The sequence below is a fragment of the Sus scrofa genome, chromosome 6 (assembly GCF_054392235.1).
Source record: "Sus scrofa isolate SSC_HxYL_T2T_F1_AM1 chromosome 6, Sscrofa_HxYL_maternal_Yorkshire_Landrace_v2.0, whole genome shotgun sequence".
In the NCBI taxonomy this organism is placed as follows: Eukaryota; Metazoa; Chordata; class Mammalia; order Artiodactyla; family Suidae; genus Sus; species Sus scrofa.
The window spans coordinates 72121875-73264618 of NC_139388.1; the positions used below are offsets into that span (position 1 = coordinate 72121875).

The 1142744-nt window shown below is 50.5% G+C and overlaps 8 protein-coding genes, 3 long non-coding RNA genes and 1 pseudogene across 50 annotated transcripts; 6 read left to right on the forward strand and 6 right to left on the reverse strand.

The window, feature by feature from the left end:
• The first annotated feature begins 8510 nt into the window (after nucleotides 1-8510).
• Nucleotides 8511-869604, forward strand: CAMTA1 (calmodulin binding transcription activator 1). Of its 31 annotated transcripts, none has more exons than XM_084962655.1 (25): nucleotides 11646-11853; nucleotides 35149-35218; nucleotides 40383-40501; nucleotides 287935-288002; nucleotides 427753-427888; nucleotides 607157-607228; nucleotides 754506-754659; nucleotides 771478-771618; nucleotides 773102-774966; nucleotides 780720-780846; nucleotides 786945-787079; nucleotides 835431-835591; nucleotides 839394-839590; nucleotides 839948-840026; nucleotides 840262-840577; nucleotides 841042-841565; nucleotides 846148-846335; nucleotides 846926-847172; nucleotides 848642-848713; nucleotides 850782-850802; nucleotides 852249-852442; nucleotides 853343-853417; nucleotides 856062-856092; nucleotides 860951-861130; nucleotides 866251-867582. In XM_084962655.1, exons 5-25 carry the CDS (start codon nucleotides 427769-427771, stop codon nucleotides 866281-866283), a joined length of 4932 nt encoding a protein of 1643 aa, XP_084818781.1. In that variant the 5' UTR covers nucleotides 11646-11853; nucleotides 35149-35218; nucleotides 40383-40501; nucleotides 287935-288002; nucleotides 427753-427768; the 3' UTR covers nucleotides 866284-867582. The 31 variants fall into 31 exon arrangements, 30 of the variants coding, with proteins under 30 accessions (XP_084818787.1, XP_084818786.1, XP_084818775.1 ...); XM_021097500.2 differs by lacking the exon at nucleotides 11646-11853 and adding an exon at nucleotides 29673-29993 and having other exon boundaries at nucleotides 846968-847172; XM_021097498.2 differs by lacking the exon at nucleotides 11646-11853 and adding an exon at nucleotides 29675-29993.
• LOC146402538 (uncharacterized) lies at nucleotides 340210-341816 on the reverse strand. Its single transcript, XR_014807042.1, has 2 exons — nucleotides 341558-341816; nucleotides 340210-341149 (listed from the first exon to the last, which is right to left on the reverse strand). It is a non-coding gene; the product is annotated as an uncharacterized LOC146402538 (long non-coding RNA).
• Nucleotides 694357-700133, reverse strand: LOC146402539 (uncharacterized). Its single transcript, XM_084962738.1, has 2 exons — nucleotides 698639-700133; nucleotides 694357-696850 (listed from the first exon to the last, which is right to left on the reverse strand). The coding sequence occupies exons 1-2, from the start codon at nucleotides 698640-698642 to the stop codon at nucleotides 696534-696536; spliced, it is 321 nt and encodes a 106-aa protein (XP_084818864.1). The 5' UTR covers nucleotides 698643-700133; the 3' UTR covers nucleotides 694357-696533.
• VAMP3 (vesicle associated membrane protein 3) lies at nucleotides 866745-880107 on the forward strand. The gene is made up of 6 exons (XM_021095270.2): nucleotides 866745-866802; nucleotides 871505-871754; nucleotides 874100-874181; nucleotides 876329-876487; nucleotides 877223-877274; nucleotides 878326-880107. The coding sequence occupies exons 1-6, from the start codon at nucleotides 866745-866747 to the stop codon at nucleotides 878343-878345; spliced, it is 621 nt and encodes a 206-aa protein (XP_020950929.2). The 3' UTR covers nucleotides 878346-880107.
• A 5191-nt stretch (nucleotides 880108-885298) lies between these two features.
• On the forward strand, nucleotides 885299-945782 carry PER3 (period circadian regulator 3). Of its 6 annotated transcripts, none has more exons than XR_014806987.1 (22): nucleotides 885299-886078; nucleotides 886778-886923; nucleotides 888639-888757; nucleotides 890278-890479; nucleotides 894304-894352; nucleotides 898176-898318; nucleotides 900196-900274; nucleotides 902324-902430; nucleotides 903464-903620; nucleotides 907781-907886; nucleotides 908944-909075; nucleotides 909495-909621; nucleotides 916047-916179; nucleotides 916629-916753; nucleotides 916985-917155; nucleotides 923551-923793; nucleotides 924210-924907; nucleotides 926978-927086; nucleotides 928176-930719; nucleotides 939770-939893; nucleotides 941465-941615; nucleotides 942831-943305. XR_014806987.1 is itself a non-coding variant. In XM_084962684.1 (21 exons), the coding sequence occupies exons 3-21, from the start codon at nucleotides 888593-888595 to the stop codon at nucleotides 942834-942836; spliced, it is 3027 nt and encodes a 1008-aa protein (XP_084818810.1). In that variant the 5' UTR covers nucleotides 885299-886078; nucleotides 886778-886923; nucleotides 888483-888592; the 3' UTR covers nucleotides 942837-945782. The 6 variants fall into 6 exon arrangements, 4 of the variants coding, with proteins under 4 accessions (XP_084818810.1, XP_020950930.2, XP_020950931.2 ...); XR_014806988.1 differs by having other exon boundaries at nucleotides 916988-917155; XM_084962684.1 differs by lacking the exon at nucleotides 928176-930719 and having other exon boundaries at nucleotides 888483-888757; nucleotides 942831-945782.
• A 4182-nt stretch (nucleotides 945783-949964) lies between these two features.
• UTS2 (urotensin 2) lies at nucleotides 949965-954684 on the reverse strand (the record flags this gene model as incomplete). Its single annotated transcript, NM_214143.1, is given in 3 exon segments — nucleotides 949965-950207; nucleotides 951910-951954; nucleotides 954540-954684. Coding segments are annotated over 3 exon segments (258 nt in total), but the record flags the coding sequence as incomplete, so codon positions are not given.
• Nucleotides 954685-985327: 30643 nt separating this feature from the next.
• Nucleotides 985328-1004697, reverse strand: TNFRSF9 (TNF receptor superfamily member 9). 4 transcript variants are annotated; one of them, XM_084958297.1, is made up of 9 exons: nucleotides 1004574-1004697; nucleotides 1003581-1003761; nucleotides 1002227-1002334; nucleotides 1001002-1001139; nucleotides 1000376-1000442; nucleotides 998733-998821; nucleotides 998032-998166; nucleotides 987200-987271; nucleotides 985328-986837 (listed from the first exon to the last, which is right to left on the reverse strand). In XM_084958297.1, the coding sequence occupies exons 2-9, from the start codon at nucleotides 1003693-1003695 to the stop codon at nucleotides 986821-986823; spliced, it is 741 nt and encodes a 246-aa protein (XP_084814423.1). In that variant the 5' UTR covers nucleotides 1003696-1003761; nucleotides 1004574-1004697; the 3' UTR covers nucleotides 985328-986820.
• A 19813-nt stretch (nucleotides 1004698-1024510) lies between these two features.
• Nucleotides 1024511-1040348, forward strand: PARK7 (Parkinsonism associated deglycase). The gene is given in 7 exon segments (NM_001078663.1): nucleotides 1024511-1024520; nucleotides 1025528-1025645; nucleotides 1027686-1027787; nucleotides 1029536-1029595; nucleotides 1030711-1030780; nucleotides 1034499-1034585; nucleotides 1040158-1040348. Coding segments are annotated over 6 exon segments (570 nt in total). The 5' UTR covers nucleotides 1024511-1024520; nucleotides 1025528-1025555; the 3' UTR covers nucleotides 1040319-1040348.
• A 22132-nt stretch (nucleotides 1040349-1062480) lies between these two features.
• ERRFI1 (ERBB receptor feedback inhibitor 1) lies at nucleotides 1062481-1077454 on the reverse strand. The gene is made up of 4 exons (XM_021095275.2): nucleotides 1077299-1077454; nucleotides 1066950-1067143; nucleotides 1066633-1066709; nucleotides 1062481-1065173 (listed from the first exon to the last, which is right to left on the reverse strand). Exons 2-4 carry the CDS (start codon nucleotides 1067069-1067071, stop codon nucleotides 1063984-1063986), a joined length of 1389 nt encoding a protein of 462 aa, XP_020950934.2. The 5' UTR covers nucleotides 1067072-1067143; nucleotides 1077299-1077454; the 3' UTR covers nucleotides 1062481-1063983.
• Nucleotides 1077455-1077602: 148 nt separating this feature from the next.
• Nucleotides 1077603-1115011, forward strand: LOC110261087 (uncharacterized). 2 transcript variants are annotated; one of them, XR_014807025.1, is made up of 3 exons: nucleotides 1077603-1077799; nucleotides 1102247-1102354; nucleotides 1110812-1110949. It is a non-coding gene; the product is annotated as an uncharacterized LOC110261087 (long non-coding RNA). The 2 variants fall into 2 exon arrangements; XR_014807024.1 differs by lacking the exon at nucleotides 1077603-1077799 and adding an exon at nucleotides 1111724-1115011 and having other exon boundaries at nucleotides 1102217-1102354; nucleotides 1110812-1111237.
• LOC100627818 (serine/arginine-rich splicing factor 3-like) lies at nucleotides 1102140-1102887 on the reverse strand (annotated as a pseudogene).
• A 13787-nt stretch (nucleotides 1115012-1128798) lies between the features above and the next one.
• On the forward strand, nucleotides 1128799-1139111 carry LOC146402540 (uncharacterized). Its single transcript, XR_014807030.1, has 3 exons — nucleotides 1128799-1129848; nucleotides 1130929-1131041; nucleotides 1137342-1139111. It is a non-coding gene; the product is annotated as an uncharacterized LOC146402540 (long non-coding RNA).
• The last annotated feature ends 3633 nt before the right edge of the window (nucleotides 1139112-1142744 follow it).

Consider the following 1142744-nt stretch of genomic DNA (forward strand, 5'->3'; position numbering starts at 1 on the left):
TACGCCAGAGCCACAGCAACTCGGGATCCAAGCCGCATCTGCGACCTACACCACAGCTCACAGCAACGCCGGATCCTTAACCCACTGAGCAAGGCCAGGGATCAAACCCGAAACCTCATGGTTCCTAGTCAGATTCGGTAACCACTGTGCCACTACAGGAACTCTCCTGTTTTATTTTCTTAATGACTTCACTTGAGGCATATGAAATTCCCCAGCCAGGGATTGAATCTGAGCGGCATCTGAGACCTACCCCAAGGCTATGGCAATGTCAGATCCTTTAACCTACTACGCTGGGACTGGGGATCCAACCCACACCTTGCACTGATCCAAGCCATTGCAATAGAATTCTTACCCCCTGTGTCATATTGGGAACTCCCCCCTCCCCTTTTTTTCTTTCTAGGGCTGTACCTGCAGCATATGGCAGTTCCCAGGCTAGGGGTAGAATTGGAGCTGCAGCTGCCGGCCTATGCCATGGCCATGCAACACCAGATCTGAGCCGAGCCTGAGACCTACACCTCAGCTTGCGGCAACACTAGATCCTTAACTCACCGAGCAAGGTCAGGGATTGAACCCGAATCCTCGTGGATACTAGTCATGTTCTTAACCTGCTGAGCCACAATGGGCACTCCCCCTTACTCTTATTTTACCTTGGAATATAGTAGATTTACAATGTTGTGTTAACTGCAGGTGTCAGCAAAGTGGGTCGGTTATACATACATCCATTTTTTTCAGATTGTTTTTCCCATATAGGTTATTACAAAATATTGAGTAGAATTCCTTGTGCTATGTAGTAGGTCACTGTTGATTATTTTCTATATAGTAGTGTATGTAAGTTAATCCCAAACTCTTAATTTATTCTTTCCCCCCTTTCCCCTTTGGTAACCATAAATTTGTTTTTGAAGTCTGTGAGTCTGTTTCTATTTTGTAAATAAGTTCATCTGCATCATTAAAAAAAAGATCAGTCTTCTTTCTTTTTTTTTTTTTTTTCGGTTGCACCTGAAGCATGTGAAAGTTCCGGGGCAAGGCAGTAACCTGAGACATAGTGGTGACAATGCCAGATCCTTAACCCACTGAACCACCAGGGAACTCCTGTATCTTTTCTTTTTTTTTTAGATTCCACATATAAGTGATATCTATGATATTTGTCTTTCTCTGTCTGACTTCCTTTAGTTAGTATGGTAATCTCTAGGTCCATTCCTGTTGCTACAAATGGCATTATTTCATTCTTTTGATGCCTGAGTGTATTCCGTTGTATATATGTACCACGTCTTTATCCATTCCTCTGTCGATAGACATTGAGGTGGCTTCCATGTCTTGGCTATTGTGATGAGGGCTGCTATGAACGTTGGGGTACAGGTATCTTTCAATGATAGTTTTCTCCAGGTATATGCCCAGGAGGAGTGGGATTGCGGGATCACATGGTATGATGGCTCTGTTTAGAACACACCACTGAGATAATCCTCTCGGCTCAACCCGTCCATCCATGTTCGAGGACCCTCAGAACAAAATCCAAAGAATTCACCATAGACTTCCAAGTCCTGTGTGATCAGGCTTCAGATTCCAATTTTGATTCATGTCCTGGAGCTCTTTCCAGCTGGTTCCATGGCAGTTCCTTCAACACACCGAGTGTGTATCTGCCTAGGGGTCATGGCCCTCGTTCTGCCCAGAATGTTCTTCTCGTCCCTATAACTGCATGGCTCCCGCCCCCTTCCTTCAGGTCTGGGGCCTCACCCCGTCTAAAGAGGCACCTCCTCCCTCCACTCTCTCCTTCATTGTCCTTCCAGCCTTCATCCTTCTCTTTATCTGCTTGTTTACCATCTGTCTCTCCCAGTTCCATGTCATCTCCTTGAGGGCAGGGTTTTTGTCTCTTTGCTCACTGTGGTCTTCCTAGCCCCTAGAATGAGTCTCTAGCACATCAGAGGCAGCCAGTACATATTTGTTGGAAGAATGCACGTGGCAAAATATATATATATATATAAACCATATCAGATGAAGAATAAGCTATATTCCTTTCCTGCTCCACCCTCAAAGGTAACTACTGGTAAGAAATAGGTTGTTATTTGCCCAGAAGCTTTTGCTGTATGTGCAAGAATATCTTGGCGCTCCCATTGTGGCTCAGTGGGTTACAAACCTGCCTGGTATCCACGAGGATATAGGTTTGATCCCTGGCCTTGCTCATTGGGTTGAGGATCCGGCGTTGCCATGAGCTGTGGGGGAGGTCGAAGATTTGGCTGGAATCCTGAGTTGCTGTGGCTGTGACATAGGTCGGCAGCTGCAGCTCCGATCTGACCCCTAGCCTGGGAACTTCCATATGCCGCAAGAGTGGACCTAAAAATCAAAAAAAAAAAAAAAAATCTATTTATCTATCTATATCTATATGTGCAATGATTATTATATCTTTATACACACAGGAGTATCCGTTATGCTCTATGCCTCGCTTTTTTTTTTCCAGTTAAATATTTAAGCTGAAGAATCTTCTATAGCAGCACATGGATCAACCCCCACCTTTTTTGTGGCTGTGTAATATGCAGAGAACAGTAAGTTGTTTACTTCAGTTGAAAAATGGAAAAGCTAATGACAGCGAGAGGCCTCTTTGTATTTTCTCTCGTGGATGGTTTGGTCTGCTTCTTTTCGGGGGCTGGCTCTGCAGGGACCAAGAAAGACGCTGGTGCTCATAGATCAGCAGCTTCTTCCTTCAGGTGTTTTGACAGGTCATTTCACTTTCAACAACTAAACAAAGTTTCCCTGGAAGACTGGGAATCGACATAAATAAATAAAGAAATAAATAAAGAAATAAAGAAAGAAAGAAATAAATAAATAAATAAAGAAAGTGTTGAGGCAAATAAATAAGAAAACAGACAAAACAACCCTATGAGCCCTCCCTATGAGCTCATCAGGCTTCGATGGTGGCTGGGGGAGGGGGGTCACGAGGGACACAATTACCCGCGTGCGAGCCTTCTGGAAACACCCCAAAAAGACAATCAACATGCCATCGGGGCCTTGCAGTGCAAATGCTAAAGTCCCTTGGCCCCCTCCCTCCAGTCACACTGCTGCCCCCCAAGTCCTTGTTCTAAAGAGATTTGGGGGACACCACTCACATCTCTCTGGGTTCCAGGAAGCAGAGGTGGTCCCCTGGTCTCTAAAGTCTGTTAACTTCAGAAGTCACCAAATGCCCACCCCAAGCAGCAAAGCCTCATCTCTTTAACCCTTTCCCTCTTCAGAAGGAAAAAAAAAAAGCCATTTCTTTGGGCCTGAATTCCGAGTGAATAAAAGAAACAGGCTGACATACCAGAGGGCTCAAGAGGGAGAGGGAAAGACTCTAGCTTTAAAGGGAAAGTCTAGAAAAAAACAGGGTTGACTCTTTAAGTAAGGTAGGTAGGTGAGACCCAGTCAGTCGACAGCGTTTAGCCATGACTCCCAGAAGAGTCCCTGGAGAACAGGTGCACTCAGGTATGGTTGATGCCATAGCTGGGCCACATGGAAAGATTTTATGATTATAGCTATTGTTTAAACATCATCTCTTGGAACCCCTGTTGGGAAGGGTAATGCTCTGTTCTGGGTTTTAATATTAAAAGAAAACAAACTTGCCAGAAGTGCTGTGGTTGGTCCTTGGGTCTGCTGCCCATTCTGCCTTGGCCATGCTTCAGTAAACTCTGAACGAGTGAAACCACTTATTCATTTCAAAATTTCAACAGATTCCGGGTCCACAAATCAGGGCTTTTATGTTCAAATTATATTTCTTTAAAAGATTTTTTAATGATTTTTATTTTTTCCATTATAGTTTGTTTATAGTGTTCTGTCAATTTCTATGGTACAGCATGGTGACCCAGTCACCCATACATGCATTCTTTTTCTCACATTATCCTCTATCATGTTCCATCATAAGTGACTAGATACAGTTCCCTGTCCTATATAGCAAGATCTCATTGCTTATCCACTCAAAATGCAATAGTTTGCATCTATTAACCCCTAACTCCCACTCCACTCCACTCCCTCCCCCTCCCCCTCGGCAACAAGTCTGTTATCCAAGTCCATGAGTTTCTTTTCTGTGGAAAGCTTCATTTGTGCTGTATATTAGATTCCATTTATAAGTGATAACTTATGGTATTTCCTTGACTTAGTAGGAGAGTCTCTAGTTCCATCCATGTTGCTGCAAATGGCATTATTTTGTTCTTTTTGACGGCTGAATAGTATTCCACTGTGTTTATATACCACATTTTCTGTCGATGGAGATTTAGGTTGTTTCCATGTCTTGGCTATTGTGAATAGTGCTGCAATGAACATATGGGTGCATGTGTCTTTTTCAAGGAAAGTTTCGTCCGGATAGATGCTCAAGAGTGGGATTGCCGGGTCATATGGTCGTTCTATATTTACTCTTCTGAGGTACCTCCATACTGTTTTCCACAGTGGTTGTACCAGTTTACATTCCCACCAACAGCGTAGGAGGGTTCCCTTTTCTCCACACCCTCTCCAGCATTAAATTATATTTCAAATGAGCTGAAATTCAGGGTTATAAGGTCCAGATATCTCCTTATACATGGGGTATCTGGCAAGGCTTCACTCTTGCATACAAACGGGAGACATTCCAAATGGCAATTGCCGGACAGGGAGGAAAGAGGAGGGTTTGCAGGATGGGGAAAATAAGGCATCAAAGCAACAGGTTTGTTTTAAGAAGCTCACACATTTTCGTTATGTTTTATCTTGAAAAGTCAAGGGGACAGGGGATCACTCTGTATTACTTCCTACAACTGCATGTTACTCTACAGTTATCTCAACATTTTAAGAAATTACTTAAAAGGGAAGACAAGCAGTGAGACTTTTTGGAAGTAGGAGTGTTGGATAGCATTGCTTTTTAAAAAATTTATTTTATTGAAGTATAGTTGATTTGGAGTGTTGCATTAGTTTCTGGTGTACAGCAAAGTAATTCAGTTATACACATATGTATGTACTGTTTCATATTCTATTCCATTATGGTTCATCACAGGACATTGAAGATCCTGTGCTATACAGGAGAACCTTGTTATTTATCCATATTCTATATATAATAGTTTTAATCTGCTAATCCCAAACTCTCAATATACCCCTCCCCCACAGCAACCACAATGCTCTTCTCTATGTCTGTGAGTCTGTTCCTGTTTGGTTGTTCATGTATTTGGCTGAGCCCATGCCATGCAGAGGTTTCCAGGCTAGGGACTGAACCAACACCACAGCTGAGGCCTGAGCTACTGCAGTGACAGTGTGGGATCCTTAACCCACTGCGCCACAAGGGAACTCTTGTTTTTGTTTTGTAGCTAAGTTCATTTGTATCGTATTTTAGATTCCATATATGAATGATTGGGTATCATTACTTTTTTTTTTTAATGGCCACACCTACGGCATATGGAAGTTCCCGGGCTAGGGGGTGAATTGGAGCTGCAGCTACAGTCTGCACCACAACTACAGCAATGCCAGATCCAAGCTGCATCTTTGAATTACGCTGCAGCTTGTGGCAATGCTGGATCCTTAACGCACTGAGCGAGGCCAGAGATGGAGCCCGCAACCTTATGGTTCCTAGTGGGATTCGTTAACCACTGAGCCACAATGGAAATTCCCGGATAAAATTATTTTAAAATACATATTTTTAATTATAAAAATGGCAGAGCTATATCATAGAGAATAGAGACAATAAGAAAAACCCCTCACGATCCCCCAAATGTCATTTCTTGGGAGTATTTTACATACATACATATATATATATATATATATATTTTTTTTTTTTTTTTTTGTCTTTTTAGGGCCACACCTGCTGCTCATGGAGGTTCCCAGGCTAGGGGGTGAATTGGAGCTGTAGCTGCCTGCCTACTCCACAGCCACAGAAACACCAGATCCAAGCTGCGTCTGCGACCTACACCATAGCTCATGGCAACGCTGGATGCTTAACCCACTGAGCAAGGCCTGGGGTCAAACCTACATCCTCATGGATGTCAGTCAGATTCGTTTTTGTTGAGCCACGACAGGAACTCCTACATGTATTTCTTCAAAACGCAGGTTTTTATACTTAGATTTTTATACATCATGTATGAGAAGTGAACACTGTAATTTGGAACCATCCCCCACCCCAAAGTGACAAAGAAAAAAACTTTTCTTTTTGTTTCTAATGTCTGTGACTACCATAACATTCCACTGTGCAGACACAAAACAATTATTAAATATCCAACATTAGCGCATTTAGGATGCTTCCACTTTTGTCGATAATAAATACGTTGATCCAGTGAAGAATACCTTCACACATACAGCCTTTTTGGCATTTAGTGTTATTTCCTTAGAACAGGTTCCCAGAAGTAAGATTACTGGGTCAAAAGATGCAGACGTTTTTTATGACTTTTAATATATATTGTAAAATTGCTTTTCAAAAGGATTACATTGATTTTCAATGTCACCAGCACTTGTAAGAATGTTTCACCACACAAGTCGTCAACATAGGGGCTATTGCTAATCGATAAAATATTGTCTTCTAGTTACTAAAATTTTGCATTTTTTGACCATCATCAAATTAAAGTGTGTTGAAGAATAAGTGCATAATACAAAACATTCTTTTGGGACATCTTTATTTCCGGAAAACTTAAGACATTTTCACTTGCAAAGATGAGAAAAGGGACATAGGTTGTTAGGATCGGCACAAAATTCATTTTGACGATCAATCTTTTTTTTTTTTTTTTGTCTTTTTGCTATTTCTTGGGCCGCTCCCATGGCATATGGAGGTTCCCAGGCTAGGGGTCGAATCAGAGCTGTAGCCACCGGCCTACGCCAGAGCCACAGCAACGCGGGATCCGAGCTGCGTCTGCAACCTACACCACAGCTCACCACGGCAACGCCGGATCATTAACCCACTGAGCAAGGGCAGGGACAGAACCCTCAACCTCATGGTTCCTAGTTGGATTCGTTAACCACTGCGCCACGACGGGAACTCCGTGACGATCAATCTTGATGCCAAACTACTCAAACGAGGACCCTTCGCGGATGCTGCTAGTTGTCATCACTGGCAGCAAAGTACAAAATAAAATGTAGAGGAATGAAAGGGTCTCCCTGCAAATGGTACAAGACCCACACAGAGGGGTTGGAGCTCGGCTTCTCATTCAACTTTTCTTCCTTTTTTTTTAAACTTTGAGGTTTCAGCCCTCTCCTTTGTTTCCGATATTACCTGCCCACGTGCACAAGCCCTGAATTTTTCTGGGAGGGGGCATTTCATCTTTGCCATCTCATCTGGCTTTAGGCTTCTCTGTACAGTGTGTATCAGTCCACTAGGTGTGGACGGAATTTCAGAAAAGCTGCAGCGGTGTGTCTGTCTCCCCCGCACCTCCACCCCCCCGGGACGGATCCTAACCCGCTTCTGGGATCTCTCTCCTGGAATAAAACCTAGCTGGTCTCCCCACCTCGCACGTGGCGTGAGTGCAGCGGACGCTGGAATTTTTCTTTGGAAGAGCCACGAATGTAAGCCTAGGACCGAAGCAAACTTGGCTCGCCTCGCTCTCTGAGCAGGCTCACCGAGGCTTAACATTTCTCTAAGATTTCGTTCAGCGGCCTTATCCTGGGACAGCCATTTATGAGTCATCGGCTCTGCGGGTCACATGGCCAACGTGACCAAAATAAAGTTTCAGTATTTTAAGCCGCTAGAAAAGGGGACAACGGAGCACACCGGGGGCGGGCCTCGGCGGACACCGGCGGCCCCGGCACCCGCGCTGGGGGACGCGGCGGCGCGGCCCGGGGGGGGCGGGGCGCCGGTGACCGGGGTGGGGGGAGGGGAAGGGGCGGGGCCAGGCGGGAGGCGCGCCCCTCCCCCACGGCCCGCAGCGACGCCCGGACTCCTGAGCCGACCGGCTCCTGAGCGCAGCGCCCGGCCGACACCAGCCGCGAGGACCCCCGGCCCCCGCTGCCCCCCGGAAGCGGCAGGCTGCGGGATCCCGGAGATCCCGCCGCCTCTTCTCGGCCACCGGGACCCCACGCGCCGGCAGCGGCTTCCCCGGGAACGTCCTTCAGCCCCGGGAGCACGCGGGAAAAGCCCCAGCGCGCCAATGAGCGAGCGCCTTCCTCATGACGGTCACGCTCGGGGGCGGGGCTTCCCTTCGCCGCTCCCGAGTTCCGGGAACCCCCTTTGATTGGTCTGGACGGCCTGGGAAACACTGTAGTAAAGCCCAATCAAAACGCCACGTCTCGGCCTCGAGGAAATATCCCGTGTCGGCCCCTTCCTGATTGGGCAGTTCTTTCGGGCTCTGGCCACTGGAAGGCTTTGTTTAGGTCTGGAAGGCGGGCTTTCCTGGGAGTGGGTGGGGAGGGGGCGTTGATTCCTGACCAATCCTTTCATTCCGTTGGGTGGTGACCAGCCAATGGGCCGGATGGATAGGACGCTCCTCCCGGAGAGTAGTGAGACCCTTGGTGCGGGGCGATTGGTGGCGGGACCGATGAGTGGCAGCCGCACGGCCCAACGGGCGCAGTGCGTGGGCCGCGGGGCGGGGCCAGGGCGGGTGCGCGGCGGCGGCGGGGTGGCTGGGCCGGCGGCGGCGGCGGTACGAGGCGCGCGCTCGGGGTCCCGGTCGCGAGGAGGAGGAGGATGTGGCGCGCGGAGGGGAAATGGCTGCCGAAAACAAGCCGGAAGGTAAGAGCCGGAGCGTGAGGGGCTGGGGGCGGCGCGGCGGGCGGCGGGACCCGGCCCCGCCGGACATCCCGGGCATCGGCGGCGCCGGGCGGGAGCGCGGGGGCGCGGCGGCGGCGGCGGCGGGCGGGAGCCCCGGGCCGGGGAGGGGGCGGCGGGGGGGGCGGAGCGCGGCCGGGTCCTGAGGTGACTCGCGGGGCGGCGGAGCGCGGCGCCGCACACCCCCACCCGGGGGCGGGCTGGGGCCGGAGGGGCGGGGGGCCGGCGGGCGGGGGCCGGGCCCAGCGAGGAGGAGGAGCCGTGGAGGGAGGGCCGGCGCCTCCCCCACCCGGACCCGGCATCCCCGCCGCTCCCGGGCCCGGCGCGGCCCCCGCCCCCCGGCCCCCGACCCCCGCGCCGGGCCCGGTGGGGGCCGCGGGGCGGAAAGTTTATCCGCCTCGGGCCCCCTCCGGCCCCGCGCCCCGCTGCCCCGGGCCGGTCCCCGTTGGGGCACAGCCGGCGCTCAGCCTCGCCGCCCCTGGCTCTCGGCGGCGGGGCCAGGCGGACTCTGTCCAGCCTCACCCTCGAGCCCCGTGGTTGCCTCCCAGGGCCGGCGGGGGTCCCCGCGCTTCTCCCCACCAGGGGGACCCCCTCCTGCTGAGCGTCCCTGGGCAGTAGGGCCTCGTGTGACCCCTCCCCCTTCCCTTCCTGGGAGGGGGCCTGCGCAGCATCCCCGCCCCTAGCAGTCGCTCCCATCCTACTCTTGCCCTTGCACCCCTCGCAGCCAGGAGGGTGGGGTCTCCGTTTCCATGGCAAAGGGAGGATTTCCATCCTCCCTTGCCCTTTACCTTCCGTGACCCTGATCCTCCTTTGGCAGAGGGGTCCGTCCCATCCTCTCATCTTCGGTGGCATCTGTTGGGGCCTCTGCACAACATCTATTGACCCTTTTGCCAGGACAAGGGGACGCGGGCTACCCCACGTTCTTCTTCCCTCACCCAGTGGAGAGTGGGGGCCTGTGCAGCTCTGAAGTCATCTCTAAATAGGAAAGCTGATACTTCTTCCAGATTATGCATACTCTCCGCACACTTTCCTGGGTTAGGCTGAGCTCATTTCCTGAATACCCTTTGAGGTGCCCTCTCCTTCTTGGGGAGAAACCGGACCTTCCAGTGCTTTTTACCCCATTCGTGTAGTTCCCCTAACACGTCTCTCTCCTGGGGGTTTCTTGCCTGGGTGAGGGAGGTTGCCCATGAGATGTAGGGCAGGGCTCCCATTGTGCCTAGCACTTGAGTACGCCGAGGTCGCGGTAACTACTCCTATGTAGAGGGGGACCCGGGTCTCTCTTGCTTCCGGTTTACTCTTGCCCCTGGGAGGGGGCAGCACTCAGGAGTGGACACTCCCCGCCCCCCCCAGAAAGAGGTTCATGTGCCCTTGGTTTTCTGGTGTTCGGATTACTGTCTTCTGTGCAGTGAGAACCAGACTTCGTACATCCTACATTCAAGAGTCTTTGAACCTTCCCTGGAAATAAACTTCCCATTTCTTTTTTAAGAGAACTCATATCCTCCTTATGGCTTCTGTTTCCCAGTCAGCCATATTTAGTGAGCCTGTTACCTTGGCTTTTTCTAATTTTCTTAAACTGTATTCATGTTGGCTGGGTAAGAAGAAGCCATATGCCTTTCCATCCAGAAAAGGGAGTGTAGACACCCATGTCGCCCACGTGCCCTTCGAGAAGAGGTTGCTAGTGTGCTCCTTGTTGTACTAGAACCTTCTTTGGCCCCGGTGTTGTCTCTCCTGGGATCCAGACATTTCTTGCCATCTTGTAGGATTCAGGTGAAGGGGAAATTTAGATGCTTTTTATTTTTTTCTTTTAATTTTTTTTGCTGCTCTGGTTCTCTCTTGGCAAAAAATGGTGCTGTGCATTTGTTTATATATACACACACACAGGCACGTATTTATAGATGAAATCACATCCTTGACGTATGTCCAGGGAGTTGGAGGGGGTTAGAGGACTAGAGGTTTTGGGTGCATGTGGGGACCTCGATGTCTAAGGACATAGATGTGTGTCAGTGCCGTTGGTAACTCTCCCGGCTGGGAAGAGTCAGGAGGCTCGTTGATAAATGGCCAATCCTCAGTGCTCTTTCCTGTGCCATTTGTACCGTCCCGACTAAGCAGAAGGCCTTCCCGACTTCACCAAGTCCCCGAATGCGCAAGTGTAGGGCCCATGTGCCCTTGGGCATTCTGAATTTAGGGGTGCCGTGTTCTGCTTGATCTTCCTGGGGTGAAAAGTTCTCATCTTGACTTCTTTACTGCCGTGTAGGAGAGAGAGATTGCCTGTATTTTGGGCAAAGGATAGGAGCAGGTGAGAAGAATATGTGTCTCTGTGACAGAACTAGGAAGGAGTGGCCATAAATATGTCACTGTTTATTTCGGTCATTTAAATACTTGAGAGGTTGTGCACATTCGGAGCAGGTCCCGCAGGGCAAGAGGGTGGGAGGGAGGTGTCTCCAGGTGTTCTCCCAGTGTCACCCTTGGGGTGTTTGGCCACCGTTTCCCCTTGGCTCTGGGGTGGGGGACGGTTTGAGCCTCTTGGGGGGCAGGGCGGGGGCCCTAGGAGGGGCCTCCCTTCCCCTCCCCTCCCCTCCCCTCCCCTCCTCTCCCCTCCCCTCCGGCAGCTCGGGATGGTGCTGCTGCCACTCAGCAGCGGAGTCTCACTTGAGAGACTTGGGACGGGAGGGGAGTGGGGCCTCCTCCTCCCCCATGGGCTCCATCCAGACGCTGGGCTTTTGGACGCTGACGTGCTTTTCCAGTCAGGAGACTCTCCCCCTGGATCCCTGCGTCCGGAGACGGGGTCATCCGGAGGCTTCTGCTTCGTTTCAGCCGTTGATGGCTCAGTCAATATTGAGTTACCCAGTGGCCAGATACCCGTTGTCAGAAAGTTGTGCTTTTGACCTCAATTTCCTTTTTTTTTTTTTTTTAAAGTTTTTATGCTATTTCTATTCTGTCTGTGTCTATATTCAGTTGATGGATTGTGTATTTTTAGGATGTAGTATTAGTGACCCTGGGAAAACAAGCGTTGACTACGGGCTGTACGCGTTGGAGTGTCCCCAGCAGAGTCGTCTCCTTCCGGGCAGTGGGTCCTCTCCTGCCCTGGCCGTGCCACCAGCTGCCTTTGGGAGTTCTCCCTGCCCACTGGGAGCTCCGTTCTGTGGGCAGTAGGAGAATGGGGAAGGTTAAGGAACACGCCCGAGGTGAGTGTGCAAAGTTAGGTTCCTTGTTTTGCGTTGATACGGTTGTGCTTTCTGTGTCACCTGTCCCCATAGAGTATCGGAGATCAGCTTTTTCCTCTTGCTCTTCCTGTGCGTGGTCAGCCTGGATGGCCTCTGTTCTCTTCATGACTTTTCTTTTTTGTGTCTTTCTGTTAGAACATCACACTCCCCTCCCCCCAGCTTTTGGGACAAGGTTGGGTGACCCATGGGACATCTCCTCTCTTGCCTGTGGGAAAACCTGACTTATCCTGTGTCTGTGAAATGTTGGGTTTCTCCATCTCATTGGTCCGTGGACTCAGAGTGTTGACAGGTACACAGCAACCTCTACTCAAGGTCAGATTGGGTCGGATTTTCTTTTTCAAAGAGGAGCCCTGCCCTTTCCTGCACCTTGGGATGTGTTTCTATACCCTGCTTCTCCACATTTCCCTTCTCTTTAGTTTTGAGGCCCCCCCCGCCAGTAACCCTCAGAGTCAGGGGGCCTTATTTTAGTTTTCTGTTCGTGCTGGATGTGGCCCCTGTGCCTGGTGGGATTCTTCTTTCTGGCTGCTTCTCAGGACCCCCTTTCGTGGCTCAGTGTTCCTTCCCTTCTTCATTCCTCCGGGCCGTTTTTTGTCTTCCATTTCCTGAGCTTCCGGGAAAGTCCTCTCTGTGTGCAGTTGTACTTCCTTCTGCTGTCCTTGTGGGAGAAGCAGCAGACGGGGATTCTCGGGTTCTCTTCCTCTCCCCTCCTGCTTGTGCCTGTTGCCTCCTTGGTGGGACCTTTGAATCTGGTGTTTTGGAGAGAAGTTGTTGGGACATCCGCATTCCCATCCCTGAGCACATTCGTTCTGAGACCTTCCCTGAGCCTGGGCAGGGGATCGGGGTCGGGGTCGGGGTCGGGGTCGGGGTCGGGGTGGGGTGGGGAGGGGTTGTGAATTTGCTTGGACACTGTGGGGGTCTTGTTAGCCTTTGAGTGTGAGCGACATTCCCGTGCATCTTGGGCCTGTCTTTTTATACGTTCCTGTGCGGAATTCTTTTCTGAACTCGAGCTGTTTGGCTTGCAGTCTTGGAGAAAGACTCTCTAATAGTGCACCATCCCATTGAGCTTTTCCCCAGCCCTGCAGGAGTGGGGGCGTGGGAGAGGGTGGAGGGCGGACTGGGAGAGGCATTTAACAGCTTTCCTCCTGACGGGGTGTGTGGGTGTGTGTGTGTGTGTGTGTGTGTGTGTGTAGAAGAAAGTAGTCAACCTTCTTTCTACATGTCTAGGTAGAACTTTTAGGGCGTTTAGATGTGTGGTTGGTTGATCCCTTGTGTAATGTTCGGACAGCAGCGTGCGAGGTGTTGTATAGACACGAAATCAAATAAATATGAAGGAAGTGGTAGAAAAATAATGTTCTCTTGTGATTAACGGGTATATCTCATATTATGAGATAGTAAGGACTAGATGAGCTGCCATTATGTGTTCGCTGCCCTGAAGGGTTATGTTTAAGTTTCCTGCCTAATTGCGTGGCCCATTCTTAGGCTAGGTACAGTATAACGATCACAGCTTTTGTTTATTCTGTGACTTTTCATTTTCACACTTTTAATGGTACCGTTATTTGTGTCTTTCTTTCTTTTTTGGGGGGGTAAATAACCTCAGGTGAATTTGGGGTGTAGGTTTGACTTAGGTGATGGCGACGGTAATGATAAAGAACCACCCTGAAAGAAAGAACCCGAGATGCACTTTTTCTTTTTCTCCTGTGTTAGGTCGGATTTCCCCTCTACCATGTCTGTAGAAACCAATTCTGAGAAGTGTAGAAACCAGCTCCTGTTTAGGGTTGTTGTGATAATGGAGTTTGGGATTGTCCCTTCATGTGAATACGTGGCTGCGTATTTTTTGTGGTGGCAGGTGTTGCGTGTTTCTTGCATATTTCCAGTACAACAGACCATTTTCTAAAATGCTCTGTATCTTCTAGGATCACTTACCGTGACACCATGACCTTTTTTTTGTTTCTTTGGGGTGTTCTGGATGACTGACATCCTACCTACTTCTTTTCCCGTATAAAGAGATTTCTCTATTGCCCTTGTCATTATTATTATGAGAGATATTTGTAGATTTTATCATGGGGCCTTTTGTCATTCAGTAAACACCATGCTTTGTGTCCTGTAGTTAGAGGCAGGGGTACTTCTCGTTTCCCTAAGGATGGGGAGGTAGAATGGGATTTAAGCCACAAGCAAGGGGTGCTGGTAGTATTTCTAGCTGGATAGCATCCTGGGTCAAACACTGTCTGGGGCTTCACCAGGATTTGAGAATTTTATTTTGGGGGGGTGCGTTTAGCCAGCTTTCATTTAGCCAGTTGTTTTGGCTTGATAACGACGCATTTCTTTGGGCAGAGCCAGCAAGTCTACTGCTTCATTTGGGGCCCTTATTCACAAGGTCGTGTGGGGTCTTCTAACGTTGCTTGGCCTCTTGTGGTTCTGTGTCTCGTCTTGGGTGTGTTTGCGGGTGACGGAAAGGAGTGTTCTGGCCCCGCTTCTCTGTCTGAGCGCGTGGTCGTTCACCCCTGGTGTTCCGGGTTATGGGGTGTCATCAGTGTGTTCTTTTTATTTGTTTTCTGACTCCCTAGTCAGGTTCAGGGTACAGCTTGATCAGACACTCTCAGATCCTTGTGCCCATCCTTGTGTCCTGTGATTAAGATGTGGTACCATTCTGTCATTCGAAAGAAGGACCTGTCAGCATAGCGCTGGCCTGTGTATTTGCCATGGATTTGTAAGGAAAGTGTTTCTCTGTGGACATGGACAGTGGGCAGCAGTCCTTGATATTTTTATCACGTGGGGACGGAGTAATGGGTGGTTTTTCCCTCCCCCCATCAGTATGCTGGCTGTGTATTTCTAAGGTTCTGTTGCATCTTTCTGCTTTGAATGCCTCTGCTTGTAGAAGGTCATGGGCCTCCTTGTGTAAGGCTTGGTGACACTTCCTGAGCATCCTTTAGTTCATCACCCTGGACCCCACTGCAGAGAGAGGCCAAGTGTCAGCCCCATTACTCCCCTTTGCACTTTTTTTGGAGAGGGTTGTTCATTTCCTTGCAGCCGATTGACGTATCCTGAGACGGACGACTGGAGGTAGTTTGGATGGGTCCTTCTCCGTTCACCCCGTGTTTTGCTCGTTCTGGATGGAGTTGTATGTTCTCTTACACACCGTCCCTTGCTTATCTGGAAAGGGCAGTCACATTTTATTTACTTTTGTCACATTTAGCGAGGCCTTCAAAATCTGCCACATGTCCCTCTCTGAGACTGTCGGCAGAGGGTGACTGCGAGGGCGATGGGCTGGTTTGGGGCTCTGCTCCTCGCTGGTGCCCTGATTTTGAACCTACACGTATACAGAGTGACCTGCTTTGCAGCAGTTACTTGGGACTGAGTTCTTAACAGTTTTAGACATGTTACTACCTGGACACCGATTAAGTGGCATTACTCTCACCAGTAATCTCACTTCCTCTTGTCATCCAGAATATTCCCCCCCCACCCACTGCCCCCCAACTAAAAAACAGCAGTCATAGCAGAATCCCAAAAAGCAGACCGTGAAGGCCAGCTCTGACTCCTCCTCCTCCGGGGTTCCGCTGCGGGCTTTGGCCTTGTTAATCGCTCCTTTTTGTGTCTTCTGCGGGGCTGGCAGGCAACAGAGAGCATTGGGTCGTTTCACAGGCTGGCCCTGGTCTCCTCCGTCTTTCCTGTCACTTACCACAAGGTAAGAGTGTGTATTCAGGCGCTTAAACACGCTTGCAGAGTGCATTATTTTTCCTCCTTCGTTTCTGCCTAACCGTTAGAATGAATACTGGAAGTGGCCTTTTCACGATGATAGTAAATTGCTCTGTCCCTACTTTTGTGTCTGACATCCGAGAAAACAGGGAGCCAGCTCCCCAACCCAGCAGAGCAACGGGTCAGGCCTGGCCTTCCTCTCTGTAGCCTTTCCGTCATTGCCCAGGTGATTTGTTCTTTCTAGCATCTGTAACAACGATGAGCCAGAGAGTTAGCTGATCTAATCTTCTTCCCAGCATACATCTCACAAGATGTATCTAAGTTACATTAGAACCACATGCAGATACAAGCAGAGGTACTCCTGCAACTAAGAAGAAAGAACACAAAGCTTTTTTTTCTCGTTTGGATAAACAGGTATTATGTCTTCTTCCTTCGTCAATGCCAGAAAGCATTTCTGAAGGTATAGCAGTACAGTCAAGGATTAGTCGTTTTAAAACTTAGATTTGGCTTTTAATTCTTATCTGCTGAAAAGTTCTTCTTGAGAAGGTTTGGGCCCCACGGGTTTCCTGGGGCACATGGATCTCAAACCATTCGGAAGCAGTAAGATGAAATGGGTACAAAGTGTGAAATGATCAAATAGAAAGAAAACAGATGCCATAGTGAAGGGCAGACCTGTTTATTGTTAAAAATCATCCCCGCAAGAGGGTTGCCGGCTTGAGGTCAGACATGCTAAGGAAACACGGAGTGTTGGTATGGTCACCGCGTGGGCATCAGCGCAGGCGCTTGGAGCATGCGGACCACGCCCCCGAGGGGGGTGCTCAGCCTACCATGTGGGGCCGATGGGATATTTCAAAACAGCAAGTGGTTCTTCTCTTTTAAAAAGTAATCGAAAGAAAATACGCCTTAGCGAAGAAACGGTGAACGCTCATGGAAGTTCGGCAGAGTGAAACATGTAAAAAGTGAGGATTGAAGATGAGGATTTTATTTGAATCCACCAGAGGGTAGTGATGCTCTGTCAGAGATCCTCGTGGCGGAAACGCGAGAGGATCTCTTCTCACGTTTCTTCCAGGGGCAGATGGAACCGGTACGTTTGCATTTTCACTTAATCAGATCTTCTTGGTAAAATGTTTCTTGGCAAAATTGTTTACTGCTTAAATGAAAACAAAAATCCATTTGGGGCGAATGGCTATTTTTAAGCCACAGGAATGGTGAAGAGAGGCTGTCCTTGGAGTTTTGGAGAGGCCGCCGAGGATCTGAGGGTCACTCATTTTCTAAGAACGGAGTAACCGTAGATTTCCTGGGAAACGTTAGGCATCTAGGAATCAGTTCCTTTGAGCGTTCTGAAGAAGAGGATTTTAGTCAGTTGTGTCTCAACTTTACAAAAGTTTGCATTACTGGTTGTATTTTCAGTTCTGTCAAGAGATGAAAAATGTGAGCTGTCGACACGCTAGCTGTTCTTAATAGTTCTAAGTAAATCAAATTTTTGTAATTTTTATTAGTTTATATGACATCATTAGATAGAAGGCATTTCCCCCCTCACGTGAAAAATTCCAGTAGCTTGCCTGACGTCACTGAGTTCCACCCCGTTATATTCAGAATTGCTTAAAAATTAGGCACGGTTTGGCAAGGCCAGGTAGTTTTTTAGGGAAAAACTAAAACTATATTATGTGCTCTTTTTTGAATGTGATGGCACGTGGTGGGAAAAAGATTAAGATGGGGCTGGAACAATGTTCTGCTTGTTTAGAGGCACAGTTAACTGTACCTTTTAAAAATAGTGCTTTTAACAGTGATATGAAACAGTTGCATTGTTTGGAAATTAGGATTGTTCCTGGCATATATATTGTGTATTTTTGATGTTTGGTTTAGGGAAACGCTTGTTTTTATTTATTTATTTAAATGATTTTTATTTTTTTCCACTCTAGCTGGTTTCCAGTGTTCTGTCAATTTTCTACCGTACAGCAAGGTGACCCCGTCACACGTGCATATATACGTTCTTTGGGAAAAGCTTGTTAATGTAGCTCCTTCCTTTTCTTTCTCCCCCTCCCCGCCTTTTCCCCCTTTCCATGTTTTGAGCAAGGGCTTTTTCTCTCTTGCATCCTTCATTGAATGACTCGTGACCTCACACCCCAAAGATGCACCATTGCTCACAGGCCACCCGAAGCTCTGCTGGGGCTGCACTATGACGTCAGCATTTTCATTCATGGATTTGATTCTTCTGCATCTCTTTTCTTGTTCTGTGTTCCTGAGCGGACTCCTGGCAGGTGCACAGATCACTTTACCATCAGTCAGCCCATAAATCAGCAATAAAAGGTAAAACAAAAGATAAGACGCTGGAGTTGTTCTGAAAGAGCCGTGGTTGCTCACGCTGATTTGCATCAGTGTAGTTTGGACAAGGTTTCTGGCGAAACAGATTGAAACCTAAAAACAGTCAGTTTAATTATCTCATGATTTTGTGGATTGAGCTGTGTTGTGAACATATTGACACTACATTTTTGTTCTCCCATGAAGTTCAGAGTGTTGTGCTGTAGCTCCTTTGTTAGAAAGTAGCGTTTCTGTTGTAATTGGACCGAATCGGAGGATTCTGCTTTATTTCAGAGACATTAGGCCTGTGGATTAAGTTATATTCTACTCAGATTACCTTGGGAATGCCCTTGGATATTTTGGAGGGGGAGGGCATTCTCTTGCTCTCGAAATATCTTAAATAGCTGTTGCTCAATGCTTAGACCTGCAGGATGTTGTGATGGTTGTAGCACATGCCGTGCGCGTGGCAGCCTTTGTGCCGAGTGAGGGTTCATCCTCCTGGTCTCACATGCCTGTAACTGTGGACTCCGGCGTCTCCTCTGGGGAGGTCACTGCTTGTAATTGAGCCCCACGTGCGTGGAAGCAGTTCTGGAAGGCGCCTTGTTGGGAGTTTGCCTCTGCAGGGCCGCCTTTGAGGCTGGGCCTCCGGCGTATGGCACCTTTCAGGCCTCCTGGAGTTGATGAATGGTGAGCTTTAAAAAAGTTCATTTTCTCTGGTTTCTTGGGGGTTTGTTGACTTCCCAGTTATTTAATTGCCAAGAAACATCTAGAAGTAAAATGTGTTATATTTAGAAGTCATTTCAGCTCAGTTACAGTTTATGGTTAGAGATGATTCAGGCGGCAGCCGTTTTGATTGATACCTGGTGATACTCCTGAGATGACTTTTTAAACCTCGTGACAGCTCCGAGATACCGTCTCTTCCTGGCCTTAATGAAACGAGAGCTTTGCGTTCCTTTAGGTTGAACCGAGTTCTCTGATGGGGAACAGAGACTTGTGGTCTGTTATTTTGCTTTCTCCTTTAAGTAGATGCTCTAGGAAAAAAACATAGGCACGTAGACATGAATAAGCATTTGAAGATGACTTAAAGGACGTTTATTATTTTCTCTAAGATCTAAATCACTTTTAAATTATTTAAATATAACTTCCAGGAAGGAATCTCGTTGTGAATACTGCCGAAGAAAGGAATATTTAATGGGAGAGGGTTTCTGTAAACATTCCCTAATTTTTAAAACCGTGTGCTACTAGGTAGCGCTGTAGGATTTATGAAAAGTTATATATGGTTTTGATATCAAATTTCAAAATGTTGGGAAGTCTAGCTGAAGTGTCAGCATTGTCATTTCTGTCTTGGCCTGAACCAAGCAGTGCCAGGGCTTGCCGAGTCCTCGGGCCACGAAGGCTTAGGTTTCCTGTAGGGCTTTGAGAAGAAGCCCACTGTGATTCCCAGCCGGTCCTCTCTGAGTAGCCAAGAACGCTGGCAGATGGGATCCAAGACCCCAGTTAGAGGTGTGTTTTCTGCTGTCCTTGCTGTCACTCCTTTAGGCCAGGTGCTAGAAGCTTCTTTCGCTGGCTGGCCTCGGCGGGCCTCTCTTCCTTCCCAGATGCTCCTCCATCACTCTGCCTCTCACCTCGCTTTTCCTAGACTTGCGCTCTCGTGCAGTTAGTCGGGAGTAGTTTTGCGGGGGTTCACGTGTTGGGTAAAGGGTAGTCCTGGTGAGCCCTCTAACGTCCCTCCCCTTCCTCCTGAAGACGGTGGGGCAGGGGTGGGTATGTGGGGTTTCATCGTGGGGCTGGCTTGGCTGGCGGGCAACTGGCCCGGTCCATACAGCTCTGCCTTTCCCTTTCCGCGTACCTGCTCCAGGTCGAGAGGTGACAGGCGGGCTGAAGCCACCCTGTGGGAGGAGTTGGAACCCCAGTCACTGAGCGGCCTCCTTTCTGGCAAATGGAGAGGGTTTGATTTTTCACATCTGACGTGCTGCGAGGAGAAATTGTTAGAAGAAGGTTGTTGGTGTCGTTCGAGATGCGCAGGACCTGAGTGTTCGTCCCGCTCGGCTCTTCCCGGTGACGCGTTTCAGGTCTTTACTCTGACGTGAGTGAGAGCTCAGAGTTTCGGAGAATCAGACTGAGATAGTACATGAGTACCGGTGCAAAAGGGTGTGCTAAGACCAGGCTTTGAAAGTGTAAGGTAGTGCTATTTAGAGTCCTGTGGCTTTTGTGTCCCGACTCCGAAGTCTAGAGCGTGGTGATTGCCAGGCGGCTCCTCTGAGAAGCCCGGGGCGACTGGGGCCTTGGCCGTGTACCCCCTGGGCTGGGCAGGCCTGGCCTTCGCAACGTTTGAGGGCCAGTTAAACTTCCGGCGTCTCCTCCACAGTCCGCCTCCTCCTTCCTGCCACCACCGCCCGCCGCCGGGAGGGGTGCCGGCTGAGTCGGTGGGGGTGGCTCCGGCAGAGCTTCGCCTGGGGGTCTCCTCCTCCTTGACGTCGTTAGCGCCGCAGGCCGTGGTGCTGAAAGAGGAGCCGGAACCCGCCGAAGCTGCTGAGTGGTACTCAGCGTGGTTGAAGTACTTGTTTTTCTTCCTCGGGGTCCTCCAGAGATTGATCCGGGATTACTCGACCAAATTCAAGGCCCGGAGAGTCGCTCCAGGCCTTCGGGGAGGCGAGAGCCAGCCGCCCCTCTCCACGAACCTGATTATTCCTCCGACGACCTGCCGCTGCTGCCCGCACGGGTGTCTTCTGATGCAAATCTGGTGATAGTGGCAACCTTTCCGACTGGGTTGAACATCCTTGACAGCTGCTATCTGTCCTTTCCAGGTATTTTTAGCCTCCAGCCTCTGTGGCCACGTCGAGAGGAACGGAGGTGGATCTGGCGGCTCTGGTGCTGCTCCGAGTCCTCTGCTCCCCCGTTCCAGCCTCCACAGCACCGCTCTCAGGGGGGCTTTGCCTTGCCATTTGATGGGGGAGCACGGACCGACCTCATTTGTTTAGGAAGAATGCAAAAGTCATGATTTTCCAAAGGCTTTTAAAAGTCAGCAGTGGCGAGAGGCGACAGTGCGCAACAGCGAGGACGTACTTGATGCCCCTGGATCTTACGCTCAGGGAGGGCTTCGATGGCCAAGAAATTTTCAATTCAAAAACCCTCTCAAAATATGTATATGGCAATATTGTCATTACCCCGGGTTGGCAGGTTGTGCCTTAAGTAAAGCTCCCGTCCCCTGCCCGGCACACACACGTGCAAGGAGTGCAAATGAAGGATAGTCATCAGCCTCTGAGGTTCATTTATCCAGAAGGTGGACACTGGGACACTCAGGCAGGGGTTGTGGGCCCTGCTGGAGCTGGAGCAGGTTTTTTTTTTTTTTTTTTGTCTTTTGTCTTTTTAGGGCTGCACCCACGGCATATGGAGGTTCCCAGGGTAGGGGTCGAATCAGAGCTGTAGCCCCAGCCTACACCACAGCCACAGTAACGCCAGATCTGAGCTGCGTCTGACCTACACTACAGCTTACAGCAATGCCGGATCCTTAACTCCCTGAGCGAGGCCAGGGCTTGAACCCGCAACCTCATGGTTCCTAGTTGGATTCATTTCCGCTGCCCCACGACGGGAACTCCAGGAGCAGTTTTTATTGCAGGAAACACAAGCTACCCAAGTTGGGTTAAGCGAAGGTGGTTTTTGTGTAAGAAGAGCAGAGGCAGTCCCAGCCAACCAGAATGGAAGCAGAAGTGAGCCAGGCGGTCTGGGGTCTGGACCTGGCGCATCTGGAGTAGACCTTTCCTCTGGATCGCTCTGACAGCTCCCATCTGTGCTGTTCCCTCCATTTCTCCTTGCAGACGAGGCTTCCTCTTAGGGTGGCTTCCTTGCTGCACCGTAATTTGCCCGTAGCTGTGCCCTGCTGGGGCCCCAGGCATGCTCCTGCCCGGCCTGATTCCAGTTCCTGGGCTCGAGGTCGTCTGACTCCAGCGCTGTGGTTTGTATTGCAGACGCTCAAGGTGAAGCGTTGAGCTGACCCCTCTCAGCCAGTTGCTTTGTTCCCATAGGCCCGTGTTCACCCTGGTCTGGTCGATGCCAGAGGGATCCGCCAACCTGCTGATCACTTTAAGGGGCCTCCAGAGAAAGGAGATGGTGGCAGAAGGGAGCAGGGGGCCTGATGCTCAGACTCTTGTCTCCATCAAACAGCGTCAAAGAGTGTTGACTTCAAAATGGGTTTCTTGTGTTCACCCGCAATAGCACATGTTCACTGTAGCTGCAGACAGGAGGCCCGCATCCTCAGCCCGCTGCCTGGTGTGGCGGTACCTCAGCAGGGGGTGGAGGGCCTGTCCCAGGCTTGAGCCCGGAGTGGTGGGGAAGCAGGCCTGACGCGCTGCAGCCTGATGGTCTGCCCAGTCTTCGCCCCCGTGGCTGGAAGGGGCACCAGGCAGTTGGGGAGCCGCCGGTGTCTTCCGAGGTTTCCCCTGTTCGGATACTTGGGGGCGGGGACTTCCTTGCCTTTCCCCTTGTGGGGGACCACGAAACTGAAGGGTCCGGTCGCCTCTGAAGATGGAGTCTGGGGAGGAAACGGGAGCGGCCTCTGAGCACGTGTGGCTTCCTGTATCACAGCCGTTTGTCTTTCCCTCTGTATCCTGCCTGCATTGCATCTCAGGTGTCTCTCGATTTCTCATCATAGAAAGAGGAAACAAAATTAGCAAACAGCTGGAAGGCTGGACGAGCACTAGCTTGGAGGTCTGTGTGGAGGGCCGGTTGCCAACACACCTTTGACGTGTGACTAAACAGCTGCTTGGCGACCATTGTTTCCTAGTGATGACCTTGAGTCTATTCACAGAGCAGTCCTTCCGTGCTCTGCTTAACACAAAGGAGAAGTGTAACATGCTTTAAAGAAACATAGGCATCAGAGCGGTTTTAGTAGTTAAAGGGATTCAATTCCTTTTTTAATAACAGCTATATGAAGTATAATTCATACACCATACAATTCACCCTTGTGAAATACACAAATAAGTGGTGTTTGGCATAGTTAGAGTAGTATAACTCGCAGCACCGTCTAATTCTGTAGCATCTTCATCACTCCAAAAGCAACCCCTGTGCCTGCTAGTAGCCACTCCTCCCTCCCCTCTGCTCCAGTCAGTCCACTGATCTGCTCTGTCTTTCTGGTTGTGCTTATTCATGGACTCCTGCAACATGTGGCCTTTTGTGACTGGCTTCTTTGCCTTAGCAAGATGTTTTCATGCACCTTATAGCATGTATCAGAACTTCATGCCTGTTGTGGTGGAATAATACTGTTTTCTAGAGAGATCACATTTCTTTATCTCTACACCAGTTGATGGACATTCGAGTTCTTTTCATGTTTGGCTACTGTAATCCGTGCTGCTGTGAACACTTGTGGACGTGTTTTTGCTGGACATACGTTTTCAGTTCTCTTGGGTGGACACCTGGGGGTAGAATTGCTGGGCCACGTGGTCACTCTGTGTTTAGCTTTTGAGGAACCGCCAGACTGTTTTCCAGAGTGCCTGCATCATGTTACATTCCCGCCAGCAGTGTTGGAAGGTTCCAGTTTCTCCACGCCCTTGCCAGCACTGGCTATTACCGGACTGTGATTATAGCCATTCTTGTGGACGTCAAGTGGTACCTTACTGTGGTTTTGATGTACGTTTCCTAAAGGCTCATGACACTGAGCATCTTTTCTTGTGCTTATTGGCCATTCGTGTGTCCACTTTGAAGAGACGTCTAAGGCCCTTTCTGCCCATTTTTGAATGGAATTGTTTGGTGTTGCCTTTTGAGTCCTAGGCCATCATCAGTTTCTTGTCAGATGCATGATTTGCAGACATTTTTCTCCCATTCTGTGGATTGTCTTTTCACTTTCTCATTGGTGTCCTTTGAGACGCAAAAGATTTAAATTTTGGCTGAGTTCACTTTATCTGTTTTTTCTTTTGTCGCTCCTAGATCAACATAGTGAAGAAACCACTGTCACAGTTAAGAAACCATTGCTTAATCCAGAGTCACGCAGATTCATACCTACGTTTTGCGGTCAGAATTTTATAGTTCTGATTCATTTCGGGTGGATTTTGGTACGTTGGGAGGTCGGTAGGCTTCTAACCGCCTCCTTTCGGTGGCACATCCAGCTGTCCCCGTGCCGTGTGTGGAAAGGACCTTTTTCCACCTGTCGCAGTGTCTTGTCACCCTTGTCAAAAGTCACCTGACCAGAAACGTGTGGGCTGACTTCGGACTCTCGGTTCTAATCCACTCATCTGAACATCTTTCCTTGAGCCAGTACCACAGGGTCTCAATTACTGTAGTTTTGAAATCAGGAAGTGTCTGTCCCCAACTGTTCTTCTTTTTCAAGATTGTTCTGGCTATTCTGGGTTCCTTGGCTTGCCACATGAATATTAGGATCAGCCTGTCAGTTTCTACAAAAAAAGGCAGTTTTGGTGTTGATTGGGACTATACGAAATCTGTGGATCAATTTGGGGGGTTTAAATCCTTTTTATGGATCTGCTATTTGAGAACTAGTACTGGCTAACCCAAGCACCCAAGCATCTTGCCTTAAAAAAAAAAATTGTTGTTTTAATTTATGAGTGCAGTAGGCTGCCTTGTTGAAAAACTGTAATTCACTCTTAGCCTGGAATTGGACTTTTCTCTTTCCAAGAGAGCAAAAATTTTCTCACAGAGCCTGCATCGGTTGTCTTCCTGGAGTGTGTGTTCTTTGGATGTGAGAATTTGCTGGTGCCTTGAATGTTTAGGAAAAATGTGGTATTCAGTTAACATTCATTTTGATTAATAGAGAATTAACAGATTCCAGATATAAATATTTAATTATCAAAGAGTTAAGAGTATGTTACAATAGTATTGTGACATTAAATCTTATGTAACTATTATTATTGGAGGAAAATACTTTAGGGTCTTGTAGTCCTGTGGCCATGGGACTCTTGCTTATTGTTATACTCTAAGGCCGTTCATTTATTCAACAAATAATAAAGTACCAGGCCCAGAGAAGCACAGGCATAGTCTCCGTCTTCAGAAAGCTAACGGGGACACCAGCATTTGTCAAGGTGCCATGTGTGATTACAGCCTGTCCCCAGTACTCACCTTCGTGCACCATCTCAGGCACGTGCTGTGCCTGTGCCGGCCACCGTAGTGCATCGTAAAGAGGCGTGGCTAGGAGTTCCCGTTGTGGCCCAGCGGTTAATGAACCCGAATAGCATCCATGAGGACGCAGGATCGATACCTGGCCTCGCTCAGTGGGTTAAAGATCCATTGTTGCTGTGAGCTGTGGTGTAGGTCTCAGGTATTGCTCGGATCCTGAGTTGCTGTGGCTACAGTGCAGGCTGGGGGCTACAACTGTAATTCGACTCCTAGCCTGGGAACCTCCATATGCTGTGGACAGATGCGGCCCTAAAAAGACAAAAAAAAAAAAAAAGAAAAGAAAAAGAGCTGTGGCTAATCTGAAAGATTGGAGGAGGCTTCTTGAGCAGACTCTGGAGGGAAATGGGAATTCGTTGAGGGACGAGTGCAGGGAGGAAGTTTTAGGCACTTGGGTGGCTGGTCGGTGAGATACGTGGGATCACTCTGGTTCTGTAGCTTTGGGACAAACCGGACATCTAGACTCTGGTCTTTACCCCTTCTGGGCCTCGTGACCTTGAGCAAGTGCCTTAACCTTTCTGAGCTTAGTTACTTGCTGTGTTTAGTCTTACGAGGGAGGCCGTGTGTAGCCATTTGTAATTTAGAGATACTGGAGACATACAGAAATCCAGGCTTTTGATGGATGGTATTTATAGAATTCAAAAATAATTATTTGTTCATGACCTTCTCTGGTTGTTTTCTTAGGAGTGCAATGCTGCTGAATTGAATATTTTCTTGAGCATTTTTCCTAGTCTTTGAAATTAGGATTCACTTTCGTTCAGAACACTCCAGAAGCTTGCAGCCTGCAGGGGAGCAGCTGTGGATGTAACTGCGTCCAGGCAGGTCCTGTTGAATGCTGGAGTCAGGCACTAGGAGGAGCTGGGAGGACTTCTGGAAAGAGCTAGAACTTGCCCTGGCACACGTGGTGTGTGGTGGAGACATTCCGAGCAGAGAAGATGGAGCCCAGGCAGAGCCAGGTGCTGGGAGGAGGCTGGGGTTCCTGGTGCAGGTGGGCAATGAGCCTGGAAAGGTGGGCAGGGTCAGGATGTAGGTGCTTGGACAGTCAGAGGCGCCTGCCTTTTATTCTCGCTGTTCCAGAGAGGCTTTTAGTTTGTTCTTTCTGTTTTATTGTTTTTTATTGCCGTGAGCTGTGGCGTAGGCCAGTGGCAACAGCTCCGATTCGACCCCTAGTGTTGGAACCTCCATATGCTGCAGGTGCAGCCCTAAAAAGACAAAAAACCGAAAAAAAAAAGGCGGAGGAATGGGATGATTGGGTAGAGCCAGTTCTCTGTGAATGTCACCCAGGAGGTGATGTGCGCTGTACACGAGGGGCCTTGACGTGGCCCCCTTAACATAGGTCCCTCTTGAGATGTTCTCTCCTATTCGATGCTAAAGACTGTGTTGTAATTGCCATTGATCAACCCTTCCGCCTTTTGCTAAAACTGAGCTCTGTGTCGGCAGATTCTTGGCCAGGGGAGCTGTCTGCCCTGCCTGCCTTAGGATGTTGCTGAGGATCAGATGAGGCAATTCCTGTGGAAATATTTTGTGGACTGCAAAGTGACTTGCAAACCAAAGGCATTAACTGTGCTGCTTTCCGCCCTGGTCGGTGGAACACACGGACCGACACGTACATTTGCGTCATAACCTGGGTTCATTATGTTGCACCTGAGTTCCTGAGCTGGGCTTTATTTAATACTGTGATATTTGTAGGACCTTTGGAGTAGACTCTTTGCTTTTGTGATACGTGACCCCAAATGCGACACCTTTCAAGTCCTCGTATCCAGTTTTTATTGTTTCCTAAAAATCTGTCCTTGCTGTCCCTCGTCACTCTTGCTTTTCCTTATCTGTCCATCTCTAGCTGTCCTTTTCCCGTCTGATCTGTTGCTTCTGATCTTTTCTGAGCTTGGCAACCTGATAATTAAGCCTATTAGAACTGTGAGCCTTAAACAGCAATCAAGCCAGGAGTGCGGCTGGGAGAGCCCTCCACAGTGACGGACGTGAGCCTTTGTGCGGGGACAGATCGCTCTTGGCCCCAGCGTGTGGCTCGGCTTCCTTCCCGGCTGTGGCTGGACCGGGCTTGGGTGAGGCCCACAGCCCAGTTCCATTCGGGGGAGCCTGGCTGCCATTTCTTGGCTGATGCCTCATTGCTTGGCTCGGAGGAACAGTGATGTTGTGGTGAGCTTTTAGTTTGGGGGGCAGTAGCATGTAATGGTGGGTGATGGGTGGCCTGTGGTTCGTGGACCAAGAAAGGTTTAGGAGCAGGAAAATCCTCCCACCAGATCAACATCCAGGCCTGTGCCTGTGCGGTGGTCGGGCTCTTGCCCTTCCCTTAGGCTGTGAGCGCCCAGCGTGGCCGGGCAGGTGTTCCGGCCTGGTCCTCAGGGCCTCCCTGTGCTTTAGCTTTCCTGTCAGAGCAGCTGGTGAACTTCTTCTGCCCAGACGTTTGCCGTGGTTCCTTGTGGGGGAGCGTGGCTGCGGTCATAGGGAGGGAGCCTGTGTTCTGTGGAAGGCAGGAACTCCTGGGGTCAGGTAGGGCGACCCGCCTCGCTTCCCCCTCTGCTCACTCCTGGCCGGTGGCCCCGGGCAAGAGTCTAGGCCCTGCCGTGGGCTCTCCTTTTCCGGAACGGACATGATGGGTCGGCTCTGCTGCCGATTTCACATATGAAAATGCCTGTTACATGCACGTAACATCAACTAGAATGCCTAACTTATTGGGCTGAAGTTTTACAGCCATTTTTGAGGAGTTAAAAAAGTTATCCTTAGTACTAGTGATGATAAGTGCTACTAAAACAGTGTAATATTAAATTTCCTAGTTTTTTCCTGCATATGTCCTACTAGAATCTATTTATACAAATGACATTTAATAAGTGCTCCTTGATTATTTCAGAATACCAAGTATACTGACGTCCTAGCTAAATTAAATTTATGAAAATTCTAATGACACTGTGATTCCTATCTAGAGAGAAGTTTTTTTTTTTTTTTTTTTTATTCTGAAATCACTTTACGCTTTACATGAATCCCTGATAGTAACGAATCAATTAATGTGATTTCTCAGGTTATCAGTCAGGCTTGATATATTGTAGTATTAGTTCCGGGGTGAGCTCCTTAGACCTGCAGCAGTTCTGTGGTCTGTCTTAGCAGCTTGTTTGCTTTTGAACCCGATTCTTGGTATCGAACTCCATTTGAGAGCCTAGAGTGGTCCGGGCCCCCATTCCCTTCAAGGTTAGCCTTCCGCCTCCGGTTGTGTGGCCCTACTAGGAGGAAGTCGGCTCACGCAGTCGTTTGTCCTTTTTTTTTTTTTTTTTTTTTTTTTTTTTTGGTCTAGGGGTCGAATCGGAGCTGTAGCCACTGGCCTACACCATAGCCACAGCAACGCCAGATCCGAGCCCTGTCTGAGACCTACACCACAGCTCACGGCAGCGCCGGATCCTTAACCCACTGAGCAAAGCCAGGGGATCAAACCCGCAACCTCATGGTTCCTTGTCGGATTCGTTAACCACTGCGCCATGACGGGAACTCCAGTCGTTTGTCCTTTTAACCTGAGTTCATGCTTTAAGTTTGTCTCTTTCCCATGGGAGAGTTGTGAGGGTTCTTAGAGTGGCACTTGTAGTATATTTCATTTATGTGTGTATGTGTGTATGTATGTATGTATTTATTTTTTGTGTTTTTGTCATTTCTTGGGCCGTTCCCGCGGCATATGGAGGTTCCCAGGCTAGGGGTCGAATCGGAGCTGTAACTGCCAGCCTACGCCAGAGCCACAGCAATGTGGGATCCGAGCCGCGTCTGTGACCTACACCACAGCTCATGGCGATGCCGGATCCATAACCCACTGAGCAAGGGCAGGGATCGAACCCGCAACCTCATGGTTCCTAGTCGGATTCATTAACCACTGCGCCACGACGGGAACTCCTCTTGTATATTTTAAACTGCTCCAAAAGAGATAATACGTGAGCACAAATACCTTCCTACTCCTCCGTGTAAGTCCCCCCACTAACCGTTTGTGGCTTGTGTTTAGGGTGCGAGCTGGCCTTCCAGCCTCGGGGGGTCAGAAGCCCGGTTTCACGAGGCCTCCAGAGCCTGGTCCCTGCTGGATCCTGTGGTCTTTTTTTGCTGAGTGGGCCTGTCCTCTCACCACGCAGGGTGGCCCTGGCTCTGTGGTGCCGGAGATCCTGCAGAGTATTTTCACGCCCGTAGTTCTCCTCCCTGGTTGAAAGTGGTTATTGTCTCCTTGCCGGGTGGTTCAGGGACTAGGGGATGGGTAGCAACTCGGGGTGGCCTCAGGAGAGGGGGAGGGAGTCCTTCAAAAAACCGCTGCTCTTTAGTAGACACACCCTCAACAGGGCAAGAGCTGGGACCACTGCTTTTCCTTTCCATGGACTTGGGGGAATGTCATTCGTCCATGAATTCAACAAATATTTGAACTTGTGTTATGTGCCAGGCATTAAGGATCAAGCACCGACAAAGTCAGACATCCCTTCAAGGATGCCCTTGATAGAGTCTTATTCTGAGATGTTAGAAAAATAGTTATCAGAGAAGAAGAACTGCTGGGTCGGGTTTAGATGTTAAACAGCCTTCGGGATTAAAGGTGGAGGTTGCAGGTTAACAGAAGACATTTCTGAAAGGAATGACTCTTCTGTAATTAAAACAAAAGCAAAACACCAGTTACAAATGGCGTTGTGGCTGAGACTGCTAGCTGGTCACGAAACCTGTCTCCTCCTCTTGGGCAGGTAGCCAGACTGCATTTCCCAACCTCCCTTGCAATTAGGGGTGGCTTCGTGGCCGTATTCTAGCCAATGGAGGGAGAGCAGAGAAATGTGCCACTTCCAGGCCTGGCTGGTAGAGCCCTCCAGGCACGGCATCCGTGCCCTTTCCCTCTGCTGGCTGGTGCAGGAGAGCCCAGTGACCTGGGGCGGCTCCTCCCTAGGATGGAAGGAGATCTGGGGCCAGAGCCGCTGCTCGGAGGAGAGCTGCCTACTGATCTACTGTTTTGGACTTTACACGAGCAAGAAGTAAATATTTATGGTATTTGAGCCATGATACAGTTTGTTCTAAGAGTTAGCCTCCCTAACTAGGCACGATGCCTAGAAGGCTAGGCAAAACTGGTGAGTTAGTGAAGGTGCCGAGAATGTCGGCCTCTGCCGTTATGTTGATTATTTATAAGTCGTGTTATGTGTAATGATCAGCGAATTATAATCATCAGTTTAAAACTCTTTCACAATCTTTTAAATGTATCACTTCTAATTGATGTAACTGGTTTATGGCATTCGATGTGGCCTCTCTCCGTCTGTGTTTTAATAAGCTGTGTGGGTCCTCACTTCGCTTTAAGGGGACTCTGTGGAGACTTAAACATTGTCGGTCCTTATTTCAAAGAACTGTAAATACAGTTTTCATCCTGCAGCTTCTCTACGCAAAAGCCTGTAATCACTTCTCATTATATAGCGTTTGGTTTCATTTATTCCATCACCCAAAACTATATATATTTTTTAGACAGGTAAAGCAGTTGTGGCTGTGTGTAGCACCCTGACCTCGGTTCTCTGAAGGGAGACAGAATGAGTAAAACATTTTCTGTGCCACCAAAGAGTTCGGCCTCGGTACAGATAGTTAACAGATAGTTACTGAGTTACTGGACTGCTGTCACCTTGCTTCAGCCTTTAGTAAATCGTGTATTATTTCTTCATTATTATTATTATTTTTTTTTAGTGTTGTCTCCAATTAAATGTGCTTTTTGAAGGCAGGGAATGTCTTTTGAAGAGCTTCTGTGGCCTCTCTTGGGCACTGCCAGCAGACACTGAACACTCAATTGAGTAACCATCCCAGTAGCTTCTTTAACTTTGTTTGCCTGTGCGTCCTGGTGGAGCCCTGTCTCCTAGCTTGTGGTAACAGACAGAGGGACGTTCTCAGTCTCTTAGGAGTTTGTGGAGTTGTGCAATCAGGAATGCTGGGACCAGGGGGATCTTTTTAAGACACTAATTCCTGGAGTTCCCGTTGTGGCTCAGCAGAAACAAATCTGCCTAGTATCCAGGAGGACATAGGTTCGATCCCTGGCCTCACTCAGTGGGTTAAGGGTCTGGCGTTGCCATGAGCTGCGGTGTAGGTCTCAGATGACGCTCGGATCTGGAGTGGCTGTGGCTGTGGGGTAGGCTGGCAGCTCCAGCTTTGATTCTAACTCCTAGCCTGGGAACCTCCATATGCTGCGGGTGTGGCCCTAAAAAGATAAAAAAAAAAAAAAAAGAAAAAAAGAAAAGAAAAAAGAAAGATCTAATCCCCAATCTTCTAGATCGTCTAGTTCCTGATCCTCCAGGTGTGACCATGGTACCGCTCATGTCTGTGTGTCGGAGCCTGAACGACCCTCCAGTGAGCCACCTGCACCCTCTGGTCGGAGGTGCGATGCTTCGGTCAGCCTCCTGTTTCACTCGTGAGAGAAGAGAGTCGGAGAGTTGCCAGAGTCACACAGCTGTGTATTGTGGTGGATCCCATCCATGGGTGCATTTGGGGTCACCTGGGGGCCTTTAGAAGATACTGATGGCTGGGTTCCAGCCCTGTATATTCTGGCCTAAATGGTCAGGATTGCAGCCTGGGCGTCAGAACCTTACAGATCTCCCTGGATGATGAAGCAGCCAAGCCCAGAGACCCTCAGCCTCGGTGCTGAGAATCCTGGTCCCTTCCCTCTCGAATCAAGTCGTCCCTGTGCTCCCTGCATGGGCGACCTCCAGAAACAGCTTCCCCTCCCTGATTTTTCACACGGGGCGCCTTCTGCGTGTTCCCCTCGCAGCATTCATCCCACCCAGCACCCACCTTCCCGCTGGCACGTGCCCCTGAGCATGGGCCCTTTGTCTGTCTTGTTCATGGTGTCTGGCATGGGTGAGGTGCTCCTGGAATATTGTAAAAGGCCCTCATGGAAGGCATTGCAAGGAGCAGGGACGTGCCCTGGGGGAGGGAGGCACGGGCTCTTCAGATGCACCAGGAGGGCCGCCCACCCCGGTTGGTGGAGGCTCCCGAGGGGTGAGAGGTCTGAGTCAGACCTAGGAGTCAGCAGGGAGGCCAGCAGGAAGGCTTGAACCCAGATCTGATGTGAGAGCTGTGCTTTTTGCCCACTGTGGGGCTTGTCCCGTGGACAGGTCAGCCGAGCGCCCCAGGCCTGTCTGCAGGGAGTGGAGCACCGGGCCCAGCTCTCCAGACTCGCGCCTGTCCCTCCACCCCACAGCCAGTCTGGCTTTTAGACATGGTCTCAGGGGACCCAAGCTCAGTCTGGCCCCTGGGGGTTGATACCAGGCAGCTGTTGCCCATGTGCTTTTGCTGGTGTTGCTCTGAGAACCTGGTGCTTTTGAGGATAGGATGAGAATTTGATTTCACTCTCAACTTCTGTGAGTGAGTTTCTTTCTTGGTTAAATGAACTATTTAGACTTCATTTGTGATGCTAGTGCTATTGAGAAATCATGGTTGGTTCATGGTATTTCTGTAACTTTAATTGTTTTCAACATTTAATTTTTTCACTTATTGTTATTTAGTATATTTTATCATCGAGCTTTTTCCCCCTTTTTTAAGGTTTTATTGTGAAATATAGTTGACTTACAGGGTTGTGATAATCTCTGCTGTACAACTATCCTCAAACTTCGAAGGACTTAAAAGACCTTTTTTGTGAAGCCGTTTGTGAGTGTGTCTCTCTGTGCATTACTGGTTGTTGAAACTTTTGATAAGACCATTGTTCAGATGTCTGGCTCAGAGGTAAAGCTAAGCTATCTCGTTTTGGTAATTGGAAGCCAGAAAATGTTAAGACTTGAACGTAACACCTTCTTTTTAACATCGTAGAATTTCAAGTTTCAGTTTGAAACCACATTAAGATGAGATGTTGCATGGCTGTGGTGAGAAGGCTGTTGCCGGTGACTCTGGCAGATGTTACCCCAAATCTAGAATTCCACACTTGTAGTCAGGCCAAGAAACGAATTTTCCAAAGGAGCGGGAATTCTGAGGATGGTCCAGAGTTCCTGGGGAGGATGCTCAGGCCCAGGTTGCTGAGTTAGTAATTAGCGCTACCCATTCGGCCAAGTGGGAGGAGGACTATAAACGTCCCGGGACCAAAAGTTTCCAGAAACAAGAAGGAAATATATATACGTAGGAGCAGATGGTTGACCTGGTAGCTCGGAGTCTACCTGCGGGAAAGATACAGTCTCTGGGGAAACCCTGATCATGGATTTAGATCCATGAGAGGAGAGGAAAATTAAAAATTCATGGAAGCAAGTTGAGTGGCACAAAGAAAATCCAGGCCGTCATCAGTTTATTCTCAGAAATGTCGCCATTGTTAAAGGTTGTCCTTATTAACATGGCGACAGCAGCGATTTCTGTTTGACTGGTACTTTGGAGACGAAAGCAGTATTTTGGGCATTACTCCATCCAGTTCTCCCAGCAGCCCAGCACAGAGAGAGGGGTAGCGTCTGTCCTTTGTTGGCTGAGCTGAGAGAGGGGTTAAATTACTTTCCCGAGGATAGTTACTACGCGAGCATACTGCGCTCTCTATATTTTCAGTATAAAATATTGAGGGTGATGGTTGAACTTGGGAGTTACCTTCAGTTTTCTAAGTGTGTGAATATCGTGCTGGAGGAGTAATGTAAAAATTCATTTAATACTGTAACTGAACAAAAAAGAACCGAAAGTAATGGGCTGTCGAGACTCAAGGAAATTTTTTCTCTTTTTTTAAAGTTACCATTGTGGGAGTTCCTTGGCGGCCTAATGGTTAAAGATGTGGCATTGTCACTGCTGTGGCTTGGGTCACTGTTGTGGCACGGGTTCGATCCCTGGCCCGGGAACTTCTGCATTGCCCCCCCCCCCAATAAAGTTACCATTGTATACACAGGTTTTTATTTTTATTGTTATTTTTTGTCCATACCTGAGGCATCTGGAAGTTCCTGGGCCAGCAATCAACTCCAAACTGCAGCTGCGACCTTCACCACAGCTGTAGGAACTCCAGATCCTTAACCCACTGCACTGGACTGGGGATCAAATCGGCACCCCTGCAGAGACAGTGGAGGATCCTTAACCGCTGTGCCACAGCGGAAACTTCCTGCACACGGTTTTTTTTTTGTCTTTTTGGGGCCATACCTGCGGCATATGGGGGTTCCCAGGCTGGGGGTCTAATCAGAGCTGTAGCCACCGGCCTACGCCACAGCCATGCCAGATCCAAGCCCCGTCTCCATCTATGCTGTATCCTTAACCCACTGAGCAAGGCCAGGGATCGAACCTCATGGTTCCTAGTTGGATTTGTTTGTTTCCGCTGCACCATGACGGGAACTCCTGTACACAGGTTCTTATTTGAAACCTTTGATTTGATCTCCGTGAAGCAGCCTGAGAGCAGAGACCTGGTCTTCCACCTTCTTCCTGGCTTCCTCCCCCACCATGCTGCTAGTTGGCTCTCTGTAGAGTCTTTCGAAAGAGTTGGGTATGAGGCTTAACTGTTGGGAAGTGGTTAATAATGTCATTGAGTATTGATGGCGCTGCTGAATGAAATGGCTCTGGTTCTTCCTAGTAACACATGTATGTACAGCACATATGCTCCTTGTTAAAAAAAACAACAGCTCCCCGGTAATACAGGTTCACCAGCATATATCTTTCTTCACACATGGGTATTTTAAGTTTTGAAGCACTCTTAAACCTGCAGGAAAATTGCAAGTGTAGCACAAAGGACTTTTTTTCCCCTTGAACTTCGTAAGAGTAAGTTGCCAGCAGTTTCACCATCCTCAAATACCTTATTATGTGTTTCTTATAAACCAGAATGTTCTCCTCCATCACCACGATACAGAATGAAAATCAGGAAATGAGCACCCGGACCTTTCTGCCGTGGAATCCTCAGAGCTCTTCCCGTTGTGCCAGTTTCCCCAGTGGTGACCTTGTATCAGGGAGCCCGGCGGGGGCCCTGGGTCCCCCTGGGTGGTCTCCCCGACCTCCGTTCACCCAGAACCGTTCTCCATGGAATCCTTTCTGGCTTCCATGACCTTGACGCTCTCCAAGATGACAGGCCAGTCATTTTGTGGAATGTCCCTCAATTTGGATTTGTTTCATGTTTTCTCATGATTAGATTTAGGTTTTGCATCTTTGGCAGGAATATCACAGAAGAGCCAGTGTTTATCTTTTTCAAAGATTAGTTTTACATTTTATTTTCTGTTTCCTTAGAGCGTTTCCCAAAGTGTATTCTGCGGAGCTAGCACCTACTGTGTTCTCAACACCGTGCCGCCTCTAGAAGGTAGGATCCGAAGCTTCTGACTTACAGAAGGGGCGGGCGTGGCTCTGAGAGTAACTCCAGCCATCACGGCAGTGCAGGAGATAGCCTGCGCCAGCACTTGGAAGGCCTGGGTTCTGCCTCTGACTTGCTGTGTGATCTTAGATGAGTTACTTAATCCTTCTGGGGGTCGCAAAAAACTACTCCCCTCGTGAAGTTTCTGTGAGGATTAAAGAGGCCAAGGGTTTAATCCCATGGAAAAGTCAAAGCACTGTGCAGATGTTAGATATGCTAATAGGACAGTTCTGTAATTCTAGTGTCAGATTCCAGGTGGCTTAGGCTAGGAGGCCCGTGGGAAAAGCCAGAAGTCATGTCTCAGCCCCCTTTGAACCACTGGCTGGCTGTCGATCTTGGGCAAATTAATCGGAACCTCGGGTTTTTCGTCTGGAAAGTGGGGGTGAGGATTAAATGAGAGAACACAATGTAAAATCCTTTCTGGATGCCTGATATGGAGCCTCGGCAGTGTCTGCTCCCTCATAAATAGCACGAAATAAATACACTCGATCACATGTAGCTCAAATTGACCTTGAATGGAGTGAAGCCGGAGAGGTGCCCCAACACCCACACTGAAGCTGTTGATGGCAAGGCTTCTGGGCCTCCCCACTTTATCTAGCCCTGCCTCCATGTTTTTCAATTAAAAATGGAAATGCAGATAAATAGGGAGAAGTTTAGGAACCTGAGCCTGAGTTGACCTAAACCTGGGTCAGAGTTTTGGTAACATGATTGACAGGGAAAGGGTAAATTGGGGTCAGTAGGGGGGCACCTAAAAATAGAAAGGGGTAAGATTTGATGATCACACACACTCTAAGAAGAGGGAAGGGGGTTGTGAAATAGCAAAATTATATTTTTCTATTTAAAAAAACCTTAAAAAAATTTTTTTTATGGCTACGCCAATGGCATATGGAAGTTCCTGGGCCAGGGATCAAATCCGAGGCGCCCCCCACTCCCCCGTGGCAACGCCGGACCCTTTAGTGCACTGCACCTGGCTGGGAATCAAACCTGCGCCTCCTCAGCCACCCGAGCTGCTGCAGTTGGACTCTTAACCCACTGTGCCACAGCGGGAACTCCAAAAAACCTTAATTTTTGTAACCTTGAAAAAATCTTTTGGACAATTACAACTGAGTTTAATTCATTTCGGAGATTTCCTTTGGAAAAGAATAAGAGATCATACCAGTGCTTGGCACATGGTTGGTGCTTAATGAATATTTATTTTGGATGAAGAATGATTTGAGGATCCGAGGTTAGTAATGGCAGTATTTGCTGCTGTGAGCACTGCACTGACTCGAATGTAACAATATGCGCCTATGTTTTCCTGAATCAGTTCCTAGCCTACTAATTAAATCTAAGCACATAATAATTAGAGCTAAACAGAAAATTGTAGAGCTTCCTTTTAATTTTACTACTCCACGTTGTTGATCAAATATATTCCCAGTAAGAGTTAGCAGTTTGATACACTGTTAGACCAACCGATTTTTTGAATAGTTTGTTCTGGAGGTTGAGAGATTAGTCGTAATCAACTTGATTGAATAACAGGGTTTGTAATTAGTCACAAACCCCAAATTATTTAATTTTTATTAATTATGAGTCAAACTAAAACAGATGCCTCCTTTCCAGGTTAGCGTTAGCCCAGTCGTGATTTACAAACTTCCAGACGTCAGCAGGGAGCCCAAGGAAGAGGTCAGAGACCACTCTTTGGATTTAAATGAAGGACTCGAAAGGCGACATCTCACATTTAGAAATGAAACACGAAAATGAGGATTCTGCTCTTTGCCTCATTAAGTGAATGGGCATTTTTGTACATTTTGGAAAGTTTTCATTGAGTTATGCTACGGCTCTAAAATTATTATTTGGAAAATATCTGAAGTTTGACCGGCAAGGGCGGTTCGGTCTCTAGAATTATAGCTGTCAGCCAATCAAATCATGTGTCAATTTCAAGAGCTTCACGAGTTATTTTTGTTGTGAAGTGGGTTAGAAAATTGTTTTGTGAAGTCATCGATCATACATGCGTATTTTGCTAGCTAATGATAATGAAACGTTTTACTGGGTTTGGTTGACACTCCATTTTGCAGTGTCAGAGTTTAACTGTTGGGACTAAATGCTGAGCTGCAGTTGAAACCATTCTGTCCCTTTTAATGTTAACTCAAGATCCTGTTAGGATCCTTGTACCGAGACAAGGATTTAAAAACCACTGCATGTTTTATCTAATTATTATATCATTTATAGTCATTCCAAAAACAGTCCAAAGCAGTGTGTAATTGAAAACACAGTTTTGCACAGCATAGCTGTGTGAACAGCTCTTTTCTGGTGTGAAAGCAGAGTTAACTCTTTTTCACACTTTAACTAGAAAAACCGAAATTTGAAAATGTGGGCTTTAACATGTTGGCTATTTGAGTTCCTGATATTCTTTCCCCAGTATTAAAATTGCCATCTTCATAATGCACAGTGGGAAAATTTACCCAACGTGAAGTTTCTTAAAAACATCCAATTTATATTCAGCATGAACCTAAAATTCTGGAAATAGCACAGTTTAAAAACTGATTACAGGGAACCCATTGGCCTGTCATACTTCTGTTCCTTTTGAACCCATGGCTGCACATCCCCATAAAGTGCTAAATTTAGAAACTTGATTGAGACGCTGCTTACATAGCCATTCTCCTTTTCCTCTTTAAAAGCCTTTGGGCCGATTCACCGCTGCCTGACTTGATATCAGAGAGGGAGACAGAAGCCTATGCTAGAGCAGTTAGTGTGCTGTTGAGAAGAGGACGCAGTCTCTCCGTCTCGCTCCCTTTCTCTCCCCCTCTACCCACACAGACACACACACAGACACACACACACAGACACACACACACACAGACACACACACACACACACACACACACACACACACACACACGTGCGCGCGCGCGTTTTATGCCCCAGGATAGCCGGCTTCTTCAAGGAGGTTGAAAGGACAGGTAATTAAATACATCAAGTTGAGACCACAGATGTAGAAGCTGGGGTTTGATATTATCTTCATGGTCAAAATTATACGGAAGTCCTTTTCTCCGAGATAGGACGCGCGTCATATACAATGCAGGGTGGTGAGCCGGTTCACTGAGCCCCAGTGTGGTGCTGTTTTCCCAAAAGGTACCCTGTAAAATTGGTCAATAGCAGAATGGAGTATTGATTTAGAATTTCACCTCTACTTTAAGAATCACACACACAGACCATGGGAGATTTTTAAAAAGCAGAGGAAAACCACTGTAGGGGAAGCGAGGGGGAGGGAGCACTCCTGGGACCCGCCCTGGTGTGCTGCACTTTCAAGTTTTATGGCCTGGTGCCTCCCTCCCTCGGGCCCGCAGTGCAGGGAGCCAGCATAAGCACATGAAATCACCGAGGTTTTATGGTGGGTCATTAACACAGAACTTTCAATGAACTTTCTTTAACGCACTTTCTTTTTTGGTTTCATAGTAGGATTTTTGAAAAAGTTTATTTTGCTATCAAACAAATTTTGGATTCTTGAAAGCAGTCACTTTTTAAATTTTTCAAGTTTTTATACTGCTTATTGAAATAGAGGATAGGCATTATAATTCAATTGGTTGTGTAGTTCATGGACCAAAAAAGATTTAGTACGCTAAAACTCTCTTAAGTTCCTCCCTATAAAATAGTTCCATATGATGTAGTAAATTTTTCTAGACTTTATTTCATGCCCAATATTTTCCTGTTAAGATCTTTTCCTTGAGAAATGTTTTAATCAGATGAGAAATGTTTGGAGAAAATTTTCTTAGGACTATAGAAAAGATTTTTTATTCTTTTATGTTTTTCACATGTTCAAAAAATGGACCGTGCTAAACAAAATTGTAGTAAATGATTGGAAAAGTGTATTATTGTATTTCACTTTGAACATTCTTAGCTGATACCTCTCTGCCTATATAAGGTTGTTTAATTGCAGGGCATTTAAAAATCACTGAGTGTGACAGTCAGTTCTGTGGGGACCTAGGCCTGGAGGAGAATTCGAGATTACCTAGTTCTCCTTGATTTGGGAAAACCGAACATATTAAGTAACTTACCCAAGGTCACACAATGAGAAAGTAGCAGAACTGGGCCAGAATCCTGGACTCTGGACTTGGAGTCCCTTTCTTCCTCACTGATATGAGAATGAATTATTTCGATTCAGTCCTCAGGATTTTAATGGGTTGCTCCTTGGTACCCAGTTATGCGTTGCACCCTTTGGCTGCTGGGGCTTCCATGGGGCATCACGCATAACTGGAATGGGCAGTTGGAAACCTTGGCCTCCCTGTGTCACACCTGGCAAGAAAACTTGCGCCAGGCCAAGGGACTCGGTTACAGGAGTGAGACAAGGTATTATGTGTAAATAAATGAATGAACTAATACATAAAGGAAATGATCTCTTTTAGAACGTGTTGGGAAGACTGGTTATCAGGTAGTCGGAGGAACCATCCAGGCTGAAAGGAAATGAATGTTTCTCTCACTGACTTAGAAGAGTTACATTTGGATGAAAGACGTTACAATTGTGTAGATATATGTATGTAAATCAAGTTAATTAAAATGACAGGCTTTTAGATTTAGGCTAGAAAGGCCAGCCTCTGTATTACCTAGACAGCTAACTGCACGTTTAAATTCCTTGTATTTCTAAGATTTGTGATTTTTGTTTTGAAAGGATAAGTCTCATTTGTATTCTAGGGGGTGAAGTCATATTAGTTTATTAATAAAGCAAGTAGTTGTATTTTATTATAATCGTTCCTGAAACACTTCAACCCTTTTGAGCTGGTCAAGAGCAGTTTTCTGGGTTTTGTGAGGTTAAATCATTTTGTCCTTTTGACGCACTACATGGAAGCCCAGGGAAAGAGCCTTTAAGAGCAGAGTTCTGGTTGCTGGCAGCTGCTGGGACGTTCCCCATTCACTGACCTGCCACGGAGCGAAACGCTCAGCCTTAGTTTCGAGGCTCTGCACGAGCTTCCTGCTGCCCTCTGTCTGCTGAGAGCGGGACTGAGGCTGTTGCCGAAGCGCAGCGATGCTCCTGGTCTGCTGGGGACCAAGCTGAGCTGTCGCCTCGGACCTTCGCCAGTGTGCTTAAAAGGAGATCTTCTCTACGATTTTCTCTGAATTTGTTGTTTTCTCTTTATAGATGATCATGGGAACAGCAATAGTAGTCATGTAAAAATCTTTTTACCGAAAAAGCTGCTTGAATGTCTGCCGAAATGTTCAAGTTTACCCAAAGAGAGGCACCGCTGGAACACTAATGAGGTAGATAATTTCTATTTTTAGGGGTATCTTTTTTTTAAGGGCACACTCGTTAGGTCATTTTGCCTAGTGCTACTTGATGTTAGTTTAAAATTCAAAATATTGAACTAGGAAATTGTAAACGAGAAGATACTTAATCTGGATTTGACAGAAATGAACATGCTTCGTGAACTGTCTCTGACTGGCTTGGCTTGAGTTGAAAAATATAAACTGTGCACGCTGACTTACTAAGGTAGCATGAGTTTCTCTCTCTTTGTGTGTTCTTGCATTTTGGTGTCTTGGGTTTGACGGTTGACTCTGTCTGCATCTCAGTTAAACCTTAGTTCTTTTTGTTGTCCTGCATTACTGAAGATCCAGCCCCAGTGTTCCCCAGAACACGCAGCGTCTTGACAGGGTGAGGTTTCTGTAGGACTGGAACCGGGAAGGGCAGGCTTCTTTATTCGCAAAATAGCTCTTGTCTTCTCGGATGGGGAAGGTTTGCACGGAGAATCATGTGGTTTACCGTAACGGCAGGAATTCGTACTACGAATGAAGGCTGCGTCGGGGTCGTCGGCTGTTCCTGTGACATGCGGGTCAGGAGGAAGATGGGTGAGGCAGAGCGAATCAGAGCTGACCTTCTTGGAGGATGTTTCTTGTTCTGGTACATCTTAATCCGGGCTGGGGTGGATTGCTTTGTCATCTTTTTTATCTTGAAATCTGAATATTTTTGTTTAGAATAACACCTGTTTGGTGTGGTGATGAGAATCGGGCCTGTGTCTATCAAGCTGGGCATTCTCTTCCTTTAGTTCAAGTGGCTGGGGTTATTGGTTTTGTGAAGCTGGTCTAAATCCATTCATGTTGCTGGTTCAACACTCATTTCCAAGTTAAGTATAACACCCTACCCTGTGTTGAGCGCCTAGTTTTGTTAAGACTCAAGAAGAAAAGAGTGCTGCCTATTTCCCGTTATTTTTAAAAAATTGTTTTGCTCGGATTCTTGACTGAGAATGCTTTTGAGTTACAAGAGGTATATATGGATGAAAGTCTCTTTACTTACCCTAGTTTACAGATTGAAATACTCACTAGAGCCTCCTAGTTTTATTACCTCGTCTCAGCTGATTTTAAATGTAAGGTATGTATATTTGATTATTTGCATATATTATATTCCCCCTCAGACAGTACTTTTGCTTTGCCAAACATTAGCTAGAGGCCTGTTTTTAATCAGTCATCTATTAGCTGTTTCAAACATTTTAGACATGAAAACAAAGTAAATGTGCTGAAAATCAGTCTTAATCATAGATTGTTCCTCTGCCAGCAAAATAGTACAATTTGGGAGCCATTCATCAGGTCAAAACTAGGTTGTGAAATATTTTAAAAAGTCAGTATGTTTCTTAGTATTCCCTGAAACATGGATTTCATGCCGTGTTATTATTATATGTGAGTTCTAGTTTACTTATAAATCTAACAAAATGTATATTTTTATATGAAATTGGGAATTTAATTATGACTTGAGATTATATTTGAAACCAGCAATTGCTTAGTGAATTAAAATTGGTGGACCTAAGAGTCTTGTCAAGCTGGAGTGCCAGAAATTTCGTTGGTGGATTATTTGGATCGGTGGTTTCAAAACTTTTTTGGAGCTTTGGAGCACAGTCCTTCGGCTTTCACATACTTACTTACCTCTAATTTATTTACATGTTCCGCTTGACTAATGATCTGGATAAATGGTGAAGCACCCAGTGAGGAAGTTCTGTAGAGGACAAGATTAAAAGGAAGACAGGGGTTGTTCTGCCTTTTCTTCGAGGCCCCCAGTTCACAGAGCCCCCTGGGGGCCCATTGATTGGGTCCCCGTGTGCCTGATGGCCACGTCCCTGGGGGGGAGAGCGCATCCCTCTCTGAGCCCTGCCGTGTGAGATGGGGTCAGGGGACCGTGCGTCATTTGCACAAGCCACCGCTCCTGCTGGAGACGTGGGTGCTCCTGCAGGGGGATGGGGGCCCGGCTGCCCAGGGGCAGGGGCCCACGCCCTCTTCTCTTGCCGTCAGTTGTTCCAGTTGTTCCAGTGACTCATCAGCTCAACACCGACAGGAGCTTTTACGACAGAGCTGAACGTTGGCCCATGTTTCTGTGTGGAGGACTTGGGTCTTTTTCTCGTTTCTTTTTGGCTTTAGGGAAGAGAGCGGGATCCTGGAGTGACAGACAGCAGGGTTGTTAATTCTGTAGGTGTCACGTGGTCATGGTTACCTGTCTTGGTTTTTTGTTGTTTTGTGCACCGGCTTGGACAGTGGGAAGAAAACGGTCGGTGCTTGCGTGGAAGCGCTTACTCCCTCCGTCTCGCTGGGTGCTGGCATCTCCCGGGCCCTGCAGCCCGCCGTCCTCAGCGTTGCCACTGAGGCCCGGAGCAGACGCGCCTCCGCAGGCTCGTCCCTCGCAGGGGCTTTGTGACACTTCCCGCGTGGCTCACAGGGTAGAGTGTGGTCCCAGCGCTTTACGAAGGGCCCGTCTTCCCACCGGCGTTGGGACGGGTTTTGCCGTGTTGGGTGGGGGTCTACCCGGCGGCGGCAGCCTGCAGTTGGGGCACAGCGCAGAGCCCAGCAGATGCGTGTTTTCCATCTCACTCTCTGCACCGCTTTTGTTCGCGAACCAGGCTGGCGGCCGGGTTGCCTGTCTGAGATGTCAGCTGTTGGCGTTCTCTGTCGCCTGTGCCCTCTCTGCTCTGCTGGCCGTGTACAGTGGCGCTCCTGGCTATGATCTGATGCCTCTGTATGTTCGAGCCATTCTCTCGCTCAGACCTGGGTGTAGTATCTGTGATTGCCTGGGAGAAGCCGGCTTTATGCTGGGCGAGGGCCTCTGTGGCGAGAGGGGCAGTGAGACTGTGCCCGTTCAAGGACTGCCAGTTCTTGGGCACGGTGCTGGTGCCAGGATACTCTCCACAGCTGTTTCTGAGCCTTGCGAGGGTGTGGCAAGGTGTGTAATGTGCTGTTTCTGAGCCTCGCAAGGGTGTGGCAAGGCGTGTAATGTTTCCTTTTCCAGATGAGGGAGTGTTGGTAAAAAGAGGTGACATAATTGGGTCAAGCTGGCACATCTGATAGGGCCTGTCTCTGTCCTAGCTTAATTTCTTCCACGCGGCTTTTTACTTTCTTAGGGACATTAATTCTGTTGTGTGTTGTCTAGACTTTTAGTCAAAGACCCATAACCCTTAACCATTAAGGCACATGGTTAGTGTACCAGGCAAATCCATTCTGTACTTTAGTTTTGGATTAAAAAGAGTTAATGTAGGGAGTTCCCTGGTGGCCTACTAGTTAAGGACCTGGCATTGTCACTGTGGCTCGGGTCGTTGCTCTGGTGCTGGCTTGATCCCTTTTGTATGCTGCGGGTGCAGCCAAAAAAAAGAGTTAATATAGGACTGGTATTGTGGTAAAGGGGAAAGCCACTAAGAAGGAAGACTCTCAGAAGAAGATGAGAGAGATCTTAGCCACTTAAGCTACTTTTCACCTTTTCTGACTCCTCGGAATAGATGAACTCTCCTGCCCTTCTCGAATGCTCTTTGCAGGTGCAAAATAAATGTTGTCTCTAAAAACAAATCGGTTTTAGGTTATGCTTTCTCAACCAGGAACACTCTTCCCAGGTTCTGAAAACTGTCAGGAAATGATGATGATACTGGCAGTCATGGCGGCTGACTTCCGGTGGGCATCTGTCCATCTGTCGTCTGCTAGTAATCACATTTACTCCGTGAATTAATCCTAGGAGGTAGGTTGTGTGAAGATTCTCATGTTGTAGATGAGGAACCTTGAGCCCTAGAGACATCACTGTGTGGAGCCTCTGTTCTCGACACCTCTGTCCCAGAGAACAGCGCCCAGTAGATCGCCCCAGAGTTTTGCACCAGTCGGGGACTCCTCATCCTTTCATTGGCTTCTTTTTTCATTTCAGCTATTGTACATAAACTTAATGTGTTTTTAAAGGTTTTTTTTTTTTTTTTTTAAGTAGCATTCATTTCGTAGGGAAGGCGTTCTCATTCTTAATTATGAATATCGATACGTGGGCTCTGGATAGGAAAGAAAATATGTTACAAGTAGAAATTCGGTACCGATGCAGGACGCAAGGGTTAGGCTTGATTTTTCCATCCTGGGCAGGAGGGCAAGAGGGTGCTAAACACAAGGCACATTTGTGAAAGAGCTAACCCTTGTTTCATAATCCGTTTGGTGTTCACATCTTCATGAGGTGAACTGTTCGGAGAGTTCTGCATTTTAAGTTAATATTTGTAAGGCCCAGAGCCAGACATCATTATGCTAATGCAGCTTTCTGATTGCACAAATGACTCCTTCATAATTACACATATTAGTACTCCATATATGTTGTCCAGACTGAAATTTCTTTTGTTTAGTCATTCATTAGCTGTTTGACTTAAAATATAACTCCTGCATTCCCCACTTGCTAGGTCTAGATTTCAAATGGCGTTCTTCCAAAGCCAGGCTAATGCAGCACCAGGAACCTTTTACAAGGAAAACGTCTCCTTAAGTATGTTCGCATCATTTTTGTGTGCTGCTAGCTTTGAGCTAGTTATGCTCTCTTTTGTTTGTTTTTCCTCTAATGCAAAATTTCTCAAGAGTAAACCAGAAAGAATTCTAATTTGAATTGATCTTAAGAAAGTTGCATCAGAGGTTTGTAGTTGGTGGTAGTTTCAGAGATTCTCATATTAAATGCATTTTTTTTTTTTTTTAAATGGTAAACGTTTCTTTGTTGGGAGCAGTTCACATGTAGACTCCTAGGTGCTCGGCTGCACCAGACTCTGAGGAAGAAAAGCCCCTTGATTGTGATGCTTTTTAAAGGGAGAGAGTTACCCTTTTAAATCCTGACTATGTGTTTTTCCCCAACTTTTTATATTCAAGTAATAAAAATGGACTTTAAGACTGGAAATTATTAAATGATGTTTTATTTCAGTTATTTTGTTTTAACAAGAAGCCACTTTACTTTAAAAAAAGTTTTAAAATCATTTGTTGTATGGGCACGTATACTTGAGTACTTTTGTGTTTTTAATTTTCCTCTAACTTAAAAAGTCATAGATTTAGGGCTGTAATTTTTTCAGTGATTGGTTTTGCTAGTGTATTTCTGTGTCATCTTTTCGAAACATCGACCCACATTTTGGGGGCATCATTTAAGATTCTTCAAATTTTCAAGATGTAAGCCAAACTGAAAAGTATTTTTATACTCTGATTATGAAGGTGAGTGAGATATTTTGGCAGTGTTAAGGGTTTGACCGGTCCCAGATCATTCTCTGAGGCTAGGCAGGGGGCTTTTCTGGTTAAATCACAGATAGGAAAATGCACACACGCCCAGCAGCAGAGATAGCCAGGCTTTCAGTGTGACACCGTTGGCCTTCTGAATAGAGTCTCTGGTAGCAGATTTGAAAGTAAAAGTGGTAGTTTTGTAGCAGTTGGATTAGCTGTAATCCCTGTGTTTAATTTAGCAGTTAGTGTGAAGGAGGTGAATGCAGATGAACACAGGCCTGTTTGTCAGCCAGCCTGAATCCCTGTAGCTCGGGTGGATTGCAGGGCTGGGCCCAGAGCGCCCTACATACCACCAAGAGCCATGGGTACAGATGGGTTGGCTCCAGGGAGAGGTAAAAGAAGCCAGTCTTACCTGCACAGCAGGGGGCTGCCTAGAAAATTGGAATAGGATGGTAAAGGAATTTTTCTTTAAAGGAAAGAAATTTCTGTAGATCCAGCCTGGTTTGACCTAAACTATTTTTGTTAAATTACTTCAAAATGTAGCACTTAAAAGTCTCTTTGGCCCATACTCAGTGTTGAATGAATGAAATATGTAAAAACATGCAAAAAAGCACAAATTTCTTCGTTCTTAGAGGAGTTCTGTGAATATAAAACTCAAATAGGTATATACATTACATAAAAAGAAACCACAAAACTAGTAAAAATTGGAGTTCCCGTCGTGGCTCAGTGGTTAACGAATCCGACTAGGAACCATGAGGTTGTGGGTTCGATCCCTGGCCTTGCTCATTGGGTTAAGGATCCGGCGTTGCCGTGAGCTGTGGTGTAGTGTAGGTCACCGACTCTGCTCGGATCCCACGTTTCTATGGCTGGCAAGGCAGGTGGCAAAGGCCGGTGGCTACGGCTCCGATTAGACCCCTAGCCTGGGAACCTCCATACGCTGTGGGTGCGTTCCTAGAAAAGACAAAACAAAACAAAAAACCACAAAAAAACCTAGTAAAAATTTATAGTAATAGTATTAGTTAAGTGCAGTGGATGGTGTTGTGCCCAAACTAAATTGTCTCTTGCAAGATGAATATAATACTGACTGTTCTCAGGCAGGTTCTGTTTTTTTCTTTTGTCTTTTTTAGGGCGGCACCCGTGGCATATAGAGGTTCTCAGGCTAGGGGTCGGATTGGAGCTGTGGCGGCCGGCCTGTGCCAGAGCCAGGCAGGTTCTTTAGAAGTTGGCCTGTGCCCTGCAGTTTTCCACCCCTCTCTCTGTTGAACTATTCCGAAACTGCTTTTCGCCCAGCAAGCATTTCTCTAAGTCTCTTTTTAGGCCTTGGCACATATATATCATCGAGTCTTAGGTTCACTTCTGGCTTTTCTCATTAGTCCAAGAACAACTTAAATGACACTACTGGGCACAGGTGCAATTGTAGTCACAAATCACTACCTTGCGCAATGAGTTTGTGTGTTAGGAGATATTTGTTACTGGTTTTTCTTTCTCAGGTTATAAATTTAAGATGTGAGATTAGAACTTTCTTAGTGAACCCAGGGATCTCTGATGTCTTGGGAAGGATACGGAACTAGCAGTCAGAAAGAGGTGTGTGGCTGAGGGTTGGCTAAGACACCTGCCCTGCCTCTTCTGTGTCTTCGGTGGTTACACCAGGTTGCCCTTGAAGACCTAAAGATTGGTCTTAGACCACTGCTCCGGATTCAGAGGCTGGATCACTGCTTCCAGAGTTGTCTGGGCGTGCCAGCTGGGGAGGTTTTTTGGTTTTGTTTTGTTTTGTTTAAAACTCTCTTAATCATCTTTTCATTTATTTCTATTTTTTTTTTTTTTTTTTTTTTTTTTTTTTTTTTATGGCCGTAACCACAGCATATGGAAGTTCCTGGGCCAGGGCTTGAATCCCAGCCATAGCTGCAGCAGTGCTGGATCCTTTAACCCACCGTGTTGGGCTGGGGATGAGACTTGCCCCTCCACAGCGACCCAAGCCGCAGTCGGATTCTTAACCCACTTTGCTACAGTGGAACTCCGATTTTTATTTTCAAGTGTACGATTCAGTGGTCTTCAGTATGGACACAGTTGTGCACCCAGCACCACGATCTAATTCCACGACATTTTCGTCACCCAGCAGCTTGACAGTTTTCTGTCCCTTTGGCATTGGTGGGTGGGCACCCTCAGGGGCAGGCAGCCTTTCTTCTGGGGGCTGCATGTTCTTCTCTGATGTCCTCTCCAAGTTTTATACCTGTCTGGCACTAGAGATGAAAATTTAAACAGAGGGTGCTTTTGCCCATGTCTTAATATATAGTGTTGTCCCTGAGATTGGCTTTTTAAAAATGTTAAAGCACAGGAATTCCCTGGTGGCTCAGTGGGTTAAGGACCCAGCATTGTCACTGCTGTGGCTCTGGTTCGACCCCTGATCCCAGAACTTCCACATGCCAGGCGCATCGTGATAAAAGGGTTAAAGTACAGGTGAGGGTGCATTTCCGACCCACATTTTTTAAGTTCCATGGAGAGGGCTCGAGTAGAGTTTTCAGTTTGCATTAAAGGTCTGTGTACTCTGCAGACTCTTTATCTTTGAGTTGTGAGGGGATAAAATGGTCCACTCTTTTCAGTGATGGCAGGAGGCTGGTGGTGATGGCTCCCAGAAGAAGCCGAGCCCCGCTGAAAGGCCAGTGGGGACGGAGAAGGAACAGTACTTGAAAAGGTTGGCGTTCTTTACTTTAGTGATTTTTCAGGCCAAGCTGGCATCACAATCACCTGGAGCGCTTGTCAAAACCCAGCTCGCTGGGCTCCACCCGCGGCGTTTCTGGCCAGTAGATCTGGGGTGGGGCCTGGGAGTGGGCGTGTCTAACAGGGTCCAGGTGGGACCCACCAGGTGAGGCGGCGCAGCCGCCTGGAGTGGTCTTCTGATCAGCTTCACTTGGCTTTCGGCTCGCCTCTGCTGCCCGCATCACGCAGGTATATTTTGCTGGGCTTTGGCTACAGGGGATGGGTTTGTACCTTTTTTTTGTACTCTTTTTCTTGTGTCTCATGTGCCTAGAAGTCAGGGAATGCAGAATTTTTTTTTTTTTTTTTTTTTTTTTTTTTTTTTGCTATTTATCTAAAGTAATTTAGGAAGCCCTTTTTAAATATGGGTGGCAGTGGTAGGGGCATGTGGAGGCGTATTTTAGTGTTTGTTGTTTATTGGGGCTTTTTTTTTGGCCGCGCCCGTGGCATGCGGAGGTTCTGGGGCCAGGGATCGAACCTGAGGCACAGCAGTGGCAATGCTAGGCCACTAGGGAACTCTGCATGTTCTGATTTTTGTGACTTTTTTTGGAAGAGGTAGCATGAAGGAGCATCTCTACCCCACGCTCCCCAGAGCCGACGGCCAGCGTCGACCTGCTCTCCCACCTGCCTGACTGCCCTCCTTCCAGCTTCTTGCCTACGCCCGACCACATGGTTCTAGTGATGGACTCTGTTATTTTGGGGATTTGTGAAGTTCTGTTGGGAAGTTTGGAAGAAGTTCCTAAAAAATAGCCTGTTTTCTAGTCTTAAGGCTTTTAGAAAGCCGGGGAAAGAAAACCCAAAGCCCTCCTTTCTAGATGGGAGAGGAACCCTGGACGGGCTGGGGTTAGTGCGAGGAAAGATAGACACGTGTCGGGAGAGTGTTTTGTTCCGGGCAGGATGTGAGTTTCAGGAAGCTTCTCACACGCTGCGGTGTCTGTGTCGTCTCTGGCCTGCTGAAGGCGGAGGTGGTTCCCTCGTGGTGTTGCACATTCTGTGGGTTTGGACAAACGTGTAGTGACATGCATCCATCACTGCAGTGTCACACAGATTAGTTTCACGCCCTAACAACCCTCCATGCTCTGCCTGTGTAGCCCCCTGGCAACTGCTGATCTTTTCATCGTCTCCATACTTTGGCCTTTTCCAGGAGGTCCTATAGTTGGAATCCTACAGCGTGCAGCCTTTTCAGACGGCCTCTTTCAGTAGTCCTGTGCACTTAAAGTCTCCTCCCTGTCTTTTTACGGCTTGGTGGCTCCTTTCTGTTGAGCCTTCAGTAATTCTGCATTGTCCGGATGCGCTGTGGGGTATTTATCCATCCACCTGCTGAAGGCCATGTTGTCGGCTTCCAGGTTTTGGCGTTAGGAACACAGCTGACGTGAACATTCCCGTGCAGGGCTCCGTTAGCTCTGTCCGGGACTGTGCTTTAGCCTGTCTTGCTGTCCTCAGGGTCTTCTAGTTTTTCTCCTGTGTTACCTAGTAGGAGTTCTGTGGGTTTGCATTTTACACTGTGATTGGCTTAGAGCTGACTTTTGTGAAGGCGGTAAGGCCTGTATCCAGGTTCCTTTTGGTTTTGGCAGGTGGACGTCCAGTCGCTCCCGCACCCTCTGGAAGTGTTGGAAAGGCCGTCTGACTCCACCGTATTGCCTTTGCTCCTTTGTCAAAGGTCTGTTGGTTAAGTTTCTGTGGGTCCGAATCTGGGCTTTCTCGTCTGTCTCACTGGCCTGTCTGTCTGTCTTGACAGTGCCTCACTGTCTTGATTGCCCGCGCTTTGTAGGAAGTTTGAAGACGGGCAGGGTCAGTCCTCTGAGTTTGTTCTTCTCGTTCAGCATGGAGTCGCTTCTTCTGGGTCTTTGCCTCTCCTTGTAAATTCTGGAATTCGTTTGTTCCCGAGATTTTGGTTACGACTGTGTTGAACCTGTAGGTTAAGTTAGAAGACCTGACATCTTGCCAGTGTTGTCTTCCTCTCCGTGAACATGGACTCTCTCTCCATTTATTTAGTTCTTTGATTTAACTCAGCAAAGTTTTGGAGTTTCCCTCCTATAGATCTTGTACTACTTTGATTGATTCCTGATTCCTTCTGGGGGAAGGGTGCTCATGTACATAGTATTGTGTTTGAAATTTCAAATTTCCCTCATTTCTTACTGATGTATAGGAAAGTGATAGATGTTGTATGTTCATCTTGGGTAATTACTTATTCGTTCCACAAGTTTTGCAAAAACCCAGGCCCCCAAAAGAGAGACCATCATTCCGTGTGTAGCTCATGACTGAATAGTTCTCTTAAAAGAAAGCGGTCAGGAGTTCCCTTCATGGCTCAGCGGTAACGAATCCGACTAGTATCCATGAAGACGCAGGTTCGATCCCTGGTCTTGCTCAGTGGGTTAAGGATCCAGCGTTGCTGTGAACTGTGGTGTAGGTTAAAGACGAGGCTGGGATCTGGCATTGCTGTGGCTGTGGCGTAGGCCTCTGGCTACAGCTCTGATTCAACCCCTAGCCTGGGAACCTCCCTATGCTGTGGATGCGGCCTAAAAAAAAAAAAAAACAAAAAAACAAAAAAAAACAAACAAGAGGGCACGTCACAACACAGAGGGTCAAGGACAAAGTGCTGGGAGGTCACACCCTCAGAGAAGCTGGCCAAGAAGGAGGCTTTCCCATTGGATCTGGGGTTCTTATTTAGAAAAGGCTGCAGAGGCTGCTTTTTCAGAAAGAGAGGGGGGAAGAGACACTTAAATATATTTACCTTTTTAAAAAGTTTAGAAAGAATTGAAAGAAACGGAAAATGCTGTCTGCTTCCCATTTCTGAGAAAGAATACATTGAAATAGCTTAAAATAAGCACGGTCTGTAAAATTGAGGCCAGAGTATAGTCATTTCCCATTTTTTCCTGACATGTTTTTAAAACTGTGCAGTCACAGGCTCCCTCTCCCGGTATCAGAAGACACTTGTTAATGTGTGTGTTAAAATTTTATTTTTGTACTGTTGAACGAAATTTAGACTTTCTAACTCTAATCGTTTTATTTAAGAATCATATTTGTTAAATGCTTTAATTATTATCAATCATCGTTTTATATTTGAACATCTTCTAGTAATTTTTAACAATCCATTCCTCAAGCAGTTCAGAGAACCTGCTGTGTGGTGATTATGTATTTTTTATTTCATAAATGAGGATGGTGAGGCTTAAGTGTTTTGGAATTAGCATTTATCATCATCTAGGAAAGTGTGTCATGCCTTCTTTTTGTGGGGTGCTGCCTGGTTGCCCCTGCTGGGCTCTGAGGGCCAGGTGGGCAGGAATCTTCATCTGCTCCGTTCACCCATGGACGCCAGGCACTTCGAGTTAACGTGTGGCCTGTGGTGGGTGGTGGGTGGTGGGTGACTGTTCCTTGAACGAATGAATGTGTGACATTGTTTAGGTCCCGCGGCTTGTGGCAGTGCAGGATCCTTAACCCACTGAGTGAGGCCAGGGGTTGAACCCGCATCCTCATGGATACTAGTCAGGTTCTTAACCCACTGAGCCATGGTGGGAACGCCTGACTTTCTGATACATATCTCTTCAGACATTGTCCTGTGCCTATGTGGGCATATATTTTATTTGTTAACTCAGAACGGGTTAACTGTCCATGAAGTATTATGACCTGGCTTTTCTCCTAATCTGTGTATCTTAGGCCTTTTTTGACAGTGATCCACTGTGTCCTGTTTATTGACTGCTTCTTAGTGGGCCGTTGTGTCCTGCCTTCATTTACGCACTCAGCAGTGTCGGAGGGCTGGTACGCCCCAGGCAATGGTCGAGGATGCTCAGGATACCAGACAGACAAGGTTCCTGTTGTTATGGAGCTTATAGTTTAGAAGGAAGGACAATATGTAAATAAGTAGATAAGAACTTCAGAAGCGCTAAGAAGAAAACAGAATAGGGTACTGAAGTGTTCTTAACCCACTGAGTACGTTGGTTGGTTATGGAAGGCCTTAGTTAGAGGCATTTGAGTTGAGTTCCGAATGAGGGAAGGGGGCTAGCTGCTTGAGGATCTAGGATCTCGGGGAAGAACATTTTAGGCAGAGGGAATAGCAGATGCAAATGTCCTGAGGCAGGAGTGCATTTGGTTTGAGGAGCAGCATATAGCACGGTGTAGCTGCAGCAGAGTGAACATCTGGAAGCGGAAATGGGCAGGGTTGGTAGGGGCTGGGTCTTGAGGTGCCTGGTGGGAAATTTACCAGTAACAGGGAGTCATTGGAAGATGAACCATCAGAAGGTGAGTGGCACAATATGGATTTGTTACTTTCAAAGCTGTTCTCTGGCCGCTCTGTGACTGACGGGGAAGCAGAGAGACCAATTAGAGGCTGTTGCAGTAATTGGTGATCTTGGTAAGAGGTGGAAGCAGTGGAGAGGGTGAAAAGTGGGATGTATTTGGGCGGCAGAGGTGTCAGACTCGTGGGAGTGGACACGTGGGGCTCTGGGAGAGGAGACATGACGCCCCGCACTGGTGCTGGTGCTCCTAACCCAGACAGAGCCTGGAGGACGAGGAGAGGGGAGGGGAGGGGAGGGGAGGGGAGGGCCGGGAGTGTTCTTGGGGCCGTATTGATTTTGAGATGTCTCTTAGACACGGAAGTGGCCGTGTCGAGTAGGCAGCTGTCTAGGAGTCTGGGAGAGGTCCTGTCTGAGACATCAGTTGGAGAGCTCTGAGACTGGATGAGATCACTCTGGGGCCAGAGATGGATGGGGAGGGATGAGATAAGCCCCACGTGGAGAGGAGGAGCCAGCTCGGAAGGCTGCGGAGAACCAGGGAGTATGGGGAACCAGACGGCCGTGAGCTGGAAGCCGAGAGGAGGATGAGCTTCAAGGAGGCGGTATCAGTTTTCTGTTCGCTGCTGTGACAAATCACTGCAAACTGAGCGGCTTAGACAATGCGGATTTATTGCTGTCTTAGAGTTCTGTAGGTCAGACATCTGACTCGGGGCTCCCTGGGCTAAAGTCAGGGTGTCAGCAGGGCTGCACTCATGTGGAGGCTCCTGGGAGACCGTTTGCTGGCCCGGGCCTTGTCCGGAGGCTGCACACGCTCCTTGGCTTGTGGCCCCTTCTCCCCGACCCCTGACCCTCCTTCTGTCATCTCGCCTTTTTCTCCACCACCACCACTCCGGCCTCCCTCTTCCAGTTTCAAGGATCTTGCTGCACTGGGTCTGGCCGGATGGCCTGTGACCCTCTCTCCCTGCGTTAAGGTCAGCTGGCTGCCGACCTTCATTCTGTGTTTGCAGGTTCTGGTGCGTGGAACGGGGCTGTCTTGTTCTTTCTGCCGCAGAGGCTGTAGTAGCCAGTGGGGGAGCTGCCACCACTGGGTTTGGGCCCCGGGAGGCTCTGAGTCACCCTGACCAGTGGTTTCCGCAGAAAGTGGGTTGAAGAGCAAATGAGGCAAACATCGTGCCACGGGTTCCAGGGGGCAGGTGTGGAGTGGGGAATGTGGGCACGGGCGTGGCCTCTGCTGGCCTGGGCTCCCTGAGTGAAGAGCCTGGAGGCGGGCCAGCAACTGGGCTGGGGACATGGAGGTGTCTGCCGACAGGGGAATCCGATTTTTCTGAAACAAGAAGCAGGACGTCCTGGTCGGCAGGCTGACCCAGTGGGACGCGCTCAGCACCCTGGGGTCGGCTGGGTTCCTGGGTCAGCAGGGAGCCTCTGCCCTTCGTTCCCGGGGCCCGCTGGAGAGCGTGTCCCACTGGAGAGCGTGTCCCACGTGCACGCAGAGTGACCATCCTTCCCCGTCCTTCCCTTACTTCCTGGCGTTTTCACCACATTCACACTCGGCAGTGAGTGTCAGACAGCAGGTGCCCCGGAAAACACAGGTGAACCCTTGAGATGCTGCCAGAGCTGCCGCCTCCCAGGAGGCAGGCCCTTGAATTCACGCGGTCCATTGTCCCCGGGGGTCCCGGTGCCCTGACCAGCCCGTGATGTGTGGCCACCAGCTGTGGCTGAGCCCCGGGGCTGGGTGTGTTTCCGGCGGGGGCGCCGCTGCCCCTCGGCCACGGCCACCCACCGAGCCAGCTCCGGGACTCCCTGTTCCCTTCTGCGGGGAGGTCGCCTTTGCCGGCCTTTCTCCCTTCCCAGCCGAATTCCAGCTCACTCCCAGCCTCTTGCACGCGGCTCGGCTTTCCCGACCCTTCACTCCTCCTGCCCTCACCGGATCCTGGACGGCCCCGGCTCTGACCTCTGCCTCCGCCCAGGCAGCTCAACGCTGCTGGAGGGAAACAAGAGAAGACCCAGCCCGCAATCTCGCTGTAAACTCCTGATGACCGGCCTCCGGCAGCAGCGCCCACTCCCCAGCTTTCCAGGGTTCTCCCCGCACCCGCGTGTTCTCACCCTGCGTGACCGAGACACACGCTCTGCGTTTTTTGCACCAGCCCAGCCCCTTGGCCGTCACCAGTGCTCCTGCCTGGCCGCTGCCGACCCCACTCGGTTTAGAAGGTGCAGGGCAGCGGCGGGTGCTCCGGAGCTGCCCCCACCTCTCCATGGCTGTGTCTCCCTCCTCCTGTCCAAGGCTTGTCCGTTCCCTTGGGCTCTGGGACCCCACCCCACCCCTCTTCCCAGGGACTTCAGTCTGGTGGTTGTTTTGCAACCTCCTGCATCACCAGCATCTCCGCTGAGGTTGTGTGTGTGCCCACCTTGCAGTGGAAACGGACCTCCCTCTCCATCAATAGAAGATTTACAAAGTCCTGGGCATTAACTCTCCTCAGGAAAGTCATCCACGCACTTCCTCCGCTCTCTCCGGTTCCACTCGCTCTTCATCTATCCCTGTCCACCCCCCTGCCCTCGAAAAACTGCCTGCCTTTTCCAGCATCATACAAATTGCCAAACCTGGAGTTCCTGTTGTGGCGCAGTGGAAATGAATCCGACTAGCGTCCATGAGGTTGCGGGTTTGGTCCCTGGCCTTGCTCAGTGAGTTGCTGTGAGCTGAGGTGTAGGTCACAGATGCGGTTCAGATCCGGCGTCGCTGTGGCTGCGGTGTAGGTCAGTGACTGTAGCTCCGATTTGACCCCTAGCCTGGGTCAAATTGTTTTTTAGGGTGTGGCTCGAAGTGCTGTCTGTGCGTTTCAAGTTAGGGCCTGGCTTTGCTCTGGCGTTTACTCAGGTGCCTGCCGTGCGCCGCAGACTCAGCCGCCCGGAGCTGACTCTGGGTCTCCCCCCAGACCTGCTGCCCCTCCAGGGGTCCGTATTTTTTCTTTTTCTCTCACCTCCAAGAGCAGGTGCAGCCCCGAACCTTATCCTGTCTCCCTCCTCCTCCTCCTGCCCCAGGGTCTCTCCCCTTTTTGCATTTGAGCAAAGAAGCTTGTGGCTCCCTTTTCAGAATCAGTCCTAAAGCAGACCAGCAGTTTTGAAATAGTTAGAAAAATCTTAATGAAACAGATTTGTCCCGTGATGCTATATGTACTTGTTAAACATTCTTTTTTTTTTTGCTTTTTAGGACCACATCCGTGGCACATAGAGGTTCCCAGGCTAGGGATCTAATCAGAGCTGTAGCCGCCAGCCTACACCCCAGCCACAGCAATGCGGGATCTGAGCCACATCTGCAACCTACACCACAACTCCTGGCAACGCTGGATCCTCAACCCATTGAGCAAGGCCAGGGATCGAACCCTCAACCTCATGGTTCCTAGTCGGGTTCGTTTCCGTTGCACCACGATGGGAACTCCACTGTTAAACATTCTGAAGTCACAGATCTCTTGGCAGGTCTGCATTTGAATTTGAGGGAATGATAAATACAGATAACTCTCCCTGGTCATGACGTCAGTCGTGGGATTTTAAAAAAGCCTGAGATTCAGACGCCACAGGAACTGCCCATACTGCTGCGGTGTGGCCTGTATTCACCATTAAACAAAAATACTGAAAGAGGGATGTAGCTCTTTTCTCCTCCAAGTTCGTGGACCCCCCCCCATTCTGTCTTCACAATTTAACCCTTCCACGTCCCGCTGTCATTGTCACCACTGCTCACCTGGGCATCCTCGGGGGCCTCCTGTGTGCCTTCCTTGCCTCTACTCTGGACCCCTGGCTCTTTCTCCTCATAGCAGCCCGAGCCATCTCTATACAGAAGTGAAATGCCAGTCGAGTCAGGTTTTTCCCAGCTTTGCGTTCCTCAGTTGCTTTCACAGTCTCTAGGTATGAATTCAAGCGTGTTAAGGTGGCATTGGGGTGTCGGGAGGAGGCTGCCCCTCTCTAGCTTCCCCCCAGGCCCTCAGGCCACCCCATTTCTGTACCGGCCCCCAGCTGTGCTCTTCCCCACCTCAGGGCCCAGAACCTGCTGTTTCAATCCTTTATTCCGCACGGTAACCCATCGCTGCATGACCGTGTTACCACAAACTTAGCAGCCTTAAACACCATACGTGTGTTATGCTCATTTTGGTGGGCCTGCAGTCCGGCACGGGTTAGCTGAGCCCTCTGCCCTAGGGTCTTCCAGGGCTGCGGGCTGGCTGTTGGCCAGGGCTGGACTCTTACCCGAAGGCTTGGTTGGGGAAGGGCCCTCTTTGTACCGGGGGTTGTTGGCAGCATTTATTTGCAGGCGAGCTGCTGGACCCTGGTTTTCCGCTTCTCGCAGGTTGTCGGGCTCCTCCTTCCTTGCCCCCTCTTCCCAACGCCAGCCCAGAACAGCATTCTGGCAGGAAGGACACTGGTCTCGTGTGATGCAGTCACACTCGTAATCACTTCTGTGCTCCCACTGGCCTGTGTTCTGCTTAGACCTGGTTCACAGGTCCTGCCCACATTCAGGGGGTGGGGGTGACACAGGGGCCAGGGGCAGGGAGCCATGTAGCTGTACTTGTGCGTGTCATGAAAAGGAGAAATGCGTCTCCACGTTCCTCCAGGGACATGCCTCACAGACGGAGTGCCCTTGGTCAGGCCACGACGTGCCAAAGCGTCCACGACACCGTCTGCCTCCGAATGAGGGGCAGGTGCGAAGACGCAGAAGAGGAGTTTCCAGGCAGCGCAGTGAGGACGCCTCTCGAGGTCCCCCTCCTGTCATTTGCTGTCATTACGCGGTCCCTGCCGTGCGCTGAGTGGGCTTGGGGACAGATGGACATGCCAGGAGCTTGCACGTCCGACTCCATGCTCCTCAGTTGAACCCTTGTACTTTTGAACTAGAAGGCCTGTCAGTTTTTGAAATTAAAAAAATTTTTTTTGGTGCTTGGAATTTTCGAAACATTTTTATTCAAACCTAAACGTACGGGTCCCCTGAAGCTATAAAACGGACGCAAGCGGAGATGCTCGTCGAAGCTGGGCCGTGGGGTCACCGCTGCCCACCTGGGCCTCTGGCCTCCTCCAGAGGCAGCCGCCACCGCCAGCCCTTGACCCTGGGTGTTGGGACGCGAGGGCAGAGCAGGAGGGCCGAGGCCTCCGCCGGGCCGGCGCTCCCGAAGCGCGTGCCGCCGCTCCCGAAGCGCGTGCCGCCCAGGTCCACCAGCGGCTCTCAAAGGGAGTGGAAACAAGGGGGAGCACCGTGGGGTGTTGGAGTGAGTGTGCGGGGTACTGGGCGATTCTCCACAAAGTGGCGAAACCCCCCGCCCGGCCCCGGAGCTCTTCCTCCAGGTCAGCGGGTCTCGCCCCGGCCGCATGTTAAAACCACCGGGACAGCCTCCAAAACCTGCCGGGGCCTCGGCTCCAACCCTGAGCATTGAAACAGTGGTCTCGGGGTGAGGCCCACGCAGGCTCGGGGCTTTACAGACCCCCGGGGGTTCTCACGTGTGCAGGTTGAGAATCACGCCCTTCCGTCTTCTTGCTGTGGTGAAACACACCGTGGTTAAAAGCGAGCCGAAGGAAATCGGGAGGGAGGCAAGTGGGCTTTATTAAGAGCACAGTCCGTTTTTAGAGCCCAGGTCAGTGGAACAAACCGACGCTCTGGAAGCCGTGGGGAGCTTCCGGAGCCGGGTGTCTGCGAGGGCAGAGGCTGTTTCTGTTTTTCTGTGCTGCCTTTGTCTCTTTTTCCCTCGGCACATTTGATCCTGATACGATGAAGCATGTGTTTGTCGTTTTTTCTTTCCTTCCCACGGCCCATTTCCTGCGGGTGGGTGCTCGTCTCTGCCCACACCTCAAGGTTCTTTTGTGTCCTCCCTTTCCCTCCCGCTCCGCAGACCCTGGGGCTGTGAGCGTTGCTGAGAAGCGCTCCTCCAGCTTGGAAAGACCGGACCTGACGAGATGATGAGTTTCTGAGAAACTTCAGTTGTTAGAAAACTTGATATGGTTGATTTAGGGAATGATCTGGAAAAATGGTCTCGGGTTTAGCCCAGACCTGACGTAGGGACTTGTCTACTAATGGGCTTCTGGCTTTTCATGGAGTATGGTTTTCTAGTCTGAGAGTAGCTGGGAGCGTCCTCATGGTGCGTGTCCAGTTTTTTCACTGGGCTGTTCCTGTCTGACCCTGACATTGTCTCACTGTGACAGCAGGTGTAGTATGGTTTTTAAAATATTTCACAAGTAGGTAGGTTAATCTCACCTTGCTTTCCTTTTTTTTTCCTCTTTTACCAAAATAGTTGTTTTTCTGGAGTTCCTGTCGTGGCTCAGTGGTTAGCGAATCCGACTAGGAACCATGAGGTTGTGGGTTTGATCCCTGGCCTCGCTCAGTGGGTTAAGGAACCAGTGTTGGGGAGTTCCCGTCTTGGCGCAGTGGTTAACGAATCCGACTAGGAACCATGAGGTTGCGGGTTCGGTCCCTGCCCTTGCTTAGTGGGTTAACAAGCCGGCGTTGCTGTGAGCTGTGGTGTAGGTTGCAGACACGGCTCAGATCCCGAGTTGCTGTGGCTCTGGCGTAGGCTGGCAGCTACAGCTCCGATTAGACCCCTAGCCTGGGAACCTCCATATGCCGCGGGAGTGGCCCAAAAAATGGCAAAAGACAAAAAAAAAAAAGGAACCAGTGTTGCCGCGAGCTGTAGTGTAGGTTGCAGATGTGGCTTGGACCTTTCGTTGCTGTGGCTGTGGTGTAGGCCAGCAGCTACAGCTTTGATTAGACCCCTAGCCTGGCAACCTCCATGTGCCGTGGGTGCAGCCCTAGAAAAGACCAAAAAAAAAAAAAAAAGGTTGTTTTTCTCTATGCCCACTCATTACTTTCTGATCCTCTGTTTCATCTTTTTTGCATTATTCATCTGTACCATTGAATTATCTGCTTGTGATTTTCTCTTAAGTTGATGCCAGTCTTAATGGTTTAGCTCTGTATCTTTTCACCCTTTTATGAGATTGCATTGGGAATACAGTTTATTTATTTATTGTCTTCCTTGCGGCATATGGAGTTCCCAGGCCAGGGGTCACATCCAAGCCGCAGTTGCCACCTAGGCTGCGGCTGCTGCAACGCCGGGTCCTTAATCCACTATTTCAGGCTGGGGATTGAACCTGTGTCCCAGTGCTCCTAAGATGCCACCGATCCCATTGCACCACAGCAGGAGCTCTGGGAATACAGTTTAATCTTAGGTTGATTTCTGTGATTGTTGATACGTGACTGGAAATGTTCAGTGTATGTGAGCAAATGTTATATGCGTGTTATGTGTGTGCGTGCGTGTGTATGTTCTGTGTGCGTGGCTGAGGATGAGATGCAGTTATGAGGAGCACTCTTGGGAGCAGTCGTACTCCGCTAACGTGCACAGCATAGTGGGGAGCGCTACAATGGCGAGAGTAAGTACATAAGACACCCGAAGCACTGCCTTTGTGTGGGAGTTCCCGCCATGGTGCAGTGGGTTAAGGATCCAGCCTTGCTACCCCTGTGGTATGGGTTACAGCTCTGACTTGGATTCGATCCCTGGCCCGGGCACTTCCATGTGCTGAGGGGGCGGCCAAAAAAGGAAAAAAGTAAAATGTTGATATGTGGTCTACATTTAAAATAACGTCTGTTATCAAAAGACACCACTAAGTGAACAAAAAGTCAGGTCATTGAGTGGGATTGGCCAAGAGAATGTAGTATAATCAGGATGTTTTGAGAAGTCCTGCAGGTTAGTAAGAAAAAGACAGGCCCGATGGAAAGATGGGCAAGAAACTTGAACAGACACCTGGCAGATGGGCCATAAACACAGGAAAAGGCGCTCAGCCCCATCAGCATCAGGGAATGGATAATAAGCCACAGCAGGCTGCCTTCACACACCCGCATGACTACACTCAAAAAGGGCAGTGTCGGGAGTGGCAAGCGCCTGGGCCCTGGAGGCTGTCACGCACCATGGAGGGTCATCTACCATCAGTGTCGGGATCTGGAATTATCTGGAACTGTCTGCACTGTGTCTCAGCAGCTCCCCTCTTAATGTGTGTTCCCTGCAGAAGCGCGTGCATATGCGAACCAGAGATGTTCAGGAATGTTCCCAGGGGTGTGAGTCCAAAGTCCTCAGGGCTGGAGACAGCCCAGGTGCTCCCCCGTGGCAGGAGGGAAGCTCATTGTGATCCCTGACTTCCTGTAGACTGAACAGCCGTGAAACTGAACTGACCAGGCAGTGGAGAGGTGCACAACCCTCACAGACAGCGTGGTGGGAAAGACCCCAGACTCGCAAATTCCTGTAGTCCAAGCTTCTGTAGACAAGTTCGAACTGCTCAGAAGCAGGACAGACAGCTTAGGAGTGAAGTCAGGAGTAGCCACCTGCGGGGAGGAGGGAGGGCGAGTCTGCGGAGCTGCTGGGGTGCTGCTCGTGTTCTCTTTCTTGGCTGTGGGTGTGACACGTGGACGGACGCACAGATAGACTTGTGTGCTCTTTCCATGTATTCCATTTTAGTAAAAGTTCATGGAAATGATACGTAAGTATAAAATAGATCAAGTGCACCGAGAAGTGAGCAGCATACACCTCTGTGCAGCAGCCTGGAGGACCCTCCCTGATACCGTGTTGGCTTCTGTTGTTACAGAGTTTGAAAAGAGTCCCTGCTGAGCTCTTGTTTAGGGGAACAGAAGGAGCTGGTATAGATCAGTGAGGGTTTAGTCAGGAAAGCAGAGCTGCGAGGGTGGTTACAGAGGAAAGGATTTACTTATTCCAGGAGTAAGTCCTTCTACAATCATGGGAGAAATGGGAACATTAGAGCTCAGGGGAGGAATTAGAAGGTCAGAGAAGGTTTTTGTTTGTTTGTCTTTTTAGGGCTGCACCCAGGTTCCCAGGGCAGGGGTCTAGTCGGAGCTGCAGCTACCGGTCTATACCACAGCCACAGCAACTTGGGATCCAAGCCACATCTGTGACCTACACCATAGCTCATGGCAACGCCAGATCCTTAACCCACTGAGCAAGGCCAAGGATTGAACCCACAACCTCATGGTGCCTAGTCGGGTTTGTTAACCACTGTGCCACGACGGGAACTCCTATTTGTTTATTTATTTTGACTGTGCCTGCAGCATTCGAAAGTTCGGGGCCAGGGATCAAACCTGCACCATGGCAGTCACCCGAGGCGCAGCAGTAACGACACCAGATCCTTAACCCGCTGAGCCACCAGGCAACTCCTATTCCACCTTTTAAATGTTAGGCAGACTCGGGGAAGGGGATCCTGGGAAATTTCCAACTTAACCACATCCATAGAGATAAAAACTGCCCCACTGATGGGTCCCACAACCCCGGGTATCCTAAAGGTCCTCTGTGTGGTATGTGAATTCTGTCTCCATAAAGCTGTTACTTGAGTAAAACTGCCATAGATTGAAAACTAAAGGAAAGCAAGTCAGGAATTGGTACCTAGGTCGGCAGAGTGGTTACCTTTGGGGGAGAAGAGGGCTGTGGAAAGGAGTTGTGGGTGTTAAAAACCTTTCCCCCCTTGTTAAGGGCAGGGAGAGGGGTTCCTCAAGCGTTTGCTTGATTATCTTGCAGTCTTCTGTAAATACATACTGCAAGACACACAGAAGACATGAATTCACAGTCCTTTGTGGTAGGCAGTGAAATCCATGCGGTTTATAAGGTCATAGTATGCTATAGTCTTCATTTTCTAGCTCTTTAGTGATTGGAAGATGTTAGTGTGGCTGATTTAAATACCCCTCTTGAGATCTGGCAGTGCCAGTGGTCACTGCTTCCTCTTGGTTTGTATCCATGCCAGTGTGGGCTGAGGGTGGTACCTGGGGTCTGTTTTTTAACAAGATTTCCAGGTCACAGACAGGTCTGTGAGGGAGGCTTGAAAATGGTTTCATGGGCTATTTCTATCACTTCCACTGTATATATTTGATTTTAAAATTCGAACTAAGATTTCTTTATGTTTAAAAGTGGATTTTAAGATTTATTAAAACTTTCATATCAAATCCTTTTTGATAATCTGAGAAATCAAAACGTTCTCGTCATCTAAAACTTACTGGACAATGTCCTTATCTACTCTCTCCATTTACAGGGAGCTCCTCTTCATTTGAATGTTTGCTATGGCTCTTTTATTCTCTTTGTAATGAGGAACCAATTGCCCAAATAAAGAAAGATATGCAGCTTTCCTGCCTGGGGCTGTAGTTGTACCATGGTTAGGAAACTGATGTGAAGGTTTTTACAAAAGTTCAAAAAACAAAATATCTTGTATCATTTGTATGCAAAGACTAGAAGCATTTTTGCTATAGTTAGCTGTAGGTCTGTATCTCTCTCTCTCATCTACGAATCATGTTTTTTCAGTGAGATGCTTTAGCTCCTTAACTAACAAGAGCCCTTGAACAAGTGATTTCTGCATGGGTTAAATTTATAATACAAAGCCTCATTATTGGTACTTAGAATGCTTTTAAGCGATTTGTAAAACTTTAGAGATAGATTACAATTTGAGTCAAATATCACTCTTTACAGTTTTCCATTAAGAAATACATATTTGATAATTTTTATTAACCTGTTTGTCAGTTAAGTACCATGTGTGTTAATCTTTTAGTTCAGTAACCGTTTTGTGTGCCTGCTGTGTGCCCAAGCTCTGTGTGTGTGTCCTTCCTTGTGTCCAAAAATAATTGGAATAAGGTACGATAAGGAATACAGTGGACTTGTGGAGTATGGGTGTCCAAGATAAATTCGAGACATTTAAGCGGTGGGTGTTTTATAAAAAAAAGAAGACACTGAGGCTTATTTTGAAGACGATTATGAATTTGCTGGGTGAAGAGAATCAGCAGGAGAGCTTTCCAGGCTGAAGGAACCGTATGTGCCAAGGACTAGAAGATGGCAGTGGTTTGACTGGCCTGAGTAGTTAGGTGGGGCTGGGGTAGGGTTTAAGGAGAGAATGAGATGAGGTGAGGTGAGCGAGGTCCCCAGCAGCCAGCAGCCAGCTCACGGAAAGCCCGTGTGTCTTGCTGGCTTTACATTTTGACCTCGTAAGTAACGGGGACCAGTTCCAAGCTTTTAATCAGATAAGTAGAATGACCGGATTTTCACTTCACGCAGTCGCTCTGTGGACAGTTTAGAGAATGGTTTCGAGGGAAGCTGGGAACTGGGGAGGAATCCCAACCAGACCTCATTAAGGCCCGTTTTTATGCATTGGCGGTAGAGAAGGATCTGGCCAGAGAGCTAGAATCGGTAGGATTTCTCATGACGTCTCAGATGCGGTGGTGAAGAAGGGAAATTACGGGCATTCTGGCTTGAGTGAGAGTGGTGTGTAGACAGGGAAATACGTGTGAGGAGACACCGAGGGCATGTTGGTGTCCTTGAGCTTAGAGAGTACCTTCGGAAGAGCTCCATAGAGATCTTGAGGGCGATTGCATGTACATCTGGGAACTTCAGAAGATGCTGGAAGACCCTGGCAGCACAGGTGAAATCGCCCAAAGAGAATTGGGAGGATGAGCAAGCAGAGAGGTTCCAGAAATGAACTGCTTCCCTCCTGCTCTGTGGAGAAGGAGAGCAGGCAAGGGAGACGGGAAGAAAATGGAGCTTGTAAAGGAGACTCAGAGGGACTAGTTGAAGAGAAATAGAAATTGGGAGGGGAGTTCCCGTCGTGGCGCAGTGGTTAACGAATCCGACTAGGAACCATGAGGTTGCGGGTTCAGTCCCTGCCCTTGCTCAGTGGGTTAACAATCCGGCGTTGCTGTGAGCTGTGGTGTAGGTCGCAGACGCGGCTCGGATCCCGTGTTGCTGTGGCTCTGGCATAGGCTGGCAGCTACAGCTCCGATTAGACCCCTAGCCTGGGAAACCCCATATGCCGTGGGAGTGGCCCAAGAAATGGCAAAAAGACAAAAAAAAAAAAGAAATTGGGAGGGGGGTTGGTTACAAAAACCAAGGGAGCTCAGAGTAGCAAGGGGGGTGAACCAAAGCGATCGGCAGTGCCAGATTGCAGAGTAAGGTTGTGTAGCTATCAGGACTATAGTTTGATTTATAAGTGATTAAGACACTATTTAGAGGAGGAAATAGAGGGTTATGTATTTAAATGGGTTTGGGACAGTCGGCCTACCAGTTAAAAAAAAACGAAGTCTATCTCGTACCTTCTATCAGAATAAGCCTAAAAAGTAAATGTAAGAACTGGAAATGCATACTAGAAGAAAATAGGACCTGAATTTACGTGATATTCAGTGTTCTTATCAGGACATCAAGATTAGAACGGAAAAGGCTGATAAATTGGACTATATATAAATTTACCATTTCTATATGCTAAACATACAGAACATTTTATTTATTTATTTATTTATTTATTGTCTTTTTGCTATTTCTTTGGGCCGCTCCCGCGGCATATGGAGGTTCCCAGGCTAGGGGTCGAATCAGAGCTGTAGCCACCGGCCTACGCCAGAGCCACAGCAACGCGGGATCCGAGCCGCATCTGCAACCTACACCACAGCTCACGGCAACGCTGGATCCTTAACCCACTGGACAAGGGCAGGGACTGAACCCGCAACCTCATGGTTCCTAGTCGGATTCGTTAACTACTGCGCCACGACGGGAACTCCAACATACAGAAAATTTAAATGGGAAACTAGGAGAAGTATTTGCCACATATCTGACAAGTTTATTATCTTTAATGTATAAAAGATCTATCAATTAAATGAGTAACTGGAGATTTCTGGTTAAGCTATGATGAGTAACTGGTTAGGTAGGTACTCCCTGAAGTTGTATTTATCGTCTCTCCAGAATTATGGTAGAATGACAGAAAGGAATCGCAAAATATAAATCCACCAAGGTAGAAAATAAGAGAGTGTTCGTTAATGGCGGACTAAGTGGTGGGTCCTTCTTTCCTATAATTGGAAAAGCTGGGTAAAATTGAATACAGAATTTGTGTGAAGGTCACGGAGGGGTAACAGAACAGTGAGGGTTTGTGGGCCTGAGATCTGGGGAGGCAGGATTTAAGCTCATAGACTCGAGACTGGATTTCTCTCCACTTCCGCCCTAGAGGCACCTGCCCATTCAAGAAGAGGCACCTGCCCATTCAAGAAGAGGCAAGCGGAAATGTCGATGGACTCGAGGAACTGGGGGCAGGGGGGCAAAAATTGGAGTTTAATATAAGTCAGGGAGGAAGGGGCCCTGGAAAACTTCTTAGAAGTTGAGTCCCAAAGGCCAGTCTCTCTCTCTCTCTCTCTCTTTTTTTTTTTTTGGTCTTTTTAGGGCCACACCCGCGGCATATGGAGGTTCCCAGGCTGGGGGTCCAATTGCAGCTGTAGCTACCAGTCTACACCACAGCCACAGCCTTGCCAGATCCGAGTTGCGTCTGCAACCTACACCACAGCTCATGGCAACGCCAGATCCTTAACCCACTGAGTGAGGCCAGGGATCAAACCTCCTACCTCATGTTTCCTAGTCGGATTTGTTAACCACTGAGCCACAACGGGAACTCCTAAAGGCCTCTCTCTTGGGAACAGCCAACTTTCAGAAGTCCTGACGTTCAACTTCAGATCCTCTCAGTCCGGAGTTCCCGTCGTGGCGCAGTGGTTAACGAATCCGACTAGGAACCATGAGGTTGCGGGTTCGGTCCCTGCCCTTGCTTGGTGGGTTAACGATCCGGCGTTGCCGTGAGCTGTGGTGTAGGTTGCAGACGCGGCTCGGATCCCGCGTTGCTGTGGCTCTGGTGTAGGCCGGTGGCTACAGCTCCGATTAGACCCCTAGCCTGGGAACCTCCATATGCCACGGGAGCGGCCCAAGAAATAGCAACAACAACAACAACAAAAAAAAGACAAAAAAAAAAAAAAAGACAAAAAAAGACAGATCCTCTCAGTCCTTGACTGGATCAAAGTGGTTTTTTAATGTTTTTTTTTTTTTAAATTAAAATGTAGCTGATTTACAATGCTGTGCCAATTTTTGCTATACAGCAAAGTGACCCAATCATATATATACACACATTCCTTTTCTTATGTTATCAAGGTAATCTTGGCAGAAGCAAATGTGAATCCTTTCTGGAAGGAGATAATATCACCCAGAACCTCAAAAGATCTCTATATTTAGTTACAATGTCTGGTACTTACCACAAGATGAGAATCTAGGACATTTTGACTGAAAAATTAAGAGAAACAACAGGCTGTGCAAGGGGGTTCACAGGGATCCAGATGATGGAGTAATTATATACATCCCATAGTATATAATATGTTTAAAGAAATAAAAGACAAGAATCAGAAACCAGAACTTAAAAAAAAAAGGACCAGATGTAAATTCTAGAATTGAAGGACTATAACTGAATTAATTGAGATTAAGATCTCAATAGATTTTTTTTTTTTTTAAATGGCCACACCTGTGGCATTTGGACAGTCCTGGGACAGGGAGTGGATCTGAGCCACAGCTGTGACCTGTGCCACAGGTTGTGGTGATGCCAGATCCTTTAACCCACTGAGCTGGGCTGAGGATTGAACCCGTGCCTCCACAGCAACCTCAGTCTCTGTGGTCAGGTTCTTAAGCCACCATGTCATAGTGGGAACTCCAATACATGGGTTTAACAATAGATTATTAGTAGTAATTGAACATAAATACTCAGGATGATAACATATGGAGGGGAAAAAAGCCAAATATATAAAAGATTTTAACATATATGGGATAGAGCGAAAATGTTTAACAAATGTGTCGTAGAAATCTCAGTAGGAAAGGGAGAAAGAATAGTGCAGAAGCAGTATTTGGAGAAGTAATGACTGAGAATTGTCTATAACAGATAAACCTCAAATCACAGATTTAAGAAATACTGTAGACCCCACATGAGGTAAAATCAAATAAAATCTCACTGAAATATAAGATTGCTGAATACCAAAGATAACGAGAAAATCCTAAATACCCAGAGGAAAATTACGTCCTACATTCAAAAGAGCAATAAGGGTGACAGCTGATTTCTTAAGCAAAGCAATGGAAGTCAAAAGCCAATAGAACAGTATTTTTAAAATGTATACAAGAAGGTAACCTGCCAGACTGGAATTCTATACCCAGCAAAACATCCTTCAAAGTGGAGGCAAAGTATCTTCTTCTTAGATCACCAGCATGGGAAGCATCACACCAGACCTGCACTAAATAGGAGTGACAAAAAAGATTCTCCTGCGGGCAGAAGGGAAAATGATCCAGGATGGCATTTTCAAGACATAGGAGAAAGTGAAGGCCAGAGAGAGGGCGGGTAAATGCAAATGGATATTGATGTGTACAGCAGCCGTAATGATGTCTTGTGTGGTTTAAAATATATGTGGAATTTAAAAATATAATAATAGCATGTAAGGTGTAGGGATGGAAATAGGGCCGGAATCCTTTGGTCTTTGCATTGTCTGGGAAGTAGTAAAATTATTAATTTATTTGAGACTTTGATGAGTCAGGGATAGATGTTGTAATCTCCAGAATATTCATTAAGGGAGCAGTGAAAGAAGATGTGTCTGCTAAGCCCCTGGAGAGGAAAGACAGAGGGAGGGGAGGGGGAGGAGGGGGAGGACGAGTGGAGCAGTGGTGGGAGTTAGCGGTGCTGGTAAACCGGGAACATCTGAGTAGGCCAAAAGAAGGCGGGAGACAGGAAGAGGAACAGAGAGCAGGAGAGGAGAAAGGAAGTGAGTGGTCAGATGACAGAGTTACACCTGGGAGGTCACAGTTCCATTAAATACAGGCGAACTGAAGATGTCAACTAAAAGACAAAGGTGGAGAGGTTACGTTTTTAAAAAGGTGAATCACAGCCCTTTACTGCCTACGAAGACGCATGGAGTAGAAATAGAACGGTGGAAAACACTAATCAGAAGAAAACTGGTGTGCCTCTGTTAGTAAAGTAAAATTTAGGGCACAAAGGCGTTATTAGAAAGAAAGAGAGACTTTTCCTAGTGGTAAGACACTCGGTTCAGTTGTTCTACATGTGTATGGACCTCAAAACATGGCCTCAACATGCACAGAGGAAGCATTGGCAAAACTGACAAGGAATAGAAAAATCCACAGTCACAGCGGGAGGTTTTAATGCACTTTATTAACTGATTAGCAATAAAAAATCACTAATGATATAGAAGATCTGAATAGCACACCTAACAGAGTTGACCTAATTGAGACCACAGTGGCTTACAGCCGATTAGACACGATAGGAGAGAGACCTAGGAGACTGAAAATAATAAATATTGAAAATGAAATGTAGACTAAAAGGCAGTATGAAATAAACAGGGCTCTTACCCAATAACTATAGATTATGTGTGCTTTTTATATGCACATAGAACATTTATCAAAATTGCCGATCTATAAAGCAAGTGTGGCCAAATTTCAAAAGATGTCAGAGTATCAGGCGCGTTACTGAGATAGGTTTATGATTGGAAAAGTCTGTCAGTAGAAATCACTGAGTTTAACAGGGTGACTCAGAAAAATAATACGATAATGTCAGTGCAGAAATTGCCTTTGGTAAAAGTGAAAATCCATTCAAAATGAAATCCCTTAACATGAATAAAAAGTAACTTCCTTAGTTAGATCGGGTTACTTAGAAAAATCCCGTAGCAAACATCATGTTAATGGTGAGGTGTTGAAAGTTTTCTTCCTAAGACTGGGAATAGAAATATGTTATTTTTACCGTTATCATTTCTGTTCATTATTTTACTGGAGGCCCTACCTGATTCAGTAAGACAGGAGAAATGTACAAGGATCAGAAAGGAAAGAATAAAACTGTGACTTACAGGTGAAGTGATTGTGTATGTAGAAAATTAAAATAATCTTTTTCTAACTTGTAATTAGTAAATAAGGCTGTGAGATTCATAGTAACTCTGAATACAGTTGCAATTTTGTTTATCAACAGCAAATAGAAAATGAAGTAAAAATATCATTTGCAATAACAAATGTTGAGATATTTCAGACTAAGTCTAAATAAATGTAAAATATCTATACAGGAAAAAAATAAACATTCAGAGAGATTAGAGATTTAAATAGGAGTTCCTGTCATGGCACAGTGGATACGAATCTGACTAGGAACTGTGAGGTTGTAGGTTCGATCCCTGACCTTGCTTAGTGGGTTAAGGATCTGGCATTGCCATGAGCTGTGGTGTAGGTGGCAGATGTGGCTTGGATCTGATGTTGCTGTGGCTGCGGTGTAGGCCGGCCGCTGTAGCTCCTATTCGACCTCTAATCTAGCCTGGGAACCTCCATATGCTGCAGGTGGAGCCCTAAAAAGCAAAAACAAACAGCAAAAAACAACGGAGACTTCACTTTAAAAAAAAAAAAAAAAGATGTAAATAATGGATGGATATAGCACGTTAATGGATTAGAAGACTCGGTGTCATAAGATGTTGACTCCTCCCCGATTCATCTGTGCCTGCAATATAGTCTCATTCAAAATGCCAGCAGATTTTTTCGATGGAACTTGCCAAACTGCTGTTAACATGTACTTGGAGATGTAAACAGCAAGGGATAGCTGGAACAACTTTGAAGAACAACAAACTGAGCAGACTTACTCACTGGATAGCAAGACTTATTTTAATTCTATGATTTCAGTAAAAGACTACCCAAGTAGGCCAGTCAGCAAAAGAGTCCAGACACAGATCCACTCTCACCTGTCTCGCAGGAGGCTCTGCAGAATAGCAGAGCAACAACAGTCTTCTCAATACCTATGTTTAGTTAATTAGATCTTCATGGAGGGGTGTGACCCATTTCACCACACATGCAAACGAATCCAATCAGGAAAGTAAAACCAAATAGTTGAATTGAAAGAAGAAGAAATTCTTTCGGCTGTACCCACAGCATACAGAATTTCCTGGGCCAGGGATTGAACCTGTGCTGTAGCAGTGACCTGAGCTGGGTCCTTAGCCCGCTGTGCCACCACAGAACTCCAAAAGAAAACATGTAATATGAACATTTTAACTGTAACAGGGAATTGAAGTAATGAGAGATTGGCTCGTCAAAAAGTGAAGAGAACTCTAAAGATATAAGAATGGCAGGTGTACAGGGCGGCTGTGGCCTCTAGGCCTGAGGTGGAGCCCCAAGGAGTCCCCACTGCACCCAGGACTAAGTCCCAGGCCTCGTCCAAGGTGTGCTGTGGCTGGCTGCATGGCAGAATCGTCGCGTGGTGTCACTCTGGGGAACCTCTTGGAGAGCTGCCCTCTGGAATGTGCCGTGAGCCACCCTCAGGGGAGGGGTCTCTCTGGAGGCACCCTGCTTCAGAACCACCCGAGGTGGAGTTGGCTGGGGGGACCTTCTGGGTGCTGCTGGGCCCTGTGAGCTGCAGCCTCAGAGGCCTGGGAAGCTGCATGCCCTGCAGGAGCTGGGCAGTGGGGAAGCCGCCGGGCGGCGGGTGGTGGCCGCTGTGGAATAACACGCCTAAGCAAGACGATCTGGGGGGCTCTCTGCACCGAGATGCCAAGGTGGGAGCAGTGTTTCTCCTCCCCAGGAAGAGGGTTATGGCGTACCTCCCTCTTCCTTCAGCACTTAATAAATGTTGCCAAGCATTCTCTCTCATCCAGACAGCGTATTTGTCACCACATACCTAAGAGTCAGAATCGACACTGAACTTGCCTTGGCAGAGTGTAGTCTCGGACAGCCAGCCATTCAGCGGGTCAGCTGAGCTCCTTTCTTGGGGCACTGTTCCAGTCCCCAGGGACGGGGACCTTTAGAGTGGTGATCAGGACACACTTTGCCTTTAAAGGGAAACAGCCATTAAGCAGATAACTGTAAGAATAGGCCTGTGTTTACAAAATGAAGGTTCGAAAGGAAAAAATACAGTCTTCTGCAAGAGAAGAGACTAATATAGATCCGAAAGCGGGGAGGGACGCTCTTAGGAAGTGGTATTTTTATGACCCGAGGGCCCAGGAGTAGTGGAGAGATCAGTGGTCCTAGAGGAGTCTTGTAAGCAGAGGGGGGCTCGTGGGAAGGCGTTCAAGCTGCGAGGAGCTTAGCACCTCTCCACTGGGAGGAGCAGGGGTGGCTGGAGGGCAGGTGGACTGCAGCTGGTCTGCACCTTCTCGAAAGGGGCCGGGCTGGAAAGTGCAAGGCTGGGGCCAGGTGTGGAGCAGGGCATTGCGGTTTGTGTCACGGGTGGGGCAGCCCGTGAGAGATCTCTCTTAGGAGGGAGGGACCGCCGAGAGACGAGCATTAACTCAACAGATACTCGAGTGTCTGTGCTGGGCAGTTTTCTAAACTCTTGAAATACATAAAACGTTAAAAAAAAAAAAAATCCCTGTCTTTAGGAAGCTTACCTTCTAAAGGGGAAACTGCAAATAAAGTGCCAAGTGCATTGTTAAAAAAAGAAAAGTCTATTTATGGGGAATTACATAGGCGCTAAGGTGGGGTGGGCAGTGGGTATGATTTTCAGTAGAGGGTGGCAGTGGGGGGTTGACGCCGCTAGAATTCAGGATACACCAGTGCAGAGATTCTGTGTTATCTGCTGCTGTGTCCCCAGACTTTGGAACGGGGTCTGGCGGTAGCAGGTCCTTGGGAAACACTTGCTGTGTGAACTTGCACTTTCCCGAGTCCCCGAGATGGGAAGGAGTGTGTCGTGGATAACCCGGGTGTTGGAAAAACTGTGTGTCTCCTTTATTCTCACACCTCTGCTGCGCTCACAGCACTGTGGACACCAGGACACCTTGTGGGGGGCGGGGAGTCCTGCAGCTCAGCCCCACACTGTCTACCTGGCCAAAGGGTCAGAAGCCAGAGGTTAAGGGCTCAGTCCTGCCCCACTTCGGATGCCAGTCCCAAGTCCGGGTTGTCCCCTGTGCTGCTGACCGATTGGCTGGCTGTAGGTTGACGGTTCCATGACCTCTTCCCTCAGGTTCGATTAATTTGCTGGAGCCACTCACAGAACTCAAGGAAAGATGTAACATTTACCACTTTATGCGAGGATATGATAAAGGGTTCAGGTGAACACCCAGGGTCCTGTGGCGTTGCGGGCATCACGCTCACTGTGGGGAGGTGTGCAAATCCCGTGCTTCCTTGCGACCAGTCATTAATTCCATTGCTGCTTCTCTCTCTCCCTGGGGAGTGGGAGCAGGGCTGCAAATGGCAGGCTTCCATTCATTCGAGGCTTGCTCTTCCTGGTGACCAGCCCCTTCTGGACAGCGCCCACCCCGAGTTGCCTCACTAGAACAAAAGATGCTCTTAGTGCTTTTATCACTTAGAACTTACAAGGAGCCCTGCGTCAGGGACAAGGTCAAAGACCGAATATTGGAACCAGAGATGTTCTGATCACTGAGGAAATGGCAAGGGTTTTAGGAGTCCTCTGCCAGGAACTGGGGCCAGAGGCCAGGATGTATTTTCTGTTATCTCACACGGAGGGACCCAAATGAGATTAGTTTGGATGAAGACTTACTGCTGGGAGGGTCTGCGCATCGCAGGCACATTAGTACTGATGTCCTCAATTCAGATTACAATTCCACTTGCTTCTAAAGATTTAATTATTCAATTAGATTTTGAATTCTTTGAGTTAGCTTTGTTTCATGGTATTAATTTTGCCCACTGTATGTTTCTCGGTTGTATTAATATACTTTACAGATCTCCTTATCCTTCCAGGCATTACCCAATTGAGAGGTGACAGTTTTTAGTAATTTAAAATTCAAATTGGAATTATATATTGATTTCTATATTGCAGTTCTTTTTCGGCCTGTCTTGCTTTAAGCATTATACTGCCTTAAAGTGGTGTGTGCATGTGTGTGTGAGTGTGTGTGTGTGTGTGTGTGTGTGAGAGAGAGAGAGAGGGGTGGCGGTTTTATGCCAATTAGACCAGTTTAGTTGGAGTTCAGCTGCAGTGTTTATGTATAAGTTTCAAGTTATATACCCTGTGCAACAAAAGCTGTATTTTATGGCAAGACAAGAAAAACGTCAACATGGCTGTGTCTGCCCTCTGCCCTCCTTTCCCCACTGTGACTCAGTGTTGGCGATGGGCATCGGCCAGACCCCCACCATCGCCAGGACCACCTGCTCACCCATGGAGAGCAGCCTTCTCCCAGCACCAGCAAGGCCATCCTTACAGATAACACTCCTTCTTCATCTTGTAACGGGTCACATGATCCGCCAGGATGATACTTAGATCTGGATTGTGTAAATTTGAATTATAACAAATATATGTCATTGGATGCACAGCACTCTGTCTCAAAAAACTACACAATTGTGCCTTGATTTCTAACAGGCAGAACAGTTGTCAGAGCTTTCCGAGATACTCTTATAATCCTCCAGTTTGGCTCCAATAAGATTTTGAAATTCTTTCTTGGATTGACTGATTATTTTGATACAGGTGTTTCAGGGCCATTCAGTCATAACTGGAATTTGGCTGGAAGAAGGACTTGACCCATTAATGAGGAAAGGGGACACAGAGTCACCTATATCTTTTTTTGCCACAGGTAGTCTACTCCCTCCCATAGAAGTTTTTTATTATACAAGTATGTAAACATAGATATTTAGTTATAAAAGTAATAAATGGTCATTGGAATAAAGCTATTAATGTAGGACTGTAGAGATTAAAATGGAAACCTTTCTTAAAAACGGTATACCTAGGAGACACCTGTTGTCCACAATTTGATTTACATCCTCTGGACTTGAAAAATGCATAGAGGGGGAGTTCCCGTCGTGACGCAGTGGAAACGAATCCGACTAGGAACGGTGAGGTTGTGGGTTTGATCCCTGGCCTCGCTCAGTGGGTTAAGGATCCGGCGTTGCCATGAGCTGTGGTGTAGGTCTCAGACTCAGCCTGGATCCCGCATTGCTGTGGCTGTGGCATAGGCCGGCGGCTACAGCTCCGATTCGACCCCTAGCCTGGGAACCTCCATATGCCGCAGGTGCGGCCCTAGAAAGACAAAAGACAACAACAAAAAAATGCATAGAGGGAGTTCCTGTCATGGCTCAGTGGGTTACGGACCCAACTATTATCCATGAAGATGTGGGTTAGATCTCTGGCCTTGCCTAATTGGTTAGGATCTGGCATTGCCGTGAGCTGTGGTGTAGGTTGACAGCTGTGGCTGCAATTCAGCCCCTAACCTGGGAACTTCTGTATATTGCACATGTGGCCCTAAAAAAGCAAAAAATTAAAAATGAACAAATAAATAAAAATGCATGGAGGAGTTCCCTGGTGGCTCATCAGGTTAAGGATCCAGTGGCCTAGGTCACTGCTGTGGTGCAAACCTGATCTGGGCACTTCCACATGTCACAAGTGCAGCCGAAAATACAATAAATAAAAATGCACAGGTAAATCTGTGTGTGTGTGTGTGTGTGTGTGTGGGTAGTGTATGTATATGTGTGAGTGGTACTCCCCCCCACCGGACACACGAGGAACCCTGGATACCTCTTCCCTGTTTTTCTCCTCACGCCGCCATCTGCTGTGTCACTCACAGTGCGTGTGCGTGTGCGTGTGTGTGTGTGTGGATGTGGATGTCCATAGCTGCAGGGCATAGATTTTTCTATAAAAATTTTAAACCAGTCCTTTGTTGATTATCTCAGGATTGTGCGCATTTCTCCAGTTATTTTCTTAGGAGAAAGGCCTGCCAGCACAGTTGCTCACCAAAGAGTGTAAACACTTGCCATGTGCCCTCTAGAAGGACACCCCTCTCTGCTTACAGCAGCCGAGTGTGAGGGTGTTCAATTTCCTGACCTCGAACCAACACCAGCTTCGATCAGTTTCTTAAATCTTAGTCCAATAGGTGAAAAAATTATGTCTCCTTTTAACTTGCCTTTCTTTGTATGTTCCTGAGATTAAGCAGGAACTTAATTTTTGGAACTGTCCATTCTTTTGTTCTTTTTTCCAGTAAGTTCGTCATCCTTTTTCTTTTTAATTTCTATGTATTTTTCTTTAAGAAAAAAAAAAGTGTAATTTCTTCCTGGCTAGAAACTTGTGTCTCAGTCTTCGTTTTCTTCATGACCTCCTGATGGCTGTCCTTTGAGCCGCGTGCTCAAGCTTGGAATCTTTCTGGCCTTGACGGCATACCCAGGGAAGGCTTCCTTCCCCCAGTTAGGACGTGTTCTCTCCCTGGGTTTTCTTCTTCGTTTTGAATTTTATCCCTAGATGTTTAACATACAGGCACATTTTGTATATGTGGGCAGAGTGAGCTGCAGCCTCGTGTTTCTTTTTTCTGCTCTAAATAGATGCTTATTATCGAATCATTGATCCTTTCCTCCTGGTTTGAGATGCCGCCTTCACCTTGTGGCGAGTCTCGGCAAACGTGTGGTCTGTAGCTGAACGCTCCGGCTCATCGATCTGTTTATCCCAAGCCCGTGTCCGTTCCCCGTTGTTCTTTCTTTCTTTTCTTTCCTGCACACGGATTTAGGTTGTGAAGAGACAAGTGTCGTTCCTGCTCCATCCTGAAATGAGATGACTGTGACTTTATAGTTGGGACTCCTTTGTTTCTCTAAAGCATCTGTTACTGGTTTCTTCAAGTTGAGGTCACAATCTTTTTTTTTTTTTTTTCTGGCAGCAAAAGTTGGAGAAAACTAATTCAGAGCAACTTTTTTTCTGCCACTGAAAATAGATAGAATTGAAATCATCTCAGCATTTCTCTAGCAGCTGCTTCCTGGCTTTCCCCACATCTTAGAGCACATTAAAAATGATAGTATTTATAAGGCCTGTGGGGTAGTGATGGGGACGCTTGAGGTCAGAGATCACTGGTCTGGGGTCTGGGTGCCCCCCCACCCCCCCGCAGAGCACGAGGGGGTCGACATTTGGGACATGTGTCGTGTGTAGGGGAGTGTTTGGAAAGTGTTGATCTGGGTTAAAGAATCCAGCTTTCAGTGTCTCACTGTAAATCATTGAAGCTTGATAAGGGTTTGACTTTTTTTTTTTTTTTTTTTTTCTTTTTTTGTCTTTTTGCCACTTCTAGGGCCGCTCCCTTGGCACATGGAGGTTCCCAGGCTAGGGGTCTAATCGGAGCCGGCCTACACCACAGCCACAGCAGCACAGGATCTGAGCCGCGTCTGCGACCTACACCACAGCTCACGGCAACGCCGGATCCTTAACCCACTGAGCAAGGGCAGGGACCGAACCCACAACCTCATGGTTCCTAGTCAGATTCGTTAACCACTGTGCCACAATAGGAACTCCGGGTTTAGCATTCTGAGAGCCAGACTTATTTGGAAAAATTTTGGATTGTGGTAAAATGAAAGTACAGAATTGACCATCTTAACAATTTTTAGCCGTACAGTTCCTTGGCGTTCAGTAAATTCACCTTATTGTGCAACTAGCTCCCTGTTCCCTTCACCCTCCGGCCCCTGGTGGCCACCATTCTACGTGCTGTCTCTGAATCTGCCAGATACGTGGACTCATACAGCGTTTGTCTTTTGTGGCCGGCTGGCTGCTTTCTCTTAGCATAACGTCTTCAGAGCCCATCCTCATGTCCTTTCCCCCTTAAAAGGCTGTGTGGTATTTCAGGATGACCACACCACGCTTTGTGTCCATTCATCCAATGCGTTCAAGTCAGTGGACCATGCCTTTTCCTTGGGCCTTGGGGATGGTGTTCGCCCCTGGTTTCTCTGTTGGATGTTCTCTCTTTTTCATTTGTAACAGCTGCACCTGCACCATGTGGACGTTCCTGGGCTGGGGGATGTAATTGGAGCTGCAGCTGAGGCCTACACCACAGCCACAGCCACGCCAGATCCGAGCCTCATCTGCAACTTACGTCACAGCTTGTGGCAATGCCAGATCCTTAACCCACTGGCCGGGGTCACAGAGACCACATAGGGTTCTTAACCTGCTGAGCCACAGCAGGGACTCTGGATGTTCTGTCCTGATCCCTTCTCCTCAGCATCTAAAGGAGGGGTTCCCTCAGAGCCTTAGACTGGACCTTCTGCTCTGTGTGGCTCCCTGTTTTTCTCAGGGCCAGACCAAGGCCCTTGACCTCTTGAGGACTGTTCCTACTCTCAGTGACTCTGCATACATCCGCAGTTTCAGCCGAGGGCTTCTGAATTTGGGTTTTGGGCTCAGCTCTCCCTGCCCGGGGCCACCTGAGCTGCCCACCTGAGACCACTGGAGGACGGGCAGGCGGGTGCCGTGCGTGGGTCGGAAATAGGCGCAGGGTCCCCCTGCCTCCCCTGTCTCACTGAGGGGCCCCTCCCAGTGCTCGGCTCAGACCCGGGGGCCCGTTTTAAGATGAATGTGTACATTTAGAACAGCTTTGGGTTGCAGAGGCGTTGCAGGAGCGGAACCGAGAGTGCCGCGCAACGCTCGTCTCGCCTTCGTTTTTCTTGATGCCCTTTTCTGTGCCAGGACCCCATCCAGGAGGCCACTGGCTGTTTAGTTGTCAGGTCTCCTTAGGCTCCTCTGGCCTGTGACAGCTTCTCAGGCCTTCCTTGTTTGCGATGACCTTGAGCGAGCCGGTATTTGGATGGCATCCGTCACTTGGGTTTGTCAGCTGTTGTTTGGCTCGGGATCAGGCTGGGTTACGATTTGGGGAGGACGACGGACCGCAGAGGTCCAGGGCCACCCTCATCACCATTACCGTGACTTCCGCCGAGGACACTCACCCCGGGCAACTGGCTGAGGCAGTGTTTATCGGGCCTGTCCGCTCCGAAGTTACTAGTTTCTTCCCCTTAGAGGTCCCTTTTGGTACCTCCTTCATCTTGGATGTCCTGAATCCAGGCCTGCCCATTCTGTTTCCAACTACATTTCCATTCCGAGTCTCTCTTCACAGTGGCCTCTGCCCAGACGGCTTCCAGGGCCCTCCTGCGCCCTGTCCTTCTCGCCCCCTTGCCCCCTCCCCACCAGGCTCTGCCCAGATGCCAGAGTGGGTTTTAAACACTGCCTGTTAGATTATGGCACCTGCTTCTTCAGTCCTTCCAACGCCTTTCCGTCGTGCCTGAGACGCCATTCAGCTTCCTAGCAGCTGCCAGGCCTGTGTCGTCTCGTCTGTCAGCCCTCGGGCTCCTGCCTGGCTCCCCTCCCCTTGTTCTCGGCTCCAGCCGTGGGTTTCTCCCTCCTGCTCTCTCAGGGTCCCCTCCCACGGTGCCTTTTCCATGATGTGTCGTCTGCCTGGGAGACGGGCCCGCTCCACCTCGCTGTCCGTCAGCTCTCAGCGAAAGGCCGCCTCCCCTCGGGAGAAGGGCCTGGCCGCCGGGTGGGGTTGCCATGTGTGTTCACAGCCTCTGGCGCTTCTCTCAGCTCGTGGTGCTGGCAGCGACTGGATCCTCGCCTCGGGGGCTGGTTAGATGAGGCCGAGACCCTTGGCCTACCCCACACGTCCCGGGCACCCAGTAACCAGGCCTGCCCACGAGTTAGGCGCTCCGTAAATATTTGTTGAACTAATGAATTTGTCTTTGAATTAAGTGAGTAGAACTACAGAATGGAGAATAATTGCTCTTCCTTTTTTGCATGCAAGCAAGTCTTGAATTTGTTCCTTCCATTGTCCTGATGGAGGCGGCATAGGTCACCTTTAAGTGCCTCGTGTGGGGTGCTGTGACGGGCACAGAGTGGACATGCACCTCCGCCTCCCCTGAGGCGTTGCCTTAGCCTCTGCACCTCCGTGTGCAGAGGGCCGCGGGCGCCCCTCGGGGCCCGAGGGACAGCTCCTGTTCCTGTCAGGGCCAGAGCCTTGGAGAAGGATAGATCCAGACAGCTGTCCTTTGAATTCCTGCCACCTTTAAGATTTTGCGTCTTGAACTTTAACCTTTGCTCATCTGAAAGCAAGGGGGCAGCCTCGGGGAGCATCCGCTGAGACTGGGAGGTGGCCGGCGCGGAGTCATCGCCTTTTAGGTCCTGAGCACCAGGCAGCTTGCTTTATGTCGCTCGTTTTCATGACTATTCCCAGCAGCCCTCTGAGGTCGGGTATCGTCGTCTTGGTGTTAGAAGTGAGGAGGGTGTGATGCAGTTGAAGACTCTTAAGTACCGCGTCCAGACTGGTCGAGGGCGTGAGCGGCGGCGCTGTCGCTGGAGCCCAGACTTGGTTCTGAGGAGGGGGCTCTCTGCATCCCGCTCGGCCGCCCCCTCCTTCGGTGTAGCTTTACTCTTGGGGATTTTAGAGACTCTTCAGGCACCTATTGGCATTTAAAAACTGGAGCTGCTGGCAGCTGGGGTTTGTCTCTGCTTTCCTCTTTGGCAGCTCTGATGTCTGCCCTCTGCGTGGAGACCGGAGGCGGGGGTGGGACCCCGGCCCCGGGCAGTTTCCCTTCAGGTGGGGCTGGTGGACGCTTCTCTGCAGACTCTTCTGGGGGGGGTTACTAAAACTGCAGCGTGTTTAGCTCCTCTTTTGATGTACTGAGCTGGAATCTCTCAGGGGAAGGGCTGGGGAACTATTTTTACCAGTGACTTGGCTTAAATAGGGGATTCTGATAAGGTCTGAAGTTCGAGAATCGGTGACTAGAGGAAATGGGGAAAGCGGGCGGCCTACTGCTCCGACTGTCACGTGGGAAGCCAGGCGCGCAATTAAAATCAGCGCTGGCGAGCAGCTTAGGAAGCTTTGAGATGGGTCCTACAGAAATCAAGTAGGCAGTGGGTGAATCTGTTTCCCTTTTGTTTTATTTCTTAAAATTTTGTATCTGGGGAATTTGGCATTTATTATATTATTCTTTTTCCCTAGTAAGGATAGTACCTGAAAGGAATGGGGCTTGGCTGTGATAGAGTTGACATAATATAAACGCTAAATCTGAGGAAGAAATTTGAGAATATTTGGTAAATTTACATATCATTTGCAAAACTAGGAGTGTGTCTACAGCTGATTGTTGATTTAGAAACTGTGGTAACTTCAGGTTTGTGGCTAAGATGAAAGCTAGTCATCAGTATCAAATGTTTTCCATCTTATTATTTATGTATTTATGTATCCATTTATTTTAAACAACAAAGGTACTTTCATTATTTCACCCACGAAGACCAGCAGCCAGTGGTGGGTCTAGAGTTGGTGGTGGTTCTAGGGTTAGCTTTCTTGGTGTGATGGCTATGCCTGGCCGTGTGGTTTAACGTGTGCAGGGAGAGGGCAGAGCCCCTGCCTCGTGCCCACCCCCCATTTGAAGTAGCAGTTTTGAGGGGTAATTGGCATGTGATAAACTGCCTGGACCTTCCCCAGGTGTCACTGCTCCAGCAGGATGGGCATGCCCCTCGCTCAGAAGTCCCCACGCGCACGGGGCCCCCTCCTCCCACTATCTTCCTCCTTTTGAAGATCTTTGTGCTACTGGGGAAGACACTGAATTGTTGAGGATAAAGTCCTGGGTAGGAAGGTATTTAACGTGGAGTTTGAGCATTTGTTTTCTTTTTGAGGATTGTAGCAGAAATAATATGATGACTGTAGGTGTAGGTTGCTGTATCACTTATGAAAAGTTTTGAGAAACAGGCACATATTTTAGAACAGACTCTCTTTGAGAAGCTTGACAGAGGAAATCTATTTTCAGAAAGGTGGAGAAAAATGGTAGAGGAGGTGGCTTGTCAGAAGCGGGTGAGGGAGGGGGCGCCCCCTGCTGGCTGTGTTGCCCTGGGCCGCACTTGGCGCCCCACAGATGTGGAGACCAAAAGCTTTTATTTTCTTGGTTTTTCAAACAGGCAGTCTTTCTACCATGCCAAAAAAACTAACAAATTCTAACATGAAAGGGTAATAGAAACATAATCCCCACTTAACTGAAGGATATACTTAGCTCAAGTGCATTTTTTTCTGGTGAATTGTCTGTTTTATTGAGTGACATTTCAGTGATTTATTTATTTATATTTATAGATTAAAGATTTTTTATGCCCCATCACTGTAATAAACTTTTGGCTGGACATTTCTCCTTTAAATCTCTGGATACACTTGCTGAGATTGGCTTCTGTTGCAGAAAGCATTATATTGTTGAGTTAATAGCCTTTTTGTGAAGAATTAGTAAAATATATAGTGTTCTGTTTTAATGGGTTTTTTTCAACTGCCTCCTAGCTTCTCTGACTCCAGATTTTCTTGGCTATTTTCTGTCTTTGTTTATTTTTGTTTCTTCCCTGTGTTTTTTTTTTAAAGTAATGTGCTTGGGGTAAAAATGGCAGCATTTCTGTCATGATTTAACTTTATTAGAAATGACAGGAGTTCCTATTGTGGCACAGTGGAAACAAATCTGACTAGTATCCATGAGGACGCAGGTTCGATCCCTGGCCTCGCTCAGTGGGTTAAGGATCTGGCATTGCTGTGAGCTGTGGTGTAGGTCGCAGATGCAGCTCAGATCTCAAGTTGCTGTGGCTGTGGACTAGGCCGGCATCTGAAGCTCCCATTCAGCCCCTAGCCTGGGAACCTCCATATACCACGTGTGTGGCCCTAAAAAGAAAAGAAAAAAAAAGGGAAAGAAATGACATTCGTCTATGTCTGTTTATTGGTTGAGAAATGAAGCCGTTTTCTTTGTATGCATGTACATACTGACTCAGCCTCGGGAACCCCCTACTCCCCCACCGAGTACAGAGGAGCGTGTTGGAAAACCATGTCCTGACAAAAAGTTGTACAGGCAGTGAGAGTAAACATGGCTGAGGATTTCCCTGGAAGAGTCCTCTTTGCCAGAACTCTGTTGACTGGACGGTCTTGTGAAAGTGAACTTGGTGTGTCTCTTATTTGGGGAGCTTAGCTTACCAGTGTGGCAGTAGAGCTCCAGTTTTAGATGGAGGATAGCATGTATGCTAGTTACGCCGCTAAAGTTTTAAGAGTTAGTAATGTTGACAAAAGATTAATCAGCCGATCTAAGAAAGTATTGGAAGATTTTATTTGAACCAAATTTGAGGATCGTAAACTGGGAAGAGCATCTCAGAAAACTCTGAGACCTGTTCTGCCTGTTAGAAATCAAGGCACAGTTATCTCAGTTTTTCGAGACACAGGGCTGTGCATCAAATGACAGTTTGCATAGTCCAGATCCTGTGGGTCATGAGCCCTCTTAAAGATCCAGAGGGAATGTTACTTTAAGGATTGTCTCGTTGATGCCCGGAGAATGTTTCTCTTTGTGGTCAAGCAGGTGTTCCTGCCAGCGGGGGAGCTTTTGAAACCACCCAACTCAGAAGGAACTTGAAGCCAGCCAAGACTCAGGTTGGGACTCGAACCCACTGTGTTTTAATTAAGATCACTTACCTGGTAACAGAACTTCACTGAAGCTCACGTTCTTTATGTCTCAGCACAGAAGGAATTCAGTGAGGGGCAAAGTCGTAGGCAAGACGTGGGTTTATTAATATAGGGCACTCGTGGGGTTTATTTAGGGAGATACACACTGCATGGACAGAGTGGGCCACCTCATAAAGTGAGGGGCCCTGGGAGATACGCATTCCCTGGGCAGAATGTGGGTCCTCTCAAAAGATGAGTGGGCCCTGCAGGATGCGGAGGTTAGTGTTTATGGGCTTGGGTCATTACATAGGCAACAAGTGGAAGGGTTATTCCCCCACCTGGGGTGGGGGCGGATTTCCGGGAGTTGGGCTGGCCCTTTATGGTCAGCCTCGGAACTGTCATGCTGGCTGTGGCCGTGTCATCTCGCTGCTGAAGGTTCACAGCGAGCGGGCGAGGAAGCTGAGGGTCCTCTGGACGTCGAATCGTCCGCCGTCTTGGGCCTCAGCAGCTCTGACCAGTCAACGTCCTGTCCGCGAGTCGCTGTCGTTTTCTCAGAGGCTGTGCCCTGCGGCCCCACGCCCCGCTCTGTCTCGGATTGGGCGTGCATCACGCAGATACACAAAGCAGTGGAGGGAGAGAGGAGGCCAGAGAGCCGGGAAGAGTCTGTGTTTAAATTGTTCGTGTCTCACCACAAAATGTGAATTTAAATTTCACGTAGGATTTTGAGCACCTTCTGTTTGGTTCAGTTACCGCGTGTCGTTTGGAAGAGGACCCTTCTTCTTTACTCTTTGGTGTAAAACGCTAATTCCACCACCTAGGGATGGGTTTTGGGTCAAAGAAACCCCTGAGTCTTTGCATGCACTGGTATGTATTATCTCAGTTCATTCCAGTCAGAGAGTCTGCTAATGCCTGGGCCTTGCTGAAGAAAAGGGAGGCTTCTGGAGGAAAAAGGAAGTGGATGATTTTGGTCCTTGAGGCACTCTGCCTGGGGCCCAGGAATGGGCTAGGAGAGTATTTTGTTTCCCAGATTTTGGCTTGGACCAGTCCTTTGGACAAAAATAAAAAGTTACTCAGGCCCTGTAGCTTCTTCTTTTTTGGCCATGCCTCTGGCATGTAGAAGTTCCTGGGCCAGCCATCGAACCCACACCTCTCAGTGACCAGAGATGCTGCAGTGACAACACCAGCTCCTTAACCCACTGTGCCACAAGGGAATTCCTGCTGTAGCTTCTAGAATTGAGAGCAGAATGCAAGTTTGTGAGGCCAAACCCAGACATCGGAGTTTGGAGCAGAGGTAGTTTTATCACCAGAGCAAGCAAGGAAAAAGGGTGGCTCGCGCTCACACCACCCTACCCCCCAACTCACTGTTGGTTTGGGGAGAGTTTTTAATCCGCAAAATTTGGGGTGAGGGCTGCTGGGTGTGTGGTTTTCCTCTGATTGGCTGGTGACGAGGTGACTGGGCGGGGCCCCAGGAATCCTGTGCTCATCCTCCCGCTGGGTGGGGGCCTCAGGTCCTGCAGAAGAACAGGGAGAGGGGGTCCTGCTCTGTGCCTGCACTTAGTTCTGGATTATTCCTCCTTTTTTCTGCCTTCCTTCACTTTCCTGAGTAGCAGCGTTTTGAATCTGCTCTTTGGAATGCTGCGAGGTCTAGGGGGCGAAGCCTTTTTCCTGCGAATAAGAAAGGGGGGACGGGGAAAGGCTTTCGTACCCAGGAGGGTCCACAGGGTCCTGCTCGGTTTCCGCAGATTGCCTCCAGTCACCTAAAATGGTAGCGTTAACTGCAGACGTGTATTCAGAGCCACTCGTTTGTCGGAAGTTCCAAGTGTTCAGTGGGGAGGGTCGTTTGTTGGTGTTTATTACTCAGATTGCGTCCATTTCCGTGCGGCTGTGGGAGTTTGGTTGGTTGTGGTGCTTTCAGGTCCTCTTTAGGGCTGTGGGAGTAGGCTGGCGTGTGCCACTTTGGGCAGGGGTTAAGCTGGTAGAAAATTTGGGCTAACACAAAGAATTTAAGACTTTTAAAACCTCTGTAAGTACTTTAGCCTCTTGTCAAGAAGAAATGAACAAGTACGCGTGTTTGGGTAATGAAGGAACCATACAGATGTTTGATCTGAATGTACTTTTTCTCATTTTTAATAGGCAGTATTTAAATAAAATAAAACTTGGTCAAGGGTATACTGCTGTCTTCTCGCCTTTTCTTACAAATGTGCTGAAGTGGTTTGAATAACAATGCTACAAAAACAACACATGCATTGTTTTGATGGGGTATTGATTCTTTCTGTAGTGTTCAAAATTGCTTGCATGCCTCCCAGCTACAAATACGCATGTGACAGACTACGTGAGATGAGCATCCCAGATAAATGAAATGCTAGTTTACTTTTCAGTAGCTATGAAACTTAAAAAAAAAAAAAAGAATTGTGTTTTTAGAAGTGTGGCCTTGAGGCATTAACACACTTGTATCTAGTGCATGAAGCTCTGCACGTTATTTTTAATAAAAGCTAATCAGGGGAAGAAAATCTTTATAGAGTTTACTTATTGATTGCTCTGAGCTAGCAGAAAGAATATCTTGTCCCTTTTACTAAAATACTTTCGAGCAGTTGTCTGTATTTTAATATGTGGGTAGTTGCGCAATTTGTTTTTAACAAGGTAAACTCAACTATTAGCTATTGTAAGATTGAAACTAAACCAGGAGCCTGGAAGAAGAAATGGTGCTTAAAGTTATTCTTTGCTAGTTAGGCTCCCAGTACCCTTTTAGACAGAGAGGTGTCATATTCATGTTGTGTTGTATTTTATTTTATTTTATTTATTTATTTTGCTTTTTAGGGCCACACCTGTGGCATATGGAGGTTCCCAGGCCAGGAGTCTAATTGAAGCTACAGCTGCCAGCCTACCCCACAGCCACGGCAACGCCAGATCTTTAACCCACTGAGGGAGGCCAGGGAGCAAACCTGCAACCTCATGGTTCCGAGTCGGATTCGTTTCTGCTACGCCGCAGTGGGAACTCCCATGTTGTCTTTCAGAACTTGCTGTCCAGCAGAATTATGGAATTTGAATCTTGAAATCAGGGCATGTGGCCTGCTCAGTTTAGCTTTAGAGAGGAGACTGAAGATCACTAGTAAATAAAATGAGTGCTGTTTATTTACTAGTGCAATGAATATGGAACTACTTACTACTAGTTTTTATGCTTGCTGTTGCCGAAAAGTTCAGTATCTTTGTCATGATTTGCCTGGTGGCTTTATGATGCAAAACAAAACCTAAGCTCTTTCTGTCCTTTCTAAGGTTTATGAATATCCATTTTAGTTTGCTAATGAGGAAGATGAGTACATAATAACAAGAAGTTGAGGCCTAACCTGTCATACTTCTTCCCGTTAAGATAGTCCTTGTGTCAAGCTTCTATTAATTCTGTGTAATTCCAGTAGAGATAGCAGGTTATTTTGCTTAAAATGTCCCCCCACCACCACCCCGTGCAGTGAGAGTTGAATGTGAGAACAGGTCCTAATAGATAGAGTTACACAGTTTATTTTATCATGTATCACTTTATTGCTGTCTTCTAGAACATTGTTATACTAAATGTTCCAATAATGGAAATTTTATGCAGCTACTTCAAATGAAACAAATTTGCAAAAACTCAATTTTGGAACTCATTCCTGGAGGAGAGGAAAAAAAAAAAAAAAAAACTCACCCTGCTGCGACCAAATTAGATTTTCTGATACGTTGGCAACTTATAAGCACTGTCATTTCCAGAAAACAGGGTGTGGGGTCCAGTGGAAATGTCAGTACTTCCCAGTCACTTTTAATTGGAGATATTCGGGGTTTTAATATGATGGAATGGTTAAAATTTGACAAAAATTTTGGTTTCGTACATCAGTAAGAATGGCTCTGCATGGAATCAGGAATGACTGTGTTCAATTACAGGAGAGTCTTCTTTTCAAGAACTTGACTTGAAACTCCCGGAGATGCTAGTGTTACTTACTGGAGCTCCTTTGTTTTGCAGAGATCATGATGCGGCCGCCCTTTGGGATTTCTTTTTAATAATGTGTGACCCTTCACCTTTGATCCCCTGACCTGCATTACCTTGGTAACCATTTCATTTTTTAATTTCATTTCATTTTTTGATTTTGGTGTACAAGCTGTAACATTTCATCTCTCAAAGTGTAACACGCTGATTTCCTCAAATAGAGATACCCCTTTGAGCGATAAATTTGCAAAATGCTGTCTTCATTTTCTGTATTAAAATTCATTTCAGTTTTAAAAATGAAGTGTAATCTGTGTTTTCATCCTTTTAAAATTTAAGTTTAATGAGTGCATTTCCCCGTACAGCATATCTCCTTTTCTATTCATGTTTCGCTGCCGCTCAACGAGCTTGGCGTTCACACACAACTGTCACACACCAGCACCCCCGGCCCTCCCCTGCCCCACGCCACTGCCCTCCCCTTCGCTCACTCACCCCCATGCCATCACCACACACCCCTGCCTCTGCAGGCCACCCTCATCCTTCTTGGAGAGACAGTGGCCACTGAGGTGACTTGTCTAAGCTGCCACCTTCTATACCCTCACATTACATTTTATATTCTCAAGTATTGAAAGGAGAAAAAGGTTAGCCCTTTCATGCCCTGGATGGGCTGCAAGATAAGAAAGTTGCCATTTCCACACTTCACCTTTCCCCCTCCTTCAGTATTTTATTCATTATTCGAGGTAAAAGTTAAGAACAAGCAACATTTTCAGCCTGGTCAAAAGTGTCCTCTCGTCTCTGCTGAAACCTGGTCGGTCAGCTGTGGTGGTCCAGATTCCAGATTGCTTTATTATGCCATATGCTGTTGTTTCATGATTGTGTCTCAGACAATGCATTTTTAAAATTGTATTCCATTTTTCAGAAAGTTCTTGTGCAGAAGCAGAAAAACTGAAACTGAAAACGAAAATCAAACTTGAGTTCACTCTTTGAAGTGGCAAAATATTCCTGAGAAATCATGTTCTTAAAGAAAAAAAATCGTGTGAAATCTCCTAGCATGGCCTGCTGAAGCACAGATTATTTTTTAAGTGTCTCATTATTTTATTCTCCAGCATTTAATGCCGAGGCTTTAATTGCACACAGCTGAAGCTGCTAAATGAGCACTGAAATGGATTTAAGTCCTCTCTGAGCTTTGTTGATATACCTATAAAAGTTTATGTCATTCATTAGAACCACAAGTTAAAGTTAGTTGTAGGGGGCTGTTCACTGGAGACCAGGACATTTGTGAACACTTCCCCAGGCTGACCAGCTCGTGGCCGTCTGCTCGGTGTACATACCTGGGAACCTGCCTTAGCCTGTTGGGTATCTTTTCACAGAATCGCAAAATAGCAGAGCCGAGAAGTGCAAGTAGGTAAGATATCCCATGATCACAAAGCCAGAAAGCACCTGGGATGAATGTTCTAGTAGTCGGCAGCAACTTGTTTATCTAACCTTGCATTTTAAGGTGTTTTTTTTTTTGTTTTTTTTTTTTTTAATTTTTAATTTTTAATGAGAGTGCTTTGAGAGTTGGGTAGGAATGTTTTCCAGATTCCATCCTTTTTTTGTTCCCCTGCTGCCATATCCTTCTAGCACCAAGAGAGTAAGGTGTAGCTCGGAGTTGGCAGTTGGTATCACAGGGCAGGAGGGGGCTGTGAATGGAAGTCTTGCGACTGCTCTTGCTTAAGCAGCCCTGTACCTGCTTGACACCTGAGGGTGAGCTGGCTGCTGATCCCCAGAGAGTCACAGGCTCCCTGTTGACAGAATCAGGGCCTCTTGACATCTCCCCGTAGGCTCCCATGTCCTCCAGGGAGAGTCAAATACTTTCTTCATAAGGCGCTAAAGAGACATTAATAGGCACCCAAGAGAAATGTTTGTATCATGATAATTTTATTTTGCAATTAGGTTGAAGAGAGCTGGTCTGTGGACACATTTACTGCCTGTTTTCAATGAGCATCGCCTATTTGGTTAGTATTTAGGAATTCTAGAGAGTTCTAAGCCACACGGATGTAGTTTTGGTAAGCATGATTCAGTGAGAAAACCCTAGGCCGAGGTCACAAAACCTGCTTTTGACCAGCAGGGTCTCTGGTTGGGCCAGGGCTGCCTTGCGAGGAGGGAGTGACACACAAAACTCGAAAACTCATATAGACTAACTTCCAAAGACCTTCATGCAGGAGTTGAAGCGGTGAAATCAGTTGTTCGGCTATCGTATAGGCATTTGTAAAGCAGGCATTGATTGGACTTCCCTTTTATCCTGTGTGAAATGCAGAGATTGTATGTCTCCTCCTTGCTTTTTAGGGTTGTTGGCAGGATAAATGAAAATGCATGGCGGACCCCCTGGGAACCCGGAAGAAAGGTGCTTGCCAAGGTCAGCCTCGTGCCGTGGCTGTGCAGTCCTCCTTGTGGCTGGTCCTGGGGGAACAGCCAGGAGCACCAGCCCGGGCCAGGCTGCCTGGCTTCCATCCCACCTCCCACCCTGGGTCCTGGCCCTTTGCAGGATCTGACAGAGACAGTTACGTCACCTCTCCGTGCCTCAGTTTCCGCCTCTTTAAAATGGGCACATAACCCTGGTGCCTATGCAGAGGGTCCTGGAGAGCCTGGGCTGAGTTGCTGCAGGGGAGGCGTGTGCTTCTGCAGCGTGGCCGTGGCCGTGGCATCCAGGCCAGATCCTGCACACTGGGAGAAGCCCAGGCAGAGTGGGGGTTTCCATGAAGTGGGAAACCGGGGCGGGGGCGGGGAGCATACACCTTCCAGGGGTTGATTAAACGTCGAAGAGTTACCCTCTTGGTCCTGTACCGTTGTCCGGGGCGCCCGGGCGCACTCACAGAGGGAGGAGCTGGATGGAATGTGAGTCACGGCGCTTCATGTTCAATCTGGTTCCTGACTTTTCAGGAAGAACAGTTGAGATAATTAAGAGCTGCTTGACCTTTTGTTGGTAGGTGGGTTTTTTTGAAGCTGTTATTGGCCGAGGAGACACGAGAAATACCCTGGGGGAGAGACTCCACTTTTACTTAGTCAGCACTGCCTCGTTCTCTTCGAGCGTCAGTAAGCTGTTCAGCAAGCTCTTGAGGAGCCACAGCGCGTTTAGCTGGGAGGGATCTCTACCTGGCTGTGCGCGGCTTAGGCACTTGGCCCCCAGGGGGAAGGAGAGCACTGCTGGGTGCCATGTTCTCCCGTGTGTTTCTGTGTAATTGTCCGCATCGACCTATGAGGTTGGCAGTCTTCGCTAATGCCCTTCTGCACCTGCGAACACGGATGCTCAGGTAGACTGGAGAAACTCCCTGTAAGGTCACAGCCCTGGTGGTTGCAGAGCTGGGACTCTGCCCTACAGTTGCCGGCAAACCTGGCTGCGCCCCAGACAAGAAATTTGGCCAGCTGGTCCCTCAGCCGCCAGACCCCTGACTCACCTAGTAAGGCCTCCAGCTCCCCGCCACCACTGTCGCCAGGAAGGCTGGGGGCTCTGTAGCAGTGGCGTCCTGGCCCTGGCCCTTGGCCCATCCAGGATCATTTGTACAGCCTTCACACGAGGGGCCTGCCCTCATCCCAGACTCTGAGCTGGCTGTTCCAGGAGAGGACCGTTGATCAGGAGTGCAGAACTAGAGGATGTTGATGTAATTTCTAAGCAAGAACAAACTGTACCTACCACGTGCTTCCAGAACATGGGCCAGGGCGTAGATCCTGTAGTTGGCTACATTGTAAGCTGCAGTGTGCCGTTGTGGGCCAGTTTGGTGGTTCACCCACCAGCAGCCAGCACCCCTTCTGTGAGAAGAGTCCCAGAACCAGAGGCTTTAGACCACAGGGGTCTCTGGTGGGGTCAGAAATGATAGACCCACCCTGCGTGTGCCTGCCCAGAGCTGGGATCAGTCACCCTGGGAAGCCCAGGCCTCTGTCTCCTTCCTGGGCCCTTGGAGGCTCTTATCCCACCCAGCCCTGCCTTTTCCCAGGGGAGCAGCCCAAGGGACTTGCCTGCTTCTGCAGTGGTGAGAAGAGGGCTGGCAGGGCGGGTTGCAGCTTGGCTGCGGAGGCCCCTTGACCCCTGGGTTCTCCCAACCTGCTCTGGTCCGTGTGAAGGCTTCTGGCACAAGGGCTGGCACGTCGGAGACATGCAGCCAGCGCTCCCTCTCCTTTAGTTCTCATTAGCGCAGGTAATTAAGAGCAGGAGCTGATAGACTGCACGTATCTGTGCAGAGATATATCTGTAATTAAAGTTTTAATTAAAGAAACACCAGACCAGGCAGATGGTTCTTATCCTGGCATCCTGTAAACCAAACAGCCGTGGCTTTCTGATCTTGCAAACAAGCGAAGCCGAGAGCACAGCACTCCTCGAAGTGCCCTGGAGGGCGAGGTAGTCTTACTCTCTAAGCAGACTCTGATTTGGGTAGCGCTCTCGGCGATGCCCAGTCCAGGGGTAACCCTCACAGTTCAGGATGGAAATTCACTACGTCGGAGTTACGTCCCAGCCAAAGCTGTCAAGCCTCAAGTCAAGGGCGTTACCACTGCCCAGCTGGTGGATCACCAGGCATGTGGTTTTGTGCGGGATCACAAGAGCTTCCAAAGTGCTCTTTAGGATCCTCCGCTCAATACAGCGCGGGGTCATCCCGACTCTCCAGGTCTTGCCCCCGTGCGGCCGTGCAGGCCTGAGACGGGACGGGCGCCGCCTGGTCTGCGTATGTCCTCAGTGCGGTGTCACGGCACCCTTAGTGACCAGCTCGCTGCAGAATGAAAAAACAAAGCCAACGCCGGGATGATAGCAAACGACGGCTCTCAGGTCTCATCACTTCTGAGAAAAACCTCCCCCCAGTGGGCCCCAGGCTCAGTTCACTTTGACCTCTTGGGGTTCATCCCCTCCTTCACCCCCAGTTTCTTACCCTTCCTCGTGAGGCTTTGCTTATCCAGGCACACGATGTTCTGGCATTCGGTGCATGTAGGCCCCTGCACACCTGAAAGCGCTGTTTATGTATCTAGGGGTGCTTCTCCCGCCTCCACCTCACGCGTCTGTTTCCTGTTGGGCAGAGCTGGCCCTGAGGATATTCATTTCGTGTTTCGCAGGGAAACCTCGCAGAGCTCAGAAGACCGGGTGGCTGCTCTTCTTGGTGATGGGTGGCCTTCCTGTCCTTGTGTCTTGTAAAGGAAGGAGGGGCTTCTCACTGGAAGAAGAGCCCCTGTTAGACCAGGATGTGTGTCCGTATCTTTAGGTTGAAGGCCAGTTCCCAGAGTGGTGGAACGCGAAGGTGCTTTCACTCATCGTTGTACCATTTCCCAGTAAAACTTAGGAGAGCTGCCAGACCCACGATGCCGGGGCTGGTTGTCAGTGATGAGTCCATATGTCAGGTGGATGGAAGTGTTTTTACCACCTTTTTGCTCAGGGAAGACTTCTCTTTGATGAGATGCTGTTTGTCTGCAGAAGTCAATTAAATGTGAGCTACTTGGAGCAAACAGTCTTTGGTGCTTGTGTCTGGGAAATAGTGTCAGACCTTGGCAGAGCTGTGTTCCTGGGTGCGAAGTGGGCATTTGAACCTGACCGTGGCGTCTGTTTCTTCGCTCATTTGGTCAGAGACCTGCACGAGTAACCTCTGAGAGTCCCGCGCAGCTTCAGCTTGTTTCTCATGCCCTGACACGGTGGCTGCTTGGAGGACGGCAGTTGTGGTCAGCTCAGGGTTTTTCCACAGAGAGAGATGTCAGCAGGCCTGCCTGGGGTAGCAGGGTTCGGAGAAGGTCTTTGCCCTCCCTGATATCTGTGTGTTGGGATCAAAATCAGACGTTTACTCGTTTGGTCAGTGAATGTGTCTGGAATGCCCAGTGCCAGGCACTGTCCCTGGTACCAGGACTGAAGCAGTCAACACACCAAAGCTGCTTCCCTGGAAGAGCCTGTCTTCTTGTTGGCACAAAGGGCAGGACGCAGTGACCAAAACGCAGGTAGCAGTCACTGGTGACTGTGTGCCCCGGTTGCTTTTATGCATTCAGTCGGCAGAACACTGAGGGTGCAGGGGGCCACTGTCCTCCTCTCATAGATGAGAGACTGAGGCACAGAGAGGCTCACGCGTGGGGCTGCTGGCGCTCCAACCCAGGCAGCCTACCGCCAGATCTGCTCCTGAACGCCCTGCTCTTTGTGCTCCCTGGTTGAAAAACTGCCTAATCTGTTTATTTCTAAGAAAGAACTATCCCAGGACTGTAAGTGTGATGAGGAAACAGTGAAGCAAGGTAAACCCTCCCAGGGGCCCCTGGATGTCTGTGTGTGTGTATGTGTGCGCGTGTGCAGGCGTGGGCGCACTGTTTTGGCAGCGTGGCGGGAGCAGCTGTCTCTCCTAAGGTGCTTTGAAGCAGTGACACAGTGAGTCGTGTCCACATCTGGGGTAGGAGTTTTCCAGGCAGAGGGAGCAGCGCAGGCAAAGATCCTGGGTGGATGTGGGTGTGGCAATAGCCGGAGAGAGGCAAGGAGGCCACGGTGGTTGTGTTGAGTGAGGGCGGCAGAGAGGAGCAGAAGGCTAGGCGGTCAGGCATGAGATGCTCTAGGGCCTTAGAGGCCGCGGGAGGTCTTTGCTTCTACTGAATGAGGAGGGAACTGAGCCCTTCAGTGCAGGTAGGCCCTTACACACCTGAAAGCGCTATTTATGGATCTAGGTGTGTCTCTCCTGCCTCCGTCCATCAGTTTTTGAGCAGGAAAGCAAGATCACAAGGATGTCTTTGAATGCGCAGTAGACACCAGGCCAGGGGCTGGCACACCTGCGGCCTGGGGCCACATCTGGCCTGCTTGCTGCCTGTTTCAGTGCAGCCAGCAACGCAAGAATGCTTTTTCCATTTTTAAATGGTTGGGGAAAAGTAAGATGAATACTTATATTTTGTGGCACATGAAACTTTCGTGAGATTCAGATGGCAGTGTCCGTTTAAGTTCCACTTTGACTGGCGCAGAGCCCTGCCCTTCATCTGCCCATCGTGTGAGGCTGCTTTCAGGCAGCCACGGCCAAGTGCGTAGTTGCCACAGAGACCATCTGGCCCGCGGAGCCTAAAATATTTACTCTCTGGCTCTTTTAAGAAAATGTTTGTGGATCCCTGGTTCGGGGGCTAGGGAAGGAGGCCGAGGGGGCCAGAGAGGAGATAGTTGCACCAGCCGGAGGTGGCTCGGCCCCGGGCAGTCAGAAGGGATCAGTGCTGGGCGTGTTCCGGGGGAGGAGCTGGTTGGCGGTCTGGAAATAGGGCTTGGGGCTGATGCTGGTGTTTGGGCCTGAGTGCTGGGAAGGATGCAGCTCCGTCCACGGAAATGGGGAAGCCTGGGGGAGCAGCAGCTTGCGGAGATGGCTGAGGAGGAAGCTCTTGGATGTGCTGACTTCAAGAAGCCACATGAAGCATCCAGAGGCGGCCACAGCTTAGAGGAGAGGCCCAGCCTTGAGCCAGAGTCTTTGGTGTTGTGAGCATGTGGAAGGTTCTTAGAGCTGTAGGTAGAGGAGATCCTGCAGGGACTGTGGATAGAGAGGTTCCTGCACGGAGCGCGGAGGGTCCCGGGTTGTAAGAGGGAGCAGGAGAAGGAAGCGAAGCCGAGGAGGGGAACTGAGCAGCGACCTCGAGAGCCGTGGCCAGAGGGAGGCGTTCAGGGCACAGCGTGATCTTCTGTGTCACGTGCTGCTGAAGGGCGAGCAAGAGACAAGCTGAGGCGTGACCCTGGCTCTGGCCACACAGAGGTCATTGGCAACTCGGACAAAAGCTGGACGAGTGGGTGGGGAGGACGGCACTGGTTCCAGCCGGTTCAAGCAAAAATGGGGGCGGGGAGCAGGTGCTTTCAAGGAGTTGTGTTTTCTGCTGCCCAGGTGCAGGCCAGGAGAGGGCAGAGAGTTGGATTTAACTTGCGATTAGGATTCTGCCAGGGGAGTTGAATGCTGATGTGATGTCTGGCGGGGAGCAGAAGTGAAGCATGAGGGAGAGGAGCGGTGGCCAGAGGCCCTGGGGGGTCGATGGAGTAAGGGGTAGGGCCGTCAGGGTGCGATGCTTGAACTTGGTGCCATGAGGGGTGCGATTCTGGCAGCCTCGCAGTCTAGGGCGGTGCTGTCCAGGAGAAGTCCATTGGGACCGCCATGTCTCATGTACATGTTCCAGTGGCCGTGTTTTTAAAGAGTGTAAACAAGTAAGGTTGACTTTAGGGATCGATTTTATTTATTAGCCCCCGTATCTAAAGTATTCTGTGAACATGTAACCACTATAAATTGAATTACTGAGATATTGTACCTGTATTTTGTACTGTACCTTTGAAATGTAGAGCAAACAATCTGGATATTACTACTTGCAGCACAAGTTAGTTCAGCCCAGGCATGTTTCAGTAGCCCCGTGTGGCTACTGTACTGAACAGCAGAGGTCTTGGGAATGACTGATTCTCAGAGGGGAATGGGTCCAGGAACAGAGAGGCCGAGGTTTGTGGCGGGTTGTCCGTTTGGATCTGAAACCTCCCAATGAGACGAGCAGGGTTGGAGAGGAAGGACAGGGCAGCCGGGCCCTTGGCGCGCTGCGGCTCAGCGGCTCTGCCCTAACCCTCTGCCCCCCAGGGAGGGCGTCCTGGCCCTCACCCATCTCATTCCCAGAGCATCGGGGAGGTGCCAGGGGATTGCTCTTGCCTCAAATTGGATCCAAGCGGTGAGTCCTTGGAATTTAAGGCAAGATTTCTGAGTCACAGTAAAACATCAGAGCATGAGGCCGCAATTTTGACAGGAGCTTCCAAAAATAGCAGCTTTTCACTTGGGTTTTTACTTTTATCCTTTAGAGGCTTTATTTTGTCATATCTTTAGATTCTTATCTTTATTTTGGCACAATCCTCAAATTCCTCAAATTATATTAGTTGCACACAGAACCTGCCTGTCCTCTGAGGCTTTGAAAAGGCAGGTGTGGGGAGTCTCTTACTATGCAAAGAATTTGTATTTATACACATATATACACACAGGCACACACACAGGTGCACACACACACACGCACATATACACACACAGGCATACCCCAGAGTGGTTGGTTCCAGACCACTGTGCCAAATTAAATAATGCAATAAAGTGAGTCGCATGATTTTTTTTTTTTTTTGGTTTCCCAGTGCATTTAAAAGTTATGTTTGCATTATACTGTAGTCTGTTAAGTGTGCCATGTACATGCTTGAATTAAAAACGTGCTTTGGAGTTCCCGTCATGGCGCAGTGATTAACAAATCCGACTAGGAACCATGAGGTTGCGGGTTCGATCCCTGCCCTTGCTCAGTGGGTTAAGCGTTGCCATGAGCTGTGGTGTAGGTCGCGGATGCGGCTCGGATCCCACGTTGCTGTGGCTCTGGCGTAGGCTGGCAGCTACAGCTCCGATTCGACCCCTAGCCTGGGAACCTCCACATGCCCTGGGAGCGGCCCAAGAAATAGCAAAAAGACAAAAAACAAAACAAAACAAAACAAAAACATACTTTATTGCGAAAACCTGTTACCTGGTCATAGACTCTGCAGCGAGTTGCAGCCTTTGCAGTAGTGACGTCAGAGATCACTGGTTGCAGATCGTTGTGACAGAGAGAATACGATGAAAAAGCTTGACATGTTGCAAAGAGTTACCAAGATGGGACACAGAGACATGCAGGAAGCAAATGCTGTTGGAGAAGTGGCACCGGTGGACTTGCTCGATAGAGGGTTTACACCAGCCTTCAGTGCGTAAGAAACGCACTGTCTGTGAGGCGCAGAAAGTGAGGTATGCCTGTGTGTGTGTGCATGCGTGTGTGCACGCGTGTGCGCGTGTGCGTTTGTATTGGCTGTGAGCCACACCGTGTCTTTGACAAACACGGATGCTGAGGTCAGAAAGCTCTGTTGTGGCCTCGGAGGCCAGGGATGGTGAACCCTTTGAAAGGGTAACCCGTCCGCACACACACTCTGACTACACTGATGATGAGCCCGGGGCAAAGGCGGACGGATACCCGGATTCCTACCTTCATCGAGTGTAAATTACCTCACATTCCCCTGAGTCCATTAACCCTCAACCCCATAAAAGTCCTCCCAGCCCCCCGTTAGGCAGAGCCGACTTTAAGCCTTGCGTCTGTGACCCTCACGTCCGTGAATGCCCTCGGGTAGGAGGCGTCGTCGCGTGTTGATTCGGGTGAGCCAGTGTCACCAGGATGCGGGGTCTCCTAGAGGCGGCCTGTGCTTTCAGTGCCCCTGAGTATCAGGGAGAGGCCGCTTGGTCCCTAAGTGTGCACTTCTACATTTTATGCTTTTCTTCTACAAAGGATGAACTTGTGACCTTGTTTTCACTCGAAAGAAACACCTCAGTAAACACAATTTAGTAATAATGAAAGCTTACTCATCACACACATTTTCTTCAGCTCTCTTTATTCTAATTAAAATGTTCCCATCCGATGGGGAATACCAAGACGTGGAAACTAAGCAAGAGATGAAAAGAACATCAGTGGCTTTATTGCAATTTGTTTTGAGGTTTTTCTCCCCAATAAATGATGTTTTGCTTATAAAGTCACTCCTTTACACATAAATCTTTATGACGAATGGACTGGAATGTATCCCAACAAAAGAAGAGCTGTTTTATGACGCTCCTTGTAAATTATAACCCGTGTTGTGTAAGAGAACCAAAGGAATAGCTTTTTAGAGACACTGTTGGCATGATTGCTTAATTTGGTACCACACGCAGTTCTGGTTTCTTCGACAGTAAAGGCAGGTGTCTAGGAGACCAGGGAAGTGAGCATTTGGACATGGGTTCATTTTTAAAAATTTCGACTTGGGTCGCCAGCAGGCTCTTGTTAAAATTCTTGCCTCAAAAAATCCAAAGTGTGACATTTCAGTTTGTGATGTGTTCCTTCAGAAATTTACTCCGAAGTGTAAGCTTTAACCAGCACAGCCAGTGTGACCTCAACCAAGGCAGATGTTGGGCTTGCAGTAGGCAAGCCCTCAGGGTACACAGAACCCCCAGGCACTCTGGCTCTCTGGATTTGCTTGGCTAATAAAGATTTCATTAACCCAGTACTGCAGTCCCGGATGTAGACGCAGGTGCCGGTGGAGAAATACCGGACCCCACTGGCCCTCAGGATCAAGTACAACACGCCTCCACCAGCCACCCGCCCACCCCCCACCCTGTCCTTTCACCCGTGCTGTTCTCTCCCTCCCCAGGGCCTTGCAAGGCCAGCCTGGCTGTCCCTTCTCCACGCCTGTGGTTCCCCGTCAAACACGTTGCTCTGAGGGCCTTTGCCGCATCAGAATGTCTCTCTCTCTCTCTGTTGGGGTCTTTAATTCACTAAACGGGGGGCTTCCTGGAGCAGGTTCTGGGCCTCAGCTGTGTCTGTTTCTTTTGCACCCAGCCCAGCATCTGCTCATGGGTGTGAGTGAACAAAGGTGGGGAGAAGCCGGGGCAGTGACGATGGGGTCCCACTTTCAAGTCAAAGAGGTAAATTCAGTGACTCTTTTGAGGGGAGAGAATGAACACCGTTTTTGTTCATACAGGTCTGAAGGTGTTGGTAGCAGAAAGCAAATGCGCAAAGAGCAGCAGAAAGCGAGTCGGAAGCTGCCGATGCCACAGAGAACATCACATTTTTTGTTTAAAAAATATGTATATACATAGAATTCACATCTGACTGCCCTGAAATCTTGCATTTGCTGTTCTGGTGTCTCAGTAACTAGTCATTTAATTGGCTCGCACCCGGGGACACATTTCCTGACAGGCACGAGCACGTCCCTTGCGGGAGGCCCACAGCTCTTTCCTCTTTGTGATGTGTCCTTTTTAGTCACATCCTCAAGGCTGACGAGACCGACTGGCCTCTGAGCCCGGCACACGTGCCTGACTGTGATGGTTCTTGTTCACTCACCTCGATTCCCTGGAGGTCAACAGTCATGCTTATATTCAGTCTGAGCTTTGATGAGAAATCAGCCCCAAATTGGAAAAACGAATTAGCATCACCCCTGCACTGTGATGTGTCCCCAGCGTGTCCTGTAAGACTCATTAGCACCAGGCGGTACCCCTGATCCCTCTCCCTGTGGCTCTTCCGCACAGAGGTCCCAGGCGCAGGGAGGTCGGTGAGAGACAGGCCTTCCTTTGGCACCGCTGTGCCTTTTGGCAGTTTGAAGGGCACAGTGGAAGTCACCTGTAGCTTACTGTTAGGACCTTATGTAATTAGGAACTGTGTGTCCTTTTTCTTATTCAGTGTCCCTTTGAAATACAGTGTTGTTTAACGTGTGAAACTGGCCTAGGCAGTAACGACTGGAAGTGCTGGGAATTAAATGTGAGACGTTCACCTTTTTAGTCCTGTGCTTCAGCTAATAGTCTCCAGCAGGGGAGCCTCTCGGAGGCTTGTGTTCTGTTACATCTATGTGTACTTAGCCCCGTTAATCTGAACGAAAGGGCTGATTGTACATAACGACCCCCCCCCCAGGATGCTGCGTTGGAAAAAACAAAACAAAACAAAACAAAACTTAAGTAGTTTACGGAATATGCAGAGTCAGTAAAAAATTCTAAAAGGAGTGTTAATTGAATCTGAACCTTTAAATTTTAATTTGATCTCTTAAAAAAAGTTTTGTGGCCTTTTAAAGATACAGCCTACAACCTGATAAAAGTTACACTGTGAATGATTGGAAAAAAAAAAAAAAAAACGCTTGTGAAAGGACCCATCTTGAGTGACCGTTGGGAAGCAAGTCAGATGTGTGGGAATATTTGTGCATGTATATAGTGGCGCACGTGTGCGTGTGTGGGGGGGTACACATATGCCCGTACATATACACGCATATATATGGGTTCAGTATATATTTTAGTTTGCCTTTATCCCGAGGTCTCCTTTCTCTGCCTCTGGAAATGGGGCACATTTTCTTCAGTTAAAAACAGAAATAGAAGCGATGGTCTTGACCCATTTTACACTTATTTATTTCAGGCTCTCTCCACACACTTGCTCATGGGCGCAGCACGAAGAGGGTCCGCCGAGCTGGAGCCGTGCGGGCTGACACGTTGGAGTGGAAGCTGGCAGAATTCGTAGGGAGAGCGTTGCCATCCTGCCAGCTCCCTATCTGGCTTCAAGACAGTTCTATTAGTGAATTAATTGTACTCAAATCCCGAAATTAATTTAAGCTGAACATTGCTAAAAATGAACTAGATTAAAGTGACCCCGTCCTGCTTCATTCAGAGTCACTAGGAAGGCGATCTCCAGCCTGACCCAGCTCGGGGAGCGTGGGTCTCTGTCCACCTGCCACCAGGTCCCAGTGGCCAGCCTGACCAGCCACACGCCCAGATGCCACTCTCAGTCCCCTTAGCAAGCTGCTCTTTTCATCGGAGTGATGATCCGTGTGTTGGTTCCTGTCTGAATCCTTGAGAATGGACGCTCCAGGGGAGCGGGGCCTCCATCGAGGCCACCCTGTGTCTCCGGCTCGTTGGGTGGTCCCTGGTACCATGTGGCATCTAAATAAATGCTGTCTAAGGAACGAATGAATGCGTGGGTTGACGCCATCACATCCTTCCTGAGTGTTTTCATTTGCCTTTTATACGTGATTTTTTAAAATGATGAAGTGGTGAAATTGTGGGATAAATGTAAAAATGTTGCGATCAAAATGACCGGCAGACCAGTAGAGGGTGTTTCTAAGATGCCAGAGCACATCAGGACTCAGGATTCCGCATCATGAAACTGGTGTGTGTGACAGTACCCGAGCCTCCTGCGCAAGACGACGCCCCGTCGACGAAGCAAAAGCATGAGTCACGGGGAGTTCCCGTCGTGGCTCAGTGATGAACGAATCCGACTAGGAACCATGAGGTTGCGGATTCGATCCCTGGCCTTGGTCAGTGGGTGAAGGATCTGGCATTGCTGTGGCTGTGGTGTAGGCCGGCAGCTACAGCTCCAATTCGACCCCTAGCCTGGGAACGTCCATATGCCCCGGCAGCAGCCCAAGAAATGGCGAAAAGACAAAAAAAAAAAAACAGGCATGCATCACGGCTCTGGACTCTTATTGAGACATCTGGTGAGAGTCTAGAAAGATACGTCGAAAAGCACATGGAGGTAGAAATAGGAAGCCATGAAATATTTTTCTTAATAATTTAAAATAATAAAATTTGGCATCAAGTAAGCAAGATAAACCAAAATACTTCCTTGATCAAATAGGCATTGCCAAAGACCTAGAGGGAACTTGGAGGCAGTTCTGTTGAAGTGTGGTCAGTTTCCAGGCTGTGGCAGTTGCTGCTCTACAACCAAGTGACCCAGTCCTACATCCACGCACATCCATTCTCTCTCAGATTCTCTTCCCACATGGATGATGGAACACTGGGTAGACCTCGCCGTGCTCTGCAGTACAGTGGGTCCCCGTTGGCCGGGTGTTCATACACCACCGTGTGATGGGCGCATCCCAAAGCCCCAGTCCATCCCCCCTCCAGCCCACCTGTGCCCTGGAGGCAGGTGTTTAGCCGATGGGAACAAAGTATTTGGTTCCAGATCACCTTTGTGATTGTGACAGTCCCCCATCTGTAGTCTGTGGGGGGGGGGGGAGGGGATAATGTTCCTGAAGACCCCGTTCTTTGAGGAGGGTGTGTGTGTGTGTGTGTGTGTGTGTGTGTGTGTATTTTTTGAAATACAAAAAGCACAGACAAAACCAAGGAGACTGACGGTATCCTGTGATGTAAGCTGTTATCTCAAGGTGAGCGTATTTGGGGCACTAACTTGTGACAAATTGTTTAAAGAACCTGAAATTCCTGCTCAGGTGTAGCGTATTTTCTTTGTCAGCTTTCGTTCCCTTTGGTGTAAACTTCAGTTAATTTATTGCACACCAAATGGAATCAACTAAAACCAGGAGAAGCAGGCCCTGTTGAACTTGAACTTGACTTCACATGGCGAAGGAAGCAGTCTTTCTGACCAGTGACTGTGTTTCAGTTCCTTTTAAATTAAGTGTGAAAAGCCAAGACCGGAAGATTTTGATGTAGCACCAAGCAAAACAACAACCCTTTCAGGGGATGATGCATTTTTCATTAAACTGCTCGTAGAGCTGTTTTGATTATGTAATCCTACCCTCCCCTGGAAGAATAAGAAGTGTGAATTCTGGGGGGAGGAAATAATTGCAGAAGGTAGTTAATGAGGCAGAACTCACAAATCTGCATTTAGAGTCTCGCGGACGAATAAATCATCAGTGGGAGAAACAAATGTAAAGAAAAATTCCTGATTGCCTTCCAGAAATGCAAGGTTGAACTTCTGACTAAAATAGAATTTTACAGCCTCTCAGAGGGCTGTCGTGAGTATTAAGTAAGTGTAATTGTGCTCCACAGAACAGCCTGGGGCATAAAGAGCACTAGTAAATGTTCATGCTTTATTCTTACAGGGGTTTCCGCACAAAAGATTAAGTCATGTTTTAATCATGCATAATAAACCATGTTATAATTTTACTGTAAATGGCCACTTGTAATCCAGTGAAGAGTGGCCTTTGAAAGCAGAGACGACACAGGTGTGTTTCTCTGTGTGCTCTCTTGTGTGTCCAGGTCAGAGATGATGGGGCAGGTTATCCAGGTGACAGCCCTGGTGACAAAAGATGCAGGAGCAAGTGTGTCACCCTCAGCTTTACTTCGAAACGCATTATTTTCATAAACCTGCCGACGTGGATTGACGTGCCGTTTTTAGCATGTGCCCTGCTGCTTCATGTGTAGACGTACACATTTTATGGGATTAAATTGAAATGTGTGACTACCAAGCGCTTAAAGCCCCTGTCAGATTTATCATTTCATTGATCTGCAGTCTAGTTTTCATTCAACATCCCTGCAGTTCCAAACGTGTGACATCCGCGTTTCAGGAGCGGTTACATGAGTGAGTGCCCTCTGGTGGCACACAGGACGTCAGGCAGAGGGGGCTGCCCGGGAGCCTTCAGAGAGCTCTTTGGAAGAGAAGAGACCTTATCGTTGGTTCTTCTGAGCTTCTCTGTTTGGGGGGGGGGGGGCGGTGTTTTGGAAAAGCCACATGGTGCTTGGTTTCTGCCCACCCGTGATTTTGTATTTTTCACATGTGTGATGCTTGTCCATTTCCTACCCCCACCCCCCGGAGCGATGGCCCCGAGTTTCCTGGTCACAGCCTCATAGGAAGCCTTCTTCAGAAGCTTGGCTTGGGTGGGTTTCGGGGTGAACACATTTTCTCAGGTGCTGTCGCTGTAAGAAGGTATACCAATGTTAAGATTTTCTGTGGGGCACCAGGACACCCTTGCATGTCTTAACTTGCCTTTTTAGGCGGCGGAGGGGGTGGGACCATGTCCTTTCCTGGAGCGATGGCCTTTGGGTGACTCACTGGTCCAGCTGAGATGCGCCGGCCCAGTGGATTAGTATTCTGGGGACGTTCCTGTCCCCATTTCCATCTTCCCTGAGGGCGGCCCTGCCTTTCCCACTTAGGGCCCTGGCCTGACCTCCTTAGGCCTGGGGCTTTAGGTCAGGCAGACCAGGAACCATCCCGCTCGTAAAGGCTGGGAGACCCCTGGGAAGTTGTTCCCTCGTGACTTTCTTAGCCGTGAGGTAGGGCTGCTGGTGCTGAGTGGAACCTGGTCAGGGGATGGGTGACAGGGCGAAATGAGTTGATCCTATGAAAAGGTCTGAATTCAAACTGCCCAGCATGCTATTAAATACATCATGGTTCACTTCCTCAAAAGCAAGCCCCCTTTTAAAATTAAAATGTCGTTAATTGACAGTGTTGAGCCGACTCCGGATGTACAGCGGGGTCACCCAGTCCCACATACACACACGTTCTTAGGTCCTCCTCCGTCGTCTCCCCCATCTTTTCAATTTAAAAAGACTTGGGCCAATGCTATAGGATCGAGACAGCACACGTCCCGCTTATCAGAGATGAGTGTGGCTGCAGTCTGACCTGTGGGTCTCTGAATAGGGGGAAAAATTCCATTTAAATGACCTTTCAATTTAACAGGTCATTGTAAAAAATGAACCAATGATTGTGGAATGATTTCACATTGGCAGCAAAGTTGCAAAACATGGCAGAGTTGCCCATGTGCCTCACCCAGTTTCTCTGGGCAAGCCTCACTTTTTTGGAGACGTTTTAAGTTAAAATTTGATTTTTTTAGAAAGTAGTTTTAAGTTCACAGGAAAATTTAGGGAAGGCTCAAAGAGATTACCACTCCCCCCGCCCCCCGCCCCCCGAACCAGGCACCGCCGCCCCGCATTCACATCGCACAGCTCGGCGGGTCGTTTGTTATACACGGGTCGTTTGTTATACACGATGAGCTGCGCTGACGCGTCCTGCTCAGTCCGAGTCCGCAGGTTTCCTTAGGGTCCACTTTGGGAACTGTGCCCTCTATGGGTTTCGACAAATGCGTAGTGACGTGTATCCATCTTTGTAATATCGTACAAAATATTTTCACTGCCTCACCCCCCCCCCCAGCTTCCCTTGGATACTGTTGAGTTTTTCTGGTAACTTTTCCTGTGGTCAGATTTGGCTGTCAGCGCCCGTTTCGTGCTTTGCCCGGGCTGAGATGATCTCAGACGCCTGAATTTTGCTCAGATGCAGCATCGACGTCCAGACCATCCTTTCGTTCTTACCTTGGTCTGTGTCTGTGACCATCTGTTTTGAAAATAACCTTTAATTTCCCAGGATCTGAACACCCAGACAGTTTCCCTGTTGATGCAATTAATGAGCTGTGCAACCAAAGGAGAAACTGAATAGGCAGCGAATGGCATTATCTCAGCCACGCCTTTCCGCAGTCTCCTGGCTGCTCCTTGTGGCACACAGTTCCAGTCAAAGTAGAAGCACATGTATTTTCAATACCCCCTCCCCCTAAAAATCCCCAGATGTTCCTATTATTCAGAAATACAGATAGACACTTACTGGGTTTCCCAATTAAAAGTCCATTGGCTAGTTTTATTTATTTACTGTTTATTTATGCCATAATATAATTCACTTAGTTGTCAAGTGGCCTGATAAAATGGATTGAAGAGAGCAGGGGCTTGGCAAACTACAGTTAATCGAAGACACGCACTGGCTGGTTTTACTGCGTCAGTGATCTATAATTAGCGTTATTATATAAACCCCGAGTAGCAGCAACTCACATTTTATGTGCCTTTACAGTTAAAGAAAGTGATTTCACAGACACATTGTTTGGTTTCTTAACAGCCCTGAGAGAGTGGGGCGGGGAGCCCTGTCACCCCCTCTTCGTGTACCTCCACGAAGAGGCCACCCTGGTGAGGCCACGTAGCGAGAGCTGGAGCCCAAGTTCGTTGGAGACTCCGCCCGGCCCTCCTGCAGGGTCGTGGCTGTGAAGATGCTCCCCTCCCCCCTTTTCCATCTGCTGGCTTCTCCCCCAGTGATCACACTCATACTTTGTTACCACGCCTAACAGGTCTTCAGTACTTCGAGTTCTGCAGCTTGTTTCAGCCCAGGCCCTTAGTGAATATAGTGGAATCAGCCTATTGGCTTGACTTAACAGAATCCCACCAAGCTGTGCCTGCAGGGGAGTTCGTGGACTCTGCTGGGCCCCGGCGTCACTGCAGCCTCTTTTGCAGCAGCACCTGGTTTGTGATCTTTGGGGACGTACTGTGCTGGGGAGACACCCTGACGTTGGGGACACAAGTGGCATCTTTTCCACAAGAGCCGCTGAGATGTTTGAATGAGACGATGTCTTGAGATGGGCCAGGTTGTTGAAAAGCTAGCTAGCAGAACGTCCTGTTGAAACATTTAGATCTGAAAAAAACAAAAATGAGTCTCAGAAAATTTTTGTTTTTGCAGATATGGTGGGGTAGATGCTTTAAATTCTTTTGCCTTTTTCTACGGCATAAAAGTTTGATTTTATTGTCGTGTTTGGTTTTTGGTGTTGGTTGGGTCTTCATTTTTAACATCAGCTCACTGAACCCTTCTGGAGCCCTGCATGCAGAGGAACCCAGGTGCTGGTGGCTGTCGTGGCAGCTTTTCCCACTTCAGCCGTTAAGTTCTCACCACTTTGCTGAGCTTGGTGGGTAGCTTTCTCTAGTCAATAACATAGCTGAATCTACAAAGGCAAAGTCCAGTGTGAGAATTAAGATACACTTTAATCTTTTGAAGTCCTAACAGTCTCATTTACGAACCATCTTTTTTTTTTTTTGAAGGCTGACAAGGCATCTGAGTATTTTGCCAGGTTCTAGCCTCGGGGCTCCAGATCCTGGAGCCGCATGCAGGCTAAATCCCTGCTGGCTGTCCTAATGGCCTTTGGCTTGGGTGTTCAGGCTGCTGCTCCCTTGCAGCAGTTTCGGCTGTGCTCTCATAGAAAGTCTTTGTTGTTGTTTTCATCACCCCTTTCGGTTTGGTGCCTTTGAGGAAGTTATAAAACAAATGGCTAGACAGCGAGGCTGGATCACCATTGATCTGAGATTTTCCCTCTTGATATGTTTGCGGAACTGGAAAGGGAGATTTTAGCTCCCACGCACGTTGTGGGGAGAGGTAGGTTATAATAGGATCATGGCAGGGGGACTCCCATGGGGCCGATCCTGGAAGTCAGACTGGACGGAGTCCTTGGCTTCCTGCGGCCTGTAGACCTGGCCTGGGATCACTTCCTCTGAGTCCTGGAGTCTGGTAACCTGGGTCTCCGGCCTGAGAGGGAGGGAGTTGGTGTTCATATGCAGCGTGCTGATTACGGCTGGGACCAGAGATTAAGATTTGGGTTGTGTAGTTGACAGTAATGACCCCAAACATGCAGCCCACTCCCTGCAAAGATCCAGTTACCAAAATATTTATTCAAATGACATGTCTTTCCGCCATGGATGGGCACCTTCCCTCATTCCTTTCTACTTTCTTTGCTCACCAGATAGACTCACCTTAAAAACTAAACCAGGCCCCGGGATTTACACGCTGAAAAACAAGCTCCATGTTCAGGGGTACCTGGTGGCCAGCGCTGTTAAGTGAGGGGAGGACGGGGACAGTGGCTACTTCACCGATTGGGTGAGACATGTGACTCCACACCCATCTGTCTTGGACCAAAATAGGCACATGGAGTGGGTTTTGCATTTTGAGTTCAGTTTGGAGAACCAGCCATTCACTGTGAAAGTGCAGTTGCCGGGAAGTTTGTTTTAAAGATGCTACCACCCTCTGTTTCTGTGAATCCAACAAAAATCACGTGGAATAAGATTTAATTACGGTTTACTGAATATTTCATGTGGAATTAAGGGACACGAGTTGCCTTTAAAAATCATTAGGTTTGGAAAGAATAAAAGGCTTTGTAGGTTCTTTGGAAGATACTATAATTAAAGCTTTGCTCAAATGTATTTTTCCTCTTTTTTTGAAGCGTTTAAAGAAACCCATCCCTCCCTTTCTAAATTGATTACCTCTCAAACCTGAGCCTTGCTTGGCAGTAAACTCCTGAAGGCTGTTGCTGTGTTCTTTTGACGGCTTCTTTCGGTTAAATGTAAAATAGGTTTTTAATCTTCTGATTTAGATGCTTAATAGGAAGTCAACGTGACTTGCTTTGGTTTCTGCTGAACCTGTATTTAAAGCCACACAAACAGTTCTAATAAAGCGAAAACATCACTGGACTAGCTATTTTAAGCATTTCAGGATGTAAGAATGCAAATCGGGGTTCCCGGTTAAAAATAGACATGGCTGCTCGCATTTCCATAATCACTGCTCACCAGCACAGCGTTTTAAACGGTGACAAACTTAGGGGAGAAGAGGTTCCTGTTTTAAAAAGCCTGGTTGAAGGACGCCAAGCGTGCTCTGTGCGCAGCTCCGGAGCCAGGAGGCTGAGTCTTCGGTGGGGAGGGGGCCGTGGGACGAGGGCGGTGGGTGGCTCAGGTGGCTCTTGGGGTCTCTTGTCACCTCCTCCCCACCTCGCATTGCAAAGCACAATTGTAAGGATTGGTCTCCCGATCTACCGTTCGGTTTTGGTGAGGCCACCACGCTGTCCCCCTAGGGGTCTGGTGAAGGTGGAGGTTCACGGGAAGGAGCGGGGTTGCTCGTGGGAGGGAGGACTGGGGCTGGCGTCGGGCCGGAAGCCTGGGGTGGCCGTGCTTCTGCCCTTCCCTTCCCAACCTGCAGGTGGAGGCCCCTGTTCCTTATTCTCTTTCTGGGCCCTGTACCACTTCGCCCGTCTCCACGGTCCCCTCGTTTCCTTTGCCTGGTCATCCGTCGCCTTTTCCCCGGTGGACCCCTGGTCTCCATTCTGGCTCCCAGTGAGGGGCTGGGGCGAGCTATTCAGATCATACCTGGGATGTGGTCACCAGCTTGCTGGAACCCCCAGTGAGCTGGCACCCGTCTGCTTGCCGGCCGCCTGCACGGTCCCGTCCCTTCTTCCTCCCGGGCACCCTGACGCTCTCGGCCCCGCGCACACCACGCATGTTCCCCTCGCACTGGCTGTTTCCTCTACACGGATGAGCTCCCCTCACCCCCAGTGCCACTCACATGTCACTGCTCCCAAGAGGCCCTCCCCGGATACCCCAACCCAGCAGAGCCCCCCATTGCTTGATCCTGTGGCAGCCTCTGTGGGTTAGGAGAGCACTTATCACCGTCTGCAGTGTTTGCTTCTTCTCCTCGCCGCCCCCCCCCCACTGGAGTGCAAGCTCTTTTAGGGCAGTGACCCTGTCTCCTCCGCTGTGTCCAAGTGCACAGAGCGTCACTGATAACCATGGTTACAGGAGAGGAAGCTCACTGGTACCCAAGGGGAGTGCTGACCTGGTTTCACTGGGCATCTGGAAGGGCCGTCCCGAAGCCCTCGTCCCCCGGTGGCCTGGAGAAGCTGCTCCAAACCTTGCCCTTAGGCCTCAAAAGTGCACGATGGGGAGTCACAGAACGGCAGCACTTCCGCAGAGTCCGCCTGTGTCCCCGGACGGATGTGACTGTGGTTCTCCACCTGCCCGACGCCCCAGGGCCCAGGTGAAGAGTCAGCGTTGCCAGTGCCCTTGGCTCTCAGCAGGAGCCCACCAGTGCGGTTTGCCTCTCTGCCGGGGCAGCGGGACAGGACAGCTCTGCTGCCCTTGCCAGAGACTGCACTTGAACTCCCTTGGTCCAGCTGCGAGCCAGGCCTCCCTTCCTCTGATTTCTCCTGGGGCATCTTCCTCTTGAGCAGGACGGGGGCATGTTCTATCTTTACCGTCATCCGGGGGAGGGGGCAAGTCTACCGAGAGACCCGTATTTGCAGAAATCCGAACCTTGGTGGGTAGCTTTTAGCTTTCTTGGTTTTTCTCCCAGTGACAGCTCAGATTTTTAGGAGGAAAATGCTGTTAAGTCTCTTGATACCTAGAAAGTTGGTGACGATGCGTGAGTCGTTAATTAAGCCCTTGATGTTCAACTTCTTAGGGAGAAGAGAATCCTGTTTCCAATTCACTGAATCTCAAACACATCCCCCCCCCCAACCCCGCTGCCTGTCGAAGCGCTGACTTTGGTCTCAAGTGTGCTGGCCGGGGACTGGGGGTAGAACTCCGGAGAGCTGTCTGCTGAGCAGAAGCGCCCCGTGCAGCTTTCCACTCTTGTTGCTGCCTTTATCGGCATGTGGTTGCGGTGGTTGCGTTGCTTGAGTAAAAACAGCGACTTCGCAGTTAATTTATAGTGAAACGGGCCTTTTAGAACTGAGACTACGACTGAAGCCCTTGAGCAGAGGAGTTGCTTTTGGCATCCGCCCATCAGGCGCCGTTCAAGACAGTCTCTCCTTTACGTCACCCAAGTCAGGGCGCTCCACTCCCCACGCCCCCCTTGCCCGACGGGGCAGCAGGGTCAGGCTGGAGAAGACAGGCAGAGGAGCACAGGCAGAATGGAGGAAGGGCCTGGCCTGTGCAGGATGTGAGCTGGACATAGGCGGATAGGGCTGGAAATCGGATTTTGGCCAGTTTCTGAAGGGTGGGCAACCGGGCGGGTGGAGCTCCCAGGATGAGCTGGCGAGCGGGTGAGCAGGTGCGTGTTCAGGGTCAGCCGGCAGCATGGAGGCCTTGGGAGGGCCTGTCTGTCCTTGGCTTCCCAGTTTCTGAAAACTCTGTCCGCCTGTCTTTCCTGGAAGCCAGTTTTGTTTCGTAACAAACGTCGGGGAGTCGTCCGCTGCATATCCCTAGATTCTCTTTCCTGGCTCGACCCTTCAGTTGATGCTTCTGACAGTAACGTGTTGGCCGAGTCAACCGATGTTCTAATCGTATTCCAGACACACTTGGCTGCTGGGATCCACATTAAGTATTTGAAGGCCAGTGACTTGCCCATGTGGGTTATTAGAAATTAGTGTGTGCATACACTTGACACTGTGCTGGACACAGAAGCCGTGTATACGGTCCCTGTTATTGTTTGTGTTTTTTTAGGCCTGCATCTGCCACATAGGGGACTTCCCAGGCTAGGGGTCGAATCGGAGCTACAGCCACCGGCCCACACCGCAGCCACGGCAACTCGGGATTTGAGGTGCGTCTGTGACCTACTCTGCAGCTCACGGCAACGCCAGATCCTTAACCCACTGAGCGAGGCCAGGGATCGAACCCGTGTCCTCGTGGATGGTAGTTGGGTTCATTACTGCTGACCCACAAGGGGAACTCCAAGTTCCTGTTATTATTTGAAAATGACACAGACCAGGCCCTCAGATCCAGCTTGAAGAAGTAAGGTCGGCCCTCTGGATGGACACACCTGTTGTGTCACTGGCTTGGATGCCAGCTAGGGAAAAGCACCGTTTCTCCTCCCTCATCGCTCAGCCTTTAAAGAACCCAAATGATCTCCTGCTCACAAGCTGCTTGTTTGTTTTTTTTTCCTGTATGTCCTCTCTTGGCTGTTTGCAGAAATTTCTGGTTAACCACTAGTCCATACCTTTCCTCTTCACTGCAGATGCTGTGCTTAGTGGTATGTGAAAAAACAAACAAACAAAAAACCCACCAATTCAAAGTTGTTGCCTTTGGGAAGGTTGAGACTCCAGTGGTTCAGTTAATAAAATGCAGTTTTCTATTGCTGGTCTTAGTACTGTGGCTGGCTCATTAGACATTTCTTAAAGTTGGTTGAGAAATGAAATATTTGTTAAATTTGAGTGTGTTCTGGCTTCGATGAGGCTACTTATGATGGATACTTTCACTGGGTTCATCTGTTGCCTATTCCTCAGGTTGTGGTGATGGACGGAGGCCATGTAAACTCTACCTTCCGGGCAGATACGTTAAGGCTTAGAGACAGTGGGGAATGAGCAGCCACCGGGAATAGTTCTTCTGGCGGAAATGGCTTGGGACTTGGCCCCTCAGGGTGGTTCAGCAGGTGTCAAGGGTTCAAGAGAGATACCAGGAAGAGATTTTCCAGCATCTCATCTCCAGTGGGAATTTCCTTTGCTTCAATTGGCCATGCTTGACTGGCCCTGCCAGCCTGACCCTCCCGAGGGATCACTGGCCTCTGGGCACAGAGCAGGCCTCCTGGTTGACAACAGCTGCCTGGTTGACACAGAGACCCTGGTTGGTTCTGTTTGAGCTGCTGACTTTCCACGGAGCGAGAGTTGGTCCAGGCCCAGCCCAGGACGCTCCGGCTTTCTGTTCCTTTCCTCTGCATGTGTGCCACCACGCACCCTCCTGGGCATCCGTAGGGGAAACCAGTAGGCCTCTAGGGCCCAGCACCTCATCTGTGCCTGGGGTGCTTCTTCAGGGTTGGGGAGGGCTTGCCCAGCTACCACCGTGCCAGGGTGCCCGGCCCCTTGTCCATCGTAGATGGACCCTGGGTAATAAATAGGAAGTGCTGCAGAATGGCAGCTGAGAGGCAAGCTCCAGCCAGTGCATTTTCCTGATGGATGGAACCTATTCTGGGAAGCAGCTTATTGTCTCACGTGAACAGGCTTTCTAAAATAAACGACTGCTTTCTTAATATTTTGAATCATTTTCTTCAGCACATGTTTTGTAGCCGTGGTTTGAAAGCTTGCCAAATCTATGCCTTTGCACAAATCCCTGAAGGGCTGGATATACAACCAGACCAAACAGCGTGATTTAAGGTTGAACATAATTGGGAACTCAGCAATCACTTGCCTTGCGTTTGATAGAACGGCAGCGGAGGGCTCGAGAGTTATTTCTCCGTTAAAAAATTATATATATACATATAACACACCCATATCGAGTCTCCCTGCCTCCTAGTAAAGAAATCACGTCTGAAACGATTGGGCAGGAACCCTAGCGTGATAAATAATGACTTGACTCCTATGATGGAGGCACTAATTAACTTTGGACAGATCCTAGCCGTTGACACCACAGACGCAGCCCAGCACTTCAGTCAAATTATATAAGGTTGCAGGAGGGGAAAAAGGTCAGACGGTGGCAGAAATACATTGAAAACCCAATCCCTTGTCAAGTCTTTGGTCAGCCGATCTGTTTCCTCATTTCCGTGAACTTCAGGCATCGAGGCGTAAACGTGGTGAACTTGGGGCTGCCTCCGTGTTCAAGCAGGGCCCTTAGTTTCACCTCGTGAACACTGCTGTGTGTTTGTTATCGCTGGGTTGTCGGTTACGTGTGCTTGAGACCGTGTCACGTGGCTCTTGGGCTGGTGGAAGAGATGCTATTCACAGGCCCGCTCCTTGGAGCTCTTTGAAAAATCACATGTGAACAGTCAGAGTGTGGCCACCAGGCCCAGAGACGTCCAGTGCCCAGAAGCTTATGGGAAGTATCTGGGTAATAGAGGGTGGAGGTGCTGTGAGCTTCACTCCCGGGAGGCCGGCCTCGTCCAGGCTTGTTGCCAGCACGGCCAACACAGGAGGAGGGTGGTGTGTGGAGGGGATGGCTTTGAAGCTGTGTCAGTTATCACTGCCGCCCAGATTCCCCGATGGCGTCTGACGGCCACCCAGCGAGCCAGCCTCCCGTCCTCCTGGGCGCGGGAGCGTCGCTCTAACAGGGAAGGCAGGAGAACGGAGTTATCCTTGTGCCAGCTCAGCTTGTGCAGTTAACATGAATTTTCTCCAAGGTGTGTGTTTTTTTCCACCCTGAAATTTGGAAAACTTTGTAATCATTGTGAAGCACCTCTCCTTGGCAGTTTCAGACAAGGTAATCAAACTCCAGAATTTAACCTGTATTTGCAAACAACTTGATTATGACAAATCCTGTGGATTTGCATATATATATATATACACACACACACATATATATGCACATGAAAGAATGAGAGAATTCAGCAGGGCTATAGGATACAAGGTCAGTTGTATTTCTAACTATTAAGAAAAAAAGGACATTTAAAAATCAGTACCATTTACCATAGCTTCGGAGACATCAGATACCTTAGAATGAAGCTAGATAAGTGTGTGTAAAGCTTCTGCCGTGAGAGCTGCTAAACACTGCTGAGAGAAGCGAGAGGCAACCTGCAGAAATGACAGGCTGTACTGCGCATCCGGAGACTTAATGTTGTTACGATGCGCCTCCTTTCCCCAAATTGATTTATGAATTTCGCGCCATCCTAGTCAAAATACAGTCAAGCTGATTGTAAGGTTCCATGGAAATGCAAAGGACCTGGAAAAACCCACTCAGTTCTGAAAAAGAACAAAGCTAGAAGGTCGCATTGCCTGATTTTCAAGGCTTCCTATGAAGCTGCAATAATCAAGACAGTGTGGTATTGCAAGAGGATAGATGCGTCGATCAATAGGACAGGGTGGACCCCATACACGTGGTCAGTTGATTTCTGACTAAGCCGCAAAGGCAGTTCAGTGGAGAAAGGACAGTCTTTTCAGCGATCGTAATGGAACAATTAACCATGAGAAAAACACGAGCTTCGACCCATACCTTGGACCAAATACAAAAATTAACTCAAAGTGGATTACAGGCCTAAGTTTAGATTCTAAAACTAGAGCACTTCCCGAAGAAAAAAGAAAGTTTCCGTGACTTTGGAACAAGCAAAGATTTCTTAGATACCAAAAGCACAGTCCCCAAGGGAGAGAAATGGATTTCAGACTTCATCAAAATTTAAAAATTCTGTTCTTCCAAAGATACTGTTAAGACAATGAGAAGACAAGCCACAGTCTGGGAGGAAACTTGGCATATAGCAAAGCCTGTGACTAATAAAGGACTTACATCGAGGGTATATGAAGAATTCTTAACTCAAGAATATGAAAACAACCCAGTTTAAAAATGGGCAAGAGATGTGAATAGACACTTTAAGATATACAGATGGCAGCGGAGCACAGGATAGATGTTCATTATCAGGGAGATGAAACTGAAAACCACAGTGCGCACACACCTTGAAGATGCCTTCAAAACAAACAAAACCCCATGAGACCAACTCTCATACCTGGCTGGCGCGAAGGCAGGATGATAGACACAGCCCTTGGAAAGAAGTTTGACAGTTTCTTAAATCTACACTTAAAAAAAGTCTTGAGCCTGTGCTTCAGTGGGACCCAGCTGTCCCACTTCTAGGTGCTTTCCTAAGAGAACGAGGAATTGCCTTCATCCAGAAGCTTGAGCGTGAGTGTTTACGGTGCTTTCATTCATGATTTCCCAAAGCTGGACACCCAGAAGTCATTCACTGAACTGGTGAGCGAGTCAGTGCCTTCCTCAGAGGGTAAAGGAGGCCAACCAAGGCACCGTGGCCCAATGTCTTGCCTTCTGCGTGGCGAGAAGAAGCCAGCCTCGACAGGCTGCACACGGCCTGACTCCGTCCGCGTGATGATTTGGAAGAGGTAAAACTGTGTGGAAAGAAAACAGATCAGGGAGGGCCGGGGACTGGCGGTGGAGGCACGTTGGCTGAGAAGGGCACACGGGGACTTCGGGGGGTGGGGACCTGCTCTATATGCTGGTGGTTGTGGTTACGCAGCCCTATCAGTGGAGATATATAGACCTGTGTCCTTGGAACAGATACTTGACCGAGAAGATCCCCGAATGGCCAGTGCACACGTGGAACCGTGCTGGGCATGCCACTTATCAAGGACGCAAACTCAAACCACCAGGAGATGCCACCCAGTAGAGTGGCTAAAATCGGAAAGACTGCCAGCATCAAGTGTTGGCAAGATTGGGGGCGGCCAGTAGGTGGATTCCGTGGGACAAGCTCTTGGGACACCTGTTTGGCACTTTTTTTTTTTTTTTTTTTTGTCCCTTTGCCTTTTCTTGAGCGGCTCCCACGGCACATGGAGGTTCCCAGGCTAGGGGTTGAATCAAAGCTGTAGCCACTGGCCTATGCCAGAGCCACAGCAACACGGGATCCAAGCCATGTCTGCAACCCACACCACAGCTCACGGCAACGCCGGATCCTTAACCCACTGAGCAAGGGCAGGGATCGAACCCGCAACCTCATGGTTCCTAGTTGGATTTGTTAACCACTGCGCCACGATGGGAACTCCCTGTTTGGCACTTTTTATGAAATCGAACACCTACACTGAGAGCCAGTTTCTCCACTCCAAGTATCCACCTTGGAGAGAAGGACGCACAGATGCATGAAAGGGCTTGCACAGGCATGTTTCTGTAAGGCCCCAAGCTGGAAACAGCCGAAATCGTTTGAAAAAAATGGGCAAATAAATTGTTATTATCGTGGAATACCACCGAGCAATAAAAGGAATGAACTCCTGATACAACCCTATGGATGGGTCTAGAAAGCAAAAGAAGTGCATCAGGAAGCCGGTCTCTGGTGGTCAAGCGATTTCGTGAGGCCAGCAAGGAGAAGGGACCAGAAAGAGCAGGGAAGTTTCTGGGTGACAGATGTACTGACTCTCTTTGGGGCTGTGATGACATGGGCATAAATAGCTGTTGAGACTCATCCAACAGATTAAGAGCCGAACATTTTATTGTATGTTAATTATACTTTAATGAAAGTATCTTAAAAACTCATTTGTACAGACATTTTGTTGAGTCCTGACTTTTTTTTAGCTGTTTGTTTGGTTATCATTACTTGCATTTTGCATGACCCACATTTCTGTTGGGTACATCTGGTTGATGTTATCCAGTATTCTATTAAGAGAAAAGACTCTGTTTCTGATTGGCTGATTGGACATGGCTCAGAGCTTCAGACTATCAAAGGAACAGGTTAAGGAGCCCATGTTTGTCCCTCTGGGTTCTCAAGGACCTGCCTTTTATTTACTGGTTCACCACTTACAGGACCTCGGTGTTGCAAAGAACTGGAAGACGTTCCATGTGCCTTAATCATAGGGGTGCCCCCCTCTAGAAGCAAATGTGGCTGGATTCCAGCCTTAGGATTGGAGTTAGATGCGGAGGATGGAGACTGGAGAGGAAGCTCTTGCTCCAGTTCCTTTTAAACTCAGGGTCCTGGTCCTCTGTCTTCTCGCTAGTCTCTCCATGGGCCACGTCGCCCGTGGACGGGCTTCAGCCATCACCCATATCGATGATTCTGAATTACTCGCCGTTCTCACTTCTCCAGCTCTGCCATATTGGTCTCTCCCCTCTACTCACATGTGTGCTGTTGGTCTCACTTTAAAGATTCTCTCAAACCTTTCTTGCTCCTGTTTTCTTCTCTCCCCTCCCCTTCCCATCTTTTCCTTGGCCATAGAAGTTGGGCCTCTGCCTCCTCATCCATTCATAGAACCTTCTCATTCTAGGAGTCGCTGAGAACTCATAACCAAATCCCACAGCTGGTTTTCTGCCCTCGGTCGTCCTGGCTTCTCTGCAGCGCTGGTGGATGTCAATTATCCCTTTTTTCCTCTCCTTTGGTCTGGATGCCATTCTCTCTCCTGCTCACAGTACAGACCCCGTGTTCTCCTGACTCCCGCTCCTGCGGCATATGGAGGTGCCCAGGCTATGGGGTCTAATTGGAACTGTAGCTGCTGGCCTACACCACAGCCACAGCAATGCGGGATCCAAGCCACATCTGCGACCTACACCACAGCTCATGGCAATACTGGATCCTTAACCCACTGAGCAAGGCCAGGGGTTGTACCTGCGTCCTCATGGTTCCTAGTCGGATTCGTTAACCACTGAACCACAACGGGAACTCCGATTTTTTTTTTCCCCTTTTTCTTGTAAGAGGACTCGGGCTTAAAAGAAATCTTTTCTTTATGATGGTTTAAATCTCCCTTTGTTCGCGCATGACGCCACATCCATATCTTTAGGCCCTACCTCTCTTCTGCATTTCAGGTCTGTGGACTGAACAGTCCAAACGCGCTGTCAGAACCAAACTCATTACTTCCTCCCAAAGGCTGCTCTCTCTGGTCCAGGGTGTCCTGAGGCAGGGCCCAGGCTCTCCGCTCCTTGGCGTCTTCGCTGCTCTCTGGAGTCAGCGGATGCCCACCTGTAGCTTCTGCCTTCTTTGTGGCCGCCCCCCCACTTCCGTCTTCTCCATCCCTCCCACCACTGCCTCAGAGTGGGTCCCACGGCCCACTGGGCTGTCCCTGGGTCTTCCTGCCTCACTCCCCTTTCTCTACAGCCCATTCTGCCTTTGGTCACCTCTACTCCTTGGAGTGGTAGGGAAGCCCTGGGTCCACACAGCGCCTGCCCCCTTTGCACCTGGGTGATGGGAACTCCTGTAAGTTTTAGTTACGTTTTCCCTCCTGTGTTATCCTTGTCACCTGGCAGAATGAACTGTCCCCTGCTTTGGGTTTGTGTGGCACTTGACATGGTTCTTTAGTAGTAACTTGTGAATGTGTCTGTCTGTGCCCGTTGGGGACAGCGCTGGACTGTCTGTGCTCTGGGTGTCATACACAGAGGCGCTCAATACAGGGTCTCTGAAGTGCGTGGTTGCTGCTGGCAGCTTGATGCAGTGCCTGCCTCACCCTCTGCCAGGCTCCTGGCTCCCACGCTCTCCCTGCTCCTCCAGATGCCCCGGGGATTCGGAGCTGGTGCCGTGCTTTCCCCTTGAGGTGTCTACACCAGCCACAGGAGCCCTCTGCCCTCCGCCCCATCTCTTTGAACCACCAGGAAGGACCCCTCTGTGCTCCAGAAGCTTTCCAGCGCCTCTTTGATGTTGTGTCATAATGGGCCTGGCGACCTGTGTCCTCTGCCTGGGGAGAAGGATGGGGAAAAACCCACTGCCCAGGGTCTTTCCGCCGGAGCTGGAGAGGCTGGTCTCCTAACAGAGGCATTGTCTTCCATGCCAAGCGCAGGTGCTATGTCTGGGTTACGCATGCTGATTAGAGACGGCAGAGCAGGTCCATGCGGCGTCTGCCCCTTCCTCGCTCCTGGCAGGGCTCACATCCGTCCCTCCCTTGACCTTAAATAAAGTGGCACGTGGAGCCAGAGAAGAGGCCCTCTTCTAGATGGTTCTTCCCCACTGACACGGAAATGAGGTTGGTGGCAGGTGCCACAGGCAGGGCGGGCTGGGGACCGCTGCCACAGTGGTGATGGAATGGGCATTTTTCATTGATGCCTTTAATAATTACTGTTTCAGCAACAGAAGGCAGAGTGAGATTGTTTCAAAGGCAAATCAGAGCCGCGTGAGTTTGGAAGTTGGCTCAGAACTCTGTGCCTCCCCTCACTGCTCTGTGGCTGTTATTTCCGCGTATTTTTCATTTAATTGTCCCTCCCCCTCATTTTGGAGTGCCGCAGTCTCTCCCCTGAAGGGAGTGGGGGAGGAAGGTGCTGGGAAATATTCTCACACAGTTATTATCTGCCTGGGGCCAGTGCGAGTCTCTTCAGTAAATCAAAATAAGCATTTTAGCAAAGTTTCCAGCCTTGGCACCTGAGCAGAGTGGGGCTGTGCGGTGACGCGATGCGGCCTTTTGGGGCTCAGCGGGGTCCCCTGGGTTAAAGAGGACGTGGAGACCCGTCTTCAAGATCGGCATCAATTTTTCAGCCTCAGCATTTAAATATTTGTGATTGTGTCTGTTCTAATTGCTTTGCAGCTTGTTTGCTTTTTAAAAATCCCTGCGTGGTTGCCACCATGTCCTTGGGTTGGGCCACAGGCAGAGTTGTGGGATGTCCTGGCCTGGGCAGCAGCTCAGCCTTCTCTGTTTGCTGAGTCGTAGACATCTGGGCTCTGGGATGGCTAAGGGGACACAGTCCCGGACCTCCGGGAGCCATCGCTGAAGGGGACATGACGAACCACCCTGCAGCTTCAGCCGCACCCCCGATCCCCCAGCGGTGGCCGCCTCCCCCAGTTCCCGTATTCCAGCGTTGGGGTGGGGGTGGCACAGAGAGTGTGAAGGGCGAGTGTGCGTTGCTGCAGCTGAACTCAGGAGCTCTTCCTGGCCAAGCCCGCTGCGGGGTGGGCATCGGACGAAAGCCAGTGTCCTGGGCTTTGTCCAAACTGCCACTCTGTGACGTTTATGAGCTGGGGGAACCTCCCGGGGCTCATGTGACTTCTGCCAGGTAGCCACCTCGAAGGGTTCCCTTCCCTGCGAGATACAGAGGGCCCTGGGCGTGGATCCTCGGGTACGGGGCCAGCCAACCCCAGGGGCTAGAGCCACCAGGCCAAAGGTGCTGGCCCTGACTTCTCAGAGCAAAAAGCCATCTGCTCCTGCCCCTGTGGTCCTCTCACAAGCCCGGATCCCATCAGACCCCAGGTGAAACCCAGAAGCCTCCTGTGGCTCCAGGCCATAGGCGGCGGGGCTCCCAGCTCCTGCATTCTTGATCTGCCCAGAACCACAGACAGTTCTCGCCTCTGCTCCTACCCTCCACTCTGCTCAGATGCCCGTTCTTGCGGTCCCCTCACCACCCATCTGAAGAGCATGCCTTGCCCCTGCTGGTTCTCCCCGAGGTGCTGCAGCTCCTGCATATGCACCACCTCCTTGTCTGTGGCTTATTCGCTCCCTGGAGGCCCATGCAGGAAAAAGGGGCCTTTACTCTCCACTGTCACCACGCCCTCTGGCCTTCCAAGCCCTGCCCAGCCAGTGCCCGGTGTCCAGGGAGGACACCCAGCCGCTCTCCGTGCCCAGCAGGTAGATGGCCAGGGCTTCTGTCACGCTCTCCCCATGCAGCCCCTCCACTCACAGCCTCTCTATTTCCTGGCACACAGGACACTGTTCACTGCTCTGCAGATGCTAAGCTCGAATATTCAAGAAGCAGATGTAAAGTTTAGGGTGCTTTTCCCAAGAAAAGCATGTCGGCACCTTGCTCACCTCCTGATTCTCCCCGTAAATTCCAGCCTCTGAGGACAGCGGCCTAGTCAGCCTTCTCCAACTTTCTCCAGGTTTGACAGAGTCCAAGGTCACAGTTGTGAACGGTGGTCTGCCTCTGTTTTGTTTTCTTGGAGTGGAGTTGGGAAGGTGGACCTAAAATTTTGAAAAACACACTTTGATTCAGCCTGGATAAAATACTATTTCTGAGGCGCTGTGTATGGAGCGGTGAGAGCAGGCTTTGCAGGCGGCGGGGTGTCTGCACTCACGTGTCCCTTGCCCCCCACCTCCAGCCCCGCATAGCAGGATTCCCTTTGCCTGGCTCTCCGATGTGCGACTTTTCACCAAGAGTTGTCACTGGCAGGTGAATGTGCAATGAGAATTCCACCAGATTCCAGCATCATCAGAATCACACATGAGTATTGAGAAGTCACTGCTGAAACTATTCGATCAATTTAAATTTAATTAGAAGGTATCGTATCAAAGAACAACACGATGACGTACAATAATAACCACAAGGGTCCTGGTCATCTTATATCCTAATCCTTTTTCTGTTTTTTTCGATGGAGACAGGTAGGATTCAGCAGGCTGACCTGCCACGTTCTCTTCTTCTCTCCAAGAAACGAGGGTTTTCTCGCCTTTAGAGAGAAAACTTATTTGTCTGCTTTGGTCATTGGAAGTGTTATATGTGGACCGGAGAATCCTTGGGATTTTTAATAATTTAGATGAAAGGACCCATGAAGTACAATCACCTGATACTCTTTATTTGGACAGAGTATTTCTGAATTAATCCAAAATACACGTGAAAGGTCAGTTTTGCCTCCCTGTTCCAGCTGCATTTGGAAAAAAACCCAACAAACTGGAGTTCCTGTCGTGGCTTAGTGGTTAACCAATCCGACTAGGAACCAAGAGGTTGCGGGTTCGATCCCTGCCCTTGCTCAGTGGGTTAAGGATCCGGCGTTGCCGTGAGCTGTGGTGTAGGTTGCAGACGCATCACAGATCCTGCGTTGCTGTGGCTCTGGCGTAGGCTGGCGGCTACGGCTCCGATTAGACCCCTAGCCTGGGAACTTCCATATGCCGCTGGAGCGGCCCTAGAAAAGGCAAAAAAGACAATAAATAAATAAATTAAATAAAATAAAACCCCAACAAACTACGAACTGTTCTTCCTAAGCAAAATCATAGAAATGCTGCTGGCCCCTTGGGGCGGGCTGGGAACAGGTGTCATCTGGACATTCACAGCCAGAAAGGACCTATCTGAGGGCTGCTGGGCCTCGGGGCCTCTCCAGCAGGGGGCGTAGTTCCCAGGTGAGTGGGGTCTCTACCCTGAGGTGGGCCCTAGAGCAGACCCTTGGGCCAGTTGACACTGCTAAGGAACGAGGTGCACCTGCAGAGGTGTACTTGTGTGCAGGAGTCGGGGGTGGGGGTGGGGTAGAGAAGGCTCTCGTGGTCCAGGGAGCTGGTGGGGTGCTATTGGTTTGCCACGTGGATCCCAGGGTGGCCGTCGGGGTGGCCCACGGGAGGCACCTCCATGACGGGTGAGGCCTGGGTGCACCCACCTGCCGCCTTGGGCTGGTCTCCATCTCGAACGTGACCCGGGTGAAATGGATGCCTGCGCACCAAAAGACTTGTGAAAACCTCCCCAAAATGAACATTCCGGGTCTCCTCCTTCGGGCTCAGCTCTCGAGAGAGGGTGGTAACTTTTGAATTTCCCCCTTCAGCGGTTACCCTGGCGCTAAGGAAGGTTTCCTGCCTCTGCCTTGGTGGCTCCCTCTGGGGGTGGCCCCACCCCGATCGAGCTCTGAGCAGCCAATCTTGTCCAGCTCACCAACCCCCAGATCCATGGGCCCTTCTCACAACGTGTCGTCCCAGGGCCTGCAGCTGCCCCTTCCAGCTCTCGGCTTTACCTGCCTATTGACCGGCCTTGGGGTCTGGGCACAGCCCCTTAACTTCCCGGTGGAGCAGGTGCGCTGAGGCAGGGCAGCCTCTTTTGGGCCCGGGTGGCTGCTCAGAGCTCGAAGGGGCACGTTGTGTATTCTCCTCCTGCTGGGGCGTAATGAAAGTTCAGCATCCAGGTGATTCCAGAGCCGCCAGGGGCTTCGCCCGGGTGACCTGCAGGGAAAGAGAGAGAAAGAAAGAAAGGTTATAAGCTCAAAACACCCATGTAGCCACTTCTTCTTCTTCTTCTTCTTCCTCGCCAGTTATCTTCCAGCTTCTGCGTCACCTGGGTGGCCCCAAGTCTACGTGTGTCTCTTCCTCGCCAGGCTGGGGTGAAGCTCTGCAGGGTTAGCCCCTCCACAGGAGTGTTTCTGCCCCATTTGAGGCTCACAAGAGGAAGCCAGTGCAGTTTTGGGGGGAGGTTCTCCTGGAAGGGAGAATGTCGGGAATGATTGGATGTGAACTCCAGCTGTTGGGAAGCAGCCCTCTGCTCTCCTTCTGCCCCTCCAGTGGGTCATGATTTGGGAAGGTCACTCCGTCCTCGCCATCCATCTCGTGCCTTCTGTGTTTACTGCGCTTGGCGAACAGGAACCCCCACTGCATCTCTAATCGGGCGGCAGGAGCTGTGCTCTCCTGTCACCTGGCGGGTCTCTGCGTGGGGACCCGTGGCTGCAGAGTCCAGAGTGTGCCAGTCCCTGGGCCGCCAGCCTTTCCAGGCCCTGCGCCCCTCACTGGGCTTCCAGCAGCTTCTGCTGGGAGGGCTTCGTTTGTAACTACTCATCAGTGAAGACACTGAGGTGGCGGGTGTGGCGCGGCCCTAAAAGGGAGCTGCGTGTCGCCATCGCGGTCCTCCAGGATGTCCTCCTAAATTGCCGTGCACCTGCTAAGGAGGAGCCAGGCGTTGCCTTCCGTTTGGAGCAGCTGCAGTAATTACATCCTCCCAGACGTCCCCTGTGCCTCCCGCTCCTGGCCAGCTTCCTCTCTTTAAATTAATCGGCCGAATTAGAGGGAATCTCGGAGGGCGTCCCTGGAGGCCAGTGCCCCCTGCTCTTCCAACGTGGTGATGGCTTTTGCTCGCAGCCAGGAAACGCAGTCTGTAGGGTGGTCCCCAGAGGAGGTTCAGGTCCCAGGGGGCCGCTGTATGAAGGTGGCTCCTTTGAGCTGAGAGGGTGCCGCCTGCTGTCATTTCCTTTGGCTGCATGTGCCCTGGTGGGGATGAGGAGGAGGGGGAGGGGGAGAGCAGTGATCCTCATTTTCTGCCCATCCAGAAAATGAGACGTTTATACCAAGTCTGAGAGCCCGGAAGCAAAGCCCATTTGCAGCATCTTTGCTGCAAAGATGAGTTTTGTCATCTCTAAATACTCTCTAAGGCGCACTTACGGAGGGATACCCCCCGACCCAGGGCAGAGTGAGTCCAGCCTCCAGAGCCCTCCCCTCACCAGCCCTGCCTCCAGCGGTAAGAACAGGCCGTCTGTGCCGCGCTGCTTTCATCACTGAACAGGGGCAGCTCTGAGACTCTAGGGTCTGCGGTGAAACGTAAATCCTTGACTTCATTTCTCTCCGTGAGCGTCCTGCCCTTGCCTGCCTCAAGTTCGTTCCTGGCACACACTAGGTGGCTGGTACAGGTTTGCTGAGCCAAAGAATGTGATGACGAGTTGCCCAGTGGTAGCTTAGGGCGCCCTGCCCCCTGTGTCTCTTTGACCCCCGCCCACCCCCTGCCTGGCCTCCCACTGTAGCTGTAACCGAAGGGCCAGGGGTTCGGCACCCCCTCATTGCTGGGTCATTGCTGGGTGGCTCCACCGCGACAGGCCTGGGGGGTCTGAGCCTGGCTTGAGAAGCATAGGAAAGCCTGGGCCTCCTCGATTTTCTGGCTCAATTACTTGGCAGGTCTTGTAGGGGCCTCTTAGGAGGTCTCACACTCTTGAGTGCATGGGCTTGGGCAGTCGTAACCCTGAAGGTCAAGTCCTTTCCCAACAGGCTGCTCCGAGATGCTTAGCAGGCCAGCGGGGGTAGGCAGCAGCGGAGGCCCCCATTTGTTTTTGAATGAGACGTTCTTCCCAAGGAGTCACCAAGTGTGAAGACGCGTGTTATCTTGCTAATGGGACGCTAATGAAATATTAACGTGCGTCTCTCTTCCTGTCAGTCTCCCGGGGCCACCGGATCCTCTTGTTTCGAGTCTGTCTTTGCATAAAGAGCCCCAGGGAGTTAACATTTCTCAGTGCTTTGCGAAATAACCTTGGTGTTTCTGCTGCCACAGTAGAGGAGTTGGGGATTTACACTTGGAGACTGGCTGGGAGAGGCGCTCTCCCTCAGCGGGGGTAGGGGTGGGGGTGGGGGAGGGGGTGTCGCCCCTGGGAGGGTCACTTAGGTCGCCCTCCTCGGCGACCTGTTTTCCAGGCTGGCGCTTCCTCCCAGCTCCCCTCTGCCCCCCTTTGCCTCCCTCTCAACCGAAGACTTGACCCCAGCTTGCAGCCAGGCCCACTGCCTGTCACCATCTTCTCGACACCCAGTCGGGCAACTGGGGGGCATTTCTCTTCCCAGGTTTTTTTCTTTTTTGTCTTGTTTAGGACCCCACCTGCCCCATATGGAAGTTCCCAGGCTAGGGGTTGAATTGGAGCTACAGCTGCCAGCCTACACCACAGCCATAGCAACGTGGGATCCAAATTACATCTGCGACCTACACCGCAGCTCATGGCAGTGCCAGATCCTTAACCCACTGAGTGAGGCCAGGGATCGATCCTGCGTCCTCATGGATACTAGTTGGGTTCGTTACTGCTGAGCCACAGAGGGAACTCCCTCTTCCCGCTTTGCAGGGAAGGAAGCTTGGGCTTTGCAAGGATAGGTAGCCTGCCCCAAAGCACACTGCTGGAAAGTCCCAGAAACAGGATTTGAACCCAGCCCATTTACTGCAAGACCAGCGCTGGGCTACAGACTTTACCTCCCTAGGGTATGGTCAATGTGCCCTGACCTTGAGTGAGTCACGTTTTTATGTTTCAGGTCCTTTAGGTCTGAAAGGACCCAAGTGCTGTCCTTCCTTCTCTGAGTGAACATTCCCAGAGACAAAGACCACACAGGAGGGCTCGGATTTGGGGGCCACCTTCTTCCACTGGCCTCTAGATCTGTGCCCTCATCTTTGCTCTGGCCACCGCTGCTGGACGCCACATCGCCCTGCATGGAAACTTGCAGAGGTTGAGTTCTCCCTTGCCCGCCCCCCCCAACACCTGTGAGTCCCACACAGCTGCATACTGGCCCCATTAGGTTGCTCAGTGCTCTGCTGGGGAGCCTGCAGAGACCTCCCAGAGCTGCCTGACTTTGGGGCTCCCCATTCCTCCAGCCTTGCTGGGGTCACCCTCCCCAGCGCAGCACCATCCCGACAAGGGAGAAATTCTGCCCCCGGGGGGCCAGCACCCTGCCTGGCCCCTGGGAGTGTTGGGCCAGGCCCAGCCCCTCCCTGGAGTACTTTGCCCTTCCCTTGTCCCACTTAGCTTCTTCCAGCAGAGACGCAGGGCAGCTTCTTCCTGGAAGCTTCCACTAACTATTTCCTGCCCTGAAGATTGTTCTTCATCATCCTGAGTTTTCGAGTTGCATTTCTGTGTGAGCCTCAAACCATGCTGGGCGAGGCTCCACTCTCCATGCTGGAGACTGCGCATGGGTAGGGGGAGAGGACTGGGGAGGCTCACAGAGGAAGTGGCCTGGATTTGGGTTCCGAGGGTAGAGGAGGATGTTTGAGAGGTAAAGAGGGCGCTCTCTCTGGTACAGAGGGAGTGTGAACGTGGGAGCAGGCAAGGATGGAGTTGGAGGCAAATGAATAGTCTACTTTGTCTGGAGCCCAGGCTTTATGTCAGCATCCTGAGACAGGGGCAGAGAGCCTGCCCTAGGGCAAGGGTCTCTGCTCACAGGGTCTCAGATGCCTTTGGGGGAGTTGGGCATAAGCACACTGATTGTTTCTCGGGGTTCTGATTGCTGCTTGCCTCCTCCAGTTGATGTAGGTTTTGCACAAAGGCAGGGCTTTTTCACTCCAACTTTCTCCCTGTTGTACCTCTGGTATTAGGATGGCGCCTGCTATAGTTAACGGTGCTGAATAAGTTTTCAAGGGGATGAATATGCCCTTGAATTAAGGCAAAGCAAGTTCACACACACATGCAGTGTCTAGCTCATGGCCGTCCCTGCCAGTTTATTGTGGCCTCTGGCCAGTGGTACCCGTTTAGGCTACCCAGGGCACTGTCTGCCCCTTCTTGGGTGCTGGTCCCAGGCAGACCCTGGGGAGGGTGGCACACGTGCGTGGTTGGGTCACAGACCTTTCCCTCTCTGAGATCAGCCAGCCTAAGCCTGGCTTGAGAGTGTCCAGGCTTTTAGTTCAGCAGATCCGAGGAGATGGGGTGCCCATGTTAGCCGGGGGTGGGGTGTCAGGAGCCACGAACTCTGGGGCGCTGCTCTACTGCCTGCTCTTCCCTCCCAGGAACAGGTTCTTGTCTCCATCTCACCAGCTTTTTATCTTAATTTACGAGCCTGCTATAGCACCAATGAAGACATACTGTACCGCCTGGAAAACACACAGCAGAATTCTAATTCCGTACGATTCAAAGGCATGTCTTTGATTGGAGCTGCTTCAGAAATAAGAAAAGCAGGAGACACAGCCCTGCTCTGGTTTCTGGACTTGTCAAGGAGCCTCGTCCTGGCTGTCTCCTGTTGGCCTTGGGCTTAATTAAGCCTTCCAATTTATTTTTCAATTCATTATTTTTTTGAAAAAAGAAAAGCTGCTTTAATGGAAGCTTTTAAAATCCAGGAGCTTTAGATTCCTCTACTTTGTCAGGCAAAAGTAGATTCATTTAAGTAGTTTTATAAGAAAAAATATGCATATATTTCCAAAGGTTTCAAAAATTAGATTTTTTATCCCTTTTTGCTCCAGGAACCTAAAAACCAAACTTGGGAAATAATTCCAGTGGTGGGGCATGTGTGTCCACTCGGCCAGGAAATACAGCAGTTTTAGAGGGTCTCTGAATGTCCACCCTTCATCATATTTTGTCCTGTGTCCTGGGAACTGGAGCTGGAATGCTTCTCCTGCCTGGCCTCCTCGCTTGGAGGCTGTGGTTTGAGAGGCTTCACAGGAAGGCCGGGAGCAGTTGGAAAACCCAGGGAGCATTGCTTTGCAGGCTGGGGGAGCCCAGTGCAGCTTGCGGGGGGTGGGGGGGAGGAGGGCTCCAGGAAGTGGTCTACAGGGAGAGGCTTGCAGGAGGAAGGGCCATGGGGCCGGGCGTGAGCCTGGGGGCGGGAGCAAGTGATGGGCTGAGATGGCAGGAGGGCCCACGTGGTGAACGAGAGAGAAGCAGCAGTGGGCCTCTGGCCTCCAGCTCCAGCAGCCACGGCCACTGACATGGTGGAAACGTTGGCTTGGGGACAAGGATGAAGTCAGTGATGTTCATGGTTGCTAAGAAACGGAGAAGGCAACCCTGCTGCTGACCAAGCCTGTCTCATAGTTTGGGGCTTCCCTGCTACAACCAAGGGTGTATGGTCCCACCATCAGGCCACCCCCAGACTCTGGCATGGGACCCATCCCCCGCTCCTCACCCGCCACGGGACCCATCTCCTGTCTGAGCGTTTGGAGGCTGTGGACGTGCCTGCTTGTTCTCTGGTGGGCCCATCACATGGGGTGTGGGCAGTGACGCCCCCGAGACCCCAGGGCACGCCCAGTGGATGCCCTCCCATTCCCAGGCCCAGATGCCTCAGAGGTGACCACGTGCCTGGGGAGGGTGGAGAAGGGAGCTGGGGCCCACGGGGTCTTCCTTCTTCCTCTGTCCTTCCTCCTGCATTCGGGGGTTGGGGGGGGGAATCCCCAGGGCAACGGAGATCTCCAGGGGTCCCCCTGGCTGGGGTGCCCCCACCTGTCATCCCAGAGCCAGGCCTCTCCCAGGCACCACAGGGTAGAAAGCTCATCTGTTTTCCAGGAAAAGGATGCCGAGAGAAATGGCCAGATTGAGTGAGGCGTGCCAGGAATCCAGGTCCCCTAGTTCCTGTAAGCCCGCCCCGCCTCTGAACGACAGTTCCTTTCCGCCTTTCTGCAGGGAGACCCAGCCGCCCCCCACCCCCGTGGCATTTACAACTGCTTGATTTACAGGCCTGCCCGCTTGCTGCACGCCTCACATCCATTCTCCTTCCTCCTTTAAACTTTTAAGCCTTTGCCTCATGACGAGGCCACCGCTTTTCTAGGTTCCCTGTGCTTTTAGAGGAGGCCTTTGTCTTTCCTCCCTCCTGCTTTCTCTGGAAACATGTCCTGAACCCCTGCTCTGTGCGAGACCCGGGACGGGCTCCCCAGGGCCCCAGAGATGAGCTGGGCCCAGCGTTCTGGGCTTCAAGGCGTTTGCCTCCTGGCGGGTGGGGGCAGGTGGGGAGAAACCCCACACACAGCGAAGTTCTCTATTCGGCACATCCACCGAGCAACCCGGTATCGGACACTAATTCTGGGCTGACACGGTGTCAAGTGCTAGGGCCGCCCAATGACCCAGCCTGCCTCGGACGCGTGCTCACCTGTGGCGGGGGCGGGGCACTGTGTCAGGGGGTAGGAGGGCAGCGTCCCTGGCCGCCCCTGGAGCCCCCAGCAGAGCCCCGTGGTCTGGGTGGGTGAATCAGGGGAGACTTCTCGGAGCAGGTGCTCTTTCAGCTGAGACCTGGGGGCCGAGCGGGAGTCAGCTGGGTGAAGAAGACTGGCCAGGGGACATTACTCCAGCAGGGCAGTGGCCTCATGATGATGGGGCCTCTGGAGAGGACCGTGTGTCTAAGAAACTGCCGGAGATGTGGGCGGGGGTTGGGGGGATGCTGGAGCTTTCCCGGACCCGGGTGGAGCAGCGCCTGGACCGCGGTGGTGGTGGGTTTGTGTGATGTGCCGGGGAAGGCGCCAGAGGACCCGGGAGAGAGAAGGCTGGGCTGGCGAGACTGTGTGTGGGGAAAACCGGTAGAGACCATGAACTTGCTGTCAGTCTAGGTGGCAGCTGAACCAGCGCGGGAGAGAAGGGGCGGATGCAAGACATAGTTAAGGAAGGGAACCCGTAGGACTTGGTCATCCGTTGGACGTGGGGGCTGAGCGCCAGAGAGGAGCCAGGACAGCTTCAAGGCTCCGGTCCAGGCCAGCGGGGCTGGGGTAGACGGAGTTCACTGCCGTGCGGGAGCTGGGGGCATAAGAGGCTGCTGTTGGAGGCCCCTAGGAGATACCCACGTGCAGCAGGATCTATGAGTGGAAAGCCCAGCATCGCGGAGGCCCTGGGAGGTACAGGGAGCTGGGAGTCCTCAGCAGCTACAGCTGGGGAGGAGGTAGCGGCCCCCGGGGCAGGGTGGATGGAGAGGGAAAGAGCCTTTGCGAGTCCCCAGGGCACAGTGTTTAAGGGAGGACAGAGGCAGAACGCCAAGCAGCTCTGGTGACTTCTTCTCAATGGGGATGTTTGCACGCCTTCTTTGGTGCAGAGCAGCGGCAGCACCTAAGAGACCCTGGGACCCCTGGAGACAATGCAGGTCGTGGGAGACCCGCATGGAAGCGGGGAGGGACCTGCTCTGCCTGGGACCGAGGCCAGCGGTGGGGCTGTCTCAGACCCCCCCGCCCCGGGGTCTGGGGGCCTCGCACCCCTGTCTCTAACTTTCCTGCTGCGGTGAGGTCTTCCCAGCTCCTGTTTATGAAGAATTATGCAATTATTCTTAAATGGAGCACATGTCAGCAGCCCTGACGCCAGAGAGAGAAGACACGTTGGAGGAGGAGGAGCCTTTTCCCCGGTCCTGAACCAGCTGCTCCTCGAGGAGAGGACGGTTTTTTTAAATCTCAGAGAGTTTTACATTTATGCTCAACTGAAGCACAGACCACGTTTGTCCTGGCAGCCAATGGGGAGCCGGGCTTTGGGTAATCTATGCGAGGCCCCGGAGCTGCCCTGCATCCATCATCCCAAGTGACAGAATTTACATCATTAATCATTGGCGGTAATAGAAAAGTCATTGGAATAGAATGTTGTCACAGGATAAATGGCTCCCAATTGCATATAAATGTCTCAGCTTTACTGTACTGTTTGTGCTCCAGACATACTGTGGTGGCTTCAATGTGGTATTTATATGGCATCAGGAAGCCATCAACGCCGGCCTGTCCTGCTCACAGCCTCTCCTGAGGAAGCCTGGACACCTACCCCCACCCCCAGGGGCCTCTGTCTGAGGCTACTGGGCACCCTGAAGGTGCTGGCCCGTGGGAGCTTTGGGGTGGCCGACGCCCTGAGGGTTGGAAGATGCCCAGGAAGCCGGCCCCAATACCCTGGGTCGTCCTCTGTGGCTGGAGGGCTTCACACCCTTCCTCTCCATGACCTCGGGCCATCAGATGCAGGGAGGTCAGGGATGCGAACTTGGCCGGGCTGCGGGGTACATCCTTTCCGAGGGGACCACAGGCTGTGGGGAAGCCAGTGGAGATGCAGCAGCCAGGCCAGAGAGCCAGACACTTCCAGGCCGCTTCACCGTTTTAGAAATCAAGTCCACAGCGTTTTTTTTGGCTGGCATCTCTCTGTTCCGTGACCTGAAAACACTCTGTTTTTGGAAAGTGCAGATCTGCTGACACCCTTTTCTGGAGGTTTGTGTGTTTCTCTCTGTGGCGAGCTGCCCTGCCTGGGACAGGCCAGATGCTGCTGGCGGAGGCACTGGCCTTAGGAAGCAAGGGGTTTGGTTGGGGTTTGAAGGAATTCTTCCTGCTTGAGCCTTAAGCTCCCCAGCCACTCAGTGTCCCTGGAGGCCTGCAGGAGGAGTGGGCCCTGGACGTAGGGCGGGCCTGCCAGAGGCCTGAGGCAGGAGGCCGCCTCTGGCAGAAGGGCTTGCAGGCCTGTTAAGGACTAACTCCTTGTGACCGGCGAGCTGGATTAAACTGGAGGCAGGTGTCTGGGCTGATAAGCCAGGGCAGGACTTTGTGGGGTATATTTGGCTGGAGAAATTATTTTTTTTTTTGCTGTAGAAATTTTTTTTTGCTGTAGAAATTTCACAAATCGAGGCCTATCAGATGTGGAAGGGGTCCGAGGCCATCTAACCAGGTGGTTCCCCAGACTGGTCCAATTTTAAAAACTTTAATTTGACCAAGTCAAGCCCGTGAAGGCCAGTGGTCAGGCACTGTAGCATCATTTCCTAAATGAAGACTATTCTAACGCCAGCCATGCAAGGAGGGAAGAAGGCGAAGATAAAGAGTATTTCTTCACATGGAATAGATGCAGCTTTATGAAGAATTGGTTCCATCGGACCTGTTTTGGTTTTTTTTTTTTTTTTTTGTCTTTTGTCTTTTTTTTGTCTTTTGTTGTTGTTGTTGTTGCTATTTCTTGGGCCACTCCCACGGCATATGGAAGTTCCCAGGCTAGGGGTTGAATCGGAGCTGTAGGCACCGGCCTACGCCAGAGCCACAGCAACTCGGGATCCGAGCCGCGTCTGCAACCTACACCACAGCTCACGGCAACGCCGGATCGTTAACCCACTGAGCAAGGGCAGGGACCGAACCCGCAACCTCATGGTTCCTAGTCGGATTCGTTAACCACTGCGCCACGACGGGAACTCCTGTTTTTTTTTTTTTCTCTTGTTTTTTAGAAGGGTGTTCCTGGTCCTCAACCCTCTCATTTCAGATGAGCAGAAGGAGGGAAGCCCTCTGCCCGGGGTCCCACAGCCGGGGAGGCTTGGGCATCCTTCCAGCTACTCTGTCTTCACAACGGCGCCCCCCCACACACCACCAGACGTAGTAAAATCATGAGCTATTATCACCTCTCTTGGTCCTGGGGGTGGGTGGGCTGGGCCAGGCCACTCTCACTTGGGGTCCCAGTGCCGTTGACTCAGACGGCGGCTGGGCTGAGTCATCCCTAGAGCCCCTCACTCCACATCGGAAAAGACAAAACCCCTTGATGGCAGAGCCGCGGGGGTTCCCTGGGCCTCCCTCCTTCTTCGGTCTTCAGGACAACTGGACTTGTCACGTGGGCCCTGGAGGTGCTTCATTCAGCATCGCCTCTGTGAGCCCGAATTTGAGGAGGGCAAATTACGCTCTCGTCTTGATGTCAAAAGGTTTGCCTTCAGACCGTCACATGGCTCCCAGGGTCCCTGAGAACCCCGTTGTAATCGGGAGTGCTGGGATCCTGGACTCCACCCCCCGTACCTGTTCCAGGAGCATGTGGGTGGGGAATAAAGCAGGTGGCCCTCCCGTGATGGTGGCAGGTTCTGCCTGCTGGTTGCTGCTTGTACTTATATGAAATAATACATTTCATGGATCAGGTAGATTCCATTAGGTATCAACTGAGCTCTTTTAAGATCATAAGTGAGTTGATGAATAAGTTGGTCATAAGTCAGTCTAAGGAGTTCCCACTGTGGCTCTTCAGGTTAAGAATCCAGGTAGTGAGGATGTGGGTTGGATCCCTGGCCTCACTCAGTGGGTTAAGAATCTGGCATGACTGTGGCTGTGGCATAGGTTGCAGCTGCAGCTCCGATTCCACCCCTATCCCAGGAACTTCCATATGCCGCAGGTACGGCTGTAAAAAGAGAAAGAAAATACAGTCAACTTAGGGAGTTCCGTTGTGGCTCAGTGATAACGAACCCGACTAGTACCCAAGAGGATGTAGGTTCGATCCCTGGCCTCGCTTGGTAGGTGTAGGTTGCAGATGTGGCTTGAATCCTGTGTTGCTGTGGCTGTGACATAGGCCTGAGGCTACAGCTCCGTTTCGACCCCTAGGCTGGGAATTTCATATGCTGTGGGTGCGGCCCTAAAAAGACAGAGGAAGAAAGAAAGAGAGAAAGAGAGAAAGAGAGAAAGAAAGAGAGAAAGAAAGAAAGAAAGAAAGAAAGAAAGAAAGAAAGAAAGAAAGAAAGAAAGAAAGAAAGAAAGAAAGAAACGAGAAAGAAAGAGAGAAAGGAGGAAAGAGAGTCAGTTTAGAGAAATGACTGATAAAGAATAGAGACTTCAGGAAGCAGCAGAAACTCTCAGAAATCCAAGCCCTCACCCTCTGTGATAAAGCAGCCTCCAGCACTGGTTGAGTGCCTGCTGTGTGCAGGGTACTGGGCTGATATTGCGGGGGTCCAGTGGTGTGCAGAGGTGAGGGGGGCCAGGCTGAATATCCATGATCAGATTGGGGGTGTCCCATGTCACCCCATTGGGACCAGAGTGTGGAGGGGCTGCGGCAGACCCCTGTTAAATCCCTCTGCTTGGTGTGGGCTCTTGGGTGCTGGCTCTCAGCTCCTGGGAGCAGAGGGGCCCTGTGGGAGGTTTGTCAGGGTTCTTGGGACGGTGAGGAGGAATGACAGGCCATCCCCACAGCCACATGGCCAGGCCCTGAGGAGCCACCTCTGGTGCAGCCCCAGAGAGGGCTGCCAGCCTGTTCACGCCCCTCGTGTGAAGTGGAGGTGGGTGGGGCAGGGAAGTGGCTTCCACCAGCGGGAAGTGTCCTCTGTTGTTGCTTTCCATGGTGATGAGCTGGCCAGACAGGCTGTGTTTAGGGTCAGCCAGGACTGGAAGTGTATGTCCCCCACTGATTCCTGGTTACCAGAAACCAGTGTCCTCCCCGGGTTGGGCTCTGCGTCCTGCCTCCACAGGGACCTTGGCTCCCGTGAAGCCTCTGTGATGATCCCTGGCCTCCGCCCATGGGCTGTGTCTGCTCATGTGTCTCCCCGCCTGGGTGACAGGCACCCCAGAGGCCTCAGTCCTTTGATACCCCAAGGGAACCTTCCCATTCCCTCTGTGTGACAGGCCCGTCCCTAGGAGGTCCTTCAGAGCTGGCCCCACCAGGTACCCACCCCTCCCCTGTGGCCCTTGTGAATCCCTGGGAAAAGAGTGCGGGGGGCTTTGTGTTTCTGCCCGGCCCGCAGCCCCTTGTGAGCACGCACTCCCCACAGTGCTGGATGAAGCCTGGGGCCTCGATGGCCTGCGAGGGTGCCAGCGCTGGGGACAGAGCAGTGGACCGACAGACAACGCTTACCTCCCCCCTGGCCTGCCCAGAGGTCACGTTCTTTCTGAACTGCACACCTGCTGGGTGGTGGGTGATGGTTTTAGAGCGCGGCTCTTGCCTGAAGGAAGGGGCACACATTCCCAGAGGCTGGAAGTCGTCAGAAACAAAGCCCCCTCCGAGGCCATCGGGCAAGCTGGCCGGCAGCTTCCCAAGGGAAGGGGCGCCCGGGCTTCGTTCCCGCACAGGAAGAAAGAGGACGCTCAGGGAGTCAGACACAGCGCCGTGGGCACCACACGGTCCCCACCCCTCAGTTCACAGCGCTGACCCACCAGGGCCAGGCGCCCTTCCAGGACGGGTGTACACAGGTTCCCTGGGGGCACCCCCCTCCTTCTGGAGCTTTCCTTTTCATGGGGGAGACAGACGGTAGGGACAGAGAAGCTGCAGGACAGGGGACAGGTCAGGGCCATGACCTTGAGCAGGGCGGTGGGAGGCTGGAGTCGGGGCCTGGGACGCCATGGGCTCCCCAGCGCCGGCTGCTCCGCCCAGGCCCTCGGAAGTGTGGGGAGGTGACCGGGGGCCTGGCCGCTCCCTCCTTCACCTCCTGGGTGTCAACGCTGCTGTTCTGATCTGGGGGCCTGCGAGGAGGGAATATATATTTAGACTCTTCTGTACTTCCCGTGGTAACAGTCGCTTTATTCCTGGTGAAGAATGAGGAAAATGGGTCAGCTGTATTTACTAAGAAGCGTGTTCCAGCTCCTTTTCCGAGGCTATTTATAAGCGTTAAAAATGTGAGCTAAGTTTTTACATCTTATTGGAAGCTGGAGTGCCTATGAATATAACCTTTCTATTACTCTACCGGGGAGCTAGTACTTCGGGTTTGAAACATCAAGTAGGGCAGATAGAAGTCTCACAAATAGTGATTTTGATGAACCCTGGCAGCCAGAGTTTGCCTCGTGGTCTGATTTCTCAGGGCGTTTTCTTCATGAGACAGAGTCCAGCTCTCCTGGGTGTGGACAGGGGCCTGTGTGACGGCACCGCACGTCCGGCCCTGGTCCCACTGGGCCCTCTGCAGCTCCAGGTCCCCAGGGAGGTGGCCCCTGGCTGGAGCCCTGGGGACCTGGGGTAGCTATTTCGGAATTGCTCATCCATCCCTCGGTGGAAAGGGGCCACGGGCACTCCACGGCGCGTCGTGCTGTCTCGGCCCACGGCTCACCTTCTCCTGCGTCCTCCGTCTCTGATGCCTCAGCCTGTGTGTCTTGGGGTCAACTGTCTACTCACGCCTCGTGGGCAGAGGAAGTGTGGCTTCTCTCGTTCACTTCTCTTGCTTTCGAGAGGGGAGGGCTGGGCGCCCACAGTTTCAGTCTGTGGAGCAGCCCTGGAGGGGACGTGTCTCTGCCTGGCAGTTTTGGGTCCCTGTTCCGTCTTTCCAAGCACCCCTCCCCCACGGCCCTTGCCTCTTGGGGTTTGGGGAGGGGTGCGTTCTCATGACCTGGTGGTAGCTGAGGGAGGGGTCCAGTGCTGCTTGCAGAAGGGCTGAGCCCCGGGAGCCACTGGCCCACCCAGACTTTGGGAGGCAACCCTGTTGGCAGAGCTGGTCCACTTTTACCTTCTCAGTTCCACGCCCTTAAAGAGGCCGCTCTGTCCTGACCGTCAGCATCCTGACCTTCAGAGGGCTCAGCCTTTCCACCTCCTCTGGCCAAGGCCCAGGGCCCCCAGGTCTCAGGGCGCGCAGATGGCCCTCAGAATCTATCCACCAGTGGGCAGTGTGGGGGTTAAGAGACAGGGGTGGGGGCTCCTCCCCTCACCAGCTGAACAACAGTGGGGGCCTTACTTCTGTGTGCTCTGCCCCCTGTGGGTATCACATGGAACACAAAGACAAAAACAGCAGTGACAGCAGCCAGCACTCACCCGGTCACCTTCTCTGCGCCGAGCAGTGCTCCGCATGCCTCCAGGAGGAGGTGGTTTCATCTTCAAGCAAAGAGGCTTGTCAGTGGATGAAACAGGTTGTTTCAAGCCGTTGCTCAGATGGCACCAGGCAGGGCTGAGTGTGACTTTCAGGCGTGTCCCTTAGCCAGTCCCTCTGGTTATCATCCATCTACCTGCTCCATGCCGGGGGGCCTTGGGCTACCAGACGTCCCCCAGAGCTGAAGTTCCCAAACTTTCTTGGTTCTTGGCACCCCTAGTGCCTGCATGGGTTTTTTTGTTGTCGTTGTTTTGTTTTGTTTTGCTTTTTAGGGCCGCATTCATGGCATATGGAGGTTCCCGGGCTAGGGGTCGAATTGGAGCTATAGCTGCAGGCCTACGCCACAGCCTCAGTAATGCCAGATCTGAGCCACGTCTTTGATCTACACCACAGCTCACGGCAATGCCGGATCGTTAACCCACTGAGCAAGGCAGGGATCGAACCCGCAACCTCACGGATACTAGTTGGATTTGGTTCTGCTGCGCCATGATGGGAATGCCTTTTTTTTTTGGCATTTTTGGCATTTGGTTTTTTAATGGCGTTCTTAGGCATGAAGAATACCTAACAGTTCCATTTATTAAGCAGTTAGATCCAAACGCTTTAATAAATGTTTGTGTCCTAACAACTTAACAGCCACTTGAAAATATCATACTCATAATTTTTTATTTCTTTCTTAAATTGCCAAATTACTTCCTAATGGGATATATGTGCCCACCGGGCACTGGACAGCTTTTCAAATCCAAGAATCAGCTTGGGTGCTGCCACCCCCACTGCCTGTTCCAGACGGATTTTTTCCGGGTACTCGCTTCTTATCTCAGCAGCCACTGAGAAGCCAGCGTCACAGTGATGTGACATCCTCAAGAGAGCGGAGCTCACAGTGAAACTGTCCGCTACCCGAGGCCAGTAGCTCCAACAGTGCCAGATGGGACCCCACGGATACCCAGTATCGCGTGCTTTTATCAGTGACTTAAAATATCCTGCAGTCCCATGAGTTTGCGGAGGCTCTCCGGGGTGCCTGGAAGCACAGTTTGGGAACCGTGTTCCTCAGGCCTTTGGCGTTGCCTCATTATGCAGGAAGCGGGTCCTTGGCCCCGGTTCTCAGCCTCCTGGGACCCCTGGGGAGTGGGGGGTGGCTCAAAGATCTCCTCTCTCACCCTCCTCCTCCCTCTCATCCCCCTCCAGTCTCAGGGCCAGATCTGGATTCACACAACTCTCCCTCTCAACAAAACGCTCTCCATCGTGTGGCCACGCTGCTGACACGAACGAATATCAGGCCTGCCATTCAGAGCCGAGAGGTCCCCTGGTTGTTTCAGTGGGTACCTGCCCACTTCTCTGCCCGAAGTCCTGAAATCCGTGGCTTCAGTAGGCAGAGAACTCCCCAAACCACTCAATTAACAAGACAGGAGTCTGAAAACTTTCTTAAAATGCTGCGCATGATGCAAGCATCAGAGGCAGAAGCAGGTGCCTGTGTCTCAGGAACAGGTGGATGGTGGGCCAGGTGGGCAGGACTGCACTTCTTGAACTGGGGTTTCGCCCCAGGGCCTTTGCTTGTGCTGCTCCTGCTCTCACAAGCCCCTCCTCTCTACCTGTGCTCCCATCTGCCCATCCCCCTGAAACCATCCCCAGGGAAGAGCTGATACTTCCGTCTCCTCTGGGAGGAAGCCCCTGGCGCCTTGTTCCCAGACAGGTCCTAGCTGCGGCCTCGGCCCCTCCCTCCCTCGCCTGGGTCAGAGCCACCATCTCCTGGCTCATTCTCCCTGGGACCTCTGCCTTCAGCCACTCCAGGTGCCCAGCTCCCTATCCTGGTCTCACTTTGAGTGTCGATTCCCAAAGAGGCCATCCAGGAGCCCCGGTCTCCAGGAGCCCCCACCACAGCCTCTGACGACGCCCCACGGCCTGGCCCGAGCAGAGACCACGTCTGCATCCTGCTGTTTTCTGGGTACCAAGCGCCCGGCCTGGCCACCCTGGGCTCAATGAGTGAGCTCTTCCTCAGAGCGGGGGCGTTTTTTAACCGAAGGGACTTTCAGGGTTGTCAACATTGAGCTTTTCCAAGTGAGACTTTGAAAAATCCCAGCAACCATGTATCACCAACATGTCAATGTTTCACGAGAGAAAAGTCAGAAGGACTTGGTCTCAGGATAACGGCTGGCTCTTGGGGAGGAGTGCATTCTTTGTATACAGATCAAGTCCTTTAGCAGATAGAGGCTTTACAAAGGTTTTCTCCCAGTCTCGGACTTCTCTTCATTCTCTTAACAGCATCTTTTGAAGAACAGACATTACTTTTGATGAAGTCCAATTTATTGATCTTTTTGTTTTCACAGCTCATGCTTTGGGCACTGCAGCTAAGCAGTCTTTGCCCATCGAGGGCCACAGATATTTTATCCTGTATTTTCTTCGCAAAGTGTTATGGATTTAAATTTATGTTTATAATCCATTTCCGGTTCCCTTTTGTCTATGGTGTGAGGTTTGGGGGTGAGGTCCATTTTTCCTTTTCATTTTTGGGGCTATTTCCGCAACATACAGACGTTCCCAGGCCAGGGATTGAACCTGAGCCATAGCAGGGACAATGCTGGATCCTTAACCGCTAGGCCACCAGGGACTCCTCCTTTGCATTTTTTTTTTGTGTGGGGAGTCTTCCAGCCCTCTTTGTGGGAAAGCTTTTCCCTTCCTCCGCCCTAGTTGCCTGTTGCTGCTCTGTGGAAAATCACTCGCCCCCACACATGAAGGTTTATTTCTGGACCCGGTTTGGCTTCAGCAATCGGTTGTCTGTCTTTGTGCCCTCTCCATGCTGCCTTCACTACCGTAGCTTTGTGTCAAATCTTGGAATCCTTAGACTTGAAGCCACGTTCTCTTTCCAGCTTCATTCTCCTCCTTCAGATCGCCTTGGCAGCCCTGGGTCCCTTGTGCTTCCATGTGGATTTTAGAATTGGCTGCCGTTTCTCAAACAAAGCCTGCTGAGATTCTGATTGGGATCGAGCCTGGCGCTGCATTCTCTGTGGGTTCCTTCCGCAGCATTGTCACCTGGCGCCCACCCCCCCTACATGGCACAGCTCTGGGCTCAAATGAGTGGCTGGGTGCCTCTTTAAAAGGAGAGGGTGTTGGTATTTATAAAGTGTTTACAGAGACACTGTGCATTGATTGACCTTAGGGTGTCGAGATGTGATTTTTTTTTTTTTTTTTTTTTGGGTGGCTGAGCTGGGGTCCCTGCTGAGAAACGCAGACCTAGCCCATTCCAGGAAGCTCGTGGACGGTTCTGTTGCTCATGGTCCTGGGCTGAGGCTCAGCAAAGAGGCTGCTCTTCCCTCTGCGAGGGTGCGGGGGTCCCTCCTCTTTCAATCTGCCTGGGTTGCCTGCCTGAGGCCTTCGCACGTGAGGTTCCACAGGTGTGAAGACACGGGGACCTGGCAAGTGGGCACCGAGCAGGGATTTCCTTCTAGAACATTCCTTCGAGGAGGAGGGAGAACACTCTAATTGCAGCCGGGCCCGGCTGGCTGTGCGTCTCTGCATGTTCCTGGCCTTGAGGTGTGCGTGGAATCCCTACCTCCGCTCCCCCCCCAGGGGGGGAATGTGTGGCCGGCAGGGACCCCAGGCTGAGGGTCCCCGCAGGCGCCCGTTCCCGCCGCTTTCCCCGACCCCCTTCTCAGGGTAGCCGTTCTGCAGGGGCTGCATTGCTGGCGAGGAAGGAGAGGCCGGAGGGGGCTCGGATGTGCCTTGCAGTGGGCTTCTCCGAGGGCTGCGCACTGGAGGCTGCCCCGGGGAGGAGGAGCTGTTAAACTGTCACAATAAAACGTCAAACAAGCTCCTTAGGCCAATCGAACACACTTCACTCAGACAACAGGCAGCAAAGGCAGATTTCCTTCCAATGTGTTACGGGGGAAAAAGGCTGTTGGGGACTTCAAAGGATGGAGGAAAAGTTTTAAAATATTGGAATCTACCTAGTCAATAATACATTAAATTTGGGATTCATAAAAAGAAACAGTGGTGAAAATCTCCCCAAATAAGTTTTTATTCCAGAACGTGATGACAGCTCTCCCGGAGCACGGGTTATCCCGTAGGTGTGGTATTCTGAAATACAACTCCGGGCATATATATTGTCAAATAATAAAGTATTATGAAACCAGTCAGCTGTGAGCTCCCCACTTGGCAGTTTGGAAGTAAAACCCTTTCTCCTTTACAAGGCCAAGTGACTCTTAATTCCTCCCAGGAGATTTCACGTTAAAGTATGTTCACTGCCAGCTGACAAAAGAGGCGAGTCCAGATTTATTACCCTGGCACCTGCAGCAAAAAAAAAAAAAAAAAAAGGGATGGATGATGAAAATATATTTAATTATCATTCCATGCCACGTCTCTGTCTGCTCCAGTCACAGGGCTGCAGCTGCTGGCACGCACTTTATTTTAAAGTCAATGTGCTTATCTGGAGCGAAGGCTGCTTGCTCTGAGTAAATTGACTTGTGGGAGGAAGGGGTGGTGATCCCCCCTCTGGACTCAGCTGAACAAATGCAGATTTGTATTCGGGGTGCCTGCTTTAATTGTCTAATCCACCCCACATCCTATCAGCTCTGGGATCTGGCTTTTTGTAAAGAAAACCTTTGCAAGAAGTAAACTTCTCCGTGGCCTTTCTCAGCTGAAATGAATGATTTTCCTTCCTGGGCTGTAAAGGGCCAGCTGATGATGGAGGCTTCATGTTTCTGCTGGAAGCAAGCGTGGCATTCACTGCTGGTTGCATCTCAGATGGGAGGAGCCCTGGAGAGGTCCTTGCTGGACCTGCTTCTTCACCAGATGGGGACAGAGTCCAGGGGGCAGGCGCAGGGCCTTGGAGGGTAGGGGGTCTGGGACCAGAGCTCCCAGGTGGCCCCCGTATTCTTTTTGTCTTTTCCTTTTTTTCCTTTTTAGGGCCACACCTGCGGCATATGGAAGTTCCCAGGCTGGGGGGTCGAATCAGAGCTACAGCTGCTGGCCTACACCACAGTCAGAGTAACGTGGGATCCGAGCTGCATCTTTGACCTACACCACAGCTCATGGCAACACAAGATCCTTAACCCACTGATTGAGGCCAGGGATCGAACTTGCATTCTCATGGATATGTCAGGTTCTTAACCCGCTGGGCCACAGTGGGAACTCCCTGGCCCCTGTGCTCTCGTGACTTGTGTCTGTAAGGTCCAGCCTCTCAGAGTGACGAGGCTGGGCCCGGAGGATGAGCCGCAGAACCAGCCTCCTGTTTGTCTCCTGTGCTGACCTTCTGGAGAGGAAGCCCTGAGCAGGGCAGCAGTGTCCCACCTCGGATGGAACGTGACAGATTTCATGCAGTGAAGGCCATGGGGACTTGGGCTTGGCGTTTGGGAGTCTGTGCCATTAGCCTGCACCCACGAGGATACAATTTTCAACAAAAATAGCCCAGATAATAGGCCGTTCATAATGTGGAAATATTCCCGCTCTATCTCTTCTTATCAGGAGAAGCCACTTGGTGTTTTGTATGTGGTGGGATTTAGTACAAAGTGATGGAATTTCCACTCAAAGTAACACACAATAACTGGATTAGCCGTTGGGATTCAGGCTGAGATGAGGCTGAGTGTTTCTGACGGGGCCTGGTGTTGCCGGTGGCCGGAGGCGGAGGCCGGTACTCAGGGCCGGAGGGATGAGGTTTCTGGGAATGTGATCGGCCCTGGGGAGGGGCTCCCTCCCTCTAACCTTCTCTGTGATGAAGACGGATGCAAGATGGCATCTGCTGAGCCTGCAGGACCTGGGCTCGAGGGAGGGAGGAGGAGAGCTCTGGCTTATGGGTTGGGCTGTGAGCCGGGCTCTTAACCACCTAGCTTTCCGTGTATGGGTCGGGTTTTGCCCGAAACCAGAGGGTCCGTCCTTGCCACCATCTTCCTCCTCATCGCATCGCCATGTGCATCAGCATCGCCACTTGAGGTACCAGGCCCTTGGCGAAGTCGCTTAAATTTGCCGTCTCCTTTGATCCCATGAGGCAGATGGTAGTCTGCTTATGTTACAAATGAGAAAACTGCAGTTTGGGTAAGTGACAGAGCTAGGACTTGAAGCCAGGCCCTGGAGTCCCCTCTCAGTTATACGCTTTCATTTAGGAAGTTTAAATACCATCCTCCCCTCCCCCGCCATCCACAAGCCTCTGCCTCTGGCCACGGGCAACGCCAGGTGCCATCGGGAACACTCAGCATCATCTGTGTGTGTGTGTGTGTATATACATATATATGTATATGTATCTATCTATCTATACGTATATATTTGATTTTATAGGTTAAAAGAAGGAAAGAGAAAGCCAACCCTACCCTTCCAAAAAAGTTTGAAAATATCACCAATTTTGAGTTTAAAGATTGGTGGGATGTCTGCCCCCATGTGGCTGACACCCACCAGCTTAGGGGACTAGGACCCCTGAGGGAAGGAGGGTGGGGGCAGAGCTGTGAGGGGACATGGGGAGGTGCTGGGGGGTCCTGGTCCAGGAACTTGGGGGAGCCCCAGCAGAAGCTGCAGCCTCTGCTCCATCCTGGCAGAACTGGGGCCATGGTCCCTGCAGTGGGACAGGGATGGGACCCTTGGTGGGTCACCTGCCGGGCCCTGGGCCCAGACACTCTGCCGTGCCATCCTCCAAGGTCTCCTCAGTGCTCTCTGCCGTCCCTCGCGAGGCTCTGTCCCTGGGGTGCATTTGTCCTGTTGGTGTCATTTGCACGCACGATAAGTTGGAGCAGGTGGGGCCGTGCTGCGTGGCCTGAGCTCTGCTCCCCTCTGCCTTGGCCCCTCAGCCTCCAGAAGGTCTGATCTTTGTATTTCTGGCCCCTCATGCCTCCCCTGGTGCCCCTGGTGGACTACTGTGGCTGAGTGGGTCATGACTCCATCTTCCTGGCTGAGCTGCCTGGACGCATGGCAGGGTGGCAGCCCCCCGGAGCATGGGGACATCCTGCACTCTCTTCCACACTCACAGCAGGGAGTTTACACCAGCTCCCACGACCACAGGGCTGGCTGGTCTCAGTCTCCTCAGAGGACAGCTTTCATCACGTACTGGTTCTGTGTCTGCTGTCGGCCAGGCATCCGGGACCCAAGGCACAGGAAACTCAGGGGGTCGTGATGGCTCACAGGGCTGTCCCCACGTTCATGTTGTCATCAACAGACGCTGGGGCCGTCAGGACTTGAGGTCCTGGCCAGAGGAGAGGGCGGCCTCCACGTGGACCCTATCAAAAGTTGGGGAGACGGGAGTCTCATGGCTATAGCTCGTCGGGGTAACCTCGGACATGAAATTGATACCGATCTTATTTCCAAGTGAGGCTGATGACTCTCCTTTCCGCATTAATTTTTATTAAGGATTTTATGTATTATTCCATAACCACAGAGTATGCAGAGACCGTTTAGAACACATTACGGGTTGTGCGTTCTGTAATTATCATATGGCCTTGGTCCAGAATGTGGAAAAGAAAATAAACACGATTGTTTTCCAATAGAAGGGAATCACCATGGTGATGTGTGGACAGGCCTCGGAGCCACTGGCACCACCCACAGTCTGGGCTCGGGAGTGGGGGTTGCTCGGTGCACAGGACAGCGGTGACTGCCTGGCCCCCTGGGGCAGCCTCCTGGCCGCTGGTCTCCGGCTGTGGGGCCTCTGCTCAGCCCAGTTCCCTCCCCCAGCCCTCTGCTACCAATGCTGTTTTCTCCGGGGCCCATCACACAGGTCCTGCTCGCTGCTCAGGGGTCCCCTCAGGGAAGCCTTCCTTCCTGCCCAAACCAGCTATTTCTGGCCACCCCACCCCCCTTAACAATGCAAGGTCTTGCTGTCATCATGGCACTGATTACTCTCAGAGGGTTTTTGCCTAACGTTTGTCTCCCTGCTGGCTTTGCAGCTCCCCGAGCTCAGGGACCTTATCTGTCCATCCCAGCATCTCTGGCAGCTGGACCGGCACACAGTACCTGGTAGGCATGCAATGAGTATTTATTGAATGGGTGAATGAATGTCTCCTCCCCTGGGCTGTGAGCTCCCCAAGGGCAGTGCCCGGCCTCCCGGTGCCTCCACCTGCATTTCTGGGGAGACTTAAAACAGTCCAACCAGGATGCTGGGATGGAGCCCCTTTGGGGAACAGGGACTGTGAATTCTTCAGTTAGGGATTTCTGAGCGTTCTGGGGAGCCAAGAGCCTGAGGTTAGTAAGAATGCAAGGACTCCAGGGTGCAACGGTATGAGGTGGGTCTTGGTAAGGAGGGCAGGGAAGGCAGTCGCTGCAGGTGCCGGCATTGCCTTTCTCTCCTTGCTGGTCACCATCTTCGCCTGCCTCTCTCGGTGCCAGGGCCAGGCCAGCATGAGCCCCACCTGTTTGCGGCATCTAAAGCGCCTCCTGATAGGTCCGCGCAGCCAATGGCTGCAGGGAAGGGCAGGGCAGGGCTTGGGACCATCTCCTTCCATCTGCCTCCCTGGGCAACACTCCCAGGGTATCTCACAACTGCGTGAGGCTTCCCAGTAGCAGCTCCTAAGTCCGTCTGTCCACGGACGCTGGGTGCCCAGATAAGCTTGACGCTTTGGGACACCTTCAGGAGACCTCAAAGAGAAAGACCAGCCCCCTGCTGTCTTGGACCTTATGGGCTCCCGGCTCTCCAGCAGCTCTTCCCCGCTCCCTGTCCCTCTGGGGTCAGATGCCGGTGTGTCCATTCAACAGTGAGGAAGCCGTGACATGATGAAGGCAGGGCCTTGATGCCATCATGGGTTCCTCCACCCAGAGGCACAGATTTGGGCGCAGGTGCTCCACTTTGGGAGAGACCCCTGAGGAGTTGGTGAGCAGTTAGCCCTGTGGGCTCAGAGGCGGTTGGAGCACCCGGCAAAGTGGCCTCAATGGGGAATGAGGAAGCAGTGCACTGACCCTCACCTCCTGTCCCCACAGGCCAATGGGGCACTCCTAGGACCTGAGTGGCCTACACCTCTGGGCAGCTCTGCAGGCTGACTGAGCCCAGCCTGGGAGCAGAGCTCGGATGCTCAGAATGGTCTATGATGACCTCTGGACAGGTGGAGGCAGGACAGGTGACCTCTGGACAGGTGGAGGCAGGACAGGTGGACTGGACCTTGCAGGGCCTGGGATGGGCCAGGAGCCAGGAGTGGCCACTCCAGGCTCTTTCCCAGGACTTCAGAAGGAGAGGCGGGAGGCTTGTGTCATGATAAATTCAGTCTCCAAAGAGTCCCAAACCAGCGGAGTCAGCTGCCTGGCTAGGGCAGCACAGCCGGAGGGTGTGTGGGTCCTGTTGCGGTGGCAGGAGAGCCTTGTCCACTGGGTTCGGTGTGGGGACCTGTGTTCCTAAGGACTCCGTGGGGTACATGCGAGCCCGCCTCGATGCCCTCATTCTCTTTTCACCTTTTTTTTTTTAAAGAAATCTCATTTTACAAATGGTTTTCTGCCTTACAAGGGCTGTTCACAGCGCTTACACCCTGTTTTGTAATTGGCCCATACAATACACCCTGTTCAGAATTTTTAATCAATGATGGCAAGTTGCCCCAGCAATTTAAATAAAAAGTATATAAATGAATTTAGTATTTTAATATTACAATGACGTTAGCCTTATATATGTACTTAGCAGCATGGTGCAGTATTAGACTTTTATAAAATATTCCTCTTCATTTGGCTGGTGGATCAACCCCGGAGCGAAAACCACAAGCTCTTTGTGCAGCTGGCAGAGAAGGGAGAGGGAGCTCAGAAGGAGGAGGGCACCAGCGGGCCAGGCTGTCCCCAGAGGCACGATGGCCGGGGGCAGGCCCCCCCTCCAGTGATTCCAGGCACTGGGCAGGGCCTGAGTGTGCTGGGAGGTGGCTTTGGGCAACCCTGGCTCAGAGTGGGGCGGCCGCCATGCACACCTGGGCAGACTGCTAGGTGCCTGGGAAGCTCGAGATGGCGCCTTGGAGCGGAATGGGAACCCTAATGCAGGGGGACCCACCCTCCAAGCTTCTGCTAATTTCTGAGGGGCTCCTCAGGTGCCCTGGGCTGCCTCATGCTGACCACTCTGAGGACGGTACCCCTCCTCAAGGTCACAGTGACCTGATGCTGTGGTCAGTCCTCGTATCACCTCATTGCCAGCTGCATCTAACCCTGCTGATCCCTCCTCCTCTCTGGACTTCCAGGTCACCACGACGTCCTGGCTTCTTCCCAGTGGTGGCTGCTTCTCCGTCTCTACTGAGGCCCTTCTCTCCCGCTGACTCCCTCAGGGTCATAGTCTGGACTGTCACTGCTCCTGAGGTGGAGGGAAAAGAGGTTATCGGGGTCACATGCGGGTGACGGAGGGCGGGAAGGGCCAGAAACAGGTGGCGGATGCTACTAGTGACTGCCCATCTGCTAACACCTCCTCCACTGCTGCCCTCGGCTCCCTGCAGTCTCCTCCCATCTTGGCAGCCAAAATGACTCTTTTTCTTCTTTTCAATTATTTATAATTGAGGTAATTATAATACACATACCGTAACACTGGCCATTTTAACCATTTAAGTGTAGAGTTCAGTAGCATGAAGTCCTTTGTTGGGCAACCCTCACCACCGCCCACCTCCGGAACACTTTTCATCTCACAAAACAGAAACTCTGGGCGTTTCCATTGTGGCGCAGTGGAAACGAATCCGACTAGGAACCATGAGGTTGCGGGTTCGATCCCTGGCCTCGCTCAGGGGGTTAAGGGTCCAGCGTTGCCGTGAGCTGTGGTGTAGATCGCAGATGTGGCTCAGATCTGGCGTTGCTGTGGCTCTGGCGTAGGTCTAATGGCTCCGATTCGACCCCTAGCCTGGGAACCTCCATATGCCTCAGGTGCGGCCCTAAAAAGATAAAAGACGAAAAGAACAGAAACTCTGTTCCCGTCCAACACTGACTCTGCGTTTCTCCCTCCCCCAGCTCCTGGCACCCACCTGTCTACTTTCTGTCTCTATGATCTTGACTTCTCCGGGCTCCTCATACGAGTGGAATCATGCACTATTTGTGCTTCCGTGGCTGGCTTATTTCCATGAGCTCGATGTGCTTTCTTGGTTGTAGCCTGTGTCAGAAGGTCTTTCCCTTTAAGGCTGAATAACCTCCCATTCTGTGGATGGACCACATTTCTGCTTCTCCATTCATCTGTCCATGGTCATTTGGGTTGTTTCCACTGTTTGGCTCTTGGGAAGGATGTTCTTTGAACGTGGGTGCATAGGTATAGGGTGATTCCTTAAAACACAGGTCAGACTTGACCATATGACCCAGTAGTTCCACACCTGGGGAAAAAAAAAACACCACTAATTTGACAAGATACATGCACCCCAGTGTTCATAGCAGCATTATTTGTAATACCCAAAATATGGAAGCAACCTAAGTGTCCATCAACAGATGAATGGATAAAGAAGTCGTGGTTCAAATACACAATGGAATACTACTCAGCCATAAAAAAGAATGAAAATTTTCCATTGGCAACAACATGGATGGACCTGGAGGGTTTTATGCTCAATGAAATATGTCAGACAGAGAAAGATAAATATTACATAGTATTACTTGTATATGGAATCTAAATAATACAGCAAATTAGTGAATATAACAGAAAAGAAACAGACTCACAGATGTAAGAGAACAGTGGCATTCCCAGTGGGGAGAGGGAAGAGGGGAGGAACACAGGGGTAGAAGAGGGGGAGGAACAAACTACTGTGTGTCACATTAGCTGCGAGGACACAGTGTACCACATGGGGAATACACCCAACATTTTATAATAACCATAAATGGAACATAACCTTTAAAATTGTGAATCGCCCTACTGTTTACCTATAACGTAGGTAATATTACACACCAACTACACTTAAAAAAAAAAAGATGGGAGTTCCCGTCGTGGCGCAGTGGTTAACGAATCCAACTAGGAACCATGAGGTTGCGGGTTCGGTCCCTGCCCTTGCTCAGTGGGTTAACGATCAGGCGTTGCCGTGAGCTGTGGTGTAGGTTGCAGACGAGGCTCGGATCCCGCGTTGCTGTGGCTCTGGCGTAGGCTGGTGGCTGCAGCTCCGATTCGACCCCTAGCCTGGGAACCTCCATATGCCGCAGGAACGGCCCAAGAAATAGCAAAAAGACCAAAAAAAAAAAAAAAAAAAAAAGATGAAAAAAAAACCCCAGAGGTCAGGCCATGTGGTCTTCCTGTTCTTGGGTGGGGAAGCCCACGCCCACGTGATGTGCCCAGCCTCCTGCACTCCTGTCCTCATCTACTCCCTCCCCCTCGGCCACAAGGAGCTGGGTCACTTCTGGACGCCCTTCCCTGAGGGCCTCTTGGCTTTCTCCTCCCGACCTTCACGTCTTTGTTCTGGTGCCACACCTGCCCCAGTCTCCACAGCTATCGCTGCCATCCCCCCTCCTCTGCACTTGGGCTCCTCCGACCAGGTTCACCTTCTCAAAATAGCACACATCCCTCTCTAGCATGTTGCATAATTGACTTTTGTGTTATGTTGATTACCTGTCTCCTATTCTTAGAGGGCAGAGATCTTTTCTGTTTCATGCACTGATGTTTCCTGAGTCCCTACAAGAGTGCTTGGTAGGTAATAGGTACTCAGTAAATATTTGTTGAAGAACTATGCGATTCTTTTTTGGTAACGGCTTTATTGTGATATAATTCATACAGTGCCTGATCCACCCATGAATGCATCTACTTTGATGGTGGGTTTTGTATATTCACAGCATTGTTCTCCATTAGCACAACCAGTTTTTGGACATTTTTATAACCCTCAAAAGAAACCTGTGACTCCTAGGTCTCTCAAGCCCTGGGCAAACTCTAATCTATTTTCTGTCTCCATAGATTTTTCGGTTCTATACATTTCATGTCAATGGAATCAGGTAATAGGTGGTCTTTTTTAGGGCTGCCCCTGTGGCATATGAGAGTTTCCAGGCTAGGGGTTGAGCTGGAGCTACAGCGGCTTGGCCTATGCCACCACCACGGCAATGCTATATCCGAGCTGTGTCTGCAACCTACACTTCAGCTCATGGCAACACCAGATCCTTAATCCACTGAATGGGACCGGGGATCGAACTGGCCTCTTCATGGATTCTACTCGGGGTCGTTTCTGCTGAGCCACAACTGGAACTCTGTCTCTTCACTTTCTTGATGGCATTCCTTGGAGTATAAAAGTTTTAAATTTTGATGAAGTCCAACTTTCTATTTTTTTCTTTGATTGCTTTTGCTTTTGATGTCATATATAAGAAACCATTAAATTTATCCAAATGTTTTAAGAGTTTTATAATTTTAGCTCTTACATTTAAATCTTTAACCTATTTTGAGTTATTTTTTGTACCTGGTGTGAGGTAGGGGTCCAATTTCATTCTTTTGTGGATCTCTAGTTGTCTTAGCACTGTTTGTTAAAAAAGACGATTCTTTCTCCATTGAATTGTCCTGGCATCCTTGTGGAAAATCAGTTGACCATAAATGTAAGGGTTTATTTCTGAACTTTCTGTTGTATTCCCTTGATCTAAATATCTATCTTTATGTCAGTACCACACTGTCTTGATTATTACAGCTCTGCAGTAAATTTCGAAATTTGAAAGTGTGAGGCCTCTAACTTTGTTCTGATTTTTAAAGATTGTTTGGTTATTCTGGGCCCCTGTATTTTATTCTATTTCCATATAAATTTAAGAATAAGCTTGTTGGAGTTCCCATCATGGCTCAGTGGTTAACGAATCCAACTAGGAACCATGAGGTTGCGGGTTCGATCCCTGGCCTTGCTCAGTTGGTTGAGGATCCGGCATTGCCGTGAGCTGTGGTGTAGGTTGCAGATGTGGCTTGGATCCTGCATTGCTGTGTCTCTGGCGTAGGCCGGCAGCAATAGCTCTGATTGGACCCCTAACCTGGGAATCTCCATATGCCACGGGAGTGGCCTTAGAAAAGACAAAAAAAAAAAAAAAAAAAAGCTTGTTTTCTGCAAAGAAGCCAGCTGGAATTTTGATAGTGATTGTGTTGAATTTGTAGATCCATTTAGGGGAATGTGGTCATCTGAGCACTATGAAGTCCTCTGATCTATCAGCATGGGATGTCTTTCAATTTATTTAGTTCTTTAATTTTCTTCAACAATATTTTATAGTTTTCAGAATAGTAGTTTCGCATGATTTCTGTTAAATTTATTCCTATTACAAATGGGATTGTATTCTTTTTTTTTTTTTTTTTTTGTGTTTTTGCCATTTCTTGGGCCACTCCCGCAGCATATGGAGGTTCCCAGGCTAGGGGTCCAATCAGAGCTGTAGCCACCAGCCTACGCCAGAGCCACAGCAACACAGGATCCGAGCCGCGTCTGCGATCTACACCACAGCTCACGGCAACGCCTGATCGTTAACCCACTGAGCAAGGGCAGGGACCGAACCCGCAACCTCATGGTTCCTAGTTGGATTCGTTAACCACTGCGCCACGACGGGAAATCTGGGATTATATTCTTAATTTTATTTTTGGACTTGTGCATTGCAAGTATACACAAATACAATTGATTTTTGTATTTTGATCTTGTATCTTGCAACCTTGCTAAGTTTGTTTATTAGTTCTAACAAGTTTGGGGGGGGTGTATGTGTGTATTCCTTAGGATTTTCTCTATATGAGATCATCCTGTCTGCAAATGGAGATCGTTTTACTATTCCTTCTCCAATCTGGATACCTTTTGCTTTGTTTTCTTGCCTAATTTCCCTGACTAGACCCTCAAGTACAATGTTAGATGGGAGGAATAAATGAATTATAATTAATCCTCACGTCATCCCAGTAAAGGAATTCTCCTTTTTATTCCCATTTGGCAGATAGCCAGACTGAGGCCCGGGAAGGTTAAGTAAGTTGTTAAGTACCCTGAGGATGCTCGCTGGCAGGTGGAGGCTGGGGGCCAGCCCGGAAGTGCTCCCTATGGTTTCCTGGTGGGAATGCCGCCTCCCGTCGGGCCGTTGCTGTAAACGGTGGGGACTTGGAGAGCGACCACGGTCAACCTGGTTGATGACATGCAGCGGTTTCATGACAAACTTCGGGGGTCTCACTCGCAGCGCTGAGCTCCTCTCTGGGGGGTAGGATGACCCGCATGGGTTCACGGTAGGCGAGATGGCAAGGTGGGGACCGTGGCACTGGGGCGTCCTTCCAAGGGCTTCCTCTTCCGTGTCTCATTTCACCCTCCAGCAACCCTGTCAGATAAGAGGGATGAGTCTCATTGTCCCTGTTTGACGGGTGAGGGACGGTGCTCAGAAAGGCTGAGTGACCGGCCTGGCCTCTGGGAAATGCTGGCGCCGGAGGAAAGGGGTCGGAGGTCAGGTGGATTGAGTATCTTCGCTGTGCCAGACCCTGCATGGGACTCGTTACACGCAGTTTCTCCCTAGTCCCCCTCAGAGCCTCCATCCCCTTGCCGCTGCTCAGAAAATGGATGGGTAGAGGGGCTAAGTGGGCGACTCCACACGCGCCCCCAGGCCTGAGATGATTAAGGAAATTCATTAAAGGGAAACAAACCTGGCAGAGGAACAATCCCCAGAAGGTCAGCCTTGCCAGGTTCGGTCCCTCCTGGAGATGTGTCCCCTCGCTGTGTCCCGTCCATGTCCCCCACCCCCTTGATTTAGCTGCTGTCAAGAGAGGCTAGATAGTCTTTCAGGGAAAAGCAGAGACCTGTTGGCACGAGCCCCTGCCTTTTCCAAGAGAGGTCTGACTAATCCACTCCCTGTGACTGACTAATCCACTGCCCGACTTTATCTTTAGAACCGGTGATTAATTGAAATGGGTTAAGTCAGTCCCCTTTCAGCCCCCACACCTGGCTGTTCCCTGGGGGAAGCGGGGTTAGGAGAGGAGGCACGAGGGGCTTTGAACCGTTGGGATCTCAAGGTTTCCAGCAGACAGGCCTGGGGAGACCCCACGTGCAAAATGCAGCTTCTTCTGCTGCCATCAAGGCGACTCTGTTCAGATGGCAGCACTGGAGGCCGTGGGGACAGACCTATGCAGGGTGGTCCCCTTTTAACAGACCTTAAGGATGATGCTGGGGCTGAGCATTCTGGGAAGACGGTGCTGGCCTCTTGGTGACTATCCCTTCACCTTTTATCTCAAGAGCCAGTGTTCTGCTCCCAGAGTATCAAACTCCCCGAAGGCAGGGACACAGTTGACAAAGCTGTGAAGTCCTGTAGAGAGGGTGCTGGCCAGGAATCCATCCTTCCAGCCTCATCGCCTGGAGACCCGGCGGGAGGAGAACCTGGACAGTGCTGTCAGAGCCCTGGGCAACTCCCTCTCTATGACCTTTAGCACATGATTTAGGTATTTTTTATCAAAAAAAAAAATTTTTTTTCTCATGGCTGAACCTGGGGCATATGGAAATTCCTGGGCCAGGGATTGAATTTGAACCACAGCTGCGACTGACACCACAGCTGTTGAAATGCCAGATCCTTTAACCCACTGCAATCGGCTGGGAATCAAACCCGTGCCTCCACAACCATCCGAGCCACTACAGCTGGCTTCTTAACCCACTGTACCACAGCAGGAACTTCTAATTTAGTGTTTTTTCTTTTTCTTTCTTTTTTCCTTTTTTTTTTTTTGGCTTTTTAGAGTTGCACCTGTGGCATATGGATGTTCTGAGGCTAGGGGTCAAATCAGAGCTACAGCTGCTAGCCTATGACACAGCCACAGCCATGCCAGATCTGAGCCATGTCTGTGACCTGCACCGCAGCTCCCGGCAATGCCAGATCCTTAACCCACTGAGCAGGGCCTGGGATCAAACCTGCATCCTCATGAATACTGGTCAGGTTTGTTTCTGCTGAGCCACAATGGGAACTCCCTGATTTAGTATTTTTGATCTTTAGTTTTCTCGTCTTAGAGCTCACTTTGTCCAAATTCATTTTTTAAAAAGAAGACACTGATTTTGGAATCATCCCCAAAGCCACACAAGTAAGAGACAGGTGGGAAGGGCAGTGACGTGCTTGGCTGGCTCACAGTACGCCAGGCACTTCTGGGTCCCTTGTCTCAACCAGGGATCACAGCCAGCCTCGGAAGTGTGGTGGTACCTGTTTGACAGGGAAGGAGAAAGAGACTCAGGTGGGAGGGTCACTCTGCCGAGGCCACACAGCCAAAGCCGGGCAGAGCCAGGCCCGAATCCAGGCCTGTCCGACGCCAGGCCCCGTGTGGGTCCTGAGAGGCCCGAGGTCCGTGGATGAGTCCTTGGACCTTTCCCTCTGCTGGCTGGCTCTCGGCTCGGCCACCACCACTGCCTCTTGGCTGCTGAGCAGGACCCTCACTGGCCTGGGACAGGGACAGTGTCAGCTGTGTGAGCCCGTGCGCCCCAGGAGGAGGCAGTGAGGCAGGTGCTTCCAGACGTCCCCACGCTCTCCCTTTGTGCACAAGCCTAGTTGCTAAGAGAAGCCGGGGCCGTGGATCCAGCGACTCAGCAGAGCCCCATCTTGATGGGGTGTCATCTGCTACGTGTTTAAGTTAGAGACAGTGAGGTGCTCCCTTGGCATCCAGGCCTGAGAGTCTGGGGCCTTCGCATAGTGAATAAGGAGCCCGCCTGCCTTCTGTGCCAGGTTCCTGCAACCTGCCTGGCAGGAAAGACTGGGAAAGTGGTGCCCAAGCCTCAGCGACTTGCAGCAGCAGCAGGTGAGCTCTGACTCCCGTCTCAGGTCACCGCGGGTGGCAGGGGCCTGGCTGCTGGAGCAGCTCCATTTCAGGCATGCTGGTCCCTGCGCTGGAGGGAAGGCGAGAGCCCTGGGGTCTTGACCAGGTTATGGAATGTTCTGTCCAGAAAGGACTGGTCCCATCCCCTGAGCCAGGGAGGGACAGAGGGGCAGTCCTGCCACTTGCTGCGAGGGGAGAGTGGGGCACAGTGGGGGAGGGGAAGTCGACCACAGCTCTGCAAGTAGGGGGCTCCCTGCCATGGACTGGCCAGCAAGCAGTGTGCCCAGCGTCTGTCCCGGAGGCCTGTGCTAGCCTCCTGGGGGTCTGTGTTGTTTCTGCTCCAGGAGCGACAGCAAACAGGGGCCTGGCCTTTGTCCTGGAACAGGAGGAGGCTACAGAATGAACTCCTTGTTTCTCCATTTTGCTTCTCCTTGTGGTGTTGGGCCAGGGGGTCAGACAATCTTTCTGTGGCTGATGTGGGGTTAGGGATCCTGGTAGGGCCCAAGGACAAGGTCCCAGAAGAGGGAAACATGCCTCTTCTCACTCTGGGTGGGGGGGGAGTCAAGCAGCGGAGGGCCTGCGGAGACAGTGAAGACAGGAGTGTGATGGCTGCCTGCTGGGGGCGCTGCAGGGCTGGGATCTGGGTCACATGGGCTGCATTTACCCCCCCACCTACCCAGCCTTCCACCCATCCATCCACCCACCTATCCACTCACCTCTCCTTCCATCTATCCCGCCATCTGTCCTTCCAGTCGTCCTTCTACTTATCCATCCATCCACCCACGTGTCCCTCCATCCACCCCCCCACCTACCCATGCCTCCCTCCCTCCCGCCATCCCTCCCTCCCTCTAACCATCCATCCATCCATCCACCCACATATCCCTCCATCCACCCACCCACCTACCCATGCCTCCATCCATCCCTCCATCCCTCCATCCCTCCCTCCCTCTATCCATCCATCCATCCATCTGCTCTGCATCCTACTAGCTGTGTGCCTTTAGGTTAGTGATTTATCCTCTCTGAGCCTTAGCTTTCTTGTCTCTAAAACTTAAGAACTCTTCCCTATCTCATAGGGGTGTTGTGAGAACTAAATGGGGTATTATGTATGGAAAGTCCCTGGCATGGCCCTGGCACCTACTGAATGCAGTAGATTCCCTGCTGAGAAACAAATGTCCTAGTGTTCATGTCTGTAAAATGGGTATGATAAGAAGTGCCTTTTCTCACGGGACTATTGGGAAGACCAGAAGTCTCTGTGAAGCAGCTGCCCGGCCGGGGACCTGGGACACCTTAGTCCCCTCCTGGTATCGGAAGGGGTCTGGAGGGGACCATTCTCCCTCCTCCTTTCCAGTCCAGCGGCAGCTCCCTGAGCCTTCCTGGGCCCTGCCCTTTTGTGCCGTGTCTGGAGCAGAGGGAGCCTGGCCCTGTCCTAGGAAGTGTCCCTTCCTCTGCCATCAGCCTAGGCAGGTCTGGGTGAGGGCGCCAGCTTGGGTAAGTGTTGCTTCATGACCGCATCCCCGGCCGCGGTGGCACCCTGCTTCTTCCCTGATCCACAGCCCAGCCCGGCTCGTGCTCATTCAGCCTCTGTCCAGCGGACCCCCCGCCTGTCAGCCCGCCGTCTGTACCCTCTGGTCCCTTCCATCTTCGGTGACAGTTGTATAACATAACACGGCACAGAATTCTTCAGATGTTTCTGGCATCCAACAGGATAAAACGGGGCAGAGTTTTCTCTTGGAAGATATATTGTTTAAATATTAATTTATTTCCCCATAACCAGTCCCCGTTATAGAACAGTTACTCACTGCAGGGAATTTAGAAAACACAGAAGAGCGTCAAGGGGAAAGCGGGGCTCACCCCAGGCCTCACCGCCCAGAGGTCACAACCTGACCTTGTGGTTGATTTCCTTCCAGCCCCTTTCTATTGAGGCGAGCGTCTGCTTTGTTTTGTTTCCTCACATTGGGGCCCTGGCTTTTTCATTTAACAACATATCGTGGGCACTTCCTCTAGTCCCGAAGTAGTCTTTGCAAACACGATTTGAGATCTTTGCCTAATAGCCCATCCCATCCTCTGTCCCATCCTTTTCTCTCTACCCCGCTGTTCCGGCTTCGAGAAATTCACTGTAGATCCCCTTCGTGGAGTCAGAGAGGAAGATTCTAGAAACCGTAGAGACCATGCACGGCCCTGGCTGGTGTGCCCTGTGAGAGATTGGAGGAGCAGTGGGAGGTCCAGGGTCCACCCTTGGGGACTTGGCCGAGACCCGAGCGGTGTGTGTCCTGGGTCCCAACCCTGCAGTTCCTCCCCCAGGCATGCCCCTCTCAGCCCTGGCAGGGCCATTTGGGCCATCACACCACATGCCTGGAGGAGCAGATCGCCCAGCCTCCCTGGCTCAGGGCCCACTTCCTCCCGGAGGCCGGCCTAGTGCCCGCGCCCGCGCCCACGGGGGGCCGGCCTGCTGGGAGCATCCCCTCTCCCTGACCTTGGAATCCACATTCCTCCCTCCCCGCTCCTTCCTTCAGCCCAGAGCCTGCTCTGATTGAGGAACTCTCTCCTACAAGATGGAAAAAACCCAAGGGTATAAAAGTCACTGCACTTTATAGCCTTTTAAGGGCCTTTTAAAAACAATGTTCATTCAATTTTTTTTCTTTTTTTTTTTATGAGCTTTTTGGTACACACAGCACATAATCCCACATAAAACGGCTAGCGTCACACTGGTGGGGAACCGCAGCGCCGATGGGAACATCCGTGAAGTTAAATGTCTGCTTCCGTGGGAGAAGCTGCAGGTCTCCGGTCTGCAGGGGATTCTGGTTCAAGGGCAAGGCTTGCCCTCGCTGACCCTCAGGGCAGCCCTCGGGTGGTCGAGTCTTTGGGGTAGGAGGCTCAGGCCCCCTTCCAGGGGACTGACGCTGATGCGGCTTGAACCCTGGCTTCCAGAGTCAGCTGCACGCGCTCTTTTGTGCTTGTCCGTTTCCTCATCATTCACAAACAGTCGGCCTCGCTTTTGTGAACCAGGCTGGGAAAGCCGGTCTCATGTCGTCCCTGGATGGTGGCTCGATGATGGGCTGGTCCCTGGGCCAGTAAGGGGTGATGACGGTGTGCAGAAGTGGGGAGACTGGACCAGCTTGGCCACAGACCTGTGGGGTTTGGGGGCACTTACCCCTGGGGGGCCCCCAGCTTGGTGGGTGGTGCCCAGGGTGGGTTAGCTCACGCCTAGTCCATGTTGGATGGGGGTGGGGAGCGCGGTTTTATGTATCCTCATAACCACGACTCTTCTGTTTACTCTCATACACCACAGCACCATGCCACTTGTCCTGCAGGTTTCAATACTTCCTCATCCAACGTGGAGCTCCCAGGTCACCTCCCAGAGCCCCAGAGGGCACACGGTTATTTTGTCAGAACTTGAGCTCTGAGTTCTGCTTTGCAGAATAGGAATAAGCGTTCCTGCTTATGGAGTGGTCATTCTGTGCCCAGCTTCTGCCTCATACCTAGCAGCCCAGTGCTGGAGACTCTACCCAGGAGACCATAATTGATTCAGAGAGGTTAAGCCGCTTGCCCAAGACCACACATGAAACAGGCCCTGAGCTGGGAGCAGCCCGGTTCCTAGCCCAAGGATCATGAGCCCCTTTGAAAGCCCAACTGGGGCCCCGGGGCAGCTGGGCATTGGAACAGTGACAGTGAGCGTGTGCGGATGAGCAGATGGGCCTGGCTGCGACTCTGCCATCTCCTGGGATGTCCCCCTCCCTCTTCTCGCCCAGGGCAGGGTGGCTCCTTGGCTAGGGTGGGTGGGGCAGGAAGCAGCGTGGGCTGACCGCCCCCAGCCTCCCGCCTGGGCTCCCCCTGCTCCCTCTCAGGACCAGCCTGACCTTGCTCCGAGTGCACCTGCTTCCAGGTGGCTGTTTTGACTCCTCTTCACGTCTTGGTCTTTATTCTCCGCCATTAGAAGGGCTTCATGTTTATTGATTGTTGTCTCTGGACCTTCAATTTTTCTCTGCAGCTCCTGCAATCTGAAAATGAGTCTTCCAGCCTTGTTAGCCACTGTCGTTTGAAAAGCATCTGACCTTCCCCTCATCAGCTCCAGCTAGTCATGGCCGGTGGCTTCTAGTCAGCTGGGGAGGGAAGCGGGGGCAGCAGTGCCAGGGGCTTCTGGAGGCCACAGCCCAACCCCCGGCATGGATGACACCAGGTGCTGAGTGTCCACTGCTGGCTGTCTCACCACCTCTTCTCACCTCCGTTCTTCCTCTGCCAGGGGCGGGGGTCAAAGACACCTGTCCTGTAACGTATCAGGGGGCTGCCGAGGTTCAGAGTCAGGCTTGGGGGTGGGGAGGGGGCGCTGCTTGTTTGAGCCAAAAGCCAGGTCTGTGGATGGTACAGGCGATGGAGCTGGGGCTCTGGGGTCGTTAGCTCTGGAGGGAGGAGGCCCGGCCTCATCTCTATCCCCGGGGGTGGGTTAGAGCACTGCGTGGTGGCGCTCAGACTGCGTCATTGTCGTGGTGGTGAAGCGGGACCACTTCTGTGCGCCCCCGCCTCTCGCTCTGTGTCTGGTTTGTGGTTCACTGAGCTCAGCTGCACTCTGTCTGGGGCCTGGGGCTCCTGGTTTGCTGCCTGTGGGTTGGAAGTGGTTTGGATCAGAGGTGGGGGAGGTGCTGGGCTGCCGGAACTGTGGGCTCTGACCTCCATCCTGCCCCCGGGGCTGGCGGGAGAGCCATCTTCTCCACTGGGTTTTTCTGTGCAAACAAATAATCCTCCAGGCAGAGCTGGGAGGGAGCCCATGCCTCAGAGGACTCGAAGTTCAGGGCCAGTTCTGAGGTGCCCTCAGCTCTTTGGCAGCAGTATTTTCCAGCATTTTCCGCATGAGAAGGTGCTGCAGCGGGACCTCATTTTGGAGCCACAGCTCATCTTTTTTCCGTGGACGGAGACGTCTTGGGCGTCTACTCTGTTCCACGCGCCCGCCTCAGGGCTCCCCACTCGCCGGGGTCCAGCACCATCCCAGTCCTGCCAGCTTCTGGCCCAGGCGGCCCTCTCAGTGCCCCAGCTCCTCGTAGGCATTTGGGAGGCCGTCCATCCTCCGCCCCTCACCTCGACCCACGTGCTTACCGAGGGGCCCACGTGCTGACTGAAGTTCCTGGCCAACCCGAGGGGCTGCCGGGGCTGCTGGGCTTCCCAAATGGCTCAGTAGGGTCCCAGGTGCCATGCCTCCCTCTGCCCTGCTTGGTCCATGATTTGTGGGCACTCTCGTTGGCTGGTCCGCCTCGCTCTCTTGTTTACCCTTCGCTGTTAACAACAGTAATTACAGTATAGTTGTGAGATGAAAACATGACTAAATTATGACACTGCTTGTGTAACAATCTCTTAAAACTGACTCGGAAGGCAACAGCTGCACAATTAGGCTATAAATTCTCTTAAATGAACTTGTCTGTGGCAACGGTACCTGTGTGGCGGTGGTGTCGTTGGGGAGATAACTAGGCTTAATGGGCTTGGAGAGGGAGCGTCAAGGATGGCGACGCAGGAAACTTTGTTTTTTGCCATAAACCACTTGTTCTCTTAGAAAAACGAAGGGCTCCGTGTTGGCCCATTCACCCCTCTGTCTGTCAGGGACCGAGGTGCACAGACTGGTTTGACGAGCTGACATCAGGGAGCCTCCTCTGCCTTGGGGTGTGGCCTCTGAGCCTCACGCAGAGGCAGAGCCAGCCAGAGACTGGGGGGTGGACACGGAGGGGTGAGTGAGTATCTGGTGGCAAGGATGACCCCCCCTCAGGATGGGCTAGCAAGGCCCGCCGCAACCCCTTCCAGACGAAACCCCCGAGGCAGGGCACGGGGTCCTGGTCTGGGCGCCATAAACGTCGCGGTCCCCTGGGGAATGTAGCCACTCACTCCCAGCGTGTCATGTGGGAGAACTGTTAGGTAGCACAAAGCTAAGGACGGCCGGTGGGCTGTTGAGGACGCTGGCCCCCCCCCGCCCCGACTCCAGGTGAGACGGGATATGGTGACACTCTCCTGGGAGGCCCTGCCATCTGTCTCCACTGAGCTCTCAGAAGTGCGCTCACGTCCTGTTGCTGCTGTAACAAATTACCCTGGGCTTGGTGGCCTAAAACAACGCAAAGGTTTTAATGGCACAGCTCCCCAGTCAGAAGCCTGACATAGGTCTCACAGCGCTAAAGTCAGGGTGCAGGCAGGGCAGCTTCCAGCGGCCACCCGCATCCCTTGGCCCGCGGCCCCTTCCTCCGTCTTCAGGGCCAGCAGCGGTGGGTGGAGCCCTTCCCCGAGGCTCTGTTCTGCCTTCCTCTTCTCTCCGCTCTTTAGGGCTCATGTGGTTACTGGTACGTCGTCTTCCTCTCGGGACCAGTGGATGAGCAGCCTTAGTTGCACCTGAATATTCAGGTCCTTTTGCCCTGTGCCGTGGCATATCCACAGGTTCTGAGGATTATGATGTGGGCATCTTTACCGGGGTGGTGGCGGGTGGAGAGCAGGGTCGTGGGCCACTTTGACCTCTGTGCCCTCTGAACTCAGCATAAGCAGGGCCTGGACTGGAAGGAGGTGGAACTGAGCTGGTCTCGGAAGATCAGAGAGAAGGGAGTGGGGCTGGGTCAACAGCAGGGCCCCGCTGAGCCACAGCTGTGACGTGGGCTTTCAGGAACTCCTGGTCAGAGAGAGTGTGAACTCACGTGAACAAAACCCAGGAACAGAGATGCCCACCCCCACGTCACAGACTGAGCTGGAATCTTCCTGAATGGAAATGCCAAGTGGGGAGGGTCTGTGGCAACCTTTTCCTCCTGGACCACCTCCCTGGAGAAGGTGCCAAGCAGGAAGCTCCGTTAAAAGATTAAGCTCTGTGGTAACAATTTTCAGAATAAATAGGAAGTTCCCACGGTGGTTCTTGTGGTAACAAGCCCGACTAGTATCCATGAGGACGTGGGTTCCATCCTGGCCTCGCTCAGTGGGTTAAGGACCCAGCGTTGCCATGAGCTGTGCTGTAGGTCACAGATGTGGCTCGGATCTGGCGTTGCTGTGGCTGTGCTGTAGGCCGGCAGCTGTAGCTCCAATTTGACCCCTGGCCTGGGAACCTCCATATGCTGGAGGTGCGGCCCTAAAAAGCAAAATAGATAAATAAAATAAATGAACACGCAAGAAACCCTGGATGTGGCAGAGACCCCCCGTGGGAGTCCCAGCTGTGGGCTTGACAGTCGGGATTCTGATTCCGGGACTTACAAAGCTCTTCGCCCACAGCTGTGGGCCAGCAGGTGTCTTCCACTCTCTCCCCACCCAGCCCTGATGCGAGGCTGCTGGACTTTCCTCTCGGACAGCTTTTGTGATGATGCGCAGGCATCTCCCCGGACCGGTCCGCAGCACAGATTTCTGGAGCGTGTCCTTGGGGACCTCCAGATCCAGGCCTATCACTGAAGTCCGTCACCCAGAAAATCTGTTGACGGAACCGTTCTCTCTGAACTGCAAGCAAATTGGGAAATTTGAACGTGATGCCATAAAACAGAACCTCAGACGAGCACAGGAAGCCTCTCTCCTCCCAGCTCCAGTCTCGGCGCTGCTGCAGCTTCCTGCCCTGTCATCTGTGAGGCTGGCCACATACAGTATTTATTTTTTTTAATTAAGCCGCGTTGCTGTGTGGCCCACCCTCCACAGAGGCTTTATAAAGCCCAGCCTTCTAAGTTGCTGGAAGTTTTTATTTTATTTTATTTTTTAAGTGGATAGTAAAATTAAGCGGTTATTAGTATTCACGAAAAATGCTCGTGGCAGGCTTCGCACACGTAATGAGAAGCCACCTGCAGTTCAAAGCAGTCCTTGATAATGCTGTAATTAGATTTGAGATGCAGAAAAGCTCATTAAAATTAAATAACATATTTGTCACTGTTTTAAGAGGTACAGATTGCCCAGAACCATGCTGGCCTCTTGACCTTGAGTGTTTTGGCGGAGTCCTTGCTGCCAACAATTGGAAAATAACATCAGTAATTCTGCAGAGAGTCCTGAAAACATGTTCATCCTCGGCTCAGTTTGTGTTGAGAAAAGGAGAGAGATATCCAGGGGAAATCGTGCCCTTGTACGCCGTGTGTTCCAGGGGAGAAGGGGAAGCAGAATCCTCTCTGAACAGGCGGATGAGTGTGTGTAAGCAGGGAGGTCCCCTCAGGGCGTGGGGACCCTGTGATGGGGTCTGCACGTAGTGGCGATGGTGGCACTGGGGACCGCGGCTCACCCCTCCGGCCCCAGCCCTGATGGAGCTCCTTGTTCAGCAGAGGCCCAGGGCTACTGAGCCTCAGCCACACAAGTACCCATGAGCTGTGTCCCAGGCTTCCGAAAGGTCATGGTCTCGCTGGGGAGACAAGGTTCCAAGAAGTCAGGTGCCAGGAAAGTAGATACTGTTTATAGAAACAGCTGATGTTTCCCCAGTGTGTCGTGCACACCAGGTGTGAAGTGTGGGGTGTGCATCGTCTTAGTCCCTCTCCTGGTCTAGGCGACGGCCCGGCTGTCCCGTCTTCTTTGGGGAGCTCTGGGCACTTGCCTGAAGTCACGTAGTCAGCGTGTGGCTAAGCCAGGATTCAAATCCAGGCCGGCCTTCCTGCAGACCCCTGCACTGGGGGGGATCCAAGGCAGCCCAGGTGCCATGGCCAGAGCAGAGACCTGGGGTGGGAGGCAATGCACGGGGGTCTCTCAGAACTCACTGAGTGCCCACTGTTGGGCCGAAACTCTTCTAGAAACTTCCTGCCTAGGAATCATTTCATTCCCATAGCAGTCCTATTACTCCATTTTACAGATGTGGACAATGAGGCAGGAGGACTCAAATAACCAGCCCAAGGTCACCAGGTGGCTGGCTGCAGAGCTGGAGTGCAGCTTTGCCCTTGATCAATATCCTCTGTTTCTTCTCCCTTAAAACCTGTACACAGTGTTCTACAAAGGAAAGATGTCACTTAGACGAGATCATGATTATTTTTACTCTTGGAGGAAGAAAATGCAATTTGCATTCAAGAGGTAGAGACCAGGGGAGCTTGCCTGGAACAGAGAGCTCTGAGCTGGAGGTGAGTGGCTGGCCCGTGGTTGGAAAAGATGGCAGGTGTCAACAGAGACCTGGCACGGCCTCTAGAGAGAGCCAGGCCTTGGCCATCTTCAGGGCAGCGGGCCCATGGGAAGCCAGGCTGCAGCCGACCGCCCCTCCCCCTGGTGCTGGATTGATTTTCCAGGATGACTCTCTTGGCACTGGGTCCAGATTTAGTTCAGTGGAGAGCTCGTCTTTCAAAGTCCAGCTCAAATGTCACCTCCTCTGCAAAGACTCCCCCTACCCCCGAAGCCAAATTAATCACCCCTCCTCTCTGCTCCCACAGCACTGTTGATACCTCCAGAATAGTCTTATCATATTGGACTCAGATTGATGTGTTTACAAGTCTCTTTCCAGCTCACAGGGGCTTCTTGAGGGCAGGTCCCCGGCCACTCTGCCTTTATGTCCTCGTGCCTGGGGCAGAGCTGTGTATGCAGTGAGTACTAAATAAATGATGAGGCAGGAAATGATGGATGGAGAGGTGGTTGAATTTGATTTAATTCAATGGACATTTACCTGCCGGTCTTGCCCTGAGCCCTTTATGTAGATGGACTTGTATCAGCCTTCGTGACAACCCTATGAGGCCAGTTCTATTAGTATCTCCATTTTACAGGTGGCCCAGAGAGGCCCAGAGAGGTTGTGTAACTTTTCCATATTCTACAGCTAGTAAGTGGTGGTGCTGGGATTAAACCCCATACAGCTCGGGGTGGACCCTTCTGCTTAAAGCATTCTTGCAGGTAACCCCATTCCGTCTGTGAGTAGTGAGTCTTAACTAGCGGAATCTCTGGAATTAACTCTCACTTTTAACAAAATGTCTGAATGGGAGTTTCCTGGTGGCCTAAAGGGTTGAGGATCCAGTGTTGTCACCTCTGTGGCTTGGCTTGTTGCTGTGGTGCAGGTTCGATCCCTGGTCCAGAAACATGCGAAGACCGTGGGCATGGCTGGAAAAAAATGTCTGAATTTATGTTTGGGCTGTGATGCAGTTCAGGTTCCTTTGTCGTATGCCACAGAAACCAACCCTAGCTAAATTAAGTAACAGCGGACTCTATTGTGTTTATAGAGTGGACACACAGGAAGGAAGCGCCTTGGGAAGGCCAGGCGGACCTGCTAGTAGGAGCTGGGGACAGGCTTGCTGGCGCACTCCCCACCTCCCTTCAGATTCTGGGGCCTGGTGGCCCATCGTGGTCCTGCCTGTGCCATGAAGCTGGGAAGACCCAAACTGTTAAGGGTGCTAAAACCATGGCCAGGGCTGGGTGCTTCTCCGTCCTACCCCCTATGTCCCCTTGCTTTGGTCACCCGCTGAGCGGGCCGAGGTCCTGTTTCCTTGAGACCTAGTTCTGGACTTGGGGGTGGGTGGGCTGATTCTTCCTGAAAGGAATCATCATTGGCAGTGACCTTTCTTAGGTTTTTAACATTTTGAGGGGATTGATTGAATTGATCCAAGCCATTCATTCTCAACCTCCAAAGGACAGAATACCATAGGGACAGCCCAGCTGGGAGGCTGGGAAACGGGTGCAGACCCGGGGGAGACAGAGCCTCTCTCCCTGGGAACATGGTGGACAGAGCAGATCTCTCGCACAGGTTGCTGCAGGCTGTTGCCCTGGTCCAGAGCAGGATGCAGAGGCTGGTTTCCAGGGCTGGTGGAGGCCGCCGCTGTGTATCGCTCTCAGCAGCCAGTCCAGGCACTTCTGGGATGGGAGGCATCTTGTCCTGTTTTGTCAAACCCAAGTTCCCGCTTCTGCGGTTCCTCCCCACTGTCCTACTAATGTGGACAACAGTCCGGGGCCCTGCCCTGGGCCCTGGCTCTGTCTCCCAAGTGTCCGCGGAACGGAGCACCAGCACCTGCTGGTCTGACGGCCTGGATGCTCCAAGGCGCCTTTATTTATTCATTACACAAATATGCGTGGAGCGCATCCTCTGTGTCGGGCACGGAGCACAGTGGGACGAGGGCAGACCTGGTCTCTGCTCAGAGACAAGCAGGTAGCCCACTTCCCCATTGTTCTGCTTGGCTGAGATGCCCGCCTCGTGTCTGGTCCCGCCTCCTTTCCCGTCAAGGTCAGCTCGCCCTTGCTGGGAAGTGGGTCTCGGTGTGAGAGGCCTGGGTCCCAGGCCGAGTGGGTGGACAGGGCGTCCTGCCCCTCCCTCCCAGATCACACCCCCTGCCCCGCTACCCACCGCTCACCGCCCCCACCTCCGCGGCCCTCCAGCCCTTCCCTGGCCGTATGGACCCGCCCTTCTCCTCCCCTTTTGCCCTCTCCTGTCAGGCCCCACCCCTTTGGCTGCGTCTTTCCAGCTTTTGGCCCCGCCCCTCCCATTCTAGCTCCTCCTCTCTCTTGCTATATAGTCCTGCCTCTCTGGCCCCGCCCCTCTTGGTCCCACCGCTTCAAAAGTGTCCCCTCCCCTCCCTTCTGGCCCCGCCCCGCCTGGCCCCTCCCACGTGGCCCCGCCTCTCCCGCTCGCCCCGCTCCGCTCTCGGGCCCCGCCCCCTCCTGCCCTGCTCCTCTCTACCTCTCGCAGGAACCCGCGTGATTTATAAGGCCGTCTGGGCCGTGACCTATAAACCCTTTTCTTCAGAGGGTGCCTGCGCTTGGATTAAATGCCTCCGAAAGGAGCCTCTGCCTCAGAAGTGTCATGTAGAATGTTTCCGCTGACGGCGAACCTGACCTTTAAAAGCCCAAGTACAGGAATCAAAGCTGCCTGGAGGAGGAGAATGGGGGCCGCCGGCGCCTGATCTGGGCTTCACCTGCCCGCACGATTTACGACCCCTCCCCGACCCGCTCAGAATTGGGGGCTGCGGTTCCCAGCAGGGTATAGTGGCTGGGGACACTGGGGGCGCCCTTTGGGGATGAGAGGTAGAGACTGGTACCCTGATGCCTGCTCCTGCGAGGGGTCACCAATCCAGGGAGGCAAATCCTTACCACGCTCGTCCAGGCCCCCGATGGGGTTAGTGGGGAAAGAGCCGGTGGGGGCTTCTCGTAAAAGCTGGGGCGTCCTGCCTCATCCTGATGTTATGGGAGCTTAGCCCGAGGCTGCCCCAGCTAGGGTGCAGCGTTTGGGGAGCTCTGGGTGTCCCTGTGCAGGGACCTGGGGACTGACATAGGGCCTGGGAGAATCAGTGAATCTCAGTCCCACCTGTCATCTGGGACAGGGTCCCTTGCTTGGGTAGAAACCATGGTGGTCGTGGGTGCTCCCCTCCCATGTTGGAGGGCCCGAGCTCTGGGCAGTGGCTGCTCTGTGGTCCGCGTGGACCCTTTACACTAAGGGGCTGCATTTTCTCCCTCTCCTGCTCCCATGGGCGGTGGTCCACCATGGAGAGGCGACTGCCTCACTCCTTGCTCCCTTTTTATGAGAGACCTTTGCGGCCATTGCTTTGCTTTGGTCCCCGTGCAGTGCCGAGGGGTTGGCGGGTTCTCTTCTCCTCAGGGCTTCTTGGTGGAAGAAGTTAGTGTGTCTTGCTTACTGGATGCCACCAGGCATTCTCTGGAAGGAGGACCAGGAGGTTTCTCTGCAAGGATGCATTAGTCGCGGGCCTATGGGCCTTTGTGGCTGAGAGCAGGGGACCATCGTCCATCATGTCATTTTCTGCACGGGCTCGGGCACGGGAGGCAGGGTGAGCCGCGGAAAGCAGAGTGTGATATGTGAGTGTGTGTGTGTGTGTGTGCACACGCACATGTTTGCATGTGTGTGTTTTCGTGCCCGTGTGTGCTGGGCACGTGCGGGTGCGCGCGTGCGCGCGCGCATGTGTGTGTATGTGTGTGTGTGCGTGTGGGGCAGGGCCAGGTCTAACTGGGGGAACAGACCATTCTGTTGTTATAAATAAGGCTGATTTTTATATTCCCAGTTGACCAGGGAGTGCAACCAGCAGACCAAAGGTAATGCATTTCAGCCGCCCGTTGGGGAAGGTAAATGTGGTTTATAAGCCCCTCTGGCTCGGAGGGGGCTGGGCAGTGGTGGCAGCTGAAGCGAGGCACACTCCAGATGGAGGGAGGGGACACGTCTGCGGTGGTGAGCCCGGATTCCTCTAAAGGAGAAAAAATGACGCGCCGCCTGTTAGCTAATCAACAGTGAGGAGAAAGTCCTGACAACAAGTAAAGAAAACTTAGCTGGCAATAAAATAAGGGACTTTTTATGGTGGTTTTTATGGGAACATTTTCACTTTGGGAGTTATTAGAGTTAGTGCCGGTTGTGACAAAAGCCGCATTTGCATACCGCCCGTGCTGGAGGCTGGCTGGAGCCTGAACGCAGCATTAACTGCATATCAGAGACCCTTTCAGAAGCCAAACAGGATGACATTTATTGCAAGCTCGATGCCGCGTGTCTGGCATTAGTTACTGCTTGTTGTGTCCTGTGGAATGCAGATTTTCAGTCTTGGGATCTTTCTGGGACTGTCTGCGGCTTCCTGTGTCCAGAGCAAGCTAGAGCTTTGGGAGTGGGGGCAGGGAGCAGGGCACAGCCTAGGGACAGGGGCAGGGACCTTGAGTTTTGTCTAGGCAACTGTCCTGCAGGCTGACCTGGGGGATACTGCCCTTCTAAGAATTATGCCCCATACCAGGAGAAACAGGAATTCTTCCAAATGCTTTTTCTTTTTTTAAAATTGAGATGTCATTTACATACCAGACAATTCACCCACTTAAAGTGTACAATTCAATGACTTTTAGTGTATTCCCAGAATTTTGTGACCATCACCACAGTAAATTGTGAAGATTTTAGTCACCCCTTAAAGAAATCGGAGTTCCCATTGTGGCTCAGTGGTTGATGAACCTGACTAGTATCCGTGAGGACGCAGGTTCAATCCCTGGCCTTGCTCAGTGGGTTAGGGATCCAGTGTTGCCGTGAGCTGTGGTGTAGGCTGGCATCTACAGCTCTGATTTGACACCTAGCCTGGGAACCTCCATATGCCACAGGTGCAGCCCTTAAAAAAAAAAAAAAAAAAGAAACCACTTACCCCTTATATTCACCTCCAGGCCTCTAATCCTTAATGACCACTAACCCACCTTGTGTCTGTATGGGTTTGTTGACTCCAGACATTACATATCCATGGAATCATACGGGATATGACCTTTTGTGTCTGGTCTCTTTCACTGAGCATGATGTTTTCAAGGTGCAACCACGTAATAATAGGTGTCAGCACGTCATTCTTTCTTGTGTCTGAGTAATATCCACTCATTGTGTGTATAGGCCACATTTTATTTGCGTTTTTCTTTGTTTTGGCCAAGCCCATGGCATATGGACATTCCCATGCCAGGGACTGAACCCAAGCCACAGCAGTGACCACATCAGATCCTTAACTGGCTAGGCTGTCAGGGAGTGCCATTTCTTTCTTTTTTTTTTTTTTATTTTAAAAGATTCTCCTGAAAAAACCATGGTTGAACTCCTTGGAAGAAATGTGAGTTTCCCGTTGGAAAGTGGAATTCTGGATGGAGGAAGAGGCAGAGAGTATGGCAGGGGACTGGGTGATTGTGTCCTGGGCTGACACTACATTTTGAAAAGATGGAGCTGATTCTTTGCCTCCTGACCTGGCCAAGGGGCTCACTCAGTGCCAGGTCTAATCTGGTTGATGTTGGGGTCTTGGGGGAGGGCTTTGTTGCTTGTAATTCCTCGATGTTCAAGGGTTCCCTGGGGGATGTCAGGGGGGAGAGGGCTCTGGAAGAGCAGGGGCTCCTGCCTCGGACCCTCTTCCCCTCAAGCTCTAGCCCTGCCACGCTGGTGGGGCGTCCGCCACTTTGAAGGGCTGGGCCGCGTCAGCCGAGGCGGGCAGCAAGGCTGTCTCCTCCGGGGTCTGTCTTCTGCTGATGTCGGAGGGGGTCACAGGGGAGGCACGAGGGGCTTCTGCCTGGCGTGGATTTAGTGGGGGTCTCAGGGCAGCGTGCGAAGTCAGAATGTCCCATTTTTTCCCTCTGCCTGAAAAACCAGTAGGATCCCTGGGTGAGTCAGCTTTTAGTCTTAATTATGCTGCTATGTAAATATTTCTGAGGTCTCTCGGATTTCTCAGTTGGCACTGTATCACCATTAATAACTAGAGGGCACATTATAAATATGCAAGCAGATAACAATGCATTAACTCAAAGAACATCGATAAACGGCCAAACCGAGCCTGAAGCAGTGGGCACCATGCTCCCTCTTGCTGCCAACACCGCCCCCATGCCCCGAACCAGGGAACCCCAGAATTCCCTCGGCTCACCCCACCCCAGGCGGCAGATCCAGGAGCAGCCAGCTGTCCCTTCATGTGCCCTGGGAACTGCTCCTAAGGAGACTCCAGCTGTTTTCTCCAGGCCTCAGGTCTCTCCTGAGAACAGCGGGCTGGGGCCTGGCCTGGCCTGGGCCCTCCTTCTGTCTGTGCTGGCACAGGACCAGAAATCAAGGCCAATACCCTTCTCCTTGTCCTTGGTTAAGTTGGAAAGGTCACAGCTGCCAAGGTAGATACTACCTGAGTTCTTGTTCCAGCTCCCCACCCATGATCATGGCCTTGAGATGTCATGTCAGCTTGTTTGTCTGAAATCTATGAATCTGACAGATATTTACTCCTATCTCCCGTGTGCCAGGCGCTGTGCTGGGCAGTGCATAGGGTCCTCGATATCTTGGGGCCAACAGTCAGCTGACTGGGCAGTGACGGCAGACAACAGGCAGGCAGTGATACGGACTGTGATCAGGAGTTCCTGTTATGGCTCAGTGGGTTAAGAAACAAACAGTCTCCATAAGGATGTGAATTCAATCTCTGGCCTCACTCAGTGGGTTAAGAATCTGGCATTGCCACAAGCTGTGGCTTAGGTTGCAGTTTTGGCTTGGATCTGTCATTGCTGTGGCCGTGGTGTAGACTGGTTGCTGCAGCTCTGATTCGACCCCTAGCCTGGGAATTTCCATATACCTCGGGTGCAGCTGTAAAAAATAGGAAAAAAATGTGATCATTGCGTGTATTGGAAATGTGGGGGTTCAGAGTATGTAATCCAGTCCTGGTGGGTGAGGGAAGGGACCCACAGGAGATGCTGAGGATGAACTGGGGACACCCTGGCAGAAGGAGGTGGCTGGAGAGAGGGTGGAGGTGGTGGTGGGGGTACAGGGAAGAGCATGCAAGTCAGAGGGAACAGAATGTGCATGGCTTGGAGTGGTGAACGCAGGCTGTGTGTGTGGCTGCTATAGGAGTGAGGGCAGGAAGGTGTGAGGAGGTGGGCTGTTGGGGGGTAAATGAGGGTCTGTCTCCAAAGGTTGGGAGACACTGGAAGAGCATGAAGTTTCTCCTACATGATAGCAGGGCCACTGAGCAGGACCACTGAGCAGGACCCTTGTCTTGCCTTAGAAGGCGCCTGGCTGCATCTCGGTGAGTGGATCAGTGGGGCAAAGCTGGCAGCCAAGATACACTGGGGGTGGGGGTGGGGCCTGGGGAGGGTCCTTGCTTGGCTTCCAAGAGCATTTGCAGTGTGAGCTCAATCAGCAGCCTCATCCACTGCCAAGGGCACTGCCCCATCAGCCCTGAGCTGTGCTAAATCAGGCCGCTCAGGAACAGGATACAGCTTACAGGCCTGAACTTGGAGTCTGGGCAGGAAGGAGGTGGCGTTCATGGTCTGTGGAGGCGGCAGCAGCATTCATGTGGCCTGAGTGGTGCTGGGCTGGGGTGGGGGCGCCCCAGAAGTGAGGTGGCAGGTGGCGGAGCATCTGTCCCTGACCTGGTCGCTGCGCTGTTTCCTACCCTGTGACCTGCTTGGGCTCCTAACCCAAAACTCTGCCAGGGCTCAGTGATGTCCTGGATGTAAGTGGTATCCACGGGAGACGAGCTTTTGGATGCAGACTGAGGACAGATGGCTTACTCGAGCTCTGTCCACTTCTCCTGCCTCGATATCCCCCTCCGTCATGAGGGGACCTCCTCTTGGGTTTCTCGGAGGGCCAAGTCCAAGGGTGACGAGTGTGCTCTTGGTCTGTGTTTCCCGGATGCAGTTTGACTACCCATTTATTGGCCTTGAGAGCTGGTGTAGACCTGAGGTTTGGGCTTCATCTGTCTTCCTCTACATTAGATGTGGACCGGTTAGATCAATTTCAAACTTTTTATCTTGAAATCGTTGTACAACTACAGAAAGTTGCCAAGACAGTATGGAGAAACCCATGTACCCTTCACCCAGCCCCACCCTTAACTGTGGTGCCATGTCGCAAGCAGGAACCAGGCATTGACATAGTGTGTGTGTGTGTGTGTGTGTCTGGCCACTTCGTGTCCTGTGTGTCAATTCACGTAAACCTCCCCCACCATCAAGATCCAGAACCGGTCCGTCACCACGCAGCCCTCCTGCTCCCCTTCACAGTCAACCCGCTCTCCCCTCCCGCTGTCTCTAACCTCAGTCAACCACCAGTCTGTTCTCCATCGCTGTAAGATCATCTTAAATTATGCATCCGTTTTTATTGTAGTGATATATAGTAATTATCTTTCAAAATTTAGGAAAATGAAAATATTTCCATTACTTGGCCACATACACAGCTGCCATTGTCATTTTAAAAAAAGTTTATATCATCTATTTTCTCTTTTTTAATTGAAATATGGTTGATTTGTAATGTTGTGTTCATTTCCGGTATACAGCAAAGTGATTCATTTCAGGTATATAGCAAAGTGATTCACACACAAATGAATATATATATATATATGATATTTATTTATATATCTGTGTATATATATAATATATATACATTTTCAGGTTTTTTCCCATTATAGATTATTATAAGATATTGAGTGGAGCTCCCTGTGCTACACAGCAGGAGCTTGTTGTTTTTCTGTGGTATATATAGTCGTGTGTATGTGTTAATCCCACACTCCTTATTTATTCCTCCCCTACCTTTTCCTCTTCGGTAATCATAAACTTGTTTGCTACATCTGTAAGTCTGTTTGTTTTATAAGTTCATTTGTATCTCTGTTTAAGATGCCACATATAAATGAGAGCACATGATATTTGTCTCTGTCTGACTTACTTCTCTTAGTATGATAATCTCTAAGTCCATCCATGTTGCCGCAAATGGCGTCATTTCATTCTTTTTCATGTCCGAGTAATATTCCATTATGTATACGTACCATATCCTCTGTATCCATTCCTCTGGCCGTGGACATTTAGGTTGTTTCCGGATCTTGGCTATTGTAAATAGTGCCACTGTGAGCAGTGGGCTGCATGTGTCTTTTTGACTTAGAGTTTTTGTCTTTTCCAGATATATGCCCAGCCGTGGAATTGCTGGGTCATACGGTAACTCTACTTTTAGTTCTTTAAGGAACCTCCATACTGCTCTCCCCAGTGGCTGCACCAATTTACATTCTTACCGACAGTGGAGGAGGGTGCCCTTTCCTCTGTGACCTCGCCAGCATTTATCATCCGTAGACTTTGATGATGGCCGTTCTGACTGAAGTGAGGTGGTACCTCATTGTGGTTTAGATGTGCATTTCCCTAGTACTTAGCAATGTTGAGCATCTTTTCAGGTGCCTGTTGGTCACCCGTCATTGTCATTTTGATGCCCATCTTCTGCACCTTCTTTTGTACACACGCATGTATTCTACGAATGTGTCATCCCACTGTATGTAGGATTTTATATCCTGCTTCTCCGGCCTGATGTGCCATACTTTATATTCTCCATACATGTTGGGGTGCAGAGCAGTGCAACGCAAATGGCATCCCAGGATGTGGCCCCGGGTGGCAGGGACCTGGATGCTGCAGAGCGCGGGGGCCAGGCTGGAGACCAAGCATGGGGAGGAGGCGGTGGGAGTGGGGAGGGGGGCTCCTTCAGCTGTGCCACTGTCCTCCTGGGCTCTAAAGCCCCTTTGCTTTCCAGAGCGGCCTGACTCTCTGTCACCCAGCTGCTGGTTTGCTGTCATCCTCGGACTGTCAAGGAGCAGAAAGCAGAGATGATGAAAACCCTAAAAGGAATTAGGAGAAGGAGCACAGGAAGCTCCTGACAAACGGGTCCTCGAGCTTCCCTCTTCCTCCTCAGCCTTCCCGAATAATTACACGTGGGTGTCTGGGAGTGGGAGTATTTATAGCAACGCCTCTTTCGCTAGAGTGTCAAAACTTCTTCTTTGTGACACTATGAAAAGGTAATCAAATAGCAGAATGTGCAATTGTGTCATTGTGCCACAGCTTCAATTAGGATTACAAATAAATAGAAGATAGAAAATTTGAAACTGTAACCTCCCAAAGAGTCTGCAAGCACACAGACTGGGGCGGTTCTTTCCCCCTCCACCCTCACTCCGAATTTCACGGCTGCCTTGTAAGCTGCACAGTTGGCAGAAGCACTTTCTGGGTAGACTTCTGACTGAAGAAGAGATCCACAGGCAGGCCTTTTATGAAAAGGCTTTTAATAACTTTTAAGTCTGCATTGCATTAGAGCCGAGCTGGTGCAGGCTAATGGCGTCTGTGGCCAGGATGAAAGCACCCGCGACTGATCTCCGTCATCCTCAGGTGAGCACGCGGATGGAGTCCCTGCCCTCTGAGGGAAGGGAGGAGGGGTGGAGGACGTGGCTGTGTTGGGGAAGGGGCTCGCCTGCGCGGGCTCCCGGGGCCCCTGACGGCACCATCGCCACCACCCAGCTGGGATGTGTCGTGCTCTCTGCCCGTGACCTGGCCTCCGTACCCTGCCCCTCGGCCTCCTGGTGGAGCCCCTGGCAGCTCCTTGGAGGCAAGACCTCGTGTGTCTCCAGCAGGCTGCGAGTGGGGGGTGGCTGGTCTTGGCGCAGAGCCTAAGGGCAGGGACAGCCGAGCTGGCTTTGTACTTGGCATTGTTGGGAAGGAGATGAGCTGGAGGTGCGTGTCGAGGGCTCAGAAGGAGCCCTTGCCACCTCTGTCCCTCCAGACAAGGGGCATCTGTGCAGAGAAGGTTGGACAAGGCAGGTCTCAGCAGAGGAGGGGGCTCCGCCGTGGCTGGGTTGGGGAGGGAACTTGGTTTCTAGAAAGTCGAAGGGATGTACGCTTCTGTAAACTGCAGGCAGAATAGCAAGCCACTTAGAGAAAGTCCTGTGTGTACTCTTGGTGACACACCTGGTCCTTTGTCTTTAATAAAGACAAAAAGCCTTGTTTAAGACTTCACTCATGCCTCTGAGTAAATTAATATTGATTTGACCTGCGACAAGTGTTTGAATTTTTACTTTCTGCGTTTGGAGCGAGGATCGTGTTTCGTAAGCATTTTCTCTTGCCCTTGTCTGCAGTGAGCCTTTATTCATTCTGGCCTCCTCCACTGAGTGCCCGCAGTGTGCCAGGCCACTCTTTCCCAGCACTAGGGTGGCTCGCCAGGCAAGCATGGTCTCTGTCCTCCCTGAGCCAGAATGCTGGCTGGCGATTGGTGGGGAGATCTTGGTTTAAGGATGCTCGGTCCACTCAGGCTGTGACAACAGACTGCCGTAGACGGGGTGTCTCATCAACAACCAACATTTATTTCTCATGATTCTGAAGCCTGGGAAGTCGCTCTGTGGAGTCCCTTTTATAAGGGCACTAAGCGGGCCCCACCCTCATGACCTGATCATCTCCCAAAGGCCCCACCTCCTAGTGCCGTCACGTTAGGGGTTAGAATGTCAACATGTGAGTTTGGGGGGAGATAGACACTCAGTTTACAGCCGCCCAAACGGCTGACCGTGACCACTGCTCATGAGTGTTGGCTGTTCTGTAGCCGTGAGCATGAGTGAAGGATCCCCTGCCTCTTATTTCCACTGTGGCTGGTGCAGGGGGGATGGGGGTTAGGGACTGAGCTGGAGAGGCTGCCTGCCACATCCAAGACGTCTGGCCCAGGGAAGGAACTTTCACACCAAATCTCCGAGCCAAACTGGGCTTCCCCTGTCTGGACCAGCTTACCCGGGAGGCCCAGGATGAAAAGCGGTTTCCAAATCCAGCTTGAAGCCATGGCTGATTTTTTGTGGCGTTGTCCTTATTTAAAATGGGGCCTAGAAGGGCATTCTGGTTTGAAGAAAGACGCACAGTGGAGCTCATGGGCCCTGCACAGCATGCAGGGCGGCTGGGTCCCCTGCAGCTGGGTTTGGGCTGTTCTGCTGGGGAGCTGGTTCGTAATCTATACTGTTCTTGGTGCCAGGCGCTGCAGGCTCAGGTGAGGGACCAGGAGAGGGAGGAGCAGGAGGGGACCAGATGAGCTGAGAATTCAATTTTTCATATCGTAACACGACAGTACCGTTGTGTATTCCCATAATATCCCTTCAGTTTCTTGGGCTCTGGCGTTGCGTCTATTTTTAAAAACACTTGGACCAATAACTCGGCTTTATGCAGACCAACTGGAGGTCTCTGGCTTGAAGATTTACTGTCAAATAGCCTCTAAATGGGGAGGCACACAGCATGGTGGCCTCTGCGATTGTAGGTGAGCCATTTTTCTGGAATGAGCTGGGCTCTGTCCCAGAGCAACGGGCTTTCTGCAGACCAGGGAGCTGGGTGGTGGCTGGGGACATGGAAAGGGAAGCTTGTCACGTCCTTCTGCCAGCTCCAGCCTCTGTGCCGGAAGAGGTCCTTGCACGGCCTTAGAGGGCATGGAGCCTCCCAGGAGGGAGGCTTTGAGGAGGCTGGACGCCTTTCACCTGGATGTCCTGAGAGCTGCCCAGGCAGCCAGCCTGTGCTTTCTTGGGCCTTTGGAACTGCACACGGAAGGCTTGAGTTTGGCCAAGGAGGGCCAAGTTCTGCAGACTGGTTCGAGGCAGAACTGGGGCTGAGGGCTGAGCCACATTGAATTGGGGTATTTGTCTCTGTCCATCTCCGTGGGTTTCGAGCCATCTAGAACAGATGTGTTTTCCGAAAAGGTTCTTCCACTGAGATTCGCAGCCACTTGCCCAAGCCCTGGCAACTGAAATGATGTGTCCCTGGACCCCTGCTGACGGTGGCCCAGCTGTGGGCTGTCCAGGGTTGCCCTGATCGTTCAAGATTTCGGGGTCATTGATCGGTACATCACGACACATCTCTTGTTCCAACAGCACAATAGGAGCTGCAGGGCCCTCTCCTTTCATTTTAACAGGGTACCCACTCTCTTCTCTTCCCAGCCCCCGCCCCCCGCCATCCCCCACCGAACATTCTATTGCCTGTCCTGTGTCTGTCTGTCCCTGGGTTTTGAAGTATATTCTTCATCATCCTTTTACGATTTTTCTTCTTACTCCCTGGGATCCCCCACCAGCGCGACCTTCAAGAGACCACACTTTTCTCTCTGCCCTAGTTCTCGGACAGGTCTTCAGTCATTGTCTCGAAAAGTAAAGCAGCCGTTGTTTCCCAGTCTAGGAACTGGTCTTGGCTGGCGCGTTGGTTATGAATCAATCACCTCTGAGTATCGCCCTCCATGGCAGGTTGGTGCCGTTCCAATGCCAGGAATGCAGGCAGGATTCCATGCCTTTGCTTAAACCCAGTGAAAGCCTCAAGGCCCACCTGCCACGCAGAGAGGTTGGTCCCAAATCCAGAGTTCTCCTCCCTGCCCCCGGGTTGCAGGAGAGTCTGGAAGAGCCCCTCTGTGTGTGGCCTGTCCAGCTCTGCCAAGGCCAGAGGAGAGCAGAGGACATTCGGGGTTGGTGGCCCCACTCCCTGCCCAACAGGGTCACCTCCAGCCTTGCTTAGGTGCCTGGCCCTCACAGCCCTCCCCCCGCCCCACTCCCGAGGTCCTGCTGCCTTAGTGACGCCATGTCTGATGAAGCTCAGGCCCCCACACCCTGATCCCCTGCATCTGCATCCTCTCCAGACCACGGACAAGCCAATGCCCTAGGCCCAGGCCTCTTCTTCATGGACCCGCAGCCTCTCCTGTCTCAGGAGTCAGCCCAGGAATCAGCTCAGAGACCTTGGAAGTACAGAGAACTCTGTCCAGGGATATTCCTTCAGGACAGTCAAATAGCTTCTCCTTCCAGCCCTGAAACCTTCCCCATGGAAGTAAACAATCAGACAAGAAACCATCCATTCAGCCAACAAATGTCAGGTGTTTGTTGGAATGAATGAAGGGCTTGCCATCTTCCCAGGTGGAGGGAGAAGTACCTTTCTTTCATTTCTGATGAGTCTACAAGATACAAGTTAATTTTTCATCAGATTATCTTGCCAAATTAAATTCTCAATAAATCACCCAGCTACACATGGCTTTTCTTGTGAAGGAGGCGCCACGGCAGTTTTCTAGGGGACGACACTGGGCAGAGAGGAAGTGGCTGCCCAGAGTCACCCGGCTGATGGAGTTGGAGGCCAATCTTGGGTCATCTGAAGCCAATTCCAGCACTTTTTCCACCCACCACAAGCATTGCGTGTTTTGAGGGTGGGGAGAGGTACAGAACTTCGCTCTTGTCCTTGAGGGGAAAGGCTCTTTGCCAGGAGAAACCTGGAGAGCTCAGTAAAAATGTTAAGGACCGGAGTTCCCCTGGTGGCTCAGCAGTTAACAAACCCAACTAGCACCCATGAGGACACGGGTTCGATCCCTGGCCTCGCTCAGTGGGTTAAGGATCCAGCGTTGCTGTGAGCAGTGGTGTAGGTGGCAGATGTGGCTCAGATCCCCCGTTTCTATGCCTGTGGTGTGGGCCGGCGGCTACAGCTCTGATTCAACTCCTAGCCTGGGAACCTCCATAGGCTGCGGTGCGACCCTAAAAAGCAAAATAACCAACCAACCCAACAAACAAAAAACCTCAAGGACCAAGGGTATGCTTGTGGTTGTAGCACCACTGCACGGTAACCCTCCTGGGGCTGCTTCTCTGTTGTCTGTCTGTTTTTCATAGGCTGGGGGTGCACTTGAATTCTCTGTGTGTGCACAGTCATCATTTGCCTTGGGACTGAGTGAGTGAGTGAATGAGTTAATGAATGAATGAGTGATTGAATGAATGAATGAGGGAATGAATGAGTGGGTGTGTGGCTGATTGAATGAGCAGGTGAATGAATGAGCGAGTGACCGCTGAAGGAATGAGTGAGTGAGTGAATGAGTGAATGAGGGAGGGAATGAATGGGTGAATGAGGGAGGGAATGAATGGGTGAATGAGGGAGGGAATGAATGAGGGAATGAGGGAGGGAATGAATGAGTGAGTGAGTGACTGAGTGAGTGAGGGCCACAGGAATTTGAGGAGCAGAGCCTTGAGAGATGGGTGTTCTTTGGAGGGAGTGAACGCAATGCCAAATCCCAGATCGGGCTGGTAGGGGAGGGAGTACAGCAGGAGGAGAAGGAGGTAGGGCCAGACCGGAGCATGAAAGCAGCTCCAGGGAGCCGTCATTCCCCCGCTTCAGACGCGCCGTCCGGGGGTTTATTTGCTTATTTGTTCCCAGAGCTGTGCGCCCATCACCACCATCCAGGTCAGAGCATGTCCATCCTCCACGGGGGAAACCCCAGTCTCAGCCCTCAGCCCACAGCCTCTGGCCACCACGCATCTCCTCTCAGTCTCTGGATGTTTCTACCCTGAACATTTCATGTCTGTGGAATCCTCTGCCACGTGACGCTGTGTGTCTGGCCTCTTTCACTTGGTATAATGTTTTCAAGGCTCTCCCATAAAGCTGTGGCCATGCCAAAGCCCCCTTCCTTCTCTCGCTGAGTGACCTTCCACGCCAAGGATGTGGCCTGGGCGTCTGGGAGGGACTTGAGCTAGGCACCAGGACAGACTCCTCAATGGAAGCTCTTGGAGCAGGAGCCTGACCTAGTCCGAGGAGAACTGTGGGAATCTAAGCGAACAGCAGCATCAAGTGGAACAGGGGACAGGGGAGTTCCTGCTATGGCTCTGCAGTAACAAACCCAACTGGTCTCCACAAGGATGTGGGTTCCATCCCCGGCCTCGCTCAGTGGGTTAAGTATCTGGCATTGCCATGAACTGTGGTGTAGGTCGCAGATGTGGCTCGGATCCGGCGTTGCTGTGGCTGTGGTGTAGGCCGGCAGCTGCGGCTCTGATTCGACCTCTAGCCTGGAAACCTTCATGTGCTACGGGTGTGGCCCTAAAAAGGAAAAAAAAAAAAGGAGAAACAGGGACAGAGGCCACCAAAGAGGCGTTCTGGGGTTTCTTGGGAGGGAGGGATGAAAGTCAGAACCAGGGAAAAGGAGCATGACCAGGCAAGATACTGAGAAACACATGTCAGTGGGACCTCCTGTGATGTGTAAAAGGACCTAGGACGGAGAGCTGGCAATTAAACATTTTTTATTGGAGTTCCCGTCATGGCTCAGGGGTTGACAAATCCGACTAGGAACCACGAGGTTGCAGGTTCGATCCCTGGCCTTGCTCAGTGGGTTAAGGATCTGGCGTTGCCGTGAGCTGTGGTGTAAGTCGCAGATGTGGCTTGGATCCCGCGTTGCTGTGGCTCTGGCGTAGGCTGGCAGCTACAGCCCTGATTAGACCCCTAGCCTGGGAACCTCCATATGCTGTGGGAGCGGCCCTGGAAAAGGCAAAAAGACAAAAAAAATTTTTTTTTTAATTGAAGTAGAGTTGGTTTACAGTGCTGGGCTGATTTCTGCTGTACAGCAAAGTGACTGCCTTATAAACGTGTATATTCTTCTCCACATTCCTTTGTCACAGGGCACTGGCACTTTTGACCTGGGATACGGGGCCCGGGGAGGAAGTGAGGGCGACTGGCAGACGGGGGGAGGCAGGTTTCCATTTGCGTCTCACCTTTGGGAGTCGTGGCTGGGGCAGCGTGCAGTCAGTGGAGGGAGTGGGAGGGGGGCTGGGAGACTAGGGCTCCTTGTTTGAGGACACTGCCTTCGACAGCGGGGATAGGGCCCTTGGGACAGCTGGCGCATCTGTGATGGGCGCTGAGTGCATCGGTTGCCCACAAGGAGGTGAGCACAGGCCAGGATGGTCCGGGGCACTTTCTGGGAGGCAGAGGCCGAGCTCTCCCTGCAGGACAGATGAGCCATGAGTAGGCAGAAAGGAGGGGAAAGAAATATTCCAGATCTGAGCCAGGCAAATAGCAGGAGCAGGGGCACTGGGGTGGGAGAGAGAGAACATGGGAGAGAGTTGAACCCTGCAGAGAAGCTCAGAGAACCAGCAGGGCAGGTGCAGTGGCATCAGCACAGCGGTGAAACAGAGCCCACTCGGTGCCCCAAGCACTGGCTTAAGCTATTTATGTGACTCTTGACAGCAGCCTGCAGGGTAGGTTTGTTCCTGCTCTACAGGTGAACAAACTAAGATGTAGAGAATTTAGGGGCTTTACCCCAAGTCATATCTAAAAATTGCTGAACTGGGAGTTCCCGTTGTGGCTCAGGGGGTTAAGAACCCCACGTTTTCTCCCTGAGGATGTGGGTTCAATCCCTGGCCTCACTCTGTGGATTAAAGATCCAGTGTTGCCTCAAGCTGCAGTGTAGGTTGCAGATAAGGCTTGGATCCAGCATTGCTGTAGCTGTGGCGTAGGCCAGCAGCTGCAGCTCCAGTTTGACCTCTAGCCCAGGAACTTCCATATGCTGCAAATGTGGGCCCCCCCACCCAAAAAAAAAAAAAAAACAGGATGGAGTTCCGCTGTGGCACAGTGGGTTAGGATCCGGCCTTGTCATTGCTGTGGCTTGGGTTGTTGCTGTGGCTCAGGTTTGATCCCTGGCCTGGGAACTTCCACATGATGCAGGCACAGCCAAAAAAATAAATAATAAAATAAATAAAGAAAAAAAATTATAAAATAAAAATTCTTGAACTTAGGTTCTTAAAAATCTTTCATTTGGGTATAAACCAAAGACTGTAATAATGACAGCATATTTTAGATTTAGGCTAGGAATCTTCTAGAGTCGAGATTTTAGTTCCAGAGACACTAGCTCCGTGGAGGGGTGGGCATCTGGGGTCAAAGGTGAGCAAGACACTCCTGAGCCTCAGTGTCCTCGACACACAGAGAAAGGACGTGCTCACGAAGCTGCCCCTTTCTCTCCACCTCCACCCAGAGCAGGAAGCGCTTGTTGAGCTGCTGCATAAATTCAGGAACAGGAGTTGACCTGGGGAGCACCTTCCCCTGTGCACCTGGTCTGTGGGCATCTGAGCAGAGACACAGAGCAGAAAGCAGGCTGGGTGAGGGGTTCGGTGCAGCTGAAGGAGGGTGCACAGGAAGGCAGCGTGGGGGGACCAGCAGGGAGCCGAGCTGAGATGCTGCAGAAAAGAAGCAGGTGAGGGATGCGCCCTGTGGACCAGGGATGGCAGTGCAGCATCTGTCTCCTCCAAGGACGTTTCCTGAACCCTCCTTGCCCCTTGCGTGACCAGTCCTGGCACAGCAGGGCTCCCCGCCCCCCAGCCCCACGCTCCGCCACCTCCCCTGTCGGCCTGCCTGCTTTGCTTGGTCAGAGCCCTTCAATTTTGCATGGAGTCAGTAAATGCGTCTCCAGCAGCTCCAGAGAAAAGAGATCCATTTAAGCTGCGGGTCCTGGGGAGGAAGCTTGGGTAGAGGAACCCTCATGGAGCTCCTGCCTTTTGCAGCCTCGTGGAATTTCAAGCCACAATTTGGAACAGAGCAGCTTTTAGAATTTCAAGCCACAATTTGTATTCAAATGAAGGTCATTTGAAAGGTGTAACATAGTAAACAGCCATTATTTCATTTTGATGGTGGCACTAAAATTATAGTGTTGGTTGAATTATTTTAGTGTAGGACCATTACCATCTCCCTAAAACACTTAGAGGGGTTCTTAGAACGCGGCTACAATCCTAAAATTAGAAGAAAATTAAAAATCACAAAGCAGTGGTGGTGGCGGCGGTGTAATTGGGGAGGGGGGAACCCCTGGGCTGTGGGATGTTTTCTCCATCCCATTCATCATGCTTTCTTTGCACACCACAGGCGGGGGCCAGGTCCACCACATGCACGTGGAGAAGGGGGTGTCACAGTGCTTTCACCTGTGGGACATAAAGTAATGCCCCCCCCCCTGTCCTACTGTTCAGGTCCCTAAAAATCCCATGATGGGGAGTTCCCGCTGTAGCGCGGTGGGGTAAGGATCCTGCTTGTCTCTCTGGCTTGCCAGTTTGATCCCCGGCTGTAGCTGTGGCGCAGGTCGCCGATGCGGCTCGGATTTAATTCCAGGCCGGGGAACTTCCACATGCTGTGGGCGCAGCCAAAAAGGAAAAAAAAAATCCCACTCTGGGGACCTGACTCCCTGGAGCTTTCCTTCCAGGGAGGAGCGCCCTTGGGAGGGAGTCCCACGGAGAGGCAGCTGGCTAGCCCCTCCCACTGCCCTTGACCGTGATCTGGCAGGAGCACTTGCCAGGAGTCTTGCAGAGGGCTTGCCCTTAGGGGACTGCAAGTTCAGATTGGGATCAAGGGCAGGTGCTACCTTCCTGGATGGGCCCCACCCATAAGCCTTCCTCTCCCCGCTTAGGCCTGGGGCTCCTCTGTCTTGCCCCTGGGGGTGGAGGCGGCTGAAGGGAGGGGTCCCATTTGGGGACTCTCCCCATTGAGTCTTGTGCCAGGAATCTCATGCATGTGGAAAAACAGACCCAGGAGAGACTTAAGATCGTCCTTCTTCTGGGCACAAATCCAGAAGCGGAGGCTCAGAGGGCACAGCGAGGCAGTTAGATGCGAGACTTGGTCTAAAAGCTGGGGCTGCCTTTCTGTCACCGGGTGCCTGTCTTAAGATTCCCTAACCCCATTGGGAACCCTGGGGCAGTGGTTTGCTGAATTCCAAGTGTTTTGGATTTGGGAAGAGTCCTCGGAGCGTTTGCTGGCACAACCCCAGTGGCTTTTGGAGCGAAGCCCAACGCGCAAACACATTGATATTTGTGCAGCAAAATATATGAATAGTCACACAAACCGGGATAAATAAGGACTCGAACTTGTGTCAGCTCAGATTAAGTCTCGCACCAGATGCTGCCAAACTGAAGAAGAAAACTGGGTTTCCTGAGCTTTTGGACTCGAGAGTTTCCAGTAAACGGTGGGGCCATCGGGGTGAGTAGTGACAGGAGCTCCTTGAGGAAATGAGGCAAGGATTCAAATCGTACCTTTAGGAGTTCCCGTCATGGCGCAGTGGTTAACGAATCCGACTAGGAACCATGAGGTTGCGGGTTCGGTCCCTGCCCTTGCTCGGTGGGTTAACGATCCGGCATTGCCGTGAGCTGTGGTGTAGGTTGCAGACGCGGCTCGGATCCCGCGTTGCTGTGGCTCTGGCGAAGGCCGGTGCCTACAGCTCTGATTCAACCCCTAGCCTGGGAACCTCCATATGCCGCGGGAGCGGCCCAAGAAATAGCAACAATAACAACAACAACAAAAAGACAAAAAAGACAAAAAACAAAAACAAAAACAAAAACAAATCGTACCTTTAGAAGGTGGCAAGGAGTTCCCTGGTGGCTCAGCTGGATAAGGATCTAGTGTGGCTCTGGTTACAGCTGAGGCATGGGTTTGATCCCTGACCCAGGAACTTCTGCATACCTCGGGGGTGGCCAAAAAAGATGTAAAAAAAAGAAAAGAAAAGAAAGAAAGATGGGAATTGCTCCCAGTTTTACCAGTTTCTAGACACTTGCTTCTGTCTTTAGCTGGGTTCTTACTCTGCGATTTCATGCCGGACTCTTTCACTTCACTTGTCTATGCGTCTGAACTCCCACGCCTCTTTGACGTTTATAGCGCTGGGAGCGGCTTTCTGGACTCGGGGCCTGGCGCTCTTCTCCCTACAGCACACACACTGTGTATCCAGGGGTCAGTCTCTTACTCTGCTCCCCACCCCCCACCCAGAGCCTCCTCCCAGCTCCCAGAAGGTTCTTCAGCATCTGAGAGTGCCCCCTGGGCACACCGCTGGCTGTGGCCTCCAGGAGCTGTGTGGGGGGAGCAGGCTTCCAAGGCAGAGCTTAGGGGGCCCTTTCCATGCCGGCCACGGGCAACTGGGGATCCTGTCAGCATGGACAGTGAGGGCAGGTCTGGAGCGGTGGCTCTGTGTTCAGTGTGGAGTGTGGGGGGAGGAGCAAGGGGGGGAGGAGCAGAGTGGGGGGGAGCAGAGTGGGGGTCTTCTTCAGGCTCCTCACATGGGCAGGTGGAGCAGCCTTTGGAGCAAGCGTTCCTGCCTGTGTTTCACACACAAGAACCCCTTATTTGCTCCTGGGATGCCAAGTGCCTCTTCCGTGACCCTGGATCCATCCTCAAAGTTACCCTGGTGCTGGCTCCCTGTCCCTAGGGATGTAGCAGAGAGTGGCTCCAGGACCTTTGTCCTCAAGGGGATCCCCTGGCCACTGCCCCCTTCCCTCCCTTCAGGGGTCCTCCTTCACTCTCTGAAGTGGCCCCTGGTGACAGTGCTGGCCTGGGAGGACCTGAGGTGGGGGGCAGGGGTGGCCCTGCTCCCTGGTTCTGCCTTGAGTCTGAGCTTGCTGGGAAGCAGGCCACTGGGGGCTACCGGCTGGCTTACAGGCTTCCTGGAGGTGGGGGACTTTCAGCTACACAACTTTGAAGTCTGTTTTGGGTGGAGGAGCCTCTGAGCTGCCCTGTTTATACTTTTCCATGAGGTCATCCTCCAAAATGCTGCTTGGGGTTTGGGAAGAGCCGTTAGGGCTTATGGGCTGTGCTGGGTGCCGGGTGCTGGGTCTTATTTGCTGTCTTTATCCTGTGTTACTCTCTCCAGTCATCCAAAGGAGAACATCCGGAAAGAAGCCCAGATTGTATCTTGGGAAACCCTTTCTATCTTGATGTTCTTGGAAGATATATTTGCTTTCAGAAAGAGATAGTTTTTAAGCCCTGTGTAGCCCCCTCGGCCTTGTACCCCCTCCCCCTCCTCCTCCTTCCCCCCCGACCACATTTTAGCTGTACTGGCCAGCTTCCGTTCCAGTTCCCAAGGCACTGATGCTGTCTGGCCTCAGGGGCCTGGGGTACCAGCTCCCCTGCTTCTTCCCCTTCCTCATTTGCTGACTTTCACTAGATCTCAGTTTAAATAATCCCACCCCAAACCTACCACCCCGTCCTAATCTGCCATCACACCATGTATTTCCTTCATAATAGCATCACATCTTATCTTTTTTTTTTTTTTTGGCTGCACCCGTGGCATGTGGAAGTTCCCTGGGCAGGGATCAAATTTGCACCATGGCAGCGAACCAAGGTTCTGCAAAAAGGCCGGATCCTTAAACCTACGTTATATCTTAAGATATTTATCTTAGTGTTTTGTCTTATTTCATAGTTACCTTCTCTACAAAGCTCCATGGAGGCAGGATCCATCAGTAATTTTTGTTTATTGCTCTAGCCCAGTGTTTGACATATAGTAGTCACTCATAAGTAGATCTATTGAATGGCTGTATGGATGCAAAGATAGGGTAGATGTATATATGGATGGGAGGGTGGATAAATGGATGGATGATTGAGTAGATGGAAGGATAATCAATGGATGGATGGGTGGGTGGATGCGTGGATGGATGGGTGGGTGGATGAGTGGATGGGTGGGTGGGTGGATGAGTGGATGGATGGGTGGGTGGATGAGTGGATGGATGGGTGGGTGGATGAGTGGATGGATGGGTGGGTGGATGAGTGGATGGATGGGTGGGTGGATGAGTGGATGGATGGGTGGATGGATGGGTGGATGGATGGGTGGGTGGATGGGTGGGTGGATGAGTGGATGGATGGGTGGGTGGATGAGTGGATGGATGGGTGGGTGTATGAGTGGATGGATGGGTGGGTGGATGAGTGGATGGATGGGTGGGTGTATGAGTGGATGGATGGGTGGGTGGATGAGTGGATGGATGGGTGGGTGGATGAGTGGATGGATGGGTGGGTGGATGAGTGGATGGGTGGGTGGATGAGTGGGTGGATGGATGGGTGGGTGGATGAGTGGATGGATGGGTGGGTGGATGAGTGGATGGATGGGTGGGTGGATGAGTGGATGGATGGGTGGGTGGATGAGTGGATGGATGGGTGGGTGTATGAGTGGATGGATGGGTGGGTGGATGAGTGGGTAGATGGAAGGATGGATGAAGGATGCGGGAGGGATGGATAGATAGATGGCAATATCAGATATTCCTGGGCTATTCCATGAAAATTATGCTAAGCATCTCAAAATGTCTGTAAATCCATCCCACATAAGCCAGCTATATTCTGACTCTTGATCATACATTACAGAAAAAAACTCAAGCCAGCTTGAGAAAGAAGGGAAGCTATTGTGAGGACATAGGCCAATCTCACAGGGGACAGAGGCTTAGGAAGACACTGGAACAGAGAAGTAGGAGGCCATCCAGATTCCCTCTCCATCTCTCGCCCCTCTCTGCACATCTCTCTCGGCAGACGGGCTGGCTCTGTCCTCAGTCCCACATGGACACTGATACCTTCAGTCCTGTGCCCACATGTTGGCAGGTCAGCCACACAAAGAGGCAACTGGCAGGCCCTTGCATCCCACCCCAGATTCCCGGGGAAGAGAGTCTGAGTCACCTGCTGGGGGCAGGGCTGGGGTGCACCTGTGCGCTGCTGGACACACCCCTGTGGTGCACGGCCACTCCCCAGAGAAAGGGACCAGAGGCTGTCCTGAGGGTCTTATTTCCAGTTCCGGCTAAAGTTCCAGGTCCCATGTGATGACTGCCTGGCCGGGTGCCTGTTAGTGCCCAGGCCTGGAAGCCTGCATTCATTGGAAGTCTCCACTTTCTGCTGCATGCCAAGAAAACCTGCCCGTTTGGAGCTGTGAGCACAGGGGAGCAACCTGCAGAGCTGGGAAGACCAGCCCAGCCAGGCCCAGCCTGGATTTGGGAAGAGAACTGCGGCTGCAGCTGCAGTGGTCCCCAGGAGAAACTTCCCGGATTCGCCCCCGGGGTGCGCCAGGCACCCCCAGGAAACAGGATGGGAGTGCCCGGGCTCCTCAGTCAAGCCCTCCTCTTCTCCGCAGTCTGGTTTTGCATCAGGCACTGTGCTGCCTTCTCAGAACAGATTTTCTCCGTGAAAAGAAAGAAATCTCTTTATGCCCTTTTACAAGGCAGAATCTAATTTAGGTTTCAATAAGGGAAGGGACCATTGTATCACCCTCCTTCAGTGCTTCTTGTCATTACGTTGTATTTTTAAAAATACTTTCATCGGGGCCCGATATACACTTACCATCTCTCCACATTTATTTTCTTTTAAGAACACATATAATAAAACTCAAAGTTAATAGCATGAAAATAATTTCTACAATAACAGTTGTAGCAAATCTTCGAATTGCCAGGGTGAAGGTGGCTAGACAGAGCGAGGCAATTACGCTATTATTAGCAGTGCCTGGAAAGGATTGATGTAGAGCTGGCCGCGTGTAAGCAGAAGCCTTCAGACGTGAACTACATTTTAATAGTGAAATTCTCATAGATTATAACTCCCTTCATTAACATTTTCACACATCGCTGGCTAACAAATGAGGAGAGAGGCCTCTGGACTCGCAGATTTATCGTGGGCCGGCGCTCTCTGCACCTCTGGGCAAGAGCTCCAGCTTGGAACCTCTGACTACGGGGGATTAACTCTTCCTGGCGGACCTGTTTCCTGCCGGGAAGGGAAAACATTCTGGAAACACGGGCTTTGCACTTTCAGGCTTGTAAGGGGTCTTGCTTCTGGGTCCGGCCCTCCTGGGACTTTCTCTGCATTTCCCTCTTGGCACCCGTGGGTGGCTCTCAGAGGGTGGAGGGCCTGGGGAGGCAGGTCAGGACTGGCCTGGGCTCTTCTGTCACCACCTGCCCCCACCCCCACCCCCCGCAGGGCGCCTTCCTCTGGAGATGATCCCTGTGCAGGTGCTGGAGTTCCAGGTGGAGTGGAGGTGGGAGTCCTTTCTGCACTGGGGGCTGGTTGCTCCAAGGAAAGTCTAGCTCTCCTTTCAGCAGGAGTCAGGCCGCCTTCTGTCCCCAGCCGAGGCAGGGGACACAGCCCAGATGTGATGGAGGGAGACTGGGGGAGGGCTTTCTGGGCAGGGCAGATCCCAGAGAGAGGGACGTGGACTCTGGGCAGGCTCAGGGTCAAGGTCAGGGTGGACTGCCTGTCATTGTGGACAGTCCTGTCCTGCGAGGGACTCAGAGTTTTACAAAGGACTTAGATGCAGCAGTACCTGCCCCGGACAGAGTTAAAATCTAAGGAGAGAGAACGAGGAGGGACAATGTGCTTGGGTCATTTACTGACATCAGCGGCTGCACACAAATCGCGAGCGTGAGTGCTGGGCCATGTGCCGAAATGCCTCTACCAGTCCCCCCGTCAATCAGGGGAGGCTTCCTGGAAGAGTGTGCAAGTACTGGGTTTCCAGGAAGGTGCTTCCTGGTGTATTGTCTGCACCTGGCACCAAGTGGGTTAGAAGAACACTGAGGATGGGAGTCAGTGCAGGGAGAGCCGCCCTCCCTTTGGAGCAGGGGGCTGAGTTTTCAGCCCAGCTTCCCGTTGCTCTTTGATTCCAGGACACAAACCCTTGAGGACTCGGGGGCCAATATTTTATAACTGGTTCGTGGGCAAATTATGTGATTCGGCTGGGCCTCCAGTGGCATGTGAGACCCCTGGGGTCAGCTCACTCCAAGGAGCTCCTTTGTGGGTCTCTGAGTGAGCATTTCGCAAATTTTTCAAAGAGGATCTGATCCAGACCTTCCGTCTCTGTCTGCCCATTATCATCACTTGGGGGACTCTTTAACAAAACTGGTGCCAGGAAACTTCAGAGAAGTTATTTTAAATGGTCTGAGGTGGCGCTCAGGTGCTATAAAGATTTTAATGTCGAGCCCAGGTGGACCATTCAGGCAGGTGAGCTGGCCTTCGGTGCATTAGCTGGAAGAACAGGTCTGCCCAGAACAGAGTTCAGCTGTGGCCAAGCGGAGGTGTTTTCAGAGTCCCTCGATCTTCCTTCCTCCCCTTGGACAATCTGCAGGATTTCAAGGCTCCCAGATGGGCTGTGGGCTGCACAGGACCAGCCTGCAGGGTCAAGTGCAAAGGGGCCGCCTTGCCCTTGGCCCTAGGCATCCAAGTTCCCCTTCCTCCTGGTCGTTCCTTCCTTCCTCCCTGCATTCCCAGACTGTGCCACGTGGTTCCCACCCCAGCCTCGCAGTCCCTGAGCGAGCATCCTCTGCAGTGAGAGCTGACTTCTGTATTCTTTGATCTCCTCCCGTAACGCTGTGGGGCTCAGCCGGCTCTGTTTGGCTCCGGTGCTGAACCGTCAGCAGGGGCTGCTCTGCTTCCCAACCCTCCTCCCCGGGAACATTATCCCTTAACTGAAATCAATAGCCCCAGGACATGCTTGGAATCTAGAAGCGAATCTTTGACAGGTTCTGTTTTCTTGCCCGAGTTCTCCTAGCGGCCGTCGCTGGGCTGTGCAAGGCCAGGGGAGTGGGAGTGGGGGCACCACGGGCAGGGCCTCTGGGAGGGTCCCTGTGGCATGGAGGGGTGGTGTGGGGGTGCTGGGCTGGGTGGCCCTGCTGGGAAAGGGCCCGGGATGCTCTGGAAGCTGGTGCTGGGCCTCCTTCCCTTCACCAGGCTCCATCCTGCATCCTGGCGCCCCATGAAGTGTTAAGGAGCACAGGAGCCCAACCTAATGAAAACCCAGTCTCATTTTGCATAATCAGGCGCTATTGAAATGATCCTTCCAGTGCTGCTTGCTGCAAATTAACAATCTGACTTATACACAATAAAAACCCGAGTACTGTACCAAGCGATACTTCTTAGGTGGTGGATACACAGATGGAAATTCATTTAATGAACTACAAGTCCCCGAATGGATCCTAAACTTCTTGTAATTACCCTGGAATAAACCCCAGCAGAAACCAAAAAAAGCTTTTTGTGTTCTCCCCACCCTGCCTCTCAGTAGCCAGCTTTCCCCGTCTTTAAGATTGCCTTGTCGGAAATGGGTCTCTTTCCGCGAAGAGGTCTTCGGGGCCTGGCTGGCGGGGAGGGTGGGGCCACATGCAAATTGAGCCGACTCCCCCCTCCCGCCCCAGATTCTGAAAATAGCGTGATTTGCACAGACGGTTTTTGCGGAGCAGAATGCGACTTCAGTGGTATTGGGAAGGGTTTTACCCAGAAGCCCAGTGTCAGCCTGTGGATAATCTGGCTGGCTGCCCTGGGGGTCAGGGAGAGCTGGTCTTTGAAGCGCTGGGCAGACAGAGGCATCCTCTGAGCTCATCCTGGCAGAGGACCCAAGCCTCCTCCTGATAGTTTTCCTTGAAAGATGCTGTTCTGATGTGGGAGCCGTTGCAGCCTTCCCTCCTGATGGGGTGGGAGGGGCAGGGGGTCGGGAAGGAGGGGGGTGCCTTGGGCAGACCAGAGCCAAGGACCACCCTTCGGGTGAGACACCTCCCTCCCGCCTCACACCACTGGGAGTGGGGCCGGGGGGAGGGGGGGGAGCTGACCCACGGCCCCATCCTGGATGGCCTCTTCTCAGGGGACAGCTCCACGGGACGAACGTGGCATCCACTCAGATTGCCACACTCGATAAGCATCACAACCTGTTCCATATTTATTATGGGCAACAATTTGACTAACGGAGAATTTAGATGAATAACATTCAGGCCGGAGAAGTAATTTCCTTTGAGAAAGCGATTTACATGCACTCTGCCAGAAAGAGCCGTCACTGCTCTCTTGTTGTGTCAGCTCAAATAATGAAGTTGAAAATAGCGTGGAAGGTTAATAGGTCTGACTTATCTCCTTAGAACTGAAAAGGAAGATTTACAGTGTGGAGGCTGTTTTGCATATTTCCATTGGGAATTGAAAGATTTTTTTCCCCCCAAACAAGATTTATGAGAACCCGTGCTTCAAGGTATCTGCTCTGCTCTTGCTCCCAAGTGAGGCAGTGGACCTCTTCACGTGGGCGGAGTCCGTGTGCTTTAGGAAGAGCGCTTGCCCTGGCCGGGACCTGGGTCTGGAGGCTGGTGGTGCTGCTGTGGGAAGGGTCCACTTTGAAAAGAGTTTTTTGACTCTGGAAGCTCACATCATTGGTTTGCTAACAACTAAAACAGGTTTATGTGCCCCCCCCATGTATTTTTTTTATTATTTTATTTATTTACTTTTTTTTGTTTCATCACTACCTTTTTTTTTTTTCCCCATGTATTTTTTTAAAAATTTTAATTTGGAGTTCCCATTGTGGCTCAGTGGTAATGAACCTTGCTAGGATCCATGAAGATGCAGGTTCGATCCCTGGCCTCACTCAGTGGCTGAAGGATCCAGCGTTGCTGTGAGCTGTGGTGTAAGTCGAAGACGGGGCTCAGATCTGGTGTTGCTGTGGCTGTGGCTTACGACATTGGCAGAGGCTCTGATTTGACTCCTCATCTGGGAACTTCCATCTGCTGCGGGTGTGGCCCTAAAGAAAAAAAATTTTTTTAATTTATTTTGTCATTGTTCTTGACTCCCTAGAGCTTAGCAGGTGGGCCCTGGGCTTGAGGAATATAGAGAAACAGCTGGATGAGAGCAAAGGAGGGTATGGATTTCTGGATTCCAGATGAGGAGTAAACGAAGGAGGGTCTGACTAGCTCTTTGTGGGCTTCTTTTTCTTTCCTTTTTTTTTTTTTGGCCATGCCCATGGTGTGCAGAAGTTCCTGGGCTAGGGATTGAACCTGTGCCACAGCAGCAATCTGAACCTCTGCAGTGACATACCAGATCCTTAACCCGACGCACCACCAGGGAGCTCCTCTGATGGCCTCTTAAGGAGTTTTTGGGAGCCCCACCCAGCCACTTCTGGGAGCATCTCGTTGCCAACTCCATGTGCAAAGGGGGCTGGGATGGTCGTCTTTCACTCAGTACTTCCCTTCTGGTGATAAAGTCGGGGTGCGTTGTTTGGGAAGAAGGGGAGAATGGATATTGGTGGGCCACCCTCAGTCTTGAGCACAGATGCTTAGTGCATTTGTTTTGAATCTTTCTTGTTTTCCATTAAATGCATTCAAATGATAAAATTCCCCTTCAATACTGCTTAAACTGCCTTCCCCATTAGTTTTGTTTTTCCTCCACATTATTTTCAAACATAAAAAAGTTGAAAGAACTGTCGCTGACATCCTTGTATCCATCACTTTAACATTTTGCTCTATTTGCTTGATCATATATCCAGTCATGTATCTGTTTATCAATCCATCTTAGTTGCGGATGCATTTCATAGTGAATTGCTGATAACATGACATGTCACACCTAAATATTTCTGAATGCATATTATGAACTCCTTAGTTACTTTTTAAGGTGACACTGATGTATAGAGACTGCACAATCTTAAGGGTGTCTTTTGGTGAGCTTTGACAGATGCCTACGTCTACACAGTGTGTCTGTTGAGATGCAAACATTCCTGTTCCTCCAGAGGCTCCCTTTGCCTCTCCCCAGTCAGGACACCCCTCCCACAGCCAACCGTGGCCCTGATTGTTTTTTCACCATAGATTGTTTTTGCCTCTTCTAGAATGTCATATAAAGGAATTCATGCCAGGTATACTTTTTTGCATAAGGCTTCCTTCACTCAGCATGTTTCGGAGAGCCATCTTTGTGTTGCAAGTATCAATAGTTTTCTCCCCTTTTTATTGATGACTAGTAGTCTATTGTATGAATGTACCAGAGTTTGTTTATCCATTTGTTAATGGACATCTGGTGTGTTTCCAGTTTTTGGCTATTATGAATCAAACTGCTGTGAATATTTTTTACAGAATCTTTTTTTGGGATTTGTGTTTTTTTATATTTCTGGAATAACTGCCCAGAAGAGAATTGTTGGGTGCTAGTTTTTCTTTTAAAAGCAACTGGCAGACTTCCCCCCTAAAGTGATTGGACCATTTCACATTTCCACCAACAATATATGACGGTTCCAGTTGCTCCACATGCTTGCCAACATTTAATGTTGTCAGTCTTTTTAATTTTAGCCATTCCGGTGGGTGTACAGTGGATCTCATTACGGTTTCAATTTACATTTCCCTGATGACTAACAATATTTTTGATGTGCTTATTGGCCACTCATATTTCTTCCTTTATGGAGTGTCTGTTCCAATCTTTCACCGGTAAAAATTTCTGGATTTTTTTTTTTTAATTATTGGCTTGTAGAAGTTCTTTATCTAGTCTGGATAACAAGTCTTTAATCAGCTATATGTTTTGCAAACATTTTCCCCGAGGGTGTGGCCTGCTTATTCTTTTTTTTTTTTTTTTTTTTTTTTCCCCACACCCACAGCATGCCAAGTTCCCAGGCCAGGGATTGAAACTAAACCACAGCCGTAACAGTGCCGGATCCTTTTTTTTTTTTTTTTTTTGTCTTTTTGCCATTTTCTTGGGCTGTTCCCACAGCATATGGAGGTTCCCAGGCTAGGGGTTGAATCGGAGCTGAAGCCACTGGCCTTCACCAGAGCCACAGCAATGCGGGATCCGAGCCGCATCTGCAACCTACACCACAGCTCATGGCAATGCCGGATCCTTAACCCACTGAGCAAGGCCAGGGATCGAACCCGCAAGCTCATGGTTCCTAGTCGGATTCGTTAACCACTGAGCCACGACAGGCACTCCACAATGCCGGTTCCTTAACCTGCTGAACCACCATGGAATTTCCTGCTTGTTCATTTTTATAATAATGTCATTTTAGGAGCAGTTTTAAATTTCACTGAAGTTTAATTACCTTTTATTTTTATAATTGTTGCTTTCTCTGTCCTCTCAGAAATCTTTGCCTGCCACCTCCTTGTGAAGGTATTCTTCCATATTTTCTTCTGGAAGCTTTATAGTTTAGCTTTTACATGTAGGTCTGTTTATTGTCCATCTTAAATTAATTTTTGTGTATGGCGTAAGATAGGAGGCATTTGCTCATTTCCACATTGATGTCCAGCTGCATCAGCACCGTTTGTTGAAATGACATTCCTTTCCCCATTGGATGGCTCCAGCACCTAAAATTAATTCACTCTGGAAGAGTAGGTCTGTTCTGGACTTTCTTCTCTTCCACTCTGTTTGTCTCTCCCATGTCAGCACATTGCCATCCTGACTGTCGTAGCTTCATAGGAGGTCTTGAAGGCAGGCCTCTGACTCTGTTCTTTTTAAAAACAGCTTTGGCTATTCTACTTCCTTTTAAATTTTAGAGTCACTTTGTCAATGTACATAAAAAAAAAATCCTGCAGGTAATTTCAATAGGATGGTGTTAAAGAGGTAAATCAATTTGGAAACCATTGTCATCTTTAAAATACTGCGTCTTCCAATCCATAAAGATGGTCTATCTCTCCTTTTACTCGGGTCTGCTTTAATCTTCCTCAGAAATGTTTTGTAGAAGTTTTGCACATCATTTGTTAATTTGTTTCTAGGCATTTTATGTTTTTTAGATGCTATTGTCTCAATTAAGACAATGGATTTATCTCTTTCTTTATATATATCAGTTTTTGCTTCTTGTCTTTTAAGCCTTATGATTGGGCATATTCAAATTTATGATTGAAATGTCTCCTGATTAATTATCCCATTTATCATGACGGAATGCCTCTATTTCTGGTAATGCTCTCATCTTGAAGTTTATGTAGCCGCTCCAGCCTTCTTATGCTTATGATTTGCATGGTTTATCTGTTTTCACATATTATTTTCTTCGTCTTTATATTTAAAGTACTTTTCTTGTAGGCAGCATATGGTTGGCTCTTGTTTTTTCATCCATTCTGACCATCTCTGCTTTTTAATTGGAATGTTTAGTCTATTTCATATAGGGTAATAACTGATATGGTTGGATTAGGTCTGCAGTGTTGATAATTTTTTTCTGTTTGTCTCATCTGTTTTTTATTTCTCTTTGGGTCAACTGAATATTTTAAAAAGAGTTTCAGTTTAAGTTCTTTTTAGCTCTGTTCTTTGTGTGCTTTGCATTTTGGGGGCGGTTGCACTAGGGAGTATAATATATATTCTTAACTTTTCACAGTCTACTTATATTTAGTAGTTATACCACTTCATTGTAAGAATTGTTCATTGTAAGTACATTGCAAAAAATGTAGTTTAATATATCTACTCCTTTAGGCTGTACTTATTATATGTATTACCTCTGCATATTCCGTAAACTTCATAATCAATTTTTCTTTTTTTTTCCTTTTGGCCATTCCGCAGCACATAGAAATCCCTGGTCAGGGATCAGATCCAAGCTGCAGTCTCCATCTTAGCCACAGCTGGGGCAGCGCCGGATCCTGAACTCACTGTGCTGAGCTAGGGTTTGAACCTGCGTCCCAGTGTTCCCAAGAGGCTGTGGATCCCATTGTGCCACAGCAGGAACTCCTTTTTCCTTTTTGCTGTACAAAGTCACCCACATATTGGGTGCCTTCAGGATTTTCTCTTTATTCTTTATGTTATTCATTGTGACCCTGATGTTGTTGAGGTATTTTTGCTTTGTTTTATTTATTTCGTTCAGGGGCCTTCTAAACCTTTTGGATCTGAAAAATCTGTCTTTCCACACATTTGGAAACATTTGGTCCATTATTTCCTCAAATATTTTTTTCTGCCCGATTCTCATCCTCTTCTTCTGGGACTCCAATTATATGTATATTTGACCTTGTATTACTTTTTCACAAATCCTCGGAGCTTGTTCACGTTTTAAAGCATTTTTTGTTTTCCAGATGAATCAGAATTTGTCAACCTCAGCATGATTGACATTTTGGCCAGATCACTAGTTACCATGTGTGGGAAGGTTTTCCTGTGTATTGTCAGATGTTTATCAGCATCCTTGGCTTCTACCATAGATTCCAGCAGCGTAACCACTCAGTTACAACAACTAAAAAAAATGTCTCCAGACATTTCCAAATCACCTCCAGTTGAAAAGCACCGAAGTAAATCAACAGAAATTGTCTAAACTTTAAGTTCACTAACTCTTCCTCTGTTATCTCCAATCCAGTGACTGCATTTCAGGTATTTTATGTTTTAGGGATAGAATTTTCATTTGGTTCTTGTTTGTCATTTCCACTTCTCTAATGAACTGACCTATCTGTACATTCATTACGAACGTATTTTCCTTTACTCACTTGAGCATAGTCCTAATAATTCCTTTAAGATCTTTGTCTTCTAGTTTCAACGTTGTTTTAAAATGTAGATTTTATTATTATTCAGATATGGTGAGGCCAACAGATCAGGAGATGATTGCTATTGAAAATATAATTTGTTATTCAGACCTGCTAAGAGGAAGGGGCTCGTGTCACACTGGGCCACATGAGGAAGCATCAGGCTAGTTTGGAGCAAGGAAAAAATATGGACAAGAGTCTTTATTGTGGTTTTTGAGGGAAAAGCAAATCAAGGCAGGGTAAACGGGGATAGGATTGGCTAGTTGGAGTCATTCCAATGGGCCCTGGCGTGTGGGAGGTTGTCCCTACTTGTCTGATATCAGCCCTGGAGTAATTAGGGCAAGAGAATAGTGGTCTGGATGTCCGAGCCCTGGAAGAGCCTGGTTAAGGAGATGATGGGGTATGGGCTTCAGATTGGTTGGTTTGCATCTGAAAGGTTGTTTGCAATCTCTAGGAATTAGCTGACCCCAGGAGGGACAGACCCTTCCGGTGTCAGTAAGGTTCTAAGATGTCAAAATGTCAGCATAAACAGACTAATACAAACATTGGTGGCATCTCAGAGTCAGTCTTTACTTTTCCTGCTTGTATGTATGCTTTGTAATTTGGGATTGTATCCTCAACCTTGTGTGAGTGATAATTTTGCAAGGACTTGGGACTCTGTTACGTTATTCTGAATGATATTGAGTTGTTCTTTTAGCAGACACTTCACTTTGCCAAGTTCATTTGTTGTTGTTGTTGTTGTTGTTGTTGTTTGCTTGTTTTTCAGGGCCACACCTGAGGCATGTGGAAGTTCCCAGGTTAGGGGTTGAATCAGAACTGCAGCTTCTAGCCTACGCCACAGCCACAGCAATGTGGGACCTGAGCCATGTCTGTGACCTATACCACAGCTCACAGCCACGCTGGATCCTTAACCCACTGGGGGAGGCCAGGGATCAAAGCTTCATCCTCATGGTTTTTAGTTAGATTCATTTCTGCCATGCCACAAGGGGAACTCCCCCTTTGCCAAATTCAGACTCTACACTTTCCATCTTGAGTTAGTCAGCAACAGAAATCTCTGTCCAGGTCTGCAGCCTGAGCTGGGCAGCTTAGAGCCTGATCCACACATCTGTAATTCAGAGATTAGCCAGACATGTGGGCTGAGTTTACTCACAGAATTTGGAATTCTGGCTCTGTGACTCTCTCCTTTTGGTGACTTCCTTTATTTTCTAGCTGCTGTCATCCACACTCCTTCCTCTGATTCATAACCAGTAAACTGCAGGTTTCTATCTGAGTATTAATTGTTCCTTGATACTGACTAGGGTCCACTTCAGGCAAAACAAACAAACAAACAAACAAAACAAAACAAAACAAAATATATATACACACACACACACAGAAACTCACCCTATACCATCACCTTCTAAGTTTCCAATTCTCTCCAGTTTCTGCCTGCTTTTGGCCTCTCACAGATGTCTTCATATTAAAATACATATGTTTTAAATTTGGAGGGCTGATCCAATATTAGCTACTCCTCCATTATTGGAAGAGGAATTTTTTGTGTCCCATAAATTTTGACATATAGTGATTCTACTAGGTATTCTAAACATTGAAAAATTTCCCTTATGATTTTTCCTTTAACAAGGATCAATAGAATGTTTTTTAGTTCCCCAGATATATTGGATTTGCAAGCGATCCTTTTGTTAATATTGAAAAAATTTATTATGTTCTGGTCTCAACCAGATGTATGATGTTGATTCTCTGGCCTTTACTGACTCTTCCTTTACGGCGAAATACATGTCTAATTTTTGTGAATGATCTATGTGCCCTACAAAAGGATGCACATTCTCTGTTGGGTGAATTATCCATATATTTATTAGTTTAATCTTGAGAAATCTATTTTTGCTTTTTCCTTTTTTGTGTGTGTTCAAGCCATCAATTTCCAAGTGGAGTATGTTAAAGACTCCAACTAAATTTCTTGATTTATATATTTCTTTTTGTAGCTCTATCTGTTGTTACTCTGATTTTTTTTTTCTTTCAAGGCCGAATTTGTACGTCTCATATCTTCTCTTGATCATTATATCTTCTTGAGTTATTGGTCCTTTTACAAGCAGCGAATGTCCGCCCATCTCTCTCCTCCATCCTGTGACACTCTGGGCAACCTTTTGCTGTGAGCTTTTGACGTCTCTCTAATTCTGGGACGTTCATGGTTATTAGTTCTTCTTTGGTATCTCCCTCCATGTATGTCTGTCTTTCTTCTTCTTCTTCTTTTTTTTTTTTTTTTTAGGGCCACATGTGAGGCATATGGAAGTTCCCAGGCTAGGGGTTGAATCAGAGCTTCAGCTGCCAGCCTACGCCACAGACACAGCAACTCGGGATCTGAGCTGCATCTGTGACCTACACCACAGCTCACGGCAATGCTGGATCCTTAACCCACTGAGAGAGGCCGGGGATGGAACCCGCTTCCTCATGGATACTAGCCAGGTTCGTTACCACTGAACCACAGTGAGAACTCTATGTCTGTCCTTCTGGGGCTCCCAGAACATGGATGTCGATAGGTCAATTTCTGTTGTCCCAATTTCCTTGTATTTATTTATTTTTAAAATATTTTCCATCTCTTTGTCCTTTCCTGATGCTTCCTGGGAAAATTGCCCAATGCGATATTCCAGCTCGCTGGATTATCCTTTGGTGGTTATGGAGTGCTTTATTTGGGGAATAAAGTGTAAGTCTGCACCCCCTCCTGTGAGTCCAGAGGCATGCCCTGAGTTCTGGGCACCCTTGGCACTGCCCCCACCGCTCCCATGCATCACTGGTCACTGTTCCCTCCCCCTAACTCCCTGCCCCTTGTCACCAGTCACCACAAGGAGCCCGGAGTCCCAGGACCCCTCCCCAGGGAGACCTTTCCTCTCCATTCCATTGAGAATCCACTCCCATCCTGCTTACCTCCTCTGTCGTGCCTACACCGTCTAATATTTGCTGCATTTATTTCTTTGTCTTACCTATTTTCTGTCTCTCCTGCCAGAATGTAGGGGCAAAGAAGACAGCACTTCTTGTCTGTTTTGTTCGCTAATATTTCCCCATCATCTGGCTCCAGGGATGCTCAATAAACATTTGCTGAGTGAATCAATGCTGGCGCTAGCTTCTTCATTTCACCTGTTATTATCATTTCTTTATCTATTTTTAAGAGCCGCCTTTTATCAGAGAGCTTCTTTGTGGCAGAAGCAGTCCTTATAGCCATGGTATTATTTCCATATTAATCAATCAGTTAATTAATTCCTATATGTTCTTATTGCGGAAAAACACACATACTATAAAAGGCGCCACCTTAACCCTCCAGCAGTGCACAGTTTGTTAGCGTTGTGTCCGTTCACCTTCTCCCGCAGTCTGTGCTACCACCCACCCCTGGACCTCTTCCACGGCCCCAGACCGAAACTCTGTCCCCAGGAAGCACAGCTATGTGTGTGTGTGTGTTCCATACCTGGCGTTTTCACCGGCTCTTGTTTACAGTTGCCTCTTCCTACTTTATGTTCCCCAAGCGCCCCTTATCTCTTTGAGGGTGTGTATTGGCTGAGCTTGAACTCCCCTTGTGTTTTGTCTCTTGACCCTGCCTCGTAGACAGATAGCGGCATCTTCCGTCTTCCTCTCCGGGAAGCTGCTCTCCTTAGAGGTCTCGTTAATTTCCCCGGGAGCCCCAGCCACCTTGCGTGGCACAGGGGGCTGGGAAGAGGGAGGACTGGCCCACGCTGGGGCTTTTCCTTGGTGAGTTTTGGAGAATGGGTGGAGGCAGCGGTGCCCCTCAGGATGGAGACCCTGGGTGTTAAAGCTGGGCTCACTCCTTCCCTGACTTCAGGTGTCCCCTGCCTGCACCCCAGCCAACCTGACCCTTTTCTAAGAGCCTCCAGCCTTGTGGCGCCCCCCTCGCCTATAGGGTGCAGGGCTCGGAGGCCACCCCGCCACCTGTTCCATTTGTCACAGGCTCCCTGCCTTCTCTAGGCCCTGCCACCACTACTGGTACTGGGTAAGGGGCTGGGGCTTCTGCCCTTTTGCTGTCCTTGCCTAGTGACAGGTGGTAAATGACTGTCTGGGGAAGGCGGAGTGAGAGGGGTCTCTGGAAAGCTTGCTGGCAGCCCTGCTCAGCCTGGAGCTGGCTCCCCTGCTGGTTCCCAGTCCTGCAAATGCCCCAGTCACCCTTCTTCCCCCAGGAAGCTCTCACGGTGTCTGCCTCTTGTGCACGGCTGTCTCCAGAGCCACCTCTGTCTTTGAAGCTGCTTTGCTGTGAAGGTCATGGGGCAGGGGAGTCGTCCATGCTCGTCCTTGGGGTGGGAGCTGCAGATGGACAGTGAGGGTTTGAGCATGTCTTGTGGGGAGAGGCCCGGAGAGCAGGCCCAGGAACAGTCTGGAAGCCTTCCCACAGCCCAGGGAGTGGGCCAGGCCTGGGGGCCAAGGTTCTGCTAGGGATACAGGGGGTTGGCAGGTACCTGCAGGCCTTTCCTTGGGGCCTGAAGTTCTGGGCTCTGCGGCTTCTCTTGGCTCTGACCGTGGCGTTTCTGACTCAGTTCCTTTCAAACTCTTCCCACCTCACGTGTTAGCCCCTTGAGTCCCACTCATCTTTTGGACTCTCTTAGGCGGCCAGCGAGGCCCGAATCTCAGTTCGGGAATGTAAAGTGATCAGGCTTGTTTCAGAGAGAGACTCTGTGGGAAGCCACAGATGTGTTTTTATAGAATCCCAGTGACTTTGGGCAGGAAGGGACTTTGGAGGTAACGGGTCTGGTTGGTCTCAGATGATCTTGTATTTGACTCACTCATGACTCATATGAGGAACTCAGACCTGATGCTGATGGGCAAACCCTCACACTTTCTTTCAGCTGCACACTTAAGCAGTGACCATTATTTGTTATTAAGTTTCTCATTTCTTCATGTTTTAAGGACCTGAATATTAGAGTAACAGTGTTGGGTGATAATCTGATGCGAAGTTCTTTTTTTTTTTTTAGGGCTGTACTCATAGCACATGGTAGTTCCCAGGTTAGGGGCCGAATCGGAACTACAGCTGCCGGCCTACGCCATAGCCACAGCAGTGTGGGATCCGAGCTGGGTTTGTGACCTGCACCACTGCCAGGGATCGAACCCGCATCCTTATGGATGTTAGTCAGATTCATTTCTGCTGAGCCACAACAGGAACTCCTGATGGGAAATTCTTAATTATCACCAAAGCCTTCATAGCATGTCCCCCACCCCACAATCGCGACCCTGCTAAACTCTGTGAAAAAAGGGGATTTTGTAGCTGTGCACTGTTACCCCCTCCCCTGACCTGCTCCTCCAGCCATGCTTTCTGAGTGAACACGTGATAGAGTTTAGAACCTCATCTCTGCAGCCCTCTCTTGGCTGCCTCCTGAGCTTGAACACTTTCAGGGACGGGGAGCTCACCCCCCAGCACAGGGACCTGCCGCCATTTCTGAGTCGTATAAATGGTCAGAGGATCTTCTGTCTGTTAAGCTGAAATGCTTCCCCTGGTATAGACAGTAGTCCTGGGTCTGTCCTCCAGAACCACAGCAAATACCATGAATCCATCTTATCTGCAGCAGCACCTCTGCCTTTGAAGACCCCATCGGGGGCGCCCTTGGGGGTCTCTGTCGAGCACGTCTCCCACTCTTTCCACCTTCTTCATGGGACCGGCTGTTGAACTTCTCCTCCCTCTTCAGCATCCTCCCGAGCAAACGCTGATATTCAGTTCTGCTTTGAAATGTGGGAGCCAGACCAATACACACCCAGCCATAGACGTCGCTGCTGATCAGAGCAAAGTCACTGTCACCTTCTTTGCCTTGACGTGGTCCATTCACCCAGCCAAGTTCACATCTTTCAAGTCGGTGCTCAACCCAAACCCTTTTATAAAGGATGGTCTCCCCCCGCCCCGGTACTGGCCTCCCACCCCTCAGCAAGAGGGATAGAGAATGGATGCTGGCCGGGGGGTCAGGAGACCCACCCACCTTATGGGCTGGTGATGATGATCAAGTGAGATAGCCAAGTGAGGAAGTGCTTTGGAGGCTGTAAAGGAGTTCCCGTCGTGGCTCAGTGGGTTAAGAACCTGACGAGTATCCATGAGGATGCAGGCCTTGCTCACTGGGTTAAGGATCTGGTCTTTCCATGAGCTGTGGTATAGGTCGCAGACGTGGCTCAGATCCCATGTTGCTGTGGCTGCGGTGCGTAGGGCAGCAGCTGTAGCTCCAATTCCACCCCTAGCCTGGGAACTTCCATATGCCACAGGTGCAGCCCTAAAAAAGCAAAAAAAAAAAAAAAAAAAAAAAGAAAGGCAACCTTAAAGCTGGCCAAGGCTGCCTATTATTGCCGTAGAGCTGGTTTATTCTATCACAGATCCATCGAGGTCTCTTTGAATTGTGTCTCAGCCTATGAGAATATCAGCATCCTTCTCAATATTATTATTCATGGGGTTTCATGAGAATACTTTGTATGACCTAGTCAAGCCATTGATAGAAATGTCCCACATGGGAGTTCCTGTCGTGGCGCAGTGGTTAACAAATCCGACTAGGAACCATGAGGTTGCGGGTTCGGTCCCTGCCCTTGCTCAGTGGGTAGATGATCCGGCGTTGCCATGAGCTGTGGTGTAGGTTGCAGATGCGGCTCGGATCCCGCATTGCTGTGGCTCTGGCATAGGCCGGTGGCTACAGCTCTGATTTGACCCCTAGCCTGGGAATCTCCATATGCCTCGGGAGTGGCCCAAGAAATAGCAAAAAGACAAAAAAAAAAAAAAAAGAAAGAAAGAAATGTCCCACATGATAGGGTGGAGGGAGGGCAACGCCTGTGATCAGCCACTGGAGGCCTTTCTCTGAGAGGACTGGGCTCTATTATTCCCTACGTTGCAATTTGGGTTATTCAACCAAGGGTGACTCTCCCTCCCTGTACCACCATCTGATTTTCAAGGATAACGCTAGGGGCTTTGCTGGCTGCCTTACTGAAATCTAGAGGCATTGAGACATGCAGAACGTGAGTCCTATCAATAAGGGAATGAAATGGCTTGTCATGGCTCACTCAGATGAGGTTGATCAGCTCCTGGTAGTAATGGCTTCTTTCTAAGTGCTCCCAAGCCTGTGATCCCCAGCACTGCATCACAGAGGACAAAACATACACATCTCAGCAACTCCCCGAAGGCACATGGTAAAGACCACGGTAAATTGCTGGAGATCTAGGAGTTACCACTGTGGCTCCGTGGCTTAAGAACCTGACATAGTGTCTGAGGATGTGGGTTCAGTACCCGGCCCCACTCAGTGGGTTAAGGATCCGGCGTTGCCACAACCTGCTGTGTAGGGTTGTGGATGCCGCTTGGATCCGGCCTTGCTGTGGCTATGGTGTAAGCCGGGCAGCTGCAGTTCCAATTTGACCCTTAGCCTGGGACCTTCCGTATATGGCAGGTGTGGCCCTAAAAAGAAAAAAAAGTTGCAAACTATTGCCTTTGGAATGGATAAGCAACGAGATCTTGCTGTATAAACCTGGGAACTATATCTAGTCACTTATGATGGAGCAGGATGGAGGACAATGTGAGAAAAAGAATGTATATATGCGTGTGTGTGTGTGTGACTGGGTGCTGTACTGTAGAAAATGGAAAGAACAGCTATAATGGAAAAAATAAACATCATTAAAAAGAAGAAGAAGAAGAAAAAGAAGAAATTGCTGGTGATCTAACTCAGGCTCTCTCCACCGCAGTGCTATTGGCGTTTTGGGCTGGATGACTCTGCTGGGGTGAGGGGCTGTCCTGTGCATCCCTGGCCTCTACCGACAAGATACCAGTAGTGCTCCCCTCCAGCGGTGACTTCCAGAGTGTCCCCCAACATTTGCCGAAGCTCCCCTGGGTGGGGAGGACTGGCCCCTGTGGAGGACCATGGGACGGACAGAAGGAGGGAGGGCAGGCGTGGTTACAACAGTGCTATCAGCCATCATCTCCTTGTTTCCTGAACTTGGCTTCGGAACCACACAGGTCTGCCGTCCTAATCGTGCGCCAAGGTCAATGTCACAGTGAGTTTGTATGCTTTGATTGTGCGCTGTCAACATTAAGCATTGTGGTCCAGAAGCATGTTTGATGACGGGGGTGGGGCAGGGGATGAGATTGAGATGAATACCCGGGGTCTAGATAACTGGTTAAGTGGATGGTCCACATGAGAACATCTGGAATCAGACCTGACTCTTGGAGATGCTGATGGACTCCCAGCTCTTATCAGTGCATTCCTACAGCCAAGCCGCCCTGGGGCGTTATTACCGTGGTCTGAGGCAGCGAAACCAAATAAAGGGAATCTCTTCAGTTCCTTTGGTTTTAAGTAATCACGCAGGCAGGTAGGTTGGTGGTCAGGAGAGGCCACACAGGTGCTTTGTTCAGAAGTTATTGTTTCCCATTAGGAAGAGTAATGATTTTCATATACCAGCAAGAATAAACCCATGTTATCGCAGGCTGAGGACGAGAATAATGGAAAATCTCCAACTTTACCCAAGTATCTGGTTTATGCCCTGGAAGGTAATAGCAATTGTGCGAGGTGAGTCAACATCTGTCATTGCCTGTCCAGCGAGAGATTATTCATCACTATTAGTTTTGTTTTGAAAATTAACTCCCCAGAGGGGCTGGGCTATGCTATGCTTCTCAAAGGTATACTTCCACTTGAAAACAGAAGCTGTTTTGAGATGATCTGAGCACAGTTCTAGAAAATGATTTCCCTAGCTTTTCTTGAAATAAAAAATAGCCCAACATGCTTAGGAAATGGGAATTATGTTGGGGACACTACATTATTTTCGAGATGGATCACCTTACCAACTAAATTTTCGTCATCCGGTTAATGGTGAAAAATTGTCTATTTGAAGAGAGAATAATTGCCCAGGAGCAGAGAGGCCAAGTCTGTTGGTTTTTCTTTCTTTTCTTTCTTTCTTTTTTTTTTTTTCAGAAATGGGGGTTTGGCATCAATTTCATTTGGACTTTCATATGAGGCAGCTGGGACCTCAGCTGGAGAACTTGGGTGAGAACCCAAAACGGGGTCTGGAAGCTGCCCTGGTCTGGCTTCTGGAAGCTGACCTGGGGCTTGGCCAGTCAGCTGGGCAGAACTCAGACCAGACCCTCCTCCTGCTAGAATGTTCTCCTGATCCCATGGAGCCTTCAGAAATATGTGCATTTTGTTTTTTTTTGTTTTTTTTTTTTAAGAATTGTAAACATATACACAAAAGCATGCCACCCAAAACCAGGCTGTTCAGTGAAGGTGTGAAAAGCATCTATTTCAAGAACATGCCAGCACTTCAGAAGCCCGCTCCCCTAATGCCCCCCTACTTAAAGATAACCGCCACCCTGATTTCTAACACTGTAATTTAGTTTTGTCTGTTTTCTCTCTCTCTTTTTTTTTTTTTTTTGACTTGGAAAAGTTTTAAACCTGCAGAGAATTTGCAAGAGGAATATAATGGGCACCTGTCCGCCCTTCACCCTGATGGACTGTAACCATTTTTGTCACATCTGCTTTTTCTCACCTGAGAAATTCTTAGATGCCAACTTTGGAGTCAGGCTTCTGTGTTATCAGAATACACTCACGCCAAGTTCCCAGAGGGAAGCCTGACCGCCAGTGAGTGCCCAGTTGAGGCGCCTGGTGAAATGAAGAGGGTGGGGCCCCTTTGGCGCCCCCAGGAGTCCAGGATCAGTTATCTAGAAAAAATGACCAGTCAACCATCAATGAATTAATTCATTAAATTCTCCCTCCCTCCCTCCTTCCCCCAACTTCTTCCTTTCAGCAGATACCTTCTGAACACAGTAAGTGTTCAGGGGCTAGGGTGCAATGTAGGCAAGATGGGACTTTATCTACTGGGTGCAAGGGGCAAACCTGGTCGATGTATAGATATGACAAAGTGGTTTGTGGAGAGAACAGGTCGTACAGGAAGGGGACCAACCCAGTGCAGCAGGAACACTGAAACATGAAGGATGAGACTGTGCTTTGAATTGCGTCTCCCCAGATTCATATGTTGAAGCCCTAACTGCCAGTGTATTTAGAGGTGAGGCTTTGGGGGGATCAGTTAGGGTTAGATGAGGTTGTGAGGGTGGGGCCTTCATGACGGGATTAGTGGCTTCATAAGAAGAGCAAAAGACTAGAGTTCGAGCTCTCTCCACCATTTGAGGACACAGGGGGAAGGCAGCTGTCTGCAAGCCTGGAAGGGAGCTTCGCCTGACACTGAACCCTGCCACACCTTGATCTTGAGCTTTCCAGGCGCCAGAACTGTGATACAATTAATTTCTGTTGTTTAAGTCACTCAGCCTATGGTAATTTGTTACAGCAGCTGGAGTGGTCCAGGACAGACAGCATCCTGCAGGAAGGAAGGGAGAGGTGTTTCCAGCCAGAGCTACTGCAAGCCCTGTGTACTCAGAGCACTGTAAGGCATTCCAACAAGTGTGCTGAGCACGCAAATGCACACAGCTATTCGCTGAGTCCGTAAAGCCAGACACAGGGTCTGGAGGGGTATATCCCTGGTGGAGCAGCAGGTGTAAGATCTGGCCGAGTAGGAGATGGTGTGGACCACACCAGGGCAGGGAGTGTGATGGAGGAAGAACAAGGAAAGAACAGTTTCCCCGGAGGACAGAGGAAGAGTGACAGGCTGGCCCGAAGCATTTGGAGGGATGGAGAATAGGGTGTGTGGGGCGGCATTCCCATGTTGTGTTCCGGGCTTAGCTAGACTTGGAGAAAAACTGAGAATTGCTTCTTAGATCTGTCCACAGTATTTGGTTCACAAGCCTTCCAGATTTAAATCTAGTCTTGCCTCGGGCAATAGGATGTCTTCAGTTTCTCCTAATTCTACTCTTAAAACCCTGGATAGTAAGATCTGGTGAGCAAAGAGATTTTTAAGAGCCGAGTTTACTTTTTCCCATCACAGACTGATAATATGCTTATTATAGAAAATTCAGGGGGTTCCCTTGTGGCCCAGCAGTTAATGAACCTGACTAGGATCCATGAAGATGTAAGTTTGATCCCTGACCTTGCTCAGTGGGTTAAGGATCTGGCATTGCTGTGATCTGTGGTGTAGGTCGCAGACATGGCTTGGATCTGGCATTGCTGTGGCTCTGGCATAGGCTGGCAGCTATGGCTCTGATTCGACTCTTAGCCTGGAAACTTCCATACGCCGCAAGTGCAGCCCTAAAAAGAAAAAAATTCAGAAAGTACAGAAAAGGTCTTTTCAGAAAGAAAAAAACCAAATGGCCATGTGGCATTTGTTCTAAAAGTTTTATTAAGTGGAAGATGGTAGGCTTTATTCCTCTTATTGCTTATTTGACGGAAAAACAAAACAAAACAAAACCAAAAACCTAAATTAAACCCTTCACTTCTTTCAGAATTTCCCTGAGGCCCAGGCATAGAAATTAGCTTAGCACTTCTATGGAAAACGATGCAGCCAAGAAGAAACTCACACATCCCTCAGGGAAACTCAGGACCACAGCTGAGGTGGCAGGTGGGGAAGGATAGTGATGACTTTCTATGGGGCGCTGAGCTGGGTGTGGCCCTCACAGCCACCAGGCAGTTGCTGTGACTGAGCTCAGAACACCCATCATGGAGGACGGTCTACACCCCATATATCTGAGCTCACCTCTGGTGTAGAGGGTAGGAGTCCGTCTCCATCTGAGCTGCAAGATTTCTCTTTCCTTCCTCCTCACACTTACATTCTGTGATTTCTCCTTCAACCTCTTTATGAAATTGACCATTAGAAACATTGTATACTTTTTTACCCCCTGGTGGTAGGACACATCTATTTAGGTTTGTTTATGTCTGGTTTGCTTCCAGAAGGATTTGTGAATGGCTTGTAAAAAAGTTCACTTTTCAACAAGGTTGCCAGATAGAAGTAAAAACTAACCCCCCCCCCCCAGTACTCCTAACCATACTCTAATTGGCTTTATGTTTCACTATGAGGGGCCTGGTGGCAGGAGGGAGAGATGACAGGGTGAATGATTATTTGTTTGGAGGAAAGAGACCAACTCTGAGACCACTCTGGCACTAAGTCCTCCAAGGAGCCGATCCCATGGGATCTCATTTGAGGGACGTTAACCAGGAGAAAGGCTCATATGCTGGGCCTTATAGGCCTCAGAGCACATACGTATTTCCTGTAACCATCTCTTAATGAGCTGAAGTCTGACAGAACAGAACTTGGGAAGTGAGGGGTCTGAAAACAGGGACCCCTGCTAGGGACCCATGTGCTGAGTGTCCAGACTGAATAGTCATGTGCTGGCCTTGACGGTGATGATGGACCTTCCAGTCCAGTTGGGGAGATAGGACGTCACTCCTAGGTCTTTCCCTTGTTCAAGACCCCCGAGGGTCTTCCACTTCCCACTAGCGGAACTAGTTCAAACTCCTTAGGACTCCTCTCATGGTCCTGGTGGTTGGGACTCAGTTTACCTTCCTGCCTTTAGCTCTAACCCACCTCCTCCCCACTCCACCCTCCACCCTGGGGCGCAATGGCCTTGGAAACTGCTTGGGATCTTTCTGTAAATCACTGTCCCAGAGATGGCTGGCTAGCTGCTAGCAGCTGACAGCTGCCTTTGGGCCTAGCGATGGTCCTGCTGTGGGGAGCCCTTGGAGGGAGACCAGAGGAGACATTTGGGTGCTAGTCTCCTGGCTGGCACGCCAAAATTTGTTACCAGCCAGAGCCATAACTAATCTCAGGTTTGGCTGCTTGTCTCCCTAAAGTCAATGTCTGAGAGTTGAGGATTGGTGAAACAAGAAGATGCTTTTTTAGGGAGGCAGGCAACCTGGGGAAATGGTTTATAGTATGCTAGTCCCCAGGTTGCCAGCTTCCTGTATAAAGCATCTTTCTTTTTCCACCTACCCTTTCTCTTGGACATTGACTTTCGGATGACAAGCAGCTGAATCTGAGTTTGGTTCCAGCTCCTGCTAGTACACTTCAGACCATCTATCTGCTGCTTCAGGTCTGCTGCCCTGGTATGTCCAGCTCTGCATTTTTCCCCAAGACCTCTTGGTGGGCTCCTGGCACCCTCCTTCTGCCCTTCCAGCAGCAGTGCCTGCAATGCCTCTGCACTTGTCTTCCTGGCCCTCTTTCCAGGTTGTAAACTCCACAGGGAGAGAAGCTGTGGCTTTTTCCACTTGTTTTCCTTCTCCCAGGCCTTGCACTTAATAGGCACTTAATGACTATTAACGTAATTGACCCACAAAGTGCCTAGAGTTTGTAAGACCTGAAAAACAGCATCTGCACAATTAGCACACAAAGTCCTAGGTACAGGTGGACACTCAGAGTGGAGAAGAGGGAGGCCTTGAAGGGAGGCCTCATTCAGGAGGAGGAAAAGAGGGCTTTAAAAGGGGAGATGTGGGGCTCCGCCTCTGCGCATTTCACGGGGATCTGGAAAGCAGGGGGGGATAGAGGGTGCACCTCATGGTCAGTGCTGCCCAGGGCACTCTGGGAGCAGGAGGAGGTGCGAGAGGAGCCAAGCTCTTAAGGAACCTTTAATTCCTATTTGGGGTTTCAGATTTACTCCAACAAGATTCTCCTAGAGCCAGCCACGGGGGGGATAGAAGGTACGTGCTGGGTGAGTCGTGCAGAGAAAGAGTGGGCCCGGAAACGAGAGGAGGCGAGGGGAACTCTGAGCTGGAGCCATCAGCAGAGGTGTGAGGGGGCCCTGATGGTGACAGGAGTGTCGTGGGGACAGGCAGACACAGCCCTCACACAGAGCACGTGCTGAATAAAACCTCAGTGGCTTGTAGGTTTCTTGATTTCATTGACATGAACAGGATGCCAGGTGGGAGGATGTGGACAGGCCAGGGATGAACTTGGCTCTGCGCGGGGCAGGAGACCTGCCCGTCTCAGCCAGAAGGTCCCCAGAGAAGGACCAGGAGGTGGGTCGGAGGGCCACGAGGGCACGTTCTAACCCCACATCTCTACTGAATCCACAGAACTTCTCCAAGTTGACGGCTTTGTCCTGATGTTGTGATTTCCTTGGGCACTGAGACCCCTTACAAGTGGCTCTGAAAGGAGCTGGATTGCTAATAAATGCAAACCGTAAAATATTCATTTGAGATGATTATTTCATATTATTGAGTAAGTGCAGAAAGAATGAACTTTCTTCTCACTTATGGTAGAATCCATAACTATCTGAGCTATTTAGTGAATGAAATATTTAGCCTAATTTATATGTTTTAAGTGACCAAAAGATAAATGTTATGGTTTAGCGCTGGAGATGAGACCAAGGGAAATAAATAGATGCTTTGGGCCTCCTGCTGACTTTCCTGGGTGAGGAGCCCCAGGGAGGCCAGGCACCGCTCTGCCTCTCACTGCAGGTTGGCAGGGGCCGCTCATCCGCTGACCTTGTCCCCTTCACCGGGGTTCTGCCTTTTCTCCAGTCCTGGCCCTTCACGGGTGGGAGGGAGCAAGGAAGCCAGCAGGTCACTTTTGGCTGGGTGACCTTGGTCAAGGTCACGTCCCTCTCTGAGTCTCAGCCTTCCCATCTTCAACCTGGCGTGACCATCCCTACTCCTCAGGGTGGTGCGGAGACTCGACTGCATGAGCTGGATACAGCCCCTGGCGCCAGGCTGCAGTGCAGGGGCAGGAGGCCCTCGGAGCTCTCCGCCTGGGCCCTCTGCTCTCAGGGCAGCGTAGGGACCTGGTGACTCTGGTGGAATTCAGAGTGCGGGGAATGTCTGCAGCGTCTTTCTGGGCTGGCTTTGCCCTTTGCCTCCATCGGCTCCTCTGCCCTAGTTGGTGCTGCTGGTGGTGGGAGGTGGGGCTTGGCCAGGACCTCTTCGCCTTGGAGTCCAGGCAGCCCTGGGGTCAGCCAGGCCTGCTTCCCCAGGGCCCAGGGGGTGGGCGGTGTGGCGGCTGGTGGGGGCTCGGGTGGGAGGGAGCATGGCAACTCTGGTGGCCTCTTTGGGGCAGGCTGGTCTGTCTGCAGGGCCAGGACTGGGTGTGTGTGTGTGTGTGTGTGTGTCAGAGAGACACACACAGAGAGTAAGAGAGACAGAGAGGCGAGCAGGCAGGTGGCAAGGCAGCCCACTGAAGCTGCCCTCCCCTCCCTGGGGCCCATGAGCCCGCCCCTCTCTGGGGTACTGCTGGTGGCAGCACTTCTCTGGGTAGCTGGATAAAGATGCAGGTCAGGATTTCACAGGCCAGGCCCTGCTTTTAGGGCCTGGACTTAGCAGGGACCTCAGCCCTCTGCCTCAGGGGCTCCGGGTTGGGGCTACCTCCCGTCCCTCCCCAGGCCTCCCGTTGCCCCGCAGCACAGCACAGGCTTGTCCCCGGGCTCTGGGGCTCCTTCAGCTGCAGTGAGGGGACCCTGGGGGGGCATCAGTTTGGCTCCGAGGGGCCTGGGTGAGGAGAATGGTTTTGCTCACCCTCCTCTCCACCTAACAGGGCCCTGGAAACAGGGATCCTAGGTTGGGTCTGAGCAGCCCCCAGAGGTGAGGCATCCTGAGGGGTGGGCAGGAAACCAGGGCCCCAGTCCTCTGGGGGCTGTTTCCTTGAAGTGGCCCAAAGGAGAGCCCTGCTGGCCCCCTCTGCCCACAGCCTCCCTGCCCCCCATGCCCACCCCCCCCACCCCCCCGGCCCCGGGCTTCAGCTTCCCTGCATTTTGCTCTGGATGCCCATGCGATGCTGTCTACACCGCCCCTTATCATTGGCTGTTGCCATGTACTTGCCAGCCCACCCCCGCGGGCCTGCCTTCCGGCATTTTTTCTTTTCTTTTCCCTTCCTTCCTTCCTTCCTTCCTTTCTCCCTTTCTTTCCTTCCTTCCTTCCTCCCTTCCTTCCTTCCTTCTCTCTCTCTCTCTCTCTCTCCCAGGATTGAACCTTCACCATAGCAGCTACCAGAGCCGATGCAGTAACAAGGCTGGGTCCTTAACCCATGTCACAGGGGAATTCCATTTCTGCACACTTCTGAGTCATCAGGGTTCTTGCTAATGGCTTCTCATCCTCAGCCTCCCAAAGACCTTCCCTTCCACTTCAGCAGAAACTTCTGTGTGGGACAAGCAGTGGACAAGGTTCCATGTGCCCGCTGTGGCCTGGTCAGAGCTGGGCTTGGTGCCACAGAAGGCCTGGGCGCAGTGGAGGACAGCTTCTGCTGGCCAGTCCTTAAGTCGGGGGCAAATGTGCTAGCCCCAGACATCCCAGCCGCTGTCCACACAGCATCCATACCTGGCTCGGCACCCGCTGTCGTGCCTGGGGGTGCTGCTGACTTCTGTCTTGGCCTTGCCACCTCAGAAAGAGTCGCCGCAGACTCTGTGGCTTCTTGTTAATGTTGGGTTGAGTTGGTGACCAGACGTCCCAGTTTGGGTTGTGTTACTTTGGGATGAAAACTCTTCAGACGCTCCAGCTGCCTGTAGGGTAAGCCTCCGGTCCTCTTTTCCAGCACCGTCTCTGGCCCCTTCCCCCTGTTCTCCATCTGGCAGACACTGGGACCTCCCTCCACGTAGCACAGGCTGGCCCCATCGCCTCATTCTGGTCTCAGCGGAACCTCCTCAAGGAACCCCCCCATCCTTCTGGGTAAATAAGCCCCTCCCCTGTTCTCAGTTTGTAGCTGTTTTATTTTTTTGGTTCCTTTCCTTTTTGGTCCATTCTGCCTCAGAATGAAAGCTCTGCGAGGAGGGGGACGCCTCTGTCCTTTTAATGTGGGTCTGAGCCCTTGTCTTTCCTCGTAGTGACCCCTCCCCCAGTTTCCCAAGGGCCCTGGGCCTGCAAACTCTTGATGCCCAGGACGTCTCCCAGCCTCAGCCCTTGTTTCTCCCCCTGCTTGACTAAATCCGCAATCATCCGCTTTCTGACTCTGCCCTCTGCTCTTGCATCCTTCTCACTTGCTGAAACCACAGCCCTGGTTAAATCAGCTCTTGCCTGCTCCTCGCCCACTCCTCGCCCAGCCAGAGGGGAGCTGCCAGCGGACCAGCCCCAAAGCCCCATGGTGCTGCCCAGAGGTGCCCTTGGTCCCCTGTCCACCCTTCAAGGCGGCTGTCACACACCTGCTCCCTCTCTTCCAGCACCCTCACACTTCTCCTGCCCCCTTGGTTGGCAACCTTGCCAATCAGAGATCATGACATAGAACTTCCTCGGCCTCCTTCCGCCAAGCCTGCCAGCTCCTGCACCTGTGCCCAACGGCCTTCTCCACGGTGGCCGGGGGCCCTGGCTCTGTCCTCCAGCTCTTCTCCATCCTTGCCTCTCGCCCTCCTAAGCATCTAGTTTTCTGTCTTTCCTGGATCTTCCCGTCAGCATACAAACATGCCATGGTTCCTCCCGACTTAAAAATATCCCTCTCGATGTGGAGAAATTGGAACCCTTGTGCACGGCTGGTGGGGATGTAAAATGGTGCAGCTGCTTTGGAAAACAGTACGGCTGTTCCTTGACAACTTAAAAATAGAATTACCATATGATCCTGTACTTCCACTTCTGGGTAGAGACCCAAAAGAACTGAGAGCAGAGATATCTGTGCCCCCAGCAGCATCGTTCACAAGAGCCAGAGGGTAGAAGCAGCACAGAGGTCCATGGAGAGATAAATGAATAAACGAAATGTGGTCCATCCACATGGTGGAATATTATGCAGCCCTAAAAAAGAATGGATTTCTGATCCAGGCTACAACATGAATGAACCTGGAAGATGTTATGCTTGGTGAAATAAACCAGTCCCCAAAAGACAAGGACAGTCTGATTCCTCTGAAGTGAGTCACTTAAAACTGTCAAAATTCATAGAGACTGAAAGTAGAGGGGTGGGCGCAGGGCCTGGGGGAGAAGGGAGAGTGGGGAGTTAGTGTTTCTGGGGACAGAGCTTCAGTTTCATAAGATGAAGAGCTTCGGAGATGGAGGTGGTGAATGTCCTTAATGCAGGAGCTCTAAAGAGCATGTTATGTGTATTTTACCACAATTAACGACTTTAAAAAAACAGGGAACTCTATTCAATATCTTATAATAACCTATAGTGGAAAAGAATCTGAGCAAGGATCTGTGTGTACGTATAACTGAATTGCTTTGCTGTGCCTCTGACACTAACACAACACTGTAAATCAACTCTACTTAAAATAGATAAAAAGCAAGGATTTAAAAAAGGAATATACAGAAACCGGAGTTCTTGTCATGGCTCAGCGGAAACGATTCTGACTGGTATCTGTGAGGACACAGGTTCAATCCCTGGCTTCGCTCAGTGGGTTAAGGATTCAGTGCTGCCATGAGCTGTGGTGTAGGTCACGGACACGGCTTGGATACTGCGTTGCTGTGGCTGTGGTGTAGGCTGGCCTCAGATCGACCCCTAGCCTGGGAACCTCCATACACTGCAGAGACAAAAAAAAAAAAAAAAAAAAAAAAAAAAAGGGAATATAAAAAACCTGGAAAGTTTAGAAAGTTGTAAAGAAGAAAACAAAAATACCCACTCCCTCTCTGTTCCATCTCTCCTTCTCTCTCTCTCTTTTTATTTTTGGCTGTGCCCGCAGCATGTGGAGGTTCCCAGGTCAAGAATCAAACTTGTGTCACAACAGTGACAGTGGTGAGTCCTTAACTGCTAGGCTGCCAGGGAACTCCTCACCTTCCCTTTTAGGGGTGAGGCTCCGGGAGAGAGTATCTGCCCCCACAGGGCCCTCTGATCCCTGAGAGCCCTGTGGGCCCACCTCCTACCCCGACAGGGCACCAGAGCCGAGTTCTCAAGGTCACTGTGACCTCTGGGTTGTGGCCCCGCGCCTGCTGTCTGTCCTTCATCACTGGGGCTCCATCTCCAGCCCCGGTCTCCTCCTCGCTGTGCTCCCTTCTCCTGCCTCCCCAGCTGCCCCCTGGACTTCCCTGCCTTGGCCGCCTCATGGCCTCTGCCTGTGTAAGTTTTGCAGCACCTTGGGCTCTGCTGGGGGAGTCCCTGTGTTTACTTCATGCGCCTGAATATCACCTAGCCTGCATCTGTGGCTGATTCTCCCCTCGACCCCAGACTCACGGGTCCGACCGCTTTTCTGATGCCTCAACAGTCCAGAACCCAGCTCCTGGGGGTTTTCCCGGGACCTGCCCTTCTGACTTTCCCGGCTGGGTTCATGCCAACTTCACCCTTCTGATGTTTCAGGCCCAAAGCCTTGGGGACATCTTTGCATCCTCTCTCTGTCTCTCCATGTCCAGCCCATCGACAAGCCCACTGGCTCTGCCTTCGAAGGCATCTTGCGTCTCCCCACCTTGTGACACAGCCACGTGCCAAGACGAAGGCCGCTCTGTGCTCAGAGCTCCCCCCTTGGCTCCCATCTCACCAGGAGTCAGGAACAAAGTCCTTCCGTGGCCCAGGGCCCTGGGCACCTCGCTCCTCCACCTGCATCTTGTCCCCTGCTGCCTCCTGCTCCTGCCACGCTGCCCCCCAGCCCGTGCTCACGCCCCACCGTGGGCGGGGGTGGGTGTGGGGTGACCCCAGCCTCGGCTCTTTGCATTTGCCCTTTTTTTCTCTTCCTTCTTCTGGGAGGAGGCTGTTGCACTGCCAGCTCCTCCTCTTGCACTGCCAGCTCGAGCTCTGTTTTAGTTGCTTAACACAGACTCTGTTTCATCATCTGCAAAATGGAGAAAACGTGCAGAGGAGCCCTCGTCCTCGCGTGGAAGGCTCACGGGGCGGGCGGACCTGGAGTAGACGCACTTCCCCTGAGCTGATATTTGACATCCCCGGGTGTCACCTCTCCAGTGAGCCCGGTCTGGGCACAGTGACAGGAAGCCCCTCCCCTTAGACTCTTGCCATGCCTCCTCTTTTGCGCTTTTCTGCATCCCAGCATCTCTATCTGATGAGCTGAGGGTGGGGCCCGTTTACTCCCCCGACCCTACCCCCATAGTCTTTCTTTCTTTTCAAATGGTGGGGACTGCCTGAGGGCAGGGACTGTGCCTCTTGTCCCATCATGGGGTCCCAGCACCTCATCATTTCCACATATCAGGAGTTTGACAACTATTTCAGTGACTTTGTTGAACCGATGAGCGGAAGTCCTTCCTCCTGCACCTGGGATAGTGAGCATCAGAGCAAAGGCCTGGGAATAAGCCAAGACCCAGCGTGGTGTCCAGCAGACATTTGGGGGTTCCTGGAGAGCCCTGTTTTGAGGTGAGGCTGGAAATTACAGCCTTAAAAGCAGGCATCATCTTCTCTTTTCTCATTTTACTTTTTAGGGCCACACCCGCGGCACATGGAAGTTACCAGGCTGGGGGTCTAATCCAAGCTGCAGCTGCTGGCCTACACCAGAGCCACAGCAACGTGGGATCCGAGCTGAGTCTGCAACCTACACCACAGCTCACAGCAACGCTAGATCTTTAACCCACTAAGCAAGGCCAGGGATTGATATCGCATCCTCATGGATGCTAGTCAGGTTCGTTTCTGCTGCGCCAGGATGGGAACTCCCAGAAAAAGGGTGTCTTTTTTATAAAATTGTGGTGAAATATCTGTAACATGAAATCTACCATTTTAAACCATTTTCAAGTGTGCTCTTCATTGGTCTTGAGTCCTTTCATATTGTTGTGCAAACATCACCACTACCCACTTCCAGAACGTTCTTATCTTCCCAAACTGAGACTCTACTCCATTAAACACTTGTTGCCCATTCTCCCTCTTCCAGCCCCTGGCACCCACCCTTCTACTTACTGTACCCATGAATTTGTCTATTCTGGGGACCTCATATTAGTGGAATCACACAATATTTGTCCTTTTTGTCTGGCCTGTCTCACTATTGTAATGTCTTCAGGGTATAGCTACATTGTAGCATAAATCACATTTTCAGTCCCTTTTTTTTTCTTTTTAGGGCTGCACCCTCGGCATATGGAAGTTCCCAGGCTAGGGGTCCAGTCGAAGCTACAGCTGCCAGCCTACATCACAGCCATAGCAATGGCCGCTTGAGACCCAAGCTGAGTCTGTGACCTACACCACAGCTCATGGCAACGCCGGATCTTTACCCCACTGAGTGAGGCCAGCGTTCCAACCCCCCTCCTCAAGGATGCTATGTCAGGTTCTTAACCCACTGAGCCACAATGGGAACCCCTTTCATTCCTTTTTGAGGCTGAATGATGTTTTGTTGTGTAGAGACCGTCTTTTGTGTATCTGTTCAGCTGCCAGTGGACAATTTGGGCTTTTTCCACCTGTGGCTATTGGGAATAAGGAGGCTCTGAACATGGTTGTACGTGTATCTGTTGAGCCCCCGCTTTCAGGAGTTTTGTGTATATACCCAGAAGTGGGATTGCTGGGTCAGATGGTAAATTCCATTTAGTTTTTTTAAGGAGAAGCCATGCTGTTTGCCACAGGGGTCATTTCACATTCCCACCAGCAGTGCACAAGTATTCCTACTTCTCCACATCCTCGCCAGCAATTGTTATTATGGTTTTTTTTTTTGTTTGTTTTTTTTTTTTTGTAGTGGTCATCCTGATTTGGTGTGATGTTGTTTCTCATGGGAGTTAGGACTTGCTTTGCCCTAATGGCTGGTGATGCTGGAGCATCTTTTTCAGTGCTTATTGGCCCTTTGGATGTCTGCTTCGGAGAGAAGTCTATTCAAGGCTCCTGCTCATTTTTAAGTTGGGTTATTTGGGTTTTTTGTTGTTGCATCGGGTGATGTTTTGAATGATCCTGGTTTGCTTGTGAGGCCGAAAGAAACTGCCTTTTATCCTGGGGAGCACAGGAGGAATGGACGGCTTCTGAGCGGAGGAGTGACTCATTTGGACCTGGGCTTTGGAATGCTCACCAGGTGGTGGGACAGGCTGGACCAGGCTTGGGGAGATCCAGGCAGGGATGGGTGTCAGGTGATGGAAGGCATGGGGGCGGTGCAGGGAGGACCACAGCTCCGGCCATGTCCCTGAGAGCATCCCCAGGCTGGTGGCATGGAGAAGAAAGCCCAGAGGACATCTCCCTGGAGACACAGTGGTCCTTCCCACAGTGAGGTGGGATGCATCACAGTGATGCTGGCGGAATCCCCCTCCGCCAGGTAAGTCACCAGTCCTTGATCATTTGGATGCTCTATCTCACTCATTCACAATGACCCCACCAGGTAGGCCTGGCTGACCTCACCTCAGCATGCAGGTGCGCAAGTGTGGCTCAGAGGTGTTCCAGTCTTGGCCGCAGTCAGCCTGGAGCCAGGAGTTGGTCTTTGGGATGCCCGGCTCGCTGCAGCCCCCACTCTGCAGGACAGGGCCCTTCACAGTCTGTCAGTTCCTGGTGTGTCCCTGGTGGTGAGGACAAGGAGGCCTTTCCCAGCTTCCAGGAGCAGGTGGAATTTTCCTTCGTGGGCTGCCTCTCCTTTCCCATGCCTGGACCACCCCATAATGCTGGCCTCTTCCTTAAGCCCAGACCACAGATGGCCAGGTGGAAGCAGCCCCCAAAGTCAATGACGAGGAGGCCTGGCATTTCAGCTGTCACCAGAGGCGAGGCTGTGATCTCGGAATATAGAAACCAGTGCATGTGCTTGTCCTAAAAATACAGATCTTAAAATAGACCAGTCATGTGGGAGGGGGGGCACCTGCCCATTGAGCGGGCTCTGTGGGACCGCTCCACAGAGGGGACACGGGGAAGGGACAAGGGGACAGAGCCTGCTGGGGCAGCGTGTAAGCCGGGCAGCTGTGCCCTGGGAAGGCATCTGCCGCCCCATCGTTGTGGGGATGGCGAGGCCCAGGCCCCATTCCAGGGGTTCCTGCTCTGGGGCGGCCCCATCCTTGTTGGAGAAACAAGGCAGTCAGTAGGCAGCCCTGTTACCTGCTAGATGTTTGCACATATGGAAATCGGGATGGAAGCAGAGCCTTAGGCTAGACCTTGGAAAAGCTGCAAACAACAGTTTGTGTTTGGGGTGTGAGGCTATAAATAGCCCAGGAGGCCTGAGGGGGGTTGGAGATGCAGTCAACTGTGAACGAGCTGGAGACAGGCTCCTTTTCCCGGGAATCCCAATGCCTGCTAGAAATGTGAGCTCATCCTTGCTCCCAGCGCCAGCTCGCCCCATTACACGCTGCAGTGACCAAGCTGGTGGCTGCGGGGACCGGCCCTCCGGCAACTAAAGCCCAAACCAACCTCAGGGAGCAATCTCCCAGCTCCCATTTCCATGCAGCAAATCAATCCGTAAACGTGGTCCTTTGCCTCTTGGCCTTGAATTACGTCCAGTATCTTGAGTGTTGACTCAGTTTCCAGTAGGAACCTTCTTCTCTTTGGGGCCATTGCCAGGCTCCTTGTCCATGCTGGACTGGGTGGGGCTGGGTAAGCTGGAGGTTACACCTTCTGTGTGAGATCTGGGACCTGGGGAAGCCTGGCCATTTGGGGTTGTGTCCGGGTATCTTCTTCTGGGACTTGTGGACCGTCTGCCACCCCTGGTGTACCCAGGGGTGAGATGGGGGCGGGGGGCGTTTCCGGAGGGTCTGAAAATCACCTGCATAAGTCCATCTCTAAGCATCTTTTTCTGCAGAAAGAGTATGGAGCTTTCCCCCTGCTTTTGAGCGGCTCCCTGACGCAACAGCCACAAATTAAATGAACCGTAAATTTTCCTCCAGCTCTGATAGTCTCTGGTCCTATTATTCCGAGTCAAGAAATTCTGAACGGTAGAGGAGAATATGTTCTCACTGAGAACAGATGCCTGGCATTTGGAAGTTTCCATTCCTAGGACCGCATCGGCTTTTGCTGGAAGGACCAGCACCTTTGGAATCTTCAAGATTTCCAATCTGCCAAGAGGCTCTCGTCTCCGCTCAGTGAGCTGACCTGTCCTCAAGGCGCAGGAGCTGTCTCCTTCGACACAGTTAAGTGCAGAGTCCCCCGCACCAGTGCCTCTGCCACACGGCGCCACCCAGCGCCCTGCCTGCTACTCCCTGCATCCCAACCCTGCCAAACCCGCAGGGTCTGGGCAGAGCCTTCTGGTCTGGCCTCAGCAAGACCTGGTCTGCCTCTCCTCTGAGTACACACTGTAATTTTTTTTCTTTCATTTTTATTTTTAAGTTATCATCACTTCAAGTTCCTGTTGTGGCTCAGCAGGTTAAAAACCCGACATAGTGTCTGCGAGAATGCAGGTTTGATCCCTGGCCTCACTTAGTGAGTTCAGAATCTGGCATCGCCAAGAGCTGTGGTGTAGGTTACAGATGCATCTCAGATCCTGAGTTGCCATGGATGTGGTGTGGGCCGGCAGCTGAAGCTGCAGCTCTGATTCCACCCTTAGCCTGGGAACTTCCATATGCCAGAGGTTGGGCCATAAAAAGAAAAAAATGTTACCATCACTAAAATTGACCTTTTTTTGGCAGGAGTGGTTCTATGACCTCGAACTCTAGTAACTCCCACAGCAGTCAATGTGCAGAACAGCCCTATCACCCCAACACCCCCACTCCCCCCAGGCGCTGCCTCTTTGGTGGGGTTTCCCCCACCCAACCCTGCCATCGCTGAGCTGCCCCCCATCCGTGACGATGTCTGGTCTTTTCGAGAATGTCAAGAAAGGGCTGCCTTGTTGTCAGCCGAATGGTTCTGACCTTCATCCAAGTTGTGTGTCTCCTTCGGTTGCTGGGGGTGGGAACCCGTTCCCACGGCACCTTTGCACCTTCTCCTGGGGAATTTTTCCCTTGTTTGTGTGCGTCCAGCGTCACTAGAGCAGGGGGTAGGGTCATTGTCGCATTCATTTTTATAACCCGCCAGGTGCTGTGCAAATAGCAGGTACTTCGCTGTCCAATGGATGAATGAATGAACCCCCGCAAGTGGCATGAGAGTGAATCGTTTTCTAGAAAAGGCAGTCTATCACATTTGGTATTTCCTCTGCCTAAAAATTTTCTCACAAACACAACCTTCAATTTGCTGAATTAAACACAATGCAGGAGTTCCTGTTGTGGTTCAGTGGGTTAAGAACCCGACATGGTCTCTGTGAGGATGTGTAGGTTTGATTCCGGGACCCAGAGTGGGTTAAGGATCCAGCGTTGCCACAAGCTGCAGCGTGGGTCACAGATGCACTTTGGATCCGGTATTGCTGTGGATGTGGTGTAGGCCGGAAGCTGCAGCTTCGATGCAACCCCTAGCCTGGGAACGTCCATATGCCACAGGTGCAGCAGTAAAAAGAAAAAGAAGGAAAAACAAAAAAAAACACAATTTCCTCTACATTCCATTAGCAGGAGGGACAGGACAAAAGAAATCAAGGTAGCCTGATGACAGGGCGGTCTTTCTACCTACTTATCCACCTTCTGGTCTCAATCTCTTTTTTGGTTGATGTTGGGGGTGGGGGGAAGCATCTTCCCAGCTGCACCATAGGATCTGTAACCATTCTTTCCATTTCTTTAGGCCTCATTGTCAACAGTCTTTAGCAGCTTGAGTGTAGAAATCCACCGTCCCGAAAGGTCTGAGTTGTCTCATCCATCCTCTGAACTTATTGGGGAGGTAGGCCCAGCAACAGAGTGAGATGGGCTCAGCCTGGAAGTCGAGCCCCCTGGCTGCAGTCTGGCTGTGCTGGTCCTGCTGTGTGACCTGACTTAGGTTGCTTCCCTTCCCTGATCCTTGTTTTCTTCTCCTGTTTTTGCGCAAACCTGCTAAATGGTAAAATGGCGACCGATGTTTTCTGTGGTCTCTTCAAGCTTGGAAACCATGTGGTCTGGGGCCTGGATGACGTCAGGTCACTAGCACAGACACAGCCCAACGCAAACAGCGGCTTCTGTTCCTTGTGAAATGGAAGCCGCCTCCTGTCAGCACATATACTCACTCAGCAAGTGTTTATTAGGTGCCCACTATGTGCCACTGTGAACTTGAGAGTTTGAGTGTTTGTAGGATCTGGAAAAACCATCTGATGTCTTTAGATTTACTCTTTCAATGAAGAGAGGACAGACGAGTAGGTCTGTGCGGTCATGGCCCCACCTACTCTTTAAGGACTGCTCTTTTTCCTCCACCCCCTCCCTCGGATGCCCTGATTCAGGTCGCTGTCCTTCAGATGACCTTCCTGAGGATGAATGTCCAAATGTCCGGAGATGTGGGTCAGCATGGCTGGTGCCTGAGCCCGGCCCCGCTGCTCTCTGAGCATCCATCACGTCCCCCCACAGAAGAGCAGATCAAGGGGCTCCCTGGCAGTTGCTTTTGCTCCTGAAGAGATTTGCTGCAGCGAGGATGCAGCGAGGCCCTTCAAGTGAACATCTGGGCTCGCTCCTCCTGTGTCAAGGAGCCCCACCATGGCGCCCTTCCTCTGCCCTTGGTGGCCTCTGGTGTCTGCACCAAGCCCTCCTGGCCCTCCTGGGCTTGGAGGGGTCAAGGGGCTGGTCCAGGTGATGCAGGCTGTGGGTGGAGCTGGGGTGAGGACCTGTCTCTGGATTCCTACATCAGAAAGTCACTCTAGTAAGCAATTTTTTTTAATGGTCTCGAATGGGTTTAATAGGAAAGAAGTCACAAAGGCAATCAATAAGGCCCTGAAGGCTCAGTGGGTTAAGGATCTGGTGTTCTCACTGCTCTGGCTCTGGTCACTGCTGTGGTGTAGGTTCCATCCCAGAAACTTCTACATGCTGCAGGTGCAGCCAAAAGAAAACAAAATGAGGCCCAGCTGCAGGCTACAGCAGGGCAGGGTTGATTGGCCTGTGTTTAGTTAGCTATGCTTGTGGCGTGGGGAGGGTGGATGTTTTCTGCCCCCCGTGGGCTTGCCGTGGGGGGTGGGAGGAATGACATTTTATTATCATCTTTATCCCAGAAAGAATAGGTGGGGGTGAGATTCAGGTAGGACTCTCCTTTCCGAAGTGGGAGAGCTCACGGTGATTTTACGATTATTCTCTCTCCTTCTGAGCCCCTCCCACCTCCCCACCCAGCCTTACAGCCAATTAGGTTAGACGAGCTCAAGGAAGCGCAGAGAAAAAAAGGATGTTTTTTGTAGCTCACAATACGGTTTCAGTACCATACTAGATTCTGTCCCCTTCCGGCCATGTGGCCGCGGAAGTCACAAGAGCCCGTGTAACTGAGGGACCGTTTCCTATCGTTGGAGTCAGAACCATTTTTGGAGTCATTGCTGGGTTTTCAAGTTCATGCTTTCTGCCTCCCAGCCATGAAAACTTCTAGCCTCTTCTGGCATCATTTTCTCCCGAGAGGAGCAGCTTGACCCTGTGCCCTGGTCCTGCTCTCTCTCCTCAGCATCAGGGAAGCATCTGGGGACCCAGGAGAAAGGGCGCCAGGGACAGAATGAGGTCATAGACACTTCTGGCACCAGGGTGTCTATTCCAGCTAGGGCTCCGTGGGCTGCCACCCTGGCAAGAGGGCTGTGCAAGATGCCTGCACAACTTTGGGGTGGGCGGTGAGGTGGACTGCCTTGGAGCCAGTCCTGAAATTCCTCAGAGCCGCTGACGCCTCTTGGGCTGTGATCCCGTGCTGCCCTGCACCTGCAGTCTTGAGTGGGTTCTCTGGCAGGAGGTCGAGGAGCTGGCCTGGCCCAGGGCCAGGTGGGTTGGGCAACCCCCCAAGAGGCACTTTATGGTCTCGGCCTCTGTGGTCCCCTTGAACCGTTCCTGTGAAGGCAGGTTGGGGGCCTTGGGAAACGGATCCTGCTGAACAACCACTGGCTTGTGGGCTGGAGGGATCATCTAAAGGCGCAAGGCCCGGCTGGGGACGGGATCCTAGGCTGTGCGCGCATTAATTCGCCAGGACCAGCTGAGTGCAGGAGCAGCAAGGGCTGGGGCAGCCCCGGAAAATGTGCGACAGTGGTGACAAAGCCCGAAGTGGGGAGTGACATGGGCGAGGGCTCACACTCTGAGTCCAGCACCGGATGCCCCCCCCGCCCCCGCCCCAGCTTCCCAGAGGGAATGGTTTTAGCACCAGCACTGCTCTCGGACCGTCTGAGAACAAATTAGGTGCCCGAAGGTTGAGACCAGGCCGATCAGACCACAAGTCTGCTGTGCTCCCGTGTCAGCACGGTTCGCGTTTTCATCAAGACGGGAAGCAGGATGCAGGCCCTGAGAGCTCTTTGCATCCACCCTGAAAGCAAACTTTTTCCTAGAGAACCCAGTCCCCGAGTGGGGACTCCACCCTGCTCCACCTGGACCCTCCCCACACCCCACTCCGCTGCAAATGCTGGTCCCACGACTCCAAAGGTCAACTGCTCCCTTTCCTCCTCGTTCCCAGTTATGGGGTTTGTGGTTTCAGGGACGATGGAGGCTCAAGCCCCAGGGTAACAGGCATGGTGGTTCCTCACCCGGGAGACACGCTGGGGGTTGACTGAAGCCGACACAGGCACAGCCAGCTGCCTGTTTTTCCAGAGGCGCCGTGATGGGGTGTTCGTGTCAATATCACCGGCTGAAAGACATCCCGTGTTTTCTAATAGGCGGTTCTGTTCTGAGCTCTGGAGGAGCTCAAGCTGTCATCAGGAGTGTGAGATGGAGTCACTTAGGGCTAAGAGTGTATTCCAACCATGTACAGGGAACAAAGAAATAAGCAGACAGAGAAATAACTTCCTGGTGCACAAGCCTTAGGGGTTAGGACTCCAGTGGGCTGTGCTCCCTGGCTCTTTCCTGGAGGCAGTTGAGAGCTTGGGCTGCATGCAGCGGGCTTGGCCTTGAGCAGCAGGACCATCCGGGCAGACAGAAGGGTGGGGCCAGAGGGGCTGAGCCAAGGCCTCCAGAGGCAGCCTGGAAGTCCTCCTGGGCTGGGATCCAGGGCTCACTCTCACAGACTGTTCCACTGAGCTGGATGGGTCTTCTGCTCTGGCCCCTGGGAGCCCTCACTGGCCCTGGACCAGCCTCTTGGATTCCAGGCCCAGGCATGGTTGTTGCATCCTGCAGAGGCTGGGCCATGGTATCTGCTCACCCCTGCCCTTGTGCTGGGGTTCACGCGTGAGTCCGTGGACCCACCCCAAGGCCCGGGGCGCTCAGGGCGGATGCAGACCAGACAAAGTGTCGGAGTCTCTTTGAGAACCCCCTTCCAGGCAATCAGGCCCTTGCCAGGTGGAATCACTCTGCTTTTACATGGGTAGTTTCCGAATGTGGCCGTGATGAATTGTGCTGTGGCAGGGCCTTGACAGTGAAAAATGGGGCGGTGCGATGGGGCGTGCCAGCATGGGGTCCCTGCTGAGCCGGTGCCTGGAAGCCACCGGAAGCAGTGGGTGTCTCCGCATCCCCAGAGGCAAAGCGGACCGATGTGCCCGCCTGTCCTCAGCTTCTCTGTCCCTCTCTGTCCCTGCACACACATGGCATTTTGGCATCTCCCTCTGCCTCTGCAGACTGCATGGGCCGTCCACCTGCCCGTGTCTCTCTCTCCCTTTCCTCCTTTCTCTTTCCTTCCTTCTTATTAGATGGGTTTGTTAGAATCAAACCCGGTCTGTCGGGCGAGAGGGAGCAGGGGAAGGAGAGAGGAGCACCAAGGGCATGAGGGAAATTTTGGGAAGACGGAGTGTTCACTGTCTTGATCTGGTGATGATTTTATAGGTGCAGACACCTGTCCGTATTTATCCCGGATCCACCCGAAGTGTGTGCAGCTTTTTCTAAGCCCGTTCTACTCCAATTAAGCTGTTTTTTTTTTTTAAAACCTCACCCATTCGGAGGAGCGCAATGAGGAAATGTTTTTGAATATTTAACTTTTAGAAAAACCTGTGTTCTACTCCCCTATAAACCAGAGGAAGGGAGTTCCCATCATGGCTCAGTGCTTAACAAATCTGACTAGGAACCATGAGGTCGAGGATTCGATCCCTGGCCTTGCTCAGTGGGTTAAGGATCTGGCGTTGCCATGAGCTGTGGTGTAGGTCGCAGATGTGGCTCGGATCCTGCATTGTTGTGGCTCTGGCGAAGGCCGGTGGCTGCAGCTCCGATTAGACCTCTAACCTGGGAACCTCCATATGCCGTAGGAGCGGCCCTAGGAAAGGTAAAAAGACAAAAAAAAAAAAAAAAAAAAGAGGAAGGCTGAGACCCAGCATGGGGCCGATTATTTCTGGGGTCTGGGTGCTCTAAGATCATTATTTTTATTTTTATTTTTTATCGAAGTATCATTGCTTTACAATGTCAATTAGTTTCTTGAAGATCTTTTTTGAAGATTCTTTTTTATTCTATTTAGGGCTGCACCTATGGCATATGGATATTCCCAGGCTAGGGGTCGAATTGGAGCTACACCAGCCTACACCCACCACAGCCATAGCCACAGCTACACGGGATCTGAGCCACATCTGCGACCTACACCACAGTTCACAGCAACACCTGATCCTTAACCCACTGAGTGAGGCCAGGGATCGAACCTGCAGCCTCGTGGATACTAGTCAGGCTCATTAGCACTGAGCTGCAATGGGAACTCCTCAAAGATCATTCTGAACAGCATCCACTATGGCTGTTTGGAGAGCAGTTGAGTCTGCATGACAGGTCTGTGAAATAGCTCCCTTTTCTGTCCCCAGAGACTTGGAGAGGAGAAGCACAGTGACCTGCCCAAGGCCACGCAGCATGCATGTCAGTTGCAGATTCTGTGTCATACCTGGGCCTCCGGAGTGTGACCTCCCCTCTACCACCAATCATGGGAGGGGACAAAGATGCCACGCAGAACAATCAGCAGAGTGTTGGAAATTGCCTACTCCTACCCTTAGGCTTACATTTGAGTTTGCAGAGTTGGTTTCTGTGCCTCTTGCTCACAGACACTGCCGCTTTGCCTGTCTCAGGCATGTCCCCATTCCCAGTGTTGCGCCATTGTGCTGGGGAAGGGGCTCCTTAGCATCCCTTTGGCCAGTCGTTGTCTGGCTGGCTGTTGAGAGAAGCTGCCAAAGGGCCCTGGGATGGAGCTGGTATTGTGTGGCTGGCTATGCAGCAAAGGGGACACCAGGAGAGAGATTATGTCTCGGTTTGGCCTCCCCAGTGAGTCTAGGATTTCTCAAAAGAGACTCTCTTTAAAAAAAGTCAAATTCACTCAGATCTTGGCTTCCAAGTTTTTGGAATGTCCAGGTGGAATTTTCGTGGCAATTTCTAAGATCCTAGAGATGTATGTGGGCCAGAAATGCTGGGTTGCATTTTTTTCCCACCACTATCATTTCTCTATCATCCTGGTTGGCATTTATTGGCCTCATGCTGAGGTGTTTGAAGGAGGTCTAGCTGTGTCTATTGTTTAGTGTGTTCTTGTGAATATTAGGCAAAAGTCTAGTTCCCTTGGGATGGAGGGGTTATACGGAAGTTCCAGTCGAGATACAGGCTCTGACACAGGGGAATTTCTCCTCTGACTCTAAACCCATAGAAATGTTGGGTTAGATCTCATAGCCACAAAAATAGAATTGAATTCAAAGGTGAGACTGGGAGGCTTCCAGGTGTCAGACACTGAAGATGAAATTCAGAATGGAGTAGGCCTGCCAGGGTTTTCACAGTAAATCCCTTAAGGGCTGAGTTCTCACAGGTGCCGGGGAGGCAGCACTGGATCCCCTGCGTGAAGCTGGGACTGAGGGGGAGCCATCCTTTCTGTCAATAAAAATTAGACAGTCCTGTCTGTTGGCCCTGGGGCATGGAATGCTCCCACCCCAACCTGTAGCTCTAAAGAGAGTTTCCTACAAGACAGCGGGAAAGCAAACCGACAACGATATGGATATGAGACCAAATCATGCACTTTCTGTGAAAGGCGGAAACCCTGAACTGAAGATTGAACATAAATTTGGTCCGAAACTAGTGGGACCCCCCGTCTTTGTCGAGCATAAGTGTGAAACTGCTGGTGGAGATGCTTCCTCGGATGGGGCACGTGTGGGACTCCCATGGAACAAAAACTGGGAAACTCCCAATGCAGATATGCTCTTAGGCAAAAATTATAAAGCAAACGAGAAAATCCACCACCACAGGAGATGATCAGCAGATACTCTGAAAGGAACTGTAGATAACAGAGCAATCTGGGAAGAAGATTAGACCAAATAGGTTTGCAATGTTTGGAGAGATGAATTAAGAAGTAACATCAGGAGTTCCCGTCGTGGCGCAGTGGTTAACGAATCCGACTAGGAACCATGAGGTTGCAGGTTCGGTCCCTGCCCTTGCTCAGTGGGTTAACGATCCGGCGTTGCCGTGAGCTGTGGTGTAGGTTGCAGATGCGGCTCGGATCCCGCGTTGCTGTGGCTCTGGCATAGGCCGGTGGCTACAGCTTCAATTCAACCCCTAGCCTGGGAATCTCCATATGCCGCGGGAGCAACAACAAGAAATAGCAACAACAACAACAACAAAAGACAAAAGACAAAAAAAAAAAAAAAAAAAAAAAAAGTAACATCAGTAAGAACTAAATAGGAGATAATGGGGCAGTTTTTTTTTTTTTTAAAGAATCAATTTGTTTTTGTAGAAATTAAAAAAAAAAAGGTAATTGAAACAAAACAAAACAAAACAAAACAAAACCACCCCCCAAACCCACTCCTAGTAAATGGGATAAGCAAAAGAAGAGATGCACTTCTCAAGAAAGGGTGGGAAACCATAAGATAAGGCAGAGGAAGGAGCCCACACTGCAGCTCAGGGACGTACAGATGGAAAGCAGAATTCGAAGGTCCAACTTGTATCTAACTGGTGCCTCGGAAGGAGAAGACAGGGTACAGAGGAAGGCGGACTGGGCCTTGAACAGATTTCCAGTTTTTATGGACAGAAAGGTTGGGCCCTTTTTGCTCCCAGTTTCATGCAGGAGATAGAGTTCCCCCTCTTTGAGACCTATAATTTGAAAGAAATATAATGGAAGGAATAAAGAAAGATGCAAGTCCTCCTATTGAAATTTAACATGGGAAGTTCCCGTTGTGGCTCAGTAATAACAAACCTGACGAATATCCACGAGGATGCAGGTTCGATCCCTAGCCTTGCTCGTTTGGTTAAGGATCTGGCTTGGCCGTGAGGTGTGGTGTTGGTTGCAGACCACACATGCAGCCCTAAAAAGCCAAAAAAGAAAGAAAGAAATTGAACGCAGGTCAAATTTTGGGTTTTGAGCCAAAATCCACTTGTGGATACGTCATGGTGGAACCAGTGAACCTCAGAGACCAGGGAGTAGCTTCAAAACCACCAGGGGATGGAGAAGCAATGAGGTCCTACCATGCAGCCCAGGGAACTGTATCCAGTCTCTTGGGATAGAATGTGATGGAAGATAGCATGAGAAAAAGAATGTGTGTGTGTGTGTGTGTGTGTGTGTGTGTGTGTGTATAGCTGGATCACTACACTGTACAGCAGAAACTGGCACAACACTGTCAATCAACTTCAATTAAAAAAAAACTTCAATTAAAAAAAATTTTAAAAAAGGAAACAAACAAACAAACAAACAAAAAACCACCAGGAAAACAACCACAGTAAAACCTCATGAATTTGGGGGATGGGGAACCGCAGCAGAGGGGCTGCTTTCTGTATTTTACTGTGTCTTGCTAGGAAAATGATTGGGGAAATGTGATTGGGGAAATGCTTCTTCTGTCCTTCTGCACTAGCCGTGAACGCCACCCTTTAAAAAACAAAGGCATCTCGGCTGTCTGTTCCTGGTGCTCTGTGAAGCATGGTTCACCCGACGTGTCGCCAGTGCTGTGTCTGCTCCGTGAATTCCTTTCGGGGATAAACTTTCAAATATGGGCTGGGGGCCTGGGATCCCCTTGACAGGTGCTGCCGAGAACGAAAATGTGATCTTTCCAGGGTGCTTACCTCCTATTAATAAAAGAAAAAAGCCAACCAAATTAATCTTGGGAAGTAAAGTGCCATATGAATCAGCCTTCCTCACTCTGCAAATAACTTGCGAAGAATTTATAGATCCCCTAAGTTCCGCCGATTTTTTATATTGTTTACTTTCCTCTCCAAAATATCAAATAATTCACAGGTGGTAGGTAGGGTGGCTCTACGGATAATTTGAAATGAGGAATGGACAGCAAGAGAAATCTCCTTCCGGGGGTCAGTGCTAGGGTGACTCCCTAAGACTAATGTGCCGGATTAATAACCCAGGGCTGCTTCAATATTCATAGCCTGTTCCCTCTGAAGGCTGGGATATTTCCCGCTTTTATGTCCTGCACAAAACTGTAAAGCAAAGATGGTTTCATTGCAGCTCTGCGCGTAATGAGATGCACAGGAGCCGCTCCTGCCCATTAATCAGCGTTTGGGGGAGGCTTCTGGAAGCCTGACCTATTGCCGCGGCAGCTGATCTGAATGCAAAGACTTTCCCTGTGGGAGCAGATGCCTCAGGGCAGGAGGGCTGGCTCTGGAGGCCTGGGGGCCCTGGCCACGCGTGTGCAGTGGCCATAGTGCCAAGGGGCACAGGGGCATAGCTGGAGTCTCTTAAATTGCAGGGCTCCCGGGTGTTGGAGGGAACTGTGGGATGTAGGTGGGATGTGGGGTTTGCCACCTGTTTGAGGGGTCCACGTCATCAGCCCCTCTGACCTCAGCTGGGTAGCGGGGGTGTTAAAGAGGGTGGGTGTGGCTGCGTTTATCAGGAATTCGGGTGCACCTCTGGGCCAGGGTCTGGACTGGGTGCTGGAGAGACACCTGTATAATTAAGACATTGCCTCTACCTCCAAGATGCTCTCAGGGGGGTGGGAAAGGCAGAGACCCCAAAAGATGGCTTCAGTGATCCAGGCTGGGGAAGCGGTAGCGGTGTGACCAATGCACAGGGATGGAAGAGGGGGCTGGGGTCTTCAAAGGCGAGAAGCAGGAGGAGCGGCGTCTGAGTGGAACCTAAGGAGTGACTCCGATTCGACCGAGGGTCAGTGAGGAGGAGACATGTGGGCCGAGGCCAGGAAGAGGGACCTGCTGTTACTGCCAGGGCTGCGAGGAGGTGGTAACGGGGGGCTTAGAGCCTGCTTTGGAAGGAGGCAGGGGCAGCCAAGAGCTGGGTGGTGGATTTCTGCTCAGACTGAGGATTCTTGGGTTTAATCACACTCTCCCTGGGTTTATGTTTAGACAGGTGTGCGTGGCCTGGCAGATGTGTAATTCTGGTGGATAGGTTTCGAGGGGTGGGAGGTGGGAGGAAAAGGGAAGGCACTCAGAGTAGCAGTTTTAGGTTTTCTGTTGTTTTGTGTTCCTCTGGCCAGAATCTGAATATAAGCTAACATCACCTTATTTTCAAAAGGTTTTAGACCCCTTCCTGGGTGGTTTCCAATGACAGGAAAACGGAGGCTCGGGGGGAGGTGTTTCTCTAACCTTGACCTGGAAATTGAAGACTGGGAGGATCCAAGCTGTCCCCCCACTTTTCTGGCATGCTCCTCGCCAGGCCGCTTTGAAGTGGCATCTGCATGCTGGTCGCGTCCCCGGAGAGGTGGCCTGGCCAGGTTTGGGGTGGATCTCTGGTCCTGGAAGTCTTTTGAGCTGTGGTTGGAGTCTGTGCTCTAGGGAGTTCCTTCCTCCAATGGCTGGAGAAGGGAGTGGGAAGGCAACTGAGAGTTGAGGTACAGTGTGCTCTTTCTCGCTTTTGCGGGGCAAAGTTAGAAGCAAACAAGCAAGACCCACTTTTCCTGCATGTTTTTGAATACACACACACACACACACACACACACACACACACACGCGGGCGCGTGCGCACGTGCCCCCCCATCACTCACTTGCTGTTGAGATTCATGATAACATCATGAATATCCACATTAAAAGCTGCTTTGAGGATCAATAGTAATACACGTGCTGCATTTAAATATCAGCAATTAAGGTCAAAGCCTGAAAGCATGACTCCTGGGAGGCTCATTGCACCTAGGGGAAGGGCCGAGTTGAAAGTTAGTTCTTTATTTCAGTGACCTAGGGATCAATATATGCCAGATTACATTTTCTTATCTGTTCCTTAGGTCTTGAACCTCCCTTGGGCCCATATTTTGAGTGTCCTCCGTCAGCTTGGTGTTTCAGGCGGCCAATGGGGTGACTCTGTGACTTTTTACTTGTTCCCTTCGGTAGGAAGGCCTGGGTGTGTATCGACCCTCAACCAGAAACATTCTTCAGCATTTTTCTTCCTGATACTTTTCCGGGTCCACGTTTATGGCAGAAACAAAGCTGAAGAGCCAAAGTGTGCCCCCTAGATGGGTGGGCAGTGAAAGGGCCGTCAGGCATGGCACTGCCTTTTAGAGCACAGGTGTTAGTGCCAGTGAATTTCTGGGTGGTAGAGCTGGTGATCAGAGTGGACCTACAGCCAGAGGTCACAGCAATGGGCCAATCAGAACTGCCAACACACTCAGCCCCCTGTTTCCTCCAACCGAAGAAGCTGTTTTAGGCACAAGTATCCTCTCCAGGCAGGTCCCCAATTGCTCTCTGAAACTGCAATTAGATTTCCTACATCTCCTCCTTCTTGCTCCTGCCCGTGAAGCCAAGTCCGACTCTCAGGTTATCCTTTCTCCGGACATTTCAATGATCCTCCTGACCCTTGGCCACCATGCTTGGCTCTGGACTCCCTGCAGTACTTGTCCATCAGCATCCTACTGAGTGGGGCTTAGGGGGATGCTCTGGATTGTCATTCATCACTGTGTATGTGTGTGTGTGGGGGGGGGCTGCACATACCCACACCCTGCCCCGACCAGCTTTGAGACCCATCTCGCCTCTTTGCCTATCCAGAGCATCATCTGGAACTCTGCACATGCTCAGTCAGTGCTCAGGCTCTTGGAGGTGAATCATGTGCACTCTTGTTCTTTTTGACCTGGCCCTCAAAGTATTCTGAAGTTAGGATTTTTAATAACTTTAAATAACAAAAAAATAGATTTAAGTTTGAATGCCTCACTCCCGTCCTAAAATCTGGGGACTGATCCACTGATCTGAAGCCAGGGAGCTTCTCCTGAAGCCTGTAGGACCTAGAGCAAGCAGCTGTGTAGGGCTCGAGTTCTCCTTCCATAAAGTGTGTGGGGGGGGTTGACCCTGCTTTTGTTCATTGCATGAATATGTGGTCTGCATAAATTAAGCCATACTGAAAAGTTACTGAGCACTAAAACAAATGTCAATGCAATGAGAGCTCCAGGTACCAGAGGTTACAGACCTGTCTGGTACCGTGATGAGCCACCTGTCCATGCATCCAGCAGATACTGACTGCCTGTCTGTTATGAGGGCCCAGATACTGCTGAGGACCTTGGGATGCAGGAGAACAGACAAAAATCTCTGCTGACCTCATGGAGTTTATTCTGACGGGGTAGAGAGAGACAATACCCAAATGCCATGTGACGCGTCAGGCAGGTGCGAAGAAGGAAAACACAGCAGAATAAAAGGATAGGGTGTCCCAGCGCAGTTTCAGAGAAATTTCAAAGTGGGAGGTGTTATTGGTGTGGAATCAGACAGAGGAAGGCTTGGATCCTGACACTGTCATCTTCTAGGACAACTAGTTTAACCTATATGAACCTCAGTTTCTTTGTCATATGTGACTACTACTCATTTTCCAGGGTGGTGGAGGATGACAAGGGTTTCGGTTTGAGTATAATGACTGGTGCACAGTAAGAGTTTAATACATGGGCTCCTCATTATTGTTGTTGCTATAAAATCAAGGGCTCTATTAGTCATCCCATTGAACTGTCTTTTTCTTGGAATCTCCCAGTGACTTTGCAAATATCAAGAAATACCTCCTTTTTTGCAGAGCTTGTGACTGAGGAATCCAGCCTCTCTAGAGCTGCAGCTCCCCAACTGTCTGGCTTCAGGACCTCTCTACAGTCTTAAAACTTATTGAGGGCCCCAAAGATTTTTCATTATGGGAGACAACTATAATATTTATTGCGTTAGGATTAAAACTGAAAAATTATTGGAATCTGTATTCATTCATGAAAACATAAGTGTTTCCTAACTCATGTTCACATTACCAGCATATAATTTAATGAAGAGAAACTGTGTTTTCCAAAACAAAACTAAATTTAATGAAAAAAATTTTTTTTTACATTTTTGCAAATCTCTTTAATGTCTATCTTAATAAAAGTGATTGAATTCTCATATCTGCTCCTGCTGTTAATCTGTTGCAGTATTTGAAATAGATGAAGAAATCTAGCCTTACACAGATGTGTAATTAGAAAAGGAAGAACTGCCTTTTCAGAGAATTATGAATAGTCTTCTTTGATACCATACCAAAACTTGACAAGTGATGCTTTCTTTGACATTAGTTGCATGTGGAATCTGAAATTATATTAATGCATTTTTGTACCTTTTTACATTAAAATCCGTTGAGCTAGCCTTTCTTTTTAATTGGGGGAAATTATCTTTTAATATGAATCTTTGAAACAATCTTCTACCCAGGCATGGTTTTGCAAAATATTGGTCATTTTGAAAATATTGGTCCAGTTATGCAGCTCTTCCAAATGTTGACATATTTCATTATACGATTCCAAAACCCTTGTTACCAATGGATGCTGTCGGAAAAGCTTTCACGTTTTTCAAGCTGCCAGGTTCATGGTAGTGAATACAAGTTTTCCCAAATTCTAATTTTTACTTGAAAACTCAAATCTTGTCTATTGCAGAAAATATGCTTAGCTGAAGTGATAGTCTTACTACATTTATTTTTAAAATGTCTGCCAAGTATCTATCTGTTATTAATTTCTAATTTTATTCCATTGTGGTCAGAGAACATACTTGGTATGACTTGAATTCTTTTAATTCTTTTTGATCTATCAAGACACTTTCTGGCTCGGAAGATGGTCTATCTTGGTAAATGTTGTGGGCACTTGAAAAGAATGTGTATTCTGTTGTTAGTTGGAATGTTCCATAGATAGCAGCTAGGTCAGGTTAGTTGATAGTGTTGTTTAGGTCTTCTATATACTTATTGTTTTTGTGTCTACTTGTTTCATCAGTTATTAAGGGAGGAGTGTGGAAATCTCTGACTACAATTGTGGATTTGTCTATTTCTCCTTGTGTTTTCATCAGTTTTTGTTTCATATATTTTGAAGCAATCTTGTTTTGGTGCCTAGGCATCTATGACTGGTGGGTATTTTTGATTATATGACTCCTTGATCATCATGAAATGATCCTTTTCATCCTTGGGAGTATCTTTTTTTTTTCTGAAAGCTATTTTGTGTTATATTAATAAAGCCACTCCAGATTTCTTTTGATTAGCATTAGCATGGTATAACTCCTTCCATCCCTCTACTTTTGACCTGCTTTTTTGTGTTTATATTTAAAGTGGGCTTATAGACAGTATATGGTTGCATCTTGCCAATTTTATAATCTCTGTCATTTATTTGGAGTATTTAGACCACTTACATTTAATGTGATTATGGTTGGGTTTCCATTTGATTTCTATTTTTCCACCTGTTGTTTTCCCCTCTTTTCCTTTTTCTACCTTCTTTTGGATTAACTGGGAATTCTTATTATTCTATTTTATCCCCTTTGTTGACTTATTGCCTATAACTCTATTATTTTAGTGGTTATTTTAGAGTTTTTAGTGTACATATTTGACTTACCACAGTTTACTTTCAAGTGACATCATATCACTTCATATATGGTGCAAGTAAGAACCTTGCAGTGTTATAGTCCAATTATCCTTTCCATCCTTTTTCTATTCTTATATGTTTTACTTCTAGATACGTTATAAACCCCCCAATTCATTGTTACTATTTTTGCTTTAAATACTTGGTCATCTTTAAAGAGATTTAAATAATGAAAAAGTCTTTATAATTTCCTACATATTTACCATTTTTGGTGTTCCTCATTTCCTTTCATGAATCCAGATTTCCATCTGTATCCTTTTCCTTCTGCCTGGATGACTTCCCTTAGCATTTCATGTACTGCATGTCTGCTGATCATGAATTATTTCAGCTTCTGTATTTCTGAAAAAAAAATCTTTATATCAAAAAGATATTTTCAGTGGGGAAAAAATTCTACATTGGCAGTTCCTTTCAGAATTGTAAAGATGTTGCTTTATGCCTTCTGACTTGCTTACATTGTTTCTGATGAGAAATACGGTTTTCCATATCTTTGTTTCTCTGGACATAATTGGTCCTTTTTCCATGGCTGCTTTGAAGATTTTCTCTTTTTTACTTTTTAAAGTGGAGCCATAGTTGATTTACAATGTTTCAGGTGAACAGAAGATTTTCTCTTTATCATTGGTTGTAAGCAAGTTGAGTATGATGTGCCTTAGTGTAGATTTCCTTCCTTCCTTCTTTCCTTCCTTCCTTCCTTCCTTCCTTCCTTCCTTCCTTCCTTCCTTCCTCCCTCCCTCCCTCCCTCTCTTCCTTGTGCTCGGAGCTCTCTGAACATCTTGGATCTGTGGATTTATAGTTTTTCTTTTAAATCAAAGTTGGCAGGTTTTGGCCATTATTTTTTCAAAACTTTTTGTCTCTTCTTCTCCTCTGGGAAATTTATGTATATATTAGACTGCTTGAACTTGTCACTGATGCTTTGTTCACTTTTTTCTTTTTCCCTCTGTGTTTCATTTTGAATAGTTTCTATGGCTATGTATTTTTTTTTTTTTTTTTTTTTTTGTCTTTTTGCCTTTTCTAGGGCCGCTTCCGCGGCACATGGAGTTTCCCAGGCTAGGGGTTGGATTGGAGCTGTAGCCACTGGCCTATGCCAGGGCCACAGCAATGCAGGATCCGAGCCACGTCTGTGACCTACACCACAGCTCATGGCAACGCCAGATCCTTAACCCACTGAGCAAGGCCGGGGATCGAACCCACAACCTCATGGTTCCTAGTCAGATTCGTTAACCACTGCACCATGACGGGAACTCCTATGGCTGTGTCTTTAAGTCACTAATGTCTAATTTGCAATGTCTAATTTCCTACTAATCCTACCCCATGTATTTTTCATCTCAGATTGCCTCTTAGGTTTCCACTGCAGCTTTCTTCTTTAGAAGTTTTGTTAGTTTAAAACTTCTGTGTCTCCACTTAATATGGTCATTCTTCTTCTCTACTAATATTACTGCTGTATAATTTTTGGTTTGGTTGTGATTGGTTTTTCTTCTCATTGTGATTCATACTTCTATGCATGCCTGGAAAATTTCTGTTTGATCCAAGATATTATGAATTTCACCGTGTTGGGCACTGTGTAAATTGTTTGGTTCTATAAGTATTCTCGAATTTTGTCCTGGAATGTGCTTACATGGATTGGAACCAGTTGGATCTGTTCAGGTCTTGCTTTTACACTTTGTTGGGTGGGTCCACAGCAGCACTGGGTCTGGGGCTAATTTTTCTCCACTTCTGATGTAATGGTCTTCTGAGTACTCTACCCTGAGCCCTATATGTTTTGCCATTTCAGTGGGAACAGACACTTTTCAAGCCCAAGTGTGAATGATGATGATTGTTCTAATTCCTTTGGGTGATTCCTTTCATGGCCCCATTTGTTTCTTCATTGCACACATATACTGCTCCATATTTCTCTGAGTACTTGCATGAGCCCCTCTGTAGAGCTCTGGAGTTCTCTGTGCTACTTCCATGGTACTCTGCCTTGGGACCTCCAGCTGCCTTGACCTTCTTGGACTCCTAGTTCCTTCTCCTCAACCCAGGGAGATTGCTGGGCTTCTTCCTGTGCCACAACCTGGAAACTTTCTCTAGCAAGAAGCTGGGATTGTCATAGTCCTCAGCATGTTTATTTCCCTTTTCTTGGGGATCACTGCCCTTCATGGTCTGATGTCCAATACCTAAAAAACAGATGTTTCCTAAATGTGGTCCAGCTTTCTAGTTGTTCCAAGCAGGAGGCTACATCCAGCCCCTGTTATTAGAGCATCTTGGCCAGAAGAAGAAGTCCTGCCAAACATCCAAGTCTGAACAACCTGTTTGTCAGTCATTCTTTCAAGTAAAGCTTGTGATCCGTGGAAAACTGTGACCGGTGAGCTCACAACTCCAACACCCACACAGGGCTCCTCTTCAGGAGAGCATCGCCCTGTAGTGTGCAGCAGAGGTACTTTATGGGTCTTCCCATTTTTTCGCACAGAATGTGTAAAACACATCTGATCGGAGATTGAGATTTAATAAAATCGACAATTTGTACTTCATTAAGGAATCCTTGAGCAGAACTGTTGTGTGTTTCTGAAGGTGCGTAGTGATGAAGACACGTGATTCCTAGTACAGTTTGTCATGGCCGCCTTTGTTTGTGCTAAGGCCCTTGCAGTTTTACCCATCTTTACTTTTGCTCCAGGAATGCAAATGTCAATGCGGCGGAAAAAGACAAATAACTTCTTAGCTTTTTACAAAAATAGTTTTGACCTCACAGTCCTTTAACAGAGATTGGGGATGAACCAAGGGTCCACAGACCATGCTTGGAGAACTGCTGCCTCGCAGACACTCTTCTAACTGGGCACCGTGATAGAGACAAGATGTTCTTTGCAGCACTGTTTGCGCTAATACAAATTTGGCAATACTTAAATGGTCATCAGTTGTAGAATTGACACATGAATTGTAGTATATTTATACAAAGAACAGCATGTAGCAGTTAAAATGGATAAGTTAAAGTGACATCCATCTATGTGTAAGGAGATCAAAACAGCTGAGTGGAAAAAAAGGCAAATTGCATAAAGATATGTACTGTATGGTACCATTTATAAAAGCTTAAATGTAAAAAATACATGTTGCTTATGGGTACTTGCATATGTAACAAATAAAAACTAAGTGGAAAATATTGGCTTCCTCTTGGAGGAAAGAGAATGAGATGGGATAGGAAAGAAGGGCTGTAGTTGTATCTGTAATTCTTATTTTTTATTTGTAAACAATCAATCTGAGGAGGTCCAACAACATAGTAAGACCTGAAAATATGGTTGGTTGGCAGGTGCGTTTTTATGATATTATTTATCCTCTGTTGTTTCTGAAAAGCTTGAAATCCTTCAGAGCTACCCTCCTCCCCTTCTTCAATTCATACAGAAAAAGGGAAAAGGTGGGAGCACGACAGATTCCCAGCTCTATGTGAAAACTGCTCAATCGGTACCTATTGGTGAGCTTACCATGTGTTATCCTGGTGCCAACACCTGCCACGTACACAGAGACTGTGATTTGCCAGGGATTTCTTCTTGCTTGACACTTAGCTTTACGATCACTTGGGAAGTGGGAACTGTTATCTCAGTTCTGCAGTGGAGACTCCTTGCATTCCAAAGCACAAAGCACATAACTCACCCAAGGTCATGCAGAGAGTCAGTGGTTTAGTCATAACCCAAATCTTTTGGGTTCAAGGTCTGTGCTTTTTGTCTCTCTACTAATGTCTGAGATGACTGGATTTTCCTTTGAAGTCGTTCTATTTCTGTTTCTCCTTTAGCACTTCTTCCAAACTCATTTTTTTTTTTTTTTGGTATATTGTTGTGTTTCTATTAAGTGAGGCCGCTATATCCATTACCTTGTGTTTGTGCCTGTACAATAATGCCACGGTATTTGTAGGTATTATTACTGTTTTGTTGTGTTGTGAGATTCAGTGAGGCTGATGCCCTGCTACCTGCAAAGGGCTCTTTCCAGTGGCTGTAAGTTTTCTCACCTTTGAAACTAATTGCATCCAGGCTGTGTTTCTGTGAGATATGGCAAGTCTGGGGCTGGTGCTAGAGCCTGCCATGGAAAGACTTCATTTTGTAATGAGATCATTTATAATGTTTAAGGCAATAAAACAAAAGAAACTTTTGAGGTTGTTGATAATACTATCCCACTGACACATCAAGCATTGTCTAAAGATTTATTTGAATTAATTGAGTAGATAATGAAAAGAGATGATATACACACTTTTGCAGTCCTTTCTGCTTGCAGCTGTCTGATAAAGAAAAAAACAGAGGCAGGATACTTGAGATTACATTAATGTATCTAGGTAGATGGGTTGGGGATTTATAGAGTTCAAAAATAGAAGTTTGAGAGTTTTGTAGGTATGTTTACCTGCCCGCATTACTGCAGACCTTGGAGAGGCTCCGTACTGCAGAGGGTGGTGAGATTAGCACAGAGAGAATCCCACGGTGAGGTAGAGCATTGCCCGCTCCCCCATGCCCTTGTCCAATTAGCAAATCATTCATTCCCTGCCTCATCCGGTCTGTGCTTTCTCTGTGTGTTGCAGTCTTCACATCCATCTTCACGGTATCGGGAAATATGGACAGTGTTTTCTGTATGTCTTAGATGCATTTGAAAGCAGTGACTCTCAAATACTGTTGATGGGACTATCTATGTGTGTGTGTGTGTGTGTGTGTGTGTATGTATGTATGTATGCATGTGCATACATATATATATACACACACACATCTATCTATCTATCTATCTATCTATCTATCTATCTATCTATCTATCCATCTATCTATCTATCTATCTATCTATCTAGCCAACTATCTATCTATCCATCTATCCAGCTATCCATCCAACTATCTATCTTATCCATCCATCCATCCATCTATCAATCAATCCATCTATCCAGGTATCTATCCAGCTATCTATCTATCTATCTATCTGTCTGTCTGTCTGTCTATCTATCTATCTATCTATCTATCTATCTATCTATCAGCTATCCATCTATCTATATGTATATGGATGTATGGATACAATTGTTTGGATGGTGAAGGTTCCAAGGTCAGACTGCCCCTTTCTGGCTCTCAGACCGAGGACAAGTCACTTAACCTCTTTCTGTCTCAGTTTCCTCCTTTACAAAATGAGGCTACATATACCTACTTGCTTTGGTTGTTTTGAGGAGTATAGGAGATGATACATGAAAAATTCTTACAAAGGTGTCAGCACAGAGTAAACTTGCAGTGGTTGTTAGCTATTATTGTTATGTAGCAAAAGTAAAAAACACTATATTCTCTTTGATATATAATTCCACATTTAGGAGTTAATCCTATGGAAAAGCTACCGTAAGTATTCAGAGATATAATTACATGAATATAATAAGAAATTTGAATATAAGAGATTTGTATGTGTTGACATGGAAAGAGATCAGTGCCATATTATTAAAAAAATAGTTTTTTTGCCATTTCAGTTTGAAAATTTTAAATATATAGTAAGGTTGAAACAATTTTGTGGTGAAACCCATATGCCCACCAGCTAGCTTCCACAATTAACATTTTATTCTATGTGCTTTATCACATACCTGTTGGTCCATCCATCCATCCATCCATCCGTTCATCCATCCATCCTTCCGTCTGTCTTAATATTCTGATTATTTGAGAGAAAGTTACAGACATCAGTACACTACCCCCAAAGGACTTCAGCATCTGTGTATTCATTGGAGTTCATTATTTGTGTATAGTTCTTTTGAAAAATTAGTTTTTATAACAGTACAGTTATTATATGAACCTGCTTACGTGAAAATGGTGTTCCTGTGGGCATGGATCATAGCAAGCCACTCTGGACGGTCCTTGGTTAGGAGCAGGGTTCCCAAGCAACAAGCAGATCAAGTTTGAATTGTGCTGCTTAGTGCAGTCCTGGGCCGTGGCCCTGTGGTTCCTCCTCCTCCTCCTTCCTCTTCTTCCTCCTCTGCCATCACCATCATCATCACTGTCCTCGTCATTACCCGCCAACACAGTTCCAGAAAGCTCCGCTCCTCTCTTAACGATACAAAACACTCAGGCAACCCCTCCAAAAGGGACAAAGACGAGGCGCTCTTCTGACTGGAGACACTTGTTTTGTCCTCAGTTAAGTCTGGGGTCCTTTGTGATATCTTTATATGTGGACTCTTAATGCAAACCAACAGTGAAGTTCCCGTTGCGGCACAGCGGTAAAGAACCTGCCTAGTATCCATGAGGATGTGGGTTTGATCCCTGGTCTTGCTCAGTGGGTTAAAGATCCAGTATTGCCATGAGCTGTGGTGTAGGTCGCAGATGCAGCTCGGATCCCAAAGTCTGTGGCTGTGGTATAGGCAGGTGGCTGCAGCTCCAGTTTGACCCCTAGCCGAAGCATCCATATGCTGCACATGTGGTCCTAAAAAGCACCCCCCCCAAAAAAAAGCAAAACCCAGAAACAAAAGAAAGAAAACCAGTAGCGCTCTGTAAACTTCTGCATCATCATGCAAAAGCCTGATTTTACCAAAATACTGAAAAACCAGTGGGGGATGCAGGAACCGTGCAGGGACGTGGGGTGATTTATCCGAAAGGGCGTTTTATTCTGTGAAACACGTGAAGGTAATTGGCATGTGTCAACTTGGCTAATGGGACTCACTTGAAAGTCTGAAACCAAAGTTCTAAAAGGCGGAAAGATGAGGCTCTTAGATTTGTTGCAATTAGGGATCTGAGTGCTTAAACCCACGTGATAATTTGTTCTCCATTTCTGTGGGCCGTGGAGCGTGGGAAGAAAAATGGGTAACCTATAGGGGAGTGGGGGGTGTGAATACCGACCTATATATAATTTACTTTCCTGGAAAGATGCATAGTCAAGTCATTTCAATTGCTTTCTTTCTGGGGGCGTGTATCCCACAGATCCTGCTTGGAGTTGGGTGGAGTCCATTAGAAGTGGCAAAAATATTTCTTTTTGAAGGAATTTGGGAACTTTTAGAGCTTTGCAGTGCATATTTTTTTAATATGTTAAGAGCTATCAGAGGGCTTGGGTTCCTCCATCTCCCTAAAAATAAATGGATTTTACAGTTGCACACTGGTGGCTTACTCTTTTTTGGGTAGTAACTCACAATAGCTCCACCTTTCAGGCGAAATTTTAGTCACAGTGTGTTCCAAACCACTAACTGGGAATTTTGGGGCTTTTGGCATTTTGGAAGAGAATTTAAAGTTTCAGAAGCCGCCAGCATATTTCAGTTTAATCTACTGCTGCCCTGTTGCCTCTGGTTGATAGCATCATGCCAGGGTCACAGAGATGTTTTCACGATGTAAATAATTTGTGTATTATAAGTTGTCTAAACACGGCGTGCGGGTGATAGGCCGCAATAAAATTGCCTGGATGACAGCCTGAGAGTCATTAGAGCTCAGTATGTAAATAATCTGCATTTTAAAATTGTCCTAAATGTGCTGAGACAATGAATGCAAACGCCTTCCCCAGATTCATTCATTCCATCAAGAAGTCACCGTTCGCAGCTCCTGAAGGCTTGGGCCGGCTTTGGCTTGCGGCTTTGGCTTTCATCGTCAGGACTGTCAGTTGGCCCCTCTCCCAGAGGAATTTGGGAACAGGAACTGGGGTTTATCCTGCAGGGTCGTGAACACAGCTGGTGGAGTGCAGGTGAAAATTGGCTTTGAGGAGTTCCTGTTGTGGCTCCGTGGTAACGAACCTGACTAGCATTCATGAAGACTCGGGTTCGATCCCTGGCCTCGATCCCTGGTTAAGGATCTGGCTGGCATTGTCGTGGGCTGTGGTGTAGCTCGCAGTTGCGGCTTAGATCCCATGTTGCTGAGGCTGTGGTGTAGGCTGGCAGCTGCAGCTCTGATTGGACCCCTAGCCTGGGAACTTCCATATGCTGCAGGTGCAGCCCTAAAAAGCCAAAAAAAAAAAAAAAAAAAAAATTGGCATTGAGATTTTGGCCTCTCCCATCCATCTTTCTCCATGTTTTCTGAAGACGGGCCAGGTGGGAGCAGAGGGTCAGAGGGCCCTTACGTGGTGCCCTGGTGTTTAGAGGAGCAGAGATGAGAGGAAGCTGAGAAACTGCCCCTTCACAGTTGCCCCTGAGCCAGCAGAGTGAAGGTCAGATGCTCCGCCCATTTTATACGTGGCTGGACTGGAAGCTGGCCCTCTGACCACAGCCTGGCCTGTCTGCCCTCTTCCCTGCACGCTGGGTTGGTTAGACCAGTGGAGGCCTGGGCTGGACGATTTCATGGGCATCTATTGTTTAAGAGGGCTTAAAGCTCTCTCTCTGAAACACACGCACACACACGCACACATACAACATAACATAAATCAGAGCCAGAATCTTTTAACATTTACAGTTTTAAATGAAATTCCTGTTGAGAGTCTCTTAAGCTAGATTTATATCTGATTTTGCATTGAACTGTGTCGTTATGTGGGGCTGAGAAACTCTTACGAAATTAAGCGTAATGCGAAAACATGCTGAAAAGACAGTTCTGTAGAAATGTGAAACATTATTATGTTATAGAATATTGGAGTGAAGAAATATGCATAAAGGCACAATTACCATGGACATTTTCCTTTTAATGATCCTTGTACAATCCTTGGCAGAAAGGTTTGCTGACGTCTCTTCACAGATAAAGGAAAATTGAGACAATATTGATATTCTACATCCGTTTTGGGTTTCAGGGAACACCAGGAGAGCAACCCAGCCTGCTTTCACAGTCTAAACCCTGAGGCTTGGCTTGTCCAGACTGATGCTCCCAGGGACCATGGGAGAATCTGTCGTTTGTGTTTAGGGATTTGGCCAAAGCCTGCACGCCATGATGGGTGGCCTAAGAGGTTGAGATAACACATGGAAACGTCACCTTCTGGATGCTCCAAACTGGAAGCTTCTGGAACCTCCTAGGTTTGATGACTCTGAGCAGTTGCTTCCTTTACCCGCAGAATTTTGAAAGCACCTGTTTAGGATGCTTTATGGGCGGGCTTCGAGATAGGATGAACTCTTAGCTTGGATTAAGCTTGATTGCTTTCAGCTGGGGGCAGGGCTGTGTTTTGTAAGCCCACCCCTCTCTACCCTACAGGAGACCCCACTCAGCTTCATTTCCCACGGAAGCCCCCCCAAGCCCCCGCACCCTCAGATGCTGCCTGACCTGGCTTGCTGACCTGGCCGAGGGCTAAAAGGATATTTGCCACACCCTTGGGGTTTCGTCCTTCTTCCTCCCATCTTAAAGCCAGAGACTCCTGTCTCCAAAATGACTCCCAGAGCAAATGCTTCTTTTCTTGCCTCACCTTAACCCTCACCTGGGCTGCCCTGCACCCCTGGCATGGGTGGCATATAGGTGGAAGCCCTGTTCTCTGTCTTGTTCCTGTAGACTTTCTTCTGGCTGGGATTGTGATGCCAGGGGGGAAATGGGGCAAGGCTTCCCCACGTCCCTCTTCCATCCTGGCCACTGCCTGCTGGCAGGAGGTCCAGGGCAGCTGGAGCAGGGCTGGCTCGTGATGCTGAGGTCACAGCCCTTCTAGAAAATCTCCTCCCTTCCCCCCAACCCCCAATCTCCTAGCAGGTTCTCTGGCAGGATTGAAGCTTTTCCAAAATCCTCCTGGAGCCTGTGCCCTCTATGCCTGGCATTGAGATGCCACCAGCTGTGGGGGGAGGGGAACAAAGGCTGACTTCACCCTGGGCTGGAGCCCAAAGGCCTCTGGCAGTCGTGCAGGGGAGCCTCATCTCAGAAGCCCCATACTGGGTTATCCTTGGGGTCAGGCAACAGCCCCCTCCCGTCTTAACCGAGGTGGCTGGTAGCTCCCTTCTCTCATTCCCTTTTCTTCCACCCTTTGTGGAAGCTCCTCAAGGCCCTCAAGGCCTTCGTTACTTAGAGCTGCTTGAAATTAAGCAATTTAGGTAATTCTAACTTGGGCCTGCAATGTCTGGCTCTAGACCACCAGAGGTCACTGTAATAAGGTAGAAAGCAGGTGTTTCAGCAAGTCTTAAGTTGGTAGTTGGCTCAAAAAAAATTAAAATGAAATGAAATAAAATCCCCCTAAATTTTCTAAGCAGCCTGGGTGTGCTGCAGTGTGCCCTGGGGTGGGCGTGGGCCTGCGGCCCCTGCTTTCTTCTCCCTGGTGGAGGGTCTTCCCAGTTGCAAATCCTGGTGGGACCAGAGCAGGTGGCCACTTAGGGAGCATACAAACTCCAGGGAGCATACAAACTCCAAGGCATATGTTCTCATGCAGCCTGGATCTCACGGTACCTGAGGGGCCTGCACTCAGCAGGAGGTGCTCCCCCCGCCCCAAGCACACACCTCAAGCTTCATTCTCACAACCCATTTCCTGCAGCAGTCCTGGGGGTTAGGCTCTCTTGCGAGTGCGTGTGTCAAGCCACTCCCCCTTCTGTAAATTGGGCTTGGTAATAGTACTATCTACCTAGAGCTGTTTGTGGTTAAAAAGAGCTGATGCATGATGGAAGGGCTTCAGAACCCAGTGCTTGGCCCACAGCCAGTGCTTGATAAATGTTAGCCTGGTGATGCTCTCCTTAGGGGAAGGAGCAAAGGAAACTTTCCATCCCCAGTCATGGTCAGACTCCTTCTCAGCCCTCTTTGATCATCTTCCCTAGATGCTGGTGCTGTCAGGGCAAAGTCAGAAATGCCAGCCTTTACTGGCAGCAGTTCCTGGCTGTTTGTTTTGGGGAAGGTGTTCTCATTCTTGGCAGGTGGCTGGTAGGAGAACTTCAGGGTTTGAGGGGGAGGTTGGGGCTGTGCATTCAGCAGACGCTGGGGTTCTCTTGGCTGGAGACTTTGTGAGGCTTCCCATGCACGTGTTTCTCCTCCAGTTCCGAATGCCCAAGTTGCCAGAACGAGATGGAATTAGAGATGCCTGCAGTTCTCTGCGAGGAGCCGGGCGGCGTGGGGAGAGGGCGGTATGGGATGCAGGTGTTCACATTCCTCACTGGGAGCATTTGGAGGATATATGGGTCTTGCAGAAGGTGGATGCATTGCCTGGGTCCTCTGAGGGCCATTTGGGCTGCCAGTGGAGGAGGTCAGGAGTACTGATCTACAAGACATGCTACTGCCATCCGCCTTCAGCGGTAATTTCCCCTGGATGTCTCTGTGGAGATGTCACACGCACACGTGCATGCGTACACACACACACACACACACACACACGGAAAATCACCAGGGCTGCAGAGCAGGTGCTTGGCACCATTGACGGTGGGCTGTAGCTGCTGAGCCTGTGAACTCAAGCCCGCAGACTGGCCACAGGGTCTTACCCTGACTGGCCAGGAAGGCAGGAGGCCAAAGAGACGGAGCAGTGCTTGCAGGGACCCTGGTGTTTGCACTGTGCCTTATTGTGTGATGGGTGGCACTGACTGTGGGGACTTCAGACTTCAGCAGGTTCAAAAAACTCAGGCTGGAAAGGCACAGGCATGATTTGCAAATGATGAGCCTCCAGTGCACAGGTGTAGCAGAGCCGCACGCTCTTCGACCTTGAAGACTCGGTATTTAGAGCCTGAATGAGCCCGAGGCAGGAAGTTCCTGGCCCTCCCTCCCCTCTCTGGGCGACCTTCTGAAGCACCAGATCCTCACTTGCTCTGGAGAGGGCATCTTACCCCTGCATCCTGCATCTTGCATCCTGCCCAGCAGCGTGCCTTTCTTCCAAGCCTCCTCCTTATCTCCTTCTCCCTCTCCCTCCTGCCTTTTTCTTTTCTATTCCTGTCTGCCTGCCTATCTCCTCTCCTCACATCCTGTCATTTTGATTCAAAGCAAAACCCCAAACGCCATAGAGGGGGGTTTCTATACAGATTCTGGAGTTTTGAGGGAACACAGCCCTCTTTGTAAACCCAATGAATCAATCTCTTCAATTGGGGGTAACTTCTGCCCAAAGAGACCTGGGAAATTATAACGTATACTCCCAGACTCTGCACAGATGAATCTATCCTGTTAGATGCTTATCTTTTTAATCCTCCTAAACCCTCAAGAAGCTGGTTGCTAATGCTATCCCCATTTTTTAGACGCAGAACAGAATTTTGGGCATTTAAAAGATAACTTGCCTGAGGTCACCCAGCTGAAAGGTGGAGGAGCCCAAAGCCTGCCCTCCACCTCTGATACGTTGCCTCCGGGGGCGGAAGTCAACCCCTCCTGGGAAGTCCCTGCTGTTACTAGTTTCACCTGCCTGTCTGCCTTCCTTCTGCTGCCGTTGGAAGCATCTTTCCTGCTCATTCTGTCCCCAGCTGAAACAGAAACCAACTGGTCTCCAACCTGCTTGAAATCCCCCTTCCTGTACATCTGACTCATCATTAAGTTGCCCTCAGGCCAACCTCAAACTCTTTAAACTTTTAAGTATGTTTACATTTGAGAGATTATTTTTATTCCATTAGAACCATTACGTGCTTATTGTAAGATGCCCTTGAGGAAGAAGGATTTCTGCAAGGGGGGACCTAGACTGTGACTGACATTACCGAATCCTCATTCTTTCAATTCAAGATATGAAATTGGCTTCTCAAGCACTCTGTGCAGATGGAGCCCGAATAAAGCGGCAGGAGTGGATTTCAAGAGTTTCCTTCTTTGAAGCTGTCCTCCAATGTCTGCTCTTGGATTGTGCAACTGATAAGGGCTTGGGGTGAACACATGCTTCCCCGATACTGCTTCTCCTTTTCCATTAGGAAACGTAAATTCAGAGGCCTGAAATGTACCTGGTGTAGATGTTTCGATACTGAAAGGCAAGGTTAATCAGGGTGTTTGACAGTGATGGGAAATTGAAACCTGAAGAAGATTAAATGAATGGCTTAGGTGCTGCTGTTCCTGCCCAAACTGCTTTTCCAGGTGCCTCTGACAGGGCTTGGGATCTCTCTGACTGGGTGCCTTGAAGGGAAAGAGACCCCTTCATGGAATCTCTTGCTTCTGACCTCTCTTGGCTGAAGTGCAGTAAGAGTCCAATTTTAGAATCTCTTCTGCATGTTAACAGCAATATTACTTTTAAATTGAAAAATTCATTTTTCCTGCCTGGTGTGCAAGCAAATAATTGAGACCTAATTTACTTTATTTAATAAGCTGGCAGCCAACGTGGTTAAGCCCACACTGATAAAAACTTAGAAGGGCACTTGTTTGCAGCCCCCTAGATTTTTCTTGCTGGCTGGTTTGGGTCTGAGCAAGGTTGGGAGCAGCAGGAGGCCAGGACAGCAGAAAACGCAGGGTTTTAGAACTTTTCCACACCATCGCCATTGCCTGAGGCATCAGCTTACAGGGCTGGGGACCGCCGGACCTGTCCATGGTACCTGATGTGGACCTGGCTGCTGTTCGGGAGCTGTCTATGGTTCCTGATGTGGGACCAGGTGGCCACTCGGGAGCTGTCCATGGTACCTGATGTGGACCAGACTGCTGCTTGGGAGCCGTCCATGGTTCCTGATGTGGGACCAAGCGGCTGCTTGGGAGCTGTCCATGGTACCTGACACGGACCATGCTGCTGCTTGGGAGCTGTCTATGATTCCGGATGTGGGACCAGGCGGCCACTTGGGAGCTGTCCATGGTTCCTGACGTGGGACCAGGCTGGGCTCCCAGGGTTGTGGGGCAAGGCTGCTGCATCCCTGCTGCTGCACTTTTCCCACAGTGAGAGAGAGGAAACAGCACTATTCCATTCGGGACGGAGTGTGGGGTGGGCCAGGACTGTACGTGTTGGACTCCTAGGATGGTCTTTGAGTACCACTCTTTTCTGAGACATCTCACCTCAGTGAAGATACTCAACTTCTTGGAGTTTGGTGTCTTCATTTGTAAAAAAAAGGAATATAGGCGTGTCCATTGTGGCTCAATGGAAATGAATCTGACTAGCATCCATGAGGGTGAAGTTTTGATCCCTGGCCTCACTCAGTGGGTTAAGGATCCAGTGTTGTGAGCTGTGGTGTAGGTTGCAGATGTGGCTTGGATCTGGCATTGCTGTGGCTGTGGCTGTGGTGTAGGCTGTAGATGTGGCTCGGATCCTGTGTTGCTGTGGCTGTGGTGTGGCCAGCAGCGACAGCTCCAATTCAGCCCCTAGCCTGGGAACCTCCATATGCTGTGGGTGCGGCCTAAAAAGCAAACAAAACAAAACAAAACAAAAGCAAAAACAAAAAATTGCACATAGGAAATGCTTTTCTTTTAGGCTTATTAAAAGGATGAACTATAAAAACAGATGTTCAGCCGCCATCATGGGGTGGTGCCCATTGCAGCTACTGGCCCAGATGACATGGGAGGTGGCCTTGGTGCTGATCATCATAGGTCTTCTTTTCCTTCTGAGGGTCCACGGAGGGACTGCACTCCCACCTCCTCTGCGAGGTTAAGGGTGGGTGTGTGACCAGCTTTGGCCCATGCAGCATAAGCACAGTGGCAGGAGTCTCTTCTGGGCAGAGGCTCTAAAAGCCAGTATGTGTGCTGAATGCCCTTCCCTGGACTCAGCACCTCCATCAGTCAGCCTGGATCCCGGAGTGACCACAAGTTGCTAGGTCTCCTCCCCCACAATGTGCTTTGGACCTGGGTGTAAGCAGGGAATAAACTTCTTTTGTTTTAAGCCACTGAAATTTTAGGGTTGCTTGTTATTGATCACATGTTTGGGAGGATGCAGTTTTCTCCCTTCTGAGAAGGTGATGCTCCACAGAGAAGGTGAACTTTGGGTATAGTCTGAAATCAGGGTGCAGCCTCCTCTGGGTGCAGAAGGAGCAAAGGGGACTCCAGACAGAGGGTCCAGCATGAAGGCCTGGGGCAGGAGGGTCTCAGCCTCCCTGGGGCAGGTTTCTGTCTCCTCTTTGTCCATATTCTATCCTGTCCTCCATCTGTCTTTCTCCTTCTTTCTTCCCCACTCCCTCTCTCTCTGTGGCAGCCTCCCCTTGCTCTCTTCCCTTGCCAGGTGATCTTGGAAGTTGTCATCTACCTGGCCTGTGTCCCCAGAGAGGTTGTCTCGAAGCTCTTTGCAGCATCATTTTCTCCTGCTTCTTGTTGGTCTTCCCTTTGCTCAGAGGTGATGAGGATTAGATAGTGAAGCTGATCTGTGCAAATTCTCCACTGGCTGAGTGGGGACAGCGGTGAGGGGTCAGCCATTGCAAGAGATGTGTTTGCATGGCGTCTGTCCAAGTTAATGCCTTCCTAGGGACACAGCTTTTGTGTCTACGGCCAGGTGACATGCTTGTTTTTGTGGACAAAGAGGAGACTTTAGGGCTTCATTCACCCTAACCTTCCAGTTAATTCCATTTAGACAATTAGTGGCTCCAAGCTGAGCCCTCCTGAGAGCAGGGAAGGCTACTGGTCATAATTGGACAGCCTACCTGGGGGTCTGGGATGCAGGGGATATTTTTTGGGGGGAAAACTGTGGAGGCTTTCTGGCCTAGTAGGGATAAGACTTTCTCTGGATGGCACTCAGAGCTGTGGTTTATTAAGATAATCTGAATATAATTGCTGTAGGAACAGAACCTATTAATTATCATGACAAGGAGAAATTTTTGAGTGGGGGAAAGAGGAAGAGAGACTCACTCCAAGGTAAAATAAACCACTGCAATTGGAAAGTCCAGGTAATTGCTAGAGCGGGAGAGACACTAGCTGGATAGTCACAGTGGGGGTCATTTTAAAAACAAAATACAATTAAAATGTAATATTTTATGGAATTAGTAAATTAAGAGTTAGAGGAATGCGTCTTCATGAGAGAAGGGAGACTCTGCTGTTTGCTCTGGAATGGCCAGGCGGTGGGGGTGCCAGGGTGGGTGTGGCTCCCAGAAGCCTTTATCTGGAGAGCTTCTTCCCATGTGACCCATGACCTGTCGTCCTGTTGAGCCCTGCAAGAAATCCAGTGTTCCTAGAAGAGTCTTGGGCATTCCCTTTCCAAATCCTTGACTTCATTTCATTCTGGAGTCAGTGGGGGAGGGGTGCATGTTCATTTGCCACTTGGGATAGTGGCTTGTGACTTGTGTCTGTGCAGATGGCTCTGTGCAGACTTGATGCCTGAACGGGCCTCTGTGTTCTAAGGCAGTGACAACCCCTGGAAGCCAAGCTTTGTAACAGGGCCTTCCCCAGATGCACTTGAAACTATTCATAGATTGTTCAAGACATGAGGATGATCCATCAGCCTGTGTTGCAAATCTCCTTCAGCTTTAGGAATTAATTTAAAATTAAAGCTACAGACAGGCCAAATCTTCCTAGTCCCAGGCCAACTCAGGAAAGTATGGCACGTGGCTTCATTTTAACAAGTAGCTCCCCGACTTGATACACAAGTGAAACTGATCGCCAGTTGGATGACTTGACACCAAGTGTTGGCTGTTATCTGGACCGTGAGCTCAGCCCATTCCAGGGTAGGGATCACACACTGGCTGCATGTTAATTCTGGGGTCTTGGCCCAAGTGGGAGCTCAGTGGGGTCAAGATGAACAACATGGAGGAAGACTTTGTGGTCCACCTCTGAAGCTGGAGATATTGGTCAGAAAGACCCAGTGAGGGGTGGCCCGACTCCTCTCCCACCTTCATGTGGAGCCTTGATTCAGGGGAAACGTGATGGATGATGCTACACATTTTGATCCACTCCAGTCTTGCTTGTGCCTCCCATTTTCAAACAAACAACAAATAGATGACAAGAGGAGATGCTTTTCAAAGTGTTTACTTATCCACAGACATTTATTAAACACTTAATGTATGCTAGGAATGCAGCCATTAAAACCGTCAAGGTTTCTGCCTTCATGGAGTTTATAGTCTAGTGGGAGGAGGGTTGGGACAGTCAGCAGGATGAGTAGGTGAATTTCATGTCTCAGAGGGTGACCTGTGCCCTGAGAGAAGGGAAGGGGGGCAGTGGATAGAGAGCAAGGTGGGGGGCTGATGTTAAGTAGGGAAGTTGGGCTGTCAGGAAGGTCACCCCCAACAGTGTTGGGGCAAAGCCTGGGGCAGGAGGGAGTCGCTGCATGCACATCTGGGGAAGGAGGTCCACTACCTGCCAGGGGAAGGGGGCCAGCAAGTACAGCATCCTGGCAGACACTTGTGCCCATTTCAAGGACGGCCAGAAGATTGTGCGTGGAGCAGGGTGAATGGGAGGGGGAACGTGATTGGAAGTGAGAACAGAAGTGATGGAAGATGGGCTGCATGGGACTCAGGCTGCTGTTCTGGACCAGCGCCCTGTCCTCTGCAGTGGAGGGATGCAGGTAGGACCAAAGGCTCCCCCTCACCTCATGGGGAGCTGGGCAGTGAGATGGTCAGGGGAGAAGCTGGAACCTGAGCCCCTGGGTGATAGAGCCTACACTCCCGCTGCTCTTTGCTCCTCTGAATATTGATGGTGTTTAGACCTAGATGCTCACACAGGCCTGGGCTGCACCCAACAGCATCCTGGAGGAGGTGGAGGTGGGGGAGTGGATCTGATGCAGCAGGTGGAGGGTGGGACTTCAGACTGCATTTGCCATGGGAGGGGTCTGCCATAGCAAACACAGGCTATGGAGAAGTGTGGTTGCAGGCGTGTCACCTTGATTCCTTAAACTCAAGTAGACAAGTTCAATGCTTGGCCATATTTCTGTATGTGAGGAACTCTGAAGAGAGAAGTGGATTTTTTTTTTTTTGGTGGGGGGAGTGGTTGGGGTGGGGCAGGTGGAGGAGAGAGTGAGCTGGAGTTTTGGGGAGAGCCCTGGGAAGCCCTTGCCTGTGTGAACCTCTAGTCGGGTGAGACAAGGCAAAGAAGAGGGGCTCCTCTAAGGAGAAAGAGAAACACAAATTGTGGCTTTCTTCTGGGAGCTGGGTGCAAAAGCACCCTGAGAACCAGCTGCCCAGTTTCAGAAGCATGACCTTGGCATAGTTTGTCCCTAACGGGAGGCTATAACGGCTGTGCTGCCCATTTCTGGGGTGATTAGGGTTGCATGTGCCCAGAGCCTCACCTCCAAGTGTGCCCTTTGCCTTTCAGTCTTGGTTGGTGAGGAGCTGGGGGGTGATCCCCAGGGGCACAGGGATATGGTAGCATCAGGTGTGTTTCCAGGAGAGCTTGGCAGGGGATGGACGCTGTACCCCAGGTGGGCAGGCTCACTCTTGTTCACGAGCTGAAAATCTCAGTGTTCCGAGTTCGTTCAGAATCCCTTGGGCTGGTGGTACGGAGATGGCCCACGTGCAGTCAGCAATGGTGGCTGACCCAGGCTTGTTGGAGACCTGGTGACCGTGCAGCCTCTGGTAGAATGGAAATTTCCTGCTGTCAGTGCAGTTCCTGACCCAGTTCACGTGGTTCACCCAGGAGACACTTCTGAACCTGTCCTTCTCTTCGATCTGTGTCTCCATGGGGCAGATGGTGGGGCTGGGGTTTGGTCCTTCCACCTCTGGCCCCTCAAACCTGTGTGTGGGGTCCTCAAGTCTCTTTGTAGACATCCAGTGTTGGGGTTTGAGGTGGTTGGTGATGAGCTCAGTTGCTCTTTGCTCGAATGTCCTTTCCGAGGAGACATTACTGTTTGCTGGCAAAGATGTCACGTCCCTGAAATGGAGCCTACTCCCCTTGGGTCCACATTCATTCTAACGAGTAACCTCTCGGACCTCAGCTGGTCTCCCAGATCATCCCTGTCCCTGGAGTCTTAGGCACACGTGTCTCCGCATGCCCCCTTTCTGACCCCATCTTCCCCTCCCCCAGCTCCTGGAACTGCCTACTGTGCCCTCTGGAACCTGCGGCCACTTAGCAGCGAATTCCATCCATCCACTGCCTCGTCCCCGAGTGTGGCTCCCCCTTCTTCCTCTGAGGGACTCTGGCTCCCCCGACCCAGGACTCTGCTGCCCTGGCTTTCAGCTGGGGCTGCTTCTCCCTCTCGTCCTGCATCTTCCTGGGTCAGAGGAGTGGATGCCTCTTCACTCCCAAATCCTTGTCCTCAGACGACTCCTCTCTCCCCTTCCTTTTTGGGGTCACTTTCCTCCCTTCCCTGGAGGTCCATCCGCCTGGCATGCTGGCTGGCCCTCCAGCCCGAGCCTCTCTGTCTCATGGTGTGGACAACGCCCTTGGACCTGGACTTCTGCCCCTTCCCCAGCCTCCTCCTCCTCGTTCTCACCGACTCAGTCCCGTGGCCGTGGACCTGGTGTCAATAGCTCTACCCCCTTCATGCTCTCAGGTTCCAGAAGCCCCTTTCAGGACCACCCCTGCCTTCTGTGCTCATTCCTCCTGGAGCCCCCAATCCTGCCTTCGGTAACACCAGCAGAATCCACCGGAACCCCGTGATTCCTGTCACACCCCCCCGCCCCTTGTAGTCTCCTGGTCCTTCCACTCAGCTCAGATCCCACCCTCAGTCCTGGCGGTCGCTCCACCGCATCCTCCATCTAGACCCTGCCCTCTTGCACATCGTCCTGAGACCCAGCTCCTTCCTGTGCTGTGCCCGCACCTGCCTCACTGCCCCTGCAGAGCCTCCCTGCCCAGTGGCCCTAAATTCATGATTCCCAACCTCAAGTGCATTCTTTACGTGGCCAGACACCCTCCCATGTTCTCCCAGTCCATTCCCAGCCGTCTCCCCGCACCCCCCCTGCCCCTGCCAGGGGAGGGCACAGAGCCGAACACTGCTGTGCAGGGGGAAGGGACAAGGCTGGGCCATGGGAAGGATGGGCTGTCATGCCCTTTGCCAAGGACAGCTTTCACTAGTGAACTTGACCCTGTACCCTTCGTCTGTTCCAAGCCTTTGCTTCTGCCGCTTTCCTGTCTCTCCCCAGTGCTGGCAGCTTCCTCCTCCTCCACCCTCCTTCCCTTTCCTGCTCTCCTGGCTCTTCCCCAAGCCCATCGGCACAGGCTCCCATCAGAAAGCGCCCCCTTCCCGCTCCGTCCCCCTCCAGCTCTGACTCTGTTTCCATTTTCCCCTCTACAGCCAACCTTGGATGACTTGTGGGCTCGCTCCCCAGTTTCCCCACTGCCCATATTAGTTACGAGAATACACAGCAGCAGGCTCCCATCTGCTTTCACATCGTGCGTCCCCTGCTCACCCCTGCTTTCCAGTGGTACATTCTCAACATGGTTGGGTTGCCCGAGAGGTCACTTCTTTGCTCAAAGCCCTCCCGGGTCCTTTTCTCACTCCGAGTAGAAGCCAGAGTCCCTGGTGTGACCAACAGGCCCTGGTAGGACTGGATCTCTGCATCCCTCTAAGCTCACTCTCAACTCCCCCCTCCCTCACTCTGCTCCAGGGACATGGGCCTCCTCGCCATTCCTCACCCCAGGGCCTTTGCACTGGCTGTTCTTTCCTGGTGTGCTCTTCCCCCACGTACCTGCATTGTCCCTCTCACCCCCGCAGACAGGGATTTCTGTCCCTTTTGCTGTGTCCCCAGCACCTGCAGCAAAGCCTGGTGCTCTGAGCACTCCTGTGGAAGGAAGGAAGGAAGGAAGGTTGCCCCCAGGAACGCCAGTCTTCCCTGATGAGAGGTGGCTCTTGACCAGGCAGCATTCTGGCTGTCCCCTCACTCTGGCCTGGCCTCAGGTTGCCATCTTGCTGCTGTCCCCTGGTCCCTCTGAGCCTCTGTCCCACCCACCTTGGGGACCCCCTCCCTGCTGCCTTTACTGCTGTTGTCACCTGGCGGGAGTGGGGGGGTGATCCCTGGGCTCTCCCCGCTCGTTCGTCACAAACCGTCTGTCACCACCTCCTGGGGGATCACTGCTGGCACCTGGGCTCCACAGGCTGGGGCCTCCTGGGCCGCCCACTTATTTTCCTGCTGCTCTCACCCCCAAATTTAACACCACTGGCTGGGCAGTGGGGACCGGAGGCTTTCTGTTGGCTCCTGACAGCCGCCCACCCTGCCCCGGGGAGAGGTCCTGTCCCCCCCAGCAGGAAGGCTGGGAGGAGAGGCTGCCGAATCTCAGGTCCTCTGACAAAGAGCTCGCCTCCCTGGGGGAGTTCTGAGTTTGAGGCCCTTTGGCAACACTGATGGACGATTTGGGGTCTTAGTCCTGCCAGCGCCCATTATGTACAAATTCATCTTCTAATTCTGTGTCTTCCTTTCGCTTCTGTGTGGCTTGTCAGAAGCAACTGATGAAGCCAAATGGCAACCGCTCTCCTCTTGAGGAGGGGCTGGACCGGGGCTGCCAGAGGCAGGGGGTAGGGTCAGCCCTGTTCCTTCCTGGGGGTGAGATGGGCGCCCCAGGAACTGGCCCTCCCCCCCCGTGCCGACGGGGAGGGAGCTTGCAGGGGGATCCACCCCAACCAAGCGGCCTCCCAGAGCAGCCAGCAGCATGGCCTTCAGGGTGAGGCCGGCCCAGACTTGACTACAGCCCCATCCCTTCCTGCTGTGAGCCGGGGAAAGGCAGCCTCTCTGGTCTGCGTTGTCATCTGTGGGGTGGGATTGTAACTGTACCCAGCTCGTCGCGTGGCTATTAGGCGGTCAAATGGGGACCCGTGACCCGTGCACAGTAAGGATTAATTGGTAGCACGTGTTATTTTTTATTTTTATTTGCTTTCTGAGGGCCACACCCACGGCATATGGAGGTTCCCAAGCTAGGGGTCGAATTGGAGCTGCACTATGGGCCCAGCAATGCCAGATCTGAGCTGCGTCTGTGACCTGCACCACAGCTCACAGCAATGCCAGATCCTTAAACCACTGAGCAAGGCCAGGGACTGAACCTGCATCCTCGCAGATGCTAGCTGGGTGGGTGTTCGTCACCTCTGAGCCACAGTGGGAACCACTCATGTAATTTTGGGCAGAGTCATGCTTTGAGAACCGGGCATGTCCCTTTAGGACAGGGTCAGACAGGTGCCTGTAGCCCCTGGGTGGATTCATCTCTGCCTCTCTGAGGCTCCCGCAGGACTTGGTGTCCCTAAGCCCTGCTTTCTCTCGCATGAAATGGGGCACCCACGAGAGAACACACGAGAAGGGACTCTGACCGCCAAAGCACAGTTCACCTTTTAGGGGCTGTGATCTGCCGATATTTTTTAGGCATGGGGACTCCATCCATGGGGACCTTTCTGTTTTGGATGCTGTGGGAGGCGGCGCCCCCCCACACAGAGAGACCGCACTGCCATGGCTGAGCCCCCCATGGCTTCTTCACTTGGACGGCTCTGTCCTCACCGGGGGCTGCCGCCACTATGTGCAGGAGGCCCCAGGCCATTTGCTCAGCTTCTGCCACGCAGGGCATTCCCTGCCTGGGGTCTCAGGCCCTCAGAGGCTGAGTTTTTCTCTCTCCACCATGAGTCCCCACTGGAAGGATCTGGGGGCTAAGCCTTCCCAGGGGAGAGTGACTTCTGGTCCAAGGTGCCTTTCTGGGGAGTACCCTCCCCCCACCAAACGTGGTCATGGCTGGCTTCTCATGATGAACAGACAGGGCTGTCTGAGTTCTCACCCAAAGCTTCTGGCCCTTCAGCTCCTCTGTGCATGGAACCCCGTGAGTCCCGTGACTCCTGCAATGGTCCTGGGCGGTCAGAAATGAGTATTAACATCTGAGGACGCAGAGCTGCCCCCTGGGGCTCAGAGATCACCTGAGAGTGACAGCTCGGGGGCTTCAAATCACACACCCTTAGGATCCTTCTTCACCTGGAGGCAGCCAGGGAGATGGCACGTCACAGATGCGTGCAGTTTGGTGACCTCTTGATATTACCATGCTGCTTTTAAATATTTAAATTTACGGTTTCAATCATTTATTTTTAACCACTCAAATAGCTGAACGTGCAGTTAAAATTCGCCGCCGCCAGGTGGGAAAGGGGCCTGAGGTCTGACCTATTTGCTCAAGCTGCGTGTGACTATCTAGAAGGCGATTTAGGGGCGCCCCTTTTCCAGCTCTCTTTATTTTAGAAAATAATTTGAAACAGTGTCCTCTGTTAAAACAGAGACATTGAAACAGTGCTCTAGAGAAAACAGCCACAGGCACCCAAGGAAGGGAATTCGGCTGATGTTTACTGAGTGACTTTTAAACCCAGGCCTTGGCCTTTGTGCTGGGGATGCAGAAATGGGGGTGACCTGGTCCCCCCGGGGGAGGAGCTCAGAGCCTGGGGATGGGAAGGTCACCGAGGTACACCTGGCAGGTGCTGAGGAGGAGGTGCAAGCAGGAGGAAGGCTCTGGAGAGAAGCCTGGGGAGGCCCGAGGCTGGGGTGTCTCGGGGAGTGGACACAGCTGGAAGCCTGTCCTTCCTTGGGGACTGGGAGGCTACTCCTTCCCGCTTTTGGACTTGGGGACCAGGATCAGGGGCCCTGGGAAAGGGTGTCCTCAGGTAGGAAAAGCTCTCCTGGCTCTGAGATGTTGCTGGGTCCTTCCTTGGGGACTGGGAGGCTACTCCTTCCTGCTTTTGGAGCTTCCACAGGGAACCTCACCTGAACTGTTCGTTTCAGGCCCCAGAGCCAGCATCCCAGGCTCACGCCTTCTCTTTTGCGTTCTCTTCCTCCCCGGGGCCTCGCTTCCTCCTTCTGAGCATCCCCATGGCTCCGGGCTGCCACCTCCCTGGGAGGCGGAGCGCCCCGTGGCATGAGAGCTGCTGGGCTCTGGGCCAAGGCAGGGGTCGGGGCTCTGGCCCTGGGGCCTCCTTTCGTCTCTTTGCCGGCCGAGGTCCCTCTGGAAGCTCGCCTGTTTGGTAACCGCCTCCCAGACTGGCTGCTGTGGCAGGGGCAGCCCCGGGTATCGATCTTTGTAAGAGCTTGTATCCCTGCCAGAGCAGCGGAGTTAAAAAGGCCAACGTTACAGGTATTTAAACATAGACTTAAAGTGGATTTTACGACACCTGTATGCAGCAGGCTCGGCAGATTCTCAGGTTGGCAGGACGGCTCTTGCCGTATTCAGGTCACACTCCACTCAGGCTGCGTCTCCCTCCCTCCCAGGGAAGGGGCCAAGTTTTCCGGGGCCTCCTTGGGTGCCCGTGTCCGGCTGCCCCTGGTCTAGCTGACTTGTAGGGTCAATGCCATCCAGATCAAGGGAAGGCCTGGGGTTTTGTTTACTCGCATGTGAGGCCTTTCTTGAAACTGGTCTTGGCGCTTGGTCCTGACAATATGTAGCGGGTCCCCTGGCCCAGGGGGCGTCACGGTTTGTTGTGGGTCCTGTGCAGGAGGCCTCTACTCTGACCGTACAGCCTTCGCCTCTGAGCTGGGAGGGACCCCGCGACGTCTCAGAGCCAGGAGAGCTTTTCCTACCTGAGGACACCCTTTCCCAGGGCCCCTGATTCTGGAGGCTGACCCAGGCTGGGCAGTTTGGTCACAGCAGAAGCAGGGGGCTAAGGGTGGCTTTCCACCTAGAGGCAGGGAGGGGATACTTCCAGCAGGGCCAGGCTTTGTCATAGGTAAACCCCCCCTCGCCCCAACATGGCAGAGGTCAGCATTCCATGACCTTGGCTGATGCCCTTCCCTGGGGGCGCTGATCTCCCCATGACTGTGGCTGACGCCCCCTGCCCACCCCCTCACGCCAGATGGACACAGCCTTGCAGACGTCCAGCTGTGCCTGCCTGGGGCTCTTTCACCAGATTCCCCAGTGCGACACCTCGGTCACATCCAGGACTGGGTCCCCTGCCCTGGCGTCTCCACCCTTTTCCCTCTGGGGCTGGAGAAGAGAGTCCCTGGCTTTGCTGGTTTGTTTCAGGCTCCCTTCCTTAACTGGGAGTGGCCTGGGTTTTCTCACTCTGTCCTAGGCCTGATCTCTCTGGGTAAAAAGTGGAGACTTTTCCATGTTCCACTTATCCAGGCACCTGGCTCATGGGCCACTGTCCTCCCCGGGGAACCCTCATCGAGAATCCACATTTCTGTTTGGAAACAACATCAAGCTCTTTGCTGTAGAGATGCTTCTGCCGCTTGCAAGCCTGGGGTGGGCGTTGATACGGCCTCTCCGGGCAACGCGATGCCCGGTAGACGTGTGTGTGGTGAGGGAACAAGTGAAGGATGAGTAGAGGGTGATCGGTCCCTTTGTGGGTCGTTGGAGTGCTGAGAGCGGCAGCGTCCACAAAGCCAGGCTCTTCTTTGCCAGGGGCAGCTTCTGATGGATAGATTCACCCAGGTTCTAGGGTCTGAGCAGAGAAGCCACAGCTTATTAAAATCCCCTCCTCTCCTTAAACTAGCATATTCCGGATGTCATCCTGGCCCATGGAAGGATGAGAAATGTTTCCGATAAATGACACAATCCCAGTGGCTGAGCCTGGGATAGAGAATGGCGTACACACACACACACACACACACACACACACACACACCCCACCGTGTTCGTTCCTGTTGTGGGCTCACACACACACACACACACACACACACACACACACACACCCCCCCCACCGTGTTTGTTCCTGTTGTGGGCTCCACGGCCACTTCTGTAGGCCGAATTCTTCGGGGCTTGGTGGGTTGAGCTCCTGGGCTGGGGAGTTCCACATCCGGGTCTTCCCTGGGCTTGGCGGGCTCTGGGTCCAGCATCACTGTTGGTCACTGACCTGCCCCCTGGGCCTCCCCAGGGGGTCCCTTCCATCTCAGCTCGCCACCCCGTCCCATCCCTAGAGACACTGTCTCTCTAGAGGTTTGGGAGTAGAACCCATGGAGCTCCCTCCTTCTTTGCTCCTCCAGAGACTTAGTCTGGCTCAGTTTGAGAATGTTGTCAAGGAGATGGTGTGGTAGCCGGGTTGGGGAGGTGGTGACGGATCTGGGGAAGTGCGAAGAGTTCAAGAAACCTGACTGATGACTCTCCTGGTCCCCTTGGGTTCCCTCTTGTTCAGACGGACTCTCTTCTCCTCCCTTTTTATTCTCAAAGGAACTCCCCCCGCCCTGCCCAGTCCTTATGCCCAAAGCGATCAGAGTGGCATGGTGTGTGCAGAGGAGGGATTGAAAAGCGAATACAATGAGTGGGATTTCTCCAGCTTTCCACCAAGCTGGGCACTTACGCCTAGTGCTTTAAAGGTGTGAGTGGATCCGCATCTCTCAAAAACCCTAGGAAGCAGATGTGGTTCTTACCCGCATTCTCCTCAACCTGCGTCCAGGGAACACAGCGAGTCTGCCAGGGGGCCAGGACTGGATGCTAAGCCACTAAGCCCCCGAGGGTGCGGAAGCTCGGCCGCCCCCAGACCCGGCTCTGGGCCACCACCAGGATCATTGCTGTGCTTTGTGGGCACGACCTTCCGTGCCTACACGTCTGCAGGGGCCTGCTTGTGAGACAGGGGTGTGGGATCGAGACACACCCCTTCTAAGGGGCTGTCCTCCTCGGCCTGGGCCGCCTTGACAAAATTCCACAGGCTGGGGGCTTAGGCAGTGGAAGCCGAACCCCGCTCTGAGGTCTGGAGTGGCAGCTCAAGGCCAAAGTGCTGCAGGTCTGGTGTCGCCCCAGCCTCCCGTGGCCTGCAGGTGGCCTCCTTCCTGCTGTGTCCTCGATTGGCCACTGCCCGGGCCCTCATCCCCAGGCTCTCTGTGTGTTGAAATCTCCTCACCCCATGAGCACACCCATCACACTGGCTTAGGGCCCGATGGCCTCATTTTGACTCAGTCGCACCTCTCGAGGCCCTCCTCCAAAAACGGTCGCACGCTGGGGTCCTGGGGGTTAGAACTTCAACCTAGGAATTTTGGGGCGGGAGACAATTCAGGCCATGAGAGGGGCCTTCTGCTTTACACTGGAGGGGTCCCCTCCCTACCTGTGCACGGGGGTGGGGGGCGGTGGAGCAAGCCCGCAGGCGAGGGTTGTGAATGCGTTGGAAGCGATTTCGGCGGCCACCCCTCCTCCCCACCCCCCGATTTTATGTTCCACCCAGAACAGCCTGTATTTTCTTCAGACGGTGGAAACTTTTGTGGCCTCTTGTATAACACAAGATAAGCCTTCTGCATTGAAATGGTTCAAGAATCGGGTTCCAATTTCCCAGGAGCACGTAGCGCGTTGCCAGAAAAGCAGAATGGTTGGAGATTTATGTCGGTTTTTCTGACATAACGAAGACTTCCCTTTGTTTCTTGGAACTGACTGGAGGGCGCTTGCCAAAAGCTCGGCCTCGGAAGGAGCAGATCATTTTCTCTTGTTCTTCCTCCTTCTTTTTTTATTCCCTCTCAATTTATTTTCAGGTCAGAGCTTCATGAGGTCGCTGAAGCTGTGAAATCTGACAGACTCACCATCTGAGCAAACAGACTGTCCAAGAACAGGTTTTATTTGGCTCTCGCCGAGTCGATGTGACAGTCTGGGAAAAACCCCCAGTCTTTCCATGTTGTCTTTGCCTGAAAGACTTTGGTTCAGTTCAGCAAATATTAATCGAGCGTCTCCTTGGTGCCAGGAACGACATTGGGTGCCAAGGCTCCGAAGTTGGGGAAAGCCCAGGGCTGTCCTGAGCGGGGCAGCCACGCCAACACGCCCTTATTCTTAGGACGTGTCCCGCATGGCCCTGGGATGTGTATCTGGTGGCGCTGCCAGCCACCTGTGCTCGCGGGCTGTGGACCCGTCGAAACAGCTTCGTAACTGCTGATAAGAAGGTGCCACCCAGAGTCCCCGAGCGCCCCCTGCTGCTCTGCCCCCTCTTCATTCTGAGCGGTGCTGTCTGTGCCTGACCAGCCGTTAAATGTTTTAAATGTTCCTGCTGTGGAGGGCACCTGGGTGGGGTGGGTCCAGTGTTGGGAAGGGGCTTTTCAAGGAGGGGCAGGCCGGGGGGGAGCACAGGGGAGGCTGTCCCAAGGGGAGCATCTGGACCGTGCAAAGTCACTGAGCCAGGAAACAGCATCATGAGCTCAGCAAAGTGGTGACAGAGCAGAGGGGATGAGACAGGAGGAGATGCCAGGCAGGACAGTGGGGATGGAGTGGGGGCAGCGGCTGGGGGCGCAGTGGGAGCTGAGGACTCACACACAGAGAAAGGAGGGAGCAGGGTTCAGAGAACACCGGTCGGCACGCCGCGCCACTGTGCCAAGGGCCCCGCAGAGGAGCAAGCAGAGGGTTTATATTGAGGACTTCTGGTGCTGTTATATACTTAAAGTGTGTATGCATTTATATTCTATCTTGTTCCAGAAAGGACTTAGGTTCCTATCACACAGCTGATGCTCCATAAATAGCTGTGTAATAAATGGTATATTTAAGGTACATTGTAAAAAGACCTATAATACAGTCAGTTAAACATTTCTGGTGCAAAAATGAGAAGATGAGGCAAGAGGAGAATGCAGAGCGTGGGACATGTCTGTCAGATACGGCTGCACTTTGGAGCATCCTGGGCAGAGGAGGAATTGTCCTGAGGCTCAGGCGGGGATGTTGGGAAACGGCTGAGGAGGGTCCTCCGAGGAGAGTCCTCACTGGGAGATGCAGGGCCAGTGGGGCAGGGGGGCTCACACGCAGCCGGGGGCTCGGAGAGGGGACGTGGAGCAGGTTATGGACAACCCAGGCCTGCCTGCTCTGAGGGTTGCAGGCATATTTGTTCCCTGTAGCTGCTGTAACCGAGCACCACAAACTGGGCAGCTGAAACAATGGAGATGTATTCTCTCACAGCGCAGAGGCTGCAAGTCCACCATCAAGGGGCTAGCTGGGCTGGCAGAGACCCTGGACCGTGAAGAGGGCATCCCGGCACTGGGTGGTGGCCATCCATCCCGCAGTCTCTGCTTCCCTGGGCGTCTCCCCGTGCATATCTGTCCTCACCTGCCAGACATACTGGGACCCCCATATGCATATCAGGCCCCACCCACTCCATACCACCCCCTCTTGAGTCGGTTACATCTGCAGAGACCCTATTTCCAAATGAGGTGACATTCACAGAGATAGGGGTTAGGACTTCAGTGTAATCGTTTTGGGGAACGCAGTCAAACCCATAAGAGCAGGTCAGGTCTGGTCTGGAAGTGCCAGCAACGAGAAATTAAGACCGCAGCCCCTCTCAGGCACAAGGCTGCACTGAGACACGGCTTCAGGCGATTCTTTCACTAACTTGTCTGACCATGAGTCCCTTTCTGCTCCTCGACTCCTGCCCCCTCTTTGCAGGCGAGCATCCTCGGAGAGAACGTTCTGGCCCACGCACACTGTAGCAAACGCTCGCCTAGCTGCATTGCAGATCAGAGGCAGGGACAGACAGACCTTCCAACTCTCGAAATGAAAGTTTCCTTCCTAAGAGATACTGCTGCGTGACCACGCGCCCCCTGCCTTCTTCTGTTTGGATCTGAGATATCTTTCCTGGCTCTAATTTGCATTTAGATATAGAGCGTTGGGCGTTTTCTTCTTAAAAAAACGAGTTGTAGATATGAAAGAGGGGCGAGCTCGGGAATCACATTTTGGGGGACACGTGTCTGTGGGCACCGTGCTAGCATGGGGGGCACGTGGTGAACAAGTCCGAGACACTGTCTGCCTCTTGCAGCTTATATTCCGGTGAGAGAGAGAGAAAGAGCTGCCAGGAGAAGGGTGATTGTGACGGGCCTGGGATGGAAAGAGCTCGGTGTGTTCCAGGGCGAAGAGGCAGGCGGGGGTGGGAGTGGGGCTGGGGCTGGAGCCCGGGATCATGGAGATCGCGGACGGAGGGGTGGGTCCCCCCGGGCCTGGCGGGAGCCCCCGGAATGATGCGAGCAGACACTTAGGTCTCTGTCCAGGACAGTGTACTGAATGCGGTCGTGGGGCCGGTTGGGCTGCAGTGGCCGTGGTCCAGGTGAGACAGGATGGAGCCTGGCCGGGGAGGTGGGGAGAAGCAGACAGATTTGAGGTTTCCCTTATGGTTAGAACTAACGTGTTTGTAGGTTTTCAACTCCAGCCGCCAGGGGATCAGCAGTGCAGCACATGGAGAGGGTGAAGCCCGAGGAGAAACAGGTTTATGGAGGCAAAAAAAAAAAAAAAAAAAAAAAAAAAAATCCGGTTTGGACGTGTTTAGTGTGAGCTGTTTATCATTTGTCCCCAAGGAGAGTCCAGGCGGGCAGGTGGATACTGGAACGAGGAGCCCAGAGAAGCGAGTCTGTGTGTCATCAGCCAGAGCTTGGTGGGGGAAGCCAAAAACCTGGAGAGGGACACCCCCCCCAGAGGCCCCGCCCCACAGGAGAAAGTGCAGAGAGAAGAGTGAGGGGCCAGACGAGCTCCTGCAGTGCTCAGAGGCTGGGAGCTCAGGGAGAGCAGAGGAGAGGGTGCTTGGAGGAGGGGGCTGAGTGCTGCCCAGAGAAGCAGATCTGGATGGTGAAACGGAGAGGGAAGGTGGGAGGCGGCTCGCTTTACGGGAGAAACTGTCCCTGGGGAGTTCCCATTGTGGCTCAGCAGTAATGAACCTGACTAGTAACCAGTCCTGGCCTCGCTCAGTGGGTTAAGGATCCAGCGTTGCTGTGAGCTGTAGTATAGGTTGCAGATGCGGCTTGGATCTGGCGTTGCTGTGCCTGTGGTGTAGACTGGCAGCTACAACTCCGATCTGACCGCTAGCCTGGGCACATCCATGTGCCACAGGTGTGGCCCTAAAAAGACAAAAAAAGAAAAGAAAAAGTAAAAGAAAAAAGAAACCATCACTGGATTTGGTGGCTAGAGGTTGAACGTGGCCACAGAGACATTTCGTCGTGAATGTGAGGGAGACGAAGGCTCAGGGATGGAATAACCGACGGAGGGGAGGGCTCATGGGAGGAGAGGAGAGAAATGATTCTGATCGATGGACAATGCAGAGGAAGGAACCCCGGAGGAGGGAGGTCCTGGGGAAAGCGAGAGAAGGGGGCGCGTAGAGCAAAGCTCGAGGGCTTGGACGTGGCTGAGGCAGGGGTGTTGCGGCAGGAGGGGAGGTGGGAGACGGGCCATGGTGCTGCCAGTGGCCTTGCAGCTGACAGTGACTCCAGGAAGGGGAGGTTGGGTTGCTGAGGGCCCTCAGGTGCAACTTCTGCTTGTAGAAAAGAACAACCAGGGAAATAATTTTTCCTCTTCTAACCCGGTGAAGGATTTTCCTCTTTCCAAAGAGCAGGTGGCCTTAGGTGTATTTATCAATGTCCACCCCCTGCCACCTTCGAAAGCGCCGCAGGATTTAAACGGAGGAAGAGGAAGTGGGAAGAACACGGCATTTGTTCACCCCAAGGGGGGCATCTGCTCTCTCTGGGGGCAGCTCCACCTCGCACATTCTGAATGAAGAAAGGCCTGTGCCCTGCTTACCTCCCCCGCCCCCTGCCCAACACCCAGGCCGGGTTGGCTTTTATGGGAGGAATGGAGCTGAGCCAAGGATCTGAGGTTGCCCATCCTTGACGCCGCACTGCTCCGTCCTGACTGCTTGCTTCCTGTCCAGCCCCCCTTCCCCTACCCCACCCAGGGGTTTTCTCTCTCTTGCCTTTTTGCTGCTCTACGATCAGCTCCTTCTTCCCTGGGTCCCCTCTCCTCCCGTGGGCACCAGCCTCACCAGCCACATCCTTAGCTCCTGCAGCTTCAGCTGGTCGTCTTGCAGGATGCTGAGGGCCCTCCTGCCGCCGGAGTTTTGTCCTAGGTGGGCTGTCTGTGAGCTGCCCTGGCACCGTGGAGCATGAAAGGCACATCTGTCTATGTGTGCGATACACAGGGCGTGTCGTCAAAAAAGTCAAGGCCGATCTTTCTGGTCCCTGAACAAAGCTTTGACTTAGTGACCTCTAGATCCGACCTTACCGCGTTCAAGATAAACCTGCTTGCTTTTGGTACACAGCGCCTGTCACCTCTAAAGATGGAATAACTTAGCTGCTTCCCACTGATGGATTCAGTAAAACTTGCATCTGATGGCACGTGTAGGGAGTTGAGGCTGAAGTCTTGGTTAAAGAAAGGGCACAAGGGTTAAAGGCCCATTTGTCTGCTTGAATAAGTGGCTGCCTCCTGTCTTGATGCCAACAACCTCTGTGACACATGACAGTCCTCACTTCCCAAGTGGCTGTATTAGCTCTAGGATGTCTCAGGTAAGCAGCTAGGCTAGAGTGTCCCCAAACGATAGGTGACATAAAGAGAAAGGAAGCTTTGCTTCCTTGCCAGACTAACTTTTCGTCTGGAAATTACCATGGGTCACATCTGAGGGGGCCCATCAGTGTCCTCTCCTTATGTGATCACATTTGCTGTTCCGATTCCCTGGGACCTGACTGGGGGTTGGAATGTTCTCTCCGACTTTCCAGACCATCTCTTGGCTTCGTGCCTCCCTCCCTTCCTCCCTCCCTCCTTCCTCCCAGCACATCTTTGAGTGTCTCCTTTATGTCAAGCACGGTGCTATTTGCAAAGGATACAGCAAAGAACCAGACAGACAAGTCCCCTGCTTTCACTGTGTGTGTATTTTGCTGGTTTAACACAAGACCTCTTCGGAGAGTTTCAGTTTCTCTAGACAGGCCAACTTTTGATTGTTTGTCCAACAGCTGTCCCCTCTTCTCTGCTGCTCACAGTGTCAGAGGCCAGATTCTTCAGGAGGGGCCAGGCTCCTCTCCAGAGCTGCGAGCCCCTCAGGATCCAGCTCAGCCCCTCGGGTCTGTAGTTGGTTTAGGGGCTGCCTGTGACTCAGGTATTGCCCCTGAGATGTGTAGGAGCTCCTGGAGAAAGGTCCTGCCTCTTAAAAGGGGGCGTGAGGGTTGTGTCTTCTTTGGGAAATGTGATGATGGGGAGTGGGATGGGGGGGGCTTCCGTGATTGCCCTGTAGCCGTGTGGGTCCAGCCTGAGGTCAGAGGACGGCCGAACTGAAGAGCCAGGTTCCTGATGATGTTGATGCCAACCGGCTCCAGACCCCCTCAGATGCCTAGGATGTCAGACATGCCTCCTTGATTAAGATTTAGGCTGGATTTCTGTGTTTTTTTTTTTGCCACCGTAAGTACCCACTGTCATCACAGCCCCCGTTTTCATCCTCATCCAGGCTCCTTATGTTGTGCTCAGTTTTGTGCACAAGCAGATTCTTTTCTGACTTGTCAGGAACTTCCACGGTCCCCTCCAGCACAGTGCCTGGCTAGTCTCATGTCTTGATTGCAGTAGGATATCAATAAGTGCTTATTGAGTTGAATTTGAGTTTTTCAGACAGGAGTTTAAATTTAGTGGCTACCCATGGGCTTCTGAGAAATTACTGAAAGCTAATCAGTGGCCCAAAGGGAGGACAGGCTGATGGAAGCCCGCACTGCTGGGCCAGCTGACGGCCGTGGGGAGGCGTGGGCCCCATGTGGGGTGCCAGGGAAAATCCATCATGTGTCCCGAGCTCTGCTTTTTATTGAAAAATCCATTTATAACTAATCTAGACAAATAAAGTAAAAGGCAGTTTATTGGGATTTGGAAAAATTCATGGCTGCAGAACCTCGGCCCAGCCTAGCTCCCCAGCTCCCGATGGCCTGCCAGCCCCTCTCTCCATCATGGGGAACCCTCGTGGCTGCTCCAGGGGCTGCCCTGAGACTAGTCTCCTCCTTGCTTTCTAGCAGGCGGGGCATGGGCATCTTCTTTCTCTTTGTTTTTACATACTGGTCCCCAGGGGGTGTTCTGGCCGGGGGGAGTTCCTGGTGCAATCTTGTGTAGGTAGCTGTCAGAGGTGGAGGAAGAGGACAGCCTCCTGTGTTGATCCCTCTTTAGGTTCCTGCTGAGAACCCATTGGGCAGTGGGAGGAATGGCTGCAGTTGGATGCAGGCCAGGCCCCCGCAGGGCTATAAAGCAGGAAATGCTGATTTTGGACACCCTCCGCCCCCATGGGCCCTCTTGCACCCCCTTGACCCCGCCAGGCCCCTGGGGTCTTAGGGGCATCTTCCCATTTCATGTAATATTTTTATTTTATGGTTGTGCCCTTAACCCAGAGGCTGGGAGATTCAGGTGGCAATTGTCATTTAGTGCCAGGCTCGGCTTTCCCTGCTTCCCCTTCCCAGACCTCACAGAGCCCTCGGAGGACAGAAAGGAGACTGAGCCCTGGAGGGGCTTTTGCTTGGGGTCACACCTCATGGCCCTGGAACTGAGATCGGAATCTGCAGCTCCCTTTTTAGAGCCTCCCCTCCTCCCACTGAGATCCCACAGTGGTCATACTTCTCAAACCAAGAATTGGATGCAAGTCGCCTGGCTCAGAGAGGGGAGACCTGAAATAGTTGTTGAAGGAATAAACGAATGGATCAGAGCATGGGTTAGTCAGCAGGCTAGACCTTGCTCAGCGGATGTGCTTCTGGCCGTCTGGTCTCCAAGGCCTTGGGATCTGACTCTGCTCTTTGGAGGGCGGGCTGGGAGGATCAGCACTGGGGAGCTGGACAGCGGCATTCTCTGTGGCCAGGGCCTCCATCTCTGTTCTGCTTGGGGAGTGGGGTGGCACACAGCCGCCTGACCAGGTGAACTTCCCACGCCAGCCAGGACTGGAGCTGGGACTCAAAACTTACTCTAGGCCCAGCTTGGGAAAGTACTACATAGCACAAAATAAAATTAAATAGTATTAAGCACAGGCCCAAATTGCACCTATATTTTAAAAAGCATTGTGCAGTTGAGACTTATAAAGCCTGGCGCCAGCATGAGGCTGTCTTGGTTAATGAGAACCTCGCCGCTTCCTGCTTGTTTCCGTGGCTTCTTCCCCTGATCTTGCTCTTCCTCTTCTGATGCTTTGGGCCTTCTTAGAAAAATGCAACCTTTGCTTCCTGGAGGAAGGGGGCTCTCCACTGAGAGCCGGAGCCTGGAAGCGCCTGGACTGGCCAGCTGAGGGTGTGGAAGCTCCAGGGGCTGCAGGCACCTCCTCCTCCTTCCGTCAACAAAAAGGAAGACAGCCGAGCCAGGGCAGCTCGCGGGAGAAGGGCTGTCGCAGGAAGGCTCCCAGGCCTCCTGATGTCCCAGCCAGGGCGGGGCCAGAAAGGAGATGAGTGGATTGTGCTGGAATTTCCAGACCTTCCAGAGAGTGCGTGGGTATTAAACAGCCATTCTGGTTTTAGTTCAGCTCCGTCATTAATTCATGTTGCCCCCTGAAGTCAATCATCTTTCGTTCCATAACTTGTGTTTCCTCGCTTGAAAAATGGGCTTGAAACGGTGCCACTGCTGGTCACTGTTGGCCGCCTTGTGGCTGTAGAGGGAGGCTCTGGGGTCATTCATTACTCTTTCCAGATTCTAAAGCTCCCTGTTTTGCAAAACAGATGCCTTTTGAGAACCAGGCTTTATCTCTGATGCTCGGATTACGACTAGTGACCCCTAGTGGTGATAACACAGGGACTGGTCAACTCGGACCCAGACCTGGACCAGGACCAGTCCTCAGGCAGCCCTGATACGCTGGGCAGTGCTGTTCTGTCGGTGCTGGGGTGGGAGAAACGGGGAGGAAAGCCCTCCCCACTTGCCTCCACCATGCATCCCTCCATCTCATCCAGCTGTCAGGAGCAGCCCTTTATTCCCAAGCATAGACATCGTCTGTGTATGCGTGTTCTGATTCTGGAAAATCACTCAGGCAAAGTAAAGTCCTGGGGGGTGACTTGCTCTGCTGCAAGGCCCTGGGACACAGAAGTACCCTTTCTGGCTCGGAGCACCGGACGAGGAACACTTCGGAAGGAAGAACTGATCTTGTGTGTGTTTAAAAGGAAGTTCAAAGCGGGACAGCCTGAGCGCCGGGCTGCAACCTCTGGCAGAAGCGATTAGTTATTGGTGGGGCTCCCTGGGTTCCCGGGGAGGCACGTCAGGGCCTCCAGGCCCACCACTTGCAGCAGAGGGAACGTGGAACAGCACCTCCCCATCCCTTTCCCTCCTCAAACAAGGTCATAAATGACAAATGAACAGGAGGTGGTGAAGGTGGATTGGGTAGGATTTGGACGTGTTTCTCCCGACCTTGATGGGGCCATGTCCCTTCTATTTGTAATCTTGGGTTAGGACAACTGACAAATGGCCTGATAGGAAACAAAAGCAAACAATAGACTCACTTGAAAGATACAGTGAATAGAATTTAATTGAATTTTTTTTTTTGGTGCAGACATTGATTTGACCCTGTAAGACGTATCCAGTAAATCATTAGGAGAATCAGTACACATTAAAATGTAGTTTATTATCCTGAAACTTTTATTGTGCTTGTAGTTGTGTTCTTAATTATTATTTTAATGACTTTCTGTATTTCCAATCCTGATAAGTCTATTTTATTTTTTTTTAAATAAACGGACTATTGTTTTACAAGGTGGCGTATGGTGCAGTGCCGTTGATGGGACTTGCTCCTCCATCAATGGGAACGAACAGATCACAAAGACTGAAAATGGACCAATTTCCACACTTTAAAAAAAGCCAATTAATATCTAACCATTAAACACAAATGGCTATAGACTAGTCTCACTATCTTTTCTATTCTCTGGGCTCCTATTGGATCACACAGAGATTGACTTTTTAAACCAAATAAGTGAAGGACGCTCTAAAACTGGAAAGGCCTGGGACTAATTAAAACAAAGGCTTTGGGCCGTAATGTGGTGAAAATGCACCATGCCACCCTGCCTGGGGGCTCGTCATTGAATTGAGCTGGGAGGATAGAGGTGACGGTCACAGTGCCTGTGAGGGATGAAGTGAGGCTAGTGGCTCTGTTGATGGGATGTGGCGGGGCGGGGCTGGGGGCCCATCCTCCAGTAGTAAGGAGGGGCTCTGCTGGCCTACCTACACGGTGACTTTTGAGCCTTCCTGCGATCAAGGGCAAAGCCTCATGACGTGCTTGTTGGGGCTCTGTGTGCAGCCTGTCTGCATGGAGCTCAGCTCCCTGATTCTGTCAACACGGAGCTCATCTGAGCTACACTACATGGTCTTAGTGTCATGGTCAGATGTCCTAAACCTCCCACTACAAACGTCTTCTTTCAAGTGTTTGGTTCCATTAGCCCCGGGGGCTCACACCAGCTTCCTCCCTGGCTCATGCTGGTTGGATGTTTCTCACTCTGCAGGGTTGTCTGTCTATGTCTTGGCAACCAGAGGCAGGAGAATGTAGACGGGAGGTGTGTGGCTCTGGAGACACAAGGTCAAGGTCTGAATCTGCCACCAGAATTCGTAGCCAGATGGCCTCGAACAGGTGTACTTGTTTGTTTATTCATTCAATAACTATTGAAGCTGGGTCAAGCACTGTTCTGTGAGCAAATGAACAGAATCTCTGCCTTCCAGTGGGGGGTTGGGTGGTACGAAACAGAGAGGGACAAGTAAAAAATAGCATAACAGTAAAGGAGTTCCTGTCATGGCTCAGTAGTTAATGAACCTGACTAGCATCCATGAGGATGTGGGTTTGATCCCTGGCCTCGATAACTGGGTTAAGGATCCCTCCTTGCTGTGGTTGTGGTGTAGGCCAGCAGTTACAGCTCTGATTGGACCCCTAGCCTGGGAACTTCCATGTGCCACGAGTGTGGCCCTAAAAACACACACACACAGGCAAATAGTATAACAGTATGTACAGTACATGGCAGAATGTTAGGTGGGAATATATACTATGGGGAAAAAGTCATGTTGAGTGAGGGGACAGGTGTGTGTAAGGGGATGTTGCTATTTTATACAGTGAACAAGGAAGGCCTTTGAGAAAGGGGATATCTGAGCTAAGACCCAAGGCAAGTGAGGATGTGAGCCTAGTGGGATTCTGAGAAAAGAGGCTCTTGTAGACCCAGGGATATGCAAATGCAAAGGCCCTGGGGCAGGAGCTGATCTGCCAGGGAACTAGCAAGGGCGCCATGCAGCTAGAGCAGAGCAGTAGGGAGCAGATCAGGGATGTGTGGGCCAGGTCACACAGGGCTGGCCGGCTGCTGGGACTTCAGCTTTGACTTTGATTTTGAGCTGGGAGCCATCTCAAGGACACTCTGCTGGTGCATAGGGAGAGAGCGTGTAAGGAGTGAGACCAGATGGGACCATCGCTGTCCTCCAGGGGGGAGGTGCAGGTGGCTTGAACCAAGGGGGCAGCAAAGAACGTGGGAGAAGCATTGGATTTTAGACATATTCTGCAGGTAGAGTGAACAGGATCTGCTCACGAATTTTTTGATAAGTAGAGGAGACAGGGGTAGCTCTCAGATGTCTGGCCTGAGCCACTGGAAGGGGGGAGCCGTCATCTGCTGAGATGGGGGAAGTTAGAGAATGAGGTGTGTGTGTGTGTGTGTGTGTGTGTGTGTGTATGTAAAGTCAAGAGTTCACAGGTGAGGCATGTGAAGTTTAAGAGGCCTAACAGGTATTCAGGTGGAATTATTTAACAGGTAGTTCAGGGTAGAAGTTCAGGATGAAAATGTAAATTTTGATGTAGTCAGTGTAGAGATGATGCTGAGAGCTGTGCATCTCGATGAGATGACAGGGAGTGGGCGGGGATGGAAAAGAGGTTTGGGGACTGAGCTTTGGGGGAAAGGCAACATTCAGAAGGAAGAAAGGAGGATGAGAAGGGACAAGGAAACAGCTGAGAATAACACTCAGGGACCAGAACACCAAGAGAGCATGGGGAGTCTTAGAGGTCAAGGGAAGATGTGGTTTCAGCAAAGGGAAAAGTGCTGTCAGAAGATGCTGATAGAGCAAGCGAAGTGGAGCCTAAGGATCTACTACTGGCTTTGGCAATGTGGGTGCCGTTGGTGACCCTGACAAAAGCTGTCCTAATGGAATGGTGGGCTAAAAATCCAACAAGAATGGGCTTAAGGAAGGATGAGAGGGAGGTGTGGATGCAACCCAAGTGTCCATCAACAGATAAAGAAGATGTGGTCCATACGTACAACAGAATACTACTCAGCCATTAAAAAGAACGGAACTTTGCCATTTGCAGCAACATGGATGGACTTGGAAGGCATTATGCTAAGTGAGATAAGTCAGACAATGACAAATGCTGTGTGGTATCCCTTATATATGGAATCTAAAAAGCACAACAAACTAGTGAGTAAAACCAAAAAAGAAGCAGACTCACAAATGTAGAGAACAAAGTCATGGTCTGAAAAAAGGAAGGATGAGAGGGGAGAATGTGGATGCTCCTTAAAGGAAGTTTGCTCTGAAGGGGCGCATAAGGGTGGGTGATAAAGTTACCTAAGTTTTTAAATTCTCAGTTTCCTCATCTATGAAATGGGCCTGTGACAACCCATGCACCACAGAGTTACTGTCCAGGATTAAATGAGGTGCTGTTGGTACTCAGAGTTTGGCACATAGTAGGGGCTTACAGATGTTTGCCGGCACTCTGGTCCTTTGTGGATCCGGTGTGGACAGAAGGATTTGACCTGGTGTGTCTGGATCCTGGGTTGTTTAAGATGATCTCTGTCATTCTGCCCGCCAGGGATTGGGCGTAAACGCAACGTTCAGGTAAATCCCCCGTTTTCAGCAGTTGTGAAATGTCACGGGAAGATCGGAAAGTCAGAGACGCCGTGTTCCAGCTAAGTGGCTGGTTCATCTGTACGACTGTGCGGATGACACACGTTGCTTCCCTCCTCTGCACATTCGATTTTATTGCCTGCTTTGCAAAATGGCACATTTCAAGATGAAAGCCATTTTGACTTTGAGTTAGCATCTTTGAAGTCTATGTTTTTCTTTTCAGATTATAAAAACACATACTAATTGCAGGGAAAAAAAATTGGGAAGTTGCCGAAAATGTACAAAAGAGAAATTTATCTAGGGTCTCACACTCAAATCCAACTGCTCTGTACGTTTTAGTAAATTTTCTTCCAATTTTTGTTTATGAACTTTTGGAAAACATATTTGAGATTGTTATACTGTTCATATGTTTACAACATATTTGAAATTGTATGCTGTCACACAGTTTTATTTCTTGGTTTTTCTTTTTAACATTGTATTATAAGCATTCAATTCTCAGGAATGTTTTTAATGGCTGTGTGATACGGAATCTGAGTTTGCCACCTAAACTTACAGTGATAATAATGGTTATCCCTTGGAGAGTATTTGTGGAGTTCCAGGCCCTGTTTTAAGTACGTTATGCACATTAAGTCATTTAATCGTCATTCCCACCTTCTGACGCAGGTACACGCATTATTCCCAGGTTACAGAAAAGCCTTTAATGCTGAGGTAAAGCCCTTCTTTGAATGTGAGGACCAAAGGGTGAGGGAACAGATATTCCTTTAACAGCCAGTATTGCCTGGGTCTGCCGTGCAGCCACTTCCTCTTGAGACCCTGCTGTGTTGGGAGCCTAGGTTGGAGATGGGCTTCCTACTTCAGCTTTGCAGGGGAGGCCCCAACAGTTTTGGTAACTGTGATGTAAAAACAACGAAAGTCTCCCCTCATCTCTCCCCTCACAGTGTCTCAGTGGCTGAAGGGTTCTCTTGGTTTCTCTTGAGTTTCATCCTGTGTCTCTCCTGACCTACCGAAGTTGAACCTTGAGTCAGAATTCCCCGGACAGGAGTCTTCAGTATTCAGGAATGGAAAGAAACAGCTATACCCTAGAGCAGTGATTTTCCAACACTTTGCCCTTTGCATCCAGAAATACATTTCATGTCATGACCCAGAACACACGTATGTATATTCCTCGGGGATGAAATATCTGAACAGAAGTTTCAAGAAACAGTACTACCTGTGGTGTATTCTGATAACTTCCACCCCATCCCATAACCCTTCTCTTCCATTGAAAAAATACTGATTTCCACCCTAGATTGTTTTCAGCACTCAGTAATAGGTTAATGAGACACGCAATGAGAAATTGTTCCCCTCAAACACAAAGTTGGCTCAGGACCAAGGACAGCCACCTCTTTCTCCTTCTGAGGTCACAACTTGGTTTCTTATTCTGACTCCTCCAGCCTGTGTCGGTCTCTTCCTGGACTTCCTGTGGCTCCCTTGGCATCTCAGTGTTCTCAGAGTCTCATTTCACTCTCTAATTTAGGTGCCTAGTCTTCCACGATCATAAGCTTTCTGAAGAGAAGGCCAGGCCTCTTCCATGGTTTGTATGCCCCATAATGCTCGGCCTAGATTCTCAAGGAATTAGTGGGGCTTGACCAGTGAGGATAAGAATGTTGCATCTAGGCTGCTCTCCTAGGGTGTGGCTGGCTGCAGATGCACTGGGCTTGACTTCACAGGTGGTCATGACCTTGGAGAGGGAGGGCCTCCTATTATTGCAATCTCTTTCTCTTTACATGACCAGAAGAAAAAGACCAATTTACTCCTCCTGCTATTGATAGTGGCCTATTGTGACCCTTTGCAAATCAAGGTCCCTTTTAATAAAAGGTTTGACACTCTGTGCATTATTATCACATCACAGGCTTCTCAGGAAGATATATTTGATTGACTGTGTTGTATCAAGAAGCAAGAAAAGAGGATTTTTTTCCCTTTTAAAGGAATGGGAAATTCTGAGGGCAGGGCCCACCTGGTCAAAGGAAAGATTGATATAGATTTGTCAGTGGTCAGTTTTTTGATGTATCTACTCTTCATAGTTTATTAATTAAGGCCTCATATGGACCTAGACTCATGTCTTTGGGAATAGGGCAGCTGCTCAATTGATCAATAATATCTGAGGACTGGAGCCTGGTCCTGCTCAGCTTTCTCAATGGGATTCCTGCTGAAGCAGCACAGCAGTGGGCCTTTTGAGTTGTGTGTCAGCTAGAAAGTCTGTGTTCATGCATATGTTAAGGTCTTGTGAGACCAAACTCAACTGCTCTTCAAAGCAGAGTAGAACAATTACCTCCAGAAAATTCATGAATTCTCCTCCTGTTTACTCTTCAATTCTAAAAGCTCAAAGCTGGGGTGCTTGCTTGCCATGTGGGATTCATGATCACAGGTGTTGCAAATGGAGGTGGTGACTAAGCTTAACTTCTCCTGTGAAGGCGGGTTATGAAATCCAAACTATTGGAATCCAAACACCTTTCATCTATTAATGGCCACCAGTGGCTTATAATCGAGTCACACTCTGTTAGCTACACAATTAACTTGTTTGTTTGAAGTGTGAATTAAGGATTTGTGGCATTTGCTAATGAATCTTCCTCCCTACTTCAGCTTGAGTCCCCGTGTTTTCCAAATTCAGGCAGTTCTGGAATTTAGGGAGAGATGTTTGTTGACTGTTTTCTTCCAACATGAAATCAGCCTGTTTTGCTTTTGCACAGATGGGAAGAGGTAGGATCTCCAGCTTTCCTTCCCCACTGGACTCTTCCTTAATTTCATTCTCAGTTTCGTAATGTGTGGGAAGTACCTCCTCCTTGCTGCTGTTCTAATGGCTCTCAGCTTGAGTGTGTCACCCCTTCTGTGGGAGCAGAGGCGAGATCCAGTCTCCCTCTTTGGTAGCTGCCTTTGCGTCTTTCTTTGTTTGTGGCTCTCCTCTGGAACGAGTTTCTTTTGTAGATAATGGGATTCCATTATGGGGTGTTAGGGCTGCTCTGGAACTGTCAGCTGTGAAGGAAGATAGCAGGTTTTGATCAATGGTTTCTACTTGTATCTTGGATGTGTTAATTTTAAGATGGCTTGCTTCTGTTTTTATTAGTTTTATTGGGTTTGGGTGGTAGGATGAGCACTGGTGTTTGTTCGGCAGGGGGATTTAGTTGCTCAGAGTTAGGTGTCTCTGCTTCATTTGGGGGCAGGAAGGGCCTGGAGCAAGACAAGATGCCCACCTTCACTCTGTTCCTGTATCCACCAGAGCCATCATCTGCTACTTTCAAAGCCTTTCCTGACCTCTTGAATGCTCTAAGACCCATTTCCAAAGGGCTTTATTGGTTAAATGTTAGATCAGAGGTGGAGCCTTTGGGCACTGTGGGTGGTAGGAAGAGAACACACATATCCTGATATAAAATCCTGATTTATTTAGCCAGGGATTCATGATTTATCTCAAAGGGTGTATCTATCCAAAGACCAAGTAGATGCAGAATATTTTTACATAGCTTGTCCCTTGTCCCTAGTTCTTAATGGGATTTGGCAGCATGTGGCTGTCAGTGACACTTTCTGTGCAGCTAGAATCCTGCCAAGGTTGAAAAAGAAGCCAAATCCTTGCAACACTACTTCTGTTTTATATTCAAGCTTATATCGCTATTCTGGAAGGACTTATAACAACAGTCTGTGCTCTTTTAGGCTCTTCTGATTCTTGAACTGAATCTGTCAGATCAGCAAGTCTACATCTTCATCCAGGGGTAGAGGTGAAAGGTGGGCGTTGTTAAAGCAGAATCAGTATTCCCTTGTCCCTGGACACTATCTCTCCCTCCCACTTTTTGGTATTTGAGAAAGCCTGAATCTGCATAGGTTTCATGGAAGCCACTCTCTGAGGCAACAATGACACCCCAAATTTTTAATCCTTTTGCCTTAGGCTGACTATGTCTTTTATCCAAAGATTGCTGACTTCTCAAAGAATAAAACAAAAATCTAAAAAATCATGGCAGGGCTTTTAATGCTATTCATGTTGGGGTAAGTGGGACCAGATTTATCCTCTTGTCATCAACAATTATAAAATTGGACAAATATGTGAAATAACCATTTTCAGATGTTATACAATAGTCAGGGTAGGACTGTGGCTCCCAAGAGGAGATCGTGAGTCTGACAGTCACTCTGAATTTCTGCTTGGAGGCATTTCAAGACTGGTTTCAGGGAGGCACCCCATGCAGAATACATTCGTCTTGCTGAGTTGAGGAGACAGATATCAGGGTTTGGGGAGGCTGAGGTAGCCAGAATTCAGAAGGCAGAATATCAGATAGGAGTTGGCTTTGCAGAGAAAGTGTTCCAGAAATCTGCATGGGTCCCTTGTAATGGTCTTCCCATTTCTAAATGTTAAACTATAAGGATAAACTGCAAAGCTGGGCTAAAAGCACCTAGGGGCTGTAAGGTAAAAAATTCCCAGAGCTCGTATAAGACTGGAAGGTATTCAAATTCTGAGCAGCCGTATTGGAGAGTCTCCTTGAATAAATGGGACGTTGAGTACAGAAGGAAAAAAAATAAAAGTAGTGCTAGACCATTTCTAGAGTAAGAGGTACTGGAGACCCACCTTTACAAAGATTAAAAATGAAATCTATAGAGGCTCAGATTGATCCACAGGTAACTCAAATACCTGCCACAACAAAGCCCAATAGTCTTTATTTTAAGATATAATGCCTGACAGCTTTCCAAATTTGATGAAAACTATAAACCCAATGATCTGAGAAGCTCAACACACCCTAAGCAAGATAAACACAAAGAAAACCACAGCAAGAAATACCATAAACAAACAGCTTCAAATCAGTAATGAAGAGAACACCCTAAAGTCAACGGGGTGGGGGAGAGGGGAGGGGCAAAGATTTTCTGCAGATTTCTCATCAGAAACCATTCAAGCCAGAAAACAATGGAATGAAATCTCTTAAGTGCTGAAAGGAAAAAATCCTGTCAGCCTAGAATCCTATGTTCAGTGAAATTATCCTTAAAAAATGAAAGTGAAGTAAAGATGTTTTCCAATAGACAGATACACTTAGACAAACATACAGACACACACAACACATACACACATGCATGCATGTATGCACACACACACACACACTTCAGAGAATTTATTGCTCAGAAACCCATACTATAAGAAATGTTAAAGGAAGAAGAATGACACCAGATGAAAACTTGGAGCTATAAAAAAACAATGAAGAATCAGTGCTAAAAATGGTAAATGTATAGATAAATATTAGCTATTTTTCTCCATTTTTAATTTCTTTAAATATAATGAATTGCTTAAATTACTGCATTGCAGGTCTAGAATAGAGATAGATGTAAAATATATGACAAAAAACAATACCAAGAATGAAAGAAGGGAAAAAATGGAAGCATACGTCTTAAGTACTTAAGATATACATAAGTGGGATGATTATTATTCGAAGGTAGATTCTGTTAAGTTAAAGATACATAGCATAAATCCCCGAGCAGCCACAAATAAAACAGAGGCAAACCTAATAAACCAATAGTGGAGATAAAATGGAAGAGTTTAAAAAAATCTGTCAATCCAATAGACAGCAGGAAAAGGAGGAAAAGGAACAAATAGAAAACAAATAGCCTGCTGGTAAACATAAATTCAGCCATATCAATAATTATACTAAACATAGTCTAAACATTTCAAATTAAAAGCAGAGAACTTGGGGTAGACAAAAATTGGGCAAAAGAAGAAAAAATGATAAGAAAGACTTAACCAAATTTAAAAATTTTGCTCTTTGAAACACACATTTAAGAAAATTAAACAGATAAGCAAGAGACTGGAATAAAATATTTATAATGCATAAAACTGATGGACTCATATCTGACATATGAAAAAACAATTAAAATGCAGCTATAGAAAGACAAACATTAAAACAGACTTTACAAAAGAAGATATATAGTCAATAATCAGATGAATAAATGTTATATATAGTTAGTCATTAGGGAAAAGCAAAGTCAAGCTGCAGTGCCATAACCATATACCCACTATAATGGCTAAGATTGGAAAGAGAGAGCGCCAAGTATTGGCAAAGATGTGGAACAACTTTAATTCTTATAGATTCTCAATGGAAGTATAACATAGTGCAACCTCTCTGGAAAGCCAAGAAGTTAAACTCATATTTACCATATGACTGAGCCATTTCATGCCTAGGTTTTTACCAAAGAGAAATGAAAGCATATGTCCACACAAAGACTTATAAATGAGTTGCAATAGCAGTTTATTCATAACAACCCCAACCTGGAAGCAACACAAATGTTCATCAACATTTGAATGGATAAACAAATTACGACATATACAGACAATGGAATAATACCCTACAATACAAAGGAATTGATTACTACTGAAACACACAACAACATGAATTAATCTCAAAAACATTATCTTGAATGAAAGAAACCAGAAACAAAGAGAGTGCATATTGTATGCTTTCATTTATATAAAATTTGAGAACAGGCAAAGCTAATTCACAATGACAGAAAGCAGATCAATGCTTGCTTGAGGCTGGAGGTAAGAGGGAGATTAATTGAAAGGGGGTATGAAGGAACTTTCCATGGTGCTGAAAATGTTTTATATCTTGAATATTGTGATGCACAATAATATTCGTTGGTTAGCATTCATTCAACTGTACATTTTAAATGAGTTGCATTTTATTGCATGTAAATTATACTTCAATGGAGCTGATTTTTTAAAGTTTTAACCCAGCATGCCAAGAATCTGCATATATTACCTCATGTACTGCAATTGTGTTATCCCACATCTCAGAGGACGAAATGTCAAGTGTCTCACCCCAAATCATGCAGCCAAAGGGAGACAGAGTAGTTTTTTTCTATTCTACAAGAAACGCTTTTTATCTCCCCAAATAGGCAGATTCAATCTTCTTACAGGTTGAAGTGTACGCACATTGTTCTAGTGCCTTTCTAACTACGGTGTGGCTGGCATCTTGGAAACTTGTTTTAGGGTCTTCACTGGGGGTGATTTATATATTTCCCTTGATACGTGCTTCTTTTCCTTCAGATGTCTTTTTATTCCCTCTATATTTTTTAGTGTGCCTTCTAAGAGGGCACAGCAGTGAAGTTTTAAGTATCCTCAGGGCTGTGGATGATTCTTATATATCCGTCAGGATCCAGTCAGGACACAGAAACCGTATGGAACAGAGTTTTCTAATATAAAGAATTGTTAGTTTGTAAAAGGTGATTGACCACTAGGAGGGATAAAAGAGAATTCTGAGGGTTCTAGAAGTATCAGGTACCTGTAGGAGAGCAGCTGCTACCTGTAGGCTGAGGAAGAGGAGATAATAAATAAACAAAGGGGAGTTCCCATCATGGCTTAGCAGTTAGTGAACCCGACTACCATCCATGAGGACGTGGGTTTGATCCCTGGCCTCACTCAGTGGGTTAAGGATCCGGTGTTTCTGTGAGCTGTGGTATAAGTCACAGTTGTGGCTCGGATCCTGCGTTGCTGTGGCTCTGGTGTAGGCTGGTGGCTATAGCTCCGATTGTATCCCTAGCCTGGGAACCTCCATGTGCCGCGGGTGCAGCCCTAAAAAGACCAAAAAAAATATATGTATATATACACAAATATACAGTGATGGTTAAAAAAAAAAAAAACAACAACAACAACTAAGGACTGGAAAAAAAAAAAAAAACCAACTAAGGACTGGAAGAGTCCCCCGACTCCATTGGCTGAAATTTGGACCTCTTCAGAGCACAGAACCACAATAGGAACCTGCTAGCTGCCAAAGGGTGTGGGCTGCAGTTGGTCACAACTGCAAAAGTGTGGCTTATTTTTGGTTAAATGGACCAGAGCTGCAGTCTGCCAGGAGAGAGAGGGTGCCCTGAGGCTGTATCTAGAGCTCCTGGCCACTGGGCTCCCCCTTGGAATAAGAATGATGATAATAATAGCAACAGAGGACAGAAACCAGAAAGAATGTCTTGCCACCATCATCTTGCAGAGTCACTTCATTGCTCTATTGAAGAAGCTTAACACACTGCCAAGCCAGCAAGGGTGAAATGTTTACAGGGCCCATCTTCAGTGTCTCAAAGCAGAACAAAGAAGGGTGACATTGGAGCGAAGAGATAATAAACTGACAACTGGCCCAATACTGCAAGAGACGTTGGAGCAATCTTGGGTCCAGATTAATCAGCATTGTATTAAGAGGCAATGAGTATTCTGATGAACACATTTCTCTTCTAAAATCTATTGCTTTTGGAGTTCCCGCTGTGATACAATGGGATCAGCCATGTCTTTGCAGATTTGATCCCCAACCAGGCACCGTAGGCATTGCCTCAGCTGTGGTGTAGGTTGCGAGTGTGACTCAGATCTGATCCCCGGCCTGGGAACTCTGTCTTCCATGGAGCTGCTAAAAAAAAAAAAAATCTATTGCTCTCAATGTATTTCTTCCTGGACAACCTACATGGTTCATGGTCCTACAAGCCACTGTTTCCAATGCCAGAAACTTCAGTAGAGCCCCAGAGTTGCATGCCTGCTAGGTCCAGACATGTATTGTGAGTGAAGGAAGCTGGCCAGGTGGCCATCTGAGAGCTCCGCCCCATCCAAAGGGCAGCTGCTCTTCAGCTCCAAACAGTGGATGCTCTCCAGGGCAGGGAAGTGGGACCAGCGTGGCCAGACCTCATTTGTCAAGAGACCTGCAAGTCCCCATCTCCCAATCTTTAAATGATGGCAAATAAACCAAACTGAAACAAATACTCTGTTCACCAAGCAAGCTCCATACATGTCTGTTTGGACTCAGCCCCTGGGCTTCCTTTACCTTGGAGTTGCCCTCTTTGCCTTGCTGGCCCTCGTTTTCTCCAGCCGTCTGGCTTTCAAGCCCAACTTAATCACTTAAAAAAAAAATTCAACTTTGTTTTACCTTGAATTCCCACTGTCATGGTTCAGGGTCTCCCCCTCTCCTTGCCGAGCTGTAATCAGTAGCCCCCTCTCTGCCACGGACGGCAACATCAGAGTGATGGCTGTTTGCCTTCACATGCAGACTCCATTATTTCATGTCACTCGAAGTCTCCCAAACTCATTGGCTTTCCCCACTTTTCCGTTTCCACTCATACTGTTTCCCTTTGCTAATGCCTTCTCCATTTGTCAGCCTGGCAACCTCCTACCCATTCTTCAAGACCCAGTTTGAATGTTGGCTCCTTGGCGAAGCCTTCCCTTCTCTCCCCAGCATGCACATGCTATTCGTGCTGCTAACTGAGCACTCGTCATTTGTTTTGCTGTTGACAGTAGCCCTGGATTCTGCCGCTCTGTCTGTCTTCCCAGTTGTATTTCCCAGGACCATAACTCATACGTCTTTGTATCATGAGGGCCTCACGTTGTGCCTGGCATCTAGTAGGTGCTCAATAATTCATCAAATGATTGAACCCATGAGTGGATAATGAAATGAAGGAAAGACCGGAGGAAGTGCCTCTTCATGGACTCTTTCTCGGACTGTTTTTATGATCGCTCATGGTTCCTGCTCTGATTGGCACTTTGATGGTCATGAGAATGCTTTGCCACGTCTAAATAACAGACGGCCACTGAGCCAGGCTTTATTTCATAAGTCGGGGCTGCTAGGGGCTTATCCTGAATTGCTGCTTACCATGTCTGGAAAGTCCTCCAGACACCCTTGGATCCTGGAGATCTTAATCATGGCTACCCACATAAATTGTCAGAGTAGAGCTATGCTGCCTTTTATATAACTAAAAATACAAACCACTTTATTCTATACGCTGTGTAGAATAAGAGCCATTCATTTTGTTCTTTTTTATTTTTTGAAAGTTTTTTTTATTGTCCTAAAATACACACAATAAAATTTAACTCCCTTAATGATTTAAAACTGTGGCGTTCGTGGATAGTGAGTCCCTTCATATTGTTGTGCAGTCACTAACTTTTGTCTTCAGAACTCTTTTCATCTCGCGAATCTGAAACTCTGCACCCACTAAATGTTAACCCCCCCATTGCCTCCTCCCCCCAGTCCCTGGCAACCACCATTCTATTTTCTGTCTCTAAGGACTTGGCTAATCTAGATATCTCACTTAAGTGGAATCACACAGTAGTGTCATTTTGCGACTGGCTTATTTCCCAAGAACTGGCCATTTCAAAAGCATGATTTGGGGTGTGGGTTTTGATCTGTGTGTGTGTGGGGGGACCTGGAGTCCCATGGCGGGTGTTGGCTTGGCCATCTGCGCTCTCAGGAAGTACATTGTTTGGGCAGGCTGTGTGAAGAGGGAGTGTGGCACTCTTGGACCAGGATTGAGGTATTTACCCTGGAGGAGGAGACCCACCAGCTTCATGCATGGGGTGCCCTGGAAAGAGCAGCTTGAGGAATGCCCCTGGGGGCAGGGGATGGAATGGCTATTTATTTAAATTAAGGCCAATTATTTTCTTTTGTAAAGTGCAGCAAGTGGCGGGTTCTGGGAAAATTTGCTTCCACCGTAAACATGTTGGTTAGAAGTCATTAATATGACATTCACACATCCTAATAAAGTACATAACACAGAGATCTGGCACCACAGAAATACCCAGAGGACATTAAGTATGAGTCTTAAAACCAAGAGTGTTGGAAACAAGATATTTTTACTTCTCGTTTGGGAGTAATATAATTGCATTTTGTGGCTCTAGCAGATGCTGGGGCCAGCTGCTAGAAGAGTCCTGCCTTTTTTTTTCTACCCCCCACCTCAGCTTCGGTCCCTTACAGATAAAACCCTTGTGCAGAACTCTCATAAAAAAACAAACTTTAAAAAATTATCCCTTTGTTGAAAGATCTATTTTGTGTGTGTGCACGTGCACAATATCTAAGACTGTGTAGAACACAGATATTTTCATTGCTTGGACTCAGGAGAATAAAAACAAGGTAGACCTTTGTTTAATTTGTCCCAACAAGCACTAGAAACCCCTCAAGACTGACTTTTCTGTCTCACCTGACATTGGACCCTCAGATCCAGAATGGCCTGTACCAGGAAGAATGGATGGAAGTCCTGGGAGGGACCGATCCTTTTTCTGAGAGCTGCTTTAGGGGAAATGGCTGGAGGGGAAGCTGGGTTCTCTGGACTAGATGATTCTGTGGGGTGTCCTCAGTGGATGGCTCCTTCTGGAGAGGGAATGGAAATGAGAGCCAGCTCAGGCTGAGAGGTGGAGATGAATTCAGCTTCTTTGAGATTCCTGCCTGTATTCTCTTCCGAAGAGGCACAGGTGCATCCCACCCCCCTCCCCCCACCAAGGGGCAAGACCTGGCTCCTCGCCTCTCAGGGGGACCAGTGGGGCAATGAGCCTCGTTTCAAAGGAAACCCTTGCTGTGGCTGCGTCTTCACTCACGTCTGGGCTACACCTCAACCCTGTGGATGCAGAGGGCTTGGCTCCAGAAGGCATACTGTGTTCTACAGCCTCCTGTAATTCTCATGTCTGGAGCTGCTCTGTCCAATATGGCAGCTGCAGGTGGCTGTCCAGCAGCTGAAATACGGCTGCTGCAAATTGAATGGCCCAGGAATGGAAAAAAACACCCTGGGGTTTGAAAACTTAGTATGAAAAAAAAGTGAAATAACTCAGGACTGCTTTTTAAAAAAATTGTGACATCATAACATTGTGGACATATCGGGCTAAAATAGAAAATACCATTGGAAAGTATATTATTAAAATTAATTTCTCCTGTTTCTTTTTCCTTTAAAAAATATAGATTCTAGACATTTTAAAATCACACCCATGGCTTGCATTTGTGGCTGGACAGTGCTGCCCTGGTGCGGATGGGCTGGCCAGCTGCCGCCTTTCTGAATGTGGAGTGCTTAGCAGAACAATTCTGTAAAGCTTCGTCATGTTGGGCATTGATCCTTAATGGAAACCACACCTTTTTTTTTTTTTTTTTGCTCACCCCCACAACCCCCCAGCTTGTAGCAAGACATGAGCTCTTTCTGTCCACATCCTTTAGAAGAGAACTTGTCACTCGTTCCTTCACTCAAGCTCTATGTGTCAGCAGTCATCTTCGGATATAGGACCTGCTCAGGGCTCTGCAGTGATTGGGAACTGAGATTCAGACCCTCCCAGGACACCGCAAAACTGGGAAGGGATGACCATCAGGAAAGCATGGTGCACTAGGAGCCCAGGGGTAGGGCAACCACTGCCGAGAAGGCTCCAGAAGCTGTAGTTCCCTGTGGAGTGAGACAGCAGGGAAGACTTCCTGGAGGAGGTGGACTATGAGCAAAGCCGGCAGGTTATGGGGGAAGAATCAGTACATGGAGGCTCAGGTGGGAGTGGGCAAGAAAAGCCAGATTGGCACAATGCATTCCCACCCCGCCCCCAGTCCCGGGAGTTATAGCCTCCAAGGAGGACCCTGAGCCTCAGTGGCCTGAGCTGGCTCACCACCAAGATGGGCTTCACAGTCCTCTGTCAGACCCATCACCTGGGGGCAGACAGGACCAGCCCCACCTGGTAACTGGATGACGAGCAATCAGCATGATTTTGGATGGCAGAGATTCACGGCGACAGAGCAGGTGGCCAGGCAATGATGCCAGCCAGTCCTGCCCATGCTGTCCTTCTGGGTGGAGCTTGGTTAGTGCCTTGGGGAGGGGACCACCCGCCTCCCTGGTCTGCAGGGACTGATCCCGATGCCAAAAAGATACCAGGGCCCTGTGGGATTCTATTACACCCTGTTCCCCGAGCCCTTGCCACACACAGACATCCTACCTTGGCAGCAGTTTTTCTATTTGAACATCCAAAGGGCAAACTACACATTTAAAACCTGCAAGCTGGACAGTCTTTGCTTTGGATCCTGCAGTGAAGTCCTTCATCTTGACAGTGGAGTTGTTCTTCTCAGCATTGATGCAGTGCTCAGGACCCAGGAAGAGAGTAACCAAGGGAGCCAGGGAGCTGAGGGAGGCTTGCAGGCATGTGGGGTGGCCCCGGGGGTTCAGGGTCCAACCTTGCAGGAAGGGAAGCTTGGCATCTTCTTCATCCCGGGGCCACACTCTCTTCTAGTTCCTTTTTATTGTGGTGAAATACACACAGCGTGACGTTTACCATCAATGGTGTTCAGTATATTCTCAATGTTGTATAGCCTTCCCCACTGTCTAATTCCAGACACTTTCATCCCCTCAAAAGGAGCCCCACGCCCATTAGCCGTCATTCCCCACAGCCCTCTTGGTCCAGCCCTTGGCAACCACCAGCCTGTCTTCTGTCTCCATGGATTTGCTTGTTCTGGACATTTCCCATCAATGGGCTCACACAACACGCAGCCTTGCATGACTGGCTTCTTTCATCAGCACATTTTCAGGGTTCATCCTCATCCATGTTGTATCCTGTGCCAGAGCTTCCTTCCTTTTTGTGGCTGGATCACCGACCCCATTCTGTTTATCCATCTTTCTATTGACAGACACCTGGGGTTCTTCCAACTTTTTGGTGATTGTGAACAGTGGCTGCTGTGAACGTTGTGTACATGATTTTGTTTTGAGGCCCAGTTTTTGCTTCTCTGGGACATACTCTCTTTTGGTTTGGGCATTCTATGAATTTCCTGGGACTGGAGTTTGAGAGGCAACAAGCAAGTGGGGAAAATTCATCATGCCTGGGGGCGGGGGGTGTCTCAGGTCTCAGCTTGGCTCAGCCCCAAACACGTGACCTTGGCCAAGTCCCTCCCCTTCTCTGTGCTTCAGTTTCCTGCTCTGTGAAAGAGGCATGGCCCGATCTGTTTCCACTTGCCGTCCTTGGAGCCCTGGCTTGGTGGAGCTTTGGGGAAAGAGAGGGAAGCCAGGCAATTGGGCTGAAGAGGCTTCTCCCCCCAAAGCTCTCTATCTATGGCGAGACCTTAGGGAAAACCTCTTCTAAGGAGAGGAAAGGGAATATGATCTGTCTCAGGGATGAGTGAGAATCATGAGCTGGTTCGTTGCACCCTTAGGTGCAATTAACAGTGGAAATCTGTACAACAAGGCAACGCTATTTTTTGCCATAAGTTTTTACATCCCAGGTTCTCGGCAAAAGGCCCAGGCTTCCGGACTGAGGTGGCTTGGGCTCTGGGTACCAGTTTCTGGCTACTTCGTGGTTATGGATGGTTTCCATGGTTACGTGAGACTTTGTCCCCCACCTTCGCCCTCATACCACGTGGCATGGGTGGTGGTTTCTGCTCAGACCTGCTCCGCTTCCCTATCGTTTTGTTTTTGAAATTATAACAGTATTTTTTATAGTTATATATGGGTATTTTCATTATTTCTTTTTTTAATCATAGATGTAATTATTTCTTTATTTCCCCTCTGGTTTTTGTGACAGTGTCTTCTTTTTCTTCAAGGCCACGTTTAGCATCTATGGTCAAGGTGTCAAATCCATTATGTCCAAGCCCAGAGGAGGCTGACCGCAGAGCTGGGCTGCAGGCCTCCAGGTGGCCGGGCTGCTCCATCACCTAGGAGCCCTCCAGGAACCCCGGTCACCGAGAAAGTTGAGAAGCGAGGCCCCTTCCCTGAGGTTTTGGGGTAGTCGAGGGTGGCAGCCCAGTGCTTCTGATCACCAGGATCAGGGGAACTGTGTCCTAGTCCAGCTTTCATTTAACTTACCGTCCCTGCCAATTTCATGTTAGCAGATCTGTTTGGAGCTGGAAGTGATGGGCCATGTCCTGCCTCAGAGCTGGAGCCATGACGTACGTGGATGTCGCCCACTGGATTTTGATGGAAATTATTAATAAAACAGTAATTCTATCTGCAGTGATGTTGTTGTGTTTATAAATATTTAATCTGCCTTGAGGTGCCCACGTTTCCTCTGTCTTCTCCTTAAACTCTGCTGACGTTGCTCTTCGTTCTGAAGCGCTCCCTCGATTCCGTTATCAGTCTCTGTCATAGGGCATTTTCTTTTCTTCTTGGTAATTTTCATGTGATCTGGCTCAGGGGTTTGGGGCTCAAGCTGAGAGAAGGCAACTTGTCTTGTGACAATGAGGAAAGATTCGTCCAAATTCAGAGGAAGATGGACTAAACTTTCCAGGTGTGACCTCGCCTGAGTGGACACCTGTTGTTGGCATGTGGCTCCCCCTCCTTTGAATTAATGGCATTTAGACGCTGAAGGGCAGTCGGATGTTTTCCTCCCACAGAGAAGTACTTTTCTCCTTGCCACTGACTCATCTTTTGAAACCCACTGCTTTGATTGTGGTTGTGTGGCAGGTTGAATGGAAAGATTTTAACCAAATCAAAACAGAAACACAGTCCAGGTTGAGGGTTTTCCCATCAGAGATGGGGTTGCAGCCTCGCAAAAGAGGACCGCAGCTGGGAAACAGCAAAAACCTTCTTACCTCTCAGGATCCAACATGGGCTAATTGTTACTGTTATCTTTTTATTCTTCTGTTTCAGGAAATCGCAGCTTACTTAATAACATTTGAGAAACACGAAGAATGGCTAACCACCTCCCCTAAGACAAGGTAATGTCCCCGATCTCGCAGTTTTTCAAATACGTACAGTAAATGGATTGATTTTTCATTGATGACCTGGTTGGGCCAGCCTGTTCATGAGCAAGTTCAAGGTGCCCTGTTGTGCCTGAGAGCTTCGGATGCTGAGGTCTCCCTAGTTGGCATAAGTCTGTGGGGGAGGGGGGTGAATGCAACTGGTTACATTAAAAACAGTGCAGCTGCCTTCGAGTTAACCTGTTGGCTTAATACTGGATCCTTCAGCTGGGTGCTTTTGGAAAGGCTTGGCAGGCACGACTGTCAGGGGAAGTTTATTTCGGGAAAGTGCTCACCTGCCACCCGTGTCCCCTAGACACTGACTTTCTAAAACGGAAGCTGCCTTAACTATCCACTTTCATCTCAGCCCGTTTTACACGTCGAAAGTCAAGGTATTCTTGAAGGTGGGAAGAAGGTCTCCCAAATCAGAAGCAATGGCTAAGTTTGCAGTTTATTATCCAGTCAGTATCTGTGAACCTGCCAGCTGCCACGGAGGCAGAACCTCGCTCCCCTCCTGGGAATAGAGATTGTGGGGAAGACGCAGCTGACCGCGTTCTGCCCGTGCAAGTGGTGTTATTCTGTGAAGAATGGGGAAGTTGGGATTTAGGGGTTATTTTAAAGGCAGCGCCTTCTTCCTCCCCAGCTCTCATTTTTCCTCATTTTGGGTGTTATATTCTAGAGCCTTGGAAGTACATGGCCTCTCTCTTCCAATTGCCACAGTTTTTCTATTAGTGGTGATGGGACCTGGTGTTTAAGAGCCTGGGCAATGTTAGCCCGAGTGCAGCTTCCAGGATAAGTGGGCTGTGGGTTCGAACTTGAGAGGCAGAAAGCCCAGTCTGTTTCCCTTTGTCCAGAAGCATCGGATTCTCCAAGTTTGTTAACTGGGACCCGGGAAAGGGGTGGGGGTGTGTCCTCTGCCCTCTTGGCCATCCGTTTGACCTGTTCATCCTTTCTGAGCCATGAAGGAAAGATGTTGACTCAGTCTAGAAGGTTCTTTAAATATTTCTTCATTAGGCTTAGGTTTTTACTTAGGTTTTTACTTAGCATGCACTAGACGAAGACAAAATTTTCCATTTTGATGGACGTCAGAGGATATTAATGAAAGGGAGATTAATTCCCAAGATTTGCATCCCCAGGTGGGGTAGAGATTGACTCTGAGTCTTTTTCCTTGCATGCTGAATGCCTTTAACTCCTCAGCCTTCTGGCACTATGATTTCTCTTGCTAGAAAATCAAATGGTCTGTATCAGTCAGCTTGTGATGTGATAATGCCTTGTAAGAAAGAGTCTCCAAACTAAGTGACTTATAACAATACAGTTTAATTTGCTGTTCATGAGTGTATGAGTTGGCTATGGCTCTGAGTTGGGTTCAGGACCACTCGGTGTGTCTTTTTGTTGTAGGGCCTAGGGTGAGGAAACTGTCCTTCGCCCCCACCCCTTCCCTGTCCGGTTGTCATGCAGATTGGCAGAGGCTTAAAAGCCAGAGGCAATCCATGCAGGCATAATGAAAACCCCTGGATATCACGTGGCATCATATGTCACATCTGCTCACAAATCCAGTAGCCAAAGCAGCTCCCTTGGCCAAGCCCAATAAGAATGAGGCCAGGAAGGCCAGTCTTTGTTAGGGTGGGGGAGGGGGAATGAACGGTGGTACAGTCTACTATTTGGTGAGAGCATAGTGTGTCCCGTACCTTGGAAAGCCTGGCACATACATCTCTCCTTTCTTCTGGGGGCATCCTCTTCCAGGGCAGTGACCCCCAAACTTGAGCAGGCATGGGAATCAGATGGAGGGCTTGTTCAAGGGACGTGCTGAACCACACCCCCAGTTTCTGACCCTGTGTGTCTGGTGTGGGGTGGGGCCTGAGCACCTGTTATTTCTAACAGGTTCCCAGGTATTGGGATGTGGCTGGTCTGAGACCTCATTTTGAGACCTGCTGCTCTAGTGCTTCTGGGTGGAAGGTAGGAGGGAGTCTGATTTCTGCCTCTGCACCATCTCCCGACTCCCCTCAGCAGCTCTCAGCTCAAGCAGCCTCCAGCCTCTCCACACGCCCTTCACTCCTCAGCAAAACACTCCTTGAGTCTAAGTGGAAGGAAAGAGCTTCTCTTTAGCCAGAGAGTGAGGTTCTTTGGACCACGTCCCAGGCCAGGCATCTGATTTCAGCTCTGCAGACCCATGTCCAGCCTCAGCCGCCCTCTGATGGCTCAACAGTAGAGCATCTCGGGGTGGGGATTCTGTCTCGGGTTTCAGTCTGAATTTGGGTTTCTGGTGAGACCTGAGTGTCACTCATGCTCATGCCTGACTCCCTTGACTTCTGGGAGTATAAAGAGAACCACGAAACCCCCTCCCAAGGCACAAGGGGTGCCCCTGGCAGCAGAGGAGGAACATGGGTGAGCCCTGGCCCTGTCACTCAGTCACTTGCTTCGTGACTTTAAGCCTGTCATTTTAGCCCCTTGCAAAGCTCCGCTTTTTCTTTTTCATGCATGAAACAGAGGTCACTGTTGACCCTGTCCTCCCAGGGTCATCATGAGGATTGAGTGAGATGCTCTTTGCCATCTGGCTGTACGTGCTGTGAGGGTCCAGGTCCCCGCACGGGGGCGTCATCGTCCTTCTCGTCCGCCAGGGGCAGCTCCCAGGCCTGCTGGAGGCTTCGACTTCAGGATGCCCCTGCTGCCATTTCTCCAGGCTTTGGAAGGACGAATTTCTTTCTTAAAGACAGAGGGTGAAGACAGTCCTTCCTATTAGTGTTGCAATATCCAAGCCGTGTTCACACTTGAAAGCCTCTTGTCCCAGGAGGAGGAAAAGTTGCTGTGGTTGTTCAAGGACCTTCCTAAATTAGTTGTTGCGTCGAGTTTGGATTCCCCACCCCCACCCCCATCGCTTGTATTGAAATTAATTGGTGCAGTTAACTGCTGAGTTCATACAAACCAGCCTCCTGGTATTAAGGAATTAATGACACCAATACTCGGCTGAACGAGAAGGCAATACAACTTCTGTTTGCCGCCGCCGCCGCCGCCGCTAATTTCATTTTAGAAAATTAATAAAAATGAATTGCACCACTGACATTTATAGAGTTTCCTAATAAAATGATACATTGTTTGTGCGGAGGCATCCCTATTAAATTAATTGTTGGAATCAGCTCACATATAGATGTTGGTATAGGAGCTGCAGAGGGACCGGCTCCTTGTCTCCGTGGCTTGCTGATGGCTGGGGGTTATAAATAGAACCCTGGCTCAGACACTGCCCTAATTACAGAGAAGGTCCCAGGAGCCCCGCTCACCTGTTCCATAATGAGGCGTGCTACAAGGAGGCTCCCAGGGTGGGGGGGAGGGTCCCTGGAGCGCCAAATGCTGAAAGAGCCCTCCCTGTATGATCCGCACCCGGGACCTTCTGGAAGCGGCAGCTGGAAAAATCACCCATCAGGATGTCTTTCTTTGGCACTCGCTGTGTGCTCAGCACTCTAGTCGTACCATGCGGAGACCCCAGGAGATGCCACCCTCCCCACCCCAGCAGGTGATCTTAGAATCTTGGAATGGAGAGCTTCCTCCCTCTGTCTAGAATGTTCTTCCAGCTCCTCCTTTTGGCCTGGATACGGTGTCACTCTCGCCGTGAGGCCTCCCCCTGAACACACGATTTAAAATCGCACCCCGCACATCCAGCCAGAATCCCTTTCCTCCTTTCTTGTTTTCTGTTTCTCTGGGGCGCTTATCACCATCTGACAAATCATGCATTTCTCCTGGGATTTGTTTGATTCACTTATTCATTATCTGACCTCCTCTCCCCCAGAGCGAAAGTACCACGAGGAGAGGGATTTGGGGTCTGGCTGGTTCAAAGGGTCTCCCCAGGGCGGCAGCGCTGCTGGCCACACGGTGGGTACTCCATGAATATTTGTGAAATGAGAGAGAGGCTGAGCGTTGTGAAGGAAGAGACCTGGGTTTATCTATTTTTGTCAGGTACAGATTGTCCTGGTGCTGTGCTCTGGGCCATTTCTATGGGCTTTTGAGTCCATTCAATAGCTCTCCTGGGCAATGAGATGCAGAGAGGTTGTGTTATCTGTCCAAGGCTGCACAGCAAATGTTAGAACTGGAAATTGAGCCCAGGGTCATCTTACTGAAGAGCCCACAACCTTAGCTCTGCTGTAACACCTCTGCTGCACATAGTGGGTGTGGAATTTGAGGGGGGCCCTGGAAATGGTTCCGTTATTCTTTGCCACTGCCTATCTCCATGAGTTCTGAAGCACCGGGAGACCCAGCCTCCCTTTGCCGGCGAGCTTGGCTCAGGGAGGTCAGCCAGGTGGGTCCCTTGCTGGCCTCCGGAGTTGGATTTAACCCCTGAGTCGCAGGCTATGTGGAGAAACATCCTCCCCCCTCCCCGCTGTAGGGCAGAGAGCAGAGCCCAGTGGAGCGCAGGCAGGGGCTGCAAGATTCAGAATTCCAATCATTTCTGGGAGACGTGTAACCTTCTGTGGAAGGCGACACACATAGCTCAACATGGAAGTGAACGCACTTCCTTCGCAGGAATCCCGACTATATCAATTAGAAGGATGGTGGAAAATGCTATTAATTACCTAATTAATTAATTAGATTTATATAGATAGCACCTAAACACTGAAACACTAAAGATCTAGTAATAGAATTTTCTTGTAATGAACACTAAAAGCTTCTTGGTCAATAAACAGTAAAACAGCCAACTAGAGGGAAAGGTCTGGAAAGAAAGGAGTGGAAAAGTGAGTTTCAGGAAGACCAAGGGGCTCTGTGAGAGATCCAGTCTTGCTCTCCCAGCTCTGGGACCCCTCGGGGCCGATTGCTTCTTCTGCCCTGGATCCATCCCACCCTGGTGACAGGATCGAGTCTTAGGTCCTCAGCTCTTTCCTTCAAAGTTCTCTCTCCCAGGACTTCAAGAACTCCAGGAGGTGTTTGTTTGTTTGTTTGTTTTTCGGAGGGTGTCATTTTAGGGCTGCGCTCATAGCATATGGAAGTTCCCAGGCTAGGGGTCAAATTGGAGCTGCAGCTGCCGGTCTGCGCCACAGCCCCAGCAGCACCAGATCTGAGCCGCGTCTGTGACCTGCAGCACAGCTCACGGCAGTGCGGATCCTTAACCCACTGAACAAGGCCACGATCAGGCCCGCATCCTCTTGGATGCTAGTCAGATTCATTAGCGCTGAGCCACCACGGGAACTCCGAACTCCAGGATCTGACTGTGAACTCCCTGTGGGCCTTCCCCAAGTCGGAACCTCTCTCCTGGGCACGTGGATGTCGTACCATCTCAAACCGTCTTTCCTCTTCTCCTGCCCTCACTTCCGTGTTGTTTCCGTTCTCCGAGTTCCCTGATCCTCAGAAGAGCCACCTCCTTGTAAAGGCTCCGTGTCACTCCCCTTGTCCTCCACGGCTCCTCTTTTTCCTTTGTCCGCCGAATGGACTGAGTCAGCAGCTCTCCTGTGTTTCAGGCTGGAATTCACATCCTGACTTTCCCGGCCCCTGGCTTTGGCCCTTGCCACCTGCATCGTGCTTGGGTCATCGACACAGCTCCAGCCCTTCCCTCTCCAGGCTGGACTCCTTTCCTCCTACTGGTTTCCCTCAAACACACCTTCTGTGCGTCACTGTTCTCCTTGAAAACCTTGGCGATTTCCTAGGAGACGACACCCAGTGCTAGGTTCAAGGTCCTTATCCTGCCTCAGCCTCCCTCCGGCCAGCTTTTTCTTTGCCTCCTCACTGCCGAGTACCTGCTACAGCTGGGGGGCTGCTTCCTGCTCTCCCAACACCTCCCTGCCCCCTCCTTTCCTTCCCCCGGCCATCGACCTCACCTCCAGGGCCCCACGTCCAGCCTAGACTGTCTGTCCTCCAGATCCTACCTCTTCCCGGGAGCCTCCCAGACACACAATGCACAGGGAGCCCATAGTCGTCCGCTTCTGCAGCCCACGTTCTTTGTCATCAATCATTTGATGATGTAGTGACCATAGGTATGGAAGTCTCGCCTCCCCATGAGGATGGCGAGCTCCCCGAGGGCAGGGCTGTGCTGTCTCTGTTGTCCCTGCAGGGCTCGGTCACAGGAGAGCAGCAGCTTTGATGGGCTGCACACAGTGGGCGGGCTGGGGCAGAACAGCACATTTGCACCTGCGCAGACCAGCAGAGGGGGCTGGGCGGTGATGCCAGGTGTGGGCAGAGCACTCTGCCCAGAAAGCCGCCCTCCTGAGGCCCCAGGCTGGTCCTGCGCAGGTGGCATGGCTTTGACACTTTTTCTGTAAGTGGCACACGAGAGTGAACTCTTGACCAGCCCCAGGGTGCCTGCTCTTTGGGACAGTCACAGGACTTAAGAGTCTAAGGGCGCCCCTCTTCCTGGGGAGAGACCAGGATAGAATTGCTCCAGTTGTGTCGAGATCTCACATGGATCTCACATCTGGCTTAAAAAGTCCCAGAAGTAAAGGAGGAATGGAGCTCTGACCCACGCAGCCACGCGGGTGAGCTCTGAGAACGTGATGCCAAGTGAAAGGCGAGTCCTGTAGGCGTCTACTTGTACGAGATGCTGAGAGCAGCCAAGGGCATGGAGGCAAGAGCAGAAGGGGGTCCTCAGGGGCTGGGGCAGGGGGTGGGGGGGTCACTGCTTGATGGGACAGAGTTTCAGTTTGGGAAGCTGAAAAAGTTCTGGAGCTGGACGGTGGTGATGGTGGCACAACAGAGTGAGTTACCTAATGCCCGGGAACCGTACACCTGTAAGCGGAAACTGTTGCAGTTCCCCTCGCTGTGATGCAGTGGGTTAAGAATCCAACTGCAGGAGTTCCCGTCGTGGCTCAGTAGTTAATGAACCCCACTAATATCTATGAGGACATGGGTTCGATCCCTGGCCTTGCTCAGTGGGTTAAAGATCTTGCACTGCCATGAGCTGTGGTGTAGGTCACAGACACGGCTCTAATCCCATGTTGCTATGGCTCTGGTGTAGGCCAGTGGCTACAGCTCCTATTGGACCCCTAGCCTGGGAACTTCCATGTGTTGTGGGTGCGGCCCTAAAATGACAAAGACAAAAAAAAAAAAGAAAGAAGAAAGAAAGAAAGAAAGAAAGAAAGAAAGAAAGAAAGAAAGAAAGAAAGAAAGAAAGAAAGAAAGAAAGAACCCAACTGCAGCAGCTGGGGTCGGGGAGGGGAGGTGGAGGTTGGATCCCCAGCCTGGCGCACTGGGTTAGAGGCTCCAGCATTGCCAAAGCTGTGGCATGGGTTGCAGCTGCTGCTCAGATTTCGTCTCTGGCCCAGGAACTTCCATGTGCCATGGGTGTGGCCAAAAAAAAAAAAAAAGCCAGGAAAATTTTATGTTTTATATATATGTATTTTATAGCAATTACAAGAAAAATATTTTCAGAGCTTCCTCTGTAGCTGTATCCAGCCAGGCAGAGCAGGGCAGGGGTAGGGGGAGTTGGGGATCGGTTGTGTGTGTGTGTGTGTGTGTGGTGGGTGCTTTCTGGGGACAGAGTTTGGGAGGCCAGCTTTATACGCGATCATTTCAGGGACTCTGTTCTTCAGAACTGCAACAGAAGGAATAAACCAGGTCAGCAATGATTTCGGTGTGGTGACCTTTGCATTATGCTGAATTGGGGACCTGCTATCAAATTAACATAACGATGTGTCATGTTACATCCATTTCAGCATTTCCTAAAGCATCGAGCAAAGTCTTGAAGAAGTCTGAACTATTATCATTAACCAAAGAGCAGAGGTAGCAGCGAGTGGTGACTGCTGGCTCAGGAGGGGCTCCAGCTGTCTCGGGTCCCCCCCCCCCCACCGCAAAGGCATGTCCCTGGGGGGTCCTGTAGTTGGATGAGGCGGGGAATTAGCCGTGACCTGGATCCTGGTAAAGTGTCTGGTCGTCTTGCCGGGCGAGGAAATCCCCAGCCTCTGTATGGAAGTGGGTCTGTCCCAGATTCCAGGGCATTTTCCAGAATTACAGAATGCAGGATGTCTGAGCAGAAGGAGACGATGGAGGCCCCCTCCCCGGGTCCCCTCTGTGCACACGAAGGCGGCCCAGGAGTGGGCACTGGCTGCCCAGGACCCTGGTCCCTGGAGAGCAGACCTGCACTGTCTTGAGGTTTCCATCTGCACAGCCTGTGAGTGGCTGCCCTTAGGCAGGTGGGCACGGGAGTTCATCACGCTCACGGGCTTTGTGTGTCCTCTGCCGTGCTCAGCTGCTTATAGAAATGGCACTGCCAGCCATGCCAGCTTTCATCCCACCCCTCCTCGCTTCCAGAAGTGCAAGCCTGGGGCCTCCTTCCTGGGGGGAGTCGAGAGAGGGGCATGGACCTTTGTGTCTCACTGCCAGCTTCTGGCTCCCACCTCTTTCTTATTTTTATCAAAAATATGCATGCATGCAGTTTAATCGGGCAAACGGTCCTCCAAGACTTGTAAAGAGAACCCGCAGCCTGCTGCCCTACAGCTCAATCTTCTTTCCCAGGGGCGCCCCAGTCAATTCTTCTAGCTCTGATATTTGCCTTCGGACTTTTCAATGTGTTTGTTCTGCTGTTTCTTAATTTGTCCATCTTAGATGTTATCTTTGGACTCCCCTCCCCGTGACAGGAGGGTGTGTTCTCACTCTGCCATCTCTGCTCCCCTTTTCGGGGAGGAGGTGGGGGGTCGGGGGGCCTCGTCCCTGGGGGTTTCTGCGACTCAGCACTTCCAGAGGCTGCTGGCTGAAGATGGCACCATCCGGATTCTGCAGAGAAGGACCCATCACTGCGCTGACTGGGGCTTTGGGCTTGGCTGCTGGTGGTCTGAGACGCAGGCAGGGAGAGGGCTTGCATTTCCCCATTAATTAGTGAACCCCCCAGGTTCCCATCTAGCTCTTCCACTGTCCCCAAGTTCAGAGTCTTTTGGGGTCCCTTTCTGTGAGAATAAACGTGTCTCCAATGGGGGCAGAGGCCAGGGGTGGGATATGTAGCCCCTGTCTCCCTTCCACCCTTTCCAAGCTTCTGTTTCTCTTGAATGGATGCTTCCAATCCAGGGGTCTTTGAGAGGCTCTGCAGGCAAATTGGCTTGTTTTTCCTGGTGCCCCGTGGAGGGCACATGGCTTTTAGCTGCTTCTGCTGTGTAGGTTACCAGCCCTGCATCTGCCGCCTGTCTCTCTAGATGGCGCTGACATCCCTGACCCGCTCCCGTCTCCCTTCCCCTTTGCTCTGTCCTTGTGGGTGTATATCTGTGGTCATCCCTCTGCTGTCACTGGATCAGAGGCACGATGCTCGGTCTTTCATGTCAAGGGGCCCTGTCTTGCTCGGCGGCCACCGCCCTGGCCCTGCTGACCTGTTCCCTTGTTTTCTCTTCCTCTCTCCTCTTCTTAGGCTCACTCTCCGTCTTACTTGCGGTTTCGTTCTCTCACTTTTCTTACCTCTCCTTTTCAGTCTGCAGAAAGGAGTGCCTCACAATGCAGTTCTGAGGTTTCTAAATGCACAGCCACCCGGGGCCCAGGAACCCCTATGACTGAGACACACACGCTTCTTGGGTGCAGGATGGTGTGACTGCAAAGGCAAGGCCCTGGCCACACCACACCCCCAGCGCTCATCTTTCCCACCCTCTTCAATGCAGCATCCTGGCTCAGAGCCTTTTCTAGTGTTGGCAGAAGGGGTGGGGCCATCCCATATGCCACACGGGTCCCCTGACAAGGGCACCTTGACCTCTTTGTCTCTACCTGGCCATGAAGTTGTCTTCTGTGACTGCCTGAGTCTCCTGGCAGGGCGTTTTCATCCGGGCACCTGCCTGGAGACTGCTTCCCCACCCTACCCCAGCCCCGGGGACGCCTGCTGGCATCTCTAAGCGGGACAAGCTGGCAGTAAAGACAGTTTCTGAGGATGAAATGGCGCTGACACTGTGCTCGCACAAATGGGCAGGCATTTACCTGCCCCATCAGAGTCCACCGGCTCTAATCTCATTTCCTTTCCTCCGCAGACCAGTTTATTCTTAGCATCTTCGTGCTCCTCGCCTGAATCTGGGAAATTAGTGTTGTCGGGTGTTTCTGTCATTGGTCCGGAGTGGTATCTGTGGTATTTCCTCTGGATCGATCTGATCTAATAAGCTGGTGTTCGCTGCAGGGAGAGGGGCTGCCTGCAGGCCTGGCGGCGTCGCAAGGTCGGAAGTCATATTCTCGGAACAGACCATTCTGCAATTCATAATTTTCTGGGTAATGAGTAATTCTCAAATCGGCTGGATAGTCTGAGCTGGAAATTCTCCCACTGTTCTCAGCCTGGCTAGGAGGTAGTACTATCTTTGCTATTTTTAGATTTTCTAGGCTTTTATTATGGGGTTTAAAAAAATTCAAATTAGGGAGTTCCCTTCTTGGCTCAGCAGTTAACGATAACGACTAGGAACCATGAGGTTGTGGGTTCGATCCCTGGCCTTGCTCAGTGGGTTGAGGATCCAGCATTGCTGTGAGCTGTGGTGTAGTTCGCAGATGTGGCTGAGATCTGGCTTGGCTGTGGCTGTGGTGTAGACTGGCAGCTACAGCTCCGATTCACTCCTAGCCTGGGAACCTCCATATGCTGCAGGCTAAAAAGGAAAAAAAAAAAAAAAATTCAAAATAAGTCAAAGCCAAAGGAAGAAAAAGCTTTCCTGTTTCTCCAACTCTACCTCATATCTCACTTTCCACACGAGCGTTGGCTTTGTGTTTCCACATGTACGCACATGTACAAATGCACAACACACACATGTGCACACATGTACAAGAAGTACATGTATACGTATAACATGTGCAGACATGCATGGACACACGTTACACACGTGTGCACTCATGTATGTGTATGTGCACACAATGCTCATTTACACACTCAGAAACACACAGTATACACATGCACGCTTACACAATAGACTTAAGTATGCAACATATACAAATACACAACACCCCCACACACATATACACACATACACACAAGTACACAGAAGTGCATGTGACGCATTCTTGCAACACACAGGCACATGTATAGACACCATGCACAGATAAGCATGGACACACAGAGTATACACACATAACACATCTGTATACAGTTCTGCACACAACAGTCACACACACTCAGAAACACACACCACGCACACACACACCTCTACATCCATAAGTTCACATGTACAAATGCACAACACCCACATACACACATATGTGCATGTACACGGGCACACACACAATACATACTTTGCCATTTCAGTCATTATTTTCTTTCTTTTTTTTTCTGGGGTAATAAAAATGTTCTATATTTTGTTTGAGGTGTATACTACTTGGGTTATACATTTATCGAAACTTACTGAAATAGTCTTGTGACCTCTGCATTTCATTTTTTTATCACTCAATGAATTTATTACATTTATAGTTGAACAATGATCATCACAATCCAGTTTTATAGGATTTCCATCCCACACCCCCGTGCATCCCCCCGCCCCCCCAAACTGTCTCCTTTGCACACCATCAGTCTTCCAAAGTCTGTGAGTCAGCATCTGTTCTGCAAGGAAGTCCATTGTGTCCTTTTTTCAGAGTCCACACGTGAGTGAAAGCATTTGATGTTGGTGTCTCATTGTATGGCTGACTTCACGTAGCGTGATAATTTCTAGGTCCATCCATGTTGCTAAAAATGTTGGTATTTTGTTCCTTTTAATGGCTGAGTAATATTCCTTCGTGTATCTGTACCACATCTTCTTGATCCACTCTTCTGTCAATGGACACTTAGGTTGTTTCCATGTCTTGGCTTTTGCAAAGAGTGCTACATTATTTTCTTGTTTCTTCCAGTTTTACTGAAGTATCAGCACGGTGCAAGTTCAAGGTGTGCAGCCTAATGATTTGATTTACTTACGTCAGGAGGTGATCACCGCAGTGACTTTAGGGAACATCCATCATGTCAAATAGATACAAAGTTAAAGAAATGGAAACAAAGTTTTCTTGTGATGCTAACTCTCAGGATTTATTCTCTTGACCATTTTCATATAAAACATACAGTGATGCTAACTGTATTTATCACCTTGTACATTGCGTCTCTGGAACTTATTGATCTTATGGCTGGACATTTGTACTTTTGATTGCCTTCCTCCAGTCCCTCCTGCAACCTGCACCCCTGCCAATCACAAATCTGATTCATTTTCTACGAGTTGGTTGTATGTTTTTGAAGAGTAACAGACCTAGACTATTATGATAGTTCCTGCTGCCCAACATTCTGATTCAATATTTCTTTTTTTTATTTCATTTTTTTTAAATGATTTTTATTTTTTCCATCAAAGCTGGTTTGCCGTGTTCTGTCCATTTTCTACTGTACAGCGAGGGGACCCCGTCACACACACACGTATACATTCTTTTTCTCACATTCATGATTAGACATTTCTATACATTTCAAACTGATCACCACGATACGTCCAGTTACCATGTGCCACCTACAAAGACAGTAAATAATTATGGACTGTATTCCCCCTCCTGTACATTTCATATATGTTTTGTAAGAAAAAAGTTTCTGGAAAAAATTTCCGTCTTTGAATTCAGTGTTTTCCTAAGCTGGGACGTTGGGGCGTTCCCGCAGTGGCATAGTGGGATCCGAGACGTTGTTGGGAGTGCTGGGATACAGGTTTAGTCCCTGGCCTGGCTTGGTGGCTTGAGGATCTGGCATTGCTGCAGCTGTGGCTTGGGTCTGATCCCTGGCCCAGGAATTCCACATGCTGCGGGGCAGCCAAAAAAAGAGGAGAAAAGAAAAAGATGGAATATTTTGGGTAAAGGAAAACTTTTCCTAGAAGAGGGAAATTCTGAACGGGCAGCCCTGATCTCGCCCAGTGGGGCGCTCACGGTGGATTGAGCTGTTGAGTTTGACGTGACTCTGGGGCGGGGCGGGCGGCAGAGTGGAGCCCGAGTCCTGGGCTGGGCAGCTGCATGCGAGGCGAGCATCCTGACCGTGCCGAGGGCAGGGGTGACCCAGGAGCGGCTGGACTGGCTGCTTTGCGAGCCCGTCACTGCCCTCACGGGGTCTGCAGGCATTTGGGGCCAGATTTTTTTTTTTTTTTTTTTTTTTTTGAGAATTCTTCAGGCGGAGGAACTTTTTGATGGTGGTGGAATTGAATGTGTCGGTAAAGGGGCCGCTGGCGCCCAGGCTGAGGCATCAGGGAGACCAGAGCACCTCCAGGCTTGAGAGGAACATTCTAGAGGAAGGGAAGGCACAAAGCATATGTGACGGTGGGGACGCAAGAGCGGAGGGCAGACGGTCCAGGAGTGCGGCCTGCCCCAGACACCGGGCCACTTCCAGAGTCACACACGCCCACACACACACACCTGTGCCAATCGTGCCTCAGTGTCACAGACTCACAAAAATCACTGGATCCACACTTTGGGACGGGCTGTCCCTGACCTGGGGGCTGGCTGGGCTCTGTGTGCAGAAGGCTTGTCACCGTCCCCTGTGGGGTTACGGGTGACTCCAGAACCAGGTTGTCATCCCTTGTGTGGCTGGTCTGTTCCTGTTCCTCTATTTGTTTGGTGAACATGTAAAATAATTTTTTTTTTTTTTTTTTTTTTTTGGTTAAAGTATAGCAGAGGAGTTCTCGTTGTGACTTAGCGGTTAATGAACCCAACTAGCATGCGGGTGTGATCCTTGGCCTCGCTCAAAGGGTTAAGGATCCCGGATTGCTATGTCTGCGGTGTAGGCCGATGACTACAGCTCCGATTGGACCCCGAGACTGGGAACCTCCATATGCTGTGGGTACGGCCCTAAAAAAATGAAACAACAAAAAATATGGTTGAGGTGTTCCCATGGTGGTGCAGCAGTAATGAACCCAACTAGTATCCATAAGGATTGGGGTTTGATCCCTGGCTTCACTCAGTGGGTCAAGGATCTAGCGTTGTGGTGTAGGTCACAGATGTGGCTCAGATCCTGCATTGCAGTGGCTGCGATGGTGTCGATCCCTAGCCTGGGAGCCTGCATTTGCTGAGGATGCGGCCCTAAAAATAGCAAAAATTTTACACAGTATAGTTGATTTACAATTTTGTGTCAATGTCTTTCCTTCCTTCCTTCCTTCCTTCCTTCCTTCCTTCCTTCCTTCCTTTCTTTCTTTCTTTCTTCTTTCTGCCTTTTAGAGCCTCACCCACGGCATATAGACGTTTCCAGGCTAGGGGTCAAATCTGAACTGTAGCTGCCAGCCTACCCCACAGCCACAGCAACGCCAGATCTGAGTCGCATTTGCGACCTACACCATAGCTCACGGCAACACCGGATCCTTAACCCACTGAGCAAGGCCAGGGATTGAACCTGCAACCTCATGATTCCTAGTCAGATTCATTTCTGCTGCACCACGACGGGAACTTCTGTTGTGTCCATTTCTGCTGTACAGCAAAGTGACCTAGTCATACATATCTACACACACACACACCCTTTTTCTCCTATCGTCTTCAGTGAACACTAGTGAACACTTTTTGACCGCTCACCATGTGCCAGGTGCTGTGCTGGGCTCTGGGGGTGGAACAGTGAACCAGACGGGTATAGACAATGACCGTGATGCTGGCAAGTGCTGCCAGGGTCAAGTGCAAGGAGAGGCTGTCCCTCCAGCAGGCGGGAGCAGCGGTCAGGCTGCCTTCCAGGGCGGCCGAGCCTTGGGCAGAGGCTCTAAGGATGAGCCTGAGGGCGGGTAGGCCTGTACCCTGTGTGCTGGGGAGGGGAGGAGGGGGCGGAAGGAAACATGAGCTTCCTGGCCGTGCTGGAGCTGCCTGTGCAGATCCGAGGCAGGGAGGCGGCAGGGGAGTGTGAGATGGGATGGAAAGTCCTCGAAGGGGGAGGTGGTGACGGTGGGGAGAGCAGCGGGGGTGAGGTTAGGAGGGCTGTGGAGACGGAGCTAAGGATTTGGGGTCATGCTGGACAGCAGGGACTCCCGGGAGGGTTTTGAGCAGAGTTAAATGAGCAGGTGTGATGACAGCCTCGTCCTGCGGGGGCAGGGGAGGGGGTTGGAGGTGGAGCGTGAACTAGCAGGACAGACGTGGAGGACAGAGACACAGCAGGGTGTGCTCACGGACCCCTGCAGATGCCCGTTTTACTGATGGAAAGACGGAGGCTCCATTTGCTGACGTTCTCCCGTCCTGTTACGGTGGGTCTGACCTGCCGAGCCTGGAGTCAGAGGAGCTCTCAGTGAGTCAGGTCCCTGATGACCAGTGTGCTCAGCAGCACAAAGCTTTGCCTCCTTCTGAATGTCAACCGCACATGGTTTGGCTGCTGTCACACCCCACCTGTCCCTTGGTCCCCTGCACTGCTCTTCTCCCCTGTCTGCGTGCTCAAGCCCTCCTCGTCATACCAGGGTCCCGGCGAGGCTTTGGGGAGGAAGGGACGGACCTCCAGGATGAGGGGTTCTGCTGGCCGGGGTGGCATCACATCCTGGCCCATCGGCGTGTGAGAAAAATATCACTGAGGAAGCGGTGATGGTGGATGCCCGGGAGAAAGAGGCTTTTGCAGAAACTGCCAGACTTGGAGATCTTTTTGGCTGTGGTACAAAATTCCAAGGTGAAAAAAAAAAGCTGCTTCTTCATGAGGGAGTAGTTAGGTTCTGCTGCCTGAAGAAAAATTCCACCCTCCACTCCGTATGTCCCATCCGTGTACACGCCTGGAATTGTCCATAGTTAGGCCATTCCTTTCCTTACCCCGTGCCAGAGGGTCTGTGAGGCTATGTCAGAGTTTTGCAGTTTATTAATTTTGCGTTAAATAATTAATAGTAAAGTTAATTGATGAATTATTCAATTTTCAGGTAAAATGGGACGATAAATATTCATAACTTATTTTATTAAGGGAATTTCCATTTCCTGTGTCATTAAATCTAGATTAACGAAGGCTGATTTTAAATGAAGATTGAAAACAATTGTGCTTTGGAATTAATTTACTATGTTAAGGTCATTGCTTTGTGAGCTTCCCCCCCCGCCTAGAAAGTTAGGGCTTCATCATCTGAGTAAGCGTCTGAATTCACAGAAGGAGCAGTGCCATTAGTTTAGGAAAATTCCACGTATCTGCCGGGCCTTCTCCCACAGCATTCCCAGCTCCCGACAGGTGCTGAGATGAACCTGGCGGTGGTGGTGGTTGCGGGGGGAGAGTGAGCTGGGGAGGGGTGGATCTGGGGTCTTTGCCAGGGGGCAGGCGTCTAGCTGTGGCTTGGAGCCGCTTGCTTGGTCAGGAACTACGGCAGGACTTCACATCAGCCCCAAGCCCGTGCAGTGAGGGCGTGTGCATCCTGGCCAAAGAAGGCCCAGGGCTTGTGCTTCAAAGTCGATTACAACCTGTCTTCCGGTTTCCCCTGGAGTGTTAGGATCTCCTATCTAGAAATGCTTCAGCCAAGGACTAACTAGAGCTTCAATTTTTATTTGTGTTTTCTGGGTATCTGATTTCTTTTACGTTATGTTAATTTGTAAAACTGCTTAGAGCACTGACCCACAGACGGGTATTGAGATTTCTGAGTCCCTTGTCGGCCGTCCATCACTTGTGAAACCCCTTCAAATGTGGGATCTTAATCTTTATAACAGCCCTGAAAGGTGAGCAAAGCTCGGCAGGGTACGGGGTGGGGCGAGATGGGGAGAGAGAGAGGGAGAGCTTGTTATTAAATAGAGCCCTTCCTGCTCCTGTCCAGCCATCCAGCCACTTCCTCACCTTAGGTCAAGGAAATGGAGTCTCAGAGACTGTCTTCCCTGCCCAAGGTCACTCAGCTCATTAACCATGGAAGCTGGGAGTAGAGCCCAGGTCTTTCCGAATCACGTTTGTGTGCTTTTTCCCCACTTTGGTATCTTAGTGCTTGAAAATACTTTTTTAACCACCCCGAGTAGTGGGGCACTCGGGAGTATTTATAACCCAGTGGGACAGCTTTCTCTGCACTGCCAAGTATTCATTATAATTTTCCCGTGAAATTTTTGCTCTGAAGAAATTGATCCGATGGTAAGCCTTCATTTCAGAGGAGAGCATCTGATGGTGCGTCTCATGAACCTGCTCTCCTAAAATTTTCCCTAATTGGCTTGGAAAGCGGCTTCCAACAGGCAGCTGGCTTCATATCTCGACTTCCTGGCTGTGACTTGGAGGCACCAGGGTTGGATCTGGTTTGGGGCAGTGCTCTGGCTAACTCAGAGGGTGAGATACTGTCACTAAGGCACAGACTGAAATGTTGCCTCAGGGGAGGTGGTGTGGAAGCCAGCCTGTATCACCATGGATGCTGGTGGGGCCAGGAGAGAGGGCATTGACACGCAATTTCGAGATGTCTAGCCTGTGTCAAAAATGAGCCTCTGCTGAGGGCCTTTTGTGTGCAGGGGTTGTAAGAGGCACCGTGTGGTTTCACAGGAGCTGGAAACATGGCCCCTAATCCAATTGAAGAGACAGGTCATGCATATCTGAGAAAATCAGAGAGTAATTCTCAGACAGCGCACGGGAGAGCCTGGTGTGCCTGTGCGCATGAGTGCGTGTGCGTGTGTGTTTGGGTGTGTGTGTGTACACACATGCGCACATACACAGAGCCGTAGGAAGAATGCAAAACAGGGCCAGGATCAATTAGATTCAGTTGATTTCACTGGGGGAAAAACAGCACAGCAACACTTGTAAGGGGCAGTTTCAACCAGAAAGCTGTGACCTTTGGCGGGGGTGGTGCACCCTGAGCGGGACAGCAGAGCCCACACTTAGACTTGCCCTGAAGTCACAGGGAGGGCAGTGTGTTGGTGGCCTTGGCATCATGATTATAAGGCTCCGGAGGCCACCGGGTGCATGATGACAGAATCACCTAGGGAAGTGGGAAGGCCCCTGGGGCATCCTCATTTGTGCCCGGGGGCGGGGGGGAGGGAGGCTGGCGGAGCCTGGACAAGGAGACAGAGCAGCCTTGAGGGCACCGATGCGTCCCCTTTGATTGCCCATCCAGCTGGGTGCAGGGAGGTGGGAGGACCTTCCCACACAGGGATCCAATCCGCGTCTTTCTGCACGGAAAGCCTCTGTTTGTTCCTCTGACTTCCGCAGCCCCGGGGAACCATTTGTAAGGTCACCTGATGGGTTATGAAATCATGCTGAAATTTTCCCACACTTGAGAGCAGTGGTTCTCAACGGGGGTGATTTGGGCTCACCCGCTCTCCCCTCCACCTGGGGCATGCGACAGGGTCTGGAGACATTTCTGGTGGTCACAGAGGAAGGAGGCTTGCCACTGGCATCTGGTGGGTGAGGCCACGATGCTGGTAAATAACCTACAGTGCACAGAGCAGCCCCTTACAGCAAAGAATCGTCTAGCCCCAAATGTCAGTAGTGCTGAAGTTGAGAAACCTGGGGTCAGCTGAGCGATTCCAGGCTGACACACGTGGTGGTCACCAGCCACACTGGATTCGAAGTTCTGCTGCTTGTTCGTTCTGCTACTTATTATCCGTGCCTCAGTTTCCTCATCTGTATAATGGTAATTATAATAGGAACACTCCTGTGGCTATGAGTAGAAGATGAGTGAGTTGAGTGCTTGTGGCGTGATGTGGCTGGTGTATTCATGATGCTTCTCTCACCAGGAAGGAGCCCACTCGGATGGCCCTGGACTCTGTTCATACAGCTCAGGTGCCCCCCAGTTTTCTTTCTGTGGTTGTGCAGGATGATGGCCTGAAGTCTTACTTCATTCTCAGTTACTAAGAGCAATCCTTGGGGTCAACAAGGTTCAGAGAGGAGAGAGGAGAGAAAACTATGGACATTCAGGTCCACAGTGGACGTTTAGCGGGAGGAGAGCATTTTAAATAGGAGGTGGGGAGTTCCCATCATAGCACTGCTGAAACACATCCGACTAGGAGCCATAAAGTTGTGGGTTCGATCCCTGGCCTGGCTCAGTGGGTTAAGGATCTGGCAGTGCTGTGGCTGTGGTATAGGCCAGCAGCTGTAGCTCCAACTTGACCCCTAGCCTGGGAACTTCCATATGCCATGCGTGTGGCCCCAAAAAGCAAAAATAAGTAATTAATTAGTTCATTAATTCAAAAAATAAATAGGAGGTGGGTGTCAACAAAGTCAAAAGTTGCCCAGGCCAAGTTCAAAGCCCCAAGCTCATTTACATATGCATGCGTCAATAATTTATTGACCCTTATGTTAGTTATTGATTGCTATTTTTTTATAGGTTAAAATATTTACTAAAAAGGAAGTGAGAAACCACACTGAGTATACAGGAAAACCCTTGGAACTGCATTTAACTCTGAGCTTCCTGGTGGCCAAAGCAAAGAGAAACCCCAGTAACTCACAGAGATCTTTTTGGCTGAGAGAAACAGACGGCGTGGAGCACAAATTCCACACCCAAATAAGGGTCATCGCCTAACAAAACAAGAATGTCTGTTGTTGGTTTTTATGCAGGAGGCTGGAATGTTCGTCTGTGGCTTCTCCTCCTAGATTTCCTCCTGTTAGAAACTTAGTGACTTAAAATAGCAATTCTTCATCGCTTCACCAGTACCGAGGGTCAGGAATCCAGAGCAGCTTAACCGGGTGCCTCTGCCTCAGATTTTCTCACGGGGCTGCAGCCCCTGAGACTCGAATGAGACGGAATCTGCTTCCAGGCTCCTGTGTGCGGGTGCTGGAGGGGTCAGTTCCTCCTGGATGTGGGCCAGAGGTCACCCTGAAGCTCGCAGGCCTCTCTAGCAGGCATCTTGCTGCCTCAGAGCAGCGAACGAGAGAGTGTGGGAGTCTCTTTGAAATCTGACCTCACATCCTTTTGCTTTTGCTGGAATCGGCTTCTTAGAAGTGAGCCTCGAGATCCAGCTCACACGGAGCAGCGGGGACCGCAGGAGGGCATGGGTTCCAGGAGGCAAAGAACACTGCCTTAGGTTGCCCATCACAGTCCCGTATGACGTGGTAACGGATGAGAAAGGCCAAGTGTAACTGGGGAGCTAATTGTGGCATTTACCCTCGCTTTCTGTGTGACCTTGACACGGCCAAATGGCTGTTGGAGTTCCCAGGTAGCTCAGTGGGTTAAGGATCCAGCATTGTCACTGCTATGGCTTAGGTTGCTGCTGTGGTGAGGGTTCCATCCCAGGCCTGGGAACTTCTCCATGCCCCTGGGGGTGGCCAAAAAAAAAAAAAAAAAAGGATGGCTGAAATGGATTCCGAGCTGGCAAATGTGGGTGATCCGTCCATGCTCAGGGCCGGGCTCACAAAGCGTCGTGACCCCAGTTTCTGGAGAGCTGTGTTCAGCCTCAGAAGCCCTCCTAACACAGCGCCTATCTCCAGCAGCCACGCCTAGTGCCACGTGGTGTGGACACCCATTCGCCCTCTCTGAGAGATCTTTAAAGGGACAGTCTGTGGTTGTGGCAGCCCAGACCACCAGTCAAGACATTACAGTCAAAATGGGCAGGTGGGCCAAGCTCCCCTTGGCCAGAGTGAGAAAGCTGGCAAGTTAGTGGTTGTGAATCCTGGCTGTGCCCCTGCCCCCTCGCCCACCCCCCCGCAGCCCAGCCCTTCCTTGTCATGCCACACCCAGACTCCAGATGGGGTGGTTCAGAGGGGGGGGACCCCAGCTGGGGAGCTGTGGGGTCTGAAGCCCAGCGTGGGCTGGGCCCGGCAGGGGCTCATCCTTGGTAGGAGGGCTTCTGTCTGGTTTCTCAGGTTTGGGTCCAGTGACTCTCCTGCCTGTAGCGTGCCTGGAAAGGAAGCATAGTTCATTCTGGAAATGAGCTTGAGGCAGCCTGAGATGTTCCTGCGTTCAATTTATGGGACTTTCGAGCGATTCATCCTCTTCCTTTCTGGGTCGTGTTCCTGGGCCCCAGGTGTTGGCGTAAGTTGCTTCTGAGATCCTGATAGCCGCCCCTTCACTGCTTCCAGGAGCCACTGGGGCATTTTGTTAACAAGGAATAGAGTACATTTTCTGGGCCCTGTAACCCTTGATCCCAAACCTATTAGAATTTTCAGCTCCCCCACCCCCACCCCTTTTTTTTAAAGTTAGTTTTCCTGGAGGGCTGGAATATTCAGAGGCAGTTTAATAGACATCGATTTGCAATGATTTTTAGCCACTGTGCTTCAGGAGAGTTGAGAAGCCAATAATTAATCCTTTCAACAGCTCATCCCTTTTGTTTTAAAATGACCTAATAGCTGAATTGCTCAAGCAGGCTGGGCCGCCGTGACCCAGTTCGGTCCTTGCCTTCTGCTGCTTCATTCCAATAAGTCCGCTATGAATTATTCAGCCCTGCTGCAGGGGTGAGTGGGTCCCCTTGAAATATCTAATTAGCAACCTGGGAGCCCAGCGTCATTGTTACACACAGCCGCTGCTCACCTCGGGCAGATGAAGTGCTGTTCTTAGAACGAGGGTCAGATTCTGCCTTTTCACGGAGGTCGGTTTGTCCTCCAATCCCAGAGGGACGGCACTGATGTTTCCACTCGTCCAGGCTTCCTTTGCTGGGTGCTCTTCCCAGGCCAGCAGCAAGGGACCCCTCTAGTCCCTCCCAGCTTCGGGACTCCTGTCCCCATGTGCATGCTGATGGCAGTGGTGTCCGGTTGCCCCGGTAACCAATCGCCACAAACATCGTGGCTTCAACTACACACATCTGCCCTCTTATAGTCTGTAGGCCAGATGGGCAGCATGGGTCCCGCTGGGCTACAGTCGAGGTACAGACAGGGCTGGTTCCTCCTGGAGGCTCTGGGGAGAATCCCCTTCCAGCTGCTGGAGGCGCCACACTCCTTGGCTCCTGGCCCTGGCCTCCGTCTTCAGAGCCAGCAGTCAGCCTCTCTCTGACCTTGGCTCTGTCTCTGCTCTCCTCTCCCCCTCCCTCTTCCACTTTTAAGGATCCTTATAAGGACACTGGCTGCCCAGGTCATCCAGAATACTCTCGTTACATGAAGATCAGCTGAGTAGCAACCTTAACTCCATCCGCCACCTTAATTTCCCTTTACTGTGTCACGAGTTCCAGACATCAGGAACTGGGTATCTTTGGGGGACGTTATTCTGCCTTCCACACCCACTTTTGCCTTGGCCTCCTCATTCCTGGAAGTTTTATGGAAATTTCTCTTGGGAAGAAAACCTCTGAGAGCTTCCCTGAGTAGGCAGCCTCGTGTAATTTTAAGTGTGGGTGTTACGGACAGACAGACAGACCTGGGCCCATCCTCGTTCTGCTACCTGTGAGCTCAGAGGCAGCAGGTGACCAGCAGGCAAGTTGCTTCCTCTCTCCAAGGATCCAGCCTTTTTTTTTTTTTTTTTCTCCTATAATAAGGGTTTTTCCACACCTGTCTCCCAGGACTGTTGCAGAAATTCAATGAGACACCACGTGGCAGAGCTCCCTCCAGAGCTGATGGTACCCATGACCCACGATCGTCTAGTATCTTTGTTCTCTGTCTGAGGATGTGGGCATCTCTCTGCTGGGAGGAGGAGTTTGTGTCTCATTAACTTGTCACCTGAACCCTGCACAGGGGAGGCCATGTGTTGCTGGGGCCGTCTGTCCGAATCCCGCAGGACCACTGGTCCCCCTTACGTCTGGCTCTATTCAAAGCCATATTCTTACTTTTTAAAATTTCCTTTTTAGGGCCACACCTTCGAGACACATAGAAGTTCCCAGCCCAGGCATTGAATCAGAGCTGCAGCTGCTGGCCTACAGCACAGCCACAGCAATGCAGGATCTGAGCTGTGTCTGCACACTGTACCAAAGCTCATGGCAATGCTGGATCCTTAACCCACTGAGTGAGGCCAGGACTGAACCTGCGTCCTCCTGGATGCTAGTCAGGTTCACTACTGCTATGCCACAGTGGGAACTCCCCATCTTCTTACTTTTAGGAGATGGGACTGTGCCCCCCTGAGAGGTGCAGACTGACCTCTCCTCTGTCCCTCTCAAGACACCTGTAGAAAATCTGGCTGACCTCCTCTTCGGATTGTCCTCATCACTTCCTCAGGTGTGGCCACGCCAGCTTGTGTCTCCTCGGGGCAGCTGGCAGAGGCCGAGGTTATCGTCTCCATTTTAGACGGAAGAGGAAGAGGTGACTAACTGCCCAAGTTTGCGCATCTGACAAGGGGCAGAGCCGAACACCAACCCTGGACCTTCCCATCAAGACTGATGCTTCCTTTGGGTTCTAGCTCCTTCTCTCCTCCGACACCCAGCAGGTGTTGGTGCTCTTGATACGCTTAGGGGGGCCCCCCTCCCCCTCTTACTTCTGTCTCCTTTTGTGGCAGCGGATCCTGGGGCCCAACAGCCCTGTTCATGCTCTTTTTTTAAAATTTATTTATTAGATTACAGGCTTATTAAAAAATACATAACTCAGGAGCAGCCAGTTGGAAGAGGTGCAAAGGGCAAGGCACAGGGGAGCGTGTGCAGCATCCGTGCCTGCTCCGAGCACACCAACCTCCCCAACCCCCACATGTCCCCGCCGCCCCCCGTCACTCTTGACCTTGGCTCTGCCTCCCTGTACCTTGCCCTTTGCATCTCTTACAGGGCGGGCAGGGATTGCGTGGAGCGGAATTGTTCCCTTTGGCCCCTGTGTTTCCAGGGAGACCTCTTCCCCAGCATCCCTTGCTGTCTTGGGAAAATCGGGGTATGGGGCTAACTCACAGGGCCATTTGCTCATTCCGCCCCCTTTCCAGGACTCACTTCCTGCGGGGCCAGTGGTGCTCGGTGCGCGGGGGTCTAGCTCTTACGATGTTGTGGCCGAGCTATTGAAGGCCTTGGCTTGTTTCCCTTGAACTTCTCCCTTTGCCCCACCTGAGGGGGCCTTCCTGGGGAGCCTCAGGCCCCCGCCTTTGAACCCAGCCTCTTCTGGTCCTTCCACGGGGCTCTGGTTCACCCCAGGAAAGTGCAGGATCAGCAAGAGAAGCCGCAACCTTCTGAAATGCAACGTGTGCACATAAATTATTCATTGAAACCCTGTCTCACTTTACTGAGGCCGGAACCGTCCTTTTCTGTCAGAAGCCACAGATGGGCGGGGTCAGCAGGAGGCCCAGGGACCTGATGGCTCCTGGGGCCAGAGGACTATGGCTGCCGTGGGCTGAGCACCATGGGGGTTGGGCTGGGTTGCCCACCTGTGCTCTTGGCCTTGGGGCCACCTGGAGAGAGGAGATGGAGGCTGCTGCCTCGGGAGGGGCCCTCCTGACCCCACTCCCTTGGTCTGGAGAAGAATCTGGGGCCAGAGTGGTTCCAGGTCCGAGTGTCCAGGAGTAGTGAGGAGGGGGCGTCTCAGGCCGACCTCCCATCCCAGGCAGACCAGGCCCGCCCATCCTGCCTCACGGTATCTCACATCATAATAAAGTTGAAGAGTTTGTGGCATTTTAAAGGCTTTTTTGGGTTAATTTATATTCCAACACGGTCAGAAGGAAGCAGCTTTTGTCCAAGAGGTGAGATATGCAAAAATAACCTTTAAGTTTCTCATAATTAACCTTTAATGATATTCTCTCGCCTTAGCCATATATTTTATGCTTCAGAAATGAAACGGACAGAAAGAAATGAGCGCCTCCTGCATCCAAAGGCCCCGCGAAGTGAAGTCACAGTGACGCAGGCTTTCTGCCTCTCAGTCCCCTTGGTCAGAGGCTCTCAGCGGGGGCAGGGAGGGGGTGAAATAGTGAAGCCACCAGGGGAGACCTTGGCTTGGGACCCTCGGGGCTTTGGTTCTGGTCAGTTATGAGCTGGTTTCTGGGTTTTCATCCCTTAGCCTCGCTCCTCGTGGACCCTCTGCCCCAGACCCAAGGCAGGACCTCTCCTGTGACCTCGCTGCCCTTGACCTCTACAGTATTTGACCCCCAGATTGATCCGCCCTTCGTCCCAGCCCTTTCTGGTTGACTTTATGAAGCTAAGTGCCGTGAAGAAGGCTCTTTTCTACTCTCGGAGCTCAGGTCTAGGGGGGCTGCAGGTGCACAGACCACAGTGATGAGGGGGCAGGAAAGTGCCACGATGAAGGTGAGAAAGAGGAAGCACAGGAGAGGGGCGGCCATCTACATGAGCTCTCAGGGCAGGCTGCTCTGCTGTGGCCCAGCGTGCTCCACATTAGCCTGTGGTCTCCAGAGAAGCAGAACCAATGGTGTGTGTGTGTGTGTGTGTGTGTGTGTGTGAGCGAATTTATTCACTATAAGGAGTTGGCTCACGTGACGACAGAGGCTGACACATCCCAAGTTCTGGAGCCCCAGGAGAGCTGATATCTAGCTCCAGTCTGAAAGCCAGCAGGAAGAGCCAAAGTTTCAGTTCCAGACCGAAGATGGGAAAGAGACCGATGCCCCAGATCAAGGCAGGCAGGCAGGCAGGCGTTCTTCCCTACTCATGGGATGGTCAGGGTTTTTGTTCTAGCCACCCTTCAACTGATTGGGTGAGGCCCACCCCACCCTTCAACTGATTGGGTGAGTTCCATCCACATCCTGCCGCCCCATGGGCTTTCCTCTGTCTGTGACTCAAATGTTCATCTCATCCCCAAACACCCTCACAGACACACTCAGATGTCTGACCAGATGTCTGGTCATCCCGCGACCCATAAAAGCAGCCATCACACCTCCTCCCTTCACAGTCCCCCTTTCCCAGCCACGTTTGCTGGTTCTTCCTTGCCTTCCTCCACCATCTCTAGGCAGGTGACTCCCAGTGCTTGGCCACCGACCTGGCTGCTTTTAATCGGTTAGTTTAAAAAGCACTTAAAGTAGAGAATCATCATCACGATAGGTATGCACCTTATGAATTTTAACTTAAAACTTAAACTTAGTTTGACTTTGCAGTTTTTTAACTTGGGGCCAAGTTTTCCCCCATTGGGTGGGCCCTGCTGTTTGTGGGTAAGTTCCATCTTTTTTCATAATCACCTCCTAATACCCTGCCCACCACTTTCCAATTTGGATTTCTTTAAAGTGGAGGGAAACCTAAGGACATTTGTGAAGTAATCCGAGGACAGAATCCTTCAAGAGATTTATGACCTCCCTCTAATATTTTATAGTTGAATCAATCCTCTCCAACTTGGCAATATTCTTTAAGCCACTCACTTTTATTGAAACTTTCTTAGTATTTGACTTGGTTTTCACAGAAAAAAAAAACAGTTTTTGTTTTATACTCATGTTCATTATTCTGTATATTATTTATTTACATAATTACAATGAAAATTACAGCCAGCACAAACAGGTTTGGGAATAAACATACCTGGCTCACAGTACACATACAAATGCAATTGATGGAACGAGGAATGAGCTACCAGAGAGTAGTTATTGCTTGTGGTCCATGGGCTGGTGGATATACGGCAGCTGGGCAGTGGGGGAGTTCCCTGGTGGCCTCGCAGTTAAGGATCCAGCTGGTTGTCACTGTTGTGGCTTGGGTCACTTCTGTGGCGTGGGTTTGATCCCTAGCCTAGGAACTTCCACATGCTGTGGGTGTGGTAAAAAAAAAAAAACCAGTTGGGAAGTGAGGTGCCATTCACTTGCAGCATGTACCAATTTCCCTGGTGTAAACACTCCCACCAAGCTGATTTCGAGTTACCAGTGGTTCAACAACACAACCGGCTTGAAACTCTCCTGAAGAAATAACAGCTGGCCCTCCTGAGTGGGCACCAATTGACCCAAGCCTACAGGGTCCAGGGCAGGTGATGGGCCTCAAGGATTGGGTTTTGCAGAGGAATGGAGAGGCGGGGGGGTTATCTGGCTCCTTGGTGAAGGGGAGACCTGTTCAGAGAGCGTTTACTGTACCTACAAATCTGCGAATCTCTGCCCTCATTCATCTTCATTCTGCAGCTGGCTCCTCTTTAGGCTCCTAAGCCCCGCTCTCCCCCCACTTCTTCACAGCCCCTCCTTCTTTTGTCCTGTCCTCCAGGCCCTTCACGCTGCCTATCCGCTGTCACTGTCACCATCCCTTCTGGACCTGTCCTGCTCAGACAGCTCTTGACTCTTCCTACTAAAATGTCTCCCTATTTCCGTCTGGGTCCCACCCCTTAGGCTCTTGTGGGGCTGACTAACATTTTCAGCCAGGGCATTGGCTTAAAAAGGCTTCCTGGGCTTCCCTGCCTGGGTGACAGACTGACTGGTCCCAGGGCATCGGCTCCAATGCCCACGAAACTGCGGGTGTCTCTGTGGCTGGATGCAGCCACCTCTGATTTGCTGGGATGCCTTTTTGGAACCCCATCACCTGGGGGTACCCAGCTAGGTTCTGCTCATTCCAGAAGAGGTGAGTCAGAATCAGACTTCGAGTTCTTGGCATCTCACTTGGTCTGGTCTTTGATGCTTTGGATTCTAATCAAAAGGTGGTTTCTGGAGTCAGAAATGTTTACGACCGTGTTTTCACACATTGTTTGAAACTTTTCTTTGTGGAAAAAAAAAAAAAACGCACGTCCTGGGGTGTTAGATAAATGGCTCCTGGTTCGCTTTTGCAAACACGCGCTGAAAATCAGATGTGGGGGGAAACGGTTTGGCGTTACCAGAACCATCCGCGTGTCGGGGAGACCTTGCCTGGGAGCTGACATCGTTCAGAACTCGGCTCTTCAGACTCCCTGAATGCAGAGCCATCGGTGTCACAAGCCGTGTTTGTCAGAAGATGAGCTGCCTTCAGAAGCTGATTTTTATGCTGGAGAGCAGAGTGCGGCGTGTGTGATGAACAGAGTTGATCTTTGTGTGGAATGAGAAATAATTTGCTAAGCCAGTAACTTCTGTATTTCCCGGATTCCCCTGCAGTTCCCTCACAGCCTGGGGTCTGGAGCGCAGGAAATCGCCTTACTTCACAGAGCTCTTAAAGGACCCCTGATGTCAGTTCAAATCTCAGAAATTAAAGGATTAAATGCTTTCTGTTTTCTCTGAAGACTGGCTTGCACTTGGTCTCTTTCATGAAGATGACTCCTTGGGAGCAGCGACCCCCTCCCCCCCCCAAACCAGTGAAGAGCTGCAGAGGCACTGCCGAGGCCCCCGCCCCCTCTTTTGGTCCAGCTGTCGTCTAAGCTGAGACCCAGATGAAAACCAGTGCGGGAGGTGTTGGTGAGAAGTCTCTGAAGTGCACGCACACGGACCCCCCTGCATTAAACCTGAGAGACAGAAGCCCCCCAGGGCCTGGAGCTCCCCACCCCTCTCCACTCTATTTTCCCAACCAGCATTATCCTTGGGAAAGCCCTGCAGTGAACAGAGGTGGCAGCAGTAATTTTGTTTCTGTCCTGCCAAACCTGAGTCCTAGAGACTTAGCTCAGGAGACCCCCTGAGCCCGAGTGCAGGGGAATGTTCGTGCTACCAGCGAGAGGCAATGTCATCATTAACTCACTCTGAGATCTATCTTCTGGGGGTCTTCTGGGCTGACTGGTGGAGATAGGAGGCACCTGTGTGTGTAGCACAAATTCAGGGGGTCAGAAGAGGCCCCTTGATACTCGAGCACATGTACCGAAGTCCTGCCTTTGGAGAATCAGGGCATCTGATGGAACATACAACAGTAATGAAAGATGCAGCTACTGGTCCTTGAGTACGTCCTGGTAGCCTTCTTACCTGGGGTTCCATAAGAGAATTAAGCTATACGGCAAATGCTGTGTGGATTTTTGTCAGTTCTCTCAAGGAAGGTACCTAGCTGGTCCCATTTGGATTGCCAGGAGAGAAATTAATTTCCTATACTCCACAGACCTGGTAGGCTTGCTCCCTTGGGGAACCTTGAGAACAGCTGACTTAAAGATGCTAAACCCTGAAGCTCCCATCATGGCTCAGTGGTTAACAAACCTGACTAGCATCCATGAGGACACAGACTTGATCCCTGGCCCCTCTCAGTGGGTTAAGGAGCCGGTGTTGCCGTGAGCTGTGGTAAAGGTTGCAGATGCTGCTCGGATCCTGCATTGCTGTGGCTCTGGTGTAAGCTGGAGGCTACAGCTCTGATTGGACCCCTAGCCTGGAAACCTCCATATGCTATGGGTGTAGTCCTAAACACACACACACACACACACACACACACACACACACACACACACACAAGATGCTGAACCCTTTTGATGCCTTCTCTCATGTAATCTTTACACCACCCCTTAAGACAGGTACAATTATTACCATTTTACAGATGAAGAAACTGAGGCTTAACCATATTGGGGAGCTTGCTTGAGATCACAGACAGCAAACGATGGACCTAGGACTCTGTGTTCATTATCTGTTGCTGCATAAAAAGTTACCACACACTTTGGGGCTTAAAGGAGCATATCTGGGAGTTCCCTGGTGGCTCAGCAGGTTAAGGATGGGGCATTATCAGTGCAGTGGCTTGGGTTGCTGCTGTGGTATGGGTTCGATCCCTGGCTCAGGAACCCCCACATACGATAGGCACAGCCACACACACACACACACACACACACACACACACACACACACGTACATTCATTGGTTTCTGGGGGTCAGGATGCAGCTTGGTTACATCCTCTGCTTCAGGGTCTCTCACAGGCTGCAGTGGAGATGCCCGCTGGGGCCGCGGTCTCGTGCGAAGGCGCCGCTGGGGCAGGACCTGCTTCCAAGCCCATGCAGTCATTGCTGGGATTCGAGTCCTCACTGGTGTTGGACGGAGGCCCTCAGCCCTGACCCATGGTTCCCTCCAACACGGCTGCCAGCTCATCAAGGCGTGTCGGCCAAAAGGAAACAGACGTCTCTGGAGGGACAGGTGTTCTGGTCTTCTGGGAGGTAATGGCAGAAGGGCTGTCTCCTCACCTCTGCCAGATCCTGTGGGTTAGAAGTGAGGCAACGCCCTCCTCCCACTTGAGGGGCGGGGCTTGCACGAGGGGGATCCAGGATGTCTTGGGGTCTGTCCACCACAGTCTCCAAAGCCCAGCCCAGCCTCCCACCGACGCTCTTGGTGGAGAGGAGAGGTTGAGACTCAGCGAAAGTTTGGCGACGCCCCGATGGGCCTGGAGGTTTAATGGGATGGTCTCTTCTGGCTGATGCCCTTGCCATTATTTTCTCCATCTCTGATGTTATCAGAGCCTGAATTAAAATCTGAGCCGCACGTTCGATTAATGTATGAGAGGCAATATTACACATCTCATAAAATTATCTTTCAGAGAAAGCGAATCTGCTTCCAGAGAGAGGTCAAGGGCACGGGGCGTTTTGCAGAATCTCTCACTTTTGGCAGCTGAGCAAAGCCCTTGATGCTGCGGCTGGTGGCAGCATCCAGTCAGCCTCCTAAGGGCCGGGTGCCCACAACTGGAAGAAAAAGCACGTCTTTCAAGAGAAGCTGAGTCAAAAGCACAGGGGCTGGAGGATTGCGTGCAGTGGGAAGCCAAGGTCTCCGTGCATGTCCCTGCTACTGAATCCCCCTGGCTTTGCTGGGCCCGGACTGGCTTAAATGGAAAGGAACATGATGAGCCAGGTGTGTGATTTAAAGAGGTCCAGTGGGGACCCAGTGGGACATCCTGGTAGATACTCCAGAAAGACATTAAAAAACAAGCCACGATTTCCGACCCGTATTAGGTGAATAAGGTGGGTGAAATTAAGCTCTGAGGTGGTCAGGAATGAGAAGTTCTCATTAACCGAATGTGCTGGTTACTCCTTGACTCGAGGGTAGCGGTCCGTGTGGAGAGCACTGGGATGTTCTCGGGGTCTTGCGTGTAGTTCATGGGGGAGAAGGTACCTGAGAGCCGCGATCTGGACCATACTTCAATTTCTTTCATTGAAAAGAATTAATTCTTTGCTCTGACAGCTCATGGACACTGGCGGATATGTCCTTATCGCTGGGTTGCATTTCCGAAGATTTGAAAGTCCACTGGGTCATTGGAATGTTGGTTCAACTCCACCCTGAAGGGGCTGCTAGAAAGAAAAAGACACAGCCCTGCTCCTCCTCTCCGCTCGCGGGATGCGGTTCCTAGCCCCAGGCAGGAGGGCTCTGGCAGCCATTCTCCAGGCAGATTCCACACTTGGTTGTTGGTCTCAGGCTTGGTGAGGGATCCCCAGGGCAGGTAGGAGAGCCAGCACGTGGCTCCCCAGTCCTCCTTTGGAGTCCCTCTGTGTCCCTGAGTCTTGAGGGGGTTTGATGGGGTGAGAGGCTCCATCCAGAGAAGGCTTTGCCTTTTGGTCCCCCCACTGATGTCACCCTCTCCTGGGGACAAGGCTTATCCTGTGGCTTGTCAGTCACCCACCTGGCAACCAGGGTTGCTCCAGGGGCAGGTCAGGTGGGAACCCAGCCAGCGGAGCAGGAAGCTCTGAGAGGCTGTTTCCAGAAACGCTGTGGAAGTGGCCAAGGGGGAACGGATGCTGCCAGTGCAGGCTTCTCCCCTGCCCCCTCCCCTAAAGGAGCTGAACTCCTGTGTTTTTCTCCTTGCATCTTGCTGCCTGTGGAGTTGTATGAGCTCTCTCCAGTCTCCCCATCATCCTTACCTTCCCCGTGCCCCTAAGATTTGCTGGAATGTGCTAGGCTGTGTGTGCACAGTGATATGTACCCCAGCGAGCAGTCACACACCCCCCTCCCCTCCTCCAAGAGGCCCAGGGTCTATGGGAAGAAAGCAAACAGAGCTCGTGAGGCCGAGTGTAAGAAGGGGCTGAGTGTTTGTAAGGACCAGCCTGGGAGCTAGCTCGTGCTCTCAGAGGATGCTCGAATGATCCCTGCAGAATCTGTCCAAGTTCATTGGTAGATGGGGGAAGGGCGTGTGTGGCTGAGGGGCAGCACCTGTCAAGGGGGGGATGGGAGCTTTCTTTCTTCCTCTCCCCCCAACACTCCTAAATATCCACCACCCCCTCACCACCAGGGGTGCAGAAAACTCCCACTGGTTTGCTGTCCAGATCAGCTCTCAGGAAGATGTCTGAAGTCAGTGGCTGATAGAAACTTTGAGTTTTCAACTCCAGAGACTTTTGGGTTTGAGAAAGAATGGCTCAGAGACTGATGCTGGGAGCAACACGGCCCGGATTTCCCCAACCTTGGCTCCCTTCTCTGCTGCTTAAGCCAGAGCCTGGCCCACCCTGAGATCTCCCTCTCGCCTCTGTCCCTGCTGGACACTGCAGTGGTCCCCCCATGGTCTTGCAGGAGAAGAAGCCTGTGAGGTTGTGTCCAAGTCCAGGGGCACCTGGGGGGCGGCTAGGGGTTTTGCCGGGAAGGTGTCTCATAGAGTTGCCCAAGGAGGGGTGAGCTTGGTAGTGGGCCGTGAGGACCAGCCCAGCCCCAGCCACTCCCACTGCTTCCCACCTGCAGGGATGTGTCAGCCAGAGATGGGGCAGGCACAGGCCTCTCGCTTCCCACCTACTGCTTGGTCTCCACCTGCCCTGCCAGACACCGTGTCATTCTTTGCATCTCTTTGCTGGGTCCCAGCAGGGGACTCCATCGAGCAGGGAGCCCAGAGTCTGGAGCCTGCACTGGGCAGTGTGCTGCTTTGTTCTAGGGTCCTATCCGCCTTCTCTCTGTGCTCCTTTTCCTCCTCCGAGAAGGTCCCTTCAGACACCTCAGCTCTGTGGCATTCTTCCGTCCAGCCCTGGGGACAGCTGCTGGGGCCAGCTCCTGCTCCCCCCTGTTGTGGAGCAAGCTCCCCACCTGGAACATTCTATTCATCCTTCCAGGCTTGGCTTCTGCCCCTCCTCCTGGATGCCCTCTTCCACGTCCACAACGAAGTCAGTTGCTCTTTCTTTTATAGGACACTTCGTGGGGCGTGTAGATGGCACCTCAGCAGCTGTAACTCGTTCAATAGACATTTATTCTCTGTCTGCCCCTAACTTGACTATAAATTCCTTGAAGTCAGGGATGATGTGTGGCTCAATACTTTATGCTGCAGATGGGGGATACTCAATAGATTTGTTGACTGATTTTTCAGGCTTTGCCATCAGTAAATGTTAAGCAGGCTCCCTGAAGGTGAGTGCCATGGGCCTCATTCTTGAGTCCCTGTGGGGAAGCGCAGTGCTGACAGGGAGGGTGGGGGAGACCCAGGAGGGATGTAGGGAATGAATGAAGTTGCTCTCTGAGGAGATTTAATATCTGCCTCCCCAGGGTTTTGTGCAATTTAGTGGTGAACCTTGAGTGAACAAAGACTCTGAGGCTCAAAAGAAATGCCTTTTTTTTGGTTGTTGTTCTTTTCTAGGGCTGCACCTGCAACATATGGAGGTTCCCAGGTCAAATGGGAGCTGTAACTGACAGCCTACGCCACAGCCACAGCAACACAAGATCTGAGCCACATCTGCAACCTATGCCACAGTTCACTGCAATGCCAGATCCTTAACCCACTGAGTGAGGCCAGGGACTGAACCTGCATCCTCATGGAAACTAGTTGGATTCATTACTCTGAGCCACAATGGGAACTCCCAGAAATAAATTTAAACCTAGAGAAGAGGGGGGCCTGAAGGCAAAGAGGAGATTTTGTGTGGGGAGGTTTTCCTGGTGCCCTTACATCTACTCAGACTGCTGTGTACACCTTTGTCCTCTTACCTATGAGCCCTTAGGGAGCTCCAAGCCTGGTTTTTCTCATTAGATTGAATATTTGAATTTGGATTGGAAAGTCCACATCTATCTTCCATTCTCTACTCCCAGGGTAGAGTTCCCCTGGGTAGAGTCCCCAGGAAAGAGCACCGCCACTTGCAGGAAGAGGAAGGAATGTGTGGACGGCAGAGTGCACCTGTACAGAAGAGCCAGGGATGGGAGGCACCCTCTGACCACCTGAAGGAGGTGCCCCTTCCCTGAGTCCTGCTCCGAGTCAGCCTTGGGGACACCAGCAGATCTGCTGGGTCTAAGGGTGCCAACCATCCATCATCCATCCGTCAGATGCTGACTGATCCCCTCCCGTGTCCCAGGCCTCATCCTGGGGAATGAGGATGCAGGGATGGGCAGAACCAGTCCCTGTGACAGGAAGGTTCAGAGTGATGGAGAGACAGCCAGATAGATACTGTGTTCAAGGTCTGTACAGTGGCCCACGTGACATATATGGCGGCGGCTCACTCATCCTAGACGGAAGGCTTCCCGGAGTCAGTGACATCAAAGCTGAGCTCCCAAGGAGGAGTAGGAATTAGCCAGGCCAGTGGGCAGGGGAGGAGGGTGAACCACATTTCAGGCTGAAAGAACACTGAAAGGTCTAGAGGAAAGAGAGCTGGCCTGGAGTGATTGGAGGGTGTCGGGTCCACAGGACCAGAGTGTAGGGTTGGAGGCAGCTGAAAGTTGAGGAAATAGGCTCTGGAGGACCTCATACGTCATTCAGACTGAAGAATCTTGGTGTTGCCCCAAAGCCAGGTCATGTGGCAGAGGCTCCAGGTGGTCCTTCCTCCCCACCCTCCCTCCCAAAGCCCAGGCATCCCATAGACCCTGGACCAATGCCTTCCCATCTTCTGAAGCCACTTCAGATTGAGGGCCCTGGCACAGGTTTCCGCAACCACTGCTCCTGCCCCCTCTTCCCAATTTGATCTGCACTGTTCAGGCAGCTAATGACACCACGTGGTGTTTAATTCTGAACTCTGCAAACCTGGAAGATTAAATAATGGATTTTGTGATCTACTGAGCTCTTTCCTGGAGAGAATGCTAAGATGTCAATTGGAAAAATTTAAATATGGATGAGTTTTAACTTTTGTATTGATTGGGCAGTGACATATTTTGAATAATGATTCACATTAAAAATACAAGGATTTATATTGATCAGGCAGTATCTGGCTGTATTAAAATAATCGAATAATCCTTAGACCTTGGTATCTTTTTAAAATTTTGTTTTCTCCTGATAGATGAAGATCCAACCAACGCATAACTTGCAACAAATGTTTGAAATTCCTACATCTACATGTCTTTAGTCTGTTTTCCTGTTGTCCCTTAGGACTGCTTTCTGGGGCCTTGGCAATCTGGGACTTGGGAGACAAGAAGGTTTCTTGTATGGGGGAGTCCCCTGTATGTAGGGTTACCCCAGAAGCTGGATACTGGGAGAACCCCAGGGAAGTTCTTAGATTGTTCAGCTTTTCCTGGGTGCCTATGGCTCTGAGTGTAAAATAAAAGCCAGGGAGTGTTTGGGGGCAGTTTTATTTTTCATTGTGTTGAGCTTGAAATTGTTCCCTTGGGATCTGGGATGGTTTGTCTTCAACTGTTGAGCCCAGGGCCTCTGCTCCCATTTCTTGACCTCAACTTGGCCCCTCTTGTAGGGACTTTTGACCATGGGGGTTGCATTCTGACTTTATTTGTTTACAGCTTTCCCCTGGGGCTCTCATGAAGGCTCGAGAATCAAGCATTTAAGGGAAAAGAGCTGCTGTGGGCTGGTGTCCATTATGTGACAGCCACTTTGCTAGACTCTCTACAGCCACTCATGGAACCCATGTGTGTTAAACTTTAACTCTGTGCTAAGCAGGCATCATGCCTGCCCTGATGGGACTTCTGGCCTGGAGGGGAAGACAGATATTAAATAAGTTATTTGCATGAGCAGTTCATGCATGACTCAGTTAATTCCAGGTGTGACAGAGGCAATATGGAAAACACTGAAGGAGAGTGAAGCCTGGTCTGGGGTGGTGTGCAGAAAAGCATTAGCTCGGCATACCCTCGGAAAGGCCTGCTGGCAAGGTTGGTCCTTGACTGGTGTCTGAGAACTTAACAGGTAAACAGTTCTCTATTCTGATATTAAATTTCTCCAAATAGTAAGTGTGGCTCAGTGTACAGACAGCATGGTGTAGGCTGAGCCCCTGCTTTCCTTCTCAGAGTCTGGAATTTTGATTTGTTCTAAGCAGGGGACGCCTGTGTGACCAGCTCAGTGAAAACCCTGGGTGCTGAGATGCCTGGACTTCCCTGGTGGACAGCCCTTTGATATGTTTTCCACCCTGTTGCTGAAAGAGTTAAGTGTGTCCGTGGGACTCCATGGGAGAGGACCCTTAGAAGCTCTAGCCTCGTTTCCCCTAGTCTTCGCCCCATGCATCCTTGCTGATTTTGCTCTGCATCCTTTTGCTGCAACAAATCTCCACCCTGAGTGTGGCCATATGTGGGGTCTTGTGGGTCCTTCCAGTGAGTCACCAAATCTGAGTGGTCTTGGGTTCCCCTGACACAGGGAGTCAGGGAAGGCCTCCTTATGAGGTAATATTTAGCTAAGACTGTTGGGGTGAGACAAAGTATCTTGAGAAGCACTCTAGGAAAACTCAAGAGCTTGTGCAAAGGCCCTGAGGTAGGACCTGAAACAGGTTAAAAGTGATTTGCCCCAAACAGGTAGAAAAGATTAGCCCCACTTTTATTTATTTATTTTTCTTTTTAAATACTGCACCTGTGGCATAAGGAAGTTCCTGGGCTAGGGGTTGAATTGGAGCCACAGCTGCAGCCTTATGCCACAGCCATGGCAACACTGGATTAAGAGCCATATCGATGACTTACGCTGCAGCTTGTGGCAACGCTGGATCCTTAACCCACTGAGCGAGGTCAGGAATTGAACTTGCATCCTTAGGGATACTAGGTTGGGTTCTTAACCCGCTGAGCCACATGGAAACTCCCAGACCCATTTTTAAAGATGCAGAAAATAAAATCACTTGCCTGGCCTCCTGCAGCCACATGAGCTTGCCACGAATTTAGGTTGTTGGCTTCCAGAAAGCCTGGGTTCTTTCTACCAGCTCCTGCATACAGTTGAGGGCAGGGCTTGAGCTTTCCTGAGGAAGATTATGAGACACTCAAGCTAGGTTACTGTTCCCTCTCCTTTTCCTCTGGGTCTGCTGTCTCTCCAGGGCTCACTGCTTTGGAAAAGTGCTGTGTGCAGTTACCAATGCTGGGGTGGAGAGCTTTAATATGGAGGGTGCTGAGCTTGGTGTGCACCAGGATCCCAGGCGTGTGAGGCTTTTGCCTCAGGCAATGTATTTAATTCCTCAGTTTCTGTATCTGTACAATGGGGATAATAATAGTACCCAATCATTGGGCTTATTCATTTAGTTTTTTTTGGTGTAATTGATGTACAATAAACTGTACAAGTTTAAAGCATAAAATTTGATGAGTTTTGACATAGTATACGCTCATTAAACCATCACCACAATCAAGATAATGAACATATTTCACTCAGAAATCTTCTCAGTGCCATTTACAGTCCATTTCCCCTGCCCCTTTCCCACATTCAAACATTTATCTGTATTTTGTCACTATACATGAGTTTGCACTTTCTAGAATTTTATGCAAATTATGTCATTCATATCAATTTACCTTGATAAAGCTGGAATTAAAAAATAGTCCTATAGTACTCACTCTTTTAAATGTATTTTTTTACTCAAAATAATCATTCATTCGTGTTATTGCATGTGTAATAATTCATGTCTTTTTTCTTACTGAGTAGTATTCTGTTTTATAGATATACCACAGTTTTTTCCCCCAATCTATTCACTTATTGATGCGCAGTCTTGTTTCTAACTTTTGGCTTTTACAAATACAATTGCTATGAACATTTACATGCAAGTCTCTGTGTGGACATACATTTTTCTTTCTTTTGAGTAAATACCTAGAAGTGGAGCCATTGGATTGTATGGTATGTGTGTGTTTAACTTCATAAGAAACCACCAAAATGGTTGCATCATTTTACGTCTGACCAGCAGTATGTGAGTTCTAGTTGCTCCACATCCTTGCCAACCCTTGGTATAGTCAGTTTATTTATTTAAACATTTTAAAAGCTAAAATACTGAATGTATAGTTGTGTTCCCAATGACTAATGATGTGGATAATTTTTTGTGTGCCTATTTGCCATCCATATTTATTCCCTGATGAGGTTTATGTTCAAATATTCTGCCTATTTATTTATTTACTTTACTTATTTATTTATTTTTTATCTTTTTAGGGCACCACCCATGGCATATGGAAATTCCCAGCCTCTGCCACAGCCATAGCAGCATGAGGTCTGAGCCATGTCTGCAAACTATACCACAGCTCATGGCAACGCCGGATCCTTAACCCACTGAGCAGGGCCAGGGATTGAACCCATGTCCTCATGGATACTAGTCAGGTTTGTTACTGCTGAGCCACAGGGGGAAATCCTGTTTTGCCTATTTAAAATTGGGTAGTGTTCCTATCATTGAGTTGTAATGGTTCTTTCTGTATTCTAGATACAAATTCTTTGTTGGATATAAGTTTTACAAGTATTTTCTTTAGTCTGTGACTTACCTTTTTATTTTCATAACAGGATCATTTGAAGTTAAAAAGCTTTCAGGTTTTTGTTTTTTTGTTTTTTTGGTGAGTTTTGATGAAGCCATTGGTTGACTATTTCTTTTATGATTAATGCTTTTTGTGTCATATTTAAGAAGTCTTTGTCAAACTCAAGATTTTCTCTTATGCTTTCTTCCAGAAATTATATAGCTTACCTGTTATAGTTAGGCCTGTCATCTTTTCCACGTAGTTTTTGTATGTAGTATGAGATAAGGATCAAGGTTCTTCTTTACCCCATCACTATTCAAATCATTATCCTTTTCTCATTGAATTACCTTGGCCCCTTTGCTGAAAATCAATTGACCATATATATGTGGGTCTTTTTATAAATTTTTTATCCTGTTCCATTTTTCTATGTCTGTCTTTGTGCTAATACCATACTTTATTAATGTACCTTTACAAGATATCTTCAAATCAGGTAATGTAAGTATTCCACATTTCTTCCTTTTCAGAATTATTTTGGCTTTTCTAAGTCATTTTAATTTCCGTATATATTTTAGAATAAGCTTATAAGTTTCTACAAAAAGTCAGGTAGGGAGTTCCCATTATGGCTCAGTGGTTAACGAACCTGACTATCCTCCATGAGAATGCGGGTTTGATCCCTGGCCTTGCTCAGTGGGTTAAGGATCCGGCATTGCTGTGAGCTGTGGTGTAGTTTGCAGATGGAGCTCGGATCTCACGTTGCTATGGCTGTGGCATAGGCCAGCGGCTATAGCTCTGATTGGATCCCTAGCCTGGGAACCTCCATATGCCATGGGTGTGGCCCTTAAAAAAAAGACACACACACACAAAAAAGCCAGGTAGCATTTTGATTAAGATAGCATTGAATGTATAGATAATTTTGAAGAGAACTGACATTTTAAAATACTAAGCTTTCCCTTCTATGAACATGGTATCTCTATCTATCTATCTATCTATCTATATTTTTTTTTTTTTTGGTCTTTTTGCTATTTCTTGGGCCGCTCCCGTGGCATATGGAGGTTCCCAGGCTAGGGGTTGAATTGGAGCTGTAGCCACCGGCCTATGCCAGAGCCACAGCAACGCGGGATCCAAGCCACGTCTGCAACCTACACCACAGCTCATGGCAACGCCGGATCGTTAACCCTCTGAGCAAGGCCAGGGATCAAACCCGCAACCTCATAGTTCCTAGTCGGATTCGTTAACCACTGCGCCACGACAGGAACTCCCTCTCTCTATTTATATTTTATTTAATTCTTTTAGCACCATTTGATGGTTTTCGTTTATTGAGTTCTCACCTCAATAAAATGTAAGTGAATAAGGTCAAACATGGCTTATTTAGTTTATTTGGGCCAAATTTATTTGTAAGTGTTTAATATTTTTGATAATATTGTAAGTGGCATTAAAATTTTTTGAACTCTTTATTGTTGTTGATAGTGCATAGAAATATAATCATTTTTGACTACAAACCTTTTATCCCCCAAACTTGCTAGAGTCACGTATTATTTCTAGTAACTTTCAGTTGATTCCATAGGCTTTTCTACTTAAATAGTCATGCATCAGTGAATAAAGAGAGTTTCTTTTTCTGTTCTAATTTTTCTCCTTCTTTCTTTTTCTTGCTTTATTGAACTGGCTAAGAACTCCAAAACAACATAGAAAAGAAATAATGAAGCAGAGATCCTTGCCCCATTCCTGATGTTAGAGGGCAAAGCATTCACTCTTTTATCATTAAGTATGATGTTAACTGTAGGGTTTTTTTTTAAATAGATACCTTTTATCAGGTTGAGGAAATTCTCTATTTCTAGCTTAGCGGAAGTATTTTTGGGGGAGGAGGAGATTGGCTTTTAATCATGACATAATTATATGTTTTCAAAAAGTAAAAATAATACAAAGAGATTCCCTGTATTCTCTACCCAACTTCCTCCAATGATAACATATTACACAGCTACAGGATGTCATCAAAATTAGGAAATTGAAATTGGCACAATACTGTTAGCTGCAGTAGAGGCTTTACCTGTTGTGAGTTTTTAATCATGGATGGATGTTGGATTTTGCCAAATGCTTTTTTGATATCTATTGAGATGCTCATATGTTTTTTCTCTTTTGGTTTGTTAATATGTGAATTACCTTAATTGATTCTCAAATGTTAAAGCACACTTTTACTTGGCCATGATGCATCATTATTTTTGTATATAGCTGGATTTGACTTGCTTGCATTTTTAAGGATCTAGAAGATATATTATGAAGGATATTAGTCATAGTTATCTTTCCTCATAATGTCTTTGTCTGCTATTAGAATGGGAGTAATGCTAGATTCATAAAATTTGTTAGGAAATGTTCTCTGTTTCATATTCTGGAAGAATTTGTGTTCTGTTGGTATTTTTTCTTCTTTAAATCTTTTGTTGTAGTCACCAGCGGAGGTGTCTGGGCCTGGAGTTTTTTTCTGTGGGCAAGTTTTTAACTACACACTTGATTTCTTTAATAGGTAAAAGTCTACTCAGTATTCTTTGATACTTTGTATCTTTTAAGGAATTGCTTACTTCATCTAAGTTATTGAATTTGTTGCCATAAAATTATTTATATTATTTACTTATTATATCTTTAATGACCATAGGACCTGTAGTGATGTATTCTGACATTTGTGATTTGTGTCTTCTCTCTTTTTTCCTGATCAGTTTGTCTAGAGGTTTGTCAATTTTATTGATCTTCTCAAAGAACCATTGATTTTTCTGTTGGCATCACTGTCCTGCACTGTCAGTATCTGAAAACTGTTGTTATACATCACATCCTTTTTAAAATGTTTTTTAGTTGAGAGGATAAATCCAGTCCTTGTCACTCCATTGTGGCTGACAGCAGAAGTGATCAATACTTTTTAAGAATAAAAAGGAATTCTGAGGTACAAAATCTGGAGAACTGCTGGTCTCACAAGAGCACTAGTTGTTAATTGAGGTCACGCTTCCCCATCCATCCCTCCCCCACATTCTTGGCATCGGTGGAGCTGGAGGCAGTGTAGGTGTCTCTCTTTGTCCTCATTTTCACTCCCAGACCGTTGTCATCCCATCCTCCCTGAAAGCCTTCCTGCTTCTTTATAGCTCATGCCTTCAAGGTCTTATCATCTGATATCCTTTCTTCTTGTGCTAATACACAAGATTCCCTGAGTGGCTGTCTCTCACTCGAACATTTTAGCCCCTAGTTCACTGTCTCTTTCAACACCGCAGTTGTCATAATTCTTGGTGATTTTTAATATCCACATAAAAATCCTCTCAAAACTCAGGAGTATTAGTTACAATAAGTAATGCTGTCTACAGTTACCAACAAATCTCAAGATCTCAGTTGCTCAGCCCAATGAAAGATTATCTCTTGCTTATGCCAAGTGCAACATAACTCCCGGGGACCTACCTGGCAAAACCCCACACATGGTTAAATCCAACTTTGTACCTTCTGAAGGTTAGCGTCCAAGCAGCCCTGTGTGCCTGGAGAAATATACATACCAATGCCAACTGATTTCATTTTAAATTTGCACTCTCTCTCTCAGGCCCTAGTGCTTCCTCGAGATTCCATGCACAACTTTCATACCTGCGCGAAGCATGTCACAGCTTCTCTCATCTCAAAATCGCCTCTTCCTCCTCAGTCTTAGCTCTTGCTTGGCCTTGCTTCTTATTTCACTAAGAATAGAATAAATCAGAGGATTTCTGCGTGCTCCCATCAGCCCAGCTACCCGTCTTCTTGTACCCACATCCATGCGGGCAGCCTTCCCTCCTGTTCCTGTGGACAACTGCTCTGCTCCCGAGCCACAGCCAGCCCCTCTGCTTGGGCGCTGATGCCGTTCCTCCTTTTCCGACTCAAGGACATTGTTCCTTTTCTCTCTTTCAGCCTTAGTTTTCCCATTTTTATCAGTTCATTCTTTTTAAAATTTAAATTTTACTTTTTAATATTTATGAAAATATAGTTGACTTACACTGTTGTGTTAGTTTCAAGTGTATAGCAAAAGTGTATATATAGTCCTATATATTCTTTTTCAGATTCTTTTCCACTCTAGGTTATTACAAGATATGGGGTATAGTTCTCTGTGCAATACCGTTGGTCCCTGTTGGTTATCTGTTTTACATATAGTAGTGTGTATCTACTAATCCCAAATTCCTAGTTTATCCCCTGCCAACTTTCCCCTTTGGTATCCATAAGTTTCTTTTCTATGTCCGTGAGTCTGTTTCTGTTTTGTAAATAAGTTCATTTATATCATTTGTTTTAGGTTCTACATGAAAATGATACCATATGATGTTTGTCTTTCTGTGTCACTTAGTATGATAATCTCTAGGTCCATCCATATTGCTGCAAATGGCATTATTTCATTATTTTTTATGGCTGAGTAATATTCCTTTGTAATATATGTACCACATCTTCTTCTTCTTCTTTTTTTTTTTTTTTTGGTCTTTTTAGGGCCACACCCACCGGAGGTTCCCAGGCTAGAGGTCTAATCAGAGCTGTCACCGCCTGCCCCACACCAGAGCCACAGCAACGTGGGATCCAAGCTGCGTCTGCGACTTACACCACAACTCACGGCAACGCTGGATCCTTAACCCCCTGAGCGAGGCCAGGGATCGAACCCACAACCTCATGGTTCCTAGTTGGATTTGCTGACCACTGAGTCACGACGGGAACTCCCACATCTTTGTCCATTCATCTGTCGATGCACACTTAGGTTGCTTCCATGTCTTGGCTGTTGTAAATGGTGCTGCTATGAACCCTGAGGTGCATGTATCTTTTCAAGTTATGGTTTTCTCTGGGTATATGCTCAGGCATGGAACCACTGGAAACTGTGATAGTTCTAGAATGACCATCATCAAAAAGTCTACATAACGAAGGCTGGAGAGGGTCTAGCAGGTCATTCTTATCACTGTAAAACAGTCTCTGGTCTCTCTTATCTTTACATAAAAAAAAGTGCCTCCCTGCAATTACCACAAGCTTCTGAAGCTCCTGCAGCTTCTCCTGGCTTCCCTTTTGGCAGCAAAGCAACTTGGATGGTTATCTTATTAATCCTCTCCAGTTCCTCTCCTCAAGTTCTCTCTCAAACCCAGTCAGGCTCTTGTCTACTTCATTCTACTGGAAAAGCTCTTGTTAAGAACACCGGATTCAACTGTCAAGTTTCTGTCCCCACCTCACTGGTCGTGACTAGCATTTGACATGACTGGTCACCTCTTCTCCCCAAGCCCCTCTTTCCTGCTCTCGCCTTCAGCCCCTTTCAGTCTTCTGCTTGAGCATCTCCTGATCTCCCCAACCTCTCAAGGCTGGAGCACCCAGGGCTCAGTTATCACATTCTCTACCCAAATGCTCCTTGGCGACCTCTTCCAGGCTCTTAGATTTATACGCTATCTATATGCTGATGACCCCAAGTTTATAATTCTAGCCTTGGCCTTCTTCTGAACTCCAGACTTCTCTATTTGCTTGGGTGTCAAATAGGCATTTCACACTTGACATGTTCAAAACAAGACTCCATTTATCACCTCCTAAGATGTTCATACCCTGAACTTTCCCATCTCAGGAAATTTGAAGCAACGTGGATGGAGGTTATCACGCTAAGTGAAGTAAGCAGACAGAGAAAGACAAATATCCTATGATAGCACTTTTTTGTGGAATCTAAAAAAAATGATACAAATGAACTTATTTACAAAACAGAAATGGACTCACAGACATAGAAAACAAACTTATGGTTACCAAAGGGGAAAGGGGGAGAGGGATAAACTAGGGATTAGGGAGTAAAGGAAACACACTGCTATATATTACAAAGAGATGACCAACAAGGACCCACTGTCTAGCACAGGGAACGATACTCATTCGCTTGTAATCACCTATAATGGAAGAGAATGTAAAGAAAGATTTACAACATCTTAGTTTCAGATTACAGTCACTTTACTGTAACCTGAAACTAAAACTCTATAGATCAACTATATTTCAATAAAAATTTAAAGAACTAAGAATTAAATTATAAAAAAAGAAACGACAACTCCGATTTGCCCTAATGCTTACCAGTCATCTTTGATTCCGTTTTCTCTGTTCGCTCATCTCATCCATCAGCAGATCCTGTTTGCCCTGCCTTCAAAATCGAGCCAGAATCCATGGACGTCGTCAAAGCCCTTGCAGCTCTTTCTCTACCCTCATCTTTCTCATGCACCATCATTAGAGCCCTCTTCCAAGGTTTCTTTTTAAAAGGAAGTTCAATCATGTCATTCCATGGCTCAAAAACCCTCTGCAGCTCCTGACCTATTCAAGGACTGCTAAGTCCTGCTGGATCTGGCTTTGGCCAACGTCGTGACCTCCTCTCCTGTCCACCTGCTCTCCTCCAGCCACATTCATTGCTTAAACACACCGTATGTGTTCTTGCCCCAGCTTCTGCACATTCCGCTTCCTCTGCTTACAATGCATTCTCCTCAGACGTCTTGCATCCTTCACCTATCTCCTCAAGGGTCACCTTCTCAGGAAGCTCTCCTTGTCCACACCCATCCCTTCTCCCATTTTCCTTCCTTTCCTACCACCTGGCATTACATAGGCTGCTGTCCTGTGTCCCCAGCTGGAACACAGGAGCAGGCACTCTGACTCCCTGGTCCACGGTTCCCCGGAGCCTCGACAAGTGCCCAGTTGTGGGAGGGGCTCAGGAAGTCTTTTCAAAAGTGGATGCCTTTCAATCCATGTCCTAAATTAATAAACATAAAAATCCCACGCCCTCCTTTAATATTAATTTAAATTTCAGAAATTAAATGTGATAACTGAAAAGAGAGACGATCACTTAAAATTTAAATGTGCGTTTTATCATTAATAACTATTATTAAAATTTTATGCTTATTTCTAAAGAGTCAAACTGTACAGAAATGCATATTAAAAAGTGAGAGATGAGAGATGGCCCCGTTCATGTTTTCTCCATTTCCAGACATCACGCTTCCCACAGTGGTACATTTCTGTGTGCAGCATTCCTCTCTATAGATAATACACACATTTTAAAAAATGTCTTGTTCTGTACAATATAGTTCACCTTTTATTTCTTCACTTAAAAATATACCAAAGACATCTTTCTATGCTGGTGCCTCTACATCTTCCGTGACTAGTCTGACACCTGGAGCTTCTATTTTGCCCCCTGCACCCTCCCTTCAGCCTGGATTCTCTGAATGGAGAGTGACGTTTCCTGCTTTAGAACTTTCATGGTACTGTTCCCTGTTATTCTTCTGCTACCTTCTTTCTGCCTGTAGTGCTACTGCTTACTGATATAATTCATTAGATCACAAATGCCCTGGGGACCAGATAGGATGTTTCTTTCATAGTTCTGTATTTTCCATAGTTGTGGGAAGCTTGTTGGATGGATGGATGGATGGATGGATGGATGGAGGGAGGGAGGGATGAATGGAGGGAGGGATGAATGGAGGGAGGGATGGAGGGATGGACAGAGGGATGGGTGGATGGATGGAGGGATGGAGGGGTGGATGGATGGGGGGAGGGAGGGATGGAGGGATGGACAGAGGGATGAGTGGATGGATGGAGGAATGGATGGAGGGATGGGTGGATGGACAGAGGGATGGATGGATGGACAGAGGGATAGGTAGATGGATGGGTGGCTGAATGGAGGGATGGAGGGGTGAATGGAGGGAGGGATAGGTGGTTGGATGGATATGTGAAAAAAATGAAAAGGCCAGCTACTCTTTCTTTATTTTCCCTGAACAAGCGATACTTCCAAATGCTTCATAATGCACATTGTGCAGGTTTGCGGGCTGGGGCACGAGCTTTCTTACTTTAATCCATCAGTTGAAGTTGCTGGCTTGCTCAGCCATAACGTAGCATTGGCATCATTTAAAACAAAAAAGGAGTTCCCGTCTTGGAGCACCGGAAATGAAATCTGACTAGGAACCATGAGATTGCAGGTTCGATCCCTGGCCTCGCTCAGTGGATTGAGGATCCAGTGTTGCCATGAGCTGTAGTATAGGTCACAGACACAGCTTGGATCTGGCGTTGCTATGGCTCTGGCGTAGGCTAGCAGCTACAGCTCTGATTAGACCCCCCTAGCCTGGGAACCTCCACATGCCGCGGGTGTGGCCCTAAAAAGACAATAAATAAATAAATAAATAAATAAAATAACAAGAAGAGACTTGTGGCTGCCTGATGGGAGGGGGAGGGAGTGGGAGGGATCGGGAGCTTGGGTTTATCAGATACAACTTAGAATAGATTTACAAGGAGATCCTGCTGAATAGCATTGAGAACTTTGTCTAGATACTCATGTTGCAACAGAACAAAGGGTGGGGAAAAAAATGTAATTGCAATGTATACATGTAAGGATAACTTGATCCCCTTGCTGTACAGTGGGAAAATAAAATAAAATAAAATAAAATAAAATAAAACAAATAACATCAGCAACAATAACAACAGTAAAAATCGTAATTACCATTTCCTGAGGGTTTACTCTGTATGTACTACAATGCTCTATATATGTTGTCGAATTTTCCAAAAATCAATATGTATTAGATAGTAGCATTATTTTCATTTTATAGAACAGGCCCAGAGAGGGGAAGTAACTTGCTCAAGAATGCATAGCCAGTTAGTGACAGAGCCAAAGTTTAAAGCTGGGCTGCCATCTTCTCGAGCTCAACCTTGCACTTCTCTGATGGGAATCAGTTTCCATAGACTCGTTTCTTGTTTGCATTTTTAATTGCAGAGAACACCCAAACTGTGATTAATAGATTAATATGGCAACTTTCCCCCCTGAGAAAATAGTTATTTCGTTTGCATATAAAACAAGTAGTGAAAAGACTCTCTCCAGAATAACTAGCTCTGTCTCAACATCCTTCCTCAAAAACAAACAGACAAACAAGCAAACAAAACAACACAACACAAAACCTCACATGGCTTCAAAGGGTCAATCCCAGCTCCCTGACTACTGGATGTCTTTGGCTGCTTCTTGCTTTAGCAAAGGGAGAATGAGTGTGTGAGATACACCCAGGAGAATAATCACAGAGGTCCCGAGTGGTTTGTTATATAAGCAGTAAACACTTGGGACAGAATCAGCACCTATTTGTCAAACCCTGGGTTTTAGAAAACCCAGTTTAAAAGGAAAAAAAAAAAGCTATCTGCGGAGATTTTGTGAGAGTCCCACTTGGTTAGCGTGCTTGCAGTGCACACTGTAACAAAGCTTTAATATAATTAAATTTTAAATTCCATGTAGAATCTAGAGGGTAGGCAGATGTACCGGTATGTTAAACTTTATGTCGCTTGAAAATGGTTTTCAAGTACATCAGAGGGAGGCCATCGAGCTGTAAAATTATCTGCTTTATGATGCCGCATCACAGCTCTGATCCTTTTCTTTTAATTAAAAATGTACCTTAAAGTTGAACCATCCCCACTCTTGGCCACCTCTTCGCCTCTTTCTTAAAATTTACCCACAGAAGGTGAAGCAGCGTGACTGTTCTATGAACCTTTGGGGATGTTTAGGCAGGAAATCACTTTTCAATTAAATATTCATTTGTGTGGCCCTTCAGCTGGACTCAGGCCTCTCCAGGCCAAACGGTGGCCCTCAGGTAGCTGCTGTTATCCAGGCCCTGAGGCCTCTGGCTGGTCCAGCTTTCTCCCCACTTGCTGCTGGTTCCAGAAGCGAAGAGGGTGATGAGACTTTGGGAAGGTGGGGAGACCACACCTGCCCAGCTCTCCTCCACCTGCCCAGGTGTGAACACCTTAGAAGGGGCCCACCCTCACAGTGGAATAGACAGCAGGACCCTTTGCTCATGCTTTCCCCCAAAATCTTTTTTACTAACTTTCCGGTGTCTGAATTTTTTTTGGGGGGGTGATCGTTACCCTTTGATTTGATGTTTCATTTTTTTGTTAAACTATAGAGCGCTGGCAGATAAGTGTTCCTTATCCGTCGTTGACCCCTTGGTAGGGCTGAGATCCCCACACCTTCATGAAAGATCAGAAAGACAGTGGATGTGGGTGCTCGGGAAATGGCCTTGCAGGGAGGGGAGGACAGAGGGCAGTCTGGTCGCTGGGTCCTCCTCTAGCTTATTAACCGCTGTAAACACACCTGGTGTTACTTTTTAGATGAGATCCACCTTCTAAGGCACCTATGATGGAGCCTGGCTCTCTGCCAGCGCTGAGTAAATATTGGCTGTTATTGAGATGATGAATATTTTATTGTTCTGATTATAATCAGATCCCGGTAGGCCCTATTTAGGATCTTTCTGGAGACTGCTGACAGGTAGAAGCAATTCCTGGTGTGGCTTGGAGGACCTGTTGGCCATCAGATGGGGACAGGAAGTGGGGAGACGCCACCTGACCCCGTGTTTTCAGAACAGGAAGCAAGATCCCCTAGCAGAGAAGGGAGTCCCCCATGCACACAGCCAGCCACTGAGGAGCCGGGGCCCGGATGTCTCTGCTGGCTCCACTAGCTTGGCTGCTTCACATTACCCAGCTTCCTCTGCCCCGGGCAGAGCCAAGGGCCAAGTTGCTCCGTTACTTTGTTGGGATGGCGCCTGGATGCCCACTGCTGTCTCAGAGGGCCCCACCCACTGCCACCACCCTCCCAGGTGGTGGGTAGAAAGACTGGCCACTGAGAGTCTTCTCGGCTGTTAAAGAATTTTCCTGTTCACAGCAGCCTCTCCGCTTTCTTGCAGCCCTACTGGACACCTGGCACCACTCACACCCCATCCTGGGGAATGCCCCCTCCTTGCCTTGTGCTGGCACATGGTGGTGACAGTGTCTTTGAAAGCAGTGGTCCAGGACCTGCAGCCCACTAGACTCGGGGGTGTTCGAGGGAGGTTTGCTGTGGGGGGATCACACGTTGGAGGAGAAGGTTCTGCTTGGAGCTCAGCCTGCAGGAACTTGCTCTGGGCGCTCAGGAGACCCCACACCTTCGATCCCTCCAGGGGCTTGCAGCTGGCTGGCCTGGGAAACAACACGCATGTGTCTGAATCTAGGGTAACCCAGGACCAATTGTGTTGTGGCTGCTTCCAGAAACAGCCAGGCTTCCTGGAGGAGATCAAGCCCGAGGTCAGGAAGGGAGGGACCCGGGAAAGCCCGGTGGTGAGTGGGCAGCCTCAAGCAGGAAGGGCCACTGTGTGTGCTGGGAGTGAGGCCGACGTTGATGGAGGAGGAGGCTGACAGACAGGTGGCTCGTTTGTATTCAGCGACGGCTCAGGGCTCTCTTTGAGTTAGGACCATGGATAGGCAGGAGGGGAGGGGACGTGGCGATGGGGCTGCCTCCCGGCTCTTCTGCTCACCGTCCTGTTGATGGGGTGCTGAGTGGTTACCTTGTCAGGAGAGGGTAGAGGCCCCCTCTAGGAAGGTGGAGACTTTAGGGAGACAGCGGGATGAAGGCTGACAGCAGGCGGTGATGGGAAGAGGTCCCCAGGCCAGCTGGGCAGGGAATGTCACTTCCCTGCTCCTCGGGCTCCTAACCTGACCAGCTGGTTTTCCAGGTGCTTCCAGCTACACATGTTCATTCTGATCTGGTGTTTCCTTACCTGCTCTGGTCTTGGTTTCCCGGCTGAAGATCCGCTTGGTGGACTGAGTCTGGACCTCTTCTGCTCAAGGGGACTCTCCAGGATGATGGGCTCCTGATCTGACCATGTGCTGATGCCTCCAAGGGCTGCGGTGGGGGTGGCCAGGAGCACCTGGACACTGAGGGGCTTCCATGCACAGAAGGGGCTGGGGCACTGGCTCTGTGTGTCCCCGGCTCTCAGGATGGAGGAGGGGTGTCAGCAGAAGGTGAGCCCAGCAAGGCTCAGACACGCTCCAGGGAGGGTGTTGGTGATGGCCAAGCCCTTGGACGGCTGGGCTGGTGGTCAGACCAGCCGCAGGGGTGGGTTCTCCACCTCCTGCCTCCTTACCCATTCTGAAGATCAATCCAGCCTCAAGAATGCATCACCACGGGATGCCAGAACATCGCCAGATGCTTCGGGAGACATATCTGAGTGGTCCGGGGTGAGCCCTGATCAGAGCTGCTTTAGGTGTGTGTGAAACCAAAATTAATCATATTCTGTGCACTTAAATCTGCCCCTCGGTATCAGGGGCTGGTTTGCTCCGTCTGAGGGTGGAACTGGCTTTTCTGGTCTGATTAGTTTTCTGGTCGATGTGGGATTTCCTTCTGGCACCTTAGGGGAGCTCTTCCTGCTACCGCCTGTGACGACAGCCATCAGCGCCTTTCCATGTCCACATCGACAGCTGACACCCAGGCTTTTTCCCAAGGGACCAGAATGTCCTGGGTGTCGTTTTGTCCAGGTTGCTCACCTCTCCCGTGGCGTCCTCATAGGACAATTGCTGCAGAACCCAAATGTGAGCACCCCACTATAAGCGACGCCCCCTTTCCTCATGATAGGATAAAAGCATATTTTTGATTTACTTGAAATGTTGACTTTTAGGGATGTAGATTTTCAAAAAGATTTTTATTCAAGTATAGTTGCTTTCTGCTGCACAGCATAGTGACCCAGTCATTCGTATACATACATTTTTTTTTTCTTATGCTGTGTCTTCCATCACCTTCTGTTCCAAGAGACTGGATATAGTCTCCTGCGCTGTCCAGAAGGACCTCATTGCTTATCTGTTCTAGGCATAACAGTTTAGATGAAGTATCTGATGTCAGCTTACATGACTGGCTGGACTAATTTCGTTGTGTGATGTGTACACAGTCAAATGTATGTGAACTAAGTTATTTGTAGATATGTAGCTTTTTTTTTTTTTTTTAATTCTGACACTTTGTGAAATAGTTTTTATTCCTCGTCTTCATGTGCTTGTTGGCACTGGCGGAACCACTCTGACTCTTGCTGGGTCCGGGACATTTTTAGCCCCTGAGATGCACCCCTCTGTGGCACTAGGTGTGATGCTGCCCTGGAAATTGTGTCCCATGAGCCTTCGTCAGCTCAGGCTGCCGCACAAAACACAGGAGACCTTGGGGCTTAAACAGCAGAGGTGTATTTTCTCGCCGTTCTGGAGGCTGGCTGGGTCGGGTTCTGATGAGGGCTCCCTTCCGGGCGTAAGTCCTCCATGACCTCTCCTTAGCGGGAAGATCTCGTATTTTTCTTATAAAGCCCCATCATATTGAATTAGGATTCCACCCTTAGAGCCTCATGTAACCTCAGTTACCTCCTAAAAGTCCTATCTCCAAATAAACTCACGCTGGGGGTTAGGGCTTCAAGACACACATTTTGGGGGGATGTCCTTCAGTCCGTAGCATCAAGGCACAAGGCTCAATACATACAACATTCGGCGGGATCTTAGCCTTGGCCTTGTACGTGTGTGTCTGTGATCCCTACACTGTCAGGGCTTCCTCTTGCTTCAGGCTCTTTACGAGGCTTGTCCACACAGACGTCAGAACTCGCACTGTGAGTCGTACCCCTCAGAGTCATTACGAAATCCGTGTCAGGTTTATTTGCCTCCTCTTACCAGTTCCGTCGGGTGACCTCTCCAAGCATCCCAGACAGGAACTGACTGAGGTCTTGGCTCATGTGTCGTCACCAAACAGCGCTTTATGATTCAAAGTAGAGCCATGGAGACTGTTCCCTAAGATCTGAACCAGAGTAAGAACTGAACTCTAGAGTTCCCGTCGTGGCGCAGTGGTTAACGAATCCGACTAGGAACCATGAGGTTTCGGGTTCAATCCCTGGCCTTGTTCAGTGGGTTAAGGATCCGGTGTTGCCGTGAGCTGTGGTGTAGGTTGCAGACTCGGCTTTGATCTGGCGTTGCTGTGGCTCTGGCATAGGCCGGTGGCTGCAGCTCCGATTCAACCCCTAGCCTGGGAACCTCCATATGCCTCGGGAGTGGCCCAAGAAATAGCAAAAAAAAAAAGACAAAAACAAAACAAAAAAAAGAACTGAACTCTGAGTCCTTTATCTCTCCCAACAAGTCCTGCTCATTCATCTCATCTCAGAAATTCAGAAAGAGCAAGGGCAGGTGGGAGTCCTTGGCTCACCCTTGCACCTGGATGGGTTCTCTTCTTCCTGGAGCTGTGGCCCCTTTTTATAGCCTCACTAGGCTCTGGGGAGAAGTAATGGGAGGAGAGAAGTGCCGTGACACCGCCGAGATCTTTCGGTAGAGAGAGTCCTGCGTCCAGAACCCTTCTCGCTGCATCGTATCAACCCTAAGAGCCGGAGGCGCCTCTTCTGTGTAGGGGGCCACCCTGGAGGTCCAGCCTCTCTCCTTCCTGAGCGGGGGCAGGGAGGAGGGTTCCACCCCCACCCCCACCCAGTGCCCGGCTTATGCAGGAACCACGTTCCTCTCCCTCTTGCCTTAAATAAGGGTTTTAGTGGTCTGCCAGCTTATTCATCTATTGTATTTATGGAAACCACTAAAGACTTCACAAAAGGACTTAATTCAACACGAAGTTCTATCTTGGAAGAAATTTGTTTAATAGTGCAGGGAAAATTGGGCTTTTAATACGGGAGGAGCAGAGCTGCTCTGTAACTTAGAAAATGGAAACAGAGATAAGAAGTAGCAGGGAAGCCACAAGGTTCAGAAGGACGGCGATTCAGGGTCATGGCGGAGTCAAGCCCAGGTCAAGGTCTCCAGGGTCCACGGCTGCCCTGGCAAAGACAGGGCACAGCAAAGGCCAGCTCAGCATCCGGTGGTCTTGGGTTGGCAGCAGGACCCGGAGCTTGGATTGACAGGATGGATCAGTGTTCATCCCCAAGCCTGGGGGCCCTGGGGGCCGGGACTGTTGCAGCCACTGGGCATCTTGGGCACAGTTGTCTGCCCAGAGTCAGCTCTTTAATGGTGGCTTCCTGGCAGGGTGGCCTAGGCCTCTGACTGAGTAGAGGGGGAGGCGGCCTTTGGGGGAAATGCAGGGTGGGCTGGGGGCTCTTCCAGTGAAGAGGAAAGTGCTCTGGAAGCAGAGAGCCCTGAGTTCAACCTGCTTCTGCTCTTTGTGGGCCGTGTGGATTCAGGCCAGTTCGCGCATCTCCCCGAACCTCGGTTTTCCCAGCAGAGGGAGTCCTGGCCCCCTGTGCTCCTGTGGATGAGAAGCATCGCCTCCGGTTACCCAGCCTTAACGACGTGCCCAGTGCTTGAACTGGACCGTCTTCTGTAATAAGACAGTTTCTAAAGGCCCAGCTGAGCAGCTCACCCTGGGCGACACTCCGTCAGGGCCATGTCCCCCTAGAGCCGGGCAGCGACTGATTCCCGAAGCAGCCGTGAGCCTTCCATCCCGCCTCGGTGCCCAATGCGCCAGGGCTTGGCAGGCCCTCAGCCCAGAGCCTCTCACCAGCGGGGACCCTCCTTGGCGTCGAGCATCAGCCAGGGCCTGGGATAGAAGATGCGCGTCATCACAGATGCTGCAGGGAGAAAGGACGACAGAGAAGCGAAGAGATAAGAACTCGAGGGAAGGTTTTCTTTCAATTAAGAAAGGCAGTGATTCTTCCCATCACGAGAGTCTTGCTAGGAATATTGTTGCGTTGGTTTGTTAAAGAGGAAATACGGTATCTGCAGTGTGAACGCTGCCCGGCAGTCCCTGCCCCCCCCCCCCCCGCCATGACCTTCCCCCCCCTCGGCTCAGAACCCGCTGCATCCTGAAGCCTCCTGTAGGGGAAGGGGGAGCTCAGAGACCTGCCACTGGGGAGTAAAGGCAGGTCCTACACTGCCACTGGGTCCTCACAGGCCTGCTGTGGGGGTGGGGGGATGGCTTGGGGTGTCAGATGGGGGAGGGGGGAAGGGCTGGGCCCATTGAGGTCTCTCATACACACCCAGTCCACACACGTGCACATGGGCGCACACGTGTGTGCTTCTTCTGCCTCTGCTGGACTTCCAACCAGAACCTGGAGGGCTTCTTTTGCTCCAAATTTCAATCCTGCTTCTTTCCTTGCTTTGTAAACAGCTAAGACCTCACCTTTGAAGCAGTGTCAGGTTCACAGCCAAAGTCAAGGGAATCTACAGAGACGCTTCCCATTTAGCCCCACCCTCACACTCATAGCCCCCCCCCATTATCGACACCCCCAGAGGGGTGCCTCTGTAATAATGGATGAACCCATCTTGACTCATAATGGCCCCAAGTCCATTGCTGATCACTCCTGGTGCTGGACATTCCATGGGTTTGGACAAATGTCTAATGACACCCATCCACCACTGTGGTGTGGTGTGGTGTGGTGTGGTGTGGTGTGGTGTGGTATGGTGTGGGGCAGAGTGTATTCGCTGCCCTGAATAGTCTCTATGCTCTGCCTGTTAATCCCCAGCGCCCCCCCCCCAGCCCTTGGAGACCATGGATTTTTTTCACTCTCTCCTTAGTTTGGCCTTTTCTAGGACATCACCTAGTTGGGTCACATAGCGCGTAGCCTTTTCAGATTGAATTCTTTCACTCGGTCGAATGCATTTATGTTTCCTCTGTGTCTTTTCATGGCTTAATAGCTCGTTTCTCTTTAGCACTGAACAGTATTCCCCTTTCTTGATGCCCCACAATTCGTTTATCCATCCACCAACTGAAGGATATTTTGGTTGCTTCCAAATTTTGGCCTTCGTGAATAATACTGCTCTAAATACTCATGGGCAAGGTTTTGGCGTGGATGCGAGTTTGCAGCTCCTTTGAGTAAATACCAAGGACTGTGACTGCTAGATCATATGGCAAGAGTATGTTCAGTTTTGCAAAGGAAAACCCACCAAACTGTCTCCCGGAGTGGCTGTGCCCACGTGCCCCTCCCACCAGCAGTGCACCAGAGTTCCTGTGGCTCCCCAACCTCGTCAACGTTTGGCACCGTCAGTGCTCTGGATTTGGGCCATTCTCACATGTGTGCTGGTGTCTCGTTGCTGTTTTAAGGTGTACGACTGGAACATCTTCATACGTGTGCTCGCGGGCTGTCTGTGTGTCTTCTGTGACGAGGTATTTTTCCAGCCGTTTCAACTCACCTGCTACTGGCTGCCATCTTCACTCACCACCAAGCATCTTTACCCATCAGAGGGTGGAGGGGGTCCTGACGTGCACCCGCAGTTCTCCTGGTCCAGTCTGGGGAGCAGCCAGCCTGCCCATGCAGTCTGGGAACGCCCAGAAGCCCAGTGTCCACTACACGCTAGCTCCTCCCTCCTTTATCTGGGGATCCCTAGGGCCCCTGAGTGTGGCTGCCAATTTCCAGGACAATGAGACGGTGGGCCCTGCACAGCACTGGCCCACAAGCGTGGGCAGGTTCCACTGTCAGGATGTCCAGCCACTCTCCCCTCTGCCTAGTTGGACTGAGAGTCCCTGAGGTTAGAGCCTGGCTTGCTTGTCCCCAGGCCCCAGCATCAACACAGACAGGAACTGCTGCTGCCTTGTTGGCAGACATTGGAGGACACGTGTGCCCAGCACAGCGGGATCACCCGCCCTGTGGAACAGGGTGGGGGGAAGAGGCCTGGTCTCTTGGGCACTTCACCCAATGACTGGTAACTCCCCGCCAGCTGCCCAGAGCCTGGGATGTGGCGGGGTGGGGGTAGGGGTTCCTCTGGGGACATGAGGGGGCCGGATGAGGTTGGGGTCCCATCTCGCCACTCCCCAGCCCAGCTTCAGCTGGGGGGAGATGGACCTCTTTCCCTGCAGGGCAGGGTCCCAGATGCCTCCCTTCTGGGCTTGGAAGGGGGCTCCCCCTCCTGGGGAGGGGCGCATGTGTGTCTGAGCACGTGGACTTTGTTTCTGAGCAGCAGAAGTGTCCCTGGCAGGGCAGCCTGGTCAGGGCTGGGGGCCCCGGGAGCTTCCCGTCTAAGGGAATTTGCTTGTTCTCTGCCTCTTTGCTGTGATCAAATGCAGCAGGGGCTATACTTTCCCTTCTGTAGCCTTCGTGGTAGGAATACCAGCTTCAACCCAGGGGGTAGTTTGGTTACTGAACCGCTGTGTGGTCTTGGGTCAGGTGCTTAACCTCTCTGAGCCTGGGCTAATAACACCCATCTCCTAACACTGTTCTGAGAATCCAATGAATTAATATCCGAGAAGGCTAAGTGTCCATAACACGAGTTATTTCTTGTTCGGGTCTGAACACCGGGCTCGCTTGCCTTGCTGGTCCCCGATACACACTGAGCACAGGAGACAAGGCTGGATGCTGAGCTCTCTGCAGATGCAGGACTGAGCTCTGCACGGTGCAGTGACATAGGTTCTTCGGGGATCGAATATCGGCACATGTGACACAACAGGCCATTGTGCCCATCAGGCTGGGGCAGTGCGCATTCTTTCTGGATGCTTCGGAGGAAAGGAGATGGTTCCTGGTTGGACATAAAAAGTGGGAAGCCCGTCTCTCTTCTGATGTGGTTGCTGCTGCCTGGTGCTGCAGAGGGGCTTGGCCTGAGCAGAAGAAAGCAGGCGTTGTGTGCTGTTCGTATATTGATTGACTCATCAAATGATCTGCCTCAGCGGCCTGCATGTGTTTACAGGGTGAAAATTAAAGCCACAGATGTTTACTGTATAATAGGATTTGAAATCTGTTCTGGGGGGCTGGGGGGAGGTGGGGCGAGCAAGCGTGGAAACCACTGGGCCAAGAATGAGAAAAACACTTTTGCATGAGGGAGGATTTGGTTCAGTAAGTAACACATGGTGCTTGCTGTCAAATGTTAACAAGAAACACGGGCCGTCTCTCCCTTTTGGCCGGTGTTGGCTTGTGTGTCCACCTCCCGGGCTTGCGCCCGTGCCGTGTGTTGATGGGGCACCTTCTAAAGTGGGTTCGTTTTCTAGAGAGCTGCTTCTGAAAGGGAGCACCCCGCCTGACTGTCCATCATGAGCGCTGATGCCGGCCTGGGGCCACCAGCTCCCTTCCCGCGCATCTACTGACGGCCGTGGCCGGCCCTGCGGCCAGGACAGCCCGTCCGACTGGACCTTGAATGGGGGCGGGGGGGGGGCCTCCTGTGCCTCCCGTCTTGACTCAGGCCACGTCCCTGCTGTCTGTTGCTTGAGGCCAGATCTCTGCTGTCACTGTTCTCTGTGACGTGATTTCCTTTGTCTTGCCAGAGCCTCTAAGCCGCGCAACAGAGAGAGATTTTTTCAGGGGTCAGGGCAACAGAAACCCCCCCTTTTCTCCGTGGAGTTTCCCCCACTTCCCCCTGGCCCTGCCGGCTTTAAGAGGGTCTCAAAGTGGGAAGGTCGAAGGCCACTGGTCCAGCGGTGGCCCCTGGGAGGCCCAGGAGGGAACTTCCTTCCGGGAAACCTCTCCTCCCGGGGGCTCGAGTGCCCCCACTTCGTGCGTGTTTTCTCTTTCCTTATGTTTTTCTCTTCAACCGGCTCTGATTGGCTTCACCGCAGATGAGCATTTTCCATTACGCGTCCTAATGTGTTTTTTTTAAACCAAATCTCCCTTCACAGATTGCTGTCTTTATAATATAGGAATTATTTCTCAGTCACTTTAAAAGTCCTGCTTCATTAGCTTGGTGACTGTTTGGTAATTTGCAAAGTCACTTTCACAAGTTTTAATACTGCCCGGTTGAGAATCACAGCCATAAATGTATTCGATCTTAATAGTGCTATGATTCCGTCTGAAGTGGAAAAAAAAAAAATGAGAATCAGTAATTAGCTCCGACCTCCACACAAGCCTGCTCCGTGCAGGAGACGATGCTTTTGATGGGAGCAGAGCACCCGGTGTCGGAGGAATCTTCTGGTGAGGCCAGGGAGCCCTTCGTCTCAGCAAAGATGAAGCCTTGCTCACCTCTCTCTCCAGCATCTTCATTTCCCCTTCTCCTTATAATGGCTTAAAGCCCCTCCTTCCACGTAAAGCAGCTCATGTCTAGACGCAGCCTTCCAGGGGAACACGCCGGGCAGGCGAGATTTCTACCCGGACTCGCTTTGCAGCCCCTGGACGTAGGCTCCCGCTCCAGCTCTGTTTTTTGAGAGGCTGCTGCCCACTGGAAAGATGTGCTGGGTGGCTTTCCTTGCTCTTTGTTGGCTTGTTTGTTTGCTTTGGCCACGCTCACGTTCCCCTCTTTCTATGTCAAGGCCGTCTCTGAGTTGTGCAGGGAAAACCAGCAAGGCGACAGGGCAGTGGTGTCCAGCACTTGCTCCCAGGTTTCCAGGCCCCTCCAGGGGCAGGATGCTTCCGGCCCGGGTGCCTCTTCCTTCTGCTCAATTACCAGCAGCCCCTCACCTCCCTGGAGGCCTCGAGCTCCTTCCAGCTGCAGAGCCCGAGATCCGCCCGTTCCCGGGAGAGGGTCTGGGTGGGCTCCAGAGAGCCTGGGAGCGCCATGCTGCTTTGTCATGTTTCATTTGCCCTGATTAATTCGGCGTCTGTATGAGCCAGAGGGAGGGGTGCTCCCCTCCCCTAACCTTTCACAGATGTTTCAGGCCAAGGTTTTCTGGCAAAATCGATTTTGACATTTTGATAGGAACCCACTTGCCCTGTTCTGTATTTCGAATCTTTGACTCTAAGCGGTTCTGAAAACCAGCTGTGAACCTAAATCTTGTTTGTAAAATCTGCATACTGCATCCGCAGCAGAAACGGTGAGAACCCCCAGGTCATTGCATAGACACTGGAAGCGAGTTAGGCGGTGCGGCGGTGTTGAATCGCGGTGGTTTGTCAGACCTCCGCCGCGAGGCGGGCGGGATGAATGTCTGGAGCCCGCTCCCCGTCTCTTGCAGGGTTTGGAATGAAAAAAAAAAAAAAAAAACAGACCTTTAATGGAAATATTTTGTATTCACGAAAAAAGACAAAATCCCCACTACTTAGGAAACCTGGCTGCGGTGTAGAAGCCAATGTCTACAACGGGAGCGGCAATTTTTGTCCCTTGACCGTCAACCGTGGGATTGCAAGCATCTGAGGCCACTGCTGCTAAGGCACATGACTCCATCCAATGTCTTGTTTACGAGGTCACTTTAGGAGAGACGGAGTGACAGACCTTCGCTATAGGTGACCCTCTGAAGGAATAAGAACCAAAGGAGAGGAGCCAGATGTATGAGGAGAAGGGTCCTGGGCCAGGAGGGAGGGACACCCCGGGGGATGGAGAGTGATCAGGGCCCCTGCTGCTCCTTCCTTCCAGGGACCACCCACATGGGGTGTGTGTTGGGTGGGAGGGACTGGAGCCCCCCATTTCCCTGCTGACCCCCTGCACCAGGGCACAGAAGGTGTTTGGTCCTGGGCTCCATGGTCCTGGCTTGGGGTCCCTCAGAGTGAGAGGGAGTCATCCTGGATCTTGGGTGCATTTCATGGATGAGAAACTGGAGGTAAGGCGTAGCCCCTAAACGGAGGTGGTGTGGTGACAGGGGACGAGACGGAAGGCTGTCACAGTCCCACCACTGGCTTCCTGTACAGTCCTGGGCACCGCAGATCCTTCCTGGGATACCACGTATCCCAGACACACCTGGAGGGGCTGGGCTAGAAGTTAGCCCGGGCGCTGGGGGTTCTGCCTACCTGCCAGGGAGCGCTTGTTTCCTCTGTAGCATCACCACGCAGAGTTGGGATGCGCTCACCGAAGGTACTTTGGAAAGTCCTAGTAGGAGCGAGCAGTGAAAAATGTGATATGTTGATGATGGCAACTTTCACCAAGTTAGGGATAGAAGCCTCTCAGTGTGACAAAAGAGAAGTATAGCTATCAAAAATCCATAACTCAGGAAAACACAAATCGAAAGTGAGATAACAACAGACCTCCCCAGCCAATTAAAATGTGCAGAGAATGAGGACACCAATGTTGGCAAATTGTGGGCGCAGAGAACGTTTCATACATTATGGGGATATCGAATGGCATGACCACTTTGGGAACATGTGTGGCAGCTTCTTATTAACTAAACTAAATATGTATCTAGTCTATGACTCATCAATTTATCTCTTGGATATTTACGAAGAGAAATGAAAATGTACATTCAAAAAACGCACATTCACTCTTGTACCAGAATGTTCTTGGCAGTTTTATTCATAATAGCTAAAAATGGGAGGCAACTCAGGTATCCACCAACAGGTGAATGGATCAAAAGTGGTGTATTCATACAGTGCAATACCACTCAGCAACAAAGAGAGACAAGTTACCCATACAGGCCATAGACGAATCTCGAAAACAACATGCTGGGTGAAAGGAGCCAGACACAAAAGGGTGCATAGTGTACACGTCATTTACATGAACCTTTGGATTAGACAAAACTAATCAATGCTGGAAAAAAAAAAAAACAACTCATAACGGTAACTGCCCCTACTGTGAATGATGGTGTTTGCAATTTATGGGGAGGAGACATGAGGGAACTTGTTTGGATTGCAACAATGTTCTATACCTTGGCAGATGTTTGGGTTACACAGCAGGGGCACTGGCTGAAATTCATCTCATGAGGTGTTTAAGATCCGTGCATTTCTTTTGCTCTCTCTATATTTTACCTAAAAAAAATCCCTTTAAACCCGTATTGAACCCTAGTTAATGACATGCCTGGGGAAGTGTAGCGATGTCTGCAATTGACTGAGAAATGCATCAGAAAACAAAAGGGATTGATGCATGCATAGAAGACCACATAATTATAAGACAGAGCCCACACAGAAAAACGTTAATTGTACGATCTAGGTGGTGGGTACAACGGTTTTCTCTGTGAAATTTCTCAGCTTTTCTGAAGGTTTGATAGTTTTCATAACAAAATGTTGGCAGGAAATGAAGCAACATATCTTTTACGGATTCATACATATCTGGCACAACTAGATTAAAAAATCTGAGCAAATTATAAGCACGAAATCAGGATAGTAGTTCTCTCTCTTCGTAGGCTTATGAAGTGCCTTCAAGAAGTGCCCACAGAGGCTTTCTGTGGAATGTTCTAGTTTCTAAGTTAGGTGGGTTGATGGGTCTTTTCTTTAAACTTTGTAATTTATACATACAGTGTGTATGACCTTCCATGTGTTAAGTATTACGCGATAAAAATACTAAAGAATTCATAAGGTTCTGAAGGTATGTTTTAAAGGAAAGAACGAGGCCATTCCGTTTTAAATAGGCTTGACATAGTTTGGTTCTGACAGGGGCAGCTCTTTATCCCCAGGGTAAGCTGGAGTCCAGGGAAGGAGACCAGGAGGAATCCAGCATGGGGTCAACAGCGATATTCCCATGATGCTGGACAGTGCCTCTTCAAATATTGACTTTGGTTGCCAAAGTTCAAAGGGATGGGTATTTTCCATGTGCCTATTTTAAAGTGTCAGTAGAAAAACATAGAAAGCAGTCCAGCTGGACTTCAAACTCCGGTAACTCAAACCCAATAACCTTCCCTTTTCATTCTCAGCAAAGGACCTTACTTCCTACATCTCCAGCCAAAACGGAAGACTTGAAACCAGTGTCCTCAGCTACACCCCCGGCTGCCTACTTCCTGGTTGCCTCCCCCTTAGAAATCCGAGAGAAGGTCCATCCATTGTCCATCCCTGAGCTCCGCACCCCACCACCACCTCCCTCCGTCACTGGGTAACGTCGGGTGGACTTGCCTCCCCGTGTCTACTTCATAGTGTTGCCGTCTAAAGATTAAATGGTCGTGATCTCTCAAGTGCTTCCAGTGGTGCCTGGCCCCTCCAAATTCACTAAAGACGAGCTCTTAGTTCTTATTCTTCATGGCTCAGCTCTGCCCAGCGTACCTCCTTTCTATATCTTTCTGTAAAGTGTCTGTGTAATCTCACCCCCACCTCTGCCCCTTGCCCAGAGCCTCCTCGCACTGGCTGTCTCTACCGTGTGACCCCGTCCTGAAAGTTCTCCCGGGAGTCAAACCCATCATTTCTCGTTCCTCATCCCTCTGTGTGTCTCGGCAGGTGTTTCTTCTTCAGGCAGGTTTCTCTTTGGCACCACGCTCTCTGGCCGCTTTCTCTCCTATCTCTGCAAGCACACTCCTGTCCCTCTGCCTATTCCTTAAATCTCTGCTCCTCAAGATGGGGTCCAAGACTCGGTTTCCTCACTCACTTCCTTTGGGAAATGTCACCTCCTCTTATGGTTTTAGTTTTAATGATGACACCCACATCTTTATCAACAGCCCAGGCAGCTCTCCCAGTTTCAGAACAGGAATCCGTCGGACTGACGGACACCTCTGCTGGGACCTGCCCCTGACCCCACCCTGTGGTCCCCTCCTGAGTTCTCCACCGTGGTACCTGCTCCGTCCGTGTGAGTTCTCTTGTCTCTCAGCCTCCACACCCAATCCATCATCCGCATGTCAACTGTGCCTCCTAAATACCTGGAATTAGATTCCTTCTCTCTGTCCTCGTTGCCCCCGTCCTGGGCCAGGCTCCCGTTATCTCCTCCCTGAACTCTGCAAAGCCTCTGCTCCCTCTTCTCTCTCTTAACCCTCCTTCAATTCGTTCTCTCTGCTGAGAGCAGCTCAGGTTTTCCTAACCTGCCTGTGGATGATGTCATTCCCTGCTTAGCCCGTGGTGATGGTCCCTCCCCACTGCTCTCGAACAAGAGCCGGCCTCCTGGATCCGGTTCACCAGGGGCTGCCCAACCTGGCCCCAGGCTGCCTGTCTCCACCATCTCCCTGTCCTTCAGGTCCTCTGTGCATGCGCGCCCCGCAGGCTTTTACATCTTATGCCCACTTCCCGCGACACGCCTTCTCCACCCGTTCTCTTGGTTAACTTCTGCTCATCTTTCAATGCTCAGCTGAGCTGTCCCTTTCCCCAGGAAGCCTTCTCTGACCGCTTTCCTTGGTGCAACAAGTATTCACTGAGTGCTCCCTCCATCCAGGTGCCGAGGATGGGGTGCCTGGCGCAGAAGAGGGGCCAGCTCTTAGGCCCACAGAGCTGACCTCTCGGGCGGGAAAGACAGTAAGTAAGGAAATGATTAATACTGTAGGTTCCAACAGGAACAGCAGAATGAGGGCGATGGAACGAGATGATGCAGTACAGCTTCCTGGGTGTGTAGCGCCTATGTTGGAACCATTGAAGGGCCCACCCCTGGGGGGCTTTTAACTTCAAGCTGAGGGAGCTGAAGAAACCAGCCACGCAGAGATCAGAGGGAAGGACAGCCCGGGCAGAGGGAACAACTCAAAAGGCCCCACGGCGGTGGGTTGTTGCTGATGTGTTTGAGGAAGGGAGGCAAGACCAGGGTTTCTGGGTATAGTGAGCCCCGGGGAGAGCAGTAAGATATCGGGTCCCAGGGTTCAGCTGGGCTAAGACCACGATTGCCTTGTAGGTCACAGAAAGAAGTTTAGATTTTATTTTTAGTGCATCAGAAGGTTGTAACCAAGGGAGTGATAAAATCTGATTTTTAAAAATACAACAGCTTTATTGAGACAGTTCACATACAATACATTTCGCCCCCTCAGAGCGGACGTCGTGAGGATTTTCACTCACAGACATGTGCAGCCATCACTGCAGTCCGTTCTAGAGCTTGAATCGGTTTTCATCACCAGAGAAAGAGACCCTCCTCCTTCAGCAGTGGTTCCCTGTTTCCTGCAAACCCTCCGGCCCCAAACAACCAGGGTATGTGACTTTCTCCTGTCAGTGGTATCATATACCATGCGTCCTCATGGGACCCGTGCCTCTCTCTTAGCATGACGTTTTCAAAGTTTACTCATGTGGTGGGTGCTGGCACTTCATTCCTTTCCATGGCTAAAAGTCCACTGTATAAATAGACCATGTTTTGCTTATCTGTTTATCAGTTGATGGACATCTCTGCCTTTTGGCTGCGTGAACATTTGTATGCAAATTTTTCTTTCTTTCTTTTTTTTTTTTTTGTCTTTTTAAGCTGCACCCACCCCATATGCAGTGCCCAGGCTAGGGGTCAAACCGGAGCTGCAGCTGCCGGCCTACACCACAGCCTCAGCAACGCCAGATCCCAGCCACATCTGTGACTTACACTGCAGCTCACAGCAATGCCGGATCCTTAACACCCTGAGTGAGGCCAGGAATTGAACCCACATCATCTTGGACGCTATGTCAGGTTCCTAACCTGCTGAGCCACAATGGAAACTCCCTCATGTACAAGTTTTTCCATGGACATCGGTTTTCAGTTGTCTTTGGCATATATGTGGGAGTGGATTGCTGGGTTGCAGGGGAACCCCACATCCAGCCTTTTGAGGAGCTGCTGCTCTGTTTTCCAAGTGGCTACACCATTTTGTTTTCACATCAGAGATTTAGGTTTAAAGGTTCAAAAGTTGCAGTTCTCTCCTTCTGTAGAGAATGGATTTTTAGGAAGCAAGAAACCCGCGAGGAGGTGCAGGCGGGGCTCCAGGGAGGAGAGGGCCTGCCCTGCACAGGGGTTGTGCCCGGAGGATGGAGGGCAGTGGGTGGGTAGTGGTGCATCATGGAGGCAGCGCTGATGGAGTTCCCGGGGGATTGGAGGCACAGCGAGAAGTCGGGAAGGGTTTCACTGGAGGAAGGGAGCAGGAGGTGTGCCATTTAGGGAGGTGGGGACAGCGGGGTTCCACCAGGTGCTCTCTCTGGGCTAAATTAAGTTTCAGGTGCCTATTCAGCGTTTCAGAGGAGATGGGAAGAAGGCAGTTGGTATACGAGCCTACCGGCGAGGAGGGGAGAAGCAGCTTCCAGAGCATCAGCAGACAGATATATTTAAAGTCAAAGGATGTTCTTTTTTTTCCCCTCTTTTTCTTTTTAGGGCCGCACCTGAGGCATAAGGAAGTTCCCACGCTAGGGGCTGAATCAGAGCTGCAGCTCCCGGCCTACACCACAGCCACAGTAATGCCAGATCCTTAACCGACCGAGCCAGGCCGGGCTGGAACCTGCATCTTCATGGACACTGTTGGGTTCTTAACCCAGTGAGCCATAACGGGAACTCTGAAAGTCAAAGGATGTTGGCCAAGCTGTGGAGGGAGTGAAGGCAGAGGAACGAGTGTGGATTGTAGGAATGGGGTATCCAGCACTGAGGGACTCAGCAGAGAAGAATCCACTTCAGGAGACTGAAAACCACCACTGGCAAGGGGAGAGGACGATCAGGAGGCTGTGGAAACAGAGGAGGACGATACTTTAAGAAGTGGGTACAGACATCAGTGTCACAAGCTACTGGGAGTCACTGTCGTGCGAAGGCTAAGCGACTTCTCCTGTAGCCACCGGCATGTCAATTTCGGTGTCCTGGAGAGCATGTTGACATGATGTGAGTGGCTGAAGGAAAGAAAGAGGAGTAAGTTGTACCAGTGAAACTTCTTCAGTTGGTTTTGCTGTAAAGGCGGCAGAGGAACGGGAGGTACCCGAGGTTGGCGTGAAGTCGAGGAGGGGTTTTAATAACATGCAGACACTGAGCGTATTTAAGTATGGATGGAAATAACGCAGTCGTGGGGGAGAAGCTGATGAGTCAGAGGAGAGGGTGACCAAGGAGAAATGCCTTGAGGAGGGGCCGGAGCAGAGCCTGGGAGGACAGCGGCCCTGAGAGGAGCAGGGATGCTTTTCCTCGTGGGGCAGGAGAGAAGGTGAGGGGGCAGGTGATGTGGGCGGAAGAGAAGACTGCGGGGCGTGCTGGGAGTTAGTGTACTGAGCAATCCTGTTTTCTCAGAAATGGAAATTCAAATACCCCCCCCGCCCCCCCACCCATCTCCCAGTCAAGTGTAAGGTGGATGGGGTGTCCAGGAGGAAATGTGACAACACCCCCTAATTCAGGCGAGGAGAGCCTTGAGGCCCTGAGGGCAGCAATGGTGAGAAAGGTTGGGGACCCCTCCACCCAAGAAGGGCTGCTGTCCATCCTCCCGTGAGGCGACTAGGGCGGCAGGAGGTCCTGGTCAAGAAAGTCCGCAGAGGCCGCTTCAGAGCTGCTGTCCCTCCTGGTGTCTGGAGGAGGGGGCAGCCGGGGCTGGAGAGGAAGAGAATGATATGGGGCAACAATAGGGCAGAGCAAGCGGGATGCCTGGGTGGACTGTAATGGCAGCGATAAGAAGGGGGGGCAGGCATGCCTGGCACCAGCCTTAAAGGGGACTGGGGTTTGGGGAGGAAGCAGGAAAACTATCTTGGAGCCGGTAGTTGGGAATAAGGAGAGCGCCAACTTCGAGCTTAGGCTCTGGGATGCGTGGGGTATGAGAGAAGGGGTAGCATCTGGAAAAGCCCCAGAGAGACAGAGGTCCAGGAAGAGGGCAGGTTTCATCTGGGGCCAGACCTGGAAACAGGTTGGTGGTGCTGGTACCACTGTCCTCCCCTTAGATTGAGCACTCTGTTTCATAGAAAGCATATCTTTGTAATTGGTGGCCGTATCTCCAGTTTCTAGCCCAGGTCTTGGCGCCTTGAAAGTGCTCAGATTCACCTGCTGAATGACTGAGGTGTGGTTGAGACTCTCATGGTGCTGCTGTTACGTGGGAGTCTAGCAGGGTTTGGGGTCCTGGGTGAGGGATACCTCCATTCAGGGCTTTTCCCGTTCCCCACTCCTTGAGCCCCTCCTCATTCCGACCCTAGTGTAGATGCAAGTCTGCCCTGCATGTCATCTCAGAATTTTTGGCAAATAACAAGGCATAAGATATCTACTCCGAGCTCCGAGGATCCCCCAGGCCCCAGCTGGCCCCATTACTAGCTATTTGGAAGTTGAGGCAGACAGATTGGATCGGGTTGTTGAAGGAGTTTGCCAGTTGGTGGTGGGAATTGAGTTGAATTTATTATCATTTTCACCAGTGGTGCTTTGCCAAATATTTATTTAATCTGAGGATTCTAGAGAACTGCTAGGGGTTTGATGGGCAGGTGGCCGGCTGCCAGCCTGGCCTGTGTTTGAGCTGGCACCCCTCACGCTGCCTGGCGCTATATTAATTCCAGCACTAAGGAACCGGCAACCCGTAGCATCCGGTCTTGGGGCCCGTGCCCAGGACTGGCCCGTCCGGTCACGTGCTGAGTTGGGCTGGAGGTCACACCCCCCAGGAAGTGCTGGACTCCTAGCTGCACCCTTGGAAGCCAGGGGGACATGGAAATGGATAGATTGTTTGAAAATTAAAAACTGTTGCTTGTTTCTGCAGCTTGCAGGCCAGTACGGTTAATTTCACCTTTGGAAAGGATGATTGATGGAGCTCAGAGGAGAGCTGTGTTTAATGGTGCACCAGTGCACTTAGGGCAAAGGGGCCAATAATGCCAGCCAGCACTGGACTACCAAGAGAAATGACTCAGACAAGTACTCATGCCCTCCTTGTCCGCAGTAAAACTTCTCTTACGGCAGTGTTCTTAGCAGGGCAATCCTGCATTCCGCTGGTTGTCCCTTTGTTCCTTTTTGGAACTGTCACTTGTCTTTATGAAAAGGTGTTTGGAAAAGCTGCTTAAATACAACATGGTTGAAAAATGTTGAAAGTAGGACAACAGACAACCCTGGCTAAAAAAAGATCTAGTTTTAAAAACGACGACTAGGAGTTCTCTTGTAGCGCAGGAGGTTAAGGATTAGGCACGGTCACTGCTGGGACGCAGGTTCCATTCCTGGCCCAGGAACTCCCTATGTCATGGGTGTGGCCAAAAGAAATTTTTTTTAAAACAAGTAAAATTTGAGCAAATCACTTACAATTGGTTAAGATTACAAAATCACCCGGGAATGGACAAAAGTTGTCAGTATACCAATTAGTACTTGGAGTTTTTTATTTAAAATTGATTATTGGAGTTCTCTGGTGGCTCAGCGGGTTAAGGAACTCCTATGGCTCAAGCCACTGCCATGGCACAGGTTTAATCCCTGGCCTAGGAACTTCTGCATGCCATGAGCGTGGCCAAAAAACAAATAAATAAAATGGATTATTGACCATTTCACAATATACTCATGGACAAATAATAGAGAATAGTATAGTTACGCCTGTTTATGTACCACCCGACTTTATCAAGTCTCTTTGCCCCATCTCAGCTGATTTTTTTGAAAAGACACAAAGCATAGTATACCCACACATAGTTTGATCCTACGTCCCTCCCGCCTGCCCCAGGAATGGTCTTATTTATCCTGGGGCATATTTTTCATTCCAATGTATTTTTTTATCCTTGTGTCACATGTTTAATGTATTTTTATACTTTTATGGCATGTTTATGTATTCGTTAACAATCCATGGTATTGCTCTGCAGACTTTAAAAACTTTATATAAATGAGACCATCCAGTACCTCTTGGAACGTCGTTCTTAAGTTTTATCCCTTCTCTAGCACGTGCACACACGCCCTCCCCAGAGAAACACTAGCCACGTGTATGTTAGTGCAATGAATTTCCATACAGCAGTTAAGACAAGTGAACTAGAAATTGTGTGTGTGTGTGTTTCCATATTCCTAAAACCGGAACTGCTGGTGGAAGACTGCATGCACCAGATAGTGACAAATTTCTCTCCAAAGTGCTTGTATTGACACGTGCTTCCAACCCCTAGTGCAAGAGTTCCCATTTCCCTACGTCCCCATGGCAGATTTAAACGTCTTTGCCAACCCGAAGATTGTGAAATATCTCATTACGTCTTAACTTCCATTTCCCACGCGACCAGTGAGGTTGAGCTGCTTTCGCGTAGATTATTGGCCGTTTGGGTTCCTTCTTCTGTAAACTGTCCATTCATTTCCTTTGCCTATTTTTTCCCTACTAAATTGTTTGTTTCTTTTCTTTTCTTTTTTTTTTAATTGCAGCATCATTGACATACAGTATTATATTAGTTTCAGGTGTAAAACACAGTGAGTTGACATTTATATATATTCCACATTGATCACCACGCTAAGTCTAGTAGCCCTCTGTCACTAGACAGAGTTATTACAATTATCGATTATATTCCTTACGTGCGTGTTGCACCTCTGTGACGTATGCATCTTATAACTGGAAGTCTGGACCTCTTAACCCTCTTTACCTATTTGGCCCAACCTTCCAGCCCCCTCCCCTCAGGCAACCACTCACCTGTCCTCTGTGGCTATGAGTCTGCCTCTACTTCGAGGTATGTTTCCACTGGTTTTGTTCTTTAGGTCCCATATCGAAGTGAGAAATGTAGTAACTGATTTGCAGGGTTTCTTTGTATTTTCTAGATCCTAGGTGCTTTGTCAGCTACATGTATTAGAGGGGTCTCTCTCTCGAGACTTGAACAAAGCTACATCCTTAACGCTGTCTTTCGGTGGCCAGAAAGCCCACTTCGACATAGGTTAATTTTACCAATCTTATTTTACGGTTAGTGCTTTTCATTCCTGCTCGATAAATCTTTTCCTATCCCAGACTGTAGATATGTAAAGGTTTTACGTTTTGGGCTTTCACATTTAAGTTTCAATCCACCTGACATTCATTTTGTGTAGGAAAATTCTCATTTGTTTCCACGTTGAAAAGCAGCTGGCCCCATATTTATTGAAGGGTTCATTTCCCAACCCTCCCCCTCAGGGATCTGCATGGGCTTAGTTTCCATATACAACTCCTGTCTTGTATCCAAGTCTGTCTCCAGGCTTCTGATTCTGTCCCAGTGGTCAGCTGGTCTCTTCCTGTCACAGCATGTCATCGTTTTAATTTTTATACTTTCCTAAAGCTTCAGAAGAATGTCTTGATAAACGTTTATCGAGTTCTCCCCACTTCCTCTATTATGTGTTCCTCGGATGTGTCTTGCCTACTCTGAGCCTTTGCTGTGTCCTGAACATCATGAAAGGGAATGTGGGCAAGGTCCTCAGATTCTATGGCGATTGTGATTGGAAGTGGATTGAATCTGTTTATCAGGGTGGTGAGACTTGACCCTTACACAAAGCCTTCTTTAACATCGTTCCAGAAAGTTTTACATTTTACGAATAAATCCATTCCTAGGAACTTTGTGTTTTTAATTACAACTGAAATGGCATCTTTTAAATTATATTTTTGCTGCTATTGTGTAGAAATGTAATTTATTTTTGCATGTTGACCTTACATGCAGCCACTCTGATGAGACCTCTTGTTAATTTAATACTCTGTAGAATCTTTTGGATTCTCTGTAGATAATCCATCATCTGTGAATGCTGAGAAGCGTCTTTCTTACTTTCCAAGGCTTCTATCTGTATTTCTTGTTCTCGAATGCCTGGATGTATGTGGACTTCCAGTACAATATTGAGTAGAAACGGTATTAGTGTCCCATGTCTGAGATTCTTCGAATGTTTCACAAAGTTAGCTGTAGGGTTTTTTTGCAGTATAATATAAACTCTTAGTTAGGTCCAGAAAAATTTCTTGGGGTTCCTGTTGTGGTTCAGGGTTAATGAATCAGACAAGTATCCATGAGAATGCGGGTTCGATCCCTGGCCTGACTCAGTGGGTTAAGGATCTGGCATTGCCGTGGCTTTGGTGTAGGCCAGCAGCTGTAGCTCCTATTCAGCCCCTAGCCTGGAAACTTCCATATGCCACAGGGGCAGTCCTAAAAAGAAAAACAAAAATTTTTTTTTCTTCTATTCCTAGTTTGCTGCGAGTATTGATCCCAAATTGATATTGAATATTACTGAATGACTTTAGTAGCTATTAAGAACAGACATGAAATTTTTCTCCTACAATCTGTTAATACAGTGAGTTGTATTTATTTATTTCATAAAGTTAGTTCTATAATCCTAGAAAAAATCCAACCTGTTCATGACGTATTCTTATCTTTATACATTGCTGGATTAGGTTTTCTAGGTTTTGTTTAGGAGTTTTGCATCTAAGTTCATGAATGATATTGGTCTCTACATATCTTATGGTAGTCCTGTCAGGTTTGGGGTCAAGACCAAGTTAGTTTGAGATTACAGAATAATTATGCTTTGGAATAATTTGCATAAGACTGAAATATTTGTTCCCTTAATATATATTTTGTCCTTTTAGGGCTGTACCTGTTGCATATGGAAGTTCCCAGGCTAGGGGTCGAATTGGAGTTGTAGCTGCCAGCCTACACCACAGCCATAGCAATGTGGGATCCAAGCTGAATCTGCAACCTAAACTACAGCTCATGGCAATGCTGGATCCCTAACCCACTGAGCGAGGTCTGCGATTGAACCTGCATCCCCATGGATACTAGTCAGGTTTGTTACCTTTGAGCCACGATGCGAACTCCTCCCTTAATATTTAATAGAACTATTTAAATGGTACAACCATCTGGGCCTGATATTTTTATCCACTGCTTCAAATTTTTGGTGTTTCAGGAATCTTCAGATGTCTGTATCTCCTGGCCTTTGTCCATTTCATTTAAGTTTCCAGTTTACTTTCATGAAACTGTCATATATCCACTGAATAACTTTGTAATTTTCGATGCTTCTCTGGCTATGCTCTTTTCACTCCTGATTCTGCTGTTCTTTTTTCATCAGAATTTTGTCTGCTGTATTTATATTTGTTTTCCATTTTATTAATCTTTATTTTTTATTTATTTCCTACTTCCTACATTCTTTGAGTTTATCTTTTGTTTTTCTAATGTGTTAATTTGGAAGCTTGCCTCATTGATTTTTGGCCTTCCCTCTTTTCTAGATGAGCATTTAAATTTATATACATGTTTAAATATATAAATATGTTTTAGCTTTGCCCTCTACTTCTTAATATGTCTTATTTTGTTTCTCTCTCAGTTCTCTGTATTTTAGAACTTCCATTCTATTTTATTTCTTGAGTCATTTAAAACTGATTTATTTACCTAAAAATGTATTATAGTTGATTTACAATGTTTTGTCAATTTCTGCTGTAGAGCAAAGTGATGCAGTCACATATATATGTGTGTATATATATATACACATTTTTTCTCATAATAAAACCGATTTCTTAATTTCCAAACATATAAAGATTTTTTTCTAGCATCTTTTTGCTACCGATCCCTAATTTAATCTTGGATTTCTCGTTTAATTAGTAGTTATTGAGAGAACATGATCTATATGGTGCTGGTCTCTTTGAAATTTTCGAGGCCCAGGATGTGTTCCAGGAAACATGGGTCAAGGCAGATGAATTCTGTATCTCGTGGGTACAGTGTTCTAAGAGTGTCCCCGGGTCAGGCTTGTTAATTGTGTCATTCAATTACTGGTGTTAGTTTTTATTTAATATGCAAATGACCGAGAAAGTTGTGCTAAGAACACTCCCCTTTATGCCAGTGGATTTGTCACTTCCTCCTTGTCTCTCTGCTTTCTTTTCTTGACTGCTTTCCTCCTTGATAAATCTGCTTTTGACGCATTCTCCTAGAACTAGAGGAAAACACTGCCCGGTCCTTGTCGCATTTCTCCAGGGGCCGGTTCGGGGAGGCTGGAGTCACCTGTCATTTTCAGTAGCAGTGACCTGTGAGGAACGTGGTCAGTTGTGTGGCTCTAGAAACACGGGCTCACACACTCCCCACTGTGCCCTTGTCACGCTGCGCCCTCCGCCCACACTGTCTTTGACCCCCTTCTCTCTACCCCCCCATTTACCTTTCCTCTTCCATGAGCTCCCACCCTCAACACCACCTCCTATCCTGCGTATTTGTTTCCCCGTCTGCGCCCTTTGCCATCACCTGCATGGAGCCCGGGACCAGGGCGGACGAAGTGGTGAGCAAGTACTGACAGGACTGAAAGCATGTCGGCCCTCGGGGACCTCCTTCCTGTGAATTACTTCCCCCTCCAATCACATCCTGCCCTTATAAACTTGGTTCACTTGAGGTCAAAGTCACATAACCTAAAGTGAGCCCCTTTAAAGGGTATCATTCGGGGGCATTTAGCGCCTTCCCAAGGTCATGTAACCACATCTATCTGGTTCCAAAGTGTATTCATCACTCCAGAGAAAAGCCCTGAGCCTATTGAGCAGGCCCTCGCTCCCCATCTTGCCCTCCCCTTGTTTCCCCCTGGAAGACACTCCTCTTCTTTCCGTCTCCGTGGATTTGCCTCTCTGGACCGTGCCTGTCAGTGGAATCATACAACAGGTCATCTTTTCCGTCTGGCTTCTTCCACTTAGCACCAGGGTTTTAAGTCGTCCGTGTTGTCACATGTGTCAAACCTCCATTCCTCTTTATGGCTGAATAGTATTCCTTTGCATGGCTGGACCACCTTTTGCTTATCCATCCATCTGTGGATGGACATTGGGGGTGGTTTCCCATCCCATTTTCCTTTCCTCTCACTCCAACCTCATCCAACCTTTTGTTTTTCACTGTCACGGGAGAGGTTCCACCTGAAACCAGTGGAGTTGGACACCTTCACCCACTGGCGACGTGAGGGAGTGGGGAGCATGCTCACATGGCACAGAGGAGGAGGAGGACGCACTGGGCTTGGGTTTCTGCACACGGCCCTCTGGTGAGACCCAGCAAGGGGACCGCTCCCTGACGTTGAAGCCGCTGTCTCAGCAGCCCGCTGCATCTGTGACAGCCTGCTATCTTCATTCCCACCAGGCCCTCCCCGGGGAGGCGGGAGGACGCTTGTACGCAGCGCCAGGAAGGACATTTGCTTCCTGGGTCTGCGCTGTGAGCGCCTGGCATTCGAGGGGCCCTGGACAGAGAGGTGTGAGGGACGGTGACTCAGACACTGCAGCTCCTCACATCCCGGGGCTCTGCAGCCTCTCCGCCTGTGATCCCCGCGGCTGGGGACAGCCAAGTGTTTAATGATCTTCTTCTGCACCAGCAATTTTAGACTCTGTGAGCTAAAATTAGATTCCCTTCCCTGTGCCCCGGGGAGGATAGGCCAGCTCTGCCCATCCATCCTGTGCCAAAATGTGGCTGGTGACAGCCTGGGCGGGCAGAGGCTCAGAGGCCAGGCCGAGCGTCACCAGCGGCTGGACACAGTTCCCCCGAGGTCCCCTTCAGCTTGTGCCGTCCTCAGAGGCCACAGAAATGGCATTTTGCTGCCCCTGTCCTCTCGAGGGTCCGCATGTCTGCGTTTGAATCCCAGTCCTGTGATCCCAGGCACATTTACCAGGACTAGAAATTTTCATCCCTGCATCCGGGAATTGTGAAGATTGAATGAGCTGTAGAAGGCATGGCACCTGCTCAGGGCCTGGAGTTGTACGTTGTATGTTGTCCTTAATTAATGTCAGGCCCCTTCTTCAATCTTCCTGCCAGGGCAGCAAAAAGGAGAATAATGTTTAAGAAGCATATTTGTCTCTAAATTTCTTGATGTGATCCTTTGGTTGTGGGGCAGGGCATGCAGGGAGGGAGATACCCATAGATTTTCCTTCCCTAGGGGACCCAGCAAATCCAGCGGAACTCAGCAGAACCTAGAAACCAGTGGGACCCAGTGGAGCCCCGTGGACCCCAGCAGGACCCTATACTGTGGGTCCGCTCATCACTGAGCTTCCCCGTTCCCTCCCTGCCGGGTGCCTTCGGGGGCTCTGCCCGTCCCTTTCCTCGTTACCGTGACTGGCAAACCCTATAGCGAGTTGACCCTGGAGGCATTTCCTTCCCTTCTGCCTCCCTCTCCTGCGGAATATCAGCCCATCAAGGAGCTGAGCAAAGAAAGCTCCCAGGCCCTCCGTCCCCTGCAGGAACAGCTCTGCCAGGCAGTGCAAACAGCAGTATTATTCTTCTGCAGAACTTATTAGATTAGAAACTTGGTAAAAACAGCCCCAGCTGCCACCGCTATACCAAGTCACTATCAACAAGGAAAATTTATGCTTTAAAAATAAAAAGAAACTGGAGTGCATTAGTCAGCGCGAGAAAGTGTTCACATGAAGGGTTTGTTCTCCAAGTAAACAGCCACGATGGAATTGTAATCAAATTTCCTAATTATTTCCATAAATCTTGGGTACATGAAAATACACAAGGCCCTTTTTCAAAAAGTCACTGTTCACAAGTGCCTCGGATGCAGGAAGAGGTAACCTAAAGAGCTCTCGTGTGATGGAAGGTTCTGGAAAGAGAAAGGTGAGAGCCGGGCCAGACCAGAGCATGAGAGGCACGTGCTGCCCACCTGGGGGCTGCTGAGGACACCTGGCCACAGGCTCAGGAGACCACTTCTGAGGGGATGCCAAGAAAACTGCTGAGGGAAGTGGGGAGAGACCTTGAAGCCCAGTTCTCGGGATTCCAGCTGCTTCTGCCAGGGACCAGCAGCAGGGCACTGGTTCTCTGTGGCTGTTTCACAGCTGAGGGTCTCCCTGACTTGGGAGGGTAGGGAAAGCCGTGAATCTTCAGTGTCCAGGCTGGACAGCTGTGCCCTCTGGTGCCCTGTGCCTACAGGAGACTGTGGCCTGGGGCAGATGGGTTCTTCTCCCTGGGGAGAGGCGGTCCAGAGGGACAATGGGCGGGCAGGGTCCTTGATCAGACTCTGGCATCCAGTTCATCTCTCCCATGATTACTGCATAGCGCTTTTCTAAATTCTTTTGAAAACAACTGAGAAAATTCAGGAGTTCCCATTGTGGTTCAACAAGGTACAAACCCAACTAGTATCCACGAGGATGTGGGTTTGATCCTCGCTCAGTGGGTCTAAGGATCTGGCGTTGCCGTGAGCTGTGGTGTAGGTTGAAGATGTGGCTTGGATCCAGTGTTGCTGTGGCTGTGGCGAAGGCCAGCAGATGCAGGTCCTATTTGACCCCTAGCCTGGGAACTTCTGTATGCTGCTGGTGTGGCCCTGAAAAAAAAATTGAGAAAGTTCAAAATAATTTTGAATATTCTAACTCTATGATAACTTGGAAAAGTATAAATTTGGGAACAAAATTTCATAAATTACGTTGGCACTTCCTGGAGAGGGTGGGGGAAGAGTGTGTGTGGAGGTGGGGAGTAGGTAGGAGAGCGTGAGAGACACAGGCACTGGCTCAGGTGATCAAGCACATGCCGAGATGTTGGCACCTTTCAGGTGTCGCCTCTGATCCCCGTGGACGCTCTGGGAAGGACAATAGACAGGGCCATTGACATCTGGCTGTGAGGCTTGTAGCCGTTTTAATGGGGCAGAATATGTGATGGGGACATTAGATGCACGTCAATAAAATAATGGGAATTTTTTTTCCAGTGCATGAACGCCTGCTTCTGAAATTGCTCTTCTTTGGTTTTCTGTTCACCCATCACCTGCATAACTCTTCAAGGAAGCCAGATAAGAGTGTCTGTGTGAACGGTTGGCCACACATGCGCAGGATAACCTGATTCCGTTCAAATGTTGATACGTTCAGCAGAAAGACACCAGGCCAAACGGCCTCTGCGTTGTATTAAAACGTGGAATCCCACCCTTTCTCCCAAACGTGCTTTCCTTTCCGAGGCTGCGTGAAGGCGAGGTACGGAGGGCAGGAGCTGGGGGAAGCGCCGGGCAGCCGGACGCCCCCGCGTGGGTGCTCAGGATCTGTCTGGGTGCGAGGTGGGGAGCCCCGGAGTCGGGGAGCCCCGCTGTCCGGCTGCGGGTCCCCTGCCTAGAGGGCACCCCCTTCCCCGCGGCAGGTCCCTCAGTCCAGGCAGAGGCCGCCAAGTAGGCGCCGCCGTCTGCTCCACGTGGGGGCCGAGGTCACGTGGCTGGACCCCGCGCGGGGCCCTGTGTACGTGTACGTGCGCATGCGCACTGCCTCAGCATCCCGCCCGCTGCCCAGCAGCCACCTGCTCAAAGCCCCCTCCCCCACGCGCTCCGCGACCCCCGGGGCCCGCCCTCTCTGGGTTCCAGCTGCCCTTTGCTGCCCGACCTCTCGCCGTCCTGCACGTGGGGACCTCTCCTGGCCTGGCTTGTGCTGACCTCGGTAGCCGGGGGCTCATCGTGTTGTAGGCGCTTCCTCCAGGTTTGTGGATGTGTCCGCATAAGGCACCGTTTTAAACTGGAAAACACCCGCCGGCCTGCAAGGCGAAGTTTCTCAGGCTCACACTGGTGAGTGGAAAAGCTGGGCCCAGACTCGTGTTCCCTGGTTGGAGGGGCGCTTGCCACCAAGTCCGTGGATTTCAGCGGGTCTGCAGATCCCCGGGGCCCCCGCTGCTGCTGTTGCACCGAGCAATGGAGGGGTGGAGGGGTGTTGCTGCGCCTGCCCCGGTGTCACCCTCTCCTCTTCTTTACCTGCAAAAGCAGCTCCGCTGCTAAAGGGTAAATTGAAAGTTCCAGCCACTCCGTGGCTTCAGAAGCGGGGACGTGTTCTGGAGTTGGGCCTTGAGCGAGGCCGTGAGCTGGTGGAAGCTACGTGTGCAAAGCTCCCCCTGGCTGGGACCCTTCACCCCCTCTTCTGGGCAGTAGCCCTCTGAGGGGAGTGGGCGAAGTACCCTTGCGTCCTTCTGTCCCTTCTGGACGGCGGACTCTGCCTCAGGCCGTCCTGGTTTCAGAAAATCGGGTGTCAGGGAAGCTCTTTCCCGCCACAGACACGGATTTCACAGATAGGCCATTTTCATGGTTATTGATCTCGTCAGTCCTTTTGTATCAGTTTCTCTACTCCCAGCCATAGCGAATTAATGATCAGCAGGCAAGCTCTGAAATGCATGCGAAGGCTACTGGGGCGGGGAGGAGGCTGCACTTGGCCCCCAGGGCTCATCTCCCCCCTGGCCTTGGGTGCACACCCTCCTTTGTCTGCTCTGGCCCCAGATTCCTCCCCACTGGGCCCGGGGTGGGTGGGGACAGCTCTCTGTTTTTGTTAAAATTATGGAATCCTCTTGTAATGTGGTTAGCTACCCCTGGGGCAGCTGCTAAGGTGAGATTTTTGCATCAAGGGTTGTCTTAAAGTCAAATGCCCTGGGCATCTCCCTGCGTTCCAGTCCCTCCGCCTGGCACTGGCAGGAAGGAAGAAAAACCCAACCGCAGGGCATGTCGAGCTCTGGGGTAACTGAGAAAAGATGTGCTCCTGGGGAAGCCCAGGGGACCTGGGGGACGGCATAGGCCCTGGGCAGCTCAGAGGGGCCCTGGTAACTCCTGCCACCTGCCTAGAGTCTGTGTGAGGGCCACATCTTCCAAGAGAGCAATGGTCTTGTGTTCTGGAAGAGCTAAGTGGTCTCAGGAGACAAGGGGCTCATTCGCACACGTTCACGGTTGTGGGGTGGGCATCCTCAGGGTGGGGGTGGGTGCAGGCTGGAGTTCAAGTGCCCTGTGCATCCAACCACTGTGGGCACCAGCTCCATCTGCCTCTGACCTGCTAGCTCATTTGCACTTTTCCCCTTTGGTCGGTGTCAGGAATGGGGGACAAACAGATCCCAGGACTGACTGTCCAGGACCCCCCAGCTGGGTGTCCACTCTGGGGCGTTAGGCGCAATTGTGATAATGGCACGTAATATTTAATTGGGAAATTTTGGAAGGACAGGTGAGCTGGGAAGGCAGCATGGTATGGTGATAAAAGTATGAACTGCAGCAGTGGTCAGGCCACAGTGAGTCTTCCTTGAGGTCTCCGAGACTCAGGTTTTTCACCTTTAAGGTCTAGATAATAAAAATTGTCACCGGAAATTGAAAACAGAGAATCAATAGAGACAATCAAAGTCATCAAAAATTGGTTCTTTGAAAAGATCAATAAAGTGGATAAGCCTCTAGCCAGGCTCAGCCAAAAAAGAGACAAATTATTAATATCAGAAAAGCAAGAAGGGCCATGATTCCATTTAAAAGGACAATAAAAGAATATTCTGAACGACTTCATGAGAATCACACTGATAACCCAGATGAGAAAAACCAATTCCTTGAAAGACACACTGGGTCAAGATCACACACACGAAGAAACAGATACGCTGAATAGCCTTTTAGCTGTTAAAGAGATTGAATAAAAATGGAATAACCTTCCAAAACAGAAAGCACCAGGCCCAGTTGGGTTCACTGGTGAATTCTAAGAAACATACACCCAGTGGCTACCATCCCTGTCAGAAGAGAAACAGACCGCTTTCAAATTGGCTCCTGAAAGTATTTACCTTGCAGTGTTGTGGGGGTTGTGCGATGTGTGTGTGTGTGTGTGTGTGTGTGTGTGTGTGTGTGTGTAGAATGTTGAGAGTGAGCCTGATGCCTTTGGATCACTTAGTACAAAATTGTTTTAAGTGAACTTTATTTTAGACTGGTGTTAGGTTTTCAGAAAAGTTGTGATCCTACAAAGAGTCCCCAGTACCTCTCTCTGGTTTTCCTGTTGTTAACGTCTTACATTAGAATGGTACATGCCTTGCAATTAATAAACCAATATTGACACATTATCGTTAACTGATATCTTGATTCCGATTTCCTTTGTAAAAACTGGAAAAAGTTCCTTTTCCTGTTCCGACATCCCATCCAGGACACCACATGACAGTGAGTTGTCATGTCTCCTTGGGCTCCTCTGGGCTGGGGCGGTTTCTCAGCTTTTCTTTGTTTTTGACGACCTTGACAGTTCCGAGGAGGACCGGCCAGGTATTTTGTTGACTGCCTCTCAGTTGGGATCTGTCTGCTGTTTTCCACATGATGAAATGGGCCTCGTGTGTTTGGGGAGGGAATTGCACAGTGGCACAGAGCCGTCCTCATTTCATCCTATCAAGGGTACCTGCCATCAGTCTGACGTACCATTGTGGACATTGACCTTGGGCACCTGGCAGAGGTGGTGTTTGCCAGGTGTCTCGAGGTATTTCTTTTGCCCCCTGCCCCGCCCTCCTCCCATACGGTCCTCTCGGAAGGGAGTCACTGTGCAGCCCTGGATCCTTATGTTGGGGGGTTAGAAGCTCGACCCTTCAGGGCAGAGTATTTACCTAACTTCTTTGGAATCCTTTTGCATTTATTTATTGATTCCTTTATTTCTCTCCCCATGGACTGATGGGTATGCATACTTGGATGCTGATCATGCAAATGCGCCCTTCTTCCTTTCACTGCTCAAGTTGCTGCATCTGTGTCCACGTTGACCTGTCTACATCACTGTGCATTTTGTAAGTCCTTCTTTACTTTGGGGTAGGCTCCAGCTCATCTTGCATATTTCCTCCCCCAGCCCTAAGATCGGCCGTTTAGCCAAGGAGCCATGGTTCCTTTTATTGGAAAATGGTATTGGAAATCCACATCTGGGTTAACCATCACAGTAGCTGTAATGTTACCAGCCCCTCTTGTGTGGACTCTCGGTTCACGTAGCTTCCACTCTTTCCTAGACTTTTTATAAAGGACAGTCACATGAATGAGTGCATCCAGGGAGGCTAACAGTGGTCGCAACCCTCTAAATCAGGGGCTCCACATAATAAAAATGTACCGTTTGCTTCTTAGTCCAGAGGTTGACAGATTTGTCTGTAAAGAGCCAGGTGGTAAATTTTCGTCTTCCTGGACCATAAGTTCTTTGCCCTCATGGTATGAAGGTCGACCAGACTGGATCTCCGCTAATATTTTTAAAGGTTTAGGAACGATTATCCCCTGTTTGTATCTCTGTCCTGATTTATGTTTCTAGTGACTATTAATTGCCTACCAAAGAAAGCTCAGCATTTGCAATTAGGCTGACAAGTTCTGCATAACGTTTCGGATTGCGTATTGGAGCAAGGAGGACAAGTGTGTTCCCGGCATTGAATTACGCCACCCCCTCCCTGAACCTGCTGACGAAGCCCAGGCTCACTTGGGCTGTGTGGTGCTCTGCTCATCCATGATGTCTGGCTGAGCCTTGGCATTTACATCGTGACTTGACTCTTAGCAAAGGGATGCCGAGCTTGGTTCCAAAATGTGCTTTGGTTCTTTCTGTGCTCAGAGAGGGTGCCCTGTTGCTTTGTCACTTCTGTAGCGGGAGTGGCCCCTGAAAGTGCGGGGAGGGCTCCCTAAAGAGGCGAAGGAGGAAGGGTGCCATGGACTCAGCAGGGAGGAGAACGCTCCCTGCACTTGTCCTGGATATGCGAGATGAAGCCCTCGTCTCTCTCCTCGTGGGGAGTCTGCTTAATTCAGCTAAACAGAGCATGGTGTTGTGTCAAGAATCCATAACCTTGGGGGCTTTCTTGGTTTGTGTTAGGCTTTTAAAAACGTGGTTGTACTGGAAGCATCTATTCTCAACATCGGTAGGTTGCTGGGCTTTGGCTGTGGCGGTGCTTTCCAGGATGCTGGCTGGGTAGACAGGTGGGAATAGCGCAGACATCATGAATCCTTTCTAGAACAATTGGTGCTCTAAGGGAGGAACACTTGTACCAAAGCCTTGGGTGTCTTCGTGACCGAGACATAGCTTCTCTCTGTGTCCCTCTGTGCTGCTACCTGGAGAGAGAAGTGGCAGTTTATGGATAGTTCCTTGCCTATAGCAGGTGCTCAATTAATGCATTTGGAAACAAGAGGGCTAATAATAATTCCAAATTGCTGTATGACAGTTATGAATAGCAATGTACTCAATAACACACCTTTATAAAGCAGAAACTGTAAAGAAGGGAGGAGACTTAGAAACATACTAATAATGGGAGATTTTAACATACCACGTTCAGCACAAGACAGATCAAGTGGGCAAAACTATAACAACGTAATCAGTGAGGTCGATATTCTAGATGGATATATGTGCACAGGAATAGGCTCCAAATGGATCGGAGATCTAAATATAAACCACAAAACCACAAAGATGCTAGAGGAAAACATGGGTGAGTTTCTCTATGACATGGGAGTGAGGAAAACATTTCTAATTATGGCTCTAAAATCAAAAGTGATAAAAGAAAAGGTTGGTACATTTGATTACATAAAATGAAACATTTTTACATAAATACTTTCACCATGGACAACCAACTAACAACCCCCCCCCCCGCCAAAACCCCACCCTGAGCACAATCAAAACGCAGATGACAAAGTGGGAGAAAATATTTGCCAAATATATCGGCTATCAAGGATTCACATCATTACTCTATAAAAGAATTGTCGAAATTGAGCGAGAACGGAACCAGGTAGGAAAATAGGCAGAAGACATGTACAGGTAATTCACATAAATGGTAAACAAATGGCCTTTAAACATATGCAGACATGTACAACTTCACTCACAATTAGAGCGAAGCAAATTAAAATGACTCTGAGATATTATTTTTCACCTGTCAGATTAGCAAAAATTAAAAAGCTTGCTAACACTTCTCTTGGCAAGACTGTGAGGAAACAAGCTCTCATGTACATTGCTGCTGGGAATGCAAATAGGCCAACAGTTTTGAGGGGAGATTTGGCAATATTTATCATGACTGCCTATGTGTTTACATTTTGACCCAGAGATCCCACTTCTAAGAATTAACCCTGAAGATATCCCTCATAAGTATGAATATACTCCTGCACAAGATTCTTCATTCCAGAGTGACTTCTAGTTGCAAAGTATTGGAAGGAACCTAATGCCCAAACAGACAGGGTGGAGTGTTTGAATGACCATCAGTACGTGCATACAAGGAGTACTACACAAGTGTAAAAAAGGAAGATGGGGTAGCTCTGAACTGACCTGGGGTGACTTCTGAGATCAGCTGGTAAGTGACAAAAGCCAAGTACTTTTGATTATCTTATAGAGGGGAGGAAGCAGGGCTTAGGCAAGTGAATACAAGGGTACTTTTTTGGGGGTGGAGACATGTCCTAAAATTGGATGGTGGTGCTAGTTGGACATTATCTACTTTTATTAAAACTCAGCAGATTGCACATCTATAGTTTTTATGGTTTGAAAAATATACTTAGGAGTTCCTGTTATGGCTTAGTCGGTTAAAGACCCGACATAGTCTCTGTGAGGATGTGGGTTTGATCCCTGGCTTCGCTCCGTGGGTTAAGGATCTGGCTGGTGTTGCTGTGGCTGTGGTGTAGGCTGGCAGCGTCTGCTCTGCTTCGACCTCTGGCCAGGAATTTCCATGTGCCTCAGGTGTGGCTGGAAAAAAATAAAGATACAAAATTTAAAAAATATACATAAACAAGAATTCCCACTGTGGTGCAACAGGATCGGTGGTGTCTCTGGAGCACTGGGACGCAGGTTCCATCCCTGCCCCAGCATAGTGAGTTAAGGATTGGGCATTGCTGCAGATTGCAGCTGTGGCTCAGATCTGTTCCCTGCCCTGTGGACTCCATGTGCCATTGGGCAGCCAAAAAAAAAAAAAAAAAAGAAAGAAAGAAAGAAAAAGGAAAAGAAAATAGTTAAACACCAGTGAATCACTTTGCTATATGCTATATAGCAGAAATTAATATGATATTGTAAATCAACTGTACTGCAATTAAAAATATATACCTAAACAAAGCTTTTAAAATAAAAGAAAATTTTCAGTATGCTATTGTCATTTAATAAAGGAGGTAAAATAAGAAAAATATATATATATTTGCCTATGCCAGCAAAAAAGAAATATAGAGAGGTTCAACTAGAATCTAATGAGACGGATGACCTGCCGGGGGGATGGAAACAGCGTGAAGAGGGTGGAAAGATGAGAACGGGCCAAAGGGAACAAGTGACATTTCATTGAGTATCACTTTGTTATATTTTTGACATTTATAAACACGTATGTCAATATTTCACAACTCAAAAAAAAAAAAAAAAAAAAAAAAAAAAAAACAGAGAGAGAGGAATCTCGAAGACCCAGTATGGGAGAAAGACAGAAACAGAGTGAATCCAGCTGTATTTCAAATAGAGCGTAAACCATGCTGAGGGTGAGGCCAGCTCCCCACATAACTTTTGGACTCAGGATTTTGACCACATGCCCTCAGGCTGATGACAAGAACAACTTTACCCAGAGACACGGTTATTCTCCTTGGTGGGGTTTTTAAAAACTCTTTTTTTAAACTAATTTTTTAACTAAAGTCTAGCTGATGTACAGTGCTCTGCCAGTGACGAGTATGGTTTGTTTTTAAAAGGGTTGTGGCTGTGTAGTGTTGACATTACCTTGTTTATACGGAAGGCCGAGGAATTACGGAGTTGCATTGTACGTCACGGGAGGCAGTTTTCTCCTCATGAGTGGAGGAAGACACACAGGTTGGAAGGTGAAAGGCTAGAACCAGTCCCGTGGTGTTGGATTGGAATTTAACATATTTTCATGAATCACCCGTGTGTATGTGTATGCACCCATACAGCAGGGATCCAGAAATATACCCTCGAGTGCATTGGTACAGCTCCGTCTGCTGAGAGAGCCTGAAAGCCATGACCCCCCAGTAGCAAACCAAGTACCCAGACCTTGTTTTCTAGATAACTTAAAGGTACCGGGACTCTTTGGAGCAATAGCTAATCCATGATGGGGCAGAGACTGTACAAGGCGTGCTTGGAGCAACCTAGGCCTGAAAGGAAGCGCTCAAAGAATGGTGGAGACGCAGTAAAAAGACACAAGAGCGGGGCTTCTGGGGGGGTCAAACCTGGGATAATTGAGCATCAAATTAATATAAATAAGTGGGGAAAAAAGAAACGTGTTCCCTTATAGCAGATGGCCAACATAGAAGGAATTTGTAACGTCCCAGCATAGCTCCCTGCAAAATTGTTATATTTCAAGGGGGAAATTGTAATTTATAGGGGAGGAATATGGCAGACCCTACCTTCATCCATCGATCAAAGTTAATGTCACTCGCAATGGGACAGTAGCCGTCCTGTGCCTCCAGACACGGGGCGCTAAGAAGGACACAGCCCCATTTCTGTGGTGTTCCTGCCAGAATGTACAGCCTGAACCTAATTACAAGGAAACATCATACAAACCCAAGTTGAAGGACTTCCGCAGAGTAATTGGCCTGTACGCTAAGAAAAAATGTCAAGGTCATGAAAGAAAAAAATCCAAGGCAGTCTTCCAGATTAAAGGAGACAGAGATGTAACAACGAGGCATGGGTGTGATGGCCAGTTGGAACCTGGACCAGATGATTTTGTGTTTGCCTTCGCTCTAAAGGACGTTCTGGGACCACCGGTGACATGTGAAGGTCTGTACATTAGAGGATAGTTTTATGTCGATGTTAGTGCCCTGATTTTTTAGGGGAGACCTGACATTTAGAGATAAAGCGACATTGCGGCTTCCTCTTTCTCTCACACGGTTCAGAAACAATAAGGAGTGTGAGAGAGTGTGTGTGTGTGTGTGTGTCTGGGGAGAGAGAACACACGCGAGGTATATGTTAACATTGGCGAAATCTGTGTGCAGGACGTACAAGGGCTATTTGTGTTCTGTTCGCCAATTTTCTGCAAGTCCTAAAAGGGCTTCAAAGCAAACATTTATGGAAAGGCGTCAGTAATAGGCCCTCCCCAGTGGTGCTGGAGAATTCAGCAAGAATGTTCACACGGGTGTTTGGTCCTGGCCCTCGGACACGGGGACCACCGAGGAAGCATCAGCTGCTCTCGGCGTGATGCTGCTGCCACAGGCTGACGGGTTGGGCATCCCTTTGTGGTGGGAAGATGATGGATGGCGGCCTCATTTACGGCTCAGCTCTGACCCCCACGTGCTGTGTGACTGTGCGAGCAGCTAGTCCCCACCTAAACCATGATTTTTTTTTTGGGGGGGGGTGGTCTTCCTGATAGACCTGCTTTAGCAGGAGGTCCCATCATTCATTATTGAATTCAGTCGCTCATTCACCCTCATTTGTTGAAAATGAGGTGGCAGGCACTCTTCCTTATAATAAGCCAGCTTTGAGGGCATAAACCCTGTAGTTTAAAGGAAAGAAATACGCCCATCCTGGTTCCTCGTGGGTGTATTTGGGGCTGCTGATGGATATAATCTGAGGCCCCCAGTGGGGGTGATTGTGGATTTTCCTGCTGGGTGTCATTTGGAGCCTCCCGGGGGCTTAAGTCTGGATCTCCTAGTGGCTGTAACTCAGGAGTCTCCTGGTGGCTGTAGCTCAGGAGTCTCTCTGGGGAGTTGGTGCTGATGGGTGATGGGTCCTGGAGGAGGCCTGGAGGTGGTCCCTGTGAGGCAGGAATGTAGGTCAGGGGATGAAGCTAAGTTGGCAGGTGTGGCTAGAATACAGAGCCGGGTGACTGGGGGCCAGGGGAGCGCTTGGGGCTTTTGAGCTGAGATGGTAGATGACGGCAGGTTTCCAGATGAGGATTGCGGGCTGGGGAGGGGTCCCAAACCCAGGCACCCTGACAAATCTCATCCTCTGAGGATGTTTGTCCTGGTACATGGCAAAGTGTGCCAAGTCGGGGCCAGTAAGGTGTCTAAACCCTCCTGGTGAGAAAGGTTGCCTCTTCTTTCTGGGAAAGGAAATCTTATATCCCCAAGCTCATTTTTTAACATAAAATACACCTTCTTTTACTAATAATATTGAAGACAGATGGCAGCTTTTTAAATGTCCTTCCTTAGCGAAATAAAAAGTTGTCACTCCTGTATTTGTCTCTCCATTACATTTTTTAAAAACTGGATCATAAAACCGCAGCATCTGGGAACCTAGTCATTCGAGACTTCCTCAGTAGAGTCTCACGGCCCTTTCCAGCCTTAACAAAATGTACTTCGAATTGTTACTGTATTTTAAACACACAGACAATTAGAGTGCATAAGAGGAACCTGGATTTGCTTGGCCTCTGGATTTCAGAAAAGCCCACACTCTTGTGTGCTGGCAGGGGTGTTGCTGTTCTGATTGTCATGGACGATTTGATTAGCTGCCCCTCCCTCCCGGCAGCCACTGGGCAACACCCTTGACGGCAGGGGCCAGATATTATTCAGGCACGTGGAATCGGATAGAGCTCTTTTCATAGAGCCCTTTGGAAGCTGCTTCTCTGAGGCAGCTGTTTTGATGCTGGGGCATTTGGAGCCGAAAACAGAACGAAACGTTTCATGTTTAAAAAATGGTGGTGAAACGTACATGACCTAACATTTGCCATTGTAACCAGTCGGGAGTAGACACTTCAGTGGCCTTAAGTAGTCCACCCTGCTCCGCAGCCGTCACCACCATCCACCTGCAGAACGGTTCCGTTTCCCCAAAACGACTCTCCGTCCCCGTTAGTACAAATGGGCTGTGTCCCCTCCCCCAGCCCCTGACCCCTGCCCTTCCACTTTCGGTCCCTGTGGATTTCAACCTCTGGGAACCTCAGGGAGGGGGGTCACGCAGTCTTTGTCCTTTCGTGTCTGACTTATTTCACTTAGCAGCACGTCTTCGGGGCTCATTCATGTTGTAACATGTGCCAGAAGTTCCTTCCTTTTTAAGGCTGAATAATAGTCCACTGTACGCGTGTGCCGTCTTTTGTTTATTCAGTCGTCTGTCTGTGGACATCTGAGTGGTTTTGGCTGTTGTGAATGATGCTGCTGCGAACATGATTGTACAAATATTTGTTCAAGTGCCTGCGTTCTGCAGTGCTTTTGGGTGTTTTCCCAGAAGTGGAATTCCTGGATCAAATGGTGATTCTCTGTTTAATTTTTTGAGGAACCACCACACTGTTTTCCACAGTGTCTATGTCATCTTCTTTTCCTGCCGACAGCAAGGGTTCCGATTCTCTGCTCATTTTTCTTTCCTGTTTTAAGACAAATAATAACCACCCCAGAGCATGTGAAGCGGTGGCAAGCCCGTGACCCTTTAAGCTCTGTGTTTATATCCCAAGTAATGTGCAAACCAGACATCCATTCTCTCCTCCTGATCCCTGTTCTCATGGGCCTCACACTTCCTCCGGGTGGGTGCTGTGTGGGTTAAGGATCCAGCATTGCTATGAGCTGTGGTGTAGGTCGCAGACATGGCTCAGATCTGGCATTGCTGTATCTGGGGTGTAGGCTGGCAGCTGCGACTCTTGATTTGACCTGGGAACATCCACATGCTGCACCTGTGACCCTACAAAGCAAAAAAAAAAAAAAAAAAAAGAGCCAAAAAACCCTCCATATGTGAACAGACATATGTGGAAGTGTGTAGAGAGTCTATACATGGTAGGTACAAGGATGAATTATATTAATGTAAATTATCCCTTTCTGTGTATACAGGGGATAGATGACATGCAACATAAATACATATCTACCTTGTACAATCACATACATAGAAAGCTCTGGAAAATGTGTATGAGGTTGTTGACTCTTTCTTTGAAACTGGAGTTAGTTGGGGAGGGGAATTTCCGTTACTATTTATAATGCTTCTGGTTGTTTGAGCTTTTCTTTGCAAGAAAATATTACTTCTATAACTTAGAACATAGCAACAAAGAAACAAACAAACACAGTAAGCCCGATGTGTGTGTCGTGATGGACAGACTTTCATCAAGGTGCCACACGGTACCTCGGACACACGGAGTGGTAATTGGTGTGTTATTCACCTGCTCGCTGGGAGCCAGGCTCCATCCAGAGAACTTTTTTTTTTTTTAATTCCACCTTCAAGTAAAATCCTATTTTATTTTATTTTTATTTTTAATGATTTTTATTTTTTCCATTATAGTTGGTGTACAGTGTTCTGTCAATTTCTACTGTATAGCTGAGTGACCCAGTCTCACACACACACACACACATTCTTTTTCTCACATTGTCCTCCATCGGGTTCCATCATAAGTGACTAGATATCGTTCCCTGTGCTATACAGCAGGATCTCATTGCTTATCTACGCCAAATGCAATAGTTTGCATCTATTAACCCCAGACTCCCAGTCCACCCTACTCCCTCCCCCTCCCCCTCGGCAAACACAAGTTTGTTCTCCAAGTCCATGAGTTTCTTCTTTGTGGAAAGATTCATTTGTGTTGTATATTAGATTCCAGATATAAGTGATATCATATGGTATTTGTCTTTCGCTTTCTGACTTACTTCACTTAGTATGAGAATCTCTAGTTCCACCCATGTTGCTGCAAATGGCATTATTTTGTTCTTTTTTATGGCTGAGTAGTATTCCATTGTGTGTGTGTGTGTGTGTGTGTGTGTGTGTGTGTGTGTGTGTGTGTGTGTGTGTATACACACCACTTCTTCTTAATCCAGTCATCTGTCAGTGGACATTTAGGTTGTTTCCATGTCTTGGCTTTTGTGAATAGTGCTGCAATGAACATATGGATGCACTTTATTTTTTTTTAATTTTTTATTTTAAGTGAGAATTGCAATGTTTTTTAAATTTTTTTTTTGGTCTTTTGTCCTTTTTTTTTAGGGCTGCACCCACAGAACATGGAGGTTCCCAGGCTAGGGGTCTAATCAGAGCTGCAGCTGCCAGCCTACGCCACAGCCACAGCAATGCCAGATCTGAGCCGTGTCTGCGACTTACACCACAGCTCACAGCAATGACGGATCCTTAACCCACTGAGCGAGGTCCCAGATCAAACCCACAACCTCATGAATACTAGCCTGGTTTGTTACCACTGAGCCACGACAGGAACTCCTCTACTTTCTTTATACAGCTGTTTTTAACCTATCTGTCTGTATTATTTTCTCTGGTTGTGAAGCAAATTACACATCAAGTAGTCTGAAGCAACACCCATGTATTAGCTCACAGTGCCCTCAGGGTTCCTAGTTGGATTCGTTTCCACTGCGCCACGATGGGAACTCCCCCAGGTGCACTTTAAATGCACTGACTCACTTAGCCTCCACTGAGACAGTGAAGGAAGTTATCCCTGTTTTACTGATGGGGAAATGAGCTCAGAGAGGTGAAGTCACTCACCTAAAGTCACACAGCTGTCGAGGGATGCATGTTTAATTTTTTTTTCATATTTAATTCTTTAACAACAAGATGACTTTCTCCTAGACAAGTGCTCAGGTAATTTTTTTTCAAATCTGGATTTTAACTTCTGATTTATCTTTATAAATAAGGAGTTGTTGTGGGCTGTGCTTGCAAGATTCAAGGACCATGAAGGTCTGGCTTGTTGTTGTTTGGCTTCCTTTGAATACAGCTCTGTTTATAAGAGCCCATGGTCTGGAGAAGGGTGCCTGGAGCTTGTCAGCAGTCTCTGTCAGAAATGAAAGGTGCAGCATTTCTATTTTATTTTATTTATTTTTTTGTCTTTTTGCCTTTTCTGGGGCTGCTCCCGTGGCATGCAGAAGATCCCAGGCTAGGGGTCAAATCAGAGCTGTAGCCACCAGCCTACACCACAGCCACAGCAATGCGGGATCTGAGCCGCATCTGCGACCTACACCACAGCTCATGGCAACGCTGGATCCTTAACCCATTGAGCAAGGCCAGGGATCGAACCTGCAACCTCATGGTTCCTAGTCGGATTCGTTAACCACTGAGCCACGACGGGAACTCTTGAGCATTTCTATTTAAATAAAAAACGTTACACCTCATAGCTTTGTTCTGAACCCTAGAGGTAAATGGAGACCTGACAGATCATTCTAAAATGTCTATCCAAGTCTCTTATTCTGGCTAGAAGTGTCTTATGAATCTTCCTCTGCATGAGCGCCACGTATCAATTGTTCCCAGTAGCCTAAGTGGTGGGCATGGCATCCTCCTGCGCACCGTGTTATCATTAGCTGTGCGTTTTCCAGAAGCATCATTCCATTGCTCTGTGCATCGTCCTTCTTTCTGAAGGAGGATTTTCTTGGCCGGGCCCCGTGCCTTCTGCACCTAAACGAGCAGCCTCCACAACAAAGCTTTCCAAGTGCATCATTTTGTTCAACGCCTAAAACTGTTAAATTAATAAAATCAGCTTAACAGAACCCTGATTAGTTTGAAATTGCTTTAAATTTGGTCATTAAGTTTCAGGGAACATGTAATTTTCTCCACATCTGGTACAGCTGCAAGGCGTGAGGGATGAGGACAGAAGCGGCGGTAACAAACGCAGGGGATGGCGAGGAAGCACTGTGTCATTGACGCTCTCTGCACCGCTGGTCTGCACGCCCCAGGAATAAGGTTCCTGGCGAAACGCGGCACCCTGAATTATTTCTCTGAGAACATTCTCTTCCTGCGGCGTGAAGGGCGACGCAGAACAGCAGGGCATCAGGCTGGGCTCACGTCCCGAGAAGGCTGGGGACCCGCTGTGGCATCCTAGACACGTGTCCCTGCTTCTCCGTGCCTTGATGTCCTCATCCGGGAAATGGGTGGATACCCACGATGTCCTGGCCCTTCAGCGCCTTTCGGGGGCTGGCGGGGAACAGTGCCGTCTTTGGTTGGGAGCTATGAGAAGGACCCGAGGGGTATGGTTTGCATCGTCACATGTCAACCTGCATCTGACTTCTTTGCTGCTTCCCTCCTGGCTCTTTCGTGTTGCTAGGAGGGTAGCAGGATGCATCTCTGAGACGCTGATGTTGAAAGGGTGTCAGCAGCCAGCCCCTTGGCCTGCGTCTTTCTCCACCTTGAGGCTAAGGTGCGACAAGCCTGAAAGCTCAGCCTGTGCTGTGTGGGGCTCTAACCTGGCTGAGGGCCTTGGCACTTGGCCTTTGGCTGGGACCACACTGCTTCCCTCACAAGTGGCTGCCGCCTCCAGGAGCTCATATATTTCCTTGTCAAGGAACACGCCAGGCCTTTGTGGGCCAATCCCAAAGTGAGAAGGGGCTGAGGTCGGGGAGCTGGCAGTGGACATGCATGGTCACAGTAGGAAGCAGCAACCTGGGGTCTCATATTTGGGAGTTCTTGAGTTAGAGGTAGAATCCAGGGCCAGAGGTAACTCAGATGGGTTGTGTGTGCTCGTGGCCATTGCTAACCTGGCATTGGAGCAGGGGTGATGGTTAGAGGGACCAGGTGCTAGTGCCTGCTCTCCAGCCGGTGTGGTGCTGGGAGCCCCCCGGTATTCTGGCCTTCTAACATCCCTTCCAGGGAAGGCTCTCAACTCCCCCAGTCTACGGATGGAGAAAGTGAGGCTTAGTGGGGTTACACCTGGCGTCTTTGCAGGGTTAGGCTCTGAGCCAGGAATGGATGGTGACTGGGGAGTCCCTGGGGCCAGAGGAGAAGGAGCTGAGAATGTGACAATGACTGGTGTTGGGCAAGCTGGGAACTGAGGTCCTAAATCAGATGCCAAGGTCTGGGGCATGTATTTCAGCCTGCAGAGAGTTCGGGTCCCCAGGGCTCTGGGGAGGGGGTGCTACGTCACAGGACAGAACCCCTCACCCTGCTGGTGGCAGAACTTTTTGAGGAGTCCAGCATCTTCTGCTGGTCCTTTAAAAATAGTCATTTGCTCTCGAGAGAGCGTGTCATTTTTCAAGTCACACATCTGCAACGCGAGCCAAGTGCCTTCTGGAATTTATGGTACTTAAGTAGGTTACCGCAGCCCGATTGCATCTGTTTCTCCAAAAACTGTTGACGTTTCTGATGACAGCAGATAAGTTCCACTGAAGTTCAGCCGCTGGAGATGGGATGTAAGTGGGGAGGTGAAGGACAGAGACCCCAAGGTGCAGGGTTCCACCTGCAGGTGCCCATGGCTAAGGGAGGTGGGGCAGGAGCTTGGGCCGCAGTGCGGAGAGCGTGGGTGAAGGCTGGGCCAATTGACACGGTATAGGCATTGCAGGCACCCAGATTTCTATAAGCACGTGGCTGGAAAGGAATAGGACTTTTGGAAAATTATTTTCTCTGGGTTCTTCTTCAGGTTTGCAGGTAGATGTTATAGAAGAGGCTCACGGTTTGAAGTTGTCACCAGCTGTCAGATTTCCATTAGCGATTTCCACAGTCTCTGATGCTGAAATGACGGGGCCCTTGAAAACAACAACAGAACAAGTGGTAGGCTACACTTTATCCAAAATCGTTCGTGCCCTTAGCCCCGTATCTCATCGGTAGAGAGATAGATACACACGGATGGAAGCTTTATGCACATACGCGTGCAAATACAGGTGGCTTCAGTTTAAAGGATACATTCTTAATACAGAATCATACCTAACAATATTAAGTGTTTTAAGCTCATGAAATGTGGTCTTTAGAAGTATGACATGAAGGCTCAGCAGAGACAAATCTGACTAGTATCCATGAGGACGCAGGTTCAGTCCCTGGCCTCGCTCAGTGGGTTAAGGATCCAGCGTTGCCGTGAGCTATGGTGTAGGTTGCAGACACCGCTCAGATCCCAAGCTGCTGTGGCTGAGGTGTAGGCTGGCAGTTCCGATTCAACTCCTCGCCTGGGAACTTCATATGCTGCCAATCAGGCCCTAAAAAGACCAAAAAAAAAAAGTGACATGAAAATGAAAAAAAACCCACAATTTTCTTCAGTTCCTTTTCTCTGCAGTCTCTCTTCAATATCTACCGGGTCAAAATACCTCTCCCATTTCGGTAAGTCTGTTTCAAGAAACAGCCCTATTTTCCAAAAGCGTGGCAAAATTTTCTCGTGGGTGGTTTCTGAGACCTACTGGCATTCCTAGAGGTCGCTGGCTCTGACTTGCCTTTGGAAGGGATCTGCGTGGAGGATATATTTGGACAGGTATTGACTATAATAAACTGTATTTAAATATTTATATGTGGAATTATTTTTTCTATGGCGCTCTTCTCTAAATCATCGAGTAAGGCCCCATCATTTCTCTGAAAGATGTACGCGCACTGTCTCTCAGCATATAGATCATTTTGCCTTTGAACGGAATCTCTCACCTTAAAAACGATTTCTGCAGGTGATATTTTACATACATTCGTTATCGTGGTGAGCATTACATCCTGCTGTGTTACAGGAGGATTTCTGCGGAAAATCGCTCTTTATTTGTGGGAAGCTGAAGGGGGAAAAGCAGGAGCGTGAACCCCTGTGTGTCCCCCGATGGGGGTGCCGCAGGGAGGCCGGGAGGACCGCGCCGGCCCCAGCCCCACCCCCACCCTCCCCCGCTCCTGTGAAGTGGCTGCGGGGCCTCCTCTTCGGCTCAGGCTTAAAATCCTCTGATTGTTTATTCTCTACTCATGCCTCTCAGACCTTCCTCCCGCCTCCCTCCTTGTCAATTTGAAGAGCTCTCTTTTCCATTCCTGGTAGTTATCTGGATAACCACAATTTGTTTTTAAAATTGATTCCCATAAAGAGTACATTAGGGATCTCCAGGGCTAAAATGTGGCCACCTGTCAGACTTCTCCTCCTAGGAGGAAGAGGCCTGCTGGCCAGGCTGAAGCTTCCTGGTTTTATGGTGAAAACAAACAAACACATAAGCACAGTGGATGGAGGGATGGCCTGTGGCTGGCACGGCCCTGGGTAGTTTGAACCCTGTGAGCGCCAGCTGCCTGCCACCTTTCAGACATATATTTGATGGGCTTCCTGTTCCTCGGGGGCTTTTGATGTTTTAGGTGGATCGTGTCGCTGACTTTGGCCAGGGAGCTGGGACATGTGTCACTTCAAGGCACACATGTTAAGCAGCCCAGGGCTGTTCACCACATTCCCTTTTTTGCTGCTGATCTGGGAACACATGTGATGATGGGCTGGCATCAGCTTGGTCCCCTGAGTGAGGACAGAGTGCTAGAGGGCCCCAGCTGTGCCGTCACAGCCCTGTGGTGTGAGCAGGAAATAAACCTGTACTGTCATTGTCGTCGTGCCATCCAGCCTCCCCTGACTGACGCAGACGCAGGTGGATTGAAACACGCAGCCCCCGCTGGGCATCCTTGTGCTCAGTGATTTGGCCACGTGCTGTGTGACGGGTGACCCTGACCTCCTGAGGCAGCAGCCTTGCGAACGTGCTAACAAATAGCCAGCCATCGTATGAGCAGAAGTCAAGGACGGTCTGATTGTGTGTGTGTGTGTTTTGGGGTGGGGGGTGAGGGGTTTGAAGAATGCGTTTCTTGGACACCTGTGTGCCTGCTTCCAGAGCATCCTGCCCGTCAGGGGCCATGCCGGGGCCGTGGTGACGCTCAGCATTTCTGGGGGAGATCATTCTGACCAGACTTCAGCGCACGAGCGGATTTTAGAGTGATGGATGTGAAAACAGTTTAAAGCGTTTACTAGCCGTAGGAACTAATTTCCAATAAATCAGACAGGATTCCCTTGGGAACCAGAAATAAATGAGGGCAAAAGAAATTGCTAGGGGTTGTTGAGCAATAAAGAGATGGGTTCTAGATATCTTAAAATGATATTTAAATGGACAAAGTTGATTTAACTGTCTTTTTTCGTGTCTAGGAGTAAGATTTAAGTGTACAGCGTGTCATTATAACCAGGAATTATTCACCAGGAGACTTTTAGCATTTCGTGCACATCCCACTGAATGGCAATTTTAATATTCCAGTTTCAGTCCTCAATTGTAATGAAAAGGCATTAATTGCTTGGTTCCCTGCAAAGTCCATAAAAAAAAGTGTTTCTAGAAAAAGTTCAAATTTGGTACACGAGGCAGAACTTTCATGATCTAATTCGAGTCATTTTTTCTAATTAAAAATGTAAATGAATATGTATTTTATTACCTTCAAGTCCCCGCGTCTCTATTATTCACGTACTGGTCTTCTGGCCTTGTGCCAAGAGCCTTGGTGACTAAAAATAGAATGTGTGTGTGGTTCTTGAACCCTAGAAGCGTACATTTCATGGGAAGATTCAGTGTGAAACTCTCTGAGAACTCCGGAGCAGCCCTGGGCACCAGCCAAATGAGAGGATGGACGGGTCACTGGTGGGGGTGGAGATGGGACTGGAAGACCAGTAGGAGGTGGAACGTGGTGCCTAGATGCCCTGGCTAGATCTGGCCGGGGCCAGGAGAGGGACCACCCTGGATAGCTGTGGACACGGGAAGGGATTTTTCAGTCTCCAAAGACATGGAGAGGCTCTCCCAGCAGCCCGTGCGTGATGTCTGGTTCCCGCACACGTGGGCATCTCTTGTGCAAGATTTAGCATCATTTCCTGAGGAGCTGTGAACATCCAGCCCCCTGGGACCTGAGAGGTGACCGGTCTTTTTAGGAGCCAGAGCACGGGATGTTCTGGGAGAAGAGGAGAGGGAGGGACAAAGGCCACCAAAGGACGGAGGACACCAAAGGTGTCATCCCTTCCACAGGCCCTGCTGAGGCTCTCCTGATCTCTTCAGATCCCCCCAACCCTGGATTATTTTTGATTCCCTTTTCATGATGAGCAGACAGATTCCAGAGCTTGGAGATCTGGCCCCAGGCCACTTAGCTGGAAGGTTGCCGAGCAGCCTGGCCATCCAGGCCACCCCCACTTCCAGGACACAGGGCCAGGCCTCTCTGCTGAGTGAGTTCCAGGGTATCGGGTGCCCCAAGCCCAGGAATCCAGCCTCTGCTCTTGCTTTTCTCTGACATGAGAGTGTGCAGGCCTTGCCTGGGGTCCCTGCTGAGCACTGTTGGTGGGTGTGGATTCTCAGATGCCAACCCTGCATTTGGGGACCTGGAGAGGGGCCCATCCTGATAGTGTGCTCCCCCTTAGTCTTGTCCCTGACGCTCTGGGGAAGTGATACTTTGGGACATGGATGAGGAGCCATTTGCAGAGTCGGGCACTGACCCTGTGTCACTGCAATGTCCCCCTTGGATGTGGCAGCTGAGGACACTTGAGAAGTCTTCAGGGGCTTGTCACTTTCCCATCACTCCTTTGCTCTGAGGCCTCCAGCGCTCCCCTCATCACCCCGAGCAGAACTCACAGCCCACCAGACCCCCAACACCTCCGCGATCTCAGCAGCACTCACCCAGGCTGGCTGCTGCTGTTTCTGGGGTCCACTGAGAGGTGGGAGGTTAGGCTTCCCCCCAGAAACTCCCTTCCTTGCTGTCATCATGGCCTGGAGCCATCCCTCCCTGAGACCCACAGGCTCCTTGGTCCCTCATCTTTGCTCTCAGGCCTTCTCAGGAGACCGGAGGCTCCTGTTGGTTTTCCCCACTTCTCTCCCCAAAGCCTGAGGGACTTCGTGGCCGCGTGGTGGGCACCCTCTCCATCCTGTTGCCCGGTCCTGTGCTTGACAGTGCTGCTCAGAGGGCGGGCAGAGGCCTGTGCCCAGCCTGCCATGGGCCTTGGGTTGCAGCCGGCACTCCCTCCTCTGCCCCTCTGGGCTCACTCGCTGCCTGGACCAACCTCCTCCAGCCCGACCATCCGGGCAGTTGGCGGGGTCAGTGGGGACATTCCAGACCCAGAAATCAGTTGTGACTCAGGCACATTTATTGCCTACAGTCCATGCACGGTGGTGGCAGCGGCTCCATTTTAGGGAGGCGAACGCCCTGCTGGCTTGGTAGTGCTGGGAGCAGGGGGAGCCCCATCCTGTTCCCCAGACCAGGGCATCCCCCGCTAGGCTCCTCCTCAAGGCTGGGAAGCCACCTGCCCCTGCGGCCCCTGACACCCCAGTCCTGGGGCAGAACCTCCCCCTCCCACCCCCGGCCCTCCCAAAGCATCCAGTCCCTGTCTGGTGAAACGCATTCCCGTCCACAAGGAGAGACTCCTCAATCTTTTCCTCCAGGGATTCCCCGGTGCGCAGTGAGAATTTCTCAGCACTGGGGAAATAGATCCGAGGACGAGAGGGAACTGGCTGCTCGATGAAATCGTTCATCATCGGGAGGAGGGAGGATGGTGGACGGAGGAAGGGATGGGAGTGACAGATGAAAGAGGAGTATTTTTTTAAATTAAAAAATTATTTGTCCAGTGGGAGGAAAAAGTATGTATACATGTATGTGTAACTTGGTCCCCATGCTGTACAGTGGAAAAAATAAATAAGTAAATATTATTTGTCAATGTTTTAGGTACATCAAGATATAAATAATAATAAAATGCATAGCCCCAGACCACTGCTAGCTTGACAAAGAAAACACAGCTATCATATACTCTGCTCTACCCTCCCCCGCCCCCCAGCGAAGCATTAGCACGAATGCTTCTGTACTTTGGCTGCACGGATGCGTGTCCTTAAACACCGAGTCCTTTCCTTTCACGTATTTTTAAACTTTATATGTCACCGCATGTATTGCCAACCGTTTTTAAATTGGATTTTAAAAAATTTGAAACAATTTTAAAATGTTGGAAAGTTGCAAAAAAAAAAAAAAAAAAAAAACTATTACAAATTGGGAGTTCTTGCCGCGGCTCTGCAGAAATGAATCTGACTAGCATCCATGAGGACACAGGTTCGATCCCTGGCCTCACTCAATGGGTTGAGGATCTGGCGTTGCTGTTGCCGTGAGCTGTGGTGTAGGTCGCAGGCTCGGCTTGGATCCCGCATTGCTGCGCCTGTGGTGTAGACTGGCAGCTACAGCTCCCCTTTGACCACTAGCCTGGGAACCTCCATGTGCCTCGGGTGCAGCCATAAAAAAGACCAAAAAAAAATAGTACAACTGTCACTTGTAGTATAAGTATTCACCAGATTTCACAGTTTCCATTTTACTGCAAACGCGGAATCATTCTCTCTGCACACATGCACCCACTGTATGTTACATGCTCACACACACATGTGAAATAGTGTATACATATGTACCATCTTAATTTTCTTCTGAAATATTTGAGATAAATTGTAGACAGGATGCTCTGTGACCTATAAATACTGCGTTGTATGCTTCCCAAGGCCAAGGCTGCTTGTTCTTTTACACAAGCCCAGTCCAGGTACCAAAATCAGCATGGATGTAATACGATTATCTAACCTTAGACCTTATAGAAATTTCAACAACTGTCCCACAAATGTTCATCACAGCAAAAAAAAAAATAGAATTTTTTTGGGGGGAGGGTGGTCCAGGATCCCATCCAGGACATGGGTTGCACTTAATGGTCACAAGTGGCATTTCGTCTCTTCATCTGGAACCACTCCTGTCCTTTGTCTTTTGTTCTTGAGTTTGACATGATGATAACTTGTCGGTGCTCTCTTAGTTCCGGTTTGTCTGATGTTTGCTCCCGGTTAGATTAAGTGGCACAGTTTTGTCCAAAACACGGCAGAAGCGATGTCAGGTCCTCTTCGGTGCGTGACGTCTGTGTGTCTCATGGCTGATATCTACCCACTTGCTAAAGGTGATGTCTGCGACTCTCGGCCCTGTAAAGTTGCTCTTAGCCTTTTTGTGGTTAATAAGGATCTCATGCGATCATACCTGGGGACTGTGTGAATATCTTGTTTCTCATCAAACTTAAAATTTAAAAAAAATGTTTAGTAGCAGCTTTATTGTCACAGATCATACAAATTGCCCATTTAATGCATGCAAGTCAGTGGCTCTTAGTGTGTTCACAGGTTTTAATTTTAAACCTATCTCTCACCTCAAAAAGAAACACCACATCATTTAGCCATCAACCCACTACCTCCCCAACCCCACCCCTCAGTCTGATGTGACCATGAACCCACTGTCAGTCTCTCTGTCTCCCTTTGGGATTTTTATGTGAATGAAATCTCATGGTGTGTGGATTTTCGCTTAGCGTAAGGCTGTCAGTGTTCGTTCAAGCCGTAGCATGTGTCAGTGCTGCGTCTCTTTCGATGGCTGAGAATATGCCTCCATGTACATTCTGTTTATCCACTTGTCTATTGATGGGCACTTGGGTCACTTCCACCTCTTGGCTCTTGTAAATAATGATGCTGTAAATGTTTGTATACAATATTTTGTGTAGACATAGTTCTCATTGCTCTTGGGTGTGTACCTAGTCGTGACATTGCTGGGTCATATGCTAACTCTGTGTTTAATTGTTTAAGAAACTACCAGACACAGACTTTTCCAAAGGAGCAGCACCATTTGACCTCCCCACCAGCCGTGTATGAGGGTCCAGTTTCTCCAGCCGCACACACTACTATCTGACTTTTTGATTTTCTCCATCATGGTGGATGGGAAGTGGTATCTCATTGTGGTTTTGATGTGTGTGTTCCTGATGGCTAATGTTGAGTGTATTTGTGTGGCTTCCACTTGTATAGTTTCCTTGGAGAAGTGTCTGTTCAGATCCTTTGTCTATTTTAAAATTAAACTCCTTGTCTGTTTGTTACTGCGTTGTAAGCATTCTTTGTATATTCCAGATATAATCTCTTATCAGACATGTGGTTTGCAAAAATTTTCTCCCATTCCATGGGTTGTATCTTCACTTTTGCGATGATGTCTTTTGAGGCACAAAAGTTTTTAATTTTGGTAAAAATCTAATTTATTTTTTTTCTTTTCTTGCTCATGCTTTTGGTGTCATATCTAAGAAGCCTGTGCTGAATTCAAGTTCATGAAGATTTGCATGACTTACAGTTTAAGTTCTTATATTTAGTTCTTACATATAGGTCTTTGATTCATTCATTTTGAGTTAATTTTTGTATGTGGTGTGAGGTAAGGGTCCAGTTTAATTCTTTTGTGTGTAGTTGTCCAGCTGTCCCAGCACCATTTGATGAGACTATTCTTTCCTCATTGAATGTCCTTGTCACCCTTTTTGACCATCAATTGACAGTTAGTGTGTGGGTTTATTTCCCGACTCTAAATTCTCCTCTGTTGATCTATATGTCTGTCCTTGGACTAAGACTACATTGTCTTATCATTGCTTTGTCGAAAAACTTGAATTTGGGCGGTGTGGGTCCTCCTACTTCGTACTTCTTTTAGGATTGTTTTGGCCGTTCTGTATACTTTGCAATTTCCTGTGAATTTTATCATCAGATTGTCATGATCAACAAAGAAGTCAGATGGAATGCTGATGTTGAATCTGTACCTCAATTTAGAGACTATTTCCATCTCAATGTTCACTCTTTGATTTATGAACATTAATGTGTTTCCACTTATTTAGGTCTTTAATTTCTTTCCGAGATGTTTTCTAGTTTTCACAGTATGGTTTTGTATTTCTTACTAAAATTACTCCTGAGTATTCTGGGCTATTGTGAATGGAATTGTTTACTTAATTTTATTTTCAGATTGTCCACTGCAAGTGTATACAAATTATAGTTGATTTTGTATATTGACCTTATGCCCTGCAACTTTGTTGAACTTGTTGATTAGTTGTAATGGGCTTTTTTTTTTTTTAGTGGACTCCTTAGGCTATTCTACATATAAGAGCATCTCCTCTGCAAATAGAGATAGTTTTCTTTCTTTCCAATTTAGTGCCTTTTGTTTCTTCTCCTTGCCTAGTTGCCCTAGCTAAATCTTCCAGCATAATGTTGACTGGCAATGATGAGCGTGGATATGTTTGTTTTATTCTTGATCTTAGGGGATAAGGTATCTAGTCTTTCACCGTGAAGTATGATGCTAACTGTAGATTTTCGTAGATGTCCTTTATCAGGTTGAGGAAGTTCCTTTCCTTTCTAGTTTGTTGACTTTTTTTTTTTTTTTAAATCATGGAAGGGTGTGGGATTTTGTCAAATGCTTTTTCTGTGTCTTTCGAGATTATCATGTGATTTTTTGTTTTCTAGTCTATTTATATAATGTATTACTTCATTGAGGCAACCTTGAATTCTTGGCATAAATCTCACTTAGCCATGGTGTATAATTCTTTTCATATATTCCTGGATTCAGTGTGCCAGTGCTTCATTGAGGATTTTTGTGTACATATTCATGAGAGTTAGTGGTGAGGTAGTTTTCTTTTCTATTGATGTCTTTGTCTGGTTTTGGTATCAGGATAATATTAGTATCATAAAGTGAGTGGGGAAGTGTTCTCTTCTCTTACAATTTTTGGAAGCATCTGTGAAGAATTGTAAAAGATTAATTATTCCTTAAATGTTTGGTAGAATTCAGTGGTGAAGCCATCTGGGCCTGGGATTTCCTTTTGGGTATTTCTTTCATTACTAATTCAATCTCTTTTCTTTTATAGGTATATTCAGATTGTGTGTTTCTTCTTGAGTCAGTTTTAGTAGTTTGTGCCCTTCCGGAAAGTTGTGCACTTTATCCAAGTTGTCTAATTTGTTGCTGTACGATTGCTCACAATATTCCTTTATACTCCTTTTTTAAAAATTTTTGTAAGGTCATAGTAATGTCTCCTGTTTCATTTCTGGATCTAGTAATTTGAGTCTTCTCTCTTTTTTTCCTTGGTCAGTGTAGCTAAAGATTTGTCAATTTTGTTGATTTTTTTTTTCAAAGAATTAGGTTTTTTCATCTTTTTAATTTTTTTCTGTTTTTCTGGTCTCTATTTCATTGAATTTCACTTTCATGTTTATTATGTCTTTTCTTCTACTTGCTTTAGAGTTACTTTGCTCTTCTTAAGATGGAAGATTAGGGGAGTTCCCGTCGTGGCGCAGTGGTTAACGAATCCGACTAGGAACCATGAGGTTGCGGGTTCGGTCCCTGCCCTTGCTCAGTGGGTTAACGATCCGGCGTTGCCGCGAGCTGTGGTGTAGGTTGCAGACGCGGCTCGGATCCCGAGTTGCTGTGGCTCTGGCGTAGGCCGGTGGCTACAGCTCCGATTCAACCCCTAGCCTGGGAACCTCCATATGCCGCGGGAGCGGCCCAAGAAATAGCAACAACAACAACAACAACAACAACAACAAAGAGAGACAAAAGACAAAAAAAAAAAAAAAAAAAGATGGAAGATTAGGTTGTTGATTTGAGATTTTTTTTCCTTTTATCTATTTCCCTATAAGCATTGATTTTGCTGCTTCCTGTAAGTTTTGATAGCTTCTGTTTTCATTTTCATTCCTCTTAATGTATCATCTGATTTCCCATGTAAATGATTCTTTAACCCATTGGTTATTTAAGAGTATCTTTTATAATTTACACATATTTGTAAGTATGTGTATTTTTTGCTATTTATTTCTAAATTTTCTTGCTATTTATTTTTGCTATTTTTTTTGCTATTTATTTCAAATTTCATTTCCATGTGCTTTGAGAACACACTTTGTATTATTTTTACTCTTTTATATTTATTGAGGTTTGTTTTATGGCCTAGCACATGGTCTGTCCTAGAGAATGTTCCATGTGCCCCTGAGAAGCGTGTATGTTCTGTTGTTGAGGGGGGAGTTCTAAAGATGTCTGTTAGGTTCGTTGGTTTATAGTATTGCTCAGGTCTTCCATTTCCTTGTTGATATTCTGTCTAGTTGTTCTATCCATTATTGGCAGTAGGATGTTGAAGCCTCCAGATGCTATTGTAGAATTGTTTATTTCTACCTTTATTATTTCTGTCATTTTTTCCTCCATGTATTTTGATGTCCTGTTATTAGGTGCATATGTGTTTATAATTGTCATATTTCTTGATGTGTTGCTGCTTTTTTCATTATGGAAGGTCTCTCTCTATTTTTAGTAACAGTCTTTATTTAAAGTCTGTTTTGTTTGAAATTACTGTAGATTTCCAACTGCAGCTTTCTTGTGTTTGCTATTTACATAAAATTTTTACTTATATTCAGGTTGTAAAGGAAGGAATTGACACCCATTTCCTTTTAGTACTTGTTCGGTTTTAGTCTTTCTATTTATATCTTTATGCATTTGGAACTTATTCTTATTACTGGTGTGAGGTATGGATATAATTTCTATTTTTCCAAATTGTTAGCTGTAGCATTTATCAAAAAGTCCCCTTTTGCCTCAGCGATTTGAGCGGCCACCTTTATCATATACAAAATTTCCAAATATAGTTGCATCTATAGCTGAACTGTCTATTGATACACCCATGCCATACTGTTTTAATTATGCAGGCTTTGCAATATGTTTAATGTCTGGTAGAACTTTCTCCCCCACTGAGGTTTTTCCTTTTCTTGGATATGCGTGAAAGTTTATTTTTCCATCTGAACTTTAGTATCAAATTGTCTAGCTCCATAAAATTGCATTTATAAATTATAAATTAGCTTAGGGAAAACTGATATCCTAATGCTATTGAATTGTCCCACCCAGGATCAACTTACATCTTCCTATTTGTTCAAAAAAAATTTGTGTTTAAAAAAGTTCCTTGAAGTGGTTTTGTACGTCTCATACTTATTTTTTTCCTACATATTTTGTCTTGTTGTTGCTATTGTCAATGGGATTTTCTCGAGAGTTGATTTCTTTCTTTCTTTTTTTTTTTTTTTACAGCCACACCTGTAGCATATGGAAGTTTCCAGGCTAGGGGTGGAATCGGAACTACAGCTTCTGTTTATGTTACAGCCACAGCGATGCCAGATCCAAGCTGCATCTGTGAACTATGCCACAGCTTGTGGCAAAACTGGATCCTTAACTCACTGAGCAAGGTCAGGGATCCAGCCCGCATCCTCATGGATACTAGTCAGGTTCTTAACCTGCTGAGCCACAGTGGAAACTACTGGAGTTGATTTCTGAATGTTAATTTTATATTCTTCAACTTTACCAAATCCTCTTTTGGGCGGATTTTTTTTTTCCCCAGTATATTTTCAGCATCTATGTAGATGCCTGTAAACTGTAATTCCAGTTTATTCTATTTAATGACTGTGTTCCATTGTATGAATACACCAGAGTCTCTTTATGTCTTTGTATGTGGATGAACACTTAGGTTGTTTCCTGTTTGTCAAAATTGCCAAGTAGTTTCCAAAAGTGGTTGTGGGAGTTCTCACTCCCACCTGTATGGTGTGACTCCTGGATGCTTCCTGGTTTTGCCAGCATCAGCAATTGCCGGTCCGTACATTTTGTCAGTCTGATGGGTAGCAAATGGTGGAGTAACATGGCTGGAAACGGCTCTTCTTAAGTTTGGGGTTCTAAATTCTGAGCCAAGTGATCCCTCCCACAGGGACGTTCCCTGCAAGCTGCACACCGCCGTGCCTGCTCCCTGTCGGGGCCCTCCTCGCCCTCCGGGAAGTTTGGCTGCTGACAGGAATTGCAAACTGTGATGCCTCTTCCGTGACGCCCTGAGAGGAAAAAGCACTTCTCTGGAAACGAAACATAGCCTTTATTAGATAAGGAATGCTCAGCCTCAGGTCGGGCCTCCTCCTGGAATTTCTTTGCTGAGCGACTTGCTTTTATGATGGCCATATAGTTATCAACAGTCCGTATTAACCGAGTAACGACCTGTACCTGGCACTGTGCTAGGCTCTGTGCGGGCGTTTGTGATGCTTTAGGCCCTGGTCCCCCCTCTCCCCAAGAGGCTCATAACCTCAGCGGAAAAGAAGGTAGGTTAGAGGATCGCAGGACGGGCGGCATTGACACCGTGTGAGGCGGCGAGGTGCCGGGTCGCCGAGGCGGACAGACAGGCCTGCCAGGAAGTGAATGTAAGAAACCACCACACCCGTCCCTCGCAGGGTGTTACAGATTCAGGAGGAAGCGCGGTCATCGAGCTTTTTCTTCTTGTTTTAAGCAGGCTCGATTCATCCTTGTGAAAATTGGGACACCCTCTAAAACATCTCCTCTGTCTTTCAAAGCTGTACAACCACCAGTGACTTAAATTTCCCCTCTGAGCTGAGTTCTGCTTCTAGTGGGTGGACCTGGGATCAGCCTCATTCCTAAGTGGGCAGGTTTCAGGATCCTGTGTCATGAGACCTGGTCCAGCCGTGACCCAGCACCGGTGCTTCACCCTTGTTTCTCACGACCCGATCCCTGGCTCTGTGGTTCTCTCTGTGCTGTAATTTATGTGGAGCCCTCGTTCCTCCAGGATCCCCTCAGTCTCCCCAGCCTTCCTAAGAGCACAGCTCTTCCCTTCTTCTTGGTGTTGGGGGCCCTGCCACCTCTGCGGGGCTTCTTAATGCCAATGCCTACACACCTGGAGTCCATTAGCACTTCCCTCCTTCTCTGCCAGCTAAAACCAGGTGTATGACTAAGGTTTGCTAATTTAAGGGTAAGAAGTTTCCATGCTTAAGAAAATGCCACCTCACCCACTTTACCTAAGGGTGGCATTTCCCATCAGCACTGGAAGCCTCTCTATCTCTTGGTCTTGTGGCCAACAGTACACCCTCCAGGCAGCTGGGCAGAATTGCAGGTGTAGACTGGGCTTAGGCCAAGCAGTGCTCTCATGGGGAGGCCAGCTGGCTTGCACAGGCATCTTGTCTGTAGCTGGGATCTTACCAGGTCCACTTGCTAACTTATCAGGCAAACTGACCTGGGCTCGTGCTAGTTGGTTTGTTCACTTGTTCATTTATTGGTTCGCTGATCGTGTGTTCAACATATATCAAGGGCTTCACGGAATGTTCTACAGTAATCCTGCCAGTCCCACCCAGGCAAAGAGCCTCGCTCCTTCATCAGCCTCCGGTGTGTCTCTGAGTATCTGAGAGCTTATTTAATTATTTCCAGAACTTTGCCTGGTTTCTAGCCTTGCGCTAGGTGACGTGAAGGCTGCACGGGGAAGGATCTTGACTCTTGAAAATCATGTGGTTCTGTTGGGGGTGCAGATCAAGCCAGTAATGAATCAGGATGGAACACATGAAACACAGGTGCACCTCTGTGTTTTGCTATTGGATGAGGGGGGCTTGCCTTGCTCAGGGTTCACTGGGCTGGAGTGGTTTAGGACCACTTCCTGCAACTGAAGCTGAGCCTTGAAGGACGGGTAGACTTTAGAGGGATTCCAGAGAGGCATCACATTTGGGGAGAATAACTTGAATGTGCGCAGTGGTTTCTAGAGGGATCGAAGAGACCACTTTGATGCCGTCTCTGTGTTAGCTCTTTCAAATGCCACATTCTTGGGAGCTCCTACTGTCCTCTCTGAGCACTTGGGACCTTTGTATAGGAAGCTGTGTCTTCGAGTGGCCAGTGCTGGGCAGAACTGGCTCTGGTGGACCCCCTGCCTTGGGCAGGGCTTGGAGGTAACAGAGCCTAGCCCTAAGATGGCCACGACACAGAAATAGCCTTCAACCGTGAACCAGGCCTCCCATCCTTCTCCCGTGTGACAGCTCTTTGAGCACTTTTATTTTTTTGTTGAAGCTGTAGGGTAATTACCCTTGTCCTTAATAATTGCATTCGTTTCCTTGATGAGCAGATATGCTCTAGAGTCTGTGCTGTTAAACAGAGGTTAGGATTAAGGTTTTCGACCTGCTGCTGGTGTGAGAAGGATGTCTCCATGCCAATTACTGTCTCTTTGATAGGATTAGTCACTGTGTTAATTGCTGCTCAGAAAAACCGCCAAGTTTGTTGTTTTAGACTTTGGCTCTTAAAATATTGCAGATGTCATCTCAAATGCAAATTGTATTCGGTCTTAGAGATAACTGTTGATCTCTTAACACTTTGGGGTTGATTTGTATCCGAGGCTGCAGGAGATGCAGGAGCCTTACCCTTGGATTATTAATTGCGTCTTTGATGGTGGTTCCAGCACCGGGAGGGGAGGCAGCTGTCAGGCCTGCTCCTTGGCACTCTCTCGGGGACAACTCAGGGCTCTGTCAGCAGCAATCTGTTGGAATTGGCCAGAGGAACGTATGAGATGGTCTCTCCTTTCAACCCAAGAGCCCTGCCTGTTTACTCTGCAGGTCCTCCTGGCTGGGTGGCTTCTGGTTCATACACCTTGAGTGTTGTATCTCTTCACAGTGTCACATGGCCATAGCAACCCTCAATCTTTAGAGATTCTTGAGCCATCTTGGACCGGGAGAGACAGTTAGAATTAGAGAATAACCCACATTACCTAGCATTTTCTTTTTCCTTTAAAATCTTTACAGTTTTGAAATAATTTAAAGATCACGGAAAAGTTTGTAGGGATAGTCCAAAGAAGTCCCATATACCTTTCACCCAGATTCCCCAGTTGTTGACACGCTGTCATTTTTGCTTTATCGTTCTCTCGGTGCGTGCAGGTGCGTGCATACCGGTGTATTTTTTCTGAATCACCTGAAAGTACGTTTCAGACGTGATGCCCCATGACTCCTAAGCACTTCAGGGTGTCTTTCCTAATAAGTAGGGCATTCTCTTGCATAACACAGTCCAAGGATCAAAATCAGGAAAATGGCATTGATGCAAGGCCATTATCCAATCTACAGACTTGTTTCCTGGAACCAGTTGCGTCCCAGTAAAGTCCTTTATAGCAAAACATAATCATCCCCACCCTTGTCATCATCTGGTGTAGGATCCAATCTAAAATTGCACGTTATTTTTTACTTTTGGTTCTGATGTGTCTTTAATTGCCACAGATCAGGAACAATTCTCTAGTCTTTCTTTGTCTTTTGCGACCTTGGCATTGTTTTGAAGATGGCAGGGCAGTTATTTTGAGGAATGTCCTGTAATTCGGGTTTGTCTGACATTTCTTCATGACTAGATACAGGATATGCATTTTAGGCAGGAAGACCACGGAAGTACTTCTGGATCCTTCCAGTGCATCTTGTTAAGAGGCACATGGTACCGGCTGTCCTGCTACTGGAGGTGTTAATGCTGATGTTTAGTTAAGATGGTATCAGCTGCATTTCTCAGTGTACAGTTTTCTTTCCCTTTGTAAGTAATTAGTATTTTACAAGGAGATAGTTTAGGTCTATATAAGTATCTTGCTTTTCATTAAACTTTTACCCACTTGTTTGAGCATCCATTGATAGTTCTTATCTGAATTAATTATAATGTTTGCCAGATGGTGGTTTTTTTAAATTTGCTTATTGCTTAGTTCTTTCTACTGTGTTGAGAGGTTTTGCTTGTTTACACTTCTTTACTCATTTATTTTTACCCACGGGTATTCCTCTTTTACTCCATGGGTTACATTGACTCAGGTTTCATTCAGTGGGTTATATATTTGCCCAATGGTGTATAATCTAGTTCTTTTGATAATTAAGTCTTCACACCTTTGGCCAAAGGGAGCAGCTTCAACTTGACTGCCGTGTCCTTTTGACAAATCCCCATGATATTTTATACAGCCTTTTATCTTGAACATTTTTAGACATGCAAAAAGTTAATAGATCTTTGGTGAATATCCACCTACCTGTCACCTACATTCTTTAGCATTTTTGCCGTGCTTGCTTCTCTGCTCATCTGCCATCCAGAAATCCATCTCCTTTTTTAATTGCATTTCAAAGTAAGGCGTAGACATCAGTACACGTCATCCTTAAACGCCTGGCAGACATGACATTGTCTATGGATCCGTATTCACCTACTGTTCTCTTATTAGGTAAACTTTGCACACAGTGTGGTGTGTAATGTTACGTGTGCCCTTTGATGCGTTTTGACAAACGCATTCACCTTTGCCGTTCACACCCATGTCAAGATGCTGAGCGTCGCCATCAGCCCCAGGAATGTTTACGCAGGTTCCTTTCCAGTCGGTCTTGTGCCCACCTTCCTGGTGAGCCATGAGCCCTGTTCTGATTTTCTTCCTACCGTAAAATAGTTTTGCCCATTGTAGAATCACATAAATGGAGCATAGAGAGTCTGTGTTCTTTTGTGTACGAATTATTCTCATCATCATGATTTTGAGATTCATTCATGCCGTTGATTGTATCATTCATTCATCCCGTCAGTTTGGGGCATGTCCTGACTTTCTGGCGTGGAAGGACATTCCAAGGTTGCCTTGTAGGTTGCTTGCTGCAGCCCTGGGATTAGCTCTCTCTTCAAGGAGCCCTGGCTCCTTTTAGTAGAGAATGGTTTCTGGATTTGGTGTTTTCATTGCTACTGGCATGTCTCTTTGCTTCTAGGTGTGTTCTCTCTCTTAATAGAGAGAGCCAAGAAATACACACACACATACATATTCACACTTATTTCTGTAATAAGCATCTGTGCTTGTGTGTGTGTGTGTGTGTGTGTGTGTGTGTTTAAAACCATGCATTGTACTGACACCACTTCCAGTCTAACACCCTGCATCATTCTGGCCCTTCATCTTTCCATATATGGAACTTCCTTCTCCAACCAGGAGAGATTTTCCTGAATGCAATTATTTTCCAAATCCTGCTAAATATAGAAAGTAGTTAAGTACGAGTTCACCCATACCACAGAAGAAAACAAACCTGCCAACTAGAATTCACATTTGATTTAAAGCACTTTGGTCCTTAGTCTGAGTCATGTAGTCGGAATACTTTGTTCCCATTGACCGCGGTTAATCTTCCTCTCCCTGCCCCATTTACTCTGGTGATGCTCTTCCTGGAAATAAAAGAGTTAGATTCTTTGGTTTTCGGTTTTGTTTTGTTTGTTCGTTTCTGTTCAATGTAAGGGACCCTCCCCATCTGGGTTGATTTTTCTTTAGTATGTAAAACATTCACATGTTGCAAAAGTCAAAACTATGCAAAAAAAGGTAGACTCAGAGACGCGTCCCTACCTCCATCCTCTCACCATAGAGGGAACCAGTCTCGTTATTCTCTCTTTATCTGCCCTGCATTTCCTTTGCTAATATTTTATATTTTCTTTTTCTTTCACAAGAGAGAGTTACTCTTTGTGGTTCATATATAGTTGTAAGGAATAATACAGGGTGAGCCCTATCCGTGGACTCTTTTTTTGTTTGTTTGTTTTTTGCCTTTTCTTGAGCCGCTCCTGCGGCATATGGAGGGTCCCAGGCTAGGGGTCCAATTGGAGCTGTAGCCACTGGCCTACGCCAGAGCCACAGCAACGCAGGATCCAAGCCACGTCTGTGACCCACACCACAGCTCACGGCAACGCCAGATCCTTAACCCACTGAGCAAGGGCAGGGATCGAACCCGCAACCTCATGGTTCCTAGTCGGATTCGTTAACCACTGCGCCACGACGGGAACTCCTCCGTGGACTCTTTAAACAGTTCCTCCAATGTAGCATCTTGAAAGGTGCCAGGATGCTGGCCCTGATACAGTTAAGAAAGGGAACATCCCATGACCATGAAGATCCAGGCTCTGGCCCTTTTTAGCCACACCCACTTCCTTCCCACTCCTAGCCCTCTTTAACCTTTTGCAGCCACTAACCTCTTCTCCAGTTTCTTTGATTTTATCACATCAAGAATGTTAAATAAATGGAATCATACAGTAAGTAAACTTTGGGGATGGGCTGTTTACACTCAGCTTAATTCCCTGGAGATTTGCCCGGTCGTTGCGTATATCGGTAGTTTGCTCCTTTTCTTTGCTTTGTAGTTTTCCGCCACATGGGTGGACCACGGTTCGTTCAGCCATTTACGTGTGGAAGGACGTCTGGGTGTTTCTAGTTTGGGATAGTACATAGAAAATCGCTGTGAACATTTGTGTATGGATTTTTGCATGACCATGCGTTTTCATTGCTGTGAACATTTGTGTATGGATTTTGCGTGACCGTGCCTTTTCATTTCTCTGGGACAAGTGCCTAGACCCCCATGGCTGAGTGGTCTGGGTGTTACATGTTTAGTTTTTACAGACTCCACCAAAGTATTTTCCAAAGCAGTTGAACTTGACATTCCCAGCAGCCATGTGTGACTGATCTAGTTTCTCCATATCCTCAGCAACACTTGGGGTCATCCCTAAGTTTTGTTTCAGCCTTCCTGATGGGTGTGTAATGAAATCTCATGGTGATTGTAGTCTGTGCTTCTGTAACAGCTAACGAAGTTGACTGTCTTTTCACATACTTGTTTGCCATCTGTGTGTTCTCTTTGGTGAAACATCTGTTTGCATCCTTTGTCCATTTTCTATTGGATTATTATTATTTTTTTTGCTGTTGAGTTTCGAGAGCTCTTTATATATTTTAGATACTATTCCTTTGTCTGACATGTGGTCGGCAAATAATTTCTCCTAATCTGTATCTTGTCTTTTCGTCCTCTTGACAGTGTCTTTCACAGAACAAAGGTTTTTCATTTTTATGAAGTCCAATTTATTAATTTTTCCTTTTCTGGATTGTGCTTTTGATGTTAACTTTAAGAATTCTTTGCCTTGCCTTAGATGCCAAATTTGTCCATATGTTTTAAGTCCATTTTTTGAATTAATCTTTGTAGATTTTAAGTGGACTTAGGTTTTTTTTTTTTTTGTCTTTTTGCTGTTTCTTGGGCCGCTCCCACGGCATATGGAGGTTCCCAGGCTAGGGGTCCAATCGGAGCTATAGCCTCCAGCCTACGCCAGAGCCACAGCAACGCGGGATCCGAGCCGCGTCTGCAACCTACACCACAGCTCGCGGCAACGCCAGATCGTTAACCCACTGAGCAAGGGCAGGGACCGAACCCGCAACCTCATGGTTCCTAGTCGGATTTGTTAACCACTGCGCCACGACGGGAACTCTGGCTTTTTCTTTTTTTTTGCCTGTGGGTGTCCAGTTGCTCTAGCACCAGTTGCTAAAGGACGCTTTCTTCCGTTAAATTAATTCTAGCTCTGTAAGAAATTAGTGGGACATGTTTGTCTGGGTCTCCTCCAGATGCTCCGTTCCGTTACCTGGGCCTGTGTCTCTCCTGTGCTAACACACAGTTTCCGTGGCTGCAGCGCTAAGCCCTCTTCTTTTCAGTGAGCGCTGTTACCCTGGCCATTCCGACCTGGTGTACTTGTACTCCCACCCTCTCTGTAATTAGCTAGTGCTTATCCTTTTTTGTTGATTTTGTTGGAGAAATCCAGAATTGTGACTTACCTCATTACCTTCTTGGTTGTTTTTCTTCTGCACCCACGGCATGTGGAAGTTCCCAGGCCAGGGATGGAACCCACACCACAGCAGTGACAATGCCAGACCCTCCCTCATTAATTTCTAACTTTGTTTCCCTTCCTTGTACTTTTGTTGTTGTTGTTTGTCCTCTTGTAGCTTTTTGAGCTTGGCATTTAAAATTTTTAAATTTTCCACTTTTTTTTTCATATTTTTTATTTTTTCTTTTCTTTTCTTTTTTTTTTATTTTCCCACTGTACAGCAAGGGGGTCAGGTTATCCTTAGATGTATACATTGCAGTTACAGTTTTTTCCCCCACCCTTTCTTCTGTTGCGACATGAGTATCTAGACATAGTTCTCAATGCTATTCAGCAGGATCTCCTTATAAATCTATTCTAAGGTGTGTCTGATAAGCCCAAGCTCCCGATCCCTCCCACTCCCTCCCCCTCCCATCAGGCAACCACAAGTTTCTTCTCCAAGTCCATCATTTTCTTTTCTGAGGAGATGTTCATTTGTGCTGGATATTAGATTCCAGTTATATGTGATATCATATGGTATTTGTCTTTGTCTTTCTGGCTCATTTCACTCAGTATGAGAGACTCTAGTTCCATCCATGTTGCTACAAATGGCATTATGTCATCCTTTTTTATGGCTGAGTAGTATTCCATTGTGTATATATACCACATCTTCCGAATCCAATCATCTGTCGATGGACATTTGGGTTGTTTCCATGTCCTGGCTATTGTGTTTCCATGTCCTGCATAAATTTTCCACTTTTTATTGAAATAAGTGTATATGGCTTGAATTTTCATCTGGTCACTGTTGTTTTTGTGTGTGTGTGTGTGTGCTTGCCGTTTCTTGGGCCTCTCCCACGGCATATGGAGGTTCCCAGGCTAGGGGCCCAATTGGAGCTGTAGCTGCCAGCCTATGCCAGAGCCACAGCAACGCGGGATCCGAGCTGTGTCTGCGACCCACACCACAGCTCATGGCAACGCCGGGATCCTTAACCCACTGAGCAAGGGCAGGGATCGAACCCGAAACCTCATGGTTCCTAGTCGGATTTGTTAACCACTGCACCACGATGGGAACTCCTGGTCACTGCTTTAAGTATGTCTCATAAACTCTGATTTGTAGTGTTTTAATTATCAAATACGTCTACTTGGAGTTTCTGTTATTTTAGTTTCTTTGTTTTAAAAATTAATTTCCAGTTTTATTGGATTGTGATCAGAAAATATTCTTCAAAAATCTGTTTCTTTTCAAAGGGGGCTGAGCCTTTTTACAGTTTCTTATATGTCCAGTATTTATAGGACTGGTATGCTTAACGTTTTAAGCATATCAAATGGTCTTAACATTTTTGTAATATTTTCTGTTATAAATACTATATATTATGTTCTGATTATTGCCCTGCTTTCTCTACATGACACATTTTCTTTGCTTGTTTATTATGTCATTTCTGGTCTATAAAAAATTTTCATTTTTGTTCTAATGGCTACCTTTGTACTACCTTTAAAAAATTTTTCAGTTTCCTATAAACTTTTACTCTCTGGTTTGTCAGTTGTTGATGGAATCCCATGACCCCCCGCCTCTTACAGCCATCATTAAATGCAGTATGTGTATGGTGTGTAATTTCCTACACAGCCATGCTTGAGCTTCTGTTTCTGTCTTTCTTTCTTGTGTTGTCTACGATTTTGTCATTGCATCCGTCTCACTTTGACCATGCGTGCGAAATCTGTAAATTATTCTTCTACCCTATTCCCACATTTAATTTAGACCTGTAATTAAATGTAGTAAATGTCCCCCACAAGTCCATTTGCCAAAGAGTCCCCAGTTATCTCCTAGTTGGATGAAGTTAATTCTCAAATCGGTTTCTTAAGAAGGGCCCGGCTCCTGGATACAGTATTCTTCATTCTTACTGTTTAAAACCCTTTTTCTATAGCGTTGATTTTTGAAGATCTGCTTTGCTGGATAGAAACTTTTCGATTCGCACCTTCCTTCTCTGAATTTCATGGAAGTGCTGCTCTGCTTTGTAAGTTGCTGTTGAGACGCCTGATGGCGGTCTAGCTCCCTTGCCCTTGTAAGTTATTTGATCTTTTGCTTTGCAGGCTGCAAGGGTATTTTCTCAAATGCTTCTTTGAGGTTTTTAATTCCATTTGCAGTGTTATGTGTCAGGGCTTTTTTTTTTTTTTCCCCCTCCTGCTTTATGGTTGTATTTTTGGAGTCATTTTCATTGGCTGAAATATTTGGATTCTCGTTTTTGTCTTCCTTCTTCTAGTGGTCTTTATATAGACGAAGATGCTGCCCCCCCACCCCCGCCTTGTAATTCATGGGCCCAGCTGCCTTTTGGAGTGGTTCATGTGATTTCTAGTTCAAGGGCCCCCTCTTCTGTCAGTGTGACAAAGTGCAGTTTCTCTAATGGTTGGCTTGTGGTGGGGGTGATGGGATGGGTGAAGAGGGTGCCCTTGGATTTTATTAATTAGTTTTGTTCTGCAGATTTGCGAATGTCAACCTCTTGCTTCCTCTCCCTTTACTGCACACTTTCTGGATGCTGCTCAGGTCTCCATTCCCACCGCCTGCTCGCCTTCCACGACCACCTTAAACCCTTTCCTCTAGTCAGAGTCCTAGTCCGTCTGCCTTCTTTTCAGCACCCCCCCACCCCCTGCAGCATGCACACTCAGAGTGTACTCTGTCTTTCTCCAGGTAATTCTTGGTGTATCCCCAGACCCTCTGTTGCTCTCCTCATGTGGCTTTGGGACCCTTCCTCACTTCGTTCTCTACAGGGGTTTGGGGTGAGGATTCCAGAAGCAGCTTCCCTGGAAACGTCTGATAATTTTTCTATGTAGAGATAACTTGACATTTGTAGCATCTCTGTCTCCTGGTCGTGCTAAAGCTGGGGGTGTGTGTGTGTGTGGTTTTATTCGTTATCTGTGTGGATCTGTGTTGTTTTGAGGATGCGTTGGGAGCTGTGGATTCCTCTGTCCACCAGTGCCTTGGCTACGGGGAGGACCCTCTAGGGCGTTTTGAGACTGTGCAGTTACATCCATTTCAAGGACATAGTGACCCAAGCCTGTTACCAACACAGTGTTTTCATGTGAGTCGTACCCAAATGAGTCTTGAGGACATGCTTGAAAGGTGTATCCTCTTAAGATGGCTGAGTGTCTCCCCTGGAAAGGTCACCCTCACTCTGATCAGCCAGCCCTTCCTCAGACTTGGGGTGAGTATTGGGGAGTTGTCTGTTTCTGCCTTTGGTGGGGGAGGGTCATGAGACTCACTGTCGGTGTGATGTGGGGGCGGGGGTCCTGGGCTGTGCTGTTGCCAGAATGCGATCTCGCGGCCGTGATGTGTGCATGCGTGCAGGGCTTTGGCAAGAAGGGTCCCCTCGCCACGCAACCGTACATCAACAGCGTTTTCACGCAGGGTCCAAAGCCTGAGTCGGATTCAGCGCTGCCTGCCTGGCGGAGCGGCCCAGGGCCTGACACGTGGCAGGGGCCTAAGAAGGTTCGCGGAAGAAGTGAACTGACCGTCTTTGTTCTGAAAATAGGCCGCCTTTGAATTGTTACAGTAGGAAAACCGCGGCCCTGGCAGGAGAGGGAGAGCTTGCGAAGGATCAGTTTTTCGCCCCAGAGGAGCCGCAGAGGCGCCCCGGGAGAGGCCCGTGGACAAAGCCACCATCCGAAGGAGCTTCAGCTTTGCTCTGGGAGCCACTGGGCGGCCACCTCCCCTCCTGTAGCTCCTGGGTCCTGGCCTGGCTGTGTTTCTCCCGCCTGGCACAGTGAGTGCTCACGGGAAAACGCGGGGTCACTGGAGACCCACTGGTGGCTTCGGCCACTTGGTGTCCTCACGGTACTGCCCATCTTCTCTGTTCTCTGTGGGTTCTAGAAAAAAGGGCCACCTCCGCTCTGTGGCTTCAGACCCTTCCAGGGCGGGCAGGGGCCTCAGACAGACGGAAGGGACCCTGCAGATGTCGGGCTATCTCCGCATGGTGAGCGGTGTCTGCAGCCGGGTGGGCCAGGGCGGCTGTGCATCCTGCACGCTGGCCCACGGGCAGGGGTCAGGTTACGGTTTCTGCCCCAGCATCCCCACGGCAGCCTCCATCCCTTAGGTCTGGCACCGCGGTTCCCATGCGGGGTTTCAACATCCCCGAGAGATGAGCAGTAGGCGGACTCAGAAGGGGCAGTCTCCACAGCCTGTTCCCACCCGTGGATAGGACCCTGCGGTCTCTCCCACATCTGAACAGTGGGCATCAGAGTGAGCCCCGGCCGGGAGGTCCTCCTGGCGCCATCGGGCAGGGGAGCCAGAGGCGGGAGGCCCCGAAAGCCCCCAGGGCACCAGCCCAAACGGACAGTGTGCTGTCCTCAGAACCCAGCACGTGGACCGGAGGCGGCTCCGGGACATTGGGCGCTGGATGGGATGCTGTGGGCGCCGGAAAGATGCCGTGACGAGGGACGCTGCGGGCCTTTCTCCCAGAGCCTCATTTTTCAGTCTTTAGACAGAACTGCCCTTCATGGTGTTTATCTCCTTGTCCGTTCATTCATTCATTTGCTCCCTCGTTCGGTGACTGTCACCTTCTTCAACCTGGTGTCCCGTGTGCCTGGCCCCAGAGAATCCAAGCGAGGCTCGCGGCCCTTGCCCTCAGCGAGCTTTGACCGACAGTGTGTGAGCCTTTGAAGGAGGAAGTCCATCCAGACTCGAGCCCGTTCGATTTTGCCACACTGAAAATTCTGTGGATTTCTCTGACAGTGGACTCTGCTGTTCCTTACACCTTACTGTGTAACGCTGCCCAGGTCTGGGTTGCAGAAAGGAGCCTGGACTCGGACCCAGACAGCCCTGGGCTAGAATCCCAGCTCTGCTGCTCGTAGCTAAGGGACTAGGGCTGCCCGAACCTCAGGAGGCTTTGGTTTTCTCCTAAGTAGTTTGGGGAGAATGTTCCTGCCCCAGTGGGAGGGTTAAAGAGGAAGAGGAATTGGCAGGTTTTAGCCCAGGATTGGGGAGGATGGTGACTGCTGTGTGCCATGCAGTGGCTCTGCCTCCCCTCAAAGAGTATGCACGCGCGCGCACACACACACACACACACACACACACGCAACAGGTTCCTGTTTGGGGCGGATGGTGACTGCTGTGTGCCATGCAGTGGCTCTGCCTCCCCTCAAAGAGTATGCGCGCGCACACACACACACACACACACACACACACACGCACGCAACAGGTTCCTGTAATCCTGGCCTGAGAGGCAGCTGTGATCTGCCTTCTGCAAGCTGTCTGAGCTGTCGGCGCCCCAGTTTGGGAGGGACTCTGACTCCTCCGTGTTGGGTTATCAAACTGCTTTGCTGCCGGATGTGAGCTGCAGGTTCTTTTAATGTCCCTTAGATCTGGGAGATGGACCAAACCTGATCTCCAGCTAAGGGAAACACTTCAGGGCCATCTGCTGAATAGATGGTGCTTTTGAGAAAGTCCCTGAGTGTTATGTCAGGCGGTGGGACCCTGGGAGGCCGCCTTCCTCTGTCCTCACCCCGAGTGATGCTGTGTCACCTGGGCTGGCTCCTTGGGCGCCTCAGGCAGAGAGGATCCGCACCTCGTGGCTTCATGCACTTGCCAGGGGAGCGGGGGGCTTGGGCCTTTCTGTGCTCTGCCCCTTCTGCCTTCCTGTTTCCTGACTTTGGCAACTGTAGAGTGTTATTTAGGAAAGTCACATTGCCTCTCTAGGCCACCCCGCTGCACACCCCACCATGACATAGCGGCTTCTTTCTGGGGGAGAGCCTGGGGCTTTTTTTTTTTTTTTTTTTGGCCGTTCCTATGGTGTGGAAGTTGGGCCAGGGATCGAACCCGCACAACAGCAGAAACCTGAACCTGAGCCACTGCAGTGGTAACACTGGATGCTTAATGCACTGTGCCACAGGAGAACTCCGGGGAGCTTGTGTTTTGTAGGCTGGAGGGGATCACGTGATCCCAGGTGAGCCCTGCCTCCTTGCTTTTGCTCTGAGGAGCATGGTCGGCATTCCAGCAACTTCATCTCTGCAGAGGTTCCTGCAGGTACCTCTTTCTTCGTGGCACCGTCCCGCGCTGGGCCAGGGAAGTCCCTTGGATCCTCCAGCCAAGGTGGAGGGAGCTTGTGTCACGCAGACCACTTGGTCTCCATCCTGGCTCCCCTGCCTGGAGGCTCCGCAGTTGTACAGGCTGATCTGCAGGACCCCATTTCCTCCCCTCCGTGGGTGAAACATCTGCCTCAAATGGGGCATGAGGATGCAATGTGATGCTCATGAGATGCCCAACACACTGGCCCAGAAGAAGCCAAGTCTTTCACTTTCTTAAGATCTTGGAGGCATTTCCTTCTAGAACTCCTTCCCTTGATGACCAACACCCTCACGCCTCCTGGCCCTGGCTGGCCACCACCTCAGTACATTTTATCATGGGCTACCGCTGAGGCCTTTATCTTGCCTTTTCTTACCTGTTCATCCATCCATCCAACCATCATCCATCCATTTGTTCACTCATCCATCCATCCATCCACCCATCTCCATCTGCCCACCCACCTTCCCAAGCCTCCACCTGTCTCTTTATCCATCCATCTACCCACCCATCAATCATTTATTCACCCGCCCATCCATCCACCTGTCTATCCATCCATTTCTTGTTGCATTCTTCCAGTGATTTATTGGATGTTTCCTCCATGTATATGCCAGACTATAGGAAGCAAAGCAGATGCAGTTTCTGCCTTCACTTGGCTTACAGTCCAGCAGAGCATACAGGCAATGAAATTTGTGTGTGTGTGTGTCTCGGGGGTGGGTGCTAGGCAGAGAGTAGGGACTGCTTGGGAAATATGTAGCAGGGTGCACAACATTGTCCAGCAGGATCGGGAAGACTTCATGGAGGAAGTGACGCTTACCTCCTTGACTATATGAAAGTAATTCAGGGACAGGGCTTCTGCTTTTAGGGCTGAGAAAACCAGTGTTGTCAACAGTCGACTGAATGCCTGCTGTTTCTGTGAGTTGCTAGGGTTCCAGAGAGTGTGAAGATGCACAATACAGCGAAATGCAACGTAAGGGTTAACAACTGCTTGTTCAGTGAATTCATGGATGAATGTGCCTTTGCCAGGCTTATATTTGCTAAGAAATACTCTCAGCACATGTTAAATCTGTGACTCCCCACGAATAAGAAGCTTAGAAGAGCTCATTTGAGTTTTCATTTGGTTCATGAATATGCAAGCCAGCTTCCTTTTAATCTCAAATTTGATTTTATTAGATGTATTTTTATTTATTTATTGGATCTCAGTCTTTCACTTGGATCTGTAAGAAATTTAACAAAGGCAGCATTCCGTCTTCAGTGTGGTGGGTAGAGGGTGGACAGGTGGTCCAGCTGGTGATGTCCTGCGTGAGAGATTCCTGAATACCTTGATCAGCCCTGATGACCAGAGAGATGCTGGGCTAGTCATGACCACAGAACAGCCATGATTCCAGTCACTAGCATAACGTGTCCTGACATGTGTGGTACCCTATCTGGTGCAGTGCCTTTATGGAAAGCCAGAGAGCCCAGGGCATCCTGGCACACCTCCTGGTGGGAGAGGAGCTGGCTCCCTGCAGGTGGGGCCTGAGGTCTTGCTGGCCTCATTTCATGGCAGGAAAGACCACGGCTTAGTAGGAACTATAATAGCTGCTCAAAGGCTGTAAGCCAGGGGCGGAGGTACTTGGTGAGCTTGCCGCTGGATGGCCTAGCTTTGCATCCCTCTGCGGGCCTCTCCTAGTTGGCTGGGGCACTGCCCGGTGGGGCTGGGTGGGGGTGAGGGGGACTCAGTGTCCACCTGGTGGGAAGGGGGGAACCAGGAGCTGCTGAGTCCCACTGGCTGTGTTCATACTCCCTACAGGGTCCACGGTGCACGTTTTCTAGAACTACTGCCATTTAACTAAAATTAATTTTTTTTTTTGTCTTTTTTTCTTTTTTGGGCCACAGCTGCGGCATACGGAATTTCTCAGGCTAGAGGTCTAATGGGAGCTGCAGCTGCCGGCCTACACCAGTCACAGCAACACGGGATCCGAGCTGCATCTGCGACCTACACCACAGCTCACGGCAACACCGGATCCTTAACCCACTGAGCGAGGCTAGGGATCGAACCTGTATCCTCATGGATTCTAGTCGGGTTTGTTAACCACTGAGCCACGACAGGAGCTCTTAAAATTAATTTTTAAGGAGGTCTGCTGTGTACTGGTTTTATTGTTAGATATCATCCTCATTTGAGACAGCAGCACAGAACTCAGGAACTCTCCTGCCCTCTCCCCGATTGGCTCTGGTGGGGCCCCGATGCTTCCCGAAGCAGGCTGGAGGCATGGGGATGGGCCCTCCCTGCTGGCGACTGTCAAAGGCAGGGTTCCAGGGCTGGTGAGGGGCTGGCCCAGGCACCCGTGGGAGCACATTCGGTGGCTGCACTTCTCCCACTGGCCCCGCTGCCCAGGGCCCTGCTCGACAACCACCCCCTGTCATTTGGGTGGACTCAGGGTACCTTGCCCACCACGCTGCAGCTTCATTGGCTGCCTCTTTGCACAGCTGCTGCGTGACGAGCCTCGGCTCACTGGAGATGCGTCTCCATCAGCTTGCAGCCAGCGGATGGGCAGAAAGTGCCTCCAGCTCCATGACCCACAGGGAGGTGGAAGAGGGTCCAGCAGTGTCTGGGGGGTGGGGGTGGAGCCAAGGGCGCCAGCTGGACGGGGCACCAGGCCGGCACCCATTCTCCCTGATCCTTACACCTTTGGCTCCTGCACGTAGCCCCCTCCCCGAATGATATCCCGGGAACCGCTCTGACTCGTGGTGGGAATTAGTTTCCAAGGCATTGGATTTCTGATGCCTGGGACTTGTCTTCCTGGAGAGTTGGAGCCATCCGGGACGAGTGGCGAGGTTGGCACCCCAGTGCGATGGGCCAGGCGGCTGGTGTTGATCCCCGAGGACCACAGAATCCCCAGGACAGCACCATTTCTGGAGTTCACTTCTCTGCCTCACTCTCCTCTCTGGAAAAGGTCACGGTCCCAGATGCACAGCTTTTAGGGGGCTCTGAGCCCTCGCCAGCACATCAGTGGGGTCTGTGGACCCCCCAAGGAAGGCCACGTGGTCCTGCTGGAGGATGGGAAACCCTTTGGGAGCATACCCCCCCACCCCTCACCCCTGGATGGCCCTGGCCAGCAAAACAGCCTTTCAGAGGCTCTGCTTCCTCAGCTCCAGCGTTACCTCACAACTCTCTACCTGAGTCTGTTGTGGGCTGGATCACATGGTACCAGGAGCATAGTACACCCCCGCACATCATTGCTCAGGGAGAACCTTCCTCCAGGCCACACCCCCCTCCTTTAGGAACCTGCTTGTTGGGGGCGGACGGGCAGGCAGTGGGGCTTCCATGTTACGGAGATAACACACAGCTTGCTGTCTCACCTCCTGCCCCCTTGGAATTTTAATCCTCTGCACATTACTTGTCATTCCCACTCGCTTGCCAGTCCTTCAGGACAAAGACTGAGTTGCGTTCATCTTTGTGTCACTTGGACTGGGCACAGAGCAGGTGCTGTTAATGCTCATGCATTAACCTAGCAACCCCTCTCCTTTCACTTAATTTAAATCAGTGGTTTTCTCTCTTTGTTCATTAAGGAACATTCCATACCCCACAGAAAGATATAACAAGGCTCCCACATGTCTTCTGAAACCTTGTTCCCAGGGACAGCCAGGTCAGCATGAGAGACTCTCGGCCCTCTGCCTTCTCCACACACGTGTGGACCTAGAGGTGCTGGGTACACCAATAATTTTAGGAGTTCCCACTGTGGGTTAAGAATCCAACAGTGTCCGCAAGGATGCAGGTTTGATCCCTGGCCTTGCTCAGTGGGTTAAGGATCCTGCATTGCCGTGAATCGTGGTGTTAAGTTGCAGATGCAGCTCAGATCCGATGTTGCTGTAGCTGTGGTGTAAACTGTAGCTACAGCTCCGATTCAACTCCTGGCCCAGGAACTTCCATATGCTGCAGGTGCGGCCCTAAAAAAAAGTTTTATATACATAAGGTCCCAGCACATGTGCTGTTTGCAACGTGATTTCCTTAACTCCCGGAACCCTTTCCATCTCGGGAAATACAGATAGGCGCCATCCTTTCTAATAACTGCATGCTGTTCCTTTATATCAATATCAATATGATTTATTTGCCAAAGCAATTTACCGAAGCAGTTTGCAGGTGGCTTCCACACTTTCTCCACCATAAACTAGGCTAGTTTAGGCTGCGGCGATGGGCACTGGGGGTATATTTCTGTGCCTCCATCCCCCCCACTTGGTTGGACCACTCCCATCCTTCTCTAAGCACTTGGCACGACACCCATTTGCTTTGGGGACACTTTGCTCTTACAGATGTCACGTTGCTTAGATGTGGGGCCTTTCTCAGCTTCCTCGAATGGAAGCCATCATCCGCCAGCACATCAGGCGGGGTGCTCTCCTGCTCCAGCAGGACCACGCACTGTGTGAGAACAGGATGTCCTGCTTCTGAGCCAACCTCTACCCCCTTCCCCCACCCCCACGAGTCCCTGCCCAGTGTCCTGCAGCCAGCGGGCTCTGAGGCAGACTGCTGCCCACCAGGCAAGAAGCACCCAAGTGAGGAGCCCCAGGAGGTAGAGCTTTGTGCCTTGAGCCTGCCTTAAGGTCATCACTGGGCTTTGCCCCTCACCGCTCAGCCCCCTGCCTCTCCTGGCAGTAGGACAGCGGTGTCTGTTAAATAGTGTATCTGACATTTACCAAATTTTTATGTGATCATTTGGAAGGAACCAGTTGCATTAAACAGCCTTATTAATATCGCAGTAAGGTGATTAGGGGGACGTCATGGCCGTTAGACCACAGGGCTCTGGTTTATGAGCTTGGAAGAGAGGAGGCGAGAGGCCTCTGTTGACCAAAACACCTTCAGCCCAATTCATGTTGTACCTGATGAAAGTCAGAGGCGAATCTTTCTGCAGCTCGAGGGTGGTGCTGAGAGCTCTTTGAAAAGCTTAGATGTTGCATTTCCATCTGGGGAGTGTATGCACCGGGCAGGGGCCTTTGGCGGGGAGAGGAGAGGGTCTTAACGCAGGACCCTCTCCTCTTCTCGGACGTTTGGTTTGCATGTTGAGTCGCCAGGAACACATGACCATTTTCTGAAGGAAGCAGCACAGGACAGTGGCCAGAATGTGTCCCTGCCCACACGGGAGGCCTGTGTCATCCAGACCTGCTGTGTGGACTTGGGCAGATGGTCTAAGCTCTGAGCCTCGGGGTCTCTTGACTCTGAGGACGAGCGACAGTGTTGCCGGCTGTCCAGCGTCATCGTACCAATGGGACGGCACACGCCTGTCACTCCGTTCCCAGGGCTCAGTCAGTGCTTGGGGTGTGTTGCCCCCGCTGGGGTTTTGGGGGGGGTCCTTACAGAGCCTCTCTGCTCCCAGCCCCAGGCAAGAACCCACGGGAGACATTTTTGGGGACCTTCCATCATTAAGACTTCACAGAGACCGGTGTGTGGAAGACCCCCTAGGAGGGTGGGGAGGCAGACACGGAACCAACTGGACTTAAACAGGGGCCGGTGCAGGCAGGGCCCACATGGAGGGACCCTGAGCCAGGGGAGAGTCGAGGAGCCACATTTAGTTCCACGATGGTGAGGGGAGGTGGCGGCGGCGGCAGCATTGGAGACAGGCCTCAAAGAGCCAGACGGAACTTGGGGCTTCAGCCAGGGGAGCAAGAAAGGGCTTTGGGCTAAGGCGGTACGCTGCACAGAGGCACGGCAGCCAAGGGCACAGCTTCTGCAGATGACCCAGTGGGTCCGTGGGGCTACGGCCACGTGTATAAAAAGGCAGCCAGGCGGGGCGAGCCCAGCAGGCAGAAGGCTTTGAATGCTGGGCAAAGGAATGCCCTGTACCCAGTGGCACTGAAAGTGTGTCCCTAAGTGTGGGGACCGTCACCTTGGACCAGGTGATGTCGAGGTTCTTAGTGTCCAGGAGGAGGGGGCGGGGCAGGCCCGGGTCTGAGAGGAGAAGGGACAGAGGCAGGAGGTGAGGGCAGGGCGTGGGCACTCAGGGATGGCTGTCTGTTCAACCCCACCTGAATGTCACCTCCCTGTTTGTGTTCCCGTCACCGCCTGAAGGCCCGACACTTGGATGGGTCGACTTTTTTCACTTTGCATCTGCAGGCCCTGTGAGGACCAGAGGAGGGGGCGGGGGTCCGACAGGTGGGGAGGAGGAGGAGAGAGGAGGGCGGGAGTCTGGGTCTGGAGGGAGCCGCTGTGGTGTACAGATGCAAGAGATCGGCTTTCACATCCTGCAGAGCCAGCTTTTCAACGACAGAGAAATTACCCTTTTCTCTTATAAAACAGTGTATGTTCTTTCTGGAAAAGTGGGAGCACAGGTGGGGAGAGAAAACAGACCCCGAAGTCCTTTGGGCCCCAGAAAACCGTTGATAAGTATGAGGGGCCTGGCACTCATTCTTATTTTCATCCAAATATTTCTTCTGGGGGTTTTGAAAGTCTGGCTTGGGCCCAAAGAATGGCCCTTTGAGACCCTGGTGGGGAATTCCCAGGGGTCCTTTCACTTTGGGGACCAGTGTCAGTGTCACTGGCCTGTGTACAGTCAGGCTAAGGGGGCCAAGGTGGGAGCCCAGAGAAGATTCTGGAACTGCTGCTAGGCACCAAGAGGGAGGGTTCCTGGCCCCCTCCTCCTGCCCGGTGACAGCATCTTCGGGTCCTGTCATGGCCCCAGAGCTCTGGGTTTGAAGCAGCAGCTTAATGGTTCCTGTGCTTTTGCAGAGTTCTCCTGGAAAGCTAACAGGGCACTTGAATTAAAGGGAGCTTCCGGGAAGCAGGAAGGAGGGGTGGGGTCAGGGAGGAGGGGTATGGGGGAGAGAGTCTTTGAGGGAAACTGGTGGCTGCCCGCTCTGGCCCCACGCTCGCTGCCTCTCAGGGCCCCCATCCCGCCCCATGGCTGTACCCCCCTTCCCCGCAGCCTTCCCCAGGCCAGCCGCTCCTCGTGGAAAAGCTCCTTCTCTGCCCGCTCCTGCCATCTGGAACATCCCCCTGCGTCTCTCTGCCTCATCACCCTCCATCTGTAGTAGAGGTCATTTCCCTGATTCTGTTATTAATCCCGTCAGCGTTGGCTGGGGTTTGCATCTTCTATTGGGCGAAACCTTCAGGTCAAGGCGGAGGTGGGGACGGCTGCGGGTCCTGGCCTTGGAGGTGACCACCCGGTCTTCTCTGCTCAGTGAGACATGCGGAGACAATCAGCCTTTCTGGGCCCGGTGAAGGGCAGCTGAGGTGGTTTCAGATGCATCCTGCAGCCCTGGGCACCATGCCAGCTGGGCATGGAGTACCCATGTGCCCATGGTGTCTCCAAGAGCTGGACACCGAGGCCATCAGAGCCTGTCCTGCTGGGGGTAGACAGCGTGTTTCCTTCTCGAGGGTCCCCCTCCCGAGCCTAGCACGACTCAGGTCCAGGTCCAAGGCTGGTGGGCGCCTTCACCAGCCAGATGGTGGGGGGACCCTTGTGTGCCTGGAATGTGGCGGCAGAATAGGTGCCATCTCTGTGTCCCCAGGTGCCTGTGTGCAAAAGGAGGCAGATCTGTTCACGTGGTGAGGGGGGCTAGCAACTCAGGGAGCTCTGGAGTCTGCACATCAAACGGGAGCCCCTATGGAGGCCCCTCCCCAGGTGGGGCGCGTGGTCTCGGCTCAGAGCCCTTGGGGATGGACCAGGCCGTGTCTTTGCCCTATGATGGTGGTTTGAAGTTGGGAAGCGGACTAAAGCCACCTAGGCCAGCTCTGGAGAGGAGGTGGGGCAGGAAGGGGTGGACAGTCTGGTTGGCAGGGAGTGTGTCGGGCGGGGAGGGGGCAGGTGTGCTGTGAGGTTTCCAGTCCAACTCGTGTGACTCCAAAATCATGCCATGGGGGTGGGGGAGGCAGTGACGGGTCCCCTCCCCCTCAGACAGCCCGGGGGGCTGAGTTCAGGTTCTACGTGGCAGTTCCGTGACCTTGAGTCCCTTGTCACCTCTGCAATGTGGCCTCCTCCTCTGTGAAGTGGGAGCTAATAGCAGCTACCTGATTGCGGGGGGTGGGGTACAGATGGAAGGAGAGGACCCTTTTAGCTCAAACAGAGCCAGCGGAGTCCCTGCCCTCTCCAGGCTACAGGAGCAGGGACAGCTTGGCCTGCCTGGTGCCATGACAGTGCTGGCACAGGACCTGGTGGGGGTGTGGGGAGACACCTCCCTTAGGGGGGTGGCCTGGCAGAGAGAGAGCAGGGCCCAAGGGCTCTATCCCTGACCCAGGGCCCTCCAGCCCTTTGCACGGGCCTGCGGGCCGAGGTTGGCTGCTCCGCTGGAGCGCAGGGCCTGGGTGCCCAGTGCAGCAGGTGGTCCCCTAGGCTCCGTTCAGAGTAGGAGGCTCCAGGACCCCCGGGGGCTCTGCAGGAGGGTGGGGGCAGCCTGGGGGGACTCCTCCTGCCTTCTCAGCTACTGGTGACCAGTTCCCATCGGCCAGGAGAAGCCCACGGGTGCCTCTCAGAGCTGCTGTTTGTCTCCACTCTCCTGTCCTCTTTGGAACCCGAAGCATGATTTACCCTAGACTGCATTTTTCTGTTTGTCAGGAAAGATTAAAAGAGACAAAACAATTCTATTTTAATGCACAGAATCCCTATCCTGGGTTATTTTCTTGATAGCACTTCTCTGTTATTAGGTTTTTTTTTTAATTATTATTATTGGCGATTTCCTCACTAGACTATAAGCTCCCTGAGGACCAGGACACACCTGTCTGTGCCCTGCTGCATCTCCGGAGCCTGCAGCATGCCTGGCGGGGCGGGAAGAGCCGGTGGAGAGATGGATGCTTGCCGTGACCTCTTTGGGTCAACGTGGAGCGTGGCCCCGGCGGCTGTTTATACAGCTCCCCCTTGGCAGTATCTTCTCTCTGCCCATCTTCCTCTTAATAGTTATGGATTATGGAAAAGAAGAACAAAGCCCATTAAGAGGTTCCCCTACATTTGGTTCGAGGAAGTTTTCATCAGAACGGCCCCATTTATTGGCCTTTAGCGCAAAGCTGTATTCCCTTCTCACAAAATGAATATTGCCTTGTCTCCTTGAGAAAAATTGATTTCCACCAGGAAGGAGAGGAGCAAACTCCCTCCTCCTCCTTCTCTTCTTCTTCTTTTTTTTTTCCCCTCCCACTGAGACAGAATTTATCTCTTAGGTAGGTGGGGGGGGGGAGAGAAAAACAGGAATAATTGGACCAGAAGCTAATTCCCAGAGATTCATTGTCTCGAAAGCTCCCACCAGAATGTGGGACGCGCTCCTTGAATCGCGCACTAATGATAAATGACACCTCTAACAGACCGTCACATTGAGACGTTCAGTTCTTCCCGCCAGGAGATGACACATTAATTTTCCCTCCGATTTGCATGGGATTATTAATAAAATATCGGTGTCGGGCTATCCCAGCGAAGGTCTGTGGCAGTGCCAGCTCTCTTTGGGGCCACCGGAGATGTCGGTGGGGTGGAATGGGACCCGGACGCCTGGTGGCGTTTGAGCCACGCCCGCTTTTGCTCCTCCAAGCGCAGCCTCCCCAGCCTGGGTTGCAGCCAGCGGCGGCCGGAACAGAAGGTTCGATTTCTTCCCAACTGTACTGTGTCCACAGCCGGGGGACACCATTTCTCCCCTCTCCCTGCTTTTTCTCTGCTTCCTCATTGACCAAACGCTTGAAATGTAAGCAATGTTTTCTGTATGTTTTGTTGTCAAGAAAAGAGAGAGAATTTCCTTTGTTCCGGCCACTGACTTGCCTGTTGACCTCACTCATGTGATGAGCATGTATGGAGTGCTTGCTGTTTACACGTGTTCAGGGCAGGGGGAAGGAGGCATAACGACAAGCCGGTCTGGGTGACCCCACTTCTCTGTTTAAACCCTGCAATGGCCTCCGATCCCCATGAGGATCAAGTCCAGGGGGCTTTGGACTGTGGATTGGGGGGCACAACCGCCCTATCCCAATTTATCTTTAGTTTTTAAATTATTTTTTTCTATTTTGGCTGCCCCACAGCCCATGGGACTCCTGGGCCAGGGATCAGATCCGAGCTGCAGCTGCAGCAACAGCGGATCCTTAACCCACTATGCTGGGCTGGGGATCAAACCTGCTTCCCAGGGTTGCAGAGATGCCGCCAATCCTGTTGTGCTGCAGCGGGAACTCCCTCCCTACCCCAGTTGAGAGGAGACCTCCATTTCTCCCCTCATGGAACCCTCCGCTTTTTCTTCCTTGCATTTACCAAAGTTGTATCTATAGAGGTCATTTATGTTGTCTTGTGCTCTGTGTCACATCTGCATAAAAACCTGGATTCCTCCCTCCTCCTTCAGGGCGGGCAACTCAGTCATTACCTGATTCATCCGTGTCTCTCATCACACTTAGGACAAAATCCAGCCTCTTTCAAGACCCTGACCCAGGCCTTCCCTGCTCCCTGGCCTCATCTTCCGCCTGCACCCTCTGCTCTCCGACACCTGCCCTCTGCCAAGAGCCACATCCCAAGCATGTAGCTCAGGCCCTGACCTTACGGTTGTGGCCTTGCCTTGGTCTAGGCTTCTGTTCGGATGCTCCGTCCTGGGAGAGGTCTCCCCACTGTCACCCATCACTGCCAGCTTTAAAGGACGTGTTCCTGGAGTCTCCTCCTGCCCCCAGAGCGTGGGCTCCTGTGGCCCCGAATGCTTCCGGCCCTTCCTCCACCCCCAGGCTCTTCCTCCCTGAGCTTTAAGGAAGGTTTGGGCTTTGGTCCCTCTGTTCCCACCCGCACTCGGAGCCACCTTCCACCACTGCCCGGCCCATAATAGCTGCTCAATAAATATTAATTGAATAAATCACCGAATGTCATAATAGAATTTCCAGCGGAGGGCGCTGGGAGCTCCAAGAGCGGAGCCCTGAAGGAGGCCCGGCCGACATGCTCTGGAGTGATTCCTGCGCCTGCCGCCCAGTTGTCGGGGTGGCCTTTTCTTTCCCGTGACCTTGAGCCTAACGTAACCAAACAGTACCGTGGTTAGCAGCCTGCAGCTCAGTATCCTTGGGATACATGCACTGGCTTCTGCCTCTGTGCTCTGGGAGCTTGAGGTGCCCCATCCTGCTCTCAGTCCTCCACGGAGACTGCGGATCGTGGAGACAAGGAACTGGGGTGTGTCTGCGTTACTCAGGAAAGTGACAGCGGATGTGGAGGGGTCCTCAGGCCGGGCTCGGGGTCTCCTGGGACCTGCTCTCCTGACCCCACAGAGGCCGGCGCGGTGCCCCCACCACGTGGCTCACAGGGCCTTTTAGGCCCATGGGTCTCCCCAGTCGTTTGTTCCCTGAGAAGAAAGCCTCTTTTACGATTTTCAATTTGCCCTTATTCTGATGAAAAGAAGCCGGGGTAGGACCGCCCAAGACGGAGCTAATCAAATAAAGCAAATTGGTGTTACCTTCTCCCTGTCCTTATTGTTTCTATGGCTCCAGCTAGAATTTATTATGAAAAGCAATTGGTTTTCATATCTGGTAGATTGCAGCCCGGGCTGGCCTGACAGCTCCGTCTTCCAGATCGTTCCATAAATAGCCTGGGAGTGGCCAGACTGGTGGGGGTGGGGGGGGGGGGAAACGGGACACAGACAGCGGCCCCCACCGCCACCTGCTTTCTTGCTCCTTGTCACCCCCCGATCGCGAAGACCCTATAAACCAGACAGGACAGAAGGCCAGGGTGAAAGTTAATAAAGCAGCCCCTTCCCGCAAGATGTGGGCCGTCGCCGCGGCGTCATGGGGTTCCGTTTGGCATCTATCAACCTTGCTGTGCTCGGGCCATCAATTACCACTCTCGCCGGGTTTGTGTGTGAGGGAGATAAGCAGGGGAGACATTCCTTTTCCAGATTTCTTTCCTCCCCTTGCAACAAAAGGAAGAACTATAGGAACAATTTAAATCAGCCTCAAACGATCGTTCCTTTGTATGAAGCATTGAATGGTTCCCGCGGGCTCCGAAAGTGCCTGGGTCGTTGCTATTAGACAAAGGGAGAGGGCACCTGGGATGGGCCGGGGATTTATAGCAAGGTGCCAGGAAGGGGTGCAGTGGAGGGGCTCTCGGGTTCTGTCCTTACCAGCTGTGTGACCTTGGGGAAGTTAACTGCCTTCTCTGTGCCTCTGTCTTTCTCATCTGTACAAAGAGGGTGACAACGCCCCCCACTGAGGTCATTGTGGCCTTAGGATGAGAAATGGGTTTCCCTAGTGTCTGACACCCTTTAAATGCTTGAGAAATGGAGCCTCTTGTTGTTGTCATAGTAATTGTTGTCAAGCTTATTATTGACATTTTGGTCCAGGCTCTGTACTTGTAATGATGCATTTAAATCAGGTCGTTCAGTGTTGGAAAGATCAGAAAGAAAGGTGTGGGCGCATAAATATGTGGGCTGCAATTAAGGGTGGCACTTCTCATTTCCTAACTGCCCACTGGCACGGAGATTTAAGGCTCCCTCAGAAGCAGCATCCACGGCTCCAGGACACCGCGGTCTGGGCCTTGTCACAGGGGCCTGTTTTACATTTGGGGTCAGGGCTCAGAGGCCGTTGGAACTGCAGGGAGAGCATTCCCCTCTAGCCAGGCGCTCCCATGTGCTTTGGGGTGGGAGGGATGTGACCGAAGGCAAGGAAAAGAAAGGGAGGGGCCTGCCCAGGGCTTGGGTTCCTGCCAGAGAGAGGGGAGTTCTTTGGAGATGCTCACTGTTTAGAAGCCACCAAGGGGTCTGACGAGCTAGGAGGATGTCATCCATTCTCCAGGGGAAGCTGCAAGGAACAGACTGTACGAACTCAATGGAGCAGTGGCTGGTCAAGCGGAACAGAACTCATCGCACAAAACCCACCGCCTCTAGGCCAGGCCGGATTGGTGGGCCATCCGCAGACTGACTGCAGACACCCGCACCAGGGCAGCCCAGGAGTTGCTGGAACAGTGGGCGGAGTCTCCGCTGTCTGCGGGGCTTTTAAGGTGATGGTTAGGGTCCTAGAAACGATGGGGTCGGGTGGGTGGAGAGGTTCTCAGAGAAAGAACCACGAACCTCAGATGTTTGGGGTACCTTGATTTCTAAAGTTAGATTCAGGCCAGAAAGAATACCAGACGATTTCTCTTGTAGGAGTAACTTCATCGCGGCCGCAACCCCCAGTTGCGCCGTAAATTCCTCTTGAATATCCACCCACCAAACCGCTTAAAAACACATTGCTCCTCTGGTTTTCAGTTATTAACCGTCACCCGTCTACCTAATTTGAAAAACACATCCTGCGCTGCCGTGGTGGGTATATATATGTTGTACCCCAAGTGTCTAGAGGCAGGCTGTCCCATCGGTGGGATTTCCAACTGCATCCACAGGCACCGTTTCCCTCCTTCCTAAGTCCATCCACCACTGTTTCCTGCGGGGGACCCCCTCAAAGGGGGGCCAAGTTCATCATCATCATTAGTCATGAGGAATATGTATTCCAGGGCAGGCGGCGTGCTGGGCACCTTGCGTCCGTTATGTCTGTTACAACAGAGAGACCAGGTCATGCGTCCAAGGTCACACAGCGCGCAAGGAGCTGAGCCAAGATTTAAGATGTAACCTAGAGCTCACTCCACATCCTATCACCGTCTTCTGTTTGAAAACTTCTTATGGGAAATTTCAAATATCTGAGAAGCTAGAAAGACTGGTACAGTGACCTCTGTATACTTATCACTCACCTTCAGTTACCGCCAACAGGCAGCCGTCTTGTCTCATCCACAAACGCAACCCCATCACGCACGTTATTTTGAAATACATCCTGGACTGCATAATTTCATCAGTGAATGTTTTAGCACATATCTCTAATAAATTTAAAAAAAAAAATATATATATATATATATATATATATACATACACACACCTCTCTCTCTTTAAGAAATACTTTTGCCCTACAATTATCATTCTAAAAATTAATAATTCCAAACATCAAGTATCCACTCACTGTTCAAAATTGCAGTTGTTTCGCAAATGCCCTATTTTATTTTATTTTATTTTTTACAGTTTGTTTGGCTCAGTAGCCCAGTCAGGTTCGCACACTGTGATTCGCTGATCTCTCGCTTTGTCTCTTTTAATCTATATATTCCCACTCTTCCCACTCTGCTCTCTTTCTCATTGAATTTGTTGAAGAATCCAGGTCATTTGTCCTGTAGAGTTTCCTGCAGTCTAGATTTTGCTGTCTCTGCCCCCATGGCGTCATTTTTACTTTGTTCTTCTGGCCTCTGTAGCTCTTATAAAGTGGTAATTAGATCAAGAGCACTGGGTAACTTCAAGCCCCGGCTTTTTTGTTCCAGCAAAGTGTTCTTTCATCAGAGACACATACTACCTGGTTGTCTTGCTTTTGTGAAGTCAGTCACTGTTGAGAATCCATTAACTCATTGAGGGTTGCAAAATGTTTAACTCTCTGAAGTCTTCATTTATTGGCTGGAAAACTTTTTTTTTTTTTTTTTGTCGTCTTTTTAGGGCCGCACCCGAGGCATATGGAAGTTTCCAGGCTAGGGGTCGAATCAGAGCTATGGCTGCCAGCTGACACCACAGCCACAGCAGCTCCAGATCTGAGCTCCATCTGTGACCTACACCACAGCTCACGGCAACGCTGGATCCTTAACCCACTGAACAGTGCCAGGGAGCAAACCTCATGGACACTAGTCAGGTTTGTTACCATTGAGCCATGACGGGAACTCCCTGGCTGGAATACTTTTATGGAGCAAGTCCTCTCTTGTGTAATTTGCCAACTCAAAGCAACAGTTTATACAGGGAAGGTAGCGTAAATGCCTGATTCTTCCTTCTCTGTCTTGTCTGTCTGTCTGTCTGTCTTTCTTTCTTTCTTTCTTTCTTTCTTTCTTTCTTTCTTTCTTTCTTTCTTTCTTTCTTTCTTTCTTTCTTTCTCCTTCCTTCCATTTTCAAAATAATATATTGCACCACTAGCATCCTCCAACAATAATTAGGTTTTTCTGTGCTTTAAGATCATTTATGAACTTATGGATTTAAATATGTTTAACGTGTTTTAATTCATCACAGTTACTATTCCTATTGGTGTTCAAATTGTTCCATCTCTGGTTGGTGGGAGCCTCTTCAAGTTGGTTCCTATGTGATTTTTAAGTCTTTGACACAGTTCACATCTTACTTAATGGTGAAACAGTGTTTTCCCTCTAAGATGAAGAACAAGACAAGGGTGCTTATTGTCACCACTTCTAGTCAACATTGTACTGGAGATTCTAGCCAACGCACTAAGGCAAGAAAAAGAAATGAAAGACGTCTCTAGAATGGAAGACATGAAACTGTATTTATTCACAAGTGACTTGATCATATATGTAGAAGATCTGCAAAAAAAAAATTACTAGAACTAATAAGTGAGTTTAGCAAGATCATAGGATGCAAGATCAATATACAAAGAAATCAGTTGTATTTCTATATAGTGGAAATGAATAATCCAAAAATGAAATTAAGAAAGTGGTTCCATTCACATTAGCATCAGAAAGAATAAAGTACTTAGATAAATTTAACCTGCAAAATGTAAAACCTGTGCTACAAAAGCCTTCCTGAGAGAAACTAAAGATTTACATAAGTGGAGAGACATTCTATGTTCGATTGGAAGAAATTGGACAATTCAGTATTAAGATGGCAATTATTTTCAAATTGATTTCAAAATTCAGTACAATCCTTAGCAACATCCCAGCAGGCTTTTGTGTTGTTGTTGTTGCAGAAATTGTTAAACTAATCTTTTTTTGAAAAAAAAATTGTAATATAGTTGATGTATAGTGTTATATGAATTATAGATGTATGATACAGCGATTCAAAATGTGTAAAGGTTATGCTCCATTTAAAATTGTTACAAAATATTTGTTATGTTCCGCCTATAGTATGGTATGTCCTTGTAGCTTATTTTATACCTAATGGTTTGTACCTCTAATCCCTCATCCTTATATTTCCCCTACCCACCTCTCCCTTTCCACTCGTTTGTTCTCTGTCTCAACAAATTGAAACAAACAAACTAATCTTAACATGTATACAGAAGTACAAAGAACTTAGAATAGCCAAAATGATTTCAAAAAATAAGAACAAAAGTGGAGGAATTATAGTCCCTAACTTCAAAACTTACTATAAAGCTGCAGCAGTCAAGACAGTATAGTATTGACATGAAGATAAAAATAGAATGTAAAGACCAGAAACAAAGCCTTATGTTTACGGTCAATTTATTTTCAACATTTACAAAAGCAATTCAGTGGGGTCAAGGAGAGCCTTTTTTAAAAACAAAAACAAATGGTGTTGGGGCAATTGGATATCCATGTGCCAGAAATCACCTTAGGTTCCTTACCTCACACCAAACACAAAATAAACTCAAATGCATCATAGGCTTAAATGTAAGAGCTGAAATTAGGAAACTCTTAGAAGAAAATGCAAGGGAAGACTTTTGCAGCCTTGGGCTAGGCAAAAAATTCTTAAGTATGGCATTAAAATCGTGATTCATAAAAGAAAAAAGTTGATACTTTGGACTTCAGCAAAAGTGAAACCCTTTTCTCTTTAAAAGAACAATTAAAAAGAAAAGTCATAGACTGGGAGAAAATATTTGCAAATCATATATCTGACGAAGGGCTTGTAACCAGATTTTATGTAAATAACTCTTACAACTCAAAAAGAAGACAAAGCACTCAATTAAAAATGGGCAAAAGATTAAAATAGACATTTTTACCAAAGAAATTACATGAATTGCTAATAAGGACATGAAAAGATGCTCAGCATCGTTAGTCATTAGGGAAATGCAAATGAAAACCCTACCACAGACCCACTAGAATGGTTATGATCCAAAAGACAGACAATGCCAAGTGTTGGGAAGGATGTGGAGAATTGGAACTGTCCTATGTTTCTAGTGGGAACTTAAATCACTTAGCCACTTCAGCAAACAGTCTGGCAGCTGTATTTTTATGTGATCAGCTGTACCTGTCTTTTACACCTTGTTGCTGAATTTTTGATCATGATTAGGAAAGTCTTCTCCAGTTTCAGGTTAGAGAAATTCATGGGCACTTTTTTCTAGAGTAATGTACGATTTTCTTTATTGCCTTTAAATCTCTGGTCCATTTGGAATTTATGCTGCTGTATGATGAGAAAGATAGATTCAATTTTATCTTTTTTCCACATGCCAGCATCACTTATTAAAAAGCCAGTCCTCTTTCCCCATTGGCTTGAGATGACTCCTTTATTCTAAATTAAATTTATCTATGTAAGTGAGAGTATTTCTGGATTCTCTATTCTATTCCATTGTTTATTTATTTGTATGGTAATTCCATACTTTAAAAAATATAGAGGCTTTATAGAATGTGTTAATAGCTGATAGGGCTAAGCTCTACCTATACCTTGGTCCTCTTTATTGGAGTTTTTCTGGCTATGCTCGCTGTTTTTTTCCCCCCTCCCAATGAGACATTTTTCTAGATGCAGAAAAATATTCTGTAGGGCTTCTTGTTGCTATTGTATTATGTTGATAAATTAACTTTGGGAAGATTGACATTTTTATGATCCTAACTCTTCCTAACCAAGAACATGTTATGCTTTTTCATTTATTCAAAACTACTTTTGTGTCTTTTATATATTTATAGTTTTTTTCCTTAGATTTTGAGAATTTCTTACTAAATTTATGCCTAGGTATTTAGTTTTCTTTTTCTCGCTAGTAAATGGGAGTCCTCTGTGATTCCTTCTGTTTTATTTGTGTGTGTGTATATGTGGGTGTGTGTATATCATACACATTAAGCTATTATATCATATATATATTTTATTGATTATGTATTTTCATTTATGCCTCCTTTTTTACTCGTATAATTTGTAGTAGTTTTTCTATCGATCCCATGATCTTTTTACTCTATGGCACTGAGCATTATTGGTTTTGCTGGCTATTAGTTTCCCAGATTAAAAGGTTTCTTGCCTGGAAACCTCCCTGGTTAGAATGAAGCTCCTGGTTGGTCACCCTCTTCCCCTTGGCATTCCTCTCACTGCTGCAATGGAGGACTTGGACTCTTTTCCTGAGGTACTCTTAGACTTTGAGCTTTAGCTTGGCTTTTCTCAAAAGGAGTCCCAGAGATGAGGATTTCAGTACAAGTAGTTTATTTGAGAGATGGGCCCAGGAAGCACCAGTAGGGAAGTATGAAAGTTAGAGGAAATGGAGATAAAAGGGTACTTCTCCCCAACAAGTCACCACTTCGGGCAACTGGAACTTACACTCTGGGAGACCATGCAGAGCGCCCAGAGTTATCCTAACCACGGGGCAAGGAGGTCTCAGGAGACTAGGAGGTGAGGAAGCATGGAATCCACCCACCAAATCTCCAGCTGTTGGGTGGGGTGCCTTGGGGGCATCAGAGTTCACCCAGTCAGTTGAGAAGAACTGGGATTCAAACCTGGACTGGCCCCAGGTGAAGCTCTGGGTTCTGACTGACTCCAAGTGAATCCTGCTCAGATACCTTTCAGCTGGAAAGGCTTGATTTCCTCAACATTGGGGATGGTAATAATAATTACCTCACAGCATTGCTGTGAGGATGAAAACATGTAGATTCTAGATGCAAGTATAAGTATAGAAATAGATGTAGATATAAATGTAGATCTAGGTCCAGACACAGACACAGGTATAGATGCAGGGGTAGATATAGACATGGATGGAGATATAGACACAGATGTAGACATAGATGGAGATGGAGATACAGACATGGATGTAGATGTGGATGTAGGTGTAAACAGAGATATGGGTGTCGATATAGACAGGGATATAGACATAGATGGAGATGTAGACATGGATGGAGATATAGATACAGATGTAGACAGAGACAAAGATGTAGACGTAGATGGAGATGGAGATACAGACATGGATGTAGATGTGGACGTAGGTGTAAACAGAGATATGGGGGTCGATACAGACATGGATATAGACACAGATGGAGATGTAGACATAGATACAGATGTAGACCTAGGTGTAGACATGTAGATATAGAAATAGATGTAGACACAGATGTAGATGTGGATCTAGGTCCAGACACCAACATAGATGTGGATATAGATGGAGATATAGACGTGGATGGAGAGGTAGACATGAACAGAGATGTAGACATGGATGGGGATGTAAATGAGATGCTGACGTATATGGAGATGGAGACGTGGATGGAGATGTAGATACATAGATGGAGATGGAAACATGGATGGAGATATAGGCCTGGATGGAGATGGAGACATGGATGGAGATGGAGACGTGGATGAAGATATAGATGTGGATGGAGATGGAGATGTGGACGGAAATGTAGATACATAGATGGAGATGGAGAAGTGGACAGAGATGTAGATGTGGATGGAGATGGAGAAGTGGACGGAAATGGAGACATGGACGGAGATGGAGATGTGGATGGAAATGTAGATACATAAATGGAGATGGAGACGTGGACGGAGATGTATATAGATGTGGACGTGGATGGAGATGGAGACGTGGATGGAGATGAAGACATGGGTGGAGGTGTAGACGTGGATGGAGATGGAGATGTGGGAGGAGATGTATGTAGATGTGAACGGAGATGGAGACGTGAAGGGAGATGGAGATGTGGACAGAGATGGAGACATGGGTGGAGATGTAGACGTGGATGGAGATAAAGACAAGGGTGGAGATGTAGACGTGGATGGAGATGGAGACGTGGGCGGAGATGGAGATGTGGGAGGAGATGTATGTAGATGTGGACGGAGATGGAGATGTGGACAGAGATGGAGACGTGAAGGGAGATGGAGATGTGGACAGAGATGGAGACATGGGTGGAGATGTAGACGTGGATGGAGATAAAGACATGGGTGGAGATGTAGACGGGGACGGAGGTGGAGACGTGGATGGAGATGTAGATACAAGTGCATTCATGCAGATATAGATGTAGACAGAGAAATAAAGGTAGATGCAGACCACACGTGGCGCACTCCTTCCAGCTTCAGAACTAACTGGGAGTTGGTGGCATCAGGTTGCGGGACTGCTGTGCCTCCTCTTTGCAGGTGCCATTACCCTCTGTCCTCAACTCCATTCCCAATTCTTTGCTCTTCTCAGGTGGGTGCTACCTGTACTTAGCACTTTCATGCTACATATCAAGAAACTTACCAAGGCTCTCCTCTGACAGGCCCTCTCTCCTGGGGTCTAGCCCCCGACCCCTCTTTCTTCCCAGAGCAGCACTCCAGCCCTTCCTCCCTCCTTGGATTCCTCCCACCTGCTCCGACTTGCTCTGGATTATATTCTGGGAGGGAGTGCAGCCTCCTTCCTTCACACTGGGGGGCCCTCTGCAGCCCTTCAGGCTTTCCCTTCACTGTCCTTAGAACCTGTGCATTGTGGGGAGAGGGACCTCCCCCCATCGCATGGAGCAGAGCAAGTCCTAATAAAATCAAAGTGGTGGATTCAACACTATCAGGTTTAACCAACATTATTGCAGGTTAAAATGATGAGTCCATTTATTAAGGCTGTTTAAGTTGGACACCTCGCTTCCCTGTAGCATTATGTTCTGCTGCAAGTGTCAGATGACAGGGCATCTGGCACTCCCCGAATGCCAAAGCGGGGTACCCCAGAGGAAGATGCATTTCCTTGGGTGGGTGCAGGTGTGATTCTGACCATGGATGTGATGATGTTGGGAGGCATCCGCTCTCTGGGTCATAGCGTTTGTGATCTGAGGACGGCTGTCCTGAAGACACTGCTGAGGTCCATTGACCAGGTTTAGAAAGGACAAGAGGGCAGAGCACTTCACATCCCCGCCTTAGCTCATGAGAAGCTGGATGGGATTAATGTTGCATCTCCTTCAACAGATGAGTATTCTGGGACCGGGGGGTCCTTGCATTCCTGTTTGGTGTCTTCATTCCTGTTTGGAGGGGCCGAGACAAGCAGAGCCCGTCCATTTACTGGGATATCTTCCTTTGTTTATTCCTTGGGCGGTGGCCTAAGCATGGCCGTTAGGACCTGGGGCACTTCTAAGGGCACGGCGCTCTGAAGATTGGGAGCCGGGACCTTGACGGTGCTGAAGCGGAAGGGGGCTAGCACAGGCGGGCCTGTCTTCTGGCCCACCTGCCATTCTGAAATGGAAGAGAAAGGCAGGGTTTTCAGTGCAGACTCATAAGCGTGAGACAGATCCCATCAGGTGACAGGTTGTGACAAGTGTACGGAGCTGTTTCCCAATTGTTTTAGTCGGCGCAGACTTAGAGAGGAAACAAACACTGACACAAACCAATTGCATGGTGATCGGCAAACAATGAAGTGTTGGGAGTCGCGGCTCAAAGTCTATAATTTCCAGTGGAATTGCTGTTTAGTCATCACCTTGCTGCTGAATGACACAGCCCGGCTGGGTGGGAACTACAATTAGCTGCTGTCACCCTAGCGTGATTTGTTTTCTTCCCTGCAGACAATGGAATAGTAAGCTACCCATAGCCAGCATCCTGTGCCCAATGGTGAAACAGCCCCTAGTTCAATGGAGAAGAAAAGCCGGGGATGGGGCTCTTGCCCCAGGTCCTGGGGAGGCTGGCTGTGTGTTTTCTCACCTCTGCAGCCACAGAGGAACAGAAGCCACGTTGCATCAGAAGCAGCCACTTGCTTTTGTCTTGTTTGTGTCCAGAGCTCTCTCCCCTCGGCAGGGGCGGGAAGGTGGAACACGGGCACCCTAGTCCCTGGTCTTCCCTCTTCTCTGTGCTGGTGCGCCCTGGTCTCTAGCTTTCAGGGGAGTCTTCCTTGGAGGCCGGACCTGCCTGCACCTGCAGAAACTTGCCCTTGCCCTTGGCTGCCAGGGGAGTCTAGTTCTTTGTCCAGACACAAACAAGACAAAGCATCTGAACAAAGGTGTCACAAGCAAAATATGTCTCAGCTGCAGCTACGGAGATGAGCGTAAACATCCACTGCCCTTTGTGGTCGATGCTGGACCTCTTTTAGGAGACTCAAAATTCTCTTTGTTCTTCTTAAACGGCTCAGAGAATGGCCATCCCACTCTTAGCATTTAGCCAGCAGACAACAATTTTTCTAAGATACGGTGATCGTGGACCAAATAGACAGATTTACCTGGTGCGGTTGAGCCCTCTGACAGCGGAAGCCCAAATGGGAAAGAATCAGATACTTAGCTGCAAGGCTCTCCCGCATCCAGCAGTGGTCTGAACGCAGGCAGTGAATCAAGGGTATTTGGGCCTCAGCAGCTCGTGCTTCCATTGGTCTGTTTTTAACGTACGCATCGAGAATCTGCGCTGAACTTATTTATCTCCTAATGTGGGGTGATGGATGAAAAGACGGGTAGAAAATCTTTCTACCAGAGATACGGTATCACAGGCTGCCACGACACCCCCAGCTCTTTTTGCTTTCCTTCTGTTTTTCCTCCTTTTCAGCGCGGCGCTCAGGCCCCCACATCGTATATCCTGATTAGATGGTGGATATTACTAAGGGGATGTTTTTTAAGCCTATCATTGACACATTTAATTCATTAGGTACCAAATCCACAAGCAAATTTTGGCTGGCCATAAAACACGGTTAATCCAGGGAGCTGCAATAAAAGGTGAAAAATTATGTTCCAGCAAATGTGGAATACTGCTTTTCTGTAGAGACTTTTCCTGGTCTGCGGTATCTTTCTTCATACATTTTTCTTCTGTTTGGTTCTCTTGGTAACTTAACCGTTTGTTGTTTCCAGGCCGCAGAATGGCTCAATGATACTCTACAACAGGAAGAAAGTGAAATACAGGAAAGATGGGTATTGCTGGAAAAAGAGGAAAGACGGGAAGACGACCCGAGAGGACCACATGAAACTGAAGGTCCAGGGAGTCGAGGTAAAACACAGACGAGGCTCCCTTGTTTCACAGACCTCATTTCCGGGCTGCCTTGGATGGCATTTGATGCCAGTCACCTCTTGTCAAAAAGGATTTCTGTTTGCCAAGACCCTGCTGTTTTTCGTTTCTTTGTCTTTTTTCCTACCTTTGTACCCTGTGGTCTCCATTTCAGTTTTCTGTGAAACGGGATTTAACTAACTCGCCCCTGTTTCCCAGGAGTCATTCATGCGTAGATTGGGGTTGACCAGGTTCCCGCAGAATCTCGCGTGGTGCAGATCCCAGGGAGCCCCTGGTGCCTTGAGAGTTTGCAGGTGTGAGGGGAGGGAGGGCTGTGTAAGGACCCTCCCTCTCCAGGTGGCCAGGGCTGCCCCTGATGAGCGGGCCCCCTGGGAGCTGGTGATGCCCAGCGGGGAGCCTGGCGTCCCTCCTTCAACAGACACCCCTCCTCTTCCCTCTGGGTGTTGCACCCTCAGGGCACTTGCAGGTGTTAAGGATGATGAGATGGGCTAACAAGGTGCGTTGCAGGGTCGGGGTGGAGGCGGGTGCTGCGGAAGCCTCTGGGAATGCTGTGCCAACCCCACACTGGATCCTGGGGGAGGACGGGGTGCGGTCTGATTTCCGCAGTGTCGTCGTGACACTGTGGGCTCTCACCCTTGGGCAGCCGCAGAGACCTGCCCGGGTCCTCTTCCCCGGGTGTGAGGGCCTGGGCCGTGCATCACGTGGGTGGGGGAGAGACCGGAAGTGGTGGCGCGTCTTTGCCTGGGAGTTGGCCAACCGCCGGGCCTTGCAGAGGACCTCACCCCGGGAGTAGGTGTGGCCACTGCTGCCTTGGGCCAGGGGCTGAGCAGCGGGCTGGGATGCCCTTGGTGCTTCCGGCCCATCCGCGAGGGGGCTCCCCGGGCGTGCTGGCATGTTGGGGCCTCCAGGGTGGCGGGATTGATGGCCGGGACCCACTCCAGCTCAACGGCTTGCTCTCCACGCTGAGGTTCTTCCTGACGTACTTGGTCCTCAGGACTTCGTCGCCGTGAATCATGTGCTTTTATGGCTGTGTTAAAAATAGCATCCAGTGGCTTTTATTATATGACCCCACAGAGAGGGATAACTTTTGTTTTATGCTTTTGTGTTTTTTTTTAAACACCTAATAACAATGCTTTATGATGATGAACAAGGAAGAGCCGGGGCGAGAGAAATGCCAGCCTCCTGGTCTCAGGGTTTGCACAGTGTGGGAGCAGCAGCTGTGGGAAACGTCAAAGCGCAGCTCGCGGAAGGTGCTGCTCTGGCCCCAGGACCATGCCTGGTGCTTGTGCAGACAGATCGGCCACTGGTCCGGGGCCCAGAGGGAGGCGGGCCCGGTGCCCAAGGGCCTCTGGTCTCATCTCCGGGCTCGTAAATCAGGAGCTGCTGGGTGTAAGTAACAGCAGGCAGGAGTCCTCCTCAGCAGCTGCCAAAGCCCAGGGAAAAAGCCACAGTGCTCCTTTCCTTCCTCGCCTTATGAATGAGGCCTGTCCATGGATGGCAACAGGGTGATTTAGGGTCATCTTTTGGCCACAGTTACCATGCAGTTATTCGTGGCTCCCTGACTTGTGTCTGATGTGTAGACAGCTGTGTGGGAGCGTGGCCTGGACCCTCCACCCACCCAGGGCGGGGATGGACTAGCCAGCGATGAGGGGTTTCCCTAACCTTCAGACTGGGTGGCAGTGGGGATAGGAGGCGGGAGTGGAGGCATCCTGGTGGCCACATGAGGGGTGTGCTTTCAGGTTCCTGGAGAGTGAAGACAAGGTGGGTGCTCTCCCACTGAGCCCAGGGAGCCATCCCATAGAGTCAATCAACAGACACTACCCTGTGCAGGGCCCCGTGGTGTCTACAGAGAAAATAGAAGCCGTGTTCTCTGCCCCATGGACTCACATTCAAAGGGAGGAGGCAGAGATACCTGGAAGAGATTCACGGGGCTGAGCAGTACAGAAGCCTGAGCTTTTAAGATGAGTGTCCTGGGGGTGCAGAGCGGGGCTGGGACACTGGGCTCCAGGTGGGGTGGGCTCTAGGCGACACTCTTAGAGTTGGCAGGACTGGGTGTGGATCTTGCAGAGTGGCTCCTAACTTACTTTTCTCACTTAGTCTGATGATTCTGTGACTCCTCGGATCCCTTTTAACCACTTTACAGCCTTCCTCTATATAAGCATTTGAGCCACTCCCTGGCTGGTGGATGGGGGGCTTCTTCCCAGTTTTCCGACATTCCAGTGCTTCAGTAAACATTCTTATCTCTCTCTGCTTGGACACCTGTGCAGCCTGGACCTGCAATGGCTGGGTTTGGGCCCTGAGTCTTTTCAGTCTTATTGGACGCTGCCAAACTGCTCCAAAGGGGCCGTGCTGGCCCCCTGCTGGGCGTGACCACTCTTCCGCACCACCTCGCGCCCTGATGGACGAAAGGTGGTACCCTATTCAGCGTGAACCTGCGTTTTTCTTCGTTATTCTCGGGGATGAGCTCATTCTCGTGTTCGTGGGAGTCCTTGGCTGTGGATGGTCCTCCGTGGGCGTGATTTTTAACCAGCCCTAAAGAAAGACTTTTCTGATGAGAGCAGCCCCACATCTCACTGCCTTTGGCCTGCATCTGCTCTGATCTGGACCAGCAGCTGGAAGGGGACAGCGGGCAGGTGGTCCTGCCCGTCAGGGAGATTGCAGTGTGGGTATCCATGGGTTTTGCATCTCGAGGAGGAGGGGTTTCTGGTTTGGACCCTGCTTCCTCCTTCAGTGGATTCCATCCTGTGGTTCCTAGGACCTGTGTAGTGACTCAGACCTATATCGTGCCAGCCAGGGTGCCGGCAGCCACGCCTACTGCTGGATGAGGCAGACAGTCCTGCCCAGGGTCTTGGGGCTGTGGTTTCCCCTGTTCAGGGGCATGATAAAGAGGTGTGCATCTCCCGTTTAACATATCACTTGCCGTAAGCCTTCCCTCAGGCCAGGAAGACTTGCAGCCCTGTTCAGGGAACTGCTCAGCCGACTGGCTTCTTTTGTTCTCAGAGGCTGGGGCCCTCGGTACACACAGCAACTCAAAGGCACATTGATTTTCTCATCCAGGCACAGGATGGGGGCAGCCGCTTTTGAAGCTGATGAGCTGTTAGGTCCATGATTAGTTGTCTTGTCTGTAAGCCAAGGAGAAGCCAGCTCGATAAGGTTTCCAGGGATGACAAAGGTTGGCAGGGAGGAAAAAGAAGATGGCTGTGATGTCAACATTTCAGGAGATGAAATCTCGGCAGGCCTCAGCAGGTCCTGCTCTCCATCTCCAGGTAGATTTATGCCTGCTTCCCTGGGGTCTTAGTGGGAAAGGAGCTTTGGGGGAGAGGACATTCCCTGAGAGTGGAGAGGCAGATCTCAAATGTCCCCATGCCTCCAGGGTTGCCACTCCGTGGGTGGGATGAGCTGGCTGCAGTCATGTTAAGGTGGTGTTGTTTGGGCCGAGCTGGATGCATACTTTTCAAGTTCATTGTGCTTTGGCCCCAGAAGCTGTCAGGGCTGTCTTCTGCCTTGTCCTCACACCTCACTCCTGAAAATGCCGGGCATCTCTGAATCCAGACAGTCTGCCTTCCGACACCTTCGCTGCTGGGTTCCCATAACAGGAGACCCACCTGGCCGCCGGCTTGCACATCTCCTACATGCCGGGTACATTCCACCCTCTCAACGCATCCACGTCAGGTGCATATTGTTACACCTGTTTCACAGATGAAGAAAGAGATGGAGCCTCGAGAGGGTTTCTCTTGCCCCCGGCCCCCTGCAAATCAATGCGGAACTGGGACGTGAGCCGAGGTCCGCCTGCTTCTACAGCGTGTGAGTGCCTTGCCCTGGGCATTCTGGCGGGTTTGTTATTTCGGGTCAAGTTCCGCACATACCCTTCATCCATCAGCCAGCTGTTGAATGCTTTCTACCCACCAACATCTCAAGAGGTACCGAGGATGCGATGATATGAACAAGAATACTCCCGATCTCTTGGGGATTAAAAAACAAGCACGTGATTCTCACACAGGAAGTCGGGAGGGGAGGGAGGATTACAACCCCCCCCCCCAACAGAATACATAGAAGGGTGCGTACGGCAGACTTGGTCCTAAGAAACGACATAAACACAGGAAGCTAGGTGCTGGTGGGAGCTCGACGGTGTGAGGTTAAGGATGGGAAGAGACCCAGTGCTCTGAAAAATAGCTCATGTGATTTAAAGCAGCAGGTGGCCAGAATCACGATGTGTCAGTACCTCTTCCAGCCCTTTGCAGACCAGATGCTCACCCCCCACCCAGGGACAAGGCTCTCAGCTCTGATCGCAAGGCGGGCCTGGCCATGGACGCCCTGCCTTTGGAACCAGTGGGTGGTTCCGTTGAGCACTTGCACAGAGCTGTCCACTGGATGTAGAAAGCACGGACAAAGGCACCCTTCCCCTCTGAGCCCATTCCGAGGCGGACAGGTACCCCCTGGCTTGGACCATCGGTGAGGCAGAAATGCCAGCCACCGCCTCTGATTGGAATTTTCAGTGGTGAAGAGAGAGTTTGGTTTTGCTGACCTGTTTTGTGCTGCCTAAAGGAATGACAAGCTGTTTTGGAGTTCCCATCGTGGAGCAGTGGAAATGAATCTGACCAGTAACCATGAGGCTGGGAGTTCAATCCCTGGCCTCGCTCAGTAGGTTAAGGATCTGGCGTTGCCCTGAGCTGTGGTGTAGGTCGCAGACATGACTCGGATCTGGCATGGCTGTGGCTGTGGTGTTGGCTAGCAGCTCTAGCTCCGATTCAGCCCCTAGCCTGGGAACCTCCATATGTGGCGGGAGGAGCCTTAAAAAAGCAAAAAAAAAAATAAATAAATAAAAATAAAAAAATAAAAGGCAATGACAAGCTGCTTTGACTTCTCAGCTCAGTGCTTGGAAGCTCAGAACCCCATCTTGAAGGTGGCAGCACCAGGCAAAAGTATGTTTTTGGACTTGGCCTCATTAGAAGTGATGTTCTTTATTTGGAGACTTGGGCCACATATTAAGAAGGGGTAAAAAAAGCACCTTTTTAAAAAGTAGGAATGATATTGTAGTTACCGCATTAGGAATTAACAGGGCATGAAATAACTGCCTGCCTTGTGGCAATACCAGATCATTTCAGCTCTGCTTGCAGCCGTAAGATAAATAGGTATCTCGCTTGCAGCTGATGGAAAATATCTCGACAAGCCAGCCACAAACATGTATGGTGCCCAAATCAAGTTTGGCAAAGCAGCAGTGAATAGCTAAGCAGGAAGTGAGGGGGCTGATGAAAGAGCTGAGCGCCGCAAGCTCTTCCAGGGGCAAATGAGTCTGTGTTGCCAGTCTGTGTTTTTGAAGAGAATACAGGTAATTTTTTTTAACCTTCCATAAGCGGTTGTGTGGCTTTGGTCTACGGGTGTATTATTTCACCCCGTTCCTCGTCCAACTCACCACGCACCCGCTGGTCTCCACGGTATACGGGGTTCCTTGCTCAGAGCCTGTTTCTCCCACGTCTGCATCTTGAGGCTGCCTTGGCCTCATAACTTCCGAATCTGGCAGGGCATCTTCTGATCTTCTCCATCTAGAAGGAGTTATTCCCGGTCTTTAATTAAAGCAGACTCCGTCTGTACCTCTTCTGAGGACGTGTTCTCTGACTTTATATGAGCTCTGTCCAACTCCATAGACATATATTAAGTATGTAGTATTTTCTAGATCCTAGAACGCCTCTCTCTGGTATCTAGATTCTGGGTGATCTGCAAAGACAGGACGCGGAGAGGCAGGACACAGAGCATCCCACCTGAGAAACTTAGAGAAACCCATCACTTCCCTACGAAGAGGTGACTGTTGCCATGGAGAAAGGGAGTGTTGGACCGGACTTGTCCTCTCAGAGGACAGGGCTGGAACCTGTCCTGAAGTCTGGGACCTGCTGAAGGCCCACCTGCCTTCATGGTCCCCCTCCTCCGAGCCTCCCCCCAACCCTGCCATGGAGTCACGGCAGATATTTTTATCCTCACTGGTTGCACACCTGAGACTTGAACCCAGGGTGTGGATTTCCAATTCCGGGGGCCACTCCGTCCCCCGTGCTGGAGGTGTCTGGTCTCACAACCATCTCCAGGGCAGGGAGCTGGTCACTGGTCTGTTTGCATGCAGCTCAGAGGCATTCCCAGGGCTCTTCAATCATCTCAGTTTTTGTGCTGCGTTCTGCTGGCACGAAAACACGTTAAAACTTAATTTCCTGTTACCTGGATGTGTTTTGGTGGAATCAATTCAGGAACTCAAATCCACAGTCTTTCCTTAATTTCTAATTATGCAGCACCCCTGGTGACATGTCCCTACCCAATTCCTATAATTAAAATTTTAACTAATAAATAACACAAGTCCACTGCGTTTCTAAGTGGCAGGAGCAGCCATCCATCCCTGCTCACCTCCCGCAGGCTCACGGAGGCCTGGCCAGGGTGCTGGTCCTGCTTCTCCTCCTTCAGGCCCCCGTCCTCCCTGACCATGGCCAGCTAACAACAGCAACAGCAGGGATGATGTCAGTTACGGACACCTACTGAATACCTGGTCCTGTGCCCATCACTCTACATGCACCTCTCAGGCCATGCTTGGCAACATCCCTTTTGGGTAGGTACTGCCACTATGCTCCTTTTTTCGGAAGAAATCATCACTTTCCAGGATATTCAGAAATATATCCAAGGATACCTAACTGGTTGGCATCAGAGCCAAGTGACCACCCCAGGTCTGTCTGAGTCCAAATTCCCGGTTTCCTCATTGGCTTCCCAAATACTTTGATCCCCATAAGATGGGTCCGCAGGGTCCCGGGAACGAAGCGTTTAATATACACCACCGAGCATCCAAGCCCGGGCCAAAGGTAAGACCCAGGAAGGCCTTTAGTAGAGGGATGGCCCCCCAACTGGCCATTGGGTCTCCCTTGCTCGTAACTCTGGTCAGCAGATGGGAAGAGATGCTGTTTTCCAGCCCAGGAATCTTCTCCCTCGGCCACTGGGGACTGCGGAGGAAGACCTGGATGCCCCTTGCCATCTGCCTCCGGGGTTGGGCGTTTGGCCCCCACACGCTGGGTACCCTGCATGACCCACTGTCACTTCTTAGCTCTGATTTCATCCAAGCTTTAGGAGCCTCTTATATTCCCAGGTCACCCTCCACTTAAGGATAACAAGTTACGTTCATCTGCTCCCACAAGGAACTGTCCCTTTCCATTTGTCCTGAAGCTGCAACTTTCAAGCTTCCAGGATGCTGTCCCTTTGGTGACAAGGGTCTGTGTGCCGTGTGCTCTCTCTCCCTGTGTAGGGTGGCCAAGTTTAGTGTGCACATATGTGTGTGTGTGTACATAGACACACGCATACACACACGTGAGAGACATGTGCCCAGTCAAATTGAACTTGAGTTAAACAAAACAAAACAAAACAAAAAAAAGAAAAAAAAAAAAAAAAGGATTTTTTTTTTTTTTTTTTTTTTTTTTAGTGCAAGTGTGTCCCATGCAATATTTGGGACACACGTATGCTAAAATCTTCTCTATTGCTTCTCCAAAACTCACATTTAGTCCTGTCTTTTATCTGGAAGCCTTCCAGCCATCAGACCAGTTTCCCTGGGGTCTTTGCAGACAGCGATTTGTGGGGTTCGGTCTCACTGAAGACATGAGGAAGTGAGCTGGTTTCTTTCCAGACCCATTACTGATGGAGGAACCATAAAAACTAGGAGAGACTAGCGAACCCACACACTGCCCAGCCTGGGGCCCCCCCTGCCCTCTCCAAGGAGGTGAGTCCTGGGTGCCTGCCCCCTAGGGCCCCAGAAGCCCCCGGGGCCCTTCCAGCTGTCATCTTGGGGACCTCAGGCCTCCCACCAGTGTGTTAGGAAGCCAGATTGTTTGGGGAGGAAGTGCCAGGGAGATTTTGAAGGAAACACGTGTGTAGTTTCTGCCTGCCTTCCATCTCTGGTAGATTACAGCACATGCAGTATTCTGCAATTTCCTTTTTCAACTTGATTGGAGCCTTATTGAGCTAGAAACTCCTTGGGAAGGGAGAGCAGCAGAACACCGACTTGGTATGCTGAGCTTGTATTTAATTATTATCATAACAGTCCCCAACATCATGGCAGATTAGCCCACGAGGACAGGAATGGCAATTTTAGCATAGTCTGTTACCACGGAAACCCTTGAACACCGCTGTCCAAATTCACCGCGGGCCTTCCTCTGTTTGGGCCTCGACATACAGCAGGCACCAAGTTAGATGTTACCCAGGCCACACAACCTTGGTTTCGTGAGCATAATTTACGGTCTCGTCCGGAAGCCGCGGATGCCTTTTAAGAAGACGATGGATGCCCTGGCTCCCCACCCCCACCCCCACCCCGCCTGGGTAAATGGCCAGATTTGGTCGTTTGCGTTGGGTAAAGGATCTCTCTGGCCTTCACCTGACTGAATGGTAAATTATTGATCTTCTGCACATCTTTCAATTTCCTAACATTGCTGGGAAATTTACTTCCGTCGCTGGTGTGGCCACAGCTGGTGTCTGACGGGGCAGTCTGAGCACAGAGGACAGGACTCTCTAGCCTTGTCCTAGAAGAGTCACACCTGGTCCTTTTGAGTTGACACTAGCATGGGAAAGGTAGGTGGCTTGCAGACGAATCAGGCCCACATTGCTCTGTCTATCTGCCTCCCACGGGCCAGCAAAATCCACGCCGACATAGAAGTGCAGTGATGGGCTTTTGTGTGCCCAGGAGGAGGGCAGAGAGAAGCATTGCTGCATCAGTGAAAGAGCAGCTCTCGCACAGCTGCTGGGGGTGGTGGGGGGAGGCTGTCTCCGTGGCAGCTGGCTCTGGTCGCCTGGTATCGGGAGCGTGTTTGTTGGGGTTTTGGTTGCTAAGCTGCCCTCCCTGGACACAAGGCCAAAACCAGAGCTGAAACGTAGATGACAGAGCACCTTTCTGGTCGAGAGATGAAATGACCTGGCATTTCCTCTTGGTTCTTCCTAATCCCTAATCCCAACACCTGCTGATGCCCTTCTTTCTCGTTATAAAACACTCACATCTCACTCCTGCAGGCTGAGACCTGCACAGACACACATGTGGTCACATTGCTGCTCGCTCCCCACTATGTGGTCCCCTGGTCATGGCACCTGCCCACCTGGGAGCCCGTTAGAAGAGCAGACTCTCCTTCTGCCCCGCCCCAGATCTGCTGAGTCCAGACCTGCCTTGGGTGGGGTCCCCCCATGATTCAGAGGTGCATGCGTTTCGAAAGATTGACATGTGCCAGCCTCTTGCTCTGGGTGGAATCCTCCCTTGGTGATTTAGTCCTAGCCAGGTTTGACCTTATCTTAAGAAAGCCTGGGGTTTATAGATGCAGACTATTACCTTTGGAATGGATCAGCAGTGACATCCTGCTGTGTAGCACTGGGAACCATGTCTAGTCACTTATGAAGGAGCATGATAATGTGAGAAAAAAGAATGTATACACGTAGGTATAACTGGGTCACCATGCTGTACAGCAGAAAATTGACAGAAACTATAAACCAGCTCTAATGGAAAAAAATAAAAATCATTGTACAAATTTAAAAAAAGAAAAGAAAAAAAATTAAAAAGTGCAAAGGAAAAATTTACCAAATCTGGTAATTCATTCCTTGACTCCCAGCATCTTTTAAAAATATCTCAATGAACTCTGTGATGGCATGATTTGAGCCTGTTGTTCCTTATTCTGCCCTTGGCTGTGAAGGGGAGAGAAGAGCAGGTCTCTAAAAGCAGGGCACACAGAGAAGCTGCAGTGCCTGACCAGCTGTCTTGGCCTCCCTCCCCAGATGAACCAGCGACCCCGTTTCGATGTTCTGTTGTAGACCAGTGGTTGGCATGGTACCTGGTACATATTTGGTGTCCAATAAAAACTTTTGGAATGAATGAATGAAATGATGTATTTCTTCTAGGAAGGGCCGGATAGGACAGGGATCCCCCACTTTTTAAAATTTATGCCACTTCGCTTTCACAAAAAACCTACGTTAGCATCTGTTTTCACTAACTGAAAGAAATCCAAGGACAATTTTTGCTTCTGTGAAGAAAGGCAAAAATTGTGTTCAGCACTTGCTTTACAGCAGTGTGGTAGAGGCAGCTGCACCCTGAGCCATGAGAGTGGCCTCCCCAAGCGCCTTCCCCAGGAACCACACTGAGCATCTCAGCATCCCACCGGTTTTGCCAGCCCAAGGTCTCCATGGCAACTGTTGTAACATGAAAGCAGCCATAAGCTATAGTTCAGAAATCGGCGTGTCTGTGTTCCAATAAAACTTTATTTACAGAGACAGGCGGAGGGCCAGATTTGGACCATGGATATAGTCTGCCCATCCCTGTTGTAGGTGTCGGCAGGAGGTTCTAGAAGGAGCAGGGTGCTATGGGTCCTGGTGAGAGTTTGGTGGGGGATGACCAAGGACTTGCCGTAAACCCTCTTAAGGACTTAAATCTGAGCACTGGTGGGTCCTAGGACTCGTATTTGCAGCTGGATGATATTCACACTTAGCTTATCAGTCCTTTTTTTTTTGTATTTTTAGGGCCGCACCTGCAGCATGTGGAAGTTCCCAAGCTAGGGGTCAAATCAGAGCTGCAGCTACTGGACTACACCACCGCCATGGCAGTGCAGGATCTGAGCCGCATGGCGACCTACACCACAGCTCACAGCAATGCCGGATCCTTAACCCAGTGAGCGAGGCCAGGGATTGAACCTGCATCCTCATGGATCTTAGTTGGATTCATTTCCGCTGCGCCACAACGGGAACTCCTAGCTTATAATTCTTTAAGGAATGAACACTTCTCTGCACAACATGCCAGTGGGTACACCATGCTGTCATTCATGTTTGTCTTGGTGACGTTAGGGTCTCCACACAGCCTATTCTGCATGGCATAGGGCAATTGCTCTCTGTCTGAAGACACTGGGCAGAGCCTCTTGCAAAGGGCAGCTTGGGGTGAAAGCTGGGCAGCCTCCTGTCTGGCCGAGAAGGCAGGCAAGTCCCAGTGATGCCCTCTGAGTGTCCTCGTCCGGGCACAGCTGAGACCAGGTAGGTTAAAGGACTGGGATCTTCCAGAATAAAGGCAGAACCACCTGCATCTTTAGGCTTGATGTGCTTTGAAAGCAGCCTGGACGCATTTGATGTCACAACGTCCCCCTAGAACAGAGACCATGGGGAGGGTACAGATGTTATTTGTCCGTGTTCAAGTATTTACATGACAGCACGAGAAGACCGGGGACATTCTCTTTCATCTCTGCTGCCACGATTTATGTACAGTTTTATGATGAATGTGAGAGGTAGGCATTTATTACAAAAGTGTAAGAAATGTTGACTCTTCCCGAATTGATTGTTTAGAATTTATTTGATTAAATATTCAAGGTGGTGAGTGATAAACTGAACCAGTGCTGGTTTGTAGCCTAATGATTCATGCATCTGTGGTGGTGATAAGGAAAATCAGAGACCTGGTTTGCCATTTCAGGGGAAAGATATGGATTATTATGAAATCCAGAATGGGCCTCTCGAGAAGCTTTCCTTAAGGGAACACCCGTATCAATAATTTCTTCTTCATACAAGAACCCTAATGTTTCACTTACAGAAACATAAATTCTAAGCAAGTAGCTGTGGGTTTTTCTTCCCTTTGCGTCCTTCCATCCCTTCCTTATGGATGATCTGCTTTTATCCCTCGGTTAAGGTCTAGCATTCCCAGCCCTTAATCTCTGTATCTTTGTCTTCTAATTTTTAATGCTAAAAAGCTCAACTAAAATCTATGTATCTCAGCCCCTGTGATGCTGGCGGAAGCCAGGATGATGTGCCTTTTGCTTGAAATGTCCTAAAAGATTCATTAACTCCTGGAAGGGTCTGTGAATGACTATTTGATCTCAGACCTCCAATGGGATGTTACCCTGAACCCATTCTCGCAGAAGCCAAGCTTATCGGGTGGGTTGCATGGGGGAGAGCACAGCAGGTGCAAAGGCTCTGGGGCTCCACCCTTTCTCCAGTGACGGGGGGCCAGGACAGGTTACCAGATCTGCTGAAGACCGCACGGATGTAAACGTCCAGCCACCCCCGCAGGACAGACAAGGCAGGTAGAGCTCCCAGGTGCCGCGTAGCAAGAATGGCAAGTGGGCATGCCTTATGGTGACATTGTGATAGCTCGAGTTTCAAAAACTCCATGACTTCTCTTTGCAAAATGTTAGACAGCTGGTTTGATATCATAATCTTTTCTGTAGGAGACTGTGGGAAAGGAAGTTGGGTAACCCCAAGACTCCTTAACTTCCCTCAGTTTCTTATGTGTCCACATGCTGCGGTGCAGCCATGACACACGCTTGTCCCTTTTTCTGGTGTGATGCCCTGATTCTGATATTTTACTTAAATATTTGACAATTTTCACTTTGTTGTTTATTTTTAGACCTAATTGTTAGTATAATGCCATATTAGGTCCAGTTTCCCCAAAGGGTCCCCACTGAGCTGTTCAGCAGTGATTTCTCACAAACAGGCTCTGCGTGGGTTTCCCTGGGATTCATCGGTCCAGGTGGGAGGAGTCTGCTGCTCACCTTTCATTCCTTCATTGCTGTCAAATCGTTGCCAGAGTCTTAAATGATAGCCTCCACTTCGGGGTGGACAGGATGAGCCCCTCGGTCTCGGTCTCTTTACCTCGGGGCTGGGTTTGGGTTACTCTGTTCTCACCGAATGCACGGCTCCTGGACCCTGAGCCTTGTGCGCTGCCCTGAGGAGGGTGTTGATTCGGGGGGTGTTCCTGTTTCCCTGCTTACTTGTCAGTTTCTGTCTCATCAGCGTGGTTGTTGGTCATGGGTGGGGACTCGGTGTGTATTTCCCCAAGGATGGACTGAACCTGGGGGGAGCTGGCCCATCACTTTCAGGTGCCCAGTGGAGGTGGTGGTCTCCCCGGGAGGACTGAGCTTTGTCTTACATTCCCGGACTTGGGAATCAAGTGCTGGGGTCGAGTGTGGCAGCCCCTGCTTTGCTTCAAGAACTGATCCCGTCTGCCTTTTCCTGAGAGGAGTTCGGTAAACCTCACTGAACTAGCTTCCCTTCCAAATCAGTGAACACCTTCAGCCGTGATATGAAATGTTGGGAAACAAGATGCAGTGCATTATTCCGGCCGTATTTTTTTTTCCCTTTTGCAACACCTGGCAATAAAAATTTCGGGCTAAATACCAGATGAGCGCGCGCCTCATTATGTATAGTAACTTCGTCTATAACTTTTTTAAGCCCTCCAGATGGAAGCCCGGGATAAATGTGGAGAGCTGGAGAAGGGAAATGAAAATAAATGCACTAAGAAATAAAGAATCTGTTTTTTATACTTTCTTTTGCAAATAGTGTTTGCAATGACATATTGTGAATGGGCTGAATTATAACAGAAACAGAAATGAAACAGAGCTCGGGGGTAGGGAGAGCGATTGTTACACTTACTTTAACTGATATAATGCAAAGGAACGCTTTTTACACTCAATTAGTTTGCACATTGTGTTGGACACACACCAGAATGTAGAACATTTTTGGGTTTTGTTTTTACATGATTAAGGAGACGAGATGAAATAAATTCAGTAAATTACCCTCCGTTCCTTTTTGGTCTGTGATATTTTTTTTTTCCTTCCCCCTGGTCCTGAATAAATAAGGGTAGGGGGAGGCAGTGGGAAGTGCAGGGGCCTCCGGACCGATGTTCCCAAACAAGACATCCTTTCAGAGATCAATGGGTTTTCAATAGAGTTCCTTCCTCTCCCTTAGGGCCAGCTTTTGCTGCATAAACAAGGTTACGAATCAGGGCTATTTACATTTGCTATTTGATCGTATTTTGTGCTTTGAATATCAGAAAAGGATAGCAAGCCTCATAGATGCTAACAGATGTTAGCAAGCATTTAGGCAGCAAAAGTATTTCCAAGGCTGTGTATTTCAAGATCCTTGTTTAATTTATTTTGCTTAATTATCCTTTCTTGCATTTTTAATGCTCCTAATATGATAATATTAAGAATTGCAGTGTGTGATTATGTATTGCTCATTTTAATATATGCTAGATGTGAGGGGGAAATGCACGGCGATGCCAGGAACAGACGGGCTGGGGGACCCAGCTCCATGCCTTCCTGTGTGCAGCTCTGTCTCCTGCAGGTGGGGGTCCAGGAAGGGACCAGGTCTTCTGTGCAAATGATGTAGAAATGTGTTTCTCAAACTTCAATGTGCGTACAAGTCGCCCGGGGACTCTGATTCCGTTGGTCTTGGCGGTGGGGGCGGGGAGCGGTAGCGGGGTGTGGAGGCTGAGATGCTGCATTCAGATCAAGTGCCCAGGTGGCGCTGATGCTGCTGGTCATAAATCACACTTTGAATAGTGAAGATGGGAAGACATCAGGGAGTGAAAATGACATCAGTTGTGCCCCTCGGGCTGCTGGAAAACCAGTACCCCAGGCTAGTTAAAAATAACGAACACCCATGGACCGAGCCACGCCTGGGGCCCAGGGCATGTGCAGTTTCCTCCCAGCATGGAAGCTGCGGTCAAGGTCCTGGTCTGACTCCCATCTTTTCCAAAGATCCTCCTTGGTTTTGTATATGCAAAAGGAGAGCCACACCTGAAGTGAACTCAGCAATTCTGTGTTTTATATTCAAAACCACAGATACTAATAAGAAAACAATGGGAGAAACCTGTTAGGTATAATATCCAATTATAATTATTTTTACTCCAAAAGGCATGTCAAATAAATAATGCAGTTTATGTTACTTCTAGAAAATGCAGCAGCATTAGTTAATTTACATAAATTATACAACTCATTATCTTTGTTTATAAAAAGCCTTAGCAATATTTTGGCTTATGGATCTGAAAGGGGGGGAGGAATCCCAGATTTCAGTTCAGTGTAATTTTCCTTTCCTGTACAGTCACCTTTGTATTTATTTACGGAAGGCACGTCTGTTGACAGATCCCCTTAGGATTACTGCCCTTTCCTCATGATGAGTGGAATGCATTCAGTCAGACTTTTGTTTATAAAAAGCCGAATAAACACAAGTGAATTAACCCAAGCATCCAGAGAGCGCCCCAAGCAGCCATGTGGCTTCCCCTCCTGGCTTTTGCGGGCTGCTGACACCTGCAGGGTGGGGGAGGGGCTGCGGGTACCAAGGGGCCGGGTTTCCGTGTCTCCACCCTGCCCTCTCTGTGGAGCACATTCTCAGGCAGCTTTGGTTAGGTGCCAGCGTGCCACCTGTGAGCAGCTGGATCCTCCCTGGTCCAGAACAGGAGCCACGTGTCACCCCTGAGCACCTGAAGTGTGCCCAGTCCCACCTACATTGTGCCGAAAGTGGAATACACACACCACATTGCCAAGACTTAGCATGGGGAAAAAAAAAAAAAAAAGAGGCATGTTAAATCACCCATTAATATTTGTATTTATTTCCTGTTGAAATGATATTTTAAATATATCAGCCAAATAAAATACATCATTAAAATTAGTTTCCCCGATTTCTTTTTTGCTGCTTTAGCATGGCTGCTAGGAAGTTGAAAATGTGGCTCGTATTGCCCCTCCCCTGGGCACCACGGGGACTCTGCTATACTAACCAGGAGCCTGGGACCTGGATGACTTTTAAGCACGCTTCTTCTTTACACTCTGGTTCTGTTCTGCTGGCCCTGCGTGGGGCTCTGAGTCATAATCAGAAGCTTAGGAAGTGATGCAGTAGAAAGGGCAGGTCTAGTTGGCTGGTGTGGCTGGAGATTTGAGGGGCACGCAGAAGAACAACAGGATAGAAGCAAACTGAGCTCTTTTTTCTTTCAGTCGCACCTGGCTGGTGCTTCTAGCTTAATCTTAAAGCCTTTGCCTGTGGGTGGGGAAGCCCAGCTCCCAGGCCATTTCGGCGTGGAAATTGGTGAATCCTAAATTCTTCTTCTTCCCTTGTGCAGACCCACTAGAATGGCATGAGGAAAGGGCTACCCCTGGCAGGTCTGCGGAACCAAGGGATGTTTGCTGGAGGTGGGAAGGACGAACTCCATTTCATTTGTGGGGAAGCCTGGGCCCTGCCAGGCACCAAGGGGTCTGGCCCTTTGGCATCAGAAGGTAAACCCAGCACCAGCGGGGCTTCTGACTGAGGTTCATTGCAGGCATAGCCTAGGACCCCGAAGCCCCAGGCAAACCCCTGCTGGGTCCAGGTGAATCTCTGCCCTCATAGCATTTGGGAGGTTAGAGACAGAATGATTTCTGTTGTTTATTATTGTTGGTTAATAATTCTTCCATCCATCCATCCATTCAAGCAACATTATTGTAAGCCTGCTGTGCCAGGCATTTGGTCAAGCATTGGAGATAGAGTGATGCAGAGAGCAGATACATTTCCTGCCCTCTTGAAGCCCTTGACTCGGGGGGTGGGGAGCAGACACAACAAGTAAGCAGTAAGTACCTCAGGACCCCCGAGGGAAGTGCTGAGGGTGCAAACAAGGCATGTGCTGGATGGAGAATAGCAGCCCTCACTTTTGGTGGTCCAGGGGCCTAAATGGGGCAGGAACAGTCAACCGTGACTTCCGGCACAAAGGGCCATGGCTATGCAAAACTGGGGCTGGGCATTTTCAGACAGGACAGCGTGATGCCCTAGAGCTGGAAGGACCATGGTTTTCTTCTGACTGAAAGGGACCAGTGGCTTGGGGGACAGTAGGACGAGGCAAAGGTGGCATGAGGTGTGGCTGGAAGGGCCTGCAGCCAGGTTGTGTGGAGGTTCAGCTGCAGTAAGGATTTTGGATTCTGTTCTAAGGGTCATGGGAAGCCATCCATGAGATTTTAGAAGGGATCTGAGAGGCAGTGGGAAAGCCCTGGCTGGGAGACTTGGCCCTGGGCCAAGTGATACTGGGTGTTTCACCTAATCCCTCTGGGTGTTGGTTTCTTCACCTATGAAATGGAAAGGCTGGGGTGAGGAGGAGAGGGAAGTTGGCTAGAACCTTCTCCATAGGGGAAGTTTCCTTCCTACTTAAACTTGCTGTGGTTCAGAGAGAGCTCAGTCTCTCCCCATCCTGCAGTCAGGTGACCTTTGTGCCCCCCCAGGACCAATTCTGGACGGCTTGCCAGGCACGGACCTTTCTGTGAAGTTTCCACATTCTGTGTTTGTGAGTTCTTTGGCTTCATCATATACAAGACGACAGAGTGGTCCTTGGCTATGCTTCCAAATCGCCGTGGGCTGCCGAGGTTCTAATTTGTAGTCTGGGATGGGACTGGACATTTGTCATCTTTAAAATCTTCCCAAGTGATTGATTCCACACATGAGCCTGTTTGGGGATTGGACCTCTTTGAGGGGACAAAGAGGACCCCTGTAGCCAGATGCCTGAGACACACGGGGTCTCCCAGGACCTCCCCAAGTTCAAATATCCAGACTTCACCACCAGACCAAGGGTCTTAGTTCAGAAATTGTAATCACATCACTTTGTACAAAAGGAACCGAATAACAACCCACAGAGTAGATAAATCCATGGTGGACTGAGGGCCTCTCTGAAAGGGTTTTTTCTCGCACTGACAGGTTGTTTGCTGAAAAGGCAGAGGAATGGGTTATCAGAAGTGCAGCTAATGAGGATCTGGGATTTGGGGGTGATGACCCAGCCAGCAAGGAGCATTTCCGATGCACCCTCTGATGCCCCTCCGCAGCCCCACCATGACTAAGCCAGTTGAGTGTCTGCAGAAAGCTTAAGAACCCAAGGGTGGAGCCAGTGCCAATCCCGTTTCCTTTTGTTCATCTCTAAAAATGCCCAGAGACTAACAGCAATGACAAAGACTGGTGGGAAAATTCCCATCTCACCAAAACCAACTAGAGCCCAGGACAAAATATGTGGAACAATGGTTATTAGACACCGGACAAGAGAAGTGCAGCCTGGGATCCCGAGGGGAATAAACAGAAAAGGAGCCCTGGTTTTCCAGCTGGAGCGTTGCCTGTAGCATGGGGCTTTGCAGGCTAGCTGAATGAGGAGATGGAGACCAGAGCCTGGGGAGGCCAAGGCAGCTGGAGTTAGTAGGACAGAGTACTGGGAAGAAGGGAGGTAAGCAGAGGAAGAAGTCAGAAATCTGCACAGTAGGCCCCTTTGAGTCTGTGGCTCAATATTAAGCTGAATGTGTACAAGGTGAAATTCCATGAGGTTGGTCAAAATACATCCACTGAAAGCTGTAGGGTGAAAATTCTCCAAGTTCACACAGAACTTGGATGTGTTCAAGTTTGGGGGAGGCTGTATGAAGAGATGTTTTTGAACACCTGGGGCATTCAATAGAGACCCAGAAGACCATAGTAATAGGACTAGACACTCTTGGAAGTACAGACAACCCTAGAACCACCCTAGCAAAGCATAAATACACACTTTGAAATGAGTGGGCTGAGCTGCATGTAATGCAGGTGCCTGCCATAACAAAATTCAACACTCTTTCAGACAGCAGAATATACACTCAACAATATATCATTCTCAGTGCCCTGCATGTGATCAAAAATCATTAAACATGTTAGGAAATGGGAAAATATGACCCATGTGCAGGACAAAAATCAATCAGTAGAAATGAAGTCCAAAATGACAGTGAAATGGAATTCGAAGACGAGCGTTTTAAAACAGTTATTATAAATATCCTCAGTGATTTGAAGGACAGGAACAGCATGAGGAGAGAACTGTAAGATAGAAATAAGAACCAAAGATAACTTCCAGAATTGGAAAATACGCTACCTAAAGTGAAGATTTCACCAGATGGGGCATCAGGTAGATTTACCTATTGAAAAACTAACAGAAATGTAGCAGCTCAAACACGGCACATTTATTATCTCTCGGTTTCTGAGATCCGGGATTCCAGAAGTGGTTCTGCTCGGTCCTCGGTTTCAGGGTCTCTCCCAGGTTGTGATCAATGAGTCCGTCAGGGCTGGGGTCCCATCTGGAGGCTCAGCTGAGAAGGACGTACTTCTCAGCTTTCTTGGTTGATGTAAGAAGTCAGTTTCTTGGCAGGTGTTGCACCGAGGACTTTAGTTTCCCCCTGGATTCTAGCCAGAGGCCACCTTCAGTTCTCTGCCAAATGAGTCTCTCTGGCTTTGATGAAAAAATGAAAGCTTGTTTCATCAAAACATATGAGCCAAAGAGACAATAGAGAGCGTTTACTAGAAAGACAGAAGCCACCGTCTCTGGTAATCTGACCACACGAGGGACATCCCATGACCTTTGATGTGTCTTTTTGATTAGAAGCAAGCCACCAATATGCCCACAAAGAAGAGGAGGGGATTATACAAGGGTATGAGTAATAGGAGATTGAGATTGTGGGGCCATTTTTGAGTCTAGCTCTCACAGTGAGTTTAATAGCAGATTAGACACAGTAGAAAAAAGGATCGGTGAACCTGAAAATATAGCAATAGAAACTGTTCAGACTATACTATCCAGAGAAGAAAGAGTAGGACAAAAATAACAGAGACTCAGTGACCTGTGAAATAATATCAAGCAGAGACCTAGACCTTGGCGGAGGGAGGGGCAGGGTCAGTAGAAAATATTTGAAGAAACAATGGCCAAGATTTTTTCAAATTTGATGAAAACTATAAAAATCACAGATTCAAGAAGTTCTGTGAACCTGAAGCAGGATAAATATAAATAAAGGAATACCAGGAAATATCATAATCAAATTGCTGAGAACTAGCAACAAAGAGAAAATCTTTTAATTAGTTAGAGAAAAAAGGCACATTACAAAGTTAAGAGCTTTTACTGATTTCTCATCATAAACATGACAAGCTAGAAGAAAACAAAACATCTTTAAATCGCTGAAAGGAAAAATAACTCAACCTAGAATTTAATATTCAGTAAACATAGTCTTCAAAAATGCAGATGAAATAAAAACTTTTTTAGACAAAAATACAAGATGTATATTAAAGAAAATTCCTCAGGCTGAAGGAAAACGTTACTAGAGGAAAACTCACGTTTACACAAAGGAATGAAGAGCACCAGAAGTGATAAATATGTAGATAAATACAAAATACTCTTCTTCTTGTTTTTAAATTTTTCTTTAAAAATAATTGATCAAGACATGTAAAGTTATAGTTCTTAATGATTATATATATGTTTTGAAAAGAAGGGAGATCTCAAATAATAACCTAACTTTCCACCTCAGGAAATTAGGAAAAGAAAAGTAAACTAATTCCAAAGTGTGTAGAAGAAAGGAAATAATAAAGATCAAGTTGAATGAAATAGAGAATAGAAGAATAATAGAGAAAAATCAATGAAAGCAAAAGTTATATCTTTCAAATGATCAACAACTGATGTACATTTAGCTAAACTGACCAAAAGAGGTAGGTGATAGATAGGTAGATAGATAGATGGATACAGATAGATGATCGATAGAAGATCCAAGTGACTAAAATCAGAAATGAAAGAGGGGACATCACTACTGACTTTATAGACATAAAAAGGATGATAAAAGAATGCTATAAATAAGTGTGTGCCAAAAAGTAAATAACTTAGATGAAATGGATAAATTCCTAGAAAGATACTGAAACTGACGTGAGAACAGAAATTTCGAATAGGCCTACAACAAGTAAAGATATTAATTAAAAAATCTCTTCTTAGAGAAAGGCCAAAGGTCAGACAGATTCACTGGTGAATCCTACCAAACCTTTAAAGACTAGTTAGTGTCAGTCATTGACAAATTATTCCTGAATGTAGAAGAGGAGGGAACATTTCAAAACACATCAGTTCTGTCTGTGTACACTAGCAATCAACAATTTGAAAATCAAATTAAGAAAACAATTTCACTTATAATAGCATTAAGAATAATAAAATACTCAGGAGTACATTTTTGACGAGAAGCACAAGACTTGTAAACTGAATACAACAAAACATTGTTGAAAGAAATTAAAGACATTCTTTTTTTTTTTTTTTTTTTTTGTCTTTTGTCTTTTTAGGGCCGCACCTACAGCATATGGAGGTTCCCAGGTTAGGGGTCGAGTTAGAGCTACAGCTGCCAGCCTGCATCACAGCGACAGCCATGCCAGATCCAAGCCACTTCTGTGACCTACACACAGCTCACGGCAATGCCCAATCCTCAACCCACTGAGCAGGGCCAGGGATCAAACCTGCAGCCTCATGGTTCCTAGTCGGATTCGTCTCTGCTATGCCACAATGGGAACCCCAAGAAATTAAAGAAACTCTGAGTAAATTGAAAGACATGCCACGCTGATGGATCAGAAGATTTAATATTGTTAAGATGACAACAGTCCCCAAACTGACCTACAGATTCAGTGCAATCCCTTTTTTGCAGAAATTGATAAGCTGAACCAAAAATTCATATGGAAATACAAGGGACCTAGAGGAGTCAAAATAATCTTGAAAAAGAACAAAGTTGAAGGACTCAAAATTTTTAATTTCATGCTTCCTATAAAGCTACAGTTATCAAGATGGTGCGGTACTGGCACAGGGATGGACATGTCAATGAAATAAAATTGAGAGTCCATAAATAAACCTTAACTTTTAAAAATTATTAATTTAATAATTTATTAATTGAAGTATAGTTAATTTACAATGTTGTGTCAATTTTTGCTGTGTAACAAAGTGACCCAGTCATACATACACACATGCGCGCGCACACACACACACACACACACGCACGTATATACACATTCTTTTTCTTCTGGTAACTTCCATCATATTCTATCACAAGAGAATGGCTATAGTTCCCTGGGCAATATAGCAAGATAAACCTTAACATTTCTGGTCAATTGATTTTCTACAAAGGATCCAAGACAGTACAGTCAGGATAGAATAGTCTTTTTAGCAAATGGTTCTGATGGGACAACTGGATATGCACATGCAAAAAGAGAATGTGAGCTTTGCTTTATATCGTACACAGATTAACTCAGAGTAGAGCATAGAGCTAAATGTAAGAGCTAAATATATGTCTTAGAAGAAAATATAAATAAATCTTAGTAGTTTTAGGTTGGGAAATGAATTCTTTTATGACATTAAAAGCACAGATGATTAAAGAGAAGACTGATAGGTTGAACTTCAAAATTGAAAGCTTTTGCACTTCAAAAGATGCCATCAGGAAGGTAAAAAAGGCAACCTACAGCCTGGGAGAAAGTTTTTTCAAATTAGACTGGTATCTAAAATATATAAAGAATTCTTACGGAGTTCCCATTGTGGTGCAGCGGAAATTAATCCGACTAGGAACCATGATGTTGCAGGTTTGATCCCTGGCCTCACTCAGTGGGTTCAGGATCTGGCATTGCCATGAGCTGTGGTGTAGGTTGGATCTGGCGTTGCTGTGGCTGTTGCCTAGGGCCAGCAGCTATAGCTTGCCAATTTGACCCCTAGCCTGGGAACCTCCCTATGCCGCAGATGCGGCCCTAAAATGACAAAAAGACCAAAAAAAAAAAAAAAAGAATTCTTACAACTTAATAATAAAAGGAAAAATAACTGCATTAAAATGGACAGAGAATTTGAGTAGACATTTACCCAAAGAAGATATATGAATGTCCGGGAAACACAGTGTCATTAATCATCAGGGAAGTGAAAACCACAGTGAGGTGTACCACATCACACCCACCAGGGTGGCTAATAATAAAACAAGACAGATAGTAGTAAGTGTTGGCAAGGAAGTAAAGGAACTGAAATGCCCACACATTGCTATTAGGGATATAAAATGGTGCTGCTACTATGGATAACAGTTTGTCAGTCTTCAGATATTAACCATAGAATTGCCATATGACCTAGCAATTCCACTCCTAGGTATGTGCCCAAAAGAAATAAACATATATGGTTAGGGAGAAACTTGTACACAGATGTCCGTAGCAGCATTATTCATAATAGCCACAAAATGGAAACAACTCTGTGTTGACTGATGAATGGGTAAATGAAGTGTGATATATTCACACAAGAAAAAATTTTTTGTAGTAAAAAGGAATGAGGTACCAGTAGATACTAAAACATGGTTGAACTGCTAAATATTATTCTAAGTGAAAGAAGCCAGTTGCAGAAGAGCACATATATGATACCATTTAAATAAAATGCCCAGAATGGAACAATCTGTATGTATAGAGAAAGGAGATTAATAGTTGCCTGGGGCAGGAGGGGTATGTGTTGGATGGAGAGTGACAGCTAATAAGAATGTTTTCTTTTGGGTGTGCGTCTAATTACATAGCTTCAAAATACATTTCCAGATTGATTATGGTGATGGTTGCACAAGGCTGCAAATATACTGAAAATGGGTGAACTTTATGGTGTGTAAATTATATATCAATAAGATAATTGTCTAAAGCAAAAATGATATATAGAAGCAAAATGTATGACAACAGTAATACAAAGGAAAGCATGAGGAAGTGGAAGTATACTATTGAAAGGTTCTGATGTTATTGATGAAGTTATATAATTATTTGAAGATAGAATAGTGTGAGTAAAAATAGTTACTGCAAATCCTAGAGCAACCTCTATAAACTAAGAGAAGTACTTAGCAAGCCAATAGTGGAGATAAAGGGGATACAGAAAAAGAGAGAGAGAGAGAGAAAGAGAGAGAGAAAGAAAGAAAGAAGAAAGAAAGAAAGAAAGAAAGAAAGAGAAAGAAAGAAAGAAAGAAAGAAAGAAGGAAGGAAGGAAGGAAGGAAGGAAGGAAGGAAGGAAGGAAGAAAGAAAAGAAAGAAAGAGAAAGAAAGGAAGGAAGGAAAATGAAACAGGACAAAGAGAAAACAAGTAGCTAGATGATAGGGATAAGCTCAGTTGTATAAGTAATCACATCAGCCATAAATAGCCAAAACATTCCAATGAAAAACCTAGAGATCATTATCTTACTGGGATAAAAGGCAAAACCCAACTATATGCTTTCTACAAGAACCACACTTCAGTAATAAAAGCACAGATAAATTAGAAGTAAAAAGAGGAAAAAAAAACGTACAGTGTGCAAACACTCATCATAAGAAAGCTAAAATGATTACGCTGTCAAGCAAAGTAGACCTCAGGACAAGGACTGTTACTAAAAATAAGGAGAGATCTCATAGTAAAAGGTCAGTCCATCAGGAAGACATAACATTTCTAAATGTATGTGCATCTAATTACGTAGCTTTAAAATACATGCTCAAGTGATAGAACCAAAGGGAGGAAGAGATAAATTCACAGTGACAGTGGGACCCATCAACACTCCTTTCTCAGTGGTGAGTAAAATGGAAAGTCAGTAAGAACTTGGAATACTTGAATGACACTATCAAACAACTTGATCTAATTGACTTTTGTGAAACCAAGTACCCAGCAGTGAAGACTACACCCTCTTTCCAACTGCACACAGAACACTTTAACACTTACTAATCTAGACCTGTGCTACCTATAAAACAAGCCTTGATAGCTTTAAAAGGGTTACTCCCTGTTTCTCTGACAGTGACTGAATTAATTTAGAATTTCAGATATAAATTACATATCTGAAAAATTCCCAAATATTTGGAAATTAAATGGCATGCCTCTAAAACTTTAAACATCACAAAAGAAACTAAAAAAAGTTAAATGAATGAAAATTAAAACGTAAAATTCATGTGATGCAGCTAAAGCAAACCATAGAGGGAAATGTATAGTGTTAAATGCTTGTATGGATTACTTACATGATATTTACATTTAAAATCAATAAATGTAATTCATATCAACAAAAGTTGAGAAAAGTAATCTAAGCTTTCACATTAGGGAGCTAGGAAAATTACAGCTGATGCAAACTCAAGTAGAAAAAAGTTACGGTGAAGATAAATGTGAAATCAGTGAAACAGCAAGTAGAAAGACAATTTGTATGGAAACAGACAAAACAAAAGCTGGCTCTCTGCACAGGTGGATAAAATGATATACCTATAGTTAGTCCGATTGAGAAACAAATGAGAGAAAACACATAGGATTGATACTATGAATGAAAAAGGATGCATCACTACAGATGCTACACTTACTAAAGGGTAAAATAAAGGAATACTGTGAACAACTTTACAGCAATAAATTTGGCAACTTAGATGAAATGGACACATTTCTTGAAAGACAAAAATGATTAAAATTGACACAACCAAAACGGAAGAGCTGACTGAATAGCTTTATATTTATTAAATTGAATTTGTAATTAAAAATCTATAAGGAAAATGCCTTCCCAGTGAATTCTGTTGAACATTTAATGACAAAAATAATGCCAAACATTTTCAGAAAATAGAGGAAGGTGGAACGCTTCTCCATTAATTTTACGCAACCAGTTGTATTCAGACACCAAAATTGGGCAAAGACATTACAAGAAAACTACAGACCAGTATCTCTCGTGAACATAGACGTACAAATCTTTAAGAGAGGATGAACAAACTGAATGCAGTTGTGTGTAAAAAGGCTGATTCACCATGATCCATGGGGTTAGTTGCTGGTATGCAAGCTTGGTTTAAGATCAGTGTAATTCACGATATGAAAATAACAAAGGCTATTAACCATATAACCATATATTCAGGATTCCTTCAACAAATATTTAAGGACTACCACGAGGCAGCTTTTTATACTGGTCCAATTGTTTCCTTGAATGTATTCCTAGCAATGGAATAGTAATGCTGGGTCAAAGGGTATATTCATTTGCCTAGATCATCCTTTAGAAATATTGTGTTAATTTCAAATGCACCAGCAATATTTTTGAGGTCCTGCTGCTTAACAAATAGGCCCCACTGCATAGCGTTTGGCATAGGGCAGGGCACACAGGCTATGCCTGGTATTATTAACTGAGTCATGAGTGAAACTTTTTCTGTAGCAAAAATTACCTGTACCATATCACTGTGTGTGTTTGTAGTGCTTTTAGCTTCAGTGTGTACTCAGAGTTTTTGAAGTGAGATTTCCAACCTGCCATTCGGCCATTTAACAATAACAATAAAAAAAAGTAATGGGGAATTCCCTAGTGGCCTGGCTTCAATTAAGATTAAGGATCTGGCGTTGTCACTGTCGTGGTGTGGATTTGATCCCTGGTCCAAAAATTTCCACATGCTATGGGTACGGCAAAAACGAAAAAAAATGGAAGTTATCATCAGTGATGCCAAGTGCTCTTTATACCTTGATGTCACAGATGGGAAACTGAGGCTCAGAGAGGCTGAACACTTGCCAAGGTCACACAGCCAGTGAGCAGCAGAGTGCGATTCCTGTGCAAGATGCTCTACCTTCCAAAGCGCAGACCAGTCCTCTAGCTCCAGTCACGGATTTTGACTTTAGCTTTCCAGGTGTTCCTTTTCCCAAGAGCCCTGGCTTTGGAGTTCATTCCTCTGGTCTTTCATTCCAGAAATATTTGTTGAGCAACTACCAAGGGCCAGCAGAGTGTGTAGTGGCTAAGGTCCCCATGCCCATGGAACTTTTCCCATCTGGTAGAGGAGGAGGCATCATTTTGTCACCTCGTTGTCTGAAAAGAACCAGGATTAACATCATAAGAAAAAGTGTAGGAGCTCCACGATCTCGTAGCAGGAGGATCTGATCTGACCTGAGGGTCAGCAGAGGCAGGTCTGAAGAAGGGAGGTTTCGCTGAGATCACTGGTGAGTCGGGCGGGATGGTCCAGAGAAGAGGAAAGCATTCCTGCAGGGGAAGAGTGTGTGCAAAGGCCCTGAGGCACGAGGAAGAATGTGAACTGGAGGACAGGCTTGAAGGCCAGTTGGTGCATTTGGGGTGCAGAGTCTGAGGGGTGGTGATGAGAGGCGAGGCTGGCGCCTGGGCCCCGCAGAGCCACAGGGGCTGTGTGAAGGCCTTTAGAATTTAGCGTTAGCATGAAGGGCACCAGTGGAAGCTTTTCTGTAGATGAGTGGCATCCTATTTTTGTTTTAAAAACATGGCCTTGGCCGCTATATGGAGGACTGACTTGGTGAGGGGAGGGGAGGTTTCTAATAGGAGGGACTTCTCTTTTTAGTGTTCAAAACGGGGGGTCTGGCTCCTCCTTTTTTTCTTTCTTCCTTCTTTTTCCGTGTTGTTCCTTCTCCCTCTTCTGTTTTACCATTCTGGGCTCCAGCCTCAGAAGTTGAAAGGCTACAGATGGCTCGGGTCTTAGAGCAGCGAAGCCAGGGGACCTGCGGCCCTGAAAGCTGTCATATGTCACACAAGTCATCCTTCCAGCACCGCAGCTACCTTCCCAGCAGAATGTCAAGCAGCCTGGTACCCGGAGCAGCTGCTCTGAGCAGCTCTGAGCATTGTCAGAACACCATAAACAAAATGATCAGGTTTCTGCAGAGATAACCTCTTGGCCTCCACCCCCACACCTCCCTTGCTGTGGGCCAGGCTTTCTCTTCCAGCATCTGTTTCTGCTACTTCCAAAGCCCTGAGTGCAGGGTGGGAGGTGGGTGGGGGGATGGCTCTGTGGAGCCTGCATGCAAAAGTGTCTGGCCGAGGGAGGGGCAGGCCTCCCTGCGTCTGTTCTATGGAGCGAGAGGAAGGCTGAGCTGTAGCCTCGGTTGCTGATGCAGGGCCCCGGCCCAGAGAGGAGGAGCTGGCCCAGTGGGATCTTCATCGTCCCAGGGCCCCCAGACAGGAAGGAAGAGCAGGCCAGGTGGGCCCAGGGGGCGGACGTGCCCTACATCAGGGAAGGAGCCCTTGGTTGCTGTTGCAACCTTGCAGCACCTGTAAAGGCCGCTCACCCCTCCTAGGATGCCTTTATTCCTGTAAATGTCGGAAATGCCTGGTCAAAACAAACACCCCCCCCCAAAAAAAAAAAAAACCAAAAACCAAACAAAACCAAAGCAGTGACCACAATCTTCTTAGCCTCATGCATAGCCCAGGTGGGCACCCGGCCTCATGCCAATTTCATCTGCCCTGGCTGGCTGGTCACCGGAAGCCGTCTGGTTTTCTGAATGGTCTTCACCAGGAAAGAACACGGAAGAATTCGTCCAGATAGCTTCCCCGTGGCTCATTGGAGGGCGTGCTGGAATGATCCCCCACCCCCACCCCCACTGCTTATGTGATAAGACCCTCCCGTCTGTTGGACAGAAGTACTGGGGTCAGCAAAGACGGTGGCTTTAAGCGGGGGTTTCTGCAGAATCAGCCGCGCTCTGGATGCCCGGCAGCATGCTGAGGAGGGTGGGTGCGCAGTGCCAGGTGGGCATGAAGCAGAGGGATCAAGGACAAGCCCTGCCTGGGGAGGCAGCATCCTAATTGCCCAGCGGCACAGGTTTGCCGTAACCGCTCAGGTAATTGCTTTGTAATTGACTGCATCACCTTCTTCTTGTTTAATAAATAGAACGAATAGAACCAACCTGCATGAGGTGGGATTGTAATTCAAGTCCCATTGACTGTGGCTGCACATTTTTCATTTCGCATGTACAGGCAGTTTCCATGCAAATGATCTCAGAAGGTTCTCCATATGGACTAGTGACATTAGTGTCTGGACGGATTGAAAGGGTCTGAATAATTGATACCACAACGGCATGGTGCCTCTTGGAAAAGAAAATTGGCACAGTACCTGGGACACTTAAAAAAAAAAAAATTAAAGCCAAATGAGGAGAGAACTTCTGAAAAGCAAAAGCAAACATTCCGTGAACAAGAATCCAAAATGTGACACATGTGTTTTGACTTCAAGAGCCAAATTCTTCACAAACACAGAATTAATGATTCCGCGGATGAACTTCCCAGTGAAAAATTCTTAGCGCTGGCAAAACCTGCAGAGAATTTCTTTTCACATCCTCCGTCAGCCGTTTCTCCACCTGAACGCGGGGGCCCCTCTGTTCCTGGCCCCCTGCTGGCGGCAGAAATTATATTAAAGGCATTAGTTCAGTTTTTAAAACACAGACTCGTAACTTTAAAATTTATAACGAGGCAGAATATTAATCTCCGCAAAGCAATTCAGGAATCTCTTTAAAAAAATGGCCTTCGGGCCTCAAGGTTGTAGATATATATTCAATAAATCGCAGTGCATTCCAGTAATGTGTCAGAGGTCTGGTCCGCCACGTGGAGAAAATAATCATCGGAGAAACAAGATTCCAGCCTTATTCCCTGGTAAGTAAATGCCCTGAAAAATTAGATTCTGTCCCCTTGAGTTCGAATCCCTGGGATTTAAATATTTCTGCAAAGAGCCGTCAAAGCAGCAAAGTGGGAAAACAACCAAAAACTTCAAAATGAGCGTGTTCCTAAGTGAACGAATTCATCGTGCTGAATTAGAAAACGTATTAAAATAGTTTTAGATTAATGCAGGCTGTGAATATCAATATAATTGCAGCAGCTTAATTTGGCACAAAAAGTATCTAATGAAATACTTTAGTATCACTGTCCATTCAGTTTACCAGCTTGAATTTCATGGGGTATTACGTGGCTTTTAAATTGTCACTGTAAAATCTTCTAAGTCCAGGTAGTTTTTGTTGTTGTTGTTGTTTCTGGAAGGAGTAAGAAATACATGTGAGTGTGCATGTTTGAAGACTCTAAATCCGGATTCCTTTTTTCCTATTTTTATTTATTAAAGTATAGTTGATTTATGTGTTGTGCCAATTTCTACTGTACAGCATAGTGACTCAGTCATCTATGTATATATATGTTCTTGTTCTCATATTATCTTCCATCAAATTCCTACTTTGTAGAACAGGTAAGAACCCATCCATCCTTCTCGCCGACTGTGCCAGGAATCAGCATTTCTCCAGGTCACAGTTCTCAGTGTTGTTTTGAGAAACGCTCGGTTTAACAAGCGGCATGGCTGTTCCAACTGTCTAGCATGCTTTTCCAGGGATCCGACAATCCCAAGACCCTTCACCTCCCAACGGGGTGTTTTTCCTGCTCTCCCGTCGCTCTGAGGCTACTCTGCTCTGTCCGGCCCATGGCTCTTGCCCCTCGCCCCAGCCCAGCCAGCCTTCTCCGGCTCCGTGAAACCTCCACCTGGTTCCCCATGGCTCCTGCCTCTCCGATACTGCCCCCCACCCCCGGCCCCCGGGTCTGGAAGAGCAGAACCACTAGGCCCACAGTCAGCAGGATCACTCCACCCCTGGAAGGCTGTTCATTCCTCAGCTGAGACAAATCCTCGGCCACTTTTGATAATAGCTCATCCTCCCCTGCCTGTAGCTCCTTTTTTTCTTGGCGTCCTCGACCCGGAGGTCTGGGCCTTGGCGACCTCTCTCACCACCCTTCTTTGTTCAGGTTTCAGCCTTGAAGCGACTCTGCTGGACGGCTGCGTAAAGAGGGGGTACAGGAAGGGAAGATGGGGCCGTGTTTGGACACCCTGGGGTACAGATTAATGCAGACTGTGAATATCAATATAATTGCAGCAGCTTAATTTGGCTTTGTTGCCTTGGGCTGTCGGGAGCAAGCCATGTTTCGAGCAGGACAAAAGGAAGGCGCGTGCCGCAGGCTTTACAGACCACGATGCTCCTTACAGCCGCAGGGATGACAGAGCGGAGTTGGAAAAACCCAGCGTTCCGACGATGAGGGACCAGTTAAACCGGGGTACGCAAGTATTTGTTGAATAAATGATTGTGTAGAAGAGAATCAGAAGAACAGAAAAGAAAGTAAATGACCTCTAATCCTGTCTCCTGACTTTAAGGTTTTGGGGTCTCTCCCTCCCCCACCTCCACACAAGACACACCTTGAATACGCCCGGTGGTCCCGACTTGAACGGACAGCGTTGTTCCGGGTACAGCGCTCCTCAAAGTGTGGACAGAGACCTTCCCTTCCCAGTCTCCGTGTTCTCCGAGGCTGTCTCACGGGTGCCCCTCCGCCAGCACCTCCAGTGGGTGGCTTGAACTCCTCGATCCCAGGTCCCTCTCTAGGCTCTGGACAGGATGGCCTGTGGCCCAGTGGACATGGCCTGTTCGACTCAACAGGTTCAAACCAGACCAATAAGTTTCCTTCTTCATGTGCCTCTGTACCAGCGCAAGGCAGCACCATCCATCCGGTCATGCAAACCAAGACCAGGAGGCGTCCTCGACACATGCGTCTCCATCAGCCCCTTATCCAGACAAATGCTGATCCATTTACCTCCCAAAGCTCACAACGCCGTCCCTTTCCCACCATCTCCCCCGGCCGTCCCTTAGCCCAAGCCGCCACTACCTGGACTTAGCCTTATCCTCCCCGGTGGTCCACCTGGATTAGCTCTCACCCCCAACCCATCCTGCATACTGAGGGTCCTTTCACAATGCAAGCCCCATGGGCCCCTCCTTGGTTCTCAAAGGGGACTTAGAAGGTTGGAAATGGGGACTCAGGAGCCAGACTTCCCAGGCTGAGTCGCCGATCCCCCTTCCCTGGTACAGTTTTCTTGTCTTCTGTGGCAGGTGGGCGCCGCATCAATAACAGACTGTGTTCCTAGATCAGCCCTGGCCCATAGAAGGGCTACTGCAGCATTTACTGTTACTGGTTATTATAGTTTGCTGTTGTTGTCTATAAAATAGGGATTGTAGTAAGAAACTCATGAGTCACCATGGGCAGGGTGCTGACAGGCGTGCTGACTGCAGAGCAAGCCCTTGGTTGATGCTAGCCATTGTTACAGTCCCGCCAGCCTCATCCTGTGCCACATGCTGTTCTGTCCCCAAACTCCACATGCTCCTTTGGTTCCTTGTGCCCGCCACATGCCCACCCACCACAGGGCCTTTGCACATGCTGTTCTTCTGCCTGGAGCATGCTCTCTCCCCTTCTCCTAATTAATGGCATCTCACATCTTGGCTTAATGCTACTTGCTGGCCTCGCTGACCAGGCCGCCTCCTTCCTGGAGAAGCCATAGAACTTGTCCAGGGGCGCATGGTGCAGTGGAGGGGAGCTCTCAGCTTTCCAGTCCCCTCTGTGGGGAGAAGACACAGCTCAAGCGGCTTTCTTGGAAACCCATTGCTCCTCAAGGCTCTTCCTGTTCCTGGTGGCCTTTGCTGGTGGCCCCAATGGCCGTGAGTCCCAGAGAGAAGCTGCCCAACCTGAGCTGGACAGAGCGCTGCCGTCGTGACCCCTGCCCCTGTCGGCATAGCTGCCGATGAGAAAAGGGGTCATGAGTTTCGGTGATGAGTTTCTTTTAATTTGAGAGAAGACAGACAGAAGCTTGTCAGATCATGACATCCCAGAGGGGAGAGCATGGAGCAGCTTTCTGAGTCTGCAGGTCACACCGAGTTCCGGGCTGGATCATTCTGATACAGATTTGGGAGGCTCCGATGTGCAGGCTGACCCTGGCCGTGGTGTCACCTCTGTGGGAGTGTCCTTGCCGGTGGTGTCACTGACTCGTGGCTCAGGAACCGTCCGTTGTCCTCTCCAGGCCACCCTCGGGGAGTCACCAGCGCCTTGGCTGTCTTGGAGCAGCGCTTCTAAGCAGACACCCAAAGCCTTTTTCTTTTCCTCCCTGAAACACAGATCACTAACACTCGGTTTATGAACAGCTGAGCTATTTTATTTGGTGCAAGAGAATTCTCTATCCTAAACATCACAGCAAGGGAGAGGCGTGCTCGAGGGAACCACCAGCCAGATCTGTGCCATCTCTTTTGACTAAACCAGAGAGGCACAGGTCTCCTTTTGGGGCAGCAGAAGGGTCCCCAAAGGATCGGGCCGCCCCACAATGACACTTGGTAACCTTAGCACCTGGCAGCTATGACAATTATGCATCCCTTGCTCCAAGCCTCACTGATAGTGAGATCCGTACAATGCAAAGCTGGGACCCGCAAGAGTGTCGTGACGCAGGTGACCATGTACATTTCTAAGGCTTTTACAAATTCACAGGCCACGTGTGTCCTCTTTTCACAGCAGAAAGGCCCAGAAAGAGACCTGCTTCTCTTATCATGTGTTCTCACAAGTGGCTCTTTCTGATGTTTCCACCGCTGTGCTGATGGAGCCCACTGCATACCGAGCAGCCTGTGCCAGGCTCTGAGGACCAGTGCCACCTGCTCGCTGCCCTCAGGTTGCCCGCAGCCCGAGTGATAAGGGGGTGACCGGTCTTAGGAGGGCGGGGGAGGCGTCCCAGGGAGAACAGCAGTGATGGGAGAGGTGGGCATCAGGCAGAGGTGACAGCCCGGGGGTAGGGACAAGCGTGCCAGAGTGTGTCTCGTGCTTTAAAAGTGCTGGCGCAGGAGTTCCATTGTGGCGCAGCAGAAACGAATCTGACTAGTATTCATGAGGACGCAGGTTCGATCCCTGACGTGAGCTGTGGTGTAGGTCACAGATGTGGTTAGGATCTGTCTGGCTGTTGCTGTGGCTGTAGTGTAGGCCAGCAGCTGTAGCTCTGATTTGACCCCAGCCTGGGAACTTCCATATGCTGCGGGCACAGCCGGGGGAAAAAGAAAGATAAAGGTTAAATATTTCCCCACATTTAAAGTGACTGCTAGCTTCTGCTTCTCTTTACTTGAGTCAGTGCGGATCCTTCTCTTCCATCTTTTATCATCTTCATCATCCTTGTCATTGTCGCATCAGTACGCTGGGGACTGTGGCGCTCCCCTGCCCCCTCCCCTGGTGGAAGAGAGCAGTGGAATCAGACTCCCAGTCTCTGGAAAGCCCCCAGCATCTTCTCAGTTTGTGCTTTTACCAGCATGCAGTCTGGGGCCCCTTTTGACTTTACTCTTCTGGAATGTCCCCTGATTAGGGAGATGAGGCAACAGCCTCGCAGGTGAAGTGACTCCCCCAGGGTGGCTCAGCTCTCAGGGGCAGGGCAGGAACAGACCCCTGGCTCCTGGGTGCTGAGCACATGATCAAGGCTCCCAAGTCTGTTTTCACATTCTGCCACATCTTCCAGAACTCTGGCCCTGCACTGGGCCATGGAAGGTTCCAGAAGCTGTGTGGAATGCAGGGTCTGTTTCTCCATTGTGCGCCCACTGGAAGCCCCAGGCTTCACTCCAGGAGCAAATGCAGTGCCCCATGGCTGGGAGAAGTAGAGATGCCAACAGGTAGAGGGAGGCAGGGGCAGCTGCCCGGGGCTGGACCGCCACTCGAGCTGGAGCGGGAATCTCAGAAGACCTGTGCTGGACAGAATGCATCCCTGGTAGGGAGGACATGGGATTCAGAGCCAGCCTCACCCAGCTCCACCTTGGAGTGGCTATGCAGCAACAGGGGGCCTCTCTGAACCTCAGTTTCCCCATCTGAAATGGACTTACTAATGCATAACTCCTAGGAGCCGTGGAAAGTTAGGCACCTGTTAGGCACCTGCTCCCGATAGGCTGATGTTTCCTCTGAGTGCACCCTCCCTGCCATCCCAGCAAATGATCTACTTGATTTGTAGGCATGAGGTATTTCCTAGTGATGAATTAGCAGCTGTTGGAAGGATGTTGCCTGGGGTTACCTGAATGGATGCAGCCTGCCATGGGCTTTCTGCTTCACTCTTCCGTGCTGGCAGAAGTAAAAGTGTGGAGAACTTGGCCCAGGAGTGGTGACCAGTGTGGACGTGGCAGCCAGGCTGGATCTGTTCCATTGGTGGCATTAGCATCAGACGTTTCTGGTTGTCACCCAAATTTGCCTTCTTAGTGGGAAGTCTAGAGGCGCTTTTCCAACAACTGTCTGGAAACAGAAAGCGGTGCAGGGGAGAAAACCAGATGCCAGCCTCCCCCGCTGTTTGGACCAGGCCCTGGAAACGGAGACATCTGAGAATACGGTCCATGGGCCCACATGCGCATCTAAAGGCTGGCGCGTGCGTTGTGGGGAGGATGTGGGCCCACCCCACACCCTGACGTTTATACTGAATATTTTAGTTTGCAGAAACTTAAAATTAAATATACTTTCCCCAACACTATGAAAAATCCATTTATAGAAACCAAATCAAATTGGAGATCTAAGGACTGGTGGCCAGAAATGAAATATTTAAAAAATACAATATATGGAGATTGGATTGCTGAAGCGGTGGCTTGTTCTGAGCCTTCCTGGGATGTGAGCTAGAGGGAAGCGTTATTGGACGGAGCCTTCTCTGGGGATCAATTCTGAACTGCTCTTACATACCAGCAGTTTGAAAAGGGAAAAAAAAAAAAGTTATTTGAAAGATCTTATTTAGCAGGCAAAGCCATTATTCTGTGTTTTCTGGAAGCCACCTTGTATTTCAGCTGCAGCAAATATGTGTGTTGCTTTCAGATCTTCGCGGAAAGCATGTCTACACTGGAGAGGCTGGGAATGCCCTAAAAGTCCCCCAGCCTCTGCCACCCCAGCCTCGCATCCATTCCGAAAACTTGCGGATCTTCGGAAAGATGATACCTATGGGGGTTGCTTCTTCCCTACAACTGTCAGCCCAGGTGCCCGGTCCCCCAGTCTCTGTACTCAGGAGACAGAAGCTCACGCTGCCTGACTGATCCCGATTCAGTTGATCCTGATTGGATTCCCTTGGAAGAACCCCCTTTCCAGCCCTGATGATTGAAGAGGGCTGCTGTTCCTCCCTGCTCTTGCTGGGGGCCCCTGCAGCTTGGGGTGCATTTCTGAGGCATGCAGCTCCGCTGACCACGTGGCCACCTCAGCCCCGTGGCCCACGTGAATCGACGTTCTTGCTGCTGGTCGTGCTCCCACTCCCTTTCAGAGGACGCCCGGTTCAAAGCCAAGGCTTTGCTTCCCCTTTGAGAATTGCATGGGCATTCCCGCAGGGCATTTGCCCACCCTGGTCCCAGCGTCCATATTCGAATGGACAGGCATCAGGAGTGGTCTCTTGGAAAGCCAGTCCTCGTCCCATTCTCCTGGGAATCCCAAGAAGCCCCAAGCCCTCAGCATGGTGCCAGCTCCCATTCCAAAGCCAAGCTCATTGCCCCGGTAACTTTTCTTCTGCGGCCCCCCACCCTCGACGGGGAAGGACCTGAACCGGAGGAGCTGGGAGTGGGGGTGGGACTGGTATAGGATGGAGAATACAAACACCACTTGGCCCAGGGACCAGCGATCCCCCATGGCCAGAAGCTGCTGTGATGGGGACGACATGTGCTGGCAGGAAGCACCCGGGCTGCACCTGGAGGCCGTTTCCGGGGCTGGCGTTCCTCTGGCACTCAGCGTGCTTGGAGCCCATTTGGCCGTTTGTCAGCCAAGACGGAAGAGTCACAGTGAGCGGATTTATAGAGCATACGGAGTGTTATGGGGCGAGGGCCCAGGTTGTTCTGTGATCCATGTGCGCCATCCTGTTTGGGTTTGTTTGTCATTTGCTTTCTCACCAGCCACCGGGAAATGTATTTATCACTAGAGCTTTCGTAATGCAGTGGTCTGCGTTCATCTGCTGCAACGAAATGCTCCCCGGTGCAGTGGAAGCAGAGGAGGTGGGCAGGGCGGGGGGGCGGGGGTTGGAAATGGATCGCAGCCCACTTAGGGCTCTCCAGACCCAAACTACCCCAGCTAAACATCTCAAGGTACTGGGCTTTCCCCTGGGGAAGCGGATGGGGGTATCCTTATGGCTTCTTGTAATCTTGCTGCCCAGGCTCCTGAGTTCTGCCTCCTACCTTTCTCCCAAAACCCAGAAACACTCTTGGGGCCTATTTGGAACTGGTTGCAGGAGATTTGGGGAGTGATTTTTTTTTTTTTGTAATCCCTTTTCTGCTTCATGCCAGCCACCTCGTGCTTCCCACCTGTTAAAGCTTGTAAGGGTATCATTGGAAGACAGAGGTCCCTTGTGGTACAGTGGGTTAAGGTTCTGGCGTGGTCACTGCAGCAGCTTGGCTTGCTGCCATGGCTCGTGTTCCATCCCTGGCCTGCAAACTGCCATGTGCCGTGGGTGTGGCCAAAAAAAGAAAAAAAGGATATTATTCGCATTATTTGCAGAAACCCAGTTGCCCCAAGCCCAGAGTAATCCAGGCTTCCCTCATTTCTGTGCAGAGGACACCAATTAATCCTGGGCGCCCATCAGAGCAGGTACTCGAGAAGGTCACCACTGAATAAGCTCTTCGTAGAAGTGCCATGGCTGGGGTGCCTGGGCTGGGGGAGAGGTAGGCAGAGGCGAGCTCCAGGTAGTGGGGGGCTCCTGCGTGTTTGTGGATGGGGCTGTGTTGTTCAGCCAGGTCTGCCCCCTCTGGGGGTTTATGCTTTTACCACTTCCTGAGCGTCAGTATTTGGGGCTACACTGAGTGTCTCCCAAAAGCAGGCAAGGAGGAAAACTCAGCTGCTCTCATAATTCATTGTGAAACTGCAGAGATATGCAGTCGCCTTAAAGGACAGTGGTCTCAGGCTCCCAGGTATGGACTGCACCTGATGGAAGCTCCCCACGGGACAAGAGAGAGTATCAGAGGGACAGGCAGTCTTGGCTAGCAGCCAGCTCATACCTGGTCTGTGCTGAGACCAGCCCCATGGATAAAGGGCTGCCTGGGCCTCTTCTGCCCAGAGCCTTAAAAGGAGAAACCACCCACCTGGTATCCTTTAGCTTCCAAGAGAGGATGCTCTAAATCACACAACTTTCTGGTCCCCGGTGTAGTGATTTCTTGTCAGATGTTAATACTTGGGTATTTTCATTTTATCCCTGTGCCATAGGAACTTGGTTAAAGGGAGGACGGTAACCCTCCGATTTGGCCGTCACACTCTGCAGGCAAGGGCCAGCCCTGCCTGGGTAGTCACTGGGCAGTGGTCCTTCCCCTCATTGGCCTCTGAGACCAAGGTCCTTAGTTACAAGTTTGCCCCATAGCTTCGCTCCACACTTGACCTGGTCTCCAAGATCGCTCTGGTGTAGACTTTCCTCCTCTTACACTGTAAGTAGTTTGGGAAGGAAGACCCTGCCTCCTTCTGGCTGCCTGGCCAATCCAGTGTGTGTGTGTGTGTGTGTGTGTGTGTGATGGACCAATCAGTGCTTGTGGGTGGGGCACAGGGCAATCAACGTGTATGGGGGACCAATCACTACGTGTGGGCGGGGCATGGGGTAATCACTGTGTGTGGGCGGGCATGGTCCGCCTTCAGGTGTCCAACAGCATTTGCCTACCCCACGTGACCCTGAGTAGCTATTTAACTTCTTTATGCTTCAGTTTTCAATCTGTAAAACTTGGGTGTAGTGGCATCTTCCTCTCTGAGTGTTGAAGGTGTACACACGTGGGGCAGCACGTGTACAGTGCTTGGAGGGCGCTGTGGCTCATGCAGGCGCTCAGAGTCATCAGGAGACCCACGTAGGATTTCTCAGTCATTGGTCCAGGACTGAGAACTATATCCCTCTATGCATTTTTTTTTTCACGAGGTGAGTTGTCCCTTTCAAACCAGGTTGTAACTCCTTAAGGGAGGGTTTGGTGCATGTTTCTTTCGGGACTGCAGGCGGAGCCTGGCAGAGATCTTGGTCCATGCTGGCTGAGTGAATGGTTGGGGGGACTGTGAATCTGGGAGTGCAGATTAAGAAGTCTTTTCTGAATTACTTCCAGGTGTTTATCATCTCAACATCACACAGCCACACGGGAAAGGCCCATTGTGTGCGATTTACTTATCTAGTCAACAGATATTGATTGAGTGCTTGCCATAGCATGGTTCTAGTTCCTGAGGATTTAGAAGTGAATCAGACAGATAATCTCCACACCCTCTGGTAGCTTATTGGCAACAGGGGAGACTGACAAGGGACCGATCCCATCTAGGAGGTGATCGGTACCTCAAAGAAGAAAGGTTGTATTGGTTACCCATTTTTCTGTAACAACCTACCCCAAAGCTCAATGGCTCACAACAGCTACATTTATTGCCTAACCATTTGTGTGGGCTGGGGATCCGGGTGCAGTTTAGCTGGGTCCTCCAGCTCAGGGTCTCTCCCAAGGCTTCAGTCTTGGTGTTGGCCAGGGCTGTGGTCATATCGAGGTCCAGCGGGGCCTGGGTCTTAACGGGCTCATTCACGTGGTTGTTGGGAGGATTCAGTTTGTCATGATTTGCTGGACTGAGGGCTTCAGTTCTTTACTGTGTTTTCTGGATGCCACCTCAGTTCCCTGCCCTGCAGGCCCCTGCAAATCAATCATAGTTACAACACAGCAGCCTGATTCATTGGAGCAAGTGAGAAAAGCTAGAGGGAGTGAGCCTTCTAGGACCCTTGACTCTTTTGTACCAGCCTTTGGCACTTGAGTCTTCTGTCCCAGTCTTCTGAGTGAGGTAGGTGCTCTTAGGAACTCCCCTCTACTGATGGAAAATAAGCCACAGAGAGATTAAGTATTTTGCCCAAGTTGTGCAACTAGTGAGTGGTAGAACCAGGATTAGCCTCATGCTCCCATCTGTCCCATTGTACCATCGATCCACTTTTTAGTCTTCCAGACAAGAGAAGATGGTGGTTCAGTTACTTTAGCAGCAGTGGAGGTGGTAAAAAATGGGTTGACAGGGGTCGCATTTTTGAAGATATTGTTGGTAGAACTTGTGGATAACTGGGATGCGGAATGAGGGGGAAGAAAAACGTAACGATGATTCTCAAGTTGCAGCCTTAGAAACTGGATGAAGGATGGTGCCGGTAACGGACATGGAGAATCACAGGAAAGGGGAGAATTTGGAGGGGGTGGAACTCGAAAGGTGTGTTTTGGCCACAATGAATGCAACATCCAAGGGTAGATGCTGAGTAGGTTCTTGAATATACAATCCAGAGTTCAGAGGAGCAGTCAGACCAGACATACAGACTTTTGTAGGCCTCAGCCATGGATAACCACCCAGGAAACGAGTACAAAGGAGAGAAAATGGCCAAAGATCGAGGCCCTGTGACACTTGAAACATACAGCCGTCTGGAAGAAAAGGAGGAGCAAACAGTGGAAAAGGAGACAAAAGGACCCGTGAAGCAGAGGAGAACCAGGAAAGTGTGGTGACCTGGATGCCAAGTGAAGATGGACTTTGAAGGGGTGGTTAGATGTACCAAATGCCTGATGAGAGTATGATGGGCAGGGATGGAGACCCGGATGGGAAAAGAAACCGCAGAACTCTATACTCAGAAAGATACCAATTTTGCCAAAACATCTTTCCTCCCTAAAAATTTGCTTTTTGATTATGATTATTAAATCTGTAGAACAAGTTCAATCCATGAACATGGTATAGCTTAGATATTATAGAACTTAAGTGATAGGAAATCTGTATTATGTTGTTTTCTGTAAAGCATGTTGATTTTTATTGTGGCAGGTGACTTAGTTTTACTCTTTTGTTAGGGTTGGTCTGTTTTGGTTTTGCCCTTAGTTGTGGGCTCTGGTGCTTATGCAAGGGCATGGTCCTTATGCTTAAGACTTTCTGGAGTCTTAAGTGAAGGCAGGTACACAGTGAGGAGTCTCACATCTGGCCAGGCCATAGCTTGAAGGTCCCCCAGCCCTGGGTGACCTCCAGTATCTCTCTTTAGCTCTTGGTGCTATAGCAACTGGAATCTTGCTCTGCATGTGGGTAGCTCTGCCCTCAACTGGTATCCCCAGGGAACCTCCAAGCAGACTTCTGCAGACTTACTTCTACACAGCTCCCTTTTTTCCAGGGCTCAGACCTGCGAATTCTAGCTGCTTCAGCAGACCCAAACTCTGGTTTTTGCCTTCTCTGATCAGGAGGCTGCCGTGCCCATCTTGGACCCCACCTCCCTGTGCCATGGTCCAGAAAGTCAAGGGATCCCCCTGTGTGTTTTCTTTCTTACAGGATCACCGTCCTGAACTGCCTGTTGTCCAGTGCCTGCCAAAAGTAGGCTCAGATATTTTCATTGAGGGTTTATGGCTATTTCCAGCAGGAGAGCAGGTCCAGCATCAGTCACTTCATTGTGGCCGGAAGCCAAGTCGCTTTAATTTAATGTTTACCATTTCTTCCCATGCACTGCACCAGATCATCACCCTTCTCGGTGACAGTTTGTATGTGCTTGTAGTGTAATAGAGAGTAGTCCTTTTGGCTGAAATAAAATCAAGTCAGACAATCTGTACTCTGAGATAAACAAAGACCATTGTTAAGACGTAGTGGCTGTGCTTTTAGGCTGATGTCTCTAGGGGACTCCCAGGAAAGGATGGTCAAGGAAGACTCAGTGGGATGTGGAGAGAGCTTCCAGGTTGAGGACTGGATGGACTTCCTGCCAGAGAGGCATGAGGCAAGAGCCAGGAAACATGGCAGGGGTCCTGGTGCATCCACGGGGTGCTGAATTCCTCCTCAGCCTCCCCAGAGGTGCTTGGTCCCCCAAGGTACATGCCACACAGCCCCCTCTTCCTTAGAGCAAAGATATTCTCTGCTCTAGAAAGGCCACTGGCACGTTTTGCCCATGGCCTGGGTGTTGCCAGGTGTGGATTTTCATCTCAGGAGGACAGTGATTCTTTCCTCTGGCTGTGAATTGAAATGGGACCAGCCGCTCTCTCACAGCCAGTACATCTCACCCTCTCTCCTGGGAGTCTGTTCACATGGGTACCTTCCTCCATCTACAGGCTCTTGTTTCCTATCACTTGCTGCAGGGGAAATTCTAGGGCTTTGTGCCCAAATGGCCCTGGGGTACAAAAGTCTATTGTTATGTTTCATCACTTCTAACTGGGGGGATCTTTTCTGTATTTATCAGCACATTCTACAGTAGATGCCAAATTGTTTACGCAGCAACTTTCATGAAGGACCTAAGATGTGCCAGGCATTGTGCTAGGTTCCCGAGCCTCCAAGTCCCGAGCCTCCAAGTCCCAGGGACCATTTCAGAGAGACAGGTGAGTCTGGACTCGTGCACTAAGATGGGGGACACCAAAGCATCAAGACAGGCACTCCTGAGCCGTGGGAGTTCGGGCTTCCCTTTCTCTCTGCTCCACTGCCGACCAGGTTCAGGGTTTCTGGATGCACAGCTGGCTTATTCTTTCTCTAGCCATGACCTAAGGAGGTCGATTGCTTTAATGAGGGGGCTACCGTAATAGAGGCAGGTGCCTGGAGTTTGCATCTTGCCTCTACCACAGCCTTGCTCTGTGACTTCAAGCAAGTATCTTCCCCTGGAGTTCCTGCCATGGCTCAGCAGAAATGAATCCGACTAGTATCCATGAGGATGTGGGTTCGATCCCTGGCCTCGCTCAGTGGGTTAAGGATCCAGCATTGCTGTGAGCTGTGGTACAGGTCGCAGACACGGCTCAGATCCTGTGTTGCTGTGGCTGTGGTTGTGGCTGTGGCTGGCAGCTGTAGCTCTGATTCCACCCCTAGCCTGGGAACCTCCATATGCCACGGGTGCAGCCCTAAAAAGCCAACAAAAATAATAATAATAATAATTTTAAAAAAGCAAGTACCTTCCGCTCTCTGGGCCTGGTTCCTCATCTTCAAAATATCTGAAAATTCTGTTTCAAGATAGGAGCCAGAGGTACAGAGTTCGGAGCCCTTACCTAGCTCGTTCAGTGAGTTCACGGATTGGTCATTGAGAAGACCAACAGTAAAAGTATTCTTCGTAGTAAATGGTATCTGAAACAATGACTTGATTTCTTTATATTAAAGCAATTTTTTTTACATCTAGAAATAGTCCTAAAATCATCTTAGCCTCTGAGCAAGAGCTCCAGTCTTGGCCTCACCCTTATGACAATATGTGACTCAATAGGAATCGAGGCAGGGGGAGAGGGTGGGTGGCCCGGCCCGCCCCACCAATCCCTGCTTTCTCTGGAATTCTCCACTTGTTTATAGTCTGGGCAGCTTGCCTCCTGCCGCTGCATGACTCAGACTCAGAGAGCATCCAGCCTCACCATCAGCCAGCGGCTCCCTTGAGTCAGAAGCTGGCCACTGTGTCTCAGTCTCCCGACCTTTCAGATAAAGCCCTGCATCTCCATCCCACCTCCATCGCCTTCGGGCAGCACTACCCCGACCTCACACATGCCATCGAGAACACTCTGGGCCAAGGACCTCGAAAGGTCCCAACCCCAGCCTGGGACAGGATTTCCCATTGCTCTTAGGGGTGTGTTTTATTTTGCTTTGAAATGCAGATTTATTGCTGATCAGGAGCAGATGCCAATTTAATGGGATCCAAAGCCAGTACAATTTGAGGATCCTGTATCCATATGAAATAGTGAACATAACATTAGGACTAGTATCTTCCAGGGGGTCTGTCTGTAGAGCACACGGTGGGGGCGTCCTGAAGCTTCAGTGCTTCACGGTACCCCTGATGTGGTTCTGACTCACCTCAGATCTAGAATAACTGCTCCCCACACCCTCAGTAAATTATGATATGGAACAAAGTGTATATATATGTATACATACTTGGAGATAGTGTTTTGTGTGTGTGTGTGCTTTTAGGGCTCACCTGCAGCATATGGAATTTCCTGGGCTAGGGGGCCGAATTGGAACTGCAGCTGCCAGCCTACACTGCAGCCACAGCAATGCCAGATCTGAGCGGCGTCTGTGACCTATACCATAACTTACAGCAACACCAGATCCTTAACCTACCAAGCAAGGCCAGGGATTGAACCTGCATCCTCATGGATACCAGTTGGGTTTGTTTCTGCTGAGCCACAATGGGAACTCCAAAATAGTATTCTTTTTAAAAAAAGCGTTTCCATTGCATAAAAGCCTCAGGTCAGATATCCAGTGAGTCACAAATGTCCTTCTGAGAACAGCAGTATCCGAGGGACTCGCCCAGAACATGTTCTTTCCTTCTTTGGCCCCCAGGAGTTTCTTCCAGACCCTGGCCCAGAACCACCATCCCCTCTTCTGGCCCCCCTTCCCCTCTGCCCCACCCCCACCCGCGCTGCCAGCTCAACAGATCCTTCCACTTTTAACACGTCGCATCCAACGCCAACGTTTTTAACTCCAGTAATTGCTTGGCAAACTGTACAGAAACGGATTGATCCAGAAAATGAAAAGATTGGCCGTCGGCGGGCGGGCAATAGGGGGACGTGAATTCAAGTCCTGTGGCCGTTTGGCGACGTCTCCCAGCTCTCTCGGTGTCCATTGATTCCAGAGTAACTTTATTGGAATAGTCTGTGTTGCACTCAAAGTAAATATTAATTCCATTATGCCATAAACTTTTATTTATCATGACAGCACATCATAAAGTTCCTTACTAGAATACAGCTTCTAAATTGCGTATCGTAGATGAGATACAGCGTTCCCATCAGATTCCAGCAGCAATGACCCACCATCCTTTATGTGCATCCGTGTTAAGTGTGCTTTTTCTAAGTATGAGGCACAGACTGAGCTTATGCAGAAAATCTTCTGTGGCTATTATCCAGGCGCCCGGAAATACGAGGAGAGGGTGACAGAGAAGTCACAGCGGCAGGGAGCCAGGCACCAGGATCAAAGGGCACCAGGTCCCTGGCAGTAATTCTCTGAAGCGTTCTTTGCATATTAGGGGTCTGACTTTTTAAATTACGCAGATGGCTCATTAGAAGTGCCTTATAATTGCCTTACTCTGTGGTATTGTGAGGAGTGTAGGTTTTAATTATTCTTTTTTGATTTGTAGTGTGGTTTGACTTGTGCAGGGTGATGGCTTGAAACATGAATGTGCTTTAATTGGTGCACCAAGTGAGAAGAGATGACTCGGTTTGTGAAATTCCTTGACTGTGTGTTTGGGGAATGCAGGGGATCTGATGGTTTCCCAGCCCTTGTCCGTAACCACAGGGGGCTCAAGGGGGGGCGGGGTGCTGGGGAGAATCCCTCTCAGCCTGGACAGGTGGGACTTTGGGCTCTTCCCTTGGGTGACCTGAGCGGAGCCTGGCAGTGCTGAGCCCATGGCTGGACTGAAGGACCTCTGCCTGGAAGTCTGCTCCTCTCTTCCTGCGGTATGGCTAGGACAGGAAAAGCCAAAGCTCTTTGTCATCTTCGGGGGGGGGGATGGAGGGAGGGATGAGGGGTGCTGGGGGTAGGAAAGATGCTCACAGGATGTCTGCTGCCAAGCCCCCATTCCCTGCGGCCTCCCTTCCCACCGCTGCCCAGCCAGCTCTCATTTCCTGCTCATTTCCTGCAGCATCAGGCCTCTCCCCCTTCCCAGCCCACCTGGGGCTGAGCCGTGCTGAGCTTCAGAACGGGCTGCAGGCTTTCCTGGCCCCTGGGCCCAGCCCCATGTCATCCAGTGCCTGGAATTGATGAGTTGTGAGACCAGAGCCGTGGCTTCAGGGGTAAACTTCCAGGACCCGCTTTGGCTCATCTGCAGCCGCTGATGAATAAAAACTCGATTAAGATGCTGGTCCTTGAAAGGCAGCTATTTTAGGACGCACTTTTGGAAAGGCAGGGGATTTCTTTTTCCAAGATAAAATTATGCATTTGTCAATACAGCAATAGCATCGACCACTTTCTCTTGAGGGGGTCTCTCGCCTTAATTATTCTCCATCAGAAGGCTTTTCTCTTTGAAGCCGGGCCAGCAATGGGCTTCCATGCATCTGGCTCACTGAGAGATGCTTCTGACACCTTCTGCCTCTGCCCTTCCATCTCCTTTCTGAAGCTGCTCACCTCTTACCGACGTAGAGGAGACAGCCTTTGTGCATCTAGGAATGTTTTGTCGCAAAGCCCCAAGCCCATTTCCTCCTCTTTTCATCACCTGTTTTATGCATGTGGCGTTCTGTTCCAGGCCAGATTTCTGTGACATGAAAAATACACTAAATATGGGCTGCCACGGGAACTGTCATTAACCAACCACTAGTTGTGCCTTTATAAATTTTTACACACCACTAAATTATAAATACGCAATGCTGAGAGTGATGAAATGTGCACCTATAATATCTGCAGTTTTAAGATTTGTAATTCTGCATACACGCGCTACAAATTGGGAGTTCATCTGTTTCCTAGTTAGAGCCCAGGCTGGGCTTCTCCCCTGGGAGTCCTTTGGGAAGGTCTTTCCTCTGGAGGGGGGGACCCTGTGGGAAGCACCTCTCAGGTGCTGGGCCACTCCGGTTGGGTCCGTTTCCTTTGTCACTCACATGGGTTCAGTAAACGTAGGTTCAATAGCATATGCCACGTCTCAGAACTTGCTCTGCTGGAACCCCGCAGCTGAATGAGTCTTGGAACACTTGCATTGTCTGTTCCAGGAGATGGACAAATTATCCAGTAATGACAGGGCTGGCGCCACAGGGTGTGGGGCCCTGAGAGAAGGGTACCCAGGTGCTGGGGCGAGGGGGGCGGAGCTAAAATGACTTTGAACACACTGTCTCGTTCCCCTCATCTGTGAGTGAGTGGGATGTAACCCCATCTCATTCTTGGTGCCGTTGGGGCTTTCTGTGAGTTCCTGCACATAAAAGCATTTATTTAGAGCAGTGCCTGGCACAAATTAAGCACGCAGTAAATGTTAACTATTATAACTACACTCATTATTACTTGATTTCTTGCTGTCTTATGCTCCAAATTCATGGCTGTGATCATGGCGCCAGCGCTTTCTTCCTTGCTCAGAGAGCATAGCTGTCTTGCACTGCAAGGTTTGAATGAAAGAGACATTGTCTTTTCTCCAACAGGAAAATATTTTCACTCTTTGGGTTTAGTGTTGTTTTGTTTCGTAGCCTGGAAATTTAATGAAACATTTAAAAGAATTATACAGAAACAACTGACTTTGCATGTTTCATCTTATAAAATTTCCTGTTGAAGAAGTAACTTTATTTTCTTCCGGTGTCTTTGTTTTGATATCAAAAGTCATCTATTGTAAAAATGCAAATGGTATTAAAATGTATACATAGTAAAAGTCCCCCCCTAAATCTAGTGAACACACAATTTTTACACACACTCAAAAAAAATATATATATGTATATCATTTTTTGTCGGCACCATACTGTGAACTTTATTTAAATCAACACACATAAGACGTTCCCATCATGGCTCAGTGGAAACAAATCCAACTAGTATCCATGAGGATGTGGGTTGATCCCTGGCCTCGCTCAAATGGTTAAGGATCCGGCATTACTATGAGCTGTGGTGTGGTCGCAGACATGGCTCGGATCCCGAGTTGCTGTGGCTGTGGTGTAGGCCTGCAGTTGCACCTCTGATTCAACCTCTAGCCTGAGAGCCTCCATATCCCATGGGTGGGGCCCTAAAAAGCCAAAAAAAAAAAAAAATACATTTTAATAGTTGTTCAGTAGTTTGTTGCAGAGACTTAATCTACTATTAGATAATTGTTTCTGGGATTTGTTTCTATCCATTCTTCTGTGATTATCTTTGGACATGTTTTTATGTACTTAGGATCAATTTCTAGATGTGCACTTTAATATTTTAAAAATTGAACATTTTTATATATTTTTAAACTATAGGAAGTTCCCATGTGGCTCAGCAGTAATGAGCCTGACTAGTATCCATGAGGATGCAGGTTTGATCCCTGGCCTCCCTCAGTGTGTCTGGGATCCAGCATTGCTGTGGGCTATGGTATGGGTTGCAGATGTGGCTCAGATCCCACGTTACTGTGGCTGTGGAATAGGCTGGCAGTCATAGCTCCAACTTGACTCCTAGCCTGAGAACTTCCATAGGCGGCAGGTGTGGCCCTAAAAAATGAGCAAAAAAATTTTTTTTAAACCTAAGTCATGCAAACTTTGAAGGAATAATACATGATAGAGAATTAAAAAGGTAGAAAAGCTATACAGTAAAAGTCTCCCTCCCCCACTGTCCACCCCTACCCACCCAATCAGCTCTCCAGAGGCCAACATGTCACCATTTCTCACTGATCCTTCCAGTGATGGACACTTTTTCTTTTCTCTTGTACAAATATAGCATAATTCACACACATACTGCATCTTGCCTTTTCAATGTAACACTGTAACTTATAGATTGGTTTCTATTAGTAAAGAGCTACCTCATTCTTAGTAAGTAGTATTACTGAGCAGCTACTATGTGCCTAGCATTGTTCTAGATGCTGGAGATGGAGTAGCCCTTTTTGGCACACATTCTGAGAAAAGAGATGGCCAGTAAATTATGAAAAAATATAGGTAGTGTGTCAGGTGGTGGTGTGTGTCATCAAGAAAAATAAAGCAGAAAAAAGGCTTAGGAAGTGGGGACAATTTTAAATTGGGAGATCAGGAAAGACCCACTGAGAAGGTGACAAAAGAGCCCAAGAGCTGACAGAGCAAGGGTCCCTGTGGAACTCCGGGAGAGAAGACCTCCTTTATGACAGCACGGGAAAGGCTTGAGTTGCGAGCTGGTATTCAACAGAATGAATGTACTACACTTGATGTAATCAACACTCCACCCGTGGAAAAACGCTGGATTAAATTATATTCCAAGCCACATTGATTCCTTACATTCTCATGAAAATACAGAATTACGGTACTGTTTACGGTGTGTAGATTATGATCCATTTTGAGTGAATTTCTGTATAAAGTTTAGGTCAAGGTTCTTTTATATATATATATATTTTTTTTTTTTTTGGCATATGGATAACCATTGTCACAACACCATTTGTTAAAAAGACTATTCTTTCTCCATTGAATTGCCTTGGCACCTTCATCAAAATCAACTAGGGTCTATTTCTGGATTTTATGTTCTTTCCATTTTTCCAAATGTTTGTTGTGTTGCCAATACCACTCTGTCTTGATTACTGTAGGTTTATAATAGGTCTTTAAATCATATAATGAATTATCTTGTCTATAGCTATGGAAATTCCTGCTGGATGCTAATTGATATTGCATTAAATCTATACATCCCTTTGGGGAGAATTTAAATCTTTACTATGTTGAATCTTCTGATCCACAGCTGTGATGTATATCTCATTTACTTAGGTCAGCTTTGATTTCTTTTATCAGTATTTTTTAGTTTTCAATATACATATCCTATAAACATTTAGATTATAGGTTAGGTTTATACCTAAGTATTTCAACTTTTTGGAACTATCATCAATGATGTTTAATTGTTATTTTTAATTTTTTTTTTTTGGTTTCCAATTGTTCATACTACTGATTTCTATGTGTTGACTTTGTATATGTGACCCAGGTACAAGACCTCAGTTGGGGTCTAAAAGTGTTAATTTTGGGGATATATTTCTTGGGATTTTCTATGTAGACAATCGTGTTGTGTGAAAATAGTGACAGTTTTACTTCTTCCTTTCCAATTTGTATGACTTTTATTTCTTTTTCTTGCCTTATTGCACTGGCTAAGACTTCCATATTATCCTCAGGAGGTGTTATGAGAGTTGTAAGAGTGCTTGTGCTGTTCCCAGTCTTAGAGAGAAATCTCTCAGTTTTTCACCATTAAGTATGATGTTAAGTGTAAGTTTTATTAAATGCCCTTCATCAGGGAGAGGAAGTTCCCTTCTATCCCTATTTGGCATGAATGAATGTTGGACTTTTTCAAATGCTGTTTCTGTATCAATTGATATGATCATGTGGTTTTTCTTTTTTAAACTGTCAGTATGGTGGATTACACTGATTCATGAATATTGAACCAGTTTTATATTCCCAGGATAAAATTAATTTGGTCATGGTATATCATCCTTTTTACATATTGCTTAATTTGATTCACTGATATTCTCTTGGGGGTTTTTGCATCTGTGTTCCTGAGGGATACTGATTTGTAGTTTTCCTCATTGTACTCTCTTTGCCTGGTTTTGGTATCAAGGCAATTCTGGTCTCATAAAATGAATTGAGGAGTGGTCTGTCCTCTTCTATTTTCAGGAGGAGATTGTATAGAATCAATATTATTTCATCTTTAAATGTTTGATAGAATTTGCCAGCAAAACCATCTAGGCCTGGAGAGTTCTTTTTTAGAAGGTTTTAAACTATCAATTCAATTTATTTAGTAGTTACATAACTATTCAGGTTATTAACTTTTTTCATTCCTGATAGAGGTAATGTTTGTCATCCTTCTGGCCAAGTTTGCAAGAGATTTATTACTTTTTTTTTTTTGTCTTTTTTTTTTTTTACTATTTCTTGGGCCGCTCCCGCGGCATGTGGAGGTTCCCAGGCTAGGGGGCGAATCGGAGCTGTAGCCACGGGCCTACGCCAGAGCCACAGCAACGCGGGATCCGAGCCGCGTCTGCAACCTACACCACAGTTCACGGCAACGCCGGATCGTTAACCCACAAGCAAGGGCAGGGACCGAACCCGCAACCTCATGGTTCCTGGTCGGATTCGCTAACCACTGCGCCACGACGGGAACTCCCAGGTTTATTACTTTTATTTATCTTTCAGTAAAACAACTTTTGCTTTCATTGTTTTTTTTTCTATTGTTTTTCTTTTTTCAATTCATTCACAATTCATGTTTATATTTATTATCTTCTTCTTTTGGCTTACTTTGGTTTAATTTGCTCTTTTCTAGTTTCTTAAGGTAGAGTCTTATTGATTTGAGAACTTTTCCTACTCTAAACATTATTATTATTATTTTGTCTTTTTGCTTTTTCTAGGGCCACTCTCACGGCATATGGAGATTCCCAGGCTAGGGGTCTAATCGAAGCTGTAGCCACTGGCCTACACCAGAGCCACAGCAACGCAGGATCTGAGCCGCATCTGCAGCCTACACCACAGCTCATGGCAACGCCGGATCCTCGATCCTCGACCCACTGAGCAAGGCCAGGGATCAAACCTGCAACCTCATGGTTCCTAGTCAGATTCGTTAACCACTGCACCATGACGGGAATGCCTAAACATTATTTAATGCTATGAATTTCTCTGTAAGCACTGCTTTAGCTTCATCGTACAGATTTTGATCTACTATATTTTAATCATTTATTTTGATTGAAAATATTTTCTAATTCCTCTTGAGACTTTCTCTGGATTCACCTATGGATTCACTTACGGATTATTTAGCAGAGTTTTCTTTTTAACTTCCAAGTTGTTGGAGATATTCCTGTTATGGCCCTGTTATTGATTTCTGGTTTAAATCCATTACCATCAGGGAACATACTTTGTTTTATTTCAATCATTTTACATTTTAAGGTTTGTGTTATGACCCAACATATGGTCTTTGTTGCTGAATATTCCATGTATGCTTAAAAAGAACTATCTATTCTGCTGGTTTGGGGTGGAATATTCTCTAAATATCAGTTAGATTTAGTTATTTGATGGGTTGTTCAGTTTTTATTAATATCCTTGTGGATTTTCTGTCTACTCATTACATTTATTAATGAGAGAAAAGTATTGAAGTCTTCAACTGGAATTGTTGATTTGTCTATTTTCCCTTTCAGTTTTTTTGGGTTTTGTTTCATATTTTTTGAAGCTCTGTTGTTAGGTACATACATATTTGGTGTTGTCATGTCCTCTTGATGAATTGATCTTTTATCATTATATAATGTTTCTTTTTATCCCTGATTATTTTTCTTTACTCTAAAGTCTAATTTTTCTGATAGTAATATAGCTAAACTTTCTTTTGCCTAATGTTTGCATAGTGTATCTTTTTTCATCCTTTAACTTTTAATCTACCCATATTGTTATAACTGAAGTGAGTTTTTTGTAACAGCATATATAGGTGGATCATATTTTTTTATTACTTGTTCTGATAATCTGTGCATTTGAACAATAGATATTTAATATAATTATTGATGTCTTTTATTATCTGTTTTTGCTTTGTTTCTTATGTTTTTGTCCTTTTGTTTCTCCTTTCCAGCCTTCTTTGATGTTATCTGAAAAATTTTTGTATTCTGTTTTGCCCATTGTGTGTGCGTGCGTGTGTGTGTGTGTGTGTGTTTACTTTATCTCTTTGTATAGTTTTTTTCTAGTGCTTGCTCTATGGATTACAATATACATTTTAAATCTTTCTTAAAATCGATCTACGTGTAGGCAATATTTTACCATTCCAGGTACACTATAGAAGTCCTACAACCATATAGGTCCTTTTTCCTCCTCCTTTGTATTTTAGCTTTTTAATATATTACAACTGTATACATAGAAAACCCCACTAGAGTTACGTTTTTTTGTTTTCAGCCATCAAAATGGTTTTAATTAATTCAAGAGGAAAATAGTCTTTTATATTTACCCAGATGTTTACCATTTCTATTCCCTCAATACTGATGTTCAATTTTCCTTCTGGTATATAATATATATATATATATTATATATATAATCCCTTCTAGCTGAAGAACTTCTTTTAGTAGTTTTTAAAAGCAAGTCTACAGGCAACTAATTATCTTAGTTTTCCTTCATCTGATATTAAATGTATTTCTCCTTCTTTCCTGAAGGATATTGTTTTGCTATGTGTACAATCTTGAGTTGATAGTTCTTTCTTTCATCACCTAAAAATGTTATTTCACTTCTTTTTGGTCTCCACTATTTCTGATGAGAAATCTGGAGTCATTCAAATTTCTGTTTCCCATAACGGAGTCAGCATCTTTTTCTGTAAAGAGGCAGATATTAAATATTTTTGCCTTTGCAGGCCATATGGCTTTGTCACAACTATTTAATTCTGCCATTGTAACACTAAAGCAGCTATAGACAGTACATAAAAGAATAGTGTGTTTATGTTTTACTAAAGCATTATTTACCAAAATAGACAGCCAGATTTGGCCCATGGATCATAGTTTGCTGATTCCTGCCCTATAAAAAATGTGCCATTTTTCTTTGGCCACTTTTAAGATTTTTTTTCTTTGTCTTAAGTTTTCAGAATTTGATTATGATGTGTTTGATTATGAATTTCTTGCATTTATTCTGTTTGTAATTCATTTAGCTTTTCAAATCTGTAGGTCTATATCTTTTGCCAAATCTGGAAGTTTTCAACCATATTTACACACACACACACACAATTTTTATCCCCCTATAAGACAGTCTTTTTCATCTTCTGCCAAACTCCAATGACACAAAAGGTAACCTTTGCTATTGTCCTACAGTTCCCTGAGGTTCTCTCTTTTTCAGTCTTTTCCCTCTCTGTCACTCAAATTAGATAATTCCAGTTGTTCTATCTGCTGTCTTTTTAGCAGGTTTTCTCTTTTGGGCTGCTTACAGTATGGCTTCATGTCTTTAATGCTTGTATATTGTTTTTCCTACCCCTTTCCTGAGCTCTGTCTATTCCTGTTTTATTCCCTTTGATGGCATGCTGTATCTTTCCTAAGATGTTATATCTCTGCTTTGAGTTTTTTCAAAGGGGTATTTGTTTATTAATTTTTTAAATTTATGATAATAGTTTTCAACCATTTTTAGTGGCTTTATGATATTTTTTGGGTGAGTGTTCTTAACCTGTTTATTTCTATTTTGCTCCTACTTTTCCCCTGTATTTTTACACTCATTTGAGCTTGGTCCCTTTGTTGTTATCCCCAGTCTTTCTTTGAAGGAACTCCCTAAAGGGGTACGGTGTAGGGCATTGTTTCTGGCTAACAGGAATTTTCCCTGAATCACAGTCAAGGTCCTTATCCCATGGAATTGGTTGTTTCCATGAACTGTTCCTTCTCCCCAGCCAATAGAAAGAAGCCAAGAGAAAGAAGCAGCTTCAGGGGTGCTACCAGGTCAGCCTCTTGTATCCTCTTCTCTAATCCTCTCCTGCATCTAGACCTGAATCCTGGCAGTTCTTTGATGCCGGTCTATGCATTCCTATTTCCATTGTCTCAAACACAAGTGCATAGGTTTTGCACCTCAGGGCATGGGCTGTCTACTAAGATGCAGTAAGCTCTGTAGGCTTTGCATAATCTGCTGTTGCAGACACACTCTTTAAGCATCTTCCCATAACCCTATTGGACCGTATTGCATTGGGCAGCCCTTCTTCAGACACTGCTACAGGAGAGTAGAGATATTTTCTGAATATCAGGCTTAGAATTTCTATTTCTCTTGTTCTCCTTCGTGTTTGAGAGTGATTTCCCAGCAGAGAAGGGGATAACAGCATATTTACTCTACCTTATTGTAAGCAGAGTTTGGGTGGGCTCGTATTGATGCGAAGCATCAAAATATGTATCAAATTTTGATACATATTATCAAGTGGCCCTCAAAAATCTTAGCTGTCCTTACAGTTTTCTTTATAAATTTAACCTGATGTACTAGGGAAGACATATATGGGGACACAGTACATATGAAAAAGCAGGAAGACAGGCTGGAAAGGTGAGCTCCTTAGCCATAGTCATCTGCCATCCTCAGGTAGACAGTTAGGAAACAGAGCAGAGGGTCATATGAGAGCAGAGAGGGCTGTTGGAGGCACCGAAGGATCTCTTAATTGAAGTAGCCCATGTTCTGAAGGCATTTTTGTGTCAGGAGTCTGAACTCCCACTCAAGACAGGCTGGGCAACTAACAGCATTACTCCCCAAAGGGGATGGTTGTCGAGGACAGGAAGCTTGTTCCCTTGGGAGGATCCATTCCCAGGGCTAGATGGCACTGTCCCTGGCAAGTTCTCACACCGACCTGGCACCTGCCTTGTAGATACTTGGGCCCCTGGGTGCTGTTCTCTGGTTGGGAGCCGCCTGACTATGCTCCCCTCCATGTGTGTGGCAGCTGCTCCTGTACTGGAAAGTGGAATGCTGCAAGAGGAGACCTTACCAACAGCAGCTCCTTGCGTGCCAGTTCTGGAGAGGATGGCAGAGCCTGGTGCTGCTTGGACAGAACCCTGTCTGGGTGAAAGACTGTAGCTCCCAGTACCAGACAAGGACCTGGAGGGCTGGTCTGTGTGCAGGAGTAGCTGGGTTCACAGCACTGTCCATGGTCCACCACCGCAATTTCCAGATGGGGCGTTGTTGTTTCTTTTAATCATAGAATCCAGGTCTTTTAGGTGTTGGCACCTAGTAATTCTTAACCAAATGAATGGATAGGCTGTGAGGGGAGTGATCAAGGGAACAGCAAGCACGAATGAGACCTGTGCTTTTAAATCATCACAGAACAAATGGAATCGTGACTTAGGTTTCACAGTTTAGGTGGCTGAGTCCATATGCTGTTGACACATTTTTCACATTTCTGACAGTTACAGAGTTCTCTCTCCGGGATATGTTTAATTCTTCCCCACTCCAGTTCTGCATGTATGGGCTAAGGTTCAGGTGCACCCCCAGAAGGCCTAATGTACATTGCTGTACATCTTAGATCGGATAGTCACAGCATCTGACCCCCAGGGAACCTAGCCCTCCATGTACCAGAGAGACTCTGCAAGTTTTAATTATCCGGAGACTCTCTAGCTGAAGGGCAGACACGACCTTGGGACATCTATAAGAGCAGTGATTTGATTCGGAGAATTGAAGGCCAGAGGTGAGGATGTGGAAGGGGTTTTGGACTTGCGGGTTAGTGATGGGTGTCATCGAGCACAAAGAGGGAATGAGAAGATGCTAGAAGGTTCCATGTCATTGCTCCTTCTCCCGGAAAGGAGTTGACAGCTGTTGACTTACAGAGTAGTGCTGGGGCCCAGGTTCAGTCGGATCTACCCACGCCTCCTCTCACTCTGAGCTGCCCAAGAGGGGGGACCTTCATACTTGGAGCTGCAGGCCCCTTATCTCTGATGTCAGCTCAGGACTCTTGTCTGGATGTGATACATTAAGATTAAATGAGATAATACCTAGAAAATATTTTGCGTGAAGTCTAACCCACGGTAAGTGCTCAGTAAGCGGTGTGTCTGTTATTGTTGCTGTTGACTATCTCACTTGTACCTTTTATAGAGCCCTTACCAGATGGCTTTTCTAGTCCTTCTAAATATTAATAATGTTTCTGTTCATTCACTCACAGACCTTTCTAGGCCAGGCATTCTGCTAGGCTGGGGGAGGCAGAGCTGAAAGGCACAGCCTCTTGTTTTCAAGGGGCTCACAGACAGGAGGTAGGCACATAATTGACACCCTTGTGACAGTAACTGCAGTGAGGGCCTATGTGCCAGGTGGGGAAGCCACTCTCAGGCTCCTGGGGAAACAGGAAGATTCTAGATGAGACTCAAGGAAGAGTAAGGGTTACCCCAAACAGCTGGGGGAGCAGCAGCTTGTGAAGGAGCTGGGAGAGGGGAGGAGCTTTCTGTGGAGCATCGTGGGGGGCCCTGTCTCTGGCAGGTTCTGTGCTGTCACTGGGGGTGAGAAACAAATGACCAAGGTGTGGGCCGTGTTCCTGGAACTGAGCATGCGTTCTCCCTGGGGCAGGGCCCCCTTCTCTCTCCTGGAGGCCAGTCCTGTCAAGGGAAGGGTCCCTTTCCCCAGAGGTACAGGGGAGGAAGGTCTTTGATTTGGAAAGGATAACGACAGGCCTGTGAGAGGGGAAAGGGGGCCACCCTGGGTTCCGAGGAGGTGTATGACCCACAGAAGCTGACCTCAGAGCAGCCGTTCACTGAACTCTCCCCATCTCTTAGCTGGGGGCCTAAGAGAGGCTGAGGGTAGCTGTGGGCTGTATCTGTTGAAAGGGTGAATAACCTCAGGTTGCTCTGTGTGATCTTGAGGAAGGTGCTTAACCTCCCTGCAGCAGTCTGTACTCATCTGCAAAATGGGACAATGACAGTATTGCTGAGGGTTAATTGGCTGAATACACGTCAGAGCTCAGCGTGGTGCCTGACACACAGTAAACCGGTTATGGGTTTGTTCGCATTGCTGTTTAACAGACGCCCAACCAGAGGAATTTTAAAATGAGCCAGAAACCACTCTTTGCTGGCGTGTCTTCATCATGCCTGGATGCTCTCAGATGTGGGAGGGGGAGGAGATGGCAGAGGCCTGGAAGCAGTAGAGCCGAATGGCCTCCACAGGGCAGAGTTTGCATCTGAGCCCATGCTCTTCATGAGTGGCTGGGAACCTCTCCTGGGTGGTGAACCAGTGTGTCCTGGATCGAGCACAACATTGAGCAACTGGACACAGAGGCAGAGGCAGAGGGTTTTGTAACCCTTTGGAGGTATTGATGAGAGATGCTTCCTTTGCTTAAAGAAGAACGTGATGTGACCAGAGCTAAGTATCACTGATTTGTCTCTGTCCTCGCCTGCCTTGGGCACATTTCTGGATCCTTTAAAAGCCCTGGGAAGAGGCCAGTGCTTTACTTCTAGAGGCCCTTCCCGCCAAGGCCCTGCTGGCTCGTGCACCATGTGCCTGTCATGGGGTGGGAGGAAGCCCCAGGGGAAATGGGCAGCAGGTGTGTGGAGCTAGCATGGTCCAGAGGAGGAAGGAGGATCTACTGTAAAGTCGACGTCAGAGCCCAGTGTTCCAGAGCAGTGCCAGGGAGTGCCTCTCCCGCTCAGAATTCACTGCTGCCCAAAGGACAGGTGGTGTTCCTCCCAGTGAGGCCGAACTTGCATCGACACAGAGAAGCACAGTGCTGTGCCAAGTGGCACAGGCGTTTCCTGGCTTTTCCGAGTTGAGTGGGTCATTCAGGCTTCACTGGGGGTTGTGTCATTGGGCAGTGACAACTAGGGTGGGAGCCTCTCCTGGGGGGGTCAGTATATCCTGAATGAAACACAATAGTGGGCATACTTACCGTAGACGGGGAGGGCAGAGCGTTTGACTACCATTTTGGGGGTTATTTATGGGCGACACTTACCTTGGTTAAAGAAAAATGTAATGTGACCAGAGATAAGTATTATTGATTTTTCTCCTCCATTTTGGTATTAAATGAATCACAGCTAGTGCGAGCTCTGACTGTATTAATAGGGTTTCCTTCAATGACGACTCAGCTGAGAGAGCCACCAAATTGGAATTCCACGGGTGAGGATTATTGGATGTGACAAATAGGAGAGGAGGAGTGTTTTTCCTGAGCTACTTTGGGGGATTACATAAAATGTCCTATAAAAGGGAGAATCCTCTTCTGCAGCCAAGATCGCATTGTTGTACAGAGGCCCCACCCACTACCAATGAAAGCCAGCCCTGGGGGAAGGAGGTCTTATTTCCTGCTGCGTCCCTAGTGACATGCAGATGTCTCAGAATATATTCATTGGGAATGAACAGTGACTGGTGAAGTTGAACCTGGTAGGGAAAACTAGACAAGGATAAAGGCAGCATGAAGTCCTGTATACTGGATGGGTAGAAATGGACAGTTCAGGAGTTCCCGTCGTGGTGCAGCAGAAACAAATACGACTAGGAACCATGAGGTTGCGGGTTCGACCCCTGGCCTCACTCAGTGGACTAAGGATCCAGCATTGCCCTGAGCTGTGGTGTAGGTCACAGACATGGCTCAGATCTGGCATTGCTGTGGCTGTGGTATAGGCCGACAGCTGTGGCTCCAATTGGACCCCTAGCCTGGGAACCTCCATATGCCACGGGTATGGCCCTAAAAAGCAAAAAAAAAAAAAAAAAAATTAAAAAATTAAGAAAAAAAACAGCTGAAAAGCCTCAAAGACCTTAGTGAATTGCAGACAATGTTAATTAATTACATTAGTTAGAGAATATTTGGGGAAACCTAGGGATTATCATACTAAGCAAAGTTAGAAAGAGAAAGATACTCTATGATAACTCTTATGTGTGAAATATAAAATATGACACAAATGAACTTCTCTATGAACCAATTCACAGACATAGGGAAGGGGGAGGGAGTTTGGGATTAGAAAATATAACCTATTATATATATAGGATGGCTGAAAAACAAGGCCCTACTGTATAGCACAGAGACCTATATTCAATATCCTATGATAAACCATATTGGAAAAGACTATGTATATGTATAACTAAATCACTCTGCTGTACAGCAGACATTAACACAACATTGTAAATCAACTATATGTCAATAAAATTTAAAAACGGATACTTGGGGGAGGCACCTTCTTATACCAAGTATATTTCCTGTCTTCATGGAATCTACGTTTTAGCAGGGAAGGTAAACATTGAATACAATTCAATTAACTACTTAAACCACACAATTAATTACTTAAGTGCAATATAGTGGGCACCTCAAAAGAGAAGTTATGAAAACATGGGGATCTGGATTTCCCGTAGTGGCTCAGTGGAGGTGAATCCAACTGGGAACCATGAGGTTGCGGGTTTGATCCCTGGCCTCGCTCAGTGGGTGTTGCTGTGGCTGTGGTGTAGGCCGGCGGCTGTAGTTCTGATTGGACCCCTGGCCTGGGAGCCTCCATGTGCCTCGAGTGCAGCTCTAAGAAGACAAAAGACAAAAAACAAAACAAACAAACAAACAAAAAAAAGTGGGGATCTGATGTCATACAGGAATGCTAGGAGATTTATCCAAGAAAGTGACATTTACCTGAGGATCTGAAGGAAGGAGGAGTATTAAATAGTAAAGAGGAAAAATATAGTGGGAATACATTTACAGTTCTTCATGCGTTCATTCATTTAGCCAATAGTTACTGAGCACCCATTATGTCCCAGGTGTGTTGCACGTGCTGGAGAGACTCAACAGTAAGCAAAATGAGGTCCTTATCCTCGATGATCTTCAAGTATAAAGTTTTGTGCATCTTTTGTTAGATTTATTCTTAGGGAGTTGATATTTTTGATGCTGTGTTAAATCTCACCTTTCAAAATTTATGCTTTGTATTGTATGTTTCCTAATGTAGAGAAAAGTAACTCATTTTTGTATGCTGGCTTTGTATCTAGGATTTTTTCTAAATTGTTTATTCCATCTAATAGCTAATGTGAATCTTGTATAAGGCTACATATATCATCATGTCACCTGGAAATAATGGACATTTTATTCCTTCCTTTATGGTCTTCATACCCTTGATTTTTTTTCTTGCCTTATTACACTGGCTGGGACCTCCAGTACAATATTAAGTAGACATGGTGATTGTGAACATCTGTGTCTTACTCTGGATATCAGAAGGGAAACTACGTTTGCTCACTTTTGGGTTGTTTGTTGTCAGTGAATACTGTTATCTGTTCCATGTGAATGAAAACTTTTTCTGATCTTTTCCAGTTGAGATAGAATAGAGCAGAGTCATCAAATCAGTCACCCTATGACGTGTATCTGAGGCTGTAGTAAAAAATCTGCTCTAGGAAAGACGTCTGGTGTGGTTGTTCTGGGTTAGTGAGGCTATCCCTCAGTGAAGTTTGCAGTGATCTTCTGTGATGCATCTCTCAGGATCCATCTGTTCTCTGTAGGGCCCACTCTGGTGATTAAGTGACGACAGAGTAGGTACCACCACCCCTGTTTCCTGTAGATCCTTAAAGATGACACTCATCTCTGTCATTCCTCTGGGATGTGACAGCACTGTTGGTTTTCTGTCTTAGCGTGGGGAGGGGGAGTAATTTCAGAGATTTCCACTTGGTCTTCCCTCATTGTACCTCAGAGACCAAGGGCCTAGGGTGGGGCTGGGTCAACTGCCAAGTTGGTTCATCCCAATTATACGGTTGAGGATGGGAAAATGATCATCAGATGGCTCCACAGACCCTGCAGAGCTGCTGTAAGTGGACTTTGGGCAGGATTCCATTTATTGCGAGACCTCATCTAACAGAGGGATGACGATGACACTCAAATCCTTCTGAATCGTGAGTCATCTCTGTGTCTAAAGTCCTCAAAATTTCTGGGTATACACAGTGTGTGCACAGATACCCAAATAAATGGCAGAAGGAAGGACTTGGGTATATACATCCCAGGGTATATACGTGCTGTGGGATTGTAGGGTCCTTTCTCATGGGCACCTGGTTGTCTCTTCTTTCAGGGAGTTCCAGGTGTAAGAATTGGCTCAGCCCAAGAAATTGGAAAAGAAATTATTGCTTTTAATTGGGATAATTGCCCTGCCCTCAGCTCCCCAGATCTCCACCCTTCATTTCTTCTGCTGAACAAGCTTGTCAGCTGCCTCTCTCTCTTGCCCTGTGTTCTACTGATCTTCCCTGTAACCCTCTGCAGTCTTTGGCTGCCACTCTAACGTTGTTTGTTTCAATAATTGTGACCCCTGTTTCTGGTGGTCCGGCACTGTCAGCTCTACTGCTTTGGCATCCTGTATCCCACTGCTATCAGCAAGCTAAGTTCTCTATCAGTCTCTCCGTCTGTCCACCCTCCAGCCCTGGCTACAAAGGAACCATGGTCACCACTGAACTTTGTAGTGTTGCTGGCCCCCTTCACTGGCAGATCCTTGAGACCTTGGAGGGAAGTGTGTCCTCTGGTTCTTCCCACGAGCATCCTTATCAGCAGGTGTCCTACCCACAGGTAGTATACCTGCATCCCCTGGCCCTTTCACCCCTTCCTCTGCCATAGGCCAGGGCACTCCAGCACTTAAACTTCTCTTTCTGCATCTTTTAAGAGCCATTCCAGGGAGTTTGGCACAGTGGTTAACGAATCCGACTAGGAACCATGAGGTTGCGGGTTTGATCCCTGGCCTTGCTCAGTGGGTTCAGGATCCGGCGTTGCTGTGAGCTGTGGTGTAGGGTGGAGACGCAGCTTGGATCCCGAATTGCTGTGGCTCTGGTGTAGGTCGGCGGCTACAGCTCTGATTAGACCCCTAGCCTGAGAATCTCCATATGCCGTGGGTGCGGGCCTAGAAAAGACAAAAAAAGACCAAAAAAAAAAAAAAAGGAGCCATTCCAGTAAAGGGCTTACAGCATTTCCATGGGTCCTTGCCAGAGTGTTAGATCTCCACACAGAGCCCCTCTGTTCTGTGATGGGTTCCTCACTATTCAGTTGTATGGCAAGGCCCCCAAACACCCTCAGAATCCACCCCCCAAATCTTTCCCCCTTCCCGTCAGTGCTTGTTGGCTGGGACTTGCAGTTCCTTTGGGAGGCAGTCTCTCTCCTTTCTCCGGCTAGCACATGCCCCTAGGTGATGCTATTGCTTAACCCCCTTATCAGCCCAATATTTCATAGGGGAAGTGGGAGCATTTCCTGAGTTGAGGCCTCGACATTGTTTTCCAGTGCAGGGGAGGTGCTAGCTCTTCCTAGGGAGGAGGGAGCACCTCTGCAGACCTGGGAGATTTCAGATTGTCTTGGAGAATCAAACTCTTTGGGGACATCTGCCCAGATGCTTCTATTCCTTGTGTCAGGGTTTCCAGTTTTCCCAGCTTGGCCTCTGGCCCTGGGTATCGCAGGCATACATATTTAAGCTGCTCTGCAGTTCAGTCAGTGTTCTCTGAGATCCTAGGTTTAGTCTGACCTCTATTCAGAAGGCTCTGGATTTCACATCTGGGTTTCAATCACCTACCGCTTGCCCTCAATTTTTCATTATCTTCCCATAAAGCAGGGATCAGCAAACATTTTCTTAAGGGCACAGACAGTAAATACTTCAGGCCTACAGACCACACAGTCTTTGTTGAAGCTCAGCTCTCCCTTTGTGAAAGCAGCCATAGACATGAGTGAGTGAATGGGTGTGGCTGTGTGTCAGTAAAACTTTATTTACAAACACATGTGGCCACCTGCAGCAGATGTTTGCCTGACTCAGCTGCAGAGCACCAGAGGCAACAGCCTGGCCATCCCATCATCCCAACTGGACCACTTGGACACTGCTGGGGGATGTAAATGATAGAGCTCCTTTCTGTTTCTTTTAATGTCACACTTAGTTATTTGCATTTTTCTAGCGATTTCAGCCACTTCACCTACACTTTCAAACCAGGTGTCATAAAAGTGTTTATAACATTTTCCTATCTCTTTAATCCTCGTTTCATCTTTACTTTCATACCTGTTTTGTTCCTAAGTTCATTTAGATGTACCTTCCCTCTTTTTCTCTTAATAAAAATTGCCAGAGGTTTGTCAATATTAGATTTTTCAAAAGAATCAACTTTTGACTTCATTGAGTCTCTCTATTGTATATTTGTTTTCTACTTCATACATTTCAGCTCTCGTCTGTATTCTTTCTTCCATCCTTTCTTTCTTCCTCCATCCCTCCCTCTTGGAAACTCTTTTTCTTTCTTTCTTCCTTCTTTCCTCTTTCTTTCTTCCTTTCTTTCTCCTTCTACTTCTTTTGTTGATACCGTTTTTCTCTTTGTTTTTACTTTTTAATTATTTTCTGTCACTTAACTCATTATTTTCCTCCCCTTCTTTAATTTTTTTAAAAAAATTTAATTTGTCCCCCCTTCTTCAATTTTTAAAAAATGTTTGATTCCCCCCCAAGGTGCTATTTTAGGCACACAAAAAGTTTAATCAGAAGCATTTCCACTGTCATTTCGTTCAATATATTGTCTGATTTTTCAATTTTATTTCTTCTGTAAGACTCATGGCTTGTCTGAAATATTTTAAAGTTTTCAAATATATGGGGAGGGTGAAGACGTCCATAATAGAAATCCTAGAAAGCGCTTTCTCCAGATTCCACGTGGTCAGCTCCCACAACCCCCCCTCATATATTTGCCCCAAGTTCACCTTCTCAGGAATTGAATCTTCTTCTTGAATTGAATATTTCATCAATATGTAATGATCCTCTGTCTCTAGGAATGCTTATGGCCTTAATGTCTCTTTTATCTATTTTCTTGATTAATACTTGGTGTATCTCTTTCTATCTTTTTACCTTAAACATATTATTTCCTTATGTTTTTAGCTTTGCCAGATTTAAATAGCATATAGCAATATTTTCTTTTTAATCCAGGCTGACAATCTCTTTTATTAACATAAATATAATCTGTTTATATTGGCTATGAGTATTGATCAGTTTGAATTCATTTTTACCATCTATTGGTTTCCATTTGTTCTGGGGTTTTGTGTATGTTTTTTTTCTCTCTCTCTTTGCTTGCCATGTTTTCAATTGATTGAGCTCTGTGTTTTTCCCTTTTCCATTGAAAGAGTGTCTTTGGTTTGGAAGTTGTCTCCTTTATTTCTATTTTGTTTAATGGTTGCCCTAGAAATGTTGACATAGATATTTAACTTAGAGTCTAAAGTTAATCACTAGTTTTACCTTCCTCCAAACAATATAAGAAACCACACAAGGAACTTGACTAACACCGACCCTCCTCCAGACCCTCCCCATCCAGCTCATATGTTCTTGCTGGGAAGATGTTGCCTGCATCCTATTTTTTTAACCTATTGATAATAATCACCTTTCAGATTTATTTTATTACTACAACTTAATTCAACATCTCATTCAATTCTCATAATATCTCTATTACATTATCTTGATTTTTTAATATCCCACAAAATTGAGATTATTGTCATTATTCTCACAGTTAATAAGTTAATATTTTCATGCTTTCCCTTCCACTGTGTTTTATTGAGCACAGTATGTCAGGTGCTTGGGATACATAGCAGACAAAGATCTCCACTCTCATGGCCTTTGTAGTCTAGCTGGAAGGGTGACAGATTCTAAGAAATAGACATAATCCATAAGTAAATTTTATAAGATCTTAGGAAGGGATAACTGCTATGAAAAAACGGGTAAGGGTAAGGGGGGCTGGGACTGCAGGCTACACTTTTCTGTGATGGTCAAGCCTGGCCTCAGTGAGGGGAGAAGTTCTGAGCAAGGGCTGGAGAGATGGGGAAGGGAGCCATGTCCATCTCCAGGAGGAACATTGTAGAGGAAGGACAGCCATGCAGACTTAAGGCGGGAGCATGCTCGGCCTGTTTAAAGATGGCAAGGAGGCTGGTGTGGCTGGAGCAGAGCAGGGGAGGACAGCAGAGCAGAGAGGAGGCAGAGGGTCAGGTCCAAGAAGGCCTGTAGGCTGTGTACTCTAAGGGCTTGGCTTCCACCCTGAGCACGATGGAGAACCTCTGGAGGCCTTGGGTGAAACAGCAGTAGGATCCACCTTATATTTTAAAAGTTCCTCCCACTGCTTTGTTGTGAACAGACCATGGGAGGAGGGAGAAGGGTCAACACAGATGTCTTAGTAAGTCTGAGCTGCTATAACCAAAGACCATAGTGTGGGTGGTTTTTAAACAACAGGCAGTTGTTTCTCAAAGTTCCAAAAGCTGGACATCCCAGATCAGGGTGACATCATGGTTGGATTCTGGTGAGAATCTCTTCCCAGGGCAGATGGCCAACATCTTATTGTACTGTCACCAGGTGGAAATAGAGGGAGAGAGCTCTTTGGGGCCTTTTCTATAAGGACACTAAGCCTATTCATGAAGGCCCCACCCTCATGAACTTATCACCTCTCAAAGACCCCATCTCCTAACACCTTCACAGTGAGGCTTAGGATTTCAATATATGGATGGGAGGAGGGACATAAACATTCATTCCATCGCATGGGGGGTGGAGACCAGTTAATCCTGGCAAGACATGATGGTGACTGGGGCAGGGTGTAGCCAGGTAGATGGTGATAAGTGTATCAGACTATACTGAGTGTAGTCTGAAAATGGAACAAAGAGATTTCCTCTAGGATCAGGTGTGGGGTAGAATCAAGCATGTTTCTGAGTGTACTTGTCCTGAGCAAGTAGAAGAACAGAGTGGCCATCAACTGAGATGGGGAAGCTGTAGGAAGAGCAGGTTTAGGGAGAAGAATGGAAATTCTATTTCAAGAATACTGAATTTAAGATGACTCAAAACTCAGGCAGTTGGATACCCAAGTCTGGAGTTTCAAAATTAGTTTCAAAGGTAGATCCAGATTTTGTGGGCCTGATGCTTATACAATTTTAAGAGCCTCCTTTAAGGAAGAAAGTGCAGAATTACATAGAAATCATATATAATAGAGGCCCAGAAGCTTTAGCTCCATGAGCTCTGTAGAGAGCTACCTTTGGAAGGATTTGGGGAAAGTCCATGCTGGAAATATAAGTGTGTCTGTCATCAACACAGAGGTGCTATTTCTTGTGAGGAGATTGTATATATTCAAGTTCTAACCCCAGCACTTGTGAATGTGACCTTATTTGAAAATAGGGCCTCTGTAGATGTAATCAGATTAAGATGAGGTCATACCGAGTTACCGTGGGTCCTAAGGCCAATGTGACTGTTGTCCTAATAAGAAGAGGAAATATTGGATATGGACACCAGGGGAGGAGGGCATGAGAGAGACAGAAATTAGAATGACACAGCTTCAAGCAAAGGAACATCAAGAATTGCCAGCAAACACCAGAAGGTGAGAAGCAACAAGGAAGGGGTGCGTCTTTGGAGAGTGTGGCCTTGCTAGCACCTTGACTTCAGACTCGTAGGCTCTAGACCCATGCAGCTAACCTAGGAAACTAACACAGGGAGGGAGTGTGGAAGAATGACACAAGGATTGGCCCTGGGGCTCATCAGGGAAAGGGGAGATACAGAAGAACAGGCAAAGATGTGACCATGCGGTGGGGAGGGACCCTGAGGAGGGCAGTTTTGATGGCAAGTGAACTAAAGGTATGAAGGAGAAAAATGTGAAATGCCACCTCCAGGTCACAGTCCAGGAGAACTGAGAATTGACCATTGGATTCAGCCTGGAAGTCATTGTCAAGAATAGCTTTAGTGGAATGCTGGGGGTGAAAATCTGTTTGAGTTGGTTTCAGAGAGATTAGGAGGAGAGAGATGGGAGGCAGAAAGGGAAAATGGCTATTTTTAAGGATAACTGCAAAGGAAAGCAAAATAATGAGGTGGTAGCTGTCAGAAACACGGGGACAAGATTTTCTTTTAATGGAAGAAATAACAGCATGTTTGAATCAAAGGGGAATGATGTGGTAGAGACTGAAATATTGATGATATAGGAGGTGGAGGGGAGAAATGCTGAAGGAATGTCCTTGATGTGGTGAGAAGGAGCAGAGCTTGTATATGGGAGGAGGAACCGGTCATATTCACTCCCAGGTTTACCACTTCCTTTCTCCCCATTTATTCTCATGTCTCAGACCTTCCTTCTGGGATCATTTCCCTCTTCCTGAACTGCAACCTTGAGAAGCTTCCTTAATGGAATTTTGTCGGTACTGAACTCCCTCAGGTTCGATTTTGTTTTTGTTCCATTGCTGTGAATATCTTCATTTCATTCTCCTTCCTGAAAGATTGTTTCGTTGGATGTACGATCTTCAGTTGACAGTTATTTTCTCTCAGCACATGAAAATCTTAGTCAATGCCTCCTGAGACTTATTGGTGCAGTTGAGAAATCAGCTGTCGGTCTAATTGTCATTTCTCTTTTCCTGGCTGCTGTGGAGATGGTCTCTTTATCTTTGTGTTCTGCGTTTTCACTACCATGGACCAGGTGAGGGGTTTTTTTTTGCCTTTTCTGATAGGGGTTCATTGAGATTCTTGAGTCTGTGGCTGGCTGGATGCCTTTCAGAGCTTCTCAGCTCTAAAAATTGCCCAGACAAACTCAGGCATTCCTGCTGGTGTATCCTTCTCTCTCCCTCGGGAACTCAGGCCATATGTAATGCACCCTAGTCTCCACATCTTTACCTCCAGTTCATCTTTTCCAACATTCTCCAACATGTCTATTGGTCTTCTTAGTAATATCAAATGATAGTCTGTCTTTGACTGTATGAAATTTCCTTTACACCTGGCTTTTAATTTTAATCATTGTATTTTTTCCCCAGAAAGTTCTGTTTACCTTTTTCTTCAAATCCATCTAGTCAGTTTTGAAATTCCCTTGTTCTCTCCTCATACTTTTATTCCTCCCCCTTTCTTTCCTTAAGCAGATTAAATAAACTAATTTTATATTCTGTTTCTGATCATTCCACTGTCTGAGTCTTTCAATTCAGAGAATTGTTTCCTCTTGTGCTGAGTGACTTTTTTCTTATGACTGTGTGCTTCAAAAGCTGCAGCAGAGATAAAATCAAAGTGCCTTAACTCCACTTAATATATCTCCATCCTTCGTGAATGTGCCTTTAAAATCCAAGGAGTATGATTTTCGTCCCTGTAATCCAGGCTGCAGATGTGTTAAGTCAAACAAATTGAAGTAACATTTTGAAAAAAAAATCCTGAACTCTAAATTAGTAACTTAATGTAATTTCTAATTATGCTGGGGTTTTAAAAATCTCCTTCCCTAGATGAAAATAAACTGACTAAATATTGTCTAAATAATTAGATTCAATATTTTTAATAATTAGGACATTGCAATTGTGTTCATAATTAATCATTTTCCCCCGAAAGACCTGTTTCATTAGTGAAAAGAACTTGGAAAATTTTCAACCAAACTTAGAGCCAAGGGATTCTCAGATTGCTTTTTTAAAATGTCTGCCACTTTATGATGCCAAACTGTCCCACCTTTGAGCAATAAAGTTTTGCTCTCAGGCTTTAATTTTCTCAGTTGGAAAACTCCTTTAATGTTTCTCCCAGAGCCAATCTCTATAGAATCACAAACCTGAGAGCTGAAGGGGCTTAAAAGTCCATCCCTGAAAGTTAACAACCAAACATCCAGAAAAAGTCTTTCTAACAAATACCTCACATGAGTGGGATGGTATTAGGATGGAAGGGAGAGTCCCTTTGATTATATAAGTGATGCACCATCTCTTCTGCATGAAACCCCAAATTCACTGCTTCTGACGTTTTATAACACCAAGGCTTAAAAAATATCCCTTTAGTAGACGGTGGAATGAAATCTTATTTACTGATGATTATTTCAATATGAAGATACGTTTTTCCTTTTGGTTATTATGAAAATTCACACACATACCTGGTAAAAACACAGACAGTACAAAAGGGCAGGTAATAAAAAGTGTCTCTCCCACCCCCTCCCCATGCTTAGAGGTAACAGGCATCACAAATGGTTTTAAGGCTGTGGGTGGGGGTTGTCCCAGCCCTCCCCTTCCTTCATCCCCATGCTTTCTCTTCTGGCTTCCAATTGGGAAGCAGGCAAGGAGATGGAACTGGTGGTCATGAGTTTCAGCTTTGGGCCTGGAAAGGTTATGGCCAGGAAAGGAAGGATGGAGCCTTGGGTGGCCTGTACCCCAGCTGTTGGCCAGGTCAAGGCTGAGGATCTGCTCATGAGATCTCCTCCACTCCTCAGAGTGTTACTGAACCAAACTTGGGTCTGCTCGCCCATATGCAATGAAGCCAATCTGCTGACACCAGGTTGTGGTGAAGGAAAGTACAGCATTTATCACAAGGTGCTGAGCAAGCAGAATGGGCAGCTCATGTTCAGAAGACTTGAATTCCCCACTGGCTTTCAGGGAAGGGGTTTTAAAGGCAGCATGAGGAAAGGGGGGTTCAGGCTGTGTGATCAGCCTGTACACACTTCTCGGATTGGTTGGTGTCCAGGTGAGGTCTCAAGCATCCTCAGCCTTCTAGTTTCAACCAGTCTAGGGTCTATATTCCTGCGGCCAGCAGTTTTCATGTCATGGAGGTCTGGTCTGCTTCCTGTAAAAACAACTTAGGAATCTGTGTCAGGCCTTGGTCTATATTTTTCAGGGAACTGGGAGTTTGGTGACTCTGCTCTGTGGCGGATTTATACTCTGAGTTGTTATCAGTTTCCCAGCCCAACAGCTACTCTTCGTTTCTACATCTTCACGTTTCCTCATCATTAACTCTTGAATCAGTCAGCCTTTTGAGACTCGGGGAGGCCTGGAGACTAAAGCAAAAGCTTTTACCTCAAAGGACAGGAACATAGAAGCTTGCATTCCCCCTTTAACCCCCCTGTTCTTTAATACTCCTCAGTCTTGAGGAGAAGAGGGTCAGGAAAAGAAACGGAGTCAAGTTTTGGGTAGAGAGATGAATCATGAACTCCACAGAGGAACTCAGCTTTAGGGGGACTCACGGAGGTAGATGTAGTGTCCTCATTTTATAGGGAAGTGACCAAGGATTCAGAATGCTGAGTGGCCAGTGCCACAGCCACATGAGCAGTGGAAATGGGAACAAAGCCCAACCTCCTCTGGTGCCCACCCTGTGGCAAGAGGGGCCTTGAGGCACAGCTAACTCTGCAGAAGAGGCAGATCCCTTCCCTGCCCCTTGCCCCTTGGTCCCTTAGCACCTTCTGCCTCAGTAGGGCGTGTGTGTGACCTGCGACCCCTCCCTCTTCTGAGGATCCTCTGGTCCCAGATAGGAGTTGAGACCAGAGGTGAAACCACGTGGCCCCGCATGAGCCGCAAGTGGCCCCAACAGGATTGGGGAGTTTTGCCTCATTGAATCAGGTCTTTCCTTATAAATTCAAGATGATCCCAGCCCCACCCACCTGAATGCTAAACGAAAGCATGACTCGGGACACGTGTGTGTGCAGTAGAAAGTATAAAGCAGTTATCCAATCGCATTTACTTGGACGCACTGGCCGTTAAGCTCTAAGAGAAGAATATTACATGCCAAGAGGCTTCCTTATGCTTATTCTGTCTCTTTCATGCAGGGACTAGTTGTACCAACCTGGCTGGCCAAGCAGGGGCTGGGGGAAGAGGCAGGGGTGGCGTCCCTGTTGAGCCAGCAAGCACCTGCAAGAAGCAGATTTGGGTTTGGGAGGCAGAGCACATTTGACTCGTGAGGTCAGAGATGAAAGGCAGCGAGGTCCCCCATGCTGGCCATGCTAGTCCAGCCAGTTCCTCCCAATGGCAGCTGTCAGTAATGGCTGTCAAATAGCTCCCAGGACCCCTTCCCAGTCTCAGAATTCAACAGGGACCTCAAAGAGCTTTGGTTTATATGCATGTTACATCCATCAATATTCACTGTCTTGGGGTTAAAACTGGAGGAATTTTCAAGTGGAAGAGCGCACAGAGCATGGCACGTTCCCCTTGCTGTCAGGGCAGCCTCACCCTCGTGTCCTGGAGCTTCTGGACAGCACCACTGCCCCCTGGAGGCAAATGGCATTTTAAGGGCATTATGAAGACAGTGTGGGTGCCCCTCTCCAGGTTTTGAAAACCTCTGTGCTAGGCACACCTGGGAGAACCAGCCAGAAGGAACTGACCATGTGCCCGGCTGGATTAGAGGTGACCTCATGCCATTGGTCAGCATCCCTCTCAGCCTCCAGCCTCTGGTCTCACCAGCAGTGGGCTGGGCAGGTGGCTGTCATGGTTGCCGACTCTCTATGAGCAGGCATTCCCTTCCCCAGTCCTCCTTCCTTTCCTGGCTTCTGGGTTCCATGGAACTTTCTGGAGATCTCCATATTTTGGCAGCAAGAAGCATTCCTCGAGCTCTTTGGGATTCATGATTTAGAGGCCTCCCCCCGACTCATTTGTGAAGAAAGACCGGCTTTCCCCACGCTGTCCTGTGACACGGTTTCAGGAGGATGCTGGGTTGGTGCTCTGTGGTTGCCGTTCGTGTACAACCAATGGAAACACAGTGAGAGGGCCCTGGGTGGGAGCCTCCCACCCCCGTCCTTCGTCCCTAGTTCACTGTCAGGAGACTCTCATAAAGCAGCCTGGCCAGGACTGGGAGCACATGTTTATTTTATGAATGACTTCAGGGAGAGAGGAAAAGAAAAAAATCATCTCGAATGTCATCCAGGAGGCTGGATTCTTTTTATTAGGTTTTGTCGGTAAACAAAAAAAATTGCCACATTTAATACTTACACCGGTCCTGTGGGATTTCTCTGACTAATGTCAAATGACAGTTGTCGCAACATTCTATATAAATACAAGTCTGTTTGCAGGCGCCTGTTCTATTTTTAATGTAAACCACACCTAACTTGCTCTGAAGAATGGTACCCTTGGAATTTAGGGTCCTGTCTGTTGTCTCTTCCTGGGACCAAATTGTCTTAGGAGCAGCCCAGAAGAAATTCAAGGCATCCCCAACTTTTTTAGTTTAATGTGAGAATTATTCACCTAATTTTCCCGCAGCTATTGTGCTGCTTAATTTATTGTTGTGCGGAGCTGTGAGATGATTTCGTTAATGAGTGACACAGGGTACTTGGCGAGCCAATCTATAATTTAGGAGGTTGCTGATGGGCTTAGAGCTGTCTGCAGTCTGAGCAAAGCAGGCAGTAAAAATAAAGGATATACTCACAGATTATAGAAATATGCACACATCTGTAGATACGTGCGTGAGATACACCTGTCAGTGGCTCGTCCCCCCCTTGACTGCACGGGACATGAACTTGCCCTTCCATGATGAACTGGAAAAGCTGACAGGTGTTTTGTAAGTTTACGGCCAACCTCGTGGCCAGCCCTTTGGAGGACTCGTGAGCTTATGGAGGCTTGGAGAGAACCAGGAGATTCTGCGAGAGGGGCGAGACGGTGACCTTGCTCCTCCATCCCCTCTCATGTCTCCGCCGCGTCATCCTGCACCAGTGCAGAAGGGCGCTGGCAACAGGCTCCCCCTTAGTCCTAGCAGGGGGCCTCCCAACAGCTAATTAGCTTTCCGGGCTGAACCAAGCAGAAGTGCGAGGATGGCACCCTTTCTAGTTTCAGGCAGGAAAGGCACCTGGGGGTCAGAACCCAACTCTTAACAGGATGATGAGCTTCCCTGGTGAGCCCGGGCTCTCGGCAGTCACCACTGAGCCGTGGAAATTGGTACCGGTAGACTCCACTTGTCCTTTCTGTTAGCGAGGAAAAGACCTGGGGGTGACCCTCTGACCTCTGAGATGGCTGCGCTTTCATTCAGGGTCACACCTGGCAAAAAAGCATCCTGAGGGAGTTCCCATCGTGGCGCAGTGGTTAACGAATCCAACTAGGAACCATGAGGTTGCGGGTTCGATCCCTGGCCTCGCTCAGTGGGTTGAGGATCCGGAGTTGCTGTGAGCTGTGGTGTAGGTCACAGATGCAGCTCAGATCTGGCGTCTGTGGCTGTGGCTGGTGGCTACAGCTCCGATTAGACCCCTAGCCTGGGAACCTCCGTATGCCGCGGGAGCAGCCCTAGAAACAGTAAAAAGACAAAAAAAAAACAAAAAAAACAAAACATCCTGCATGGGTGCAGATAGAGCACACGGGTCTTTCCGCTCTGAAATCCCCTTTATTACAGGTTTCCAGGCAGAGGTCCCGTGGTGGGTCCGTGAGAAATGTCTCGGGGCTCCTGCCACATGCAGGCTGAGCATCAGGTTCTTTGTGTCTGATTCAGACAGGCTGCCTGCAAAGGGGAAAGGCCAGGCCTGCGTTTTGCAGGGGTTCCTGCAGCCCCCCAACACCGTATTGCAGGTGTTCCAGTAACAGTATGGACTTCCCGTGTACCTCCTAGGAACAGGGAGCAGCACGTATTTACATACGTGTACGAGGTTTAAAGATCAGCTTCAGGTTTGCTTTGCCTTTTGCAGTCTCTTGAATAAAGCATTTTTGTAGCCTACTCAAAATCCTCTCTCCATGTTTACATTTTAATGGGCATGCCAGTGAAATGGAGGTTTGTTTGTTTTTTTTTCTTTTTTAATAACTTACATTTATCAGGAGAGGAGGTGGGGATGGAAACAGCCAAATGGCCAGGCTGCCTTCTCTTTAGAGCCCCGGCTTCTCTCTTCATCAGTGCGCTGTGGCCCTGCTGTAAGTGAAGCATGTAGTTTAGCCAGGAAGCAGAAAGGAGGGGAAAGGCCCTTTTATTTTGGTTTAAAACATACAGAGTTCCTGTTGTGGCTCAGTGGTTAACGAACCCAACTAGTATCCATGAGGATGTGGGTTCAATCCCTGGCCTCAATCAGTGGGTTAAGGATCTGGCGTTGCCGCCAGCTGGAGCATAGGTTGCAGATGAGGCTTGGATTCCATGTTGCTGTGGCTGTGGCGTAGGTTGGCAGCTACAGCTCTGATTCGACCCCTAGCCTGGGAACCTCCATATGCTGCGGGTGCAGCCCTAAAAAGACAATAAAATAAAATAAATAAGATAAGATAAAATTTAAATTAAAATATACATTCCTCCCCGAGAGTTGGAATTTTAAAACAGTAACTTAGATCTCAAACATCTCAAAGGAATGAGCATGTATAAGGAACATATTAACCTCACTGGCCACTGTGGAAAAGTAAAATCTGTTTTATTTAATGAGGTACCATTTAAAACTCTGAGATACAGCACGGGGAACTCTACCTAACAACTTGTGATGGAGCAGGATGGAGGGTAATGTGAGGAAAAGAATGTATATATATATGTGTGACTGAGTCACTTTGCTGTACAGCAGAAATTGACACAACGTTGTAAGTCAACTATAATAATGTATTTTTTTAATAATAAAAACATTTTAGGGAGTTCCCATGGTGGTGCAGTGGTTAACGAATCCGACTAGGAACCATGAGGTTGCGGGTTTGATCCCTGCCCTTGCTCAGTGGGTTAACGATCCGGCGTTGCCGTGAGCTGTGGTGTAGGTCACAGACATGGCTCAGATCTGGCATTGCTGTGGCTCTGGCATAGGCTGGTGGCTACAGCTCCGATTAGACCCCTAGCCTGGGAACCTCCATATGCCGCGAGAGCGGCCCAAGAAATGGCAAAAAGACAAAAAAAAAACAAAAAAAAAAAACAAAAACATTTTAAAAGTTGTCCTCCCTGCAAAGGGAGCAAACATCCACCTCCTCTCCAGCAGGGCAGAGAAGCCTGTTGACTGGTTTCTTGTAGCAAATGCTCTTGGCAAGAGAGTCTTAAGTGACCTCGACTCCTGGGGGCCTTTTAGGCCCAGATTTTGTTTCTGGCTGCATAAAGGAAAACCCTTTTAGATCTCAGTGCACAGAAGCTACTTCCTGGAGGCGGTAGGTTTAGCAAGGTGTGGAAACAGAATTTCTGCTTATCCCAGCGTATCGCTAATACTAAGATCCTCTTGCACAAAAGGCCCCCTTATCACAGGGGATCATACGGTATAATCAAGTCGAGCCAAGGCAGCTTCCGGGGCTTTGCCAATGTCTTATTCTCCCCCTGGGAATGCCTCTCTTTTTCCTCCCCTGACATTCCTGGGAGATCCCTAATTAAAGCTGCAGATTTGGTTTAAAAGTACGCTCGCCAGATGTTAGTTTAAAATGACCTATAACTGGCAGCAGAGATGGAAGAGGCTGAGCGTGTCTGAGGCCTCCTGCCGCTTTTTGCTCGCTGTCACTCGGTATGCAAATGAAGCCCCGCAGACTCTCCCGCCGGCCCCGCCAAGCCGTAAAACCAACTGCTTTGAACGCCATGCATCAGTAACTCTTACCACCTGGCATCTGGGGCACGGGAAGCTCACGCCTAACTAGAACATGTCACGGCGTGACTTAGGAGGAAGCGGGAGTTGGCGCTCTGCGGACAATTTAGATGGATGAATCTGCCTGCAGAGGTGCATACGACTCCCCTTAGGACAAACCATTTTTTAAGGGGAATCTGGGCTCTGGGATGACCCGCCATGATTTGCCTAGACCTGAAGCCTGCAAACGAGAAGCATCCGCAGGATGCCCAAGCATCCCCAAGAAAGAGGCTGATGGGGAGGCTGGGCAGCTCAGACCCACGCCCACCCTTCTGGGGCTTGGTGGGATTTTTTTTCCCCATTAAAGCGCCCAGCAAGTTGAGTGAGTTAGATCTCAGACCTGGTGCAGTCCTGCTTTGCCCTGCAAGCTGACAGATGAGGCAGACAAGGCTGGGAATCCGTACTGCTGGGAACGGGAACACTCCTTCTCTTCCCAAGGACTGAAATGTGCAGGCAGCTCGTTCCTATCGGCGGATTTATCAAAGTAAACATGTGGGTAAATCACAGATTACCCGGCAGCCACCTGTCACTTCCTCGGGATGCCGACGGTCCCCGAGATGCCCATCAGAACAGCTGAGCGCATTCAGCGTGGCTCGTCCCCAGCCCGGTGCCCTTGAGCTGGGCTTTAGCTTGAGGCTTCCTGGTGCTTTGGATAAAAAGATGACCCTGCACCTGAGAGCCGTAAATGCCTCGCTCTGGGGAGGGAACCAAGGCCGGGCTTTCACGCAGAGGCCAGGCTTTGGATTCAGAGAGGATGGCAGCTCACATCCCATGTGCGTTGTTGGGGGGGGGGGCTGCCCTGTGGCCCCTGGGTGCTGGAGTCTGCCAGTCGGCGGGGGCGGAGGGCTCACGGATAATGTGGGTACCTGCTCTTGGTAGTTTAGACGCAGATACCGGTCGTGTCACCAGTACGATGTGGTTAAATAAGGTTAATCTCCTGGTGGCGGAGAAGGAAGCCCATAGGCAGATTGGGTGTCTCGAAGGCATCATTATTTATCAAAGTAAGTAAAATGTAGCCGCTGGCTCACTGATTCCACTAACTGGCCTTTCCTGCCCAAGAAGAGCCCCTCTTGGGGAGCACCTGGGAGGTCTCCTCAGTCTTTCCCGACAGGAACCCGGGACATCTGCGGTGGCTGCTCCCATCGTCTGCCAGTGGCCGGCCATGGCCACCTGGACGGGGTGTCCGGCTGGGACACTTGGGGTGGTTTGGTTCACAGGAAGGGAGAGTGAGCCCCGCTGGCCCGCTGTGAAGCCCCAGGTAGGGTTGAGTAGCCCTGCTGGCTGGCAGCCAGGTGTGAACAGGAGTGTGTGTGTGTCTGTGTGTCTGTCTGTCTGTTCTATCTGTCCTCCTTAAACTCGTGTCCAGGAGAAGCATGGACAGCGCTTCATCCATCTCCTCCCCCAGGACAGCAGGATGAAGCAGGACCCTGTCAGACACACAGACACATCCCTATGGAGAGGCCAAGGCTAAGGGAAGGCTCAGGAAGTAGCCCTTTCCGGACAGTTGTTTTCTTCCACAGGCAGCAGTGATCTGTCATCCATCCATCCATCCATACACACATCATACATGTGTACGCACATGCACTCTCCCACTTATCCATCCATCTGTACATACATACAGATGTACACACAGGTGTACATACATGCATTCTCCCACCACCCATATGTACACACACGTGTACACACATGTGCACATACATGCATTCTCCCACCCACCCATCTGTAATACACGCATGAACACACATGTGTACATAATGCAGTCTTCCACCCATCTGTACATACACACATGTGTACACACATGCTTTCTCCCACCATCTATCCATCCATCTACACATCATACATGTATGCGTACATGCTTCCTCCCATCCACCCATCCATGCGCTGCCTCATTCACACACATGCTCAGGTCCTGCTCTGCACCAGGCCATGAAGTAGGCCGTGGGGCTTCAGCAGGGGACAGAAGGCAGCCCTGCTCTCCAGGAGCAGCCACCACGAACAGGCCCACTCCTGGTCCATGAACCCAGGGAGTGAATGTGGTGATGACGATGAGGCACCGAGGGGCCTGGGTGGTCGGCCAGGGTCCTGGTCACCCTGGAAGCCCTTCCTTCTCAGGCCAAGCCAAGGCCCGCTCCTGTCAGCTGTCCATCCCACTCTCTCAGGACCTTTGACCCCAGAGGGTCTCTGAGGTGGAACTTTCCCTCTAGGGCTCTGGGCCAGCCTGCACCCTAGGCGCTGGGTCCTGGTCCTGGGCAGGCGGAGGCCTGCCTTTCAGCCGGGCAGGGCCCTCGGCAGCCCTGTGGTTCACAGCGAGGAGAGCCAGTTCCCAAGGACACAGAGATGGCGCTGGGGAGGGTCTGGCTGTTGGGGGGAAGGGAAGTCGTGAGGAAGAGAAGCAGGGTCCCTCTCCCCTCCCACCCACAGAAGCAGGTGACCAGCCCGGGTACACTGAGCAGAACGGGACCCCTCTGTTCTGCTGGGAGCAGCTGTCATCAGGCCTGGTGAAAATACCTCATTTCTCTTGGTTACCCAGGAGCGAGCAAAGTAGGTTGGGGACTGTTTGGGGGAACGAAGAACAGGCTGAGCCCTCATTCAGGGCATCCGTTGCTCCCTCTTCAATTGAGCTGTCGCCCAGTTTGGCGCTGGCTCCCCTGCAAATGATGATGAAAGCTTTTGCCAGCCTGGGTTTCCCGCAGCTGCCACCAGCCTGGTGTCAGTGTGACGGTGCTGCCATAAACATCATCTGTGTATGCGTTATCTTCAGACAGGCTGGGCCTGGCTGATTGGCCTGGGGCCAGGGCTCTCTCTCCCCCCCAGAATCCGGAATCCTGACTGCCTCATCTCCCTGGCAGTAATGATGCAGCGTCCCCTCCCAGCCGCCCCCGCTCCGGCGGAAGCAGAAGTCAATTTCAGAAGGTGTTCTGGGGGTCTGCCTCCCCGGGGAGCTGTGAGGGGGAGCGGGTGGGCCGGCCTGGGTGTGGTCTGTGCTCCCTCCAGCCACCGCCGCCCTCGTGCAGGACTGCAGGTGACAGGAGAGTCAGTACTTCTTGTTACTGGGAGGCTCTTGATTGGCCTGTTACCTGCAACACCTCATCACGTCTTTATACCAACTCACTCTGTGACGTCAGCTGTCGTCAACAATTTCACAAAAGAGGAAACTGCCTCCCACAGCGGTTCCTTCATCAGGAAACTGGGCATGGAATATCCTACATCTGCCCACTGGGCACTGACCAAGCCACCTGGGGGCCGTCCCTGGAGTGGCTGCAGATCTCTGATGGCTTGGAGCGGAGGGCGGGCTGCTGCCACCAGGTGACTGCAGAGTCCTCCGGGCTCCAGGGCCCGTCCAGAGGATGCAGCACCCAGGAAGACCCCAGGCTTCCTGTGGTGGGAGGCAGGCCTTCTCCACCCTCCCAGCACCGACCTGGCTGGCTGCTTCTCTCACGGTTCTGGGGCTCCTGGTGAGCCTTCCTGTGGTCAGGGCAGCGGGATTCGCGTTCTTTCCCTACAAGACCTGCAGGGGACCTGGCTCCTCACCTCTCAGCCTGTGCTGGAAGGAGGAAGGGCTGGAGGGCGCGGAGGTCCGAGATGGGGAGAAACGACTCGCGGTGCCCACAGTGACCTGGAAGAATGTCCCCCACTTCTCAAGGTCCTTCAGCACTTAGAATCTAGAAGGCAGGGCTGGAGCCACTTTGGGAAACACACGTACTTGGACCTCTGAGTTGGAAACAGGAGGCCATTTGGGAGGAGGGAAGGAGAAGGGAGATGCTGTCCGGGTATCACCGAGGGTCCCTTTGCAGCCTTGACCACAACTCAGGCAGAGGTGATGTCCCAGCAGCCCACACCTGTCCTCCGAAAGGCATTTTCCACGTTTCCAGGGACCGTCCATCAGATGCAGGTCTCCTTGCTCCTGGGAAGGCCTGAGCCCTCTGTGCCCTGGGGGCGCTGGTTCGCCCTCCCGCACAGCCCACGTGACACGGCCCCGGACTCCTGCTCTCTGCCCCCGCGCACGTTGCTAAAGCTAAAATACAGTCCTGTGGATGGGACCTGAAAAAGAGTACAACCTTATTTCTTCAAAGATCGCCCAGTCTAGCCCAGAGGTGTCATAAAACCCCGAACTTGCCTTTCAGAAACCATCTCTCCTGAGTATGTCTTTCTGCGTTAAGTGGTGGGCACGCTTTTGTGAAATAAAGCACAAGGCTCGTGGCTCCAGGGGGCTGGGGGCATGCGGGGGAGGCTGCCCTGGATGGTGGGTGCTTCCTATGCTCCTGCCTTTCTCCGTCATGGGGTCCTGAGGACACACCGCCCTTGACCGTCTGAAGCTGGAGGCTTCTGCCTGGGTCACCTTGTTCGTCCCCCTGCGGCCGCGCAGGACCGGGACCCCGGTTATCTGGCCATGGAGGGGGTTGCTTTGAAAACAGAGGAGGGACTGGAGCACTTGGATTGGTGACAGTCTTTGGTTCAGGCCACGCTGTTAGTGTGTAGTTTGGAGGGTTGGTTTAACCGTTGTCATTCCTGAGGCATCTCCTCTCGTGCTCCGTGGGGGATGCCCCCCCCCACCTTCCCATCTGTTGGAGGCCATCACGATCCCCAGTTCCTGCTTCTGTTTCTCACCTCTGTTCCGGTCCTCGCTTCTGCGGGTATCCCTAGATAATACGTCGTTATTTCCCTGGGTTCGAACATCCTGTCTCTGAGACCCATTGATGTCGTGTGTATCGGCTCCACGTATTTTCACAGCTGTGTAATATTCCACCGTGGGCTCTGCCACAGTTCACTTACTCTTCTCCTGCTTGCGGCCATGTCGTTGTTGCTAGGTTTTCACTCTAACGAACAGCACTGTCCCGAGTCGCCATGTGTCACTGTGTCTGCCTGTGTCCTCAGATGGAGTTCCTCTGCTGCATGCCTGGCCATCCACTGCTGTGACATAAACCCTCCCCAACCCCGGGGTGCAGCTCACAGAAGTAGAGGTGGTGGCTGGGTGGTTGGGCCTGCAGCCTTAGGGCTGTCTGGTGTCTCTTCCCCCCCTTGGAGCCCAGGACCTCTCCAGGGCATCTTCCCACCTCGTTCCCCCCAGTGTAGCACCTCGGGGCTCCCTGAGTGAGTTTTCAGACGCCTGGTGGAAGCTGCAGGCTTCCGAGACTAATCCCAAGTCTCAGAACATCACTCCCAGCACAGGCACTGCAGGGAGACAGGAGCAGAGGAACTGGAGCTCACCCTTCAGAGACAGAGCAGAGGCACGAGATCCCATAAGGCAGGTGACTCCTCATTTTTACAAGTTAACCCAAGTCATGGTCCAAAGTAATCACGTCGCTGACAGCCCCCCACCCCACCCCCCGTGCAAAGCCCAAGTCATCCCCAAGGTCTCTATCCTCTGCAGACCTTGTCAGATGCCTTTTTTTTTTTTTTTTTTTTCTGTATTTTTAGGCATATGGAGGTTCCCAGGCTGGGGGTGGAATCAGAGCTACAGCTACTGGCCTACGCCAAAGCCACAGCAACATGGGATCCTTACTGAATGAGGCCAGGGATCGAACCTGTGTCCTCACGGATACTAGTCGTGTTTGTTTCCACTGCACCACCACGGACACGCCCCAGTTAGCACTTTTTAGTCTTTAAGAAAGAAATCATCCCCTGTTAGAACGTCAGAAGGGTATTCTTCCTGATTTTTCTTGAAGTTTTGATGTGAGCCGTTTCCATCTGAATCTGTGTGGCGTTGACTTCTTTTCTGTGTTTCCCCAGTGGGACAGCCTGTGTTTCTCCCTGCTTTCCCATGACCTGCCACGCTGCTCCTGAGCCAGCAACAGCGGGCACACCCTGATCACCCTCGTATTGTCCTTAGATGCTTTTAAGAGTAACGTGGGGGAGATCAGGTCACGTCCATGGCAGCATTGCTTTTAGAGCCCATGGCCCGCTTTCCACGGCTCCCTCACTCTTTGGCGAGCCAGCTGGGTCGCAAGAAGCAGGTCTCCCGATCTGACTGCTCGGCTCAAACCCATGGCTGGTCTCAGGGAGCTGCATGCACTCCCACCCCCCACTGTGAAGGTTAAATCTTATTCATCCATCCAGGGCCCGGCAGGTGGTAAGCACTTGACTCCCAGGAGCTCTGGTTCTAGGCCGACTTTAAAGCATGGGCTACAGTCATTCTGGCTAAAGCATTGTTCCTGAGCAACCTGCTATCTCTTCCCAAACACGCGCAACGAATTCCATGGCGCCCGTGGAAAGACAGAGGGGGAGCGAGAGAAGCACCAGGATGGCCAGGTCTTGAGCGGGTGTATCAGGTCTTGAGCAGGTGTATCAGGTGTGCGCTGCTGGATGCTTCCCCTCGCGGTCAGCCCTGGTGCCTCTCTCACTGCCAGAGTGTCTGGGACCAGCCCGGCTGGCAGTTGCATTTGGGACTGGAGCTGAAGCACACTGATTACCGCTGTCATGTGGGGCTGGCTTTTAGTGGGGTTAATAGTGTTAGGGTGTGAAAGCCCCTGGAATGGGTTAGTCCCTTTCTTACCCACCTCTGAGAATGTGTGTCCTTGGAAACTGGGAATTGAGCAGAGAAACAGGCACCAAAGTCCTGGATCTGGTCCTGCTTCCATCTCTGCTTGCTGTGTGCCGTTGAATAGGTCGCTCTCCCTCTCTGATCCTCAGGTCACTTCTCCTTAGAACGGAGAGGCCATCAGCACCCTAGACAGTCTCTCAGAGCCCTCCTCTTATGAATGAATGGTCTCCAGATCTGCATCAGAGGAGGCTTTCGACGATGCCTGAGCACATGAAACCAGAACAAGAAGAACCCAAGATTTAGTCTTAATTATAAGCAGCTGAGAGCTTGCTTCTTCATTGGGTAAACCTCAAAAGTAATGGCCTACATCCATATTTAAATAAAAAAAATTCAGTAGCCTGCCACCTAGGTGGGCTGCTGTGAAAAGATGGGCTTGACCAGTAAGATTTCCTCCCACGATATAACAATCACCGTGTGTTATTTTGAAAATCTAGGGTATTTTGGTTTTTTGTGGGATTTTTTGTGTTTTTGGGGGGTTGGGGAGTTGGTTCTTTGTTTTTGTTTTTTGTTTTTGTTTCTCGAAGCCCCACAGCACATGGAGTTCCCAGGCCAGGGATCGAATCCAAGCCTAAATGGCAACCTGCACCACAGGCGCAGCAATGCCCGGTTCTTAACCCACTGTGCGGGGCTGGGGATCGAACCTGCCTCCCAGCGCTCCAGAGTCGCCATTCCTCTCATTGCACTACAGCAGGAACTTGTTTTGTTTTTGAGTTTCTCAGTTTCGTTCCAGCTTTATCGAGGTGTAATTTACAAAGAAACAACGGCGGTTTATTTACAGTTTACAGCCCGATGACTTGATGTGTGTTATGAAATGATGGCCGTAACCAATGCAGTGGGCACACCCAACACCTCACATGGTTACCTTGTTTTTAATGAGAAAACTCAAGCTCTATCTCTTAGCAAATTTCAGGTGTCCAGTCCCGGGTCGCTGACCGTGGTCACCAGGCAGTACATCGAACCCACAGAATGTATACCCCGCTGGTACCTGGAGGCGTGTCCCCTTGACCCACATCTGCCCATTCCTCCCACCCCGAGGTGTTTGTTAATGAATCGATGAGGAAGAGAGAGGAGTTAAGCTGGAGCCTCTGCTGCAGAGCTGGGTCACTTCCAGGGGAAAAGCTCAGCCTCCCAGCCCACGGGGCTGGGCAGGAGGTGGCTCCTCGGAGGTTGGACATCTAAAGGGGGTTGACTGTTGGCCTGAAGGCGTGTGGCATCTCTGGCAGGTACCCAGACCCCTTCCCCTCTGGAGGCCGGGCTCCTGACCCCTCGGTTTTCTCGGGAGCGCCGAGGAGCCTGTGTCCCCAGGCCTCACCTCACCGGTGACGCCCTGAAGCACAGAATGAATCAGGCAGATGGCATCCATGTATTTGTCCTCCAGCCTCGCAGGGTGACCTGTCTTGTGCCGCTCAGCTCTCCAGGGCCAGCCTCTGAAAGGTCCCACGCTCTCCTCTCCAACCGCGTGACGGCAAAGAGAGTGGCAGCGATCTAGGGCAGGAATCATTGAGCCACCTCCTCTCACGCTGTGTGAGTGACGTCCCTCAGAGAGTGGCCAGCGGTTCTAAGAGGCAGTTGAAGATTTGTCCCCTCACCACTGGCCTGTCCCCATTCTGCCTTTTCCATAGAAATTCACAGGGAGGCCTGGGCTCTTCCACAGAGAAGGGGCTTCGAGGCTTGTCCTCCTTTTTCTGAAATAAACCTGAGCTCCGTGGAGGGGACTCAGGCGCCCAAAGTCGCAGAGTGGGTGGGGCCTCTGCAGATCTGGGCCCGGTCACCACGGGCGGGCCTCTGCTGTCACCCCAAGCCCCAGGGTCACGACCTTCAGTTCTGTGTTTTTAAACAGTGCTCTCCTTTGGGTTGCAAGGAGCTGGGACTTGCTGAGATCTCTTGGGTTGATTTCCATAACAAAGGACCACAGCCGGGGGTGGGGCGAGTTGAAAACAATTGAAATATAATCATTCACAGCTCAGGAGGCCGAGGTTTGAAGTCAGCTGTGGTTCCTTCCAGAAGCGCTGACGGAGGACCCGTCCTGGCAGTTGGGCACCCTTGGCTTGTAGATCCATCCCCCTGTCTGGGTCTGCCCCCATCTTCCCCCGGCCCCCTGGGTCTCCGTGTGTCCTCTGTCCCTCAGAAAGACCTCCACGCCGGACGTAGGGACCGTCCTTGTCACTTAGGACACCCCACCACAGGGGAGGGTTCTAGCATCCGTGTCTCGACCCCTTCCTGCATCTGCCACGGCCGTATTCCCAAAGGAGGTCCCAGGCATGGGTTCAGAGGGTCAGGACGTGGCCGTGGCTTTTTCAGTCCACACAACCGCTTGAAGAGAAGCGCCTTTGATAAGCCAGGGTGGCGGGCTGGACCTGGAGGCAAGACCCGGGGACGGGCACTGCCGCTGAGGGGCCAGGCTGGCTCCTAAGGGGAGAAATCCTCTTGGCTGAGCCCATCTTTTCCCATCTGCGTGGGTGACCCCTCCCAGGCCAGCCTGCTCATCAGATGTCACGAGGTTGTGTGTCCACCGTTGGTCCAACAGCAGGACGGGGCTGTGGTCCTGAGCCCGCACCCCCACCTGCCCCCAGAGGGGGCGGGGACATGGCCGGCACGTGATGGAGGTTGGGACACTCAGGAAGGTACGGAGGGAACTTGAAGGGACTGGGCACCAACCGAGTGGAATCCTGCACTTGGCAGTGAACTGAGATGCTCCCAGCTTTGTTCCCGTTGGAGAAGAGAGAAAGAGATAATAGGAACCACCCCCGGGGAGTGTTCTAGCATCCTCAAGTCACCCTTTGCGTCAGAGCAGCGACTTGCGGGGTCGCCACAGTCCTCTGAGCCTCAATGACCGAGCCCCGCGCCCTGGGTCACGACCCTCCTCAGGCGGGAACGGGCGTCTGTGAGGGAGGGGGGATCCTGCAGCCACAGCCTCAGGCGCCCAGCAGAGTCACCCCAGCTTGCGTCCTGACTTTCCGGGTCTTCCTCTGGAGCCGACGGGCCATTTGCAGCTCAGTCGCAGGGACTCATTTCTTCACACCTGGTTGCATCGTCCGATCATCGCCCTGTGAGGGCGTCTGTCCTGGGCAACATCGTGGCCCCAGACTCTCGAGGGCAAATCCACGCTCAGATGTAAACCTAAGAGCCGCTGCCGCGCTCCCCGACTGTGTGTTAATGACACCACGGAATGGTGACAGTTAGATGAAGGATTGTTTCCCACCATCACCAGCCTGCTTTACGTTTATTTATTTATCGCCATTTCTTTCTCCAAAGTCAGCAGAATGGAGATGCGAACAATATTTCAAAGCATCCAACGAGAGGAATATCCCCAGACTCTTAGTTACGGCCTTCTGAGCCCGCTGGTCCTCACGCTCACCTCCAGCTGCTGTCAGGGGATTGCCCACCTGCCCTCTCAGAACCCCTGTGGCATGTGCCTGAGGCTCAGCCACTGCGGGCACGGCCCTACAAAGAGCCACAGCACGGGGGCAGGGGAGGGTTAACAGCAGATTTTATTTTCTCTCATCCTGGAGACTCTGGATCCACGATGTCGTGGGGGCCCCCCCCCCTCGGTGTGTAGATGGCCATCTGCACCCTGTGTCCTCACGGGGCCGTCCCTCTGTGTGCGTCTGTGTCCTAGTCCCCTCTTCTTATGAGGACACCTGTCCTCTTGGATTCGGGTCCACCCTTATGAGCCCCTCTTACCTGAATTATGTCTTTAAAGACCTTTCTTCAGGGGCAGCCTGTCTGTGTGGTCCTGGGGTTACGACTTCAACATGCAAACCAGGGAGGGACCCAGTTTAGCCCGCTACACACCCCCAGTTCCCATGGGCCTGGTGACAGCCTTTTCTGAGCAAATGAGAATCTTTGTGCAGCTGCCTTGTGGGCATCCAACTTCCCAGCTGTGTCGTTGACCCATCTGATTGTTGATCAACCACCTTTCATGTCAGAAATATTCAGCTCTGCTGTGGTGTAGGTTGCAGACACGGCTCAGATCTGATGTAGCTGTGGCTCTGGTGTAGGCCGGCAGCTGTAACTCCATTGGACCCCTAGCCTGGGGACCTCCATATGTTGTGGGTGCAGCCCTGAAAAGCAAAAAAAAAAAAAAGTCAGAAAGAAATATTCAGCTCTGGGAGTTCCTACTGTGGCTAGCGGGTTATGAACCCGACTAATATCTGTGAGCATGCAGGTTCAATCCCTGGCCTCGTTCAGTGGGTTAAGGATCCGGCATCGCCACAAGCTGCAGAGTAGGTCGCAGATGCAGCTCGGATCCGGCAGGTGCAGTTCCGATTTGGCCCCTAGCCCAGGAACACACACAGGTGCAGCCCTAAAAAGAAAAACGAAAGTATTCAGCTTTGGACGGTACATCACACGGTCCTTTTTTGGGGGGTGGGCTTGAGGGAGTGTCGGCCCTGCAGAGGCCACCTCCTTGGAGATTGGAAGCCTGGTCAAGTGTCTACCCTTTTATGTCAGGCCCTGGCTGGGAGCTTGAATAGACGTATTCTTTCTTAACCTGAGTAATTGGCCAACTAGTCTGTGCTGCCACTGTGCTCCAGCTTTATGGGTATGCTCTTCGGTCATCCATACGGTGGCCCTGTGTGGGATGTCCTATGTTGTCATGCTTCTGGGATTAGAAACTTGAATTCAGAGAGGTTGAGGAATTTGCTTAAGATCACACAGGCTTGCTGTGGGGCGGTGGGATTTGAACCCGGGTCTTTTCAATTCCAAGACCCATGATGTTTGTCACTTGACTCGTGAGTAAGTTGAGACAGAGCCATTAACCATCTGGGCTGCCTCAGTTTCCCTTCCTGTGAACTAAACAAGGGGACAGAATCAGGCTGTGGTGCTTCTGTTTAACATTCCTGGGGCTGCTTTAACAAAGCACCATAGCTTGGGTGACCTGCACAGCAGAAATTGTCTCACACTCCTGGTGGCCAGAAGTCTGGACTCAAGTATCCGTGGGTTGGTTCCTTCTGAGGGCCATGGGGGAGGGTCTGCCCCAGGCTCCTCCTGGCCTCCGGGGGCCTTGGACACGCCTTGGCTTACAGGTGGCATTGTCCCAGCATCTGTCCTCAGGTGGGCATCTTGGCATCACTTTCTCCATCTGGGTCCAAATTTCCCCTTTTAATAAGGCACCATCAGATGGGATTAGGCCCCTCTCGTGACCTCACCTTAACCAGGTCATTGCAAAGACTGTTTCCAAATAAGGCCACATTCGCAGGGCCTGGAAGGTAGGACTTGCACATCTGCCGGGGGACACACCACTCACCCACGAAGGCGTCTGGCCTCATCTGTAGCAGGCAGGTGTCTTCCCAGCCCTCCAGCCCCAGGCCTGCAGGGCTCCTGCACAGACCCTAAGGGCGGCTGCATGTTCTGGTTGGAGGGGTGGGGGGCGGTGGAGGGTGGGGTCTCACCGTGGACTTGCACTTGGGTCTGACTCAGCGGTGGGGGGCTTTCCCAGTGCCTCACCTGTGGGTCCCAGCTGCGCCCACGGCCCTTGGCAAGGCCAGGTCCCGCCTCTTCCTCCCACCTGTCTCCCCACAATGAGTAAGTGCAGCTCGGCCTCAGGGACCGTGGGTGCCCTGCAGCCTGGGAAGGGGCCCCGAATGGGTGTTAACTGATGATGCTGTTTCACACCCAGTCCTCCTGACCCTCCCAGGGGTCCCTCCAGTTATCTGAGCCCACGATGACCCAATCACACAACCGCAGGCCCGGGGGGAGACCTGAAAGTTTCTCTCTCCTGTTATTCCTCTCATCACCCCCCCACTTAAGGTCGGCAAAGCGCAGTCTAGTGGGCTCTGTGATGTCACCCGTACAAAGCCGGCAGGGTGGCCTCTGAGAGCTCCTGTAACGAGATGCCAGTTGCCCCTCGTTTGTGCCACCTGTTCCTGTGCTGGGAAGCACCGGCTGGCAGAAAATCTCATGTCTCTTCCTAATCCTGAGCCCAGATCCATTTCCCAGGTCTTCTTCCCGCATATTGAGCCATTGGTCTGGAATCGTAGGGGGGGTTATACCAGGGAAATCCTAAGGATGTGTGGGCGTGCATGTGCGAACATGTGGGTCGGTGTGCATACTCAAGACATGCACACAGAGTACACAGTAGAGTACTTGTTACTTTTTTTTATTGAAGTAGAATTGATGTACCGTGTTGTGTTAATTTCTGCTGTGCAGCAAATTGATTCAGTTGTACACATATGTACATTCTTTTTAAACTCCGCTTTTCCGTTACAGTTTATGACTGGACGTTGACTGTAGTTCTTTGTGCTGTACAGTAGGATCTGGTTGGTTATGCCCTGCGTGTGTAATAGCTTATGACCCCTCCATGCTTATTACCTCTGCTGACCCCAGCCTCCCACTACTCTCTCGCCACGTCCCCTCCCCCTGGGCAGCCACAAGTCTGTTCTCCACATCTCTGAGTCTGTTTCTGTTGCATAGATAGGTTCTTTTGTGTCATTTTCTAGATTCCACATGTAAATGATATTACATAGTATTTGTCTTTCTCTTTTTGACGTATTTCACGTAGTGTGATAAGCTCTAGGTCCATCCATGTTGCTGCAAATGGCAGTATTCCCTTCTTTTTACTGCTGAATAGTATTCCATTGCATGTATGTGTCACACCTTCTTCATCCATCCATCAATGGACATTTATGTGGTGTCCATGTCTTGGCTGTTGTGAATAGTGCTGCTGTGAACTTAGGGATGCTTGCATCTTTTTGAATTATTGTTTTATCTGGATCTATGCCCAGTGGTGGGATTTCTGGATCCTATGGCTACTCTGTTTCTAGTTTTCTAAGGAGCCTCCGTGCTGTTTTCCGTCTTGGTTGTGTCAATTTACATTCCCACTGACAGTGTAGCAGGGTCCCCCTTTCTCCCCACCCTCTCCAGTATTTTTTTTTTTTTTTTGAATTGGGAAGCTTTCTTTATTTTTTCTGTATGTTACAACTGAACATATAACTTAAGGATTAATTGTCCCTCAAAGGTTAAAATGACCAACATGCAACACACACGGATCTTAAAGCTTTCCATGGGGCAGGAAGGAATGAGAGGAGAGGGAATTCGATACGCTCCTCTGTTTTTCCCTACTTTTGATCTATTCATATTTTGTAGTTCCTCTTATTCAATTTGTGTGTTTGTTATTTGTAGACTTATTAATGATGGCCATTCTGACTGGTGTGAGGTGGTACCTCATTGTAGTTTTTTTTTAAATTTTTCTATTAAAGTATAATTCATTTACAGCGTTGTGTCGATTGCTGCTGTATAGTATAGTGACCCCGTCAGACATACATGGGTACATTCTTTTTCTCATATTATCTTCCATCGTGGTCTATCCCAAGCGACTGGATAGAGCTCCCTGTGCTGTACAGCAGGACCTCATTGCTTATCCATTCTATGTGTAGTAACTTGCATCTACTAATCCCAAGCTCCTCCATCCATCCTCCTCCCTCCCCCTCCCCTTGGCTTCCAAATCTGTTCTCCATGTCTGTGAGTCTGTGTCTATTCTGTAGATAGGTTCATTATGCCTTTTTTTTTTTTGGTCTCTTGAGGGCCACACCCGTGGCATATAGAGGTTCCCAGGCTAGGGGTCAAATCGGAGCTGTAGCTGCCGGCCTCCACCACAGCCACAGCAACAGGGGATTCAAGGCACATCTGCAACCTACACCACAGCTCACAGCAACACCGGATGCCTAACCCACTGAGTGAGGCCAGGGTGCTAGTCGGGCTCACTAACGGCTGAGCCACAACAGGAACTGCCATTGTGCCATATCTGAGATTCCATGTAGAGGTGATACCATACGGTACTTGTCATTGCAGTTTTGATTTGTCTTTCTATCCTGAGTGCTTCTCAGAGTAGGGCTTTGTCCCACCAGGTCCTGCCAGGGGCCTGTTCTTCCTCTTGGGCTGATGGAGAGGGATCACCACCCCTCGAAGATGTGCCATTCCAGACCCTCCCCCCAGGCTGCTCGCTGGGTTCCCCAAGCCCACTGCAGACAGGGCTCCCCCACCGTGGCCCCCACAGTCCCTGGGAGCCCCTGGCAGTGCAGACCTCACTGTCCTGGGATCCCCAGGACTCCTGAGCCTGGGCAGCTCGACCCCCAAATTTAACACAGGCAGGGCCACCTGCCAAAGCACGCATCTTCTCAGGGAGAGAATCTAAGCGGCTTCACACTTTTCCCAGCCACGACCCTGAGGTCTGAAGAATGACTTTCATTTGGGGAATGTGCAGAGCTGGTGAAGTGTTTTGTCTCATAATCTCAGTGCCAGGCTCTCGGGGAGCTGGAAACAGCCAGGTAGGAACTTGTAGCAGAAGGAAGGCCGGAAGGGCCTCCAGGCTCCTGACCCAACTGAAATGAAGCAGGCCTGGATGCTGCTGCTCTGGTACACAGGCCACTGCACCTCCCCAAACTCAGGGGTCGCTGGCCAGAGAGGGAACACGTCCTTCCCTCCAGGGGAGTCTTCCATCAGCAGGGATGTCATGGGGCCTCTGCCTGGTCTGCAGGTCCGTGGCTCGGCCCCATGGCTGGGATCTGAGGCGGGCTTCCAGGGGAGGGAGGCCAGGCGGGGAGGTGAACTCCAAAGCTGAAACCCAGGAACGAGTCCACCTTCTGTCCAGGGCGACGTCCCCTTCTGCTCCCTGTCCGGCCAGGATGGGTGGGTCAGAGGGCCTGCGAGGAGCACTAGGCATCCGAGAAGGCTTTTCACTCGCATTAGGAGCTGTGTCTAAGCCCCCGAGTTGCAGGATAAGATGCGACTGCAGTATATTATTTGGGTTGACGCTGACGGCCAGTATAAACAGAGCGTCCTTACTAGCCATCAGGAGCCTCCGACCGCGGGGAAGGCAGTGCGCGGAGAGCACATGAGTGAGAGAGGAGTTTTTATACGAAAGAGAAGGAAGTGATCCCAGCCACGCTTTTAATGCGCCTGCTGTAAAGCAGGCAGGCGAAGAGCAGAAAATTGAAACCATCAGGAAAGTGTCAGGTCGGGGCGGCGGAGACAGTCATTGGTGCTGATGAAATAAGTGGGCTGGTTCCCCCTCCAAGGACGGCAGGGTTGGGGAGCGGGGGGGAGAGGAGGGAGGGAGGGATGGAGGCAGAGCAAATCGGCAGAGGCAGAAGCCGAGGAGAGCGCAGAGAGAGAAGGGGTGTCCTCGATCCCTGCTCTGGGCACTGGTTATTTTTCCCTCCAGTTATGGCCACGGCCTGGGCTTCCGAGTCACTGCCCGGAGAGCGGGCATGGCTTTTGTCGTCTAGGAGGCTGGATGGCGTGTGTGCCCTGACACCTCCTGAAAGGGACAACTGAGGAACTTTCTTTGGGCTGCGGTCTCCAAAAGACAGACGTGCCGTGGATGTCACCAAGGGTTTTGTCCTGGTGTCTGCGCAAAAGCCCTCTGGAGGGTCACATCTCGGCGGGTCATTAATGGGGACCGAGTGGCTGAGGTGGTGCCAATTCCAAGCTTCAGGGGTCCTGTGTCGGGGGCATGTTGAAGGTGTCTGTCTTTGCTGATCTCCATTCCGGGGAGGCCCCTTGGCATCGGCCAGGTGTCCCCTTCCCAGGAAAGGGGTTTGTAACTTTAGCCCTAATGAGCCTCGTGTTTTCTGAGCCTCTTGGCCTCGGTCCAACAGGCCAGCTCCTGTGCAGGAGCAGGTGGACCTTCTGGTGGGAAGGGTGGGGTGGGTTGGCTCTGGGGTCCAACTTTCAGGGGAGGGCACACTTCCAAATATCTCACCAGGGGATCCTTCAGAAGCTCCCCCTCCTCCCCAGCTGGACCCCTGACTCTTGGCAAGGCCTGATCCTTTGAGAAAAAGCCAGGAAACTGGTGTGAAAACCTCCTTCCCCTCCAAGCACGCCATCCCCCCAGGGCACGGAGAGGGAGATCCGGAGGAAGCCCGTGCACCCCCAGGGACACGCCGTCGTCCCGATGGCCACATGTGTTTATGGAACCGCTGTAGGTTCCAGGCACTGGATGAGACCCTCAGAGGTCACCACCCTTGACCACCTAGCAAAGGACGCAGACACAGAACTCAGTGGTCAGGAGCCTAGGCAGTCAGCTGGGGCCAAGGTGTGCGCTCAGTCAAGTTCACTCACCTCTCACGGTTTCACCCTCTGGTCACCCTTGTTAGCATCGTGCCCAACCCGTGTTAGGTACCAAATGCTACCTCGATGCTGGTAACCGCCCCCCTCCGATTTACTTTTCCAACTCTGACCTTTCACCTGAACCCCAGACTCCTGTGTCCAGCATTGATTCAGTCTCCTCCGGGTGTCTAAGAGGCCTCTCCCACCTGATACACCCCAAGTGGAGCGCTTTCTAACATCGGCCAGCCCATTCCCTCCAGGGCTTCCTCATCCACCCATCCACCCAGCCTCTCTAAAATCCAACGGGGCCGCCAGGGTTTCTGTCTCTCCCTCTCTCTCTGCCATTGAATCACTCAGCCAACCCTGACAGCTTTCTCCCCAGAACAGCTCAGTTTCGTCCGCTTCTCTCCTCCTCAGCAGGAGCCCCGACAGAGTCTGCCACTGCTCATTTTCTGCTCAGCCGCCAGTATGTGGACCGCGCCATATTTTCCTCCTTAAAGTGCTCCCACTGTGACTAGAATGAAGTCCAGACTCTTCCCCACCCTCCCTGGTTAGGCCTGTGGTCTGGCCGCATCTCACTCCAGGCTTCCTTTGCTGGTCCTCAGGGTTGCCATGCCTAACCACACCCCAGGGCCTTTGCACATGCTTTCCCTGCTGCCTAGAACTCCTCTTACCCCAGATTTTGCACAGCTGGCTCCACTCATCCAGGGCTAAGTCGCCTCCTCTTCCCAAGGAAGATCTGGGGGTGGCATCGAAGTGCGTGGCCCAGGGACAGAAGACTTTGCCCTCCCCCCCCCCATCCAGAAGGATGGAGAGAGCTGAAGCAGAGCCCATGGAAATAACAGAGGCTCCAGCTCTGGGCTGCTGTTGGTGGGATGATGGACCAGGCTGGGGACCCGAGGTGAACCTGACTTGAGCAGGCTTGTTCCTTTTGGTTGGGGTGTTCCCACAGGGTGGCGGATGCTCAGAGCCCCCAGGGGACTCTGAAGAGGCAGACACTTCGCCAGCCATTCCCGGGCCTCTGTGGAGGCTGTGGGCTGGAGCAGGTATGCCCATACCTGAGCACCTACTCACTGCGTGGTTTTTCCTGCTTGGCCCTGAGTTTTTGCTTATGCTGTTTTAGCTCCATCCCAAGTCAGCCACGCTGGCTGATCTTGAATGAAACCGGCCTCTTGAAATCTGTGTCCCCAGCATCTCCATCCTGGAGTCTCTTCCACCTTGAGATGCTCGTGGAGCCTGCAGTGGTCCCAGGGGATTTGGAAAAGTGCAGGAGTGACTTCCCTCCTCCTCCTCCAGTCCCTAAATCAGGGTTAAGGGGGAGCCCTAAACCCATGGGCTACCAGTGGGCTGCCCGTCCACGGGGGTCCCTGCGGGTCCCTAGGCCTCCCCACATCAGTGGCTGCTTGTGCAGGGAAAGAATAAAATGCCAGTTAGAACGGGGCCTTTGGATCATGTAAACCCAGCGGCAGATCCCGCCTCTTTTACTCACCGACTGTGAGACTGAGGACGGGTTACTTCACTGAACCTCTGTCTCCTCCTCTGTGCTCAGGCCATGCAGTGCCGGCTGCCCACCTCGATGGGGCCCCGAGTTCACATTAGCGGCTGCGGCAGTGGTCAGTGCTCAGCACGTTACCATCGTGGTGGCTTCCCTCTCCGCTCACGTCCCCCCTCGGCCTTCAGCCAGTTCACAGCTGATGCACCTGCTCCTTGGAGCCCATCATTCCAGCATCTCCTGGGTCCAGGGCAGAATATGAATGCGTGCCGATTCTATTGGTGCTTTGGTGGGGTTTTGGCTCACAGGAGGTTGGGAATAAAACCAAGGGCCCTGTGATGTTGTCCTGTGTCCTGGGGTAGGGAGCAGGCATCCAGGATTTACCCGCATCCCACTCCTTCCTTCCTTAATGCTGCAGGGTGAGCAGCTCCCAAGAACCCACTACCCAGGCTCCCTTCTTAAGCTTCATTCCTTCACTTCCAGAGGGGCCATCCAGGGCTCCTGGTGAGAAGGAGGGAGCGAGCTGGTGGAAGCGGAGCAGCAAGGGAGAGGAGTTAAGTGGCCCAGATGCCAACATCTCAAGTCTTGACATTGCCTCTCCCAGCTGGGCAGCCTTGAGCCAGTCACTTAACCTCTCTGGGCTTCATTCCCTGTTTATAAAGTAGGGATAATGAGTCCCGTCTCAGGGTGTTCAGTCATTCTTCCATGTAGCAAATGTTGAGAGACAGATGGTGATGAGGCCCCAAGGGATGGGTTTATGCAGGACGGCCCACGTGGTGTAAAGAGTTCACCCTTATCCAAAGGGCTCTGGGTACCCGTAGAAGGGCTTTGGCTTCATTGGTAGCTTTTTCTTCTGTTGAAACAGGGGACTGATATTCATCTGTGTTTTGAAAAGATTACTCCGAGGCTCCGGTGAGGATGTGGTTAGAAATGGGGAGGATAGAGCAAGGGAGGCAGAGAGCAGGTGGCACAGTACCTGGAAGCGCTCAGTAACGCCAGCTCTTATTCTTACGTTCACTGTGGCAACGGTGGTTGGACAGGCAGGTGTTCTTCATAATAAGAGCCTTGTGCACAGAAGCTCGGGAACTCCCTCTTCAAATGACAGGGGCTGACCCTGTAGTGGCGGCGGGTCCCTGTGCACCTCCGTCGAGGGGATGGAGGTCTAGTGATGTGTTATGGAACAGCATCCGTTCTGGTGGAAGAGAATGTGAGGCTGCTCTGAGGGTGGGGCGGGGGGGGGGGGGGCGTGTGTCTGGTGGTGGGTGGAGGAGGGATCCCAGGCAACCGTGGCCAAATGCTGCTCAGAGCCGGGCCTGCCCGAGTGTGGGGAAGCCCGCCTTGGGGCTCCAGAGACACGATTGGGTCTTTGCCTTTTATTGAATCCAGAGACCATGAGTTAAAGTTTATCAGTTTAATACAATCAACCTGAGCACATTTTTTTTGTAGATGCTCTAAATTCATTTTTTTAAGTTTTATTGATGTATAGTTAATTTGCAAGGCTGTGATAATTTCTGCTGCACAGCAAAATGACCCAGTCATATATAAACACATATCCATTCTCTCTAAGATTCTTTCCCACCTAGATTATCATAGAACTCCACCTCAACCTTAGAGCATCTTAAAGACCAAGGAAGGGAATTTTAAATTTATTTTATTATGTCTTGGTTCATTACTTCTGAACCTTGAAGAAAATTTGTTTGGGGGAGTTCCCTCAGCGGGTTAAGGATCCAGCATTGTCACTGCTGTGGTACAGGTTCGATCCCTGGCCCCAGAATTTCCACATGCCATGCGTGCCACCAAAAATAGAAGTTGGTTTTGGTGGGAGGCCATGGCTCTCCTATTGGTGCTCTCTCGTCCTGCCTGTCCCTCTGCTGATCCTTCCTGCCTTTCCAGCTTCTTCTGGAAGGAACCTTGGCTCAGAAACTTGCTCACATCCACTGCCGCAGTCGTCACACGTACTCCGATGTGGGCCTTCCTTTTCTGTTCTATCTTTCAAAATCATTCTTCCTTCTTACTCTGTTTCTCCCTTTGTTCTGTCCCTGCCTCCCTTCCTGACATAGCGCAGGGGTGAAGCACATGTTAGAGCCAAGAGGACCTGTACTGGGATTCCAGCTGCGCCTCCTGTCAGCTCAGTGACCTCAGGCCCGTTGCTTGACACACCCATCCCTCGGTGTCCACACCTGGCAAATGGGAACAGTGAGCAAACTTGCCTCCAGACCTGGCCTGGGGATCTGGTATGAGACATGGGGCACCTTGACCTTGCTCAGAAGGGGGAATGTCCTTGTTGAGAGGTGGCATCCTAGATTGCTATACCATCTCCATCGATGGCCGGCCCGGGCCTCCCACTGCACTTTGGGTGACAGTGGCCTGTGCTCTGTGCCACGGCCAAGGGACCGAGCTGCTGGCCGATCTGTGTGGAGAGTGGCCTGCTCTCCAGCCTCGTTTCTGCCCCAAGCCTTCTCTCTTTCCCTCCTTCCCCTGTTTGAAACCCCTGCGCGGCCTCCTAGGATCTGCTGAGTTCTCGCTCCTGGACCTTTTTATGCGGCGGCTCCCTTTGATTTGGGGATGGGTGGGCGTCCATGTACTGTCTAAGCAGGTGTCCCCCCCAAACCCCCTCCCCACCTTGGGACAAGGGGGACCATCGTCTGCTCGCCCTCGGTGAGCCTTAGGATGGCGGCACCCAGGGTCCCGGGTTTTCTGGGCTGTGTCGAGGCCGTTTGTGTGCTGCGGAATAATGGGATACTGGGCTTATTTTCAAAAGGAAGGTCCAAGCCCAGATCTCTGAAAGCCCAATGGACACAGAAAACGCCCCCTTGCCGGCTCCCCTGAGTCCCTTTCTTGGCCAGTAAAGGGTGAGGCGAAGGCTGCGGTCGGGGCAGGGCAGTCCCAGTCCCGTGGTTTTCATCTCCCGCAGAAGAGCCCCCCCCCCCCCCGTTGCTTTTCTGAATCTGCAGCTAAAAAGCTTGACTTGATAAATGAGTTGTGACCTTGAAGTAAATTTGCCTATTATCTAGGAGTTACGGAAGCAGATATTAAAAATGGACTTCATTTATTGTACGAGGCGTCGGCACACGTCAAGCTTCTCATAATTAGTAATAAACTCATCTCTGCCTGAGGACTCCTTACGCTGTTTGTATTTGTTATTGATGTCGTCACGCTCAGGTGGCCCTCGTGGGCGGCAGGCTGCTTTTCCCTCCGGGGGACCCTGTGGTCCCTCTGCGCACCCCCCCCCCCAGCTGCCCTCCTGCCCTTTGCCTCCACTGCGCCGTTAGCACGGCCCTCAGACTGGCTTCTCCGGGCTCGGCCGCCCCGTGCAGAAGCGAGATCCCGGCCACTGAGGATGGATCTGTTTCCCTTCCTCGTCCTCCAAGGGGGATTTGCAACCCCCTCCTCGGGTCAGTTGGCCACCCTCCTGTGCAGGCTCACGGTCAGGGGACGTACCGCTGTTTCCAGGCCAAAAGAGGCTGCAGGGTCTTGTTACCGGGGCTCCTCACTGTGAACCGCCTTGCTGATGAGCAGGTGAGTCTCCTGGCTTTGTCTCCTCGACCTCTGATTGACATTGACCGTCACGACAGGGATGGAAGGCCAGCGGGCCCCACAGACCGGCTTTCGCTGTAAAGACTCCCCCTTCAGCAGCCCAGGAGGCACACAAGGATGTGGAAACCTTCTTTCGAGAAGGTTCTGAGAGTCTTGCCCTGCTGCAGGGCCTGGGGGTGGAGCAGGCTTGCCATGTGCCAAAGGGGTGCTCGCCGCCAGCTTGGCCTGTACAGCCCTGTTCTCAGTGCTGGGGACCAGATGACCCCTTTCCAGTGAGACTCTGGGGGCAGGAGGGTCAGAGAACCCTCATCTGTGCCCTGATAAAGGCACGCCAGTGAGGGGCCCCCGGGGGTCCCAGGCTTCACAGAGGAGCTGGGCAGCTGATGGCCCCTGTCCCAGGACGGGGAAAACAGCTCCGGCCTCATCAAACTGTGCTCTGGAAGAGGCCGGAGGGCCCCTGCTTTTCTGTTGGCCCCTCGGCAGCCTTTCTTCAGGGGCCCCCACCAAGCAGAAGGAGGGGGCCTCTGGCAGCCGGGCCTCCAACCCCTGTGGGCACTTGTGTCACCCTTCAGCACCAAGCTCACCTCTCCTCGAAGCCTTCATCTTGGATCCATTTCTCGCTCCCCTGATCTCCTTTTGCAGTTCGTTTTGAGCTCCTTTGTGCCCAGAAACTTCCTTGGCCATTGTAACTCGCAGACAGAGCAGGCTGCAGATGGCCCCGTGGGCTGTGCCCCAGTGTCTCTTTAGAGCTGGTGCAGGGGTTCCAGCTGTGTTCTCAGAAAATAAGCTCGGAATGGGGAGAGAGCAGGTGTGTGAGTGAGAAGCGGAGAAGATAAAACACAGTCTTCTGAACCAGGCTCTGGGTGGAGCTTTCTAGAACTAATGTATGAGTTTGCTGGGGCTGTGGTAACAGAGGACCACAGACCAGGAGGCTTAAATGGAAATCTATCCTGTCGAGGTTCTGGAGTCTCCAAGTCCAAGGTCAAAGTGCTGGCAGGATCTGTTCCTTCTAGGGTTTTTGAGTTGGGAATCTGGCCCATGACTCTCCTAGTTGCTGGTGATTTGCTGGTAATCCCCACCCGGCTTTGGCTTGGAAATGCATCATCCTTATCTGTGCCTTTATTTTTATGTGCTATTCTCCCTGTGTGCGTGTCTGTGTCCAAATTTTCCCTTTTTATATCAGTCATATCAGATGAGGGCCCACCCTAAGGGCTTCATTTTAGCTTGACTACCTCTGTAAAGACCCTCTCTCCTAATAAGACCCCATCCAAGATGGGGAGAGTGGGTTAGGGCTTGAACATTAGAGTCTTAGGAGAGGAGGTACAGTTCAGCTAACAGCTAAGAAAAGAGAGATGCCGCCCATTGACCTGGAAGCTGGAACCCACCAAAGGGGCAGGTCCAGGAGGTGATCCCACTGCAAGATGTGTCCAACAGGAGCCCTGCGCTGAGACGAGGGAGGGAGCAGCCGGGAAGCCGGGCTGCCTGACCCTTGGTTCAAATCTTAAGTCTGCTGTTCTTCAGCCAGTGGCCTCCATTAAGTGACTTCAGTTCTCCAAAGCTCACTTACCTGTGTGTTGGTTTTGTTTGTTTGTTTGCTTGCTTTTTAGGGCCACACCTATGGCATATGGAGGTTCCCAGGCTAGGGGTCAAATCAGAGCTACAGCTGCCAGCCTACACCACAGCTACAGCAACACAGGATCTAAGTCGCGTCTTCGACCTACACCATGGCTTATGGCAACGCCAGATCCTTAACCCACTGAGGGAGGCCAGGGATCGAACCTGCAACCCCATGGTTCCTAGTCGAATTCGTTTCCACTGCACCGCAATGGGAACTCCTCAGTTACCTGTTTGTATGGAGTATAACCACCCACCTTGGAAGGCTGACCTGGGGTCCAGTGAAGTAACCCACAGAGTCTCCATGCACCCGCCTTGTGCTGGGAATGTGGTAAATGCTCGAGGACTTTGGGCTCCCCTGCCCCTGAATGCATGACCCTTGAAACTATTCCTGTGCATCCTGTCCCCTCGGCCACGTCGTAGCCTGGCCTGGCAGTGTGCTGGGTCAGTGTCGGTCGATACAGGTGCAGGGATTTGCAGCAAGGGAAGAGAGCCAGAGGCCACCCGCCTCCTGCCACGTCTGCCACCTTCTCTCCCCTGGATCCATCCGCAGCCACTTGGCAGTCAGGGCACAGCTCGGCTTGGTTGAAGGGAGTTTACTGCTGAACTTAATAGGGTGATTTTCTGCAGCACATAAATCTGTCCGCGCTCGGCTGAGGTCTCCGGGCGCCAGGACACCAGCCATTGTTAATGGGTCTTGCCCCTGGAAAGCCAGGCGGGAGGCGTTAGGGCATCATTCTGGATGCGTCTTCCTTGGGAAGGGATACAGCTCATGGGAAGGTTTGCCTCTTCAGGTGCTGCCTGCCAGTTCAGCCAAGGCTTGGCCTTCGACAGAAATTAGGAGGGATGCTGTGTTTGGATTTCGTCATCTTGCATCGTAAGCAGCTGCCACCATAGTGCTGACGGACCCAGTTCCTTCTGCAGATACATTCATTCACTGGCTCAACGCATCCTCTCTGAGCTCAGCTGGGGCCCCTCCCTGGTCCTGGGGAGCAGGGCAGAGTTGGTCCCCAGCCCCATGGAACTTAGAGTCAAACAGAGAACTTCAGGCTGGGGAGAGCGGTCAGGAAAAGCGCCCCTGGGGAGGTGGCCTTCTGGCTGACACCCAGTGGGTGAGTCAGAGCTGGCCAGGCCAAAAGGGGACAGATCCCGGGATCCTTGAGGAAATGTCTCCTCCTCCTTCCAGGGCTCCCGAGATTCTCCTTGTTTACTGCGGAGAAGGAACCAGGATACACAGGCCCTCTCTTTCCAGTCCCCTAAGTGACTTTTCCACAGCTTAACTTTTTAAAAAGTTAAGGTGAATCTCATTTCATGCAATAAATATTAACCTGGAAGGTTGAGGTGCATTAAACTTTTATCCATCACAATCAATTTCGTATGCCAGAGAGGGCTTGCTACCGGTTAAAGGAGTCTGGGTAGAAACTCCCTTGATGAAGGCGTCCCCCCTTGTCCCTCTGGGCAGGGTCCATGCATGTGAGCCATCTTGGATTCGCCATCCCCCTTTACTGTCTGCATCTCTGACTCCATTCCCGGGGGCCTAGGCTGCCCTCTGCTTTGGCTTCTCTTTGAGGAAGAGTCCCTGCTATCCACCGTCTCAGAGTTGAATATTCTGGAGATGAATAGGCCATGATCTATCTGTCTTAGAAAAACAACCATGAAACTTTTCTCTGTACTTAAGCAGGGCCAGGTGGCCTGTTTGCAAATAGTCACAGCTGTTTCCAAATGACTCAGTGTCCTCCCCTGCCCCAGACCTGCCTCACCTCCCAGTCCCTTGATTTGGAAACTTACTCTTGTTCCGTCTTAGCCTCTCTCTGGCACTTGGTGGTCTTGGGCGGAGTTGGTGGGTGTGGGTGGATTTGATGGACTTGGGTGGAGTTGGCGGGTGTGGGTAGAGTTGGTAGGAATTGGTGGAGATAGTGGGCATGGGTAGAGTTGATGGGCTTGGGTGGCCTTGGTAGACTTGGGTATGGGTGGAGTTGCTGGATATGGGTGGATTTGGTGGACTTGAGTAGAGTCGGTGCGTAGGGTAGAGTTTGTGGTCTTGGGTGGATTTGGTGGGTGTGGCTGGACTTGGTGGGTGTGGCTGGAGTTGGTGAGCATGAGTGGCGATGGTAGACTTGGGTGTGGGTGGATGTGTAGCTGAGTTGGTAAACTTGAGTGGAGTTGGTGAGAGCGAGTGGGTAGTCTTGCCTAGAGTTGGTGGGCGTGGGTGGAGCTGGTGGCTAGAGCTGGTTAACTGGGGGACTTGGAGCAAAGACAGCTGAAAGAAAGCGACTGGAGGAATGGCACTGTTTTTACAAACCCGCTCAGAGGAGGGAAGCTCTCCGTAGAAGTTGAAAGACCTGGGGCCGTTGTTCGGTGCAGACACATGCCCAGTAGGTGGCCGGTGAGCTGTGGGTAGGAAGTCCCCTGCCCTCGTCTGACCCACGTGCTCCATCAAGTGGATGTGGTGCTGACCCGTATTCCTCCAAGACATGGGCTGGGCTGTTTTTCTTACCTCCGTCTCACTTGGTGATGAATATCTTTTTTAATGTTCAGCTGCAGTGAATTCTTAATACAGTATTTTGTAGCAGGTTGAAATCACTTTGTAAGCTTTTTGTTAACACCTTTAAGAGGCCTCCAGCCATAAAATATTCCTTTATCATCTTCCCCACGCTGGACATTTGATGGAATGCTTGCATCTCAGGGCTTGTTAATAAATAATGAATGGCGGGGGGAGCTGGGGGTGACCTTTGGTGGAACATCATCCGTCAGCCAAACTTCTCTGAATCCTGTCTCTTCCGCCGACTCCAGCTTGCAGGACACGAGGTGTGCGGACCAGCTGGTTTGGTTTCTGCCAGGAAGTGATGTTTCTGTGGGGCAGATGAGGTCGGGCCTTGCTTGTCTCTGGGAACCTCAGGGGATTTAGGCCTATTGGGGGCCCTCCAGAGCGGGGGGCAGGAGGTCTCTAGTTTGTCTCCTTAAGGTGGTGATGAGCCCCCCACCCCAGCAGGGGCTCTGTGTCTGGACTGTGGTTGCCCCCACGGCCGACCAACAAGATGTGGGTGTCTCTCGAAGGAACTTTTGTAGAAGGGCCCTCTCTAAAGCTTTCACATCTTTTTTGGGGGGCTGTCCCTGGGCACATGAAATTCCCGGGCCAGGGATCAGATCCAAGCCGCAGTTGCCACCTACGCTGCAGCTGCAACAACACCGGATTCTTTAACCCACTGTGCCAGGCTGGGGATCAAACCTGCGTCCTGGTGCCGCAGCAGGAACTCCAGCTTTTACATCTTGCTAGCCTCCCTCCAAGCGATGGCAAGCCAGAGCCTCACAAGGACCCAGACGCCTGTGGCCAGTGCCCTGAGGACAGGCACAGAACTATAGTCACTGCAGTTTAAAGGCAGGAAAACAAAAACAAAACAAAATGTATAATTATAGGTCCAGCTGCATCAGTTTGCAGAGAGGAACTGAGTTCAGAGGAGCCCAGGCTTTTGCCGAGGTCACACGTGGGCTCTAGCAGATTTTCCGCTTGCCCCTTGAGCTCTGGGCACCATCTCTGGAGCCCTCTGTTATGGGATGGCCCGTGATATGCTTCAGTTGTTCGCAGAAAAATGATGATGAGGTGCCACAGGTGGGGCTCTGTGGTGTCCTGGGGACAGGGCAGGGAGGAGGACAGACATGAGTCCCTTCCCTCCTGGATGTGCCTGACCATCCAGGGTCACCAAGGGGCATGCAGTGACTGTCCCAGCCCTGGCAGGTGCTGGGAAGGGCCAGAGGAGGGCCTCGGGCAGCTATGGGGGAGGGGAGTGAGGGCAGGCCTCCCCAAGGATGAGGGGTGAGTTGGAAGTGAGGCATCCAGGTAATTTGGATGTTCTGGGGCCATGAGGAAGGAGTTTCCCTCTGGGTCCTGCGCCGAGACCGCAAGGATGAGATCTCTTGTCTGTGGTGCTTGGATAAGCCCAGCAGAAACATTGCCCATGAGGCTTCCAGCATCTGTCAGGGTCCCCCACCCAAGGCAGAGGCCCGGGAAGTGTCTGTGGAATGAATGAATGAGCAGGTGAGTCACCTGTCAGCTGGGCCTCTCCAGTTGGGCTGCTGGCGATGGTGGGTTCTAGAGTAGATGGCCTTGACCTTGGGTCTGAGGGCGGCTGATGAAAGATGGGCACTCATCCCAGCAGGTGACCTTCTAGTAGAAACAGCTGTGGGGTCTAGCCCACCTCACCCTTGGCCTTGAGGTCCTGGGAGGGCTGACCCCAGGTCCATGGTCCCCAGAGGTCTCGGGGATGGAGGCCAGCAGTGACACTGCTTTCATCCTCTGCAAAGAGGCCTTCCTAGCATCACTCACTGGCTGCCCTGCCCCCGGGTGAGCTTAATGGCCTGAACCTGTAACACCAATCCAGGCATCTGAAAATCACCCTAAAAATTATCTCTAGAGTTTTATTTCCTCGAATCTTGAATAGATCACATTTTATTGTTGAATACTGAAATCTCATTACTTTAGGAAGTACTATTACAAGGCTATTACTTGAAAGGAATTCTTCTCTCCTGTTCTGATTAAAACCTCCTGTTCATATTAAAAAAAAATAATTTCAGACCTTTCTGGTTTTTTTTTTTTTTTTTTTGTAGTGCTCTTAAAATTCTAAATGTGTGGCGAAGGCTTTCTCGCCGGGCCTCGTGCCCAGGCAAGGGCCTGGCCAGAGGCGGCTGTAGAGAGGGCAGCGCTGGCCGGGCTGGGTCCCCTTCCAGGACCCCCTGCGTGGTGAGGATGGTCAGCTCTTCTCTGTCGGGCTTGGCTGTTTCATGAGATTCTTACCCTGTGCTAAGATTAGGCATCACTTTCTCATTGCAGTTCCGGCCACCCTTGTCAGTGGTTTGAGCAGTTCTGGGGTCATTCGCCAGCAAGACAGTTCTGGGAAAGCTGGCCATCTTGTGCAGAATTTGGCCTTTCTGTGGATTGATGAGGCCAGGGGACCTGACTCAGCCTGGAGGGAGGTCAGGCCTGTGGCAGGGTAGAGGGGCGGGATCTCCTGCCCCTGGGAAAATTCCTTCTCCATCCATTGCTTCTGCCTCTCCAAAGCTGACTGCTTCCTGGGTCCGAGTCTCCCACCTGGGAGGTCATCTAGACCCCACCAGGCTTTCAAGCCTCCGTCACAAGCTTAGCTCCCGAGTCCCTTCTCCCCTGGTCTCTCGCGCTCATTGTGACCCCAGTGGGGACAGCGCAGCTGGCGACACGCGGTGCTCAGAAAAAGTTTGTCTGGTGGAGGGTGAAATTAACATCAGCACCCAAAAGAGCAGCGAGGGTTTGGGGAAGGAGGTGGCCGTAGCACTTCTTAAGGGCAGGGTGATGTTTGGGGCACATCTGCGTCCCAAAGGCCAAGTTCGCCCTGCTGGTCAGTTCCAGCACACCTGCCTTCCCTCGTTGGCTCTGCTTGTCTCTGGCAGCTCCACTGATCTAAGCCTCGAGGTGTGTTCCCACGTGGATGCACAGTCCCAGCGCGGCAGCCTGGGATAGAGACCCGCTGACCAGATCTGGTGGGGACGCCACCCCTTCCTCCCCAGGACCGCCTGGCAGAAGCTCAGAATAGCTCCGAGCCCCACATAGGCACCCATTGGGTGCACTTGCCGCTAGAATTCTTTTCTGGACTCTGAGCAGATGGAATTATTACCACCGTCGGGGCCGAGACTGCCTGGCTCTGCAGACAACGAGCGGCAGGTGACCTGATGCCCTCCCCTGCCGAGAGCTGACCATCGCACTCAGCTCCCCTGCCCGCCCTCGTGTCCTCAGGGGTATGGCCCTGGATGTTTTTATTTCCCCGGGCACGTCGGCCTCTAAGATCCGGATCCGCAGTGGAGGCTCTCAGACCTCGGGCGGGAGGCATCAGCGCCAGGCTCCTGCGCTGATACGGATTTGCAGCAACCCCCAGGCTGGGCGGCCTCCTCCCCATGTCTGAAATGGCCTGTCTGCCCGGGTCGCTGGCCCCGGAGTTCATCTCGGATGGGATGTCCCCGGCCCCTGGCTCCTGGTTACGCAAAACCCGACCTTTGGCTCTGTCTCTGGGCCCCTTCCCTTCCCATCCCCCACACCGCCTGCTGCCTTCATCTCTGCGCTAGTCTTTCCTCTTAAAAAAAAAACCTGCTGACAGGAGCTTTCTTCCTTGTCATTTTGGAGCTCATCAACAAATTCTATAGAGAGGTGACCTCCATTATGAGAAAGAAACGGGTTGTTGGCCGGGACCCAAGCTGAGGAGTTGGAACTCTTTTGACGGGCAAGGTGACATTGTGTGTCACATCAGCATTCACGGCCAGCGCTCTTCTCCTCGGAGAGTAATTATTTCGTTCAGAGCGAAAGGTCCAATTTGCTGGAAAGAACAGAGCCCCAGGTAAAACGGAAGTGCCGGCTGTACGCTCCCGCGACACAAAGGGGACCCGAGTGCCCCCGGCCCCAGCCTCTCCAGACTCCCCATCAGAATGACCACGCCGCCAGATGTATTGTGTTTATTTGCACTTCCTTCCTGTCATAACACGCCAGGCGGCTGCACGCGCCTTTGGTGAGGCCTGGCTGGCTCGGCCGATCCAGCCCAGTGTCCCGCCACCCACACCAGCCCTGTGTCCTCAGCCTGGCCGGCTCTGGGCAGGAGCCCAGGCGCCCCTCCAGGAAAACTCCGGGTAGGCGGTGGCACTCTGCATTCTTTCTCTCTCTCTCCCCGACCTCTGGACCCCTGTAAGGGACAGGCAGGTGGACTGAGACACAGCCTTGGACCTAACCCTGCAATGGACCCCGAGCCCTGAGCACTCACTCTGTCCCGATCCTGAGCAGACGCTTGGCACCCAGGGTCTCAGTGGGTCCCTGTGCCCATTTGATGGAAGAGCAAAGCGAGGTTACAGGTGGTGAAGCTTTCCGAGACCCTGTCCCCCAGGACGGGAGCTCTGTCTGCCCCCCTTGGGGGTGTAGCCCTTCCGTCTACACAGTCTGCTCCTTTCCCCACCTACCCTCCCCACTAGCCTCAGCTCCGCTTCTTCTCGAACGCTGCCACAGCTCAGTGTGCAATGCAGTACCCAGCCCACGGCAGGCGCTCCATGTGCTCCTGTTCGATGATTGAATGAAAGTGAAGAAAGGTGAATTCCTACCTGCAGTTGCCCAGCTGGTCAACCGCACAGCTTGGACTTGATCCCGAGGTCCTGCCACGAAGCCCAGGCCACAGGCACTGTGTTTCCTGACTTCTGACCCCACCGCACTGCATTCTGACCCCCCTGCCCACCTCTGCTCCCACTGCCTCTTGTGTTGGGGTTCAGTCAAACCTGACACGTCTCTCAAGACTAGAGGGGAGAAAGTTGGGAGACCCAAGGGCCTAAGGAGGCTTGGCCAGGTCCTTCCTGCCCCTTCTCCATCTCCAGCACAGGGACCCAGAGGGGTGGGGTGGTGACCTTGGTGAGAAGGGTCTGAACTGGACTCCCCACCCCAGGCCCCCAGAGCAGAGGGGGACTCCCACGTGTCACGCTGGCTTGGGTTGGCAGCCAGGGCGGCCTTCAGGTGCGGCTGATCTGGGCCCCGTGTTTGCAGTTACCTGGCCGGCCAGGGGCAGGACAGAGTTGAGACTTGAACTTGGCCTCCTGATCAGTGCTCTGTGCACCACACCTCAGCTTCCATATGTGAGAGTTGGGGGGCCGTCCTGGGACCTCACTTCTGGCACCCCTGGCGTGTTCTCCCTCCTTCTAAGGGCTTCCAGCAACAACAGCCCCTCTCTCCTCCCACCCTGCCCCTTGTAAGCAACAGCTTCTCCGAAACCCACCTGGCCCCCTCTGCAGGGGCAGCGGGGATCCGTCTGTGCAAGAACCACCTCTGGCTGCGGCAGCAGCTTTATTTGGTTTGATGTATATGAAAGAAATAAAACTCAGAAGCCCATTGACTTAAGCATGGAACAAATGCCGCTTAGTTACTATGGTGTATGCTAAATCTTAATGGCGTTTAGAAAGCGTTTTGTGGGGTAGAAGATAGAAACAAACCCATCAAACCTCCACTCTGCTCTGCGTTTTATAGGGCGGAACATGTTTCTGCTACAACCCAAAGACATTAAAATGTAGTAAGTTGCATTTGAACCCAAGGGTTTTAAAATATACGTAAGAACCACACATATCCAGAAACGGAGTAAAATAATCCATTATAATCCGGGTCGGATTCGCGGAAAGGCACACGTGACTGGCAGTGCTTCTCACATCTTCTGTCCCACAGACTGTTCTTAAGTTATTTCTTCTTCATTTTTTTTTAAGTTTTATTGATGTTGAGTTGATACACAATGTTGTGATAATATCTTTTTTTTTTTTTTTTGGTGTTTTTAGGGCCGCACCCGCTGCATGTGGAGGTTCCCAGGCGAGGGGTCGCATTGGAGCTGCAGTTGCCACCCTACACCACAGCCACAGCAACGCCAGATCTGAGCCGCATCTGCGACCTACACCACAGCTCACGGCAATACCGGATCCTTCACCCACTGAGAGCGGCCAGGGATCGAACCCACAACCTCATGGTTCCTAGTCGGATTCGTTTCCGCTGCGCCACGCTGGGAACTCCCGATAATTTCTGCTGTTTGTTACTGACGCGCTTTGGGGCAAAGGCTCCGCTCGCTGCCGGGTGGGAGAGAAGAGCTGTGTTGGGCAAGACCTCACGCTCAGCATTGTTGGGGCTCTTGTTCTTCATTCATGTGTTGCCTTGTGTGTTTTCCATCACGTGCTGCCTAAGTTAATATATCAGTTGGGAAATGATGCCCGCTTTCCTTTTTTTTTTTTCCAGGGCTGCACCCACGGCATATGAACATTCCCAGGCGAGGGGTCCAATTGGAGCTGCAGCTGCCAGCCTACACCACAGCCACAGCAATGCCAGATCCCAGCAGCATCTTCGACCTACACCACAACTCACAGCAACACCGGATCCTTAACCCACTGAGCGAGGCCAGGGATCAGACCCGCATCCTCATGGATCCTAGGCAAGTTCGTTTGTTAACCACTGAGCATTCTTATACTTCACGGAGGGTGAATTCTGAAATGCATCTGCGCCTTCGCAGTCTGTGGTCCTTGCCACCTGTTCGCTTTGCTCTGAGTCCCTGGGGTGGGGGTGGCGGGGTGCCCTGTCCCTCTCTCTGCTTTGCACCACCCTGATTTTAGTGTCTCTCCATGGTCCTCACCAGATCTGCCCAGAATTCTTTAGGAATCAGTCCCGCTTCTGCTGGTGGTAAAGCAGTTACCTGCGGAAACCCTCCATCTCCCTAGTGCATTTGAAACGTGCATCTGTTTCTGGGACCTTTCAAATTTGAGGGCTGAAGAAATCCTGTAGACCAGTTTGTTCAGCTCTTCGCCACTGGGGGTGAGGGAGGGGATTTTGCCCCTCCCCTGGGACACTTGGCAAGGTCTGGAGACATTTCGGCTGTCACCCCTGGGGTGGGGGTTAGGCTCCTGGCATCTGGTGGCATGAAAGATCCTGGAGGGTTTTGTGCCCTTCACAGCCGTACAACCAGCCAGTGGTGGAGACGGGCAGGAGATTCCTGGAATCCACTGCGTTGTTTCCACATCTCACCAGACCTGAGCTGCCAATCTGGGGGCGTCCCAGGCTGACTGTGAAGCTCTGGGGGCCCCCTGCTCTGTCCTGTCCCTCCAATGTCTGCTGCCGCTGGTGGGGTCGGGTTCCCCCAGTTCCCTCCCATCTGAAATCCCTCCCAGCAGCCCTGCGTCTTTCAGCACCGCCAGGACCGGCTCCTGCCCTGTGCTGGCCTTTCCCTCCTCTGCTTCTGGAGCCCCCCTCCTTCCGATCTGGGCGAGGCCATCGTGGGCTCCATTGGGCAGAGCACAGACCTGCCTTATGCCAGTAAACACAAATCCTACTAAGACAAAAAACTCATTCTAAGACTGAAAATCATGATTTTTTGGTGAAGATGCTTATTGGCGTGTTTGTGGTATTTCATTCTATTTCTTTGCCTAGCATTTAATTTCTTCTGCCAAATATTCGTATCCAGAAGTCTACACCCTGGCCCAGCACCTAGCGGCCGTGTGCGTCCTTCCCGGGCCAGGTCTACTGCAGGCTCATTGCTCATAGCCTTAAACGTGAGCTCTTCAGTGTGTTTCTCAATCAATTCCATCGTCCCCCATGTAAATAATAATAATAGCCTGCAGTCACTGGGCGCCCACGTGTGCCCGCCCTCTCAGAAGTGCTTTGCACACATAAGCCGATTCAAGGCCTGCAGCAGCTCCAGGAGATGGGCGAGTGCGTATCACCTCCAGCTCGGGGCACTGAAGCTGCGAGGAGATTCAGCAAGCAGCTTCAGGTCACAGAGCTGGTTGGCAGCCGGGCCTGGGTCTAAACCCAGAACGCGGCCTCTTAGCCATCACCCTCCACGTCTCTGGTTTTCAGTGGCTGCGCTCGCATCGAGGCCAGACCCCGCCGAAGTGGCCCTGGGCTCTCCTGGTGCTTCTGCGGTGCCCTTGATGGCTCCAGGGCTTCAAAATCAGCCTGGTGTCCCCCATGGATGTTCTGAAGGTCCTCTCTGGTTCCCTCCACCCCACACAGAGCCAGTGGGAGGAAACGCAATGGAGATGATATTAGCCTAGAATTTCTCAACCTTGACACCTTTGGAGCTGGATCATTCTTCACCCTGGAGGCTGTCAGTACCTCGAAGGATGTTCAGCAGCATCCCTGGCCTCCACCTGCTGGAGCATCCCTGGCCTCTGCCTGCTGGAGCATCCCTGGCCTCCATCTGCTGGAGCACCCCTGGCCTCCACCTGCTGGGGCATTTCTGCCTGGTACCAGCTCCCCTCCCTGACAAAGTCCTGACCACCAAGAGTGTCTCAGCCTTTGCACATGTTCCCGGGGGGCAGAATCTCTGGGGTTGAGGGCCACCTGCAGAGCTCCAATGTAAGCAGGATTTGATGGTCTGTGGGTTCGGTTCTCCTGGCCCCCAGGACCCCCAAGTTGGATGAAATGAGGCCCAGGTGGCACAGTCACAGTCATAGTCACTGTGCCCAGGCAGGTGGGAACGCCTCGCCTCCCTCTAGGCCGTCCCCGGCACTGCACCCCCCCTTGCATCCAGACTCCCTCGGAGCCCAGCTGAGCAGAGGAGCCGAGGGACGGCAGGAAGCCCCAGACAACGCCCGCTTCCAGACAACTTTGCTTTTCTGCCTTGTGGGGAAACTTATAAATTATTTGGAGAGCAATATTAGTCATTTTGCTTCTGAAGAGGGTTCTGCATCTTTAATAGAGCCTGCGTTTGAAACATAACTCACAGAGCTGTACAAATACCCCATCAATAGTGCAGGGGCTCATTTCATTGTCCTCAGCGCACGGACTCGTCCTTATTTGCCCTGTTGATAAAAGGCAGCATCTTCGGCAGATCTGCCCTAGTCCATTCAGCTGAGAACCATGATTTATTCCTCCCTCCCGACTGGACAGCCTCAATTTCCTGGGGTCATAAAGAATGCTCCCGTAGATGAGATGAGCAGGGGTGACCTGCCGCTCTGAGCCTGGCGAAGTCCAGTCTTGACCGGTGGCCCCTGCGAGGGAGCCAGCCTGAGCCCGCCCCCCTGGCCTGCGCTGGCGTCCGCAGCCTCTGGTGGAAGCCCTGAGTCAGCACGGGACGCAGCCGGGTCCCTGATGGAACAGCCCCCGTCTTGCACAGATGGCAAATGCGCGCCCTGTCCAAACGGCGCGCCCCCACGCGGACACATAGGCTTAATCCTAGTAGAGCCTTTATCAGTACCAGCCCTCGGGCTGGGCTGTGAGCGTGAGTGTGAGCTTGAGCGTGTGTGTGAGTGTGTGTGTACACATACCAGCGCCTGGTTTTCTCCATATTAGAAAATTCACGGACTGCTGAGAGGGGGAAGTCAGAGTGATAGCCTCACACTGGAAAAGGAAGGACTCTCACATTCCACATAAAAGGGAAGTGTTGCCGTCCTGGGCCGACAGGAAAAGAGCCTCCGCTCGCTCGGCAGAGGCTGCAGGGGTGGAGCGGGGCGGAGGGGCCGCGGCCAACGACGGGAAAGCCCTGAACACCTGCTTCTCCCGAGCGCAGAGGAAGCAATTTGCTCATCTCAGCTTCACATGGATGGAGGGAAGGTTTGAGAAGCCCTTGGGCATATTCCACGGGAAGAGGCCCTGCACATCTTGGTGGAATGGCTCCTGCGCTAACCTTTAGAGGAGCTGAGTGGCAGGGGGCGGGGGTGGTTCCTGAGCAGGGGGCTGCATGTTCACGAGATGCCAGGGCCATCCAGGGCTCTACGAGGGGAAGGGCACCACATTCAGGGTAGAAAGCTGGCATGCAGTCACCAGCCCAGCAGGAGGACCAGAGGTCCAGCACTGTTGCCTTCCTCCCTGCATCCTCCTGCTTTCAGGGACGGGGCGCCTTGTAGAGCTGTGTGTTATTGGAAGGACATGGAAGGTTCTGGAAGCAGAGGACTAATGAGTATGTGGCTTGGTCACTTCCACGGGGGTTGCTGAGAGAGCCGAGATGACCCTGGGAGAAGGGGCACTTTGGGGCCTGGTTGCAGAAGACACCAGTACAAGTAGGGCCATTGTCCTCGGCCTCCAACCAGCCGGCAAGAGGTCACCCAGCCTGCCACCCACTGCTGACTGCACCCCACTGACTCTAACAGGGCGCTGGGTCACCTCACCCAGGGGAAGAAAAATCCTGTTTCCAAGAGTAACTGTTGCTGTGGCAACCTGGCCTTAGGAGCGCCCCGGTTACCACTGGGGGCAGGGCAGTGCCGGGGGTTGGGGGGGAGCTGAGGTGGGCGTTTCTACTAAGGGTGTTGGGGAGGAAGGGAGGAGAACCCGGCCTTGGGGAAGCGCCCCCTAGGGACAGGCGACTTGGCCCAGACGTTAAGCCGCCATTACTCATGTCCCCTCCCCAAGTGGCAGTGGCCACGCCTTTCCCATGCAGACCTGGCCTCTTCTGGGTAAGGGACCTGTGTCCCCGTGGTTCCCCACTCTGGATGATGGTGATATACATGGGGGCCCCAGTTTTGGCCGAGAGATGTGAACCTCGGGGTGGTGAATTTGAGAATCAGCTGTTTGGCACCATTATGGTCTTTCCACTGATGGAGGCAAATATCTTTATAGGGCCAGCTTGCAGCAAGCCCGCCTTTGTCAGCACAGGTCGAGGGGTAGGGCCCTGGGAGGATGGAGTGGAGGGGCAGAGGGCAGGGACCACCTTCTCCTGTCCCAAGTGGCCTGTCCTGTGGGAGCAGCCTTTCCAAGGGGCCTCCCAGCCTCCTCACCCCCTGACAGCCTTGCACCAAGAGCCCCTGAGTCCTCAGCTTTTCAAACGCTAATGGGGAAGCTGAATACATATTTCAAGGTCACCCAAGGCTCCCTTAGATCTTGTTTATTCACAGCGTCATGGCCGCCTCCGTGTAGAAACGTTTCCAATCGCAGACACACGCATAGCAAGGACACGGCTCTATATTTCTTGACTTGATTATGTATCTGTTTAATTTTTGCTGCTGCCATTATCCAGCTGGGTCTGGGCATAACTGGACAGCAAGTGGCTCTGCTCTGGTCGGTCCCTTGTGCGTGTCCAGCATTGGCAGTGGTCTGGTTGTTTGGGGAGCATCTCAGAGGAAACACTGCCGTGTCTTCTCTCTCCACCTGCGGGAGGGAAACTGGTTAGTCCCAGGGCTAAGGAGGAGGGCGTGCTGCTAGCACACCTGAGCACGAGGCGGGGTGTGTTGTTGACATGGCGACCCTGGGCCGGTACCTGGAACTAGTCTGCAGAGACGGCATAGGTGGTGCCTCACAGAAGCAGGGAGCACCCCAGGGCGACCTGGTCCTTCTGTGCTGGTGAGCTTGTGTGGACACGGGTTATACCAGGGGCTGTGCTTCATTCTCTGCCCCGCCCACCCCACCCACCGCCTCTGCCCTTTAGGATACTGCCCTCCTAAGGGTAGGAATGAACAGACCCACTTTCTGCTCCAGGCCAGAAGAGGGAAAGCTAGGGTTCGACCCCGGGTCCATCTGGCTGTGGGCGCCCTCTGCCCTCAGGACCTGGTACTGTTTTTGCCCTGGAGGTAGCCGCTTGTGTCCGCCCAGTAGTAGTTACCACCTGCTCACGTGTGCAGAACCACCTCTCAGATGGGGCTGCCTTATCCTGACTGAGTCCGAAGGCTCTTGTCACTGAGATCACAGGTTGGATCACAGGTTGGATCCATCAGGAGGTGCTGGCCCTGGCTCCGGGTCCTCTCTGAAGAGGGCTGGGCTGTGGCAGACGGCCCCACCAGCAAACGCCACCCCAGACCCACCGCACAGAGAGCACCAGCCTGCGGGTTATCAGGAGAGCATGAACTGTTCTGGCTCATTCAACACCCCGTTCACCTCCTGCCCCAGAAGAGATCTGAAAATCTTCAAGCATTCATTCATTTGGAAAATTTTTGCTAAGCCCTTATTAAAAAGTGCTAAGAATTGGGACTATAGCAATTAACAAAATCCTCTTGATGGGGAGAGAAACTAGTAATAAACGTGTAAAGGTGATACATACATTAGACAGTGAAAGTCCAGCTACAGAGAGGACTTCAGGCATGGCCTGATCAAGACTCTGGTGCTATTCTCTGTGATTCTCTCAATGCTTCCCTCCTCCTCAGGTTTTCTGCATCCTTGACTGGTTCCCCTCATGTTCATAAAATGGCTGTAGGCATTTCAGGCTTTACAAACCCGCATTCCACTGTCCCAAAGAAGAGCAACCATGAAGCAAAAAGTCCTGGGCTTCACTCTGATTGGATCTATTTAGGTCATCTGACCTCCGGAACCAGTCACTGTGGCTACGAGGTTGCACTTAGTTTAAGAGTTGAGGAGTTCCCGTCGTGGCGCAGTGGTTAACGAATCTGACTAGGAACCATGAGGTTGCGGGTTCGGTCCCTGCCCTTGCTCAGTGGGTTAACGATCCGGCGTTGCCGTGAGCTGTGGTGTAGGTTGCAGACGCGGCTCGGATCCCGCGTTGCTGTGGCTCTGGTGTAGGCCGGTGGCTACAGCTCCGATTCACCCCCTGGCCTGGGAACCTCCATATGCCGTGGGAGCGGCCCAAGAAATAGCAACAACAACAACAACAACAACAACAACAACAAAAAAAGAGTTGACAAACCATGTCCCAAGGACCAAATCCAGCCCACCTCTGTTTCTGCAAGTAAAGTTTTATCGAAGTACAGCCATACCCCTTTGCTCACATCCTGTGTGTGATTGAAGGATCGAGAAGGTAATTGGAGGGAACGTTGCCTAGAAATCTCCAAATATATACTAGCTGAGCTTTTACAGAAGTTTGCCAACCCCTGGCTTGAACGCATCTGACGCTCTCCTGGAAGACGGTGTTAGAAAAAAATTCCCCAGCTGTCAGGATTGTTACACAGGGAAGCAGGGGGTGGACTACATGCTGGGAAGGTGTTCAGTCTGCCCCTTTAGCACCCCCATTTCTTTATTCATTCAGCAAATGAAGCTTGGTGGACTTATGTGGAACTAACCCCCCTTTGCTCTGCCAGAGAGAGCTCGATTTGGCGAGAAAACAAAGCTACGTTCTGTAATTGGAAGGAAGGCCCAAACGGCGGATGCAACCAAACATCCCTCAGCTGAAAAGCAGATAAATAAATCTGGTGTCTCCGTACAATGGAATATCATCCGCTCATGAAGGGAATGAGGTCTTGACACCTGTTACAACGTGGCTGACCTCAAACACGTGATGCTGATTAAAGAAGCCAGATGCAGGAGTTTTCTGGTGACTCGGCAGGTTAAGGATCTGGCGTTGTCACTGCCGTGGCTCAGGTTGCTGCTGTGGCACAGGTTCGATCCCTGGTCCGGGAACCTCCCCATGCTGCAGGCATGGCCAAAAAAAAAAAGCCCGATACAAAATGTCACATATTACATGGTTCCATTTCTATGAAGTATCCAGTATAGATACAGTCACAGAGACAGGAGGCACATCAGTGGTTGCCAGGGTCTGGGGGAGGGGAGGGGGCATGGGGAGTTTGTAGCGGACAGGTACAGGTTCTTCTTGGGGGTGATGAAACTGGTTTGGAGCTAGGTAATGCCGATGGTGTCACAGCCTTGCCTGGGTGCTTTACGCCACTGAATTGCACGCTTTAAAAATAGTGAATTTTATGCCATGTGAATTTGATCTCAATTAAAAAAATAAAAAGTCGGAGCCCGAGTCAACTGAGCTAGTGGGAAGGCTGGTGGCTTTGTGGGTGTTCAGAGGAGGAGCCCTGGGGCCAGAGCTGGGCTTCCTGGCAGAACCTAATCCCTGCTTTTCCTGAGCTCAGGTGTCATCCAAGCTCCCACCAGCGCCCTTCGTGCCCAGGCAGCCTTGCTCCCCGACCCACAGAGGTGCTCTGATGGTGGTGTGCCCTCCTCGCCCAGCTCTCCTCAGCACCCTGGTGGTGACATGCCACTGTGCATGACAGGGTCTATAAATCTGCCTGCAGGTTTGGCATTTATATGTGCCACCTTTGTAAAAATATTATTCCCCATTGCTACCTGGTTTTTATAATGTCAATATACTAAGAGCTGCTCGCAGTATTACATTTTATACACAATGCCGCTTTCTTTATACCCCAGAGCCTATGTGTTTTTCCAACTTGGTTTTCAAAAATAGTTGGTTTTCAAAGAGATGTCTCAGGAGGCTTGCCATTGGCAGTGAAATGGTTTTTTTTTTTTTTTTTTTTTTTTTTTTTTTTGCTGTGGTCTGGAGCAAAACATGTGATAGGATCCTTAATTGAAATTCACCTTTGGGGGGGGGATGGACGGGGGGGGGGAGTTGGGATTGGCACATGCACACTGAGGTCTATGGAATGGTCGGCCAACAGGAACCTGCTGTACAGCACAGAGAACTCTACCCAATGCTCTGTGATCATCTGTGTGGGAAAAGCATCTGAAAGAGAACAGATGTGTATAGATGTGTGACTGGAACACGTAGGTGTACAGCAGAAATAAAACTTACAAAAGAAAAGAAATAAACTTAGAGCATTCCCTATCTGGTTAAGGAGCATGATCCATGAGCTCCTAATGTTTAAAAATGCATTTTAAGGAATGCAAACATTGTTGTGGAATTGCTTAGAAACACCCTAAAACATTTTTTTAAAAATCAGTTGGTTATTTAAAAAAATTAAAGAGAGTGTGTAATGGTATCTAGTTAATAGAGATTTGGTGTTCTATGGTATTGTATATTGTTCAAAGGAAATAAACAGCTACGTATTGGACTGTATTTTAAAAAAAAAGAAATTCACCTTTAACACGCAAGTGATATTTTTATTCCGATTTGAAGTCCATGGCCAGGGATCATTACCTGCCGCGATTCCTTTCCTTCGGAAAGCTTCTTCCTTGTGATGTCATTTAAATTCAGGGAATTGAAACAAACACCTGGCATCTCCTGTTTCGAGCTGGTGACAGAAAAAGACTGTAGGTGTTGACACTCAGGAAATTGTAAAACAAAGGACTTTATGGGTTTTGCTCCTGTTGGGTTTTGTCTGGGGGATTCTGGAGCACTTATGAACCTCTCAAGCACTAAAATTCCCTCTAAGTCAGGGGTAGTGGTGGCCGAGCCAGCGGGCAGCAGTGAATGGGGACTGAACTTCTTACTTTGTCTGTTTCTGACTCTTCACATGGATCGCCTCTCCTCACCTCCCCTGCGAGGGAAATGTTTCCTTGCGTTTTCGTTGTGCAAACCCAATACCACTGGGAAGCCGAGGAAGCCTCTCCGCGTCTGTCTGCCTTGTGTCTCTCACAGAGACTTTTTAAGGCTGCAGTCGGGCTGAAAAAGGACTGCCAAAGTGAGCAGGGTGGAAAAGGCGATTCTTAATCAGCAGTCACCACTTCGGGAAATAAAAAGGCAATTTAATTCATTGCCCAAGGCCAATGCTGAGGACAGAGTCTGCAGAAGCTTCTCTAGAATTTGAGGAAATTATTACAGATTGTACATTCAACTCTTAGGATAAATACCCAAATCCAGACATCATATGTTCTGACATGTCTATTATTTATATGCAAATCTGGCTTTTGCGAAAGGGTTTCCCAAGAGACCACTGCGTTAGTTTTCCTGCCAGCTCAGAAAGTGACTGTCCATCTGCCTGGCATGTCCCCTCCTTGGGCGTCCTTAAAATGTTGTCCAGCGAGATCAGATTTCACCACTCCTGGCCTCATTTCCACCGGGACTGCCAAGCAAAAAAAAATTCTCACTCTTTCTAGCCTAATTCCATCATGCCTAAGTGAGACTCTGGCATAAACGGACAATTGGTACAAGGAGTTTGAGGACTCTTTCTGGAGCTGAAATAAGAATCCTCCGTCTAGATGCCAGGCAGGACTGAGTGCTTTAGGCTTAATGAAAATTGTCTTGCCTACCCACCTAGCTGATGCAATCACTCTGGATTGCTAAGCCAAGCTGTCAGGGGCATAGGTTTGCAAATAAAAGCAGCAGTAGCACAGAAGAAAGAAACAGTGGCTCTTTAGCATTTACTCTGAGTCAGACACTGTGCCATGGGCTTTGTCTTCATGTCCTGAGGTTTGGGAAGGGTGATGAAGATAAGCTGCTTTCTAAAGAAAATGCTTAATAAAATGTGCTCTGGAGTCAGACAGAACACATTAGTTAGGACAAATTCAGCTGCAACTGACCAAAATCCCCAAACAGCCATGGCTTAAATAGGATAGTTTGATTTCCCTGCCTTAGAAAAGATTGGTTCGGGAATCCAGAGCCAGCCTGGCAGCTGGCGGCTGATCAGAGCTTCCCATAGCCCAGCATCACTATCCTAGTACACGGCTTCCACCTCATGGCACAAGATGGCTGCTTGAGCTCAAGCCACAGTGCCCACATTCCAGCAGCATGAAAGGGGGAACATTACTTCGATCTATCTCCCATTGGGCACCATCTAGTTATAACCAGATCTAACTGCAGAAGAAGCTGGGAAATGTAGTCTTCATTCGGGATGGCCATATGGCCAACTAAATTTGGGGGTTCTAGTACTCAAGGAAGAAGAAGAGAATGGGTAAAGGGGTGCAGATGGCGCTCTCTGCCATAGAGACCTAGATGCCAGCTGGTTGTTTACCTCAGGTGAATTAGGATCTGCCTTCTGGATATCATGCCTTTACCCATAACATTAGGTAAATACTGGTATTTGATAGGGCTCATATGACAAATACATAAGGCAGTGAACAATATGTAGCATAGGGCCAGGTGTAAGCAAGGGCTCAAAAGGTGATGAGAATTATCATTCCCAGGACAAGCCATCCTCAGTCTGAGGCCAGGTGCCTTACTAGGGATGGGGACTTGGTAATGCAGTGCACTTCACACTTTGCAGTATACACAACATGTCTACACACTTGGTCCCATTTGGATTCCATAATAACCCAGTATGCATGTGTCCTTGCCCCCATATAGTAGGGAGGCTGGCCCAAGAACTCAATTTCATCACCTTCTGACAGCAAATTCTGTGCTCTTTTCATCACTCCCACATGTATGCGCCTTCTAGCACGTGGAAAAAATAAAAGGGAAACAACATTTGACGTGAAATATTAAGTACATGCTACATTACTGTAGTGATTTATTAAACAACACACACACAGACACATTGACACATGGCCATAGGACTGAATACACACACACACACACACACACATCTCCAAAGGCAAGCTGAAGAAATCCGGGGGGGAATGCTTCTGTCTTGGCTGTTAGTTCATTTATTTATTTATGCAACCTGTTTTTATTAACTAAGCACCCCTATGTGCCAGGCTTTGTTCTAAGCACTAGGAATATAGCGATAAACAGACCGTCTCTACATCTGTGTTCTATGGGGCAAAGAGTCAAGGTCAACACAGTGTCACAAAACTGACATGTTTGCTTATAAATGGCCCTGCAAAAATCACACAGTGCCTCTAGGTGTGGGTCCCCTAGCCCTTTGCCCCTGAGAAAAGCATCCTTTATGTCCTAAGGCTCCTTGACATCCATTGAACATTCATCCATGCACTTACATGTCTGTTTATTCATTTAATCTTTCTCAGTCATTTACCACAGAGTAGTATAGCAACCTAGAACATGGACCCTTGAGATGGATAGATTCAAACTGGTTAAAATCCTGGTTCTGTCTCCTACTAGCCCAGTAGTTAATCCTCTACAACCTGGTCTAACTTTGTGCTCAGTCTTCCCGTCCATACTACACCTTCCCATAATAGAATACCTACTTCACAGGGCTGCTGGGAGCATTGAGTTATTACATATAAAGCACTTAAAATAACATGGCACAGAGTAAGCCCAATCTAAGTGCTAACTTAGGATGACGAAGATGCTGATGATGGTAACACTGATGGTGAAGAGGAGAATGTGATGAAGGTGATGATGATAGTGGTGATGACAGTGGGAAAGAAGAGGAAGATGGTGTTGGTGACGTGATGACATTGATGAGGAGAAGGGTGATGGAGAGCAAAGAGAAGATGATAATGACATTGCTGAGGAAGAGGATGGGAATGATGATGATGAGGGTCATAATGGTGATGATGACATTGAGGAAGAGGAAGAAGAGGAGGAGGAGGAGAATGATGAAGGTGATGATGGTGACAATGCCATTGAGGAAAAGGAAAATGATGATGGTATTGTTGAGGAGGAGGAGAATGATGATGAGGGTGATGATCAGACGATGACATTGAGGAAGAGGTAGAAGAGGAGGAGGACGTTGACAATGAGGAGGAGAATGATGATGGTGATGATGCCACTGAGGAAGAGGAAGAAGAAGATGACATTGATGATGAGAAGGAGGAGAATGATGAGGAGAGGGAGGATGACATTGAGGGAGAGGATGATGAGGACACTGAGATGAGGACACTGATGAGGAGGAGAAGGATGAAGAAGAAAATGATGACATTGATGAGGAGGAGGAGGATGACATTGAGAGAGGATGATGACATTGAGGAGGAGGAGGACACTGAGGAGGAGGAGAAGGATGAAGAAGAAAATGATGACATTGATGAGGAGAATGATGATGACGAGGGGGATGATAGAGACAATGACATTGAGGAAGAATGGTGATGATGATATTGAGGAGGAGGAGAATGGCGATGAGGGTGAGGGGGAGAGGAGGATGGTGATGGTGAGATCAAGAAGACTGTAGAGGATTGTGGGGTTTTTCACACCCATAGAGCTGAGTGCGCAGACAGGACCAGAGAGAATCTGCCTCCATCCCCCAGTATAGCGGAGAGGGAACATTTTCCCAGAGGTGACCAGAGGACAGAGTAAATGCTGTGGATTAATTAGCAAGAGGGATCTGGGCTGCAGGGCTGGGCTCATTTGCTCCCTTGGTGCCCACATGGGGCCTGGAAAGGGAGAGGAGGCCCGGGAAAGCTGTGGCCTCCTTTTCTGGAAACCTCCATGGGAGGACTTCTCCTCAGAGTGTGTGGACACAGGGGACCATTATCAAAAGGCAGGGGCAGCTCCACTGGGCATTCTAGGCATCTACCTGCAACACGATCCATCCTTATTGCTTCTCATGGAGCTTTGCAAGTGGGGGGTCCTCTAGGGCTGAGACCCTGCCCCAGTGCTAGTCCTGAGTGCTGGTCTGGTTCTTCTGCACTGCACAGGCCCCCACCCTGTTGGATGATCAATACAAGTGCATGTGTGGGCCGTGGAGCGCCCTCTCTGGTCCAGGGCTAATATTTTTGGCAAACAAGTAGCACAAACGCCTGATATTTCCCTTTATTTCATTCAAAGTTAAAAGGAGTTTATGCCCATTTAAGCAGCAAGGGCACACATTAGATAAATCACTAAATCGTTGCCGTGTTGTCACTCTTAATTTTTCATTAATTTACTCAGGATGGAGATAGTCAAGTCTAGGTGTACCAGATCACAGGCCATAAAGCTCCATCCATCATTTCAGCGTGGGACCGGGGCGCGGCGTGGTTGTTAGTCAGGAGGGACAGGATGGTGGCTGTGGGGATCAGCTTCTGGCAGGGACCCTGAGTCAGTTGTCCCATAGTTCCCAGCTGCCCCCCAACAGACACACACCTGCCTCCCCTCCCCGGGTCTCAGGCTCCATTAGAGCGGCTTCTCTCCCTGGCCTGACACCGCCCCCCACTGTCTAGTGGGGGTGTCCCCTTGTCAAAGCCATCCTGAAGACACGAGGAGATCTGCGGCCAAGCAGCCTATGTGTTGGAAGGGGGGGCTTCCTCTCTAGTGGGGGTCTAATGCTCCAGGACCCCTGCCTGCCTCTCCTCCCTTAGAAGCCGCTGCCTTAATTTTCAACTTAGGGCTTGAAGGGGTTCCTCTGGGGCCTGAGAGGCGGATCGGCCAGGGGGTTGTTCCATAGGCTGTCAGTACAGGGCGGACCCAGGATATCTTCCGGTCCAGCTCCTTCCGTTGTGAATAGCTGGGCCAAGGAGAAGTGGCTGGCACTGGTCACACCTGCAGCGGGTCCCACGGCCCTGAGTGGGAGCCGTGACAGGCTGGTCCCGCCAGCCCCTGGCCCTCTCCACACTGTCCTTGGCGTCCTGGATCTGACTCCTGGCTCCTAGTGTTGCCTCCAGAGGGGCTGGGGGAGCAGGTGGGGCTGGGGTGCTTTACGACCAGACAAGAGTGTCAGGGGTGCCAAGACCCCAAGCACCTGACTACCTCCAAGGTCACAGAGGGACTATGCCTCCCCCAACCAGTTGGTGCCTGTGCCTGGGGATGGTTCACCTGTCTAGCTGGGGAGGGACCCAAGAGAGCCCAGCTGTGAGCCCTACCCAGGGGACATTAGGGCTTCCCAGCTTCCCAGGGCGAGCACTACCCTCCCCCTGCTGTCCCCCTGTCCCTCTTGTCTGTTTGCTATTAACAGGACACTTGATTTTAGCAGGACGGCAGCAGCAATATTTCCAGAACAAATAAAGCCGCGTAGACATTTGCTCTGGGCATTTTACATTTCAACTTGAATATGTTTATTTCAGCCTTGCTGTTTGAATAGCGTCTCTGCGGGCATGTCTGGGATGTTTAGATTTCCTGCCCATGTGTCTGTGCTTTAAGTGAGGGAAGCAGGCAGGCTGCGGATCCCAAGCGGGCAGTGGGAGAAGCAGCTGCACAAAGAGGAGCAGCAGACGCCAAGGGGTTGGTCAGGTCGTGCCAGCCCTGTGGGTTGGTGCGTCCCAGTTTCCAGTGCAACTTTGGGGTGCCCTCTCCATCCCCCTCCTGCCCCCAAGGCTCACTCAACCCGGGTCTCTGGGCTGCGTGCTGCACAGGACTCTGCCTGCCCCTGCACCCCCCCCACCCCGCGCCGCAAGGGGCCCTCAAAAGCCTGTCCTCACTCCCCGGGCTCCTGCCCATCCCGTGTGAGTTAAAGGCAGACCCCTTGGGAAAGCTATTTTCTTCGTGACCATTGTGAAGCAGAGCCACTGATGCCCTGCCTGTGGTGGGCTGGGGGACGCTGCCCACTGGGAGATGGTCTTTGGTCAGGAAAGCTGTGTCTAAGCTGGTCTTTCCATCTGGGGCAAGTCTGCCCTGAGTCACCCACATGGCTCTGAGGTGACTTCCCAGCCTCACGATGCAGGGCTCAGTTAAGCATCCTGTGTGGGGGCCCACCAATGCCCTTGACCTCATCATGAACCTCAGTCGCTACCCAGCTGAGCTGCTCAGGAGGAGAGGGACGTGGTGTGCAAAGACCTCGGGGAAGGCCACAGACTCTGAGTCATCCTGACGGTGAGGCGGGGGTGGCGTTGATGCCAGCCTTGCCAAGGGCCCAGCCAGACATGTGGCTTTCAGTCCTGGCTGGCTCCCTAGTTCTGCTCCCAGGCCTCTCCTCCCGGCCCTGGCCTCCTCCATCCTCCCAGGCCTCCTGCCCGGCAGGCAAGGAGCATTTGCCCATGGGATGGGTTTGAAGGCCCAGCCGTACCCTTGCCAGCTGCACCACCTGCAGCAGGTAATCATCTCAGCCAGCCTCCCAGGGCTGCAGGAAAACAAATAAAATGGGATGGAGCAGTGCCCGCTGCATCCAGGGGCAGGAGTCCATGAGATAATGTGTGAAAACCCTCCTCCCACGAACGTGGCGTGTCCTCCCCCTCCAAACCCACACAGGCCACCAGAGGTGCTCAGAGAGGTCCCTACTGCCGGGTCTGGCGGCTTTTCAGTCCTCCCTATCGTGTCCTCCCGTGGTGTTTGGTGGTGCTACCCGCTTCTGCGGGGAGACTCGTTGTCATGGTTTCCATGAAGCTACCCTCTGGGTTCCCAGTCTCCTTTGCCGGCTCCTCCTGAACGTCCAGGTTCTGCGGCACCGTTTGGCATTTTGAGCCATGTGGGCTCCTTCCTTCCCAGCATCGCCGAGTCCTGCGCGCCCTCCGGGGAACTCTCTCACTCTCAGGACTGCAGCGCCCACCCTCCTCCCCCCGCCGCCGTCTCTCCGCTGTAGGCCCCGCCCCCAGCTCTGCTGTAGGCCCCGCCCCCGGCTCTACTGTAGGGCGTCACTGAACCTTTTACCTCCTATCCCCCAAGCCCCTGCCACCAACACCACGAAGAGAGGGGCTTCTTTCTCTCCCGTGGTTACAGCAACATCCCCGTCCACAGCGTCTCGAACCAGAAGACAGCAGAACCCTGATTCCAGCTCGCCCTCCACGTCCCAACCGGTCCCTTACTAAGAGCACCCACCTCTCCTAACACATCTGGTCTCTGTTTCTCCCCAAGCCAGGCCTTGAGGGCTCTGGGTTCTAAGACTGCAGCCCCCCTGCCAGGAAGCCACTGTCAAGTCGCCCCAGCTGGAGTTGGGGGGTGGGGGCTCCCCTTCCTGCTTCCTGAGCCCTGCTGTGCTTCTCTGCTGCTCTTATAGCTAGAGGCAGTGTCCTTCCCCCAACACACACAGGCAGAAAGCTGCAAAATAGATTTGAAAGTGTACGTGGTACAGAAACGATAGCGGGAGATGGGCCACAGATGGAAGAAGGTTATGACGGGAAAGGATTTTGCTTAATCTTGGTATGAAAAATACTCAGATCCCGGCAGAGTCCAGTCAGAAGGAATTTCCAGCGAGATCTGTCTTCCTGCCACATTGTCTTCAACACAATTGATCTTTGCTTTTATTGCTTTTCTCCTCCTACCCCCTCACTTGGCTTTTTCTGCCGATGAAGCGCCGAAAGCCCTTTGCTGTTGTGGGAGCCACGTAAGGGGGAGGCCTTCAGAACCCACGGCGTCTCCTCTCCCAGGGCTGCCTGCTCGGTCCCCTATGGGCTAGGCACTCGGGCAGGTCTTTGTCTTGAACCTTAGAGGGCTGCAATTCAGCTCCCAGCCCCGCTGCTGCTAGCCTGGGGCAAGGAGCCATCGGAAGGATCAGGTTTTTCCATCTGGAAAGTGGGGACACAGCCCCTTTCCCTTAAGGTCGTGAGAATTCAGTGGAATGAATGGGAAGTGTTTCGCGTTAGCAGGTGTTGGGGCTCACACTGTTCTGTCTCTTGTCACCATTGTCACCACGAACATGAGCAGCAGGACTGAAGTTTCAGCCCCTCCACAGGTTCACGCTCTCACCAGCCATCCTGGATTCCCCGGTCCCCTTGCTCTCCTGCTGCCAGAAGAGAAGGCAGGGGGTATCACCATCCTTGGTGAGCCACAGAAGGGCGGTCTCCTGGTGTGGTGCCCTGAGTCGCCTGTGACTATGAGCTTTTGGACACACCGGGCTGGCGTGGACAGAGGTACACATCCGACTCGGTTTCACAAAATTCGAACGTTCCCATAACCAGATGGAGAGCGTTTAACCCCCCCGCCCCCAGGAAGAGAGACCCCCATGTATGATAAGTTCCCAGCCAGGACCTCACCCTATGGTGAGCACTCAGTTCCAAAGAAAGAATGAGGGAGGCCAGCGCCTCCCCCAGGTCTGGGAAGAAAAGGAGCAAATTGTCTCCTGAGCTCCTGTAAGGGATGAGTAGCCTGCAGCCCGATGACGTCCTAGGAACCTAAGATGGTCCAGCACAGTCCCGGCGCCTCTGGTCCCTGCGGTTGAGAGCCTGGGCCTGGGCCTGGGCCAGGCATCCATCCGCGTGTCTGGGAAGAGGGGCCCTTTCTCTCGGCATGCTCCTGTCTGTGACCACTCCTGGGAAGGGGCTGGGTGCCGTGTCCAGCTGGTGCCCTGGTGCCGAGACAACCTCCTGGGTGTTCTTGTGACCCTGGACACAGAGCACGTAGGTGCTCCTTCATCGGGTCCTTGGCAGTCCCCACGTTTTTTTTTTTTTTTTTTCCCCTTTTCACAGATAGGGAAACTGCTGCCCAGAGAGAGCCTTGAGCCACCTGCCCAGGTCCCATGGCCTGGAAGTGTGTGGTCGCCAGCCTGTCTCGTAATGTCCTCGCCGCAACAGTCAGGACCCAGATCTTTTCATCAGCTCAGCAAACGTCTGCGGTCCTCTCTGTAGTCGCACCCTCCCCACCTCCCAGCCCCTGCCATGTTTCCAGTCCCTGCACCTCTGCGTTTCCCAGAGGGCCATGTGTCTGGAACCATACAGCGTGTGACCTTCAAGTCTGCTCCTTCCACTCCGCATAATGATGGTGGCGTTGACACACGTGGTGGCAGGTGGCAGTAGTTGCTTCCTTTGTGCTGGCGAGCCGTGGTCCACGCTGTGGATGGAGAGTGGTTCCCTTAACCACGCAGGTGCCGAGGGACCTCTGGGCTCTTTCCAGTTTGGGACTGTCACAAGTGAAGGACGCCAAACATCCACACACAGGCTTTTGTGGCAAAATGTACGTGTGTATTTCTCTTGGGTAAATTCCTAAAAGTACAATGGCTGAAGCATCTGGTAAATTTGTTTAACTTTCTAAGAAACAGCCAAACTGTTTTCCAAAAAGACCGCTGTTTCGCATGTCCATCAGCAGCATGTCAGCGCTCTGGTTGCTCTGAAGCCTTGTCAGCATCTGGTCCCGTCATCTTTAACGTTGTTCTCAGCAATGTTTAGGACTGCGCCGTGGTGAGCAGTCTTTGACTTTGTGTTTCCCTGAAGACTAATGATATTGAGCATTTTCTTTTTGTGCATATTGGCTATTTTAGGGATATCTGTTCAATTTTTTTTTTTTTTTCTTTTTAGGGCCTCACCTGCAGCATATGGACGTTCCCAGGCTAGGCGTCAAATCTGAGCTGTAGCTGCTGGCCTACACCACAGCCACAACAGTGCAAATCTGAGCTGTGTCTGTGACCTACACCACAGCTCACAGCAACACTGGATCCTTAACCCACTGAGCGGGGCCGGGGATCGAACCCACATCTTCATGGATGCTAGTCAGGTTCGTTACCACTGAGCCACAACGGAAACTCCTGTTCATATTTTTATTGCCTATTTTTCATCGGGTGTATTGTTTTCTTATTATCTCCACTGTTGAGTTCTGAGAGTTCTTTATAGTTTTTAGATACATATCCTTTATCATACACGTGATGTGTAAGTATTTTCTCCCAGTCTGTGACTCATCCTTTTATTCTTTTATCAGGGTCTTTTAAAGAACAGATGTTCATTCTTATTTTTGATGAAGTCAGATTCCTCAGTTTGTTCTTGTATAATCATGCCTTTGAAATCTTACCGAAGCAGTCTTTACCCAACTCAAGATCACAGGGATTTTCTATGCTTTTTCTAGTTTTAGGTCTTAGAGTTTTGTCTGTGATCTATTTTGCATTAATATTTGCATATGGTATGAGGTATGGATCAAAGTTCTTCTTTTTTTGTGCTTATAGATACTCAGTTTTTCCAGCACCACGTATTGAAATGATATCTTTTCCTGACCGAATAGCTGCTGTCCTCGTGGAAAATCAATTGGATATGTATGGATGGTTCTGTCGCCGGTCTTTATTTATTAATATCTATACCTTTGCCAATTCCGTGCCATCATGCCATCTTGATGGCCGTCTCTTCATAGTCTTAAAATCAGATAGTGAGTGTCTTCCAACTTTGTTCTTTTTAAAAATTAATCTGGCAGTTCCACTTCCTTTGCTTTTCCATAGAACTTTTAAAATTAGCACGTTGATTTCTCCAAAATAAAAATCCTGCTGGGATCTTGGTTGAAACTGTGTTGAAGCTATATGTTCCCTTGGGGAGAATTCACATCTTAACACTGCTGAGGCTTCCTATTCATCCACATGGACTAGGTCTCTGATTAGTTAGGTCTCCTGTGATTTCTTTGACCAGCGTCTTGCAGTTTTTGGCATATTGATCTTACACATATTGTGTTAGATTTATGTCTAACTTTGGGGGATATTTTTTGTTGTTATCACAAATGATCTTGTTTGTTTGTTTGTTTGTTTTCTTTCCATTTCCAGTTGTACATTGTGGTCATATAGAAATGAAGTTGACTTCTGGTTGTTGCGTATTGAGCTCAGTTCAGGATTGTCACCACCCCCGCCACCCGGGCTGTCTCCTAGTCTCCTTGGCAGCAGGAGCAGGGGTCTAAGAATTGGGTTACTAGGTTATCATCCTGGCACCTGACTCTGAGTCACCAGCCTCTGGCTGTAGTTTTCCTCTCCCTAAAACAAGGACAGAGCCCCCTGCTCTCTGTGGCTCCCAGGAATGCCACAGATAAGGGACTAAGGCATCGGGGGCCTCGGCCCTCAGGCATCAGTGGTCTGATGTGGTTGAGATCTCATCTTTTTTCCCCCTCTAATCCAGGTGTCATTTGCACCTTTAGGGCGTATGGATGTGGGTTGTGGATCAGGAGACAGCTGCCTCCCACTGCTCTCTCATGGGGGCTCAGCAGACCCCTGGGAACTTCTCTGGTTTGTGCCCTGCCCACCCAGAGACCCTGGGGAGTGCCCCCCTCACCTTCGGCCACAGCATGCCATCTCCTGGCACCTGTCAGCCTCCCTGGGCAGTGACCACTAGTACTGCGTCCTCTCTAGCTTGGTGACTTGTCCCGTCCTCCGGACCGTTAGGAGAAGGGCGTTGAGTTCCTTTCTGTGGTCCCAGGCCCTCTGGATGCGCTGGTCAAGGCGGTGCTCCGCCAGGATGAGCGATGCCCTGCCCCTCTGAGGGCCCCCAGCTTCTCCCTCCTCTCCTTGCATGGAGCTTGCACTCAGTGTGGGAGGAGTTTGACTGGGTTGGCTGTGAGCACCAGTGGGTAAAGCAGGCAGGAAGGCGGGGAGCAGGAGCTGGAGGGAATTGGGGTGCCCTCAACAGCACTAGTGAAACTGGAAGAGAAGCAGAGTCCAGGGTGTGAGAGCAGCCCATAGGTCAAGGTTGGTTCCGAGGACCACGGCCCACTCAAAGCAGCTCCTGGCAGGGGTAGGTACCCGAACCCCTGGCTCCCGATCTGTCCCCAGGCCCTGGGTGGACCCATGATGGGCCTTTCTGGATGTCCAGGTGAGAGCCTGCCAGCCAGCTGTCCACCTACTCAGCCTTGACCCAGGCACCCCTTACCATCAGCCACATCCAAGTCAGAGGACAAGCCCAAAAAAGGGCTTCTTGACATTTTCAGCGTAATTTTTAAAAGTAATTACTTGCTTTCATTTCTTGCTGCCGCTGTAACAAATGACCAAAAATGTAGAGGCTTGAAACAACACATATTTATTATCTCAAAGTTCTGGGGCTCAGATGTCTGACAGGGCGCTCAGGGGGCTAAAGTCAAGGTGTGAGCGGGGCTGTGATTTGGGGAGGGGGTTTCCTGGCGGCGGGGGTGGAGGGGGGGAATCTGCTTCCTTACCTTTTGCAGTTTCTAGAGGACACCTGCGTTCCCTGCCTGGTGGCCCGTTCCTCCAACTTCCAGCAGGATTGTCACAGCTCTCTGACCCTCTGCAGGCTCAGCCCCTTCCCACCGCAGCAGGGAAGGGTCTCTGCTTTTAAAGATGCATGAGGTTGTCAATCAGCTATTAAAAAAGGTGCTAACGCAGGATGACCTTCCCTTCTCAAGGTCTTTAACTCTCATCGCACCTGCAAAGCCCGTTTCCCCAGGAGGGTAACAGCGCCACAGGTTCCAGGGATTAGGACATGGGTATTTTTGGATGGCCATTGTCCTGCTGACCACACCCGTGCATCCACATGGTTCAAAATTCCAAACCATGTTTTAGAAAAACATGATGTTAATACATGCGTTTCCACTTGTGCTAATTTATACTGTATCATTCCAGTATTTGGCGCGCAGCTCTAAGTGCGTCTTATTTCCTCCCTCTGCTACACTTCTTGCCCATGTGTGTATCCAGCTATGAGCCTTTGTTTTGTCATGGAATGATCGGTCCCAGAAAGCGGTTTCCATTGTACAGAGAGAATGGTCTTGGGCTTTTCCCCCCTCTCATTCTTCCTGATACCGCGTCATACTCCATCGTGAGGACATCCCGTAATTTCTTCCTGCTTCTAGCATTTTGCCCTGGCAAACACTTGCCCTGCATCTGTCATTGGGGCTTGTGCGAGTATATCTGGAGGGTACATTCCAGAAAAGGGCCAGCTGGGTCGGAGGGGGATTATGCATTTGTAATTTTTCCATTCAATAATTACAATTTATCTCGTTAAGTCTTGCATAGTGTGGCCTTGCATATTTCTGTCTCTTTTATCTGTCTTGAACTGAGGAGGGGAATTCGAGTTTTCTATCATTAGCGTGTTTCTACTTTTCCATTCATTGTCTTTAATTCCTGCTCTATTAAGTTTGCTGGGTGGTTTTTTGTTTTTTTCTGTTTGGTTGTGGTGTTTTTTTTTTTTTTGGTCTGTGGGGAATTGCACTCTTTAATATCTCAAAGTCTCCCTTCGGCCTCATTTTCTGTATTGTTGGCCCAAAGTCTACCTTATCTGACCTCGTGGCCTTGACCTGTGCCTTCATTTTGCTTCTCTCCAACCCCCTCCCCACACACACTCTTGTCCAGCTGGTGGCCTCAGTGACCCATGAACATGTCCTGGTCCCATTTCTGGGCCTTGCAGGAGCCCCCCTCCCCCACCACACACACTTTTGTTGTGTGGATCTCACCTTCTATTTGTGTGTCTCCAAAAGCCCCCTGCAAGGCCCCCACTGCGCTTGGAACAGTTCCGTGTGGATTTAGAGATGGGCTTCCAATGTCCGCTGGCATCAGTGACCCTTGGGTTCTCCCGAGAGCGTGGTGGGCACCCTGAGGCATCCGCGGCCCTCCGTCTCTTCACCCACAAGGTGAGCGGGACGCGAACACGGAAAACGTGAGCTCCCGGGTGGGAGGAGCCACAGCAGCATCCTCTGCGTGCTCTGATTCGGGGAGATGGCTGTGCCCAGGGATTTCCAGGGACCCCATCCTTGGCTTGAGGGGCACCGCATACCCCCACGGGGTCTCCCGGGAGTCTTGCTCAAGCCTCCCAGAAGCCAGGCTCTGCGCCACCTGGGGCCACCCTCAGCCTCCAGCGCCTTCCTACACAGGCCTCCCTTCCTCCGACTGGGCATCTGGAAAACAATTGAAAGCAATTGTGGGAAAGTCGGTTCCTGCAGAACAGGAGATTGATCCAAGCAATTTCAGGGCTCTCTGTAACCAGACTGGGGTGTGAGCCTCCCTACTTCATGATCAGCATAAAATAAAGGTCTTTTAGTATAACAGTAAGTTCTCCACTAATTTTACAGTTGAGCCGAGGTAAAAATATCCTGCAGATGGGACAGTGTTGAGCTTTGTACCGATTATATCTGGTGCTCGCTGCAGGCGGGAGGTAAGACTCGCCCCTGGGGGCTGGTCTTTGGGGAAGGAGTTCCCGGGCCCTCCTGACCTCTGACCTCCTGCGGTGGCCTCCAGGAAGCTTCTGCACCAGCAGGCACCACCTCCGGACTCCACGGGGGGAGTCAGGGGTCCCTGAAACAGTACCAGACTTGGGGTCCCCAAGATGGGCCTCACGGCCCAGTGCCACACTTACAACAAGCTTTGACCTTGGATGTGTGGGTTGATTTGCTGAGCCTCAGTTTCTCAGTCTGTCAAGGGGGATAACACCTCACTGGGCGGGTGTGAGAGACAGTCCCAGTCCAGGGCCAGGACCCCAAGGCGTGACAAGCGTGAGTCAGGTTGGACGAGAAGCTGGGTGCTGGCTGGGATGGTGCCTCCTAGCTGTGGGGCAGGAGAGAGCACCATTCTGTATGCAGCTCCCTGCCGGTGGGGATTTTTCCCAGTTGATGGTGAACTTGATCGCCCGTGCTCCTCACCCCAGAACTGCAGGGCGAGGCTTGGAGAGCAATCAGGACAGAGGTTCCGCTGTAGGGGTCCAGCTGGGGCTTCTGCAGCTGCACAAGCTTGCAGGTGCCCATTCTGTCCAGAATAATAAAGCCTGACGCCTCTGAACCAGGACGATGGCAAGGGGGGGTTTATGCAGAGAGCCTGGGTGGCGGCAAGTGGCCCCAGGGAGCATCACTGTGTCCCGGCACCAGGCGCCCCAAACCCCTAAACCCCAGAGTCTAGCGAGGAACCGTTGGGAGCCAGTTTGCACAGCAGCCAACCGTACTGAGTCTTCCTCACACAAGGCATGTCTTTCATGTGCAGGATGATTCTCCAAGTCTGAGACACAGCCAGGAACAGGGAGAGATTTTTTTGTCTTACACTGAATTTTTTATTTTATTTTTTTAAAGTTGTATTGAAGTATAGTTGATTTACAGTGTCGTGAGAAGGAGCAGGAAGTTTTGAAAGACTTTTTAAAATGGGCTTGGGGAGTTCCCGCTGTGGCATAGTGGGTTAGGAATCTGACTGCAGCAGCTCAAGGTTGCTGCAGAGGCTTGGGTTCGATCTTCAGCCTGGCACAGTGGGTTAAAGGATCTGGTGTTGCCATAGCTGTGGCATAGGTCGCACCTGCAGTTTGGATTCAGTCCCTGGCCTGGGAACTTCCATTGTATGCCATGGGCGTGGCCATAAAATAAATTAATTAAAATACAGTGGATTTGAGTCACCAGCGGTGCCCTTGGCTTTGCCTTTTCCTTCCACCTTCAGGACTCGCCTGTGTGGCCACGTTATCACCCACAGGGCAGCTGGACAGCCTGATGCTGCCCAGGCAATGGATGCTTTTCAGGCAGCCTGTCCTGAGTTTTCATCAAGTTTTAATTCTGAGCTATTTGTGCAGAAACAACCCCCTCGGCAGATGCTCCTGCCTACGTGTGAGGCTCTGGGGCTGGACTGAATGGGAGGGAGGCCCTTGTCTGTTCTGAATCTCAGTCCCCAGCCAACCGCTCTCAGGACTTGGTCACACCTTAAACCAGGAGCCCTCGCCAGCTGGGCAGGTGATGCACTCAGGGAGATGGTTATTATGTGGTTGCTAAACACCGTCTGATTAACCAAGGATGGATTGGTGGAGCAAGTCCTTCTGAGATGGATTTGGGTTTTCAGTAATACGCTCCTGCCTAATTGCCTTCAAGCACCTGTCAGGGGGCGGGGCTGTGGGACAGCAGGGAGAGGGAACAGGTGCCATCAGAGCTGAACTCTGGGGCCACGGGAAGTCTGGTGTAGGTGTGGGTCTGGGTGGAGACCCTTATAGGGCACCAGGGGCCGGGGGTGGCACCCACAGAAGGGAGGGGGCCAGGGCTGTCTTGGTCTGCATCCCACTTCGCCTTGGGCTACTGCTGCCTTCAGGACGATGGCCCCGATCCAGGGGGAGGACATGTCTGGTGCCCACGGAGGATCCAGGTGCTCCTGACAAACCGAGATGCCAGCAAGGAGTGGGCCCCAGATCCTGACCGTTGGAAGCAGGCCTGACACCCCGGCCGGCCGTGGGGCTGCTGCTCATGGGCGACACTGGGATCCACCCTGTCCATCCCTGCCCTGTCTGGGAGGCCAATGAGGGGCACAGCTTCCCCTTCAGAGCCCCATTTACACCAGGTGGTCACAAGTGGCTCGGAGGGAAATCAGAGCAAGTCCACTGAGCCTCGGCTCTCTTGCCCTGGGCTCTGCTGGCCTCAGCCATCTTTAAGGAACATAGAAGCATCACGGGAGCCACTAGGAGGTGGCGGGTGGGGGGAGCCACCATAGGTGGCCCCTCTGCCCAGTTGGGATCTCCTCTGAGAGACACGGCCACACGGCTGGCTCTCACTTTCCGTGGGGGACCTGGGTGGGTGTGTACAGCCACAGGCTTCTGAACCTTGACGTCAAATCTGATCCTCAGTGGACAGAAATTAGGAGGCCCTTCAAGTACCTGCCATGGTCTTTTCTCCAAGAGAGTGATGATGATGGCCTGGGAGAAGGCACGGGGTTCTGAGCCTTGGAGTTCTGCTCTCCCAGCCTTGAGCCATCAGGAGCCAGGAGAAGGAGGCAGGTCCCTGTACTGAGAGCCCGTGGGCTGGGCTTGTTCTTTGTCTACTGGTTCTGCCTGATGGAGTGACAGAGGGGACCAGGAGGGCTCGATGGGAAAGACGGGGTAGCTTGTGTCCGAATGCTTCTGCCTCTGGGGCAGAGAGCCCATGCTCAGCCCAAGACACCTGGAGAAGCCCGGCCTTCCTGTCCTTCCTCAGGAAAGGCTGCCCGCCCCACCCCTGCGGCCCCCGGGCCCCAGCGCCTCAGCCCCACGGGGCTGCGGAAGACCCACCAGGCCTCCCTGGGTCCCAGGCATCTCCCAGGTTGCAACGATGCTGCAGGCTAGTGCTGAGCGACTGTCACCTGTGCCAGTTACCCTGCTCGGCTCAGCCCGAGGGCACCGACCCCTCCCCAGAAGTCTCCAGGGAAGGAACAGGCTCAGAGAGGCCCAAGGTCATGGGCGAGGACATGAAGTTGGAAGTTAAGCGTTTCGTCCAGACGGAAGCCAGGGACACCTCATGTAGCGTTCAAGTGAAAAGTATGTTACTTGTCTTCTCCCAGGGGACATACCCAGCTCCCAGCCAGAGTGCCTGGGGAGTGATATCTGAGCTTTCTGGTGGCAGGTGGCCCTGCCTGGCATTCTAAGCTCCAGGGACCTTTGCCACTGATCCTGACCCGAGGGCTGAGGCCCAGACCCGACCACAGGAAGCAGTGGAGGTTTGATCCCGCGCAGGAGGGAGCCGCTGCCCTGCCCGTGGGAGCTGGGCTGCCGCCTCAGGACAAGGAGCTTTGAAGGGGCCACTGACTGAAGCTTTGTGTTTCAACGAAGGACAGAGGGTGTGGCTGGAGTGTTTTCTCTCGCTGCTTTCTCCTTCTTGAAGGAAAAGTAGAAAGGATACATTTCAATTGATTTTTCAAGTGAGCAGGAAACAGAGTAAATGTCCCCCATCGGGCAGAATCCGATGAGGACAGGGCTGGGGCTTTTCAGCACAGACCCGGGGGGGGAACCACAGGGACAGGGCGGCGAAGAGCCACAGAGCCTGGAAGTGGCCCCTGAAAAAACCCCCGGACATGTGGAGGGGGCTCTGACAGCAGCTGCGCGAAGGTCTGGCCACCACCATCCCCTGGCTGGAGCCTCGGGATGGCCAGGAGCCCATGTGGGGTGTGGGGTGACCCTTGGGGACTGTCCGATGCCTTTGTGTTAGAACAGGCCCAATCCCCGATTCACAACGTCCTCAGAGATTTAAAAACTCATGAAAACCATGATTTTGCACCGAGAAAGAGAGAGAGAAAGAAAGAGAAAGAAAGAGAGAAATAAAGAAAGAAAAGATGAAAGGAGAAAAGTTGGGAGTTCCCATTGTGGCTCTGTGGTAACAAAACTGATTAGGATCCATGAGGATGCAGGTTTGATCCCCGGTCCCACCCAGTGGCTTAAGGATCCAGCGCTGCCGTGAGCTGTGGTATAGGTCAAAGACACGGCATGGCTGTGGCTATGGCTGTGGCTACAACTCCAATTCGACCCCTAGTCTGGGAACTTCTGTATGCTGCAGGTGGAAAAAGACAAAAAAAAAAAACAACAGAAGAGAAGGTGACCCGAAGAAGAGGAGGCCCTGGGGAACAGGTGTGACCGGGACCACAGGCTTCTGAATGTGCTTCGGATCAGGTTGAAGAACTCGTGACCGGAGCGTGCTGTAGTGTGGCCCCCTCAGGGCCAGCCCCACCCCCAGTGCCAGGGCTGTGAAGGTTGCAGGCTGCTCAAAGCAGTAGCCACGGGTGCTCGGTGAGGCTCAGGGAGTCCAGACCCAAGCAAGCCGCTGTGCTGAGAGATTTCACGAGCCCATGTCCCAGGCTGGGTTCCAAGGAGAATTTCTTCTGGGCCCTGCGGGTTTCAGACGCCTAAGACCCGTGCCCAGAAGGTGGGTCTATGTGGGCATCTTGCTGCCTTTTGGAGAAGCAAATAGATTGTGTAGCAGGTTGTCTCCTTGCCATGAGAAGCCTGGTCTCTAGGAGGCAGACCTCACCCTGGTTCCCTGGATGAGGGGCCAGCTGGTCAGAATGAACCCTCCAGGCCTTGCTGCCTACAGGACCGATGCTCGTGGACCGTGGGGGCTGTGTGGGGCTGGGGACACGATTTTAGTCCTGCAGTGGAGCCCTGGTCGTCTTGGTTCTGCAGACAAGCAGGGGCTTCCTCTGTGACCCAGTGGCCTGTTGGGCCTGAGAATTGGTAGGGGGACGTTTCCGGATCGTCCCAGCCCCGGCTCTGGCTGTCCTGCACTCAGGCGGGCCGTGCACTTGAGCTCCGGTCCTGGGCAGGTGCACCTCTGCTGTAAGCGGCGCCCATGCTCTGGCCAATGGAGGCAGCTCACTGACTTCAGGAGCATCCCTGGTCTTTGAAGAATTAGAATCAAAAACCTGCAACATCACCCGCAGGGGGGCTGTTTTTTAAATGATGATTCCGAAGGCGGAGGCCGTCCTCGACAGCGGCTGTTCTCTGGCCTTGTCTCTGAGGAAGCCTTGGTTAGAAGGGAATCTTGGCCCGTGTTAGGACCCAGAGAAGGCTGAGGGAAAGACTGTCACACACACAGTGAGGCCTGCTTTTTGCTGTGACTCAGGAACCCAAGTCTGAAGCCCCAGGCCCTGCCTCCTGCCCCTCCCCCGCACACCCTTTGTCTTTTCTCGGCCCATTTCCGAGGCTTTGACACAGTCCGTAGCCGACATCTCTTGATTCGCTGCCCTGATTTGACGACACCACCTTCTCCTACCCTTGCTCCTACCTCTCCGGCTGCTCTCTTTTGGGGTCCTTTCTCCCCGCTCTTGGTGGTCGGCTGCCCAGAGCCCACTTCCTGGCCTTCTTCCCGCTCCATCATTACTCACTTCCTGAGGACCTCTTCCCGCCCCTGGACGTGAGACGCCATCTCTCTGCTGGTGTCTCCCGCGCTTCCGTCCCCTTCTCAGGCCTCTCTCCCAAACGCCCCATCTGTCACCCTGCTGTCCCCTCCACTTGGCTGTCCAGTAAACATCCCAATCCTCCCTTCCCCACACCTGCTCGGCCCCGGGTCGGTGCATCTCGGTCAGCGGCGACTCCATCCTCCCAGACTCCCAGGCCAAGCACCTGGGCGTCATCCTTGACCCCCTGCTTCTCCTGCTCCCCAGGCCAGTGTGTCCTGTTGATTCTTCTTTGGTGCCCTGTCTGAGCCCCATCCTCCTCTGCTCTGTCCGTCCCTTCTCAGTAGCCGGATTGATCTCCAGACCCTGGTGAGATCAGGTTGCTGCCCTGCAGGAAGCCCTACAGCGGCTCCCATGTCAGGGTCACCAGTGGTCTCCGCTGGTCCTCGTGCTTGAAGTGCTATCTACCTTCCCCGGTTCCCCAGACCCCATGGTGTCCTCCTGTCCTCCTGCCTTGCTGGCCGCCCCTTCTAAATCTCCTTGGCTCGTCTGACGCAGTCGTTCTCAACATGTAACCTTTCAATCCCAGCGCCCCTTCCCTGACCTCCTCTGCATCTACTGCATAGTCTCCCTGGTGCGTGAGCTCAGGCGGGTGGTCTTAAGCATCACATGGAAGCCGACGACTCCCAAGCCCAGACCTGGGGCCAGACTTCCTCTCTGAACCTCGGACTCAGAAACCTGAGTGGATAATCAGCCTTCCCACTGAACACTCTTGAATGAGCCTAACTCAGCCCCCGCCTGCATTCATACACCCCTGCCCCTCCCAACAAGCCCCCTTCTGCGGTTTCCCAGAATCAGGCAATGGGAACCCTGACCATCCAGGCGTTCAGCCAAAAACACAGGCACCATCCTTGACCGCCCCCCCCCCCTTCCGTGTCACGGCCAGTCCATCCACAAATCCCACTGGCCCTTCCGTCCAAGTATCCCACCACTTCTTGTCCCCTCCCCCCAGGTTTCTGTCACTCTGGAACCCTCTACGGCCGTGTTTCTCCAGAGCAGCTGCAGCTTCCACCGCTGGCCCCCCACGGTCTATTGGTAACACGGTGGCCGCCAGCTCCTGTCCCTTCTCTGCTCAGAAGTCACCAGATAACTGCAGCTCTGAACCACAGCACCCGCAGGGCCCTCTGCCCGCCGCCCCCACCTGCTGCCTGGACTCCCTGGTCTTCTGCGTGGACAGTCCCCCCCTCCTCGGGGTTTCATGCCTGTCACTGCGTCTACCTGGAGCACCTGGCCTGTCCTTCCCCTCGCCACTCCTTCCTGGGTCTGCTCAGATGGCCCCTCGGTGGAGAAGCCTTCTGGCCAGCACCCGGCCCGACCACCAGCCCTGCCCGCCCCTGCCCTGTCTCAGTCTCTCTGCCCCACAGCGGTCATCACAGTCTGGGAGACCCTGCCTCTGGGTGTTTGTTTGCTGTGGCCTCTCCCCTGGTGGTGGGGGGACTTCGTGGGGACTGAGCATGTTTGCTCAGGGCCCCCAACTGCTCCCAGCGCTCAGGAGCTCCCTCTAATGGCCGAGTGGGTGAGTGCATGGCTGGGAGGGTGTCCCTTCCTCGTGCCCCCTCCCCACCCCCACGTCACAGGTGCCCTGAGCCCCTGGCTCGGCTTCTCTGCAGAGGTTGGGAGGCAACGCCTGCTCCCTCAATGAGCCTACGCTCAGCACTCAGTCTCCGGGAAGCCCATGTGCGGACCTCATGGTCCCACTGTCAGCAGCGTCCTGAGCCAAACCCGCACGTTCCTTGAGGCTCCAAGGGGTGGCAAAGGGGTCAGAACATACAAGTATGCATCTGTCTGGGTGTCAGGGCCTCAGGGGCTCGGTGGGGGGGAGGGAGCCCAGCTGAATCTTGAGGGGTGCATCCAAGCATTGTCCTAGACTCAGTCCGGAACACTCTGGGGCCTGGGCACCCGGCTCTCTGGGGCCTCCAGGGACCCCCGCCAGGGGAGATCAGGATCCCGTTCACGTGTGTTTCCTCAGGGACAGAGTGCCAGCTGTCTCTCGCCACCATCCAGGAGCACCGCTGGGTTTTTCTTGTCCCCTGGCCGCCCTTGGCCTTCATCAGGGGCCCCCGGCACCCCTTAGAACCATGACCAGATACCCCAAGAGTGCCAGACTTATTGGCTGAGTGTTTTTAAGGTATTTATTTTTTCTGTTATAGTTGATTTACAGTGTTCTGTCGATTTCTGCTATACAGCAAAGGGACCCAGTCATGCATTTATATACATTCTTTTTTTTCACATGATCCTCCATCAGGCACAGCCACTGAGCCCAGGAACTGGAGCTGTGAGGGCCACCTTGGACAAGTCACTTAATGTCCCCGGGCCTCAGTGTCCCCATCGGTGAAATGGACACAATGACAGCTTGGGCTGTGGTTACAATGAATTGGCATGAAGCCATCAGATCGGTGATGGAGCCACAGGTGCCCACCAGGACCACCATGGCGGTGGCGTCAGGCTTGGCTGGAGGATGGCAAGGTGGGGACCCATGAGGCACGAGGGCTGCCCTTCCACACAGTGGACTCCACAGCTCAGGGCAGGTGGGACACGGCCGAGCAGGTCTCTCTCAGGGCTGGATGCCTCCTCCTGTGACTGTTCACCCTGGTACCTGGGCACGTAGACCAGGGCCTGGTGCGCAGAGGTGCCTTGATGCACAGGGTGAGAGAGGAGCGGGCGTCTCTCCGTGTTTTCCTGACGCCGTCCCAGGCCCTTGAGACACCTGCCGGCAGCCTAGGGGGCCATGCGCCCCAGGGTAGAAACTGGAATGATAAAGATGCTGATTGCCAGGCGCTGAGGGTGCGGGGGGCGGTGGTTGAGTGTGAGCAGGGAGTGGGAGCTCGATGGCTGTACATGAGCCCCCTCCTCCCCACCCCCACCCCTGTGCTGGGCTTGTGCAGTGGGTCCTACACGTGGGCTAGTTTCAAAGAGCAGCTGCAGATCTATGTGCACAGAATAGGGTTCGAGGGTGACAGAGGGTCACAGAAGAAGAGGCGACCAGATGCGGGTCAGGGTTCTAAAGAGGGGCTGGTTCTTACTCCTGCTTTGGGCAGGTGAGGGCTTCGGGACAGCTGCCTTGAAGGAGACAGCAGATCCAGGCCTCTGCCTTAGCTCGAGCAGCCAGAAAATTCCACAGACTGGGTGGCTCAAACAATAGACGCATGTTTCTCACGGCTCTGGAGGCCAGAAGTCCCAGCCCAGTGTGCCTGCGTGGTTCGGTTCTGGTGACAGCTTGTCTTGCTGGCCTGTGGACAGCTCCTTCCTTGCTGGTGCCTCACAGGGAGGAGGGGAGGCTTTCTGCTGTGTCTCTAATCAGGGCACTAATCCCATCAGTAGGGGCCCCACCCTCCTGACCTCCTCTGAACCTGATCCCTCCCAGGACTATAGCTCCTGACACCATCACACTGCGGGTTCAGGCTTCAGCACAGGAATTTGGAGAGATACAGACATTCAGGCCGCGGCAGGACAGGTGGGCGAATGTTCCCACCTGGGGGAGCCCTGTGGACAAAGAAGGCTGACAGCACAGCCAGCTGACCTCTCCTGCCTGTGGGCTGTGCCAAGCCTCCCCGCACAGCAGCCTGGCAGGGCATGTTGCATGACGAAGATTCGTCCTTTAGACAATGGACTAAAAATACTAAAAATTTAAAAATTAAGTGTTTTAATATCCCTCTTTTATAGCTAAGGAAAATGGGGGCTAGAGAGTGTGTAAGACCAAGGCCAGGCAGCTCACAACCAATGGGGCCAGGCTGTCAACGCTGCCTGCAGCCCCCACAGCCTCCCCCCACACTGACCCAGCCAGCGCAGGGGCACCAAGGCCAAACGCCAAGCCAGGGGCAGATATTCCCTCTGGCTCTCAGAGGCTGGCCAGTGGCTGGGAGCGGCCTCTGCGAGCTTCTCGTGGATTTCCGTCTGGAATGGCAGTTGACCCTTTCCACAGTTTGCCCCACAAGATTAATTTTCAGAACCTAGATTAATGGACGTGCATGTTTAAGTGTTTTGGAAATATTTTCTCTATTAATCTCGACTGGAAGCCGATCACTGCCAATACGGCTAATGAAGACATAGCATGAGGTAGGCAGTCTCGGGGAAGGAGCCCCAGGGTCCAGCCTGGCCGGAGACAAGCCTTCCTCGGCGGCGCAGAACCAGGGCGTGGACAGCGCCTGCTGCACATGCCCAGCCTCTCCCGGCTGGCCTGCTTTGTTGAAATCGCCCGGAAGTGTAGCCAGGAACAGGGAAGGAGCCACAGGCCTCCTCCAGGAGCTCGCCCACTCTTGCCATTTGGGGGCATTTCTCTCTTTCTGTACCTATTGTTGTTCTTATGAGATGTTGCTGCGCATTAATTTTATATCACGCTTTTGTCAATGAACACAGACTCCACAGTGGTCAAACTTTCGTCTCCTTGCCTCGATTTCCTTACCAATCAGATGGGCCGCTGTCTTCCTTACTTACCTCACAGGGCTATTATTTGAGTCAACTGTGATGATGGAGGTGGAGCTGTATATAGTCAGGTGTTTCATGCCTCCAGGATTTTGTGTGTGCTCTTTTTTTCACTCATATAGCATGTCAGGTGGAGAAGAGTATTCTGAGTAAAAATAGTAGGTTGGGTCAGGAACATAGTAATTGGGTGGAAAGGAATGGAACTCTGAATGCTTTTCATCTGTATCCACCAGGCAAATTCCTATTCATCCTTCAAGACCCTGTCCCCCTTGGTGGACCTTGAGGGCATTATGCTCAGTGAAATAAGTCAGAGAAAGACAAATACCATGGGATCTCGCTTATATATGGAATAAAGAAAAGTCATAGATACAGAGGACAGGCTGATGGTTTCCAGAGGTGGGGGGATTGGGAGGCAGGTGAAATGGTTTTAAGGAGGTCAAAAATACAAACTTTCCAGTTGTAAAACCAGTAAGTCCTGGGAATATAATATACAGCATGGTGACTATAGTTAAAAATCTTCATTGCATATTCAACAGTTGCTACGAGAGTAAATCTTAAAAGTTCTAATTACCAGAAAAAAAAAGTTTTTCTAACTATGCGTAGCGATGGATGTTAACTATAATTATTATAGTAATTGTTTTCGCTATGCAAATATTATTGTGTTGTATACTTGAAAATAATGTAACGTTATACATCATCTATGCCTCAATTTAAAAAGACGTTTTATGGAAAAAAATTGGAAGTGTGTAGAAATTTTAAAATATTCTCCTAAAGTAATTATCGGTCAAAGAGGAAATTAAAACTATAATTACGCACTCTGTAGGAAATAACAAAACTGAAAATGTCTCAAAAAGGATAGTGTAACTGTAATCTATGTTGAGAAGTACATTTATAACCCCAAATACTTTCAGTACATGTAGACATTTCACATAGTAAACAAGTGGAATTGGAACAATGGTCAACTCTTTAGAGAAAATTAATTTATTTATTTTTGGCTGTGCTCAAGACGTGTGGAATTTCCTGGCCGGGAATGGAACCCTCACCATAGCAGTGACCAGAGCCACAGCAGTGACAGTGCCAGATCCTTAACCTGCTGAGCCACCAGGGAACCCCTAGAGAAAGTTAAGTTAAATATTTACAAGGTGCCAAAATAAATCCTGGATGGATTGAAGAATTAAATTGTTAACCAGAGGAGTTCCCACCATGGCGCGGTAGGTTAAAGAATCCTGCATTGCTGCAGCTATGGCGTAGGTCACAGCTGTGGCTCAGATTTAATCCCTGGTCCAGGAACTTCCAAATGCCTTGGGTGCATCCATGAAGAAATACTAAAAAAAAAAAAAATTAACAATAAAAAAATTGTTGAATATAAAAGTAAATCTTTCTTAAATTTCTGATAGAGCAGCATACAGAGAATGGAAATGAAATGTATTGATAGGTTTGACTACTTAGAAGTCTTAAGATGTATAACAGTCAAAAAATTAACATGAGGAATTCCCGTTATGGCTCAGTGGGTTAAGAACTTGACTAGTATCCATGATGATGTGGCTTTGATCCCTGGCCTCGCTCAGTGGGTAAAGGATCCAGCGTTACTGCAAGCTGTGGTGTAGGTTGCAGATGCGGCCCAGATCTGGCATTGCTGTGGCTGTGGTGTAGGCTGGCAGGTGCAGCTCCAGGTTGACCCCTAGCCTGGGAACTTCCATGTGCCATAGGAGGTGTGGCCATAAAAAAAAAAATCTTTTTAAAGTTAAAATGAAAAGTTAAAGTAAGCTATAATAGAAATTGTTAAAATATTTGCAAATAGAAAAGAGAAATTGAAGACAGTGGATGAAGAGGTAAATAAAGGAAAATGATTTATTCTTTTAAAAGGAGAACGGAGATCAGTTAACCATCATATACAAAGATCCAACTTCACTTATAATCAATAGAAAGTAAATTCAAGCAATGAGCAAATAGCATCTTCTCCCCAAGCATCACTTTAAAAAGATGGAAAATGAAATGGAATGGAAACCCAGTGCTGGTGATTGTATTGGGAGGTTCGGCTTACACAGCGGTTTGAGATGACAGTACACGCTAGTGTTGGCGCTCGCCGTCCGCCCCAGCGGGTGCCTTCCTCCGGGTGCTCACGCTGCTTTTGTCACTCTGCACCCTCTCTCAGTGGGGTTTCCGTCTTTTGTTTGGCTCTTGAAAGCACATGAGGACAGAGGGGGCGCTGAGATTCCCCTCTCCACACCTCTGCAAGGTCCCCCTGTACCTGAGGGCCTCCCTGGGGCTGGCAGGCCCCGCCTACTCTGCTGCTGGCAAGTTGGGGAGCAGACAGGGTTCCATCCAACCTGCTGGCCTCCTGGGTGAGGGCATCAGGGCATCCGGCACTCTGCCTTCTGGTCTTCCTCTGCAGCAAGAGAGCTACTGCCCTGTGGCTCCAGGCTCCCCATCTTCCCTCTGCCCCCACACCACCCCAGGTAGCCTCTGGATGGAGCAGGCAACTTCAGGCAATCATCGGCGGCCAAGCTTTGCCCGTATAGTCATTCCACAAGCATTTATTTCCCGAGTGCCCTCTGGCCAGGCACAATACCAGGTGTAAGGAACGGGCTGCAGTGAATATCAAGCACCTGATGCCCTCAGGAACCTGGGCGAGCGGTGGCCCTGGGAAGTCATGGTGGGGGCAGGGGGCTCTTGGCACCTGGAATGTACTTCTTCTTTCCCGCAGCCCCGCATCCATCCTCATCCCTGGGAACCTTTCCAGCTTGACGTTTAAAAGTTGACAGAGGTGCAGTTCCCGTTGTGGCGCAGGGGAGATGAATCCGACAAGGAACCATGAGGTTGCGGGTTTGATCCCTGGCCTTGCTCAGGGGGTTGAGGATCCGGCATTGCTGTGGCATCATAGGCCGGCAGCTACAGCTCCGATTAGACCTCTAGCCTGAGAACCTCCATGTGCCGTGGGTATGGCCCTAGAAAGCAAATAAATAAATAAAAGTTGATGAAGGTCAGAGTTCCCTGGTGGCCTGGTGGTTAAGGACCTGGCATCACCATGGCTGTGGCTCAGTTTGATACCTGGCCCGGGAACTTCTGCATGTTGTAGGCATGACCAAAAAGAAAAAAATATTGGAAAAGGAGAAGGCACTTCCTCCTAGCCTGGCCCTTTAATTGTATCCCTAGGGGGCCAGGGGCCAGAGAGAGGTACATAGCCCGAAGCCTGGGCATTGTCAGCGCCCTCTCTCTGTCCCCTCAGATGTTTCCTGGGTATTTTGACTGATGGGGGCATGGGACCAAGAAGGGGCAGGCTGGCTGGGGGCCAGGTGCTGTTACAAAGGCCAGCAGGCCATCTCCCCAGAGTACTGCCGACCCGGGGTTTCCAGCCTGCAGCCCATCATCTGCCGAATAACTGCACTGATGTGATAGATACTCTTTGTTAGATAAAGCAGAGGGCCCTGGCTAGGGCTGAGCAAGGCCTGATCTGCATGAGATTGTTTAAAAGATTAACTTTAGTGAAAGCGTCAAGGTTTGGCAAATCCATAATGACTCAGCCTGGCTCGGAGCTCCTGTAATTGGAGGGCTGGTGATAGGTCTACAAAGTAGAATGGGGGGAGGGGGAGGCAGTGAAAAGCGTCGAGAAAACTCCTTCATTCACCACATCTGGGGAGGAGGAGTCAGATTTGGAGAAACCGGGAGTTCTGGGGCGGATCATTTTGTGCTTAGTTTCAGCTAATTCACTTGCACGTGACTTAGACAGAAAAATGAGCCTGAAGTTGCGGAACAGGAGTTAGAAAGAGCTGGGAGTCGTCCTCCCTGGGGGCAAGTCGAGATGAAATTTGGTCCTTGAATCTGGCCTGTGTTTTTGGTAATTTATCAGGGCACCTCTACGGCCTGTTTTGCTCAGCGGTGGCATTTAGAATCGTGTTTTCCTTACTCAACATTCTTAGCTGTCATCTCCTCTTAAGCGGCCCTGGATGAATCTTCCAGAAGCCGAGTGGTGATTTAGAGGTTTGGAGGGGAGGGAGCCGGCAGGGGGGTGACAGAGGGTGTCCGAGCCAAGAAGGGCTGTTTATTAAAATCCTGAAAATGAGCTTTGCCATCCTTGATAAAAAATTAATTCCAGGGTGATGCCGACCTTTTGGCTGCTTCCTGAGAGGCCCACAGATATCCACAAAGCTCTGGTTCTGTTCCCGTACCGTGAATTCCAGCACATTTCGTCACTAATCTTAAGAGGTGAACGCTCAGCTGTCTGGCTTTGGGAAACATGAATGCAGTATTTATGAGCTGATGCTGAGCAATCCAGACTCAGTATTTCTAACCGCTATGGGCTCGGAAAGACCTTCTCAAGCCCTCATTGACTGTCGTGCCTTGCCCGCAGAGCTGAGCTCTGGGAAGGTTGGCGGAGTCTAAATTGGGATGTGAAGATTGAGTCCTGGGCTACACAATAATTTGCTTTAAGCTGTATAAATAGGATTTTATTGGGGAATTCATCGAAAGGAAGTTTTGAAGGTCAACTCCCTCCCCGCGTTGAATGCATATGTATTTGATGTTTCGTCTCGGGTCTCTTTTATAATCCTGCGTGGCTTGGCTTCAGATATATTTTTAGCAATGGAAAATTGAATGTCCATTTGAGAATGTCTTCCCCCAGGATGGCCCCTCTTGTCCTTTGCACACATTCCTCAGCCTGGAGAAGCATGTTCTCATCCCAGCAGATGCCCTGAAAGAGAGTGAGTTACTGCCGGCCAGTTGACCCCTTGGGCACTGTGCATCCCCGAGGGTCAGGGACACTGTGGGACACTGAGTCCTGGCTTCCAGGCTATTCTCCAGGCTCTCTGCTGCCCATCCCTCCCTCCCTTCCTTCCTTCCTTCCTTCCATCCTTCCATCCTCTGTCTCTTTCTCTTTCTCTCTTTCTCTTTCCTTCTTTCCTTCCTTCCTTCCTCTCTCTCTCTCTTTTTCTCTCTTTCTGCCATGCCTGCAGCATGTGAAAGTTCCCAGGCCAGAGATCCAACCCACACAACAGCAGTGACCTGAGCCACAGCAGTAACAACACCAGATTCTTAATCCACTAAGCCACCAGGGAACTCTGCCATCCCTTTCTTTTGAGGCTACCCCCCTCGGGCATCATGAAGATAAGCCAAGGCCTAGAGAAAGAACCCAGGGCAGAGCACGGAAGGGGACCGTGCTGCAGCCACCACCATTCACACGCAGCCTTCCCTTCCAACTCACCGTGGACCCGGGACAGTCAACGTGATGTCTCTGGAAGGCTATCGCTGGCACGCAGGTGTACCATCTGGGCAAAGGATGGCAGCCGTGATGCCCTTGGCTTCACAGTGTCCCCATCAGACTCTGGGGAGTTTGGGGGACATCAGTGCTGCTGGGAGGGACAGATAGGAGCAGGGCCCTAGGCAGGTGGTCAGGGCAGCCTGGCCCAGGATGCTGTCCCTGTGTGGTGGAAGGTGATCCCAGGGGGTAGGACCTTGTGTGGCTTCCTCATCCTTCCAACTTCAGCGCCTAGACAGTGCCCAGCGCGGCGCAGGTGTCTTTGTTGTAGTAACAGCTTCTTAGGGTGGGACTCAAAAAGCAGGGAGGAGGTAGAGGTTAGTTTCATACACAGCTTGGACCCAGCACCGAATCAGGGCCTGGGGCTCTCTCCACAGTGGATCCCCAGCCTGGCTTCCCACCGGGGTCTCCCTGCTCCCACCCCTCCTCCTGAGAATCGTATTCTGAAGTCACTGGGACTCCTGGCTATTCCACTCTTTCCTGCTGTGCTCCCTCCACTGGGATGACATCTCCCTATGAGTCCCTCAAAGCCATGTTCAAGTGCCTCCTTTTTCATAAAGGCTGCCCCATCCCCCACCCCTGTGCCAAATTAGAACAGTTCCCTTCATCTGTGTCTCGTGGGGCCTGTCTCGTGGGGCGTGGCCTCTGCGTTTTGGTTCAGCGTTCGTGGTCTTGGTGCCTAACTCCCTCACTGGCCACAGTGCCCGGCATATGGCAGGAGCTCATGGGCATTTATTAAATGGACTTTCCTCTAGTAGCGGACAGTGAGGGCCTAAGTCGTCTCAGCCTATAGTTTATATACACTCAGCACAGAGGCATCTGGAGAAGATCTCTCACCAACTCGAGATTGGTTGGACTGCTCTCAGGTTTCATGAAAGGCTCTTCCATTTGAGATGGTGTTGTCGGGACTTTGGGGCCAGAATGACGTGGGTTCCAGCTTGAGCTCCACCACCTGGAGGTGTGTGAGCTTGAGGAAGTTCTAAACCTCTCTGAACTTTGGTTTCCACATTTGGTAGATATGAGAGTGGTTCATGTGGTTGTTGTGAGGTTGAAATGCGGTCATTTATATAAAGTCCTTAGCATAGTGCGCAGCACATTATTAAATGTTCAACAAATTGAAACTATTAGCACAGTGATGATGGTGACGATGGTGAAGGTGATAATGATGGGGGTGGTGGTGATGATGGTTGTCATGGTGATGATGGGGGATGGAGTGATGGGGATGGGAATGATACTGGTGGTGATGATGGTTGTCATGGTGATGGGGGAATGATGGTGGTTGTCATGGCAATGATGGGGATGGGGTGATAGTGATGGGAATGATGATGGTGGTGACAGTGGTGGTTGTCATGGTGATGATGGGGGATGGGGATGATGGTGGTGGTGATGGTGGTTGTCATGGTGATAATGGGGGATGATGGTGGTTGTCATGGTGATGATGGATGGGATGATGGTGGTGGTGATGATGGTTGTCATGGTGATGATGGGGGAGGGGGATGATGGGGATGGGGTTGTTGGTGATGATAATAAGAATTATGGAAGTGATGGGGATCATGAAAATAATATGAATGGTGGGAAGTGACAGGGATGATGAGGAGGAGGGAGAGGGTGAGGATGATGGGATGGGGATGATGATGATGGGTTTTTTGGTGGTGATGCTAAGAATGATGATGGAAGATGACGGGGAGGAGGAGGAGGGAGATGGTGGCATGATGATAATGACGATGATGGTGTGGATGACAGGGTTTGGGTGATGTTTCTGCCATTTTGGGGCTCAGTGAGGCTCTCTGTTTTCAGGTCTCTGTAAGCCTGTCTGATAGTGGATCAGTGCCAGGTCCTCGGGCACATAAACCACCCCATATTCGCCCTTTCCATCCTCTGTGTGTTTACCTATGGGAAAAGCTGCTCTAGAAGTCTCCCTGTCCGCCCTGGCAGCCAGTAAAGGCACTAGGTAAAATCTTGGCCAAACCCCTGTACTTCCAGGGCGCATCCGCTGTTTCCTATTAGAGTTTCATGCATCCCTTTGACATATTTTTATCGTCAGGTTAGAAGAAAATATTCCACTCGTTTGCAACATTCTCATTATATTCCCTTTATAACAATTTCTAAAAGAGAATAAATATAAAATATTTCTCTGTATTGTGGCAGTAATTCAGCCTGACTTTAATATGCTGCATGGTTTTCCAACTCACAATTCTTCTAACCTTGTGATGACAGTTAAGAAATCTTCGCGCCAGGGAAACATGTGGATCAATGAGTTAGTGGAAGCGCAGGACACTTTATGGGGGTTCCGGGAGAGCAGCCTTCTGCCGACTCAGAGGTACCATCCCAGCCCGTGAGAGTAAACCGTTCCAACAGCCCGAGGTCTCCTTCCCTTGGGCCGTTTCTGAGAACCCAGAGAGGTCTCCTCTGGGCCAGTCACTAGCCGAGTCTGCATGGAGCCCAGTCAGGGTCCGAGTTTGGTCTGGAGGGGGTACGTGGGAGCCCTTGGCCATGGCCTCTGAGTACATGTGGCTGCCCCCAGATGGCCGCCACAGCCGACCCCAGAGGATGCCATCACTCGGGCATCAGATTTCCAGTTTCCTCCTGGAGTACAGCTCCCACTGGGCTTCAGCTCCAAACACATGCCAGGCCAAATCCTCGCCTGTCTCTGGAGTGGACTTGGAGCCATGCTAGGCAGCCCCACTGGGAAGATGCAGGAGGGGGCCCCCCCCGAGGGCTCTCCCTGGGCAGAGGGCCACCTTGGGGCGGACGCCAGGCAGGCCTGTTGGTGGCCTCCGCCCCGCCCCCCCCCCCGTCCCACTGTGGTGTCTTGCAAGCTGGTCCCAGCCCACCAGCAGATCAGGACTCCTGAATTCCTGCCTCTCTTTCCAGGGCCAGGGCTCCCTCCTGCCCAGGATGCCCCTCCCCCCCAGCCTGTTCTAGTCCCTCCTGATCTTTGAGACCTAACTCAGGAAGCCTTTGCTGAGGCCTGAGCCCCTCTCCTCACCACCCCCTTGTCTTCTGCTCAGGGGTCCTCAGCTCTCCATCCCCCCCGACCCTAAGACCCCAGAGGGCAGTCCCTGTGTTGGTCTACCTCCCACCTGTGGGGGGGTGGATAGTAGGAAGTAGCCAGCATGCAGATGGCACTTAGGCCTCTTGCAGAGGGTGGCATCTGGGGAACACCTGAGCTCTGAACCAGGCAAAGGTCACCCTGGTCTTCAAGAAGCTCCTGGTCTGTTCTGGAAAAGTGGACCTAAGCCTGGGGACATGATGGAATGGCTGTCATAATGCCGGCCAGAAGCATGGCTGACCATAAAGGGGCTTGGGCAAAGCTTTGGCCACGAGAGTGACTGCCCGATAAGCATGTGCCAGGCTCCAGGAGGGTCTCCTCTCTCTTCACCCTCACCCCTACCTCGCGAGCTAAGCTTAGCCTCTGCCGTTGAGAAACAGGCCCAGAGAGGGAAGGTGACCTCCCCAAGGTCACACAGCCAGGAGCAGGGAAGCCAGGATTTGGACCCTGGCTACAAACTGGAGTCCCAGGGAGTTCCGTCCGGGTGTTTCCAGCATGACCCAGAGGACCAGCAGGGATGGGAGGAAGGGTCCTGGGAGCAGCGGAGAAGGTGGGAGATGCAGGCCACTCCCTCTGGAGGAGGATGACCAAGGGCTCCGCCTGCTTGAGAAAGGCTCCCAGTGGGGCCACCATGGGGCAAGGATGCTGGGGGCCCGGGCCACGGCTCTGCCTCTGTCTGGGCCTATCTGCAGTGTCAAGAGCACGGCTAGCCCTCTGGTCCCCTGGCCACCTCTCCCGAGCACGGCCCTGGGAAAGGCGGCTGGCTTCTTTCCACAAAGCAGCCAACTTGTGCTGTCTGAGCTGCACACAGTCAAACAAAATTTGCTGTCCCCCTTGTGGCACTGCATCTCCTGTTATCTCTATCCAGGGCCCTTCTGTCTTCCAGCTTCACCAGCAGAGAATTATTTATGGCCTTGTTTATTTCACTCTCTGCAGGAAATGCCCACTGGGCCCCCCGGGAGACGGGTAGCTGTGGGCCAGCGCCTCAGCCAGGGCCTGCCTCGTGTTGTTTGCAGGTTCTGCACCCGGACCACCCCCAGAGGGGTCTTCTGACCCCACAGGCCCCCAGTGCCCTAGAGGGAAGCAGGCAGCCCCAGTCCCACACCTAAGCCCCATCCTAGCCCCAGGCTCCCCCGCCTCCTGGCCTCAAACTCCCCGAGGGAGGAAGTCCCCAGGAGATGGGCCAGCCTGAGGCTCCCGGCTGCTCCAGCAGGCTGGAGGTGGTGTCAGGAAAGGGGGGTCGGGGGGAGGAAGGCTGCTGCCCCCCGCCCGCCTTCCGCCTCTTCCAGGCCTCCGTCCCCGGCGCCTGAGCAGGACCCCTTCCTCCCGTTCATTACCATTTTGAAATGACAAAACCGCAGGAACAGAGAACAGGTTAGTGGCAGGGAGGAGGCAGGTGGATAAAGGGGGCACGGGGTGGAGGGATCCTTGTGGGGACGGGAATGTTCCGTGTCTTTGTCAAGGTCAACGTCTGGGTTATGAAGCAAAGGGAGGCTCCTGGTCCCAGGACAGGGGGCAGCGCTGCTCTCAGCCCCAGTGACAGAGGTGCCGCTCAGGTCACGCTCCTCAGGCAGGGCCCTGGCAAAAGGGGTCCTGGGCTCCCCCCGCCCCCGCACCTCCCCCACGCCCCTTCCCCAGCGTCTCTGCCCTTCGTGCTCCCTCTCTCTGTCCTCTCCAACCGTGCTCTCAAAAAAGAGAAGCCTGGCGTTCCCGTCGTGGCGCAGTGGAAACGAATCTGACTAGGAACCATGAGGGTGCGGGTTCGATCCCTGGCCTCACTCAGTTGGTTCAGGATCTGGCGTTGCTGGGAGCTGTAGTGTAGGTCACAGACATGGCTCGGATCCCGCGTTGCTGTGGCTGTGGCATAGGCTGGCAGCTACAGCTCCGATTAGGCCCCTAGCCTGGGAACCTCCGTATGCCATGGGGGCAGCCCTAGAAAAGGCAAAAAGACACACACACACACACACACACACACACACACGAGAATCCTGCCCTGGACGCTCTGAGTGTCTGCAGAGCTCTTGGCTCTTTCCCCGGGGGTCAGTGCGCTGTGGTGGCCATGACCTTGCTCCCCTTGAAGGATTGGAATGCAGGGGCCCCGGAGCCGGGAGCAAGGCTAAGCGCAGAGCACGGCCCACGTCTTCCTTCCCCATCAGGCCAGGCAGGTCCACGTGCAGGCGGGGCTCTCATTGGGGGTGGGGAGGGAGGATATTGGGAGGAAAGCTCATTCTATTCAGGGAGTTCCCGTTGTGGCTCAGTGGGTTAAGAACCTGACTGGTATCCATAAGGATGTGGGTACAATTCCCGGCCTCTCTCAGTGGGTTAAGGATCCAGCATCACTCTGAGCTGCAGCGTAGGTGGCAGATGGGGCTCGGATCTGTCAGGTGTTGCTGTGGCTGTGGTATAGGCCGGCAGCTCCAATTTGACCCCTAGCCTGGGACTTCCATATGCCATGGGTGCAGCCCTAAAAGGCAAAAAAGAAGAAAGAGCCCATTCCCCCATTCATTCATTCGGCAGATGCTCCCCGGACCCCACTGTGTTCCAGGACCCTCACAGCATGGGGTGTTCTAAGTGATCCTGCCATCAAGCCATCAGGCCGTCGGCTGCCCGTCCGAGGAGCCCAGTGTCCATGGAGGGACCATGCCTGGGCCTCCTCTCTCAGACCCTAGATCGGGCCAGGGTCCTGTGAATCCAAGGCTGGAATTCCAGAGTTCTAGAATCCCAGCTCTGGGCCTGCGGTGCCTCCCGCAGGGGACCCCTCCCTGACTCCGGACTGGGCCCTCATCCTGCGGCTGTTCAGGGTTTGAAGCAGAACTGTATGGTTTTCCAAGCATGGAATCCTCATCTGTGGGAAAGCAGCTGGTGACCGGCTCTCAGCCTGCAGCACAGCCAGCCTGGCGGACGCGTGAGGGCCGCCAAGTGCAAGCTCATGTTGGTACAGGGGCTGACCTGTGTGGGCTGGAGGTGGGCTGTGCAGAGGGAAATCCTGGGTGACCTCCCTCCCCACTTCTGCTCCCCGGGCTTCTGATAGGGCCTGGGAAGGAACCATGCTCACAGCCAGGGGCCGGCTCTGCTGGACCCATGGAAGGCTCTTCCTCGGCCTCAAAGCCACACAGGGGCAGAGGCAGGAGCCAGGAGGCAGCTTGCCACTGGGCCGGAGGCGGACCAGCCGGTTTGCAAGCAGGAGAGGGAGGCTCTGGGCTCCTTAGCCCTTTATTTATCGAGCAGATTCGCAGCTTTGCAGCAGCTCAGGCTGAAGCCTGGTCTGAATACTGATTGGAGATGAGCCCTCCCTTCATCCCCCAGGCCCAGGCCTGCAGGGAGCTCTCCAAAGAGGCAAGAGGGGGCCAGGCAGGAGACAGGATGCCGCGGAGAAGGATGCTTGAGGCTGGGATGCATCCAGGCAGCGCTGTCTCAGGACCAGGGGATGAGCGGCTGCAGCCTGATTTCCACAACACAGTTGTGAGGCCCCCCACTCCCCCCAGGAATCCTCCTGGGGTCCCATAGCATCTCAAAGATGTCTTGAAGTTCTGGCTCGGGCGCCTGGCCGAAGCCTGGACCACAGACACTTTCTGTCGAGCCCACGGCCTGGCATCCTCCGGGCCTCCCTCACCTGCAGATCACTGGGCCTTTATCCCCAGCTCCCTGCCCCGGATGTCCAGTCAGTTTAATGCCGATTCCTGGGCCTCGTCCCTCTGCCCACAGGCCTGCAGCATGGTGAAGACTGAATTCCAGGGCAGACACTCCAGGTTCAATGCTGAGTCTTATTAACTCGCTATAGCCCCCACCTTCAGTCCTGGGAAGGCACTGAGGTCCCAGTAGGCAGACGGGGCCTGGGATGCAGGATGCAGCAAGGAGCTGAGGGCCTTGCTGTCCCCATGGGGGACACAGACAGGCTGCAAAGGCTGGTCAGGGGGAGGCTGGAGGCCTCATGTGCCAGGCCCTGGGGCAGGGTGTACACTGAGCTGCCTGTGAAGCCCACCTCCTGGCAGGGCAGTGACAGGACGACACCACCTCCCCAGATCCCAATCCCAGGCCCCCCTGGGGCACACACGGCCACTCGGTCAGGTGGGGCCAGGAACAGAAAGGGGAAACGGGCGCTATCAGCAGGCAGGGGGCCCAGCAGGGCCCCTGCCACACCCTGGTCCTCATCACAGGCCACAGGTCTGAGGCCCGTCTGTGCCAGTCTGCCCAGCTGGCCTGGCCCCTCCCTGGGCCTGCAGCCTCCGAAACTGTCCATCCATGGAAAGGGGTGTATTAGTCAGCTTGAGCTGCCTCACAAAGCACCGTAGACTGGGTTGGGGGAGAGGTGCTTCAACTACAGAGGTCCCCCCTCCTGGTCCTGGAGGCTAGAAGTTGAAGGTCAAAGTGCTGGCAGGGCTGGCTCCTTCTGGGGCCCATGGGGTGAATGTGCTGCAGGCCTCTCCCCAGCTTCTGGCGTTTTGCCAAAGGTCTTCGGTGTTCCGTGGCCTCTGGACGTTTCGCCCAGCCTCTGCCATCCTCTCCACACGGCCTTCTCCCCGTGTGTCCTCCTGTGTCCAGATGTCCCTCTTTCGGAAGGACCCCAGGTGTGTCGCATCCAAGCCCACTAGCGTGATGCCATCGTGACTGATGATGTCTCCGATGTCCTTGTTTACAAATAAGGTTTCATCCTAAGGCGCTGAGGGTTGGGACTTCACCATGTGAACTTGGGTTGAGGGGACCCAGTTCAACCCATAGAAGGGACCTCTGACTTTGGGGCCGACAAGTAGACCCTGCCTCTACGAGACCTCAGGTTCTGAAGAGACGCCTATGGCCCTAGGGTGGTTCGAGAGCCCTGATGGGGGGCTCTGCCTCCCCAGGAGACCCCTGGAGGGCCCGTCTGGGGCCAGCAGGCCTCATGCATTCTCTCAATAGTATTTCCTGGCACCTTCTCCTCCATGTGGGCACTGCCCTTGCGTTTGGCATAGAGTGGGAGCAAGACAGGTGAGGCTCTGCCCCCCGGGCACTACTCTTTAGGTAGAATGATACCACGAAAGGGTCAAATGTAAAACATGGCCCCCGGTGTGCCTCACAGCTGTGCATGAAATGAGACGGTGACATAACAGAAACTAATGGGGCCTTGCCGGGAGTGGGACGTTTGAGCTGAAATCTGGGTAAAGAGTTTGAAGGACCACGAGACGCGTTACAGGCTGCGGGGTGACAGAGGCCAAGGCGGGAGGCGCCCAGAGGGGGACATCAGAGCAGACTGTGGGAGGGGCCAGGGAGGAGACGCCAGCTCTCCTGGGCTGTGGCCCTCGGGGCTCACTGCCCAGCAGGTGGGCTGGGTCCAGGCAGGCCAGAGGCCTCCAGCCCTGGGGGGGGGGGGCACATGCTGGACACTTTGGGGCAGTGAGACGCTGCCGAAGGGGTGTGTTAGGACAGTGGAATCATGGTGGAGAAGAGCCGTCTAGAGCTTTCCTTGAAGCCTTTCAAATGCTTCTGGAAAGAAGAAGCAATGAGGCAGCAGGTGACCCGGGAGGGCAGGGCCAGGAGAGATGTGACTGGAAGTCAGTTTGGTCAGTCTGGGCCACCAAGGGGGTGCAAGCATGAAGGGGCCCCTGGGCCTGGGCTCATGAGTCCCCACCTTGCTCCAAGGACCAAAGCCTGGTCAGCCTGGTCCTAGTGTCCCCAAATGTTCCTGTTGTCCCCAGCCAGCCCCTGTGTCCCCAGCCGGCCCCTGTGTCCCATGAACCTATGGGAGGCTGTCAGAAAGGCAGCCAGCTCCCCCACCCCCCACCCCAAAGGGCTTCTCTTCTCATTGCCTGGCCTGCCACTTTATCCAGCTCTTCCCCAAGGAAGGCAGGGGCCAGGCAGAAGCAGGGACAGTGGACTCCATGCCTGGCACATGGCTGCCATCCCGAATCACACAGCCTCAGAACCTCACGGGCCCCAGAGGTCCTGGTGGAGCAGGCAGAGGGGGACTCTGGAGCCGGAAAGGCCTGACCTGCTGTTGGGGCCAGGGTTGCTGCTCAGACAGGTCCTGGCCTTTTCTCTGCCTCGACTTCCTCATCGGGAAAAGGCAGAAGGGTTCCTATGGGTCCACTGGGAATCTTGGCTCAGTGCCTGCCCAGAGCAGGTGTCTCCAGTCCCCTCTACACCATGCTGTGGGCTCGCAGCCTTGCGGGGGTTGGTGGGGCCTCTGAGTAGAGGCTGCGGGCTCGGCCCGTGGTCCCCAGAGCCTCGTGAATGCAGGCACCTGTTCCTGGTCTGGTCTCCTCGCGGGAGCCACCTCCTGGCCTGGTTTTCAGCTAAAGCCGCCCCCACCATGGTTATGGGCAGGAACATGTGTGCGGAGGTCTCCAGGGTGCAGGAGTGGGTGACACCCCCCCCCCAGTGTGGGTGACAGAGGTGAAGGAGAGGAGAGGGCTGTGCACCCAGGGGCAGAACAGCTGATGCATGCGCCCCGTGCTGTCCCCGTGAGCAAATCACTTCCCCTCCGGGGTCTTGGTTTCCCCGTTGGTAGAACAAGGAGGCGGAACCGCCTCTAGAGCCCACCTGCGAGGAGGGGAGGCCGCTCCCAGACAATCAGGTGGGGACAGACACCGGGTCCCCGCACGTGCCCCCTGGGGCCTTAGCATCAGCCCAGTGCAGGCGAGAACAGGGGCTCCGGACCCCTCACGTGAGCACCTCCTCCTCTCTGTGCCTCACTCCTGTGGGAGAGAGGCTTTCCGTTCAATCCCTGGGAAGCGCTGCGTCCCCAGAATGGTGAGGGGTGGGGCTCCGGAAGCCGTGTCCAGTCGGACTGTGGCAGCCCCTCCAGACGAGTCAGCAAAGGCAGCCCTGCCCCCCTCCATCCTTGCTGGAGCCCTGGAGCCCAGAGCCAAAGCTCTGGGGGCGCAGAGCTAGGGCAGGCCGGCCCACCGCCCGGCAAGACCCGTGTGTCACCAGGGAGGCTCATAACTTGGGGTGAATCTGCACCGCTGGTTTAATCGATGGTGGATGGATATATTTTTTAAGGATCTCTTTCTAAAATTAGCCTATCTCTGTACAGCCGTCATCACAGCAGCGTGGGATGCATCTCTTTTACCTGTCAGCGGTCGGTATTTGTTTTCCTTTGAGAGAGAGAGAGGGAGACGAAGGCGTAGGTCCCTGAGCCCCAGCACCTGGGAAACTGGGGCATCCAGCCCTACCTGTTGGAAGCTCCGGAGCCCAGTAGGATGCAGGCCTCAGCCCGCCTGACTCTGAACCTGCTCTTGTTCCCCCCCGTCACATGGGGGCAGGTGACATCACCTGTCTGCCCCTCGGTTTCCCCAGCTGTAAAGTGGCAGAGGTTACAGTTATTTCATAAAGCTTTTGGGGGGTTAAAATACTGTAGCATTCGGGAGTTCCTGTTGTGGCTCAGCGGGTTAAGAACCTGACTAGCATCCATGAGGATGTGGGTTCGATCCCTGGTCTGCTTAGTGGGTTAAGGATCTGGTGTTGCCGTGAGCGGTTGCATAGGTCCCAGATGTGGCTTGGATCTAGTGTTGCTGTGGCTGTGGCAGAGGCTGGCAGCCTATAGCTCTGATATGACCCCTAGCTTGGGAACTTCCATGTGCCGCAGGTACGGCCCTGACAAAAACAAACGAAGCGTCCAAACAGGTAGATAGATATGTAAGGAACGTTCAGAAAGCGGTAACTTTATCCTCTCTTTGCCCTCTGACAGCCTTGGAAAACTGATGGTGCCCCAGTTTTCCTGGGTCTGTCGGTGCCAGGTTTCAAATCCTTCCTTTTAACTCATGTTCCCTTTGGATGAACAGTGACTCTCCCCCAGGGGCCACCCCCCCTCCTCAAGGCGTCCATCTTCCACGAGCTCTGGAGTTTCTCTACCAGCCAAGATTTTCTGTAGTCGAGTTTTCTGTGTCTGTGGTTGGTGATGCTAAACCATAGCATCTTTCTGCATCCCCCAAACAAAACGCGGGGTAGCACAGAGTGTGTCCCTTAAGACGGCTCCCCATCCCCGGCATCTTGAGCTGCTTCCCAAGGTCCTGTGCCCCTGACGCCTCATCAGAAAAACTGTCATTGAGTGTCAGAGCCGCTGGCGTTACAGCAAGTGCCTGCTGTGTGCCCTGCCCCACGCCGGGCCAGCCTGAGGGTGGAAGAGCTGTGTCGGGGCCCCTCGGCCTCTCTCTGGTAGAGGAGATGAGAGTCAAGAGCTTCGAAACAGGGGAGGCCAGGGTGTGGGCTGTGATGTGGGTGGGCCTCGGACCGGGAGCTTTGACGAGGGAAGGACACAGTCAGAATCAGCTTCCTGGACAACAGGGCCTGGAGCTGAGCGCCGAAGAGATGGCGGAATTGAGCTTGGCTGGGAGGAAGGGCCAGCTTCACAGCAGGTGGAGTCGGCACCTTGACCGCAGCCTCCAGGTGGGGTGGAGCTTGGCTGAGGGGCAGCCGGTGGAAACAGAGGGCCCCATGGCTCATCTTGTTCATTCCTTGGGCGTTGAGTCCGAGAAGTGCTGCAGTGGGGCTGGCAGGAGCCCCTGGCCCAGGCCCAGTGGCCTGTCCATACCTGCTTCCCTGGCTTCTAGAACAAGGTGGACTCTGCTTGCATTGCCCGCTGACTCCTGCCGTCCAGCCAAAGGAAGAGTAGACTCTGAGCAGCATCAGGGCCCAGGGGAGGCCTCGATTCCAGAAGTTTCGGGAGACTGCTCCGTGCCCACATCAGCCAGCAGGCCTCTCTCAAGAGCCCCCTTCCTGGCTCCCGGGGACCCCCCTGGACTTTACCCAGCACTGCCCCCACCCCTCCTGGCATCTCCACGGAGACGTGCCGGCAGTTTGGTCCTGTCCCCCCCCCTTCTGGAATTCATCTACATCAAAGCAGGATCCCTTCTGTTCAGCACTCAACAAGGCTGTGGTGATTAAGCACTTAAATTGATTAATCAAATTTCCTGTGATGAAAACTACTGTCATTCATTAATCTGAGCAGGATTATAAATAAGAGATGGCAGATACAGGAGGCAAACGTGTTGACAGATCGATGTGGCGGCCTGAATCACAAGTAGGCGCCTGCCCCGAGGAGCTGTAGGCAGCCTGGAGACAGAGCCTCCCTGAAGACAGAATTAGACGGAGACTGAAAAACCCCCATTTTAATAAAGAAATAGGCAGCGATGAGCAGGCGGCCCCAGTGGGGGTGGGGCGCACCCCTGGTGGGAATGGGGGAGGTGTGGACATCAGACGTGATGTTTCGTGCCAGCTAAGAATTCGCGTTTTGGAGTCAGCAGTCCTGGGTTCAAATCCTGCCCCCTGGGGCTCCGGCACTCCGTACTTGGCTAAGATGCTCCCCTCCGTTCCCCGCTGCCTGGCGAGATGTGAATGTTAGTGCCACCTCCCTGGTCGGAGGGTCTTTGAAACTAGATGAGGTGATGGCACATCTCATCCACTCCATAAGTATTTATTGAGCACCTACTGTATGCAGGCACCAGTGCCTAGAGATCTGCGAGGAATCGGGTGAGCGAGGTCCCTGCCCCTGGCAGAGCTGGTGTTCTAGGGGAGAGCAGACACTAACCATGCATCCTGCTTGATGGCAGGATCCGGGTGCTAAGGGAGGGCGGGGGGAAGCACGGGGTCTGGGGGCAGTTACCAAGGCACCTGACCTCTTTGGGGAGCAGGGAGACTTTGGAGAAGAAGGAACCTTAGGTCTGAGTTCTTAGGAAAGCCTGGGACTTAGCTTGGTGTAAGGAGGCGGCAGGAGTGGGAGGTGGGCAGGCTAGAAGACTGTTCTAGAAGGAGAGAGAAGCTCGGACGAGGCCCCAACAGAGGAAGGAGTAGGGCACGGAGACAAGGGTGGTCAGGCACACAGTGATCCAGGAGGACAGCAGCCCCAGGTGAGGCTGGGAGGTGGGCAGCCAGGCTCCTCCGGGCTTCTGGCTGTGCTAAGGATGGGTTTTGTGAATCCGCCCTGCCTCGATGGGAGCTTTGATTGTGAGTGGCTCAGAGATGGGGAGGAATGTCCCCACGGAGGCACAGAGGCAAGGGAATATCCAGGAGTTCCTGTCGTGGCTCAGTGGAAACGAATCCGACTAGGATCCATGAGGATGCAGGTTCGATCCCTGGCCTTGCTCAGTGGGTTAAGGATCCGGCATTGTCAGGAGCTGTGGTGCAGGTCACAGATGTGGCTCGGATCTGGCATTGCTGTGGTTGTGGTGAAGGCTGGCAGCTGCAGCTCTGATTAGACCTTTAGCCTGGGAACCTCCATATGCTGCAGATGTGGCCCAAAAAAAACAAAAAAAAACAAAAAACAAAAAAAAAAACAAAAAAAAAAAAAAAGGAAAAGAAGCAGCAGCAGCAAGGGAGTGTCCTGCCAGCCTGGGCCTGCCCGCTGCCCCATCCTTCACCATGTTCTCTGCTGACCTCCTGGACCCAGACACAGGATGCCCCATCAGGCCTTGGTCTCCGAGCACTTCCTCCTGCCTCTGGTTCTTGCCCCCAGGACTCTCTCCCCGACTCCTGGCCTCCTTGACTCCAACATAGCTTGTTTCCAGCTCAAATACACTGCTTCCCTGCCCAGGGCAAAGCCTCCTCCCCACTCTACCCGCACCCCTGCTGTGACAGCCCCACACCATGGCCTCACGTTCATCGCCCAGTCCCAGATGCAGCGCGCCCCTGATAGGCGTGTGATGGTCTGCCTGACGCTGGTTCCCCACTCATGGGGGTGGGGGTGGGCCCCTGGAGGCAGGGACCAGCTCTGCTCTGGTTCCCTAGGCATCCTCCAACCCTGCGTGGCTGAGGGACTGGCACAGGGCGAGCCTCAGCAAAGACTTGTTGAGTTCATGGATGCTGAGTCAAGTGGCTGGGGAGCACCATAGAGAGGGTGGCGGCTGTGCAGGAAAGGAGCAGGCAGGGAGAGGACCCCCAGCCCTGGGCATCCAGGTCGGCATCTTCTGGGTACCAGGACCGAGCTCCTGCCTGGCACATGGCTGTGCTGAGACACTGGAACTGGCACCTGCCTTCCAGCAGCATCCAGCAGACAGGTTGCTGATCAAGTAAGAGGCCATTGCAGGCCACAAAGGTTGGTGCGGCCAGAGGGAGGCTCCGAGCAGGGGCCAGGGACTTTCTGGATGGGCCGAAGCCAGGGCTGGGTTTTCAGGAGATGCAGGAGCTGGGAAGGAAGGGGAACTGGAGTTCCAGGCAGGGGGACGGGCACATATAAACGTTCCCTACCCCCTTTCTGTCTATTTCGGCCTCCCGATATCCTGATCGGGGTTTCCAGGCAGCTTCTGTAGGGGCCTGGGCCACCCAGGCCGGAAGGTGGAGGCCTGGCCTCTCCCCCGCCCCTCTGCCCAGACACAAGAATGGGGAGATGTCATCCCGGGCCTGGCTAGGCTCACACCCCCGCATCAGTCAGTGAGCCCTTCCAGCCTGCCCTCCTTCCTCGGGCAGAGACTGCGAGTCTCGGGGTGGAGGGAGTGGGGGATTGAGGAGGAGGCGGATCCCCCACGTGGAGGAGGAAACCCAGGGGTGCTCAGGGAGATTCAAACTCCCACTCCTTGCTGAGTTGGCCCTTCCCACAGTTTTGCTAAATAATTAAAGACCCCTTCTTAAAGGAGTTACCATCCTAAAGCTGTCAACGCTTCATCAGTCACACGCCCTTTCTCGGGGCCGTGTCCAAGCACCTCAGCCAAGGTAACGTTTGCCCCAGGACCCCAGGTTGTCTCAAGCGGCTTTGGAAGCCCCGCTGTGTGCCCAGCCCTGCAGAGGGCACAGACTTCCGGGGGCTCCGCCTGGGCCTCTCCTGCCACGTTAGTTTCCAGCCCGAGCAGGACTCAGAGAAGGTGAAGGGGAGGGGGCAGGGCGGGCTGCCCCGGCGCGCTTGGCCCAGCCCAGGGGCGTGCCTGTCACCTCCCTCCTTCCCAGGCACCAGGCCAGGCTGGGGCAGGTACGCTAAGGAGGCCCAGCTTCTGCTGCTGAGGAACTTCCTGCCCAGGGAGGCAGGAGACCAAGAGGTAGATCCCGGAGACGCAGCGAGGTCTCGGCCCTGCCGTGATGGCTGGTGTGCCAGGGGGGCCACCTCGTGGAGCCTGGGATTCCGAGCTGGATCGGGGAAGGGGTGGTGTTTGCAGGGCTTCCTGAGGATAAGTGCGAGCTCCCTGAGCCTAGAAACAGGGCTTTCTCCAAACCTCCACAACCAGAGCAGAGCAGGTGCCAAGACATGGAGGCCTGGAAGCATGCAGCACGTTCAGGGATGCAGCCAGCAAACAAATGAGCACCTCCTGTATACCAAAGCCACGCCAGGCCCTGAGAATAGAAAAATGAGTGTGACACCAGCCCTCATAAAACGTGCAGTCTGGTAGGGGAGACAGACAGGAAACAGCCCCAGGAGGTAAATGAAATCTGCCCCCATGAAAGCGCGTTCCAGCACCTCTGTGGCACCAGGGGAGGCGTGGCTGCTTCTCAGCATCAGGTGGAAGGTGGGAGGGCTGCCTCCCAGGAGGAAAGGGTGTCTCAGCGGGTTTCGAAGATGCACCTGAAGTCACTCAGAATAATGGGGAGAAGCTTGGTGTGACCCCAACAGTTGGGGCCTGGAGGGGAGTGTGGCTGAAGGGGATCAGAGAACGGGCTGAGGAGCGGAGCAGAAAGAGGGAGCTAATGCCTTCTGGAATGATCCAAGGAGGGAAGGATGCAGCTCTGGGATTGCAGACACAAGACGGGGCAGAGTCGGGGGAGGAAGCCTCCTCCCTTCCCTGGGAGTTGTGGTTGAAGCAGAGTCTGAAGGGCTGAGCCCCCGAGGGATCCCCACTATCCACAGGGGAGCTGGAGGTGGGGCCGGGGCGGCCTGCAGGTGTGGGTGCCCAGACAGAGCGAGCTGCCTGAGGGGACCCTGGGCCCAAGACCCTGCTCAGTAAAAGGACTTCCACTCTCCTGAAGCCACGTCCAGTTGCCCCCTGGATGCGAGGCCCAGGCTATCTGATGCCAGGGGAGCCAGGGGGATGGTGGGACCCTCAGGACGGGGCAGGGACTTGGCTTCTGTGGGGGCCCAACCTCCGGCCACATCTGCCCTCACGTGAGAAGAACCTGGCACTTGGTTTGCATTTTTCAAGCCTTCCAAGGAGGTCTGAAGTCACCTCCTAAATGACTGAACCCTCAAATTGCTGCTGCCACAGCGGCCAGGGGTGGAGGCACCGTGGTAGGAGGTGTGACCCGACCCAGCCCGACGGGGATGGGAGCCAGGCCTTGATTTGAGCAAACACCCAGAAATCAAGATGGAGTCATGAATGGGCCTCCTGGTGTCTGGGGGTCCAAAGACCCGGGTACCAGACGGGCGAGCCTGGCCTGGCCCGGGATGGGGACATTTTTTCCTCGTCTGGCAAAGGAAGGAGTGGGCTCGTGAGATCATCCCAGCTGTCCTTTCAGCTCCAGTTTCCAACTGGATGCATCTGACACCCACCCGCTCACCTTGCTGTCGGCAAGAGTCAAGTTTTAATGAGAAAAGAATTTCTCTCTGGAATATCGAGTATAATTAAAACTCTGCCTTGAAAAAAAAAATTCCCAGCCACCATGGAGCATATGAGAGGAAGTGAAAATGTTAACAGACAACCCCCGGTTTCCTCTCCCTGTGACATAGATTATTAAGTCAGGTTCGAAAAAGTTCCTATTAAATATTTAAATATGGCATTAAATATTCATCACCTCAAAAATTGCTTCCTAACAGATCCTTAGGTAAATATAACAATATTTGATCACAAAAGCTGCAGGGCCTGACAGAGGCTCAGAAAGGGTGAGAACCTGTCTGGGGCTTGGTTCCCAGGGGCACAGGGAATCCTACTCACGGGGAGGGGCCGGGAAAGCAGAGCAGAGGTGTGGGACTCCCTATGTGAGGGGCCGGGGTAAGCACAGGCTGATGGGGGGGAATGAGCCTCAGGGAGATGAGGTCACAGTCAAGGTCACTTGTAGGGTTTGTGGGTCCGGGGAGCCGAGCCCGCGTGGGTGGGGGTGTCCTTTAGGGGGCGCCCCTGCAGATTCCAAAGCAACCTCCCATGGTGGCTCCCAGCTTGTGCCACCGTGGGAGATTCTGTGAAAGGGACCTTCTGTGGGGCCAGCAGACAGGCTGGAAAGACCTCCAGTCCCTTCTGGGGGTTGGGGGGCGGTTGTTTTTTCAGGGCTCCCCCAAACTGTACACATGGCCCTGCCATCCTCATTTGGGCATCTGGTCTACCCAAGTGGGGTATAAATGGCGCTCTGTGGGCAGCAGCTGGTTTTCCAGCCTCCCAGGTATAGGGCTGGGGTCTGCAAGGGTCTTCTCAACCTCTGCTGACCTTGAAGCTGGATGGTCCTGCTGGTAGGGGCCATCCCAGCCCTGCTGGGTGAGCAGCAGCACCCCTGGCCTCCACACACAAGGTGCCAGCAGTCCCGCTCCCACCAGTCATGCCCATGTCAGATGGCCCCATTTACCACCCAGTGTCCCCGAGGGTGGAGAGCCCTGTACTGCAAGACAGGCCCTGGGTGAACCCAGGCTGTGCGTGGATGGCTGGGTGCTGGTGGGGGGAGCGGTGGAGGCGGGAGGGAAAGCAAGAGATCTCAGGGCTTTTGAGTCGGGGGTGGGGGGTGAGCACTGGATAGGGCCGCTCACCCCTCCCTGGGCACCTTCCTGAAGGCCTTGGGGCAGGGACTCTGCCCCCTGCCCCCCCCGCCTCCCCCCCTCACCACCACAGAGGAGCCCCTCCTGCTCACCGGCAAAGCCATCGCCACCTCCAAGGCCCACGTTGAGGCTCCCTCTGCATCCAGGGTCCTTGACCTCCCCACAGCCCCTCCCAGCCCTGCCTCCTCTGGGCTCCCCACCCCCTTGTGGGGTAATAGGCTGAAGGCCCGGCTGAGGGCTGGGGTCTGGACTCTGCTCGCTTCTGCCCGGCAGGCAGGTGGGAGAGAACACAGGGCTCCCTCCGCCTCCTGGGTCTGGGTCCTCGGCTGATGAGCAAGGACTCGGCCCTCTGGTCTCTGGGTTCTCTGGTCTGCCTGAGTGGTCTGGGGGCTGTGCAGCCCCTCCAACCTGGATGAAGCCTTGGGTGGCAGGGATCCCGTCATCTCCTGCCTCCTGGTGCTGATGCAGGACCCTGGGACTCGGTTTGCAGGTCCGCCATCTGACCTCAGGCCAGCATGACAACGGTACCAGCTGGAGGCAGTTCTTCTTTCTCAATGCAGGCACCTGGGCTTAGAGAAGCTAAGCTGTTTTGCCCAAGGTCACAGGTACATTGAATCCAGTTGACACTCAGGCCAGTCTGACCCCAGAGCCCGGCAGTGAGAGCCAGGTCTGATTCCCTGCTGAACGTAGCAAGTCCTGGCTTCTCTAAGGCTGGGGCCACCCTCGGACTAGGCTGTGGATTCCCTGCTTGAAGGGCCATTGGTGAGCACAGAGGGGGAAGGACATGGTGACACCTGCTCAGGCAACAGTGGCCAGAGACCCAAAAACCCAGGAAGGTGACTCTGGTGGCTGAGCTTAACCCAGAACACAGGGAGTGCGACGGCACACAGGAAATTCCTGTTTGCAGCAAAAAGGAGAAGCAGGACCCCGAAGGCTCAGCCCCACTTGTGTGGAGGAGCCAGGGGGCGGGGGGGAGCTGCTGCAGCCCACTGGCCTCATAAGCAGCACAGATGCAGAACTGGAGACAGGTGGGATTGAATTATCCACAGGTGCCCAGGGCTGCGAGCCACCCCCCCTCCCCTCCCATGCCGCCTGCAAGATTCAATACCGCCCTGTGCAGGTTAGCAGAATATTGGATTCCAAAGAGTCATATTTTAACGCTGCCGAATAGTTGCAGGCGACAGAAAACCCGTTTCTTTCCCATTTTATACATCCAGGAAATTTGTACCACATGCAGCCTGCATGTCATTACACACTTTAAAATATTGCATCCTCTCTCTCTGGAACCCGCAGATCCATCACAAGGCAGGTAAAACAGGTAAAAGGCAGGGCCGGGGGTGAGAGGCCCTCCCCACGGAGGCAGCTCACTATGAAGAAGCCAGCCTGCCACCCCCACCCCAGGGAGGCTCCTTTCCTGCGGCTGCGGGACAATCCGTTATTTCCCCAGGGAGGCTGGCAAAGGCACTCACTAGCTCGGGGAAGCAGGTGTAATTACAGAGGCCCAGGCAGGGCACTACTTTCAGGAGGGAGGACCCACGGCCTGACTTCAGCGCCCATTGCGAAACCCCGAGACCCCCCCACCCTCTCTGTGCTCGGGCTCCTGGTCCAGGGAGACGGCCCCTCGCACCTGGCCCGTTAAGGCGAGGAGCCAGCCCCTATCCGGTGGAGAGCCCCTGACAGCATGTTCTCATCTGCAGGATGCACCTCTCAGGACCTACGGGAGTCTGCACATCTCTAGGTCACCGTGTGGGGAGCCACTGTGGCTGGCTGGCTGGTCTGGGGCAGCGCAGCCCCCGGGCTCCGCCCCGCATGGGCTGCCCTCCCCACTGGGGGCGTCACCCGGCAACCAGCCCCCCCCCGGCCCTGTAGCGCTGACTAAGGGGTCTGAACTCTGCCTGGGGGTGCAGACACCACTAAGCCCCACCCTGCTCGGGCGGGAGCTCAGGCTCCATCGCTCCTGAGTGACATTTCCTCCTTTGGTCCTTGGGGTCCAAACAGCTTTTCTAGAACGTTCAGCGCCGAGATTGGAAGGCGTGAAGGATATGAGACCAGCAACGGCTGGACGGAGGTTGAGCTTGGGCAGTGCCTCTGCCTACCGAGCTCCAGCAGCCCCTCTTCCCTCCCCAGGACCCACGGCCCCTCCCCAGGCAACCCTGGTTTCCTCTGAGCTGGGTCCCAACAATGTGCTGTTCCAAGTGCCTCCTCTGTGCAGGCCTGGGCAGACATGGGGGAGGCCAGCAGAGGGGAATGGAAAGCCAAGGCCACCCCCAGGGGGAGGGGACAGCTTCTCTGAGAAGGCGGAGGAAGAAGGGACCCAGAGGCAGGGCAGCTGCTGACTCAGGGCTGAGATCCCCACAGCAGGTGCCAGGCAGGGCGGGGCCAGCCCTCACCCCAAGACATGAGCACTGGAGCCTGGGTCAGCCTCATCCGGTCCCTCAGGGAGTCCCCAGCACCTTGAACAGGGCCCAGCAGGAGGTACTCAGCTTGCGTGTGTCACCTGAACAGGTCGGCCTGTCTCTCCTCTCTCCTCCCTGTTCCTGAAGTGGAGGCACCTGCCCTGGGGACTGGGTGGCAGTAGGTCCCTGTCCCTGGGCCACTGTTCTGGTTTGTATTTTTTAATTGAGGCAAAGTTCACAGAGCATAGAATAAGCTTTTTTGTTTTTTAGAGAAAATCCCTTTTTAACTATTTTTTATTAAAATGTAGATATATGATGTGTGTTCAATTTCTGTCGCACTGCAAAGTGGCCCGGTCACACGTAGTTCCCTGTGCTGTGCCGCAGGAGTCCGCTGCCTGTTTTTAAGTGAACAGCTGTGGGTTGTCTAGTACCCTCACAGCGCTGTGCAACAGTCTCCTCTGCTTGGTTCCGAAATGTCTTCCGTGCCCCCGGGGGAAATCCAGTGCCCGCCAGCAGTCACCCCCCCGCCCCCGCCCCCGCCCCCAGCCCCGCGAGCACCCATCTGCTTTCTGACTCCACGGACTCACCCCATCTGGATATTTCCTATAAAAGGAGTCACCTGATGGGTGACGTTTGGGGTCTGGTTTCTCAGAGAACTATTCCCAGGGTCCACCCAAGTTGCGACGTGCATCTGCGTGTCATTCCTTGCGGCTCTCACCAAACCACGGTCCTCTGTGTGGCTGTGCCGTGTGGCGCTCATCTGTGCATCTGCGGGTGGCCTCCCGGCCGTTTCCCTTTCCAGAAGAGTGTCGGTGTCGCTTTGAGTGTGAGTGTATGTGAGCCGGCGTGAGTCCTTTTTCAGTCCTTGGGGTGGATATGTACCTACGAGTGGAATTGCTGGGTCATATGGCAGTTCCGTGCTTAACTTTTTGAGAAACAGGACACGGTTTCTCTACAAGGGTCAAGAGAGATGTTTGGGAGTTCCCTTGTGGCTCAGTAGGTTAAGAACCAGACTAATATCCACGAGGATGTGTGTTCAATCCCTGGCTTTGCCCAGTGGGTTTAAGGATCCAGTGTTGCTACAAGCTGCAGCATAGGTCACAGATGTGGCTCGGATCTGGCGTCACTGTGGCTGTGGTGTAGACAGGCACCTACGGCTCCCATTCGACCCCTAGCCTGGTAACTTCGGTATGCTGCAGTTGTGGTCCTAAAAAGGACAAAAAAAAAGAAAAATAGGTGTTTGACTAGCCTTCTGATGGAGGGCACTGCCAGGCTCTGAGGGGACAGAGGGCATTCACCCATTCACAGGGCTGAAGCAGGGTGGGGCTTCTCCATGCTGAGAATGGAGCAGGCAGAGTAAGTCAGAGCTGGACCATGGCGGGCAGGCAGGACCTGGCCTTTATCCTGGGGCACAGATGGCCGCTTTGGGACTTAGAGTGGAGAAGGGGTTGGGTCAGTTCTTATCGGTGAAACACCATCCTTGCTGTCGAGTGGAGCGGCCAGGCCAGGCCCGTGAAGCCAGCAGGCGAAGAGGGTAGGCAGCCAGAGAGGAGTGGAGTTGGGGGCGCTGACGGGAGGGAGCTCGCAGGCAGTGGGATGAGTGATGTGGGGGGGTGTCAATGGGGCCAGTTCAGGGGGGTGCCCTGGGGTCCGCTGGCCCTGCACGGCTGCCTCCCGCCCCTCCTGGTGTGCGACACGTGGCACGCTGGGGCCCTCAATGCGCAGGCGATGCTCTGACCAGCAGGCTGGACCCAGCCGCCTTCCTTCCTCTCTCCAGAGTAGAAGGTGACACCTGCAGAGCTGGCCTCCAGGCAGAAGAGGGAGGCTGGCGGTGGTGGGTGGAGGCCCCCACCTTGCAAGAGGGACAGAGATGCGGGCAGGAGCTCCCTCTCACCTGGGGGCTGCTGGGGGGCCATCTTTGCTCCAACCCCCACCCTGCAGCCTGGCCCACACAGCCAGGCAGGGGCCAGGAAATGCATCCTGGCAGGCAGTTTGTTCCATAAAGTCAACCTGGCAGGTCCAGGGGACAGCTGGGCAATTCCAAGGAAACCCGGGCAGAATCTGGAAGGATCTGACTTTTTTCCAGATGGGAGGGTCCTTGTGCCTGCTCCTTCCATGGGGAGAAGGACTTCTGGCTCTGGGCCCCCAGGAGTTCCTGACTCCCCCTCCCCCATCCATTTCAATTTTGGTGGGTTCTAGGCAGCTCAGCAGCTGCTGCTTATTTTAAAAGGAGCCCTGGATACTTAAGGAAGCTGGAGAGAAAGGATGGGGTGAACCCCCTCCCCACAGCCTGAGGCTGCCACGCTGTCATCACAGGGATGGGGCAGGTGAGCTGGCCTCTCTTTGGAGTCACACTCTGAGATTCCAGCAGGTGGGTGATGCTGGGGAAACCAAGAAAGCCCGTATTTATTGAAGACTCCCCCGTGCCAGTCGATGAAAACATTTAATCCCCAGTTAGTCCAACACACCTGCAGGATTGGGGTCATTGTCCATCCGCCTTCTGCCAACAAGGATGCTGAGATTCAAAGTCCTCCCATCCACCCTGCCCCCACCACCTGGAGTCATCGTGCTGCTAAGATGTGCGGCAAATTTTGGACCCGGGTCTGACTCCAACACTCAAGCCCTCCCCCCAACACCAGGGTCTTCCACCCAAGGAGGACGAGGATCAAATCAGGACATCGAGGCTCAGGGGGACTCAGGGACTTAGCCAAGGTTCATGGGGCTGCCACTTGCCACCAGGGTGGGGAGCATGGTGTGCTAGGGCACCGGCATCCACAGATGTCCTCAGCACATTTGCCGTCGGGGGGTGGGGGAGCACGGGGCGTGGCCGAGCTCGCCCTGCCTCGTCCATCCCGTGGTTTCCTAGGACAGCATGACTCACTGCCCATCCTGGCATCTCTCTTCGGCCGGTGCCGGCCTCTGGCGTGATTCCATCGTGTGCGTTGCTGACCTGCCCCCCAGGTCGGCCTCCTGTTGCCAGAGCTCCCGTCGCAAGCGGCCTCTGCCCACTGCTTTGCTCTTCAGAAGGGATGTTCCGTGAACCCGAGGAAAAATCGGGAAAAGGCCGATTCCCCCTGTCCAGCCCATTAATTCTGCATGCTCAGGCCCGAATTAACCTTGGCAAGGCTTTGAGAGGAGAGAGTAATTCTAACCTTAAAAATCTGCTGATTAAAGCTGGTTTCAGGAATTCGATTCCACTTAATGTCTTGGCAGGGAGCCCAGCCTTGCATTAACATAGCCACAGAGCATGGGCCTGGCGTTTCCCCGCAGCTTCTTAATAAACAAAACCCCATCCCCTGTTTGACGTGAGAATTCCTCGGCTGGTCTCCCTGGCTGTGTGGCTGTGTGTGTTGAGGAGGCCATGGGTACCTGGATGGTGAAATGGGTGCCTGGATGGGGCGGTGCTGGGAGCTGGGTTCTAACGGGCTCTGGAGTGAAGCAATAATTATAGCTAGACATGCTAGTCCCCCAAGCCCCGCCAGCCCCCCAGCCCCACCAGCCCCGTGTGTGCTGAGCAGGGCAGCCATCAGAGGGCCGGCCAAGCTGGGCCACTTTCCCCTCTAGGGCCTTTAGGGTGGCCTTCCAGTGTCTTCTTTTCTGGAAACAGGGGACCAAGGCTCAGAGGAGGAGAAGGGCCAGGCTGGCCACCTGGGAATGTACATGGATGACTCCTAGCACCAAGGATGCAGCCCCCGGCCCTTTTCAGGGGCTCAGTGTCCCCCCGTTAGTCACCACATTGGCTAAAACCACAGTCAGGCCCTATTACCACATGGCAGCCTAAACAGGCCATTTGGTAGGAGAACAAACGCCAACCAAACCAAGAGTTAAAGACGCCATTTTTCTCATCAGTGTCCCCAGTGCAGGGGGGGGCAGGCCCGGTGACAACACAGGCACCCTGAAACCACCGGTGGAAAGGGTGGGGGACAGGGCAGGAGAGGGAGGCTGAGATCGGTATGAACCACTTTCAAGATGGGTTCCAGCCACTTGGCAGGGCTCCAAGAAACAGGTCTCAGCAACGCGCTGTGATGGGAGAAAGGAAATTTCGCTGTATTTATTTATTATTTATGCCCAGTACTTTTAGGAAGTATTTGGGATATAAACAGCCCAGACACACTGAAATAGGCTGAAAGAGCAGGAAACTGAGAGCGGGGAGGCAAATATATATATATATATAGATTATATGTAGACAAAGAGAGGTGGGGTGGAGAGAGAGAGAGAAGGGTTTGCTGCTGCTGCAGGCGGGCGAGTGATGCCGAGCTGAGTGCCTGGCACACCCAGCGAAGAGAGAGGGTAAATCAACACCCTCGGGCCGGTCCTTGGGGAGCAGGTGCCAGGAGAGACTTCTGAGACATGGAAATGACCCAGGCCACCTGGTTCCCCAGAGCAGTTTGGCAGGTGCTGGGGAGAAGGGGGAGGGAGAAGGAGAGGAGCCCACATAGACCTCGTCGAGGGTCCCCAGGGGACAGGAAAGCTGGCAGGTGAGCGCGGCCAGGGACCTGGGCTGCCCCCCAGCAGAGGCTCCTCCCCAGGTCCGGTCTGGAGTGATGGGAGCGACCACAGAGGGTTCAAGCCGCTGCCCCCTCCTTTGTGCCCTGGCTTGAGATTCACGCCTGGGATCAGCTCCCTCCCTAAATCCAAATTTCCCTGATTATCAATTTTTAGCTATTATTCCATTTTATGCCCACTCATTTATTAATCCTAGACACCCCCCCGAAAAACAATAAAGCTGAAGCTCTGGGGATTTTATTTATATCCTTAAACATGATTTTTATGCCTTTTTATCTAAAAATTCATTTAATTTTTATGGCCCTCCTCACTCATGTCTGGTTAGGCTGCGGCGGCTCTATGTAGAGGTGCTTCTCCTGCAAACGCTCAGCCCTCCCCCCTTGGGAAGGTGGCCCAGGTGAGCAGAGGCAGGTGGGGGCACCGGGGCAGGGGAGGGGGGCCAGCTTGGGGCTGAGACCCCGTGGGTTTGAGGCTGTGCAGCGGCCCCGGGGGAAGGACTGTCACTTCCCTGGTCTCTGGGCTTCCCAGAGCTCACACTATCCCCTCCACTCTTACCTCTGCCCCTCACTCGCCCTCTTTGGATCCCTTTCCAAAAGGCTCATGCGAGAAAGATGGTCTAGAACTTTCCATGGCGATGTTGGGGAGGCTCCAGTGTGAGAACCGAGGGTCTCTTTCCAAAATCCCTGCAGTGATTTTCGCCACGCCCCACCCGGCCCACCTGTCTTCCCCACCTTGAGCGTCTCCGGGACCCCTTCTGCTTGTCCAACCCCTCACCCCATATGTGCCCCTCTTCTGGGCTCCCGTCAATGTCTGGGGGGGAGTCTTTCTTGTCTCTGGGGACTAGGGGCCCACAGGTCCTTCCGCAGGACAATGGGGTAGGGTGCACACGTGTCCCAGGCCCACCAGGCACTGCCCTGCCCCCTGGCCCTCTCCCCTGCACACTGCCCACCTGGGAGGGGTGGATGTTTTCTGCACCCACATTATTTTCTCTCTGCCCCTCCATCCCTCTGGCTCCAAGGATGCGTCCCTGTGACCTCAGACAAGGTATCGACCTCTCTGGGCCCAGGTCCCACACCCGCAGCGGGGGGCGGTGGGGGGAGGTGTCACGCTCTGGGAGGTGCCTTTGAAGACCATCTTAGGAGAGAAGCCGGGCTGCAGGCTGGTCAATGATGCTCTCATATTCCGGATCTCTCCTGTCACCCAACCCTGGAGGAGGAATCAGACTGCAATCCATTTAGCTCAAACTAATTTTAAAGCAATTCACTATTTAACAAGTTCTGAGGCCCAGTGCTTTTGCAGGCAGCATGTGAATTGAATCTTTCGGTCTAATCTTAGATTAATACGAACCAAATCCTTCAGCGAGGACAGTCCTGGGAGCAGCCCAGGACTGCATCCTTTTGCCTTTGACGAAGGCGGGTCCTGCAGAAGGCCCGACCCTCAGCAGGTGGCGTGGGCACCTGGGTGAGGCCGCCAGGGTGGAGGGAGCCAGGGCTTTGGACCTGACAAGGGCAGGTTTAAGTCTTTCTCTGCCTCTTTCTCTCGCGTGACCTTGGACAGACTGCTGGCCCATTTAGCCTTGGCCTTCCCCGAGGATGCTGGGCAGGACGGATGCAGACAAGAGGCCAGAGGAACTCAGTGTCACAGATCTTCCCAGGGCCTTCCAGGATCTGCCCTGGCTTTCAGTTGCCAGGGGAACAGCAGCGCTGCTTGGCCCTTCCTCTGCCCCTGGAGGCAGCTGCCTGGGCTTGGGGAGCTCTCCAAGGTGCTGGAGGGTTTTCCCCGGCCCCATCCCTCCAGGGAGTGTTGAACCTTGGGCAGCAAGGAACCGTGTTTTACCCTGTGAGCCCTGCAGCTCTGCCCACTCAGGTGCTTTCCTGCCTCACTGAGAGTCCCAAGGCCAGGTTCAAGCACAGGAAGGTGAGGGTCTGTCTCTAGTATAGTCACCCCAAACCTGGAAGAGAGAGGCTTTGCCACTTCTTGGGTCACAAGTGGAAGGATGGCATTCTTGCTGCCACATAAAGATAGCCCGACTGTAACATGAGGGAAGAAACACGAGGAAGACATAGAGAAATGAGAGAGGGAGACAGAGGAAGGAGGGGGCTGTGGGGTCAGATCTGAGTTCTCATCCCACGCCTGCGCTTGTTCCTTGAATCCTTGGAGCTCCCCATAGTCTCCCCAGGAAATCTGCTCAACATGCGGGGACTGGGCTGGTGGGAGGCAGAGCCATGAACACCTTCGCTTCCAGGGCAAAGCCGTCTGCCACCACCCGTCAGTGGGTCCCACTGGGGGTCTGATAGAGCCATCTGGGGACTCGTGGGCTTGGCCAGCCAGTGTCACCTACGGGGAGGATTTGGATGGGAAAGATGATCAAGCTGGGAAAGGACTGACCTGCTGACCCAGGCTGACCCCTCTGCTCAAGATCCCTCTCTGGTCCACCCGGCCTGGTGTTGTCCACCTGTGGTCCACCTGGCCACCTCCTGCTCACCCTTTTGGTCTCATCACAGCGTTACTTCCTCTTAGGTGACTTGGCCAACTCTCAGCAGGAAAGAGGGGAGCTTCTCTTCTTGGGGCTCCATTGCATCCTCTCCTGGGGCACCTTGCACTTGGCCGCAGGGCTCTTTTGATCTGGTTGTGTTTCCTTGGCTCTGTCTTTCCCGTGCGACGCTATCAGGGGGTGTTATAGGACAAGGGCTCAGGCCAGGCACGGAGCAGACAGGGGTGTCCTCCTCTGACACATGAGCCAAGACCCAGCCCAGCCGGGGTGCCCTTTCTGAGACAGCATGGCTGTCAGCCCATCTGACCCCAGCACCGAGCTAGTCAACCTGCCCAGCCTGGAATATTCCAAATGAATGGCCCCTGCCCCTCATCACTTCAGAGCAGGATTAAATCATCATTTTCCTGGGGATTTTCCCTTCTGCTCTGTTATCTTTTTTTCTTCTGTCCCCTGTATACCGTGACACATCTAAAAACTACTCCTCTCTGTCATGTGTGCACTGGATTCAAGTGTGTGCGATAAACCAGGCACCTAGAGATCCATTTCCACTCAGATTGCTCGTGCAGACTGTCACCTCCCCAGGGGAAGAGAGGGGCGGCCAGTGGGGGAACCGGGGGGGGCGCGGGGTCACCACCCGCATGAGCTTCACCCGGCTCTCGGCCCCGCGCTGGCGGCCTGGCTGCTGGGGCTGGTGCAGGACTGTTTGCAGAGGCGTCGTCAAGGGGACTCATAAAGCGGATCATGTATGGAGATCTGCTGTCAACACTCCCCGGTGAGGACACAGCAGGTGTTATTCCGGCCCTGCAGGAGGCTCTGCGCTCTGGTGGGGACTTGGGGCGGGAGGATTTCTGGCATGAGCACAGGGGATTGGGAGACGCTCGATGATTGATTCAGGCAGGGGCAGGTACAATGGTGGGTACCAACCTTCAAGCATTCCAGCGCCCCAAAGTGGCACCACCACCCCCAAAGTCCCAACTTCCACTTCTTCCCCCAAACCCGAGCTGCCCAAAATCTTGGGTCCTGGGGTCTCAAGTTCCAAGAGACCTGGCTGAACATCTTTGAACTGGGACCCTGCTCTTGCCCTCCAGAGCCTCGGGGTCCAGTAAAACTTTCCATGACAATGGGTTTCTCTGCGCCGTCCAGGATGGTAGCCAAGGACTCCATGTGGCCGTTGGGCGCTTGAAGTGAGCCCAGTGTGACTGAGGAACTGGAGTTTCTCTTATTCCAGTCTCTGGAATGGGGGTTGGGATTGGAACAGTCTCCTGTGGCTCCTGGGTGCCACACCCTCCTCTAAAGAGGCCCATCCTGCAATGCTAGGGATGTGTGTTCCCATTACCATGGAGACGGAGGTCAACCTCCAGCCTTGGCTTTGGGGCTTCCCCGCCTCCTGCAGGAGTGCCACCCCCCCAAACATAATGAAAAGGTCTTTCCCAGGGAAGAAATTTCACAGGCGATCAAGGCTGTGGGGGTGGAAAGCAGCTTCACATCCCAGTACTGCACGAGCTGCTCTCCGCTGGCTGCCCTTTCTCTCGCTGAGTTCTCCTTAGTTCAAAAAATGAAGACGCTTGACAGGGAGAGGAAGCCTCGTTCCCACGGAGCACCTGTTCCTTGCCGGGATGTCCTGCCTCCCAAGTGCCGTGCCCGAGTGGCTGCTAATCTCACGAAGGGCGTTTGGAAAGATGCACGTTCATATGTGAGCCCAGAAAACAAACATCCACAACTAAGTCCAGTTCCAAAGACAAGCAGGTCCTCGGAGAGCTGCCCCGAGCCGGCGGTGGGGAGATGTGCCGCCCGCAGCACTCGTTCTCATGCACACGCATTAAACATTCAGTCTGTTATTTCTGTGCGGCTGGGCCTTGCTGCTCCCCTCTTGTCCCGCTTACATACTCACATCACAGGAAAATCAACCAAAGTCGATCGAGCACCTGCTACCTGGAAATCGCTGCTGGGAATTTTTATAAAGGACCCTACAATGCGCATTCCTCCCAATCTGATGGGTCAGGGCTGGCAAACTATGGTCCATGGGCCAGATCTGACCCACCAACTACGCTCGTACGGCCCGCAAGCTAAAGAGTGGTAGTCATTTTTCTTTTTAAAATTTCTTTTATTCTTTTTTGGCTATGTCCATAGCATGTAGAAATTCCGGGGCTGGGGATCAAACCTGCACCACAGCAGCAACCTGAGCCATGGCAGTGACAATACCGGATCCTTAATGCACCACAGGAGAACTCCCTGAGAAAAGGTTTTATATATATTTTTTAATGGTTGGGAAGAAAATCAAAAGAAAGAAGATATTTGTGATAGGTGGCAATTATGCAAAATTCAAATTACAGTGTCCAGGAATAAAGTTTGGGGATGCAGCCATCCACGCCCATGCATTACTTGGCATCTCAGCTGCTTTTGCCCCCAAACGCAGAGCTGAGCAGCTACCGCAGAAACCGTCTGACTCCCAGGCCGAGAACATCTATTATCTGGCCCTTTGCAGAAAGTCTGCCAGCCCCTGCGGTGGGTGAGGCCAGTCTGTGGGCATGAAAAGTGAAATGATGGTCTTGGTGTCTGTGTCACACTTGAAGGCAGAGGCCACCTCCCGTGGCTGCCCCGTGACCCCAGATGGGTCATCTCCAGGGACTCCTTCCACTGGCCGAGCCAGGAGAGGCTCCCTGATGGAGGGAGGACATGAGATGGACTCAGAGGGGGTGGGGTTTGCACAGGAGAGGACGGAGCACACCCTGGCAGGGGGGCAGGGGGGCAGGGGGCATTTCGAAGAAGAGCATGGAAGCGGGAAGCTCTGGGTCTGCCTGGGGACAGCGAGTCAGGAGTCAGCGAGTCTGGAGCAGAAGCCAAGAGTGGGAGGGATGCAGGAGGGCCAAGCTGGTGCCAGAGGGAGACAGACAGTGATGGAGTGATGGAGAAGCAGCCACATCTTGCACAGCCACTGAGAGCTGGACGAAAGGGAACCCACCATCCACTCCCAACATCCCTCCAGTAACGCTTCGCTCACCACCCGATGTGCTCCCATCTCGGCACCGTTGGGTGCTGAGCCCTGACGGACCCTCTGGCACCTGAGGGACCCCAGCAGCTGAGTCTGTTGGGAAAGATCCCTGTGGGGAGCTTTGAGGCCGAAGTTTTCTTCAGGAATGTCCCTTTCTGTGTGGGAAGCACATCTTTTCGAGCCGAGGGGAGCTCTTGTTTGCTGCTGGTTCCCCTGTCATTTTATCTTTCCTCTTTATTTAAGGGGAAAAAAGCCCCATAGCGTCATGAAAGCAATTTTGAGTATTTAAGGAAAAAAAAAATCTTTCCTCGCTCAGCTGTCATGTGAAAGGGAAGCTGTCAGGCCTTAATTTCCCAAATTCGACTAATTTCAACATTGCTGCTGTCTGCAGGGTGGAGTTTCTTAGACATACTGGTTGTTTGCCTTTTCCTTTCTTTGTTTCGTGTGATGCATAGAGAAGAGACCCATGCCATGCTTTTCTGCACACGCCCCCACACATGTGTACACACACACACACACCTCACATGTACACAGACGCACACACCGCTGCACCGCCAGCCCAGGGATGTGGCTGGCCCTTCCCACCATGCCATGGCCCCCAACGCAACACTCAGCCCAGGGCGCCCCCCAGGAGACCCCCAACCCCAAGCCTCATCAAAAAGCACCAGGAGTTTGCACAGCCCAGATCACTGCAGACAAACTTGATGGCTTTTCTGACGAGTGGCTAAGGGGAATGAATTTGACACACTACGTCGTGAAATAGTGTGCAGTGACAGTGACTGCCCATTGGCTTGGTGGTGACATTGTCCCAGGGCTGGAAAGGGGCGGAAGGGCTGCAGAGTGAGGACAGTGGTGACAGTGGGGACTGGCTCGAAGGCCTGGGATCAGGACAGGGCCGTGGGGTGGTTTGGGGTTGCATGGCGTATGGAAGGGGAAGGCCGGGAAGGGGCACACGGTGAGGCTGACCACGTGCCTGCTGCTCGGAGCCTCAGCAGGTTCACGCTTCACCCACTCTGTGCCCTGAGAGGTGTCACTCTGCGTGGCAGACACCAGCCTAGGGGACGGCTCCACTCCCGGGCTCTCTGCTTGTCCCCATCGCTGCCCCTGTGCTGAGCACGTGGAGATATCTGCTGCCAACGCAGATGGAGCGCCAGATCTCAGCAACCGACTGCTTCCCGTGCGCCTCCCCTTGGAGGTCTTAACGAGCTCCTCAGAGTCACCAGGAGGAAACAGAAATCCTTGGGAGTTCCACTGTGGCTCAGCGGGTTAAGAACCCACCTATAATCCATGAGGATGCAGGTTCGATCCCTGGCCTCGCTCAGGGGGTTAAGGATCCAGCGTAGCCGTGGGCTCTGGTGTAGGTCGCAGATGTGGCTCGGATCTGGCGTGGCTGTGGCTGTGGTGCAGGCAAGCAGCTTCAGCTCTGATTCAACCCCTAACCTGGGGACCTCCATATGCCTTGGGTGCGGCCTTAAAAAAGACAAAAAAGAAAAAGCCTGCCGCCCCCTCCCCCCCCTCCCCAGGTTTCCCATGAATGGGACCACTGAGTACCTGTCCGTGCAGCCAGAAAGCTGGGCGTCATCCTCACACCTGGCACCGCAGCCATTGCTCTGTGCCCTTAGCCCCCTTGCCATCCAGTCCCAGCATGCCTCCTGGACTTGGGGACTGGCCCTCCTGGGCCCTGGGCCATGGCCACACAGCTTCCACCGTGAGCTTCGAAATGCAGATCTGATCATGTTGTTCCTTTGCCCCTTGCTGTCGCCCTGGTGGCCTTTTGTGATCTGACGCGCTTTGTCTCCCTAAAACTTGCCTCTCACCACACCTCCCTGCGCTGGACACTCCAGTGCACCCCAGGGTCCTGACACTTGCTCAAGTTCAGCCTGCACTGTCTCACCTGCATTTCCTGCTGCTGCAAATGCTCCCCTTCACTCTCCCCATGGCCACTGTGGTCCCCTCAAAGCCCCCTCCCCAGCCGCCTCTGATCGCTGCACCCACAGTCCCGGGCAGCCCAGCACAGGTGTCCACTCTCGACCCTTGCAGCCACCCGGGAGACAGGAAAAGGACGGTGCCTGTTTTGCAGCCCGGCAGGACAAGGGCCCCCCAGCTTGGGAATTTGGAAGGACTTCCACCCCACAAAGGATCCATCCTTCAAAAGTCCCACTCTGGCTCACTCTAGTTCACCAAGAATGGACATCAGAAGCATCCTTCTGGACAAGGGGACTGGCTCCCCAACACCTGTCAGTTTTTCTCAAGACCGAAGATTAACCTTTGAAGCACGAAAGGTGGAGTCATTTTTCAGGATGTGTTAGAAAGACCTGAACCTTCAGAATTCCACAAGCAGGAATTAAACATGTGCGTCTCCGTCTCCTTCCTTGCTCCAGGCTGTAGAGAAGGGCGTCCTGAGGGTACTGGACAGGTGGACTGCGGGTCATCTTTATTCAAAGGCCCTGCCTTCCAGGAGCCCTGGTCCAGGGAACAGAGATGGATGAATGAGCCACAGGGTATGGGTAGGCTGGGCAGGTGACACAGGCAGGGTCCAGTGCTCTCCCAAGGCTTCTTGAGTCTCGGCAGCTCCCTGGGGAGCATTTTCCTTCCTCCCGTGGCGCCATGTGACACGGCTCACTCTTGTCCAGGGTCTGCCTCTGGTCGTGCTTCCCTCTCTCCCTTCCGAAGATCCTGCTTCTCATCTGCGGAGACCAGAGCCATCAGATCACCAGGGTGGTTAGAGTCAGATCTAAAAATAGAGTAACTAGGTTCTGAGCGAGGCCCCGAGGGTTCCTCTGATTAAAATGCATGAGCCTTGATGTAGAAACAGTGATTTTTCTTTTGAACATCATTCTGTTTATTGGATGGTTCTGGATGGTTCTGGGGAAGGGAGAGGGCCTGACAGAGGGGTCGTCCTGGGATGGCTCGGGTGCTTTCTTCCTGGGCGCTCAGGGGAGGGACACAGCAGGTGTTCGTAAATTCTTGGTGCTTCCTCCGTGCGTGGTTCAAGGATGCCGCAGCCCAACCCAGACAGAGAAGCGATGGATGGGGGCGGGGGGGGAGTGCTGCAAATCACCTGTGTTCCTTTCAAGTTCAAGAAGAAGCAGTAGAAAGAGAAAGAAACAGGTGGGGGGGGTCGTTGCAAACTCTCAAGAGGGATGAACAGTGGGAGAGGGCAGATGGGAAGCCTTTTATTTCAAAGGGCGGGAGAGACTTCTCTCAACAATTGATGTCTCCTCCATTGTGTTCATCGCGTGAGTGAAAGCAATGAAACTCCCCACGAGAACACGCAAATTCCGAAGGAAAAGGGGAAGTTCCCGTCGTGGCTCAGTGTTTAACGAATCCGACTAGGAACCATCGAACCTGAGGTTGCAGGTTCGATCTGTGACCTTGCTCAGTGGGTTAAGGATCTGGTGTTGCCGTGAGCTGTGCTGTAGGTCGAAGATGCGGCTCGGATCCTGAGTTGCTGTGGCTGTGGCGTAGGCCGGTGGCTACAGCTCCGATTGGACCCCTAGCCTGGGAACCTCCATATGCTGAGGGAGTGGCCTTCAAAAGGCAAAAAGACAAAAAAAAATCCAAAGGAAAAGGGCTGGTGTTAGTTGCAGGCGGTTTGCCCATCCATTGCAACCAAATGCTCACAGATGATGTCCAAACAAGAGTCTCCTTTGGCGGAAAATGAATGAGCTACCAAAACATTTTAAAAAGGAAGGAAGCAAGGAAGGAAGGAGGGAGGGAGGGAAGGAAGAGAAAGAAAGAAACACATTCTGTTGAAAACCAGAAGAGTCAGGAAAGACTATTGCCTTCTTAATAATAAATACATTTCGTGGGCCCAGAATTGCAAGGGAATCGTTTAAATTAATTTCCGCTTTGTTTGTTTGGTTTGCACAGGGCTTAAGTCCCAGCTGACAGCCCTCTGTAAAAGTTCTAACATATTGGAAATCTGATTTTCTTGCAGCCAGAATCCCATAGTCCAAAATGATTTCTCTTTCAACTCTGCTAATCAGACAGGCAGGGCTCGAATGGACTCTTAGTCAAACCAAATTGCTCTTGGTCTTTTGGGGGGGTGGTGTGAACAATATGTGATGAAACCTGTCGATGCAGAGCTGCTGGCCACTTCTCTCGGCAGGATTGGCGTCGGGGTTGGGGGCTGCGGCGAGAGGGGAAGGGAAGACCTTGCCCATCCTTGTCCTCTGAGGGTCTATGGCCCTGCCTTCTCTTTCTGCCCCAACCCTTCTGGAACGTTTGCATTGGGAAGCCAGGGGCATTCTGAAGGGAAAAGAAAGCGCAGGGGTGGGGGGGTCCTTCTTGTCTGGAACTGGAGGCTCCAGAGGAAAAGGCGAAATCTCCTCCCATTCAGATTCTCAAAGTTCAATCTCAAGTGGGACCCAGCTGTTCTCATTAGCCCCCTTTCCCCACCTCTGCTGGCGGGTTGGCCCCCATCATGCCCAGTGCCCTCCTGGCATGTCCCGCAGGTCCACTCCACCCACCTGGGTGTAAGTGACAAGCTCCCTGAGAGTTGTTCCTCCTCGTGTCCACTCCTCACACTGTTCTTGAACTTGAACCCTCACGCCCCTTCCTCTCCAACCCGGCTCTGGCTGTTTTCTAAAACCGAATCTATCTGCAAAACATGCAGGTTTTATACTTGGAACAAACAATGTATGAGCAGAAAACTATACATAAAACCCAGAAAGTGGGTGTGGACACAAGGGGTCCCAGGCTCCAGGTCCAGTCCTAAGAAGTGCTGCCATTCCTGGGCAGCTCCAGCCTTGAGCCCCTACCAGCCAAGGCTGCCAGGACCACTCTCCTTGGCCAGGAAAGGTCTGGAGTGTGTGTGTGCTTGAGTCAATTCCGTAACCTTCCACCCCTCCCTGTACACCAAGGGGTCTTAACTCAGGCTCCATGAATGAACTTCAGTGTAACTCCCAGCCCCTAAAATATTGGCAAAACGTGTGCAGATGTGCCATTCCCATAGTCTGGCTTTCCTGGGTTCCCACGTGCCCCACCACCCCACAAGGGTGAGCCCCCCCGCCCCCCGCCCCGCTGTCCATCTGTGTCTGCCCACTGGCGTTTCCCAGCTGTGCTTCTCAGGTGTGTCCCAGACCTCAGCCTGGGTCCTGGAGCCTCGGTCTCCCTGGGGTGGTGGCACTGCCCTGGCCTTTTCTCGATCCTTCTCTGTTGTGCCGTCTTCCTCCCCTCCTGCCCTCTTTCCAACTGAATTCTCGTTTTTCCTCTCTCCCTAGTGCTTGTACGGCTGCTATGTCCATTCCTCCATCATCCCCACCTTCCACCGGAGGTGCTACTGGCTCCTTCAGGTAGGTGGCTGGAACTGGATTCCTCTTCTGTCTCCGGCGCTGGGGAAGGGTCTGCGGAGGGCGCTGAGCGGGGTGGGGCTCCTGCGTGCGGCGGCCTTGGGCCCAGGCGCCCCGGCCAGCTTTCCTAGGGATGTTGGCGTGTGGCACCAAGACCAGCTGTGCGGCTGGCCCCATGCAATGTCAGGTGCCAGGAAGGGGAGGCAGCCTGGTGGGGGTAGTCCTTGCCTGCCTCGTGAGGATAAAATCCTGCCAGTGTTTTCAGGGTGGCTCCATTTCCACTGAATAAGGACAGAAAAAAGGCTGGGCACCTGGCCCCTGACTGAGAAAAGTCTTTCAGCTGAGAACCACCCATTCATTTATTTTCTCATGTGGGTTAGTCATCGGCACATGTGGAAAATCGGCTTCCAGGGTCATGCCAGTTGCAGTCGGATGGATGGTGATGGTTGTGGGCGAGCAGGAACCCCTGGCTCAGGGGGAAGGCGCTCTGTAATTGATTGTGATGTCGGCTGTGGAGCAGGATGGAGAAAGGGCTGGGGGTGTTGTCAAAGCTTCAAGGGAGGCTTGGCTCCCAGATCTCTGTCCATGGTGCTGGCTCAGCCTCTTTCCGATTGGTGGTCATTGGTGGTGGTCTAGCCTCCTGCAAGGTGTTGCTGTGTGACTGCGAAGGCCTGAGGGATGTGCCCAGTCAGCCTGGACCTGGGTCCTTTCCAAAGCTCATCCTCTGATTTCGGCTGATCCCCATAGAACCACTCCTGGGGGGCCGGCAGCATCACCCCACTTTCTTCCTACTGCCTCTGCCCAGGAATGGCTGCCTCTGGCCTTTCCCTTCCTGTGTCCCACTTTCTGCATCCACTTTTGTTCAAATGAGCCTGGGTTCCAGGGCTTTGGGTATCTCCCTGACTGGGGGATGTGGTTAAGAGGGGCCCCGCAGATGGGTAAGAAAGCCACCCTGTGTTCCGAGAAAACGGAGCTGCACATGCCATGGAGTGCAGGGCTGCTGGCCCCAGGGACTGTGGCCAGGAAGGTGTCCGCTGGGCACAGAGCTGCCTCAGCGTCTAGACCAGGCCTTCTGTCCATCAGATCTGCACCACCTAGAAATAACTGCCTCGGGTTCAGCAAGTTGATTAGCAGGTGGTGCCTGAGACTGTCCCAGGAGGTGCTGCTGTGCAAATGCGGCTTCCCCAACCGTCACCGGTTTCCCGGGGGCTGTCCCCCTCAAAGGTTGGCATGGTGACCGCTGGCTCTGTCATTGCTTGGCCCTGTGTCCGTATGAAAAGGACCTTCAGCATGGTGCTGGGATGACACTTTGCAGGACTTGTTAGTAAGAATGGACCCAAGGCGTTTTGCGGCGAAGGGTCTGTGTGGCGGCGGAGGGCTCCTCCTTGACAGCAGAGATCTCGTGGCGTTAGAGCATGTCCCTGTGTCCCCAGGGTCACATTCTAGCTCCCGGAGAAATCCTTTCACCCCAAGCAGCCCTCGTGACCTTCCTCCTGGGTCTCCAACCCCCCAGGTGCAGGGTCGGGTTTGCTCAGCTTTCATGTCCCATCAGAACAATGTGCTCTGCTCTCTGCCCGGCCCAGCCTCTGCCCTCCTGTTAGAGCAGCATCCTGGCTGCCTGCCTCCCTAGCCGCCAGGCCCGTTCTCCTGCGTGCACGCCTGTACCTGCCTCTTTCCCATTTCCTCACGCTCCTGTAGCTTTTTAATTTCAGCAGACCTCCTTCTGTGGACTCAGACACCACAGGGCAGCCTTGGACCCTGAACAGTTACTCCCCAAACCGGATTCTGCTCACTCAGGCCCCTTGAGTCAGGAGCCTCCTAGGCTAGGCTGCCCCTGCCTTGTTTCTGGGGTGATGCGAGAACCAGGAGGGCTCCCGCTCCTCTGCCCCAGCCCTCCCCTCCCTGTGCTTCCATCCTGGCTGCTGTGTGCTGGGGTGACTCATGTGCATCTGGGTTTGTCACCTTCCAGCTGGCAGGGAGCTGGAGTCTTCCCAAAGGCCAGGATCACAGGACCTGGTATTTTCTGGGCTGATCTGAGTCTTTATTTTCTCTCCTGGTCCCTGGGGGTTGTCCCTCCACTTCTCTCCTCTGCATCCTCGTACTGTTCTTGTTTCTGTGAGCAGGTGACAGAGCGGAAGGGTCCCCAGAGTGGGGGTGGGGTTGGCCAGGAGAAGGTTAAGGAGAGAAGGCCAAAGCAATTAGCACAGCACACGTCCTGCGCGGAGCCCCAGTGCGAGCGTGCCAGCCGCCCCGCTCAGGGCAATTTGTTCTGATGCTAATTACAACACCAGGATAATGACGGCGTGGCCAGGTTTAATTTCCCTGATATTAAACAGGAAAGAAGCCATGAGAGATGGAATTTGGCCCAAGTTTGTCTCTGACACCAATTACCGAGAAAAAGGCTTGGGTGGGAGTGAAGGTGTCAGAGCCCTGATGAGTGAGAAAGGGGGTGGCTTGGGTGCCAAAGCGGCAACAAAGAAGCCAGCCGGTCCCCTAAACAGGGCATGCTGCTGGCCAAGGCCACAGTGGACAGCCAGGCCCCTCACGCCCCACCGCCAGGCTGGCTGGGACAGGGGCTCGGAGTAAGAAAGGATGGAGAAGGGCTTCTGGATACAGAGAGCTTCTTCTGGGAGCAGCGCCACTGATCCAGCAGCCATGGTCCCAGTTAGGTGGCCACGTCCTGCCCATCGGCCTCTGCAAGCTCCGGCTCTGAGGTCCTCAAACTGATATCACTTAACCCAAGCCCACAGTGCACAGCAGGGACCGCTACCCACACAGCCCTGCTCCTCCTCTTCAGCCAGGCTGTAAGCTCCCTGAGGGAGCCACCTGCATCCCTCTGTCTCCCCAGGTGCCCAGCACAGACCCCTGGCCAGGTGGGGAGGGATCAGCACTTCCCAGTGAGGCCATCCTGCCCACAGGACAGGGGAGGAGCCAGCATGTCAGCCCCACCCCTTGCCGGAAGCAGAGAGTCCTGGAGGAGGGGGAGGGGAGGAGCAGATGCCACACTTCATTTCCCAGTGACCTGGCTTCCAGAGAGGGTGCCACCTCCTCTCTCTTTCTGTCTCTCTCTCTCTCTCTCCGTTGCTAATATATACTTTATGAGGATGCGAGGAGCCAGGAGACATGGAGGAACCAGAGCCTTCCCCTAGAGTGGAGGGGACAGAAGCAGGTGCAGCCCATAATGCAAGCCCCAGGGCGGCACGTAGGCGCCCGCACCCCAGAGGACCTGGGCCAGGTCCCCCTCCAGGGCTTTGGGGGAGGTGCCCTGGGACCTGAAGAAGCCCCCACTGCTGGCAGGCACACCCCTCCTCTCATCACACGGACAACACCATCAGGCTCCCTGGGTCACAGCTGCCTGGGCTGCCCGGGGTTCAGGCGCAGCATTTCCTAGAGGGACACGGAGGCCCAGAGAGAACAGGACCAGGCTCAGGGTCACCTAGCTGGTCAGCGATGGAGCCGGGCTAGGATGAGGCCTCCGGGCTCCCCCTGCAGCCCTGGCCCCAGCTTGGCTGGGGCAGGAGGGGGTGCGGCGCCCCCTGCCGGCTGGACTGCTCCAAGGCTGCTCCAGACAGCAGAGTCCTCTGTCTGCAGCCCTGCTTGGGATTTTCTAGAGCCTGGGCTCGGGTCTTCCTGCCTCCTTCTCGGGCCCCCACATTCCTTCCCTCCGTGTGCTCCTCTCCCTGCCCCTCCCCCAGGAGGACAACCCCCCCCCCACTTCAGGCCAGACTTGCCAACAGATTCTAACGGCTCATTTGGAAGCTATTCCTGCTTCTAATGAGTGTTCACTCTCTGCCCTGGTCTCTCAAGTGCTTAATCACTGTCTTCCGAGCTCAAGTGAAGTGGGGATGTAGCCTGTGTGTCTGCCCCCGGTTCATCCAGGCTCTGGCTGTGGAGACCAGCTCAAGGGGACAGAGGCAGCAGCGGGGTCTCCTCCCCCGCCTACCCGGGCAGCTTGTGCAGAGGCCTGCAAGCCCGTGAGCGCTGCTGTGCAAACACAGGGCTTTGGGGGGACCCTGGGTCACTGAGAGTGACAGACATTTGGAGTCTAGATTCTAGGATGTTTGGGTTACAAGGAGGAGCTGGGTTCTAGCTTTGCCCTGACAACCCCGAGCATCTGAAGCTGGGACCACACAGCCAGCCACCCTGGGGACTGACGCCCCACCGGGCAGGGCACCAGACCCTCACCACAGGCCCCGATCCATCCAGGAGACGACCAGGCTTTGGGGCCCCCATCTCTGTGCCATCGTCTCCCTTCTTATGGGGAGGGGCTAGAGACAGCTTTGAGCACCTGGTCCCTGGCCACACAGCTGCCCTTCGCCCCACACTCTCTGCTTCCTGCCCGACATTAAGCTTTGCCTGCCCTGCCCACCCCCCCCAGGAATAGTGGGTGCCAGGGTGCCAGCTCCATCAAGCAGCACAGTACAGTCAGCACAGAGAAGTTCAGGGGCAGTGGGCTGGTGCCAGTTCACCAAGGGGGCACACCGCAGGCTGCGCTGGCCCCCCAGATCCCCCCAGAGCATTCCTGCTTTGGAATGGAGGGAGGCCTCAGCCATAGGGTCCGCTGCCTGCAGGGACAGGCGGGGAGACCCCTGGGTTGCTCAGACAGAGCCCAGGCTCCCAGCCAAGTGTCCGTAGAACCATGCTTCCCCACCCGCCTGGCGTCGGGCTGAGGCTCTAAATCTCCCTTTTTTGGACTGTGGGCCCAGCTGGCCCTTCGCCCTCGGCGTGGTCATCTTCTGCCCACCCCGTCCTCAGAGCAAATATCCGCAGGCAGAAACAGCAGGACTGCGGGGGGCCCAGAGCGGAGCCCTGTGGGGACGGTGTTTCTCCTGCCGGAGGAGGCGACTTGGAGTGGCCCGTGGCCTCCCAGGGGACCCAGGGCTCTGAGCGTCTATACAGGCTCCAGGGAAGGCCCTCTGCCCACTCCCGGGGATAGCACAGTGCAGGGCCCGGTTCATCTTCTGCACCAGATACAGGCCTCACCAAGGTGCCAAGGGAGCCCCACTTCCTGCAGGGCCTCCTGCCCTGCCCGGCTCTCAGCAGCTCCCCGGGCCTCCTCACCTCTGGACTAGGCCTTTGGTTCCCAAGGCAGTCGAGCTGCAGGCTTCCCTGGTGGGCAGGGAGGGGGCAGACTGTGGGCCGGAGCCTCCTCGCCAGCTTGGGACTGTGGTGGCCCAGGGGGTCTGGGACCCATCCCAAATCCCTCACCCCCCGCGGGGTCTGCGTGTGTAGTTCTATCCATCAGCACCAGGCGTGTCTGTGGAACATGAGCGCCTCACCCTGCATGGACTGCCTGTCTCCCCAAGAACGGTCTTGGGTCTCATTGCTTACCCAAGGGGGTGAGGCCAGGGTGCGGGGTGGAGGAGTGTCAGGTGGAGGGGACCCCAGCCCCCTCCCCCACATGTGGCCCAGAGGCAGCCCTTCTAGCTCCCACCCAGAGCGGCCGGGTAGGGGGGGCAGATGTGTAGGGTGACCTTTGTTTGAACCTCTCAGAAGAGTGGGGTTGGGGTCGCCCAGGGACACACTCATGAGCTGTTTGACTCTGGGCAGTTAATGGAATTTCTCTGAGTCTCAGTTTCCGCATCAGTAAAGTAGGGATAAGAATGGGTGTCCACTTGGAGTTACCATCGTGGCGCAGTGGTTAACGAATCCGACTAGGAACCATGAGGTTGCGGGTTCGATCCCTGGCCTCGCTCAGTGGGTCAAGGATCTGGCGTTGCCGTGAGCTGTGGTGTAGGTTGCAGAGGTGGGTCCCGCGTTGCTGTGGCTGTGGTGTAGGCTGGCTACAGCTCCAATTCGACCCCTAGCCTGGGAACCTCCATATGCCGCGGGAGCGGCCCAAGAAATGGCAAAAAGACAAAAAAAAAAAAAAAAAAAAGGAATGGTGTCTGCTGCACAGGCTGTCATGAGAATTCCCTGGAAGCAAAACAGAGCATCTGAAAATGTAGCCTGGCCCGTGGCGTCCTGACGCCCCCAGGAGGCTCTGTGCTCCCCTACCTCGCGGCTGCCCTCCATCGCTCACAGCGCACCTCCCCCACCCCACGCCCACCCCCCTCCAGGTGGAGCCAGTCAGGACAAGCTGGCCAGGGCACCCCACCTTCCTTCCAGCCACCTCCTCTGCGGTGGTGGTGGCCCTGTCCTGGCTGGAAACTCCCTGCCCCACCCCCCAATAGGACTTGCAATCTCTCTGGGGAATGAGCAGCTCTTTTGCAACCTAAGGACTTCCCCGGCCCTCACTCCGCCTGGAGGCGCGGCCTCCCCTGAGCCCAGGCCCTGTGGGCTGCTGGTGAGCCTGCTGGTGAGCTGGGTCGCAGACGAGACCGGAGTCCCCAGTGGGGCAGCCGGAAGAGGGTGTCCACAGTCACCCCTCGCCCCCAGGCTTATCCATGGGTGGGGACGCCTCACTCGGCCCCAGCAGCGGGCTGCCCCTGCAACACGGGCAGGAGGCAGCCCTGCGGGCAGGGCCTCCCTCTCCCTCCTCCTCCTCCTGTCTTCCTTTCCCTCGCTCTCTCTTTCATCTTTTTTTTTTAAATGGAGGATATTATAGCTTCATAAAAAATACTCGAGGCTTCTTGCTCAGTAACCGTTTTTATGTTTCATCGGGGTGAACTCCAAGTGGCCGGGAAATAAAGCATCTCAGAGCCTGCCCTGTACGTGGGCCCTTGAACGATGCCACACAGGCTCGCTGCCAGCTGTGGCCTTGGTGGGGCTGACGAGAACAGGAATGCTGCCATCAGCCGACTCTTACCCAAAGGGGGCATTTTGAACCATGGGACTCAGGGAAGAGAAGCGAGTTGGTGTCTACGAGGTCCCCGGGGCCCCTGAGCCCAGGTGGGGAGAAGGGGGACGTGTCCCAGGCCAGTCAGACCCTCCGTGCTGCAACCCGCAGACCCCACATGGAGCAAGTAGCAGCTCCCCCGCCCCTAGCGTCATACCCCACCCTCAGCCACCAAGAGCTGGGCTGGGCTGGGGCAGAGGGTGTGTGGCTCAGGGAACCCACAGCCCTGGCACTGGGTGGCCCTCGGTACTTGGGGGGTGCCAGGTCCAGCTCTTTGGGTTCTCACAGCTGCCCGGGGGCGGGGGGAGTCAGGACTGGGTGAATTTGCCGTGACTTCCACAGAAGGAGAATCCGAGGGTCCAGGAGAACACCAGGTCCTGGAGGACTAGGGCCGGTAGGGCTTGGTCTAGGCCTTTTAGAGTCACGTGGTCCCATCCTCTGGGGCCCACAGGCTGAGGGGCCGTGGGAGGGGTGACGAGCAGAGATGGGGAGGGAGAGAGGCTCACGGGTCCGGGATACGCTGACCTCCGGGGGTCTGTGCCACCTCACGAAGGATGAAAGAGTCTGACCCCAGGTCTTCGCTCCACATCCTTGACTGTCATGCCCCAGCTGACCGTGAGTTCTCTCCAGCCCACTGGCAACTGGGCAGCACAGGGACGGGAGCAGCTTCTGAGCATCTGGGAAGAAGTCCTGGGTGGAGAGGCAGGTGAAGGATCCTGTGGCAGCAAAGTCATTTCTGACCCTGAATGTGTGGGCCACTGAGTGATGCCTGAAGCTCATCAATGCGACGGGTCCAGAGAAGGGGACATAGAGTGGGCTGGGTGGTCAGGGGAGGCTTCCTGGAGGAGGAGGTGCGCTTAAGGATAGGAAAACGGGGTGGGGATGGTCTTCCATGTCTTCCCTGACATGCGGCAGGCCTGGGCCACAGCACACAGTGACAGTAGAGCTAACGGGTGTGTGAGGGTCCCCTGTCCGCTGACCGGGCACAGGTTTGTCCGTCTGAGAAGAAGCCCTCAGGACAGGTGTCACAGGCCCTGGTGCTGGTCCAGTGACTCAGAGGGAGCGACGGAGGAGAACTTGCCCCGCCTCTGCTGGGGCCCAGGAGGGACCAGGAGGCTGGGGCAGGATGGCCCCGAGACGCTGCACATTCCCTGCTGCTGCGACAGCCTCTCCGGGCTGAAGTGACGGCAGTGGCCTCGTGTCCTTGTCGTGATGATTATTCGTGCTCCCGAAACTCGGGCTCCGCCAGTGCCAAACTGAAAGGCAGAGACAGAGTTTGGAGTAGAGGATAAAAAGATCATTGTCTTGCTGTGCCAGGCAGAGGAGGGGCCCCCGCAGGCTAACGCCTTGAGGATGGTGCCCACCCCCCCACCGCCCCGTTGGAAAGAGGTTCGAGTAGTTTTATAGTAAAAAGGAGAAAAACAGGTTTTCAGGTGGGAATCAGGATGGGGACAAGCATGCCTTCTTCTTTCTTTGGGGGGATCTTAGTCATCGAAGCTGGAGTCAGAACTCGGGCTGATCCTGGTGCTGGTTTTCTGGGTTATTGTCTGGCATAACCGTGCTTGCGAAAAGGGCCTGTGGATCAGAGATTAGAGCAAACCAGGACAGCTCCTGAAAACCATCATGTGCTCATCGTCTTCAGCCCACAGGCAGCTGTGCTCAGGATGCCCTATCTTTAGCTTAGGGGTGATGGTCTTTAGGGTGCCGTTAAGCCAGGGGGGAGGGGAGGAAGGACTCCAAGCTGTTCAGTTGCAAAGTACTCCTTTCCAAAAGCAGCGTAAGGAATAGAACTCCTCTTTTAGGTGTATACGCTGCCTGCGTCATTACCTGTATCCCTTGATGGGGAAGCAGGATCCCGCCCCAAGTTTGTGTCATTCTTGCTTGACGGCGCCTCCCTGGTCTCTGCCCCCACCTCCCAGCCCTCATCAGCCACTGTGTGAACCAGCCCCTTGGCACTCGGAATGTCATGCAGGCTGAATGAGGCCAGGTTCCTAAGAATAAGAAATGGGGGGACACAGAGAGGCTTTTGTGCCCAGGAGCCCCACAGGTCCCTGCTGGGTTTCATTCGTAGTAGTAGCAGCAGCCATCCTTGTCAGGGTGGCCTCTTATCCTTATCATAATGATTATATAATAGTAACGATAGCCATCCACGCAGCCCCTTGCATGCCCGCTGAGCCCAGGACTTTGCTGTTGCCTGAGGTCAGCCGGTGGGCTGGTCCGCAGGCCTTGATGTCCCCGAGGAGTCTCTGGCGCAGACACCTTCTCTGAGCTCAGGGCCCTGACCATCAAGCCATGAAAAGCAGTTTCCAGCAAACGATTATGTTGTCGGCTAAGGATGGAGGCAGACAAGGAGGTCTGGAAAGCGACGCAGGAGACCGGGGTACCTGGACAGGGTTCCAGAAGCTGTGTTTTCACAGAAGGAGGGGTGGGTGGAGGGAGGGGGTGGATCAGGGGAGAGACCTTGCAAAACGGAGGAAGGCTGCAGGACAAGGAACTAGACCACTGCCCCTGGCTTTTAAACAACCACGGAGGGAGGCTTTGGACCTGGCAGGTGCAAGCCGACAAGCAGTAGGGGGCGAAGGCCTTGGCGTACGTTGGAAGAAAGCTGGGGTGTGAATTGCAGTATCAGCCAGATCATTCCAGAGCTGCCTTCTTGTTCGGGGCTTATTCTAACTAGCTGCTCCCACTTCTTTCTCCATTTAATGTGCCTTGAATAACGTGATGAGAAGATAAGGTAGACCCTAGGAATTTATGGTGCTATGCAAAAAATTGCTCAATTCCATTAAGATTTCAGGATCCTTGCCAAGGCTGCGCGGCAGAGCAGATATTATTTCCTTCTTAGACATCTTTGCTTGATTGCAATTTACGATGCCAAGGCCTCTGCTGTACCACGTAAAGCCTCCAGAAAAATATGGCCGTCCTCCCCAAAGCAGCCATTATGTTCTCTAAGGAAAGTCGCTGGGCATTTTCCAGAAGCTTCTCTCAGCCTGGCCCCCTCCTCTGGGGTCGGGAAAAGGGTGTGCCCGGGGGGTTGGCCTTTCCACATGGTCGCCTTGCAGGGGGCACCCCCTGAGATGCAGCTGCTGGACCTTTGTCTTGCAAAGCGCAACTGCCTGTTCCTCCAGGAACCCTCTGGGGATGCGAGATGCCCTGCCCCTGCCCGTGGACAGGGGGTCCCTGAGTATGGGGGAGACTTTGAGGCATGTGGCCAGGCTTCCCACTGGCTACCTGCTGGGACCCAGTTTGAATCTGACCTTGGCACCGCCTTCTACTTGCCACGTGACTCTGGCAAGTGAATGAGTGCCCACGGAGGACTTGGGCTGGTTGGCTCATCCCTCTGCTGTGACTAGTTCCAGCCATTTTTGCTCCAGGGGATTGTGTGGGTGGGTGTAACTGTGCGGGGGGGGGGGGTGCCCCAAGAAGGTCCCAGCCAGACCACCTTCCCAGTGACAAAAGACGAGTCCGTCTAAGGGCTGCAAACCCTGTCTGCTGATCGACTGCAGTCTCTGCTGGGTTGGTGAGATGGACCCTCCACAGTGCAGCCGTCCTTCATCTGCTGCAGGCCCCCCCCGACCCCCCTGACTCCCCCCGCCCCCCCACCCCCCAACAGGGTCTGACCTTGCCAACTACCCTGGCCAGTCCTGCACATTCTCATCTGCTCTTCCTTAGCGAAAGGGGCTGTGTCCAGGGCGGACTGGGAGACAGGAAGAATGAAGCTGCCAGAGCCGCAGTTCCTTAGAGATGGAAGTTATTAATTAGTCTTATTATCCAGACCTTGTCCGTCTCTTAATCCTTCCGTCTGCAGAGGGGTTTATGCCTCCATGGTGTGTGGTGTCAGCTCAACTAAGCGATTGCTTTTAATATAAAGGCAGAACAATAGGCGATACAGCTTGGTTACTATCTTTATTTATCAAGCCAAACAATTCCCTGCTCCTCTGCAACAGAACATCCTTCAAAGACGGAGAGAAAGCAACAGTGGCTTAATTTCCCTTCTAGATGGCTTATAATGCGGGCTTTTGTTTGATTATCCTTTTCATGTAATCTTCAGCTGACGTTCTGTCCTGAATCTCCTCTTCGTCTTTGGAGCAAAGGGGAAAGTGTGCTCCCCAACGCAAAAGACGAAAGTTTGCCTCAAGGAAACACTTTCTATTTTGCCTCTGAAAACACTCAAAGGGCCAGGAATCAAATTCAGATGTAATTCGATAGAGTGAAATGGAAAATGGGAGTCTTTGGTGTGAACGTCAGCAATTGCTCAGGCCTCCGGGGGCACCAGCTCATCAAGTTGGTCTGCTTGGGGGTGTCGTAGGCTGGTCCCCCAACATGGCATCATAACTGCTTTTACCACCATTAATACTTCAGTGGTTCCAGGATGCAGATGTTCCCAAGTAAGATACATCACACACTCCAGACTCACGACAAATGGTTTTAGCTGGACAGGTATACATAGATGTATACAGGTAAGCACAGGTGTGCACAGGTAGGCACAGGTGAATACAAGCACACACAGATATCACTGGTCCTCTCACCTCTTCTCTTGGTTTTCCTGCTTTTTTCCCAGGAAAAGGCACTGGGGTGCCAAGGGAAACTTCTCGCCATCCCCACCACTACCCCCCAAAGGGACAAGACTTCCTGGGAGTGCTCCCCTCTCCTTTTCTAGACACAGCAGGGTCCTCCTTGTCATCGCCCTTGTCCCCCTCCTGTTCTTTGCTCTCCGCGCCCTCCAGCTTTCCTTCTCCTCCGGGCCAGGCTCACCAGTGACCTCTGCGTGGCAAAACCCAAAGGTCGCCTCATGGCCATCCTCATTTTTCCTGACCTTCAGCAGCACTTACCAAGATTGGCCATCCCTCTTTCTGGAATATTCTCTTCACCTGCTGCGGGCTATCTTCCCCACCGCAGGTTCTCCACAGACCCTGCCCCTTCCCCTCAATCCCTAGACCTTGGAACACCCCTGAGCATCCTGGACCGTCTGTTTCCTGTCTACACCGTCTCCTTGGGTACCCTCACCCCGGTCCATGCCAGTTTTATGCTAATGCCTCCCACATCTGTACCTCTGCGCTGACATTGCCAGGCAGCACCATACTCGCAAACCCAGCATCTCCTGAACTCAGGATCAGCTTCTCAAGTTTCTCTTGGTCGGAGTCAAACTCTTCATCCCTTCGTGAGCCCTTCCTCCAGGGAAGCCCTCCTGACGCCCCCTCCAGGCCCCTCACTCTCTGGAAACCACACCACCACCCTGGCTCTCCCAACAAGCATTTTATTATAAAATGTTAAGATATACAGAACAGTTGAGAGAATTTTACAGACACCCCATACCTACCGTCCAGACGCTACCATTAACATTTTGCTGCCCTGTTTTATCTGGGGATGTTCATCTCTTCAGAAGTCCATCTTACTTAGTTTTCCTGCAAACTCAGTTGCACACAACCCTTCCCGCCTCACGTACCTGAGCATGCTTTTCAGTAACCAGACTTCAATATTTACATACCATTCTCTCTCTTTTTTTTTAGCTTTGAGATAAAATTTACACACAATGAAATAATTGGGGGCACAAATGTTAATTACTAGCTGATGAGTTTTAACCAATATAGGACCAGCAGAACCCAAGCCTGCTTAGAGATCTGGATAATTAACATCACCCCAGAAATTCCACACCCCCCCCAGTCCTTTCCCAGTCAGTCCCCACACCTGTGTCCTGGAGGGTAGCATTGTTCTGGCTTTTCCACCGTGGGTCAGTTTTTCCTGTTCTAGAACTTCATATACACGGAATCATCCAGCAAGTTGACTGAGGCTTCCCTCACTCAGCAAAACCTCTCGTGCGCCGTCCACGTTCCGGCAACATCACCTGTGTTATTTATTTCTTGTCTGTCCCCCTGCTCCACCCCCATCCTTCAGAAGTAAGCTTCTTCTCCAGGGCAGGGATGGAATGTCCTATTTGGAGCCTAGAATCACGCCTGGTGTTGTGGTCTCTGCATGTGTGTAGAAAAGGAATTTTCCAGATTCAAAGCAAGGTGTAGAAAAGACAAGTTTATTGAGGCAAGAGACACTGGTGAACTGGTAGCACAGTGGACGCATGGTTGTGTTTGTGTTTACAGCCCAGAGACAAAGGAGTGTGAGGCGTGTTCTTGCCATTCACCTGCTGTCCTGCTGATTGGTTGGGGAAGAATGGGGTCTTCAGATCCACTTGCTGGTTGGCTGGCAGTGTATCCTGCTCCTGTAGGGGCGGGGTAAGGAGTGGGCCACATGCCTTTCCTAGTGGAGGGGGGGGGGAGGCGTAGGTGGAGTTGCTGGGGTGGGAGGTCCTTAGGAACATTGTAACATTGTAACAAGTGAGACAGGTGGGATGATGAGGGTCTGCTCATTCTCTTCTCGCTGGAGGCTTTTTAAGTTTTATCTCCTTGGAGAGGCCTTGAAGTCCCACACCTGGCACGGGGATCTGAGGGTCCGTACTTGTTGGGTGCGTGTGAATAGCGTTTTTCTGCATCCAGAAGGCAGGCTTCCTGATGGCGGGACTGGGTCCCCACTGCCTGGGGATGCTTTTGGACCCTCCTGTGTCTGGGCCCAGGCCCCCACTGCACCCCACAAGGATGAATGTCCGAGCTTGGCAAAGACTTTGGGAAGGGTAGACTCTTCCAACAACCTGCACCCTCCCCCCACCCCATATCCCTCCTGAAGTGAGAGAAGGTTCATTCTTCACACCGGCCTTAGTTTGGAGGGGAGGCAGCATCTCCGGCTTGCCTGGGAAGGGTTACCCTGGAGTCGGGAGGCTGCAAATTCTCCGTGAGGTTAGCTTGGAGGGTGGAGAGGGAAATCCAGAGCAGAGAGCTTGGTGGATCCTGAGTTGCTAAAGGATTTCTTTACTTGGAGACAAAGTTCTCAGAACAATGTGGTTAGTTGCCAAAAACTTAGCTCCCGGGAGTCTCGTTCTGCCCTCTCTATCTTGTTTCCCTGCTGCTAGAGGTGGGGGCTTCAGGAGACCCCTATAGGGAGTTCCTTGCTCAGGTCCCTGGTTCAGCTTAAAGCCCAAGGGCAGGTGGCAGGACACAGTTGCCCCAGGAGCCCTCGTCCCTCTGTCACCCGGATGATGGGATCTGTAAGCGTGGCCCCGCCGCAAGTCATCCTGAGGGAGATGTGGGCACGGAGGCCCTGCTGGCTCTCAGGGTACATCTGCCAGCCCCAGAGGGCTTTACCATCCTGAGGCTGAGCCAACCCCGCAGCAGCTGCAAGGTGTCTTTTCCCCTTAGGCTGGTCCATCCAGTCCACATGGTCGGTACTCACTTGGTCTTGGGCTGAAACATTGCAGGCCTGGAACCTGCTTAGGGCCTGTCCAAGCAAAAGAGAAAGTCCAGCCGCTCAAGACCCTGGACTGGGCGCACCAGGGCCACCAGCTTGTTTGAGATGATGCAGGGGCCCCAGTCCTGGCTCAGGCCATGTGCAGGAGGTGGGGGAGAAGTGGCTGGTGGGGATCTGCCCAGGGGCCCAGCACCGGAGAGGTGCTTCCCTCGGGGGGAGACGCCTGAAAGGGCCTCTCTGCCAGTCGCCCAGACTTGAGGCAGCCGTAATGCCTGGGGGCTTGCTGGTCATGCTGATGCCGGTTCTAACCCTGTTTCTGAAGCCACCTGCAGCTGCGTCATCTTGGGCCAAAGAACCCATAACCCGAGGCTCAGTGTTCTCACCCATAAGTGGTGCAGTGCTGGCATAAGGATGCAGAGATTCTCAAGTGTTTGTATGGGGTCCATCACTCAGCCCACTGTAGCCATGGTTACCATGATGCTCCAAACCCAGCACTCACCCTGCCAGAGCCTTGCACACTCTGCTGGGCCCCACAGAGCCCTGCTCTCGGGTTCTTCCCTCCCCAACCATCACCAGAGTCTCACCCTCTGCCTTGGCCAATCCCCTGCTTCTGATGTTCACAGCCAAAGCCATTGAGTGAGCCTGGGTCCACGTTCCCCTGGGAGGAGCCCAGCCCAGCTACCTCCAGCAAAGTCCCCAGAGCTGCTAGGACCCGGCCCCAGGTCCTTCTATTGCCTCCGGGAAGTTCAGTTCCAGCAGTCCTGCCCTAAGATCTCACCCCACCTGCCCCCTGCAGCCTACCCTCCCCTGGCCAGTCCCGCCCTGGCTTCCCACCCCTGGGACTGAACCCCCAGCCCCCGTGTCATGCCTCCAGCAGCTGCAGTCTGCTGTGTGTCTCGGGTGTCTCCTATGTCGTCATACCCCCTCCCTGGGACGCATCAGAGCAGTCAGCGCCAATGCCCCAGGGGAGAGGGGAGGAGGAACCCCACCCCCAGACAGGCGTCGCCATGCTGACAGCCCTGAGATGTTCCCTGACCCACCTCGAGCTCTGCTTCCTGGGAGCAGCTGCCTTTGGCGGATGGGGTTGGGGGGCGGGGTGACAAGGGTCAGAGTCGGGTCCAGGAATGGCAGGGCGCCTCTTCAGCCGGTCTGTCCCCCTGAAAAGTAAAGCAGCACAGACCGTGTGGGGCAGGGGGCTGCAGCAGAGGGAGGGTCCCTGGGGGCTGGGGGCTGGGCGGGCTCTGCCAGCACTGGCCAGCATCAGTGGCAGGATCCCTGGGAAGCTCTGGGCAGCTGGGTGGAGAGGGGTCCAGGAGAGTGAACCTGACCGTAAGAGGGCGCCTGGGCCCAAGTCCCTCCCCAGAATCAAGGTTCCTCCCCGGGGAACCGGGCCAGGCTCCACTCGGCTGGACAGGTTTCAGCTTCCTTGGCAGCAGAGCAGGAAAGGGCCTCCGAGAGCAGCGGGCCGACCCCTGGTTTGCACAGGAAAGGTGTCACCCAGGGAGCTTGGGAGACCTATTCAGGGCGCCCTGAGTTAGGGGAGGAGCTGGGCTTGAACCCTGTACTCTGACAGCCTCTCCCTGGACACCCCTTCACAGGGAGATGGTAGGTGACCCACAGCCTTTTAACATTCCAGGCTGGCCTGCCAGGCCACCCCAGCCCGCAGCTCAGCCGCCAGCATCAGTGTTTGATCTGAGGATGCAGGCTCTCAGCATCAGCCTGTGTCGAGCTTAATTAGATCAAAGAGCTTTCTGCTGCCAGAAACAGAGCGAGATTTCAGACCCAGAAATGACATTGGACTAGAACCCCTGTTTGGCATGAGGATGGCCTCTTTGGGAGAGAGACACACCAATGCCCCTTCATTTGGGGCGGCCGATTAAGAGGCAGCCATGTGTCTGTAGGTGTGGTGTTTTGTCCCTTGGTGCAGCAGTGTGCTGTGCTGGTAACAGGGGCAGGGCCTCCGGGAGGAAGTAGCAGCAAATTCCTAGTGGGGGACATTTGCCAATTCCCATGGTGTAAATGCTCCTGCAGCAGCTGATCTGGGGATTCCAATTTGATGTCTCTTGGTTACAACCCTTTTGAAAATGTAACAAGCAGCTCTCACACTCCCCTGCTCTGTTGCCTGGCATAGTGCAGACATGGAGATGAAGCCCACATCCCACGTCCCAGGACCTGTTGGGGCTCCTTGCCCACAAAGAAGGCTCCTGCCTTGTGGGAAGAAAAGCAGAGGCTCTCACTTGAATCTCCACGGGGACCGGTTCCCAGAGCTGTGGTCACTTTCTGTCACCTCCCACACTTCCTCCAGGGAGATCAGACCACCTGCCTTTTCTTCTGAGATCTACTTGTCGTTCCACCTGGCCCAGGGGACCAGAGCCTTTGCCACAGATGGATCTGGAGCTCCATGGCCCCCTGGAGGCTGGGGTGCCCCTGGGAGGCTGGGGTGCAGGCTGGGAGGCTGGGGTGCCAGCTGGGGTGCAGGCTGGGGCGTCCGGGCCGGTGTGGACCCTGGTCTCCAGCCCCCCCTCCAAAGAACTCAGATCACCCCCAGCTTCTCTGTTCAAGCCTCGGGGACCAAATGGGACCCTGCAGTTCAGCCTTGTCTACCCGGCCTTGTCATCACACACACACACACGCACAGATACAGAGATATAAACAAGTGGACATACATACACAGATACGCTCACACGCACACGCAGGCAGACACACACACACACCCGGAGGAGCTTCGCCCCCACGAAGGGCCAGCCTGCAGGGGCCGCACTCCGAACTCATCTCCCCTGAGGCAGGGAAGGGAGACACGCAGGTCCAAGGAGAGTTTTCCCTCTGAGGTTTTTATACACAATTTACTAACACTTAGGCTGCATTTCTCTGAGAATCTGGCTCGAGGGGCTTGTATGGGGGTGGAGGGGTGCAGGTGGTGACGGGAAGCCTTGCCCGTGCCTCCGTGTGAACGTGACTCCACCGGGTTCTCTGTGTGAACCCGAACTGACCGCAGGCTGCACGGGTCTGAGGCAGGTGGACGTGGCCCCAAAGTGGACACACTTGTGTTCTTGCTGTTCCATCACCCAACGGGCAAAAGGCAGCTTCACCAGCCGCCCGAGGCAGAGGCAGAGAAAGGGCGCTAAAGGACCCAAAGCCCCCTGGACTTGTAAAATCGGACCAAGGGGTGGGGTGTTGCCTGGGGACAATGGGAGTGGGGGCCCTGGGGGTGGGAGAGGCTGGCAGCTGCAGGGAAGCTGCACCACCTGGGGCTGCAGAGGGGGCTGACCAGCACCAGCCCTCTTCCTCGGGGGCAGGTGCAGGACCCAGCAGACGGGAGGCGTTGGCTTGGGCAGGAAAACGTCTCCTCTTTGCTGGCCCCCAGGAGCACCTGGGCAGTCTCCCTGAGGAGCCGCAGATGAGGGGGAGGTGGGGGGGACAGCAATGCCCCCTTCCTCCCCCTGCCCCGCGGAGCCCAGGAATGCCCCCTGAGGATGCAAAACGGAGGCCCTCAGAGGCTGGACCTGCCCAGCATCCCAGGCCTGGACCGAAGTGCCTGCCTGCTGGTCTGGTGCCCCTGCCCCTAGGCTGGCCACTGAGGCCAGGTCACAGAAGTCGTGTGTCTCCCAGCAAGAGGACAGGAAGAGAGAAAGCCTCCAAGCTCCCCTCGGCCGGCTGGGGGCCTCTGCCGGGGCTGGATTGCCCTTGTCCTAAGCAGACTTCTGTTGTGTCCCGCCACCCACCGCCCCCATCCCCCCTCCCGTCGATGCCCTGACGGAAACTGGAAAATGTTTCCCTGTTGAAGTGGGTTCTCCAGTCCACAGCCTGAGGGCTCCGGTGAGCCTATGTCAAGGCCAGGTCCCCGACGAGAGTGGCGGCTCTCAGCAGCCACACTCACAGCCTGTAGCCAGAAAGCTTAGGGTGGGAGGTGATGGACCAGAATGGCCTCCCTGGTCCAGACGCAGGGCGAGGGTGTGTCCCCCTTGGCCCTCTGGTACCCCCAGCCCCTTCCTGACACTCACCCGCACTGCTGGTGTGACCTCACCAGGACCGTGTCCAGGGACCCAGGAACACTGGTCCTCCAGAGTCTGTCTTCCCGTGGCCAGCGCTCCTCACCTCTGTGGTCGTCGGAAGTGAGGCCGGAACGCACCCTGGGACTTGTTTGTCGTCGTCATGGAAATACCCTGTCTCTCCTGCTCTGGACTTGAGGGAGTGGGTCATGCCAGCAGCGGAGGTCACAAATGTGCTGGTGCTTTTTCCTGGGACTCCAGGCTGGAAACCGCCCCGGGGCTGGTGGGGCTGTACTTAGAGAATCCATGGATCAGCTCCACCCAGGCTCACTAGGGCACCTGCTATGCTCTGAGATCTTGTTTTCAATGCACTAGAGGAACTCACTCATCAGGCATCCGTGTACCGTGCCAGGTGCTGGGGACCCAGGGGTGACTGGGCAGATGGTACCCTGCCCCAAGGATGCTTACAGTCCGGGGGTGGCACTGAAAGCACACATGTTCGCGGGGGCCAGTGGGCGTCCAGAGAACCGCCCTGGATGCCTGTGTTTTGCTGACGTGGGCTTTCGGGTACTGAGACCCTGAAGTGGAGCAGGAACTCCTGAGGCTGGTGTGGGGCGACCCCATGCCCCACCCATGCCGCCCTTCCCTGCGCAGGGCCAGACAGGACAGCTTCCATGCAGAGGGCCCTCGCCGACACCCTGTGACCTGGGAGAGATGGGGACGTGTCCCTGCACACTCCTCCCTGCCTGGTCCCCCAAGCACACGGAGGACGGGTGCTGGCGTCATCAGCTTGTTTCTGGCTGCTCAGCACGCAGGGTGACTTTCAGCAGCTACGGGAGGGCACTTGAGTCCCAGTGGAGATGTTCGAGTGCTCCGAGCTGGACCTCACACCCCACCAGGCATCCGAAGAGCATCACCTTTCTGCTCAGGTGATGCTTTTTCCTCTGCAGGTGGCCGACATCCCAGTTAATGTCGCAGGGAACTGCAGGCAGTGAATAGCTCTTCCCCCAGACCCAGAATCAGACTCTCCTCCTAAGTCAGAGCTGCCCAGCTTCATATCTGCTCTTTGGGCAGGTCTGAGAGCTTATTTCCATATGAGATTAAAGTTAAAAACAGGCAGTCATGAGTTCCCGTTGTGGCTCAGCAGGTTAACAACCTGACTAGTAACCATGAGGATGTGGGTTCGATCCCTGGCCTCGCTCAGTGGGTTCAGGATCTGGCGTTCCCATGAGCCATGATGTAAGTCACAGACATGGCTCAGATCTGGCATTGCTGTGGCTATGGTGTAGGCCAGCAGCTTAGCTCCAATTAGACCCCTAGCCTGGGAACCTCCATATGCCGCTGGTATAGCCCAAAAAAGAAAAAAAAATTTTTTTTAATAAAATAAAAATGGGCAGGCACTTTTTCGGGCATGGATCCAGGAAGCGCAAAGTTTGGCCTCAATGAAGGCAAAACCGTAATTACCCAGAGCAGCATGCAAAGCCACCCCCCCCCCACCTGGTGAGGGGCCGGTGGGCCCAGAGGCACTGGTGCCAAAGGGAGGCCCTTTCCTGTCGGGGTCAGTGTTGAAAAATGCTGCAGTTCCTTGGAGATGGACGTGGCCTCCTAGGGCACCGAGGGTGGAGGGACCACCTGGAGCCCTCCAGGCAAGGATGTGACCTAAAAGCCATTCAGGCCTTCCCGTTCAAGCAGCAAAGGCACTTCCTTCCGTGCTTGTGTCTCTTGACCTAAACACGAGAGAGATGCCATCAAGTCAGATCCGTTGCCACTAGCTCAGGCTTCCCTCTGTGACTGTTTAACCTTGAACGTTTGTGCGTTCTGCCTTTTTGTTTGTTTGCAAAGAACCTCATGGAAACCCCGTTTTTTTTCTTTCCGAAACAAAAAGGAGACCATAATACACATACCACCCACACATCTGAAATCTTCTGAGCTTTTGGATCGCATTTCTCTCTGCACGGCATCCAGAAAGGTCCTTCCGTTCACCCCTGTCTTTGAGTCATTCCACACCTGACACCCCCACCCCCCCAGGTGGAGGCAGACGGGCCCCTCCTTCCCATTCGTCATCTTGGGGAGACGTTCCCTGTGTTTGTTCATCTTTGGGGCAAAGGTGAGCTCCCGCCCGAACTTGGTGCCCTCACAAACACGAGCAAGAGATGAAGGCTTGTTTCTGGCTCTTTCTGAGAGCGGCCGAATCCCCCCTGTTTGGGTGTAGAGTCGCCTCCTAGGGAACATGGTCCCTGAGAGGCTCCATTGTTTCAAACAGGACTGGGTGCCCCTGGGTTTGATCATTAGTGAGCGTGTCTGGGTGGGGGGAGGGGAGCAAGCTAAGTAATTACAAGCACTTCAGTGATTTTCTTTTTCTTCTCCTGACTAAGGTTAAAATGAAGAGTGTTGATCCGTTGCCCAGGCAGTAGGCTCGTGAAAGGAAATGGTATTTAAAATGATTTTTGAGCCAAAGCCGTTTGGCTGCTCCAAGGCGTCCTTAATCTTTTGCTTTTCAAGAGGATAATGATGTTTAAAAACGAAGTCGCTCATGCCATTTCCTGTTGGGAAGCCCGCTCAGTGATGGGCAGCTCTTCCTCCAGGTTTGTGTACGGGCTCCACGACGGAGCACCCGGGCTTAACGCTGCCCCCCGTGTCCGCGAGCCCTCCGCGCTCTGACCAAACAGAGGCGGGCGCTGGGGTCGAAACCATATCTTCGGTGAAGTCTTTGGCAAGGTTGTTGGTATCGATCGGACTTTCAGCAGCTTGGTTTGAGCTTCTGGACGGACGCTCATGGCAGCCAGCTGGCTGCAGGGGTCGAGCAGAGGATGGGGTGCTCTCCCACTTGGTTAAGGGGCGCCCTCCCCGCGGGCGACGTGGTGGGTCACCCACGTGGGAAGGGGAGAAGCAGCCTCCTGGGGGGGGTGTTTCCTGTCACCCAGGAGAGTAGAGCTGGAGGCACCCACTCCCCATTTTAGAATGAAAGAGGCAGACAAGCCGACTTTCTGGTGAGCGGGAAAGAAGGGAAGGTTCCAGAAGGGCCTGTTCTGCCCTGATCTGGGCTGGGCAGGGCTTACGTGGGTAGCCTGCATGGAGGCTCAGAAGAGCTGGTTCGGGACCTCCCTGGTGGCTCAGCGGGTTAAGGATCCAGCCTTGTGGCTGCTGCGGCTCGAGTCGCAGCTGTGGTAGGAGTTTGATCCTGGCCCAGGAACTTCTGCATGCCACAGGCGTGGCCGAAAAAAGAAAGAAAGAAAGAAGAGCTGGTTGAGCCTCCTGTGGTCCTGGGATCCGCAGCTCAGACACACATGTGAGCTGGGGGCGGTCCACCCACCTGCCTCCTGCTCATCGAACGGAGCCCGAGGCGGCGTAGGAGGCAGCAAAGTGGGATGGAGAGAACTTTCCACGGCAAGAAAGTGGAGACCGCAGCGCCTGCTCCTCAGGGTTGCCGAGTGCCTGGGGCACAACAGTGGAACCATGTATTTTAGGTCCTTGTCTGACTTTCTTTATTACCCGCCCCCCAGGGAACAGGTGAGGGCCACTCCAGACCCAAGTCTGGCCATGAAGGAGCCCAAAAACATAGGAGTCTGAAATGTGGACATTTCTGGGTGGGGGAGGGGTCAGTGGTCTCACTGGGTGTATTCTTCGCTCAGTTTTGGTGTGTCATCTATCGTCCTGAGCCCCCAGTGGAGACAGGCGGGCCCCATTTCTCCTTCCCAGGCTGCGTAGCACCTGCCGGCCTCTCTCCTCCCGTCATGCAGGGGGTCCTCCAACTCCTGCATCATCCTCGGGCTGAGCGGGGGTAATTTAGGATGGCTGCTGCTCCCTTGGTGCATTTTAAACACACTTCCAAACTCTGTTCATTTTGCCTTTGATGGGGAGGTGGCCTTCTGGGTTTTTCTTTCAAGAGATGCAGATTTAATGGACTGTGATTTTTCTCCAGATCTGCTGTTTAAAAAAAAAAAAAAAAAACAGCATTAAAAAAGCAACTCAGAATTTCTATTTGCTCAGGGAAAAAAAAAAATCTGCTTGCTATTCAGGCCCTAGATTTTCCTGGGAGATTAGTGTACTTGCCTGCCAAGATGTTAGCTAAAGGAAAACACATTTGCTATAGATCAGAAATATTTATCCTTTTCTGGGCAGAAGATCCAAAGAAGAACTTCATCTGAATGTATAGCACCTGGAAATAAGGATGCATTCTGTCTCCCGAGCTGCAGGCATCTCCAGAGAGACCGCATCACTGGGGGGAGGGGCGCTCAGGAAGTCCCTGGGAGTTGAAACCATGATGGGGTCCCCCAGAGGCTGCCGGGGGCTGGGGATGTATGTAGGTCAAGGGTCTGGAGGCCAAGGTCCCAGACAGGAGCCAGAGGATCAGCCGGATGAAAACCATAAAAGGCAATAGTGAGGGTGGCCGAACCCGGCAGCCTTGCCTGGCAAGCTTGCTTCATCCTGGGACAGATTTGATGCTACCCTGCTTTGTATGCTGTCGGAGCTGGGTTGGGGGTCATACATGGTGGGTGACTGGGGGCCAAGCTCACTCCTGCTGCTGCTGCTGCTGCTTTTTTCATTTTTGGCCTCCCCGCAACATATGGAGTTCCCAACCTAAGCTGCAGCTGCGGCAACGCCGGATCCTCAACCCACTGTGCCAGGCCAGGGATCAAACCTGCGACCCAGCGCTCCCAAGATGGCCCTGATCCCGTGGCGCCATAGCAGGAACTCCCTGTTACTTGATAAGAGAAGGAACCCCAGCTTCTGCTGAGCCACATGCTTCCAAAGGACAGCCCTCATCTTTTAAAACTTTCTTTCAAACGTATCCAAATCTTGTCTGGTTACTGCAGAGGAGGAGGAGAGGCAAGCTCATAAATAATTAAACATCTAATTGTGGTTTCCACCCAGGTGGCACGCTGCATCCTAGTGAGAGACAGAGGATAGCAGAGTTGCAACGCTTACAAACGGCTGTTTAGCGGGTTTTCTCATTTGGTGCTGTTATTCTTCAGTCATTGCCATGGATCACCTGATGCCTGCAGTTGCGCGCTGGGTTCTTGGCAGGGAGCACCCCATTCCGCACATGGGTAGGTGGGGAGTCGTGGGGAGAGGGAGCCATGAATTCCTGAGGCGTCAGAGCCCCTTCTAAGATCATTTGTCTGGGAGTTCCCATTGTGGCTCAGTGGTTAACGAATCCGACTAGGAACCATGAGGTGGCCGGTTCGATCCCTGGCCTTGTTCAGTGGGTTAAGGATCTGGCGTCACCGTGAACTGTGGTGTAGGTCGCAGACGTGGCTCGGATCTGGCATTGCTGTGGCTGTGGTGTAGGGTGGCAGCTACAGCTCCGGTTAGACCTCTAGCATGGGAACCTCCACGTGCTGCGGGAGCGGCCCAAGAAATGGCAAAAAGACAAAAAAAAAAAATAATAATAATAAAATAAGATCATTTGTCTGAGGATCCAGTTTTGCATTCACAGACGTGGTTTGCATTGCCCGCGGGCCAGCATCCACCTGACTTGGCGAGCCAGGGCCTGAGTTCAAGGCTGTTGGGCCCTTGACATCCGCCCTCTTGTTCCCAGGGCCAGCAAGGTCTGCTGTGATGGGAGGGGCAGACGGGACACCCTAAACCCTTTGGCCCCTTCCAGGCGAAGTGGGAGCCACTGTGGGGTCCCCAGAGCTCCTGGCCAGGCGTGAGGGGAGGACCCGAATGTCGGTGTGGGAGCTTTCTGCCAACACGGCTTCTGTTAACCCGAGACATACTCGATCGTGTGGAACCCCTAGATCTTGTTAACACAGAATTACTCCCAGAGCTTCTCAAGGATAAACCAGCCCGGGAAAGACTGCAAATTCTGGGAATTGATAGTGGGGCCTCTCGTTTCTAGCCGTCTATCTCGGTCGTGTTCAAAAGGGCCTCCTGGCTATAATTTGATCTCAGGTAGATGAAAGTCCCTTTCTTCCCCCTCAGAACTGTGGAGCCACTTCCTCTCCCCTGAGCCAGGGCCAGCTCTCTGCTACCGCACCCCCCACCTGCGGGAGCCAGCGGGGAGCATCCTGAGCTGTACTGTCTGGATGCAGAGAGACGGTTCAGAGCAGTGTCGCGACCTCGTCTTTGCACGAGGTCAGCCTCAGACGGGCTGCCTGAATAGGCCGGGGCTTCTTTGTACTTGAAAAGCCGCCCCCACATGGGAAGGCACGTGTGAGCCAGGAAGGCATGTGTAAGCCGCAGTCAGCTTCTTCTGGGACGGAACAGGACACGCAAGTCTGCACGCGTGACTTTCCGGGCATGCGTGACCTATGTCCAGCCCGTGGGGGTTGATGTATCAGCTCCAAAGAGTATGGGGGCGGGGAGGGGGGCACTGACCATGACCATGACTGCGTCAGCCTGCAAGTTCCACTGCGTTTGATTACATGTAGGTGCGCGTGTGCGTCCCTGTCCCCGTGCAGAGGATGGAGCCATGACTCCCCAACGTCATCATCTGCTCGATGCCCTGGTGACCACAGCCATGCCCACATGTCACGGCCACCACAACACTTTCCTGGGACCTGACCCCCAGCACCTACGTCCGGCCTCACTCGACGGGTGCTGGCTGTAATTATCAAGTGGATGCTTCAGGAACTGAGGGCAGAGGGAGTGCCGCAGCCTCAGCCCCGTGTCCTTGTCCCATTTAAAGGAAAGCACTTGGAAGGCCGCGCCACCCATCCTCCTGTCTCCCAGAAAATCTCGGTCCTGAGGGTCTGCAGATACACAGACACCCTCCCTTCCGGGCTTAGCCCAGGGAGGAAATAACAGAAATCAGGCCAGGCACCAGGCACTACCCCCAAGGGACCCAGGACCAGGACAAATAGCCAAGCCCACCAAGGCCCCTGTCTTTTCACTTTCATCCATCAACTAAGACAGGCAGAAAGAAAAGTGGCTGCAGCTTCGCCTGAGGTCGCTCATCCAAAGGGCTCCCTGAAGGATCCGTCAGGCGGGAACAGCAACGGGCACCCTCGTCCCCGCAGGATGGAGCCTCCATCAGGCCCCTCCCCATCCCACTGGCCACGTCATGGCCACTGCCTTGTCCCTGAGGAGGCTGGAGCCGGAAGCCAGCACCTCCCCGAGAGTCAGGGACCCAAACCCTCGCTGGTCCCACCCCGATCCTCTGAGCCTCGGCTCCATCCTCACTCACTGGGGAAACTTGGGCAGTCAGAGCCCGTCTACCCTGCGTGCCATCCGCACCTGCCGGCATGCGGCAGGGGGCTCGCCTGTCACCCCAGCATGTTCTTGGTGTCCTGCTAGTGCTATGACCTCTCGCTCCCATTCGTGTTTCTCTTACGTCCGTGAACTTCATCCCTTTTCCCACTGTGCTTATCTCAGGGGCCTTATGTCTTTGGGGAGACAACCACACAGTCAGAGCCCCTCCATGAGGGTGAAGGACAGCCAGGAACACACCTTAGTGAGCGGACGGGTGGCTGTCATTTTAGTTCCAGAACATTCCGCAGAGTGGGTCAGTCTCCAGGTCAAAGGCAAAATGCTGAGGCATAGCCAGACGTTGGCAGCCCCACTCAGGCTGGGCACACTAGTCCGAGGATGGGGGCTGATCACCTGGCGCACATCCCATGCGCTGCCCTTTATCTGTACCAGCGGCGGCGGCAGCGGCCTCTTACGGGTCTACCTTCGCTCCGGCCACTTTCACGTTCATGGTCACCCAGCCTCGCAGTCAAGAGGCGAGAGCTGGCTCCATCAGAGACCCAGGGCTCCTGTCGGATTCTGCTTCCTCCTGTGGTTTGTTGTTAGCTTCCAAGAGAAGGAAGCAGATACCTGTTTTGTCATCTTAAAGAAGCAAGTGGAGTTCCTGTTGTGGCACAGTGGAAACAAATCTGACTAGGAACCATGAGGTTGAGGGTTCGATCCGTGGCCTTGCTCAGTGCTGTGATCTGTGGTGTAGGTCACAGACGCGGCTCAGATACTGCGTTGCTGTGGCTGTGGCATCGGCCGGCGGCTACAGCTCTGATTGGACCCCTAGCCTGGGAACCTCCATGTGCCGTGAACGCGGCCCTAGAAAAGGACAAAAAAAAAAAAAAGAGAGAAGAAGAAGAAGCAAGTCTGGGCCATCCCAGCGGAGATCCTCCAGTCCCTGTGGGTCCCAGGAAGAGTCAGGGCTTCACGCTCCACTGCTCAGACCTAGCTGACAGGACGATGGAGAATCTGGCCAGACCCAGAGCCGGCCCAGGGATGCAGGCAGGAGCGTGAGGGCCAGGACCTCCTGGCACAGGCCTCCGAGGAAAGCAAACACCCGAGGAAGCTGTCATCACCCACCTGCCATGTGTGCCCTGGTTTGGCATTGATGCTGGCGGTGCTGGCTGGAGAGGGTACACCGTTCTAGGGCATATCCTCCCCGGAGCTGCCAGAGAAGATTTCTCTGGGAAGCCCTTTGTCCCTGCCCTTCCAGGCAGCAGCCATCCCTTAACCAGGCACCAGCCTGAGAAAAGCCCGACGGTCTGGTGGGAACGTAGATTGTTTGCCAAGATGACTTAACAAGTGTAAGCCTGCGCTCTGTGCAAGATGAAGGGAGAGGCCTGAGCACAGGGATGTGTCACCCAGGTCCCCAGACCAGATGTGCCCTCCCAGCTATGGGCCATCTCAGGATCTTTGTCTTCTAGAGCTCCCCGGAGAGAGGGGACTTGCCGAAGACACCCCATTATGGCCTTGTGCTGGTGGGAGGGGCGGCGGATTTTGGTGGGACAAGGAGGCAGAGACTGTGCGGTCAGCCCTGGAGGCTGGTGGGCAGGATAGTCAGACTTAGTAAAGAAAAACTGTGGAGGCCCAGTTACAGTTGAATTGCAGATACAACAGAGTCTTTAAATGAGTTCAAGTATATCCCACACAGTGTCTGGGGATATACTTATACTAAAAATGTCTCCACTGCCTGTCTGAAGTCCAGTTGGATCCACCGTCTTTTCTGTCACCCTCCCTGCTGGGGGCTTTTCTCATGGCCTTTTCCTGCTTTTCCATCCATTTCAGTGTTGGGTAGAGTTTGGTGATGACAGGAAGCCAAATTCCTCAGCTGCCTGTATGTATCTCTGTGGGGGGATCTCCAGACCCTGTAGAACCTTCCCTGAGCCCTGAAGCATGTTTGGGCCCCTGTGCTTGCAGCAAGCCTGTGCCCGGGAGGCTGTAGAGAGGGCTGAGCGGAAGCCAGGGGGGTGACCCCCAAACTCCTTGGGAGGAAAATGCCAGCAGGGAGGCTGGTGGGTTTCACTCTGGGCTGGGGCACGTGGTGCTCCAGTGAGGGGACTGCAGGTTGCCAGGACAGGTCCAAGGGCCACGGAAGCCTTGAATGTGGGCAGGTAGCATGCAGGTGGTCCTTGCCCCACCCATTGCCAGTTGGAAGGGAGGAGCGTGACCCTCTGGGGCCCTAGATCTCAGCTTCCCTCCAGGCCCTGAACAAGGACAGGCCAAAGCCGGCCACCGTGCAAAAAAAAAAAAAAAAAGTGGCCTTTGAGAAACGTGTCCTCTGCCCTGGGAAGGAACATTTGCAGTCAAGTCTGTGCATGGAATTTTTATTCCTCTAATACAGCCTAGGCAGGATTTAGTACACAAGTTCTCCAGAGGAAATGCATTCAATAAAAATTTGATGGGCTCCAGCAGCTCAGCAGAAACTCCTTACGAATTCCAAGTGTTTGTTCGGTTCCCAGCTTGGGCAGGAGCCCAGCTACCGTCTGCAGATGGCCTCTTCAGGGGGAGGTCCTTGCAGCAGGGACCTGCCTGCAGCCCCTGGCTTCCCCAGGAGATGCAGGGAGGGGAGCAGGGAGCCTCTCCAAGGAGGAGCTAAGCACCCCCCCGCTGGCCCTGGGAGCCCGGGGAGCCGGAGCCTGATAACGAGATGAGGAGCCAGGACCCTCCGTGGGGATCCGATGTGTGCGAAGACCTGAAGTCAGGGAGGGAACAGAGACGAATTCACTGTGGATCACGGAGAAGTGTAATAAATTTTCATTTATTAACTTCGGACACTTCCCGTGGCTCAGCCCTCAGAAAAGCAGGTCCAGGACTGAAGAGAGATGCGTGACCCTGCTCGGCCTCCCGTGGCTCAGGCTGGGCAAGGACGAGCTTGGAGGGAAAATCACGCTGGAAGCTGAGCTGCCGGAGGGCGAGGCAGCCTTCTGCCCACGCGTCCATTCTCAGCTCTCAGCCCAGGCCTGGACAGAGGGTGAGGCCAGATAGTGTCGGGGTGGGGGGCACCTGGGGGCCCTGCGGGAGAGGGGAGCCGGCTGGTCGCTCTCTGGCTCATTAGGAAACCCCAGGCCTGACCACAGTAGCCTGGGCCTTCATCCTGGTAAACCGGTGCCCTGTCATTGGAAAATTCTCCCAAGCTCTGCTGGACGGCAGGGTGGGGCTGGGGACCATGAGCGGAGTCCTTTCTGTGCCTCTGCAGCAGAGAGCGCCGCTGGGGACGGGGCATAGGAAGAGAAGGGTGTGTACCCCACAAGGCTCTCAGACCCCAGAGCGCACAGTGAGTTTTCTGCAGAGCCCAGCCTGTGTCCTGGGGAATCACAGCAGGCGCAGGTCGGGCAAAGCAGTTGGCCTGGGTCTCCCTTTGGCCTGGCCCCTGGCCGGTGCCTCAGGGCAAGGGCAGAAATGGCCCCTCCCAGGGACAGATCACCAGGGCAACACGTGGTGAGGATGCAGTTTTCATCTCAGATCCGGCATTCAGGGGCAGCTGCCAGCAAGGAACTGACTTTGCCCTTACACGCCTGTTAACCTTCCATGGGCCACACTTGTGAAGGCTCACCCGGAGCCTGGCCAAGACCAGACTCCTCCGCGGCTGCTGCGCCTGTGGGTCGTTGTCTATGAGCTGGGCTGGGCGGTGGGCCACCCCTAGGCCAGCCCAGGCTTCCCTTCGGGCCCCGAGGAACCATCCCAGCTCTGTCCCTTGCAGTGGTTTCCCCTTTCCAGCCCTCAGAAGGGGGAGGCCAGCCTGTCTGCAGTGTGCTCTGGTGAAGCCACGGAGTGAGCACCCATGAGACGCTCACCTGCAGTCTGCAACACCGCCTGCCTGTGTTCCCCAGCAGGTGTGGACCTTTGCACATCCCCTCCCCTGAGCTGCCTCTGCCTGCGCCCCTGTGTCTGTGGGGACAGAACCATGGCTGGGAGCCAGGGCCAGGCCCAGGGGTAGGGCTGGGAGGAGGCAAGGGCTGCAGGGGGCAGGAAGGAGAAAACCAGGTAATAGTGACCTGACAGGGAGCTGATGGAACCCCAGAGGGCTGGAGGATTTCCAGGCATGGCCAGAGGGGACCTTCTGGGCAGGAAAGGGCTGCTCCCCACCACCCACATCCTGCCGTGACCGCCATCCAGCAAGTCAGGGACAGAGCTGCATCTGAGGACATTGGATGTGGCAAAGCACACTGGGGCCACAGCTATGGGGAGACCAGCCCAGCCAACTGAGGTGCCCAGGCAGCCAGCCTTCTGGGGTCCGCATAGCTCTGTGGCCCAGGACCCTGTGACATAGTCTGTCTTGGCCCAGAGAAACCACTAGGGGTGGCGCTGGTACCCAGCTGTGGGGAGCATGCTGCTTCCAGCTGCCCTTCGTCCTGTTACCTGGGGCATGGCCTCCAAGTGCACAGGTGCATGGCGCCCAGGGACTCGGTATCAGTAAGGGACGGGACCCAGACAGGACTGCTCAGCCTTGGTCAGGCAGCTCGGGGCCCACAGGCCACCTGCTTTCAGTGTCCTTCAGAAATTCACCTGGTTTCCCTGCCAACCTGCTCCAGGCAATGCCAGGGATTCCAGCTGGTCACCCCAGCCACCTGCTCTACCTCCAGGAGGGGGGAAGTGGGGGTGCATTTCTGCCATAGTGGTGAGCAAGGTCAAGAACATTCTAGAGCCCTGGTCCTTCATCTCTTTCCTGCCCCAGTGCAGAGAATGAAGGTGAGCCCTGGCCAGCAGGAGTGGCCATCCTAGTCACTTCGGGCAGGGCTCTCCCAGGAGACATGTATGTCCCCAAAGTGACCCAGCTGGGGACATGGATATCTTTTCTCAGAAGGCATGCCCCGCCTGCTGCCACGCCCAGACTCAGAATCCTCGAGGAGGGTGCGACCCAGATCTCAGCCTCCTTTGAGGTGTGTGCACAGGCTCACACCTGCGTACAGCTCTCCAGACACCACAATATTCACAATATTCACACACACATAGGAACACACACTCAGATGCGCACACATTCGCCCAGCAACCACAAATACGTGCACACTACCGCGCGTGCAGGCGCGTGCACGCACACACACACACACCCCTGCCTCTGCGTCACCCACCTGCAGAGGGAGCCCACTCAGCCCCCACACGACCTGCTCAGGGCCAGCTGGTGGGAGGAGAGGAAGCCCGGGTGGCGCAGGGTCCCTGGCACACAGGCCACTCCCGCAGAGGTGGGGGCTCCCTCTGGCCCCCGAGGGCTGCTGGCAGCACCACGGCCTCTGAGGTCCCCTCAGTGAGACGGAGGGGTCTCCTGGGCACCGCATTCAGTGCAAAAGTGGAACAGGGGTGGGCAAACCAGGACAGGCTGAGCACGGTGCCCTAGAGAAGGGGGGAGCCCCTTTCCACAGCCTGGCCCCCCAGTGGACTGACGAGGGACATGAAAGGATCGGGCCCTTCCAGGTGCTTCTGCTGCTTCAGGGAAGAACCACACAAGCCCATCACAGCCCCCGGCCCTTCCCCCCGCGGGCTGCGGCTGCCATGCCAGGAGGCAGGATGGCCTGGCGGCGGTGGGGAGAGGGGTGGCCTTGGTGGGGAGGGGGCTGGCCCAGAAGACAGCCTACCTGGAGCCCGAAGGAGGCAACGTGTTCAGGCCTGGGAGGAGTTCTAGGGAAAAGTGGACAGACAAGCTTGCAGTGTCCTTGAGGGAGTGGATTGGGGCCCAGCTGGGCCTCATCCTTCTCCGTCTGGGGATGGTTCTGTCCACCAGGCCCCAATCTGTTTCCGGGGGTGAAAATAGGCTGGAGGCGCAGCTCAGCTCCATCCTGGGCTGGGCCCCTGGCCTGAGGCTCGGTCAGGTGGTCAGCGGGCAGCAGGGAAAGAAGATAGTGACACAGGAGGAGGGTATGGGGATGGTGACACAGGAGAGAGTCTGAGGACGGTGACACAGGAGGAGGGTAAGAGGGTGGAAAGGCAGGAGCCAGGGCTGGTTGAGGTCCCTTCAGGCACACCTGGCACCGTGGGCCCTTCGCCTGCACGACCTCGCCTGACCAGGTGAAGGGAGCTTCTTGGCCCGATTCTCAGGTGACCGGGGAGCCCAGAGCAGAGCGTCTGCCTGGTGGCCGGCTGGCGTCCATGTTGCGGCCAGTAGAGGAGGAGACCGCCTCATGTCCACGTCGGTGGGAGGAAAAGAGACCAGACAGGAGGAAGGAGAGGGGAGCGTCCGGAAGACAGAGCTGATTGAGACTGGTGCGCGCCCCATGGGCCCCTGGACCCACCGGCTTCCGCCTCAAGAGCTGGGGCAGGAATGTCCCCAAACCTAAGAAAATATTCCTGGTGCTTCCAGGGAGAGTGGGGGCAGTGCAGAGTCCAGGTAAATGAGGGTCCCGCCCTTCTCCCTGGGGAGGGCAGGTGAGCCCACCTGGGGCCCCCAGGTGAGGCCGGAAGTTGGGGCACACCCACCCTCCACGTGCACACGCTTAACCACACTCACGGCACACACACATACACGCACCCTCCATGTGCACACACTCATGGCACATACAAGCACGCCCACACTCATGGCACACCCACACAGACCCTCCACAGGCACACATTCAACCACACTCATGCACACCTGCCCTCCGTGTGTACACACAGCACACACACACACCCGCCCTCCACATGCATATAGTCACCGCACACACACACACACCCGCCCTCTACATGCACACGCTCAACCACACTCACAGCACACACAAGCACATACCTGCCCAGGTGCACACGCTGACTCATATTCTCACACACCAGTTGCCTTTCACCTTCCACACCTGCATGCTTACACTCCCACACTGTTGCACACCCACTCACACACTCATTGCCTTTTTAATACCCTTGCACACACACTCACACTCACGCCCCCGCCGTCCCCAGCTCTCCAGGGTCCCTGCCCCACCCCTCGCCCCTCAGCTTTGGGGAGCGAGTCTCTGTGTGAGGGTGAGGGTGCTGGCAGCTTGCAGGGCGGGGAGGGAGCATGAGCCCAGCCCGGGGGTCTATTGCAGCCGCTTGAGCCTCCAAGAAGCACTTAGCTCCACTTCCTTTTTCTCTCTCCTTTGGCTCCTGGAAAACCCCAAACATTCCCAGGAGGGAAAATAGGCCCTTTATTACCTCGTGGGCTCAGAACACTGCATCGCAGTAATTGAAAGTGGCTTGACTCAAATTGCATTTTCCTAGCAGCCGAGAGAGGAGAGACGGCTCCCAGGAAGGAGGGAGGGAAGAGGGGGAGGAGCTTCGAGACCCAGCTCCGTCCGAGTGGGCACGTGGTTCCCAGCCTCAGAGGCAGGGGCCCAGGCCCCACAGGGCTCCCCGGGGCGGCCACACCCAGGCAAGAGCAGTCACTTATGCACATGCTACCAAAAGCACCATGCCCCAAGCCAGCAGGTGTGCCCCTCCTAACAGGCTCCCCCTGGGAAGGGCTGTTATTGTCCCCCCACTAGTCTCAGGGTGGCACCTCTGCCGCCTCATGGAAGCCATTCAACTTGTGTGTGTTGACTGAATGCTGGACCTGCCCCAGGGCCTTTGCATGCACAGCTCCTGCTCCTTCTTCCTCTCTCTCTCTCTTTCTCTCTCATTCCATCAAGGAGTCCTTCCAGGACCAGCAAGGCTAACACAGCACTCTCTCTGCTGCAGCCAGGGAGCTCAGCATTTTGCTTCTTATCCCATAAAACTTGCCAACACCCTTCCGAGGCAGATTCCAGGTGGGGAAACTGAGGTCCCCCATCCGAGACGCTGGGGAACTGGCCTTGACTGGGGTCTGACTCAGCCTAGCTCTGTGCCCGGCCCACTGCTCCCTGCTCCTGACCCCATGCAGACCCCCGTCCTGGCCATGGTGGCCCCTGGCGGATGCCAGTGGTGGGAAAAGGTGTCTATTTCACCATCAGGAAAGGCAGGTGGGAAGCCTCTGGAAGCTGGATGTGGAGCTGGTGTGGTTTGAAAAAGCCCCTCAGAGTATCTGGGACTTTGGTTTGTTCTGAGTCGTAGCAGTTACTTTGAAATTCCACAGAGCGTTAGAGAGGACACGAGGGAGGGTCGTGGATGGAAATGGGATGTGTTATAAATCAACTTTACTTCAGTTTATTAAAAAAGAGGCTGGCTCAGCATCCAGCAAGTGATGAGAGAACCACCAAGGAGTTCCCACTGTGGCTCATGAGTTAAGAACCTGACTGCAATGGCTCGGGTCCCTGAAGAGGCACACGGGTTCCAACCCCATGCAGTGGGTTAAGTATCCAAAGTTGCCACAGCTGCAGCTCAGATTCGATCCCTGGCTTGGGAACTTCCATATGCCTCGGGTGCAGAAAAGAGAGATGGGGGCGGGGGGAGAGAAGAGAGAAGCGCCAGAAAGAAGAAGAAGTGGGTGAGAAGCACCGCTTCTGTGCCCTGGTTCCTTTACACGGTGTCTCCCCACAAAACAGGTCCCCCATGTCCTCTTTGTGTCCCCAGCGCTGCACCCGGCTCATGGCAAATACCCAGAAAATATTCACTGATGGAATCACAGAATCAGGAAGGAAGGGAGGGACAGGGAAGAGGAGAGGCGTCCGGGATGAGGGAGCAGGTGGGACCATCCAAGGATGTGCATCCCCAGCCCCCGAGGAAAGAGGACGAAGTGACTACTCGGGTGACCTCCAGGCCCTTGTCTCCATCCAAGCTCTGCCACACACACAGCTCCTGAGTGAGAGAGTGCTGGCAAACACGCAGAAAGGTGCCCGAGACAGGAGCTCAGTGCTGTAGGTGGGGACAGCCGGCTGTCCCTGCCTGGGCCCTCCCAGGCTCCCCAGCTGGGCCTGCAGCCCTCAGCGAGGGCAGGGCGGGCCTCCTGCCACTCCTCCACTGCTGCGGGTCCCTCCCAGGAGAGCGGGCCTGGGAGCGAGGCTGGTCCCTGGGGCGGCAGAACCAAGATCTAGGGGCAGACATTCCAGACACGTGGTTGCCAAGGGGGAGGGGCAGGGAGCGGGATGGACAGGGAGTTTGGGGTGCATAGATGCACATTACTGCATTTAGAATGGATGAGCAGTGAGGTCCTGCTGGGTAGCACAGGGAACTCTATCCAATCACTTGTGATGGAACATGATGGAAGAGAATGTGAAAAAAAGCATGTCTGTATATGTGTAACTGGGTCACTTTGCGGTACAGCAGAAGCAGACAGAACACTGTAAATCAACTATAATGAAAAAATTAAAAAAAAAGATCTGGGGGCGGGAGCCAAGTGGCAGGGGTGCCTCCATCCCCGCTCAGTGATAAAGTTATTCTCTGATGACTGATCAGTTGGCTCTGCTCACCACTTTCTTCAGCGTAAACAAGGGCGCGTTGGCACCTTCTCCTAAATGCATCTGTGCCATCAAACCAAGTGGTGGACCCTGTCTTCCCACTCTGGCTGATCCTCACACTCAAAACACAGCTGGAGGACGAACGGAGCAGCGTCGGGCGGAACACTGGAGCCCCAAACCTCTGCCAGGTCCCTCGGGAGGAGGCGGGTAGGGCTGGGACGAGGGGTCGGGGAGACCAAAACCTGGGACACAGGGCTGATCCCTGCACGGTCGGCCTCAGTCGACTTCGTGATCCACCAACGGTCACCACCTTTTCGCCTCCCAGTTTACTCAGTTTCTGGATTATTGTCTGCAGGTTTCAAAATGGCCCCGGATCCCTGAGTGGTTTATAAATTAGGTGCTGTGTTCCCAGAACACCCAGTAGTGCTGATATATTTTAGGCGGTGTCAGGGTTTCCATTATAAACCCTGTTTCTCAAAGGTTTATAACTCAGCCATAAAAATGCCCGGAGGCCAGAGGCTTGGACTGGACCATGCACAGCTGCCTGGGTGCCCCCCTGGTCTCAGGGTGGGGACAGCCAGCCCACAAGTCACAGAGCAGAGGCTGGGGGGGTGAGGGGATATGACTAAGGGCCCCCCTCTGCTGCCAGCCAGCGAGCTGTGTGCTCCAGCTGTGTGTCTAGAAAAGGATTGTCACCACTTTTCATGGCCAGGATGCCAGCCCAGTGGGGAACAGGGCTCATGCCCATAGACCCTGTCATTTTTAAGTCATTCTGCCCCCAAACACACCTCCTGCAGGAGACATGGGTGCCTTTGGGCAGGTGTACTGAGCCGGGGACCAGGCAGGTACGATTCCGACCAAATCTTCACGCGAGAAAGTGGTGCCATGCTTGGTACCACACGACCTGAAATAATGCTCTCTGTCTCATTAAAGCACTGGTTACAGAGCCACCTGTTTTGGAAAAAGTGGAAGAGTTAAGTCCAGCAGTTCTCAGGCTCAGGAGCTTGTAAAAAAAAAAACGAACAATTTGGCAGTTCCCGTTGTGGCTCAGCAGGTTAAGGAACTGACATTGTCTGTGAGGACGTGGGTTTGATTCCTGGCCTTTCTCAGTGGGTTAAGGATCCAGCATCACCATGAGCTGTGGTGTAGGTTGCAGATGCAGCTCAGTCTGGCATTGCTGTGGCTGTGGTGTAGGCCAGCAGCTGCAGCTCGGATTTGACCCCTAGCCTGGGAACCTCCAGATGCTGCAGGTGCATCTGTCAAAAAAAAAAAAAAAAAAAAAAAAGGAAGAAAGAAATGACTTGCAGCACTTGTCCCCACCCCAGATTGATCAGACTGCCCTGGATTGGTCTGGAGCAGTTTGGTTCAGAAGCCCCAAGCTAGTGGGAACAGGCACAGCCCCTGGAGACCCCAACAGGCTGGTGATGTTTCCAGGTTGCTCTTTCCCACAACCTGGCTGGGTCCGTTCTGTTGCTGGGGCTCCTGGGGGCCTGGAACCCTGTTCTGAGACTGTGCGCCAACCCCTGAGCTCCACTTTGCAGAGGAAGCCCCTTTGAAGCTTCTCCTGGGAGCCGCAGGGGCAGAGCCCAGGCCTGAGGGACTGGTGGACGGCATGGAGCCCACGCTGGTTTCTCCACGGCTTCTCAGGCTCCCGGGATGTCTGACCCAGGCTTGGGATTTGGGGGGCGGGGGGGACACGTCTGCATGATTCACGTTAGAGGAGGTCACGAGGGCGGGGCCCCTGTGATGGGATTAGCATCCTTGTCAGAAGACAGTTCTCACCAGGAACCAACTGGGCCTTGCCAGGATCTCTGACCTCTGGTCTCCAGAACAGTGAGAAGTGCCTATGGTTTAAGGTGCCCGACCAGCAGTATTTTTCCATAGCAGCCTGAGAAGACTAAGTCCCCTACTGAGGGTCTGAGGGAACAGTGCGGGGAGGGGAGCCCTCTGCCTGTGGGGACGCCTGGCACCGACCTGAAGCTGTGGGTCCCCAGGCCCCGAGGCTGTTTCACGCAGGACCCCTGGGGCACCCTCTCTGTTAGCTGCAGAGGCAAGACTGAGATTCAAGACAGGACTGGAGGAAAGCCTAAAGCGGAGACTGTCTGTTGCTTTCTGTGTGACCTTGAGAGCCCGGGGGGGTGCCCTTGCAGGCTCCTTCCTCCTGAGACCACATCCCCGGATCAACCTCACTCACTCGCCGGCGGTTTTCATCTGGCTCCAGCAGCTCCTTGCTCCTGTGACCTTGGGAAGGTTCCTTAAGATGTTAGAAAGAAAGCAGCCGTAAGGAGCAGCATCTGAAACAGACAATGGCTCCAGAAGGCCTGATTCTCATCTAGCCTTGCCACTTTCTAGCACTGTGACTTCGGATGAGTCACTTAAGCTCTCTGCGCCCCTGTTTCCTCCTGGGGTTACGTGTTTGAGTACTGAGCTCATAACCTTCTTAAGGGCTGAGGCAGGGCTGGTCTCGCAGCCAGGGGCTGGCACCCTGGGTTTAAGCCCATCCAGGGCTCTTGCAGGGACGCCAGGCTGTCGCTCTGCAAGGGGGACTTCTCCCACGTATCCCAGCTCATCTTGAAATGAAAGCACCAGTGGGGGGCGGATGGAGGGGTCCGGGCTCCAATGGTCTCCTAAGCAACTGTTCCTTTGGTCCCCCCTTGGATGAGGCCTTGAGTGAGCCTCAGACCCCTGACTGCACTTTTGCCAGATCAGACGTCTGCTAAATGACCCCAAGCTCTTGCTCCAGCTTGGTGCTTAACAGGCTCAGAGGGCAACAGGTTGGGGGACCACGGACCCCAATACATCAGTCTGCCTGATCCTGGCCCCTGAGCGAGCAGCCGAGCCGAAGGATGGGGAAGCCTGGTGGCTCAGACTCAGGGGCTCAGGGGCTCCGGGCATGAATGGTTCCTAAGTCTTCACATCAGCCCCTGCCCTGCATCACGCCCTCCCCAGCGCAGCTGCCCCACCCCCATCCCGGCCAGCCCCTTGCCCCATTCCTGCCTCCCTGCTGGGCGGGGGATGCAGGGTGCTTTTGTATGTGTCTCTGTCACTGAACACAGAGATGCAGGCTCCACCACAGAGGGGTTTTGTTTGGAACTTAAAACACTTGCTCAAATTAATGACCAAAAATGTCAGATGTGTCCACAGCTAATTATTCATTAGATGCTTAATTAGTGTGGGATGATCATGACATTTTAATGTTATTAATTTTTATACTGTAATAGGAATTAAATTGTTCTGCTGTCCTGAAGCCTCCTGTTGGAGTCATGCTGTGGAATGGGGGCTGGGAGGAGGTAAGAGCTGGGGGGGCAGCCAGTGGCAGGCAGGCAGCTTGCTGGCCAGAGTCCAGAGCCCACACGCTCCTCCTCTGGTCCAGGAGAAGCTTTCTCCAGGCTGCAACTCATTCTTTTCAGAGTGGGCCATTCGGAATGGCCGAGGCTGAAGGTAGAAGCAGCTGGATGCAGAAACGGGTAGGCCAGATGGCTCACCAAGGCTCCCTCCTTTTCAAATGCTTTAGAATCCTGTGTTCTGCATTCCCACACCCCTGGATGGGAGGAAATCACCCATCCACATAGAAAAAGAGAAGGGACCAAGGCTGTCCCACCCCATGGACCACCTAAGTGTCACAGACGTGCGCCCTCCCAACAGTCCAGAGGGAGGGGCCCTAAGGGAGAGGTTGCATATTTTTAGGTGAATAAAAGGACCCCCTTCTCTGCAGTGAAGGGAGTCCATATGGGGCTTTTAGTGGCCTCTTCTTTGTAAAATGGACACGGCTCTACTGTTCCTTTTTAATGATGAAAATCGTTCGTGCCCATGTTTAAAAATCTAACAACACAGAAAAGTAAAAAGCTAATAGGAATCCCATGAAATTCCACCCTCCAGATATAATAACTCAATGTTTTGGGTGTATGAACTTTTAAGCTATTTTTGGGCACTGGACCATGTGGACTTTTTATTTTAAAATATGTTATTTAGTGCTATCTTGTAATCTACTTCCCCCCACCCCACTATGTGACATCTCACAAGCACATTTTTGGGCTAATGGCTATAGATCTGCCTGGTTCTTGTAGTGGCGACGTTACACTCCATCCTACAAATACAGTATAATTTATTTACCCAGCCTCTGGTAATTAGCCATTTGATTATTTACAGTTTTCCATAGCTAATTGCCAGAGCTCTTCTGAACATGATTTTTATGTTGGTCTGCTTATACCTTTGGGATGGATTCCTGGAGATGGGATTGTTGGGTCGAGAAGAAGTTATGAGTCCACTTCTGTGATTTGGCCAAGTGTTCTGAGTTCCCTGAAGCTGCACCCCCACACACACCTGTGAAATGGGTTTAATACTACTCTTCTTTGGGGTTGTGCTGAGGCTGGCAGGACCCAGCCCCGAGACTGGCGCTCTGTAGGTGCTACCAAAATTTAGCTCCTTTTCTGCAGTTGTTATCTGCTGACTCCCAGTTTACAAAGCCTTTTAGTGTATATTATCTCTCTTAATCATATTAGTATTAATCATTCCAAAGTCATATCATTGTGATTAATCATATTATAAAGAGAAGAATAAGTAAAAAGGATATGTAGACTTAAGACGGGCTTAGCTACGCTCCTGGGTGGGCGACTCCAGTAGAGCTGGTGGGAAGAGGGGGTGATAGATGGGGTTTGTCCTTAAACCTTCAAGGTCCAGGTGCTGAGGGCACCAACACATGCTTCCCCATCACCTTCTTGGTCCCCACTCTCTGCCTTCAGAGAGAGAGGTGTGGTATCCTTTAGTCTTAGCACCTTTTTTCTGATGAGGGGATCTGTTCCCAAACAGATAGGTGAGTCCAAGCAAAGGTGTGAGCCGAGACCCTGTAAAAAGAAGTAGTGTCGTGGTAGGTGGTGGCCCCCAAGGTGGCCTGGAAGCCCCCACCCTCACCCCGCACCCAGCTCTGGTGCCCATGATGCTGCAGGACCCAGGGGCCATTTCTGAGGCTGAGGCTCTTGCTTTCAAAGCTTGAGCGCTCACCAGAGCCGTCAGATAGTCCTGATTTTCTGGCCCGGAGAAGAGGGCTGAGGACACAGAGAAGCTTCTCCACGGGGATGAGAAGGTGTTGGGGCAGCCACGGGAAGTCGGCCTGTCTTTAGCAAGAAACTGTCTGGGACAGGGACCCCTTTGGCCATTCCTAGGGCTGGTTGTAGACACTCCTTCTTAGGCAATTTGCCAGAAAACACCCGGTAAATGAACCCCCTGCCTCGCCCCAGACCTCTAGAAGCCCCTCCAGAGCCCGAGCCGCCCCATTCCTTTTATGTGCTTTCTCCCCTCTCCTCGAACCTCTCCATTCTGGGCCTAACCCTCTTCTTCACTGATTTCATCGGAAGCCCAAGTGACAGCCCAGGTGCCCAGTGATGAGGGAGCGAGGATTGAGGGGTCCAAGCAGGTGAAGTCCCTACAGGGCAGCCGCTAAATGAACAGAGCGCGAGGCGAGGCAGCCCAGCGGGGCGGGCAGGAGCCTGGTCCCTCTCACCTGCCCTGGAGGAGATGGGCCCTTTGCCCACCCAGAGCCGGCTCTGCAGAAGGACCCAGGCGCTGCCGGTGCTGTGGGGACAGTGTGTCTTACAGCTGCTTTAGCCAATTCTTTCTGAAACAAAATGTGCCCATCACTCTCTGCTGCCATCTCTCTAGAAGCCAAATGTCATAACCAAAATTCCGGCGTACCCAGCGCTGTAACACAAATGCACATCCTGTGAGCAAGGGAGCCTTCTGAGGTCCAAATGAGCAAGGCCCCTCTAAGTGCTCTGGATAAAACTGCCCGTGATGCCTGCGCGCCTGCCAGTCACTGCGCGAGGGGAGGGGCCCCGGGTCCCGCACGGGGAGCAGACTCCCCCTCCCCCACCCGACGCCGGCGTTCCCCTGGGGAATGTCCCTGCCTTGCTTCCCGACCCCCCCCCCGCCCCCCAGACAGTCTGCTCCAGATGAGGAGGGGGAGGAAGAAATATGTTGCTATGCGATTGACGAGGCGATCGTAAACAGATGCTCTAATTAGAAGTCTTCTCAAATCATCAACAGCTCATTTGCAAGGTGAGGTGCCAGAGGCGTCCGGTGCCGAGCTGGCAAGGACTTTGGGGAGGACCCCACCTGTCTCCCTGTGCCCTTGGCAGGTGGGCAAGGTCTGGGAGAGGCGGGAGGGGCAGGTGGAGGTCTTAAGTTGGGCCTTGGAAAGGCAGCTCCGTGGGTGGCTCTCCGCCCCCCGCCCCTACCCGGCCACCTCCCCACCCATCTTGGCAGAGGGAGTCCCATACACCTGGAGCCCTTGTGCGCAGGGCAGCCCGGAGCCCGTGTCCAGGAAGGTAGGGGTCCTTGTCGCTGGAGGCAGGCTTCTTGCCAGCCTTGTGAATCTCCCTTGGATGTTCCTCCGCCAGGGACCTTCCTTGGCCCTGTCTCACTGTCCATCAACCTGGGGGTGGCAACCGCCCCCACCTGGGCCGCTGGTGCCCAAACCTCTCTCTCCAGCCTCCAGCCCCTCCCAAGCTGCAGACCTGAACAGCCACACCTGCTGGACACGCCCCTCGGGCGGCCCCACCCCTCCACGCGGGGTGGGGGGACCCATGCTGAGCTCAGTATGGGCAGCCCTATCCTGACACCTGCGCCTCCGCTCAGGCTCTCTCCCCACCCTGGACAATTCACACCTGTCAGTTCTACCTAAACATGCCCCGGCCCCAGGCTGTCCCTGCCTCTTTCTGCAGGGCCACGCCCTCCCCAGGTTGCCTGCTTCCTCCCTTAACTGTTGTCACCATCTCCTGCTCTTGTCGAGAACATCAGTGTCCTTCCTCCTCTACCCCCCCCCCCAGAATCCTCAGCAGTGGTCTGTCCAACACACGCCCCTTCACACCTTTCCCCACTAGGAAGCTTGCAAAGGCCCCTCAATCTATGGAAGAAAAAGCAATTCCCCCACAGACACCCCCCCCCACCCTTTGTGAACCCCCACTGCCCCTGGGTGGCACCCCAGCTCTGTCACCAGGAACACAGGGCTCTGGGCTCACAGATTCACCCTGTGGTTCCCCAACAGCACCAGGCTGCCCCTCAGCCTGTAACCCCCAGCCCCTGCAGGATGGACTGCCTGCCTCCTCCTCTTCCCCTTCCTCTTCTCCCCCCCCCCTTTTTTTTTCCAAAACCACCTCGAAACCAAGAGTTCCCTGAACCCACCCCTCCCAGGCCCCTGTGGGGTCCGTGTACTGTTGGGTCAGAAGTTCTTAGGAGCTTATTAGACATGCAGAGTCCTGGGCCCACCTTGGTTCTGTGGGATCGGCCTTTCAAATACAGCCCAACCTCAAGTTCAGAAACCTCCAGCCTGTGCTGTTTTGGGAGGTTAACGGACTGTGGATTTACTTAGGATCAGAATGGCACCTTGTCTTCTCTGTGTCCCCGTGTCTAATGCAGGTCATGTTTGTTTTTAACCTTATTTTCATGTGCATTGTGTTAAACTCCTCACCTGCACTAAATCATGCCATTTTTGAAACCACCCAATAGCATCATGCTCTTGCTTTCTCTCTGTCACAGTTAAGGAACTGAGGCACTGAGAGGTTGAGTGACTCATTTAAATTCACAGTTAGTAAGCGGGGCTGATGGGATCGAACCCAAGCACCTGGTTCCAACTCTGAGCTTGTAACCACTCTGACAGATTCCCTCCCAGTGCATGGGGTTTAGTAGCTAAAAGGATGGATGGATGGATGGATGGATGGATGGATGGATGGAAGGAAGGATGGGTGGGTGGGTGGGTGGATGGAGGGATGGGAGGAAGGATAGGCAGGTGGATGGATGGATGGAAGGATGGATGGGGGGGGGAGGGATGAGAGGAAGGGTGGGTAGATTGAAGGATATGAGCACGGATGGCTGGGTTAAAGGTTGGGTGGGTGGATGGATGGGTGGGTGGATTGATAGAGTGACAGATGGGTGATGGATGGATGGATGAATGGACAGACAGGCAGAGGGATAAATTCATGGCAAGGCTACTTGCTTGGATGAAAGACACATGTTTGTGGTTAGGAAACATGCCCAGCTCCAGCTTTGGGTCTGGGACTCCAGACCAAACACTGTCACTTCCCCCATGACTGCTGTTTTGTAAGGGAACATGGAAGCACGCCCCTTGCTGGTTGAGGACACCTCAGTCCCCACCTCTGTCACCCTGCATGCTTGTCACCCACCTGAGGGTGGTGAGAAGTGGGCCTCTCTAGTGCCTGAGCCCCTGCAGTGCCCCTCAGCCACACCACAGTCCACTCAAGGCACATTCCAGCAAAGGCACCCCCTATACCCAAAGGGATGTGCCTGGCGTGGGGGGCTGGTGTCTGTCAGCACATCTCCAGCAGATGCAGGCTGACAGGGACCTCCCCCAGGGACTCGACTCTCCCCAGTTCTGCTAACACGGTGCCCGGAGCTGGCTGGGCAAAATCTAATTGGTAACCAAATGGAGTATCTTAGAGCTGAGGGTTATTCAATTAGCGGCCCGACACCGGGTTGAGGCTTTTCTCAGAAGTGCTGAGTGCAAGCCTCTCAACCGGGAGGTGGGGCAAGCAGAGCATTGCGTGGGATTCCAGTCTCATCAAGCCATCAATCAACCCGCCACAGGCAAGTTCAGCTGAAAGGGATGCTTCTGCGTGCAGTGAGGGAGAAGCCCTTAGGGACCCATGATCTGCTCGCCAGCCTTGCTGGGGGACCTGCTCAAGAGGATAGCAGGGCCATCTCACCTGGCATGGATCCCTGGCTGCTGAGGGTGGCCCCTCACCCTGATGGTCCCAGCTGTGCTGGGCTCTCACACCCAGGACCCCAAAATCCATGCAGCCTCTGCCTCTTGGTGGACAATGTGGCAGAAGGATGCTGATGTGCTATGCCTCCAGTCTAAGAAGGACCCTCTTACCCTCCTCACCCTGATTCCCAGGTATGCATAGAATGTTCTAGAACATCCTGTTCTGTACCCAGATAAGCCTATCCCGAACACAGCAAAATCCCCTCCAAAGTCACTCACACACGTGCATGCGCGCACACACACACACACCACCTTCCCAGAATCGTATCTGACTAGCCAGTGCTTAATGTGAGTGGTTTCCAAATGCTCGTCTCCAATGCTTTATAGCTCAGGATGAAGTTCTTATATCAGTTCTTGGAGAAATGAGACAAATATGAAAAGTGTTATGAGCTTTTCATAAGCTAAATGTTCATTTTAAAAATACCATCTATTATACTGAGATCGTGACCTTCCTGCTTTTTTTTCCCCCACCTAAAATGCCCTCTCTCTTATGAACATATGGTGACAGTAGATGGGATGATTGCTTTTTTAATGACTTATTTTGGCAAATCAAAAGGCAGCATCCCCAGCAGTTCCCTCATCTTTAATTGAATTTTTTTATTGGGATCATTGTAGATTCATGTGCGATCGTAAGAAATAAAACAGAGATTCCAGGTACCTTTTAGCTACTTTCCTCCAGTAGTAATATTTTGCAAAAAGCTAGTACAGTGTCACAATGAGGATGGTAACATTGATACACTACCAGGTTTACTCAGCTTTCCTGCTTTTTTGTTTTTTGCTTTTTAGGGCCGCAACCGCGGCATGTGGGGGTTCCCAGGCTAGGGGTCTCATCGGAGCTGCAGCCACCGGACTTCGCCAGAGCCACAACAACTCGGGATCCGAGCCACGTCTGCGACCTACACCACAGCTCACAGCAACACTGGATCCTTAACCCACTGAGCAAGGCCAGGGATTGAAACCACAACCTCATGGTTCCTAGTCGGATTCGTTAACCACTGCACCACAAACAGGAACTCCAGCTTTCCTGTTTCACTAGTTCTTTGCATGCCCACGTGTGCGTTTCATTCTGTATAATTTCATCATGTGTATGTTTGCAGATCCACCACTACAATCAAGATATTGACTAGAAATTCATTCATACTGTGGTATCACTAGATGACTGTTTTCTTTGGCTGAGTAATGCTCCATGGAAGACCACTGTTTGTTTCATTCACCCATTGAAGGACATCTGGGTGTTTCCGTTTGAGGGCTACAAAGAAAGCTGTTGGGAATTTCACGTGCAGTTTGTGTGTGTGTGTGTGTGTGTGTGTATCTAAGTCTTTATTTCTCTGGGATCAATGCCCAGGGGTGCAGCTGTGGGGTCACATGGTAGCTGCGTATTTAGCTTTTTGAGAAACTGTTGCAGAAGGGCTGTGTCGTTTTATATCCGCACCAAGCAGTGTGCAAGGAATCCCCCTTCCCCACTTCCTCACCAGCCTGTGAGGTTGTTACTGTTTTTTATTCGAGCCCTTCTGATAGGTGTGTAGTCATGTCTCATTATGGTTTTAATTTACATTTCTTTGAAGCTAATGATGGTGAACATCTTTTTATGTGCCTCCTTACCATCTGTATATCATCTTCGCGGAAATGTCTATTCATGTCTTTTGCCCGTTTTCTAATTGGATTGCTTGATGGCTTTTACTGTTGAATTTAGAAGTTCCTTTTTACGCTCTTGATACTGGCCCTTTGTTGAATATGTTTGCAGACGTTTTCTCCTAATCTGTAGCTGGCCTTTTTGTTCTCTTCGGAAGCCTCTTACAGATGAAAAGTTTTTCATTTTGATGAGGTCCAGCTTCTCCATTTTTCCTTTTCTAAGTCATGCTTTTAATGGACAATCTAGGAACTCTTTGCCCAGCCCTTGATCCCAAATATTTTCTCCTATGTTTTTTGCTAAAAGTTTTCTGGTTTGATGTTTTACATTTAAATCTATGATCCATTCTTGGTTAATTTTTATATAAAATAAGAGGTTTAGGTCCAGATGAGGAGGAGGATGAGGAAGATTTGCCTCCAGATGTCCAATGACTCCAGAATCGTATGTTGAAACAATTATTCTTTCTCTATTAAATTACCTGTATACCTCTGTTAAAAAAATAAGTGGAGTATATTTGTGGGTGGAGGGGTATTTCTGGGTTCTGTATAATGTTCTATTAACCTCTGTGTATATACCTCCTCTGACATTACTATCTTGATAAATGTAGTTAGTTAGTGAGTGAGTGAGTCAGTCAGTCAGTCAGTCCTCCAGATCAGGTAGAGCAATTTCTTCTATGTTATTCTTCCTTGTCAGGATTATTTCAGTCATTCTACAGCTTGTGTCTTTCCATATAAATTATAGAATACATGTCTATGACTACCAAAAATATTGCTAAGATTTTGATAGGAGTTGCAATAAACCTATCAATAAATTTGGAGAGAAGTGACATCTTCACAATAGCGAGTCTTCCAATCCATGAAAAAGGTGTGGCTCTTCATTCACTGGGTCTTTTTTAATTTCATTTATCAGCATTTAGTAATTTTCAGTATGTGAATCATGTACATATTGTGAATTGTACACAAGAATTTCATTTTCTCTGGAGCTAATGTAAATGGTATTGTGTTTTTAATTTCAGTTTCCACATGTTCATTATTAATGTATAGAAACGCAATGAACTTCTTCTGTGTTGATGTTGTATCTTGTGACCTGAAGGCACTGCCTTACTAGTTTTATGAGTTGTGGGGGTTTGGGGTAAATTTTGTAGATTCCTTGGAATTCTCTATGTAGACAATCATGCCATCTGCCAGTAGGGTCAGTTTTATGTCCCTCTGGCCAATCCTCATGCCTTTTCTTTTTTCTTGTCTTATCGCAATGGAACTCCCTGTACTATGTTGCCTAAGAGTAGGGAAAGCAGGCTTTCTGTTCTGGGGGAAAAGCATTCAGTCTAACATTAAATGTTATGGTAGCCGTGGGCTTTTTATAGATGCTTTTTATCCAGTTGACATAATTTCCCTCTATTCCTAACTTGCCAAGAGAGAGTCCCCTCATTTGTTAAACCTAGCTGTCCACACCATCTGAAACTTTGGGACGCACCAGTTTGTACCGACCACAGTGATGCATTTCGAGGACATGCTCCAGTTCCGTTGTCAAGGGACCACAGTGGCAGGTGAGGGCTCTCAGCTCAGGTTTCTGATTCTCGACCCTTTCCTCTACCCCACCCACCCCCCCTCTCCTCTAAAGGCCCCTCTTCTGTGTCACGCTCCCAGCAAGAGTCAGGGAGGGGAGCTGGGAGAAACCAGTGCAGACCACTCACTCATTCACCTAGGCACCTGGTCCTTCCTTCATTCATTCACTCAGCAAACCCTGAGCCCTCCGGGCCAGGCCCTGGATCCGGAAACATGGGAACGCAGCTTTGCCCGGGAGGAGCTCAGCCTAATGCACAAACCCCAGGCCTCCTCTGCGGCCCCCACCTTATCAGGTGCCATTATCTGTCTTCCTGCTCCCCCTCGGGGCTGGCCAGGGCTGTGGCTCTTGGCATTTCTCCACTCAACCATCCCCCCGCCACCCCCAAGCATATATTCCAAAGAGCCCCAGAAGCCCACCCTTCCCTGGCTGCCCTCCAGCCAGCCCCCAGGCCTCATCTTACCACCCCTTCCTGTGCCAGAGCCTCCAGCCCACAGCAGGCAGAGGATGGGCCAGCCTCCTCATGTCAACCAGTCCCAAGCCAGGCACCTTCTTCAGAGCCGTGAACTACCTAACTCCCCAAAGCTGCAGGATGAAATACTATTGAGGTTCTTGGGTTTTTTTATTGCTTTTTTTTTTTTTTTAAGTCAAGGGAAGAATTTCTCTATATGCAAATCTCTTCAATAATAATCTTATTATTATCAGTGTGGCCTCAGGCAGAGTCTGGCTAAATTGGAGAACGAGTTTTACGGTTTGCAGCGCAACAGCCCTAAGCATCATCATGGCAACTCCTGGGAGCAGACGAGGCTCATTTTCCCTTGAACAGTCCCAGCCTGGAAGATCAGAGCAGGGATCTAGAGATACCTGGTTATTACATTCTCATTTGAATATCCAAGACCCACCACCCCCCTCCCCTGCTCTCCCTGCTGCCCCTCCTCCTGCTCAGGCCACAGCCAATCTTGAGGGAACCTAACAAGCAGGCAGCCTGAGTCAGGCCCCCCCTCCACGCACACTTACAGAGGACCCCTGCCTGCCTGCTGTGGCTGCCCAGGCCAGAGGCGGAGGCAAGGATGGAGAGGCAGGTGGGACAGTGAAGGGTATAAGGCCCATCCCATGACCCCCCCGAGCCCAAGGCCTGTGGGACCCCCCACCCTCCCAGACTTGGGAGGCCTCTGGCACTTAGGTGACAAAAGTGAAACACTTACCTCTCCTTGGACTCAAGATTTAAGGGAGTGGGTGTGCAAAAACCTCAGTAGTCAGGCCAACTGATATTGTAAAATGATATTTTTAAAAATCAGAATTAATGCATACAATCCATGATGAACAAAATATCAGCAGTTGAAATAAGGTCAGGAGACTGTAGGAAGGCTCCCCAGAGGAGGGGCGTCCTCCCTATAAACGGAAGGACAGGGGGACAGGGGGAATCCAAGGCAGGGGCTGCCTGGCGCGAGCAGGGAGAGACCAGGTCCTCCCGTGGGAGGGGTCTGTCCACCAGGACCCAGTGGGGAGGACAGTGACAGGGGAGAGCTTGGGTGACAGAGGACGGAGCCTGTGGAGGCCAGCCTTGTGCCGGGGGACAGCAGAGGACCTGGGGGGGGGGAGCACAGTTGCAGCCTTGCCTCGTTTTTCACCTGCCAGAGCTCCACGCCATCTGGGGAGCCCAGTGTTCCACTTTCCCCAGGGCAAAGGATGAGAAGCAAAATGCGGGAACCCACACCCAGTGGCTGAAATGGTGGCATCCTGAGTTCCCATCCAAGGAGCAGCCCTGCGGGGACTAGACCCCTCCCTGTTACCCTGGCCACCCCTTCCACAGACCCTAAACCCCATGGCTCCACGCCCCAGCAGGAGCCAGTCCTGCGTCACCTGTTCATTCTCATGCTGTCTGTGCTGGGGCCGGGGAAGGGGATGAAGTCGAGGGTTGTAAGGCCACAGAGGTCAGTGTGGCTTTGCTCAGACTGCACGTGGCCTGAGGCACGGTCAGAAAATTCAGGAAGTTCTGGTGGAGGTGGGATGCTCCCCCTGCCAGCACCCCTAACCCGCCAGCACCCTAACCCCCAGCACCCTAACCCGCCAGCACACTCACACTCGCCTTCACTCGTCTTCCCCTCTCTTCTCGAGGACTCACCTAGGCCGCAGAAACGAACGGGTAAAAATCACCGAGGCGCTCCCTCCTCCTCGATGACTTCATTAGAATGGACGGCCTGCGCGTCACAGGCAGATTCCTACTCACGGGTCTTGCCCTGATGCGAAACAAGGGGGAGCCTGCCTCATTTAGGCTTAAAAAAAAAAAAAAAAGGTACAATAGAAGAGAATAAAAAATAAGCTCGCAGGCGTGCCCTGGTGGCCTAGCGGTTAAGGATCTGGAGTGTTGTCACTGCTGTGGCAGCTTGATCCCTGGCCTGGGAACTTCCACATGGCACAGGTGCGACTGAAAAAGAACAAACTCCTAGACTGATGGAGCCATAGAGCCTGCCCCACCCATGGTCCCCTGGGCACTTCCGCCCGATTTCCCCCAGCAGATGGACTGATGGTCAGTCTGATTCTTTATCTTTCACATGGGGAAACTGAGGCTCAGAGGGAGGGCTGGCCTGGGTCCTGCAGTGGGCAAGGACTGGATCCCCTGCCCCGTCCCCAGCCCTGTCCCCAGCCCTGATGGCTGTATGGCTGCACACCAGCTGCCTCCCTTCCTGAGTCTCCGTCTCACCTCCCGTAACTGAGTTTATCCCCATAGGGTGGACCAGAGCATTAAGCGAGGTGAAGCCTGGACCTGGCACAGGGTCTGTGCTCACTCATGGAAACTTCTAGGCGCTTCCTGAATCCACAGCCCATCTCTGGGCCCTCTCTTTGGGGATCTCATTGCAAAGCTGCCATGATGGGGAGGGGGGCCCGGGGGGCAGGAGTCTCTAGAGAGACACAGGAATACCTCCCACACACCCTTGGCGGCCGGCCAGGCCTGGACTCGCTCAGGCCAAACCTGGTTCTTTTCCTGTGATGCGTGAATTCAGGCTCCTTCCTCTGGCCCCTGGGGCCACATGGGACAGGCTGGGCCCCGCAGAGGGTGAGGGTAGGGCAGGGTCTGGGAAGGCTTTCCACCCACCAGAGACCCTGCTCCATCCAGCACGCTCCATCCGTGGAGGGACCCCATGTCTGCTGAGATCTCCTGTACGTGCAGAACCGGCCTGGGTCGGGGTGGGGCGTTTCCATGCTCATGTTCCAGATGAAGAAATGAAGGAATTGGAGGGGAATTGCCGTGAGCTGTGGTGTAGGTCACAGATGTGCCTCAGATCCCGCGTGGTTCTGGCTGTGTCCATGGCTGGCCGCTGTGGCTCCGATTTGACCCCTAGCCTGGGATCCTCCGTATGCCGCAGGTGCAGCCCTAAAAAGTCAAAAAGAAAAGACACTGGAGGGAAGGGCCTTGTCCTGGTCACCTGGTGGGTGTGTGCACATTCCAGCTGCAACCTGGGGCTGTCTGACCCCAGACACAAGATCCCCCAGGCTTTGCTCTTTCCTGCTGCTCTGGGTGCAGAAGGATTTTGGAGAGCTGGGCGGCAGGAGATGCTCAAATCAGTATTTGAGGCCCCCGGTTCCCCGGACCTTCCCAGGAGCCTGGAGGAGGGAGCTCACCCAGTGCACGGGGCAGCGAGGGCCCATGCAGGGTACCTGTGACTCCCATGGATGCCACATGCCAGGCCCGGAAGGACACGGATGGGGACTAACGTGCCAGTTGACACTCAGCAAGAAGAGGAGAGCAGTTCAGAGCTCGTGAGTCTGCAGCCGAAGGCCGAGGTGCCTGCCAGCACGGGCCCCGCGCTCCAGGGCTTTCTACGCCTGGTCACACCTTATATACATCGTTTGTCCACTTACTGTTCTTATGGGAGTCAAGCAATTAAAGTCTACAGACCACCATAGGAGTTCCCTGGTGGCTCCGTGGGTTAAGAAGCTGGCGTTGTCACAGCTGTAGCTCAGGTCACTGCTGGGGTATAGGTTTAATCCCTGGCCCAGGAACTTGTGCAGGCTGTGGGCACAACCAAAAATGGATAAATTCAAAAGTACAATAAAAGAAAACCCATGATAGCACGCAGGGCTCCATCCACAGGCTTGAGAGGGAGCAAGAGTGACATACACCTGTGTCCTAGCTTCCTCCTGCTGGGGACCCCAGGCTCTGCTTCAGCCCCTCAGGTGCCTGGTGATGCGTTGGTGGCTCTGAATGCAGAGGCAGTGTCGGGGTCCTTTGCCACTACTTTTCTCCACCCTCCTGTCCCTGAGCCCCAGGAGGGCACCTGGCCCTCCATGGACACTTGAATGCTTGAAAAATGAGTCCATTTGGCTCCTCCGTGCAGGCAAGTATGTTCCAGAAGAAGCAAAACTTGACATCACAGAAAGCCGGGGACACAGTGACAGAAAGGCTGAGAAAAGACATGGATTTTTTGAGCCAGGCAGGGATGGATTTTAACCCCACCTGCAGCATTTCCCGGCTGCCTGACCCCGAGCAGGCCGCTCATGGCTCTTACATGCATTTTCTCATCTGGTAAATGGACTGAATGACACCAATTCCCAAGGTCCCAGTGAGGCTGCCTGAGACTGTTCAGGAAAGCACCCAGGCAGGAGCTGGCATACAGCAGGCATCGTTAACAAGGGTGGTACCTGGGCAGGGGTCCTTTCTTTTTTTTTTCTTTTTTCTTTTTTTTTTTTTTTTTTGTCTTTCTAGGGCCACACCTGCAGCATATGGAAGCTCCCAGGCTAGGGGTTGAATCAGCTACAGCTGCCAGTCTACACCACAACCACAGCAACATGGGATCCGAGCTGCGTCTGTGACCTACGCCACAGCTCACAGCAACGCCGGATTCTTAACCCACTGAGCGAGGCCAGGGATCGAACCCACGTCCTCATGGATCCTAGTCAGGTTCATTTCTCCTGGGCTACGATAGGAACTCCCCCCGTTTTTTATTTTGAGGGGTCCCCCTTCTGTTACCCGACCCCCACCTCCAGGCCCAGGACACCGGGATGGAGGTGTTAGTAGATGTTAGTCTTTTGACTAATGTGATGTCACGTGACTCCGACCCCGGACATTCTTTCATCAGCAGTGGCTGAAACGGCCATGCGAACAGCCCCCGATGAACGTGAGACAGAACCCACCAGCGTCTTCGGCTTCCTAGGGCGCAATGCTTGTTAAGAAAAGGGCTTGGATCCCTTCCCCATGGCTGTTGTAAAGCAGCTCGCACAGACATTGTGGCTTAAAAAGCACCTGTGTTGTCTCACAGTCACGGAGGCCACAAGTGCAGAGTCCGTCTCTGCAAAGGGGGGTGGGGCCGCCTTCCTTCGGAGGCTCCAGGGAAAACCAGTGCTTCCGGCTTTTCCAGCTTTTAGAAGCTGCTCACATTCCTTGTCTGGTGGCTTCACGTTGTTCCTTCCTCTGCTCCCGTTGTCATATCTCCTCCTCCAATTCTGACCCTCCTGCTTCTCTCTCACATGGACCTGGCGACTCTGTGCCCCCCCACCCCAGCCAGCATCATCTGGTCCCGAACTTCATTCATTTGCAAGGTCCCGTGTTACCACGTGAGGTCATGTGGTAAAGAATAGGATGGGGACAGTTTGGGGGGGCATCATTGGGTCTACTGTTCACCCCAGATTCTGAATCACCTCCCTGACTCTTCCTACCAGAGAGCTAGCGCCTGGGCCGCGTGTCCTGGGGGTAGAATCCTCTCCCCTTAACTGATCGGGGCTGGAGCCTCTCGCCCTAGCTCCGTGGAGACACCTCTTGATGATTTCCAAGAGGAAGACCTGGGCTGTCACCAGATAAGATAAACTGAGGCACAGTGGAGCCAGCGCGCAACCGTGGTGCGGGGGGGCATCCTTTCCACCTGGGAGGGCTCTCAGGGCTGGATTCACAGCAGCCCGGGCCTGGCAGGATGGATCAGCCATTGCTTGGACACCTCCAGCCTGGGCTCTAGACATGGACCATCTGGGTATCCTCAGAGTCCAGCTCAAATGAGGTGCTCTGGCTCTCCTATCTTTGTATCCCTCACCAGCCAAGGCTGGGCTCCAGCCTACCCGGAGCCTCGGCTGCCCTTGCGGGGGAGCTTTGTCTCTATTTGCATCTTTGGGCATCAAACCGCTTTCCACCTCCTACAGGTGCAGGGGCTTCTGTTTCCCAGAAATCAGCCTTTCAGACGGGGGTTTTGAATGCCAGGAAAGTCTGCCCACTCCCAGGGCTATCATCACGCTCTTCCTGCACCTGGCCGGCTGGCTCTTCCCTCCTGCCAGGGGCAGGGGCCCTGACGGTGCATCACTGCTTCCAGCCCCCCTGGCTGCTCCGTGGATGAGGATCTTGTAGAAGCCTCGTAACACCCCCATGGAGGAGGCGCGACTGTTTTCCTAGAAGGAAGCAGAAGCCGGAAAGTTGAGCTAACTTGCCAGTTGGTGAGGGTTGGGATCTGAATGGAATCGTGCCTGTAGCCAAGAGCCATCATCCCCCAGGCAGTGCATCCTTGGGCTGGATTAAGATGGGCAGCCCCAGGGCTGTCTCTGGCCCCACCACACAGTGCAGCTCCCCCTGCTGGCTTCTGGGGGAACAGCAGGGACACTGAGATAACCTAGACTCACTCCTGGGACGGGGAGCCGGACAGTGTGCTGGGACCAGAGCCACAGGCATAGCTGGGACCATAGCCACAGAGCCCAGAGCCTGACCTTGGAGAGGTGCCCTGGACAGGGGAAGGTCAAGGGAAGTAGAAAACAAAAATCATATGGTTGACTTGAGACCAAGCTTCTTGGGCATAAAAGAAGCCAGAATGCTTGTCTGGTTCAGCCCAGACATTCCTCGTAGAAGTCACTAGAAGAGGGTGCCTTGACCCAGAGCCAGGGAGCCCAGGGTCCAGTTCTCCAACTTTCTTCCCCAATGACTTAAGGGGAGAGGTCCCTTTACTTGACAGCCCCATGACTAACCAGGGTTCTCAGGCCCCACAAATTTCAGCCTGTGCTTCTTGGCCTCGCCCACTCTCCCCAGACCCCTGTCTTTCTGAAAATGGCCAGAGACTGGGGCAGATACAGCGAGGCTAGTATTCCAGGCATGATTCCCAGAGGATGGGGAAGCTTTGTGAGACCCAGGCCCGCAGGAGCTCCAGGGTGGGCTCAGCAAGCCCACATCCACCCCCTGCTGCTGCACCATCCGTGCATCGCCCCTGCCCCCCCCCCAAACAGCCCACATCTCTGTTCCTATTCTGTAACTGTTGCTACTGAGTTTCCAGGGAGCTGCCCAGCTTTCTGCACTCCAGGGTGCAGAGCAAGCCCCCTGAACTTCCCGGAGCCAAGATAGCTTTTCCGGCTCGAGAGAAAACCTGGATCTCCCCCGTCTCCCTGGGCTTAACCTCGGGGCTGAGGAAGGTGGGTGGGGGCATAGCAGCCACCAGATCTCCGAGTTGCCGACACTGCAGTGTAGTGGGGATGGACCTGGCCTGACAGGAGGGTGAGAAGGCGCCTTCTCTTGGATTTATCCTGAAGAACCGCCTGGTCCATAAGGAGGTCCACGTGGTTCCCATCCCTCTCGGGCCACCGAAACCGGAAGGTGAGTCAGGGCTTAGCCTCCCAGGCAAGATATTTCACCGCCTGCATTATTTTTTCCGTGACACTGGGGGGCCTGTGCTCGTGGAGGAAAGTTGAGAAGCTGTGGGGGGAACAGACAGGACTAATTTGAAATTGCAGTGGCTTCGAATCTTGACACTCAAAGGCAACCACAGTTAATATTTTGGTAAAAATTCTTTATTCCTAAAGAAAAGTGCAAGTGACTGTCTCCTTTGGGGCCCCAGGGAGATTTTGCCTCCTTTCCAAGAGCCCAGGTTCCTCAGCCTGCATCTGATTCGTATTTGACGTCTTGCCATCAAGGACCTGCGTGTCTGAACAAGTGGTTTTCGTATGGGGTGCGGCCTATCTCAGCCCTAGTTGACAGATGAGAGTGAGGCCTAGTGAGAAAGTCGGAATGGCGATCGAAAAAAAACCCCAAGGGCTGGGGAGTTCCCATTGTGGCTGAGCCATAATGAACCCGACTCATATCCATGAGGATGCAGGTTCGATCCCTGGCCTCGCTCCGTGGGTTAAGGATCCGGCGTTGCCGTGAGCTGTGGTGTAGGTCCCAGACGCGGCTCAGATCTGGCATGGCTGTGGCTATGGCTGTGATATAGGCTGGCAGCTGCAGTTCCAATTCAACCCCTAGCCTGGAAACTTGCATGTGCGGCCCTAAAAAAAAAGAAAAAGGCAAAATAAATAAATAAAACCCAAAGGCTGATGAATGGGCGAATGAGTGAAAAAAGAACTGAGGCACACTTCACCCTGCAGCCCCCAACAGTGTCTGTAAGAATATGTTCCTGGCTCCCTGGCCCCCAGTGCTGGGAACAAAGAGGGCAGGGCTGGCCCCCGCTGTGCCCGTAACTAGCAGGGAAATGAGCTCACTGCTTGAAGCCTCGGCTTCCTACCGGCTCACCAGGAGTTGTACCAGGTTCTGCCCATCCTGGGGCTTCGTGGGCACAGAATGAGCACAAGCTCCCTGGGGCCTTAGGGAGGTCCGGGTAACTCTTGCAGTGGAGGTGACCGGGAAAACACAAGCCAGCATGATGGGAGGTGTGGGGCAAAGACAGGCATGGGTGGGCTCGCCCAAGGTGACTGTGACCTTGGACCTGGCTCTCGATGCCTCCCTGGGTGGGATGGCCCTGTCTGATCCCTCCCTCTCTCTCGGCTGCATGAGCTGGGGTCCAGCAGCCCTCCCCTCTGTCCCTTTGTGGAGAAGAGAAGGAAAGATGGAAGAAAGGATGCGTGTGACCCCAGACGGGGCTAGGCCAGCTCCCCCTGGCCTCATGTGCACCCCGCTCTGATTCTGTCACTGCGCTTAGACCTCACAGCATCCTTCGGGGCAGGCGCATGATGGTCACCCTGGCTTTAGGGATGAGCAGCTTAGAGCACAGAGCAGCGCTGAAGTTGTTTATGTGACATCACAGTGAGGAAGTGACAGAGCTGGGCTTGGAACCCTGCAGCTGGCCCCAGTGTCCTAGTTCTCCTTGCTCTGAGAGCCTGCTCCCGGGCAACATGGGATCTGAGCCGCATCTGCCACCTACACTGCAGCTCACGGCAACCCCAGATCCTTAACCCACGGAGTGAGGCCAGGGATCGAACCCACATCCTCATGGATACTGGTGGGATTTGTTTCCGCTGCGCCACGACAGGGACTCCCTGTTGTTAGATTCTTAAACAGAGTAGCCTTATGCAGGTAGAGCCCGGCACACAGTAGACGTGGCTAAATGGTGGCCGTGATTGGGATGGACCCAGAGGTGAGGTGGACTCTCTTGGGCCAGGTGGGCTCAGCTGCACTGGCCTGGCCTGGCCTTGGCTGTGGGGCACAGAGGCACCCACACCCGGCCACCTTGGCCTCCCCAGCTGCAGCCCCTGCTCCTTCTCTGCCACTGCCGTCACACACTGAACCAGAGCTTCACGAAAGGAACCAAGGCTGATAATTGAAGAAGTGATTTGTTATTAGTGTGGCACTGATGCGATGAGCTGACCGAGGTGCCTTTCAGCGGATTATTATTAAATATTAAGTCTATTGATTCGGTGTGGAGTGGCGTGCCGGTCAGTCCCCCAGCAGCTGGGGATGTGCGTGTGTCCCTGCGATTTATGGAAACCAAGCCCATTCCCTAGAGCCATGCGTCCTCATGAATGTTATCGGCCAGGGGACCCCAGGGACCCTCCCAGCAGCACAGGAGGTGTGTTCTCATGCATCGGAGGGTCCAAGAAATCACGGACAATGCCCGAGGCCACATGGATGGCAGATGGCAAAACCAGGATTCGAATCCGGGTCTGTCTGAGTCAAGTCTGGCACTTTGAAGCTGTGTGCCCGGCACAAAGTAGGGATTCATTAAATGTACGGGGCCGCAGGGGGGACAGGCCTGGGTGTGGGGCAGGAGCAGCCTTCGGACCCAGGTGCCCAGGATCCGCGCAGGACGTCCCTGGGCTGCCCAGGGTTCCCAGATCTGTTGGGAACCTTCCTCCAGGGCAGGCCCCTGGCCCAGCTCCTCGCAGGGTGGAGGGCAGGATGGCCGTGCCCTCCGCAGGGGGAGCAAGGGGACGGGGAGGGTCACTCTGTCCTCAACAGCTTCCTCCTCAAGGACAGAAAGCACCAGGAGGGGATCCAGCCCCCGACCCCAAGGCCTGCGGGGGTGGCAGGAACAGTCCTGTGGGTGAAACCAGACTCGGGGGAGCGTAAAGGGGCGGGGCACCGCCTGGAGTCCCGGACTTTTCCAGGGGGCTTGGAAGTTGGAAATGAGGACCAAGGCCCTAAGCCAGGGAGGGGCCTTTCCCAGCCCCTCACCTCCCCCTCCCTTGCTTACCAGACACCCCCCCTGCAGCCCCCAGGACCCCTCGCCCCTCCGAGGCCCTGAGGACCCCTGCCCACCATCCATCACCCCACGCCCCACCCTCCCACAGCCCCAGAGCTGCCAGTGCAAAGCCATACATCTTGATGTGTGACAAATCACCTTTTAATTGCCTCAAGGAAGAAACCCATTCGTCTTTCCCTTACGTGAGAATCATCGTAATACCGGCTGGAGGCCTAGGCTGGGGGCCGCGGGGCTATTTTCAGTTTGCACCAACATTCTGCTCCAAACATTCGTTTTCAAGAGGGAGGAATTAAATGGTGCCTGACACCCCGGTGCCTGCTCTGCCCACGTCAGGAGCGCTTGCTACAGACCCTGGAGGGGAGGCCGCCCAGGAGAAGCTGCTTAAACTGGTGTATTAATTGTCCAGATAAATTTGTGTCACGTTTCATGCAGAATCCATTTCCCCTCCAAGAAGTTCCGGGCGCCAGCTTCCTAAGCAGCTAGGCTCACCTCAGGCTGGACCCTTGGGGTGCCACTGCCTGCTCCCCGTCTCCTCCTCGCCCCCCACCTCACCCCCCAGGGGACCCGCAACCCCTCCCCACGCTGACCCAGGCCCTGCATCTCCCCTGGATGTCACAGCAGAGAGTAGCAGAGTCCCAGCAGGGCCTCTTCCCCGAGACCCCAAAAGGCCACAGGTGGCCGAGCTGGGGCCTCGGGGGGCCTGGCTGGGGCTCCCCCAGTCCTCAGCTTTAGGGAAAGGCCAGCAGAAAGCAGTGTTTATGGCCCATCCCAGAGGCTGCCTCGGGGACACATAAAGCCAACTAATCTTTGCGCATCACAAGCTACTGTCTCGGTTTCCAAAAGAGACGAGGAAAGAACGAGAGAGGGATGATCAGAGAAGGGGTGTTGGGGACACGGTTCAGGTCATCAGTGTCGGAAAATGAGACCCGTGAACCCTGGGAGAGCTGGACAAGGCTCTTTACTTCTGCAGGAGCGCGCGGGTGCTCAAAAAGCGTGCGCCAAGAAGCAAAGACCCTCCCTGTTGGTCCCTAATGCAGGGGATGGACCTGCCCCCTTCCCATGGGTCAGGTCAGGGCACACATTCTTCTCGGGTGGCTCATTTGAAACAAACTGTTGCTGGGAGAAGAGGGGAAGAGGAGGGGGTCGCAGCAGGGCGTTTCAGCCGAAACCGGAGCAAAATGGAGTCCCCAAGATTTCCTTGAATAGAAAAGACATCGTGGGAGTTCCTGTTGTGGCGTAGGGGAAATGAATCCGACCAGGAACCATGAAGTTGCGGGTTTGACCCCTGGCCTCGCTCAGGGGCTTAAGGGTCCCACATTGCCATGAGCTGTGATGTAGGTCGCAGATGTGGCTCGGATTCCACGTTGCTGTGGCTCTGGTGTAGGCCGGCACCTACAGCTCCGATTCGACCCCTAGCCTGGGAACCTCCATGTGCTGCAGGTGCAGCCCTAAAACGGACAAAAAGACAAAAAAAAAAAAAAAGAAGAAGAAGAAGAAAAGACATTATGTTACTTTCACAGGGGGGAGGGAGCAGGAGAGGAAACCCTACCCCACAAGGGGCATCAAGGGACAGGGTGGTGGCTGGGACCACAGGCCATCTCCCGCTCAGGCCAGTCAACCCTGGGCCTTTGAAACAAACATCAAAGCCACCAGTCCCTGCCAGGGCCAGGGCAGGGCTGGGTCTGAAGGAGCTCCTTGAATTTCTTTCTCTTTTCTTTTTTTTTTTTGAAAGCAAGCAAAGTCTTTATCAAAGGAAAGCAAATAGCTCCCAGGGCTGTTGGGAGGGGGGAGAAGAGCCCCCCCCTCTATTGTCCTATAGGGGATTTTATCCCTTAAAGGTGGGGGGCGGGTACCAACGTGGGGTCCAGAGAGATGTGGTTTTCTCCCATTGGCCCTGCTCAATTAACCGTATCAGCCCTTATCCAACAGCGGGTCCTCGGGGTGGGAATGTCCTGTAAGCCTCACGGTTTCTTTGCTCTTTTCTTCCCGTAAACTGAGTCACAGGGGATTAGGAATTAATGTCCATCTGGGCGTAGGTACCCTCCCTAGAGTCAACAAGGCCTGTGGGGATGCTACTCCCTGGAGATGCTCCTTGAATTTCAGGGAACGAACGAGTGAGTGACTGGTGTGACACTGGCTCTAAGGAGCTGGCACGAGTCTTCCGACGCCAGGCACCCTGGCAGGGCACCAGCCACCACTAGGGCCCCTTGGAGGCCAAGCATCGCAGGGAGCAGGCCTCGTGCTCTAGTTTGCAACAGCAGGCTGATATTTTACATTGTGGGGCATTGGGCTCAGGGCTGCTGAGATGTTAACCTATATTCAGGATCAGGGGAGGGGCGCTCTGGGGGTGACTCGACCACCCATGAGGGGTGGACAACGCTGCCTCCCTTGGGTACAGGACCAGGAAAGAATGTCCACAGGCAGGTTCCCCTCGGGATGTGTTGTCAATGCAAACAAACTTGGGCTCCACCGAGACAGTGTCTGGGGAAGCCCACCCCGCAGGTCAGACCTACGGCCCTTCCCTCTGGCCGCGGCCCCGGGGGCCCAGGAGCTGACGCCCTTCAAGCCACAGGTACTTTGAGACCCAGAGAATCCTGCTGAGCGGTGGTATCCCGATGGGACCCTGGGCACTGCCCGAGACGTGGAAACGCCGGGTCCCCGGGCAGGACCCGCTCTCATCTGCACTGGTCATTTTTTTTTTAATCCGAACAGGGAGCGCAGCAGCCTTGTTTATTTCTACCCACACAACTTGAGGATACCAGATTTAGGGTCCACCTGCTGCTAGTAACCTTAATTGTCAATCCTTTATTTATAGACTCAACCCAGAACAGTCTCTGCCTGGTATTAAACTAAATGCTGACCAAGGCAGAGGCGGGTCGAGCATCCCTGGCGGCCCCTGAGCTTGGGTTCCAGCCCCCGGTGGCGGGTGTGTGTGTGTTCAGTGCAGGGCTATAAAGCCCCAGGGCTCCCTCCCCGAGGGAGTCGGGCTCCCACAGGGCAGAGAGCTGGAGACGCTCATGCAAAATAAATCGCACTGCATTTTAATTAAAAAAATAAAATAACTAAGCGTCTGACTCAGCACTTTGGGGTAGGTGGTGGGGAGGGGCTTGGTGGCCAAATCCAAGGACAGGGAGGAGGTGTCGTGGCCGCAGGCTTCTCTCCGATGCCTGATGCCGTCGGCCAGGCCTGGCCTTCCCTTCGGCTGGGCTTCTCTGCTTTCTAGTTCAGAGGCCATCAGCTTCCCGAGAGAGGCAGCTGGAGATGCCAGAATTAGGATCTGCTTTTCCCGGGACAGGAGGGGAGCTCTGGCCCAGTGCTCCCAGAGGGCAGGCTGCTGGGGTTGGGGGAGTCCTGGAAAGGGGTGTGAAGAGTCTCCAAGGCAGACATGGGGTGAAGCAGGGTCTGTCTCAGGGTGGGTGCTGGCACCAGCTGTGGATTTCCGGGCAGCGGCCGCAGTGCTCCATCCAAAGAGCAGGTGCACCCCAAGCCTCCGACCTCAGATGCTGCCCTCAGCCTGCCCCTTAAAGCCCTAATCCCCTAAAGGTCCCCTGAGCTGCTCCCAGTGACCCCAGCAAATCAGGGTCTTATTCACCCCAGGCCAAGGACCCCTGTGCTCTCCTCCCCCCTCCTCTGCCTGCTGAGTTCCTCCTCTGTCATCTCAGACACCACCTCCTCCAGGGAGCTTCCCAGATCACACCATGGTCGGTGGCCCTTGGCCCCTGACCTCCCTCCCTGTGGGCTCACAACTTGGGCAGAGGGTCCTTGTCTGTCGGGGTAATAGTTCCTTAGCAGGTACCCAGGAAGAGGCAAGGGGTGACATCCAGCAGCTGCTGCAGCGGCCACCTCTCAATCTCCCCCCACCCCATGCCCCGCCCCATAAATGCAGCATTCAGGGCACAGAAGCACGGGGGTGGGGTGTGGGGGTGCATCTCTTGCGGCTTATGGGGTGTGATTAAACGCAGGGGGCATCGGTGCCATCTTTGGGGAGGACATTCCTCCTGGGACTCCGTGCTGGTTGGGCAGCAGCCCGAGCCAGCAGGAGCCCCACCCCAGCAGTCAGTGAAGCACCCTCCCCTACCTGCTGAAAGGATACTTTGGACCCTAAACCCTAGGCCTCAGCCGCCTTGGAGAGTGGCCCGCAGAGCATGGAGCCCCTCTGGCTTCCGAGGGGGCCATGGTCAGAGGGCCCCTCCCTGGCAGCGAGAAGCATAGCCCTGGCTACAGAAATTCTAGCAGCCCTTTCTTTAAAGGCATCTTTGCAGGCCAGACTGCCTTTAGGCTTTCCGGCCCGAGATGAGCTTCCACCAGCTGGAGTGGGTCAGGGGCCAGGCCTCAGACGTGGATGGATGGAGGGCTGAGCCTGTGAGGCCGGCCCCCAGGCGTCAGGCCTGGACACGAATGGGGGCGGGGGTTGCCAGCCTCCAGTCTGTCTTCCCAGGAGGGTCCTCTCTCTGCCGAAGGGCGCAAGGACACGGGGGTGTGGGGCGGGGGCGGGCATGAGCGCAGTGTTTTCCCAAAAGCTTCTCGCCTCTCCCAGTGAAGAACCACTTCCCTGAAGGTGAATTTCAACCCTTTCGTCCCAGACAAATAGATGCACTCTAGCCCCTTGGAAGAAATGAGATTTTAATTTGGGATGATTTTATTCCTCAAATGCCCCCAAACCATGTACTTTTCAAAAGGAAACTCCAGGTTTGGTGGAGCCTTTGGGGAATTGAAGAAAGACTTTTTCTCCCCTCTTTCTCTTCTCTCTCCCTTTTTTTTCCCAGCTCCAAATGAGAAAGGAAAACCTCTGCCTCGCAGAAGGATCTTTTCCTATTTTCTGGTGTTGTAGGAAGAAATCCTTCCTCTGTTTTTAATACTGCTTCTCTGTTTCTCTCCCCCCACTTCCTGTCCTTCAGTGGATCCCTGCCTAATAAATGTACTTTGATCAGAGGCAGATTTACCATGAAGCTAATGAAGCCTAAGCTTCAGAGGTCCTTGTTTGGATGTGCAGTGCTGTGCTGGTAAAGATTTAATAATCAGGATTCTTGATGTGGCTCAGCTGGTTAAGAACCTGACACAGTGTCCGTGAGGATGCAGGTTCATTCCCCGGCCTCCCTCAGTAGGTTAAGGATCCAGCGTTGCCGTGAGCTGTCGTGTTGGTCACAGATGTGGCTGGGATCTGGCATTGCTGTGGCTGTGGTGTAGGCCGGCAGCTGCAGCTCTGATTCGACCCCTAGCCTGGGAACTTCCACATGCTGCAGGTGCAGCCCTAAAAAAATTTAAATAAATGAGATATAACAATCAGATCGGCTCGGGCTTGGCTCTCTGGGGGGGAAATCCCGATTTGTGTCATTTGCAAATTTCCGTGGTGTAAATACTCCCCCACGGCCCACGGGCGTGAAGTCCCTGAGCGCAGCGTTGAGAAGAAATCCGTGCAGTGGGCTCCCATGCATCTGTCCCAACTGGCACCAGCACACCGTGGTGACACGTCCCCTCTAGGACTCTGATTTTATATTCTAAATTATGTGTTCTTTTTCTTAACAAGGGCCCCTCAAGTTGGATAAACCTCACACCCCAACAAGCTGAGTCTGTCCCCGATTGTGATGTAGGGGTAGGATTCTTTTTTCTTTTTTCTTTTTTTGGCCGTACTCTCGGCCTGCAGAAGTTCCCAGGCCAGGGATGGAACCCCCACCACAGCAGTGGCAACACTGGGTCCTTCACTGCCAGACCACCAGGAAACTCTAAGAGGTGGGGTTTCTTACAGAGGTAGCGTGTGAGGCCCCCTGGTTGCCCAGGTGTGCCCCCGCCCCAGGCTGAGCTCAGACCAGGCAGCCTGGAGCTGGAAGTGCAAACAACCCCCAACTTTCTACTCTGCTTGAGGAGGATGGGGTTCCCAGGGCTCTAGTCTTTTGAACCTCCTCCCCGCTCCCCAATATAGCAAAGCTATGAACTGCTGCCACTTCCTGGCAGGTGCCAGTTAGAGGCGTCTGCATCCCGGTTCCAGCCAGCCTTAGACCCCCGCCTCCCATCTTGCTCAGAGCCTCTCCTGCAGATTGGCCCCTCCTGATCCGCACCTGCCCAGGCCAGGGTCACAACCACAGAGACCCCAGGCCTTCCAACACAAGTGTTTTCCAAAGACTTGAGCCAGCATAGACGTATCTGTGAATTTCACGGAGAAGCTCAGATTTCTGGCTTTTCTTGAAAAACCAGAAGACCTAACCTCACTGATCTAAACCCCCCGCTGGCCCCAACAAGCGGGAGCTGCTGAGCAGCCCAGGCGCTGAGACAGGTTTCAGACCAGCAGCTCCCCGGGCCACGGCCCCCGTGCTGCTCCCCCAGCGCTGGGCCCCGGGAGCAGCTGCCATTTCTCACGGTGCCTGCGCTGTGGTTTTTCTTGGAGAAATATTTCCTCTACCCCAGTTTCTCTCAAAAAACTGGGGAATGAAAGATAGAGCAAGCAGGCCATGTGTTCTGAGAGAAGCATGCACAGCGTATTTCTTTGTGGGAATGAAGGATACGCCTCTCGAGGCCTTGGCAGGGACCCGTCCGCCTTGCAGCTTGAAGGAATGGCGCCTCCTGGAGTTATGCCTTGCACAGTCTACACGGCCTGATTCCTGGGGGCTTAAGGTGCAAATTGGAACAGTGTCAAAATAATTCCACTTAAGAGGGACTTTTTTTAGTTTTTTTTAAATTGGGGTATAGTTGATTTACAGTGTTGTATTAGTTTCTGGTATGCAGAGGTGATTCCATTTTATATATATATATATAGTGTTTTTAATATAAAAACAGCTTTTATGGAAATATATAAAAATGTTATCTATATCATGTTTTTACCGTTATGGCTTAAGGTGCTGAATATATTTCCCTGTGCGACAGAGTAGGACCTGATTGTTTTTCCATACTGCGTATAACAGTTCGCATCTGCTAATCGCACCCTCCCAATCCAGCCCTCCCCTACCCCCTACCAGTTGGCAACCACAAGTCTGTTCTCTAGGTCTGTGAGGCTGTTTCTGTTTCATAGATAAGTTCCTTTGTGTCATATTTTAGATTCCACATGTAAGTGATATTGTATGGTATTTGTTCTTCTGTGTCTGACCTACATTGCTTGGTATGGTAGTCTCTAGGTCCAACCACATACCTGAAAATGGCATTATTTCATTCTTTTTTATGACTGAGTAATATTCCATTGTGTGTCTATATCACACACACACACATACATTTTCTTTATCCATTTATCTGTCAATGGACATTTAGGTTGCTGCTGTGTCTTGGCTTTTGTAAATGGTGCTGCAGTGAACAATGGGGTGCATGTATCTTTTCAAATTATGCCGAGGATTGGGATTGCTGGATCATATGGTAGTCCTATTTGTAGTTTTTTAAGAAACCTGCATACTGTTCTCCACAGTGGCTGCACCAACTTACATTCCCACCAGCAGTGTAGGAGGGTCCCTTTTCCTCCAGCATTTGTTATTTAAGACTTTTTTAATGGTGGCCTTTCTGACTGGTGGGAAGCAGTACCTCATGGTAGCTTTGACTTGAAGACTCCTTTATTCTTGCACATAATTGGCCTGCTTCAATCATGCGTGTGTCTGCATGGCTGAGCAGACCCTCCCAGCCTCATGGAAATTCTTAAAGGCCTGATGAGGGCAGACATGGGAAGGCAGAACCCAGAGCCCAATGCCCCAAAGTGTGGAAGATCCCTGGACAGGTCTGGTAGACAAGTCCCGTGTCAGAGGAACACTAGAAGGCAGACAGAAAGTTGGCCTTGGAGCTGCGCTTCCAGGCAGGGAACCAAGCAGCCCCCTCTGCTGGGCACACCCGGACTATTGGATGGGCTGCCTGGTGAACTCCTGCGCTTCCTACAGAACCCAGCTAGGATGCTGCCTCCTCTGGGAGGCCTTACCTTCCAGAGAGTTAGCCTTGTCTTTCTCTGAGCTCCCTCTGTACATGCCCTATAAACGTTGTACCTATCATTCTATGTACTGTGATTTTTTTTTTTGGTCTTTTTGCTATTTTCTTGGGCCGCTTTCGCGGCATATGGAGGTTCCCAGGCTAGGGGTCCAATCGGAGCTGTAGCCACCGGCCCACGCCAGAGCCACAGCAACGTGGGATCCGAGCCGCGTCTGCAACCTACACCACAGCTCACGGCAACACCGGATCGTTAACCCACTGAGCAAGGGCAGGGACCGAACCCGCAACCTCATGGTTCCTAGTCGGATTCGTTAACCACTGCACCTCGACGGGAACTCCTGTACTGTGATTTTTAACATGATCTGGCCCACTGTGTGTTTCATGGGCTTAGTTTATGATTATGTCCTTGGTGCCTGGTACACTGTTGGGACTCAATGAGTAATTGTTAATTGAATGGATGGATGGATGGATGGATGGATGGATGGGAGGATGGATGGGTGGAGGACATATAAGAACTCCAGCCCTGGAGGCTCAGGCTGAGGCCAAACATTAGAACTGGAGGGCAGGCAAGGCTTAGCTGGGTGAGTTCATTTTTGGAACCAGATTTCACCATAAGAGCAGGACTAACCCCTAGTCTTGCCAATAAATCTCTGATCTTGTGACTGAGAGTCTCTTGTTTCTAGTACCTCACCTCCCTGAACTGTGAGCCCAGGTGGATGGAGCAGCAGCCAAAAGGGTACCTGTCCTACTTCCCAAGCATCTGTGTTCTCCCTGGCCCCTCAGCCACGAGTTCAGGAGATTGCCCCTTTCCCGGGGGCATGTATAATTGATGCAGGAAATACTGTGCATCTTTGGCTTTGCAGGACCCCTGGGAGCAGCTCAGCCCTCTCTCCTGCCTCTGTTCCTCACGGACCCTGACCTGGACCAAGGAGCCTAATTGCTGGCCCTGCCTAGCGTGTGGGTGGGGCCCCGGACCAGTTGAGGATGAAGAATGCAATGAGTTAAAGGCTTCTGAGGGATAGTTATACGGTCAAAAAAAGGTCAAGAAAACTATTGCTGAGACCCAAACACCAAGTGAAACTCTGGTCCTTGATTAATTGGCTAAATCAGAGAGGCTTTGACCTCCCTCTCTGAAGTTTAATGAATTAGTTGATTAGTTGAATTAAGTTGTTTGGCCGCCACGAGGAGGGAGTGGGTCATTGGTCTTTAGCTAATGCCATGCCTCAGTGAGCTCTTCTAACTGCCCTGGCTCATTGACCCAGAGAGCTGCGGGGGCGCAGGGTCCCCCTGCAAATGGCTCTCACCCAGAAAGAACGAGGGGGCCGAGATGAGGGACAAGGTCACCTTCCTGCTGCCCAGCCGTAGGTGGCCCAGATTTTCCCGCCTTTCTCCTCCCAGCCTGCTGCCGTTCTTTCTCTCACCTTCCTCCCTCCTGCCCTCTCTTGCTCGCGCCTTCTTTTCTCGTCTGCCCATCAGGACACTTTGGCGTTTCCTTTTGACCCTCGGCCTCATTGCACGGGCAGTGCCCTTCCTCCCCCAGCTCAGAGAAGGGAAAGGGCTATTTCTAGACGGAGCTCATCCACGCCGACCCGGCTCGGAGGAAAGAACCACCACCCTTGTCATAATTATTGATGCGAACTGGATTCGCTGAGTTAGAGGAGGGGAGAAAGGTTGGTGTTATGGGCCCTGGACTCTCTTCGGTCAATAAAGCAAATTGGTTTAAGTGAAAATAAAGCAGCGTTCGCAAGTGCATTCAAAGAATAAAGTGCTCGCTGTCCAAGGTGCAAAGAGCATAAATCTCTGTTTGCTTGAAATTCTTACAGTGCGGTATTGATCACTCGGAACCCGCCATGGCGTTGAAAGTTATGGCTGATGAAAAGGAAACATGTTTAATAAATATCTTCCTCGTGGCCGCACAGGAGTCACGTGGGAAGGGCACGTGGTCACCTGCGTGCTCCCTCCCCTCCCCCGCTCCCTGGGCTCTGCCTGCAGGTTTGCCCACCTGGGGTCCTGCTCCACTCGGGTCCTCCCGGCCCCCAAGCAGGGGTTGCAGGCCTGCGAATGTATAGTTTATGCCTTTGCCTCACCAGCAAGAGGCTAAGCTCATGCCCACTCTGCGTTCCTCCAGAACCATGCATCGTGCCTGGACAGAGATGTTGCATAAATATTGGCTAAATGTGAATGAATGGCCTTTTATTATTTTACTTTTATCTTTATTAAAATTTTTTAATTACAAAGCAAACGGGCTCATGATAACAAATGAGTACATTATTTTTAAATATTCAAAAATATTTTTCTAATTACCAAAATTAGATATGCTCAGGGCAGAACATTTATAAGCTGTAGGAAGGTATTAAAAGATAATAAAAATCGCCTATAATCCCATCACCCAGAGAGAACCCCCGTTTGCATTTACATGTTGGTATATTTCCTGCCCTTCTTTGTGCTGTACTTGTGTGAATGAATTTTTTTATTTTCACACGAAACTGGTAATACGATATATATCCAGTTAAAAGTTTTGTATCTTTTCATTTGCCATTTTTTCAACAGCATTTTCTCCTGTCAGTATTCGGTATTCCTCAAAATATAGGGTTTTTTTTGTTTGGTTGGTTTTTTTGCTTTTTAGGGCTGCACTCGCAGCGTCTAGAGGTTCGATCCCAGGCTAAGGATTGAATAGGAGCTGTAGCTGCTGCCTTACACCACAGCCACAGCCGGGCAGGATCCAAGCCACATCTGTAACCTATTCCACAGCTCACGGCAATGCCAGATTCCCAACGCACTGAGCAAGGCCAGGGATGGAACCCACATCCTCATGGATACTAGTCAGATTCGTTGCCAAAAGTTTCCGCGGCACCACAGTGGGAACTCCTCAAAACACAGTTTTTGATGGCTGCAAAATAGTCCATCTTACGGACAGACTAATTTATTTAGTCATTCCCTGTTGTTGGTCATTTATTCTGCTGTCGGTATTCAGTGTTAGATGTAATACTGATGAACGTCCATAAATCTTTCCTGCCATCTCTGAGTATCACAGAAGACCGAGCTCTTAAAGCAATAGCCGGCGGAAGGAGAATGGATCCAATTCAAGTGCATGACCTGGGCGGTCACATGGGAACCATACTTGGTTTTAGTTTTAGGCTCTGTTTTTGAATTCTTAAAATTCCTGGTGTTTCCGTCATGGCTCAATGGAAATGAATCTGAATAATATCCGTGAGGATGCAGGTTCTTTCCCCGGCCTTGCTCAGTGGGTTAAGGATCCGTCATTGCCATGAGCTATGGTGTAGGTGACAGATGCGGCTCAGATCTGGCGTTGCTGTGGCTGTGGTGTAGGCCCACAGCTGCAGCTCCGATTCAGCCCCTAGCTTGGGAATTTCCGTATGTCACGGGTACAGCCCTGAGAAGACAAAAAAAAAAAAAAAAAAAAAATTCCTAATGATTTTCATTTTGTACTGGGCCCCGAAAATCATGGAGCTAGTCCTGGTTATGGACCATTCTTCCCTCTGGCGTGGAAGAACCAGGGCCACTTCTAACTGTTTCATTCTTGGAGAAATGTGCCAGCTCCGCTGGAACTGAGAATTGCAGCACAGAGCCAACTCTCCCCAGAGCTGAAGGTGGCCTTTCCAATCCCCAAGTCTACCTACTATTGGGGTCCTTTATATTTCATTTTAGCTTGCTTTTTATTTGAATCATAAGTTGCTTCTGCAGTATTTTGTTTGTGTTTTTGGAATTTCTAAATTGCTCTTTAAAATTTTTTTTGAAACAGTCGCCAACTAAAAAGTTGCAGGTGCAGCGGAAAGACATTTTTTCTTTCTTTCCTTCTGGAAGTTGATGACCTGATGCCCCCCATTATCCTGGAAGGCTTTTGTGTGTGTTTCCTTCAAATAAGGACATTCTCCCATAGAACCACTGCAGAACTTTCAAAATCAGGCAACTGACATTGCTGCCTCCCTCCCACCTAACCCTCAGTATGTTTTACCAATTGTCCTGATAATATCAGCATCCTGTCTCACATTTATTTATTTATTTATTTATTTATTTATTTATTTATTTATTTTAGGGCCACGCCTGCAGCATATGGACGTTCCCAGGCTAGAGGTTGAGTAGGAGCTGCAGCTGCTGGCCCACAGCCACAGCCACAGCAACCCAGGGTCTGAGCTGCATCTGCAACCTACACCACAGCTCACGGCAACGCCAGATCCTTAACTCAATGAGCAGGGCCAGGGATTGAACCCACATCCTCGTGGGTGCTAGTCGGGTTTGTTCCTGCTGAGATGCACCAGGAACTCCCCATGCCATCTTTAGTGTCATGTCGTTCCACCAGGAGCAGCTCTTCATCCTGTCCTTGACTTCCACGCTCTTGCCACTCTTGTAAAGTACAGACTAGCTACGTTGGCGACTTTCCCTAGTTTGGGTAAGTCTGATGTTTTCTCGTGATGAGATTCAGGCTGTGCATTGTCGGCAGCAGCCTCACAGAAGGGGTGCTCAGATTGGTGGGTGGCGCGGAATTTCACTTCTGGTGACGTCCATTCACTCAGAGTGTTTGATTCAGGCAGTTTCTGCAAGGATTCTCACTCTTTTCCCAGTTGCAGTTAATAAATATTTTGTGGGAAGATACGTTAGGGCTATATAAATATACTATTTCTCATCAATCATTAAGAACGGTCATGTATTTATTTATAACTTCATGAACTCACGATTTCATTGTTCCATGGGTGATCATTATCTCTTGCTGTCATTCTTTGTTTTGCTGCTGAAGTGGTCTCAGATTTGATTAGTGAGTGTTCATTCAAGCTGGCTCCTATGTCATTTTATATAATGACATATAAGACCATCATTTTTTTTTTAATTGCAACATGGTTGATGTCCATTGTATAAATTCAGACCATCTTTTTTTTTAAAACACTTTCTTGCTTTCTGAACAAGATGTTCCAGGCACATCTTATGCTTTCCTGGAATCAGCCGTCTCTCCAAAGAAGCTTGGTTCCTTTTGGTGGAAGATGCTGTTTAGAAGCCAAGTTCTAGGTGTGAGTGTGCTCATTGTTTTGGGAGGTCACGGCTCCCAAGCCCTCTCAGTGGATAGAGCTGGGGAATAGATGTATCATATATAACGTGTGTTTGTGTGTGTGGGGGTGGATAGATATAGACACAATTTATATCTTATTTCTACCTAGACAGGTAGCTATTTTGAAAGCCGTTAGTGAACTCCAATATAGCCAATTCCAATCACCTCCAGAGGATTTATTCTTTTTCCCTTTCCATATTTGTAACTATGTTCTCCAGTGCTAAGAAAATTCTCTGTCATTATCCTTGGCGTGTGTACTATGATTTACCCATTTAATCAATCTCCTGGTATGCAGCCAACCTCACATCTCCTCCCCCATGTGGACACCCTCCTCACCCACCAACAGGCCCTTAATGCTGTTGTGAAAAAAATTCTGAAGCTCCCAGGAAAGTCTCCAGGCTCAGAGGAAAGAGGAATCTGATTGATTAGCAATGTCTGCCATGGACAGAGGAATAGGAGAACAGGAAGCGTGAGACAACTTGCCATGCCTGTGCTACCCCTGAGTTAGGATAATCAATAGGAGCATCCGTATTGATCAGGCGGCCCTATAATTTTGAGGGAAAATAATTAAGTTACAATTAATAAAAATTGACCATTACCCTGGGACAGTAGGAATCAGCCAGGTCATCTGGGCATCCTGCGTGCTGCCTTCTGGGAAAGCACTGTTCTGGGTCTGCTTCTTGTGACCTTCGACCTTCCTAGGGTCACACACAGGTCTCTAGGTCACACTGTGTCTCCCCATCGCTGCCTGGTTTCTTTCTGGCTTTGCTGCCCCGCTGATGTAGCCTGGGACAGTCCCTAACAAGGCTTGTTAAGAATGAAGGGGACCACGCCTGGTGCTGTGACTTTGGCTCAAGGCTCAGAGGGTTCTCTTTCTTTCCTTCTGAGTTGGTCCTAGGTGGCCGCAGGAAGCTGACACTGTTTGACCATCTCCTGCCACCAAAGAACCCTCCTGCCTACCTCCCCAATCCTAATTCCCTGGATGGGTGCCCACAGAACGTGTGCACTACAGGGGTGACCATCCGATGCATCAGGAATGGGAACCCCACATCCCCTCTGATGCCCTGACATTTTCCAGGAGTCCAGCTATGACAAGAATGTTTGGGAAGTTATGAGATTTCACAGTTTTGTTCATTCTGCAAATATCTGCTGGGGACCTTGTATCAATGAGACCATGTCCCAGAGTAAAATGTGAGGTTTGTAAGTGGCTAAAACAAAAACTCCTCCTGGCTGGGAGAGACAAACAGAAAACAAAACCTAAGTCGCTCTAGCACGTCAGGAAATACTGCGCGCTGCGGGAAGACGCAGCAGCCCGGGGTAATAACGGGAAGGTGGGGTGGACGCGTCATTGTTCATGAACTAGGGATCACTTGCTGCATGTCAGGCACCCCCCGCCCCAGGCCTGGCTGGCTCACAGGAGGGACCGCCCCACCTTGGGGCACAGCTTCTGGTCCAGGGGGAGACAAACGCGAACATGGGAAACCACAGCTCCACAGAACAGGAGTTTCTTCCAGCTGGAGGGCTCTCAAGAGAATCCGAGGGAAGGAAAGAAAGCATGGAAAACAGGGGGAGAAGGTGCTGGGCAACAAAGAAGAGGACACGTGTCCAGAGGGGCCAAGGCGAGGTAGGGGTGCCCGGAGGCCAGGAGGAGAACTGAGCCATCCAGTGACTTCAGGTTCAAAAACCTTTGAATTGGAGTTCCCATCATGGCTCAGTAACAAACCCAACTAGGATCCATGAGGATGCCGGCCCCATCCCTGGCCTCACTTAGTGGGTTAAGCATCCAGCGTTGCCACGAACTGTGTTGTAGTTTGCAGACACGGTTCAGATCCTGCATTGCTGTGGCTGTGGTGCCGGCAGGCAGCTGTAACTCCGATTTGCCCCCAAACCTGGGAACTTCCATACGCAGCAGGTGCGGCCCTAAAAAGCAAAACAAAAACCGAAACCAACCAACAAAAAAAACCCCTTTGAATCCACAGATCCAAAGAGTGGCAGGAAGAGAAGCCAGATGCAGAGGCTTAAGGGGGGAGGGGGATTCGTGCAGCCCCCTCTCAGGAGAGCCGGGCTGTGAGAGGAGCCGAGGAGCTGGTCTTGGGACTCCCATGAGGGAGGGGGGCTAGCCTGGGGATCCCACTTCATTCTTTTCACCTTCAGAGCATGGCCCTGCCCTCAACACTGAGTGGGGCTTCTCAGTGCCACCCTCCTGGCCCCGTCCACCTGGCCCCGCTGCTAGGTGCCTGGCACCCAAGCAGCACCTAAGCAGCAGGAGCCTGACTGCCACCCCCTCCCGGTGAGGAACCCCCATTGCTTCTTTGACAGGGATGCTGAAGGAAGGACAACGACCTCCCACTCAAGGAGCCACAGGGCAGAGCATCCCCAGCTCATTCCAGGGACTGCTGTCTCATGAGTGACGGCAAAGCCCGCCAGGACTGTGCCCGGGGCGGCCCTGAAAGTTCCAGGAAAGAGCAGGATTGACCTGGAAAGGCGCGCTGTGACTTTGCAGAGGGCAGCATCTGGGTGCAATTAGCACCGGCTCTCACCAGCCCCTCCCCTCTGAGCCTCCCTCTCCCCCAACCAGAGGAGGGGATGGTTTGGAAAGAAAGGGAAAGAAGTGGTCCCCACATTCTGAGGCCAAGCTGGGTTCTGGAAGCTGGACAGAGGTTGCAGAACATGTGTGTGTGTGTGTGTGCGCGCGCGTGCGTTCGTGTGTGTATGCGCGTGCACACGCGTGTGCCTGGGTGTTTGTGGGGGACGGGGAAGGGACACCCACCTTGTGTGCAGACTCCCGGGCCTTGTTCAGTCCCTCCGTTTGCAGCAGGAGACGCAGAGTCCTTTCTTGTGACTGCTGAGTTGGACCCTCAGCCCAGGCCCCCAGCAGCCCCTCCTGCTGAAAGGAGGACTCTGGCTCAGGAAGCTTCCTGACCCCTGGGGAGGGATTAAAGCAGCCTGACCCACCCCGAGCCCTGCCTGGCACTGGGCCCCTGCTGCCTGCACGGCTCCCAGATCTCTATTCCAGCTGGCTGGTCGCTTCTCGGGGCGGGGACCACATCCCAGGCTCGCCTGTAGGCCTGATGGCCTTGGCACAGATCCAGACCCAGGAACACCCTGAGGAGGGAAAGTGACAGGGCCCCAGTTCCCTGGTGTAGACCGGGCCAGGAGCCAGGCCGCACGCTTTTGAAACCCTCTCACTTAATCCTCACCCAAATCCTCCAAGTTGGCATGTATCTTCCTTTTCTGTACGTGAGAGAAGAGAAGCTCAGAGAGGTTTGGTGACTTGCCAGAGGCCACCCAGCCGGGAGATGGTGGAGCTGAGATTCAAACCCTGACCCCAGGGCACAGCAGCCTCCTTCAGCAGAACAGAAGGGTGGACCTAACTCGTAGCAAGTAGCCCTCCCAGGTCATCGCTGTCCCCTCTGTGTCCCTGGCCTGGCTCTGTAGCCAAGGGAGCATGGGGACCCTCTGGACCCCTGCATCCCGGGATGGGACCCCTGACCCCTGACCGCACTCAGCCTTCTGCTGGGCAAGCGTCAGGCAAGCCCTGGCTCCGGCTTCCCTCCTCCCAAGAGCCACCTTCAGTCTTGTTCCCGTGGAACAGTGGACTTGCCAGGCCTGGCCAGATCCAGGGAGTGAAACGGCCACTGATGGGCGATCCTGTGTGCGATGACACCCAGGGAGGGGCAGCAGCAGAGCCTGGGCCTTGAGGAGGGAAGGTAGGAGGAGACCCAGAAGTTGGCCCGCCTGGCCTCCCTGGTCCGCCCACTCTGAGCCCCGGCCACCTGGGGTGGCCACCCATGCACATCCAGCTGGTTTTTCATACAACAGAAAGCAGGTGAGCTCTGCCCCCGGGGTGCTCCAGAGTGACCTCCACGAGCCAAAGAGGAGCCAGGAGGTGACACATCAATGAACAGAGAGATGGTTCGAGGGCCTCTGGGCCCATGGGCCTCAGCAGGAGCTAAGCAGAAGTCTTGGTGGTGTACCCCCCACCCCCACTTGTGAGGACAGAGGCACCTAACTGGGCTGGGGTGGAGGCCCCACAGGCCAGCCGGCTTTTAGGGAGCCCAAACTCTGATCCAGGACAGCGCCCAGTATGCAGGAAGTATCTCGAATGAGTGAATGGCTGGCAGAGTGAGTGGATGAGTGAATCCAGGCTCTGGAGGTGGGCGAGGAGGGCAGGCTGGTGGTGAGGGAGCCGTGGGGCCAGGTCAGCCCTTTAGAGAAGGTAGGGCCTCCGTTCACAGCAGCTGCCCCCTGCTGAGAGCTGGGGGGCGGGGGGTGCCAGGCAGGCTCCCCCACGGGGTCCACAAGAGACGGGCAGAGCTGGTGATTCCTGCCGTCTGTTCACTGCCCAGTGGCCCTCCTCGCTTCTCCCCATTCCTGCCAGGGCCTGGTGAAAAGCCGGCGCTCCACAGCCTCCTGGGGGCCGGCATGGCAGAGGAGCTGAAAGAAGTAAGAGAAACGTCTCCCTGGTGTGAGCCCAGGAGAGGGAAAGGTGTTTCCCAGAAGCCTGTGGGTCCGGGAGCTCCAAGGACAGGTCCCCATTACTGCGAGGGGGGCGTGCGGGTCCCAGATGGGGAGGGCTCTGTCCTTGGCCATGAAGGAGAGCCAGGTCTGAACTAGCGCCACAGGGCGGGGCAGGGCTGAGCCCAGGCAGGACTGTGGGCCTGTGCAAACCCCCAAACCAGCATGACTCACCCCATCCTGGGCCTGGGGCTCACGAATCCCTTAGAAGGTCTACCCTCTTTCTGGCCCCCCTGCATCACTCAATCTCTCAGCCAGCGATGTGACAGCCGTTTGCGGAAGCTATCATGTGCTGCAGGCTGTTCTGGGTGCTGATAATGCAGCGCTGGGCAGGGGGGACAGACGCGCCTGCCCTCAGGGAGCCTCTCATTTGTCATTAGAGGCGCAAGGATGCTGTGAGGAAGAAACAGAGCCCAACTCCAGGCAGTTTTGTCACTTCAGCCCTGCACTCCAGGCATGCTCTGGGCGGTGATGTGGCTTTTCCTCATCTTAATTCTAAACCTCTTGCCCTAAACTCAGCGATGACAAAGCCACCAGCCTCCCCCTTCCCTGCCCAAGCCTGGGGCAGACATTGCTAATGGATTGCAGCACAGTTTCCTGCCAAACCAGTGTGCAGGCTCAGAATCCTTCTCAGCCGGGCCCTGCAGGTATCAGGCTGGCAGATAACATGGAAGCGGTTGGCCCTTGCCACTCTCGTCCCCTCCTGTCACTGTCCCGGCTGGCCTCTGGCCCTTTGCTCTTTCTCCATCAGCCTCCCCCAAAGGCCAAACACGTCCCTCCCAATGTCTCTCTGGCAACCTCCTCTGACCACAAGTTGGGGTCTTCCTCCTCCCCTAGGACAGAAGCTTCTGGAAACTTCTGGAGTTGCCCCAGCTCCTGGGATCTCTTCCTTTTGCGCCCCCACCTCCAAAGCAGGAGCCAGATCTCTTTTAGGGCAGAATCCAAACCCAGCTGCCTTTCCAAGCGGGGGGGTGGAGCCAGCCGGCATCTGAGAGCCGAATTGTGCTGCTAATGGAGGTGAAGAGGCTCTCGGATTATCAGCTGCCTCTGTCAACACTGGGTAATGAGGTGCGAACACTGGCACCTCGATGTAAACTGCCAGCCTCCAGATCTTCCCCAGCAGCCCTCCCGCCTCCAGCGGAAGAGGAGGTGCGTGGGCCGCCCCGTGAGGCCTGCGGAGGGTGGGGGTCCGTTGGGGGTGGGTGGGATTGGCGTGGGGCTTTGGAAGTGTGTTTATGGGGCCCACAGAGCTTTCCCTTATTTAGAACCCGAGGAAACTGACAGCTTTGATTGACAGGACCCTCCTCCCAAAGCAAAGGAGCTTTCGTTTCCATTTTTGAAGTCCTGACGCTTCTCTTGGGGTTGGCGTGGGCAGGAGCCGTGAGCCCCCCCACTCCTCCCTCCACGAGGGCGCCTCCTGGCCCTCTGCCCACCTGCAGCCCTCCTCCTCCCTCTTCTTCTCTTCACTTCCTGTGATGCAGGGCTGTGCCACCACTGTTCCTCTCCCCACCAGGGCAGAGGGGTCAGGGCCCCAACTCAGCAGCCAAGTACCTGGCATAAGTCCCCCCCCAAACCAGGCCTGCGCCGCCCCAGACGTCATCAATGCATCGCTTTCACTGTCTGTCACCAACTCACCACTAAGTCTGGCCGTCTTGTCTCCTAAAACACTTAAACCCAACACGGCCGCCTGCTGCACTCCAAGTCACTGTGATCCTTCTGATTTAAAATGTAGATTTTGAGGGAATTCCCGTTGTGGCACAGGGGAGATGTGGCACGAGTATCCATGAGAAGGCAGGTTTGATCCCCGGCCTCAATCAGTGAATCGGGGATCCAGCGTTGCGGTGAGCAGTGGTGTGGGTTCCAGACACGGTTTAGATCGCACATTGCTGTGGCTGTGGTATAGACCGGCAGATCTAGCTCCGATTCGACCCCGAGCCTGGGAACTTTCATGTGCCATGGGTGTGGCCGTAAAAAAAGAAGCAAAATGAATAAAATAAAATGTAGATTTTGGAGTTCCCTCTGTGGCACAGTGGGTTAAGAACCTGACGACAGCAGCTTGGGTTGCTACAGAGGTACGGGTTTGATCCCTGGCCCAGGGCAGTGGGTTAAAGGATCCAGCATTACTGCAGCTGTGACTTGGATTCAGTCCCTGGCCCCAAAACTTCCATATTACAGCAGATATGGCTATAAAATTTTTTAAAATAATTAAATAAAGTGTAGATTTTTATCATTATTCAAATGTGCTGAGGCTGAAAGGTCCAGAGATCATTGCCATTGAAAAGAGGGTTTGTTACTTACAGTCCCCAAACCGGGGGGAGGGCCTGGCACACAGGGCCACAGCGGGCAGTGCCATGGTCATTCAGGAGGCAGAGGGATGGGGACAGGCAGCCAAGAGCCTTTAGTGTGGCTTCCATGGGAACAGGCCAGGCAGAGTGGGCAGGTTTAGGCCTCGCTAGTTTGAGAGATTCCAGGGGGTTCCAGGGCATTGGGGCTGTTCTTGGTTGTCTGATACCTGCCCGGGGTGATTAGGGCAGGGGTAGTGGCTGGAGTGTGAGAGTCCAAAGGAGGGGGCCGGGGTGGGCTCTGCGGTGGTTGGTTCTCTTAGGAAAGGTGTGCTCCCGGGCTGATCTCCTGCCACCTCCAGGCGCTGGCTGGCCCTGCGAGGGCTGGGCTTTCCGGGGTCAGCGAGGCCCCAGATGTGAAAGCATCAGAAATACAGGAAGTGAGGAGTTCCCATCATGGGTCAGCAGGAAATCCGACTAGCATCCATGAGGATGCAGGTTCAATCCCTGGCCTTGCTCAGTGGGTTAAGACTCCGGCGTGCTGTGAGCTTCGGTGTAGATTGCAGATGCGGCTCAGATCTGGCATTGCTGTGGCCATGGTGTAGGCCGGCAGATATAGCTCTGATTCATCTCCTAGCCTGGGGACCTCCATATGCTGTGGGCGTGGCCCTAAAAAGACAAAAGAAAGGAAGGAAGGAGGAAAGAAAGAAATAGAAGAAGTGAAAAGGCAGGATTAATACTCCTCCCCCAGATCATGGCCAAACTCTGGTTCTTCCACATTCTTCTCTGCACAGCAGCCCACAGCGGAAGAAATGCTAATCTGATCGTCTTGTACAGGAACACACGTGTGTGCCGATTCAGAACCGTCCCTTTGTTCTCAGGCTGAAAACCAATGTGGTCCTCCCTGCTCTCCACCCCCCCGCCCCCGGCTCCAATTGGAACCATGCCCCCCTCCCCGCTCTCCAGACAGCCTGTCCTCTTGCAGGTTCTCCGTTGTGCTCCGTGGAAATAGGCTCCACCTGCCCGGCCACCCACCCCCAGCCTCCACCTGCTCACACCCGCCCCACCTTCCAGCCTCTGCGGAAGGATGCTCACAGTTACAGGTTCCTCTTAATCCGCGTGGTCCTCCACTCTTGTGAGCCCCGGATCCAGGGCATCGCCCTGCCAGGCTGCCCTCCCCAGGGGACCCCCAGCATCTATAGCAGGACAGGGCTCACAGCAGACACACCTCAGACATTTGCAAAAGGGTGTCTATGCCTTGGCAACCATAAGAGGCAGGTAGTCTTGCTTATCCACATTCTTCAGATGAGCGGATGGAGCCTGGAGAGCTTTGGTGACCTCAGGTCACACACACAGAAGGGACAGCCGTGTCCCAAGGGAGGCAGGTGTTTCTCCAAAGGCCCTAATCCCTTGACATGCTGCCTTGCTGCCTCCACCCCCAGGAGACATCCTTTGGGGGCCCAGCCCCCAGGAGACTTAGCTGGCACTGAACCCACCTCCCAGGCTCCTATATTCTGTTTGGGGCCAGAGAACTGACACTGGCACGTGGGAGGCTTGGGGGAGGGGCTGGCCCCCAGCTGAGACTGGCTGGGGTGTATTAGTCCTTCTGAGCTGCTGTAACAAAGTATTGCAAACTGAATGGCTTAAGCAACCGAAATTGATTGTCTCACACTCTGGGGGCTGAACGTCTGAGAGCGAGGTCAGCAGGGCCGTGCTCTCATCCAGGGCTCTAAGGAAGGATGTTTGCCGACCTCCTTCCGCTTCCATGGCTGCAGGGATCCGGGGCTTGTAGATGTGTCACTTCCGTCCCTGCGTCGGCCAGTCCATGGCCTTCTCCAGGTGTGTGTCTGTGTTGGGGTCCAAATTCCCACCTTCAACAGGAAGACCAGTCACGCTGGGTTTAGGGTCCACCCTAATTCACTTTCCCCTCATCTCAACTCAACTAATTAGACCTGCAAGGATCCTATTTCCAAAGAAGGTCTCACGCCCAGGTGCTGGGTGGACCTGAAGCGGGGATGGCAGTTCAAGCCCATCCAGGGGGATTTTCTCTTCCTTACGTCCTGTCTCCGGAATGGGCCCCCAAGACCCAGGGCCCCGAAGAGCCTTGGCCCGGCCCCGTCAGGTTCCACCATGTCCACAATGGGGTGTGGTAGCACAAAAGGGCCTGGACCAGGAGTCGGGAGCCCTGCAAGCTCAGGGCCAGCTCGGTCCCCACGCCCTGGGCCTTCACTTCCTCCCTCAATGTCCCCTGGGGCTTGGACCTCGTGCTTTCCCAGCTGTTACCAGCTGTGATGCTCTAGGCTCCAGAATATCCCATAACCTCTTTCTGGGTCTTTGCAGGGCGGGTGGTTTCTAGGAGAAAATCGAATAAGAGATACGGATGTTGTGGCTTAAGTCCCTGGTGCAGTAATAATACACGTGGGCGGAAAGAAGGTAGCACGCAGTGGGGAGATCTGGTCCATTTCTCACCATGGCTGCTTTCAGGGAGTCCCCGTGTCTCCTGAGCCCCTACTATGTGCCAGACGCTGGCCTGGGCTCAGGGGGAGGAGGAGAATGAGACGCCCGGCCCTCAGGGACTCTGCGGCCATGGACCCTGACGTCATTATGGTGGGAAGAGGGCCTTCTCTATGCGCGAGTGTCTGCAAGAAGGAAGTGGGATTGAGGGGGACCCTTCGGGGGCTGCAGTGGAGGAGGGGGCTGGGGAAGTGGGGGAGGGCTGATTAGCCCCCCCCCCAGTGGGTGCCCTCCCCTGCAGAGCCGCTGAGTGGGACACTTGCTCTCCCCCTTCTCCTCCCTGTGTTTCGGGGATTCCTGAGGCAAAGAAACAGCCAGGATTCCTCCCAGCTTGGCTCCCTTCCTCCCCCGCCACCATCCTGCCCTCCAGGCCCATCAGGCTCCAGCAGCCTCCTATCTCCTACCTCCCAAGACCATATGGGGCCCGGGTGGGGCTGGGTCTCCATCTCCAGACACAGCCTGCTGCTTCCAGGCAGGGCTGGATTCACTCCTGGAATGGCCCGCACATCCCTTAGGACCTGGCAGGAAGGGGGGACCAATGCCCCAGGGGTTAAGAGGGGGAAAGGCAGGGGCCCCCCCACCCCTACCTGGTATGGGACTCTCCACAGGAAGGCCCTGGGGGCTCAGGAGGGAGCCCTCCACCCCCTCCATCCGCCCCGCTGGATCTAGGCAGCTGCTCCCCAGCTCAGAACAGAGAGGGGACTCCGTTCCTTCGCGAGAGAGTTGTTAAAGTGTATTCTGGGACCCACTGTGGTTCCTTCCAGAATCCCCCCTGTGGCCTCGCATCCCAGGATGAGGGCCGGGAGCACGGGCCCTGAGATGGGAAGGGAGGGCCAGCCCTAGGACCTGGGCAGCGCGGCCGCCCTGCGGGAGCCCTGGGGACTGCAGGTCACCCCGTCCTGCATCTGCGGGCCAGCCTGCTTTCCTGTGAACCGCATCCTCTGCTGTGCAGGAGGCCATCAGGACCAAGGAAGGTTTTCGGCAGCTGTAGTCATCAAGATAAAAGTCGCAGTAATGACTCGAGCATTATTTAGTTCTGATATCTTAATTTAATTGGTTTTTTTTTTTTTTTTAATTAAGAAAAAGCCCCATAATCCTGTAAGCGCTGGGCTGGAGCTGCCTTTTCAGAATTTAACCTTGACGGGCTCAGCCCCAGAACCCCCAGCCCTCCTGCCCGAGGCCAAGGTCGCTTTGGGAAGAGGGACACTGAGGCCTGCGGTCTGAACCAGGAGGGAAGCTGGGAGGCTGCTCGGAGAGAAAGGCCAGGGTTCCTGGCGCTTCTGCAACTCAGGCAAGAGGAGGCAGCGGTCCTGACAGCGCCATCTGCCCCTGGGAGGCTGGACCCGGGCCCAACCACTACACCACCATGAGGGGTCCTAGGCAGCCGATCTTGAGGGCCGTGGGTCTTTTTCTGCCTCCCTGCTGTCGCCCCAGCAGCCCTGTCCTTCTCAAGGTCACACCAGCTCTGGAGTCCAGGGCTGCGCCCAGAGGAGGGTTCTTGGGGGGAGCCCCTCCTGCCTCCGGGCCCCCAACGGCCACCTGTGGTGGCCCCTGCTCCCCCGGCTGCCCTCCCCTGCCGGGCTCTCGAAGCCAGAGGCTGCTTGGTGACGGTGATTGATGGTTTACCAATAGGAGTGGAATGAAGTTTTAATAGTCTCAGATTAAAGGATCAGAGAGCAGAGGGAGGCAGGGAGCCCGGCTGCCGGCATTCATATTTTCGCACAGAGCCAAACCTGGAGCTGCACTGGGGGGGCTGTTACAGCTGCAGACCAGCGTGGCGAGGCGGGGGTCTGTGCTGGAAGGTTCCCGAGACGTCAGGTGGCCAGCCTGCTTCTGTCACATGCCCCTGGCCCTGGGGTCCAGAGCAGAGCTCCCCAAGGTATGGGAGCGGGGAGAAGCAGGAGCACCCCTGCCCTGGGTCTGGGCTGAGCCTCCAGCCTCTGGGAGGTAAAGGGACAGACAGAGCCTCGGGTCCTGGCTGGAAGAGAATTCCAGAAGGAAACACCAGTCAGACTTCCAGCAAGTTCCAGAACATGTTGGGGGCCTCGGGTGAGAGATCGATTCTCTGTTCTTTGTAGACGAACATGACTTTTCTGCCTTTGGGGGGGGATTCTCTATAAGGTAAATGCACACCCCCTCCAAAGTCACCGGCGACTCTGGGAGCCGGCAGCCCAGGCTGCAGGTGGCTTTTAATAAGGACTTGACGTCTGGCTGCAGGGGGTGCTTCCCTCTACCCTCTGTCCCGGAGGGGGCGGGACCTGAGGATCTGCACCTGTCTGAGGACCTGCCCCACATCCTCCCACCCCTCGTGTCCCCTTGTGTCCCCTCATGTCCCCTGAAATAGGGCACTTGGCCACTTGCGCTGACTCCCCTGTAGCCCCAGTGCTGAGCCCACAGTGCGGAGAGGCCTCCAAGTCACGGGGTGGGGTGGTCAGGGAGCCTCGAGACGTCCCCGTCCCCTCTGGGCTTCCATCCCCCCACCCCCACCCCATGGAGGAGCCAGCGGGTGAGACGCGATGGCCCCCATGTCCCCATCAGCCCTGAGCAGACACTGCCATCTGGGCTGTGACAAAGGCCAGGCCTCCAAAAGCAGCCATCAGGGCGCTCTGGACGCACAGGGTCAGGCGGGGCCAGCGGGACCGAGGGCCATCACGGGAAGGTGACCTGAGGGATCATGTGTAAGTCACTGGGGCAGGTGTGCGTTTCAGCCGGTTTAAGAGCAGTGTCACCTGCCGTGGTAGCCATTGGCCCGCTAATGGCATGACCTCCGGTGGTTGGTCCTCCTCAGCCAGAGGCCACGATAGAGCGGGGTCTGGGGCGTGATGCTGGGCCAGGCGTTTCCTATTTGGCCAGGAGCCTCATCTTTGTGCTTCCAAGCAAGACCGGGCACATCTCAGGCCCGGCTGGCATGGGTTTGGGGGAGCCAGGTGGGTGGGTGAAGGGCTCCTGGCACTCCAGGCAGGAGGAGCCCAGCCCGGTCTCACCAGCGGCATCTGAATAGTGGTCACCTGAGCCTCTGCCGTCTGCGCAGCCACCTGGGCTGAGGTCAGCACTCTCAGAGAAGCCTCAGAGGCCCACTGGGGTGATAGAGGGACAGAGGGATGGGTAGCGAGGCCAGCAGGCAGCGGGCTTCCTCTTGGGCAGTGGAGGGCATGGGGCTCCCAGCCCAATGGGCACGTGCCCACGGCAGGAACACACTGCCTCTTGTAGGAGAAGCAGAGCCCCTCGGGCCTGAGGAGGAGCTGATTCATGGGGGAGGGGGGGCACCGAGACAGCAGCCCCCTGGCACAGAGCTTTCTGAAAGGCAGAGCTGACTCTGTGGGGCCTTACTCAGCACACAGGGACCGTGGATGCCGCTGCCCATCAGAGGCCACTCACCCCCTTCCCAGGACCCCCAGGCCACAGTCCTAGCATGATTCCACCCTGTTCCCCAGGGGCAGAAATGGCTTGCAGATCAGAGAGGATAAACCCAAGCCCTGCTGGCACCCAGCCTGGCAGAGCACTGTGGGTGGCCCCATCTTCCTCTGCTCCGAGGCCTCCCTGTGCTGTGTACTGGCTCGGACGAGGTTCTAGAAACCCTAGGAAGGGTTATTTGGATTCCCCCATCCAAGGGTCGTGGCCAAGATGGGGCTCAGAGGTTTGGTGCCCCAGGAAAAGCCACCTGCATTCGCCCTGCCCGCCACACACCTGCCTGCCTCCGGCCTCGCTGTCCGAGCTCAAATGAGCAGGTCACCGCAGCCCCGTCCTGGGGTGCACCCACGCAGGGCTTTCGGCCCCTCCAACACCTGCTACTGTAACCAAAAAAGAAACCAACCAACTTGAAGGAATGTGCATTAGACAACTTTCACTCAGAATATTTGATGGTGTTTCGCCTCGGTTTGAATATGTAACAGCACTAAGCTGTTTAATTCAGTGCTTTCCCGCACAGGGTGGAGGCATAACTCAGTTTGATTCCCGAGGCCTGCCGCCTGCAAGGGCCCAGACAGTTCGGGTAATTTAAGCTTTGTTCGCCACCGGCGCTGGGACTCCTGCCCCCCTCTGCCTTCATCCCAGTTGGCTGAATCGGCTCCGACTCCGAGCTGCCCCCTCCCTGCCCCACTTTCCCGCTCCCTGGACCCCCTGGCAGGTTGTTGGAAGTCCGGAACTCCGCTGTCAGGCTGCCTGTGCTTCCCAGAACCGTTCTCTCCCCTTTTTCGGAGATGTCACCCGCAGCCATTCCAGAAAGATACCCAAGTTGTTGCCCAGTGTTGCTCAGATGGCTTATCTGACTCGGGCTGGCACCCAGGCCCCACCTGGGGAAGGGCAGGTGTTTCCTGCATCTGCTGTTAACCCTCACGAGGCCAGCCAGCTGTCCGCCTGTCCCCCCGATGTGTCCGAGTGAGGCAGTGGCTGCGTTCCAGGCCCGCTTACCTGCAGGCTGCAAATCACGTCCCAAACCTCCCCCATGCCTCCCGGTTCGTGTTTAGTCGGAGCTCGGGGGTCACCCATGTCCTGATCTGGTCTGAGGCTGTCAGGCCCGTCGCAGAGACTTTTTCTGGGTGCCCCCTATCATGGTCCTGCAGTGACATTTAAATTCCCTGTCTCCCCCACACACACCCCAGTGTGACCTCAGCTCCGAGCCGGAGTGTCCTGGTCACCTCCCGGGGAAGTTGCTGTCCTCAGACACCAGAGCATCACCCACCCAGCCAGGCACAGCTGGCCACTTCCCCTTCTGGAATTTGCACGTGGGGGCTGGTGAGATGAGCCGCTGACCACTGAGCCCAGCCGGGCCCGGCAGGCTCCTGAGTCTCTACGCAGGTCTATCCCAGGGCTTTCCACTCGCTGCTGGAAATGAGCTTGTTTCCACCCTGGACCACGTGCTTCCTGAGATGCAGGGGAGAGGGCTGGTTCTGGGGGCCAGGCTGCACCCACAGAAGCCTGCCCTGGGAGGCCGGCAGTGGCAGGTCAGCAAAGCTTGGGAGCCAGCCGCTGGCTTATGTCCCTGTGCCCTTCGTCCCCACTCGGGCCCAGCGAGGGCTCGCTGTCCAGCCGGGGCCAGTGCTCCGGCCAGTTTGGTTCTTCTGCGTCAGTGTTAGAGATCCTGGTCTGTTAGCTCAGACTTCCATCCGGAGACCAGAGGGTCACCAGTGTGCCAACCACACCGACCCCCCAAGTTTAAGGGAGATCGTGGCGCCTGGGGCTCCGCATCTCACTGGGCCCAAGGGGGAAACAGGCTCAGAGAGACTGCGAGACCTGCCTAGCATGCAGCTGTGAAAACAGGGCGCATTCACTGAGTCCACGTGTATTTACTGCGTGCCTACTGTGTACTGATGCCATCCTCCCCTCTGGCCCTCCCAGGCCCTGCTGGAGCCGGGAGTCCCGGCCCAGGCAGGGTCACCTGTGTCCCTCCCCCTGCCTGGCCAGTGTCCAAAGCAAGAACATGCCCACTGAGCGCTAATCGCCCACTCCCCGGAGACAGTGCCCTGCAGGGATTATCGCCTCTGATGTGACATGTGGGGAAGGCTGGAGGGCGTTTGATGCTGCAGTAGACAGTGAACCCTGAAATTGATGAGAGAGGGCAACGTCTTCCTGGCAAGGTGTGGTGGCCGGGTTACCGAGCTGCCCTTTAGATCCCAGCCCTGCTGGGGAGCACCCTTCCTCGCCGGCTTCCTGGGATGGGACGGCCCCGGCACCAGACGTGAGATGGAGCAGATACCCGAGTCATGGCAGGGGGTCTGTGCCCGCGCCTGTGTGTGCACGTGGGCCTGTGTGGGTGTGGTCTCCACGCACGGCCATCGTCCAGAAAGCCCTCCAGACCCTCTGCCATCAGGACCTCCTTTGGAGAAAGAGCTTAGGGACAGAGGCAGAGCAGGGGACTCTTGGAAAGTCCCTGGAGCAGAGGAGGAGGGGGCGGGAAAGGGAGACGAGGCAGAAATTGGGAGAATTGGGAGAGGCAGCATGGGAGAGACAATGGACAAAGACAAATGGTGTGGAAAAAGGACAGAGACAAGAGAGTTCCCGTTGTGGCTCAAGGGGTTAAGGACCTGACGCTGTCTCCATGAGGATGCAGGTTTGATCCCCGGTCTCCCTTAGTGGGTTAAGGAACTGGCGTGGCTGTGGCTGTGACGTTAGGCCAGCAGCTGCTGCTCTGACTCAACCCCTGATCCGGGAACTTCCATATGCCACAGGTACAGCCCTGAAAAGCCAAAAAAAAAAAAAAAAGGACAGAGACAGGGGGAAAGATGGGGAGAGAGAAAAATGGAGACAGGGAAAGGCTGGGAGGGCAGTGCCTGCCGGAGCACAGAGTCCAGGGCCCAGGGAAGGCGAGATGCTGAGCAGCTGCTGCTCCGTCGGGGTGACCCTGTGCTGCCTGGACAGAGGTGTGCACCAAAAACAGGTGGCAACGTGAAAGCTGTGTTACATTTTATCAGGGACAGGAGTTCCCAACGTGGCGCAGCGGCAATGAATCCGACTAGGATCCATGAGGTTGCAGGTTCAATCCTTTGTCTCGCTCAGTGGGTTAAGGATCCGTCGTTGCCGTGAGCTGTGGTATAGGTCACAGAGGCGGCTCAGATCCCATGTGGCTGTGGCTGTGGTGTCAGCTGGCAACTGCAGCTCTGATTTGACCCCTAGCCTGGGAACCTCCATAGGCCGCGGGCACAGCCCTCAAAAGACAAAAGACACGAAAAAAAAAAAGAAAGAAGAAAAAAGTTTTATTGGGGAAAGAACGAGGACGATAGCCTGGGGGACAGGCTCTCAGAGAGCTCTGAGCAATTGCCCCGAAGCGCGGAGGGGAGACCAGCATTCATGTGACGCTACTGTGGGGTCCGTGGCATCAAGGCCACATTTTGGCAGAGGCTCGCTGCTGGTCCTGCGGAGCAGATGTCCCCGTCAGTGACTTCAGTGCTTTTCTAGGTATGAGAAGATGCAAGGAATTGGGGTCGTAAAATTTTCTCCTGAGAATATCTGACAGTCTGATGGCCTGTCTGCCAGTGTTTCTCAGAGCCCAGAGCGCCCCCTTCCTGAAATCCTTTTAGGGTGCCTTGAAGGTCAGGGACTGCAGCGACTCGTGACTTTGTTCTTGGAGAACCAGATGGCGAGGGGACATTTCATCAGTTGCCAGGGGCCTGCCCCCACTCCCCACTTGTAGGGATCCTGGGGCAGATGGCAGGGATGTCCTCCTATCTGTCCTTACTTCCCACAGAACCACGTGGGGAGGGGTGCCCACAGGCTGGGGGAAGGTGGGAGTGAGGCCCCAGGCCAGGGGGAGGGGGCTGTGAGGGCCGTGGGGACCCTGCCTCGGACCCCTGGTTCCCAGACCATCTGGTGGAGCGTCAAGAGGCCAGGAGCAGAGGGCCAGGCTGGCATGCACATCAGGGCACTGGAGCTGCCCCATGGATGCCCAGCTTTGCACAGAAACTGCCACTGGGACAGGGAGGGGGCCAGGCTGGCTGACAGAGCCTGGGACCCAGCTTCTCTCTCAAATGCTCTTTGGACCCGCGGGGCTGAGACCCCAGGAAAGGGAGCGAGGCTGTGGGGCCTCAGCTCTTTCGTGGGGCTCCTCCTGGCTCCACCAGGGAGGGACTCGTGGGTATTTTCTGGGGCTTGTTTGGCCTTGAAATCTCTTCTAAAAGAAAGATGGAGGTTTTCCTGTATCCTGTGTGCCCCCGGGGCTCTGGGACAAAGCTGGCTGGGCCCCTGTGTGACCTCAGGCCCTCGCTGTCCCCTCTCTGGGCCTTTCCTTCCATTTACAAACTATGAAGGATTAATCCTCCCTCCAGAGGATGTTGGGGGAGTAATTAAGTTTATTTCTAAGTATGTAAAGTGGCCTTTGGAGACAGGCCTGGTGTAAATAAAGTAGTTTTATTATTAACAGTAAACATTTCTGGGAGTTCCCGTTGTGGCTCTGCAGGTTACGAACTCAACTAGGAACCATGAGGATGATGGTTCAACCCCTGGCCTCGCTCAGTGGCTTAAGGAGCCGTCGTTGCCGTGAGCTATGGTGTAGGTCTGGTGTTGCTCGGATCTGGTGTTGCTATGCCAGTGATGGAGGCTGGCAGCTGCTGCTCCCATTCAACCCTTAGCCTGGGAACTTCCATTGCTGTAGGTGGGGCTCTGAAAAAAAAAAGGAAAAAAAAAAAAGGCCCCAAAACCCCATTTCTGAGGCACCCATCGAGTTCCAGGCACTGCCAGAAGACCAAAGAGACCCCAGCCCAGCTCTTGCCAAACTTACCGCCAGCCCCCACCTAATCTCCCTCCCTCCCTGTGGTTGCGAGCAGAGCCTACACCACAAACATGCAGGCCCTGCTCCAGGAAGCTGTCATGGTCACGGCTCTGCACACCTGGTCAAACCCATGTGACACCCAGACCTCGGCTAGCCAGGTGGTCGAGCCCCAACAGGCGCCCCAGACCCCCGGGCTGCGTCACCCTCCATCTCTTCCCCGCTCTCCAGCTCAGTCCCCTGACCAACCCTTGTCCCCTTGGGTCCTGCGGGCCCTGTTCTAGGCTGGGGGCCAGGCGACATCAGTCCAGGCCCCCAAGCTGCAGAGCTGGCACGGGACCCCTTCCCATGCCGACCTTCTCCAGGTTTCCCAGGGCCCCCCTGCCCACACGGGCCTGGTACCGGGAGGTAAAAGGGGGCAGCCTCTGAGGACCTCCCAGGCAGCGGCAAAGACCAGAAACCGTAAGTGACTGCGGATCCATGAAAACAGGGGCTCCAGGGGGCTCCCTGCATGTCCCAGTATCTGGGACAGAGGAGGCTCTAAGCAAACAGCCATTAGTACATAGATGAGACGGGTCTAATGACCTGATGGGGACCCTGCAGACACAGGATAAGCGGGAAGCAGGGTCCACTGCCGGTAGTGTGGTCACAGGAGGCCCTCTGAGGAGGTGACATGCAGGTGAGCTGATGGGGGAAGGGGAGCCCGACCAGGAAGGGCAGACACCTGGGAAGCCCACCAGGGGATGGGGTCTGAGGTCAGGAGGGCCATACCTTCCAGAACAGCGGTGGTGAGGACGCAGAGAAGGGCCGGGATGAGCGAGAGGGCAGCAGGCCCAGCTCCCAGAGAACCTGCAGGACTGCGGACAGTGCAAGGAGACGGGTCATCCCCAGAAAGGGTCACCTGACTCAAAATGCAGTTTCAAAACCTCACGCCGGCTGCCGTGTGCCAGGCAGGACCTATGACCAGGGACCGGGTCCCAGTATTCGAGAGCTCCCAGCGGAGCGGCCACAGCAGCACAGGATGATGTGGTCTCAATGCAGATGGGGTGGACGAGAGGCAGGAGTGGGCAGAAGGGGACGTGCCCTGGAGGAAGAAAGAGCCCCACCCCCCATGCCAGCATGACTGCCCCATGGGTCGTTGGCACCGGTGTTCCCCACCGGGGTCGTGGATTGACTGCACCAGGATCACTCCAAGGAATTAATGAAAAATGCACACCCCCAGCCCCAGCCACAGAGAGATGGGCAGGGGGGCCCCCGGAAGCTGTATTGTCACAAGATGCTTGGGAGAGTCCTGTGGGCATTGGGGGCTGGGAGCCTTGAGTCTGTGCCCTGCATTTTCCCTGACCTCACTTACCACCCCGTGAAAGGTGACGAGGAGGAATCCAGTCCCAAACAAATCTCTGGGATCACAAGCGAGCACTGCCCCTCTCACCTATGCGGCCTCAGGTACAACCACTAACCTCTCAATGTCATTTTCATACAATGCAATGGGGAACCTACTATTACCTGCCTGATAGGGTTGTTGCAAAGGTTAAGGGAATTAATATATGAAAAATACTTAGAATATTGCCAGACAGATAAAAGGTAATCAATTAATGTTGATCAGCACCACCACCACCCCACCATCCCCATCACCACCACTACCAACATCTTCATCATCATCACCACCATCTTCTTTATCATCACCACTACTATCACCACCACCACCATCATCATCACCATCACCATCTTCATCATACCACCACCATCATCATCACCACCACCACCATCATCACCTCCATCATCATCATCACCACCATCTTCTTTATCATCACCACTAATATCACCACCACCATCGTCATTGTCATCACCACTATCATCTTCATCACCTCCACCATCATCACCACCACCATCATCACCTCCATCGCCATCTTCATCATACCACCACCATCACCTCCACCACCATCACCACCTCCACCATCATCATCACCACCACCATCATCATCACCTTCATTGCCATCTTCATCATACCACCACCATCACCACCTCCACCATCATCATCACCACCACCATCTTCATCATTGTCATCACCATCACCTCCATCATCAGCATCACCATCACCTCCATCATCATCATCATCACCATCAGCATCACCTCCATCATCATCAACACCACTACCATCGTCTTCTTTATCATCACTAATATCGCCACCACCATCGCCACCACCACCACCATCTTCATCCCCACCATCTTCCTCCCCACCATCTTCCTCCCTACCACTACCATCATCTTCTTTGTCATCGCCATCACCACCATCAGCATCACCATCATTCTCACCATCACTGCCATTGTACCATCCAGGTGCAGACGATGTGTCCTGGATCCCAGACCCTGCAGCCACTATAACCAGGTTCCTCCATCAGGAAACACTCAGAAAGTGAGCTTCCCCACTTTTTGGCTAACTTGCCCTGCCTAGTACTTTCAACTGATTGGAAAAGCTTCTAAATTGTGTGTTTATTTCTCTACCTTATTAAAAGCAGTATATCAATTAAAAATGGCTTTTGCTTTGGAAACTAGAGCTCTTGTGAGGCCTCGGGGCCTCCTTGCTTAATCCAGCTGAGACTCAGGTGGGAGAACAGGGCTCCCCCTGGTGGATACCAGGTGGATTCCCAGACTCCCTGCAGAACCCAAGGCCCCTCCCTCAGCCTTCTTCCTCTGACCTAACTCTGATATTCATCCAGGACAGCTTCTGGTTTTGATCCTTGATGAGCTGAAACGCTCCTTAACAGGGCTTCCATAGTCCACTGCAGGTCATTTACACTGTAGTATGAATTAGGCTTCTTTTGGAGTGCCTGAAGAACTTAGTGCTTAGGGTCTGGGAGAAAGGAAGCACAGAGAAGGGGCAGCCTGTCTGCCCATGTGCTGAGGGCTAGCCCAGGATGCCAGCAGTCACCAGCAGGGGTGGGTGTTTGCTTACACGGAGCCTCAGCCAGGGCCCTGGAACCTGTTCTGATCCCACTTTTCAATTAAAGAGGTTGATCGAGTGCCATTAAACTTTGTCCAGAGAGTGAAAGGCAGGGACATCGCGATGATGGGTTAATCCAGTCTGAACGCTGAGCCTGGCACTGCCCTGTTCACCAAGGCCAAGGTCCTAATGGGTTCCTGCTGGGTCAGCGCACACCTGCCTGGGACCCCCCCTTCCCCAGGCCGGGTCCCTGACAGGTTTGTTGGGCTGTGCTTCCGCTCACCACCCACCCCCTGCCCCCAAAGGAGGGGGAATCCATGCTGCCGAGGTGGGGAGGCCACAGAAGTCACAGAGAAGGGGGGAGAGCCTGGGAGACAGAAGGAGGGTTCAACCCCAGCTCCCCGGGAATTTAGGGAGGCCCCTTAACCTCTCTGAGTTTCGGTTTCTTCAACGGCAAAACAGGCAGTTATTCTCATCATATGAGACGCGTCTCAGTGCCGGCCACCCTAACAAGCACCGAAAGGTGCCTGAGACACAGCATTTGACTTTCTCACAGTTCTAGAGGCTGAAAGGCGTAGGTGAGGCCCAGCGGGAGTGATTTCTTTTGCTTCTGACAACGGGAACTTCATTGTTTCAGCACTTCAGGCATCCAGGAGTCTGAAATCAAGGTGTCACCAGGGTCATTCCTTCTGGAAGCACCAAGGGAGAACCCATCCCAGGCATCTCCCAGCCAGGTGGCTCCTGGCAACGCTTGTGGACCCTGGGCTTGCAGGGCGTGGCTCTGTTCCCCACCCCGCCTTCCCAAGACCGTCTCCCTGTGGGTCCCGCCTCTTCCTACAAAGTCACTGGATCCTGGACCCACACCCTAATCCAGCATGACCTCACCTTAGCTCGTGACTTCTGCAAAGACCCTATTTCCAAACAAGGTCGTATTCTGAGGTTCCAGGTGGACATGAATCTCATGGGGTCACTATGTGACCCAACATTCCAGCTAAGCTGCAACATCAGCATCCTGTTGGGTGAGACCCTGGGGAGGCGAAGGCTGGAGGGAGTGGACTTGGCCAGGGAACTTGCACCTGCAAGGCAGGCATCACCGGAGGGGGGGGGGAGCCACATGATCTCCCCAGGGTCTTCCAGGTCGAGCCATTGGTGTGGTTCCCCCCACCCATCGCATAGCCCGGGAGCCCCTCCAGGAAGCAAGAGAGCCCACCTGGGCCAGGAGCCAGGTCTGACCACTGCCAGGGCCCAGAGGGGGGTCAGGGCACCTGTGCAGGTGTGCATCCAGGAGGCAGCAGCAGGCCATCCAGGGGACCACAGGTGCGAGGCCACGCCGAGGACCAGGCTCTGAGCTGCAGGCTGGGGGCTGCGAGCTGGTCCCATGAGCCTGTGAACTGGGCCTTCAAAGCAGATGTTTCCGGGTGTTGTTCATTACTGGGGAACTGGTGCTGTGTGTGAACAGCCTGGAAGGGAGAGGCAGACCCCTCCCCGTAGGGGCGCCCAGGGAGTGGCTTTGGGGACACGCAGGCCCGCCGGGCACAGCCCAGGACATGCATGGGATGTTCCCTGGCCAGCTGAGTGGAAAAATAAACTACCTGAGGGGCAGACTCAAGCCAGTCATGTTGCCAGTGACGCTCTGCTAGCTCGTGCCAGGCATGGCCCGGATCAACGTGCCTCTGTCTCTAACTCCGGGATCAGCAGGGGTCATTTTCCGGAGCAAGAGGGCTGTTTACTCAGCTTCGTCTCCCCCCCACCCACCCCCGGTCATCTCTGTCCTCCCCACGAGCCTCGGCCTCTCTACCTTCCAGGGAAATGTCCTTGACGCAGACCCAGAACCAGCAGCGCTCGGCTCACTCCGAGGCCTGGGCTGAAGGGCCCGGGAAGGGTGCAGTCATGGACCTGACCCTTAATAATGATGCCAGTGCCCCCACGTGCTGCTCCCTAAAGCTGCTTCATGGATGTCCTCTGCCTCTCCTACCCAGCAAGGCTCTGCCCTCTCTGTGCCTCTGTGTTCTCATCCATAAAATGGGCTCATGTTGCTGCCTCAGGGGTGGCGGGGATGGTGGGGGGGTAGAGGGAAAAGCACAGGAGATAACCTGTTTGGAGGGTCTGGCCATGTTCCTGGCCAGTGGTGAGTTCTCAGAAGGGCCAGCTCTCTTGGTTATTCTTTGCCGAGCCTCACAACCCTGGGAGCTGGGAGTCGAGCCCAAGGTGGCCTGACTGGGCAGCTGGCCTGAGCCTCTGCACTTAATTCTTCACCCCACACTGCCCTAAACAGCCTCTCTTATTCCCAATGCATGCAGATCACACCCACCAAGCAGACCCGGAGAGAGATGGGCCAGGCCTCATTCCAGAGCACGGGCTCCTTATGGGTCCAAGTCCCTCCTGCTTGTCTGAGGTCAGATCCAGTTTACAGAATGTGGATCTGAAGTTTGCACATGACCTGTCATGTGTAGGGCACCAGGCCAGGAGGAAGGAGCCGGGAGGTCTAAGCCTGGCTCTGCCTCAAATGGCCATGTGATCTTGGGCCAGTCACCACCCCTCACGGGGCCTCCATTGCCTCCCCAGGAAAGTGATGGCACATAGGGCCCATCACTTTTAATAACATTTGTCAGAAGAGAGTCTGCGTTCTGGCTCAGGAAAAAAAAAAAAAAGAAAAAAAAGAGAGTGCTGTGATTGATTAGCAATGTCTGGTATGGAGCTAGGCAGGGAAGATGAGGCACACTTGTCAAGGATTTGTCATACCATTCCCCGTGATTGCTAAGGACCAACTTCAGGGAGGCCCAGCATCGGGGTACGGGCGTGGGGGGGAGCGTTAAGCACCTTAGGATGCAGAATGGGGCCATGCTCGAGAAGGCTCGAAGCAGGCACTGCTGTTGAGAGGAGCAGTACAAGGGAGCCATGACAGTCCTTTCATGACACTGTGAAAGTCCCATGTCAGATTTGGTCTGGCAGGGTTGTGTAGGGAGCAGGGAGGATGGAGGAGGAGGGCTCATCCGTGCAAATGTTAGACACATGCTGATAAGGGTCTGATTGGTCCCTCTGGAAGTAGAGGCTGGGGCTGAATTTAAAGGGACCCAGGACCAATCACAGGAAGGACCAAGAAGCCAGCTTCTGTCCTCGGCTGCGAGCTTAGAGGCCTGGAGGAAACGGTCCTCAGACCCCTATTTTCTCTGGCTGCCCAGGACCATGGCTGCCCAGGACCATGGCTGCCCAAGGTGCTCCAGAAGCAACAGGTGTGTGGAGTGAGGTGGGCCCAAGGCTCCCACGGCTCCTGGGCTCCCCGTGGTGTTTCTTATTTATTTTAAGCTTTATGAGCTTTGAGGGGAAACCCCGACCTTTCCCAGCCCATGCCCCTGCTTCACAGGCCACCTCCCACAGAGGGAGGCCGGCACAACACAGCCATCACCTCCAGCTCGGCACCAGCACAGGCCAGGGCGCCCCCTAATGGTCAGCCGTGACATGAGGGGAAGGCTCTGTCATTCTCCCTGTCAGCCCCACTGCAGACACAAGCCCAGGATTTTGGTTGGAATAGGAGATGCATTTTTTTTTCCTTAAGAATCACATTTCCTTCCTAAATGGAAATGCTTCTGATATTATAAAAATAGGTTGATATTCTTTATACGCACACCAGCCCGCATTTCTTTAAAAGGCTCCCGTAAGGCCTTGGCATAGAGCAAAGGTCGGCATACTTTTTCTCAAAGGGTCAGATCGTAAGTATTTCCTGCCTCGTGATCTCTGTCCCAATGACTCCATGCTGTGTTTTCGCAGGACCGTCAGCCGCAGACAATGCATATGTGGATGGGCCGGCTGTGTTCCAATAAAACTTTATTTACAAAAACGGGGTGGGCCAGATTTGGTTTGTAGGCTGTAGTTTGCCAACCCTTGGTCTAGACCATCATTTCCAAATGATGGATTTCAAGGTCACTGTTATTTACCATCCTACAAAAACAGGATTCCATGATCAGGCGACTTTGGGAAATGCTGGATGAAACAAGAGTTTGCCAGGTTTTCCCGGAAATATACCAACATCTCGCTGAGAAGCCCCAAGCAGGGCAATAGGCTGCCTTCCAAAACTCATTTGACTGTGGAAGCCTTGTCTCCAGCAGGACCCGGTGACTTTTTTTTCATCTTCTGACACACACGCCCATTACATCTCTCTTGAAACAGTTTAAGGAGCCGGAGGATTCGAGGTGGTCCTACCCAGATGCTCTGGAGCTCCGGACCCGCTGAGAGCTGGCCGCATCGGCCATCATCTCCATTTCACATAGAAAACCAAGACCCTGGGTCCTTCAAGGAGCCAGGAGCACCAGGAACTGGGCTCGGTGTGCCTGCCTCCTGGTGTCCCCAGCCCCAGGATCTCCCAGGGACTTGGGGTCCCCCAGCCGCTACTGGGAAGGACCACCCACCTGTCCTCAGCCATCACCGACAAGGTGTGGGGCACACAGATGCAGGGACCCAACGGTCTCCTGTTTCCATGGCAACAGATAGCCATGCCCCCCAGGAAAGGAAGCAGAGGCATTCAGACATCCCCGTGCTGAGAGCCCACCCGCCATCACCCCTGCCCCCTCCCTGGAACACAGCCAGCAGGGTTAGCCCACCCTCCCCGCTTCAGTGGGCACAGAGCCTTGGGCTCATGAAAGGAGGAATGGGGATAAAGGGCCAGTCTCTGCCATCGAGGGGCCCGCTTCAGCCCTGGGTGCTGAGAAGTGGGGGTAGTGGCCTGAACTGAGGGGGAACTGGCAGTGCTGAGAGCACCCGGGCTGACCAACATCAGCTCTCCAGCTCTCAGACGGGGACAGGGCAGCTGGCCTGCGTCTTTGGGTCCTCAGATCAGTGACACGGTTGCTGTCCCTCTCCAAAGTGCCGTCACCATACAGCAGTCACCGTGGTGGTGGCATCAAGGCGACCCTGGACACCACAGCATGTGCCCTCAGAGCCTCGCGACCGCGCTGGAGGAGGTGCAGTCCTTTCCTGCATTGTGTTTCGGGAGAGCGAGGGTAGAAAGTTCAGGAATTTTCTAGACACTCAGACTTGGCAGAGCCAAGATCTCAGTTCCAGCTGGTTTTCCTCCAAAGTCCATTTTCTTACATTTCTGGCTGGGTCTCTGGAAAAATATGAGCTTGTCTTCCATCACTGGCTTTGGTGCCGTTTGGGGGGTCTGCGCGGTGGCACCAAGTAGCGGCATTTACGGTGAGAGCCGGTGACACCGTGAGCGCTGCGCTGCCTGGTTAAATCCAACCCGCAGTCATTTCCAGGCCAAGCGCAGGCCTGGGAACCCGAAGGGGCCCTCCCGGCCTTCAGGGGCTCCCAGACCCAGGGTAGAGGCTAAGGTGTGAACCAAGGCAGCGGGAAGGTTTCTGGCAGGAGCACGTCGGTTCTGACTGGGTGGGGGCGTCGTTTTCACCAGGGGGAGTGTCAGCCAGGAGGTGACATCCAGCTGGACCCTGGGAGCCTTGTCGGGGGCCAGTGAAAAGAGGGAGGAGGTGTTCCTGGCATGGCTCTGGGCCTGGGGAGCGGGGCTGTGGGACAGTCATGTCAGGATGGAAACAGGAGGCGAGGCCGACCCAGGCCTGTGCTGGGAGAGCCACAGGAAGGGCCCCACGTCCCTTCCCCTCATCCCCACATCCTTCTCCGTGAAGCCAAAGGCCACCAAGGCCCCCAGGTCCAAGGTCCCCTGCCCCTGGGCCTGAGGACGGCCGCCATGCACAGCACTGGGAACCCCTCCTGGGCTTTGTCTCCCCACATTAGGTGGCTGGTCACAGGCAAACACTTTGCCTTGGAAGGGCCTGGGTCTCCCCTCCCCAGCCAAGTTCGCCCCCAGCCACTGCCCATCCTCAGCCTCGTACACAGAGGCCGTGGAAGTACCGCAGGAAGTGCTGTGTCCTGGCCACGTGACCTCAGGAAAGTCGCTTAACCTTGTCGAGCCTCAGCTTCTTCACCTATAAAATGGGTGTCATGGAGTTCCCGTCGTGGCGCAGCGGAAACGAATCCGAGTAGGAACCATGAGGTTTCTGGTTCGATCCTTGCCCTTGCTCAGTGGGTTAAGGATCCAGTGTTGCCAAGAGCAGTGGTGTAGGTCGCCGATGAGGCTCAGATCTGGCATGGCTGTGCTGTAGGCTGGTAGCTGTAGCTCCGAGTAGACGCCTAGCCTGGGAACCTCCACATGCCGCGAGTGCGGTCCTACAAAGCAAAAAAAAAAAGGGCTTCAGGAGTGATGTGTGGTGCTCATTGAGTACAACCGTACCGAACGCAGTTCTTGATGCCCCCGTGCCCAAGGGGCTGGGGAGCCATGGGAGGTGTGGGAGCAGAAACCAAGGGCCTGATGGAGGCAATTTGCTGTGCTTCCACCTGCAGGCCTGGGGCCGAGGCCCCTGGCAGGACTGGGCTGGGCTGGGGTTTCTGGGTCCCGGAGAGGCAGACCCCTCCTTTTCCCTCTAGGGCACCTGTAGCTGGGAAGGTTCCGAGGGGCCTGGCCTACGAGCCCTTGGTACCCCTGGTGCCAGTGGGGACCCGGGGTCTGCCCCGCCTGCTCACCCCCCCGGGGGCCTCCCGCCTTCACCCTGCTGGGAGCTGCTATGCCGAAGGATGGGTTTGAAGGGATTTCTCCTGGAAGCAGCCTGCGTCCTTGGCTCCAGCTGGCTTCTGAGGCCCTGAGACTGTAAGTTTGGTTGTCGTGCTAAGATGGCTCAGACCCTAGCAACTTTTGTTGCGTTTATGGCTGCTTCTGAGAGAGCCGGCAGTCATGTTCTTTGAATTGCTAAGCAACGCAGCCGGCTCTCTCACATGGAGAAAATTGAAACGTTGATTTATCTATTTGTTTTGCAACTAGCACTAGCGGCTTCATTACTCTGTTCCCCGGGGACACCCTCCCACACACTTGAATTGAAAATTCACTCTTTTTACCCAGGAAGGGGCACCAGTGGGTTTTTAATTTGGAGAAAGTGCAGAAACAATGGCCGGGCGCCAGAAAACAGGAAGCGAGGCGGACCCAGGCCTGTGCTGGGCGAGCCACGGAAAGGGCCCCTCGTCCCCCACTGGGCCAGGGGCCAGCCCTTTGGAGACAGGACAGGCCGAGCATAGCCACAGCCCCTTAAGGATGAGTCTCTCACCGGCCTTACGCCATGGGCATGGCTCCCAGCCTCCCTGGACCCTGGCCTCCCTCGCAGCTCTGCCTTGGGACTCTCTCAGCATCCTTGATATGTACACCTGCCGTCAGGCCTTCCTCTCGGGCTTCTCAGCTCACAGGCAGTGCTGGCTGTCTGGGGATGCTTTCTCCTGGAGGACCAAGGGCAGCCTTTGTGCGGCTGTGACTCTCAGCGACGGGAGGCGCTGGCTATGAGCCCCCAGACTGGAGCACCTGCTCCAGGAGTCTGTCTCCAGGGAAAGCAGAGCCCTCCTTTGCAGGAACTGGTGACTTCCATAAATGGCAGCCCACATGGCAGCTGCTCAGCCAAAGAGGGGACCCCCTCCTGTCCATTTGCCGGAAGCTCCCTGTCCTTCTGATAATGTGATGCTTTAACTGGCACTCTGATTGCCCAAATCCTCCCCTATCCCACCGCCGAGGGCCTCACCACCCTGACCTCCACCAGCCCCTGACCCTGCACCCTTGGATGTGGCCATGAATGAGTCATCTGTATTTGTTTCCAGCAGAAAGATCTGTTTGGGCTCTGAATTCGTTGGGGTTGGATTCAGCTACAAGGGACAGAAAGCCTGAACTAATAGGCTCAAAGCCTAAAGGTTCCTTTCTCTCTGTGAATAGAGGCACTGAGGGCTGGTGTGATAGCTCCACAATTCCACAGGCTCCTTCCGTCTTGTTGCTCTGCCATTCAGTCCAGCAGCTTCTGGTCCAGAATGGCTGCTCTAACTCAAGCCATCGTGTCTGCATCCCACCCACCAGGGAGGAGAGAGGCACGGCTCTTCCCTTTAGGAACACGTACCAGAACTTGGGCACGTGCTTCTCACTTACATCTCATTGGCCAGAGCCTAGTCACATGGCCAGGCTTGGCTATAAAGGGAGCTGGGAAATGTCATTTAAGTCCAGGCAGCTGTGTGCCTGGGAGACTGGGAACAAAGAAGAAGGAAATGGACAGTGGGCACGGCCACAGCCTCTGCCTTGGGCTCCGTGGCCATGGATGGCCCAGACAGAGCCACCTCACGCCTGCCCACCCCTCTATGCTCAGAATCACCCGCATGTCAGCCCCCAGCTGCTGGAGGTCAAAGAGCCTCACCCAGGCCTTGGACGTGCAGTCCCCAGAACCTTCCAGAGGACACCAACTGAGAAGGAAGCTGGGGGGAGGCCGGGCCTCGGGTGTGTCCTTGGGGAGATAGGCTGTGCTTTGTTTGCAGCAGGGGGTCTGGCCGCTTCTAAAGGGGATCCTCCCTGACCTGCCCATTGTCCTTCCTGGGGAACAGGGGACTTGGTCCCACATCCTGCGAGAACATGTGTGACATAGAAGCCCCTGATGAAAATGGCCTTCCTTCCTTGGAGAGTGGAAGGGGTGTTGTTTATTAATAAAATATAGAGGCTAAAACTGGGACTGGCCTGGGAAAACCAAGAATATTGGCCTTCCTGTGCGGACGTGAAAGAAGGGAGCTTGAGGTGCCAGAAGCATCAGACGCCGGGGGCATTGGGCGGGGGCTCTGAGCTCTGGACAGCAGGGTGGGACCAACAGGTGGGGCTAAGGGACTTAAGCTCACTGGAAGGAAGGTGTTTTTAACTGTTGGGGCTGTCCTCACGTAGATTCAGCTGCCACAGGCGGGGATGAGCTCCCTGCCACTGGGAGAAAGCAAGCAGGGGCAGAACGGTCTCTGGACAGAGATGTGTGTGCGACCAGCAGCCTCTCCCACCTCCTGTTGTCTGCCCTGAGCACTTTCTATCAGGGCAAAGGCCGAAGACCAAGGCTCATCAGGACCCCCATCCCTGACCCTCCATCTCCCCTCAGCGTGTTCACGACCACCCACTATGAAGGTCCCTTCACAGGCCAGCCCTGGTCCCCAAGGCCCTTCCATGCACCCAGACCTGTGCCAGCTGCTCGAGATGGGAGAGAGAAATTCAACCCCCCACAGTGAGTGAGGGTCTAGTCATTTGTAAAGCATCATCTCCCAAGACGTAGACAAGGGTCACTGTCCCCACTCTATGGGTGGGCAGTCTGAGGTCAGCAATGTCCAGACCTAGTGGCAGTGGGGTCAGATAAAGGGAGGATCTAGGCCCTTGCCTGGGCCCCACACCGTGAGGACTGTTGCCTTTCTGGGGAAGAGCCAGGACAGAGGGCAAGGTGTCCAATGCACTCTGCCTGGGGGGCATTTGAAAGGCATTCTCTTTTTTTTCTTCTCCTTCTTTCTTTTTGGCTGCACCCGGGACACATGGAAGTTCCCAAGCCAGGGACTGAACCCTCACCACAGCAGCGACCTGCGCCACTGCAGTGACAACCCCAGATCCTTAACCCACTGAGCCACAGGAGAACTCCACGGGCATTCTGATAAACCCCTGGGAAGGACCCCGAGAGCCTGCTGGGCACCACAGAACCCTTTCTTTCTGCAGCGATTATTTATGAAGTGCCAGCTCTGCGATAGATGTCACTCTAGATGCTGAGGATACAGCAGAGAACACAACAGGTCCAATTTCTGCCCCTGGGGAATTCACATTCCAAGTAAGTCAACCCATCCATAGGGAAAGGTTGGGAATCCCTCGCTGGAAACTCCGAGGGCCAGATGTTCGTTGGCCAGTGGTTCTCAGTGTGTGTGTGTTGGGGGTGGGGGTGACGATTTGGCAACGTCTGGAGACCTTTGTCGTCGTCGTCACAGCTCTGGGCGGAGGGGAGGCTCCGGGCATCCCGTGGGAGGAGGGCAGGGATGCTGCTCAACATCTTAAGCCGCACAGGGCACCAACCCCCCGCCCCCGTCTGCCCTGCAACGACGCCAGCCACGCCAAGGTTGTGAAGCCGGGGTTGGGCATTCGGACCCTGCGTTTGAGAAACAGAATGAGGTGCATAGACCATGTATTATGTAACGTCCCCGGCGGGGTGTGGAGTAGCTCCCCGTACTCAACAGAATTAAGATTTCTGCCGCAAAATATATGAATATTCACAGTAAGAGGGATGAACCATGACTATAAATAGCCTCACGTCCGTTCGGGTCACGTTTTGCCACCCAATGAGCTATGACCAAGCTTTTGGTTTTCAGAGCCTTACGGATTTTGGAATTGGATGGAGGGCCTGTAATGTAATTTCAGATGGTGATAAATGCTGTAATGAAAACAAAGGAGAGAAAGGAACGGGTAATGCAGGGGTTTAGAGAGAGGGGCTGAGGCGGGGTCTCTGTGGAGGTGACACCTGAGCAGAGCCCTGTGTGAAGTGGGGAAATGGGCCGTGAGTCCCAGCACAGGGAAGAGCATGTGCAAAGGCCCTGAGGTGGGCGTGAGCTTGGTGTGTTTGAGAACAGCTGGAGGCGCGTGTGCATTGAAGGCCTTGAGGTTTGGTTGTGAGCCATGAGGGAGGCCATGGAGGGGTGTGAACGTGGTGTGGTGCTGGTCGCGGGATGGAGAATGGGCTGTAGGAAGGCAAGAGCGGGGGCCTTCCAGGGACAAAGAGGGGGCCGCCAGAGCTGAGGGGGCCCCGATTCATGCCTCCTGGGCTGGAGCTGATGCTGGGAAGTAAAGGCGAGCCAGCCACTGTGCACCCTGAGACTAGCCAGGAGGCCCCGCTTTCGGCTCCCTCATCCACCACCAGCTTCCTACCTCCAGGCCTTTGCCAAGTCAGCCCCCATCTTGCCCCCCACCTCTCTCTCTCACTCCTCCTCCCCCACGGGACCACCTCTGTGAGCCAGATCGCGGCTGTTACCATGCCCAGTCCCCCAGCTGGGCTCCGGGCCATCCTACAGGCGGGGCTGAGTCTCAAGGCTCTGCCCCTGCCACCCTGGTACCCTGGCCACAGCTCCTCAGACGTGCTCATGGGGACAAGGACACACTTCAAGCTAAGAAAATCCTCAAGGCATTTGGAAAAAGCAGGCCGGGCTGGTCAAGGCTGTTCCCAGGGAGACGGTGGGCAGGAGTGAAGGAGCTGGAATGAGGACAGAGGGGTTGGGAAGGGGGAGCTGGACATTGTTGGGGAAGGGGCTCGTTTCCAGCCAAGGCCCCTTCTGCCCCAGGCATCTTTCATATCCCTCCCTCCGGCCCCTGGGCCCCCACAGCAAAGACGGCTCCTTCCTGCAGCTGCATCTCAGGCCCAAGCAGCAGGTGTCAGTGGCTTGTGGTTAAGCAGAGCTGGTGGGGACTAGGCACAGGCTCGGAAGATAAAACCCCAGAAATTAGGGAAACATCCTTGGTTCAAATGCCAGGTCCTCCCCTTTGCCAGCAAAGGAGCCTTATCTGCTGGGCCTGAGATGAGGTCCACACAGCCCCGCAGGCTGGCAGTTCTCTGCAGCCTCTGGGCCAGAGTTCTGGACCTGGAGCCACAGTGATGTCACCAGGAGCTTTCACAGCAGCACCACGGACTGTCCCCGGCCAACCAGCTGGGAACCCAGGCGCCCAGGCGCAGACAGGGTATTTTCTTAAAGCCCTTGCCCAGGCGGGTCTGGCATCAGCCAGGTCTGTGAATCCCAGCTCCAAGCCCACACCCCGAAGCCGGCCTTCCAGGCAGCCCTCTGCGCCAGGCTCACTGGGGGCAGAAACACCTGAAAAGAGAGGAAGATGCTTTCTTGGGCCCACAGGGCGGGCACTGCCTCCTTGGGGGTATCCCCTCCATAGTCGACGGTGCCTTGGGGTGGAAGGGGACCAACCATGGGAGACATTGCAGAGAAGGCAACTTGGGCTTGGAGGGGATCAGAGCAGCGGCTGAGAGGCGTTGAGCCAGGGACAAGCCTTCTGATGCTGCAGGGGCCGGGGTGGGGGTGGGGAAGCGCAGGGGTGGTGAGAGGCCTGGGGCCACCTCCACCCCATTGCTGGGGGACAGGACTGCATCATCCACAGGGGCTTGTTGATCCAAGGTGGCCACCTTTTTCAGGGCAGGGGCCTGCGATGTCCCGGAAACCCCTCCCACTATTGCAGCCCACCTTCTAAGACACCTGCACAAAGCTCCCTAGAGACCCTCCCTGTACCCACCACCAGCACCCCCAGGCAGAGAGCAGCTTGAATGCGGGAACGGCTCCTGTCCCCACCCGACTGCACACACCCACCCCCCAGGATCAAGTGGGAGGGAAAAGGCCTCCCTGGTAGAAGCAGGGGAGGGGGGGGACCCTCTGGTTCCCCACCACCCTGACTCACCCCCATGCCTCACCTGCCCCGGGCACTCCAGGCTACAGCCTGCCTGCCCTGGTGAGCCTGTCCAGTGCCCAACCTGACCCCTGCAGGCAGCTCTGCGGTGCCTGGCAGAGCCGTGGGACTCAGGAGGAAGCCCCCGCCCAGCTCCCTGCTTCTGCAGAGGGTGAATCTGGCCTCCCTAAAGCTCTCTGCTCAAGGATCCATCTAAATCCAATTACTCAAAAGTGTGGGGTGCGCTCTGCCGAGGAGTCGGCTGCCCACCCTCGGCTCTAACCGCCCGTGATTTCAGAGCTGAATATCTTTCCGAGTTATTTAAGAGGGTTCTTCCCTTTTTTCCCATTTTGATGATATGTTTCTAAATTATACATTAAACTTATCAGGGTGAGTAATACCTCACAGCCTTCCCGCGTCAGACCTAATGCTACTTCCTCGTCTGCCGCTCCGTGTTTACGTGGTTGAGGGGGAAACGCGCCTTTCAGATCCATTTATCTTCACGTTAAGTGTTTAGAGATGAGAACCTCGGACAGGGGCCAGACACCTGGGCTCCGCGCACACTCCGCTTCTGCAGGAGCCGCTCCTTCTCCTGCGCATGCGCGGGGCCAGGGTCACCCCGTGCCCACCCCCCGAGGCTGGCTGGGGCCTGGAGACGCCCCCCTGCCCCAGGGGAGGGGCATGGGGGGGGCAGAGGGGCCCCCAGAGGGAGCAGCGTGGGAGGTCATGCACAAAGATTTAAAATGTTTAATTTCCTGGAAGGAACATAAAATGCACCAGAGACCCCCACAGTCTGCTTCCTGGGCCCAGGAGACCGCAGTGCCGGGGGACAGATCCCGGCTCTCCCATCCCGACTCGGTGCTCTTTCACTCACGCATGCGTGCGTGCATTCAAATAGTGGCTGCCGCCGCCTCACTAGGTAGGCCTGGGCTAGCCAGCCGCTAGCCAGGGATGCTACCCTGGGTCCCGGGGCCCTTCGAGAACAGCCCCGGAGCTGGGATCCAAGACAGGCGCACAGCTCCAGCCCTTCTGGGGCTCTTGGGTGGGGTAGGGGTGGGGGGGCTTCTTGTCCTCTGAGCCAGAAGCCTCACCCTGGACAAGCCCCAAATCAACCCCCCCCACCCCCTGGGGCCAGGGAGCTGAAGCGGAAGGGACGTGCCACCCCTGGCTGGCACGGTCCTACAGCAGGACCCAGGCTCTGCCGGAGGGGGCGGGGCTCTGTCAGTTTTGAGGCTTCTGCTCTACAGCACAGAAGAGGAGGAATGGCTGCGAGGAGGCCAAGGCCGAAGGCTTCGTGATCTTTCCAGCTTCCAGAGTCTGGAGTTGAACTATGCCGGCACCTTGGCATCGTCATTCTGTGTCACCCTCAGCACTGTCTTTGCAACCTACATGTTACCGTTGACATTGAGGGGCTGTGTTCAAGGTCACAGAGCAGTGCAAGGGGTGGGGCTGGGGCCTGAGCCCCCGGCTGCGTGCTCTGGCCAAAACCATGTGGTTCACACCCCCTCGGGGAGCCCCAGGGCTCCCAGCAGGCTTGGCCAGATAGGCCTCTGGCCCCTGCTGCTGGGACCCAGGTACACCCCCCACCCCCAGCCTAGCCTCTCCAGGTGCTGCCCCCAGAGCCCAGCCTCCAGGCAGGGGATTCGCCCAAAGCCAAATGATGGGCAATTTATTGTAACAATAAACTCATTTAAGGCGCACTCTGTCTTCCCGCAATGCAATGGGGATGCAACCCCCCCATCGCTTTGAGCACCAGGGCAACTCCGCATCAGACGCTTATTATTTTCTGCCACTATCAGGGAAGACTGATCGAGCTTGGATAAGTGCAGCTTAAAATTGAAAACCAAGCAATTTACCTTCAATCGCTTCTCAGAATTTTGTGCAGCCGGAGACAGTTAAGGAGCAGTAGACTCCCTTCCCATTTTAAGCACTTCCCATTAACATCTGTTTCCTGCTCGAGATTGGGGTTTGGCTGGGGGAGGAAGGCATTGGCCTCGATGGCACCTCGCACTGCTTCCTTGGGCAAAGACGCCCGCCTTCAGGCATCTCTTTTTGGAGGGCCGACAGGGTTAAATGTGTTGGGGTCACCTCCCTTCCTCCTGGCAAAGCTGATCCCTGCGTCACTTCTGCCCATCTCTCCGTCACAGTCACTCGCCTGGTTGGTCTGCCAGCCGGGCGCTGGGCTGAGCGCTGTGTCTGCGGAGGCAGAGCCCTAGGCCTGCCCTCAGGTGTAGCCAGGAGATGATGCCCGGACTGGAGATCTGCACCTCCCATCCACCTGGGGAAGCCTCCCCACCCAGGGGAAACACCCCCTCCAAAGACGCCCCCCCAACACATCCCTCCGCATTTGTTCAGGCTTCAAGAGGCAAGCGTTCTCCAGCTCTGTAACATTTCCATCATGAGGGAGCAGAGGCTGACTTTGGGTTGCTTGGGGATGATGAAAAGGTAGAGACCTTGGGAAGTGGGGAGTCTGCTCGTGGGTTCGACAGTGGAGCCCTGGCCCTGACATGTTCTGTCCTTGGTCCCGAGGCCAGGCCCCGGGGCTGGCCATTGGTGCTCCTCCATCCAGCTCTGACACCTGCCAGCCTCTGCCGCTCGGCACCTACAGGCTAGACCCGCGAGGTTTGCTCAGAAACCTAGGAACACAGGCTCTGCTCTAAGGGTGTCCACATGGGGGAGCAGGCAGGGCCTCGGGACAGGTCCCCAAAGCCCCGGCCTGACGTCTCCTTGGATCTCGGCGCAGGAAAAGGGGCAAGTGCTGAGATGCAAAGTTCACAGTTACCTCCCGGGGCCCCTCCGGCGGTCAATGCCGCAAGATAAACTGTTGTGATAGTCTCAAGCCCCCGTGCTCCGGCCCTGGCCTGTCTTGTTTGATCAGCGTCCCCGCTGCTGGCTGCACAAGGCCCGGCCATGTAGGGATGGGATTCGCCAGCCCTCTGCACACCTCGCTGGGCAGGATCGTGCTGAGCCTGCTCTGCAAACAGGAACCGGGTGTGGACTCTTGTCTTGGGTCTCCACCCTGAGCCCTGAGGTCCCTACTCGCTTGTGCAGACCATATGGGGCTCCCCCCACCCCCGGGGGGCTGGGCTGGGCTGTGGGGGGAGTTCTCTGGAACAGTAGCCGTCGCCACCGCCCTGGGAATCGAGGCACCTCTGGGAGGACTTCTGCAGAGGCAGGAAAATTCTGGTAGTTCCCATTGTGGCTCAGCGATAACAAACCCAACTAGTCTCCATGAGGATGCGGGTTCCCTCCCTGGCCTTGCTCAGTGGGTTGGGGATCTGGCATTGCCGTGAACTGTGGTGTAGGTCGCAGATGCAGCTTGGATCCTGCATTGCTGTGGCTGTGGTATAGACTGGCAGCTATAGCTCCAGTTCAATCCCTAGCCTGGGAACTTCTATATGTCATGGGTGCAACCCTGAAAAAGACCAAAAGGGCGGGGGGGGGCGGGCAGGAAAAATCCAGGCGGAAAGAGCCGCATATTCCACAGAGACGGAGCAGGGCTTTGGCACAGGTTGGGGGCAGCTTGGATGGAAGCTGGGACAACCCCCCCCCCCCCCCCCGCTCATCCCCAGTATAACCTGGTTCTAGAGAATTAAAGGAGAGGGAGCAGTTCCTACAGCAACCCCCTGGGCTGGCGTCGTTGCACAAAGGCCCATGACTTGGGACCATCCAGCCTTGGAGGTGGCTTACCAGGGTCGTAGCTAGAGGTAACCCCCACACACTGCTATGTTTGGGTGGGCAGCTGGCAGACAGCCATCCCAGTATCCTCCCCCACCCCCACCGGTCAGGGCTAATTTTGGAGAAGACCAGAGGAGTCCCAAAACCCAGCTCCAGTCACTTTCCGGCCTGCCTGCACAGTGGTGGTACCTTCGCACACCCCCAGAGTGACCAGGCACCAGGCTCTGGCTCTGGCAGATCAAGGAAGAGCCCAAAGAAGTTTTCATAGTACTTGCAGCATGGCACACACTCCAGGCCCCTCCCAAGTCCCTGTCTGGGAGTCAAGGTCACTCGATGCAGACTCGGAGCTTTGTGTAGAGTTTCCACATGTGGTCTCCTTCTGGTTGTCACACTTATCAGATGTACAGAAAACTGCATGAAACAAAAACCAACAGCTGGATAAATAATTATAAAGCATGTGACCCAGGAACTCTATCCAATCTCTTGGGATCGAACATGATGGAAGATAATATGAGAAAAAGAATGTAGATACATGTATGACTGGGTCACTTGGCTGTACAGCAAAAATTGGCACAACATTGTGAATCAGCTATACTGTGGAGTTCCTGTTGCGGCTCAGGGGGTTAAGAACCCAACTAGTGTCCGTGAGGACAGGGGTTCACTCCCTGGCCTCGCCTGGTGTGTTAAGGATCTGGCATTACTGCAAGCTATGGCGTAGGTTGCTGATGCGGCTCGGACCTGGCATTGCTGTGGCTGTGGTGTAGGCTGGTGGCTATGGCTCTGATTCCACCCGAAGCCTGGGAACCTCCATGTGCCATGGATACAACCCTTAAAAAAAAAAAAAAGATAAAAACCCCCACCAAACTATACCTTAATATATTTAAAAAAAAATAAAATAAAAAAAGAGTTCCCATCATGGCTCAGTGGTTAACGAATCCAACCAGGAAGCATGAGGTTGAGGGTTCGATCCCTGCCCTTGCTCAGTGGGTTAAGGATCCGGCGTTGCTGTGAGCTATGGTGTAGGTTGCAGACGCGGCTCGGATCCTGCGTTGCTCTGGCTCTGGCGTAGGCTTGGCAGCTACAGCTCCAATTAGACCCCTAGCCTGGGAACCTCCATGTGCCATGGGAAGCAGCCCTAGCAGAGGGACAAAAAAAAAAGTGTGCGCACCACTCAGGACGAGAGAAAACATGGATTTGGGGTGATTCCCTGAGGCCTGCCCTCCCCCACAATAGAAAGGGTAACTTGGGACTAGGTTTCACCCTCAAGGCTGCCTCTTTCCGGGCAGTCCTGGGGCGGTGCAGAAAGCCCTGTTCTTCTGGCGGATTCTTTCCCTGTCCTGGTCCCTGAGAGGAAGGACCACTCCAAAGATGCCCAGATTCCAGAGAGATTATTTTGTGGTTTTAGACCTTTAGCAAGTACGGCTGCGCAGAAACCTAGCGCCTGGGTCTGGGTTGTAAGGAGGTTCAGATCAATTAAAACAATTTACTTTTGCTGCTAATGATTTCAGACCATTGTAATTTATTGGTAAGTAAATGCCTTCAAAAGCGCATTCCTTTGGCGACAGCACAGAGGGAATTTTAACAAGTTCTTGGATAAATTAAGTCTGGAATTTGTTTTCAGACCGTTGTTGTGGAACATTTAAAGCAGGCCTTTCACACGGCTCCAAGGCCTCCAAGTTTCCAGAAATAATTAAAACTTCTAATCATTTCTTCCTTGCTCAAGGGAATCAAATAGCAAGAAAGGGCTGCCGACCAGAGGTGGGAAACCTGGGCCCAGCAGTGATGTCCAAGGGACCAGTAGCCGCTGGAATCCCTCCTGTGACTTCTGCTGTCAGCCCGCCCACTTCCTAAGGGAACACGAATGAATGGTTGCATTAGTGACAGCTCCAGGCATGCGACATGGGTGGCATCCCATTAGAAGGGACCAGAAGCCCCTCCCGGAGATGGGGGAGAAATATGACCCGGGCATCAGGATATATTGAGAGAGCCTGGTGACCAGGCTTTGGGGTCCTGGGGTCTGCTCTTGCAGAGCAGAGGGGGGGCCGCCCCTGATACCCAGGGCAAGGATGTTTGAGGACGACCAGGTGAGAGGCCTGGCTGTCCTGTGATCCACCCACCAGTGCAGGACGGGCAGTGAGCATCCCAGGTTGCACTGTGGACCACCTGTGGGGGCTTTGAATCCGGTCAGAAGGGTTCCTGTTGGTGCCTTTTGCACAGGCCCAGGCCCCCCTCCCCGCCCGCCCCCGAGGCCAACTGGCCGCCCCTGGGGCTGTCCCTTGGAGAATGAGGATGGCCCATGAGTTCTCCCTCCCCCACCATCTCAGTCTCAGAGCGACAAGAACAGTAAGGTCACAGCACAGCCAGCGTGGAGCACTGGGCAGGGCTGGCCCGTCACCCCTCAGGAAATGCCGTCAACAGGCCTTGAGGGGGGCATGTGCTGCCAAGGGAGCTTGTCTAAATCAGGCGAGGCCTCCGTGGCGGGGTTGGGCTGTGGAGGCTGCGTTCTGAAATCCATCTGTCGGAGTTTCCAGTGTGACTCAGCGGTTAACGACTAGCATCCATGAGGACACGGGTTCTATCCTTGGCCTCCCTCAGTGGGTTAAGGATCCAGTGTTGCCATGAGCTGTGGTGTAGGTCACAGATGAGGCTCGGACCCAGCATTGCTGTGGCTGTGGTATAGGCCTCAGCTGTGGCTCCAATTTGACCCTAGCCTGGGAACCTCCATATGCCGCAGGTGTGGTGGTAAAAAGAAAAAAAAGAAAAGTCTAGATATTGGTGTGTAAGGGGCAGGGGCGGTGAGCGAGGGGAGGGCGGGGAGCTGAGGAGGACAGGCAGAGGCGGAGTGAGGGTTTCACTCTAGACCTCTTGCCTGGAGCCTTTGGGGCACTGTCAGCAGGGTGGTGATAAGACCTGCCTGACCTTCCGGCCACTGGTGAGGGTTAAATGGCTGTGTGTTGAGGGGCCAGGCTGGGGGCACACAGACCAGCCGGACCAGGGTCCGGGTGTGTGGGCAGCGAGGTGAACCAGGGCAGGGGCCGTGGGAGGGGAGGATGGAGGTCTGGGGTCTGGGTTGAGGTGTGGTTGACAAAACTGGCTCTTGGTTTAGATGCAGGGTCGAGGCAGAGGGGATTCAGGAGGGCGGATGGAGTCAGGCCGGAGGAGCTGGGCGGGTGGTGCCCTGTCCTTGAAAGGGAAGACGAAAGGGGACCCCAAAGGCCACTTTGGCCATACTGCGGTCGGGAGGTGTGGACGCCCTGCTGGGCACGCTGTCAGGGTCTGCTCAGGCTGCGACCACAGGGCACGTGGGACTGGGCAGCTTACATGGCAGGTGTTCACCACTCACAGTTCTGGAGGCTGGACATCCAAGGTCAAGGCACCACTGGCCTCCTGGTTCAGAGAGGGCAGTCTTCTCCCCATGTCCTCCCGTGGCCCAGCAACAGGGGGCAGGGGCAGGGAGTGCCCTCTGGTCTCATCCTCTTCTAAGGGCACTAACTAACCCCATCCCAGGCCCCACCCTCCTGACCTCATCTAAACCAAAGACCCCACCTCCTAATACCATTACGCTGGGTATCAGGGCTCCCACACATGGATTTTGGGGAGACACAGACATTCAGTCCACAGCACGTATCAAATAGGCCATGGGTCCTGTGGGTTTGGACCTGGTTGGCGAAGTCAGAACCCAACTCAGGAGTTAGGAATTAGTCAAGTGGGAAGGAAGGCAAGAGGGGGGCCAGAGACTGAGCCTGAGAACACCCGAACACTTAGAGGTCACAAGAGGAGCAGAGGCTCCAGGAGAGAACGAGCTGGGGTGGGTTCCATAGGCCAAGAAGTGATCCTTTCCAAAGAAGGCCCACAGGGCCCAGGGCAGATCTCTAAGGAGATGCTTCCATGAGGCTCTGAACACGTGCACGCCTGTGTTTCAGATCAAATGGGGTCGGGTTTTAGATTATGTGAAGCCAGTTGGCGTACCCTCGTAGAGCCGAGCGCAGACTGCGTTTGAGTAATTTTCATAGTATTTTTGGCAGCTCCAGAGACGCAAGGCAAGGCAGAGAATCTTTTAATGGAGCATTGAAGAACAGTTTTTAAAAATACCTTTTAGAAAGCTATTTAAATTCTCCCGTCTGTAGCAAAATTAATGTGTAAACTTAGCGCCTTCATTTGACTCTTTAAACAAAAGGTGGGAGGCGGTTTCTTCCCTGGGTTCTGCGGAATCTCGAGGCTGGTTCTAGCTTGCCCTTGCAGGACCCGAAGCTTTTCCATGGATGCCCTCTGCAGAGACGGCTCCAAACCCTTTCCATCAGAAAGTCACCTCATCTTCACAACAGTCCCTTGAAAGAAACCAGTGGTGTGTGTTCGCCCATTTTAGAGATGGAGAACCTGAAGGCTCAGACTGGCCAAGAAGAAGCCAAGGAGGCTTAGCATCTTTAGAGTTGTAGAAAGGAAGCTTGCCCCGCATGATGGCGTTGGGAGGGATGGAGTGGGACCCCATCTGTTTCACCCTGAAGGCTTGTGATTTTAATGCCCCCTGAGCTCCTGCTGCCTGGGTGTCACACTGGGTAGGGGGCTGCTGATGAGCCTCTGGGTTCGCAGGCCCTGTAGGAGCCTTGCTACAGAGATTCTGAGAGAGGTTGGGACCCCCGCATCAGCACCCTGGGTCCCTGGTCAGCTCCTGGCTTTATTACCTCTCTTGGAATGTCCAGGGGTAGCCAGCTGCTGGAGAATCTCTCCAGCTGACATTGGCTTTTTTGATTTCCTTCCCACCCCCAACCCAGGTCTCTATCTGTGGGAGAGGGGGCAGCATTCAGTAACGCCCTGGGGAGGGGGGCAGACTGTGTTCCCCCAGTGATCCAAGAGCCTCATGAATTCATCTGTCCTGCTGTCTTCTCCCTCTATGGCCCCAAGATCCTGGCTGGCTTGCTCATAACACCACCAACCAGGCTGCCCAGCAAATACCAGTGCCAGTACCCATTGCACAGGCAAGAGCTTCAGACAATGCTGGGTCCGAGTCTGGGCTCGAGCCACCAGCTGTGCTTGACCCTGGACAGGATGCTTGACCTCTCTGAGTTTCCGTTTCCTCTGCCTCCAGATGGGAGCGGTGACAGCACTTGCCCCCTAGGCTTGGCGTAAGGACAGGAGAGGATGAGTGTGACAGGTTAGCTTTGTGTCCAGCACAGAACAAGTGCTCAGTAAGTAGCAGGAAGCACCGTGATTTTCTCTGACTAGTGACTGGTTGGTGGATTGCTAACTCTGGTCCCAAGAGCTGCACAGGGAAGAAAGGAGATCCTTGCATGAGCAAGGCAGCCTCTGAGATTCAGGTGGAGTTGGTTGGAGTTGATGGGATAGAGTCTGAGGTTCCCTCCAGATGGGTGGGTCCTTGGGAAAAGCAATATATATGGAGAGGAGAGAGGGAGGGAGGGAGAGAGGCGAGAGAAAAGAGAGAGTTCTTTTAAGAAATGGGCTCACGCAATTGTGGGGCTGGCAGGTCTGAATTTTGTAGGGCAGGTGGGCAGGCTGAAGACCCAGGGGAGAGCTGAGCTTGCTGTGTTGAGTCTAAAAGCATCTGGAAGCAGAATTCTTCTTCCCTTCCTGGGGAACTGGAGTCTTTTTCTCATAAGACCTTTAACTGCTTGAATGAGGCCTGCTCACATGAGGGAAGGTAATCTGCTTACCTAGAGTATCTAAAAATCACATCACTGCGGAGTTCCCATCGTGGCTCAGTGGTTAACGAATCCGACTAGGAACCATGAGGTTGTGGGTTCGATCCCTGGCCTTGCTCATGGGTTAAGGATCCGGCGTTGCCGTGAGCTGTGGTGTAGGTCACAGACGTGGCTGGGATCCCACGTTGCTGTGGCTGTGGTATAGGCCAGTGGCTATAGCTCCGATTAGACCCCTAGGCTGGGAGCCTCCATATGCCGTGGGAGCGGCCCAAGAAATGGCAAAAAGACAAAAAAAAAAAAAAAAAAAAACACATTACTGTGACATCTAGTCCAGCGATTGGCTCAATAGCCGAGTCCCGTGGCCTAGACAAGTTGATTCATGAAATTAACCATCCTGCGGGAAACACCCGAGTGTCCTTGGCCATCCTCTGCCAATGCCGTGGTCTCTTCCCTAGACAGGGAGAGAGGAGGTTGCCCTGGCTGGTCTGGGAGAAGAGAGGCCAGTGTCATCAGTGGAGCCTGGACAGGCCCCACAAGCTTGGTCCTGAAGCAAGATCCCACCCAGGTCCAGACCCTCAGCCCCTCCAGCTGGGTTGAGGCTCACAAGTACTTCTGTGGGGCCCTTAGGAAGCAGCAAAAGGGTTACCAGAGGTCAAAGGCTCCTGCAATCTCTCCCAAAGTGTGGGGGGCGGGGGGATCTGTGACCCAACAGCTGCAGCCTGAGACACATCATAGGCCCGGAAATGGTTCCTTTAAGACAGAACTTGTATGCCAGCAAGGCCCAACACTGCCACAGTGGAGGCTCAGATCAATTCTCTTGCTTTTGTCTTTTCTTGAGGCTCAGTGTGGTGAAAAGTGGCCCCTATCTATGGCTGATAAATGACCAGATATTTTCTGTATCTGCTTTCATTTGATTTTCTTGGACAATTACCACCAGCATGCCTCACATTCATAGGCTGAGGTTTTAAGTGGCTGAAAGAACTTCCCAACCAAGCCTGCCAGGGACTCATTTGAAATGTTCTTTGGTGCATGGGAAAGCAACCAGACATGATCTGTGAAGGAGATTGGAAGAGAGTGTTTCATGTTAATGGCATCAACATTTCCTCCTCTCCCACGGACGGGAATTGGGAGGAGGGTTCCCACCCCTGTCTTCAACCCACAGGAGACTCTGTTCTTCAGACCCTCTGAGCTGAAGATCTAGTCTCTGGGCTCAAGCCAGGCCAGCAGAGAGGACTGAATCTAGACCCAACAAAGCCCAACACATTGCTAGGCATTGAGCTTGAAGAGAATGGTGTCTAGACCAGGACCCATGCAGAGAAGGTTGATCAGGGTAAGGCAGGAGGGGTCTAGAGCCCTCAGAATGTTTTGGGGGAAAAGCTGAGAATGTTGAGCTGCAAAAAATTTAGATGCTCTTTTCATCCCTCTAAGCTAGCACTTGGGTTCTAGTGTGATTCTACCTCAGCACCACCAGGAGAGTAAGTTCCTTGAGACTGCATCCTTCAGTACCCAAAGTGGTAGCATCATGTCCTCGTTGCATGTTAATGGAAGAAAGGATGGATGGGTGGATGGATAGATAGATGGTTGCCTGGATGGATGGATGGATGGATGGATGGATGGATGGATGGATGGTTGACAGATGGATGGTGGATGGATGGATGGTTGATGCATGGATGATGGATGGATGGATGGATGGTTGATGCATGGATGATGGATGATGGGTGGATGGGTGGATGGGTGGATGGATAGATGGATGGTTGCCTGGATGGATGGATGGTGGATGGATGGATGGTTGATGGATGGTGGATGGATGGATGGTTGATGCATGGATGATGGATGGATGGATGGTTGATGCATGGATGATGGATGATGGGTGGATGGGTGGATGGGTGGATGGATGAATAGGTAGGTGGATGGGTGATGGATGGATGGAAGACAGGTGGATGAGTAGGTGGAGGTGTGGATGGATAGGTAAGTGTATGGACAAATGGGTGGGTGAGTACGTGGGTTGATGGATGGATGGAGCAGTAGGTGGTTAGATGGATAGATGGATAAGTGAGTTGATGGGTAGATGGATTCATGGAAGAATAGTAGGTAAATGTGCAGATGGAATAGGGAGTGAACGGATGAGTGAGTAGGTGGGTTGATCGATGGGTGGATGAATGTGTAAATGGATGAGTGACATGAGTCTCCTTCAAACCTGTGAAGGACTGTCACACCCAGAGGGGTGGAGTTCTTATTCTCTGTGTATCCAGAAGACAAGTCATCCCAGATTCTCTGCGACGGCAGATTCAGCCGCAGGTTAAGAACTGTGTAAAGACTCCAACTGCTCTTGGTGGATGAGATGGCGTGGAGAGGGAGCGAGCTCCTTGTCCCTGATGAGGAAGAGGAGCCTGATAGGTGGAGGAGGGGGTATCTGTGTTCTCGGGAGCCAGGGCTGGATGATTTCAGAGGGCCTTTCCAGCTGTCCAGATCCCACTTGAACCCCAGCTCTCAGCTGGATCAAAGAGTCAGTTCTCCTGGGCCAGGCCACGGCCCTTGCAGGGACCTGTCCTCTGCCTTTGCTCTGCTGACCTGGCTGGGGGGCGCTCTCCCGGCTAAAGACCCGCCCCTCCCACCCAGCTCCTCCCACATCGGCAGCACTTCAGATGCTGCACCTGGTGCTCCCCTCCAAGGGGAGCTGCAGAAAGAACAGAAAGCCTGTGATCACAGGAGGGCCTGGTCCTGAGAGAGGTGAGGCCTGGTACATGGAGGAGGGGCCGGAAGTGGCTGCTGGGAGGGCCCCCAGGGAGATGGCAAGAACAGAGTCAGGGCAGGACCTCCTGGACCTTCTTCCTGGGGAATTTGCACTGTGCAGGGGCCCTCTCTGGGGGCAGGTACCCTCTTCCCCTCATAAAAGCCAGGGTCCCAAGGAGAAAGAGGCAGCCTGAGAGCGCGGCTGGGATATGACTGGATGACAGAAAAGGGCAGAAGGGAGTTCCCATCGTGGCGCAGTGGTTAACGTATCCGACTAGGAACCATGAGGTTGCGGGTTCGGTCCCTGCCCTTGCTCAGTGGGTTAACGATCCGGTGTTGCCGTGAGCTGTGGTGTAGGTTGCAGATGCGGCTCGGATCCCGCGTTGCTGTGGCTCTGGCGTAGGCAGTGGCTACAGCTCCGATTCAACCCCTAGCCTGGGAACCTCCATATGCCGCAGGAGCGGCCCAAAGAAATAGCAAAAAGACAAAAAAAAAAAAAAAGAAAAAAAAAAGAAAAGAAAAGGGCAGAGGGCTCCGGAAGAGCTCCTGGCGGCAGGGAAGGGAGCCAGCAGGTCCCCCTCTGGCCTGTGTTGGTCACCCCCGCAGTGCCTCTCTCTCTGTAGAAAATCTAATTGCCTGTAGCCTCCATTCTGACCATCCATTTGATCTGCGCTCAAGGGTGCAGCCGAAGTTCACCTTGTTCTGCTTAAATAATGCAGGTGGTGAGGCTATTGACAACCTGTCATCTGCTAGAAAGTGGCTTCAACATGGCCAGATGCCCGGGAGGGCCCCCCGAGCCTTGACAAGCACCGGTCCAGCCAGGTGGTTGAGCGGCCATCAGGCAGAGGGCAGGCCCTGGGCATGGTCCAAGGTGAATGGATGGGAGCTTGAGGCCTCCCTGGCCTTTTCCAGAAGGGTGATCTATTGGGAAATTCTAAGAGAAACAAGGGCAGGGCTGCCCAGGAAGCCCACGTTCCGTGTTGGAGGGGAGACGCGTGCTGCAGCCCGCGGAATCACCTCCTGGCAAAGGACCTCGTGTGCCTGCCCAGCCCTGCGCGCCGCCCCCTCCTCCTGGGCCGGGTAGACAGACAAGGGGTTTGTGATGAGTCTGCTGCTCTTCCCCGAGCCCGGCTTGACTTTTTTTTTTTTAATGTTTAAAAATTCCCAACAGCATGGCAGGTGCCCGGCTGCCGGGTCACCCCATCGGCTGTTCTGTCATCAGACATCGTGTTTACCCGTCAGACGCTGTTTTCCTGACACTCAACACTCAAAATAATGATCTCGTTGGAGCACCTTCATGAATGATGCATGAGGCTCGGCTCAACTTTGGGTGTTAACAGCAAATCAAAGCCCTTCAGCAGGGGAGCCGGGCGGCGGCAGGAGGGGCGCCCTGGCTCTGGCCCCAAGCCCTCCAGGGGTGCTCAGTCTCCTCCGCTCACCCTCCAGGCTCCTATCCCCCAGCCCGGCCCCCCCCACCCTAGGCCCCGTGCAAACAGGGAGAAGAGTGAGGTTCTGGCAGCAGGGGATGCTGGGTAGGGTCCCCATGGTCCCTTTGCACCCAGGACCTTTGCAGAGGATGTCAGAGCTCAAGTGACCTGGAGCAGGGACTCGCTTCTCCAAGCTTCTCCTTCCTGTCCTTGAAACCAGGAGGGGCTGGCTCCCCCGCAGGGCGGTCGCGAATGTGTTGAGCTCCCGGGCAGGATTCCTGGTGCGTGGGAACAGGCAGAACGCGATGGCTGTCATGACTCACCACTCTTACCTCACCTGTCCTGCTTTGCTTTTCTGGGCCACAAAGCAAAAGGTTTGAGCTGGGGGGTCTGCAAACCTCCTCCTCCCCTGCTCCAGAGGGACTCAGGTCTGTGCCTGTGCTGGGAGTGGGCGCCAGGAGCGAGCAGCGTGGCCTCGGCCAGCTGGGCCGTTTTGCTGAGCAGGTTCATGGGGACCTTTCTTAACAAAGGCTGGGGTGGAGACCCCTGGGGAGGGCAGAGGTACAGGCCCAGCATCACCTTCCCAGAGTGCACAGCACAAAGTGGTAGCGTATGCACACACGGGCATGCACATACAGGCACGTGTGCACATGTACACACAGGCATGCACGCAGACACATGCATGCATGCACACACATGCACACACCCACTGGCATGCACACACGTGTGCACACAGACATGCACACACACACATGCACGCAGTGCACACACAGGCATGCATGCACACACATGCGCGCGAACACGTGTGCACGAACACACATGTGTGCATGCATGCGTGCACACAGACATACATGTTCACATACCTGAATACATACATAGCACCAGCTGAAAATGTGAGGGGGAGTTCTTATTGTGGCTCAGGAGGTTAAGGACCCAACGGGGTGTGGGTTCCATCCCTGGCCTCGCTTGGTGGGTTAAGGATCTGGTGTTGCTGTGGCTGTGCTGTAGGCCCACAGCTGCAGCTTAGATTCGACCCCTAGCCGGGGAACTTCCACATGCGGTGGGTACAGCCAGAAAAAGGGAAAAAAAAAAAAACAAGACAACGTGAGGACTTCTCAAATGTCCACAGAGCTAGTTCAGCACAGAGACTGTAAACTCAGGGCCTCTGAGGAGGAGGTGGCAGAGCTGGGCTCTCCTGTCCTCCCCCATCCCTCCTCCTGTCAGCTCCTTCAGGAAGGGGAGCGGGGTCTGCCACTCACGTACACATGGTGCCAGACACCCAATTCACGTGTCATAAATAGGGGTCAGATAAAAGGAATGTACTGCTATGATTGGAGTGCTGGGGACACAACCGTGAACGTGAACCAGACAGATCCTGCACAATTAGCTGAGACCCGCCCCTGCCGCAGCCTTGGTCTCTCCTGTAGGATGGAGGTGGCCCACCAGCTGGTTAGATCCCCCGACACCTCAAACATTCTGTTTTCTGATGTTCAAATTGATGAGGAGCGGCACCTCCCGGGAGACTGTCGGCAGGGGTGGCAGGAAGCAGAGGTTCAGCCCCTGACCCCAGGGAGGGAGGGGATGCAGCTGATGCCACAGGCCCTGCACGGCCCAGAACTGGCCTCTGTCTCTGGAAGCAGGATTCAGGCCCAGCTGGGAAAGCCTGCAGGATTTCACTTTCTTCTTAAACGACCTGGAGCAGGAGGCCAGCACTGGGCTTTGGTGGCATTGCTGAGCCAGGTGTCCGGGGGAGGGGGTCCCATTGCTGAGCCAGGTGTCCGGGGGAGGGGGTCCCATTGCTGAGCCAGGTGTCCGGGGCAAGGGGTCCCATTGCTGAGCCAGGTGTCCAGGGGGAGGGGGTCCCATTGCTGAGCCAGGTGTCCGGGGCAAGGGGTCCCATTGCTGAGCCAGGTGTCCGGGGGAGGGGGTCCCATTGCTGAGCCAGGTGTCCGGGGCAAGGGGTCCCATTGCTGAGCCAGGTGTCCGGGGCAAGGGGTCCCATTGCTGAGCCAGGTATCCAGGGGGAGGGGTCCCATTGCTGAGCCAGGTGTCCGGGAGAGGGGAAGTTTGCCCACCAGGGGCCTGGGCTGACCAGGGTGTGTGTGAATGCGCAGGGGCTGGCTGTGCCGCACAGTGGAATGTGACAGGTGGCCTCAGGCTGGCCTGGCCGATGAGAGTCTGACAAGAGCTGCAGGTGGCTGAAGGCCGGCTCTGGCCATGCCAAGCAGGCGCCTTTCCTTCTCCAGATGCACTGGGGCACCTGGGAAGAGCCAGGGCTGCTGTCACCTCATCCTGCCCCTCCCCCCGCCAGGATGCCCCCGGTGTGGCTGCCTGGTCCTTGCGACTCTGTGCCTCACCCAGCCCTGCCTCGGCCTGTGACTTGCTGGCCCGTGCTGCTCACAGCACACTGGGGGCGTGTGATGTGATGTGGGCCAGGCATGGCCATGCTGACATTTCTGGAGACCCTGGACTGTGCAGAGGCTGGACTCTGGGCCAGGACAGCACTCAAAGGGCTGGAGCTGTCCTGCGAGGGCCCTTAGGTGACATAACCACCCTTTGTCAATTAATAAGCATCTCAAAGGCAAGGTTCAGGTGGAGTGGAAGGTGACGGAAGTGACATGTGGGGCTGAGGAAGCACAGACCCCAGCCCCTCGCCCCCTTGCCCCGTCCAGGACACCCACGGACCCAGCTGCTCTTCTCCCCCAAACAGCTCATTCCACACGCATCAGCCTGTCCCCCCCTCCAAGCATGTGTTTCCTGAAAACGGGGACCCCAGCTGAGAAATCTTGTGTCCCTCCCCCAAGGCATCAGCAGGTGCCCAGCCAGACACACAACCTACAGATTAAAGTACCCAGGAGAGAGGGGGCCTGACGTCCCCAGCAGTTGCATCTAGTCCTTGGGTAACCTGTGGGCCTGCGTGTGACCTCTGGCCAAGCGGCCAGCTTTCCCCCTTGGAACTGGAATGAAGCGCCAAGCCCCCAAGTCCCAGCTGATGCCCTGCTGAAGGCCTGTCCTTCGTCTGCTCTTTTAATCAAGACCCGCCACGTGCCAGAGCGGCATTGGGATGAACAGACCGGGAGGGAAGAAGGTCCTGAGCCGTGGGTGTGGGCTGGAAGATGATCAGCCCTGGCTGGTCCTGAAGCACAGAGAATGGGCCCCGGCCCAGCCTGGGGTGACCCCTGGAGCCAGCGACCCCTGGAGCTGAGGTTTGGGAATAGGCAGAGAGGGAGAGGGTGCACAGAGGCTCAGAAACAGCAGGGACCTGCGGAAGCGTGTATGATGGGGTCCTTACCCACAGAGGTGGTGGCAAATTGAGGACAAGTTAAATAGTACAAGACTAAACCCTACTGCCAAGCGGGGAAAGGGGGTGGGGCATGGCACCAGGGCAGGGACGGGAAGGGGGCACGAGATTAAGGGTTAGACAAGCCACACCCCCCGTGCTGGCTCTCGGCTGGGGGAGGGCAGGAGGAGGCGGGGGCAGGCTGGACCCTGGGGTGGACAGGCAGAGAGGCGACACTGACAGAAGAAATGACCATGTGAGCAAAAGCCCAGGACTGGAAGGTTCAGGCTACATCAGGGAGCAGTTTGGCTGGAGCAGATGAGTGGGGGTGAAGGCTGTGGGAGGGGCTCCTTTCAGGCCCTGGGCTGACCCGTCCACCTCCCAATCCCCCCAAAGGGTCTTGGGGCTCGTCCTGCATCCCTTCCGCCCCCCACAGCTCTGACGTGCGCATCCCATTCCGGCCCCAGCCCCCTATTTATACCCATCTTCCCCTGCTCACACAAAACCAGACCCCAGAGACAAACAGGGAGACATACAACACAGAAACGATGAAGATTCATTGACGCCAGAACCGACTCTATTCTGGAAAATTGAAATATTTTGTACGTAATGACAATGGAGGCACCGCACGACCTTCGCGGAATAACTTCCCAGATATATGACAGCAACAACAGCCGCCCCATTGGCGCTGACATGCCGAAGGCTCCCTAAAGCCACCACTTAAAAAATGTCTCCTGTGTTATTAACATTCCTCACTTGGAGATGTTTATGGCTCGTCACTGTTATCAACAGTAACAAATTTCCAGACCCTATAAATGACACTGCCCCCAGAGGCAGCCTGAAACAGTCCGCCATCCACCTGCCCGGCCCTGGCTAGACCATCGCATCTGGCTTATCTGATCGGCTCCACTGCCACCCCCAAGGCTCACACCCTCCTCACTCCCCTTGAACCCTGGGACGCCTGGGTCAGCTGCATTCACTTCCGCTTGGCGGTCAGGTACTAGCTCTGCTGCTGGGGGGTGGGGAGGGGAATGGATGATGCAGGGGGCAGGGGAGGTCCTTCTTGCATCAGGATCAGGGCTCTGAGCCAGGGCAGGTATCACACGTTCTTCCTGCTCCTGCCTTTCTGCTGCCCAGCCCCTCACTCTGCACACCTGCCAATATCAGGCCCTCTTCCTTGTTCATTCATTCGTTCATTCACTCATGCACCCGTGCAGCGGCTGATTTTCTGAAGTGATGGCAATGCCGTGTGAATCCATTGAGTTCCCCTCCTGAAGGACACGAGCCATGCCAGGTAGAGGGTCAGCTTGGGGCCTGGGGCGTCAGAGCCCATAGTGCTCTGGTGCCCATCCCATGGGCATCACACACGAGTCAAAGAAGCTGGCTGCTCATGGGGGGGGCAAAGCAGGCCTTCTACCCTACCCAAGTCCTCCTGGTGGCGGATGCTAAAAACTGACCTCAGAGACAAACAGGAAGCGGATGACATGGCAATGGGGAGCTCGGCTGGGGAGCAGGCTCTGGGATACAACCACACCCTGACTTGCTGTCATCTTCTGAACATCAGTTTTCTGAGCTGTGCAATGGGACTAAAACTATTCTCAGAGTTGTTAAGGAGATGAGATGATGTAATGCTTATCAAGAATACAGTATATGTCTTGGTCCACAGTAAATACTCAGTAGACAAAAACATTGCTAATTTTAGGGATGTTCCTCCTTCGCCTTGGGCTTTAATTCTCTTAAAAAGGCAGAAGCCCCTGCGAGGAATGTGAGCGGCCACCCCATTTGTAGAGACTGTGTCGATGACAGGATAGATGGAAGTTACTTTGGGGAGGTGAGAGAGCCACGGGAAGAGGCAACCGGCTAAAAGGGGGGCCAGCACTGCCGCCTCCTGGCCTCGGCTGGCCCCGCCCAGCTTGGCCACCACGGAGTGACCTCTGGCCAGTCACTTACACGCCCTCCAGTCTCAGTTTCCCCATGTGCCAAGTAGACCTCCTGGGCCGTGCACGCCCTTCCAGCATCTACCATGGCTACTTGTGGGTCGTCTGGAACAGGATTGCTGGGAGAATCTAATGAGATAATGAATGCGAGATGGTTTTGAAAATACCCAGTGTTTTGTAAATGGAAGAGTTTATTATTCCCATTTACCACCCTTTTAAAAGGATGTTTTCCCTCAATTCAGCCAAATTTAACTTGGATGATGAAGAGCCAAGCCCGGGCGTCCCCAGCTATAATTTTCCTACTTCCTTGTGCCTCTGAATATTAAAACACAAAGGCTCCCATTGCCGAGAGAAACCAAAACAGCAGCACATTAGAGGCGCGATTGCACAAACGGAATTCAAAGTGATATTTCAAGCAGAGTGTTCTGTTTATATAAACCTTGAGAGCCCTCGAATGTCAGCAGAACTTGGAAATTAAAATTGCTCCTTTTTTTCATACCTGTCTCACTCCGTTATGGAGCCTGTGTCCCGGATAGTAGGAGGTTAGGAACCACGTGAGGTTTATGTTCTGGTGGTGGCAATGCTAAGAGATGAGGCAGGGAGGTGAAATGGCTTCGTAAGGGGTCCGCCCAGGCCAAGGCCAAGTCTGTTCAAGGGACCACCTCCGGGAGCGCTGTCCGCAGTGCTGAAAGGGAAGACCCGGACCCAAGCTGGGATGGAGGGCTTCTGGGTGAGGATAACGTCCTTGTTGCTCCCTGGGATCCTGGAGGGATGGAAGGGGGCCCCTGGGAGAGACCATGTCCCCTGAGCCAGTGGCGGGGAGGGGGGGAGCACTACCAGGCAGAGGGAGAAGCGTGAAGGGGAGGGGAGACGGGGTGGCCGGAGTGACAGCTGCAGTAGAAATAAGAAAAGAGAGGTTAGCACAGAGCTGGAGGAACTGGAAAATAAAGTAATAAAATAGAGAGATATACCCGGTGACAGCGGGGAGATAAATGGAGCAAGTTATACGAAGGGCTCATTTTTGTGCAAATATTTGGGGCTCTATAAAATAAGGCTGTTTATTATAAATCCGTCTCCCTAATAAGTCTTGCCATCCCACAGGTGTCAGCTGCAGTGAAGTTTTCCTTCTAAGGCACAGAGGACTGAGCTCTCGGGGTAAACGTGGCCGCAACTGCTCTTTCTGTTTTATAAATAGCCCTGCTCCCCAGGGAATCATAGCTGCTGAAAGTCAAGAGAAGGGGCCAGGCACGAGGCCGGGGCCTCCTGTGGACTCAGCCCTGGGCTGCTTTGGTGGCCTTGACCTTCATTTCCAGCCAGGAGGCTGCTGGGGCTGGGCGGTGACCTGGAATCCAGTCAACTGAGATACACGAGCTGTGGAGGCCCACCCAGGGCTGAGGAGTCTCTCAATCCTGTCTTTAAATGTCAGGAAGGCGGGCCTGCCAGGACCCTCTGCACCTCCAGTGGGGGAGGAGGTGACAGCACAGAAGTGTAGTAGCAAAGGGTCAGGTGGGGCAGGAGGAAAATGCAGGGAGTTATCAACACCCTCCTTTCAAACTTTTGAAAGTATAGACATCCTTCCTCCTGATAGGGTTCAAGGCAATCCTTCCTGGAACCAAGGGAAGGGAGGGGAGACTTCTGGAGCTCGGAGGATTTCCTGGAAGGGTCTGCGTCCACCCCTTGGGTTCTCAGGCCAGCATAGCAGCAGAGCAAGCCAGGCTCAGATCTTGCAGTGGCAGCTTCCCTATTAATCATATACCCAGTTGCCCAGGTGGGCACAGGCAGGGGGGATGAATGTCCCACTGGTAGGTTCAAACTGAAGATAGTGGTCAGCACACACACACACACACACACACACACACACACACAATTAATGTGTCTAAGGCACTATCTTCAGAGAACCAGGATCTGTGTCCTTCAGAGAAATTTATTCTCAGACCTGAAGTCTTCTCAGCTGTGAAATAGTCCAACAGGGGAATGTCAAGGTTTTGTTTTGTTTCGTCGTCTTTTTAGGGCCGCACCTGCCTCATGTGGAAGTTCCCAGGCTAGGGGTTGACTGGGAGCTGCCACCCCGGCCTACACCACAGCCATAGCAACTTGGGATCCAAGCCCTGTCTGCGACCTACACCACAGCTCCCAGCAATGCCAGATCCTTGACCTGCTGAGTGAGACCAGGGATCAAACCCACATCCTCATGGATACTGGTCAGGTTTGTTGCTTCTGAGCCACAGCAGGAACTCCATTTTTTTTTTCTTTGAGTCAAGAGTCTTAACCATTCATATGTCTAGTACAAGAGCCAGTCCGGTCAGAGCAAAATGAGATTGCTCTGGGTTCAAAGGCTGGTACCTCCAACATGAAAGTGTGACCAGAAGCTCGTTCCCTAATGTCTCTGAGTCTGTGTCCTCAGCCCTTAAGGGGAGCTGATCATTGTAACAGGGCCTGACAGAGCTCTCAGGTGGATGTGATGCAGGAAGGTAATGGGAAGCCTGCAGCCCAGGGCCTGACGGAGAAGGATATTTGCTCTTATCCGCACTGGCCAGGCAGGACCTCAGGCCTACCCCATCCTGCAGGGGCTCCTCAACTGTTCCCATGCATTTGAGGCTGCTTCCAAGATGTGGTGCTCCCCTAGCAGCCGAGCATTGCTGCACCGCGGCCAGCAGCACTCTTGTCCCCTATTGTCGTCTTAGCTAACCTTGAGCTCATCAGACTATGTGGTTAGCATCCATCTGCCACACCTGGACCCCGCGGACAGGGACCCCCTCTCCTGTTGCCACACCTCCAGTGCCTGGCACATGGTGATTCAAGAAAAGTTTGCTGGACTCTCCATTGTGTCTCTGTGGGTTAAGGACCTGACATGGTCTCTGTGAGGCTGCAGTTGGACACCTGGCCTCACTCAGTGGGTTAAGGATCCAGCATTGTTGCAAGCTGCGGCATAGGTCTCAGATTTGGCTTAGATCGGGCATGGCTGTGGCTGTGGCTGTGGCGTAGACCTGAAGCTGCAGCTCTGATTCAGTCCCTATCCAGGGCACTTCCATATGCTGCAGGTACAGCCGTGTAAAAAGAAAAAGTGGAAGTTCCTGTAGTGGCTCAGCTGGTTAAAAATTGACTAGTGTCCATGAAGATGCAGGTTCAATCCCTGGCCCTGGGTGAAGGATTCTGTATTGCTGTGAGCTGTGGTGTAGGTCGCAGATGCAACTTGAATCTGGCATTGCTATGGCTGTGGTAAAAGCTGGCAGCTGCAGCTCCAATTTGACCCCTAGCCTGGGAACTTCCATACGCCATGGATGAGGCCCTAAAAGACAAAGAAGTGCTAGCTGAGCTGTAAATAGGAATATAGCATCTCAGCCCAAGCTGCCTCTCAAACCATCACCAAGCCTGCACAGATCGCCACCAAAGAGGGGCCACCTGGGGGGGCGGGGCAGCCCTCTTCTCCCAGTTCTGGGGCCCCCTGGTCACCTTGCTTGGTGTGTGGCTCCAGATTTGCCGCTCTGCACTTTCAGAAGTGACATTCTGCTTTCTCCATGGCCGGGGGACTCCGCCCTGGGAACTGGCTTTCTGCCGTTCACATTTCCCTCATGTTCAAGGCTTTGGCTGGAAATCTGACTTCCCATGGTTGATCCCAGTTGGTTCCGATAATATTTTATAGCACCTTCCTAATTTATGACCTCTTTATGACTATAGTAAAAGGTCACACGTCAGGGAACGCCATCAAACAGGAAGACGCGTCCCCTCTCCTCATCAGCTCAAGTTGAGCGTCATGATTTACGGGGAACCTTGTGGCTTAGGGTGTTTCCCTCCCACGGAACCAGTTTCTTCTCCCATTATGAGAATGAGATAATTAAAATACTTCCCCGTTCCTGTGATAGGGAATTAGGTTTGCGCAGCCCAATTGCAAACACCAGTCTGAAAGCTCTTAGGTTATTTGGGTTTCAATTTAGAGCCATCCATTTCCTCCAGAAAGATTTTTTTTTTTCTCTTCACCTGATCCTAGATTAGACATCGGGAAGGAAAATAAGGGATTTATTCAAATTTGGTTGGGCAATTTGCACCTGAAGCTGATGAAGATAGCGGCTGCAGATTTTAGGGAGGCTGCGGCTGAGGGGGCAGCTGAGGCCAAGCAGGTTTTCCCGACTCCCAGCCCCACACAGCTGGCTTCACAGCCTGCCTGACATGAGAAGGCATGAAGAGGTGGGCTGTGAGGTCTGCTTCTTTGAGGGGGAGGCCACAGTCCGGCTTCTGTCCCCCCTCTGCGGAGCCTGCTCCCATTTTTACCACAGGATGCCATGGCAAGGTAGTCCTGCCCCAGAGCTGGCACCTCAACTCAAACAAGCTTAGCCATGAAGGGTCTGATGTCACCTCCAAGGAGGGTCGGAGGCAGTACAGGCTGAGGGTGAGTCTGTTCAGAGGCTTGGCCACATCCCCAAGGACCCAGGTCCTTTCAGATCTTTACTCCACCATCTTTAGTGGTGGCTTCTCACTCCTGCTGGGAGCAAGATGACTGCAGCAAGTCCAAGTTCACGTCTGTACCGGCCATGTTAGAAGGAAGAAGAGATGGGATCCCCTGTAGAACCCCTCCCCCAGAAGCCCTCGCCTGTCTCCTGCCTCATTAACCGGAACTAGGTCTTACACTCATTCCTAAATCATCCCCGTGGAGGCCACTTAGCCAGCTGGGCCCACCCCTCCCCCGGCCTCATGGCTCCCTGCGGGAGGAATGGTTTGGGTGGGGAATAAATGCTGGTGGATAACCCAGCAGCATCTGCCATAAAGTGATGTAATGTTCTCATTGAATGTCGAATACACAGAACCGAAAGTAACACTAAGATGAACCCCCAGAATAGACCAGGTCTAGCCCCAGTGCTGTTAATTTCTCTCCAAGGACAGACTAATCCTCCTCCATCCTTCTGGAGTCTTAAAAGCGGAACATGGTACCTGGAGAGTAAGCTGAGCCTGGGATCATTGGGCAGCCCAGTGATTCTCAGCTGGCACTTGTTTTCTTCCCAGGGGACAGTTGGAAATGTGTGAGGACATTGTTGGTTGTCACCATTCTGAGATGCTACTAGCATTTAGAATTAGAGGCCAGGGATGCTTCTAAAATCTTCCGAAGCACAGGACACTCCTCCACAACAAAGAATTATCCAGTCCCAGATGTCTACAATTGTGAGTTGAGAAACTGTGTTTAAGCCTGGCTTCCATTCAGGATACTCCCATGATAGAATGCCCATTGTGGTTCAGCGGATTCAGTGGAGTCTCCGTGAGAATGTCGGTTCAATCCCTGCCTCGTTCAGTGGGTTAAGGATCCGGTGTTGCCACAGGCTGCAGCATAGGTCGAAGATGCGGCTCAGATCTGGTGTTGCCGTGGCTGAGGTGTAGGCCGGCAGCTGCAGCTCCCATTCAGCCCCTGGCCTGGGAGCTTCTATATGCCTCGGCTGTGGTCCTAAAAAGAAAAGAAAAAAAAAAGAAAGATATTCCCATGATGCTTTGCTCCCAGGGGGAGGTAAGAGAGGAGGGTGGCTCCCCAACTCGATGTGACAGGAAGCTGGAAAATAGAGGACCCGTCATCACCCGTCTTTCCCCTTGTCCCACAGAATTTCCTTTTGCCTCTGGCAAAAAAGAGAATATATTTCACTCAGTCTCATTCCATACGAGTGTCTCCCTGGGAGACTATACACACTTGGAGAGCTGGGTCCGTTCAGCATCTCTGTATCCTGCCAGCACGTGGGTACTTGTAATGGGGCGGGGGAAGCAGGAGGAGAGAGGAGCAGGTGGAGGGTCTGGGACTAAAAAGAGAAGATGATGCAGGGGCTCAGGCCTTCAAGGCCAGCCTTGGCTCGGCCCGAGATCATCTGATTCTTAGCTGGGGAACAAAGACATTCAAGAGCTGGTCAGAAAGATTCAAAGGTTTTGCTTGAAAAATTGAACCTGACCGTTCAGACCAAGCCAAAGTGTCCCTTGACAAGAGAAGGTGGGAAGGAGAAGCGAGGAGATGGGAGGCCAGAGACAGCTGCCCCGCAGACAAATGCAAGATGAATGGGGCCAGAAGAGGTGGAGCCGGAGGAGAGAGGGAGCTGGGGAAAGGTCAGAGTCAGAAATGGAACCTGTCAAAGCTCCAGCTCCTGATGGGGGAGCAGGTCCGGGGAGAAAGCCGAACCCACAAGTGAGCGGCAGAGGAGCCCTGCCTGGCGCTGGAGAATGGCCAGGGGCCCAGCATGATCAGGGGGCCCAGCAAGGGAAAGAGGCCTCTCATGGGGCGGCCAGAGCGAGGTGACCCCCAGGAGAGGGGCTGCCTGTCCGGGAGCAGCCGAGGGCTCTGGGAGGACCACCATGACCGGCCCTGCTGAGCCCCAGGGCGCTGCCATTTCAGCGTGGCAGACCACCGCCGGAATATCTTGTCACTGTCACCTGTCAGCATGAGCAGAATTTTCACCGGGGGCTGCAGTCTTGGATGCCAGGAATTTTCTGTCTGCTCCAGAGACACTTGCCAAGCCCAGTGCCAGCTTGAAAAGGTGGCACAAGAGGTCCTGCATCCCTTTGGTGCCAATCTCCAATATTAAAATTGCTGGAAGCCCTGGTCAACCTCGTCCTGGTGACACTGTTCCATGGCAGGACTCACGTCAAAGTTAATAAGAAACTAAGAAATTAATTTCCTGTCAGGTGCCTCTGCCTGGCAGGGACAGCTCCACGCTCTCCATCCTGGGAGTGTATTTAAATACCGACAGAAGTAGGGGCGGGGTAGGCATGCCATGTGCTGCGCTGGCCCTTCTGGAAGCTTCCTGGAGAAGGGAGGGGCCAGTCTATGCAGTCGGAGCTGGGCAGAGATGCCCGGCAGTGCAGCTTGGCCGTGGTGGGACCAAGGCTCCTGAGGAGGTCACTTTGATTTTTCACTTGGTTTGTTGCCACCTTCTCAGTTCTGCCATATCTTGGCTCCCCTATACCTCTAGACAGAAGATAGGAAGGACAAAGCAAGGCAGCTTCTGCAGGGTGACCTCCTGTGACATTGGAGTCATGTCAAACCTTTGGTTTTGCAGAAAGGAATGTCATATAGGGAGTTATTCTCCTCCAAAGGCACAGCGAGACTGACCTGGCTCTTTTAGCTCATGGTCTTGGGGGGAGGAGGGGCAGAGATTGGATTCTTTCTGATTCATTAATCAATGACTGAGGGCTCCTGCTTGCTGGGGACAGTGTTGGGGGCCCTTTGTTAATTTCTCATTGGACTCCCCACAATGACCCTGCCCGTGGGTTTGATGATCTCCTTATAGGTGGGAGATATGAGGCTAAGAGAGGTTAAGTAACTTGCCTAAGATCACACAGCACTTACAGCGACCCAGGTAGGGTTTGAGCCATGGTCTGATTCCAAGTCCAAGGTCTTTCCATCACCTGGCTGCAAGTAAGAAAACAGATTGCTGCCCTTTTTCTAACCGAGTTTAATTCCAAAATTAGTTCCCACTACTGAAAACTGCTAAGTTAATTATAACTCATCTTTCGGGTCTTCATTCAGTAAACAGCCAACAAAACAGACTGTTTTTTCAGAACAAGCCTTGAACAAGGTAAACTTCGGTAACTTTCTTACTAATGGGTGAAATTATATATTTCTTTCATCTCTGCAGCATCTTGGCTGCTGGTCTAAGCCTTTTGGGTGATTTGATCTCCAAACGTGAAGGCTCTTTTCCATTGAGAAGCTGAATCTTAAGCTCAAAGAGGAGGCTCATTCAACATTCATGTGTTCCTGGACTATGTTGCTTATTCAACAAATGCTACCCAAGCCCAGCTCTGGGCCCGGCACCAGCTGGACACGGGGTGAGCAGGCAGGTGCAGAGCTGTCGTCATGGAAGGTGACCTTCCCCCTCCTCAGTGCTCTGATCTGGGCTGACTTCCGGTCCATCGTTTCATGGCTTTGTTCCCGAATGTCCCCTGCGAGCCCAAGCCCCCTGCCTCTGCCTTTTACACTCCCCTAACCCTCTTCCCACAGCTGGGTTCTCACCGTTTCTGGCTCAGCTCGAGGACACCTCCTCCGAGGCCTTTCCTGAGTTCCCTGGCCAAATGTCCCACCCCCCTCACCCGTCACCGGGTCTTTTTATGCTTACAGCCCCTGGCACCGTTCAAAATCACCTCTTCTTTCTTCAAGCAGTTGTAGTTTGTCTCACCATGCTTTCTGAGACCAAGACACCTAGGCTTGTGCGCCGTGGCTGCCAGACCTGGACTGGTACCCAGAACATCATGGCTCTTGGGAGGTTTATATTGAATGAAGGAATAAATGAACCAGGGAACGCCCTGTAAGGGGGCCCCAAGTTTCTCCCAGGCTGTAGAGAAGGAAACTGTTCCGGAAAAGGATGGGGAGGTCTCCCTAGAGCAGCCCGCTGGGGAGTTGGGGAGCCGAGACCCTCCTCTCACGGTAACTAGAGACCTTACCTCCATCCTACACCACGAGGGAAGCATAAAGAAACGGCTAAGCGGAGTTCCCGTCGTGGCGCAGTGGCCAACGGATCCGACTGGGAACCATGAGGTTTCAGGTTCAGTCCCTGGCCTTGCTCCGGGGGTTAAGGATCCCACTCAGTGGGTTGCCGTGAGCTGTGGTGGAGGTTGCAGATGCGGCTCGGATCCCTTGTTGCTGTGGCCGTGGCGTAGGCCGGCAGCTACAGCTCTGATTGGACCCCCAGCCTGGGATCCTCCATATGCCAGGGGAGCGGCCCTAGAACAGGCAAAAAGCCAAAAAAAAAAAAAAAATGGCTAAGAAAAGCTCCCTGCTCCAGGGAATCGCAAACCCTTGATCAGAAGATTTCTTTTTAAGTTTTTAATTATAGTTGATTTACAGCGTCCTGTCAAATTCTGCTACACAGCAAAATGACCCAGTTATACGTACGTATACATTCTTTTCCTCAATCTTCCATCCTGTTCTGTCACAGGAGAGTGGATGGCATTCCCTGTGCTGTGCAGCAGGACCTCATTGCCTATCCACTCTAAACGCAATAGTTTGCATCTACCAACCCCGAACTCCTGTCCATCCCCCCCCCCGACCCTTGGCAGCCACACGTCTGTTCTCCGTGTCCGTGAGTCCGTTTCTGTTCTGTAGACAGGTTCATTCGTGCCGTATTTTAGATTCCACATAGAAGTGATATCATAGGCTGTTTGTCTTTCTCTTTCTCAGTCCACTTTGTATGCGAGTCTCCAGTTCCGCCCATGCACTTTTTCAGCTTTTGCCTTTTTAAAGGTTTTCTCTTCCCATCCACTTTCTCTGCAAGGAGCTGCTGGCTCCCTTTACCTACAACCACCAGAATTAATTGCTGTCCTGGGCAGCTCACTCCTCTGAGCAGCTCCATAGCAACAGTGGTTCGCAAATGCCAGCGAGTGTTTTTCTAAAGGGACTCCATCCCTTACACAAAATAGAACATTTGGAGTGAAACTGCCACACAGTTTTGAACGGCGCCGTCCTGATTGCCTCACACCTCGCAAATGCTGTCTTTGCAAACACGGGTGTCCCGGTCGCCCCGGGCTGGCGCCAGGCCCTCAGCCCCACGTCTGTCTTCGCAGCTTCAAGGCAGCCGTGAGTCTTAAACACAAGCGAGGAGCAAGAGCTGGAGGCTTCCCAACTGGGGGGCGCGTGTGTGCTGTGTTTGTGTGTGTGTGTGTGTGTGTGTGAGTGGTGTGTCTGTGCGTGTATGTGTGAGGTGTATGTGGTGTATATGTGTGTGTGTTGTGTGTCTGTGTATCTGTGAGTGGTGTGTCTGTGTGTGTGGTGTGTGTGTGTGGTGTGTGTGTGGGGTGTGTGTCTCTGTGTTTGGTGTGTTTGTGTGTAGTGTGTGTGTGGTGTGTGTGCACATGTGTCTGTTATATGTCTGTGTGTGGTGTGTGTGTGTGTAGTGCATCTCTGTGTCTGTGTGTGTGTGTCTGTGTGATATGTCTGTGTGTGTGATGTGGGTCATGTGTCTCTGTGTCTGTGTGTGTGTCTATGTGTGTGGTGTGTGTGTGTGTGTCCGTGATATGTCTCTGTGTGTCTGTGTGTGATATCTCTGTGTCTGTGTGTGGTGTGTGTAAGTGTAGTGTCTCTGTGTGGTGTGTGTGTGTGTAGTGTGTGTCTGTGTGTGTGTCTGTGTGTATGTGTGTTTGATGTGTCTGTGTGTGTGTGTGTGTGTGTGTGTGCAAAGGTGATGGCCGTGTCTGTCACTGACCTGACAACCCAGAATATGCCGTTTGGGGATTTCTATGCCCACCCGCACCCTGAGCTTAGAGGGAAGGGGCCATTCCCGTGGCTTGGTGTGAAATTCCAGGGCCTGGGAGGGGGTGGGGGGGAGGGAGTCGGGGGTCTGTGTGTGTGAAGGGTTGGAACAGATCACCTGATACACCCAAGAGTCAGATCAGCCAGGGCACGCGCAAGTAGCTGGCAAGGCCCTGCGGCTTCAGGCACGTGGCCTTGGCTGTGGCAGAGGGATGGGGAGAGAGGGGAGTGGGCGGGCGGCCAGGGCACAGCCTGGCCACAGCAGCTGGACTCCCCCCAACCCCCCACCCCCGCCACCTGTCTGGGCTGCAGAACCCGTTCACTGCCACCCACGGGCAGGTATGGTCCACCAGCCACTGATTCAAGTGACAGCAACTCGACAATCCAATCCAGGGAATGGACTTCCTTCTGTCATAGACTCTGCTCTCAGGAAGCCTGGTGTCCATTAATTTATTTTATTTTATTTTTGCTTTTTAGGGCCCCACCTGCGGCACATGGAAGTTCCCAGGCTAGGGGTCGAATTGGAGCTGCTGCTGCCGGCCTACACCGCAGCCACAGCAACATGGGATCCCTGACCCACCCAGCGAGGCCAGGGATCAGACCTGCATCCTCATGGGTACTAGTGGGATTCATTTTCACTGTCCCAGGAACTCCCATTTATTTTTTAAACCGAGGTATGGTTGCTGTGCAATATTGTAGGAGCATCAGGTATACAATACGGTGGTTTATAATGTTTAAAGATTATGCTCCATTTATAGTTAGTATAAAATACGGACTATATTCCCTGTACTGAACCATATGTCCTTGTAGCTTATTAATTCTGTACGTAGTCATCTGTACCTCTTAATTCCCGCCCCATCGTGCCCCTCCCGCTTCCCTCTCCCCACCAATAACCCTGTTGGTTCTCTGTTTCTGTGAGTCTGTCTTTTTTGTGATAGTCATTCGTTTGTTGCATTTTTTAGATTCCGCAGACAGTATTGTCTTTCTCGGGCTTATTTCCCCCAAGCACAGTGTCCTCCAAGTTCATCCACATTGTTGTGCACAAGCCTGATGTCTAGAGGGCAGGTGTAGACTCAGCCAAAGATCAGGGAGGGGCAGGACCAGCCCAGCTGCAGGGCTCCTCTAGGAAGCCAAGAGGAGTGCAGTGGTTTGGGCTTGGGAGGACTGGGGACAATTCCAGGACAATGGGAGAGCCTTAGACTTGAGCGCGGTGGCAGCCGTGGCCCCGCCAGCACTGTTTCCCAGCTCCGTGGCTCAATTCTGCTCCAATGGTCCTGATCCTGATGTGGGTCCTTTTCTCTAAGCACGATGCTTAGAGACCCCAGAGGAAGCTGCAGGAGGCCCAGGTCTCTCTGTCACATCATCTGAAGAGGGATGATGCCCCAGCCCCCGCAGGCCACCGTCCCTATCCCTAAGGGTGCCCGTGGCATCTGCCAGGAGAGGGGACAATTCCAGGAGCTGCTGAAGTTGGTGAGCTCACCTTCCTCTGCTGTCCTCAGGGGACTGGCCCCAGGCAGCCCAGGCATCCCAGCCGCTTGGCTGCAGCCCTTGGTTTCAGGTCTCAATCGGTGTTAGGATCCAGGAGGTCGAGCCCCGCCAGTTTGGGGGCCAAGTCGGCATTGACCCCGAGGGCCCGGGCTCCAGGGAAGGGGCGGCCTGGCCACAGCAGCTCTGCAAAGGAGGCGGCCCCCAATTTGCCTGTGTCATTGGTATAGCAGGTCCTGTTATTCCCCGAGGAGTCTTACAGGTTATCAGCCAGCTCCAGGAGCCACTGGAGAGAAAAGGAAGATAAAGAGGGATTTAAAAAGAAAATAACAAAAAGAAAAACCGTAATTTCTAATCCGAACCTCGCCCCTGCCGTGGCTTTGTTAACCCCTAGTCACTCTTTCAAGACAGAAACTGTCGAGTGCCACAATTACTTCGGTGGTTACACTTTATCTTGTCCTACCAAGATATTAAAGAGGAACTGGGGAATGCATTAAAAAAACATACAGCCAATTTAATCATGATTCCCTCTAAAACAATTGCTGGAATCTCACCGTTACAGTTGCCAGAGCATAAAAATCCTATAGATGCTCGCTGGGCCAGGCACGATTCATCCACAGGCAGCACATTTGTCAGTCAAGGGAGAGATTTGGGGGTTACGTCTTTAACAGGATTTAGTGGAGGGGCTCCACAGGCGCTCCCCCAGAACAGGGGGAGGGTGACCCAGGTCCCCACCTCCCGGGCTTTCCTGCTTAGAGCACCTGCCTGCCACCACCATCACCAGCAAGATGCTGAACAGAAAGCATGAGCTCTAAAGCATAGGCATGGCCCTGTTCCAGCCCACTGAGGATCTTGGGAACCTGTTCACGGTCAAGGTTGCAAAGGAGGGCACTGGCCAGGTAGGCAGCCTCTTGGTGAGGGCCATGCAGGCGAACAGAACCAGTTCTGGCCTTCCATGCATCCTCTCTGCAAAGCCAGGGCGGTCCCGCCATTCGTGGTTCTGAATCCCTGTCCTCACTCTCTCCCCGTCCCCTGGGAGACACTTGACAAGCCACAGCCTGTCTCAGCTCAGTTTTCCAGACTGGAAATGGAAGGGGGCGGAGAGGTTGGCCTGGGTGATCCCAAAGTTCCCTCCTACTTCTCTCAGCCTCTGTTCCAAGAGGGCTGCAGTCTGCAGGGTCTTTGAGGAACTTTCCTGCGCAAATTAAATTGCACCACCTCCTGATGAGGAGGGGGGCGTGATTATCAGGGAAGAGTTTCAAAGACCTGGGTTCCTCCAGGACCTGCCTCTCGTCTGACACCTGTACCATCCGGCCAAAGACTAGAAAGGACCCCCATGGCCCAGGAGAATCCTTCACATTCCAGCGGTGTGGCTGGAGGGAGAGGCTGACATCTCTCTGAGTTCATGGATACTAAAATTCCTAAATATTCTTCGAGAGATGCAGTTCTGTTTTCTTCCAGTGGTTGGAAGAGTAGAGAATTGCCTCAGAGATCCCAAGAATGACTGGTGTTTGGAGTTCCTGCTGCAGCACAGAGGGTTAAGGATGAGGCATTGTCTCTGAGGTGGCTTGGATTGGTACCAAGGCGTGGGTTCGATCACTGGCCTGGCGCAGGGGGTTAAGGATCCGGCATAGTGAGTTAAGGATCCGGCGTTACTGTAGCTTCAGCTCGGATTTGATCCCTGGCCCAGGAACTTCCATAGGCGATGGATGTGGCCAAGAAAAAAAAAAAAAGAATGTTAGCACACCCAAACCCCTCCGATGACTTGAATGTCCTTTGGAAAAGACAATATTTCAATATTTGGAAAGAATTCTTTCCACTTGCCTGGACAAGCTCCTGTCTAAGAATTTCACTTCCCAGAGTTCCCCTTGTGGCTCAGCAGGTTAAGCAGCCAATATAGTGTCCTCAAGGATGCAGGTTCGATGCCTGGCCTTGATCAGGGGATTAAGGAACCAGTGTTGCTGCAAGCTGCAGTGTAGGTCACAGATGCAACTCAGATCCGGTGTTACTGTGGCTGGGGTGTAGGCGGGCAGTTGCAGCTCCGATTTGACCCCTAGCCTGGGAACTTCCATATGCCGAAGACGTGGCTGTAAAAAGAAGTAAAAAAAAAAAATTACACTTCCTAAATCAGCAATGTCTGAATCAATTTGGTTTTGCTCCGAAAACAAGTTCTGTAAGATCTTAGGGAAAGTTTACCTCAGCAATATTGTGAGATAAAGTCACACTGCTTCTAGAGGTTGGGCGTGAGACTCTCTGACAGGGCTTTTTTCAATTATTTTTTTATATTTTGCTTTTTTAGAGCCGCACCTGCAGCATAGGGAAGTTCCCAGGCTAGGAGTCGAATCAGAGCTGCAGCTGCTGGCCACAGCCACAGCAACAGCCACGGGGCACCTGAGCCGTATCTGCGACATAAACCACAGCTCATGGCAACATCCCCAACCCACTCAGTGAGGCCAGGGATCAAACCCAAATCCTCACTGGTCAGCTGTGTAAGTGCTGAGCTACAACGGGAACTCCCAGTCCAGCCGTTTTGAAGGTTTACTACATGTCAGGCGCCGTTCGGTTCAAATGCATTATCTCATTCAATCTTCACAACTTCGGGGGCAGGCGTTCCTCCCTCCGTTCTGTAAGTGAGAGCTGAAGCACGGAGGTGTGCTTGCCCAGGGTGCATGGCTGGGAAGCAGCAGAACCCAGACTGAAGCCCAGAGCTCAGCTCTGGACCGCCCTCCTCCCCATCGCTCGCAGCATCAGACCTGGGCTCGAGGTGGGCTGCTTCGTTCTGCCTTCGTGTTCCTTATGTGCATGATAGAGATAGTGCTACACGGGTCCTGCCTCGGGAGGGGCTCACGTGCTCAGGCCTGTGAAGCCCCTAGCACCCAGCAATGGAACATACAGGTGCTGAATAAACAGTAGCTCTCCGTAACCATAGCGATGGTGGTCGTTGTGGAAACCAGAGGACAGTTTGATTTGTGTAGTGGAGAGAGTCCTGGCTTAGCAAAAGGAAGGCATATGGTCTGTTTAGGAGTTAGGGCTCTTGGTTGATGCAACAGAGAATTCAACTTGAACTGACTTCAGGGGAAGGGGAAGGAAATGTGGGTGTTGAAGTTACTGAAAAGTTTGAGGTATGCCGGCTTCAGGCATGTCTGGATCCAGGGGCTTAATCAAAGGCATGGAGGCTTGTCCTCTCCTTCCCTAGGCTCTGCCTGCTCCACGTGGCTTCCTTCTGGGATTCCATGTGCTGGCAAGGGGTGACTTCCAGGAACTGGAGGCTTCATCATCCAGCAGGAAAGAGCATCCATGTCCCCCAGGGGCTCCAGCCAAATCCAGGGATTAGCTCTGACTTCCTCTGGTTGGGACTCATGGCCAATCACATGGCCCAGAGATTGCAGGGCTCCCATTGGCCAGCCTGAGTCACATGCTCCCTTTCTGGACTGAGTTGGGAGGGGTGGTTTGTTCCCTAAAGAAAATGTGGATACTCCACACTAGGACACCAAGCGTGCCAGAGTCTGCTTCTCCTTAGCCACGGGGCAGATCATGTGGCACCTCTCAGAGAGGGCTCACGTGGCTGGTGGGATTGGTGGCACACACATGGCTTCCTGCAGAGCTCCTGTGAGGAGCAGACAGACGGAAAGGGCTCCAGAGAACGCAGCCCCTCTGGATATGCCTAGATGACTGTTAGGGGCCATTGTCATTGGAGGGGCTTGGCCCACTGCCTAACAGGGCAGGTCCCCAGGGGCACGACCATCCCCCAGAGTGCAGCTAAGGCACAATCCTTAGATGGAGAGGGGCGGGGAGGAGAGGACGGTGGGCTTGGCTTCCAGCTTCCCCGGAGGACATGGCCAGTCTGACCCACAGGCAAGTGACAAGAGGTTGTGAGACCTGTGGATTTGGCTCCTGGGAGAGGAGAGGAAGCTGGGGGGTGGGGCTGTGGCCATGCAGCCTTCTGACAACTGATCTTCCAGTGCCTAGCCACCCCGCCTCCCATCCTGCACTCCTGGGCGCAGTCCCTTTCCCTTGAGCTCTAGGTCCCAGGAAAGGCCCAGGGAGTCTCACCCCATGGCTGGCTGGAGCAGCTCTTGCAGTGATTTCTAACAAGTCAAAAATGAATCCAGGAGTTGCCGCTATGGCACAACAGGACTGGTGGTATCTGCAGCTCTGGGACACAGATTCGATCCCTGGTCCAGCACAGTGGGTCAGGGATCCGGTGTTGCTGCAGCTGTGCTCAAATCTGATCCCTGGCCTGGGAACTCCATAGGCCACAGGGTGGCCAAAAAAGAAAGACATTTTAAAAAAGGAATTCGAGGTGAGAGCAGACCATACACAAAAGACACACCAGCAATCTCATCCTGGCTCAAGCCCTACCAGCTGCAGGGTGACGGCCACCTGCGTCCCTGGCCAGCACCTGGCATGTGGGAACCAGCAGGCAGTGAGCACCAGGGCTGAGCCTGGGTCCGCAGCAGAGGCCACACCAAGCATCGTGGTGCCTCCGGGATCTGGGTCCCAGAGAGAGAGACAATCCCCACATCCTGACTTTCTTCCCTAACTCCTTACGGATCCTCCATCCAGGAATGAATGCTGCCCTTAAACAAACAAACAAACAAACAAAACAGGAGTTCCCGTCATGGCGCAGTGGTTAACGAATCCGACTAGGAACCATGAGGTTGCGGGTTCAGTCCCTGGCCTTGCTCAGTGGGTTAAGGATCCGATGTTGCCGTGACCTGTGGTGTAGGTTACAGACGGAGCTTGGATCCCGAGTTGCTGTGGCTCTGGTGTAGGCCAGTGGCTACAGCTCCGATTAGACCCCTAGCCTGGGAACCTCCATATGCCGCGGGAGCAGCCCAGGAAATGGCAAAAAAAGAAAAAAAAAAAAACTATTTATATTTTTCAGCTCATGCCTCCCTGGGGATAATGAGTTTCCTACTTTAACTGCCCGCTGTGCAGAATTTGTGCTAAAACTGCCTCCCTGAGCTCCAAGGGGGGTCCGTACACTTCGGATTTGGGATCTGAAGCAAAAGGCAGGCGTTCCTCTTCTCCCTTTTCTGACCTGAAAGTCGGGAATCACAGCTCCTCTCCACTCTTGTCCCTCTGGCCGGAAAGATCCCTCTGGCCTCCCCTCCACCCCCTCCTCCCTGGGTGCGCCCCTCGCCCCTGCATGTGACGCCCTAGATGAGACTGGTGATGAAGAGCCCTCGTGCTCTCCAGGGGTCAAGGCTCTCCAGCCTGGGTCCCTCCTGGTGCCAGCAATGACTTTGGACAGTGGCTTCTGGAACCCCCAGGGACCTTCCTGAGGTGACAGCCCAGGCCCACCAGCCTCCACAGGCAATTTGTTTCACTCTTTCTGAGCACGGGGCCCCGCGCTACACTCACACAGGGCTCCATCTGTCATTGCGCATCCGCTAAATACCACCTCCCAAGATCCTCTGGGGACTGGGTGCTTTGTCACCCACGAAAGTTTAGTGTCTTCTGCCAACACGGAGGTTTTGCTGGGCATTTCTTCTCCCAGATCATTTGTGACAATTTTAAGTAAAGGCAAGGCCTGGCCCTCGAGCCGCGTGAATCCCTGGCTTCCATCGGTCCATCCAGAAACCTGCCCACACATCCCAGGCAGAGGTGCAGTAGGGCCTCCGCACCTTGCTGTTTGATTAAACACTCTCCCCAGGAGTGTCCATCCAGAGGCTCAACCTTCCAGGGGTCTCCAGAACTTGCTCAGAGGCTTCAGGAGAGTCTGGACAGACGGGGGTCCTTGGCTCTTCTCAGAGCACACACATCTTTATCTGTTCAGGGGGGTGACAAATTCTCCGTGACTTCAGCAGCCTTCAGGTGGCCAGGAGGGTGCCAGGCAGGATTTCCCACAATGAATGTGTTTTTCCTACATCACCTGTGGGCTAAAGCGGGCCGAGCCGGCCAGCCCCTAAGGCGGCGGGGTGCCCGGAGGCCCACCCCAGGTGGAAATTGTTTAACTATATTCCCATGACTGGAAAATTCTGGTAATTGTGTAACAACAGCAGCAGCGCTCAGCAATTACCCAGGGTTTTTCCATCTTCAGACCACTTTACCACATTAACTAATTAAGTCTCCCAGCCTCCCTGCGAGGCAGGGAGGGGCTGCCTCTGGTTTGAGTGCTGGCTTAATGAGGACCGGCCAGCCCAGGGGCCCCCAGAGCTCCCCCAGGGCTGCTGACCTCTGCACCCCCTCCCGGCTTGGAGCAGGAGGGGAGGTCCCATGTGGGCCCCCTGAGCATCACCTCCAGGCCCCCCCACCCTGCTGAGCGCTGGCAAAGGAGCCAGGAGGTTTTCTGCGTCCCCTGGCCCCCGGACTGCAGCTGGGAATGCGGTACCCAGCCCGTGACATGAGTCCTGGCTCCCAGGAAGCGCACATCTGACAGCTGGCTTTGTCCATTCCTGGGGCCCCAGGGTCCCCTCTTTCAGCTCCTCATCTTCTTCCTGTCTCTTCTTGCTTCTTCATCAGGCCCCAACTCTGGGGACCTGGGTCTGCCCCCTGCAGTTGCCCTGTTCTCAGCTCCAGCTCCCCCTGCCCCACCCTGCAGCCCTGGCCAACCAGAGGGCGTCCTGACCACCGCAGGCTTGACCTGGAGACCCAGATGCTGCCGTCACCTTGGCCCTGACCTGAGGCACTCACAGGCCAGGGTCCCCCCTCTTCCCGCAGCTCCCCATCCCCAGTGACCCAGCCAGGCTCCCTGAACCCTATCTTGCTCTGGCACAGACACTAACTGGGCCACTGCTGCCCAGGGCACTGAGATGGGCACCCAGCCCTCCATAGGCCAGTGAGGTCCCGGTGGAGGGAAGGCGTGGCGGTTCGGGCTCAGGGCTCGGGGCTGGGTGAACGGCGGAGCCCTGAGCATGAAAACCCGAATCCCTCACATGCATAACCGCAGCGCCTGCTCCCGTGGGTCATTGAAGGCAGTAAAGGAGGAAACCTTCATGGGGCTTAAAGGTGGGGCCACCCACAGCTGACACTCAGAAAGCCATCGTGGCAAATCGAGGCGCCCCCTGGGAGGTGCGTGCTGGCAGTACAGGCCCGGTCCTGCCCACCGAGGAGCACCCAGCCCACGCCCAGAGGTGGTATAAAACATGGACTTGGTCGTGGGGGCACCTGAGTTTCCCCGTCCCATCTGTGGCGGGGAAGAGCTCACGGGGTGGGGAGTGGGGTGCCCCCAGGTTGCAGGGGCGGCAGACCCCAGGAGACCTAATGGGGACACTGGCCCCGCCTCATGCCTTCATCCCGAGTGATGGACCATTGCGAGATCCCCCCGGGGCAGCTGGAGCCCAGGCTGGAGGATTTCTCTCTGCCTTGCAGTGTGATGACGCCCCTGGCCCTGAGCTGCTGGTATCATCATTTATTCATTCCCTAATAAATCCTGCCCTTCTTTCTGCCGGCTCTGCACTCCTGTTTTACAGGCATCTACCTGCATTTATTAAGCGCCCAGGTACAGGAAAGGCTCTGCCTCTGAAGCTCAGGCTTGTGGGGCTTTCAGAATCCGCGGCGATGGTGCTAATGTGACAAATGCAATAATAGAATCGGCTTGTGGCACGAACAGTGATGATCTGCTCCATCCCCCCCCCAGGCTGTTGGTGCGCCCCCCGCCCACCCCCCCAGCGGCAAGTGGGGAGGTGTGTGGCACTATTACACGCTATTATGACTTTCTGGGTAATGTATACGTTTTCACTATCACAGAGCCTCTCTCTTTCATTTTTCATGAGAACTGGCATGAGATTAATGACTGAGCCACAGAAGAAACGGAGCACCATGCCACCCTGATTTATCGAACACTTAGCGTTGATGAAGCTGCAAACAAGAGTCAAACAGATGTTGCAGCTGCATTTTTCTTTATCAAAACCAACAGCTTTTTGCATTTTTAACCACTTCTTGCGCCACTGTCCTGCTTACTCCACAGAAAGGGGAGCCACCTCCTCTTTTCCAGCAGAGGGAAGGAGCCCCGAGCTAGGGCTGCAGGACCCCCGGCATCCAGCCATCTGGCTCCCACTGCTGGCAGCGGCCAAAAGGACGTGAGCTCCCCGGGCAGGGCTCTTGCTCTGGGCCCCTGGGGAAGAGGGCATTGCTTTGGGCCAATTCCAGGGCCTGTACAAACCCTGGAGCAAGCTTGACATGCAGGAGGCTCAGGGCTCAGCTTCTCCCTGCAAAGGAGCATGCCTCCTCACCTCCACCCCAGGCAGGTGACAGATTACTGAAGATGCCTTCAAATCGGCTGTGGGCCAGGCCCCTCCTCAGCCCCGTACCTGCCTCACCTCCCCTCCAACAAGGTTAAGGCCCCCATCCTAAAGAACAAGCACTAAGCCTCGGCCAGAACAGGGGTCTGCCCATGGGGAGCTCTCCAGCACCCAGCTCTCAGCTCTCAGCCGCCCCAGGAACTGTTGAGGGCCCCTGTCTTCCAGCAACTTCTGGAGGCGGTTTTCCTTGGCTTTGAATTCTATCAGCGGGTCCCAGTGTTCCAGAGAACACTAGGGTCCCCAGAGGTGCTCAGGTTCATGGTCAAATAAGCGTAACAGCCTGCCTGCACACATCCACCAAGAAATTCTCCAGCACAGGATGGCACCAAGGCTCTGACAAGTCCTGCAGCCAAGGGGCCAGTTTAAAGTTAGCTCAAGATTCCTTCTGCGGAACGTTCTCAACCTCCCTGTGCCACTGGATGCAAAGGTCCCCATCTTGTTTCCCCGGCCCCCACTTGTCCCCACGGCCCTGGGAGATGTCCCTGTTCCAGCTCCAGGCCACAGTCCTCTGCCCTGCAGGCCAGGCAGCCTGGAACTAGGTCCATGGCAAGTCCAGGCCTCCCATTTCCAGGTGAAACCTGAGGAGGAGCTGAGCAGAGGACCTGCGGCGCCTCCTGCAGAGGCGCCAGGGTCTCCTGGACCCTCAGGTGCTGCTGACCCTTCCCGGGGGGTGGACACCTCCGCCCCCTCCCAGGCAGCTCAACCTCTCCGCGTGAGTCTGTCTGTCCCTTGGGAAGGATGGAGGAGGGCTCCAGGGAGAAGACGGCTGCCCTACACCACCTCCCCCAGCCAGGCCAGCGCCGCAGGGGACAGCTCAGCTGTCACCCAGCATCAGCACTCAGCGGGTGGGCAGAGAACCTAGTGTGTGCCCGCCCTCTGGGCTACAGGAGCCCCCCTGAACCAGATGGAGCCCAGCCATCAGAGCTCTCACTTCTTGGTGGGAAAACAGGCCAAACCAGCAGGAACAGCTCAGAATGAGAACCGGGGGTGGGCGCTGCAAAGAGCATAAAGGGTGCAAAGGCGGTAGTGCCCCCGGGGAGGCACCGTGGCTGTGGGGGTCTCTGGGTACAGCGTCTGTAGGAGGTGACGTTGAGACTCATGCGGGGGAGGCAGTTTGGAGCACATCATCCAGAGAGAACTGCTCAAGAGAGAACGGGGGTGACAGGCTTGGGGTAAGCCCAGAGGAACATGAGTGGCTGGAGAGAAAAACAGACGGCTGGTCCCTGTAACTGTATCCGGCGTGTGGGTTTCATGCTCCCGGGCAGCGAGCTGGTGCTGGAATCCTAGGGTCATGCCTGCTGGTGTTGGGAAAGGGGATGGGGAGGGTGGAGGAGGGGAGGGGAGAAATGTGGGCAAAGGGTCCACGTGGCAGGAGGTGGGGCTTAGACTGGGTGGTCCTGGAATATGGGGCTGAGAGGGTGGGGCAGGCTTTCTGAGTGGGGTGAGAATTGATGGAGCTGGGTGATGCCTGGGCTGGAGAGAGGAATTGATGGAGCTGGGTGATGCCTGGGCTGGAGAGAGAAAGGCTTTGGCCTCACCAGCCGGGGGGGGGGCACGGTGCCATTGTCATTGGCGGAAGCCTAGGAGGGGCCAGGTGTGGGGAGTGTGGCCATCGGGCTCGGCCAGGTAAACTGGGGGGGGATTTGAAGGCCCCGACAGGAGCTGTCAGTGGGCAGTGGGACAGGTGAGCTAGGAGCAGCACAGACAGGTGGGGCTGGAGGGAGAAATCTAGGAACCTTTGGAACGTGATGAGCTGAGGGCCGAGAAGCTGGAGGAAGTTCTGAGGGGTGGGCAGCGGGGACAAAGCCCCAGCTCCGAGGAAGGCACCTAAGGCAATAAAAGCAAACACTGCCCGCTGGAAGCTGACTCTGGTCATTCTTTCCAAAAAACACCAGGGTTTTGTTTGGTGTGGGGTTCAGTGGCAACTTTTGGTAGTTAGAAGAGCAGCTCCCTGTCTCATGGGATCTCGCCAAGGCCCCATCGCGACGCCTGCAGCAGAAGGGTGGGGGCTCTGTGTCCACTCCAGGCGAAAAGCTTGAGGCACCAAAAGGGAGGGAGGGGGGTCTCCTGGTCCATGGCTCTTTCCAGAAAGTTCTGGAACTTCTGAGATTTTTACTTATCCTCAGCTTCCCTTCCACAGCCACCCTCCTGGGCTCCCCCAGGCCTTTAATGCCAGACAGGCCTCCTGGACTCCTGGGGGGTCATTTCAAAGCTCATGCTCTTCTGGAGAAATAGCCTCGAGCATCTTCATAGAAGTTACACAGCCCAGGGAGCAGCCTCTGGATAAGACTCACAAGGTCTGACCTGGGTGGTAAACCCCAGGGAACCGCAGGGGATGTCAGCCTGGGGGGTGAAGGCTGGCTGGCTCCACAACCATCCAGACCCAAGAATCCAGGGTCGAGGGTGTTCTGGTTGGTGGGTTCTTGGTCCCCTGGAGCCGACCCGCCCCAGCCGGCCAGCAGCTCAGCACCCCCTGAGGATCTGACCTTGTTAGGAGTGCTCCATCACACTCATACATCGGGACTCCATGGCCAATATATTTTTTTCTGCCAGAAACACCCAATAAAATGTACAACTAATGAATAAAATCGCGACCTTGCCAAGAAGTGATGTGTGCCCCAAATTTCCAAAAATACCTCCATCACTCTGTGTCTTAAAAGTAGCCGCAAGCCAGGAAGTCGTTACTTAAAATTCAACTCAGGAGTTTTAGCTGCAGGAACTCCAGGCCTTGGGATGGCATCTGTGTTCAAGATATAAACCGAGAGGTGGCCGCTTCTGCATTTCTAATCCCAAAGCCAGTCTCCTTGAACCCATCAGGGTCTGGGCCTCGGCCTTTCTCCAAACCGTATCAGCATAGGCCACCAAGCAGCAAAAGGCCCAGGACAGAGGCTCCCGGGAAGAGGGATGTGTGTGCTGGGATAGTCCCTGAGTTGAAAGGGGCCCAGATGGGTCTCGCACCCCTAAGCCAGGGAGTTCCCTGGCAGCCTAGTGGTTAAAGGATCCGGCGTTGTCACTGCTGTGGCTTGGGGTTTGATTCCTGGGCTGGGAAGTTCCATATGCTGTGGGCGCGGCCAAAAAAAAAGAATCCCCAAATCGGTGACTCTAGATGTGGTGGGGTCCACAGACGATAGATCTATGAACCCCTGAAATGCGGTGTGGACGTGCCTTGGGGCATTTTTCAGGGCTGGGAGTGGAGCAGCCACAACCATCATCAAATGTCCAGAGGCCTTAGACCCAGAAAAGGTTAAGAAGCAGCCTTGCTTCTGAGCCCCTAGGGGCAGGTCGTGTTCGGAGAAGCTGCCCTGCCCTTCAGAGACGCAGAGAAACCTGAAGCCGAATGTCAGCTGAACACAAATCCAGGAAGAGTAAGGATGGGAGATCCCAGGTCAGCTTCATTCAGTCGCATAAACATGGAATGAGCAGCCTGCATTGCTGGACACTGTGACAGCGCCGAGGAATTGTCCCCGCCGAAGGTGGGGGTGGGGGGGAGCAGATAAAGGAGGCAAACAGACCATTGAGATGCAAACCCAATCCCCACCTTGCTGTAGTGGAGGTAAAGGAGGGTGAGGGATCCTGAAGGGCTTCCTGGAGGAGGAGGCGAGCCTTGTGCCCGGCCTCAAAGGGTAGATGGAGGCTGGTGATGCGGAAATGGACTGGACCCTGAAGGGCGGGATGGGGCCTCCTGAGACAGGCAGGTTCCAGTGCTGTAGTGCAGGAGCTCAGACTCTGGGGTTTCGGTGGATGCCCAGGGCTGCCCTTCGCTCCCCAGGGGCCATACACCCTGCCCTCCCAGCGCCCTGGCCTCCCACAGCTTTCCCAGGCACCCCGGCTGTGCTCAGTGGGGTGGGGCAGTGGGGCGGGAAGCTGCGGGCCTTTTATCGCCTAGATTCTGACATCCTGGCTCCCTCCCGCAGGGCAGGCTGCACTCCTGAGGGTGGGATCAGAGGGAGCCTGGGGTGGCCTGCAGGCCCCCCACATCTCTTTGATCCTTACTCTGTCTTGCTCAGTGGCTGGTGCTGCCGCCAGGGCAGGCACAGGCTCAGGCAGGAGCTCTCAGCCCGGGCGGGAGGCCAATGGGCTGGTCGGTAGGAAGGACACCTGCGCTGGGACTCGGGTGTGTGGCCCCATCCCTCCCGGGCTTCCCCATCCGGGCGATGAGCATGGCGGAGCTACCCAGCCCATCTTTTTTCTGGGCATCTTGCAAAGACAAAGTGCAGCGTGAGACAGGAAGGCTCTTGGACTGAGCAATAAGCGGCCCCCAGATGTCTTGGCAGGACCCGAAAGCAGAGTCAGAACCCTGGCTTCCAGCCCCAGCTCTGTCCCTGGCCAGGCACATAGCTTTGGGCAAGTCACAAATTCGCTGTGCTGCAGGCCCCTCACGGTCGACAGAGGGCGCCAGCCCAGCCCAGCCCGCCGCCTGGCTTGCGAGGGCACCCCATGAGATAATGCCTGGAAAATGCTTGGAAAAGAATAAAGCGCCAGGCTGATGTCAGGGATTATCATTATTATTAAGGAGAATGATTACCGCAATCCAGAAAAGCTGCCATTAACGAGGAGGCTCCTGTTCGTGTTGATTTAATTTCCTGGTTAACTGAGCGTTGGCGAGGAAAAAAAAATATGTTTCAACCATTATTGAAAATCTTTTAAAATTGTACCAGTGTACTTTCTTGCACCGGTCAGGATATAGTCTTGAGTCTTTATTAATGTATTGATTGAGTCATGTAATCATTTATTATTCTTGCTCTGACTGTCCAAAAAAGGTGACTGCAGACCCCAGGCCCCTCAGTGCCTGGGGTTCCCGTGTCACCTGGGACTTGCTGTCAGGTATCAAGCAGGACAAGCCCAGGCGATGGATCTGAGAAGTAGAACAAGAATGGGGCCTTCCAAGTGGTTTTTCTTTTCTTTTCTTTCTTTTTTTTTTTTTTCCTAGGATGGCACCCTGAGGCATGTGGAAGTTCCCAGGCTCAGGGTCGAATTGGAGCTGCAGCTGCTGGCCACAGCCACAGAGACGCCGGATCCTTAAGCCACTGAGTGAGGCCAAGGATCGAACCTATGTCCTCATGGATGCTAGTCAGGTATACCACTGAGCCAGAACGGAAACTCCCCAAGTGGTTTTTCCTTAGTTCTCGGCAGCACCATGATACTTTATCGTATGTTTCCTTACAGTTTGGGAAGTACCTTCTGATGGGTATCGGAGGTTTTGCTGGGCTTACTCAGATGCATTATAAAGTGACATGGCTGCTTCTTTCTAAACAACCTTATCAGGCCTGACAGAGCCTAGTAAACAGCCTCACCCTCTGGGGCCCTCGGCGTGTCCCTGTCAGAGCTGCTGGTGGGCAGAGAGCCACGGAGGGCATTTTGAGCTGAATCCCATGGGAAGAGGCTGACCCATTTCAGTAAAAGCATTTGGGGACAAAACTGTGCCCTCCACGTCTTCACGCGTAGAGTTCTTTCTATCTGTAAGCTCCGAAGAGATTTCCATGGGGGGGGGGGGTTTGTTTCCAGAGGTTCTGAGCAGCACCTGCCTCCCGGGCGATGCTTAGAGACTTAGAGGTGCTGCTGAGGTTGCTTTGGGGGGGTGACCACAGGTGCAGGGCAGAGGGCATCCAGCCCTTAGAAGCAGGTGCCTTACACTCTGGGAAGTTTCTCCTTGAGAAGAGGGTGGTGGTGGTGCCCCGGTCGGGGTGTCCAGCGAGCGGCGATGAGGAAATGTGTGGAAATCGGCCCGTTGGGGGGGGGGTGCTGCTGGGGCCGCCGTGGGCGTCGGTCCAGGATGTGGGGCTGGCGATGCACGTGACCTTGTGTGTGGTCCTCAGTTACACAGGAATCAGCCCACGTATAGAGCAGGGGGTCCCAGCTAGGGGCAGTTTTGTGCCCCGGGGGCAGCGGGCAATGTCTGGAGGTATTGGGGAGGGGGTAGGGTTTAATGGCACCTGGCAGGTGGAGGCCGGGGGTGCAGCCAGGCGCCCTGCGGTGTCCAGGGAGGCCCCTCAACAGAGAATGATCTGGTTGCCAAAGTTGAGGAAGCCTGGCGTGGGGACCCTCAGTCTGTCTGTACCTGCTGTCGTGGGGGGAGACCTTGGGTGGGTCCATGCCGCCCCCATGCTGCCAGTGTCTGTGCTCTCCCTGCAGAACCCCGACATTGTCCTGGTGCACTACCTGAATGTCCCGGCCATCGAGGACTGCGGCAAGCCCTGCGGCCCCATCCTCTGCTCCATCAACACCGACAAGAAGGAGTGGGCCAAATGGACGAAAGAGGAGCTCATTGGGCAGCTGAAGCCCATGTGTGAGTAGGCGCAGCCGGCCAGGGTCCTGTGTGACCTGGGGCCCCGGGTGTGGGAGCCCCATTCCACTTGGATGACAGTGAACTTAGCTTTTACAAGGACCCCTCCCCTCCCTTCCCGCTTCAACTCTGTCCTGGCGAGCTCCCCACTCTACAGCCAGGACCCCGTGTCAGCTTAAGGTATAGGCGAGAAAAGTGGGTTCAGAGGCACAAATCCTGGGAGCGAGGAGCAGAGCCAAGAGGGCCCGGGACCGAAGACAGCAGGGTGGCCTACGGGAGGAGAAGAGGCCCATGGGCCCAAGGAGGGGCTGGCCTGCCTCCTGCCCTCGGCCCATCTGCTCCTGGACACAGGGCCTGCCTCCGGCCCCAGACAGGGCGGCACATGGAGTTGAGCTGGATTTTATTTCATTGCAAAGTGATGCTTTTGGAAGCATCTGTCAGGTGCAGATCACTGGATGCAAAACTGTGCAAGTCCAGAAAGCTGGGGCACAGCTGGCCCCTGGCTCCCACAGGCGGCCGCCAGGGGCTCTCAGTGGCCTCACCTGCTGCCTGGATGGCTGGGCTCAGGAAGAACAGACCCGTGAAGATCCAGCCCGTGCACAGGGCCCGGGTTCTGAAACATTGATCTCTGAGTCTCAGGGAGTTCAGTGGGTCCCTTGGAGTCTGTGCCACCCTTGGAAACAGAGCTGCGGGGGAGAAGCCGCGAGGCGCCATGGACAGGGAGCAGCTGAAATGTCCTTTCCTGGGGGACAGTGAGTGTCCAGTCACTGAGTGTCCAAGCTGAGGCCAGATGGCTCCTTCAGTGACCAGCTCAGCCTGAGAATCCCTCGGTGTTCCGCTTGGAGGAAACCCCACCCCCACCCAGCCACAAGGTCGGGCAGGGGGTCCAGAGGGACAGGGTTCTGTGTAGGGAAGTAGACCCCCAATAGGCCAGTGGTCCAGCCTGCCCAGGGGCAGACCCCAAGCCCAGGGTTACTCCCATCTGTCCTCCTGAGCCGAGTGCCCACAGGGAAGCTCTAGCCGGCCTGGCCTTGCTGCTGCCAGGACCTAAACCAGGAAGCTCAGGTGTGTCCCTGCAGTGCTGACCATCTCTGTCCTGTTTAAGCCACCTGGTGCCCTCAAGGTGGTGTCTGCAGCCCCTCCACCCCCGGGGCCTCCTGCCTGAGGCTTCCTCCACCAGAGCCGCCGCTGCCGGCCCCCTTCCCTCTGCCTGGCTCCCTCCCCTGCCTTCCTCTGCTCCCGCCACTCATCCTTCTGCTCTAACATGGGCCATCCCGGTCCCTATAGCTGGACTTCACACCCCCAGCCCCCTGGGGCTCTCGAGACCCCCAGGGGACATCAGACTGAAGTCAGCCTCCTAACTAGAAGGGGCCACACAAGCCTCTTCGAAACCCCACAGAGCACATGGAAACCTGGGGGACATGGCAGCCAGTCCCCAGGATGCTTTCCTGCCTACCGTTCCCAGAGGCACACAGGGCCGGCACATGGAAGGCTCTCAGGAAATGTGTTTGGGGTGGCTGAGTGTAGAGGGACTGCACCCAGCTTTCTCCACTCCCCACAGGAGTCTGAGCACCTGGCAAAGGCCCCCAGTGCCCAGGCCCCGGGAGCCAGAGCTGCCCAGTGGCCCCCCTCCAAGGCCAGGCCAGGGGGCCAGGGTCCTGCTCTGAGCCCCGCCTGCCCATACCTTCCCATTCAGTGTCACCCCCCTGCCCCCGTCTGAATGTTCAGGACTTGTACTTGACCTTGGGCTCCCTCCCCCAGGGCTGCCCGCCCCTCCTCTTCAGCAGAGCCTTGGCTGGGCAGGAGCAGTGCTGATGGACACTGCCACCACCAGGCCGGGCCAGGAGGCGGGCACACAGCCTGGTTCTGTGACTGCTCTGCTGTGTGACTTCGGGCCAATCACCCACCCTCTCTGGACCCCAGTTCCCTTTCTGTAAAATGAGGGAAAGTATCTGGTAGTCTGTACCCAAACCGGCAGCATCTAGCCAGCTCCGCGGGGCTAGGCTTGGCTTTGGGGGCCTCTGCACACCCGAGTCCAAGACACGGAGGCCATTGCTTCATCCTAGTTCCTGGGAGATTCCAAAAGCCAAGTTAGCCAGAGAGTAACCACGTAGATGTCCTTGCGGGAAGAGAGTAGCCACGTGGATGTTCTTGCCGGAAGAGATACAGAGACTAGCCACGTAGATGTTCTCGCGAGAAGATACCGGCAGTAGCCACGTGGATGTTCTTGTGAGAAGAGATACAGAGAGTAGCCATGCGTCTGTTCTCGTGGGAAGAGATACCTGTCAAGGTGCACACCGTGGTCAGGGGTCTGTGGCCTGGGCCCTCCCAGCGCCTCTCAACACACCCAGATGGCCCTTTTCCTGTGAGCCCCCCGGTCGCCGGTTCCCCCATATCTTCCCCATCTTTTATTGGAGATGCTTCCTTTCTCTCTCCTCGTTGCCTCCTCCCTCTCACCACACCCCCGTCCCCAGCAGGGGGCCCTGCCCCATAGGAGCCAGCAGGAGTCAGACTGGAATGCCACCTCCCAACCATGGGCAAGGGGGTTAAGCTTCCGGAACCCCAGGGGTTGGAAACCAGACCTCCCTCAGCCTCCAAAGCTTAACTGGAGGGAACTGTGAACACCTGTTTAAAAGTCTGCAGTGCATGAAGTTCCCGTCGTGGCTCAGTGGTTAACGAATCCGACTCGGAACCATGAGGTGGCGGGTTCGACCCCTGGCCTTGCTCAGTAGTGTAGGTCGCAGATGCGGCTCGGAGGCCGCGTTGCTGTGGCTCTGGCGTAGGTTGGTGGCTACAGCTCGATTTGACCCCTAGCCTGGGAACCTCCATATGCCGCAAGTGTGGCCCTAGAAATGGCAAAAAGACCAAAAAAAAAAGAGTGCAGTGCATGGAGAAAATTACATAAAATACAGGGCCCCCCCCCCATAAATCGAATCACACTGGGCTCTCTGGTGTCTGGGGGCAGGGGCAGAGCAGCGGCAGAGTTACTCAGAGGGTGCGCACATGTGTGTGGTTCTGAGGCTAGAGGCGCAGCCTGGAGAACACCCGGGAGATGCGGCTCCCGCAGAAGCTCAAGGTGCTGATGGGGCCTGGAACACACACAGGGCAGCAGCTCTCTGTGTTCGGGGGAAGCAGGGGTGTGCTGGGAGCCAGGCAGGCACCCAGTTGGGTTCCAGAAGCAGGCATGCCACCCAAGGCTGGAGCCAAAGACATTAGCTTCATCGCGTTCTCACATAAATCACATGCCTTCAAAGACTTCACAGTTTGATTTCCTGATGTTTCCAAATTTCTCTGCCCTGCAGCAGAGTTGTCACTGGTTGAATCAAAATGTTGTGCTTCTCGGGGCTGACGTGGAACTCTGGTCCGGCCTTCGCCCACCTGTTGAAGATGGGTGGGGGAGAGGCCCACAGGCCCCGGCTTCTGAGCCACGCTGACTCCTAGTACCACGGAGCTTCCCTCCAACCTGCACTCTGAGCAATGCCTCCTCTAGATTTAAAAAGAGGAAAAAATTAAGATATCTGATAAGAATTCCCAGTACATTTTCGGGGACGCTTCCTGTCTTTTGCAATCCCTTCGGTGTTATTTGGAATGTGGGTCCTGCTGCTGTGGCAAAGATGGAAAAACAGTGGCTTAAAGTTTGTTTCTCTTTCACGTGGAAATTCAGGCTTGATGGGGGCGCCTCATGGTGTCAGGGATCAGATCAACCACCGGGGCTCTTTCCAGGTAGTTGCTCGGCCATTCCTCTTTTATGTGGCCCAAAATGGCTGTTCCAGCGCCTGCCCTCGTAACTGCATTCCAACCAGTGGGAAGGCGAGGTGAGAAAAGCAGAGGGCAAGCTTCTTCCCTTTAAGGACAGGGACCAGACATTGCACACAACACTTGAACTCACAGGTCATTGGCCAGAATTTGGTCATGTGGTCGGTCACCGCTTGACAGCAGAGGAGTCTGGGAAGCGGTCTTTTGCTAAGCACTTCCTTTGGGGAACAGCGTTCTGCATGTAAGTCCTTCAGGGTCAAGTAGAGCCAAGCACAGCCTGGGGAGGGCCCTGTAAAGGCCTCAGCTGAAAGTTGCTCAGCTCAGCTCAGCTCAAGGCCTGAAGATGGTTGCCCTGGCCCCATCTGTCTAAGTGTTGGCGTTTAGGGAATTCCAGTAAACGTGATCTAAAGATCTGCATGGCTCATCCTGGAAGCTCCAGGATCTGTTCCAGTGCAGCTGGTCTAAGTGAGCACCAGCAGGGGCTGGGCAGGCAGCATCTGCTCCGCCAGGGTCAGCCTTGAGTGGGAAGAGTGACTGGCCAGACCAGCTCTGTGCCTCGGTCCCACCAGCCTGGCGGGAAATTGCTCCATGATCCTTGGCTGCCCTGAACCACGGCAGCCTGGACCTTCCAGCCTCAAGGAAGCCATGTTGAGTGTTGGGGGGGAAGTTATGTCAGGTGCGAAGTGATAAAACCCATGTTGACAGTAGGATGGGAGGCCGTGGTTGAGTGTGGAGGGGTAGAGGCCATCCATCCGCAGTGTGGGGATGAAGGCCTTGCTGGGGGTGAGGGTGGAGGTCATTTATCTACTCAGTGTCAAGATGGAGGCCATGCTGGGGGTGAGGCTGGAGGCCATCCATCCTCAGAGTGGGAGTGGAGGCCATGTTGAGGGTACACAGGCCATGCTAATTGTGAGGTGCTGAAAACCACGTTGATAGTGGGTGGAGCCCGGGTTGAATGTGGGTTCAAGTGCACCCTCGTAGCTCCCAACAATCCTTAGTTACCCCAGTCACCTTTGGGCCTTGGGCACCTGTGCCCGTTGGTGTTTTCAGAAGCCAAGGTCTCAGCCCCTCCCCAGGCGCTCTCTGGAGGTCACGCTCTCAATCTCTGTGCAGTGGTGAGGCCAGGACAGCAAGCCAAGGGGACCTGGCAAAGGCCGGGTGGCTGGAGACAGGAACCCCCTTGCTGAGATGCGGCTGATGTGGCAGAGACTGGAAGGGAGCTGGTGAGCAGGTGCCCCTTCCGCCCTGCGCCAGCCCCTCAGCCCTCAGAGCCCCTTCCCCTTCCTCCACCTGCCGGGACTCACTTCACTGCAGCGACACCCAAGCCTTAGGTTGTATAGTCCATGCGTCTATTGTTTTCTCATAACGTTCCAGACAAAGACCAAAGATCTAGTAAGAGGGTCGGTGTTTATTTGTTTTGCTTTTTTGCTTAGATTGTAATCCTGGTGATTATAGAACATCAAGAAGTAAAATCAACAAAGGCTTTCCTTTCTGGGCCCTGCACCCGAACCCGTTCCTGGTCGATTAGCGCCACCTGGTGGCCTTCAGCAGCAGAGCGGCTCCGAGGTGCGAGCCCTCTGGAGGAGCCCCGCTCTGCAGCCTGGGATGGATGGGAGCAGGCAGGTGGGTGGACCTGGTGTCTGGGACCTGCCCGTGGACCTGGTGTCTGGGACCTGCTCTGTGCTTCTGGAGCGGTGGGGGTTGGGGTGGGGCTGGAACAGACAGAAGGGGGGCCCAGGGGAGCCTCTTCTCCCCCTTGGTCTTACCAGGTGGAGGGGCTGGCAGTCTAACCAGTGCCCAGGTGGACGCGCTCTCAAGCCTTGGTCAGAGTCTGGGCAGTGGAGTGGCAGTTAGTGAAGCAAGTCACTGAGATGCTGCCCCCAGGGAGAGGCAGGCAGGAGCACCGTGAGATGGGGGTGGATCGGCCCAGGGACGGGGACGCTGTTGGTACAAAGGCCCGGAGGGCTTCTTTCTGGCCAGAAATGTTGGATTGGCAGCATCTTCCCTGGTCCCCATCTCTGAAGTTAGCCCCTGGGGATAGGAGCGAGGGATGGAGTTAGGAATGAGCTTGGGCACATCCGGGCCGCCACTGCTGGGAGTTCTGGGGAGTCAGAGCAGCTGCGATTCGCCCCCTCTTGTCCTCCAAGTCCCCTGGGGCCAGAGCACAGACATCGGCTCAGTGTCGGGCGCCGTGGTCCACGTCAGAACCTCCTGGGCAGGTTGATAAAAGGCAGGCTCCTATCCCCTGCCCCACTCCTGTCCCCACGACACTCTGATTCCACAGGTCTGGAGTTGGCCTTAGGTCCCTGAATTTTTATTTATTTTTTTTCTTTTTTAGGGCCTCACTCAGGGCACATGGAAGTTCCCAGGCTAGGGGTCTAATTGGAGCTGTAGCAGCCAGCCTACACCAGAGCCACAGCAACCCAGGATCCGAGCCGTGTCTGTGACCTATACCACAGCTCACAGCAAGGCCGGATCCTGAACCCGCTGAGCGAGGCCAGGGATCGAACTCACAATGTCATGGATACTGGTTGGATTTGTTCTCGCATGACGGGAACTCCATAACCAAATTTTTTAACAAGATTCTCGGCTTTTTGAGAGATTCCAGCCTAACGAGGCTGCCAGGGAGAAGCCAGCCAAGGAGCCCGTCAGGGGGTTTGGGGTGGGCCTTTGGGGCCCTCAGCTAAGTCTCAAATCCGGGTGGAAACGAGGCAGGCACTGGAGGCAGTGCTGGTCTTAACTTGCGCAGAGAATAGGGTGTGTCTTCTGGGTGTCTCGGGACCGCATGGGTCTTTCCATGGTCTCTGGGTTAAGATACGCTCCCCTGGAAGTTTCCTTGAGTTGAAAGATGATCATGCCAGGCCCACAATGGGGTCTTGCCAGGCACTTACAGCCTTGAAGTCATGAGAAACCCTGGAACCATAAAAGGAAGCACGTCTGTGTCCCCGAGGTGGGCCCTGGGTCAGGGCTGCAGCTCTGTCCCTAAGTTAATCAGTGGATGTGTCCTGTGACGGGGGAAGGTCTGCTCTGCCCCCACCTGTCAGCTGGGTTTGGAGTCACTGGGAGAGGTAGCTCCGTTCAGAAAGGGCTGGAGAGGCATTCCCTGCCCATCCCGCTTGTCCCTCTGGTTAGGAGATGCTGAGATGAGGAGCGGGCAGGGTGGGTTCCCTTTTGTCCCCTACTTCTGCCAGAAGACCCTCCTGGCACCTCCCAGCCTGGCACAGGGGAGAGCAGGCGTGGAGCAGAGCAGCCAGAGGGAGGTGAAGCTGATTTTAAATGGGGCTTACTTCCTTCTCCTGCCCTGCTGGGAGGATCCAAGCTTGTTTTGCAAATGTGCCTTTCTCCCTCTGGCTAAATTTTATTTAGCTGGTTTGGCCCCCAAATGGAAAACTAGAAGAGAAATGCTTTTGATTTCCTATCTCTCCCAGCTACTTGCCCCTCAGGGCCTCTGGGGCACCGTGCATCCCCTGCTGTTGCAAAATCCGCCCCCCCAACTCAGCCATCCACTAATGCCACGAGCTCTCATGGAGCGGCCCTCTGCGCTGGTGTTGGGGGAGCCTACTGGCCCCCTCCAAAGCTGACATAGCTCTGTTCGCACTGGGGGCTGGTTTTGTCAAACTTAGAATTCGTTGCTAACATTTGAAGCTCCAGATTTTCAGCGTCTCTTTGACAATGAAGGTTCTGGCCCACGTAGTTAGGGGCCGAGAGGCAGCTCCCCGTTCTCTAGGATGTCTGCCTTCCTGCAGGCAGCACCTCCTGGCCCCTGGAGGAGACATCCCATTCCAGGGTCCTTGCAAGCCTAGGCTCTCCCAAAAGCGAGATGGAAACCGCCCGGAATGCCACCTGGCCCCCTGCCTCCACTGCTAGGGGCCTGGAGGGGCTGGTGGACAAGTGGTCCCTGGGCAGAGCCTAGCAGAAGAGGCAGCCGTTGAGCCCCCTGAAGAACAGAGGGTTCCAGAGCCCACGTGCTCCCCCGAATGTGGGGGAACGGCTGGAGTTCCCCCTGCCCCACCAGATTGCACTTCCCGTGTTTCTAAACCATCAGAATTTCCAGCACATCCACGCAGTGCTCTCCCTGCAGCAGGGAGACTCCCCGGGGTTGATGACAATGCCACCGAGGGCATCAGGAGAGTCTGAGAGCCTCTGAACGGCTCCACGACGCCGGGCTGGCGCGGAAACACTCAGCCGAGGTCACTTGTGATGTCACAGAGCCCCTAGGAGAGTCCCTGTGAGGCTGAATGAGGGCTGAGGTGCCGGGAGTGCCACCCCCACGTGGCCTGAATGTCCTGCCACCCTGGAGGCTGTAAGGGCCTGGGCCGCCCAAGCGGAAGCCCCTCCCCTCCTGGAAGTGCTAGAAGCTGCCTTTCGCTGCTTCCTTGGCTGTTGGAGCCAAGCCCCTGCCTCCTGGTGGAGGATGGAAAGGGGGGGGGTCTTGGGTCCCAGGTCCCCAGACATTCAGAACCAGAAATGACAAGCCCACTCGGGGCACGGCCCCCAGGTACCCCATGCGTGTGCGTGCATGTGCGCATGCGCGCGCCATCCTGTTCCCGCTCAGCCTCCACACCAACGGGAGGAGGGCGGAGGGTGAGGTGGAGAAGGGGTGTCTGGCTGGGAGAAGTTAAAGCTAGTGACCATTGCCGAGTTCCCGTCGTGGTGCAGTGGTTAACGAATCTGACTAAGAACCATGAGGTTGTGGGTTCGATCCCTGGCCTTGCTCAGTGGGTTAAGGATCTGGCGTTGCTGTGAGCTGTGATGTAGGTCGCAGACTCAGCTCGGATCCCGAGTTGCTGTGGCTCTGGCGTAGGCCAGTGGCTACAGCTCTGATTCGACCCCTAGCCTGGGAATCTCCATATGCCAAGGAAGGGGCCCTAGAAAAGGCAAAAAGACAAAAAAAAAAAAAAAAAGCTAGTGACCATTTCATCCAGTTGAACCAAGAAATCAGAAGAAGGGCCTTTACTGCTGTCAACAAGGATACAGTGAAAATTAAACCAAGGCAGCTGCCTTTTCCCAGTGACCTTGTCGCCATGGAGACAGCCCGCCAGTGTCAACAACTGGGAGGAATCCAGACAGGCTAGTTGGGGCCCCGAGAGGCAGGCGGTGGCCCCTCTTCCGCCCGCCTCTGCTGTGTGCTTCCGCAGTAGGGGGACCACACGTCCAGGTTGCCTGGGACGGCCCAGGTGACACCATCGTCCAGACAAGTCATCACAGCACCCGTTTCGGTCTCCAGGGTGACCTGTCTGGGCGGCAGTTAAACCGTCACCTCTCGGGTGGGGGTCTTTGCAGAGAGTTGAGTCCTGGGTGGGAGCAGTGGTGGAGCCCAGGCTGATGGGGGCAGGAGAAACCCCACCACCACCACAGGCATCTGTCGGGAAGGGGGCTTTCATCACCAACATGCTGCTAGTTGCTGGCTCATCATGGCACCAAGACCTCTCTTCCTGTGCAAAGAAGCCCAAGTGCCCATCCTCCCTGGCACCGCCTTTGCCGTCACCGAGCAGCTGTCAAGTACCAGCTCCCGGGAAGGGGGAGGGGGCCCTGCAGAGCGGGCCTGTCTGGCTCTAATCCCTTCCAGAGTGGTCCATGCACGAGGTTGCAGAGCAGAAAGGGTCAGTTCACTTGGTGCCTCCAGCCCTGTCCTGCCTCAGGTGTCCTGTAGAGCCACCACATCAGAGCTGGGAGTGGGGCCCATTTGTGTCTTTCAGGTCCCTTAGGGAACAGTGATGTGTAGGCAGGCCCATTTTACAGATGAGGAAACGGAGGCCAGGGGGGAATCAAAGACCTCCCAGGATCACATGCACGTGAGGAAGAGAGCTGCAGCCCCCAAGTCCCCGAGCCCCAGCCAGCGTGGTCCTGCCAGCTCATCTCCCACGGGCTCTGCCCTTCAGGAAAGTGCTACCGCTGCCCATGGCAGCCGCATCAGGAAGGAGAGGAGCCCAGCGCTGCCCCACAAGCCCCAGGTTCTCTGGGAAAAGACTCTTTTCAGGCTTCCTGTCTTTCAGAGAAATTCCCCCTAAACTCACTCCGGTGGCTGCAGAAAACAAGGCCCGCCCCCCGGACCCCTGCAGCAGAATTCAGATGCTGGGACTGCTCCCTGCGAGGCCTCCCCCCCCACACACCCCCTTCTCTCTCTCTCTCCCCCCCTCCCCTCCCCCTTCTCTCCCCCCTTTCCCTCTTCCTCTCCCTCCCTCTCTCTCTAGCCCCCCATCTTCCTCCTCCCCGCTCTCTCCCCCTCCCTCCCCACTCCTCTCTCCTCCCTCCCTCCTCTCTTCCCCCTCTCTCCCCCTCTCTCCCCCCTCTCTCTCTCCCCTCTTCCCCCCTCCTCCCCCTCCCCCCTCTCCCCGCCCTCTCTCTCCCCCCTCTCTCCCTGCCCTCTCTTTCTCCGTCTTTCTCTCCTCTCCCCCTCCCCTTCTATCCCCCCTCCCCCTCTCCCCCTCCCTCTCTCTCCCCCTCCCTCCTCTCACTCTCCCTCTCTCCTTTCTCCCCCGCTCCCTCCCTCTCCCTCCATTTTGGAGTCTTCTCAGAGCTGGCCCACAGCAGGCCCTGCTTCCCACTTCCCCTCTTCCTGCCCTGCCCCCAGGGGGCCCAAGGCGAGCATCCTCTGCTCAGGTCTCAGTGGGCTCTGGCCCAGCTGCCCACCTGGCTGGGGCCCCAAGTAAGGGAAACCAGGAGGGAGGCGCCACCAGGGAGGAGCCAGGGGGAGGAGCCAGGGGCTTCAGCCCCACCCCCAGAGGCAGCAGGCACCCTCCCTAGCCAGAGAGGCTGGAGACAGCAGGGTGGGCGGCTGGCTGGGGGGGACAGCAGCCCCCAGGAGCTCTGAATCCCTCTCTCTAGAAGGAATTGGCCTCCCGTGGGGGGCAGCTCTCTGTCCTCCATCCACCCAGCCATTCTCTGGTCCAGGTGGTGGGGGGAGGAATCTAGGCTGGGCAGACCCATTCCAGGCAGCGGGCTCAGTGGAAACTGCACCCCTTCCTCACCTCCACTTATCTGCTGTGTGACCTCAGGCGAGTTACACAACTTCTCTGACCCTTGGTTCTCACATTAATACCACGGGATAATACTTCTATTTAAAGGATCATGGAGAGATGAGCGACGCAATCTCTAGACCAGCAGGTCTCAAATTTGAGCTAACTTCGGCTCCCCGGAGGGCAGGGCACAGGTCTGAGCCCCATCCCCAGTTTCTGATGCATCCTCGGGCCGGGCGGGGACCTGGGAGTGTGTATTTCTAACATCCTTCGAGGTGATCACACTGCAGCGGGGACCCCACCTGGAGAATCACTGCCCAGAGCCCTGGCCATGGGGGATGCTCCATCTGGGGTAGATACGGTGGTGATTTATTTTTGTTTGTAACGGAGTCAACATGTAAAGGAGCTAGCATGGTGCCTGGCTAGGTTCTGGCACAAGGTGTAAGATATTATTTTTGTTATGATTAGTGGTATATTGTTATCAATAGCAGTCCAGATGATTTTTGTTATTGAGATGTGAGCCATGCTCACCGTTCAGGGGGGAATGAATGAGTGGATGAAACAGAGAGAGCAGCACTGCAGAGGGGGTGAGGGGCCGGGAATCTGCCCATTCATTTATTCCCTCCAGCCTCCGCCAAGCACTTGGTCTGCGCCAGGCATCGTTCAAAGCAGGGAACACCCTGACAACAGCCTGTCCCATGATTCAGACTCTGGCTCCAGGGGGGCCGAGAGCTAGAGTAATCAGGAGGGCCTCCAGGAGGAGGTGAGGCGTGAGCTAGTGCGTGCTGGATGGAAGGGTAAGATTTTAAGTGTTAGCAAAAGGAGCCATTCTGGGGGAGTTCCCATTGTGGCTCAGCAGTAACGAACCCGACTAGTATCCATGAGGGTGCAGGTTGGATCCGTGGCCTCACTCAGTGTGAGGATCCGGCGTTGCTGTGGGCTGTGGTGTAGGTCTCAGATGCGGCTCGGTTCCCATGTTGCTGTGGCTGTAGTGTAGGCTGGCAGCTGCAGCTCCGATTCAACCCCTGGCCTGGGAACCTCCATATGCCGAGGGTGTGGCTCTAAAAAGACCAAAAATGATGAGAAGGAGAAGGGAAGCATTCTGGGAAGGTCTCAGAGACATGTTACCTTTCATACAGGCAGAGCCCACGTGTGCAGTGCAAAGGGCCGGGGGTCGGGGGTCTCTCCCAGGGGCTTGAACAGCTCCAGCCTGGTACAGAAAAGCCTGAGCCCTGGTGGGACCTGGGTTGGTCAGCTCCGGCTGCCATAAGGAGCACTGCAGCCTGGGCAGCTGAAACCCTAGCAATTTGTCTCTCACGGTTGTGGAGGCCGGAAGTCCAAGATCCAGGTGCAGGCAGGGCTGCTTTCTGGTGAGGCCTCTCTTCCTGGCTTGCAGGTGGCCATTGTCCTCATGGGGCCTTTCCCGGGTGCCCACTGCTGGCGTCTCTTCCTCTTCTTGCAGGGACACGGGCCCCGGTGGCTTAGGGCCCCACCCTTATGGCTTCGTCTAACCTTAATTACCTCCCGAAAGGCCCTCTCTCCAAATATCCCCACTTTAGAGCTTAGGGCTTCAACCTAAGAATTTGGAGGGGTAGACAGTTTTGTCCCTGACAGCTTGACCTGGGGTCAGGTTGAGCCTGCCTGGTGGAAGCTTTCCCCTTCCCCTCCCCCTCCCTGCAAGGCCCTAACCCAGGAGGCTTGGCGGGCAGCCAGCCTGGGCTGGGCAGGGAGGGGGTCACCCCCACACCTTCCCCAGCCCCCTCCTCCAGAGCTCAATTACATTCCCATCGCAGTTGGTGGCCTCTTGGGTGAGCTGTTCATCAGAAGGTACCCTTCCAAGCAGGGCCCCATGCTGCTGTCACTGATTGCATTTTCATTATTCAGATGACTGGAATCGCGGCTGTGGGGGGGTCGCCAGGGTGAGTGTCGTCTTGTAAGGCCGGGTCAGCGCCTATGAGGGCTGCTGGGATCCTGTGCCACCGCCCCGGCCACCGCCCCGGCCTCCGCCCCGCAAACCAGTCCTCGCATGGGGCCTGCTGCAGGCGGCCCAGCAGAGCGGATGCCCAGCCCAGGCATGGGAGTCCCCGGGCAGCAGCAGGACTGTGGGCAGAGCTGTAGGAGTCCCCCCAGCACCCCACGTTCCTGTGGTCACCATGGCCCTCGGGCCACTCGGGCCCTGTGCGGGGCCCTGAGGAGCCAGCTTGGCCCACTGAGTTCACCTGCTTCCTCTTGGGTCCCTCCCCTGGTCCAGGCTTTGCTCCATCACCTGAGCAGCGGGGGAGCAGCGTCCAGGCTCCGTGCATCCGGCACTAGACAGGGATTCCGGAGGAAACCCTCAGAACGCCGCCACCCCCAAGCCCCCCACCCCATCCCACCGCCACCTGCACGGCCGCCAACTACCCCCTGGGAATGAGGAGCCCCAAGGCCCCCACCCAGATTCAGGGAGCGACCCAGAGCCACCAGGAGGTTACGTGGGGGTGGGGGTGGGGGATTCCCTTTTCTCTCTGTGCCCCCCACCACCTCAGGTCACCACCTTACATTTCATCAAATGTCCATTTCATCCAACTTCCCTTTTACCGCTTTTACAAAGGTGGGGGGCCAGGGAGGGGGAGGGGCCAGTGCCTGTTTCTTAGCCTCCCTTTCTGAAAGCGCTCTTTTCCCTCTAGAACTCTCCTTTCCCGCTGATTCATTACGTGTCGGGAAGCAGAGCGTGACATGTTAAAAGCCGCCTTGATAGTGTTTGATATTCAGCACTAACCGCTCACCGCCTCGGCGGGAGGGGCTGCTCTCCCCGCCCCCACCAGAGGGGGAGGGAGGCAATCTGCATAGTGGATGTGCTAAGACAGTCGGTAATTTGCATTAAGCTTCCAGAAATTCTCTGCTTGCAATCTGTCACCCTTCGCTGGGTTTTCATTTTATAACCTTCAGAACATAAGGAGAGGCGCAGGAGGCAGAAAGAACGCGGTAACCGCACCCCCCCATTCCCCCCGCCCCCGGGGGAGGGAGAAAGACTGGTCTCAGGCAGTCCTCAGCGCCCACCCCCCACCCCCGCAGGTCACAAATGCGGGAATCGCCTGCCAGTCTAGGGATTAAGGAGCCCATCCAACCACCAGACCCTAAATTTGGGGTGGGGTGTGGCCCTGCGTCCAGAAGCCAGATGTGGGGCTGCCTGAGCCGAGCTGGTCTGTCCAGAGATTCAAGTTCAGAATCTTTGGGGGTTTTCCCTGAGACCATTGGGTCTGGTTTTGCACTTGAGCACCTGGTCAGAGGCCCCCACCGATGGAAGCACTGGCCGATGAGCTCTGGAGATATTTCTGCCTCCAGACTCTTAAGTACCTGCAGACTCTGGGCTTAGGACAGAGCGGTGGGTTTGCTGTTCTGACTGCAGGAGAGGAAATCCTGTAGAGATTGAAAAAAAAAAAAAAGCCTGGCCACTCCTCCCGGCCCAAGACATCACAGCCTCCAGGCTGCTGGACGGCTGGGACAGGCCACCTGTGAAGCAGTCCTTGAGTCCTGCCCTCTGGCCCCCACCCCCACCCCACCCCCAGTCTGTTTTCTCATCTATAAAATGAGGATTCTTGGAGTTCCCGTAGTGGCTCATACTAATGAACCCGACTGGTATCCATGAGGATGCAGATTTGACCCCTGGCCTTGATCCATGGTTAAGGATGTGGCGTTGCCGTGAGCTGTGGTGTAGGTCGAAGATGCAGCTCGGATCCCGCCTTGCTGGGGCTGTGGTGTAGGCTGGCGGCGGCAGCCCCAATTAGACCCCTAGCCTGGGAACTTCCATATGCCGTGAGTGTAGCCCTGAAAATACATACATATATACTTACAACATACACAAAAATGAAAACGAGGATTCTGGAACAGATCCTCAGCCAAGGGGGGCCCAGGGGTGGGGACAGGCCCTGACCCCGGACCCCTGCCTGGGCCAGGCCCCTTCTGCTGTGTCTTCCGTATTGGATGTACAGGTAGAGGTGGATTTGAGAAAAGCGCTCTGTGGCTAGAATGGGGTTTGCAAACCACTGGCCTGGGCCGTCCCTTCCAGCGGGTAGGCAGTCAGGTGAAACTGAGCCAGCAGGAACACAGCCTCCTGGGGTTGCCGGAGAATTTCCCTAGGGATCCCAAGGCAGAGGTTTGACCCACCTGCAGAAAGGTGTGCAGTAAACCCCCCATCTTCACACATGCCCATCACATAGGGCTCCAAACAGGCGCCCGTGACTTCAAATCCCATCACCTGAGCTAGCTCAGGGCAGAAGCCACTCAGTCACCGTGCCCTCTCAGTTAGCCCCCAGAATTCAGGACCCGCTAGGAGCAGGGCCACGGCCCCAGCGCTGTGGAAAGTATGAGAGACAGAGCCTGCAAGATGTCCAGAGGAGGCAGAAGCACGTGAGGATAGAGTGGAGGGCGAGGATGGTGGGCAGACATCGGGGGGCAGGTGCACGGCCCCCACAAGGGTGTCCCAGCAGCTCACCATCCAAACTCAGGGGCTTTCTTTCAAGTTCTACATGAAGGCACTGATGAGGAACAGAGGCAAGAGACAGACTGTGCCTAGGAGCTCTCCCCGCAGCCTTCCAAGGCAGAGCCATCTGTGGATTTCACGGCACGAAGCTGCCTTCCCCAAGGGCAAGGTCAGCATCGCTTGTTGCAATTCGCCGAGTCCCAACCATAGCCCTCACTGCTCTCATCACCACCCGTGGCTATGACAATGGCTGCTCTTGATTGGGTCCACACAAAGTGCCAGGCAGGGCATGGGGTTTCTTCCTGGCCACCCTGTAAGGCAGGCACTCTCATATTCCCATGTTGCAGATGAAGAGACTGAGGCTCAGAGAGTGACTTGCTCAAATTCACACTGCAAGAAAAGACCACGATCTGGACTCCAATCCAGGTCTGAATCTACCCAGCTCCTACCCGCTGTGTAGACTCCTCGTGCCCCCTCAGAGAGCAAAGGCAGGCTCTGCAAATCATGGCAGTTCTTCCCCTGGAGCCCACGTGAGCTCACCTCAGCCAAAGGAGAAAGGAGGTTGTGCTTGCACTGGCTGCGCCCATGGCCTCCCCCTAACCCAACCCTGTGCCCTGCTCCCCCTCCCAGAGCACCAGCTCCCCGCCCCCCGCGCGCCCCTTAGGGACCTGGATCCATCCTGATGCCCCGGGCACCAGCTCCAGCCCTGGGGCTGTGAACTCACTGTCCTTGGACTCGGCTCCACCAGAGCCACCAGGGAGAGCCCGGCTGTGCCATGTACCAGACCTGCCAGTCTAGGCTTGGCCACCTCTCAGCTGGGTGTGCTCCAGCTGAGAAAAGACAGCAGGGCCAGGGGGCATGACACAGTCAGTCCACATGGTCAGCCAGGCAAGTCCTTTATTTTAGACTTCCAGCCCTAACCTGCCAGGCAGGTGGGGAGCCCACTTTCAGCATTCCAGCCCCACCTCCCCACCCCCAACACCAGGGACAGCAGAGTTCCAGGACAGAGGAAGATCAAGCTGAAACCCCAGGCTGGTGGTGCAGGTGGCCTGTCATCATTGGGCACCTGCCGTTCAGGCCACATGGGCCCCTCGGTCCATCCCCTTCTCCCTTGGCCTAACCTTGGCCTTGAGGCTGAGAAGTCTGGTGAGAGCAGGAAGCTGAAGGGTCCCCCATCTACCTTGGTCTGGGTATCCATCCTGCTGGGAGCTGGACCCCCCCAACTTCCATGTCCCCTCCATGTCCCATGACCCGCGGTCTGGGGAGGTCCCTCAGCCCTCCCTGCCTCTGCTTCCCCATTCTCGCTCTCTTTCCCGTCCACTCCGGGACCCCTTGAAGAGGCACCTGATGCACCCGGACTTTGGGAAAACCAAAGCTCTCAAGTCCCTGCCCGCGCTGTGCCACGGGAAAGGAGGACAGGAGGCAGAGGGGAGCAGAGCTCCCCAGCGGAGCGTGGTCTGGGCCGAGGCAGCCTGGTCCTGCCTCCTCCTCTCTCCCTCTGCCCTCATCCCAGGCATCCTGTTGTGAGCCAGTTGCCCAGCAGAGAGGGGACTGCACTTGGGCGGGGGGGTCCAGATCCCACCCCTCCCAGGACCTCCCCCTGCACCTGTGGCCTCTGTCCACCCCCTGCCTCTCTCCCCACAGTCCACGGCATCAAGTGGACGTGCAGCAACGGGAACAGCAGCTCGGGCTTCTCAGTGGAACAGCTGGTGCAGCAGATCCTCGACAGCCACCAGACCAAGCCACAGCCTCGGACCCACAACTGCCTCTGTACCGGCAGCCTGGGTGAGCCGGGGGCCCTGGTGGGCACATGGGCAGAGAGGGCTCGGCCAGGCTGTGGCTGTGATGTCTGTGAGGGGAGAGGAGTCATCCGGGAGCCAGGCCACGGCCCAGCATTTGGGGCAACTCCCTCATCCTGGGTGCAAGGCTGGTGGGGCTGGTGGGGCTGGCAGGGCAGCCACACTGGGCAGGAGAGAACAGTTTATAGAGAGGCAGCTCCCTCTGCGAGTGTGAGCAGCAGAGTCAGAGAGTGCACGGAACTGGGCCTCCATCCACATTCTCCCGCAGCAGGTGCCCTCCAGGGCCCAGAATCTTGGGCATCACCAGCAAGAGCCCAGGTCCCCAGGCACTGGGCTGGCACAGGCTTTTCTGGGAGATGAGCCTCGAGTCAATGGGAGCTCTCAAGCTAAAACTCTTGTCTCCTCCAAGAGCGTAAAGTGCCCCACATGCTCCGTCATGATGTGTCTGTGTTTCCGATAGTGGTATTTGCTCTTTGAAATGTAGTTACTCTCTCTGCTGCTTTAATTAGATATTTCCATTTGGGGTCGTGTCACTTCTTTGCAAAGTCTTCATGCATTTCGGAATCTTGGTGAGGCTGTAACAGGATCAGGGGGAAAGTCACCCTTTTATCAAAAGCAGAGTCACCCTTATCAGACGGAATGAAAATTACTTCGGCCTGGAGGCCTGAGGGCAGGGCCCTGAGTGCAACTCCATCCGAAATGCTCTGAGCCTGAGGCTTTCTTCTCTTCCACTGAACTGGGGGGTAGGCTCTGTCCTTGCTCAGGTCTTTGAAGGATTTCAGCCCACACAGAGCTGAGGACAAGCCTGGGTCCCAACTACTTTTCTGCCCCTGGAGCAAAGTCTAGAAGCCTCTTTGGTCCTGGGGCCTAAGAGCTAATCCAGGGAGAGTACTTTGCTCCCTCCCCAAAGCGCCACACACACACACACACACACACACACACACACACACACACCTGTCAGCCTCTGGCTTCCAGTCCCATGGCCTGAGCAGGCGTGGGAAGTTTCAAGGGAGGGGAGAGGGCCCAGGCCACCAACCCAGACTGAGCCCCTCTGGCCAGCAGGAGCCGTTCCAGCGCACGTGGTGTCTGCCTCCCTAAGTGGGAAAAGCATTTTCCTGGAAGATGACATTTTCAGCCTCTCCTTCCCGACCCTGTATGCTCGGGGCGCTTCCATTACTATTGAAAGAGCATCAGGGACAAAGGCCCCCCTCCCTGCCCCCGATCTGGGGGATGGTTGCGTGGGGCACCTGAGTGCCTGGGTGAGGTGAGTGGGGCCAAGACCGAGCATCTGTCTCCCCCCAACCCCCAGCCCCGAGGGGCGAGGGCCAGCCTGGACTCCCGGGCTGCGTTTGCCAGCCCCCACGTGCTCAGGGACAGGGTCCGCCACCGGTCCCCACCCTGACTCTCTGGTTTGTGTGCGTGTGCGCGCGCGTGCGTGTGTGTGTGTGTTGTGCTTCGGATCTCCGCAGGCGCGGGCAGCAGCGTGCACCACAAGTGTAACAGTGCCAAACACCGCATCATCTCGCCGAAGGTGGAGCCGCGGACCGGGGGGTACGGGGGCCACGCGGAGGTGCAGCACAACGACGTGTCCGAGGGCAAGCACGAGCACGGCCACGGCAAGGGCTCCGGCCGCGAGAAGAGGAACGGCAAGGTGGCCAAGCCCGTGCTGCTGCACCAGAGCAGTACCGAGGTCTCGTCCACCAACCAGGTGGAGGTCCCGGACACCACTCAGAGCTCGCCCGTGTCCATCAGCAGCGGACTCAACAGCGACCCGGACGTGGTGGACAGCCCCGTGGTCACAGGCGTGTCCGGCATGGCGGTGGCCTCCGTGATGGGGAGCTTGTCCCAGAGCGCCACGGTCTTCATGTCCGAGGTCCCCAGCGAGGCCGTGTACACCATGTCCCCTACCGCCGGCCCCAACCACCACCTCCTCTCGCCCGACGCCTCTCAGGGCCTCGTCCTGGCCGTGAGCTCCGACGGCCACAAGTTCGCCTTCCCCACCACGGGCAGCTCGGACAGCCTGTCCATGCTGCCCACCCACGTGTCCGAAGAGCTGGTCCTCTCCCCCACCCTCGACGGGGGGGGCCGGAAGATGCCAGAAACCACCATGAACTTTGACCCCGACTGTTTCCTCAATAACCCAAAGCAGGGCCAGACATACGGGGGCGGAGGCCTGAAAGCCGAGATGGTCGGGCCCAACGTCCGGCACTCGCCCCCCGTGGAGAGGGGCTTCAGCTTCACCACCGTCCTCACCAAGGAGATCAAGACGGAGGACACCTCGTTCGAGCAGCAGATGGCCAAAGACGCGTACTCCTCCGCGGCGGCGGCAGCGGCGGCGGCGGCGGCGGCGTCCAGCTCCCTGACCCTGACCGCGGGCTCCAGCCTCCTGCCGTCGGGCGGCGGCCTGAGCCCCAGCACCACCCTGGAGCAGATGGATTTCAGCGCGATAGACTCCAACAAGGACTTCACGTCCAGCTTCAGCCAGACGGGCCACAGCCCCCACGTCCACCAGACGCCCTCCCCGAGCTTCTTCCTGCAGGATGCCAGCAAGCCCCTCCCCCTCGATCAGGCCGCCCACAGCAGCCTGAGCGACGCCGGGGGCACCTTCGTGCTGCCCACGGTGAAAACGGAGGCCTCGTCGCAAACCAGCTCCTGCAGCGGCCACGTGGAGACGCGGATGGAGTCCACCTCCTCCCTCCACCTCATGCAGTTCCAGGCCAACTTCCAGGCCATGGCGGCCGAAGGGGAGGTCACCATGGAGACCTCGCAGGGGGCCGAAGGGGGGGAGGGCCTGATCAAGTCTGGGGAGCTGCAGGCCTGCAGCTCCGAGCACTACCTGCAGCCGGAGCCCACTGGGGTGATCCGCAGCGCGGGCGGCGTCCCCATCCTGCCGGGCAGCGTGGTGCAGGGGCTCTACCCCGTGGCCCAGCCGGGCCTCGGCAGCGCCTCCAACATGGAGCTCAGCCTGGACCACTTCGACATCTCCTTTGGCAGCCAGTTCTCCGACCTGATCAACGACTTCGTCTCCGTGGAGGGGGGCGGCAGCACCCTCTACGGGCACCAGCTGGTGTCGGGGGACGGCGCAGCGCTCTCGCAGTCGGAGGACGGGGCCCGCGCCCCCTTCAGCCAGGCAGAGATGAGTATCCCCTGCTGCAGCCCCCAGCAGGGGAGCCTGCAGCTGGGCAGTGCTGAGGGCGGGGCCGGCACCATGGCCTACATGCACGTCGCCGAGGTGGTCTCGGCTGCCTCGGCCTCGGGCGCCCTGGGGATGCTGCAGCAGAGCGGACGCGTGTTCATGGTGACCGACTACTCCCCAGAGTGGTCCTACCCGGAGGTAAGCTGCCTCCCTCACCTGCCTCACCTGCTCATCTGCTCGCCAGGGAAGCTCATTTGCATGTGCCCCTTCCACAAAGCGCTGGACCTCACGCCGTCCTTCTGTCCCCAGGGCGTGCCAGGCACCCCCACCCCTCTCGAGCTGTGTTCTCGATCCTCCCGGGAGCAAGCGACTTTAGAGTCGGGGGCTCCTCGGAGGCCAGGTGGCGCTTCCAGCCCCACCCCATCAGGGTTCGCTGTCACCTGGCTGATGGGTTACGACCCCACCCGTGTCTCACTTGGCCTTTTCTTTTATTGGGAAAAGGGGTCCAGGGCTGCTGGGAAAAAAAAAAAAAAAATTGAAAAAGCACCGCTCCAGACATCTGTACCCATTGCTCTTGATTTAGTTCACAAAACAAAAACAAATCAGTTTCCATCGAGTGGAGGAGGAGGGCACAGCTTCCGAATAGTCACATGTGGGATTTTGGAAGGATAGCCAGCCTCTGCAAAGTCAAAGGCAGGTTACATGGCCAGCTCTGCCAGCTTCGGCCTCCCCCAGACCCCACCCACCCCGGCAGGAGAGCCTGCAGCTGAGCAGTCCCGGGGGCGGGGCCAGCACCATCTCTCCCCCCACCCCTGACCCCCGCCCCTGTCTGTCTCCGTTCCTGGGGGCTGAGACCAGACATGGGGAATCCCTGCTCCAAAGCCCAGGTCTTGCCGTGGTGACATAGGAAGGGGACAGAGTGGCCTGAGCTTTCCCAACTCCCCCTCCTGCTCACTAGGACATGCTCCCTGACCCCTCCCGCGCACCTACTAGGTGGCTGGGGAGCAGATGGGCACTTTCTCCCCCCTGGGGTGGGGGGGTGGCTGCCATGGCACCCTTGGCTCCACTGCCAGGTTCCCTAGAGGCGGGGCAGGAACTGCTACACAGGACACAGTGGGGGGGTGGGGTGCACCTGACAGATCCTGAAGGCAGTGACGCAGATCCCCCTAGACAGCCCTCAGCCACGAGCAGGGCAAGGATGCTGCCCAACCCCAGGTACCTTCCATTCCCAGGTGCCGGGGGGCTCCCCGCATGGTGCTTAAGCTGGGACAGGGAGAGGGGGGGTTCCCTGGGACCTGACGCACTTCTGAGGGCCCATCTCTGCTTCCTGGTGACTGGGCCAGGGAGGCCCAGGGTGGAGGGCGCGTCTCAGGGGACACTCCTCTTGTCCATCCTAGTTCTGCTGTGACTTCTCTGCCTGGTGACTCACTTTCCCACCTGGAGGGGGGTGATACCAGAACCTCCCTTGGGCTCGGGGTGAGATGCGGTGGGAGGAGGGCTTGTAAAGTCTTTGGCCCCTGGGGAGTTGCCCGTAGCTTGTTCTTGTGTTGTTGGTTATTTAGTCTGCGACGTCACGGCTTCTGGCCCACGCTGCTTCTTTTCGTGGCCTCCTGCTGTGGTCACGGCCAAGCAGCTGCTCGCTGTGCACACATAGCCCTGGCTCTCAGATGCCACGTCAGCACAGGTGGCGGCCCCACCTTGGGCCACGAGCAGCCTTGGAAACACAGCAGGTGTCAGAGCAGCTCTGCCCGTGCACTTGCGGTGCATCTGTGGGCAGTGTGCTCATGGAAGCTCGGATGTCCGGGGTGGCTACCCCGCGTGGTGAGGAGCCGGGGCTGGGGTCCATGTCTGGATTCGTATCCTGCCCCCACCCCCGCTAGCTAGTAGGGACTCAAGGTCTCGGCCTTTCTGTGTCTGAGACCAGGGCAATGCTTTCCTTACTGGCTTGTGGTCAGGACTGAGTGAAGGGCTCGGCAATGCCTACCTCTTCCATCTGCCCCCACGGGCTCTTTCCCCGCCCCCGCCCAAGAGTCCAGAAGATTCCAGCTCAGTTTCCTCTTGGTGGGGCTTGGTGTGAAAGATCATGGCAGCCCAGCAGTGTGCCCCCTGCCCGTTGGCCCAGGACTGGGCCCAGGGAGGTCAGAGCTGGGAGTCGGGTTGCTGCCTGTCTGGCCTGACTCTGACGCCTGCCTCCTGGGCCTTGGTCTCCTGGCCTGTAAGTGGCTGAGCTGGGTTGCTTCAAGGCCACCATGTCCCTGGACTTGGTCCTCACAATGCTCTGGGGCCCCTGGAGCCCGAATCCTGCGGGACGAGGAGCTTTGTATTCCCTGGCTTAGTCTGTGAGCTGAGTGCACGTCCCGGGGCCGATCCAGGCCCTCACTCCAGCCCCTGGGACCGGCGGGCACCGGTAGGGACCCTTAGCAGGCCGGGCCCTCTCTGTTTAGTATCTGAGCTCCAGCGGCAGATCTAATCGGAACGAGTCAGTTCCGCAGCTCGCCACACGAGGGCAGCACCGGAACGGGAAAGGAATTGAGCTCAGGGCACCTCACAGAGACAGCGGCCGCTTTTCCAGAAGCTCACTGTGCTTCCAGCTACCCAGAAACAAAAGCAGCTCAAATTCAATTTGATTTAGAAAATGTGCAGATGCCACCCAGCTGGCCCTCTGTGGCCCAGTGTGGCTGCTCGGTGAGGCCCTCAGCAGAGACGCCTAGATGCTCTGCTGGCCACATCCTCCCCCACGGGCCACGGTCCCCAGTGCAGCAGCAGGGCTGCCCTCCTGGGTTCTCCTGCGGGAGACAGCATCTTCTCTCCTGCCCCCCTCTCCCCTCGCAGCTCCCCCGCCGCTGGCTTGGCGCCCCCACCCCTTCTCTGCTAGAAGCCTGCTTGCTGCCTGTGTCAGCAGCCCAGTTCTAGCCAGGCTCTGCTAAGCTCGTGGAGGGCTCTTGAGCAAAACATGAAGGCCTGGGGACCCTTCCTAATCTTAAATAGGGGGTCGGTTGCTCAGTGCCCCCACCCAGCTCTAAAATCTGAGAGTGCCCAGGCACCCACTTCATAAGGATGCCAAGGGCTTGCTGTCTCTTCTTGAAAAGCCACCCCCCGACCAGGCTGCTCCTACTTTCCCTCTGCTTTGTCCGCCTCGTCACCTCTAGCTACAGTTGGTCACGGACACACACACACACATACACACACACACACACACACACACACACACACACACACTGGAGGTGCCCTTGGGCCCCAGGATCCAGGCTAGATGCATGGGACATCAGGTCCTTTATCTCAGGGCTCCCAGGGCACAGAGACCCCAGACAGCACGGGCTGCTGACTCTCCTCCTCCAAACCCTTCTGTGTCCCCTCCCTCTACTGACACTCCTGCCGCACCAGGCACAGGAGGCTGCAATTAGTCAGGTGCCCGCATTACAGCGATTCAGCACCGCCAGGCCGGTGTTGCCATGGAAACTACCTCCTGCACGGATGGGGGCTGAGCCCATCCCGCACCGGTTGCCATGGAGAAGGTCCTGATGTTCCCTAGCAACCTCCGCAGTCCTTGGTTCCTCACAGCAGCCCTAGCTTCATGCTAGCAGCTCTCGAGTGGGGTTATTGTCTTTTTTTCCTTTTTTCTCACAGGGTGATTGTCCATGGCCTTTTGAAGCCACTGCTCTTCCATTGCCCAGCATCCAGGGATGACCCATGCCCTGAGCTGGCCTCTGGTGCCCCCAGGCATCCCAGGGTCAAGTTCTACCTGTGCCATATGGCACACCTCCCAGCCAGGCAGCCATGTCCAGCCAGGCAGCCACATCCAGCCCCAAAGATGCTGGCCCCAGCCCCACCCCTCCGACAGAACTCCAAATCTCTTTCTGGAGCCATAGATCAGAACCAAAGAGTGTTAAGGCCAGAGGGCCCCTAGAGTTCAAATGCCTCCCAGAGAGGTTGGGTCACTTGCCTGAGGACACACTACTGAGGCTGCAGGGGTAGGCTTCCTGCTTTTGGCTCCTGGTCCTGAGCTTTCTCTACTGCTCTCCAAACTTTGGTGGTCTAGCAGAGTTCCCATCGCGGCTTAGCGGAAACAAATCTGACTAGCATCCATGAGGATGCAGGTTTAATCCCTGGCCTCGCTCAGTGGGTTGAGGATCTGGTGTTGCTGTGACCTGTGGCGTAGGTCTCCGATGTGGCTTGGATCCCGCATTGCTGTGGCTGCGGGTAGGCCAACAGCTACAGCTCTGATTAGACTCCTAGCCTGGGAACCTCCATATGCCACAGGTGCGGCCCTAAAAGGAAAAAAAAATTTAAAAAAAAAAAAAAAAAAAAAAGACTTTGGTGGCCTAGAAGTAAGATGACCGCTCCCAGCAATTTCAGCCAAGGAAGAAAGGCCCATCTAAGAGCACGGATGGAAAGGCTTCCAGTCTGGAAGACTTGTTTCCACAGTGGAATCTCCCATCTGTGAAACACCCTCTCCTGTCCCTGAGTTGGGTCTGGCGTCTGGGGAATATCGTAGGGGCCTCGAGAACAGTCCCATTAAGGCTGGGGACCCTCAGGCATTGGGCAGCAGCAGGGGAGCTGGGGTCTGGCCTCTGGTGCCTGGAGAGGGGGAGTAAGGGGGGGATAGGGCCCAGGGCTGCATCCTCAACCCCTCCACCACCCAAGGCCAGCAGGTGCCCATCTCAGCCCTTCTCCTGCCTGGACACTAGGTGGCGCTCGCCACCCCGTCCTGGGCTGTTCTTGGCCCCCTGCTGGGAAAGGCAATGGAGCCTGGGGTGGACCCACCTGAGGAGGTGGCAGGAGAGCCAGAGGGGACAGCAACCCCACTCTCTGCACCCCTAGGGCTGGCCACCCCACTCAGTGACCTCACCTTCCCCTCCACTGTCTGAGCCCCGAATGGGACCCTAACACCTCATCGCCCACACCAGGCAGGACAGGTGTTGTTAATCACTAAACTCAGACAATGACCATAAAACAGGGCTTCCCGGGGGGGCACCGGGGCATAATGCCACTCTCCTTGCTCTGTGGCTGCCGTGGCTGGTTCCAGCAGGAGGTCAGGGGTTGCCAACACCTTTCGCCTCGCTTTCCTGCTCCCAGGTACCTCGGGGATCCTTGGGGGCAGGGCCCTCTCCCCTTGAACTGAGCAAGGTCATCCAAAACCCCTCCCCCCACCCCATCCCCCTTCCTCTCACTGCCCCCCCCCCACGCACCCTGCCCCCATGGGAGCAACTGCAGCCCAGACAGGCTGCAGGCACATCAGAGCCTTGCCTGTACCATGCGCACAGAGTGAGAGGACCACTCTGGCCATGTGGGGAGCCAGGCAGTGTCAGCTGGTGAGGCTCCATGGTACCCGACCCCCAGCCACCAGCTGGAAGATCGCCCTGCCAGCGCAGGGCAACCTCTGAGCCTCCTCCCAGCCCTTCTTCCAGTTTTTCTTTTCTGTCTCATCGCCTTCTCCACCAACCCCGCCTTTGCTGCCCGCCCCTGGCTATCGCCACCATATCCTGGGGACCCCAGGTCTCCCCTCATCTCCCTGGGGGGCCACCGAAATGCTCAGCCCACCATCTGTCCACAAGCCAATGACAGAGAAAGCCCCAGCTTCCTCTCTGCTTCCTTCCTGGGTCGGGGGAGGTCTCACCTGGCATCCTGCAGAAAAGGTTTGACAAACTCTGCGCCCCCTTCTGCCTAGAACGGAAAGCTCCAGGTCCAGGAGGGGGTCAGAACAGCCAGCCCCCATGCTGGATGCCAGCTGAGGAGCATCTGGGGGCCCCCGAGGCCCCAGCGGGAGGCAGTCGTGACGCGGTGGTTCTCGAAAGCAGGGCTTGTGGGCGTGAGGAACCTGCATGCTTCCCAAGCACGTGGGCTGGGGTGCAGACCAGCACCTGAGAGGAACGGCCGCGGAGGCCTGGGTCCCTGGGCCCTCCCTCCGGGGCTGACACCCGCCCCCCACCCCCGGTCTCTGTCCCCTCCAGGGAGGAGTGAAAGTTCTCATCACAGGCCCGTGGCAAGAAGCCAGCAATAACTACAGCTGCCTGTTCGACCAGCTCTCAGTGTCTGCGTCTCTGATCCAGCCCGGTGTGCTGCGCTGCTACTGCCCAGGTGAGCGGGCCGCCAGTGGAAGAGGGCCTGAGGGCCCGGGATACCCCAGATCAGAGTCGGCCTGGGGAGGGGACCTTGGGCAGGTGGCCTTGTTACCCTGGGCCTCCGTCTCCTCTGCTGTGAAGCCGTGGGTCCCGAGTAGGCTGTTAGAGTCTCATTGGACCCCTCATCAGAGGCTGCATGGGTGCGCTCGCCTGGGATCTTGAAGAAAACCGGATGAGGCCTGTTTAGACAACCAAGGGGCCCAGGTGGCACACCCAGGACTTGCCCCCAGGGAAGCTCCAGCCACCCTCCCCCTGACGGGTCACTGGAGCTGGGGAGAGCCGTGCAGCGGGGAGTGGGGGAGGGGGTGCACAAGGCTGCCCTCTCTCCCCACCCGTGCCCATGTGCCCCACAGCCCAAGCCAAGCAGCAGCCACGAGAACAGGAGAGCCCAGCCCACACAGGCCCCCAGAGCACAGAGCAGGTCGGAGAGGGACGGAGAAGGCCGGGCGAACTGCAGGGAGGGGGTGTCAAATTGAGACGAATCCACACAAACTCCTTTGAGAATTTGGTGATGCCTCCGTCCAGCGGCCAGAAGAAGGCACGGACGCATGGTCTGCTTCCACTTTCGGGGACAGGGGCCCCCCGCATCACGTCCCTGGGCTCTGACCTTCTCTTACTCGGGCAGGGGTCATCATCTCGACGCAGCTTGGTGTCCCTGTCTGGTCCACTTGTCCTTGATCTCTGGCCGTGACTACCTCCCCCCTGACCGGTTGGCTCCCTGAGGACGGGGTCTGTGTCCTTCTCGGTCACCACTGTGTCCGCAGGGCTCGAAAATTGCCTGGCATGTCGCAAAAAAGCAGGTGGCTATTCGTGGAGGGATCTCTTTCTAGAGCTCATGTTTTCTGTGCTCTGGGCTGGGGGCTGGAAACCACCCCCCCTTGTCTGGCCCGGCACACGTGTCATGAGCTCCAGGGGTGGCCTGTCCCGCTTGCCAAGGTGACAGACAGACGGAGGGGCAGATGAGGAGGTGGGGTGGCCGGGGTGGAGGGGCCCCACTCCATGTTATCTGAAGCCAGGGCACCTAGAAAAAGCGAGAGAGAGGGAGAGGGAGAGGGAGAGAGGCACGGGGGGAGCACATGTGCTCCCTGTGGAGGGCCGGGTGGAGAAGAGAAGTGGACGGGGCGGGAGTAGAGCTGGCCGGTGCCAGGGGGGTCCACCTTGAACCTCAGGCCGCCCTAGCTGTCTGCCTCAGCCCCCACCATGCTCCCCACCTGGGGCTCCTAGGCTGACCTGGAACATTCTCTCTCTCCATCTCCCCACACAGCCCGCCAGAGCGGAACACCACAGCTCCAGGGCTGGGCTCACGTGCTCAGCCTCCGCTCATCCCAGGGAGCCAGGGCCCCTGATGGCCTCCGCTGCTGGGCCTGCCCCCACCAGTGGCCTGGCTGGTTCCCATGCAGCCCCACCCCCACCGCACCCAGGCTCCCAGCAGCCCTGCTCAGCCTGGAGCATGGCTGTCCTGGAGACCAGCCAGACTGGGTCAGCCTATCCCAGCCCAGGGCTGCGTGAGGCCAGGGCAGGCCCACCTCTGCTGGCGAGGTAGGGGAGAGGGCAGCCTGTTATTAAACTGTCCACTTATCAGCTGCTGCTGGAACGGGACTTGCCCAGCCTATAAATAGATGCCACTTCCTGTACCTGGTTCTGGCCTGGCTGAGGACCCAGACCTTGCCTGTCCTGAGTTATCTGACCCCTCCAGAAAGAAAAAAAGAGACTGGCCTTTGCGTGCCCTCTGGATGACGTCCCAGGCCAGGACCTGGCACAGCCCACATCAGCCTGTTTCCACCTGGTGCCTTGAGCCTAGCGGTCAACCTCTCTGGGCCTCCATTTCCACATCTTTAAAAACCACCTGCCAGTGGGCAAGGGACTGCGACGGAGGAAGGTCCAGGAGGCCCCAGCTCACAGGTTCAAGGCCTGGAGCTGCTCCAGGAGCGAGGCCTAGCTCTTTCAGTCCTGGGAGGGGGGCAGGGAGGGGAGAGAGGGGATCGGGGTTGTCCTGGTCTCAGCAGGGAGTCCTCCCGGTCTGAGAGCATTTCTGGGTCCCCAGAGCCGGCAGGAGAGTCTATGCCGGTCAGTGCGTCTCCCACTAACATCCTGCGTCTTGGACCCAGGGAGGCTTGGGCAGCCTGAGAGCGGGGACACCGCCCTGTTCCACCCTGAACCACAAAGCAGGGGGCCCCTTTGGGACATCCCTGTTTTAAAGGTCACATCGAGACACGTCACTCGGTAAGACAGCCCTGAATGCTGCGCGCGTACATTGATTTCTGAATTCATCGAAGAGTTTGCCAGGCACCAGTAGGCACCTGGGGTGGAGCTCAGACCCAGCCCTTAACCCTGCTCTTGATCCCAGGGAGCTCTCGTCCCGGAAGGAGTTGGTCACGTGAACGAGCCCCACCCTGGGGGCTGATGCTGGCTGCTCAGGGACCTCCCGAAGCCTGGATCTCCCCAAGGCTCAGGGAAGCTGAAGCCGATCTTCAAGAAAGAACACTTGAAACCAGAATGAGACTGGCTTCTCCAAAAAGAAGAGCTCAGAGGGCTGTGAGCACAAGCCAGGCCACCTTAGAGTGAGAATGACATGGGAGGAGAGGAAGGGAGGGGGCACATGGCCACTGCCCACTGGCCTGCTGCACGTGCCCAGCAAAATGCATGGGGAGACTCGGGCTCGACCAAAAACGCGGTTCTTCTGGGCGCCTCCCCCTCCATCGCTGGCCGCAGAAGCCACACAGCCATGACATCTGCCCTGCTACAAGATTCCAGTAGCGCCGCAAGGTCGGGAAGGAGACGACCAAGCGAGGCCACGGAGCTTAGGCGAAGGAGGACTTGGGATTAGGAAAGGCGGCCGAGCCAGGGAGAAGACGGAGGCAGCCCCCCTCCCAACAAGAAGACTGTGCTTTGGGGCTTCCGGACAGCCCCACAGTGGAGTCCTTGGAGGTCACCAAAGGCCAAAGATGAAGTTCAAAATGAGATGAGCAAGGGCACTGCATTTTGAAGCAATGCACTCAACAAATAGGTGTTGAGGAGCCATAAGCCAGGCCTTGACCTTGGCCCTGGCCATCAAGAGGAACCAGGACAGATCCACTCCCAGCTCTCACATTCTATTGCAGGAGACAAAAAACAAACAAGGAAACAAATAACCGAGATAACTGGAGAAAACCATATCAGAACCTTAGGATGTGGTGATGTGATAAGATACCTTGGGAAAGGGGAGCTTCCTTTGGGCAGACTGATGAGGGACCCCCAGCGATGAGACGAGCCGGTCGTGGGCAAGAATGAAAGGCAAGCATCCACGCAGAGGACCGAGGACGTGCAAAGGCCCTGGGGCAGGCACAGGCTCGGTCAGCTGGAGAAATATACAGATGGGGGAAGCTGGAGAGGCTAGATTGGAGAGGATGGCAGGGACCAAATCATGTCCATCCTTCTAAGTCCTAAGAAGGAGTCCGATGTGGTTTCCCTTGCCCTGGAAGCCATTAGCTTTAAGTGGGGAGTGGCTTGATCCAAATCATATCTTTAAAAAATGATTCCTGGGAGTTCTCGCTGTGGCACAATGGACTCAGCAGCATCTTAGCAGCTCCAGGATGCATGTTTGATCCCTGGCCCCAGCACAGTGGGTTTAAGGATCCCGTGTTGCCACCGATATGGTGTAGATCACAACTGCAGCTTGGATCTGATCCCTGGCCCAGGAACTCCATATGCCGCAGGAAGGCCAAAAAAAGAAAAAAAAATGATGTGGGAGGATGGATTGTAGGAGAGAAGAATGAAACAGGGAAACCCTAGGAGGCGGCAGAGGGAAGCCCCCGGACACCATCCCAGCAGGAACAGGTCGGTCTCGGGTGTGTGGAAGGTGCCCTCAGCAAGAGGCTACTGCAGGGTCCAGGCATCCAGGCCAGAAATGATGGCAGCTTAGGCTAGAGTAGTGGCCATTGGGTTGGAAAGAAGAGGACGGACCCAGAACTCACTGATGGACTGAAGGTGGGGAGGGAAAGAAAGTCCAGGAAGCACCTGGGTGATTGGCCTGCGGACACTGGGCTGTTGGGCTGGGACCCAGGAGACTGGGATAGGTTCTCTCTGCTCTGTCTCTCTGGGAAAGGCTGGGGTGTCTTTCGCTCCCCCACCATCCCAGCACCACCGAAGGTCGAACTCGTGCCAGGAGATGGTGGAAGACAAGCACCAGGTGGGGAGGAAGACCCCGGGCCAGAGACACCTGGAGCTCCCCAGCGGCCCGCGAGAGGCAGCAGCTTGCTCAGAGGAGCAAGGCTGAGCCAGCTCAGATGGGGCTTCTGCTGATGCCCTTCCTTCCTGTTGGTGAACCAGGCGAATCTCCAGGGAAGGTGAGCGGCCACGAGCTTGGAGATCTGCCCGGGGATGCCGTCCGAACCTAGGGCGGTCTGGACGTGGCTGGGGCTCCCTGTCCGGGGAAGGCACTGCGGGAGGTCCCGGGGGACCCCCACCCACCAGGAGCTCCTCTGTGATCTCGAGCTGAGGAGCCACACCGGGATAGAAAGCATGGGGGGGGGAAACTTCACCGATCATCTCGGGGCAGTGACTTCCCGCAGACCCGCTCTGGGGACAGTGGCATAGCACCTACATCTGGGAGGGACAGAGGCCACAAGTCCACGAGCTGGTTTTCCCACGGGAGGTGAGGGCCATGCTGGACGTCCTCAGAGAGAAGCCAGAGCTTTACTCTGCAGCGGGGAGCTGCTGACTTGGATGGCTTCCTGGAGTCTAAGCTTCTGAAAACCAAGAGCCCAAACAGTAACGCGATCCCTGTGTGCGTCCTCCCTGGAAATCTGTCCTGGGGAGGCCCTGGGCACAGGCATCTGGTGTTCCAGAAAAGCAGAGCAGAGAGCACACAGTGCTGGTGTCTGCTGGGGACGAGGCCTGGCCGCGGGGAGCCGCCTGCACACCCCACCGGCCCCCCAAGACTTCAGCAGCAGCCTCACCCCCGGCGATGAAGCAGGCCTCTCTCTGCCAGGGCGCGGCTTTGCTCTTGCAGACAGTGGGCGTGTCCATGTATTCAACCCTTTGTTTTCCTTGAGCCCTGGGTCCGGGCCAGAGCAGCTAATGAGGCCCCTAAGGGGCCTCTCTTCCCGAAGCTTAACATCCAGAGGTTGGAGGGAGGCTCAGGCTTCACAGCAGCCCCCAGCCCACACCGCCGGACTCAGGGCAACAGGCCCCGCCCAAGGCCTTGGCCTCGGCCAGGAGGCAGAAGAACTTCTAAAAATATATGGAAGGCCTCGCTAAGGGCGTCAGGACAAACCCGCAGGAAAAGGTGAACCAGAAATAAGCCTGAGGGCGTTCTCCTTGTGGCTCAGCAGGAACAGACCCGGCTTGTCTCCATGAGGATGCGGGTTCAATCCCTGGCCTCACTCAGTGGGTTAAGGGTCTGGTGTTGCCATGAGCTGCGGTGCAGGTCGCAAATGTGGCATGTGGCTCAAATCTGGTGTTGCTGTGGCTGTGGTGGCTGCAGCTCTGATTCCACCTCTCACCTAGGAACCTCTATATACTGCAGGTAGAGCCCTAAAAAGCAAAAAAAGATAGAAAGAAGCAAAGGAAGGAAAGAGGGAAAGAAAGAAAGGAAGAATGAATGAAAGAGAGAATGAACGGAAGGAAGTAAGAAAGTGAAAGAAAAGAAAAGAGAAAATAAATCAGCACGAAGGAGTCCAAAGCAAAGGCTGTGCCTGAACCCCACCAAGCCTGGTTGGGAGGGGGCGGTCAGCCAGTCCTGGGGGATCCGCCCATTCCTGGGTTCACTCATTCATTCAACAAATCTGCGCCGAGCTCCCAGCACCTGTCCCCACCCCAAAGCAGAGGAGCAAAGAGGTGATGACAATCTGGGGGTGCTCCCATGGCCTCTGGCTGAGTGGGGGCTCCAGAGAAGCTTCCTGGAAGAAGCAGCACTGCATCTTGGCCTGGAGGAGTGAGCGGACCCAGGCCGGATCATCCATGGAGGGCAGCGGGGAGAGGGTGCTCCGGACTCCCGTGTGGTACCCGGGGCTGAATTGTGCCGTCTCCCCCACACACCACCCCCGCCCTGACTGCTCTTTCTTTTGCTTTCAGCCCATGACACTGGTCTCGTGACCCTACAAGTTGCCTTCAACAACCAGATCATCTCCAACTCAGTGGTCTTTGAGTACAAAGCCCGGGCCCTGCCCACGCTCCCGTCCTCCCAGCATGACTGGCTGTCCCTGGACGGTAAGAACAGCGCTCGGTCACCTTCCCGGGCCCCGAGGGAGAGGCACGCTTGGGAACCCTGTGAAAAAGGCGGAAGCATTCAGGTTTCCTAACTTCCACTCAGGGTGCAAGTCTTAGTGCGGGAGGATCGACTGGGTCCCCACCCCTCATCTCCGTCTCCCCCTGCGACCGAGTGAGCATGTGAGCCCTGGGCGGCCAGGGGATCTGAGTGAGCAGACAAGCCCTCAAGTTGCCAAGAGACCCCTCTCTGGAGCAGCAGGGTCCAAGCACCTCTGTGGCCCTGAGCCGGGAGGTGGAGGTGGGCAGCAGAGGGAGCGCCTGGACGCCATCACCAAGCCCTGAGCCTCTCAGGCACAAGTGAGGCTGGGGGATGGCAGCTCAGGTCAAGCTTTTTTCAGATTTCAGATTTTACTGCCTCTTAGGGACAGTAAGCCAAACCTTGTCCTGGGAGCCCTCTGACACCCATCACCCCCTGCTTCTAGGCTGTTTTGTATTTTGGCCTCTGCCCCTTAGAGCATCTGCCACAAGCCCGGGATGATGTCAAGGCTGAGGGTGGCTGGTCAGGGAGCAGGCACAGGCCCTGAGGGAGGAGGCAGGACAGGCTGGCCAAGGATGCATCTCTGGGAGCCTCGGGTCTGCTCCGTGGGATGTGAGTGTTGGCCGCGCCAGATAGGTGGGGAGCGCTAAGGTCAGAGGCTGCCCTACCAGGCCCCCGCCCCCAGCCTGCCTAGGGGAAGTCCCGGTGTTGACCTGGGGGCTGAGCTGATGGTCTGCTCTTGGCACTGGGACAGAGTGGGAGTGATGGCCACACGTGCCCTTCAGTATCAGCGCATGGCCGCAGAAGCGTCCGTCCAAGGTGTTGGGTCTTGGCTAAGCTGACACTGATGGGGGGGAGGTGGTCAGTTTCTTAGGCTCCCTTCCCCCACCCACAGCAGTGCCTTCTCACCTCTCCACCTCCCTTGCTGCTGGCTGCCAGAGGAGCTCTGGGCTTGGGTACCTGCCCTGGGCCACTTTCCCGAGCCACCCAGGGTACAGACCTCGGCCTTGTCCCAGCCCCGGCCCCAGCAGTGACAGGGTGCCTGGCAGCCGCCCTGCTACAGAACCCTCTGAGCTGTTCCCAGAGGTGGCTTTGGGTCAACAGGCATCTGCACCCTGGCAGTGGCCGCCTGGGAGCACCAGGCCGGCCTTGGCAGCCACTCTGGCCAAGGCTAAAGCAGCGGAGCTGCGACGGTGACCTGCAGAATGTAACAGAGAAGGACAGGGTGACCAGGGCCTCCCGTTCAGGAAATCCGGTTTCAATTTTGCAGAACAAATGGGAAAGGGACAAGGGGACTCTGCAGAGCCCTGGCTTTCCCTGAGCCACCAGGTCATGTGGGGGGTGGGGGGGTGGGCACTGAAGGATGCTGGGACCAGTCCTTGTGGGACCGGCCTGGGACATGGAGCCCTTCAGAGAAGCCAGGTCCAGCCAGGCAGTGCCTCATCTAGGGGCACAGGAAAAGTCGGTGGCCCCCTGGAAGCCCAGGGAGCAGGCTGTACCAGGAGGTTCCCAGCAGGGGAGGGTGCTGTGAGAGATCACAGGGAAGGGAAGCTACCTTCACTGCTCGCCCCTGAATCCTGGCCACACCAGACCCCTCTGGCAATGAGCTGGCTGCCAAGGGGAACACCTGCTCCCCAGCAGGCCCCGCCTCCAGGGATTGGAGCTCTGACCTCCAGATGAAATCAACACCCGCCCCCCACCCCCAGCCCCTGCCAGAAGACGCAGGAGAGATGGCAGGACGTGGGGAGGGGAAGAGACAGGACAGCCCCGCTGCAGAGGGCAGATGGGGGCCTCCTAGCGACCCCAGCCATTTCCTTCCCTTTGGGCTTGAACCAGGCAGCCTTTCGAGGAATGGGAGGCGAAGGGGGACCCCATCCTTCCAGAATGGAAGAGTGAAATTCCCACTCCAGATTCTCCCCCACTGCCGCCCACTTCCAGAAATGAAGACAAGGGACTTAGTTACCCAAGGATCACTTCCCGTCATTTTACCAGCCTGATAAATAACAGGGCGGGGTGGGGGGCGCAGAAGTGCAGCTACAGCGCCAGGCGGCGCGTAATCCTTCCAGTGCAAAGAGGACGGCTCAGAAGGGGGCGCGGGGCGGGGGGGTTCCCGAGCTCTGGCCAACCCTGTGGCCTGGCAGTGAAGACATGTGTCGCAGAAGATGCCGCAGCGGCCAGCCTGTCAGAGGCCTGCCTCTCCTCTCCGCTCTTGGGTTCCGCAGCTCCTTACCTCAGCCCCTCCCGCCCCCGCGGTTACCGGGCAGATTCTCAATTAGAGCTTCGGGGACGTGGAGGCGCGCGCGGCGGCGGCGAGGAGGGGAGCGGCGGGAAAGGGAGGGGGCGAGGGGGCTGCGGCGCCGAGCAAACTGGGGCGCGGCGGCCGGGCGGCGCGCGTGCACACGCGCACACACACGCGTGCACAGGCGCACACACGCACGCTTGCACGCCCGGCGCAGCTGCAATGCGGGGGCCTTGCGCCCGCGCGCGCCCGGACTGACTGCGGCAGGGCTCGGCCCTCCCCGGCCGGGGCGGGAGGCGGGGACAGAACGGGGACGCGCGGCCCAGGCAGCGCGCTCTCCTGCCAGCGGCCGCCTCCCGCTGCGCGCGCGTCGGGTGCCCGGCATCCATCGCCCCGATCGCATTCGTAGGGGCGCTCTGTGCCCCTCCCCCATCCAGAAGGCGCATGAAATGCTTGGAAAGAGAATCTCTGCTTTCATTTGTTCAAAAATACGGATTCGTCTGCCACACGAAAGGCTGGGTGGGGACGCGGGCATCGAATCTGCGCGCGCGCGCCGCCGCCGTGGTGCAGCTTTTGTCCAGCAGCCCCGCCGGGTGGGAGGCGACCGTTCCCGCAGAGGGACTTCGGTGCAGGGGCCCCAGGTTCCCAAAATCTCAGCGGGACGCAGCCCTCCGGGCTGAGACGAAGCATGGGAACGGGGGAAGGAGTGAGACCAGGGAGAAGGGGGCGCCACCGCCCTCATCTACCGACCCAGGCGACTTTGGGGCGTGCTCCTCCCTGCCCTGTACGCTCTAAGGGGCACGGGCCCCGTCTGCCCGGACCCTCACTGCTTCGCGCAGGCTGGCAGATTGCGGGCCACAGTACCTATTTGTGTTATGCGTGATTGCAGGAATGTGTGAATAAGTGCCACAGCAAGAGTGTTTAACCCAGCCTCCTGTTCAGGAGGGCTTCCTGGAGGAAGTGACCCTTCTGCAGAGACCTCCAGCTAAGAGGGCTAGGAAGGGGCACCCAGGGAGAGAGGGCAGCCAGGGCCCGAGAGGGTGGGACAGCCGCTGTCTTTCGCCCAGGCACTCTGGGAACCACCATTTTCACCATTTCTTCCCCCAGAGGTTCAGATTCAGAACGCATTTCCCCAGGTCGCTGGTACCAGGACCCCAGAGTACTCTGCGGTGGGCCAGCTGATCATTTGGGGCACAGTGAGACCTCTTCCAGGCCTGAGGCAGTCAAGCAGCCCTTTTACCCCAGAGACTTTTTTGGAGGGCCTCTGGGGAATGTCACTTATGCCTGCCACAGGTCCCGGGATGCAACCAGCCAGGGCTGTGCTGAGCGTGGAAACATGTGCTGTGTTTCAGTGGTCTCGCTTGGGCAAGGAGAGTAAACCCAGGCCATTTGACGCAGCAGCTCTGGAGCCCAGGGGGTGGGGCTCGCATCTGGCCAAGGGCACAGCCACCTTTATGTGACCCCTGTCCCTGGAAGAGAAAGTGAGTGGAACTTCTGGGTGCCCCGTTCTCTCCTTGTCAGCCAGCGGATGCTCCCCAGGGCCCTGGCCCCACCCCCACCCCGCCAAGCCCCTCTCCAAACCCCACTAAGCCGCTTATTCTTAGTCTATTTTCAATTGCCTCTCAGGCGGCCAAGCCTCCTGCCTGGATGAGAGGATTGGAGGGAGGCATGGATGCAGCTTTCTTGGGCTCAGCCAGCCAGCCACCTGGACAGGTCTCCTGCTGACTGATGCTCAGGTCAGGGAGGAAGCTTATCACCTTCATTGGGGATGGGGGCAGGGGGCGCCTGGAGCTCACACCTCATCACAAAGATGCCTGCTTCAGTGTAGCAAGCCTCAGGGCAGGGCAGACGACCCAGCAGCCTGGCTCCAGCTCACGGGGTCCAAAAGAGCGTATCTGGTAAACCAAGCCTCTGGGGCACCCTGGCTCCAGGCTCGAGGTGTGGGAAGGTGGGAGCCTTGCTTCCCTCTAAGGAGGCGGAGAGAAGCAAGATGTGGCCTCCCGAGGGGGCCTGCTCCTCTGACCCAACCCTCTGTGCTGGCAGATGGAGGTATAGCTGGGATGGTCCCCAGCATGTGGCCCCTCCCCCCAGCACCAAGCTGCCTGGTCCTGGCCTGTGGCCAGGCTTCTGCCGGCCTCTCCCCTGCTGGCTGGTTTCTAATAGCAGCCTCCAGCCACCAGGCATGGGAGACCAGGCAATGGCCCCCTGAGGCCCGGGGTGGCAGGAGGAGTCACTCCAGCTGTGAGACTGCCCCGCCCCCAAGCCTCTGAGTGCCTTCTCCCTCCCAGGGTGACACGCCAGGGCTTTCTGATGAGCCTACCTTGCTGGTTCGTCCTGGCCTGGCCCCTCCCTCCCACAGGCCCCCTCCCCCTGCCCACCTTGCAGTCACCCTCCCCTGCGCCCGCCCCTTGTGGGACCAGCTGTGTCCGTGGGAGAACACGCACAGAGCCAAACAGAAAGTGTGTCACTTTTACCAGAAGATCTGGAGGGAGGAGCAAAGGTTAAGCAATTTCCTTGAAACTCACTTTATTGCCACTGTTTTACTTAAACAAAGACTATTTGTTTAGGGGAGTAGAATGGAAAAATCAGGAGGTTTCTGGATCAGACGTAGTGCACCAGTGGATGGCCTTGACTTTGGAGGGCTGCCTTACATCACGTGCACAGAGCAACCCCTCCTGCCTCTGGCAGCCCTTTGAAGATTACACACAGGGGTGTGCCCTGTAAGCAGGCAGGGGCACTGCCAAGAACCTTCTGGCACCCACCAGAGCAGGGTCTGGGGCTCTCTGATGCCAGTTAACGCCTGGGTCTCTGGGTATTTCTTTGCATGGTAGGGACATATGTAAGAGATAAAGTGGCAGCGGCAGAAGCTGGCTTGAGCCAGTCTTATGCTTGGGACTCAAAGCTGAGTGGCAGGAAGGGGCTCCACTCTGAGCTGCAGCTGCCAGCCAGGGCCTGGCGCCAAAGCACAGGCTCCTCCCTCATAATCAGCATCTCTGTTCTCTGTGGGGTCTGACCAACAGCTGGGAGTGGATGTCTGTCCTTAGCCCCCCTTTGGCGGAAACCAAGGGGCCTGGTCCTCAGGCCGGGGGATGTGATCAGCTGTTTGCAGCTGGGGCCACACCAGGTGGATCCCCGTGGAGCTCTGCGTGTGGCAGGAATGGGTCACCTTGGAGCTGGCCCTCACCCGCCTCCTTGCAGCAGTGACAAATGGTGCCTGCAGAGAAACGGCAAGCCCAGCATCTGCAGAGGCCAAGGAGACAGGCTCTGTGGCCTCATTCTGACCTTTGGGGCAGGAAGCGAAGTAAAACCCATGGGGGAAGCCCTGGAGCTGGGACAGATGGGGCACCCTGGCAGGGTCAGCTTCCCAGCCACCGGGTAGGCGGGGGGGAGCATCCCGAGGCATGAAGATGGGAGGCTCAGTCCACATCAACCACCTTGTCCTTAACCGTCGCAGATATTCCCTGGGGCTGCCATAAGGAATGACCACATCGCAGGGGCTTAAAACACAAACGTGTCCTCACAATTCTAGAGGCTGGAAGTTCAAGGCCTTGCAACAGGGCCAGGCTCCCTCTGAAGGCTCCAGGGGAGACTCCTTCTTGCCTCTTCCAGCTTCTGGTGGCTACTGGCCATTCTTGGCGTTCCTTGGCTGGTGGCAACACCACTCCAGTCTCTGCCTCCGTGGCCATGTGGCGTCGTCCCTCTCGATGTGCCTGGGTCTCTGATTTCCCTTCTTACAAGGACACCAGACCCTGGATCAGGGCCCACTCAACGCAGTGATCTTGTCTCAACTAGTTACATCTGTCATTAACTAATTGCAAAGACCCCATTGCCAAATAAGGTCACGTGCTCAGGCAGAGGGAGAAGAGTGGCCCAGGGAGAGCAGGCTACATGGACATTAACAGAACCTTCCAGAAGGAGGAGCTGGTGACGGAGACAGAAAGAGCAGCCAGGGAGGTGGAGGGACACAGAAGAGGGTGGGGTCTCAGAGCCCAGGGTGGCCCATGGTGCTGAAAGTCCTCCTGGGGCTTGAGGACCAGGCAGGCCCGGGGTCCCCTCTGTCCTGGTCCCTTCTCCCTCTGCCCACTCTCCCTGAGGGCTTAGCCCTGCCCTGGGCTGTCTATCCTCCACGAAGGTAAAGGTGCACTGATGCACCCTCCTCGGTGCCTCTTCTCAGATCTAGAACCGTCTGTCTAACCTTCCCAGGTCAGCTCTGCTCTGATTTTCTTGGGCAAGTCCACATGTCCCAAGTGTCACTCGACAACTGTTGGTCTTGCTGCCACCCCCTCCCTCCCGACCCTCCATCTCCTACCACCTCCGCGGACAGCCCACCCCAGAAAACCGGGAGTCACGGCTGAGACCTCCTGCTCAGCTCACCCCCGACGGCCCATCTCCATCCTGGGGGTTTCTCTCCCTGGTTTCCCTCCTTCTCTCCATCACCTCCGCCCCCAGCTTGACTCCACCCCCAAAACACTTGCACATCCTCACCAGGCTTTTGGCCTCTCATCTTGCTTCCTTCCACGAGGGTTGTTCCTGCGTCCATCGCCAGGCACTGCTCTGGGTTCTGGGGAACCTTTGCTCTCATGGAGTTTACACGTTAGTCGGAGAGAAAGCAAACACATCACAAAAGAAATCTCAGGGGTACTCACGGTGGACAGCCTAGTAGAAGGGACCAGGGTGGCTGCAGTGGAGGCCTCTGTGGGAAGATGCTATGGAAGGAAGGAGGCAGCCACCCCCAGGCAGAGGGAATCACAAGCACAAAGTCCCTTGGGAGCGATGGGGCCTGGCGTGTGTCTCTGGGGCCGGGGGAAGAGGAGGAGTGAGGGAAGCAGAATGAGCAGGAGCTGAGCCTCAGGGGTCCTGCCAGCCAGGCAGCTGGGACTTTTATCCTGAGCACAGCAGGTGAGATGACATGCTCAGGACTTCCCCCCGCCCCCGGCTGCTGTGTGGAGATGGATTGTGTGTCCACAGGCAGAGGGACCACCCCAGGCACTCTTGCATCAGTGCAGGCCAACCATCGTGGCCCCAACAAGGCTGGTGATGAGGGATCCCAAGAGACACAATTTGGGGACATTTGGAGGTAGAGTCAAAGGCCCTGCTGATGATTTGAACATGGAAGATGAGAAAGAGAATGAGACAGGACCCTATTTGGGGGGCTTAAATAGGGAGGTGGACAGGGGACCATTTCCTAAGATGGAGGCGTTTGAAAAAGCAGCAAAGTAGGAGAGAGGGGAACCTTGAGTTGGTTTGGGTCGTATTATATTTGACAGCCTCATGCGAGTCGCCGAATGTACAGTTGGGTTTGAAAGCCTGCAGGCCCCAGGGAAGTCCAGGATGGAGGTAAAACTTCCGTGTCATCAGCGCATCGATGGAATTTAAAGTCGTGGGTGGAGATGCGGCTGCTCCATGAAGTGAGGGGATAAAGGGGAAGGAGAGGCACCGGCTCAGCCGTGGGCTCCCCCAGGATTTGGACGTTAAGTGAAAGAGTTGCCGGCCAAGGGGCTGAGAAGCAGCATCGAGCGAGAGCAGGGAGATGGGAGGATGTGACCAGAGGGATGCAGGAGAAGAGTGTTTCGAGAAAAAGGATGCAGTGGCCGCGTGGATGCCAGGAGCAGGGGGAGCCAGGCTTCCAGGCAGGGGAAGCCACGCACAGGAAGACCTTAGGGCTAGAGGGAGCTCTGTGAGTTTGAAGAACCCGGAGAAGTGGCTGAAAACTCTGGTAGCCTGTCTTTCAGAGCAGAACCCTGACCTTCCCCAGGCAGAGACAGGACAGGACAGATGTGGCCCAGGAGCACCGTGCCTGGACCCCTCCTCATGCAGCGAGAGGAAAGGCCCTGGCCCTGTTCATCCTACCCTTCCCTCTGATGCTGGCTGGGGAAACCATCCAACAGTCTGCGGGCCCCAGGGAGGCAGCATCCCTGTCCCCGGGCTCAGGGGGACATCCACACCCGCTCTGATCCCACGGACAAACTCCCGCCTGGTTGCTTCTCCCCGGAATGCAGGGGCTGGAGGCGAGCCCCAAAGCAGGAGCATCAACTGTACTCACCCCCCAGACACTGCGTGGCTGTGAGACCCCGTGAAGACAGCTCTCAGCCCCCACCACTGCTTGTGGCTGGAACCCTGCCGATGGACCCCAGCTGCCCAGCACACCTGCTTGGGCAATAATGCCCTGGGTCCTAAATCACTTATGTCGGATTCCCATTATCCCACCGCTTCATTTGGATGCAGGTCAGCTCTGCTTCAGGGGGCAAAGCCTTGAAGAAAGGCCGCTTGGCAAAACTGGGATCCCAGAGAGACCAGAAAACTTGGGGTGTGGCCAGTTCAGGCCAGCCTTTTGCAGGCTTCCTTAGCCTTTCCTAGGATCTGGTCCCAGAAGGCATGTCCCTGGAAAAGAATGGAGATGCTGGGAGTTCCCACTTTGGTGCAGGGGGAACAAACCCGACTAGTATCCATGAGTATCCATGAGCGTGAACCCTGGCCCCGCTCAGTGGGTTAAGGATCCGGCATTGCTGTGAGCTGTGGTATAGGTCATAGCCATGGCCCAATCCTACGTAGCTGTGGCCGCAGGGTAGGCTGGCAGCTGCAGCTCCGTTTCGACCCCTAGCCTAGAAACTTCCATATGAAAGAAAGAAGAAGAAGAAGGAATGGAAATGCTGATGTGTTTATCCAGCAGTGGGAGCAATGGTCCGGAGACGGAGACTCAGGGTGGCATCAGCAAGGGTCCAGGGTGGAGTGGGCACTGGTGTGGGCTCCAAGAGGAAGCGAGGTCCTGGAGTCCCGGAGCTGTGTGACAAGGGACCCCCCTCCATCCTGACCCCAGGTCAGCTCCTCTCAGACTGAAAAGGCAAAATAGCCTCTGGCTGGGGCCAAGCCCAAGGCCTCGCCTTTTAAAAATTCCTAAAAATACACATCTCTGATCCCTTGCGAGCAGCCCAGCAACCTTGTCTCTGTGACAACAGGACATTCAAAAAAGCCTGAGAGGCTGAAGACCTGCTCCCTCCACTGCAGTAACCTGCTGAGACATACCACTTGTGAACTCAGAGTCTTTTGTTTGAGAGGAAAAAGAAGTGACAGACAGGCATGTGTCAGATGTTCCTTACTTTATTAAGAAGAATAGGAGACGTTTTTTAAAAATGACGGCAGAGTGCAAATAGTTGACATGCCAGAAACAAACTTAGAATCTTTGAGAGTTAGAACTTGAAGGAAACAGTTGTCCTGCGCTCCAACCTCGTCATCCCTGAGGAAGGACTCTGGACCCCCAAGAGAGCAGTGACTTGCCCCAAACCACGGTGGAATTGGAACAGAAGGCCTCCAGATTTTGGGCCAGCGTGCCCTCCTCCCCCACCCACTTCCCCTCCTCCATCCCCTCCATCCCATCCCACGGCTAGACGCACGGGCTCTGGAAGCCAGGACGCCGGGTAGGTGAGAAGCCCGCTGGCCAAGGCCCTGGGCAGCATGGAGGATGGTGGCTTCCTGGCCAAGGTCAAGGTTTGCCCCAGGTGGCCTGGCTGCATGAGCTGGCGCTCCAAGCCCCTCGCGTGGAGGGACTGGTTCTGACATCGGCAGGTGGGGAGGTCCCCTGAGTGTCCCTTCTCCTGCCAGGGTCCCAGATATGCTCTCACCCCTATTCAGTGGCACCCATTTTTTAGAAGAGCTGCTGATGTCTTGCGTCACCTCAGTGACACCAAAGCCACATCCCTTGGTCCTGAGAACAAAAGAGAGCTAGCCGACCTCCGAGTCGCCATAACTGTCTCTTTCTGAAAGAACTGCCTCTTGGCACAGAGCTGTCCCCCCATTCCCCTGGAGGTCACAGCGGCTGACATCCATGTGCCACCATCTGCCACGCCCTGCCCATGAATCATTTACATGTATTGACTCCAATGCCCTGACAACCTCCAAGTCCCCGTCCTACAGATGAGAACACTCAGGTGCTACAGTGAGCAGGTGTTGCAGAGAGGATCACGCACAGGTGGTCCGACCCGTCCACCTGCTCTTGGCCTCCACCCAGTGAGGGTCTTTCTCTGAGCCTCTTCTCCCAGCTATGGTTATGCTGCTCTGATGGGGCCTCCAGAGCTAGAACCATCCTTGGTCTCAGCTTCTCTTTTCCCCACTGCCCTCTACCCCCCAAGCCAAGCAGTCTGCAAATTAGGATCTTTGTGGAGTTCCCGCCATGGTGCAGTGGGTTAAGAATCTGACTGCAGCAGCTCAGGTTACTGCAGAGGTGCAGGTTTGATCCCCAACCCAGCACAGAGGGCTGAAGAATCTGGCATTGCCACAGCTGTGGTCGAATTTGATCCTTGGCCCAAGAACTTCCATATGCCTTGGGTGTGGCCATTAAAAAAAAAAAAAAAATGCTGCCTTCAAAACCCCAGGACCTCCTCCTCCTGGGTCCACTCCCATTTTCTTATCTCATGCCTCTAGCATCATGTATTTGGGCCAGAACCTCCCAACTGGCCTTCCTGCTGCCATTTTCTTTTCCCTCGTCACCCATGCTGTGTATCACTGATACCTTCAGAGAGGATTGATGAGCAGTCACTGTGTGCCAGTTACTGTGCAAGGTACTGTCCACAGGGAGAGACAGACCTGAAAACCCAGGATTGTAACCTAGTGCAGAACAATCAGTTAGCCAGGGAGGCAGTGTGGCCTGGGGCTCTGGTTGGGAGAGACGTGGTCATCCTGGAGGGTCAGGATCAACTCTGACTCCGCAGCACAGGATCCAAGACCCTTTTCCAGCTGACTTCAGCCCGTCTTTCTCAACTCCTCTTCAGCTCCCCCTTGCCCCCCGTAATGCTCTCCCCTCCCATCCACCAAGATATGCAGATTCCCCAAACTACCATGTTTCTCTCCTCTGCACCTTCCCACGTACCTCCAGTCCCTCAGGTTTTTTTCTGCCCCTGTGGTTGGCTTGGAGAACACCTGCTCTATTGAAAGTTTCTACTCTAAGGCCCCTCTGCTGTAAAAGCTGACGTCCCTGCATCGTTCCACATCCCTGCACGCAAGCTACTTTCTTTTTATTTGGCTTTCCCATTTCCCTTTGTAAATTCCTCCATTAGCAGTTCTCTCTTTGTAATCATTTATTCACTAACTGGTAATGGAGCCCCCATTAGGTGCCAGGTACTGGGCCAAGGGCTGGAATCAGAGGGAACAAACGAATGAATGAAAGTCGATGGGTGTCTGTGTTCACCCAGCTTACCATCTCATGGAGGAAAGATCTGACCTGATGGCCAAGCCTTTGCACAAATAAGCATTTGGGGAGCTTGAAGTGGGGGGTGGAGGTCTGGGAGCGGGGATTTCTTGAAGAAATGGTCCCTGAGCTGAGATCTGAGGGAGGAGCAGAGGTTAACTCCATGACGAGGGGAAGGAACAGCATGGGGAATGGCATGTCCATAAAGCCCTGTGGTGGGAGCGAGCCTCGTGAATATGAGGGAGTGTGGAAAGGCTGAGGAGGACCGGGTAGGCTAGAGGGGCACCCAGGCCCAGGCCAGCTGAGGAGTGCCAGCTTTTCCCCAAGGAGAGGAAAGCTTGTTGAGGGTTTGAGAGACCAAGTTTGCATTTTGAGAAGGGCCCTTGGCTGCTGCACGGCGAACAGATTGAAGGAGGGTCGGAGCATGCGAGGATAGACGAGTTTCTTCTCCAGGCTAGAGATGACATTGGACTTGGCGACTCTGGGAAGAAGGAGATAATCGAGAGAGATTCAGGAGGGATATCAGGATTCAGGAGAGATATTCAGGAGGATATCAATGGGACTTAGAGATAGATTCAATATGGGAGCTCCATGTCCTTCATCCTGAAGGAGGACCAGTCACAAGTTGGGCTGAGTTTGAAGGGCCTTTGGGATATCCATGGGAAAAGTCAGTAGCAAGGGAGTGGACTTAGGCTCCAGAGCTCAGAGCAACGTATAAGCAGGAGGAAGAATCTGTGACATGTCACCATGGAGGAGGCATGGAAAGAAGTGGGTCAGAGGGTGTGAATGAAATTGACAAGACCAAAGATGAGTCCTGACATGAAGGACTTTTGTCCTAATCATCATCATGCCCCAAGAGGTCAGGGATACAGTAGGTGCTCAATAAATATTTCTTCAAGGGATAGACAGATGGCTGGATGGATGGACAGACAGCAAGTGGTGTCTTTGTGACCGTCATCCTCACTGCTGACTGACCCAAGCTTTAGGGTGCACCGTCTCTGATGACAGAAGCAGCTGGAGAGGGAGGGTGTGCAGAACTGACGAGGCACCATCACCCTCTTCTGGTCTCCCTGTCACTGGAAAAGCTTCAGGCAGATGACCCAAGAAAGAATACAGAAGCTTGACTTTTATTAAGTGTGCCTTTAGGGCTGCCTTCAGAGCTTTTAAGGGGCCACTTAGTGAGGAGAGAATTCATCTCTCAACTCATTGGAGTTGGAAAAGGAAGAGAGAAAGCAAGTCTCTTCCCTGAGCTGCTTAGACCCATCTTCCCTCTGGATCTCAGAGAGGATGGGGACTTCTCAGCCAGGTCCTTGGCAAGTCACTACATAGCATGTCACAGTCATGGGGTCTGGAGTGAGGGCCTCACCTTGACCCTCTGAAGCTCCCTCATCATTTGACCCAACCCCACCTTAGCCTAGTGAGTGAATGAATGAATGAATGAATTGGTAGCTGGGTACCAGAGTCAGGTGCCATGAAAACCTGCCTATCCTCACCCCTCCCCATGGAATCCATTGCATCAAGATGCTCTGGTATGATAGTTCAAGCCATTCCAGCCAGGCACCATGCCAGTGGCTTCATGTTCATGGCCTTGTGGAAGCCTCCCAATACCCAGCTCCTCTGGCACCTGTGGTCCCACGTTCTTAGGTAGTCACCTCACCCTCAACTAGCCCATAAACCATAGGAAGAAACAACTTTGGTAGAAGGCAGCCCATACCCTTGCCCATCAGTTGCTGATACCTGCTGAGTCCCAGCCATCTGAGGGGCATGCTCCTGGACCCAGGGCATTATGGGTCAACTGGGCATGCCCCAGCCCCCAAGAGCACATAGTCCAGGACACAAGGCAAGCTTGACGGCACAGTTGCTGCAATGAGCATCCTGTAGGGGCAGGTTCTGAGCATTAGGGGAGGATATGAGACAGGCAGGGAGCCTGTCTCTGCTCCCATCAGGAAGAGACTGCACTTGGCAGGGCTGACCCTGTCAAGTCATATGACCTCTTCATATGTAGAAAGAATGTGAGAGTCAGCCAACTGTCAAGTTCAAGGGGCCACAACCCAGGCTCGGTTTCAGTCATTCATGGAAAGGATTCATAGAACCCATGAAAGCTGTTATGCTCACAGTTATAGTTTATTACATCCAAAGTCTCCAGATTGAAACCAGCCAAGGAAGGAAGTGCATAGGGTGATGTCCAGGAGGGCGCCAAACACCCAGCTTCCATTGCCTTCTCCATGGCATCATGGTCAGCATTAATGTCTCAGCGTCGATGTGTGACAATGCTCACAGAAAGGCCCCAGTCAGGGAAGCTCACCTGAGCCTTGATGTCCAGAGGTTTTACTGGGGCTCCGTTGCATAGATGTGTGTTACCCACCTGCTTGATCTCAGGCTCCTGTTTCTCCAGAGTTGGTTGATACTGAGGCCCCCACCCTAAATCACGTGGTTGGTCCTTCTAGAGTGGCCAGCCCACCACCCACAACTATCCACTGTAACCAGCCCCTACCTTATTTTTATTTATTTATTTTTTGTCTTTTTAGAGCTGCCCCTACAGCATATGGAAGACTTTCCCAAAATGGGGGTTGATTTGGAGCTGCAGCCGCCAGCCTACACCACAGCCACAGCAACTCAGGATCTGAGCGGAATCTTCAACCTACACCACAGCTCCCAGCAACACCGGATCCTTAATCCACTGAGTGGGGCCAGGGATGGAATCTGCGTCCTCATGGATGCTAGTCAGGTTCATTATCGCTGAGCTACAATGAGAACTCCCAGCCCCTATCTTAAATCATAATGTAGGACTATCCAGGGACTTAGGCAAACCAGGTCACTCCCATTAGGCACAGCATTCCAAGGGCTTAGAGACAGCCTCCCAGAAGCCAAAGAAAGGCCAGACGTCTCTTTGGGCAAGGTGAGATTCTCTACCCTGCAGGGCTGCACCCCTCCTCTGCGTCCACCTGCCCTCGCCAGTCTCCCCTGTCCCTCACTCCAGCAGACCAATTTCTTTCCACTGTTCTTGTTGAGAGAGGAAATGCTGAGTGTCTAACACAGTTCCTGCTGTTGTTGTTGCTGCTGTTTTTAAAACGTCGCCCCCATGCAGATCTTGTGTAGTCCTCAGCAGTTCTTTGGGGCCAAAGACACATTTTATTATGAAAAATGGTCTGAGTGACTACTTTGTCTTCTGCAGAGAATATTGTACACAGCTCAAGATTTCCTGGGCAGAGGTGTGGAATTGAGTAAATGACAGATCTGTCTACCTCACTGTGAGATCAAGTGGGAAATGCTAAGAGCCTTTGACAGCTAAGGTTACCATCCTAACATATGGTTGCAATTACCTCTTTAAATTACTCACCTGCGCCATGGCTGATGACATTCAGTAAACGAACCTGCATCCCATCCCCATCCTGCGCATGGCACCCATGGCTCCAGCGGTGTTCTGTCCTCACTCAAGTGTTCTCCTCATGGCTCCATTTGCTGCTGAAGGGTTATGAGCGTCTCCATTTAAAGCTGCAGCCCAGCCTTCTTCCTCCCACTCTCTCTCCCCGGGTCCCTCTCTGGGGCTGGGGGCTGGAAGCCTGGAGGAACCCCCAGCACCAGCGTCCCCTCCCGCAGTAGCACTCCTCTGCCTTTCCCCAACGCAGATGGGAATGGCCCTGACCTTGCGCGTGGTGACCAGCTGGGTGTAGATGGGAACCTCAGAGCCAGGATAGGGGCCTGGGCATAGAGCATTCCTGCTCAATAATTCATTTTTCAGGGCATTCCCATTTGGGCTCAACTGTAATGAACCTGACTAGTATCCCTGAGGAGTTGGGTTCCATCCCTGGCCTTGGTCAGTGAGTTAAGGATCTGGTGTTGCCCTGAGCTGCAGTGTAGGTCACAGACACAGCTCGGATCTGGCATTGCTGTGGCTGTGCTGTAGGCTGGCAGCCGCAGCTCTGATTCAACCCCTCACCTGCAAACTTCCATATGCCTTGGGTGCAGCCCTAAAAAAGACCAAAAAAAAAAAAAATTCCCTTTTCATAGAAAGGGCAGACAGAGATGCAGCCTTTGGCCGTCTTCTAAGATATTAACAATTCAGTGTGACTCTACGACATAAAAAATGCATCAGTGCTCTAATTTTTACAGGCTCATGATGATTCCTATGACATCAGGAGGCCTGGCCTGGGCTCCCCTGGGGAATGGCTAAAGCCAGGGGCAGCTCCAGGGTGCAGCTCCGAGCAGGGCCTGCTCAGAAGAGCCGCAGGTGTGGCTCCACGAGGTTGGACCTGATGTATTTGAAGCCCCCAGTGCTCTGGGACGTGGAGCTGGATGGTGTGCTTGTCACGAGTCTTTAGGCCCGTTCCTGGAACAGCAGCAGGAAGTCAGAACCTCGAGGCCCCTGATTGGCACATGCGGACCTCGTTCCTTCCCGGCGGGTGTTCGCGGTTTTGATTCCCAGCAAGAAAGAGAACAGGGGCTCATTCTATGTGTGGTGAAAGGCCCTGGTATTCAGTTACTCGAGAGTGAGTGAAAGCTGGGAGGATCCTGACGTGGGGCGGCCTTTCTCGTGCCAGCATCCCATGCACATTGGGGCCACACCAGGGCACTGGGGACCAAGCTGACTTCCTTGGTCCAGAAGCTGGTGAGCTGCAGGCCTGTGTGGGGACATGGCAGTGCCGTGGGGGGGGGCACAGTGGGTACCAGGATGGGGTCCACACGTGCGTAACACATCTGTGCTTTGCCGGGGCCCCTGTTTCATTGTCCTCAGTAACGGTGTTTAGCACCTAAGGTGGCTAAGACGCTCCCTGAACTAGATGTGTCAGCCCTGCTTCTCTCAGGCACAGAAGATGGTTGTTGTTGAAAATGCACTTGCCCCTGATCACGCCTTCCCTTCCGATTGCTTTTATTTTCCTCTTCGGTAACTCAGAGTGCCAGCAGACACGCCAGCACGGCCCCTCCCCTGGGGACCTGGGTAGTGACTATTCCTGGGTAGCTGCTCCTTGCTCCCCTAAAAGGGGACTTCCAGAGTTCCCTGGTGGCTCGGTGGGTTAAGGATCTGGCATTGTCACTGTTGTGGCTCTGGGTGTTGCTACGGCACGTGTTCAATCTCTGGCCAGGGAAGTTCCGCAAGCTACGGTTGTGGCCAAAAAACCCCCCAAAAAAACAAAAAACAAAAAACCAGCAGGGGTGGGGCATGGGGGGCAGTACTTTCCAACTCTTGTTTCTACTGAGCATGAGCTTCAGGTTTGGGTCACAGCAGCTGTCAGGATGGTGATTCTGAAGTGGCCTTCAGAGTAAATATCGAGTCTTTTGACTCTGTTGTTCCCTCTCTATTTTTGCTGCACCCATGGTACATGGAAGTTCCCAGGCTGGGGATCGAATCCGAGCCACAGCTGTAACCCACACCCAGCTGCAGCAATGCCGGATCCTTCACCCCCTGCGCGCCACGATGGAAAAGCCCTATATTCATTTCGCTTTAATCCAATTTCCAGGTTTCAAGAAAAATCTACTTGGTAAGAAAGCACACCATGGCAATTTTGATAAGTACATTTCGAGTATACCTTTTGGGCAAACACTCCTGTTCTTAATTGTGACTCCACTGGGCCCACAGCAGCCTGCTTGAAAGCTCAGTGGGTTGGAGTGACTAGCTCAGCGGGCTCCTGTGAGGGTCTCAGACCCCAAAGACTGGAGCTTCCTGAGATCCTCTCTGGAAAGATCCACAGGTGGGTTGGGCCCTGATTTGGCAAGCGTGGCCTTGAACAAAAGCCACAGAGGTCGGTGCTTGAAACCTGTGAGCCCTTAGCCAGGTAATGAGACGCATGGACATGTGGCGAGTCAGGCTCAGAAGACGATGCTCATCTTAGCTCAGGCTGCCCAAGATAACAAAAAAATACCAAAGACGGGGCGGCTGAAACAACAGACGTTCATTTTTTCCTAGTTCTGGAGTCTAGAATGTCAAGATCCGGGCATGGGCAGGGTTGGTTTCTCCTGGGGCTTCCCTCCTCGGCTTGCAGACAGCCGCCTTCTTGCCGTGTCCTCACACGCGTGGACTTTTCTGCATGTGCACGCACCGCTGCTGTCTCCCTGTGTGCCGGGTTCCCCCTCCTCTAAGGACACTCGTCAGGTTGGGTTAGAAACTGCCCTACCAGCTTCATTGAATTCAATCATGTTTCTAAAGGCCCTGATTCCAAATAGGTCACAATCTGACATACCAAGAATCAGGACTTCGATCTATGAATTTGCAGTGGATGCTGGGTGAGGGCAGGTGCATGCCACAGCTCAGCCCATAATAGAGCCTTTCACCAAAAATGAGAAGACCTTCAGGAAGGGGACGTTGGTACCGTTGTGAGGGCTCTGCCAAGGCCCCAGACCTGCCTTCTGAGACCCCAGGGAGGGTGGGCAGCTCAGACCCCCAGGGTTCTGCTGGGGCTTTGCAGCTTGTGCCTGAGTTTTCCGGCCCTCTCGGCCAGCGTGTGGAGGAGTCGCCCTTTTGTGCTCAGAGCTTTGGGGCACCAGGCTCCGAGCTTCACAACTATCTTGCTGAGTCGTTTTGATGACCCTGTGCCACAGCCACTGTCATCACCCTGTTTTATGGCAGAGCACACCGAGGCCCACAGAATGGCCATGCCACGTGTCAGAGCTGGAAAGAGCACCCAGGCCCTTCTGATTCCCAGGCAGAGCGCCCATGACTTGAATGCTCTACCCTCTGGGGGTTTAGGCTTCGGATTCAAATAAGGCCCAGGCACAGACTGGCCTGGCTGGCCCAGCTGAGCAGACCCCCAGCCCAGACACGACCCTGTCTCCTTGATTGAGTCTGCCATGCACCACCCAGGATCCTGGTGCCAAAGGGCAACATCCTGTTCAGCTTCACCTGATGGTACCCTCATTCAAGCTGCGTTGCTCCAGCTTCTACGTGAGGCCAAGCAGAGGAGCAGCTAAGAGCCCAGCTCAGAGTATGGGAGGCCGGGGCCTGTGGATTGTGCAGGGCAACTTAACCGACTGGACCTCACTTTCCTCTTCTGTAAAACCGCGGCCATTGGAACACCTGTGGCATAAGCTTGGTGTGAGGATGAAAGGAAGTAACACATATAAAGAAGATTGTCAGGGAGTTCCCGTTGTGGCTCAGTGGGTTAAGAACCCAGCTAGTATCCATGAGGATGTGGGTTCGATCCCTGGCCACGTTCAGTGGGTTAAGGATCTGGTGTGGCCGTGAGCTGTGGTGTAGGTCGCAGATGTGGCTCAGATCCCGTGTTGCTGTGGCTGTGGTGCAGGCTGGCCGCTGCAGCTCTGATTCCACCCCCCTAGCCTGGGAACTTCCATGTGCTGTGGGTGCAGCCCCAAAAAAGAAAAAAGAAAAAGACAAAAAGAATATTGTTGGTACCCAGCAAATATTATCCTGATGATGCTGATGGCAGTTCCCATCCCCCGAGGAAGAACCAGGTCTCTCTGCTCCCAGGCGGCACCTGCTGAGTGAGTGTCTTCCCCCTTTTGTCCACGGAGCCTGTACCTCCTTGTCCACAAGGACCCTTTTGCCCAGAGCCCTAGAGCAGATGGAACCTCGGTGGGAGGAGGCCCAGGCTCGGGCTGGCTCAGGCGGGCCCGTGAGCCACGCTGTGCTAAGGGGTCTGGGCCCCTTTGCCCTATTCCTCCTGAATGATTAGGATGCAGTTAGAAGGTCCTCCCTCCATCTCTGTGCGACTCCTGGCCGAGCCCAAGGCATCCAGGTTGGCCCCCTCGCAGGGCGACCGTGCACTCCAAGAAGGCCAGCTCATTTTAGCAGCGAAGGAAGTCAACCGCGTGGGAAAGACGGTTCTATAACAAAAGACCCCCAGGGCTAGCATGAAGGCCATCCTAGTCCTGGCCCTCACCTTGGTCCTTGTCCCCAGGCCCATCCTGAGCCTTTGCATCCGTTATCCCATTTCACCCTCTCCCTATTTCCTGGAGGTGTTTCCTTCTCCATTTGACTGACAAGGAAGCTAGATTGCGTCAGATGACCTGTCCTGTGTCACACAGCGCAGGGCTGTGGCGCTTCAGCCCATGGGTGCTTTATCACCACCTGTTACCATTTCCTACCTGTATTTTGGATTATCTGCCGCACCTTAGAGCACCCTCCATCTGAAGGGAGACTAGTCATGTATTTTCTCATTGGGCTCGTGTATAATCTCAGGGGACGGGGCGGGGGTCCGGAGGGAGTGGGTGGGCCTGTGGGTGGCCAGGGAGAGCCAGTGAAGGTGGTTTCTTTCAGCCAGCTTCCTTTGGATTCTCTCTCTGCCTCAGAGCCCTTTAAGAGGGCCCCCAGGTTCCCAGGCTGACACATCACTTCCTCCCTCAAGATGAGGGCTGATAACCTTCCGGGCTGCCACCAGCCAGGGCAGCGAGGTTTTCCCTGGACCACCGACCCCTACAGTTATCCTCTGCTGCATAGCAAACGGCCCCAGGGCTTACTTGCTCAAAAGAACAGGCATGCCCCGGTTCCCTCGATGCCAGGGGTTCCCAGGCCTGGCCATTTCAAATCCAGGATCCCTGCAGCTGAAGCACGGGGGTGTTTGCCGTGTCAGATCACTCTGGATGTGCACCAGGACCCCATGTGCACAGCCTTAGATTGCATTTTGCAGAAGAGGAAACTGAGACACAGGAAGAGAGGAGAGCTTGGCACACAGCTTAGCCTCTAACTAGTGGCGGTGCTGGACCCAGAGTCCAGCTGCCCTTCCCCCACCCTGGTGCCTCCCTCCCACGGGCATTGGCAGCTCAGCTGGGGTGTTTGAGGCTCTCTGCAAAGCTTACCTGCACCCCTGAATCAGCCAGTCGTGGTGATGGAGAACTCCAGGCTGTCGGGGAACAATCCAGGAACCCCAAGTTCAGAACGCTGTTCTCTCCAGGGTCCCTGGCCATCGAGGATGTGATCAGAGCAAGTGAGAGCTTGACGGACTCGTGCCACCCCACCCTGCCTCTTCACAGTCCTTCAGAAGCACAATTAGAAGTGACTTCTCTTCTGACCTCCTTCTGTTCCAGGGGGTGGTCACCACCACGGGCTTCAGTGCCTCCCCTGTGCCTGTCTTGTCCCCCACCTGGCAGGGCCTGTCTATCGACATTCTCCACCGGCCACCACCACAGCTCACCAAGGGCTGGAGACGGGGGCTCCCTGAGCAGAAGTGGACCCACCAAGGGTCCAAGGACCAGCCGTCAGACCCTTCCTGACTTTGCTTTTCCTCTTCCCATCTCTTGGTCTTTTCTTCTAAAGTTAATGCTTTGATTCTTTTGATATACTTCTTTCTTTTTCTCTTCCTCTTTGTGTGTGTGTGTGTGTGTGTATTGTTTATAACTCTATTGAGATACAGTTAACATATCATACAGTTCACCCCTTCCAAGTGTACAGCTCCAAGTTTTTTAGCCTTCATCTTCATTAACTTTATTAGCCTTTATTCATCTTTTTAGATTTATTCCCAGGGATGTGCCATCATTACCACAGCCCGAGCTTCGAACATGTTCATTCTGCCAAAAAGAAACCCCACCCATCACGAACAGTCCTGTCCCACTTCTCCCAGGCTCCTCCCCCTCCAGTCCAAGACAACTGTTCATCTACCTTCAGTCTCTAGAAATCTGCCTGTTCTGGAATCCCATCCTATGCAGTCTTTTGGATGGGCTTCTTTTACTCAGCTTCAGGTCTTCGGGGTCCATCCAGGTTGGAGCAGGTGTCAGTTCTTTGTTCCTTTTTATTGCGAAATAAATGTCCTGGACATGTGCTTTCATTTCTCTTGGGTATAGACATCGGAGTGGAATTGTGGGGTTGTACGGTAACTCTGTGATTAAGTTATGGAAGAACGGCCAGACTGTTTCCCAAAGCAGCTGCACCAGTTTATATTGACACCGGCATGACACGAGGGCCTCGGTTTCTGCACATCCTTATCAGTGTCCTTCTCATTGATCAGAGGCATCCTAGGGGCTGAGAAGTGGTATCTTGTGGTTCTCATCTGCGTTTCTCCAGTGATTACGGATGCTGAGCTTCTTCTCATGTGCTGTTGGCTGTTTGTATACGTTCTTTGGAGAAATATTTATCTAGATCCCTTGCCCACTTTTTAAAAATCAGGCTTTTTATTCTTGAGTTGTAAGAATTCTTTATATTCTAGATACAAGTTCCTTATCACATATATGGCTTACAAATATTTTCCCAATTGTCTTTTTCACTTTCTTGATGGTGGCCTTTGAAGCACAAATGTTTTTAATTTTGATGAAGTCCAGTTTATCTTTTTTTTTTTTTTTTTTGGTTGCTTGTGGCTTGTGCTTATCCGAGAAACCATTGTCAGATCCGAGGATATGAAGATTTATCTCTCTGTTTTCTTTGAAGACTTATGTAGTTTGTCTCTTACATGGAAGTCTTTGATCCATTTCGAGTTGACTTTTACGTAGGGTATGAGGCAGGGGTCCAATCTTTTACATGGGGAGACTCACCTGCCCAAGCCCTGTGTATTGAAAAGACTATTCTTTCTCCATGGAATTAGTTGGTCAGTCTTAACTGTGGTTTCCAAAAACACTTTTCATTTCTTAAGACCTTAAAGATACACCGAATATGCATCTCGCACCATTTTTAAGTTGTCACTCCGTTCGAGAAGGCTCCCATTTGATTATTTTTATTAGAAAGGGATACATGCAGAAACACATTTGACTTCTTATGAGATAGGAGAGGTGCGGCAAGGCTGCAGAAACAAATAATCCAATGTCTAACGATGTATTGCTCTCTCAAGCTCAAGTCCAGTGCCAGTTGGTAAGGCAGGCCCTCCTCATCATAGTCCTTCAGGGACCTGACTTGGAGAGTCTGCGTCTTTACATAAACACGTTTTCATGGAGTTCCTGTTGGGGCTCAGTGGGTTAAGAACCTCAGTAGTACCCACGAAGATGCCCGCCTGATCCCTGCCTGGCCTCCTTCAGTGGGTTAATGATCTGGTGTTGCCACAAGCTGCAGCGTAGGTCATAGAGGTGGCTCAGAAGTGGCATTGCCGTGGCTGTGGCATAGGTCTCAGCTGCAGCTCTGATTCAACCCCTAGCCCAGGAACTTCCATATGCCACAGGTCTGGCCCTAAAAAGAAAAAAAAAAATTTATTAAAAAGTTTTTTAAAATATATTTTTAATTGTTATTTCCCCAATACAATTTTTTTCTACTGTGCAGTATTGTGACCCAGTTACGCATACATGTATACATTCTTTTTTCTCACATTATCATGCTCCATCATACGTGACTAGACATAGTTCCCAGGGCTGCACAGCAGGACCTCATTGCTAATCCATTCCAAAGGCAATAGTTTGCATCTATTAACCCTAAGCTCCCAGTCCACCCCACTCCCTCCCCCTCCCCCTTGGCAACCACAAGTCTATTCTCCAAGTCCATGTTTTAAAAAGAAAAAAAATTTTTTTTTTTTAAAAATCCCGAGCTTTCACAGTCGCTGGAACTCAGGAAAAGAACGTGGCAGGCAAGCCCTGGTTCTTAGACATTTCCCAGACTGCTTTCTGGAACAAATGGAATCTAAAGGCTGTCAAGAGCTTTGAGGTACCTGGCAAACCATCCCAGGGCGCAGTGAGTGCAGGTGTGGAACGGGACACTCAGATCTGCCGCTTGAGTTTAGGCAAGTGAGCTGACTTCCTGAAGCCTCGTTTTTTCCTGTATGCAGTGTCCAACTTGCAGGAGAAATAGCAGCGTGAGAGTCACCCAACAAACCGCAGTTCCCTTCATCTTCATCTGCCACGGGAGGCACCCTGTTGGTTCTTCCTGAGATCCTCATCAGAGGTTAGGGCTGGGCTAAGGGTCACGATTTCTGCTTTAAGGTGCGACAATTGCTCTTTGGTCTGGGTGCTGCCAAGGGCACTCCTCACGGAGCAAAGACTTTCTAAAATTGACCCAGGGATACTCAATGCCCCGTGAAAGCCCAGGGGAAGGATGTACTTGAGGCACATGCCTGCCTCGTGCTGTCATTTCCTAACCCAGAAGAGAGGGCTATGAATACCTGTGGAAAGATGACTTGTGGGTTCCAGCGCTGCCCTGGCACTGAGCTTGCTCTGGAAGCCTCCTGCTCACCCCACCCAGCTCCATCTGCCCTTCCATGCATGGGCCCAAGGGAGGGCACTTGATTCTGTGGCCCCCACCCTGAGACAGAAGAGTAGTAGGGACAGAGTGACAGATCTTCTCGGGGCGGTGGGGTTGCTGTGGAATGGCCCCAGTTGAGGAACAGTCAGAGGACTTTCCTAGTGTAGAAATGTCCCCTTGGGCTGTCTGAAAGGAGATCTCCAGGCTGCTGACCCCAACTCTGTCACCAGAACACAGCCATGGATAAACCTGTCTTGATGCCAGGTGGACAGGCTGCTGGAAGAAGGGTGAAGGGTCATGGCAGGCAGCTGGGATTTCTAGGTCTGAACCAAGGCTGAACTGATTGTTTAAAGCAAATTTAAAGGGGAAAAAAACTTAGGCAGTTCCCTCATGGCTCAGTGGATTAAGGACCTGGCATCGTCACTACTGTGGTTCTTGTTATAGCTGTGGCATGGGTTCGATCCCTGGCGGGAGAACTTCCACATGCCACAGGCACAACAAAAACAAAAAACCCCAAACGTCTCTGCCTAAAAGATGGAAAAGACAGTTTTTCTCTTTAGCTGGGGTCCAGGTGGCTGACCCTGGACCCACTTATCCTGAGCTGCCTGCACCGTAGAGCAAAAAGGCCCGCGTTGCCCACCCCCGGCACGGTGATCCCACCTCCCCAGTCGGTCTCTGCTGCTCACGATCCACGCAGAGCGTTTCTGACATCTCTTAGTGGAGTGCTTGCAGCACACCCAGCATTGTACAGGGTGCGGGATAAGTTTAGATTCCGTTCCTGTGGAGCAGTGGGTTAGGGACCTAGCATTGTCACTGCAGCAGCTCGGGTCACTACTGTGGCACAGGTTTGATCCCTGGTGCAGGAACTTCCATATGCCATGGGCGTGGCCCAAAAAACCAAACACCTCTTTTTAATGTACAGTACAGGCTTGCCAATTGCATATATCCTACATGTGTGAAACTCAGCTCAAGGAGTTTTCACAAACTAAACCCAGTGCTCAGGTCAAAAACAGAACGTTAGCAGAAACCCACTCACAGTCCACCACCCCGAGATGCTCTGATTCTCATAGCAACCAGAGCTAACTTGTTGTAGCTTATGTCCCAGACATTGGAGTAAGGATATTGGCTCATTAAATTCTTGCCCATAGATATGAGGGCACAGCGAGAGGGGCACACAGCTAGCAAGTGGGAAAATCTAACTAACTTGGTCCCCAACTACGACCCTTACATTGCCTTCCTGGAAACAAATAGAGCCTGCTACTCTGTGCTGAAATAGTAATGCCTCACATTGCTCCTGGGTCTGCTCTACTGACAGCAGCCTAGGGATCTGAGCCAGGCCTTCATGAATGGATAAGGGTGTCCCTAGCAGATGAAAGGGAGAGGTGGATAAGCAGAGTAGGGACGTGCAGAGTTGGGATGTGCAGGGGGCCAGTGTGTGAGAGCAGGGGAGAAGGCAGTTCGAGTGGGAATTTGAAGGGCTCTGTGGAGGAGGATTGTATGTTTGAGTGTTTTGACTTTGCTGGTGCAGGTGAGGGACTTGCTGGGATTTAGAATCATCGCTTAACCCTCAAGAGCGAGACCATACGAGACCTGCTTACTTTCCTCGCTCAGAGGTGCGGGATGGGATAGGACCCAGCCCTGCCAGAGATGTCCTTGGCTTGGCCTCTGAACAACGATGCAGTTCTGGTTGTACACTCTCAAGGGCTGCGCAATAGTCTCTGGTTGTTTTCACAGTGTGTGTTTGGGTTAGGCTCAAAAAAGAGACTCCGCCCCCATCTTTGGAGACTCTTTTTAACCCAGATGGCAGGAAGGAGACAGTAACCAATTTTTGAGATGACTGAGAATATCAAGGGAGGAGGGAGAGAGAGAGAGAGAAGATAGGTTCATCACAAAAAGAAAGAAACGTCTGCATGGGTCCAGCACTTTCTGTGTGCAAGGCCGCGGGTGGGGTAACTGAATGTGCAGGACCACACACGTTACAGAGAACGGAGAAGGGGCGTGGTGTCTTTTTGGGATGCCTGGAAGGGCTGCCGGAAGACGTGAGTCTTGATAGAGAAGCGTGACTTGGGCTTGGGGAAGCGAGATGATACTGTGCAGAAGTAGTCAAGTGAGAAAGCCAAAGCCAGAACTTTTGGACACCAGGGTTAGAGCCCAGCAACGGGTGGAGATCCTGGAACTCCAGCTAAGGTGGTCAGGCCCTGCGCCGCCGCCGGAACGGGTGCCTTGGACGCTCCCGAACTCCTATGGGAACCGTCATGCACCGTCTCTGCCCAGACATCCTCGGCCCCGCCCTGGCCAATGCCCCGGGTCCCTCCGCACCCCGGCCGCCGGACCCGCCCAGTGCTCTGGCGGCCTGCTGGGCGCTGTCTCGGGTCCGCAGCCGTCGGCCGGCTCGCCGCGCCCCGCGCCCCTCCTTCCCGCCCAGCCTTCCGCGCTCCCCCGCTCCGGGCGCGGCGCAGCGCCGGCTCCTCCCGAGGCTGCATTGCAGACGCCGCCGCCGCAGGGCGCGCCAGGGCTGCGCCGGGAGCCCGGGCCTGGGTACGCGGGGCCCCTGGGTGTAGGACTCCCAGACGAATCCGACGGCTCGGTGGGCCGGGAACACGCGGCCCGAGCGCCCCCGCCGCACGGCGCAGGCCCCCGAGGAGATTGTGGGCCCGGGGGAGGAGGGCGGCCGTCGGGCTCGGAGTCCCTGCCCTCGAGTGGACCTCGGCCACCCCACTGGCAGGTCTCCCGCAGTCTGGGCGGGAGTCGGGGGGCGAGCGGCGGCGTCGCGTGGGGCTGCGGCGCGCCTGGGGCAGCGGGGCCGCGCTCCCGCCCGCACCCTCCGGGCCGGGCCCGCCGCCGTCCAGCGCGGCGCCGCGCGGCTCGGGCGCAGTTCCGGCGCAGTCCCCGCGCCGAGCGGCACCGCTCCCCACACCTGCTTCTGCCCGGCTCCGGGTGACGTAGCGCCCTTCTATTGGCCCGCGCAGCTCGGAAGGCGGGGCCGAGGCCGGTGAGCTCACCGCCGCGCCTCGTCATTGGCCCGGGCGGCGCACTCGGGCTGTGGCGGGGAGACAGCGGTACCCGGAGCCGGAGTCGTTCCAGCTGCGGTTGTGGAGCTGAGCGGGTCGGGGCAGGGCTGGGCTGTCGGGGCCGGGCCGGGCGGGGCCGCGCGGGAGGAGGAGAAAGACAGAGGCGGCTCGGCGCCAGCCCGACCGAGCGTTGGCCGTGTTCACCAAGTCCGAGTGAGTGTGCGTGGGGCCGAGGGGAGAGTCGGCCCGGCGCGTGCGGGGCGAGGGCGGCGGCCGGCGGAGGCGCGCGGGGCGGCCGGGCGCGCGGGGGCGGGGCCGGGGGCGGGCGCGCGCCGCGGCGTGGGGCGCACCCGTGCTCGCGGCGGGGCGCCACGGAGGCGCGCGTGTTTACCCAAGGGGTAGGGAGTGTGTTGGAGTGGGTGGGAGGACACGCGCGTTTATTGCGGAGCGGGGGCGACGGCGTGGGAGGGGCGCGCGTGTTGATGCGAGGGAGAGGAGTGTTTGGCCGCGCGAGTGCGCGTGGGGCCCGGCGCGTGTTTACAGGGCGAGCGTGCGGGAGGGGGTGTTTGGATGAGCGTGCGGGGCGCGTGTTGGTGGAGCGAGAGGGAGGGCGTTCGCGTGTTTGCAGAGCGAGGGTGCGAACACGGGTGTTTACAGAGCGAGTGGGAGAAAAAGGGGCGCGTGAGCTGCTGGGAAGAGCGAAGGGACTGTGCGTGTTTTGACGCCTGAGTGCGCTTGGGGCCCGGCGTGTGTTTACTAAGCGAGTGTGTCTGGGTGGGGGGGCGGGGCCACGCGTGTTCGTGGAGCGAGTCGGGGTGCAGGAGGAGCGAGTCTGGGAGCGCGCGCGTTGCTGCGAGGCGGTGGGGGCGGGCGTGAGTGTGAGAACACGCGTGTGCGCGTGAGGGAGTGGGCGTGTTTGGGTGAGTGGCGGTCTGGGGACGCGCGTGCGGGGAGTGGCCGTGTCGGGGCGGGCGCGGGGGGCGGCCCGGTGTGAGCGGCGCGGGCGCCCGGGCGGCCGCCGACTGGTTTTTGTTTGCATGGCGCGTCTGGCGGCGGGCTTTTTGGATCGAGCGCTCGCTCCTGTGGCCAGGCACGGGCAGAGAGGCGGGGACAAGTGTCCCCCGCTTTGGGGCGCGCGGAGAGGGTCAGAGATGGGTGCCCTCTCCACTGGGACCGGGGAGGGGAGTGGGGACAGGTGCCGGGTCCAGGGAGAGAGGGCCGAGGGTCTTCCTCGTGCCCCTTCAGCGGGGACGCGGGGGACAGGTGCCCCCTCGGTGAAGAGAGGGGCCGGGACAGCCTGGCACTGGGCCCCAGGCGCCTCTGCAGGACGAGGCGGTTGGAGGCTGCCTTTTCCTAGCAGGCCAATGGAGTGAATGAACGCTTTATTAATCCTTGCGTCGATCGCGGCGGGGAAAGTTGGTTGAGCCCAGAGACCAAAAAGGTTTGGAAGAACTTCCCGAGAGCTTTGTTTCCCTGCAGATCAGGGACTGGCGAGGCGCACTGACCCACGCTTCCACCAGCCAGGCGTTTGTGGGCTGGAGTAGATACCCAGAGTGGCCTTCTGACATTCTTAAGATCTCTGCTGCCCTGGTTTGGCACACCGTGTCAGAGGCGGCCCCGTGGTGTTCAGGTGTTGAGGCCATGTTTCGCTCTGGTGGATTTCTGCAGGCATCAAAACAAATATCTTCTTCATCAGCTGCTTCACCAGGAAATGATGGCAATATTTTTTGCTCACTGTTGATTGATAAGACTTCTGCTGGTTGACCTGAAGTAGCTAATTGGCAAAGCAGATACTGTAAACATGAGACGTGGGCTCAGATAATCATGCAGTGCCTCCTGTAGTGTTTGCTTAAATGCATTTTTCTTGGGCCAGTGAGGCCAAAACCTGAAATTTAAAAATTGTGCTCTCCCCAAGTTTTGTCACGTGGTAAAATGGCTGGCTGTATATAGAGAGGGCCTTTTCTATCTCTGCCTAAAGGAACTGTTCCGAGAGTTTCTCTACAGAGTCTTTGTCATATGAAGAAACTGTTGTCTGGGAACCTGATAAGGAGAAATACATAAAACACTTTTTATGGTGTGTGTTTATAGAAGAGTATTTATTATTTGGAGACCAGAATTAGATCATAGCAAATAAGGTTATGTTTCTCTTTTTCTATTAGATTTAGAGAGTAATAATGCTTAATGTTCTAGAAAGTAGCATTTACTTACAGGATGTGCATTTCCCAAACAAATTCCGCTTAGTGGTGAAAACAAGCAGAGGGCCGCCTCCCATTCCTAAGGGACCTCCATCTGAGTATCCTAATTAATTATATTCGAGATAATCTCAGTGCAAGCACAGTATTTAATGAAGTAGCTAATAACAGCATTGTATGCTTTGAGGATTCTTCTCTGCTTTTGTGATAAACACATAGAGACACGTTATTTAGTCCTTCATTCCGGGTTCTGCCGGGCCTTCCTGTCTGTGGGCAGCTGTCACTGCTGTAGTGTGGTTCATGCTGGACTGTCTGAGAAACATGGGTAACAGGTGAACGTGAGCATCTTGTATTCACGAGAAAAAGACAGTGAGGTTTAAGACTACCTTGACCTTGAAAGTTTCCTGCGTGAAAACTGTGAAGCTCTGACTGACGACTAAGAGTCAGATGCTCAGGGCAAGGTCCCTTGGCTTCCAGTACTGCGGGAAACATGCATTTTTGGTAATCTAGAACTTCCGTGAGGAGCCAGCATAGTTTTTGTGATGTTTTTCATCCTTGCCGTTGTGAACATCTGACGTCGCAGAACTGGGCTTGGAGGCTGCCTTTTAAACGTGTTTAAGGAAAATGTTCTTTTTATGTTTACGTTTTTGCGGGATCACCCAGAAGGGTCCACAAAGACCCTTTTGTTCATCTCGGCGTCTTTCTTTAGCTGGTGCAGTGGGTTCTGGAAGTCCTTTATTCTTGCTTAGCAGCAAATGCTTCCCCACCAGGTTCTCAGCTGTTTTGGAGGCCCTGCTGTGTCTTCTCACAGTGAAAGCGCTTTGCTCTCTCTGACTTCAAGTGGTTTAATATTAGTATTCCATCGACCTTTTCAAGAGAAGACTCTGGGCCGCCAGTTGCCCATTGTAAAAAACCAGCCGTGCTGTCCTATCACAGGCTGTAAGCCTAGTATTATTCCAGTGATAGGTTCCTCTGCCAGAAAGCTGTTGGCACCCACACGTGATGTGGTTCCCTCGTGTACACCTCCCCTTTTTCTTTTTGAAAGTGATTTAAGGGCGCCTGCCGCGATCATCGCACACAATGAAGCAAGATAAAAATAAGTGCTCTGGAGAAGGGGTGAGCCAGGGGAACGTCAGGGTGCAAGAAGGTGAGACGGGGGACGAGTGAAATTCATGGACAGCCTTCCCTGCAGAAAGCCTCACGCACTTTCCAGAGGCGGCTGCGAACCGCATGCTAGGCTTTCTGGCAGCGTTGGAAGGGGTCACGCAGGCCGGATGTCTCTCACACCTGACACGCGGTGCCTTGTCTGCTATGCCGCCCCAGTTCGGCCGTCGATGAAGTTCCGTGCCCGTGAGGGAAGTCGAGACGAGGTGCAGTGAGTTTCCTTCAAGACCACCTGGTAGTTAGTAGCCGTCAGGTGTAACAGTGAGGAGGTGCTGTGCACCTGCGGGGCGACCCCTCAGGGGTCCTGAAAGTCGTCCATGATGGGCGTAGCCGCCTCTGAGTGGATCGCCCTCCAGTCGCATGACCAGCTTTTCTTTGCTCTAAGTTCCTCCAAAGATGTTAAATTAGCATTTATCAACCACCAAAATTAACTACTTAGTCTCTCCCTTTTTTTCACCTTTCCTCTGACTTTCACCGTCCTCCAGGCTGGACCCGCTCTGCCAGCCAGCCTTCCCCTGGCAGCCTCACCGCACGAACCCTGTATTGCCAGCCAGGCTGCTGTGCCCCCCCCGCCCGCCCCTCGCGCCCCCCCCCTTCAAATCCTACCTGCTTATTCTCTGAGCCCGACTCAGGTTCTTCTGTTAAGGAACCCTTTCCCGTCACCTCCCAGGTTAGATGAGCAGCTCTTTGTGGGGCAGGGTGGCCCTTAGGCTGTATCTCCCCGGCACGGCATCTAGCATAGTGGCATCTGGAAGGTGGAATTTCGTAAGTACTGTTAGTGGACCAGAAAATTACATGCCTGGTGTTACTCCCGGGATGGAGTGAGAAGAATGCAACGAGACCGTTGCTTCAAGACTAAAACAAACCTGATCCCATGTCTTGTGTTCAGTTCAGGGAATTTAGGCACGGACTTCACAAGATCTCCCATTCCGGCTACTTCAAGGTCCCCAGGGGATCTGGGTTTCCATGTAAGGGGTCCTGCAATGGCCCTAAAAGTCCTGGCCTGTACCCGTGTAGAACAGCTGGATCTAACACCAGAGTTGTCTTTGGGGCTTTCTTAAGATGGGCCAGAAGCGCTCTGTCTAGGAAATGTGCACACAGAGCAGCTGTTTGCTGTAGTGTACTTTGGCAGGGTGAGTGCTAGGCTTCTGTTCTCGCTCTACCTCTGAGTACCTGAGGAATCGCAGGTAAATCACCTCACGTCTCTGGATCGGGGCCTTCCTTGTGTTCTGAGTCCGTTACTCATGGTTCAGGAGATGAACTGTGTGATCAGCATCGTCAGGTTTTAAAATCAGAATGCATCGCACATGGTATGGCAGGTGTCAGTTTGGAAAGTTTTTATTTCAGAGATGTGTGTGTGTGTGTGTACACATAGGTACTGGGTTTTGTTTCTTTCAGTGGGCTGCAGTGAAAAAGCTGGAAAGCCCCTGGACCAGATAATTCACAATTCCCTTTAAATCACAGAGTTCTGTGGTGATTCTCTTCTGTAGGGGGTGTCTATGGTTATGACCATTGATTTGGCAGTAATTTAAGGCCTGAATGAGTTGTATTTCCACAGGGAGTTAATTCAACAACAGAAGGTCCCTGGTTAGCTCAGCATACCTACTTTTTTTTTTTTTTTTTTTTTTTCTGATTCATTTGGGTAATCATGGGGTTTCAAATGAGCATGACGGCTTCTTTCTGCCATAACTTATCCCATGTTTTATAGGGAACGTTGAATGATTTTTATGTACTGGCACTAAGGTATATTTAATGATACTGAATTTTTTTGTAAGTGAAAGCAAAACTTTTCCAGGATTTATTTAGTGAAAGGACCCACATTTCAGTTGATGGATTTGCTTTAGGCCTTCTGTAAAAAAAAGGGGGATTTTCTTCTAAATCCACTTTTGCAGTCATTTTCTTCTAAATCCATCTTTTGCAGTCTCTCCCTCTCTTGGCTCTACTCTCCTCTATGTTGATTTTCTTCTCGGGCAGGGGTTCCCGAAATGGTAGCAGGATGGCCCATTCAAAGCGCCAGGCTTCTATTTTGCCAATTAGTAAATATCTTCGGGAAAGGCAGCACTTCTCTCCCAGTAGTTCCAGGAAATGGCCTGTTCTTATGGGCCCAGCCTGACATGTGTCCAGCCGCTTGAATAAAGAGAGGTGGGACCCCATTAGCGAGACCTGGCTCCCAGCCCTGGAGACGAGAATTGGGCTTAAAACCATCTGAATTGAGCACTGGGCAGGAGAGGCTCCCGCAGGAGAGGAGGGCACCACGGCCGGGCAGAGATGCTCCACAGGTCCGCTGTGCTCATCTTTACCCTTGCCGGTCATGTTGCCAGAGGAAGCACCCCTCATTCCGAAACCGTAGGAGCTCGTGACAAGACTCACCCCATGCTTGTATTTTCATGGGTCCATTTTAAATGAAGAGACACCAGAATCATCACCTTTCTGTCGACCTGGAAGTGGGTGCTAACAATTCCTAGGACCGTTTGCAGAAAATATGGTTCAAGTCTTAGTAATTTTTTTCGTCTTTTTTTTTCAGGGCCGCACCTGTGGCAGATGGAGGTTCCCGGGCTAAGGGTCAAATCGGAGCTACAGCTGCCAACCTATACCACAGCCACAGCAACATGGGATCCGAGCCGCGTCTGCCACCTACCCCATAGCTCACGGCAACACCGGATCCTTAACCCACTGAGCGAGGCCAGGGATAGAACCCACATCCTCATGGATCCTAGTTGGGTTCATTAACCACTGAGCCACGACGGGAACTCCTCAGGTCCTTAATATGATACCCTGTGGTTGGGATTAATCAGCCAAGAATTTATTAAAATACTCTTTTGTCTTTTCTAGTGAAAGAAACCCATTATTCCATTCTAGCCAGGATCAATCCCCCTGGTGTGTGTGTGTGTGTCTGTGTGTGTGTCTGTCTGTGTGAAAGATGTTTTCTCTAACAATGTAAAAAATGGGAAGTGCCCTGCCCAAAGCAGATAATGTTCTAAAAGCTTATAAACGGGTTGAATAATATTTCCCAGAAAAACAGTGCAGCGAATGGCAGGTAGGTCCCCAGGCTAGACTAAGAACAAAAACCTTTTAAATCCATCCTAGATACCCTTTTTTAAGTTTGCAGGAGAGAAATAATGTTTAAAATGTGTGTGCATGCATATATCACATACATACTGTAAAACACTGAACTCCTTAATCTTGATAAAATGTCAATACGTAACCTCCATTTAGCATCTTCCCAGACAAATGAAAGAAGCGACGTTCACACTTGAACGTTCAGTGATGTTGCTTGAATAGAGATAAATGTACATGCATATAAAACGATTGCAGTCAACAGAAGCTTCTTGGTGAAGTTCTTCATTCATAGGGCAGAACCCACACTGCTTCTCTGAAATTACAAAGTCTGTAACGTTTCAGAAGAATAAACCCAGCGAGGGAACATCATTTCAGTTCCTTGATAATCCTGACATTATTGTTATCAGAATTACAATCACATTTCTATTCTTTTTTTTTTCTTTCTTTTTAGGGCTACATCCACGGCATGTGGAGGTTCCCAGGCTAAGGATCAAATTGGAGCTACAGCTGCCGGTCTGCGCCACAGCCCTAGCAACACCAGATCTAAGCTGCGTCTGTGACCTGTGCCGCAGCTTGCGGCGACACCAGATCTTCAACCCACGGAGCAAGGCCAGGGGACAAACCCACATCCTCAGAGAGACAGCGTCAGGTCCTTAACCCACAAGCCGCAACGGGAACGCCTCATATTTTTATTCTTAAATTGAGCCAGGAAAAGAGCAAGAGAAATCCTTCTGGGGGATCTTGAAGAGTTAGCACAATGACAGGGGGAAGGAGAATGCGGGTTTGAGAAGTGGTTCTCTGTCACAGGTTGTCTACAGTGGCACTGACTGAGCCATCAGAGGAATGAGGCCCGTGGGTCAGGATTGGTACCAGTTAAGCAAGGGCGGTGGGGGGTGGGGGCAGGTTGAGGAAGGTGGATTAGGACAGGGCAGGGCATGGGGAATGAGGAAGAGGGGAGAAGGGAGAGGTGTGGGCAGAATTGGGGATGGGGGCCTCCCAGGGTTAGTGCCCACTGCCCTTGGAATTGGTTCCTGACCACGTGTGCCGTAACTTAGCTGCTCCCTGAACCTTTAGGCCAACCGCAGCCTGAGTGGGAGGATGAAAGACGCCCGATTCGGAGACTTCCTGGAGGACAGCAGGATATGGCAACCCCACAAGTGTATGAAATCAACTCGCAACCCCATTTGGTGAAGAGCACTCTAAGTTTTTACCTTTGTCCCCTAATCCCAGGGACGGTTGCATGGTGGCTTCACTGATTTAGAATTTGCAGGAAATGCGAGGATGACTTGGGCTGGGTGTAGAGCGCTAACGGGAGGGGTGACCCCACGTTCCAGCCTCCCGAACCCGAAGCGTGGGAAGCAGGACCCCGCAGACACAGGAGGGCAGCCTTTGCGCCTCTGTGGCGTGGGGAGCCAGGACACAAAACAGCCCTCACAGGGATCACGAGGCCACTAAAAAGGAGCTGGATGGTTGAAGTTTCTCCAAAGTGCTGGTGGTTCCCTTGGGGAAATTCTTTCTTTCTGAATAAAATGGACAAAGTGGTACAATTTGGATTTTTAAAAACATTTCTCTGTTATTTGGCAGAAGGGCCTAGGATAATTTGTAACGTAGCCCCTTGCAATGGCTTTATCTCCTTTGCCCTACTTTATAACACGTCCAGTGTTTGGAAGTCGTACAGCTGTTGCTTTTCAAAGACAGCTCTGTCAGTCTATTGCTCGGGAAGGGACTTCACCTGTGTTTTTACAAAATCTCAGGGCACCGTGAAAACAGTGTTAGCGTAGCGACTAAACTTTCGAGCCCTCTGTAGACTCCAGTGTTTTTAAAAACGCATATTTGTGGAACATCTTGGACTTAAAGCTTTTCACGAGTTAGCAGGACCGTAGGCAACGCCTCGCAGATGGCCCTTCTGCAATTAGCCCTGGGAGAACAGCGTTGCCAGCGGCAGCTCTGAATAATGTATGGAGAGTGAGTCGGAAACAGCCGAACCCCCCACACAGGGTTTTTGAGTCGGATTCTGAAACCCAAGGAACTCAGGGCCAGTAACGTCTCTTAAGCACAGAAGGATTCGCTAGAAGCAGCCAGGATTTTTTTTTTTTTTTTTCTTTCCAATCGTCTTTGCTCCCGGTACCTTGTAACGCATCTTCCTTGCATGGTTTCTCCCTTTCTTTTTTTTCTGCATCTTCAGCTTTTCTCCCCATTGTCTCTGCCCCAGTCTTGTAGTGGATCATGGCTGGGGAGGATAAAGCCGATCCGGTGAAAGCATTATTTTACCCCCGTCTCAATTAGGGGTTTGTTCATTTTTTTTTCCAAACCCCTGGTCCCAGATCCATTTGATAGGATTAGGAAACTGCGGCCCCTGTGAGAAGGGAAGAAACTGCTTTTAATAACTGAACTGGAAGAGTTCCCTGGTGGTGCAGCAGGTGAAGGATCTGGTGCTGTCACTGCAGCAGCTCCAGTCACTGCTGTGGCTCAGGTTCAATCCCTGGCCCGACTTAGCTGTACAAAAGTGCCACAGACGTGATTGACAGAAAGAGATATTTTGTCCTGTGCCACCTTCTTTACCTCGTCCTTTGTGAAATCGCATTTTGTATCTTCAGCAGGTGGAAGTCAGTCTCTTGTCGAGTGTTTATCAAGGGCCTGCTGTGTGCCAGGCCTCGGGAAGAGGGCAGAGTGAGGGCAGGTGCTGGCCCACAGGCCCGTGAGATCTCTCTCCACCTTTATGTCCAGCAGGCTGAGGTTCTGGGGGTGAAGGCGCACGTCTAACTTGGTTTTTGTGTCCCCGGTGGTTTTGTGCCACCACCACAACCTGAGTGGTCCTGCTCCCCGTTCCACCCCCATGACGCGCAGGTGCCGGGCAGAGGCAGCCCAGTAGCTGATGTTTGTGGCGTGCGTCCATTCTGGCCCTGATTCTCCACAGTTCTTCCCCATGGAGTTGGAGTGGGGTTTTTGTTGTTGCTGTTGTTTTGGCATGGCCAGGCACCGCAGGACCACCTGCTGATGGCTCAAGAACGTGTTCTCACCCCTTGACAGTTCGTGTGCGCTTCGGGCAGATTCCGCCTTTGCAGTTGTTGTTCTTGTCGTTGGGGTTTTCCTGTCCACGTGCACGCCCTTGACGTCGCACTGCACGCCCACGTCCTCTTGTCCAGGTTAGATGGTGGATTGCAAGCCCCGTGACAGCACTTTCCCCTTTAAAGACCCCATTGGTGGCCTTCCTGTTGTGGCTCAGCAGGTTATGAACCCAGCTCGTATCCGTGAGGATGCAGGTTCGATCCCTGGCCTCGCTCACTGGGTTAAGGATCCAGTGTTGTCCCAAGCTGTGGCATAGGTCACAGATGTGGCGTGGAGCCGGTGTGGCCGTGGCTGTGGTATAGGCCGGCGGCGGCAGCTCCCATTCGGCCGCTAGTCCAGGAACCTCCTTGAGCTGCAGGAGCGGCCCTGGGAAAGGAAAGAGAAGGAGAAAACAGCGTGTCGGTCTCGGTGGTGACCTGCCTTTCCTCAGCCGTGTCACCGTTTTCGGGAGGTCGCAGTCCGCGTGCCGACAGCCTGTTTTTTTCCACCCTGGGCTGAAACTGTTGAGGCCGCGTTCTCCAGATTTGCTGCTTTCCGGAAAGTTAGCCCTGACTTAAAACGTGCCCCTCTTTCGCAGACAAGGTAAAAGTGGCCGCGGAATCCGGGCCCGGCTCCGGCCCACCTTTGCTCTCACGCAATGTCCTGCCACTGCCCTGCTTCCCCTGCGGCTGGTTTGCTGCGAGGTGGCCCGTGAGACCGCTGCGAGGTTGGTGGGGCTCGAGGGTGCCTCCCTCCCGCTAGAGCCGAGCGGCTGGGCCTCCGCGGGGCCCGCCGTGCACCCGGGGAAGAGGTTGGGTGGATCTGCCTTCAGGCACCTCGGGCTCTGGTGCTGAGTGACGTCCAGTGAGCAGGACCTGCGCAGGTGCCTTGCTGCCCCCAGTACAGTCCGTCTCCTAACCGCCGGTCATCGGCGACCTGATCTTTGCCCGAGACCCTGGCTGCAGCGTGTGGGAAGCAGACCCAGAAGAGACGCGAAGCCCGCAGCCCCTTGGAGGCGGGGAGCAAGTCCTGAGACAGCGGCTACGCCCGTCTAGTGTTTAGAGCCATCACGGCGGGGAGCTCGTCCAAAGTGGACGAGGGCAGTTTTTCCTGAGGCTAAATGGAGCCGGTGCTTTGGAAAACCCGAGTGGCCCAGCCGGTGCCCTGTCCCGAGTGGCCTCCCCTCCTCGCTGTCTGCGCCCAGACCCGGCCGCCATCCCGCGGGTTCCGGGAAGGCATTGGGTGACGTCGGGTCCCCCGACTTTCTGCGCTTCCTGAAAAATGCAGGCGCCTTCCGAAGCGGCCGTTCCTGTTCTCTCCAGAAATAGTTCCAGCCCTGCCTCCTTTTGCTTCATCAGCCCTCCTGCCAGCACTGCCCAGGGCTGTAAATGGAACGAGAGGCGGCCTCCCGGCCCGTCCAAATAGCAACAGGAGGCACAAGTGCACTTGAGCCACAAATAACGCGCTTTAAAATAGCAGATGGTATTTGACGGTCGGTCCTTCATTCATTTACCTGCCAAGGCCGAGCTCGTTCCCCTGCCCTGGTGACCAGACCCGCAGTGGCTCGGCCCGAGCCGCTGTCCTAAGCTCGGGTGTGCAGGTAGTAGCTGTTCCCTGGTTCACAGGCTGTTCGGGTTCACGCCCGCATTCTGAGGCTCTTCTCGAGAATGTTCCTTCGTTCTCCCGCGATAAAAACGTCACGTTTGTGCAATGGCTTCGCCCAACTCCTGCGTTCGGCACTTGTGTAGCTAATTATAGGCAATCCTTTCACCCAGGTGTGGCTCTGCCAGCCTCCGGTTCCAAACACTCGGCCAGGGAAAGGCAGGAGTCGGGGGGGTGCTGGAAGGTGGGGATCCCTGCTTCTAACATGAAGCTCGATGGAGAAGGAAGAGCGACGCTGCGTGCACTTCGCAGGTGTCTGTGCAGAAGTCAGACCTTCCTCAGCTTCTGCCAGAGCCTCGCACCAACGCCCAGTGGTTCCGCGACTTCCTTCCCTGAGCCCCAAGGAAATGGCAGTGGCCCAGCAGACGCCTGGAGCTTCTGCATGTGCTTTCAAGTCGGCTCTGTTGGGTTTTTTTTGTTTTTGTTTTTGTTTTTCCCCCTTTCTTTGCCCTTTTGTTTAAAGTTAAACTTTATCGGAGTAGAGTAGCCTTCCAGTGTTGAGTCAGTTTCAGGTGTATGGCAGCGGGAGTCCGCTGTACACACAAGTCTGTCGGTTCCTTTTCAGATCCTCTCCCCCGTCGGTCACTACAGAGCATCGAGTCGATTTCCCTGTGCTCCTCGTGACTCAGCCATCCCACGTGCAGTGGTCTGTGCCAGTCCCAGCCTCCTGTTTATCCCCTCCCCCACTTTGACTGCTCGTTCTCTCCCCGGGAATCAGTGATAAAATGGGCCCATGGGTATATGGCCCCTGGAGCCCACGATGGAGAGCAGAGGTCCCCAGAGCCCTTGTCCCAGGGCTTGGATGACCTCATCCACAAATTGGCTTCTGAAGAAGCTCACAGTAGAAAATGATATTCCTGGCGTTTCTGTTGTGGCTCAGAGGTAAGGAACCCAACTCGTATCCACGAGGATGTGGGTTTGATCCCTGGCCTTGCTCAGTGGGTAAAGGATCTGGCGTTGCCGTGAGCTGTGGTGTAGGTTGCAAATGTGGCTCAGATCCCACGTTGCATTGGCTGTGGTGTAAGCCAACAGCTGCAGCTCCGATTCGACCCCTAGCCTGGGAACTTCCATATGTGGCAGGTGTGGCCCTAAGCAAAAAAGAAAGAAAGAAAAAGGAAAGAAAAAGAAAATGATTTTCCTTTCCGTTGCCTGAGTGGAGCACCCACCCTGTGTCTGGTACGAGGGCTGCCAGGCTTTCAGAAAGCTCGTTCTGGTAGATATAACACATGGGAGACGATAACCGAACATTCACTTGCTAAGGGCTGTCGGACACAGAGCTGGGCATGGAGGTTTCCTGGGCAGCCTGGGAGGAACAGGGCCTAGAGTCTAACCTGTGCTCAGATCCTACCCCGAGACACAGGACCTCGGGTGAAGTAACATTTTCAGAGCCTCCGCTTCCTGATCTGTCGGAAAGATCAGGAAGAGGCAAATCAGAGCTGTGTTCGGGATTAGGAATAATGCACGTGGGGAGAGTCCTGGTGACCCAGCAGGCTGAAGATGCAGCGTGGTCACTGCTGTGGCACGGGTTCAGTCCCTGGCCTGGGAACTTCCGCATGCCGTGGGTGCAGCCAAAAGAAGGAAGAAAGAGAGACTGTGTGGGGAGTGTCCGGCCCATGTGGATGCTCGGCAGCTGCTGGGAACGATTACGTGAAAGTGACATCTGAGCCACACCCTCTGAGGAATAAGAATAAGCAGGACGTGGGGAAAGGCCAATGTCACGCAGGCCCCAAGGCCTGTAAGATTCCTGGTGGACTTGGGGAGCAGTGAGTAGGAGGGAACCCCTAAAAAGTAGCCTGAGACCGTGGGCAAAGAGCATTCCACGCCACACCAGACACCTTGCGTTTTATTTTGTAGGTCGCAGGGGAGGGAGTTAAGATTTTTACCCAGATTATCTGCGAGAACGTCAGAAACGGCTTCGTGTTATGTTGCTCAATACGGCTGTGACAGTCAGTCAGGCCCTGAGGTTTCAAATGAGTTGTACACAATCTGGAGGAGACGGTAGGTGCAGCTGAACCCTGAGAGCCCGGGGGGTCTGGCCAGTCGTTGGTTCCTGACACCGACACTTTCTTTGGTCAGATGCCCAGACAGACACCTGGGACTCTCCACGTTCATACCAGCAAATCCCAAGCCTCCTAAACTTAGCACACACCAGGGGTTTCTGACTTTGCGGAGTATCTTCTGTGTTTGTCTTGGCCACATGTACGTGGTATGCAGGTGTTCCCAGGCCAGGGGTGGAACCCACATCGCAGCAGCCACCTAGGTCACAGCAGTGACAATGCCAGATCCTCAACCTGCTGAGCCACCAGGGAACTCGTGTTTTCTGCGTTTGAAACTTTGGTATTGCCTAGGGATTTTAGATAAATATCAATTGGGGACATGTTTTAAATGAGTCCCTTTGAGGGTGAGGAACCCCTGTCAGAGAAATGCAGCGATGACCTGTGACTGCTCTTGTGCTGTGGGACACTTTGGGTGACAGAGACTCGGCAAGAGAAAAGGGGACATGAAGCCCCAGCTAACTGTTTGTTGACTCTCTGGCCATCGACTGGCTGGAAATGTTTTTTCATCTTCTTAATCCTGGTGGTACTCAGAGCTGTTCTGGGATTACGAGTCTGTTTTTCTGTTTTCTAAAATCTTTGGAAAACTCTAAGAACTGGAGGATCACAAAGTGGTTGGACATGCTACGTGCTCTCGCTGGTACCTGTGCTTTTGAGATACAGAAATTATGCCCACAGGCTTCCCTTTTTATCGTTTAATAGACCAATAAGATTTCTTTTCAGCATTTATTTTCTCGACTTATTATGTCCAGGTAATCCAGATCCTTTCACCGTTGTTTTATCTGCGTCTAAAACGCCCCCCAGAGGGTAGGGTGTGCACTGCAGTGCTGTGTTAGGCTTGGAGACACCCGTGTGAGCTCATTTCCACGTAGACAGAGAAATACTTACAGATCTGTGCGCACACACGGGCTGTTATCCTTACACCTATGTCCCAGCCGTGGGCCCTGAGTGGGCCCCGAAGCAGTGCCCCCCCCCCCGCAGTGCTGAGCACACCTAGCACCAAGATCTTGGTTGCTAAACACCATCTTTTAATAAGGGACACTGGGCTCCCCGGAGAAGCTGCCGCTCCCAGGTCTGGGACAAGGAGAGGAAAAGATGAGCCGAGAGTGTCTTGTGATGCCAGCGAGGAAACAAGTGCTCAACAAAGAAGAGACAAGGCTGAGGGGACGTGCGGGGACGCAGGAGGCGCCCGAAAGAGCGGCTCGTGGCCAGATGGGACCTACTGGGGCTGTAAACTGACGTGGTGTCGGATTGTGACCAAAACGTAAGATAAATGATAGAAATAAATGATGGAGCAAGTCAGTAAACCAAGAGGGCTGACTCTTCCTCGCAGCAGAACTCCAGGTAACATATGCGGATGCTTCTCCATCTATGAGCTGGAGCTTAATGCTCTTCCTCTCGGTGAGTTGGACTGAGGGGCTCATCTCAAAACAAGGCGGTATGGAAAGAGACAAATGGTAACGTTACCACGAGCCATCTCGACTTACGAGCAAGTGACCAGGGTCAGCGTTGGCAGGACATCCTCCTTTGCCCCCACTGTGGGGTGGTCGGGCCTGTCCCCTCTCTGGTCCTCCTCCCAAAAACCCACGACTCCAGTCCAAGGGGTAGGAAACTCATCAGACCAGCGGAAATGCAGGGCCATCCACAGAGTGCCTGACCCGGGAGCTCCAGACCCATCCACGTTTTGAAAGCTCAGGGGGCACCGGGGATGTGTCCCAGATCACAGAACAGAAAGGAGGCTTCACGGCTTGACGCAACACGGGCCTCTTGGCTGGATCCTGGAGCCGAAAAAGTACACGAGGAGTTCCCATTGTGACTCAGTGGTAACCAACCCCGCTAGGATCCATGAGGACGCCGGTTCCATCCCTGGCCTTGCTCAGTGGGTTGAGGATCTGGCGTTGCCATGAGCTGTGGTGTAGGTCGCAGGCGTGGTTTGGATCTGTGTGGCTGTGGTGTAGGCCTGCCGCTGCAGCTTCAGTTTGACCCCTAGCCTGGGAACCTCCATATACTGCAGGTGCGGCCCTAAAAAATAAATAAATAAGACAAGAAAAAGCACATGGATTCTAATGCAGTTCTAGTGATACAGTCTAACTCAAGTCTGTAATTTAGTGACTAGGGGGCTATGCCAAGGGTAGATTATGCGCTTTGGCAGACACACCCTAATCATGTAAGATGTCAGAAGAATCTGGGTGCAGGGTGTATGGGAACTCTGCTGTCTTTGCCATTCATCTGTGAATCTCAATTCCTTAAAGAAAATTTTTAAAATTTATTTTTAAAAGATGCTCCCATAGGCATGGCTGGGTAAAAGGTCTCCGCCTGTAGTTCCCGTTGTGGCTCAGTGGATTAAGAACGTGACTTAGTTTCCATGAGGATGTGAATTTGATCCCCGGCCTCATTCAGTGGGTTAAGAACCCAGTGTTGCCACCAGCTGCAGCATAGGTCACAGACGAGGCTTGGATCCTGTGTGGCTGTGGCTGTGGTGCAGGCTGGCAGCTGCAGCTCCAACTTGACCCCTAGCCCGGGAACCTCCATATGCGGCAGGTGCAGCCGTCAAAAGGAAAAAAACAAAAAGGGTCTCAGTCTAGTAATAGCTGTAACTTAAGAGAGGCTGACCACTTTAAAAAAATTCACATATTTATTTCATCCTCACAAGCAGCAATGAGATAGACCAGTGATATACCCGTTTTTCAGATGAGAAAATTGAGGTGCAGAGGGGTCATTGTCTTTTCAAAGTCCCACAGTGACAGGATTAAACCCGGAGCTCTTCTCTCTACTCCAGTGTTCTCTCTCTTGTATCCTCGCTGCCCAGCCTAGAAACACTGCTTCTGCGAAAAGGGGTGCAGCTCGATCAGCCTCGTGAAGGGGCTTGGAGTGAATCCTGAGCCAGACTGTTGCCGCAATGCCATCAGCCCTGTTTACCTGTTGTCTGGGGTCTAGGTACACACATCTTGGGTGGAGTGGGAAGGAATCACTGCATGATAGTCAGAGGATCTTGTTCCATGAAGTCATGCAAGTGAATAAACTGCTTTAGAGAGAAAGCAGGAGGCAAAGACAGACCCCTGGGAAGACATTCCATCTCGGAGAAGAAGGCAAGAGAGAGGGAAGGTTGGACGGATTGAGAGAATGGTGCCTGGTCAGCTGCAGAGGGCAGAGTGCATGTAGGTGGACTTTGCATGGTCCAGTGCTGTTGGGGGCGAATTGGCCGCGTGCTTGAGAAGATGAGCATCCTGTTGCTGTTGGCAGAGCCAGCGTGAATGGACCTGGCATGATTTACAGGAGGTGAAATCTCGCTTATGCTTCCACTCGAGCAGGGGGTCCTTGGATCCTTCCGGAACAAGTGCTGGGATGGAGGGTGTGTTCATTCCTGTAGAAGGAGGCCAGGGGCTTCAAGCAGCGGTCCTTGAAATGTGGCCCCAGACCAGAAGCATCAGCATCACCCGAGACCTTGTTTGAAATGCAGCTTCTGAGCTCACCCAGATCCCAAACCCAATCCCCAAATCTCCAGGCACTGGGGCCAGCAGCCTGTGTTACGAAGCCTCCCGCTGATTCTGACGCCTGCCTACTAATGCCTGAGAATCACCGAGATGGGCAGAAGCCTCTGCTCCAGGGGGCAGACCGCCTGCAGCTGGGCACAAGCACTAGAGTGACACCGCCACCTTCTCCGGAGGGAACCCCACACGCACCCGAGGCTCCACTCCAGACAAAGTGAACAGCATGCAGACCTCGGCTCACCGCAGTCTTTAAGAGCCGGGGTGATACTGTGACTTACCCAGGGGGCGTTTGGAGTTGGAGAGCCTTTTGGTACTGGTAGTAACCTGTTCTTTGGGCGAGATGGGTTCCAGATAAGGACTAGAAGCCAGGAACTGCCAGGCGGCAGCTGAAGCTGGAACCACCGGCTTTCTCTGCTGGGACCCCTTGAGGCCCAGCCGCTCCGGGAAGGGGCACTCGGCTTGCTCTCTGTGCACCTGGGGTCTCATGAGAGCAGTTAGGACCAGAACTGTCCCAAGGCCCAGGACCTGCAGTCCCTCAAAGCTGTATCACCACTGGCTTGGTCTGAAACATCATGGGCGAGATGGGGGCCGGATTCCACGGTACCTGCCCCCCCGCCGAGCTGCATGTTATTTGTTTTCTCGCTCCTCCCCCGATCCCCACCCCCGTATTGATTTACCAACCCGGCTTCATTCGGGCTTCGGGAATCATTTGTTGGCCAATGAAGGGGGACGTGGATACCTTCGCTAATGTTCAAGCCTCCCCCACCCCGATGCCTGGTACACAGTAGGTGCTCAGTAAATATTTGTGCGTGAATAAGTGGATCTCTAAAGGTGCTTTCTTTACCCTAATGAAAAAAGTTGCTTTGCCTCTAAGTAATTATATTCCCTTTATTCTGTCATCATACCCACTATACAATTAAGGTGCTGTGTGGCCATGAATTTGCCAAGTAGTGTACAGCAATGTTTGAATTATCCTACTTATCGCTGTGAAGCCAAAACAAGCATAAAGTGGTTGCTTTTGACCTGTCTGTTGGGGAGGGGTGAAGACAGCCCTGTTTTCTGTCCCAGGGAGCCCTGCCGAGGAGGGGAGATGCCAAGTGCAGTACCAGACCAGCCTCCGGGACCCCGTTCAACATTCCCACTTGATGTGGTTTATTTTATTTTATTTATTTGCTTTTTAGGGCCACACCCGCAGCATATGGAGGTTCCCAGGCTAGGGGTTGAACTCGAGCAGTAGCTGCCAGCCCACACCACAGCCACATCAGATCCGAGCTGCGTCTGCGACCTACACCACAGCTCACGGCAACACCAGCCCCTTAACCCGCTGAGCAAGGCCAGGGATTGAACCCGCATCCTCATGGTTCTTAGTCAGGTTCGTTTCCGCCTCGCCATGACGGGAACTCCGGGTTTCTCATTTTAACCGTCACTACCCTTACCCCTTTGGCAGGGGGAGGCTCAGAGATGCCGTTGGGCGTGAGATAATTTCCCTAAGGGGCGAGTAACTGCTTTGCAGTATCTTCATCACGTGCTTCCCGGAGCAGCTTGATAACAGGCAGGAGCTGACAGCAGCGTCAGCTGTGGGGACACGCCGCCCGCCCGGGGGCAGAAGCCCCTGACCTCCGCGGCAGACCTGGAGTCGTGACTTAGTGCTTTGACGTGGAGATTCGGGGGCAGGGCCCGGCTCTGGGACGTGGGGGAGGGTCTGTCTGCCCACACCTGGCAGGGGATGGGCAGGCGGGGATGAGCCAGGGCCGCCCACACTGCAGTGCCCTGTCACTGCCGCAGCTGAAACAGAGCCCCCCCCCCGGCAGGCCAAGCACAGCTGGGCATCGCTCTCTGTGCCCTTCTGCCCCTTGGCGTGACACGGCATGTTCATCTGGGCCACCACGCTCCAGACAAGTGCAGACCGAGCTCCGAAACAAGTTACACGGATTCTGAACCATCAGTAGATGCAAGGGGGGGATGAATTAGGAGTTTGGGATTAGCATCTACACAGTACCGCGTATAAAATAGGTAAACAACAAGGATCTACTCTATAGCACACGGAACCACGCTCAGTATTTTGTAGGAGCCTATAAGGAAAAAGAATTGGAAAAATAATATATATACACACACACATATGTGTGTATACATATATGTATATATATGTGTGTGTGTGTGTAACTAAATCACTTTGCTGTACACCTGAAACCAACACAACACAACACTGTAAATCAACTGTGCTTCAACTGAAAAATAGTAATATAGGAGTTCCCGCTTTGGCACCATGAGTTGAGGATCCTGTGTTGCTTCAGCTGTGGCTCAGAGTTGATCCCTGGCCTGGGAACTTGCATTTGTTGCAGGTGCTGCCAAAAATAAATACATGAATAACAGATGCAAGATTTTGTAGACTTGCAGAAGAAATCATCGGACATGGAAGCTGTTGCAGTGGTGCGTGAGGACCGCGGGCTGGGTGGAGACTGGTGCTGGCCTGGCCGGCGGCAGCGTCCAGAGCAAGCAGGGAGTGTGTACAGACGCACCCCAAGAACCACTGCCACCGGCCTGGGCTCGCCCTCTCACCGAAAGCAAAAGCTTGTCATCTTCAGTCGGCTCCAAAGGGAGGCGTCCTGCCTCCTGCACAAGTCCTGTCTTGTGGCGTCAGCGTTCTCGAACCAACCCTGATGTCCCTGGCTTTTCCATTGTGGTCTTGGGATGACCACGGCCAAGACCAGCACATCGCAAGTGGGTTCATACAGGGTTCCACCCCCATCGGTGACTGTGCCGCTGAGATGTTTAGCAGGGTCCCCAGAGTTTGTCATACTTGTTAGTTCGCGGGAAACAGGAACAGAGATGTCACCTTTCACTCATGCAGAGGAAGGGTTTTTCCTTTCGTGTTGCTCCTGGAAACAGCTGACAAGAGAACAACACCGTGATTCTTGAAAAGCAGGCTTCCTCCTCTGCCGTGGTTTGCAACAGTGAGACCAAGTGGATGGTCACCACTGAAAACCAGGGAGTCACTCTTTTTACTTGGAGAAGCAAGTCCTGTCCTTCCTAAGACCGTCTGGTTCTTGCGCATTTTCTCCTCCCGTGATTTTCCCCTTCCTGTGGTTATCACATGGCGCCTAAGCTCTGGGTTGTACGTCATGCTGCTGTCTGGGTACTGGAGACGGATCCGGTGTCTTCTCGAGCTGCAGTTTCCTCGTCTGACGAAGGAGGAAGCCCCAGGACCTACCCTCGCACAGTTCTTGTTAAATGAGTTAACATTGGTGAAATGCCTGACTCGGAGACTGACACGAGGCAGTGTTCTCCAAGTGCCAGGTTGGCCCATGGTTTGAATCTCTCGTAGGATCAATATGTGTTATGCTGTGTCAGAATTTACAGGCGGGATGGCCGGGAATGGTGATAAAATACATCTCCTCCGGATGAGTCCTTTTCTTGATTCAGAGGGCTGTGTTTTGAAACTAGTGAGGCCGTTAGCAATTTGACGGAGAAATATGTTGCCACAACTGTTGGTTCAGTTTCCCAAGACACTTAATCCCTTTGCCTCGAGATGACGGTGGCGGCTGGCACGCGCACCCGGAACTCCATCTGTCAATTCATTAAGTTCTCTCAACACCCCTCAGAGGATAAGTACAGTTCCTATCCCCCCTTAAGAGGTAAGGAGACTGAGGCAGCAAAGGTTTTGTTCAAAGTCGTACGGCTGTTATATGGCACAGTCAGGGTTCTCAGTGGGTCGTCTGGTCCTTGCCACATCCATCTTCCGTCTTTTTTTTTTTTTTTTTTTTTTGCTTTGGCTGTGCCCACGACTCATAAAATTCCTGGGCCAGGGATAAATCCTCAGCCGTGGCAGTGACCTTGAGCTGCGGCAGTGACCGTGCCAGATCCTTAACCCGGTGAGCCACCAGGGAACTCTGTCTACCTTCATCGTCTGCTCTGCTCCCTGCTGTGGTCCCGCCATGTGGCTTCTGCTCCTTGGATGTTTCTACCACAGGACCTTTGCCTTTGCTGTTACCTCCCCAGCTCTGGAACATGTGTGTGCACATGGCTAGAGCCTGGATCAGAAAGTGAAATTTTTTTTTTTCCCAGTGTGTGGGTAACATAGATATCACTTTTTCCCTCTTTATTTTTTCTTTTAAACTTTCTTGTGTTTAAATTTTGTATGCAGTTTTTAAAAAGTTACTTTCCATTTACAGGTATTTCAGAATATTAGCCGTATCCCCTGTGATGTACAATACTTCCTTGGGCCTGTTTTATACCCAGTAGTTTGTGCCTCCCCCCCCACTAGTAACCACTGGTGTATTCTGTATCTGCGAGTCTGCTTCTGTTTTGTTATATTCAGTAGTTTGTTGCGTTTTTTTAGATTCCACATATGAGTGATATCATCTTGTATCTGCCATTCTCCGTCTGACCTGTTTTGCTTAGGGTAATACCCTTCATGTACATTCATGGTGCTACAAACGGCAACATTTTGTTCTTTTTTATGGCCAAGTAGTATTCCATTATATGTATATGTGCGCGCGCGCACACACACACACACACACACACACACACACCACCCCCCACTCTTCTTTATCTGTTCATCAGTTGGCAGATGCAGCGGTTGCTTGCATGTCTTGACAGTTGTAAATAATGCTGCTATCAACATTGGGGTGCCAGGTGTCTTTTTGAATGAGTGTTTTCACTTTTTTTAGATATACACCCAGAGGCACAATTGCTGGGTCAAAAATGGTAGTTTTATTTGAATTTTTAATTTAATGTATAAAATCCCTTTTTTTTTTCCCCAGTGTTTGGGTAAAATATTGCATTTAAAAAGTCCATATGTCTGTGTGTGTGTGTGTGGGGGGGGTGTTTCCCACAGCGATTGCTTCCTCCCCCTGATTTAAATGGTATTATTTCATTTGTTCGCTCTAGGAGCCCGGCTGCCACATCTCCCTTCAAGGTTTTCCCTGGGGAATGTGACACAGACGTGAAGTCCAGGAACCTGAACCCAGGGCCTTGTCCGGAGGGGGGTTTCCGTTCCCTTAGCGGAGAACCCGGGGTGCCGTGGGGGCCCCAGTCCTGTGGGATGGATCTGGCCTGGACAAGCCGCGGGGGATGTGTTGCGGCGGGAAGCCGTGGGGGCGGCTCACCGAGGCCCCGCACCAGGGCGTTGTCTGGACCGCTGCCTCATGCTTCCTCGTTCCGCCCCAGATAACCAGTTCAGGATGTCCATCCTGGAGCGGCTGGAGCAGATGGAGAGGAGGATGGCCGAGATGACGGGGTCGCAGCAGCACAAGCAGGGGGGCAGCGGTGGCGGCGGCGGCGGCAGCGCGGGGGGCACTGGCGGCGGCACCGGAGGAAGCCAAGCTCAGGTAGGGGCTCCCGGCCACCGCCTCTCCAGGGGATGCGCGTCGGTGGGGCCGGGGGGGGGGAGGTTGGGGGGGTGGGGGGCGCTCCATCACACGGCCTGTTTCTGCTGCTGCCGGGGGCCTTCCTGGAGGAGGCGGAAGGCGGGGGGCTTCTACGTGTTCAAAGCCCCGGAGAGGGAGGCGGCCTTGGGTGTGGGTCTCTCGCGCGTTGGCTCTCGGAGCCCACGTCGCTGTTGCTGATCTCGGAGCTCAGGGCAGTTACCCGCCAGCGGGGACGGCGGGCGTCGGTGAACACCGGAGGTCAGATGGTGACTCAGGTTCGCGGGGCCGAGGGTTCAGTGAGAACGTATTTTGTGTTTTGTGTTCTGTCTCCACCTTAAGTATAAACAGAAGACGTAATTGAATTCAGTAACTCACAAGCCTTTTAGAAACTCAAGGAGATCAATACCATCGGGGCCCAGAGAAAGCACTGCTGCCCTTTTTCAGTGGAGAACAGCCTGACACATCCAGGCCTCATCACAGATGCTCTTCCTCCGATGCCCGGAGGGGGGCATCGTTAGAGTTAAGAACAGGGAGATCGCCAAACGGTATTTCGAGTCCCATCAGTCTTGCAGGCTTTCTAGACGTTTCGTTAGGAGCTGCATTCGGACTCCGCCTCTTCGGCAGAACTTCTTTGTGGGGAGGCCCTAGATTGAGTGTCAAGGGACCCGCCATGCTCTTTCCCTCCCCCACTGAGTCATGGCCTAAAAGCCTCTGCCCATCCCCCTCTTTCTGTCCGAGGTGAATGGTGCTTCCCCTGGACAAGTGCATCTTTAAGGGAACGTTTTGAATTTCACGATCCTTGTCAAAGTCAAGCATTGGTATTATTTTTTTTTTTTCTGGTCTTTTGTCTTTTCAGGGCCGAACCCGCAGCACATGGAGGTTCCCAGGCTAGGGGTCGAATCGGAGCTGTAGCTGCTGACCTACACCACAGCCATCTCACTCTGCGACGTACACCACGGCTCACAGCAACGCTGGATCCTCAACCAACCAAGCGAGTCCAGGGATCAAACCCGCGCCCTCATGGACACTAGTCGGGTTTGTTATCCACTGAGCCATGACGGGAACTTCCGGTAGTATTTCTAATAACAGGTAAAAACTGAAGCAGGGTGTTTCACACCCAAAACACTAACCTTGTTTTTCAACATCTTTTCCTCTTTTTTCTCACCTCTCTTCAGGGAAGACTTGGCCCAAAGTAAAAAATATCATTAAGGCTTCTTATCCACGTGATGCTACTGTTTTCTCAAAAGAAGTAAACAATGTCTGTTGTATCTCAGGATGAAAACAAGAGTTCCCTTGAAACCCTTTTTCTTTCACCAGCAAAGGCTGCATGTGGGAGTTCCCTGGTAGTCTAGCGGTTAGACTTGGCACTTTCATCGCTGCGACCCGGGTTCGATCCCTTGTCTGGGAACTGTGATCCCACATTAAGCCACTGCACCCCTTGACCAAAAAAAAAAAAATTTAATAACAGTAATAATAATAACAAAGTCTGCATAAAGGGAATGGAGTATGACGTCATTTTCTAGCCCAACCATTTGGCAACTGGCCTCTTATCATCTGGTTCCATAATAACTGCTATTGAATATTCTTTCATCCGTTTAAGTTGGCTTTGATAAATATCTGTGTCTGCCTTATAGGATAGAAGTGTGGCCGGTTTCGTTAACACAAATCAAACCAAACCAAACCATCCCTCTTTGTTCATCACCCAGGGACTTCTGTGTACCCTTGAATATGTCTGTCTGGTGTATATAGAGGGGCCCTGCCCTGGCTTTTTTGAGTCAAGGTCATTCTGCTTTTGAGTCAAGGTCATTCTGCTGCTGGTTGGGATTGTCCCCTCTGTTCCTTTGAGATGTTGTGACAGCTCCGGTGAGGATGACATTGTCGCCGTCACCTGCCATTTATTTTTGCAGGCATTTTTTAATTCCAGATTTAAAAACAGAAAACACCAAGGAGCAGCAGTATTTCTATAGTAATTGAACTTCACGTCACTGGACAGAATACTTTGAAAATAATGCCGGAGATGAGAATTAGACCAGAAGTGGTATTTATTTGAGGGAAGGGAGCGTTAAACATAAAACTGCTATCGCAGAGACTCAAAGAAGCTGTTAAGGTTACTCACTTTGATTTTTTTGTGTCTTCTTTTGCAACCTCCTCACAACAAAGAGCTGAAAGCCCTGCGGTCAGGGTTAGTGCATTTCTCTTTCCCACCTGTCTCGGGCGTTAGTGACTGCACTTCAGCTTCATGGTCTCTCCTGCTTTCCCCAGTATCCTTTTTGCTTTACATAAAGGACAAGATTTTTTACGACTTATTTTTCCAATCGGGATATAATTGACACAGGAGACTGTGTTAGTCTGGGGTGTATATAGCATTGTGATTCCAGATCTATGTGTGTTTTGCAAAATGATCAGCCCCAGTAAGTCTGGCTAACACCCGTCATCACCCATGTTCCAAATTTTCTTCCTTGTGATGAGAACTACTCTCTCAGCAGCTTTCAGATGTGCAGTGCAGGATTATTGTTATTATTATTTTGCTTTTTAGGGCCATACCTGCGGCCTGTGGAGGTTCCCAGGCGAGGGGTCCAATCGGAACTGCAGCTGCCTGCCTGTACCACAGCCACCAGCCACAGCAACGTGGGATCCAGGCATCATCTGCGACCTACACCACAGCTCACGGCAACGCCAGATCCCTGACTCACTGAGCGAGGCCAGGGATCGAGCCTGCATCCTCATGGATCCTAGTCGGGTTCGTTTCTGCTGAGCCAGGACGGGAGCTCCAGAGGCAGTGTCATTAACTCTGCCCCAGGCTGCGCATGATACGCCCATGACTTACTCGATTTGCAGTGGGAGCTTTTGTGCCCTTTGACCCTTTTCACTGTTTTGCCCACCTCCTACCCTCCACCTCTGGGGACCGTCAGTCTGTTCTCTGCATCTGTGAGTCTGGGGTTGTGTGTGTGTTTGGGGGGTTTTGTTTAGGATTCCACATATACATGACATCATACAGGATTTGTCTTTGACTGATTTCACGAAATGTAACCCTCTCAAGGTCTATCCATGTTGTTGCAAATGTATTATTGAAATTTTTCTTTTTTTTTTTTCTTTTGGCTGCACCCACAGCATGTGGAAGTTCCCGGGCTGGGGATCAAACCTGAGCCACGGCAGTGACCCAAGCTGCTGCAGTGACAATGCTGGATCCTTAACTCCCTGAGCTATAAGAGAACTCTTTATTGGATATTTCTAAGGGTTTCCTCAGGGAGCAGACCCCCCCCACCTGAGTGATTTGATGCTCCTTCAGAAGGAGCAGGGCAGTCAGCGGTCCCCGCAGCCCCGGTGGAAGCCACGGAGAAGTTACCTGCTCTGCTCTCTCCCGAGTTTACTGCCTGCCCTTGTACTTCAGCTGGGAGCCTGGGGCCACTTTTTTTTTTTTTTTTTTTTCTTTTTTTAAAGCAGGATATGCTTTCCCTGAGATGCGTCAGCATGGAGGTCACAGTCACTTGTCAGCTCTAACCGCCAGGCCCCGGTGCTCTTGGAGTTACGGAAAGTGACCCGGTGCCCGGCTGTGGACCTGTCTGCCGAGCCTGACGCGGCTCATGCTGTTCTCTCTCGCATGATCGTGATGTCTCCTTGTTTTTCCACTTTTGTGTTGCCCGGTTGCCGTCACCAATCATAAAGCATCTGTGTCCCCCCGCCTCCCACCTTGGCCATCAGGAGGCTGACTTGGGGGAGGGCCCCTGGTCGCCGGGTCGGAACACTGGCTGTTTTGTTACAGTGCACGTCGGGCCCTGGGACGCTGGGGAGCTGCTTTGAGAGCCGCGTGGTCGTGGTGTGTGAGAAGATGATGAGCCGGGCCTGCTGGGCCAAGTCCAAGCACTTGATCCACTCCAAGACCTTCCGTGGAATGACCCTCCTCCACCTGGCCGCGGCCCAGGGCTACGCCACCCTCATCCAGACCCTCATCAAGTGGCGGTAAGGCCGGGGCCTCAGGCCTGGGGGTCCCCCCGCTGCGTCTTGGGCATGGGCCACCTGGGCGTCCACGCGCGGAGAGAGATCAGCCCGTTCGGGGAGCGTGGCAGCCTGGACCAAAGGGCTCTCTCTGAGGACGGTTCCAAGAAGTTCTATGAGCTTCTGCCCAAGAGACAGCGTGTTGCTAAAGCTAAATGTGGAATTTTTATCTCCTCTGGGCTACTGGCCAGAGTCTGGACCACCCTCGGAAATCCGCGGGTCGGAGGCCCAGTTCAGTTTCATCTTTGTGGGTCTCACAATGCGCTTGTGTTTGTTCCCATTGACGGGTCGTGTGCTAACGGGAGGTGTGATCCCTTCCAGCACAAAGCATGCAGACAGCATCGATTTGGAGCTGGAGGTTGACCCCTTGAATGTGGACCACTTCTCCTGTACTCCTCTGGTAAGAAATGGGTTCCTTTATCCCCTGCACCGCTTTTCTGGGGCGGCCCGGGGTCTGCCCGGCGCCCTTTGATAGACGACCCTCTCAGAGCCACTTCGGAGGGGCCGCGTTTTACGGCCCCCTTGAGATCGCTGGCCAGGACCGATTTGTCGGCCAGCGGCAGCAGCAGGGGCAGAGGTGAAATGTGTGTCTGTCACTCACGTTGAGGAGGCTGGCTTTGTCTCTGTTTTTCCAGATGTGGGCCTGTGCTCTAGGGCACCTAGAAGCAGCTGTCGTGCTGTACAAGTGGGACCGCCGGGCCATCTCCATTCCTGACTCTCTAGGAAGGCTGCCTTTGGGAATTGCCAGGTCAAGGGGTCACGTGAAATTAGCCGAGTGTCTGGAGCACCTGCAGAGGGACGAGCAGGCTCAGCTTGGACAGAACCCCAGAATCCACTGTGCTCCAAGTGAAGAGCCCGGTACGGAGAGCTGGATGACCCAGTGGCCCAGTGACGCCATCACCTCCCCAGAAATACCCAAAGGAGTCACCGTCATTGCAAGTACCAATCCAGGTAAAAATGGAAAATTCTTCCATCTCCGAACTTGGCAGGTTTCCCATTTGCTCTCATGCAGCTGCCCTCAGAAAAGTCCATAGGATCTTCACATACATTTAAGGGTTTGGTTTTGGGGTTTTTGTTTTGTTTTGTTTTTAATGTTTCTAATGTACCTTTTAGCTGTTAGAATGCCTAGTGCTTCCCCCTGCCCCCGCCCCAGCCCCACCCCCAAAACTGCAGAAAGTAGCAAAGAAAAAAACCCAAAAACAAAAACCGCTATGTTCGTGCAAGAAAGACCTCCCTATTTTGGAAGAGGATGATGCGAATACAGTATACGCTGCTGGGGACTATTTTAAAGTTAGGGCCATGTCTCGAGTTCTGGCTTTGCCCTTGGTGTTCCCCAGGCGTAGAGAAAGTGTTAACTCTTTAGGATTCCTGACTTTGCCTCCTGTCCTGACTGTCCTTTCTACTGTACTTTTCAGAGCTGAGAAGACCTCGGTCTGAACCCTCTAATTACTACAGCAGTGAGAGCCACAAAGATTATCCAGCTCCCAAAAAGCATAAATTGAACCCCGAGTCCTTCCAGGCAAGGCAGGAGAAGCTGCTTTCCACTGCACTGAGTCTGGAACAGCCAAATATCAGGAAGCAGAGCCCTAGTTCTAAGCAGTCTGTCCCTGAGACTTTCCGCCCCAGGGAAGGGCTGAGGGGCTGCAGCCGGGAAGGCTCCCCTCCCACTCCAGAGACTGCAGGATTCCAAGCCTCTGGATCTCAGCCCGTAGTAAAGTGGAATTCCAAAGGTCTTTACATTGGTGTGTCTACAGTACAGGTGACTGGAACTCCGAAGGGGACCAGTGTAGGGAAGGAGGCAGCACCTTCGCAGGTGCGTCCGCGGGAGCCAATGAGTGTCCTGATGATGGCTAACAGAGAGGCGGTGCACACAGAGCTGGGGCCCTACCGCGATAGCGCAGAGAGCGAGGACTGCCCACAGCCCATGGATGACATACAGGTGAGCGCGGGGAGGGAAGCCCGCAGAGCCCGGCTCGGCCGTCCTTGCTTCCTTGGTCTCCGCAGCCGGTGTCCAGAGGGCCTGTGCCCTCCTCACCAGCGAAGGGGTCGACGTCTGGGCTCGTGCATAAGAATGCCCGTCTCCTTTGCTGGGGAATGAAGCCTTGTGAACAGCGGGGCAGAGCACTGCCCACCCAGGGCGCGGCAGGTTCGGGCGTGCACCGGCTCCTCCGAACGCCCGCAGTACATCCTCCGCGTCCTCCCTGCATCCAGGGCGACTCATTTCACAGAGCCACGGCCTGACAGCAGCTCCAGCAGGAGGAGCCGAGTGATCGAAGCACCATGGCGGGCACAGCCCTGTCGCGTCTTTAGAAAGGAGTGTGTGACGTCAGGCTCTCTGGAGGTGCAGTGAGATCCCCCTAGAGCTGATAATCGACCGCATTTGTGACAAATCGAGGCTCTCCGAGATCCTTTGAGGGCAGTAACCTTGTTACAGATGCAGAGAGGACACCCCGAAGGAACCTGGAGCTGAGGCTCTTCAACAAGCAGATTCCATCAATTAAAATACAGCTGGGGGAGGACCCAGCAAGCATCCTCAGAACACGGGCTTGCCTTCCTCTCGCCCCAAAACATCCCACAAGAAATTCACTAGGCACCTGTGCCTGTGGGCGCGATGGTGATCTTGCATCCTGGAGGGCACCTAGAGGGTCTGATTGCTAAACCGCTCTGCTCCTTGCCTCCCAGGCAACCCTTCCTACCCACCCCTGCTGTTCGGCACAGGATAAGAACCATGTGTGCTCACGGTGGGCTCCCACCCCGTGAGCTGATCTACCTACCGCTGCAGTTGTAGGGAGGTCTGCCTGGTGGTATTTGAGATAAAGGTTTGGTAAACTTTTCCTGTAAAGGGCCAAAGAGTAAATATTTTCGGCCTTGTGGGCCATACAGACTTTGTCATGACTATTCAATCTGCCTGTAAAGTGCAAAAGCAGCCCGAGAAGTGAATGAGTAGGCCGGGTGCCGATAAAATGTTATATACACCAACAGGTAGCCGGATGGATTGGGCCTGCCGTGGTTTGCCAAACCCTATTTTAAACAATTTCTGACAGAGGCCGTGCTAGATATCAATACTGAGCACTTCCCAGAATGTGAAAATCAGCAGCTCAAAAGGGGGAGCCGAGGAGTTCCTGGGTTGTGGCTCAGCGGCTTAAGAACCCAATGCTGTATTTGTGCAGAGCAGGTTCAATCCCTGGCCCGGCTCAGTGGATTAGGGATCCAGTGTTGCTGCAAGCTGCAGCGTAGGTTGCAGATGCAGCTTGGATCTGGAGTGGCTGTGGCTGTGGCCAGTAGCTGCGGCTCCAGTTCAACCCCTGGAGCAGGAACTTCCATGTGCCACAGAAAAAGGCGAGAGGAGCCAAGATGAGCATCCAGAACAGAGGTGTCCGCTGGAACTTGGTGCAGTGGTGGGAACATTCTGTGTCTGCACTGCCCAGTATGGGAACCAGTGGCCCCGCGTGGGACTGAGCACTAGAAATGCATCTCGTCTGACTCAGGGACTGAATTTCTAATTTTATTTAAGTTTAAACAGCCCTCGGACAGCACAGCTTTCGAGCAACTGGCCCTTACCAAAACAGAGCTGATGCAGGAAATAGAAAATAACCTAAAAAAAATCTACTTTATATCTTCACTGAGCCTTCAGAGAATAAATACTTTGCTAAATTAAGAGCACATAACCTGTGGAAAAAGCAGCAGTCTACAGAAGTATTTTAGCCAAATGAAAAAATAACCATGAAAATCAACCAAATAATTCAAGAAACGGCAAGCCAGGGTTTATGTGGCATGAATAGTAAAATTCGTCATCCTGGTATCTCTGGATAATTATTGATAGTGAGGTTGCGTGATAAGCTCCTCTTTCAATAAAAGAGAAATAATGTTTCCACCACAACCTAGACGTGGGACTCTAAATTGAGCAAAACCGTGGAGGTAGTGAAAAAGAGGTGAAAGCGTGTTAAAACAGTTCCTTTGTCCCAGGAAAATCAGAGTTTGTTCCAGTTACGATCCTGATAGATTCCCAGAGGCTGAAATAAGCTTGTTAGCAATGTGACATCACTAAGACCTGTAAAGAGAGGGTACAGAATTTCTATGTCACCTGGGGGGGGAGGGGGCAACAGAACACTTGACCCGTTTGGGGAACGTTCAGGCATGGTAACCGGCAAAAAAGCAACAACAGACGTCATACTCCGTAATATAATATTATAGGAATATTTTCAAACATGACTCATTCCCACTCTGGAAACTGTTGCTGCTATTCAAAGAGTCCCAGACTGGGTAAAAAAAGAAGCAGACTATATACCATTTACTGCTTGTAAACGACCGAAGTGAAGTGAAACAGAAGGCATGCAGAGGACGTGACGGGGAGAGACCACAGCCAGACGAAGATGAAGAGGAGAAAGGTCAGACGTCCGGCTCAAGGGCCGTAGTGGATGTGTGTGTGTCTGTAATTGATCAGGAAAATGTGATTGTAATGAACCTTTCTACACCTGACGACGTAGCTCCTAAATCCAGCCCGTAGATACAAAAGCAATGGGAACCCATCAGAGAGTGCATGACGCAGCCCAGCTGCGTCAGAATCGGTCCACCCGTGTAGACAGAAAACGGACCTCAAAAAATTAACAATCCGTTTAGCAAGTTGGACTTAGCGTGTATGTTTAATATGTGATATATTCATGTATAATTACGTCGATGCGTGAACACACATAGTAAATATGCATATCGTTGTTGTTTTTAGATAGCCAAGCGCATTCATAAAAACTGCCCATCGACTCGGGTCCAAAGAGAATTTAAATAAAAACCCCCAACGCCTTTAAATTCCATTGCCCTCTTTTAGCTCTCACAGTTTAAAAAAAAAAAAAAATCAGCTGCTTTATCCCAGAGTGTTGCCCATCTTATGTGATACGGGGTCCTTACACCAATACACGTTCATAAAATAGAAGATTTGGGGGAGGAGCAACTGTAGGATTGTACCCTTCAGTTCCCAGAAGTTTCACGTTTTAATGCTTTCATGGAAAAGGATCAAGGTAGGACTGACTTCCTTCTGCCTGAGTCCCGAGTCCCGAGGGCCAGTGGAGACGAAGAAAAGCTGGGATTTTTTTCCCCGAGATGTTTTCATTTTTATTCCTGTGGCCGTAATCATTCTCTGTCGAACAGTTAGAAAGTGACCCAAGAGAGTGTTTTCGTCAGCTCGACTGAGGTGTAATGTACATACCAGAAAATCCGCTCCTTTTAAGGGTCAGGTGTGGTGAACTCCGGTCCATTGACACAGCCGAGCAGTCATCCCAGCCCCAGTTAGGACATTTCCATCACCCCCTCGGAGGTCCCTGTGCACCCTTCACAGTCTCTGCTCCCGTCCCAGCCCTCGGCAACCATGGATCTGATTGCTCTCCCCCAGGGTCTTGCTTTTTCTAGAAGCTGCCTGTATCCGTGGACTCGTGCCCTGCCATATCCTGTGCCCGGCCTCTCTCACAGCATAACGTCTTTGAGGCTCGAGCATGTCCTAAGAGGAGCCTCTCGTCGTTTTTGTACTGATGTCTTCAGAACATTGTCAATTCACTTAAAAACCCAATCGGCTGTATTTCACCTGCCATTTTCAAGAGATGTGCAAGGACATTGGAAAAAACAAGCTCGTGTCTCTCATGCCGATCCGATATGTCTCCTCCAGACTAGTTTTGAGGACTCCTAGATGGACCCGTTAGGAATGTATTTTGGGTGCACGATGAGCAACCTGCCTGCAGTGGTTTCGTAAGAAAATGATTTCTTTTTCTCATAGAAGGTCCAGAGGTTCAATGGCTCCATCATGCCATCCGGGATCAGGATTTTTTTTTTCTTTCTTTTTTTCTGGATTTTCTCTTCTTTTGGCTTTGCTCTTCAGGCTTGTTTCTTTACGGTTCTCATGGGGCTTCTTGAGCTTCTCTGTAGTCAAAGCAGAGAGAAGAGAGGCGAGGACCAGGTGCATGGAGAGCCGTGCTCGGGGGAGCAGAAGCTCAGCCCGGGGCCCTGCCGGCAGGCTCCTGTACCGTCGCATTGTCCAGAAGCGGGTCACAGCTCCTCCCCTTGGTGTGTGGGAGGTGGGACACCAAGAAGAGGATTGTGAGGCGGGCTTCTTTCCATCACAGGCTCTCCCTTGGGGGCTGGCTCATGGCTGCCCTCTGCAGGACGGGGGTTCTCTAGGCGAGGCAAAGTGGGGGGCGGGTAGCAGTCAGGTAACCAGCAGCACCCCTGTGTAACTATGACACCGCACTCTACACCTGTCCGGTCATGGTACCATTAGCTGGTGGCTCCTGGCTGAGAGTGGAAAGCAGACACAAGCCAGGCATTCTCAAAGCCTTAAGGTTTTGGACCAGACTGGGATGTGGAGATAATCCGTTCTGGGATCTCTGCTTATTGGGGGGAGCCGGCCGAAACCTTACAGTCGAGTCGCGAACCCGCCTTCTCTCCTTTCTTTCCGAGGGTGGGGGGAGTGCGGGTAGGACCAGGTAACGTCCCAGGTTCCCTTCTAACCTGAGTGTCCTGTGCACTCCCGACTCCAGGTGAACATGATGACCTTGGCAGAACACATCATTGAAGCCACACCTGAGCGGATCAAGCAGGAGAATTTTGTGCCCCTGGAGTCCCCAGCCCTGGAAAGGACAGACGCTGCCACCATCAGCAGTACCATGAGCTGGCTGGCCGGTTACCTAGCCGATGTCGACCACCTGCCAAGTGCTGCCCAGATCAGGTCAGTAAAGCCTGAGGGCTGGTGCCCGAGGGAGGTTCCTGGGTCTCTAGCTGGAGGCACAGGTGGCTCGCTGGTTCTGAGGAGTCTGGCGGAGCGGAAGCCCTTGTCCTGGAAGGAAGCACATGTTAGGACAGCCTCTTCCACAGCCTTCCCGCTCACCACCTCTCCCCACATCAGAGATGATATAGCGTTTCCCACTGGTTAAGTTACAGTTTCACTGGCGGGGAGTAGGGGAGCTGCTTGGAGGGTTTTGGGGAGCTGTGACGTGCTGCAGCTTGATATGGGATCTTGGTTCCCAGACCAGGGATTGAACCCCGGCTGCAGCAGCAAACGGGCCAAGTCCTAACCACCAGACCACCAGGGACTCGCAGACTCTGTGGGTTGAGTCCTTAGCACAGTTCCAAGCTCACCGCAGGCGCTCAGTAGGACCGCACTCACGGAAGGATCCGCGGAGTCTGTTAGCCGCTTGCCTGCCTGCTTCACGGGTGCAGTGGCTTCTGGTGGCTACCATCTCATCCCGTGGACCGGCGTGGCGGGGATCCTGCCAGCCAGCCACCAACCTGTCTGTCCTGTGTCTCCTCTTGTTTCAGAAGTGCATATAACGAGCCTCTCACCCCTTCTTCTAATACCAGCCTGAGCCCCGTCGGCTCACCAGTCAGTGAGATAGCTTTCGAGAAACCCAGCCTCCCCTCTGCAGCGGACTGGTCTGAATTCCTGAGTGCATCTACCAGTGAGAAGGTGGAGAACGAATTCGCTCAGCTGACCCTGTCCGATCACGAACAGAGAGAGCTCTACGAGGCTGCCAGGCTTGTCCAGACGGCTTTCCGGAAATACAAGGTGAGGAGACGGAGTCCGGGGGTCCCGACCTCCTCAAGCCCGGGCGCGTCCGAGTCATCCAGACAGAAACGGAGGCCATGTCGTCTTGTCGCCTCTGACGCAGTAGAATTCTTATTTGACATTATTAACTAGGTCACATCAAAATTATTCACAGTGTTCAGCAGAAATTGGCACAGCCTTGCACATCAGCTGTAATGTGTTAAATGTTAAAAAAAGAAATTATTATTTTATTATTATTATTATCATTTGTCTTTTTGCCTTTTCTAGGGCCACACCCGCAGCACATGGAGGTTCCCAGGCTAGGGGTCCATTCGGAGCTGTAGCTGCCAGTCTGCACCAGAGCCACAGTAATGCCGGATCCAAGCTGCATCTGCAACCTACACCACAGCTCACGGCAACGCAGGATCCTCAACCCACTGAGCAAGGCCAGGGATCGAACCCGAAAGCTCATGGTTCCCAGTCGGATTCATTAACCACTGTGCCACGATGGGAACTCCAAAAAGAAATTATTAATAGTTGTCAGAAGCTCTGCTGAAATAAAACTGACAAGTGGGGAGTTCCCGCTGTGGCTCAGTGGGTTAAGAACCCAACTAGTATCCATGAGGATGTGGCCTGATCCCTGGCCTCGCTCAGTAGGGTTAAGGATCCGGCGTTGCCGTGAGCTGTGGTGTGGGTCTCAGACGTGGCTCGGATCCCGAGTTGCTGTGGCTCTGGTGTAGGCCAGCAGTTGCAGCTCCGATTCAACCCCTAGCCTGGAAACTTCCATATGCCTCAGGTGCGGCCCTTAGGAAAAAAGGAAACAAGCAGACAAACAAAAACAGACAACGAGTGCAATGGTTGTCACCATCTGAACTTAACATTGGTAATAAAATGGCTGTTTATTATACAGTCAACACAAAGTCATTTGACACCTCTGCCACAAGGAACTGATCTAGAGCAGGGGTTTTTGCCTGGAGGCCTGGGGACTAATTCTTTTCAGCCCATGAACCCCTAAAATGTTAAAGTGTCTGGGTGAGTGTTTTGATGGGGGCAGGGGCAGAGCCTTCTGTAACTTCTCAAGGGCGTCTCTGATCTCTCTGGACAGTGTTAAAAGCCACCACTCATCAAGAGCCCAGGACTTGGCGTTATCTTAGGAAAGGCAGTGGAGAACAGCAGTTTTTAAGGACAAATAGGAGCTTCGTGAATTCTTTAAATACTTGGAGAAGGAATGTTTTAGGCTTCCTAATATCCAGAGGCGATAGCTCTATCTCGAAGCAGATTTATTCTGTGAATAGTCAGAGATTTATTCTGTGAGTTCGTTTTTCTTCGTCTTTATCCTTGGTGTCCGCTTTCCCCTGGGCTTTGGTAAACCTCAGGCCTCAGCTCTGAGATAGTTCATCCAACAAGTCCTGAGTCCATTCACATCTTGGGAAAGTTACATTTCTTATACTGGATTATTTCTTCTTTTCTTTCCCCAATTTCCCCTGAAGGGCCGACCCTTGCGGGAGCAACAGGAGGTGGCGGCAGCTGTCATCCAGCGCTGTTACAGAAAATACAAACAGGTGAGCCGGGTCCTGAGTTGCCACGGGAACGTGCTTTGTTCACGCAGCATCCAAACAGGCCCCCGAGGAGTCTCCTGTGTGGTTTGGCCAGAGAGCACACCGTCCAGCACCTAACTCAAAGACTGGCTTTGAGCTGCCTGGATTAAAAATCAGGGGGAAATGCGCCAGAGGAGGGACAGAAAAACAAAAACAAAAAAGCCACCTGCAACTGATGCCACAAAATAATTTTTGATCAGATTGTCGGCCTTAGCGTTACTGCTGCCTGCAGTACTGGTCTGACGCAAAGAAAGTTATTTGTGTCTGAAGTGGGGCCTCCTCTGGTCATCTTCCCTGAAAGCCCTGCAGCAATTAAAGAACACAAGGGAGGAATTCCCACTGTGGCACAGTGGGTTAAGCATCCAACTGCTGCAGCTTGGGTCACTGTGGAGGTGTGGGTTCAATCCCTGGCCCGGTACAGCAGGTTCAGGATCCGGTGTTGCCATAGGTCACATCTGTGGCTCAGATTCAATCCCTGGCCAGGAATCTTCCATCTGCCCCAGGTGCGGCCATGAAAAACACATAGGAGTTCCCATTGTGGCTCAGTGGGCCAAGACCCCGACTGGTATCCATGAGGATGCTAGTACAGTTCCTGGCCTCACGCAGTGGGTTAAGGATCCAGCGTTGCCACAAGCTGCAGGTAGGTCACAGATGAGGCTCGATTCTGGCGTTGCCTTGGCCATTGCTGTAGGCCGGCTGGCCGCTGCAGCTCCAATTCGACCCCTGGCCTGGGAACTTCCATATGCTGCAGGTGTGGCCCTAAAAAGACAAAAAAAAAAAAAAAAAGACTATCTAAAAAAAAAATCAGAAAGAGCACGAGGGAATGTGATACAGTGACAAAACAGAAGGTAATACTGGCTGTTGTCTTTGACCTTGAATTACACAAGTGATATCATCTTCAGCCGCTTTTCCTTTCAGCGTCTTACTTGGTTAAAAATGAAGAATCGTAAAACTCTTTGAACACGTAAAGAAGCCCCGAATCCCTTAAACTGTTTGGCACCCCTTAGTGAAGCGGGGTGAGGGCCCGAGACGCTGTCGCGCCCTATTGCTGTTCCCAGAGCGTGCGGTGGGGTCACATAGCTCCCGTCAGATGGGGCAGGAATCGCTCAGAGAGGACCCGGTTCGTCCTGGGTCGGTTAGGCTCACTCTCTCATTTTCCCTTACAAGCATCTGAAGGAAATGACTTCCTTCCCATTTTATAGACCAAGAAGCTGAGGTTCAGAGACGTTAAGAGTAGACCTTTCTAACCACCCAGGTGGTTATAAAACATTAAACATGGCCCAGGTGAGCTTTGACTGGTTCATAGGATAAAGTGCAGTCCTTTTAGCAGAGTCTGGAACCTTTTCATTAGGTGGTGCTTTGGGTAGGTCTTACATTTATTTGCATTTAAGGAATAATAAATGCCGCGATGCGTAAGAGCCACGTAGAAAGTCAAGGTTATTTTCTTTCGTTGTGATCTAGGATTTGCTTTGACGTCTGGTGTGGGTGGCCGTTTTCTCGAGTTTCTCTAGGATTCAGCCCTATTCATGGCCGGGGGTGGCGGGGGGGGTGTCTTCAGATTTCAGCCAGTTGAGTTCAGGATCCCAGAAAGTAAAGGTTTATTGTGCAAACGCTGACACCGCCGTCCCCGTGGCCCCAGAGCAGGGAACCGTCCTGGTTTCTGTTTGCCGAGCAGGCGTCTTGTTAGCATGAACCACGCTCAGCATCCATTTCAAGTCCGTGATGACCACAGGTGTTTATTCCAGAATGTGAGTTGGTTGTGTGTTTTTTTTGTTTTTTTGTTTTTTTTTTAAATCCCCTTGCAACGAACTGTGGTCCACAACCAGGAAGGTGGAAGGCATTTTTTTTTAAATACTGACAAATATAAGACAAGTATTTTGGAAGTTGGAAGGCATAAATATAGCCAAGCTGCCTTTCTTTTCCTTTTTTTTTTTTTTTTTGGTGGGGAGTTTTATCGGTTCTGGTGCTGGTTTTTCATTTCATTATGTGCAGCAATCTAACATTAATCTTGTATTTTCTGTTTCTCCCCAAGCTGACATGGATAGCCTTGAAGGTAATGATACACCCAAGTCCTCTCACAAACCATTCCACCCGAGTCACAAACTTCACACCCATCACCAGCTCTAAGAAGGGCCCATGCAGATGGCACGGTCACCCAGTAGGCATACCCTGCTTGCCAGGCCACCTAACCCCAGCACATCTCTCCTCTGGGGACCATGCGGTTGTGCCATTGGAGTGGGTTTTGGCAGGGACAGTCTCTGGCCATGTCCTTGGCCGGTGTCCGTCTAAACAGGCCATCCAGGACCATTCCCGTGAACCCAGTGAGCCACTGAGCAAATCTGCCTTCTCCGCAGTGCCCTCCCCGTGGCCCGGTAGGTTCCGAATGGGTAGCCAAGGTCATTAGAAGCCCAGGAGCGCCGCGGGCTGCAGCCTTGTCGCCTTAAGAGGCTTTTTTGGACCAATGGAAATGCCAGACGGGTCAGATGAGCGGACAAGGATTCTTGCAGGAGGGTCTGGAACATTCTGAGAAGTCCGTTTTTGCCCCTCCTCTCACCTCACACAGGCAGAGAGGCGCTTAGGCCCAGGGGTTTCCGAGGCGCCTTGTCTGCAGGATGGTAAGTTGCCTTCTTGCGAGCAGAGCGCTGCACCCTGGCCTGTGGTCCTCAGAAGCCGTCTATTTTGTTAGCAACCTGGACATGGCTTTTTTTTTTTTGGTTATTGTTGTTGTTTTGTTTTTAACATGGAGAGCTCTGCAGTTTTCATGCCTAGAGACTGGCCTGGGCGAGCACCCCCCACCCCTCCTGCCCCCCCCCGTGCCTTCAGGCCTCACTTGCCAGCAGGCTGCGCGCAGGGCGCTGGTCCGGCTCCCGAGCGGTCCCCAGCCCTGTGACCACTTCCCAGGTTTCACGGCTTCACCTCCATGTCGGTCGTCTGGGCGTTTGTCTGTTGCAGGTCAAAGGTGTCAGCGTTTCATGATAAGCCTTGTCTTTGGGACCTTGTAACTCAGAAGTTGGTCACGTGGGGTGACAGTTAGAAACCAGTTGCTGACTGCTGAGTCCGTGGGTGTTTGGCAGGCATGGGGAGGTTCATGCAGAGTGTTTCCAAGTTGGATAAGAAGTAATTGTCCTGAACATTTCAGATGCTCCTTCCTAAATACCCCCGCCCCATTCTTAAGTGTCTCTGTATATTGCTTTTCATTAAAACTTGTTTTCCAAGAAGGACAAAAGATTTTGATATGGGGTAGGGGGGAGAAAAACACATTTAAAATGATGCATTGTCTGGAGATGTGACCCGCAGGGTCGTATTTTGCGTTGTGGAAAGGTAGGTGCGGAGATGCGCAGTTGGCCTCATGGCAGCTTGAACCCCCAACAGAAAAGGTGAAAACGCAGGGGGAAGAGTGGTTTTCCTCCGTCCCCTCCCCGCCTGCTGGGCTCAGAGGACACACAGGCCTGCACAGCCCCCGTTGTTACTGCCGTGTTTATTCTTGTTTCCCCTGCAGTATGCACTTTATAAAAAGATGACCCAGGCTGCCATCCTTATCCAGAGCAAATTCCGAAGTTACTACGAACAAAAAAAATTCCAGCAGAGCCGGCGTGCCGCTGTGCTGATCCAGAAGTATTACCGGAGTTATAAAAAGTGTGGCAAGAGACGGCAGGCTCGCCGAACAGCGGTCATTGTACAGCAGAAGCTCAGGTGAGTGGCCACCTGCTGCAGTCGAGAGAACCCCCGGCTCGGTGGGAAGGGCTGCCCTGTCCTGCCCTCTGCAGCTGGCAGTTATTTCCTCCCCAGGCCATGCCAGATGCAGTGTCTTTGTGTCGTCACACCTGTGCTCTCTGCCTGCGTTTGTCTTTTTAGCGCCCTCTCTGTCCACTCCCCTCCCCAGTCATTTTCATGTCACTGCCCAGGTTCTGCTTGTCGCAGAACCTGGCAGGACCAGAGTTTCTACTCAGAGAGGTGGCACCCTCCTGTAATTGTCTAAATTGTAGTGTTTCTGCACCTGAGACCTTGGAAGAGTGAGTAGAGCGAAGCCATATGCCATATGGGAGAGTGTAGCAAAAACGTTGCCCATAGTACAATACGATGGCCAAAGATGTCTAGAAAATAATAGGGAGTTCCCACTGTTGCACAGTGGATTAAGAGCCTGACTGCAGCAGCTCGTATCACCGGGGAGACACGGGTTCAGTCCCTGGCCCAGGAACTTCCATATGCTGCAGACCCGGCTATTAAAAAAACAGAAAGAAGGAAAAGAAAAAGAAAATAGTACCCCAAAGAGAGTGGCAGATGCGGGCAAATCGACTTTTGAACCCAGAAAGCCTGTCTCATGCCAGGGGGCCTTTCTCAGCAAAAGGTGTGTGTCCAGACTTGGGGCAGAGCTGGTGTGGGCCGTCTGATTTTCAGTCTTTCACTTGTCTCCCTTCACATTGGAGCAGGTATCTCTGCTCCGCTCCACCCTCCCCTCCCAGCAGCGCCCAGACTCCGAACCGTAAAACGCGCCCAGGCTGTCGGGTTTGGTTTTCTGTCCCAACTCAGCCACTTTCGGCTTTTGTACGTCGAGCTTCCTGGGACAGTAACGAATATTCTGGCTTTTTTCAGGAGCAGTTTGCTAACCAAAAAGCAGGACCAGGCTGCTCGAAAAATAATGAGGTTTCTCCGCCGCTGTCGCCACAGGTACATGAACCCTCATCTCGACATTTTAGTCCCAAAAGCATAATGAGACCACCCCAGTCACCTTAGCCACGCACGAACTCCCAGATGCCACTAGTCCCCCACAGATAACCAGGGCAAACGTCCTGAATGACACGAGGGTAACAGAACTCTCTCAGATAGGGACCGAGTTGCTGCCGTGAGCACGCTGGTCAGCTGTTGCAGACGATGCTGTGTGTGTTTTGAATCACGGGGAGTCATGCCAGCGTGTTTCTGTTTTAATTTGGGTGCAAGGACAGCTTAGTTGGACTAGATCTTCGTTCCAGATTTTCCTTTAACCAGCTCTCTCCATGCCACACTGCAGTTATATCCTTCACTCTCTAAACCCTTGCTGTGCTAATGTGAGTCCACACAGAAGAGGTTCTGTTCCCAAGGAAAGGAGAGGAAAAAACCCCGTTTTGTGATGCAGAATGGCCACTGGATAGCTGGCGCCCTCTGCTGGCCGTGTCTGAGCAAACACTCTGCATCAAACCCTCTATCACAGCCAGGCTGTGATGAGCAGGCTCTGAGATGGTGGGAGTGAAACTGGGCAGGGACGGAAAGGCACCTGGGATGGGAGGTTGCATTCCAGCTAAAAGGGGGCCCCCCCGCGGACCCCAGCCTCTTCCCGCCCGTGAAGCTAAGCCAGAGAGTTTCTCTTTGTTTTCTGAGTCTGAGACGCCTTTGTGAAGACGAGGGCCTCGACCTAGATTTCCGGGGGCTGAACTTGTTTTCGTGGCGGAGTCCTCTGGCCTGCCCTCTGTGACAGAGGCTGTCTGAGCTGTGTTGAGACCACCCGCCACCTGGTCGTGTTGTTTCTCTGTGCATCAGGAGCTGCGCGGTTTACAGAACCGAACTCGCGGTCCAGTCTCCTCCTCCTGTTCCACTGCACCCCAAGCCCCGGTGTCCAGAGGCACTTTGATTCCTCAGAGGTTTCACTTTAGTTTTTCCCCTCCTCACACTGTCTGCTTGGCTCACCTTGGCAGTATGTCAGCTTTGAGGCTTCATAGGGGTTAACGGGCTCCTCGTGTGCACTTTTACTTCAGTGAACAAAATAACGCTCTTACATGACATTGGAAGGGACCACGTAGCCACACAGGCACAGCGGTAAGACCTTTGAAAGGAACATCCTTTAGGATATTTACGGTGTTCTCCAGCTAGAATGCTAGCTTACCGTAGGTCTCAGCAGCCCCTTCGCTCTCCACCAGGCAGTGATGGGGTTTCTTCCCCCACCCCTGCGGTGATTAACTCCCCAGTGAGGTACCAGTATCCATCCTCTGAAATAGTACGTCTTGTTAGGAAATGCACATCAGGATACGGGACCTGGCTGGGACATGCGGAAAGTAAGCCTCCAGGCGCTGCCGAAGTCAGTCTCTTTTCCCGATTGTTCATTCATGCCTTCAACTTAGCGGCAGGGACTTGTAACCAAATAGAGCCGTGGCTGCTCCTCCTCTGGTGGAAGTGTCAGGGGCTTACCTGGGCCCTTTCCCCTAGGTTCTCCCACATACTCCCACTCCTCTCCCCCTTTCCTCTTCCACCTGCAAGACAGAAAACCCCCAGAGGATACACCCTGCCCCCAGATTTTATCTTCAAGGAAGTTGCCTTAACGTTGCTCTTCCCTGGAATGGTCACGAGTTAAATTCTCCTTGGTCCTTCTGGGTCTTGCCGGTTTTCAGACTTGGAAAATAGTGCAACCATGGAGATTACGAGCAAAGCCTTGTGAAGTCCCCTGTTCGTTGTCTCCTCTCTTTTCCGGCCGAAACCGCCCGTGTTCACTTGGGGCGAATCTAGAGGCTAAGATATTTCAACCAAACATAAACACGGAAAAGACTGCTTCCCACAGGAGACTGAACAGAGGGATGGGTTCCCTCCTGCTTTCCGAGTTCTCCTTTTGTAAACGAGCAGAGGCACTCACAAGGGTTTTGCCTTCCTCGGGCCCGTATTTTACCCAGTGATAACCTCATAAAGCTCGCAAGACGGTACGTTAGGGAGAAAGCTTCCGATTATGGAGTCTGAACCTCTGTTCTCCCTTGGGGATTAAACAGCGACCCCTACAGGCTCTGTTCTTCCCTTGCCCTTTACTGTTCCAAATGTTAGACAGATGTGCAGGCAAATTGGAATCACCTTTGTATACTGACCGTGGACACTGCCCATTCCCATATATTCAGGGAAGGGACTTGAGGCAATCCTGGCACTCTACTGTGGAATGAGAAGTCATTTTCCCCAGGATGAGTGTCACTCTGTTGCCATTCTGAGTTACTGAATGTTCTTTAAAGAGAAACTGTCGTTTGCCTTGTCCCTTAGAAGCATTAAAATAGAAAATCTCTTGGGACACACTCTTAGAAAAGGTAGGTAGGACGTGGCGTCAGGCATCAGGAAGAAGTGTCCTGTGGCTCAGGGGTTTTGCTAAATCATGTGACCCCAACATTTTTAGACAGAAAAGTGAATCACTGAATTTCCCACCTGCTCATTCCACATACCCCCACCACCCTCCTCTTCTTTCTTGCCAAAAAAAAAAAAAAAAAGGAACCACGTTATAGTCTTTTTTTGTTGAATAAAGCTATTTATAAGATTTCTGTTGTGACCCTCACATGCTAATAGCTCTTTGGTGTTGTTTTACTGTCTAAAGCCCCCTGGTGGACCATAGGCTGTACAAAAGGGTGAGTGTAGCTGCCTGCTAGCCAGTTTATCTTTATCTTCCATTTTCAATATTTTGCTTTTTGCTTGCTTGCATGGGGCTGCAGCCTAGGTATGCCAGTAAGTTTCACATCCATTTTGAATGAAATAAGAGAAAGTAAAAACTAACCCTCAGTACTAACCCTGCTACTCTATACGACAGGACAGCAGTCACATACCACCTGAGAGGTACAAGTGCATGAGTGGCAGGAGGACCTTCTGAAGCCACCATGGGGCATGCTTAGCACTTGGGGGGAGAAGCCTTCAGTATACGTTTTAAAAAGGGCCGGGGAGGGGGGACGAGGTTAAATCTAAACACGGCTGCACGCGAAGAAAATGTTAAGCAGGTGGTGATTTGGGATGAAAGTAATTTGCCACATGACATTCTCAACGACCACTGTGTCGAAATTTCTAAAGCAAGAAGACTCACTAGGCGATACTGACTTTTTTTTCAACTCATGGATGTCTTGTTTAGCAAGACACAGTTTGGTTACCCAACTTTCCCTTTCCCTGGTGCTGCGAGGTAAGTCGGTGCCCAGAGCCGCCCTTTCAGGACCAGCCCAGGACGTTGGTTACCACCAAGAGGTCGAGAGTGACCTCCAGCCCTTAACGACAGGGCCGAATACAGAAGGGGTGACGGGAAGTGGCCTAAATCCACACATGCTGTACTGCAGTGAAGAGCGGATGTTCCGAGAGAATTGGTAGTTTAAAGACATGATAATGGGTAGGTGTTCAGTGGACGTATTAGTGTTTGTGGGGTTTTAGAATATGATGCTGATGTGTAAGTACGCAGGTGAGACTGTAACACGTCTTTGGTTGCAATAAAGGCTTTCCTGGCAGAAAACAGTTCTTTAAAAGCCAGGACTGGAATTCACCAACGTCAGACTTGAATCTAGATGAACCTGACACGTGGTTATCTCAGGGGGAAGTGGTGGGGGAAGGCCATGGGCATGGCGCTGTGTACAAAATAAATAGCAAAGGCCTGTAGAGCACAGGGAACGCTGCTCAATGTTGTGTAATAACCTAGAATGGAAAAGAATCTGGAAAAAAATGCATATGATATATATACACCTATACGTGTGACACTGAGTCACTTTCCTGTGTACACCTGAAACTGACACAGGGTTGTGAATCAACTGTACTTCAATTTTTAAAAAGTGAAGGGAGGGAGGGCAGAAGAAAAAATGTGACATTAGGAAAAACCTCCCCAAAAATTTGACAGTTTCTGTCTTGAGACTTAGGAGAGGATGCATTTGAGATACAAGATGGCAGTTAATATCTCTATCAGCTCAACTACGTTCAGAACCTGCCCTCTCGATCATTGTAAGTCAACTCTAATGGAAAAAATAAAGATCTTAAAAAAAAAATCCTCCCTCTGAACCTCACACTAATACGGCATGAGTCATTTGCAAGATTTTGGAGAAAAGATCACACTTCAAAAAAGCCTCGAACTTCTAATGTCCCTGGAGATACCATCTCCTGTCTGACTGTGTATATACATTGATGTGAATGTCGTCATGTTTTAAGCCAAGGGTCTGAAAACAGTTCTTTAAAAGGCCAGATAATAAATGTCTTAGGCTTTGCGGACCATAGAGTCTCTGCTGCGGGACAGTGGTTCCTCGTCATCCCTGGGCGCATGCCTCTAAGACCCCCCAGCAGACGCCTGAAACCATGGATAACCGTGGATAGTACTGAACCCTATAAACACATAGTGACATGTACATATATAACCCTACACACACACACATAACCCTATATACATATATATACACATACAACCCTGTATACACATATAACTCTCTATATATAATCCCATATACATATATACACAATGTAACACTCTACCCATATGTAAATGTATACATAATCCTATATACATCGATACGCGTACACGTATAACCTTATGTACATCTATGCCTGTACACACATAACCCTATACACACAGACACACATATACGTACACACACCATCACACTTTGTTTTCTCCTGTGCTAACAGGTGGGTGGCATATAGAGTGTGGATGTGCTAGGCAAAGGGATGACTCGTGTCCCAGGCAGGACAGAGTAGGACAGTTCAAGTTTTCATCACCCTACTCAGAATCGCACACAGTTTAAGACACACAAATTATTCTATCTGGAATGTTTCACTTAGTGTTTTGAGACTGCAGTCACCCGTGGGTAACTGAAAACCTTGGAAAGCAACCACAGATGTGGGGGGGGGGCTGCTTGCTTAGTTCTGCCATCGTAGCATGAAAACAGCCACAGACAATCCATGAATGAGTGGTTGGGGCCATGTTCGAATAAAACTTTATTTACAAGTAAAGAGACACATTGGGCTGGATTTGGTCCACAGGCTGTAGTTTGCTGACCAAGGTTGACAGGAGGTGTGAGTTTTTCTAAGTTCTTTCTAAATCAAGACCTTATCCCTGTAAAAGGTTGAAAGCCTCGTCATCTATTTAAAACCGTGGATAGTCACTAAAGGAGAACTTTGTTTAAAAAAAATAATAATGCAGCTACACTCCTTTATAAATGTAACTAATCAGGCCGAATTAGGAAGTTGTTGACACTTGAAATATTTCAGGTCCCATATGGCAGAGCTGGCTCGGAGCTGCCTGTTTTTAAAATGTAAGAGGAAAAGGAAACATCTCCATTTCCTTTTTTCAATTTCCCTTACACTCCGCATACACAGATCATACATAGACCATACATCTTTCCATTTAAAAAATAAAAACTCCAAGGGAGCAGATGCACTTCCTAGTATTCTACTGTACTCTTAGGTTGTAATATCTTGCATGTTATATGCAGTTTATATAGTCTGCTGCAAGGAGCCAACGTTTTAGGAAGAGCGGTTGCTTAGGTCCTTTTGAAGCCTGCTAGGTTGTGATACATTCATGGTCATTTTTAAGAATACTTTCACTAAAAAGTGCCTTTCCATGCCAACCGGGGTCCCTACCTTAATTTGAATGCCTGCTATCTTCTGCTGTGCATTCCTAAAATTCCTCTGTACACATGGGAAGTTGGAATTTCACAACATCCGCTCTGCCCCTTAGTCTCAGGGGGTTTGAGAGAAAGGGACGGAGGAGCTTTCAGGCCCCCTCCAGTTCAGCCGTATTTCTCCAACGTGCGGGTTGAGGAATAGCCCACCTCGGTCTTGTCCACTCTGTCCATTGGGGAAGTCACAGTGGCACTCCCTCTAAGAGTCCCCAAGTTGGGGGACAGAGCTTTCTCTGAGAAGGATTTGCATTCCTGGAGTTTATGTCAAAGAAGATAATGTGTTTATTCATGTATCAAATGCATCGCATTTAAGGTTTACCCATCTGACAATGATATTCGAAAGCTTAAAAGACAGCTTATGGTACAGGATGTGTAAAACACAATTTGACCCCAGCTCCTAAGTTAATGAGGCAGAAAGATACCTAAAAAGGAGGGCGGGAGTTCCCACTGTGGCACCACAGGTTAAGAACCTGGTGTTGTCTCCGAGGCGGCGTGGGTTCAATGCCCAGCATGGTGGGTTAAGGATCCGGCACTGCTGCAGCTGTGGTGGAGGCTGCAGCTGCAGCTCGGATTCAGTCCCTGGCCTGGGAACGTCCATGTGCTACAGGTGCTGCTGAAACAGAAAAAAATATTTTTTAACTGAAAAAAAAATCCAAAGAAGGCCGTGTCAGTTACCAGAATTAGGACACAATATGCTCATTCCAGCAGCATCGCAATTGGAAAATACCAATTGTGTCTTCACCCCTCTTCCGTCTCCACGCGGGGAAGGTGAGCCAACACCGAATCTACTTCCCGGAGTCCAGCTCGCTTTGACTCGGTCTTTCCTCCAGACTCGGCCCCTGATTTATGCAGTGACTCTAAGTGAAGGGATGCAGCTCCAATACTGTCACAGGGACGTGTCTCGCCTTGACCGCTTAACTGTCTGTTGAAGCGGAGACAGCACACACACACACACAGATGTTTGAAGCCAGCATTTTAAATCCTTCTTCTCAGCTTGCTTAGGTGTTGGACCTTTTCAGCCAATGGCTGAAGGCTCCTAAGATGGAGGAGCTGCTCACACAGCACAGGCAGAAAAGGCTCCTTGCCTGTGGGATCTCGGTCTCATCAGGACGTTAGTCAGTGTTAAGCCAGAAACCAGGCTTCCTCAGACGGAAGGGAAGCAGGTGGTCGAGGGCCGAGTCGCAGCAGATAGCGAGACGCTGGCCCTTGTCGTCTGAATACCTTTTGGCCTCAGATAGATCTCGTCTTTCCCAAATGAGATCAGGTCCCCATGCTTTGTCCCCTGTGCCAGTCCCTGCAGGTATCAAAAACGGTGGCAATGCTAGTATCGAAATAACCGATTTTTTTGTAAATTGCTGGCCTGGTTACCCGTGTGCAAGAAACGTGGGGGAAGCCATCCAGCTGGCATCAGAGAGCCTTGACTGGAGGAAGAAGCACTAACCCTTTGGGGTCACAGATAGTTACACCACAGGTTTTGTCTGTCCTTTGGGCCACTGGGTTCCCAAACACGTAGCTTGACCAGATGCTGCCAGTTTTCTTGGTAAGTAAGTAGCGCTGAGAGCAGCCGCCCGGTGCAGTCTCTCCAGTGGGTCACTCGCAAGCTCCACGTACACTTTCTGAGTTGTGCTGTACACTTTGATCCAAGGGCCGGCCCTCTCACGGTGCCAGCAAGCCAACTGTGGCCTCCAGAAGGGTCACGGTGCTGTGTCCACAGCTGGCGAGTGGACGCGAGGACTAGTTTGCGAGGGGCCCGGTCTGCTCCGTGAGGAGGAAGGGACGCACGTGGGAGGCGTCACCGTGCATGTCGTTGCAATCGCCAAAGTAATTCTGTCTTACTTGCCTCTTTTAGGGAATGAATATTTTTGGAACACAGTGGTGTGTGTTAACTTGCAGCCAACATGCTCTGTGTCATTCTTATCGGGCCTCTCTGTCTTTTTTGTTTTGCAACCCAAATGAGATTGCTGGAAACTGGCAAGACCTCTCTTTGCCCACATTCCCCCACGAGCTGTTGCGGCTCTCAGAGCAACAGGTAACTACGCAGAAAGCCGCATCTGGCTGCCCTGTGTATTTCTGACGTCCAGCATTGCGAGAATATACCTGCTGAACTCCACCGACTCATGAAACATTCCCCTGGCTGCGCAGTACTGAGTAGACGTAATGGAGCAGCTTTGCCTAACGCTTTTCCCATGGAGCCATTGTTTGCTACGAGTTTCTGAAGCAGGCCTCCTCCATTTACTCATAAATGATCATTGGACGTCCGGTGGAAATAAACCCCGTGGGCTTTTGCTGGCTTCCAGTGCTGTTGCTTTACTGCATCACGTCAGCACATCACGATGCAACCTGTTTTCGGTTGGGGTTTGGGTTGAGACGGCAACAGTAGCCCCAAGAGTTGGTGATTTTCAGCCTAGAATGCTTGGGGAAAGCCCTGAGACGAACTGTAGTGGTTGAACAGTCACAGGGCAAAGTCTTGCTAGTCTATTGAGCGCAACTCCAAGTCCGTAACGGGCATGCCGTTTCCCAAGGTGCGGATGCCAGGTTCAGAAACGCGGGCCTGGCAGCTCTCCCTATTGGGACCTGCAGCAGCGACAGTTTCTGCCTTGTATTCATTGTCTTGACGTCTCAGGGAAGACACTTTGCCTGACTTCTCTGTGATGAAATTCAGAAGTCGATGTAATTATCACTGGATTTGTTTTGAGACATAACCTGGACGTTATTCGATTCCGTTCTTTCCTATAGCCCTCAGTGGGTCCAGTCATTCCTTATGAGAGCCAAGGACCCTTAGCCGAGTTTGTATAACATAGCTTAGCAAAAGTTTATTGGGCATCCGGAGTCTAAGTTCTCTAGGCCCGGTACTATGTGTACTGAATTTTCAAGTGTAATTCCAATTTCAAGAATTCCTCCCTACATTTTCCAAGTTTTCATACTGAAAATATGCTTACAATACAGGTATTCTCAAAGCACGTGGTTCAGGAGTTCCCACATAGTACAGCAGGTTAAGGATCTGGCGTTGTCACTGCAGTGACTTGGGTCACTGCTGTGGCACAGGACAAACAGTCTGTGGCCCGGGAACTTCTGCATGCTGCAGGCACAGCCGCAAAAAACAAACAAACAAACAAAAAGTAGTCCAATCAATTGATCTTGATTTTGGTCTATAAAATTGATTTTTTTCCTCCACCGAATTTTTTGCAGTTGTTTTTTTTTTTTTTTTAATGTCACGTGAAAACATTTGTGAGACACAGAAGTAGTACCAGATGGAGAGAAAAACATAAACTTTGTAAAAGAAGATACCAAGCACAAATAATTATTACAAAAGAAGCACATGCTCATTGTAGTGCATTTTGGAAAGTAAGCAAAAGGAAAATCAGCCACTGATAATAACTCTTAAACTTTCATGGTGTGTCCATCTCATGGTAGAGTTATGTTTAGTTAACCTATGCCTTTTAGTGATTATTCAAGTCTTGAACGACTGAGACAAGGTAGCCACAAATTTTGGGGACTGCGTGAACCACTCTCATTCGAAACATTGGTCTCTTAGAATTTATTAACAATTTCTAGTAACAGATGGATGTGGTTCTGAGTCACTTTGGTGAGGCTAATGAATTGTCTGCTTCTCTGGAGGCAGTACAACAGTCAAACACCTTATCCACCTTGACATTTGGAAACCAAACAAAACTTTAGGCACCGCTGTCTTATCCTAATAATCTGCCCAGTAACACAAACCTCCACTTGTGATTTCAGCAGAGCAGACTGTAAAAGTCTCTCAATTCCACCCAAACTTTCAGAGGTAAGTTAACATCGGCAGAGTCTGCGGACTGGAGAATGAGTGAATTAAAGCCTTCTGTTGCCTCGATTCTCAGACTCATTCTTCTCACCTGTTTCAGGTCTGTCACTGTCATGAAATCAACCAGTGCATTTTATGTACAGGTATTCTTTTTTCCCCTCCAAAAGTCACAAACAGCACAGGCTCTTACAAAGGATGACGTCTTAGAAGCGCGCGGATGTAGTGGTCATCTGTTTCAACAGCACACTCATCTCACGCCAGGGACGTCACACAATGCATGTTTCCTATTACAGACTTCAGGGAAAACCACAGTAAGAATCGGGTTAAAAACAACTGGGGGTTGTTGTCCTGAGCTGTTGCTAGAGGCGGTTGAATAGCGAGGTCAGATCCCTCCTCTGCCATCCACCGATGTAACGCGGGGTAGGCTGCTCAATCCCTGCACATCTCAGGCTCTACCTTTGCAAACGGGAGATGGTGGTGATACTCCGAGGACTGAAGAGGGGACACATACTCAGTAACCTGTGCAGATACTGGCTCATGGGCGTCCTCTCCCTTTCTTCCCCGATTTCTCCCTTAGCAGCTTTCCGTAAACAAGCAAAAGCAAAACAAAACCCTCCTAGGCCAATTATTTTGATACTTCGTATTTATAATGCTAGTAGACTGAAAAATTTCACCATGAAACTAAGAACTAAATTCTCCATTTGAGGTCAGGAGTTGTGAAAGCCTAGAAAATAGATCTGAACACTGGAGTTTCTCATTCGTCCTGTGGAGACGGTCGTAGGCATGCCGTGTGTATAGGTGCGACTTTCCTTTACCTTGGTGGTGCGTGAGGCTGTCACCAGTTTTATGACACAGTATTTACATGGTAACTTTACACCCGTAGGAAGGAGTTCCCTGGTGGTGCAATGGGTGAAGGATCTGGCGCGGTCCCTGCCGCCGCTTGGGTCACTGCTGTGGCATGGGTTCAGTCCCTGCCCTGGGAACATCCACGTGCCGTGGTCGCCTGCGCGCGCTCCCCCGAGAAAAATTCATGTAAATGTCGTTGACGTTTTTACTAGCTCGAAAGAACCTGCGAAAAAGCTGCAAAAAGACCCTTTACCAAAAAAAAAAAAAAAAAACCCACAAAAACAAAAAGGAAAAAATATTTCAGTTATCTCCACTGTGACCCCTGATTATAGATGGTTGGATATGAAACTGCATAAAACACTTCTGGTTTAGAATTAACGTTCCTTTTGGTTTCATCCCAACGAGGAGCTTGAGATTTTGGAAGCCTTTCTGTAGGGAAGTTGTGGATGGATCCCGTCAGGTCTTGAGTTGAGAATTTTCCAGCTCCTAGAAAGCCCATCAGTCGTGGAGTCTCTGTTGCGCATTTGTGGAGGAGTCCTGTACTGGTGCAGCAGTATACCATGTCATATTTGAAGGAGCATGCACATTTTGCGGTCATTCAGCAACGAGGTCTGCACAAGTACAGATACATTGCATGCCCAGAAGTCAAGGTGGCATCGGTGCATGCATTGCATTTCTCCAGCCAAAGGGCTGTTAGTATAGATACTGCATGTTTAAAAATTGAACACAGAATAGCGCATGTTTCAATTTTTAAAAAGCCACTTATTTATCAAGTATGCATGTCCAAAACTAGGGACCTGTAATGACGCACATTTCTGTACTGTCACTTGATCCAAACTGCCCGGCAACTGAATCTATATTCATATGTATCTATACAGTATACTTCATTATACAGTTTAAATAGTACCTGGATCCCGTTCTGAACATAGCAGTGTATTCTAAAGGTACCTATGAAGAAAGAAGGCTTTAAGAGTTTCGAAGATAGACTGTTTGATCAAGCTGGGCTCGGTATATTAAATAAGACGCCTAAGTTTTATATCGTATCGAATCCGTTTTCAAACATTCTAATTCTTTTTCGTCTTGATGATCCAACGACAAAGTTTTTTTTCGGAAAGAGCACCTTCTCTTTGAAGCGACTGTATCGACTTGGCAGAATACTCAGAAACGGTTCTGCTTGGAAGTGGTCAGTGTACTTTTTCAACTGCTATTGATAGCATCTGTGCCATTCCACTGAATGCCAACCTAGGTAACAGAGCCATAACTTACTACTAGTTTTTTTTCAAAATGTTTTCTTTCTGCTCGAGGGCTCTCTAGAGAGGAAACAAGCATTTGTTTTCAAATACCATTTAAATCTGCTGGTATAACTGAAGGTGACAGACAGGCCCTCCTCCTAGGGAATCGGAGAACTGATTTGAATTGTGGGAATTACTAACCTCTGTGTAGGCCCACATTAGAAAAACAAATCAGTTATTTTTTCCTGGTCGTGCTGTTGAGGTAGAACATGTGTCCTGAGAAACTGCAGCTGCTTTGGCTACAATCATCCTCACACCGGCATTTGGTAAAGGGACATTGTCATGTGGTGTGCAGTCCTGCAACCTGGGACTTACTCAGTGTACACAGACCTCAGAAGCTAGACCCTCACGTCCCGCTCACATTCGATCATTCTGACAGTTAGGCAAGCTCTTAGCTGTGTGTCAATAAAGAGAAAGATTCTTACCGCTTGCAGCCTCTTCCCTGGTCCCCCATCTGTAGCTGATGGCCGCATTCCAAAAACGAAGCTGAATTGTTTTATTTGAAACTTGGACCAGAAGTGATTCTGAACAAGTCATTTGCTGATGTCAACTTGCCCTGCCGCTATTCATAACCGTTGCATTTTTGATAAATAGAACAAAGGGCCTTGTTGGTGTTGCACCCTGTTGCCGTCCATCCCGGAGGCACTAGGGGAAGGGACCTGAGCATCTTTGAGAGCTGCCGTGTGGAATGGGAGGAAAGTGAGCAATTGTGAGCATCCAAAAGCCTGCGCCATGCATGAGTGACACCAGAGTTGTGCAGCGGGGCGGTCAGGTTCAAGATAACTAGCAATCTTGGGTCTGTGAGCAAAGCCGCAGTTCACCCGCTAGGTATCTGAAAAGCTAAATACATGCGTATGCAGTTTTCCTCACTTGCATCATGAAATTACAGGGCATCAGTGGTGGTCCACCAAGCTAAAAAAGGAAGTCGGTTGAGCACTAGATTTTTTCTAAGACAAGCATGTCATTGTTCCCCTTGATTTCAGGCCGTCCCCTTCGGTTTTGCTTTGTGTTTGGAGCTCTTGATGGAGAGCCACGTTTCAGGAAGGGTCCGGTCTGCCTCTTGGAATATGCTCCCCCGCAATGTTGTAGGAGTTTCCTTGGCCATCTGTCCTCAGAAGGGTTTTGGTCGCGGCTTTTCACTCCCGGGGGCGTGGCCCTGCCTTCTCCTTTCTCTGGTGACAGGTGCACCCTAGAGCTATCACCTGGTATTTTGTTTTGTTTCTCTTGCAGAGTGAAAGAATTGAAAAAGGCCAAGGAACTTGAGGACCTACAGCAGCATCCCTTAGCAATGTGACACTGCTTTGCAGACTGTTTTCATTTCTGTTTTTAGCAGAGACATGCAACAACAACAACAAAACACACACACACAACATGCACGCACGCACATGCACACACGCGCACACACACACACACACACACACACACACACACATAATCCCTCTGCAGTTTTGGGGAGATCAGCTGCAGGATTTTAACAGGAATGTTTTGGTCATTGCATTTGCACTTTCATGGACAACTTTTAATTTGATCAGCAAGACATCTTGGAACTCAATCTTCTGTTGGATCATGGGAAAACAAGACACCACGCGGAACTGAAAGAGGCTTCCTCTTCTCCGGAAGAAGCCGTTTTCCTTCTCACATAGGGCTGTATTCAAACATCGTGTGGAACTGTACAAATATTTATACCAAAAATATAGATAAGAAAAGGTGGGGATCCACTCGCAATGAAGAGGATGCTGTTCCTGCACCTGTCACTTATTTCCAAGAAGCTGAATCTTTCGGGTTGGTTCTCAGTGGAGGGCTTAGACCATACAAATCTTTATTGGATCCGTGTGTTCTCATTTCCTTCACTGTGTCTCTTTGATTCGAATGTGTTTGGGTTGTTGTTGTTGTTGTTGTTGTTGTTGTTGCCGTTGATATGTTGTTTTAATCTCTACAGCACACTTAATGCAACTTGAAAAATCTGCAGGTGTAACGTCTTGTGGAGATTCGAGGGGCGGGTAAACGGGTCATGCTCACGGACGTGGTAAGGAACAGCTTACAGAGGTTAAATTTCTTTTCCTGTCCCCACCACCTCCCAAGAACCTGCGAGGAGAGTCATCATCTGATCCCTTTTCTCATGTTCAGCACTTTAATTTTTTGGCCTTTACTTTCATGTGCAATGAGAATTACTTAGAGAAATTGGTGAAGCATGTAGCTTTTTTTAGTAGCCTTGGAAACGAGTCATTCTAAGGAATCATAAACCTTGCCTGGACATTGGCCACCTAAAAGATCAGTGTGGTGCTGCGTTCTGGCCAGTAAAGTCCATATTTTTGGCTATCTCTCATCCCAACGGAGCGGTTTCTGTGTATATATAGAAGGTAGAAACGGAAAGCGAGAAAACTATTTGAAAGGGATTATATTAATTGCTAAATATTTTATTCACAAAGGTCAGTAACATGGCAAGATAAAATTATTTGTATAGTTTTGTCTGAATGAGCGAGAAAAATGTGGATTATTGTTTGTATATATTGTATATATTAAAACAAAAGAGATACGTGCATGAACTCAAGAACAAAGAAATGAACAAAAGCAAAGCATTAGTGGCTATGGTCTGTAAAATGAAACAAAAAAAACTTTATTTCACTATAAGAGTACTTTATTTTAAATGTTCTTTAGAAGAACATTTTGCTAAAGCATGACTAAACTGCAAAAAAAAAAAAGAGCTACTGTATTAAGACTTAGGAAAAAAGGCAGAGTAACATTACTTAAAAAAAAGGATATGTTTACATTTAATTTTGGCTACCAGGAGTTTATTTTCTTTTATTTAAAGATTTTTTTGCCAATGGTGCCAAGTAATGTGAATGCTGATATCGCTTAAGAAAATTAAGTTACTTTTGCTAAACAGATAATCATTAAGATGAATCCGTATATCGCGACACACCATCCACTCACTCCAACAAAGAACCCTTTAGAACGGTCAAAACCTGACAAAAGAAACAGGACAAGTAGAAATATGACTCACGTCTTCACATCTCCTGCTGGAAATCAGAAAATGTAATCAGAATTGCACGCACAAAAAAAAAAAAAATAATAACGCAAAAGGATGCAAACCGGGCTTGTAGGGATGTCTTGGTATATTTGCTGTTTCCACATCATGAGGAGCCAAAGAAATCTGACGCTTTTAACAATTCAACAACTCATGTTAAATTAAGAGAATAAAGTTCGCATTTGCTGATGCCAGTTTAAAATTCCCGGGTTAAGTTTCAGGATCAGTTGGTGTAAAGCTGAGATAATCCGTTAGGTTTTGTTTGTGCCTGTGTTTTTTTCCTGGGTTCTGGCTGCCAACTGTAAGTTTAAACTCAAGGCTTGTTGTGAAGCCTAAAAATATTCACAAATCAGCTTTTAAACTGGTGTCTTAGAAAGAAGGTAGACACACAACGATTGTGGTAACAACGGGGGTCTGTGCTCTTGGTGCCTTTTCTATAATTGTACTTGTTTTTTAATTACTTCCTTTCACTGCCAACCTCGAATTACTGTACAGTACATGTCTTACTGCTTTGTGATCAGCTCTGACAACGTGCCAGCCCCACAACTCGTAGCCACCTGTGCATTTGTAAACTGACCTGACTCAGTTTTGTTTTTAAATGTGTGGGTTATGTTGCCGCTGTTGCAGTCCCCCGAATACCTATTATTTTACCCAAACTTGACCTGCAGGAGGACACTGAGTAACTTACAAACACCACCGCATTCATAAATGGGAACAGAACATGAAAGCCAGCTCTTTCAGGATAGCCTATGCGAATACTGCATTCAGATCTGTTTATTCCATTTATCATGGTACAAATCTTTTGACAGGAGTAATGACCTCAGTGGATTTGCTTTAACCCTCCTGCCCCCCCCTTTTTTTTAATGTTTCACATGCCACATCATTAGCTGAGGACGTTCGAGACGCTGGGAGATAAAGATGGACATAGCATTAGGAGCGTTCTTAAGGAGGGGATAGGAAGTAGGTGCAGAACCTACCAGTTCAACTTATCAGTACAACTGTGAATCCCAGGTGAGGTACAAAAGCACCCCCGCGGAAACGAAGTGTTTCTGACCACTTTTCTCTTGGTTGTGAATCTTAATTTTGAATATAAGATGATAGGCAAGTGCAGCTTTCTTGGATAATCTCAATTCCCAAGTGCCAGGAGTAGGATTTCATTATAAAATTAATAGCTCATCTTATTCTGTCTCCTGAAGATTGAATTGCTCTTCTTGTTACCCATTTGAAATCAGCTGTACTGTGTGAACGAAATCCAGACAATAACTCGAACCCCTCTCTGGCTGCACGGTCGCTTATGGCAGTTCCACACAGTAGTTGGCGCCCAACGGGGGGTCCCTGAGACTTGCATGTAAAACTAGTCTAGATGTCTTCTTTTTGTAAGTTTTATTTTTGTAATTGTGCATGCAGAGCCTCATTGAATCAATGGATCTGTTGAAGAACTCAGCTGCTGGAAACCATGCAAAATGTTTTGAATTGCCCTTAAAATATGGAAAATGTTTTCTGAATGCTTTATATTCTTTCTGCTGTAAATTAAAAACGAAGAAAATTTCCCCATACTTTGTGTGTTTTGCCTTAACTTCACCTCATCTAGAAATCAGGATGTTTCGACTCCTTTGAAATCATTTTAAATATTTCCTTTTATCCCGATACAGTTTTTTGTGTGTTTGTTCTTTTCTTTTTTTCTCTTTTAGCCGCCCTGAGGCACGCATGGAATTCCCAGGCCAGGGATCAGATCCAAGTGGCAGCTTAGATCCCTTAACTCACTGTGCTGGGCTGGGTATCGAACCTGTGTCCTGGCCCTGCAGAGAGGTCGCTGATCCCATTGTGTCACAGTAGGAATGCCTGTTTTTGTTGTTTGGGTGGGTTTTTTTGGTTTGTTTGTTTTTAATGGCCACCAGTGCGGCATATGGAAGTCCCTGGGCCAGGGACTGAATCCAGGGCACAGCTGTGACCTATGTCATCAAACACACCGCAGCAACACCAGCTCTTTTAACCCTCTGCACCTGGCCCGGGATCAAACCTGCACCTCCACACCTGCGCAGGGACCCAAGCTGCTGCCGTTGGGCTCTTAACCCACTATGGCACAGTGGGAACTCCCAATGCAGTATTTTGACAGCGAACGTCACATAGCTTCAGATCTGCTCAGGAAAGAAGAAATTTCTCAGAGCCACTATTCCTAGAATACTTGCTTGCCAACTGTCTTCTCCAGCACCTCTCAACACATCAATCACTTGTCTACGTGCAGAAAGTTGAAGACACGGATCCAAATTCACCTTTCCAGTTAAAACCCTCTGCAGTTTTTTTAAAGCCTTCCTTTCTGAGCATTTGGTCGCTCATCTCATTCCCTTTCACCACAGACCTTCCTGTCTCCCTGGTGGACCCTCTTCCTTCTGATCCATCCCGGGGCTACTGCTGGACAAGTTCTGGGTGACAGATCTGCCGCAATCCATGAGACTTCAACGGTTTCGAGAGCCCACTGTGTTTACATGCCATTCTCCTTGCTTGTTAGTCTTTACCTTTTATTCAATCTTATTTTCACCTGTGCCCTAACCTGCACCAGTCCCACCACCACCCGCACCTCCTCGGTCTGTTCAAACCAGGTCCATCTTGAGTTTCTTTGTCTATGAAAGGTTGTTCCTCCCATGCCTGGAAACTCTCCTTTTTGCCACTTGATCCAACTCAAATCTCACCTCCTCTGTCTTGCTTTCTTGTCTATTTTTATTTGTTCATGTAGTGATTTAAAATTTTTTCATTATAGCCTAGTTTACAGTGTTCTGTCAATTTTCTACTGTATTTCCTAATTTTTTTATATAGTGAACTCTCCTGTTTATTTTAATATACATCAATATTTCTTTTTCCAATTATCCCATTTAGGGTTGCAACAGACAGTTTGGTGTTTATTTTTTCATTTCTCATCGAATCTGCCGGTTGACCTCCCGGTGTTCTGTGGTGTTTGTGTAGGAGTTGCCTGTGGTGGTAGGAATAATGTCAGGAGCAATTTAATACCTTGCAGAGTAACTCACTGAATTGGTGCCTGGGCCTCAACCCAAATCAAAAGCTGGGGACCTACTCCCTACTGGGGGGTCCAGAAATACAGAACCATACAAAGCCCAGTTACTGATGTGAAGGCTCCCGTAAACGGGTTATAATAAGCTTTGTGCAATGACAAATATTTGTGTCACAAATGACTACACGAAGAGAGGGACCCTAGGCCCAATCAATGCCTCTGACGAATACCCTGAAGGAGCTTCAGGTCTTATTTTAAAAGTTTCCTGGGGAAATGCGGTGTCTCTAGCATCACTGGGTAAGACGCAACGTTAAGCAGAAGCCCATGGGCTGTCACTGATACCGTCACGGCCACAGGAATGACCCACGGGCCCAGAATAACGTAAAGCGCCCCCACCCCCGACCACCCACACAGTCCCTTTCCCGGGACTAAGGCTCCGGGCCCCCCAGGGTCAGGGCGGCCGGCCGTGGGGGGAGGGAGCGGAACCGCCCTCCGGGCCCGCCCCCGAGGCGCCCCGCCCCTTCCGGCGCGCCCCTCGCCGCCGCGCACGCCCCGTCCACCCCGTCAGCCCCTCCCTTTGACGTCATCGGCCCCGCGCCGCCGCCACCGCCGCCTGCGCCTGGCCCCGCCCAGGTTCCCCGCCTCAGGTCCCGCTGCGCCTCTTCGTCGATTCTCGCCCGCTGTCGCCGCCGCCGAAATGTGAGTGACACAAGGCGACACGGAGCGACCTCGGGCCCTGGGGGCGGCGGCCAGTGGCTGGGACCCCGGCCCGGCTCGGCCTGGCTCCCTTCTGCAGCGTCTCGGACGCGGGCCGAGGCTTCGCGGGGGCTCCCGAGGCCTGGGGGTGGGCGGCGGGCGGCCCCGGGGATACGAGCTGCAGACGGGCCGGGTCGGCCCTGGGCGTTGCCTGCCGCCCCGGAGGGCCCTGCGGCGGTCGCGCGGCCGCGGAAGGGGCGAGGGCGGGGCGGCCGGTGTTTCCCAGCGGAGGGGAAAGCCCTTCCCCGTCCCATTTTCTCCTCCCCTCCCTCCGCCCCTCCCCGTCCCATTTTCTCCTCCTTCCCGTTCCAAGTTGACTGAGGGGAGCTGTGGCCACTGCCCTCGTCCTGGAGACCTGCTCGCTATCGGGTTGGGTTGGGCTCCGGAAGTTGCAAGGGAGGGGCCTTCAGCCCTGTCTTGAGGCACTTGCGGTCAGAGTGGGTCAGAGTGGACTCGGGCGCATAGCCGTAGGCCTTCTCTCTTTTTTTTTTAAGCCGAAGCATTCTTGTTGTGACCCTTGAAAGCGGGGAGTTTCCGGTGGTAACATCCAGGGAACTCTTAAGTGTCAAAAATCACAGGGAGCCCCTGTCCCCACTCCAGCCTGCTCAGTGCTCACCCCAGAGGAGAAAGGAATGGGTGCTTTCCTAGGGTTCCTAACGGAGCAAGAGACACCACTCCGGAGTGTATGTACCTCCTTGAAGCTGCCGTGCCGGCTCTCGGTGTGTGAAGTCCAGATCTGTAGAATTATGCAGAACCTAATCTAAACACAGGCGCCACTGCAGCCAGTGGTGTCAACTTTCTAAAGCTATTCATCTATAAAATGAGGTTAACAATAGTGTCCCCTCAAAGAGTTTTGGGGATTAAATGAGAAGATGCACCAACACATGGCCCTTTGCTGTTATCTCTCAGACAATAAACTCTCTGAGGGCAAGGGTGGGATCTCCTTTATCATTGGTCTTTGACACATGATAGATATGAAATAACTGTTGAATCAATGAATCAGTGGCTGTTATATGCAAGATAAGTGCTCTAGGTGCTGTCTGGGATACTGGAAGAGACGTGTAAGACACAGGAGTCGGTGATCTGTTAGAGAGGGCAAGACTCTATTAATACATGAAAAATCAAAGCATTGCCAACCAAGTAATGGAAGCAATTAGGACTTCCTAGCCTGCGTGGTCGTGAAAGGTCTGCCTGGGGAAAAATAAAGCTTTCAATGAGGGTTTAAAAGAGGCACCTTTTTGGAGTTCCTGTTGTGGCTCAGCACTTAGCTAACCCAAATAGCATCCATGAAGACACGGGTTCGATCCCTGGCTTCACTCCGTGGGTTAAGGATCTGGCGTTGCCACGAGCTGTGGTGTAGGTCGAAGACGAGGCTCAAATTCCGAGTTGCTGTGGCTGTGGTGTAGGCTGGCAGCTGTAGCTTCGATTGGACCCCTAGCCTGGAAACCTCCATGTGCTGCGGGTGTGGCCCTAAAAGGCAAACATACAAAAAAAAAAAAAAAAAAAAGTACCTATTTAGCGAAGAAGAAGCGTGGCTTCGTCTTACCTTTTCCACTCCCAGTGCCTTCTACTCGGCATCTGGGTCTTCCCAACTCTGTTTCTCTAAGTGAATCTATTTCCTCATACTGGAAAAGGGCATTTTATGATTGTTTATACAATTCTTTGCCACAGCGAAAAGATCAGAAGATTGCTGAGTGCATTTAAGTAGACGTATACCTTCAAACAAGTCATAAAAAATGGGAAAATAGGAGTTCCCTTCGGGGCTCAGCAGTTAATGAACTTGACTAGGATCCATGAGGATGTGGGTTCAATCCCTGGCCTCACTCAGTGGGTTAAAGATCCCACGTTGGCACAAGCTGTGGTGTAGGTTGCAGACGCAGCTCGGATCCCCAGTTGCAGTGGCTGTGGTGTAGTCCGGCAGCTGTGGCTCCGATTCCACCACTAGCCTGGGAACCTCCATAAGCTGCAGGGCGCAGCCCTAAAAAAAGGCAAAAAAATAGGGAAAATAGAGTTTACTTATCTTAGGATCAGGTGCTTTTGTGATACAAAGTAGATCCTGTTAAATCTCATTTCAGACCTTGATCACTTTTAACATGTGGGTGAATCTCTGAAATTATAGAGAAACTAGAAGAAATGGCATTAGAACCTTTGTTCATTACTGCAGGAAGGATTTCCTTTTTCCGCTTTAGTGCTGAAATTCCCAACACTGAGTGTCCTGGAGTGCACCTTCACACTTGGAGAGGTGTGTTTGGAATCCTCATTTACCCATGCTTGTGCCTTTACCTCAGGTCGACAGGTGCGCCTGCAGGTTCCAGCGCTGCCGCTGGCAGCAACAGAAGACTTCAGCAGACACAAAATCAAGTGGACGAGGTATTGCTTTCCAATGTTGTTGCATTTTAAGCCAAGATGGGAAGGCTTTGGAAATAATTCTGTTTAGAAAAAGTATCATAAAAGTGTAAATGTAAAGTAAATTTCGACTCTCACAAGTGTAACAAAAAAGTGCCCCTGGTTTTGAAAACCCTTATCTAAGCTCCTGAGAAGTCACGCTCTCCTGGTTTCAAGCTTGTTTTCCTGCCGCTGAATCACACACCTAAAGTACAGACTCTCCTCCCTGAGAACATTCCTCCAAGAATCACTTTGTAATGTGTGTCTTGCCACAATAAATTTAAAAATTAGAAAAGTGAAAGAGGAGCACTTTATAAACTAAGGCAGTAGGATTTTAAGGACTAGACCTGCACATGGCTCAAGCCAGGACCAATCCTTCTGACCAGACTTTTCACCAAAGTGCTATTTTCCAGTAGCCTGACTCACTAGTTGCCCAGCCCAGCAGGTCTCCGTAGATGGTTGTCCATGGACATGCAGAAGGCAGGTGCTGGCAGACTGTTGAAGCCCAGCAGGTCTGTGATGGTCAGATTCTCGGTTAGGAGGCCTTCTCAGCACCTTTTGTTTTGCCCTGTGTGTGCAGACCTGCAACGGAAGAGCCTTTGATCAGTTCAGACTAGTGTTGCCCTAGTTCCATAGTCCTGAAAGCCATCACCGCTAAACAGCTGCATCCCGGTCTTCCTGCACTTCGATGCCTGAAAAAGCCGCGTTAAACTAATGTTAGATTCCCTTGTTAAATCATTGGGTAAAGTTTTGGTCTGATGGTTTTGTTTATGGATTTAATTCTGAAATGTTTATATTTAACGCCAAGAAACTCATTTGAATGCCATCCTCCAAGAGACTTTTGTTTACTTACAAAATCAAGCTGGATCCTTTTCCCTAACCCAAAGAATTTTAAGGAGGGGTTTTTGTTGTTGTTGTTTTTGATTGAGGTGAAGTTTGCATAACATACAGTTAACCACTTTAAAATGTACAGTTCAGTGGTGTTTGGCCCATTCAGAGTGTTAGTAACCGTTCCCTGTCTAGTTGGAGTCTTTTCATCTCCCCTGTTTGCATTTAGCAGCCACTCCCCATTCTCCCTTTTTCCCATTCCAAAGTTAGAAAAATTTACCCTTCAGTTTTCTCCTGAGAGATTTATAGTTTTAGTTCTTGTCCTTAGGTTATTGGTCCATTTTGAGTTGATTTTCATCGATGGGGTGAGGTCAGGGTCCAGGTGCCGTCTTTTGCACGCGGTTATCCAGTTGTCCAGCTCCACATTTTGAAATGGGCAAGCGTGATTCCTTCAATTTTGTTTTTCCTTTTTTAATATTGTTGGCCTGCAGGGCCCCTTGGCATTCCATATGAATTTGAGGATTGGCTTTTCTGTTTCTGGAGGAAAAAAAAAAAAGCCAGTCAGAATGGTGAGAGCGATGGTGTTGAATGGACACCTTCGTACATCACTTTGGGGAGCACCGCCTGCCTCATAACATCGGGTCTTCTGTGAACACGGGACGTCTTCCCGCTTCCTCAGGTCTTTCACTCCTTTCAGCAGGGTTCCCTAGTTTCGTCGTGCAAGTCTTTGGTCTCCTTGGTTTCGTGGATCCCTAAGTAGATCCCTAGCATCTTTTGGATGCTAGTGTAGGGAATATTTTCTTAATTTCCTGTTCATTGCTAGTGTATGAGGACACACTGATTTATGGCTGTTGCTCTTGTACCCTGAAGTTTCACTGAGTTTGCTTATTAACTCCAGTGAGGTTTTTTGGTGGAATCTTTGGGCATTTGGAACCACCTGCAATTAGAGATCATTTTACTTCTTTTCCAGTGTGGATGCCTTTTATTTCTTTTTCTTACCTAATTTCTCTGGCCAGAACTTCCCGTACCATGTTGAACAGCAGTAGTGAAGGGGGGGGCCTCCTTGGCTGTCACCATGGAACATGGATGTTAGTTATGGGTTTTTCTATAAACACTCTTTACCATGTTAAGGAAGTCCCCTGCTTGTTTGCTGAGTGTTTTTATCATGATTTTTTTAATGAAAGTTTGGCTCAACGAAGCAGTAAAGTACTGACCTGAAAAAAAAAAGGTGCCAGTACATTTCATTGAGGAGTTCTCGTCTTCGCATCCTTTACGCGTAACTTGATGCCAATCCTGTTCCTCAGGTGGTGGATATCATGAGAGTCAACGTGGATAAGGTGCTGGAACGGGACCAGAAGCTCTCTGAGCTGGATGACCGAGCAGACGCGCTGCAGGCGGGAGCCTCCCAATTTGAAACAAGTGCTGCCAAGTTGAAGAGAAAATATTGGTGGAAGAACTGCAAGGTAATTCTCTGTTAACTGGTCTTTACCTGGAGTCACCCTCGGCATTCTAAATATTGGGCTATCATGAATCGTGGGGGTGAGTTTGACTTTGCACACAGGGAAATTCGGGTTGACTGTGAATCTCAAACACCCATTGCCTGCCCTTTGGCCATGACAACGAGGAATTCGTCATGTTCCGTGGCTGAGCTTAAGCGTGCAGAACAGAGGAGTCCAGAATCAGCCAGGGACAGAGGCCCCTTCTGGCCCTCTTCCCCACTGAGCACAGACTGACAGGAGGGGGCTGGAGCGGGTGCTTGGCTTGCGTGCGGCTCTGAGTGGCCGAGGAGCAGAGGAAGGAACCACGGCGCCCCCACAGGAGAGTGGGCAGCAGCTGCACAGGGAGCCGGCCCCGGGCAGCTTCTCACGGCTGTCACAGAAACGTGCTGCCATCAGGCCCCTTCCCGGGTCAGAAGTGATGCTTTCTGACCCATGGGACAGACTTAGTAGCCCTTCCTCAGGTGGAAAACGTCTACACAGACAAACGCCCATCTGGGGACCACAGATGACACGAAGATGTAGTGACAAGCAGACGCGTAGCCTCACCGATTGCAGTCAGTGTAGGCTTTCAGATGACGGATGTTTCCGATTGCCGTTCACCAGAGAGTCGCCTCTGGCGGGGGTGATACTGTATGATGTGCTTCCGTCCAAGGGTTCACCTTGGGTTGAGACGTGCCGTGGCCTGTGCTTGCTTTGCAGATGTGGGCCATCGGCATCAGCGTCGTGGTCATCATTGTCATCATCATCATCGGTGAGTCCCGCCGGGCTGAGCCCACGGCCAGGGTCCCCCATGTACATGGGGGCTCAGAGCCAGAGTCCCCAGAGCTGTTAGCTCTCTCCAGAGACTGTTGTTTTATTAAGGGTTTTCTTCTTCTTCTTTTCTTTCCCTCTTTAGGGCCGCACCTGCAGCGTATGGAAGTTCCCGGACTAGGGGTCCAATGGGAGCTGCCGCGGCCGGCCTACACCACAGCCACAGCTGCACGGGATCCGAGCCGCATCTGTGACCTGCACCACAGCTCACAGAAACCCCGGATCCTTAACCCACTGAGCAAGGTCAGGGATCGAACCGGCATCCTCATGGATCCTTGTCGGGTTTTAATCTGCTGAGCCACAGTGGGAACTCCCTTTATTAAGTGTTTAAATAGTTGGCTGCTGAGTCTGAGATTTTTGATATAAACAGTAATCCTTTGAAGTTAGAGAAAATTTATTCATTTCCACCAGCCTGTAAGTTTCTGAGTGTTTTCGTCAGGTATTTTCTTTGATGAGAAACACTAGAGTCTGTGATTAAAAGCCTAGACTGCCTCTGACTCACCCTCCCTTCGCCACCCAGCTGCGTGGCCTTGGGCAGTAATTTAATATCTCTGAACCTGTTTCTTCATTTATAAAATGGGGATGATAATAGTACCTACCTTACATGTTCGTTACGAGGACAAAGCTGGTGAATATGGAAAAAATATTGAGGATGGTGTCTGGCCTATAGTACTAATAGTGCTAGAAATATCTATGGTCACGCAGCTCTTGCTGTTAGCATCACAGCTACCACCACATGCGCTGCGGGAATAACCCGTTGCCCTTTTTAGCCCAGTAGACGAGAACTATTTACAGAGACATGTCTTGCATCCTTTTTTGGACCGTCTCCTCTGGCCCTCTGCAGAATGTTGAGAAGCCACTAGTAGGAGACTGGCCAGAAATTGAAGTTCTGTTCACACAGGGATGGCAGCGTTTGCTGTTAATTCTGCATTTGCCCTGAAAGACTAAACCGCCGTTCCCCTGCCTTTTTTTGCATCTCCCCTGCTTATTAGTCTGGAGTGTTTCTTCCTGAAGAACCAGCGAACCTCCAGCCTGCTGTTCAACAGACCTCCTCAAGACTTTTGACGTCGACCCTGCTCTCGTATCAAGCTTACCTACTGTTCTATCTAAAATGATTAGTTCCTGTTTGTTACTGTAAAGTTTGTTTTCTAGGAAATGTGCCTTTGTTTTGTAATCTGCACTCCAAACTCAAAGAGTGGTCTGCCCGGCCCCCGTTTTGCCTGGTGCCTGTTCAGATCACCTGGGGCTGAGGAAGCGGGCGTCTTAGGTTCCAGAGCCATGATGCCCGAAGAAGTGTCGTCTGGTGAGCGGCCGTTGACCCCTTAGGGAAATCTGTTCCCAGCTCACTGCTGTCCTGTGCCGTCAGCCCCTGTCTACGCCTCCGGGTCATCGGATTCCCCAGAGTGCCTTCCAGAAAGAACACTACTGCCTGACACACATCTGTGATAATAACAGGCCGTGCCTTATTTTGCTCTTTTTCTGATTCCCTGTCAAAGAACCCGCCACTGTTTATAAACACTACTGACTCTTTTGCTGTATTTAAAATAAGATGCTGGCGAAGCGTTTTTGCTCTTACATGGGGTATGAAGCTGTTTACTTTCTCGTTACTGTTATGTATCCCTTGCTAAAAATATTGTTTTAACGGAGAAATAATAACCTCTCTAAAGCATTTTTACAGACCTGTGGCTGTGACCAAAGTTTCTCTTTTGCCAAAAAGTTGAATCCCAGTCAAATGTCACGTCTGTCCCTGACAGTTAAAATCAGAAAGGGACCCGGGGGACTGACAGTGCCCCTCAGAATTATAATTGTAACATTGCATTGGAAGCTCTGGCTCCTGGCAGGCCTTTTGTGCCCGAGAAAGGCTGTAGGTCATGCACTCCCTTTCCGAGTTCCCGTTTTTCCTGGAGGTTAGAGCGAGCCTCTCACTCTCTCAGACCTGCAGACAGTTTCACCAGCCATTTGAACGCTGCCGACTCCACTGGGTTGCTGATACTTCCGTGAGCAGCGATTTTGTGGCCTTCAGGGGAGGCCGTCTGGGTCATTTTCTGGCCCAGTCCCCAGAGAGTATAGCTTTTCCGAGTTTGTTTCCTATTTTTATCCATAGTCCCCCTCCTAAACCTGTCTTCTCAGCTCTGCTGCTGTTCGGGCGTTGCTCAGACAGATGGCTCCTGTCACAGAGGCCGCCTAGCCAGAGACCTTTCTTTTTGGATGTCACAGACCGTCTGCATAAAAGGCTGCTGTGGGGACAGCTGAATCCGAGAGACTTGTTGTGCATGTGAGCCTTGCAGCATCAGGGTGTGTGGCTTAAGGATGGGAATTCAGGGAGGAATGAGACCAGGCCGAGAGGCACGGAGGGAGAAAGCAGTTTTAGCACTCTGTGGCTCACGGTTCCTGGAATGTTCTAAAATTCGTGTTCACACGCTAGTTTGTGACTCACCAGGTGACAGCAGTTACGGGGCCCCAGGACCCAGGTTCCGTTGCCCTCATTTCTGCTCCCCAACATCAGTGACATGACGTGACCTTGAGGACACGCCTGGCGATGCGCCCAGCTGGGTGAGGGGAGCGGCCGTCAGGGTCGGATGATGGCCAGCCCTCGGCTCCGGCCTCCAGCGGGGTCGGACTCTGAAACCTTGGTGCTCTCTGTTTGGTCTTGATGCTCAGTCCCAAGAAACCCTCTGGCGCCTTCATTAACCCGGGAATACGCTGCTTATATCTGTGCCTTTAGCTGGGACCGTGCCCACGGCAATGAACTGAATAAAGTGTTTCTAAGTGTACCTTGGCGCCTGTGTGCTTGGAGAGGGGTGGCCGCGCCGGGTCCAGGTCCTGAAATGGCATTCCTCACCGCCCCTATGCCTCCCGTCCAGACTCCAAGCCCCTCTCGTCTCTTCCTCTCTTACCAGGGCCCTCCCCGAGGACTCCGATTTCCTCGCACCCCCAAGTGGACGGGAGCACACCGCTCCCGTGTGAAATGTGCTTTTCAGCAGAGGAGACGAGAGGGGAACTGGCTTTCTTATAATTACTCAAATGTTCAGGGTTGGGCTTTTGAATTTCTTAAATATATGGTCTTTCAAAAGTGATTTGTGCAGGAGTTCCCTTAGTGACGCAGTGGTTAACGAATCCGACTAGGAACCATGAGGTTGCGGGTTCGATCCCTGGCCTTGCTCAGTGGGTTAAGGATCTGGTGTTGCCATGAGCTGTGCTGTAGGTTGCAGACGTGGCTTGGATCCCTCGTTGCTGCGGCTCTGGCATAGGCCAGTGGCTACAGCTCTGATTCAACCCCTAGTGTGGGAACCTCCATATGCCGTGGGAGCGGCCCTAGAAAACGCAAAAAGACAAAAAAAAAAAAAAAAGTGGCTTGTGCAGGGCAGGCCTTGTGTGGGTGGGACAGATAGCTGCCCTTGTGGGACATGGGGACGATGGCTTGGGCGGGACCCCTTCAAACCGTGGCTTTTGTTTTGACTGTGCATCTTGCCCCTTGAATGTGCCTCCATTCCTGTCCTTCCAGTCCTGGGAAACAAGCGTAAGTGGAAGGAGACTTTGTTTACAAGAAAATGCCAGTTCGTGGTAGACACCTGCTGGAGGAAAGACGCTGAGTTTCCCAGTTCCTCTGCTGACCGGTCACTGCTTTTCTTGTCCCTGGAAGAGCCCTGCCTGCAGAATGGTGTCTTCTGCTCAGGACCTTGATATAATGAAATATATATGAACTTCTGGTGCCATCTTCAAGATTTTAAAGGGAAAAATACCACGAAGGGACCCTCTTTCTCTGCTTCTCCCTTAAATGTCAGGGTTCCTTAGGGCTGAGTTCTCAGCCAGCTTCTCTCTCCAGGCGATCTTAGCTATTCCCAGGTCTCTATTCATTCCTCTGCTGCTGAGTCTGGGCCTGTTGGACATAAACCTGTCAAACTCGGTTCACCAAACAGAATGAACCATCCCCCGCCTCACGCTCCATCGTTAAGTGTCTGTTCCAGAGAATGGCGCCACCACCCACCCGGTGACCACACTGGACAGGTCCCTGGGACTTGCCGATTTGTCACTATCTGTATCACTCAGGATAAGCTGGACGTGTGCTATACCCCCCTCCCCCCGCCCCGCTCTCAGAGGCTTAGCTTTTGCTCGTTTGTGCTCTGTCCAGTGCTGTCAGCAGGAAGGCTCTATCCTCCGTCCCCTTCGTCCCCTTCGGGAGGGAGGAGGGGGACGTCGTGGAAACACTTGTCTCAGGTTAACAGGAATCGCACCTTGGCTTAATCCAGTGGATCCAGCAGCTCTGCTCACTTCTCACTGGCCAAAGCAAGTCAAGTGGCCACAGCTCCCCTCGGAGCGGGGAGGGCGTACTATCTGTCACCCAAAGGAGAAGTGGGATGTTTGTGAATATTTTTATGGGGACAGTTTCAGTCACAGAAAGGGGGAACGTTCCCCTCATCTTGTATTTTCTAATGAATTGTGTCTCCTTCATGGTAATTCTTTTTTTTGTTTTTTGTTTTTTGTTTTTTTTGTCTTTTTGCTATTTCTTGGGCCGCTCCCGCAGCATATGGAGGTTCCCAGGCTAGGGGTAGAATTGGAGCTGTAGCCACCAGCCTACGCCAGAGCCACAGCAACGCGGGATCCGAGCCGCGTCTGCAACCTACACCACAGCTCACAGCAACGCCAGAACGTTAACCCCCGAGCAAGGGCAGGGACCGAACCCGCAACCTCATGGTTCCTAGTCGGATTCGTTAACCACTGTGCCACAACGGGAACTCCCATGGTAATTCTTTATTTGCATCACTAATAAAACTTTTTTTAAAGTATGGTAATTTTTTTTTTTTGGTTTTGAATGAGGATTAACTGCTCTAAAACTGACCAGGCTGCTTAATGCATTTAAAAGTAAGCATCCTGGAGTTCCTGTTGTGGCTCGGCAGAAACAAATCTGACTAGTATTCACGAGGACACAGGTTCAATACCTGGCCTCGCTCAGTGGGTTAAGGATCCGGCATTGCCGTGAGCTGTGGTGTAGGTCACAGATGTGGCTCAGATCCTGCGTTGCTGTGGCGTAGGTCAGCCGCTGCAGCTCTGATTCCACCCCTGGCCTGGGAACCTCCATATGCTGCGGGTGCGGCCCTAAAAAGACCAAAAAAAAAAAAAATCTATAATGGAAAAGAATCTAAAAAAGTATACACACATATGCATGTACAACTTAACCACTTTGCTGTACACTTGAAACTAACACAACATTGTGAATCAACTAGATTTCAATGAAACGTTTTTTGAAAAGTGAACAGGCATCTTTATTTCCAACTGAGCTGCTTCTCACACGAGCAGAAACCTCTCTGCAAAACTAGAATTTACGAAATAAATCAATTATGACATAATTATTAGGAAAAAAAACTCTTTTCCCCCCTCCTCCTTTAAATACCAAGCTGCGGGCATTTAGACATCTGTTTGTCCTTCACCTGCCAAGACCACTGACAGTCCACTGCTGGCGGAAGGGCCTGCCTCGGGCCGGAGCTCTGGATCCCCAGCCTCAGGAAGGACGTCTCTACGGCAGCTGCCTCTTGTCTGCAGCTCTTGCTTCCTGCATCACTCACTCTCCCTCCTTAGTGGATCACTTCCTGGCCATCCCCACATCCCTTCCTCCCGCCAACAGACACCTGTCTACAGCCCTTCACGGCAAAATTCCTCCCTGCCGCTCCTGTAGCCCCTGCCCCACGTTCCTCTTTTTCTTCAATCCACAACCCTGAGACATCTTTAACCAGGGATGGCGAAGCCCAGCAGGAAATTCTCTGCCTTTGTCTCACCTGCAGGTCACCAGCACTGGCTACAGGTGCCAGCTCTCCCCTTGAAAGCCTTCATCATCTAGCTCCCTGGATGCCAGGCTCCTCTACTGCCCCTCAGTCTTTGCTCGGCCCCCTGCCTGATCTCTGAATCTCCGTGCACGCGACATCTGGGCCTTTGGCCCTTTTCTGTCGGTACTCTCTCGCTGACACCACTTAGCCATCACTGAACTCCACAGAGACTCTGCTGACTCCCACACATAAGCGGTATCCCCCTGCCAACCCCACCTGGATGTATACGCACACCTCAAACACGACGTGGGCAAACCAGCTCTCTATTCTCCCTTCATTAAACCTGCCTGGCCCCGACTTGCCCACCTAAGTTCATGTCCCATCGTGTGCAGCACGGCTTAACCCAGAAGCTCAGGGGGTCGCCCCCTCTCTTCTCACAACCTACATTCAATTCACCTGCCACACGCTGTGCCCCAGATGCTTCCCAATTCTGTCTTCTCTCACCATCTTTCCTGGCACTGCCCTGACCCAAGCTACCCTCAGCTCCTTTTCATTTTTTCTAATAGCCTCCTGACTCTCACCTGTTTTCTGTGCAACAGAGTCTGCCTGACACAGATCATCATCCTGCTGAAAACCTCTTTCTTTCCACTCCTTTTGGAAACAAACCCACTTTGCTTTCCCTAGTTACAGGGGCCACCGCGAGGTGGCTTTTCCTAAATTCCTGACCTCATGGCCCTCTTTCTATTCTCCAGACAAAGTATACTACCTACCTGTTTCTCAACAGCAAACCTGCTTCAGGGCCCCTGGAGAGGCCCGTCCCGCCACTGGGGGCCATTTCCCTAGCCCCTCATCACCCTCGGGTTTCAATTTCACCTTCTCAGAGAGTCCTTCCCCGACCACCTGCCGTGGCCTGGGCCACCTGCCCCCTTTGCCCTCCACTCCCAGCTCAGGTACCCGTCTTTCCAGCAGCTCTTTCCTGTTCCACAGAGCACCTTCCCTTCTCTGAACTTCATGAAGCTGTTCGTATTTTATGGCTGAATCAAATGGAGATTCCCTGAGTGGCTGGGACTTTTGCCACCACTCTATCTTCAGGGACCACAGTCCACCACTGCCCCTGGATGCACTCAATAAATATGTGTTGAACCAATGCCGGTGAACACAACACAGCTTCAGAGAAAGGAGAGCATCACTTGGAAAAATAGGTGGTATATCCAATACATAGGAACACCTGCCACGCTTCACTCCCCCCACTTCCTTTATTTACAATTCCTGTCAGTCATCCAACAAACACTGAAGATTTCTGATGTACCAGGCGCTGGAGAGGGGCCGACTTCTGCGCGGTACCTGCCATTTCGGAGGAGTCAAGGCACAATTAAAAGGCGCCTTCAGGCGGATAGTGTTTTAAAGGGCTTCTCTACATCGTTTCCCGAAATTGCGTCTTTTACACACACTAGTCTTCCTCCAGTTACCAAATGAATTTTTCACTTTAGGAAGACCAGGGAAATGTCTAAGTTCCACCGTCAAAATTCCTCTTCGGAAAACCGGGTTTGATTTTTTTTCCAGATTTGCTACACTGCCCGGGTCCTCTGAGTCCTTCACTTAGCGAGTTGCTGCAAGTGAGAGCAAGAAGGTCGTTAAAAAAGAGGGAAACAAAGGCATCCCTAGAAGACGCAGAGAAAGCGCGCGGACGTCCAACGCCTTCTTCCTGCTGCTCAGCGGGACCCCGATCCGACAGCCAGCAACGCCAAGCCGCTCTCCCGAAATCGCGCGCGGGAGCAGCGGACACCAGCCCCGCGCTCCTGGCAGCCACCTCTTCTTGGGTGGAGTCCGAGCAGGCCCCGCCCACCCCACCGCCCCGGGGCCCGCCCCCTTGTGACTGGCGGCTCCAGCACCCTATGACTGCGGCTCTGGCTGCATCAGCCCGAAGGGCCCATTTCCCCCGCCCTCGTAAAGGGGGCCGGGACTCAGGGGCCCTCCGCCCTCTGCCTACGCGCCAGCCTGCGGGGATTGGCCGAGCGTCCTCCTCGGCCCGACCTCCAGGGTTACGTAACGTTTTCTGAGCCCTTTGCCCCGTCTCGCTCGCCTGCGCTTATGTAACCCGGGCTCCGCGGTGCGGGCCCCGCCCCCGGGCCAATGGGGGACCGCAGAGCCTCGGGCGGAGGCCAATCGCGCGGCCCAGGGGCGGAGCCACGTCACGTGGCGCGCGGGGGGCGCGGCGCGGCAGCCGCCCCGCACGCGGCGGGCCCCGAGACTGCCCGGGACCCGGCCCCTAGGGCGAGCGGCGGCGGTATCGGCGGCGGGTGAGAGCTCGGCCCGGGCGGGGAGGTCTCGGAGCCCGCCAGCGGCGGATGCTGGGAGCCTGCCTTGCGTTGTGGGGCCGGGAACCTGAGGCGCCCGGAAGTTTGTGATTCAAGTTGCCGGGTTCTTGGATGCACGCCGCCGACTCAGGGCGAGCGGGGAGGCCGAGCCTGGCTTTGCAACGGCCGGGACCGGGGGTCCCCGCAGGGCTGCACAGCCCGCGAGCCACAGCCTGGTTTCCGGCTACAGTTTCTCTTGACACTTGCCATCCTTGTTTCCACCCTTCCTGTCCAGGGTGGTCCTCCTAGAATGGGCATGTCCAGGACTGTGGAAGAACACTGGCGAGAAAGTGCCTCCAGGTGAACAAAGATCAGTAACTGCCGGCTTGTGATGGGTGACAGTTTTTTCTAGTGCTATGGCATGGACCAAAATAAGAAATAAGTTTCCGTCGCTGATTGCAAAGTAAAAAAGAAGCAGGCGACAGACTGAGGGCTGCCAGGCGAACGATGGAAGCCTGCGAAGATCTAGAAATGTCCAGGAGTAAATCTCAGAACCCCAGGGGGAACCAGCGACCCGAACTTGAAGGACCACAGGCCAGCGGTCCTGAGGCCCTGGGGAAAGACTCTGCGGAGATGTGGCACCAGAAACACCAGCTGCAGGGCAAATACACGGAGACCAGCCACAGGTGACATAACCTGATGGGTTTGTGGGAGGGCAGGCTTAAACCTAATACTTTGTGAGCCGAGAAAAAAGTTTAGGAGGAGGCTCAGACAACTTAGAATGAGAGGCCCTGGAGAAACTGGAGGAAATTACTGCCAAATAGGTACAGAGTGTTTGAGGGATTGAGCTGAGTCTGGGCCAGAGGGAGTATGAGGGAGTGGAAAGTGTCCAAGTTTTACCCGTTTCTTTGCCTGGGAGTCTCCACCTGTTAGAAAGGGGTCATACACCGATGAACTAAATGAGCTGATCCATATTGAGCACTTAGAAAGCGGGCCTGGCATGTAATGTGCTGTTCAAGACAACAGTTGACTTATTATCATTGACAGTGTGAGTTTGCAGACCTGGAGAATAGACTGGTGGTTGCCAAGGGGGAGGGGGAGGGAGCAGGATGGGCGGGGTGTTTGGGGTTAGTAGATGCAAACTAGGACATTTAGAATGGATAAGCAGTGAGGTCCTGCTGTACAGCCCAGGGAACTCTATCCAGTCTGTTGGGATAGACCATGATGGAGGATAATATGACAAACAGAATGGATAGATAGATAGACAGATGTAAGATGGATTGGGTTGCTTCGCTACACAGCAGAAATTGGCACAACGCTGTAAACCAACTATGCTTTCTAAAAAAAGTGAAAGTACGATGAGTTTGTCATCTTTTCTCTTACAGTGAACAGCAAGATCGAGACAGAGTGTTTGAAGAACTTATCACGGTGGTCCAAGAAATGAAAACACACTTCCCATCGGCGAGACACAGCAAACCAAGCACTCTGGACGCCCTCAACTATGCCCTTCGCTGTGTGCACAGCGTTCAAGGTAAACCAGCTGCGGGACGCATACAGTCGGGCATGTGCACACCGGCTCCTAAACCTCAGCCAGGCCGGAGGCGTGATCCCTCGTGGTTTTAGTTACAGAAGCGTCTGGAGCTTTTCATGGTGCTTTGTATGGGACGAGCAGATCTGCACTGGTGCTGTTAGCAAGTGAGATATTCACAATAGCACTGGGAGAGCCTTGGTTGTGTAACAGCTTTGTAACCATGCAGCATTTTGCTGATTTGTTTCAAGAGGGTAGCGTTTGGCTTAAGGACGCTTTGAAAATTCGCTTTTTTTTTTTTTGGTCTTTTTTCCATTTCTTGGGCCGCTCCCGCAGCATATGTACATTCCCAGGCTAGGGGCTGAATCGGAGCTGTAGCCGCCAGCCTACACCACAGCCACAGCAACGTGGGATCCAAGCCGCATCTGCAACATACACCACAGCTCACAGCAACACTGGATCCTTAACCCACTGAGCAAGGCCAGGGATGAACCTGTAGCCTCATGGTTATTAGTCAGATTCATTAACCACTGAGCTATGGCAGGAACTCCTTTTTTTTTTTTTTTTTTTTGTATTTTTAGGGCCTCACCTGCAGCATATGGAGGTTCCCAGGCTAGGGGCTGAATCGGAGCTGTAGCCGCCAGGCTACACCACAGCCACAGCAGTGCCAGATCTGAGCCGCTACACCACAGCCACAGCAGTGCCAGATCCGAGCCACATCTGTGACCTCCACCACAACTCACAGCAACGCTGGATCCTTAACCCACTGAGCGAGGCCAGGAATCGAACCTGTGTCCTCATGGATGCGAGTCAGATTCGTTTCTGCTGAGCCACAGTGGGAACTCCCGAAGATTCACTTTTTAAAGAACCTTGTCTTCTGGGACCGTGAGGGAACATTACATTTGACTGAATAGTTTATCTTTCCCTGTCTTAGACATAATTTTAAAATGCAGTCATGGTGTGTCAGGAAACGACCCGATTAAAAACAAATGGCTGTAAGTGCTTTTTTCTTTTTATGACTTTTCCGACTTCTTCTCCGGGGATTTTAAAAATGCGCAGACTCTCTAGCACAAATCCCTGTGGCTTCGAATATGGGGCACAGTTCTTGAAAACCAGAGTAAAGGTTTCTGCCAGAAGAATCTCCTCTGCGTTGGGAGTTCCCGTCATGGCGCAGTGGTTAATGAATCTGACTAGGAATCATGAGGTGGTGGGTTTGATCCCTGGCCTTGCTCAGTGGGTTAAGGATCCAGCGTTGCCGTGAGCTGTGGTGTGGGTCACAGATGCGGCTCGGATCCCGAGTTGCTGTGGCCCTGGTGTAGGCTGGTGGCTACAGCTCCAATTAGACCCCTAGCCTGGGAACCTCCATGTGCCGCGGGACCAGCCCTAGAAAAGGCAAAGAGACAAAAAAAAAAAAAAAAAAAAAAAAAAGGATTTTCTCTGCGTGTATTTGGAATTTTTGGCTTGGGCACCTTGTTTTGGTACCTTAAGTGTATCTTGTTCCTTGTGATCCAGAACGTGCAGCATCTATAACATTCAAAATCTTAAGTTTGTACAACTATCAGTATTTTAGGTGAAAGAAGAAGAGGATCTGGTTTCAAGGAAAACCACGCTCAGGTGGCCTCATCCCCAAAGATCAGCCGACTGTAATAGTGATAAAAATGCTTCCCTAAGCATGCGGTTGTCCCTGCACTCCCTGTTTATTCTCCTGTGTTTCATAGCAAACAGTGAGTTCTTCCAGAGTCTCCGGCAGAACAACGGAGCGCCTCAAGCAGATGTGACCGTGTACCGTCCGGAGGAGCTGGCCACTATTGCTTCGGAGCACGCTTCCAAAAACACAGTAAGAGGTCACAGATTTTGCCGTATCAACCTGGGTGACTTTTCCTAACGCTCTTATCTAGCAGTAGACTTTTCCAAATAAGAGCCGAGCGTCTCAGTACCGAAGATTTGAGGTCAGCGCTAGGAGACCACCAAAGGGGCATCGAGCAGCTTCTCCTGCACTGGCTTGCCGGAGCAAATACAGCCCAGAGCAGGAAGCAGCGCATGAGAAGTGGTTTCCTTTGCTCCGGTAACCAGGCGCCTCTGTCCCCTCAGCCTCCCTGCATGCTCTCCAATTAAGGGAGAAAAATAACACGGCAGAGTAATCTTTGGCATCATATGCTAATCTCCAAATTGTTCATTTCTGCTCACACCTCTCTTCGTTCCCGTATCTCCTACCTCAAGTTGTGACAACTGGATGTTACAGGACAGGCAAGTTGAGATGCTGTCATTTTTTGTAAAATTTCAGAAGAGCTCTTTAGTATGTCTTCTGTTCATCTCTTCATGTTGGCAGGATAATGAATCCTCCTGTGTTGGCGATGCAATGGAGACGTACCGAATTGATGTTTAGACCTCTGTGTAGTTGTGACTTGAAGACCTTACCATATTGGAACATGCGCTATCCCTGATAGTACAGGGCTGATTTGACTCACTGGTGTGTTTGTGGTGCCGAAGTAGCTGCTGTGGATATTTAAGAGGAAAAAAAGTTCGAGAAAATGTTTTCCCTTTAAGAGGGTCAGGAGAAAGCCGGAGAGGAGAACGTTCTGTACGCCAGAGCTGGCAGATCCACCCAGTGGCTGGTTACAAATAAGTTAGGTTTATGTCCAGTGGGACACATTGGAGCCATGATTCTTGTGTAATGAGGTTTGTCAGAGACAGCATCATGGAGGAAGTGGGGTTTTTTATTTTAATTTTATCTTATTTTGTCTTTTTGCCTTTTCTGGGGCCACTCCCGCAGCAAATGGAGGTTCCCAGGCTAGGGGTCCAATTGGAGTTGTAGCTGCTGGCCTACGCCAGAGCCACAGCAATGCAGGATCCGAGCTGCATCTGCAACCTACACCACAGCTCATGGCAATGCCGGATCCTCAACCCACTGAGCAAGGCCAGGGATTGAACCCGCCACCTCATGGTTCCTAGTCGGATTCGTTAACCACTGAGCTGTGACGGGAACTCCCGGAAGTGGGTTTTGAACTTGGCCTTGCAGCCTGGAATACGCAGTGGTGGAGAGAAGCCCTTCCTTTCAGCAGGTTTATAGCACATTTTGCAAAGAAGAAGGAATCAGAAGTGTATACACGGTATATGTTTAGTCAGTGTAGAATGAGCTGGGTTTTTTTTTGGCCTAGAACGTAAACCTTCAGAAGGAAAAATGCAGGTTTTCCGGTGATAACTGAGAAGTATGTTTTGTTGCCTTTGCAGGATGTGTGTGTGTGTGTGTGTGTTTTAAACTACTGACGGTGGTGGAAACTCTAGATGAAATCCATTCGGGGCATGTTGCTAGTAAGTATCTCAGTATTTTGCATCTGTTTTCAATGTTTCTCTTAGGATACCTTTGTGGCAGTTTTTTCATTTCTGTCCGGGCGGTTAGTGCACATTTCCGAACAAGCTCCCTCAGTCCTGAACTGCAGGAAGGAGCTCTTGGAGTCCTCGCCCTTCGCTGAACTGCTTGCGCCTCAGGATGTGGGCGTGTTCTACTCGCACACCGCCCACGCCCAGCTTCCTTTCTGGAACAACTGGACCCAAAGAGGTAATGGGGCCCATATTCAGATGTTTGTCTTACCTGCTAAAGATCAGTTTCATTCTCCCAGAAATAGTACACAAATTAATGTATTATTTACACCATACAAATGATATGGTTTATCTTATTTCTTTATTTTCAAAGGCAGATTGTGATGAAAACAGTGTTATAAATGCTTCCAATAACCTAAAGATCCACTAAGTAGGCTTCCATGGAGTCAGATTAATTTTGCAGATTGTCTGCTATAAATAGGGTGTGATTGCAGCATGCCCAGTAGCAGGTTAATTGCTACAGAGGTTCTGTGTTTCCTTTAAATTAATAAACCTCAGTATTTTTCCTCTTACACTGACTTCATTATTTCTCTGTTTTGCTCTGGAGATAAACTTCTCAAGGGTAGATCCCTTTTCCAGTTTGTTTGTTTGTTTCTCCCTGAAAGGTACGACTCTCGTCACTTTGTTTTCCTTGTGAAATGCTGCTTTTCCTGAGCTGGCGGGGGAATGCCGGTTTTCAGTTTTCTTTGTGACCCTGTGACCTTTCATTCATTCATTCGTTTTTCTTTCTTAGGTCACCCTTTATCCTTAGTTCATATTCTTTGTGAAGTGTCCCTCTCTGTCTTTTTTCTTTTTGGCCACACCTGTGGCATGTGGAGGTTCCCAGGTCAGGGAACAAACCCATACCACACAGAGCCACAGCAGTGACAGTGCTGCATCCTTACCCCGCTGAGCCACCAGGGAACTCCTGTGAAGCATCTCTTAAAGAGCTTAGTGTAGATGAACTTATTTTTTTTTGGTCTTTATCTGTCTTTTTAGGGCGGCACCTGTGGCATACGGAGGTTCCCAGGCTAGGGGTTGAATTGGAGCTGCAGCTGCCGTCCTACACCACAGCCACAGCAATGCTGGATCCTGAACTCCCTGAGCAAGGTTAGGGATCAAACCCGCAACCTCATGCTTTCTAGTGGGATTCGTTTCCCCCGTGCCACGACGGGGACTCCAGATGAACTTTATTCTTGATTCTGAACCCTTTTCTCTTGTTTTAGAAAAATTTTAATTACTTTATTGTGGTTAAAAAAACACATTCCCAGAGTTCCTGTTGTGGTTCAGTGGTAAAGAGCCTGACTAGTATTCATGAGGACACAGGTTCAATCCCTGGCCTTGCTCAGTGGCTTAAGGATCCGGTGTTGCCATGAGCTGTGGTGTGGGTCGCAGGCACCACTAGGATCCTGCGTTGCTGTGGCTATGGTGCAGGCCGGCAGCTGTAGCTCCGATTAGACCCCTAGCCTGGGAACCTCCATATGCCGGGTGTGTGGCCCTAAAAAGAGAAAAAAAAAAAAAAAAACCATTCACAAAATCAACTGTCATGATCATTTTCAAATAGCATTAAGTCCGTTCACTCTGTTGGGAAAAAGATCCCTGGAACGTACTCATCCTGGATTTGAACCCAGTACTCAGTTCCGTCACGTGACCCCTCACAGGCTTCTCTTCTCAGCGACAGACCCACGTTCTGTATAAGCTTCAGGAGAGACACGTGTCGCTCTTGCTCCCTTCCGGCTCCGCCTCCTGTTCCCATCACTAGACACACCAGCTTCATTTCTCTTCCACTTTCCTCGACGTGTGTTTTCCGCCTCTCCTTGTCCATGTTTGTCTCTTTGCTTTTGTTGACCTTCTCTTGGTCCTGGAGACATGGAGACCCTCTCTGTGCTTTGGTGGATTAACTGTTAGTCTTCACAGGACCTTGTGGGGTGCAGGTGCTGTTGTTCCCCCAGTGGACGGCTACAGTAACTGCGATGGCCTGGGTCCACAGAGAAGCGGGAGGCTCACTGGGGGAGGCGGGATGCGGGGAGGTGAGAGGGGCCCAGGGCCCGCAGCACAGGCCTGGCTGGAAGGACAAGGAGGGCCAGGGAGCAGGGGCCTTGGGCTGCAGCACAGCTCAGCCAGCAGCAGGGCCAGGAGGCCAGAGGGGAGTCCAAGCTCTGTCACATGCTGGAGGAGCCTGGCATCTCCACGGAAGGGTCCTGCCGAGGTACCACTCCACGCACAAGTCCGGGCCAGGGCTCCGGCGGCGGTCAGCTAGGTTCCCCAGAGCCAGGAACTGCGCCAAAGTCACAGAGGCACAGGGCTAAGTGACTCAGCCAAGGTCATACTGCCTGTGACTGGAGCCGGCCTTCACCTTGGCAGCATGAATCCGGGGCCCCTCTGACCACACAGTTGCTGGGGCTGCACCTTAAAGCAGAAGGACTGTCATCGGACAAAGCTGAGCATCTGGAACTGGACCAAGGGACGGTTCGTGTCCACGAGAATCAGCTCAGAAGATGAAGAATGTTTTTGAAACAGTCTCATCTTACCTGAATTCCCCCATGAATTTATCTAAGCTTTTACTGAAACCTTTCTCTGTTAAGACTGTGGCCTATCTTAAAGTAACGGATTTCTTAGGCTCACTCGATCAAGTTCTTTCATGTATCTGTCACAGACATTCTGTAAGAACTTCTGGTTTCAGAATTCTGGGACCGTAACCATCACAGTCTCATGAATTATGATAGTTTGATCATTGGTTCCTTTACTTTTATATTGCAGGGGTTTTGTGGTTTTTGGCTTTTTGGCTTTTTAGGGCCGCCCCCACGGCGTGTGGAGGTTCCCAGGCTCCGGGTTGAATCAGAGCTGTAGCCGCCAGCCTATGCCACAGCCGCAGTAACTCGGGATCTGAGTCGCATCTGCGATCTACACCACAGCTCATGGCACCACTGGATCCTTAACCCACGGAGTGAGGCCAGGGATTGAACCATGTCCTCATGGATGCTAGTCGGGTTTGCTGATCTCTGAGCCACAACAGGAACTCCCAGTTTTTTTTTTTATTGTGAACGTTTTTCTTGATCATTGAAAAGCCCATTTTCTGATTCTTCCTATGATCCTTAGAAGTAGGAAAACCTGGACCATGTTTGGTATTTTGGTTCTTTCGCATTCTCATTGTAATGCTCATTTAGTGTATTTTTTTAAAAAACATCTTCTTGGTTTTAAACATTTCCTTGCTTTGTATAACTGAGGCCTTTCCACTCCAGCGAACAAATCCTCCAAAGATACATATTCAGGGAGCTCAACCAGAGGAAGTAAACGTGGTCAGCAGGCACGGGGAATGGGTTCCGTTTCCTCATCTGTCCGAAGATGGGCACATGAGACATTGCTGAATGACCACCGCACAAGTCAACAAAACAGGTGCCAAAATCAAGAAAGCAGAGCCATTGGCGTGAGGTTGTGAGAAGGTGTTGCGAATGCCCCGAATGTGTACAGTCTGCTGGAGCTTCCTTTGCTTAAGTGTGATGAGAGTCATTAAATGATCATATTTAACCAAGGAAGATGATGCTCTGGGGAGTTTATCCAAGGAGAGAAAAAACAATGGAGGAAATTTCTCTATCCTGTACCCCCAAAGCTCTAAGGAGTCTAAATGCCCAGTTTTGGGGACACGTCCAGACTCTTCCAGTGGACTTGAGTGTTACCACCAAAATAATTGTGTCGCAGGATTATCAGGTCGACGATTGAAGTGGCGAGTCTGGGCAGGTGTTGCAATACAGACAGGACGGCAGGTGGAAGGAGCAAAAACCTGGGTCTGGCCTCCTCACTGTCTCACCTGAGGGTTACTGTTCGAATCCGAAAGCCACCCCCCCCCCCCCCCCGGAAGAGACCGGATACAACTAGATCTCAGTGACAGGGAGGGGTCTTACTTTAATCAAGTGTGGCTCTCACTTTGAAAAAGCAGTTTACTGTTTGGCAGTAGCTGACGATGTTGGAGAAGGAACTGCTTTAGGGGCGGGGTGCTGACGTGTGTGTCTTTGTTTCCGGCAGCCTCACCGCATGACCTCGCGCCCGTGAAGTCCTTTTTCTGCAGGATCCGGTGAGTTTGAGGGCCTGTGGAAGCCAGAAACGGTGCATTAGGCTCTGGCTTTGTTTTATTTATAATTTTTAGTTTTTATTGCAGTAGAGTTGATTTACAGTGTTTCAGGTGTGCAGCAACGTGATGCATTTATACATATGTCTCTCTCCTTTTTCAGATTCTTTTCCATGATAGGTTATTACAGCTGTTGGATATAGTTCCCTGTGTTATGCAGTAGGTCCTTGTTGGTTATTTATTTTATGCATAATAACCTGTGTCTTTTAATCTCAGATTCCAAATGTATCTCTCTGATTTTTTTGGGGGGGGGCACACCCACAGCATGTGGAAGTTCCCGGGGCCAGGGATGGAACCTGCACCACATCCGTGACCCGAGCTGCTGCAGTGACTGTGCTGGACTCTTAACCTGCTGAGCCACCAGGGAACTCCCAATCCCTCTGATTTTATTTTTGCACTTGATTCTTCTCTGTTCAGGTAGGGCCACTGTGGATGCAAGACAAGACTTGGCTCTTCCTGTAAGAAGTTTGTATTTTTATTGGAGAGAAGCTGTGTGTGCTCATGAGAAAAGTAGATAATTCATGCAGTAGGAGAAAAGACCAGAAAAGTCATTCTTAACCCAGGACCATGTGAGACTCACTGGACATGAGATGTACTTTCAGATGAGTGTGGTTTGGAGTTCTTTTGGTTTTGTTTGGTTTTTGTGTTTCAGTCGCATGTAACATTAATTTTTGCAATTTTGGACATCCTTAAAGAAAGCAGGGTAGTACATGTATGAGACGGATGTATGAGGCCCAGAGACCGCGAACTAGAAGAAAAGAGATAAAAAATTTAATAGTTGTTGGCTTCCAGTAGGACTTATTAGTGATTTTTTTCCTTCTAATTTTACTATGATATGTTAATGTTACTTGCACAGTAAAAAGAAAAAAATGTTTTTACATGACGTAAGGGGAGTTCCCATTGTTGCTCAGTGGGTTAAGGACCCTCTGTGAGGGTGCAGGTTCGATCCCTGGACCTGCTCAGTGGGTTCAGGATCCAGCATTGCCGTGAGCTGTGGTGTAGGTTGCAGATGCGGCTCGGATCCAGTGTGGCTGTGGCTGTGGCGTAGGCCGGCAGCTGCAGTTCCAGTTCAACCCCTAGCCCGGAAACTTCCATATGCCTCGAAGGATACGGAGCCATAAAAAGGAAAAAAAACTGATGTCGTGACTGCCAGCAGGAGTACTGAAGTCACTAACTGCTCTGGATATTGAGCAAGGAGGAGTCCTTGTCATGGATCATTCAGATGCTCCGTGGAGCAGGGGTTACTTGAGCTAAGGGTGTTGGGATGCGTGGGGAGGGGTAACCTGAGGGAAGGCGGGGAGGGGGAGGGGCTCCCTCGGTTCTTTCCATCCCCGACGCGGGAGTTGATGAAGATCTGAGAGCAGTGCCTGCTGCATAGTAAGTCCTGTATGTGTTTGTTACGTTAGTAAATATCTTCTGATGCCTCTTCTGAGCCAGGCCCTGTTACAGGTGCTGGGCTCAAAACAACGTTCTGTCCTCGTGAACCTTACGTTCTGGGGGGGAGGGCCTGGGACCAATAATAAAGCTATGGACACATGCATGCGTTGGCTGCAGTAAGTTCCCCAGCAGAGTCGGGATGCTGGGCCGTGGAGAGGTTGTGTGTCTTCCGGGCGGTCAGGGAACTCTGATGAGAAGCCTCACTGGGGCCAGAGCCCCGAAGGAGGTGAGGGAACAAGCCGTATGTGCGTGTGTCCAAGAGAAGAGTGCTCCAGGCAAGTGCAAAGGCCCTGGGGCAGAGCGCATCTGGCCTGGGCGGGGGCGTGGAAGACAATGAGGAAGCAGGGCCAAAGCACAGGGCACATGAAGTTCTGAGTGAGTCGTTTAGTCCAGGTTAACCACTTAGTTATTTTTTAAACTTTGGGAATTTTTCAAAATAACGTAAAAGTGGGGAAAACAATACAAGGGAGTGTTATGACCATTTAGCATGAATAACTTGAACCCACGGCCAGTCTTGAGTCATCTCAACCACGTGGGTCCGTCCCCCCCCGGCCCCCCGCTACCGTGACCCCGATGTTGTTTTGGATCAGTTTGCAGATCTCTTATCACTTCATACTTCAGAGTGTTGTCCTAAAGATGAGGTTCTCCGGGCTCCATCGTCCCTCTTTGGCCAGCGGGCGCTGCTGCTTAACTAGACTAACTAGGTCAGCTCTGGGCAGGGGCTGCTGGTTAACTAGACGAAGGAGGTCAGCTCCAGGCCCAGTAGTTTGGACGGTGCCCTTTGTTTCTCGCCTGCCGTCTGGGGTTGCTTCAGGAACCTTCAGTGGCAGAGACAGGACGTTTTCACTTCTTTAGAAGGAAAAAGCATTGACGTGGTGACAGGTTTGTGTGACCGTGTGATGTGCAGGCTGAAGGTCGGGTAGGGGGACCAGGGAAGGAGCTGGGAGGGTGGTTTCACTATGTAGCCGAGGACCGGCAGGACCTGGACCAGGCGGGAGGTGGACGCGGGACAGGTGGATACCAGATGTTTCTGTGATCCAGGTGCCGGGATAGATGGATGGCTTTGTTTGGGGGCGGGATGGAAGGAGTTGGGTGAGGGAGTCTCGGCTCAAGGTGCCACGACTAGGGTGGGGGGAGTCGGAGGGGAGGGCGTGTGACTCGGTATCAGACGACGTGCAGCTTCGATGAGAGCTCTCCCTCGAGAGGTTGACCAGGCATTGGTGTGGGAGCCTGGGCTGCAGGGGCGAGGACCGGGCTCAGGTTGTTGGCATAGCGACGGCATTGAGAAGCCCTGGGCCAGCAGCTCCCCTCCCAGGAACGGGAGCGGCCGAGACTGCAGGTGCAGACACGCGCAGGTCAGCTCGGGAGAGGTGAGGGCCGAGGCTGCTGCAGAGAGCAGAGAAGCGGCCCAAGCTGCTGGCGTTTGGGCAGCGAAGGGGCAGGCAGGGCGGAGGGGGGCGCTGGGCACCCAGGGACACGGATTCAAGTGGTGGTCGGGGCGGAGATGGCGGGGCGTGACTTCAGTCTAGGATGTTGACTCTGAGAGGGTAGTGGCCCCACATCCAAGGGGATCTTGTCCAGCCGGAGTGACCACACAGGATGGACATCCTGGCAGTCAGTGGGGGGGGGCAGGTTCTAGCTCTGCTGTTGTGTATCCCCTTCACAGCCCCCCACCCCTGTCCCCACCCACTGCCTTGGCCTCAGTAGAGAAAGAATTAGAGAACCATGTACCTGTGGCCAAGTCTATGCTTGGGCCCCAGGCTCCGCTGTCCTTGAAGCAGAGCACTGCACAGAGGTCAAGGTCAGCAGAGACCTGGGGGGGTAAACCAGCCCATGGCCAAGCCGAAGACTGGCTGCAGGACACAGGCTACAGGGGCTGAAGTGGTGCCCCTGAGTCAGGTCTTTGAAAGGGGGCGTGGGGAGGGGGGATGGGGCTGGGGGTGGGGGCCTGCCCGGGGCTCTCCCAGGGAACCCTGCCTCCCATCATGTGGTAAGTGGTTCAGATGGGCGAGACAAGACTGGGCCGTCCCCCTTCCCAGCAGAAGGGAAAGTCACCCTGGGACTTGCGGCCCCTTCATGGTCATGGGGGTGAGCCGGTTCTCCGGAAAGCCTCCCCTCCATTCGATCATAGACGGGTGGCGTTGCCCTTGGGTATTGGAAATTTAAACATTTTCTTTTTTTTGAAATGAACATGTTTAAACATTTTAGATTTGGACACGTCTCACTTGGAAGTTAGCCCCAGAGTGTCCACTTGGCCTAGTTTCGTGTTGGACCGAGTGAAGGTTGGTTAGTGTCGGTAGCGGCACTAACCAACTGACCTTGTTCTCGGCAGTGGAGGCGACGCCGGGAAGCCCGAGCGGCTGTACGGCCCATTCCGGATCGTTCCCTATCTGATCCACCTGCACAGCCCTGCCCGCCCGGAGCCCGAGCCCTGCTGTCTCCTGCTGGTGGAGAAGGTTCGTTCTGGTTACGCAGGTGAGTCAGGAGCATTTGCTTCTAGATCAGATGTGAGGTGTCAGCACGTCAGAGCATCAGAAGGGAGCCCTTGAAAGCCTGTGTCCTGCAGCCAATCTCCAGCTTGGCCATGAGCTGGTCCCCCCGCCACCGAGTCTCTGCTGACCTTGACCTCTGTGCAGGGCTCTGCTTCAAGGACAGCGCGGCCTGGGGCCCAAGCACAGACTTGGCCATAGGTACATGGTCCTTTGATTCTTTCTCTACTGGTGACCTTCCTGTGGCCTTTTGCTTCTGTCTTGTGTGACATGAGAACATCAGAATTGTTTCATAGAGATCACAAGAATGAATTTGTGTTTCTGTTTTGGCTTTTCAGGGCTGCATCTGCAGCATATGGGAGCTCCTGGGCTGGGGGTCGAATGGGAGCTGCAGCTGCCGGCCTACACCACAGCCACAGCAATTCAGGATCCGAGCCGCGTCTGCGACCACAGCTCACGGCAATGCCGGATCCTTAACCCAGTGAGTGAGGCCAGGGATCAAATCCTCAGCCTTGTGGATGCTAGTTGGGTTTGTTACTGCTGAGCCACAATGGGAACTCTGAATTTATGTTTTTCAAGTGTTTTTATAACCCCCTAGGTAAAAAGCATAGTTCGCATCTAGTGGTGACAGACCGCATTGCTAAATTCACGTATCAGTACAGTAGCAGCTTCCCTGTATCATTTGAAGTTACAGTCATTTCTACTGTAATGTAGCATTTGCTTTCCTAAAAATTCACGCAATTCACACCAGGCTTATGGGGCACAATACTCAGGTAATCCTACATTAAAAATAAGATGGGGCTCTCGTAACACAGTTTCACACACTTCATGATTAAGATGGGCACAAACGCTACAGTAAGTATGGCTTATCACCCTGGCAAAGCCCTGCCATCTGCTGTACACCTGGTGTCAGAGGGGCTGCAGCTCGGGCATTGTCCTGGGGGTGGAAGGAAGGTTGTCTGACCCCGGGGTGAACAGGTGTGGCTCGGGGCGCTCGAGGTGCACAGGGGCCGTGGGCACATGTTTTGGGTGTGTGCATGTTTCTCAGTGTTCCCAGGGGCTCCATTCAGCTGGATGCTGTTTCCTTCCCTCCTTCCTTCCTTTCATTCGTTCTGCTTTTCGGAGCCGCCCCTTCGGCAAATGGAGCTTCCCAGGCTAGGGGTTGAATTGGAGCTACAGCTGCCAGCCGGCGCCACAGCCACGCAGGACCTGAGTTGTGTCTGCAACATACACCACAGCTCAAAGCAACACCCGATCCCCGACCCACTGAGTGAGGCCAGGGATCAAACCCACACCCTCATGGATGCTCGTCGGATTCGTCCCTGCTGAACCACAACGGGAACTCTGTTTTCTGCATTCACGTCGTGTTTCTTGCAAGGGCAGTCGTGCATAAGCAAACGCAGAATTAGCATCACCCTCAGGTTGCTCGCTGGGGTATCCGTCACCGTACTTTCAGAGTGGACTATGGTAGCACTGGCCATTCCAACTGTATTACACAAAAATGTTCCTGTTGTACTGACATTTCAAATCCTATTTGCTTAGTTATATTCAGCCTCTAAATAAAACATTTCACCCTGAACCCTAAGTTACTCCAGGTGTGACTGTCAGATGTTTGTGATAAGGAAGCTCTTCAGTGCACACAGACTCCCTCTGTTTAAAGCTGACTTGAGTGGTGTCACATTTCGACCTTACCTGTTCATAACGAAAATTATTAAAGTGTTCATAACGAAAATGACCAGTTTTCAGGCCAGGCCCGTAAGTGAGATGTCTGCCATTTCACACAGAGTTTCTTTGCTTGGCCGCATGTTAAGTGGATAATTAATTAGATATTTGCCTTTCAACACGTCTTTCTGTTTGTCATAGCTCCTCGAATCCCAGAGAATAAAAGGGTTTTTACCACAACACACACCCCAGGGTGCGTTTTTCTTGAAATAGATGAAAGGTAAGTGCTTCTTTAAGCCTAAAAGAAATTTGTTTCGGAAAATAAATGAAATATTATAAAGTAGACATTGTATTTGCATACGTCTGCCCTGCATAACTAACTGACGTCCATCCATCTGTGCATTGGGTTTTTGTTTGAAATTTACGTCATCTAAATTTTTAATACACATATCGTGTGTATTATTAAACTTTTAAGATTTACAAGTTATCATATGTGATGTAAAAGCTTTAGGTAAGCCAGAGAGTGTTTTTCCATTTTGCGCAAAAGGACAGTGAATCTGGGCCGCACAGTATGTGATTACAGTTAAAACGAGACCAAGACTCTGGCCTCCTGCCCTTTGCCAGTGTAATTTCCACTGGACAAGTGCGTCCCAAGCTGTTTATGATGAATTTTTATTAGTGTGAAGTGAGGGGGGGGAGAGAAAGAAAAATAAGGCAGATTTTTTTTTTTTTTTTTAAACTGAGTTTATGTAGGAGGTCCCGTCGTGGCTCGGAGGTTAACGAATCCTACTAGGAACCATGAGGTTGCGGGTTCAATCCCTGGCTTCACTCGGTGGGTTGAAGATCTGGTATTGCTATAGCTGTGGTGGAGGCCAGCAGCTGTAGCTCCAATTTCACCCCTAGCCTGGGAACTTCCATATGCCACAGGCGCATCCCTAGAAAAGACAAAAAAAAAAAAGCTGAGTTTATGTAATTTACAGAATTGTTATTTATTTTGAACTTAAGTCCTTCCCACTTTTTTTGGTGATTAAAATTAGTCTTATTTAAAGAGTAGTGACAGTAGACGGTAGTCGTTGCTTATTGTTGTTTTTTAATGACTTTATTTGGAAAAGTAAGACGTTATCCTCTCCGGATCAGTACCCTCCATTTCCCCACATTTCTCTAAAAGTTTCACTTATTGTGGAATCTGGCAATCTGGGAGCCAGGTACCATACCACCCAGATACACAAAGCAAAAATGTCAAGATCCTGACACAATTATGATAGGCATTAATTTTGATTTTTTAAAAAACGTTAACCTCTGAAAATGGGCTTATTACCCATTTATTACATTTAGTTGCCCTAGCACTGAGCAGTAATTGATGAGATAACTTTGTATAATACAATCTGTGGAAAGTAAGGAGGTGTAGCTACAGATGCTCTGAAAGTAAGCTTAAATTGATTGCATTCGAAAGCATTTGTGAATTTGAACGTAAGGGAGATGTTTATGGAGCCGGTTCTTTCTCAGTCTTCCTGAATGTCTGGTCCTGAGAATTCTCCTCTGAGCTTTTATCCTGCCAGTGTCATTGTGACTGGTAGTCTATTCGATATTACCTTTGAGGAGACATTGTTTTTGAATAATTTTAATTATTCTGCATAAATTCGTAGCCTGCTTTATTCATTTAACGTCACAGCATTTGTCTATATTGTGATGTGGTCTTTGTAGATTTTTTAAAAGGCAGAGAATTGGACGGCATCAGAGGCCTCTGAGGAACTTGTTAAAAGTGTAAACCCGAGGAGTTCCCGTCGTGGTGCAGCAGAAACGAACCCGACTAGGAACCATGAGGTTGCGGGCTCGATCCCTGGCCTCGGTCAGTGGGTTAAGGATCTGGTTTTGCCGTGCGTTTTGGTATAGGTCACAGACACGGCTTGGATCCTGTGTTGCTGTGGCTGTGGTGTAGGCTGGCGGCTGTAGTTCTGATTCAACCCCTAGCCTGGGAACCTCCATATGCCATGGGTGCAGCCCTAAAAAGCCAAAAAAAAAAAAAAAAAGGTGTAGACCCTTAGTCTTGCCCCAGATACTCTGATTCAGTAAGTTTGTGGTGAGCCTGCAAGTCTGGTTTTAGATGATTTTGATGCAGCGTGTCAGAGGACCAGTACTTGTTAGATTGTGTAACTGTCTCCCCACAGGAGAGGCCCTTTCATTGTTTATTGCTTCTGTAAATGCTGTCATGAGCATCTTTTGCATACCTTTTTTTTTCATATTTAGAGTTTAGTTGAAAAGTATTCTTGAACGTATGTATATAAGGTACAAAAATGACGTATGCTGCCTGTGCTGTGTCTGTGCCCAGAGCAGTGCCTCTGCTGGGTTACCTGCCCCAGGATCTGATCGGCACGTCCATCCTGACGCACCTGCACCCGGAAGATGCTGCTCTGATGCTCGCCGTACACCAAAAGGGTAAGCGCACCTTCCTTCCGGGGGGACGTTTCTTTGCATTCATCTTTTTACATTTTTTATTTCACTTCTCACTAAAGTGTCTCACAAGCGCCAGTCCCTGGAGGTTAACTTTTAACCAGGAAAGCAGAGTATTGAAACTGCTCAATTCTTTTTCTCTTTTGACATTCTAAAACATTTTGCCTGAAAAAGACATTTGCAGTACATATCCATGTTCTACAAATAGCGATTTTGCTAGAGGGAGGTGTGGAGAAAAGGGACCCCTCCTGCACTGTTGAAGGGAATGTAAATTGGTGCAACCACTGTGGAAACCAGTATGGAGGTGCCTCAGAACATTCTGTGCACCTCTACCATGTGATCCAGCAATCCCACTCCTGGACATCTATCCAGACAAAACCATAATTCGCAGGGATCCATGCACCCCTGTGTTCATAGCAGCACTATTCATATTAGCCAAGACATGGAAACAACCCAAATGTCCATCAACGGGTGAATGGATTAAGAAGAGATGGCATATATATGTGTGTGTATATATATATATATATATATATATATATATGCAAAGAATACGACTCAGCCATAAAAAGAATGAAATAATGCCATTGGCAGCAACATGGATGCAGCAAGAGATACTAAGGCAGGTCAGAAAGAGAAAGACAGATACCATATGATACCATGTATGTGGCATCCAGTATACGGCACAAGTGAACCTGTCTGCAGAGCAGAAACAGACTCACTGACATAGAGAACAGACTCGCAGTTGCCCAGGGGAGCGGGGAGGGAGTGGGACCCCGTATTCTGTGACGTTTAGAAGGATAGGCAGTAACGTCCTACCGGGCAGCACAGGGAACGATGCCCAGTTTTTTGGGATGGGCCCTGACGGAAGATACGCTGCGAAAGGGAGTGCAGAGAGACGCGACGAGTCCCTTTGCTGTGCAGCCGCCTTTGGCACAACGCTGTGCATTGACCCTCCTTTACTAAAGAAAGAAAGATCCGAGTTCCGCACGTGGTACCTTTGTCTCACTGTTCCATGTAGTCTTGAAGCTTGCGGGCCAGCCTCCCTTTGACCACTCACCCATTAGATTCTGTTCTCAAAATGGGGATTACATCATCCTGGATTCCAGCTGGTCCAGCTTTGTGAACCCCTGGAGCCGGAAGATTTCTCTCATCATCGGTCAGCATCAAGTTCGAACGTAAGTCAGTCGGTTTTCATGGGTCTAAAAAATCTTCTTTTTCCAAGTGATATTCTTTGAATTATTTGACACGTGACCTGAACGAAGGCGAGGGTTTCTTTTTTCAGCGCTTCTGGAAGATCTCTCGGCCTTAAGCAGCAAGAGCGTCGGAAGTTTAGGTTCTACCTCTTTGGCTTAATGATTCCTTTCTGGGAAGAAAACGTCTAAATACAAAAAAGCCTCATAAAGGAGAGACAGATTGTGCAGGGTTACTTAATCCTAATCGCAGACTCAGAGCAGCTGAAACGTCCACCATTAAGTAAATTGGGAAATAGTTGCTTGACCTGTTAGCGTATTGGCCAGTGAAAATTTTTACAGAGATTGTGGAACAGAGGAAATTGAGGCGTTAGGATAAAAAGCAGCGTGCAGATTTTTTTGTACAATGCGATTATAATTATGTTTTAATGTGATTATGCTGAAGATACACGAACACTCTGAATAGGAGGGAAATATAATAATTGGTTGTTGTGGGTAGTGGGGTTATGGGTGAGGTTTTATTTTTGTTTTTTTCTTCTTCTGAACATTAAAGTTCTCTTTCGCGGGCACGTAAAACTTCTTAGAACAGCCTTCTGCTGTCAGATTCCACTTCACTGGTGTCAATTTTATCAAATCTTTATTTTAAAAAGTTAGATTCTGCCATGTGTATTTTCCTGCCAGCATGGCTGGCTCCAGCCTGCTTGGCTGTGATTCCCTGTCTGTAAAACAGTCTTGCAAAAATGGATCTGGAACAGTGTAGCCCACCACTCCTATAGCCTCAGATGCTCCTCGTCCCTGGACTTTGCAGACCATTTAAAACTGACCTGTACTTGTCTCAGCCAGCCTGTAAATTTCCCTTTGATGTCGTTTTTTTTTTTTTTTTTTTTTCCTTTTTTAGGGCTATACTTGCAGCATATGAAAGTTCCCAGGCTAAGGGTCGAACCAGAGCTGTAGCTGCCAGCCTACTCCACAGCCATAGCAACATGGAATCCAAGCCGCATCTGTGATCTACACCACAGCTCAAGGCAACGCTGGATCCCTAACCCACTGAGTGGGGCCAGGGATTGAACCTGCATCCTTGTGGATATTAGTCACGTTCATAACCTGTTGAGCCGCAAGGGGAACTCTGAAAAGAACTCCGGTTCTTTAAGAATGGAAATCATACTTACCTCTTCAGTATCATGCTGAGATGGAGAAATTCTGTCTTGTATTTTGTGCTCCAGCTTTGGACATTTAAGCATAAAGCTGAGAACCGTGGACCTACCAGTGAGACTGACTTTATCCATTTTAATGTGGTGACTGAGTGATGGGCAACCCTGGTGAGATGAAGCCTCAGGGCTGCTCTGACCTGGTTGTGCCCCAGGGTTTGACTGCCATCAGGGCAGGTCTGCAGCCTTAATGGAAGAGCTGGGCTCCTTGCCGCCCTGGCTCAGGAGGCTGGTTTGTGCTAAAAAGCTAATTTAATAATTAAGATAACAAATAGGACTGCCCAGTAAGTGCTCTTTGTGTTGGTCAGAAAAGACTTTTTTATCCAGTAGGGAAACCTGTTGGGAAATGAAAATAAGATCAGGAGCTCCCTTTGTGGCTCAACGGGTTCAGAAACTGCATAGCGTCCGTGAGGATGCAGGTTTGATCCCTGGCCTCACCGAGTGGGTTAAGGATCCGGTGTTGCCATGAACTGTGGTGATGCAGCTCGGATCTGGTGTGGCTGTGGCTGTGGTGAAGGCTGGTAGCTGTACCTCCGATTGTACCCCTAGCCTGGAAACTTCCATATGCCACAGGTACGGCCCTAAAAAGACAAAAATTAAGATCAGATGGATGCTCAGAAGAGTCTAGGAGATCCCAGAGCAAGGACAGCTCTGGAATGGGTCTGAGTACCACCCGTCAGTTCCAGAGCACGACCTGGCCCCCAAGCGGGCCTTTCAGTTCTCTGATTAAAGAAGTTTGAGATAAACTGACACACGTACTCATGGTGTTTTCAGGGTTTTCAGGAATTATTCCAATATTTGCATCTCAAGATCCAGGGTTATGTGGGACGGAGTTGAGAGTCTAGTGGGTGTGGACCTCTCACCTAAAACACTCCTTAGCTGTAACACTTCTAGAATTGCTGTAACGCGTGTATTTATTCCGTAAGTATCTACTGGTCCCCCCACAGCAGGCGATGTGCTGGCCCCTGAGCATGAGGTTGTAAACAGGACATTCTCTTTGTCACCGTGAAACCTGCGGTGTATGGAGAACAGAGGACAGAAATGGCTGTGACACCTGCGTAGCCTTGAGGAAAGTGTGGCAGTTGAGGTGGGGAGGGGTCTGTGAGTGCCGAGCAAGGGGCTCTAAGCACGTGCTTCCCGGTGGCCCCGTGGGAAGGGAGGTTAGGTGCTCTGACCGCTCACTTTACAGAACAGCACCCATGGTCCGTGAAATAGAGTTTCCCGGCGATCACTTAGGGAGGGAGTTGCCCAGCGGAGCCAAGAAGCAGATTTTCCTCCCTGGCCCTCTGCCAGGTTCCTGACAGCAGCACGGCCACCACCTCATGCCGAGTTTGACACTGTCTGATGAAGGCAGTGCCTCTGTCACCTGCGTGCACGTCATTTGGGGTCATGCCATTGGCGATGAGAACAGAACTTAGTTTTGTGCGAAGGGTCACCCCGATCTCATAGCACAGAGCAGTCCATTCTGTTTCCCTTCAGAACCTCACTTGAACCGCAGCCAAGGGCCTCTCGTGGGACAGGGAGTGTGGTTACACGCCTGTCGGCCGTACCTGCTGCCTGGGCTGACGGCCCCTGTTGGTGCTGTGGGAGGTGCCAGAGGAGCAGGTGCAACAGACCAGGAGCTGAGCTCCAGGACCTCGTGGGGGGGTTGCGGGGGGGTGGACAGGTGAGACGGGTGCTGTGCCAGGCTGTTTGTGCGTGACATCTTGGTGCCGGTGGCACCGGTGGACAGGCCGAAGCACCCCCGGCTGCTCGGTCCAGGTCTGGGTGCGGGTGCGATGGGGGGCATGACCCTGCTCGTGATTGTACTTTCTGGGGAAGCGTGTCCCTTTTTAGGGAGCTGAGCTATGGGGCTAAGTGGCGAGAAGCAGCTGGCGGGATGCGTGGTAGAAACAGGAGAGGAGCCAGCTGGGGGTCGGGCGTGTGGCCTTGGCCCTAACCCTGCCGCCTAGCTGGGGACTCGGCACGGTTCTCCACCTCTGACCTTTGGACCCTGCCCCCCCCCCGGGATCGTGAGTTTGCAGGAGGGGCCGTTTCTGACCCAGTACTCCTCCCATGTTGACCGCGCTCCTATGACCAAGGGGCAGGACAGTGTGGTGGCCGGGATGGTGCGGCCTGGGGCCTGGACCCCAGCCCTGCAATACCTGTTAGCCTCACAGCTGGGCTTCAGCTCAGGGAAAGGGGAGGGTATGGGGGGTGGGGGGCTTTGGGAACAGGGTGGGGGGGCCGTGTGAGGGTGGGGGGCTGCAGGTCAGTCTTCATGTTTGTGACAGCACAGGGCACTCCTATCACAGGGGGTCCCAAGCAAGCGTCAGTTCCTGCCTGTTCCTCTTTCTGTTAACGAGTCTGCCTCATGCTGCGGTCAGGTGGCAGATGTACTGCTGTCGTCTCTAGATTCAGCTCTAGATTGAAAATGCTCTAGAATCAGGCTCTAAATAAGGCTGAAGATGCTGTGACAGCCCCATCGTCCCCGCTGGCGTGGGACATGGCATCATCTCTGTTACACAGCTGAAGGGACTGGGTACAAGGAGCCCAGATGTTCGATGAACTTAAGGTCTCAAAATTTCTCACAAGCAGAAGGTTCCTCAGAACTCAGTAGGTTCATGTTAAATTTCGAGACCGGTGGTGGTCGAAGGTGTTTTAGTAGCTAAGGAGACTCCTTGTCACTGATCATGAACCTGCATAAATACAGTGCTAAACGTGGTTGAAAACTAGAGCCACAGAGAAACTTAAGAAGCCTCTCAATGGCTCCTTTGTTTCTTAGGACTTTCTCTACCTCCGTGAACAGAGTTTGGGCTTCGTATTTTCCATACTTGAAAGGTTGCTTTGTAAAAGCATAGATTTATTGTTTGATCCTTCTATTAAAAATCACTTCGGACTTCATTGCAAACGGATGTTTAAATGGCTTGACTCAATCTTTCACTTGGCATTTTGTAGGAGTCCACTAAATGAGGATGTTTTTGCCACCAGAATAAAAAAGATGAACAGTAATGACAAAGACATAACAGAATTACAAGAACAAATTCACAAACTTCTCTTACAGGTAAAGTGAGAGATTTTAAAAAACAAACGCACAATTCCGTAATCGTGTTCAATTTTTAACATTCAGCCTTGAAGTCACTTCACAAAAAGGAAACTGTGAGGAGAAAGAACTCCTTAGCCTCTACATTCCAGAAATTTTCGTCTTCCTCTTTTTGTTTTCAAATTAAATTTTGTCCTTCTAGTTTTCCTTTCTGTGTTAAATACACAGGACATTTTTGTAAGAACATTTGAAGATGGGAAACTGAGTCACAGGAAGCGATGAGACAGAGAAGTTATTTCTAAATGAGGGAACCCTCCTGGAACCCCAAGCGCTGCCAGTGTTGTGGCTTCAATATTTAAAAAAAAAAAAAAATTACGGTTTTAAAGGTGGGGGGAGGGGTAACAGGGCTCAGAAAAAAATGGGAAAAACTACCACTGAAAGCAAACACCAAAGTGACTTCTACTAGAGATTCAATCAATCCACTTGTATTTCCTGATGGTGTCCCTAAAACCGTTGGCCAGTAGTTTTCAAAATGCCTTTTATAAAGTCCCTAGGGTTCAGTAAGTATCTGCCGAGTTCTTAGGGGACAGTACGGCATATATTTATTGAATTTGTTCTGTCCATTCCCAACTCAGCCTAGAGTTTATCTTCATGTTTTGTTAAATTGATTTACTGTGGCAATTCCATTGTGGCCTAGAGGGTTAAGGATCCGGCATTGTCCCTGCTGTGGCTCGGGTCGCTGCCATGGCGCGAGTTTGATCCCTGACCAGGGAACGTCTGCATAGGAGCATGGCCCCCCAAATTTTATGTGCTATGCTATGGCTTTTAAAAAGTGTGTTGTTCTAGAAACACTAGACTAGGAAACTAGACTCTGCCCCTGAGATCTGCTGAGATGAGAGCGGAATGTCTTGTACGGCAGCATCAGGATTAGGGGAATCAACCTTCCAGCACCTCACTTAGGATTTCAGAAATCCCTGCCTTACCTTGTGCTGACTTTAGGGAGGCTCTGAGGTGGGTGGTGCAGTCTCTCCTCTGACTGCGGCGGAAGCCGTGGCTAAACAGGCCCCCTTGCTCGCAGCCAGTCCCCAGGGGGAGCCCGGCCGATGGCGGCTGCGGGAGCCTGGGAAGCAGCGGATCACCTGAGCATCCTGTGAGCCTCGCCTCTTCCAGCGGGTCCAGTGGGCGCTGCGAGGAGGAGCCCAGGGCAGCGGTGAGTGAGCCGACTGCGTCCTTTCCTGTCTGTGCTGCCGTCTGTGCAGTGCCCATGCTGGTCCTGGGCCCCAGCACATGTGGCTTCTTAGTGTTTGCCCTGGACCTGAAGACCCGACCCAATCATAGACATTCTCATCCATTTTCGTTTGGGAAAATTGTCAGAAGAAAATACCACACTTGGGGGTCGATGTCTGGGTCTGCCGTGCGCTTCCAGAAAATTGGCCTGTAGTGAGTTAGTCCCGTAAAGACTCACTTGTGCTCAGGAGCCGCGGCACCGAGGGACCAAATGAACGCTGTCACCACGCCCTTGGTCCTTAGGTCCCCGGAGAAACGCAAGCTAAATGTACTCTGTTTCTATATCTGTTAATGTGCCTTTTTATCATTTTTGAAACGTGTTTTATCCTTCTTCTCCCTAAGTCGACTTTGCAGCAGGTCCACGCCAGTGTAGACAAAGTCAAGACTCCAGGTCAGCAGCTCTACAGCGAGTCAAGGACCAAATCCCCAAAGAAGCAGGTGACGGGGACCCGCACAGCTGGGCCTGGTGGTGAGTCAGCAGGGCACCCCACCCCCACCCCCAGGTGCCCTCGGTAAGAAGCCACCCCCCTGGGCTGCTGCTCTTCAGACGGACCTGCCCCGATAACAAAAGTAACGGTGATGATAACAGTAAGGGCAGCAGCAGACGCTCTTCTGGAAGCTGAGTGGTGTTAGAACATGGAGCTCCCTTCACGGCTCAGTGGTTAATGAACCCAACTAGGATCCATAAGTGTGCGGGTTTGATCCTTGGCCTCGCTCAGTGGGGTAAGGATCCGGCGTTGCCGTGGGCCTGGGGTGTAGGCCGCAGATGTGGCTCAGATCCCGCGTTGCTCTGGCTGGGGTGTAGGCCACAGGCGTGGCTCAGATCCCGCGTTGCTCTGGCTGGGGTATAGGCCGCAGACGTGGCTCAGATCCCGCGTTGCCCTGGCTGTGGTGTAGGCTGGTAGCTGTAGCTTCGACCGACTGACCCCTAGACGCTTCTGAAAATACCAACAAATTTCATAGGTTTCTCCCCCACATGAGTTGTCCCTTAACCAAAAGGCGTAATTTCAGGATGCATTTCAGATAATGAAAGGTGCTAGAATGTTAATTCCTTCCTGTCCCTTCAAACAAGTGGGAAGGTTTGTGGCCTCTGTTGAATGGAAAGCTTGGCTTTTGTCTTGATTACATATTTTTTTTCTCAAATAAAATTTCTCCTTTAAGGTCAAGAATAGAATAATAATAAGAGTAGCTGTATTTTCTGGGACCTGACACGATTTCCACAACACACAAATCCCACGGCTGCTCGTGTAGACACTGCCATGGAGAGCCCGTGGGACGCCCTCCAGATAGAGCCAGCCCTGCCCTTTAGTTATGGGTTTTTTCCTACCTTTGCAGAGGGGTTCCATGTTCTGTTTGCTTCTTTTGCTGTAGATGTCAGGGCACAGATAGAAATGACAACTTTTTTGGTCCCTGTAACCATCAGGTCTCCTCCTGGAAAGGATTTATCTTAAGTGTCCTTCTTGCCGTCTTATTATCCTATGTCCTGGCAGAGGAAATTGTTTGGGGAGATTTCCGTCCTAAATTTCTAGGTGTTTTGTCCCTCGTCTGATCCCTCAGTGCTCCTCGCTGCCACCTCACATTTGTGCCACAGTTTTGCGTCCTGAGCTCTGTAATCTCGTCTCAGGGTAGAAATTCCTTCCTAACCTTCTTCTTTATTCAATTTCTTTTCATCTGCCATTGGTCTGATGACACCATCGGTACTGTTGTTTTAAAGGCTGCGTATTTTACACACACACACACACACGTTGTATATACACACTCCGTCATTCAGCATCTTATAAAATTGAAGCTGTGCCTGCCTCTCTCTGCTTCCAGTGCTGTTTCAGAACCTGGAATTTCCTTACTGCTTAGATTTGACCAACACACATAGGATGTGACTTTGGGGGAGAAGGAAAATGTGTCACCATTTGGAATAACTTCAGGGAACTGAGCATCTTGATCTTATTAACATTTTAAGACCTCCACATTTAAAGAGCTAATTAAGAAAAATCCGTATTTACTGGAGAAATGAGACTGCAGCTAAAAGATAAAAATGTTCTAATTTAAATATTAGAAATTGAGCGGAGATACACACCAGTACTAAATTGTCTTTGTATACATCTCTTATTTAAAAAAATTTTTACTGTAGTCGATTTATAGTGTTCTCTCAATTTCTGCTGTACATCATAGTGGCCCAGTTACACATATATGTACATTTTTTCTCACAGTATCTTCTGTCATGTTCTATCACACGTGATTGGACAGAGTTCCCTGTGCTGTGCAGCAGGACCTCATTGCTTATCCATTCTGAATGTAATAGTTTGCATCTAATAACCCCAAACTCCCCGTCCATCCCACTCCCTCCCCCTTGGCAACCAGAAGTCTGTTCTCTATGTCCGTGAGTTTGTTTCTGTTCTGCAGATGGGTTCGTTTGTGCCATATTTTAGATTCCACATAGAAGTGATATCATATGGTATTTGTCTTTCTCCTTCTGACTTACTTCACTCAGTATGAGAATCTCTAGTTGCATCCAAATATGGCATTATTTTGTTCTTTTTTCATGGCTGAGTAGTATTCCATTGTGTATACGTACCACATCTTCTTAATCCATTCATCTGTCAGTGGATGTTTAGGTTGTTTCCATGTCCTGGCTGTTGTGAATAGTGCTGCAGTGAGCATATGGGTACATGTACCTTTTTGAATGAACATTTCATCTGGATATATGCCCAGAGTGGGGTTGCTAGATCATATGGTCATTCTATGTTTAGTTTTCTGAGGAACCTCCATACTACTTTCCATAGTGGTTCTTTCAATTTATATTCCCACCAGCAGTATAGGAGGGTTCCCTTTTCTGTACACCTGCTCCAGCACTTGTTATTTGTAGATTTAATTATAGCCGTTCTGACGTCTATGAGGTTCATTGCAGTTTTGATGTATGCGTATCTTATATACAAGATGCAAGAGACAGCAAGAATGTAAGGTTTTAAGTTTATATGTTTTAAAATTTTTAAGAAAATAACTAAGTAGGAGTTCTCTTCGTGGCTCAGCAGTTAGTAAACTCAACTAGGGTCCATGAGGTTGCAGGTTTGATCCCTGGCCTCTCTCAGTGGGTTAAGGATCTGGTGTTGCCATGAGCTGTGGTGTAGGTCGCAGACGCAGCTCAGATCTGGCGTGGCTGTGGTGTAGGCTGGCAGCCATAGCTCTGATTCGACCCCTAGCCTGGGAACCTCCATATGCCACGAGTATGGCCCTAAAAAGCAAAACAAACAAACAAACAAAAACCCCAAAAAAGAAAGAAAAAGTAAAGAACTAAGTAAACAGAAAAATATACCATGTTAATGGTTTGGATTACTCAATATTGCTAAGATGTTAATTCTCCCCAGTTTGATCAATACATTCAATGTAATCCCAATTAAGTGTTCATCAGGATTTTTTGCTGTTGTTGTAGACGTCATTAAGCTGAACCCTGAGCTTATGTGAAAAGACAGAGGAACTAGACTAGCCAAAACTGTTTTGAAAAATGAAAACAGTATTAGAGGACTCACGCCGCATGATTTCAAATTTATTAGGAAGTTGCAATGATTAAGACAATGATATCAGTGAAAAGATAGGTCAGCAGACAGATTAGAGAGTCCAAAAATAGACTTTCACAAACAACAGTCGGTTTTGACAGAGGTGCAAGGTCAAGGCAATGCACAAAGGACAAAGTTTCCAACAAATGATATTTGGTGACTAGACATCCATCATACGTAAGGAAATGAACATGAATGTCACATATTATACAAGAATCACTTCAAAATTTACCATAGACCTAAATGTAGAACTTAAAACTATGCGCTTACTAATAAATTTCACCAAGAAGGTGAAAGACCGGCACACTGAAAACTATAAGATGTTAATGAAAGAAATGGAAAAAGACAAAAATAAATACAAAGATATATCTTACAGGAATTAGCATTGTACCAATGTCCATGCTTCCCAAATCAGTATACAGATTCAGTGAAATCCCTGTCAAAGTCCCAATGGCGTTTTTTTCACAGAAATAGCACAAGCCATCCTAAAATATATATGGAACCACAAAAAGTTCTGAATAACCAGAATAATCTAGAGAGAGAATAAAACTGGAGGTATCATACTCCCAGATTTCAAACTACATTACAAAGCTACAGTAATCCAAACAGTATGGTACGGGCAAAATCACCAACACAGAGCAATGGACCAGAATAGAAAACCCAGAGATAAACCCGTGACTATGTGACCAGCTGATTTACAACAGAGGAGGTGAGAATACACAGAGGGGAAAAAACAGTCTCTTCAATAAGTGGTAATGGGAAAAGAATGAAATTAGAACATTTTCTCACACCATATTACAAAAACTCAAAATTGATGAAAGACCTAAAGGTAAGACCAAAACCCATAAAACTCCTGGAAGAAAACATAGGCAGAACACTCTCGGACATACATCATAGCAGTATTTTGTTTGGATCTGTCTCCTAAGACCAAGGAAACAAAAGCAAAAATAAACAAATGGGACCTGATCAAACTTAAAAGTTTTTCACAGCAAAAGAAACCATCCTTGAAATAAATCGGCAACCTACAAAATGGGAGGAGATGTTTGCAAGCCATATATCTAATGAGGGGTTCATGTCCAAAATATGTAAAGAGCTAATACAACTCAAGAACAGCAACAGCAACACCTGACTGTTCTCCAGAGAAGATACACAGATGTCCAGTAGGTACATGAAAAGGTGTTCAACATCCGACCACAGTGAAGAGTCACCTCACACCTGTCAGAAGGGCGGTCATCAAAAGGACAAGATCTAGTGAGTGTTGGCAAGGATGTGGAGAAGAGGGAACCCTCTTACACTGTTGGTGAGAATATAAGCTCAGGCAGCTACTGTGGAAAAAAGTATGGGCACTCCTCAAACAAATAAAAAGAAGACTGCCGTACGATCCAGCAGTCCCATTTATGAGTATTTACCTGAAGAAAATGGGAACGCCAACTGGAAAAGATTCAGCATTGTCCCCTGCAGAATCAGGTACAATAACTAAGGTATGGAAGCAACCTAAGTGTGCATCTATGGATGATGGATAAAGAAGTGGGCACGTACAAAGATCGGAATGCTATTCGGATCTGGCATTGCCTTGGCTGTGGTGTAGGCCGATTCGACCCCTAGCCTGGAAACCTCCATATGCCCTGGGTGCGGCCCAAGAAAAAAAAAAAGACAAAAATAAATTAACTAATTAAAAAAGAAAATCCTGCCCTGGACTCTTCCAAAGTGTCAAGATCTCGAAGGACAAGGGGAGACCGGGGGTGGGGTGGGGGGAGGCATTTGACCACTGAAGTCACGCCGAGACCCTGACAGGCTCTTGGACCAGAAAGGGGACATGTAGTGGGAAAAGGGGAAATCCAGATGACCTGCAGCTCGGGGTGTCACTGACTTCCTAGGGTCCTTCCTTCCACTCCGGTTGCATGAGCCGGGATGTGAGTAGAAGCCGGGTAAAGAGTGTGTGTGGGGGGGGCAGCTCTGGACCATTTTTGTAAGCCTGTGACTACGTCTTCAAGTCTAAGCTCTTTAAAAAGTAAAAGTAAAATTATGAGTGAAAGCTAAGCAGTCATTTTCCCACAATTCTCTGAAAATAGAGAAGGCTCTTCCAAGCAGCAAAAATAGCCTTTATTGATAATAACAATGGGGAGTTCCCCAGCAGCCCAGTGGGCTAAGGGTCTGGTGTTGTTACTGCAGTGGCTCAGATTCGATCTCTGCCCAAGGAACTTCCACATCCTGCAGGCAAGGCCACAATAACAGCAGCAGCAGCAGCAGTAGCTAATATTTCTCATTCACCCTGTCAACAGCAATTATGTAATTACTTCCTTGCGTTGCTTGAAAATGTAGCTGTTCCCTGAAACCTGCTTGGTCTCCATGACACAAGTCCCTCGCAGGCTGTCTCCTCTTTCTAGCCACGTCTCCTTTCCTGGCCCATATATGCTCCTCTGCCGAAAGTTCAAGTTCTTTAGCACTCCAGCCTGAGGGCTTTCTTCCTCTCTCTGTACCTCTGCTATCCAGTATGGTAGCCACTAGCCGCCTTTGGCAATTTAAATTCTAATTAATGAGAAATACAGAGAGTTTGAGGTTTCGTTTTTCAGTTGCTCTGACCACACATCGGTGCTTAGTCCCAGTGTGTGCTGTTGCCCAGCACGCCGGTCAGCCCAAGTCAAGGACAGCTCCGTCCTCGTAGGAGGGTCTGTTGGACACCAGTTGAGCGGAGGCAGTTCTGTGCACTTCCCATTGCAACACATAAGCACACGGTGTCTGTCACCCCCAGTGACACCCAGACCCGCCAGTTCAGGTAGTGACGTCGTAAAGATCCCAGTCAGCCTCTCACCTGTGGTTTTGTTCCCTGATGGTCTGTGCATGAAGCATTTGTTTCGCTCCCTTTTTAAAGAGATACAAATGTGATTATTCGTATTGTCGTTGTTCTATGTGGTATCTCTCCACATCAGTGCATTTAGATCTCAGTTTATTTTTATTTTTAAGAACATTTTTATGGCCCCACTTGTGGCATATGGAAGTTCCCAGGCAGGCCAGGGGGGCAAGTCCGAGCTGCTGCTGCCAACCTACGGCACAGCCACGGCAACTCTGGATCTGAACCGCATCTGCAACTTACACCACAGCTCACAGCAATACCAGATCCTTAACCCACTGATCGAGGCCAGGGATCAAACCCACATCGTCACAGAGACCACATCAGGTCCTTAACCTGCTGAGCCACAGAAGCAGCTCCTGAGCTCTTTTTTCATAGCTACATAATATTGACTGTCTGTATCCTAGAATACCCTGATCTAACTTTGCAGACCAAGTGTATGTTCTCGAGTAAATGGTGTTTTTAATCGCATATCCTTTCCTTCTCTGTCAGGTGAGCAGGAGGCCTTTTCTTCCTTCCAGACCTTGAAAAATGATCGCATGTGCACCGAGTCGTGTGAGGATTTGGAAACGGATCAACACAGCCCATCCTATCAGCAGATCAACTGTATTGATAGTGTTATCAGGTGTGAGGCACGAGTTTGGGTAACATGTTAGTTTTTCTGGAAGCATAGGTTGTCATTCTGGAGCCTTTCTATCATTTTTAAGGGCTGGCGTCTTGATTTTTCGCTAGAAATCGGTAGATACCTACTGCCTACAATGTACAGGAAAGGGGGCATTTCGGGGGTCCAGTTAGGGATGCAGAGAAGATGCCCCCTTCCTTCGAAGGAGCTGTGGTGTGGCTGAGAAGACGAGCCCGATGCTCGTAGAAATGAACAGTTGAGCATCAGTTCAAGACCCGCATGAGGGGGGTGTCACCACCCCGGGAGGCGGGCTGGGCTGGGCAGGGGGGACGTCACCCAAGAAGAAGGTGATGCTTCCCCAGACAGAAGTGGGGTGAGAAAAGCCAGACCAGGGGAGTGGCCAGTCCGGGGGCAGAGAGAGAACCGCGCGAGCAGAAGTTATGTCGCTTCAGGTTCCTGAAGAGCCACGACATGCCAGCTCTGAAGAGAAAGTGCAGGTCCTGTACAAACACAGCGTCCTCCTCCTCGGGAGAAGACGGACCAAACCCTGGAGCAGGCGAGGCCCCGGCGCAGCCAGGTGACGGCAGCACCCTTCGTAGTTAAATCAAGAGCCACCCTCTCTGTTCCTCTTTAATGGTTCGCCTTGAATTATTTCATTGTAATCACAGGCAATCCTCGTGTCTTCCTGCCTCTTTACGACCCATAGGCTTTAACTTGTCGGCTATGTCTGTCTGCAAACCTTTGGGGTCTTTGGTGTGAGTTTCCTGTTGGGAATTTTCCTTTTCACTGTGAGTTGCTCTTGCATCAGCAGCTGCTTCTCGGATCCCAGCCACGCCTGCATCAGGAGTGCCAGCCACCGGGTGGTCCACAGACGCCATAGGAGGGGCTCCAGGGCCCGTGGGCACCACAGCTCTGGACCTGGACGTGAGCCAGAGCAGTGACTGCAGCACCATTGTCCACATCCTGCCACCAGAGTCAGGTACCAGGCCTCCTTTACTTGAAAATATACTCAGAGTTCCTGCTGTGGCCCAGCAGGGTAAGAACCTGACTGCAGCGGCTTGGGTCTCCATGGAGGTGAGGGTTCCGGCGCTGGCCTGATGCAGTGGCTTAAAAGATCTCGTGTTCCACGGCCGTGGCGTCAGTCACAGCTGCAGCTCAGATTCAGTCCCTGGCCCAGGAACTTCCAAATGCGTGGGTACAGCCACAAAAAAGAAAAGAAAATATACTCAGTGGGAAATACACCCTTGTGAGAAGACAAGTCGAGTCATGACTTCTCAATCCTAAGCATCTTTTTTCTTTCTTTAAGTCAGGTCAGGTGTTGCTGGGAATGTCGTCACGTTTATATTGGTCACATATTCGGGACTATATTTCTTAGTTATGTCATTTGCCAGTGAATTCTTTGGACACACATGAAGCACAGGTGGTTCCTGACCCGCAGTGGGAAGTACTCAGTGAGCACGAGCTGTTCTTAGTCGGGGGTTGAGGGCATCGCCATGGTCACTTGGCGGCTGACCTTGACGAAGGTTTCAAACTTGGGCTATACTTGTGACTGCGCATCTCACATGCATGTTCAAGTTTTGTCTGATAACAATGAGGGGAGCATATTTGAAACTCGCTTGCTTTTTTGCTTTTTAATTTTATTTTTATTTATTTTTTATGTTTTGCTTTTTCGGGCCGCACCCTCTGCATATGGAGGTTCCCAGGCTAGGGGAATAGGAGCTATGGCTGCTGGCCTACACCACAGCCACAGCAACACAGGCTCCAAGCTGTGTCTGCGACCTACACCGCAGCTCACGGCCCCGCCGGATCCTTAACCACTGAGGGAGGCCAGGGATCGAACCCGCAACCTCATGGTTCCTCGTCGGGTTCGTTTCTACTGAGCCACGACGGAAACTCCAGAAACTCACTTTCTTTAACAACATGATGACTCAGGAAATTATTCCGAGGTCTTCATTCCTTTTTACTGTCACCTGTCTTTTTGGCTTTTGCATTATTCATAAGGATTTGGTAGGTAAAGAAATGGTGGGAAACATGTCAAATCAGGTTTTTGGATTATGTCTAATTTATCTTTGCCAGTCTTCAGTGGCCTCTAGGTAAACACTGCATGGAGCTGTCACGCTGGACCCCTCCCTGCTCTTAGTTCGTCATATAAATCAACTGAGTTAATCCTCACAATGCCCTCTGAGATGGAGAGTTCACATATATCATCAGGTGGGCCCTGGATTGGTGGGAAAGGCCAGAGGCACAACTGCTGTGGGATTAGATTCTGTTGCTGATTAGCCTCAGGTAGAGGCTTATCGAGCCAGTCCCTCGGGACCAGAGCAGATGCGTATTTTGTAGGCACCTGTCCTAAGTGGCGTGGATCCCTCCGTGCACATGAGGCTGTCAGTGACACAGCCCATGCAGGGTCGTGGCTCGCCTAACATGGAAAAAGCTCTTTTTCTGACTGTGCCACTGTGCTTGATGTGCCCTGGTCTTATGTTACTCTTTTGAAAGAATTTACACTGAAATCTTTATGCTTTCATTTAAGGAATAAGGGATGTTGCCTGATTCTCATTCCTCCTGATCTCAAACCAGTCCCAGCATCTGCACATCCACGTCTTTATTCTAAGGAGAAAACACAGAATCAGAGCCCAGGTGTTCTGGAATGGCACCTGTCTTTGCGTTCCAAGAACCCCATGTTCCTAGAGTTTACACCCTGTTCTAATAGTGAGTCGAGTCTGAGCACCATGACTGCAAATGCATTTCCCTGCAAGCTACTACTTGCCTTTTCTGTATGGGACAGTCAAGGCACAGACAGGTTAAGTAGCAGCTTGCGCAGAGTCACACAGCAAACAGATGATGGGAGAGATGCTAAACTGACAGTTAGTCTCCAGAAACCATTCCCGTTACAGGTATGTTTGAATCTCTAGCAGGATCAGTGGAGTATGAGATACAAAGATTCGCTAAAAAGCCAAGAGATCAATTAGAATGTCATTTAAAAAAATACTCAAATAATCCAAAAGAAGGACAGGAAAGGGAGAATGGAGCAACAGCAGCAGCAACAACAGCAAAACAGGGAACCTGTCAAACCAATAAAAGAATATCTCTAAAGCCAACTAAAACTATAATGACATAAAATGGACTAAACATTCCAATTAGGAGGCAGAAGTTGTCAGAACATATAAATAAATCAAGACCCAACTATGTGTCTACAAAGCACAGTTTAAATATAAACTCATAAATGGATTGAGAATAATTAGATGTGGAAAGGTGTATAATCTGAACCACACACCTAAGAAGGCTGAGTGTCTGTGTAAACAATAGGTTTCGAGACAGTCTCTGGAGTTCTCAGTGTGGCTCAGTGGGTTAAGGACCTGACTAGTATCCATGAGGATGTGGCTCCAATCCCTGGCCTCCCTCAGTGAGTTAAGGATCTGGCTTTGGCATGAGCGGCGGCAGAGGTCGCAGATGCAGCTCAGACCCAGTGTATAAAACCCATTGTGGTTTTATAGTAAGTCTTGAAATCAGGTGGTGTAGATTCTCCAGCAGTGCTCTTTTTCAAGATTGCTTTCAGGAGTTCCGGTCGTAGCTCCACAGAAACAAATCTGACGAGCATCCATGAGGACGCAGGTTCGATCCCTGGCCTCGCTCATTGGGTTAAGGATCCGGCGTTGCCATGAGCTCTGGTGTAGGTCGCACATGCACGGCTCGGATCTGGCATGGCTGTGGCTGTGGTGTAGACCAGCAGCTACAGCTCCGATTCGACCCCTAGCCTGGGAACCTCCATATGCTGCAGGCGTGGCCCTAAAAAGACAAAATAATAATAATAATAATAAATACGGAGTCCTGCAGTCCATGAACCTGCTGTATCTGTTCATCGATTTAGACAGTCTTAAATCTCTCACAGTAAATATCTGACAGTTTTCAGCATGCAGATCTGACGTATCTCCCGTCAAGTGTTAACTTTGAGTATCTCATATCATATCATAGGATTGTTTTACTGTCAGTTTCTAATTGTTTGTTTCTACCACATAGAAATAGAATTGACTTTCATATGTTAATATTTTATTCTATAGCCTCGCTAAACTCACTTATTAGTTCTAATAACTTGTTGTAGATTCCATAGGGTTTTCTACATGTATGATCATATCTATGGAAGTAAGTTTTACTTCATCTTTTTGATCTGTTTTTCTTATTGCACTGGCTAGAACCTGTGATAAACGTTGAATAAAAGTTTCTAGAATAACTATTCTTATGTTTTTCCTGATCTCGGAGGGAAGACACTAGTTATGTTAGTTCTAGGTTTTTCATAGATGCATTTTTAAAAGTTTTTAAAAAGACTTTTTTGGGGGGCCGCACCTGAGGCATATGGAAGTTCCCAGGCCAGGGATCCACAAGAAGCTGCAGCTGCCAGCCTAGGCCACAGCCACAGCAATGCCAGGTCCTTAATCCATTGATCGAGGCCAGGGACTGAACCTGCATCCCCATGGGTACTAGTCAGATTGATTTACACTGAGCCACGGCAGGAATTTGTAGATGTGTTTTATTCAACTGAGTACATTTCCTTCTGTTCCTGATTTTCCACAAATCTTTAAATTCAGAAATGGATGCTAGATTTTGTCACATCTCTCTGTATTTACTGAGGCAATCATACTATTTTTCTTCTTTTTTTTTTTTTTTTTTGGTCTTTTGTCTTTTGTCTTTTTAGGGCCGCACCTGTGGCATATGGAGGTTCCCAGGCTAGGGGTCGAATCATAGCTACAGCTGCCAGCCTACACCACAGCCACAGCAACGCAGGATCCGAGCCATGTCTATAGCTACACCACACCTCACTGCAATGCCACATCCTTAACCCACTGAGCGAGGTCAGAGATTGAACCTGCGTCCTCAAGGATCCTAGGCAAGTTTGTTACCACTGAGCCAGGACGGCCACTCCAGTAGCTGTTGTCTTTGAAAGAGATGTATCCCTTTAAGCTCTTCCAGTGCTTTTCGTTCCCTTCATTTGCTGTCATTCTCCTTTTGCCCGAGAGTATAATTTCTTGTCTCTTGTAGTACCAGTCCAGGAGTGACCAATTCTTTGCATTTTCGAATGTCTGAAAATGTCTATCTTTCACCTCCGTGTTTTAAAGATCTTTCAGCAGAGCGTATAATTCTAGTTGACAGTTTTTATCTTCCAGGACCTTAAAGATGCTGCTTCACTGTCTCCTCATTTGCCTTGTTGTTGACGAGATCTGCTGTCGTTCATAACGTGTGCACGGCTTCCCTCGAGCTGCTTCTGAGCGTTTCTCTGTCACTGATTCCAGCACCTTGGTTGTGGTGTTTCCACGATGTACTGTTCTTTACAGTTTTTGTGCTTAGAGTTCATTGAGCTTCTTGAATTTGTGGGTGTGCAGTGTTCAACAAATTGAAAACATTTCTTTCCCTATTTTCAAGATATTTTTCCTGCTTCCTCTTCTTCTGGGACTCCAATTGTATGTTTTTAGGCCACTTGAAATTATCTCACGGTCCAATGATGCTCTGGTTATTTAAGTCTGTTTTCATAGTTTTAGGTCTTGTTTCATTTTGGGACAGTCTCTATTGCTTTGTCTTCAAGTTCACTCGTATTTTCTAGTGCCATATATAATCTGTTATTATTTCCATTTAGTGTATTTTCCATCTCACATATTATAGTTTTCATTTCCACAAGTTCTGTTTGGGTTTTTTTTTAAATATGTCTTCCATGTCTCCACAGAGCATGTTGAATCTTCCCTGTGTCTGTATGGAATACAGTATAGTAACCCTTAATGGCCCCATCTGCGAATTCTAACATCTCTGCCAGCCCAGGGTTGCTTGGTTAATTTTCCTCCTTGTCGTGGGTGGTATTTTCCAGCTTCTTTGACTACTAGATACTGTGAATGGGCACCGAATAGCTCTGCCTTCCTGGAAACACGGCTGGGCTGCATTCTGGGACCCGCTAAGCTGTGCCATGGAAAGAGACTGGTCTTTTCAGGCTTTGCTTTTACACTTTGTCGGGACCAGAGCAGTGGACAGTAGGCTGAATTCTTCTCTGCCGCTGGGGAGAGTGATCTGCCAGGGCCCGCCTTGCTGCTCAGAAACCTCAGGGCTCCACGTGTCTTCTGTCCCTCAGGTGTCACTCTCCTGTGCTGCCTGCTGTTCACTGTCTCGAAACGTGCTTTCATGTGTTTGTCATGGAGTGGGGACCAGCCCAGCCACACCACCTCAGCACCAGTCGGCAGGGGAGAGGCAGGATAAAATCTTTTGTACCTGGAAGAAGTGACATTTTAGAAGCAGCTCACATCTATCTGTAAATGCTTACTTTGGCAAACAGTGGACTATACCCAGAGTGGGATCCTGTGCGAGGTACAGGGAGGGATATTGTCAGATGAAAAACCACGTGCAGGCCAGTCTACAAGACGATACGCCTTTCGGGTCAAAAGTGGGGGTGTGAGGAACAAGAATCGACCTTCATTCTTATTTATAGATACGTCAAGAAAGTAGACATCCTGCTGCGGAGTGCTGGGAACTCTGTCTGGTCACTTATGAAGGAGCAGGATAAAGGGAGAAAAAAGCATGTGTACACGTATATGTGACTGGGTCCCCTTGCTGCCCAGTAGAAAAAATAATAATGTATTGGGGACATAAAAAAATAATAATAAAAAAAGAAAGTAGATAAAATAAGAGAATAAAAGAAATGGATTTCTGTGGGGAGAATAAACGAGCACTAGGCAGACAGTGGGCAGAGATGGGACAAAATCTACTGTCTTTCTGATACAGGTTGGTTTTTCAACCATACGGATACATGTCATATAAAAAACTGCAAAGATAAATTTTTGAAGAATCCAGGGAGATAGAAAAATATTTACAACAGGAGTACCTGTCGTGGCTCAGTGGTTAACAAATCCGACTAGAACTTACGGGATTGCCGGTTCGAGCCCTGGCCTTGCTCAGTGGGCTAAGGATCCGACGTTGCCATGAGCTGTGGTGTAGGTCGCAGACGCGGCTCGGATCCCACTTTGCTGTGGCTCTGGCATAGGCCAGTGGCTACAGCTCCGATTCAACCCCTAGCCTGGGGACCTCCATATGCCCCAAGTGAGGCCCTAGAAAGACAGAAAAAGAAAACTGTTTACAACAAATACAAGGTTTAAATACATAAGTTTGCACATTGAGTATTAAAACTCTGTTAAATGTATGCACAGTTCTGGAAAACGTGTATTCAGGTGGACAGGAAGTATAAAGGCAGAAAATTAAAAACGTATTTGCTAGGTTGATGAAGGTTTTATGTTCCAGCTGTTGTAATGATTGTAAAACTTACTGAAAGGCAGTTAAATTCGTGAAGATAAGTGAATGCGTAATGGTGGTAGGTGTTAAATCTGTCTTCTTCCACTTGAGCAGAATTGACTGCAGCAGTGGATGGAACCCCAGCCTGTGAGCCCTGGACCCTTAACAGACACCCGGCTCCACTGCTCCCAGAAGACTTTAAACACAGAGGCCTCACAGAGGCTGTCCCGTCGGCCCACATGCAGAAGGAAGAGCAGAGTTACGTGGATAAATTCCGGGAAAAGGTTCCGTCATCACCCTACAGCCTCTGTCTTCAGCAGGAAAACGGAGGCAAAACGAAATATGCACATGGGCAAGGTAGTTAGTTTTTTAAAAATATATTCCATTTATCAACAGAGTCATCGAATTTACAAATCATGGGTGAGGACTGGGCGGAGGGACCTGCAGGAGTTTTGCTTGGTAGCAGCTGACTGAGAGCTGCTGCAGTAAGTTTACACCGGCCATTCCCTCTCGGGGCTCTTTCTTAGATCCTGGATCTGAGGCGCTCGTTTTGTAGGAAACTGATTGAGAGATGCCGAAATAAGTTTATTTTGTAGCAACAGCTTGTATCCAGGATCTCGTGCATCTTTTTAGAGTGACTTTTTGTCATCCGTGTCGTAGTCACAGTTACCGTTGGCAAATGTGTAATCCACCTGTAATTACCCACCAGTGGCCTCCTTCTCTTCTGTTCTGGGCTCATTTTTCAGAACAAGCCTCTGTCGTTCTACTTTCAGGAGATCCTGCTCCCCCTCCGACCCGATCCGCTGGTTGCAAGAAGCGGAAGCCCAGGCGAAAGAAGCTGCTCTTGCTGTCGGACAGCAAGGGCGCTGAGGACAGCATCTGTCCCCCGCTCCGCCCAGAGGTCCAGGCTGGACAGCCCTGGTGCCCTGCCTCTGCCTCCTCTCCCCAGGCCTCTGGCCTGTCACTCGCAGCTGCAGTAATGGTTCCCAGCCCGGCCCCTTACATGTTTCCAGCTCTTTCCCTCCCAGCCGTGACCTCCGTGGGGGGAGAAGGCGCAGCCTCGGGCCCTGCGCCGCCCGGCCCGCCTGAGCCGCCTGTCCCCCGTGGCTCGTGGTCCTTGCCTGCTCTCCCCTCTGCTTGCTTAGACCCTTTTATGAACCTTTTCCTGCATGACCCTCCCGTCTGTGCTCTCTTGTCACCATCCTTCGCCTCGTATCCGTTCTTGGGAGCACCAGGCACCTCTGAACTACCTCCCTCGGTCTCAGCACTGGCTGCAGACCTGGATGCCGCCTCTTCCTTCATCAGCGAAAGGCCTGGTGAGGAGAAGTGGGGGGCACAGAGTGAAGCGCATCCCCTCGGTCTCTCAGGGGCCAGCTCCCCGCTACAGCTCAGCCTCCTGCCGGGGGACAGGCCCAGATCCGGGGAAGCGTCAGGTCCCGTGAGAACTAATGTTTGCCCGGAAGCCGAGCGTGTAAGTGGTGCTGACTTTGCACACACGGGGGAGAAAATATGTGTGTGTCCTTGTATTAAAATTGAGGTTTGGGCCCTGGGGCTCAACCCGGGTGGCCCGGGTGGGAAGCCTGCACCGCAGCCAAGGTCGAGACTTGGTCCTGCTAAAACGTCCTTCTGACTCTGCGTGAAAAGCTGAAGTCAAAGGGCCGCTGCGTCCTGAGTTCTTAGAGACTTGGTGAGGTCCTCCCCGGAGGGCTGTCTGCAGATCTTTGTGAGCTGGGTCTTTCCCCCCCTGCCCCCATCCCGCTTTAAAGCTTGATAGCCAGGTATTAAACCCAAGTGCTTATTGCCTCTAAAAAAAATTTTTTTTTTTTTTTTTTTGCTTTTTAGGGCCTCACCCGCGGCATATGGAGGTTCCCAGTCTAGAGGTCGAATTGGAGCTGTAGCCACCAGTCTATGCCAGAGCCGCAGCAACGCAGAATAGAAGCTGCATCTGCGACCTACACCACAGCTCACGGCAACACTGGATTCTTTTTTTTTTTTTGTCTTTTTTTTTTGTTGTTGTTGTTGTTGTTGTTGTTGTTGCTATTTCTTGGGCCGCTCCCTCGGCATATGGAGGTTCCTAGGCTAGGGGTTGAATCGGAGTTGTAGTCACCGGCCTACGCCAGAGCCACAGCAACGCAGGATCCGAGCTGCGTCTGCAACCTACACCACAGCTCACGGCAACACTGGATTCTTAACCCACTGAGCAAGGCCAGGGATTGAACCCGTAACCTCATGGTTCTGGTCGGATTCGTTTCCACTGCACCACAATGGGAACTCCTGCCTATAAAATGTATTCTCTTCCTTATCAGTGGGGTTATGAGCTAGTCAGGACCAAGCCCTACTGACAAGACATGAATTTAGCAATTTTGCTTTTCCACCTGGAATTGTAGGACCTCAGGTGTGCATGACTTTTTGTCATGACTTTTCAGTGAAGTAGCCGTTTACGGTTTTACGCTCATACATGTCATTTTTTTTAAATGAAGACTTTTGACTCACTTTCCTTTGACTTATCTCTTGACCTTAAAAGGCGTTCTCAGATTTATCTGTCAGGTTAAGCGTTAGGCTAAGGCTTCCCTCTGGTGAGGGTTAGGATCCACGACAAGTGTGAGTATTTACCCGGAGGTTTTCTGCAGCCTTCCCTTCAAAGTATAATAATGGTCTTTAGCAAAAGTGCCCAGAGTCTGATGATCCAGATCAAGAAAATATGCTCAGTTTTGAAAGCCCAACATTAGGACACTTGCTGGAAACCTAATGCGAAGCCTGAGCTGTGGAACCAGACTTGGCTTCCAATCCCTGCTCTGTCTCTTGGGACGTGGCTTCGTTTAGGCAAGTTGTTTAACCTGTCTTTTTTCTTTTTCTCTCTCTCTCTGTTTTTTGTTTTTGGTTTTTTTTTTTTTTGTTTTTTTTTGCCTTTTAGGGCCACACCCACAACATATGGAGGTTCCCAGGCTAGGGGTCAAATTGGAGCTACAGCTGCCAGCCTACACCACAGCCCACGGCAACACTGAATCCTTAACCCACTGAGCGAGGCCAGGGACCGCACCCTCATCCTCATGGAAACTAGTCCGATTTGTTTCCACTGCGCCACCACGGGAACGCCCTGCCTTTGTTTTCTTTGAAAAGTGGTGAGGCTAAGACTGCATAGCTCTTTCCGAGAATTAAGTAGTGTTCCACAGCCTTCCTCCCCTTGTGGCCTAAGCTCAGGATAGCGGGAATGTTGTCTTGTTCACTCTTCTAGTACAAGCCTTTGGGACAGTTCGTAGAACTTATAAAATGTTCAATGTGTGTGTTCTGAATGACAAAAAATAATGATAAAGCACACCAGCTGTGGTGCCTGGGGTGTAGTGAGTGCTCAAAAGATGGAAGTATCTTTAACACTGGATCCAGAAGAACTTCGAGCACGTTCTTGGGCAGAGGCTGAAAATGTTTTACTTCTCAGTTGCATGCGTGCTTCTTTCCCTGTGACTTTGAAGGCCTGCCGGTCATCTTACGATGCCATGCTCGCGGTGCTCAGGTCTTGTCTTGTGTCCTTGCTTTCTCGCAGTGTGTTGGTGGCCCCAGCGGGAATAAGAACAGCTATTTTACTGCCAGTGACCTGCCCACAGTATCACTCCACAAGACGTCGCCACCGGAAACTGGTTCTGCAGCCACAGGTAGTGGATCAAAACGACACATTCCTCACACCCTGTTGTCAGGAGGTTACTGTGTAACAGGCTGTCGGGTTCGGGCCCTGGCGTAGAAGTGTGTTTTTGCTTTTTGTTAGCTAAATTCACCAAATTTAGGTATGCAAAACAAGACTTCTGGCAAATGTGTGCCCTAATGTCACCACCACAGCCCCCATCCAGGACACTCCCGTGACCTAGAAACGTCCTCTGACCCTTTGTGGCCCGTCTCCTGCCCTGACCCTCCAGCTCCTCACCAGCACTGATGTGCTGTGTGCCACTTGAACGCTGCTCCTTCCGTCACTTCATGTAGACTAAATCCTCCGGGAGGCAGACCTCCGTGCCGGCGTTCTCTGAGTGAGCAGAAGGCTGCTGCGAGTCACCATCTCCGTGTGTTTTGTAATTTGTTCCTTTTTCTTGCCAAGAGGAATATGCTGTGTGGATAGCGATCCACCAGGTGATAGCAGGTTATTCAGTTGTTTCCAGTTGGGGCTCTTCGGAATGATGCTGCTGTGGAGACATGGCTTGGGATTCTTTTGTGGGGTGGACGTGTGTTTTCATTTTTCTTGGGTAATACCGAGGGATGAGATTGCTAGGTCACAAGGTAAGTATAAAGTTAACTTTATAAGAAACTGCCAAACTGTCTTCCAAAGTGGCTGTACCGTTGGCATTCCAGTTAGCTGCCTATGAGAGCGCCAGTCTGCAGCGCGTCCTGGCCAGCGGTGGGTATCGCCCATCATTTACATGTTAGCCCTTCCAGCGGATGTGGTGATACCTCCTGTGGTTTTAATCTCATTGGACTGTTGGTTGACAGTGTGGACGGCCTTCCTGTGGACTGACTTGCCATCCGTGTGTGTTCCTATCTCTTGCCCATTTTTGGTGGGTGGTTGTCAGTTGCTGATTGAGTAGTGAGGGTTCTGTGCTCTGGAGACAAGTCTGTTAGCAAATACTTGTTTCGCAAAAATGGCCTCCTTGTGCGTGGTTTGCCTTTTTATTTTATCTTCTGTTTTTAATCTTCATTTGGAAGAGCATTTTTAAATTTTAATGAACTTCATTTTATCAGTGTTTTTTCTTTTATAGGTTTTGCTTTTTGTGTCCTTTTTAAAGAAGTACTTGCCTGACTAGAAGTCACTAAGATGGTCTCCTGCTTTCTCTTGGAAATTATAGAGGTTAAGCTTTTATAGCTTAAGTCGGCGATCCATTCTTAGCTCACTTTTACATATAGTGTGAGCTCACTTCCTCTCATGGACACAACTATTGGCAGAACAAAAATTACAACTGTTGGCAGAACATCTCTCAATGAAAAAGACCAGAACCGACCACAAAAGATCTTCTACAACTAAAGATGGGAAGATGGAACCGCAAGACCGTTGGAGATGAGGAGCCCCGGAACAGTCAGGGCCCATGTCCCGGGGCGGGGGGTTACCCACAAACAGAGGCTCTCCCCAAGGAGCAGGGGGCTCTGAGCCCCACATCGGGCTTCCCAGCCTGAGGGTTCTGCTCCAGGAAGATCAGCCCCCGGAACACTTGGCGTTGAAGGCCAGCAGTGCTTATTTTCAGGAGAGCCAGAGGGCTGTGGCAAACAGAGACCCCACTCTTAAAAGGCACCCACAAGGCCTCACACACTCCAGGACCCAGAGCAGAAGCAGTCATTTGAAAGGAGCCCGGTCAGACCCCCCTGCTGATCTTGGAGAGTCTCTCAGAGACGCAGGGGGCAGTTAATTGGAGCTCACCCTCAGGGACAGAGACACCTGTGGTGACCATCCCGGGGAGCTCGTTCTTCTACCCGGTGGATGCTGTTGCTGGTAAAGGCCATTTTGGAATCCTCCCTTCAGCTTATTATCGGTCTCAGGACCCAGCCAGTAGGCACCAGTTCTGGGACACCTCAGGCCAAGCAACTAAGTGGCCAGGGACACAGCCTCACCCACCAGCAGACAGGCTGCCTTAAGACCCCCTGAGGCCACACCTTCCTCTGGACACAGCCTTGCCCACCAGAAGGCCAAGGATCAGGCCCCACGCACCACTGCGCCAGCAGGAAATGTGGAACACCCAGGACTGTGCAAACAGAGACTGGAACCCAGCTCCTTCCACCACCAGTAGGCAAACACAAACCCCATCCCTGCAGCCTGTGGACCTAGCTCACCCAGCGGCAGGCCAGCACAAGCTTCAAGACACACCAGACCCTGCATCCAGCTGTGTCAGGTACCAGTCCCATCCACCAGCAGTCTGACAGCAGCTCTGGGACCCCTGAGCTCTGCAGCCAGAACCTGGGACCCATCTTTGCCCACTGGTGGGCTGACACTGGTACCAGGACCTGGCTTCACCCACTGGTGGGCAGATATCAGCCCCAGGATCTCCTGGACCCTGACTCTGCCTGTGAGCCAGCACTGGCTCTGCCCACCCCTCAGCACCTGCTGGGGTTTTCTAGCCAGGTGCCTTGTGATTCTGGCAACCTCTGCAAAAGCCAAGGCCTGGCAGCCAACCAGAAGGGGAGCCAGCCAAGCCTACCAGACCACCTGCAGTAGTCAGCCTGCCACAACAGAAGGATCCCAGCAGCCCCCAGAAGAGGAACCCCTAAAGCATATAGCTCTAGTGACCAGAGGGGAGTAGGCCCCTCAGACACATGGGATGTCTCCTCCAGAAGGCCACCCCTCCAAGGCCAGGACGTGTAACCAACCTACCAGAAACGTAGAAGTAAAAAACAGCAAGTTAGGCAACATGAGGTGACAGAGGAACGTGTTCCAAACGAAGAAACAAAATGAAATCCCAGAAGAAAAACTAAGTGAAATGAGATCGTCTACTCAAGAAAGAGTTCAAGGTGATTGTAAAGAGGAGCCCAGACCTTGGAAGAAGACTGAGTGAATGGAGAGAGAAGTTAGAAGCTGTTAATAGAGAGGGAGTATGAAGCAGGCCCAAACAGAGGTGAAGAAGACAGCGAGTGCAGGGAAGGAGCATGCTGACGGGATCATCAGTAGCCTAAGTGACACAGAGGCTCGGACCGGGAGCTGGAAGACACCGGCGACTCTCGCTGAAGGGGACAGAAGAAAAGAATCAAAGCACGTGAGGCCCACTGGAGATGCCTCGGGGACAACGTCAAACACACCACCATTCATATCATATGGGTTCCAGAAAGAAAAGGGGAGGAAGGTGGCAGAGAACATGTTAGAAGGTGCAATCACTGAAAATATCCCTGACCTGGGAAAGGAGGCACATCCCAGTCCAGGATGCACAGAGAGTGCCAAACAGGATCAGCCCAGAGAGGACCGAGGCACCCTGCAGTTAAAGTGGCAAAAATGAAAGCTAAACAGAGAATATAAAGTCACAATGGCCAAGAACTTCATGGGGGAAGACACTGGACATACAAGTCCATGAACCTAAAAGAACACCTGGTTACCTCAATGCAAAAAGACTTTCTTCTCCAAAACACATTATATCAAAACTGTTAAAAGTCAATGACAAAGAATTGTAAAGGCAGCTGAGAGAAAAAAGATGGTGACCTACAAAGGAACTCCCATTAGGCTTCCAGCAGAAACTCTCTAGGCCAAGAGAGAGTGGAATGACATTGTCAAAATACTGAGAGACAGAACCTGTCAGCCAAGAATATCCAGCAAAGTGACCCTTCAGGTACGAAAGAGAAATAGAGGCTTTCCCAAACCAAAGCTGGAAAGTTTATCATCCTTAGACCTGCCTTAAGAGAAATGCTCAAAGGAGCTCTTCCAGCTGAAAAAGCAAAAGTACACAAAACTTTGAGTAAGGTATTGATAGAGTCAGAAAATTGCAACTCAGAATAAGTTTTAAAACACATTATTACAGCATAACATTTAAAAGGAAGGAAAGCAGTGAAAAAAAGTATACCTACCTCAGTTTGGTAACAAACTCACAGTGTTAAAAGGGATAATTTGAGACAACTAAAAGGGGAAGAGGAAAAGGATGGAACCTGTGTAGGTAAATGAGGATAAGATGCTGTCAGCATAAAAAGCACTACTTTATCTATAAGATGTTGTATATAAACACATCTCATGGTAACCACAGGTATAAATCTAGAAACAGGAAATACGAAAAAGAGGCTCAGTGGAAACAAATCTGACGAGCACTTATGAGGATGCAGGTTCAATCCTTGGCCTCACTCGGTGGGTTAAGGATCTGACATGGCCATGAGCTGTGGTGTCGGTTGCAGACACGACTCGGATCTGGCATTGCTGCGGCTGTGGTGTAAGCCAACAACTATAACTCCAATTCGACCACTAGCCAGGGAACCTCTAGTTGTGGCCCTAAAAAGACAAAAAAAAAAAAATTGTGGAAAACCCCCAAACCAAAATGTCAGGCAGAAACATGAGGAAAAAGCAGTAATGGGGAAATAGAGCTGCCAGAAAACAAAAGATTAAAACGCAGTACTAAGTCCTCATTTGCAAATAATCACCCAAGTGTAAATGAATGACACTGATCCAAAGACAGAGTGGCTGGATGGATTGCAAAACAAGACCCAACCGTGTGCTTCCTCCAGAAGACTCATCTTAGCCTGACAGACAAACATAGACTCAGAAAGAGGGATGGAAAATGATCTTCCAAGTAGATGTCAGCTGAAAGTGGTATAACCACACTATATCTGACAAAACAGACTTTAAACCAAAAAGGTAGCACGAGACAAACATGGAGATTATGTAACGATAAAGGGGACAAGTCACCAGGGAGACACAATTATTAATATATCTGTACCTAGTGAAGAAGCGCTGAAATATATACAGCAATTATTAACAGATCTGAAAGGAGAAATTTGCAGCAACACTATAATAGCAGGGGACTTTAAAACTCCACTTATGTCAATGAGTAAATCATCCAGACAGTCAACAAGGGCCTTAAATGAAACATTAGATGGATCAATAGACTGTATAGAACAGTCTGTTTAAATGCAGCAAAATACATGTTTTTCTCAAGTTCACATAGAACTTTCTCAGAGATAGAGCATATGTTGGGACATACAAAACAAGTCTCAGTGCATTTAAGAAGATGGAAATCATAGGAATTTTTTCTGATCATACAAAACCAGAAATCAGCTGTGAGGGGAAAGCTGGAAAATGAACAAATATGTGGAGACTAAACAACATGCTGTTGAACAACTCTTGAGTCGATGAAAAAGTCAAAGGAGAAATAAAAATACCTGAAGACAAGTGAAAATGAAAACATGACACATCAAAATCTGTGGGATGCAGCAAAAACAACACTAAGAGGAAAGTTTATAGCAATCCAGGCCTACCTCAAACAATAAGAAAAATAGCAATCTAAGTTTATACTTAAAGGAACTAGAAAAATAAAAATAAATGAAGCACACAGTTAGTAGAAAAAAGGACATAAAAATCAGAATGGGAATGAATGAAATAGAGACAAACTTGACAAGCCTATAGCAAGACTCACTAGGAAAAAAGAAGACAGCTCTGATACATAAAACCAGAAGTAAATGAGAAGACATATGATACCACAGAAATGCAGAGGATTAGAAAATATTATGAAAAGCTGTATGTCAACCATCTGGACAACCTAGAAGAAACGGAAAAACTCTTAGAACCATATGACCTTTCAAGACTGAATAATTAAGAAATAGAAGATCTAAATAGACCAATCACTAGTAAAGAGAATGAAAGTAATAAAAAAACTTCCCGAGGAGTTCCGGACACTGGCATTGCCATGAGCTGTGGTGTAGATTGCAGATGTGGCTCGGATCCTTTGTTGCCATGGCTGTGGTGTAGGCTGGCAGCTACGGCTCCAATTTGACCCCTAGCCTGGGAACCTCCATATGCCACAGGCGTGGCCCTAAAAAACAAACAAACAAACAAACCTTCCCAAAACTTTGAGGACCAACTTCACAGATGACCAGACATTCAAAGAAGGTTTAGTATCTATACTTTTCAAACTCTTCCAAAAAATTGAAGGGTGAAACGCTTTCCAACTCATTTTACAAGGCCATCGTAACCATGATACCAAAACCAGACAAGAGCAACACACACAAAATACAGACCAGTATCTCTGATGAACATAAATGCACAAATCCTCAAAAAGATAATAGCAAATACATAACATCATGATCAAGTGGGATTTTATCCAGGAATACAAAGATGGTTCAGCATCCAAACATCAGTGGTGAAACAATGTGTTAACGTAATGGAGAATTTTTAAAAATCTAATCACCTCAGTAAGTGTGGAAAAAGCATTTGACAAAATTCAACACCCATGATAAAAATTATAAAATGAGTATAGGCGGATCATACCTCAACATAATAAAGACCAAGTGTGGTAAACACACAGCTAACATCACACTCAACTATGAAACACTGAAAGCTGTCCTTCTAAGAGCAGGAAGAAGACAAGGATGCCCACTGTTGCCACTCACTGAACATGGTATTGGCAGTCCTAGCCAGACTGGTTAGGCAAGAAAGAATAGAAGGCATTCAAAATGGAAAGGAAGAAGTAAAACTAACACTAGTTGCAGATGACATGATTTTATGTATAGAAAACCCCGAAGACTCCACCAAAAAACTGTTAGAAATAATCAATGAATATGGCAGATTTGCAGGATATAAAATCAACATACAAAAATCTATTATCTTTCTATACACTGAAAATGAACTAGCAGAAAGAGAAACTAGGAAAATCTCACTTAAAGTCACAACATGAAGAATAAAATGCCTAATAATAAATTTAACCAGGGAGGTGAAGATCTATACTGAAAAGTGTCAGACATTGACAAAATTGAAGACAAAAATAAATGAGAAGGTATTCCATGTTCAAAGAACTAACATTGTGAAAATGTCCATATTACCTAAAGCAATTTACAGATTCAATACAATCCCTATCAAAATCTCAAGGAAATTTTCACAGAAATAGAAAAGTTATAAAATGTATATGAAACCGCAAAAGACCTCAAATAGCCAAAGTAATCCTGAGAAAAAAGAACAAAGCTGGAGGTATCACACTGCCTCTGTTCAAACTATATTATAAAATTACAGTAATCAAAACAGCATGGTGTGGGCAGATAAACAGATGGCTCAATGGAACAGAATTGAGAGCCTAGAAATAAATCCACACATGTATGGACAGTTAAATTATAACATTGGAGCAGAGAACATTCAATGGAGAAAGCACAGTCTCTGCAGCAAATGATGGTGGGAAAACTGCACAGCCACATGCGAAAGAGTGGAACTAGGCCACATTCTCACAGCATGCACAAAAATTTACTCAAAATGAATTAAAGACTTGAAGGTAAGACCTGAAGCCATAAAAATCTTGAAAGAAAGCATAGGCAGAACATTATCTGGCCTCAGTCTTAGCAGTATTTTCCCGGATATATCTTCTTGGGCAAGGGCAACAAAAACTTTTACACAGCAAAGAAAACCATTAACAAAACGAAAAGACAACCTACCAAATGGGAGAAGATACCTGCAAGTCATAAGGGTTTAATATCCAAAATATTAAAGAACTCATACAACCCTACAACGAAAAATCTGATTTTTAAAATGGGCAGAGGAGCTGAATAGACATATTCCCAAAGAAAATGTACAGTTGGCCAACAAGCACATGAAAATATGTTTAATATCACTAATTATTAGGAACTGCAAATCAAAACCACAATGAGATTAGTACCTCAAACCCGTAAGAATGGCCGTTATTAAAAAGACAACAAGCATTGGTAAAATACGGAAAAAAGAAAAGTTTCATACACTGGTGGGAATGTAAATTGGTGCTGCCGCTGTAGAATTCCTTAGAAAATTGGTAGAACTACTGAATGATTCAGCTCTTCACTTCTAGGTATATATCCAAAGAAAATGAAAACATGAATTCAAAAAGATACGTGAACCCCTATGTTCATTACAGTATTACTTATAATAGTCAAGATAGGTAAACAACCTAAGTGCCCATCAATGGATGGAAAGATAGAGGGAGTTCCCGTCGTGGCTCAGTGGTTAACACATCCAACTAGGAACCATGAGGTTGTGAGTTCGATCCCTGGCCTCACTCAGTGGGTTAAGGATCCGGCGTTGCCATGAGCTGTGGTGTAGGTCACAGATGCGGCTCGGATCCCGTGTTGCTGTGGCTCTGGCGTAGGCAGATGGCCACAGCTCTGATTAGACCCCTAGCCTGGGAACCTCCACATGCCGGGAGTGCAGCCCAGAAAAGACAAAAAAGATAAATACATTTTTAAAAATGGATGAAAAGATAGAGATTACACAATTTAAAAATATATTATTATATAGTGAACACTATTCAGCCATTTAAAAAAAGATGAACTCTTGCCATTTGCAATAAGATGAGAGTATTGTGCTAGGTGAAGTAAGGCAGATGGAGGAAGACAAATATGGTATGACTTCACTCACATGTGGAATGTAAAAAACAGACCCCCAAAAATGAAAAAACGAAAATGAAACACTGTAGACACAGAAGACTGAGTAGTGGTCACCAGAGGGAGGGCAGTTGTTAAATGGGTCAACTGGAGGGTAATGGAAGCTAACTGTTTGGTGATGAGCCTGCTGTAGTGTATCCAGAAGTAGAATTATAATGTACGCGTGAAACTTAAAACCATTGTTATCTCAATTAAGAAAAAGATTTAACAATAAGTTGTAGAATCAAGTTCTTGGTTCCTACAAAAAAGCTTCCGGGGATTTTAATTAACACTGTGTTGAATCAACAGACCGATTTGGGAGGAACTATTACCCTAAAATTATTGAGTTTTCTAATCCACAAGTGGGATATGTTTCTCTGTTTATGTAAACCTTTAATTTTCCTCAGCGATTTTTTTTGTAGTTTTCAGTGTATGAGTTATTTAACCTCCTAAATTTATCACTAAGGATTTCATGGTTTTTAAGCTATTGTGAATGGCATTTTGAAATGTCGGGTTCCAATTGTTGGTTGTTAGCAGATAGAAAGCCAATCAAATTTTGTATTTTGAACTTGTTGTATTCTGAAATCTTGCTAAACTCATTTATTAGTTGTAGTAACCCTTCTGTAGACTGTGACGGACTCTCTACATAGATAGCCTTGTTGTCTGCAAATATAGTTTTACTTCTTTTCTGATCCTTATGCCTGTATTTGTCTTGCCTTATTGAACTGACTCAGACTCCCAGTATAGTATTGAGTAGAGGTGGTTAGACAGACATTTTTGCCGTGTTCGTAGTCTTAAGAGGAAATCTGTCACAGTGTCATCATTCATATGATATTAAATATAGATTTTCTTTAAATGCTCTTTGTCAGTAAGATTGAGAAAGTTTCTTTCTGTTGCTTATTTGCAGAGGTGCTTTTTATGCATCTGTTGAATTTAGATAAGCATAATCATATGGTTTTTCTCCCTTGTTCTGTTAATCTGGTGAATTACATTAATTGATTTTCAAATATTAAATTAATTTTGTATTTGGTCATGCTGTTTTATCCTTTTCACATACAACTGGGTTCTGTATCCTTATTTTTTAAGAAATATTGGTCCATTGTTTTCTTATGTGGTCCTTGTCTGGTTTTGATATCAGATGCCGGCCTAAAAAAAATTAGCTAGGTGCTTTTCCCTCCCCTTCTGTTTTCTGGAAGAGTTTGTGTTGAATTGATAAATCTTCCTTATTATGCTTGGTAGAATTCTCCAGTGAAGCTATGTCGGTCTGAAGTTTTTTTTGTGAAAGGGTTTTTAAAAACAGATTTAATTTTTTTAATAAACATGGATCTACTCTATTTCTTCTTGAGAGATCTTTGGTAATATGTATCATTCAAGGATTTGTCCATTTCATCTAAGTTGAATTTATTGGCAATAAATTTGTTTATAATATTCCCTAACCTTTTAATGTCTGTAGAATCTGTAATGTCTCCTCTCTTACTGCTGATAACACTTTTTCCTCATCGTTCTGGGTGTATGCTTACTAATAATTTTATTAACTTTTTCAAGGAAGCAACTTTTGGTCTCAGTTTCTTTCCTTGTTTTTTGTTTGTTTGTTTTGTATTTTATCAATTTCTGCTCTAATCTGTATTATTTCCTTTCTTCTGTTTACTTTGGGTTTTATTCGCTCTTTTTCTAATTTCTTAAGATGGATGCCTAGAGAATTGATTTGAGACCTTCTTCCCTCCTAACATAAACATTGAATGTTTTGAATTTCTCTCTAAGCACAGCTTCAACTGCATCCTTCACATTTTTATATGAGTGTTTTCCTTTCCATTCAGTCCAAAATATTTTCTAATTTCCCTTGTGTCTTTTTCTTTGAACATGGGTTATTAGAAATACATATATTTCCTGGGGATTTTCCAGGTATTTTATTGGTTTCTAATTTAATTGCAGTCAGACAACAATTTTTGTATTTTTAAGAATTTACTGAGGAGTTCCCGTTGTGGCACAATGGAAACAAATCTGACTAGAAACCATGAGGTTGTGGGTTCAATCCCTGGCCTCGCTCAGTAGGTTAAGGATCTGGCATTGCCCTGAGCTGTGGTGTAGATTACAGACACACCTTGGATCCCATGTGGATGAGGCTGTGGCGTAGGCTGGCAGCTGTTGCTCTGATTTGAACCCTAGCCTGGGAACCTCCATATGCCATGGGTGAGGCCCTAAAAAGCAAAAAAAAAAAAAAAAAAAAAAAAAAAAAAAAAAAAAAGAAAGAAAGAAAGGAAAAAAGAAGAATTTACTGAGACTTGTTTAATAGTCCAGATCTGGTCTGTCTTGACCGATGTTTCCTATGGACTTGTAAAGAATGTGTGCTCTGCGGTTGTTGAGTAGCATCTTCTGTAAATGGAGATTTGGTCAAGTTGGCTGATATTGTTGCTTTGGCTTTCTACATCCTGATTTTCTGTCTGCTTGTTTGTCAGTTAGTAAAACAGGACTCAACATGTCCAACTGTGATTGTGAATCTGTCTTTTTTTCTTGTAGTTGGATCAATTTTTGCCCCATATAATTTGAAGCTCTTTTATTAGGTGGGCACATACGCATTTAAGATTATATCCTCTTGATGAATTGATCCCGTTGTTGTGACATGTACCTTGCTTTGAAATCCACTTTGTCTGCTGGCTGTCTACTGTCCATATCAGTATATCTGCTTCAGCTTTATTTTGATAGTGTTGCCATGGCATGTTTTTCTATCTTTTTACTTTTATCTGTCTTTATATTTACAGTTGATTTCTGGTAATCAGCATCTAGTTGAGTATTGCTTTTTCAGCCATATGACAATCCTTGCCTTTTAATTGGAGCACTTAGGCCGTTTACATTTAATGTGATTATCGATATGATCAGGTTTAAGTTAAGTTTTCCATCTTGCCACTTGTTTTCTGTTTATCTCATCTGCTCTTCCTTTTTTTCTTCTTCCCCTCCTCCTTTTGGGTTAATTGTGTATTTTTAATGATTCCATGTTCTCTCCATTATTGCTTCTCAGCTATTCTTTTTTTTCTTTTTTTGAAAGTCATTTCTCTAGGATTTACATATGCATCTTCCCACAGTTCACCTTCATGTGTTATCCCCTATTATATCACTTTATGTCAAAAAACTTTTAAACAGACTGCTTTCCTTCTCCCCTCTTGTCTTTTGTGCTGTTTCTGTCTTACATTTTTTTCAACATGTGTTACCAACCCCACAATAAAAGTGTTATTATTTTTGCTTTAAACAGTTACCTTTTAAAGAGATTTTTTTTTCTAATGAGGAAAAATAAAAACGTCTTTTATGTTTACCCATAGAGTTACTTTTTTAAAAAATTGGAGAGTCAATGAGAAGGACTCATCCCTTTCTGGCTGCAGTAGAGCCTCATGGATCTACATCATTCCTTTCCTGTCTTGCATCCATGAGGCCCCATAGCAGCCATAAAGGGATGGAATGGGCCTTGGGATGAATAGATGGATGGGTGGCTTCTCTGTCGTGGCAGGAGGACAGTGAGGAGTGAACGTAGATATGAGTAAGTTTATGTTTGGTATCAGGATAATGAATTTCCTTTCTAATGGCTTTCCTTTTTTTCCGTATGAAGTATGTGAGAGGGAGGAAGCACATAGAAGCATAGAAGTAGCCCTGCTGGGGATAGACTCGTGTGCTGACCAGAGAACTGCAGCTGGGTTACCAGGCCTCTTGGTGATCCTTTGGTGATGATGAATTTCCTGAAGAACCAGCACATGCTGTTAAATGTGACTTTGTCCTATGCTCTTAATCATCTGGGCTTAGATTAAAAACAGAATTGATAAGTGACTTTATCAGAGTGGAGATTTTGGTAGTCGTGAAAAATTGGAGGGGAAGAGACGTCTATGGCATTGCAGAGTGTTACTGAATGCTGGGCTTTGTTTGGGCTCTAAGCAGACTGGTTAAGGCACAGCTCCACACTCGTGGCTGGAACAGTTGAACAAGCATCCAAGGACTCCCGTTGAGAGGTTGGTGATTTTGGAGACGGAGCCGAGGCGGAGCGGTTCTGGGTGTTGACGGGGACCAAGGTGTGGCCTGGAGGAGCAGGGAGATTGGCGACATCTTCGGAAGCTCAGGGACCTGGACGGCCACGGTTCCCTGGGGTGATGGCTGGCTGCGCTGGTCGGCTAGTCGCCAGCCTCTGAAGAAAGAAGGCTAGTTTGGCATCTCAGCCCCTGACAGGTGTTTTCTAACTTGTTATTTTGTTGACTTTTGATAGGAAGCAGCCACAGCAATATAGATTTTGCTAGTAGTGATTCTTCTTCTGAAATCACCCCAGGTGGGCAGCAGTCTCAGGATGAACAGAGGAAAGAAACATTTCCCGGCTTGGCCGACGACTCCATCTGGAGAATGATAGAACAAACGCCTGAGTGCGTTCTGATGACCTATCAGGTGCCCGAGAGGTAAGAAAGCACTCTTAGAAGACCCTCTTTTTTCTTTTTCTTTTTTTTTTGTCTTTTTGCCATTTCTTAGGCTGCTCCCGCGGCATATGGAGGTTCCCAGGCTAGGGGTCTAATCGGAGCCGTAGCCGCTGGCCTACGCCAGAGCCACAGCAACGTGGGATCCGGGCCGTGTCTGCGATCTACACCACAGCTCACGGCAACACTGGATCCTTAACCCACTGAGTGAGGGCAGGGATCGAACTCGCAACCTCATGGTTCCTAGTCGGATTCGTTAACCACTGCGCCACGACAGGAACTCCTAGAAGACCCTCTTTTATGTGAAGTTTTATGGTTTCTTAAGTGTGTTTTGAAGGCAGTGTGACCTTTTCATGTCTTCATACATATCCTTCGAGAAAATGTATTTTCAAATCCATTCATTTGAAGCCAAATGACAAATGGTTGCTTAGAATAATGGCTGTGGGTATTGTGAGGGTACAGAGGTGTTCTGTGTCATGAGACCAGAAAACAGAGGAAGGAGGTGCTTCCTGAGGTGGCCCCGCAGGCACGAGCACCTTCATCCTGAAGAGCAGAGCTGAAGGGAGTCTGGCTTCCGTGTGCCTCAGTGGGACTCTGCGCACTTGTTTTCCGTCAAGCAAAAGAGGTCTGTGGTTCTGAGTTCTCCCACCACAGGGCCGGTCTAGGTCTGGAATGAAGAACAGCCTGGGGAGCTAGGTCCCTCGGGGCTCCGGATGCTGCTGGGTGACCCAAGGGTAGTGTGGGTGCCCCTTCTGAAGCTGGCAGGGCTGTGACCAGCACCCTTGTTGCCCATCGCCTACTTTGCTTTCGGGGAATAGAAGAGGGTCTTTGCCTCGAGGACCCCTGGCCTTGGGCATCTCAGCCCCAGCCCTTTGAGTTCTTCAGTATTTCCCTCCAGGCCAGAAAGTTCTATTTGAGGAAGGAGAGCAGAGGACAGTGATGAGGCCTTCGCTCTGGAAGGGGGCATGGCTCCATTGGAGCCCAGAGGAGGCTCACACCACCTCCTCTCTCTGCTGCTTAACCCAGCTGCGTGCGGGACCCAGTGCTCAGAATACCCAGTGCTCAGAATACCCAGTGCTCAGGATACCCAATGCTCAGGATACCCAATGCTCAGAATACCCAGTGCTCAGGATACCCAATGCTCAGGATACCCAGTGCTCAGAATACCCAGTGCTCAGAATACCCAATGCTCAGGATACCCAATGCTCAGGATACCCAATGCTCAGGATATGGAGGCGGGAGGAACAGAAGTGTCTCCAAGTGGGAAGGGGCCTCAAGCAACCCAGAGAGGACGCCTGTTTGGCTTCCCTCCCTCCATCCCCCGACTCCCACACTGGCCTTTGTAAAGAAATGGTGTGGTCTCTGTTGTGAAAAAAAGAGAAAGAAGAAGAAAAAGCAGTCTAGCTGTACCAACCTGACAAGGAGATGAGTTGTTTTTCTTTTTTTTTAACAAGAGAGAAACGTGTATTACAGGCCAAGAAGAAGTGCTGTTCTTAGATGATGAGATAAGAGCCCGGCGTTGTATTCAGGACTCGTAAGGTTTTGTTTGTGTTCAGGGTGAAAGAAATCGTACTGAGAGAAGACCTAGAAAAACTCGAAAGCATGAGGCGGCGGCAGCCACACTTTTCTCACGGACAGAGGAAGGAGCTGGCCGCCGTGTATGCGTGGATTCAGAGCCAGACTGTCCCTCAAGAAAGGGACACCCAGGTAAGCACCGTGCTAACAGCTGCCACGGACTGATGTTTCTGTGCCGGGCACTGCTCTGGCTGCTCGGGATCCTCTTGTCCCTCGGGTACTTCAGGGGATTCAGGTTCCGGGACCGCAGGCAGGTGCCAGCTGAGGATGCTCCAGTCCTGCATGTGAAATGGGGCAGTGCTGCCTAGAGCCTGTGCGCACCCTTCAGGTCACCCCTGGCTGATTTAGAAGACCTGATACCATGTGTGTGCCTCTGAAGTGGTTGTAAATTCAGCGTCCGTGCTGTGTAAATAGTTGCCGGTGCGTGTGGCAAATTCAAGGTTGGCTTTTTTAGAACTTTTTGGAATTGTTTTCCCCACTTATTTTTGATCTGTGGTTGTTTGAATCTGTAGCTGTGGAACCTACAGGTGCAGAGGGCCGGCCGTGCCTTGCATGATCCCACTGGAAATGTTAAATCTCACAGTTGTTGCTGTGGCAGATGGTGGTGTCCCTACTCTACCCATGCCAGCGAAGTGAGGAATTAGGATACTCAGTCATTGGGACAATCATCCCGCTGTATCCACAGATCAAATTTCAGTCTGCGGTTGGTGGCAGCCAAGGACGCAGAACCCTCGAGTGTGGAGGCTGGCTGTACCATGTCACCTTATGTAAGGGACCTGAGCAGCCGTAGACTTCGCTGTCCTCAGGGGGTTCGGGAACCAATCCCCCTGCACCTGCGGAGGGACCACTGTACAGGTTCACATGGTTCATCAGATTTTGAACACAGGTCTTTTTGATTCCAAGGGTTTTTGTTTGTTTGTTTTTTGTTTTCTTCCACCAGTTGGAATGTTATGGGGAAGTTGGGAGTAAAGACACCTGTTCTGATCAAGGAGGTTTGGAAAGTTAAAGATCAGGGCGTGATAAGCTGCGAACCACGAACCACGAGGGGGAATTCGTGCCCTGCAGGAACTTCTGGGGGAAGAGCATATGGAGAAGGAGCCCCAAACGATTTAAGCGAAAATATTTAAGCACTTGCTGTCACTTCCCTTCTCATAATAAGGAAAGAACGATAGTGGATATTCTTAGACATGAACAAGTTGGAGAATTAGATAGCAGTTGTTTGGCAGGCTTTATACCGATTTTATTTTTTTTATTTTTTATTTTTTATTTATTTATTTTTGTTATTACTCAATGAATTTATCACACCTGTAGTTGTACAATGATTATAGCGATTTTAAAACTTTTCAGATATGACTCCCGCCTGCTCTCGTTCCTTTCTGGAGGCTGTGTCCCTTGTGGAAACAAAGATTCAGCCGGGGAAGCCGGTGCTGCTACAGAGTCCCGTGGTCGGGACCCAGCAGGAGATGGCAACTGAGTGACTCTGGAGATCTGCCTGCACCCCGTCTCCAGACCTGCTGGCCATCTGGACTGCCTGGTGATTCTAAGCCCCTCGGTCTTAAATGACCGCAACGTTAGCGTTGAATGTTAAGGGTTTCCCTGCTTGATTTTTTTAATAGACATCATTTTTCTGCAGCAGACATTGTGTATAGACCATCTTACGTCTCTTTTTCCCTGATGTGTTAAAACTGTCAAATAGACTCTTTCTAGTGTAGCTGTCTTCTGATGAGATTGGATGGCCTCTAAAGAGTGTAGCGTCCAACTTTATTTAAAGCGTTGCTCAAAATAAATCATCATTGGAAGTATAGCTGGAAAGCACCCCCAACCTCAGCCTCATATATTTTGTTGTGTTGTTGCATAAATCAGCTCCCCAGAGATTTGAAGATATCCCCGCGGTGGGCCGAGTACTGTTCTTACTGGGCTCCCAAGCGCAGTGCACCCACCTGGTCCCTGCACAGCAAGGCGTCCTTCTGCAGTTAAGGGCCAACATCCCAGTTTTCTTACGACTCGGCATGGCTCACTGCAGTAGTTCCCAGGATGAGAGTGCATTGTCCACTGGGATACTGGACATTCCTCGTTTTTAGGGTTGAATTTTGACCTTCACTCTTAGAGATGCTTTTCCTTCTGATTTTTCTACTTTCCCCTGAAATCCTGACGTCTTCTCTTAAAACTCAGTCCGTGAGCTTATTTCCTGTCGGGGTTAAGTTAACTTTTGCACGTGTGATGTTAAAAGAGCTTCTAGCTCAACCAGCTTCTGACTCACCCCTTTTTGAATTTTTAAAGTAATGATTGCAAAACGTTTCTGAAGTTATGTAGAAGTTAATGTTGTTCTTACATGCATATGTATTTAAATGTTGTCTTATCAAAACGAACAGTTAACAACAGTTAACGCTTTCTTTCCAACTGATTTACCCAAAAGGAGGTCCCTCCGTCCCTGCCTGAGGTCTGATTGCCCTTAAAAAGGGTAAGTGTTGCCTAAGAGCTCTGGTCTCTGGAGGGGCCAAGGGGGAGGCAGACCCTGCCACAGTCAGGGCTTCCTAGGCCTCTGCAGTTTGTGTCCTTTAAGCAGCAGGGGGGGGTGGGGGCGTTTGTTTATTGATGAGGGAACTCCCTCTTCTCAGAGAAGGGGCCCTTCCTTCTCAAACTTGGTTCACACCCAGGCAGCACAGAGCCAGGCTTAGGGGACGAAGGCTTCAGGAACCTGCTCTCTTAAATAACATGCAGCAAACCTATTTTTCTTTGTCGTTGTTTGTTGTGGTGGTTTTTTGTTTGTTTTGTTTGTCTATTTTCGGAAAACACTTCATCCTTTCAAGTTGTATAGCTTTTTCATAAAATGCATCCTGATCATAATTGGGAGAATCAGCCCTTTTTATCCACGATGCTGCTGGACCCTGATTCTCAAGCCCCGTAGCTTAGATTTACTCTCTGAAGTGGAGCAGTCAGCCCCCAGTCTCCGTGGGGGATTGCTTCCAGGACCCCGGCAGGTACCGAACGGAGGCACAGAGGCTTAGGTCCCTTCTGTACGACGGCAGCGGAGTCGGCCCTCTGCACCCACAGCTCCACGACTCCGCCCGCCCTCGGGGATCCCGAGCGCTGGCTGTAGTCCCAGGTGGTAATTCTTCAGGTGTCAGACCATATTCCCAGCTGCTGCCCGTGACGTGTCCCGTCTTAGGAGCAGGGAGCGCTCACATTCTCCAGCTTCATTGTTAAATGATATCAGAAGCCCTCACTGTGCCGGTCATTGTGTGGTGTTTTTGCCCTGGGTGAAAAGTCACATTTTAAAAAATTAACCAGCCCAGATATTGTCCACCGATATAATCGTTGTGACCTTCTGTAGTGGTAGTAACATCTTTAATTCATGTAAATCAAAAATGATATGTAGCCATCAGAGTTCTGCTTTCGGGTGTGCATTTTTAAATTTTTTATTATTTTTTTTTATTTTTTAAATTTTTTACGCTTTTTAGGGCCGTACCTTTGGCATATGGAGGTTCCCCGGCTAGGTGTCTAATCAGAGCTACAGCCACAGCCACAGCAACGCCAGATCCGAGCCGCGTCTGCGACCTACACCACAGCTCATGATGATGCCGGATCCTTAACCCACTGAGAGAGACCAGGGACTGAACCCGCAACCTCACGGTTCCTAGTTGGATTCGTTTCAGCTGTGCCATGACGGGAACTCCAGGTGTGCCTTTTTTTAACTCTTGTCTTCTCTGATAGAAGCCTCTTTCCCATTCTTTCTGGAAGCTTGTTTTATGGATACTTGCGTATTGCTTTACTGCACATTGAGGCTTCGTTTAAAACTGGCGCTGGTTGTAAGCAGCCCTTTACGCCCATGTGTGGTGTTGGCATGTTGATAAGTAGCTGAGCTGGTGTGTTTAGAGTTTGGACGGTGATATTTCTGCTGCTGATGGTGAGCAGAGGAGGTTCAGCTGCCCCCCAGGGGGGCTCTTCCCAATTTTAAACAGTCGCTCACGTTTATTAACTTGTCATATTACTGACTGTAGATGTTGGTGGTGAAAGGTTTAGCACGTGCGTCAGTGTTTATGAACGCGTTACCCCAAGGGCTGCGTGTTCTTGGAGGAGAGGTCAGGATCGCCGCACATTAGATGCTGTGCGAGCGGATCGCTTCACAGTCAAGTGCAAAACGCTGTCGTAACTCGCAAGGTAGATTTCATCCCAACTGAAATTTTGTTTCACCTGGATTTATAATTACCTGTGTGAATTTACATGTTTTTAATGGCTCTGAGGATCTTAATCAGGTATCTTTTTTAAGCAAAAACAATAAACAATGTACACGTCAAATTGAGAAATTTTCTTGCCCGGTATCCACACACCTTTGCCTTGAACGTGTCTTTTCTGTCATTTAGAAATGTTTGCTGGGATTGAGTCCCTGACAGGTGCTCTCGTTAGAGTTGCTCTGTGGCCGTGTCAGTACCGTCACCAAGTCCCAGCTCCCGCTGAGTGACGGTGCCGCCATCTCCAGCGTCGCACCTGGCAGAGTCCCGCTTCAGCACCGGGAGGAGGTTATTGGGTTCTGAACATAGGAGCATATTTCCAATATAATTTTAATGCCTAGTTTAGAAAATTTTAGTTATCAAAGTTACTCTCTCAGATTCTGTAGCGTGAACCTGTGTTTTGCAAAGTCTGGCTGGGGAACTGGCAGCAACAGAATCTCAGAATTAAAATAAATGAAACTATGAATGGGGACCCTCAAGCCAGCAGGACTGCTTAAATGTCACACCTTTCAAACCACCTGCACGTCCTATAACAAAACACCAGCAACCCAGGAAGGACAGAGAGCTGCACGCTCACAGGGCGGGAGCCCCCCCAGCAGGGACCGTCCTGGCACCTCCCGTGAATCCGCTCAGTCGGTGCTCACAGCCCCCCTCCAAATGAGCAGGTCACTGCTCGCGGTTTACAGAGAAGGATGCCGGGTGGACAGAGTTGGACGACCTGGCCAGGGGCTCCCTGCTGCGTGGGAGCCCGCAGTGGACACAGTGACCCAACTCCGGGCCCTGTCTGGTCTGCCAGGACGAGGGAGGGATTTGGGGTTCTAGCACAGTGGGCGCCACCTGAAACTGACAGCACTTATGACGCGAACCCAAGCTGAACCCAGATTGGGACCTGAACCCACACTTTTTAAATTAGAATCACTCACCCGGGGTCTGGACTTACTGAGGCTCAGGTTCTTTGTGCGTCAGCACAGAAGGAATTCAGCGAGAGACAAGTGATGGGCAAGAAACAGATTTGTTAAGATAGGATGCTTGTGAGGGATGCCAGCGGGCAGGCGAGGGGGCTCTGCCCCGGGATCAGGTGGGCTGCAGTTTTATCCTCCAAGGGGCGTGGGGCTGGGAAGAAACCACGTCTTCCTCTTTCTTCAGTAGCGGCTCCTCCTTGGTATCCAGGAAGAGAGTATTTGACCCCATAAGGTCAAACGAGGATGGTCAGGGTGCTTATTCAAGTCAGCAGAAGCCTGGTCCTCACACTCCCGCCCTGGATCTGAACCCGAATGGCGGCCTCACTCCATCCCCACCCCGTGACCTGAGGCGAATCTCACGCCCCCAGGAGTCGTCGAGCAAGGCTGACTCTTCCCATGGCTTTCCTGAGCCGTTAGGAACCCACGGGGGTCTCCCAGAGTCCCCTAGGCTTCCTCATCTATGGTCCCTTGCTGGGACCCTGCCATCACCCGTGTAACTGCTCTCCTCCGTCCCTGGCACACCTGCCTGTCTTCTCGATGCCACAAACACCTAGCATCCTTCCCATGTGAGGGAACTGGGGTTGGTTGAATTTCAGCAGCGAACAAGGCTGCCGCCGCCTCACAGCCACACGCGCAACTTCCCCGCAGATGTGGTCCTGAAGTCTTAGGTGAGGAAGGGGAAAGACGCACCGGACCCGCCTTCCAAAGAGATGCTGGGGGTTCGTGGACAAGGATCAGCTCCAATTACGAGCAGGTGTGATGCTTCATTCCTCCTGAGTGGGCGTGTGTTGACGGTCCAGCAGAGAAGGGAGGCACGGGTTTCTCTCATGAAACCCATGCCTGGGCTGTGCTGGTGACGCCAGAAAGATGTTACCGGAATCCGGGTTCTTATTCACGGAGCTGAAGAATGAACTTCGCGAACACACAGGCAGCAAGCAAGCAAAAGTCTTTCTTACAGGAAAACAAAGAGCTCCCAGCACAGACCCTGGGAGGGGGAGAAAGAGTCCCCCTTCCTATTGTTCGTGAGGTTTTTATTTTTTTAATTTATTTTTTTTCTTTTTATTTTTTTTCTTTTTAGGGCTGGACCTGCAGCATATGGAGGTTCCCAGGCCAGGGGGCCAAGCAGAACGACAGCTGCCAGCCGCAGCTGAGCCACAGCCACAGCCACACAGGATCCAGGCCACATCTGTGGCCTACACCACAGCTCAGGGCAACGCCAGATCCTTAACCCACTGACCAAGGCCAGGGATCGAACCTGCAACCTTGTGGTTCCTAGTCAGATGCGTTTCCACTGCACCAAGACGGGAGTACCAACATGGGGCCCAGATATCAGGTTTTTCCCCTTGACCTTGTCCAGTTTACACGTCAGTCTTTGTCCACAGGGCTCTTAGAGGTGGATCTACCCCGGAAGCGTTATGGTTTCTTTGTTCTTCTTTGCCCTAGACTGGGGGTCGCCCCTCCTCATTCCTCTGCTCTCAGTGGAGGAGAAGGTTAGAGACAGCATCCACCTGCATGTGAAACGGCGCTGCTCCCTGCAGTGAACAGGCTGGGGGGTATCAGTTCCTGGAACCCTGCAGTTACAGGTGTTAACTAGTGACCACATCAAAGAATATATGGAAGCCCCTGTTCCTACACCAACTACCTGAGTTATTATTCTGCCTCACCGGGCGCTACCCAGAGCTTTCACACTGCAGGCTCTGCACGTAGGTAAGCCACATTGATACAGATGTATGAGTAGACGTACACACACACACACACACACACACACACACACACACACACACACACACACGGCTTTTAAAAATTAACAAACCAGGGAGTTCCCGTCGTGGTGCAGTGGTTAATGAATCCGACTAGGAACCATGAGGTTGAGGGTTCCATCCCTGGCCTCGCTCATTGGGCTCAGGATCTGGCGTTGCTATGAGCTGTGGTGTGGGTTGCAGATGAGGCTTGGATCTGGCGTTGCTGTGGCTGAATAAAAATAAAAAATAAAATAAATAAAAATGAGCAACCAGTCTATTTCTTCCATTCCACAACCTAAATCCCACCTTGGCTTTCTTCTCAAAGAAATAGGTGACGAAGGTATTTTTCTAGTGCTGTGACCCTTGAGCCCCCGGAAACAGATCATCAAAGTCCGGTGTTGAGAGATTATAGTTTTCAAGTGTTCAGGACTTAGGTCAGCCAAGGGAGAGGCGGGTCTGTTCTGAGCACGTGAGGTCCCCTATCAGAAATGAAGGAGAATTCGGAGTTCCTGTGGTGGCACAGCAGGTTAAGAACCCAACAAAGTGTCTGTGAGGGTGTGGGTTCAACCCCTGGCCTCGCCCAGTGGCTTAAGGATCTGGCATTGCTGTGGCTGTGATGTAGGTCACAGATGCGGCTCCGATTCAACCCCTAACCCAGAAACTTCCATATGCTGCAGGCGCAGCTGTGAAAAAAAAAAAAGGTAAGGAAAATTCAGAGGGTTCCCAGCCAGCCCCCAGATTCAGACAGCCTTCATGGAGACATTTTTCCAAGCCATAATACTGATTTCGCCCGTTTTCATCTTTGAGAGTTGAGAGAGCATCATAGCTAATGTTACCGAAGGCAGGTCTGATGCTCGCCTCTCAAAAAAAAATCAATTCTTGAGAGAGAGACAAATGGCCGTAGAAGGGACAGCCACTTCTAATCAGGACGCCAGCCATCTGGAGGGGTGGTGGACGTGGTGTCCCCTAAACCATCACCGGAGAGTCTGCTCAGCCGTGAACATTTTCAAAGGGAAGAGGAAGTCATCTCAGTCCGTCACCGAGACGGGGTCAGTGTGATGGCCGTCCCCCCGGGTGCAGGCTGGTGAACGGCTGTGGTTTTTCTTTAGAAGCTGTGCGCTGCTCACAGTTTGCTCTCCAGATGCGCTAGGGAAGAGCGCAGGTCTTCTGTTAATGACTTAGTCTTCAGTTTGCCTTTGATCTACCAAAAGAACCAACATGTCAGGCAAGGTGCTAGGTGGGGATGTGAGTAGAGCCTGGGGGCACCTGGTTTATGGTTAGAGGAAAGACAAAGGACCCTTCCGCAGAGAGTTCTTTCCTGCCCAAAGCTGCCTACACGAACCCAACCTTGTGTAAATGATTTGTAATTTAACTATTGTAACCCCTGATTTACTTTTATGACTTTTTCTTCTTAGTATTTGCTTCTGTTCATTTCTTAGGTTTACCGTTAAATCTGCGGATAATCCTTTAAGGATAAGTTGATGGAAAGAAAAATTGTAGATTTTCCGGGTATGTGTTTAAGCAAAACAGCCCCTCGTGATACTTGCCAAACACAAAGTGTTTATTTTCCAGATAATAGTGAACAGAGTAGGGTTTGCCTGGTTTTTCATCTGCACTGCTGTCAAGTCAAGCACTTTTTTTACATTTTCTAAGATGGTTGTTGTTGAGGTGACTTCAGACACAGTATTTCCAGAAGCATTCAGAGGGGGGCCCACGTTTCCTGTATGGTTTCTTGATTCTGGCCAAAAGGTGACTCAGAAAAATGTTAGGATCTTGTCCAGAGAAAGCCTGAAATGAAAACCACCCAAAGAGGGGGAAAAAAACAACAACAGGTTATCAATTAAGTAAGAGTCCTACCCACAAAAAAGAAAGCTTGGTTAAGATATGGGACCTTGCAAAGGTGGTTGCTGCTCTGTGGGGTGGAGCTGCAGTGAGAGCCCAGGGCGGTCTCTATGACTCCTCCAAAAAAAAAGGAGTTCCCATTGTGGCTCAGTGGAAATGAATCTGACTAGCATCCATGAGGACACAGGTTCAATCCCTGGCCTTGCTTGGTGGGTTAAGGATCCGGTGTTGCTGTGGGCTGTGGTGTAGCCAGAAGCTACAGCTCTGATTTGACCCCTAGCCTGGGAACCTCCATATGCCGCAGGTGTGGCCCTAAAAAGACAAATACATACGTAGGCTCCTTGTGCCAACCTGTGGTCTGTTCAGTCTGTCTTACCCCCTGATTGCCATTCACTTTCCTAAACCCTCCTTGCCCAGTTTCTGTTTAAATCGTCTGCCCCACGTGCAGTACATTCACCCCGTTCTGTGTAAAGTGGACCTTTTTGATTCATCTTGAAATTAACTTCTTTAAGCGTGAACCCTTAGCTTTCTTTTTATTCTAGGATTTCATGAGCAAATCTTCCTCATGATCCGCCTTTATGATTTTGGAGTCTTTCACTGTCATCTTTCTACTCAGAAGAATATAAAATCTGAATGATCACTTGACATGGAAGCTACCCCACCCTCTTCTGGGTGGTTTACCTCCCTGGGGACCAGAGGCAGGGCACGCCGTTTTCAGGATCAAGGTTTCCAGGATTTATATTGTTACAAGAATATTCATGGACACCACACCCAAAAAAGACATCTCTGGTCAAAATATTTGGGAGATGCTTGGTTAGCATTAAATACATTCATCTCAGTTCCTGGAGGCTTTAATGTGCTAATAACACCCTACTAGGAGTCGCCAGGATGGGAGGGGGGCCAGAACACAGTGCCACCCTGCAGGCTGGCTCCTGGGGCTGGCATGCCCAGAAAATCTTTTAGGAAGCACGAGTTTAGGAGGTGACGGTGACCACATACAGATTTTTCATTGAGCTTTTAAGGCGCCTCATCAACTGTGTGCCATTTCTAACCATGTAGCATTATTACTCATCATGCCTTGTTATAGCCGGTCTTCTGCCCCCAAAATGATCTCCTCTGCACACTCGGCTCTGCCACACATACTCCATCTGCCCTTGGACTGTGTCTCTCTCCCATTTAGATGTTACATGGCCTTGATTCTCAAATGTTACTGTGTGTACCAATCACCCGGGCGCCTCGTTAAGGCGCAGGTGTCCCTGCAGCGGTGCTGGGGGTGGGGCCTGAGAGTCTGCCTCCCTCGCCCGCTTCCCAATGACACCAACACTGCTGGTCCCTGGATCACCTGAAGGTGATCTGTGGGAGCACAGGGGATGCCAGACTCGAGAGCAGAAGCCTGACCTGCTTTTTATTCTCCTGAATGTGTTACAAGAATTTATCCCAAACAGCCACTGGATGAGCGCTTGTTATGTCCACCTTTCATAGGAATCCAAATTTGGGAGGAAATTCATGCTTTGAAATAATACTCACTGGCCAATGATCTTAAAGTGTGATTTCCACCCAGACTGCTCAACTGATTCACGAATTTAGGCTCCTCTAATGTCAAGACAGAGTGTCACCTTTTTAAACCTAACTCATCGGGGACTCTTACCTTTCTCATTTCTCCTCTTGGGTAAAAAATGTCCATTCCGGCATCTGGAAAACAGTATTTTGAAACTGTTCATCATCAGATCTTTTGTCTCCATCTGTCACTTGTCTTATTTAAAACACACACAATAGGAGTTCCCGTCATGGCTCAGTGGTAATGAACCAGACTAGGATCCATGAGGATGCAGGTTTGATCCCTGGCCCTGCTCAGTGGATTAAGGATCTGGCACTGCTGTGAGTTTCAGCGTAGGTTGCAGATGTGGCTCAGATGTGGTGTTGCTGTGGCTGTGGTGTAGGCGGGCAGCTGCAGCTCCCCTTCAACCCCTAGCCTGGGAACTTCCATGTGCGGTGAGTGCGGCCCTGAAAAAAACATAAAATAAAATAAAATTAAAATTAAACACACACAATAGAACATTACTAAATCATGTCTAGTTTCTGGCTTTCCTATCTCACCACGATGGTGTTTACTTGAAGGAAGACAGGCGGGCAGTTCGCAAAGGACAATGCATTTTCCTCAATAAGTGAGCAGTTCCGTAGTTTATCAAAAATATTGTATAAGTGAACTTTTTTCTACTACACGATGTCTATTAAAAGACCCCATTTTGTTTGCAGAATGTCATGAGCATCTGTGTCAGTGCCTGAAGGAATTTCCTCACATCCCGGAGAAAAATAGTAAAAGCTGACACTATATTGGTTATGTTGTGTGTAACTGTGCTGAATGCATTACTTGCATTTTCTTTTTTTTTCTTTTTTTTGTCTTTTTTTGTCTTTTGTTGTTGTTGTTGTTGTTGCTATTTCTTGGGCCGCTCCCGCGGCATATGGAGGTTCCCAGGCTAGGGGTTGAATTGGAGCTGTAGCCACCGGCCTACGCCAGAGCCACAGCAACGCGGGATCCGAGCCGCATCTGCAACCTACACCACAGCTCACGGCAACGCCAGATCGTTAACCCACTGAGCAAGGGCAGGGACCGAACCCGCAACCTCATGGTTCCTAGTCGGATTCATTAACCACTGCGCCACGACGGGAACTCCTACTTGCATTTTCTTGATGATGCTTCACAAAAACCCCAGGAGATGGACATTTTTATCAGTCCTGTTTACTGGTTTACGAAACCGAAGTGCAGATAAAGTAATTTGCTTAAGACTTTAGGAAGTGGGGGAGTTCCCGTCGTGGCGCAGCAGAAACGAATCTGACCAGGAACCGTGAGGTTGCGGATTCGGTTTGATCCCAGGCCTCGCTCAGTGGGTTAAGGATCTGGCGTTGCCGTGAGCTGTGGTGTAGGTCGAAGATGCAACTCGGATCCTGTGTTGCTGTAGGCCGGCAGCTGTAGCTCCAATTAGACCCCTAGCCTGGGAACCTCCACATGCCGAGGGTGCAGCCCTAAAAAGCAAACAAAACAAAAAAAAAGACCCTAGAAAGTGGGAAACCAGGATTGTAAATTGCACCTCCGCCTAGAATAAACGTCAGTACAGAGAAAGAACTCTAAGATGCTTGCCAGGAGTCCCTGAGAAAAAGAAAACAAGAGGACAGAGGAAGTCTTTGTGCCAGGAGGGGAGAGTGTTGGGTTATTACCTCATTTATTTCACATGGCTGATCTTTACATTCCAAATAGGGTCTTGGAGTTCCCATTCTAGCTCAGTGGGTTAAGAACCTGACATAGGGTGGATGGGGAATTTGGGGTTAGCAGATGCAAAGGATGGCATTTAGAATGGATAAGCAATGAGGTCCTGCTGTACCGCACAGGGAACTCTCTCCCGTCTCTTGGGCTAGACCATGATGGAAGAGAATATGAGAAAGGGAAATATATATATGAATGCGTCACTGTGCTGTACAGGAGAAACTGGCACAGCACCACATCGGCTACACCCTAATAGAATTTTTTAGAAAAGGGAAACTTCTGAGAGTTCCCACAATTAAAGACAAGTTAAAATCCAGTTAAAGTGTTTATGAACCCAATACCCAAGCATCCGCCTTTTCATCTCTTAAACTAAATGAAGTGAGCTAATAGCCCAAGAAGTATCTTACTTGACAGATACACTTTAAAAAATTCAACTTAAACTGAATGAAACATAAAGCGAAAGGAAAAGATAAATGGACTTGGACATCACTGTCATCCTAGCCCCAGAGGCGGGGCGGGGGGGGGGGGGAGCGGTCACCTCTTTATTTTTAATAAACGTTTTTGTTTCCGATGACACCTGTCCAAGGAGGACTTTTTACCTTTATAAGATGAAAGAAAAATATTTGAATCTATAATGGGAACGACCAATTCTGCATTCAAACAGTCCGTGTAAAATAAAAACTAAAAGCAACAATGTTTTAAAGCCATTTTCAAAATTGAAAACTAAAAGAAAGCAGACCAAAATAACTCAGCATTATAGAAATGACATTAAATATGCAAGGCTGCCCTTTTTACTTTGCTTCGTCTACTTTTACGTTTTAGAAGAGGAGAAGAACCTGTATCCATGACGAACACTGAGATATGCTGTAAGGATACTTAGTATCCTTTTCAGAGCTGGAACTGTTAATTGAGCAAGACTCCTTTAAGAAAGCATTTCCATACACGTCTCTAACACTGCATTTCAGACCCTTGAAGAGTCTTTCAAGGCCAAAACAGGAGGGAAAAATCATCTTACCTGAGAAGGGCAGGGGCTCTTTCCTGGAGTCAGGGACGGGAAGAGCGAAGAGGGGACCTAAGCATCCTAGGAGGAGCAAGCAGGGGACCAGCTTGGACATGACTGGCAGGAGGCAGGACACTTCCTTCCTGGCTTCTGTTGGTCCGAAGCCTCAACTTGCTCCTTTGCATTTTGTGATCCGAGATTATATATACGATCATGTGACCTCATACCATCCCCTACAAAAAAAAAAATTAATTTATTGGCTCCCAAGGCCAAAAGGCAATCACTTTGCATTGACGTCATTTTTCAAAGTAGCAACTCATAGACAATACATTTACTGTTGTGGTGCCTGGCGTGCAAAATAGGTAGCTAAAGAAAGAACAGCTACGTTTATGAATCTGGCAACAGGAGGAACTGAGAGCCATACATCATGAGCTGAAGAAAGGATCAGATGGGAATTGAAGTGGCCGAGGCAGAGATGTGGGTTGGCGGATCCTACCCCGCAGAAGCGCCATGCAGCATGATGTGAAATGTATTGGTTTCCTTTTTTTAACCTTTCGTGAATGTGGAGGTGAACTGGCAGCCTGTCTTTGGGGCTGCTGTGCCTGCAGAATGACAATATGTGGATTAAAACTTAAAACCAGGTTTTTTTACTTTAAAAAAGTGAACATAAGTTAAAGGCACAGCAAACATTCAGGCTCAAGGCAAATTCTGTGTATACACTTGGCCTTGTGTAAGATGATGAGGACAGGGCGTCTTTAGAGGAGGGAAGTCACTGTCCTTAAAGCTGGATATGATTCATGAAGGACAGATGAAGAAGCCGATTGAAAACCTCATATTTCCAGAATTTCTGTGCTCCTCCCCACCCCCCCACCCCCGCCTGGTGCTCCCTGCCTAGATCCCTGCAGTAGCCTCACAAACATCCTCAAAGCTGCATTCTGCCCACCAGTCTCATCTCAAAACAGCACAGGGATGCTCTCACCACATATGTCCCCAGGTTATATCAGTTTGTGGCTCAAAACCCTGTATTGACCTGAACATAAAACTTAAGCCTAAAGAAGTACCAGGGGAAAAAAACAAAACAAAACAAAACAGGAACAACTTCAGAACCCGAGGGCAGGCAAACACTTCTCCGACATGAGAAAAAAAGCCATGTAAGAAAAAAATGGATAAATGGGACCTTATCAAAATTGGAAACACCCGCTCTTTGGGAGAGACTTAACAGGCACAACTATGAGAAAATATTCACAAAACCTGTGCCAGACGAAAAACTCCAGGATATATGTAAAGAACCCCAACTCAATAAGCCCACCACCCAATTAAAAGAATGAGAAGAGTTCCCGTATGGCTCCTCGGTAACGAACCTGACTAGCATCCGTTAGTATGTGGGTTCAATCCCTGGCCCCACTCAGTGGGTTAAGGATCCAGCGTTGCCATGAGTTGCAGTGTAGGTCATAGACTCAGCTCGAATCTGGTGTGGCTGTGGCTGTGGTATAGGCCTGCTGGTACATTTAGGATGCAGCCCTAAAAAGAAAAGGAAAAAGAAGAATGAGCAAAAGGTTTGAACAAATCTTCATCTGAGAAGGTATACTCTCAGGACATGAAAAAAAAAAAAATACTCCACCTCATTAGTCATTAGAAAAACGCAAATTAAGGGAGTTCCCCTTGTGGCGCAGTGGTTAACGAATCCGACTAGGAACCATGAGGTTGCGGGTTCAATCCTGGCCTTGCTCAGTGGATTAAGGATCCAGCGTTGCCGTGAGCTATGGTGTAGGTCACAGACATGGCTCAGATTCCGAGTTGCTGTGGCTGTGGTGTAGGCCGGTGGCTACAGCTCCAACTGGACCCCTAGCCTGGGAATCTCCATATGCCGCAGGAAGCGGCCCTAGAAAAGGCAAAAAGAAAAAGAGAGAGAGAAACGCAAATTAAAATCACAATGAGACGCAACTTCAGTCACAATGGCTGCAATTGAAAAGACCAACAATTCCACCTGTTGTTGAAGATGCAGAACACCTGGGTCTCTCATACGGGGGTGGGAACGTAAAATGGGACAACCTCTCTGGAAAATGGCTTGCAGGTTTCTTCTGAAGTTAAACATGCACTAGACTATGCAACCCAGAAATCCCTGTGTTAAGCATGTACCCACATGCATTGAAAACATACATCCAACAATCACTTGTCTGCAAACGTCTGTAACTTTAAGTAATCCGAACGCCCGTCAACAGGTGGCTGGAGAAATAAATTGCGCTACATCAGGCCATAGAATTCTGCTTAGCGATGCAAAAGAACCACAGATAAAGCAACACAGGCAAATCTCAAAAACTTTATCCTGGGTGAGATAAGCCAGACCCAGAAGTGTAGGTATTACATGTTTCTATTTTTTTTATTTTTTATTTTTTTGCTATTTCTTGGGCCGCTCCCGCGGCATATGGAGGTGCCCAGGCTAGGGGTTGAATTGGAGCTGTAGCTGCCGGCCTACGCCAGAGCCACAGCAACGCAGGATCGTCAACCCACCGAGCAAGGGCAGGGATCAAACCTGCAACCTCATGGTTCCTAGTCGGATTCGTTAACCACTGCGCCACGACGGGGACTCCTCTATTTATTTATTTATTTTTTTCTTTTTAGGGCCACACCTGAAGCATATAGAGGTTCCCACGCTAGGGGTCAAATTGGAGCTGTAGCTGCCAGCCTACACCACAGCCACAGCAAAGCAGGATCCAAACCGCATCTGTGACCTCCACCACAGCTCATGGCAATGCCAGATCCCCAACCTCCTGAGCAAGGCCGGGGATTGAACCCACATCCTCGTGGATCCTAGTCGGTCGGGTTCACTAACTGCTGAGCCATGATGGGAAGGCCTCCTGATTCCATTTAAGTGAAGTTCTAGGAGTTCCCTGTTGGCCTAGCCATTAAAGATCTGGCATTGTCACTGCTGTGGTCTTTGTCACTGCGATGGCTTGGGTTTGATCCCTGGCCCGGGAACTTCCACATGCCACAGGTGTAGCCAAGAAAAAAGAAAAGAAGTTCTAGAACAGCCAAAATGAACCTGTGGCATCAAAAAAAAAAAAAAAAAAAACAGTTCAGTGGGAGATGGAGGGTTGACTGCAGCAGGATAATAGGGAACTTTGGGGGGCCAATGAAAGTGTTCTGTATCTTGAGCAAAGCAGTAGTTACACGGATATATATACACTGGTCAGAATTCATCAAACTTTTTTATGGCCACACCCCAGGCATATGGAAGTTCCTGGGCCAGGGATTGAACCCAAACCACAGCTGCAACCCATGCCACAGCTGTGGCAATGCCAGATCCTTTAACCCACTGCACCTAGCTGGGGATCCAACCTGCACCCCCACAACCAAGCCATGGCAGTTGATTTCCTAACCCACTGCGTCACAATGGGAACCCCAAAACTCAGCAAACTTAACCCGGGGGCCTTTTGTCTTATGTAAATGACACCTACATAAAGCTGATTGTTTTTCAATCTCCATTGGCTCCTGATTTCCATTTTCACTTCTTCCGGTGTTACGCTCCCGACAACCCCATGGCTCCGCGATCACAGCTGTGGTGCAAGTTCGTTCCCTGGATGGGGAGCGTCCTCATGTCAAGGGCGTGGCCAAAAAAGAAAGCGAAGAAGCATCCCAGTGCCAGTGGGGGTCGGGGGCCATGCTGCTGACAGGCTGGAAACCCCCGTGGGGTGGGCAGCACGGGGTTAGTGGTGCCTGGACAGAGCAATGACAGGGGAGTGTCGCACACATGGCTGATGGGTCGTCTGACTTTAGGCTCATCTGCTCTATCAGCAGAGGTCTCAGCACCTACCGTGGCCAGCACTGCCAGTTGTGGGCCAAGAGGACAGAGAGTGGCCTTCAAGACCCTGACAGCTGGAATGGGGCCAACAGAAAACCCCACCTGAAGAAAATAGAGCGTGGGCGTTCCCTGGGGGTCTAGTGGTTGGGACTCGGTGCTCTCGATGCTGCAGCCCCAGTTCAGTCCCTGGTCTGGGAACTGAGGTCTCACATCAAGTGGCTGCAGGCTGCGGCCAAAAAAAGAAAGAAAAAAGGGAAAGAAAGTGAATTGGAAAGGCAATATAAATAAATAAATGTATTGGGAAGGTAACTTCCAGAATCCGAAAAACTGTGCCATAGCAGGAACCTGAACCCCACTGGGGCTCTGCTGGAAGAAAAATTTCCAAAGCTGGGCTTTTGCTGAACCCCCTTGCAGGACGGTAGTGAGGGTAGCAACTTGCAAAAAGAGAGGACTGGGCCTCAACAGACATCCCAAATGGAGCACATCATGACAAGAGCCAATTGTATTTATACCCATTAAGCTGGCCTTCGGAAATACACCCGAAGGAAATAATAAAACAAGCAAACATTTCCCTGAAGGCATCATCTGAAGCCTTATCTAGAGTGGAAGAGGTGTTAAGTCCACATCTGCAAACTCAAGTGCCTGTAGGAACCAAGAGGTGACCATGAAAGTGGGTGAGCAGGCTCGGAGAACGGCAATAGGGAGTGGTGGGGTCTGTAACCAAGTGGAGAACATATGTTTTCTCTAAAGAATGGATGGATGGCAGATACTAGCCACCAAGCTTGACTGGGGTAAATCTGAATGAAACAGTTATTTCCTTGGCAGGTAATTCAAATTAAAAGTTACAGCTACAAAAAAGTCCTGTGGTAGCACCGTGTGTCTCAAACCAAATATAGTCACTGTGTAACTCAACCTACAGGGAGTTCCCGTTGTGGCTCAGTGGGTTAGGAACCCAACATAGTGTTCATGAGGATGCAGGTTCGATCCCTGCCTGGCCTTGCTCAGTGGGTTGAGGATCTGGTGTTGCCACAAGCTATGTGGTTCGGATCCCGTATCACCATGGCTGCAGTGTAGACGGGCAGCTGCAGCTCCAATTTGACCCCTAGACTGGGAACTTCCATGTGCTGCAGGTACAGCCATAAAAAAAACAGGACAGGGAGTTCCTGTTGTGGCTCAGTGGTTAACGAATCTGACTAGGAACTATGAGGTTGCGGGTTTGATCCCTGGCCTTGCTCAGTGGGTTAAGGATCGGGCATTGCTGTGAGCTGTGGTGTAAGTTGCAGATGAGGCTCGGATCCTGTGTGGCTGTGGCTGTGGCGTAGGCAGGTGGCTACAGCTCCGATTCGACCCCTAGCCTGGGAACGTCCATATGCCACAGGTGCAGCCCTAAAAAGGAGAAGAAAAAGAAAAAAAGATTGATTGACACTATGTAAAAAAAAGGATGACTGTGGACCAGAATTTTTGTGTAATGTAATATTGAAAATAGTTGTGTTAAGGTAAAGGATTTTCTTTGCTTAAAATGCTATTTTGGGAGATCCCATCGTGGCTCAGCAGTTAACGAATCTGACTAGCATCCATGAGGACTCAGGTTCGATCCCTGGCCTCTCTCAGTGGGTTAAGGATCCAGCATTGCCATGAGCTGTGGTGTAGATCGCAGACTTGGCTCAGATCCTGCATTGCTGTGGCTGTGGCGTAGGCTGGCAGCTGTAGCTCCAATGTGACCCCTAGCCTGGGAACCTCCATATGCCGCAGATGTGGCCCTAAAAAGCAAAAAAAAAAAAAAAAAAAAAAAAAAAGCTATTTTGCACATATATGTAAAATGTATCTGTAGAAGTATATGTGCTATATGTAATATGTATGTATTTTGTGCGTGCATGCGTGTGTGTGTATGTGTGTGCTCTTGAAGTAAAGTCCTCTCAGGAGGTGTGGAAGTCAGCAGGCTGAGATGGGGGGTTGGGGGTGCCCCTTGAGGACTTCCAGAGCAGCGGGGTGGACTCCAGACTGCTCCCCTCCCCTGTAGCAGAGGCTGTCTGCCAAGCTTTGTCATTCTCTGGTGACTCAGGGGGACTTCTGACAGTTATTAGTGATGATTTTACAGCATGGCCTAATTAAGTTACTACCAACGCTTAAGCTTCAAAGAAAATTAGCTTCTTTCCTTCAACAGACCATCAGTGACAATGTCACCTTGTCCTAGAAATGTCCTGAGCACGTCCCTGAATCCCGACGGTCCCTACGCTAAGCAATACGTCACGTTTATGCAGATGTGTGGACAATGAGGGGTGGGATTCCTTTAATTCGTTGCAAATTATCTTTTTTTTGTCTTTTTGCCTTTTCTAGGGCCACTTCCCGTGGCATATGGAGGTTCCCAGGCTAGGGGTCTAATCGGAGCTGCAGCCGCCATCCTACACCACAGCCACAGCCACTCAGGATCCAAGCCGTGTCTGCAACCTACACCGCAGCTCACGGCAACGCCGGATCCTTATCCCACTGAGCAAGGCCAGGGTTCGAACCCGCCACCTCCTGGCTCCTAGTTGGATTCATTCACCACTGCGCCACAATGGGAACTCCGTGAATTATATTCTTGAAGACTCACTATGGCCTCCTTGTGGGGAGGAGACTGCAAGAGGGACAGAGTAAAAGCAGGGGGGCCACCCTCTGGAGACAGGAACTGGGGGTGGTGAGAAGGGACCGCTTCTGCAACTGCATGAAGGAACAGCCAATGGGATTTGGAGGTGAGGGAAAGATGCATCCAGAATGACCTGAGTTGTTGGCCTGAGGACTTGGAAGGGCGGGGTCACCTGCTGCTAAAAGGCAGGTGGTTGTGGACAGAGCCAGTCTGCGGGGGATGTCGAGAGTGGCTTGGGGAGTTCCCGTTGTGGCTCAGAGGACACAAACCTGACTAGCATCCATGAGGACACAGATTTGATCCCCAGCCCCACTCAGTGGGTTAAGGATCCGGCGATGCTCTGAGCTGCAATGCAGGTCACAGATGTGGCTCGGATCTGGTGTTGCTGTGGCTGCGGTGTAGGCCTGGGTGGCCTGGTGTAGGCTGGTGACCCCTAGCCTGGGAACCTCCATATGCCACGAGTGTGGCCCTAAAAGGACCAAAAAAAAAAAAAAAAAAAAAAAAGAGTGGTTTGGACACTTTCGTTGGGGGTGCCGGCAGCTGGATGCGGGCAGGTCCAGGAGGAAGACCAGGGCTGCAGATAAATAGAAGACACTGGCCGCATACACCATCAAGGAAGTGAAGGCGGAGAGAAGAGAGGGAGGTGAGGGCCCAGGAGTCCCAAGGAGAGCCACCGAGGGGCCACCGAGGGGCCACCGAGGGAGAAGAGGACCCAAGAGAAGGGATGAAGGCAGTGCTTCTAGAAGGAGGGAAGGACCACAGCGAAGGCTGCTGACCAGGAGGCAGGCAGCAGCTTGAGGAGTCCTGGCAACTTCGACAGGAGCAGTTTCGGTGGCATAGAGAGTTGAGAGGCTGGTTGGAGTAGGTTCAAGAAAGAATAGGGGATGGCGTTCCCATGGGGGCTCAGCAGGTTAAGGACCCACCGTAGTCTCTGTGAGGATGAGGGTTCCATCCCTGGTCTCGCTCAGTGGATTAAGTAGCCTGCATTGCTGCAAGCTGTCGTGCGGCTCACAGATGCAGCTCTGATTTGGCCCCTGTCCCAGGAACTTCCATATGCTGCAGATGTGGCCTTAAAAAGGAAGGAAGGAAGGAAGAAGGAGGGAAAATAGAATGAAAAACAAAAAAACAAAGGAACACCTGGTGCCTGACCACTGCCTGTCCTGCCTCCGCTGGCTGCACGGGTCCCCTTCCCAGGGGTCAGGTAGGACCCAGGGGCATGGATGTGAGCATGAAAACCCTGTAATACCAAGCACAGTCGTTCACAGTTCTTTTTTTTTTTTTTTTTTAGTTTTATTTTAATGAAGTACAGTTGATGCACAGTGTTAATTTCTGTTGTGCAGCAAAGGGATTCCGTTACACACACATATACATCCTTTTTCAAAGTCTTTTCCACTACGGTTTATCACAAGGCATTGAATATAGTCCCCTGTGCTCTCCAGTAGGACCTTGCTGTGTACCTGTTCTATTGCTAAGAGTTTGCATCTGCTCATCCCAAACGCCCAGTCCCTCCCTCCCCCACCCCCTCCCCGCTGGCAACCTCAAGTCTCTTCTCCATGGCTGTTCTTTTCGGTGGTAACAAGGTTCTGGATGTGAGGATTCCCCGGGGTGCCAATTGTCTGAATCCTGGTCTGTAATCAAAGAGCTCTTCATTCTAGAAGAGTCTCTACAGTGCCTAGTGGCCGACAGCTCCTCTCCTGCAGTCCTCTGCCTCGCTCCCTCCTCTCCAGGCAGGCTTCCACCTCAGGGCCTTTGCACCGGCTGTCCCCTCTGCTGGAATGCCTGCACCTGGAATAAGCTACATGGGCACCGACCAGAAACTTAGGGTCTCACAGTCCTGGAGGCTGGACGTTCAAGATCAAGTAGTCCGCAGAGCTGGTTCCTTCGGAGGCCCCCCTCCTTGGCGTCTCGATGGCCATCTTCTCCCCTGTGTCTTCACTCGGTCTTTCGGTGTGTCCGTAGCCTAATCTCCGCTTCCCATAAGAACACCTGTCCTTTTGGGTTAGAATGCATCCATATGACCTCATTTAACGTTAGTCCTCTGGAATTCCTATTGTGGCTCAGTGGGTTAAGAACCCAACATGGCGTCCATGAGGATGCAGGTTCAATCCCGGGCCTCACTCAGTAGGTTAAGGATCCGGCATTGCCACAAGTGGTGGCATAGGTTGCAATGGCAGCTCAGATCCCGCGTTGCTGTGCTATGGCTGTGGTGCAGGCTGGCAGCTGCAGCTCCAATTCAACCTCTGGCCAGGGAAGCTCCATCTGTGCCACATGTGCAGCCAGAAAAAGGAAAAACAGAAACAAATAAACAAACCAAAAAACCCACCTTAATCATCTCCTTGAAGGTCCCGACTCCAAACAGTCATATTCTGAGGCCCTGGGTTTAGGACATCAACATATAAACTTCAGGGACACAATTCAGTCCATGACAAGCAGGGAGAAATCCCTCCTTCTTGGTGGGGGAGCAGCGGCATCCACCCACTTTCACACGGGCCACCATCCACTTGCCCAGCGTGGAGGACGTCAGCCTCCAGAGCCTGCTCTCAGCTCAGAGTGGACGGGGAGTCAGACCTGGGGCTGGTTTGGAAATGCTTCCATTCAATATCCCCCACCCCCACACAGGGACTTCAGGCTGGCGTGGAGTACAGAGGGCATTGAGACAGCAACAAAACAAACCTGCTCGGAGTGGGCCCTCAGGAAGACGTCCACTCCCTCCTTCCACCGGGCACTGCAGCCCTCTCCTAACCTGCTCTCACCCCAGCTCTCAGGATGACCTCCCACAGCGCTAACCACTCAGCGATGGCTGGACACCTGTCCTGTGCCTCTGCAGCTTCTTCTTTGCTCATGATGCTCTTTGCCTTGTAGGAACTGACCTCAGCCCTGAGGCCCAGCCTGAAGGCACGCTGAGCTTGCTCCATCCTTGGGGAGCTGTGGGAAGATGCTTTCTCAAGTGGTGCACCCACTGTCTCCTTTGCTGTGGAGGAAGGCTAGTGTCCCTCAAATTCATAAGTTGAAGCCCTACCTGCCCCCCAAAGTGATGGTGTTGGGAGGTGGAGTCTTAGGGGAAGTAATTAGGTCATGAGGGTGTAACCCTCACAAATGCGATTAGCACCCTTATAACAAGAAACACGAGGAGTTCCCATTGAGTCAAAGCAGAAACGAAACCAACTAGGTTGTGAGTTCGATTCCTGGCCTCACTCAGTGGTTTGGGGATGTGGCATTGTTGTGAGCTGAGGTGTAGATCTCAGATGCAGCTCGGATCCTGAGTTGTATGGCTGTGGTGTAGGCTGTCAGCTGTAGCTCCAATTCGACCCCTAGCCTGGGAACCTCCATATGCCATGGGTGTGGCCCTAAAAAGCAAATTAAATAATTAATTAAAAGGGGGAGTTCCCATCATGTGCGCAGCAGTTAACAAACCCGACTAGGATCCATGAGGATGTGGGTTAGATCCCTGGCCTCCCTTAGTGGGTTAAGGATATTGTGTTGCTATGAGCTGTGGTGTAGGTCGCAGATATGGCTCGGATCTGGCCTTGCTGTGGCTGTGGTGTAGGCTGGCAGCTATAGCTCTGATTGGCCCCCTAGCCTGGGAATCTCCATGTGCTGTGGTACAGCCCTATGGAAAAAAAAGAAGTTAAAAAAAGGGGAAACAAAAAGAAACATGAGGAGTTCCCGTCCTGGCACAGTGGTTAACGAATCTGACTAGGAACCATGAGGTTGCGGGTTCGATCCCTGCCCTTGCTCAGTGGGTTAAGGATCTGGTGTTGCCGTGAGCTGTGGTGTAGGTTGCAGATGAGGCTTGGATCCTGTGTGGCTGTGGCTGTGGCGTAGGCAGGTGGCTACAGCTCCGATTCTACCCCTAGCCTGGGAACCTCTATATGCTGTGGGAGCGGCCCAAGAAATGGCAAAAAGACAAAACAAAAACAAAAACAAAACAAAAGGAAACATGAGAGAAATGATCTTACTCTTTCTCTCTCTCCATCCCAAGGAGACTCAAGAAGAAGGTGGCCACCTACACACCAGGAAGAGAGCCCTCACCAGAACCTGATTGTGCTGGCACCTGATCTTAAACTTCCAGGCTCCAGAACTGTAAGAAGCCAGCAGCTGTTGTTTCAACCATCGCCCAGTCCAGGGTATTCTAAACATTTATGGGAGGGGTTGGCCACCCACGCCAGGCACCAGGCTAGCGCTTTGCAGGTCATCCCATCAAATCCCAGACATTGGTGTTGACCACAGTACCAGGCACAGACCTGGGACCTGTCAACAATGGTCAGAGTAAGTTCAAAACCCATATTATCAATTCCTATTGTGAAAAAAAGCGGGGAGGGGAGGAGTTCCTGTCGTGGCTCAGCAGTAATGAACCCAACTGGTATCCATGAGGATGTGGGTTCAGTCCCTGGTCTCACCCAGTGGGTTAGGGATCCAGCGTTGCCATGAGCTGTGGTGTGGGTCAGAGATGCTGCTGGATCTGACATGGCTGTGGCTGTGGTGTAGGCCCATGGCTACAGCTCTGATTGGACCCCTAGTCTGGGGACTTCCATATGCTGCAAGTGCAGCCCAAAAAAGACAGAAAAGGCGGCAGGGGGTGGTGGGGTGGGGAGGGTAGGGGGATGACTCTCAAAATATGGACTTTACACAGCTAGAGGTTGTCTGATTCTAGGAAAGATATATTCAATAAGACACAGAAAAAAATTTAGAAGAGTAATTAGCACAAAATGACCTACTCTATTCAAGATTTTGCTTCTTGCCTGCATGATAGCGTCTCCAACTTGAAAACAAACTCATAATTTTGGGCCACATTTCCAGTATAAAGAGCTCTCTCCAAGGGGCCTAGATTTTTTTATAAAGCACGAGTCCCTCGTTGGCCTTGAGAATGTCGCATTTCTATGGGACTTTGTGGGCAGTGCCAGATGGGCCGATGCTGCTTCTCTTTCAGCCCTCATTGTTCTAGCCGAGATGTCCATCTCCAACCTCGTGACCCAGAAAACCATGTCTCAGAGAAAGATGAGCTGCCAAAGTAATGACATTCTGGGCCTGGGTTTAAGCCACTCGGGGATGCGTCACGCCCCACGAAGGATGGCGGAAGAGGAAGGGTGATGGATAAATATCCGCTCTATGTATCGATTTGATTCATCCAATTACACAGGAAGCTCGCTTCAGACGGGTTCAAAAGAATGACTCAAATGTCACCTGAATGATGCCTGAAGGGCTTCAGCCAGCATTTTTGTCGTATTTCTGATCTCAGAGGAGACGTCCAGCTCGAGAAGATTAATTGCCATTGAGAGCTGGCTGTGAAATGAAATGGAAATGAAAATTTCAGAAACAGTTGTGTCACCGGGGCTGGGTCTATGATGAACTGAGTGGGCTGGGTGACTTTATTTAATGACCCTTCTTCCTACTCTCCATCCTTAACTCACAGCCAATGGAAGGCAGCTTTGACCCCGGCTCCTTCCATTGCATCTTGAATGTAGCCATCAAATCCAAACTCTGCACGTGGTTCAGAGTCCCCGATTCACAGGTGTACTGGGTTTGTTTTAGGCAAGAAAACCCTTTTGTCCCCTGGAACTGTCACTAAGCTTTGATTCCCAAAGGTTTCCTTATGTTTCCTGAAGCCCTTTTCTGTGGTCGGAATTTAGTTTCCCCAAGTCTTCCTGTGCAAAGACAGAGGGGGAGCGGATCTCCCCTCAAGTTTCCGAAAACACAGAATATCGAACTATTGTTCTGGTTCAAATAATTTCACTTTTATGTCTTCTTTAGGGTCAAGGTCTCTTGGCCAACGGCCACCGAGAACACACCTGCCACCAGAAAACATTGGGCTTTGGGATTTGATTCATAGAACCCTGCACCGTAAGGAGTGGGAAAGGACTCTACGGCTTGGAGTTCGGTGATGGGGAAGCAGGAAGCAGGCTTTGCTCTGGATTGGACGCTGTCAGGAAGCACAGCTGTGTCCATGCTTGGATGTCCTACTCATTATTATTAATGTTTTTGGCTGCAACCGCGGTATATGGAAGTTCTCGGGCCAGGGATCCAATCTGAGCCAGAGCAGCGACCTATGCCCCAGCTGTGACAACACCAGGTCCTTAACCCACTGCACCACAGTGGGTACTCCTCCTATTAATTCTTATCCGGAAGGTCTGAAGAACCACGTGAGGCTAAATCCATAATTGGAAAAGAAGCAATGGCCTTTTATCACGTTTTTTTATCAATTGAGCCGGGGCAGGGGATGTTGGATCGTGTCTGTGGTTCCAACACTGCCCTTGCTTTTGTCTGAGCAGATGGGACTCTGGGGTGCCCTTGTGTTTTGTTGGGGTCCAGCACTGATGCGGGGTGCCCTTGTCTGATGGTGTTCCGTGAAAGCAGCAGCATTCCGCAGGACACCAAGGCCCAGCTGTGAGACCAGGCCAGCCCCGTGTCCCCTGGCCATTCATCCACGTACTTCTTTCTCAAACACATGGCATGGTCCTCTCTCTCTGGGTCAGACCCTCAGGAATCTACCAGCAGGAACTCATTTCACCAAATGCTGCCTTCGGACCCTCCCCACCCTGTGCCCCTCACCCTGCGATGGCGTTTTCCCTGCAGCCTCAACAACCCGTAGATTTACCGCCTCTGGTTTATTTGCTGCCTGTAAGCTCCACAAGGGCAGGGCTGTCTGTTTTGTTCATTGCCTCGGTTTCCTCCCTACCTGGAACACAGCAAGCACTGAATTAATATGTGCTGGCCATTAGATAACATGCCTGCATGATAAATACATGCCTGGCCAAATCACATCTGGTTTTTTCTAGTAGCGGGGGTCCCAAGTCCTGATTCTCAAGGTGACTCTTCAAAAGACAATTAGGAGGGAGTTCCCATCGTGGCACAGGGGAAAGGAATCCACCTAGGAACCATGAGGTTTCGGGTTCGATCCCTGGCCTTGCTCAGTGGGTTAAGGATTCGGTGTTGCTGTGAGCTGTGGTGTAGGTGGCAGATGCAGCTCGGATCTGGCGTTGCTGTGGCTGTGGCATAGGCCGGTGGCTACAGCTGCTATTAGACCCCTAGCCTGGGAACTTCCATATGCCACGGGTGCGTCTCTAAAAAAAGACAAAAAAAAAAAAAAAAGACAATTAGGAGTAGTTCTATCCACCCACTCAGCATCCATCTTTCTGTCCACCCACCTAACCATCCAACCATATACACACCTTTCATCCATCCACCATCCTCCTGTTTGTGAAAATAAAAGAAACCTCATTTAAAATGGAGTCAGGAAGCCCTGAATAGGAAGCTCTCACCCATGGCAAACTACACAACTAGCAGGAAGATGGAAGATGAAAATTATTTTTGATGAATAAGTAGATTTTTCCCATAGGAATTTCATCTCCTACTTTTTTTTTTTTGTCTTTTTAGGGCCGCATCCACGGCATGTGGAAGTTCCCAGGCTAGGGGTCGAATTGGAGCTCCAGCTGCCGGTCTACACCACAGCCACAGCCACGCAGGATCCGAGCTGTGTCTGCAACTTACATTGCAGCTCACAGCAACGCCGGATCCTGAACCCACTGAGCGAGGCCAAGGATCGAACCCCCGCAACCTCGTGGTTCCTAGTCAGATTCGTTTCCCCTGCTCCACAACGGGAACTCCCCCAATCCTCATTTCTTATTCATGTATCTTTAGAGCTCATTCAGGGATTTCATTTTGTAACAGAAATAAAAGAGTTGTGTGTACATTGGAAGATGTTTGCTCCATCGGGGGGCCAGCGCTTGAGATGCTAAATCTCAGAGGAAACACAGATTGTGGTATCAGTGCTTGAGATAAAGGACATTCTGACATCCAGACCAGGCAACAGGTGAAAAGCAGGGGAGCAGATGCCACGCTCCTCATCTAAGGTCATTGTGAAAACACGTGCCAAGGGAATTACCTTTTTTTTTTTTTTTAAAAAAAAACATGTTTATTACAAAGCATTTTCTTTCTTTCTTTCTTTTTTTTTTTTTTTTTTTTTTGTCTTTTTGCCTTTTTCTAGGGCCACTCCCGCAGCATATGGAAGTTCTCAGGCTAGGGGTCTAATCAGAGCTGTAGCCGCCGGCCTACGCCAGAGCCACAGCCACGTGGGATCCGAGCCGCGTCTGCGACCTACACCACAGCTCCTGGCAATGCCGGATCCTTAACCCACTGAGGAAGGCCAGGGATCGAACCTGCAACCTCATGGTTCCTGGTCAGATTCATTAACCACTGCGCCACGACGGGAACTCCCAGGGGAATATCTTAAATGCTGAGTGCAATCCTCTTCTAGGCTTTATTTGAATTTCCACATGTTAAGTAAGCCCCAAACTGTGCTTTCACTTCATCGGTACCTCAATACTTGAGTTGTCCAGAGTGACTTTGCAGATAAGCGGGAAAAGGTGAGTCATCTATGTCAAAGAAAAAAAATGAAATGGAATCCTTCACGCCAAACATAAAAGTCAGTTGTAGATGGATTGATGCAAACAGAGGTAGAAAATCCATCAAACTAAACCCTAACTCCAGATGGCTTTACTAGCATAATGCTGTGCATAGTTGTCGCTTATTAAATGACCAAGCTCTGTAATATCAGAATCGACCCAAGTTACCGGCTCCTCGGAGATACAGCAGGCTCTGTTCCAGACCAAGGCAACAAAGTGAATATCCAAATAAAGTGAGTGACAATGAGGTTTTTTTTGCTTCCTAGGACATATAAAAGTTATGTTGGAGTCCCCATTATGGCTCGGTGGGTTAAGTACATGACACAGTCTCTGTGAGGATGCGGATTCAATCCCTGGCCTCGCTCAGTGGCTTAAGGATCCAGCATTGCTGCAAGCTGTGGCATAGGTCACAGAGGCAGCTCTGATCTGGTACTTCCAAGGCTGTGGCATAGGCTGGGAGCTGCAGCTCCCGTGCCAGCCCTAGCCTGGGAACTTCCACATGCGGCAGGTGCAGCCCTAAAAAAGAAAAAAAAAAAGTTACATTTGCTGTAGTCTATTAAGTATGCAATATCATCATGTCTTAAATAAAATAACATACCTTAATTAAAAAATACTTTATTGCTAAAACACACAGAGAGTCATAAGCTTTTTGCAATGGCAACATCAAAGATCACTGATCACAGGTCACCCTAACAAATATCATCATCATAATAATAATAACAATAATAATAATTTCAAGAGTTTGAAATGTTGCCAGAATTACCAACATGTGACAGAGACATGAAGTGAGCTCACACTGTTGGAAAAATAATTCCAATGGCCTTGCTCCATGCCAGGTTTGCCCCGAACCTTCAACTTGTGAATGAAGAATAGTGTCTGTGAAACCCAAGAGCGCGAAGTGCAGAATAACGAGTGTGCCTGCATCTGACCAAGGACCTAGGTGACCTGAGGTCACGTGGACCGTGGATGAGGGGCAGGCTGCGGGCAGGCTGCTGCCCTAACCCAGGCCAAATAGTAATAATAATGAGGAGGGGGAAGAAGATGAGAATTAGGAGAGTGGTATCCACATCGAAAGAAAGGACTGGCTCCGGGACACACGCACGGGGATTTTTTGATTAGCTGAATGTAGGTGGTAAAAGAGAAGTAAAGTCCAGAGAGGCTCGTCTGTTTTTCTGCCCTGGTTGGGGGTGGGGGGACGGAGAGCCACTGGTTTCCAGAAGAAGCTGTCATGTACGGTGAAGGCTGTCCTTCACTGCGGTATAGTCTATGGAACAGGCGCTGTGCGACGTGACACAGATATAACATCTCATTTTATCCTCACAAAAGCTCCCTGCCGTATAGGTGTACTGTCCTCATTTTACAAACAAGGAAAGAGACCTAACCAGAGAGGTCAGATCACGCTTCAGCCGCAGCAGCAGAGGGTCCAAGGTCAACACGGTGCCAGTGAACGCAAAGTAAGAACTTGTGGTGGGTATGGAATAGCCTGAGGGCGACATGTCTGTGAAGACCCATGAGGACAGCAGATAACTGAATTACGAGCCTGAGCCTGGCAGGTTAGATGCGGGGGAAAAGCATTGCCAGCAGAAGGAACGGCAAGTTCAAGTGCCCTAGTGCAGGAAAGGGTTTAATGGGTGCAAGGAACAGACAGCCAGTGATACAAGAGCAGAGTGGGTGAGTAGGAGAAGGGGGAGCGAAGGGCAGGTGGAGTGGGGACCAGGACCACGGGGCTCTGTCCTCAGGGTGGAGAACATTGCAGATGGCAGCCGTCCTCCACCTGGTCTGACAGCAGCCACTGGGGTCAGGCTGGGAGCCTTCATGCTTCAGGCTCTGGGGTTGTGGAGATCTGACTCCTTTACCTTGAGTCTTGTCGCTGTGGAACCCACATGTGCCTCCACCCCACTCCCATCGTGAAATTCAGAAACTATCTTACAGTCTCTCTGGGCTCCAGGACGCTCATGTCCTCAAGGGACCCAGCCGGCTGGTTTTCTGAGGCCAGGGCTAAGTCGGGGTAAGTCCGGCAATTTTACCATTTTGGTAAAGACCCTGGAAATCATTTCCATTAATGTGATGCCACATGTGCCCCAAAGATGGCTTTGGTTGTTAATGTTGCATCTCCTCTATTCTTATTTCCTGTCCACATGCATATAATCTCTTTCTTCTGGTAGGTGTATATAATCACCAGACTAAATTATTGGGGAAGAGGGTCCCTAATAAGGGAACTCCTGTTTCCCTCTCTTTAATTTGGGGGCATGGTAAACTCGGAGGATAACAGACTCTGGTAGCTCTAGCTCCATGGTCTCAAACAAGTCACCCTCTTTTCAGCCACAGAAGGAGAGCAGGAATTCCATGATCTCTGGGTTCCTTTCCCACCCAACCCTTTCTGTCTTTGATCACAAGCCAGATGTCTGCATGGAGTAGTATTTACTGCCCTCTGCTGGTAGAAGGTTTTGGTTCTTGCCAGTCTGACAAATGTTTCTAATGAAATCTCAAAGATTGAGTTCTGCAAAAGGAAACACCTCTACATGTGTTCTTCTGTTTGTATTTGAGTGACATGCTTAGTAGAACAAGGGAAAAGGAAGAAGGAAGGCAGGAAGGAAGGAAGGAAAGAAGGAAGGAAGGAAAGAAGGAAGGAAGGAAGAGAAGGAGGGAGAGAGTAAATAATCCATAGCCTTTCAGAATCTGAGCAGGTTTAATCTCTAATCAAGAACCAAAAAATTCTCCAAACAAATGAATACCTTCTTCTCCTGGACTTAGTACTCCAAATCTGGATTTGATAAAATGAACTTCACGTGTTTCATGATCTGTTTGATATACTTTTTATACAAGGTTTGGGTGAAAGAAATTTGTTGCTCACAGCTACTGAAGATAGGATTTTATGGTTTGGGGATTTTAAAAATTTCAAATCTTAGAATAAAATTTTCCCCTAAATTTATATTAGAACCTATTTTCATCAATTTCATTGTAATTTAATTTTTGTGGCTCTAATAGAAATGTTTACTTCATACTTGGCTTTTAAAGAATGTGTCTAATGTGTAATTGACTTGTTTTTACTGTAGTACTTTGATTTAAGGATCCATTCTCATTATTGCTATTTATTACTAACTTTTAAATTTTTATGTTTTATGCAGTATTGAAGACATAGAAAAGGGGCTAAAAAATAATTTGATAAATACCTGCATATCCACCACCTAGTTTAGGAAGTAAACACTGGCACAGTTAAAAACCTCTGTGATGGTTAATTTTATATGTCATTTTGGTTAGGCTACGGTACTCGGGTTTTGGTGAAACACCAGTTTTGTTTTGTTTTGTTTTTTAGGGCAGTACCTGCAGCATATGGAAGTTCCCAGGCTAGGGGTCAAATCAGAGCTATAGCTACTGGCTTACAGCACAGCCACAGCAACGCAGGATCTGAGCCACGTCTGTGACCTATACTACAGTTCAGGGCAACATTGGATCCTTAACTCATTGAGACAGGCCAGGGATCAAACCATATCCTCATGGATCCTAGACAGGTTCGTTAACCACTGAGCCTTGATGGGAGCGCCCAGATTTTTTTTTAATACGTGATTAGCATTAAACTCAGAAGACTTTGAGCAAAGCAAATTGTGCTCCATCCTGTGGGTAGGCCTCATCTAATCGAATGTCATCACAAGTCCTTCCAATATGTCTGACTGATGATCTATTTTTTTTTTTTTTTTGGATCCTCAGATTTCCCTCCCCCCCTCAGGTTCAATAATTTTCTTTAACAACTCATAGGACTCAGGAAAACAGGGTACTTAATATTACCACACTCCAGGCAGATGACTGACACAAGGGAAGGTGATCGTAATTGCTGAGGTTCTTTCCCAGGAGCGAGGGGTCTGAGTCCCACATCGAGCTCCCCAGCCTGGAGGTTCTACACCAGAAAGATGAGCCCTGAGAACATCTGGGTTTGGAGGCCAAAACAGGCCAGAGGCCAGCTAACATTCACCTGATAGGGGTCCTAGAAAAAGAAGAGCCATAGAAAAAGGCAGAAAACATATTCAAAGAAACAATAGGAATTCCTACTGTGGCTCAGCAGTAACGAACCTGATTCCTTTCCATGAGGATTCAGGTAGGATCCCTGGCCTCACTCAGTGAATTAAGGATCCAGCATTGCCCTGAGCTGTGGTTTAGGTTGTAGATGTGGCTCAGATCCCATGTTGCTGTGGTTCAGACCAGCAGCTGCAGCTCTGATTCGACCCCCAGCCTGGGAACTTCCATATGCCACAGATGTGGCCCTAAAAAGCAAAAAATGAAAAATAAGTTAAAAAAAAGAAACAATAGAAGAAAAATTCCCTAACCTTGGAAAGAAAATAGATACCCAGGCCCAGAAAACACAGAGTCCCATACAAGATGAACCCAAAGAGGTTCACATTAGGACAAATTACAATTAAGATGTCAAAAATTAGAGAATCTTAAAAAGCAGCCAAGAGAAAAGCAACTAGTTACATACAACAGAAGAAACCCTGCAGGCAATAAGAGAGTGCCACGATAAATTCAAAGTGATAAAAGGGGAAAAAATGCCTACGACCAAGATTACTCTACTAACAAGGTTATTATTCAGATTTGAAGGAGAGATAAAGAGTTTTACAGACAAGCAAAATCTTAAAAAGGTCAGCCCTACGAAACTGGCTTTACAAGAAATGTTAAAGGGGCTTCTCTAAGCGAAAAAGAACAGACCGCAGCTAGAAATATGAAAATTATGAAAGGAAAAAAATCTCAGTGGTAAAGGCAAACATGCAGTAAAGATAAGTATATCAACCACTTACAAAGCTAGCAGGAAGGTTAAAGACAAAATTTGTAAAATCATCTATATCCACACTAAGTAGTTAAGGGATACGCAAAACAAAAAGGATAAATTATCATGAGAAAAACATTACATGTGGAAAGTTAAAACTACATGACTGAGTTCAAATTTAAGAAATCATCAACCTAAAACTTAAACATAATAACTTGAAATAATACATATATATGTATATCTGAAGAAAGTAAAAGAAAAAGAAAGAAAGGGAAAAAACTCCAAAAATAATTGACAATTTTCTTTTTTTCTTTTTTTGGCCATGCCCATGGCATGTGGCAGTTTCCAGGCCAGGGAGCAAACCTGTTCCACAGCAGTGACCCAAGCTGCTGCATGACAATGCCAGATCCTTAACTGCTGTGCTACAAGAGAACTCTCAATAATTACTTTAAATATAAATGGAATATACTACAAAGCTACAGTAATCAAAATAGTGTGGTACTAGCACAAAAACAGACACATAGATCAATGAAACTGGATAGAAAGCCCAGAAGCAAACCCACATGCTGATGGTCAATTAATCTACTACAAAGGTGGCAAGAATTTACAATGGAGAAAAGACCGTCTCTTCAGTAAGTGGTGCTGGGAAAACTGGACAACTACATGTAAAAGAATCAAATTAGAACATTCTCTAACACCGTACACACAAAGAAACTCAAAATGTATTAAAGACCTAAATATAAGGCTGGATACTATAAAACCCCTAGAGGAAAACACTCTCGGACACGAATTATAGCAATATTTTCTTGGACCTGTCTCCTAAAGTAATGGAAACAAAAGTAAAAATAAACAAATGGGACCTCATTAAACTTAAAAACTTTTGCACAACAAAGGAAACCATTAACAAAATGAAAAGAAAACCTACAGAATGAGAGAAAATATTTGCCAATGATGCAACCAACAAGGGATTAACTTCCAAAAATATATAATCAGCTCATGCAGCTCATTATCAAAAAACCAAACAACCCAATAAAAAATGGGCAGAAGAGGAGTTCCCTGGAAGCTCAGTGGGTTCAGGATCTAATGTTGTCACTGCTGTGGCTTGGGTTTGATCCCTGGCCCAGGGTATGGAAAAAAAGTTATGGGAAAAAAAACGGGCAGAAGACCTAATAGACATTTCTTCAAAGATATATGGACCCCAAGAGGCACATGAAAAAATGCTCAACATTGCTAATTATTAGAGAAATAGAAATCAAAACTACAAGGTGGGAGTTCCCGTCATGGCTCAGTGGTTAATGAATCCAACTAGCAACCATGAGGCTGTGGGTTCGATCCCTGGCCTTGCTCAGTGGGTTGAGGATCTGGCGTTGCCGTGAGCTGTGGTGTAGGTCGCAGGCGCAGCTCGGATCTTGTGTTGCTGTGGCTCTGGAATCGGCTGGCAGGTACAGCTTTGATTAGACCCCTTGCCTGGGAACTTCCACATGCTGTGGGTGTGGCCCTAGAAAAGACAAAAAGAAAAAAAGAATTCAGTGTTGTTGCTGTGGTATGGGTTTGATTGCTAGCCCAGGGAATTGCACATGCCATGCAAAATTTTAAAAAAAAATTTAAAAATTAAAAAAAAAACCTACAACAGGGTAACACCTCACAGCAGTCAAAATGGCCATCATCAAAAAATATACAAGAAATAAATGCTGGAGCCTGTGGGGAGAAATGGGAACCCTCCTACAATATTGGTGAGAATGTAAATTGGTGCAGCCACTTGGAGAACAGTATGGAGGTTCCTTTAAAAATTAAAAACAGAGTTATTATATGAACCAGAAATCCCATCCTAGTTATATATCTAGAAAAGACAAAAACTCTAATTCAAAAAGATACATGCACCTCAATGTTCATAGCAGCACTATTTATAACAGCCAAGACATGAAAGCAACCTAAATGTCTATCAACAGATGAATGGATAAAGAAGATGTGGTACATATATACAATGGAATACTATTCAGCCATTAAAAAGAGTGAAGTAATGCAATCTGCAGCAACATACATGAACCTAGAGATTACCATACTATGTAAAATAAGTCAGACAGAGACAAATATATGATGTCATTTATATGTGGAATCTAAAAAAATGATACAAATGATACAAACTTATTTACAAAGCAGAAACAGATTCATAGACATAGAAAACAAATGTATGATTACCAAAGGGGTAAAGGAGGGGCAGAGATAAACTTGGAATATAGGATTAACAGATACACACTACTCTATATAAAATAGATAAACAACAAGGATTTACTGTATAGCACTGGGAACTACCTTCAATATCTTATAAGAACCTAAAATGAGAAAGAATCTGAAATGAACATATATATATATATATATATATATATATATATATATATCACTTTACTGTACACTTGAAATACCATACATCCACTATACTTCAATAAAAATGTAAATGGAATAAATGCTCCAATCAAAAGACATAGAATGGTTGAGTGGATAAAAAACTAGGCCTAGGAGTTCACGTCATGGCACAGAGGAAACAAATCCGACCAGGAACCATGAGGTTGTGGGTTTGATCCCTGGCCTTGCTCAGTGGGTTAAGGATCTGGTGTTGCTGTGAGCTGTGGTATAGGTTGAAGATGCAGTTCGGATCCTGTGATGCCGTGGCCATGGCGTAAGCTGGCAGCTGTAGCTATGAGCCTGGGAACTTCCATACACTACAGGTGTGGCCCTAAAAAGCCAAAAAAAAAAAAAAAAAAAAAAGACCTATATATATGCTGCCTCAAGAGACTCATTTCAGATCTAAAGACACACACAGACTGAAAGTGAGAGGATGGAAAAATGTATTCTATGTAAATGGGAAAGAAAAGAAAGCTGGGGTCGAGATACTCATATCGGACAAAATAGACTTTCAAACAAAGACTGCAACAAAAGACAGGGGAGGCATTGCATAATGATCAAGGGATCGATCTAAGAAGAATATACAGCAATTATAAATGTCTGTGCAACTGGGAGTTCCCGTCGTGGCTCAGCAGTTAATGAACCCGACTAGTATCCATGAGGATGGGGGTTCGATCCCTGACCTCGCTCAATGGGTTAAGGATCTGGCATTGCCCTGAGCTGTGGTGTAGATCACAGACATGGCTCGGATTCTAAGTTGCTGTGGCTGCAGTGTAGGCCAGCAGCTATAGCTCTGATTCAACCCCTAGCCTAGGAACTTGATATGCTGTGGGTGCGGCCCTAAAAAGCAAAAAACATAAATAAACAAATAATAAATGTACGTGCAACCAACATAGAAGCACCTAAATACATACAGCAAAGATTAATAGACAAAAAGGAAGAAACTGACAGTAGCACAATAACAGTAGAAGATTTTAACACTCCACCTGCATCAATGGACACATCATCCAGACAGAAAATGAATAAGCAAATACTGGTCTAAAATGATACATTCGACCAGATAGGTTTATTAGGTATAATATACAGAATATTCAATCCAAAGGCATCAGAATACACATTTCTCCCCCCCCAACTACACATGGAACATTCTCCAATAAATCACATACTGGGGGGGGGGGCACAAAACAATTCTCAATAGACTTAATAACAATGAAATCATATCAAGCACCTTGTCCAACCTCAAGAGTATGAGTCTAGAAATCAACTACAAGAGAAAAAAAAAGACAAACACACAGAGGCTAAACAATATGCTATTAACCAATGCGTCACTGTAGAAATCCAAGAGGGAATCAAAAAAATACCTAGAGTTGTTCTCTTCTGGCGCAGTGGGTTAAGGATCTGGTGTTGTCACTGCAGCGGCTTGGGTGGCTGCTGTGGCACAGGTTTGATCCCTGGCCTGGGAACTTCCATATGCCATGGGCACAGCCAAAAAAAAACCAAAGAAAGAAAGAAACAAAAGAAAACTGGAGGCAAATGAAATTGGAAACACAACCAAGCAAAATCTATTGAACACAGCAAAAGCAGTTCTAAGAGGGAAGCTGATAATGATACAAGCCTACTTCTGGAAATAGGAAATATTTCAAACAATCTAACGTTATGCCTAAAGGGACCAGAAAAAGCAGAAAAAATAAAACCTAAAGTTAGTAGAAGGAAAATAAAGATCAGAGCAGATAAATAAACTAAAAGAATAGAAAAGATTAATGAAAATAAGAGCTTATTCTTTAAATATACACAAAACTGATAAACCTTTAGCCAGACTCCTCAAAAAAAAAAAAAAAAAAAAAAAGAGAGAAAGAAAAAGGGAGAGAGAGAGACAGAGAGAATGACCAAATGAAATCAAAAAGAAATACAAGGGATCATAAGAGATTTACTGTTTCACACCAATAAAATGAACAAACCAAAAAATGGATAAATTCCTAGACATGTCCAATATCCCAAGACTGAACCAAAAGAAACAGAAAATATGAATAGACTGATTACTGGTAATGAAATTGAATCCATAATTTAAAAAAAAAAAGACTCCCAACAAACAAAAGTTCAGGACCAGAGGGCTTCACAAGCAAATTCCACCAAACAATTAAAGGGCCTATACTTCTCAAACTATTCCAAAAAATTGCAAAGAAAGGAAGGCCTCCAAATGTGTTCTATAAAGCTAGCATCACCTTGATACCAAAACCAGACAAAGACAGCATCATGAGGTATATCAGACGGAAGAGTTCTCAACGGATTCTGGCTTGTTGGGTGCCTTTAATAAGTAACAGTAGTGAAAAGAAATCTTGAAAAAGTACAATCCGGGATTTTGCCAGCATGTGCCGGTCCAATGATGTCTCATCTCAGCTCTGTGTGCGTGACAGGTGGTCTCAGAGTACCCATTGTGGCTCAGGGGATTAAGAACCCAGCATAGTGTCCAGGAGGATGCAAGTTCCATCCCTGGCCTTGCTCAGTGGGTTAAGGATCTGGCATTGCCATGAGCTGCAGCGAAGGTCACAGATGCGGCTCAGATCTGGTGTTGCTCTGGCTGTGGTATAGGCTGGCAGCTGCAGCTCGGATTAGATCCCTGGCCTGGAAATGTCCACATGTTGCAGGTGCAGCCATAAAAACAACAACAACAACAAACCAGGTTGTCTTGTCCACACTGAGGTCAATTATTTATTTCACGGCCAACACCAAGAGCAGAAACTGAAATTCCATCCACGTCCCAGATCTTCCAAACAGAGGGCAAGTCGAAAGGCAAGGGGAATGATGTGTCTCCTAAATGGCAGATACAATCTTTAACTTCCTTCCAACTACCCCAAAGAAGAAAAGAACACACACTTAATGCGGTACCCAGCCTTCTTAAACAAGTCTCTCTCTCTGGTATGACCAGCAATCATGATCAAAGCTGGAAGAAAATAAACCGCAGTCAATCTTAGAGCTCTCATTAACCACAGTGAGCGGCTCACCTGCCCCTTGATGTCCCAGGTCAAGGGAGAAGGAAGCCCGGCAGGGTCATCTCCCGTGGAACAAGTTGGTGTTGCAGGAATATCTTCTGGCCACATATGCCATACGCGGATGGCTCCCAGCGTGCCTTCTTGACCTGCTTCATTCTCTCACTCATTCAATCCACAGCTACTGGCACTTTCCAGGGGTCACAGCAGATTCAGTCGTTGGCAGATAATAAGAAAGAAATATACAATGTGACATCAGGGGCTATGAGGATGTCTGGTTATGGTGAGTTCTCTCCAGGATACAATGTATACAACCATCTGTGCAGCCCGGTCTTTGTCATTGTCAAGGCCATTTTCTGGTACCAGAGGCTCTGAACTCTTCTTGCGCCATAGGTGGGTGTTGGAATGGGGTAGAAGCGGGAAGGAGGGAAGCGGGCACTTCTCAGCCGACGTCCTTTTCCTCCTTGAAGTTATCATGCACCACGGGAGGCTGTTTTGCGGCTTGAGGCTTGCAGCTGGTGCCCCTGACATCACTCTATCACTCTGTGAATTTTTTTGCATAACCCGTCTTTAGAGAGATGGACTAGTCTATCATAATGGCTTTTATGATAAGTACGAAGTTAATGTTTAAAATCGGAACTCGGAATCTTTTTGGCACGTTCTTGCCAATATCTTCAACTTCCCTCTCCCGCTGACCTCTGTCACTCCATCCTGGAAAACCCCGGCCCCCAGGGTGAGGAGGGGACGGTTTTAGTTTGCCTTTCTTCCTCTGAGTCCTTGCAGGAAGGAAACTCGGCCCCAGTGGGTCTGGACCCCTGCCCCTGCAGGGTGATGCGCTCTCAAGCCTCCAATCAAGCCTCCAATAAAATGAGTTATCTATGCCCCAGCTTCCAGCCTCCCTTCCCCCCCCCCCCCATGTGGCAGAGGACCACAGAGAACCTTCTGGCAGGCAGCCCTCCCCCATCAAGCCCAGGAGCCTACCAGCACCTGCCTTCATCTGCCCCCCTCCACTTCCGCCCTCACTCCTGGCGCTCTGGCCCCACCCTCTTCACCCATTAGGCACTGACCCGGCTCCCGCCCTCCCCCTCATTCCCACCCTAGACTCTATAACCTCTGAACCTCACCTGGCTCAAGTTTTACCAATGAACAGAAAACCAGGCCCTCTCCTTTAACGAAGTTTGCCCAATCTAGCAAATCAAAATGCAAGAAGCCCACATGCATTTGAGTGTCAGGTAATGACAAATTTTGTTTTTTGGTCTTTTTTTTTTTCCTAGGGCTGCTTCCCGCAGCATATGGAGGTTCCCAGGCTAGGGGTCGAATCGGAGCTGTTGCCACCAGCCTACACCACGGCCACAGCAACACGGAATCCGAGCCACATCTGTGACCTACACCACAGCTCATGGCAACACTGGATCCCGAACCCACTGAGCGAGGCCAGGGATTGAACCCGTGACCACATGGTTCCTAGTCAGATTCGTTAACTGCTGAGCCACAATGGGAACTCCTTTTCTTTTTTTCTCTTTTTTTCTTTTGATCTGGTAATGACCATTTTTAATAAAAGCATGTCCTCAGTGTTACATGGGACCTAGTCATACTGAGAAATTCTTTACTGTTTTTCTGAAGTTCAAATTGAACTGGGTGTCCCCTGATTTATCTGAGGACCCCACCCCAAGACCCCAGATGGCCCACCAGCTCCTACCCTATCTCCTTACCTTCACTGTCTGACGTTTGAAAGATTTGAGTTCACCTGCTGTCACTTGCCATGTCTTCCCAGGTTTCCACGGCCTGGTTTTCATGGTTAACCCTCCTCTGAAAGAGCTCTCATTAAGGTCAATACCACGTTGGCATTCCCTGGTGGCTCAACCAGTTAAGGATCCGATGCTGTCACTGCTGTGGCATGGGATCGATCCCTGGCCCAGGAATTTGCACATGCTGTGAGTATGTCCCCCCCCAAAAAAATGTCAATACCTTATTGCTAAACCCAGTGTATGTCTTATTGTCACCTCTCCAGCATCTTGGTGGCCTTGGGTAGTCCTGACTCTATGCTCCCCTGTGGGATTCTAGAGACCCTGCCCTGGGCCTCTGTGATGCCCCTTTCCCACTGTCCCTCCTCTCCCCATCCCCACAGGGTCTGCAGCTAACACTGGACCTACCCCTTCTTTCTCCAGGTTTTCCTGGTTCTGCTGACCATGCTGCTGTCTTCCCAACTGCCCAAGGTAGGGACTGGGGCCTCGGGTCCCACCCCTAGATCATTCCCCCTGCTGGAGGAGCCCCCCTCCCATTTTTTGAATCCATTTTCCTCCCCTTAGTCAAGGAGATCTTTCTAAAATGCAAATCACATGGGATCCCTTCCCTGACTCCCTAGTCAATGTCCACGGTTTAACACCCTAGCTTCCTCATTTAGCGTCTAAGATCTAAACATCTGGTCCCTGCAGATCCAGAAGCTCCCTTCCTCCCTGCTCCATTCCCTGGCCCTGACCCTCTCTCTCATTCTCCTGGGCCCCGTGCTCCTTCTGGGGCACAGCCTGAATAGATATCACCTCCTCATCCCATTCATCCTCACCGCTCCCCCAGGAAGCCCTCCCTCCACCCCTTCTGGTGGGTGCTTCCCCACCTTCCCCATCAAGCACCCAGAGCCATCTTTTTACCAGCCTGGAAGCTCCAGGAGGGCAGCACTCTTCCTCCCAGTTCACAGTCCACTGGGCACACACAGTCCGTCCTGGAAACATTGTATCTCTTACCAGGATGTACTTGTCAATTCCCTGGACTCAAAGGCAAGGTGGGTCCTTTGTCTTGTGTCCTAGGGGATGATCAGAACACCCAGAGGAAGCCGGTCCAAGGAAGAGGTTATCGTATTTCAGAGTCACCCCCTTCAGGGGGTTTGTCAGAATCTGCCTCTTCAGTTTGTAAAAGTTGTGTTGTTTGAAAAGCATCAATGGCTTAACTTGAAATACAGCCATCTGAATCCATATTGATATAAAAAAAACCCAACAGGGAGCATTTTTATATGTGACTAAAATGTCCATTGTTGGGAGCAAAAGAAACCCCAAACTCTAAATCTTTCACCTACTTTGGCACCAAAGTCTGTTTCCATTGCTGACAAAGAATAGCACATTATTTCACTATCAGCCTTTATGATTTGGCATTGCAGGGTTGTTTTTCTTAGATGTTCTTTTTGCCTGTGAAAGGGGGGGGGGCTGCGTGTTTTATTACAGAGTCCTTTTCTAAAACGACATAGGTCATGATTGCTCTGCCGGCCCCACCACATGCAGACCACACAGAACTCACAAGCTGTGGGCCAGCACACCTCACCCACAGTGGAAAGACCCACTTAGCAGAGGAGGGAGACCCACTCACTTCAGCAGCCAGAGGCCCTCATATCAAAAGTTTCCATTAGAGTGATATCTTCCATCAGAGAAGAAAATCAAAATTTGCTTCAGAAGTAACCTCAGCTCGTTCTTGCACATTTCAAAAACTGTTTCCATCTTATACATCCCTAAACACGATCACTGATTTTTGAGCATAGAAATTTCCATTCATTTCTATTAACCTTAATGATTGGCTTTCCTAAATTAATCTCCAAAGAGGATCATTTGCCTTGATTTTCATTCTTAACTATCGTTTGGGGGGAAAAGTGACTCATAGTTCCCAAGTTCCTGTGTTTTTCATCTATAACATTTACACATTATACCCAAATATATGATGATAAAATACGGTACTGCCTCTGTAATAAACACAGCCTCTGTCAGAGAAGCATTAGAAATTGGGGACTTTCTGTGTTCTAATCTGGGACAGATGCGTTTAGTTATCTTGGGTGACCAACCCAGCCTGTGGGAATGACCGGTCGCTTTGTGTGTGTGGACAATGAACAACAGAGAATTAAACACCCAGGGTCCAAAGCGGGGAAGAAAAAAGCCACAATGGAATTTATTGCTGTGGTCTGGAAGAGGAAAAAAAGGTTTATACCCAGGTCTTTTCTGAAGCTGCAGTGGTAAATGCCCTCAGCTTTGCTTTGCCTCTCATTTTAAAAGGATTGTAGCCCCAGTGGTCCTTCTCTTATTCTTGCCAGAATACCAAGGTAACAGGATTCTTGCCAGAAGCCTCCTCAGCAGGCTTCCAAAATAGCAGCCGGCTCCACCCAGAGACCCCACCTATGAGCCCTTCAGAGAGGGTCAAAACGCTCCAATCAAATCTCGAGTATTGTTCTCAAGAGTAACTGTGCCTGAGAGTAACTCCTGAGAGGAGCAGTTTCACGTCTGGTAAGATTTCCTAGGGAGTTCCCATAGCAGTGCAGCGGAAAAGAACCTGACTAGTATCCATGAGGATGCAGGTTTGATCCCTGGCCTCGCTCTGTGGGGAAGGATCCAGCGTTGCCATAAGCTGTGGTGTAGGTTGCAGATACCACTAGACCCAGCATTGCTCTGGCTGTGGCGTAGACCAGCAGATTCGACCCCTAGCCTGGGAACTTCCACATGCTGCCAGGTGCGGCTCTAAAAGGCAAAAAAAAAAAAAAAAAAAAAAAAAAAGGAAAAAAAATAGAATAAACCGTAAGAAAATATCTTTATGATGTTGGGGCAGGAAAGGATTTCTTTAACTAGGAAATCAAAAAAAAAAAAATGTTAGCCATATAAGGAAAGACTTGTCAACCTAGCCGCATTAAACCAAGAACTTTTCCTCATATTACCACAAAGACACAATTAAAAAGAGAAAAAAAAATAGCAAACCAAGCAGATATTTATAACACATGTAAATAACCAAAGATTATTATCTAGACTATATAAGGAACTCCCATGAATCAATAAGAATAAGCAAACAACCAAATTTTTTTAAACGAGCAAAAAACATGAGCAAGCATTTCTCAAAAAAGAAGCACGAATGGTATGAAAACGTGGCAAGATGCCCATTAGTAATCCTGGAAATGCAAAAATAAGACCACCATGAGATGCCAACTGGCAAAATTAAGAGTCTGAAAATACTCAAGGGTAGCAAGAACAGGCATCAACAGGACATGGGTACATGACTGGAGCATAAATCAGATCAACGACTTTGCAAAGCAGTTCAGCCCTCAGTGGACTTTTCATTGTTCAGAAATATTTGCTGCCCCTTCTTGTGTGAAGTTTATACTTGCGTTCCTTTTTCTTTTTGTTTTTCTAGGGCCGCCCCTGCGGCATATGGAGGTTCCCAGGCTAGGGGTCTAATCAGAGCTGTAGCTGCCGGCCTACACCACAGCTCACGGCCATGCCAGATCCTTATCTCACTGAGCGAGGCCAGGGATCGAACCTGCAACCTCATGGTTCCTAGTCCGGATTTGTTAACCACTGCGCCACGAGAGGAATTCCCTGAAGTTTATACTTTCTGCTCTACTGATGCCCAGCTTGGCTGCATAGCTTTTTCTAAAAGTTAGAATCTAACGAATGACATGTGAGAAAGTGACCTGTGTTCCTTTATCATGAGATGGCCAATGTGCCAAGTCGAAGCTGCTCCCCTCACCAAAATCCCAGAGTGAACTAAGCTAGAACAGGCCCGCAGCCAGCCTACAACAGGCAGGTAACGACAGCCAGAAGTCCACCTCTGTTGTTTGGTTGTAAATCCAAACAATGAAGATTTGGGGGGCGGAGGGTGTGTTATTGCTGCATTATTTAATATATCCAGGAGTTCCTTAGTGGCCTAGTAGTTTAGGATCCAGTGTTGTCACTGCTGTGGCCTGAGTCACTGCTGTGGTGGGGGTTCGACCCCTGGCCCGGTAACTTCTGCATGCCTTGGGCACAGGGGAAAAAAACATATATATACATACATATGTATTTATAAATATACACACACACATATATTTATAAATTTATATAATATCTATAAAATCTCCTTACTGATACAGATACCAGCTCATAAAGTTGAACATTCATATGCCCTGAGGTCTAGAAAGTTTTCTACCCTAGAGACACTCTGAAATGGGAATCACATCAAGGAACCTTCATAGCGACATCGTCCGTCATTGCAAAAAACACCTGGAAACAACCCAAATGTCCTTTGGTCCAGAGTGGGTTGATAAATAATGGTATATTTGCAAAACAATACAGCAGCCAAAATGAAAGCGTTCTCGCGACACACAGTAACGTGATGATAAATATACTTTTGAATAGGTAAAGCCCAGTAAGTTTCCATAGAGCACAATACCATGCTCAGAAAGCTCAAAAACAAACAAAACTAAATAAAATAGTTGTGTTCATAATAATACGGTAAATGATTTTTTTTTTAAGTGAGGGCTTGATGACAACATTTTTGAGGAAAGTTGCCTGGGGTTGGGGGAGGGAGGGAGGTAGGCAGGAGATGAAGAGGGAAGCGGCACACAGATGGATGCTCTGACCTTGACTCTGACTCTCTAAAGAGTCAGTTATTAAATATTCTAGGCTGTGTGGGCCACTCAGTCTCTGTTCCAAATACTCAGCTCTGCGGTTGTAATGCAAAGGCCACCTGACCGTGGTTAGGTGCTCCACGAAAAACTGCTTACAGACTCTGAAATTTGCATTTCATATAATTTTGCACGCCATGAGATATTATGCCGATTTTGATTTGCTTTTACCTGTTTAAACATGTAAAAATCATCCTTAGCTCAGAAGCCACACACATCTCAGATTTGGCCTTGTAGGTGTTTGGCAGCTTCTGCTCCGGCGCTCTGGCTGGGCTATGCATTCATTCCTGTTTCATGTATTACTGCTAAAGGGCTTTTTTTATTATTATTATTATTCTGCTTTTTAGGGCCGCTTGTGGGGCATAAGGGAGTTCCCAGGCCAGGGGTTGAATCAGAGTTGCAGCTGCCAGCCTACACCACAGCCACAGCCACAACCACAACCACGCCAGATCCAAGCCAAGTCTGCAACGGACGCCCCAGCTCACGGAAATGCCAGATCCGCAATCCACTGAGCGAGGCCAGGGATTGAACCTGCATCCTCATGGATAGCAATTGGGCTTATAACTTGCTGAGCCACAGTGGGAATTCCCTTAGTAAAGTTTTAAGAATTAAAAAGAAAAAAAAAAAAAAGGAAGCCCTGGCTCCGAAGACAGGAGGACAAAGGCAGAAGATGGGAAGATGAAGAGGACCTCAGGTTATACGGGGACATTGGATTCTTTCCAAAACTCTTCCTCAAGGTCTGGGTTTTGGGCAAGTTGGGGTTTTTTTTTTTTTCCTCTTGACCCCAAACTAGAGCAATAATGATGACTGTTGTCCTTCTCCCCCAGACAGAGGAGGACATCATTGCGCTGGATGACTGAGCCAAGGGAACATCTGGTCGAGGATATTTCCTGCATCTTATGGCTTATTGCCTTATGTTGTGTTGGCATCTAAAAAAAGAAAAAAATTGGAATTGACTGTGATTATAATTTTTAGCTGTACCATTGACCTTCAAGATCAAATTTAAGAAATAATTCTCTTTGGATTTCAAGAAACCTAGCCCACGCCCCTTAAACCGTATCTAGGAAATGCCATCAGTTCTGTCCCGTGCTTGGTTCTGTTACAAGGGGTACATCTTTAAAGGCCAACTCATGAGCATTTAGAAAAAAAAGGTCGGGGTCCTCCTGGGTCCTCTCTGGGATGGTGCAATTTAGAAAAGATGTGCTAGCGGGGTCCCCCATAGTTCTCCTGTGAGTCTTTTCAAGAGAGTCCCAGCACCTCTCTGGATTTCCGATTCATAGTTCACACTCGCCTTCCTCTTCTTCTGGAAACCGGCAGCTGCAGGCATCTTCCTCTTGGACCGTTTGCGCTGGCTTCAGAAACGCTAAAAAGTAATTGTGAAGAGAGTTATCTTGGGTTGTCTGTTTTGATTGTGTAACAGTCATTTGTCCATAAATCACATTTGTGGGAACATCTCTCTAAACAGCAAACGTTCTCAGCTGGAATTTGAACAAGGTCACCAGCAAGAGCGGTCATAACAAATAGAAATGGTTTCCAAAATTATTTAAGATTTTTTTTCTTGTGGCCAAATACTTTTTTATTGGTGCTAAAAAGCTAGTTTCTTTATTATCTGCGAAGGCTGAAAACAGTCTTGGGTGTGACTCACTATAGCATAAAATTAGTCATATGCCAAATGTAACAGCAGTTTCAAGTCAGCAGCACATGTGCTAATCTTGAGGGTTATTTAGATTTTACACGTTAAGTGGTTTCTTTTGAATGAAATGCTTATGGCACCAAGATGTTAAAAATACTTCTACTACTTCCTTTAATTAGCAAGTGAAGAACTGATTTATGCACCCACTTCCAGGTTCTCATTTACATGTTAAAGCATTTGTGTTATGGCTGAACGTTTCTTAATCCTAACACATATTTTATATTATATATATATATATACGTATATGAGTACCTGCGTGTGTGTGTGTGTGTGTGTGTGTGTGTGTGTGTGAGTTCCCATTGTGGCTCAGTAGGTCAAGAACCCTGCATAGGGTCTGTGAGGACGCAGGTTCAATCCCTGACCTCGCTCAGTGGGTTAAGGATCCAGTGTTGCCATGGGCTACAGAGGTAGCTTGGATCCAGCATTTCTGTGGCTGTGGCACAGGCCTACAGCTGCAGCTCTAATTCAATCCATAGCCTGGGAACTTCCATATATTGCATGTGTGGCCATAGAAAGAAATATACACACACACACACACACACATACACGCAAACATATATACCTGTGGCCCCACACCCAAGCCCACCAGTAAATCTCTCTCTCTCTCTCTTACACACACACACACACACACACATTCTAGTCAGATGTATTTTTATAGCCTGACAAAGCAAAAGGCCCTACCCCAACCTCAGATGCTTCTTAACTAAAAAAATAACCAAAACCCAACAAGCACACTATCTCCGAGAAATTAGGAAAGACTGGCAAGACATTCAGAAATAACAATGAGATACCTTTCTTTTGAAATAGTGTCAGAGATTAATTTTAAAAGGGAAATCTGCTTCTGGAAACATAATCATATGTTTTCCTGTTCTTTCTGCCAAGTATTGCTGAAAATGTTGGACATGTTATATAGAACAAACATAAGAAGAAGTTGAAAGGTGGTAAGAAAGCAGAGCAGCTAAGGATTTTGGAATCCAAGAAAAAACATGGCTTTGAGTTCCCTGGGTATTCTTTCCACCTCATATGCCCCAGACTGGGAACTGGAGAAGTTGGCAACCCAGAAAGTCAACAGGTATAGGCTACTTTTAATTTTATTTTATTTATTATTTTATTTTATTTTATCTAATCTTATTTTATTTTATCTTTTCTTTTTAGGGCCACTCCTAGAAGTTCCCAGGCTACGGGTCAAATCAGAGCTGCAACTACTGGCCTATGCCATCACCACAGCAATGCCAGATTGGAGCCACATCTTCCATCTATGCCACAGCTGTGGCAATACCAGATCCTTAATCCATTGAATGAGGCCAGGGATCAAACCCACTAGGGATACTAGTCAGATTCTTAACCTACTGAGCCACACAACGGGAACTCCTTGTTTTTTTTTTTTTTAATTCCCCAAGAACATCCTGTTCTCTCTAACTACAAAACCAGCAAAGGATCAAAGTAATAAGACTGAAAACTTTTAGATAATCACTGTTCTACTCTAGCAAAACAACACAGAAAAAACAAAAAACAAAAAAACACAACTATGGTCCCATACCAAAGCCCAGCACTAAAGACACAGCAAGGAGTCTAGACTCACACCCTTGCCAAGGTCTCTCAAGGCTCACTGCCTTATCCTCACTGGGGTAGCATCAGATGAGTCTTAGTGGAGGGCTAGGACTTGACAACCACTCTCTGGTAATGAGGCCACCCCATGTGAGGAACAAAGCACCGTTCCTCCTTTCAGCCAGAGTAGCATCACTGAGGGCTTGACTGGGAGTCTGAACTCCCACACATGTTGAGCAATAACAAGGATCCCTCACCCCTGACCTGGACTTCCACTCCCACCTGGCAGCATCTTCCATCCTCTGTTGGAGTGGTGTCAGAGGAAGCTTGAATAAACACAAGCTTTCACTTATTTCCAAAGCCTGAGAACATCATATCCCACATCTGGGTTTCAATCAAAAACCACTTGTCAGGGAGTTCCCATCATGGCTCAGTGGTAACAAACCTGACTGGTATCCATGAGGATGTGGGTTCGATCCCTGGCCTTGCTCAGTGGGTTAAGGATCTGGTGTTGCTGTGAGCTGTGTGTAGGTCACAGATGCAGCTCAGATATGGCCTTGCTGTGGCTGCGCTATAGTCTGTCAGCTGCGGTTCCAATTCGACTTCTAGCCTGGGAACTTCCCCATGCCATGGGTGTGGCTTTAAAAAGACCAAAAAAAAAAAAAAAATCGCTTGTCATTCTAAGAACCAGGAAGAGCTCCACTAGAATAAGAAAAGACAACAAATGTTTGCATCTAGGTGATATAGATGTTAGAATTATCTGGCAAGGACTGTATTTTGATTTATTTATTTTTATGACAGTTGATGTACAATGTGGCAAGGAGTTTAAAGCAGCCCTCATAAAGATGCTTTTATAAGCAACCGGGAACACATTTGAAACAAACGAAAAAGAAATAGAAGACATTTTAAAAGAACCAGGTGGTGATTTTAGAACCGAAAAAGTAACAATAACCAAAAATTTTAAAAATCAGCAAATGGGTTCAGCACAAGAATGGAAAGGATAAAGGAAAGAATCATTACCTAATCTGGGCAACAGGGACAAAACTGGGAAAAAAGGAACAGAGCCTCAAGGACACGTGTGACTATAGCAAACAGAACAAAACAACAGAAATGTCTGAGTATTCACGTCTTTGGAGTTCTGGAAGAAGAGAAAGAGAAGAGGGCTGAAAAAGTTCTTGAAGAAACAATGCCTGAAAATTTCCCCAATATGGAAAAATACACAAACTTACAGATCAGGAAGCTAAATGAATCTGAAACAAGATAATCCAAAGAAACTCTGAAAACAGAAGAAAAAGAAAGAGAGAAAGAAAGAAAGGGGGAAGAAAGAAAAGAACTCTTGAAAGCAGCCAGAGAGAAGTAACACGTTGCTTATATAGGAAAAACAAGTTGAATGACAGTGAATTTCTTAACAGAAACCATGAAAACCAGAAGTGGCACCACACTTTTCAAATGCTGAAAGGAAAGAATTGTAAACCCCAAATTCTATATCCACTGAAAATATCTTTCAGGAATGAAGGGGGAATAAAGAAATTCTCAAACAAAAGAAAACCTGCCCTAAAATATTGGCTAAAAGAAATTCTCTAAACAGAAGAGAAATGGCAAAAGAAGGACTCTCGGAACATGAGGAAGGAAGAAAGAACCACAGAATGAGCAAATATATGGGTGAAGACATTAGACCTTTCTTCTCTTGAGTGTTCTAAATCCTGTTTGAGAGTTGAAGCAAAAATTATATCACTGTCTAATATGGTTCTCAAAGTATGTAGCAGAAATATCAAAGACACGTATACTATAATTTGGAGGGGGTTAAAAGGATGTAAAGGGAGGTAAGATTTCTAAACTTCATTCAAACCGCTAAAATGTTGTTACTGGCAGACCATGATTAAATTATGTATAAGAACTAGAACAACAACTACAAGAGCTCTACAAAGAGATATACTCCAAAAATACATAGATACATCAAAATGGAATTCTAAAAAAATTTTAAGTAATCCATAGGAATGCAGAAAAAAGAAAACAGAAATGACAACCAGAGAAGACAAACAGAAAACAAAACAAAACACCAAAATAGCATCTCAAGCCCTAACATGTAATTAATTACATTAAATATACATTGTTTGAATGTAACAATTAAAAGACAGAAATCAGTAGTGTGACCACTATATGGTATCTGAAGAAATTCACTTCCAATATAAAAATGTCAGAAGGTTGAAAGTAAAAGGATGCAAAAAGATATATTATGTGTACATTAATTTTTAAAAAGCAGATAAAGTAGACTTCAGAGCAAAGGAAACTACCAGACACAGGGAGGGGCCGTACATAATTTTAAAAGAGTCAATTCACCAAGAAGACATAGCAACACTCAACATGTATACACCAAACAACAGAACTGCAAAATAGAAAAAGCAAAACCGATAAAACTGAGAAGAGAAACAGCCAAATCCACAATTATATTTGAAGAATGAAATGGCCCTCTCCCAAGAGTTGTTAGAACAACTTGACAGGAAATCTGCAAGGATATAGAACTCAACAACATCACCAATCAACAGGATCAAATCAATACTTTTAGAACACTCCACCCATCAGAACACACATTCTTTTCAAGGGTCAATGGAACATAGACCAAGAGAGACCATGACCTTGACCATGAACCCAACCTCAACAAATTTAAAAGAACTGAAATCATACAGAGTGGGTCCTCTTATTATAACAGAATTAAAATAGACATCAACAACAAAAAGAAAGAAAACGGAATAATCATTAAATACTTGGAAACTAAAAAACACACTTTAAATAACCAATTAGGTTAAAGAGGAACTCTGAAGGGAACTCTACAAAAAGTACATCAAACTGAATGAAAATGGAAAAACTACACATAAAAATGTGTGGGCACAGCTTATTCAGTCCTGGAAAGTAGATTTATAATGTGAAGTTCTTGTAGGAGAAAGAGGAAAAGTCTCAAACCAATACCATAATCTCCCAGCTAGATAGAAAAAGAACAAAATACATTCAAAGCAAGCAGAAGAAAGGAAGTAATAAAGGCAAAAGCAAAAGTTAGTGACACTGAAAACAGAAAGGCAGCAGAGAAAAATCAATGAAACAAAGAGCTGATTCTTCGAAAAGATCCATAAAGTGAACAAATTTCTACCAAAATGGATTCAGAAAAAAAGAGAAGACACACATAACCAATATCAGTAGGTGATACTACAGACTCTGCATATAACAAAAGGATAGTTAGGAATGATTTAAATAACTTACATACATAAACCTGCCAACTCAGATGAAATGGACAAAGTCCCCCCAAAACATATATGACCGTAATCCACTCAATAGGAATCAAATAACTTGAATGTCCTATAATTATTAAGGAAATTGAATTTGCAATTAAAGAGCTCAAAAAAGGACTCTCCAGGTCCAGATATTTCACTAGACAAGTCTACAAACTAATCAAAGAAGAGTTAACACCAATTCCACACAATCTCTTTCAGAAGAGGGAACATGTCCCACCTTATTTGATATTTTATCCTGGTACCAGAAAAACAGACAAAGACAGTCCTAGAAAGGAAAACTGCAGATCAATATCCCTCATGAATACAGCTGCAAAAATTCCTAACAAAATATTAGCAAAGAAGATTTAGTAATATATAAAAATAACTAGGAGTTCCCCCTGTGGTGCAGTGGGTTAAGGACCCAGCATTGTTACAGCTGTGGCATAGGTTGCAGCTGGGGCTCAGACAAGATCCCTGGCCCAGGAACTTCCATATGCCATGGGGGCAGCCAAAGAAGAAAAAACATTATATACTATGACGAAGTGGAGCTTAGTCCAGGGTTGCAAGGCTGGCTCAGTTTCAAAAAATGAATCCTCATAATTTACCATTTTAATAGGCTAAAGAAGAAAAATCACATAATCAAATCAATTGATGCAGGAAACGCATCTGACAAAATGCCACACTCATTCACAATTTTAAAAAAAATCCTCAGAATACTATAAATAGAGGAGGAAATTTTCAACTTGATAAAGACTATCTCCTAAAAATCTATAGTTCACATCATACTTACTGGTAAAAGACTGCTTTCCCCCTAAGATAAGAAGCAAGGCACCCTCACCCACTCTTATTCAGCATAGGACTGGATAGTAGTCTAGCCAGCAAAATGAGGCAAGAAAAAGAAATAAATAGGTTGGAAATGAAAAAATAAAACTGTGCATATTTGCAGATGACACCATGGTCTATGCAGAAAAGTCCAATGAATCTACAAAATATCCTAGAACTAGTGAATTCAGGAAAACCACAGGATCCAAAAAAACAGTCTACAAAAACCAGTTGAATTTCTGCATGCTAGCAATGAATGTATCGAAACCAAAAGGTAGGATCCAATATCATTTGCAATTGTTAAAGTTAAATGCTAAGGCCCAATTTCACAAAACATATGCAGGACTTGTATACTGAAAACTGCAAAATGCAGATGAAAGAAGTCGAAGAAAAAATATGCGTAAAGGGAGAGACATACGGTGTTCATGGACTGGAAGGGCTACCCTAGTGAGGACGTCAATGCTCCTCGAACTGATACACAGACTTAACACAGCTGCTCAGAATCCCAGCTGATGTTCTGTAGGTAGAGATAAGATTATCCTAAAATGTGTACTGAACTGCAGGGAACTGGAACAGCGAAGACAATTTCAAAAAAGAAGGAGAGCATGGGAGGACCTACTCTCTGCTCTACCCAATTTCAAGACTTGCTTTCACAGCTCCCGTAACCAAGACTGGCCGAAAGAAACACACATGTCAGTGGAACCAAAGACAGAAACCAGAAATAGCCCCCACACAAGGACAGGCAGCGGATGCCTGACAAAAGTGCAAAATCAGTGATCTCTTCTGCAAATGAAGTCACGGGCATCCACCAGCAGAAAAAAAGTCTTGACCTGAACCCCTCACACCTTCTCCAAAACTCAACTTAAAATGAAGCATAGATTTAAATGTAAGACATGTGGAAGAAAACATAGGAGGAAGTGTAAATATTTGGGGCTTAAGATTTCATGAAGAGTTCCCAGAGCATGACTCCATGAAAAAAATGGGGGGAAATGGCCAACTGGACTTCACCAAAATTAAAAGCTTTTTCTCTCTGGAAGACCATGTGAAGAGGATGAAAAGGCAAGCCACAGACTGGGAGACTGTCCTTACAAATCTCATATCTGACAAAGGACTTATATCTAGGAGATACAAAGAACTCCCGAACAAACAATCTAATTAGGAAATGGGCGAAAGAGGAGCTCCTCTTGTGGCTCAGCAGTAACGAACCCAACTAGTATCCATGAGGATGCGGTTCGATCCCTGGCCTCCTTCCGTGGGTTAAGGATCTGGTGTTGCTGTGGCTGTGGTATAGGCTGGCAGCTGCAGCTCTGATTTGCCCCCTCGCCTGGGAGTTTCCATATGCTGCAGGAGCAGCACCAAGAAAGAAAGAAAGAGAGGAAGGAAGGGAGGGATGAAGGGATGGAAGGGGGAAAGAAGGAAGGAAGAAAAAAGAAAGAAAGGAAGGAAGCAAAAAGAAAATGGGCAAAAGACACGAAGGAACATTTCACTGAAGAAGATATGCAGATGGAAAATGAGTACATGAAAAGATGTTCCACCCTTCGGGAAAGGCAGGTTAAGACCACAATAAGATAGGACTACATACCTATGAGAACAGATGAAATAAAAAAGTGTGACAACTCAAAATGCTGGCAAGGATGAGGAGCAACGCAATCTCTCATGCATGGCCGGTGGCATGTAAAATGATGCAACTCCTCTGGAAGTTAGTAGTTTCTTAAAAAGCTAATACCCACTTACCATACGACCCAGTGATTGCTCTCCTGGACATTTATCTTAGAGATACGGAGACTTATGTCCACGCAAGACCTATACGTGATGATTCATAGCTGCTCTAATGTCATAATGAAAAACTAGAGACAACCAAAATGTCTTTCAACAGGTAAATGCATTCACACCATGAAATACTACTCGGCAATAAAAAAGATGAAACTATTGAAACACACAACTCAGATGGATCTCAATGGCATTAAGCTGAGTGGGAAAAGCCAGTCTTAAGAGGTCACATGTTTGTGATCCATTTACAGCCTGTACAATATAACACTCTTGAAATGGCAAAATTACAGAGACGGAAAACAGATTCGTAGGTAGGAGGGGTTGGGAATGGTGGCGAGAAGAGGTGGATGTAAGTAAAAAGGACTAGCAGAAAGAGATCCTTGGGGCGATGCAATAGTTCTGTGTTTTGATTGCGCTGGTGGTTACAGGACATGTCATAAAATGCAATTAAACATACACAAGGTGCCAGTGTCAAATGCCTGGTTTTGAGACTGTACTGTGGTCACATACGATGTGACAGCATGAATGGCACAGGACACTATTCTGTACTCTCTTTACAACTGCCTGTGAATCTCTATTTCAAAATGGAACGTTTTTTAAAAATAACCTAAAATTTTGAAAAAATGGATTATGGTTCCATTGCCACTCACTAATTACTCATAAACACTTTTGAAAATCATCGTGTAAAGACCTTTATTGTCATTTGAGGTGAAGCTGGGAGGGTCGTTGTTTCAATCAGAGGTGTCAGTGAGAACTTAGAGGTTTAGACCTCAAAAAGAGAATCAGAGAACAAACCACAGAGTGGGGAACGGTATTTGCAGCACATGAACAGTAGACTAAAAAATTCCTCTAGGTTAAGAAGAAATCGACAAACAACACCCTGGGATCAGGCACTTTGCAAGAGAGGAAAGCCGCATGACTAACATAACACGAAAAGATGTCCAATCTCAAGAGTAATCAGGGAAATGCAAATTAAAACCGCAAGATACTACAACACACCCACCAGACAGATAAAAATTAAGACGTCTGATCATACTCAGTGTCAGCAAGGATTGGAGCAAAAAAAAAAAAAAAAAAACAAAACAGAAAAAAACCTCTCATACACTGCTGGGGAAGCATGAATAGGGTTTTACCATTCTGGAAAATAGTTTGGCAAACCTGGTACTAAGGACCATGAAACACATTCCCCATATTCCAGCAATATTTTTTTACCTAGCTTAAAAAAAAAAAAAAAAACCACAGTGACGAAACAGGTGCTTATGTGTACTGAGATACCTAGACAAAATCATTGTCTACAAGAGCCCCAAGTTGTCTGTGACAGCCCAACCCGAGCATCCAGGAACCTTAGGATGGATCAACAAGCCCAGAGACCGTCATCCCGTAGGAAAGGATTCAACAAGAGAAATCAACAAAAGAGACATGCAACACATGGCTGAATCAAAAAGACGCAACGTTGAGTGAAAGGGGAAGGAAAACAGAGACGGTGTGACTCCACTAGTCTGACCTTCGCAAGCTGCCAAAGTAAACCGTGTTCTTAGGCAGCAAAGCTAAAAATAAGAGAAAGGAAGTGAACCCCACAAAGATCTGGATGTGGTTTAGCACCAACGTGGCGGGGGGGAGTTCATCTGGAAGGAGCACATGAAGGACTTCCGGGGAGCAGATAAAGGTCTGTTTCTTGACCTGCGAAGAGTTCACGTTACGAGTTGTTAACCCTGACCTGTTATGTACTCTTTCCTGTATGTTATATTTCACGATGTTAAAGGTTTAATATTGTTTTCAAAGAGAACCTTTATGCAAATTAGTGTACGGCATTTTTAGAGAAGACGTGAGGAAAATCCTTTTCCTCATATGTTTATAACAACCTATGAGTAGGTGCTCTCCAGTCTTATTGCAGTGGTCTTGGCTATACCATAGCGTCCATACATGAAGAGCGTCTCATATATGAGTCCCTCTTCATAAGGCTAGCCCGTCCTCTCTGGTGCTGCCCTCCTCCAAGACAAAATGCAAGTGGCTCCCATTTGTAAGCCTTGTTCGTTTTTTGTTTTCTTTTTTAAGGGCCACACCTGCAGCATATGGAAGTTCCCCTGCTAGGAGTTGAATTGGAGCTGCAGCTGCCAGCCTACACCACAGCCATGGCAACTCTGGATCCGAGCCACATTGGCCGAAGCTTGCAGCGATGCCGGATCCTTAATCCACTGAGTGAGGCCAGGGATCCTCACAGATACTACTTGGGTTCTTACTCCATTGAGCCAAAGGGGGAACTCCTAGAAGCCTTTTGGGATAAATGTTAATAGCTTTTGTCTAGCGAGTGCTGACTCTGTGCCAGGCACTTGCCAGCTTGTTAGATAGCCTGTTTCGTGAATGGAATCCATTATTGTAATTTCTTAATCCTGATCGGTGTCTTCATAATCCGTCTCACTAAACCCACTTCAACTCCCTCCTAGTTCTCCAGGCCTTCTTCCATGTGTGGGCTTAGCTCAGGCGAAGGCCATTTCTTAGCCAAAGGGTTAATGCTGGATGGGCAAAGGTTATTTTTGATTCCTCTTTGTCAGTGTCCTGTATCCACAACTGACTGGACACGCACACACACACACACACACACACACACACGCACGCACACACACACACGTACACAGTTGTCCAATGCTTTGGCATACTTGAAACAGTCATTCTTCTGGAAACCTCTGATGTGTCGTGGTATCACCAGGCTTTCTCTGATTTAGCACCACTGATATCTGGGGCTGGATCACTCTGTTGCGAGAGGCTGTCCTGTACGTTGCAGGAGGATTTAGCAACATCACTGGCCTCTACTTACCACATCCCAGGAGTGCTCCCTCCACAGTCCTTAGACTGTGACCACCAACCTGTCTCCAGACATTGCCAAACGTCCTTTGTCATGCTGGATAACCATTGTGCCATACTAACCCAGCTTCCATAACTTTAAAAAGAAATCATTTTTTCCTTGCTACTGTAAAAAGCCTTGCCTCGAAAATCTCATATCTGACACTTTTATGTTCAACTTACGTTGTTTGACTATATACAGGAGTTTCTTCCTGCCCTGTTGAACAACAGAGAAACGGAGCGCCAGGTAGGATACCAGGACAAAGACTGCAGTTGACATCAGTGCAAGAAAGAAGATGATGACATGGGAAGTGTGACCTTAAAAAAAAAAAGAGCATAAGGAAAAATTCAGGCAAAAAACATAAGTCTGCAAATATGCTTATGTTTAGATCTGCATTTAAAAACTCTTAAGCATACGAAGGGGTGCCTTGGGCATCTCAACCAGCTATCTTAATAAAGTTGCCTGCTTGTTAAGAAAACTTAAAAAAAAAAAACTTTAATTATTTTCCTAGAGGGAAAAGTTTACAAAAAGGAAGTGGTTTGGCCTTTCTATGTTAGAAGACACGGGACTCCCTAATTGCCATGATTTGGCGTTATCAAAGATCTAGTGTCTGTTTGGATCAGGTGTGTAGAGTCTGCTCACTATCGTGTAACTCAGACTGAGGGATGAACAGCTGGGGAAATGGATCGCTCCTGGAAGCCAGAATGAACAAGCCTTGTGCCACATCGGAGGTGTCTGCCGCAGGCAGAGATGCAAGACACCACGTTTCTGGAGTGATGCGGATACCCATCAGATGGCCATGATGCATTCTCTTTGATTGAGCAGCAACAAACTAGCTTACCCGGCTCTCCCCCGGGGACAGGCATGGTGGTGGAAGGTGTACCTGGAGAGAAGTCCGTTGGCCTTGGTCCACACACCACGTCTCTTGCCTTCGTCCCATTCATGAGGACAGGCTTTCCAGCCAAAGAACAGCTTAGACAGTCCAATGAAAAGAGTTCACGTAATTAATTCAGGTACAGAGCATTCTAATGAAAAAGACTGCTGTTTTCCGCCCAGTATAGCTGCCTAATGACAAAGATGTCTGGATCTGGGTTTGTGGGCAAAGCAAAGATATTCTGAAATATTTCCACTTGACCCTCTGACATCCTCCAATTTCTCAGTGGCATCCATGTCTCTCTACAATTCATCCCATTCTATCTACTAATTGGATTCGTCTTTCCTCCCAAGCTGGGAAGCCCTGTCGCATGACAGCTTAGTTCAGGCTATTGCCTGCTTGGTCTCTCACCCCCACAGTCTCTAGCATATTTGACCATCTCTGGCAAACAGGAAGGACAGACAACTTAGCATAGGGTTAGAAACGCTCAATCCTATGATGTGTTCGCATAAGATAGACCAGGGTTTGACCCCTGGGGCCGGCCCCTCTGCAGAATGACCTTGGGAAAGTTGGGAAATCTCTCTAAGCCTCAGCTTTCTCACCTGAAAAATAAGATGTACACGTCCCAGGACAGCTGCAAAGAGCAAATGCCCCCATGTGCCTGACTTACTCCCTAGAGAAATGGTAGCCGTCACTGCCATCGTTGCCATCATCATCACTGTCCTATGTCTTGTCCCTTTACCTGCCACAAACCCACCCATTCTCCAGAGCCTGCTTCAATCCCACTGTCCATGCAGGCTCACGTCACGGTTCTGAACCATTTGTTTCAAAAGACTTAAAGAAAAGAAACCCAAAACCACTTTCTAACCTGTTATGAACCAATACTTTTGTAAAACATAATATATGGAGTTCTCATTGTGGTTCAGAGTGTCCATGAGGATGAAGGTTTGATCCCTGGCCTTTCTCAGTGGGTTAAGGATCCAGATCTACCGGAAGCTGCAGTGCAGATCACAGATGTGGCTTGGATCCACTGTTGCCATGGCTGTGGCACAGGCCTGCAGCTGCAGCTCTGATTCAGCCCCTAGTCTGCGAACTTCCATATGCTGCAGGTGTGGCCATAAAAAGAAAAAAAAATAGAATGTAAACATAAAATAATAATAAAAAAGATGTTCTAGTAAGAAAATCAGATGAAAAAAAAAGAAGGCCTACAAAATGCACTGTCAGCTCTTTTACTGTCTGGGATGGTCTTGTTTGCCCGAGTAAATGTCAACATTTTTGAGGGAAAGAAACGTAGGTCACCCCCTTCTATAACGTTATCAGTGCTGGTCCTGAGCCCTTGAAGGGGGGCTGATAAGTGAGAGAAGGGGAGAGGTAGAAAAGAGACTGGGAGGAGACAGAAGAGCCTTGGGGCAGACAGTTCTTAAGTTCCAAAGGCAAATCTGATCTGGTTGTTCTGGGCATTACTTCTGGAGAAAATGCCCACTTTGACTATCTGGTTATAATTACCTGATATTGTTTCATACTACCTCTTAGCGTGTTTTCCTATGTTGGTATGTGATAGGTTTCAGAAAGCACTGATGATCATATTCCTTGTGTTTAAAAACGTTCACCCCAAGATTTTATTCTGTTACGAAGAAAGAAGTGATACATACTCCGTCCAGGGTCGACAGACGCCATGTTCCTCATCATTGAATGTCCCAAAGGAACAGTCTTTACAACCTTTGGTAAAAATTAAAGGCATAATTTTAAGGAGATGCATTTTAATCGTTTTGTCACTTTCCCTTTGATGAACATGATCGCATAATAATAAGGTCGTTAACTTAACACAATCTCTACAGATTGTCCAGGAGGTCTTCCTGCATTTTCTAAGCGAGGAACAATTCTTCCTGAATATATTATGCGATGGACATAACCCCACAGTAAAGTCATTAACTTAATACAACCTGCACAGACTGTTCAAGGTTTTCTGGAAATGAAACCCTAATACGACCAAAGTTCTTATTCAAATGGTACCTCGAGTACTGTCCACCTCCGTAGAGGGTGCATGAAAAGGTATGATTCTGGCTTTTCAGAAATGTCATGATGTCCAATTATTTCCATTGATTGAAAAATAACTTCATAAATATCAGATACAGGACTCAGCGGTTTACTACTTATTCCTTGAAAGTTCCATGAATCTTGGTTTTATTTGGTAGTTAAAGGACCAAGAGCGAAGCTAAGCCAGATGAATGCCTAGATAATGTAGATAACCTGCACGAGACAGAAGAGAAACACCTACCTTCTTGCGTTAACTCTTGACCTTGCTGGCAATACTCTTCACACATGGCACATCCCGCCCCCAGACAGCGGAATCCCGGCACGCACTCACACACTGCATTGCTGGTGGAGGAACACTCCTTCTTGGTCCTGAAAACACCTACCAAGTCCCCCAGCATTACATTACGCTTGACCTCCAAATCCAGAAAGCAAACACATCCCACAAGAAAAAAAGCCACGTTCACTTTCCTTTTAAAGGTCCCGAAGTCCTCAGAGGATAATGTTTACTTTTAAGTGTCCATAGAAGACATCATGACCTTTGGCTAGTTAAAAACTCCTCTCTGGTCCCAAAGAATATGCTCCTCTCTTATTTAAAAAGCTCAATCCAAAGTGAAGTAAGTCAGAAAGAGACAAATACCATACGCTATCACTTATATGTGGAATCTAGCGTACGGCACAAACGGACCTGTCTACAGAAAAGAAACAAACTCATGGACGTGGAGAACAGACCTGTGGTTGCCAAGGAGGAGGGAGAGGGAGTGGGATGGACTGGGAGTTTGGGGTTAGTAGATGCCAACTATTGCATTTGGAGTAGATAAGCAAAGACATCCTGCTGTATAGCACTGAGAACTATATCTAGTCCCTTGTGATGGAGCAGGCTGGAGGATAATGTGAGAAAATGAACGTATACATATGCATGACTGGGTCACTTTGCTATACAGCAGAAATTGACAGAACATTGTAAATGAACTCTAAGAGGAAAAATAAAAATATTAAAAATGAAAAAAATTACAGGGAAAGCCATAAGTTAGGCAAGAAATGAAATAAGATGATGGTGTACTAGGTGGACCAGCATCAAACAAATCTACACAGTCACAGTAATATAAACAGGGACGATGCGTTTGAGTGTGGACGCAGCCATATTAGTAAGATGCGGGCAGTGGGGGGTGGGGGTGGAAGTAGAGGTAAGAGTGGTGGAATAAGAGAACTAAATAAAGTTTCAAGTAAATAAATCAAGGCAATAAAACAATAAAAGTAAAACAAAAATAAATGAATAGATAAATAGCTCAATCCACTCAATCCATGGTTGCCATTATAGCTCAATATTATCTTACTGGACCTGCCTAGGGACAGAGGAACCAGCGTATCTGACACTTCAGACTTTTAAGAGAGCTCAGTACAGGAGGGGATGAAAGCTTGTCTTCCCAAAGCACATCTGGATGAAGAACGTATCTTTTAAATCGTACCTTCACACTTCCTGCATACGTTACAAGCCTTTTGTCCACTTGTGCTGGAGAAACTATTTGAGGGACAAGGCATACAAAGCTCTTGTATGTTTTTCCCACAGAAAGTACCTAAGAAGGAGAGACAAGAGCTGTAAATGTTTGACAGTGGACAGTCATCACCAAAGCATTGGGAAGGTCACAAGAAAACTAGAATCCGAAACAAAGATTCTTTTTCTAGGCATCACAGCAGTAGACTTTATTTTGTTGACTGCTTTACTTTTTTATTGTTTTTTTCTTTTTATTAAAGTATAGTTGATTTACAAAGTTGTATCTGTTTCTGCTGCACAGCAAAGTGACCCAGTCACACATATACCTACATCCTTTCCCTCATATTATCCTCCATCATGTCTATCCCAAGAGATTGGATAGAGTTCCCTGTGCTGGACAGTAGGACCTCATTGCTTATCCATTCTAAAGGTCAGAGTTTGCATCTACGAACCCCAAACTCCCGTTGTTGGCTGTTTTAAATTATCCACCTGCAAGATTGCCTCAAGCATCATCACAGAATTAAAAACACCAAAATACAGATGTTGCAACAAATAGGTCAATGGAAAGACAACAGTTTCCTTTATCTATTGATTAAAACAATGATTTCTCTTGATTGATCAAGGAAATCAATCAGACTGGCTTCAGGAAGAGATCAGTTTCCTTTACCAACACAGCGAAATCTAAGTGCTTCTTTCCTTTCCCACCCTGTTAAACCTGCTGCCACTTGCTTACTCCCTGCTGCAAGGAGGTCCTCACACACAAAGCTCATGTCTGATGAAGTCTTTCCCTGTGCTGTGCATGTTCTAAGCCCATCATACGCTCCTCCCAGCAAGCCTAGGAGATAGGTTCTCCTATCATCTGCAGAGGATGAAGCTGGGGCGCAAGAGACTAGGTGACAAGGCTGTGTTCACACAGCTAAGATGTAGCATCCAAGAAATATTTGTAAATGAATGAGTAAAAAATCACTCATGGGGGGAGGGTAGATTTGGAGTATGGGATTAATAGATACACATCACTGCATATAAAACAGACAACAAGGGTTTACTGTAGAGCACAGGGAACTATATTCAATATCTTGTAATAACCTATGATGGAAAATAATCTGAAAAAGAAATATATATATATACATATATACATACACATATTTAGATGGATGTGTATATATATATATATATATATAACTGAATCACTTTGCTGTACACTTAAAACTAACACATTGTAAATCAACTATACTTTGATTTTTAAAAAATCATTAGCCTTGAACACTAGATGAACTCAACCCTCTTTTCAACAGAACAGATCAAGCACATGGTGATTCAGCTCTTACCTGCTGAACAGTTGCTGCAGGGATCCGGCACTGATCTTGTCCTCTCAAAATTCATGACCAGCAGCACAGTAGCCACTATGTTGTAGTAGCCATTTCCCATGATGAAATCTTGCATAGGTCTCGTAGCCAAGCAGCTTCCAAAAGGATTTTAATCAAAGGAGCTGGTTTCACAAATATCTCTCTGCAAGAGGTAAAAGTTCCCAAGGTTGAGGTGGTGTCTCCTTTCAGCATTAACTACTTCTCAACCATTGCCTGTACCATTCCGCAAGCCCATCATACGCTCCTCCCAGCAAGCCTAGGAGATAGGTTTTCAGGAACTCTAACTCAGAGTTTTTCAGGAACGATGAATGAGGGAACACTAAGGAAAAGGTAGCCGATTCAGAGAAACTTCTAGGATAAGACAGCTGTGACTAAACAGGTGATTTGTGCAGATGTGCCAACGCCTAAGAGTACACTTTCCAACATGTTTTGCCAAAACGCAGGAATGACAATAGCAAGAAATTTTGGGGACTTTCATAGATGTGTGACATTAGCATCCTGCCTGCAACAATGCCAGTTGCTTGCTGTCCCCAAAATATAATCCTTAAAAAGAGAATCTGTCCATGACCCTTCAACCGTTCAGCTCCATAAGAAGACATCTCACTGTTACCACTCCCCTTTGTCTGGACAGCATGTGGCATTTCAACACCTGATGGCTAAATTGTTGCAGCACCTCTCTGCTCAATTCCTTATCCCACTGTCTTCATTGACCTGTATTTGCTCGTTCTGTGATCTGAAGCACATCACATAGCAAAACAGGAATCCAACAATCTCTCGAGGCCAGGTTCTTGATCTTTGTTTAGGGGGCTATGGAATAAAAGTCACTAGAAATCAGAAAAAGGGGGAAAGTCTAGACATATACAAAGGAAACAAAGCTTCCATCCTTATCCCTCCTGGGAGTCCCCTCCCTCCACCCCATCCCCGCCCCCTGCCGACTGCCCCAAAAGGACCAACCTTGAGATCACAGGACAGAGAACATTCTTCTCCTTGCTCTTCAGAGTTCTGAGGCTCTGCAGCTGAACGGGGCTGCAGGTCAAAGTCTCAAAGAGGGGAGCTTGGTGACTCAGCTGGGGGCGGGGCCTTGTGGGAAATCCCCAGAGCTCCCTCCCTGTAGCTCACTTGATATTTTGCTGACCTTAAAGTCCCCTTGAGCTTCTGTCCCCACTTGATAGTGCACTTCCCACTAAAAGCAGCCCTCTGCTCCCGGGGCATTTTTCAGATGACGTTGGCCAACGGATTTTGTCATTTAACGTCCTTCATGTCAAAGCTTTTAAGGCAGCCTTAAAATAGTTCCGATTTGAGGGATGAAACCCACTTCTAGAGAAAGATCGGGCCCTCCTGCCATTTGCTACCCCTTAACCCTGTAATAATAGTGATGCTCTAGCTGTAATCTTAGTGAGGACAGCTGATTAGGCATCAGATAAGCCTTTTTGTGAACCGTATCCTCAAAAGAACCCCATGAGCTGATGTGAGGAGGAGGAGGAAGATGTTGATGATGACGTTATGCAGATAAGGACATTTAGAGACCAGTCTACAGCTTATCAGCAGGACCAGGGATTAGAACCAGGGATGGCCCGACTCCTTTGGACTGTGCTCCTTGCTGTGAAGGTGGGATGGAGGGTGAAGGAAGAAGAACCAGAGGGACGTGGAGACCAAGGGAGCATGGCATTCATATGGCGGGTGACTTTATTGGGTCAAGTTGGGATCTAGGAGGGCTTTTTAGAAAACCATTATTTTGGATTTTAAAAAAGAGAGTGAGAAGGAAAGGAGCAGGGGAACGAGGAGGAGAGAGAAGAGGAAGAGGACGAGGATGCTTTCCAGATGTTAAGACATGCCCACATTGAGGGGCCAGGGGCCCTCAGGGAGACAGCCAGGGGGCTAGAGCAGTTTTGACTAAAACAGATGGTCTTCCATTAGGATCCAAACAGAAAAGAATTCTTTTTCCACAGGAGACAGGGTGGCTTGGTCTTGAATTGGGGGATGAAGGGAGCGGAGAAGGGGCTCATATTTATTAAACAGTCTGACCTGAAGCTGTCATTTAAAAATAATAAGATACAAGAATGGATAAGCACATGAGGACACAGGTTCGATCCCTGGCCTCGTTCAGTGGGTTAAGGATCCAGTGTTGCCGTAAGCTGTGGTGTGGGTTGTAGACAGATCCTCCGTTGCTGTGGCTGTGGTGTAGGCTGGCAGCTACAGCTCCAATTCTACCCCTAGCCTGGGAACCTCCATATGAAGTGGTGCAGCCATAAAAAGACAAAAAAAAAAAAAAAAAAAAAAAAAAAAAGAATGGATAAGCAATGGGGTCCTACCGTACAGCACAGGGAACTACATCTAATCATCTAATCTCTTGGGATAGAACCTGATGGAAGATAGCATGAGAAAAATAATGTATATATGTGTATAACTGGATCACTATGCTGCGCAGCAAAAATTAATACTAAACTCTAACTTAAAAAAACTAGAGTCCTGTTTGTGGCACAGCAGAAACAAATCCGACTAGGAATCATGAGGATGCGGGTTCCATCCCTGACCTCCCTCAGAGGGTTATGGATCCGGCGTTGCCATGAGCTGTGATGTAGGTCACAGACTTGGTTCAGATCCTGCATTGCTGTGGCTGTGGCATAGGCTGGCAGCTACAGCTCCTATTTGACCCCTAGCCTGGGAACCTCCATACGCTGCGGGTGCGGCCCTAGAAAGCAAAAGCAAAAAAAAACCCAAAAACAAACAAAAAAAGATACAGTTCATACACACATCACCAATTTAAAGTGTACATTTCAGTAGATTTTATCTTTTCATTGTGTTGTGCAACCATCACCGAGTATACAATTTCTGAATATTTTCATCAGTCCGAAAAGAAATCCTATACCCCTTAGCAGTCTCTCCCTAAACCCCCTCCCCCCAGCCCCTGGTAACCACTAATCTACTGTCTCCATGAATTTGCCAGTTCTGGCAATCATATGATAACTGGTCTTTGGTACTAAGCTTCTTTCACTTAACATTATATTTTACAGGTTCTTCCATGAAGTGTTAGATAGAATCATATGATAACTGGTCTTTGGTACTAGGCTTCTTTCACTTAACATTATATTTTACAGGTTCTTCCATGAAGTGTTAGTACTTCATTCTTTTTTAGGGCTGAATAATATTCCATTGTGTAGACTTACCACATTTTGTTCATCCCTTCATCAGTTGATGGACATTTGAGTTTTGCCCCCCTTATTGGGGGGCAGGGGGCACTGCATCCATGGCACCTGGAAGTTCCCGGGCCAGGGATGGAACCAGTGCCACAGCATTGACCCAAGCCACCTACAGTGACAAGGCTGGATCCTTAACCCTCTGTGCCACAGAGAACTCCTGTTTTCACATTTTGGCTATTATGAATAATGCTGCTATGAAGATCTGTATGCAAGCTTTTGTACAGACATAAGTTCTCTTGGGTGTACATCTGGGTATGAAATTACTCCATCGTGTGGTGATTCTGTTTCACTTTTTGAGGAATTTCCAGGCTGTTTTTCACAGCAGCTGTGGCCTTTTACATTCTCACCAGCAATGTATAAGGGTTTCAATTTCTCCACGTCCTTGCTACCACTTGCTAATTTTCTGTGGGGTTTTTTTAAACAAAATTTTGTGTATTATACCCATCCAAGGAGGTGTCAACTGTCTCACTGCGGTTTTGATTTACTAGGAAGACTCCCAATTTTATCAACCCTCGCCCACGGTCCATGGAGTAGGAATAGTACAGGTTGGCATGGGTTAGAGCCCAAGCTTTGCCATCAGGCTGATCTGGATCAAAACTAGGCTCTGCCATGGATGGTCATGCAAACTTGGACAAGTTTCTTAACCTCTTTAACTCTTCCCCCCACCATGCCTCGTAGATACAGGACACTGTATCCTGTCCTCAGTGAGTGAGGATTAAAGGAAATAATGGATGTGAAGGGCTTAGTTCAATACCTGGCACATACTTCTCAAGAAAGTAGTGCCTGCTATTTTGAGACTTACTGTTTCAGGAATTTCCTTCCCTGGCTTCCCACACTGATCCTCAGTAAAGCCACCAGGACAAGCAGCCACAGAGGAGAAAAAGGCATGTGCTCCCTACAGAATTTATTCCCCCGTTCTGAGCATCATCTAAGAGTCATTCTCCCTGTGGCAACTGACTTCAGCAGAGTTGGCCAAATACAGGAGTATTATACCAAAAAAACCTCCTATCACTTTCAAAGTCACAGTCTAACCAGGGGGCGTCCTCGTGTGGTCCTCGGGGTTTAACATGACAGCATGACATTTAGCTGGACTGTATTTTTATTTAACTAAATGCTACTTACTGACTTACATTTCAGATATTCTGTGGGCAGAGGTATGACCTCCCCTGAAAGTGATGTGTGTCGTTTCCTAGCACAGTAATTACCTCACTTTTGGAAGCTGGGCCAGTGACATAAGCCTTCACTGAGTGAAAAGATTCTCAGGATTAGGTTTACCCGCCTACAGTTAAACAACATCCACCACTTCAGAAGTATTCTACTGAGGGCTATGCATGGCACTTTATAATGTTCACTGCACTCTTGTTTGATAAAAATCATCATTGGAGTCTAGGGCAAATTCTATTGTTAACTAGACGCACGTAACATGGAAGCGAGCTCAAGGTGTAATACGCTTTCAGTACAATGTTCCTTTGCTTTAAAATACATATCACATCGCTTTATCCACTTTAGCCTTCTAAACTTTCAAAAAGGCAACTATAAAATTCATGTCTTCCCCTAAGCCTTCCTAAATGAAATCAGAGACAACCCCCCCAAAACATCCCTGTTTTAACCATATCAGCAACAAAAACATTTGTTTCATCACTTTCTAAACATCTCCTTCTAAGTCAAGGAATCAATTTTGTTTTAATTTGACTGGTGGTGAGTCTAAGATTGACGGTCTCAAGTGAGTAGGGTTTGAGGCTAAACAGCGTGAAGCCTCAACTACTCTAAGTAAGATAAAGACGCTACTTAGAAAAAGGAGAACAGCCCCTCAGAATAATCCTATAAAATACACTCCCATCTGGCCAGCACACATTTTAGAGGTAATCTCTCCCCTGGCACTATCGATATGGGTTATTTCCTCAAAGATGGATTCTCTCAAGATTCACTGTCCCCACCCCCACCCCAAGCATCTATCCATCCGGGAAACAGTTGCTCTTACAATCCGTGCTTGTGATGCCTGTAGGGGTTCTGACACACGCGGAGGAGGAATCTAGAAAGGAATTAGAAAAAAGAAAATGAGTGAGAAATCAGAAAAGAGAAAGGAGGAGTTCCTGTTGAGACTCAGCGGTAACGAGCCCAATTAGCAACCAGGAGGATGAAGGTTCGATCCCTGGCCTCGATCAGTGGGTTAAGGATCCGGGGTTGCTGTGAGCTGTGATGTAGGTCACAGATGCGGCTCAGACCTGCCATGGCTGTGGTTGGGGTGTAGGCCTGCAGCAGCGGCTCCGATGTGACCCCTAGCCTGGGAATGTCCATATGTCGCAGGTGCAGCCCTAAAAAACAAACAAAAAAAAAAAAAACAAAAAAAAAAAACAAAAAACAAAAAAAATAAAGACAACAGGAAGGAGGGGGAGTTGGGGAAACAGGAAGAATACGGTGGAAAGAGGCGTGGAATATTCCAGCCACATTCGCTCCCTTTTCCTCCCTGTTCACACTCTCTCCGTGTGATACCCTGTCTGTGTTAGTGATTCATAGACGTATACCTCCAGCATCAGAACACCTGCAGCACCGCAGCGCCCGGGGCAAGAGTGCAAATAGAGGCCCTTGTTGCCTCTGTCCAGATATTCCGAAGTTAGACGTCAAGCTAAACACACCAGGGAGTTCCCATCGTGGCACAGTGGTTAACGAATCCGACTAGGAACCATGAGGTTGAGGGTTCGATCCCTGGCCTTGCTCAGTGGGTTAAGGATCCGGCGTTGCTGTGAGCTGTGGTGTAGGCCAGCGACTATGGCTCCAATTCAACCCCTAGCCTGGGAACCTCCATATGCTGCAGGAGCAGCCCAAGAAATGGCAAAAAGACAAAAAAAAAAAAAAAAAAAAAAAAAAAAAAAAGAACTGTACTAATAGCTCTTTATTGGGATTAACTAGAAGGACATTAAACCCTAGAATGGCAAACAGTTTTTTTTGTTTGTTTTTTTTTTTGTGATTTCTTGGGCCGCTCCTGTGGCATATGGAGGTTCCCAGGCTAGGGGTCGAATCAGAGCTGTAGCCACTGGCCTACACCAGAGCCGCAGCAACATGGGATCCGAGCCGCGTCTGCAACCTACACCACAGCTCACGGCAACGCTGGATCCATAATCCACTGAGCAAGGCCAGGGATCAAACCCGCAACCTCATGGTTCCTAGTCGGATTTGTTAACCACTGAGCCACGATGGGAACTCCGCAAACAGTTTTAATTTTTATAAAAGTATTTAATTAAATGTCACAAAATTTAGGAGTTCCCATCATGGCTCAGTGGTTAATAAACCTGACTAATATCCATGAGGACGCAGGTTGGATCCCTGGCCTTGCTCAGTGGGCTGAAGATCCAACATTGCCATGAGCTGTAGTGTAGGTCACAGACAAGGCTTGAATCTGGTGTTGCTGTGGCTGTGGTGTAGGCCAGCAGCTACAGCTCCAATCTGACCCCTAGCCTGGGAACCCCTCCATGTGCTTCAGGTGTGACCCTAAAAAGACAGAAAAAAATAAATAAATGTCCCAACATTTAAAAATCATATTTATTTAAATAATTTAAAATGTTTGAATTTACTAAGTATAGTTTAATTTTAATAGGTAATTTTGAAAGTTTTAAAAGAATACTAATTTTAAAACAAACATGAGGGCATTCCCATTGTGGCTCCGAGGGTTAAGAGCCTGACTAGTCTCTGTGAGGATGCCAGATTCATCCCTGGCTTCATTCAGTGGGTTAAGGCTCTGGCGTTGCTGAAAGCTGCAGTGTAGGCTGGCATCTGCAGCTCCAACTGGCCGCCTAGACTGGAAACTTTGATATGCAGCAGGTGTGGCCATTAATAAAACAAACAACAATGACAGAAAAAAAAAAAGGAAAAAAATCTAATTAAAAAATTCTCCATACTGGTTCCTGCTGCTGGCGCAGAGGGGGAAGACCCAGCACTGTCTTTGTGACAGCACAGTTTGATCCCCAGCCTGGCGAAGTGGGTTAAGGATCTAGGATTGCTGCAGCTGTGGTGTAGGTTGCAGCTACGGCTTGGATTTGATCAGCCCGGAAACTTCCATATGCCACAGGTGTGGCATAAATAAATAAATATTCCCCATATTCATATTCTCTAATGTGAAATTATATTTCATATCATATAGATACAAATTCTATATACTTTGAATGCAATTATATAATACATATTTTTTTTAGGGCCGCACCCATGGCACGTGGAGGTTCCCAGGCTAGAGGTCCAACTGGAGCTCTAGTTGCCGGCCTACACCACAGCCACAGCAATGCAGGATCCAAGTCGCATCTGCAACCTACACCACAGCTCACGGCAACACCGGATCATTAACCCACTGAGGGAGGCCAGGGACCGAACCCAAATCCTTATGGATAACAGTTGGATTTGTTTCCGCTGAGCCACAAGGGAAACTCCTATATAGTATTTCTTAATCCTTCAAGTCAGTACTGCCAACGAGACACAAATTATGTGAAATTCTCAGGTATAACAAATGAAATGAAGGCAAGAAAAGAAAATTTTAGAACGCAATACATACTAACATCAATTATGTGTCTTTTCCTCCCGTTCAAATATTTCCAGGTCATCAAACAACATTCAGACACCTGTAAAGGTTGAACTTGGTCATCTTTTAAAGATGTGATAAACACACACACACACACATACACACACACATTCAAACACACAGGTGTTAGTGAAAGTGTTGAGAGGCACACAGTAGGCAGTCAAGAAGCCTTTACTGAAGGAGGCAATGGGAATGAAGAATGAGCAACCCCAGACGCAGAGTCTGCCTGCTTCTTCATGACCTGGGGGCGTACGTCTCCCCTCCTCCTCGGGAAACCATGCTGACGTGTAAACCCCACCTTAAGCTGCACAGCTTTCCTCTCTCACGTGAACTGTTTTTCAGGCTCAGTGGGTTCTGGATCCGGCATTGTCACTGCAGGGGCTTGGGCTCCTGTGGTGGCACAGGCTGGATCCCTGGCCTGGGAACTTCCACATGCCATGGATGTGGCCAAACACAAACAAACAAAAAAACCCCAAAATAAACTAAAACGCTTTTCTGCAAATGGCTAACATTTTCAGGGGCCACAGAACAGGAAAGGCACTGTTCTATGTTTACAGGGATTTCTCTCTCTCTTTTTTTTTTTTTTTTTTTTTTTGGTCTTTTTGCTATTTCTTGGGCCGCTCCTGCGGCATATGGAGGCTCCCAGGCTAGGGGTCTAATCGGAGCTGTAGCCGCCGGCCTACACCAGAGCCACAGCAACGCAGGATCTGAGCTGCGTCTGCAACCTACACCACAGCTCACGGCAACACCGGATCGTTAACCCACTGAGCAAGGGCAGGGACCGAACCTGCAACCTCATGGTTCCTAGTCGGATTCGTTAACCACTGCGCCACGACGGGAACTCCTACATGGTTTTCTCAATGGGATCTCACAGCAGCCTTCGCCCTAGGGCATGAGATGCTGATACCCCGTGTCCTCTGGGTGGAAAGGAGCTGAGAAGGGGTTCAGACTCGGCTGTCTGGCTCCAGAGCCCATGCTCTTACCAAAGACTCTCTTTTTGGGGGGGAGGGGTCGCCTGGTGGCATGTGCAAGGTCCCGGGCCAGGGATCAAACCCACAGCACAGCAGTGACAACAGTGGATCCTTAACCAGCTGAGCCACCAGGGAGCTCCCTTTCCAAGGACTCTTAACCTTTCTGTGCTCAGGATCCTTTCAGCCTATAGACCCCACAGAAAAAATGTTCTTAAGTTTGTAAATATAATTCAAAGGATGATAAAGGAAAACAATTGCCTTGAAATATATTTACCAAATATTTAAAAACCGACTTTTGATGTGGTGATATATGCACTTCTTCATAAACACATACCTCTCCTAATTTCAAAGTAATTTTTTTTATGGCTGCACCAGAGGCACATGGAAGTTCCCAGGCCGGAGACTGAATCCAAGTAGCAGCTGCGACCTAAACCATAGCTGCTTTGACCTAAAGCATAGCTGCTGCAAAGCCAGGTCCTTTAACCCACTGTTCCAGGCTGGGTATCAAACCTGAGCTTCTGCAGCGACCCGACCCTGCTGCAGTCGGATTCTTAACCCACTGTGCCACAGCGGAAACTCCATCAAATTCTTTTTTGGGGGGGGGCACACCTGTGGCATATGGAAGTTTCCAGGCTACAGGTTGAATGAGAGCTACAGCTGCCGGCCTACACCACAGCCACAGCAACGCAGGATCCGATCCATGTCTGTGACCTACACCACAGCTCACGGCAATGCCGGATCCTTAACCCACTGAGTAAGGCCAGGGATCGAACCTGCTTCCTCATCGATACCAGTTGGATTCATTTCTGCTGAGCCACAACGTGCTCGCCCCATCAAATTACTCTTGAGTGTCAGTGGTCTTTGGGGATACCTGCAAGAACAGTAATATGATATGAAAAGAAGTGATTTCTATTTGTGCCATTCCACAGGTACTGTTCCTCGGGCAGTGCTTGGTGAATTTTTAAATTCAAAATTGTAGGAAAGGCTAGAGTTCCATCAGAGGTGAGTGAAAATGAAACATATAATTTTCTCCATCCAAAGTTGCAAACCCCTGGACTTTATCTGTGCTTCTTGGGCATCCGTGGGGCCCAGAATCACAACCCCTGTACCACGTCTAAGATAATTGTCTTGTTTTGAGACAGGCACTCAATGCTTAAAAACTCTACAAATTTGCTCTTACGCCAAGATGAGATGTTTTCACTTTATATCTTTTTTTCCCCAAAACCTTATATAAAATCCCGTCACTGCATCTTAAGGCAAAAATTCTATCTGTACAATTTCTACCCCTCACCGTCATCCCCAAGATAATAAAGCCTTGTGGCGTGTCACTTTCTCCGTTCCTCTCCTAGGGGGCCCTTCACACTGAACTTAAACAGACTGCAACTACTGATTTTAAAAAAAAGGTTTTCTGTAACATATAAAAACACCTGGAGTTCCCATGGTGGCACAGTGGAAACGAATCTGACGAGGAACCATGAGGTTGTGGGTTCGATCCCTGGCCTCGAAAAGTGGGTTAAGGATCCAGCGTTGCCCTGAGCCGTGGTGTAAGTCACAGACAAGGCTCGGATCTGGCCTTGCTGTGGCTGTGGTGTAGGCCAGCAGCTATAGCTCTGATTGGACCCCTAGCCTGGGGACCTCCATATGCCTTGGGTGTGGCCCTAAAAAGACAAAAAACAAACCAACAAACAAAACAGCTAATTGTCCTGGGTTGCTTCCTGGATTGGAGAGTTGTGCTTCACATAGTGCTCTATTTAGCCTCTTACCAATTCTACGAGGTAAGAACCATTGTTACTCTTCAAATGCTAAATAAACAGAGGTAGAGAGAACTCAGGTACCAGGCATGGTATTCATGGCAGCATGTGAGTATGTGGGCCAGTGTTCTAGCTTTGTCTCTATTAACTCTAATCCTCCCAAGAACCCTGGGAAGCCACCCTGTTTTACCAATGGGGAACCCAAGGCAGGAAGAAGTAATTTGCTCCGGATCCCTCAACCAGCACGAAGTAGAGCTGGGCTGGAACCCAGACAGGCCACACTCAGCGTGCAAGTACCGCTCCCCCCACTCACTGCCACGTTTAAGGAAAGGAGAAGCCAAGGCTGGAAGCCACGTCTCATTTCAAGGCTACGTTAACATTTGGCCACCAGCGGTGACTAATTCAGGAGCTACTTGTAAGGAGGCTACTCATTCCTGTGAATGAATAAAAAGAGGTGTTGACACAGCAACCAAGAGTAAGACTGTCAACTCAGTGGTTTGCGAGCTGAGTCGAAAACCACACCCGATTTCATCTACGTGAGTGATTTGCCAAGAAACTGACACTCATTTAAACTCTGAGAAATGTTACGAAGAGCTGAATCAATAGCCCAGAGTAGCCACTTTTTGGAGGGAGCCAAACTAAAATAATTATAATAATAATATAATCATAATAAACTTTAAAATTTTAGAAAAGTTATGAACTTGTAACTAAAAACGATTAAGAGTTCCCGTTGTGGCTCAGTGGGTTAAGAACCCAACTAGTATCAGTGAGGACGTGGGTTCAATCCCTGGCCTCGCTCAGCTCAGTGGGTTAAGGATCCAGCATTGCTGCTAGCTGCACCGTAGGTCACAGATGTGGCTCAGATCCTGTGGTGTAGGCTGCAGGAACAGCTCTGATTAGACTCCTAGCCTGGAAACTTCCATATGCTGCAGGTGCAGCCCTTAAAAAAAAGAAAAAACTTAAAAAAAACAAGTGCTCTGTATTTTTTTTTTTTAATTCTGCTGGAGAGACATAGTTGCCATGAGCCAGTAGGGCTGGGCTGGAAGTGTTGACCATTACCACAGCAATACACTCCAAGAAGCAAGGTTACCCTGAAGCTTATGACTTTGTGCTAAATGCCGATTTCTGCCTGCAGGGAACTGGCCTGCTGCCCCTAGCGAATTCATCCTAGCCCTCCGAAAGTTAGGGATTTCAAAATGTATCTGACCGTTTCATAAGTTCAACCTTTGTCAACTAACATTCAAGCAGTTTTTTTCCTGCAAATAAAAAGCAAAACAACCACGGGAGATGGATTTTGGTTCCCTCTGAATTTTTTTTTTTTTTTAATGGCTGCGCTGGCACCACATGACAGTTCCCGGGCCAGGGATTGAATCCAAGCTGCATCTGGGACCTATGCCACAGATGCAGCAATGCTAGATCCTTTAACCCACTGTGCCAGGCCAGGGATGGAACCTGCGCCTCCATGTCTACCCAAGCCGCTGTAGTCAGATTCTTAACCCACTGTCCACTGTGTCGCAGAGGGAATGCCTCCTTCTGGACTTTTTAATAGGGATTAGCATTATCTACCAAATAATTCCACTCATTGGAGGGGTGCCAATCCATTTCTTCCTCCATCAGAATCTGCCTCTTTGTCTCTGGCTTTCCATTATAATAAAAGACCGCTGCATAAACCACTGGTTTTCATTAAGTTTATTTTTTTCAGTTAAATGTCGCCACAGTAAAGAGTCCAATACCCATGTGTGCAAGTTGTAAAATACTCACACAGGCCTGATGGGTCTATCCCACTCAAGTAATCGCCAAGTGTCATTGTTACTGTCATTATTCTCCATCCCTCATGAACTCAATAAATTCAACAAGCATCTCTCAAATGTCTAACGCAAGTGTATACCTGGCCTGAACTTTGACCTCTGACCTCTGTGCCCTACCTCTCGCCACTGGCCTGACCCCCTTGCTGCTCTTTCACACACTGAATACGCCTCTGCTTCAGGACCTTGGCTTTGCTGCCCCCTCATCTACAATGTCTTCTCCCCACTTTCTGTACGACTTGTTCCCTCATCTTACTCAGGTTTCCGCCTCACAAAAAAGCCTTCCTTGGAGTTCCCGTCGTGGCTCAGTGGTTAACGAATCCGACTAGGAACCATGAGGTTGCAAGTTCGATCCCTGGCCTTGCTCAGTGGGTTAAGGATCTGGCGTTGCTGTGAGCTGTGGTGTAGGTTGCAAACGTGGCTCGGATCCCGTGTTGCTGTGGCTCTGGCGTAGGCCGGTGGCTATGGCTCCGATTCGACCCCTAGCATGCTGTGGGACCAGCCCAAGAAATGGCAAAAAGACAAAAAAAAAAAAAAAGCCTTCCTTGATCACTCTCTAAGAGAGCATCTCTTCCTGTCATTCTCCATCTCCTTTGGAGGACATTGTGCTTTCACTGCTGTGTTCGTGGCACCCCCAAGCAGGCTCGGCACATGACAGCAACTCAGCAGATGCTTCTTGCCAGTTTTACTGTTTTGTGAGGCATATATAGATAAAGCACTATCCCAACAACCTTCACAACCTATGGAGGCAGGAAGAAGTTTATACACATGACTAAGATAAAGCCACACCACCTTACAGATTGCATATTAGGAGGACAGCATCCTGTGGGAAGGCAGAGGAAACTTTCTGGAGGGATTGGCACTGTGACTGAGTTCAGGGGGATGGGTAATACATTGGAAGTATGGCGTGGAAGCAAAGGGGCATTCCAGTTAGAGGGGACTGTTATGGGGAAGCAGGAAGAAGGCAGGTACACACTACAGAGCAAAAACTGGCACAACAGCATAAATCAGCTACACTTGAATTAAAAAAAAAAAGGCGGCAAGTACAGGCTATGCTTAAGAACAGATAAAATCAGTGAGGGACATTAAGAGGTAAGAACGTGAAAGATGAGGCAGAAAAGATGTTTGAACCACAGAGTGGAAGGAGTTCAACGTCCTCTGCAAACCACCCATTGATCTGAATCCCCTGCACAGCAGTGCCCTGCCAAAGGCAGCAGGTCCACAGAACTATGCGGACATACACAAGGTCTCTGTGCTTCACACTCACCCTGGGGCACCACAGTTTAACAACTGCAGCATAAATGGGCCTTGAGAAGAGAAAGAGGCAATCAACCAGTAGGGGCAGGGGGTCAGGAGACTTCTGCTTGAGTGAGATGGGTGGGAGTTCCCTGGTGGCCTAGCGGTTGAGGATCCCACGTTGCCACTGCTATGGCGTAGGTTCAGTCCCTGGTCTGGGGACTTTCACATGCCACCGTGTACAGGAAGGAAGGAAAGGAGGGAGGCAGGAGGGAAGGAAGGAAAAAACTGTGTGTGGCTGGTGAATGTTGATTATTTTACGCATTGAGAAATGCTGGTGTGGCTTCTGGATTATCTGGTAACATCACTGAAGCAGAATTAGAATAAAGAACTACAACAGGAAATAAGAAGGGACTCAAAATTTCAATTCCTTTGCTTAGTGTTTCAGGTAAGAGAGAGCTCGGTCCTTGCCAAGCTATGGGCAGGCATCACCATTCACATTTCACAACTGAAAATTTCTGAAAGCTTTGATAACCCTGTTGTTGAAACCTTAATCAGATCTCACTCTCTGCCAGAAATAACTAGCAGAGTAAGACAGCAAGTATGCTCTGTTTTTCAGGGAGAAATGAGAAACTAAAAAGGAGCTCGTGGCACAGGCTTCTTTCCACACAGGCTCTCTGCAGGTTTTCCAACGAATATGCTGGATGCAGCAGAGCTTGGATTTAGATTCCTCAGAACACCCATGGCTCCTGGGACAAGGTCAAGGTCCTTGCCTCGTGTACCCTCAGCCTCGTCGACCCAGTCCACCTGGGATGGAAGGTCACCTGGACAATTTCCTGCCTCCCCCTCCCGGGCCGCAACCTCCCCCGGAAGTCCGCAGGGTCGCTAAAGAAGCAATGACCCCACGGGGGTGGCGACCTAACGTGACGGGCCGGGTCGCTCCGTGACTTCTCGCCGCCCACGAGAAAGCGGCCCTGCAGGCACACCTCGCGCAACCGCTCCCAGCTGCGGGAAAGGTAGCCGGAAGCCGAGCGACCCCGGCTCCCGCGCGCCGACCTGGCGCCTGACACCGCGCGCTGCCCTTCCCCCTCGCGCCCGGCCCCGCCCCGCCCCGCCCTCTGCGGCGCGGCTCGACCAATCCGGGCGCCGCGCGCCCCGGCCGGCGGAAATGGGTCTTACGTCACTGCGGGTTGGCCGGCAGACCTCCGGCGCCCGGCCGCCGTGGGAGTGGTGCTGTGTAGCCCACGCTCGGGGGGCTTTTCACACAGGGTGGGAGCAGAGGCGAAGCCATTCCCCGGGCCCCTCGCAGACCTCGGTGTCAGAATTTCCCCCTTGCGCCAGCGCTGCCTCAAATGTCAGAGCTCGCCCACTCTTCTCCGGTCTCGCCAGCCTAACCTTTTGGGGGCTCGGAGGGGAAATTCGCCGTTTCTGCCGGACCTCTGTGGGGCGTGTCCCGAACCCAACCTTTACTGGGTGTTGAAAAATACGTTTATTAAATGCCCCGAATAACTTCCTTGGGGCCAGTGACTGCCATTAGCCACCATCCCGCCATTGAATGAATGGAAGTTACGCATTCACAGTCTGTTGACATGAATTAGACGTGGGAAATAGGATTGAAATAGGAATAAGAAATTGGTTGGAATCACACCGTAGGCTGTAGTGTTCTGCAAATGTAAAGTATTAATCTATAGCCCTAGTCAAAGAAAGGAACATCTTATAGGATGAAGTTAGGGTAATACTTACCAAGTTTTTATTGAACACCTGCCATGTGCCACAGGGGCTGCCATAAATGCTAGGTATTCAGCAGTGACCAAGACTAGAAGTCTTATCGTGGAGTTCACAGGATCAAGGGGAGACAGGCAATATGTAAACAAAAGACAAGAAGATGCCGGACTAAGCACTATCAATGAAATCAAAGGATGCATTCACAGAACATGAATGTTTTTAAGACGAGATGCAGATGTCAGTGACCCATGAGAAAACAGTAAATAACCTGGCAGCAGTTTCTTTACTATTTATTGCGATTAGCTAATTCTAGGGAGTTGCTTTCTAGAACCAGCATCAGAAGGGCTGTGGGTGAGTTGCGAATGTAGGGCACCTTACTTCTGCAGGGCTCTGGCTGGATCTGAGAATTAAATTGATGTAAGACTTACCAGGAGAAAAAACATACGAATTTATTTAACATAAGTTTTACCATGACCTAGAAGCCTTCCTAAGGAAATGAAGGCCCAATGAAGAGGAGGCAAAACTGAAGTGCATATACAGTGGGTTGAGCAAAAGTGGACATCGTGGAAAAGTGAAATAGAATGGGAAAATTAGAGGAAGATGAGAGTTATTTTAACAGCATCTCTTTGTACAATGTAGCAGACTCAGCTCCCTCTTTGGTGATAAGAATGTTTCTTTTCTCTTGGTCCAGGGAGGGCAGTTACCACATAAGACTGCCATCTACTTTGGGGAAGAAAAAATGGCGATCAGAGTGCCTTCTTGCACCCATTGTTTTCCATATGCCTTTAACTCAAAATAATCAATATGCTAAAGGGGCAGATTTGGAGGCAGCACCTCCCGAGGTCCTTCACTAACATGATCAACGCTATTTCTCCATCCTTGGGTTGTGAGCTTGGCAAGGCAAATCACTCTCTCAAATAAATGTTGCAATAGGGAGAACAGGGAGAGTCTTTTAGTTTGTACTTGCCACAATGGCTAAAGACGTGTCAATGTTGAAGTAAAAATGTAGTAGAGGGAGTTCCCTGGTGGCTCAGTGAGTTAAGGAACTGGCTTGCTTGGGTCGCTGCTGTCGCTCTGGTTACTGCCATGGTGCCATTTTGGTCCCTGGCCTGGAAACTTTGCATGCAGTGGGCTCAGCCAAAAACAAACACAAACAGGGGAGTTCCCGTCGTGGCGCAGGAGTTAACGAATCCGACTAGGAACCATGAGGTTGCGGGTTCGATCCTTGCCCTTGCTCAGTGGGCTAAGGATCCGGCGTTGCCGTGAGCTGTGGTGTAGGTCACAGACACGGCTCAGATCCCGCGTTGCTGTGGCTCTTGCGTAGGCTGGCAGCTACAGCTCTGATTCGACCCCTAGCCTGGGAACCTCCATATACCGCAGGAGCGGCCCAAGAAATGGCAAAAAGACAACAAACAAACAAACACAAACAAATCCCAATGTGGTGGATAGGATGGTGGTGTTCTACCTGGAAACAAGGACTGAATTAGGGGAATGCCTTCATTTCCGGTACTACAGCAATGTTTTTGGTAACGGTTTAATTTTTTGGCTTTGTTTTGTAAATGTGTGATGAGAAATAGGTATGAACTGTAAGGTTGAAAGAGAGTCCAGGGCGTTGCTGACTTACTAATAAGTAATAGTGATAGAGTCAGTTTACGGTGGGCAGAGTGTGAAATCTGGTATCAGAACACCTGAATCTAACCAAGGCTCTGTAGGACCCTGTACAGTCATTTCACCCCCCTGGACCTCAACCTCTGCCTCAATGAAATGACAATTATGTTAATAACCCTGTAGGAAGTCCATATATAATGTCTAAAACCAACACATGAGAAATAATTGTATTAGCATATTGTTTTAAAATAGAGAAAATTACCAGAAGTGTTGAAAATATTTGCCTCAGGGGAGTTCCTGTGGTGGCTCAGCAGGTTAAGGACCTGATGTTGTCTCTGTCAGGATGCAGGTTCAATCCCTGGCCTTGCTCAGTGGGTTAAGGGTCCAGTGCTGCCACAGACTGAGGCTTGGATCCAGTGTTGCCATGACTGTGACGCAGGCCACAGCTGCAGCTCTGACTGGCCCCCTGGCCTGGGAACTTCCATATGCCGCAAGTGTGGCCGTAAAAAGAAAGAAAAGAAAAGATTTGCCTCTGGAGAACAGGGCTAAGAGGTGTGAAGGTCTGATTCAAAAGGCTGCCGTTTTTTCATGATGAGCCTTTCAAGGTGCCAGTGGGCAATTGCTGTGTAATGAAATCTAGGTACTACATTCTGTTCCCTGGAGGAAGGCTCTTCTTATGGCAACGCAAAAGCACAAGAAAGCCAGCCTAATCATCAGGTCACTGCTTTTCAGGGCTTTGATCAGGTCATGTCACGTTAGCCAAAGCAAGGACAAACCCAAAGTCAAGGGGCTGCAGGTGGAAGAGGAAAGAGTAAATATTTCTGGAAAAGAATCCAATCTAGGGAGCTCCCTGGTGGTCTAGTGGTTAGGACTCAGCGCTTTCACCGTTGCGACCCAGATTCAATCCCTAGTCTGGGAACTGAGATCCTACATCAAGCTGCTGCATGCTGCAGCCAAAAATAAAAAATAAGTAAATAAAAACCCAATCTACCCTAAATATTATTTTTGAGTTTTAAAAACTGTATGTATTATATTCATTTGATAAAAATTCACGCTGACTCAGGTCCCTTTGAGAGCCTGAAGGCAGTGCAGATGTGCCAGCAGTGTTAACTCAGACTCTTTCTCTCTCTCAGTGAACTATCATTGTCTTGCCATTTTTATTCTGACTGTCTCATGCTGCAGCAGGCCATCAGCATGTTCATTTCTGTATAAGAATTCAGTACAGGCACTAGAGCAAAACAGCCTGTCTTCTCTTGGTTTTCCTCCTGTAGACCTGAATCTTTCATTGGTTCTTGAGGCATGTCTGACCACTTGCCTTCTCTCCCTCTCTGTCTCTCCTGTTTCCCACACCCCTTCAAAATTAAAAGGAGGTGACTTTTGCCTTCATCCTTTGCAGACAGCCAAAGATGAAGTCATTCTAGAACACCCAAAACGTTTTCTTCTTAAAGTGCAAAATGATTGAAGACACTTAAATTTTTTTGCTTGAGTGCAGAGTAGTGCATAAATTAATTGCATATATAAATCTACGTACAATTTAAAAAATTAAATCAAAACCATTCTCACCCTGATTGTAAGGGTCACATGAAATATATGAAAGTGCTCTGCAAACCAACAAAGAAAAACAGCATGTTATTTCTTGAAAGTAAACATAGGTTTAATATCTAAATTGAAACTTTAAAAACTGACATTTTTTTAAAAAACTTTTTTAGGAGTGTGGGCAGCAGATTAAGAACCCAACTAGTATCCATGAGGATGCAGGTTCAATCCCTGGCTTCGCTCAGTGGGTTAAGGATCCAGCATTGCACCAAGCTGCTGTGTAGATCACAAATGTGGCTCAGATGTGGCATTACTGTGGCTGTGGTATAGGCTGGCAGCTCCAGCTTTGATTCAACCCCTAGCATGTGGGAACTTCCATCTGCCGCAGGTGTGGCCCTAAAAAGAATAATAAAAAAAAAATAAAATGTAACTCAAAATGTATCAACATGTAAGAAATATAAAATGTAAAAACCTGTTTGGTTTCATATATTACTGGTGAGAATGATAAGTGATTCATCTTGTATGGAGTTGCTCAAATGCACTTCCCCCTTCTGGGAATTTACCCTCCAGTTATACCTGCGCAAGTAGGACATATGAATATGGTCATTCAGTGTATGCTGTTGGCAGAAATCAGTTGGAAATAACCTAAGTGTTAGCAGTAGGGCACCAGCAAATAAACTGTGTCCACAAAGGGATACTATCTCTCCAGGGAGAAAAATGAGGAATTTCTTTTTGATATGGAAAATCTCCAAGATATTCCCAAGAAGGTAGTGGCAACAGGAAAGGAAGTGCAGAACGATATAAATGCTCTGCTACATTTCTGTGAGCAAGAAGGAAAATAATAGTACACACTTGCATCTGCTTGTGCATGCAAAAAGCAATAGTGGAAATGAGTAACATTGTTACCTAGGATGCGGAAATGGAACTGGATAGGGACCTGCTGCCAGAGATGCGAGACCTCTGCTCAATGTAACCGCTATCATTTTGGATTTGGAGACTAGCAAAAGTAGCAATATTCAAAGATTTCCAAAACTAAACTTTGAGATTGTGGCTCTTAAAAAAATAAAATAACAAGGCCTTTAGCTAGCCAAGATGAGTTTAACGAATAGTAGAAGGATTGCAATTCAGGACAAGCCAACTAAGGCGAACCATAGGCAACTGCAAGGAGATGAAAGGAAGGCCAGCTTGTATTAGATTTTATAGGGAAATTTGGGAGGGCTACCGTGGGTTTTTTTATTTTGTTTTGTTTGGCTTTTTAGGGCCGCACCCGCTGCATATGGAAGTTCCCAGGCTAGGGGAGGAATGGGAGCTACAGCTGCCTGCCACAGCCACAGCCACGCCAGATCCAAGCTGCACCTGCGACCTACATCACAGCTCACCGCCATGCCAGATACTTAACACCCCTGAGCGAGATCAGGGATAGAACCCATATTTTCATGAATACTAATTGGGTTCCTCAACGCTGAGCTACAAGGGGAACTCCAGGAATAAGGTATTTTTAAAATATGGTATGTACTTTTTAAAAACATGCTATTGCCCACTTAATAGACTATAGTGTAACTTTATGTGCACTAGAAAACCAAAAAAAGTCCTGTCTTCCTTTATTGCATAGCTGCTTTATAGCGGTTGTCTGGGACCCATGTGTTATCTCCCAGGTACACCTGGAGATAGGTCTGAATTATGTGCTCAGCGGTCACACTAATCCTGTGGATGCAGAAGCAGCATTGGAATACTTAAAAAAAAAAATTGTTTTTTGAGAAACTAATACACGTGAAATTATCCATCCTAACCCAATTAGTCACGGGAACAGGTGATGAAGCTTGGGAAGACTTTGAAGAATCCTAATAGTGCGGAGGAGAATCCTAATAGTTCGAGAAGGAGCTCCAGGAAATAGGAACAATGCAAAGGGAGACCCAGGTCCACACAGGCGACGTAAAGAAACAATTCTGTTTTGCTAAATTGTGTGTTTAAAGAAAGCCGCCACGGCTCTCTAGACCGCACAACACGTCCAGGCTGAGGCACAAAGCGGGTTCATTTCAGGGTGCGCCCGGGAGCACTGTAGGGGTACAACAGGCAGGCGAACCCCAAGGTTCTCCAAGCTGGGTTCGGCCGGATGTGACGGAACGCGAGGCCCGCGCCCTATCTCTACGCAGTGCGGGGCTGAGGATGCGGGGCCGAGGATGCGGGGCCGAGGATGCGGGGCCGAGGACGCCGGCCGGGCGGCGTGCGCCTGCGCAGTGCGGGGCCGAGGATGTCGGCCCGGCGGCGTGCGCCTGCGCGGTGCGGGGCCGAGGATGCCGGCCCGGCGGCGTGCGCCTGCGCGGTGCGGGGCGATGGCAAGCCGGACGGCGTGCGCCTGCGCGGTGCGGGACTGAGGCCAGAGCCTGGGGGCACGCGTGCGTACTCGGGTAGATTCCCGTTTAGTCCGGTTCTGGCCCAGTTGTCCTCGCAGGGACCAGAACGGGCCGAAGCGCTGCGTCTGCGGGAAGAAGCGAGGTTCAGGTCGGGGCCTTGGGGAGCGCGGCGCGTGCGCAGGCCGTGGCTCTGGGGGCGGCGAGGGGGTGCTGAGCCCCCGCTGGAGGGTGGCGGGGCCGCGGAAGGGAGCGCCCACAGAGGGTCCGCAAGGCTCAGGGCCTTGGGGAGCACGAATGGAATCAGGCGGCCTCCCGGGGTGAGCGGATGACGCCTTCGGCCGCCAGCGTGGTACCAGCTCTACGGCTGCGAAAATTTGCGTGCATACCGTCCCACCCGCTTGGGGCTAGTTAATCTTGTGTTTGCTGACGTCATTTTATTATAATCCGTTTTGCACGGAAAACAAACTCTAGAAAAAGAGTAGGCTATAAGCTGTTCAGACCCTAGCTTAGCAGCTCTCCTGTGTAAGAGAGCTAAGTGCAAAGAGAGACAGTCTAGCAGGATTGGGTTTAACGAGGGGGATTCCCATCTTAATCTGTCATTTAAGAAAAAAAAGTGTTCAAATATTTAACACTGTTAACCCCCACCCCGCCCCAGAATTTTCAGTGCAGTTATTGGAACTAAAAAAAAAAAAAAAAAAAATTCCTCCAAAAATTTCAGGGGCTAATAGTTAAAACCTGTGTATTTCGTTTTTTACCCGTGAAAGTTCAGTCCCGTCCTTGTGAACTAGTGCTTGAAAAAAGGAGGCGTTTTATCTCCCCCGCATTGTGTGAAATGCAAGACCTAGGAACTTGGGTCTTGGAAAACCTCATCTGTGATATGTTATTGGAAATTGGATTTAAAAAAAAACAAAATCTAAGCAATAATGACACGTGGTGGCAACCTTACTGTGTTTTCACCTCAAAGAGCAGCAGCTGAAATTCTTTGGGAACCAGCGTTAACCTAAAGTGCTTCTTCCTATTCATTTGTGCTTGTCTATCAAAACCTTTCTGTAGGAGCACTTAGTTACTCTGCTTAAAAAAGTTTCTAAATTGAAAGTTTTTGGCTCTTAGAGGGTGAAAGTTTTTCCGAAATCTTTTTTTTTTCTTTCTTTCCAGTTAAGTCTTCAGAAAATACAACATAAGAATGGCTTCTAAAAGGGCTCTGGTCATCCTGGCTAAAGGAGCAGAGGAGATGGAGACGGTTATTCCTGTAGATGTCATGAGACGAGCTGGAGTAAGTCCTCCAAAGTTTTCTAGCCCTCCTCCCTTTTAAAACATTTTTTTTTTTAAATTGATTTTTGTCATTTTGAATGGAGTAATGTTCGGTGTACTTTATGAAATATTTTAAAAGTACACGACCGTACAGAGACTACATAGAACCAATTACCTGTTTATACACTTTTCCACGTTTAGTACTTGTTAACATCCCATATTTCTTACAGACCTGTTTTTTTGTTTTGTTTCTTTTTTTTTTTTTTTTTTTTGTCTTGTTAGGGCCACACCTGAAGCATAAGGAGGTTTCTAGGCAAGGGGTTGAATCTGAGCTGTAGCCGCTGGCCTGTGCCACAGCAATGCCAGATCTGAGCCGCATCTGTGACCTATACCACAGCTCACAGCAATGCTGGATCCTTAATCCACCAGGTGAGGCCGGGGATCAAACCTGCATCCTCATGGATCCTAGTCAGATTCATTTCTGCTGAGCCACGACAGGAACCCCCCGTTTCTTTTTTTTTTTTTGAATTTTATTTAATTGAAGTGTAGTTGATTTACAGTGTCGTGTTGGTTTCTGACGTACAGCAGAGTGATTCGTATGTGTATACACACACACACACGTTCTGTTTTGTATTTTCTTTTTCATTATGGTTTATTATGGGAAAGTGAATATGGTTCACTGTGGTGTACAGTAGGACTTTGTTGTTTATCCATTGTATGTGTAGTAGTTTGCATCTGCTGAGCACAGACTCCCAATATGCCCCTCCCCTTGCCCCTCCCTTCTGGGAACGCAAGTCTCTTCTCCAGGTCACACCTGTTTCTTGAAGAACAAACGTGTTTTAAAGGAATAAAGCATCCTAAAGCCCTGTTTGTAAATTTCCCTAATCCTATTCCCCTTCTGGGCCTGGAGATCAAGACTCTTCTCACACTAAGGTGTATCCATCCTGTGCATGTCTTTCAAGTAGCATTAGGCTCCAGCTCTCATTTTGTCTGTATTATAAACCTGTATCATAACATTGAATACTTACATAGCTTGTACTGCATACTGGGTGTCATTCTGAGCACTTGCATTCTCTTAAAATGTTACAACAACTCTGAGTCGTAACTCTGCTGTTGCAAGTTACACCAAGGGCAATAATAAAAAGTTATTGCCATCCTCCTTTTACAGTTAAAGAAATGGAGGCACAGAGACATTATTCCATCCATCCATCAGTCAGTGAAATATTTAAAGTGCTCATGCTGTACTAAAGATACCGATCTAGTCTGCTTAATTTAAAATTGCTGCTCAGTATCGCACCACAGGAAGATGCCTGCACTGTCCTTTCTTCTGTTACATCGCTTCACAGGATTGTCACGCTCTGGGACAGGATTCCTTGTTCGGAGTGTGGAAGTTCTCTAGACTCTGAGCCTAAAAGGACGTGCTGGTCAGTTGGTCGATGTTATTGGATTCTGTCAAACCATCCAGAATACTAGCATGTGGGAGTTCCCTGGTGGTCTAGTGGTTAGGACTCGGCACTTTCACTGCTGCAGCCTAGGTTCGATCCCTGGTCTGGGAATTCAGATCCCACATCGAGCCGCTGCTCACCACCGCCAAAAACAAAACAACAAAACAGACTAAAGTGCTGATACCTGGGCCCACAAGCCTTGAGGAAAATTCCCATTTTTCTCAGTATTTTCTACTTTATACATTTTTGCAAGGTAGGGTAGTATTTTGTTGTTTTAGCTCACGTCTCTACCTTACAAAAATCCCGTGAGGTTTAAATGGCAACAGCACTTTGGCAGGTGGATTGTGGATAGAATGATCATATTGATTGATCACCCAAACCAGACCCCTTGGTGGGAGGAAGGACATGAGGCAGACAGAGTGCTGGGACAGCATCGCAGGCAACGGGGACAGACCTAGAGATGAGCGATAGTTAAGCAGCACATGAGCCTAAAGTCAGCATGGCTTTGTTGCAGTATTTCCTGCCAAGTTTTTTTAAGACACATGGCAGCTGTGAAAATGTTACTCTAAATTTATGTTTCAGTGTTATGAAATATCACGATGACGTCTTTCTCTTAGATTAAGGTCACCGTTGCAGGCCTGGCTGGAAAAGATCCGGTGCAGTGTAGTCGTGATGTTGTCATTTGTCCCGACGCCAGCCTGGAAGATGCCAAAAAAGAGGTTTGTGCTCCATCCTGGGAATGACTCCTCCTGTGGCTCCTTTGCCGGTTTCTTGAGCTGTCTTTGACTGCACCTAAGGCTGCCGTTAGCACAGGCTTATTGTAAGAAGGTGACTTTGCCTGACGTCTTTGCCACTAAACTTGGCCCTGCGAAGTGGAGAGCTTCGCCTTCCATTCTGTGTCCGCGGAAGCTGGCAGGGCCCCGCCTCCGAGCGTAGGTGGTGTGGGTGCCTGCAGCCTCGCCTCCTGTTAGGGTCACATTCCTTAAAACAGCAGGGTCACCTGCGTGTTTCCCCGTCATTTCTTACTCTTTATTGGAATGCTCCTTTTTTTTTTTCTTTTTCAAAAGCTGCTTTTCTTTCCTTTGGCGGTGACACAGGCGTGGTTGTGTGATTCATTTTACACGGAACAGCTCATAGGAGGCTCGTGGTTGGATGCAGGGAGGAGTAAGAGTTCTCTGTAAATTGTGTCACTGTTTCAGTATCTTTAGAAATGCAGTCCTCACTTTGAGGGGACCAGCATTTATGGGAATCTGTCGAGAGGTGCAGTCCCTCAGACATGTGCCCACCCACACTTTGGCAGCCGCTCTCACAGGGCTCAGGCCGAAGGGGCTGGGGTGGCAGGAGTGTGGGCTGTGCCCCCTTGGAGGAGAAATGTGGCAGAAAGGCGGCAGCGCCAGCTCACGATGGCCTTTTGTGCTCTGCTGGGGAACCTGGGAGAATGAGTCCATGTGCTTCTGGGTCCTAGGTGCTGAAAACATGTATTCCTTTCTCATACACTCGAATATTCAGAGCGAGGCTGTGGCCTGCCTGTAAGAGTGTTGGTATTTACATATAAATTGTTGAAACTTTCTGCACAGCAGTTTAAACACGAGAGAGTAGAAGTAAATATTCCTTCCCTGTTTTTCTTGTCCTCTGGTCAGGTCTGGGTGTCTTAGAGCAGTGGTTACTTTGTCTTGCTGTCTGTTGATTGCCTAGTTAAGTTTCTAAAAGGGTGAAAGAATTTCTGTACTTTACAGATTTTGTTTTTAGTTTTCCTCGGTTTAAAAAAAAACGCCGGATGTTTATAGTCTTTGAAAGTAATTCTAAGTAATACGTGTTGCACTAAAAGTGTACTAAATTCATTTCATAATTGGCTTAATGACTAAATTTTAAAAACTTTTCAGGTATTTTAAAACACTGTTGTTAAACCAATTTCTATATTGTAATTTCAGCAAGTTTGAAACTGTTAGATTTCTAGGATGTTTTGGTATCCAGGATACTAAAATATTGCATTTTTATCCCCCATAAGGTTAAAGTAACTTTTGTGCCTTTTACCGTTTGTTTCTCTTTTAATTATTTTTTACTATGTACATTGTTACTGGAAAACAACCGGTGTCGGACAGACCAACGCAAAAAGTCAAATGTCAAATGTCCGTTTCTCATTCCTGCCTCCCCCCCCGCCTCAGTTGGCCACCGCCTTTGTCTGTGAGGCTCTGTACGCCATACACACGTATGTGGGGGTGTGTGTAAGTGTGTATGCATATGCATCTACACACATGTATGTTCTTTTTACAAGAATGAAATAATTTTCTGCATTTTTGCTAGTTACAATATTCCATTATAGAGAAACATTTTATTTAATTGTTCTGATGTGAACAGAGCCAATTTTTTTTTTTTTGGCCATGACCCATATTTAAAATCTGAAAGTGTTTTGTTTAATACACATTTTAAATGAAACATTGTCACTTTATTTTTTAAATCTCTGCAGGGACCTTATGACGTGGTGGTTCTGCCGGGAGGCAATCTGGGTGCACAGAATTTATCGGAGGTAAGAATTGCGTAAGGTAGCTTTGCAGTGTCTGCTGAATTTGTTACTAAAATATTTCAGGAAGGAGGCTGTGAATTGAATAGGAAATGGTGAAATTAACAAAATGGTGTTCCAGCTTTTTTTTTTTTTTTTTTTTTTTTTCAGGGCCACACCCTAGGCATGTGGAAGTTTCCAGCCTAGGGGGTCTCATCGGAGCTGTAGCTGCCAGCCTACACCACAGCCACCGCAACTCGAGATCTGAGCCTTGTCTGCGACCTACGCCACAGCTCACGGCAACACCGGATCTTTAACCCACTGGGTGAGGCCAGGGATCAAACACGCAACCTCATGGTTCCTAGTCGGGTTCATTTCCACTGTGCCACAACGGGAACTCCATGTTCCTGCTTCATTTTTAAAAATCATTTCTCACAACATTTACTATAAAAGTAAGCAGAGTTGGTGGAAGAGTTATGAACAGAGTCTGTGAATACAGGCCAGTGTAAGACTCCTTTTTTTTTTTCCCCGCAGCAGAATGATTCATTTTGTGCTTGAGACGGGTTAAGCACAGGATGGTGGGAGACTGGCTGGCTCCTCAGCCACTGGGGTTAGGGAAGCTGCCAGGAGCTAGAGCTGCCAGCTTGGATGAAAAGTGGCCTAAAAGAGGCCACTGCCTCTTCATTTTGTCTTATGTGAGGAGTCAGCCTGCAGGAAGGAAGAGGAGGGCGCAGGGCAGACAAGCCCAGGCAACAGATGGAGTCGGAATTTGGAACTGCTGGGCTCTGCTCCCCATGCTGCCGTCTGGAAACACCCCAAACACCACGTTCCCTCCCTCCTGTGTCTTTTTCCCTCCAGTGCAGAATGGCAGGGGTTAATGTGCTCAAGGGAAGTTGCTTTTTCTCATCTTATCGTTAAACATCTTTAAGAAAAGAGTGTCTTTTTTCTTATAATAAATACCTTGCCTGGGTCTAAGAAGATAGAAAGATTTGGTAGTGTTTGTATCGACAATTTCGCAACACCGAAAGAGAGTCAGATGGAAGATCTTGTGGTTTTAATCTAAAATCAGAGCCTACCAGCGTTTAGCCAGAGATGGCTGTGGCTCAGTGATAACGTGATGTGTTTTTGGTTTCTCTGCATAGTCTGCTGCTGTGAAGGACATCCTGAAGGAGCAGGAGAAGAGGAAGGGCCTCATAGCAGCCATCTGTGCAGGTAACGTGCAGGGCCAAGCTGGGCTCAGTGGTCCGCGAACCCACCCGGTATCCCTGAGGACGTGGGTTCGATCCCTGGCCTCGCTCATTGGGTTAAGGATCTGGCATTGCCATGAGTTGTGGTATAGGTCACAGACATGGCTAAGATCTGGCGTTGCCATGGCTGTGGTGTAGGCTTGGCAGCTGTAGCTCTGATTCAACCCCTAGCCTGGGAACCTCCATATGCTGCGGGTGTGGCCCTGAAAAAAAAAAGCAAATGGGAATACGTCTTCATTGTAAAATTCTGTTCCAAATACTTCTCCATGAAGCATGAGGGGCATCTGTGCTAGTGTATTTAGTTTGGGTGGCGTGAATTGGTGTCATTTCGGAAATGGCTGCAGTTCCATTTTCTGCGTCTCTGAGCCTTTGGTCCACATTCTGTGAAACTTAGTGGTTTTCCATGTTCGGTGGACCGTGAGGGAAATAGGGCCCCTGGAATTCAGTAAATAGCCCGTTACAGCAAATCCCCCTGCCAGAAGGTAGAGCTGCCAGTGCGTAGTCAGCAGGAATCGGGCAGATGTCCACACAGCAGCTCTGCCCTGCGCTCCCCCTGTGGTGCTTTCCGCCTGACCCCCAGTGTCGCGCGCTCGCGGGGTCTTAGGTGCTGTGTGAGCGCCCACTTAGGTTAGAGTAAGGTGGTTCATGCTCCGTAGACGTCCCCACATCTCTGAAAACTGCGAGCACTTGGTTTTCTGACGCTTTAAAACCCATTCTTTTTGCCCTAGTATCAGATGATATTCTGCCGTCTTGCCTTTTTTTTTCATAGTTTAATTTTGGCAGATGCTCTTCTTGTTCGTAGGTCTTTAGTAAATGTTTGCCAGAAGAGCGAATACGTAAACGACTGTCTGGATGGTTAGACAAAATGCCATGTTGATGTTTCGTTTCCTACAATAGACTTTTTAAAAGAAGCCGTAGACCAGGGATCTGGGCAGTCTGTACTAGAGTGGTGGTTCTCAGTTTTTCAAAGGGTGTGGACGGCCCGAGCAGACGCTGCTAACACTTGCCCCGCTGCTCCTCCTTCTCCTCACAGGAGTGACGTCCTCGTGCGACGGTGTCGTCCTTCAGGCCTGGCTTGTGTGCTCGCCTAGTCAGTCTCGTTTGCGAGCCCTCCCCGGGTTTCATCTCTAACTGGCGTGGCCGTCCTTGGTCGGTGTCACTCACGCAGTAGCCGAAGGGTCTCAAGGCCTCAGTGTTGGAGAACCTCTGCTCCAGCACCAGGAAGGCCTGAGGGGCCCCCACCTGGCAGACCCCGGCCTTGGGTTCCAGTTGACACTGATCTCTGACCTGCCCTTGGGGCTCAGGGGTTTATCTGCTGAAGGACACTGCAGCCAAGCAGCCACATCCCTGTTTGAGGAGGAAGAGAGAGGTTCTGTTGGTCGGTGAAGGACCTGGCCCGGTCCATCCCCACGAGCCCCCTGCCCCGGGACACTGCCTCCCTCCCTGTGCTTCAGCCAGGGGAGGAGGGAAGGAAGGGTTTGGGGAGCGCCGGTCCCCTTATCCGCCGAAAGCGAAAACCACCTGTCAGCGTGTCCTTTGGGGTCCCCGTGGCGGCACAGTCATCAGCCGCATCTGGTTCCCGCCTCTGCTGGGGCAGGCGTGAGGACCGGGCTCCCAAGGAGCCAGCCCGAGGCTCGCGCACACCTGCCTCCGGACGTCGGCGGTGCCTTGACCGTGCTGCACACACGAGGAAGAGGTGGGGGGGTGGTGAGGTGAGGAGTGACCCGAGCGTGAGCGCGATGGGGAGCCTCGAAGGCCGGGACTCGGGTGTTTCACGTCGGCCAGGGAAAGCCAGGTGGTCCTTAAGTGCTGCAGGTGGGAGGTGGGGCTGTTCATTGAGCTCCAGGAATATTAGCTTCACCCTTAAGTGACTGAGGGAGACCCGCTGGAAAGGAGATTCTCGCAAGAAGAAAATAAAGTGAGATCCACTCTGGGCAGGGCAGGGGGAGGGAAGCCTGGACGGGAAGGGGCAGCTGGCACATGCTGGGTTCCAGGCATAAGCACAGGCCAGGCACCAGGGACCAGGGACCAGGGACGGGACAGCTGGAGGGGCAGGGGTGGCCGTGATGGTCCTTCTGCGAAATCACCACACGGTGGCGCCCTTGGCCTTCTCCGGTTCCGCCAAGGCTTCTCTTTTTTCTGTCTGCTGTGCCCCTGCTTCGAGCTGGACCCCGGCTGCAGACGTGGCCACCTTTCATCCTTCAGCGCTTCAAGTGGCAGGAGTAGTTAAATATCGCCTCTGGCTTTCCAGATAGGATTCTTAAGCCCCAGAAGGCGTCACTGCGAGTGCACATACATTTATTAACGTTATTATAGGCGGTGATTTTATCACCTGAGGGCACAGCCCGGCAGTTCCGGACTCACTGTGTGAGCCCGGTCTTCACTGTAGCATCGCTCATCTCTTGACATTTGCTTGAAAATACAGGATAATGGAAGTTACTTCTTATTTCCTAAAATCTTACAAAATAAGAAAGTAATTCATGAATATCCATTCAAATAAAAGTGGAGTGATAATGACTCAACTTTTATAGACTTCTGACGTCTGCTGCCATACGTAGCTCTTGTATGCTGAGGGCAAGCAAGGCGGAAGGGGACACCAGCGGTGCTGAAAGGTTTCTGATGTCCGGTATAAGTGAGGACTCGGTTTGGCACCTGGGGGTAGGCAGAAAGCTTATGTCATGATATGTTATTGGTTTGCTCCTCCTGTTAGTAGCATCTAAGATCTGAGTGGCCTGTGGTCTGTTATATAACTACTTTTCCCTTGGAACCTTCTGGAAAAATGAAAGGTCAGCCAGAGCAAATGCTCGGGTTTGCAGAAGGTAAAGTGTACAGATTCTGTTCTAGGGCTTTGGCCCTGCTGCCCTGGCCGGTGAAGGTCAGGCTGCTCTTCTGAGGTTTTTCTAGGTGGTGGTGGTGATTTTTTGGTGGCTTAGCGAATGCTTGTGATTACCAGGGAAGTTGGCCATTTTCAGTTGACTACATCTGGATAAAAATCTTGTTAGTACCTGCTTTTTTATAAACTTCCTTTTAAGAGGAGAGGCCTAGGGGGTCACAACTGGCGTTTGTGCTCATATGTTCTCGGGGTCATGGCTTTTAGGAGGAAAGGCCGGTGCTTTTATGTCTCAGACGTGGGCGTCTCGGGGGCTCTCCTTGGGCTGGGACAGTAGTTCCTGTTCAAGTCAGTGATCTCCCTGCAGGACGTGTTGCGATAGGCAGATGGGCCAGTGTGGCCTTTTCCTTTTCAAGTAGGAGAATGAAACTGTCCCAGAGGTTCAGAGAGCGCGAGGCCCTTTAATGTGTACCTGGGTCTTTGATCTGCAAGGAGTAAGACCAGGCGTTTAGCCCTCGGGGGTCTCCGCTCCTGGCTGTCCCTGTAAGCCCGGCAGCCTGTCCCTCCAGGGGGCCGGGTCTGTGTATCTCTTTGCTCCTTGGGTATGAAGGTAAATCTTTCCGATTAAATGGACACGGACGTATTTTGAGTTTGTATGTTTTTGCCACGTGTGCTCGGCAGACGGTTTACTATCCACGTACCTTTCCTCTCGCGCTGAGAAGGTTTAACTTCAGAATGCCAAGTGTATCTTAAATAAGAGCCTCCTGGTGTTGAAGAATAATTTTGCTTGGTTGCTACAATTTTTAAAACATGAGTTTTTCTATATCACCGCTTCATTTCTTCTTCTTTTTAGGTCCCACGGCTCTGTTGGCTCATGAGATCGGTTTTGGAAGCAAAGTTACGACGCACCCACTTGCTAAAGACAAGATGATGAACGGAAGTAAGTAGATGTACGTGTGTGCGTGTGTTCTCGGGCCACTGTACCATCTCGTTGTCTCCCGCTCGGTAGATGCGGTGACAAAACGAACTCCTGGGTCTTCTCCGTGGGGGGGGGGACGGCTTCCTTGCTTCGCCGGAGCGCGAGAGATGAGCGCACGCGGGTCTCCGAGTACACACGCCCGGGGGCATGAGTGCTGAGCCAGAGGCCAGCCAGATTCTGGTGCTCACGGATGGACGTGGTGGCCAATGCCAGTTTAAGAAGTATTTTTACTAGATACGGTGCCAGCGGTCTGAGGGTAAATTTTAAACCTTGACGGCTATTTCAGAAGGTGCCCTTTTGCCCCTGGTCCCCCAAGGTTAAATGGACATTGCTCCCTTCCCCAGAGGCAGGCCATTCGCCTTGCTGACAGGATACTTTTGTAAATATCAGTTAGACGTTGAATGTTTATTAACTTATTTTTATGAAAACAATTTCCATCCGTGTGGGAAAAAGAGGCAGTGCAGAAAGAGACGAAGTAAAAATAAATGTTTCTAACTACCACCCCCTTTTCTGCTTTTTAGAGGCAATTTCTGTCAAAAGTCTCTTGTGTAACTCTCTAGTAGTTTAATGTTTTTCTCAAATTGGATTTAGTAAATACATTCTGGAGCTTGCTTTTTTAACCTAACTTTGTATCCTTTACTTTTTTTTTTTTTTTTTTTTGGTAATTTATCAAGTTAGTTTTTTTTTTTTCCCCCAATTCCCTTATGTTGCTTGTTACTTGAGGTTTATTTTAAAAAGCATGTCATTGCCTCTGCCCTCTGGAAATTAGCAGCTGGCAGACACCTCTGCATCAAATATGAGAACATGAGGCATCTCCTCAGAAACCAGCACCTGGACGTCTGGCTGTGCCGCCGCTGGTGCTTCCTCAGGAGTAGCTCCCTCGTCTCAGTGTGACATCCAGAGCACGAGCCAGGCAGTGTCTCTTGTCCCTAGAGTGCATGTCGAAGGGAGGCAGAGACCCTGGGATGTGCAGAACCACCCAGAGGTTGTCCCAGAGGGTGCAGACCCTGGAGCCACCCCAGTGTGGACGTGTGCAAGGGAACCAGAGCTTTCCACTTGGAAGCCGCAAGTGACCCACCTGGCCTCAGCCAGTGGGGAGACTGGCCGACCGGCCCCATTTGAAACACCCCCCAGCCAAAGACCAGCAGCTAAATAAAAAGACTGAGAGCATCAAAAGCGGGTTTGAAAACAGCTGAGCAATGGATATATCTTCACGCTTGTCTCAGTTCCGCTCTGGGCTTATCCTCAACTAAAAGCAGAGCGAGTATGTTACACATTATCTTTTCTTAGCAAAGTCCAGGGATGCCTTTTTTCGTTTTACTGACTTTTAAAGAACCAGTAGATCTTATTCTTTAGAGGAGTGTTAGGCTCACAGCAAAATTAAGCAGAGTCCAGAGTCCCCATGCCCCCGCCCAGTCTTGCTCGCCGCACCTCCTTTCCCCGCTGGGTGGGCTCTTCGTCACGGTCGATGGGCCTGCAGGACGCGTCGGCATCACCCAGAGTCCATAGTTTACATTGGGCTTCACTTTGGACATTCTGCATCATCTTTAAAAAAAAAAAAAATTTATTATTTCTCCAATACTGTTTTTTCCTACTGGGCAGCAGGGTGACCCAGTCACACCTACATATACACATGCTTTTTTCTCCCGTTATTCTGCTCCGTCATAAGTGACTAGACAGAGTTCCCAGTGCTGCACGGCAGGATCTCATGGCCAGTCCATTCCAAAGGCAATAGTCTGCATCTGTTAACCCCAAGCTCCCCATCCAGCCCATTCCCTCCCCCTCGGCAAGCATAGGTCTGTTATCCGAGTCCATGAGTTTCTTTTCTGTGGAGAGGGTCATTTGTGCCGTGTATTAGAGTCCATGCATCATCTTAAATTCAACCCAAAGTAGCATTTTCTTGAAAATCTGTGGTTTTATTGTAGTTACTAGAAAGATAGTAAGTTGTCAATAAAACCATCTGTGTGAAAATTGAGGGGTTTTTTTTTTTTTTTTTTTTTTTTGGTCCTTTTAGGGCTGAACCTTATGGCATATGGAGGTGCCCAGACTACAGCTGCTGGCCTACACCACAGCCACAGCCACGCCGGATCTGAGCCGTGTCTGCGACCTACCCCACAGCTCATGGCAACGCCAGATTCTTAACCCCCTGAGTGAGGCCAGGAAATGAACCCTCATCCTCATGAATGCTCGTCAGATTTGTTTTCCACTGAGCCACGACAGGAACTCTGATTTTTTTTTTTTAAGGCTCTGACTTCTGGGCATTTTTTAAATGTAGAAATTTACTTTAGTTTGATCCACTGGAGGGGTTCTGAACGGTGGGAGAGAACAGAATCTGGTTCCCTGAGTAGTTGGCGCACATGAGGGGCACGCGTGCATCTGTTATCTGAAGCTGTATCTCATATCGCGTTCCTCGTAACGCCTCCAGAAGGTTGAGGTTGATCAGAGATGGCAAAAGATAAGATTGTTAACTCGTGGGCATCTGTGGGGCACGTTCACACGCGTTATCTCGAGCCTCGGTGCCCAGCAAGACGGGTCCTGGCTTAGCACATGAGGAAACAGGCTGGGGGAGGTGAAGGCTACCTGCCAGGGTCTGGCTGGAACCGGCCCCGCCTCTGTCCCGCGAGGCTCCCACGCACGTTCAAGTTAAGGCGTTGAATTGAGTCAACGAGCCCTCTTGGAAGCACAAAATGTTTGCACTTTCTGCTGCTCAGAACAACATTCTGAGAATTGGAGTTCTGATCACTTCCTGGGTGTCTCCTCCAGGAGGCCCTCTTGCCGCCCATCCTCTTCGCAGTCCTCAGGTTAAGATCCGTGTGAACCCGCTCACTCCGTAAACAGTCCGCCCTGAAGGGCAGTCTTCCCTTCTCTCAGCTTTCAAATGAGTAGAGATGTAGCTTTGATGTTGTTTCAGTTCTCATCTGTCCGTTGTTTGGTGAGCTTCTGGCTGCCCGGTCACGGCGCTGAGCAGAGGGAGCAGGGCCCTGCAGCCGGGCAGCCCCAGCGCTCATGGCAGGTCCCTGCCTGCCCTGGGCCTCAGTTTCCTCATCTGTTACCTGAGGGTGACAGTAGCCCCCTCACAGGGGCGTTGGCAGGCTTCATGGGTCAACAGGTGTTAACGCACCGAGAATGTCACCCATTGTGCAGCCTGTGCTGGAGAAGGGCCCGCTGGTGAGTGCCTGGTGCTGGGCTGCCCAGCTGCTGGCACCGGCCAGGCTGTAGGAGGGACACCCCCGCTTGGTACTGGTGTTTGGTTGGCTTCCCACCACAGTCCTCTTAGGTTGGCATCATCCCCGTTTTACAGAAGAGAAGAGGGAGGCTCGGGGGGATGGCCAGGAGGCTTCTAAGTGGCAGGCCTGGGATTTGAGCCCAGAGCTGCCTGTATTCAGGGTGCCGTGGCTTTTCCTTGAGAAAGGCAGGTAGTTGATATTCTGGGCTCTGGGCCTTTACGCCGCTGTGGCTCACAAACCTCATAGGTGAGGGGCCGGCAGGCAGGTGGAAGCAGCCCCCCGCCACGCACTGCAGCTCTGGGCTTTGAGCTGCTTTGCTTTGTGGTGTTGGCTTCAAGTTGAAAAGATGACTGGCAGGTGCCCTTGCTGGTGCACTGCAGGTGTTGTTCTTCCCCGCGGCCACTAGGGGGAGGCGGGCGGCAAGTAGACCCCGCTCTTGCGGGTTGAACCTCCCGGGCACCGGGGAAGTGTTCACAGTCTTTAACCAGTTGAAGCCGTCTTTCTAAGATCTTACCCACAGAGAGATGGTAAGTGGACGTTCAGAGTCGTGCCTCCCGCCGCCCGGTCTGGGCTGCCCGCTCAGCTCGGGGAGGCCCAGCCCAGCTGGTTTTCTAGTTCAGCATTTCAGATGATCTTGGCCTGGTTTAACCATCAGTAAATGCGGTTAGATTGTGAAAACCTTCTGTCCTCTGACCAGGGTCCTCTTGCTTTCTATGAGAGCGTAGCTGGGAGGTGTTCCTGTGCTGTAGTCAGTTACCGTGGTGGGGAATGTGCTTCCCGGGAGGCCGGAGTCCTAAGTTGCACACTGTGAATCCACCCTGGAAGGACCGAGCATCAGCACGCGGTTTCTGAAGGTCACTAGTGCCGCAGACGTGTCCTGCTTGGGAGATAGCTTTTCTGTGAGCTCTTCCTTAGACTGTGGGAGCAGGAAGAGCAACAAGATAAAGCCGTGTCCTCAGATGGGGGGTGCGCTGCACTGGGTGGGGCGGGGGAGGTGGTCAGGGGTGGCGTGTGCGCTGCGTGCCTGCCTCTGCCTGCAGGGCCGGGATGTGGCAGGATGTCGCAGGGGACCCTTGCGGGCTTTTGACCCCCGCCCTGCCTCTGTCCTTCGTGTCCCACATCACTGAGTGACCCTGGGACAGAGGGCTGGCAGCCACCCTCAATGCCTGCCCATGTTGAGACCTTGCTGTTGGTGGCCACCGCCCCATCCAGGTCACCCTTCGCCCCTCGGGACGCGGGTTCTTTTCCGTTTCCCTCTGGCCCAGTCTGTGCCCAGGCCAGGCCCAAGGGCTGCGTGTGGTGCCGAGGGGTGAGGGTCCCCTCCAGGTGCTGCAGGAGGTTAGTGAAGGCGTCTCATGGGGACAGAACTGGATCTGCCCTGCTGTGCACTTGGGAAGGGGTGCCTTTTTTGGTGCTGCTGAGCTGGGGGAGGGGGGCGGAGAGCAGCCAGAAGGGGGCGCTGGACACCGAGGGGATATGGAGGGGCATTCCTTCCTGGTGCCTGGGGGGCCTCCTTGGTGCCACTAACACTCTAGGCCAGACAGGGGAGGTGAAGGCTCCGCGTCTTAGAGACTAGACAGTGAGCAGGAGGGACTTGTTTACAGAGGGAGGGCCTCGATGACCCGGGGTTCACACACACCTTGTCTGGGGCTCGGTGCTGATGCTGAAACCCAGAGAGCCAGCTGGGCGGAGGGAGCAGCGCTGGTGCTCTTCCTGGGCGGGAGGGAGCCTATGTGCTGGTAACGGGGCTCCAGGTGGGAGAGGGAGCCCTGGGGACGGGGGTGGGGGGTGACCTGTCTTCAGGCAGAGAAGGGGGTTCAGAGGTTGCCTCTCCCTGCCCATGCTGTAGTTCAGGTGCCTCGCGCTCAAATTTATGAGCACATCCAGGTGGCGCGTTTGGGGGTGGCACCTTCTCTGCCCTTCACCCGGATCTGACGCCTGCACTTGTCACAGAAGGAAAACGTGTGTGATGGGCATTCCCAGACCTCCCCTCACTCAAGGGCCGGCGTAGCGGCATCGGGCTCGTGTGTGTGTGCGCGCGCGCGCACGTGTCATTTCAGTGGTTGTCGGTGTCCCCCACTCTTAAGCGGGCACAGCTGCTCTGATGCTGTCCTGTGTGCCCTGACGAGCTTGGAGTGCCTGAGTCATCTGGGATCGGCTGGCCAGGGCCTTGCCGTGGGGGCTCCGCTCGTCTGTCAGTTTCTGAGGGACAGTAGCACGCTGGGGCGGCGGAAACGGCTCCGTGGGGTGCGCGGCTGTGCCAGTAGCCCGTGAGGACGTGACCCTGTCTTGTCTTTGTTTCGAAGGTCATTACAGCTACTCAGAGAATCGCGTGGAAAAGGACGGTCTGATCCTCACCAGCCGGGGGCCCGGAACCAGCTTCGAGTTTGCTCTGGCCATTGTTGAGGCCCTGGCCGGCAAGGAGGTGGCCGACCAAGTGAAGGCCCCGCTTGTTCTGAGAGACTAGAGCCGAGCGGGCTGCCCGGAACCCCTCCCGCCGAGGGCGCTTTAAACCCAGAGGGTGGCTCTGTGCCTGCCCCCGAGGCGAGCTTGTGACCTGACAGCTGCAGATGCTCTCCCCACAGTCGTGTCCCCACATTTCAGACCCTGCTTCCCGAATAAATAGGGCATTTAGCAAACTACTGGCTGCTCCTGCTTTTACCTCCAGTTTCCATGTTCTTGTGTGAAACTAAATCATCAGTTTCATGTGCAGCTCTTATCTGTTGATAACAGCCCCTGAAATAAGTGACCCGCAAGCACGGAGGAAAAGCATAAAGCAAACATTTAAGAGGCTTGAGGCCTCCCCCCATCCGTTACCTGTCTCTCTAATGTGCTATTAAAACCCCAGCAAAGCTGGCGGTTACGGTGAATTCCGGCGCACTGATGCTGCTTTCCCACTGCGGCAGAAGTCCCCGGAGGCAATGAAAACCCTGCAGGGTTGGTCTGGCCTGCTCCCCCGCTCGCGCCACCGCACCCGCTTGCTTACCCTGCGAGCCCACAGGCTGCCCAGCCCCAGAGCCCCACATGACTGACTCCGTGGCCCAGGTGAGACACCCAGCAAGGGTCTCAGCTGGAGCTGCTGGGCTCCTCTGGTCTGGGTGCTCAGGAGGAGCAGCGGGAAAGCTGGGGCTGCCGGCAGCCACCTTGTCACTGGGGAAAGGCCCGGCCTGAGAGAGGCTCAAACACGAGGGGTGGAAGCTAAGGATGCTGCTTGACCCAAGATCCATCCGCACCTGAAGCAGAATAGCTGGACTCGCTGACGGGGGAGAAATTCCCTCGGCCTTTTTGTTTCGTCATTTATAAGTGACCGATAAGACACAAAGGAACTCCGGAGTGGGCAGGCTTCTGAAGGTGGAGGGCTGGGCTCCTGAGTAAAACTTCCCAACCCTGGAGTTCCCTGGTGGCACAGCAGGTAAAGGATCTGGCATCGCTGCAGTGACTTGGGTTGCTGCTGTGGCCAAGTTTTGGCCGCAGAGGGTGCGGCCAAAAAAAAAAAAAACAAAAAACCCCACAACAAACAAAACCCTCCCAGCCCTGAGAGCGCCTATACCTGGCTGTTCCTCCCGGCCTCCTAGGGGGCTGTGCAGGGGCCCGTGAACTTGCTGACAAGGCTGGCCAAGTGCTGAGTGTTTCAGACAGGTGGGCTGTAAAGTCTGTCACAAGTACTTGCCTCCATCCTGGAAGCACAAAGGCAGCCACAATCGCTCCATCGGGCGATCAGGATGGCTGTGTGTGTGTGTGCATGTGTGTGTGCGCGCGGGTGCATGCACAACAGATCCTCCACCACCATTCCTGGCAGCTGTGGGGTTTACCGACCCCTGAACTGGAAGGCAAGGCAGATGTTTGTTGCTAAATATGCAAACGTGGAGTTCCTGGGTGGGGCAGCAGATTAAGGGTTCAGTGCATCACTGCTGTAGTGCAGGTTCGATCCCTGGCCCGGGAACTTCCACGTGCCGCAGGTGTGGCCAAAGGGGGAAAAAAAGCAATCATAATTCCACATTTTGATAAGCGCTTCTGATGACAGGGCGGGAAAGAACAGGGGGGACTCCTCATGAGGTGGGGGCAGGCCTCGGTCCAGGAGGCTCCAGCTGAGACCTGGGGTTAGAACGGATGGAACTCGGCAGCCACGGCTGTGCCGTAGCCTGTGTGCACAGCCCTGTTCCTGGTGCTGGGAGTGAGCCATGGGGGCACAGGCTGGCTTCTCAGAGCTTCTATCATGGGATCCTTGCAGAGAGAAAAACAAAACCATCCCCGTTCTGGGAAGACAAGCAGAGTGAGGAGGCAGTGAAGTTTCCCGCAGGGTGTGTGGAGGAGGCCTCTGAGAGGGGATGACCTCAGGGAGAGTGGGAGAGATCCTGCAGCAGGGCAGGTACCTGCTAGGAGCTTCCAGCAGAAGAAACAGGACGTGCAAAGACCCTGTGGCAGAGCCCTGGGGGCTGGAGGGGCCGTTGTGGGTGGGGATGGAGAATTTGGATCCACTCGGGGATGGGATGGGGAGCCTCTGGGGGAGGAACTCGATCCTCCTGGGTTTGGAGTCTTGCTCTGGCCAGAAGGGGCCCCACCGGGAGCAAGAGTGAAGGCCGGGGAGGTGGGCGCCCACGTGGGTGAGAAGAAGACACTTCCCACATTTCCGACTGGAACACATGGTGAGTCGGAGCTGTCATGTCTGGAGCTGGAGAGGGAGCCCTTGGAGGAGGAGGAGGGAGTTAGAGTTCAGACTGACCAACTCCCTAAAATATACTTTCAATAAAGAAAAACTCAAAACCCTTCATTCTGAAAGTCACAAATCACTGAAAGTAACTCATTATTAACAGTGAACAGTAAAACTCTCCCAAGTCACCGCTGTGTTTCAACAGCAGCTCCCACCGCTGATGAAGCTGCCTGGAATTTGCAAGATCTACAGGAAGGGAGCTATTTAGGAGATTAGCTCTTTGAATTTTTGTGCCCTTGGGGCGGCAGGAAAAGGTGATTCCAGAGGGACGAAAGGGAAAGAGCTTTTTTCGTGCTGGATCCTTCGGAGCCTGGGCCAGTTTTTTTTCCCTGAAAATGTCGGGGGTGGGGGTCCCAGGACCTGCTTTATCTAAACCTTGGGCTTTTTCTGGCCAGGACCAGAATTACTGGCCTTAGGCATATCGATAACACTTAAAAGCCTCCACCCTCTCTATCTGCCGGCTTCTTTCCCAAGCTAAACACACCTGCTCTCTTCCTTCTAGGAAGTAAGGGGGGCGGAGGCAGGGATGCAAACAAAGGAAACGGGGGTGGGGGTGGGGGCTGAAGTGGGAGGGGGCCCAACTGCATTTCACAGTGACCTGGGCTAGGAATTTGGGTGTATGGTCCATCCAGCTGGACCGGGTCTCCCCTGCTGCTGGGGGTCACCCCACTTTGAGCACCGTTTTCTTCACTGTCACCTAAGCCACAGGGACTATGGCTTCTGGAGCCCCGGGGTCTGCCCGAGGCTGCGTTCCAAGTTAGGGAGGAGATGGCTTCTTACCCGGAGCCTAGCCCACTTGACCAAAAGCAGCAAATCCCTCTGGCGGGAGGTGGTCAGAGCCCCCTGGCCGAGCAGCTCTTGGCCGTGGTTTTCTTGGCACGGGGCAGAGGTACCAGGCTCTGTTCCCTGAGGCCTGGGTCAGATGCTCCGGGGAAGAGATGACCAAACTGCTCTTCTGAAGGGAGCTTGTGATTGTGACTTTGATACCTTGTGAAAAGCCCCACGGATAAATGAAGCGGGGGCTCGCAGCGGTTTCCCAGGTGCGAAGCAGCAGAGCAGGGAGGGCCCAGGGCTTAGCAGTCACCCAGCTGGGTGGCTAATTTCTTTCGGGCTTTCTACATAGGTCACTGTCCTGCTTCTTGCTTTTTCACTGATTACATCTTAGAGAATCTTTTCTCTACCAACATGTAGAGATTCACGTGCTGGCTGCATCATGCAATTCAGTTCTCCCAACATCCTAACAAAGTGGCCACAGTCATCCGTTGTAAAAAAAGAGAAAAAAGAGAAAAGGGAGAAAAGTCTCTTTCTGCTGTGCTCTAGGATCGTTAGAGGACCCTAGGCAGCGATAAAGAGGAGAGGAGTTCCCGTGGCAGCTCGGCCCGTGAAGAACTCGACATAGTGCCTCTGAGGATGCTGTTTGATCCCTGGCCTCTCTCGGTGGGTTGCCGTGAAGTGCAGTGTAGGTCATGGCAGGTGTGGCTTGGATCTGGTGTTGCTGTGGCTGTGGCGTAGGCCGGCAGCTGCAGCTTGGGTTCCACCCATAGCCTGGGAACTTCCACTGCTGCAGGTGTGGAAGTAAAAACGAAGGACATTTCTTTTTTGTCTTTTTTTCTTTGTCTTTTTGCCATTTCTTGGGCCACTCCAGCGGCATATGGAGTTGAATTGGAGATGCGGCCGCTGGCCTACACCAGAGCCACAGCAACGCCAGATCCGAGATGCGTCTGCAACCTACACCACAGCTCACAGCCATGCCGGATCCTTAGCCCACTGAGCAAGGGCAGGGATCGAACCCGCAACCTCATGGTTCCTAGTCGGATTCGTTAACCACTGCGCCATGACGGGAACCCTGAGAAGGACATTTCTTAAACTGGGGCCCGCCACATGTAAAGTATGATTTCAGCATGGCTGACTCTCTCGTCTTACACTCTGGTTATATGTTCTTGAGGAGAACTTTCAGTTTGCCGAAGAAATAATATGTCATCATTTTTGGGGTGAAAATTCCCTGCCTTTGCCCTTGGTAAGGGGACCCAGGTGCGCACGGAGGAGCGGGTCAGGGCCACGCACACACCTGCCACAGCCTCTTCCCTTCCACGCGTGGGATCAAAGCCTGTGAGGCCCATGGGAAGGCGCTCAAGAAATCTTGTTTGCACCTGAGCCGGACAGACCCTGCTTGCCCCTTAGCGTGGGGTCCTGGAACTCGCCCTTCCCCCCAGATCCCAGCTCCAGCCTCCAGGCGCCTGGGGCCAGAGGGCAGGGCCCTCACGAGGCCAGGCACTGGGGCAGATCCACCAACGGAGTCATCCCCATTCCCACTGCTATCGGCATCGTCATCTTCATCATTGCTTCCTGCAGCCCCAAGGGGCTGTTTCAGGTTCCCTAGCAAGTCCTGGGCCGGCTGCAATCCGTCTCAGCCCAGATGCCTTCTTCCCTCCGGGCCTCACCACGCAGCTGCTTTATTTTGCTTTTTCAATTCCGCCTGTGATCACATCCTCCATTTTTCTCTTTTAAAGGTTATTTTTGTTTGTCTTTGAATTCAGCCTGCTCTTGGAGAGGGTTTTCTCCCCTTATCTTAAAAACCGCCTTAGAGTGGAAAGTTCATTGTCTTAAAAAAGAAAAGGAAAAAGTTGCAGGCACACAGACCTTGGGCTGGTGATGAGGCACCGCCTGGCAAGGGAACCACTGGGATCAGGGAACTGGGCTTCAGAGGATGTCACAGCTTTGCTTGAGAGGTTTTCTTAAAAACCAAGCAAAGGGGAGAATTCCTTAAAAAGTACGTTTGGCTCAGGTTTCTTCTGTTAAGGGGAGAAGAAGGTTTCATAAAGTTAAGGGCAAGTTTCGTGAGGTTTTTTGTTTTCTTTTCAGAAGGGCAAGTTTTTTTTGACATGGAACGTGGCCGGTGTCCGTCCTGAAATCCTGCATCCTGAAGTTTGTCCCTCCGACCCCCACCCTGCTCTGGCCTGTAGGGTGGAGATCTCGGGTCCTACCCACCTTGAGCCTCAGGCCCCCAACGTGATGTGTGATCAGTTTCACAGAAAGCAGACTGCTCTCCGTGAGCCTTGCTGAAGGCCTAGCCCTGGGGAGGAAGGCTGATAAGGTGGCCGTCCTGTTGGGGATAACTTGCCAGGTGAGAGGCAGTGAAAAACGATGATACATAAACGGATAGTCATGCCTCAGAGCCTCCCCTCTGTGTGCCGTGAGCCATGAATCAGTGCAGGGATAATGGACTCGTTTACAAGCGGGCATGGGCTCACCCTCATCCATCATCCTCGTTTGAGAATGACAGCCACTCAGCGTGCTTAGGACAGAGTCAGTTATCTCCGGATTGCCGGTCATACCATGTCATTAGGCCATGAAACATCAAGCGTAGTACCACCCGAGTCTTAAAACACTTTTTAAAAAGTTTAATTATACTGCATGCACATTCCACAATTTAGGCATTGTGTGGTTGATGAGCATGTGGGCTTTTTCCAAACTCCCAGGGTTTAGCACCTGTCTCCCGAGGCATTATGGGACGAGTTTCTCCAGGGTAGGTACTTTGTTCTGGACACTCAGGTTTTATTTTCTTTTTCTTTTTTTTTCTTTTTTGGCCACGCCTTGGTGTATGAGGTTCCCGGGCCAGGGATCAGATCCGAGCCAAAGCTTCGGTCTATGAGCTGGATCTTAACCCACTGTGCCCGGCCAGGGATCAAACCAAACCTGTGTCCCAGAGCTCCAGAGATGTGCCGAGCCCGTTCCACCACGGCAGGAACTCTTATTTGTGTTTGTTTGTTTGTGTATTTTATGGACCCCTTTAGTGCAGTAGTGAACTCTTGATTGACTTTTTATTTATTTACTTTTTTTGCTTTCTAGGGCCGTACCTGTGGCATATGCAGTTTCTCAGGCTAGGGGTCCAATCGGAGCTACAGTTGCTGGTCTATACCACAGCCACAGCAACGCAGGATCCAAGCCACATCTTCGACCTACACCACAGCTCACGGCAACACCAGATCCTTAACCCACAGAGCGAGGCCAGGGATCGAACCCGCGTCCTCATGGAGACTAGTCAGATTGGTTCCTGCTGAGCCGTGACCGGAACTCCTCAACTCTTAAATTCTTGCCAGTCTGGTGGCTGGGAAATGGTATCTTCTTGAAGCTTTCATTTGCATTTTCCCCATTACTCAGGAAGCGTTTTGCTTAGGGTTTCTTCTGTGTAATACTATCTTTTGCTCATTTTCCTTTTTTTTTTTTGGCTGCACCCATGGAATATGAAATTTCCTAGGCCAGGGCTCAAACCCAAGCCACGGCAGTGACCCCAGCCACCGCGGTGACAACGCCAGATCCTTAGCCTGCTGAGCCACCGGGAAAAAACCCCTCTTATAATTTTTGATTTCTAAGAATTCTTTATATAGTCTGAATATGAATCATTATTATTTATAAGAGAAGAAACGGGGAGGAATGAGTGACCTGGTTTTGGTTTTAGTTTAAGGAAGAGCAAATGGGCATTTGTTTGTTTTGCGAATATTTTCTGTATCGTGGCTTTTTGCCTTTTCACTTTTTTTTTTTTTTTTTTTTTTTTGTCTTTTTTACTATTTCTTGGGCCGCTCCTGCGGCATATGGAGGTTCCCAGGCTAGGGGTCCAATCGGAGCTGTAGCCACCGGCCTACTCCACAGCCACAGCAACGTGGGATCCAAGCCGTGTCTGCAACCTACACCGCAGCTCACGGCAACGCCGGATCGTTAACCCACTGAGCAAGGGCAGGGACCGAACCCGCAACCTCATGGTTCCTTGTCGGATTCGTTAACCACTGCGCCACGACGGGAACTCCTCACTTTTTTTTTTTTAAAGATCTTGTTTACCCTGAAATACTAGTTGGTTTACACTGTTGTGTTCGTTTTAGGTGTTATAGCAAAGTGATTCAGATAATCTATCAAGTTCTGTTCCACTATAGGTTATCACAAGATATTGAATATAGTTCCCTGCACTATGCCATAGGTGCTTGTTGTTTATTTTGCATATAATAGTTTGTATCTGTTAATCCCAAACTCCTCATGCATCCCCCCGCCCCCCTCCCACCTCTTCCCTTTGGTAGCAATAGGTTTGTTTTCTCTGTCTGTGAGTCATAGAGATAAGTAAGTTCACGTGTATTATTTTTCAGATTCCAGCTATAGGTGATATCATGTGATATGTGTCTTTCTTCCTCTGACTTACTTCACTTAGTATGATAATCTCTAGCTCCAACCCTGTTGCCACAAAATGGCCTTATTTCGTTCCTGTTTTTTTTTTTTTCTTCTTCTTTTTAGGGCTGCACCTGCAGCGTATGAAAGTTCCCAGGCTAGGAGTTCCCGTCGTGGCGCAGTGGTTAACGAATCCGACTAGGAACCATGAGGTTGTGGGTTCGGTCCCTGCCCTTGCTCAGTGGGTTAACGATCCGGCGTTGCCGTGAGCTGTGGTGTAGGTTGCAGACGCGGCTCGGATCCCGCGTTGCTGTGGCTCTGGCGTAGGCCGGTGGCTACAGCTCCGATTCAACCCCTAGCCTAGGAACCTCCATATGCCGCGGGAGCGGCCCAAGAAATAGCAACAACAACGACAACAACAAAAGACAAAAAGACAAAAGACAAAAAAAAAAAAAAAAAAGAAAGAAAGTTCCCAGGCTAGGGGTAGAAGTGGAGCTGCCACTGTGAATAGCATCGAGAAGAATTATGATGGTGGGGGGGTGTTGGCTGAGCCCAAGGCATGTGGAAGTTCTCAGGCCAGGGACTGAACCCAGGCTACAGCAGCAACCTGAACCACTGCAGCGGCAATGCAGGATCCCTAACCCTCTGTGCCACAGAGGATTCTAGAAGCATTATTTTTAAAAATCTGGCCCAACAATCTTTTCTTTTCTTTTTTAATGGCCACACCTGCTGCATAGAGAAGTTCCCAGGCTACGTTCCTAGGTTGAATCAGAGCTGCAGCTGCTGGCCTACACCACAGCCAAAGCAACACCAGATCCAAGCTGCATCTGTGACCTATGCTGCAGCTCACAGCAATGCTGGATCCTTAACCCACTGAGAGAGGCCAGGGATCGAACCCACATCCTCATGGATCCTAGTCGGGTTCGTTACCACTGAAACACAATGGGAACTCGCCTTTGTTTTATTTTTCATTCTGGAGGGTTCTTTGAGGTTCAGGCTGCATTGTGTTCTTCCCAGAGCGGGTTTACATTTGCTTCTGAAAGTCACTTGAGGGCCCTCTGGGTTTCTGAGACCTGAGTGTGTGTGAGTGTGTGTCCGTTTCAGTTTCAGAGTTCAGTGCACTAAAAAGAAACCACTCAGCGTATTTTAAGCAAAAAGGGGTTTAAAACAGGGAATTTAGGTGCTTATAAAAATCTCCGGAAAAGCTGGAGGTGGGGCATTAGGGAGCCTCCCCTGGACTGTTGAGTTGAAGACCACACCACCACAGTTTTGGTTCAGGCGTAAGGAACCCGGGGGTAGGTAACAGCTGCTGCAGCTGTTACCGGAAAGACCATACCTACCCACAAGCCTGCCGATAAAACCCTAAAATGCTGCGTCTGGCCACCGCCAGTCTTTTGCACTCATTTCCTTGGGCTTGGTTGCCAGCAGAAAGACAGCCTCTGCCGAAACACCATCTACCAAAGCTCATGCGGGTCCATGCAGTTGGCAGAACCTAACTCACCAGAGAGCCTCTGAAAGTAAGCTTTTTTTTTTTTTTTTGTCTTTTGTCCTTTTTTAGGGCTGCACCTGCAGCATATGGAGGTTTCCAGGCTAGGGGTCCAATTGGAGCTCTAGCCGCCGACCCTACACCACAGCCACAGCAACATGGGATCCTTAACCCACTGAGCGAGGCCAGGGATCCAGCCTGGCAACCTCGTGGTTCCTGGTCCGATTCATTCCTGCAGTGCCACGATGGGGACTCCAGTATCTCCTCTTTCTTACCATTTGTTGGATTGATCATTTTCTTAAAGTCTCATTTTCTTTTTCTTCAAGTGGCTTAGAAGATGTATACCAGGAAGCCCCTGCTTAACAACCTGCCTGCAGTGGCTCAGGCAGAGGTTCAGTTCCTGGCCTCGTAACTTCCATATGTCCTGGTTGAGGCCATTTTTTTAAAAATCTGTATTCAATTCCTGCCATCCCTCCTGAGACAAGGTTCCAATCTTTTTTCTTTTTGTGCTGTAATTTAGACCTTCTATGCAGCTGTTTTTGTGTACACGTTGTGATCCTTTCTTTTGTAATATCCAATCCGCCATCGATCTTTAAATTTTTTTTCTTTTGTTTTTCAGAGAGGGCACTTTTCAGGTCTAGGATTTCCATTTGGTTCTTTTTAGAATTTCCGTATCACTACTAAGAAGTTATCCTTCTGTCTTCACTTGTTCTATCCATTTTTTCCTGTCCATTTTTCCCCCTTTGGTCTTTTTAGGGATGCCCCCACTGTATATGGAAGTTCCCAGGTTAGGAGGCAAATTGGAGCTGCAGCTGCTGGCCTACACCACAGCCACAGAACAAAGTTGGGATCCGAGCTGTGTCTGCAACCTACACCACAGTGCACAGCAACACTGGATCCTTCACCCACTGAGCGAAGCCAGGGATTGAACCCATGTCCTCATGGATGCTAGTTGGGTTCGTTACTGCTGAGCCACGATGGGAACTCCTTTTTCTGTCAAATTTTTGACATATTTATAGTCATTGTATTTGAGACTTTGCTAATCCTGGCATCCGGCTTTTCTGAGGGTCTGCTTCTATGACTGCTTTTTTCTCTTGATTATGGGATGCCTCTCCTGCTTCTTTGCACGTCTTGTAAATTTTGATCCTATGCTGAACATTATGTTTGATAGACTCTAGCACAATGGACTCTGTCATCTTCCCCTGAAAAGTGATGAACTTGGTTCTAGAAGGCAGTTAAATTACTGGCAGGTAACTTTGATTCTGTGGTGGCTCAGTTCTAGGCTTTTTAGAGTAGGTTTATTTCAGTTTTTGCCCTCAGCCTGGGATGTGGGCCTTGCTTCTGAAATGTAGCCCTTCTGGGGTTTTAGTAGAAAGCCCCAGGGGTTTACGAAGCACCTTGAACTTGACTGGACTTGAATTCCAAACTCTGTCCACAGCTGGGCAGCTGCTCAAATCTTTGCTCAGTCCTTTGCTCTTCCACTTGTCACTTTCAGGAGTGACAGCTCCTGGGAGATGACACCTGGACACACCCAGTTTAGGAGTCAGCTGAGGATTGAAGGGGTGTTTGTACACAGATTTGGGGGGCTTCCTCCTTTCAGGATCTGCCCTCCCTCACCTCCCAGCCACTCTGACAGCCCTGAAATCCAACTTCTGACTTTTCAGCCCCACAAGACAGCTGCTTTCTGTTCGAACCCTATTTCTTGTGTGCCGAGAGGGTTAAGGAGCATCCATTCTCAGGGGAAAGCTGGTGATTCGTGGGTCGCCCCTATTTTCCTTCCTTCCAGAGAAGGTTGCTCTCCAGCACCTTCACATAGAAGTTTTTTTTATATTTTTCCTGAGTTTTTTTTTTTTTCCTTCTCTTTTGAGGGCCACACCCACTGCATGTGGAAGTTCCCAGGCTGGGAGTCAAATAGGAGCTGTAGCTGCCAACCTACAGCACAGCCACAGCAACGCCAGATCCAAGCTGCTTCTGTGACCTACATGACACGCTCAGCAACGCCAGATCCTTAACCCACTGCGTGAGGCCACGGATCAAACCCAAGTCCTCACAGATACTAGTCAGGTTCTTAACTCACTGAGCCACCATGGGAACTCCTTTCCTGAGTTTCTAATTGCCACAGGCAGGATGATTAATCTGGCACAATCTTCTGTGCTGTTACCCGAAGCAGAATTTATCTTTGAGATTTTGAATGTACACTTAATAGGACGCAATCACCTCCAGAATGAATCACCTCTATCCTCTCCTCCAAAAGGACAGAGACTTAGTCAACATCCACTTCCTTCCTTCCTCATTCTCTTTCTCTTTGAATTAATCCGGGATCTTCGTTCTCTGTTATTATTACTGTTCCAGTGACGCATAAAAATGCATACATATTATTTAAACTTGACTCTGAGTGGTAATGGCTGCTGTTCGTACCCCTTGGAAACCAGAACTTCCTCCTGCTTGGATCCTTGTGTCTTGCTATGTCGCAATCCTTGAGAAATCCCTTCAGAGGGCACATCCGACAGTGACAGGCTTCCCCAAATATTTCATTCTGACCTTTCACTTCAAGGCTAATTTGGCTAAGCACAGGCCTCTGAGTTCAAAGTCATTTTTTTCTTAGAACTGTAATGATATTGCTCCACTTCCTTCCAGCCTCCTGTGTTGTTGGGGCCCACTTAAGTCTTACGTCTTTGTAGGTACCTTTCTGCGTGTTTTCCTTTGGGAAGGATTCTTTTTGTCGTCTTTTTTTATGGCTGCACCTGGGGCACACAGATGTTCTGGACGAGGGACTGAGTCCAAGCTGCTGCTGCCACCTACACGGCCATTTCTGCCATGCTGGATACGCCACCCACCAGCCCCGGCTGGGTATCGAACCTGCACCTCCATGGGTATTCTGAAGTTTGGGGAAATGTGTCTGGGTGTGTCTTTTTTAAAAAAGTCATTTATTTATTTATTTTTTGTCTTTTTTTTTTGCCATTTTCTTGGGCCATTCCTGTGGCACATGGAGGTTCCCAGGCTAGGGGTGGAATCGGAACTGCAGCCACCCGCTTACGCCAGAGCCACAGCAACGCGGGATCCCAGCCACATCTGCAACCCACACCACAGCTCACGGCAACGCCGGATCCTCAACCCACTGAGCAAGGCCAGGGACCGAACCCACAACCTCACGGCTCCCAGTTGGATTCGCCAACCACTGAGCCACGACGGGAGCTCCAAAAATAGTTATTTTCCTTTTGCATTGGAGTTAGTTGATTTGCAACGTCGTATTGGTTTCAGATGCACAGCAGGGTGATTCCGCTGTGCATATTCACACGCTTGTTCTTTGTCAGAGGCTTTCCCCACAGGCGTCATTACGGAATATTGAGTAGAGGTGACTGCTGTAGAGAGTGGGTTCTTGTCGATTATCTAGTTTACATGTAGTAGTGCGTGTGTATATGTTAACCCGAATATGTTGATGGTGTCCATGCTGACTGGTGCAGGGGAATACCTCGCTGTAGTTTGGATTTGCATGTCTCTAATAATTAGCCATGTATCTTTTCATGGGTTTTTTAGCCATCTGTAGGTATGTCTTATTTCCAAGTGAATCACTTGACATCTCAGGCCCCTGTCCTCATGGAGATCTCTGTCTGTCTTCAGGTCTGGGCCATTTTCTTCCATCACATTTTATGGGGGTTTCTTTGGCCCCATCCTCAGTATGCAGAACTTCCTGGGCCAGGCATCAAATCCACGCCACAGCCGTGACCCAAGCTGCTGCAGCGACAGCACTGGCTCCTTAGCCTCAAGGGAACTCCTCTTCTGTTTTAACCATTTCTTTTAAGCCCCTGTATTCCTCTCTCCTCAGATTCTAAATCTGTTCCTTGGAGTTTTTCCATAATACCTTGTTTTTGTGTTATGTAACATATATATATGTGTGTGTGTGTGTATATATATGTGTATGTGTATATATATATGTATATATATGTGTGTGTGTGTATATATATATATATATATATATATTTTTTTTTTTTTGGCACTGCCCAAGGCATGTAGAAGTTCCTGGGCCAGGGATCGAACCTGTGCCACAGCAGCGATTTGAGCCACTGAAGTGATACCAGATCCTTTACCTGCTGAGCCACATGGGAGCTCTTGTGTCATGTACTATTATGTCTAATATTGTGTCGAATCTCTGAGGATTATTTTCATACCTGTTCACTTTGTGAAATATTTGCGTGGGTGCCGGTCCCTCTTTATCGATTCTGTGCTTGTCTTGATATTCATTGCTTCCTCCAGTGTTCAGTGATTTTTAATTTTAGGCTCCTATTTGTGTTCTGGGTGTTTTTTAAGTGTTACTGGAACATAGTTTATGTACAGTGTTGTGTTAGCTTCAGGTGGATGGCAGAGTGGTTCAGGTATACAGATCTCCATTCCTGTTTGTGTCTGCGGCCTGCATTCTGAGGTCTGTGGATCCGTGTGCTTGGAAGAGGAGCGTGGGTGCTTCTGGACAGGGGTGTGCCGTGGGGATCAGTACAGTTCCCTGGGGAGGGCTTCCCATCCCTCCTGGGCCCTTCTTGCTCCCTGGACGTTGCTTGTCTCTTTGATGCGAAAGTTCTAGCCTGGGGTGCACGCACTCCCTGGCACGGTTTAGCACAGGGGAGGGCGCTGGGAGCGCTGGCCAGCGACTTCTCTGCAAGTGGTTCCCCAGCGAATCACCCTGACTGCTTCCCCAGGGCTGCTTCCTGTTCCACAAACACTGACCTTTCTCAGGACTCCTGGAACCTGCTTTCACGGAAGTCATTGCCTGTGAATACTATAGCCTTCTTTTTCCTTGGATCCTGTTTCTCCATCAAACCATGCCTTTCTACTCCGTATCTTTCACGAATTACTATTTATTTATTTATTTATTTCAGGGCTGCACCCACAGCCTATGGGAGTTCCCAGGCTGGGAGCTGAATTGGAGCTGCAGCTCCTGGCCTACACCACAGCCACAGCAATGCCAGATCCTTAACCCACTGAGTGAGGCCAGGGATGGAATCCCTGTCTTCATGGACACCAGTCAGGTTCATTGCTGCTGAGCCGCAATGGGAACTCCTCAATTTATTCTTAATTTCAGATTTCAGATGTTTAGCAGGGAGGCAGGAGGCCCACCTTACAGCCCTGGCTATGAGCTACAAAATAGGAGCTCTGGAGTACCCATTGTGGCTCAGTGGGTTAAGAACCTGACATAGTGTCAGTCAGGAGGCAGGTTTGATTCCTGGCCTCGCTTAGTCGGTTAAGGATCTGGCGTTGCTGTGAGCTATGGTGTAGGTCACAGAGATGGCTCAGATCCCGCGTGGCTGTGGCTGTGGTATAGGCCGGTAGTTACAGCTCCGGTTCAACCCCTAGCCTGGGAACTTCCGTATGCTGCAGTTGCGGTCATAAAAAGAAAGAAACAAAAACCAAAACCCAAAACAAAATAGGAGGTCTGCTCCACTCTGAATCATATACTGTAGCTTGTCTTGACTGTGGTTCAAGCTTCAGGACCCTCATCAGGATTTGTAACTGGAAGAGGGGTTGAAAACATATTCTCAAGATTAAGCGACCAAATTTTAGAGGAAGATCTTTCAGCAACATTCCCACCTAGAACCAATTATGGAGAAGTGAGGTGACAAATAATTCCAGAAAAAGAGAAATGGGCTTCCAAGTCAGCCCCTACTTGTGTCAGTACACACTGGTGTGTCAATAACACGGCGGGGATGTATGTGCAACTCAGGGCGTGGCATTTATGTCTGATTCAGAAAGAATAATACGAGTTTGTATAGCTGGAAATGGGCATGTGGGTGGGGAAGAAGCCAGGACAGAATTAAAATGCAGGCCAGGTGGGATGCTCGCACTTCTTTTTGCCTATAAGACTGTTCACCGAAAACTCTGCATCCAGAAAGCTGTCTTTCTAGGATTACTGAAAACATGGAATTGCTAAGAACACAATTGAAGAGAAAAAACCAAAAACCCCCGACATGAATAGAAGATGTTTATAGCCTGATCCTCCAAGTTTTAGAGGAAAACATTTAAAATGAGGATTTCAGGAGTTCCTGTTGTGGCTCAGTGGTAACCAACCCGACTAGTATCCATGAGGATGTGGATTTGATCCTTGGCCTCGCTCAGTGCGTTACGGAGCTGGTGTTGCTGTGGCTGTGGTGTAGGCCAGCAGCTGCAGCTCTGATTCAGCTGCTAGCCTGGGAACGTCCATGTGCCACAGGTGCAGACCTCATAATCAAATAAGTAAGAAATAAATAAGGATTTCAGTTGGTAAAGCAATTTTTTCATGAGATCCTTGCCAATGACCAGCTGAGTGGCAGTCAGTTTATTACAATTCAAGTGTGTGGATTCTTGCAAAACGAACAGTTGAGCTGATTCAGCATCCACTAAGCTTGGAGGAAAAAAACCCAACCTGTAGCTTCGAAAACAAAAACAACAACAGATTTCTGGCTGTTGTCCTGAAAATCCTCCCACACAGCTGATTAACCACAGGAAAGACACCTGCTGGCTTACCCACTCCCACAGCAGCTTTCCTCAATAAGCCGCCAGCCAGCATGTGCCAGGCCAGATTTTGGTCTCAGTGACAGGGACCTTCTCTCCTAATCCTGGACAAGTGTCTTTTCTTTTGAACGGGTGGCTCAGTTCTAGGGCCGATTTGGACGGCTTCGCACGAGATCTCATCGTGTCCAGTGTAGCACCTGGCACATGGGAAATCTCTGATAGCTGTTAGCATGGTCAAAGAATTCCATGAAATGGGTCAGTCAACCAAAGTGCCATTGCAGGAGCCACCTTGCAGGCCAAAGCTACGTGTGGGGGAAAATACGGCTGCCTGGGGACCCGATCTTGTGCCTTTTTGCATTGACTCTGTGGCGATGCCCAGCAGTGTTTTGCTGTCCCAAGTCAGGAGGCAGGTCGAGCTGGGAACCTTGATGGGAGGATAAAACTGAGGCGATGCTTGGAGCAGAGCCACCTGCTTAAAGGGACTCTTGTTGTCTTTGGAATGTGGTTCTTAGAATTTGTATTGAAATGACGCACAGGACGCAGAGGAGCCTCCCCACCCGGCCAGGCTGCGAGGGCAGTGAGAACCGTGCCCGTGCTATCTTCACAGCTCTGGCATCATGTGAGCTGGGCCACCTGGGCTCCTGCAAGTCCCAGACATGTAATTAGAGGCTCCTGGGCCGGGGTGATGCACAGACAAGTCTTATCATGCGTCTAGGCTGCTCTGGGTGCACGAGTTCCCTCTGCAGCCTGCAGCTGCTGAGCCAGGCTCCCAGGCAGCCCTGATCCTTGAGATCTGGCCCTGGAATCTGCTTAGCCAAGAGCTGTGACCAATTACTAAACAGAAAGCTGTAAACGGGACACTCGTGCCTACAAGAACTCCAGCACGGCCAGGGAACTGGTCCAGGCAAAATACAGCTTCCTGCCTTCTGCGCCCGAGGCCACACAGGGCTCAGGCCAGACAGACTCACCCTGCCTTACCCAAGAGGGGAGTGTATGCAAGTCCCGCAGTCCCCGCGGGAGGCGCTGGGCGAATCCCTCAGGACAAGTGAAGAAATACGCAAGAGGCGTGTCATTAAGATGTTTACTTGATGTGGATCCAGAGTTACTTCCGAGGAAGGAAGGGTCTGCCTCTCTCTACTGGGGCACAGAGTCGAGTGGACGAATGCATGTCCATTCAAGAACTGGGCCCTTGGTTATAAGCAACGATCCCCACTTCCCGCTTCCCGCTTGGATTGGGTGAGAGGGGACGAGGCCATTTACATGTCGTCATCGATGCTGTTGAAGTGAATTTGCTGCAGGTGGGCTTGCTTGGGATGCCCAGCAGTTTTATGGAATCCCAGGGTGAGGGATGATGAAAGGGGGAGCCACTGGCCTGCGAGCCGCTCTCTGTCCAGGCAGGGAAAAACCTTCCCCGCCATCCCCAGGCCCCTTGCCATCCCAAACCTACCTGTGGCCCTGCCGGGTGGCCGTGGACTTGAGAAACGAAGGGCCTTTGAGGGCCGAGCTGAAATGAAGCATTTCCACAGGTGCAGGAAAGCATACACGCCACGTACGTTGGCCACGGAATTCTGGGCAGATGGCGTGAAAGCCGAGCTGAGCTTGTTTGAACACGTCTTAGGAACAGAGCTCCGGCGGCTTAGGCAGAAGTATCCAAGTTTGATACAGTCAAGTGAAAAGCAAGCATGAAAATGCAGACCCGCAGACTGCATTCGATGTGCTTGAGTTAGAGGATTTCACTTAGTTGCCAGAATGAAGAGGCGAGGCTAGGCAGCGTCAGATACACTTGAACCTTCTAACTTAGTCCCGCCTTTCTCTACTTTCCCCCAGTAAAACCCCCGCAGTTCTCTTAAAAGATATGTGATGGGGGAGTTCTCACTGTGGTGCATCAGGTTAAGGATCTGGTGGTGTCTCTGCAGCAGCTCGGGTTGCTGCTGAAACACGGGTTCGATCCCCAGCCTGGGAACTTCCACATGCCGTGGGTGTGCCCCTCCCCCCAAAAAAAGGTATATGGGCATTCCCCCTGTGCACAGTGAATCTGATTATCATCCATGAGGATGCAGGTCCGATCCTTGGTCTCACTCGGTGGGTTAAGGATCCAGCGTTGCCATGAGCTGTGGTGTAGGTCGCAGACACGGCTCGGATCTGGCATTGCTGTGGCTGTGGCTGTGGTGTAGGCCGGCGGATACAGCTCTGATTTGACCCTAGCCTGGGAACCTCCATATGCCTTGGGTGCAGCTCTAAAAATACCAAAAAAAAAAAAAAAAAAGGCATATGATTCAACTGTGGAGATGAAAAGGGCCAGAACATTTGCCAAATGGTCTAGTCTGCAAAGCGAACAAGTCCCTGAAGTGTATTTTATTGACCCAAGAACAAGAAAACATACCTTTAAGCTTTCTTTAGGGGTTAGAAATTCAATTTGCCTCCTGTTTTGTTACTCAGTTCAGATTCAAAGATGTGGCATGTCAAGCCTCCGTGTATCTGAAAGCCTTTAAAGGAGGAACCATTTATGAATCCTCAAAGTCTGAAGTCGTATCTTTACTAGAGATAAGGCAAATTAATCTTGTGGAAAATCTTGGCAAATCAAAGTTAACACGCGTCTGTTTTATCTTCTCAACTGTAGACATTTTTACATGACAACATTTTTTTTTTTTTTTTTTTTTGGCTGCACCTGCAGGAGGAGGATGTTCCCAGGCCAGAGGTCAAACCCACACCACAGCAGCAACCGAGCCACTGAAGTGACAATGCCAGATGCTTAACCCACTGAGCCACCAGGGAACTCCACAACATATTTTTAAATTCTTATTAGCTTTTCGTAAAATGCCTAACAGAATGCCAAAAGGAATTTCTAACTTTTTAAAAGTAGAACCTAAGTCAGAGTTCCCGTCGTGGCGCAGTGGTTAACAAATGCGACTAGGAACCATGAGGTTGCAGGTTCGTTCCTAGCCTTGCTCAGTGGGTTAAGGATCCAGGGTTGCCGTGAGCTGTGGTGTAAGTTGCAGACGCGGCTCGGATCCCGTGTTGCTGTGGCTCTGGCATAGGCTGGTGGCTACGGCTCTGATTAGACCCCTAGCCTGGGAACCTCCATATGCCTCTGGAGCAGCCCAAGAAATAGCAAAAAGACAAAAAAAAAAAAAAAAAAGCAGAACCTAAGTCTATTTTGATAGTAACTATTGCTAAATAAAATAGTATGAGTATCATGACAATGTCAATTTCCTGGCTTTGATAATAGACTAGGATTATTTGTCATCTTTGGGAAAATCAAGGTAATATGGACCTCTCTCTACTATTTTTGAAACTTATGAATCTATAATTAATCTCAAAATTAGAAGTAAAAAAAAAGCCATGTATGAAATAACCATGCTAGAAGCTTTTTTTTTTTTTTTTTTTCCGTCTTTTTAGGGCCACACCCACTTTCCCAGGCTAGGGGTCAGATCAGAGCTGCAGCAGCCAGCCTACACCACAGCCACAGCAATGCCAGATCCAAGCCTTATCTGCAACCTACACTACAGCTCAAGGCAATGCTTAAATCCATTGAGCAAGACCAGGGATCAAACATGAGGACTCAGGATACTAGTCAGGTTTGTTACCTCTGAGCCACAATGGGAACTGCTAGGAGTGTTTTTTTTTTTTCGTTTTTTTGGTTTTTGTTTTTGTCTTTTTAGGGCCATGCCTGTGTAATATAGAGGTTCCCAGGTTAGGGGTTGAATCCGAGAGATAGCTGCTGGCCTATACCACAGCCACAGCAACGCCAGATCCGAGCCGTGTCTTCGACCTACACCACAGCTCATAGCAACACCTGATCCTTAACCCACTGAGTGAAGCCAGGGGTGGAACCTGAGTCCTCATGGATGCTAGTCACATTTGTTTCTGCTGAGCCACGACGGGAACTCCTAGGAGCTTCATATCCCCTAAAACGATAAATTATGTGATGAAATTAAGAACTGAAATAGAGAATAGCCTAATATGTATTTTGGTTCTTGAACCTGTAAATAGCTGTAATTCTTTTTTCTCCGACTATGAATTGCTCTAGAAAAAAATCTATGGACCTCTTGTTTTGACTAGGGCCTCCTTTTTTTTGGGGGGGGGGGAATTCCTGGGGCAGGGATCAAACGTGTGCCACAGCAGCCACCGGAGCCATAGCAGTGACAATACTGGATCCTGAACCTGCTGAGCCACCAGGGAACTCCAAAGAGGCATCCTCTTAAAGGTAATTCTTTTCCTAACATAGTTAAAATATCCTTTGAGCCCCAAAGAGAAATAAGCAGAGTTCCTGTTGTGGCACAGTGGAAATGAATCCAACTAGGAACCATGAGGTTTTGGGTTCGATTCCCAGCCTCACTCAGTGGGTTGAGGAGCTGGTGTTGCCGTGAGCTGTGGTGTAGGTCGCAGACACAGCTTGGATCCGGCATTGCTGTGGCTGTGGTGTAGGCTGGCAGCTGCAGCTCCGATTCGATCCCTAGCCTAGGAACCTCCACATGCCGTAGGTGTGGCCCTAAAAAGACAAAAACAAAAACAAAAACCAAAACCAAAAAAAAAAAAAAACACCCCAAAAAAAGAGAAAGAAAAAGAGAGAAAAATAAACAACATATAAATGAGATGAAACTTCCATCAGCACGTGGAACTCATGGGACTGGGCCCTGCTCTGCTGTGGTCTCCCACTGATGGGGAACGGGGCCTCGGCGAAGCGAAGGGAATCCTTCCTGGGGGGTGTGGGAGGCTGAGACGAGCCTGCACTGCCTGACCTTAGGCGAGATCTTTCTGGATTTTCAGGACCCAACAGTGCAGCCAGCGGCAGCTAAGAGCCAGCTGCCTCCTCGATGGTAACAGTCTTATCAACACTGAGAGAGCATGGCCGGGGCTGCCCTAGGCCAGGAGAGCCTAGAATTCCATCTGCTCTGTGGCAAACGGGCTAAGGAGGGTTCTGGTCGCGTGGCATGGGCTGGGCAGAAATAGGAAAAGACGGTGTGCCTGGAAAATCAAGGAAAAACAGGACGGTGAAGGGGAGGAAGATAGGGAGCAAATTAAAGAGGGTCTTGGAGCTCCCGTCTCGGCTCAGCAGGAACGAACCCGACTAGATCCACAGGGGTGGGGGTTCTGGTCACACGCAGCTTGGGTCCTGCATTGCCGTGGCTGTGGTGAAGGCTGGCAGCTGCAGCTCTGATTTGACCCCTAGCTTGAGAACCTCCAGATGCTTCAGTTAAGTCCCTAAAAAGACCAAAAAAAAAAAAAAAAAAAAAAAAAGATGGCCTTGACCACAGTACAAAGAAAAAGCAAAGAAAAAAAAAGAGCCAACGGATGAGCTGCAGGTGATCAGCATAAGGGCTCTGTGATCAGGACCCCCGGCCCCCTCCCAGCCAGGGGCACTCTCGAAGTCCTGGGCCGCTCACCGGGGTCTGCCCCCACCGGGGCTCTCCAGCTGCAGTTTCCACCCCAGGTATCTTCAAAGCCAGCTCTCCATCTCTGCCACCCAGCACTCGGTCTCCATCTCCATTTCCAGCCTGTTTTCCTCACAGAACAGATCCGAGCCCCTGCTTAGAGCAGCATCCTCTAGGCCTTTCCACTGCCCATGTCATGGCCTAACTTCCAGCCTCTGGAAAATGCCCAGCTTTCCTCCAGCCGCAGCGTCTCCTCTGCGATTCCGCCCTTTCCATTCAGCCTCCTTTGGCTCAGAGTCCAACCCTTCAGATCTCATCACCTGGGGGAGGGGGTAGTGGGGTCCCTGTCACCACCTCTGCAGGGTTGATCACAAATGGTCGCTAGGCACTGCTTCACATTCCAGGAGGGCATGTGTGTTTTCCCAGGATCGAACGTGTGGGCGTTACCCAGCAAATGTCTTCTGAATGAGCTCCCCGAGCCTGTTTCTCCATCTGTCGAATGCCAGAAATGACGCCCCACTTCCAGGGGGACGGTGAGGAGCGCATCATCAGGTCATCAGTCACGGATGGGGCCACCGCTGATGGACTTATATGCCATTATATGCCGTTGTCACTGATACTCCCCCATCCTCAGTGTCACCCCAACGCTACCAAGGGAAAAATGGAGGCGCAGAGATTTCAGAGAAACTGCCTGACACCCCATTAGAAAGAGCTGGAGTTTCACTGTGAGCCCAGACCTTCCCAGGCCTCGCTCTTGACTGTACGGTGAACCCAACACAGGCAGGAGTGCCACTGAGGTCTCGGAGAGCTTTGATGTCAGCTGGGAGGCTGGGGAGTGTTGAGGGTGCAGGTGGCTTTGAGCAACAGGGCAGAGGAAAGGGACGGGAACTAGGGAAGGGGCCACGGGACCCTGGATAAGCCCCCTCCCGAAGCATCAAGGCTTCTGCCCACCTCCCAAACCGTGAGAGGCTGGCTTCCCATGGGTGCCTCCTTATAGCGAGCAAGAGGTAGATCCTGCCAAAGGGCCCCGGGCCACCCAGACCTGGTCCTAGAACTAAAAAGGGGTTGCCTCAGGTCCACGGCAGAGCTAGTTCCTTCCTGTCCCAGCCCCGGGATGGGGATGCCCCTCCCCAGCTGGAATCCGTCTCCACAGCAACAGACCAGCATCCATTCAAGTGCAGCTTCTCAATTGTTGGAAGTAAATACAAACAGCTTGTTTGCACACGTGTGTGTGTGTGTCATGCGTGGATATAAACTGCTCAGATCATCTGTCATTTTAGGGAATGAAATGATTTGCCATTTTAGGAACGATGGTAAATTTCCAGGCAATATCGAACAGCGCAAAGTCTTGTGTTTAAAAATGGTCACGTGGTTATATTACTTGAGACACAAAATCTTATAAGAGTTTAGGCAAGAAACATTATTAACGGTGTCATAAATAAGTATTATAACTTTATTAAAATGAAAAGACAATATTCAAAATAATGCAACAAAAAATGAATAAACTCCTTTGTCCAATACTGTACATAGAATGCAGTAATCAGTGCATTTTTCTAAAGCATGTTTTAACCTTCATTTAGTTCATACTAAAATATAAGCTTTAAATAGCTCAAATAACATCACTCAGCAGTGTCAACTGTAAACAGCTTGTTTAACTGTGAAGAACATTGTAGAATGTACCTCTGTTAGTGGAGCACCTTCTCTTTTGTGCTTCTCTACACGAGATAAATACCGCGAAGCATGTGAAAACAGGAACTTGAGCTCTGCGTCTCACGGAGCCGAAGGAAGCAGCCAGCTGGGAGAGTGTTCGAACCAGATGCTGATGTGACCTCTGGTCTTAAGACATATGGGGCCATTATTGGTCAGAAGTGTTTTACTTAAAAAGCAAACAATCCCCAGGAAATACTGAAGAGGAACCAGCAACACAAGGCCAGCTTGTGTTGTATCTGTTTATTAATACAGCCTAAAAAAGGGGGGGGGGGCGAAAATCAAACAAACAAACAAAACCACAACACACATCCCCACACAAATACTCTCCATCCCATACGCCTTGTTTTGTTATTGCTTCCACTGACATTCCCAACACTGGCGGAGAGTTTGCTTTCCGCTGTGCTCTAGGCGCCTGGCATTCATTGCCAGGGGTGAGTGGCTGGGGGCGGGGGGTGCGGAGCAAGGCAGGCACCCTAAGGGAAAGCGATGTCCTAACTCTGCTAACCTTTCCACCTGCCAAGAGGTGAGTGAGATACCGACGGGTGAACACATGGTGCCATCCCTGCCCTCAACCAAACAGAGAGCAGGATGTACAGCACCTTAGATTTTGGGACGTTTTTTTAAAGGAGGCTGGTGAAGTCATGGAAAGAACGCATGGCCTGCCCTCCGTGGAAACCTGCTTGCAAAAACAAAGGAAACAAAACATCACAGGCCTCAGAGCCAGACATCTTCAAACTTTCTAGGCAAAAGTATCTGTCTTATGATCCTGATGGAAACAATACTGTAGTCTCTTCCGTTTGCTCAATTTTCAGTCTGTTAGGAACCATCCTCCAGCTTGAGTTCTTATCATCCTGAATATATATTACTCTACGACAGTAACTAATGGGTTAACTTGCAACTAGGGCCTAGGATCATACCACGAGTGGATATATAGGTATATAACGTGCGCACACAGAGAAGTCCCCTCTTCCTCCTGCTCTGCATCGCATCTTCCAGCCACAGACGTGAGGGGACCTTCCTCGGACGCCAGCAGTCAGGGTCCTCAGCACGCCAGCACCTCCTGGCGCTCGACAGGCCCTTCTCTCTGTTAAGACGGAGAGTCTAGCTCCCTCCCGCTGCACATCCCAACCATCTTCCGGCCAACCTCAACCAGACAGCACAACTGCTGGAGAAGCGCTTGCTCCCGTGGAACCTCGGCTGAACCAGGACCCCAGAGCTAAGGAGAGACCACGTAGGAAAAATGTTTGCGCTTGCCGTGGCCTCCCAGATCCATCCTCGGCTTCGAGTCCAGCTTCTCCGGGGTGGAAATGACACTGCAGTCAACAGGCAATGGCTGGATGGGGGTGCTTGCGTGCGCTTCTTCTGCCTCCCTGAAAAACTTCTCGAACCTGTCCAGGTAGGGCGGCCTCTCGGGTAGCAGATAGTAGTGCGTTGAGCTCACCTTCCTCCCGTTCTCGATGATGGGCAGGATGCAAGGAACCTTGCTGGCGGCTCCCTCGCTGTGCTGTCTCTGCAGGGCTTTGCTGCTGACGTACTTGGGGTCCGGGGCAAAGCTCTGCGTAGGGGGCATGACCCCGTTGAGGTAAGACGGGAGGCTTTTGGGGCTCGGGGTGCGCGAGTTGCTCCGGGACAAAGGCTCTCGCGGAGGGACCTTGGGGGGCCTGTCCTCGTCGCTGTAGGTGCTGGACGTGACTTCCGCCGACCACCTCCTGTAGTCCGGCTTTGCGGGCCGGGGCGGGATGGGGACCCGGGGGGGCACCTCTGGTTTGTCGTCGTCGGAGTTGGGGGAGGCTCTGGGCCCGTAGCTGGAGACCCGGATGGCTGGCTTGTTAAAGGACCCGGCGGGGCCCGAGTGGGACCGCCTCAGTCTCCGGTGGGCTTGGGGCGGAGAGGGGCTGGAGCCGCGTGGGCCCGCGGCCGGCCCGGGGGCCTGGCCGCTGAGTTCGGCGGCCGGGGCCGGGGGGTCGACGTAGGCGTAGTTGATCTGCCCGCAGCCCCGGAAGCTGCGCCGCCCAGGGCCGCTGTACCTGAAGTCGGAGGGCGGGCAGGCCTCGAGGAGGAAGTCCGTGTCCGAGCTGGTCAGGAACTCGACCTCGCAGTCCGTCTCGTCCAGACACAGGTCTTCGCTGATGGGCAGCGGCGGCAGTGGCCGCGAGCCGCGCTCGCACGGGGCCGCGCACGGGAAGGGCGCCGGCGAGGTCCTGCTGGGCGTGAGCGGGGGCGTGGCGGCGCCCAGCCCGTGCCCGTTCACGCTCAGCCTCTTCAGGCCGCACGCCAGCGGCTCCTCGTCCTGCTGCCCCGGGCTTTCGCTCGCGGGGATGACCAGAGGGGGCAGGCCGGACCTTGGCGCGGCGCCGCGCTCGGCCAAGGGGCCGCCGGGCGACGGAGCGGACCTGGAAGCGCGCCCTGGAAGGAACACGAGAGGTTACCCGGGACGCGGCAGGCTCTTCCCGCCGGGGGCCCGGGCCCTTTGGGCCGGGTCCCCCAGCGGGGAAACGCCCAGGACACCCCGGCAACCACCCTGGGTGTAATGAGAGCCCAGAGGTGGGGGACGCACATGATCTGGTTCAAATAGCAGACTCTCTCTTCCACCTGCCCTGGCCGTGTGGGCAGCGCACACCCACATGCCCCAGACAGGTTCCGGGACGTGCACAGGATCTGCGTCAGGTGGGCAGCAGGTCATCTGCGGGTGGCCAGGCTACCGGAGCCCGGTGCCCCGAGGGGTGGACCACAGGCTCCCAGCCCTTCTCCACACTGCGAGCTGGTGGACTCGCTGCAGGGGACGTGTGGGCCTGGACAGAGACCCAGGGGCCTGCACCGGCCCCTTCAGAGTAGGGAAGGCCACTTCTCTAAGTGTCTGTCAATATTTATACTGCTTTGTCACTTTCAAACAGGAATTCACTGCTCCTTAAAGAAGAGGGCGTTCCCGTTGTGGCTCAGCGGGAAAGAACCTGACTGGCAGCCATGAGGACGCAGGTTCAATCCCTGGCCTCGCTCAGTGGGTTAAGGATCCGGTGTTGCCGTGAGCTGTGGTGTAGGTCACAGAAACGGCTGGCATCTGGCGTTGCTGGGGCTGTGGTGTAGGCGGGCTGCTACAACTCTGACTCCACCCCTGGCCTGGGAACCTCCATATGCCATGGGTGCAGCCCTAAAGAGACAAAAAGACCCAAAGAGAGACAGAGAGAGATCCTGGAGTTCCCGCTATGGCTCAGTGGGTTAACCCAACGAGTATCCATGAGGACTCGGGTTTGATCACTGGCTTCACTTGGTGGGTTAAGGATCTAGCATTGCCATGATCTGTGGTGTGGGTCGCAGACATGGCTCAGATCCCGAGTGGCCGTGGCTACAGCTCTGATTTGACCCCTAGCCTGGGAACTTCCATATGCCACAGGTGTGGCCCCTCAAAAAAGAAAGAAAGAAATCCTGCCTAAGGTTTCTCAAACTTAAGTATGTATCGGAGCTGGAAGGAGAACCCAAATCGTGCCTTTTTTTTTTGGCGGGAGTAGGAGAGCATGCTGCAGCCTGCAGCAGCTTTATGTGGGATCTCAGTTCCCAGACCAGGGACTGAACCGGGGCCCCAGTGCCGAGAGCGCCAAATCCTCACCACCCAGACCACCAGGAACCTGCTGAGAATCTTGCTTTTAGCAGCTCACACCTCGCCCACCGATCAAGTGGGGAGCCAGTGACCCGGGAACTCGGGAGGGCGGGTAGCTCCAGAAGCTGCTGCCACTAGGGGTCAGACTCCTGTCGGAAATGGTTCGGGTCATCTCCTCATTTGGAAAATGACGCTGGAGGACAAGCTCAGAGGCTGACTGCCAGCTTCCTCTCCCAACGCCAAGTTCGCCCGCATTTTCAGAACACGTACCGAAGGCTGTGAGGTGCTCCTGGGCGGTGGAGTTCAGGCTGTAGGCCATGGTTAGTGGGTCGATGTTTAAAAAGCCGCTGAAGGGAAAGGAGAGCGCCTTGGTCACAAACAAGTGGCAGACGTGCCCTCGCCCTCACTCCAACCTCCCACGTTCTCGGCATGGCCCGTGCTGGCCTTTCTTTGAGATTTCTCTCTCGGGCCGTGCCCGTAGCATGCGAACGTTCCCGGGCCAGGGAGCCGACCTGAGCCACTGCAGGGAACCACAGAGCGGCTCCCCACCCTGCTGCACCCCAAGGCAACAAACACCCTGCGCTTACCTCTCAAACTCGCTGCGGCCGCCCCAGCAGCCCTTCAGATTCCCCAGGGCTTGGCCATCATGTAGAAATCCAGTTTTTAACGGGACTCTGATCTCCTGGGCAGCCACTCCTGCCGTTGACATGGTGCCTTATTCTGCGATGTCGTCACACTTGTGAAGCCCGGGGATTTGCAGTCAACCAGTGGCTTTCATTCCCTGGAGGGGATGAAGGAGAGATGAGAGGAAAGGCAGTAACCCAGAGCCGCGCCTAACTGGCTAAGATGAGGGCATCCGGGGGCTGTGGAACACAAGAAATCGATCACAGATTTCCACCCAAGTCTCACATCCTTAGCTCCACTCCTTCTTACTTTTCCGGAGGGCATGGAAATGCAGACTTTAAGAATCACTTTGGTGGGGGGAGGAGGCAAGCACGCACCCAAGATCTGTGATGCTTTCAGCCAAAGGGAAACAGGCCATTGTCAGCAAAGGCAGACTTGACAGTTACACAACAAAGCGGGCTCGTGTGCCAAAGCACACGGACGTTCCTCCAGCCTCCCACTAAACCGGCCTTCCCGTGTGTGGCTGCGCTGGGCGTGGGGCTCATTTTCCACTTTGAGCTAAAAAAAAGTCATTTGGCCTATGACGATACCTGACAGCTACGGCACTGAAACTCACTAAGACCCAGGGCTCTGATCCTCGACAGCGCCTAGCGTTGGCACCAGAGGACCCCACGGCCTAGCATTTATCTGGATCCTGGATTTCAGGGTGGGCCACGGAAGACCCAAGTCTCCAGATATGACTTGTTCGAGGGTAAAAAAAAATTTGACATACGAAGACACTCATTTCCATTCTGCACGAATCCAGTTCTGCAAGATGAGCGGCCTGGCTTCGGCGGAGGCCTGGACAGCGTCCTCCTGGCTTTTAAAGGCAAACGTAAGACTGCCTTCTCCCCATTCCCCCTGCGCAGCGCCTCGGGATTCCTGTCCTGCCTGCCGGGCTGCGAGGCCTGGGCCACACGGGGCAGTCAGCGCGGCTTCTCCTAATCCAGTGCTCCCTCAGCTTCAGACCCTCCAGCCCCTGGGCATACATTCTGTTTCTGGAGCCCCTGGACGCTGCGGCCCCTTCTCAATTTTCCCCATTCGTTATTAGCAGCCATCTCCGCCCGCCTTCGGGAGCCATGGCTGCTGAGGATAAGCTTAGGACATCACTTGTCACCTCTCCGGGCCACACGGACCCCTTCTGCAGGGTCTACGTGCACTCGCGTCACGCTTTCCCATCCTCTCGACAAATATTTTTGCACAAACCGAGAGCTGGGTGCTGACGCAAAGGTGAGACATGTGCTGTGGCAGGGGAGGGGCACGCAGGTGACAGTTCTGTCTGAGGGACAAATCTGTCCCCCCACAAGCTCAGGAAAGAGGCTGTGTCCCACCCATTGATGACTGCTATCTGGAGCGTCAGCAGGTGCTCAGTGAGAGCACGTTTGCTGACTGGATGTCTGCGGAAGGCCACCGAATGATTCGCAGTCGTACTGTCAAGATCGACTGAACAGTTACTACAGGTAAGGCAGAGGTGTTTTTTTATTTTAAATGAAGGATCTTAAAAAATATGCTGCAAGTGTTTAATGAATAGCAAGGTTTTTTTTTTTTTTTTTTCTTCTTCTTTTTAGGGCTGCACCCACGGCACCTGGGCGTTCCCAGGCTAGGGGTCGAATCGGAACTGTTGCCACGGGCCTACACCACAGCCACAGCAACATGGGATCCGAGCCTCGTCTTCGACCTACACCACAGCTCATAGCCACACCGGATCCTTAACCCCCTGAGCGAGGCCAGGGATGGAACCCGCAAACTCATGGTTCCTAGTTGGATTCATTCCTGCTGCGCCACAACGGGAACGCCGAATAAGTTTTTTTGTTTTTGTTTTTGTTTTTCACATAAAAAGGAATGGAAAGATAGTCATGTTTCGGTGACAAAGGAGGATGAGGCCCGATTACCGCTTCTGGCTTTTTAGACGTAGTCACATATGAAGACACTCACTCCCATTCTCCCAAAGTCGGCTGTTTTAATATAGCAGGCAGATTTAAACAGGTTGAACATATTTCAAATAGTCAAGCATTCATTTTTCTTTTATTAGTCGCTACAGGTACATGATGAAGAAGATGGGGGGGGGAAGCCCCATCATGTCAGAAATCTAAAAGTAAGTTCCTGGGGGATCTTTTTGCTGTTTCTGAAGGCTGGTTTTTAGATTAGAAAGAAATGTTTTTATCTCCCTTGAATCAGGTGTAAGGTGTTAGAAACATTTAAAAACACAACTTCTGAAAAAAAAAAAAAATTTCGAGACACTCCCCTCTGTCCTTGGCCCCTGGTTTAGGGTGCTTTTCCCAAGCCGCCTACAAGCACTGGCAGGACTAGGGTATCGGTAGTGATGTGGAAATGAAAGCCCAGATAGGAAGAAGAATATGGTATTTAAGTGGTTTGAAAGCACACGTTTGAAGATCCCCTGTCCAGATTACAGGAGAATGCTGCCCAGAGTCTCGGGGCCCAACCCCCACCTGTCTGCAGGCCAACAGGCACTACCAGTAATTACTGTGTGTCAGCCGCCCAGCGCCGTCTAAATCTGAGCTTTCAACAGAATGATTGTGTAACGATCGCCTGCGCTGAAATTGCCACCGAGGTCTAAACATACATTTCAATGGTCCCTGAGCAGTATTTATACGTTCTAGAAAAAGTTATGTTTTTATGCATTGTTTCCAGCACCTACTTGTTAGCTTTCTTAAGAAAAAAATTGTTTTAGCATAAAAAGAATTGTGTTCACTGAGGCAGCTCCCTTGTGACCACAATAGCGTCTTTGTGCATTCATAGGAGGTGACCTGCCTCTCCATTTCAATGGGGAATTGTGAATGGGCTGTGTTATGAAACTGTCCGAACTTCCTAGTGACTCGCCTGGGAGCTCCGAGGGCAGCAGCGCTGTGTGCTCCCGTCTTCTGGAAAATAACTCCCCAATGCGGACTCTAAACAAGGGCCAAACCTGCGGGGAGGTGGGAGGCAGGCTTTTGAAGCGTGTCCCTCAGGTTGTAAACTGAGGGTGGGAAAGCTCCTGGGATTCTTTTACTCCCACCCCCCCCAGCCCCCACCTCTCAATCTCTCTCTCTCTCTCTCTCTCCTCCTCGGAGAAGTCAATTTGGTCAACCTCAAGTTCAAAAGAAACATGGTGCGCAAGTGAAATTTAACTTTACGTGACGGTCACACTAGCTCTGCTTTATACTTCCGTAGGAGAACAACCGCAGAGAGACACCTGTGTGGGAAAAACAAGTCCCCGGCGGCATTCTGCGGGGAAATGCAAAAACAGGAAAGCGAAGGTTAATCCAGGCAGCCTGGCACAGACCTTGGTATAGATTCGATTAACCTTGGGCAGAGTGATCTTTCCAAAATACGGGAGTGAAGCGATAGCCTTTTAGGGTGTCAAAAATGCAGTTACATACCAGTCCTGGTGCGAATGTTTTCCTGGTCACATCACTCGATTTTTTTTTTTTTTTTAATTCAAGGGAAAAACCTAACGACCCTATAAAACCGTTGGTTTTTTGAGGCTGTCCCTTTATTTTCTCTCCTCATGCCCCCTGCCCCACCGGATCCCATCTAGGGCTTCAGCTCTGCATCCAAGGCTCCGGACTCCAGCCCTGGCTCAGGCTTCCACTTTGCACTTCCTATTGTCTGGTGATTATCTTTCCACTTGGATGTACCTCTGGCATCTGCAGCTCCACAGACCAAACGCAGCCTGTCGCTTGCTCCACACCCCTTCCCCGTCCCCAAACCAGTTCCTGGGCTGAGCAGGAAGGCACCCTTTCTCACCCGACTTCACCCCCGAGTCCCAGGGCCCCGCTCTACACTGTCTCGAAAGCCCATCTTCCTTCCGGTCACTGGGTCCCACCTGCCTCGGGGCCCGAACATCCCCAGTCCCCTGCCCACCCGACAGCTGGTGCTGACCCACAGCTCAAGGGGCCCATGTCCACTGCCCAGGGGTCTGCAAGGGCTTCCCCATCGCAGCTGCCCCGCCCAGCGCCGAAGGCCTCCTGGCAAGGCCCCCACCTACCTCCCCTAGGGGCCGCCTCTCCCGCCACCTTCTCCGAGACCCACTCCCTTCCTCGTCTCTTCAGTCTTGGGTTAGTCCATGCTGTGCCCTCTCCCCTTCCATCCTCCCAATTCTCTAGGACGGGACTTCTCCCCCAGTCCCCCCTACCCCACCGCCCCCAAGATTCTGGCCTCATTCCTTTCTTTCTTTTTTGTTTGGCTGCACAGGCAGAATGTGGACGTTCCCGAGCCAGGGATCAAACCTGCACCACAGGGGCGACAGCACTGAAGCCTTAGCCACTAGGCCACCAGGGAACTCATTCATTTCTCACATGTACTTACTAAGTGAGTTTTGAGAAAATATTCATCTCACTTTTAGAAAAGTAAGTACACAGAAGATTCATGTAGAACACAAATCAGGGAAGAAGGAAAGGGTAACATGAGCTGACATCACCCGATGGTCAGGGGGCAAGTCTAAGACATGGAGCAGGCAAGGAATTCTCAGGAAATTCATTTCCAGACTCCGAAGTGGATGGACAGTTTTGAGATGGGGTAAAAATGAGACGCTTAAACGGTTAACACTGTAACTTTCCAGATTGGCTTCTGTTACTGAATGTTTCCTTAAAGCAATGGAGGAGCATGCTTTCTAGAAACAGTGAATTTCACCTTCTCCTCTGGATGATAATGCACCTGTGGTTTTGCTACTGAATTTAAAGGTCCTTTTCTTTAAAAAAAGAAAAAGCAAAAAAAAGTAGTTATACCAAAAAGCACACTGTACATTCCCTATGAAGGTGGAACCACGTGCCCCTTGCTTGATGTTAGCCTCTCTGAAACTGTTCTTTAAAAAACCAGGCTACCTTAAGACGGTAACCTAGATAGGCTTACCTGGCCACCAGATGTCATTAATAAATCTCTGCAGCAATCCACAGGAGAAGGAGGGGCACATTTTTGTCACACAACTCATCCAGTTCCGACCGGCGCTTCCTTATTTAAAAGTGTGATGTAATTTCCTTCTTTCAATCTGGTTTAAGAACCTGATTCCTGTTTATTCAGGGTGATAGATGGCCTTTTCAGCTGCATTAACAATTACCTACCTACCCAGTCCCACATCCAGGAGCTCTACCGTAACTCTATTTGGAGGCCTGAGTTATGAAAAGAAGCTGATGTGGGAACATGACAACCACCAGGATTTTAGATCCTCCCCCAACAAACCACCTCGGCGTCATCTGGAAAAGGCCCAAAATAACCACCTTTGGGAAAATGAGAAAAGGAAATGAAACCTCACCATTTTTTGGGGGATGAGTATGTGTCGTGCTGGAAGCCAGGCTTTAGAACATTCAGTTCAGCTGCCTTATAGGAGCTTCATTTTTATGAACAACGAGCAAACTTACTGATCTGATGTTCCCCTAACACAGTCAGTGCTTCGGACAGTGACAGCGGTGTGTGACCTGAGTTGCTTCACTAAAAGCCAAAGGTTCTCCAAAAAAGAAAAATCACAGGCCCTCCTTCAGGGTCTGTCTGACGTCATCGGTAAGACTGATTTGGGGGAAGGGGAGGAGGGGCAGCGAGTGCCAGGCTTTGTGTCCTGCTGCCACGGAAGCATCAACAGCCTTGGTGATAAAAGCACTGATGACCCAAAAATGTGTTACGTGAAGTTCAAAACCCTCACTACACTCAGCGGCCTCGGTGAGGATGGGCATGTGGTCCATGGGGGGGGGGGGGCTCCTGTCCTCTTGTGGCTCCATCCCCCCAATCCATGCCTGGCGTATAATGGCCCATTTGTAAGTGGGAGAAACCGAGGCGACAGGGAGAAGACCCTGTCTTCGCACGGTCACAATCAGAGCTAAGTGAGAGGATTTCTTGAAGAACTCAGAAGATGGCCCAGATTTTAAAATTTTAAGAAATTTTAAGAAGTTAAAAAAAAAAAAAAAAAAACCAAAAAGCAATTCCATCAATGACCACAGTCATCCAGAGATCTGGGCTCCCTCAGTCGCCTATAGGGCTTCAGTGACCCAGCAGAAATGTCCCTTTCCTACAGAGCACTGCAATTAGCCAGCCACCCACCCCCACACCCCCACCCCCACACCCCCACACACCACACGATCGTATTCTTCCTTTTACACATACAATAGATTTCTAATTGTAAAAGGTACATGATTTCTATTCAGATCTTAACCACAAGGTGCACAAGAGTCTAATGACGGGGAGCGAATATTTAAAACGTCCAATCTACTTAACGAGCATTTAAACCACCCAGTGAGGAACTCGAGGTTGTTACAGTGAACACAAACCCAGGGAGAGTAACAACCAGCTCACTGGGCACATCCCTGACAGGCATTGTTCTAAGTCCTTTATGTGGACTCATTTAATCCTCTCAACAACCCTGGGAGGTGGGTGACTGTCACTGCCCTGGCTTACTAACCAGAGAGCTGGAGGCGCCAAATTAGGTAACTTGCTCTAGGCGGTGGGGCCCAGACTTAAGCCGGGCTCTGCTCCCCAAGCCCCAGGCCTTCCTTGCAGGGGACAGAGCTGACCCACTGCAATGCTCAAGCTTCAAGGCTGGCTCAGGCAGACGGTGCTGGGGATTGGCTGCCTGCTAATCGTTTTTCGTGGGGAACCCTTAGCTATGAAAGTGCCTCTTTGACGTCAATGCCCTCAAACCTGTTATTATTTACAGGTTGGTCCTCCATGTCCTTTAAAAAGGGCGGGTTGAGGTATCAGCCTTATATTCTGTGACCACTTCAAACAGGTCTTTTGAAACCGTCAGCTTTTAGTGACATGCTCATCCCCCCAGCCCATTAGGAATCCCATGACAGCATGACACTTGACACAACAAAGGGCTGTCTTCACCTACAAAAAGGGGTTCCTCTATCTCCCCAGGGGGCCTCCTTTTACTGCACTGGCAGCGCGGGCCCCAAGGCTGGCGTTGTAACCAGGCTCTCTGGTAAAATCCACAACTTTGTAGAATGTCTTGTATTTTTGCAAAGCACTCCACACATTACAAAGCGTTTTCTTTTTCTTGTCTTTTTGTCTTTTTAGGGCCACACCCACGGCATATGAAAGTTCCCAGGCTAGGGGTGGAACTGGAGCTGTAGTTGCCAACCTACACCACAGCCACAGCCATGCTGGATCCTTAACCCACTGAGCGAGGCCTGGGATCGAACCCGCGACCTCATGGTTCCTAGTCGGATTCGTTCCCGCTGCGCCATGACGGAAACTCCCCACAAAGCGCTTTCTAACACGTTATCTCGCTGGATCCCCACAAGGTCCCTGTAAGGGGAGGCGGGGCTCCCAGTCCCCATCTCCGAGAGGCGGAAACAGGTGAGGTTGGATAGCTTCCTGTCGGCAAAGGGCCATTGCAGCTCTTCTGCCTGGCGACCCAGAGTTGTCCCCACACCACTTTCCCACCTCTCCCTCCTAGAGTCTCCTGCATTTTGGGCAACAGCTACCCCTCTCCTCTGAACATTCTCGTTTACAGACGTGGAAACTGTCAGAGGGCCGGCCCCGAGTGCCAGTCATCTGGAGAGGAAAACCCAATGTGCCCAGGTGCCTAGGTGCCAGGTTCTTAGAGGGCAAAGGCCTGACTGTTTGCACAATCAGATGCTTCTTCTGGACCAGACAGGACGCTAGGGGAGAGGCTGGCTCTGAGGAGGAGGTACCAAGCAGACAACTTCAGACTGGGGTAACTTCCAAGGAAATGCAGGGAACAGTCGTGAGGACAGGAGGCGAGAGCAGCTGTTTGCACAGGTGCTTAGGGAAGGCTTCGCTCAGGTGACTCTCAAAAGTCAAGTCTGAGGGAGGAAGAGAAGGCAGCCTGAGGAGTTAGGGGATGGCCGTTCTGCACAGAGCAGGGGTGGCATTTTTAAACCTAATCCGTAACTTGGTCGCGTTGCATTGTCTGAGGGTTTTCAACAGTGTCTTCTGAGCCTCACCTTCGTCCCGTTCCCTCGGTTCAACTTCGATGCTGCGTTGCATCACGGCACTCTGGGCAGAAAAGGGTTCATTCACGTGGCCAGACCCCCAGTTTCAACAATCTGATCCGTGCCCTTTTAGTCATATACTGCCCGATTTGATGGTCTAAGGGGTTGGATTAAAGTATCAACAAGGACTCCAAGTTGCAGCATCTGGTTTTTCCTTCTGAAATCTGAATCCCACACTCACTTTCCCCTATCTCAAAACAAATTTCGGTACTCAGCTAGTAACGTGTGTTCTGAACCTTGAAACTCACCAGTTTTATCTGTCTTCACCAAGCATGAGTTTCCACTGTGCGAATAATGCCAGAATGCCACAAAGGGATTTCCTGCATCTAGGGAGCTAGTCATCAGCTTTTAGAAAGCATGGCCAAACACCAACACTAAAGGATGCTACAGGAATCCCGACAATGAGGGACCAATTCAAATTTATTTAGATTAAGATCAGAGTTGTTCCTCTGGTAGAGGGAGCCTATGACATTCAGATTCCAGGAATTACCCTCGGCACCACCTTTTCCCTCCTCTGCTCACTCTTCTAGAGCAACCTGATGGTATGCAGACATTCAGGTCAGCTTCAAGCATGTTAGATTGTACCTGTAATTTAGGTGACTTGCTGTCTAAAAGCTACCATCAGTATTAGCAGAAAGGAAGTATTATCTGGTTTGACTTCTGAGCAGCAGCAGCTAAGGGTTATTTCCACGCAAAAACTCAAGTCTACAGTGTAATTAAGTCTCACAGAGAGGGACTAGTATCCACTGTGAACTCAAAGGAGGAAGGCCAATGCATCAAAACGGAGATTCTACCTGTCAAAAATATAAATCATCCAGATGTTTCATAACAGCCATAAAAGAAAAAAAAAAAAAAAAAAAAAAAAAACCAAACCAAACAAGATTTGCTTTCAGACCCTTATCAGTGACTGGTCCAATCCCGCTGAGCTTTAAAATGTAAAATATGCTTCCCTGCAATTATTTATCAATCATCAACTATGTACAAAGCTGCATAAGATAGAAGCTGTACAAGGCAGAGTTCCTGCCCTTAAGGAGTTTACAATCTAATATCTGTTGGGTTATAAATGGTTAGTCCTAGACCTCCTCCCACCTATCAGTGTCCACGGGAACACACAGCCGCTGAAAAGAAACCTCTCTGGGAAGAGGGTAATGACGGCCAGTGTTTGAACTCCATGCTACAGCCTGTATGTATTTCTCTTTAAATCTGCTCAAAGAGCTTAGCTGATAACATACTGATAACCAATCATAGTCAGCATGTTAACAAGAAACCCCGACTTCTTTTATTTTGGTCTTAGCAATATTTAGTCATTTATTGACACAGGTACCAAAATGCCTTTGTTTAAGGAAAACGTGCACCTATATAATTCCAGTAGGGTTAAAAAAGAAAGACAGAAAGACAGAAGGCAAGACTAGGTATGGTGGACTTTAGATGCTTCATTCTCTCACATGTATCCCCACTGCATTCGGAAGAGATTTACGAGAGCTTAAAACTTCTGCAGAACACTTGTTCTCCAGAAGGAAAAAAAAAATCATTTTAACCTCACCTTTCTTCACCCCTGACAGTTGCCTAGAAACCAGTCCTGCCCTACCTGTGTTGCAGGTGTACCTAAAGTCACCAACACATCTCTTTTAAAGCTACAGTCTCTATTCTGACGGCACTTAAGTTTATGACTAACAATCTATTCATATTTTTTTATCAGGTAAGAGACTGGTTTCTTTCAAGCGATGATGAAACCTTAATACAGACTTCGCAAGCACCGATACAGTACCAATCACGGTAAAAGAGTCATCTAATTTGTACAAAGCTATGATATACACATAAAAACACACACACACGAGAAATACCCAAGAAGCGTTCACCTTTCAAACACAGAACTCTGCAGCTCCTTTCCTTGTGAAGCAGAATTTAGGACGTTCAGAGCACAGAACCCCGTACTGGGGGGAGGAAGAGGAGGAAGGCACGGAGCTGCCCACATGAATTAAGAACACCGACCGGGGATGAGCGTCGTCGCCGAGACTAGGCAGTGGGAGCGCGGGTCAGAACCGCTGCGGATTCCGGGCCCCCGCCGCTCCCAGGACCCGGTTTGCCGGCGCAGCCCCCGCGCGGAGGAGGAAAGAGCCCGAGGCCGCCGCCAGCCCGCGGGCGCAGGACCCCAGGTCGCCGCACCGGGAACCGCGTCCCCGGCGCCGGCCCCTCCCTCTGTCCCGGGAGATTCCGCGCCGGGCGACCCTCTCGGCGCCCGGGGGGCCCGCCCCGCGTCGGGAGCCGCCCGGAGCCCCGAGGGGCGCGGCGCCAGCCTCCCCGCCCCCGGCCCGCAGGCCCCTTACCCCAGCGGAGCCGCGGCTGCCCCACGGCGCCCTCCCGCGCATGTCCGTCCCGGCTGTCTCAGCGCCGCGGGCTCAGGGGCCCGGACACCGCGCAGGCGCCTCGCCACTCGCTAGCCGTTCACTCGCGCTCGCGTTCCCCACTCGCACTCGGCCGCCGTCGCCGATGCCGCCGCCGCCTCGCTATATAGCGGGTGGGCGGGTCCGTGACGTCACCACCCACCGCCCCACCTCCTCGGCGCAGCCAATCCCGGCTGCGAGCCGCTTAAAGGGGCGATGTCACGGCCGAGGCGCTCGCGTGGGGTCCACCTGCATCGCGCTGCCCTAAGGGGCAGCAACCTTTTGTCTCCCGCTGGATGTGTTTCTCGGCCGCCGCGGCCTTCACACCTCCTCTCGGCTGAATCCTGGCGGCCGCTGCCCAGCTCCCGGAACCCCTCACCCTGAATTTTCCTCCGAAGTGGGCGAACCTCCTGGCCGCGGCCGCGATTCCTGCTCGAACCAAAGGTGGCGCCGCGCCTCGCGCGGGAGTTAGTTACATCGTTACCATCCACGAGGAGGGTTTTGTCTTCCTGTGTCCGCGGGCCGCCGCGCGTGGGTGGGCTGAGGGCACCGGAGAAGGCGAGCGGGGCCTCTGCGGGGCTGCCCCTGCAGCCTGCAGGCCCCGCGCTCACCACGAGGCCCGCAGGCCGCGGCGTGGGAGGGCAGTGTGGGGCAGGGAGGGACATCCAGGGGCAGTGCAAGACAGGGAGGGACAGCGTGGGACCAGAGGGGACAGCATGGGAGAGAAGGGATGGTGTGGGACAGTGTGAGACAGTGAGGGGTAGCGAGGCCATACTGGTGAGGGCCTTTCATGGACCAGTGCCCAGCCGCCTCTCCTCTGACCACAGGTTTGTCGATGGAGGCCAGGCCCTGGTGGCAGTTGACCCGGAGAGGGCTGCCCACCCCCAGCCTGGCATCTGCCTGAGTGCCCACTCTCCTGTTTACTTAACAGACCCACACCGACCTCAACATCTTTTGGCATCAGGGCAGCCACGGATGCCCAAGGACAGAACACCAGCAAGCCTGCTGGAGGAGGTTTCTCGGGGCGCCGGTGATGCAACTTAGGCTTATAGTTTAACCGTAAAATAAATAATACAAATGATAACAAACCAAGAGTAACTAAAGTAAGAAAAAAAGCAAACAGACAGAAACCCTCCAGGTTTAGCTAGAACAAATCCGCTGAATGGTACTCTCCATTAAGTGGAGGCCGGAGACCTGCTGCTGACCTCTTTGGTCTCTGCAGAGGCCCAGTCTTGCCTTTCAGCAATAACGCAGGATAGTTAGACATTTAGTGCTACCTAATTGGGGTGGTTTAACATATGGAGTGAGATTCCGACCTCATTACCAGGTTAACTATTAACTTTGCACTCCCTGAAATGATTTGCCTTTTCTCTCCTATTATTTACTTACATTCTTCTAAATTTAATTCAAAGGCCTGATTTCGAATTCAAGGCCTTAAGCACATGCGTACACACACACACACACACACATACACACACACTCTGAAGTATCCCTTTGCCTTCTTTTATTGGTGAAATAAATACTAAGCAGAACTCTCCCCTCCATTCTGATGGGTTCCTTCTGGACCGCAGGGGCACTTGGGTCATTTTCACGCTGCTTAAGAACAATTCGGTTATGCCATCTTTTTGTTAACCTTTCGTATTGCTATTCATTTACTGTTATTTAGAACCATGAACATGATTCACAACTAATTGCTAGTTTTCTCGCCCAATTAACTAGGTTTTTGGATTCACAGAAAGTCCATCTGGATGTTTTTCCCCCTATTTTTGTTTCATTTATGTTTATCACTTACCCATACGCTGTTATCCGTGTAAAAAAAGGATCAGCCTGAGAACTTTCCAGAGAACATCCTTTCAGACCTCACAGTTCAGCATTTACTGAATGGGAAACTAGACGAGCTCAAGTTTCAGCCAAAAGGAACCCTAGTTACGCTATTTCAAGTCACCACAACACAGTTGTAATTTGTGCTTTGGCCGGGTTGGCCTGCTTTTACATTCTCCTATTCATTAAACAGTGATAATGACTACAGTAACCATCAAACACACCCCTTCTTTCAAGGAAGATCAATAGGAGTCTTGCTATAGGGTTGACAGCTGTGGGATGTGCTCATGTTTTGGTAAATTCTCAAAAATCACAAAAATCACATGAGTCATGCTGGATTAATTGGATTTTCTTCTTCCGATCTATTTAAAACTTGCAAAAGAAACATCTTGGGCTCTCTCTTGGGGGGAGGGAGAACCAGCGATGGCTAAGCGCTTTGCTGAATTTTGCTTACAGTTATACTCCTACAGAATGGCTTTCTCAGCTGTGGATGAATCACATGAGAAGAATTACACCCCGCAAATCTTTTATCTGAGACTCTGTTAGTTATGTTTTGTAATGACACTGACATGTCAATAATACTGTACAGTACTGGGGGGAAAAGTTTAAACACAAAATGCTAGTGACATTAACATATTAAGCGTATCAAATGATCACTTAGTGACTTTCAATAGAACACTAGAGGTTTGGGGAAAAAAATTCTCTGTACTGCATCTAACATTTTAATTTATGTCCCGTAAACCGTAAATCAGACTTTTTTTTTTTTTTTTTTTTGTCTTTTTAGGGCCACATCCAAAGCATATGGAGTTCCCAGGCTAGGGGTCGAATGGGAGCTGCAGCTGATGGCCTACGCCACAGCCACAGCAACACCAGATCTGAGCCTCGTCTGTGACCTACACCATAGGTCACAGTAATGCCAGATCCTTAACCCACCAAGCGAGGCCAGGGATCAAACCCTCATCCTCATGGATACCAGTTGAGTTTGTTATCACTGAGCCAAGTGGGAACTCCCAGACAATGTTTTTACATCACTCCCAATCCATCTAATTTTGAGGCCACCTCCCAAGGAATTTCTATTAGCTGATTTTATTTAATATAAAAAACCCCCTCAACATGACTTTGAAAATGTTAGACTTGCATCGCATTGTCCCAGATTGTCCCTTTGCACTTGCCGTTCTTTTAGAGTGAGAAGAGGCTGTCCCTGGAGTGAGAACAGGGGGAGGTTCTGGCTCAGAAACTCACAACCACAGTCTCTGCTTTCCTAAGGACCATTGTTCCTTTTCCTCCTCGGCCAGCATCCACACAAGTCAGGTGTGAGCAGACATACCTGTGATAAGGATCTCACAACCCTTCCAGATTTATATCTTGATATTATGTAACTCCTATAGAAGAGGATACAGAGTTTGGTGTTTATCCACACTGTTTACAGATGTTTTTGTGTTTCGGCTCTGTTCATAAAGACATATATTAAAGTGAGTCATTTTCTGTATTATCCTCTTTGTCCTAGGATAAGAGGATCTATTCATGATCTATGCAGTTATGCACTTTTTTTTTTACCAATCTATAGATGTGTGCATGTATGAAAAAATACATGACAATGAAAGAATTGAATTTCATATAGGTTATCAGTTTAGTTGCCACTTTACGTTTTGGAAACATCTGGGCACATGTATTACACAGTATTTCCAATCAACGTGGTAGCGTACTTTAAAATCCACAGGCTGCTGAGAGCCCAGATTCACCCGCCGGGAGTGCCTCACCTAATGAAAGTCTCCATTCAGCTTTCAACGTCGGCAGCTACTTGCAAAGTTGCACAGAAAGAGCTCTTGGAGTTCCCATCATGGCTCAGCAGGTTAAGAACCCAGCATCGTGTCCGTGAGGATACAGCTTTGATCGCTGGCCTTGTTCAGTGGGTTAAGGACCCGATGTTGCTGTGGCTGTGGTGTAGGCCAGCAGCTGCTCCTCTGATTTAACCCTAGCCTGGGAACCTCCATATACTGCAGGTGCAGCCGAAAAAGAAAAAGAAAAAAAAAAAAAAAAAAAAAAAAAAGAGTTCTTTACAGCTTCCATTTTCCCCGGGGACAAAAATTAGGGAATCACTCCCCATTTTTTGGTTTTTCCCTTAAAAAAATGTGCTGTTATACTCAGCCTGGGAAAAGACTGAACTGCTAGTTTTAACTTATTTACCTACTGTTTTAAGTGTGACGGCCAGGGCTCACCTACTTTTGCTTAGTCTGTGTTTTAGGGGGCTATTTGTCTGGTTTGTTTTTAATTTTATTTTTATTTATTTATTTATTTATTTATTTGTCTTTTGTCTTTTAGGGCTGCACCCGCGGCATACGGAGGCCCCCAGGCTAGGGGTCGAATCGGAGCTACAGCTGCTGGCCTACACCACAGCCACAGCACTGCCAGATCTGAGCCGTGTCTGTGTCTGACACCACAGCTCATGGCAACGCCGGATCCTTAACCCACTGAGGGAGGCCAGGGATCGAACCCGAAACCTCATGGTTCCTAGTCGGGTTTGTTAACCTCTGAGCCATGATGGGAGCTCCTGCGTGGTTCATTTTTAATTGAGCCCCTTTTTCATTTCCTTAGTGCTCCCTTAGCAAACATCTGATGCTATTGGCAGTTAGTATATTTTTAGTTTTATCCCATTTCTGGAGCTTATAACCATTAGAAGTGTTTTAGTGTCCTAGAGATACATTAATTTAATATATAGGTGTTTCCGGGAGTTCCCGTCATGGCTCAGTGGTTAACAAATCTGACTAGGAACCATGAAGTTGCGGGTTCGATCCCTGGCCTTGCTCAGTGGGTTGAGGATCCGGCATTGCCGTGAGCTGTGGTGTAGGTTGCAGACGCGGCTCGGATCCCGAGTTGCTGTGGCTCTGGCGTAGGCCGGCAGCTGCAGCTCCGATTCGACCCCTTGCCTGGGAATCTCCATATGCTGCGAGTGCGGCCCTAGAAAAGGCAGAAAGACAAAATAATAATAATGATAATGATAACAATAATAATAATATATAGGTGTTTCCAAGACAGTTTATTCCAAATTTTTTGTAAAACGTTAATCTGATTTTTATCTTCCAGGTTTTAGCATTACACTTTCTTCCATACAGTAAATGCTGTATTTCCCATTAGCTGGCCAGTAGGGTGTGCTCTAGCCCCTTGCCAAATAAATTAATTAATTAAAAATATTAATGTAAACTCTTCATTAAGAGATTTCAGAAATGTATTTCACTCCTTCCTTGCCTCCCGACACAGATGGGGTGCGATTTTAGGGACACCAGTGGATAGATCAGCAAAGGAGGAACCTATATGGAAAGTTACATTGTTAAATTGAAACAAAACTTAAGAGATGTTTGTTTCTTTGGATTCAGCTCTGCACTAGCTGGGTGTGATTTTCTCAAATTGGTCCGTTAGTGGCAGATATTTTCTTTCATTCTGGATAAAAGAAGAATAAGGGAGAGGGTGTAGGAATGGAGAGCTTTGGGTCTGCACCCAGAGGGTTTGGGCGTGAATCCCAGCTCTGTGACTCGGGCACGCTCTCGCCTCCCAGCACCTCGTGAGATGGAGGTGACAGCGCTTCCTACTCCACCGCGTTAGTTATCGGGCAGAGAAATGAGACAGTGGACGGAGAGGGATTGAGAGCATGGCTTGACCCCAGCCAGGGTCTGATGTTTTATTTATTTATTTTTTTGCTTTTGAGGGCCACACCAGGCATATGGAAGTTCCCAGGCTAGGGGTCAAATTGAGCTGTAGCTGTCGGCCGACACCACAGCCACAGCAACATGGGATCCGAGCCTCATCCTTGACCTACCCTGTGGCTCACGGCAGTGCCAGATCCTTGACCCACCGAGAGAGGCCAGGGATCGAACCCATGTCCTCATGGATACTAGTCAGGTTCATTACTGCTGAGCTATAATGGTTTACCCCCAACCATCCTGTATTTTAACAGTGCCTCTGCTAAACCCAAACTCCCAATCCAACCCTCCTGTGACACCTCTAGGCCTCTCTAATTTTATTCATTCATGCATTGATTCACTCATCCATCAATCAATGTTTATTGAACTCCTGCATCCCAGGCCATGCCAGGTACCCAGCAGTGAGCAAGAGAACTTTGAGCTGTGGGGGTTGTAGCAGGAAATTGTAATGTGATAGATCCGGCAGGTGCTGTGGGAATAAAAGACGAGGCACCCACCCAGAACTGGGGAGTCAGGAGAGCCTGTTCAGAACACATGAGGTCTCTGCCGAGAACCGAAGGATGCCTCGGTGGTGGGACGATGAAGGGAGAAGAACAGAGCAAACACCAAGTGTTCAAAATGTTGACTTTTGAGGAGGTTAAGTTCATTCTCAATGACAAGATGGTAAGAGATAAGGCCAGAGAGGTTTAATAGAGGCCAGATTTTGCTTGACTGTCTATGTCATGTGAAGAAGTCCAGGCTCAAGGCTAAGAGGAGGGGACCGTGGAAAAGGTTTAAAGGGGATAGTGAAATGTTTAAATGTGCATATTGGAGATGTTGCTCTTATTGCCGTAGGCATCGTGTGATCAAAAGATATAACTGGGGCCTAGGGGTGCTAAGTTGTCTTAGTTCTGGAGTTCCCGTTGTGGCACAGCAGAAACGAATCCGACTAGGAACCAAGAGGTTGCAGGTTCAATCCCTGGCCTCGCTCAGTGGGTTAAGGATCCAGCATGGCCGTGAGCTGTGGTGTAGGTTGCAGACACGGCTCGGGTCTGGTGTTGCTGTGGCTCTGGCGTAGGCTGGCAGCTGTAGCTCCGATTAGAGCCCTAGCCTTGGAACCTCCATATGCCGCAGGAGCGGCCCAAGAAATGGCAAAAAGACAAAAAAAAAAAAAAAAATTGTCTTAGTTCTGAGTTACCATTTCTGGCTAGGGCATCAGTTCTTCCAGCCCTGGGACGTGGAGACCTGGTCCAATGCTCAGCAGTAATTATGAAGCCGATGGGAAACTAGAAGAGAGACGGAGAGAAACAAGTGCTCAGATTTTTGGTCAGTTCCTTGGTTTTTGGCCATTTAGAGCGGTACGAATGTGGCTGGTGGCCTTGTTGGTGTTCATTGGTGTTTTCCAATAAATTCCCCGGTGTCTACTACATTGCAAAAGTTATAGATTTCTAGTGGAGACACCACCCGCATTCAGGGCTTGAGGTTCGATGGTCCTTTTATTGATTTAAAAGAATTTTTGGGGGGCCACGCTGGTGGCATGCAAAAGTTCCTGGGCTAGGGATCGAATCTGTGCCACAGCAGTGACCCAATCCACAGCAGTGACCATGCTGGATCCTTAACCCACTAGGCCACCAGGGAACTCTCAATCGTCCTTTTATTTATTTATTTATTATTTTTTAACTTTTTGATATAGGCCACACCTGTGACATATGGAAGTTCCCCAGGTTAGGGGTTGAATCAGAGCTGCAGCTTGAAGCCTACACCATAGCCAGGGCAAATGCTGGAATTTGAGCCGCATCTGTGACCTATGCTGAAGCTGGCGACAATGCCGGTTCCTTAACCTACTGAGCAAGGCCAGGGATGGAGCCCACATCCTCACGGACACTATGTCAGGTTCTTATCCCATTGAGCCATAGCAGACACTCCCCAGTGGTCCTTTTATAAGAGAGGATGTGATCTTCAAATCTATGGTGAAGCTTAGGTGAATGTTGGTCGGCGCCAGTTAAGTTTTTGCTGCATCATTTCCTCTGAGTTGTTTCTGGTCTCCTCCTTCGTCAGTAAGACTGTGGAATAAACCATCTTCTTTCCAGATGATGCTTTTCTTAAAATAATGATTTTTGCGAATATGCCATATTTTGAAGGTGGCAGGATTGTTTTGTTTTCTTTTTAATGGAAAGGCACATTTGACTGTGTAGTTACATTAATAATCCTAAATTGATTATTCCTTTGCTTCGTTTCTTAGGTTGTGAAACACGTGATTATTATCATTGACTTTAGGGTGGTGGTGTTCGTAAAAGCTATTTGGGGAAAAATGTGACTGAAATTTCGTTTTCACTGATTTAGAAATATCATAAAATCTACTGTGGCTCAGTGGGTTAAGGATTTAGTTTGGCCATGGCTGTAACTCTGGTGACTGCTTTGGAGCCGTTCAGTCCCTGCCTCGGAATTTCCACATGCCACAGGCGAGGCTGGGGGAGAAAAAAAAGCAAAGGAAAACCGACTCCCTATTAATTCACACTCTCATGATGCATCCATCAGAAGGCACTGCAGGACACCCAGGGTGATCTTTACATTCGTTCAACAAGTATTGACTGGCGTTCCCGTCGTGGTGCAGCGGAAATGAATCCGACTAGGAACCATGAGGTTTTGAGTTCAATTCCTGACCTGGCTCAGTGGACTTAGGATCTGGTGTTGTCGTGATCGGTGGTGTAGGTCACAGATGTGGCTTGCATCTGGCGTGGCTGTGGTGGAGGCCAACAGCTGTAGCTCCAATTCATCCCCTAGCCTGGGAACCTCCATATGCCACAGGTGCGGCCCTAAAAAGAAAAAACAAAACAAAAACCAAACGTTTACTGAGTACCTACTATATATACTTCTGATGGTATCTACTTTTTCAAAGTAAAATTCAGAAAAATTTCCATTCACTTGAGGTTTCAGATTGTTTCCATTTTATTTTATTTTATTTTATTTTATTTTATTTTTTACTTTAATCTTTTTTCTTTTTAGTGCTGCGCTTGCAGCACATGGAGGTTCCCAGCCTAGGGGTCGCTGAATCAGAGCTGTAGCCGCCGGCCTACGCCGCAGTCACAGCAACACCAGATCTGAGCTGCATCTACAACATATACCACAGCTCACAGCAATGCCGGATCCCCGATGTGCTGAGCGAGGCCAGGGATCCAACCTGCACGCTCGTGGATACCAGTCAGATTCCTTTCTGCTAAGCCATGATGGGAAACTCCTCTGTTTTATTTTTGTATATTTATTTATTTATTAAGGCTGCGCCTGTGGCATATGGAAATTCCCAGACTAGGGGTCAGACGGGAGTTGCAGCTGCTGGCCTGCCACAGACACAGCAATGCCGAATCTGAGCTGCATCCTTGGCCTATGCAGAAGCTTGCAGCAACACCGGATCCTTAACCTGCTGAGGGAGGCTAGGGCTGAAACCCACGTCCTCCTGGGTACTAGTTGGGTACTGAGCCACAGCAGGAACTGCTGTTCATCTTTATGAAGAATTTGTAATTAGAAATAATAATAACGAATCCCAGCTAATGCTTTTATTCTATTTACCAGGAATTAGACACTGTCTTAGGGTTTTATGTTGTGTTTGTTTTTTGTTTTTTGTCTTTTCTAGGGTCGCACCCGAGGCATATGGAGGTTCCCAGGCTAGGGGTCCAATCGGAGCTGTAGCTGCCGGGCTACAACTCGGGATCCGAGTCACTTCTGTGACCTACACCACAGCTCACGGCAACGCCAGATCCTTAACCCACTGAGCGAGGCCAGGGATGGAACCCACAACCTCATGGTTCCTAGTTGAATTCATTAACCACTGCGCCACGACAGGAACTCCAGGGCTTTATGTTAATTTAACTTTCGCAACAACCCTTTAAGGTACTATATCTACTTTATGATGGGCACCGAGCAGTATGCCCAAGGTTGCATGGCCAGTAACTGTGAATTCAAATGTGGGCAGTTAATGAATTGACTTTTAACCACCCAGAGTTCTTCCGTTATCATGTTCAGTGAAAAAAGTGGAATACAAAATTGGAGATGGCATAGCTATCTTCAGGTTATTCCTTGGAATTTTTTCATTTTCCTAGTGAAAGAAAATCCAACTCAAATGGGATTAAAAAGGGGAAGAAAAGGAACCAGTGGCTTAGTATCGGGAAAGTCTAGGGCTGTGTCCAGGTGCTCCAGCAAGATCACCCGGATTAGGACTTTACCTGCCTTGGGACTTTGTCCTCTTTTGTGCTGACTTCATCTTGAGATTCTTCGTTGGCATGATGGCTGCCGGCAAGCCCTAGGGTCTGCAGGGTTTTTTTTTTTTAAGAGATCATGTAGTGGTTTGAACAAAAATGCTGGGCCTTACTCTCACTAGCTCAAACTGAAGGCCAGAGAAGGCAGCGATCCATGTGTCCAGGCCTGAACACGAGCCCACTTTTTTTTTTTTTTTTTTTTTTTTTTTTTTTGTCTTTTTGCCTTTTCTTGAGCCGCTCCCGTGGCCTATGGAGGTTCCCAGGCTAGGGGTCAAATCGGAGCTGCAGCCGCCGGCCTACACCAGAGCCACAGGCAACGCAGGATCCGAGCCATGTTTGCGACCTACACCACAGCTCACGGCATTGCCAGATCCTCAACCCACTGAGCAAGGGCAGGGATCGAACCGGCAACCTCATGGTTCCTAGTGGGATTCGCTAACCACTGCGCTAGGAAGGGAACTCCCATTGTCACTCCTTTTTGATGCCTCGATCGCCTCCATCCTCCTGTCTTGCTTGGATGCTTAGCTATCAGGCATCCTCAGAAGCTGTGTTTATTGGTTTGTAGGAATCTCATCAATTCCTGAACTCTTATTATCACCTTTGCACATATTGCACCAAAATCTCATAGGAGCCCTATCTTCCTTTCTGAATTTTTTTTTTTTTTTTTTTTTTTTTTTGCCACATCCACAGCATGCAGAATTTCCTGGGCTAGGCATTGAACCCACACCACAGTGACTCAAGCCACAGCAGTGACAACACCGGATCCTGAACCTGCTGCACCACCAGGGAACTCCCTTCCTCGCCTTTAACTCCATGTTTTCAGTTTCTTACCTCTGCTTCTCCCTTCGACGATTCTTGCAGATCACCTTCTTTGAGAAGGCAACTTGGAGAGGGAGGATGTTTATTCGCGGGGGGCTCTTAGGATCTGTTGAAGGGAGGAGGTGGAAGCCGACTTGGGCAAAAGATGTTGAGCTGTGATTCAGGCCCAATATAGGCTTCGGCTTATCCTGTGGAAAGCGTTATAGGCAGGTTGTCCCAACTCAGGCGAGGGAGCTGGGCCTGAATTCCTTCCACCCTCACTGGCCAGTCATTGGATGCCAGTCGCCCTTGGGAGTAGGAGTGACCTTGGGCAAGATAGTTTTCTTCAGCTGTGGCAATCCACACAGAGAGTTAACAGCTAAGGGGCGCTTTCTGGCAGCAATCCTAGAAGTATGAGGACTAATCCTGGAAAGAGGGGAACTTATCCTAGACATAAGCCTTTCAGTCCTCAAGGGACACCTGGATAGCTCACCCTAATAGTATTCTTTATTTCCCTTGCTCTTAGCCTCTCCTCCTCTCTCTGTTTGCCTAGTACTTTTGTTGATGTTTTCACTTAGCTATTTGGAGACTGTGTTATTGGGTGCATACAAGTTTGGGATTATTAAAACTGTCTTGTATGGAGTTCCCGTCGTGGTGCAGTGGTTAACGAATCCGACTAGGAACCATGAGGTTGCGGGTTCGGTCCCTGCCCTTGCTCAGTGGGTTAACGATCCGGCGTTGCCGTGAGCTGTGGTGTAGGTTGCAGACGCGGCTCGGATCCCGTGTTGCTGTGGCTCTGGCGTAGGCTGGTGGCTACAGCTCTGATTCAACCCCTAGCCTGGGAACCTCCATATGCCGCGGGAGTGGCCCAAGAAATAGCAACAACAACAACAACAAAAAGACAAAAGACAAACAAACAAACAAACAAACAAACAAACAAAAAACTGTCTTGTAAATCAAACATTCTGTTACTATGCAATGAACCTCTCCCTCTAGTAAATAAGTTTTGCTTGTAAGTTTGTTTTGTTTAATATTATCTCAGTGGCTTTCTTCTTAGGGTGTTGGTGAATAGTTTTCCAAACTTTTCTTTTTAAACTTTGCATTCCCTTAAGTTTTAGGTATGTCTTATAACAAGCACAGAACTAGATTAAAAAAAAACCAAAGCCTTTGTTTTCTAAGTGGAGCGTTATTGTGATTCCTGATATATTTACTGATAATTAGACTTCGTTTTTACCATGAACCTTCTATTTGTCTTGCCTTAGGGAGTTTATTTTTTCTTCTTTCTTGTTTTTTTTTTTTTTTTTTGTACTCACTGTATTTTTGGAATTATTTATTTTATTTTTAGGGCTGCCCCTGTGGCCTATGGAAGTTCCTGGGCTAGGGGTGGAGTTGAAACGGCAGCAGCAGGCCTCCATCACAGCTGCAGCCACATGGGATCTGAGCCGCATCTGTGACCTATGCCACAACTTGTGGCAACACTGGACCCTTAACCCCCTGAGGGAGGCCAGGGATCAAACCTGCATCCTCATGATCCTCATGGATACTAGTCGGGTTCTTAACCCATTGAGCAACAATGGGAACTCTTATTTCTCTCTTTTTAGTGGTTATATGCACATGTGGTAAAATGCACATTAGATATAGCAGAGTCTAAAGTGAGTATCTTTTCCCTTGAGGCCATGGAGTTCCCTGGCCAGGGATCAGATCTGAGCTGCAGTTGTGACCTACCCTGCAGCTTCAGCTACAGCAACACCTGATCCTTAACTCACTGTGCCAGGCTGGGGATTGAACCTGTGTTCCCATGTTCCAGAGATGCTGCTGATCCTGTTGTGCCACAGTGGGAACTCCTAAAGCTGGTATCTTTATCTTCTTGAAAAATACTTTGGGACTATGTTAACATATATTGCCTCCCACTTTTAGTTTTCTTGTCTAGAATTTTGTTCCTCCTCTTATTAGCACCATTAATTATTATTACTTATACAATCAATATTTATTTAGATTTAACTATGCATCTTCTTTTTTATCATTCCTTTTTGTCTTTCAGATGTTATTTTAGGGTTAGTTTTCTATCTTCCCATAACATATTTCCATCGAAGGTTCCTTTGGGGGTGATTACATTGGTTGGAGACTCTATGTTTTTGTTTGATTGAAGATGTCTTTTTTCCACCTGCCTTCTCAAAAGGTAGTTTCATGCATATACAACTCTAAGCTGATATTTTTTTCCCCAGAACTTTGAGAGTATTATTTCACTGTCTTTTGATATTATCATTATTGATAAAAAAGTTAGTTTGTCTTTTCTTGTAGATGTCTTTTCTCTCCGTGTTTAAAGACTTTCTCTTTGTTCATCATCGCAGTTCATTTACAATTGGTTTGTGGAAGTTCTTGCATTTATATTTGAGAAATGTATTTAATCAGTTGTGGAAAAATGTTAGGCACTTTTTCTATTGCCTCTTCCCCATTCTTTTCTCCCCTTTTGTAACTTGGATGAGTCATAGGTCTTCTTACTCTGTCCTTTGTGTTTCTTAACTATTACATATTTTTTATTTCTGTCTTTCTGTACTGGATTTTGTGTAATTTCTCCAACCTATTTTCCAGTCTGCTGTTATTCTCTTTCCCTGTATCTGCTACTTCATATTAATTGACTTTATGATATCAATGCTTATATTTGTCATTTTAAAATGTTATATTTAGTTGTATTTCAAATATGCTTGGTCATTTTAAACAATCTTTTTCCTTCTCTGATATTTCCTTTTATTTCTTTAACTATAGTAATGTTTTATATTTGGTATCTGATAATTCCAGTATCTGCAGTCTTTGTGGTTCTACTGTTGCTGTTTGCTTTTTCTGCTGAGTTTTGCATTTAGTAACTTGTTTCATCATGCGTTTTGTACTTTTCAATTTAAGCTTTTATTCTTTGGAACTTTATCTATGGAAATGCAAGAACTGGCATTTTGTTTATGCTAGACACCTCCGGGCACTGCTGAGCCAGGATTGCTTGAATAAACTGAAGAGTTGGCTAAGAGTTTTTTGGAGCCACCACATAGATAGGGTTAGGGTTAGGGTTAGGGTTAGGGTTATGCTTTTAGAAAGCATAGGGGTAGGGTTAGGGTTATGCTTTTATAAAGCATCCCACCCATGCAGGTTCCCAGCTTTGTGGGTTCTGACCTGTGTCAAGATGAGCTTATGGCAGGGATTCTTAGAGGAAGCATTTTCCCTTCCACCACAACTAAGATTTGAATAAGTAAGGACCCCTTCCATCTCCCTCTTCACGAAATTTTCCTTTTTTTTTTTTTTTTTAAGGGCCACACCTGTGGCATATGGTTCGAAGTTCCCAGGCCAAGGGTTGAATTGGAACTACAGCTGCCTACCTATGCCATAGCCATTTGTGTGACCTACACCACAGCTCAGGACAATGCCGGATCCTTAACCCACTCAGTGAGGCCAGGGATCAAACCTGCATCCTCAAGGATACTAGTTCAGCACATTTTCCTAATTTATCTACTGAAAGTGTCACCTTTCAGGGTACCAATTTTATGCAGTCTTTTATAAAGCATCCCATCCCATGCAGGTTCCTGGCTTTGTCCCCCAAATCCCATAAACTCAACCCATTAAAACTTAAGGCCAGGAGTCAGCAAACGTCTTCTGTAAAGAGCCAGACAGCAAACATGTAGGCTTTGCAGACCATATGGTCTCTGTGGCATCTACTCATCCCTACTATTACAGCATGAAAACAGCCATGGGCAATGCTTTAAATGGATGGGGCTGTGTTCCAATAAAACTTTATTTACAAAAAGAGGTGATAAGCTAGATGCAGCCCATGGGTCATAGTTTTCTGACCTCGCCTCCCTTGGGGCAGATGCCAACTTCATCATTTTCTTACCTATGTGGAGTCATGTTTTTTTCCTCCTTTGTCAGGTATCGGAAGATTTCACTTACTATTTTGGTGGTCCAGGAATTATATTTATAAAAATGTTTTTAAATGTTTTGTTGGCAGTGGAATCGTTCTGTACCAGGAGGGTTTCTCTGGATGGAAGTCAGCAAGGGGAGTCCAAGTCGTCTTTTCTGTGTATGTTTTCTCAGATCTTCAAAACTGCTGGGAGACCTTATATAACCATGTTTGCTTACCATATTTTGTCCAAGCCTCACACGTAAGGCTTTTTATTCTCCACTTTCAGGCTATCTTTCCAATTCTTAGCTCCCTCTGCTCTCTTCCTTTCTTTCTTTTTCTCTCTCTCTCTCTTTCCTTCTTTTTTGCTTTTTAGGGCCACACCTGCAGCACATGGAAGTGCCCAGGCCAGGGGTCAAATGGGAGCTGCAGCTTCCGGTCTACACCACAGCCACAGCAACACAGGATCTGAGCCTCCTCTGCAGCCTACACCATGACTCATGGCAATGCCGGATCCCCCACCCACTGAGCGAGGGCAGGGACCGAGCCCACATCCTCATAGATACTAGTAGTATTCGTTTCCATTGCACCACAATGGGAACTCCCCTCTTCTCCCTTTCTTGAATAAGCCTCCTCCCCTCCTTTCTCCCATTTCATGCTGTTCCCTACGCCATCCTTACATGTCTCATTCCTGGTGTTCCTGTGGCAACAGCAGCCAGTTAAAAGATGACTCTCTTGGGAGTTCTCCTGTGGCTCAGTGGGTTGAGGATCCAGTGTTTTCCTTGCAGCAGTGCCCTGAGCTTCTGTGGCTCAGATTTGGTCCCTGACTTGGGAACTTCCATGTCCATCAGATCACATCTCAGATACCTTCTCCTTTATTTTCATCGCACATGAATATTCTTACTCTCTCCCTTGTCCCGTGTTCTGCCTCGTAGTAAAGTTACTGTTTCGATCATCCCTGCCCAATTACAAGGTCATTTAGGACAGAGAGCATCCCGTATCCAGCTCTGGACACTTCTCTCCTTCCCTCACAGAACTCCCAGCACATGATTTTGACTATAGCAGGTACTTCGATACTTTCAAATGGAAGAATATATGGAATTTTTTTTTCTTGGCAGCACCTGCAGCATGCAAAAGCTCCCAGACCAGGGATTGAACCTGAGCCACAGCCGTAACAATGCTGGATCCTTTCATCACTAGGCCACCAGGAAGCTCCTAGAATTTTTTTTTAAGTTGGGAAAACTCAGTATTTTCTTGTAAAGCCCAAGCCGTTTCTCAAAGATCAATCTGCAGCTCTTCCTTGGGCCTGTGAGCCTACATTACAGCCATTGCATTCAGTCAAGAAGAGAATCACAGCTCTGCTTAAGTCCTACAACCCATTAGAATCTCTTTTCATGGTGTCTGAAGGTTACTGCCTGCAAAATATGGACACCACCCGAAGATAAGTGCAGTAAAACAGTCTCTACATTGTTAACAGTATAATGCTGTTCCCACCTTCAATCAGCACCCTTTCACTGTATGATTTTTTTCATAGCTCCTCAGTAATCCATCATACGGATATGGCATGACTCACACCTGACCAGTCCTGATTAGACTTTTAACGTCAAATAATTATAAATAATGTTATAATGAACTGCCTTGGGTGTCATTTCCCATCTCCCTGGTTATTTCCTCAGGATAAATTCCACCAAGTCAAGGAAATGCTGGATCAAAGAGACTGATCATATTTAGAGACTTTCAGTTGCCAAAGAGTCACCAGATTGTTGGCCTTTAAGGAGCGGTCCTGGACTCAGTTAATGACACACTCTCCACCTTTGGAGTTCTGGCTCAGTTTCACAGTTTTCTTCTTAATGTGTTTGTTTTTGAAGCTCAATTTATTAGGCAAAATTTTATCATAGTTTTAAGAAACTATGCACTTCTCTTATTGGTACTGAAGTTGAATACCTGTGTCTGTATGCATATGTACACACATATGCATATACACACATGCTGGTTGGCTGTATACACACACATGTAGGCTGTATGCATATGTGCACATACATACATACACATGTTGGTTGACTGTCTGTATACATATGTACACATACACACATACATACACATGTAGGCTGTATGCATATGTACACACACATGTTGGTTGGCTGTCTATATGCATAAGCACACACACATACATATACACACATGTTGGCTGTCTGTATGCACATGTACATATACACACATGTTGGCTGTTTGTATACACATGTGCATATATATATACATACAACATATGTTGGCTGTCTGTATACATATGTATATATAAATACATATACGCACATGGTTGGCTGTCTGTATGCATATGTACACACACATATACACACATGTTGGCTGTCTGTATACACATGTACATATACACACATGTTGGCTGTCTGTATACACATGTACATATACACACATGTTGGCTATTTGTATACATATGTGCACATACATACATACACACACGGTTGGCTGTCTGTATGCATATGTACACATATACACATGTACACACATGTTGGTTGGCTGGCTGTATACATGTGTACACATACATACATGTACACACATGTTGGCTGTCTGTATACATATATACACACACACATGTTGGTTGGCTGTCTGTATGCATATGTACACATACAAACACACATGTTGGTTGGCCTTGATACTTTGGTGACTTGTTCATGTATCATTTTGTGGTGGTATTTGTTTTTTCCTTTATGCTTTATATGCTGAGGAACCAAATCATTGTCAATCACATATGCTACAAATATATGTGTATACATTTGAGTGTCTGTCTCTTCTTCTGATTTTAATTTATTAATTAAATTTAAATGTAATTTACATTCATGACCAGTTGTCATTGATGGCCTCTGTTTAAAATGGTGACACAATTTTCAGTCTTACAGAAAAGTTGCAGGATGAGCACAGGCCCTTCGCCCTGAGGCCTCAGGTGTTAACCATTTATTACCTTCCGTCTTATTCTTTCCCTTCTCTGTTTTCTCTGTCTTTATAATTTTCACTGGACTGTAAGTTGTAGACATGAAGCTGTGGCATTTAAAAAAGTCGCCAGAAAGATGTTCAAAGTAGGCTTTGTTTTTGAGGACAGTTGCAGATTTACAGAAATATTGAGAAGAGGCAGGTTTCCACTTACCTGGCACGCAGTTTCCTTTATGTTTAAAATGTACTTACAGGTTTTTTTTGTTCCCACCCACTGCACGTGGAAGTTCCCTGCCCAAGGAGTGAATCCGAGCCGTACCTGTGACCTATGCCACAGTTCGGGCAACACCAGCCTCTTAACCCACTGCGCCACGGTGAGAACTCCCATTCTTAAAAGAAATATGTATTCTTTTCCATCATGGTTTATCACAGGATATTGGCTATGTGCCATGTAGTAGAACCTCGTTGTTATCCATTCAAGCTATCTTGTTCTCATCATGAAAAATGCAATAGCTAGAAAACTGTACTTACTGTTCATTGCAGTTTGTGGGCCTGAATACTACACTGAGGGGGCTGCTTTAACCATAACATTAGTCATACAGTGTGCTTTTGGTGATGCTGCAAGCTAGGAATTCGTGTTAGAACAGAAAGTCTTCAGATCAGCTCTTCAAAGCATTTAGCGTATTATTCGAACTGCAAAAGCACTTGCGTTCAGCCATCTGAAGGTAAGAACATCTGTACGTGTCTGTATCCCAGATGGAAGCTTTGGTTTTCTAGTAATGGTTTGCAAAGGAGCACATCTTATCTAGAAATGATTTAGCTGTCTTGATTCCACTCTTCTTGTTTCCACTCACTGAATAAATCTTTTGAAGGTTTGAGCCGTTCAATTCCCACGTCCCGCATTTGATCATTTCCAGGAGCCAATAAGACAGCCTGGTGAAGGGAATTGGAATGATTTATTTGTACAGAAAGAATGAATTTCCTCTTACTCGTACATCCGACACCCACACGATACCTCATCCCTGATGCCGGGAAGGAACATTTTCAGGAGACATTTGATGCCCAATTAGTGTGTTTTAATTTAGTCAGTGGAATTTCCATCAGGTTCCACGGTATATCCTGGAGGGTTGACCAGCACAGCCTAAACAGTTGATGAGTTTGTGAGATGGGTCCATGGGTACAAAGAGCGCTTCACCCAAGCAGGATTTCAGAGATTCTGAGTTTCCCCCCTCCTTTGGTTAGTTACAGGATGAGTATGGACAGAAAAAGCACATGCTGCTTATTTTTGCAAGTACACATCTTAATATATAGTTAAGTCTGTATATAAATACAAACCAACTGCCACAGGAAAATCTAAGATAAAACAAGCTTATTATAAAAAAGCGAAGTTGGAGTTCCCGTCGTGGCGCAGTGGTGAACGAATCCGACTAGGAACCATGAGGTTGTGGGTTCGGTCCCTGCCCTTGCTCAGTGGGTTAACGATCCGGCGTTGCAGTGAGCTGTGGTGTAGGTTGCAGAGGCGGCTCGGATCCTGCGTTGCTGTGGCTCTGGCATAGGCTGGGAGCTAGAGCTCCGATTAGACCCCTAGCCTGGAAACCTCCATATGCCGCAGGAAGCAGCCCAAAGAAATAGCAAAAAAAAAAAAAAAAAAGCAAAGTTTTGGGAGTTCCCTGGTGGCTCAGTGGATTAAGGACCTGGTGTTGTCATTGCTGTGGCTTGGGTCACTGCTGTAGTGAAGGTTCAATCCCTGGCCTAGGTAGTTCTGCATGCTGTAGGCGGGGTCAAAAAAAAAGTTTTTGTTGAAATTTGGTTCCTATTATGTCCCCAAATAGAGGAGATTCCAGAAACACGTGATCCTGGTCCAAAAATTCTGGGTTCCATTTTGTGAAACGTATTTTTTCAGTCCTTTTCAAGCCAGCACGAACTGGGTTTCCTGACCTTCAGTTGTTCTGTTGACACACACTTGAATCTGAGTTTAGACAGCTAACGGTGGTCATTTCTTTACTTCCCTAAGAATTACTCTCCCTGGAGTTCCCGTTGTGGCGCAGCAGAAATGAATCCGACTAGGAACCAAGAGGTTTCGGGTTCGATCCCTGGTCTTGCTCTGTGGGTTAAGGATCCAGCGTTGCTGTGAGCTGTGGTGTAGGTTACAGATGTGGCTGGATCCTGCGTTGCTGTGGCTGTGGTGGAGGCTGGCAGCGGTAGTTCCGATTCGACCCCTAGCCTGGGAATTTCATATGTGGTTGTTAGGTGTGGCCCTAAAACACACACACACACACACACACACACAAAGACTCACACTCCCTTCCAGTCTTGTCACACTGTTAGGTCATGTCCAGATCTGGCTAACTCCTGACATGTCCCCCGGTCAGTATAACAAGTTAGCACTCTTTATTCAGTTTTCTGTTTTCTGTATTTTCCGGGTATAACAACACACTTTCGAATGGTCATGGAATGTTACGTGTGACTAGGAAGATCTTAAAAAAACAACTTAAAAACATTTTTTTTTTCTTTCTTTTTGGCCACACTCATGGCATGTGGAAGTTCCCAGGCCAGGAGTCGAACCTGTGTCACAGCCGCGACCGTGCCGGATCCTTAACCTGCTGGGGGGAACTCCTAACTGTGCTCCTTTGGACGGTTCTTCTTGATTTCAGATGAGTGGGAATTGACTATTTTTAGGAGGGAAAGGGGATCTCGTGCCCATGAAACTTTTCAACATTGACCTTCGCTAGCGCCATTCTGACTGTGTTTAATCACGACCGCTGAGACAGTGCTGAACAAGCCCCAGGCAGAGGCATTCACGACAAAAACACCCAGCCCTTCCAGGAACAGGCCCAGAAACGTCTGCATGTGTCTGTCGACCCTGAACCCCAGGGTCTGGGAACATTCACTGTGTCCCACCATACCCTCAAATTTATTTCTCAGCCGTGGAAAATGCCCATGAGAAAGCATTGTGCAACTACCAACTGTTAGTCACTTTATATTTCCTGAATTTCTCTACTTAATTTCCCTGGTAGCTGGCAGTCACATTGAAGATTTAAGTCGCTGAAGGGAATTCGGGAAAACCCACATACATGTCTAAGAGGAGGTTTGGCAAGCAATGCGTCTTAGTGACACAACAATGTCATAACTAGAGATTTCATCAAACAGCAGGCAGGAAATCCCTCCCGCTGCCAGACACCCACTTACACTCGCTGGAGTCTGAGGACCATTGTTTGTGAAAATGGATTCTACGCAGTTTTTAATTTGATTATCAGGCTGCTGGGATAAAAATGTGGACCTGAAGTTTAGAGACAACATTGCTTTAAAAATGGGCTTGTTGGGAGGGAGCTCCCATCGTGGCGCAGCGGAAACAAATCCAACTCACATCCATGAGGACGTGGGTTCGATCCCTAGACTCGTTCAGTGGGTTAGGGATCCAGCATTGCCGTGAGCTACAGTGCAGGTTGCAGATGCCACTCAGATCCTGTGTGGCTGTGGCTGTGGCTGTGGTGCAGGCCGGCAGCTACAGCTCCCATTAGACCCCTAGCCTGGGACCTTCCATGTGCCGAAGGTGCGGCCTTAGAAAGCCAAAAAAAAAAAAAAAAAAAAAGGCATCTTAAGAGACTTTTTGGAAAAAGAAAAGAAAAAAGAAAAGTTAGTAAAGTCTCCTTAAAGGGAGCAACAGCTTCTCTAGGAAAAGCCCAGCCTGCTCCCTCCGGATGGGCCCCAAGCTTTGGGGAAAGATGCAGGGGACTGACCATGCAGCCAAGCCGACACAGCAGTCTGAGGGATGGGCGACACAGGAGTTCCCAGGCAGACTTTTCTCACTCCCTAGAGCCCAATGAACACACCTTTTCTTTTTCTCTCTTTTTTAAGGTTGTTGGGAAGTATAGTTGATTTTCAGTGTTTTGATATTTTCTGCTGTATGACAAAGTGATTCAGCCATCCATGTACACACACCCATTCTCTTTCGGATTCTTTTCCCACCTAGATATTCACAGAATATTGGGTAGCGTCCTCTGTGCTGTACAGCAGGTCCCTGTTGGCCAATCATTCCATGTGCCTCATTGTGCATATGCCAATCCCAAACCCCTAGTCCATCCCCCGCCCCCAACTCCCACCTGTCCCCTTTGGTAACCATAGGTTTCAACCTTTTGGGGGGGGGGGCTGCACCCACAGCATACGGAAGTTCCTGGGCCAAGGATCAAACATGAGCCATAACGATGACCTACGCCACAGCTGCGGCAGTGCCGGATCCTTAACCCACGGTGCCCCGGCGGGATCGCCATCAGCATGACTTCTAGCTGAAGATAGGATTTTATAAATTAAGGTATTATATTTATCTTTTCTTTTTTTGCCGTTTTTTTTTTTGCTTCAGATACTTTAATGATAAAAAATCTTTCATATTCTTAAAAGAAAACGTGGAAACCAGAAGGCAACAGCCTCATGCAAAAATATGCAGCTGGAAGACATTACCACCAAGTAGCTGTGACAACTAAACCATGTTTGGGATCCTGAAAATAAAAGCACATTAAGACCAACGTCTAAACCAGTGGTTCTTATGTAACCAGGGATGGAAACATGAGTCAGTGGGTCTGGAATCCGATGTGTGTATTTTGGAAATTTCTATGATGAACACCATTTCGGATAAAGCAGCACTGTGGGAACACGAACCATGCCCTACAACAAAGGGCAACCAGAACTTCCCGTCCAGACATGGGTGAATCCACCTAAAAAAGGTGGAGATGCCGTCTGTTGGTCACACGGCCTTTTAAGAAACTGTAACGAGTATAGAAACAGTAGGCAAAAGGGATCTCAATCTTGCAAAATTAAAATTTCTCCAGGTCATTTATCTTTGTCTATACTTTGTGCTTAAGACATGGACGTAAGTAACCCACAATGAACAGAGAATCAGGGTTAAATATTGCTGCAAGCATGAAAACCAACTATCATCCCTCGGCATGCTCCTTGAATTATCCCCGAATATTAATAAGTAAACATCAAAGTTTTTATGATGGCCTTCAGTATCATCTTCCACTGATGATGCAAGACCAGCTGACAAATGGGACTTGTAATTTCAGAAACTAGTGACTAGCTGCCATCTAAATGTAGAAGGCAAATTTTTAACGATTCCTGTCTTCCATATTTGTAACAAGCCATCAATTTGTGTTAGGGCTTCTCTTTAAAGCGATTATAAATTTGGATCTTAACGATAACTCCCTGAGCTTAACTTTATAAATCATATGAGCCACATTTTGCCATAATCTACCTTTTTTACAGAAACCCTTCCAATTTAAGTCTTTTCAAGTTGTATATGGCCACAAATGCTCATGTCAATTTAAAAGAGCCGTGTAATTAATATCCCTTATTACTTCCATGAGTTCTTAGGTATCTTTTTTTTTTTTTTTTTTTTTTTTTGTCTTTTTTGCCATTTCTAGGGCTGCTCCTGTGGCATATGGAGGTTCCCAGGCTAGGGGTCCAATTAGAGCCGTAGCTGCCGGCCTACGCCAGAGCCACAGCAACTCAGGATCCAAGCCGCGTCTGCAACCTACACCATAGCTCCTGGCAACGCTAGATCCTTAACCCTCTGAGCAAGGCCAGGGATCGAACCCATCTCATGGTTCCTAGTCGGATTCATCAACCACTGAGCCACGATGGGAACTCTGAATTCTTAGCTATCTTGCCTTATTCATAACAAAAGCTTTTAAGCTATGAAATGCCAAAAGACAAAAGGCCCCAAACCTGAGCTCCTGTAAATCAGCAGGCAGCCTTAACCATATCCCCTACAACAAGGCTCACACTGAGCTTTGATGACACCAATGCCTCTCCCCTTTGGTATTTGCATGAAATGTTAAGAAGGACCACTGGAAGTCATTTGTTTAGGATCTGTATTTTGTAAGATATCCTCATAGATGCATGACTTGTCTCTCATATTAAAGAAAGTCAGTGCAGCATCATCTAAAACTCTCTTTGAATAGCACATTTAAGGAAACTAAGCCACGAGACGGTTGTATTACAATTTAATCTAAAACTTAGAAACGACAACAACCCTTTAGATTTCTAGGAGGAAGCTTCTGCACGCCTCTGTATGCAACTCTGTAGTGTTGCATTTTAACCATATTGTGGATTTTACATCGTGACAGGCCGATTTAGAATTCCCAGGCAACACCTCCAATTATATAAAATGAAAGCAATTTTGAAAGCTTTGTGGAAAGTTGTCATGCTCATGATAAAAGCCCTTTTTCATGGGCAACTTTGGATTATAATATATCAGGTGGCTGTACTTTAAAATGTTGGTCACTGAGTGCCATGGACTTTGACCTGGCTTCTACTCCTAAAAACATAAGTTTTATCCCTTAGGCAGACACAATTCCTTCCACTTCAAAAGCCTCAACTGTGTTTCTTACAAAGTTTAGATTTGTTTAACCAACTGCTTTCTGCGGGACAAGACCCATGGTAACAGTGAGTTCGACTATTACACAATTATGCTAATATTTTATTGTCAAAAGCCCTTTCTAAGAAAATATAAGTATGGCTTCCAATAGGAATGTTATACCTGGATTTGGTACCAAGCTCACAGATTTTAGTTTTGCGAAAGGAAAAACAGGCTTTCAGGTGCAACAACAATTTGTAACCCAAAATTTAATCCCAAGGATTCTCACAAAACATATTTCAAATGACAGCATGAAAAAAAATCTTGCACAGTAACTCAAAGTTCAGCTCTACAGGGTACACTTAAACTGGTAGACATTAGCATCTCGAATAGTCTCAAATTTTCAAATAAAGAATGTTACGAAGAGCTATGTATTCATACATAGCAACTGCAGAAGGAACTTAGGACCTAAAGCAAAAGCAAACTAATTTTCCTGAAACTTCTTAGGTTCTATACCAACTGGACAATCTCTTGTCTGGTAGGAAGACTAGTGGGATTTTTAAACCTCTAATCTAGTAGTTTCATGGTGCAGCTTTAGCTTTTACCTGCTGGTTTGTGTTCACAGCAGCTTTTAAAGACTGCTTGCTCATCTACAGCTGCACACCGTATCCCAGCTCTGGAAAGTCTTTTGAGTTTTTGCCAGTTTTGCTTCCATCATATTGAATATCACAGTTTAGCTGAGCAGGAGTTATAGGTTTATTATCAGTCTATGCAAGACTGAAAAAAAAAAAAGTCAAAACAAATTCCATTTTGCTTAAGGGAGCATTGTAAAATAACAATTCTTGGTATTACACGCCTCATAGGATCCATTTCAGACCATAGAGAATTACATTTTCATGCGTCACTGTTCCAAGAGACAAATGCGAACAGCTAAACCATCTTAAAAATGCACCATGCTTAGGAAATCTCAAACAAAACCTGAATTTTCTGTACATGCTCCTGTCAAAGGAAGTTATTTGCTGTCCACCACTCCTCTTGCAAACTGGTTTTTCTATTTCCTTTCATTTGACCTAGATGGGCTATGAGACCTAGAAAAAGACCAGGACGGCTTGTGATTTCTCTGCAGAGAAAGTGACCTCTCTCTTCTCCTATCTCTAGAAAGGGACCTGCTCCGGCTACAGGAGAAGCTTCTCCATCTTGGAGATGCACGGTAAGGTGGAGGACTCCTCCGACAACCATCTAGAGGACGATAACCCCAAGAAGGAGGTGGGCCACGATATCCTTTTTTTTTTTTTTTGTAATAATGATTTTTATTTTTTCCATTATAGCTGATTTACAGTGTTGTGTCATTCTTTTGCTGCACAGCAAGGTGACCCAGTCACACCTATGTGCACATTCTTTTTTCTCACATTATCCTGCTCCATCACATGTGACCAGACATAGCTCCCAGGGCTGGGAATTTGGGGTTAATAGATGCATACTATAGCCTTTGGGATGGGCCACGGTTTCTACTTCTCTTTTCACCCTTAGACAGCTCCGCTCTTACTCAGCTGCCACGGCATGTTCTGTTCTCCCATCCAGCTCTCAGAGGGTGTTAGCTGCATCTTGGGGGAGCTTCACCACAAGCAAAGCCAGGAGGGTTTCTAGCAACCTATCCATTCAGAGTGGTCCATAATAGCCAAAAGCACGTTGCAATTCAGTCTTGTTACCATGGTTTCCAAGATTACCTACAGAAGCTTTATGGTCTGATGGACAGGAACCACGATGCATTTCGAGATCTTAGGTAAGAAGTGCAGAGACTCAAATCCATGCACCCTCAGCTGGGTCTTCCCCCTCCCCTCCCGCCCGCTCCCGCCAATGCTGTCCCCAGGCGGTGTCTACGAAATGGTGGCTGTTTGCTTTTTCTTTTTTCTTTTTTATGGCCACACCCAGGGCATGTGGAGGTTTGAAGTCTAGGGGTCAAATCCGAGCAGCAGCTGCCAACCTACGCCACAGCCACAGCGGCGCTGGGATCTGAGCCACGTCTGTGACCTACACCACATCTCGTGGCAATGCCAGATCCTGAACCCACGGAGCAGAGCCAGGGATTGAACCCATGTCCTCATGGATACTAGTTGGTTGGGTTTGTTACTGCTGAGTCACTACGGGAACTCCTGTGTTTATCTTACTTACCGTGAAAATGATCTGACATGCTCTGAATTTCACTTCATCCTAGATGTTGTTTCATAGTTTGTAGGTTTAGATTGCTTTAAGGTATCTTTCCTTTTTGTCCGTTTTTTATTTTTTCGTGGTTTGAATCTAAGAATATAACGACATTCTATTTTCGAATTTGGAATCTTTTTATGAACGAGCCCTGTGTACATGTATAGGAAGCTGACTGTTCACTGGCTAATGTTCTCCATTTACGCCTTAACACGTTTTGCTTTGTTTGTTTTACCATCCGTTTCTCCCACTAGAATGTAGTATCAATGAGAGCAGGAAATTAATCTTGCATCTGATCATTGCCTGCTGATTCTATCTCACTTATCATATATCATCCTGGGCTACTGTCTTTGCCTAATTCTTTGATACTGAATTCTGTCGCTTGATTAAGTGTTGAGATCCCAGTTACCATGGTCTATGTTTGTTGGCTGCTTTTCCACCACGAAAGACATTTTTATTATATTCATCGGAACATGAATTTACTGTTATGTTTGTATGGTCTAATGGTTTACCATTGATGGCGATTTTATCTGCCGCTGCTTCTTGCCGTGCCATCGATGTAATGACACGATGGTGATCCCTCTGCTTTCCTTAAATTTCTGCAAACATCTTAGAATGTAGACCTTGCTAAGCCAGAGGTTGGCCTCTGCTTACCTGTATGTAACTCCTGTAGCCTGTCCATGGCAAACTGTTGGATTTTGCTCTAGAGCGAAGTCCAGTCTTGCTCATGGTGTTAGAAGGCTCTCTTCCGATTTACACCTTCAGCCTCAACGTCCACCCCAACCTCTGACCTTAGATGTCTAACAGGCATTTGCATTTGTTTCCTGGAGTTGCTGTGACAATGCACCACAAACAGGTGGCTGAAAACGACAGAAATGTCTTGCTGTGCCGCTCTGGAGGCCAAAAGTCCAAAGTCAAGGAGTGGGCAGGGCCAGCCTCCCAGGGCCTCTAGGTAGAATCCTTGCCTCTGCCAGGTGGTGGCCACTAATCCTTGGCATTCCTTGACCTGCAGCTGCGCCCCTCCAAGCTCAGGACACTAGTCATGTTGGGTTAGGGATTCCCCTAACTCCAGGGGTAGTATCCATGAGGATGTGGGTTTGATCCCTGGCCTCGCTCAGTAGGTTAAAGGATCCGGCCTTGCTGTGAGCTGGGGTGTAGGTCGGCAGCTACAGCTCTGATTCCACCCCTAGCCTGAGAACTTCAATATGCTGCAGGTGGGGCCTAAAAAGATGAAGTAATAATAATAATAATAATGAATAAATAAATAAAATAGACACTCTCCTCCACTTAACATGTTTTGCTTTCAGACATTTTGTGTTTGTTTTACCATCCGTTTCTCCCACTAGAATATAGTATCAATGAGAGCAGGAAGTTAATCTTGCATCTGATCATTATATCCTCCGGGGCCAGAGCTGTACCTGGCATACCATAGGTGCTCAATAAATAGTTGCTGAATTAAGGCAGGCATGGATACCTTGGCAGCAGCGTCCATTTCCCTATTAAATTGTTGAGTAGAGCTCTGAATCAGAATGAACAAGAGGAAGGTACAGGGAAGTGTGTTTAAGGGGCGTGTGGGAGGACAGCACAGGCAAAGGCCCTGAGGCCAAGAGCGTGCTTGGCATGTTCGAGCAGCAGCGGGGCTGGCCAGTGTGTCAAGGGGAGTGGTAGGAGATGCTGTCAAAGAGATGGTCCCTTTCTAGCCCGTGATCTTCTGGCCACCTGGTGTCCGTTCCCTGGCTGTTCTAAGGGTTGCCTTCTCATTCCTGAGTGGTGGCTTCGATGTCACCTTATGTCAGAGCACCCACAGCATTTTTCATCAGCGGTAAATCTGTTTACCTCTTTCGTGTCGTGTCCTACTACCCCAGCGGGCACATGGGTGCCACGCAGGTCAAGACCCAGTTTGTTTGACGGCTCTGGCTCTCCTGGGACCTAATAGGGTGCGTGTTCCCGCGAGGGTTGGTTAAGTGAATGAACAGAGAGAACCTTCTCCTGGGAAATGAGTCCCCCTGGGAAGTTTCATTCGGCGTATAAAAACATGTCTGTCTTTGGCGAGGAGGCGAGAAAGAGGAAGAATGAAAAAGGCAGCCGTATCTATATATGTCTCTACCTCCCATACTTATTGCAAGTAGCAGAGTGATATTTCTGGCGTTCTCCTGGGGGACATTTCTCTATTCCCATGACCTTAAAGCATATCCCTTATGAATCCTGAGGCTTTGTTTTTTTTTTTCCCCCTCTTACAGCACACATCAAGTTTTTACCCAACATATTTTCCCAGTGTCTCTTAATTTTCTTTTCACATATTCTTCATAGCACTAACCTTATAAGGCACATAAATTTGTCTAGTTCTGCTTTAAGCAAGAAAAAAAGTAAACTGTCTACCGCTAATAAGTATATCAATTATCTTTCTTAAGTTTTTTTTTTTTTCCAATTCTGCATCTACTTATTGTGTGCTTACTATATGCAAGGCATTGGCAGACTCACAGTCTTTGAAAAACTTATGGCTACCCAAGAGGACAGGTGTTGGGGGGGAGAGTGGGCTGGGGCTTTGGAGTTGGCATAGGCAAACTGAGGTCTGTGGAATGATTGGCCAACGGGGCGGGGGGGACCTGCTGCAGAGCTCAGAGGACGCTGCCTAACATTCTGTGGTCAGCTATGTGGGAAGAGACTCAGCAAGTGAATGCATGTGTGTAGATGCACAACCGCATCCCTTAGCCATAGAGTGGAAATGATCACGACCTTGAAAATTAACTAAACTTTAATAAAACTTTAAAAAAAGGGAGTTCCCCTCGTGGCGCAGTGGTGAACGAATCCGACTAGGAACCATGAGGTTGCGGGTTCGATCCCTGCCCTTGCTCAGTGGGTTAAGGATCCGGCGTTGCCGTGAGCTGTGGTGTAGGTTGCAGACACGGCTCGGATCCCGCGTTACTGTGGCTCTGGCGTAGGCCGGAGGCTACAGCTCCGATTCGACCCCTAGTCTGGGAACCTCCATATGCTGAGGGAGCGGCCCTAGAAAAGACAAAAATAATAATAATAAAAAAAATTAAAAAAGGCCACTGGGCAAGGTCTGGGGGTCGTGGGGTTAACCAGGCAGGAGATACCTGGTCCCTAGCTTCCCAAAGCTTATGTTCTGTTGTGAGAAATGTATTCTCCGCTAGAAATGATTGAATGACAACGTACATGCATGTATGATGCGAGGAAGTGTCTTAGTCTTAGGCATCAAGGAAATGGTCTTTGCTCGTTGTCTTTCTAATGATCATTCTTTCCTCTTTTTTTTTTTTTTTTTTGGCTTTGCCGAAAGCAGGTGGAAGTTCCCTGGGCCAGGGGTCAAACCTTCGCCACAGCAGGGACAGCCACACAGGAAATCCAGGAATGCATTTCAGGCTCCTCTTCCTCCCTAGCTCATCCTCCAGTCAGGCAGCGGTTTGGAGATTCCTTCCTGCAGATCCTCTGCTTTTCGTTGTTTGCTGCTCCTCTTTTAGACCCTGCCCCAAATTCTAGTGACTTGTTTCAAGTCGTGACAAAAATAACGATCCCAGCACGTGCAAGGCTCATCCCAGCCCCCAGACCTCTGCTCTGTCTGTCCACCACCGCTCCCTCTGGAACCATGGAAGCCTGCCACTCAGGTCCAGCTCAGGACGACTTGGAGAGTAGTCCATAGACGACAAGCTGCAAACTAGTTCCGAAACTGTTACTGGTCTGTGATAAGATAAGCAGAAAAATAGAGAAGAGCCTTTTTGGCAATTTAGCATTAGCCCCCAGCCGAGCACGTGACTGATGCTTTGGTCCCGACCAAGCAGAGAGCATCCTGAGCGCTGTTGAACTCACAAGATGAGTTGGATGTGGCCTGAGCTGTGCTGCAGCCCTGAGCAGGAGGACCACGTGTTGGCTCATGATGGATTGGAAATTCAAACAAAAGTGGTCCCTCACCAAAGAGCCTTTGAGCATCACGGCTCTAACCCCTATCAATTCTTCCCTCTTGTGAGTAGCTTGGGTGATTTAGGTGGTATCATGTAATCTTGTGCTGGAACTTGTATTTTTTTTAAACTTTATTCTTGTTGTGTCATTTGTGGAGGAAGTTCCCTGGCCAGGGATTGAACCTGCACCGCGGCAGTGACAACGCCAGGTTCTTGACCCTCTGACCCACAAGGAAACTTCAAGGTCTCGCTTTCTCGCTTGTTTTGCAGGACCCATGAGGACAAAGACCATCCTTTCTCCTCTTTCTTTTTTCTTTTTTCCTTTTTACAGTGGCACCCGAAGCATATGGAAGTTCCCAGGCCAGGGGTTGAATCACAGCTGCAGCTTCGTCTTATGCCGCAGCTTGCTGCAATACCGGATCCCTAACCCACTGAACAAGGCCAGGGATTGAACCCACATCCTCATGGATACTAGGTGGGTTTGTTACCATTGAGCCAGGACAGGAACTTATTTTATTTTATTTTATTCCATTTTATTTTATTTTATATTTTGGCCTTTCCTGGGGCATGCAGAAGTTCCCGGGCCATTGGAGTTCCCGTCGTGGCGCAGTGGTTAATGAATCCGACTAGGAACCATGAGGTTGCGGGTTCGGTCCCTGCCCTTGCTCAGTGGGTTAACGATCCGGCGTTGCCGTGAGCTGTGGTGTAGGTTGCAGACGCGGCTCGGATCCCGCGTTGCTGTGGCTCTGGCGTAGGCCGGAGGCTACAGCTCCGATTCAACCCCTAGCCTGGGAACCTCCATATGCGGCAGGAGTGGCCCAAGAAATAGCAAAAAGACAAAAAAAAAAAAAAAAAGTTCCCGGGCCAGAGATCAAACCCAAGCCACAGCAGCGACAATGCAAGATCCTTAACTGCTAGGCCACCAGGGAACTCCTAATAACTTATGTTTTAGAAATACAAAGTCAGGGAGAAACTTCAGGCAGAGTATTGCAAGGAACGTTTATGGGCGCCTCTTCTGTGCCAAGCATGGTGCCAACTGCATTTACGTTTATTTTTTCATTTAATCTTTGTACCATCTCTTCAGAGGTATAATTGCAGGTATAATTACCACCATTTTGCAGATGAGGGAAATGAGGTGTCAGAGAGGTTGAGCAACTTGCCCAAGGTCACACAGCTAGTGAGTGGTCTTGGTCTGACTTCAAAGCCGGTGTACTTTTTCTTATTGCCCTTATTACGCAGTAACAGCATTTATTGCTAAAAGGGAATGTTACTGGATTGAAGAAAATGCATGTACTCTGTCATTTTTTTTTTTTTTTTTTTTTCTGAAAGAGCTTTCTTTGCCATTGTTCTCATGTCTTATATTTCCATTAAGGCTTTTCCCCTATATGCTTTTATTTCAGAGGTTGGTACAAGACTATGCTTCGTCCAGGCTGCCCTGCAAATTACAATTCCAGCTTTACCTTGGCCTCTCCTGGGAGAAGACCGAGACAAAGCCTTCTGTGGCTCTAATTAGGCTGTAATTTGGCCTCCGAGCCGTGGAGGTCGGGATATGCAGCTTTAGCAGAGATCTGCGTCCTGTCTCTGGGAACAGTGGCTTTGTTAACATGCTTCTCTGGTGTGTCATCCGTCTCACTGTTTCTCGTATGGGGTTTTCAGATGCTGCTCACTGGTTCTTTGGGGATAGTTGTTTTTTTAAAGCGTTTTTCGCAGTCTTCAAGGTTTGATTCTTTAAGGATGCATTTCCTAGTGTTTAACTTTATTGGTCTTTGGCACTTATTTGGACAATGTAGGAGGCCGAGTTAGAACTGAATTGCTGTTTAGATGAGACAAAGGCGCATTTATGATTGACTAAGATACTCACACGGATTGTTTAATTATCTTCCAGAACATACGTGTGCAATTGTAGTCCTTCGGATGTATTTTGGGAAAGGGAACTGACTACTTAAAGGATAAAATTTGAAAGAGGTGAAATGGAGATTTTCATGGGGTTTGAATCTCTGGGTCAAAATCAGGTCTATACCTTCAAAACAACTTTTATGTTGTCTTTAAAAACAAGGTTACTAGGAATTGTCTGTATTCAATGTGTGTGCTTGGATCCTTAACCAATTCAAAGGACCTGAGATGATTGAGAAACCAATGCTGTCTTACGTACTGCGTTTATCTTGAGGTGATTCAGAAATTAAAAGTGAAAACAGAACAACTGTGATTCAGGACATTTTTGTAAGGAGGGAAAATACAAGGAAGGAAAAAAAAGTAAAATTCCCCTCTTTGGAACTTACGTGGTCTGCAGAAAAATAGTTTACTCAGCACGGTGTCTCCAAAATACATGCGTATATATGTATTTCAGTCATTTTTCTTTAGCCAAGTATCTGTCACCTCACTGGTGCTTTAATTCCTCACATCTAATTGGTGATCAGAACCCTGAATTCTGTTAAATGAAGCTTTTAATCTGTCCCTTCTTGTCCAACCCAGCTGCCCTGCTGCTACTTTGACTTCTCGCCTTTTTTGTTGTTGTCTTTTGTTTTCTGGCCGCCCCCCCACGGCCTGCGGAAGTTCCAGGGTTCAACCTGTGCCACAGCAGTGACAATGCCGCATCTTTAACCCAATGAACCACCAGGGAACTCTGACCCCCCCCCCAAATCTTCCGTCCGCCAACCTGCCTTTTACACAGCTGGCACAGCCATGGCTCCTTCCTAAACATACCTGGTCAAGTCATTCTGCCACTTAAAATCCTTCTGTCTGTATTTCACCGAGGAAAAAAAAAAAAAAAAAAAAAACCAGTAGGACAAAGACACAAAATAAAGATGGGGACAAGACAAAACACAGAACCTCCCTTCTGATCCTGGCCTTCCTGCCTCCTCATCGCTGGTATTCCAGCCTCGGGGACAAGCCAATTACTCTTGGGCTAGTCCTTTTGATCCCAGGGTGCTGTTGGCCTAGAATGTTCTTCACCATCCCCTCCCCTTCCTGAGTCTCAGAGTAGGTTTTTGCATCATCACCTCCTTGATAATCTCTTCCCTCCCTCCTCTGCTTCTATTTCACCCCAAGCCCAGTGCGTGTTCACTCTTGACCTAGGTTGCATACGTTTTAATTATTCCATTTGTATCTAATGCTTGTCTTTTAATAGCGATGAGACAGGTGGTTGAGACCTTGGGCTCTGAAAGCCTGGATGCCGAGTCTGGCTTTGCTATTCTAGCTGGGTTCCTGGGCGAGTCCCTTAAGCTTCCGTCTGAGCATCTGTAAAATGGGGGGATAACAAGAGCATCCACTTCCGGGGCCTGGAGTGAAGATTCAGGGACTCAACTCGATGCCTGTAAACTCTGGTAACACTCCCTGGCTGTGACAAGCTAATTGTCACATAGCTCATTTTGTGAGGAGGCCATTATGTAAACGGCAGAGATCTTATTAGAGAAAGTACTTTATTTTAAAATTATTCATTTAATGAGGTTAATTAAATGCTAATAAATAAATAAACAAACATTGCTGTATTCATTTGTAAGATAAAGAATCAGACCATGTTAGAATCAGTCACAACAAATTGCTCTTTGTTGGCATAGAGCTCTTACTCAGGAAAAGGAAAAAAATCTTTTTTTTTTTTTCTTTTTAGGGCTGCACCCGAGACATGCAGAAGATCCCCAGGCTGGGGTTGAATCGAAGCTGCAGCTCCTGGCCTGCCCACAGCCACATGGGATCCAGGCTATGTCTGCAGCCTACACCATGGCTCATGGCAACGCCAGATCCTTAATCCACTGAGCAAGACCCGGGATCGAACCTGAGTCCTCAAGGATACCAGTTATATCCTTAATCCGCTGAGCCACAACAGGAACTCCAGGAAAATGTTTTGAAATAAAGGAATTGTCTACTTGGGCAGACAAGTTTAATGCGGTTCTTGAACTTGAGTAATTTTCTAGTCGGAACCTTGACTGATTGATGGATTATCTACGAAATTATTGAACTCATTTACTCGGTTTCTGAAGAATCCAGCGCACAGATTAAATTACGTTGCTGTCCAGGGCACAACCAGAAGTGAGAGGTAAAGCCTTCTGCTACGGGTTCCTCGGTCAGTAGTGATCAGGGAATGGCAATTTAGTTTTTCAGTTTCCCCATGGATGCGTCCACTGTTGGCCGTTATAAATGGTTCTGAAATGAACATCTTTTATCCCACACTCTTGTGCATCTTTAATGATCTCCTTAGAATAAATGGATCAAAGCTGAATGATCGGATGAAAGGGAGTGACTGAGTCTTCGTATTATCAGCCAAAGAGATTCTTATTCCTTTATGCTCTTACCGACAGTGTTTGAAAACGTTCATTGCCTCCATATTTCTGCTATCAAAGAGTATTTGTCTGGTTTTTTTTTAATCTTTCCTAACTTCACAGGCAAGGAAAAAAAAAAGGGAAAACTAAGAAAATATAACCAGCTCATGCAGAGAAGGAAAACTTTCACTCTCATTTACATTTCTTTATTAGTCTTTAATACAAAATGCATACTTCAGATTCCACTATTTTTCTTTTCGCAGGATTTTGAACATCCAAAATGTTTCCTGTCTACATATATTAAACACAAGAGGAGAAGGAGATATTCTTATTACACGTATTAAGTGAGATTAAGAGAGATCCTGAGACGTTAAACTCCAGAACCAAAAGACTGACTTTTAAAAAGAACAGGAATACCAACAATTGCAACCAAAGAAACCCCGTTGGGGACTTTGTATTTTCCATTACTGGGTAGGAGTGCGTAGGGTTTAATTTGTGAGAGAGAGAGACGCGTGGTGATTCGAGATATCTGAGCTATATTATTTGTGAACCGACACCCAACTGCATGGTGATATATTTTGAAAAACAATCAGAACTGTTAATTTAATGTTTTCACTAGAACGATGTATGATTTAGAAAGACGACTACAGGAGACCCCCCTGTGACCAATGGGATCAGGGGCGAATCTGTAGCACCAGGACGCAGGGGTCTATCCTGGCCCCTGGCACAGTGGGTTAAAGGATCCGGTGTTGCCGTAGCTGCGGCTGTAGGTTGAAACTGTGGCTCAGATCTGATCCCTGGCCTGGGAACTCCATGTGCCATAGGGCGGCAGAAAAAGAAAATAAAAAGAAAAACAAAATAAAATACAATACGAATAATGGTATGGTCTACATGGGAAGAATGGCTAAAGCATCCTGTGTGGAAGCGCCCAGAAAGTGACTGAATGTGAGCCTCAATTCAAAAAAGACAGAAAGAAAGACAAATATATAACTTTGCAGTCATTGGTGGTCCTGGTTATTCCCTCCTGCAGGGCTCTTATTACGTCCTGTTTGATGCGCAGGAAGGGATGTTATGCAAACATATCTAGAAAGTGGTTCGGTGTGAGGATTTTCAGAGATCGGCACATCTTTTAAATTCAAACAGTCTTCATGGAATTTGAAGGTAGAATTCTGGGGACCTGCTGGAGGGAGGGAAGGGGTTAAACATGATAGGAAGTTGCTGGGACAGGCCTCTGGGCTGACTTGTCATTAGGAAATCTGGTCTTTCAGGTTGGGCTGGGCTTTGGGAATGGCTGCTCCTTTGTTCAAGAGGAAAAAAAAAAAAAAAAGTGCTTGGATCTGGCTGCAAGGTCTGACGGGACTTGTAGAAAAGGAATTCTAGTGCTTTCTAGCATCAGAAAGTGAGGCCAGGGCCCTGTAGTAGCTTGAAGGGACTTTACCCCATAAATCCAAGCCTGAATAATAACAGCCTGTAAGGCTTTAGCAGCACAGCCCTGCATACCGGCAGAAAACTGGGAGATGCAGTGATCTGGTCCCCAAAGCTGAGTCTTTCTCGCCTCACAACTGGCGGGTCCCTTCACATTGACTGTGAGAGTATCATGACCTTGAAGTGGCCATTATTTATTTCAGGTGATCTTGTTTTTCTGCTTTTCATCGTTGGCCCCTCATTTATCTTTCTCTGATGGCCAGCGTCTGTCTGTGGATTCCTTCCTGCCACATTTTTTTGTCGGGTTGCTTCATTTAACTTGTGACTAATGAGTTTAATAAAAACAACATGTACTCCTGGAGTTAAGGAGTACAGCTTGTTCTGGGCCTGATAAAAAGGAGTAAATTGTACTATTCATTCCTGTCATTCTTTCTCCCTCCCTTTCCTTCAAATTTATCATCCAGCGTCACGTTGGGAAGTTTAATGAATCGTAGTGAGCCCTGGGTATGTTTATTTTGAGTTAAATTGATTGGTTCTTTCAGGAATTTACCTACCAAGCACTAACTTATCTTCTGGGCATTTGCGAATGATTCTGGAACTGTGCTTACCTGCCAGCTCACAGGCTTAAGCCCCCCGGTCTGCACATGGTGCCGGAAGGCAGAAAAGAGGTGGCGGGAAACGGGTCAGGAAGGAGAGAATGTGAACCACTATGTATATTTGGAGTCTAAATGGCCAATTCCATTTGGTATTTCTGCAGTAGCTGCTGTGATTTCTCCTTTTTCATTTCTTATTTCATTTATTCGGGTTTTTCTGCTCCTCTTCTTGGGGAGTCTGGCCAGTTTTGTCAGTTCGGTTCACCTTTTCAAAGAGCCAGCTCTTGGTCTTATTCCCAATTCCATCTGGGATTGGAGGAAAAGAGGGGTGGACCAGAAGTCTAGAAAGTCAGGTGCTGGATCGAACTCTTTGCTTGGTTGTGAGAAACTTGCACAATGTCATCGAATCCCTTGAGTTCCTGTTTTCTTTACTTACAAAATAGTAGTTATAACATCCGTGAGGCCTCTTTCCCTGGGACGGTTGTAGGAATCAAATGAGATAGAGTACGTAAAGTCACTTTGGAACAATCACTTTCTAAAGCTCTTTCTAAAAGTAAGGCATGATTGTTATCTTGGAAAGAAAATAGGAGAGAGACAGGGAAGTGCTTCCCAATTGCGAATTCATGTAAATTTTTTTTTTTTTTTTTTTTTTTGCTTTTTAGAGCCACACCCACACCACATAGAGGTTCCCAGGCTAGGGGTCTGATCAGAGCTACAGCTGCCGGCCTACACCACAGACACAGGAACACAGGGGCCTCTGAGACCTACAGTACATCTCACGGAAAGGCCAGATCCTTAACCCACTGAGTGAGAGGCCAGGGATCGAACCCACAACCTCATGGTTCCTAGTCAGATTCGTTTCCGCTGTGCCACGATGGGAACTCCAGGGAATTCATTTTAGAGCAAGGTTTTAGGGGTTCCTGAGAAGAACCCTCCTTGGGTAGCTTAGGTGATCATTCCTCGAGAAAATTTCCCCTGAGCCTGCCCCTTCCCACGCCCAGGTCTGTGCCCTGGTCGCCCTGTACTCTGTGCCCTTCAGTCTTGTGCAGACAGTGTCAGCATTGTCCATTTACAGGGCTGTAAGTCCCTCGAGGTCAGGAGACGGCTTAACCCATCATGACACGACCACTGGCTTGTGCATATAGGGGACACTTCATAAATAAGTGGAGTTATTTCTCATAAATAAAATCCTGAAGCAGACATGAAATCTGACAGGGTCCCTCATCAAAGGACTCTGATGGACACAGCACTATATGGAAAACTCAGCAGATCAAAACCAGACTCAGGATCCAAAAGTCTAAGTTGAAGTCCTAGCATGATCATATCTTTGCTGTGCTACCTTGGGGAAGTGACTTAACCTCTCTGAGCTTCAACGTCCTCCTTTGTAAAATGGGATAAAACACCTTCCTGGGCTATATCTTTAATACCATTTGGAAGCCATTTTTGTTCTCTGTTAATGACACACTGAATCTGGCAAATGCTCTAAAAAATTTGTTTTGATTACTCTTGCAAAATAAATAAGATACTATTAAAACACTTTGCCATATGTTTCTAAAATAATACATAAAATTGTAATAATAGAAGCTTTTAAAATGTATTATTATTTTTTTTTCTTTTTTTTAGAACCACACCTGCAGCATAGGGAAGTTCCCAGGCTAGGGGTTGAAACAGAGCTGTAGCCGCCAGCCTACACCACAGCCACAGTAACGTGGGATCCAAGCCACGTCTACAACCACAGCTCATAGCAACGCCAGATCCTTAACCCACTGAGCAAGGTCAGGGATCGAACTGGCGTCCTCATGGATCCTAGTCAGATTCATTTCCGCTGAGCCACGATGGGAACTCCCATGTATTATTATTATTATTATTACCTGGGCCACGGCATGCAGCCGCTTGATGTGGGATCTCAGTTCCCAGTTCAGGGATTGGATGCAGGCAGCAGCAGTGAAAGTGTAGAATCCTAACCACTAGACCATCAGGGAACTCCCAATAGAACCATTTTTATTTAGCTCGTCTACAACTCTGGCCTCTCTTGTTCAGGTTGTTGGGTGCTTTGAATCATGAACGTTTCAGAAAGGCAGAGTACCTGAGTAGGAATGATGTTTTCGTTCATTGGTTTTTTTGACCACGGTGTGCAGTGGCTCGACGTGGCACCTCAGGTCCCAGACCAGGGACTGAACCCAGGCAGCAGCAGTGAAAACACCGAATCCTAACTGCTAGACCACCAGGGAGCTCCCAAAGCTGATGGTTTTGTGTCAACCCATACTGCCTTCCTGCTACTGCTTCCATAACCACTAGCTCGTGCAAGCCTCTCTCAGCTCTGGCTGCCTAGATTATCTCCCCACATATGCATTCTTGTCTGTCCACAACTCATTTTTCATCTTATAGAGCAAATGGTAAAAACTTGCACATCTGATCCTATCACTCCGGACGTCAAGCCTGACTTCTCACTGCCCGGAAATAAAGTCCAGGAGCCTCCTGGAGCTCTTCCTCCACATTCTGTCTCTATCTCTGTCTCTGCACTGCATTGTTCTCCAATGACCTGGCCCCAGTTCTCACAACCCAGTCCTCGTCCGGCTCTTTCCTCTGCCTGGACTATCGTCTCCTCTCTCGGCATCTGGCTAATTGTACTGTCAACTGGGTCTCAATTTTCTTTCTTTTTTTTTTTTTTTTTAGTGAAGTATAGTTGATTTACAACGTTGTGTTAATTTCTGCTGTACAGCCAATTGATTCCATTTTATGTATAGATATATGTATTCTTTTTTATACTCTTTTCCATGATGGTTTATCACAGTGTGTTGAATACAATCCTCTGTGCTGTGCAGTAGGATTTTGTTGTTTATCCATTCTTTTTTTTTTTTTTTTTTTTTCCATTTCTTGGGCCGCTTCCGAGGAATATAGAGGTTCCCAGGCTAGGGGTCTAATCGGAGCTGTAGCTGCCAGCCTACGCCAGAGCCACAGCAACGCAGGATCCGAGCCGAGTCTGCAATCTACACCACAGATCACGGCCACCCCAGATCCTTAACCCACTGAGCGAGGCCAGGGATTGAACCCGAAACCTCATGGTTCCTAGTCGGATTCGTTAACCACTGCGCCACGACGGGAACTCCTGTTTATCCATTCTATATGCAGTGGTTTCATCTGCTAACCCCAAACTCCCTGTCCATCCCTCCCCTCCCCTCAGCAACCACAAGCCTGCTCTCTAGGTCTGCGAGTCTGTTTCTGTTTCACAGATATGTTTATGTGCGTCGTCTTTTACGTTCCACATAGAAGTGACGTCACATGATACTTGTCTCTGTCTGACTTATTTCCCGTCATAGGGTCATCTCGAGGTCCGTCCATGTTGCTGCCAACGGCACGATTTCCTCCTTTTTATGGCTGAGGAGTATTGTATAGATCTATGACTACATATACCACATCTTTATCCATTCATCTGTTGATGGGCATTTAGGTTGTTTCCATGTCTTGGCTATGGTAAACAGGGCTGCAGTGAACATCGGGGTGCATGCGTCTTTTGCATTAGAGTTTTCTCCAGCTCTATGCCCAGCAGTGGCATGTTGGATCATAGGGCAATTCTGCTGACAGTTTTCTGAGGCACCTCTGTACTGTTCTCCATAGTGGCTGCATCAGCTTGCATTCCCACCAGCAGTGTAGGAGGGTTCCCTTTGCTCCACACCCCTTCTAGCATCTATGATTTGTAGACAGGCCTCCATGTTCACCCCACTTCGTGGCAGGCCCTTCTTGACCCCTGGGACCAGACTGAGGGTCCTTGTGTTTCCTAAACATCTCTGATTCTGAGTCTTGCTACATTCTAACATCTCTGTCTCTAGACCAGCCTCTCAGCTCCAGGAAGGCAGAGGTGCACCTCTCCTGTTGGCCTCTGCAGCCCCGGGTTCTGCAGAGCCCGAGGTGTGCCTTGTGCAGGAGGTGCCAGGATGTGTTGATGAAATAGAAGTGACGTGGCCGCTCAGATGAAGACAGAACATTGGGTCAGGCGTGGTGCCCATCCCTCAGTTACCGACCCCTGCCCTGCGCCAGCCACTCTTCTGTGGGCTGGGACACAGCCGTGAACCCACAGCCACACAGTTCTTGCCCTTGTGGGGTTTATATCCTAGGAGGGAGAGCCTGATAATACATGCAGTGAGAGTGGAGTATGTCAGCTGATGGCAGGTGCAGGAAAAGAGGCTAGCGGCGGCGGGGTAGGGGGGAGGGTTCTAGTTTTAAGAGGTTAATAGGGAAGGCTTCATGGAAGTGGCATTTGAGGCTTCAGGACATGAGGGAGTGAGCCAGAGGGATGTTTGGCAAAGAACTTTTCAGACAGAGGAAAGAGCAGTGCAGAGCAGGAAGAATTGAGGGATTTTGAATTTTATTCTGCCTGAGAAGGGGGCGGGCATTGGAAAGTTTGAGCAGAGGAGGAATATAAACCCGACCTACATTTTTTCTCTTCCACCCACGGCATGCAGAATTTCCCAGGCCAGAGATGGAATCCAAGCCATTTTATATAGACCTCCCTTTGCTATAGACTCTGTACCTGGCCATGTCCTGCTGGAGTAGAATGTTTCTCTTAGACAATAACCTAGATTCTCTCTTTTTTTTTTTTTTTTTTTTTTTAGCTTTTTTTCTTCTTTTTTTCTTTCTGCTGCGCCTGTGGCAGGTGGAAGTTCCTGGCCCATGGACTGGACCCTCGCCTCTGCAGTGACCCAAGCCACTGCAACCAAGACAATGCCAGATCCTTAACCAGCTATGCATTGAGATAACTCCCAGATTCTCTTTTAGAACTAATAGAACTGTTGTCCATGTCTGATGTTCGCTTTCTTATACAATTTATTTTGTTGTTTGACCATGCCTGAGGCATGCAGAAGTCCCCTGATCAGGGATCAGACCCTCGCCCTGGCAATGACAATGATGGATCTTTAACTGCTAGGCCACCAGGGAACTCCAACAAAAATCTTTTTGAAAAAAAAAAAAAAGTAAATTATTCTCTACTTCTAGCCATACACAAGGAAAAGCATATTAAATACAATGATCTCATAACTGAGATCTTGGGTCATCATTTTTTTTTTTTTAATTTTTATTGATTTTTGTCTTTTTAGGCCTCACCTGCAGCCTATGGAGGTTCCCAGGCTAGGGGTTGAATCGGAGCTGTAGCCACCAGTCTACACCACAGCCACAGCAACACGGCATCCGAGCTGTGTCTGCAAACTACACCACAGGTCACGGCCACCCCAGATCCTTAACCCACTGAGCGAGGCCAGGGATCAAACCTGCGTCCTCAGGGATGCTAGTCAGATTCGCTTCTGATGAGCTACGATGGGAACTCCTTGGGTCATCATTTAGAACAGTTATCCATCATCCATCAATGAATGCATTCTGAGGGCCTACTATGTGCTGGTGGCTTTTCTATCCTGTTACTCAGATAAGTGAGTGAGGTCTCTGGAGAATATTAGAGCTTTTTTGCCTCCAAACTGGCTTCTTCGGCAGTTTTTTTTTCTGCCCAAGGTGGTGGGCACTTATTTTCCTTGTGTCCGCTCCTCCATATGGGTGGCACTTCCTTTTTGATTCCTGACTCATCTTTTCATTTTCTCTTTATCTTCTCAGCAGAGTGCCAATTAGCTGCCGTTGCCCCATAAGTGAGAGGTTGTGAATTTCGCATTTTCTCTTCTGCAGTTTTAATCGCATCCTTCATTTAGCATCGTTATGGGCCAGGTGAGGATAATGGCTGAAAAGCTGCAAGTCGATCAGCTCTGGCTGGATATAAAATAACTTTCGTCTAGTATAATTCATTTGTATATGCTTCCTCAATTAGATGATAAAAATTGCAGATTCTCTGCAAAAACAAAATGAAAACAAAAGAAAACAAAACCAACAGAAATAGCATCCTTTATATAAGAATGCCCCAACTGGAGTTCCCTGGTGGCTCAGTGGGTTAAAGATCTGACATCGTCACTGCTGTGGCTCTGGTTACTGCTGGGGCATGAGTTTGATCCACTGGCACAGCGGAAAAAAAAAAAAAAAAAAAAAAGAAAAAAAGAAAAAAGGATACCCCAACAGGAGTTCCTGTCGTGGTGCAGTGGAAATGAATCAGAGAACCATGAGGTTTGGGTTCAATCCCTGGTCTCCCTCAGTGGGTTAAGGATCCAGTGTTGCCGTGAGCTGTGCTGTAGGTCGCAGACGTGGTTCGGATCCCACATTGCTGTGGCTGTGGTGTAGGCCGGCAGCTGTAGCTCTGATTGGACCCCTAGCCTGGGAACCTCCATATGCCACGGGTGTGGCCCTTTAAAAAACAAACAAACAAACAAAAAAACGATGCCCCAGCAGATGTTGATAACATCTCACAGGAAGAACCAGCTCAAGAAAAGTGTTACCACAAGACTGTGTGTGCCACAAAAATGAATGTTAACAAAGGAAGCTGTGTTACTAGCTCTTTGTATCCAGAAAAATGGATTTGTCATTGAGCTAAATTTTTTGGAAAAATTGCCCGGTCAAAAAATTACTTTTAATTCTAAGCATTGAACAATAAACCATAGTTCCTAAAATGCGTGAATTCTTCCGACAGCTGGTTTACTCTGATTGCTCAGGGGTTTTGCTGGAATCCAAGAGACGTGATGGTTCAAGAGGGGAGTGCATGTTCGTTGGTATTCTCATAGCCTTCAAGAATCCTCTCTGCATCCAGTAGTGTCTGATGAGGTCTAAACATTCATTTTGGTTGCATGGATGACAAGATTGTATGAAGCGAGGAGATTATCTTGGTTGGAAGAGGGAAAATCATGCCCCCACACAAGCTGACCCTGACCTAGAATCTCAAAATTGCTGAATAGGCAGTGTTGGAAAGAATAGAAGAAAAACACTGAAATGAATTTTTGTAGCTCCGCTAGCAGCATGTAGATGTTCCCGGGGCCAGGGTTTGAACCTGTGCCACAGTGGTGACCGGAGCCATAGCAGTGACAATGCTGGATACTTAACCTGTTGAGCCACTGGGGAACTCCATAATGAAATTTTTTTTTTTTTTTTTAGCAGCTTGGGCAATGATATGTTTTTGACATGCTTCATGTTCCAAAGCAGCGGAGGCTTAGTCTCATTTTTAAGAAGGGCGGGGGTGTAAAGCAATAAATGAGGCAGAAGAAATGAATTGAAGGGACAGGAAAATTCACGTCGTCATCGTGAACCTCCCCTGTCTCTAGGACAGAAAATGACTTGGCTGTGGTGCTTTCTGTGCGATCAGAAGGGAATTGGCTTCCCAGCTGCGCTGGTGTACTTTCCTCATTAATCTTCGCTCCCACGGTCTAAAAGCAAATACCGGATCTTTGCGCCTACAGTACTGGTCAAGAAGTGTAGTTTCCCCCATGAGTGACTCACAGACAAAAGCCAACCACCTACTGTACCAGCTGGACACGTACCAGCCCAGCCGCCCAGAGCTGCTTCTGCTTCACCGGACCTGGCCCGCGGTGCTTTGGGATAATAACAGCAGGGTTTAGACGCAGACCCTTTGATTCATTTTTTTCCTCCACTGTCGTTCTCAATGGCTGCTGAAAGATCTTGGGAAGATGTATTTTAACTTCGAAGTGAGGATGCTTTTAGGCCAATGCAGTTGATGGCATCTTTGGTGAAAATTCTGATGCGTGCCCTTGGGGCATAAAAGATGAATTCACTGAAAAATCAAGGTTGTGGTTCATGTGAGGCTTGGTTATTATTTGCTGCTATTTCATGATTCCGTGTGAGTTGAGCTCCCTGTATTAGCACTTGTCCTGTGAATGGGACGAGCTCCTGCCTTTCTGCCCCTCTGCTCAAAGGCTAGTCCTTTTTTTTTTAAGGGCCGCCCCCACGGCATATGGAGTTCCCAAGCTAGAGGTCAAATTGGAGCTGCAGCCACCAGCCTACACCACTGCCACAGCCACTTGGGATCTGAGCTGAGTCTGAGACCCACACCACAGCTCATGGCAATGCTGGATCCTTAATCCACTGAGCGAGGCCGGGGATGGAACCTGCATCCTCATGGATACCAGCTGGGTTAGTTACTGCTGAGCCACTGTGGGAACACCAAAGGCTAGTTCTTGAGGTTTCTTTTCTTTCTTTTTTTTTTTTTTTTTTTTTTTGGTCTTTTTGTCCTTTTTTTAGGGCCGCACCCACAGCATATTGGAAGCTTCCAGGCTAGGGGTCAAATCAGAGCTGTAGCCACTGGCCTATGCCAGAGCCACAGCAATGCCAGATCCGAGCTGCATCTGCGACCTACACCACAGTTCGTGGCAATGCCAGATCCTGAACCTACTGAGTGAGGCCGGGGATTGAACCCACAACCTCCTGGTTTCTAGTTGGATTCATTTCCACTGTGCCACAACCAGAACTCCTGAGGTTTCTTTAGTATCATTTAATATTCAATCAATCTTCATATTTCCCCCACTTTCTTCAAAAAATCTTTTTGGCTGTTCCTGTGGCATGTGGATATTCCTAGGCCAGAGATCGAACCTGTGTCACAGCAGTGACCTGAGCCACTGCAGTGACAACATGAGATCCTTAACCCACTGAGCCACAAGGTAACTAGGCTTCTTTGGAGACAGAAAAAATGTAGTTCCTGCCTTCAGAAAGCTTCCCAACCAGTAATGTTCCCCCCCCCCCCCCCGCCTTTTTTTTTTTTTTTTGACCTGTAGCATGTGGAAATTCCCCAGCCAGGGATCCAACCTGTGTCACAGCAATGACAATGTTGGTTCCTTAGGCTCTAGGCCACCAGGGAACGCCATCCAAACCACTTTTGGGTGTGGATTAACACATGAGGACCACAGAGCCTAAAAAGAGCACAAATAAGATGCAGTTTCAGAGAAAGGAGAAGGTGTTTTTGCCTCTGCTTGTACCTTAACCTCTGTGCTTTGGGGTCTGGCATTTCACTTGGGTTTAGTGTTATTTCTGAAAAATTGTTCTACTGGATAAAAGACATCCTGAGTTGGAGGCCACATTCATTTCATCTTTCTAGCCCCTCTCTATTCTAGCACATTCAGCACAACCCCTCCCCCCACCCCCACCCCACAGGACGTAGTTCTTTACACCTAACATGGCTTGATGAGGCTTTGCTGACATAATTAAATTGGGGGAGGCTTTGTTGAGAAGGTAGAGCTTGGGCTCTGGCTTCGACGGAGGGCGTTTGTATGTGGGCCACACTGCCCATCTATGAGTCATTTGTCCTGGGTCTCAAGAAGAATTGGAAATGCCAGAGCAGAGAGGAGACACACGCTCTTGGAGGAAAGGCCCCAGCAGAGCTGAGGGTTTGTTTGAGAAACAAGGGGTCAGCGAGGAGACCAGCCAAGGTGCTTCGGAGGGTAAAGGGCAATGGCGATATTAGGGTGGATCCTTGACATAAGAGGCCCTTCCAGAGACGCTGGGGTTGGGCTGCCCGCCTCCTGAACAGCATCCCCGCCCCCACACATCTCATGCCCAGAACCCCTTCTTCCGCAATTGTTCCTTAGCACATTTACTATATTCTTGGTGGTGTCGAGGGAGGGGATGGGGTCTGTTAGTAGGATTTCATTATTCCTTTCTTGGCACGTGTATGTTTTATCATTTGTTTTTTGGGGGACTGGTTTGTTTTCAGGAGAGTGGTTGAGCGTATTTTGAAAAACTATTTGGAAATTAGACTGGGAACATTCAAGTTGCTTTTCTTTTCTTTTTTCTTTTTTCTTTTTTTTTTCCTGGCTGACTTTGTTAGGGAAGCGATGGGTGCAAAAAAGGTATTCTTTAAAATCAGAAAGATATCTAGTTTGGGGCAACTGCTGGAGATTGGGAAAGCAGGGGAAAATAGCAGACTTGAGAAAGAAATGAGTTTCCTCTTTGATGGTGCCTGCGGGACATCTAGGAAGAAAAAGCCATGGGCAATCAGGGCTGGAGTTCAAGGGAAGTTGGAGCTGGAAAGCGACTTGGCACCCAAAGGTAGTGGTGAGCAATGGGAGAGAGTGCCAGGAGGGCAGGTGGCATGGAGTCCTCACCCAGGACCCACGGGGGCTCAGACACTTGGGTTCAAGGCTGTAGAACCAGCAGAGTTAGGAGCGATGTTTTCTGTGAATTCCTCCTTGGCAGGCTGGAATGGAATGTCTGCTTGGACATGATGGATGGGTGTCTGTAACTTTGATCGGACTCTCGGAGGTATCCAAAGGTTAATGAAGCCGTGATGAGGAGCGGGAAGAGATAAGAGTAGATACGAGCAGAAAGGTCAGACTCTGAGGGGAAATCAGCAGTTAAGGAGGAAGCAGAGAGGAGCCAGGAAAGAGGCCAAGGAGATAAGGCGGGCGGGAATCTATCCATCCTGGAAGTCAGGAGGATGCAGGAGGCGGGGTGGGGGGGGGTGGGGGTCTTGAGGGCCAGGAGGACGAAGAGAACTCACTGGAACCCAGAGCTTATCAGACTGAGTGAAGTAAACCAGACGGAGACAGACCAACATCATATGATATCACTTATACATGGGCTCTAAAACATGACACAACGAATTTATTTACAAAACAGAAACAGACTCAGACACAGCGAACAGACATGCGGTCGCCAAGGGAGAAAGAAGAGGGGAGGAATAAATTAAGAGTCGGAGATGAACATATACACACGACTACATATAAAACAGATAAACTGCTTTTTTTTTTTTTTTTTTTTTTGTCTTTTTGCTATTTCTTGGGCCGCTCCTGCGGCATATGGAGGTTCCCAGGCTAGGGGTCAAATTGGAGCTGTAGCCACTGGCCTACGCCAGAGCCACAGCAATGCGGGATCCGAGCCGTGTCTGCAACCTACACCACAGCTCACGGCAACGCCAGATCCATAACCCACTGAGCAAGGGCAGGGATCGAACCCGCAACCTCATGGTTCCTAGTCGGATTCGTTAACCACTGCGCCACAACGAGAACTCCAGATAAACTGCTTTTATTGGCAAGTTTGGGGTCACTAGATGCAAACCATTACACTGAGAATGGATAAATAGCACGGTCCTACTGTACAGCACAGGGAAATATATTCCATCGCCTGGGATGGACCGTGAAGGAGAAGAATGTATTTATATATATAACTGAGTCTCTTTGCTGTGCAGCAGAAATGGGCACAATATTGTCAACCAACTACACTTTAATAAAAAATTAAAATTAGGAGTTCCCGTCGTGGCTCAGTGGTTAATAAACCTGACTGGCATTGATGAGAACACAGGTTCGATCCCTGGCCTCCCTCAGTGGGTTAAGGATCCAGCATTGCTGTGAGCTGTGGTGTAGGTCAAAGATGCAGCTCGGAGCCCGCATTGCTGTGACCCTGGTGTAGGCTGGTGGCTACATCTCCGATTGGACCCCTAGCCTGGGAACCTCCATATGCCACAAAAGAGAGAGAAAGACAAAAAAAAAAAAAAAAAAAGAAAAGAAAGAAAAACAAAAAACCAACAAAAAAAGCAGCATATAACAACTGGAAAGTAAAATAAATAAATAAATAGTAAACACACACACACACACACACACACTACCATCTATAAATCAAACAATAAGGAGCTACTCTATAGCACTGGGAACAATATTCAATACTTTGTAATCACCTATAAGAGAAAAGAATCTGAAAAAGAACATAGGTAACTGAAGCCCTTTGCTGTACACCTGAAACTAACACAATGTTGTACATCAACAATTAAAAAAAAAGGAGACGCTGGGTTGACCAACAGGAAGTCCTCCGTGACCTTCTAGGGAGCACTTTCAGAAACACAGCGTGACTGGAAGGCACCCTGTGATAAGCAGAGAAAGGCAGCAGGGAGCAGGGACAACGAGTCTCGCCTTCTCCTTCTGGAAGGTAGACAGCAGACTAGAGGGAATATTGACTGAGTTCCCCAGAAGGGCGGGAGCTTGCGCCCTCTGTTGTGGACAAAAACATGGGCAAGGTGACATGCTTTTTGGCATGTGGGTCGTAGGGGCTCGTGGGAGAGGCACACGCTAATCAAACCGTGACCTACACAAAGGGTCTTATTGCAAACTGAGCCTGCGCTTCGGCCCCGGGAAGAAATATGGTGCCCAATATGGAGCATGACCTTGTCTGAGGTCAAGGAAGTATCCCCGAGGATGTTTGAGCCGAGACCTGAAGGGTGAATAGGAGTGAAGTGGTTGGGGGAGCAGGCGGAGAGCAGAATATTCCTGGCCAAGAGGAAAGAGGTTGGAGGGAGCCAAGGGGAGTGATGGGAGCCACACCGGGTCTTTCAAAAGATGGGAGAAGAATCTGAGTGTGAGAACAATCAAGAAACTGCTAAGGTGGGAGGGTCCGATGCCATATGCAGTCAGATGCTCTCCTACGGAGCTCTACCCCCATTTCGAAATCAAGTACAAGAGTCCAGGTGAGAAATGCCAGCGCAGACCGGCATCCTGGCATCGAAGATAAAGAGAAGCAGGTGGATTCAAGACCGATGTTGGAGCTGCAATTAGCGCCAGAAGGTGGGAGGGAGAACATAGTGATTTAGGGATATCTTGCAAAAAGTGAAGCTTTGGAGTTCCCTGGTAGCTCAGTGGGTTAAGGACCTGGCATTGTTGCTTCTGTGGCTCAAGTCACTGCTGTGGTATGGGTTCGATCTCTGGCCCTGGATTTTTGTCTGCCATGGGAGCCGCCAACAAACAAACAAACAAAAAAAGGGAATTTTTTCTTCATGTGTTGAGTGCTGGAGTTTCTTTGCGAAGGGAAAGAAGAGTGTCTCGAGAGCACTTGAAGAACTCAAAGACAATACGGCAGCTGGGATCAAAACACGGTGCCTCGAAGGTGAAGGGAATGTATTGGCATGTTTACAGGTAGAAAGGAGGCAAGTTGAGGCTTGAAACCTCAGCCCGTGAGTTCCCGTCGTGGCTCAGTGGTTAACGAATCCGACTAGGCACCACGAGGTTGCGGGTTTGATCCCCGGCCTCACTCAGTGGGTTATGGATCTGGTGTTGCCATGACCTGTGGTGTAGGTCGAAGACACAGCTTGGATCCCGTGTTGCTGTGGCTGTGGTGTAGGCCAGCGGTTGCAGCTCTGATTCGACCCCTAGCCTGGGAACCTCCATAAGCCTCGGGTGCAGCCCTAAAAAGAAAAAATACAAAAAAAAGAAAAAAGAAACAAGAAACCTTGGTCCACAAAGAGGATTTCCAAGGTGTTTGGGGGAAAGGCTATGGCCCCCAAAATGGTCGAGTGGCCTCTGCTCTGGAGGATGAGCCGCATAAGCTCGGAGATGGCTCGGGGATGGGACACGGCTGTCCTTGGTGTCTGTGCACGAACGTTGCCTGATCCTGAAAGGGATGGAGCAGGATAGTTACACAGGTGGTTGCAGAAGTCCTAGTAGGGGCCATAAATAGAGAGGGAGACCTGGGGAACGTGGGGAGACCACTCTAAATTAATAAGCACTCAGGAAAGCCATCAGAATGCTGCGGAACCAGTAGGCTTGCTGAACTACAAAGCCATAAATAAAAGCATATGACGTGTGCCTCAGGTCCTTAAGTGAACAATCCAGTGAGGCCTGCATTCAAGTTCAGTCCTATCATGATCCTTAGGACCAAAGACAGGAATTGAAAGGAAAGCTGACATATTTCACAACAGGAGACACTCGTTATGCAGAAGACTCCACATGTTTAGCATATGTTACCTCCCTTCTGCTGATTTGAATAAGCACCACGGCAATCCTAGTTTGACCTCATGGGGTCATATACTCTCCTCCGGATACGAAGGAGGAGCTAGTGATGTTCGCCTGGGCTCTTTCCCCTCCCACCTTCCTTGGATTATGAAACCGGAGCCCTCCGAATCCCGGGGCAGAGCTTCTGTGCTCGCCCACGTCTATCCCTCACAAGCATCGTCTCTTAATAAAGCTAGTGCTTGCCTATCGCTTTGTCTCTTGCTGAATTTCTTCTGGGCTGAGGCACAAAGACCCTGAGCCTCCGTAAGTCCCGACACCAAGTAAGTGATGCTAATGAAAAAAGCCGTGGGTTCAGGTCCCAGGCTGGGTTTGGGCTGGGTTCGAGTCAGAGATGTTTCCATTTCAACCCTTGGTGTCCCTTGCAAAGTCCATGTTTACATTTTATAGTTGGATACAGAGTCAGGGAGGGTTTTTTTTTTTAAATACGATTTTTATTTTTTCCATCATAGGTGATCTACAGTGTTCTGTCCATTTCTGCAGTACAGCCAAGTGACCCAGTCATACATCTGTGTATATAGACATTCTTTTTCTCACAAGAGTCAGGGAGTTTTGAATGTCTGAAGGTCAAGCAGGTATCTTGAGCTCCCTTAAGCAATCTCTTTCCGGAATCCACGTGGTGCTTTGCACTTGTGTTGGGAGCAGAGCTGGTTGGGTGGTTACCATAGAGAGAGGAAGGGCATAAATCTGCTTTATCACCTGGGAGAACAGGGTCAATGTCTTACAGACTAGGTGCCTACACAAGTCTGTATTTCCAACGGCGTATGTTAATGTGCATTTAAGTCTCACAATGTGGTCCAGCTGTAGGAACACCATTGATGCCCATCCATCTTTCAAAACAGACACAATCTTTTGAAGTTTAATAAGGGAGACACAATGCGAAATTGTGTCAGAGCCATCACACCAAAGACGCTTTTTTTTTTCTTTTTTCTTTTGGCTTTTTAGGGCTGTACCCATGGCATATGGAAGTTCCCAGGCTAGGGGTCGAATCAGAGCTGTAGCTTCTAACCTACACCACAGCCACAGCAACGCCAGATCTTTAGCCCACTGAGAGAGGCCAGGGATTGAACCCACAACCTCACGTTTCCTAGTCAGATTCATTTCTGCTGTGCCACGACAGGAATTCCTTTTTTTTTTTTTCTTTTTCTCACTGTGCCAGTCGCATACAAAAGTTCCTGAGCCAGGGATCCAACCTGTACCATAGCAGTGATAACACTATATACTTAACCTACTGAGCTACCAGGGAACTCCCCAACGTACTTCTTTGTTGTCCTAATTCAGAAAAAGAGTTAATTGGCCTTTTAAAAAAAAAACTATCCAGGAGTTCCCGTTGTGGCTCCGTGGGTTACAGACCCCATCTGTGAGGATGCAGGTTCGATCCCTGCATGGCTCAGTGGGTTAGGAATCCCCGGTTGCCTTGGCTGTGGTGTAGGCTGGCAGCTATAGCTCCAATTCGACCCCTGGCCTAGGAACTTCCATATGATGCAGGTACGGCTGAAAAAAGCAAAAAAAAAAAAAACAAAAACAAAAACAAAAAAACCCTGAAGGGACTCACGTTCATCTCTTCTTTTTCTAAGTCACACTCACGGAGCACCACTGAGAATGGAGGACACGCTGATCGATTCTTAGCGCGGCATCTCTGAGTAAATCCGCCCATCTGTGACTCCTATTCTTTTCCAGGTTTGAGCACAGCTGTGTCACAAAATGACTTCCTCGGTACATGAACGTTCTTTGAAGATCAGAGGGAGATGTGTGCTCTGAGCGTGTCGTGTTGAATTAGCAATGAATACTGCAGTGCTGGCTGGAGGAATGGCCCTACTTGGCAATTCTGAAATAAACGCAGCTGGATTCATTTTCGATGCAACCCTTGGCAAACCTTCAGTGTGTACGGGAAGAAAAAAAAAAAAAAGCAAGCAAGCAAGCAATCTGTGGAAGAGCTCAAAGGCTATGCTAGTAGTCCTCACCCACTCTCCTAGAATTGCCAAGAAACAATAAGTCAGCTCTGCGTCCCGCCTGGGCTCAGTTAGCACTCTGGGAAGAAACTATTATTATCAAAATGAGTTACTACATCTAATTCCTGAGCATAGGGCCCGGTCCACTCTAAGCATCTAATGACTCTTAGCTATTCGTGGTTTTTTTTTTTTTTTTAATTGTTAGTTAGAATGATTACCTTCCCAGAAGAAACACTAACATCCCTTTCACATGGGAAGTCATCCGTATGGGAGACTACGACGTCCGCCGGAAAAGGAAGAGGGTTTAGGAAACCTGTCACCTAGGCTGTGCCCCAACGGGTCACCATCAGGGACCACGTCTCTCTCTACATGTATGGTCTGTCAGTTCCAGCCAAACTGACATGCACAAAGAAATCCATTCATCCCCTGGGGAAGCGTTTTTCAGTTCCACCCCAGCTTTGAAACGGATGTGTGTCTTAGGAAATTTTCAAGCACTCGCCATTCGCCGGTAGCCCCAGATACGTTTAGCAGCCAAGCAAATCTCCACCTTCTGGGTCTGATTCCCTCCTGCGTTCCCAGGAGGACTGGGTTTTGAATTCTCCCCGGCACGTCTATCCTCGCAGGGCTGAACTGGCCCTTTGGCGTTTCCTGTTCTATACGGGGAACCAGAAGCTTTCTGAATTATCTCACAGGAACATTTCCTGATCCGTGAACCTTTCCAGCATGAAGATCATGTTTTCCCTTCATCAGATCCCGATGCGCAGCCTCCAAGGAACACGTGTGTATTGCATTACAGCTCCGCCGTTTCCCGCGTTCCATGATAAATATGTGGGTTAGCGTGTGTGTGTGCGCACAGAGCCCCAAAGGTTACCAGTACAGATTTATTGCTTTGTTACATCATTTTACTGTGGGGCTGATTCACCCAATCAGTTTATTTAGCAATTAAATCATATTAAAGAAGGCAACGGTACCAACTCACACCAGCCCTGGCTTCGCTGACTCCGCCACCTCCTCCCTCCTCTAATCAGTGGCTTGATAAGGCTGGTCTGTCCTTCCAGGGCTAGGCCTGGACTGGGAGATGGAGCCTGAGCTTCTTAATGGGGCCGTGTCTCTGCTAAGGGACAGCTGGAACCAGACGCGTCTATATACCTAAAGATATAGGCAATGTTTACTTGCTAAGAATTCCATTTTCCCTTTTAAGGTTTTAGGTGTTGGTCTCTTGCTCTTGCTTACGTTTTTCAAGGGTATAGTCTTTTTTTTTTTTTTGGTGGAAGTATTTTTTTTTTTTTTTGCTATTTCTTGGGCCGCTCCCGCGCATATGGAGGTTCCCAGGCTAGGGGTCGAATCGGAGCTGTAGCCACCAGCCTACGCCAGAGCCTCAGCAACGCAGGATCCGAGCCGCGTCTGCAACCTACACCACAGCTCATGGCAACGCCGGATCGTTAACCCACTAAGCAAGGGCAGGGACCGAACCTGCAACCTCATGGTTCCTAGTCGGATTCGTTAACCACTGCGCCACGACGGGAACTCCAGTATTGTTGATTCACAATGTTGCATTGGTTTCTGCTTTATAGCAAAGTGATACAGTTATACCTGTACACATTCTTTTTGTATTCTTTTCCATTTTGGTTTATCAGGGGAGACTGAATATAGTTCCCCATGCTATACACTAGGACCTTGTAGTCTGCATAATATATAAAATATATTTAATGTCTATCCATAAAATAGTTTGCATCTGCTAATCCCAAACTCCCCATCCATCCGTCCCAACCTCCCCAACTCCTACACATCTGTTCTCTATATCTATGAGTCAGTTTTATTTATTTTTTTATTTTGATTGATTGATTGATTTTTTAAGGCCGCACTTGCAGCATCTGGCCGTCCAGGGCCAAGGATTGAAACGGCACCTCTGCAGCAACCCAACCCACCTCAATCAGATGCTTAACCTACCGTGCCACAGCAGGAAGTCCTGTGAGTCTATTTCTGTTTCATGGATGAGTTCATTTGTGTCATATTTGAGATTCCACATATACATGATATTACATGGTATTTGTCTTTCTCTGTCTAACTTCACTTAGTATAATAGTCTCTAGGTCCATCCACGTTGCTGCAAATGGCATTATTTTGTTCTTTTTTATGGTCGAGTAATATTCCATCACATATATGTACCATATTTTTAATGCATATCTGTCTATGGATATTCAGGTTGTTTCCCTGCCTTGACTCTTACGAATAGTGCTGCCCTAGACATAGCGGTGCATGCATCTTTTTGAATTACAGTTTCTGCCTCTGGTGTACTTGATCTTTTGTAGTTGAGATTAGATTGTTCTGATCTCTAACTCCAGAATACGAGTCTCCTTCCTGTGTCGCCCTGATCAGCAGAAGTCATTTTATTCCACTTTACTCAGGTCAAATTACTGATTACAAAGCTTTTTGTGTTCAGTTAGGAACAGATGAATTTAATTTTTTTCTTTTGTCCTTTTTTTTCTAGGGCTGCACCCAAAGCCTATGGAGGTTCCCAGGCTGGGGTCGAATCGGAGCTACGGCTGCCGGCCTACACCACAGCCACAGCAACACCAGATCCGAGCCGAGTCTGTGACCCACATCACAGCTCATGGCAACGCCAGATCCTTAACCCACTGAGCAAGGCCAGGGATCAAACTTGCAACCTCATGGTTCCTAGTCAGATTTGTTTCTGCTGCTCCATGACAGGAACTCCTGAATTTAAATTTAAATCAAAGTTAAATTTATTTTATTAAAAATTGAATGTTTCCAACATTTATTTTTACAAGTTTCAAATATGGTGAAAAGTTAAGAAAACTATACAGGGATCACCTCCATACGCATCACTTAGAGTCTACAATTAACGTTTTGTTTGTTTGTTTTTTGCTTTTTTTAGGGCTGCAACCACGGCACATGGAGGTTCCCAGGCTAGGGGTCGAATCGGAGCTGCGGTCTCGGACCTACCACCCCACCTCGCGGCAACACCAGATTCTTAACCCACTGAGTGAGGCCAGGATGGAAACTGTGTCCTTGTGGATACTAGTCGGATTCATTAACCACTGAGCCATAACGGGAACTCCTACAATTAATGTTTTAATGTATTTATCTGTCGTATAACTGTCGATTTATCCATCAGTTCTTACTTTTTATTTTTATTTTTTTAAAAACTTAAACATTTCGATTATGGTTGTTTTACAATCTTCTGTAAATTTCTGCTGTGCTGCAAAGTGACCAGTGACACATATAAATGCATTCTTTTTCTCCTGTTAGCATCTATCATGTTCTATCACAAGTGATTGGATATAGTTGCTGGTGCTATAGAGCAGGACGTCACTGCTTATCCTAAAACTTTTTATTTGGAAATAATGTGAGACTTCTGGAAAAGTCGCAAAAATCATAGTTTCCCAAATACCTTTCACCAGCTTCCCTAACGCTAGCATCTTGCGAAACCAAAACGCAGTGATCAAAGCCAGATCGTTGACATGGACAAGGCACTGTTCATGACTCTACCGGGCTGATGTGAATTTCATCGATTTTCCTGCTAACATCCTTTTTTCCTGCTGCAACATCCACTCCAGCAGCCCACACTGGATTGAGGTATTGCATCTCCTTAGCTTTGCCATCACATCAAAGAGAAGAAAGGTGCCCTCAAGGCTGCCAGCAGTGTAGACAAGTGTGATTGGAAAAGAAGACAGAATCGCACTGTAACAAGGGACAGAAAGAACTAGGTCATTTTAAAATTAAGTATAGGGAGTTCCTATTGTGGCTCAGCCAAAATGAGCCTGAATAATATCCATGAGGAGGCAGGTTTGATCCCTGGCACCGCTCAGTGGGTTCAGGATCCAGCGTTGCCGTGAGCTGTGGTGTAGGTCGCAGACGCAGCTTGGATCCTGTGTTGCTGTGGCTGTGGTGCAGGTTGGTGGCTACAGCCCTGATTCAACCCCTCGCCTGGGAACTTTCATGTGCTGCACCGGTGCCCTTAAAAAAAAAATTTTAAATATAGGAAATATTTCTTTAATCTTATTTCTATTTTCCTTTTAAAGTCTTACATAACGCATTTTGTGATAGATACTTATTTTGATTCTACGTTTGTATTTAAAGTCTCCATGGCCTGTGAGCCCAGCAACGTGTCTAATTTAGAAATAAACAATGTACAGGTCGAAAAAAAATTGGTTGTGTCCCCAGTTATGATAGTTCCTCAGGCTTTGTCTTGAATAACCTTGAGCCTTTTGAGGTGTCTTGGCCACGTAGTTCTGTTAAGTGCCTCTCAGTTCGGGTTTGTCTGACATTTTCTCAAGTTTAGATTGAGACTGGGCACGTTTTGCAAGAATATCGCAGATTGTACCGTTGTCAGTTCATCATACGTGGTGGCAGGTTACATCTTGTCATCCTCGGCAGTTATTGATTATTCATCACCTGTTATCACTTGGTGAGGGGCTGTGTGCCAGGCCTCCCCATTGTCAATTTACTATTTCACTTTGTAAGTATTAAGTGTTTTGGAGGAAATACTTTGAGACGGTGCAAATACCCTGCTTTCTCCTCAAACGTCCACCTGCTTCACTGAGCGGGCAGTTTGCAGGATTGCGCCTGCAGCAAATATTCTGTTGTTCTCAGATGGCGCCTTTCTATGTCCCTCCTTCTTTCTGTGTATATTTGCTGGAATTCCGTTGGAAGGCAGCCATGTCCCTTATGCTCTATTTATTTATGTATTCAATGATGTATTTGGAGTAGGATTGGAATCGGGAACGCTTATTTTATTCTTTGGGTTATCATCTAGTATTATCATCATTTAGTTTATTGTCTTAGTTTGGTCATTGGCTGCTCCTTTCTGATTAGCTCCTGAGTCCTTTTAGCATAGCCCCGCATTGGGGGGGGGGCATTTTCTTATTGTCTGGAACCACAAGATGTTGCAAGGCTCATTTTGTATTTTTCCCTGTTTTTTTTTTTTTCTTCTTCTCTAAGGTGCCCTGGGCTCTTTGGTTGGGGAATGGTATTTAGAAACCTCGATCCGGGTACTAAGTGTGCTTACTGGTATGGGGGTGCCATTGTTTTAGGCCCTCTGAGTAGATGGAGCTGGGACATCCGTGTATTTTTATTAACATCTGTACCTGTTACACATGCAGCTGCCTCTCTGTATTCATCTGTGGGTATGTGAGTGTATGCGTGTGTATCTACATTTATATCTGTATGAAATCGTGAATTCACACGGATGACTTTAGTCCATTTCAACACCATAGAGTCATTCTGGGCTTCTTCTGTATCAGAAATTTCTCTCTCCGGCAGCGAAAAATTTGGCTCTCATCATCCACAGTATATTTACTTCTTTGTTCAACCCTAGCATACACTTCAGAAATGCTAATCTGCACCTCTGTGAGAAACAAATTTACTACACAGTCTTCTGTATCTTTAGCCTTCTAGTTTATAGACAAAATACCATTTCCCAAAGTTACTTAGCTTAGAGTGTTTCCTCCCACCCTCTTTAGTGTGGTTGTGTTGTTCATTTCGAGTCAGTCAGGTTTATTTGTTATTGTTTATATTCCATTTGGGGTTTCCTCCATATCCTGATTAATCTGGAATATTATATATCTGTCTGGCATATCTGGGTGGGGGGATACGAAAAAGAGTCCTGTGTGTCTAAAGTCGGGGCTGTAAAGAAATACACGCTCAGAGGAGGGCTGCCTTTCCCCGACTCCTTCCACACAATTCCATCTGCTTCCTGCAGGTATCCAGTCTCATGCTTTTTCTGATGCATTCTTTCTATTTCTTTTTCACAGACGAGCCCATCTGTGAGCATTTCCGTGTATTCCTTCCTTTCTCGCAGGAATCCATCTTCCTTTTTTTCCCCTTTATATGGCTGCACCTGTGGCATACAGAAGTTTCTGGGGGCCAGGGATCAAACTGGAGCTGCAGCTGGGGTCTATGCCACAGCCCTGGCAACACCAGATCCAAGCTACATCTGCAACCTCTGCACTGCGGCAATGTGGGATCCTAAGCCCACTGAGTGAAGCCAGGGATTCAACCTGCCTCCTCAGGGAGACAGCATCAGGTCCTTAACCACTGAGCCACAATGGGAACTCCCCATCTTATTTTTTGAAGTGATTCACAGTAAGTTGCCACCATCAGCAGCCCTTTCCCCTGAACCCTTCAGCATGTCTGTCGGTAACTAGAGTTCAGTTTTCATGTATGGTTATTTTCCTTTTTATTTCTTTTAAGGTAAAATTTACATGCAATAAAATTCATGAATCTAAAGTGTTCCACTGGGTCAGGTTTTTGTTTTTTGTTTTTTGTTTTTTGTTTTTGTTGTTGTTGTTGTTGTTTTGCTTTGAGGGCTATACCTGCAGCATGTGGAAGTTCCCAGCAGAAGGGCTGAATTGGAGCTACAGCTGCTGGCCCACATTATAGCCACAGCAACGGTGGATCTGAGCCGCATCTTCAACTTACACCACAGTTCACGGCAACCCTGGATCCTTAACCCACTGAGGGAGGCCAGGGATCGAACCTGCATCCTTGTGGATACTAGTCAGATTCGTTTCTGCTGCGCCACCACGGGAACTCCCCCGGGTCAGTTTTGACCAATGTTTATACTTGTTTACTGAAAACCCCTAAAAAAGTAGACCATGACCAGAGCCTCGTAATGTTCCCTCAGATTCCTTCCCAATTACTTCCTGTTTCAGCCTCGAAGACAACTGGAATTCTAATTTTTCCCTACTGTTGGTTAGTTTGGCCTGTTCTAGAACTTCATATAAATGAAACCATGCAATCGTACCTTTTTGTATAAAGCCTCTTTCACGCCACAGGAGGTTTCTGAACTACATCTAATATCCTGCAGTGTTTACTGCTGTTTACTGCTGTTACTGCCTTTAGAGTTCCATTGTCTAAACACACTACAGTTTATGGGTCATCAATTTATTTTTTCTTTTAACAGCCGCACCTATGGCATGTGGAAGCTCCCAGGCCAGGGTCCGTCGGAGTCACAGCTGGGCCCTGGGCCACAGCTTGCAGCAATGCCAGATCCTTAACCCCCCGAGCAAGGCCAGGGATCCAACTCGAATTGTCATGGAGATAACATTGGGTCCTCAACCGACTGTGCCATGATAACAGCTCCTGGTGATCAGTTTCTGAAATGCAGGGATACACAGTGAAAAAGTTTATATACATGCCGTTAATCTTTTTTCATCTGACGCTTCAGATTCTTCTGGTGTTAGAATGGCCAGGCCATGTGCCTTTTAAATTATTTGAAGTCATTCTGCTTTATACCTTGCCTTTTGCATAAATGCATAGCATTTTTTTTCTCAAAAAAACTCAGTGATAAAAAAACAACATGATTAGACACTCTCCGAAGAGACAGATAAATATCCTTTACATACTGAATGTTGAAAAAATTCACCCAACAAAAATCAGGTGTGGGAATTATCTCTTGGACACTTATGTGCAAGTTACTGTGTTAGGCATTTGGGAAAACAGGCATAGAGAATTCAGAGGGTTGTCTGGTGGCTATTTTAGGGCACTCAAGGTACTTCAGGGGGAGTTCCCATCATGGTGCAGAGGAAACGAATCCGACTAGGAACCATGAGGTTTCGGGTTCGATCCCTGGCCTCGCTCAGTGGGTTGAGGATCTGGCGTTGCTGTGAGCTGTGGTGTAGGTCACAGACATGGCTCAAATCCAGTGTTGCTGTGGCTCTGGCGTGGGCTTGGCAGCTACAGCTCTGATTAGACCCCTAGTCTGGGAACCTCCATATGCCGCAGGTGTGGCCCTGAAAAAAAAAGACAAAAGACCAAAAAAAAAACCCCAGAAAACCAAAAAACAGATATATCAGGGGAGTTTGCGGGTGGCCTAGCTGTTAAGGCTATGGCGTTGTCACCGCTGTGGTGCGGATTTGATCCCTGGCCCAGGACTTTCTATCTGCCAAAGGCGTAGCCAAAAGAAAAAAAAAAAAAAAGATAGCTCAGGAGATCATCAGAGAGAACTTTCTGTAAAGACTCCCAATTATCCTTGCCTTTGTTTCCTCCAGATCTTGTGAGAAGTGCCTTGGCCCAAACCAGTAATTCTCTTTTTCTTTTTCTTTTTAGGGATGCACCTGCAGCATATGGAAGTTCTCAGACTACAAGTCAAGTGGAAGCTGAGGCTGCAGACCTACACTACGGCATGCGGCCACACCGATCCTTAACCCACTGAGCGAGGCCAGTTGAGTTCTTAACCTGCTGAGCCATAAAGGGAACTCCCAAATCAGTAGTTCTGATGCTGATACTGTGTGTTGATTTTTGTAGCTGCTGTGCCAGCTCCGGGGTATTGCCTGGGAATAAGTGAGACCAAAATGGAAGCCACTAGGGGCCCAGAGCTCTGCTGCCCAAAGGAAGACGGCGCTAGAAAGCATTTCATTGACTGGAGCCAACTCTCATCTCTGGAGGAGCTGCTTGGAGGAGGATGGGAGCCGAGGCAAGGCTGAAACCTGTGGCCACCTCGAGGCAGGAACACAATCCACATCTGCAGAAGCCAATGGATCCCTTGCTGTCTTCCATACACACAAAATAAGGCAAAAGGGTGGCTGCAAAACTTGCTCGGTGACACACTATGGAAGCCCTCAGTGAATGCTGAATTTAGTTGAATGGACATGTCCATTTAAACCTCTCCACCCTCTCTCTCTTTTACAAATCTTTGGGAATAACCTGCAAGAAGCTTTGGGAGAGGATGTTACAGTAACTTCTGAACTTGGACATGGGAAAAGGTTCTTTTTTAAAGTGAAAAATATGAACCAAAATGGAAAGGACTTTCTTCCAAAACACTTGAGAGAGACGTATTATCATGTGAAATCTCATTTCGAATGAATCAGAGCACAGTCAATCTCAAAATATCCACAGAGCAGCCTGCTGTGGTTTCCTAAACAGGAAAATGACTTCGGCAGGATGCGCTTGTCCCCCGGCTCCGCGGCAGGCCGCTTTTTTGTGTGTGCTGTTCTGAAAACATTTTAATTCTTCCCCAAGTACCGTGTTTCTTGGAGTTATTCACCGGAAACTAATAGTATTCCGAGGTTTTTTTTTTTTTTTTTTTTTTTTTAAAGCTATTCCAACCGCAAGTGACTTTGTAATAGTGCTTAGCAGTGGTGTGAAAAGGGATTGAGCACGGTTTACGATGACAGCACTGGTCACATTTGCACATGGTCACCACCGCACCCGGGGTGGTTCCCTTCCCCTGTGTTGGCTGGCCTGGTGTCCTGGGTCGTGACACCACACAAGATTAGTAAGTGATCTTGATTCAGAAGTGTGGGGTCGTGTCAAGTGCTAGGGAGAAAAACAGAAGAGGTCAGGCAGGGACAGGATCTTGAACAGGCTGAGCTGAGGCAGGGAAGCGTTGAAATGATAGATCCAGGGGTCGGGGAAGGCATCTCTGAGGAGGTGGTGGCTGAATAAAGACCTCTGCAGTGTGTGAATCACATGGACTTCTGGGGAGGAGCATCCCGGGGAAGGGAAGAGTATGTGCAAAGGCCCTGGGGCAGGAGAGTGCCCAAGAAACCCAAGCGCACAGCTGGAATGCAGTGACGAGGGGTTGGGGGTGAGGATAGAGAGGGAACAGGGTCCATATCATAAAAGGCCTGGTGGTAAGGATATTGGCTCTTACTCTGAATGATGGAGGACTCCACCGAAGGGTTTCTCGTCCTTCTCGGTTCTTCTTCTTCTTTTCTCTTTATGGCTGCACCTGGGGCCTATGGAAGTTCCCAGGCGAGGGGCTGAGTCTGAGCCACATCTGCGACTTACGCCACAGCCCCAGCAACGTCTGATGCTTAACCCACTGAGTGAGGCCAGGGATAGAACCCACATCCTCACAGAGACAATGTCAGGTCCTCGACCCATGGAGCCACCATGGGAACTCCTCCCCTGAGGGGCTTTGAGCTGAGAAGTGACCTGATCCAAATTGCGTCTTAGCACCTGAAGCTAGAGAGCCATTGAGAGGCTCTACTGAACCAGAGAAGGATGCACAGGACTTTTTTGAAGAAGGCAGAGGCTCTTCTCAAGGTTTGGAGACAGGTCAGCTGTCCCCAGACAAGGAAAAAAACAACAATAACAACAAAAAAACACACAGGAACGGTTGAGATAACTGAGCAATTTCGGATTAAATGTGGGATGTTATTTTTAGAAGATAACATTTTTTTTTTTTCTTTTTTTAAAAAGCCCTGTTCCTGGCTTCTTGCTGTTCTTTTACAGCACACCATGGGGAAAGATAAGGAAGCATTGCCTTCTAAGTACAGCCCTGAATTAGAAGACCTTGTTTCCAGTTTGGGTCTTAGTTCGACCTTGTCCTATCCTAGCACTAATGACTTAATCTTTCTGAGGTTTAGTTTCCTCTGTGGCGGGCATAATTGTTCATTACTTTATGGAATTACTATGTCAATTAATAACATGTTTGTAATCTGAGAGTCACCAAGTACTCTGAGTGTCTTTGAAATTGGTATGACATAGAGCGGCTTTGGTGACCAATTAGGGTCGTTATGACAAGAAACACATGGAATTTTAGCACCCAACGTGTTTGTGGACAGGAAAAACTGTGGGCGATCGGGAGGAGGCTAGAGTGATTTTGGAAAGAGATGAGTGCTACAGAGGATGACATTTCATTTCGGGACATTGGGGTGTATGTGACCGGGGATGTCAAAATGTTACTTGGACATTTTAGGAGGATGCGGGGAAAGGACCGACTGCACATCACCTCCTGATGCCAGAATATGGTACTCAGTGCATGTGACATATTTCTCCCTTATTTCTAATCCGCTGTTACATGTGATGAAGATAACTTGTATTTTTGAGCAACGTCTTCAAAACACTGGCAAGGCTGACTTCTAACACATATGCCATGGATGAGTGTAGGCACATCGATATGGGTGATACTTATTTTTCCTTCTTACGCAAGAATTTCTCAAACAAAAGTGAAATCTCATATAATTTGCCACAATTTCTGATGAATAATGAGATGGACTGCAGTGGATCTTCCTTTTCTTTATTTCTTTCTTTTTTTTTTTTTTTTTTTTTTTTTGTCTTTCTGCCTTTTCTAGGGCTGCTTCCCGAAGCATATGGAGGTTCCAGGCTCAAGGGGTCGAATCGGAGCCATAGCCACCGGCCTACACCAGAGCCACAGCAACACAGGATCCCAGCCACGTCTGCCATCTACACCACAGCTCACGGCAACGCCGGATCCTCAACCCACTGAGCGAGGCCAGGGATCGAACCCGCAACCTCATGGTTCCTAGTCAGATTCGTTAACCACTGCACCACAACGGGAACTCCTCCTGTATCATTTTTTATTAGATTCCACATACTAGTGATCTCAGGGTTTGTTATCTTTTAAAGCAAGATTATCTGTTCAAAGCATCTAGGAACTTAACCTCTACTGCTGCCAAGTGATTTTGTCTGCTTTCTGCAAGATGGGGCATCTTTCTGAAAGACACAGGATAACTGGTGTGACCTTGGTGATGAGAAGGGCATTAAAGGACTTCTGTCCATCAGAGTCAAGATGTTGGTGGCTCCGACAGGGCCCCTTAACATCTTTGTTCATTCAACAGATACTTTTTGATCATAGACTGTGTTGGCGCCGCAGGGCATAAAAAAATGGTGGTAAGAAGACATAGTTTCTAGGGCCAATGAGCTTGTAATCTCACAGGGGAATAACCATCGAATCGGGCTATTTGTGATATGTGTCTGAGCAGTTAGGAGCAGCAGGTGGGGGGAGAATCCCCCATCCCTCCATCCTCCTTCCTGGGGAGGGGGGAAGGGAATCCAAAAGTTTGGTATTTGGATGTAAGGTAACAGGGGAGGGAGGCAGGGAGGAGACATCGGAGGAGCTCAACACGGGGTCTGTCGGAGTAACAGTGATTATGGACGGGAACACAATGGCAGGGATTCTGCTCCAAGCCTTGGAGACCAGCCCCCTGTCCCCGGGGTCCCTTGAACCCCGTCAGGTGTGTAACTGATGGAAGCACAGGGCTTCTCCCCACCTCATCCACTCTCCAAGCCATCTAATCACCACGAACACGATCCCATGCGTGGCTTCTGCCAGTTTGGATTTGTCCCCCCCGGGTTGTCCGTGTCAGCTTGGCAGTGAACGTTGGTGCAGCCTTGGTGGAGAATAAAGGTCACGTACCTACGTGCTCAGTTCTAAATGGGCTGTAATTATACTCAGACGCCATCGTGACTCACCTCTCCCCTCATTAACTCCACCCAGCGAATTGCCTGTTTCATTCAAATGTGAAGTCACTCCATCCACTGTGCTTTTTAAATCTTGGCAGAGATTTAATGATAACTTTTTTTTGGGGGGGGAAGGGAATCCAAACGTGGGGATGCCACAGTCTCATGGGAGCTCCCGAGGACTCAGAGGGAGAGGGAGATGCTCTCTCAAGCAGAACCAGGCTCTGTGTTTCTCTCTGAGACCCAGGATCTCCTCCTCCACAATCATCACTGGAGGTGAGAAGGGCCAAGGGTCGGGAGGTGGTGAGTGTGTACTTCAACCAGGGATCAAACAGCACAGCGGAGATTTTGGCTTCTTCGTCTAAATTGATGTAAACGCCTGGCGTGGGGGGAGAAGTCAAAAGCAAACATGAACGTAACATCCTGCTTTCAGCTCTGAGAGGCGGTTCACAGGAAAAGGCTATAAATCAGAAGGAGCTGGCAGCTTCTCCACTGTTGGCACAAGTGACATTTTCCACGGGGGAGTGAGCCGAAGTGCAGGAGGCAGGAAAACATCGGAATCCCTCCAAACGCCTTGTAAACCCGCGTCTCCACGCGCTCTTGTGGAGCATTTAACTACAGTTGGAAAGCTGGTTGTCAGCACAAAGGGGACACAGTTTTTGCTCTTGACATAAAATGCATGTATTTATTTGTCATCATTGCTAAGGTAATTCCACGGGTCTGCAGATGAGTATCTAGAATCCTTCAGGGATGCGTGGAGCTGTCTTTACAAAGAGAGGCTTTGAAGCCAGTACCCTTGGTGATGACATCGAAAGTAGTTTGTTCTCTCCGTAATCGTGACTTTTAAAATACTTTTAACTGTGAAATTTTCCAGGCATAAAATAATGACTTCCAGTTGCTTTAAGATATGCATCGGCTAAACAGTTGCGGGGTGCCCTCACCAGGCTTTCCAAGACCGTAACAATCTTAGTGAGGTCATTTTATCGCCCCATTTTAGAGATGAGGAAACTGAGGCTCAGGGCTGTTGCTTCACTTCCCTAACCTCCTACTAGGAAGTGGCAGAACAGAAACTAAAACCCAGGTCTTCAGGTTGTAAATGCTCTGCCCTTCCAATGTCACAGCTGTCCCGGGAGCAAAAACACTCATCTCTGAAAGGCTGAAACGAAATAATTTACTCTTAACCGAAGGGAAGGGATTTTAAAATCCTCTTGATGAACAGACTTCAGAGCTGAGGGCTGTTGGTTTCTGGATCCCTTCTCATCCATCAAACTCCCTTTGGGGTTTAATATCCCAAGAGGCTACGCCTTGGAAATCCAGCACGCAAGTGAGGAGATTTTTTTCAGGCCAGATCGTACAGCCCATAATGTTTACATGGTCTAGATACATTTTTATGGTTTATTTATATTTCAGTTTCTTAACTACTGGTAGTAAAACTGCCCTTATATAAACATGAAAAAAAATTCCCAACACTCAGTACCATTTTTATCTGCCTTCGCTGTC

Excerpts from the sequence above, each read along its gene's own strand:
- CAMTA1 (XM_084962646.1), top strand. The coding sequence starts at position 29,778 with ATGGAGGGAGAGCAGAGAAATGTGCCACTTCCAGGCCTGGCTGGTAGA. Across the intron at positions 841,566-846,147 it reads AGCCCATGGATGACATACAG|GTGAACATGATGACCTTGGC; the intron begins GTGAGCGCGGGG and ends TCCCGACTCCAG. Across the intron at positions 853,418-856,061 it reads CTCCGCCGCTGTCGCCACAG|CCCCCTGGTGGACCATAGGC; the intron begins GTACATGAACCC and ends TACTGTCTAAAG.
- ERRFI1 (XM_021095275.2), bottom strand. The coding sequence starts at position 1,067,071 with ATGTCAACGGCAGGAGTGGCTGCCCAGGAGATCAGAGTCCCGTTAAAA. Across the intron at positions 1,066,710-1,066,949 it reads GGCCGCAGCGAGTTTGAGAG|CGGCTTTTTAAACATCGACC; the intron begins GTAAGCGCAGGG and ends CTTTCCCTTCAG. Across the intron at positions 1,065,174-1,066,632 it reads GGAGCACCTCACAGCCTTCG|GGCGCGCTTCCAGGTCCGCT; the intron begins GTACGTGTTCTG and ends TGTTCCTTCCAG.
- VAMP3 (XM_021095270.2), top strand. The coding sequence starts at position 866,745 with ATGAAGAGGATGCTGTTCCTGCACCTGTCACTTATTTCCAAGAAGCTG. Across the intron at positions 871,755-874,099 it reads GCTGTCGCCGCCGCCGAAAT|GTCGACAGGTGCGCCTGCAG; the intron begins GTGAGTGACACA and ends CCTTTACCTCAG. Across the intron at positions 877,275-878,325 it reads CATTGTCATCATCATCATCG|TCTGGAGTGTTTCTTCCTGA; the intron begins GTGAGTCCCGCC and ends CCTGCTTATTAG.
- PER3 (XM_021095271.2), top strand. The coding sequence starts at position 885,900 with ATGGAAGCCTGCGAAGATCTAGAAATGTCCAGGAGTAAATCTCAGAAC. Across the intron at positions 900,275-902,323 it reads TTTCTTGAAATAGATGAAAG|AGCAGTGCCTCTGCTGGGTT; the intron begins GTAAGTGCTTCT and ends GTCTGTGCCCAG. Across the intron at positions 902,431-903,463 it reads GCTCGCCGTACACCAAAAGG|TCTTGAAGCTTGCGGGCCAG; the intron begins GTAAGCGCACCT and ends TGTTCCATGTAG.
- TNFRSF9 (XM_005664966.4), bottom strand. The coding sequence starts at position 1,003,695 with ATGCAAGATTTCATCATGGGAAATGGCTACTACAACATAGTGGCTACT. Across the intron at positions 1,001,140-1,002,226 it reads CGTATGCAGGAAGTGTGAAG|GTGTTTTCAGGACCAAGAAG; the intron begins GTACGATTTAAA and ends GGGACTTGGTAG. Across the intron at positions 1,000,443-1,001,001 it reads TCAAGAGTTAACGCAAGAAG|GTTGTAAAGACTGTTCCTTT; the intron begins GTAGGTGTTTCT and ends TTTTTACCAAAG.